The sequence below is a fragment of the Phocoena phocoena genome, chromosome 8 (assembly GCF_963924675.1).
Source record: "Phocoena phocoena chromosome 8, mPhoPho1.1, whole genome shotgun sequence".
NCBI classification, from domain to species: Eukaryota; Metazoa; Chordata; class Mammalia; order Artiodactyla; family Phocoenidae; genus Phocoena; species Phocoena phocoena.
Window position 1 is genome coordinate 27341073 of NC_089226.1, and position 1153433 is coordinate 28494505.

At 35.8% G+C, this 1153433-nt stretch overlaps 2 protein-coding genes, 1 non-coding gene and 3 pseudogenes across 6 annotated transcripts; 1 reads left to right on the forward strand and 5 right to left on the reverse strand.

Moving 5' to 3' along the window:
- Positions 1 to 55022: 55022 nt before the first annotated feature.
- MSANTD4 (Myb/SANT DNA binding domain containing 4 with coiled-coils) lies at positions 55023 to 56414 on the forward strand. Its single transcript, XM_065883079.1, has 2 exons — positions 55023 to 55484; positions 55839 to 56414. Exons 1-2 carry the CDS (start codon positions 55023 to 55025, stop codon positions 56412 to 56414), a joined length of 1038 nt encoding a protein of 345 aa, XP_065739151.1.
- A 41297-nt stretch (positions 56415 to 97711) lies between these two features.
- On the reverse strand, positions 97712 to 617914 carry GRIA4 (glutamate ionotropic receptor AMPA type subunit 4). Of its 3 annotated transcripts, none has more exons than XM_065881559.1 (16): positions 616959 to 617126; positions 615616 to 615774; positions 450878 to 451117; positions 275667 to 275851; positions 238041 to 238094; positions 187100 to 187258; positions 182520 to 182687; positions 172546 to 172650; positions 167102 to 167212; positions 159273 to 159479; positions 153627 to 153997; positions 147459 to 147657; positions 141480 to 141727; positions 104783 to 104897; positions 102448 to 102582; positions 97712 to 97876 (listed from the first exon to the last, which is right to left on the reverse strand). In XM_065881559.1, the coding sequence occupies exons 1-16, from the start codon at positions 617044 to 617046 to the stop codon at positions 97712 to 97714; spliced, it is 2709 nt and encodes a 902-aa protein (XP_065737631.1). In that variant the 5' UTR covers positions 617047 to 617126. The 3 variants fall into 3 exon arrangements, with proteins under 3 accessions (XP_065737631.1, XP_065737629.1, XP_065737632.1); XM_065881557.1 differs by lacking the exon at positions 104783 to 104897 and adding an exon at positions 111195 to 111309 and having other exon boundaries at positions 616959 to 617046; XM_065881560.1 differs by lacking the exons at positions 97712 to 97876; positions 102448 to 102582; positions 104783 to 104897; ... (2 more) ...; positions 153627 to 153997; positions 159273 to 159479 and adding exons at positions 164580 to 165774; positions 617590 to 617914 and having other exon boundaries at positions 616959 to 617132.
- Positions 332531 to 334443, reverse strand: LOC136127350 (SIN3-HDAC complex-associated factor pseudogene; annotated as a pseudogene). Its single transcript, XR_010656125.1, has one exon. The product of XR_010656125.1 is annotated as an SIN3-HDAC complex-associated factor pseudogene (transcript).
- Positions 507040 to 508354, reverse strand: LOC136126399 (60 kDa heat shock protein, mitochondrial pseudogene; annotated as a pseudogene).
- TRNAE-UUC (transfer RNA glutamic acid (anticodon UUC)) lies at positions 557754 to 557825 on the reverse strand. Its single transcript has one exon. It is a non-coding gene; the product is annotated as a tRNA-Glu (tRNA).
- Positions 617915 to 933641: 315727 nt separating the features above from the next.
- On the reverse strand, positions 933642 to 934758 carry LOC136127523 (probable G-protein coupled receptor 45; annotated as a pseudogene).
- Positions 934759 to 1153433: the final 218675 nt, after the last annotated feature.

Consider the following 1153433-nt stretch of genomic DNA (forward strand, 5'->3'; position numbering starts at 1 on the left):
TTCTTTTCTGATTTGGATACCTTTTATTTCTTTTTCTTCTCTGATTGCTGTGGCTAAAACTTCCGAAACTATGTTGAATAATTGTGGTGAGAGTGGACAACCTTGTCTTGTTCCTGATCTTAGAGGAAATGGTTTCAGCTTTTCACCATCGAGAACAATGTTGGCTGTGGGTGTTTCATTTATAATGTTGAGGTAGTTTCCCTCTGCCTACTTTCTGCAGAGTTTTTACCATAAATGGGTGTTGAATATTGTCAAAAGCTTTTTCTGCATTTATTGAGAATATCATATGATTTTTATCCTTCAATTTGTCAACCTGATGTATCACATTGATTGATTTGTGTATATTGAAGAATCCTTGCATTCCTGTGATACACTCCACTTGATCATGGTGTATGGTCCTTTTAATGTGCCGTTGGATTCTGTTTTAGTATTTTATTGAGGATTTTTGTATCTATATTAGTCAGTGATATTGGCCTGTAGTTTTCCTTTTTTGTAACACCTTTGTCTGGTTTTGGTATCAGGATGATAGTGGCCTCGTGGAATGAGTTTGGGGGAGTTCCTTCCTCTGCTATATTTTGGAAGAGTTTGAGAAGGATGGGTGTTGTTAGCTCTTCTCTAAATGTTTGATAGAATTCGCTGTGAAGCCATCTGGTCCAGGGCTTTTGTTTGTTGGAAGCTTTTTAATAACAGTTTCAATTTCAGTGCCTGTGATTCGTCTGTTTATATTTTCTATTTTTTTCTGGTTTTGTCTCAGAAGGTTGTGCATTTTTAAGAATTCGTCCATTTCTTCCAGATTGTCCATTTTATTGGCATATAGTTGCTTGTCATAATCTCTCATGATCCTTTGTATTTGTGCCGTATCAGGTGTTACTTCTTTATCATTTCTAATTCTGTTAGTTTGAGTCTTCTCCCTTTTTTTCTTGATGAATCTGGCTAATGGTTTTATCAATTTTGTTTATCTTCTCAAAGAAAAATCTTTTAGTTTTATTGATCTTTGTTACTGTTTTCTTCATGTCTTTTTCATTTTTTTCTGATTTGATCTTTATGATTTCCTTCCTTCTGCTAACTTTGGGTTTTTTTTGTTGTTCTTCTTTTCTCTAATTGCTTTAGGTGTAAGTTTAGGTTGTGTTTTTTAAGATTATTCTTGTTTCCTGAGGTTGGATTGTATTGCTATAAACTTCCCACTTGGAACTGTTTTTGCTGTATCCCATAGATTTTAGGTCATCGTGTTTTCATTGTCATTTGTATCTAGGTATTTTTTTATTTCCACTTTGATTTCTTCAGTGATCTCTTGGTTATTTAGTAGTGTATTGTACAGCCTCCATGTGTTTGCATTTCTTGGGTTTTTTTCCTGTAATTGATATCTAGTCTCATAGCTTTGTGGTCAGAAAAGATACTCGATATGATTTCAATTTTCTTAAATTTACCAAGGTTTGATTTGTGAACCAAGATATGATCTATCCTGGAGAATGTTCTGTGAGCACTTGAGTAGAAAGTGTATTCTGTTGTTTTTGGATGGAATGTCCTATAAATATCAATTAAGTCCATCTTGTTTAATGTATCATTTAAAGCTTGTGTGTTCTTATTTATTTTCATTTTGGATGGTCTTTCCATTGGTGAAAGTGAGGAGTTAAAGTCCCCTACTATTATTGTGTTCCTGTCGATTTGACCTGTTATGGCAGTTAGCATTTGCCTTATGTATTGAAGTACTTCTATGTTACTGCATAGATATTTACTATTTTTATATCTCCTTCTTGGATTGATCCCTTGATCATTATGTAGTGTCCTTCTTTCTATCTTGTAATAGTCTTTATTTTAAAGTCTATTTTGTCTGATATGGGAATTGCTACTCCAGCTTTCTTTTGATTTCCATTTGCATGGAATAACTTTTCCCATCCCTTCACTTTCAGTCTGTATGCATCCCTAAGTCTGAAGTGGGACTCTTGTAGATAGCATATATACAGGTGTTGTTTTGTATCCATTCAGCTAGTCTATATCTTTTGGTTGGAGCATTTAATCCATTTACATTTAAGGTAATTATCAATATGTATGTTCCTATTACCATTTTCTTAATTGTTTTGGTTTGTTTTTTTAGGTCTTTTCATTCTCTTGTGTTTCCTGCCTAGAGAAGTTCCTTTAGTATTTGTTGTAAAGCTCATTTGGTGGTGCTGAATTCTCTTAGCTTGTGCTTGTCTGTAAAGGTTTTAATTTTTCTGTTGAATCTGAATGAGATCCTGTGGGTAGAGTAATCTTTGTTGTAGGTTTTTCCATTTCATCACTTTAAATATGTCCTGCCACCCCCTTCTGGCTTGTAGTGTTTCTGCTGAAAGATCAGCTGTAAACCTTTTGGGGATTCCCTTGTATGTTATGTGTTGCTTTTCCCTTGCTACTTTTAATATTTTTTATTTGTATTTATTTTTTGATAGTTTGATTAATATGTATTTTGGCATGTTTCTCCTTGGATTTATCATGTATGGGACTCTCTGTGTTTGCTGGACTTGACTGACTATTTCCTTTCCCATATTAGGGCAGTTTTCAACCCTAATCTCTTCAAATATTTTCTCAGTCCCTTTCTTTTTCTCTTCTTCTCTGGGACCACTATAATTCTAATGTTCGTGCATTTAATGTTGTCCCAGATGTCTCTGAGGCTGCCCTCAATTCTTTTCATTCTTTTTTCTTTATTCTGATCTGCAGTGGTTATTTACACTATTTTATCTTCCAGGTCACTTATCCTTTTCTCTGTCTCAGTTATTCTGCTGTTGATTTCTTCTAGAAAATTTTTAATTGCATTTATTATGTTGTTCATCATTGTGTGTTTACTCTTTAGTTCTTCTAGGTCCTTGTTAAACGTTTCTTGTATTTTCTCCATTCTATTTCCAAGATTTTGGATCATCTTTACTATATTACTCTGAATTCTTTTTCTGGTAGACTGCCTATTTCCTCTTCATTTGTTTGGTCTGGTGGGTTTGTACTTTGCTCCTTCATCTGCTGCGTATTTCTCTGTCTTCTCATTTTGCTTAACTTACTGTGTTTGGGGTCTCTTTTTGCAGGATGCAGGTTCGTACTTCACGTTGTGTTTGGTGTCTGCCCCCAGTGGGTAAGGGTGATTCAGTAGGTTGTGTAGACTTCCTGGTGGAGGGAACTGGTGCCTGTGTTCTGGTGGATGAGGCTGCATCTTGTCTTTCTGGTGGGCAGAACCATGTCTGGTGGTGTGTTTTGGGGTGTCTGTGAACTTATTATGATTTTTGGCAGCCTCTCTGCTAATGGGTTGGGTTGTGTTCCTGTCTTGCTAGTTGTTTGGCATGGGACGTTCAGCACTGGAGCTTCTGGCCGTTGTGTGGACCTGGGTCTTAGTGTTGCAATGGAGAGCTCTGGGAGAGCTCTCCCTGATTCAGATGCCTTAGGGCTGGGAGGTCTCTGGTGGTCCAATGTCCTGAACTTGGCTCTCCCACGTCAGAAACTCAGACCTGACACCAGGCAGGAGCATCAAGACCCTGTCGGCCACAAGGCTCAGAATAAAAGGGAGAAAAAAGAAAATAATAATAAATTAAAAATTTATTAAAATAAGAAAACAATAATAATAATAAAAAAGAAGAGAGCAACCAAACAATACACAAATCCACCAATTATTACAAGTGCTAAAAACTAATTTAAGATAAACATAAAATCAGAAACAAATCAGTCACAGACAGCAAACCCCAAGTCTACAATTGCTCCCACAGTCCACTGCCTCAATTTTGTGATGATTCATTGTCTGTTCAGGTATTCCCTAGATTCAGGGTACATCAAGTTGACTGTGGAGTTGTAATCCAATTCTCCTGAGGCTGCATGTAGAAATTTCCCTTTCTGTTCTTTGTTCGCACAGCTCCTTGGGTTCACATTTGGTTTTGGACCCATCTCTGCCTATAGGTTGCCCTCAAGAATCTGTTCTTCCCAGAGAGGATGGGGTTAAAGCAGCGGCTGATTAGGGGCTCTTGCTCATTCAGGCTGGGGGAGGGAGGGGTATGGTAGTTATATTTGTAATGCAGGGTGAATCTGCAGCAGCAGAGGCCGCCTGACATTGCAAATGCCTGAGGTGCACCATTTGGTCTCCTGGGGTACTTGTCTCTGGATCATGGGACACTTGCTGTGGCGTGCTGCATAGGCTGCTCCCACAGGGGGTGTGGATAGTGACTTGTGCTTGCACACAGGACTCTTGGTGGCAGCAAAAGCAACGTTAGCATTTCACATCATCTCTGGGGTCCAAGCTGATAGCCCTGGTTTGTGCTCATCTCTGGAGCTCGTTTAGGCGTTTGCTCTGCCTTCCATGCACAGACAGGGAAGGAATCCCCTCTCCTCATGCACCCCAAAACAATGGCCTCTTGCCTCTTAGGCAGGTCCAGACTTTCTTCCGGACTCCCTCCCATCTATCTGTGGCACACTAGCCCCCTTCAGGCTGTGTTCACGGAGCTAACCCCAGTCCTCTCCCTGGGATCTGACCTCCAAAGCCTGAACCTCAGCTCCCAGCCCCAACGCACACCATCAGGTGAGCAGACAAGTCTCTGAGACTGGTGAGTTCTGGTCAGCACCAATCCTCTGTGCGTGAATCTCTCTGTTTTGCCCCCTGCACCTCTGTTGCTGCACTCTCCTCCATGGCTCCAAAGCTTCCCCCCGCCCATCCCCCCATCTGCGCCAGTGAAGGGTCTTCCTAGTGTGCAGAAACTTTTCCTCCTTCACAGCTCCCTCCCAGAGGTACAGGTCCCATCCCTATTCTTCTGTCTCTGTTTTTTCTTTTTTCTTTTGCCTTACCTGGGTATGTGGGGATTTTCTTGCCAATTGGGATGTCTGAGGTATTCTGCCAGCATTCAGTAGGTGTTCTGTAGGAGTTGTTCCACATATAGATGTATTTTTGACGTATTAGTGGGGAGGAAGGTGATCTCCACGTCTTACTCCTCCACCATCTTGAAGGTTCCCTAAGCTGCATGTATTTTTTGAATTAGAGTTTTCTCCAGATATGCCAGGAGCAGGATTTCTGGATCATGTGGTAACTCTATTTTTAGTTTTTTAAGGACCCTCTGTACTGTTCTCCTTAGAGGCTACACCATACTGTTCTCCTTAGTGGTTTACATTCCCACCAACAGTGTATGGTGGCTCCCTTTCCTTCACACGCTCTCAACTTTTATTATTTGTAGACTTTTTGATGATGGCCATTCTGACTGGTGTGAGGTGAAAACTGATTGTAGTTTTGATTCGCATTTCTCTAATAATTAGTGATATTGAGCAGCTTTTCATGTGCTTTTAGCTATCTGTATGTCTTCTTTGGAAAAATGTCTATTAGATGCTCCACCCATTTTTGGATTGGGTTGTTTGTTTTCTTGATATTGAGCCACATAAGCTGTTTGTATATTTTGGAGATTAATCCCTTGTCAGTTGCTTCATTTGCAAATATTTTCTCCCATTGTACAGGTTGTCTTTTTATTTCATTTATGCTTTTCTTTGCTGTGTAAAAGCTTTTAAGTATAATAGATCCCATTTGTTTATTTTTGTTTTTATTTTCATTTCCCCAGGAGATGGATCATGAATGATCTTGCTGCAATTTATGTGAAAGAGTGTTCTGCCTATGTTTTCCTCTAAGAGTTTTATAGCACCCAGCCTTACATTCAGATTTTTAATCCACTTTGAGTTTGTTTTTGTATATGGTATTAGAGAGTGTTCTAATTTCATTCTTTTACATGTAGCTCTTTTCACCATTGTAATTCCCTGCCTCCTTTTTCATAGATTAGGTGACCAACAGTGCGTGCATTTATCTCTGGGCTTTCTATCCAGTTCCATTGATCCATATTTCTGTTTTTGTGCCAGTACTATACCGTTTTGATTGCTGTAGGTTTGTATTACAGTCAGAGAGCCTGATTCCTCCAGGTCTGTTTTCGTTTCTCAGGATTTCTCTGGCTATGTGTGATCTTCTGTGTTTCCATGCAAATTGTAAAATTTTTTGTTCTAACAGTGATAGTTTTACTTCTTCCTTTCCAATATGGATTCCTTTTATTTGTTCTTCTCTGATTGCTGTGGCTAGGACTTCTGAATCTATGTTGAATAAAAGTGGTGAGGGTGGGCATCTTTGTCTTGTTCCTGATCTTTGAGGGAATGCTTTCAGATTTTCATTCCTGAGTATGATGTTAGCTGTGGGTTTGTCATAGATGACCTTTATTACGTTGAGGTATGTTCCCTCTATGCCCATTTTCTGGAGTTCTTATCACAAGTGGATGTTGAATTTTATCAAAACCTTTTTCTGCATCTATCTAGATGATCAAATTGTTTTTATCCTTCAATTTGTTAATGTGGTGTATTAATTTTCAGATATTAAAAAATCCTTGCATTCCTGGGATAAATCCCACTGGATCATGGTGTGTGATCCTTTTAATGTATTGTTGGATTTGATTTGCTCGTAATTTGTTAGGATTTTTGTATCAATTGGCCTGGAATTTTCTATGTTGTGTTTTATCTTTATCTAGTTTTGGTATAGAGGTCATGGGGGCCTCATGGAATGAGTTCAGATGTGTTCCTTCATGTGTATTTTTTTTTTTTGGAATATTTTCAGAAGGATAGGTTTTAACTCTTCTCTAAATGTTTGGTAGAATTCACCTGTGAAGCCATCTGGTCCTGGACTTTTGTTTGTTGGCAGTTTCTAAATTACTGATTCAATTTCAGTACTGGCAATTGGTCTGTTCATATTTTCTATTTCTTCCTGTTTCAGCCTTAAGAGATTGTACCTTTCTAAGAATTTGTCCATTTCTTCTAGGTTGTCCTTTTTACTGGTGTATAGTTACTCATAGTAGTCTTATGATCCCTTGTATTTCCATGGTGTCGGTTGTCCCTTCTCCTTTTTCATTTCTGATTTTATTCATCTGGGCCCTCTCTCTTTTTTTCTTGATGTGTCTGCCCTCTGGTTTATCAATTTTGTTTATCTTTTCAAAGAGCCAGGTTTTAGTTTAATTGATCTTTTCTATTGTTGTCTTAGTCTCTATTTCATTTATTATATCTCTGATCTTTATGATTTCTTTCCTTCTACTAACTTTGGGTTTTGTTTGTTCTTTCTCTAGTTGCTTTAGGTGTAAGTTTAGGTTGTTTATTTGAGATTTTTCTAGTTTCCTGAGGTAAACTTGTATCTCTATAAACTTCCCTCTCAGAACTGCTTTTTCTGCATCCCATAGGTTTTGGATTGTCTTATTTTTGTTTTCATTTGTCTTTAGGCATGTTTTAAGTTCTTCTTTGATTTCTACAGTGATCCGTTCGTTGTTTAGTAGCGTGTTGTTTAGCCTCCACGTGTTTGTGTTTTTTGCAGTTTTTTCTTGTAGTTGGTTTCTAGTCTCATAACGTTGTTTTTGGAAAGGATGCTTGATATGACTTCAATTTTCTTAAATTTACCAAGGCTTGCTTTGTGGCCCCACACATAATGTATCCAGGAGAATGTTCTATGTGCACTTGAAAAGGATGTGTGTTCTGCTGCTTTGAGATGGAATGTTCTATAAATATCAATTAAGTCCATCTAGTCTAAAGTGTCATTTAAGGCCTGTGTTTCCTTATTGATTTTCTGTGTGGATGACCTGTCCATTGATGTAAGTGGAGTGTTAAAATACCCCACTATTATTGTGCTACAGTCAATTTCTCCTTTTATGTCTGTTAACATTTGCCTTATATATGAGGGTGCTCCTATGTTGCACACATATATATTTACAACTGTTATATCTTCTTCTTGGATTGATCCTTTGCTCATTATGTAGTGTTCTTCTTTGTGTCTTGTAACAGTCTGTATTTTAAAGTCTATTTTGTTTCATATAATTATTGCTAATCTGGCCTTCTTTTGATGTCCATTTGCATGGAATAACTTTTTCCAACCCCTCACTTTCATTCTGTATGTGTCTCTAGATCTGAAGTTAGTCTCTTGTAGGCAACATATATACAGGTCTTGTTTTTGTATCCAGTCAACCTGTCTATGTCTTTTGGTTGAAGCATTTTGTCCATTTACATTTAATTATTGATATGTGTGTTTTTATTGCCATTTTGTTAATTATTTTGGATTTGTTTTTGTAGGTCTTTTGTTCCCCTTTCTACTTTTGTTCTCTTTTCTTGTGATTTGGTGACTATCTTTAGTGTTATGTCTGGATTCCTTTTCCATTTTTCTGTGTATATCTACCATAGTTATTTGGCTTGCAATTGCCATGAGCTTTCAGTATGAGTCTCTCTCTCTCTCTATATATATATATGTACACATATATGCACACACATACATGATTGTGTTAAGTTGCTGATCTCCTAATTTCAAATGCATTTTAAATATACACCCTTTGTACTCTCTTCCACTCACAAATACTGTTTTTGATATCATATTTACATCTAATTGTTTTGTGTACCCCTTAACTACTTATTGTGGATACAGATGAGTTTGCTACTTTTTTCTTTTAAGCTCCCTACTAGTTTGTGTGTGGATGATTCCCTACTTTTACTCTATGTTTGCCTTTACTGGTGAGCTTTTTCATTTCATAATTTTCTTCTTTCTAGTTGTGCCCTTTTCTTTTTCACCTTGAATATTTCCTTTAATATTTTTTGTAAAGGTGGTTTAGTGGTGCTGAAATCGTTTAGCTTTTGCTTGTCTCTAAAGCTTTTGATTTCTCCATCAAATTTGAAGGAGAGTCTTGCTGGATAGAGTATTCTTGGTTGTAGGTCTTCCCTTTCATCTCTTTAAATATACTATGCCATTCTCTTCTGGCCTGCAGAGTTTCTGCTGAAAAATCAGCTGATAGCCTTATGGAGTTCCCTTGTATGTTATTTGTTGCTTTTCCCTTGTTGCATTTAATAGTCTCTCTTTATCTTTAATTTTCATCATTTTGGTTGTAAGGTGCCTTGGGATGTCCCTCTTTGAATTAACCTTGTATGGGATTCTCTGCACTTCCCGACTTGGGTGACTATTTCATTTCCCATATTAGGGAGGTTTTCAACTATTATCTCTTTAAATATTTTCCCAGGCCCTTTCTCTCTCTCTTCTCTTTCTGGGACCCCTATAATGCAAATATTAGTGTGCTTGATGTTGTCCCAGAGGTCTCTTAAACTGCCCTCATTTCTTTCATTCATTTTTCTGTTCTCTGTTCTGCAGTAGTGATTTCCACTACTCTGTCTTCCAGTTCCATGATCTGTTCTTCTGCATCATTTAATCTATTACTGATTCCTTCTAGTGTATTTTTCATTTCAGTTATTGTATTCTTCAACTCTCTTTGGTTGCTCCTTATATTTTCTAGCTCATTGTTAAAAACCTCTAACTTCTCGCTCTGTGCATCCTTCCTCCCAATTTCTTTGATTATGTTTGTGATCATTATGCTTTCTTGGGTAGACACTTCACTTAGTTATTCTTCTGGAGTTTTATCTTGCTCTTTCATCTGGAACATAGTCCTTGCCACCTCATATTGTCTAAGTTGCTGCTTGTATTTTTATGTATGTGGTAGCTTAGTTACATTTCTCAACCTTGGAGCAGTGGCCCTCTGTTGGAGTCATCCTATATGTCACAACAGTGCACTCCCCTCTCATCATCCCAGCTATATGCTCTAGAGGTTCCCTCTAAGAGGGTTTCATGGGTCCTTCTATTGTTGCGGGCTGACATTGTGGGTGGTCTAGTAGGCTTTGTTGAGCCCCTGACTTTTGCCTATGCTTTGGGCTGCCTGGTCACACGTTGGCTGGTTGCAGAATCCGTGGTGTACTCAGGGATAGTGTTGGCTCACTGCTGGGTGGAGTCAGGGTCTCAAAGGCTCTGGAGCTGTTGCCGACCCACTGCCAGGTAAAGCCAGATTTGGGGGTTATTGTAAGACCACTGGCTGACAGAACTAGTTCCTGGAATTTGGATGCAGAGTCCTGGGATCGCAGACCTCGTTTCAGATCATTGTTGGAGGGGGTGCCAATTCCTGACACAGTTGAGTATGGAGTACAGCGTGTCCTGGAGGTGGCATTGGTCTGCTAGTGGGCAGGACCAGGGTCCAGCTGGTCCCAGGGTAGAGATTGCCCTGTGTTGTGGAATTATGATTTTCTTGCTTCTGGTTGCCTCCTGGTAGGTGAGGCTGGTCTAGAGGCTTGTTCAGGCTTCCTGGTGGGAAGGGCCAGTGCCTGTCCAGTGGTGGGTGGTGCTGGGTCTTATACCTCTGGTGGGCTGGCTGGACCTTGTCTAGTGGTGTGTCCAGAGGCAGTTGTGGGCTCTTTAGTTGTTAGTCAACCAGTCTACTTATGGGTGGGGCTGTGTCCCCACCCAGTTAGTTGTTTGGCCTGAGGGTTCCCAGCACTGGCATCTCCAAGCTGTTGGGTGGTGCTAGGTTTTGGCAAATATGAATGAAAATGGCAGCTGCTTACAGCAGCAGTGTTCATGGCACTGAATATTCTGCAATATGTCTGACACTGGTGTCTGTGTCCCCAGGATAAGCCACACTCCCCCCTCCCTGCCTCTGCAGGAAACTCTCCAAGACCAGCTGGTACGTCTGGCCTAGGTGCCTATCAAATTATGTATTTTGCCCTGGGTTCCAGTGTGTGTGAGATTTTGTTTGCATCCTTCAAGAGTGAAGTCTCTATTTCCCCCAGTCCTGTGGGGCTCCTGCAATTATTCCCCACTTGCCTTCACATCCAAATGCTCTGGGGGCCTGTCTTCCCAGTTCCAGCCGCCCAAGCTGCAGAGTCTGATGTGGGCTCAGAATTCTCACTCCTATGGGAGAACCACAGCAATATAATTATTCTCCACTTGTTGGTTACCCTACTGCAGGGTATGGGTTTTGATTATATTCTGAATCTGCCCTTCTTCCCCATCTCACTGAGGTTTCTTTTTATGTCTTTTGCTGTAGAAGATCTTTTCTGGTAGGTAACAGTTTTTTCCATCAATGGTTGTTATGTGGTTAGTTGTGATTTTGGTGTGCTTGTGAGAGGCTGTGAGCTCAGGGCCTTTCTACTCTGCCATCTTGGCCACTCTCCATATAGTTATATATATATATATATATATATATATATATATATATATATATATATATATATATATATATTTATATATATATTTATATATTATTATTTTTTTAACACAAAAAGCCCCTCAAAACTGCAGGGAATTTCCTTACTAAGATTAATGGCCCTTAATTGCCATTAATCTCCTACTTATTTCACTGAAAAACAGGCAAAAATATTCTCCTTTACCTATTAATATTTGATTTAAATGTAACATTTCATAAATTAAAGTTGTTTTTGTACAGGTTTAATGTAAAAGGCTTATTCTTAATAACAAAAAGATTGCTTTACTATTGTTCTACTCTCGTAGTTTCCTGCTAGATATTTTTCTATTTTTAAGCATGTTTTTAAGTTTGATTAACATGTAGCAGGAGATTGGTTCAAGATGGCAGAGTAGAAGGACGTGCTCTCACTTCCTCTTGTGAGAGCACTGGAATCACAACTAACTGCTGAACAGTCATCAACAGGAAGACACTGGAACTCACCAATAAAGATACCCCACAGCCAAAGACAAAGGAGAAGCCACAATGAGATGGTAGGAGGGGTTCAATCACAATAAAATCAAATCCCATAACAGCTAGGTGGATGATTCACAAACTGGAGAACAATCACATGACATAAGTCCACCCACTGGAGTGAAGGTTCTGAGCCCAATGTCAGGCTTCCCAACCTCAGAGTCTGGCAACAAGAGGAGGAATTCCCAGAGAATCAGACTTTGAAGGCTAGCAAGATTTGATTGCAGGAGTTTGACAGGACTGGGGGAAACAGAGACTCCACTCTTGGAGGGAATACACAAAGTAGTGTGCATATCAGGACCCAGGTGGAAGGAGCAGTAACCCCATAGGAGACTGAATCAGACCTACTTGCTTGAGTGGGAGGGTTTCCTGCAGAGGCAGGGGTGGCTGTGGCTCACTGTGGGGACAAGGACACTGGCAGCAGAAGTTCTGGGAAGTACTCCTTGGCATAAGCCATTCCAGAGTCCACCATTAGCCCCACCGGAGAGCCTGTAGCCTCCAGTGCTGGGTTGCCTCAGGCCAAACAACCAACAGGGATGGAACTCAGCCCCACCCATTAGCAGACAAAGGGATTAAAGTTTTACTGAGCACTGCCCACCAGAGCAACACCCAGCTCTACCCACCACCAGTCTCCCCCATCAGGAAGCTTGCACAAGAACTTAGATAGTCTCATCCACCAGAGGACAGACAGCAGAAGCAAGAAGTACTACAATCCTGCAGCCTGTGGAATGAAAACCACATTCACAGAAAGATAGACAAAATGGAAAGGCAGAGGACTATGTACCAGATGAAGGAACAAGATAAAACCTCAGAGAAACAACTAAATGAAGTGGAGATAGGTAACCTTCCAGAAAAAGAATACAGAATAATGATAATGAAGATGATCCAGGACCTCAGAAAAAGAATGGAGGCAAAGATTGAGAAGATGCCAGAAATGTTTAACAAAAGACCTAGAGGAATTAAAGAACAAACCCCCAGAAGAATTAATTAAAGAACAAACAAACAGAGATGAACAATACAATAACTGAAATAAAACGTACACTAGAAGGAATCAATAGCAGAATAACTGAGGCAGAAGAATCGATAAGTGACCTGGAAGAAAGAATGGTGGAATTCACTGCTGTTGAACAGAATAATGACAAAAGAATGAAAAGAAATGGAGACAGCCTAAGAAACCTCTGGGACAACATTAAAAGCACCAAAATTCACATTATAGGGGTTCCAGAAGGAGAAGAGAGAGAGGAAGGACCCGAGAAAGTATTTGAAGAGATTATAGTTGAAAACTTCCTTAACATGGGAAAGGAAATAGACATCCAATTCCAGGAAGTGCAGAGAGCACTAGGGCAGGGTAAACCCAAGGAGAAACATGCCAAGACATGCAATCAAATAGTAATCAAGTTGACAAGAATTAAAGACAAAGAAAAATTATTAAAAGCAACAAAGGATAAATGATAAATACATACAAGTGAATCCCCATAAAGTTAACAGCTGATCTTTCAGCAGAAATTCTACAAGCCAGAGGGAGTGGCAGGATATATTTAAAGTGATGAAAGGGAAGAACCCACAACCAAGATTACTCTACTCGGCAAGGATCGTATTCCGGTTTGATGGAGAAATCAAAAGATTTACAGGTAAGCACAAGCCAAGAGAATTCAGCACCACCAAACCAGCTCTACAACAAATTCTAAAGGAATGTCTCTAAGTGGGAAACACAAGAGAAGAAAAGGACCTACAAACACAAACCCAAAACAATCAAGAAAATGGTAAATCGGAACAAACATATCAATAATTACCTTAAATGTGAATGGATTAAATGCTCCAACCAAAAGACACAGGCTTGTTAAATGGATACAAAAACAAGACCCATATATATGCTGTCTACAAGAGACTCATTTCAGACCTAGGGACACATACAGACTGAAAGTCAGGGCATGGAAAAAGATATTCCATGCAAATGGAAATCACAGGACAGCAGGAGTAGCAAACTCATATCAGATAAAATAGATTTTAAAATAAAGACTGTTGCAAGAGACAAGGAAAGACACTACATAGTGATCAAGGTATCAATCCAAGAAGAAGATGTAACAACTATAAATATATATGCACCCAACATAGGAGCACAGCAATACATAAGGCAAAGGCTAACAGCTATAAAAGAGGAAATAATAGTGGGGGATTTTAACACCTCACTTACACATCCAGACAGAAAATTAAAAAGGAAACACAAGCATTAAATGACACAATAGACCAGATAGATTTAATTGATATTCATAGGACATTCCACCTGAAAACAGCAGATTACACTTTCTTCTCAAGTGCACACAGAACATTCTGCAGGATAGATAACATCCTTGGTCACCAAACTAAGCCTTGAGAAATTTAATAAAATTGAAATAATATCAAGCATCTTTTCAGAACACAATGCTATGAGATTAGAAATAAATTACAGGGAAAAAACCCTAAAAATAAAACACATGGAGGCTAAACAATACATTATTAAATAACCGAGAGATCAACGAAGAACTCAAAGAGGAAATCAAAAAATACCTAGAGACAAATGAGAACAGAAATGCGACAATCCAAAACCTATGGGATGCAGCAAAAGCAGTTCTAAGAGGGACGTTTATAGCAATACCTCAAGAAACATGAAAAATCTCAAGTAAACAGTCTAGCCTTACACCTAAAGAAACTAGAGAAAGAAGAACAAACAAAACCGAAAGTTAGTAGAGGGAAAGAAATCATAAAGATCAGAGCAGAAATAAATGAAATAGAAACAAAGAAAATAACAGCAAAAATCAATAAAACTAAAAACTGGTTCTTTGAGAAGATAAAAAGATTGATAAATATTTAGCTAGACTCATCAAGAAAATGAGAGAGAGAACTCAAATTAATAAAATTAGAAATGAAAAATGAGAAGTTACAACAGACACTGAAGAAATACAAAGCATCATAAGAAACTATTACAAGCAACTCTATTACAATAAAATGGATAACCTGGAAGAAATGAACAAATTCTTAGAAAAGTATAACCTTTCAAGACTGAACCAGGAAAAAATAGAAAATATGGACAGACAAATCACAAGTAATGAAATGAAACTGGTTAAAACTCTTCCAACAAAAAAATCTCCAGGACCAAATGACTTCACAGGTGAATTCTATTAAACATTTAGAGAAAAGCTAACAGCCATTCTTCTCACACTCTTCCAGAAAATTTCAAAGGAAGGAACACTCCCAAACTCATTCTATGAAGCCCCCGTCACTCTGACACCAAAACCAGACAACAGTACTACAAAAAAAGAAAATTACAGACCAATATCACTGATGAATATACACGCAAAAATCCTCAACAACATACTAGCAAACAGAATCCAACAACACATTAAAAGGATCATATACCATGATCGAGTGAGATTAATCCCAAGGATGCAAGCATTCTTCAATATATGTAAATCAATCAATATGATACACCATATTAACAAATTGGAGAATAAAAAACCATATGGTAATCTCAATTGACGCAGAAAAAGCTTTTGACAAAATTCAACACCCATTTATGATAAAAACTCTCTAGAAAGTGGGTAGAGAGGGAAACTACCTCAACATAATAAAGGATATATACAACAAACCCATAGCAAACATCAGTCTCAATGGTGAAAAACTGAAAGCATTTCCTCTACGATCAGGACCAAGACAAGGATGTCCACTCTCACCACTATTATTCAACATAGTATGGAGGCTCTAGCCATGGCAATCAGAGAAGTAAAAGAAATAAAAGTAATCCAGAGTGGAAAAGAAGAATTAAAACTGTCACTGTTTGCAGATGACATGATACTATACATAGATAATCCTAAAGATGCCATCAGAAAATTACTAGAGCTAATCAATGAATTTGGTAAAGTAGCAGGATACAAAATTAATGCACAGAAATCTCTTGCATTCCTATACACTTACAGCAAAAGATCAGAAAGAGAAATTAAAGGAACAGTCCCATTCACCACTGAAACAAAAGAAAAAACATGCCTAGGAATAAACCTACCTAAGGAGGTAAAAGACCTGTACTCAGAAAACTATAAGACACTGATGAAAGAAATCAAAGATTACACAAACAGATGGAGAGATATACCATGTTCTTGGTTTGGAAGAATCAATATTATGAAAATGACTGTATTACCCAAAGCAATCTACAGATTCAGTGCAATCCCTATCATATTACCATTGGCATGTTTTACAGAACTAGAACAAAAAATCTTAAAATTTGTATGGAGACTCAAAAGACCCTGAGTATCCAAAACAATCTCGAGGGAAAGGAATGGAGCTGGAGGGATCAGATTCCCTGACTTTAGACTATACTACAAAGTTACTTAATCAAGAGAATATGGTACTGGTGCAAAAAACAGAAATATAAATCAATGGAACAGGATAGAAAGCCCAGAGATAAACCTACGCCCCTATGGTCAACTAATCTATGACAAAGGAGGCAAGGGTATACAGTGGAGGAAAGACAGTCTTTCAACAAATGGTGCTGGAAAACTGGACAGCTACATGTAAAATAATGAAATTAGAACACTCCCTAACACCATGCACAAAAAATAAACTCCAAATGGATTAGAGACCTAAATGTAAGACCGGACACTATAAAACTTTTAGAGGAAAACATAGGAAGAACACTTGACATAAATCACAGCAAGATCTTTTTTGACCCACTTTCCAGAGTAATGGAAATAAAAGCAAAAATAAACAAATGGGAGATAATGAAACTTAAAAACTTTTGCACAGCAAAGGAAACTATAAACAAGACTAAAAGACAACCCTCAGAATGGGAGAAAATATTTGCAAACCAGTCAATGGACAAAGGATTAATCTCCAAAATATATAAACAGCTCATGCATCTCAATATTTAAAAAAACAAACAACCCAATCAAAAAATGGGTGGAAGACCTAAACAGACATTTCTCCAAAGAAGACATACAGATGGCCAAGAAGCACATGAAAAGCTGTTCAACATCACTAATTATTAGAGAAATGCAAATCAAAACTACAATTAGGTATCACCTCACACCAGTTAGAATGGGCATCATCAGAAAATCTTCAAAAAACAAATGATGGAGAGCGTGTGGTGAAAAAAGGAACCCTCTTGCACTGTTGGTGGGAATGTAAATTGATACAGCCACTATGGAGAACAGTATGGAGGTTCCTTAAAAGAACTAAAAGTAGAGTTACCATACAACCCAGCAATCCCACTACTGGGCATATACCCAGAGCAAACCATAATTCAAAAAAAACATGCACCCCAATATTCATTGCAGCACTATTTTACAATAGCCAGGTCATAGAAACAACCTAAATGCCCATCGACAGACAAATAGATAAAGAAGATGTGGTACATATATACAATGGAATATTACTCAGCCATAAAAAGGAATGAAATTGGGTCATTTGTAGAGATGTGGATGGACCTAGAGATTGTCATACAGAGTGAAGTAAGTCAGAAAGAAAAACAAATACCATATATTAATACATATACGTGGAATCTAGAAAAATGGTAGAGGTAAACCATTTTGCAAGGTAGAAATAGAGACACAGATGTAGAGAACAAACATATGGACACCAGGCGGGGAAGGTGGGGTGGGTGGGGAGGTCGTGGGATGAATTGGGAGACTGGAATTGACATATATACACTAATATGTATAAAATAGACAACTAATAAGAACCTGCTGTGTAAAAAATAAAATAAAATTCAAAAATAAGAAATAAAATCTCTATGTTAAAGAAATATTTATTTGAATTTCAACAACAACCAAAAAAACAAATGTAGCAAAGTGTGTCTCATGTTGTCCATGTCCTAGTGCTACAAAACATCCTCATACGTCTTGTGCATTAATAGTACTGGCCTTTCCTTCTTCTTGAGGGGTGAAAGGGGCTTTATTTTAATAGAATTTGGAAATGGTGTCAGAATCCAAGATTACATTACTATAGCAACAGAGAGTAATGGAAAGACTAAATGTCAAACAGATTCACTGTTGCCATAGTGACAATCAGTTGCCTTACCAAGTATGTTTACTGCTATGTTCTAGTTCCGTTTTTAAAATATGCTTATCTATATGAATGCTCCAAAAGGGGAGAAAAAGTCAAAATGATGAAAGACAGAGAGAAGCTCTTCAAGAGATGAAAGCAATTTGTTTCACTATGCATTATTTAATAAGAAGCCAGAGTCCACAAAAAGCCTATAGGGGAAATAGAAATAACCGTTTCTGTTCAAATAAGTATCTTTTCTATTTGAGTCAGAGAAATTGAAGCATGGAGTCTAAGGCATGTCTGTATTGTCATTTCATGCTATTTCAAATGATTTTTTTCTGAGCTCATGAAAATAGGGAATTCTGCCACCTTGAAATGGAGGAGTTTTTAAGCAGTAGCACCTGAGGACAGCACATGCATGCCAGACAGCTGAACCTGAAGCAAAATCATTAAAGCAAGCAACAATTTATTTTAGCCCCTTTGACTATCTTTTCCTTTTCCTTTCAGCAGCCTCCTCCCCTTGCTGACAAAATATTCTCATTATAGGAACTCATCAAGGCCCTCCCCATCCCACAGCTTCCTAGTGACCCCAATTTGTACCTTTCTCTACCTCTTCCCATAATTATTTCCACTAGACTAAAGCTAGGGAGGGCAGTGCTCACGCTTACCATTGAAAATGCAGTTCCCTTTTTAAAATCAGGTTGCTTTTTGTTTGTTTGTTTGTTTTTGCGGTACACGGGCCTCTCACTGCTGTGGCCTCTCCTGTTGCGGAGCACAGGCTCTAGACGCGCAGGCTCAGTGGCCATGGCTCACGGGCCCAGCCGCTCCGTGGCATGTGGGATCCTCCCGGACTGGGGCATGAACCCACGTCCCCTGCATCGGCAGGCGGACTCTCAACCACTGTGCCACCAGGGAAGCCTGGGTCGTTTGTATTTTTGATGTTGAGTTGTATGAGCTGTTTATACATGCTGGATTTTAACCCCAAATTGGTCATATAATTTGCAAATATTTTCTCTCATTCAGTAGGTTGTCTTTTCATTTTGTCAATGATTTCCTTTGCTGTGCAAACGCTTTTAAGTTTAATTAGGTCTCATTTGTTTATTTTTGCTTTTATTTCCTTTGTTTTAGGAAACAGATCTGAATAGACATTTTTCAAAAGAGGAAATGCAGATGGCCAGAGACATATGAAAAGATGCTCAACATCACTAATTATTAGAGAAATGCAAATCAAAACTACTTTGAGATATCACTCCACACATGTCAGAATGGCTATCATCATAAAGAACACAAATAACAAATACTGGCAAGGATGTAGAGAAAAGGGAACCCTTGTACACTGTTGGTAGGAATGTAAATTGGTACAGACACTGTGGGAAACACTATGCAGGTTTCTCCACAAACTAAAAATAGAACTCCCATATGACCCAGCAATTCCACTCGTGCGTATATACCCCCTCAAAAAAGCCAAAAACACTAATTCAAAAAGATACATGTACCCCAATGTTCATAGCATCTTTATTTACAATTGCCAAGATATGGAAGCAACCTAAGTGTCCATCAACAGTTAAATGTATATATATACAATATTCAGCCATAAAAAAAAAGAATGAAATTTTGCCATTTGCAGCAACATGGATGGACTTGGAGGGCATTATGCTAAGTGAAGTAAGTCAGACAGAGAAAGACAAATACTCTATGTTAGCACTTATATGTGGAATCTGAAAAAATAACAAACTACTGAATATAACAACAAAAAAGAAGAAGACTCACAGATATAGAGAACAAACTAGTGGTTCCTAGTGGAGAGAAGGAAGAAGGAAGTGACAAGATAGGGGTAAGGGAATAAGAGGTGCAAACTATTAGGTATAAAATAAGCTACAAGGGTATACTGTACAACACAGGGAATATAGCCAATATTTTATAAAACTGTAAATGGAGTATAACCTTTAAAAATGGTTAAAAACAAACAAACAAAAAGTAACCAGTAAAATAAATAAATAGATATTTGTTTTAAAAAATGCAATTCCTAGTATAATGCCTGGCTCATAGTAGGGCACAATAAATATGAATTGAATGAATGAGCTTCCATCAAATGATATCCTTTTTTTAGTTTTCTAAGATCTACTAGGTGACTGAAACACCAAATCCAAAGTTACATGTAAATAGACAGTAATGGCCCAATAGGTCACTTTCTCAAAGTCTACTTTAGAAATGACTGGTATTTAAAGGTTAATTTTGGAGGTTGTTGTTGGGAAATCAAGATGCATTTATTCTAGAGAAGCAATGTGTGAAATGGTAGTTAAGTATCTGCACTGACCAGCAAAAATATATGTAATGCCAAATGTGCCTGAGCTATAAAAATAATAGTCCCACTTCCATAATTTCTAACCCATTTGTAAAATTGTTTCAATTGTTCAAAATTAACTTTCATTGTCATTTCAGAATTTCAGGAGCTTGTCTCCACCAGCAAATAATGGTAGTTCTGGCAACAGAAAACATTCTTAGGTATCAGTAATGTGCTGACTAACTATACTTCTGTAGTAGGCATAGGCAGGGTAATTTCCCATGAAAGATGCCCACATCCTAACTCCCAGAACATATAAATATGTCACATGGCAGAATGGATTTTCCACATGTGATTAAGGATCTTGAGATGGGGAAATTATTCTATATTATCTTGGTGGGCCCAATTTAATCACAAAGTGTACTGATAAGTAAAAGGGAGGATGAGAGTATCATAGTGATGCAGTGTGAGAAGACTTAACAAGACATTGCTGGCTTTGAAGAGGGAGTAAGGAATCATGAACCAAGGAATGTGGGCAGCCTCTAGAAGATGGAAAAGGCAAGGAAATGAATTTAACCCAGTGACTCCAATTTGGAATTCTGACATCCAGAACTATAAGAGAATAAATTTATGTTGTTTTAAGCCACCAAGTTTGTGTTCTTATTAAAGCAGCAATAGGAAATTAGTGCAACTTCCACATCTACATAAAGGAAATGAGCTCTCAGAGAGCAGTGGTTTTGAAATGCTTTTGATTTGGCCCACTTAAATTCCATTTAAAAACTTTTCCTTCACCCACTACAGCTATCCTTACTTTCCAGTGAGCAAAAGAACTCTAATCATACTGAAAATGTACAAAGTAACAATAAAAATGAGAAATAGCAATCATTAAAAGACAAAAAATCAGCAAAAGTAAAAATTTTGTGAATATATTAACAGCAGTCAAAATCCACAACCAGATTAAACCAACACAGATAATTCAATAACAATTTTCCCTCCAGAAAACTTTGGGGATTCCAGTGATCTGCATGTGCCCATACCCAAAGAGGAAGTTTGCAATGTTGTCAAGAACTATGTGAAGTCAGACTCTCACTGAACTCATTATGTGGTAGTTATAGTTTATGAGCATCAAATTTTATTAACCCTTAATAACATACTAGGTAGCCTACTTGGAATTAGCCCTTATCCATATGAAAATTAGTCCTTATCCATATTAATAGGGCTTTTGAAATGGGCCCTTAAGAACAAAAAATCAGCCCTTGATTTGGAACATCTCTAAGACAAACAGTAGGAGATCAAACTTTGACAATTCTTCCTGCAACTTTTGTATAACGTATTAGAGAGGAAATACTTATTGTGTGCATAAGATAAGGAACTGTGAAGAGGGGTTGAAAGAAAGTGAAAGAAAATAATTTCAAATTTTGAGAGATGATCCCATTCATTATGTAAGTCATTATAAATTGATTCTTTTTCTTGGAACACTTTGGTTTAAACTTTTATTTTTCATTCATCTATTCATGTTTCATAATGTATATCTAGAATATAAGGGATATGATGTTATCACAACTTAATCTAGGTTTAACAATTAACAATTGTTACAGTTTAATCCAGGTATTAGAGTTACCCTACTAGACAAAAATAATTTGGTTGCTATATTTTCAAAAATTTCCGTAGAAAACTGATAGCAGATGTTCCAGATATTAAGATGGGAGCCACTGAATCACAAGAGTGAAAGGGTCTCTACAGGTGACCAGCTTCAAATAATTTAATAAATGTTTGAATCTCATCTACCCAGCACCACTAAGAACTTTCTACCAAAACAATCCCAATTCCTTTAAGTAATTTTCAAAACAGGATTTCAAGCTTCGTCACACCTTGGTCCTTTAGAATACTTCTAGTATTCTTTTTTTAAATGTGATATGCAATATTCTAGATATAAAATGGGATCTCCCCATAGCAGATCAAACCATAATTTTCCTTATTAATGAAGGCTAATATTACATTGACCTGCTGTTTATTTTGATTGCCATATTTATTCATTCAACAAAAATGTATTGAGAATCTACTATGTGAACAAAACAATAAAAAAAAGCCCTGCTCTCATTGAGTTTACACTATATGACGTTGTAAATGTATAAGTCCTAAATTCATTTTGAATTTATTTTAAATCTATCCATCCAGGTTCCTGCCAGCTTCACACCACTTTTAAGCCACTGCTTGTCCATGAGATGTTTGCTTCTGCCCTGTTCAGAAAATTTTCTTCAAGTTTTCATAGCTTACCATGTGTAAGAGTTGCCATTCTTTCACAATAAACAGATCTTTAAATGAAAATATTTTTATTCACTTTTTACACTTATCATTTAACTCAAAATTATTTACTATTTCCTTTCCTTCTTGAAAATTATAATCTCAAGTGAGAAAAAGCAGAATAGTGAAGTATCTTAGAAAACTAAGCAACAACAGAAAAACGAAAGATACAACCTCAGCACTTTGAGAATGATGAAAAGAAAAAGAAATTATGCATAAATACAGGAAGCTAAGCATTACTTTGTAGTTAATTGCCAAAATGAACAGCAGCACACTACTGAGGGCAATTATTAAGAAGCACATCACCCAGTATTCTCTGTGTTGGCTATTGGATTACACTTGTTTTCATTCATGCATGTGGACTTTAAACATTATTTTTAATTATGCCATAAAGCTGAACATGCTTTTTGTTTCATGCAGAAAACAAAATGATTTTGAAGCATCACTGACTAAAGTAATAACTTATTTCAAGGCACTTTTCGAAAACATGAGTCACTAATTTTGCTGGAAAGCAAGACTCCCTAAGGTCATTTGATTCAACATACACTAATCCACCAGGAGTTTCTCACAGCTAACAAAGGAAGGGAACATTCTAACATGACTGGCTGTATTTCTCCTTCACCAGCAAAACTAATAAGTCTTTTTGATTTTCTTTCTTCAGTGTTTTTTTCAAAACTGTTTCATTCTATCTCCTCTGTGTTGTGGTTCTCAACATCTTTTGCCTATAGAAAATATGGTCTCCTTAATAATCCCCCTGCACCAATCCATCTTGTTCACTGCTATCAAGATTCTTATCTTGAAGCATAGATCCCATCTTGCTACTCTCTTCCTCAAAAAATCTCTACCCTCCTGGGCTTCCCTGGTGGCGCAGTGGTTGGAAGTCAGCGTGCCGATGCAGGCGACGTGGGTTTGTGCCCTGGTCCGGGAAGATCCCATGTGCCGCGGAGCTGCTAGGCCCGTGAGCCATGGCCGCTGAGTCTGCGCGTCCGGAGCCTGTGCTCCGCAACTGGAGAGGCCACAGCAGTGAGAGGCCCGCATACCGCAAAAAAATCTCTACCCCTCATCCTGCTCCCTATTGTTCTTTTTTATACCAACATCTCATTTATAACTTCTGAGTTTTTACAAGGTAATTTTTATTTTGTTTTCTTATCACTAACAAGCTCTTTACCCTGCCTCTATCTCTTATCTGGGATTTTATACATGTGGGGATTTTTGTCTCTTTGTATTGTTTGCCTAGGGGAGAAAAAGGGGGTGAGGGAAGGTGAGGAGTCTATGTGTTTTTAGGATGTGCTACATTCTAATGAATATGTGGATTCCTGTCTTTTTAGTAGGAAGGTAGGTAATAGTATTAATAAAACAAAATTCATTTTATGGCAAGACAAGAAAAATTTAAACATAAAATTTTCTCTCAGCCCATTTGGGCCTCGTCCCTCCTCTTTAGTGAGCACTGTACATGCGCATTATTCGTTAACCAGACCTTAGAAGACACAGGAATGCCTGCTCTACTGAAAAGAGCAATTTTTCTCCTGGCACCAGCAAGGTAGCTCCTTAGGAGATAACATTCCTTTCTCAATCGTGTAAAGGGTCACAATGACCCCACTACTCGCCTTGTATGTGTAGATCTGGACTATGTAAACTGTCAGTATGTTACTTTGATGTATAATCCTTTTCTCAAAATATATGTAACTGTTGCTTTGAACTCTAGTGGATAGAACAGTCCTAAGAGCTTTCTGAAAGACTGTCTGCTGAATTATAATCCTCAGGTTGACTACAATAAAATTCTTTATTTCTTTTTTAGGTTGACTATTATTTAAGTTTTCATCGACAGTATCTTGGACAAGCATTGAAAGTTGGTGAGAAGATTAGACAGGACAGTAAAGTATGCCTGACAAGAAAAAAGTCTTCAGTGACAATACAGAGGAGGGGTTTAAGTGAGAAATGGGGAAAGAACAGCAGGCAGAGTTGGAGCTCTGGTGGCTGGTAGGTGTCAGTATCACAGCAACACAAGGATTTACAGTAGAGGCTGTAAGAGGTTAAAAGTAGTCTTGAGCCATTTCTCTAAGAATAATTAAATCAGCTTGGTGCAAAATACTGTACAATCCATGGTGATATTAGAAATTTACTAGATGGATATATTTAAAAGTCATTATAATGCAAGTTTAAAACCATATACATTTATTGAATCTGTTTTGTTGTTTTCCTATGGAGCAGTTTGATGTGGTGGAGACATCACTGGATAGAGATTAAGAGAATCTGAGTTTATGGAAGATTATATGTTCTAGAGATGACCACAACAATATCTCCCACCCTCCACATTCTTCTACAATGTGACTTTACCACTCCCCCATTAAGAGAGGGAGTCTATTTGTCCTCCTCCTTGAATCTGGGCAGGTCCTGTGACTACCTTGACCAAAACCAAAACAAACAAAAATCTCCAACCACAACAATAAGAAAACCAGCAGAAGCAGTGTTATCATGCCAGTTCTAGCCATAACCCTTAACTGGCATGGCAGCTTCCACTTCTGCCTCTTGCAAGGCAGCCACTATATAAGAAGTGTGACCACCCTGATACTACTAAGTGTGTAAGAAGTCCATACATAGAGAGGTCCTAGAGGATAAAATGTGATGTGGAGATGGAAAGACACCATGAAGCACTGAGGTGGCAGACATGTATATGAAGAAACCATTTTGGAAGTTGAACCCTCACCTGCTGGCCCAGCTGATGCTTCACAGATCAGAAATAAACCACAAGCCAAACACTTCTGAAATTCCTCATCCACAAAATGGGAGGGGAGTGGCAGATGCAATTGTGGTTCTAAACAGGTAAATTTGGGGATGTTTTGTTACATAGCAATAGATAAACAAAATAGGGTCTTATTCCATTTGTCTTTTAGTAATCCAGTGAATGAAGAGGTCCACCTCTAGAAGATGGGAATACCAATCCTTGTCTATCTACCTCATATACTTGCCTTGATGTTCAAAGAAGATAAATAGGTGAAAGTGTTGAGGAGGCAAGATATTATTATTGTTCCATGAACAATGTCTATGTGTCTATATTACTAATTTGTGTTTGCCCGTGTATATATGTTTTCATTACCTCATGATTGTTCTTTCCAATTATAAGCTGAGATATTTGAGATTTGGTCACTGTATTCCCTTTGTAGTAGCTTTCAATTTAGGTGGAATATCTTTTATTGAACATAGAAATTATCCTATGTTATTTTAATAACAATCTTTTAAGCAATATTAGCATTTTTCATTCCAAATATACATTTTTGTTCTATATGATTAGAAAGCATACTACATTTTTAAGTTATCAAAATAATTTTCTAATTGTTTGAACCGAGTCACAAAGCCTTAAAGGAATTCTATGGTTCATTGTTTCTTGACTAAGGTAATTTGAAAGAGGAAATAAAAATCAATTGTGCTTCTCTGAATAATAGAAAAGCAAATGAGAAATCAAAGTAGCAATAAAATTGTATTGGCTGTTTTTCTTTCTATAGAGCAAGCATATTTCTAATTTATAGTCAGCTGAGTGACTCATTCTGTAGAGTTGGTCAATAGTGTATTTCAATCATTCTCAAACTTTGAGACACTTTAGTTAATGACAGAAGGGCTCACTTTTCAATAATTCAGATGGATAATAACCTTATAATGTTGAACAAAGATTAAATTTTTTCTAGTAATAAAGTAGAAACATTGATCAAATAAAGTTTCACAACTATGCTACTTCCAACTATGGTGTCTTGGAATTAAGTGTTCTAGTCAATTTAATAATCTGATTAATAAAAACTTTTATAGAGAGCCAGTGTGTTTTCAAAAGAATAGTTCTAGGTCCTATCCTGAGCTGCTCATCTTACTAGTTGTGTGTCTTCAGACAAGGTATACAACTGTCTACACCTCAGTTTACTCACCTTTTAACTCATAAAATGAAGATTATGATATCTATATGATTAGAGTGTGATGAATAAGAAATGTATATAGAGTACCTATTATTATTCTTTATGTCTAGAAGTTTTCATTGGAATCTGCTGTTTGATATCTATCTTGGAGGCAGGACTGGGCATTTTGCTGCCTATATCACTAATATCAGCCTTGTCACTTCTATAACTACTGCTATCACCCTTTACTCCCACTACTTGTTATTGCTCATGATGGGTCAGAGGCAGACCCTCTCTTTACCAGAGGGTCCTGAAAAGGATAACCTCATATTTTAACTTTTCTTATAGTCCTTTTTTTCTATGTAAGTTTCCCTTGAGCTTGGTTAGTGGAAACTTGAATCCTGCCCACAGTCAGTCACAGTGCCAGAAGAGCTCCCAGAGGTTAGGGCAACCATTGTTGTTTCCCTCTACTCCACCCCACAAACACACAACATATTTCTTTGAGACTCTTAATTTTAGTGTCTATTTGACAGTCCCACAGTCTATAGGTGCAGGGAAAAGGACTCCCCATGACTTACCCCTCTTCATTCTGAAATTTCCAGTAGATACAATCTTTCTCCTAAAGCCTTAGGGACATCACATTTAAAGGTTTCTGATTGCCTGTAGATGGTTTTCTGTATGGCAATTCCTCTTTTAGCACTTGCTACTCCAACTAGAGAATCATCTACTATATCAAGTTATAGAACTGGGCTTGCCAGTATTATACGGCTGTGCTTAAGGTCTTATACAGCCTAAGGGACTGAATAAGAAGTTTCTTCTTTGATTTGCCTTTCTAACATGGTTTAAAAGGAATGAGAATAAAAAGGGAAAGAAAGAAAACAGTGCACTTAGTTTATTCCATTTATGAAAAATATTTCAGCAAGCAGGCCACACAAATTTTCATTAAAAAATTAGATCAATACAGTAATCAAACAAAAATCCACTAAGCTTTGAAACAGCAGAGCTACACATCTATGTTGTCTTTGCATTTAGTTGTTAAGGGATAAAATATTCAGAGGAAAGATGAAGTGAGTCCTTGGTTTTAAATAGATTTAACCTTGCAAATACCATTTGTATATGCAGCCTCTACTACTAGAAAGACATGATGGTCAAAAGTGCAAGTTACTTTACCAAAATATCAGAACAAAACATTAAATAATGTTTTTGAGAATCCTGAAATGTTATCATTAAATGTTTAATAAGCACCCACAGGATGGACTGTATTCTGTTAGGTACTTTGGGACCCCTGTAATTTTAATTAGAGCAGTTCTTGTCCTCAGAAACTTTATTTTTTAATTAATTTTTATTGGAGTATAGTTGCTTTACAATGTTGTGTTAGTTTCTGCTGTACAGCAAAGTGAATTAGCTATATATATATATATATATATATATATATATATATCCCCTATATTTTTTTGGATTTCTTTCCCATTTAGGTCACCACAGAGTACTGAGTAGAGTTCTCTGTGCCATACAGCAGGTTCTCATTAATTATCTATTTTATACATAATAGTGTATATATGTCAATCCCAATCTCCCAATTCATCCCCCTTCTTCCCTGCCCTTGGAATCCATGTTTGTTCTCTACGTCTGTGTCTCTATTTCTGCCTTGCAAATAAGTTCATCTGTATCATTTTTCTAGATTCTACATATAAGCAATATTATACATATATATTATAAGCAATATATATTATAAGCAATATTATAAACATATATAAACATATATATTATAAGCAATATTATACATATATATACATATATATGTTTTTCTCTTTCTGACTTACTTCACTCTTTATGACAGTCTCTAGGTCCATCCGTGTCTCTGCAAATGGCACAATTTCATTCCTTTTAATGGCTGAGTAATATTCCATTGTATATATGTACCACATCTTCTTTATCCATTCCTTTGTCAATGGACATTTATGTTGCTTCCATGTCCTGGTGATTGTAAATAGTGTTGCAATGCACATTAGGGTGCATGTATCTTTCTGAATTATGATTTTCTTTGGGTATATGTCCAGGAGTGGGATTGCTGGGTCATATGGTAGTTCTATTTTTACGTTTTTTAAGGAATGTCCATACTGTTCTCCATAGTGGCTATATCAATTTACATTCCCACCAACAGTGTAAGAGGGTTCCCTTTTCTCCACACCCTCTCCAGAATTTATTGTTTCTAGATTTTTTGATGATGGCCATTCTGAACAGTGTGAGGTGATACCTTATTGTAGTTTTGATTTTCATTTCTCTAATAATTAATGAAGTTGAGCATCTTTTCATGTGTTTGCTGGCCATCTGTATATCTTCTTTGGAGAAATGTCTATTTAGATCTTCCACCCAGTTTTTGACTGGGCTGTTTGTTTTTTTTGATATTGACCTGCATGAGCTACTTGTATATTTTGGAGATTAATCTTTTGTCAATTACTTCATTTGCAAATATTTTCTCCCATTCTAGCCCTCAGAAACTTTAGGATGAAATAAGGAAAGAAGCAGGTAAGCACTAAGTATAGTATATATTGATTTATGTAATATAAAGTAATTTACTTGTTAGATCACTGAGCAAAGCTACCATTTTAAAATTGTGTTATGTCATCCTGTTCTCTTTAACTTTAAATCCATACCCTAAGCTAAAAAGCCACAGAATTATATTTGTAAATAAATGTAAAACTTAAATTTCAAAATTGGGGTATCAATAATAAAAACTAACCCTCATATGGTGCTATTATAGGCCTAGCACTATTCAGTGGGTTCTATATATGTTAACACACTGAATTCTCACAATGATCCTGTGATGATGACACTACTAATATTTGTATCTTTCAGAGGAAGAAACTGAGCCACTAAGATGCTAAATAGCTTAGTGATTGAGCCCTCTGGCTCCCTAAACCAAATTCCTAGTGAAGGGAATTAAGAGTGAAAGAGGAATGACTTGTTCAAATAAAAATAATTCCACATTGCAAAATTGATGTTTAAATCTCTCAAATATTCGCAAACACAAGACAACTAAATGTATAAGACAAAAAACATTCGTTTAAGAAAACTATGAATTTTGAAAATTAAGAAATTATAGGCATTTTCCTGATGAAGTACCTACTTCAAGCCATTATGGACTAATGTGCTAGAAGGAGTTAGTTTATGTAGCAGATTTCTTTCAAAATGGGATATAGGTAAGAAAAATAAGATAAGGAGGGAAGACTAGCAGAGGGAGAAAGGGTAATTAATCTTTCTTGACAATTTGACCTGGAACTGGTGTTAAGATATGATTTACCTTCAGAAAATTAATTTGTCACCTGGAACAGTTAATGTTGATTATCAAACTGTTCTATAATGTATTTAAATTTATTTTGACATTGGTTCTGACACCGATAAAGGTAAAATATGCAGTTTCTAAAACTTCATTTAGTTATTCAAAAAATATCTATTAGGCACCCATGATGTACCAGGTATTAGGTACTTGAGATATATCAGTGAAACAATAGACAAAGAACCCTGGCCTTAACAGAAATTAAAGCCTATTAGAGGGAGATATAAAATATAACTATATAGTATGTTAGAAGTTGAGCAGTGCCATGGGTAAAGGAAGAGCAGAGTGTGAGGGGTTGGAGGCTTTAGGGGAAGTGGGATGGTTGTAGGTTTAAACAGAGTATTAGAATAAGTGTTATTGAGAAGGTGACATTTGAACTTAGTTTTGAAGGTGGAGAGGGATATAGCCATACAGAAAGCTTGGGGAAGAATATTCCAACCCAAGGAAACAGCCAGTGTAAAAGCCCTCAGGAGGAACTACCTGTGGTGAGTGAGTGAAGGGGAGAATAGTAAGAGAGGAGGTCAGAAAGATAAGAGGGAACATGTCCACTGTATGGGCTTTGAGAAGAGAAATTTGGAGCCATTGGAAGGTTTTGAGCAGGAAAATGAGATGATCTGATCTATATTTATCTTAATGATGTCACTCTGGATGTTGTATTGGGAACAGATTGCAGGGGTGGAAGAGTAGAAGCGGAGAGAATAATCAAGAGGCTATTACAATAATCCATATTGGATATGATTGTGGCCGAGGTAGAAGCAGAAGAAGTGGTAATTCTGGTTATTTTCTGAAGGGAGAGCCTACAAGAATTCCTGATGGATGGGACATAGGGTGTGAACAAGAAAAGTTGAAGATGGCAACAAAACATTTGGTCTGAGGAGTGAGCAGCAAAGAAGGTGGAGTAGAAAGACCCTGAGCTTACCTCCTCCCACGAGTATACCAAGATCACAAAATGGTGCAGAACAACCATCAATGAAAGAGACTGAAACTTACCAGTAAAGATCTACAACTAAAGACATAAAGAAAGAACAATGAAACAGGTAGGAGGTGTGGACTTTTGATATGATCAAATCCCATAAACCCCAGGTGGGCAACCCACAAATTGGAGAACAGTTATATTGCAGACGTTCTCCCATAGGAATAAGAGTTCTTAGGCCCATATCAGGCTCCCCATCTTGAGAGTCCAGCACCAGGAAGAGGAGACCCCATATGGCTTTGAAGGCCAGTGGGGCTTAATTGGAGGCACTCCAAGGGACTGAGGGAAATAGAGACTTCATTCTTAAAGAATGCCCACAAAATCTCACCTACACAGGAACCAAGAGCAAAAGCAGTAATTTGGTGGGAGCCTGGATCAGAGCTACCTGCTACCGTTGGAGGGTCTCCTGGGGAGTCTGTGGCTCACCCTGGGGACATAAACACTGGTGAGGGACATATTAGGGAGTATTTATCTGTGTGAAACCTCCTGGTGGCTGACATACTGGGTCATTAGTACCAAAACTTAGCCACATCCAACAGCCTGTAGTCTCCAGTGCTGGGATGCCTCAGGCAAAACAACTATCTGGGTGGGGACACAACTACACCCATCAGCAGACAGGCTGCCTAAAGACATTCTGAGCCAACAGCCACCTCAGGACATGACCTTAGACACAGCCCTGCCCACCAGAGGGCCAAGGCCAAACTCCACCCACCAGTGGGCAGGCACTGACCCCCTCTAACCAGGAAGCATTCACAAGCATCTAGAACAGCCCTGCCCACCAGGGGGCAGACACCAGAAGTAATAAAAGTACAATCCCACAGCCTGCAGAACACAAAGCAGGCCAGAACCTACCCTGGAAAGAGCTCGTCCCTGGCCCATGTGTGAAAACAAGGGAGTGTACTGCTGGGACACATAGGATCTCCAACAAAGAACAACTTCTCCAAGGTTGAGAAATGTAACTAACCTACCACATACATAAAAATACAAACAGCAACTTGGATAACATGAGATGGCAGAGGACTATGTTCCAGATGAAAGAGCAAGATAAAACCCCAGAAGAATAACTAAGTGTCTACCCAAGAAAGCATAATGATCACAAAGATGATCAAAGAACTCAGGAGAAGAATGGATGGACAGAGTGGGAAGTTAGAAGTTTTTAACAATGAGATAGAAAATATAAGGAGCAACCAAAGAGAGTTGAAGAATACAATAACTGGAATGAAAAATACACTAGAAGGAATCAGTAACAGACTAAATGATGCAGAAGAACGGATCATTGAGCTGGAAGACAGAGTAGTGGAAATCACTACTGCAGAACAGAGAAAAGAAAAATGAATGAAAGAAATGAGGACAGTTTAAGAGACCTCTGGGACAACATCAAGCACACTAATATTTGCATTATAGGGGTCCCAGAAAGAGAAGAGAGAGAGAAAGGGCCTGGGAAAATATTTGAATAGATAATAGCTGAAAATGTCCCTAACATGGGAGAGGAAACAGTCACCCAAGTCTGGGAAGTGCAGAGAACCCCATACAGGATTAATTCAAAGAGAGACATCCCAAGGCACCTTATAATCAAAATGATGAAAATTAAAGATAAAGAGAGACTATTAAACACAACAAGGGAAAAGCAACAAATAACATACAAGGGAACTCCATAAGGCTATCAGCTGATTTTTCAGCAGAAACTCTGCAGGCCAGAAGAGAATGGCATAGTATATTTAAAGAGATGAAAGGGAAGACCTACAACCAAGAATACTCTATCCAGCAAGGCTCTCCTTCAAATTTGATGGAGAAATCAAAAGCTTTACAGACAAGCAAAAGCTAAACGATTTCAGCACCACTAAACCACCTTTACAAAAAATATTAAAGGAAATATTCAAGGTGAAAAAGAAAAGGTCACAACTAGAAACAAGAAAATTATGGAATGAAAAAGCTCACCAGTAAAGGCAAACATACAGTAAAGGTAGGGAATCATCCACACACAAATTAGCAGGGAGCTTAAAAGACAAAAGTAGTAAACTCATCTGTATACACAATAGGTAGCTAAGGGATATAATTAGATATAATATACAAAATAATTAGATGTAAATATGATATCAAAAACAGTAATCATGAGTGGAGGAGAGTACAAACGGAGTATATTTTAAATGCATTTGAAATTAAGAGATCAGCAACTTAACACAATCACGTATGTGTGTATACATATATGTGTGCATATATATATATGTGTGTGTGTGTATATATATATATATATATATATATATATATATATATATAGACTCTTATACTGAAACCTCGTGGTAACCACAAGACAAATATCTATGGTAGATATACACACAAAAAAGAAAAAGGAATCCAGATATAACACTAAAGATAGTCATCAAATCAGAAGAAAAGAGAACAAAAGTAGAAAGATGAACAAAACACCTACAAAAACAAATCCAAAACAATTAACAAAACGGTGATAAGGACACACATATCAATAGTTAAATGTAAATGGACTAAATGCTTCAACCAAAAGACATAGACAGGTTGACTGGATACAAAAACAAGACCTGTATATATGTTGCCTACAAGAGAATGACTTCAGATCTAGAGACACACACAGAATGAAAGTGAGGGGTTGGAAAAAGTTATTCGTGCAAATGGAAAAAAGAAGGCCAGAGTAGCAATATTTATATCAAACAAAATAGACTTTAAAATACAGACTGTTACAAGACACAAAGAAGGACACTACATAATGAGCAACGGATCAACCCAAGAAAAAAATATAACAATTGTAAATATGCATGCAACATAGGAGCACCCCCATATATAAGGTAAATGTTAACAGACATAAAGGAGAAATCAACAGTAACACAATAATAGTTGGGTATTTCATCACTCCACTTACATCAATGGACAGGTCATCCAGACAGAAAATCAATAAGGAAACACAGGCCTTAATTCAAACTTTAGACCAGATGGACTTAATTGATATTTATAGAGCATTCCATCTGGAAGCGGCAGAATACACATCCTTTTCAAGTGCACATGGAACATTCTCACAGATAGACCACATGCTGGACCACTAAGCAAGCCTCAGGAAATTTAAGAAAATTGAAGTCATATCAAACATCTTTGCTGACCTTAACACTATGAGGCTAGAAACCAACTACAAGAAAAAAAAACTGCGAAAAACACAAACACGTGGAGGCTGAACAGTATGCTACTAAACAACTAATGGATCACTGAAGAAATCAAAGAAGAACTCAAAAAATACCTAGAGACAAATGAAAACAAAAACAAGACAATCCAAAACCTATGGGATGCAGCAAAAGCAGTTCTGAGACGGAAGTTTATAGAGATACAAGCTTACCTCAGGAAACTAGAAAAATCTCAAATAAACAACCTAAACTTACACCTAAAGCAACTAGAGAAAGAAGAACAAACAAAACCCAAAGTTCATAAAGATCAGAGACATAATAAATGAAATAGAGACTAAGACAACAATAGGAAAGATCAATTAAACTAAAACCTGGCTCTTTGAAAAGATAAACAAAATTGATAAACCATAGGGCAGATACATCAAGAAAAAAAGAGAGAGGGTCCAGATGAATAAAATCAGAAATGAAAAAGGAGAAGGGACAACCGACACCATGGAAATACAAGGGATCATAAGACTACTATGAGCAACTATACACCAGTAAAAAGGACAACCTAGAAGAAATGGACAAATTCTTAGAAAGGTACAATCTCTTAAGGCTGAAACAGGAAGAAATAGAAAATATGAACAGACCAATTGCCAGTACTGAAATTGAATCAGTAATTTAGAAACTGCCAACAAACAAAAGTCCAGGACCAGATGGCTTCACAGGTGAATTCTACCAAACATTTAGAGAAGAGTTAAAACCTATCCTTCTGAAAATATTCCAAAAAAAAAAAATACACATGAAGGAACACATCTGAACTCATTCCATGAGGCCCCCATCACCTCTATACCAAAACTAGATAAAGATAAAACACAACATAGAAAATTCCAGGCCAATTGATACAAAAATCCTAACAAATTATGAGCAAATCAAATCCAACAATACATTAAAAGGATCACACACCATGATCCAGTGGGATTTATCCCAGGGATGCAAGGATTTTTTAATATCTGAAAATTAATACACCACATTAACAAATTGAAGGATAAAAACAATTTGATCATCTAGATAGATGCAGAAAAAGGTTTTGATAAAATTCATCATCCATTTATGATAAGAACTCCAGAAAATGGGCATAGAGGGAACATACCTCAACATAATAAAGGTCATATATGACAAACCCACAGCTAACATCATACTCAGGGATGAAAAGCTGAAAGCATTCCCTCTAAGATAAGGAACAAGACAAAGATGTCCACCCTCGCCACTTTTATTCAACATAGATCTGGAAGTCCTAGCTACAGTAATCGGAGAGGAAGAACAAATAAAAGGAATTCATATTGGAAAGGAACAAGTAAAACTATCACGGTTAGAGCAAAAAACTTTACAGTTTGCATGGAAACACAGAAGACCACAAATAGCCAAAGCAATCTTGAGAAAGGAAAACAGACATGGAGGAATCAGGCTCCCTGACTTCAGACTATAGTACAAAGGTACAGTAATCGAAATGGTATGGTACTGGCACAAAACCAGGAATATAGATCAGTGGAACAGGATAGAAATCCTAGAGATAAATCCATGCACCGATGGACAATTAATCAATGATGAAGGAGGCAAGAATATACAATGGAGAAAAGACAGTCTCTTCATTAAGCAGCACTGGGAAAACTGGACAGCTAAATGTAAAAGAATGAAATTAGAACATTCTCTAATACCATATACAAAAACAAACTCAAAATGGATTAAAAACCTAACTGTAAGCCTGGGTACAATAAAACTCTTAAAGGAAAACATAGGAAGAACACTTTGACATAAATCGCAACAAGATCTTTCATGATCCGCCTCCTGGGGAAAGAAAAATCAAAACATAAATAAACAAAGGAGACCTAATTAAACTTAAAAGCCTTTATACAGCAAAGGAAACCACAAACAAAAGAAAACCACAGCCCACAGAATGGGAGAAAATATTTGCAAATGAAGCAACTGACAATGGATTAATTTTCAAAATATGCAAACAGCTCATGCAGCTCAATATCAAAAAAAACAACAACCCAATCAAAAAATGGGTGGAAGATCTAAATAGACATTTTTCCAAAGAAGACAAACAGATGGCTTAAAAAGCACATGATAAGTTGCTCAATATCACTAATTACTAGAGAAATGCAAATAAAAACTACAATGCAGTATCACCTCACACTGTTTAAAACAGCTATCATCAAAATGTCTACAAATGAGGCTTCCCTGGTGGCGCAGTGGTTGAGAGTCCGCCTGCCGATGCAGGGGACACGGGTTCATGCCCCGGTCTGGTAAGATCCCACATGCCGTGGAGCGGCTGGGCCCATGAGCCATGGCTGCTGAGCCTGCCGTCCGGAGCCTGTGCTCCGCAATGGGAGAGACCACAACAGTGAGGCTCGCATATCCCCCCCCCCCAAAAAAATGTCTACAAATGATAAATGCTGACGAGGGTGTGGAGAAAAGGGAACCCTCCTAAACTGTTGTTTGGAATGTAAACTGGTACAGCCACTATGGAGGACAGTATGGAGGTTCCTTTAAAAACTGAAAACAGAGGTACCATATCATCCAGCAATCCCACTCCTGGGCATATATCTGGAGAAAACCATAATTTGAAAACGTACATGCACCCCAGTTTCGTTGCAGCACTATTTACAATAGCCACGATGTGGAAGCAACCAAATGTCCATCGACAGAGGAATGGATAAAGAAGATGTGGTATATATATACAATGGACTATTACTCAGCCATGAAAAAGAACGAAATAATGCCATTTGCAGCAACATGGGTGGACCTATAGATTGTCATACTGAGTGAAGTAATTCAGACAGTGAAGGGCAAATATCATATGATATCACAATGGTACAAATGAACTATTTACAAATCAGAAACAGAGTCACAGATGTAGAGAACAAACTTATGGTTACCAGTGGGGGAAAGAAGGGGAGGGATAAATTGGGAGATTGGGATTGATATATACACACTACTATATATGAAATATTGAATAGATAACTAATAAGGACCTACTGTATAGCATAGGGAACTCTACTTAATACTCTATAATGGCCTATATGGGAAAAGAACCTAAAATTGAGTGGATATATGTATAACAGATTTACTTTGCTGTACACCTGAAACTAACACAACATTGTAAATCAACTATACTCCAATAAAAATTCAAAAAAAACAAAGGAGGGTGGGGAGACAGGCAAATTAGTAGGTAGGTGTGTAGATAATCCTTACTTCCCTGTTCCCCCAGCCTTCATTGTTCATTCCATTTCATGTCTCCTCCAAGATTTATGCTAAATGTTTAGTATTTTCGGAAGGCATTGTGAATGTGAGCAAATTGAGGATTCAGGGAGGGGAAGGGGAATAATTGGTTGTGAAGTGATACTGTAAGCAGAACTGTGAAGAAAATTTAAATGTATTTATTTCTTTAAAAAAAAAACCTTTAAAGATATGAAGATAAAAAGTGTCACTGTTTGCAGATGACATGATACTATGCATAGAAAATTCTAAAGATGCCACCAGAAAACTATTGCTATTAGAACTCATCAATGAATTTGGTAAAGTTGCAGGATACAAAATTAATATACAGAAATCTGTGCATTTCTATATGCTAACAACAAACTATCAGAAAGAGAAATTAAGGAAAGAATTCCATTTACCATTGCATCAAAAATATAAAATACCTAGGAATAAACCTACCTAATGAGGCAGAAGTTTCTGTATTCTGAAAACTATAAGATGCTGATGAACGAAATTGAGGATGACACAAACAAATGGAAAGATATACCATGTTCTTGGATTGAAAGAATCAATATTGTTAAATATACTACCCAAAGGCAATGTACAGATTCAATGCAATCCCTATCAAATTACCAATGGCGTTTTTCACAGAACTAGAACAAAAAAATTTTTAATCTGTATGGAGACACAAAAGACCCCGAATAGCCAAAACAATTTTGAGAAAGAAGAATGGAGCTGGAGGAATCACGTTTCCTGACTTCAGACTATACAACAAAGCTACAGTAATCAAGGCATTATGTTACTGGCAGAAAAACAGGCACATAGATCAATGGAACAGGATAGAAATCCCAGAAATAAACCCACACGCCTATGTTCTATTAATCTATGACAAAGGAGGCAAGTATATACAATGGAGAAAAGACAGTGTCTTCAATAAATGAGCTGGGAAAACTGGACAGCTATGAGTAAAAGAATGAAATTGAAATATTCTCTAATACCATATAAAAAAATAAACTCAAAATGGATTCAAAAGCTAAGAAAGACCGGATACTATAAAACTTCTATAGGAAAACATAGGCAGAACAGTGTTTGATACAAATTGCAGCAATACCTTTTTGTATCTGTCTCCTAGAGTAATGGAAATAAAAACAAATATAAACAAATGGGACCTAATTAAATGTAAAATCTTTTGCCCAGCAAAGGAAACCATAAACAAAATGAAAAGACAACCTACAGAATGGGAGAAACTATTTGCAAATGATGTGACCAACAAGGCATTAATTTCCAAAATATACAAAGAGTTACACAGCTCAATATAAACTAAACTAGACTCTATGACTCATTTTCCCTAACTATAAACCCCTTTAAAGAGATAATACATGTGAAGTACTTAATAGTGTCTAGTATTTAGTTAGTGTCCAGCAATTGTAGTAGTTGTTACATTTTGTAGCTGGGAATTATGGAAATGGAAGGAATTCAGAAAGGACATAACATGGGTCTATTTTGTTTTATGTTTTTTCTCTTTGTTTCTCAAATCATGAAGTTTTCGAACTTCGAATATCAAATAATTTGATATAGAAGAACATGCTATTTGAACAGGCAGAACATGACTCTGAAGTAGAACACCATATAGTGGAAAGAACCTAGAGCAGGAGCTGGCAGACTTCTGATGTGGTCTCAGATTAGCTACTAATTAGTTATTAGATAAGCCACAAATAACTCTGGACATGCTTTCTCTTTTGGAAAATGGAGATTAAAAGATAACATCTTGAGAACAGAAATAAAAGGATACACACTATAAATAAAAATATGATAATAAAATAGTCTTTTAATTGATCTTTTCATGAAGTTAAAAGTTATTTTGAAAAATGATTTATCACTAGGATCCCCCATCTACCTTATTAACTATGGTTTAAATATGTATTTTCATATCTTGTACTTGCATATATATGAATGGTGTAATGTGTTAAATAGTATAAAGACAGTGTTGTATGCTTGTGAATGCGGGATAAGTTAAAATTTGAGGCACTGCTTATTTCTGGATCTTGTGAAATGCATTTTCCCCAAAAAGTCTTGTCAGGAACCACTACTCTTGTCTTTAAAAATTTAAATAAGTTGAGTAACCAAAGGCAAGTTCCAACTTAGGTTCCTATTTACATTTGTATTATTGTTACTGCATATTGATCACAGCCGCTATTACTCCCAATAAACAAATAATGTGAATAGGAAAAAGAACCGAGAACAAACTTTTCTCACAGACAGTACAGGCTGTGGTGTTTAGCAGAAGGCATTCCATGGAAACTGGTGAATAAGTGAAGTAAAAGCAATGGGAAATGTAGTATAGAAAAGCTTATATAAAATAGATAACTAATAAGGACCCACTGTGTAGCACAGCGAACTCTACCTAGTACTCTGTAATGGTCTATATGGGAAAAGAATCTAGAAAAGAGTGGATGTACGTATATGTATAACTGACTCACTTTGCTGTACACCTGAAACTAATACAACATTGTATATCAACTATGCGCCAATAAAAAGTTTTAAAAAACCTTTCAGTCAGCTGCTAACCAATGATAGATTCATTGACTAAGGCTACTGTTCAGAGGAATTATATGACTATTGTCCATCCCACAACCTAAAATCTAAATTTGTTTGGGAATAAACTGTGAATTCAAGGTCTCTGCTAGGTGCTGGGGGCAAAAGAAGGACATGATCCCTGCCGTTGAGGAGCTTACAACAGAGCCCAACAAATGTTAGAAGAAAGACAGTGTTTTGTGGGGACACTTTTGTTATCCCTCTACTTCACTAAAATCTTTTCAAACGTTTTGGCATCTTTAAAACAATCTCCTTGCAAGTAGTGCAAGGAGACATTTTTAAAATGAGTTGAGGAGAGAACTGGCCAGTGATTTTTGGAGTTTGGAGCTCCCAACTCCAAAAATCTGTGAGATTCTTATAAAAGGAACTCAAGAATACACATCCATTTTGAGTGATATTATAGCATGGGGTTTAAATGTAGGCTAACTGGGTTTAAATTCCAGCTCTGCCACTTAATAATTCTGCAAACTTGGAAAGATATTTAACATCATTTTGCCTCAGTTTCCTCATCTAAAAAATGTGAGGAATACCAGTAGACTTCCTACTTAGGGTTATCATAATAGTCCAATAGATTAATGTAAATGAAGCCCTTAGATCAGTGCTTAGCACAGAACAGTCTTCAAAACTTATTTTTTAAATGAGTTGAGGAAAGAGAACTGGCCAGTGATTCTTGGAGTTTGGAGCTCCCAACTACAAAAATCTCTGAAATTCTTATAAAAGGAAATAAAGAATGCACATACATAAGCACAACCAAGAGGTTATAAAAAGTCACAATAATTTCTCAAACTGAGAAAACAGTATGATCAATCTTTACTATTAAAATGAAATTTATACATACGTTTTTCTGATACATGATGTAAAAAAGGCTAGATCAATTTTCACTAAATATTAAGGGTGTATTTGGGATGGGTAGTTAAAATATAGGCTATTTGGCGTAAATAAAACTCATTCTGCAGGGGACTCAAAGAAACAGGTGGTCATCCTACAAAAGTGCTAAAATTGTTATTCAACAAGAAGCCTCTGACTGTTAAACAGGAGAGATAAACCAAAAGTGATTTTTAAAAATGAGCTCCAAATAGATAGTCACCAGGGCACATATTCCAAATTACAAGAATAGATTTGCAACTGATCTGATTCTTTCATGGGCAACTCCATGTATAGGTGTACTGGAATGAAGAACAGAATGAGATATATACATATATGTGTGTGTGTGTATGTTTTAAATTCTACACTTTCTTCCTTTTCTTTTTTTAAAATTTATTTATTTTATTATTTATTTTATTTTTGGCTTTGTTGGGTCTTCGTTGCTGCGTGTGGGCTTTTCTCTAGTTGCAGAGGACAGGGGCTACTCTTCACTGCGGTGCGTAGGCTTCTCATTGCAGTGGCTTCTCTTGTTGTGCAGCATGGGCTCTAGGCACACGGCTTCAGTATGCAGCATGGGCTACTAGGCTTCAGTAGTTGTGGCTCGCGGGCTCTAGAGTGCAGGCTCAGTAGTTGTGGTGCACGGGCTTAGTTGCTCCGCGGCATGTGGGACCTTCCCGGACCAGGGTTCGAACCTGTGTCCCCTGCATTGGCAGGTGGATTCTTAACCACTGAGCAACCAGGGAAGCCCCAGAATATTTTTAAATATATATATTTTAATGATTCTTCTAATAACCATTGACCTATAGTATTTCATAGGCTATTCTAGTAGAAACCAAACCTCCCACCATAAATAAAAATGGCAACCTAACCACAGCTGATGCTGGTTGGAATGCCAGAAACCATTTGACTTCTCAAGATTTGACCAAACTGATCTTTGAAACTAAAATTTTCCATCCCTACCTCTTGCTATAATTATTACCATTTAAAAATAGCTTGTGTTCTAACACTTCCTATTTTTCCCAGTTATAACAAAATCAAAATCTAAAAGAAATTAATTGAAACAATTCTACAGGAAACATATGGGCTTTCCATTCAATATAAATTTTTTAGAAACATGAAATTTGCTGGTGAAAAGTTTTCAGTGTTATTTTACAAACCATTATAACTTACCTGATGGATGATGAAAATTGCAAGCAATATTATCACAGAGGAAAAAACAGAGTGAGTTTTCTTTTGTCAGTTTTCAGGTCAATTCATCAAATATAATTTTGTCAGACTAAGTGCCAGGTAATGTGCTACGTGCTGAAGATAAAAAGGTAAAAGGTAATAGCAATACTGAATGATATCTAAATAGAACATGTATGGGTGTAAAACTCATACGAAAAAGGAAAAGATCTGTTCTAACATTGTCAAGGAAGAGTTGGTTTTAAAGGGGAATAAGAGTGTGTCGTAAGGACAAGGAGGAAGCAGTACCTGTGCAAAGGAAGAAGAAACAGCATATGCAAAGGCAAAAATGGAGACTCAAAACAGCATTGATACAGTTAAGTGCAACTGTTGGTATATAATAAAGGTTATAACGTGTTCACTGGGTTATTTTTTTCTTAACTAAACTGTGTCTGGAAGAAAGAAAAAGTGATTTTTTTCTTTCCCTTTGGTTAAATAATAAGCAATGAAATAAAAAATTTTTGTTAACAATTATATTCTTATTGTGGCCAGGCACAGTCTAGAACAGCATTGTCTAATAGAAATATAATGCCAACCACATATATAAGTTTAAATTTCCTATTAGTCTCATTTTAAAAAGTAAAAAATTCACAGGTAAAATTAAGTTTAATAATATATTCTCCTTGATCCAATTATGCAAAATATTATAATTTCAACTTATCAATATAATCAATATGAAAATGATCAATGAGGCATTTTACATTTTTATATTAAATCTTTGAAATCCTGTGTATACTTTACACTTACAGCACATCTCAATTCACATGTTAATTTTATCAGAAATATTCAATCTGTACTTAGATTTCAAAAAATTTATAGTTGAAAAAGTAGATTCACAAAGCTCAAGTTTCCCAAACATATATAGACATTATGTAGTAACTGAATTGGGTATTAGTTTTTAAATTTAAAATTAAACACAACTAAAATTCAGTTATTCAGTTGTCGCAGCCACATTTCAAGGGCCCATCAGGCTTGTTCAAGTGGCTACTGCAGTTGAACAACCCAGTTCTAGAATAAATGTTAGGTCAAATCTCTAGCCTGAAATTACTATTACAAAAATCAAATCAGTAAGCAGACTATCAGGTTGGTAATGAGGTACTAATATTAGGCATTTTGGATTACCTTTCATCTCTCCCTTGTTGGTCCATGTCTACCCAGACAAAATACAGATGAGAAAAAATAGTAAGGGTATCTGGAAAAGATCTTGCAATCAACAAGGAGACTGAAGTTAATTGGAGGAAGCTTAAGAGTTCATGATATAAAAGCAGAACTTTCCTAATACTTACTGACTTACTAGGCCTTAACCCTGTTACTGAAGTAAATAAATAGATTCAAGTAGTAGACAGACTCTGAAAGGGTCAGAGAGAAAGAGTCTGGTCATAATAAGGATGGATAGTTCTCTTGCCTTTTCACTATACTCACCCAAAAAACATCCACTATAAACGAAACCCCAAAACATAAAATACAAGTTCTTATATTTTTCCAAAAGCAAAAAAATATTTTTGTTCTACTTAGGCAAAGTTATAGACATGCTTCTTTCACAAAGTCATAGGTAAAAATATGAAAGACTAAACTAATTGTTACATTTCAAAGAGCATTATTTCATAAGTACTGCTATTTTATGGAAGAGAGTTCCTCCAGGAATATTGAGCAAGTATTCACGATTCACCCAGAATATTCCATTATTTATTTACCAAATATTCTTTGAGTGACTATTATATTTTAGGCACTGCGCTAGGCAAAGAAATTTCAGCAGTGAACAAGAAACACCTGCCCGCACAGAATGTGTGGTAAGAGCTGTCAGAGGAAAGGTACTATGATGGAAGCGTGCTGGAGTAGGTTGCCAGATTTAGCAAATGAAAATACAGGATGTCAGATATTAAATGGGACATAGTTATACTAAAAATTGTTATTTATCTGAACTTCAAACTTAGTTGAGTATCCTGTCTTTTATCTGGCAAACCTACATTAGAGGGACAACTTGGAAGTGGAGGTAGTGTGAATGGAGAGAAAGGAAGGCTTCCTTCAGAAAGCAACTTTAAAAACAAATTCTGGGCATAGCAGGGAATAGGCAGGAAGAAATCATTCCAGGTGTAAACAATGCAATGCAAACTAAGTCCCAAGGCCACTGTCAAATCTAGGAACTGACAGAAGGGAAGTAATTGGAGTAAGGAAGAAGGAAAACGAAAGAAGAGGAATGTTGATGAAAGATATGCCTGAGAGAAAAACAGAAGAAACTCTTGTAGAGTTTATACTTTATCATAAGATGAGTGCGGTTCCACTAAAGAACTTTAAGCAGCCTGTCTTGGCTACAGTGTGAACAATGGACTACAGTCGTACTGGCAGGATAACTGACATACCAGTAAGAATGCTGCTGATGTAATTCAGGATTTCAATAGAGGCCTGAACAAAGGCAAAGGAAAGACAGACCCATTAGTAACACCGTAACCTGAGATGGCAGCGAAAGAGGCAACTGCAAAGGGGATAGAGAAGAGGACTGAGAGTTAGGAAAACCAGGAGAAGCATTATGTAAATCAAATGAAGAAAGGTCAACAAGTCAAATATTTTTTGACGAGGTAAGATAAGGACAGAGATGTGATGCCTAGATTTAGCCGTAAAGGAAATCACCCAGCTTTGGCAAGGGCAGTCTCAGAGGAATGATTTTGAGGCCAAACTAGATCACAGTTGTCTGAGCAGAAGGTGATGCTGGACTAGGAACCAGCTGGGGCAACGCAAGGATCCCACTTCCTCTTTGCTCTTTTAACAGGTAAGGGTCAGGATAGGAGTAGAGTTTGGGGACGGAGCAACCTGTGTCCCAATTTTGCTGAACAGGCTGCGGGCTGATTGCTAGAGGCCAATCCTTTCCTAGAGCTCTTGATTGACAGAGCCGTGCGCCAAAGACTGAGCTTGAACGGGAGGCCATGACTCACAAGGGGGCGGAATTCCAGGGCACTAACCCGGAACGGTTTGGGACCCGATTTCCTTTGTGAGGAAGACCTAGGGCGGGCCCTCTGCCAGAATGGCAGTATCCTCCGGGCCAATGGACGAACCTCGTTAAACGAGCGGCAGCCGCGCCAGCCAATGGTTTAGCGGCAGGAGGGGGGCGAAGTCAGAGGGCGGGGAATTAATGAAGCGTCTTTTTGCCACCCCACCCCCACACACCCCAGAGGCGAGCGTGGGGAGGTTCCGCCAGCGTCGAAGGTGAGCTGTTGCGTCGTGGAGGAGGTTGCTAGGGAAGTGGAGGCTCCGCGGCCGGTGGGTGCTAGCGTGGCAGCGTCAGGTAGCTGCCCCCCCCCGCTGCCGGCTCTGGACCTGGCCCTGCGGCGTAGCAGACTACGACGTTCAGGAGAAATACCAGTCGCAGCTGCCGCCTGACCTGGGAGGGTAGGGAGGGCCCAAGCCGCTGAAACAAGGCTGCGAAGGTTTTTCGGCCGCCCAGTCGCGACTCTAATTTAATATGCGGAGCGGGGACTCTTCCAGTTTGCCCCACATCCTACCAGGTGCAGCCATTGCTCTGTGGCAGAGTCATGGGCGCGCCCCCTACTCCTCACTGACCTCCCAGGAATTCAGCCTTCCTGGATTCTCCCAAGGGGGCTGCTCCAAAGGAAGAGGTGGGGAGTGAGAGGTATTTTATTAATATGATAACCGGCGACACTTAAGTAAACTTTAATCATTTACCTATCACAGCTTATAGAGAAGAGCATCCTATTCGGCAGGAAGGTTAATTTCCTCTAAGTATATGGTGGCGACGGTAGGGTGCGGGGTTGGTGGGAGGTGGGGAGCACACTTCCAAGATGATTGGGGTGGGGGTTGGGGGAAGTTTGTAGATTTTGTGATGTTTTTCTTCTTGAACAGCCTAATGAGTTTACCAAAAAAAAATTTTGGACCCAGAATTTACTGCCTGATTTAACTCAGATCTCTTACTTCTGTCTTATCATGCAGTATTTAGGAACTTCATTCTTAAGTATTAGTCCTTGAAAAAAATTGCCCAGGTATAATATGCCATTGGTGGTACACCATCTTCACAAGGATTACCTAAGTGAACTACTTATACCTATTTCCAACCAGGAAAGAATTATTGTGAAATGGGATTTCAGGAAAATGGCTGTTCTCTGTGATTGGGCATGGAAGAAGTAAGAATTTTTAGAGGTTGCAACTACTAAATTCCCTTTTGTAAAGATAGGGAAGAAAACCAATATGAAAGGGATAGTGTTTGACATCTAAAATGGCATCTTTTCATATTTTGTGAGGTGTTTAGCCCCAGCACCAAGAATATGTGCCTGGCACATAGTAGGAGTTTGATAAATATTTGAGTAAATTATTGGGTAATGGATGATGAAAATCTAAGCTGTTACATGAGTACCAAAATGTAAAGGAGAAGAGAGAAAAAAGAAATTCCTGGAAACATAGTTTAGTTTCTTTTCATGCAAGCATAGCTACCAAATTTCAACTCGTTTGCTTTGATTTGGGTACTGTCTTAACACTAATCAGATGTCAAAGATTTTCACACACTTAAGCCATGACTGACTGGAAATCTAAGATACATATTGATGTCAATTTCAGTGAGGTAAAATGTGTTAAAGTGCATTTTGTTGAGTTCCCTGGTAGCCTAGTGGTTAGGGTTCCGCGCTTTTACTGCTGTGACCCAAGATTCCCTGGTCAGGGAACTCCGCAAGCCGTGCCTCCCGGCCAAACATTTAAAAAAATTAAAAATAAATAAAGTGCATTTTGTCAATGAAATAGTTCATCAGTTTAGCATAGAACAGTCAGGGACAAAGGGATACCACTTTTGTAGGATAGAGATATGGAGTTACAAATTGTTGGGGGGTGGAAGCAGGATATGCACATAAAAGCAACTGCTGCCAAAATTTTAAGAGTGTATTGACTCAAGCATAGTTTTAAAAGGATTGTTATTTTTATCATTACAAAATTGATCTCAGACTCTAAGAGCAGCAAAATCTGATTATGGATTTCTGCCTAAATTAGGATTCTCTTGACAACTGCAATCATTGTTTATTATTATGCACTTGTATTTTGCATGTTATAGTTTGTATATTATTACAGTAACATTGCCTCCATATAAAAGGTATATTGCTTGAATTTCAAAAATATGTGAATTTTCACAGATATATTTGCCTCTTATAGTAAGTTTTTTAGCAAAGAATAAGTTCTTACAAGTCAACATTAAAGATTTGCTGACATTTGGCCCCAGCCTAGCTATCCAACTTTGATTCCTGATACTTCTGCCATTTATTACTGCCCCTCATTATTATATTTGTTTTTTAAGACCCAAATCAAGCGCTGATTCCTTTTCACAACCTCCCTTGATCCCACCAAAGATTTCTCCTTCTGAACACCCAGGGTATTTTGTTAATAACTTCTCTTGTTGCACTTTTCTTACATTCACATTATTCATCGAGTAAAGAAATATTCACTTACTATGTCTAGACTATACTAGGAAATGGATAATAGCTGGTATTTGTTAAGGGCTTATTATATCCTACATATTATAAGCTTCTTGACTGGATTATCTCATTTAATCCTCAAAACATCGTGAGTATTATTCTATTATTTTTCCTATTTATAAATTAGGAAATAAGTTTAAAAGGTTAAGTAATTTGCTTAAGATCACAGAGCTTCTAAGTGGTGGAATTAATATATAAGCCTAGGTAGTCCGTATTCAAACTTGACATTTACAGTCTCCATTAAAATTTTTTCATGTAAATTTTATGCGTATATGTTTTACTAAATTATAAATTATTTGATAGAAATAATATATTCATCTTTGATCCCTTATTGCGCCTAATGTAAAGTAAGTGATTATAATATAGCCTGATAGTGGAAGCATGTAGCAGGGATATTAGATTTAGATTAATGGAACAATGAAGGTGCTGAGGATGAATAGTCACTGGCCAGATAAAAGAGCAAAGACCATGGGAATTGGGAGCATGTGCCAAAGGAATACATGTATGATAGTCCTAAGGTAGGGGTCATGAAAGCTAGAACTGGGCTGTCCAATACAGTAGCCAATAGGTATATATTGCTATTGAGCACTTGAAGTATGGCTAGTCCAAAATACTCACTGGATTTTGAAGACTTAGTAGAAAAAAAGAATGTAAAATGTCTCGATTGTTTTTATATTGTTTAAATATTGAAGTAATAATATTTTGGTATATTAGTTTAAATAAAATATATCGTAATTAATTTTTACCTGTTTCTCTTTACTTTTTTTAATGTGGCTACTAGAGGATTTAAAATTATATATGTGACTCTCATTATATTTGTATGGAACAGCACTGGTCTAGAATTTAGAGGAATTTCAGAATGACATACTGTGTGTGCCCATACTGACGTGTATTGGAGAAGGTGGGTTGGGAAAGTATGTTTGGGGTTAGTATTGGAGGTGATAAAATTGGCAAAGGTAGATACGAAGATATATAGGTAGGACTCAGGGTTTGTAATAGGGAGAGAGAGAGTAAGACTAGGGAGAGTAAATTTACCTCCGAAATGTGTACAAATCCTTTGAAAGGTTTTAAGCACTCAATACATATTTGTTGAATGAAGCATTGTGTCTTAATCACTCAATCTTAATGGATGTTTCCAATGTATACTCCTAGTTCAGTCCTAATTCTAATAAAGATATGGGTAGCTGTCTAAAGACTTAAAAGAAAGTTTGGTTCTCTAAAGAGAGCAGTCCATTTCTACTTAAGTCTAAATTGACTTAGCTTGTATTCCTTTGATGTATTCCCAGCACATAGGAGTGTGAATTGGTTCTTATAATTAGACATATTCCTCTTCCACCTAACATGACTTTCTCCTGGGCATATTTTTCCGAAAAGAGTCCAGCTTTGTCTGTTGTTGTAAGTCTTGTGGCAGATGAAGCCTTAATGATCTCTGAAGAGAAATTTCTTAGCAGCTACAACATTTGCACTCCATCTTGCCTCTCAGTACACATTTGAGCAAGTAGACTTTTAACACGGATTCTCTAGTGGGGTGCTTCTCAATCCTGGCTGCAAATGAGAATCACCTGGAGAAGATTTTTTTTAACTTTATTGGAGAATCATTGGTAAATATAATTGTATATGTTTAAAATATACAGCATGATGATCGATATACATAATACATTATGGAATGATTACCAAGATAGAGATAATTAACACATCCATCTCACATAGTTAACTCTGTGTGTGTGTATGTGTTGAGAATGCTTAATATCTGCTAGAGCACTTTTTAAACTCCCAATGCCTAGCAGTATTTTAAGATTGTTTTAATTGCTCAGAGATAGGGACTGGTTATAAGTATTTTTTAAAAGCTCCCTAGGTTATTTTGATGTGCTGTAGATCTGTACTAATATATGCTATTGAGTTCTTAGAATGTGTTTAGTACAAAATGAGATGTGCTCTAACTGTAAAATATACACTGGATTCAAAGACTTAGTAGCAAAACAAGAATGGAAACTCCCTCATTAATCATTTTTACATCGACCATGTATTGGAAAGATAATATATTGAACTTATGGGGTTAAATATGTTAAAATTAATTCTACACTTTCTTTGGTTTTGTTTCATTTTTGCTTTTCTGAGGCTACTAGAAGATTTTAAATTACATGTGTGGATCCCTATTTCTATTGGTGTAGTCCAAGGACCAGCAACATCGGCATCATTTGGGAATCTGTAAGAAATGTAGAATCACTGGTCCCACTCCAGACCTACTGAATCAGAATCTCATTTTAATAAGCGCTCCAGATGATTCAAATACATAAGGTTTGAGAGACAACATCTTTAGAATTTTTTCAATTTCATAATTTTTCTTCATTTTTTGTTATTATTTTTCATTGTAGAGGGTGGTAAGTTTTTACATTCATGATTTCCTCTTTGTCTCTTCATTTGTTCTTTAGAATCATTCATATAAATCTCATTTTTCTGTTTTCAATTTTCCTTTCATTTTCTTGTAATTTTACATCTCAACATCTTCAACAGTCACTGCTTTTTTTTTTTTTTTGTGGTACGCAGGCCTCTCACTGTTGTGGCCTCTCCCGTTGTGGAGCACAGGCTCCAGATGCGCAGGCTCAGTGGCCATGGCTCACGGGCCCAGCCGCTCTGCGGCATGTGGGATCTTCCCGGACCAGGGCATGAACCAGTGTCCCCTGCATCGGCAGGCGGACTCTCAACCACTGCGCCACCAGGGAAGCCCAGTCACTGCTTTTTAAATTAATGAATGGAATTAATATGCATTCATGTAATATGTGTAATATATAATGTTTCATAAATACATATGTACTTTTATATTCATATGATTTTCTGGAAAACATCTCAAGAAATTATTAATATCAATTACACTGGTGGTGGAGAGAGATTTTCACTTAATTTTGTTGCTTTATTTAGGTTCTCTAACCATATCTATGTATTTTACTGTTTTTTTTTTTTTTAAGTCAACAGAGATTTGTGGGTATTGGGTTTATGGAACTTTAAAAAGTGTATTTTTCTGTAATAAAAATCCCTCATAAATATATTTTTAATGTTAATCACCTCAAAGTAAAATGAAACAGATGTGCTCTAGGCAAACAAACAGCTCTATGATTGAGACAAACGACTATACATGATCCCTAGAACTGGTGGTTGGTGGTGGACAGAGTGAGTGAACCTGTTGTAGAGCATAGCATGTTCTGTCTATAAATGTTCCTAAGTTGAAAACTGAGCTTCTGTGAGTATGTACACACACATAGACATATGTACACATTCCTTTTCTGGTTTTGTTGGCTTGCATTAACATAGTAAAATGTTGTGCTAAGCCATATTCATACTCTAATTGGGCATCATATTCCATTATGTAGCTGTAGTATAGCTTATTCATCTAATCCCTTATTGATGAATATTTGTATTTTTACCATGCTTCTACCTTTTAAATATGACAGTGCTTTTTAAATGGTTCAAGAAGCTATTTAAATGGTCTGAAACATTCTGTATCTTTTGGAAACAAAAAGTCTTCCTTAATGCATTGTAAGTAATTTGATACAGAATTTGACGTAACTTTAGCAATTTGTTCTATTTTTAAGGACATCTAACCTGCTGATTTCATTTTTTAAATATGTCTTTGATAACCTGCTCATCATTGGTTCATACTGCCTAAGTAGTAACATAGCCTATTTATTTAAAATTTCCTTTCAGAATTTTGTATAACTTGTTAACTGTTATATTCTTTGGCATAGTTATAGGGTAGGTAGTTTATCTAAACTCTTCACTTAATCTCATAAACTGCTTCTTGCCTATATTGACTTGAGCTGCCTTTTCCTTTTAAACATACGCTTTGCCCATAGCAGTTTCAGTTTTGCTAGCTGACCTTACTTGAGTTATTTTCCATTTCTTTTTCTGCTCTTTTTCCCATCCCTCAATCACTGCCTTATTTTAAGTTGTATTTTTACCTCCTTCTGTTTGTTAGGCACAGTGTTATGTGTTCAGGATACTGCCTTTGGAGCAGGTGGGCTACTATCTTCCAGCTCCTCATAGGGGTGGAGCAAATGGTAGAGGAAGGAGAAAGTCAAGTTTGACTGCAGTAATTCCTTGAAATATGCCACAACCGCAACATAGGTACTAAAGAGAAGTATATTTGGGCTGGTTTAATAATGTGTAAATCAGTTAGGTTCAGTTCCTTTTTTGTGTTGCTTATAAATATAGTATTTCATGAGTATTCTTCAGTTGCCTCTAGAGAAAAGCAGAATACTTGCCCAGCCCAATTGATAACTTGAATTACATAAGGAATGTTAGGTCAGTGCTAATTAAATGTGATCCTCTAAAATTACAAGTCTTCTAGAATGTTCACTAAACTGTTGTGGGATCAGATGTTAAAACATTGCATTTTCTTAATTTTTATTAGGTAGTATTTGAAATATGCAAAAATCATGTAGCTTTAAGTGTGCTAGTAAACTAACTCCCTGACCACTCAAAAGAAAAATGTTCTAGTTTGTAACATTTATCCAGTTCTATGTTGTAAATACTGCCATCTTGGCCAGTTTCTATTTCCAAATATGACATTACTGAATGTGGAGTTGGGAAGAGATGTGCACAATGACCTTTGCCAGCTCACATCAGCAGGCTCCAATATACCACTAATGTTATAAAGCTTAATGATAAAGACCCACAGACCTACCACTTGACCTACGAACTAGAACAATACCAATATTATTGTGGCCTTTCTGTTTCCTATGTCAAAATTACTTAAAGATTTGCCTTTCGTGCAATAATCGTGAACCTAATTTGCTAACTGTGTTCCAGGAACTATTCCATATTTTACTAAAACCTTTAATCCTTACAGTATCTCTATGAAGTAATATTATTTTACAAGTGGAATTGCACATAGGGAATTTAAATTAGGCCACACAGCTAGGAAGTGGCAGAGTCAGGATTCTAACCCAGGCAGTCTGACTGCAGAACGTGTGCTCATAACCATTACACTACACTACCTCTTTTGATGATATATATTTTTTAATAGATCTTTTGTGGAGTATAATTGCTTCACAATACTCTGTTAGTTTCTGTTGTACAACAAAGTGAATCAGCCATATGCATACATATGTCCCCATATCCCCTCCCTCTTGAGCCTCCGTCCCATCCTCCCTATCCCATCCACCCCTCTAGGTCATTGCAAAGCACTGAGCTGATCTCCCTTTGCTATGCTGCTGCTTCCCACTAGCTAATTATTTTACATTCGGTAGTGTATATATATCGATGCTACTCTCACTTCATCCCAGCTTCCCCCTCCTGCCCCATGTCCTCAAGTCCATTCTCTATGTCTGTGTCTTTATTCCTGCCCTGGCACTAGGTTCATCAGTACTATTTTTTTAAATTTTTTTTAGATTCCACAGATATGTGTTAGCATACAGTATTTGTTTTTCTGACTTACTTCACTCTGTATGACGGACTCTGGGTCCATCCACCTCACTACAAATAACTCAATTTCGTTTCTTTTTATGGCTGAGTAATATTCTATTGTATATATGTGCCACATCTTCTTTATCCATTTATCTGTTGATGGACACTTACGTTGCTTCCATGTCCTGGTTATTGTAAATAGTGCTGCAGTGAACATTGTGGTACATGTCTCTTTTTGAATTATGGTTTTTGTATGAATATGTTTGCTTATATTCTAGTGACAAGAGGCTTATATTTGACTATAAAGGCAGGATTTGCCTAGGGCAAGATCAAAAGTGCTGCCACTGATTATACATTCTTATTTAGTGGATTTCAATTTTATTATTAAATGTCTCAAGAAATTTTGGAAGTCTGCTTTAGGCATAGTTTGCTGCAGTCTTTTTTTGTTTTTGCATGCTTTGCCCTTTTTGTGGAGGTATGAAATTGACAATGATTTCTTGAGAGTTTATTTTCTACTCGTTTGAACTTTTAGTTCTCTCTCGTCTCCTTTTCAGCAGCAAGTGGCAGTTCAGGAGATGGTTATTCTACATCAGAGGTTAGAAACAAAACGACGTAGTGGTGGGTATGTTTTTGGTGATGTTATTAGATACACAGTTGAAAAAGATTACTGGAAACTTGAAAAGGAAAAAATGCATAGAAGTTTAGTGAAATCTTAATAAAAATCACCTTTTTATTAGAGTTTAGAAATAAGGGATTTACATCCACTTTTAAGTCCTAGAGAGAAGAGGCTCAAACAGTGATAGAAAAGATTAGTCCATTTTCTGATTAAATTTAGTTAGCCTTAGTCAGTTGCTGTATTTTTGCTTCAGTAGAAAATACTATTTATATTTTTAATTACAAGGGAAAAATTTTTCACTCTAATAAAAATTCTAAACTGGCAGATATTAAAGTTTTTAAGAGAAGAAACCATGGTAGAGTGAAACATAACTAGTTGAAACTTTGGAGAGTTTTTCTGCCTGTATACAGAACTTTATCCAAACCTTCCACATAGATAAGGATCTGTTCTTTTTGAAAATTTTCTACTAAAAGGCATCTCAAAACTTAGCAACACATTTCTAAGATTTAGCTATCACAAGCTGCTAATAAAGTGGAAGGAGATGTGGCCTAAGGGAGCCTGAATTTATATCCAAGTTCGGTCATTTAACTAGCCATGTAATGTGCAAATTATTCAATTTGCCTGAATCTTGTCGTATAAATACAAATGCAAATGATGGTATCTCGCATTCAGTGCTGTGGTGGGGATTAAATGACAGGACATGGAACTTAATGGATATTTGGTATTTTTTTCTTTGTATTGGCAGGAAATGTGGACCTTAACAGCCTCATCCCAACCCTCTCATTTTGTAAGCAAGGGAAAAAAATCGGCTCTGTAGCAGTGATCAGTATGTGAATTAGAAGTCATAAACCATGGTTTGTTTATATATCCCTTACTCTTTCTGAGCCCTTGTCCCCATTACATACTTTTAAAAATCTCTTTTCCAAGAAAAAGACCCATTCAACATCTTTTCCAGTTTGCTAGTGTGCCTTCCCATAATGCAAAGGCTAGATAGCAGAAAAACTACATTTCCCAGCTATTGTATTGAGGATTTGGATGTGCTTTAGATTCCACCAAACAGATGCACTATTTATAAGACTCGAAATCAGAGTCTGTAAGAGAATCAGGTGTGTAAAGCATTTGTTTCACTGGTGTGAGTCAGCCCCATGGTTTTCAAACTTTAGCATGTATTAGAATCATCTGGAAGGCTTATTGAACCACACATTGCTGGATCTTGCCCCCAGAGTTCCTTATTCAAATGATCTGGGGTGGGGCCTGAAAAGTTACCTTTCTAACAAGTTTCAGGTACACCCTCTTTCAGAGTCTAAATTTTTTTGCTTTTTGACATCCCAAACTAATGGTCATTTTGGCAGGTTGACTCATTTATTCATTCAAAAAGTTTATGGTATGCCTGCCATATGCCAGGATCTCTGCTAGACTCTGGGGACATGATGGTGAGTAGAAATGTTGCTGTCCTCATGAAACTTCTGTTGAAATGGGAGAGACATTCTTAGTTGTATGTTAGCACAAGTGTAACATTTAGATGAAGACAAGGAGTAATTTGACTTGTCAGCAAAGGCATCACTGAGGAGCAGATGTTTAATCTGCAAGTTGAAGGATGAGGAGGAATTAAGTAGGCTAGGCAAGGAACAATCCATTTCCTAGGCAGAGGGAACAGCGTGTGCAGAAGCCCTAAACTGGGAAAGGGACTGACAAGAATGGGTGACTGAAAGAAGGCCTTTGTAGTTAGAGTAGAAAGGATGAATTTGGGAGAGTAGAGTAGAAGTAGGGAGCAAGTCAAGAGTGAATACTGTCAATTAGTTCGGAACCATTACAGCAGCCTAGGTGAGAGAAAACGGTATCTTGGACTGTGGTAATGCTGGCAGAGACACACATATAGTCAATTTTGAGCCATATTTAGAGGTCTTTTGTTTTTTTAATTATATAGCTTATTGGGTTGAAGTACATTGCAGAAGTTGCAGGTTGATTGATTTTTACTTTTTTCTCTTTAGGAATCATCCATCCTGCCTGTGCTATTGGATGAATGGAAAACTCTGATTTAAACAAAGTACTAACAAGGAATTGTCCTTGATTTCTGTACTTCGTAGCATTCCTCAGAATTCTTTTTACATCTTTTCTTACTGTAAAAACTGCATTTAAGTTAGAAAATGAAGCAACTGAAAAGGAAAAGGAAAAGCAATTTCAGTGTACAAGAAACTCAGACCCTTTTGAAAGAAATTACAAAAAGGAAAGAAGTCATTTTTTCCAAGCAGCTCAATACAACAATTAATGTGATGAAGCGAATGGCTTGGGAGGAGATTGCACAGTGTGTGAATGCTGTAGGAGAAGGAGAACAGAGAACAGGGACAGAAGTGAAAAGGAGGTACCTTGACTGGCGAGCACTTATGAAGAGAAAGAGGATGAAGGCGAACATTAAGCTAGTTGGTTCGGGGTTTCCCCTTCCCACATCCGATTTAGATGATTCTCTCACTGAAGAGATAGATGAAAAGATTGGATTCCGAAATGATACAAATTTTGATTGGCAAAATGTGGCAGATTTCAGGGATGCAGGTGGATCCTTAACTGAGGTCAAAGTGGAAGAGGAAGAAAGAGATCCACAGAGTCCTGAAGTAAGTATTAGCCTGTGTGAACCCTCTTTTTATTTCTCCATTTCTGATATGAAAGTTTATTATAGACCAGGAACAGTTAAGAAATTCCCAGATTTTCAAGCTAACTTAAAAATAGTACATAACAAAGTCATTCCATTTTTTTCCATCTTAATATCATCAATCTCTTTCTTCTCACCTAAATATACTTCTCTTAATTATATATATTAATGATGTCAGATAATAGTAAATATTTTTCAAAATTCAAAGTAAATGGTTTTGTGTGCTCAAACAATACAGAAAGCTTTTAAGAAATTCTTAGACAAATTAACAACCATGAAGTATAAATAAATACTGAGAACTACTTTTCTGTTTTAGTTTGAGATTGAAGAGGAAGAAGAAATGTTGTCATCAGTCATACCGGATTCCAGGAGGGAAAGTGAACTTCCTGATTTCCCCCACATTGATGAGTTTTTTACTCTGAATTCAACACCATCTAGGTCTGCATATGATGAGCCCCATTTGCTTGTAAACATAGAGAAACAGAAACTAGAATTGGAAAAACGACGGCTTGATATTGAGGCTGAAAGACTGCAGGTAGAGAAGGAACGCCTACAGATTGAGAAAGAGAGGCTGCGACAGTTAGACATGGAGCATGAGCGGCTTCAGCTGGAGAAGGAGCGGCTGCAGATTGAAAGAGAGAGGTTGAGGTTACAGATAGTCACCTCAGAGAAACCATCTTTGGAAAATGAACTTGGTCAAGGAGAAAAGTCCATATATCAACCACAGGATATAGAAACAGAGAAGTTAAAACTTGAGAGAGAACGCTTGCAACTGGAAAAAGATAGGCTGCAGTTTTTAAAATTTGAATCAGAGAAGCTGCAGATTGAAAAGGAGCGCTTACAAGTAGAGAAAGAGAGACTACGAATGCAGAAGGAAGGACACTTGCAGTGATCTATCTAGATCTCCATTTATCAATCGTTTGTAAACCACAGACTTAGATAATATAAAAACGGTAGCAGGATTAGCTGTATTTTTTTTTTTCCTGTTTAGTATTAGTATTTTCAGGGCTTCCCTGGTGGCGCAGTGGTTGAGAGTCCACCTGCCGATGCAGGGGACACAGGTTTGTGTCCCGGTCCGGGAAGATCCCACATGCCGCGGAGCGGCTGGGCCCGTGAGCCATGGCCGCTGATCCTGCGCATCCGGAGCCTGTGCTCCGCAACGGGAGAGGCCACAACAGTGAGAGGCCTGCGTACCGCAAAAAAAAAAAAAAAAAAAAATTAGTGTTTTCAATAGGAAAAAGTTATTTGTGGGTAATTATATGCTTAAGTAGTATATTGTATAAAAACTATGTGCCCTTGCATAAACAGTATAGCAAAAACTATTGTGCTATACTCTTTAAATTAGTAAAATTACATAGTCTTGTCTAATCTGTGCACTCAGAGTTTACAATTATGTCTGTAAAATTCTAGCTCAGTAGTTCTCAACTGGGGGTGACTTTGGCTCCCAAAAGATATTTGGCAGTGTCTGGAGACATTTTTGGTTGTCAAAACTGGGCAGTGGGGCACGTTGCTACTTGCATGTAGTAAGGAGAGACCAGGGATGCCTACATCCTGCAATGCACAGGACAGCCCCCCACAAAAAAGAGTGATCCAACCCAAAATGTCAACATTGCTGAGGTTGAGAAACCCTGTCCTAGCCTGACTGAGCACCTCTTCAGCTTTGTTTCAGTTTCAGAATATTAAAACCTCAGATATTTATGGGGGAGTTACTTAAATGGCCCAGAACTTTAACTATGAAACATTACTGTGTAGTGTATTGAATATAGAAAGTAATGAAGATTATAGGTATTTTATTCATATGTTTCCATCTGTAAATAACGTGAGTCAGAAAACAATGTAGGGAACATCAGAGATTGTCTAAAGTGGGTCACTTTGAAAAGCAGTTCATTCATCTAGCTATTGATGCTTTAGATACCACGCACACTTTTTAAGCTTTAGTTAGTTACCCTTCTTTGACTCCATTGTCTTAGTTTAGACAAAAATTTTCATTTCAGCCATGTACTGAAATCTTAATGTAAGTGGTTGAAGCTAGTAAAAATGTTACCAATTTAAAATTGATACCCGTAGTCAATGAGCTTGAACTCGGTAAGTGGTAATTTGAGTTTTAAAATAGATAATAGCTGTTTGGGAGTGGGGGTGGGGGGAGAATGTCCTTGTATCCAATAGTAATGATGATGTTGATGAAATAATGATAGTAGCTGTGTGTTTTGAATTAGGGAATCACTGTACACTACCTGACCTAATCTGTAGAAAACTGAGAGTAGTATCTATTATTATTCCTGAATCTGAGGCTTAGAAGTCATACAGTGTGTAAATGGCTAATTTCATATATCATGATGTATTTTGTCTTTGCCCCTCCCTGTGCAACAAAGTATGTATCTTTAGTCCCTTTGGTATTTATTCTGAGACCAAGGGCTTGCTTAATTTGGTGATTTGCCTTCAGTCCCCTGAAGGTACTTATTCCACAATCCAGGTGATTCTAATGCACACTAAAGTTGAGAATCACTGCAGGAGATCACTTTGTATTTTCCCATTTCCAGAGCTGATATGTAGCCTTAGTATATCTCTTCTATTGACAGGTACTACCTTGATTCTGCATTTGGTCCTTGTTAATTTAAGAATGTCTTGAAACCATGTGACATTTGAGTATGGGTATATAAGGAAAAAATATACTTCTTCTTAGTTACCTTGACTTTGAAATAGTGTTATTTTTCTATAACTGAAATAAATGCTTCTGCCATAAAAATAAAATTTGCCTATACTAACTATGTGAACGTTTATCATTTCAAGTGATGCTCAGTGATGAGGGTTGAGGTTGTGAAGCCTGGAAAAGAGCTTTATCATGGTGAGTGGGGGAAAGGGGCCTAAACATTTGTGTTAGACATTGTGCTATGTGCTTTTTTATACATTATTTTATTTGTTTCTCAAAACAATCCTGAGCTAAGTCATGTTAGCCCTACTTTTATAAGAAAGGAAATAGTGCCTCAGAATACTTGAAAAATGATATGCCAATACTGACCCAAGATTTTAGCATAAGAGCTCTAAGAAGAAGGAGTATTGAAAGTTTGTAGGTGTAGTTGTAAGTATTGTAGCTTGGTCACTTGCTACTTGTGAAAGTCATTTAATTTACTCTGTGATTTGATTTCCTCATGTGTAAAATGAGCGTAATGATACTTGCTCTGCCTATGCTTCATAGTTCTTTTTTTGTTAAGAAAATGGTATTGAGACTATAATAGGCTATTTTAAAGGCAAGTTGATATTAGTGTTACATTTAAGATCAATAGATGTTAATTTCCTAGAAGTAAGCATTGAAGATAGCCAATATTATTTATGGATGGAGCATTCTTGGTTACTATAAGAGACTTAAAAAAAAAACATCAGCTTAATATCTTCCAGGGCTTTGGTTGAGGAGCCTTGGGTTTCTTAACCCTGCCCCAGGTATAGATGGATTGGGTTGGGTCACTATAGTAGGAAACTTCATTGCTGCATTTCTGAAGTGGTAGGCACACTGGGAGTGAGTCATTTTGGTTATTTCTGTGTAACAAACCACTCCAAAACAGTGGCTCATGTTGCTTATGATTTTAGAGGCAATTAGGCTGAGCTCAGTTGGGTGGTTCTGATCTTGGCTGGGTTCTCATGGTCAGCTGCAGGTTAGCTAGGCTGTTCAGCTTCTGGGGGTGTTAACTGGATATTGGTTTGGGGTGGAGGGTTGTCTTAGCTCTCCTGATGGTGTTTAATCCTTTAACAGGATTTGTTTTAATGGCGATGGCAGGAGTTCAAGAGCGAAAGAAGTGATTCTCAAAGTGTCTTGAGGTCAAGGCTCAGGACTGGCACTTCACTTCTGCTGCACGATACTGGCCAAAAACAAATCATCGGGTCAGACCAGAGTTGACAGGTGGGGAATCGAGTCCATCTCTTGATATGAGGAGCTGTAAAGTCTTTGCAAAAAATGGGGATACAGAGAGGGGTGAGGAATTGTGTTCATTCTCATAATCTACTACACAGTCATTTTGGTTTGCCTGGGATACTCCTGATTATACCAGTGGTATTGGTAGCTTATCTGGTTTAGCATTTGTCCTAGGTAGAAATACCCCAATATGGGCATTAAATTATATTGTCATCCTGATCATGAGGAACACCTTCATCCCTTTTGTAAGGATGCTGATTTAGAAGAAGGAAGGAGCCATAAATTTGTTTATAAACACTATAGTCTTTGTGATTGAAGAGAATTTTTGCTTAACTTCTTTTTTCTACCTAATTTGTCCATTTTTTATTACTTTGCTTCCTCTTTTCATTTTTCCACTTCTTCATGCTTTGTCACTTCTATCCTGAAAATAAAAACAGATCATAGTGCTTCCAGAATATTTTGTTTTAAATTGGTAGCTACCTTTCCTACCTCTCCTTAACTTTTTTTTTGTTTTGAAATCAAAATTGTTTTCACTGGGTTGCTCTACATTTGTTTTAACATTATACTTCCCCCCAAATAAATTAATGTTTTAAATACAGGTGACCCATTGAACAATGTGGGGGTTAGGGGCACTGACCCCCCTATGCAGTTGAAAATCTGCATGTAACTTTTGACTCCCTGAAAACTTAACTACTAATAACCTATTCTTGACTGGAAGCCTTACTGATAACGTAAACAGTTAACACATATTTTGCATATGTATTACATTCTGTATTCTTAAAACGGAGTAAGCTACAGAAAAGAAAATGTTATTAAGAAAATCATGAGAAAGAGAAAACGCATTTACAGTGCCATATTGTATTTATACCGTAAGTTTACATCGTCTATTTACAAGATGAATTGTCTGTCTTGGCAGTATCTACATCAATATTGTGTTATATGATACAAAACACAGTAGATGTTATATGTATTACACTAGACATCAAAAATGAATAAAATGTGAAAAATTCATTTATTTACAGGTATAACGCTTCATGCATTGATAATAAAGGAGCAGCAGTATGATTGCTTTATGGTAGCCTAGTGTAATCAATATAATTAATTTATGGTAGCCTAGCCTATACACTAATGAATGAATCGTTACAAAAATTTTTATGAAATATAGTATACAGTCATATTCATCATAGAGTATTGGAAGCATTTTTTTTTTTTTTTTTGTAGTTGATTTTAAGTTTTTTTTTTTTTTTTTTAACATCTTTATTGGGGTATAATTGCTTTACAATGGTGTGTTAGTTTCTGCTTTATAACAAAGTGAATCAGCTATACATATACATATGCTCCCATGTGTCTTCCCTCTTGCGTCTCCCTCCCTCCCACTCTCCCCATCCCACCCCTCCAGGCTGTCCCAAAGCCCAGAGCTAATATCCCTGTGCCTTGCGGCTGCTTCCCCCTACCTATCTACCTTACTACGTTTGTTAGTGTGTATATGTCCATGACTCTCTCTCGCCCTGTCAAAACTCACCCTTCCCCCTCCCCATATCCTCAAGTCCGTTCTCCAGTAGGTCTGCGCCTCTATTCCTGTCTTATCCCTAGGTTCTTCATGACATTTTTTTTCCTTAAATTCCATATATATGTGTTAGCATACGGTATTTGTCTTTTTCTTTCTGACTTACTTCACTCTGTATGACAGACTCTAGGTCTATCCATCTCATTACAAATAACTCAATTTCATTTCTTTTTAAGGCTGAGTAATATTCCATTGTGTATATGTGCCACATCTTCTTTATCCATTCGTCCGATGATGGGCGCTTAGGTTCTTTCCATCTCCGGGCTATTGTAAATAGAGCTGCAATGAACATTTTGGTACATGACTCTTTTTGAATTTTGGTTTTCTCAGGGTATATGCCCAGTAGTGGGATTGCTGGGTCATATGGAAGTTCTATTTTTAGTTTTTTAAAGAACCTCCATACTGTTCTCCATAATGACTGTATAAATTTACATTCCCACCAACCGTGCAAGAGGGTTCCCTTTTCTCCACACCCTCTCCAGCGCTTATTGTTTGTAGATTTTTTTTTTTTTTTTTTTTTTGTAGATTTTTTGATGATGGCCATTCTGACTGGTGTGAAGTGATACCTCATTGTAGTTTTGATCTGCATTTCTCTAATAATTAGTGATGTTCATCATCTTTTCATGTACCTTTGGCCATCTGTGTGTCTTCATTGGAGAAATGTCTGTTTAGGTCTTCCACCCACTTTTTTATTGTGTTGTTTGCTTTTTTGATTATTGAGCTGCGTGAGCTGTTTGTATATTTTGGAGATTAATCCTTTGTCACTTGCTTCGTTTACAAATATTTTCTCCCATTCTGAGGGTTGTCTTTTTATCTCATTTATGCTTTTCTTTGCTGTGCAAAGGCTTTTAAGTTTAATAGATCCCATTTGTTTATTTTTGTTTTTATTTTCATTACTCTAGGTGGTGGGTCAAAAAAGAACTTGCTGTGATTTATGTCAAAGAGTGTTCTTCCTATATTTTCCTCTAAGAGTTTTATAGTGTCCAGTCTTACATTTAGGTCTTTAATACATTTTGAGTTTATTTTTGTGTATGATGTTAGAGAATGTTCTAATTTCATTCTTTTACATGTAGCGTCCAGTCTTCCCAGTACCGCTTATTAAAGAGACTGACTTTTCTTCATTGTATATCTTTGCCTCCTTTGTCATAGATTAGGTGACCATCGGTGCATGGGTTTATCTCTGGGCTTTCTATCCTGTTCCATTGATTTATATTTCTGTTTTTGTGTCAGTACCATACTCTTGATTACTGTGGCTTTGTAGTATAGTCTGAAGTCAGGGAACCTGATTCCTCCAGCTCTGTTTTTCTTTCTCAAGATTGCTTTGGCTATTCAGGATCTTTTGTGTTTCCATACATGTTGTAGAATTTTTTGTTCTACTTCTGTGAAAAATGTCCTTAGTAATTTGATAAGGATTGCATTGAATCTGCAGATTGCTTTTGGTAATATTGTCATTTTCACAATATTGATTCTTCCAGTCCAAGAACATGGTATATCTCTCCATCTGTTTCTGTCATCTTTGATTTCTTTCATCAGTGTCTTATAGTTTTCTGAGTACAGATCTTTTACTTCCTTAGGTGGGTTTATTCCTAGGTATTTTATTCTTTATGTTGCAATGGAAATGGAATTGTTTCCTTAATTTCTCTTTCTGATATTTCACTGTAAGTGTATAGGAATGCAATCGACTTCTTTGCGTTAATTTTGTATACTTCAACTTTACCAAACTCATTGATTAGCTCTAGTAGTTTTCGATGGCATCTTTAGAATTTTCTATGTATGTACCATGTCATCTGCAAAGAAAAGAAGTTCTACTTCTTTGGATCTTCTTTGGATTCCTTTTCTTTTTCTTCTCTGTTTGCCATAGCAGGACTTCCAAAATTATGTTGAATAATAGTTGCAAGAGTGGACATCCTTGTCTTGTTCCTGATTTTAGAGGAAATGCTTTCAGTTTTTCGAGGAAATGCTTTCAGTTTTTCAACACTGAGAATGATGTTTGCTGTTGGTTTGTCGTATATGGCCTTTATTATGTTGAGGTAGGTTCCCTCTATGCCTATTTTCTGGAGAGTTCTTTTTATCATAAATGGGTGTTGACTTTTGTCAAAAGCTTTTTCTGCATCTATCGAAATGATCATACGGTTTTTATTCTTTAATTTGTTAATATGGTGTATTACATTGATTGATTTACATATATTGAAGAATGCTTGCATCCCTGGGATAAATCCCACTTGATCATGGTGTATGATCCTTTTAATGTGTTACTGGATTCTGTTTCCTAGTATTTTGTTGAGGAATTTTTTGTTGAGGGATTGCAGAGGAAGGAACACTCCCAAGCTCATTTTCCTCAGCAGTGTTTTGGAAGGGTATGAGGAGGATAGGTGTTAGCTCTTCTCTAAATGTTTGATAGAATTCACCTGTGAAGCCATCTGGTCCAGGACTTTTGTTTGTTGGAAGATTTTTAATTGTAGTTTCAATTTCATTACTTGTGATTGGTCTATTTATATTTTCTGTTTCTTCCTGGTTCAGTCTTGGAAGGTTGTACTTTTCTAAGAGTTTGTCCATTTCTTCCAGGTTGTCAATTTTATTGGCATATAGTTGCTTGTAGTAGTCTCTTATCACCTTTTGTATTTCTGTAGTGTCAGTTGTAACTTCTTTTTCATTTCTAATTTTATTGATTTGAGTGCTCTCCCTTTTTTTCTTGATGAGTCTGGCTAAAGGTTTATCAATTATGTTTATTTTCCCAAAGAACCAGCTTTTAGTTTCATTGATGTTTGCCATTGTTTTCTTTGTCTCTATTTCATTTATTTCTGCTCTGATATTTATGATTTCTTTTCTTCTACTAACTTTGGGTTTTGTTTGTTTTTCTTTCTCTAGTTGCTTTAGGTGTAAGGTTAGTTTGTTTATTTGAGATTTTTCTTATTTCTTCAGGTAGGATTTAATTGCTATAAACTTCCCTCTTAGGACTGCTTTTGCTGCATCCCATAGATTTTGGGTTGTCGTGTTTTCATTGTCATTTGTTTCTATGAACTTTTTCATTTCCTCTTTGATTTCTTCAGTGACCTCTTGTTTATTTAGTAGCGTATTGTTTAGCCTTCATGTGTTTGTGTTTTTCAGTTTTTTTTTTCCTATAATTGATTTCTAATCTCATAGTGTTTTGGTTGGAAAAGATGCTTGATACGATTTCAATTTCCTTAAATTTACTGAGGCTTGAATTGTTACCCAAGATGTGATCTATCCTGGAGAATGATTTGTGTGTACTTAAGAAGAAAGTGTATTGTGCTGCTTTCTGATGGAATGTCCTATCTATTAAGTCTATCTGGTCTATTTCATTTAAAGCTTGTGTTTCCTTACTTATTTTCTGTCTAGATGATCTGTCCATTGGTGTAATTGGGGTGTTAAAGTCCCCCACTATTTTTCCATTACTGTCAATTTCCCCTTTTATGGCTTTTAACATTTGCCTTATGTATTGAAGTGCTTGTATGCTGGGTGCATAAATATTTATAATTATTATGTCTTCTTCTTGGATTGATGCCTTGATCATTATATAGTGTCCTTCCTTATCTCTTGTAATAGTCTTTATTTTAAAGTTTAGTTTATCTGGTATGAATACTGCTACTCCAGCTTTCTTTTGATTGCCATTTGCATGGAATATCTTTTTCCATCTCCTCACTTTCAGTCTGTATGTTTCTCTGGGTTTGAAGGTGGGTCTCTTGCAGACAGCATATATACGGATCTTTTTTTTTTTTTTTTTTTTTTGCTGTACGTGGGCCTCTCACTGTTGTGGCCTCTCCCGTTGTGGAGCACAGGTTCCGGGCGTGCAGGCTCAGCAGCCTTGGCTCACGGGACCAGCCGCTTCGCGGCATGTGGCATCTTCCCGGCCCGGGGCACAAACCCGTGTCCTCTGCATCGGCAGGCGGACTCTCAACCACTGTGCCACCCACCAGGGAAGCCCCGGATCTTTTTTTGTATCCATTCAGCCAGTCTGTGTGTTTTGGTTGGAGCATTTAATCCATTTATATTTAAGATAATTATCAATATGTATGTTCCTATTGCCATTTTCTTTGTTTGGGGTCTGTTTTGTAGGTCCTTTTCTTCTTCTCCTCTTGTGTTTCCTGCCTAGAGAAGTTCTTTTAGCATTTGTTGTAAAGCTGATTTGGTGGTGCTGAATTCTCTTAGCTTTTGCTTGTCTGTAAAGCTTCTCCATCAAATCCAAATGAGATCCTTGATGGTAGAGTAATCTTTGTTGTAGGTTCTTCCCTTTTATTACTTTAAATATATCCTGCCCCTCCCTTCTGGCTTGAAGACTTTCTGCTGAAAAAACAGCTGATAACTTATTGGGATTCCCTTGTATGTTATTTTTTGCTTTTCCCTTGCTGCTTTTAAGGTTTTTTCTTTGAATTTAATTTTTGTTAGTTTGATAAGTATGTGTCTTCGTGTTTTTCTCCTTGGGTTTATCCTGTATGGGACTCTCTGCACTTCCTGGACTTGGGTGACTATTTCCTTTCCCATGTTAGGGAAGATTTCAGTTATAAACTCTTCAAATATTTTCTCAGACCCTTTCTCTTTCTCCTCTTCTTCTTGGACCCCTATAATTCAAATGTTGATGTATTTAATGTTTTCACAGAGGTCTCCAAGACTGTCCTCATATCTTTTCATTCTTTTTTCATTTTTCTGCTTTTTACAGTTATTTCCATCATTCTGTCTGCTGGCTCATTATTTGTTTTTCTGTCTCAGTTATTCCTTTATTGATTTCTTCTAGTGTATTTTTCATTTCATTTATTGTGTTGTTCCTCACTGTTTGTTTGTTCTTTAGTTTTTCTACATCCTTGTTAAACATTTGTTGTATTTTCTCAATCTGTGCCTCCATTCTATTTCCCATATCCTGGATCATCTTTAGCATCATTACTCTGATTTCTTTTTCATGTATGTTGCCTATTTCCTCTTCATTTATTTGGTGTGTAGGTTTGTACTTTACTGCTTTGTCTGTAACATGTTTTTCTGTGGTCTCATGTTTTTTTTTTTGATGAGTGGGGATGTGTTCCTGTCTTGTGGGATGTTTGGCCTGAGGCATCCAGCATTGGAGTTTGCAGGCAGTTGGGTGGAGCTGGGTCTTGGTATTGAGATGAGGACTTCTGGGAGTCTGCATACTGATTAATATTCCCTGGGACCTGAAGTTCTCTGTTAGTCCAGAGACTTGGACTTTTGATTGTGTTGTTTGCTTTTTTGATTATTGAGCAGCATGAGCTGCTTGTATATTTTGGAGATTAATCCTTTGTCAGTTGCTTCATTTGCAAATATTTTCTCCCATTCTAAGGGTTGTCTTTTCATCTTGTTTATGGTTTCCTTTGCTGTGCAAAAAGCTTTTAAATTTCATTAGGTCTCATTTGTTTATTCTTATTATTAATATTTCCTTTCTTCTGCTGACTTTGGGCTTTCTTTCTTCTTTTTCTAATTCCATTAGATGGAAAGGATTTGAGATATTTCTTGTTTGTTGAAGTGAGCCTGTATCTGTATAAACTTCCCTCTTAGAACTGCTTTTGCTGTATCCCATAGATTTTGTAAAGTTTTGTTTCTATTTTCATTTTTCTCAAGGTATTTTTTTTAAGTTTTATTTTGTTGCCCCATTGGTCTTTTAGTAGCATGTTGCTTAGTCTCCATGTGTTTGTGTCTTTTCCCCAGGTTTCTTTCTGTTATTGATTTTTAGTTTCTAATTATTGTAGTTGGAAAAAATGCTTGGTATAAATTTCAATCATCTTAAATTTATTGACAACTGCTTTGTAGCCTAGCATATTATCTATTCTGGAGAAAGTTCCATGTGCGTTTGAAAAGAATGTGTATTCTGCTGTTTTCAGATGGAATGTTCAATGGATATGTATTAAGTCCATCTAGTCTAAAATATCATTTAAAGCCACTCTTTGCATATTGATTTTGTCTGGATGATCTATCCATTGATGTAGGTGGATATTTGTATTACTGTCAGTTTCTCCATTTATGTCTGTTAATATTTTCTTTATATTTAGGTGCTCCTAAATTAGGTGCATATATGTTTATGAATGTTATATCCTCTTCTTGAATTGACCCCTTTATCATTATATAATGCCCTTCTTTGTCTTTTGTTTTAAGACTTCTAAAAAAGTCTGTTTTGTCCAATATGAGTATTATGAGTATTACTACCCAGTTTTCTTTTCATTTCCTTTTGCATGAAACATTTTTTTTCTCTCCTTTCGCTTTCAGTCTGTATGTGTCTTTAGTTTGAAGTGACTCTCTTGTAGCCAGCATATAGATGGGTCTTCTTTTTTTATCCATTCAGTCACCCTGTGTCTTTTGAATTGAGCATTTAGTCCATTGACATTTAAAGTGATTATTGATAGGTATGTACTTATTGCTATTTTGTTACTTGTGTTCTTGTTGTTTTTGTAATTCTCTTTTCTTCGTTTAGTGTTTTCCCTGTGGTTTGATGATTTTTTTTGGTTGTATGTTTGGATTCCTTTCTCTTTGTTTTTGTGTATCTATTGTAGGTTTTTGATTTGTGGTTACCATGGGTTCATATATTTTGACCTATAAATATAACTACTTGTTTTAAATAGATAGTCATTTAAATTCAAACACATTCTAAAAGCTCTATATTTTTTACTTTCCCCTCCATGTTTTAGGTTTTGGTGTAATATTTTACATTTTATTTGTATCCTTTAGCTGCTGATTGCAGTTATAGTTGATTTTACAATTTTTGTCTTTTAACCTGATACTAACTTAAGTGGTTTATCCATTGAATTTCGTATATATTGACATTTATCAGTGAGATTTTTCTTCATATATTTTCTTATATTTTTGTTTCATAGCCTTTTCTTTTTCACTTAAAGAATACCCTTTAACATTCTTGTAGGGCTGACTTAGTAATAATAAACTCTTTTTTTTTTTTTGCTTTTCTGGGAACTCTTTATCTCTCCTTCAATTCTGAATGATAACCTTGCCTCGTAGAGTATCCTTGGTTGTAGGTTTTTTTCCTTTCAGCACTTTAAATATGTCATGCCTCTCCCTTCTGGCCTACAGAGTTTCTGCTGAAAAATCAACTGATAACCTTATGGGGATTCCCTTGTATGTGACTCTTTGTTTTTCTCTTGCTGCCATTAAAATTCTATCTTTATTTTTAACTTTTGCCTTTTTAATTATGATATGTCTTTTTGTGGATCTCTTTGAATTCATGTTGTTTGGGACTCTCTGTGCTTTGTGGCCTTGGATATCTGTTTTCTTCTTCAGGTTAGAAAAGTTTTTAGCCATAATGTCATCAAATACCTTTTCTGCCCCTTTCTCTCTCTCTTCTCCTTCTGCGTACCCTATAATGCAAATATTTGTAACTTGATTCTGTCCTAGAGGTTCATTAAACTATCCTAATTAATTTGTCTTCTCTATGCCATTCTGATTGGGTGATTTCCACTATTCTGTCTCCCAGGTTTCTTACGTGTTCTTCTGTTTCACCTAATCTGCTGTTAATTCCTTCTAGTGTACTTTTACTTTCAGTTTTTGTATTTTTCAGTTATGATTGGTTCTTTTTTATATTTTCTAGTTCTTTGATGAAGTTCTCACTGTGTTCCTCTATTGTTTTCCCAAATTCAGTAAGCATTTTTGTTACTACTGCTATGAAGTCTTTATCAGGTAAATTACCTATCTCCATTTCATTAAGTTCCCTCCCACCCCCAGGGTTTTATCTTGTTCTTTCCTTTGGAACATATTCCTCTGTCTCTCATTTTGTTTGACTTTCTCTATTTTTATCCATGAAATTAGGCAAAACAGTTACCTATCCTGGTCCAGAAGGTATGTCCTTGTGTGAGAGCATCCTCATGTGGTTTGTAGCTGCCCAGTGGTTTTGGTTAGAGACTTGGATCTGAAGCATGGATTGTCTTTCCCAGGGTGTACTGGCAACCAGTGGTTTGGTGGAGGGTAGGTCTGGAGTTTGAGGGGCTAGAGCTCAAGTCTGGTGCAAACAGGGGCTTCTCTCAGGGTCAGTGGTGGTCTCTGACTTGGCTGGGGGCAGACCAGGGCCCAAGAGGCTGGAGCCATAGTTCTGAGCTAGTTCCACTTCTCCTCAGGGTGATGGTGGTCTACACCTTGGCAGGAAGCAGTGCCACAGCAGAACAGCCTGTAGTAGGAGGTTGGTGTAGGCTGGGGGCATGCTGGGGTGGTCCTGGCAGGCTGGCTAGAGCACCAATCTGCTGCCTTTGTGCTGGGACTCAGAGCAAGCAAGTCTGTATGCATGTTCTTCAAGAGCAGAGTCTTGGTTTCCTACAACCATCTGGTAAGCCCCAGCCAAGGAGGTTCATCCTACCTAGGGAGGATCCCTGAGCCCATTATATCCCCATCTTCTTCTGGGTCACCAAACATGAGTGTGGGTCCTGACTAGATTTCTTCTCCTCCCCTCCTTCCATACTCTGTGTGGTTCTTTCTTTATAACATTGGTTGTAGAAGAGCCATTCTGCTAGTCCTCTGGTCATTCTCAAAGAGAATTACTCTATATGTAATTGTAGTTTAGATGAGTTTGTAGAGGAAGGTGAGCTCAGGGTCTTCCTACTCTGCCATCTTGATTGATACTGAAAATCAGTATCTTTATGTCTTCCAAAGTCTTCCTGGGTACCTTTTGAATAAAAATGTTAATATAAAATGAACATCAATCTACCTGGCTTATAATTCATTCCCCACTAATTTGAGCACTGTTCCCAAACCATAGGTGTGGGCCCTGGTAGCCAAGTGTGTGTTCTGTGATTCTTTTCCTTTGCCTGCACAATACACACTGCTGTAGGAGTGGACTTGGCTTGGCCTTGCATTCCCTGAGGTAACCATACCATTTGGATGATTCTCTTTCCCATTAAAGATGATTTGGTTTTCAAACCAGCCAAGGAGGTTCATCCTACCTAGGGAGGATCCCAGATGTAATGTTTCTTTTAATGATTCTGCAAATGACAGAATGACAAATATTTCAATTCATACATATTTGCTATGTATTCTGGTGCCCTCCTATGGGATTTGGGATCAGTTGTTTCGTTTAGAGTCCTCTTTGCTCCTCATGCTTTTTCCAGATAGTTGCTTCTTCATTCTTTTATTAAAAAAAAAATGCATCTTTGAAACTAATCCACTGACCAAAACCCAGTGTCGTTCTCTTTTTATTACTCTTCTCTGTCACATTCACTGACTCATTTTCTCTCTACACTTGATTGTTCTAGGAACTTTCCAGGTAACTTTGGTGTCTAGGTGGAGAATCCCTGAAAGCTTTGACCACTGAGTTCTGTGTCCTCATAACCAGTTCCACCTCTTCCACTTCACCTCAAACACCCATTCTGTCCCACAGTATTCTTCTGGGCTAAGCCACCCTGTTCCTCCGTGATAATGAATTCAAACACCAGCTCAGTGACTACAATTCCAAAACCTCCCAGCTTGCTGCAAGTTCTTTTTCATTCTCAGGACTTGTAGTCCAGTGCCCTTTCCAATTTCTCCTCTCTCATCTGTTCTTTCCCAGCTCATATTCTATGACCACCATTTCACTCTTGTTCCCAGGCAGACTGGTGTTACTTTAAATTCACAGCCCCATCTTGGCTCTCAACAGCACTTGACAATATTGCTTTGGTTCTTTAGAATGCACACTCTTCCATTCTTCAAAACCATGTGCTGTGGGTTGAACTGTGTCTCTCAAAAAGATATGTTGAAGTCCTGACAGGTACTTGCTAATGTAACATTTTGGGGAAGTAGAGTGTTTGCAGATGTAATCAAGTTAAGATGAGGTTATATTGGATTAAGGTGGACCCTAAATTCAATGACTGGTATCTTTATGAGAGTGCAAGATTTGGAGATGAGAATACACATAGGGAGAGACATGTGACAATGGAGGCAGAGAGTGGAGAGATGCAGCTATAAACCAAGGAACACCCTTGTTGGTAACTATCAGAAGCTAGGAGAAAGGCATGGAACAGATTCTCTTTCAACCTCCAGAAAGAAGTAGCCCTGTTGACACCCTGATGTCAGACTTCTGGATTCCTGAATTGTGAGAGAATAAATTTTTGTTGTATGAAGTCACCCAGCTTGTGATTACTTGTTAAAGCAGCCCTAGAAAACTAATACACATGATTTCAAGAGGTTTCCCACAGGAAAGCTTGGACCTTCCTTTGCCTCTCCCTTTATGTTCAGCGGATAACCTTAACTTTAAGGAATTAGAAGCCACCAGACAGTAACTTATTGAACTTCTGGACACCAGAGTTACATATCTACACTTATTCTTTTCCTAATTTTCTTCCTTTTAGAACAAGGACAGTATGATCATATATCAAGCAGTGATTAAGGGTCCAGGGTCTGTAATAATATTTGATTTTAAATTTAGATTCTCCAATTGCCAACTCTATAATTTTGGATAAAATATCTAATTTCTCAGTGACTCATATTCTTTTCATGTAGAATGGTTAATACTTCACAGAGTTGTTGTAAAGATTAAATCCTAAATATCAGAATTAACTGTCATATAGTACTCAGTAAAGGCCAGTTATTATATTTAATTATTACTTGAACCTATGAAATTGTTAGACTTATAAGTAAAAAGTGCTTAAATATTGGCAATTCTGTATAGTTCAGCATATCATTTCAATAAACAGTCCAGAGGTAGTCCGAACTTTTATTAAAAGAGAATATTTTCTTGTATCCTCTTGGTGTTGAAAGAGAATATTTTCTTGTATCCTCTTGGTGTTGATCTCATTCCTTCCGCTTTTTCAGACACACACAAGCTATCTCTTTTCCTGTATTTTCAACCTCAGTCTTTATATATGCTACTTTGCATCATTACATAAATGTGCTCTACTCTCTACCATTTAAAATTAATACATGGGCTTCCCTGGTGGCGCAGAGGTTGAGAGTCTGCCTGCTGATGCAGGGGACGTGGGTTCGTGCCCCAGTCCAGGAAGATCCCACATGCCGCGGAGCGGCGGGGCCCGTGAGCCATGGCCGCTGAGCCTGCGCATCCGGAGCCTGTGCTCCGCAATGCGAGAGGCCACAACAGTGAGAGGCCCATGTACCACAATAAATAAATAAATAAATAAAATTAATACATAAAAGTGACTGAATAAATGAATAATTTCTAGATGTCCATCTCCCCTCAATGCCTTTCACAGCCAAAGCTTTCTGACTTTTTCCTTTCTGACTCTGCCTGACTCAACTCCCCATTCTTTATCTCAGTTGAGCTTTCAATATTATCCAAACCAGGTGACCACTCCTTTCTTACATTCTTTTTTTTTAATATAAACTTATATATTTACTTATTTATTTTTGGCTGCACTTGGTCTTTGTTGCTGTGCGCAGGCTTTCTCTAGTTGCAGTGCATGGGCTTGTCATTGTGGTGGCTTCTCTTGTTGTGGAGCATGGCCTCTAAGCACGTGCACCTCAGTAGTTGTGGCTCGTGGGCTCTAGAGAACAGGCTCAGTAGTTGTGGAGCATGGGCTTAGTTGCTCTGTGGCATGTGGGATCTTCCCGGACCAGAGATAGAACCCACGTCCCCTGCATTGGCAGGCAGATCCTTAACCACTGTGCCACCAGGGAAGTCCCCTTTCTTCCATTCTTCATTTGGCTTCTCTGGTCACACTCTTGATTCACTGTTCTGTATCTGACCATTGCCTTTCTCTGTCTTTTGCCAGTTCCTGGCATCTTTTCCCATCTTTTAAATGTCAATTTTTTTAAGACTCAGCACTATGATCTTTTTATTCTACATCAGTGGTTCTCAAAGTGTAGCCCCTGAGCCAGCAGCATCAATATTACTTGTGAAACTGTTAGAAATATTTACAAATTCTGGGGCCCTGCACTCAGACCTACTATACTTATCAGGGTTCTCCAGAAAACCAAGACCAACAGGGTATGTATTTTTTTAAAGAATTCGCTCATGCAATTGTGGAGACTGGCAAGTCCAGAATTTCTAGTGCAGGGGCAGGTGAGAAACTCAGGCAGGAATTGATGCCTCAGTCTTGAGATAGAATTTCTTTTCTGGGGAATCTCAGTTTTTGCCCTTAAGGCCTTTCAACTGATTGGACGAGGCCCACTCATTTTATTGAGGGTTATTTCCCTTACTTAAAGTCAACTGATTATAGATGTTGACAACATCCAGAAAATACCTTCACAGAAACCCCCACATTAGTGTTTGATTAAATAACAGGTACTAGAGCCTAGCCAAGTTGACATATAAAACTAATCATCACACCCACTGAATCAGGACCTCTGGGGTGGGGTCCAGCAATCTGTGTTTTAAATAAGTTCTTCAGGTGATTCTCACGTGCAGTAAAGTTTGGAAGCTACAGGTGTATATTTTCTACCCAGATGCTCAGACATTTCAGTGTCTTCAATTACTATCTATTGAATATATACTGACTCTCAAAGTTCAGTCTCTTGCCCAGATTTCTCCTCTGTTCTGTTCAAATGTTTCACAGACACCTCAAATTCAGTGCATCTAAAATTGAACTCTTGATCTACAGCAAACCTGGTCTTCCTCAACTGTTCAAAAGGTCAACAAATAATAACATCCTCCTCCTAGGAGTTCAAGCTAGAAACTTGGCATTTTTCTTTGAGTAAACCCTGTTTTTCACACAGGAGTCCAATCAATCACAGTTGTCTTATAGATTTTACCTCTAAATAATTTTTCATTCTGTTCCCTTCTTTCCATTTCTGCTGTCACCATACTATCCCAAACCCATCACTGTTTCACTTGGATTAATGTACTACTCCTTCCAATCATTCATTCTGCTTGTAGATGTTTTGATTTGTTTTGATGCAGATCTGGACATTACTTAATAATAGGTGATATACATCTGTTACATCTGTGCTTGTACTATTTAGGATACCTTTGGGTACAATCAAAGAAAAGACCAACTCTAAATGGCTCAAACTATAAGGGAATTTATGATTTCACAAAACAAAGTCCAAGGTTAGATGATTCCAGAGCTGTTTAGTTTGGCAGTTCATCAGCATTATGAAGGACCAACTTCTGTCTGTCTCTTGGGGGACTACTGTAGTCTCATTGTAGGATGTAGTGTTTTATTGTAGCCTCACTATTGTGTATTTCACAGACTGCATGACTGTTAGTGGCTGCCTCATGTGTTGGAAACAGGACCATGGAGACAATGTGTGCAAGGACCAGTGAGACCAAGGTTTAGATTAATTCTCTATGTGCATACTGAAATCACCAAAAATAGTGATATGAATGTAGGTAAAGAGATGGGTAGAAAGTCAGGGACTAAAATCTCTAATGAATGAGAAATGACCAGGAATATGGTAGATGACTGCAATAAATGGAAATAATAGATGTAAGGCAAGTCCTTCAACGGAGCTGGATTTTTAGAAAGAAGAGAGGAATAATGATCTGGCAGCAGCAATAAGGAGCAAGGATAGCATGTATCACCTTCAGATCCAATAGGAGAAAAGAAAGGGACTTCTTTTGAGAGGGCTTCAGAGGAAACTATGTCCTTAGGAGGCATCCAGTTTTTTAAGTGAAAGTTAAGGGACAAAATCATAGCCACAGAGGGAAGTTGGAAAATGAGTTTTGTGCCCAGATAAAAATCAAGGATTCAGGTTCAGTTATTCTTAAAGGAGAAAATAGATGATGTGGAAGAATAGCAGTCTTTGCCATAAGTACCATCTCCCCCAGTGTTACTATTTTATTTGTTAGCAGGATTTAGGAAGATATAATGTAGGTTGTTCTTAGCATTTGGCATTGTAATTGTACTTTTAGGGCAAAGGTCCCTAATAGGTATTCATGAATGGATTCCAGGTGTACCTCAGCCCTGAGGATGGTGGTGAATGGCCTCAAACTAGGGGTTGTCTTGTCAGGGACACTTCTGAGAGCAAGTCCCATAGTTCCCTCTAATTTACTTGGTACCTGTTGCTCTGCCCCTAGTGCAAGGCCAAGGGGCCAAGGATTGTCCTCTGGGTATCCATTTAGTAGCCAACTGAAGAATGTGCCACTGCCCATTATGAACAAGGAACACTTAAATCTGCTGGAGGCATGCTCAAGGGTCACTGTACCTCATCCAAGGTTTTGCCGTGGTATCTATGGGTGGGAAGTGGAGAAGGGAGAGAGACTTTACAAAGCAGAGCTCTTGGCTGTAGCAGCAAAGAATCTCTGTCCTTATATATATTTGGCAGATTCTTCCATCCCTTTGTGTTACATATACTCTTTAATGGCATCCAAGTGAGCTTCAGGGTGACTGCTCCAATAAAGCATGTGCATTCATCAAAGTTTCATCATTTTAAAATAATTCATACAAAAAGTTTTATTGGATTCAAATCAATTCATATTTATCAAGAACTTTCAACATTATATTTGTTGACAAAAGAAAGGGAAGATTTGTTGTATCCTTTAAATATAATTTTATTTGTTGTAAATTTTTGAATGGTTGTAAAAATGGTTTAAACTTTTTAAAAAAATCACTAGTACAAATAGCATTTCTGGTTGATGTCAACTATTAAGGATTTAAAGAGGTTGTCTCTCCTTTGTTGAGAATTGTGGGTAGGCATTTAAGTATATACAACCTGATTTAAAACAAAAGTTATGGCTACGGAACTAAGCTCATGTTTCACAGTAAATTTATTTGGAAAATATCTGATTTGAAAGCAAGGACAGATTTATTCACTAATGCTTTGTATTCTTATTTCTTATCAATTATGTAATATAGAAAAAAATAGAGTTAAGGTTTTTCACCAAGTCCCACATAAATGCCTCTAAATATCTTCCAGTTTACTCCAAGTGGGCTGCTAAAATGTTACTGCTTAAAAAAATTTTTATTGAAATATTGTTGATTTACAATGTTGAGTTAGTTTCAGGTGTACAGCAAAGTGATTCAATTATATATATATATATATATATATATATATATATATATATATATTCCCTTTTTATAGTCCCTTTCATTATAAGTTATTATAGGATACTAAGTATAGTTCCCTGTGTATACAATTGGTCCTTGTTGGTTATCTATTTTATATATAGTAGTGTTTATATTTTAACCACAGACTCCTAATTTATCCTTCCCTCCCTTTCCCCTTTGGTAACTATCAGTTTGTTTTCTATATCTGTGAGTCTATTTCTGTTTTGTAAATAAGTTCATTTGTATCATATTTTTTAGATTCCACATATAAACAATATAATATGATATTTATCTTTGGCTTACTTAGTATGATAATTTCTTGGTCCATCCATGTCAATGCATATAGCATTATTTCACTTTTTTATGGCTGAGTAATATTCCATTGTATATATACAACATCTTCTTTATCCATTCATCTGTTGATAGACACTTATGTTGCTTCCATGTCTTGGCTATCGTAAATAGTGTTGCTATGAACATTGGGTGCACAAAAACGCAACAGGGTAGAAAGCCCAGAAATAAACCTACATACCTATGGTCAACTAATCTATGACAAAGGAGGCAAGAATATACAATGGAGAAAAGACAGTCTCTTCAATAAGTAGTGTTGGGAAAACTGGACAGCTACATGTAAAAGAATAAAATTAGAACATTCTCTAGCATCATGAACAAAACTTAACTCAAAATGGATTAACGACCTGAATGTAAAGCCAGATACTATAAAGCTCCTAGAGGAAAATGTAGGCAGAATACTCTTTGACATAAATCACAGCAATATTCTTTTGGATTTGTTTCCTAGAGTAATGGAAATAAAAACAAAAATAAACAATTGGGACCTAATTAAACTTAAAAGCTTTTGCACAGCAAAGGTAACCATAAACAAAATGAAAAAAGACAAGCTACAGAATGGGAGAAAATATTTAAAACAATGTGACCGACAAGGGATTAATCTCCAAAATATACAAACAGCTTATACAGCTCAATATTGAAAAAACAACTCAATCAAAAAATGGGCAGAAGATCTAAATAGACATTTCTTCAGAGAAGACATACAGATGGCCAAAAAGCACATGAAAACATGCTCAGAATCACTAATTATTAGAGAAATACAAATCGAAACTACAGTGAAGTATCACCTCACACTGGTCAGAATGGCCATCATCAAAAAGTCTACAAATGCTGGAGAGGGTGTGGAGAAAAAGGAAACATTCCCATTGTTGGTACAGCTATTATGGAGAGCAGTATGGAGGTCCCTTAAAAAAAAAGGATAGAGGGCTTCCCTGGTGGCGCAGTGGTTGAGGGTCCGCCTGCCGATGCAGGGGACACGGGTTCGTGCCCCGGCCCGGGAGGATCCCGCATGCCGTGGAGCGGCTGGGCCCGTGAGCCATGGCTGCTGAGCCTGCATGTCCGGAGCCTGTGCTCCGCAGCGGGGTAGGCCACAGCAGTGAGAGGCCCGCGTACCGCAAAAAAAAAAAAAAAAGGATAGAGCTATCATATGTTCCTGCAATCCCATTCCTGGGCATATGTCTGGAGAAAACCATAATTCGTTAAAATTTTAGCACTTTTGATGTGGGCCAAGATGTGAAAGACTGCTTTAGTAAGAGTAACGCTTCAGTTTAACCAAAATGGTTTTGGTAATATCTGTCTTCTCTACTTGTTAAAATACACATTAATAAATTGTGTGTGTGTTTTCTAAACATTCCAAGATTGTTTGAGTTACTACCAGGTAAAGCCATGCTTTTCTGTCCTGAAAGAAAGGGGAATCTGGCATCTTTTGCTACTGTGATATACGTACTGGTACCAGAAACATGAAAAATTCTGACTAGCAGGCATTTTCGTTTTGTATGTCAGAATTCATGTCCTCTTCCTGGGTTTATAGATTTTCTTCTAGAAATCACTACGTTTCCCATCTTCACAGTCCAAGGAAGGTTGACTTGACCACAAGCTCTAGGAGTGGGGTATGATGTGTGCAAGCCTATCCCTATATTCCATTCTCTTGCTACAAGGTTGGTTCAGAGACAGGCAGATAACTCATTCAGAGCCAATGAAACAGAAGAAGGTATTTGTTGAAACTTCTAAAAGAAACGTTCACTCTTCCCCTTGACATCTTAGCTTCCCATGGAGATGAGATATCTGGAGATGTATAAAGCCATTTTGCTATATTGAGTGGCACAGTTGGCAAGTCTCTGTATAGAGCTTATCAGGGAAGATATAAATGAGAGGGTAAAGTTGAGCCCTTGATGAGATCACTTGAACTGTTGAATCAAACCTCTCCTGATATTGAGGCTAATTCTGAATTTTCAATTTTATGAATCAGCAAATTTCTCCCTGTTCTGTGCTTTCCTAGATTCTGCATTTGTCTATTTGGCATACATTCATCGCAGGGTCAATTTGTGGCCTCTGACTAGGTAGAGACTGCTCCTCTCAGGACTAGCCAATTCTTAGAGATAGCCTGCAGCATGCATTTCATATGCAAACCAACCAATCTTGAGTCTATATGCCCCAGCCACTCCCTTTATCAAACTATAACAAACCAATATTTCCTCAGCCTTAAATCAACCCAGGACCAGGTATGCAATATTTTTTTTCACATCTTTATTGGAGTATAAATGCTTTACAATGTTGTGTTAGTTTCTACTGTACAACAAAGTGAATCAGCTGTATGTATACATATATCCCCATATTTATTAGACAACTTTCTTCTCTTACACCCTTCTCTCCCTCATTTCCTCCCCCTTTTTCTTTCCCTCCCTTCATTCAATATTTATGAAGTGTTCCTGAGTACCTGTGCTGGCACAAATGTTACAAAATTGTATGAGACAGTTCCTACCCTTGAATGTGTAGCAGTGAATACATTTGGAGTAGACAGATGATAAGTAATCTGATAGAAGCATGTACAAGATTTAGTGGGGCCTGAGGAAGGGAGTGATCAGTTTTTCTTAAGAGTGGTATTCAGGAAGTTTCCTAAAAGGAGTGGGTACTCGGTAGAATTTGTTACCAAAGGCAAAAACAGAGCAGAGTAGAGCTTTCAGTCAGAGGGTACTGCATGGACAAAGACTCAGAAGATTAACTCTTGTCATGCTTAGGTATGGACAAGTGATTTTCTATGGCTGGAGCACGGGATGTGGCACTTGGTATGGTGCAAAATTTAATGGCACACCAAAAAACTAAGTAATAGATAAATTTATTTTAATGCAGCATTTTTTTTTTTAATTCATGCAGGGCTTCCCTGGTGGCACAGTGGTTAAGAATCCGCCTGCCAATGCAGGGGACACAGGTTTGAGCTCTGGTCTGGGAAGATCCCACATGCCGTGGAGCAACTAAGCCCATGTGCCCCAACTACTGAGCCTGTGCTCTAGAGCCTGAGAGCCACAACTACTGAGCCCGTGTGCTGCAACTACTGAAGCCCGTGTGCCTAGAACCTGTGCTCCACAACAAGAGAAGCTACCACAATGAGAAGCCCACGCACCGCAACGAAGAGTAGCCCCCGCTCGCCACAACTAGAGAAAGCCTGCTCACAGTAATGAAGACCCAACACAGCCAAAAATAAAATAAATTAATTTTTAAAATAATTTTTAAAAATTCATGCAAAACTCTTGATAAACAAAATATGAAATTTTGAAAACTTAAAAATTGACATAGTAAAACAAATGGTACCTTGCTACCTTGCAAAAGAAGTTTCAGTAAGCTGAAGTTAATTAAAAATTATTGAAGATGTTTACTTATTTTAAAAAAGTGTCAATAATGTCAGTTCTCTCAATTGAAAAGAAGATAAAGAAGTTAATTTTGAAAGTACTATGAGTTTGTTTGATTAAAGCCAAGAAAGTAAAAACGTAATACAGGGGCTTCCCTGGTGGCGCAGTGGTTGGGAGTCTGCCTGCTGATGCAGGGGACACAGGTTTGTGCCCCGGTCTGGGAAGATCCCACATGCCGCGGAGCGGCTGGGCCCGTGAGCCAAGGCTGCTGAGCCTGCGCGTCCGGAGCCTGTGCTTCACAACAGGAGAGGCCACAACAGTGAGAGGCCCACGTACAGCAAAAAAAAAAAAAAAAAAAAAAAGGTAATACATTTTGTTTTGATACAAATAAAATATTTTTAACCTAAAATAATATTGTTGGTTTAATACATCTATTTTTTAAATTTTCAGTATTTTTTCAACTACCTTAATATTCTATAATAAAAGCTAACCATTACAAACAAAAAACGTATATAGGGACATTTTTTCTTTTACTTCACAGTCTCATATGGCTTGACATGGAGCTCTCTGTATATTATCTTTGTTTAAAATTTTGATGTTTTATCAAAATGTTTTGTAGCAATTTTGATTTTTAAAAAATATTGCAATAAAATATTATTTAACTTGATTACTGAGTTATTTGATTTCCCCTTAATTTTTGCTCTTAAAGCAGTTGTCTCACTGGTCTCACTCTAATATTGGCCTTGGAAAAGGAGTTAGATTCATTTAAAGACATAACATATTCTTGCTGTTCATACCCACTACAAATTGCTTTCTGATGAGTGAACTTAAACTGGTAATACTTAACTGAAACTTACAACCATTGCATTAGAAAAACTTAGCAGTCTTCCTTCTATGTGTCCGTCTTACTCCTCACACAGAACACTTCACTTCTGACACTTCTGGTCACCAACTATGTGGGGATTTTTTTCCCCAACACCAAGCAATCCTCCACAACACCAACTGGTGTCCTATAATTTAATTCAAAATTGTAATTTAATGTCTCTGTCCCGTAAGACTGTTCCCACCCCACTTCAGATGCCATTGGCAAATAGTAGGTTCCCAAGTTATTCACAACTTCTTTTTTTTTTTTTGGCTCCATTGGGTCTTCATTGCTGCACGTGGGCTTTCTCTAGTTGCAGTGAGTGGGGGCTACTCTTTGTTGCAGTGTGCAGGCTTCTCATTGGGTTGGCTTCTCTTGTTGCAGAGCATGGGCTCTAGGTATGCAGGCTTCAGTAGTTGTGCCACATGGGCTCAGTAGTTGTGGCTCACAGGCTGTAGAGCGCAAACTCAGTAGTTGTGGTGCATGGGCTTAGTTGCTCTGTGGCATGTGAGATCTTCCCAGACCAGGGCTCGAACCCATGTCCCCTGTATTGGCAGGTGGATTCTTAACTACTGTGTCACCAGGGAAGTCCCAAGTTACCCACAACTTCTGTCAGACTTGGCTACAAATGAGAGCTTCCCATTACCTGCTCCTCATTGGATTTCATAATTTGTTGAGCAGCTCACAGACCTCAGGGAAACACTTAACCAGCTTATTAAAGGATATGATAAAGAATACAGATGAACAACCAGATAAAGAGATACAAAGGACAAGGTCTGGGAGAGTCCTGAGTACAAAAGCTTCTGCCCTTGTGGAAGGTGCATCACCCTCTCAGTATATGGATGTTCACAGAACTGGAAGCTTTCCAAACACCATACTTTTGGGATTTTTATGGAGGAGTTATCACACAGGCACGAAGGACTATTAACTCCATTTTCAGCTCTTCTCCCTTCTCAAGAGAATAAGGGGTGGGGCTGAAAATTCTAAGCTTCAAATAATAGTTTGGTCTTTCTGGTGAATGGCCATTCATCCGGTAGCTCTCCAGGAGCCCACACAGAGTCTCCTCATTAAAATAAAAGCCACCCCTATCACTCAGCAAATTACAAGGGTTTCAGGAGCCCCATGCCAGAAATGGGGATGATGACAAAATGTATATTTATTATAAACCACAATATCATACCATTATGTAAAAATCAGGCTTATATACATAGCCCTGCCCTCCAGAGAGCCTGCACTAGCTTTTAGACAAGCCTAACCTACCAGGGGGCAGACACCAGTTGTGAGAAAACAACAGCTCCACAGTCTCTGGACCTGTCCTCCCTTCAACCAGCAGGCCAGATCCTGTACTGAGATGGGTTGGGCCCTGGCCCTACACACTAGCAGGACACCACAAGCTTCAGGACACCCCAGAACCCACACCCAACTGTGTCAGAAACATGCCCTACTCACCAGTGATCTAACATCAACTCAGGGATCCCTGGGTGCTGCAATCAGACTCCAGGACCCAGCTCTGCCTGCCACTAGGCCAGCACTAGCCCCAGGAAATGGCTTTCCCATTAGTGGGTGAGCAACAGCCCTAGAGTCTCTAGCTTCTAGACAAGCCTCAACTACCAGGAGGAAGATACCAGTCATAAGAAAACAACAGCTCCACAGTCTGTGGACCTGCTCCCCACCACAACCAGCAGAAGGACACATGCAGCTCTCATAGGAGGAATCCCTAGAGCATATAGCTCAAGTGATGAGAGTGGACGGATGCATAAGGATGCATAGGACGTCTCCTACAAAAAGTCACTTTTCCAAGGTTGGGAAATGTAAACAACCTACCAGATACATAAAAAGGAAAACAGCAACTTAGGCAAAATGAGGTGACAGAGGAACATGTTCCAAATAAAGGAAAAAGATAAAACCCCAGAAGAACTAAGTGAAATGGAGATAAGCAATCTACCAAAGAAAGAGTTCAGAGTAGTGATTATAAAAGATGATCAAATAACTTGGGAGGAGAATGGATGCACAGAGTGAGAAGTTGGAAGTTTTTAACAAAGAGAAAATATAAATAACAATAAAACAGAGATGAAGAATACAATAACTGAAATGAAAAATACACTAAAAGGAATTGACAGTAGACTAAATGATACAGAGGAGCAGATCAGCAAGACAGAAGACAGAGTAGTGGAAACCACTGATGCTAGACAGAAACAATAAAAAAGAATGAAAAGAAATGAGGACAGTTTAAGACACCTCTAGGACAACATCAAACACACTAATATGTGAATTATAGGGGTCCCAGTAGGAGAAGAGAAAGAGAAAGTGGCTGAGAACATATTTAATAGCTGAAAACTTCCCTAAACTGGGAAAGGAAACAGTCATACAAGTCCAGGAAGCACAGAGAGTTCCATATAGGATTAACCAAAAGAGAACTACACCAAGACACATTGTAATCAAAATGACAAGAATTAAAGATAAACAGAATATTAAAAGCAGCAAGGGAAAAGAAACAAATAGCATACAAGGGAACTCCCATAAGGCTATCAGCTGATTTTTCAGCAGAAACTGCAGGCCTGAAGAGAATGGCATGAAATATTTAAAGTGATGAAAGGGAAAAACCTATAATCAAGAATACTCTACTTAGCAAGGCTCTCCTTCAGATTTCATGGAGAAATCAAAAGCTTTACAGACAAGCAAAAGCTAAAAGAGTTCAGCACTACAACCACTTTACAAGAAAAGTTAAAGGAACTTGTCTAAGTGAAAAAGAAAAGACCACAACTAGAAACGTGAAAATTATGAAAGGAAAAATCACATCAGTAAAAGCAAATATACAGTAAAGGTAAGAAAACATCCATGCACAAATCTAGTGGGAAGGTTAAAAGTAGTAAAATCATCTGTATTCACAATAAGCAGTTAAGTGATATACAAAACAATTAGATGTAAATCACACTATCAAAAACAGTAAATGTTAGGGGAGAAGAGTACAAAGACAGGGTTGTTAAAAATGCTTTTGAAATTAAGAGATAAGCAACTTAAAACAATCATATATATATATATATATATATATATATATAGTTATATAGTTATATAGTTATATATATAGTTATATATAAACCTCATGGTAACCACAAACCAAAAATCTATAATAGATACTACACAGAAAAGAAGGAATCCAGACATAACACTAAAGATAGTCATGAAATCACAAGAGAAGAGAATACAAGAAGAAGAAACAAAAAGGACCTATAAAACCCCCAAAACAATTAAGAAAATGGCAATAAGAACATACATATCAATAATTACTTTAAATGTAAATGGACTTAATGCTACAATCAAAAGACAGAGTGATTGAATGGATATAAAAACAAGACTCATATATGTGTTGCCTACAGGAGACTCACTTCAGATCTAAAGGCACACACAGACTGAGAGTAAGGAAGTGGAAAAAGATATTCCATGCAAATGGAAATCAAAAGAATGCTGGAGTAGCAATACTTGTCTCAGACAAAATAGATTTTAAAATAAGACTGTTATAAGAGACAAAGAAGAACATTACATAATGATCATGGGATCGATACAAGAAGAAGATATAACAATTGTAAATATATATGGACCCAACATAGGAGCACTTCAATACATAAAGCAAATATTAATGGACATAAAGTGAGAAATTGACAGTAACACAATAATTATAGGGGACTTTAACACCCCACTTACATTAATGGACGAATCATTCAGAGAGGAAATCAATAAGGAAACACTGGCTTTAAATGACACATTAGACAAATGGACTTAGTAGATACATATAGAACATTCCATCCAAAAGGAGCAGAATACATGTTCTTCTCAAGTGCATATGGAACATTCTCCAGTATAGATCACATGCTAGATCACAAAACAAGCCTTGGTAAATTTAAGAAAATTGAAATCATATCAAACTAGAAATCAACTACAAGAAAAAAACTGCAAAAAACCCCACAAAACTCTTGGAAGCTAAATAATATTCTACAAAACAACCAACAGATCACTGAAGACATCAAAGAGGAAATTTTAAAAAACTAGATATAAATGAAAACAAAAACATGATCCAAAATCCATGGGATGCAGCAAAAGCAGTTCTAAGAGGGAAGTTTATGGAGATACAAGCTTACCCCAGGAAACAAGAAAAACTCAAATAAACAACTTAACCTTACACCTAAAGGAACTAGAAAAAAATAAGGCCCAAAGTTGGTAAAAGGAAAGGAACCATAAAGATCAGAGGGCTTCCCTGGTGGCGCAGTGGTTGAGAGTCTGCCTGCCGATTCAGGGGACACGGGTTCGTGCCCCGGTTCGGGAGGATCCCACATGCCAGACCCGTGAGTCATGGCCGCTGAGCCTGCGCATCTGAAGCCTGTGCTCTGCAACGGGAGAGGCCACAACAGTGAGAGGCCCACGCACCAAAAAAAAAAACAAAAAACAAAAAACAAAAAACAGAGCAATAGTAAATGAAATAGAGACTAAAAAAAAAAGAAAAGATCAATGAAACTAAGAATTGGTTCTTTGAAAAGATAAACAAAATTGTCTCAGACAAGATAGATGTTAAAATAAGACTGTTATAAGAGACAAAGAAGAACATTACATAATGATCATGGGCCAGACTCATCAAGAAAAAAGAGAGAGGGCCCAAATCAATAAAATTAGAAATGAGAAAGGTGTAGTTACAGCAGATACCAAAGAAATACAACAGATCATAAGAGATTACAATGAACAATTATATATCAATAAGATGAATAATGCTAGAAGAAATGGAAAAAATTCCTAGAAATGTACAAACTCCAAAGACCAATTACTAGTAATGAAATTCAGTCAGCAATAAAACAAACAAACAAACAAAAAACTCCTAACGAACAAAAGTCCAGGACCAGATAGCTTCAGAGGTGAATTCTACCAAACATTTAGAGAAGTGATAACACATATTCTTCTCAAACTGTTACCCCAAAATGCTTCCCAACTCATTCTATGAGGCCAGCATCACCTTGATACCAAAACCAAAGGTATCACACACACAAAAAGAAAATTTCAGACTAATTCACTGATGAACATAGATGCAAAAATCCTCAACAAAATATAGCAAACAGAATCCAACAATACATTTAAAGGATCATACACCATGCTTAATGGAGATTTAACCTAGAGATGCAAGAACGACTTAATATCTGCAAATCAATGTGACACACCACATTAAGAAATTGAAGAATAAAAACTGTATGATCATATCAAGAGATTCAGAAAAAGCTTTTGACAAAATTCAACATCCATTTATAAAAACTCTCCAGAAAGTGGGCATAGAGGGAACATACCTCAACATAATAAAGGTCATATATGACAAGCTCACAACTAATATCATACTCAATGGGGAAAACCTGAAAGCATTTCCTCTAAGATCAGGAAGAAGACAAAGATGCTCACTCTTGACACTTTTACTGAATATAGGTTTGGGAGTCTTAGCCATAGCAATCAGACAAGAAAAAGATATAAAAATATACAAATTAAATAGAAAGATGTAAAACTGTCACTCTTTGCAGATGACATGATTCTATACATAGAAAATCCTGAAGACACCATCAGAAAACTATTAGAGCTCATCAATGAATTCAGTAAAGTTGCAGGACACAAAATTAATATACAGAAATCTGTTGCATTTCTATATGCTAATAACAAACTCTCAGAAAGAGAAATTAAGGAAACAATCCCATTTACAATCACATCAAACAGAAGAAAATTCCTAGAAATAAACTTGCCTCAGGAGGTAGAAGACCTGTATTCTGAAAACTATAAGACACTGATGGAAGAAATTGGAGATATGTTCATGGGTTGAAAGAATAAATATTGTTAAAATAGCCATACTACCCAAGGCAATCTACAGATTCAATGCAATCCCAATCAAGTTACCAATGGCATTTTTCACAGAACTAGAACAAATAATTTTGAAATTTGTGTGGAAACACAAAAGACCCCGGATAGCCAAAACAATCTTGAGAAAGAACAGCAGAGATGAAGGAATCATGCTCCCTAACTTCAGATTAAACTACAAAGCTACAGTAATCAAGATAGTATGGTACTGGCACAAAGAAAGACACAAAGATCAATGGAACAGGATAGAAAGCCCAGAAATAAACGCACACAGTTATGGTCAATTAATCTATGACAATGGAGGCAAGAATACACAATGGAGAGATAGTCTCTTCAATAAGTGGTGCTGGGAAAATTGGACAGGTACGTGTAACATAATGAAATTAGAACATTCCCTAGCACCATACACAAAAATAAACTGAAAATGGATTAATGACCTAAATGTAAGATCAGAAAACATAAAATTCCTAGAAGAAATCATAGGCAGAACTGTCTTTGACATAAATTGTAGCAATATTATTTTTGGATCTGTCCCCTAAAGCAACGAAATAAAAGCAAAAATAAACAAATGGGACCTAATGAAACTTAAAAACTGTTGCACAGCAAAGGAAACCATTGAGAAAACAAAAAGACATACTGAATGGGAGAAAATATTTGCAAATGAAATGACCAATAAGAGGTTAATATCCAAAATATATAAAAGGTCTTAAACTCCACATCAAAAAAACCCAATCTGATTACAAGATGGGTAGAAGACCTGAGTAGACATTTTTCCAAAGAAGACACACAGATGGCCAAAAGGCACATGAAAAGATCCTCAACATCATCAATCATCAATGAAATGCAAATAAAAACCATGATAAGATATCACCTCATATCTGTTAGAATGGCTGGCATCAAAAAGAACAGAAGGATATATTGTATATCACAGGAATATAGCCAACAGTTTATATGAACTATGGAATACAATTTTTAAAAATTGTGAATCACTTTGTTGTACATTTGAAACTTATGCAACATTGTGCATTAACTATACCTCAATTTAAAAAAAAGTTAAAAAATAAAAAATTAGGCTTAAATAATTTTTCTACTATTTATTGTATAACAGAGAATCACAGAATTTTAGAATTTTTGATCCATAGCACAAGTACAGAGAATAAACTATATGAATGAATTGAGAGCCTTTGTTCTTTATCTCATTTATTGTAACTAAGAAGTAGACTTTGAAATTACCGTTGAGCTTGTAAATCCATGGAGAGCTAGGGGCTTATGTCGATAGATTTCAAGGGGTGTTTGTGAACCACCTTAAATTTTAGGCAAACTTTTTTTTAGATATGTACATGTCCATGATATTGATCTGATTCTGTACTCACTCACCATTTTAATTTATTTTTCATACGCTATATTTTTCTGGCAATTATAAATTCCATTCATTCACTCAGTAATTTGAATCAGCATTTTTAATGTGTCAATTATTATATTTGTGGTTATGGTTATATTTTAAGTGGTTTTCTTGTATATAGCTGTGTATAGATAGTATAATGCTGAGTATTGCTTTTTCCTCTGATCCTCAATCTCTCTCTATCTTTAATGGATATATTTAGACCATTCACATTGGCTATAAATATTAGCACGGTCATATTTAAATTTATCATCTTGCTAGCTGTTTTCTATTTGTTGATTGGTTCTTTGTAACTTTTTATTTTCCTTTCCTGCCTTCTGTTGTATTATATTGTATAATTCAACTTCAGCTCCAGTAATGGCTTATTAGTTATACATTTTTTTAAAAAGTAAATTTTTTTCATAGTGTTTCACCTAGAATTTACAATATATGCCTTCAATTTATCAAATCTACATTCAAATACTATTATAGTATTTCATGTGCAGTGTAAGAAACTTCTCATAGTGTACTTTAAATTTTGCCCTCCCTTCCTTTGTCATTATTGTTATTAATTTTACATTTTCATGTATTTTAAGCCCCTTCATTTCCTTGCCACATGGCTATTCACAAATGGCATTCTTTCAGGCCAGCAGCAGTACATCTCTCTTCTTTTTTTTACCTCTAGGCCTCCTTTTAAGAACTCACTTTATTAGGTCAGGCCCACCCATAATAAACTCCCTTTTGATGAAATCAACTAGTTAGGGACCTTAATGACATCTGAAAAAAATCCATTTTCCCATATAATGTATCATATTCAAAGACCTGCACTTGAGATTATACAAGAGCTTGCCTCATTAGGGGCCATCTTAGAATTTTGCCTAACGCATTTATTTAAAGACCCTGTGTTATAGTTCCAGCAGCTGGGTATGTTCTGTTTATTAGTTTATTTCTTGATAATGGGCTTTATTTGTGTGTGTGCCTTGTAATTTTTAATTAAATACTGGAAGTTGTAGGCAGAAGAACAGGAGAGACTGAAGTAAGTAATATTTACATGTGTAAATGGCACTTCTTTTTTTTTGGTCAGGACTTTGTTTTGGGGGTGTTGAGTAAATCTAGTTAGGAGTTGTGCTGGATTTTGTTGTCGTTAGCATTACCTTCAGTATACCATAGGTTTTGAAGTCGTCTAGTTATGGGCTGCTGTTACCCTGTGCTTAATGTGGACACTGAGGTGCAAGAGAGTTTTTCTCAGTGTTCCTGTTCCTCCCATAAGCTTTCAGCCATTCCTTCACACTTTTACTACTGTAGAGACCTCTCTCCACACTCTTATCCCTCTGCTCAGTAGCAGACAGCTGTTGCTTGTTAATCAGTACTAGGCTTGTCATGGGAGCAAACTAGGATTTTCTGTTATGCTTGTCTAGCATCAGTCATAGGCAGGCAGTTTTTACTTTGGCATTGAGAGTGAGACTTTCTCAGTATTCCTATCCTTCCATCTCTTAGAATCAAAGCTGTAGTCTATTTTGGGTGAGAAATTCCTGCCTCTTGCCAGTAGCAGTAGATGTCTGCAGAGTGTTGGCGTAGAATCTTGGGTCCATGACAGTTTCCTATGCCTCCTCAGGGGGGCTTCAGTTAGTTCAGTTATTCAATTATTTCTCCAAAAGCAATAATTCTTTGTTTGATGGAGAGAAAAGGATTTGCTAATCCTCCTCCAGTAGCTTGAGACTTTTGATTTGTAGAACAAAAGGGTCTGGGAAGTCATGCGGGACATGTTAAGTGTCCCGCAGTAGGTGCTATTCACCTCATGCATACCTGCTTCACCAAAGGAGTCTTCCACCCTGACCTCAATCTTTCTTCTGAGCACTCAGTGAAGGGTCATGAGAAAGAGATTGCAAGTAATTTTGAATTCTCGTGGTTCAGGGTCCTCAGCTATTTCAAACTGACCTACTAGCCAATACTTGGCCTTTAAGAATGTCTTGACATTTAGGCTGAATTCTTCTTACCCACTTGTGTTGGTAAGAACAGTGTCACCTCCTCTCTGCTGTACTAAGTGTGTGAAACTGTTTCTGTATCCCATCACTCCCTGAAGGGATTTGTCCTTTTTCCAAATTCAGTTTACTTGGATGCCATGAGAAGTTCTCTGACTTGCACAAAAAAAGTTATGATTTTATTTTTTTGATTATTTGGCTTTTTCTTGTTAGGGTGAAAGTGACATTTTTGCAGCTTTCTATCCTAGGTAGAAGCAGAAGTCGAAGGATATAGAGATAAAATAAATATAGTTTTTTTTATTGAGCTCCTGTTACCAGGTGCTGTGATAAGCAATTTATGAATATTCATTCTCCACAGCAACATCAAATGCTAGGTATTCTTGTTTCTATCTTACAGATGAAACAACCGGCTTATTTCCAGAGGTTAGAGGGTAAATGCCCCAAAAAAGGATTTATACTTAGTTCTGTCTGACTCTAAAGCTAATTCTGGTACTCATTGTTGCCTCTGGAACCAAAGAGTCTAGAAAGATAAACTGAAGAAGTTTATAAAACTAACCATGTAACAGTGGTATAAATGCTGTTATAGAGGCACACACAGTACTTAGGGAAACAAAAAAGAGGGATCTCCAAACTGAGAGAATCAGGAATGTCTACCCAAAGATATGATTTCCAGAATGCTTCTTGTTGGATGAGTAGGAATTAGGCACAAAGGGACAGATGATATATGCCACACTTTGTGCCCACTCAGCTTCTTTTGAATATCTTCTTACATATATTTTCCACAGTATGCTTCCCTAAAGTGGAAGCCAGTATTTGGTTTCCCTGTCTCTTTTGTGCAAAAGGAAGGAGAGAACTGAGTTATCATCTAAAACCACCAGTTAGAATTCATGCCTGCAGTTTTGATTGGAAAGAGGCCATGCATGGAGCCCATTTCCTGAGAAGGTGACAGAGTATGCTGGGAGGCACCCCACCTTCAGAGGCAGTAGAAAACAGAAGTCCTAACAGCAGTGTCCCTTGTTCAGTGTCCTTGCTCTGATATATGTGTCCACTGATAGTTAGGGGCAGATCAGCGATATAACTTAGGCATTGTTCTTGGCTGCTTTGGCTTCGTGTCTGACTCTCTGTGTTTTCCAGAGATTCTGTGAATTCTCTAGTATTCATTAATAAATTCACTTTTTGCTTAACTGGACGAAAGTAGTTCTGTTGGTTATAGTTAGGAATCATTTTTGAAACAGACACATTTCAGGTAGAGGTAGTATTTGGCAAGACTTAGAAGGGAAAGAACATGAAGCATTCTGAAAACTAGAGCTGTGATAGTAATTTGGCATTAATGGAATGAAAAGTGGGTGAGGGAACATACTAGAGATGTTGATAGGCCTCATATAATGGATGTTGAATTATTTTAATCAGGAAGGTGACAGGATCATATTTGTGTTTTAGAAAAATCTCTCTGGCAGCCATGTAGAAATGGACCAGAAGGGGGTATAAATGAGAAAAGAAGCAAGGAAACCTATTAGGATACAACTGTAGTACTTACAGTGAGAGATTGAGTCCTTGATAAAGTCAGTCATTGTATGGATGAAGAGCATGGGACAGAATAAGGAGATATTCAGGACATACAAGAAATTTAAGGGGCTTCCCTGGTGGCACAGTGGTTGAGAGTCCGCCTGCCGATGCAGGGGACACGGGTTCATGCCCCGGTCCGGGAAGATCCCACATGCCACGGAGCGGCTGGGCCCGTGAGCCATGGCCACTGAGCCTGCGCGTATGGAGCCTGTGCTCCGCAACGGGAAATGCCACAACAGTGACAGGCCCGCGTACCGCAAAAAAAAAAAAAAAGAAAACAAATTTAAGATGTTGATTAATTATATGTGAGAATGATGAAGAAAAGTGGTTCTGGAATGATTCTCATGTTTCTAATTTGGGAGATTAGGTAAATGTTAGTGCCACTCACTGAGGGAATATAAAAGGAGGTAGGAATGTATAGTGGAAGTTTGACAAGTTGCAATTAAGTCAAAAAGAGATAACCACTAGAAAACTGGATATGTGAGACTAGAATGGAAGATAAAGATTTCTGAGCTAATAATGTATAGATGATTGTAGACATCTTAATGATGGTGAGATCAACCAGGTGGTTTATGTCCTGAGAAGAGAAAGGGGAAGAGGATACAACCCTGGGTATATCAACATGTAAGGTTTGGTTGGAGGGAATAATGAACATAAAATAGACTGAGAAGGAATAAACAGGAGATTAGGGGGAAAACTGAAAAGTAAAGAGATCAATTTGTTTAGATCCACATTAAAAAATTTTAGTTAATACAGCTATAGGATGTTTACTTGTGACCTTGGGATGGACATTTTGGTAAAGTGATGGAGCCAAATAGAGGGGTTAAACAAGGGATAAAAGGCCACTCTTTTCAGTGACTAGGGTATGAAACGAAGGTGAGAATTGAGTTATCATCTGGAGAAAGATAAGAAGGTAAATTATCATAAGGTCTGCTACATGTCAATTGGTATGGGTGACTTAAATAACATAGGGTAAAAGAACTGCAGGGCTAGGGCTTACATGAAGCACCTGCATTGACCTTGAAGTTGTTCAATACGATAAGAGAACTTGGAAAGAATGAATAAGCCAAATGCCATAGTCCTTGATGAATGTGAGGCAATGACAGAGAAGTCAGCAGACAAAATGGACAAGTAGGCAGTCCATTTTGACAGTGTGCTTACATGACATACACTTCAAAGAGGAGAGGTTTTTTAATGCATGGAAGAAGATGTATAATTGTAAGGATTGCCATTCCTTTTCCTTCTAAATTCCACTACTGTATGTGGAGTGATATTGTTAGGAGATTGGACAGTGCTCTGGGGAGAGACTGAGGCTATCAGGAGTTTCCTAACTTTATAATGAAGACACTAGGAAGAATGGTGGCAAAGTCAGGGAGAGAGGGAAGCAGTGAGAAGATGAATGGGGAGAAAGATGAGAAGTGCAGAAGAATGTTGGGAGGAGAATGTGGGATGAGAGAGAGAGATTATTGGGATAATTTCGAAGTGTGGCTATGACCAAAGATGACATGGAGGTAGGCCTAATGGGTTGAAAGTTTCAAGTGAAACTCAAGTCAAAGTATCAGAATTTCCTGTACAGGTCTGAGGCCCAAAGATCTGGAAGCTCTGACCTTCTCTGATGGTGGTCTTAGAAGATTCATGATGCTAATAGACTTTGATTGTGTTTAGAGTTATAAACAAAATATTGTTGTAAAGTATGGCTCTGAGAAAGTCTCAGGCAGGTAGAATTAATCAACCCCGACATTTTAGAAGTTTGGAACTGCACCAGTTTTCAGTGACTAAGGTCATTCTCTAGATGTATACAGATATGGCCTAAATTGTTTCAGATACCTTCTTTGTTAGAAAATGTTAAAAGCATTCACATTTATGCAGAAAATTAGCTCAGGGAGCTGACAGAAATTTCTGTACAGGCAATGATCACGAACGTCTTTAGTTGGTTTTCACTCATTAGTTCCTTTATTCATTTAGTCAATCAGCTCATTCAATCATATATTGAAATACTGATTGCCAATGACACAGTTTTCAGCCATTACTAAATGTTTAGGAACTTTAGAAGTGTTGGCCAAGTGTATGAACTCTGAGGGGGAAGTTATAATAATCTTCTACTTAAGCAGATTCTCTTTGTGTTTGGGATTACAGGATTACAAATCTCATAAATAACTTCACTCAAGCCATGAATTAGACATTTTAATTTAACAGATTATTTACTTAATGATCTTATTATATAATTAAATAATGATCTATGTTTTATGATTTATTTTGTTGTTCATGACACTTTGCAGTCAGCACAAGTGGCTAAAAAACAGTTTATGTATTCTGGAGGTCTTCCTAACCTGCCATCTTCTTCAAATCCAGAAAAAAGTAAAATGAACCTTCATTCTTTGCCATGTGGAAGGACAAGTCTCAATCTAGATTTCTGCACATTTTTGTGGGAAGCAGACATATTATTAGGGCTATTTCTGGCATCAACCCAAACATGGGATTTAGAATTTTCTCCTTGACTCCCTCCTTTAATCCAACCACAAATACCAGTCTGTGGCATGTAGGAAATTTTAATCTGCAGGTCATGGGAAAAGGAATACATCAAACATTGCATACCTACAATGGAAAAATCATATGCCAAACATTCCTGTTCCCGTAAGCTCTTTTGGCCACCCAATCCTATTGGCCTTTTACCCAATTTCTGCTCCCTTAATGTCTCTTTTTTCCCTAATCTTTTATTTTTCCTCATTCTTCAGTCCACTTTTTCACCCAAAGAAAATAAAATTAAAGCAAGATAAATCAATGGGTTATTCTTATTTCATGGAAAGTAATTTATCTCTCTCTTGTTTTTTGAGATACAATTTCCAAATCTCATCTCTTGCTCTTCATAATTTATCAAAATCTTTTCTTAAAGGGAAGCTCTCTTTTGAAAATATTACTGGTACTAGCTGTTTAGAAAATATATAAACATACTACTGATTACATTTGCATTTGGTTTTACAAATGCTAAGTACTCTAGCCTGCTGGACTATGTGAAATTAAAAACTGTTTATGAATGTGCATGAAAAAGCACACTTTTCATGCAGCATCATGTTGATAAATATAAAGCAAATGAATCTGTGCAATTTCAATTTGTCTTTTCAGAAACTCTCCTAGATATTACTTTTCATTTAGTTCTTATTAACACTTTATTGATTTTGAAAATTGGGATAGTCTATTTTCTAGGAAAGCTATTAGACCATTTTTTTCACTGATACTGACTATATAAAGTTGTGTTTATGCACTGACAAATATATTGAACACCCACTATGTGCTATGCCTTAGGGAAATGGAATGAGTTGACAGTTGATAAGTGGGAGACCAGGGAGCAAACTGAAGCAAGCCTGAAACAAGTGTAGTAACAGTGTGGCATTTTCAATTAGTAGCTATTGAATTGAGTGTAGCAAAGTGGTTCTCCTGAGGGCTCTTTATATCTTTCATATGTGGTCATCATGTACTAGCTGATGTAGTTTCAAAATTGGCTTTTCCTAACATGTTCAGGAAATTCTGCCCTAGATGGTGATCATGCTTGCTTGATAATTGAGTTCTTTACTTTATGGAACTAAGGTTTTTAGCTTAAATGTTTTTAACTTAGACATACATGTTTTAAAATCACATTTCCTAGCTTTATAGCATTTCTTCAGATTAGAGTCTAAATAGATATCACTTTTTACTAAAGTCAAATTTAAAATTTTGTTTTTGGCAAAATTATTCTATAAGGAACACAGAAATTTAAACATATAATAGTATTACTAATATAGAAATAAATCTATAAGAAATATAACTTCTTAAATTTATATCACTAATCCACTCTGTGACTTAAATGAAAGCTATTTTTAGAAGCATGGCTAAAACCTTAATCACCTTATGATAGTTTCTCTAGCTAAACAAATTACTTCATAGCTAGATACAATTACATGGAATACCTTCTTATCTGATCAGAAAATTAATCGGATCATATATATTTTTTTAGTGCTGTAGACAATGAGGTAGACAATGCCATGAAATCAGCCAACCTTCACTCTTCACTTTGACTCACTATATAATTAACACACACTGTTAATGAGGAAAAGACTGTTAATGATGAAAGATGTTGTCTTTTCTTGCTTCTATTAAATCAATTCAATTCATTCATTCATTCAACAAATGTTTATTAAGCACCTACAATATGCCAGGCACTGTGCTGGGTGCTGGGGATACAAATGTGAACAAGATAGACAGTCCCTGCCCTCAAAGAGCTTACAGTCTAGTAGTTAAACAGACAAGTACACAGGCAATTACAATGCAGTATGGTAAGTGCTGTGATGGGGACAAAACATCAAAAGGACACCTAACTCAGTCTCATGGGCAGGGGCTGGTAGATAGTCATGGAAATCTTCCTGGGGCAGGTAAAATATGATTTGAGTACTGAAGAATGTGTACCAGTGAATCAGGTAAAGAGGAAATAGGGAAGTGTTATAGATTGAGGAAATAGAAAATGCAGTGTCCCTGCTTTTGAGGTTCATTTATGGGCAGCAGAAGTTGGGTAGCGGGGAGAGAATTCATGGAAGAAATAAGTAAGGGCCAGATTATAAAGCAATTCATTTGCTTTGCTCAATAGCTTGCAATTTTTCCTAAGGGAACTCTATGTGTGTGTTTGTGTGTGTGTGTGTGTAAGCTATCAGATTTGCACTTTTTAAGATTGCTCTTACTGCAGCACAGAAATTGAATGGGGGATGAGAATCTTGAGAGTTGAAGAGAGGTGATCAGTCTTTCAACTTTTCCAATTTTATCTTCCATGATATCACACCCATTTCTCTTCAGCTCATCCAGTTGCATGTACTCCTTAAACAATCCATTGACAAGCCAAACTTTGGGTCACTGCTCACCTATAAGGTTTTTAACACCTGTAAAAACTCCACCTATGAACACTCAACTCATCCTTCAAGGCCGGACTTCCAAAATCATCCTATCTTGTGCTTTCTGCCAAGATCTCTAAGTATTGTGATGTTTATCTGTGTTATGGTACTTATTATTTCAAATTATCTAAACCTCCTTTTGAACCAAGTTAATTTAATCCCTACATAACTAAGGTGATTTTTGTAAATAAACATGTATAATTTTCAACAAAGACTAATTCTTCATACCTTGTCTACCACAAAATATTATTAGTGCCTTCAAATTATTTAAATGGAACAATGGGAATGGGGAGAGAAGCCCAAGAGACACATTATTTTATGCAGCAAAATACAGCCAAGTAAAATTTCAGTACATAATTACCGGGTATGTTGCTGTTATGACAATGATTCATTCCCCAATTTAAACACTCCATCTTTGACAATTTAACTGCTAATGAAGCAAAGATCTGTTAAAAAGAGTAGCTTACTATGCAAAAATAATAAGGGCTTGCTACATTTTTAAATATGGCCCACAATTTACTTCTACAATCCCACCTATAGTCTTACAGTTTCTCAAATAACTTTTATAATGATAAGAAAAAACTTTAAGCTCTGTAAATATTTTAAGAATGTCTGTTGTTTATTCTTTTTGTGGGTACAAAAACCACAATTTTGTACACAGAACAAGATTATAAATAATATAGATAATATGACTGACCCATAGTCTCTTCTGAGTCTACATTGTGGACTGATGATTTTACGTTAATGTTGTCTTCATTTTGTTCTTGTTCCTGGTAGTGAGACAAATGTAATCTGTGGACACTGATTCATGGGACAGAGTGAAGGTTACAGCAAACAAGAAGATGACCAACAACTTTTATTTTAAAAAAGTCTCTAAAGTTTCTTACAGTGGTGGCATTTATTTCAATTATTGCAATGTATTGTTCCCTAAGATGGTTAGAAAAAAGAATTGTGTTGTCCTCTACCGAATTTACGTCAGTTAAAAAGCAAGCATGTTTCAGTATTTGTTTTCTCCAAAGTTAAGTGTAAATACTTCCTTTACATTTTTTCACAGGATTTACATGTTTGTTTATTATTTTCTTATCAGAGTTTAGTGATTTTGTTTTCTTGGCTGGATAGTCTTCCATTGAATATATGGGTGTTCTGGAGACAGGTTAGCATATTCATTGACTTCTGTAACTATTTTATCCCTTGGAGTGAAGACTGAGGCCTTTCTGAGCAAGAACTTCACAGTTTAATGTGCTAACTCACATGTCTGATTAGTTTTTAAGTTCACTCAAGTGAAATCTGTTGCTGTTGATACACCCATCCCAGCTCCCCCCACCCACTCCCCCCAAAAAATTCTAAATTTTGAGATTTCCTGATATAAAATCTGAGTTTGGGTTTCCGAGCTGAGCTCATGCACATGTTGCTGCTGCTGATGTTCAGCGCCTTAGGATGTACTTCCCGCTCTCAGCCAAAGGATTGGTTTGCGAAGACCTGCACTTAGCATGTCCCTCAGGGCTGCGTTTCCATCAGTCACCAACACAGTTTAATTAAGGCACTCAATTATTTTTTTGGTTTTTATGGTAGGTCTGATGCAATGACAGCCAATCCTGAACTTTGTCTAATTGCAGTTCCAGTGTGTACAGCCTTTGGGCAGTCGGGTGTCAAGACGCGGCCATTTTCACCTACACTCCCAGTGATGGATAATCTGGCTTTGTTTCTTATGGCTTCAGAAAAGGTCAGCTGGGTTGCATGGAAAGGAAACAGAAAGAATGTGGAGTGTTACAATATTTCTGTCTTTTCAACAAAATATGACACAACAAACACCAAAATATCAATAATTAGACATCTGCATTTTTTCCATATTCTTCTGGTCTTATGAAAACTGCTTATCACAGGAAAGAAAAGCTCAACTACCTGGAAGAATAAATCACTCTAGAATTTGTAGTCCTATCTGTTTAAGAACTAATTCTAAAATCGTAAAACAAGAGTTTGTTTGGCAAATCTGGGCAGGACACATCTTTCAACTTGCTGCGCTCTACACCCTGGTATTTCTAGTCCAACTTAAAAGCTTCTTTAGGTTTGACAACATTCTTTATTTGGATCTTTTTTTCTTGTTACAAAATGTCTTAACAGTTAAATGATTGTACTTTTTAAATTGTGATGAATTGTCTAACCAAACTATATATATAGACTATTTATGACAGATATTCCTGTTTTCAGAACACAGATCTATCCACAGATACTTTCATTCATTCACAGCAGCTATAGATATGACCCAGAATAGGACAATTAGTGACATAAAGTTCATTCTATGCCTACTATGGAAGTTAAAGTTCATATTTTAAGAAGCTTTAAGTGCTTAAAGGGAAGTGCACTGAAAGGGGGCATGTTTCAGTGCCTCATTGAACGGTCATCACTGGGGAAGTTCCCGGATTGATGTTATGGGGTCAGGTCTCATTATATTCTTGTTCTGTCATATTAGGTAGAAGGTAATAATACTACACTGAGGAGAAACAGGCAGTGTTATTATGAAAATCTACTTGCTGTTCATTCATTGCCTTTAAATTCTTTCTAGTAGCTGAAATTTAATGTTAACTCAAGAAGAAATAAGGTAAAGGAGATATTCCCTAAGTTTGTTGTGGCTTATCATAACTTTCTCATAACTCATATTGTGTCTTAATTCCCTGTTGTGAATTTAAGTTTACCTAATTCTTTAGGAAATTCCATCCCTGTATTTATTCTGCCCTGTAACTTAAATATTAGAATAATGATGTATTAAATATGAAATAAAAATTGGATTAGAAACTGTTATAAATGAGAAGGTTTTGAGATCAGTTACCCTGATAACTTCAGAAAGTTGAAGTCAGATTGCTACTGATGTATGTATGATAAACACTGAGGTCATTATTATAGTTCACCTTTAGTAAACAGTCTCAAAAATTAAATTTTACTTATCTTTATAATCAGGAGTCAGGAGACAATCTCTATAGAAATTACTCATCACTAAATTAAAACAAACCAAGACAACAGTCTGACTTTGTTTCTTCAGATTCCCTTTCAACATTTAATATTAAGTAAAATAATTATTTTAAAAAATCTATTAGTTTAAAGTTTTTTTGAAGAGGAAATATTAAAATATAATTAATAAGAGCATTGTGATTTTTTCAGAAAGCTTTTGCCATAAAATCTATTTTTTTCCCTTTATTTTCTTGATTGCCTTTATGAGGAAAAGAAAATATCAAAACAGGAAGTATTCCATGTACTCTCAAGTAATCTCTCCTTCTCTATAGATTAATGCAACTGAGTGTTAATAAGTCTTTGACAACTGCTTATTCTCTCTTTAAATCTTAGTATTCTTAGTTCTCTGCATTCTTATTTCCTATACTTATATCTCCTGCTTCTTACATAAAATGTCGTTTCTAGGGCTTCCCTGGTGGCGCAGTGGTTGAGAGTCCGCCTGCCGATGCAGAGGACGCGGGTTCGTGCCCCGGTCTGGGGGGATCCCACATGCCGCGGAGCGACTGCGCCCGTGAGCCATGGCCGCTGAGCCTGCGTGTCCGGAGCCTGTGCTCTGCAACGGGATAGGCCACGGCAGTGAGAGGCCCACGTACCGCCAAAAAAAAAAAAAAAAAAAAAAAAATGTCGTTTCTATTAATCTTTGTGTGACCCTGTTGAGGCTACTCAAACTGGAAAACTTTCTTATAAATTTACCATATAGTCTGGTTCTGGTTCTGGTTGGTTGTTATGGCCAATGGCTGTGACCTTAATTAGGTGTTCCCTTGAGGGATGATCACTTTTAAAGTAGACATTCAGGTTTTGTTTTTGAAATTCTGATACAATATTATCTAAATTATCAGTCATTTTCATAATTATAGTCAATAGAACTTTTGAAAGGAAAAAGCCATTTAATATGGGAGTACAATGGAAAATGCTTGCTCTCAAGTCTTCTCTACAGAATCAGATCATTTAATTTGCTCTGAATGGCATTAAGTCTTTTAAAAAGTCATATGGATATGAATGCTTTATTTATTTATTTATGCGGTACGCGGGCTTCTCACTGTTGTGGCCTCTCCGGCTACGGAGCACAGGCTCCGGACGCGCAGGCTCAGCGGCCATGGCTCATGGGCCCAGCCGCTCCGCCGCATGTGGGATCTTCCCGGACTGGGGCACGAACCCGTGTCCCCTGCATCGGCAGACGGACTCTCAACGACTGCACCACCAGGGGAGCCCGAATGCTTTATTTTTATTTGAAATTTATTGTCTTAAAAGTTCAGCTCTAAAGGCAATTCATGTGATGAACTGCAGTGCTAGGTTCTGACTCCAAAAACATTTATTACATGTGAATTTTATGTACATAACCTGGGAATTCATATCTCTTTCTAGCAATTTCCCAGAACTTTGTATTGAACTAGCATCCATGAGTATTTCTAGAATTTTTCTAGAATGCATTTGCTATGCTAAAGAAAACTTTTAAACGATATCTTATGAAATTCATCACAGAATGAAGTCCAAATAATTGTCTCTGAAAACTTCTCAGATATTATTTTTTGCAGTTTGGGAAAAATCTCTCCACAATTCTATAAATATTAAGTTGAAAGCATTACTATAATGGCTAAGAAAGCTTGACATCATCATAATTTGTTGTTCTGCTATTAGAAGACATATTCTAAACATTCTGATCTGAGTGAATTGAGGATTTTGTTCTCAATTCTTTTTCACAAAATTTGGAAAGAACCACTTTGGGCTTATCTATGTACAGTTGTACTCAGTCACTGATTTCTAGATTATGGATAAAAGCAATTAGATCTTGGTTAAAAAGGGATGGCTTTTGCTCTTTGCTTTAAGATACTAACAAGTATTTCAATAGCTTTTTTTTTTGGCCATGCCACCAGGCTTATGAGATCTCAGTTCCCTGACCAGGGACTGAACCTGGGCCACAGCTGTGAAAGCCCGTAATCCTAACCACTAGGCCACCAGGGAACTCCCTCAATAGTTTTTTTTACAAATAAATATCAAAATCAAGCATGTTTACCTGGCATAACCTCAGGTATACATCTTATTCTTATAAAAATTATATTGGGTTTGACTCTAGGGTGCCTCAAGCACTAAGTGTCTCTTGGGAGTTCAAAGTTTCATTTATCATTGTTAACAGAATGGCCATTATATATAATTTCAGAAAATGGAATTTAGAGACCTGACTTTAAGAAAAGCAACAACAAATGCTTCCAGATCTTATTTTAAAACCATTTTCTATTATCAGAGGGAAAAAGTACTAGACATTTAGAGTCTTAAAAAAAATGACCTCCATCCTATATTTTACTGAATGCTTATAATTTTTTATTGTCACGTGATGAAAGGGTGTAAGTGGGACTGATCTGGCTTACTTAAAAGCAATTGAAATGAAAACAAAAGTCAATAAATACTCACTGCAATTTTTATTTTTACTGTGTCTCTCCTAATGAACATATATTGCTGACATCTTTGATGGAGAAATTGCCTAAAATGCCTGTTCACCTTAGTGATGCTGTGAAAATAAAAGTTGAATTTCATCTAATAAATGTGAATTGTAGTCAATATTCTGATGATCACTCCTGCCTACCTAAAGGTCTGACTCAAGGACTACTGCCAGATGAACAAATAGCAGGGTTTCACTCTTTAAAAATATAGAAAGATGGCTAATGTATATAAAACAAATTAGAATAGGAGCTAAAATTCATTGAGTGCTTACTATGTGCCTTGGAGATTTTACATATATTTTCTCAGAAAACAACACAACCTTATTAAAAATAGGCAACTGCCTAGGCTTTGATCATTTGAAACAGGTTTTATGCTTACTTTGTTAGCATTTACCTTAAAACTAGTTTGTTCCAGAGAAGTTTAGCCTGTTCTGTGTACAAGGAAACCCAGATCTAATTTCAAATTTCTCCCAATTTTCAGGTAGAATATACTGTTTAAAACATTTTACAGAGCAATTCTGGAAGTTTGTTTTAGTCTTTTGAACACTTTCAATGCAGATATCTATTGGCAACATAAAATTTCGAACAGTACATCTGCAGCCAGAGAAAACTGAACAGTGCACTGAAGTTTTCAAAAATGTAAAGCTGTAAATTAGAAGCAAGCAATACCACCACAGACAGGTCACAACACTGCACTTACAGAATGCATCACCCACTCACTGTAGTAGGCCCTAAGTCCTACCCCTAAATTTTAATACTTTCGGTTCCATATACGTTGTAACCTTCTCTATAGGTTGCTAAATTCTGGGTATTCTGCGAGGAAGTTGGGTTAAAAGTCTGTGCACTCTTTGCCACCTTCATTCTCTTCGCTTCTGCCCTGGACTTGTAACAGAACTCTATCAAAGCCACCAGCATTGCCAAGCCCAAGCCGCCAACCAGAATGTAGAAGACGCCTGCTACGTTGCTCAGGCTCAAGGCACTCGTCTTGTCCTGGGGGGGATAAAGACACTTGAGTTAACTGTGCAAAGTCACATCCAGAAGATGAAAGAACACATGAAATCCAAACAGCTAATTAAAGTAAATGCTCAATTTAACCTGAAATTATTTAACATGTATAAGTCACTGGTGTAGCTTTATGGATTTAAACATAAAGCTTATAGGTCTTGGCAGAAGTGAAGTTATGATGATTACCAATAAATTGTGTGTAATTACATTCAATAAAATCTATAACATTTATCATTGCTAAATATACAATGAAAACCACTATACTTAGCCATATATAAGCATAGGCAGAAGTGGGCTTATTATTGTTAAGTTTGAAAATGACATTTTTAAAACCCAATTACATGTGAAGGAAACCTCTTTTGGCTTTCCCTCCATTAAAACATTTTTAATGTTTGATATTTCTTTTGAATAAATTTAACTGCATGCTTCCTACTTAAAGAACTAAGGGACTTTAAGCTAGCAGTTTCACATTTTGTTCATCATGACTTTACCAAAAACATGCCAATAGTGTGCTAGGGTATATGTTATTTGTTCTTTTAGTCACATCTGTTTAAGAAAATCTCCTGGAAAGTGTCACTTTAACATATTATATACTATTTAGGAATAACTATATATGCAACACATTGGAAACTTTTTAAAAAGATACTTTAAAAATATACAAATGTTTCCACGGTCAGTTGAGAACTAAATTATTTATGGACAGATTTATAACTATTTTTATTGACTTTAAAATATGATTCCATTTCACTTAAAAATGTTTGATCAGTTAATATTTTAGACATATTATTCTCCAGAGATTTAGAATACATATTATTTCATAATAAATTCAGAAATAGTCAAGCATATTATTGGAAGCATATAATTGCAATTAAAATTGTTAAAATTGTAACAAGAATTAATAATTTTTCATAAATTGTAAATATATATTATATAACATTATTTGAATAAGTATTTTGGGTAGACTACCTGAAGGATGCCCCGTGGTCAGCAGTGTGTTTTGTGCAAGCTTAAATAGTTTTATTAGGAGAAGGTTTAATTTTAAAAATTACTATGTACACTGTTCTCTTAGCCATAACATCAACTGATTGGACCAAAAATTTAGGGTAACTTCATTTTAAAAATAATCACTCATTAAGTACTTTTGCTTCTCTAACTTTACATAAGGGCTTGAAATAGCTATTTCATTATTTGGCCAAGCTTTTCTCATTCCACTCTGGTTCAAAGGCAGACAAAAGTGATTAAAACACAGGGAGAAGCCTGAATAGAGATCAGTTAACATTACTTTGTCTCTTTCTTAAATTAACTGAGGTTCTTTTATATATGTAAGTCACTTATTTAATGTCGTAGAATAACCAATAATTTTTTTCTTTCTAAAAGAAGATACAGGAAAAAAATAAATGAAGATTTCAAGAATCCTCAACAATGCCTTTCAGGCATTATGTCCTATTAATTTGTGCAGGTATTTAGATTCACTGATAAATTGTTACATTTTTTTCTTTAAATGAAAATATAACTGTTTGTAACACTATTTTCATTTGTACTCAACATGATCAGGACTATAGGTTCCTGCATTGTTCTAAAAAAAATTCATGAATGAGATCTTAGAAGCTGAAGATATTATTCATAAACATTGATTTATTAAAATAATTTTGATAGAACAGAATTGGAAGGTTTACTCTGTTTATCAGAACAAAAATATAATAGGTCATCTTCAAACTAAAGTGGAATGCTTGGCAAAATGGTGACAAAAGACTGAACTTCTGAATAAAATATATTTAATATTTAAAATATTCTTTCTGTAGATGACTGCTGATCAATTCCCCATTTCCTGTTCTGAGAATACATCAGTTCTTGAAATAATACATTTCATGGTCTTTGCCTCCAAAACAAACAAAAACCAAATCCGAAAGCACTATTTTTATTAGTGGTACGTATATTTGAGAATAATATAGGAATTTTATATATTTTTACAGTTAATTTGTTTATTTAAAATCCTTAATATTGAGGAGCAGTTTGCAATTTTCTGAAAAGCTACTCCCTTTGGCTTAAATCTATGACATTAGCTTCTAGTTTAGGCAGTGTATAGAGAAACATTTAGTTTTTACTGTTTCCATATACTCTTGACAATTGCTCCCATTTACTGCTTTGTGAGCACAAGAGGAGGCCCCGAACTGCAGCGACTGACCTTGCTTCCAGAGTCCTTGGGTCCACATTCACCTTTATCGTACCACCATTTGTTTTTCAGCTTGTCTAAGACGCCTGCCTCACTGAGTTTCAAAACGGCAAGGTTTACAGGAGTTCTTCACGTGGAAAATAACATAAATAACATTATATATGTTATTTTATGTTATTCAAGTAAAACTACATTAGAATCGCATGGCAAAGTGACAGAGCAGAGGCCACAGTAGGTGTTATGTCTTGTACTGTAGGCCCAGGTTTCAAATCAGACATAAAACTGGGGCCTGCTCCATCGCTTTAGGTAACAGGCGCATACTGCTAGGGACGATTTTTAAATAAAATGTATGCAATTACTGTGAATCCAAAACTATTAGCCTGGATTGGGTTTCTTGAGCATTTTCAGTTTTCCCACCATAAATGTGGAGTCATTCAAAATCCAGAAGCTCCTTTTTTTCTCTTTCAAAATTAATGGAAGTGGCTATAGGTTGACAGGCTTAAAATAGAAGCTAGGTAGGACTGGTTTCATTTCTTGCCGGCATTATGATTCAGCTAGTGGAATTTTACTCTATGCCTTAAATGTATGGCTACAGTATCCATCATTAAATTGACTCCTTTGGCACTCTCATCCAAGACCTAATTGAAAGAGGAGGGTGAGTCAGGTGTTACTGACAAAGGGCCACCTCATGCAGAGGAAAGTCCTTATAAGACAAATATGTAAATCATTAGTTTAAAGTATAAGCCCATGCTGATATTTTCCTTCTGAATTGCAGTATTTAACTTAAATAATATCACCAGAAATAATTTTCATCTATCTTGAGTCTACCATATGAATATACTCTAAGTATAAAGTGCAGTAACTATAATATATTCTATAAATTCTTAGAACAAATACATGATAGGTTAGGGGTAACCAAGATTTTTATAAACAGACAAACTCCTCATACTATAAAATTCCATTTTTCTTTTCTACTGTCTTTGAGTCCTTCAATACTAAATATTATATAAGGAGTCTCAGAGAGGAAAGTTTCACTTGTCAGTCAGTGTCAGTGTTCTGAGGAACCTAAGAATTCTTCTGGCTTTCATTCCCATGTTCACCTCTGTGTGTGTAGAATAAAGCCTAAAAAGATGGATGGGAAGCAGTAACGCCTAGGATCTTCTGTTGTTACTGTTTTTGTGGTTGTTTGGTTTTTGTTTCTTTTTGCTTTTACATTCGGAGAGAGACTCCTTGCATTCCTCTTGACATTTTAAGGCTGCCACAATCATTTTGTCTGGCTGTATCTCCTAATGCTTCACTTCTTCTAGGAAATATTGAGTGCATTTGGAGAAACACAGCATACATTTATTTGGTTACCAAGGGATTAATTCTATGAACCTATCTACACAACTAGGTAATGCATTAATAATTATGGTGATGATGATTCCTAACATTTACTGAGCACTCACTATGTACCAGGGACTATTAAAAATATTTTACATGTTTAGTTACTATTATCACCTGTATTTTACAAATGAGGAAACCAAAGCACAGAGAGGTTAACTCATCTAGTCAGCTAGGAAGTACCTGAATCAGGGTTTGTAATGGTCTGTGTAATTGAAAATATTAACAACAGAAGACTTAGGAAATAGGGGTTTCTGGTTAATTGAGTTGTCTGACTAACAGTTAAACTAAAATCCATTTTTTTTGGTACTGTTTTTCTGAAAAAAGTTTCTAAAATATGAGTTTTTGTTTATCTGGTTTCTGAATTCAATTAAATTTTTGTATCAATGTCAAAAGATCTTACAAGGTTTATTGTTCAATTTAAGCATATGCACCTGCCACATTCATAAAATATTATATTGTGTTTTGGATTAAAATCTAATGTCAGCATGATTTAACGCTTTGTACTAAAAACCTGAGTTTGGGTGTGGGGTGAGGATTATGGTTAATTGGGGTCCTTGGTTAGCCCCAGTTAATCTAGATTTTACTGTCTATAACCTCCCCACCCCCACATTACATCCCCCACTTCCATTTATGAAATGATGGTTACAAAACTACACCTGAGGGTTGGTTGGTGAACTGTGAACTCCTTGAGAATAGAAGCCACATCTCATTCATCTTTGTAAAATATTTACAAGGATATCTGACTCAGGGTAGGGGCTCTGTAAAATTATTACATTTAAATTATTCTGAATCCAGAACAAGCATTTTTGTTTAACTGATACTAAGGGTTTTTAGGTCCCCAGGCTAGCTCACCAAAGCCTTTTTAACGCACGTGTAAAGTACCTTATATTAGTCTATATTGTACTTCTTGCATGGGTTGTGCAGGGAGGAGGAGGACTTAATGCTGAAAAGAGAAGGAAAATGAAAGCAGTTTCCTTAAAGTTTCTTATAGATGGGACAGCTATTTTGAATCCAAAAATATGGATTAAATCAGCGGTCCCCAACCTTTTTGGCACCAGGGACCAGTTTCATGGAAGACAATTTTTCCAAGGGGTCGGGGGAGGGATGGTTCAGGTGGTAATGCTGGGGAGTGGCAGATGCAACTTATCACTCGCCCACTGCTCACCTCCTGCTGTGTGGCCTGGTTCCTAAGAGGTTGCAGACAGGGTTGGGGACCCCTGGATTAAATGAAGACTGCCTTTGACTTATCTCTCTTCCTTCTTAAGGACCCTTTCTCCTACCTGCTTCATTTTCCCCTTGCCTCTTTGTCCATTCTGCTATTCACTCCAGTAGTCTGGTTTTAGAGGATAAGATTAGATTGGAATTTTGAATAATAGATATTTATTAACAACCAAGCTTAATGGTCAACTGGTGGAATGTCAGGCACTGAACAAGAAATTCATTAGTAGGAGAGTCCTTCTCCAAGGGTTAACTTCCCTTACTGACCTTTGTTTACAACATTTTTTCCTGCTTATGAATGCATATGTTCCATAATAATCCCTTTATTATTGCATTGGTTTCCATGGCTGGGGAGAAGGCCATTTGCAAGTATAACATATTTTAAAGTCAGGAATGGACTGTATTCTTCAAAATGCCAAATTAAAAACTGGGTATTGTGAGATTTACTATAATTCCTAAAGAACTCATTATTTGGTAACAACATTTACAAAATGACTTAAATATGAATATCCACATCCATGAGTATGCCTATTTTTATATATATAGGAGGAGAATAAAGTATAAAACAAGCAGAAAAAAATCAATAATTTTGTAGATATTATTAGCATTATAAGTCATTGATGATTACAAGTATTGCCAAAATTTCCAACTAGAACCTGGATTAAACAACTCACATAAAAATTGGCATAAAATTCTGTGTATCATTTGTGCTCAGACTAAATCATATCAGATTAATCAAAGGGGATATGAGTTTTAGACTTTGCAATGAAACTTTTAAATTGGTTCATTGCCAATTAGTAAATTTCTCTTATTCACAAGAATGAGTATGAATTTCTTATGACCATAAAAAAGGCCACAGCACAATAACATTCAAAGGAGTAATTTTTCAAACAAATTCATCCCCTCCCAAATCATGCCTTTCCACTTTATTTCATTTAACATACCAGACCTTTTTACTTATTTCTTCTGTGGAGCCTCTGGCCTAAGGCTGCCTTGGTCATGCTCTGGGAATGGCTATCAGTTGAGTGGGGATGCTAATTATTTTGTGAACTGGAAGCTGCCACTGTGACTCCAAATAATTCAGTTGTTGATTATATTAAATCAATCAATCAACAGTGGGTATTTCTTCTTTTACCCATAGATACTGGTGCATAGCCCAGGTAAAGCAGAACTTTAATGTGCTGCTGTATGGGAGGCTGGAGATGTCTTTCCTTGTTATAATCCTGTAAATGACAGGTGGGTCAATTAGCCCCTCATTGGAACATATTCATGTGTGGTACAGCTTTCCATGCTTTCCCCCCTTTGCCAGATGAATCACTGTTAGGAAAGTTAATGTTTTCCTACTAAGATTCTGTATGTCAAGATCATACCAGATGATTTGTATACTTGTGCTGAGATCACTGAGTGTGCATTTCACACATGTGCTTTGTAGATAAACTGGCAGTATTTAATTTTCTCTTCTGCTTTGGCTTTATACTTAGCAAAGGCTTAAGAGCCAGCCTCTTCCTCCAATTCAGTGCTTTTCCTCCTTTCACCTCTTTCGATAAAGATCAGGCCAAATGGAAGGGGTAAGTTTAAAAAGAAAATCAGTCACCCAAAGGAGCTATGGAACAAAAATTTAAAAGCAGCAACTATCTCCTGGTAATTTACTTTGATTCTAAGTTAGGTCAGGCCATTTAAAATACCACCTTTTAAAATAAATGCAGAGTAGGGTATTATTATTATTACCTATTCTATTGGTGATAAATATTATATCAATATACAACCGACTAGAAATATTTTTCTAGTGTGAAAACAAAATTCCTGAGGGAAAATAGAACATACTGTAATTATATATGTAATTAACATACATTTTATGTTAATTTTTATAACATTTTAGAAAATGACTCAAAATATGAAATAACATTTTAGAATGTCATCTTATAGTTCATGTTTGGTGAAAGTAACAGGTGAAAGTACAGGAATAAGCAGTTTGATTTTTGAAAACTACAAGGTTAGCTTCATATATATTTCTTTGGACAACAAATATTTATTTGGTGTCCATTATGTACCAATGTTGGATGCAAACAGATTAAAATTCAATTGAGTTGTCCAATCCCTTATTTAAGTATAGTAAAATGACTTTTGTTACGTAGATTTTTCCATTATGTGTACATTTCTGCTTCTGCTTGCTTATTTTTCTCTGGAAAGAGTCTAAGAGTCTTTAATATACACTAAAACAGGAATTCATTATTCATTTTTTGTGGAAAATTTTATCTGTTAAGCAATGTTATACTTTGTTTATATTTGTGATAAAAATAAAAATTTGCAAACAAAGTTTTTCTAATTGAATAGAATATCTTCAGTTTTGTTTTCTCTGGTCCTATTAGAGTACATTTTCTTATATTTCTAATTTGCATAGAGGAGTAGATTATTAGTGTAAATGAGCAATTTTCTATTTATGTGTGTATATTATTTACGTATTCATATTTTTATGGAAATGATCAGAACATTCTAGGCAAGTTGGGGCTCCAATATATAAAAGAGTTAATACTTCTGAAGAAAACATACGGTTGCTGTCTTGAATGGAGGTGTCTTAAAGGGGAACCATCTCAGAAGAATCCCTGATGACTCTCTCTAGCTTTTCTCTGCTTTTTTTCTCCAGGGACTCAGATTCTCCCTCAGGATAGGAGATGGATGATCAGAATTGGGTCCACACAATTCTGTGTCTCCTCCTTTTTCATGCCTCCTTCTGCGGCCAGAATATTCATTTTGCAAAGTTTATTTTTTCTTCTCCTGCAACAGGGCTGTCTATAAGATGGAAATATACAAGTAAGCTGAATTTGAAAGGCTTTTCAGATCAGGATCGAGGGGGAAGTTACCAGCATTGGAAGAGGTTGAGGTTTGCAGCCTCTTTGACAGATATACCCTTTTTAAACAGAGCATAATTCTCTGGGTTTGGTGGCCAGGCAAGTGAGAGAATTTGTAGCCCAACCAAGAACCTGAAGATGAGCAGGACTACTTGTTTTGGGCAGTTCTCTAGAATTTAAAAGAAAGAGTGTATATTTAAAATTTTTCAATGTTCTTACATACCAGTTGAAGATATGTAAGGAAAGAAAATTCAGTCATAATATTCCATTCACTGGATTGTTTTCTTTACGTCTATCCACAGTGAAGAAGAGTTCTGGAACACTAGTTAATAACTTCTGCTTAGAAATAAAAGTAAAACATTATTTTATGAAGCTGGAAATAAGACAGGGATGCAGTAAAGATAAAGCTGAGTTGGTCTTATTTTTGTAGCCGGATATTTCTTTAGTTTGACCCGTTATGGAAGGCAAAAACTGTCTAGTTCATATGATTACCTTTGATTTGTTATATAACTTGCTATTTAATGGAAGTCTGAGAGTTTTAAGTGGAGAAATGTCTTTCTGGTAGGTACCTGATTTAGTGGAGTCAGAGTATTGTTATTACTTAAAAACATTTCGTGGCAGCTCTGGTGAGGAAAACAAGACAGACTGAACTTCTCTGTTCTCTCTCCTCTTCGCTAATTGCTCTTTCAAAAGCCTGCTTTCCAAAACGGAGGTTCCTGGGACTATGTCTGATCCATAACTTCTTCAGAGCCAGAGATTTTCAGTGACTATTTTAGTTAGGTTTGTTAGTGTGTCCCCAAATTGATATTGTTTGCAAATATTTTTGCTTTGACAGTAATTGCATACTTAAGTTTGTGAAGGGACTTGACTAGCAACTTCAGTGGTATTAGTAGGTCTAAATTATGTCTCCCAGCAGATGCACCTATTACTTAACATACTGTTTACCCGCTTTTGGTGACATTGAGGCTAACCTTGGAGTCACCTCCCCCGCTGCCACATTCTCCTTTGTCGTACCACCATTTGTTTTTCAATTTGTCCAAGAGGCCTTGTTCATTCAGTTTTAAAACTGCGAGGTTAACAGCATTTCTTGAAACGATAAAACATATTTTGTAAGAAACTGCACAGCTGTTAAGATGTTAGAAGGAATGAGGATTTAAGCTCTTTTATAAGCTTCTCCCAGACGCTAAATAAACCTCTCATTTTGTCATCCTACAGCCCCTTCCACCAGGCAATTGTAATTTCCTTCAAAGTGTATTAAACCTGTAGCATTTGGTGTTGTTCACTTTCACAGTTCATTTCTTGTCAAGTAACTGACAACAACATCAACCAATTTTTTTTTTTTTGGCAAAACAGTAATAAACTTGAATTTACTAGTAATTGACAAAGAATTATGTCTTGAATTCCTTTGCCTCTAAGAATGTCAACTACCCCTAAGAGACAAATGAAAATTCATTCCCAGAAGGAAAAACATAATTGCATAAACAAATCAGCAAATCAGCCACTAATTTTTGTGTACTGATTTTCTGACAACAAAGAGTATGGCTTAATTATTATTCCTTTTATTATTTGTGTTGGTTCAGTTTCCTGGGCTGGAAGTCATAGAATAGTCAAGAGAAATGTAGTAGCAGCTCTCAGGGAGCTTATATTTGAATTTCGTGTTGATTCTTAAAGTCACTAAATGCTATTTAGAAACCAGGATCATATATCCAATTTGACTGTTTAAATTATGTAATTAAACCACAGGAAGTCATGCTGCATTTGATATGGACTTCGCAAACAAACACTAGATTAGATTTCCTCCATGTTTATCTCTTTAGGGGAATAAGGGTAGCACATTCTAATTATTCTCTAAAAGGATTTAAAAAAATGTGTCATGGGTTTTGCCTCCCATAAAACAAAGCAACCTCATGTTAATGAGTAGCATTTGAACATTGATTTGCAAGTGAAATATCATTTAGTTGATTAATAAAATGTCACATTTCACCACAAATCAGCCTATTAATGTATTTATTCTTTTAAAATGTTTTTGTAGTATTTCAGGTAAATGATGTGCATTTTCCAGTGTTGTAATGGTCTGATCCACTTGGAGAGTAAACATTTCCCATGAGTAAACGACACACTTTGAGAGGATTAACACCTTTTTTTTTTTTTTTTCCCGGCACGCGGGCCTCTCACTGTTGCGGCCTCTCCCGTTCCGGAGCACAGGCTCCGGACGCGCAGGCTCAGCGGCCACGGCTCACGGGCCCAGCCGCTCCGCGGCATGTGGGATCTTCCTGGACCAGGGCACGAATCCGTGTCCCCTGCATCGGCAGGCGGACTCTCAACCACTGCGCCACCAGGGAAGCCCAGGATTAACACTTTTTAAAAGTTACACTACCATTTATTAAATGCTAAGTAAATAATTAGCTGTCCCTACATTTCCAAGTAAGTCCCATGTTAGTGGTGTAAAATAATATACTTCCTGAAGTGAACAATACCAAGTTGTCAGTTTAATCACCAAAAGGACCAGGCTGAAATCTAGGGATGAACAAATATTCAGTGAAGCTAGAGCCATCTATTTTTTTAAAATGCTGTTGGGAGAAAAGGGTTGTTTTAATTTATTTTACGTCCATAAGAAGCTAAATATATTTGTCTTTCAATGAAGTGAAGCTAACAACTAAAGTTTTCTATTTTGGAGAAAATTAGTTTTATAATCCACTTTAGTCTTAAACATTTCTATTAGATTTTTTTCCAATAAAGTGGTATCCCAATTATTTTATATGTTGGTTTAGACCATTCCTTTGATAAAACTAAAATCATTTCATGAGAGGGTTATTTAACATGGTTACTAGCCATCTAGTATATCTAAAGACAGTTTCTAAAGATAAACATAGCTAAAGACAGTTTCACAGCACAATAGAAAACAAAAAAGCAAAATTAAAAAATGGATAAGGAAAAAAAGCTTTATGTTGAGAAAATTGTTTGGAATAAAGCTTTCTACAAAGTTATTCTAAGACACTGTCTTTCTAACAACATCTAATAGGCCATGTAAAAACAGTTCAGTTTCACACTGCTATCCTTATATATGTGTGTGTATGTATCTGTATTTGGTCAATATAATATACTTGACCCGTAGGTAACTCACCGCCCAGTTCACAATCCACATTTTCCTGTGGTCCTTCAATAGAATTCACATAATACTATCACAGGTAAAATTTACTTTTACTTAATGAAGTAAAATTTTACTTTTCTTAAATGAAGGCACTTTGTAATTAATATTTAGAGACAGTCTTTAGGATTTCAAGATTTCTTTGCCTATTAAAAGTGCCTGCTATTTTCTACAATTGTCTGACTAAAGATGTAATTTCTCTATGTAATCAGTTTAAGTCTAAAGGCATCCTTAGATTGCTATTTAAAATGCAGCATAAGCCACATCTGTAAGGACTATTTGAACATCTGTTCTATTTTATAGAATGCATCACTTTTACATATTATTAATAAGAATCATCAACTGACTTTTAAAATATACATAAAGTTACTTTACTCAGTTTTCTAGACTAGTTTAAAAAGTATTTTTTATCCAGGCAAAAAGAAAAAGGAACCCTGAAGGAATAATTACAAGCAAGCCTAAGGAAGTCATAAGGAGTCAGGTAAATAAGGCACATAGACAGCAGATCCTTGCTGCAGCACATTTTACTATTACTTTGGAATCCCCTTCATACATTTCAGACATAGATTTTGAAATCTATGTCAGAAACTCATATTGATGATAAGGATATTCTTGTCCTGATTAAGCATCAGAGAAGCCATAATAGTAATCTGCCAAGCAGATAAAAGAAAGAAGAAAAATATTGTGGGCTATTTTTTAAATTAATTATTCCTTTCATTCTATTAAATGCAGCTTTTACAGAATAAACTCAATCGAAATGGATTGCTTTCATTTAAAAATGGAAAGAGAGGAAGAAACAACAATAAGTGATCATATTTTTGCTGGAAGTGTAAACCACATTTGAGAGCCCAGGTATGTTGACAGTGACCTTTTATAGACTGCAATAGGACCCAGGTAACATACTTATTTGCCTTTTCCTTTTATAACTTAGGGGAATCCTAGGTAAGAAAAACTCCACTCCAAATAGCTTTTTTCATAGTGGTGAGGTGATGGAGAACTTAATTCAGGCCTGGAACAAAAATGCTCACCTGGACAAATTCCAGGACCTCTGGAAAAATTCCAGGAGTTTTTACTCCTGCAATCATTCAGTTGAGTTTGAGATTATGAAAATCCATCTCTCATTGCCCTAGCATCTGGGACCCATTTTTGTTAACTAAATAAAAGCTTTAGAATGGAAATTAACAGACCTAGACTTTTTCCATTTATTAATTTTGGGTAAATTAGTGCAAATTAAGATTTTCTTGTTGAAACCATGCTTAATTTAAGCTAAGATATTTATCTCTTACTCTACATTTCCATAAATAATTTATCATTAAATTCTATAGATTTAGATATGCTTTTATGTTTACTTTATGCCTCACTCATTGTATTTACTTCTAGACCATAATTCTTATAGTATAATTTTTTCTGTTGGTGAGATATTAAAGTTTACATCTGATGAAATGTTTACCTATATAAAGAGAGAAATTTTTAAAAGTTTGTTTAGTAAAGTATCCTTATGATTTCCTGGATTTGAGAATATTATTGTAAAGGACTGATATACAAGCCTTAGACTTAGTCATTGTTTGCACACAGGATATTCAGGGTATATATAATTTGTAGAACAAATAGTTTCCAATATTATATTTAGTCTGGTTAAAACAAATTCAATTACATTTCACTTAGTAGGTTGAACACTTCATTATTTTCCCTGATATGAACCTAGTGGATTTTATTTGTCTAAACTATTGTGTAATTTTGCTAATGCTTTATTATCCTTATAAAAAAGGATCCATTAATTATATACACATGAGAAAGTCTCTTTAGTTTTAGGCCTGTACTCTTTTAACTTGAGTGTTCTCTTCATACTAAACTCTCTATAAAATTTAAAGATCAGGTGTTAAAATGTCCAGAATATTTACCTGAATGATGCTAGAAAGTTTTTTTGTAGTCCTGATACATTTTAATATATTTTTTTTAAACTGAAAAATTATGTGAATCAACATGCAATTGTGTAAAACACATAAGAAAATCCTTTAAAACCTGCAAAGGATACTGGTAGATAATTTATGCAGGAAGAAGTACAAAATCATATAAAAATAATTCATCCTTACTTGGAATTAAACTAATGTGAATTAAAGAAATGCAAATTCATGTTTTTGCTATTCATATTGGCAAAGATAAAAGTAAGGATAATATTCAATACAGTCAAGGATTTAATGTCCTAATACACTGAAAATAGAATTTAAACCAGGAAAGAAAATAATATGGTTTTGTACAACAAAAACTTAAAAACAATTCTTACCCTTGAAAATTATTGACAATATTGAAAATTATTGATAATAATTCCCCTATGAGGAATCAATCCTAAGAAATTAATCAGTGATGTTGACAGAGTAACATAATAAATGTTATAGCATATTTATATAGCAAAACGCTGAAAGCAATTTATATGCCCAACAGAAGGGGAGAAGTAAGTAGACTTTAGTGTACAGCAGTGGTTTTCAAGCTTGATCTGAGTGTCAGAACCACTTATTACAAATACAGATGCTCAGGGCTAAACTTGCTGTATCAGAATCTTCTGCTGTATCAGAATTAGGGCAGTGTATCTACATTTTCGCAAAGCTCTCGAGGTGTTAGTATTGGTAAGCACCAATAATCCATATGACTGAATGTTTAGCAATCACTATGTGATTTTAATGACCAGGGAAATGCTTAATGTTGAGTGAAAAAAAAGAAAAAAATTTGTATATTCATTGTGATCTTAATTTGAGAAAAAATATATAATGTTTATATGTATATATATATATATATTAAAATGTTAATGTAAAAACACTGGTAAGAAATACAACAAATAACTATCTGTAGGTAGTGGGATTATGATTGATTTGAACTGCATATTGTTCTTTATGCTTCCCCACTCACCCCAAATTTTCTGCAATGAAAAGTGACACTTTAATAATCAGTAAAGAACAAACAAAAACACTCTCTTAATTATTTTATAATATAATGCCTAATAGAATTGTTTCATGAAAATGAAAATATATATTCTATTTTGGATCAAGAAAAATTGAGGAAGAATTAGAATTTAGAAGTTATTCTTAAGGATCTCAGAAAAAACATTCATTGTTCTGATAATGTGGTTTGCTTTGGTTCACTTTGTTTTGTGTCTCTAGTCACAGGCTGAATGGAGAAAATGTGATGCATTTGGCTTCTACAAAGGTTCTACCTTATTTGAGGGGAACAGGTCAGGAAGAGGTATGAGTCTACCCATCAGATAGTATCGGCAGGAGGTTAATGAAACTCTCAGTGGCCTAGAGAGAAGCCTTGCTGTTTCACATGAACTTACATAGACAAGGAGAGTTTTTTCCCTTAGGCCGGATTAAATGAATGTGATTGTGAATAAACTTGAGTCCTGCTAAGTGGGTGATTAAAAAAATATAAATATAGCTCTGTTTTTAGAAAAAGAGATTCCATGGCTGGCAGCTTTGTTCTTTTCCAAACAAGTATTAGACACTCTAAGAAAAAAGTCTTTTTCAATGTTTTGCAGTAATTTTTAAAAAGGCAATTAAAACAAATCTTCCATCATATAACATATTCACTCTATCTTTTTTTTGAAATCAAACTAAAATTCCAGACCGGAAAACTCATTTGATTTAAATTTTGTTATGTAGCAGGTAAATATATGCAGAAGTTTTTCTAGGGCTACTCTAATAAGAAAATAGTAATTTCATGAAAAATAAATAATAACCAACTCTGTATAGATTATTCATTCTGATATTTAAATGATGGCCATATTGTCAGTATTGTAACAAGTGTTGCATACATGGAAGTCCATCCCATATACAAGATGAGATAGGTAGACATGAGCAAATATCACATGGGATTTTACTTTTGTGGTTTAATGATGTCCCCCTCCATCCCCTTCCCATCCCCACATAAAGGCAGCTAAAGTAAATTAGCAGGAAAACTGAGAATTTTCAACAAATCCCAGAACTTTGTATATAGTCGGTTAATAACTAGCTGAGAAAAAGAACTATTTTATCACTCAAGGAAATATAAAAAGTGAATAAAAATCAATAGGCTGTCAAATAATAAGAGGTTAACTAAATATATCTGATTTAAGGGAAGGTATTTGCTTTCACAGTTCTACCGTTTATTAGCTGTTTAGGCCTGGAAGACTAATTCTCAGCATTTATCAATGCTCCACTGTTTTCATTTTAACTTGTAGCTATGCTATTAATTTTTTCCCCAAATTATTCCTTCCAGTAAACAAGCACAAGGCTCTTTTTGCTTCATTGGATTTGTGCACTTTTTTCCAAAGGCAGAATTTGGGCTGAGTTGCTCTACATATATATATACATGCAAACATTTTTAGAAAAGTTATTAAGTTTTCACTCCAGTTTGCTTATGCGATGACAGGTAAGATTTGCATAAAATGGCACTATTGATCAATAATTTAATATCAAAATTCAGAGGGAAATTTTTTTTTAAGGGGAAAGACAATTCAGACCCAGCAGGATTTATAATGAGCATTTGAAAACCACTTTGATAATGAGGGATTTATTGTCTTTATTTTGGATTTTGGATGACATATATGCAGTTAAGTTAGTCTATAGAAATGTGTGTATTTCATACTTCAATTGAAACAAAAAGAACTGAACAAATTGAGTTAATACCAGGCTAGATTTCAAGAACTGTCTCTAAATTGTGTTCTTTGGAATTTGCATGACTAATTCCTATTTGAGAACTAGGTCTGAAGAATGTGATGTTTAGAAGGATCACTACGATATTTGTGAGGATATCTGCCAGTAAATTTAGTCAGCACACTAGCTAGAGATTGTGATAAATAAAACATTTAATTGTATTTTTACTGTTGAGTTTTATTTAAATGTTATATTTACAAATATTTCATGCAGTCTAGTTTCTTGACTTTTGTCAATTTTAGGTCACAGAGTAGAATTTTCTATCCTCCTTTGGTCATGGACTTCTTTTAGAAGTCAATGAAAGCATGGATACTTTCTCAGGAAAAATGCACAAATGTACAAAATCCAGATTGATAAACAATTTCAGGGAATTGCTGGGGAACAAAATCTGCCACCCCCAAATATCTCTGGACTTCGTGACTCTTGGTTTAAAATTTGGTAGAGTACTACTTTTGGTTTGTTGATCTTTTTTCTCCCAAGGATGGTCACTGTTTTTCTTTGTCTCTGTCTTTTGTGTCATTTGTTATAAGGGGAAAACCATTGGTCTGATCAAGTTTTCTTTTTGTCTTCTATGCCTTGAGAGTTTAGTTTATATACTAATGAGAAAAATCTCTCTGGTTTCTGCCATCCAAAAGGTGCACATGCCAGTGTGCATTTGGCAGCCAGTTAAATAGACTGGGATTCTGAGCAGTCTCTTTGTCCAGCTGTGCCAGCTCTCAGAGGAGTTTTGTCATTAGGGGTCCAGTCCATAAGGGGCCTTTATCTTCTCAAACTTTCTTAGAATATTTTTAGGAGTGAGCCTTTGGAAGATGGGAACTACATCATCCATGCCCTCACTTCGGGACGCCTCTTGTGTCCGTGGTACCATGGTCTGGAAAGTTACCTCAGGGTCTTCCCGTAAATTGGCTTATTGGTTTGAATCACTATTAAGATCCTACTCATCAATGGCCAGATGATGGATCCTTTGAATTGGAAAAACTTATAAATTGGTCAATTTTTAGAAAACTCTCATCATAAACAGCTATTTTACTGGTACCTATGGAAAGACCAAATTAAAAGGTGGATATAATGATATATAACAGCTAACCTTAAGAACTCTCTTAGTTTTAAAAATAAAAACAAAAAACCTGTTCAGGAAGCCTTATTAAATTTGTGATCTCCGCTTCCCCTCAATGGGTCTTACAGATGCTAATAAAAACATTAGATTAATTAATAAGAGAATTGAGGAGAAAGAGACTCTTCCCAACAAGATGGAAATTTTTAAAGGGTTGTTAAAAAATAAAATAAATAAAGCAAATATTGAAAGTGGTAGAATAAAGAGGAATCAGAAAGGGAAGAGTCATGGAACTCATCACAGCAAGATGGAAATCTTTAGATGGTTATTAAGAGTTGGGATAAATAAAACGAACATTGATGGGATCAAAACAAAGGTTTTTAATACAGCACTACCTAGGACTGTGTGAGCCAAAGGGACCCCCCCATTGGTGCTCCCTGACATTAAAGGCCACCAAACAAATCTGCTCTAATTACCCCAGTTTGGATAAATTTTAAAAGCTAGTAGGAAAAAATTACACTGAGAAACCTGACCAGCAATTGCTTGGGGCAAGATTTAGGCCAATTAATCAAATCAAAGATTGACAAAAAGGCTTGGGTCCCTTGGCTCAACCCCTTACTGGGGTCCTCAAAGCCTTTTATACAGGAATGAATAAAATGGCCGGAGGAAAAAAAGGAAAAGTTTCTGGGACTCCTTGTAAGACTGAGACTTGTTGGTCCTAATGGAAACTAAGGTTAAAAGTATAAGAACTGATAGAACTAAGATGAAAGTTTATAAGAAAATTGGTGTATTTGAATGGGCTTTATGTAAGATGGTTGCATCTCTTTTGCCTGATTGCATTGTGGGGATGGACATTTTGTCTTCCCTTGCCTGGTATTGTAAGACAGGGCAGGTAAATCCACCCTTTAGGCAGTGTTAATTGAATATGCTAAAGGAAGCCAATAGGGTTGCCTGAGCCCACATAATATGAGAAGGAAATTGGGGGTTGATATTTAGGGGATAAAAGAACCACTAGTGGAAGATTTTGCCGCTAGAGTGAATTGGTATGGGGTGGCCTTGTGCACTCAGAAAGAGGGAATTTATTGAATGCTTTGTGCAGACTTTTTGAAGGCACGATGCCTTGAATCCTAAAGTTCTAGAACATAGAAATCTTTTGGTTTCCATTTTAGTTGGAAATCTTCTCTGTGATATAAAGAAGCAAATTAAAGAAAATGTAGTTGGATGAACAGATCAGGCTTTTGATATTATTTCGGCAGCAGCCCAGTTCTTAGGGGAAATGGAAAGCAACCATCTTTGTCTTGCAAATCTCTACAAAATCAGAAATGTAAATATAGCTCACAATGGCCTGAGACTGAACCTGGTTGACTCAATCAGGTAGAACCTGAAACACCAAAGAAAAAAAAGAGATCTTTTAAAAAGTACAATCTGCTGGAAATGCTCCCTCACACAAAATCTAATCCACAGCCTCCTTAAAGATTTATCAAGGACAAATACAAGTCTTAAAAGTCTTTTCCACATAGTAAAAAGCCTTAGCAATCTGAGCAGATACAACCTTATTCCAATTGTTTATAAACCAGTGAGTTTTGTGTTGTATCTAATTCATGACTAAACTTTTACAATGAAAGCTATGACATCTGTGGTTGTGTTTATGTCTATGTGTGTACATTATAGATATGGTATTTTTGTATCTCTGAATGGTATTAACCAAAATTAATTTGTAAAGAACTCTTTTTAATTGACTTAAAAGTAAGCACTTACAAATTAAACATTTCCAAATGTAGCAGAAATGAATCCAAATAGTTTTCAAGTGTACCTGATCTAGGATTAATCTTTAATAAATAAAAGCAAGTTTAAGTTTGTTGGTTTAATTAAACAGGCTTATCTTGAGAGTTATCAGCATTAAATGTAAATTAAACACATTCTACCAGGTTTACCACAAGTTAAATACATTCAGTTATCTCTGTTACAAAATTTGTCACCAAAAAGGATAAATTTTGTATGATAAAATTTTCATAAGTAATTAAATAAATTTAAATAAAACAAGAGTTTTTAGATGAACTCTTTAAGAATAATTATGTTTTATGGCATATCTACTTAAAAGTAATTTCCTTAAATTTTATTGGTAACTTGAAGCTTTAGAGTTTTGCTAAGTTAAATGATGGGAATTCATTGACTGTCTAGATCATTTCTAGAGAAGATAAAATACTGAAATATTAATTGTTAAACAAATCTAAGTCTACTTTTGTCTTCTTATTACAGAAAAACTAAAGATGTTGGGTTTATTAGAAACATGTCATGCATCACATTGAAAAAAAAATTATGCCATGAGGAAATGTATGTTTTTGGAAATTATAAAATGTATTTATAAGTTTTCCAATAAAAATAATACTGGTATAACAGTTTACAGTTGCTTACTTCTTAGTTTTCAGTAGAAATTAAGGTTTCTAAGGGTTACAAATTCTAATTAATCTATATAAGTGAAACTACTAAAACTAATAAGGAAAACATCTTCATATGTAAGGAGAAAAAAGGTATGAGTGGAAATGCTTTTTGTTAAGGAAAAAAAGTAATTTTGTCCTAAAGAGGGAGAGAGTAAAAGAGAAATCACAGGACAAAATCTGAAGGTGAAAAAGGAAGTTATAGAAGATTTGTGGAAAAGGAGCCCTGCGAAGAGTTTTGTGCTTGGTCAGGACTGGTTAAGATTAAAATAAATTTAATTGAGTGAATTAATTTTAATGTTAAAAGTAAGCTGGTGCAAAATTAGAATTTGGTTTTCTCTCTTTTGTTAGGAAGACAAAGTTTTCTTGGAATATTCATCTACTTTGATAGCAGATTGTAAAATTTCTTACCTTTCAAGTAACCTGTTGTAACTTTCTGTATTTACTTTTGAAATCTTTTATTGTCACTTTGATTAAGTGAATAAGTATTGTTTCACAGTGACCTATAATCCTATTTGACCAAGTGTTTTAAAACCTTTTGATATCTTTGACAAACTTTCCTAAATCAAAATTCTAAATAAAGTCCTTTTGACCTCTAGCTAACTTTGGGATGTTTCAGAGGGCCCCTGAAAAAGCTCGAAGAGAGATATTAAACTAACAGACATGGTATGTCAAATTACATGGGAAGCATTGTCAAATGAGAAATAATAAACCTTCTTAGGTTATATTGTATGGGTAAATTTTATTAATATAAATGTTCTAGAAGTTATATGAAATTCCTAAAATTCAGGTATGTCCTGGTATGTTACCATTTTTCTAGTTATTATCTTAAAATGTTGTATGTCACAGAAATAGCCAAATTTCCTTGTCAATCGCATTGCAATCAGATTTTTAATTTGTCTTTTGTCATTTATAGACAGTTATTGTTTTACTAAAATGCTTTTACAAAATGAAGATCTTCAAGATGATTCATAGAAAGGATTTTTGGACAAATATAAGTTTCTGATAACTTGCAGATCATACCACTAAACTAGTAAGAAACTACAGAATTCTAATGAAAAACCTAATGGCTTCATAAAACTGCTAATAAAAGATCAAGGTCAATAAGAATAATTATATGGGACTGTCTGAACTGATGAATGTGAGTTATAATTTTTATGACTTTTTGTCTGAAATTATACTGGCTTTTTAATCTTTGCTTTCCAGATAAAAAGAAATATTTCCTCTTATATTAACTATAGCTTATAGCAATTTAGTAAATTATACCTTTGTAAATAGAATTGAAATGACTTTTTCTTCCTACCTTATCCCTCCAGAATTTGGAAACTCTTAGTGAGTATTCTTATTTTCATGGCAATATATTTATTTACACATCTTCACTAAGAATCTATTCTCCTTGTATTAGAACACAATTGGAAACATTGGTTATATTACCAAAGCTTTGACTGGAATGTCATCTTTGAGAATATGCATAGAATCAGATATGACCAGACAGCTTTAAGGAACTAAGATTGACTTTATGGAGCCATAAAGCCCTTTGGAAAAACAGCCTGGTACCTTTCTTACAGGGTTCCCAGCAGCCTTACCAGGTGAGTAAGGAAGGTCATTGCCTGGCAGGCACAAGAACCTCAGGATATTTTCGGGACATCAAGAAGAGTTCACCCAAATCTATATATATTACAGGTAAATCTGATGTCAAGTCCTTGGCATGGCTTCATGGTATGAGAGGCATTTAAAAGTTCAATCTGGAGATTCCTTTGAATAATTCCAGCAAAGCAGATTTAAAAGAGATTATATGGTCAATTACTATTCTTACTGGACTTAGGTAAATAATCAGGCCAAGTTTAATGACACTAAACTTATTTTGCGAACAAATTAGTCTTAATTTGGTTTTCTTTGATAGAAGTGAGGGTAATTTTTAGAGAAAAAAATGTGTGTTTCAGCAGAAACTATAATCTATAGATCCAGTCCTGCAAACTGGACTGGATCCTGAATTCGTATAGTTTCCTCAAATATTTGGCTACAGCTCTTCAAACTAATGTTTCCAATTTTTCTCCTGCTGCTCCTTTTCATTTGGAATCATTGAGAACTAAAGCTGCCCTTTTTTTGAAGCCCTGCAAACTGAAGCCGAACAACTTGTTATAAACTTTAGAGAGATCACCATAATTGCCTATATTTAGACAAACCTCTTGACTGTTGCTGTGTAAGCTTCTTGGAAAGTTTGCCTGAACACCCAATGACATCACTGAAGACATTTCAAACTGTAAAAGATGCTTTGACCCTGATATCTAGAAATCTTGATTGGCAGCTCTCAGGACTCAGACACTGGGTTTAGAATTTGCTCCAATAATTAACCTTTGTTTTTCTTTTGTCTCCCCACAAATACCTCTTATTAAATATCTGATTGCTTGCACCCTATAGGCCTAACTTTGAGAGCCTACCTGCATCACAGCCTCCTGAAATGAACTGACTTATCGTCAGGACTATGAGACTGATTGGATAAGATATAAAGCAATATATCTATTCAACTTCTGGACTGTGAAACTTCTCGAAGTTTCAAAGGTGAGACTGTAGGGGAACAAAATCTGCCACCCCAAAATATATCTGGCATGTGAATTATTTCAAGCTGAAAACAATCAAGGCCCAAAAGACTCAGGAAGAAACTTTGACCTTCTTGCTAACTGCCTTAAGAATTTAGATAGAGGGACTGTTATAGGAATAGAGCTATCACCAGAGAAATCTGCAAAGAATATGGGCCAGGTGTGGTGGGGGTATCCTTAGAGATCAGAGGCCACTCAGTGTACCACTGTCTCCACATGACCCAAGCATTTGTTTGCCAAATATTTGCTTTTCCATCTCTATGTGAATTGTCTTCCTCCCCCTTTGAGGTCCCAAACGACTACCTCCAACATCCTCTTTTGTCTTTAGCTGAAGATTGTTTTTAAGGTGAGGGTTTGGGCCATTTTGGCAAGTTAGTCAGTTTTCCTGGGTCTCTCCCATGTATACATGTTATTAATCTTTTGTTTGATTTTTCTCCTGTTAATTTGTCTCATATCAATTTAATTCTTAGACCAGCCAGGGTAGAGGAAGGGTATCTAACCCTCTCTGACAATTCTAATAAATCTATTTTTAAATTAATTAATGACGATTTTCATGTATGCCTATTAAAGGTAAGAGAAGTAAAAATATTTCTATGACCCATGGTGGCTCCAGAATTTTAATAGAGAAGAGGTTTTTAGTTTTGTTTTTTTTTTTTGCGGTATGTGGGCCTCTCACTGTTGTGGCCTCTCCCGTTGCGGAGCACAGGCTCTGGATGCGCAGGCTCAGCAGCCATGGCTCGCAGGCCCAGCCGCTCCGTGGCATGTGGGATCTGCCCGGACTGGGGCACGAACCCGCGTCCCCTGCATCAGCAGGCGGACTCTCAACCACTGCGCCACCAGGGAAACCCAAGAGAAGAGGTTTTAAGACTGTGATTTGGCAAGAAAGAATTTCCAAGGTATTAACTCAATTTGTGATCATTCTGCAAGCACATGATATATGGGTTTTTTTAAAGGACTGTCTGTTAAATCAATAAAAATTAAAAAAAAACTGTTAAAAGATATTATTTACCCTTACATAGTATTTAGAAAATATAAGTTAATCATATTAAATAATTTAAATTTTATTTTATTTGTGGTGGCCTTTGGGTGTGCTATTTGAGATTATATGGGATAAAGTCCCTGCCCTAAGCCACCCCATTGTTATCATTATCTGTTATCAAATTGTACAAAAGGGCTTTATTTCAAGGTGAAGTCACAACTACCAAGATTGTGAAGTGCTTCAAGTTATCTCTAGATATCATTCACTATTTAAGTTGTGATTATCACCATTCTAAAATAAAATTTAAAAAATACTAGGCCTTTCACAAAGATGCTTTGTCTGGACTGTCATTTGCTGTGTGCACTCTGCCCCATCCCTGACTTTAGATTCTTTCATCTCCTAGACCATTCTCCTTATTCTCTTTATACAATTTCCAGAATTCTAAACCATTCCATGAACCATGACCATGTTTCCTTTTTCCATCCTTTGCTGAGTCTTAAAAATGTCCATCGATTGCTTTAAAGAACTAGAATCCTACAATATTTGAGTCAAAATGTGGTTTAGAGGCTGTCTCCAACGTTCTCATTTTACAGATGTGGTCACTGAGGTCTAATGAAAGTTAGGTGACTTGCTCAACAAAGCCCAGCTGGGACACAGGTCTTCTGCCTTCTAGTCCAGTGCTCTTTTCTACAGTACTATGGTATCTTTGTTCCTGTCTTCCTTTCTTGTGTAGTTAAACTATTTGCTCATCCCTCCTATGGCTATCTAAGGAAACTTTTCTTTTTCCTGAAAAGTTTTTCAGGTTTGGTAGGGGTTACCCCTTGATTAAGCTTTGACTCATATTCCCTGCACTAGGAAGGTGGTACCTCCTGTTCTCTCTGGCTAAATACTCCTTGAGCTGAGATACATCTTCAAAGGTAAGTGATCTTGTCAACTGAATTGATCCTTCCCAAATATCCAAGAAGGAAGTATAGTAGATGACTTCCTTTAAAAAACAGTACTAACAGCCTAAATGATGACTTGATTTCATTAGATGGTAACATTTATTTTCTCTCATGGTTAAAATAAGATAGGTTTATTTTGATACATACAAGGTTCTTAATGATTTAAGTGATAATCTTTTATGATACCTAATCTTGGATCTCCAAGAACAGTATCATAATAAAGCTTCAGTATAGTGAATTAGAAGGTCACAGAAGCTCAACCTCATCTTTGAATTCTCATTTCCCCTCCTTTCCTATAGCCAATTATCCATTACGAGCTGTTTTTCTGAAAAGTGTCTCTTAAATTTATATTTTCATTTCTATTACACTGGCATCGCCTTATCAAAGTCTTTATCACCTGAGACAAGATCCACTGACTCTCGATCCATTCTCAGATCCTCAGAGTCAGAATAACCTTGTTTCTCTGCTTGTTTGTAGTGCTTTGTCAAAAACCTTCAGTGATTCCCGATTGCCTCCAAGATACTATTCTATTCTAGTTTTTCTGGTATTCAAGGCTTCCCAACAATTCAGTTTACATATATCTTTAAAATATAATTTCATTATATTTTGTTGAGCTAGACTCTGTGTCAAGTTCTCTGTATTCTCACTGAATCCTCATTGAATCCACATGGCTAGTAAATGGCAAAGATGGAAATAAAACCTGGGTCTGTCTAACACAGTAGCCCAGCCTCTTAACACCCCTAGTTTCCCAAACAGAACTTCTCTGCCTCCAGCCAGTCTTGTTTCCTTATAGTCCCAAATATGTTTTATGCAGAATCAATTCCAGTCTCACGATAGAAAGTTTACCAGGAATTCCTTTTTTTTTTCTCTTAGCTTTTCTAAATTCTTATCATTTTCCAGTAATCACTCACTGACTTATTCATTCAATTAATATTTATCAACTATTACATCCAAACCTATTTTATCAGGTCTTTCCCAAATATTCTAGATTGTAATTATCTCCTGCTTCTTTAAATTATCTATTTATTTTCAGGAGCACTCACATTTGCTCTGAGTCATACATTCCTTTACAATGTTAGCTGTACCATTTTTTCTCCTTCTTGGAGGACAGCAGCTGTGTCTTATGGTACTTTATACCATTCTCAGTCCTAATGCAGGGCAAGAAATATAGTAGGCATTCAATAACTAAATGCAGAATTGATATCTCAGTGAGTTAACTTAAGGTGCTACTTTTCAAGCAACCTACTAAAATGAGAGTATAGTGTGTTAGACAACAAAAGAGAATCAACCATGGAACCTAATGAATTTTGGGAAGACCTGGTATGAAGAGTGTTTTAAAACACACAAAAAAACAAAATAAAACAAAATAAAGCAAAAGGCTTCAAAACTGTCTTTTAAATATTGGCAAGGAGGACATAAAAAATTACTAACACTAGCCATCTTAATGAATAATGGCAAGCAATTTTGTCCATTGTATAAACAAAATAATCTAAGAAGGTATTCCATATTATAGATAGCTAAAGAGATCACCAGCTCAGTTTGTGTAGCCAAAGAATACTAAAAGATAAAATCATATACAAGTTTGTTTGTGAATATCAAGGGAAATCTGATACTTCCAACTAAACTCAAAGACAAAAATCACAGATACTGGCAATTTTATAGATCAGTTCTAATCTATTTTAGTGTAGCAAATAAAACATACTACCTTGAGAAATTTTTTTACTGCTTAGAACAATATAATTCAGCACATTTTAGAAATTAAAAAGTTCATTTATCATAAACAGATTTTAAATGTCAACTGTATTTGTTTTAACTTGATTTATTTTATTGTATATATAAATAATGTATTTAATTCACTAAATACATCTACTTAACCTTTATATACAAATACTTTAAATTTCCTATCAAGTTCTTGAGAGAAAATATTAAAATTTTAATTTTTCTCTTTCATTTAAGGTTGCAGGTTCATTAGTAATAGAATAGTCTTTAAATATAACTCAAAATACATAACTTAAAATGTCTTTTAATTGATCTTGTTTCATCTACCTTAACTTTTGGGTTGGATTTTGGTTCGGTGGGAGAATGGCACAAACAGAAAAAGGAAATTGATTGATAAAAATAGGTCTTAGAGAAATAGAGATTATAAGCTAATGGGATCTTGAAAGGAAGCTATCTGAACTTGCCGTACAAAGGGGGGCTCATAACTAGGAGAGCATGTGACTTTTCTGTTATTCTCTGAAAATAGCTGAAGACTAAGAATTCTAAATATTTGTCTATAAATATTTTAAGTTTATGCCATTCTAAGTGAAACATAAAGCTCTTATCTTTGACAGCAACGGGGCTCATAATCATATTTCAAACAGAAACATATTCTCTCATTTATTTTTATTAAAATTTAAATAGGAAGAAACGACAAAAAGTTTAAATTATTAAGTCTCGCCTACAGTTGTTCCTATTGGGGTTAATACTAGAACATATCACACAGTCTTTTAGCTATTAGCTCCTCATCAGGTTGGATACTTTTTAAACTACCAGTTTGGGCACTTTCATTAATTATTTTTAATATATTTAATAAATGGAATGCAGTTAATATGAGATCAATACTTTTCACTTTACTGAGCGACTAAACAAGAAAAAATGATGTTTTATCTCAATTTCAGGTTATCCAAAAGAACTAGAAGTCACTGCAGAACCACCAAACAATTCTTTCTCGGAATTAGATTACCATGATATATTTCATAAGAATTCAAAGTACACAACAGATCTGCCTGACATAACTAATATCTGTGTGGGTGTCCAATTTTAACATATAAGTAGCCCACTAAAAATATTATGACTTTTTTTTCTTTGCTTAGGAATGAATAATGTGCCTCCAATATAACCTATACCTTTCACTAAAGGAGTCAGTCATTGAGAAACTCCAAGTTAGTTTCTATTAGGTTTCTGGATTTGGTGACCATTGCAATATCATTATCTACATAAATAGTATACATTGGCATTAAAATCAAATTTCTAGTTCGTATGTGTGCTCTCATGTATGTTCCTAATCACATGACTACTATGGCTCTTACTCAGAAGATAGCAATCTCTAACAAAAATCCAATTTTAAGATAACGCCAAGATTCTAAACACATTTGTAACAAAGCAAAAACTGTGTTTCTGTAAGATGATGATTATTTACTGACAACTCATTGCCTGAATTCTCATTCTTTTGGCACATTTCTTCTCCTTCCTAAAATTTCCTTCTTCTTGATCCCCAACTGTCTCAGTTACATGATCCTAAAGCTTTCCTAAAATGCGTTTGAGTCACATTAAGATGTAGCCTCCTTGGAGAGCGACAATAACAAAAAGCTATTGCTGGATAGAATCTGGAAGCTGATCCCTCCATAATCCATATGATTTCTTCAAATATCTCAAATTCTGGATGCTTTGTAAATTCTCTCACTTGTTTCCACTTTGGATTTCTCCCCTATGGAAGGACCAATTTGAAATAGAGTACCAAAGGCAGGGAATACTGATGATGTTCATGGACAACAACGTAAAACGTGAGTGGTAACACTGGAAACCATTAAAGACAATGTAAAAGGCCTGGGAAGTGCTTCTATAAGCATGGAGAAGTACTGCTCAAGACAATATTACCTCCCTTTCATCTTATTTTTCTAACCACAGTTTTCATAGGGTACCTTAAAAATTTCATTAATCCTATACTACTTCACACCAAAAGTCTAACTGACAATATTTCAAATTATGTATCATTTAAATTATTTTTATAGCTGCTTATTTTAATAAAGCAGCTATAAAATAAGCAGCTGCTTATTTTAATAAATTTTTTTCTTAATGATATATTTTCTATAGAAACACTTTGGATTTTACTTTTAATATTTTTGTAACCTCATTATCCATTATAGTTTGATTGTCAGTTACTATCCATATTTTACATGTAGTGAAATTAACAACTGATGACAATTTCCTAAGGCCTATGTAAGAATCTAATCCTTAATGGAAAACTGGCACTGATATTTAATGATGATGGAAAACCTTAACATATAACTGATAAGACTTGTGTGAAGGTTTTTATTTTTTTCCTATTTCATTTGTAAGTGGATATTCAAATAACTATTATGCACAGGTGGCAAGCTGCTTTCCTAATCCTGTTGGGTTAAAAAATATAAATGTATAAAGAAAAAGGGATTAAAAATAGGTGGGGGAGGGGTTTCCTTCAAATAAATGGAACCCATTCTTTTGAAAGAAAACTCCCCTCTTACCTTGGTCCTGGAGCTGGTTAGTTCTCCTCTGTCCTCCTCCTAGGGGAGAAATACCCAAAGTTAAACAATAATAGAACATGGTCTTGTATTAAAGTCAAGTTCAGTTCTGGCTGATCCCTTCCTCAGGTCTCACAAGACACTACCAACTATCTGATATACTGGGGCATTCATTGAATTGAACTTAAAATACATTTAAAGATTAAGCCAAAGGGGAATGAACATTAGCTGTGTAAGGGAGACAAAACTGTCTGCTCTTTAGTCAGTCTATTTTATTAGAGCTTCAATAAGCTGAAGACTGACTTAGAGCAGAGTAATTTATGGAAGGGCATTGATTGGGTAATTTTCATCAGCTGGAGTGAATCATGAAGGGTGTACCATGGGGAGTACCTAAAGTTCCCCAAGTAGAGAGGGGCATGCTGTGATGTTTCAATGCATTTCCCTGATGTTCTTCATGTCTTTTGAGGGTAAAATGATAGTGCTACAAGCAACACCATGTTTGAAGCAGTACTAAATCTAGTATGAACAAGAATTATTGTGAAAGTGAAAAAAACCCCTAATAGCTCATTAGATGGGAACATTCGGAAAAAGTCTGGGACATGGGTATGATCAGAAACTATGTGCTTTAGTTTTCTCAAAACAGGGAATCATAGGTTAGATAAAGAGGGGATTTTTTTTTTTTTTTCTCAATGTGTCTCTAACTAGTACTCTCAGTGTCTTTGGAGAGAAACAAGGCGGCATAGTGAAACAAGCATGGATTTTGGAATTATATAATAATGGGCTCCTATTCCAGTTCTGTCATTTCTCAGCTCTTTGACTTGAATTTCAGCAACATCTGTCCACATGAAGATAGTAGAACCAATGTCAAGGGGTTGTGGGGGAAAATATATTCATATACATGTGTTTGGTATGTAGTACAGTAGTTATTAAATTTTATTTCCTTTTTATTTATATGGTCTCTGATATGGAATATAGTTGATTTACAATGTTGTATTAGTTTCTGCAGTACAGCAAAGTAAGTCTGTTATACATGATATGGTCTTTTCTTACTTGAATGACTTTATCTCTTTAGAGACCAATGTCTAGTTAACTGACCTTAGCATCAATTCCTATATACCCCTTGGCGTAATTTCAGAGATAGTGACCAGCTCCCATAAAAAAAAAAAAAAATCAAATACCAGACAATTGATTGAATTCTGTGAGACATGGAGGAAAGTGGAGACCAAGAATGAGCCTGAACCCATACAAGATCATGTGCTATTGTTATTTAACTTTGGGTAACTTATTAAAATTCTTTATCAAGTAAAATGACATCAAGTGAGAAAATGGATGTACTTTTGGAACGTCAGGTTGTCACAGTATATCCCAGAGATGTCAAAATGAAGGATGCTGTAGTCATTACTCAAATGGCTATTATGAAAATGTGCAGGGAAAAAACACTGTATGGCAGATTCTATATTACACATCTATTACTGTTACCATTTATTTAATGTTGGATTCATCCTATGAACTTTAATCACTTTAACGTTACATGATATAAATATGGCACAATAAAACTCCTCCAACTACAAATATACATGTTTTTTCTCATGTTCTTCCTTGGAAACTTTAACTTCATATATTTAATGAATATTCTAAGAATGGCTATTTTGACAAACCAGGCTTTATCCACTATACTCTATAAATTCTAAAGAATATATACAGAAATAGAGACTTTCCTTTTTTTCTGAAACAGATATATTCAAAAATCATAAAGCTGTGCTATAAATAGAAAAAAAGAGTAAATTATATTTTATGAAACACCTACTTCATCCGTGGAACCCACTTATCCGATAGAGTTTTTGATGGAATTATCTTTATATTCTGAAATGATCTGAGAATCTATGAATAAGAACAACTGTAGGTACACTGCCAGGCTTGGTTGCAATTACAGTGGCTATACAGTCTTCATGCTTCAGGGCATAAACTGATTGCTATTTATAATGAAGGGAAAAATAAAAAAGAAATTAAGTAGTACTAAAGTTGTTGGAGCTATTATGGTGCTCTTAAAAATCAACCCTCTCAAGTATTACGTATTGAACCACCACGGGATACCACATTTCATAGATCAATTTTTATCATATCTAGATATGGATATATATGTTTTATTCTTAAAAAAAAGAAGTAAGTCCTTCTACATGTATGTGTATCACTTTAGCTGTTTTATTCCCACTTTAATATAATCCAAAGAATTTTGTCAGATTTGTACGTTGCCAAAAATTTGATGTCAGTATATAATTTTAAATCTCTCTCTATATAAATATAAAGGAACTGTGTCTATCTCTAGCTCTGTGGTTCTCTCAGAGAAGTTCTTTCCTTAAATACTTTTCCATTTCACAATGTAGACAGACTATGATAAAAGCAGCTATTTAGTTAATTAGTGACTTACTTAATTCCAAAACCTGATGAGTTTCTATTGATGTTCTGGGGGTGAATTTTCCCCCAGTGTTATTAGGTATCCACAACTTCAAAGAGGTGTAAGAGAATTCTTTGGTTGTTTTGCTAAAGACAGTGCAGGGCATGACTCAGAATCTCAGACTCTCAAAGTGAGAAGGGAATTTTGATGTCACTGTCACAGTACTCTCTAAGAGATGTGAGAATCCCTTCTATTTCTGTTTGAACAACTCTGATGTCGAGAATCATAGCCAATTTCCCCCCATTTTTTGGACCAGTTTTAATCGTTGTAAAATCTTTCTTTGTGTTGACCCGAAATCTACCTCTGTGTAATTTCCTTAACTTATCAAGAGTTTATTTAGTTTTTAATATTAATTAAACTTTATAGTTTCTTGAGCTCTTATATGGCTATTTGCAATATACCTTGAAATTATCAATGTTGCTGAAACTGCAGCATGGAATAATCATAGAACCTGTTCAGTAAGTTTTCAAAGTAAACTATATTTATATTAATAAGTTTTTTTTTCTTTTTTTGTTCTTTTCCTATAAGAGCACTGGAGAGAGTCAGAAGATCTCCGTTCCAATCTCAGCTGTGTGAGACTGTGGGCAAGTCACTTAACGTCTCTAATTTATAATGTCTTCCTCTGTAACAAAATGACATCATAAAAGGGTTTAAAGGAGCAAGTAAAAAATATATATATGTGGAAGTGGTTTGAAAGCTATAATGCTGTACTGCTACTATTATTGTTTCACTTTAGAAATACATTGCTCAGCAATTTTTAGAGCTCTATGTTAAGCTAAATTTAAACATTATGTCTTAAAAGTGAACAAATTAAAAAGCACATTAATTAAATAATAGATTAACTGATTCTTTGCATTATATGATATTATCATTGCTATATCATTTCATAGTAAATAATTCTTTTTTTTAGTCTATGACCTTCATTTTTACTCTGGAAGACAATCAGGTCAGTTTTTCTTGGATCCCATTTACTTCTATTTACCTCTGATTAGCCTAGCCTCAAATATAAGTCAAAAGTTAGGGCATTGACTTAGGGTTCTGGATACTTGGTTTAATTTTAAGTTTTTTATTTCACATTCTTTTTATCTTTTAAATTTACTTTTCATGCTAAAGTTGTTAGCAACTTAGAGCAGCTGTACTTATTGATAATACTTTTTTTGTGATCCTAGTTGCAAATTCCTAAAAAGAGGGGAAACTAGGGACCGGGTGTCTGATGATGTCTTCTCTTAGTTACTAACAGGATTCTGGCCTGTTACTATATCAAAAAAGGATGTTCAGAAGTTGCAAATCTGTCAGCTCCAAATATGAAACAACTAGGCTTCTATAATAGCAGAGGCCTTGCAGGTAGTTCTTGACAGTTTTTATATAATCTTTTGTGTAGTGAAGCAACAATGGAGAGGGTCCATATACTCTTATGTTGTCTTTGAAAGTGAGTTGCTTGTGTCACATTTGTTTGATTGACTCCAATTTGATTTTTATTTTGGCAAACTCCCAAATAGTTAACACTTAGAGAAAACAGATTGAATTTTTAACATTTCTGTAAAAAATATTTGTGTATTAATTTCTTCATTGAGTACCCTAGAAAAAAATTAAGATAAATAAAATCTAGATTATTTCAATATGATGTCGTGACTTTGTTTGGTCAATAGTATTTACAGTGATAGATTTCTTCCACATTTTGGTATTGTATACTTTGAAAGGCAGAATTAATGCTAAGAAAATTTTTATGCCTTTAATGATTCTTTCATTGTTGAGTTGTGTGACAGTAAAGAAACATATTGAAATGGCTTTACAAAGTTTCTGAAAGTGTATTTCATTCTGTGAATGAGTCCTAATGATGAATTTTAGGTTTTCAGAAAGTTTGGAATCTGTCCATTTAAAATAAACTACTTTTAATCATGAAAAAGCTATTCCTGGTATTAAGGAGGATAAACAATGTATTCACAGTATTTCTAACTTCTGTTTTTATGATTATTATTTTTAAAACGTTCTCATAATCAATATAATGCCCATTTCTGAGAAGCCTTGTCGCCAGGCTAGGTAATTTAAAAACTCGATTGGTGACTTTTCTATTCAGGTGTTGCCAGGTATGTATGACTATGTTTGTGGCAAAGCTATTTCAAATGTATGTTACTTCATTCTGAAAACAAGAATTATAGGACTGATTTGGGGGGAGAAATAAATATTTAAATAAATGAGCTACAGTTTCTTATCCCTACTTAAATTAAAGCAGAATATAATTCTAAACTAGGGTCTTTACTATTTCCCAGTTCATTCCAAATGACTGCCAAACTATTCTATATTCCTTCTCTTAAATATGAATAATAAACCAGCCCCATCTTGGCTGATATTGTCTTGGCCAAACAGACCCCTTTTCACTTGCTTTGTTGTTCCTTTGTGTCCCCTTTATAACCTGAGCGCTAGCACTGCAATTGCTTCTGGAAACCAATCCTTGTAGTGAGATGATGTGTAAAGATGAGTGACATAATATGGAACCTGTCAAACTATTAGACATATATCAAGAGGAAACACTTAAATACACTACTAATATAGGGATAAGTTCATCTACAGCACGTTTATTACATATCAGATTATGAACTTTATCCTTAGATATAACTATATGTTTCCTAAATACATGTGGCATGGGTAGGTCAAGGCTGCTTGACTTGGTTGGCTATAGGTTCTACACTCACATTAGTTGTGTGTTGCAATTGAATTAACTTGAATTTTATAGGATATAGATATTCTTTTGGGGGATTCTTTACACTTAAAGTATTTGTTTATAAGACAATTGTGTGGGACTAAAGAACAACAGCTTGGAATTCTGGCTTTTCACAGAACTGTCAAAATTGAGATCTAAACTTAGATCTCTTGTCAAATCAGGTTGTGAAGGCTTAAACTGTTAAACTTCTTTTGTAGCAGTTTTATCTTATTAAATTTAATCCTCTTTGAAGTGGTATAAACTAAAACAGCCACAAATTCTCCACGTTTCTCAGGCAAGTTACTAAAACATAGCTTCTAAGTGTAATGGAGGAGGCGTATACAGGTAAACACTGAATTTAAACTTTCAGGTGGTGTTACCTACGGCAGCCACAAAACATCCCCAGAATGAACAACTTGAAAACTCTCTGGTAAATTCTCAGGTGGAACCCAGCAACCATCTGTTGAATAAATTGGCAAATGAATGAAGGCAAATCATATTGGCATTTTTTTCTTTTTACAAGCGGGGAGAATGGAAAATGTATAATACTTGGTGATCTTAAAGAAATGCAGAAAAATACAGGATTTTTTTCCTTTTCATGGGGAGCTGTAAATTTAATCATCTTTTAACTGCAGGAAAGAGCGAAATGAAAAATCTAAAATTTCAAATGGCAATAGAAAGTTTTATGTTTCCTACTGTACTCAATATCTAGCAAGAGAAAGATGGGATGCATGAATTCTAAAGGGGATTATTTTCCCTTGGGACACATTTAGCATTGATACCTTTACCATGTGACATCTCAGTTTGTGAATGTAAAATACTTGGTACCCACATCTCTAATAACAAACTGAGTAAGTATTTAAGCATATCACAACCAGGGGGATTTGCATGTGTTTGTGTGTGTTTATGCTGAGAGGTGCAAATGATTTTTGTATGAGTGTGTTTTCTAATCCCTAGACCAACAGACTATGTTCCAAAACATAATGGGATCACAAAAACTAAGTTCAAAAACTAAGTTATCTGTAGCATCTTTTAATATGGCACCTAATAAAATGAGGGATATTCATAAATGAAAACATATCTCTCCCTTTCCATAACAGTTAAAAATAAACCCATACTTGTGTACTAATCTGCTGCAACTCGTTTCCAGAAAATAAGTTAAAATTATATTTACTTGAGGCCAAGTGCTGCTAAGTAATATTAAGTACTCACTTTAAATTCCTGTACTTTTAAGTTTTACTAGTGTCTACATTAAGTGCTAACAATTGACTTGTTACTAATACCAAAAACAGACTACAACTTTAGTGTCACATACAACATCCAGCAAACTCCTTCTTTCTAAACTTTCCAAGTACACCTGAACTTATGACTAAATATATCTCAGAAATTTTATGTAGGAAAGTGGTTCCTTCAAGATAATATATTTTTCACACATGAATTTGAATATTAAATTTAATACATCTGCCCTAAAAAAATACTCCCAAGTTGAAGAAACATAATTTGGCCTACAGAGAACTCTACTTACCCTGATACAGATTTAGACTTGAGACAAGTGTCTTATGAGGCCAGTGATTGTGTTAAATACTGAAATAAAAAGTCCAATGAAGATGTGCTATTCTAATTCCCATTCTTAGTACTTCCTCTCCCCTGCCATGATATTGCTGTGGGGGCTCTGAGTTGCCTGTTGTAAACTAAGCATGATGTGCCTGGTTTCAAAGGAGCAGCTCCTGTTGCCACAGGTTCCTGTAACTGGGCATCAGCAAGTCCAAATGGGCCTCATTTTTCCCCAGATTTCAACCACTGATCAAGTTCTTTTGGGACTGCTTTCTCTTGAAAGACCTTTTTTTTTTTTTTTTAAACGACAGATCATTTGTCTTATATTAGGCACAGTTCCACAAATATCTTTAGAGAAGGCAAAATTTGAATGGGAATTATCCCTATTGAATAATAAAAGTATAGGAGACTAGCTTTTTTCTTTTTTAGTTTTATTTTTAAATTTTTGGCTGCGCCACATGGCTTGTGGGAACTTAGTTCCCCGACAGGGATCAAACCCGGGACCATAGCAGAGAAAGCGCTGAGCCCTAAACACTGGACTGCCAGGGAATCCCCAGGAGACTAGTTTTTTTAATGTGGCTTCAAACATTAGGGTCAAGCGTAAAAATCTTTACAAAGGCCAGGAAAATTCTGAAGATATGATCCACTTCTTTGTTTCCTGGAAGTACTTGAAGATAATAGATACCATGAATATTTTTAAAAGGGGTATTTCTCATTTAACAACTATTTAATAGTCAGTAAATCTGTATTAAATAAATTACGATTTACTCTAAACAATCTTTATCAGTTTACTTATTGCATGGTAAAGTTGAGAGTCTAGAAACTAGTGTAATATAGATAAGACACTAAAGAAACTACTATTTTGATAGTAAAGTATACAACTTTCCTAGATAATAAATACTATAGTATAGTACGTATCTATACTAAAGTTGCATAGTAAAGTTGATAGTATTGATAGTATAGTCAAAATACACTTCCTCTTTCATCTAAACTTTACATCACATTGCTATGCCATCTAGAGTGTCTATTTTAAAACAACCTTTAAAAATTTCTCAACCAGTGAAGGCTTTTACAAGAGTTTTGGATTGCCAAGGGTACTGGAGAAGGGATGAGAAGGAAGTTCATGTAGAATAAATGGCATTGTGCATGTGGAAAGAAGATTCAGGAGAAATATCAAAGTAGGGAGATAGTGAAACATAAGAGATTTTACCCTTTTATCTCACAATAAGACCTGAAAGTTTTCTTTGGAAGGTAACTTAGAAAAACAAATAGTAATGCCAGTAAGATTTAAGTTTTTTCACTCACTGATATTTATAGCTTGTAGGTACACTTACCTATAGTTGCTTTCCTTTTTAATTTTAAAATTTATAGATTCTAAGTTTAACAACATCAATATACCTGGCATCATTCTATCACCTACAAATTGGAGAATCTATGTCAAATCATAATATACTGATAATTTCTGAGCATACTTATTGGCCTTCTGTTACTGAGAGTCGTTAGTGATAGCTTGATGGTTTTAACATTGTGAAATGCTACGTATGTGTATGCCCAGCAAACGCTAGCCTGAAATGAAGTCTCTCTGAACAATAGGGAGCTTTGCATATCATTCTCTGCCATAAAGATGGGTGCCAGTCATAACTGGTTTAATATTTGTTACCCTAGTCACAGATATATGCTCTGTGATGATCCTGATTGCCTGTGTTTTAAAGCCTACATTAAAGACCCAAGTCTTGATTTTCCATCCTGATTATATATCCTACTCTTACTCTTTTCTGTGACGTTTATTATGAAGCATTTTGACCAAACAGCAAGATCTGGAAATAAAAAAACTCCCTAGATCAACAGAAGATTGCTAGTCATTTGTCTGCATTCTCTGGTTATACTTATATAGAAGGAAGATTGTTTTCCTTTTCATAAAGTCTCATATTACCCAATGAATCAAAACAGCAGCGTTTGGAAGAAAGCCATAATTAATGACAATGAAACAGACCAGTCTCAATGTGTCCAGAACTATTAACCTAAAAACTTGGTTAAAAAAATAGATCTTGTGGGAAAACAGACTTAGTCTCAACTGAACAAATGAGGCAGAAAGTTTTCAAAGATACTCTTGATGAAGGTATGCCCTCTGAATCTTTCTCTGATGACTGTAATTATTTTGAATTTCGTCATTTATACAGAAGGTGCCTATTGGTCCATTTCTATATTAGTTTGCCTCTTTTGAAGCAGAAGGTTACTAGTTGAATAAGAATGAGAATTTAAGCTTAATGAGCCTCCTGCTTAGTTGGGCTGGGTGTGGGGGAGTAAGGAGGTGTGGGTAAGGTGAATGGTGGTTAGCCTTCAGTGCACTTCCAGTATTCTCAAAGACAGGACAAAATGACTGTGGTTTTGGCATGCAGGGGCCAGCTTGCTCAGGAAATTGTGGCATGTATAAAGCAAAGCACATAAACAAACTCTTAACCCAGGAAGCTGAGTTTAACAATTGCCTCATTAACAAGATCCAGGGAAAGACAGGAAAAGAGGGGGAGGCCAATAGCTGATTATTATACAGTTCTAGACAGATGAAGCCCTTCAGCTTCTCCCTAAACAATCCCTGTAGTGTGGATTTGACAAAGTGGTACATTTAAGAGGGAACACTCTTGCTATCAATGGGAGTCAGGCGCACCCTTATCTGAGGGCCAAATTCAGTCCCTGGAACTTGACTTTATCAGTAGACACAAGACAGAGAACAAGGCAGCTACATCCACAGAGAATTAATTAAGAGCAAATGCTACATCCAGTGAATGTAATCAATAGTGTGAACAGTAATCTACATATCACCCTCTGTTGCTGTCTCCCTTTCTATTTACTACTATTTCGATAGAGATTTATTTGCCACATGGCCTCATTGAAATTACATATTTCTCATGTTGCATCAAACAGAATATTCCCTTAAAGACCAAATATTCTAATGTCACTTTTAGTTTCTGAATGGCTGAAATCTTTTTGGGTAGAATTTTATCATAGATAATTTATTTGTTTGGCTTTCTCCGTGCACATTTCTCTAGTTTCATATGCGAAGTGTGTTCAAATAAACCTGACTTCAGTATTGCCAAAGTCTACACCCAAATATGTCTTTGCTGGCTAATTTTGTTCTATCTCCTTTAAAAATTGTCCCTTTTGAACATACCATGGAACCCCGCTCAAATTATTACAGTGTTGTTTGCAAACACAAAATACTGTTTTAACACAAACTTTTCAGTACTAGTATTTGTTTCTTATATCTGTCTCAACTTCTCCCCCACCCAGCACATATACCCAAAGTACATTGCAGTTCCCTTTTTGAAACCAATCATATAATTTTGTATTGTTTTCACTCCTACTAGGCAACGGTACAGGTCTCATTACCTTCATTTTTCAAAGGCTTACCAGAAACATCATTTTTCAAGACCAGGTTCTTGGTTAATTCCTTTGGCAAAGATTCTGATTTCTTCTTGAATCTGTGCTTTGTATGAATCTCTCCTAAGCAGCACTGAGACCAGAGTAATTTACCAGTCGTCACTTTTGACCCCAGCTTTGCTCTAACCCCAGCAATTCAACAGCAGCCTTTGTTACTTAAGGAAAATAGGAAACTCTGCCGCCTGGACATAAACATGTGAATTTTCTATGTCCAGGACCAAAAGGGTGAAAAGGGCAGATTTTACCAACATTTCCTTAAGAAACAAAGTCCCACTTTTAACACATGTGGACTATCAACCACATGTGTGATACTTTGGTCATAAGTCACATTTTAGGGGTCTACGTGTGAACAATTTTGAATCGTTACTGGGTCTAATTTTACAGATCTTACTTACCCCATACTCCCTTTGCAACAGTAGAGAGTGTGACTTGAGTAAGCACAATAAAATCAGAGCCCAGTTTTCCCTCTGATCATAATTGCATTTATAAATAAATGTGATTTACAAAGTTAGCATTGATACAACTCAGGATTTTCTAAAATATAATGATGTCATAATAAATGAAACATTGAAATGAAAAAAAGTGTTTTTCTAGAAGATATTGATTTCTTCTCAGAAACTAGCAGGCAGGCATAATTTTAAAAATAATGAAAAAATGTAGAATTATTACTGACACAATGAGAATGTAGATTTCAGTGACCAAAAAAAGTTGATGAGATATAGAAGCATATGCTACCCATGTTTTAGGCCCACTGGAAGCAGCTAGTGTTCAACCAGTTTGGTTTTTATATGGCCTTAAAAGATATATGTCAATTAAGATTAATTATTCTAAAATTTTAAAAAAAACCTGATTGTTGACCAAAAAATATGAAATGGAGAAACAGAAAAACAAACAAACATACCATGTTCACACACAAAACAAAATAATTCTCTCAGGGACATCAGGGAAGGTGGAATACTATAACAACACATGTTATATTGTTATACTATTCCACCCACCTTAATGAAGAACCCTTGGGTGTTGCTACTCCATAGCCTTTCGAATCCAGATTTCCTCCCACTTTCATTGTGTCACATGGCTTTCGCTGCTCAATGTATTCATTCATAGTGGACTCCAGGAGAAAGGCAAATTTGCCCTTGGATTTTCGGACACGAGCTACTCCCTCAGCTGTAGTCCTAGTGAACACTGAAGGCTCTGCTGATCGCATGTAGGTCCACATCTTTTCATACACTGCTATTTTTGATCTCTGGAGGACATTAAAATAAAATTAAATACAGGAAAGAAGGGAACAAGATGTTAATATTGACTGAACCGAGATAAGGATAAAGCCTTCTACGTTACCCTCTAATTGCAATTTGCCATAATAACATTATTCTTTTACAATTAGAAAACTGCCTTTTACAACTGTTTAAGAAAATCACTGAAATGAAAGACATTTAAAAGTGATATTTGGAGAAAAAGGTACCTCATGTCATAATAACTACCTTACTCAACTGCTTAAAGAACAAATTATTATTATTATAAAATGTAGACAGCCATAGAGAGAGTTGTACTGAATTATAACAAACAAGGAGAGTTGTTATATTGTTTTATTTTCATATTTTTCCATGCCTCAAAGTTTTAATGTAAACCATTCTAAAAAAATATATACAAAATGTGCAGTCCCTATCAAGTCAGTATTTGAACACCAAAGGAGGAGGAGAAATCTGCCCTAGTTTACAAACCAAATATCCATAAAACAAGAATCAAACTAGGTTCACCAAAACATTTTTAGACCTTTTTAAACAAAATCTCCAAATAGAACATATATTAAACTTTAAAGAGAAGTAATTCTTGTTTTCCCACTTTATGTTTTGGAGAGTTAGTTTTTCTAATCCCTTGACTTCAGCCAAGAAACTTACTTATATTTTTGTTTATTTGGGCTGTATCTACATTATTTGCAGGACTTAATTTATCCAATTCATTTTGTCGGTATCTGCATTCATATTAGATTTTTTCATCCACACATTTTTTCACACAAAAATATATCCAAATGAACTCAAATGTCCCCAAAGGATATATTTAATAAAATAGAAAAGCCCAAATCCTGTTTGGTGTTTGACAATACAATGATACACACAGACTTTTATCTGGTGCAATTAATTTTGTTCAATAGCAAGATGTGGAAATTTTGCATCTGGATCCAAATTAAAAGTAATGGAGACTTCAGTCAAACCTAAATCTAAGCATGAGGCCAAATCCTGAGTAGCATGTATACTTATTTACACCAACCTTGTTTTGTTTACCAGAAGATAGAATCCAACAAGAAGCAGATCTTCAATAATCAACAAGGTACCCAAATGGCAAATTTAAGAATGCATGTTTTGGGTAAAAGCAAATTACTCAGGTGAACAAAGAAACTGATAAAAGTGGTATTCAAAATTTTGGCTTCATAAGGTGGAAATTTAGTAATCCATAAATCTATATAATAAGTCACACAATAAGAGATTTGCATACCTAAACACCAAAAAACCCCAGATATTTTATGTTAATGTATATTCAAATGGTGATAAATATCAGATAGGAAATAGATATCCTGTATCCTCTGAAATGTTTTTATGTTATTAACACTTGAAAATATGATTCAGAGATTCTGATATGTTTGTGTATGCGTGTTTAGGTAATGAGAGGTTACTTCTGGCTACAGAAATCCTCACATTAGGAAAATTCTATGCCAGATATAATTCAGTTGCAAAGATTCTATATTGTACCAGGACAGAAGAGTATCTGGATTCAGAACCCTTAACCATGAGATCTACTAGGGAGGCCATGTTGCCAGACCTCATTCACTCCATCTCTGATAATGAAGTTCTCTTCTAGAGTATGAACTACTCCATTTTATAATGAGTTCCAATTTCTGAAAATTATCAACTCTCTGGATCACTTGATACTGATTGTGTTTAAACATCTATCCTGATGATTTCAATTTAGATGTGTTGCTAAACAACATCATTTAGGCATATAATCACTTTTTTTAATGTATTGATAACTTCACTTCAGAGTTACACCCCAAAAGATACAGAGTTCTATATATATTTTTTGCTTCACTATGTATACTACCTTGAAACCAGAAGAAATAAAATCTGAGTATTATTTTAATTAAATTTTTTTTGAAAAATTTTAAGAATATGAGAATCATGCTAGTTACTTGGCAATTTTCTACTTATTTTTTATATCTTATTAAAGGAAAAGAGAAGAGCTAAACAAAACTAAGGCAGCAAAATGGAAAAGGAGTATTTTTAGGGCTTGGTAATTATGAAGATAATTTAACTATATGGAATGCAACATAATATTAAAGCAAATGATTTTTCTAAAGGAATAAAATACCTTTAGGTCATTGATATTTTATAGATGTCCATTCCCATATTAATGTGAGGAAAATTAGTACTGCTTTTGTTTAAATATATTGAATTACATATATCTTAAGTGCAAAAGAAGTTAAATTAATTCCTTTAAAGTCCAGAAGAAAGAGGAATCTGTAGTGTAATTATGCTTAATTTCTTATGTATAATAGAAATTATAAAATACACACTCTCAGTGGAAAATAGAGGAATGATGAAAGAAACTTTTTGGGAAAAAAATTTATATGGTGTGTCACTATGTTAATGTTTAGAAATTCTGATTCTGATTTAAAGGGGCATGGTTTAGATAAAATCAAGTCCACATGGTGGAGAGGGTGAGGTTGGGAAATTCAGGAGGTAAAGGACTGGAAATAATATCGCTGTGCCTTACTTGTGACTGTAAGAGGGTGTTTGCTAAGGAATGAGGATAAGGTAATTTTTATAAATTTGATGAGACAGACTAAAATGAGATTTTTGCAGACCCAGTAAGCTCATAAATGTAGTGATAGTGGGACTTTTACATCTTCATCTTCAATTGTGATATCTACTTAAAGATCAGGTTTGGGGAGTGAATATGCTCAAGGTAATAAACAAAGATAATATGTCATTTTTTTTAAAATTATAAAATTGATCTCAGATTTACTTGTTTCATCTTTATTGTGAAACACAATGCATGGGAAACTATTTAAAGCATTATTTCATTACTTATAATAATTCTTGTAGATTTAAAAATGTGCCATCCTTTTAATTTTTCAAAATTAAGTATTTTGCCATTTCTGCTTTTAATAGAAAATATGTAAAAATGTCATGCACTATAGTTGATATTTACATTGTTATCAGGTGAATTATTTCCTGCTTTTAGTAGCTTATGCAGCAAGACTGATGTTCCAGTAAGAGCTTATCAATGTACTATTTGATAATATTATAAGCCCTGAAATACTAATCCATCTCATTTATGCATTCATGATTTCACTGATGACTGAAACAGGTACAGGATAAAATCTGCACTGAAATGAAAATCAGTGTGTTTAAATCAGGTTTATAATAATGTAAAAGTACCTTTAAAAAAGCCTGTCATTAAGTGACAAGTACAAAATTCCTTTAAATGCCTCTGTGTGTATGCTTAACAAGTGGCACAGAACATGAAACATATCAAGTTTCATAATGGTACAAAACCAAGGCAACAGTTGAATTCTGATGTAATTTTCTCCCATGGCCTAATTCTTTTTCCAGAACAACTGCAACATTTTTTGAAATGCTGAGTATTCATTTCCTGAGGCAGTTTAGTGAAGCTGATAGATGTACCATTACTGTGTTCCTATAAGAAAACATTTTTGACAAGGGCAAAAATACCTTTCACGTTCTGTTTCCTCAACAACCCATCAGACAAATGATTTATTTAAACCAGGTGATCATGTATGAGAGAGGAGGGAGAACATAGGGTAGGAAATGAAGGAGATTTTTATCACAGAACTCAAATTTATGCATTCCTGGAAGTATGCTTCCAGGGAAAATTATTTTCTTGTCCTATTAGGGTTCAAACTATTCTGCAACATAAATGCCTATACATATAACACTCTTTCAATTTTAAAACTATAATTGGGTGGGACAGAAAGGAAACAGGGCATGGTGACTGCACCACTTATATGGGAGGCTCTGTATCTAGGAAGCAGCTTTCCTTATTCCTATATTTCTAATCAGTATATTCTCTTACCTACTTCATTAGTTTTTCAAACTTGAGCAGTTTTTTAAAACTCTATAGAGATTAGAAATAACATTCTCAATGTATTTGATGCCAAAGAGCTCTACAGTGAGTTATTTTTGAAACATTTTCAGGGAATCAATATGATATTTCTTTTCCCCTTTCTCACTCAAGGCAAAATGATGAACCTACAAATATCTGCTTTATTTACATGAAAATCAGTCATCATTTTTCAGTAAAATGTAAATGATAGCACAAATTTGTATTCTATTTTGATGCATATACATAATGGTTTTTAGTCAAAGTCACTAAATTTTACCTAGTTTCTTTTGGGTGGAAACATAGATTTCCAGAAAAGTACTGAAATTATGCTAAAATGTGTTAGAGCAGTGTGTTACTATATTAAGCTTTAGAAACTGGGATGCACTCAGTAAGTTAAAAATTTGGCTAATTAAGTTTATCCATAGCATATTGTTAATAAAATATATTATCATGACAATTATTCACAGTTTTAGAAAAATCTACAAATAGTTTATAATTAATTTACAAATTTTATATCTATTAGTAATGCTCCAAATTGTTGACAAAGATGTTCACTGTCTGTTTTTTTGAAAACAATGTGCAATGATGGGTTTGGCACAATTTTTGAGTGATTTGTTCCTGATTTAGTGTTGCATAAACATCTGTCATATCTAAGAATACTATAATTGAATTTTTTTTAAAAGAAATATTATTGAAATTCAAGTGCATGAAAGTTAAGGCTGGCTTAAGGAGTAGTATCTTTTGTTGTTTTTAATTTCCAAGCTGAGTGAGAAAACAATAAATATACACATTTAAAATGAAAATGTAATCTCCCAAGTACTGTATATAAGTGTGAATTTACTTTAAAGGGCTATCATTAATTTTACACAATAGTTTAGGAAATAGTGAAACATATCTTGTCTTCTAAATTACTAAATATTTAGTCCCTAAGCAATTGATGTTAAATATAAGATGCCACAATTACCTAATGAAATATCTGTGAAAATTTCACCCTGACCACTTTTAGTTTTTTGGTTCTAAAGTCACAAAATTAACCCTTATCTCTGATCACACATTGCGAAATTTCTGGATTTAAGTAAAAGTAGAGTGAAAGAGATTCACAGATCAAAAAATTCATCCTTATAGTGGTACAAACAGCTAAAAACCCCAAAACCTCCAAAATACCTGCCATCATGATGGCAAGCCAAAGGAATTATATCCGTATGTGAAACGCAATTATATCAGTTTGAACAATTTTATCTGCAAAAGCAGAGAAATCAGCAAAAATGCAATATCATACAATGTTTTACAAAGATGCTAGAACTTAGTAGTTCTTGTTCCCATTATCATGTGAGAAAGCAAATATATTGCTTTAAAATCCATTGTTACAGAATAGATTATAGAATAATAAACATCATATAGGTACTATAACATGAAATGAAGGTTTTGGGATTCAAATGCAGCAAGGTAAATGTATTCTTTGAGAAAAAAAAAAAGCCATGCTTTCATTTTTATGCTTTAAATTCCAAAGCATAGATAAATCCAAATCTTGCCAGATGAAGTATCTTCATAGCATTATGAATATTGGAATCTTTGGGATAAATTATGTTATAAAGTTGCTTTATTTACCTTTTTGTTGTTACTTTTCCTTCGTAAGGGTCCCTCTTGCAATGTGAATAAATCAATTAGCTTTTTCAAATTAAAGTGATTATAAAATCCAAGTAGAAGTATATAGCATTGCTATGTTTAAACATAGCAGTTACCATTATGTTTGCAAAACTTATAATAGCTAGAGCCCATAATATAATAATTGGCAAAATTGCCTGAATTTGAAAGTTATGAACATTTCCTTTTTAGTTTTCCCCTCAACTTACTCTGAAGAATTCTTTTGTTGACCCTGAATCCAATGTTCCATAGGCAATTTCTGTTTGTTTGGCCAGGTCTTCCGCACTTTCTATGGGGGAGACCATTCTCTCGACAGTCAGGAAAGCAGCGAGGTTAGCAGTATAAGATGATATAATGATGAGTGTAAAGAACCACCAAACACCTCCAACAATTCGACCTGAGAGGGATCTAAACATGGATAAGATAATAACATTTTCCTTTCTATAATCAACATAAAGAAAAGAAATACCATCAATTCACCGTGTATGTTTAATAATAATTACAAGTATCATTTTATGTTCTGATTAGTCTACTCAGAATGGTTCTAGTATTTCTGTATCACCTGACATCCTTTTTGCTATATTGAATATATAAATGCCACATTTAGAATACTTTTCCTTTTTATTGCTTACTTGGCAGAAATGTAGAACCAAAAGCCTTTCCTTCAGGTCCAGTAGAGGAATGCTTACTTAAATTCATTGATCCCTTTTGCACTTTAGCATCTCTAAAATTAAGATGCAGCCTATGTTTGATGAGATAAAACATAGTACCATAGTTTGATTGGCAGCACTGTTTCTCTCTCTGTGGCACATAAAATAGGAATACATCTTAACAATTGGTGAGCTCTTAGATTTGATACAAGATGGCAGATGCTCTTCTGAGAGAACTTGTTTTTTACCTTCAGTCAGAGCTATGCCAAGATGGATGGGACATATGCCAAGGTGGGGCTGGACCACATGAAGATCTAGGATTGGTCTCAAAGTAACCATAGTTGAGAATGTTTTGTTTGTTTGTTGGTTGGATTGATATTTCATTTCTTATCTGAATGGAGGATGAGCTATGTCTTAAAGTTCTTTACATACTGGTATAAAAATGTTCTCTCTGCCACTTTCAACATGAGACCAAAGCATGTGATTTGTTAATATGCAGTGTAACAGCACTGAAAACTGAGGCTAGCGCTCAAAAGAACATTTTCTCTTCACCATTTCTCTGTTTATCAGGGATGTGTGGGTGAACAGAAGAAAAGTGAGAATGAAATGAATAAAAATTCAGAGCATAATCATAATTGATCTCATTCAACAGGACTATCAGACTATTTAAAATTCCTGTGACAAATTATTTTTAAACATTTTCTTAATATGAGGAAAGATTTCATATTTTCAATGGCATTTCTAGCTTAAAATGCTTTTCTTAACCATTATTATATAAGTGACACCTGTTGGTTTTAACTTAACATTTGCTTAATCCTGGTTTTAAAACCATAAAACTGGGGATTTGTTCAAGATTGTGGAGTAGAAGGATGTGCGCTCACTCCCTCTTGTGAGAACACTGGAATCACAACTAACTGCTGAACAATCATTGACAAGAGACACTGGAACTCACCAAAAAATTACCCCACATCCAAAGACAAAGGAGAAGCTGCAATGAGACAGTAGGAGGGGCACAATCATAATAAAATCAAACCCCATAACCACAAGGTGGGTGACTCACAAATGGGAGAACAATTATTCCACAGAAGTCCACACACTGGAGTGAAGGTTCTGAGCCCCACATCAGGCTTCCCAACCAGGGAATCTGGTAACGGGAGGAGGAATTCCCAGAGAATCAGACTTTGAAGGCTAGCGAGATTTGATTGCAGTACTTCGACAGGACTGGGGGAAACAGAGACTCCACTCTTGGAGGGCACACACAAAGTAGTGTGTGCATCAGGACCCAGGAGGAAAGAGCAGTGACCCCATAAGAGACTGAACCAGACCTACCTGCTAGTGTTGGAGGGTCTCCTACAGAGGTGGGGGATGACTGTGGCTTACAGTGGGGACAAGGATACTGGCAGCAGAAGGTCTGGGAAGTACTCCTTGAGCTCTCCCAGAGTCCACCATTAGCCACACCAAAGAGCCTGTAGGCTCCATTGTTGGGTCACCTTAGGCCAAACAACCAACAGGGAGGGAACCCAGACCCACCCATCAGCAGACAAGCAGATTAAGGTTTTACTGAGCTCTGCCCACCAGAGCAACAGCCAGCTCTACCCACCACCAGTCCCTCCCATCAGAAACCTTGCACATGCCTCTTAGATAGCCTCATCCAATAGAGGACAGACAGCAGAAGAAAGAAGAACTACAATCCTGCAGCCTGTAGAATGAAAACCACATTCACAGATAGATAAAATGAAAAGGCAGAGGGCTATGTACCAGATGAAGGAACAAGATAAAACCCCAGAAAAACAACTAAATTAAGTGGAGATAGGCCACCTTCCAGAAAAAGAATTCAGAATAATGATAGTGAAGATGATCCAGACCTTGGAAAAAGAATGGGGGCAAAGACTGATAAGAGGCAAGAAATGTTTAACAAAGACCTAGAAGAATTGAGGAACAAACACCCAGAAGAATTAAAGGACAAGCACAGACGAACAATACAATAACTGAAAAGAAATATACACTAGAATGAATCAATAGCAGAATAACTGAGGCAGAAGAATGGATAAGTGACTTGGAAGACAGAAAGTTGGAAATCACTGCCACAGAACAGAATAAAGAAAAAAGAATGAAAATAAATGAAAACAGCCTAAGAGACCTCTGGGACAACATTAAACACACCAACATTTGCATTGTAGGGGTCCCAGAAGGAGAAGAGATAGAGAAAAGACCCAAGAAAATATCTGAAGAGATTATTTGAAAACTTCCCTAACATGGTAAAAGAAATAGCCACCCAAGTCCAGGAAGCACAGAGAGTCCCAGGCAGGATAAATCCAAGGAGAAACATGCCGAGACACATAGTAACCAGATTGACAAGAATTAAAGACAAAGAAAAAATTTTAAAAGCAACAAGGGGAAAATGACAAATAACATGGAAGGGAACTCCCATAAGGTTAACAGCTGATTTCTCAGCAAGAACTCTACAAGCCAGAAGGGAGTGACACAATATATTTAAAGTGATAAAAGGGAAGAACCTACAACCAAGATTACTCTACCCAGCAGGATCTCACTCAGATTCGATGGAGAAATCAAAAGCTTTACAGTGGGCTTCCCTGGTGGTGCAGTGGTTGAGAGTCCGTCTGCCGATGCAGGGGACACGGGTTCATGCCCCGGTCCAGGAAGATCCCACATGCTGCAGAGTGGCTGGGCCCGTGAGCCATGGCCGCTGAGCCTGCGCGTCTGGAGCCTGTGCCCCGCAATGGGAGAGGACACAGCAGTGAGAGGCCCGCATATCACACACACACAAAAATCTTTACAGCCAAGCAAAAGTTAAAAAAATTCAGCACCAACAAACCAGCTCTACAACAGATGCTAAAGGAACTTCTCTAAGCGGGAAACACAAGAAAAGGACCTACAGAAACAAACCCAAAACAATTAAGAAAATGGTCATAGGAACATACATATTGATAATTACCTAAACGTGAATGGATTAAATGCTCCAACCAAAAGACACAGTCTTGCTGAATGGATACAAAAACAAGACCCATATATATGCTGTCTAGAAGAGACCCATTTCAGAACCTAGGGACACATACAGACTGAAAGTGAGGGGATGGAAAAAGATATTCCATGCAAACAGAAATCAAAAGAAAGCTGGAGTAGCAATACTCATATCAGATAAAATAGACTTTAAAATAAAGAATGTTACAAGAGACAAGGAAGGACAGTACATAATGATCAAGGGATCAATCCAAGAAGAAGATATAATAGTTATAAACATATATGCACCCACCATAGGAGCACCTCAAAACATAAGGCAAATGTTTACAGCTATAAAAGAGGAAATTGACAGTGACACAATAATAGTGGGGGACTTTAACATCTCACTTACACCAATGGACAGATCATCCAGACAGAAAATTAATAAGGAAACAAGTTTTAAATGACTGACAGAATTGACCAGATAGATTTAATTGATATTATAGGACACTCTGTCCGAAAACAGCAGATTACACTTTCTTCTCAAGTGCATATGGAACATTCTCCAGGATAGATCACATCTTGGGTCACAAATCAATCCCTGGTAAATTTAAGAAAATTGAAATCATATCAAGCAACTTTTCTGACCACAACACTATGAGGGTAGAAATAAATTACAGGAAAAAACCCCGTAAAAACACAAACACATGGAGGCTAAACAATACATTACTAAATAACCAAGAGATCACTGAAGAAATCAAAAGGTTTTTGATAAACCACAGCAAGCTCCTTTTTGACCCACCTCCTAGAGTAATGGAAATAACAACAAAAATAAACAAATGGGACCTAATGAAACTTCAAAGCTTTTGCACAGCAAAGGAAACCATAAACAAGACGAAAATGCAACCCTCAGAATGGGAGAAAATATTTGCAAAGGAATCAATGGACAAAGGATTAATCTCCAAAATATATAAACAGCTCAAGCAGCTCAGTATTAAAAAAAAAACAAAGAATCCAATCAAAAAATGGGCAGAAGACCTAAATAGACATTTCTCCAAAGAAGATATACAGATGGCCAAGAGGCACATGAAAAGCTGCTCAACATCACTAATTATTAGAGAAATGAAAATCAAAACTACAGTGAGGTATCACCTCACACTGATTAGAATGGGCCTCATCAGAAAATCTACAAACAACAAAGACTGGCGAGGGTGTGGAGAAAAGGGAACCCTCTTGCACTGTTGGTAGGAATGTAAATTGATATAGCCACTATGGAGAACAGTATGGAGATTCCTTAAAAAAGTCAAAGTAGAATTACCATATGACTCAGCAATCCCACTACTGGGCATATGCCCAGAAAAAACCATAATTCAAAAAGACACATGCACCCCAATGTTCATTGCAGCACTATTTACAATAGCCAGGTCATGGAAGCAACCTAAATGCCCATAGACAGATGAATGGATAAAGAAGATGTGGTACATATATACAATGGAATATTACTCAGCCATAAAAAGGAACGAAATTGAGTTATTTGTAATGAGGTGCATGGACCTAGAGTTTGTCATACAGAGTAAAATAAGTCAGAACGAGAAAAACAAATACTGTATGCTAACACATATATATGGAATCTAGAAAAATGGTACAGATGAACCAGTTTGCAAGGCAGAAATAGAGACACAGATGTAGAGAACAAACATATGGACACCAAGCGGGGAAAGCGTGTGTAGTGTGGTGGTGGTGGTAGGATGAATTGGGAGATTGGATTAGTGTACATATGTACACTAATATGTATAAAATAGATAACTAATAAGAACCTGCTGTATAAAAAACAAATAAATAAATTTTTAAAAACCCATAAAACTATTACTTGATTTGCTTTAATTTCTTTTCATTTCATTATTTGAGGATTATTGATTCAACTTTCTATGTTATTGGAATTTAAGCACATTTATAGTGTTCCTGGTTCTTAAGGAATGCAAACTGCATTGTAACTAAAATGTCTCTTTTTGAGAAAGCATTTCTTTAAAAATACATATATTTGTGATGCTAATATAAGTCACTTTAAATTCAATTCTTAGCTTCTCCTGCCTTCAGCTATTTTTCTGAGAGAAATTTGGTATTTTTCTTGCAACAGGAGGTTGGCTGCATTTTTGACAAACATAACTGAAACACATCCTTATGGAATGAACCGTTACTCCACCGATAAGGAAAACAAATATAGTATTTACGTTGCTGACTCTTTGCCTACTGCTTAGCTTGTTTATGATTATTAGATAGAACAATGTATATCTGGAACCTACTATATTAACTCAGGTTTTAGGTAATTCCATGGTAGAAATCTCCATTAAGCTACATGGGATATAAATCGAGTTCAAAATTAATTTTCAAAAGTGAACAGAACAACAAAACATTTGATTTTGAAAAGGAGACAACATGAAAATAAATTCCTATTCTTAAGAATTTAGATTTAGTTTCCATCTGTAATCACTGAAAGAAATATTAATACAAAGTTATTTTTGAGCATTCTGATGGGTTCCATATGTTACTTTTCCATTGGGAAATTAATCTTTATGATGTATCCATACTTTGTGCTAATTTGGAAAAATCGGTTATGAGTATATTTAGATTAATTTGGGATTGCAAAGTTTTTCTGTGTTTCAAGCAATGCTCTGCCTCCAGGAAAAGAACATATAGAGAGATGTTATGCACAATATTTAGAATTACTGTGGAATTGGTGAAGAACTTAAGGGTTTTGAAACTAACCTGGGTGAAATGTCACATCCTTGCTGCATAAAAGCACCCAAGGAAAACCAGAGGCTGTTAAAGATGCCAAACTCATTGGGAGGCTGGTCACTGGGTCCTTCCTTTCCATCTTCTGGCTCTTCTGTGTGCCACTCATATGGACTAAACCTACTAACTAGGAACAAGACCACGCTGACACCAATGTAGGCGAAGACTATGCACATCCAAATCTCATAGGCCAGAGGATCCAAGAAGGAAAACACTCCTGGTTTAGATTTCTGAGGCTTTTTGATCATAATAGATATGCCCAAACTCATGAAGGGCTTAGAGAAGTCAATGACCTCCTCTCGGACCAAAGTGATTGTCAGAGGGGCAATAGCAATCTCTGCTTTCTATAAAAGAAAAGACACATGAAAACATGTAGGTTAATAGATTTCATGAAGCAAGTAGTACTGGATTGATCCATTCAAAGTTAACCAGTTATGTATTTAGTCTACATTTTTTGGGGAATACCAACAATAAATAAGACCAGTGATAAATACAAAGATGAACAGATTTGTTTTCATAAAATATTATATCACTTTAATTGCACAGAATATTTTTATTGGTGCTAGTAATTAGATGAGAGGAAGAGAAAACGAGTAGACATAAGCAAAAATAACTTGAATTCAAATAACTGCCTTAGTCTTTAAGGGCCTGAGATGGCGCAGAGGAGGATACTCGATAGCTTTTCCATATGGCTGAATTTCTGAATTTCTTAGCCAGAATTGCTGCTATTTTTCAGTGTTTTCTGTTTCATTTGGAATGTTGTCACTGATTCATTACGTGGCCATTCCTTAATATTATGAATTGTGAAATTTCAAACATCCTTTTCTTTTTTATTCCTTTCCAGTTATGAGTAAACCTATCATAAAGTCTGCATTAGTGAGATAAAAGAAACCTATTGTCTGACAACATTTTTTGACTCAACACACACACACAAATCTGGAAACTGACATTTATTTCTTCCTATTCACATACTTTGATTTCTACTTTCATTTTCTAAAAACGATTTTGGAAAACAGTGGATTCAATTCTCATATATTATTATTAATAAGACACCAGCTTCCATTTTCATTTTGTGATTCTGAGTAATTTTTCTGAGCCTTTTTCCATATCTCTAAAATGAAGACATTTTCTTTCCTGTTTACCTCATTGTGTTATTGCAATTATCTGTTAAACAAGCCTTAATAAAACAATAGTAAGCATTTAATGAGGGATTATGTGTCTATGCTGATTTAAATATTTGGAATGGCTTTTCACTTAACCTTCTTAAAGAGATAAACAATCTTATGTTTATCATTGTTTTATAGATGATGAAACTGAGACAAATGAGTTTTACACATCATAGCAGCTCTGCAATTTGAGACTGTACTTCTTCTATTAAATCATGCCATCTCTAAAATCAAATGAAATAAAGTGTGATGAAAAAACTGTAAATTGTTACATGATCTACAAATGAAAAAAGGTTTTTTGATTATTTATTTTAAAAGGAAAATATTTGGCATTGAAATGGAATCTGAAACACAGACATACATGCTCTTACATAGTGGCTGCCACTCTTACATTCACTCTATATCTCCTCAGGCCCCTGGATTGATACAATGGCCAGCAGCTTGATACAAAGGCAACTGGAGGGTTAGCATGGGGAATGTACTCTGGCTGTCACGTTTTCCACTGGGTGACTGAGGATTAACTGCATACACTTTCAAGTGGGAATAAACTTAGTTCACATCACAAATGCCCACATATAATACAAAAGCCAGAGAATCATTGCTGAGAGGTTATTTCCCCATAGTTATTATTATCTGTATACTTTTCATTATACAGTTGTATATGAAGTAGATATAGAAAAATTAGTATATAAAAACAGAACCAGAAATTTAGGAAAATTTATCTTCATTTCCTTCACCTACTCTTAATATTTTCTTTATATATGCCCTACTATACATTGTTTTATGAATATTAATTTCTTATTTTAAAATGGGATAATATATAACACTATATTTTATAATTCCTTTTCTCAAGAGAATGAGTTATTTCAACATTATTTCAACATATATAGTAAAAATAACTTTTAATGATTGCAAATATTTTATCATGTTAAAGCATCAAAATTTACTCAATTTATTATTTTGGGGGTATCTATATTGTTTCCAGTTTTACACAATTTATAATAATGGTGATGTGAACACCTTTGAAGACAAATCTTCACACATATCTTTATTATTTAAAATAAATTTCTAGAAAGGGATTGCTGGTCTAAATGATAACAATCTTTTTAATGTTCGTTACATGTTTTGCCCAACTTTTCTCCAGAAAGATCATGCAAATAGCACTGTGGGAAAGCACCTTCGGCTTTGAACCTTGGATACCCCGTGTATCTTTATTCTCATCTATCTTCACCAATTTGCTAATCTCATTGTATTGATTTGAATTTTTTTTTGTAAAACAAATAGCCACTTTTACTCCTTACTTGTCATAATCTGCCCCATTTCCATATGGGGTATTCATTTTTTTGCTTACTAATTTATGTGTTTTAAAATAAATATTAAAAATATTATTTTTCATATATGTTTTTAATATTCCCCCAGTCATCAATTTTGGTTTACATTACTTAGTTCATGATACTTTATTGCATTATATATGTTTTAAAATTTTGTTGTAGTCATATAAAATTATCTTTTTGTGTTTTCAGCCATTGGTTTCATGCTTAGAAATATCCTTCTCATATCATGATTAATCTCAATCACATATTTTATTCTAGTACCTATGCTCCCTCTATAATTTATCTAGCATTTTGCATGATAACGTATTACAAAATTGTCCTATTTTCCCAGCAGGAATAAGTGAATAATGCATTCTTTCACTGATTTGAAATACCACCTTTCACATACTACAATGTTATGTGTAGTATCTTCTGAAATTTTTTATTTATACAAGTTACCACTAATGAGAGTAAGCCTTAAAAGTAGAGAAACATGAAGAGAAATAAAGGAGTCTCCAACACATAAAACTAGATGCAATGGAAAGCAAGCATTAGATGGTAGTGTGACAGCAATGTTCAATGAGGACACATTTGAAGTTCTGAAATTTGTGATTTGAAAGAGGCCAGTGAACAGAGGATACATCTGAGTTTTCTCTGCTAACATTGGAGATGTTGTGTTTGCCTTGTTCCATTACCTCTCAGTGACTTCCAAAATTGTGAGAAATATCTCCTGTAAGAACCTGATAATATTTGGATTCTCAAAGACCTCTGGAGTAAGGCTCATGAACCAGAATTTTAACACACACCACAGGTAATTCTGGTGTTGGCAGGCCATGGAACTTGCTTTGAGAAAAAAATCCCTTGGGTTAAAATATACACACACAAGTACAACGGGGCCCAGAAGAAGGCGCTGGAGCAGTGTACCACAGAAGATCATATAATGAACTTGCTGCAGTGTGCAGGTGTGACAGGCAGAATGGACCTGAGAGTGTCATGGAGGTTTTGAGCTTTGGGGTAACCACCTGGTGGTGTGCTGAGATTACATATGCCTGTCTCACAGATAATCTATCCCTAAAAATTACAGTAACAAAGTTTGCAAAGAGTAAAATAAAAAAAAATGGATTCAAAGTTAATCATTTTGCTGGCTTTGTTGAGTATAAGAATATAGATGGAGTTTTATTTAGGGCCCTGCAAACTGGGATTTCATGTAAGTATTAGCAGTAAAAAGAAAAAAAAAGTAGTTGAGAAACAAGTAAAGACTTTGCAGACACCAGAATGGAAAATATCAAATCTGTGGAAAGTGTATGAGACATGGAAAAAGATTCCTTTTGGGAAAAAACTGGACAACTCAAGTGGCAAAGATCAGATTATTTAAACCCTAGCAGGCTGGCTGATGAATGAATAAGCATTAATAACCATTATGTTATCTTCTCTCTCTGAGAACTGCCTGACTTTGGGACTTTCTGTGCCTGTGACACAAGTACTACTGATACAAATTTTTGGTGTTAATTATGTTACTCTCTTCATATCACCTGTTTTCATTATTTAAACAATATTCTCCCAATAAAACGTGGTCAGAACCCTTGCCAAGGGGTGAGCCTGGGCTGCCAAATTGGTAAGGACTCCAGAGGAGAGATATGTAACAAATGTCTTAGAAAGTAACTCTGGTTAGTTATCTGGTCCATAATTAATTGAGTTTCTGAGAATGAGTTTCTGAGATCAAATACTCAATAGTGTCTTCTAAAGGATATGAATTAGTGTAGTTCTAACATTTAGGTTAATGTTCACATTTAAAGTCTAAAAGTTTAAAATATTACCAATGGACACATGCTTTAGGAACCCTTTTTCTTTGGGACTTAAAACTCAATATCAAACTGTTGATGAGCCCTGTGATAAAGTACTTTTTGATTTTTTAAAACTGCGAATTTAGTTTTCCTCACTTAGGGCACCTAACTAGTCAGCAGTTCTTTCAAATGAATATAAAACTAACTAATTGCTCTTTAATGTCAAACAATTTCTTCTTGCTGCTGAGGTTATAGCTACCATACTGGACTGTGTGGAGAATGTTCATTGCTTCACGGTCTGAAAAGCAGGATGCAGAATCACAAAACTATTGAATTGCAGTTCTGGCTCGGAAAGTGAACCCCTCTATATATTTCAGTTATGCTCTAACTTGTTCTACCTTTATTCTTTCCTGGCGAAGGATGACTCTTGTGTAATTCTTTATTTTTAAAGGGGTCTTGTGAGAATTAATCAGACAATGTGTTTTGAAGGTGAAATTTGTGAAATATGAATTAGCTTATAGAAAGTTTCAGAATACATTTCAAGTGTATGTGACTTATTGGTTACTTGATGAATAGAGCTTACTGTGAGCTCTAGGTTTGTTTTCTGGACTTTGGAAATATCATACCTTCACTAGCATTTGATAACTGTTGGCTTGATTTTAACACTTTGCAGTGGAACCTGAAGAGACCGATCTTGTTCTGGTTCAGGCAGGAACATCTACATTGAATTTGCCCTTGGCTTTCAATATATACACTCAATATCTTGTGAACTCAAAGGGAAGGGCATGACATGATTTCATGTGAAGCCCATTATGGAATAAATTCTAGCTTTTGTGTTTTGTTGTGTAGGAAAAAATGATGTTGTTGCATTAAGTTTAAATTTACTGTGTTCAGCAGAGTTGTAAGAACTTCACATTATTGGTGAATACTTTAATATATGTTAAAATAGTTTACTGATTGCTTCACCAATAACTTAAAATATATTTACCAGTAAATACAACCAACAGGGATATAAGTAACTCTCAAAATAGTTCTCAAAACAACATGTCTATGGTATAGCAGCATCAGGCTTAAGAGAATAATCATGGCAGATACTGAAGTCAGTGTTATTTTTTATAAAATAGGACATTGTATTCTGAATTTTTATCTTTTTGAAATTATCAAGTATTAGTTTCTCCCATTGTTTGGAAATTGCATTATTAATGAAATAGAGAAACATTTGACATCGTATATGCTTCTTTGAATGTAACTGCAAATTTAAAAGACAACAGCAGACATTTAAAAATTGATATGTGCCCACATGAAAAAAAACTTCAGGTTTATGTAAGTAAATTTTCAATAGATTGATTTGCTTACCCCATAAACAAGTTCCCCTACCATCCCATTCCAGATTTTTGTGTCTGCATCCCTTGCTCCATATTTTCCATCAGGGACAATGGCAATTTTATACTTGATACCAATATGTTTTGCAATTTCAGATGCCAAATCTACACAGTATCCTTCATACTTGTCATTTCCTTCAAACATTTCATGATTTTTCTTGTACATAACATATGGGGATTCCTATAATGAGAGAAGTAGAACTGTAAGGGAGAAATTATAAAACATTCAAAAATTTTATGCAACTTTTCAGTTTCAGAATTTAACAAAATATTATGTTTAGTATTAGTACACACACTGATTTTGTGTGGCAAGAAATTGATAGTAAAACAGATGAATGTATAAATGTGCTTAGAAGTATATTAAGTTGCTTTACATTGGATACTAAAAATTAAATCTTTAAAATAATTTTCTCTTGAGTGATTATTACATACCTAGCACTGTGACTGTGATAGGAAAAATATACATTAATAATAGACTAGAGAAGCATAAATTATCATTTATGGCAATGAAATGACTATTTCCAAAGTATCTCATGACCTGAAGACTATTTAGGAGTCAGCTTCGTGTAATAAAAGACTCATTCAAAGTCACAGTTCTCCGTATTCTGCATCTTATTTAACCACATTCAACTGAGACTTTCTTTAGGAAAAGAGCTCTATCATTCTTCTTTGCTCTTTAGCATTTAGCAATATGTCTTTCTCAGAACAGGCATTATTAGCAAGTTCAAAGAAGAAATGAATTAGTAGTTTTTAAAATTTTATATACTAATTTACATTAAATTGGCTTTCCTAAAATTGTCCTATATTTTGGCTTTAATTAGGGCTGTGTTCCATGAATTTTTATTCTATTATAAAATGTTTCCAATGGAAACTAATAATTTTTCCCCAATTGTGACTATCACACACTTCAAGTAATATTCCCATTTAGTTTCTGAAGCAAGTAAGACAAAATAGCATGAAGAATTATTGTGAAAATCCTTATAAAATGAAAAAGATTACTGTTAACTAATAATAACTGAACAGTTTTCAGTACACATACACACACACACACACACACCTCTAAACCAAACCATTTAAAGTCTGTGAAACTAAAGAGACATGTTAGCAAAAAAGCACTTGATTTTATAAATAAAACCTAATGCCACCAACTCAAAGATAGGCCTGGCGAACACGCAGTACGTACAGAACTCCTGGTCACACTTCAGATTTTTTAATCATTTGCAGACAAGGAGTGACCACTTTTGACCACAGTGTCATTGAAGTAATGATTCATATTTTATAAAATTGTACTGTGACACTTAGTAATTTTAATACAAATCTTTTCTTTTCTCCCAGAAATCTGTAGTTGGGAAAGTTGAACTTGCTCTTAAAATTCTGGATTAGAAGGTAATTTACTTTGTATTACATGGCAGTCTACACTAATTCTGATTTTGTTTTTAAGTACTTTGTAAATGTAGAAACTATTTCTAAAAACTTAATAAAACTGTACATTACATGATATATGATTCTCTCATAGAGATGCCTAAATAACTCTACTGTGGGAAATTGTATAGCATTGCTCCTTGTATTGTTTTCTTAAATCCTGCCTTAGGTAGACACAGCCAAGTGACCCAGAAGTCTCTCACTTCTTCCTTGAATTTGATGAATATTCTAACACTGGACTTGGGTAAAGAAAGTTTCTCCACCAACAAAATAAAGGCCGCTAATTGTCTCTTTAGATAGATGAAAATTATTTGTTTACTTACAGAAAATATTCTCCAAATATGAAGCATTTTTCAAATTATGAATGTGGTTATGAAAATCGGTGAGTTGTTGCAATATACTGTTAACTTCTAAGCTATGCCTTGGAATATTAGTAGTTAAAATGAACTAATCCTTTCATTATTTCTTGAAATAGCTAGTTAAAATATGGAAGAATATGTATAAAAAAGCAAGAATCACACCTTTGCAAAATGCTTAACATTCTAATTGAAATGGCTGTTAGTATAACAAATAAGAGGTTTTCAAAAGGAATATTGCTAAGGTTCACATTTGGTACTAAGGTTGATAAATTCTAAAGTGTCTGAAATATTTGAACACATGAATTTTAGCCCTCAAATATGTATACTACCATATTAGCTTGTGTACAGAAGTTTTTCTAGCTAGTATTATCATCTAATTTGCAAAATCCCCTGTACATTATATAGTGAACAATTTGCATCATTCAAAGCTGCATTTTTAGTATTTACTTAAATATTTGTTAAACACCCACTGTGTGCCAGGCAGCTTGCTGGGAACTAGGGGTACACAAATAAATAAAATATCCCCTTCGTCCTCTTGTGATTAAGGTTAAATTCTTTTTAATAAAGGTAAAGGAGTGAGAGTGGTAGGGGACAATAATAAAATATAGTAGTAAAAAATAATATTAGCCCTCACTTATTTAGTGCTTACTCTGTGTCAGTTACAGAGTTCTAAGTTCTTAATTGTTCTTTAATTGTGCTCTTTTATTTACTTTTCACACTGCCATTTTGAGGTAGGCATTTCCCATTTTGCAGATGGAAAATTTAAGCTTAGGTTCAACAAATTGCTCAATTTCACAGAACTAGCAGGAGTGAGAGTTGAACCTATATTTTGAAATATCTGGACATTTTTGAAGCTATTGTTGCATCTGTCAAAATATATGCAGCCATTTGAGATTTCATATGATTTAACAAGCAAGATGACAAGATTAGATAAATGAATTTCTATATTTTTAGTGAATGAAATTCTCTATATGAAATCTTGAGTAAACGATGTAGATAAAATCTTTCCATATTTCCTCATCGTGTCTGGTACTCAATAAATATAAGGCATTCAATAAATATAAAGCTCTCCTTGTCTATCAGTGCTTCCTAAATAAGAATATCATGGAAAAGTAATTGTATTGGAACTTCTTATTCAGATCTTCAAAAGGAAAGTAAATATTGACAAGTTCCAGGTCACCTCTTCTGAAACAGGTACATGAATATATAAATACATGTATATATAAATACAAATTTATTTAGTGTTTTCATCTTTTTCAGTTTCCTTTTTGGATAGCAGGGGCACGTCAGGTCTTTGTTTTCCTGACAAACGAACCAATAAAGGCTAGAGAAACCTTCAGCTTACTGAAGATGTTGATTAGAACAAACAAGGGCATGTTTGTTTGCACAAACAAGAGCATGCATAATTGTTGATATTCAGATATTGGTGCATGGAAATTAAGAGAAATAAGATGATCACACTCAGGAAGATGGAAGAACAAAGGGAGAGAATTGCTAGGCATTTCTTGCAGGAAACCTCTCATAGTTGCTCAGCTCTTCCCAATTTCTTTGAGTGTGTCTCATTTTCCTTTTCTTCCACATCAACTCCAAATTAGCAGCAAATCCTCAACACTTTCCCAATCTCTTCATTTGCCCCATCTTGAATCTGATAATTTATCCACAAGTAGCCCTTCAAACACTGCATACTTGAGGAGATTCAATACAAAGTTTGGGGGCTACTACAGGTGAAGAAAATACCAAATCTTTTCAATATAATAAAAAATAAGTTATAGCCAATCATTAAGTGGTATTTGTGGGCCGTTTTTGTTACGCAACCTTATGGAGCCCCAGGTGTTCAACTGTGAATAAAAATGGAACATAATCTACCATCTTTGTTATCAACTACTTTGTTCTGTGGGACAATAATTCCTTAGAAGTTATTTGAAATGCACTACTTCTTAGTGACTATGAGTTTATTACCACAATTTCCATAAGGCATAGTGTTCTACATCTGCTCTGCAATTTCAGGAAAGAAATCAATCTCTGTTTAAAACTACTACATTAGGGTTTGCTTATGAAAATGTTTGTGTAAATGAATTAAGATGATTTTCAATCAGTAAAGTATCATTTTCCTATTGAGGAAATTCTTGTTTGTATTTAGCAAAAGTAAAACTATTGAAATATATATATTTATTAGAAAAGCTTTAAGATTTTCTAAACATCACAAATATAATCATTAAAATTGCTACTTGAAAATAGTTAAAATAATAAAATCAGTAGCATCAAAAAAAGTTATTTGCTATGTGGATATTTGTTTTTCTCCAAAGATCTTAATGTAGATAATTCTTAAAAGTGAATATTAAAATGTTATTATTCAATACATAAAAATGAGTAAATTTAATGGTGGCACAGTTTTAAACTTATTGAAAATAACTTATTTAAAAACATTGAGTTATAAGCTCTTTGGAGGCAGGTGTATGTATGGGGAAGATTAATATCTGGTACAGGAAGAAAATAAAAGTATCTATTTTCTGTATCGGTATATACATATATGTGTATATAAATATGTATGTGTATATTGTATACACACATGCATCTATGTATAGTGCATTTACAAAATTCTACATAGAGAAGATAAAATATCAAACAACGCATAAAAAGTATAAGAAATATTCCTGGAAGGACTAAGTGGTATAAGTAAAATTGCTTTAAGGTTTATAATGTAATTCTGACTCTATGGTGAATAAATTTGGATTTTATGGAAAAATTTCCAAAAGGATTGTTATGTTCCTATGATGGCAAGAAGCACATTCTTACTTTAGTAATGCATCATCAGCCTCTTCAGTGGTAAAGATCTGGGGAAAAATGGGCTTGGCTGAAATATAACTGCATCATCTCTCTTTTTCCAGAGAGTTCAGCCAAAGAAAGTAGTGAGATTACAGAAGAAATCACCACTACGATGTCTACTGCAAACTGCCTTTTCCTCAATTGCTGCACTTACCCAAACCACATGGCACAGATTTAGCTTCCTTAGGTTGGTTATTTTGAATGTAAAATGTTAAACCACTGTATGGTTACAGTCTCATAAATTTTGCAAATTTTTAGTCACTAAGACTTAGAAAAAATGAAGAGCATCTGAATCTAAAACTTTAGACCCTTCAACTTTGTAGTCATGATTCTCATGTGATGATATTGTCAATTTTACTTTTATTTAGATTTAGTTAAGTTATATTCAGTATGACTATATTCAGGAAGAATAGATTAGTCATTAAAATGAAGATCACATGTAGATATAAAACAAATAGATTTCAGAAATTCAAAAAGCTAAAGACACTTTTTATTTAAGAATGATATCTACTATACTTATTTATCATGTTTCTTGTCTGCTTTCTCTCACTAGAATGAAAGTTCAATTGAGAGTGCAGGATTTTTGTCTGTTTTGTTGGCTAACATATCCCCGGGCTAATAACTGTGCCTAGCAAATAGCAGACGCTTAATAAATATTTATGAATGAATAAATGAATTTCTCAATCAACTTTATTTAACAGTATCATATACTATTACAGTGTATCAACATGTAAATAACAATATACACAAAGGAAAAACAAATGGGAGAACAGCAAGGCCATATCAATTTCGATCAAAATGAGTGAGTTCCAGTGCCACAACACTCTCAGCCTTCTTTTGTGTCTAGATATCTGTCTTGCACATAGTTTAATATCTAACCAATTCCATTGCTGTTGGAAGTTTTCAACTGAATTCGAGGGGTTATTATACACTGGTGCCAATATCTCATTCATTTATAAGGAAGAATATTTCTTTCAAAATGAATGAGATGATGGAGATGTCATAGGTCCTGGAATATCATTTTCAACAAAAGCAAATATAAGGAAGGATTCTAGCTTTTTTTTTTTTTTTTGAATTATTGAAGTTGCAAAGGTCAGAGGCATTATTTATATGGAGACTACATTTTTATACAGAAGACAGATACTAGTATTGCACTATTTTGATTGCAAAAATATTGGTGATATCACTGTCAAAGAACAGATAACTTTACAGAATAGTCGTTATGTATGTAGGAAACAATTGGATTCTTCAGTAATTTGTACTTATTTTTTGACAGCATGCTTCCTGAAAAACAGCCATGCTTGCAAAACTAATTCAATATTTTGGTTTTAAGAATTATATCTCCAGCTCCTTTAATAACAGAAAAAAAGGAGATTCTCTACATTATATTTATAATGCACATTAAAACACTTTATTTCACATATAACAGGCAAAATTTCAAAAAATTTTTAAAAAAAACAACTACGTGTATTCAGAAAAGAAGGACGCAAATTCACAGATATTTACTTTTAGAAAATCTACGCTTGGAATTAGAAGTATGATATTTCCATCATTTACATACAATGACCTCATTTCCAGATATGGGAATGGATACATCAGAATTAAGCAACTCTTTTTCAACATCTATTTTCTTGAAAAAGATGAGGATTAATTCTTCTTTTGTTTTAGTATCTCAGAAAAGTCACAGAACTTAAAAACTTTTTTTCTGGTTGTCCAGAGTTGGTCATCCAAGAAGAATCCCACATGAAAAATTAGCTTAAATTTACTACACAGGAGAACAAGACTTGAGCTTTAGTTAGGAATGGTCGAACAGCGTGGAGCTCATTTCTTTCTTGATCAATTCCTTAAAATAGGATTCTTCATCAGAGGCTGAAAAGAGGAGGACTGAACTGAAGTATGACTTTCCATTACTGTCTTTTTTAGGAATGTATATATATATGTATGTTATATATATACATACATATATATATTTAAGTCCCATGCAAATATTACACAATTGAGTTAGAAGATATATATTTTGCATTCTTACACAAAAACTGCTGTTGGTTGGTTTGCATTCTAAAATTATAAACTTCCAACTAAGTCTTGGCAGATTAACATTAAGTTTCTAGCTGGTGGCAACACTGATAAAATTAACTGCAACATTATGAAAGCTTTTCTCTGGCATTTTCATGCTTTGACCTCCATGTCAAAATATTGGAAATAACTTGACATTACTAAAAGCATAAAATTAAAATTACACAAGCTAAAGACTAAATTACATAAAATACTTCCACTTTATTTAGAGTAAGGGCTTCAAAAGTAGTTAAAAATGTGTTCTGCCTAATGAGACAGTGAGCTGAGGATATATAACTTTAAATTAGATAGAAAAGGTTACCGATTGTTGATCTCCTTTGACTAGCATTGACTCTAAAAAGCATGTTTGAATTTAGAAGAGAAAAATATGAGGCATCATATTATTTAAAAGATAAGTTCACGAGAATCTCTTTGAAAAAGCAGCCTTAAAATTTAGAGTATTTTTCATTTTATGATGTGAATGAATGAATATCATTTTTCTTAATTCCTAGGAGAATTCCAATACATTTTATTGTGTATTTGTCACAGGTCAATGAGAAAAATAATCGGTATAAAAACCCATTTATGCATTAAAAATAAATATAAAATAAATTTATTCTAAAGCATAGTTGTGTAAAACATACTCATTAAAATCTTCACATTCATACCTCCACTATTATAAACAGACAATGCAAATCATTATTAAATGGATAAAGTACCTGAAAATTATAATTTTAAACACTATTAACGATTATTACATTGGTGTTTTAAAAACATAATAACAACGATATGATGTTTACTACTGGATATTTTTATGTGATTAGTTGTTGATCTTTTTCGTTTATTCTTTTGTCCTTTGAAATCTTAGCATTTCATACATTTCCAACTAGAGAGCTTCAATTTTTAACATCTGAGCAGTTTTCCAAGAACAGCAATGCAACAAAAGAATACAAATAAAAGTACTAAAAGTACTCAAAGTTCAAGACAAACTTATTCAAAGCCTCGATAGACTTTTGTGGATCAGAACACCCATGCCACCATCACTAAGATGCAGCTTTCATCCTCCCTGTTCACTGTAGCTGGGGAATTAAAATTGCCTGTGGACAAAATGGAACATCATAAAGCACAAACCAAAACTTACCATAATAGTGGTTACAACGACTGTTCTGTTCTCAATAGCTGCTGTGTCATTGCCAAGAGTGGGCATATCTTGAATTAAGACTAATTTATCCATATCATTCCAGTACCCAACCTGCCAAATACAGAAAATTATTGAAAACACATTTTAGAAGAGTTTTCTTTAGTTCTTATCAGAGCAATGAGAGGTATTAATAAGTAAGCAAACAAATTTATAAAGCACACAGTAATGTGTTTGGAAGTTTTCTTAATTGATAATGAGCCAGTTTTCCTGATGCTAATGATACTGCCTAGTTATACATTTGGCAAATTTGCAATTTACAATCATGGAGTAGCCAAGACATTGAGAATGGATGAGTTCAAAAAAGAAGGTGGATACAGATGGAATACCATTTGTGTTGATCCTCTTGTAGTGAGATTGATTGGCACCTTCTGTAACTAATTTACATGATTTTATCAATAATGTTACAGGTTTTATGGTAAAGGGAAGAGTCAGATTTACATAGGGTACACATACAAGATGTTTTCAAGAAAAAAGACTTGTGTATTTTTAAAGCAATATGGAAATAGTTTTTGGTTTCACATAACCTAGCCACTAGTCTCACCATTTTTAAATGCTAAATACATCAGATGTTAATATTAATGATTACTTAATATTTTCACTTTTGAAATTTTTTCACTTTAAATCCTTATATTACTTCTCATTTAGATGTGGAACAAACTCCTTTCCATAAAATATATGAAGTAATTAGTTAAACACTTTACAAAGTAACTAAATGGGGTCCTAAAGGAAATTTAGGGTTCTTTTTATCATGCAGACCACTAAGTAATACTAATGGCTACCACTTCTTGCCTGCTTCCTCTCTGGCAGACATTGTAATGAATGCTGTTTAAAAAATATATGCATCTTAAAGTTTATACACATAGCAAATGTAAAGGTAGGTGCAATTACCAGTCCATATACTTTGCTATTATGCTACATAAACTCCCAAAATGGGTGTTCGTTTAATGCTTGCCAAACTTCTTTCTTGAATTTCTGGATGCAGTTGATAAAACTCATATTTCCAATAAAATGTATGTAATTGCTCACTGGTCTGTAATCACTATTTGTCCCAATATGTTTTGAAAGTCTCTCTTGCTTCCTCCAAGTTCTTAACTCTCATGTTAGTATTTGTGGACATTTTAAAATAAAGTAAGCATTAGCATATCAGAAATAGACACTATATTATTCACAAATATTCAATAACAGAATAGACATAAAAAAGAATTTTCATTAATATGGTTTGCTATATTGCTTAGTTTGATCCAAAATTATGAGTATAAATCAATTCAGCAATTATTTTCAATTGCCCATTTGAATTTATTTATAGCTAATATTTATTTAATGAGTCAGTGAAAAATTTAATTAAAACAAAACAAGTATGACTCTAAGACCTATCCTCTCTTCAATTCCTACATGTACTTAAAAAATAACTTAAAAACCATAGTTGCTTCCTGTTAGTTTTCCTTTCCACATGACAGTTATACAACCTAAAAATAGGTTTCACAGTTTAGTACTCCGTTAAGATGCAGCCACCTTCCAGATCTCAGCACCCCATTTTCTGGGAAAGCAATTTTTCTTTATCAATTAGTTCCCACAACAGAAAAACTACAGATCTGGGACACATTCTGGAGAGTCTTCGGATGTTGACAAGACCTTGATATTTTGCAGTTAAGAACAACCTGTGTGTTCATGACTATCTCCCCCCACCCAAAGATAAATGATTTAGAAGTACTGGCAAATTAAAATAATAGGCAAAATTTCACCCAACTGTATCTATTTGCCTTATATCTGCTTGAAATTCTGGTGAAAAAGAAAACCATGGTTTGTGATATGGAGCCATGGTTTGTGCATAGATCTCATGTGGGCCATGGACTTTTTGGGAAGTAGGACAGTATGGGGTGAACAGTAATATAAGGGTCAATTCTTAAAGAAAGGAATATTAAAGTTTGTACCTAGAACTTCATATGAGATAGAGTTTTTCTCTCCAACTTTTCACAACATTTTACAATTTACTAGGGACACTTCCCATGCCTGATCTCATTTAATTAGACAGGGAAAGAGGCACTTTTTTCCTAGAGACAGAAATTCGGTGAAAAATAATTTTGTAATATTAAAGCAAAACCATGGAAGCATTTAAATTGCTAACTGGCAGGAAATGTCAGAGAAGTATTTGTCTTCTTTGGATTCCTAAAGGTGAATTGTGCACAAATATAACCATAATATAATATATGAGTAAATATCTCCATATTTATGGTGGACTTTGCCTGCAATGTAGGGATTATGTAGAGATTGAGGGGCTATGAGAAGCCCCTGTTCTACTCAAAGTTGGTTCCTGGGAGAGCTGATTTGACCAGACCTGTCCTGAAAGATATGGCTTAATTCTCATACCAGCCCTCAAGGGAAAAGTTATGGGCCCTGGTACTGATAATATTTTGTAACAGTTAAGAGAGTAGCTTTGAAGCTAGATGAGCCTTAGTCTCCACCCCAGCTCCATCTCTTTCTAGTTTAACATCCCTGAGCAGGTTACTTAGTTTCTCTGAGCCTTATTTTCTCTTCTATAAAATGAGAAAAATACATCTTACTTTCAGGTTGCTGTAAGGATTAAATATTAAAATGCACATCAGTTTCCCTTTACTGTGTCTGGTGTATAACCTGCTCTCAATAAATACAATTTTTATGATTAAGAATTCCTGAAACCACACAAGCCTGGTTTTAGAGCATTCTTGAGAGATCACTGGAATGGCAAGAAGATTCCACCATACTTAGGAGCTGAGACTTCAGAAAGAGCTTTGTGGCTTCTGCTTAATGAGACTCTCACTCACTTTCCCTGTTACGGAAGTCAGACAAACTGATGGGTTAACTCTCTGATCTATTTTGAGACAGCTCTCTTACTGGCAAGTGTTCAATTTAAAAGAATGGTTGCTCGCTTTTCAGACGTATTGCCAAGTCTCACCAGCAGAGTGTTTCTCATGGTAGTTCAGTTTTAAGTTTAATATTCCTGACAGAGTGCTCAAGAAAAACAAAGATGGATGAGTCTACACCATTTCACATTTCATATTTCTTTTAAGAGTCTTAGACAAATGTCAGCTGAGTGTGAAGATGTACCATTCCTCACTTTTCCAACTTATTCTTTAACTTTCTCCTCTAAAAACCTTAATTTTTGTTACCATCATGTTTCAATAGGCCATGAAAAGATTCAGTGCCGTAAGTAGCCCACCTGATGTTACCACTAGTTACCACCAGCTTCCTTTTTCCATTATTCTTTCTTTTATAAAGAGATCATTTTACTTTTTGTACTTACTGTTTTGTGAAATATGGAATTGTCTTTTGCATTTTAGAAAGGTTCTACTTAAATGCTAATTTTGCAGAGTCTGGTTTGTGGCAGGCTGGTCACCAGTTAGCCAATGATTTTAAGGACTTATGGAATATTCTGTCTGCTCCACAGCTAGCAGAGGGACTTTGCTTAAAATGGGCTTGTTTCTTGTTGCTGGCTGTGTGCTGAGAGTGGGTAAAATTGGTGTTTACATGGAACCTCCTAACTTTCTTCTTGGGAGCATGTCAGTCCCTTTCTTCGGGTAGTACCCTTAAAAGAGCCCATTATACAGCTTGGCTTTCAAGCTGTCATTCCATCTCTTGCCCTTACCTGATCTGGATCAGATAGGCTCCTGCTTGCCCTGTATTAGCTGGCAGCCTGCACTAAAGGAGATGCCACTAAAAGGCTGAAAAGCTAGAGATGGTTTGCATGGCAGCTCCAAATCTCTCCTCACACATATGCAGAAGCACATGCTACGACAGACTGGAGCAAAACACAGCTTGGAAAGTCTTTGCCGTCTTCCATGTATGACTTCAATTATCCTGCGTCCAGCCTATCCTCAGGTTCTTGCCTCTACTATTTCTACCTATCCAAACTAACTTCATGACTAACTTTAAATCTCCCCCGTGCAGCCTTCTTTGATTTGCTTTCTTCCAGCTGGAAGTGATCTCTTCCTCTTTAGACTTTCCATATGCTTTCTCTTTAACTGTCGTATGGAACTTACTATATTCTATGCTACTAGAAAATAAACTCCTTTACAGCAGAGTCTACTCAGGCAGGATACTAGGTAGAAAGGTTCTGGAGTCAGACATAGCTGAATTAAAAATCTTTGTTTTCTCACTTGTAGGCCTTAGACAAGTAACCATAGCCTATTGCACTGTAACTTTCTCACTAGAAAAAAGGAGATAATTGTACTCTGTTACAGGCTTATTGTGAGGATTAAATTACACCAAGTCCAGTGGTTGGGACATAGCAGGCATTTCATAAATTGTAACTATCATTATTATACTAACAAAGGAAAGTATATTGGGGAAAGTTTTTTTAAACAGCCAAGTGTTGAAACAAATAGTTTTTAGATAAGGTAAGTTGAGCATGTCTTTCCTTGAGCATCCTAGCTAATGCTAGAGAAAAGAATGTTAAAAAATTATATGTGTTAAGTATAAAATGTTTATAGCCAATTGCTGTGGTGGAATTATATTGTTCCATTATATAAAGTACTTTTTGAACATTGGGAAAACTATGCTTAGTCACATCATAAGAAGACTTGCAGAGTTACCTTCTGAAATCCAAAAGTCTTTCATCATCAGCTTCCTAAACAACCTCCCTGGCTCCTCAGTTGATGTTCCTAGGTGTTTCTCTCCCTCTTCAACCTAACAATAATCTTAACAATATTATCTTCCATCTCCTCTTTTCTTTGCTCATTTGAATGTTTACTTGCTTATTTCAGGAACATTTAGCCTGTTCTAAATATGCCCTTCAGAAGTAGTCTTCTTTGTTGTCTCTCTAATAGTTTCATAAATGACTACATGGAAGTGAGTAAGTCTCTTACCTACATTGTGTGCTTTCCTGGAGAGTACATTATGGGTTCTGTGGGATATTTTTGCTAAGCCTTTAAAAATATTGCTTCTATTTTGGATAAATATGTAAACAACGTGTAAATTAGTTCATTTCAGCTTTGGTACACCACTAAATATCAGTCATAGAACACAAGAATTTATTTCAGCATGAATTATCAAGAAAGTATTATTTGTCAATGTAGTTGACCCTTAATCAACACAGGTTTGAACTGCTCAGGTCCACTTTTACACGGATTCTTTTCATAGTAAATACTACAGTACTATACAATCTGTGGTTGGTTGAATCCTCAGATGCGGAACTGCAGCTATGGAGGAACCACACATATGGAGGGCCCTCTAAAATTTAGACCTGGATTTTTGACTGTGTGGAGGGTCAGAGCCCCTAGCTCCCACTTTGTTCAAGGGTCAACCATATTCACAATTTTTAACAAATGTAGACTATCCAGCTACCTTTCACCTATAAGGCTTTAAAAATGTCAAATGAAAACTAAGAAAACAGTTGAAGTGTGGCTCACCTTTCTAGGTCCTGTGCTCTTTAGCTCAAACACATCCATTGTGTAATTGACCCTACGTCCATAGTGGTCAAACTGAACATTTCCTGTCAGCCCTTGAATTTGAACCTATGAATGAAAAAGAAAATCCACACATGTAATCACTTGCCATTTTAATTACAGAAATCTTGACTTCATCTGCTAGGCTTATGACTACACATGGGTATGGAACTATAAATTACAAGCAACTCACTAAAAAACCATGGGATATTTGAGCTACTGGGATAGAATCTGAAAGAGGAATATCAAAGTAATATATAAGCAATTCTGTTATGTGTTTGGGAGATGAACATGTTTTATTTATTTATTTTTTATTATGAAGTTCCCATTGTAACTAATGGGAATACTCCCTCAATATTGAAATATTGTTTATAGGAATGGAAATATGGTTTGTTTTATAGTTACTTTTCTGTTTTATCTGCATATCCACATAACAGATTAAATAGCCCTGATAACCACATCGGATCATATTTCTCCTCGCTAATATTAAAATTAAGATATAAGAAATCCAGAAAAATAAACATATTTTTGAAAATATTCAAGTGTACTTTATTTTAAATTTCCTTTTAATTCATTTATACTTAACTTACGTTCTGAACCCATGGCATTTCAGAACATTTAAGATGTAAGACTAAAAATACAGACATATCACATTAATCACTTGAAAAATGGTGTTAGTATTAACTATAAAAGACTAAAATAAACAAACAATCCAAGGTTACAGGCAATTTAAAGATCTACTGAGAAGAGACCTTCAAGATGGTGGAGGAGTAAGACGTGGAGATCAACTTTCTCCCCACAAATACATTAGAAATACATCTACATGTGGAATAACTCCTACAGAACACCTACTGAATGCTGGCAGAAGACCTCAGACTTCCCAAAGGCAAGAAACTCCCCCATGTAACTGGGTAGGACAAAAGAAAAAGGAAAAAACAGAGACAAAAGAATAGGGACAGGACCTGCACCTCTGGGAGGGAGCCGTGAAGGAGGAAAACATTCCACACACCAGGAAGCCCCTTCACTGTCGGAGATGGGGGGTGGTGGGATGGAAGCTTTGGAGCCACTGAGGAGAGCACAGCAACAGGAGTGCAGAGGTCAAAGCAGAGAGATTCCCACACAGAGGATCAGTGCCGACCAGCACTCTCCAACCTGAGAGGCCTGTCTGCTCACCTACCAGGGCGAGTGGGGTCTGGGAGCTGAGGATCTGGCTTTGGAGGCCAGATCCCAGGGAGAGGACTGGGGTTGGTTGCATGAACACAGCCTGAAGGGGGCTAGTGCACCACAGCTAGCTGGGCGGGAGTCTGGGAAAATGTCTGGAACTGCCTAAGAGGCAAGAGAACATTGTTTCGGGGTGCACAAGGAGAGGGGTTTCAGAACACTGCCTAAACAAGCTCCAGAGATGGGCACGAGCCACAGCTATCAGAGCAGACACCAGAAATGGGCATGAAATGCTAAGGCTACTGCAGCAGCCAACAAGAAGCCTGTGTGCAAGCACAGGTCACTATCCACACCTCCCCTTCTGGAGCCTGTTCAGCTCACCACTTCCGGGGTCCCGTGATCCAGGGACAACTTCCCCAGGAGAACACATGGCACACCTCACACTGTTGCAATGTCATGCCGGCCTCTGCCGCTGCAGGCTGGCCCCGCATTCCGTACCCGTCCCTCCACCCAGCCTGAGTGAGCCAGAGCCCCGAGTCAGCTGCTTCTTTAACCCCATCCTGTCTGAGCAAAGAACAGACGCCCTCTGGTGACCTACACGCAGAGGCAGGGCCAAATCCAAAGCTGAACCCCAGGAGCTGTGCAAACAAAGAAGAGAAAAGGAAATTTCACCCAACAGCCTCAGGAGCAGCGGATTATATCTCCATAATCAATTTCATGTACCCTGCATCTCTGGAATACCTGAATAGACAACAAATATTCCCAAAATTGAGGTGGTGGACTTTGGGAGCAACTGCAGACTTGGGGTTTGCTTCCTGCATCTAATTTGTTTCTGGTCTTCTGTTTATCTTAGTTTAGTATTTAGAGTTTATTATCATTGGTAGATTTGTTTATTGATTTGGTTGCTCTCTTCCTCTTATTTTTTAATGGTTGCTCTCTTCCTCTTTTATATACATATATATATATTTCCTTTTTCTCTTTTGTGAGTGTGTATGACTATGGTTCTGTGTGTGATTTTGTCTGTAGAGCTTTGATTTTACCATTTGTTCTAGGGTTCTGTCTGTCCCTTTCTTTTTTTTTTGTACAGTTTTTAGCATTTGTTATAATTAGTGGATTTGTTTTTTGGTTTGGTTGCTCTCTTCTTTCTTTCTTTATTATTACTTTTTAATAATTCTTTAAAATTTTATTTTAATAACATTATTTTATATTTTTCCTTCTTTCTTTCTTTTTTCCTCCCTTTTCTTCTGAGCCATATAGCTGACAGGATATTTGTGCTCTGGCTGGGTGTCAGGCCTGTGGCTCTGAGATGGGAGAGCCGAATTCAGGACATTGGCCCACCAGAGACCTCCCAGCGCCATGTAATATCAAACAGCAAAAGTTCTCCCAGAGATCTCCATCTCAATGCTAAGACACAGCTCCACTCAACGACCAGCAAGCTACAGTGCTGGACACCCTATGCCAAACAAGTAGCAAGACAGGAACACCACACCACCTATTAGCAGAGAGGCTGCCTGAAATCATAATAAGGTCACAGACACCCTACAACAAACAACCGGAAGCAGACTTGCCCACCTGAAAGACAAGATCCAGCCTCATCTACCAGAACACAGGCAGCAGTCCACTCTACCAGGAAGCCTACACAGCCCACTGAACAAACCTCACCCACTGGGAAAGGACACCAAAAACTATGGGAACTATGAACCTGCAGCCTGTGAAAAGGAGAACACATCAGAGGAAGTTAAGTAAAACGAGAAGACAGAGGAATACACAGCAGAGGAAGGAGCAAGGTAAATACTCACCAGACTAAACAAATGAAGATAAAATAGGCAGTCTACCTGAAAAAGAATTCAGAGTAATGGTAGAAAAGATGATACAATATCTTGGAAATAGAATGGAGAAAATAAAGAAAAAAATTTAACAAGGACCTAGAAGAACTAAAAAGCAAACAAACAATGATGAACAAAACAATAAATGAAATTAAAAATTCTCTAGAAGCAAACAATAGCAGAATAACTGAGGCTGAAGAACGGATAAGTGACCTGGAAGATAAAATAATGGAAATAACTATTGCAGAGCAGAATAAAGAAAAAAGAATGAAAAAAAATGAGGACAACAATTGTCTCAGAGACCTTTGGGACAACATTTAATGCACCAACCTTCGAATTATAGGGGTCCCAGAAGAAGAATTGAAAAAGAAAGGGACTGAGAAAATAGTTGAAGAGATTATAGTTGAAAACATCCCTAATATGGGAAAGGAAATAGTCAATCAAGTCCAGGAAGCAGAGAGAGTCCCATACAGGATAAATCCAAGGAGAAAAAGCCAAGACACATATTAATCAAACTATAAAAAATTAAATACAAAGAAAAAATATTACAAGCAGCAAGTGAAAAATGACAAATAACATACAAGGGAATCCCCATAAAGGTAACAGCTGATCTTTAAGCAGAAACTCTTCAAGCCAGAGGGAGTGGCAAGACATATTTAAAGTGATGAAAGGGAAAAACCTACAACCAAGATCACTTTATCTAGCAAGGATCTCATTCAGGTTTGATGGAGAAATTAAAACCTTTAGAGACCAGCAAAAGCTAAGAGAATTTAGCACCACCAAATCAGCTCTACAACAAATGCTAAAGGAACTTCTCTAGGCAGGAAACACAAAAGAAGGAAAAGACCTACAATAACAAACTCAAAACAATTGAGAAAATGGTAATAGGAACATATATATGGATAACTACCTTAAATGTAAATGGATTAAAAGCTCCAACCAAAAGACATAGGCTGGCTGAATGGATACAAAAACAAGACCCATATATATGCTGTCTACAAGAGACCCACTTCAGACCTAGGGACACATACAGACTGAAAGTGAGGGGATGGAGAAATAAAGAATGTTACAAGAGACAAGGAAGGACACTACAAAATGAGCAAGAGATTAATCCAAGAAGATATAACAATTATAAATATATATGCACCCACCATAGGAGTACCTCAATACATAAGGCAAATGCTAACAGCTATAAAACAGAAAACTGACAGCAACACAGTAATAGTAGGGGACTTTAACAACTCACTTACACCAATGGACAGATCACCCACACAGAAAATTAATAAGGAAATACAAGCTTTAAGTGACAAAATAGACCAGTTAGATTTAATTGATATTTATAGGTCATTCCATCCGAAAACAGCAGATTACATTTTCTCTTCAAGTGGTCATTCTCCAGGGTAGATCATATCTTAAGTCACAAATCAAGCCTTGGTAAATTTAAGAAAATTGAAATCATACCAAGTATCTTTCCCGAAACAACACTATGAGACTATCAATTACAGGAAACACTATCAATTACAGGAAAAAAATCAGTAAAAAATAAAAATACATGGAGGTTAAACAATACGCTACTAAATAACCAAGTGATAACTGAAGAAAACAAAGAGGGAATCAGAAAATACCTAGAAACAAATGACAGTGAAAACACAATGACCCAAAACCTATGGGATGCAGCAAAAGCAGTTCTAAGAGGGAAGTTTACACCAATATAATCCTACCTCAAGAAACATCTCAAATAAACAATCTAAACTTACACCTAAAGCAATTAGAGAAAAAAGAACAAAACAAACCACAAAGTTAGCAGAAGGAAAGAAATCATAAAGAACAGATCAGAAATAAATGGAAAAGAAATGAAGGAAACGATAGCAAAGATCAATAAAACTAAAAGCTGGTTGTTTGAGAAGATAAACAAAATTGATAAACCATTAGCCAGACTCATCAAGAAAAAAAGGGAGAAGACTCAAATTCATAGAATTAGAATTGAAAAAGGAGAAGTAACAACTGACACTAGAGGAAAACAAAGGATCATGAGATATTACTACAAGCAACTATATGCCAATAAAATGGACAACTTGGAAGAAATGAACAAATCTTAGAAAAGCACAACCTTCCGAGATTGAACTGGGAAGAAATAGAAAATATAAACAGACTTATCACAAGCACTGAAATTGAGACTGTGATTAAAAATCTTTCAACAAACAAAAGTCCAGGGCCAGATGGCTTCACAGGTGAATTCTATCAAACATTTAGAGAAGAGTTAACACCTACCCTTTTCAAACTCTTCCAAAATATAGCAGAGGGAGGAATACTCCCAAACTCATTCTACGAGGCCACCATCACCCTGATACCAAAACCAGACAAGGCTATCACAAAGAAAGAATATTAGAGGCCAATATCACTGATGAACATAGATGCACAAATCCTTAACAAAATACTAGCAAACAGAATCCAACAGCACATGAAAAGGATCATACACCATAATCAAGTGGGGTTTATCTAGGAATGCAAGGATTCTTCAATATATACAAATAAATCAATGTGATATACCATATTAACAAATTGAACTAGAAAAACCGTATTATCATCCAACAGATGCAGAAAAAGCTTTTGACAAAATTCAACACCCATTTATGATAAAAACTCTCCAGGAAGTAGGCATAGAGGGAACTTACCTCAACATAATAGAGGCCATATGTGACAAACCCACAGCCAACATCATTCTCAATGGTGAAAAACTGAAACCATTTCCTCTAAGAGCAGGAACAAGACAAGGTTGTCCACTCTCACCCCTATTATTCAACATAGTTTTGGAAGTTTTAGCCACAGCAATCAGAGAAGATAAAGAAATAAAAGGAATCCAAATTGGAAAAGAAGAAATAAAGCTGTCACTGTTTGCAGATAACATGATACTATACATAGAGAATCCTAAAGATGCTACCAGAAAACTACTAGTAATAATAATTAATTAATAATAATTAATGCACAGAAATCTCTTGTATTCCTATACACTAATGATGAAAAGTCTGAAAGAGAGATTAAGGAAATACTACCATTTACCACTGCAACAAAAAGAATAAAATACGTAGGAATAAACCTACCTAGGGAGACAAAAGACCTGTATGCAGAAAATTATGTGACACTGATGAAAGAAATTTAAAATGATGCAAACAGATTGAGAGATAGACCTTGTTATTGGACTGGAAGAATCAACATTGTGAAAGTGACTATACTACCCAAAGCAATCTACAGATTCAATGCAATCCCTATCAAAGTACCAATGACATTTGTCACAGAATTAGAACATAAAATTTCACAATTTGTATGGAAATACAAAAGACCCTGAATAGCCAAAGCAATCTTGAGAAAGAAGAACAGAGCTGGAAGAATCATGCTCCTGGTGTTCAGACTATACTACAAAGCTATAATAATCAAGACAGTATGGTAATGGCACAGAAACAGAAATATAGATCAATGGAACAGGATAGAAAGCCCAGAGGTAAACCCACGCACATATGGTCACCTTATCTTCGATAAAGGAGGCAAGAATATATAATGGAGAAAAGACAGTCTCTTCAATAAGTGGTTCTGGGAAAGCTGGACAGCTACATGTAAAAGAATGAAATTAGAACATTCTTAACATCATACACAAAAATAAACTCAAAATGGATTAAAGACCTAAATGTAAGGCCAGACAGTATAAAACTCTTAGAGGAAAACATAGGCAGAACACTCTATGACATAAGTCACAGAAAGATCCTTTTTGACCCACCTCCTAGAGAAAGGGAAATAAAAATAAACAAATGGGGCCTAATGAAACTTAAAACCTTTTGCACAGAAAAGGAAACCACAAACAAGATGAAAAGACAACTCTCAGAATGGGAGAAAATATTTGCACATGAAGCAACTGACAAAGGATTAATCTCCAAAATTTACAAGCAGCTCATGCAGCTCAATATGAAAAAAACAAAGAACTCAATCCAAAAATGGGCAGAAGACATAAATAGACATTTCTCCAAAGAACATATACAGATTGCCAACAAACATATGAAAGGATGCTCAACATCACTAATCATTAGAGAAATGCAAATCAAAACTACAATGAGGTATCGCATCACACCAGTCAGAATGGCCATGATCAAAAAACCTACAAACAATAAATGGTGAAGAAGGTGTGGTGAAAAGGGAACCCTCCTGCACTGTTGGTGGGACTGTAAATTGACACAGCCACTATGGAGAACAGTATGGAATTTCCTCAAAAAACTAAAAATAGAACTATCATACTACCCAGCAATCCCACTACTGGGCACATACCCTGAGAAAACCATAATTCAAAAAGAGTGATGTACCACAATGTTTATTGCAATACTATTTACAATAGCCAGGACATGGAAGCAACCTAAGTGTCCATCGACAGATGAATGGATAAAGAAGATGTGGCACTTATATACAATGGAATATTGCTCAACCATAAAAAGAAATGAATTTGAGTTATTTGTGGTGAGGTAGATGGACCTAGATTCTGTCATACAGAGTGAAGTAAGTCAGAAAGAGAATAACACCTCAGAATGGGAGAAAATATTTGCAAATGAAGCAACTGACAAAGGATTAATCTCCAAAATTTACAAGCAGCTCATGCAGCTCAATAACAAAAAAACAAACAACCCCATCCAAAAATGGGCAGAAGACCTAAACAGACATTTCTCCAAAGAAGATATACAGAATGCCAACAAACACATGAAAGAATGTTCAACATCATTAATCATTAGAGAAATGCAAATCAAAACTACAATGAGATATCATCTCACACCAGTCAGAATGGCCATCATCAAAAAATCTAGAAACAATAAATGCTGGAGAGGGTGTGGAGAAAAGGGGACACTCTTGCACTGCTGGTGGGAATGTGAATTGGTTCAGCCACTATGGAGAACAGTATGGAGGTTCCTTAAAAAACTACAAATAGAATTACCATATGACCCAGCAATCCCACTACTGGGCATATACCCTGAGAAAACCAAAATTCAAAAGGAGTCATGTACCAAAATGTTCATTGCAGCTCTATTTACAATAGCCCGGAGATGGAAAGAACCTAAGCGCCCATCATCGGACGAATGGATAAAGAAGATGTGGCACATATACACAATGGAATATTACTCAGCCTTAAAAAGAAATGAAATTGAGATATTTGTAATGAGATGGATAGACCTAGAGTCTGTCATACAGAGTGAAGTAAGTCAGAAAGACAAAGACAGATACCGTATGCTAACACATATATATGGAATTTGAGGGGAAAAAATGTCATGAAGAACCTAGGGATAAGACAGGAATGGAGGCGCAGACCTACTGGAGAGCGGACTTGGGGATATGGGGAGGGGGAAGGGTGAGTTTTGACAGGGCGAGAGAGAGTCATGGACATATACACACTAACAAACGTGGTGGGGTGGATAGCTGGGGGGAAGCAGCCGCAAGGCACAGGGATATTAGCTCGGGGCTTTGGGACAGCCTGGAGGGGTGGGAGGGGGAGAGTGGGAGGGAGGGAGATGCAGGAGGGAAGACACATGGGAGCACATGTATATGTATAGCTGATTCACTTTGTTATAAATCAGAAACTAACACACCATTGTAAAGCAATTATACCCCAATAAAGATGTTAAAAAAAAAAAAAAAAAAAAAAAAAAAAAAAAACCTATTAGCTCCCTTATATCCTTTTACTGTATATATTCTTTTTTTTCGAATCATTTTTATTTCATGTTAAATTCTTTAAAACTATTTTCAACTATGAAACATTTTTAATATACATAAAAGTATAAAAATAATATAACAAATACCTTTGTACTCACCACTGAGATTAATAGAGGTCAACTTTTGTCATATTTGCCTTAGAGCTTTTTTTTAAAATAAATTTATTTATTTTATTTTAAAAAAAAAAAAAAAAAAAAAAAAAGAAAGAGAATAACAAGTACCATATGCTAACGCATATATGTGGAATCTAAAAAACAAATGGTTCTGAAGAACCTAGGGGTAGGACAGGAATAAAGATGTAGACATAGAGAATGGACTTGAGGACACAGGGAGGAGGAAAGGTAAGCTGGGACAAAGTGAGAGAGTGGCATGGACATATATACACTATCAAATGTAAAATACATAGCTAGTGGGAAACAGCTGCATAGCACAGGGAGATCAGCTTGGTGCTTTGTGACCACATGAAGCAGTGGGATAGGGAGGATGGGAGGGAGATGCAAGAGGGAGGAGATATGGGGATATATGTATATGTATAGCTGATTCACTTTGTTATAAAGCAGAAACTATCACATTATTGGAAAGCAATTATACCCCAATAAAGATGTTAAAAAAAGTAAATAAAGATTTACTGAGGTAGTCAGTGGATTAGTAGATTAATAGTGTTTGCCAGTGTTTGAGGTTCTTCCTCATTCTTGGCCCATGGTAGGCTTGTACTTCTTGCACCCTTTTTGGTTAGCTAGGTCTATGTGACTCTTTCTGACAAATGAGTTGTAAACAGATGTGATGAGTGCCAGAGCATTTAATTGCCAATTAGAAAACTGCCCACAACCCTTTGCCCTTTGTAGCATTCAAGATGGTAGCTGCTATGTCAGCTTGGATCCTTGAGTGATTATAATAAACAAAGTGCCCTTACTAATCTGGTGTTTGTGAGTGAGAAATACTCTTTTGATGTTTTAAGCCACTGAGACTTGGGGTTGTTTATTACTGTGGCATAACCAACTTATCCTGGCTAAGCATCTACATATAATATAAACATCAGTTTTCTATCCAGTATCCTATTTAGAAATGTCTCAGAAATGAAAATGGTTCAATATAATAAAATGGCAATTGTAATATATATTATTCACAGATAGGTTATTCTGTTTTCTTGAATACGCCATTAAAAAATGTTTGTGAAATAAATTGAATGTAAATAAAATTGTGAGTTACCTGTTTGAGCGTCCTCTCCATGTCAATCCCCTGGCCCCATGGAGCAGCAGGATTTGCCAGACAATCCCCAGCATTTCCTCTCCTGGAAATATCAATTTTCTGTCTCCTAAGACTTCGGAATGTTTCAGCCATCACAAGGACTCCATCATAAGTCAGAGCAGATGTATACTAACAAAATGAAAGTAATTATAATGGTAAATGTTAAATTCTTATCAATCACCGGAATTGGGGACTAGTCTGGGGACTCTGTTTGTTTATGACATAAAGTACCATGCTGCCAGAAGGGCAGTTAAATTACTGATAATTAATTGCCTCTAGCTTCAGAAATTTCTATTATTGCTTTATTACAAAGACTGTATATCAATTCTTAACACTGTGGTTTTAAAAGGAGAAAACACACTCTGAAAAATAGAAATTCTAATGCACAATTTTCCATCAGTTGGGAGAAGCAAGGCCTCTAGGTATGGTCTTTTAGTTGTGTCCAAGTGAAACAGCTAAAGTATAAAAAAAAAAAGACTAAATGCCGTAATCTCTTGTTGTGTTTGAACCCCTGGAGGGCTGGAATGTCTTACTCTTTCCTCCTCCAAATGCCCATCAGGAGTCCCTGAGATTTAATATATGTTTATTGACCTGGAGTATATAACTCTGTCCAGTTTCTCAGAAGAATGAGTGGGAATGTTTACTGTTACTCAGATATAGAATGCCAGAAATAACATCTATTTATTTAACAAGTGTGTATACACATGGCTAAATAAACACAAGTATTGTTATGTCCATGCCTGTTGAGTGTGCTCAGGAAGGTTAAGTCATTTCTCTAAGTTTTTATCGTAACTTAGGATACAGTGGAGAAATGAAGTATAGGTCATCTGCTTTCTGATGATTGTCCCATGCTTCTCTTTGAGAAAAGACAAAACTCTCAGGAAAAGATTATTAAGGTTAGGAGAGGAAATGAGGAAAATCTCGAAGAAAATGTGATTTGTTTAAGCTGAAAATAAAAAGAACAGGGAACAGTTGTAAAGTTTGACTAGAAAATTCCTAAACATATGAAACATATGGAACAATTCTCTTGAAGTGTGGCAGAGCATCAACTGCTAGTCATAACAAAAAAATACATTATCTCTTTCAGGAATTCCATATGGTCAATTCTATATGACTAACACATTCTAAGCCTATACAAGAGGTACTTTTGTGCTATGGAATGTGGAAAATGATCCTGAATTGCTGCTTATAAATTAATAAAAATCGTTTGAAATTTAAATCATAGAAAGTAAACTTAGGCAATATACCTGCTAAGCATAGCAGTCAGCGATCCTGGGAAGAGAAGGACTAAAACATGGATAAGATAAAGAATATAAATTCTAACAAAGAACCTTTCAATGGCAGAGAATCTAATTAAAGCTTCATCAGAAAGATTTATATGTGACTTATAAATTATAAGCCTTGCTATATATTCTTCAAGGACATGACAAAATAGGCTTAATGATAAGCATACACCCTCATATTTGGAATGGGATGGTCGAAGGAAATTAAGATACTTAACCAAGGTACTCAGCCAAAAATGGACATATCTCCTCCACTGCCTGGAGCAACATATCTTTGAGTAGAGAAAGCCATCAAATCATCTTTCTGGATGGCAAGAAAATAAAAACAAGTAATAAAGTAGAACTTATCAAAGATATAAAGGGCAAGAGAAAATATGCAATGCTAGCATTTTAGGATCTAGGAGAAGAAAAGAAAACTATTGTTGCTTTTCTAATAAGAAGAAAGAAGCTGAGAGATATGACTCCAAAAAAGCAAAAGCACTTGCTGTGTTTTAAAAAGTCCATTCATTTTTATGAAACAAGTGAACTAGAAAAGAGAACAGATATTGTATAGAGTGGAGCAGAGAAAAGCAGACATTCAGCCAGAGTGGCAAAACTTTTGACGGGTCATAGAGCTGATAGATGGAAAGAAGCAGTAGTTTAAACTGGTTTTACCATTTTAAAGGATTTCATTCTTTTCCATGTGTCTTATTGTGCTGAAGTCCAAGAAACCATATTTATGGGCACGCATTTCTAGATGGTATCTAGAAATTCTTATTAAACATACTCTTCATTTTGGAGGAGAATAAAACTAAGTCTTGACCTAGAGCTATTCACTGCTTTAACCAGTGATTAGAATGGTGGGATGAATTCTGTTTATCAACATTTGTATATAAAAATATAGAGTTTGGCAGAATCACAGCACAGTGGCAAGAATTTAGGTTTTGAGAACTAGGTGAATTCTAATTCTGCTATTCATAGTTTTATGGGAATATGTTGTACATTTTTCAGCTATGAAGCAGAACAAAATCAAACAAAATAAGGACTATCTTCTGTGGTACTTGTGAGGATTGAATTTCATAGCATATCTGAGAGCTAGATACTGGCTAGGAATGGTGAAGACTACAAAGATGGCCCAAAAGATGGCTGTCTAGTGCTCCTCAGTACAAGAAAGCTGTGATGTGTCTTATGGAAAAAAATACATGTTAGATAAGCTTTGTTCAGGCTTGAGTTATACTGCTATTGGCCATGAATTCAATGTTAATTTATTGACAATGTTTTAAATAAGATATCTTTAAACAGAAACACAGATAAAACAAAGTGTTATGTGTTGATTGTTTGACAAAAATGTAGTGACCTAACCTTGTAATTTCCCCTAGGAGTAAGTGTTCAGTATTCACTCATTCAGTGTTCATGGCAACTTTATAGAATGGGACTACCATGAACAATAAGAACTGGCTCTATCTATTTATTAAATGGCCACTGGGTGCCTACTATTATGCTAAGAAAACTGTGAAAGATGAGAAAATTATATGTATTTATATATAAAACAAAGTGCCCAAAGCTTTGACATAGATAAGTCTGGTTGGAGATGATCAAATAGTAAACATTGTGATAGGCTAAAGGCAAGATAGGGAAGGACAAACGACACCAGTGTGTCCAGACAGGAGGACCACAGTGGACACATATTATTACATATTATCACTGAAATGAAAAAGTCACAAGGTGCTGCAAAACACTGCCAAGAAGTTTGAAGCCCATTCTACATACTAAAACTGTAAGGGTAACAAGAATTTGAAGAGATGGTTTACAGAAAAAATGCTGAGATAAATATGGCTGAGAAAAAGATGTGAGGAAGGAAGAAATACAAATAGAGAAGAGAAGGGCAAGGGAGTCTCTACATACATTGATGACAGAATGAGGGGAATATGCTGTAAAGCAAACTGTCCCAATGAGTTTAGCAGGAAGCTTTACACTTTTCTCCTTGTGTATTAATACTTGATATAATTGAGCTTTTGGGATGATTTTTCTCTGAACCAGCTTGAAGGCAAAAAGACTAAAAGACTTCTCAAGTTTCTTTTAATCCTGAAGGTAGTTTACATCTTGAAAATTTTTTGGTTTTTTAATATGCTTTCATATGTTTTATCTAAGCGTGAGAAGTGGTGTAATATAGTGGACAATGCACTTGTCTAAGACTCAGGGAACCCATGACTTGGTCCTGGGCATTCCACAAACCTGGTCCTTGACTCAGGGACAGCCAATTAACATACCATTTAATATCTTGTATTTATTAATCTGTAAAATCAGAGGGTTGGACTACAGTGTTTGAGCATAGTGGATACTCAATAAATGCTTTCTTTTGAAATTCCATGCTTCTATAGAGTAGTGAAAATGTTATGACTAGCCAAATTCCTATATTACAGAGAAGAAACTGACATGGATAGTAGAGAAAGTTTTATAATTAGGAAATGGAAGAACTGACTTGCTCTACCCCTAGATCATAGTTTTCTAGGCTAGAATTTCCAAATTATATTTGAAAACTTTTTACTAGAATACACAGTGAGAGATTAGTAAAAGTTGTTGAAATGATGATTCCTTTTTATGTAGGAATTCAAAACCATGTAGGAGTTGAAGTTTAAGAAACATTATGCCATTATTTACATGATATCTAAGGAAGTCATCTATCTCTTCAGGAGAGAAAAAAATGTGCTTATGATCAGAAATTTACCAGCTTCCTTTGTAGATACCAATAACATATTTCTGCAAGGTCTGTCACATAAAATTTAAAAATCTGACATTTTACTGTTAACTTGAAAGAGAAATTTTGCAGAAGCTTATACAGTTTACATTTCTACCAATTTCCCAATTTCCCTACTCATTGTAAATCACTTTGCAAATATATTTTTATCTGGGTGGAATAGCTACCAATGGTTGTTCACATTTGAAATATTTAGTTAACAAAATTTTTTAAAAAAACATACAATTTCTTCACGGAAATTCATACACAAAGTAATCATAAAATAATATAACAACATAATATAATATATATAATATAATATAGTAAACTACTTGAACTAATGTCTAACAACTCCTCTCTTAAATATAGAAATTTAGAAGTTATTAAGGGCTGTGTGACAAATAGTGACAAAATATTTCTGCCCTATGCCACATTGTGTCTGGCAAAATATTACTAGGAAAACTGCATAATGAGCTTTCTACCTTAAATTTTAAAAAATACTAAAAATTCTAAAAATAAATAAGATAAAAACAAACAAATACCTTTGGAGGTGTCTCAGATCCTGGATATTCTCTCTGATCCAGTTTCTTCCAGCGATCCATTAATTTGGTTACCATAGGTGTATTAAAATCTACTAACTGGAATCCTGTAACATTGGCTCCACCATGTATAAACCTCTCAAGAGAAATATCCTTGAATCCCTATAAAAATCAATATGACAGTTTGTTTAGTTTATTATTATACATTTTGGCTCTTCAATGTTAACATAAATTGGTAATCAATATGATTTCTAATAAAGTGATGGCTAGAAACAGATGGAAGATCCAATTTAGCTGTTAAATTCTGTCATTCAAAGTTTAATACATGACACCACATCAACAAAAGAAAAGACAAAGGTCACATGATCATCTCAATAGATACAGAGAAAGCATTTGACAAAATTCACCATCCACTCATGATAAAAATTCTCACCAAAGTGGGTATAGAGGATACATATATCAACATAATAAAAGCTATTTATGACAAACCCACAGCCAACATAATACTCAATGGTGAAAAGCTGAAAGCCTTCTTGCTAAAACCTGGAGCAAGACAAGGATGCTCACTCTCACCACTTCTATTTAACATAGTATTGGAAGTCCTAGCCACAACAATCAGAGAAGAAAAAAAATAAAATATATCCAAATTGGTAGGGAAGAGGTAAAATTGTCATTATATGCAGATGACATGATACTATATACAGAAAATCCTAAAAACTCCACATAAAAACTACTAGAACTGATAAAGGATTCAGCAAGGTAGAAGGATGCAAGATTAACACACAGAAATCTGTTGCATTTCTTTACACTAACAATAGATATCTGAAAGCAAAAGTGTAAAAAATAAACTTTCAAAATCACATCAAAAAAAATGAAAATACCTAGGCATAAACAACTTGACCTCAGAGGTGAAAGACTTATATCCTAAGAACTATAAAACAATGATAAAGGAAATTGAAGATGATTCAAAGAAATGGAAGGCTATCCCATGCTCTTGGATTGGAAGAATTGACATTGTTAAAATGGCCATACTATCTAAAGTACATACAGATTTAATGTGATGCTTATCAAATTAGCCATGCCATTTTTCATAGAACTAGAATGAATAATCCTAAAATTCATATGGAACCACAAAAGACCCATAACTGAAAAGCAATCTTGAAGAAAAAGAACAATGGTGGAGGCATAACCCTCACAGATTTCAGATAGTACTACAAAGCTACAGTAACCAAAACAGCATGGTCTTGGCACAAAAACAGACATATGGATCAATGGAACATAATAGAGAGCCCAGAAAAAAACCCACACACCTACAGTCAGTTAATCTTTTACAAAGGAGGCAAGAATATACAATGGAGAAAAGACAGTCTCTTCAGCAAGTAGTTTTGAAAAAGCTGGACAGCTGCATATAAATCAATGAAGTTAGTATATCCCCACACACCATACACAAAAATAAATTCAGAATGGCTTAAAGACTTAAATATGAGAAATGATCCCATAAAGCTCCTAGAAGAGAACATAGGCAAAACAATCTCTGACATAAATTGAACAATGTTTCATAGGTCTCCCAAGGCAAAGTAAATAAAACCAAAAGTAAACAAATTGGACCTAATCAAACTTAAAAGCTTTTGCACAGTAAAGGAAATCATAAATAAGATGAAAAGACAACCTACAGAATGGGACAAAGTATTTGCAAATGATGCAACCAACAAGGACTTAATTTCCAAAATATACAAACAGCTCATACAGCTTAATAGCAAAAAACCCACAAACAACCCAATCAAAAAATGGGCAGAAGACCTAAACAAACATAATAGACATGTTTCCAAAGAAGATATACAGATGGCCAAAAGACACATGAAAAAATGCTCAACATTGTTAATTATTAGAGAAATGCAAATCAAAATCACAATGAGGTATCACCTCACACAAATCAGAATGGCCATCTTCAAAAAGTACAAATAATACATGCTAGAAAGGGTGTGGAGAAAAAGGAACCCTCTTACGCTGTTGGTGGGAATGTAAATTGGTGTAGCCACTATGGAGAACAGTATGGAGGTTCCTTAAAAACTAAAAACAGAGTTACCGTATGATCCAGCAATTCTACTCTGGGATATATATCTAGAGAAAACTCTAATTTGAAGACATTTGCACCCAAGTGTTCATAGTAGCTCTATTTACAGTAGCCAAGACTGGAAGCAACCTAAGTGTCCATCAACAGATGAATGGATAAAGATGTGGTAAATATATACTATGGAATATTACTGAACCATAAAAAGAATGAATGCATGCAGCAACATGGATAGACCCAGAGATTATCATATTAAGTGAAGTAAGTCAGATGGAGAAGGACAAATATCATATGATATCAGTTATATGTGGAATCTGAAAAAATGCTACAAATGAACTTATTTACAAAACAGACTCAACAGACATAGAAAATAAACTTATGGTTACCAAAGGGGAAGGGGTGTGAGGGATAGATTAAGAGTTTGGGATTAACAGATACACACTATTACATATAAAATAGATAAACAACAAGAGCCTACCATATAGCATAGGGAACTCTATTCAATATTTTGCAATAATCTATAATGGAAAAAATCTGAAAAAAAAAATATACACACATCTGTGTGTGTGTATATAACTGAATCACTTTGCTCTATACCTGAAACTAACATATTACAAATAAACTATATTTCAATAAAAAATCTAATACCTGAGAAAAGGATATAAGTATTTCTAGTTCAGTTCAACTCAATTTAACAAGTATTTCTGAAATGCCTCTGAGTGCCTTTTATGAAGCATGGAGGAGGATATAGGAGATGAATGAAAACATCAAAAAGTCTTCTGTTGAGAATATAATTGCCCTCTGATATAGATAAGCAGATATGTGTCTTATGTGAAAATGCATCTTATATCAAGGTATAATGGTACCCTGAGTTTGTAATGGGTAACACCTTTTAGGGAGGTTCAGTTTAATTACAAAGTGGTTTTAAAGCAGACAGAAATGGCGACTTGAACTAGAGAGGGTGAAAGCTTTGATTACATCAGTCACTACAACCCTCGTAGTCCTGGGAAATGGCAGTGGACAAGAAGAGAGCAAATAGGCCATTCATGTGTGATAGGGAAAAATATGGGGCCCACCAGGTGGAGTGAGGAAGGTGGCAGGAAAGGGTGTCATCTCACTTGGCCCAGAAGTAGTTATCTGAGTTTAAAAAATTCTGGAAAGTTATTTATTTTCTAACTGTATCTTTTTATCATCTATCTATCTATCTATCTATCTCACTATCATCTATCTTCCATATAGTTTATTTTAGAACAGGCCCTCTTTTTTCCATTAAGAATTTAAGGTACATTACAAAAATACACACCCAATTTTGTAAACAAATAAACAATTACAGGAAGAAGGCAAAAAGTGTATTACAGAAGTGAATTCATAAAACCAAATATATTAGCTCTGAGAAAAGTAACCCCCCCCCCCCCACACACACACACACACACGAGTTTGAAGGATCTGTGCTTTCTTTCTTTTCTGTTCCCTCTTAGTATTTAGGAAACTTTCTTTTGAAAATGTGAATTTGATTCAGTCATGTTGAGAAAACTAAGGGAAAGTGTTTTGTCTATCTATCTATCTATCTATCTATCTACCTACCTATCTATTTATTTATTTATTTATTGGTCAAAGTAAAATATGCAGCAGTGACCCTACAGTATAGTAAGATTCAGGGAGAAGAGGAAGACCTAGTGTTACCTATCCTCCTGCATATGTCTCAGCCATGATTTTGGAAACTTCTTTGTATTTTATTTTAATAACAAAGGAGACTGTCTTACTAGCCAATATATGCAAGTTACTTTCTGGCTATCTAAAAAGAAATAGACCGGTCTATTGGCAACTAAGGAAGTTGCTATAGAAAGACCCAGGAGTGTGTATTCATAGTTAATATTGCTGCTGGGCTTATTAGGTACCAGGCACTGTGCTAAGCACATTTCACAGATTTTCAATCTAGTTTAGTTCTCATAACAAACTTATGAGATAGATCTTATTATTAGCCTTATCTTACAAATAAGGAAACTGAGAATCATGGAGATCTATTCAAAATCTCCCAGCAAATACATATTAGAACCAAAAGACTCTTAAATTTGTGTTTTTAACCCCATGGTCTTGTGTATTATTACACAAATATGAGTTTTCAATTTTGGTATTTATCATATCCATAGGAGAGGCAGGGAGAAAGTGTAGAAAACAACCCAGGCTTTGAATCCCACTTCTGTAACTTTCTAACCTTAGGTTTCCCACATGCAAAATAAGAATGATAATGCTAAAGCAGCTAGCATCCGGTTTAAATTCAGTAAATAATAGATATTATTAATTAATTCATTCAACAAATATTTATTGCATGCTTATTATATGCTAGCTAATTTGACAGTTCATCAGTAATATTCTCATTTCACTGGGAAAGAAACTAGACACCAGAAATTAAATCCATGTTTTTGAAATTGGAAAAACACTGTCTATCAATTTCTAGCTAGTACAATGTCAGTTGAACATTTGTTTGTTTCTATGAGAAGATAAGGCAGACAGAGGCAGGAAAATAATTTCTATTTTCTAAAAGACACAGTGATTCAACTACTGCATTAGCTGCTAATTGATGACATTTTATTTTATTTTAGCAGTGGCTGAAATAAAAGGCCTGCCAAGTTTTCTTTGATAGAGTTATCCCACAGCTGCAATACACACAGGCAAAAAACTGCAGCCTTCAGAAAAGTCATCTGATGTAAAGTCTAACTGATAAATAACAGTTCACATCTCTCTGATTCCATTCTGCTGCTATGCTGAAGGTAAAGGTGAAAATATTACCACATCTGATTACAAGCTCCTTTTAGTTATGATCTGAAAGAATGGTGGGTGGCTCAGTTAATTTTAGCTATGTCTGAGTACAGGCAATCATTTTTCCTTCATATATTTTAAAATAATTTTATACAGCAAATTGATAGGATCTAGATTGTGAAGCAGTTTTCTTGGAAACGGTTACTTTGGTGACTGTTTAGATTTCAGTTTTTACCCAGAGAATATTGTGGAACTGAAAGTTCTGAGAAACACTGTAATAAAATTGTAACTCTACAGTCCTCGGGCAGTGAGGGGAGGTGGTCAGTGGTTAAGTAACTAAGTAAATAATGTCCCAGAGGCAGAGGGGAAACCAGGGTAAAGGCCTTCGGCTTGTTGAAATGGGCTATTCAACAATGCTTGCATTTCACAATGGTCAGTGACATCCTAAGAAACTATTAATTTCCAACTTGGTTTTCCTTTTAATTTTCACTTAGAGTTCATACATCCTCTGGGAATAAGGGGGAAAGTGAAATTAATAAATTATAGAACTTCAGATATCTTGATGATTACTGACGTAAATCTATATACATCCATCACATCATAGGTATTTTATAAATACTTATTTTATGTTTTTTCTAATTAAGATAACATTTCTGCTGTTTTGAATTTCAGGTTCACAGGTTGACTAAATCATACTGAGACAGCTCGGGTGCAGTTAAAAAGAAGGAACCTTAAATAGAATGGGAAAGATTCTGTCCCAACACCTTTTAAAAATTAGGTTAGGGCTTCCCTGGTGGCGCAGTGGTTTAGAGTCCGCCTGCCGATGCAGGGGACACGGGTTCGTGCCGCAGTCCGGGAAGATCCCACACAACGCGGAGCGGCTGCGCCAGTAAGCAATGGCCGCTGAGCCTGAGCGTCCGGAGCCTGTTGCTCCGCAATGGGAGAGACCACAACAGTGAGAGGCCCACATACCGCAAAAAAGCAAAAAAACAAAAATTAGGTTAAAAATTGACTTAAAGGATGCAGTTTTGATGATCATGTAGATAGATGGTGGAGTCAGACATGCTCAATGCAAAAAAGTTGAAAAATATAGGAAGCACCAAGCAAAAAGTAAAATAATGTCTCCAAATTAATGGAATCTTTAACTAGGGTCATTGCACTTGAGTAAAAACTTGCTAGACTCCAAATTTCAAAAATTGAGTTTTAGTCTCCATTCTTACTAACCAGACACCTAAATGTGGACGTCACTTTCCTCTCTGTATATTAATTTCCTTACGTTCTAAATGAAGCATGAATGGTGTGTGCATGTGTGTGTCTGTGTGTGGTGGTGTGGAATAGGTAAGGAATAGATTCTGTTAATTTTTAATGATATAACCTGAACATTCTATAATTTTATACTACTTTATGACAGAGCCAGGTGTTTTCCTAGATGTGATAGTAAATTTTAAATGATAGTAAGATTTTAAGAATGTGCCTTGAAGGAAATTGCCTTGGAACAAACATCAACAGTTCCTTATTGCTACTGTTGGCCATATTTAAATAATCTGACTGCTGGAGGAGAGATGAAGAATGCTCTGAATATAAATACAGAGAATGTTTGTAAGGTCAAATTTCCCCTTAAGGGTGGTATAGGAAATGCTTAAATTAATGGTCACTTTGTGGCTATATAACTTATTTACTAATCTTGAGTTTATTTATTTATTTGAATTTATTTATTCTTTGCAACTAGATAGCACAGAGCTTCAATCTTGATTTTGAGACTTAGATGTGTGTGATCTTGGGTAAATTATACTGAACCCCATTTTCTGATCTATGTTTATTCTGAGGATTAATTCAAAAAATTATAGCAACAAAATAAATGCAGTGACATAAGCTGGGTGCTGGAGGATAAAAAGCCATTCAACACATAAAGAGTAAGGATAATGGCTCTTTTTACAAGGTCAAAAAAGACATTGTTCCTGCCCTTAATGATCTTGTGAGGTGCTGATGTTTCATTTGCCGCTAGGCTACAGGAAGCTGGACAATACCTGGCACAGAGGAAGTATAAAATAATGATTTCATAAAGGAAAACAATGAATGCATTCTGTACTATTAGTGTACAGGGTGATTTGTGAACCCAGAAGAGTGGCTATCTGATTAACTATCTGACAGCTTTCTAAAAGAAGTAACTGTTAATTAAGACTGGGTGGGGTAAGTGCCTCCTGGTGTAGAAAACAGCATAAGCTAAAGCTGCAAACATAAAAGCAACATTAGGTCTGGGAATTAATTTGATTTTAGGAAGGGACACATATAGGGTGGAGTGGGAGAGAGGCTTTTGGGTTAAGCAGGGATAAATCTTAAAGAGCTTTGTACATTAAGGTAAGTAGTGTAATACTTTATCCTAAAGGATTTTGGTAGTGTGGTACTTAGATTTAGAATGCTTACTCTGATAGGAGATGGTAACAATGGGTGCAATTGCAGTATGTCATTTTGAGAGAAATGCAAGAAGTCAGTGGCAGGATGAGATGGAAGCAGGTAGAGTTGGAAAGACCAAGGGGTCTTTCCCTTTTATGAAGAGCATGAATTATTTTACTGAATTTGCAGCCTGGAGCCAATGAAAATAATTTAAGCAGGGGAATGAAATAATCATACATGTCTTTGAAAAATAACAGGAAGCAAAGTGAACAAATGACTGGAAAAGAGAAAGTGCAAGGGCAAAGTAGGCAAGTAATTTTCTTATTTAAATCTGAAAAACAGACTACATTGAACAACCAGATAGACAGTTTTCCTGTATCTAATTTTCTTTGAAATTTCTAGAACAGAGCTTAATTGATTGAGATACCATATGCTTTCACCAGTACCTCTAGATGTGTAAATAAAACATACATATACCCACATATTTTGGGCACCCTAGCCCTGGGGTCCAACAATGGGAAGATGAATCCCCTTAGCTGATTTGGAAACCAGTGGCACTAACAGTAGGGTTGTAAGAAACATAGACTGCTCATGAAGAACACAAACACACTTGCTTACCTGTGGGAACAAGGAAGAAGAAGCAAATTAAAACACCCTGGGACTCTGGCCAGTTACCCATGACTGCCCCAGCATGTGCCCTGGTCTACAGTGAACACCTCCTCCAGCTTCTCTTGCTCCAGCCACTCCCAACTAGGGCAAAGACTACCATAGCTGAGGAGAGTGCACAATTGGTGGGGATGGAGTTGGCATGGCATCTGAAAGGGGCAAATGTGGCCATTACTGGTGTTTGTGAAGGTGGCAGATCAGGAGCAATATGGAACTCTGACTGGTGTGCCAATGCTGTCCTAACACATGTGCCAGCCCCCACCTGGTACCTATTCTGGTCCCTCTTCTCCAGCACTGCTCCCCTCTGGGGCAAAAGTGCCATTATTGGGAGTGAGGAGGGCACACACTTAGAGGAAATGGAACCAGCTCTGACCCGAACCTTGGGGCATCTGCTCCAGCAACTTGGGACCCAACACCACTCATGATACGGCAGTGATAGCCACTAAGCATCGGAGAAGCCCCAGATCACACTTGGCTCTGGATGAAGTCTCTCCATCATCAGCACCATCTCCTGTCAAAGTGATAGCTGCCAGTACATTCTGGCATGGGGAAAACATGAAACATTATCACTTCAGATCCAGACCTCCCACAAAAGCCACCAGACACATGTAGACTGCATTGAGATGTTCCCACACAAGGACACCCCTTGAAAATCAGGATGGGTTGCTGTGTCACCCAATTTTATAGAAAAAGAGAAAATTAAGCAAGATGAGAAGGAAGAGGAATTTGTTCCAAATGGAACAATAAGAAAAAACCCTGAAAAAACAACTAATAGAACAGAGATAATTTACCAGATGAAGAGTTCAAAGCATTAGTGATAAAAATGGTAATGGAACATGGGAAAAGAATAGATGAACACAATGAGAATTTAAACAAAGAACTAAAAAATATAAAAAAGAACCATTCAGAGCTGAAGAATACAATAACTGAAATGAAAAATAGAAGGAACCAGAAGGAGAAGAGAGAGAGAAAATGATTGCAAATATATTTTATAATATTGTGGCTGAAAACTTCCTGAATCTGAAGAAGGAAACAGATATCCAGGTACAGGAAGCACAGAGCATCATAAACAAGATGAACCACACAAGGACATATTATAATTAAAATGGCAAAATCTAAAGAGAGAACTTTAAAGGCATCAAGAGAAAAACAAAGAGTCACATAAAAGGGAACCTCCAAAAGGCTATCAGCTGATTTTTCTGCAGAAACTTTGCAGTCAGGAAGGCAGAATCATGATATATTTAAAGTGCTAAATAGGGAAAAACCTACAGCCTACAATACTCAAACTGGCAAGATTATCATTCAGAATTAAAAGAGAGCTAAAGAAGTTATCAGACAAGCAAGAACTAAAAGAGTTCATCAATACCAAATCAACCTTACAGGAAGTGTTAAAGGGGCATATGTAAGTGGAAAAGAAAAGGCTACAACAAGAAGAACTTATAGGAAAAAAAATCCCACTAGTAAAGAAAAATATATAGTAAACGCTGTGGATTAACCACTTAAATAAGCTAGTATAATGGTTAAAAGACAAAAAAAAGGAAAATCAACTACAACAAATAGTGAAGAAATAGATATGAAGATGTAAAATATGACATCTAAAACACAAAATGTGGGGGAGGGGAGTAAAAAAGTAGATGGTTTATAACATGTTTGAACATAAGTGACTATCAGTTCAAAACAAATAGATATAGTTAGAGGTCAGCATTTATGAACTTGATGGTAACCAAAAATCAAAAATCTACAACAGATACACAAAAGCTAGAGAGAACCAAACACTAGCATACCACAAAAGAAAATCATCAAACCACAAGGGAAGAAACTAAAAGAAAAGAACAGAGAACTACAAAACAAGCAGAAAACAAGTAACAAAATGGCAATAAGTACATACCTATCAATACTCACTTTGAATGTCAATGGACAAAATACTACAATCAAAAGACTTAGGATGGCTGATAAAAGAACAAGACCCATCTATATGCTGCCTATAAGAGACACACTTCAGATCTAAAGACACACAGACTGAAAGTGAGGGGATGGAAAATATATTCATGAAATGACAAATAAAGCTGGAGTAGCAATATTCATGTCAGACAAATCAGAGTTTCCAAAAAAGTCTATACCAAAAGACAAAGAAGGATATGATATAATGATACAAGGATTGATACAAGAAGAGGATATAGCAATCATTAACATACACACACCTAAAATAGGAGCAACTAAATATATAAAGCAACTACTAACAGGCATAAAGGAAGAAATCAACAATAGTACAAAAACAGTAGGGAACTTTAACACCCAACTTACATCAATAGACAAGTCATCCAGACAGAAAATCACTAGTGCAACAGAGATTGTAAAATAAACAATAGACCAGTTGGACTTAATAGATATCAATAGGACATTCCATACCAAAGCAGAATAACACACATTCTTCTCAAGTGTACACAGAATGTTCTACAGAATAGATGACATGCTAGGCCACAAAACAATCCTCAACAAATTTAAAAGAATAGAAATTATATCAAGCATTTTTTCTGACCATAGCAGTATGAAACTAGTTATCAATTACAGGAAGAAAAATGGAAAAGACACAAACAAATGTTGAATAAATAATATGTTACTAAAAACAAATGTGTCAATGAAGAATTCAAAGAGGAAACCAGAAAATACCTTGAGACAAATGAAAATAAAAATACAAATTTCCAAAAACAATGGGATACAGTGAAAGCAGTTCTGAGGGAAGTTTCTTTTAATTGTTAATATTTTTTAATTTTTATTTTTCAAAAATTTTTATTTTTTTAAATTTTAATTTAAAACTATTTTTATTTTTTAAATATATAGTTGATTTACAATGTATAGTTGATTTACAATGTTGTGTTAGTTTCAGGTGTACAGTAAAGTAAATCTGTTATACACATATCCACTCTGTTGTAGAATCTTTTCCCATATAGGCTATTACACAGTATTGAGTAGAGTTCCCTGTGCTGTACAGTAGGTCCTTATTAGTCATCTATTTTATATATAGTAGTGTGTATATGTCAATCCCAATCTTCCAATTTATCCTGCCCCCCTTTACCCCCTGGTAAAAATCAGTTTATTTTCTATATCTGTAACTCTATTTCTGTTTTGTAGATAAGTTCATTTAGAGCCTTTTTTTAAGATTCCACATATAAACGATATATGATATTTGTCTTTCTCTGCCTGACTTACTTCACTCAAAATGACAATCTCTAGGTCCATCCACATGCTGCAAATGGCATTATTTTGTTCTTTTTATATAGCTGAGTAATATTCCACTGTATATATGTACCACATCATCTTAATCCATTCCTCTGTTGGTGGACATTTAGGTTGCTTCTATGTCTTGGCTATTGTAAATAGCACTGCAGTGAACACTGGGGTGCATTTAACTTTTTGAATTATGGTTTTCTTCAGATATAGGCCAAGGAGTGAGTTGCTGGATCATATGGTAGCTCTATTTTTAGTTTTTTAAGGAACCTCCATACTGTTTCCATAGTGGCTGTACCAGTTTACATTTCCACCAATGGCATAGGAGGGTTCCCTTTTCTCCACACCCTCTCCAAATTTATTGTTTGTAGACTTTTTGATGATGGCCATTCTGACTGGTGTGAGGTGATACCTCACTGTGATTTTGATTTGTCCTTCTCTAATAATTAATGATATTGAGCATTTTTTCATGTGCTTTTTAACCATCTGCATGTCTTCTTTGGGGGAAAATGTCTATTTAGATCTTCCAACCATTTTTTGATTGGGTTGTTGGTCTTTTTGATATTGAGCTATATGAGCTGTTTGTATATTTTGGAGATTAATCCCTTGTTGGGTGCTTCGTTTACAAATATTTTTTCCAATTCTGAGGGTTGTCTTTTCATTTTGTTTATGGTTTCTTTGCTGTGCAAAACGTTTAAGTTTTATTAGGTCCCATTTGTTTATTTTGTTTTTGTTTTCATTACTATAGGAGGTGGATCAAAAAAAAAAACCTCCCTGCGATTTATGTCAAAGAGTGTTCTGCCTATGTTTTCCTCTAAGAGTTCTATAGTATCTTGCATAACATATATGCCTTTAATCCATTTTGAGTTGATTTGCTTTTGTGTGGTGTTAGGGTGTGTTCTAATTTCGTTCTTTTATGGCTGTCCAGTTTTCCCAGCACCACTTATTGAAGAGGCTGTCTTTTCTTCACTGTATATTCTTGACTCTTTTGTCATAGATTAGGTGACCATAAGTGTGTGGGTTTATCTCTGGACTTTCTATCCTGTTCCATTGATCTATATTTCTTTTTTTGTGCCAGTACCATACTGTCTTGATCACTCTGGTTTGTAGTACAGTCTGAAGTCAGGGAGCCAGATTCCTTCAGCTCTGTTTTTCTTTCTCAAGATTGCTTTGGCTATTCCAGGTCTTTCATGCTTCCATACAGATTGTAAATTTTTTTGTTCTAGTTCTGTGAAAAATGCCATTGGTAATTTGATAGGGATTGCATTGAATCTGTAGATTGCTTTGGGTAGTATAGTCATTTTGAAAATATTGATTCTTCCATTCAAGAACAGGGTATATCTCTCAATCTGTTTGTGCCATCTCTTATTTCTTTCATCAGTATCTTATAGTTTTCTGAGTACAGGTCTTTTTCTTCCTTAGGTAGGTTTATTCCTAGGTATTTTCTTTTTTATGCGATGGTAAATGGGGTTGTTTCCTTACTTTCTATTTCTGAACTTTCGTTGCTAGTGTATAGGGATACAAGAGATATCTGTGCATTAATTTTGTATCCTGCAACTTTACCAAATTCATTGATGAGCTCTAGTAGATTTCTGGTTGCATCTTTAAGTTTTTCTACTAATAGTATCATGTTTTCTGCAAACAATGACAGTTTTACTATTTCTTTTCCAATTTGAATGCCTTTTATTTCTTTTTCTTCTCTGATTGCTATGGCTAGGACTTCCAAAAATATACTGAATAAAAGTGGTGAGAGTGGAAATCCTTGTCTTGTTCCTGATCTTAGAGGAAATACTTTCAGTGTTTCACCATTGAGAATGATGTTTCCTGTGGATTTGTCATATATGGTCATCTCTGCCCACTTTTTGGAGAATGTTTATCATAAATGGGTTTTGAATTTTGTTGAAAGCTTTTTCTGTATCTGTTGAGATGATCATATGGTTTTTATTCTTCAATTTGTTGATGTGGTGTTTCACATGGATTGATATGTGGATATTGAAAAATCCTTGTATCCCTGATTTAAATCCCACTTGATCATGGTGTATGATCTTCTTGATGTGTTGATGGATTCTGTTTGCTAACATTTTGTTGAGGATTTTTGTATCTATGTTCATCAGTGATATTGGCCTGTAGTATTCTTTCTTTGTGACCTCTTTGTCTCATTTTGGTATCAGGGTGATGGTGGCTACATAGAATGAGTTTGGGAGTGTTCCTCCCTCTACAATATTTTGGAAGAGTTTGAAGATACGTGATATCTCCTCTCTAAATGTTTGATAGTATTCATCGTGGGCTTTTACTTGTTGGAAGATTTTTTTTTTTTTTTGCGGTACATGGGCCTCTCACTGTTGTGGCCTCTCCCGTTGTGGAGCACAAGCTCTGGATGTGCAGGCTCAGCAGCCATGGGTCACGGACCCAGCTGCTCCATGGCATGTGGGATCTTCCTGGACCGGGGCATGAACCCGTGTCCCCTGCATTGGCAGGTGGACTCTCAACCACTGCGCCACCAGGGAAGACCTGTTGGAAGATTTTTAATCACAGTCTCAACTTCAGTGCTTGTGATTGGCCTGGTTATATTTTCTATTTCTTCCTGGTTCAGTCTTGGAAGGTAGTGCTTTTCTAAGAATTTGTCCATTTCTTCCAGGTTGTCCATTTTATTGGCATATAGTTGCTTGTAGTAATCTCTCACGATCATTTGTATTTCTGCTGTGTCAGTTGTTACTTCTTTTTTTTTCATTTCTGATTCTATTGATTTGAGTCTTCTCCTTTTTCCTTGATTAGTCTGGCTAATGGTTTATCAATTTTGTTTATCTTCTCAAACAACAAGCTTTTAGTTTTATTGATCTTTGCTATTGTTTCCTTCATTTCTTTTTCATTTATTTCTGGTCTGATCTTTATGATTTCTTTCCTTCTGCAAACTTTGGGCTGTTTTTTTTTTTTTTTTGTTCTTCTTTCTCCAATTGATTTATGTGTAAGGTTAGGTTGTTTATGTGAGATGTTTCTTGTTTCCTGAGGTAGGATTGTATTGCTATAAACTTCCTTCTTAGAACTGCTTTTGCTGCATCCTATAGGTTTTGTGTCGTCATGTTTTCATTTTCATTTGTTTCTAGGTATTTTTGATTTCCTCTTTGATTTCTTCAGTGATCTCTTGTTTATTTAGTAGTGTATTGTTTAGTCTCCTTGTGTTTGTATTTTTTACAGATTTTTTCCTGTAATTCATATCTAGTCTCATAGCGTTGTATCAGGAAAGATACTTTGTATGATTTTAATTTTCTTAAATTTACCAAGGCTTGATTTGTGACCCAAAATATGATCTATCCTGGAGAATGTTCCATCAGCACTTGAGAAAAATGTGTATTCTGTTTTATGTGGATGAAATGTCTTATAAATATCAATTAAGTCCATCTTGTTTAATGTGTCATTTAAAGCGTGTGTTTCCTTATTTATTTTCAGTTTGGATGATTGGTCCAGTGGTGGAAGTGGGGTGTTAAAGTCCTCTACTCTGATTGTGTTACTGTCGATTTCCCCTTTTATGGCTCTTAGCATTTGCCTTATATATTGAGGTGCTCCTATATTGGGTGCATAAATATTTACAATTGTTTTATCTTCTTCTTGGATTGATTCCTTGGTCATTATGTAATGTTCTTCATTGTCTCTTGTAATAGTCTTTATTTTATTTTATTATTTTTATTTTTTGCGGTATGTGAGCCACTCACTGTTGTGGACTCTCCCGTTGCGGAGCACAGGCTCCAGATGCGCAGGCTCAGCAGCCATGGCTTACGGGCCTCGCAGCTCTGCGGCATGTGGGATCTTCCTGGACCAGGGCATGAACCTGTGTCCCCTGCATTGGCAGGCGGACTCTCAACCACTGTGCCACCAGGGAAGCCCAATAGTCTTTATTTTAAAGTCTATTTTGTCTGATATGAGAATTGCTCCTCCAGCTTTCTTTTAATTTCCATTTGCATGGAATATCTTTTTCCATCCCCTCACTGTCAGGCTGTATGGGTCCCTAGGTATGAAGTGGGTCTGTTGTAGACAGCATATATATGCGTCTTGTTTTTGTATCCATTCAGCCAGTCTATGTCATTTCATTGGACCATTTAATCCATTTACATTTAAGGTAGTTATTGATATGTATGTTCCTATTCCCATTTTCTTAATTGTTTTGTGTTTGTTATTGTAGGTCTTTTCCTTCTTTTGTGTTTCTTGCCTAGAGAAGTTCCTTTAGCATTTGTTGTAAAGCTGGTTTGGTGGTGCTGAATTCTCATCACTTTTGCTTGTATGTAAAGTTTTAAACTTCTCCATCGAATCTGAATGAGATCCTTGCTGGGTAGAGTGATCTTGGTTGTAGGTTTTTCCCTTTCATCACTTTAAGTATGTCCTGCCACTTCCTTCTGGCTTGCAGAGTTTGTGCTGAAAGATCAGCTATTAACTTTATGGGTATTCCCTTGTATGTTATTTGTTTTATTTCCTTGCTGCTTTTCCATTTTTTTTTTTTTTTTGCGTTACGTGGGCGTGGGCCTCTCATTGTCGTGGCCTCTCCCATTGCAGGGCACAGGCTCTGGACACGCAGGCTCAGCGGCCATGGCTCACAGGCCCAGCTGCTCCGTGGCATGTGGGATCCTCCCGGACGGGGGAACAAACCTACATCCCCTGCATCGGCAGGTGGACTCTCAACCGCTGTGCCACCAGGAAAGCCCCCTTGCTGCTTTTAACATTTTTTCTCTGTATTTAATTTTTGATAGTTTGATTAATATGGGTCTTGATGTGTTTCTCCTTGGATTTATCCTGTATGGGACTCTCTGTGCTTTTGGGACTTGATTAACTGTTTCCTTTCCCATATTAGGGAAGTTTTCATGTATAATCTCTTCAAATATTTTCTCAGTCCCTTTCTTTTTCTCTTCGTCTTTGAGACCCCTATAATTTTAATGTTGGTGCTTTCAATGTTGTCCCAGAGGTCTCTGAAACTGTCCTCAATTCTTTTTCCTTTATTCTGCTCTGTGGTAGTTATTTCCAGTATTTTACCTTCCCAGTCTCTTATCTGTTCTTCTGTCTCAGTTATTCTGCTATTGATTTCGTCTAGAGAATTTTAAATTTCATTTATTTTGTTGTTCATCATTGTTTGTTTGCTCTTTAATTCTTCTTGGTCCTTGTTAAACATTTCTTGTATGTTCTCCATTCTATTTCCAAGATTTTGGATCATCTTTACTATCATTATTCTGAATTCTTTTTCAGGTAGACTGCCTATTTCCTCTTCATTTGTATGGTCTGGTGGGCTTTTCCTTACTTCTTCATCTGCTGTGTGTTTCTCTGTCTTCTCATTTTGGTTAACTTACTGTCTTTGGGGTCTCCTTTCCACAGGCTGCAGGTTTGTAATTCCCATTGTTTTTTGTGTCTGCCTCCAGTGACTAAGGTTGTTTCAGTGGTTTCCTGTTAGAGGGGACTGGTGCCTGTGTTCTGGTGGATGAGACTGGATCTTGTCTTTCTGGTGGGCAAGACCACATCTGGTGGTGTGTTTTGGTATGTCTGTGACATTATTATGATTTTTGGCAGCCTCTTTGCTAATGGGTGGGGTTGTGTTCCTCTCTTGCTAGTTGTGTGGCATGGGGTCTCCAGCACTGTAGCTTGCTGTTCCTTGAGTAGAGCTGGCTCTAGCCTTGAGATGGAGATCTCTGGGAGAGCTTTCTCCATTTTCTATTACTTGGTGCTGGGAATGTCCTGAATGCAGCTCTCCCACATCAGTGGCACAGACCTGACACCCAGCTGGAGCACCAAGACCCTGTCAACCATGCAGCTCAGAAGAAAAGGGAGGAAAAAAAGAAAGAAGGAAAAAAATAAAACAAAATAAATTTATTAAAATAATTTTTTTAATTTAAAAAGTTAAAAAAGCATAAAAAAGAAGAAAGAAAGAAGAGAGCAACCACACAAATAAACAGATCCACCAATGATAACAAACCCTAAAAATTATACTGAAAAAAAAAAAGGAAATGGACAGACAGAACCTTAGGACAAATGGTAAAAGCAAAGCTATACAGACAAAATCACACAGAGAAGCATACAAATTCACACTCACAAAAAGAGGAAAAGGAAAAAAAATCTATATATATTAAAAAAAGGAAGAGAGCAACCAAATCAATAAACAAATCTACCAATGATAATAAACTCTAAATACTAAACTACGATAAACATAAAACCAGAAACAAATTAGATGCAGAATGCAAACCCCAAATCTACAGCTGCTCCCAAAGTCCACCACCTGAATTTTGGGATGATTCATTGTCTATTCAGGTAACCAGTGATTCAGTGTACATCAAGTTGATTGTGGAGATTTAATCTGCTGCTCCTTAGGCTGCTGGGAGAAATTTCCCTTTCTCTTCTTTGTTTGCACAGCTCCTGGGGTTCAGCTTTGGATTTGGCCCCACCTCTCCATGGAGGTCACCTAAGGGTGTCTCTTCTTCACTTAGACAGGATGGGATTAAGGTAGCAGATGATTAGGGGGCTCTGGTTTAATCAGGCCAGGGGGAGGGAGGGGTATGGAATGCGAGGTGAACTTGAGGTGGTAGAGGTTGGTGTGATGTTGCAACAGCCTGAGGTGCGCTATGTGTTCTCCTGAGGAAGTTGTCCCTGGATCATGGGACCCTGGCAGTGGCGGGCTGCAGAGGCTCCCAGGAGGGGAGTTGTGGATAATGACCTGTGCTTGCACACAGGCTTCCTGTTGGCTGTGGCAACAGAGTTAACATTTCATGCCTGTGTCTGGTGTCTGCGCTGATAGCCATGGCTCATGCACATCTCTGGAGCTCGTTTAGGTGGTCATCTGAATCCCCTCTCCTAGTGCACCCCAAAACAATGGTTTCTTGCCTCTTAGGCAGTTCCAGACATTTTCACAGGCTCCCTTCCAGCTAGCTGTGCTGCACTAGCTCTTTTCAGGCTGTGTTCATGCAGCCAACCCCAGTCCTCTCCCTGGGATCTGACCTCCAACACCCAAGCCTCAGCTCCCAGCCCCCACCTGCCCTGGTGGGTGAGCACACAAGCCTCTCAGGCTGGTGAGTGCTGGTCAGCACTGATCCTCTGTGTGGGAATCTCTCCACTTTGCCCTGTGCACCCCTGTTGCTGCATTCTCCTCCATGGCTCTGAAGCTTTGCCCCTGCCCACGCCCTGTCTCTGCCAGTGAAGGGGCTTCCTAGTGTGTGGAAACTTTTCCTCCTTCACAGCTCTCTCCCAGAAGTGCAGGTCCCATCCTTATTCTTTTGGCTCTGTTTATTTCTTTTTCCTTTTGCCCTACCCAGGTACATGGCAAGTTTCTTGCCTTTTGGGAAGTCAGAGGTCTTCTGCCAACATTCAGTAGGTGTTCTATAGGAGTTGTTCCAGATGTAGATCTGTTTCTTATATATTTATGCAGAGGAAGATGATCTCCACATCTTACTCCTCTGCCATCTTGAAGGTCTCCCCGTTTATTAATTTTCTGTCTGAATGATCTATCCATGGGTGTAAGTGGGGTGTTGAAGTCCCTTACGATTATTGTGTTACTGTTGATTTTCCCTTTTATGACTGTTAGCATTTGTCTTTATATTGAGGTGGTCCTATGTTGGGTACATATATATTTACAATTGTTATGTCTTCTTCTTGGATTGCTCCCTTGACGTGATGTCTTTCCTTGTCTCTTGTAACAGTCTTTATTTTAAAGTGTATTTTGTCTGATATGACTATTGTTACTCCAGTTTTCTTTTGATTTGCATGAAATGTCTTTTTCCATCTTCTCACTTGCAGTCTGTATTTGTCCCTAGGTCTGAAGTGGGTTTCTTGTAGACAGCATATATACGGGTTTGTTTTTGTATCCATTCAGCCAGTGTGCATCTTTTGGTTGGAGCATTTAATCCATTTACATTTAAGGTAATTATCATTATGTATGTTCTTATTGCCATTTTCTTAATTGTTTTGGGTTTGTTTTTGCTGGTCATTTCCTTCTCTTGTGTTTCCTGCCTAGAGAAGTTCCTTTAGCATTTGTTGTAAAACTGGTTTTGCGGTGCTGAATTCTCTTAGTTTCGTTTGTCTGTAAAGTTTTTTATTTCTCCATCGAATCTGAATGAGAGTCTTACTAGTTAGAGTATTCTTGGTTGTAGGTTCTCTTTTATCACTTTAAATATATCATGCCACTCCTTCTGGCCTGCAGAGTTTCTGCTGGATAATCAGCTGTCAACCTTATGAGGATTCCCTTGTATGTTATTTGTTGCTTTTCCATTGCTGCTTTTGATTTTTTCCTTTGTATTTAATTTTTGTTAGTTTGATTAATATGTATCTCAGTGTGTTTCTCCTTTGGCTTATCATAGATGGGATTCTCTGCACTTCCTCGACTTGGGTGACTATTTCCTTTCCCATGTTAGGGAAGTTTTTGAATATAATCTCTTCAAATGTTTTTTTCAGACCCTTTCTCTTCTTCTGGGACGTTTATAATTTGAATGTTTGTGCATTTAATGTTGTGCCAGAGGTCTCTAATACTGTCCTCATTTCTTTTCATTCTTTTTCTTTACTGTCTTCTGTGTCAGTGATTTCCACGATTCTGTCTTCCAGCTTCCTTATTCTTTCTGCTGCCTCAGTTATTCTGCCATTGCTTCCTTCTAGTGTATTTTTCATTTCAGTTAATATATTGTTCATCACTGTTTGTTTGTTCTTTAGTTCTTCTATGTCCTTCTTAAACATTTTTGTATCTTCTGGATCCATGCCTCCATTCTTTTTCTGAGATCTTGGGTCATCTTTCCTATTATTACTCTGAATTCTTTTTCATGTTTATTGCCTATCTCCTCTTCATTTAGTTGCTCTTGTAAGTTTTTGGATTGCTCCTTCGTCTGCAACATATTTCTTTGTTGTCTCTTTTTGTTTAACTTACTGTGTTTGTGGTTTCCTTTGCAGGGTTGTAGTTCCTCTTGATTCTGGTTTCTGTCCCCTGGTGGGTGAGTTTGGTCCAGAGCCTTGTGTAGGCTTCCTTTTGGGAGGGACTGGTGCCTGCGCTCTGGTGGGTGGAGATGGGTCTTGTCCCTCGGGTTGGCAGGGCTGTGTCAAGGGGTGTGTTTTGGCGTGTCTGTGAGCTTAGTATAACTTTAGGCAGTCTGTCTGCTGATTGGTGGGTTTCTGTCCTGTCTTGCTGGTTGTTTGGTCTGAGGGATCCAGCACTGTAACTTGCAGGCTATTGCATGGAGGTGGGTCTTGGTGCTAAGGTGAGGAATGGTGGGAGAGCTCACACATATTAATATTCTCTGGGGCCAGGAATTCTCTGGACATCCAGCAGCCAGGACTTGGCACCCTCACCACAGGGCTCAGGTTCAACCCCTGGTTGGGGAACCAAGACCCCACAAGCCACCCAACATGGCAAAAAAAAGAAAAGAAAACAAGCAAACAGAAAATAAGACAAACAATAAAAACAAAACCAAACAAACAAAAAAGAAACAAAAAAGTAAAGAAAACAAAAACCAGACACACAAAAAGACAACAAAGGAAAATAGAAAAAAATAGAAACAATAAAGAAACAAAAAACCAAAGCAACATCAAAGAAAAACAAAAAATAAAATAAAAAATTAAAAATTTACTAAAAATTCTTTAAAAATAAAAAATAATAAAAAGAAATAAAACAACAAAACAAAACAAATTCCCTAGTGTCTCCACTATCAGTGTCCTTTCCCCCACTGTGAGCCACAGCCAACCCCTACCTCCCTATGAGGCCCTCTTGGTAAATCTCTGGATCTGCTGTGGGTACTGTGGGGGCAGCTCAGACTCTGACTTGGTCCAACTCCCACGTGTACATGCCCCCAAAGTCCACAGCTGCTAAAACAAGACTGGTCTCAGTTGTGGGAGCACTTGTTTTCCATTCAGATATTCCACAGATGGGGGGTTTACCAAGCTGATCACAGGTATTTAATCTGCATCTTGTGCAGCTGCATGGAGAGATTTCAGTTCCTCTTCCTTAGTCACATAGCCCCTGGGGCTCAGCTTTGGTTTTGGCCCCTGTTTTGCATGTGGACCACCCTCAGGTGTCTGCTCCCCACCCAAGCAAGAGGGGGCGAAGGAAACAACTCACTGAGGTACTTTTGGTTGCTTAGGAGGAAGGGGCAAGAGGCAGTGACTGATGGGGGCAAGCATGCTTGCTTAGGGGGGTGAGGGATAAGGTGGCAATGACTAGGGATTGTGTGCTCACTCTGCTGGGATCCCCCTCTAGTGCCTGTGGACACAGGGGTTGGCACGAGGTGGTGACAGAGTGGGGCACACATGCTAACTCAGGCATGAGGGAGACAAGGTAGGAATGACTGAGGCATTAATGTTCACTCTGGTGGAAGACCCTCTCAGTGCCTATGGAGGCAGGAGCTGGCATGTGAGCAGAGAGGTTGTGATGGAAGCCCCACCCCTTGCACACCACTCAACAATGGTGCCTTGCTTCAATGGCAGTCCATGCTTCCTCCAGGAGCATTCCCATTTGCGGAGCTCCTCACTCCTGTCCCCTCAGGCTGTCTCCATGCAGCAGAGCTCCTCACTCTTGTCCCTTTGGGCTGACTCCATGCAGCCAACAGCAGTCCTCTCCACAGGTACTCTCTCCTAATCTGACACTTCAGCACTCAGACCCTGCCTCAGGCTGGGGATTGCAGGGCTGTGGCACAGACTGTCCGTGCAAGTCTTGCTCTGTCCTGCCTGTCACAGACTGGCTGTTGCACTTTCATCCAATAACCTCTGAAGACCTCCTCACCATTTCAGCTGATCTTGCTGCTGGTAAGGGGGCCTCCCTGGGTGCAGTAACCTCTCCTCTCCTTCAGCTCTCCCCCAGAGATGAGGGCCCTATCCGTTTCTTCTTTTCTTTATCTTCCCTTTCTCTCCTTCAGCCTACCCAGTTATGTGAGGAATTTTTCTTGCCCTTTTAGGTATCTGAGGTCCTCTGCTAGTGTTCAGCAGGTGTCCTGTGAGAATTGTTCCACTTGTAGATGTATTCTTGATGTACTTGTTGGGAGAGGTGAAACCCAGGTCCTCCTAACATGCCATCTTGACCTCTCTCTATAAATCCTTGTTTAATGACTCTAAGAGGGAAGCTTATAACAATACAGGCCTACTTCAAGAAAAATCTCAAATTAACAACCTAACCTACTATCTAAAGTAATTAGAAAAAGAACAAAGAGAGCCCAAAGTCATCTGAGGGTGCTAATAATAAAGATTAGAGAGAAAACAAATAAAATAAAGACCCAAGAAACAATAAAAAAGATTAATAAAATGAAGAGCTTTTTTTTGGAAAAAATATCAAAATTGATAAGCATTTAGACAAGGCTTATCAAGAAAAAATAAAATACAGGACCTAAATAAACAAAAAAGGAATGAGGAGAAATTACAACTAATATCATAGAGATAAAAGAATCATAAGAGAATACTATGAACATTTATATGTCAACATTGGACAACCTAGAAGATATGGATAAATTTCTAAATACATATATTCCAAGAATGAATCAGGAGGAAACAATCAATATGAACTGACCAATCACTAGTAGTGAAATTGAATAGTAATCAAAAAACTCCCAGGAAACAAAAAAGTCCAGGACAAAACTGCATCACAAGGGAATCCTACCAAACATGAAAAGAAGAGCTAATACCTTTCCTTCTCAAACTATTCCAAAAAATTGAAGAGTAGGAAATACATCCAAACTCATTCTACAAGGCCACCATTACACTGATACCCAAACCAAAGTTACTACAAAAAAAGAAAATTACAGCCAATATCTTTGATGAATATAGATACAAAATTCCTCAACAAAATATTAGCAAACCGAATTCAACAATATATAAAAAGGATCATATACATGATCAAGTGGAATTTATTTCAGAGATGCAAGGATGGCTCAATATTCACAGGTCAATAAATATGATTTACCATGTTAACACAAGGAAGGATAAAAATCACATGATCATCCCAATAGACTCAGAACATTTTTTTTGAGGAATTCGGTATCCATTAATGATTAATTTGCTATGGAGGTAATTTATCTGAAAATAATGAAGGCCATATATGATCATACAAGAGCTAATATCATATTCAGTGGTGAAAAAGTAAAAGCTTTTCCTCTAATATCTGGAATAGGACAAAGATACTTACTCTCAACTCCTATTTAACAGTGTTGGAAGTCCTAGCAACAGCAATCAATAAAAGGCATCCACATTGGAAAGGAAGAAGTAAAATTGTCACTATATGTAGATGCTATGAAACTATATATTCAAAACCCTAAATTTCCCACCAAAAAACTATTAGAACTAATAAATGAATTCAGGGAAGTTGTAGAATACAAGATTAATATACAGAAATCTGTCCCATTTCTTTACACTAATAATTAAATTTCGGAAAACAAACAAGCAAATAATCCCATTTAAAATTGCAACAAAAATAATAGAATACCTAGGAATAAACTTAACCAGGAAGTGAAAGACCTATACTCAGAAAACTGTAAGATGCTAATGAAGGAAATGGAAGGTGATATAAAGAAATGAAAAGATATTTCAAATTCATGACTTGGAAAAATTACCATTGTTAAGATGAACACACTACCCAATGCAATCAACGAATTTAATGCAATCCCTATCAAAATATAATGACATTTTTCACAGAACTACAATAAATAATCCTTAAATTAATATGGAACCATGAAAGACTCTGAATAACCAAAGCCACCTTGAGAAAAAAGAAGAAATCTGAAAGTATCACACTACCTGACTTCAGACTAAAATACAAAGATGAAGTAATCAAAACAGTATGGTACTGGCACAGAAATGGACACATAGATCAATGGATAAGAATAGGGCCCAGAAATAGTTCCAAAAACTTATGGTCAATTAATCTACAACAAAGGAGGCAAGAGTATAAAATGGGAAAAAGACGGTCACTTCAATAATGGTGCTGGGGAAAACTGCACAGTTACATGTATAAAATAATGAAACTAGAACATTTTCTCACACTGTATATGAAAATAAACTCAAAATGGATTAAAGACATAAAGGTAAGACTGAAAACCAAAAAATTGAAGAGTAGGAAGTACATCCAAATTCATTCTACAAGGCCACCATTACACTGATACCCAAACCAGACAAAGTTACTACAAAAAAAGAAAATTACAGCCAATATCTTTGATGAATATAGATGAAAAATTCCTCAACAAAATATTAGCAAACGAATTCAACTCCTGAAAGAAAATACAGGCAGACCACTCTATGAAATAAATCACAACAATATTTTGGGGGGCCCATCTCCTAAGACAAAGTAAGCAAAAGCAAAAATAAACAAATAGGGACTAATTGAACTTAAAAGCTTCTGACAGCAAAGGAAACCATCAATAAAACAAAAAGACAACCTTCTGAATGAGAGAAAATACTTACAAATGCTATGACCAGAAATGGCTAATATTCAAAATATACAGATAGCTGATACAACTCAACACTAAAAAAACAAACAAAGCACTTAAAAAATGGGTAGAAGGGTTTCCTTGGTGGTGCAGTGGTTGAGAGTCCACCTGCCGATGCAGGGGACACGGGTTCGTGCCCCGGTCTGGGAAGATCTCACATGCCATGGAGTGGCTGGGCCCGTGAGCCATGGCTGCTGAGCCTGCACGTCCAGAGCCTGTGCTCCACAACGGGAGAGACCACAACAGTGAGAGGCCCGCATACCGCAAAAAACAAAAACAAACAAACAAACAAAAAATGGGTAGAAGACCTGAATAGACATGGTTTTAAAACAAGATGTAGACATGGTCAACAGGCACATGTAAACACGCTCAACATCATTAATCGTCAGAGAAATGAAAATCAAAACCACAAGGAGATATTACCTCACATGTCTCAGAAAGGCTGTTGTAAAAAAGACAACAAATGACAAATGTTGGCAAGGATATGGAGATAAGGGAAACCTAATACACTGTTGGTAGGAATGTAAATTGGTATAGACACTATGGAAAACAGTATGGAATTTCCTCAAAAATCTAAAATAGAAATACAATATTATCCAGCAATTCCACTCCTGGGTATATATACAAAAAAATAAAAACACTACTTCAAAAACATACATGTGCCTGCCGCCTGTGCCCAACCCATCCCCAACAGCCTCCCGCTGCCGAGTCTCTGCTGTGTCTCGACCCCGGACAGTGGCAAGAGGGACCCCATCACCTCCTTTCTGCTGTGTTTCCCAGCCTGGTCTCTGAATCTCCAAATGACCCTAGTTACAGGAGGTCTGGCCAATAGAGCGGACAAAGTTCTGCAACCTTGAGACACATGGAGTTTGATTTGGAACTGCAAGCAGTACCCTTCGATGTGCCTAGGAAGAGAAAGTACCCCTGCATCCAGACATAACACCTGGACTAAGAACAACTGAAGACTTAAATAGTGCAGTGTGGCTGACAGGGTCCAGGTGCTCCAACTAGGTGACAGACCTGAGCCTCTGAGGTGGGAGAGCTGAGTTCAGGACATTGGACCATGAGAGACCTCCTGGCCACATGTAATATCACCTGGTGAAAGCTCCCCCAGAGATCTCCGTCTCAACACTAAGAGCTAGCTCCACTCAACAACCAGCAAGCTCCAATGCTGGACATCCCATGCCAAACAATTAGCAAGACAGGAACACAATGCCACCCATTAGAAGAGATGCTGCCTAAAATTATAATTAGTTAACAGACACCCCAAAACACATCACTGGATGCAGTTCTGCCCAACAGGAAGACAAGATCACACCTCATCCATCAGAACACAGGCACCAGTCTCCTCCACCAGGAAACCTACACAACCCACGGAACCAACCTTACCAACTGGGAGCAGACACAAAAAACAATAGGAAACACAAACCTGCAGCCTGTGAAAAGGAGACCCCAACACAGTAAGTTAAGCAAAATGATAAGACAGAGAAATATGCAGCAGATTAAGGAGCAAGGTAAAAACCCAACAGACCAAACAAATGAAGAGGAAATAGGCAGTCTACATGAAAAAGAATTCAGAGTAATGATAGTAAAGACAATCCAAAATCTTGGAAATAGAAAGGAGAAAATACAAGAAAGTTTAACAAGGACCTAGAAGAATTAAAGAGCAAACAAACAATGAACAATACAATAAATGAAATTAAAAATTCTCTAGAAGGAATCAATAGTAGAATAACTGAGACAGAAGAACAGATAAGTGACTTGGAAGATAAAATAGTGGAAATAACTACCACAGAGCAGAATAAAGGAAAAAGAATTGAGGACGGTTTCAGGGACCTCTGGGACAACATTAAAAGCACCAACATTCGAATTATAGGGGTTCCCAGAAGAAGAGAAAAAGAAAAGTACTGAGAAAATATTTGAAGTGAATATAGTTGAAAACTTCCCTAATATGGGAAAGGAAATAGTCAATCAAGTCCAGGAAGCACAGAGAGCCCCATACAGGATATATCCAAGGAGAAACATGCCAAGACACATATTAATCAAACTATCAAAAATTAAATACAAAGAAAAAATATTAAGAGCAACAAGGGAATCCCCATAAGGTTAACAGCTGATCTTTCATCAGAAACTCTGCAAGCTAGAAGGGAGTGGCAGGACATTTTAAAGTGATGAAAGGGAAAAACCTACAACTAAGATCACTCTACCCAGCAAGGATCTCATTCAGATTCAACAGAGATATTAAAACCTTTACAGACAAGCAAAAGCAAGTTGAATTCAGCACCACCAAACCAGCTTTACAACAAATGCTAAAGAAACTTCTCTAGGCAGGAAACACAAGAGAGGAAAAGACCTCCAATAACAAACCCAAAGCAATTAAGAATATGGTAATAGGAACATACATATTGATAACTACTTTAAGTGTAAATGGATTAAATGTTCCACCTGAAAGACATAGACTGGCTGAATGGATACAGAAAAAGACCCATATATATGCTGTCTACAAGAGACCCACTTAATATCTAGGGACACATACATACTGAAAGTGATGGGATGGAAACAGATGTTCCATGCAAATGGAAATCAAAAGAAAGCTTGAGTAGCAATTCTCATATCAGACAAAATAGACTATTACAAGAGACAATGAATGGCATTCCATAATGATCAAGGGATCAATGTAAGAAGAAGATATAACAATCGTAAATATTTGTGCACCTAACATAGGAGCACCTCAATACATAAGGCAAATATTAACAGTCATAAAAGGGGAAATCGACAGCAACACAATCATAGTAGGGGACATTAACACCCCACTTTCACCAATGGAAAGATTATCCACAATGAAAATAAATAAAGAAACACAAGCTTTCAATGACACATTAAACAAGGTGGACTTAATTGATATTTATAGGACATTCCATCCTAAAAGAACAGCATACAGTTTCTTCTCAAGTGCCCATGGAACATTATCCAGGATAGATCATATTTTGGGTCACAAATCAAGCCTTGGTAAATTTAAGAAAATTGAAATCATAGCAAGTATCTTTTCCAGCCACATGCTATGAGATAAGATATCAATTACAGGAAAAAACTGTAAAATATGAAAACACATGGAAGATAAACAATATGCTACTTAATAACCAGGAGATCACTGAAGAAATCAAAGAGGAAATCAAAAACTACCTAGAAACAAACGACAATGAAAACACGACAGCCCAAAATGTATGGGATGTAGCAAAAGCAGTTCTAAGGGAGAACTTTAGAGCAATAAAATGCTACCTCAGGAAACAAGAAAAATCTCAAATAAACATCCTAATTTTACACCTAAAGCAATTAGAGAAAGAGGACCAAAAATCCCCAAAGTTAGCAGAATGAAAGAAATCATAAAGATCAGATAGGAAATAGATGAAAAAGAAATGAAGGAAATGATAGCAAAGATCAATAAAACTAAAAACTCGTTATTTGAGAAGATAAACAAAACTGATAAACCATTAGGCAGACACATCAATAAAAAAAGGGAGAAGACTCAAATCAACAGAAATAGAAATGAAATAAAAGTAACAACTGACACTGCAGAAATACAAAGGATCATGAGAGATTACTACAAGCAACTATATGCCAATAAGTTGGACAAACAGGAAGAAATGGACAAATTCTTTGAAAAGCACAACCTTCTGAGACTGAACCAGGAAGAAATAGAAAATAAAGCAGACCAATCACAAGTACTGAAATTGAAACTGTGACTAAATATCTTCCAACAAACAAAAACCCAGGACCAGATGGCTTCATAGGTGAATTGTATTAAACATTTAGGGAAAAGCTAATACCTATCCCTCTCAAACTCCTCCAAAATTTTGCAGAGGAAGGATCTCTCCCAAACTCATTCTATGAGGCCAACATCACCCTGATACCAAAACCAGACAAAGATGTCACAAAAAATGAAACCTACAAGCCAATATTACTAATGAACATAGATGCAATAATCCTCCACAAAATACTAGCAAACAGAATCCAACAGCACATGAAAACGATCATACACCATGATCAAGTGTGGTTTATCCCAGGAATGCAATCATTCTTCAATATACATAAATCAATCAATGTGATAAACCATATTAACAAATTAAAGATAAAATCCACATGATAATCCCAATAATGCAGAAAAAGCTTTCAACAAAATTCAACACCCACTTATGATAAAAGCCATTCAGAAAGTAGGCATAGAGAGAAGTTACCTCAACATAATAAAGGCCATATATGACAAACCCACAGCCCACATCATTCTCAAAGGTGAAAAACTGAAAACATTTCCACTAAGATCAGGAAAAAGATAAGGTTGCCCAGTCGCACCACTATTATTCAACATAGTTGTGGAAGTTTTAGCCACAGAAATTAGATAATACAGAAATAAAAGGAATTCTAATTGGAAAAGAAGAAATAAAACTCTCACTGTTTGCAGATGACATGATACTATGTATAGAGTATCCTAAAGATGTTACCAGAAAACTACTAGAGCTAATCAATAATTTCATAAAGTAGCAGGATACAAAATTAATGCACAGAAATCTCTGATATTCCTATACACTAATGATGAAAAATATGATAGAGAGGTTAAGGAAATACTCCCATTTACCACTGCAACATTAAGAATAAAATACCAAGGAATAAACCTACCTAAGGAGAAAAATGACCTGTATGCAGAAAACTGTAAGACATGGACAAAAAAATTAAAGATGATCCAAACAGATGGAGACATATACCATGTTCTTGGATGGGAAAAATCAAAATTGTGGAAATGAATATACTACCCAATCTACAGATTCAATTCAATCCCTATCAAATTACCAATGGCATTTTTCACAGAACTAGAACAAAAAATTTTACAATTTGTATGGAAACACAATAGACCCCAAATAGCCAAAGCAATCTTGAAAAAGAAAAAAGGAGCTGGAGGAATCAGGCTCCCTGACTTCAGACTATACTACAAAGCTACAGTAATCAAAACAGTATGGTACTAGCACAAAAACAGAAATATAGATCAATGGAACAGGATAGAAAGCCCAGAGATTAGCCCATGCACATATAGTCACCTTATCTTTGATAAAGGAGGCAAGAATAGACAGCCTCTTCAATAAGTGGTGCTGGGAAAACTGGACAAGTACATGTAAAAGTATGAAATTATAACACTCCCTAACACCATACACAAAAATAAACTCAAAATGGATTAAAGACCTAAAGGTAAGGCTAGACACTATAAAACTCTGAGAGGAAAACATAGGCAGAACACTTTATGCCATGAATCACAGCAAGATCCTTTTTCACCCACCTCCTAGAGAAAAGGGAATAGAAACAAAAATAAACAAATGGGACCTAATGAAACTTAAAAGCTTTGCACAGCAATGGAAATCATAAAGAAGATGAAAAGACAACCTTTAGAATGGGAGAAAATATTTGCAAATGAAGCAACTGACTAAGTAGTAATCTCCAAAATACACAGCAGTTCATGCAGGTCAATATCAAGAAAACAAAAAACCCAATCCAAAACTAGGGGGAAGACCTAAATAGATATTTCCAAAGAAGATATACAGATTTCCAACAAACATATGAAAGGATGCTCAACATCACTAGTCATTAGAGAAGTGCTAATCAAAGCCACAATGAGGTTTCATGTCACACCAGTCAGAATGGCCATCATCAAAAAATCTACAAACGATAAATGCTCGAGTGGATGTGAAGAAAAAGGAACCATATTTTACTGTTGGTGGGAATGTAAATTGATACAGCCACTATAGAGAACAGTATGGATTTTCCTTAAAAAACTAAAAATAGAACTACAATATGACCCAGCATTCCCACTACTGGGCATATACCCTGAGAAAACCATAATTCAAAAAGAGACATGCACTACAATGTTCATTGCAGCACTATTTACAGTAGCCAGGACATGGAACTAACCAAAGTGTCCATCAACAGATGAATGTGTAAAGAGATGTGGCACATATATACAATGGAATATAACTCAGCCGTAAAAAGAAATGAAATTGAGTTATTTGTAGTGAGGTGGATGGACCTAGTGTGTCATACAGAGTGAAGTAAGTCAGAAAGAGAAAAACAAATACCGTATGTTAACACATATATATGGAATAATAATAATAAAAGGCTCTGAAGAACCTAGGGGCAGGACAGGAATAAAGACACAGATGTAGAGAATGGACTTGAGGACACGGGGTGGGGGAAGGGTAAGCTGGGACAAAGTGAGAGAGTGGCATGGACATATATACACTATCAAATGTAAAATACATAGCTAGTGGGAAACAGCTGCATAGCACAGGGAGATCAGCTCACTGCTTTGTGACCACCTAGAGGGGTGGGATAGGAAGGGTGGGAGGGAGGTGCAAGAGAGAGGGTATATGGTGATATATGTACACGTATAGCTGATTAACTTTGTTATGCAGCAGAAATTACCACAACATTGTAAAGCAATTATACTCCAATAAAGATGTTTATATGGAACCACAAAAAACCCAGAATTGACAAAGCAATCCTGAGGAAAATGATTAAAGCTGGAAGTAAAACCCTTCCACACTTTAGACTATAGTGCAAAGTTCCAGTAAACAAAACAGTGTGGTATTGGCACAAAAGCAGACATATAAAGCAATGGAACAGAATATAGAGCCCAGAAATAAACCTATGCATCTACTGTAAATTAATCTATGACAAAGACGTGAAGAATATACAATGGAGAAAAGACAGTTTCTTCATCAAGTGCTGTTGGGAAAACTGAATAGCTATATGTAATTCAATGAAATTAGAACACTCTCTCATACCATATACAAAAATAATCTCAAAATGGTTTAAAGACCTAAATGTAAGACAGGACACTACAAACTCCTAGAAGAGAACACAAGCAAAACAGTCTTTGACATAAATCGTAGTAATATTTTCCTTGAACTGTCGCCCAAAGGCAAAATGTATAAAAGCAAAAATAAACAAATTGGACCTAATCAAACTTAAAAGCTTTTGTGAAGCAAAGGAAACCATAAGCAAAATGAAAAGACAATCTATGGAATGGGAGAAAATATTTTCAAATGATGCAACTGACAAGAGGTTAATATGCAGAATATACCCACAGTTCATATAGCTTAATATCTGAAAAATAAACAACCCAATCAAAAAATGGACAGAGACCTAAATAGACATTTCTTCCAAAGAAGACATACAGATGACCAATAGGCACATGAAAACATGCTCAACATCACTAATTATTAGAAAGATGCAAATCAAAATCTCATTGAGGTATCATCTCACATCAGGCTATCATCAAAAAATCTACAAATAGGGCTTCCCTGGTGGCTCAGTGGTTGAGAGTCTGCCTGCAAATGCCCCAGTCTGGGAGGATCCCACATGCCACAGAGCGGCTGGGCCCATGAGCCATGGCTGCTGAGCCTGTGCATCCGGAGACTGTGCTCCACAATGGAAGAGGCCATAACAGTAAGAGGCCCAAGTACAGCAAAAAAAGAAAAAAAAATCTACAAATAATAATTGCTGGAAAGAGTTTGCACACTGTTTGTAGGAATGTAAATTGGTGCAGCCACTATGGAAAACAGAATAAAAATTTTTTGAAAAACTAAAAATAGAACTACCATAAGATATAGAAATCCCTCTCCTGGGCACATATCCAGAAAAAAAAATCCACTAATTCAAGAAGATACATGCAGCCCAATGTTCATAGCAGCACTATTTCCAACAGTCAAGACATGGAAACAACCCATGTGTCCATCAACAGACAACTGGCTTAAAATATATGGGAGATATATATATATATACACACACACACAATGGAATATTATGAAACCATAAAAAGAATGATATAACACCATTTGTAGCAACATGGATGTACCTAGAGAATATTATGCTTAGTGAAGTAAGTCAGACAGCAAAAAGACATATACTATATGATATCACTTATATGAGGAATCTAAAAAAGAATACAAATGAATCTATATAGAAAACAGAAATGGACTCACAGACATAGAAAAGAAACTTATGTTTACCAAAGTGTAGAGGGAAGGAGAAGAAACAAATTAGGAGTATGGGATTAATGGATACAAAACTACTATATATAAAATAGATAAGGAATAAGAATTTACTCTATACCACAGGGAATTACATTCAATAATTCGTAATAACCTATAATGGAATATAATCTGCAAAAAACCCCACACCTAAATCACTATGCTGTACACCTGAAATTAACACAATATTGTAAATGAACTATACTTCAATTATAAAAATAATATGCTTGTAAATTCATGATATAATTTTAAACATCCCATATTGATGTTTGCCTTGTTTCATTCTTCTCTTTTTGTTAAATATGAATTGGATTTCATACTTTCTGTTTTGATTTTCAACTTTATGACTACAGAATATTTGAAACTTTCTGGAATATTTGTAGCCTTCACTAACCAGTAAGAATTTTTATTTTATGAATCAGTTCTTACTATTCTCATTAAATCAGTATATTTTCAACTGTATTGAGGGATACATGACAAATAAAATTGCGATATATTCAAACTGTACAATCGATGATTTGATATGTGTACACACTGTGAAAGATACCCACCATTGATTTAATTAACACACCCAACACTTCACATTTCTTTTTTTGATGAGAACAAAATTTCTACTCTCTTAGCAAATTTCAATAATATAATATTAATAATTATAATGACCATGTTATATCATGTTTTTTATATATATATATATAATATATATTTATCTATTTAGATAATAGCCACCCTAACGAATTTGAGGTTTGAGGTGGTATCTCACTGGGGTTTTGATTTGCATTTCTGTGATGATTAATGATGTTGAGCATCTTTTCATATACTGTTGATAATTTGTCTTGTTTGGAAAAATGTCTTAGGTCATTTGTCCATTTTTAAATTACTTGATTTTTGCTATTCAGTTGTAGGAATTCCTAGTATATTTTCAATATTAACCCTTTATTTGATATGTGGTTTGCAAATATTTTCTCCCATTCAGTAGATTGTCTATTTATTTTGTTGATGGTTTCCTTTGCTGTGTAGAAGCTTTTTCATTTGATGTAGTCTCACTTATTTGTTTTTTTAAAATTATTTATTTATTTATTTATTTTTGCTTGTGCTTTAGGAATCAGATCCAAAAACTCATTGCCAGGACCAATGTCAAGGGGATTACCCCCTAGCTTTTCTTCTAGGAGTTTTACAGTTTCAGATCTTATTTTCAATAATCCATTTTATATAGTATAAAGGTCCATTTTCATTCTTTTGAATGTACATATTCAGTTTTCCCAACATTATTTATAGTAGAGACTAACCTTTCCTCATTGTATATTCTTCACTCCTTTGTTGAAAGTTAAGTGACCATATATGCTGGGGTTTATTCCTGAGCTCTATATTCTGTTCCATTTATCTATGTGTCTGTTTTTATTCCAATACAATATTGATTTGATTACTATAGCTTTGTAATACAGTTTGAAATCAGGAAATGTAATGCCTCCAGCTGTTCTTAATTTTTCTTTCTGAGAGTTTGCTCTTATTGTATAGAAACACAACTGAGTTTTCTATATTAATTCTGTACCCTGCAAATTTACTGAAGTCATTTATTCTAAAATTCTTTTTGGAATCTTTTTTGGTGAATTTTTCTATCAATACTATAATGTCATCTATGTACAGACAATTTACTTCTTCCTTTCTAAATTGAATCCTTTTATTTATTTATTTTTTGGCTCATTGCTCTGGCTAGGACTTCAGTACTATATTGAAAAATTGTGGTGAGTGATTGAATCAAGATGACAGACTAGGAGGACGTGTGCTCACTCCCTCTTGCAAGAGCACCAGAATCACAACTAACTGCTGAGCAGTCATTGACAGGAGGACATCAGAACTCACCATAAAAGATACCCCACATCCAAAGACAAAGGGGAGGCCACAGTGAGATGGTAGAAGGGGCACAATCACAATAAAATCAAATCCTGTAACTGCCGGGTGGGTGACTCATAAACTGGAGAACACTTATACCACAGAAGTTACCCACTGGAATGAAGGTGCTGAGCCCCATGTCAGGCTTCCCAGCTTGGGGGTCTGGCAATGGGAGGAGGAATTCCTAGACAGTCAGATTTTGAAGGCTGGCAGGATTTGATTGCAGGACTTTGACAAGACTGGGAGAAACAGAGACGCCACTCTTGGAGGACAAACACAGGGTGTTGTATACATCGGGACCAGGGGAAGGAGCATTGACCCCATAGGAGACTGAACCGGACCTGCCTGCTAGTTTTGGGACGTCTCCTGCAGAGGCAGGGGGTGGCTGTATCTCACTGTGAGGACAGAGACACTGGTAGCAGAAGTTCTGGAAGTACTCCTTGGCATGAGCCCTCCCAGCAGCCACCATTAGCCCCACCAAAGAGCCTGGGTAGGCTCCATTGTTGGGTCGCCTCAGGCCAAACAACCGACAAGGAGGGAACCAAGACCCACCCATCAGCAGACAAGCAGATTAAGGTTTTACTGAGCTCTGCCCACCAGAGAAACAGCCAGCTCTACCCACCACCAGTCCCTCCCATCAGGAAACTTTCACAAGCCTCTTAGATAGTCTCATCCACCAGAGGGCAGACAGCAGAAACAAGAACTACAATCCTGCAGCCTGTGGAACAAAAACTACATTCACAGAAAGATAGACAAGAAGAAAAGGCAGAGGGCTATGTACCAGATGAAGGAACAAAATAAAACCCCAGAAAAACAACTAAATGAAGTTGAGATAGGCAACCTACCAGAAAAAGAATTCAGAATAATGATAGTGAAGATGATCCAGGACCTCAGAAAAAGAATAGAGGCAAAGGTTGAGAAGATGCAAGAAATGTCTAACAAACACCTAGAGAATTAAAGAACAAACAAACAGAGATGAACAATACAATAACTGAAATGAAAAATACATTAGAAGGAATCAGTAGGAGAATAACTGAGGCAGAAGAATAGATAAGTGACCTGGAAGATAGAATGGTGGAATTCACTGCTGTGGAACAGAATAAAGAAAAAAGAATGAAAAGAAATGAAGACAGCCTAAGAGACCTCTGGGACAACACTAAATGCAACAACATTTGCATTATAGGGGTCCCAGAAGGAGAAGAGAGATAGAAAGGACCCGAGAAAATATTTGAATAGATTATAGTTGAAAAATCCCCTAACTTGGGAAAGGAAATAGCCACCCAAGTCCAGGAAGCACAGAGAGTCCCATACAGGATAAACCCAAGAAGAAACAAACTGAGACACATAGTAATCAAATTGAAAAAAATTAAAGGCAAAGAAATATTATTAAAAGCAGCAAGGGAAAAATGACAAATACCATAAAGGAGAACTCCCATAAGACTAACAACTGATTTATCAGCAGAAACTCTACAAACCAGGAGTAGCATGACATATTTAAAGTGAGGAAAAGGAAGGACCTACAACCAAGATTGCTCTACCCAGCAAGGATCTCATTCAGATTTTATGGAGAAATCAAAAGCTTTACAGACAAACAAAAGCTAACAGAATTCAGCACCACCAAACCAGTTCTAAAACGAATGCTAAAGGCACTTCTCTAAGTGTTAAGCAAAAGAGAAGAAAAGAACCTACAAAAACAACTGAAAATAAATAAGAAAATGGTAATAGGAATGTACATATCAATAATTACCTTAAACGTGAATGGATTAAAAGCTCCAACCAAAAGACACAGGCTCACTGAATGGATACAAAAACAAGACCCATATATATGCTGTCTACAAGCAACCCACTTCAGACCTAGGGACACATACAGACTGAAAGTGTGGGGATGGAAAAAGATATTCCATGCAAATGGAAATCAAAAGAAAGCTGGAGTAGTAATACTCATATCAGATAAATAGACTTGAAAATAAAGAATGTTACAAGAAACAAGGAAGGACACTACATAATGATCAAGGGATCAATCCAACAAGAAGATATAACAGTTATAAACATATCTCCACCCACCATAGGAGCACCTCAATACATAAGGCAAATGTTAACAGCTATAAAAGAGGAAATTGACAGTGACACAATAATAGTGGGGAACTTTAACACCTCACTTACACCAATGGGCATATCATCCAAACAGAAAATTAATAAGGAAACACAAGCTTTAAATGACACAATAGGCCAGAGATATAATTGATATTTATAGGACATTCCATCCCAAAACAGCAGATTACACTTCCTTCTCAACTGCGCATGGAATATTCTTCAGGATAGATCACATCTTGGGTCACAAATAAAGTCTCAGTAAATTTAAGAAAATGGAAATCATATCAAGCATCTTTTCTGACCACAATACTGTGAAGTTAGAAATCACTTCCAGGGAAAAACAAGTAAAGAACACAAACACATGGAGGCTAAAGAATACATTAATAAATAACCAAGAGATCACTGAGGAAATCAAAGAAGAAACCAAAATATACCTAGAGACAAATGACAAGGAAAACAAGACAATCCACAACCTACTGAGTGCAGCAAAAGCAGTTCTCAGAGGGAAGTTTATAGCAATACAATCCTACTTCAAGAAACAACAAACTACTCAAATAAACAATCTAACCTTATACTGAAAGGAGCTAGAGAAAGAAGAACAAACAAAACCCAAAGTTAGTAGAAGGAAAGAAATCATAAAATCAGAGCAGAAATAAATGAAATAGAAACAAAGAAAGCAATAGCAAAGATCAATAAAACTAAAAGCTGAAAAAAAAATAACTAAAAGCTGGTATTTTGAGAAGAAAAACAAAATTGATAACTCACTAGCCAGACTCATCAAGAAAAAGAGGAAGAGGACTCAAAACAATAAGATTAGAAAGGAAAAGGAGAAGTTACAACAGATACTGCAGAAATACAAAGCATCCTCAGAGACTACTACAAGCAACTGAATGCCAATAAAATGGACAACCTGGAAGAAATGGACACATTCCTAGAAAGGAATAAGCTTCCAAGACTGAACCAGGGAGGAACAGAGCAATCACAAGTAACGAAATTGAAACTGTGATTAAATATCTTCCAACAAACAAAAGTCCAGGATCAGATGGCTTCACAGGTGAATTCTATCAAACATTTAGAGAAGAGCTAACACTCATCCTTCTCAAAGTTGCCCAAAAAATTTCAGAGGAAGGAACGCTCCCAAACTCATTCTATGAGGCCACCATCACCATGATACCAAAACCAGACAAGGATGTCACAAAGAAAGAAAACTACAGGGCAATATCACTGATGAACATAGATGCAAAAATCCTCAACAAATGCTAGCAAACAGAATCCAACAACAAATTAAAAGGATCATACACCATGATCAAGTGGGATTTAACCAAAGAGTGCAAGGATTCTTCAATATATGCAAATCAATCAATGTGATACAGCATATTAACAAATTGAAGAAGAAAAAATATATGATCATCTCAATAGATGTAGAAAAAGCTTTGGACAAAATTTAACACCCATTTATGATAAAAACTCTCTAGAAAGTGGGATTAGGGGGAACCTACCTCAACCTAATAAAGGCCGTAAAGGACAAACCCACAGCAAACATCATTCTCAATGGTGAAAAACTGAAAGCATTTCCTCTAAGATCAGGAAAAAAACAAGGATGTCCACTTTCACCACTATTATTCAACATAGTTCTGGAAGTTCTGGTCATGGCAATCAGAGAAGAAAAAGAATTAAGAGGAATACAAATTGGAAAAGAAGAAGTAGAACTGTCACTTTTTTCAGATTACATGATACTATGATACTATACATAAAGAATCCTAAAGATGGCACCAGAAAGTTACTAGAGCTAATCAATGAATTTGGTAATGTTGCAGGATACAAAATTAATGCACAGAAATCTCTTGCATCCCTATACAATAATGATGAAATATCTGAAAGGAAAGTTAAGGAAACCCTCCCATTTACCACTGGAACAAAAAGAATAAAATACCTAGGAATAACTACTGAGGGAGACAAAAGACCAGTATGCAGAAAACTATAAGACATGGATGAAAGAAATTAAAGATGAATCAAACAGATGGAGAGATATATCATGTTCTTGGATTGGAATAATCAACATTGTGCAAATGACTATACTACCCAAAGCAATCTACAGATTCAGTGCAATCCTTATCAAATTACCAATGGCATTTTTTACAGAACTAGAACAAAAAAATCTTAACATTTGTATGGAGACACAAAAGACCCTGAATAGCCAAAGTGGTCTTGATGGAAAAAAACGGAGCTGGAGGAATCAGACTCCCTGACTTCATACTATACTACAAAGCTACAGTAATTAAGACAGTATGGTACTGGCACAAAAAACAGAAATATAGATGAATGAAACAGGATAGAAAGCCCAGAGATAAACCCACGCACCTATGGTCAACTAATCTATGGCAAAAGAGGTAAGGATATACAATGGAGAAAAGACAGTGTCTTCAATAAGTGGTGCTGGGAAAACTGGACAGCTACATATAAAAGAATGAAGTTAGAATAGTCCCTACAGGGACTTCTGGGAAGATGGCGGAAGAGTAAGATATGGAGATCACCATCCTACCCACAGATACACCAGAAATACATCTGCACGTGGAACAGCTCCTACAGGACACCTACTGAACGCTGGCAGAAGACCTCAGACCTCCCAAAAGGGAAGAAACTCCCCATATACCTGGGTAGGGAAAAATTAAAAAAACAATAAACAGAGACCAAAGAATAGGGATGGGACCTGCACCACTGGGAGGGAGCTGTGAAGGAGGAAAGGTATCCACACACTAGGAAGCCCCTTCATGGGTGGAGACTGTGGGTGGCAGAGGGGGAAGCTTCAGAGCCACAGAGGAGAGCACAGCAACAGGGGTGTGGAGGGCAAAGTGGAGAGATTCCCGCACAGAGGATCAGTGCCAACCAGCGCTCACCAGCCCGAGAGGCTTGTCTGCTCACCCGCTGGGGCAGGCGGAGCTGGGAGCTGAGGCTCAGGCTTCCCTCAGAGCACAGAGAGAGGACTGGGGTTGGCAGCATGAACACAGCCTGCAGGGGGTTAGTGCACCACGGCTAGCCGTGAGGGAGTCCAGGGAAAAGTCTGGACCTGCCGAAGAGGCAAGAGACATTTTCTTCTTTCTTGGTTTCCTGGTGTGTGAGAAGAGGGGATTAAGAACACTGCTTAAAGGAGCTCCAGAGATGGGTGCGAGCAGCAGCTAATAGCATGGACCACAGAGACGGGCATGAGATGCTAAGGCTGCTGCTGCCACCACCAAGAAGCCTGTGTGTGAGCACAGGTCACTATCCACACCTCCCTTCGGGCGAGCCTGTGCAGCCTGCCACTGCCAGGGTCCCGGGATCCAGGGACACCTTCCCTCGGAGAATGCATGGTGCACCTTAGGCTGGTGCAAAGTCCTGCTGGCCTCTGTTGCAGCAGGATCACCCTGCATCCACAACCCCTCCCTTCCCCCAGCTTGAGTGAGCCAGAATTCTCGAGTCAGCTGTTCCTTTAACCCTGTCCTGTCTGAGTGAAGAACAGACACCCTCTGGTGACCTACATGCACCGGCGGGGCCAAATCCAAAGCTGAGCCCCGGGAGCTGTGTGAACAAAGAAGAGAAAGGGAGATCTCTCCCAGCAGTCTCAGGAGTGGTGGATTAAATCTCCACAATCAACTTGATGTACCCTGCATCTTTGGAATACATGAATAGACAATGAATCATCCCAAAATGAGGAGGTGGACTTTGAGAGCAAGATTTATTATTTTTACCCCTTTTCCTCTTTTTGTGAGTGTGTATGCTTCTGTGTGAGATTTTGTCTGTATAACTTTGCTTTCACCATTTGTCCTAGGGTTCTATCCTACCGTTTTATTTTTTAAATTTTTCTTAATAATTATTTTTTATTTTAATAACTTTATTTTATCTTTATTTTATTTTCTTTTATGCTCTTTCTTTTTTTCTTTCTTTCTACGTTTTCTCCCTTTTATTCTGAGCCGTGTGGATGAAAGGCTCTTGGTGCTGCAACCAGGAGTCAGTGCTGTGCCTCTGAGGTGGGAGAGCCAACTTCAGGACACTGGCCAAGAGACGTCCCAGCTCCACATAATATCAAATGGTGAAAATCTCCCAGAGATCTCCATCTCAACACTGACACCCAGCTTCACTCAATGACCAGCAAGCTACAGTGCTGAACACTCTATGCCAAACAACTAGCAAGACAGGAACACAAGCCCACCCATTAACAGAGAGGCTGCCTAAAAACATAATAACTCCACAGACACCCCAAAACACACCACCAGATGTGGACCTACCCACCAGAAAGACAAGATCCAGTCTCATCCACCAGAACACAGGCACTAATCCCCTCCACCAGGAAGCCTACACAACACACTGAACAAATTTTAGCCACTGGGGACAGACATCAAAAACAACAGAAACTACAAACCTGCAGCCTGCAAAAAGGAGACCCAAACACAGTAAGATAAGCAAAATGAGAAGACAGAAAAACACACAGCAGATGAAGGAGAAAGATAAAAACCCACCAGACCTAACAAAAGAAGAGGAAATAGGCAGTCTACCTGAAAAAGAATTCAGAATAATGATAGTAAAGATGATCCAAAATCTTAGAAATAGAATAGAGAAAATGTAAGAAACAATTAACAAGGACCTAAAGAACTAAAGATGAAAGAAGCAATGATGAACAAGACAATAAATGAAATTAAAAATGCTCTAGAAGGGATCAATAGCAGAATAACTGAGGCAAAAGAATGGATAAGTGACCTGGAAGATAAAATAGTGCAAATAACTACTGCAGAGCAGAATAAAGAAAAAGGAATGAAAACAACTGAGGACAGTCTCAGAGAATTGTGAGACAATATTAAATGCACCAATATTCGAATTATAGGGGTTCCAGAAGAAGAAGAGGAAAAGAAAGGGACTGAGAAAATATTTGAAAAGATTATAGTTGAAAACTTCCCTAATATGGGAAAGGAAATAGTTAATCAAGTCCAGGAAGCACAGAGAGTCCCATACAGGATAAATCCAAGGAGAAACATGCCAAGACACATATTAATCAAACTGTCAAAAATTAAATACAAAGAAAATATATTAAAAGTAGCAAGGGAAAAACAACAAATAACTCACAAGAGAATCCCCATAAGGTTAACAGCTGATCTTTCAGCAGAAACTCTGCAAGCCAGAAGGGACTGGCAGGACATATTTAAAGTGATGAAGGAAAAAATCTACAACCAAGATTACTCTACCCAGCAAGGATCTCATTCAGATTTGATGGAGAAATTAAAAACTTTACAGACAAACAAAAGCTGAGAGAGTTCAGCACCACCAAAACAGCTTTACAACAAATGTTAAAGGGTCTTCTCTAGTCAAGAAACACAAGACAAGGAAAAGACCTACAATAACAAACCCAAAACAATTAAGAAAATGGGAATAGGAACATACATATTGATAATTGCCTTAAATGTAAATGGATTAAATGCTCCCACCAAAAGACACAGAGTGGCTGAATGGATCAAAAACAAGACCAATATATATGCTGTCTACAAGAGACCGACTTCAGACCTAGAGACACATACAGACTGAAAGTAAGGGGGTGGTAAAAGATATTCCATGCACATGGAAACCAAAAGAAAGCTGGAGGAGCAATTCTCATATCAGACAAAATAGACTTTAAAATAAAGACTATGAGAAGAGACAAAGAAGGACACTACATAATGATCAAGGGATCGATCCAAGAAGATATAACAATTGTCAATATTTAAGCACCCAAAATAGGAGCATCTCAATACATAAGGCAAATACTAACAGCCATAAAAGGGGAAATCGACAGTAACACATTCATAGTAGGGGACTTTAACACCCCACTTTCACCAATGGACAGATCATCAAAAATGAAAATAAAAAAGGAAACACAAGCTGTAAATGATACATTCAACAAGGTGGACTTAATTGATATTTATAGGACATATCAAAAACAACAGAATACACATTTTTCTCAAGTGCTCATGGAACATTCTCCAGAATAGATCATATCTTGGGTCACAAATCAAGCCTTGGTAAATTTAAGAAAATTGAAATTGTATCAAGTATCTTTTCTGACCACAATGCTGTGAGACTAGATATCAATTACAGGGAAAGATCTGTAAAAAATACAAACACATGGAGGCTAAACAATACAATACTTAATAACGAAGTGATCACTGAAGAAATCAAAAAGGATATTAAAAAATACCTAGAAACAAATGACAGTGGAGACACGACAACCCAAAACCTATGGGAGGCAGCAAAAGCAGTTCTAAGAGGGAAGTTTATAGCAATACAATCCTACCTTAAGAAACAGGAAACATCTCGAATAAACAACCTAACATTGCACCTAAAGCCATTAGAGAAAGAGGAACAAAAAAACCCCAAAGTTAGCAGAAGGAAAGAAATCATAAGTTCAGATCAGAAATAAATGAAAAAGAAATGAAGGAAACAATAGCAAAGATCAATAAAACTAAAAGGTCGTTCTTTGAGAAGATAAACTAAATTGATAAACCATTAGCCAGACTCATCAAGAAAAAAAGGGAGAAGACTCAAATCAATAGAATTAGAAATGAAAAGGGAGAAGTAACAACTGACACTGCAGAAATACAAAAGATCATGAGAGATTACTACAAGCAACTCTATGCCAATAAAATGGACAACCTGGAAGAAATGGACAAATTCTTAGAAATGCACAACCTGCCAAGACTGAATCAGGAAGAAATAGAAAATATGAACAGACCAATCACAAGCACTGAAATTGAAACTGTGATTAAAAATCTTCCAACAAACAAAAGCCCAGGACCAGATGGCTTCACAGGTGAATTCTATCAAACATGTAGAGAAGAGCTAACACCTATCCTTCTCAAATTCTTCCAAAATATAGCAGAGGGAGGAACACTCCCAAAGTCATTTTACAAGGCCACCATCACCCTGACACCAAAACCAGAAAAGGATGTCACAAAGAAAGAAAACTACAGGGCAATATCACTGATGAACATAGATGCAAAAATCCTCAGCAAAATACTAGCAAACAGAATCCAACAGCACATTAAAAGGATCATACACCATGATCAAGTGGGTTGAATCCAGGAATGCAAGAATTCTTCAATAAACACAAATCAATCCACGTAATACACCATACTTATAAATTGAAGGAGAAAAACCATATGATCATCTCAATAAATGCAGAGAAAGCTTTTGACAAAATTCAACACCCATTTATGATAAAAACCCTGCAGAAAGTAGGCATAGAGGGAACTTTCCTCAACATAATAAAGGCCATATGTGACAAACCGACAGCCAACATCGTCCTCAATGGTGAAAAACTGAAAGCATTTCCACTACGATCAGGAACAAGACAAGGTTGCCCACTCTCACCACTCTAATTCAACAGAGTTGTGGAAGTTTTAGCCACAGCAATCAGAGAAGAAAAGGAAATAAAAGGAATCCAAATTGGAAAAGAAGAAGTAAAGCTGTCACTGTTTGCAGATGACATGATACTATACATACAGAACCCTAAAGATGCTACCGGAAAACTACTAAAGCTTATCAATGAATTTGGTAAAGTAGCAGGATACAAAATTAATGCACAGAAATCTCTGACATTTCTATACACTAATTATGAAAAATCTGAAAGTGAAATCAAGAAACCACTCCCATTTACCACTGCAGCAAAAAGAATAAAATATCTACGAATAAACCTACCTAAGGAAACAAAAGACCTGTATGCAGAAAATTATATGACACTGATGAAAGAAATTAAAGATGATACAAATAGTTGGAGAGGTATACCATGTTCTTGGATTCTTGGAAGAATCAACATTGTGTAAAAGACTCTACTACCCAAAGCAGTCTACAGATTCAATGCAATACCTATCAAACTACCACTGACATTTTTCACAGAACTAGAACAAAAAATTTCACAATTTGTATGGAAACACAATAGACCCTGATAGCCAAAGCAATCTTGAGAATGAAAAACGGAGCTGGAAGAATCAGGCCCCCTGTCTTCAGACTATTCTCCAAAGCTACAGTAATCAAGACAGTATGGTACTGGAACAAAAACAAAAATATAGGTCAATGGAACAGGATAAAAAGCCCAGAGATCAACCCACGCACATATGGTCACCTTATCTTTGATAAAGGAGGCAGGAATATACAGTGGAGAAAGGATAGCCTCTTCAATAAGTGGTGACTGGACAGGTACATGTAAAAGTATGAGATTATAACACTCCTTAACACCATACACAATAATAAGCTCAAAATGAATTAAAGACCTAAATATAAGGCCAGATACTCTCAAACTCTTAGAGGAAAACAGGCAGAACACTCTATGACATAAATCACAGCAAGATCCTTTTTGATCCACCTCCTAGAGAAATGGAAATAAAAAGGAAAATAAACAAATGGGACCTAATGAAACTTCAAAGTTTTGCACAGCAAAAGAAACATAAACAAGACCAAAAGACAACCCTCAGAATGGGAGAAAATATTTTCAAATGAAGCAACTGACAAAAGATTAATCTCCAAAATTTACAAGACCTCATGCAGCTCAATAACAAAAAAACAAACAACCCAATCCAAAAATGAGCAGAAGACCTAAATAGACATTTCCCCAGAGAAGATATAGAGATTGCCAACAAACACATGAAAGAATGCTCAACATCATTAATCATTAGAGAAATGCAAATCAAAACTACAATGAGATATTATGTCACACTAGTCAGAATGGCCATCATCAAAAAATCTAGAAACAATAAATGCTGGAGAGAGTGGGGAGAAAAGGGAACACTCTTGCACTGCTGATGGGAATGTGAATTGGTACAGTCTCTATAGAGAACAGTATGTAAGTTCCTTAAAAAACTACAAATAGAACTACCAAATGACACAGCAATCCCACTACTGGGCATATACCCTGAGGAAACCATAATTCAAAAAGAGTCATGTGCCAAAATGTTCATTGCAGCTCTGTTTACAATAGCCAGGAGATGGAAACAACCTAAGTGTCCACCATCAGATGAATAGATAAAGAAGATGTGGCACATATATACAATGGAACATTACTCAGCCATAAAAAGAAGTGAAATTGATTTATTTGTAGTGAGGTGGATGGACCTAGAGTCTGTCATACAGAGTGAAGTAAATCAGAAAGAGAAAGACAAATACCATATGCTAACACATACATATGGAATCTAAGAAAAAAAATTGTAATGAAGAATCTAGGGGTAAGATGGGAATAAAGACACAGACCTACTAGAGAATGGAGTTGAGGATATGAGGAGGGGAAATGGTAAGCTGTGACAAGGTGAGAGAGTGGCATGGACATATATACACTACCAAACGTAAAATAAATAGCTAGTGGGAAGCAGACACATAGCACAGGGAGATCAGCTCGGTGCATTCTGAACACCTGGATGGGTGGGATAGGGAAGGTGGGAGGGAGGGAGATGCAAGAGGGAGGAGATATTGGAACATATGTATATGTATAACTGATTCACTTTGTTATGAAGCAGAAACTAAGACACCATTGTAAAGCGATTCTACTCCAATAAAGATGTAAAAAAAAAAAAAAGAATACTCCCTAACACCATACACAAAAATAAACTCAAAATGCATTATAGACCTAAATGTAAGACCAGACACTCTGAAACTCTTAGAGGAAAACTTAGGAAGAACACTCTGACATAAATCACAGCAAGATCTTTTTTGATCCATATCCTAGAGTAATGGAAATGAAAAGAAAAATGAACAAGTGGGAACTATAGAAACTTAAAGGCTTTTGCACAGCAAAGGAAAGTACAAACAAGATGAAAAGACAGCCCTCAGAATGGGATAAATATTTGCAAATGAATCAATGGACAAAGGATTAATCTCTAAAATATATAAACATCTCATGCAGCTCAATATTAATAAAACAAACAACCCAATCGAAAAATGGGCAGAAGACCTAAATAGACATTTCTCCAAAGAAGACGCATAGTTGGCCAAGATGCACATGAAAATCTGCTCAAAATCACTAATTATTATAGTAATGCAAATCAAAACTACACTGAGGTATCACCTCACACCAATTAGAATGGGCATCATTAGAAAATCTACAAACATTAAATTCTGGAGAGGGTGTGGAGAAAAGGGAACCCCCCTTGCACTGTTGGTTGGAATGTAAATTGATACAGCCACTATGGAGAACTCTATGGAGGTTCCTTAATATAACTAAAAGTAGAATTACTATATGACCCAGCAATCCCACTACTGGGCGTATACCCAGAGAAAACCATAATTCAAAAATACACACATACTCCAATGTTCATTGCAGCACTATTTACAATAGCCAGGACATGGAAGCAACCTAAATGCACACTGACAGATGAATGGATAAAGAAGATACGGTACATATATACAATGGAATATTACTCATCCAGAAAAAGGAACGAAACTGAGTCATTTGTAGAGATGTGGATGGATCTAGTGACTGTCATACAGAGTGAAGTGTCAGAAAGAGAAAAACAAATATTGTATATTAACACATATATGTGGAACCTAGAAAAATGGTACAGATCAACCAGTTTGCAGGGCAGAAATTGAGACACAGATGTAGAGAACAACTGTATAGACATCAAGGGGGGACGTGGCGGGGGTGGGTGGTGGTTGTAGTGTGATGAATTGGGAGATTGGGATTGACATATATACACTAATATGTAAGAAATGGATAACTAATAAGAACCTGCTATATAAAAAAAAATTCAAAAAAAAATAACTAAATAAATATAAAAATAAAAAAAGAAAAAATAGTGGTGAGAGAAGACATCCTCATGTTAAATGAAAAGCTTTCAGCTTTTCAACATTAGATATGATGTTAGATGTGGGCTTATCATACATGGCCTTTTTTATAGTGCAGTATGTTCCTTCTATACTCAGGTTCTTGAGATTTTTTTATCATGAAATGATGTGAACTATGTCAAAAGCTTTTTCTGCCTCTATTGAGATGATCATATGATTTTTATTCTTTTTGTAATGTGGTGCCATCACATTGGTTAATTCGATGATATCAAACCATCCTTGCATCTCTGGGCAAATCCCTCTTGATCTTGATATGATCTTCGTTCCATCCTTTTAATGTACTGTTTAATTTGGTTTGTTAATATTTTGTAGAGGATTTTTGTATCTGTGTTCAACAATCAGTCTGAAATTTACTTTTTTTGTAGTGTCATTGTCTGGCTTTGGTATCAGTGTAATGTTGGCCTTGAAAGTAAATTTGGAAGTGTTCTCTCTGCTTCTATTTATTGGAATAATTTTTAAAGTTTTAGTAATTATTCTTGTTTAAAGGTTTGGTAGAAATTATCCATGAAGCCTTATGGTCCTGGACTTTTTTGTCGGGGAGTGATTTGGTTACTGATTCAAACTACTCTCTTGTTATTGGTTAGTTCAGATTTTCCTTTTAATTATAATTCATGCTTGATATGTTTCTAGGTATTTATTCATTTCTTCTAAGGTATATAATTTGTGAGTATTATTGTTCATAGTAGTTTCTTAGTATTTCTGTGGTATTAGTTGCAATTGATCTTCTTACCTTTATGATTTTTAAAAGTTTTCTTTTTCCTTTGTCTAGTTAAAGATTTGTCAATTTTGTTTATCTTTTAAAACTACCTTCATTGATATTTTCTATTGTCTTTTTAGTCTCTATTTCATTTATCTCCACTTTGATCTTTGTTATTTCCTTCCTTCACCTAAATTTGAGCTTAGTTTTTTCTCATTTTTCTAGTTCCTTGAGGTATAAAGTTCTTTATTTGATTTCTCTATTTTTATTTAATGTTGGCATCTATTTCTATAAACTTCCCTTTTAGAACTGCTTTAGGTGTATTCCGTATGTTCTGGTATGGTATGTTTCCATTTCCAATTGCATTTGTCTCAAGGTACTTTTTTATTTCACTCTTGATTTCTTTTGACCCAATGGTTGTCAGGAGCCTTTGGCTAATCTCCACATATTTGTAGATTCTCCAGTTTTTTTCTTGTAATTAATTTCTAGTTTCACACCACTGTGGTCATGTGGATGCATGCCCCATTGGCTTTTGGACCTAGGTGTTTTTGAGGGGCTCTCTCTTGAGTGGCAGCCTTAAAAACTGAGGTGCTAAACATGTGGTCCAAGTCCTTTGCTCTTCATGTAGAAGCTGAGGGTTGGGGATTCCCTTCTGATTGTGTGGCACTATGCTGGGAGTAGTGCTTATGGAAAGAGTGTGCCTCACCTTTTCCAACCCATTTCTGTGTGGGTGTTTTCTCAGCTGCCTGATGTGTAGGAGTCATTCAGCTAGTTTCTGGATTTTTCTCAGAGGAATTGCTCTGTATGTGTGTCTGTGGAAGGAAGGGAGTTTAGAAGCTTCCCTTGTCTCCATCGTAATCCCTCCAACTAAATCAGTCTTTTCTACTTCATATGTTGTTACTTAGTCATTATATAGATAACTTGAATGTGATGCCATCTACTAGGGCTGTTTAATACAGGCTGTTATACCCATTAGGATTTTATAACTATTAATTATAACTATTAATGTCAGCAATTCCGTTCTGGCATGATAATCTGTAACATATTGTCTTCTTTTTTTCCTTCTGAATTCCATTGTTTGGAAAGAATAGATGGTATTAAAACCTTCTATTTGCTAGAGTCTCCTTGTACAATGTCATTGTGACATTATAAGTCACATCAATAAATGTCTCTCTTTTTCTCTTATGGTGATTAATATCAGGATATATTTGCTTTAAGATTTATAGTTTTATAAAATATATTGAAACCTCCAGACTACAGGCCTACTAAAAGCAATGGAAAAAATAAGTAAAAATTTCTCAGTATTTTCATGATAATATTAAGTAACAAAATTATACTTTATTCAAGAAACACAATACAATAAAACTTTAGAGTTTACTGCTGTATTTTAATATCTCAACTCCATAGTAAAACCTAGTTCACTAAAGACTTAAAATTCCTGTCTCAAAGTGTGATGGCCCACTTGCCACATGAAAAGAGTGGATGAATATGAATCTGTTTTCCAGCATTTTGTTCTTTCCCTGCTTTGAGTGCAAGATCCTCACCAAAGAAATATATGGTGGGAAAAGAGGAAAAGAACACATTCTTAACTTCTCTAGGATAAACCACTTTTGAGATCAAGCCCTTAGGGAAGATATGATACTGCCCTTTTTAACAGGGTACTCTGATAAATCAAGGAGAATGGCCCTCTGTATGGTCAGTTTTCCCCCACACTTGCAAAGTTAACAAGAAATACTTGAGCCTTGCCAAGAAATCTAAAAGGACTTGACTTATACCTTTAAGAATTTCATACTAATGCCTGTATGTTGTAAAATAAACATCTATATATATGTGAAAAGTTGACACTATTAAAATAATTTGGATTACTCCCAACAAAAGACTTTCTTAAATAGCCATTTCAAACTTGTTTTTCATAAAATTAAAAAACATTGGTCATCAGTTTTAATCATTCTTGTAATACACCTAAGTATTGACAATCTTCATCCATAGAGTAGCACATTTATCATTCACACAGACAAAAGGCCATTATCTAATTTGCCAAGTAATATCATAGTAAAACAAACATTATAATTAGCTTTAAAGGTCACTATGGCAGATATCAAGCTTATCTGCACCAAAATATATTGAATTAGAAATATGATCACTGTGATTAATGAAATACAATTGTTTTTAAGGAAAGACAAGAAAATTTTAACAAAATTTTTCCACCATTTGAGCTACCACCTCCTCCCCTTTAGTGTGCAGTGTGCATCTACATTATACATTAATATATTACCTAGATTCTCTTAGAAGACCCAGGAATGCCTACTCACAAAAAAAAAAAAAAAAAAAAGAAAGAAAGAAAAAGAAGCAATTTCCTACTGGCACCAGCAAGGTAACTACTTAGGAGATTAGGAGATAACATTCCTTTCTCAATCCTGTAAGGGGTCACAATGACCCACTATTGCCTTGTTGGACTCTGTAAACTGTCAATATGTTACTTTGATTCATAACCCTTAATCTCAAAAACTTATATTTTGACCTCTAAGTTGTGCAGAAAATCTCGTTGCTTTGACCTCTAATGGGCAGAACAGTCCTCAGAGCTTTCTGAAAGACTAACTAGTGGGTCATAATCCTCAGGTAGGCCTAAATAAAATTTTCCATTTCTTTCTTAGATTGACCATTAATTTTTTTGTGGACACATAAGAGTACTATCCTATGTGTTATAAAAAGCTTAGTAAGTAATATAGTTTAATAATAGAGCACTATTTCAAGGCACAGTTAACATAATCTTGAATGTCTGAGCAATTCTTATGAAAAATAGAAAATAAAGAGTTCTTACCAAGTTTGCAATGATATAATGGTAGCCTTTAACATGCTTTCCAACACTCACAATCTGTGAAGATATAAGGAAATATGAGAAAACCAATTTAACTTTACTGAATGATCATATTTTTAAAAACAGAATTTTAACTATTCTAGCATAATGCCATGTGGAAACATGTTGAGAAAATGATATCGTTTTTCTTATGAAAGTGATTTATCCTAATTATAAGAAATTCATAAGTCACACTAAAAATTAAGTGGTTGAAGTAAAAAAAAAAGACCCCTGTAATTTCAATCCCATTGTATAAATGACCAATCATTTCATTATATCTTGTTCAGAAAATTACTATGTTATAATCCCCTCAAAGAGAATGATGTTATGAGACAAACCAATAGTTTACATATATTTCTAAAAAAGAATACTTTAACATAAGAAAGAAAATTATTTTGGTTCAAAGAATTTAGATGTACTTAATTTATTGATGATTTATAAGAATTCATGATAGACTGTTAGGTGCCTCAACTGGTGAGAATCATTTTCTATGAGTAGATTGGATCATTGTCCTGAAAAGCAGGTAAGATTTTTCTAGGCAAAATCTCTGTTTTTAGATACCTCTGATACCACAGAATACTTAGGTAATTCTCACTTTCCTATGGATATAGCAATACTTTATTATGATAAAAAGAATAAGGACAAAACAACATCAAGAGACTTTTCCTTCTGCTACATTAATTTTTTTCTATGAATGTATTTTAGGAATGTTTAGAAAATTAGAAACTAAGAAAGCTTAGAAAAAAGTAATCAGATATTTTAAAAAGTACAACTTTATTTCCATACTAGAAATTAAAATTCTTATTTTGTGAAACTGAAAATTTCTTTAATTAGAGAAACTCTAATGACAGTTACTAATGAGCAGCTTTGTAGCCTCATTGGTGTCCTCAAAGGTAACAACACAATATAAGATTTACATATACTTTTATTATTATTATTATTTTTTTGCAGTACGCAGGTCTCTCACTGTTGTGGCCTCTCCTGTTGCGGAGCACAGGCTCCGGACACGCAGGTTCAGTGGCCATGGATCACGGGCCCAGCCGCTCCGCGGCATGTGGTATCTTCCCAGACGGGGGCACGAACCTGTGTCCCCTGTATCGGCAGGCGGACTCTCAACCACTGCGCCATCAGGGAAGCCCTACATATACTTTTTTCATTAAAGAAAAAATTGAATTATTTTTGGTATTTTAATATCTTCTAAAATAATTCTTTGTAAATTAGTGACTTGTGTATGAAACACAGGAAAACCATTTTATTTTATTATTACTTTTTTCAAGATAGCAGAAGCAGCTTTATTCTGAAGCTTGCATAGCTTTGCACAAATAAAGCATTGGTGATATCTAGTATTTTAAAAGTTGCTGTATGAGTATTACATGTTTAATTAATAAAACAATTCAATTTAATGAAATATTTAGATAATCCCAGAAATGTTTCAACAGAACTTCAGTCAGAGACATTCACTGTGAGAATTACTGCTAGTAAGTACCAGCTTATTCCAAACAATATTTGTGAACTAGGGAGCTACAATAGGGTTCTCATTTCCATTCTTATTCATGTCCCATAACCACACTTTCATGCAGGTGCAAATTTTATTCCTGAGAGATTGGAGTTAATTTGTGCAATATTGACACCTTGCAAGCTGCCCAGCACCAGAAACAACCTATCTTATTTATAGCTGAAAAGGAAAACAGCTGGAGGCCAACAGATGCACTGTCACTGTTTACATTCTACTCCACTCCTTGGTTAGTTTTTAACCAGAGCCAAGTTGGTCTCATGTTAACTCCCCCATTTTATATGCTCACCTGCTCTTCCCCTTCTACCAGTCTATTTTTCCCAAGGGGTCCAATCCAGTTTTTGTTTTTTTTAATTTTTATTGGAGTATAGTTGATTTAAAATGTTGTGTTAATTTCTGCTGTACAGCAAAGGGAATCAGTTATACATATACATGTATCCACTCATTTTTAGATTCTTTTCCCATATAGGTCATTACAGAGTACTGAGAAGAATTCCCTGTGCTATACAGCAAGCCCATACTAGTTATCTATTTTATATATAGTAGTGTGTATATGTCATTCCCAATCTCCCAATTTGTCTCTCTCCACTTTTTCCCCCCAAGTTTGTTTTTTGATTGTGTTGTTCGTTTTTTTGATATTGAGCTGCATGAGCTGTTTGTACATTTTGGAGTTTAATCCCTTGTCAATTGCTTCATTTGCAAATATTTTCTCCCATTTTGTGGGTTGACTTTTCATTTTGTTTATGGTTTCTTTTGCTGTGCAAAAGATTTAAGTTTAATTAGGTCCCATTTGTTTATTTTCGTTTTTATTTTTATTACTGTAGGAGGTGGATTGAAAAGATCTTCCTGTGATTTATGTCAGAGAGTGTTCTGTCTATGTTTTCCTGCAAGAGTTTTATAGTATCCAACCTTACAATTAGGCCTTTAATCTGTTTTGATTTGATTTTTTTGGTATGGTGCTAGGGAGTGTTCTAATTTCATTCTTTTACATGTGGCTGTCCAGTTTTCCTAGTACCAGTTATTGAAGAGACTGTCTTTCCTCCATTGTATATTCTTGCTTCCTTTGTCAAAGATTAGTTGATCATAAGTGTGTAGGTTTATCTCTGGACTTTCTATCCTGTTCCATTGATCTATATTTCTGTTTTTGGACAAATACCATACTGTCTTGATTACTGTAGCTTTGTAGTATGGTCTGAAGTCTGGGAGTCTGATTCTTCCAGCTGTGTTTTTCTTTCTCAATATAGCTTTGACTATTCAGGGTCTTTTGTGTTTCCATACAAATTGTAAAATTCTTTGTCCTAGTTCTGTGAAAAATGCCATTGGTAATTTGATAGGGATTGCATTGAATCTGTAGATTGCTTTGGGTAGTATAGTTGCTTTGATAATAACAATTCTTCCAATCCAAGAACATGGTATATCTCTCCATCTGATCTGCTTGTGTCATCTTTGATTTCATTCATCATTATCTTATTGTTTTCTGAGTATCTCCTTAGGTGGGTTTATACCTAAGTATTTTATTCATTTTGATGCAAGGATAAATAGGATTGTTTCCTTAATTTCTGTTTCTGATCTTTCATTGTTAGTGTATAGGGATGCAAGAGATTTCTGCATATTAATTTTATATCCTGCAACTTTACCAAATTCATTGATGAGTTCTAGTGGTCTTCTGGTGGTATGTTTAGGGTTTTCTATGTACAGTATCAGGTTATCTGCAAACAGTGACTTTACTGTTTTCTTTTACTTTTCTTTTTTTTTTCCAATTTGGATTCCTTTTCTTTTTCTTCTCTGGTTGCCATGGCTAAAACTTCCAAAACTATGTTGAATAATAGTGGTGAGAGTGGGCACCCTTGTATTGTTCCTGATCTTAGAGGGAATACTTTCAGTTTTTCACCATTGAGAATGATGTTGGCTGTGGGTTTGTTGTATATAGTCTTTATTATGTTAGGTAAGCTCCCTCTATGCCCACTGTCTGGGAGATTTTGTCATAAATCGGTGTTGAATTTTGTCAAAAGCTTTTGCTGCATCTATTGAGATGATCATATGGTTTTTATTCTTCAGTTTGTTAATATGGTTTAATCACATTGATTGATTTGCATGTACTGAAGAACCCTTATCTCCCTGAGATAAATCCCACTTGATCACAGTGTATGATCCTTTTAATGTGTTGTGGATTATGTTTGATAGTATTTTATTGAGGAGTTTTGTGTCTATGTTAATCAGTGATATTGGCCTGCAACTTTCTTTTTTTGTGATATCTTTGTCTGGTTTTGGGATCAGGGTGATTGTGGCCTTGTAGAATGGGCTTGGGACTGTTCCTCTCTCTGCTATTTTTTGGAAGAGTTTGAGAAAGATAGGTGTTAACTCTTCTCTAAATCTTTGGTATAATTCACCTTTGAAGCCATCTGGTCCTGGACTTTTGTTGTTGGAAGATTTTTAATCACAGTTTCAATTTCATTATTTGTGATTTGTTCATATTTTCTATTCTTCCTGGTTCAGTCTTAGAAGGTTGTATCTTTCTAAGAATTTGTCCATTTCTTCCAGGTTGTCTATTTTATTGGCATAGAGTTGCTCATAGTAGTCTCTTATGATCCTTTGTATTTCTGCAGTGTCAGTTGTAACTTCTCCTTTTTCATTTTTAGTTTTCTTGATTTGAGCCCTTTCCCTTTTTTTCCTGATGAGTCTGTCTAAAGGTTTATCAATTTTGTTTATCTTCTCAAAGAACCAGCTTTTAGTTTCATTGATCTTTGCTATTGTTTTCTTCATTTCTATTTCATTTATTTCTGTTCTGATCTTTATGATTTCTTTCTTTCTACTGACTCTGAGTTTTGTTTGTTCTTCTTGCTCTAGTTGCTTTAGGTGTAAAGTTAGGATGTTTATTTGAGATTTTTCTGAGACAAGATTCTAGTGGTATAACCTTCCATCTTAGAACTGCTTTTGCTGCATCACATAGGTTTTGGATTCCTGTGTCCCTAGGTTTTTTTTTTCATCTTTGATTTCTTCAGTGATCCACTGGTTGTTTATTAACATATTATTTAGCTTCTATGTGTTTGGTTTTTTACATTTTTTTCCTGTAATTAATTTCTAATCTCATAGGGTTGTCAGAAAATATGCTTGATATTATTTCAATTTTCTTAAACTTACCACGCCTTGATTTGAGACCCAAGATGTGATCTATCCATGAGAATGTTCCATGTGCAGTTGAGAAGAAAGCGTATTCTGCTGCTTTCTGATGGAGTGTTCTATAAATATCATAGTCTACCTGTTCTAATGTGTCATTTAAGGCTTTTGTTTCCTTACTGATTTTCTGTCTGGATGATCTGTTCATTGACGAAAGTGGTGTATTAAAGTTCCCCACTATTACTGTGTTTCTGTCAATTTCTCCTTTTATGGCTGTTAACATTTGCCTTTTATATAAAGGTGCTCCTATGTTGGGTGCATATATATTTACAAATGTTATATCTTCTTCTTGTATTGATCACTTGATCATTATGTAGTGTCCTTCCTTGTCTCTTGTAACAGTCTTTAAGTCTATTTTATCTGATATGAGTATTGCTACTCCAGCTTTCTTTTGATTTCCATGTGCATGGAATACCTTTTTCCAACCCCTCATTTTCAGTCTGTATGCATCCCTAGGTCTGAAGTGGGTCTCTTGTAGACAGTATATGTATGGGTCTTGTGTTTTTTTTTTTTTTTTTTATTGGAGTATAATTGCTTTACAATGTTGTGTTAGTTTCTGCTGTACAACATTGTGAATCAGCTATATGTATACATATATTCCCTCACTCTTGGACCTCCTTCCCACCCACCATCCCACCTATGTAGGTCATCACCAAGCTGAGCTCCCTGTGCCAAACAGCAGGTTCCTATGGGTCTTGTTTTTGTATGCATTCAGCCAATCTATGTCTTTTGGGTGAAACACTTAATACATTAATATTTAGGGTAATTATCAATATATATGTATCAATATGTATGTTCCAATTGCCATTTTCTTCATTGTTTGGGTATTTTTTTTGTCCCTTCCATGCCTCTTTTGTTCTCTTCTCTTGTGGTTTGATCACCATCATAAGTTCTGTGTTTGGGTTGCTTTTTCCTTTTATTATGTGTACCTATTGTACTTTTTTGGTTTCCATTTCCCATTTGGTTTTGATAAAGTAGTATATATATATATATATATATATATATATATATATATATATATATATATACATATACACACACACACACACACAAAGTTGTTTTAGGTTGCTGGTCTCTTAATTTCAAATGCATTCCCATTTCCTGCATTTGTACCCTCCTCTTCTTATGGTTGCTTGTTTTAATATTCTATTTGTGTATGGATGATTTCCTTTACCAGTAAGCTTTCCCATTTGTAATTTTCTTGTTTCTCATTGTGGCCTCTTTTTTCCCCCTGAATAGAGAGGTTCCTTTAGGATTTGTTGTAAAGCTGTTCTGGTGCTGCTGAATTATCTTAGCTTTTGCTTATCTGTAAAGCTATTGATTTCTATGTCATATTTGAATAAGCACCTTGCTGGGTAGAGTATTCTTGGTTGTTGGTTTTTCCCTTTCATCACTTTAAATATATCATGTTACTCCCTTCTGGCCTGCAGAGTTTCTGCTGAAAAATCAGCTGATAATGTTATGGGAATTCCCTTGTATGTTATTTGTTGCTTTTCCCTTGTTGCTTTTAATATTTTTTCTTTGTATTTAATTTTTGTTAGTTTGATTAATATATGTCTTGGCATGTCTCTCCTTGAGTTTATCCTGTATGGGACTCTCTGTGCTTCCTTGAGTTGGTTGAATATTTCCTTTCCCATGTTAGGGAAGTTTTGGACTATAATCTCTTCAAATATTTTTTTCAGGCCCTTTCTCTTTCTCTCCTTTTTCTGGGATCCATAAAATGCAAATGTTTGTGTGCTTAATGTTGTCCCAGTGGTCTCTGAGACTGTCCTCATTTCTTTTTATTCTTTTTTCTTTATTCTGTTCCACAGCAGTGATTTCCACCACTCTGTCTTCCAGCTCATTTATTCATTTTCTGCCTCAGTTATTCTGCTATTGATTCCTTTAGTGTATTTTTCCTTTTGGTTGTTGTGTTGTTCATTTCTGTTTGTCTGTTTGTTAAATCTTCTATTTTTGTTGTTGTTGTTGTTAATCATTTCTTGTATCTTCTCAATCTGTGCTTCCATTCTTTTTCCAAGATCTTGGGTCATCTTTACCATCATTACTCTGAATTGTTTTTCTGGTAGATTGCCTATCTCCTCTTCATTTAGTTTTTCTTGTAGGTTTTTATCTTGCCCCTTCCTCTGCAACATATTTATCTGTCATTTCATTTTGTCTGCCTTACTGTGTTTGTGGTCTCCTTTCTTCAGACAGGGTGTTAGTTCCTCTTGCTTCTGGTGTCTGTCCTCTGGTTTGTGAATTTGGTTCTGGGGCTTGTGCAGGCTTCCTGATAGGGGGGGACTGATGCCTTCCCTCTGGTGGGTGGAGTTGGTTCTTGTCCCTTTGGTGGACAGGGTCATGTCAAATGGTGTATTTTGGGGTGTCTGTCAGCTTAGTATGACTTTAGCCAGCCTGTCTGCTGATGGGTGGGGCTGTTTTCCCGGTCTTGTTGGTTGTTTGGCCTGAGACATTCCAGCACTGGAGCCTGCAGGCTTTTGGGTGGGGTCAGGTTTTGGTGTCAAATGAGGACCTCTTGGAGATCTCACACAGATTAATATTCCCTGGAGCCTCTGATACTAGTGTCCTTGCCCCATGGTGAACTACAGCCAACCCCCGCCCTCCCAGGAGACCCTCCAAGACCCCTGGGCCGGTATAACCCAGGTTCCTATGGAGGTACTTCTTTGTGCTCAGCCCAGTGCATGTGAGACCCTGTGTGCACCCTCCAAGAGTGGAGTATCTGTTTCCCCCAGCCCTGTGGAGCTCCTGTCCTCAAGCCCTGCTGACCTTCAAGGTTAAATGCTCTTGGGGTTCTTCCTCCCAATGCCAGATGCTCAGACTGTCTTGGAGGGTTATTTTTATATGGGAACATCCCTATATAACCTCCATAGGTTTAATTTTTGTGTGTGTGTGTGTGTGAGGGCTGTTTTTAGTATCAATGTCTGCCACCTCTTTCCTCAGTGTATACTGGTCATTATCCCCTTGATAGGGTATTTGAGTGGTTTTGTGGTGACCAGGCCTGCCCTGGATAGTAAGCAGGGTCTCCCCTTTACTCTGTGGTTGTCAATGCCTGTCAAGGGCAGGGTCTGCTACCCAGTTGTTTGAATGGAGGCCCCCAGATTTGTCTCATAGCTGTTTCTGATCTACGGAGCGAGGTAGGTGAGATTGGAGCACTCCCACTGGGAAAGAAGCCACTGAGTCTTCCTCCTCTGGAGCAGTTCACCTGTGAGCATGCTGCATTGTGTCACCTTTCACCCGTTGTGTGAGCTTACAAGTTATTCTGTTGTTGGCACTGCTCTCGGCCCCACCTTAACTGTGGGTATGCTGGCAATTGGCCCCAGTATCTCTCAGGCATTGTTTTCAACAGTCCACCAACATAGATCCACTGAAGTCAGCTCCCAGGATTGCAGTAATTATAGATCTGGACCTACTGTGGGCTCTATGGGGGCAGCTCAGACTCTGGCCTGGTCCATCACATGTGTATGTGCTCACAAAGTCTGCAGCTGCTAAAGCTAGACTTGTCTTGGCTGCAGGAGCATTCATTGACCACTCAGATATTCTGCAGTCACTGAGTTTACAAAGCCAGTCATGGGGGTGTAATTCTGTGGTTTGTGCATCTGTGAGGAGAGATTTTAGTTCTTCTTCCTTAGTTGCAGTGCCCCTGGTTTCAGATCCAACTCCGTGTGGGGGAGCAGAATGCCAAGGGCGTAAGAGAGCTGGCCACAGCAGGGATGGGGCATGAGGTGTGGCCAGGGACTGCAGGTGCGAGAAAGCCAGTCCCAGCAGGATCCCTTCCTAGTGTGCTGGGGAGGCAGGGGCTGGAGCATGGGGAGAGAGGCTGCAATGGCAGCCCTGCCCTTTGTGTATCACTCAACAATGACACTTCACTTCTGTGGAGGTCTGGGCTTCCTCCAGGATCATTCCTGGCTGTGGAGCTCCTCTTTCCCATCCCCTCAGGCTGTCTCCTCACATCCAACAGCAGTCCTCTCCACGAGTCTGCTCTCCAAACCCCAAGTTCCAGCACCCAGGTCCTGTCTGCACTGGCAGACACATGTCTCAAGCTGGGGTATGCAGAGCTGTGACTTGGACCCTCTGTGTAGATCTCACTCTGTCCTGCCTGCTACAGACTGGTTGGTGCACTCTCCTCTGAGCTTCCAAAGCTCCCCTTCTGTCCCAGCTGATCTCCCTGCTGGTGAGGGGGTTTCCCCAGATGCAGGAACCTGTTCTCTCTTTCAGCTTCCCACCAGCGGTGTGGGTCCTGTCCCACTTCCTCTCCTCTCCTTTTCCCCTTCTTCTTTCTTTCATCTTACCTGGTTATGCAGGGATTTTTCTTGTCTTTTTAGGTGTCCAAAGTCCTCTGCTAGTGTGCAGCAGGTTCTCTGTGAGAATTGTTCCATTTGTAGATGTATTCTTGATGCATTTGTGGGGAAAGTTGAACTCTACATCCTGCTACTACTCTGACATCTTGACTTCTCAACCCTTTTGTTTTAAACCCAGAACATATGAATTGTGTTGGAAAACAGAGTTTTGCGTACATAGCTTTTGGTGAAATGGAGTTTCTGTTCATCTAATCTTTTCTTTTCAATTACATCTAAGACATTTTCTTTGTATTAAAGATTCTTCAGTTTCATTACAATGAGTTTGGATTTTTACTTTTTAATTTTTGTTTACTTTGTTCAGCATTTTTGTGCTTCCTGACTATAAGGATTGTACTTCAACAATTCTGGGCAATTCTCAGCCAGTATCCCATAATATATCCATTCAAAGATATTTTCTATTTGCTTCTAACAGATACTACAATGTTGGTATCACTGGCCTTAAGGCCACCTTTATGATAATTTTCCAGTTTCCAGATTCCCAGATCACAGGGTGTGGTATAAATTCAAACTACAATCTGCCTAATGAAGGCTGTGATGACAAATTCTCACCGAAGATATCTCCCTCCCTACACTAAGCCCAGGTCAAGACAGAAAACACTTAAAAGTAGATTTTTTCTACTCTTCCTCTTTATTGAGATGTTTCCTTTCAATAATCTGGCTTTATGTGGGATCCAAGATCTAACTTATTGCCTTGACTGAACACAAAGTTCTTATTCTTGAGTGAACATTAAATCCCCAGTCAGGCTACCCAATCTGACAATTTCCTTCAGCACAGCCATATTGCATTCTTGACCCCTGAAGATTTTCTTTACTTTCTTCGATGTTCAGCTATACATTTGTAATGTTCTACATAGTATTCTACATGTTTTATATTGCCAGATTTATGTAGTCCATAATTTATCTAAAACTGAAATCCCCTTGACAATCTTACCATAAAGATGAGGACAAGCAATAAATAGATTGCAGTATAAAGAAAGTTTGGTAAATAAGCCGTTTAATTACTCATGTTATTGGGTAATGCAAACCTGAGTGGTTTAGCATGGGCTGAGCAGGCTGGAGCCCTCTTATTCTCTGGGAAGCTCAGTTACAGCTTTTGCAAAGATAATTATCAAAGATGGTTGGTACATATTTGGGAAACTGCATACTCTATTGTTGAATCTTACTAGAGATTCCTGCTATTTGATCTCAGCAAGGATTGTTGCCACTTGGCAATCCATTATTTATGTCTTGCTGATTCACTATAACTTTTCTCTGGTGTGGCTATTTAAGCCTTTTATGCACTCTCTTTAACCCCCTTACTTCTCCTGCCTCTTCTTTCTCAGCTTGCATTTTCTGTGTGTCTGTAGTCAGTCACCTCTGATTTCTTTTAAATTCATTTTAAAGTATAAACACTTGTAAATGTTAAAAAGATATGGAACCAATGGAAATTCTGCACTAGGTGTCTCCATGAAGAAACCACTCTTGGTTCTAGATTGCTAGAAAGAACTATAATAAACTAGAGCTTATGTAATACATTTCCAGGAGGTGAGGATTTAACAAAACCACAAAGAACTGAAAGTGACATAAATCCTGGCAGAAAAGGCCTTGCACAGCTTGATATGTATCAATATTCTGGAAACTGAGAACTCAAGGGCCAGAGGTCTGAAGATTTATTTACCTGGCTGGTTATGTTAGACAGAATACCATTTTTGCTGAGCCAGATCCTGGCTGGGAAAAAACAAATGTGCTAGACAAACTGTTGCAAAGGTCTCATTGCCTTTAAACACTCACCACCCTAACCTAGTGTGGCCATGGTGTAAGGTCAGATATTGGTCCCTCTGCCAAGCATCCACCACTAGATGGAAATTTCTTTGTGAAAAAACCCCTAATTTATACTCTAGTAAAGTGTCCTACACCTAGAAGGTCATTTGTCTAAGGTTTTTTTTTTTTTTATGTCTGTGTAAAACTGACAATGTCATGAGTATGGTTTTTCATAACTTTCATCATCACAACAAAAGTGAAGACTATCCCGTAAAACAACCAAATCTGAGTGACTTAATTTTGCATGCAGATCAAACATTGTGTCTCTGTATTTCTGACGTTATTCTTTTATAAAGAGGGAAAATAAACAGCTTGAGGTGAAAGATATGTATAGCTGATTCACTTTGTTATAAAGCAGAAACTAACACACCATTGTAAAACAATTATACTCCAATAAAGATGTTAAAATAAATAAATAAAATAAACCATTAAGAAAATACAGTAGCAAAAAAAAAACAAGAAGAAAGAAAGAAAAAGAAAAATAGCATTACCTTCATACAGTGTGTTTGGCCAAGTCATTAAGAGAAAACAATGCCTAGGGTGAGGACTTGGTTGCAATAATTAATTATGGCCTTTCATAGAGACAGAAAAATGTAGGAGTAGAAAATCTGCATCTCCATTCTTTTTACCTTCTTGAAAGACACAGAGGATGCAACTAGACAAAGAATAATGATCAAGTGTCTGTTTAGAATTCTAACTAATAGGTTAGGAAAGATTATACAAGTTACATTGATCATTCTCTTTCAAAGGAGTCCATCTTTACAAGAATAAAATACAGAAAGTGACTGATTCCTTTAATTACTTTTTCTTGTTTGTTTTTTAGGAAACAAGCAGCTGTTTAGAAGTATCTTCGGTGCTGGTCAAATGAGTCACTTCTAAAATTAAGCCTAGGTATATTACCATGGTAAACCCCAGATGAGATCCCAACAATTGTTTTAACAAATTATGACATAATTGATATTTATGAATGTGACTTCTAAATATTTATTAATTTATTAAAATTAGGGAAAATGGATCCAGGACAGTTCCATCTTGATCTCACCCTTAGATAAATTTAATTCAATAGCTGTTACCTATGTACAAGTTTAGGGTAAGAGGATTCAAGGACCATAAAGTAAGTCAGTGCTGCTGTTATAAGGGTGTTTACTTTCTCATAAGGGTATAAGATTTAAATAGAAATGACTGAAATGCAGAGCAGAGTAAAGGGAGTGTTGTGGGTTTTAAGGAGAAGTGGTATCACTTGGTTAGGAGAATAGGTAGTTTTAAAAAGAGAACCGATAATAAATATTGATTAAAATATAAAGAAGTTAATGAGGATATAAATGTCACAAACACTAGCTTATTAAGATCAACTCAAGACTCCCAAATGAATGATAGTTCAGCCTTCAATCCACAATCTGATTTTGTGTTAATTCTTTATATTTCAATGACTTATAAAGCACTCAGATGTCTTTCTAGATAAGAGCTTATATTACCTCAAATTATTATTATAAAGCTATGACAATTATATTGAGCACTCTTTTTAAGCTAAAGATTTGCAATGGCACACTTGAGTATGAATGATTTTGGTTTCCCTTTTAATTTGATTTCATAAGTTAGCTGGAAATTCCTCTCCCAGGAATTGTTAATTGTTATTATGTTCCAGAGAATTCAGTGACAAGGAGAAAAGAGTACAACATATTTGGTGGTGATAGGGACATGATTCTTGGTAAATGTTGGAAACATTATCGTGAAGGCAGTCACTGTCACTAATACTTTTTTTTAATAGACATTCCAAAGTCCAAAATGTCTCCTGAATGTTGACTTTTAAGGTGTTTCAAAATATATTATTATTGATAAAAACAAAAGCTTTAGTTTGTTTAGTTTACTTCAGTTCCATCAAAGTAAGACATAAGGCAAAGGACTTTTGCAAACAACCTGCAGACTTAAACTACAACTTGTAAGATAACAGCAGGCCCTCAGTATGATGCACAGATGGGGAGAGGAAAAGAAGGAATCCCTGACCAAAAAGGACTAAGGCTGTTTAGTGTGAGAAGAGATTCAGGGAGAAAATAGGGAATGAGAACTCTCTTCATATATTTAAAGATAAAGAGGTGTATACACATATGCATTTTCTTCTATACTTGGAAATGTTAAAAATTATAAAAGTTTCTAATTAGCACAAACTCTTTTTAGGGGAAAGGGAGGGGAAGAGAGTTGTCCATAATAAGATGGCTGCCTCTTAAAGTAGTGATCTCTCTCTCACTGGAAGTTCCTAGCAGATATTGACTGACTACAAGTAAAAGATTTTGAGTACCCTTCTTTGAGCTCTAGAATCCTGTACAAACTTAAATTCCTATGTCTGTATTGTTAGTCAATGTAATAAACACTACTGATGCTCCACCTACGTTTTTCCTCTTACTATTTCAATGCATAATTGCTCACCTTCTAACAGCCAGCCCCTGAATTTCCTTGACTCAGGGTCTTCTCTGATCTCTAGAGCCCACTTTGCCCTTGGTGGTGGGGAGACCAAGTTAGAAGTGCCAGGGAATTAATACCTTCCTTCTCAGCAGCCCTCATACAACGATTGACAGAAGCTGGTACATAAATACTCTCAACTCCTTGCCTCACAAGTGAGAAGATTCTGACATGTATGTTCTACACTAGCTTCCATTAATTAGTTTACGCTAATTTCAAATGAGATTAAGCCCCTGTCACTCACATGATAATCTCCTAGATAAAGGCATCTTTTATTGACTGCGTTTCTCCACTCCGCTCCTAGTGTGTTCTTCCCCTCCTAAACCAACTGATTACACATACATCCTTGTCTTAAGATCTGTTTCTAGGGGAAACCAAACTAAGACAGCCTCCCAATAAAAAACTTACCAGTGTGGTAGTGAAATCAATAATGTAAAAAACAATTACTTTTTGTTGGCAAATTGTCCCAAACTTTTCATCTCTGTAGTGTAGCACATCTACATTATACTCTGTGTCCCTAGTCTGTATGTATAATCAAGGATTCAAGTTTTATAAAATACTTTTATTTAGATATCTAAAGTTTGTGAAAAAGCTTTATTCTCTTATATAGGGAAATAGGAATGAACCAGTACCTTTATATTCCTGATTCATGATTTCCTCCTTCATATTGTCTTATATACCTTAAGGACACCCATTCTTAGTACTGGTTTGTTTTTGTTTCTTTCTTTGACTTTATTGCAAATGTTAAAAAATTTCTTCACTTTATATACACCTCTCTCTCATTCAGGGCCCTATAAGCAATATAATTTGAATAGGGTCATAGAACTATGAGTGAAAAGCAAGTGCTGATATGTGGGTGTTTCATTTCCACTCCATGACACTCCATCTCATTATGGTAACTGCCAATAGCTTCAGAAATGCACATTGTAGAGTATATCCTTCTCTCTGCTTATTATGGTGGTTCTAAAATTCTATACCCACAAAGCTTGGCTAAAATGATTCTCATTCATGTTAACTATGAACATCTCTTAGCAGATATCCATTTTAACTGCATTTTAATTTAGTGATTTAAAATATTTGCAAAAAGGCAAAAAAGATTCTATGGAATTTGTGGTTATGAATTTGAAATGCACGCTATAGATTGAAAGAACCAGTGAGGAGCATGCTCTTCTTTAATTAACAGCCTTTTTTAAAGAAACTATATAAAAAATAATTTTAATGAGATGTAGGTGGAGGAGGCAATTCTTTGCTTTCATAAACAGAAACACAGAATAAATACAGTTATTAAGTGATGTAGGTAGGACTCCAGCCTGGGTCTTTTGACTAGAATTTTCATACATTTTTCACTACACCCTGTTGCCTTCCTTAGGCCAAAGCAATTCAGAAAAATGATATATTTTTGGCCAATATTAATTTATCTTGTGCAAGAGAAAAATGAATAAAACAGATATTTGTGAGTGACATTTTAAATCATATTAGATATTTGATGAATGCAAAATTTGTTTATGAGAAAAAAACATCTTTCTCATGATGAAACAAAGACACAGTTCCTTTTCTTCAAATAATCTATCTGAACATATTACTTAATTGAATAAGAACATACATGCAAGGTGTTCCTAGTTCCATTTTTCTTCTAGAAGTTTTATGGCTTTGGGTCTTACATTTAAGTCTACAATCCATTTTGAGTTTACTTTGTATATGGTGTGAGAAAATTATCTAGTTTCACTCTTTTGAATATAGCTGTCCAGTTTTACCAACACAATTTAATGAAGCAACTGTCTTTCCCATTGTGTATTCTTGCTCCTTTGTCATAGATTAACTGACTATATGGAGTGGGTTTATTTCTAGGCTTTCTATTCTGTTCCATCAATCTCTTTGTCTGTTTGTTCAGTACCATACAGCAGGGGTCCCCAACCTCTGGGCCATAGATACTGGTCTGTGGCCTGTTAGGAACTGGGCTGTGCAGCAGGAGGTGAGTGGTGGGTAAGCAAGTGAAGCTTCATCTGTATTTAGAGCTGCTCCCCATCACTCACATTACTGCCTGAGCTCCATCTCCTGTCAGATCAGTGGTAGTATTAGATTCTCATAGAAGCGCAAACCCTACTGTGAACTGCATATGTGAGGGATCTAGGTTGTACACTCCTTATGAGAATCTAATGCCTGATGATCTGAGGTGGAGCTGAGGCGGTGATGTTAGCACTGGGGAGCAGCTGCAAATACAGATTATCATTAGTAGAGAGGTTTGACTGAACAGAGACCATAATAAATCAATTGCTTGTAGAGACATATCAAAACCCTATCAGTAGGGACTTACCTGGTGGTGCAGTGGTTAACAATCCACCTGCCAATGCAGGGGACGAGGGTTTGATCCCTGGTCTGGGAAGATCCCACATGCCATGGAGCAACTAAGCCCATGCTCCACAGCTACTGAGTCTGTGTTCTAGACCCCCCGAGGCAAAACTACTAAGCCTGTGTGCCACCACTACTGAAGCCCTCATGCCTAGAGCCCATGCTTCACAAAAAGAGAAGCCACCACAATGAGAAGCCTGTGCACCACAATGAAGAGTAGCCCCCGCTCGCCACAACTACAGAAAGCCCATGCGCAGCAATGAAGACCCAATGCAGCCAAAATAAAAACTCTAACAGTGAGTGGCAAGTGACAAGCTGCATCTGGTGGAAGAATTTATAGTGGCAAGTGAGTTGATGTACTTCAATTGTACAGTTGCATATGGTGGCAGGCTTTAAGTCAGAATCCAACACTTATTTTAGTCCGTGCATGGCCCATCCATTATTTTATTTACCACTTCTGTCTGCACCTCTTTCCCTCACTGCACACTTGTCTCAGTCACAGTTTTGGTAAGCCCACAAGCTAACCCTAGCCAAAATGAGTTAAAAACAAATGTTGCTGGAGAGCTTCTTTGAAAAGGGGGAAAGACCCAATGATGAGACAGCAGAAGACTCTAAGACTGGCAACAAAATGAAAGCTGCATTTAAAAGAAAATAGCAAGAGTCCTACTTAAATTATGGGTTCATTGCAACAGGTGATTCACATTCTCCAAGCACCTTGCATTCAAAGACAAGGCTTTGGAGTTTTTCAAAAGAAAAAAGCATGAATACTAAGAGCAGAAGCAATTATTGAAGGCCACCACTTCATCAAATGTGTCTGCCCTGACAGCATCATTCTTAGTGGCTAACCACATTGCTAAAGCTAAGAAGCCCTTTACTATTCGTGAAGAGTTGATCCTGCCTGCTGCTAAGGACATTTGTTGTGAACTTTTAGGAGAGGCTGCAGTTCAAAAGGTTCAGTTCAAGAGTATTCCTCTTTCAGCTAGCACCATAACTGGATGAACTGATGAAATAGCAGAGATATTGAGGTACAATTGTTAGAGAAGATTAATGAGTCACCATGGCACACAATCCAGGTTGACGAGTCTACTGATGTTGACAACAAGGCAACAATGCTTCTTTTTGTGTGATATATTTTTTAGGAGGATGTGCATGCGGATATGTTATGTGCACTTAACCAACAGCACAGCTGCAGAACTATTCAAGTCTTTGAATGATTACATATCAGGAAAATTGAATTGGTCATTTTGTGTCAGTGTATGCACAGACAGAGCAGCTGCCATGACTGGACAACTTTCTGCTTTCACTACTTGGGTCAAAGAGATTGCTTCTGAATGTGATTCTATGCACTGTGTCATCCATAGAGAAATGCTGGTTAGCCAAAAAATGTCACCTAAACTTAACAACGTTTTGTAGGATGTGATTAAAATTATCAACCACATAAAAGTACATGCCCTTAACTCACTTCTGTTTGCACAGCTCTGTGAGGAGATGGACTCAGAGCACACATGTCTTCTCTTACACAAAGAAGTGAGATGGCATTCTGAAGGTAGATCACTGGCCAGAGTTTCTGAGTTACAAGGCTACCTCAGAGATTTCTTTCAGAAAAACAGTCACCACTGGCAGTACATTTCAGTGACATAGAATGGGTCGCAAAACTTGCTTTCTTGTGTGACGTATTCAGCCTGTGCAACGAACTCAATCTATCACTTCAGGGGAGAAAGACAACTGTGTTCCAGTTGGCAGATCAAGTGGCTGCATTCAAAGCCAAACTAGAATTATGGGGGCGATGAGTGAACTTTGGGATTTTTGACATGTTTCAAACATTAGCAGAGATTTTGAAAGAGACTGAGCCAGGGCCTTCTTTCTCCTAGCTGGTGCATGATCACCTATCTCAGGTTTCCAGAGTTTGAGCATTACTTCCCAACCACAAAAGACCCCCAAACTGGGAAGGAATGGATCCAAGACCATTTGTGAATAAGCCAGGTGAATCAACTTTGTCTTGCTAAAAGAGGATCAACTGCTTGAGATTGCAAATGATGGTGGCCTTAAAAGTATATTTGAGACAACTTCAAATCTCCATACGTTCTGGATTAAATTCAAGGTGGAATATCTTGAGAGTGCCACAAAAGCACTGAAAAGCCTGCTTTCATTTCCTACATCCTATCATTTTGAAGCAGGGTTTTCAGCAGTGACAGCAACCAAAAAGAGATTATGGAGTAGACTGGACATAAACAACACATTTCGTGTGTCACTGTCTCCCATCACCCCCCAGATAGGACCATCTAGTTGCAGGAAAACAAGCTCAGGGCTACCATTGATTCTGCATTATGGTGAGTTGTATAATTATTTCATTATATATTATAATAGAAATAAAGTGCACAATAAATGTAATGTGCTTGAATCATCCTGAAACCATCCTCTCCCCTCTGGTCCATGGAAAAATTGTCTTCCATGAAACCGGTCTGTGGTGCCAAGAAGTTTGGGGACTGCTGCCATACAGTTTGATTGCTATAGCTGTGTAGTATAATTTCAAGTATGGGAGCATGATACCTCCAGCTTTGTTCTTTTTTTTCTAAAGATTGTTTTGCCTATTCAGGGTCTTTTGTGGTTTCATTTTTAGGATTATTTGTTCTAGTTCTGTGAAAAATGCCATGAGTATTTTGATAGGGATTGCATTAAATATATAGATTACTTTGGGTAGTATGGACATTTTAACAATATTAAATCTTTCAATTCATGAGCACCATATATCTTTCCATTTATTTGTACTGTCTTCAATTTCTTTCATCAATGTTTTAAAGTTGTCAGAGTATGGGTCTTTTATTTCCTTATTAGATTTATTCCTAGGTATTTTATTATTTCTGATGTAAATTGGATTGTTTTCTTAATTTCTCTTTCTGATAGTTCATTGTTAGTGCATAGAAATGCAACAGATTTCTGTATATTAATTTTGAATCCTGCAACTCTACTCAATTCATTGATGAGTTCTAGGATTTTTTGGTTGTGCCTTTTGGATTTTCTATGTATAGTCATGTCATCGGCAAACAGTGTCAGTTTTACTCTTCCTTTCCCACTTGGATTCCTTTTATTTACTTTTCTTGTCTGATTAGTGTGGCTAGGTCTTCCTATACTATGTTAAATAAAAATGGTGAGAGTGGGCATCCTTGACTTGTTCCTGATCTTAGAGGAAAAGATTTCAGCTTTTCACCCTTGAGTATGAAGTTAGCTGATGGCTTGACATATATGGCCTTATTAAGTTGAGGTATATTCCCTCTATAACAACTTTATTGAGAGTTTTTTTTAAATCATAAATGGATGCTGAACTTTTTCAAAAGCTTTTTCTGCATCTATTGAGCTAATCATATGATTTTTATCCTTTGTTTTGTTATTGTCGTGTATTAAATTGATTGATTTAGGGATATTTAGCCATCTTTGAATCCCTGGGATAAATCCCACTTTGTGATGTATAATACTTTTAATGTATCATGGAATTATTTGTCATTGAGGATTTTTGCACCTATATTTATTGGGAGTATTGACCTGTAATTTTCTTTGTTTTGTGATATCTTTGTCTGGATAGTGTCAGGGTGATGTTGGCTTTGTAGAATAAGTTCAGAAACATTCTTTCCTCTGCAATTTTTTTGGAAAAGCTTGAGAAGTAGAGGTATTAACTCTTCTCCAAATGTTTGGTGGAGTGATCTGCTCTTGGACGTCTGATTGTTGGTAGTTTTTTTAAATTACTGATTTAATTTCATTACTGGTAATTGATCTGTTCACATTTTCTATTTCTTCCTGGTTCAGTCTTGGGAGATTGTACATTTCTAGGAATTTGTGCATTTCTGCTAGGTTGTTCATTTTATTGGTGTATAATTGTTTGTGGTAAGCTCTTATGATCCTTTGTATTTCTGTGGTGTTGAATATAAGTTCTCCTTTTTCATTTCTGATTTTATTGATTTTGACCCACTCTCTTTTTTCTTGATGAATCTCACTAAAGTTTTATCAATTTTGTTTATGTTTTCAAAGAACCAGCTTCTCATTTCATTGATCTTTCCTATTGTGTTGTGGGTTTTTTTTGTTTCTATTTCATTTATTTCTACTCTGAGCTTTATGATTTATTCCCTTCTACTAACTTAGGGTTTTGTTGTTCTTCTTTTTCTAGTTCCTTTAGGTGTAAGATTAGGTAGTTTATTTGAGGTTTTTCTTGTTTCTTGTGGTAGGCTTTTACCACTCTATACTTCCCTCTTAGAACCGCTTTTGCTTTGTCCCATAGGTTTTGGATCATTGTGTTTTCATTTTTCTTTGGCTCCAGATATGTTTTTATTTCTTCTTTGATTGACTCAGTGATACATTTGTTGTTTAGTAGCATATTGTTTAGCCTCTAACTCTCTGTGTTTTTTGCAGTTTTTTTCTTGTAATTGACTTCTAGTTTCATAGCATTGTGTTAGAAAATATGTTTGATATAATTTCAATCTTCTTAAATTTACTTCTTAAATTTATTTACTTTAAAATAAATTTTAAATTTGTGGCCTAGCATGTGATCTAACCTGGAGGATGTTCTATGTGTCCTTGAAAAAAATGGATAGAATACTGCTTTTGAATGGAATGTTCTATACATATCTATTAAGTCCAGCTAGTTTAATGTGTCATTTAAGGTCACTGTTTTCTTATTAATTTTCTCTCTGTTCTTTCTGAATTATCTGTCCATTGATGTTAGTGAGGTGTTAAAGTCCCTTACCATTATTGTATTACTGTCAACTTCTCCTTTTATGTCTGTTAATATTTGCTTTATGTATTTAGGTGTTCCTATGTTGGATGCATATATATTTACAACTGTTATACCTTCTCAAGGGATTGATCCCTTGATCACTATGTAATGTTCTTCTTTTTCTCTTGTTACAATTTTTGTTTTAATGTCTATTTTGTCTGAAATAAGTACTGCTACTCTGACTTTCTTTTCATTTCCATTTGCATGAAATATCTTTTTTCATCCCTTCACTTTCAGTCTGTGTGTGGCTGTGCCTTTAGATCTGAAGTGAGTCTCTTATAGGTAGCATATATATGGGTCTTGTTTTTGTATCCATTCAGCCACTTTATGTCTTTAGATTGAAGTATTTAGTACATTTACATTTAAAGTAATTATTGATAGGTATGTACCTATTACCATTTTGTTAATTGACTTTGGGTATTTTTATGATTTGGGAAGATTTTATTTTTTGGATGTTGTCAGGAATTACAGCAATAAATTCATATATATGTAATTACTACATTCAACAAATAATATTACAATACAATTAATGCATACAAGTACACTTAGAACAGGTTTAATTCCACAGCACCTAAACTGCCCCCAGAGTGACTAAGGCACTCTTCCTTCTCCCTCCCACGTACTGGTTCACTGTTCTAGCTGTTAAGCACAGGTACATGCGAAGTAACACAACTGATTAGCATGGTATTCCTCAGGTCAAGGAAGAGTTAAGGAGTTTAGGTTAAGTGCTAGATCAGAAAGTTGGGGATATACTATTACAAATAGTAAGGAAGTTAATAGCCTAGTTACTTGGAAGAGTATAGAAACAGCTACTAAGTGGCTAATCTACACTGTAGAAGGAACAGCCTTTGTGTTGTTTGTGTAGTTCTTTTTTTTTTTTTTTGGTTTCTTTCTTCTTCTTTTGCTCTCTTGCACTGTGATTGATGACTATCTTTAGTGTAATGCTTGAACTCTTTTCTGTTTTTTTTTTAATGTGTATATCTATTATATATCTTTAGTTTGTGGTTACCAGGAGGTTTGTATACAGCAATTCATATAGATACATGTGATTATTTTAAGTTGCTAATCTCTTAAGTACAAATGCATTTTAACAACCCTGCATTTTTACTCTCCTGTTCATGTTTAGTGCTTTTGACATCATATTTTACATCTTTTTGTTTTGTGTATTCCTTAATTGTTTACTGTGGATATATATGATATTATCACTTTTTTCATTTAACCTTCCTACTAGCTTTATACATGGTTGGTTTTCTATCTTTACTATGTATTTACCTTTACTAATGAGATTTTCCTTTCACAATTTTCATATTTCTAGTTGTGGCCTTTTCAGCTTAGAGAAGTCTCTTAACATTTTTTGTAAAGCTGTTTTTGTGGTGCTGAACCCTTTTGGATTTTGCTTGTCTTCTAGTCTCATAGCATCATGTTAGAAAATGTTTGATGTAATTTCAATCTTCTGAAATTTACTGAGACTTATTTTGTGGACTATTTTGTGATCTAAAACTGTGACATAAAACTGTTGATCTCTCCTTCAAATCTGAATGAAAGCCTTGCTCAGTAGAGTATTCTTGGTTGCATGTTTTATTCTTTCATCACTTTAAATATATTGTGCCACTCTCTTCTGACCTGCAGAGTTTCTGCTGAAAAGCAGCTGATAGCCTTATGGGAGTTCTCTTGTTCGTAATTTGTTACTTTTCTCTTGCTGCTTTTAATATTTTCTATTTTTAAGTTTTGCCACTTTAATTTCAGTGTGTCTCGGTGTGGTCCTCTTTGTGTTGATCATGTTTGGGACCCTCTGTGCTTTCTGGACCTGGAGGTCTGTTTCCTTTCCCAGGTTAGGGAAATTTCCAGCTATTCTGTCTTTAAATATGTTCCATGCCTCTTTCTCTCTTCTCCTTCTAGGACTCCTATAATGTGAATGTTGGTATGCCTGATGTTGTCCTAGAGGTCTCTTAAACTGTGCTCATTTAAAAAAAAAATTATGTTCAGTTTCAGTGATAGCTGCTACTCTGTATTTTTGGTCCATTCTTCTGTATCATCTAATTAATTGTTGACTCCTTTTAGTGTATTTTTATTTCAGTTATTGTATTCTTTACTCTGGTTAGTTCCTTTTTATATTTTCTAACTCTTTTTTAAAATTCTTACTGTGTTCATCCATTCTTGTCTCGAGTTCTTTGAGCATCCTTATGATTATTACCTAAGACCCTTTATTGGGTAGATTGCTTATCTCCACTTCACTAGGTTCTTCTTCCCTGGTTTTATCTTGTTCCTTCTTTAGGAATGCATTCCTTTGTAACCTCATTTTGCCTAATTATCTGTTTTTAATTCTATGTATTTGGTAGGTTGATTACATTTCCCAATCTTGGAGAAGTGGTCTTTTTTAGGAGATGTCTTATGCATCCCAGCAGCACACTCCCCTCTGGCCACAAGAGCTATATATTTAGAGGTTCCCCCTCTGTGGGCTGCATGGGATCTTCTGTTGTGGTGGGTTAACTACAATGGGTGATCTGGTTAGCATGGCTGGCACCTGGTCCAATTGGTTGTCAGGCTCTGCCCTTGTTTACAGGCTGCCAGCTGCTTGTGGGTGGGGTCTGGTCATGGGTTGGCTGACTGTAGAGCCCTGGTTGGGGGGCGTGTCTCAGGGCTAGTGCTGATGAGTGGATTCAAGTCCTTGGGTGGGTGGTTTTGGGACCAAGTGTCCTGGATCTAGTTTTGGCCTCGTGGTGGGAAAGGTCAGCTCCTGAAATGGGTGGCTGTGGGATCTGGGATGTCCCAAAGTTGGCACTGGCCTATGGGTGAGTGGGGCTGGGTCCCAGTGTGTGGTTGAGGAGCCCAAGGTGTCACAAAGCTGGTGTTGTCCTGTTGATCGTCAGGGCTGGGGCCCAGAAGTCGTTAGGGCTACTGCTGGCCTGCTGGTGGATGGAGTCTTGTTCCAGAGTCTCTGGCTACAGTACCCTGGAGATCCTGGAGCTGGTGTCTGTCCACTGATAGGCAAGGCCAGTTCCTGACACAACTGGCTATGGCATGCATGGTGTCCCAAAGCTGGTATTGACCTGCTGGTGGGTGGGTCCTGGGGTCTCTGGCTCAGGACTCCAGGGATCTCAGAGTTGGTGTTGGCCCCTTGAAGTGGGGTGCCTGGGGCTAGAGGTGATTGCTGGCAAAGCAGAGTCCTGTGGAGTCCCAGGGTCTCTGGATGCAGGGTCTTGGATGTCCTGGAGTTGGTTTCAGCTGGCTGGTGGTAGAGCCAGGGCCCAGGGGCCTTGGGACTTGTGCCTGCCCAGCGATGGGTTAGGCTGGTCCCAGGGCTAGTGTCAGCCCACTGGTGGGTGGAGTCAGGTCCTGGGGTCTCTGGCTGCAGGGCTCCAGGGATACTGGGACTAGTGCCAGAACACTGGTGGGTGGGTCTTGGTCCTGGGCTTTCTGGTGGGCAGGTCCAGGTCCTAGGGTTGCTGGGGGCTCAGGGGAAGCTATGGCAGTCAGCCTGCTGATGGATTGGGCTGTGTCCCTGCCTTGTTAGCTGCTTGGCCTGAGGCATCCCAGTATTGGTGCCAACAGGCTGGTGGGCAAGTCCAGGTCCTGGTACTATAAGCTGGAAGGAGGATTCCAAAATAGCATTTGCTAGCACCAGTGTCCATGTGGTAGAAGGAGCTTCCCAAAATTGCTGCCACAATTGTAATTATCCTCCTGTTTGTGGCTCAACCACTGGGGGTATGGGACTTGACTATATTGTGTCTCCACCCCTCCTATAAGTCTTGTTGTAGTTCCTTCTTTATATCTTTAGTTGTAAAAGATCTTTTCTGCTAGTCTTCAGGTCCTTCTCATCAATAATTGCTTCATAAATAGTTCAATTTGTAAAAAAATTTCTCACTGTGTTTCTTCATTCTTCCTCTAAGTTCAATGAGCATCTTTATGACCATTACTTTGACCATTACTTCTTATCTGGAAGATTGCTTTTCTCCATTTTGCTTAGCTCTTTTTTTTAGGTTTTGTTTTGTTCTTTCATTTGGAACATATTCCTTTATCTCTTCCTTTTGCCTAACTCTCTGTGTTTGTTTCTATGTATTATGTAGATCAGCTATATCTCTCTGTCTTGAAAGAGTGACCTTGTGTAGAAGGTATCCTTTGGGGTTCAGCAGCATGGTCTCCCTGGTCGTCAGAGTCAGGTCCTCCAGGAGTACCCTCTGTGTTGGGTGTGTGTGCCCTCTTGTTGTGGCTTACTGTGGGAGAGCTGCTCTGTGGAGCTGGCCTTTGGTGAGTCTGATTCTAAGGCCCAGCTGCAACTGTTACAAAAGCTTTTACGTGCTGGGCTGGGCCCTTCTGTGGAGCCACTTTGGGGGGCATCAGTGAAAGCCATGGGTGCCTGACAGGACTGGTGGTGTGGGGAGCCACTTTGGAGGGGCTCCAGTGCCTACTGATGGAGACTGCCAAGTCTGCTTTGGGGGATTGCTGGTTGGATCTGGTCCAAAGCAAGTCGAATGCAAGGCAAAGTGAGTGGTGTTGATTAGATAGGGAGAACCAGAAATGACACCTGATAGTGCTGGGCCAGCAAGGTGGACAGTGAGCCACAACCTCCACCCCCCCACACCCCCAAACTGGCATCCACCAGTTCCTCCGTACCCAGAGAAAGTTCCAACAGAGCCCTGCCCCTCAGGCATATGCTCTAAAATTAGTTGATTAATCTCCTTCATGTATGACTGAGGTGCTTTTCAAACTACTGTCTCTGTGCTGGGAATTGGGAGAGGGTAAGTTTTTAAGTGTGAACCCTATAATAGTGGATTCTCAGTTTCCTATAGCCCTCTGGCTCTCCTGGAAATAAGCCCTGCTGGTTTTCAAAGTGAGGCATTATGGGGACTCATGTTCCCAATGCAGGTTCCCCAGGCTGGGGAACCCAACGTGGGGTTTGGAGCCCTCATTCCTCAGGGACGACCTCTGAGCCTATGATATTCCTTCCAGCAATGAGTTGCAGTGACGGAGTGTGGGTTCTGGCTAGAGCATGTCTCTGCCCCTCCTATCCAACTCAATGTGGCTTTTTCTTTATATATTTAGTTGTGGAAGTCTTTCTATTAGTCTTCAGGTTGGTCTCAGATATAGTTTCTCTACATATAGTTGTAATTTTGGTGTGTTCGTGGGAGGAAGTGAGTCGAGGATCTTCCTACTCTGCCACCTTGTCCTGGTCCCTGGATTGAAATTGATTAACTTTGTATACAATGCTTGGAAATTAGTAGGTATTGGATAAATGTTTGCTGAATAAATGAGCAAATAGATGAGTGTTGTATACATGTTAAGAAAGCAAAATGATAGTGTGGGGTGGGCAGAGACAAGAAAAATTGTTTCTCTTCTGTTAGCTGCAAGATATTTGTAATATATTATAATCTTACACAGAATATTTGACTTTTAAGTTTACATTATGATAGCAATCAGCAGAAATAGACACAAATTAATTATAAAATAGAATTCAAATATATATATTTCTAGTATAGTTTCTATGGTTTTAAAGGGAAAGACATAGGGCAAGTACAGATACAATTTAAGCCTGGACTTTGGAAAAATGTAACAATCATTTGGTATGTGACCTAGAAAAAAACCTTAAAAAATAGAAAATAAATTCCCTATATCTAATCTTGATCTTTCTTCCATTTGCCAGTGATTATGTGAAACTTTATTTTCTTCCTTCCTTCCTCCCTTCCTCCCTCCCTCTCTTTCTCTTTTTCTTTCTTTCCTTCTTTTTTCCTTTTTGTAAGAACAAGACCACTTTAATTTTCTGCCACAATCTGATTTTAAACTTGGCATTGGTTGTATATGAGCTCAGAGAAAACACAGAAAATCAGTAGGGGAGTATTGAGTGATTATATGGTTGATCTTAAAGGGAGAATTAGGAATGAATTTGTTCCTTTACCTTTCTGACTGAATCAAAGTGATCAAAAAGATTAATCACTTCATCTACTGGCAGATAGTATACTTTATCACTGAACTATTTAATATACTCTAGGATTTATAAAGAGTAAATATATTTATAGTGTTTACAAGATTCAGAAAAAGTGTCCTCAAAGGTATTGTTGAATGTTTTACTTCTTTTTTGTTAATTTCACTGTCTTTTAAACATTTGAAGAGTAGATGCAAAATTCTACTGAAATAAATTATGAAGTTCTCTTTTCTATTTAAAGAGAAGTAGGGGCTTCCCTGGTGGCGCAGTGGTTGAGAGTCCACCTGTCGATGCAGGGGACGCGGGTTCGTGCCCCGATCTGGGAAGATCCCACATGCCGCGGAGCGGCTGGGCCCGTGAGCCATGGCCGTTTAGCCTGCGCGTCCGGGGCCTGTGCTCCGCAACGGGGGAGGCCACAGCAGTGAGAGGCCCGCGTACTGAAGAAAAAAAAAAAAAGAGAGAAATAGTGCTTGTTTTTCCCTAAACCATAGTAGATACTTCTATGCATCTGCTTTCTATTTAAGGCTAGTAAAACTAATTTATTTTATATTTCTAAAATTATCAAGAATATATTTTTTTTAAAGCTGAGCTTTTGAATGTTTCTGACAACTATAATAATGGAAACTATTCTAATAAGTGTTCTTGCAGCATCAACTAAAACAAATTAGTTGAACACAATTTAATCCTAGAATTCACAATTCTTTTAAGACAAAAACTATATTTTTCTTTTTCAAAAAAACTTATATTCTTTGCTTGCTTTACTTTTCAATTTATCTTTTTAAAAAATTTTAGAACAAAATTAGGAATAGCTCCATCCATGGCAATAGTAGCTAAGAGACAATTACAGATCCCTTTCTAATTCCCACAAATTTATACTAGTCTGACTGAGATATGTAAATGTATTTTCATTTTCTATGAAAACAACAAACCCCATAAATTGTAATGGGGCTTGTACATTCAAATCAATTTGGCAAAAAATAAAATGAAAGAAGTAAAATTTTCCTTTTTTTGGACATAACCTCATGTCTTTTAAGTTCCTCTTATTTTGTTGCAGCTCCTGACTGAGCAAAGCTCTATTTGCAAAAGCAGCTTTATAATGAAGCAAAAGCAGCAAGCTCTGCCTGTACCGTAGTGTAGGAAATTGCTGATATAATTTCTTTGCTGTAGTAATTTGAGTGCCTGATTTGTTCCCATTGCACCTTATGCATTGTTACTTTAATATATGGAAATGAAACTCTTATGCTTTTTTCAGCTTATACAGCAAACTCTAGAAAACCCAAATTTCCTATCATCTTTGGTGGGTGAGATATTCTGGACAAGAAAGCTTCTCAGGTAACTGACAGCTTACTTTCAGAAACTCTGGGTGCTATTGGGTGCTCTTCCCTTGAACACATAAAAGAAATATCTCTTGTCTGTGTCTTCAAAGTGAAGCTCATTCAGACTTTCATTTATTTAACAATAATTTTTTGATCCTATTTCATATCACTGGGAATATATTGGTAAATAATTAGAATAGACCCTGCTCTGATGGAGATATGTCAACAGTAAAGACAGATAGCTAAACTAATATAACACAAAGAATTCATTTTCTTGCTACTACAGGTCTTTACCACTTCATCTTAAATTACTGTGCCACTCTGATTCTACATTTGCTCCCGCCTGATTTTTATCAGCTAGAACTATGGGTTGGTCAAGAAGTTTGTTTGGGTTTTCCCACAACAGTATCTGCCTTCTGAGCTTTTACAGACCTCCTTGTTTTCACAATTGTTTCTGTCTGGAATATCCTTACTTTTTTCTGTTCCTGGAAAAATACAATGCATTTTCAATTTAAATGTCTGTTTTCTCTGTGAAGCATTTCTGACTGTCTTGATTATATTCAGTCACCACATCTTCTGGGTTCCTGATATATTTTGTAATACTTCTGTTTCTGAACCCATCAAATTGTTTTGTAATTATTTATTCGTGTTTCTGATATCCCAGCTTGAGTGTAAGCATTCTCAGTGTAGGAAACATGCTTTCTTGTCTTTGTACAGCCCTGCAATGCCTGGAATGATGTCTGGCACATAGATGTTGAATTAATATATTAGGAATCAAGGGCAGAATTGTCTAGTCTACTACTGTTGACTCATTCCTACTGTTAGAATGTGTGCTGTTTAATCCTATAGATGATTCAAATAATCAAAGCTATTATCTCCAATTATCAGATTTCTTCTTCAGTGACTACTACTTATAACTGAAGGTAGCTTTACTCTTTTCTTTGTGCTTCTTTTTGTCTCGTCTATCCCTTACTCTTGTTTTTGTGTTTTCTTTAAAAATTTTAGTGTGAAAAAATGACTTTATGGCCATTAGCCAGTAACTAAATAAAACGTGTATTTCCTTCTAGATAATGATACAACCAGTTATGGCATAAGAGGCAGGCTACTGAAGCCTTTGGTTGTTTTTGATGCTTTATTCAGAGCCAGAGATGTTTTTGGAAGTGGAGGTGGATTGGGTAGAGTTCTAGATTTAATGCAATTTTTTTATGTTAGAGAATTCTGAAAATTTGTAAATGCAGGCTCTAAATAAAGAGTCTTATCTGTTGCCATGCATTTGGCAACTTGCCAAAAATCCTGTCTGGGCTCTGACATCTCATTTAAGTAGTATTAGGTAAGGAGGTGGCCTTGGATTTAGAATAAGTTAGCTGGGGGCTATGTCCACATTTCACCACTTATGTGCAAACAGCCATATTTCTGTTTGTAAGGAATTTTCCTTTTTCTAATTCATCATGCCCTGAGATAGAATTATTGGCTTCCTTTGGTGATGTAACAAACCTCTGAGAGGTCAGTCATGGCTATTAGGCTTTTTTTTTTTTTTTTTTTTTTTTATGCGTTACGCGGGCCTCTCACCGCTGTGGCCTCTCCCGTTGCGGAGGACAGGCTCCGGACGCGCAGGCTCAGCGGCCATGGCTCACGGGCCCAGCCGCTCCGCGGCACGTGGGATCCTCCCAGACCGGGGCACGAACCCGCGTCCCCTGCATCGGCAGGCGGACTCTCAACCACCGCGCCACCAGGGAAGCCCTATTAGGCTTTTTTGATTAATTTTCAAACAGTATAACAAGGTCACTGGGTTTGCCAATTATCTGAGTGTCTAGCGGGACACTGAATTTCCCTGTCATATAGTGAAAGCAAGAATACTGTTGAAAGGGGCACCGATTTGAGTATGTATTAGAGGTAGTTTGAGATAACTGTGAGCCAACTGTAGAGCCATTTTTCCCATTCTTTTGTTAAACATCTATTTCATACTGTAAGGTTGACCCATACCATCTTCTCCTGATAAATACTTGGTTAGACTCCTTAAATACATCCTATGGCCAAATAAATAAATTGTCCTAGGGCCAATATAGTTCCAGTTCTCTATCCAATACCTTTCATATCATCATGTATTGAATAAGAACTGGCACTCCTAGCAAAATTCCTGAGATGCTTGATCATTTTATATGTACTATATTTCTAAAAGAAAGAATATATTTTAGTAGGATTTTAGGAAATGCTTTTGGTTTGAGCCTTAGTTAACCAGATGAGTTACTAACTAGAACAGAAATTGCTCATAAATTTATCTTCAGCAGAGCATAATGTCCGACCTAAATAAAGTGGATATTCAATAAATATTTGTAGAATGAATGAATATACAGAAATGGCCACTTGACTGGGGTTTTACTTCATGCTTCTTTTCAACATATAGCCTATGTGTAAAATTATTTATTGCTTCAGGATCAAATGCAATTATCAGGAAGTCTTCATTGGAAATAGCATTATTGACTTTTAGAGTGAGAAGGGTTTTACAAGATCATCTCAGCCCAATGCTTATTTAAAGTAAGGAGAATAAGAGTCATAGGCATTAAGTTACTCCACTTACTTTTTCAAAATTAACAATTGAAGATTTCTTACCCATCTCTCAAAAGCTAAAAACATTAATCATTTTTGGAAACATCATTATTTTGGGAATATGTCAATTGACCAAAGGAAGAGGTAGAAGAAAGTACATGCCATCCCACTGCCCAGACTGTATTCCAGAAAAGGAGGGTTTCACTGACTATAGAACACAGAAATCTAGCTGCATGACTTTTGGGTATTTTTCATGGTGTATTAAAAATATGTGAGCAACCATTAGCCTTAAGTGCTATTTTGGTCAAATAATCTTTAATGCCTGAAAGACTGTTAAGATCAAGTTTGTTGCTGCTTTTTTGTATACTGGGTTATACACATGAATCAAAGTCTGACACTTAAATATCCAACTGATAAGGCATAAGATAAAATCATTAGGGACTTTTTGCAAGCAATCAAAATTTAAAATCAAAGTATATGTGTGAAAATAAATAATATATGAAAAGGTTCCCACTTTATAGTGGGCACTTATTTTGATATAAAAACAACTCATTTGTTTCCAGCTATATTAAGTTATTTTGAGCTACTCTATAAAATAATTGATGAAGAAAACTAGGTGAGATGAATAATGTTAGTGTCCAAAATGGTATATTACTTTAAGTAAAAATTGAAACTCTTTCTATCAATAATTGATCACAAATTCAACAAATACTCAAGAAGTGTCTTTAGTTTTACGTTTCTTTTCATAGTTTTTTCCTGCAGATGATTGAACCAAATTGCCCATTGGATTTAGAGAGACAAAATGTAATTTGTTTTATTGCAGCATGAAACAAACAATATAATAAATCTAACTTGGTAGTTTTGCTGTATTTCTATTGCCTTAAATAGCTCTGTGAGTGATATTTACATAAATTCTTTCATTTTTTTCTGTGGTGTAATTTAGGGTAGAAAAGTCAATATAACTTTAAAACACATTTTCAAATACTTGTTTTGAAATTCATGTTTTGAGATGTTTGAATGAATATGTGGTTAACTGCTATTTTAACTAGCAATACATTTATAAGAACTAATTAGTTCATAGCATAAAAATAATTTGGAAAACATGTACAGAAGATGAGGTTTTTGAAGCACTTGTGTGTTAACATATTTTGAGAGAAAATTGTGAGCTATTTCCATTAAGTTTTTGAAAATTGATACAAATTGAAGTGTCAATGAAGTAATTATTGACAGCATGTCACCACAATATGAAGTGTGCCCATCCTTCTAGAAATTTACTAACACATCCCCTTATCCTCATTGTACTAATTTCACTATCTTCTGAGAAAGGGCTACCTTTTGTCAAAGGCATTTTTTGACGGGAGATAAAGATGGCAGAGAATGAGGACATCAAGCTCACTTCCCCCCACAAACACATCAAAAATATATCTATATGTGGAGCAACTTTAGCTGTAAACAACTGAAACTGGTAGAAAAGCTCTTCCACTAACAAGACTGTAAGAAAGATCCACACAGAGATGGGTAGAGAGGGAAGAGAAGAAATCAGGTCAGAACCCTCATCCTTAGCAGGGGACACAGAAAAGGAGGAGGATATCATGGGGTTGGACATTCTCCCTCGACCGTGAGGGGTTCGAAACACATATTGGGCACCCCATACCTGGGGTCTTGCACTAAGACAAGTCCCCTTAGCTGGTTTGTAAACCAGTTGGACTTAACACGAGGCTGTAAGAAATTGACACTTTTGAAGAATGTGCACACACACTTGCTTTTGGGAAAAGGTGCGGGAAGCAGATTGAAAACTGCCTGGGGTTCTGACCAGTTTCCTGTAGCCGCCCCAGAGCACACCCCAGCCCACACTGGCAGCCTGCTCCAGCCCCTCTTGCTCTGCTGAAACTCTCCACTAAGGGTGAAGGCAGATGATGGTGCTGGCTGGGACCTAGACCTGCACCTGAACAGGGTGTACCGAGTGCAGAGGAGGCAGTTTGGGATTGGCCTGGGGCTCTAACTGGCAGACCAGGGCTGTCACAGTGTGTGCCTGAACCTGCTCCAGGTGTCTGCTCTGATCCCGCTTGATCTTTACTACTGAGATTTTTCCTTTCTTATAATTTCTCACTTCTTGTAGCCTTTTCTTTTCCATTTTAACACTTCTTCTTGTAGAGTCGGTTTAGTATTATAACAAACTCACGGGTCACATGATATTCAACAGTGAAAAGCTGAAAGCTTTACCTCTAAAATCAGGAACAGGACAAGGATGCCCAGCCTTGTCACTTCTATTTTCATAGTATTGGAAGTCCTACCCACAGAAATAAGATGAGAAAAAGTAATAAAAGGCGTCCACATTGGAAGGGAAGAAGTAAAACTGTCACTACTTGCAGATGACATATTACTATATATAGAAAACCCTAAAATTTCCACTAAAAAAACATTAGAACTAATAAAACAATTTAATAAAGTTGCAGGATACAAGATTTATATACAGAAATCTGTTGCTATTCTATACACTAATAATGAGCTATGCGAAAGAGAAAGCAAGAAAACAATCCCATTTACAATTGCATCAAGGAGGTTAAAGACCTATACTTTGAAAAATATAAGACATTGATGAAGGGAATTTGAAGCTGACCCAAAGACTTGAAAGGTATCCCATGTTTATGAACTGTAAGAATTAACATTTAAAAAATGTCCATACTACCCAAAGCAATGTACAGATTTAATGCAATCCCTATCAAAATACAAGGACATTTTTCACAGAACTAGAATAAATTATCCAAAAATTTATATGGAACCACAAAAGACCCTGAACAGCCAAAGCAAGATTGAGAAAAAAAGAATAAAGCTGGAGGTATTACACTCCCTGACAACAGACTATACTACAAAGCTACAGTCATCAAAACAGCATGGTACTGGCGCCAAAAAGACACATATATCAGTGGAACAGAATAGAGAGCCTAGAAATAAACCCATGAACCTATGGTCAATTAATCTACAATAAAGAGGCAAGAATATACAATGGAGAAAAGACAGTCTCTTCAATAAGTGGTTCTGGGAAAACTGGACAGTTACACGTAAAAGAATGAAATTAGAATATTTTGTCAGACCATATACAAAAAAAACACTCAAAATGGATGAAAGACCTAAATGTAAGACTGGAAACCATAAAACTCCTAGAAGAAAACATATGCAGAACACATTATTTGACATAAGTCATAGCAATATATTTTGGATCATTCTCGTCAAGCAAAGGAAACAAAAGCAAAGGTAAACAAATGGGACTTAATTAAACTTAAAAGCTTCTGCACAGCAAAGGAAACCACTGACAAATAGAAAGACAACTTAGTTAATGAGAAAAATTACTTACAAATGATATGACTGATAAGGGATTAATATCCAAAATATATAAACAGTCCACACAAGATCAAAAAAACAAACAACCTGATTAAAAAATGAGCAGAAGACCTGAACAGGTATTTTTCCAAAAAAGACAGAGATGGTCAAAAGGCACAAGAAAAGATGGTCAACATCACTATTTGTTAGAGAAATGCAAATCAAAACCACAATAAGGTAGCACTTCACACTTGTCAGAATGGTTATCATCGTCAAAAGCCCACAAATAACAAATGCTGGCAAGAATATGGAGAAAAAGGAACACTAGTACACTTTTGGTGGGAATGTAAACTGGTGCAGCCACTATGCAAAATAGTATGGAAGTTTTTTAAAAAATTAAACAATAGAACTACCATATGATTTAGGAATTCCACTCCTGGATATATATCTGAAGAAAATAAAAACACTAATTCAGAAAGATACATGCACCCCAATGTTCACAGCCACATTATTTACAATAGCTAAAACATGGAAGTAAAGTGTCCATTGACAGGTGAATGGATAAAGAAGATGTGATACACACACACACACACACACACACACACACACACACGTATATATATATCATGAAATATTACTCAGCCATAAAGAAATAAAATTTTGCCATTTGTAACAACATGGATGGACCTGGAGAGTATTATGCTTAGTGAAGTAAGTCAGGCAGAGAAAGACAAATACTGTTTGTTATCACTTATACGTGGAATTTAAAAAATAAATAAGTAATTAACATAAGAAAACAGAAGCAGTCTCACAGATGTAGAGCACTAACTAGTGGTTACCAGCAGGAAGAGGCAACAGGGGAGGGACAAGACAGGAGTAGGGGATTAAGAGGTACAATATACTATGTACTGTACTATGTACAGTACAGGGAATATTGCCAAAACTTTATAACAACTCTAAATGGAATATAATCTATGAAAATATTGATTCACTATGTTGTACACCTGAAAATCATCTATACTTTAATTGAAAAAAAATTAGAGACATTTTTCTGATCAAGATTACTTAGCTTTTTAAAAAATGCTTTGTTTGAGTCTCTGAAATTGTTTTCTATTGTTATTTCATTTTATTAAGGAGGATATTGAAACACAGAGTTATTGAAGTAAATGTACAAGTTCCTGACAAAGTTTGGACTAGCTCTTGTATTTAGATGAGTCAAGAAACATTAAAAGTGATTTTGCTTAGAGCTACAGGAATTAAAATATAGACAGTTAAAAAATGTTCAGAATAGGAAACAGTTTTTCTTGGTGAGAAATTTTATAGGACAATTAAGAACACAATATATTCTTACAGTAGAGTAGACTTTGTTACAATTTATGATATTTATATTTGAGCCCCATTTTAAAGAGACAGAAGTCTATTAATAGTCTCATTATTACTATGCAGTCATGATAAAAAAACTTTTAGCATTCTGAAGAAATTAAAATAGAAATGGTAATGGCAAACACTCAAGTTTTCTAAGCTCTGGGGATCTAATGTACAGCATGGTGACTATAGTTAACAGTACTGTATTGTACACTTAGAACTTGCTAAGAGAGTAGACCTTAAATGTTCCCACCCCTAAGAAGAAATGGTAATTATGTGATGTGATGGAGGTGTTAGCTAGCCCTACTGGGGTAATCATTTCACAATATATTTGTGTATCAAATTATAATGTTGTATTCCTTAAACTTACACCATGTTACATATTAATCATATCTCAATAAAGCTGGAAAAAATAAAAAAATAATTTATTTGAAATCATAACAAAAGTGAGATGCTTGGTTCCCTTAGTGAGAGCTTATTTAAGGCTTATTTATTCAACAAGTTTATCCATAGCACCTGGGTGTGCTGATTTTCTTCTTCAAAACCTGCTAAGCCTCTGAAATGGGTCAATATGCTTTAGGCACTCAATTGCCTTCTCCAGCTGTGGTCTTTTAAGCACAAGTCTTTTAGCAACTAGAGGGTCTTTCTGAGCCTTACCCACTGACAGGAAGATGTTAGAATTGACTGTTCTGTGGGATTCATGAAGAGTTATTTACAAAGCTTCAGTTGTTCATGTCAAACAACTCAAACTCTCAACATAGGGGTAGAGTGGGAGGGAGCGAGAATGGGAGTTTGAGCTGAAGTGACCAGGTTTTACTTAAGAAAGTAGGAGAGTTTTTTCTTGGATTCCATAAATGCACACTAAGAGTTTCACATACCTCGTATAATCACAACCTTAATGACTTCTTGGACTCGCTGAGGAATAAACCTGAGTGATATACAGGTTAAGATTAACATTTTCTAATAGAATAATAACACAATTCATCAATCAAATTTTTTTTTTTTTTTTTTTGCTTTTATAAAAGTGTAACAGGAGGAGAGTACTCTTTCATTTTTCCTTACAGTATAGTCTGGCTTCATGAGAACTTTAAAAGAAATACTACATGCTTTTTTTTTTTTAAATAATCTTATTTATTCTCTCCTTGTTTATTTCTTTTTTTTTAAATTTTATTTATTTATGGCTGTGTTGGGTCTTCGTTTCTGTGCGAGGGCTTTCTCTAGTTGGGGCAAGTGGGGGCCGCTCTTCATCGCAGTGCACGGGCCTCTCACTATCGCAGTCTGTCTTGTTGCGGAGCACAGGCTCCAGACGCGCAGGCTCAGTAATTGTGGCTCACGGGCCCAGTTGCTCCGTGGCATGTGGGATCTTCCCAGACCAGGGCTCAAACCCGTGTCCCCTCCATTGACAGGCAGATTCTCAACCACTGCGCCACCAGGGAAGCCCACTACATGCTTTTTTACTTTTAACACTTACAAATGCTAATTATAGTTGAAGAAGGAAACTTATGGCATCTAGTTCAGCGTCCCTGGATATTAAGGAGAAATCTCTGAAACATATCTTGGCTTTGATATGTATAGTTGAGTACTTAACTTGTTCTCATAAATAAACCTCCAAATTGGTAAGTTGTTACTATGAATCAAATCATATTGTTATGCAAATAAATTGTATGTAGCAAACTAACCAATAAAACATGCTACATTATTGTCTAGCTAACCTAACATATTGTAAAAAAATATGAGCAAACATTTATAAAACCACTAGATGGCATTCATTCACTGCAATTTTGGCCAAATACAGCCTTTAAAGCTTTATCATGATATGCAGGATTAGGGGCAAGGCAAGTGTTATCCATTATTTGATGATATTTTTCTTTCATATAACACACTGACAAAGTTCAATTTTATCTTTTCCTGTATGCTTCAAATCAAATCAACAGATACTTACTGAAAGCTTTATTAAATGATTCTTTCTTGTGAGGAGATTTGAAAACCATCTTCACTGTGGTGGTAATGTATTTACTTACAACATCTAGAAGAAAATATGCTATATGTACTGTGCCACTTAATTTTCTTTTATTTCATTGCTTTATTAATTCATGTTGATATTTCTCACAGAGCTATTTCTCTAAAGGTTATAAAAAGTACAGAGTCACATTTTCTAATAGTTTAGATGGAATTAATCTTCAATCTTAATGCTTATGAAAATAGGAGGTCAAGAGCTCTTGAGTCACAAAAAGTCCTTTCTATTGTATGTCTTTAAAATGTGTGAGGAAAAGTACTTCTAACTTCATTGAGAACCACAATGACCTTTGGTGATAAAAGATTATGATTGGGGCTTCCCTGGTGGCGCAGTGGTTGGGAGTCCGCCTGCCGATGCAGGGGACACGGGTTCGTGCCCCGGTCCGGGAGGATCCCACGTGCCGCGGAGCGGCTGGGCCCCTGAGCCATGACCGCTGAGCCTGTGCGTCCAGAGCCTGTGCTCCGCAACGGGAGAGGCCACAACAGTGAGAGGCCCGCGTACCGCAAAAAAAAAAAAAAAAAAAAAAAAGATTATGATTTAGTCTTGTAGATAAATAAATCATGGAATGAAAACTCCCAAACTCCACACTTCAGGCTAAACTGTTGGAAGAAGATATTGATGGGCCAAAAAAAGTCAACTATTTTTGTAGAAGGTCTAGGTTAATAATAACATAAAGTCCAGTACTTACTTGTTCTAATATGTTTTGAAGCCTCTCTATCTCACAGTCTATTACAAATTTCTTCTCTTGTCTTCTATCAAGCTCTTCTAGAAGTTGCCTATAGCTGACATCATTAAAATTTTCCACACATATAGCGCTGACATGCCAACCATTTTGTCCTGCTTTTTCCATGATAGCTTGAAGTATCGAGTATCCTAGTGGGGAAAAAAATCCAGAGGGGTTACTAAAAACATGCCCTTAAATAACATGCAGGCACTGAGTCTACATCAATATTTTTATATTCCAAAATATACAATGAATTATTAGAAATTTAAAAACATGAGTGGTTGTTTCTGAATCAGTTAATTTTACTTTCTTTACTTAATGCAAAAACATTCCTTAAAAATATTGCTTGAATGAAGTAGCAACATCATACCTTGAGTAAGCTCTCAAAATCCCTCTACCAAAGACTATTACATTGCTTTGGATATATTTTTGATGAGATAAACCAAAAACAAAATCTAGTACCACCTGTAGTCAAGAACAATTTCATAAACTTTTTGCTAATTTTACTCACTAGACAGAATTAATTTTGAACAGCTGTATTGATTTTCCCCTTGAGCAAAGTAGTAACAACATTTTTGGGTTCAACTGTGTCATAAAATAAACATTGCAACACTATTTATTGAGGACCCATTATTGTAAATGGAGGAGGCATTATTTAACTCTTTCTGTCTTGGTAAGGGAATGATGTGGATTGGGGGTGAACTGAATGAAAAACTAGGTGATGCAATGGGCACTCAAACTCATAATCTAGTAGAGGAAACAGACATTCAAATAAACAAATGAAACTTAGTTTAAAACTATGTAATGATAGTCGTACTCAAGGGAAAGTGTTGGCCCAAGGGAAAGTTTGGTTAAAATCTGCCTTAATGGGACCAGGAAACTGCCATGAGGAGAAACAACTTGAACTGGGTCTTGAAGGTTTAAAAGGTGCCTTTAAGATTGCTGAAAAAGGAGCATTTATTAGCGGAAGACAGACTTCCAGAGGGAATGGAATGGTCTTTACCCTGTTCTTCATTCAGATCTCTCTGCATGTGGAAGGGAAGTCATGGGTCTTAATATCTGGGTTAAAGATGAAGGGGCAAACTCATGAACCCAGCACTTAGAATATTTCTTCATGACAACATTGTCTTGAAATCTTGCATTTCTGAGCTCTCAGTTTTGAGTTGGAATGTGAAAAAAAGGAAAAAAGATTCTTTGAATCTATGTATAACATTTAAACGAAGGTTGTTTTGGATCAGAGCCTGTTATTTTTTCCCCTTGTGGCTTAGCATAAAAAATATGCTAGTCCTCTTTAAGAAGGTCTAACACTTATTTGAGCTCATTCTATGGCAGCAGCTGCCTATAGTTTCTCCCTCCCTTGGTCCCTGGACTTAGAGTGGAGAGCTGGGTGGATTAAACGTGAAGACTTAAAATGAATGCAAAGCATTTGCTAGATAAGAGCACCCTTTACTCAGTTTTCTGTTTGGTATGTGAGTCTCTCAGATTCAAGGATTTTTATTTTTAGGTATGTTTTCTACAAGTCAGAGTTTCAAACATTACGGATGTTCATTTAATATCAACAGATGGAACTGATGATGAGGTCATATTTGAAATATAAATTACCTGATATCCTGCCAAATGAAATACTGTGGCAGTCAGGATTAATTTTTATCAAAATGAAAACAATTCCCTAAAGAGGAAGAAAGAGGGCATGTTAATTACTATATAATTATTCTAGTATATCTATTGCTTTGTTTAGTCTTTCCTTTTGTAATGTATGCCTGTAATTATCTCTTCAAATCTTACGTAGATTCCCCCTATCCCTGCCCCAAATTCAGTACTCTTTCCCTTGTTTCCTATTATATGCATATGTAACATGATGGTCTGCATCCTATCTTAATGAAATCAAGCAGGACTCTGAGGGTCCTCCTGGGTTCAAAAGTCCCTCAGTGTCCCCTGTTTCTTGTTTTTAGAGAAAGGCTTTAGTCTTCTAGGCCTTCCTTGAGTTCCAAAGAGCATCAGTTACTAATTAGGGAAGTGAGGGAACACAGAAACAAAGGTGAAGCAAACTCGAATGGTCTTGGAGAAAACACAAAGCCCAAAAGGTCTTAACAGAAAAAAACATCAGGGGCCAACTGGGAAATGAAATTCTTGACCATCACATAATGCTCTAAGTAAATAATAAAATGTCTCAACTATTGTTTTTGCTCTCTCCTAGAAAGAAGTTAAAGGATCACAAGACCATGATTTACTAATTTGCTTTGTAGGAACAATCAATCAAAATCACCAATGACACATCAAATCATAAGACGGTGGCAGGAAGTCTGCAACTGAGATCTATGGGAAGCTGAAATTACAAGGCCCCCTCCCCTTTTACCCTTTTTGCTTTTAAAACCCTTGCACCCTGGCCAACCAGCAAGATGGATCTGAGACAAACCTACATCTCCCATCTTCTCTGGAGAGCAGCACCCTCTAGATCAGTAAACCTTTCTCTGATCCAAACTCCGACGTTTTTGTTTGTTTGGCTTCACTATGCATCTAGCACACAAACTTGGGTTAAACAACATTAATGCACACTGTACACGTTCATGCCTCATTTATCCTGTTACTGGGATTTGCTCTCTGATAGTGAATTAATGTTCTTTCATTCATTTTTGATACCTATGAACATGCTCTTTTTAAAAATACCAATTGACATCTTATTTTCCCTTTTCTCCTTTTATTTACTATAGTACCAAAATAATTAAAAAAAACTTTTTGTTTGATTTTCTTGCATGTTGTAAAAATAATAACTATGTCCACACACATCATCCCTGTGACCAATTCACAGCTTGGCACAGTTCTTTAGATACTGCCTTTGTTTGTTATCATCACGTCATGTGGATATGTCAGTGCTAGGCTGTTATTTTCCTGCCTACAGGAATTTTACAGAATATAGAGCCACACATCTTCTGATGAAATTTATATACGTTCTCAGTTGCATAACAGATATTGAAAGATTCACACTAATAAAACAAAATTATAATTCAAATTCAACATTTTGTTATCTGAGTTTTCAGATTTAGAAGTGACACTAGAATTGAAATAAAACAAAACCCTAGGACACAATCTTTGTTAAATGGCAAAGAAAGTTGGCTGCCTAAAAAGAAACATTAATCATAGTCAGAAATAAATGGCATCTTTTAAATGCAAAGGACACACAGTTATAGTTTCAGAGCCCAGGTGAAAATTTGAGTTCTTTTCAAGCTGTGTTTGATTTTAATATCCTATCTTATTCATTGCAACTCAGATGTACCTGTCTTATTTATTTGCCAAGATAGGGGGGAATATATTGTAATTCAGAGAAAATACTGCTGTTGAATCTATGATTGTGTAACTTACCTGTTATATAAACTAGAAAATCACAAGTCAAGTCATATTAATTCTACAACTGCCTACGATTTGTATCTCCTAGTTCTTAGAAAATCTGTAGTGCAATATTGTTGGTCAGAAAATGAATACTACAGTTTTAGGTGAATATCACAAGAGTAATGAGGAGTTCACTGCGGTAAAGAATTTTTAAGTCTTGCTTTTATTTAAAAGCTGTCTAACATTTTAATCTAATATAATTTATTGAAAACTAAGACATCCGAGATTCTTTAAGATATGCCAGGATAAACAAAGTTATGATTCTTGTCTTGACAAGGATCTAGCAAAACCGATATTTAAGTAACTATTATGCAAATTACACTGTATTGTGTAAGTAACTTCAAAGGACCCAAAATAATTTTATTAGAATAGTAGTGAAAATGTATGATGGAGAAGATCACATTGTTGGATTAAAATAAATGATTAAAGGCTTTTTCATGGTTATTAAAGAACACTATCAGTTAGACATACAAATATTTTTAAAATGTTATATTATGTAATATTACTAATTATGCTAAATAGAATCATAGTGATTTAAGCAGTCTTGAGCTACTGTATCCTTACACATCAACACTTTTTATATCACCCATGAATAATGACCTATTTTGGGTGAGTAGTACCATCCAGATATTCAGCTGCTAGCAACACAAACTGGGCTTGTTTATCTGATGTTCTCTTTTGAAAGAGTTATTTGATTCAACTATCTGCACATGGAGGGGCAGGAGGAGAGTCAGGAAATATCTATGTCAGAGTGGATATAATTTCAAAAAGGAGAGAGTTATCTGTATACTATTAAAAACCTTTCTCTTTGATAAGGATAGAAAAGTGCTTTTTAATTAGAAGGTCACTGGTGCACACAACAGGAGTAGCATCAATGGAATGCAGAATATAGGAGTCATATTTCAGAGAAGTAAGAAATTGAGGAGAAAATGAGAAGTGAAAATGTAGAAATTAGGGAGGAATACATCAGAATAATTAATTTAATGAGATGAAGGATATGCCTATATAAGTATGAGATAGAGAAATATTGAGGCCATGGGAGCTCATTTGGGAAGGAGAGGACTGGGTCTGTCCCATGTGGCATCGTTGAGCTTAAAAAGAAGTGACAAAGGGATATAGCAGCAGTTTGTACTTACTCAAATTAAAGCCTCTTTCATTAATTTTATAGATTGCTATGCAGGTACCCACTACTACTCAATTTCTCTGATCTGGCATAATTACTGGCATCCAAAGCTAGTATATTCCAAGAGAAAGGTGTGTATGTCTGAAAGTCTACTTTATACTATATTTTAATCTCAGTCATAGAGAAGAATACGATTCTGTAATCCTCACGGCATTTAACGCCATCATAATGGCACTACAGAGCCGATTTAGTAACCATTTGGTTTGGACTCTTTCCAAAGCAGCTTAGGTACTGAAATAACATGTTCAAAGGCTACAGTCTGAACTCTAAGATCTCAGAACACAGAAGGAGTAACTAACATTGTAGCTTGGTTAAAATTATCTGCAGCTGTGACTATAGCATTTATTTATGCCATAGTTCAAGAAGGGCATAGTGAAAATAAGCAAAGATCTGCCAACTTACACAGTTTGAAGCCATACATATAAACCTGAGGTAAGATGGAATGTCTTTGAGTTTTCCCTTTTCTACAAAAAATCAAGAGTAAAAATAGAAAATCCTTCTTCAAAGATGGTTATTTTGGGTCTTAGATTTTCCCTAAGTCCTCTTGTATTTTCTGACAATAACATTTATTGTCTCTTGACCACTACATTGTAGTGTCCATATTTAATTCAGATATCATACAGGGGAATTTGATACTTTAAAACTTTAAAGTTTTCTGTCAGTTGCAACTGAACCTAATCCTTATTTATACAGGCATATAGCAAATATTTTAAACTATTTGCCACAGGTTCAAGGCACTAAACTCCTCCTCCCAGGCGTGCGTTATTTTCTTATTTCTCTTGGGCTTTTCTAGAACTAGACCACTGGAGAATTTTATTTCACTTGTTTACATGGCAACTAGACTAATCTTTGTCTAGTTTGTTTCTGTCTGGAAAGTCTATGGTACTTCCTTGAATGAAGCTTTCAATGTTTTCCTATTCTTTTATGTTACATACCAAAATCTGGTCATACTTGTCTCCTCCCTCTTTCTAGTCTCATTTTGTACCATTATTCTTCTTGCTTTCTAACCTCTAGCAGCATTGTCCTTCTCAGATGTTTTAAAAGGTAGCATGCATCTCCACCTCATTGCCTTTACACATGCTAGTGTTCCCTTTAAAAGACTATTTCCTTCCATTTTTGCCTTCTATTCATTTTTCAGACCTCACCTTAGACATCACTTACCTTCTAACTAGATCATTTACCCCTCATATAATCTCTTGTAGCTTTCTGTACATTTCTTTCAGAGATTTTTTTACCAGTTTCTAACTATATATTTTGAATGATGATCTGATTAGTGTCTTCCCTCTCCTCCCCCCACTCCCATACTGTAGGCTCCATGAAAGTAGTGAGTATTTCTGTGCTCAGTATTTAGTCTAGTGGTTCTCAGTAGATGCTCAGCAAAGTTGTCTGAACACAGAAATAAATTAATGGAAATTTCATAGAGAGGAATCAGAATGTCAAGAGGATCAGAAGAAGCATGGCAGGTCACATTCAGGAACTTCAAATGCTTCAGATTATGTTGTGTGTTTGGAAGAACAAGGAGGGTGTGGACTGTGGGAAGAGCTTCAAAGACTGGAGAGGTAACAAGAAAGGGACACCTCATAAGGGCCTTCTCTACCATATTATAAAATTTGGCCTTTACTCCTCAGGGACTTTAAGAAGAGACTGACAGAACTGCATGTGTTTTAGAGGGATTGTTTAGCTAAGGTGTGAAGGATACAATGGATGAAGGTAACACAAAAAACAGGAAAACCAGTTGGGAGGCCATATTGAAGTAATCCAGGTGAGAGATAATAAGGAAGGAGAGTAATTTCTAGATTAAAGTGGTGGAATAAATCAACTTGGTTATTGTTGAAACATAAGGAATAAGGAGAAGGAAGATTTGAGCATAATGACAATCTGTTCTTCTGGTGTTCATTTTACTTGTTTTCAGAAGAAACTCTTAGGTCTTTTTGATCTCCTGAAGAAGCGAATATTTTTCTATTTGGATTTCAGATGTCAAGTATCTTCTAATGATATGGTCTTTGCAGTCACCTCTCTCATCACCCAAAGCAGTATGCTAAATTCTGAGACAGGTTTGAGAAACCCACTTTTCTCTCTTGCTATAAACATCAATTTTTCAAGAGACCATCTCTGTAGATTTTGAATATTCCCTAAGAATAATTGGATATTTTTTCAAGCTTGTCTCTAGCATTTTTTTATCTCCTCAGTACTATGGATATTTATCAATATCTTTTTATAATATAAGGGAATCTCTTTTTATGCAAGAAAAGCATTCTTGAAAAATTTGTGTAATTTTAAAGCCAAATGACTGAAGACCAATTTCCTAAAGAAATAGATATCTAGCATAATTTATATAGTTACTATTTTGCTCATCAATTGAGATTTTATCTACTTTTTATAGTATACTACATAAAATTCACAATTCTAATTTTACCTAGTTTTTAATATCACAATATATAAAGTTCACAATTCAAACTTGCATAAAATACAACCATTATATCTTCGTAAGGAGATTAAAATATAGATTTATGAATTAACAGTCACTCAAATAATGTTTGTCTCATATTAAACACTTAAAGTACTCAAGACCTAATTTTCTTTCTTTTTTTTTTTTAACATCTTTATTGGGGTATAATTGCTTTACAATGGTGTGTTAGTTTCTGCTTTATAACAAAGTGAATCAGTTATACATATACATATGTTCCCATATGTCTTCCCTCTTGTGTCTCCTTCCCTCCCACCCTCCCTATCCCATCCCTCCATGCTGTCATGAAGCACCGAGCCAATATCCCTGTGCCATGCGGCTGCTTCCCACTAGCTATCTACCTTACGTTTGTTAGTGTGTATATGTCCATGACTCTCTCTCGCCCTGTCACAGCTCACCCTTCCCCCTCCCCATATCCTCAAGTCCGTTCTCCAGTAGGTCTGTGTCTTTATTCCTGTCTTACCCCTAGGTTCTTCATTACAATTTTTTTTCTTTAATTCCATATATATGTGTTAGAATACGGTATTTGTCTTTTTCTTTCTGACTTACTTCACTCTGTATGACAGACTCTAGGTCTATCCACCTCATTACAAGTAGCTCAATTTCATTTCTTTTTATGGCTGAGTAATATTCCATATATATATGTGCCACATCTTCTTTATCCATTCATCCAATGATGGGTACTTAGGTTGTTTCCATCTCTGGGCTATTGTAAATAGAGCTGCAATGAACATTTTGGTACATGACTCTTTTTGAATTTTGGTTTTCTCAAGGTATATGCCCAGTAGTGGGATTGCTGGGTCATATGGTAGTTCTATTTGTAGCTTTTTAAGGAACCTCCATACTGTTCTCCATAGTGGCTGAACCAATTCACATTCCCAACAGCCGTGCAAGAGTGTTCCCTTTTCTCCACACCCTCTCCAGCATTTATTGTTTCTAGATTTTTTGAAGATGGCCATTCTGATTGGTATGAGATGATATCTCATTGTAGTTTTGATTTGCATTTCTCTAATGATTAATGATGTTGAGCATTCTTTCATGTGTTTGTTGGCAGTCTGTATATCTTCTTTGGATAAATGTCTATTTAGGTCTTCTGCCCATTTTTGGATTGGGTTGTTTGTTTTTCTGTTATTGAGCTGCATGAGCTGCTTGTAAATTTTGGAGATTAATCCTTTGTCAGTTGCTTCATTTGCAAATATTTTATCCCATTCTGAGGGTTGTCTTTTGGTCTTGTTTATGGTTTGCTTTGCTGTGCAAAAGCCTTGAAGTTTCATTATGTCCCATTTGTTTATTTTTGTTTTTATTTCCATTATTCTAGGAGGTGGGTCAGAAAGGATCTTGCTGTGATTTATGTCATAGAGTGTTCTGCCTATGTTTTCCTCTAGGAGTTTGATAGTTTCTGGCCTTACATTAAGACCTAATTTTCATATTAAAGTTATATACCAACACTTTGGGAAAGCAAAGTGTTGAATTGAGAGGAGGAATAACGCCCCTCAGAGAGAACTTCACTGCAGAGAGAATGACCTGTACTATGACTTGGTCCTTAGAGGACAGGGAGGGTTTAATCGGTGGAGATGGTGAAGAGGAAGGAGTTACTGCAGCATAAGACAAAGACAGAGAGGTGGAAGCTTAAAGAATACTTAATAGGGGCTTCCCTGGTGGCGCAGTGGTTGAGAGTCCACCTGCTGATGTAGGGGACACGGGTTCGTGCCCCAGTCTGAGAAGATTCCACATGCTGCGGAGTGGCTGGGCCCGTGAGCCATGGCTGCTGAACCTGCGCATCCGGAGCCTGTGCTCAGCAATGAGAGAGGCCACAACAGTGAGAGACCCAGGTACCACAAAAAACAAAACAAAATAAACAAACAAACAAAAAAGAATACTTAATAAATTATTAACAATTAATAGACTAGTTTTCTGGAGTAGTAGATTCATAAACTATATTATGCTTTATTATCATTTTACAATACAGTTGAATCACCTAAGAGCCCTGTGAAGTAGGTATTATTATCCCCGCCATATAAGTGAAGATATAGACATAAAGATAAATTATGTGATTTATGTCAAATCATTACCCTAATAAGTGGCAGAGCCACAGTTTGAACTCAGGCCTTCCATTTTTAATTCTAGGGGCTTTTCCACCACACTTTAGTGAACAGGGAAAGCAGGAGATAAAACTAGAAAGGAAGGTTGAGGCTGTGTTGTGAAGGCTTTTAATAACAGTCATCATCAACTCTTCTTGTTCACAAACACATCTCATATTTTAGCATATTCTGTCAGTGCTACCTTTAAAATATATCAAGAATCTGACCATTTCTCCCTATAGCCACTGCCAACATCTAGGTCCAAGCCACATTGCCTCTTGTCTGGATTATTACAATTATCTCCTTACAAGTCTCCTTGCTCGGCCTTTGCGTCCTTCAGACTAGTCACAGCAAGCAAGTCAGATCATATCACTCACAGCCCAAAGCTTCTCACTGATTCTTTACAGTAGCCTGCATAGCCCCACATCTCTGACCTCATTTACTCTCGTTCTCAGAAGTCAATAGCAAACTTGCCTTTTTGCAGTTGCAATAACCGGACAGGTGATACTCTAACTCAGGCTTTTGCCCTCGTGTGCTCTCTCCAATGTGGGTCTACAAGGATTATCCTTTCATTTCCTCTAGGTCTTTACCCAAAAGCTTTCTCTTCAGTGGGCCAAACTTTTGTCCTGAGATTTCCTATTGCCCTTTTTTGCTTTATTTCTCCCTAACATCACCATCTAACATACTATATATTTTTTTCAGTTAGCCTTGTTTATTGTCTATTTCCCCCACTAGAATATAAGCTCATGAAGGTAGATTTTGTTTTGTTCACAGTGCTAGAAGAGTGCCTGGCAACTAAAAAGCACTCAGTGAAACTTCTGAATAATAAACTACTAAAAGTTAAATTTTACTCCATTGTCAACAGGGAAACTCTGGAGATTTTGGAGCAGCGAGGAGACAAATTTATAAAATTGCTTTCAGGGGCTTCCCTGGTGGCGCAGTGGTTGAGAGTCCGCCTGCCGATGCAGGCGACACGGGTTCATGCCCCGGTCTGGGAAGATCCCATATGCCGCTGAGCGGCTGGGCCCGTGAGCTGTGGCTGCTGAGCCTGCGCATCCGGAGCCTGTGCTCCGCAACGTGAGAGGCCACAGCAGTGAGAGGTCCGTGTACCTCAAAAAAAAAAAATTGCTTTCTATATATTAGAATTTATAGTATTAGAGGAAATGAAGGATACAGTAGAAAGAGAAGAGCGAAAGATAGTCCAAATAGGACGCTACTAAAATTAATATAGGTGTAATGGAATAACTCCTCTAATCTAGATAGGTTCTGAAAAAAAATACAGAGAAAGGGGAATGTCAGTTGCTTGCTTTTCTCTAAATTCTATACATTTTCCCTCATTCTGTATTTATCTATGTAAGAGTCAGGAGATTTTTCATTACATCAGGTGGAACTATAAGAAGTTGTCATTCCTGTTAGTCTAAAATATTCAAATTTCGGCAAATGTCTTATGGTTCAATCTAATTTCTGAATCTATAATAAATAATATTCAGTGGAATTAAAGTGATATGAAAATGACTTAGTTTATATAGTTAGACCCTAAAAGAATGTGACAAGTAAACGCAAAAACTCCCAAACTGGGGAGGAGGGAGATCATGAGTGGTATGAGCCAAGAGCCCTGCACACCTCAGCAAGTCCTTAGGTTATCCCTGGAAATTGCTCTAAAGTTTTCATGATCAGTCTTCATAGCAACCTTCTTGAATCATTAATAAAGGCTAAAATAAGTCTCAAAAAACGTAGAATTAAAGGAATTGTGAAATCCATTTTAGAAAGGACTATATTCTGACTGATGAAAACAGGCATACTTTTGGTTCATAAAAACAGATCCTCAGCTAACCCTGAAAAGTTGGTTCATTGGATAAGGATGCAGGAGAGTCAATGCTCTACATAGAATTCTGGTTCTTAAAACAGCAATTAACTTATTCATCAATACACTATGTTGAAGTTTGAGGCCAATATATCTCCTTAATTAATCATGAAAACATCACTAGCAACAAAACATACAGAAGTGTTTCACAACATATTAAATATCAGTTTATTAGATTTAAATTCCAAATTGTGTACTATAAATAATATTAATTTGGATCTGGCTTTAACACACAAAGCCAAAACAATTCATTTTTGTTGATTTGAAAGTGATATTTTAAAATGTTACTTTTGTCTTCTCTTTAGAAAAGGAGTAGCAATGCATAATTTTCTGTGATGATTCTGGTGAAAGAATTTGCATACAATTAGTGAGACAATTTCTGTTTCTAGTAGGGACAAGCACAGGATGAAGTAAGTATTCACCATATGATTAACCTAATTTTTATATCCCACTGAGGCTAGCTCAGTTCCAAGAAGTAATTGTAAACTCATGGCAGGGACCATGAGCATGAATACATTTAATTACTAACTATTAAATTTCTTTAGTAGGGAAATGATACTGAGTTTATCATCTAAATAAAGAGAAACTTCTTCAACAGCATGCCAGGTGACAAATGATAGGTTCAGTGGAAGACTCAGTTATGTTCAACTGCAAAAATTTGTTTTTTTCATTTCAACTATATGGTTCTGAGGCAGGTTATTTGAATTTCTCAATTGTCCACTTTTGATTTCCGTGCAATGAAGATGATAATGTAGGATTTTATTAGTTATAATAGTTTGCTCTGTAGCTGTTAATAAAAATCAGCCTCATTCCTTACGGTAGAATGAATGTAGAATGCTGTTGTACATTTGAGGGAAATGCTTTGTGAATTCTTGATAGGTGAGGGAATTCCTCACTACAACTCTGGGAGAATCATAATGTATGACTCAACATCTGACACCATCACAAAAATGAAAACAAAAACTTAACTCTTACTCTTGAATCCATATTTGGTTATTAGCCATTTACTCAGTCACTTTAGTCAGAAACCCAGGAGGTACTCTCAGACTTGGCACTCTTCTCTACCCTTATACCAAGTCAATCCTGATATTTCTTCCTAAATATTATATTTAAGGTCTTTAATAAGCAAATCCCTACTTATTCTTTCATTTTTCATTCAATGAATATTTACTGTGGGTCTACTATATGTCAGGCCATTGCTCTAGAGGTTGCAGGTATAGAAATAATAAAAACAGTAAAAGATGCCTACCTTCATGAAGTTTACACTCCAGTGGGTGAGCCAGACAAACAAATATACAGATACATTTATAGTATAATGACAAGAGATGGTAAATACTTTGAAGAAAAATGAAGGAAGAACAGGAAAGAAATGACTGGAGATGACAGTGGGAAGGGTGCTTATCTTTCTAAACCAATCTTTCTTAAGTATGCATCACTCAAGTAATACTAAAGATTAGTAATTTGCTGAATAAACCAGGTTCTCTCTTGCCTTAATGCATTGCAATGGCAGTTCCTTGTGCTAAGAGAGTCTATTCTTTATCCTCATTTGGAACTTCTAATCCTACTTTAAGCCTAGCTTTAGCTTTAGGTCATTTTAGACTTCTCTGACCTTCCTATATTGAGTTGTTGTCTTTTTTCTTTATATTTCCCTAGCTATCTGTACAATAATTATACCTCATGTCTCACTGAATTAATTAAATTTTTTATCAAGTAAGCACTATATGCTACTTTTGAAAGTACTAAGTATACAGTAAGTCACAGTTATTTATCTCAAGGGTTTGAATTACAATAATTGCAATTTCTAGTTTACCTGTCTAGCTCTCTTTAAGTATGAGATGAGTTCTTATTCATTTTTGTTTCTCTAGTTTGTTTTTTTTTTTTTTTTCACACAAAGGAAAGAATATGGTCAGTATGAGTTATATTGAATTAAATGGCAGGGTAAAAATCCTGCCTTTTTATATAACCCCTCCCTCATTTGATCAAGCATAATAATAATAAAGATAATAATAAAAATAACTAACAATCATTGACTGTCTACACAATCCATAGTAGACTGTAGTAATTGCTTTATGAGCATGGTGATAGTTTTATTGTCTTCAATTTGTATAAAGAAAACTGATGATAGAGAAGTTAAATTCTTGGCCCAAACTACTTAGCTATTGATTGGTAGAGCCTCATTCTGTCTGATATTAAAGCCTGCCTTTTATTCTCCTCTATGATATTGTCTGTAATACAAGAAACACTTTATTTTGTTTGGGTTAATTTTATCCCCTTATTAAGAATTAATTTCTGCCACAGAAATATCCCTGAATGTGAAGCACTCTTAGGTACCATGGATATTTCCAAGGAGTGCTGTGTCCTCTATTCATGCTGGGGATATGCTTGCTGCTTTAATTCCAGGTTCACAGAGAAGTGAAGTACCTTCCCTTCAGTACTGATTCCCCAACAATTTCTGGCAGATCTGATCCAAATGTTACAACCACTGAAAAGATTACAATAACACAAAGTTTCTTCTTTGACAATAGCCTGTGAATGCTGTCCTGTGGTCAAGTTTGGTTAATGATGTCGTCCCTGGCACTGCTCAGGACATACCATCAACTGCTTTCTCTCTGTAAGGATATCAAACATTAAATCATAGAATTAGGTAAACTCTGGTGAAAAAGCTTTTGAATTACTATTTAGATCAATCTATATGCTTGCCCAAGTTCTTCCCTTCTAGAAGGAGTCACAAAACCCTACAGCAATATTTCATAAGTCATACTTGAATCACAGTATGGGATGCCTTTTGCTGACAGAGGGATTAATGTAGGCGACTTATTTGAATAGGTATTAAGATAGTAAAACCAAAAAGTGCTAGTAGTTTTAATTAGAATACGGTTGCCTGAAAATTGTAATGGATTTAGAAACAATTGTATACACTTTTATTATTGTAACAAATTTGAGCCAAGTTTGTATAGTCAGGATGAAAAGTCAGATCAAGCTATTCATTTTTTTCAATCACCTATTTGCAATATGGCAGTAAGTCAGTAAATCAGTGTCTGCTTTGGTTTCTGAATCAACAATCTATAGATTGTCTATGTACCACTGACATCTTGACTGAAACTCAAGGTTTTCAAGGTTCATTCTGATGAAACTAATGTCACTATCAAATTAGTTGTGTTAGTGAATTTGATTTTTATTAGTTATTATAAAGCATCTGATGAATTAATTCATAAAGTTGGTACAAATTTCTTCATTATGTGCTTTTAAAATGTAAAATTTGAATTATATTATATACTGATTATTTTAAACACCAAGTGTTCCCTCAAGGCTCATAATGTTATTAATGTAATTATAATACTTGGACTTCCCTGGTGGCACAGTGGCTAAGAATCTGCCTGCCAATGCAGGGGACATGGGTTCAATCCCTGGTCCAGGAAGAACCCACATGCCACAAAGCAACTAAGCCCGTTTGCCACAACTACTGAGTCTGAGTGCCACAACTACTGAAGCCCGTGCACTCTAGGGGCCCACATGCTGCAACTACTGAGTGGCATGCTTCAACTACTGAAGACCGTGTGCCTAGAGCCTGTGCTCCACAACAAGAGAAGCCACCACAATGAGAAGCCTGCACACTGCAACAAAGAGTAGCCCCTGCTTGCCACAACTAGAGAATCCCCGCACACAGCAAAGAAGACCCAACACAGCCAAAAAAACAAAAAAAAGAAAAAAAAGAAAAGATAATACTTGAACTCAACTATTGTCTTTGTTCTAAAAAGCTTTTAGTGCTGGGGTTTGTGAAAATATATTATAGTACATTTCTGAAATTATGCCCATTTGCAGATAGATACTTAGAATTAAATGAGTCTATATGCAATATTTCCTCAAATAATGCTGACTTCTTTAAACATGGGTTGCATTTTATGATACCCCCTTGATAATTCTAGCAGTGTTTGTAAATTGCACTATTTCAGTACAATCTGGAAAAAAGTTTTTTTTTTAATCAAATTGAAAAACTCTAGAGTTCAAAAAAGACTTATTTTTTTCTTGGGACTCACCTCTTTGTAGATGTGGGGTGGTCTTGGGTCCAGAAGAGAGTATAAGTTGGATTTCTGAATTTTGTAACAGAATGTTGATTTTTGCCATCTGTATATATTTTACATAAAGTATATAGACTCTCTCTGCAATTGGGAATGCAATTCTGCTCCCCTAGCAAATCTAAGATCTCATTGACTATTTGCAACCCAAAGAGACTTTAGGGATAATGTACTCCAAATTCTTGAACTTGAGGGAATGAAGGCCCCCACCCCCCAAAAAAAAGACTTACCAAGATGTAAGTGCTAGGTATGGTAGACACTAAAACAGAGGTCTCCTGACTTCTAAATTGGTATACTTTCCTGCATATCACTGTCTCATATTCCTGTTACAAAATTCCAGCTAGCAGTTACTATTTGAAGAAAGTGATCTAAAGAATATGCTATTCACCAATGATCTAATTATCAGATATGAATCTTTATATTCTACTTATTTATTTGGACCTCAGCATCAGATATTTTGCAAGGTAATAAAGCATTCTTAATGGCCCCTGTAGAAGAAAGAACCTTGATAAATTCCTTTTATAATGCAAATGAAGAAAGAGTTTGCCTCTCTAAATCAAGATCCGAATCTAGATCCTCCTAATCTAGATCCTTTTGTAAAACAGTATGAATAAAAATTTAGCTAAACATGTCTCCTGTTTTGCTTTGGATGCAAAAAGATAAGACTGAATGCTAAAATCATGGTATATCTTTCTTTGATGAGTATACTTCTATTGTATTATGATGCCATGTTTCAAATATTATTGCACTAAATGCAAAGCAACTATTATTATGCTACCAAATCTAAGCTAATGATCACAAGTGGCCCAGGTAGGGAATGGGAAGGTGTGTTTGTAAATGTTGGAGGCCTGTAGGAAAATAATTTAAAATTATTGAATATGGCTGAGTAGTTACTGAACGCGGCTGAGCGCTATTTTCATATTTAGCAATCATAAAATTTTAAAGAGAGAAGAAAACTCTCATTTTATAAATAAGGGAACTGAGTCTTAGGTAGAGGAGATGCCAGACACCTCTTAAGAAGTCAATGGCAAAACCAGTAGCTGAAGACTAGAGACTATGAAATATTACACATAAAATGAGGATCTAGAAGTCTTTCTTTCTCTCTCCCATTCTTCTCATTCTCTTTCTCCTCTATTTCTTTCTGTTTCTCCCCACCCATCTATCCCTCCTTCCCTTCTTTAGTCATCATTTCATCTTACTACACTTAAGATTATTTACACTAATTACATTTCACTTTACAAAATGATTTACTATACATATAGACATGATATCCAAAATATTTAACAAATCATGTAATACTGGTCATTCAAAATGATCACTGGTGCAGCATGGTCCTGGAGGGAAGAATATCATTTCTATGTACATGCTTTTTTTGTAACCCTCATTTTTCTTTAATAATAGATCATTTGTATCTTTTCAGGTCAAAAACATAGAACTATATCATGATTATTAATGGTAACAGTATGCTATTGCATGGTGTGTCAAATTTTATTTAACATTTTTTCTTATTTAACTTATTTTTTCTTTATTTAACTTTTTTTCTTATTATAAACAACAACATAATTTTTCATTTTAAAATGTAACTCAGATCAAATCTATGTTAATTGATAAATTGGTGAGGAATAAAAAACAGGCTAAAATGTTACAAATCATTTTTGTTTTCAATAAATATGTAATTACTAAATTGCAATATAGCTTTTTGGCTTTTATAAAGAGAAACCAAATAGTATTGGAGTATTCTCTTTCTGGCAAAAATCCTTCCATGTACATTTAAAACTGCACATAAAATCAAACTGATTTCTCTTTTCTTTGCATGTGGCTGTGTGCTTGTGTATGTGTGCACATGCACACATTTACTTAGGTCTTTACATTCAAGCATCAGTCTAAAAACTTTAAAGGCTCCTAAATAATGTAAATGTAAATGAACAAAGAATATCTTAAACTTGAAAATAAACCAAATGTGCCATTTGAGAGATTTAATCATAAAATAAAAATGTGCTTTTGCGTATTTCTCTTTCTTTTGCCTCAAAATGCTCTAATCTCAGTTTTAACACACTGTTAGAGCTGAGAGCAGGTAAACTGTGAGATGAGTTAACTTCTCTTCCATGACAGGAACTGTCTTGGGTCTTTCTTGAATATAAGCCTTGATCAGGTGATCGAAATGTTTCTGCTGTCACTCAAAAATATCTCAGATGGCAAATCAGCACAAAATTTAGAAAAAGACTATGCTCAAGTAGGTACACATTTGCAACTTTCTGATACTGGAAGAAAATTTTAAATGTTTCCATGGGTTTTTATCAACTGTAGCTATTTAATGTTTTCCTATTTCTAAAGGTAATTCATCTAAATCTCTGTCTATCTATGTAACTATTTATCTGTCTAACTATCTGTTGAGACAGAGATAGAAAGAAAGAGATAGCAAGAGATATGCACAAAGTAAAACAAAAATTAAAAAATCAACCATGTAGATCCTCAAGATGGCAGAGGAGTAGGAGGATGTGGAATTCATCTCTACTTACAAACACATCAAGAATACATCTACAAATGGAACAATTCTCACAAAGCACCTGCTGAACACTAGCAGAGAAACTCAGACACCTAAAAGGACAAGAAAGATCTACATGTAACTGGGTAGGATGAAAGAAAGGACAAGGGAAAAGGAAGAGGAGAGGAATGGGACAAGACCTGTGTCCCTGGCAGGGAGCTGAAGGTGAGGAGAGGTTTCCACATCTGGGGAAGACCTCATCACTGGGGAGATCAGCTGGGACAGAAGGAGAGATTTGGGGGTTCAGAGGAGAACCCAGCAACCAGTCTGTGGCGGGTAGGACAGAGTGAGACCTACACAGATGGTTCGTGCCACAGCCCTGTGAGCCACAGCCTGGATTGGGTGTCCACTGATGTGCACAGGGGCTGGGTAATGGTTTGGAGAGCAGACCTAAGGAGGGGACTGCAGTTGGCTATGAGGAGACAGCCTGAGGGGATGGGAGTGAGTAGGTCCACAACCAGGAATGCTCATGGAGGAAGCCCAGACCACCAAAGTAGTGAAGTGCCATTGTTGAGTGATGTGCAAGAGGCAGGGCCACCATTGCAATCTCTCTCCCCATGCACCAACCCATGACTCCATGGGCACTAGGAAGGGCTCCTGCTGCAGTCAGCTTCTGTGACTAAGAAAGAAGAGCTGAAATCTCTCCTCACAGCTGCATGAACTACAGAGTTACACCTCTGTTGATGGTTTCCTAAATTCAGCACCTGCAGGATATCCAAAAGTACAACAAGTGCTCCGGCAGCTGAGAAGGGTCTGGCTTTAGCAGCTGTGGGCTTTGTGGGCACGTACACTGGGGGTTGGGCCAGGCCAGCATCTGAGCCTCCTCCATAGCTCCCAAGCAGGTCCAGGTGAATGACTACGGCAGTCCTGGGACCTGACCTCAGTGGATCTGCAACAGTGGCCTGGTGAAAACAACATCTGAGGGTCAGCAGGGCCAATTGCTGGCATACCCACAGTTAAGGTGGGACTGAGAACAAAGCCAACAACAGTGTACTTTGTAAGTGGGAATAGTGGAGTACTATGTCCTGTGACCCTACTACAAAACTGATCGTCTGCTTTAATATTCACCACCCCCCTAGACTGCTTTGTCCCTAGATCTACGAGCACTTTTTTTCATAAATCAATACTAAATCTGACACAAGCCCCATAATGAAATCATACAAATAATTTCCTACTCCACGGGTTAATGTAGCTTAAATTTTCAAAAAGCAAGACACTGAAAATGTCTAGATGGGCTTTACCGCCCCATCAACACAAAGGTTTGGTCTTAGCCTTTCTATTAGTTCTTAGCAACCTTACATATGCAAGCATCCGCATCCCAGTGAGACTAAAGGAGCAGGCATCAAGCACACTATATTAGTAGCTCACAACGCCTTGCTTAGCCACACCCCCACGGGAGACAGCAGTGACAAAAATTAGGCCATGAACAAAAGTTTGACCTAGCCATGCTAACTAGTGTTGGTAAATTTTGTGCCAGCCACCGTGGTCATACGATTGACCCAAATTAATAGACATCCGGCGTAAAGAGTGTCAAGGAATAATGCAAAATAAAGTCAAACCTTAATTAAGCTGTAAAAAGCCATAATTAAATTTAGTTAAACCACGAAAGTAACTTTACCATAAACTGAGTACATGATAACTAAGACCCAAACTGGGATTAGATACTCCACTATGCTTAGTCGTAAACTTAAATAGTCCTAAAACAAGACTATTTGCCAGAGTACTATCAGCAACAGCCCAAAACTCAAAAGACTTGGCGGTGCTTCATATCCCTCTAGAGTAGCCTGTTCTGTAAACGATAAACCACGATCAACCTCACCAATCCTTGCTACTTCAGTCTATACACCGCCATCTTCAGCAAACCCTAAAAAGGAATGAAAGTAAGCACAACTATCACACATAAAAACATTAGGTCAAGGTGTAACCTATGGATTGGGAAGAAATGGGCTACATTTTCTACAATAAGAACACCCCTTAAATTCACACGAAAGTTTTTATGAAACCTAAAAACTAAAGGAGGATTTAGCAGTAAATTAAGAGTAGAATGCTTAATTGAATAAGGCCATGAAGCACACACACACCGCCCGTCACCCTCCTCAAGTGTCACAGCAAAGCCCCAGATCACTAACCCATGTTAAGCAAGTATACAAGAGGAGACAAGTCGTAACAAGGTAAGCATACCGGAAGGTGTGCTTGGATAAAACAAGATGTAGCTTAAACAAAGCATCTAGTTTACACCTAGAAGATTTCACAATTCGTGCACATCTTGAACTATATCTAGCCCATACCCCCTACATCGCTACTACTATAAGTTAATCAAATAAAACTTTCACCATGTGTTTAAAGTATAGGAGATAGAAATTTAATTATCAATGGTGCTATAGAGAAAGTACCATAAGGGAAAGATGAAAGAATTATTAAAAGTAAAAAAAAGCAAAGCTTACCCCTTGTACCTTTTGCAGGACTTAACTAGTAATAATTTAGCAAAGAGACCTTAAGTTAAACTACCCGAAACCAGACGAGCTACTTATAAGCAGTAACTAGAACAAGCTCATCTATGTGGCAAAATAGTGAGAAGACTTATAAGTAGAGGTGAAAAGCCTAACGAGCCTGGTGATAGCTGGTTGTCCAAAAAAGGAATTTCAGTTCAACATTAAACAATACTAAAAACCACATCAAGTTTCAATGTATGTTTAATTGTTAGTCTAAAAAGGTACAGCTTTTTAGAAATGGATACAACCTTTACTAGAGAGTAACATAAAACTTAAACCATAGTTGGCCTAAAAGCAGCCACCAATTAAGAAAGCGTTCAAGCTCAACAACAAAAATAAGTTTTAATTCCAACAATAGATAAAACAACTCCTAGCCTGATTATTGGACTAATCTATTTAATTATAGAAGTAATACTGTTAACATGAGTAACAAGAAAAATTTTCTCCTCGCACAAGCTTACATCAGTAACTGATATTATACTAATAATTAACAGTCAATAAATATAACTCAACACTAAATTATTTAGTAAATACACTGTTAACCCAACACAGGCGTGCACAAAGGAAAGATTAAAAAAAGTAAAAGGAACTCGGCAAACACAAACCCCGCCTGTTTACCAAAAACATCACCTCTAGCATAACTAGTATTAGAGGCACTGCCTGCCCAGTGACTAATCGTTAAATGGCCGTGGTATCTTGACCGTGCAAAGGTAGCATAATCACTTGTTCTCTAAATAAGGACTTGTATGAATGGCCACACGAGGGTTTTACTGTCTCTTACTTTTAATCAGTGAAATTGACCTCCCCGTGAAGAGTCGGGGATGATACAATACGACGAGAAGACCCTATGGAGCTTTAATTAATCAACCCAAAAATCACAAAGCAATACCACCAAGGGATAACAAAGTTTTATATGGGTTGACAATTTCGGTTGGGGTGACCTTGGAGTACAAAAAACCCTCCGAGTGATTAAAACCTAGGCCTACTGGCCAAAGTGTAGAATCACTTATTGATCCAAAAATTTGATCAATGGAACAAGTTACCCTAGGGATAACAGCGCAATCCTATTCTAGAGTCCATATCAACAATAGGGTTTACGACCTCAACGTTGGATCAGGACATCCTAATGGTGTAGCAGCTATTAAGGGTTCGTTTGTTCAACAATTAAAGTCCTACGTGATCTGAGTTCAGACCAGAGCAATCCAGGTCGGTTTCTATCTATTACGCATTTCTCCCAGTACGAAAGGACAAGAGAAATAAGGCCAAATTCAAAAAAGTGCCTTCAATTAGTGATCCAGTCTCAACCTAATAAACTAGTGCAAATATACTCTGCCCGAAACCAGGGCTTTGTTGGGGTGGCAGAGTATGGCAATTGCATAAAACTTAAGCCTTTATACCCAGAGGTTCAAATCCTCTCCTCAACAAATGTTTATAATTAACATTTTAACACTCATCCTTCCTATCCTTTTAGCTGTAGCATTTCTAACATTAGTAGAATGCAAAATCCTAGGCTACATACAACTCCGAAAAGGACCAAACATCGTAGGTCCACATGGCTTACTACAACCTTTCGCCAATGCAATTAAACTATTTACTAAAGAACCCTTACGACCAGCCACATCCTCCACCACCATATTCATCATCGCACCTGTACTTGCACTAACCCTAGCCCTCAAGATATGAGCCCCTCTACCTATACCCCACGCCCTCATCAACATAAACCTAGGAGTACTATTCATATTAGCAATATCCAGCCTAGCTGTCTACTCTATCTTATGGTCTGGATGAGCTTCTAACTCAAAATATGCCTTGATCGGAACACTACGAGCAGTAGCACAAACAATCTCATATGAGGTAACATTAGCCATTATTCTCCTATCAGTACTCCTGATAAACGGCTCCTTCACCTTGTCCACATTAACCACTACACAAGAAAAATTATGACTACTCTTCCTCTCATGACCATTAGCCATAATATGATTTATCTCTACCTTAGCAGAAACTAACTGAGCCCCCTTCGACCTTACAGAAGGAGAATCAGAACTCGTATCTGGCTTTAATGTAGAATATGCAGCAGGCCCTTTCGCCCTGTTCTTCCTAGCAGAATATGCTAACATTATCATAATAAACATATTTACAATTATCTTGTTCCTAGGCGCATTCCATGACCCCTACATGCCAGAACTATGCACAACAAACCTAACTGTCAAATCTCTATTATTAACAATATCCTTCCTATGAATCTGAGCATCCTACCCCCAATTCTGATATGACCAACTAATGCACCTACTCTGAAAAAATTTCCTCCCACTAACACTAGCCCTCTGCATATGACATGTCTCACTACCCATTATAACAGCAGGCATCCCCCCTCAAACATAAACATAAGAAATATGTCTGACAAAAGAGTTACTTTGGTAAAGTAAATAATAGAAGTTTAAACCCTCTTATTTCTAGAATAATAGGAATCGAACCTACCCTTAAGAATTCAAAATTCTCCGTGTTACCATATCACACCATAATCTATAGTAAGGTCAGCTAAATAAGCTATCGGGCCCATACCCCGAAAATGTTGGTTCATATCCTTCCCATACTAATTAACCCATTCATCTCCATCATCCTACTGACAACCCTCACCCTAAGCACAATAACTGTAACCATCAGCTCTCATTGACTATTTGCCTGAATTGGACTAGAAATAAACATGATGGCCATCATTCCCATCATAATAAAAAAACCTACTCCTCGAGCCACAGAAGCCTCAACCAAATATTTCCTAGCACAAACCACAGCATCCACACTACTCATACTAGCAATTATCATTAACCTAATACACTCCGGTCAATGAACCATCATAAAATTATTCGACCCAACAGCATCCATCCTAATAACAGTAGCCCTAGCCATTAAACTAGGACTATCCCCTTTCCACTTTTGAGTGCCAGAAGTTACACAAGGTGTCCCCCTAACCACAGGACTAATTCTTCTTACATGACAAAAACTTGCACCCATTTCAATCCTCTACCAAATCTCACCATCAATCAACCTACACCTAATAATTACTATATCTTTCCTATCCATCCTAATCGGAGGCTGAGGTGGACTGAATCAAACACAACTCCGAAAAATTATAGCCTATTCATCAATTGCCCACATGGGATGAATAACCACTATTCTATTGTATAACCCAACCCTCACCCTACTAAACATACTAATTTACATTATTATAACCTTCACCAAATTTATGCTACTTATCCAAAATTCCACCACCACTACACTACTGCTATCCCAAACATGAAATACAATACCTGCTATAAGAACCTTCACTATACTCACTCTACTCTCCATAGGAGGACTTCCTCCACTTACAGGATTTATGCCCAAATGAATAATTATTCAAGAACTAACAAAAAATGACACCCTCATCCTACCAACCGTCATAGCTATCACAGCTCTACTCAACCTATATTTCTATATATGCCTCACCTATCCCACAGCATTAACCCTATTCCCCTCCACCAATAACATAAAAATAAAATGACAATTTCACTCCACAAAACAAATAACCCTTTTACCAACAGCAATCGTATTATCCACTATACTCCTACCTCTTACACCAACATTCTTTATTCTACTATAGGGGTTTAGCTTAAATCAGACCAAGAGCCTTCAAAGCCCTAAGCAAGGATAATTTTACTTAACCCCTGCCTAATAAGGATTGCAAGACCATATCTTACATCAATTGAATGCAAATCAAACACTTTAATTAAGCTAAATCCTCACTAGATTGGAGCTATACATCTCCCACGAACTTTTAGTTAACAGCTAAATACCCTAATCAACTGGCTTCAATCTACTTCTCCCGCTGCGAGAAAAAAAAGGCGGGAGAAGTCCCGGCAGGATTGAAGCTGCTTCTTTGAATTTGCAATTCAAAATGATTACTCACCACAGGACCTGGCAAAAAGAGGACTCTACCCCTGTCTTTAGATTTACAGTCTAATGCCTACTTGGCCATTTAACCTATGTTCATAAACCGATGACTATTCTCTACCAATCACAAAGACATTGATACTCTATATCTACTATTTGGTGCCTGGGCAGGAATAGTAGGTACTGGTCTAAGCTTGTTGATTCGTGCTGAATTAGGTCAACCTGGCTCACTTATCGGAGACGACCAAATTTACAACGTACTAGTAACAGCCCACGCCTTCGTGATAATTTTCTATATAGTGATACCTATCATAATTGGAGGATTCGGAAACTGACTAGTCCCCTTAATAATTGGAGCCCCTGACATGGCCTTCCCTCGTCTAAGTAACATAAGCTTCTGACTGCTTCCCTCTTCCTTCCTGCTACTGATAGCATCCTCAATAGTTGAAGCCGGCACAGGTACAGGCTGAACTGTGTACCCCCCTCTAGCAGGAAATCTAGCACATGCGGGAGCCTCAGTAGACCTTACTATTTTCTCTCTACATTTAGCTGGCGTGTCTTCAATCCTTGGGGCTATTAACTTCATTACAACTATTATTAATATAAAACCACCCGCTATGACCCAATACCAAACACCTCTCTTCGTGTGATCGGTCCCAGTTACAGCGGTCTTACTCTTATTATCACTACCCGTCCTAGCAGCCGGAATTACCATACTATTAACTGATCGAAACCTAAATACAACCTTTTTCGATCCCACAGGAGGAGGCGACCCAGTCTTATATCAACATCTATTCTGATTTTTTGGCCACCCCGAAGTATATATTCTAATTCTGCCTGGCTTTGGAATAATCTCACATATCGTAACCTACTATTCAGGGAAAAAAGAGCCCTTTGGGTATATGGGAATAGTATGGGCTATGGTTTCTATTGGCTTCCTGGGTTTTATTGTATGAGCCCATCACATATTTACAGTCGGAATAGACGTAGATACACTAGCATACTTTACATCAGCCACTATAATTATTGCCATTCCCACAGGAGTAAAAGTCTTCAGTTGACTGGCAACACTTCACAGAGGAAATAGCAAATGATCTCCCACTCTAATATGAGCCTTAGGCTTTATTTTCCTATTTACAGTAGGAGGTTTAACTGGTATCATCCTAGCTAACTCATCCTTAGATGTTATTCTCCACGACACCTACTATGTAGTTGCCCGTTTTCACTATGTGCTTTCAATAGGAGCTGTTTTCGCCATCATAGGAGGTTTCGTTCACTGATTCCCACTATTTTCAGGCTATACACTCAACCCAACATGAACAAAAATTCAATTCGTAATTATATTCGTAGGTGTAAATATAACATTCTTTCCACAACACTTCCTCGGCCTATCTGGAATACCTCGTCGATACTCCGACTATCCAGACGCCTACACAACATGAAACACCATTTCATCAATAGGCTCTTTCATCTCACTGACAGCAGTCATACTAATAATTTTCATTATTTGAGAAGCATTCGCATCTAAACGGGAAGTATCAGCAGTGGATCTCACCTCTACAAACCTTGAATGACTAAACGGATGTCCTCCACCATGCCATACATTTGAAGAGCCAGTATATGTTAACCCAAAATGTTCAAGAAAGGAAGGAATCGAACCCCCTCTAATCGGTTTCAGGCCAACATCATAACCATTATATCTTTCTTTATGAGTGAGATATTAGTAAAGTGTTACATAACTTTGTCAAAGTTAAATCACAAGTGAAAATCCTGTATATCTCCATGGCATATCCTTTTCAACTAGGCTTACAAGACGCAACATCACCTGTTATAGAAGAACTCCTGCAATTTCATGATCACGCACTAATAGTTGTCTTCCTAATTAGCTCCCTAGTCCTCTATATTATCACCCTAATACTTACAACCAAACTAACACATATCAATGCAATAGACGCCCAAGAAGTAGAGACCATTTGGACCGTCCTCCCAGCCATTATCTTAATTACAATTGCCCTACCTTCTCTACGTATTCTTTACATAATAGATGAAATTAACAATCCCTCTCTAACCGTAAAAACAATAGGACATCAATGATATTGAAGCTATGAATATACTGACTACGAAGACCTAAACTTTGATTCCTACATGATTCCAACCTCGGACCTAAAACCAGGAGAACTACAATTACTAGAAGTAGATAATCGAATGGTTCTGCCCATACAAATAACAATCCGAATACTAGTTTCCTCAGAAGATGTATTACACTCATGAGCTGTCCCTTCTCTAGGCTTAAAAACAGATGCAATTCCTGGACGTCTAAACCAAACAACCCTAATATCAACACGACCTGGTCTATTCTACAGACAATGTTCAGAGATCTGCGGCTCAAACCATAGCTCTATACCAATCATTCTCGAATTAGTACCCTTAGAGAACTTTGAAAAATGATCTACATCCATATTATAATCTCATTAAGAAGCTAAACTAACGTTAACCTTTTAAGTTAAAGATTGAGAGTTATACACTCCCCTTAATGATATGCCACAACTAGATACATCCACATGACTTCTTACCATTCTCTCTATGGTCTTTACCCTCTTCACATTATTTCAACTAAAAATCTCAAAACACTTCTACTCCCCTTCCCCCAAACCAATGCTTGCTAAATTACAAAAACAACAAACCCCTTGAAATTACACATGAACGAAAATCTATTTACCCCTTTTATAGTCCCAATAATACTAGGTATTCCTATCACTACTCTAATTATTATATTCCCCACCATACTATTCCCAGCACCAAATCAATTAATCAACAACCGTATGATCGCTATTCAGCAATGACTGACCAAGCTCACATCAAAACAACTAATAGTTACTCATAATCTCAAAGGACAAACCTGATCTCTTATACTTATTTCACTTTTCCTGTTTATTGCTTCCACAAACCTTCTTGGAATAATACCCCACTCATTTACACCTACCACCCAACTCTCAATAAACTTAGGTATGGCTATCCCTCTATGAGCTGGCACTATTGTTATAGGTTTCCATAACAAGACAAAGATATCCCTAGCTCACCTTTTACCACCAGGCACTCCCACTTTTCTAATCCCTATACAAGTGATAATTGAAACTATCAGTCTATTTATTCAACCTTTAGCCCTAGCAGTACGACTAACAGCCAACATCACAGCAGGTCACCTATTACTACATCTAATTGGAAGTGCAACTCTTGCATTAATAAATATTAGTCTATTCACAGCCCTCATCACATTCACTAATCTTACTCTATTAATTATCCTCGAATTCGCCGCAGCCTTAATCCAAGCCTACGTATTCACCTTACTAGTAAGCCTATACTTGCAAGACTATACATAATGACCCACCAAACCCACTCGTATCATATAGTAAACCCCAGTCCTTGACCCCTTACAGGAGCTCTCTCAGCATTTCTTATAACATCAGGCCTAATCATATGATTCCACTTCAACTCAATAATTCTACTAACTTTAAGCCTATTGACAAATACCCTAACAATATACCAATGATGATGAGACATTGTTCGAGAAAGCACTTTCCAAGGTCACCACACACCAACCGTTCAAAAGGGACTTCGATATGGTATAATCTTATTTATCCTATCAGAAGTCCTATTTTTTACAGGCTTCTTCTGAGCCTTTTACCATTCAAGTCTTGCCCCTACCCCTGAATTAGGTGGTTCCTGACCACCAACAGGCATCCACCCCCTAAATCCACTAGAAGTTCCACTTCTCAATACCTCTGTATTATTAGCTTCCGGTGTATCCATTACTTGAGCCCATCATAGTCTCATAGAAGGCAACCGCAAACATACACTCCAAGCTCTTCTCATCACAATCATACTCGGCCTCTATTTCACCCTGCTTCAAGCATCAGAGAAGCCCCATTCACAATCTCAGATGGAGTCTATGGATCTACATTCTTTGTAGCCACAGGCTTCCATGGATTACATGTCATCATCGGATCTACCTTCCTTATTGTCTGCTTCATGCGCCAATTAACATTTCACTTCACATCAAATCACCACTTTGGCTTCAAAGCCGCTGCTTGATACTGACACTTCGTAGACGTTGTATGATTATTCCTCTATGTATCTATTTATTGATGAGGTTCATAGTCCTTTTAGTATTAACAAGTACAACTGACTTCCAATCAGTTAGTTTCGGTACACCCCGAAAAAGAACAATAAACTTTCTACTAACGTTACTGACGAACACAACCCTAGCCTTACTACTCATACTTATCGCTTTTTGACTCCCCCAACTAAACATCTATGCAGAAAAAACCAGCCCTTACGAATGTGGCTTTGACCCGATAGGACCTGCTCGCCTACCCTTCTCCATAAAATTCTTCCTAGTAGCAATTACTTTCCTCCTTTTCGACCTAGAAATTGCTCTCCTACTCCCCTTACCCTGAGCAATTCAAACAAATAACCTAACAACTATACTCCTTATGACCCTATTCTTAATCTCCCTACTGGCGGTTAGGCCGACCTATGAATGAACCCAAAAAGGCCTAGAATGAGACAAATATGGTACTTAGTTTAAAATAAAATAAGTGGTTTCGACCCACTAGACTGTGATTTAAACTCACAAGTACCAAATGTCCTTAATCCATATTAATATTCTAATAGCCTTTACCATATCTCTCATCGGTCTATTAATATATCGATCCCACCTAATATCTGCATTACTATGCTTAGAAGGTATGGTACTATCATTGTTCATTTTAGCAGCCCTCACAATCCTAAACTCACACTTCACTCTGACCAACATAGTACCAATCATCTTTTTAGTATTTGCAGCCTGCGAAGCAGCTATCGGACTGGCCCTGCTAGTTATAATCTCAAATACGTATGGTACTGACTACGTACAAAACCTTAACCTCCTTCAATGCTAAAATTTATTATTCCTACCATTATGCTAATACCTTTAACTTGACTATCAAAAAGTAACTTTTTTTGAATTAATACCACAACCCACAGCTTACTAATCAGCTTTACAAGCCTACTCTTACTTAACCAATTTAACGACAATAGTCTCAACTACTCCTTGACATTTTTCTCTGACTCCCTTTCTACACTACTCTTAATATTAACAATGTGACTTCTCCCATTAATACTAATAGCAAGCCAATCACACCTCCTAAAAGAACCACTTACCCGAAAAAAACTCTACATTACAATGCTAATCATACTACAAACCCTTTTAATTATAACCTTCACTGCTATAGAATTAATCATGTTTTACATCACATTTGAAGCTATACTAATCCCTATGCTCATCATCATCACCCAATGAGGCAACAAAACAGAGCGACTTAATGCAGGACTCTATTTCTTATTCTATACACTCATAGGATCTCTCCCCTTACTAGTAGCACTAACATATTTACAAAATACACTAGGTTCCCTAAACTTCCTATTACTACAATACTGAGCCCAACCACTACCTACTTCCTGATCTAACACTCTCATATGATTAGCTTGCATAATAGCTTTCCTAGTAAAAATACCTCTATATGGTCTACATCTCTGATTACCTAAAGCACATGTAGAAGCCCCCATTGCAGGTTCAATAGTCCTTGCAGACGTATTATTAAAACTCGGAGGCTATGGCATACTACGAATCACATCAATCCTTAACCCCCTAACAGAACACATAGCCTACCCCTTCCTTGTACTATCCCTATGAGGAATGATTATAACCAGCTCTATCTGTTTACGCCAAACAGACCTAAAATCACTAATCGCATACTCCTCAATTAGCCACATAGCACTCGCCATGGCAGCTGTCCTCATCCAAACCCCTTGAAGCTACATAGGAGCCACTGCTCTAATAATTGCCCACGGCCTTACACCCTCTATATTATTCTGCCTAGCAAATTCAAACTACGAACGAGTTCATAGCTGAACCATAATCCTAGCATGAGGCCTACAAATCTTTCTCCCACTAATAGCCACCTGATGACTACTAGCGTGCCTAGCAAACCTCGCCCTACCCCCTATCATCAACCTGATTGGAGAACTACTCATAATCATATCAACCTTCTCGTGATCAAACCTCACCATCATCCTCATAGGAACAAACATTGTAATCACAGCCCTCTACTCCTTATATATACTAATCATAACACAACGCGGCAAGTATACACACCATATTAACAACCTTACCCCTTTTTTACATGAGAGCACACCTTAATAGCCCTACACATTATCCCCTTACTACTCCTGTCGCTAAATCCTAAAATCATCCTAGGACCCCTTTATTGTAAGTATAGTTTAAAAAGAACATTAGTCCGTGAAGCTAAAAACAGAAGACAGAACTTCTTACTTACCGAAAAAGTATTGCAAGAACTGCTAATTCATGCCCCCCACACCTAACAATGTGGCTTTTTCAAACTTTTAAAGGATAGTAGTTATCCATTGGCCTTAGGAACCAAAAAATTGGTGCAACTCCAAATAAAAGTAATAAACTTATTCACTTCCTCCACTTACACTACTCATACTGGTTACCCCTGTTATAGTATCTAGTACAAACCTCTACAAAAACAACAAATACCAACATTATATAAAGAATATAACCCTATTTGCCTTCATCACTAACCTGATCCCAATAACAATGTTCATCCATACAAATCAAGAAATACTCATTTCAAACTGACACTGAATTACCACCCATACCCTTAAACTAACCCTCAGCTTTAAAATAAACTACTTCTCACTTATATTTATACCCGTAGCATTATTCATTACATGGTCCATCATAGAATTTTCAATCCGATATATACACTCTGATCCTCACATCAACCAATTCTTCAAATACCTACTTATTTTCCTCATTACCATACTTATTCTCGTCACAGCTAATAACCTCTTCCAACTATTTATTGGGTGAGAAGGAGTAGGAATCACATCCTTCTTATTAATTGGCTGATGATTCGGACGGACAGATCCCAATACAGCCGCCCTTCAAGCAATCCTATATAACCACATCGGAAATATCGGATTCCTCCTATCTATAGCCTGATTCTTATCTAACACAAACGCATGAGATCTACAACAAATCTTTATACTCAACCAATACCCCCCAAACCTCCCCTTCATAGGACTCACACTAGCCGCAGCTGGAAAATCAGCCCAATTTGGATTACACCCTTGACTACCCTCAGCAATAGAAGGCCCCACTCCAGTCTCAGCCCTACTCCACTCAAGCACAATAGTCGTAGCAGAGATCTTCCTACTTATCCGTTTCTACCCTCTAATAGAGAACAACAAACTCATTCAAACAATAATACTTTCTCTAGGCGCCCTTACCACTCTATTCACAGCTATTTGCGCCTTAACCCAAAATGACATTAAAAAAATTATTGCTTTCTCCACCTCCAGTCAACTTGGTCTAATAATAGTAACCATAGGCCTCAACCAACCTCACCTAGCATTCCTGCACATCTGTACACACGCTTTCTTTAAAGCTATATTATTCCTATGCTCCGGCTCCATCATCCACAATCTAAATAACGAACAAGACATTCGAAAAATAGGAGGACTATACAAAATCCTTCCCTTCACTATAACCGCCCTTATCACTGGCTGCTTCGCACTAACAGGAATACCATTCCTCACAGGATTCTACTCTAAAGACCTCATCATTGAAGCCGCCACTTCGTCTTATACCAACGCCTGAGCCTTACTACTAACACTAATCGCCACCTCCCTAACAGCTATTTACAGCACTCGCATTATTTTCCTTACTCTACTAGAACAACCTCGCTTCCCTCCTCTCATAAGCATTAATGAAACTAACCCCATACTGATTAACCCTATCAAACGTCTATTAATCGGAGCATCTTCGCCGGATTCATCCTCTCTAACAATATACCCCCAATAACTACCCCCTTAATAACTATACCTTTACACCTAAAACTAACAGCCCTTATAGTAACAATCTTAGGCTTTATTCTCGCATTCAAAATCAATACCTATTCAAAAAACCTAAAATACCCACACCCATCAAATTCTACCAATTTCTCCACCCTACTAGGTTACTTCCCCACAATAATACATCGCCTACCCCCTCACCTAGTCCTAACAATAAGCCAAAAACTCGCAACTTCTCTACTAGATCTAACCTGGACAGAAACTATTCTACCAAAAACCATAGCCTCCATTCAACTAAAGGCCTCCCTACTAACTTCAAACCAAAAAGGCCTCATCAAATTATACTTCTTATCTTTCCTCATCACCATAACACTTACCATACTATTATTTAATTGCCCCGAGTAATCTCCATAATAACCACAACACCAATAAACAACGATCACCCAGTAACAATAACGAATCAGGTGCCATAACTGTACAAAGCAGCAATCCCTATAGCTTCCTCATGAAAAAACCCAGAGTCTCCTGTATCATAAATAACTCAATCCCCTAATCCATTAAACTCAAACACAAAGCTCACTTCTTCACCTCCTAAAACATACAGCACCACTAAAAACTCTACCATCAGACCTAAAAGAAATCCCCCTAACACAACTTTGTTAGAAACCCAAACTTCAAGATACTGCTCAGTAGCTATAGCTGTTGTATAACCAAATACAACTAATATTCCCCCCAAATAAATCAAAAATACTATCAAACCTAAAAACGAACCCCCAAAACTAAAAACAATTCCACACTCCATAGCACCACCCACAATCAACCCTAAACTCCCGTAACTAGACGACCAATGACATGAAAAATCATCATTGTAATTCAACTACAAGAACCTTAATGACCAACATCCGAAAAACACACCCACTAGTAAAAATTCTCAATGACACATTTATCAACCTTCCCACCCCATCAAACATTTCCTCATGATGAAACTTTGGCTCCCTACTAGGCCTCTGCCTAATCATACAAATCCTGACAGGCTTATTCCTAGCAATACATTATACACCAGACACCTCAACTGCTCTTTCATCAGTCGCACATATCTGTCGAGACGTTAACTATGGCTGAATCATCCGATACCTACATGCAAACAGAGCCTCCATATTCTTCATTTGCCTTTACGCCCACATCGGACGTGGCCTATACTACGGTTCTTACATGTTCCAAGAAACATGAAATATCGGCGTACTTCTACTACTAATAGTTATGGCCACCGCATTCGTAGGCTATGTCCTACCCTGAGGACAAATATCATTCTGTGGCGCAACCGTTATCACTAACCTCCTATCAGCAATCCCTTATATTGGTAACACCTTAGTAGAATGAATCTGAGGTGGATTCTCCATAGACAAGGCAACATTAACACGTTTCTTCGCCTTCCACTTTATCCTCCCATTCATCATTACAGCATTAGTAGCTGTTCACTTATTATTCTTCCACGAAACGGGATCCAACAACCCCACAGGAATCCCATCCAATATAGATATAATCCCATTCCACCCTTACTACACAATCAAAGATATCTTAGGCGCTTTACTATTAATCCTGACCCTACTAGCACTAACTCTTCACACCCGGCCTTTTAGGAGACCCCGATAACTACACCCCAGCAAACCCACTAAGCACCCCTGCACACATCAAGCCAGAATGATATTTCCTATTTGCATACGCAATCCTACGATCAATTCCTAATAAACTAGGAGGAGTACTAGCACTACTACTTTCCATCCTCATCCTAGTATTCATTCCAATACTTCAAACATCCAAACAATGAAGTATAATATTCTGACCCTTTAGCCAACTCTTATTCTGAACTTTGATTGCAGACCTCCTAACCTTAACATGAATCGGAGGCCAACCTGTAGAGCACCCATACATTATCGTAGGCCAATTAGCATCTACTTTATATTTCCTCCTGATCCTAGTGCTAATACCAACAATCAGCCTTATTGAAAATAAACTTTTAAAATGAAGAGTCTTTGTAGTATAATAAAATACCCCGGTCTTGTAAATCGGAAAAGGAGAATCTCATTCCTCCCTAAGACTCAAGGAAGAGACATTAAATCTCACAACCAACACCCAAAGCTGGAATTCTACATAAACTATTCCTTGAAAAAAGCTTATTGTAGAATTACCAAAACACTACAGTACTATGTCAGTATTAAAGATAATTTATTTCAAAACATTTTACTGTGAGTATTACATACACGTGTATGTATACATGTTAATATCTTAGTCTCTCCTTGTAAATATCCATATGTACATGCTATGTATTATTGTGCATTCATTTATTTCCCATACGGTAAGTTAAAGCCCGTATTAAATCTTACTAATCTTACAAATTACATAATATATATGCTCTTACATATTATATATCCTCAAACAATTTTATTTCCATTATATCCTATGGCCACTCCATTAGATCACGAGCTTAATCACCATGCCGTGTGAAACCAGCAACCCGCTCGGCAGGGATCCCTCTTCTCGCACCGGGCCCATACTCCTTGGGGGTAGCTAACGGTGATCTTTATAAGACATCTGGTTCTTACTTCAGGACCATCTTAACTTAAAATCGCCCACTCATTCCCCTTAAATAAGACATCTTGATGGGTTAATGACTAATCAGCCCATGCTCACACATAACTGAGATTTCATACATTTGGTACTTTTTATTTTTGGGGGGGGGGCCTGCACCGACTCAGCTATGGCCTTAAAAGGCCCTGTCACAGTCAGATAAATTGTAGCTGGACCTGTGTGTATTTTTGATTGGACTAGCACAACCAACATGTGCAGTTAAGTTAATGGTCACAGGACACCCACAGTGGGTGAAAGGGGACACAACAGAGCACATACACACGTGAACATGTCCAGAGGAGGAGTACTCAGTGGCTTCTCTCCTGGTTGGAGTGCTCCATTCTTACCTACCTCACACTGCAGATTGGAAACACAGCTAAGAAACAGACCGAGGGGCCTCTACTTCAGTAACTAGGGAGCAAACCCCACCCTTGACAGGGCATTGACAACCAAAGAGCAAAGGGGAGGTCGCACTAAATATCCAGGGCAGGCTCTGGTCAATACAACACCAGTTGAACCCTCTATCAAAGGGATACTGGCACAAACCTCTGGACCAACCTCATCCACCAAGGGGCAGTCACTGGAAGCAAGAAGAACTAAGATCCTGCAGCCTGCAGAAAGGAGACCACAAACACAGTAAGTTAGACAAAATGAGATGACAGAGAAATATACTGCAGACTTAGGAGAAAGATAAAAACCTATAAGAAAAACTAAATGAAAAGGAGAAAGGCAATGTACCAGAAAAATAATTCAGAATAATGATAGTAAAAATGATCTCAGAAAAAGAATAGAGGCATGGATCAACAAGATACAAGAAATGTTTAATGAAGACCTAGAAGAGCTGAAGAACAAGCAGAGATGAAATCACAATAACTGAAATGAGAAATACACTAGAAGGAAGCAGTGGCAGAATAACTGAAGCAGAAAGAATAAAAGAGCTGGGAGACAGAGTGGTGGAAATCACTGCCATGGAACAAAATAAACACAAAAGACACTAAATAACCAATGGACCACTGAAGAAATCAGAGAGGAAATAAAATACGTACAGACAAATGACAACGAAAACACGACGATCAAAAACCTATGGAGCACAGCAAAAGCAGTTCGAAGAGGGAAGTTTATAGCAATACAATCTTACCTCAAGAAACAAGAAAAATCTAAAATAAACAACCTATCCTTACACCTAAAGCAACTAGAGAAGGAAGAGCAAAAAACCCCTTAAGTTAGTAAAAGATAAAAATCAGAGCAGAAATAAATGAAAGAGAGACAAAGAAAACAATAGCAAAGATCAATAAAACTAGGAGCTGGTTCCTTGAAAAGATAAACAAAATTGATAAACCTTTAGCCAGACTCATCAAGAAAAAAAGGGAGAGGATTCAAATCAATAAAATTAGAAATGAAAAAGGAGAAGTTACAATGGACACCACAGAAGTACAAAGAATCATAAGAAATTACTACAGGCAACTATGTGCCAATAAAATGGACAACAGAAGAAATGGACAAATTCTTAGAAAGGTACAACCTTCCAAGACTGAACCAGGATGAAATAAAATATATGAACATACCAATCACAAGTAATGAAATTGAAACTGTGATTAAAAATCTTCTAACAAGCAAAAGTCTAGGAACAGGCGGCTTCACAGGCAAATTCTATCAAACATTTAGTGAAGAGTTAACACCTACACTTCAGAAGCTCTTGCAAAAAATTGAAGAGGAAGGAACACACCCAAACCCATTTTATGAGGCCACCATCACCTTGATACCAAAACCCGACAAAGATATCACACACACAAAAAAATTTATGGGTCAATATCACTGATGAACACAGACACGAAAATCCTCAGCAAAAAACTAGCAAACCAAATCCAACAACACATTAAAAGGATCATACACCATGATCAAGTGGGATTTATCCCAGGGATGTAAGCACTCTTCAATATATGCAAATCAATCAATGTGATACACCACATTACCAAAATGAAGAATAAGAACCATATGATCATCTCAGTAGATGCAGAAAAAGCTTTTGACAAAATTCAACACCATTTATGATAAAAAACTCTGCAGAAAGTGGGCATAGAGGGAACTTACCTCAACATAATAAAGGCCATATACAATCAACCCACAACAAACATTACTCTCAATGGTGAAAACCTGAAAGCATTTCCTCTAAGATCAAGAACAAGTCAAGAATGTCCAGTCTCACCACTTTTATTCAACATATTTTTGGATGTCCTAACCTTGGCAATCAGAGAAAAATAAGGAATAAAATGAATCCAAATTGGAAAAATAAGTAAAACTGTGATTGTTTGCAGATGACATGATACTATACATAGAAAATCCTTAAGATCTTACCAGAAAACTATCAGAGCTCATCAATGAATTTGGTAAAGTTGCAGGATACAAAATTAATACACAGAATTCTCTTGCATTCCTGCACACTAACAATGAAAAATCAGAAAGAGAAGTTAAGGAAACAATCCCATTTATGCTTCCATCAAAAAGAATAAAATACCTAGGAATAAAACTACCTAAGGAGGCAAAAGACCTGTACTCGGAAAGCTATAAGATAGTGATGAAAGAAATAACAGATGACACAAACAGATGAAGACATATAACATGTTTTTGGATTGGAGAATCAATATTGTCAAAATGACTATAATACCCAAAGCAATCTACAGATTCAATGTAATCCCTATCAAATTACCAATGCCATTTTTCACAGAATTAGAACAAAAAATTTTACAATCTGTATGGAAACACAAAAGACCCTGAACAACCAAAGCTATATTGAGGGAGAAAAAACACAGCTGGAGGAATCAGGCTCCCTGACTTTAGACTACACTATAGAGCTACAGTAATCAAACAGTATTATAATGTTACAAAAACAGAAATGTAGATAAATGGAACAGGATAGAAAGCCCAGAGATAAACCCACACACCTACGATCACCTAATCTATGACAAAGGAGGCAAGAATATACAGTGGAGAAAAGACCATCTCTTCAATAAGTGGTGCTGGGAAAACTGGACAGCCACATGCAAAAGAATGAAATTAGAACACACCCTAACACCAAAAAATAATCAACTCAAAATGGATTAAATATTTAAATGTAAGGCCAGATACTTTAAAACTCTTAGAGGAAACCATAGGCAGAACACTCTCTGACGTAAATCACAGGAAGATCTTTTTTGATCCACTTCCTAGAGTAATGAAAATAAAAGCAAAAATAAACAAATGGGACCTAATTAAACTTAAATGGTTTTTCACAGCAAAAAAAAAAAACATAAACAAAATGAAAAGACAACCTACAGAATTGGGGAAAACATTTGCAAATGAAGTAACAGACAAGGGATTAATCTCCAAAATGTACAAACAGCTCATACAGCTCAATATCAATAAAACAAACAAGTCAATCAGAAAATGAGTGGAAGATCTAAATAGAAATTTCACCAAAGAAGACATACAGATGGCCAAAAAGCACATGAAATGATCCTCAACATCACTAATTATTAGAGAAAAGCAAATCAAAACTGCAATGGAGTATCACTTCACACCCTTCAGAATGGCCGTCATCAAAAAATCTATAAACAATAAATGCTGGAGAGAATGTGGAGAAAAAGGAACCCTCATACACTGTTGGTGGGAATGCCAACTGGTAGAGCCACTATGGAAAACAGTATGGAGATTCCTTAAAAAACTAAAAATAGAGTTACCATATGATCCAGCAATCCCACTTCTGGGCATTATCCTGAGAAAACCATAATTCAAAAGATACATGCACCCCAATATTCATTGTAGTGCTATTTACAATAGCCAAGACATGGAAGCAACCTAAGTATCAAACCACAGAGGAATGAATTAAGAAGATGTGGTACATATATATACAATGGAATATTACTCAGCTATAAAAATGAACAAAATAATGCCATTTGCAGCAACATAGATGGACCTAGAGATTGTCATATTGAGTGAAATAAGTCAGACAGAAAAAGATAAATATGTGATATTGCTTACATATGGAATCTAAAAAATGGCTACAAATGAACTTACAAAAGAGAAATAGAGTTACAGGTGTAGAAAACAAACATGATTATCAGAGGGTAAGGCTGGGGGTGAGATAATTTGGGAGATTGGGATTGACATATACACTCTATTATATATAGAATGGACAACTAGTAAGGACCTAATGTATAGCACAGGAAATCTACTCAATACTCTGTAATGGCCTATATAGGAAAAGAATCTAAAAAAGAGTCAATATATGTATATGTATAACTGATTCATTTTGCTGTATGCATAAAACTAACAGAACATTATAAATCAACTATACTCCAATAAAAATTTAAAAAAGTCAACCATATATCCACAATCCAAACTATCTTTTAATATTTATTGAATTTCTTCTAGTTCTTCTTATTTATATTCTCACCAAAATGAATGCTAATGTTGTATGCATATTTTTATTTCCTAAAATAATTATTTATCTCTGCTATCAAAAACCTAACAAGCACTATTTTAAAGGTTGCTTAATATTATTTCATGATGGTTTTCTAAAGCTCATTTGTATCCTTATTAAGATTGTTCTCTTTTTTTGTTCTTGTAAACAATATTGTAATCAATATATGGCTTCTAATGCTCCATTTCAACTGTTTCAACTCCATAGAGGTAGTTCTGTGTCATGTGTCAATAGATATTCATAATGTTAAACCATTTTATTGGCTTTCTATTTGGGAAAACATTCATTATCATCTCTCTAAAACTGGAAAGTTTAGTAAGGCAATAAGACATATAGAACATAGAAAATACACTGATTTATTAGGTTCAAATCCTTTTAGAAACTTTGTTAAAATTTTTTTGAGAATGATAAATTCCAGTAGGAAATCCTAGGGTTTGTTTTTAGGGCTAATTATGAATGTAAATCTTGAGGTATTTATATCCATAACATATCTTTAGTAGTCGAGGTTGCAGAAAGGAAGGGATTGCTACTGTTGTTTGAGGTTCTATTTATCTTAGATTACTAGTCCTAGAACAACTGCTTCCAAGTTTATATAGCTTAGACTCTCCTTATCTGAGGCATGTACACTGGTCCTACATCATTTGATCCATCACTTCACACTAAAACTACTTTGGCTGTGCTGCTGCTGCTGATTTGTTTAAACAGGTAGTTCAGCATCATTGCCAAATTAACCACTCCAATACTCAATTAGCTATTCATTTTTAAAAAGGCAAGCTTGTAAATTCAAAACGATAGACTTATTATCTTGCTAGTTATCTGTACTCAGATTTTATGCTAAGTGTTTCTTTGGGAATTGTGCTGGATTGTCCATCCAGATACACTTTTTAAAAAATTGAAGTATAGTTTACTTATAATGTTGTGTTAGTTTCTGTTATACAGCAAAGTGATTCAGTTATACATATGTATACATTCTTTTTAATATTCTTTTCCATTATGGTTTATCACAGCATATTGAATATTGTTCCCTGTGCTATAAAATAAGACCTTGTTGTTTTTCCATTCTATATATAATAGTTTTTATCTGCTAACCATATGATATCACTTATACATGGAATCTAAAATATGACACAAATGAACCTATCTACAAAACAGAAACAGAATCACAGACATAGAGAATAGACTTGTGGTTTCCAAGGGGGAGGGAGAGTGGGGGAGGGATGGATTGGGAGTTTGGGGTTAATAGATACACTTTTCATTTTTCCCCATCTTGCCTTGGGTTGATGCAAGAGAAGCCTGACCAATGTGGCCTGAATTTATGATATTTGACTTCCAGTTGAGTTGATTAAAGGAAGTCAGTTGCAAGAATACCAAAGAGCTGGAGAAGAGTGAGGTTAGGCTATTTTTTCTATGATTCCTTTCCTGTCAGGTCAATGTGGGGTGACTGCATCCATTAAATAACCTGCCATTCAGCATTCTCCATACAGCTACACTCTCCATACAAACATATCCTCCACTTACTTGTGCATTCACACTTATGGATGTAAAGTCTCCATGCTGTTGCTAGCTTGAGGATATAGCACAATCCTTTTTCTTGTTGGTGTCCCTAAACCCTGCCAACAACTTTTCAAACAGTTCTTGGTTACTGTTTCAGTCTGTTCTGGCTGCTATAACAAAAATAACATAAACTGAGTGGCTTTTAAACAACAAACATTTATTTCTCACAGTTCTGGAGTCTCGGAAGTTTAAGACCATGACACTGGGACATATTAGATCATGGCCCACAGTGCGGGCCTGCTTACTCATTGACAGCTCTTTCCTCACTGTAACTTCACATGGCAGGAGGAGAAGGAGAGTAAGCTAGCTCTCTGGGATCTCTTTTAAGGGCACTAATCCCAATCATGAGGGCTCCACCCTCATGACCTAATCACTTTCCAAAGGCTTCACTTCTTAATACCTTCACACTGGGAGTTAAGGTTTCAACATATGGGAGAGGGGGAAGATGGCAAAAGAGTAAGACATGGAAATCACCTTCCTCCCCACAGATACATCAGAAATACATCTACATGTGGAACAACTCCTACAGAACACCTACTGAACACTGGCAGAAGGCCTCAGACCTCTCAAAAGGCAAGAAACTCCCCATGTACCTGGGTAGGGCAAAAGAAAAAAGAATAAACAGAGACAAAAGAATAGGGATGGGACCTGCACAAGTGGGAGGGAGCTGTGAAGGAGGAAAGCTTTCCACACACTAGGAAGACCCTTCGTGGGCAGAGACTGCGGGTGGCAGAGGGCGGAAGCTTTGGACCCGTGGAGGAGAGCACAACAGAGGGGTGCAGAGGGCAAAGCAGAGAGATTCCTGCACAGAGGATGGGTGCCGACAGGCACTCACCAGCCCGAGAGGCTTTTCTGTTCACCCGCTGGGGTGGGCAGGGCTGGGAGCTGAGGCTTGGGCTTCCCTCAGAGCGCAGGAAGAGGACTGGGGTTGACGGCGTGAACACAGCCTGCAGGGGGTTAGTGCATCACGACTAGCCAGGAGGGAGTCCTGGGGAAAGTCTGGACCTGCCGAAGAGGCAAGAGACTTTTTCTTCCCTCTTTGTTTCCTGGAGCGCAAGGAGAGGGGATTAAGAGTGCTGCTTAAAGGAGCTCCAGAGATGCGCGCGAGCCACGGCCAAAAGCGCGGACCCTAGAGACAAGCATGAGAGGCAAAGGCTGCTGCTGCTGCCACCAAGAAGGCTGTGTGAGAGCACAGGTCACTATCCACACCTGCCTTCTAGGGAGTCTGTGCAGCCCGCCACTGCCAGGGTCCCGGGATCCAGGGACAACATCCCTGAGAGAATGTACAGCATGCCTCAGGCTGGTGCAACGTCACGCCGGCCTCTGCCACCACAGGCTCGCCCCGCAATCCGTACCCCTCCCTCCCTGTGGCCTGAGTAGCCAGAGCCCCCAAATCAGCGGCTCCTTTAACCCCGTCCTGTCTGAGCAAATAACAGACGCCCTCTGGCGACCTACATGCAGAGGCAGGGCCAAATCCAAAGCAGAACCCTGTGAGCAGTGCAAACAAAGAAGAGAAAGGGAAATCTCTCCTAGCAGCCTCAGAAACAGCGGATTAAATCTCCACAATCAACTTGATGTACCCTGCATCTGTGGAATACCTGAATAGACAACGAATCATCTCAAATTGAGGAGGTGGACTTTGAGAGCAAGATTTATGATTTTTTCCCCTTTTCCTCTTTTTGTTACTGTGTATGTGTATGCTTCTGTGTGAGATTTTGTCTGTATAGCTTTGCTTTCACCATTTGTCCTAGGGTTCTACCCTACTGTTTTTTTTTTTCACTTAAAAAAATCTTTTTTCTTAATAATTATTTTTTATTTTAATAACTTTTATCTTACTTTATATTATTTTCTTTTATCCTGTTTCTTTCTTTCTTTCTTTCCTTCTTTCTTTCTTCCTTCCTTCCTTTCTTTCTTTCTTTCTTTCTTTCTTTCTTTCTTTCTTTCTTTCTTTCTTTCTTTCTTTCTTTCTTTCTTTCTTTCTCCCTCTTATTCTGAGCTGTGTGGATGAAAGGCTCTCAGTGCTGCAGCCAGGAGTCAGTGCTGTGCCTCTGAGGTAGGAGAGCCAACTTCAAGACACTGGTCCACAAGAGACCTCCCAGCTCCATGGAATATCAAACAGTGAAAATCTCCCAGAGATCTCCATCTCCCCACCAACACCCAGCTTCACTCAACGACCAGCAAGCTACAGTGCTGGACACCCTATGCCAAACAACTAGCAAGACAGGAACACAGTCCCACCCATTAGCAGAGAGGCTGACTAAAAGCATAATAAGTCCACAGACACCCCAAAACAAACCACCAGACGTGGACCTGCTCACCAGAAAGACAAGATCCAACCTCATCCACCAGAACACAGGCACTAGTCCCCTGCACCAGGAAGCCTACACAACCCACTGAACCAACTTCAGCCACTGAGGAAAGACACCAAAAACAATGGGAACTAGGAACCTGCAGCCTGTGAAAAGGAGACACCAAACACAGTAAGAAAAGCAAAATGAGAAGACAGAAAAACACACAGCAGATGAAGGAGCAAGATGAAAACCCACGAGACCTAACAAATGAAGAGGAAATAGTCAGTCTACCTGAAAAAGAATTCAGAATAATCATAGTAAAGATGGTCCAACATCTTGGAAATAGAATAAATGCAAGAAACATTTAACAAGGACCTAGAAGAACTAAAGATGAAATAAGCAATGATGAGCAACACAATAAATGAAATTAAAAATACTCTAGATGGGATCAATAGTAGAATAAATGAGGCAGAAGAATGGATAAGTGACCTGGAAAATAAAATAGTGGAAATAACTATTGCAGAGCAGAATAAAGAAAAAAGAATGTAAAAAACTGAGGACCGTCTCAGAGACCTCTGGGACAACATTAAATGAACCAACATTCAAATTATAGGGGTTCCAGAAGAAGAAGAGAAAAAGAAAGGAACTGAGAAAATATTTGAAGAGATTATAGTTGAAAACTTCCCTAATATGGGAAAGGAAATAGTTAATCAAGTCCAGGAAGCACAGAGAGCCCCATACTGGATAAATCCAAGGAGAAACACACCAAGACACATATTAATCAAACTGTCAAAAATTAAGTACTAAGGAAACATATTAAAAGCAGCAAGGGAAAAACAACAAATAACACACAAGGGAATCCCCATAAGGTTAAGAGCTGATCTTTCAGCAGAAACTCTGCAAGCCAGAAGGGACTGGCAGGACATATTTAAAGTGGTGAAGGAGAAAAACCTACAACCAAGATTACTCTACCCAGCAAGGATCTCATTCAGATTTGATGGAGAAATTAAAATCTTTACAGACAAGCAAAAGCTGAGAGAGTTCAGCACCACAAAACCAGATTTACAACAAATACTTAAGGAACTTCTCTAGTCAAGAAACACAAGGGAAGGAAAAGACCTACGATAACAAACCCAGAACAACTAAGAAAATGGGAATAGGAACATACATATCGATAATTACCTTAAATGTAAATGGATTAAATTCTCCCACCAAAAGATACAGACTGGCGGAATGGATACAAAAGCAAGACCTATATATATGCTGTCTACGAGAGACCCACTTCAGACCTAGAGACACATACAGACTGAAAATTAGGGGGTGAAAAAGATATTCCATGCATACGGAAACCAAATGAAAGCTGAGGTAGCAACTCTCATATCAGACAAAATTGACTTTAAAATAAAGACTATGAGAAGAGACAAAGAAGGACACCAAATAATGATCAAGGGATAGATCTTAGAAGCACATATAACAATTGTAAATATTTATGCACCCCACATAGGAGCACCTCAATACATAAGGCAAATACTAACAGCCATAAAAGGGGAAATCAACAGTAACACATTCATACTAGGGGACTTTAACACCCCACTTTCACCCATGGACAGATCATCCAAAATGAAAATAAATAAGGAAACACAAGCTATAATTGATACATTCAACAAGATGGATTTAATTGATATTAATAGGACATTCCATCCAAAAACAACAGAATACACATTTTTCCCAAGTGCTCATGGAACAGTCTCCAGGACAGATCATATCTTGGGTCACAAATCAAGCCTTGGTAAATTTAAGAAAATTGAAATTGTATCAAGTATCTTTTCTGACCACAATGCTATGACACTAGATATCAATTACAAGAAAAGGTCTGTAAAAAATACAAACACATGGAGGCTAAACAATACACTACTTAATAACGAAGTGATCACTGAAGAAATCAAAAAGGAAATAAAAAAATACCTAGAAACAAATGACAATGGAGACATGACGACCCAAAACCTATGGGAGGCAGCAAAAGCAGTTCTAAGAGGGAAATTTATAGCAATACAATCCTACCTTAAGAAGCAAGAAACATCTCGAATAAACAACCTAACCTTGCACCTAAAGCAATTAGAGAAAGAAGAAAAAACCCCAAAATTAGCACAAGGAAATAAAACATATAGATCAGATCAGAAATAAATGAAAAAGAAATGAAGGAAACAATAGCAAAGATCAATAAAACTAAAAGCTGGTTCTTTGAAAAGATAAACAAAATTGATAAAGCATTATCCAGACTCATCAAGAAAAAAAGGGAGAAGATTCAAATCAATAGGATTAGAAATGAAAAAGGAGAAGTAACAACTGACACTGCAGAAATACAAAAGACCATGAGAGATTACTACAGGCAACTCTATGGCAATAAAGTGGACAACCTGGAGGAAATGGAAAAATTCTTAGAAGTGCACAACCTGCCAAGACTGAATCAGGAAGAAATAGAAAATATGAATAGACCAATCACAAGCACTGTAATTGAAACTGTGAATAAAATTATTCCAACAAACAAAAGCCCAGGACCAGATGGCTTCACAGGTGAATTCTATAAAACATTTAGAGAAGAGTTAACACCTATCCTTGTCAAACTCTTCCAAAGTATAGCAGAGGGAGGAATACTCCCAAACTCATTCTACGAGGCCACCATCATCCTGATACCAAAACCAGACAAGGATATCACAAAGAAAGAAAATTACAGACCAATATCACTGATGAACATAGATGCAAAAATCCTCAACAAAATACTAGCAAATAGAATCCAACAGCACATTAAAAGGATCATACACCATGATCAAGTGGGGTTTATTCCAGGAATGCAACGATTCTTTAATATATGCAAGTCAATCAATGTGATACACCATATTAAAAAACTGAAGGAAAAAAACCATAGGGTCATCTCAATAGATGCAGAGAAAGTTTTCGACAAAATTCAACACCCATTTATGATAAAAACCCTGCAGAAAGTAGGCATAGAGGGAACTTTCCTCAACATAATAAAGGCCATATATGACAAAACCACAGCCAACATCATCCTCAATGGTGAAAAACTGAAAGCATTTCCACTAAGATCAGGAACAAGGCAAGGTTGCCCACTCTCACCACTCTTATTCAACATAGTTTTGGAAGTTTTAGCCACCACAATCAGAGAAGATAAGGAAATAAAAGGAATCCAAATTGGAAAAGATGAAGTAAAGCTGTCACTGTTTACAGATGACATGATACGATGCATAGAGAATCCTAAAATGCTACCTGAAACCTACTAGAGCCAATCAATGAATTTGGTAACGTAGCAGGATACAAAATTCATGTACAGAAATCTCTGGCATTCCTATACACTAATGATGAAAAATCTGAAAGTGAAATCAAGAAAACACTGCCATTTACCATTGCAACAAAAAGAGTAAGATATCTAGGAATAAACCTACCTAAGGAGACAAAAGACCTGTATGCAGAAAATTATAAGACACTGATTAAATTAATTAAAGATGATAGAAATAGATGGAGAGATATACCATGTTCTTGGATTGGAAGAATCAACATTGTGAAAATGACTCTACTACCGAAAGCAATCTACAGATTCAATGTAATCCATATCAAACTACCACTGACATTTTTCACAGAACTAGAACAAAAAAATTCACAGTTTGTATGGAAACACAAAAGGCCCTGAATAGCGAAAGCAATCTTGAGAATGAAAAATAGAGCTGTAGGAATCAGGCTCCCTGACTTCAGACTATACTACAAATCTACAGTAATCAAGACAGTACGGTACTGGCACACAAACAGAAAGATAGATCAATTGATCAGGATAGAAAGCCCAGAGATAAACCCATGCCCATATGGTCACCTTATCTTTGATAAATGAGGCAGGAATATACAGTGGAGAAAGGACAGCCTCTTCAATAAGTGGTGCTGGGAAAACTGGATAGGTACATGTAAAAGTATGAGATTAGATCACTCCCTAACACCATACACAAGAATAAGCTCAAAATGGATTAAAGACCTAAATGTAATGCTAGAAACTATCAAACTCTTAGAGGAAAACATAGGCAGAACACTCTATGACATAAATCACAGCAAGATTCTTTTTGATCCACCTCCTAGAGAAATGGAAATAAAAACAAAAATAAGCAAATGGGACCTAATGAAATGCAAAAGCTTTTGCACAGCAAAGGAAACCACAAACAAGACCAAAAGACAACCCTCAGAATGGGAGAAAATATTTGCAAATGAAGCAACTGACACAGGATTAATCTCCAAACTTTACAAGCAGCTCATGCAGCTCAATAACAAAAAAACAAACAACCCAATCCAAAAATGGGCAGAAGATCTAAATAGACATTTCTCCGAAGAAGATATACAGACTGCCAACAAGCACATGAAAGAATGCTCAACATCATTAATCATTAGAGAAATGCAAATCAAAACTACAATGAGATATCATCTCACACCAGTCAGAATGGCCATCTTCAAAAAATCTAGAAACAATAAATGCTGGAGAGGGTGTGGAGAAAAGGGAACACTCTTGAATTTCTGCTGGGAATGTGATTTTGTACAGCCACTATGGGGAACAGTATGGAGGTTCCTTAAAAAGCTACAAATAGAACTACCATATGACCCAGCAATCCCACTACTGGGCATATACCCTGAGAAAAACAAAATTCAAAAAGAGTCATGTACCAAAATGTTCATTGCAGCTCTATTTACAATAGCCAGAAGATAGAAACAACCTAAGTGCCCATAATTGGATGAATGGATAAAGAAGATGTGGCACATATATACAATGGAATATTACTCAGCCATAAAAGGAAATGAAATTGAGTTATTTGTAGTGAGGTGGATGGACCTAGAGTCTGTCATACAGAGTTAAGTAAGTCAGAAAGAGAAAGACAAATACCGTATGCTAACATATATATATGGAATCTAAGAGAAAAAAATGTCATGAAGAACCCAGGGGTAAGACAGGAATAAAGACACAGACCTACTAGAGAATGGACTTGAGGATATGGGGAGGGAGAAGGGTAAGCTGTGACAAAATGAGAGAGTGGCATGGACATATATACACTACCAAACGTAAAATAGATAGCTACTGGGAAGCAGCCGCATAGCATGGGGAGATCAGCTTTGTGCTTTTTGACCACCTAGATGGGTGGGAAAGGGAGGGTGGGAGGGAGGGAGATAGGAGGGGGAAGGGATATGGGGACATATGTGTGTCTGTGAGTGATTCACTTTGTTATGAAGCAGAAACTAGCACACCATTGTAAAGCAGTCATACTCCAATAAAGATGTAAAACACGAAAACAAAAACAAAAAAACCCCAAAGATTACAACATATGAATTTTAGAAAGGGGTGGAACACAAACATTCAGACCATAGCAATTACCCAGTTACAGTGCACTGTTTGTTTCCTCCCAGGATCACAACTAACTGAAGTAGTTTGAGTCCAAAGAAATACAAGTTTCGTAGAAGGTATTTATAGGTATGATTATTTTACCTATCCTGTTACATTTCTCACCTTAATATAAATTCCAAAAACTGCATAAGACAGTTCGTTACTTTAGCTGTGTGATTATTTCTTTCTGTGGTCAGAAAAGCCTGTGAGCTAACCCTTTATCCAAGATATCACTACTTCCAAATATGCTACATTTTAATATTGCTTCAAAAATTAAGATGATCTAATGCAACAGTTTATAATTTCAAAGAGTATAAAAAAGAGCTGTATTCTGGCCCTCCTTATTTTTGGGTTGTACCTTAATGATTTTGTATTCCTTTTACATTTTCTACAAAGGCTGTTTTATAATAAATAATAAGCAAACCTCCATTATGTTAGTGATATATCATTTTTATGAAACAGATATGATTTGAAAAGACAAAGGTTTTTGTTATCCAATTGCTGCCACAAAGATTGGCTTACTTGACCAAAAAAACCTGTCAAAATTAAAATTATATTTGTTAGACATTATCCAAAATTAAATTGTTTAATTCTACAAAACTTCATCCAGCAAGTTTTAAATTACATTGAGTACATTTTCTAGTTCACCGATGCTGGCAGGCACACCAGATGGTTAAGTGCTTCATAGCCAGATAGTCTATAGGGACCTCAATAGGGGATTTTCAGTGACTCGAGTGGATCAGTTTTAATACTTGTTATTAAAGTTTTCCAAATCTAAATATTTCTCCCTTATGATTTGGAACTTTGGGGTTACAGTCAAGCAAGTATACAAATGTTTGACTTGACAGGTACAAAGATGCTTTGTGGGAAACATTCCAGCCTTGTCTACAAATTATTTTCTGCAGGGAGATAGGGATACCTTTTCTGTAATTTTTTGGCATTCAAAATAAAATATCTTATCCTGCCACCTGATCATCTGATTCTCAAAACATATGGATGCTGTCTCAGTCAGTAATAAGAAACAAAAAACAGTGTTTTAGGACCTCATTAAATATACTTGAATAATCTGCTATCCTTTCATTAAGTGCAGATAGAGAAAAGCAGGTTGATTATTTTTACCCTTTAGTTGCTTACACATTTTACAGTATAGCCTGTGTCAAAATAGGTTACTGGATGGCACCTGCTTAGCCCCACCTACAGAATTGGGTTCACGAATATCCTATAATATTATATACTCAACTTTTATTGAGAAACACTATTTAGACCATTTCTGCATTTGTTGTAAACTATCTCTAAAGAAAATATTTTTTACCCAATGTCCTCCAAATAAGTCTCACATTTAACCTATTTTTATGACTTCATCATCAAGATGATCCTTCTTGGAGAACTTGTAAACTCAATATTTTATGGTAACAGGGATTACATAATCAATACTTTTCCTTTTGTCCCCACTGATTACCAAGCAGTTCAGGATAAATGCTATATTCAATTATTGTGTTTCCATAGTTGCTCTTTCCTTCTTTTTCATGCCTTTGTCTTTTATTTCTTTTAAAATAATATACATGTATGTGTGTGTATGTGATATTCATATATATATATGTAATGCATATATACATATATGTATAATTACATAAATATGTAATTTCATATATGTGAATTCCATAGTATATTATGTATATACATTTTCATTATGTTTTAAAATCATCTGAATTCCATTTTGTTAAGAATCAAGTTATGAATAGATATGAAAATACTTTCTGAAATTTCATATGAATACATGTAAAAATAATTTCTTCTTCTCTTCTTCAAAACTAACTGCAGATGTCAAAACAATTTACATGCAATGGACATTAGAAAAATCAGTAATTTAAAAATGGGGTTTGTTTTCCAAATTCCAAATACAAGTTTCCTAATTTTTAGAATTATTAACAAAGAACCATTATATATACAAAAGAAGTATGTATATGTAGATTCCCAAAGTATTTAAATAGTGTCATCAGGAACTTATTCTTATCATTTATTTTACAGACAAACACATCATGACTAGTTAATGATCAATTATTTTTCTTCTTTGCTTTGACAAATGAAAGCATTCCCTCTAAGAAGAAACTGCATGAACCGTAGTTCATGAGTGCTTACTTAATTCTCGCATATACTCAGTGGCTTTTGTGGGAGGCCTATAGCTGAAGTGAGTGTGGGCTGGGGCTTTTTCTGGGACTCACCAGGATTGCTGCCTTGGTAGGAGTGCTGGAACTGGAGCAGCTAGAGCTGAAGCCTGGCATGGGATAGGCCTTCTCCTGGGGTGCACTGGGAGTTGCAGCTTTGGCAGGGGGTGTTGGAACCAAATATGGGCTGGGGGTGTGCTAGGGTGGACTTGGCAGGCTGGCTAGAGTACCAGGTGCTTTTCAGTCTGCTGCCTCTGTGTTGGGACTTGGAGAGAGTAAATTTGTGTTTGTGCCCTTCAAGAGCAAAATCTGGTTTCCTACAGCCCTCTGGCTCGCCCTGTGGTAAATTGGTTTTCAAAACCAGTTAATGGGGCTCATCTTTCCGGTGATGGCCCCTGGTGTTGGGGTGCCCAATGTGGAGCTTGAACCCCTTGATTCTTAGGGAGGACCTCTGAGTTTGTGATAGCCCCTTTCTCTTTTGGGTTGCCTGCTGGGGGTTGTGGATCCTGATTAAATCAATTTTCTTCTTCTGCTAGCCATCCTGGTGAGGTTTTTTCTTTACATCCTTAATTGTAGAAGAGCTGCTCTGCTAGTCTCCAGGTTGTTTTCAGAGATCATTATTTTATATGTAGTTGTAGTTTTGATTTGTCCTTTGGAGGAGATTAAGCTCAGGATCTTCTTACTTTGCCATCTTGATCACTAGTAATAGACTATTCATCCATTGAAAAATCTGAAATTTTTTCAAGCATGGCTGACAGGGATCTGCATCTCAAATTCATTCAGACTGGATTAGTCATTTCTTAGCCCAACAATATTTAACCTTGCTTATAAGTAGAATGATTATACAATTTATCATGCAAACTGAGATATTTTCAAGAGTAAAAGGGGGCACTGTTAATATTACACTAGGGTGTCAGGTGTAAACCAGAACTTTGCAGTCAAAACAAAATATAGGGGTCAGCTGTAAGCCTATGTTCTGGGGACAACAGAGGTAAATAAGGCATTGCAAGCAGCTCATAATTTTTGAATTTCTCTTATGTTGTAATTGAGAACTGATCAAAACCATTGACAGAAAAAAAATGATCAATGGGAGAGGTCATGTGAAAGTCCAGAGGTGAAGTGGTCTTAGTTGTCCAGGCAATCTCTGAGTCTCCTTTATTGTTTTTCTTGTTCTTACTTGACTAAAGGTTAATTAATCCATGTCTCTGAGGACTTACATGTGAACCTATCAACACTCTTTTTTTTTCCCAAATCTCAGAAACTTAGGATAATAGAAATTCTGTGAGGTATCTAGAGCTGGGGATCCGGAATAAGGATCCAGTGTTTGAGATCAGAGAGTTCTGGGCCCAGTGGAAAGCAATTCAAGCTTTCTCAGTTTGGAAAGATATTAAAGGGTGATGCACATGGGTTAATAGAATGGATTCAATGGATTCTATTTCTGAAAAGCCAAATTAACTTTTAGACATATAAGAAAATTCAAAAATAGGCCTAATACATTATTTATTGAAGCTTTGTTTATTGCATATTATATTTTATACTTTCCAAACCAATTTAAAGTTGTTAACAAATAAACATAATAGTACCTTTCTAAACAAAACAACATAGACTAGTAAATTTGATCAAGTGACTTTATCAGGCAAGCAAATTTCACTTCCAATTCTAATCTATGTTGAATCAAAGCATTTTATAGCTGGGAGGAATTATAGTGCAATTTAATCAAACTTCTGATGTGAACATAAAGGCTGAGCCAGTGTGCTTATATGACTTGCCCAAGGCAAAGGGAAAGTTATGGGGAGCTGATTGGTGGCAGAGAAGGATCTAAAAAAAAAACCTTCTCATGTCTCTGAGAACATTGTCCTTGTGCTTGGGGAAATCTGGATGAGGCAAAGCTAAAAAGAAGTCAGCAGTCCTCAAAAGGATTTGGACTTCCATTAGCTTTGGGCAGAATAAAGCAAAAGAGGAAAAAGAGCAAAATAACGTGCCTATTGAGTTCCTATGAAAATAAATATTTTAAGAAGGCTCTTAAGGATTATCAAAGGTTTAGTTTTCTTTTTCCTCAGCTTCATATCTTTCTAGAAATAGATTTGTATCAAGAATTCTTGAATCATTCAATGATTGGTTGGTTCCAGACTCTGTGGACATGAAACTCCACTTTCCATTGTATCTCATTGCTTTCACTCTTTCATTTTTCCTTTAAGAGGAGTGGCTGCCACATCTTTGGAAGAGATCAAGAGAGTATGGGTTGAAAATTATCATGTGATTGTCTCATGGCCTACTTAAGCAAACTTACAGTTAAAGTATTTGCTGGTAGAATGCTTTAGGAAGTCATTTATCCATACCTTCCAGGAAAGTATGATCTAATATTGCTAGATTCTGTACTCTCTGCATTCTCTTGGCTCTGCCTTCAAAATTAAGGTGGACACTTCTCAACATATTCACTACTGTTGCTCTGGTCCAAATCACCATAATCTCTCATCTAAGTTATTGCAATAGCCTCCTAACAGCTTTTCCTGTTTTGGTCCCTGTCTCCTTCCAGTCTATTCTCATCACAATGGTCAGATTGATCCTGTTCTGATCCCACATCTCTGCTCAAAATCCTCGGATAGTTTTCCATATCATTCGGGGAGTACATACATAAAATACATACATACATAAAATAAGTAGAAATTTTAAAAAATAAAGTTTTTACAATGGCACTTTCCTCCCACTCTTGGACTTCTTTACCTTTCCTCAACAATTTGCTCACTCTGTTTTAGTTAACTGACTTCATTTATATTCCTTAATTATACAAGGCATACTCCCTCTTCAAGGCTTTGCACATGCCGTTCCCTCTACCTTCCATGTTTTTCCCTCAGAAAGCCACACAGCTTCCTCATCTCTTTCAAGTTTCACTCAAATAATACCTTCTTAGTGAGACCTTCCCTGAGCATCCCATTTAAAAATTAAATTTAAAAAATGTTTAAAAAGTAAAACCTATATCCCCAGTGGTTAGTATGTGGTAGGCACTCCATAAATATTAATTCAGTGAATGAAGGACAATCACTTGTGCCCCATTAGCTGTGACATTCACAACTATCAGCACTAAGCATCTCTTCTTGTCTCTAGCTTCTCTTGGGGAGCATAAAATAACATGTGTAGATTTGATGGTTTCAAATCCAGAACTGGAGTGAAATCTCCATGTGACTTTGGACTCAAGACTACAATCTTTGGAACAACAGCAACAATGAAAATGCAGGTACCCACTTGAATTTGTTTTTATTTTAACAAATCAGGATGATAAAAAATACACAAAAACCTTATAACTACCATCTATATCTGCACAATTTTATATGAGAAAACATTTTAATTCTAAAAGAGTAGGAAAAATACAGTTTTAGAATAAGGAACGTTTCTTCAAATTAAAAAAATTAGCTTCACAGAAACTCTCTACAATCTCTTGATTTTTTCTCCTGTGCTCACTATGGTAGGTGGGTCCATAAGAGACATGAACTTTGGACTCTAGACTTGCAATCCTGCTGTGAATGAGTCCCAACCATCCACAGACAGAGCAGGCTCCCTCTGCCCACAAGGCTGCAAGACAGAATAATGCTTGTGTCTTCACTTTATTAAAAGACAAAGCTAAGGGTTTAAGAAAAGGTTTTGGGGTTAAGATGTTGTGTATAGAAACAAGAGTGAAAATTTTAAGACTTAAGGAATTTTCTTGGGAATACTCATTCTTTGTATGTAGGAACAAGAGTGAAAATTTTAAGATTTGAAAACTTTTCTTGGGAATACCCATTCCGCATTCCTTTTGCAGTTCAAGTATCTGAATGTTGACTTATTTGATTTTACCAAAGAGAAAGCATATCATCAAGAAATGAGAGTTAAAGAGAAACCATTAAAACATATAGGAGGAATGTTAATCATCTGAATTTTGCCTTGGAGCAGATTGGAAGCTTAAGAAGCCCAAAACAAAATTCAAATTTGTAGGGCTTCTTAATAAATAAACAGTAATTTCTACACAGGCTGACTCCTTTGCTTGCTTTTAAAGCTTTCCATAAGACATAGAGGGCAACAGTATATTTTTTGAGGATTTAGGATGCTTAATTATGAAAAGGTCTAAAAGGTAAGAAAAGGTCAAACCTCTTGGTTAATAATTGATAATGAACAATGTATGAAACCACAGGCACATTAAAATGGAGGAGCAGTTCAGATTTCAATTTCTTTATAAGACTGGCTTTCTAACTAATGCACAGTTTTCACCATATTTTCAGTCTGTGAGATGTTTGTACTTCTTGATGTCACAAGTTAAACTTACAGATGATATACTGAAGTTGAGAGCTTCCTTGAAACAATTTTGGGGTATATTATAATATTGTAAAGAAACTGCATCATTCAAACCTTCTACATACATGTGAACACAGCACATCACCACTAGTATTCTACAACATATCAGGATCTATTATGCTGTATTAATAAGGCATTCTAAATGCTGTGGGTATATGTTGCAGGTATATTTGGAACTTTCTATCAAAACAAATTATTTCATGTTCACCTATCATATTATGCTTATTAAGTTCCCCCATGAGTTATGTTGTCAATTTTGAGGGACAGTACTGGAACTTGAAACATAATAATGTACTTATGGACCATTTATTAGTGGCTTGTACATTGTGGAAGAATACATATGTTTTAGTGTCAATAACAGGGTGATGCACTTTGTTGTGGGTAGTAATTTGGTTATTAAATATTTTAAACAGCTTCAGTGACAAAAGGCTTGTGTTCAAGAGTTTATAATGGAAAAAGAACATTAGTTTAATTTATGAAAAGAAAAATCTATTGACTTAAAATGAATAAATTAGAGTTTTCATCTTTTCCAGATATATCCCCAGGAGTCGGAATTACTGGATCACATGGCAGCTCTATTTTTAAATTTTTAAGAAACCTAGGTATTGTTTTCTATATGGTCTGCACCAATGTATATTCCCACCAATAGTGTAGGAGGGTTCTCTTTTCTCCATGCTGTCTCCAATATTTATTATTTGTAGACTTTTTGATGATAGCCATTCTGACTTGTGTAATTCAAAAAAATACATGCACCCCAATATTCGCAGCAACATTATTTATAATATCCAAAACATGTAAACAACCTTAGTCCCCATCAACAGATGATTGGTTTAAGGAGATGTGATATCTATCTATACCTATATCTATCTATATCTATAATCTATCTATCTATCTATCTATCTATCTATCTATCTATCCATCTATCATGGAATACCTCGCAACCATAAAAAAAAAATGAAATATTGCCATTTGCAGCAATGTGGGTGGACCTAGAGAATATCATACTAAGTGGAGTATGTCAGACAGAGAAAAATATTATATGCTATCACCTATACTTGGAATCTAAAAAGTAATACAAATTTATCTATATACAAAACAGAAACAGAGAAACTTATGGTTACCAAAGGGGAAAGGGAAGGAGAGAGGGATAAATTAGGAATATGGGATTAACAGATACAAACTATTACACATAAAATAGAATTTACTATATGGCATAGAGAGCTATATTCAATATCTTATAATAGCCTATAATAGAAAATAATCTGAAAAATATATATATAACTGAACCTCTCTGCTGTATACCCAAAACTAACCCAATATTGTAAATCAACTATACTTCAGTTAAAAAAAAAAAAAAAAAAAGGAAAAAATGAATAAAAGTCTTCAGGGATTTTAATCTACTATTCAAAGTAAATAAGAATTATTTGAAATGTCATAATGTTACCTATCTATAATAACTTGTGAAATATTAGTCAAATTGTTTTAAAACATAGAACTTTTGTTTCGGCAGTAATAACAAAACAATCTAAAAAGACTTATATAGCATTAGCTAATTCAGCACTTGTAAAAAGTTCAGATAAGGTAGGCCCAGGTTTATATTTCCCTTAGCTATTAATGAAATTTTGTAAGAAAATAATACTATTAAAATAAAATAATAAATTAAAGCTGATTATGGTTAAAAATATATTTTAGACAAATTTCTTTATAAGATGATTATGGAAATTATAATATTCTGATTAAAATTATATTAGATAAACATTTCTGTATAAGACAATAGTTATGATCATTATAAATAATGGTTATGTATATTATAGAAAACCTCTGAGGAGTTCTATTTGCTCACAGCGGTTGGTCAACAGCATGGTATTGAATATGCTTGATTCACATAAAATTTTATTTTTGTTAAAATGTCCTGTAACATTGATTTATGATTATTTCATATTATTGAAGTTTGAATGTATCAGAAAGAAGTCTACCTCCATTATTTTTACTAGACTTTCAATACTTGATATTTTTAAGATAGATTTTTTTTTTTAGTAGAATTTTACTTTAATATAGAATGAAAAACAAAAAACAAAAACCCAAAACCCAAAACCCTAATAGGTTAAAACAAGTCAAACAACCATTCTACACAGATAAAACCTTCACAAAGGTCAACCGAAGTAATCCAGAGCTAAAACTGAATTGTGCAGATTTTCATTGAAGTCAACAGTCATGTAACATAAACAAATTATTTACACACTTGCAAGCCCTCTAAGAAATGTGCCCCAAGAAGCATTAACCTTTGTTTTTTTCATGTGCCATCCTGAAGACTTGCACATTTTATTTTTCAGATAATTTAACATTTTAATAGAGTGCATTCTCTACCAAGGGGTAATGCTTTGGTACTATTCATATAGGATTGCCTATCCTAAAGATTTGACATTTCCCCAAGAGGAACTTTGATTCTGCTTTAGAAGTTTCATATAAATTAAAAACTTTATCAAATATCAATATGGAGGGAGGTGACACAGGATGCAACATATACAGTCAAGTTACCTCTGTATATTTAGAAATTACTCCTTCAAGATATTCGCACTAGAGAGCTTAGTCCGTCCCGCTTAATATTCAGTAGTACAGGTTTGAATCATCAGAACCTTGGCAACACCTTAATATTTCAAAGTTATTAACAACTACCTCTAGGGGCAAGTCTGTGTTTACTGAGTTATGACAAATTTATTATAACGAAGGAAAACAAGTGTAGCCAGCCATCTTAAAAAATGCCCCAACCACTGCTTCTCAATATAGAAAGACTAAAACTACATACGTTTATCATACAACAAATCCCATCTCTGTCCCCTGAAATTCCCCTAATTTCATTCATTAGAAGGGGATTTTTTAAAAAAGTCTTAAAGAGCACTTTACAGCAGCATTCAGCTTTCCTATGAAATACTCAGCATCTTAAATATTATGTACACTTCTTTTTTTCCTTTTAGTAAGCTAGATACTGGTTTCAGACTTTGTGGAACTGGAGGGAAAATAACCCACTCAAAACTATTCTAGAAATCATCTTTTGGCAGAATAACAGGTATCCAAGTTAAAAACAGGAGGGTCATTTTGTTGGTGTTTTCCAAAATTTAACTCATTTCTTGTTCCCCTTCTACATCAACCTCAGTCACCACTCCTGAGTGGAGATGGGCAGAGGCTCTGGCCCCTGAGCCTCCGGCTTCTCAGCAGCTGCTTTCTTATTGCTGCAGCAAGGCTTGAATAGATGTGTGTCGATGAGGACTTCCCCAAAACGGCCTTTATAGATAATGCCACAGCATATTTTCTGTCTTTTCCAGTATGTGAGATCTAAAAAGGAAAACACTGGCGTTCTGTTAGAGCCAGAAGCCATCTCTGTATCTGAGCCATCATCTGACTGGTTACTATAACAAGGAGATTGAGCTGGAGAGGCACTTGAGGTGGTACTGTGAGCATCAGAATTGTGACGTTTAAATTCCTTCTGCAGTTTACTGATCTGGTTGCTTTTTATCCTGTTTCCAGATAGAGTTTTCACTTTCTTTGGTTTCAGGGTAGTCTTTAGACTGGGTCCTGCCCTTGCATCTACCACATGATTCCAGTTGTTTTTTGATCCTGCTGGCAATTTCTTGCATCTTTTCACAAGCAGGACACAGGCATTACAGATGTCTCCTGAACGAGTCTCATGTAACCCAAAACAGCTCTGGAAGTCCTTTTCATAGCGTTTACTGTCAGTGAATCGAGAACTGGAGGATTTAGCTCTGCAAATACAGCAGCCCTCTATACTTCGGTACATCTTTGGCTTGTGAAAACCAAACATCTTTTCTTCTGGGCAATAGTCTGCCAAAAGCAGACGTTCCATGCGCAATAACGTTCCCGAGGTGCGGAGTGCACGCCAAGCCAAGCCCACCTCCCAATCGCTCCCTCCTCCTCAACTGCCTTGTCTAGAAAGCTTTAAGATAGATTTTAAAAAAGAAACTTTAATATATTAACTTGTACCCACCCATTTATCATTACACCTTTGAATACGGGGGATGGAGGGAGTTATGATTATTCCCATTTCACAAATAGAGAAGTTGATTATAGGAATTATGTATCAACCATTATTAACAAACTAGAGATAAAGCTAAGTGTGTAATTTGGGATCCTTATTTTCAATCTTTCATCCATTAATTCTTATAAATTATTGACTGTGCTTATATAAGATTTTGACACAGTATCCCATACAAATATGTGATACATTTTCAAGGAATAATGATATCTTTTCTGTTTCATAGCCAAATAAAACGAGATAGAGATTAAATGACTTGAAAAAAGATAAAAAGGGAAACCATTATCAGAATAGAAACAAGAATTGAGAGAATCTTGTTTCTTCGGTATCCATTCTTTCAATAAATATTTATTGAACACCTTTCTATATTTAGATATAGTGATTTAGACTTGAGAAATAAAGAGAAATAAAACTGGCCCATGCCCATGAACAGTTCACACTGTATCAGGAGGGGCAGGAATCCTCCTCTATAGTAGGAAAGATGACATGTATATAAATAACTTTCCTACAAGGCTGAAATTAGTAGATATAATTTGAGAGCTCTAGATACACTACTGTAAAATTTCAGTAACAATAACTTCTTTTTCTAGAGTGAGTAGAATCTGCCATATGTATATCTTTATAGCATCAGAAAGGAAGGAGACTAAGCTATAGCAGTATATGGCAGGCTGGAGGAAGCCTGTATATGGATGGGGTAGGATGAGGGACTTGTCTCTCAAAATGGGTATGGGGACATGGGAGACACTGAAGAAGCATATGAAATACAGTTGAGTAGCAAGAGCTAGAAAAGTTCCCGAAGAAGAAACCTGTGCTAGTAGAAGCCTGAATGTCAATTTCATGGAATGGTCATGTTTCAGGGGTCTGTCATTAGTCGCTATCCTGTCCCCAGGAGGGAGGCAATATTTTCTTCAATGAAGTAGTTCTTTGAGTTGACATGGGAAGCAGTGCTTCTGCTTCAGGTAGATTTGAGACTGTTTCAGGGGTCAGATGAGGGTCAACTCTTCTATATCTTTTTAATCAATACTCCTTAGATCATTCTGCATAGCCAGAACCAGAACTCCACAGGCAAGCATTTACCTGGGAACCTGGAGAGTATAAGGTATGTATTTATAAAGTAGTAGGCTGGGCCTGTGAGCTCCACAACAGAAGAAAATGCATTATTTTACACAGAATGAAATAGGCCTGTGCCTATTAACACATGCCATATCATCATGTAGAAAAGGTTCATATTATTGCTTAATTTGTAGAAATGGAAATTCCAGGTTTTAATTTAAAACTTAAAACATTTTAACTCACAAAAAGAGAACTATAATTATTTAGTTAGGTGATTTTTATCTTTATTAGAAAATAATACTCATGTTTTTTACCTTTACCTTTTAGCGAGCATTTTAATCAAAGTTTAATTTATTTTAATGATCAAAACCTTAGTGTGATTTTGAAAATTGCCAGAAATTAGTCAATCATTTTGAAAACAATCTAAATAAATTGTCTTCAGTGTACTGGGAAGATAAGTGATTGTAATAGAAACAGTGAATTACTCTGTCTTGTTTTTTCACTCAGCACTGCAATTCACAATGATACATAGTTCTTATTTGGAAATCATAATATGCTAACACTCTAATTTGTAATATTTTTGACTTAATTAAAAGATAGTAACAATAAATATCATACTAGACCTTAAAAATCAGGCAAAATTCAGGAATTCCTAAATGAAAACATTTCTTCATACCATGAGAACCTACTCCATGGCAGTATGGAATGCACTTATTGATTCTGGATTGAGTTCCACAGAATGCTTCTCTTTTCCCTGTTGATTTGTAGATCTAGTCTCTTTCTGTCCTGTATTAATCTCACCTTCAGCAGTTGGACTTACTGTTCTACCTGACTGAGAATATGAAAGACATCTGGAAGGATGTCCTTTAAGCACTCCCTAGCATGTGAATCTAGACTGTGCTCCTTGCCCTTTCCTCAATAATGGAGGGACTACTGGAAGGAGCACCTTCTTTTCTCTAATGCCAATGACTCCAGCTGTGGTCTTGGATATAGCATGTGAAGATCCAAAATGGTCCTAAGGTGTCTCTGGGAACATCCTCGCTAGTGGGAATCACAAATTTTAACTATGTCATCTGAATCATCCTGCTGCTAGTTCAAGAATATTATGCAAATATTTTTGGAGTATGGATTATCACATATATAAAATATAAAATCAAAGTTATCAGTATTAAAAGTAATGCACACACATAATAAATTCATCCTTGTATATCACTTAAGACTATTTCTGAAAATGTTATTTTCAGATCATCTACATCAAAATTACCCAGTGTGCTTGTTAAAAAGAGTATACTTGGACTCTACACCAGACCTACTGAATCAGACCCTCGGGGTGTGGGACTCATAAGCTCCCCATGTGATTATTATGGAAAATAAAGTTTGAGAGTCATTGACTTAATATGATGGCAAAGGTAATATTAGCTATGAGTGCTCTGAAGTTGAAACCTAAGGTGAAGAAAAGTGTCCATAATATGAAGGAATATTTGCCAAAGCAAGGAACCCAGAGTAAACATAGGGCAATGGCCTCATGGGGAGGATAGGAACTCCACCAATCATCTAGTCCATGCTCTTGATATCACTGTACGACCTCACGATTACTTTCAGTTCAATGGCTAAAAGTTTTGAGTCACCACTCCATCTCTTTGGACAGTCTTCTCACTGAAATTAAGTGAGGTGGTCCCAATATTAGCTCCTCCCCCCACCGCTCACAAGATAAGTAAGTCAAATAGAGCAAGTCAGCATCCAGTACTTTCTCCTTTCTCTTTTATGCTCTGGGTCTGGTGAAAAGGAGTAGGGGAGAGGAATATAAAAAAATTGCTGCTTCAAGAGTCCCATGCTGTGATGACTATTTACTTTCCCTTTCTACCAGCCTAGGAGCTTAACTCTTTATTATTGAGAAAAGCTAAGGGAATATTATTGAGCTGAAATTCTATTAATTCACAATATATTTTTGTTATCACTTTTATCCCCTTCTTCTCCCTGATACTCAAAATCTCCTAACCTTCTATCCTCAAACATACTGAGACCCTTCCATCTTGATAAACTGTTTATCTTTCCCCCCCTCTTACCTTAATTAATTACTGTATTATTTTTCTTCTTTCTTTCATTACCAAACTTCTCAAATGCCTAGTGTTTACCTGCTGAACTCATTTTCTTGCAACCCATTTTATTTCTAGCCCCCCACTTTAAAGACACCACTCTCAAACAACACCAATGGTCTCTGCTTTTCTAAATCAAATGACTTTCACTCTTCTTCATGTTGATTAAAAGCTATAAAAGAATTATGCAGTTTAATATGTATCATCTGGGAATCCATTGGCCAAACTGTTAATTGATCACAAGTATTAGTGTGATATTTAATAAAAGCCCATGGATTTGTCAATCATTATTTGGACATAATTGGTTACATTTCATCACCATTTGATTCTGCCCACTCTTGCATTCATAGCTTTATTTCTAACTCATTAAAATGGAGGATGAGAATGCAAAATCATAGTATAGTATAATTTAAATAAAAATCACATCACATACATCTGTGTTTAATAGACTTTGTACAATTTACAATAGTTTTTGTATTATTTGTATATTATATATACATTTGTAAATATTTACAAATCAAATATTTACTAATGTATTAGTAAAAACCATATCATGTAATGAATGCATCCCTCATGTGTAAATCAAATTTTATAATCTGATTGTGGGATATTTTAATTGATGAAGAACATTCTCCACTTAAAATTTGTCAACATAATGAATCTTTTTGATTTGTTTTGCTCAAATTTTTAAATAATTAAGTACAATGTTTAATAATAAATTTAAAAATATTTTTTAAAAATTTAAATGTATTATAAAATACATGGAATAGACAATAACATATTTCAGCTCTTTGGATTTTCAGTTTAATATTAACATTTCTAGAAATAGAAAGTAAGGATTACTTTGTATTTTATGACAAAAGATAAATAATTGGAAATCTTAAATATCCCCCAATTTCATACATATATCGATCAGAAACTCTTGAATCAAATGCACTACACTAATGTATTTATTAGGATGATGTTAAAACCTATTGAAGACTATTTGCAGCAAGTTGAAATTTAAACAATCAGCCTGAATAGGTTTTCTGTTTGTTAGAACATCAACTTGATGCAGGTATACTCAAGGACTGCATGTCTGCCTGAACCCCCAGGAAACTGAACTTATCCCTTAAGGTCACACAGCATGGTAGCTAAAACAGGTCTTTATGTAGCAGGACTATAATACTTACATCTGCAAATTTATTTAAATAACTCTTTAGGTTTCACTGCATATTTCTAGGTGAAAACCATATTTTCCATAACTCTTTGATTCACTTAAGATCTTTTCTATATTCTTATCTTTAAAATGCTAGCATGCTTCCCACAGATAATATTAGCATTGCTCTCCCCAAACACATTTCATTAGTGGGGACAGCATGCTACCATGTCATTCTCTATTTAGAGACTCTGTACTCAAGCCTGTACTGATTTTTTTTTTTTTTTTTTTTTTTTTTTGCGGTACATGGGCGTCTCACTGTTGTGGCCTCTCCACTTGTGGAGCACAGGCTCCGGATGCACAGGCTCAGCGTCCATGGCTCACGGGTCCAGCCGCTCCGCGGCATGTGGGATCTTCCCGGACCGGGGCACAAACCCGTGTCCCCTGCATCGGCAGGCGGACTCCAAACAACTGCGCCACCAGGGAAGCCCCCTGTACTGATTTTAACACGGAATGGTCAGAGCTTTGTAATGCATAGGGCCAGGTGTATGTATAAACAGCATATGTGGGATAATTTGGGCTCTGAGCCCTCATCTGTCCTTAAATACTTTCCCGTTGATCTTCCATTACATTTGCACAGATTAATTTACCATGTTAATAGTTATTATCTTGGATAATTTAGATGTTATGAAAAGATTAAAAAATTGAGATATGGAAGATGGAGTGTGTGTGTGTGTGTGTGTGTGTGTGTGTGTGTGTGTGTATGAGCATAAAGACAGCAACCTCTGGAACAGTGTCAGCTCTTCTGTCCCTCCTCTAATTTTTTCTGATTATGATATTCTCAGATATTCCTACTGGCACATCGTAATATCCTGTATTTCCCAAGTCAGGACAATTACAATACTTTATTATAACTATTCTTTACATTGACTATATTGAATGAGTCAATTAATCAACATATGAATTAAAATAAAGCATTTTGTAAATGGAGACTTAACAGCCAGGAATTATGTTTATAGAAACACAAAATGAATGTAATAAATCTTAATAATGTAAAAATAGTAACATAAAAAAATTTGAAGATGGTTGGAGATAGGTAGGAGAAAATGTAAGGGTACTATATACCATGACTTATATAGCACAAAGCCAATCAGCACGTTTTAAATAAAACATATAAGGGGACCAAAAAGGTGGAGTAGGAGGATATGGAACTCACCTTCCCCCACAAACACATTAAAAATGCATCTACATATAGAACAATTCTCACAGAAAACAAACTGAAAACTAAAAATGTACAAAAGAAATCCTATACAACTAAAGCTGCAAGAAATATTTCCACAAAACCAGGTAAGATGGGGCAAAAAAGGCATTAGATTGGGACCTGTGCCCTTGGGAGGGATCTGTAATGAAGAAGTAGTATGTATGGGTAGATCTGAGCCCTGGGGAGTGAGCAGGTAAAGCCACAATCTGGGCATCACAGTCTTGGGGTCCTGCATGGAAGAGATGAGAACTTTGCCTGCTGGGAGAACCACTGGGATGGAGGAAAGGTCTAGGGAAGCCGAGACTGTATTTGTGAGGAGTGCCTGCAAGCTGCTTTGCCAACAATCAGGGCAGAGAGAGTCTTGCACTGGTGGCTGCCACCTCACCAAAACCCCCAATCTGAATGGGGTAAACACACTGGCCCCACTCACTCCCCACCACAGACTTACACTAGATCTGGGATAAATACAACAGAGAAAGGGACGAGATTTTGCACTACTTCTGAGTAGAACCAGGACACATCCACAAGCAGTGCATAGGTCCTCTGTGACTGCATGAGCCTTACTTGTTTCAGCAGACCCCTTCCCTGACAGTGCAGCAACAGCCATGGAGCAGGGAGGAAGTCTCACCTCACATCCTGAACAAGCTTTAAATTCCCCACCACCAACCACATACTCTGTCAAAGGGATAATAGCCAGCACACACTGAAGAAAGATGCGTCGGGCATCCATAGTAAAACCAGCACTCACAACAAAGACATTAGACACACACAGTCTAGACAGGAATGCTCCCACAGAAAAACACCCCTTCAAGACCACAGTAGACAACTGTTTCTCCAAAATGCACAGAGACAGAGAAAGTTAAGTAAAATGAAAAGACAGAGGAACTACTCTCAATGAAAAGAACAAGAGAAATCCCCTGAAAGAACAGATAATGAAACAGAACTCACCAATCTACCAGACCCCAAGTTCAAAGAGATGGTAATAAAATCCTAACTGAATTAAGAAATATTATCTATAGAAATGCAGATCACTGTAACAAGGAACAAGAAACTATAAAGATGAACCAATCAAAAATAAATAATTCTGTTGCCAAGATAAAAACCAATCTAGAAGCAATGAATAGCTGATTAAATAAAACAGAAGAAAGAATAAGTGATCTGAAAGATGGAATAATGGAAATCACCCAATCAGAGCAGCAGACAGAAAGACAAATGAAAAAAATAAAAGCAACATATAAAATATATGGGATAATATAAAGATGCCAACCTATGGATAATAGAGGTTCCCCTAGGAGAAGAGGGGATCCAAAAGCTATTTGAAGAAATTATGGCTGAAAAGTTCCAAAATCTAAAGAAGAAAGCAGATATCCAGGTATAGGAAGCACAGAGGGTCTCAAAAAGATAAACCCAAACAGACCCACACCAAGACATACCATAATTAAAATGGCAAAATTTAAAGATAAAGAAGATTCTAAAGGCAGCAAGAGAAAACTAAAAACTCAGTTACAAGGGAACTCCCATAAGACTATCATCTGATTTCTCCACAGAAACTCTGCAGGACAGGAGGGAGTGGCATGATATTTTCAAAGTCATGAAAAGGAAAAGTCTGCAACATAGAATACTCAACCCAGGAAGATTATCATTTAAAATAGAAGAAAAGAGAAAGAATTTCTCAGAAAAGCAAAAATTAAAAGAATTCAGTCATACTATTCCTACCCTAAAAGTAATACTGAGGGCTCTTCTCTAAATGGAAAAGAAGCAAGAATCTGTAGGAATGGGAAAATTACAGTGGGAAAGGCAAATATATGAAAAGATTGAAGATCACTTAAATACATCAGTACAGAGATTAAAAAAACATTTAAAAATTTGTAAAAGTGATTACAACTATGATAAACAGTAACAGGATAAGCATGAAGATATAAAATAAGACATCAAAATCACAATATTGGGGGAGTATAAAAATGTAGATCTTTTAGAATATGTTTGAAATTGAATGACTATCAGTTTAAAGCAAGTATGGATCAACATAACTGAACTCCATGGTGACCACAAATCAAAAACATACAACAGATACACAAAAGCCAAAAAGAAAGGAACTCAAGCACACTACAAAAGAAAATTATCAAACCACAAAGGAAAAACAAAGAAGAAAAAATGAACAAAGAAGAACTACAAAAACAACTGGAAAAGAAGGATTAAAATGACAATAAATACATACCTATCAATAATTGCTTTAAATGTCAATGCACTAAATGTGTCAATCAAAACACATAGAGTGGTAGATTGGTTAAAAAATAAAACAAGAGCATGAAATATGCTGCCTACAAGAGACTCACTTCAGTGCAAAAGGCACACACAAACTGAAAGTGAGGGGATTGAAAAAGATATTTCATGCAAATGAGAAATGACAAGATATTGGAGGTAGCTATACTCATATCAGACAAAATAGACTTTAAAACAAAAAATTATAAAGAAAGACAAAGAAGGGCATATAATGATAAAAGAATCAATACAAGAAGAGGATATTACACTCATTAACATATACATATCCAATATAGGAGCACCTAAATATGTAAAACAAATAATAACAGACATAAAGGGAGAAATTGACAATAATACACTGATAGTAGAATTTAACACTCCACTGACTTCAATGGACAGATGATCCAGATAGAAAATCAACAAGGCAACAGAAGTTATAAATGACACAATAGACCAGTTGGATTTAATTGACATCTACAGGACACTATATCCCACCAAAACAGAATATACATTCTTTTCAAGCACAAATGGAATGTTATCTAGGATAGACCACATACTAGGTCACAAAACAAGCCTCAACAAATTTAAGAGGATGGAAATTATTTTAAGCATCTTTTCTGATTACAACAGTATGAAACTAGAAATCAGCCACAGAAAGAAAAATGAGAAAAGAAGGAACACATCGAGACTAAACAACATGCTACTAAAAATCCAATGGGTCAACAATGAAATTAAAGAAGAAATCAGAAAATACCTTGAGAAAAACAAATATGAAAACATAAATTTATAAAATCTATGAAATGCAGCAAAAGCAGTTCTAACAGGGAGGTTCGTAGTGATACAGGCCTTCCTCAGAAACAAGAAAAATCTGAAATAAACAACCTAACCTAACACCTAAAAGAATTAGAAAAAGAAAAACAAACAAAATCTAAAGTCAGCAAAAGGAAATAATTAGGATCAGAGAGGAATCAAATACAATAGAGTTAAAAAAATAATAAAAAGGATCAATAAAACCACGATCTGATTTTATGAAAAGATAAACAAAATCGACAAACCACTAGCAAGGCTCACCAAGAAGAAAAGTGAGAGGACCCAAATAAGCAAAATAAATAATGAAAGAGGAAGAAATAGTAACAATATCACAAAAATATAAAAAAAAATCATAAGAGAATACAATAAACAGTTATATGCCAACAAATTGGGCAACATAGAAGAAATGCACAAGATTCTAGAAACATGCAGCCTGCCAAAGTGACTCAAGAAGAAACAGATAATTTGAAAAGAAATCACTAGAAGTGAAATAGAATCTATAAAAAAAAAAAAAAAAAATCCTTGCAAGCAAAAGTCCAGGACCAGATGGCTTCACTGGGGAATTCTACCAAATATACAAATAAGAACTTATACCTATCCTTCTCAAACTATTCCAAGAAATTGAAGAGGAGAGAACACCCCCAAATTCATTCTATAAGGCCACTATCACCTTTATACCAAAATCAGACAAAGACAGTATAAAAAGAGAAAATTATAGGCCAATATCTTTGATGAATATAGATGCAAAAATCTTCAACAAAATGTTAGCAAACTCATTCCAGCAATATATAAAAGGATCATACACGTGATCAACTTGACTCATTTCAGAGTTGCAAGGATGATTCAACATATACAAATCAATCAATGTGATGCACCACATAAACAAAAAGGATGACAAAACTACATGATCATCTCAACAGACACAGAAAACGTATTAATATTTGACAAAATTTAACATCTGTTCATGATAAAAACTCTCACCAAAGTGGCTATAGAGGGAACATACCTCAATATAATAAAGGCCATTTATGACAAACCTGCAGCCAACATAATATTCAATGGTGAAAAGCTGAAAGCCTTCCCACTAAATTTGGGGACAAGACCAAAATACCCACTCTCACCACTTCTATTCAACATAGTATGGAAGTCTTAGACACAGCCACCAGACAAGAAAAATAATAAAATGTATCCAAATTAGAAGGGAAGAGATAAAACTGTCACTGTTTGCAGTGACATGATACTCTATATAGAAAACTGTAAAGTCTCCACACAAAAACTATTAGAACTAATAAGTGAATTCACCAAGTTAACAGGATATAAGAATAATATACAGAGATCTGTTGCATTTCTTTACACTAATAATGGAATATCAGAAAGAGAAAGTAAAAAAAGAAAAAAAATCCCATTTAAAATCACGTCAAAAAAAAAAAAAAAAGCTAGGAATAAAGTTAACCAAGGAGGTGAAAGACCTATACGATGAAAACTATAAAACATTGATAAAGGAATTTGAAGATAATTCAAAGAAATGGAAAGATAGCTTGTGCTCTTGGATCAAAAGAATTTGTATTGTTAAAATGGCCAGAAGCAATCTACATATTAATACAACTTTATCAAAATATCTATCACATTTTTCACAGAGCTAGAACAAATAATCCTAAAATTTATATGGGATAACAAAAGACCCAGACTTGCCAAAGCAATCCTGAGGAAAAAGATCAAAGCTGGGCTTCCCTGGTGGCGCAGTGATTGAGAGTCTGCCTGCCGATGCAGGGGACACGGGTTTGTGCCCCGGTCCAGGAAGATCCCACATGCCGCGGAGCGGCTCGACCCGTGGGCCCATGGGCCATTGCCGCTGAGCCTGCGCGTCCGGAGCCTGTGCTGCGCAACGCGATAGGCCACAACAGCGGGAGGCCACAACAGTGAGAGGCCCGCGTACCGCAAAAAAAAAAAAAAAAAAGATCAAAGCTGGAGGTATAACACTTCTTGCCTTCAGGCTATACCACAAAGCTACAGTAATCAAAAGTTTGTGGTATGGCAGAAAAAACAGACATAGATCAATGGAACAGAATAGAGAGCCCAGAAATAAGCCCACGCACTTAGAGTCAATTAGTCTACAACAAAGGAGACAAGAATACACAATGGAGAAAAGACAGTCTCTTCAACAAGTAGTGTTGGGAAAGCTGGACAGCTACATGCAAATCAATGAAACTAGAACACTAGAACACTTCCTCACACCATATACAAAAATAAGACCCAAGTGGTTTAAATACAAGACATGACATCATAAAACTCCTGGAAGAGAACATAGGCAAAACATTCTGTGACTTAAATCACAGCAATATTTTTTTTTTTTTTTTTTACAGCAATATTTTTGTAGATCAGTATCCCAATCCAAAAGAAATAAAAATGAAAATAAACCTATGGGACCTAATTAAACTTAAAAGTTTTTGCACAGCAAAGAAAACCATCAACAAAATGAAAAGACAACCTATGGAATAGGAGATAATATTTGGAAATGATGCAACTGACAAGGGGCTAATATCTAAATATACAAACAGCTCATATAACTCAATATCACAGAAACAAACAACCCAATTGAAAAATGGGCAAAAAACCTAAATGGACATTTTTCCAAAGAAGACATGCAGATGGCCAACAGGCACAGGAAAACATTCTCAACATTGCTAATTATTAGAGAAATGCAAATCAAAACCACAATGAGGTATCACTTCACACTGGTGAGAGTGGCTATCATCAAAAATAACACAAAAAAAGAGAGGGTGTGGAGAAAAGGGAACCCTCCTACACTGTTGGTGGGAATGTAAATTGGTGCAGCCACTATGAAAAACAGTCTGGAAGTTCTTTAAGAAACTAAAACTTGAGCTACCATATGATCCAGCAGTCCCACTCCTGGGCATATATTCAGAAAACATGAAAACTCTAATTAGAAAAGTTACATGCACCACAATGTTCATAGCAACACTACTTACAATAGCCAAGAGATGGAAACAACTTAAGTGCCCATCAACAGGAGACCAGCTTAAGAGGAATGAATTATTACTCAATCATAAAAAAGAATGAAATGTTGCCATTTGCAGCAACATGTAAGGACCTAGAGAATATTATACTTAGTGAAGTAAGTCATACAGAGAATGACAAATACTATATATCACTTATATGTGGAATTAAAAAAATAATATAAATAAATCTATATATAAAACAGAAACAGACTCAGAGATGTAGAAAACAAACTTTCAGTTACCAAAGGGGAGAGAGAGGGAGGGAGGGACAAATTAGGAGTATAGGATTAACAGATACAAACTACTATATATAAAATAGATAAGCAACAAGTGTTTACTGCACAGGGAATTATATAGCACAGGGAATTATATTCAATATCTTGTAATAAGTTATAATGGAATATAATCAGAAAAAAATAACTGAATCACTATGCTGTACATCTGAAATACACAATATTTAAATCAACTATACTTCAATAAAAAACTTAAAAAATATAAACAAATGTCTCTAAGACAACAAAAATGACCGTGATGACTCCAGCCTCTTAATATTCTTCAGTCTTTTTCTCAAAATTAGAATAATCTCTTGGGAAGTAATATCTTTTGCATAAAGGAATTTATTTGAAGTTTATCAATTGCTTTTTCCTTGTCTTCTAATGAATTCAAGTAGAATAATTATTTATTATATATATAAAAATTACATTATTGCTCAAAGTCAATTATGTGAAATTATTTCCATCCTACCTTTTACATACATTTGTATATCTTCCATTATATTATCACAGGTTAATTTACAAGGTCAATAATTATTATTTTAATTAAATTAGATATTACACAGAGAAGGAAGGATTGAAATATGAAGTAGGGTTATGGAGATATACCTGTCTATCTATCTACCTAGAAATAGTTGAAATAATGTTCATCAAATATTGACACCTGTTATTTTGGGGTAATAACTCTGTTCTGACTCAAGAATCTTATACAGTGTCTAACATCTAGTAAGTGTTCAATAAATATTTGTTGCATGAGCCATGAGAAAGGAAACTCTGCTTAGAAATATAAAGTAAAGCAGTGGACACCCTCATAATTAAGTTCTGACAGGGGAGTGCTAAAAAGGGGGGTGGTGAAAGATGTGGGAATTTGAAAGAAATAGTACTGTTAAACTCTTAAGAATATGTTTTATAATTACATATAATTATGTAATTCATATAATTATGAATTTGGGGGCTGAAAAGATAATGAGAGATGTTTCTATCAGTAAAAAGGCATGCTTGGGGCTTCCCTGGTGGTGCAGTGGTTGAGAGTCCGCCTGCCGATGCAGGCGACACGGGTTGGTGCCCCGGTCCGGGATGATCCCACATGCCGCGGAGCGGCTGGGCCCGTGAGCCATGGCCGCTGAGCCTGTGCGTCCGGAGCCTGTGCTCAGCAACGGGAGAGGCCACAACAGTGAGAGGAGCGCATACTGAAAAAAAAAAAAGGCATGCTTGATTTCCTAGTTGTGAGCTTTGTTCAAGTGCATTCGTAAAGGCAGTGACAACCAATTAACTTTCTCCATCATGTGGAAGAAGTAACACATACTCTGAAATTCACGCCACAGAAAGAGAAAGAGTGGAATGCACAGCCACAAAAACATGGAAGGACGTGTACCAGCCGCCCTAGAAGCCCAGCTGCTGCCACACCTTTCCTGTCAGAGCTGTTAACTCTAAGGCAGGAAATTCTCAGTTTGGATAATACAGGCACCTGCGTAGATGAATGAAAAGCAAAGATTTGATCCTTAATGTAACAGAGCAGCTCAGTGGGAACAGAACTGAATTAGGTGTCAGAGGACAGAGCTCCATTTTGGAATAATCACTTCTCTCTGCTTCAGTTTGCTCCTCTGTAAAATGAAGATACTAATACTTGCCTTGAGGACTTCTGAGGGTGATGGTAGATCACAAATTAGATAAAGGAAGTGACATGTTTGGTAAACTGTGAAGCACTACCCAAGTCAAATTTATCAGTATTTAAGGTTATTTTTGATCCTCTGCAGCAGGAAGAAAGTCAGAAAGGAAAAGCAGCTTTACCGTGAATTAATACCTTGTTTCAGAGAGTGAGTGTAAAGACAGTGATAGAAAATTAATTGTCCCTGTTTTAAGCAGAGATCTTTACATTTGTTTTAAGAAAATGTCTTTTACTGATCTATCTCAACTAGCAGACACATGTCACATCATGTCTGCTTTTTCTCAGAATGCTTCACTGCTCCCATCATTCTGTCTCCTACATTCCAGGCTCTTCCTCTTCTATCCGAACCTCTTGTTCTTTGGTGATCTCATCTATTCCCCCGCCTTACTCTGCTCCAAATGAACACTTCCTATCATACACATAGACATAGATTTTGAATAGGCACTTCAAACCCAGAATGTCCAAAATGGAATTCACTGTCCTCCTTACTACACTTACCTCTTCTGCTGGGCTTTCTATCTCAGTTGGTTACATTGCTGTTTACCCAGTTTCTCAATTTTGAAATTATAGAACCAAGGATGTGGTAGATAGTTTTGCACTGCATAACTCTAAGGGATGCCATTCATACAGTAGTCTCTGTGAATGCAGCCAATGTTGTACAGTGTACAACCTGCACAACTGAACATGACAGTCCTCCCAACAGCTCCCCCACTTGTTCCGTTATCTCAATTGTCATTTATTTCTTGATTTTCTACAATAGAGAGAAGTCTGTGGACAATTCTCAATTTATCGGAGGACCCCACTTAAACATTCATGACACTTTATCACAGTTTATCTTTAGTTAATAAGTCAGGGATAGTATTCTCAGTATGGACTGTTATAGGTGAAAATGATAATGCAGGAAGGTTTTTGTATTAATTTAAACATATACATTTTAATACCACATACAGATGAATGTGGTGTGTATGTGTGTGTATATGTGTTTAGTAGAAAGTATACAAAGATAACCCTCAAAAATCCCCCCTCCCTGTATGCACATGCTGCTCCTCACATCAAGAGGTGGAGCTTATTTCCCCTTCCCTTGAATCTGTGTTGATCTTGTGACTATCCTTGGTCTATGGGATATTACAGAAGAGATGCAACTGAAGACTTGCCAAGTCTTGAACAGAGTGTGTGAACCTTGTCCTTGTCCTTCTGAAACACTACTTCTTAGAACCTAGCTACCATGTTTGAGAAATATACAAAGAGACATGTTGGTTAATAGACCCAGCTGAGATCCCAACTGACAGCTAGTATCAACTTGACAGTCATGTCAATTAGCCATCTTGGACGTTCTCGCTCACTCAAGTCCCCAAATGACTATAGCCCTATCCATTGTCACAGGATTGCCCAGCTGAGCAAGTCACCACAAAAAGTCATTAGGAATAATAAATGCTCCTTTTAAGTCACTAAGTTTGGGGTGGTTTGTTACCCAGGGATAGATAAGAAAGATAGTATATGTATGTGTGTGTACACATGAGTGTGTATTTAATTCATCTCTTTAAGGAGCCTAAGGTAAAGGCACAAAAGGCCATTAGCTAAAAGTGGTATGTATACTTTTTGTGGGAACAGTTTCCAAAACAGTTCTCTCCAATATTCAGTAAAACCACCAGTTAAGGCCATGGGATAAATAATAGAAAGGAAGAGAATGCCCCAGTGATGAGGAGAACAGGGCCTGATCCTGGGTGGAGAATGTGGACAATGAGTCTCATAATCTAAGCTTCTGGTTGTCCTTTTGTATGTCATATCTATGCCTAACTGAGTTGATAAAACTTCAAGCAAATGAATAAAAGTGAAGCAAGTGAAGATTGAGGAGTTTCAAATATGTCTTCCACCTTTAAATTCCATACATAGAGACCCTACCATCTGATGACTTGTCTATAAGACCAGAAAACCTGCTGAGATGTAGCTTGTCATCTATGGGACTAGTACCATCATCAACTCTATGGGAGCTAGGAACCAGCAGGGAGGAGCTTGCTTCTCTCTTCCCAGTCCTTATCTAATGTAGATCCTCCAGATTTTGTCTAAACAGCCTTGAGACAAAACATTCTGCTTTTGAGAAAACTTAGATAAGTCTTAGCATTCTGAAATTCAAGTCCAATGCAATTCCCATTCCCACTTTCACTATTTTAGTTTATAGCCTTTTCATCTTTGAGACTAAAGCACTACATTAGTTTCCTAAATCATTACCCTATACTTTCTATTTCCTTCCATTAATACTCCATTCTGCTGTCAGTGATCTTTTAAAACACAAATCTGTCACTTTACTGCCCAGTTAGAAAATGTGACATTGAATTTCTCAACACACAGAATGGAGTAATTGTTAAGAAAAACAGGGATGGGAGATCTTGGGTTTTATTCAATAGGGAATAGGTATAATGATTTTTCAGGCGGGAGTAAAATAAAGCAGTATTTTGAAAATGTCTTTCAATATCAGATTCATTAATTCCTCTTGATTTTAAGAAGCCTGTTAGTTTTAGTTCATAGCAACTATTTTTTTGTGGGTCTCTTTTTTATCCTTTTTTTCATTTTAATCTGCACATGTCTCATGCTCCAATTCACACTCCTAGTCACATGTTTCCCTAACTCAGACCTCCCTATACTTATCTCTGTTTGAGTCTACAATTTTAAGTTTATATTTACATATAGATAAAAAAGCTTTCTGCTTTTCTCCCTTCAATTTCTGTCATCTAAAGAAAATAGAACTAGTCCCAATAGATCAGATAAATATTTCCCTTTCCTTTGAACACCTCCCCAGACAAATATCAGCACCTCTGTTAGTATATGTTGACATGAAGTAGGGAATATATCTTATAACTGGGCCATTTTAAGTGGTCTCTCTTGCATGAGGATTAACTCTCTGTGGGTAGTTGATCATGTTTCAATTTAAACTGCCTAGCACAGTCCCTTCACTCTCCACAAAGACAACTGCAGGGGTTGTTCCCAGAAGCCAGCAGTCATTGCTACTTTTGTCACTGGCAGATGAGACCGGTAAATTAAAATGATTCTATAGACATCCTCTGAAGTCTTCTCAGTTTGTAGCAGATTCACTGAGTAAGAAAATTAAATATTAGGACATATTTCTTGACTCCATGTAGCTCCTGCTAAAGAGTTAGTTATTGCTCTTGCATTGCCAGAAATTTGGACTTCAGCTTAGAAGGGTCTTGATGTTTCAGTTCCTCATTTAGACATGTCCACAGTTCAAATCTCTCTCTTCCGTGAAAGCTGGATGGTTTTCCATAAGTTACTAAATAGTTTCAATATTCTTGTCTGTAAAAGGGTTATAATGGTATCTTCTGAGAATTAGAAATTATCAGTCTGTGCGTACATGTGTGTGTATGTGTGAACATTACTGACATAGCACACAGTAAATAGAGCTATTATTATTAGGTGATTCTATGACTCTTTTCCCTATTGCAGGTCTGTCTGGGAATACTGGGAACTCTATGTCTTCCTCCCCACTGAGGAACAGTTTCCCATTTGTGATGTGAGCAAGCTATTCTCTGAGGTAAATCTGAAAATTGTCTCTATTCATTTGGAATACTTTAAGTAGCTGAATATAAGCAATCTTATGTCAAAAAATCACATCTGTGACACTGCATGGAACAAGAGGTAATCCCCAAAGATATGTTTTCAGATAAACCATTTCTCAAGAATTGTGCTATGGCCCTTGGAAAATTTTGTTACACCATGTATAAAAAGTCAGATCATGGGGTACACAAAAACTGAAAATCTGAAAGCCTTACACTCTTTTTATGAAAACACTGAGATTTGTCTCACCTGTCTTTCATCCTCTAGAAAGTCTGCTGACTGGCAAAATGTCATGTTTAAATCTCTCCTTGTTTTGAATTGTGATCAGGAGGTACAAGCTTTCTTAAATATGATTTTCATCTATTTTAGTAGCCTCCGTACCCTGTATTGGCCACCTCAGGTAGGCACTAGCAACAGTGCTTAGCTGCATTTCCAATATATGGAATAATCTGGGTACATACCACATACAAGGTCAGTGGTGGCTATTGTGTCAACAAGCTTCTCATGCGTAAGAAATGCGTGCCTGGCTATGTATGTCATTTGTCCAACTTTAAAAATGTATCTAGACTCAGCATGAATACAGTGGCTCTTAAATAGAGCAAAACAGCTTGGGAGATTTTACTTTCCCTAAACAATGCCCAGAATCCCTTGTTCAGTTAAGAAATAAATTAAATTTTGTGGAGGAGAAACAATAGTATGTTTGAAATATCCATAGCTGTTCCCCTTCACTTATATTTTAAAATGACTAACCTTATTTAATTTACATTTGTGATGTCAATTGTCAAGTAGAAATAAAATCTTGTGGACCTATTTTTAATGGCTAAAAATAGTGTTGCAATAAAAATTCTAACTAAAAAAGCAGTCCTGTTTCACTGATGGTATCTTAAGAAAGCACAACATATTAGAAGTGTTTGCTGAATGGTCTTTTCTTATGTGTACTAAAATTCTTTTTTTTTTTTTTTTTTTCCGGTACGCAGGCCATGGCTCACGGGCCCAGCCGCTTTGCGGCATGTGGGATTTTCCTGGACCGGGGCACAAACCCTTGTCCCCTGCATCGGCAGGCAGACTCTCAACCACTGCGCCACCAGTGAAGCCCTAAAGTTCTGTATACCAGAAACATACCAATTTGTTTGGCAGAACCTGTGATACATTGTTTAATCCTTGTATATATAAGAAAGCAAATTCAGTTAATACTCATTGGTTTAAATAGAAATTATTGATTTTAAAATATTTATGCAGTGTAAAAAAATGTAAGGAGACTTAATAAATGCATATTTTTCCCTTTGGTATCCCCGTTAGTTTCTCCTCTGTTCTTTTGATGATGAAAATTATAAAATAATCAGCAATAATATCATATAGCTCTATTTCCTCTCTAGCTCTGTAGCACTGATGATTGGAAGAGAATTTCAACAAATTTTTAGCTCTCATTCTCTTTTACTTTTTGAAGACTATTTTTTTTTTTTTTTTTTTTGCGGTAAGCAGGCCTCTCACTGTTGTGGCCTCTCCTGTTGTGGAGCACGGGCTCCAGACGTGCAGGCACAGTGGCAAAGTCTCAGCGGCCATGGCTCACGGGCCCAGCCGCTCCACGACATGTGGGATCTTCCCGGACCGGGGCACGAACCCGTGTCCCCTGCATCGGCAGGCGGACTCTCAACCACTACGCCACCAGGGAAGCCCTGAAGACTTTTTGAAAGTGTTACCAGGATAGCTATGCCATCCTCTTCTCATCCCCTAACTATAAAATAAATTTATACAATATTTTAGTAAACCCATGAGATGAAAGGGATTGATTTTAAGATAAGTTGCTTTAACGTGAAAATTTTTTCTGAAATAGAAATTTAACTTTAGCTTATTTTTCCAGTTTACTGTTTCTTTTCTAAATATTTTATATTTTGCTTCATAGTGTCAACTTTAGTTGGCACTCACCATTGGCACTTGCTATCTACCTCTACAAGGATTAAATCATGTGCTGCTGCAGATGCTGATTTTCAACACCCGCTGAAAAGAGTTCAGGGTGGAGAGCAGAAATGAGGAACTCTGTGCAGAACAGGTCTTCAGATAGTTAGGTATTTTCAGGAGCCAATTTTATGAGGCCAATTCTTGTATCTCCTCATACCTAGAAAAACACTAAAATCCTTCATGATGATGTCTGCTCCTAATGACTAGCAGTAACCTTCATGAGACTAGCAGAAACCTTCTACAAAAAATATGTGCTTGATTGCATGTACTCCCCCTTCACCAAAATCACATATATACTGACCTTCCCCCCTACCTCTTTGGAGCAGTTTCTCAGAGTTATCTGAAATGCTGTCTCCTGGGCTGTCGTTCTCATTTTGCCCCAAATAAAACTTAACCCGCAACTCTCAAGTTGTGCATTTTTTTAAGTTGACAATAGTAATCAATTAACAATGTAATTTAGCAAATACAATGTCACTGACATTGGTATCTTGTATTGAATTAAATTACTAGGCCCAAGATGGAGCCAGTCCTGCCAGGGGGCCCATGTCGGCAGACTGAAACTTAGATAACTTTTGTGAATGAAAAAATGTCGCCTGCTATATTAGTAAACAAAGGATGTTGCAGCCATCAACCCATCAGCCACTGCAGCTGCCCCTGACTGTGTACCCTGAAGGGATTAGGGATGGAGAAAAAGAGGGTACTGGCTCTAGACCATTAAGATGCATATCAAAGGAATGATTTCAATAAGCTCAGACTCTTGCATCTTCCCATACATAGAAAAACCCTAAATTCATTAACTTGAGATGTCTGGATTTCTTTAATTAACAGTAATTTTTTGATGTTCCAACTACCTGCTTTTTTTGCAAAAACTCCTATATACCCTGGGCTCCTCCCTTACCTCTTTGGAGCAGTCTCTCAGAGCTATCTGAGAGGCTGCATCCCAGGCTTAAGTCCTTAGCAATTATGCCTAATAAAACATAATTCTCAACTTTTAGGTTGTGCATTCTTTTTTCTGTCGACACTTCTGTGTCCCTGTAAATGCTCTATTTAACCAGAAACTTAGTATATCCAGTCAGCCAGTCTTCAAACACCAAGCCAACTATCGGCTCTATACATATTTCCTTGTTCTTTATCCATTTTCTATTTTTCTCTTTCTTATTTCTTATTCTTTATCCTATAAAAGCTTCCTGCCTTCTGCCTCATTTTGCAGTTCTCTGGACCTTGGGAAGAGAGATTGCCTGCTTTAGGAAGTGTTAAATAAAGTTTGCTTGCAAATTGTCTTCTTTAATCATCTTAACAGTTGTATATAACAAAATATTATTTTGCTATGGCAATATTTTATGAATTTTTGATTTAAATGTATATTTTTGGAATCTGTTCAGATTTCAAGTAGACACGAATTACAGAAGCTTGAAAACTATTTTTATCTCATGTTTTCAAGTGGGAGCCTAGATATTCTGCTAGGTCATTTGAAAGCAATTGTTGAGCTTAAAAACTTCTATTTTGGCAGCTTTGCAAACAATGATGCTCAATTAACATATGAAGAAGCTCCATTTCATCTATAGGAAGTGAGAGTTTTTTCCTATTTTGCTTCTTTGTATCTCCATAGGCCTTCCCTTCCTTAAAAATCTATCATTGTTCTGGTTAAATATGGCAGACTGAATGCAAATGAATATTTTTTCTTCCTCCTTAAATCCAACTAAAATGACATTGCGAAGGGATAAAACTAAGGTAAAAACCCACCGAAACACAGAAAATTGGAGAAGATACGAAAGAACACACTTGAGATGTCAACAAAATATTGGAAGCTGAAAAGCAGATGGACAAGTGGTGACATTTAGACAAGCAGAGGCAGATGAAAGGTACTTGTTTGCAGTGAGGGAAGCAAGAATCAAGACAAATAATGCTGCAAAACACCAATGTCTCAGGATTTGGAGGTGTCAGTTACTTCTGAAGGTTAGAAAATCAGTAAGGCTAAATAACAGAAATAGAGTGGGTTAGTCTTCCAGATTCTCTCTTTAATCCTAGCAGGAAACAAGTAGTTTACTGCCTGGAGAGGACACCAGCAGAGATGAGGGTAAGAGTAGTGTATTGAACAGAGGGGATAATGTGAAAGTCTATATGTTAAAAGGTGAAGAATCTCAGTCCCTTTCTCCAGCTCATTTCCAAGAATTGTGGCTGCTAAGATTACATACAATAAGCAAGAGATTGATGATTCTTCCTGGGGATATTGACTAGTCCAAGAAGAAAGACCTAGGGAGTTGAAATGGCTAGGTTTTTCCCCAGTCATCCTATAATGAGGCCAATCACTTGACAAACTCCAGCCATTGCTACAGAGCTTCTAGTCAGTATTTTTTTGTTCTCTCAATCTTAAATAAGGGTAAATAGGCAAGGAACATCACACATTCAAAAAAAGTTGTAAGATTAAAGATAGAGATCAAAACAAAAAAGAACTTAAAGGGAACACATCAATCCAGGGAGCAGAAGAAGACTCAGAAAACAAAACAAAACAAAACAAAAACATTATAATCAGTATGTTCAGAGAGCTAAGAGAAAGTACTGTACCCATGAAACAAAAAAGTGTAAGCTTTTGAAAAGAAACATTCAGAAACTTAAAAGAAGAAATTTAAAACTTAAATTTGGAAACTAAAAAAATGACAGCAGAAATGAAAAATTTAGTAACTGAGTTGGAAGAAAAAGTTAAGAAAAATCTCTCATAAAGTAGAACAAAAAGACAAAAGAGAAGAAATCATAAAAAAATTAGAAGATAAGTCCAGAAAATCTTATAGTTAAATAATAGGAGTTTTAGAAAGGGAAACAGAGAACACAGAGAAGAAGAAATTACCAAAGAAACAATAAGAAAGTTTCCCAGAAGCGAAGGGCAAGAATTTTGAAACAATTTACTCAGAGCAATTAATTCAAGAACAAACGTTTGTCTCATACCTACATTGGGAGACAATTCTTCACGACCTCTCACATTTATGCATGTCTTGTGAGAACTGCCTTTGTTACAGACTATCTTTTCATAGATATTTGTATAGCAAACAGCCTTGGAAAATAGAGATAGCATTTACTTCTGGGGCAAATAGTAGGTTTGTTTACAGCTCTTCAAGATGAAGATAGTGTCTCCTCTGGAGCATAGGGTTAGGCATCCTTACTGCCCATGAAAAAGATTCCTCAGCTCAGGGTTCCTTTCCTTAGATGCAATGTACTGTGTATGCTGATGTCACCTGTCCCTTTTTGTTTCATCTTCTGAAAATTGTAGTTTGGGGAATGAACACAAAAATGATTGATACTCTAGCTACTATGATTGCTATGAGTAATAAATTGTCCTTCATCTTTGATCCAGGAGACTTTTGTCTTCTTCCAGCATTCATAAAACAGTATCAGGATAACTAGTTAGCCTACAGATAGGGTAAAATTTCAGACCCATTACAACTCTTGACAGTTTTGGCAATGAGGATGAGATGTGGAGAGATAATGGCTTTCTGAGAGCAGAGGGGTACGTGTCTCACAGGCTGATTGACAGGCTTTAAAGGAAATCCATAGGAATCAGTAGCAAAAATGTTGACTAAACTATATCATCAAACAAGGCAGTAAATTATCCTCCACTTTATAGCCTGTTAATGAGAAGGAACTGAAGATGTGGTTGCTGACTGTGTAACAGAAAGTAGGTTCAAAGACAGCTGCCCAAATAGTGCCCTAGTTATTGTTAACTCTATTCCAGATAGGGAATTTCCTTGCCAGTGTGGTATTCAGTCTCAGGTCTGCCCTATTGTAATGAACATTACTACTGCTCATTCTGTGTGGGAAGAAGGTTTTCCCACATTTCACATAATACTTTCAGAGTTGTGCACTCTCACTGAGGGAGAAAGGAGAGAAATTTGTTACAATTTTGTCTGGTTTGCTTAGAAAATGGGGGTGGGGTATATAATCCTTGTTAAGGAATAATGTCAACCGCAAGGCCATCGTTAGGCTTAACCCCCCTTGCAGTCTATGCTGACGAACTCTGATCCATTCAGACACAATAACAAAATATCTAAGAGTTGTTTTTTGTTTTTGTAGTGGATGTTGGTTGTTGAAACGGAGCTTTGGCCCTTTGGGGTAGATTTCTCCCAAAGATAAACTCTAATCAGAAACTACAGATGAGGCATTGACTAGTTTGGGGGCTCTTAGTGCCCTGGATCTGGTTTTAACACTGATGCAGTTGACACACTGCAGAATGAGAAACTGACCCAGAGAAGTCTAAAAGTCTAGCAGTAACACAGCTTGAGATGGAAAGCAAAAGCAACACCCAACTTCTACAGAGCTGCTTTCTTCCTCCAAGTCCTCTCCTGTCTCCACATCTCCTCCCTCCCAGCTACCCCAAAATCAGCTGCTTTAAGGAGAAAGATGTTTAATGGTGGGTTCAGATCTCCTCAAGGGGAACTGAAGGTTATATACACATGTCTAAGTATGTCAGGGAGGGAAGGGACTCAAACTTTTACAGCACTGTTGGATATAGGTGCCCATTATCCCAGTCTGTCCTGCTCAGGAGAGAAGACACCCACATTTAACTGATAGGATTTGAACAGAATTCACAGTGGGGACGGGAGCTGAAATGACCTTGTGAGTCAGGCTTTTTGTGCTAATTTGATGTATTATTTTTGTGGCTTCCTCTGTAGAATATATAATTGGTATTGCATGCATGCCTGTACTATGAATGTTCATAAATGCCAGAGGGGGTATTCCCATATGACAAGAGCTATAGTTGGAGAGGTGATAGTATCTGCCCACAACCCTAAAGACCCTTTGAGATAAATGTCTCTGTGACTGATGATTTTGCCAATTGAAACCTCTGGCAAAAGGAGGCAATATCTATCCAGAGACGCCCATGGGGTTTGGGACTCTTTGTGTCCTTAGCACAGCTACCAGGTACATCCTTTTATAAAGCAGCTATTAATTTGCTTCTAGGTTCTTGCTGAAATCAAATATCTGAAGCATAGAAGTTTTTTGACTCTTTGACCTGACATTCCCATTTTGGGGTAAGTCAACTTTCACTCAATGCCTAATAAGGTAAAAGTGCCCAGCAAGCCTCAACTGTTAGACAGCTGTGATGTATTAAAGAATGTAGTTGACCTAGACACAGCAGCATATCAATATTAGGTAAAAAATTGCACTGCCTAAACCAAATCTCTGGCTCAATGCTATCTTTCTCCAGTTCACAGCAATTTCTCTAAATGCCTGGGCCTAGTTTACTGATGGTTACTGATGATTCAGCTAGGCTGAAGTCTAGTGATATCCACTGAAATACTGCAGCTTTTACCAAACACACAGAATTGAAAATGGATGTGGTTGCTTTGTTTAGTGGGCAGAACTCAAGTCCATTCTCATAGCTCTGGCTAATGCTTCCCTTCATAAACCTCATTATATTTTTACTGACTCATGGGTGATTGCCACTGGCCTTAGCTTTTTGGCCTGAGACTTGGAAAATTATAAATTGGCAGATTAGTGATCTCCTCTTTGAGACCATAAACTGTGGGAAAAAATTGTGACTGCTGATTATAATGAGTCATTCACTTGCCTCAGTGACTAATGGGAATGGGTCCATTCTCTGATAAGACTGGAATCAAGGGCTGATTGAGCCTGCACCACTCAGACTGCCACCATTTCTTCCTGGATGCATCATTGTGCTAGCAATGACGACACATCCATCATAACAGACGGGGAATAAAATAAATGGCCCCAAGTGTTTAAGGAAATGTCTGCAGTAGATCTTGCAGCCTTCAGATGACTGTGGCAATCTCTTCAAAATGAGGCCACCCTTGGTTTATTGGGAGATCTTCTTGGAGAGCTAAATGAGTTGTTATTTGTGCACAATCTGTGAGGCAATTATTAACTCCAGGGAAAACAAAATATATTCCAGTTATAATCATGGTGCTCTACATGGCTCAACTATGAATAATATTTCAATAAGCACAGAAATAAAAACATCAAATATTATGATGAATCTATATTGTAAAGATGGGGGAAGTGAAATGTGTATGTAGATGTGTTTTTGTGTTTCTTCAGCAGAATAGGCCACTGAAGAGCTAAATCCCCATCTTTCTTAGTAGGAAGTCATTAGATATTGTTTAATGAAAAATTTAAGAAATAATGTAAAGTGCTATTTAAAAATATGTAGGTATATAACACCAGGAAGAAAAACTAAAAGACCTGGTAGCAATTGACTTTGTGGAGTGGGAAGTGGAATGTGGTACTTGGAATGAGCAGGGGGTGGAGCAGGAAACTACAGGGTGTTTTTAAGCCTAACTAAACTGTTTGACTCTTAAAACCACATGCATGCTGTATTAGTTTGCTAGGGCTGCCATAACAAAATACTGTACTGGTGGGCTTAAACAACAGAAATTTATTTCTCATATTTCTGGAGGCTGGAAGTCCAAGATCAAGATGCTGATGGGTTTGATTCCTTCTGAGGTGAGAAATGGAATGTTGCCTGCCATATCAGTAAACAAAGGATGTCACAGTCATCAGCAATTGCAGCCACCATGAGCCCTAAGGGAACTCAGGAAGGAAGGAATACCTGCCATCTAGCAGCCATCAGACTTCAGCCACTCCCTATGGTGACCTCTGAGAAAACTCAGGATATGGAAACACAGAATACTGGTCCCAGATAGCTGAGGTACATATCAAAGGAATAATTTCAGTGAGCCCAGACTCTTGCATCTTCCCATACATAGAAAAGTGTTAAATTACTTAACTTGAGATATCTGGTTTTCTTCAATTAACAATAATCTTTTGACATTCAGACAACCTGCCCTTTGTTGCAAAACTCTTGTATAACCTGGCTTCCCCTCCCCCTTGACTCCTCGGAGCAGTTCTCTCAGGGTTACTTGAGATGCGGCCTCCTGGGCTGGAAGTCCTAAAAATTTCCACCGAATAAAACATAACTCTCAATTTTAGGTTGTGAATATGTTTTAGTGAACAGAGGACTCCTTCCTTGTCTAGCAGATGGCTGCCTGTCTCTGTGTCCTCATATGGTCTTTTCCTTGTGCATCCTTGGTGTCTCTCTCTGTGTCCAAATTTCCTCTTATAAGGACACCACTCAGATGGATTAGGGCCCATCCTAGAGTTCTCCTTTTAATTTAATCACTTCTTTAAAGGCCTTAGCTCCAAATATAGTTACATTGAGGTTCTGGGGGATAGGGCTTTAATATATGAATTTGGGGGCAATGCAATTTCAGCCCATAACTTATGCATTAATTAAAATAATTGAAAAAAATCCTATCTCAGAAACATCCTTCAGATTTAAACCATGTAGCACTTGATAGTTATCTGGAGTTTCAAACTTCATTGTTAGCTCTAACAGCAATATCCATAGGTATTAATATACTTTGTAAAATATGTCAGGACTTGAAAAGTAACATTTAATTTTAGATCCATTTATCATGTTTCAAGTAAGATAGCAGTAACCACAATATCTTGGGAGAATGCCACCCTTACTATTTTGTCAGTTGTTTCCACTCAATCTTGCAAAATACCCTTTCCATCACCTGCTTTCTTGAGCTCACACAAGCAGTTCTTCAAGCTACTTATCTATGTTTTTTGAAATTTGTTTATTTTGTCCTCTTTCCCCCATTTTTTGACCTCTTCTCTTTTTTAGCTTAGTACCTTATTTTTTTCCACAAGAACTTAACCACAGAATTCTTGCCTATTCTTAGATGAAATTGGATAAGACAAGAGAAGAAAAAGAAATTCACCTCTATCACTTGTAATTAGTTCTGTAATTCAAACTCTGTTCTATAATAAGTCAAAACCAACTCTGGCAAATCCTTTGGGAGACATCTGCCAACAAACATTGTGATTCCAAATGAATTTTTGTAAGCAATGATAAGAATCCTGCTTTATCACAATGCATTTGAGAATATCTTGACAGAAATACTAAACAAAATTAATGGCGAAACATGAAATGAGATTGAACTGAGAGAGAGTTAATATATTGCTTGGTACCACTGTCATTCTAAAAGAACAGAAAACGTTGGGAATAGCCTATAAATACTGAAAAGAACTGAGTATTTAGAACATTATGAAACTAGGGGTGCATCAATTGTACTAAAGGTAGCAGAAAGGAATTGGCCAACAAAATATATTGTATCCAGACCTTGCAAAGTAATGCTCAAATATTATACACTCCCATAAAAAAAAAAAAAAAATCCATTTTTGTTATATAACTTTGTGACATATTAACTGCACCTTATTTTTCAGATACTTTTGCTCTTTTTCCTGCCATTATACTCTTATTATGTTAAGAAGATATATAATTAAGACATATCATATGGCTGTGAACTAAGAATGCTGCCAGCCATATAGGTAAACAAAGGGTGTTGCAGCCACCAAGCTACCACATGCCCCATATATAGAAAAGCCCTAAATTCCTTAACTTGAGATATCTTGTTTTCTTTAATTAACAATAATCTTTTGATGTTCCAACCACCTGCCCTTTGTTGCAAAAACTCCTCTATATTCTGGCTCCCCCCTTGCCTCCTCAGAGCAGTCTCTCAGTGTTATTTGAGATGCTGTCTCCCAGGTTTGCCGTCCTAAGAATGTCTACCAAACAAATCATAACTCTCAACTTTTAGGTTGTGCATTTTTTTTCAGTCGACAAGGCTAATTAAATCCCAGTTCATCACACTTTAATTAATTACTTTATTACCAAAACACAACAAAATTTAAGTAAGCTTACAAGGACATAGAATAAGAATGTGAGCAAATATGGTAAAAGTAAAATCAGGGTAGAAAAAAATCAATGCATTTCCTGAACACCCTACTGTTTGCCAACATTATGCTAAATGTTATATACATGCAAAAGTGTTTAAAACATGCTTCTTTCCTAAGAGTTTAAAATCTGCTTGGTGACATCAACCTGCATAAACACTTATAGTAGGTATCTAACTTTCCCAAACTTACAAATCATTCTCTAAAATCAACCAAAAGAAAACAGAAATGTCAATAAACCTCAGGTTCTTTTTCTCAAAAACTTTCTGCTTTCCTTTGGGGTAGGCTTCAGACAGCACTCCTAGCAAAGTCTTCTGGCTGGAATTTAAACTTTATCTTGGTTATTATTGCATACTAGTCATGAAACCATATATTTGTCAAGTGCCTTATTACCTTGAAGTATGAAATGTGCTACAGGAGTTAAAATAACATTATATACCCAAAGGAATGGCTTGGCTTCAAGCTAAGCATTTTCAGTTCCACTTAAGCTTTTGGTATTACCGTCTCTTTGTAATGCAAATTGTTCTACAGCACAAGGATTTTCCCAGTTCTGGGAACCTTTATGGCTAGGAAGGCTTAGACTAGCTCATCTGCAGTTGTAATAGTTATGCTGTATTATGTGGTACTTAAGAGCAGCAGTGAAATCAGCCTAATATGCTTAATATGATAAGTGATGGTTTGTGTCAGCCTTTGGCTTAATGTTGTGTCTGTGTGTGCATGTGTATGTGTGTAGAGTTTTTTTAACATAATTTTTTTGGGAAATTATGAACAAGAAATAAAAACTACAGAATTCAAATTAGTAAGATCCTTGGAAAATTTCTTCAGAAGGAGTGATATTGACAAAATTAAATTACTTCAATACAATTTTAATTAAATCATTCAGATTTTGAGTTTTTCCTTTTTTTTAACATATTATTTTCTGAAAACAATTTCTAAAATGCAACTTTTGAGTCTAAGTTCTCATCTCACCATTTTCTTGAGTATTGAGGTGAAGTGAGCTCTTAGTTCAGGGTCTTCTAAAGATTCAGTGAAATTTAAAATTTAACAGAAGGCACACAATAGAGGCAAAGGGGTCAATAGTGGTGTAAATGGAGAGCCAGTTAATACACAACAGTATCAGCAACAAACTACTGGAAGCCCAGGCTTCATAATTGTCATGGAAATCTTCCCTCTGTCCCTAACTGCCTGTTGATCAATTTCTGGATTGGAGAATTGGACAGAGATTACATATGGCATAAGTATACACAGCAAAACATACATTTAAAAGTTGTGAGTGCCTTAGTTTACGGATCCTGAGTATAAGGAACTTAAAATTCGTGAGGTTGACAGCCTACTACAGGTTACTAATCACCTGCAAGCACAACTGAATGAAATGAGAGCTAAATGAAATAATGAATAATGATAGGATGTGGATATAAACAGGAAAAAAAGGAGTAATTCTGACTAGGTAGATGAAAAACATGGATTTGGGGGCTTTTGACTTAGTATTTGAAGAGTAAGGATTTTCATGAAGGGAAAATGGAGGAAAACATTTCAGGTTGAGAGAACACTGCATATGAAAATTGCCCAGTGTGATGCCTGGCATGGAGGAACCAGTCAGTAATTACATTTTCCTCCCTTTGACCAAGTACACAGAAAGTGCATGCCTGGCAGTGGGGAAGGATTAGTTGAGGAGCATGGCTGGAGTGGAAAGTGTAAAAAGGAATGATGGAAAGATACAAGGAGTTGGGTCTTAAATCCAAAACATGTGGATTCCTTTACCTACTAATTATGTGATCTTGGATTAATCTTTTACTCTCTGGGCCTGAATTTCCTTATTTGTGAAATTGGGATTGTATTAGTTTCCTAGAGCTGTTGTAACAAAATACCACAAATGTGGTAGCTTAAAACAACAGAAGTTCAGTGTCTCACACTTCTGCAGGCTAGAAATCCAAAATCCAGGTGTGGACAGGGCTCTACTCCTTCTGAAGCCTGTAGGGAAATCTTTCTTTTTCCTTTTCCTAGCTTCTGATGGTTTGCTTACAATTTTTGCTGTCCTTGGTTTGGAGCTGCATACCTTCAATCTCTGCTTTAGTTGTCACACGGCATTCTCCCTTTGTGTCTCTGGCTTCACATGTTGTCTTCTTATCAGGATTCCCTAATAATACTTGATTAAGAGTACCCCACTCCAGTATGACCTTATCTTAACTAAATACATCTGCAATGAGCCTATATCCAAATAAGGTCATGTTCTGAGGTATTGGATGTTGGGATTTCAATGTGTCTTTTTTAAGGTGACACAATTCAATCAGTTGGAGGCATTGTAATGTCTACATATTTCATTGTATTGTTGAGAGGCTTACATATGATAGTGTATGATAATGTATGCATGTTATAAAATACAAAATTACTTGAGAGCAGGTTATGTGCTGAGCACTGAAATTATATGCAATAATTGTCATCCAAATAAATTCATGACCATTCTCACTTTAACAGATGGGAAAAATAAGGTACAGAGATGTTAACTGCCTTGCAGAAGGTCACATAAAATAGTAAGAGGAAGAGCCAGGATCCAAAACCAGATATGATGATTAGACCACAGGTTCTCTAACTCTGCTCCATATGTCTCTCAGCAATAGCATGCAGATAAATAAGTAAAGATCCATTTCCACTTTTCTACCCTTGATGCCCTAGTTCTTACTGAAACCATAAAATGGTTTCATAAAAAAAACATGCCTCAAGGGAAAAAATTATATACTAAAATAAACTGACAGTGTCCAAACTTGAAAGCCTGTGTTTTTAGGTCCTTAATCCATGTGCCTTAGAAAGATGAAGGAAAATTTTTCTTCCATTGTCCTGATTTCCTTGTCTAAAATGGATGGTCATGAAATCTAACAATTCACATACTTTGATTTTCTTGTACAATCATAAAAATTTGATTAAAGACAGAGGAAGTGTTTAGGTTTAAAACATATGACTTCTAAAATCCCATATCAAACTTGTAGCAATTTTCAGAGGCATGTCAGCATCAAGGAATAAAGGTGACTTATGTATGGCTATTAAGCAGAAGCTCTTCTTGGCTGCATTTTCTGTCCTGCTGTTGCCCTTTGGCCATTTGGTTCCCATTATGCTCTCTTCTATGCACATGAAGGGAAGAGGTCAGCCTTTAAATGTTGCATTTGTCACAAAATTGCTCTCAGCAGGCATTTTGTGCTGTAAGGTGACTGAAGTTTCACTTGGAGGAAGTTTGTGACCATTCTAAGAATGTCATCCATCTGAACTACCTCTGTCACTGTTATTATGTGTAATAAATTATTAACTAAATATTTGGAGAAAAATAGCATAACAAGCAAGGAAGATGGAGATTAGTGTCAGTGATTAATAATGGGTAGAACTATCAACAGCCATATATGCAAGTTATTGCTGTACAATAGATTACCCAGACCACTCTCTTAATGTGAAAAAAATGTTGTGAATTTGCATCCACCTCTCTCCTGAGTAACAGACCTGTACTTCCAACTCTCTATGGGACATCTCCATATGAGGGTGGCACGGGCATTTCTAACTCATTAGACACCAAACCAAACATCACCTTTTCCTAACAAACTCTTGGGACTATAATTATGCATTGAGTGGATTTACTGGGCCTGTCTTCTATAACTGCAATTTGATATCTAATCTCTTAAAAGTCTTTAGCAAACCACTTTATTTGGCTCACTTTTGATGACTCATACTGTACTTTTAGCAATGTTAATTCTCTCCTGTCCTTCTAATTTCACCTTTCTTTCTTTTTTTTTCCTTTACTTTCCTGAGCATCTTTATCTCTGCTTTGTGTTCTTTCTTCATTTAAGTGCTTGCATAATTAAATTGAAATGTTTGCCAAACAAACAAACAAACTCATAGTGAAAGAGACTAGATTTGTGGTTACCAGAGGCAGTGTGGGGACAGGGGATATTGAATGAAGGCAGCCAAACTGTACTACAAATTTCCAGTTTTAAGATAAATAAGTACTAGAGATATAATGTAAACGATGATACATAGAGTTAACACTGCTGTATGTTATACATGAAAGTTGTTAAGATAAAAATCCTATGGGTTCTCCTCACAGACATTTGTTTCTTTTTCTTTTATTTTGTATCTATATGGGTTGATGGATGTTAACTAAACTTATTGTGATAATCATTTCATGATGTATGTAAGTCAAATCATTATGTTGCATACCTTAAACTTATACAGTGCTTTATGTGAGTTATATCTCAATACAATTAGAATAAAAGAAAATAAGTAAAAAAATAAATGTTCCAAAAACTTGTTTACAAGTTTTGCTGGATTCAATTTGTTAGTGTATATTCTTTAGTTGTTTGTTTTTTCCATTTATTTCCATCCTTCCCACATCCCTGCCCCCCCTCCACATACTTTTTGATTATTAACCTTTGAAGGAGGTCATTTTCTTCCTTAAGTATCTATTTGTAGACAATATATATTGGGGAGGGATGGGTGGAGCTCTTTTCTAAGGAGACAAATTTTCTTTCAGAGCCAGGGTTTTGCCAATGGGTCTGTTTCACTTTTACTTCTCCCCATTCAGTGGAGAAAGACAGATGCTAGATTGCTGGCAATGTAAACCCTTTCTTCTCCCCAGACTCCCTCTACCAGCTATGGGGATTCATCTACTTGCAAATACAGATTGTCTGTGTTAGTTCTTACTTAGCAATATCTCCTCTACTTCTTGGAACAAAACAGTCCAAGGAAGCTCCTGGCACTATGATCTGTCGCTGTCGCAGATGTGAAATTGAGGCTTTATATCTCAGGTAGTGCCTCTCACTTTAAGACACATAATTTTCCAGTTCTGAAATCTGTGGCTTCGATGTCTTTTCTAAGTTGCCCTTCTACCACATCCCTGCTTGATAGTGCTTTGGGTAAATTTTTTATAGTTAAATAAATAATTGTTTTGTTTTGTTTTAAGGTTTCTGTTTCTAGTTTGTTTTAAGGTTTCTAGTTTCACCAATGATGGACTTTATGATTGTTTCTAAATTTTCTTATTTGTTATTGTGGAAAAATTCAAGAGGTGAGGTAGCTAACTTTATTTCACCATATTTAAATATGATTTGAATGTGATAAATGTTTTTAAAGTAAAATCTATAGATATTCAACAAGATTTTGGTTATCCAAGCATTGGAGTTGTGTTATTCTTGAATATGCTGTCTTTAAAAAAAAAGAATCAAAATGTAATTCATACACCATAACATTTACTCTTTTAAAGTGTACAACTTAGTTTTTAGTATATTCACAATGTTGTACAATTATTACCACTATCTAGTTCCAGAAGATTTTCATCACTCCATAAAGAAACCTTGTACACTTTAGTGGTCATCTCCAATTCCTTCTTCTTCACAGCTCCTGCCAACCACTAATCTACTTTTTGTCTCTATAGATTTGCCTATTCTGAACATTTACTATAAATAGAGTCATACAGCATGTGGCCTTTTGTCTCTGGCTTCTTTCACTTAACATAATGTTTTCAAGGTTCATCCATGTTGTAGCATGTATCAGTACTTCATTTCATTTTATTTCTGAATAATACTCCATTATATAAGCAGAACATATGTTGTTTATCCATTCATTAGTTGACGGGCATTTGTTTTGTTTGCAAGAAAACTGGAATGGGGCAGAAAGTAAAATAATATTTACAAGTGTCTATCACTTATAATATGTAAGACCCTATTAGAAATCATACATGTACTATTTCAAAACATAAAATACCTTATAAAGTAGGTATTATTTTACTGAAAGGGAAACTAAAGCTCAGAGAAGTGGCTTGTTATAGACCTAGGATGAGTGAGCAGAGACCCCAGGCATAGGAAATCTAAAGCCTATGCTTTCTCCATTATGCTATGCTACATCATGTTGTATCACACACACCCAGAGTGGTATATATGACATCAGCTGGGCTACTGGACAACAAGGAGGAGTTGCATCTTAATTAATTAATTCCTGGAAATGTAGAAAAATGAATGAATATCTTGGAACATTAGTAAATTCAATCAACCTTAAAGTGACTGAGAAATTTCATAAGAAATTATGACCTTTTCCTATTAAAATTATACACTCCCTGAAGCTATCTGACTTCCTAAAATATTTATTAAAATTTAGATGTAGCAGAAATTATTTCCAAACTCTACCAACTCTGCTAATGCTTTGGAAGTAAGAAAGAAGAAATCCTGTTAGGACTCATTCATACAAGTTTTGTTTTGTTTTGTCATTTTTTGATTATATAAACTCAAATATGTAACTGTCAGTGTATCTAAAAGTTTCTTACTCAGTCTTCAGCGGTAGTAGCTGGAGCAACACCAATAGCAGATGGGCTAGGTAACAGAAAGGACACAGAGAGATCTCAGAATTGAGGGTGACCTGGCAGGTGAGGGAGGTCAGGAGTCAGGTAAGAGAACAGATGAATAGTGGGAGTAACAGCAAGGCTCTGGAAAAGGAAGGACATTCCCATTTACTTCTCTGTGAGGCGAAAGAATCTTAGCAACATTTCTTGTCTTAGCCGACTCTATTTCTAAATCCCTTTTTTGAAACCAAGTAAAGGATTTGCTTTGTGTTCAAAATGGATGAATATACTTCCAGAAGTGACCTTAAATTGCATTGGTCTATTAGATAGGAATCTTTGATTCATGACACTGGTTTAAGCAAAAAGGGGGGTTTATTGACTCATGTAACTGGAGATATCCAGTGGAAAGGCTGGCTTTGTATTGCTTGATTTAGAGACTTACACACTGTCATCAGGAGTTTATTTCTCAATGAGCAAAAAGGACTCTTGGTAGCCCCAGACTCAACTTATCTACCTATTCACTCTAACAAAAATTTTTCTTATTGCTGTGGCAGGAAAGTCCCTGATTGACAAAGCTTGGATCACATGCCCATCTTTGAACCAATCACTCTGGCTGGGGGTAGGATATTATAATTTGGGCAACCATGAGTTATGTGTTAATGGGGTTAATGGCAAATAAGATCTACCCCATCCTTGGAAGGAGCTCTCCATGAATTAGTAGAGATATCCCATAGTGAAAGGAATAACGGGAAGAGCTGCCAGGAATATATGACAATAGATGTTCACATGAATTGCTATGCATTTATTTCTGTATATATTGCATGTGTTCTTAAAGATATGAGACAGAAAATGTATCCACTTTTGTTTTCCCCTTTGTGTATACACTTAAAATAATGATAATGAGCAGCATTTGTTATTTGCCTATTTGCGTCTCTGTTAGGCATTTTGTGTTTTTTCATTTGAATCCCAACAGCCTTACCATTGTTACCATTTTACAAATCAAAACACTGAATTTCCAGCGAGATTAATTTGCTCAAGGCTACACAGAAACCAACATATGTACAAAATAATCTATCCTACTTAACACCATATCGTTTTAATTTCTGTAAATGGTCACATGCACATGATACTGTCACTAATACTCTGCTTGTACATTTAGAGTAATATCAACATTAATGATTAGCAGAGGTATTATTTATAAAGTAATAATAAAATATTAATTGCTAACATTCATTGGACATTAAGTATGTATCAGACACTAAAATTCACTTTCTGTGTAGCAGCCACATGATTTCTTTAAACTATAAGTCGAATAAATCAGATCCCCTATCACCTGTTTAAAAATCTTCATTGATTCATTTTGCTCTTACAAGGAAACTCAAACTTCTTAACAAGGGTTAAAAGACCCTGCTTCTCTCACTAACCTCAAATCATACCCCTTGTCCTCTTGTTAATTTTGCAACACACTTTCTTTTTTAGTTCAGCACATTTGCACTTGCTATTACATCTTATGGAAAGTTTTTGCCCATTTTTTGTTGTTTTCTGCAGGGCTGATTCTCTCTTATCCTTCAGGTCTCAGCTGAAATGCAACCTGAAAAAGAGGCTTTCCAGGACCACTTATCTAAAGCAACCCCTCACCCCCACCCCTTACTCTCTTGCACATCCTCTTATTTGTTTCCTTCCTTTTATAACCTGTAAATGTCTATCTTGTATTGTTCATGTTTCCTCAGTACTTTGAGCACAGGCAGACACATACTAGGCACTCAGCACTTTTAGAAGAGAAGGTTGTTGTCACAGTCTCCTATGAACAGGACACTATCAGAATCCTAGTTTATACTAATAAGGAAATGAGTTGTTAGGTGGGATTAGGTCGTGTCCAAATGTTGCATAGCTACTAAGTGTCAGAGTCCACATTCAGCCTTATTACCTGACTCCAGAGCCTGTACACTTGCTGTCCTTATTTGTTTGGGGTTTTCCTAGATCCTACTTAAAGTTGGAACTAAGTAACAGTGTCTCCATACCATTTTTCCCCAGTCATTTATAAAGTATAAGGCAGGAATGTTTCTGCCTTCAACTCCTTCTAGAATTTTTCTTCATTTTGGAGAACTATTCTTGGCACTTTAGTGACTCAGGATCACACTATGAATTTTATTACAGCTGTTCAATTCCTGAAAATATTTCAGGCTCTACATAACATTGCTAAATGTGAAACAAATTACATAATAGATGAATTCCTCCTTATTGAGGATCTCCAATTCTCCAATTAATCTATTATCTGAATATGAATAGAGAAGCTGTGGTTTTATGATTCCTTCTCCTTCTTCCCTTCCAACTTACCCTTATAAAAAATGGCATGTTTCACTCTTCAGGGTAACTTTGGTACTTACTTCTTAACCTAGATGAAGAGAACAGCTAGTCATTCCTAATTTCCTTGTAATCATCCTTTAAATAAGAACGAAAACACTTTTCCCTAATCTTCCTGTCGTACCTCTGTCTATGAGCAGAATGATTTGGAGAGAAGGTAAGAATCAGAAGCCTGAAGTTGTAATTTGGGTTATAACATTATGTATTTGTGACAAGATCCTATAAGGGAGAGGAGAGGAAAGAAAGGAACACTGAGTTCTCACTTTGTATTAGTTACTTGATATTCATATTCTTATTTAATTTATTCCAAACACCAATTAGGTTATTATTATCACTGCTTCAAAGAGGAGAAAATAGGTTTGTAAAGGTTATACAAATTTCCTAAAAGGACAAAGGTGATAGTAGGTGACAGAGATGGGATTCAAACTGTGGTGTGACTGAGTCAAAAGTCTGGGTATGGTGTGATCCTTCACATCACACTAGAAGATGGCACCAGGTAGTGGAAAAGTCAAGTCAGAACTTGCCTGGGTCTCAGTGTTCTAATCTGGAGAATGAGATGGCTGGAAAAGGGTCTCCAAAAGTTCCAATAAATCAAACGTAACGTAATTCTTTATGCCAATTATTCACAACATTTACATGAAGCCTGGTTTATCCATAAATGCTTATCAAATAAATCTGAAAGAATCCCTGTATGCTACTTAGGAAAGGGCAGAGAAAGCAAGTGGGCAATAATCTGGAGAGAACGAAGGAATGACAGTTCACAGTAGAAGCTCAAAAGCGTTTGTGAATAAATGAATAAATTATAAAATAACAGAGATAATCCTTGGCAAAATAATGAGATATTCAAGGTTTACTTCAGGTGCTTTCCTTTCTCCTCCTCAATATTTTCCCACCTGTCCAGGTGTCAGTTCTGGGTACATTAATGGAACCATCTTACTCTGAAATCAGAATCCACAGGTTTCCTTTCTGAAAAGCAAGAGAGGGAAAGGTAAAGCAAAGGATGGTAGTGGTAGAAGGGAACTAATGAGTACTGCAAGGATGCTGATCTTTGTGAATTCTAGCCCAGCAGAAGCACTTACTAAGGAGAGTGAGTACAAAGTATAAATGTCCTTGCTTGCTTTGTCATGGCCTAGCTTTGTGATGTGATCTAAGATTGCCAGATATAGTAAGTAAAAATACATGATGCTCAGTTAAATTTGAATTTCAGATAAACATCAACTAATTTTTTAGTATTTTCCATGCAGCATATAGAATATACTTTTCAAAAAAAAATTCATTGTTTATCTGAAATTCAAATTTAACTTGGTATCCTGTATTTCATCAGGCAGCCCAGTCTTTCATTTTTTAAAGACAATAAAGCATACAGATAATACCACTGTTTCATTCATAAGTGGGCATTAAAAAAATTCCTCCTGAGACTGAACAATTCCAGTCAACCCTTTGTTTACTGCCAGGCTGAGGCTTGGAAGTCGCTGACAAAAGAAGCTGCCTTTGGGGACTTGATGTTTGGGACTTGACACATCAAAAGAATGTGGGAGATAGGGTGAGAGAAAAAGGAACTGAAGAGACAGGTTAAAGGTCTCCCCGCCTCTGGTTCCCAGATATGTTGCCATAAGAATTTTCATTTTATAGTCTAAGACTGTTGAGGTAAATCTGAAGTCACAACTTGTTTTTAATATAATTCCCTCACCATTCACTCTCTGCAGTGCCTGCAGTTCTCTCAACCATGGGTCATACTGGCAGCTTCCTTTCTCCTCTTACCACTTAAGACTCCCTGCATGGATAATTTTATAATTGGGAGAAGGGGTGATAGCACTCTAATAAAAATGCAAGTCATCACTTCCAAATAACTCATCCCTCTCCCATCTCTTCTCAAATATACAAAATCTCATCTTGCATATAATTTGCTAAAAGTTGTAGCATTGCAATCAGTATTGCAGTACATGCTAGACAGCTTCAGAAATAGCAGGCTTAAAAAAAAAGCAAACAGTAATCAACATTTAAAAAATGCTTAAACACAGTTGCAAATATTGCACTTTCTTGTAAAAGTAATTCTGAAGACGGAGGCCAACAAACATTTGCCTTTTCTTATATTGTAGCTTACGCAAAAATATCTGCTTACTCTTGTTTTCAGGTGTCATGTGAAATTCTGAAAGACGCTAGGGAGATAGTAAGGGAAGTTTACCCGAATATCCAGGCAAGCTTTAGTATTTACATATAACCTCTTCTTTAGAGAGTCAGCTAGGCCTCGGGGAGAAGTTTGGAGACAGGTGTATTTTGGAAAAGTTCCTTGAGGAATTTCTTTTCCTTCTCACCTTGGCCACCCATACTCAAGAAATGCTGCTTGGTTATATTAAGATTTACAGGGGTTGTGACCCATTTTAGCCCCCTTGAGGACTGATTCCTCTAGGACCTAATGGAATAAACTTTTTAAAGATAGGCTTTTACTGTGACAGGTTCACTAAACTGAGTTGCTTGGCAAGTTTCATTGCCTGGGGTCCTTTAAATCACCTTCAGTAGGTGTCTAGATGGCTAGTGAGAACAGCAGATCCTGGCTTTCAGTCAGGTGGAGGTCTAGCTCCCTCACTCTTGCCCTTCCTCTCAGAGGAAAGAAAGAAGTTAACAATTGGCAAGCTGTCTTCCAGAGCTAAAACTAAGTTATATGACTGCAACTGCCACCCCACAAGGCTGCTATAATATGACTTAGTTAATTCATTAGCCAACAGTGTAGTAACAAATAGAATATGTTCCTTTGTATAAAAGTGTATCTCTTAAACTGTCTTTATGTTTAATATTTTTTTTAAAGTGTATTAGTGAAATCATATAGTGCTTCATATTAATTATGTACCTTTTTTTAGGAATCTTATCCCTATCCTAGAACATTCATGGTTATCATTGTTACTGTTTCAGGTGGAAAATAAATATTATTTGTTTTGATTCAAAGAAGACGAAATATTCTAACATGGAAGCCTCAAACTAAACTCCAGGCTCCACAGATGAAAGCTGTGAGGCAAAGCAAAATGAAAGCTATCCCTATCCTTAGAGGTCAACAGTGATGGATCGTTGGAAGAGACTGAGAAAAAGCAGAAATCAATGAGTTGCACTTTCTTGTAACAGATAACAAGTTTAAGTTTTTGAAAACTCTTTAAAAACTATTAAAAATGATGCTTAGCATTGCCTTTATTTGATTATTATCTGAATAAAAAATTAAATATATGCATTTATTCCATAAATTTATGGAGCTATTTGTTTTTCTTTGGAATTCATTCAATTCCACACTTGCTGTTACATTATGAATTAGCCGCAGATTTTTTTGTTCCCCATTTGTTATTCATATTTTAGTTTTTATTAGTTAACAGACTTTTAACTTAGTTACTTTAAATTTCAGGGGATATAGATCGAATCTGTACTTTACTACTTGTGAGACAGGCTAGATACTGGCATTTATTCATATTTAGGGAAAAGATGTGCCTAACTATATTTTTTTTTTTTTTTTTTTTTTTTTTCGATACGCAGGCCTCTCACTGTTGTGGCCTCTCCCGTTGCGGAGCACAGGCTCCGGACGCGCAGGCTCAGCGGCCATGGCTCATGGGCCCAGCCACTCCGTGGCATATGGGATCTTCCCGGACCGGGGCACGAACCCGTGTCCCCTGCATCGGCAGGCGGACTCTCAACCACTGTGCCACCAGGGAAGCCCCTAACTATATTTTTGATCATAAGTCTCTGTCAACTAAGTTTAAGTTTGTCTGTTGATCTGCCAGTGATCTTGTTTTATCACCTCTGGGGACAGGAGTGAATTACAAGCAAGAGCAAAGATCTTGCCATTCCTGAATTTCTTTATCATAATTAAAATATTTTTACAGCCACTATGGAAAACAGTATGGAGGTTACTTAAAAAACTAAAAATAGAACTATCACATGATCCAGAAGTCCCACTACTGGGCATATGCCCTGAGAAAATCATAATTCAAAATGAGTCATGTACCACAATGTTCATTGCAGCACTCTTTACAATAGCCAGGGCATGGAAGAAACCTAAATGTCCATCAACAGAGGAATAGATAAAGAAGATGTGGTACATATATACAATGAGATATTATTCAGCCATAAAAAAGAACAAAATAATGCCATTTGCAGCAACATGGATGGACCTAAGATTATCATACTGAATGCAGTAAGCAAGTCATACACAGAAAGACAAATATCATATGATATTGCTAATATGTGGAATCTAGAAAAAGGGTACAAATGAACTTATTTACGAAATAGAAGCAGAGTCACAGATGTGGAAAAAGAACTTATGGTTACCAGGGGATAAGGGGTAGGGAGGGATAAATTGGGAGATTGAGATTCACATATACACACTACTATATATAAAATAGATAACTAATAAGAATCTACTGCATAGCACAGGGACCTCTACTCAATAATCTGTAATGGTCTTTATGGGAAAAGAATCTAAATAAAGAGTGGATATATGTATATGTATAACTGATTCACTTTGCTGTACACCTGAAACTAACACAACACTGTAAATCAACTATACTCCAATAAAAAATTTTAAAAATCAAATAGAAAAAAAACCCAAAACTGTTCTTTTTGATCAAGCAACAACAATGGAAAAGGACAGGGACTGTTACAAACCCTGAGAGGGTTTACTATCATAAGTTTTTCCAGTGGAAATGGATCTTTATTTTCATCTTTTCCCAGTTTGTCTTCTAATCTTGGATCCAGAGAGAAGGAATTCTGAGCTCCTGAGCCATATGAGAAAAATAATTAAAAGCTTCCTTCCCCTTTATTATTTTTCCCCTCCAGTTCTGGGTAAGATTTTCTATTTCAACCATGACTCTGGGGGTAAGATATTAAGTAGCCCTTCAAGATTGATTGAGCCCACAATAAAGATCAACAAATTGAACTCAAGGAATAAATAAATAGAAAATAGTAATTAAATCCATGGAAAACATTCTTAGCACATACATTAAAAAATGGACAACACTGTGAATATGTAGAAAAGGATATCTCTCCTTAATTAGATTTAATAGATTTCAAAGAAATGAATGCTAGAAATAGCTATTTTTATTAAATAGAACAAGACAGGATCAAAAGAATGGGCCATGATATGAAAACTGAAATAGACCAAATAAAATTAATATTGAAAACAATAAAAAGTAACAGGCAATAGAGATTATCTGAAGTTACACAGATGATAATTGTGAGAAATATCCAGAAAAAGAAAGAGGTAAGTAAAGAATCCAGAAAAATATGAGCAAAGATAATCAGAGTAGGAGATATGGAGAGCTATTATATGAATAACTAAAGTCTCTGAAAATAAAGGACAGATATAATCAGTGATAGAGTAGGACAAAAAAAAACCCTTCAACTTTTCAGAACCAGAGAAAGATACTTAAATCAGATATTATGAATCTCACTGAACTCTACAAAAAGCAAATAAGTAGTAATTAATATCAAAACACACCCACTACGCAGAGGGTAAAGCAGAGAGATTCCACACAGAGTATAGGTGCCAACAAGCACTCACCAGCCTGAGAGGCTTGTCTGCTCACCCACCGTGGTGGGTCAGGGCTGGGAGCTAAGGCTCAGGCTTTGGAGTTTGGATCCCGGGGATAAGACTGGGGTTGGCTGTGTGGGCACAGCCGGGGGTGGGCTGGTGTGCTGCAGCTAGCTGGGGCAGAGTCTGGGAAGAAGTTTGGAATTGCCTAGGAGTCAAGAGACCATTGTTTCGGGGTGTGTGAGGGGAGGGGATTCCGTGGCTGTCAGCACAGACATGAGAGACGGGCATGAAACACTAATGCGGCTGCTGTAGCCACCAAGAAACCTGTATGCAAGCACAGGTCACTATCCACACCTACCCTCCCAGGAGCCTTTGCAGCCCTCCACTGCCAGGGTCTCATGATCCAGAATCCCTGGCAGAACACATGGCGTGCCTCAGGTTGTTGCAGTGTCATGCTGGCCTCTGCTGCCGCAGGCTTGCCCCCCCCCCATTCCTTACCTCTCCCTCCCCCCAGCCTGAGTGAGTCAGAGCCCCCTAATCAGCCATTCCTTTAAACCCCTCCTGTCTGGGCGAAGAATGGATGCTCTCAGGTGACCTGCATCCAGAGGCAGGGCCAGGTCCAGAGCTGGGCCCTGGCAGCTGTGCAAGCAGAGAGGAGAAGGGGAGGTCTCTCTGGGCGGCCTTGGGACCAGTGGATTGAATCTCCACAGTGAACTTGATGTGCGCTGCATCTGTGGAATACCTGAATGGAGAGTGAATCATCCCAGGACTGAGGGCATGGACTTTGGGAGCAACTGTGGACTTGGGGGTTTGCTTTCTGCATCTAGTTTGTTTCTGGTTTTGTGTTTGACTTAGTTTGGTGTTTAGAATTTATTATCATTGGTGGATTTGTTTTGTTTCTGGTTTTGTGTTTGACTTAGTTTTGTGTTTAGAGTTTATTATCATTGGTGGATTTGTTTTTTGGTTTGGTTACTCTCTTTTTTTTTTTTTAATTACTTAAAAAATTTTAATAACATTTTTTTATTTTAATGACTTTCTTTTCTTTCTCTTTCTTCTTTCTTTCTTTCTTTCTTTCTTTCTTTCTTTCTTTCATTCTTCTTTCTTTCTTTTCTCTCTTTTCTTCTGAGCTATGTGGCTGACAGGGTCTTGGTGTTCCAGCCAGGTGTTAGGTGTGGGAGAGCTGAGTTCAGGACATTGGTCCACCAGAGACCTCGCAGCCACAAGTAATATCAATTGGGGAGGACTCTCCCAGAGATCTCTGTCTCAATGCTAAGACCCATTTCCACTCAACAACTAGCAAGTTCCACTGCTGGACACCCCATGCCAAACAACTAGCAAGACAGGAAATCAATCCCACCCATTAGTGGAGAGGATACCTAAAATCATAGTAAGTTCACAGACATGCCAAAACACACCACCAGACACGGTCCTGCCCACCAAAAAGACAAGATCCAGACTTAACCACCAGAACACAGCTACCAGTCCCCTCTACCAGGAAGCCCACACAACACCCTGAACAAACATTACCCACTGGGGGCAGACACCAAAAACAATGGGAACTACAAACCTGAAGCCCACACAAAGGGGATCTCAAACACAGTAAGTTAAGGAAAATGAGAAGGCAGAGACATACACAGCAGATGAAGGAGCAAGATAAAGACTCACCAGACCAAGCAAATGAAGAGGAAATAGACAGTCTACCTGAAAAAGAATTCAGAGTAATGATAGTAAAGATGAGGTAAAATCATGGAAATATAAGAGAGAAAAATACAAGAAACATTTAACAAGGACCTAGAAGAACCAAAGAGCAAACAAACAATGATGAACAGCACAGTAAATGAAATTAAATATTCTCTAGAAGGAACCAATAGCAGAATAACTGAGGCAGAAGAACAAATAAGTGACCTGGAAGATAAAATAGTGGAAATCACTACCACAGAGCAAAATAAAGAAAAAAGACTGAAAAGAATTGAGAACAGATTCAGAGACCTCTGGGACAACATTAAATGCATTAACATTCAAATTATAGGGGTCCCAGAAGAAGAAGAGAAAAGAAAGGGACTGAGAATATATTTGAAGAAATTATAGTTGAAAACTTCCCTAATATGGGAAAGGAAATAGTCAATCAGGTCCAGGAAGCACAGAGAGTCCCATACAGTATATATCCAAGGAGAAACATGGCAAGACACATATTAATCAAACTATCAAAAGTTAAATACAAAGAAAAATATTAAAAGCAGCAAGGGAAAAGCAACAAATAATATACAAGGGAATCACAACCAAGACTACTCTACCCAGAAAGAATCTCATTCAGAATTGACAGAGAAATTAAAAACTTTACAGACAAGCAAAAGCTAAAAGAATTTAGCACCACCATACCAGCTTTACAACAAATGCTAAAGGAACTTCTCTAGGCAGGAAACACAAGAGAAGGAGTGGACCTGCAATAACAGACCTAAAACAATTAAGAAAATGGTAATAGGAACACACATATTGATAATTACCTTAAATGTAAATGGATTAAATGCTCCAATCAAGAGACATGGACTGGCTGAGTGGATGCAGAAACAAGAACTATGTATGTGCTGTCTGCAGGAGACCTACTTCAGACCTAGGGACACATACAGACTGGAAGTGAGGGGATGGAAGAAGATATTCCATGCAGATGGAAATCAAAGTGGGGCTGGAGTGGCAATTTTCATATCAGGCAAAATAGATTTTAAAATATAGACTGTTGCAAGACACAGAGGACACTCCATAAAGATAAGGGATCAATCCAAGAAGAAGATATAACAATTGTAAATATTTATGCATCCAACATAGGAGTGCCTCAATACATAAGGCAAATGCTAGCAATCATAAAAGGGAGGTCAACTGTAAAACAATAATAGTGGGGGAATTTGGCACCCCACTTTCACCAATGGACAGATCGTCCAAAATTAGAGTGAATAGGGAGGCACAGGCTTTGAATAACACAATAAACAAGATAGACTTAATTGATATTATAGGACATTCCATCCAAAAACAACAGAATACACTTTCTTCTCAAGTGCTCATGGAGTATTCTCCAGGATAGATCATATCTTGGGTTGCAAATCAAGCCTTGGTAAATTTAAGAAAATTGAAATTGTATCAAGTATCTTTTCTGACCACAACGCTATGAGACTAGATATCAATTACATGAAAAAACTTGTATGAAATGCAAACGCATGGAGGCTAAATAATACACTAATGAATAGCCTGGATATCAGTGAAGAAATCAAACATGAAATCAAAGAATACCTAGAAATGGGTGACAGTGAGGACCAGATGGCCCAGAACCTATGGGATGCAGTGCGGGCAGTTCTAAGAGGGAAGTTTATAGCGATGCAATCCTACCTCAAGAAACAAGAGAAATCTCAAGTAGGCAACCTAACCTCACACCTAAAACAATTGGAGAGGAAAGAGCAGAGGAAGCCCAAAGTTGGCAGAAGGTAAGAAATCATAAAAGATCAGAGATAAATGAGAGGGAAGTGAAGGAAATGATGGCAGAGATCAATAAAACTAGAAGCTGGTTCTTTGAGAAGATAAACAAAACTGGTGAACCATTATCCAGACTCATTGAGAGGAAAAGGGAGAAGACTCAAATCAATGGAATTAGAAATGAAAAAGGAGAGGTGACACTGCAGAAATACAGAGGATTATGGGAGATTGCTACAGGCAACTATATGCCAGTGGAATGGACAACCTGGAAGAAATGGACAAATTCTTAGAAGAGCATGGCCTTCTGAGAGTGAACCAGGAAGGAATGGAAAATATGGACAGACAAATCACAAGCACTGAAATTGAGACTGTCATTAAAACCTTTCAACAAACAGGAGCCTGGGACCAGATGGCTTCACAGGAGAATTCTATCAAACATTTAGAGAGGAGCTGGCACCTATCCTTTTCAAACTCTTCCAGGGTATGGCAGAGGGAGGAACATTTGCAGGCTCATGTTCTAAGGCCAAGATCACCCTGGGGCGAAGTCCAGACAAAAATATCAACGGGAGGGAAGGCTGCAGGTCAGTGTCACTTGTGAACATGGATGCAAAAATTCTCAGCAGGGTTCTGGCAGACAAAGACCAGCAGCACACTGAGAGGGTTGTACACGATGATCAAGTGGGGTTTATCTCAGGAGTGCAAGGATTCTTCATTATATACAAATCAATCCAAGTTGTACACCATATTAAAAAATTGAAGGAGAAATCCATATGATTATCTTAAAAGATACTGAAAAAGCTTTTGACAAAATTCAACACCAATTTATGATAAAAACCTTCCAGAAAGTAGGCATAGAAGGAAATTACCTCAACATAATAAAGGTTATATATGACAAACCCACAGCCAACATCATTCTCAATGGTGAAAAACTGAAACCATTTCCACTAACATCAGGAACAAGACAAGGTTGCCCACTATCACCACTATTATTCAACATAGTTTTGGAAGTTTTAGCCACAGCAATCAGAGAAGAAAAAGAAATAAAGAGAATCCAAATCTGAAAAGAAGAAGTAAAACTGTCACTGTTTGCAGATGACATGATACAATACATAGAGAATCCTAAAGATGCTACCGGAAAACTACTAGAGCTAAACAATGAATTTGATAAAGTAGCAGGATACAAAATTAACGCACAGAAATATATGGCATTCCTATACACTAATGATGAAAAATGTGAAATAGAAATTAAGGAAACACTCCCATTTACCACTGCAATAAAAATAATAAAATACCAAAGAATAAACCTACCTAAGGAGACAAAAGACCTGTATGAAGAAAACTATAAGACAATGATGAAAGAAATTAAAGATGATACAAACAGATGGAGAAAGATGCCATGTTCTTGGATTGGAAGAATCAACATTGTGAAAATGACTACACTACCCAAAGCAATCTACAGATTCAATGCAATCCCTATCAAACTACCAATGACATTTTTCACAGAACAAGAAAAAAATTTTCACAATTTGTATGGAAACACAAAAGTCCCTGAATAGCCAAAGGAATCTTGAGAAAGAAAAACGGAGCTGGAGGAATCAGGCTCCCAGACTTCAGAGTATACTAAAGCTACAGTAATCAAGACAGTATGGTACTGGAACAAAAACAGAAATGTAGATGAATGGAACAGGATAGAAAGCCCAGAGATCAACCCATGCACATACGGTCACCTTATTTTTGATAAAGGAGGCAAGAATATACAATGGAGAAAAGATAGCCTCTTCAATAAGTGGTGCTGGGAAAACTGGATAGCCACATGTAAAAGAATGAAATTAGAACACTCCCTAACACCATACACAGAAATAAACTCAAAATGTATTAAAGACCTAAATGTAAGGCCAGGCACTACAAAACTCTTAGAGGAAAACATAGGCAGAACACTCTATGACATAATCCCAGCAAGATCCTTTTGACCCACCTCCTAGAGAAATGGAGATAAAAATAAATAAACAGGACCTAATGATACTTAAAAGCTTTTGCACAGCAAAGGAAACCATAAACAAGATGAAAAGACAACCCTCAGAATGGGAGAAAATATTTGCAAATGAAGCAACTGACAAAGGATTAATCTCCAAAATTTACAAGCAGCTCATGCAGCTCAATATCAAAAAAACAAACAACCAAATCCAAAAATGGGCAGAAGACCTAAACAGACATTTCTCCAAAGAAGATATACAGATTGCCAACAAACAAATTAAATCATGCTCAACATCAGTAATCATTAGAGAAATGCAAGTCAAAACTACAATGAGCTATCACCTCACACCAGTCAGAATGGTCATCATCAAAAACTGTACCAACAGTAAATGCTGGAGAGGGTGTGGAGAGAAGGGAACACTCTTGCACTGTTGGTGGGAAAGTAAAGTGATACATCCACTATGGAGAATATAATGGAGGTTCCTTAAAAAACTAAAAATAGAACTACCATGCAACCCAGGAATCCCATTACTGGGCATATACCCTGAGAAAACCATAATTCAAAACGAGTCATGTACCACAATGCTCATTGCAGCTCTATTTACAATGGTCAGGACGTGGAAGCAGCGTAAGTGTCCATTGACAGATGAATGGATAAAGAAGATGTGGCACATATATACAATGGAATACTACTCAGCCATAAAAAGAAACAAAATTGACTTATTTGTAGTGTCAATTGTTATTTCTTCTTTTTCATTTCTTATTCTGTTGATTTGAGTCTTCTCCCTTTTTTTCTTGATGAGTCTAGCTAATGGTTTATTAATTTTATTTACCTCCTCAAGGACCAGCTTTTAGTTTAATTGGTCTTTGCTATCATTTCCTTCTTTTCTTTTTCATTTATTTCTGATCTGATCTTTATGATTTCTTTCCTTCTGCTAATTTTGGGTTTTTTGTTGTTGTTCTTCTTCTTCTTTCTCTAATTGCTTTAGGTGTAAACTTAGGTTGGTTATTTGTGATGTTTCTTGTTTTTTGAGGTAGCATTTTATTGCTATAAACTTCCTATTGCTTAGAACTGCTTTTGGTGCATCCCAGAGGTTTTGGGTTGCCGTGTTTTCATTGTCATTTGTTTCTAGGTATTTTTTGGTTTTCTGTTTGATTTCTTCAGTGATCTCTTGGTTATTTAGTAGTGTATTATTTAGTCTCCATGTGTTTGTAGTTTTTACAGATTTTTTCCTGTAATTCATATGTAATCTCATAGCATTGTGGTCAGAAAAGATACTTGTTATATTTCAGTTTTCTTCAATTTACCAAGGCTTGATTTGTGACCCAAGATATAATCTATCCTGGAGAATGTTCCATGAGCACTTGAGAAGAAAGTGGGAAGTGCATTTGATCACATATACTGACCTTTAACATTCTAGAATTTTTTGGTTCTGGCATTTATATTGTATTACCTTAATTAAGTCATGAATTTTATGACAATGCTTTGACTTTGGCTAGTGGTTTTGCTCCTATTATTCCAGTTTTTGGCTTCCGATATGGGTTTATGTTTTTGTAGGTGTTTCCTTTGATTTTGTAATTTCTTCCTATTCACTTAAGTAAAGGTTAAGCTTTAAACTGCTTGGACATTTTGAAAATTTTGATTAACTTGAGAGCCAATTTAGGGTTAATTGTTTTGTTTCCCCTCTTAACCATCAATTACTGATGAGTGGGCTGCCTTACTAAATCATGGATGATCTCTTCACTCTTTCTGTTTTATGTTCATGATCAATTGTTCTCAGATGAGTCATATTAATTAAACAGTACTCTGAATCTTTGTTCACCCTCTTACTCATTCCTAAATAAACTTCATATTACAATGTCAACATTGCAGAAATGGAATGGGAAAGACCAGCTTAAAGTAATCAATGTAACAAAGTGTTAATTTAAAATATTAGCAGCTAAATTCTCAATCCCATATAAAATTGTTTTAAATTTAAGAATTCGATGTCTGAAAGGGAAGAGTCCTTGAAATCAGTTCCTTTAACTTATGAGGATAAGATAACCTCTGAAGTGTATTTTTCTACTAGGTACTCACACATATTAAGTAATTATTTTTTAAATAGAGTTATTTTAATGTTCTCTTTGGAAAAAGGCAAACTACTGTGTTCCAATCATTTAATTGAAAATAGCTTTGCAATGGTCATATCTGATACATTTCCCCAGTGGTTTTCACATGAGAATAGTTTTCAAGCAAAGCATACTTTTCATACGTTAAGAAAAGGAGAGTGGTTAAAAAAAGGAAATTCGGGGCTTCCCTGGTGGCGCAGTGGTTGAGAGTCTGCCTGCCGATGCAGGGCACACGTGTTCGTGCCCTGGTCTGGGAAGATCCCACATGCCATGGAGTGGCTAGGCCCGTGAGCCATGGCCGCTGAGCCTGTGCATCCAGAACCTGTGCTCCGCAATGGGAGAGGCCACAACAGTGAGAGGCCCGCATACTGCAAACAAAAACAAAAAACAAAACAAAACAAAAAAACTGAAATTCGGGATTCCCTGGTGGCGCACTGGTTGAGAGCCTGACTGCCAACACAGGGAACACGAGTTCATGCCCCGGTCTAGGAAGATACCACATGCCGCGGAGCGGCTGGGCCCATGAGCCATGGTCACTGAGCCTGCGCGTCTGGAGCCTGTGCTCTGCAACGGGAGAGGCCACAACAGTGAGAGGCCTGCATACCACAAAAAAAAAAAAAAAAAAAAGAAATTCATTAACTTACCACTTGCTACTACCATGCTCTCAGAATTTTTAAATTGTGCAATCATCCATGGAAAATTTATTTAGTTTTATAATAGTTTTCTCCTTTATTCCAACCAACTACAGTTAGCCGGTACTTAGTTACCCTCTTGACAACTTTAACAATCCTTATCAGAACCTCCTCATGTCTACTGTCATTTTTCTTTTTGTGCAAGAGTACACAACCAGAATTCATTTTATCTCTTTTTTGATACAATTCATAGTTTAAAAAATCTGTTTAGAAAGTAATTCTCTTTTTTCCTTTAAATTCAAAACACGTATCATTTCCTGAGAATGGTGTGTGTGGTGTGATTTGCGTGCATGTTTCAATTAAATGGAAGCAAGAACACTTGATGTTCAGAAAATTGTTATTTATTAGGGGAAGCTAAAGATTGCTTTAAGTCATAATATGACTTTAAAAATCAAGTTTATATTTTTCATTTTTCAAATTTTTATTAAAGTATAGTTGATTTACAATGTTATGTTAGTTTCTTCTGTATAGCAAAGAGAATCAGTTATACATATACATATATCCACTCTTTTTTAGATTCTTTTCCAATATAGGTCATTACAGAATATTGAGTAGAGTTCCCTGTCCTGTACAGTAGGTCCTTATTAGTTATCTATTTTATATATAGTAGTGTGTATATGTCAATCTCAATCTCCCAATTTATACCTCCCCCAGGTTTACATTTTTCAAAGTGTAGGTGAAATTATTTTAAGAAGTTATTTTGTCACCCCTACCTGCCCCTGAAAGCTAAAGGATCCTTGCCTTGATTTATCTCTGTGTTTGTTTCAAAAGCTCCCGGAATTTAACAGAGATATTTCACAGCTGTGCTTTAAGAGATATGCAGTGCTCAATAGCCATGAACTGGCTCTGACTTGACCACAGAAACATGCCTGCAAAGATTAGACCTGGAAGTGTCCAAAAGTTACCTCTGCATCATTACCATGCTAAGATCTCCGCACAAGGGTGGATTCGTACTCTACTAGGCACAATTCATGCTGTGTGCAAAGTAATGTGGAAGACTGTGCATGCCCGGTCTGACCAGCTTCCCCTGGCAAATCTCTGCCCCTTTCCTAGAGCCCTGATGACATGTCTGCTTCTTACCTCTTAAACTTCCCTCACTCCCTTTCCTTTGGGAAGAAGGTGTTTTTAGAGCATGAGCTCTCCCTTCTTCATTTCTTGATCAATGGAAAAGTTTCTGCTTTGCTATACTGAACCTGGCTTCATTTGATTTACATTTGTGACTCTAGAGGGCAAATGACCCATTGAGGGGTCACTGACCTGCTGAGGATTGGTAACAATATCATACGAATTTATTAATTAGGATGTTTACTTAACATGTTCTATGTGTGTAATGTAAGAGTGATTCACTAGATTACTAATTTACACTTAAATAAAGGTAACATCAAAAACAAGTAAATAACAAAGCATTCTACAATAAAGTTCCCAAATATAGCAAATGAACAGCTTTGCTTATTTTCCATGCTCAAATACTTCATCTTCTTATCTCAAATTTAACTTTATCAGATCTAGGAAATATGAAGCATACAAGAGAGAGTCAGTCTTAATTGTAAACTTCAAGATATCAATATCTTGATATTTAATTTTTTTTTGGTATAGCACCAAGTAGAATCACTTATCTATTCAACTTACCAAATATATTGTAAGCCTACTTTGAGACTACCACCATATCTACTTTTTTGAAGCCTAGAACAAACCTCATTAAGAGCTCATAAAATGTTCTTTATCTGGAAGATTTACAATGTGTATTGCTTAACCAATTAAGAATTATGATGGAAATAACACCTCAATTTATTTAGCTGTTCATGAATATTGCTCTGAAATATTTTTCAGAAAAGTCTATGGATTTAATTGCCTCAATTATGCCTTAAAGCAGTTAAAACAAATAATTAACTTTTCAGTGTAACTTTGCTTTCACATTAACATGAATACCTAACTTTTGTTATGCTTTATGACGCCATAATATCATACATAAGACTGTCATATATATATATATATATATATATATATATAATGCCTGTATACATCTCTATATGTATATTGAAGATGTATTTATTTATATAGGTAGACATAAATGTTTAATTCTAAAAAAGAATCTAGATTTCAAAGTGTCAATAATCCAAAATCCTAGAGCCCCAGTCTTCTTTATATTATAGAAATAATATTAAACCCAATTAAATGATTAATTAAAAGGATCATACACCATGATCAAGTGGGATTCATTCCACAGATGTAAGGATGGTTCAAAGTCTGTAAACCTATCAGTGTGATACACCACATTAACAAATGAAGAATCAAAATCATATAGTCATCTCATTAGATGCAGAAAACTCTTTTGACAATATTCAACATTCATTATGACAGAAACTCTCAACAAATTAGGTATAGAGGGAACATACCTCAGCATAATAATGGCCAAACATAACAAAACTACAACCAACATTATACTCAACAGTGAAAAGCTGAAAGAATTTCCTCTGAGATCAGGAACAAGACAAGGATGCCCAGACTTGCCACTTTTATTCAACAGAATATTGTAAGTCCTAGTCACAACAGTCAGACAAGAAAAAGAAACAAAAGGAATACAAATTGGAAAGGAAGAAGTAAAGTGTTGCTGTTTGCAGATGATATAATACTATGCATAGAAAATCCTAAAGATGCCACCAGAAAAACCTATTAGAAGCAATAAATGAAATACATTTATTCAATTCATATATTCAATTTATAAAGTTGCAGTATAAAACTTAATATGCAAAAATCTGTTGCATTTCTATACATTAACAACAAACTATTGGAAATAGAACTTAAGAAAACAAACTGATCTAAAAGTATAAAATACTTAGGAATAAATCTAACCAAGGAAGTAAAAGAATTGTACTCATCTAACTGTAAGATATTGATGAAAGAAATTGAAGATGACAAAACAAATGAAGAGATATACCATACTCATGGATTGGAAGAATTATTATTGTTAAAATGACCATACTCCCCAAGGCAAATCTACAGATTCAATGCAATCCCCATCAAAATACCAAAGGCATTTTTCACAGAACTAGAACAAATAGTTTTAAACTTTTTTGGAAACACAAAAGACCCCAAACAGCCAAAACAATCTTGAGAAAGGAGAACAAAGCTGGAAGAACAATGTTCCCTGATTTCAAAATATACTGCAAAGCTACAGTTACTATAGCAGTATGGTACAGATAAAAAAACAGATACATAGATCAATGGAACAGAATAGAGAGCTGAGAAATGAACCTACAGTTATATAATCAATTAATCTATGACAAAGGAGGCAAGAATATACAATGGGAAAAAATACAGCCTCTTCAATAAATGGTATTGGGAAAACTGGACAACTACATGCAAAAGAATCAAACTGGACTACTTTCTCACACCATATACAAAAATAAACTCAAAATGGATGAAAGAGTTAAATGTAAGACCTGAAATCTTAAAAACCCTAGAAGAAAACATGCTCAATACACTCTTTGACATCAGTCTTAGCAATATTCTTTTGGATATGTCTCCTCAGGCAACGGAAACAAAAACAAAGATAAACAAATGGGATTACATCAAACTAAAGAACTTTTCACAGTGTAGGAAACAAAACAAAAATGATATATCATATATCATTATATCATTACAAATACATGATATATCATATATCATGACAAATATATGCTGTAAGGGGTTAATACCATGGGCAGAGGATTTAAATAGAAATTTTCTCAAAGAAGACCTAGAGATGGCCAATATACAGATGAAAATATGTTCAATATTACTAGTCATCAGGGAAATGCAAATCAGAACAACAATGAGACATTATCTCACATCTGTCAGAATGGCTATCTTCAAAAAGACAACAAATAATAATGTTGGCAAGGATGTGGAAAAAAGGGAACAATTGTGCACTGTTGTTGGGAATGTAAATTGGTGCAGCCACTATGGAAAACAATATGGACGTTCCTCAAAAACGTAAAAATAGAACTACCATACAATCCAGCAATTTAACCTTTGGATATTTACCTGAAGAAACAAAAACACTGATTTGAAAAAGATATATTCACTCCAATGTTCGTTGCTGCATTATATACAATAGCTAATATATGAAAGCAACTTAATGGATGAATTGATCAACAAATGGATATCCAGCAGTGGACAAATGAATTAAGAAGTTATGATAAACACACACACACACCCACCCACACACACCCACCCACCCACACACACACACACACACACACACACACACACACACACAATGGAATATTATTCAGCCATAAAAAAGAATGAAATCTTGCCATTTATGAAAACATGGATGGATTTAGAGGGTATTATGCTAAGTGAAATAATTCACAGAGAAAGACAAATATGGTATGGTCTTTCTTATATGTGGAGTTTAAACAAAACAAAACAAAGCAAGTTTTTATATACAGAGAACAGATTGGTGGTTATTGCCAGAGGCAGGGGGTGGGAAAAATGGATGAAGGGGGTCAAAAGATAAAAAGAAAATAGAACAACAATGACTAGAGCTAGAGGAAGTAGAGGAAGACAGCTTGTTTGAGCATATTTTCATATACTTGGATAAGAAACAGAGAGCAATTCAGAAAAAAAAAAAAGACAGACTCCTAGGTCAGAAAGGTGGTATATATTCAAATCTTGAGACCTCAAGAAAGGTTTTCAGGGAAAAAAAAAGCCTAAAATTGACACGTTTTGCACATGCTACATTAGCTACTGAACCTAACAGCAATCTAGTGAAGTAGGAGTTCCAACAGATAAGTAAACTTAGTTTTAGTGAAGGTAGGAAACTTTTCAAAAGTTGTACAGCTAGTAAATAGTGCCAGGATTCATCTCTCTTTTCTATCTGAACTGCAAAGCCCAGCTCTTTCGTTATGCTGTCTCAAAAAATTTAAAGTATATAGTGAATACTATTATTAAGAGGTTCTAGTATGTGTGCTTATGCCTGTGTATATATGCAGTGTGTCTATACAGGTACATAGTGTGTATAATATTTACATTCTTAACATAAATTGATATATTAATATATTATAATAATATAAATTAATAAAATATAGCTATAAATAATCTTTTTGAAAGAAGCAAGATAAAAAGAAATGATACTTCAAGGACATAAGCTTTGAAATTAATTAAGTTATAGAATGTGCTTTTGTAAGAAAAATTATATTCAATATGCTTGTAAAGAAAAACAATTCTTAATAGAGACACAGATGTACAGAACAAACGTATGGACACCAAGTGAGGAAAGAGGGGGGTGGGGGGTGGTGGTGGTGGTGTGATGAATTGGGAGATTGGGATTGATATTTATACACTAATATGTATAAAATAGATAACTAATAAGAACCTGCTGTATAATAAAATAAAATAAAATTCAAAAACAAACAAACAAAAAAGAAAAACAATTCTTGGTAAACATTAAAGAAATTACCAGTATTTTTATTTGTAAGAATTTCTGATTGATTTAATAAGCAATATCCAGGAAAACTTTTAATAGCTTTACTGATGCTGAGAAGAGAGGGAATATCTTACCTATTGTAATAGGCTCAGAAATATTAATAATAATTACCTTTACTGATAGGCTTGGTTGTGTCTCAAACCATTTTTCTCATTTTGTGCCCACAGTTCAATTAGCTAATACTTTCTACATCTTGACAGCCTGGGTCACTGATGAGGTTAACTAAGTCCTTGGATTTTATTTGATATTAATGTATGCCTACTCATCTTTATTCTGCAAGTACCTATTTATCTCAGATTGTTCTAAATCTAAGAGTCATTGACTCAGCTCATAAATAGGAATGCATAGAAGAAGCTCTATTTCAGCATCTTGTCTAGCACTGCCATTCTGGCTTTGCTTTTGATGTTCTACCAGCAGATGAATTCTTGCTCTTGAACTCCAGCCTCCATTTGGCTATTTCTGTTCTTATGCTCCATTTTCCCACTGCCAGTCTCTGGAACTCAGATGTCCTGGGTTTGTAAGTTTGTTTTGGTCATTGACCAAACAGATGAATCTCCTTGAAGTGGAAGCATATTCCCATCTGGACCTAAGCAGGTCGCCTGTCCATCTGAGTCTTTGTTAAGTTATTCTCTATCTTAGATATCCACTAACTGCTTGCCTTTTTCTGCTAGAATTGGCATGCCAGATGCCAATTTTCTTCAACCTTGTCTAATAATACTGTTCTTCTTCATGTCTTTCCTTTGTGACTCATACCTAGGCATCACACTCTTAGCATTAGAGACTATTTTAGTTAGATATTATGAAATATTTTCTTGAACACCTCCAGTGATCAGAAGCACAGTATCTTCTAAGGAACTCAATTCCATTTTCATTATACTTTTGTTAGAAAGTTCTTGACGTTGACAAAAACTGCAATCGCTACATAATCAATTGGTCAACCTTTAAACTTCACTTCCTATGCCTCCAACTAATTCCCTCTAGAGCCATACTCCAACAATTCTTTGACCCCATGAGAATCATCAACCCATTGATCCTACTGCTTTTGTTCTATCCCTCATTGTCCTTATGTATTTTCTTGTCTCCTAAACCAGCTTATAATTCATGGATAATCATAGTTACACTTGTATACACTGTAAACTCCTTTACCTCTCTCCAGTTTATCATATTCATTTGGCAAAATTCTAACCCAGATTAAGTCCAATTCTTAATCAGGCTGAGCCTACATCCATTTAGCTGAATGTGGCTGGATAAAAACTCACAGTCATACCAACTAGTGTCTTTAATGGTGTCTGGAAACCTAATTCATTCTCTTTCCTACTATCTTAGATGATTATTAAATCTTTTCTTTCCTCAAATATGAAACTTTTTCACATGCTCAGTTTCAGCAGAAGACCTTAACTCCTGTTTTGTCTAAAAACTGAAGCTTTCAGAAAAGAACTTCCACAAGCTCCTACCACTATATCTGCCCATGCATCTGACTCTGTGTGCAAATATTCTACTTTCTCTTCTGTTACTATGAGTGAATTATCTGTGTTCCTAGCTAAGACCAAGTCTTTTATGTGTACCTTAGATTCCATCTGCCCTTACCTACTCAAAGACATCTCCTTTCTCTCCAGCATCACCATTTTTCTCCTCTCTAGATCATTTATCAGCATATAGACATGCTATTATTTCTTCCATATCTTGATCTTATTTTCCCTCCAGCTACTGCCTCATTTTTATCGTTCTCTTTACAGCAAAACTCCTTGAAAGAGTCATCTACTTTTGCTGTCTTCAATTTCTCTCCTTCTGTTCTTTCTTGAACACAAATTAGGTTTTCACCCCCTCCGGTGAAACTGCTCTTGTGAGGATCATCAATGACCACAATTTTGTTAAATACAATGGGAATTTCTCAGACCTAATCATACTCAATTTATAAATAGCATTTTACTCAGTTGATCACTCTTCCTTGAAACCACTTGATACTTGGCATCTAGAACTACCACACTCACCTCACTTTCCTTCTTTCTAACCATTCATTTCTCAGTCTCTGTTGGTTCCTTTTCATCTCATCCATCTCTATAGATCACAGTGCCCAGGGCAGAGTTCATTACTTGGATTTCTCTTATTTTTCTACCCTCACTGTCTATGTGCTGATATTCTCTTGTGATGGTGATGACTTTAAATACCACCTTATACTAATAACTCCCAAATTTATATCTTAATCCTGTTCCTCTCTAAATTCTAGACCAACATATATGTCTACTTAACATTTCCACTTGGAGATTTAACAATGAACACCTCAAAATTAGCATGTTAAAACCTGAGTTCTCCTTCACTCCCCACCAATGTTCTTCTGTCTGTCCACATCTCGGTGACGATAATTGCATTTCTAGCTGCTAGAGCCTAAACACTTGATGTCAATGTTGTTTCCTCCATTTCCCTCACACTCCACAATAGCAAGTTCTATTGACTCTCTTCAAAACATATCCTGAATTTAACCACTTGTGACCACCCCCAGTGCTAGTCTATGCATTTCTTGCCTGGATTATTGCAACAGTCTCCTAAATGGTCTCGTGTTTCTGCCCACTCCCATTCTCAGTCAGTAACCATAGAGATCCTGTTAAAAATGTAAGTCATATTATGTCATTTCTCTTTTCATTCAAAACTAGATCCTGCAGGGTCCCATGTAATATAACATCCATCACTTCTCTGAGCTAACTTCCTATTCTTCTCCTCCTCTTCCTGTATTTCCAGCCACTTCATTTTATCACTATTCGTCAAGCACTCTAAGGAATCTGCTTTCTTGCTCAGGTTTTTGCAATTGTTTGTCCTGCCTGAAAACTCTCCCATAGATGTTCTCAGGGCTAAACCTTCGATTCTTTCAAATCTTCCTCAAAATTACCTCCACAGGTGACTCCACCCTTCTACTAACAATTCATATCCCTTTCCCTAGCTTTATTTTTTTCTTTGTCAACCTGTCATCTAACATATCTTTTTATTGTTTGCCTTTTCTCTATTTCAACACAAGCTCCATGGGTATAGCATGTATTGCTGGCTCTCTGTGTGTGTGTGATTTTGTGTGTATGCATATTGTGATTTCATCTGTCTTGCTTATATTGCTAAATCTAGGATAGTTCTTAGTAAAAAGTGGTTTCTACATATATTTTCTAAATAAATGAATACATAGGAGGAAGAATTCAAACTAGGCTTATCTTTCAAAAAATTCATGTAATTTCTATTTAAATTGTAGTCAGCAGTCACCTAAACAAATACATTGAGCTAAGCTGTATACTAGAAGACATGCTGATATAGAGTTTACATTCTTGCTGGAGAACAGCTGAAGCCAACAATAAGTAGCAGAAATTGGCTTATAATTAATTGCTAATGATATAGTACTGATAACAAGTCCCAAGAAGGGGAAATGAATAAGATATAAAGGAATCCATTATAGTTTCAAAAAGGTGGTGTAGTTATTAAGCTGATTTAAGTGATGGGTGATATTTAGCCAGATAATGAGGATAAATCATGAGTTAGATTGGAAGGATGTTGGAAATCTGACTAATTAGAATGGCTTAAGAGTGAAATCGGGGAACAAATTTTAATTTGGTGATGGTATTCCAAGAAAAATACAGAAGCATACAGTGTTAAATTGATAATTAGAGTGTAATAATAGACCCCAAATTTTACTGTATAACCAGGTTTCCTGATTATTCATATTTGTAGAACCAAAACAGTTAAATTTTTCTTTGTTACACATATACCATAATTATCTTCTAAAAGGTGCACACCACCCATTAAGCCTTCATTCTATAACCTTACTTAGAGTGAGCTTTATTTATGTCTTTTTTCTCATCTAAACATAAATTCCTTAGTATTTCTTATATGTCATTGCTCCTAATGTAGTGTTTTCTGTACAGTCTCTGATTTACTTTGGGCTTCTTTCTTCTCATTACCAAAATAAGATATTAAGGTTTACAGTGTGTGGAAAAGAAAAATGACAAAAACTTTTATGAACTCTTTATAAGACAAATCATCAGTAGCTATGAAAGTATTAATCTATTGTTCAGTGTAAGTTTGGTACAACTATTTAAAAAATGTTCAGAGGAAAATAAATTCTATTTTATTTATTTACAGAGTCACTTCATAAAGATGATTTTTCTTTCTTATTTTCTTAGTTTCCCATGTGTTTAGACTCTAGATAACTATCTAGTACCTATTTGTCTTGTCTTGTACCTCACAGGATGATGGAGGAACCAGAACACTGATGGAAATCACCTCATACAACAAGATTGGTTGAAGGTAAATCAAGTAATGACACAATATTTGTCAAATATTGGAAATGTATGACTACAATGAACATTGATATTCATGAAACTTGGAACAGTGGAAACTAAATGCTTTAAGAGGCCATCTTATAGTTTCCAGAGGTCACTCATTGTGTCCAACATATATAACTTTAAAAATCATATATAAATGATATACAAAAATCATATATAAAATAATTATATATAAACAAAATTAAATTTGTATCACGTGTCAATCAATTTGAAAGAAAGCAATATGTTTAACATTTAATCAACAGAAAATACCCAACTAAATGAGAACGTGCTAGAAAGAGCAAAATTTTGGACAACCTTGCCAAACAATGTACTGCATTTGATTTTAGGAAAATGGATTAGTTGGATGGAATCAATGAAAATATTGAATTGCATCCTGGGGAACTAGCAGTACAGGAAAGAGAGGATTTGGCTAAAGATAAAATTGAAGCAACTGATATAAATGTGCTTTGAAATGATATAGCTTATCAAAAAATCACTATGTCAAGATTGGAAGCTTAGAATGATGATTAGAAATGGGTTCCACTTCAGGCAGTTGGCTGGCAGTCTTTCTTGCATGGACTCACAGCTAAAATGGCTTTTGTCACCTGCTGAAGCTCCTACCTTACTTCCTTTAACCGCTAAAAGAAATGTAAATGGTTGTATTAGGCAAGAGAAATAAGGTTTATGCTACTAATAACAAAATAATTGTAGTAAAGTTGAATATGAAAACATAATAAGCATTGATGTTCTAATACTGTGTTGATTTTATTTCTGTATTTTTCTAATGACAATGCAGGTCTCAGACAATCTTCCTGAATTATTGTAACTATTTTAATTGCTCTCCCTGCTTAATGGTTGCCCCTCCCTAAATCAATTCACTCCAGAGTGATCTTTTACTCTGTTTTTAAAACTCATCAATAGCTTCCCACTATCCTTAGAATAAAGTGCAAATCTTACTTCACCTAAGTGTATCTCTCCAGCTTCTATCTCTTACCCCCCAAACACCCACCTCATTTACTCACACAGTCACTCTGGTTCTTTTCACAGTAAACTTCCTTCAGTTTCTCAAATATGTATACTCTCCTACTAATGCTTCAGAGGGAGCAGAGGCATGACTTCTCTGGAAATCCTTGCAAGACACCCCATCTATCCTATGTATGTGCAATGATAGCATTATATTCTTCCCCTATCAGCACACTTGCCATATCATTGAATAATAATTACTTTTTAAATTAATTTATTTTATACCCCTAGACCTGGAGTTCTTAACAGTTTTGGGTATCACGAACATATTTAGTATTCTGGTGAGGTCTTTTTAAAGGCATAAGATAGATTACTTAGGATAACAAAAGAAACCAGTTATATTGAAATAAAATTTCAAGATATCAAAATTGTATTTCAAGATATTGAAATATAATTTCAAGATATATTGATATACTAATATATTTGCTTTTTAATTATTGCATTGAGTAATAAAACCTAGTGGCATGTCAATAGCAAACAACTTAAAAATTATGATGAGCAAAAATGATACTTTCAGATATCTGTAGCACTGAAAAGTGTTATCTCTGATTTTTAATGGTGACAGAGTCACAGGTATACTAATACCTCTGCGATTTGTTGCCTATATTAATAATTAACTTTAATGCTAATTTTCAGTTACAGGTTAGGAAATATAAAGATGTCAATTTTTTCCCCCATACTAGTTTACAACCCCTCTCTCGCTATCTTAGGTTAAAACCTCTCTACACGTGAGTCAACTCAGTAAGGAGAGGCACCAGATCTGTCTTGTCTATCATTGAATCCCCATTTTTTTTACTATATAACCATATAGCAGTAACTATAATATAACTACATATATAACACTTTCTGTTTTAGGTGTTGGAGATGGAGCTGTGAATAATAAGACAAAAACACTCTGTCTTATGGAACCTTCATTCTAGTGGGAGAGGAAAGCACATCATAGACATTCATATTGTTTCTGGAAATGAATGTTCCTCTTTTGCTTTGACCTCTTCTAAGATCAATAAGTGCCTACAAACTGCTACTATAGCAGTTTCTAGTCAGGTATTGAAGTTCTGAATTAATTGGCTGATAATAAAGAGATCATTTAAAAATGGAGAGAAATTGTTATTGCCCTTTAAAATATACATTTTCATAACTGTCTGCTCATTTAGGGTTTCTTGATAGAGAATTATAATTCCTACATCTTCGTGTCCTAGCTTATGCAATTCTCCCTTGAGATCCTACTCTTCTTGGTTAACTACTAACTTTTCAAGACTGAGATACCACTTACTCTGGGGAGATTTCTTTCCAATTCTCCCCACATAGCTTCACCACTCTGGTTTGGAATTCTTCCTTGGTGTTCAAGTAGTACTTTGGGCATATCAATTTTTGAACAGCTGACATACAGGAGTGAAATTATCCGCCTGTGTATTCATAACCTCGTTTGCCTTCCCTTAAATTATGTGACCCTCTGTCTCTGCTAGACTACAAGGCCCTCAGTAAAGCAGGCACATTGCTCTCCCTACTGAAGCACTGCTTCTGAATTCCCTGTGGGGATGAAAACCTTTCAACTCTGAGAACATTCATTCTTGCTTTATTGAGAATGTTTAAAGGTCAATTTTAAGAGAGGTAGCAGAATGCCTGTATTTTGGGGCTCTCAAAACTCCAAATGACATTATATGCACTTTTTGAGCTCCTTACTGTTGAATTCTATGGGCTATCTCCCTGTAGGACAGGGACTCAGCAGGGATTGTGTCTAGATATTGTGATCCTAATACCTGACCTGCATTATACCTCATCCTCTATTTACCCGTGAGGAGGTATAGAATAGGGACTGTGTAGTATCCTTATTACTGTCTATATCTTTAAAGGTATAGGAAATGGCGTTGGCTTCAGGTATACTCCCAAGGGATGTGCCAGACCTCACTTACATCTACTTTGTCTAGCCTAAAATCCCAGGGAGTGGTAGCCCACTCTTATTTTATTTATATCTCCAGGAATTAGCACAGTGCTCAGCAAGGGCAGTAGTTAGCTAGAAATGTTTCCTGAAGTGAACCAAAATGACTTTAACAAAATTATGAGATTTCTAGTCTGCTGGCACAAGAAAATGTTTTTCTGTTGATAATGCACAATTTTCCTTAAATAAGAGAATAAAGGAACCTGTGAGAATCTGATATGTTTTTGGCTGTATTACTTAAAAATCTTAATAATTTAATTTATGGGTAGACAATAGGGATGATATGCCACCTAACTTTGTATTTTGGATCAATCAGTTGGTAAAATGGCATAGCCTTGACCAGATGCCTGATTGGTACTTTAAATATCAATTTAAGAAGTTGGTGGATGAGGAAGACCCTTAGCTCAACCCCGCCATGAGCACAACAAAATTACAACTATTTACAGAACATCTATTGATGAGAGAGACCTGAAGACTAGCAGAAAAGATCTTCTACAACTAAAGATGTAAAGAAGAAGCCACAATGAAATGGGTAGGAGGGGAAGAAATGAGGTATAGTCAAGACCCATATCCCTGGATGGGTGACCCACAAACAGGAGGATAATTACAATTGCAGAGGTTATCCCCAAGGAGCAATGGGTCCAAGTCCTACATCAGGCTCCCCAGACTGGGGATCATGAACCAGGAAGATGAGCTCCCAGAATGTTTGGCTTTGAAGGTCAGTGGGGCTTACTTTCAGAAGAGCCAGAGGGCTGCAGGAAATAGACTGAACCCTTAAAAGGGTGCACACAAAATCTCACATGTCTCAGGACCCAGGGAAGAAGCAGTGATTTGAAAGAGCCTGGGTCAGATGCACCTGCTGAGATCTGGAGAGACAAAAGGCAAATGGAGCTCAACCTGGGGACACAGACACTGGAGGCAGCCATTTTTAGAAGCTTCTTCTGCCACAAGTACACTGGTACTGGCAAGCATCATTTTGGAATCCTCTCTTAACCCTCACACTCAACCCTCTCAACAGCCTGATGGCACCAGTACTGAGATGCCTCAGGCCAAGCAGCTAGCTGGGTGGGACAATAGCCCCATGCACCAGCAGGGTGGCTGCCTCAGGGTACCCCTGAGTCCCCAGATGCTCTGGGACCCAGACCTACCCATTAGAGGGGCCAGAACCCAGCTCCTCCTACCAGCAGTCTAGCACCAGCTCAGGGACCCTTGGTCCCTGCAGTCAGAGACCCCACATCCTAGCTCCATACCCAAGTGGGCTGGCACTAGTCCCTGGTATCTCTAGGCCCCTGCTCCACTCACCAGTAGACTGACACCAGCTCTGAGAACCCTGTACCCTGCAGCAACAGATCCAAGGAACCAACACCACCCACCTGTAGGCTGGCAATAGGTCCAGGAAATGGCTTCATCCACCAGTGGGACGCACTAACCCTGAGATACACTGGGCCCTTGTCCCACTCATGAGCAGGCCGACACCAGCCTTAGCACCCCACTGAGCCCCAAAACTTCTCACCAGCAGGCTGCACCCAGTCTGAGAGACATTGGGTCCCTAATCTAGCCACCCAGGGATCTGATACCACCCACCAGCAGGGCAACACCTCCTTTGGAACACTCTGGACCCTGTAGCCAGCTGTGTCAGGAACTGGCCTCAACCACCAGCAGGCCAACACTAAATCTGGGATACCCTGGCCACAACCAGACATTCCAGGACTCTGCACCACCCACTAGTAGGCCAGGAACAGCCTGAAGCTACACAGCCAGCCATCTTGAGACCTGGCCATGACCACAATGGCCAGCATTCGCTGCATAAGGCAGGGCTTGGCAACCAATGAAACTGTTGGAAAGCCACACTTACAAGACCGTCCACAGTAGTCAGCCTGCCACAACAGAAAGGTCCATGCAGCTCATATATGGGGCTCCCCTAGAGCACATAGCTCTTGTGACCAGAGGACTGCATTGCTGGGATGCATAGGATGTTCATGGAAAAGGCCAGTTCTCCATGATCAGGGAATATAACCAACATACCAAAAACAAAAAATAAAAACAGCAAATTAGGCAAAATGAGGGGACAGAGAATATATTCCAGTTGAAGGAACAAGATAAACCCCCAGAAGAAGAACTAAGTGAAGTGGAGATAAGCAATCTACTCAAAAAAGAGTTCAAGATAATGATCATAAATATGCTCAAAAGTACTTGAGATAAGAATGGACAAACACAGTGAGAACTTTAACAAGGGGTTAGAAAATATAAAGAAGATCCAAACAGAGCTGAAGAATACAATAATCAAAATAAAAAATATACTATAAGGAATCAACAATAGATTAGACGATACAGAGGAAGAGATCCGTGAACTGGAAGAAAAATGGAAGTCACTGAAGCTGAATAGAAGAAAGAAAAAAGAATAAAATAATGAGGACAGTTTAAGAGACCTGTGGAACAACAGAAAGCATACTAACATTCACATTATAGGGGTCCCAGTAGGGGATGAGAGAGGGAAGAGGCAGAGAACATATTTGAAAACAAAATAGCTGGAGACTTCCTTAGCCTGGGAAAGGAAACAAACATTCAGGTCCAGGAATCACAGAGAGTCCCAAACAGGATCAAATGAAAGAGGAACACACCAAGGCATATTGTAATCAAAATGGTAAAAATTAAAGATAAGAGAGATTATTGAAGTCAACAAGGGAAAAGCAACAAGTTACACCCAAGGAAACTCCCATAAGCCTATCAGCACACTTTTTAGCAGAAACTTTGCTGGCCATAAGGGAATGGCATGATATATTTAAAAGTGACAAAAGGGAAAAATGTACAACCAAGAAGGCTTTCATTCAAGAAGGCTACCTGGCAAGGCTTTCATTCAGATTTGAAGGAGAGATCAAAAGTTTCACAGACTAGCAAAGAGTTCAGCACCATGAAACCAGCTTTACAAGAAATGTTGAAGGGCCTTCTCTAAGCAGAAAAGAAAAAGCCACAACTAGAAATATGAAATGGATTCAAGGAAAAATCTTATTGGTAAAGGCAAATATACAGTAAAGTTAGTAAGTTAACCACATATAAAGCTAGTAGGAAGGTTAAAAGACCAAAGTAGTAATATCATCTATATCCACAGTAAGTAATTAAGGGATACACAAAGCAAAAAGATGTAAAATATGATGTCATAACAGTAAATGTGGGTGGGTTGTAAAAATGCAAGGTTTTTAAAATGCATTTGAACTTAAGAGATCAGCAACTTAAAATAATCATATATATATAGGATGCTATATATATAAACCTCATGGCAACCACACACCAAAAATATATAATATAAATACACCTATAGAAAAGAGAAAGAAATCTGAATATATCACTAAAGACAGTAATCAAATCACAAGGGAAGATAGCAAAAGAAGAAAGGACCAAAAAGAACCACAACAACAATCCAAAATCAATTAACAAAATGGCAATAAGTACATACCTAACAATAAGTACTTTAAATGTAAATGGACTAAATGCTCCAATCAAAAGACATAGGGTGGCTGAATGGATACAAAAACAAAACCCATATAGATGCTGCCTACAAAAATTTCACTTCAAATATAAAGACACACATAGACTGAAAATGAGATGGAAAAAGGTATTCTATGCAAATGAAATGAAAATAAAGCTGGAGTACCAATACTTAGACAAAATAGACATTAAAACAAAAACGGTAATAAGATGATCAAGGGATCAATCTAAGAAAAAGATATAACATTTTAAATATATATGCACCCAAAATAGGAGCACCTAAATACATAAAGCAAATATTAACAGACATGAAGTGAAATATTGACAGTAACACAATAATAGTAGAGGACTTTATCTCCTCACCTACATCAATGGACAAATCATCCAGACAGAAAGTCAGTAAGGAAACAATGGCTTTAAATGACACATTAGAGCAGATAGACTTAAATGATAATAGAACATTCCATCCAAAGCAGCAGTATACACATTCTTATCAAGTGCACATGGAACATTCTCTAGGATAGATCACATGCCAGGCCACAAAATATGTCTCAATAAATATAAGAATATTGAAATCACATAAAATATCTTTTCTGACCATAATGCTATGAGACTGGAAATCAACTACAAAGAAAAAAAATGCAAAAGATCACAAACACAGGGAGGCTAAATAATATGCTACTAAACAACCAGTGGTTCATTGAAGAAATCAAAGAGAAAACCAAACCATGCCTCGATAGAAATGAAAATGAAAACACAATGATCCAAAAATCTATGGAATGCAACAAATTAGCTGTAAATGGGAAGTTTACTGTGATAGAAGCTTACCTCAGGAAACAAGAAAATCTCAAATAAATGACCTAATTACATATCTTATTAAAATAGAAAAAGTAGAAGAAACAAAATCCAGTTAGTAGAGGGAAAAAATCATAAATATCAGAGCAGAAATAAATGATATAGGGAGGAAAATAACAATAGAAAAGATCAATGAAACTGAGTTAGTTCTTTAAAAAATAAGCAAATTGATAAACCTTTATTCAGACTCACCAAGAAAAAAAAAGACTTTCAAAACTAATAAAATCAGAAGTGAAAAAGGAGGCATTACAACTAATACCACAGAAATACAAAAGATCATAAAAGATTACTATGAACAATTATATGCTAATAAAATTGACAACCTGGAAGAAATGGACAAATTCCTAGATATGTCCAATGTCCCAAGACTGAATCAGGAAGAAATAGAAAATATAAACAAACCAATTACCAGTAAAAAATTGAATCATTAATTAAAAAACAATTCACAACAAGTCCAGAACCAGATGGCATCACAGATGAATTCTTGTAAACATTTAGAGGAGCATTACTACCCATATTTCTTAAATTATGCAAAAAATTGCAGAGGAAGGAATGCTTTCAAACTCATTCCATGAGGCCAGCATCACCCTGACACAAAACCAAATATATCACAAAAAAGAAAATTATAGGCCAATATCCCTGATGAACATACATGCAAACATTCTCAATAAAGTATTAGCAAACCCAGTTCAATGATCCATTAAAAGGATGATACAACATGATCAAGTGGGATTTATTCCAGGGATGTAAGGATGGTTCAATATCCCCAAATCAATCAATGTGATTACCATGTTAACAAATTGAAGAATAAAAATCATATAATCATTTCAATAGATGAGGAAAAATCTTTTGACAAAATCCAACATCCATTTATGATAAAAACACTCAACAACGTGGATATCAAGGAAACATACCTCAATATAATAATGGCCAAATGAAAAATCTACAGTCAATATCATACTCAATGGTGAAAAGCTGAAAGCATTTCCTTGTAATATCAGGAACAAGACAAGGATGCCCACTCTCACTATTTTATTCAGCATAGTATTGAAAGTCCTAGCCATAGCAATCAGACAAGAAAAAGAAGTACAAGACATTAAAATTGGAAAGGAAGAAATAAAAATGTCACTGTTTGTAGATGATATGACACCATAGATAAAAAATGCCTGGTAATAAATTTAACTAAGGAGGTAAAAGATCTGTATTTGGAAAGCTATAAGACAGAAGAAAGAAATTGAAAACCATGCAAGCAGATGATAAGATACAACATGCTCATGGACTGGAAGAATTACTTTTGTTAAAATGATCATACCATCTAAGGCAATCTGAAGATTTAATGCAATCCCTATCAAAAAACCAATTACATTTTTCACAGAACTAGAACAAATAATTCTAAAATTTGTTGGAAACATAAAAGACCTCAAATAGCCAAAACAATCTTGAGAAAGAAAAAAATCTGGAGACATTATGCCACCAGATTTCAAACTATACTACAAAGCTACAGTAATCAAAACAGTGTGGTACTGGCACAAAACAGACACATGGATAAATGGACCAGAATAGAGAGCCTAGAAATGAGCCCACAGTTATATGGTCAATTAATCTATGACAAAGGAGGCAAGAATATACAATGGAGGAAAAACAGCCTCTTAAATAAATGTTGTTCAGAACAGCTACATGCAAAATAATCAAACTGGACTACTTTCTCACACCATATACAAATATAAACTCAAAATAGATTAAAGACTTAAATTTAAGACCTGAAACTAAACCTTCTAGAATAAAAATAGGCAGTATGCTCTTTGATAATGGTCTTAGCAATGATTTTATGGATATATCTCCTTAGGCAAGGGAAACAAAAGCAAAAATAAACAAATGGGATTACATCAAACTAAAAAGCTTTTGCACAGCAAAGGAAGCTATCAGCAAAATGAAAAGATTGCCTACTAATGGGAGAAGATATTTACAAATGACAGATGCCATAAGGGGTTACTTTCCAAAATATACAAAGAACTTTTATAATTCAACATCAAAAAACAAATAACCAGATGAAAAAATGGACAGAGGATCTAAATAGACATTTTTACAAAGAAGACAGAGAGATAGCCAACAGGGACATGAAAAGATACTCAACATCACTAATAATCAGGGAAATGTAAATCAAAACCACAATGAAATATCACCTCACAATTGTCAGAATGGCAAAAGGATGACAAATAACAAGTGCTGGCAATGATATGGAGAAGAGGGATGCACACTCTTGATGGGAATGTAAATTGATGCAACCACTATGGAAAATATTATGGAGATTCCTCAAAAAATTAAATAGAATTACTATATGATCCAGTAATTCCACTCCTGGGTATTTATCTGAAGAAAATGAAAATACTAATTCAAAAAGATATACACATCCCTATGTTCATTTCAGCATAATTTACAATATACAAGATAGGGAAGGAACCTAAGTGCCCATCAATGGATGAATGGATAAAGAAGATGCTGTATATATATATATATATATATATATATATATATATATATATACACACACACACACACATATATATATATACACACACACACACACAATGATTTATTACTCAGCCATAAAAACGAATGAAATCTTGTCCTTTGTGACAACATGGATTGGCATAGCGGGTATTATGCTAAATGAAATAAGTCAGACCGAGGTATATAAATAGTATATGATTTGACTTATGTGGAATCTAAACAAAAAAGCAAATGAATAAGCATAACAAAACAGAAATGGAGCCACAGATTCAAAGAACAAACAGATGGTTGCCAGAAGGAGGGGGTTAGGGAGAGGATAGAAATAAGTGAGGGAGATTAAGAGGTACAAATCAAATAAATGTCATGAGTATAAAATGTACAGTGTGGGGAATATAAATAATTATGTAATATCTTTTTATGGTGACAAATGGTAACTGGAGTTATTGTAGTGATCATTTTGAAATGCACAGAAATATTGAATCACTATGTTGTGTACCAGAAACTAACAAGAGTGTTGTAGATCAGTTATACTTCAAAAATCAGCAAACAAGCAAACATACTCATAGAAAAAGAGATCAGATTTATGTGTACCAGCAGTGATGGCAGAGGAAGAGGCAACTGAATGAAGGCAGTCAAAAGGTACAAACTTCCAATTATAAGATAAATGAGTACAGTTAAGTCCCCATATACAAATGAGTTCTGTTCCAAAAGCATGTTCATAAGTCTAATTTGTTCGTAGTCCAACAAAGTTAGCCTAGGTACCCATCTAACACAATCGGCTATATAGTACTGTACTGTAATAGGTTTATAATACTTTTCACACAAATAATACATAAAAAGCAAATAAACACCAAAAATAAATTAAACATTTTAATTTTACAGAACAGTACCTTGAAAAGTACAGTACAGTACCAGCTACATCACTGCTGCTTTTATGCTTGCTTCCAGACATACTGGGCTTGAAATATAGATACTGTACTACTGTACTCTATACAGTACTGTACAGTAAAGTACACACAAGTACAACCACTTATACAGGATGCACACGTGACAATGTACACCAGACACATAAACTAACTTATGTGACTGGACATGCGAATGCACGTTCACACCTTTGAATGTTTACAGCTTGAAGGTTTGTATGTAGGGGACTTCCTGTACTAGGGATGTAATGCACAGCATGATAAATATAATGAACACTGATGTATGTTATACATGAAAGTTGTTGAGAGCAAATCCTGAGTTCTCACCACAAGGAAAATATATTTTTTCCATTTCTTTAATTTTGTATCTATATTATGTGATGGATGTTCACTAAACTTATAGTGGTAAACATTTTATTATGTATGAAAGTCAAATAATTGTTGTGCACCTTAAATTATACAATGCTGTATGTCAATTATACCTCAATAAAACTGGAAAAAAAATGTAAAATATCACTTTATCAGTGTCTATATCCAGTTCTAGACTATAAACCACTTGAAGGCAATGTCTTAACCCATTAAATCATATTTGTTTAAATGAACAGTTTACATAAAGATCCCCCTCAAAAGATATGTATAATCATTAAGTGTCTTCCCTCTTACTTATAATTATTGGAAGAACTAAGCAAATATCTTCAGGTATGTTAAAAATATGTGTTCTTTATTATTTTTTAATTTTTTTTTTTTGCGGTATGCGAGCCTCTCACTGTTGTGGCCTCTCCCGTTGTGGAGCACAGGCTCCGGATGCGCAGGCTCAGCGACCGTGGCTCACAGGCCTAGCCGCTCCGTGGCCTGTGGGATCTTCGCGGACCGGGGCAGGAACCCATGTCCCCTGCATTGGCAGGCGGACTCTCAACCACTGCGCCACCAGGGAAGCCCGATGTTCTTTAATTTAAAAAACATACATCGTCAAAATACAGTTAATGTATATAAAACTATACTGGGGAGATTGACCATGTTTGAGCATCAAAGTTTTGGTTAAGAGTTGTGTTGGTTTTCCATATGAAAAGGATGTAATTTATTCTTGGCAAAAAATCTTTAGAAGGATTATGATATAAATATAAATATCCAAAGCTTTTAATTGTAAGGTGTTAAGACTTTGTTTTCATTACTAGTAGCAAAAATCTTTCTTTTATAGGAACTCTCTTGACAAAACTTAGGCAAAAAAATTGCATATTTGACTATGGCCACTCCCCTTGCAAATTACTTTTTTTTTTTTTAAGAAGTTTTTTTTTGTTTGTTTGTTTGTTTTTGTTTTTTAAATTTATTTATTTATTTTTGGCAGTGTTGGGTCGTCGTTTCTGTGCAAGGGCTTTCTCTAGTTGCGGCGAGCGGGGTCCACTCTTCATCGCGGTGCGCGGTGCGCAGGCCTTTCACTGTCTCGGCCTCTCCCGTTGTGGAGCACAGGCTCCAGACGCGCAGGCTCAGTAGTTGTGGCTCACGGGCCCAGTTGCTCCGCGGCATGTGGGATCCTCCCAGACCAGGGCTCGAACCGTGTTCCCTGCATTGGCAGGCAGGTTCTCAACCACGAGCGCCACCAGGGAAGCCCCACAAATTACTTTTTATATCTGAATATATTTAAAATATATAAAAGATAATTTATGTTCTTACTTTTGATGTTGGTTTGTTTCTTGTACTTTATATCTACTTTTTCAGATTCCACAGCCTGACATTGACTGTCATCCTACAGACTTAATAGTTATATGATGTTCAATAAAATAGTATTTTATTTCTGCTTTTCATATGAGAAGAACCAAGTGCAGTTTTACTCTATGGCATTCCTAAATATTTTTCTATTTTTTAAACATATGGCATTTATAAATAATATTTTAAAAGCATTCTGCTACCCTTATAAGGGGAAGTGATGGTTCTGCTTCTGTCTATTTCATTCAGCTAACATTAGTTTGGTTCCATGTGAACCAACTTTCTTACATGACCCTCCATGAGAATCTTTTCAGCCTTCTACATCACCTATTGATCATATGGGGAGAAATCCTTTTACTAAGCTTTAATGTTTTAGAATACAGATGACATTGCCGAAGTGTAATTCATTCTAGAATTAAATCTCTAACGTTAATTTCAAGTGGATATTCAACTAATAGCAAAATTCATATTGCTATGGCATCTCTATACCTCTGAGTGTATCATATTTCTATACTCTCTATGATGACATAATCTCTAGAAGCTGGGCCAGGTCATTCCTTTTGAACAGACGAAAGGATTACTGAGTGGCTAGTATAACTAGGAACAAGTTTTTTGTGTAGATACACGTTACAGGTAGTTGATAAGACAGGACAGGGCCAGAATTTGGTGACTGGTGAAGAAAAATAACCACTAAGAATTTAGGAATGAAATGGAGGCACCCTCCCTTAACAATGAAGATGGCAGCCTCACGTGTATATTGAATATGTAATATTTTTAAGCTTTAAAAAGTGAATTAGAAAAACAATTACAATGTCATTTATAGAAGGACTGTGTGTATGAAATTCACATTGCTTTTTGAGACCAAGCAACAAAATAGAGTATACTTGGACCTGTTACTATTGATACACATAAGTGCATATCACAACTTTTTTTTTCCTTAACACTGTGGAAAATACCTTTACTGTCTTTTGTTTTTAAAACAGCACTGTAATTCATAATTCAAATGTATTATTTTTTTTGTTGGGTCAGACCAAATTGCATCAGATAAACCCTATATTAAATGAGCCAACTTAGATGGGAAAAAAAGGAGACAAAACAACCCTCAGGCATAAGCAGCAAGAAGGCCATGTGGGGTGAAATTCTTCAACACTTAAAGGGATGGAACACTCAAACTTATCATCCATCCAGTGGGAAGGCAATACTCACAGAAGCCATTGGATCTGCTGACACAGACTTTGGGTGATGATAAATAGGGTAGAAGGCTGTCTATGTGAAAAGGTTTTTCAATGGACAGCCAATGTTCTTTAGGGCAGAAAAGCATGGAAATGATCAAGTCACATAAGAAGTAAATGAAAATATACATTATTCTACATGCAACAATCATCATTTTAGTTTGTCTCTTCAGGACTTAGCTCTTCTCACCACCTTCTTCAGATCTAAAATACTTAAAAAAAAAAAAAACAAACAGTTCATACAGCTCAATATCAAAAAAGCTAACAACCCAATAAAAAAATGGGCAGAAGATCTAAGTAGACACTTCTCCAAAGAAGACATACAGATGGGCAAAAAGCACAGGAAAACATGCTCAACATTGCTAATTGTTAGAGAAATGCAAATCAAAACCACAATGAGGTATCAGCTCACACTGGTCAGAATGACCATCACCAAAAAGTCTACAAATAATAAATGCTAGAGAGGGTGAGGAGGAAAAGGAACCCTCCTACACTGTTGGTGAGAATGTAAATTGATGCAGCCACTATGGAAAACAGTATGGAGGTTCTTCAAAAACTAAAAATAGAGTTGCCATATGATCCAGCAATCCCACTCCTGGGCATATATACAGAGAAAAACATAATTTGAAAAGATACATGCACTCCAATGTTCATTGCAGCACTATTTACAATAGCCCAGACATGGAAGCAACATAAATATCCATCTACAGATGAATGGATAAAGAAGATGTGGTATATATATAAAAAGGAATGAGAGTGGCTGCATCCTAATAAAACTTTATTGATGAAAAATTGGTAAAGGGGCATAACTTGCTGACCCCTGAGTTTTAGAGAATTGACCTACCCAAGATGGTGGAGACGGAGATGGTGATAACAGTTACAAAAGAAGCAGCAGTAGCAACTCACATGTATAGTGAATTTCTTGGCACAGTTGGCACAGTTCTTGGTAGACTGGGCACAGTTCCAAGGATCTAAAGTGCAATAACTCATTTAATATATATATATATATATTTTTTTCAGTACACGGGCCTCTCACTGCTGTGACCTCTCCCATTGCGGAGCACAGGCTGCGGACGCGCTGGCTCAGCGGCCATGGCTAACGGGCCCAGCCGCTCCGCGGCATGTGGGATCCTCCCGGACCGGGGCACAAACTCGCGTCCCCTGCATCAGCAGGCGGACCCTCAACCACTGCGCCACCAGGGAAGCCCACTTATTTAATCTTGATAATAATTTTATGAAATAGGCACTATCTAGCCCCATTTTATACACTAAGAAACAGTATATATACAGTGGAATATTACTCAGCCATAAAATAGAGTGAAATAATGTCATTTGCAACAACATGAATGGATCTAGAAATTATCATACTAAGTGAAGTAAGCCAGACAAAGACAAATATCATATATCACTTATATATGGAATCTTAAAAAAATGATACAAATGAACTTACATACAAAACAGAAATGGACCCACAGACATAGAAAACAAGCTTATGATTACCAAAGGGGAAAGGGTGGGGAGGGATAAATTAGGAGTTTGGGGTTAACATATACATACTACTATATTTAAAATAGATAATCAACAAGGACTTAATGTGTAGCACAGAGATCTATGCTCAATATTTTGTAACAACCTGTAAGGGAAAAGAATCTGAAAAAATATATATATTTGTATATATATATATCTGAATCATTTTGCTGTACACCTGAAACTAACACAACATTATCAATCAACTATACTTCAATAAAACAAACACACTAAATAAAACTAACTGGCAAAAATAAATAAATAAATCAAAACATTTAAAGTGTCAAGAGTAACACAATAAGCTCCTGTGTCTTGCAAACCTCTACTAAGGCCTCCACTGACTGTCACAGTTTTCAATTTATAGCATTACATCTAATTCTTTTAGTTCCCAGACTTGAGACAGAAAGGGGAAATGTAATGGAAGAATGGTATACAAGGGCATTAAGGTTATATTAGGGATGCTTCGCAATCTTATCTTTATTCTCTGTGCTTGACAGTGTAGTTTAAAAACTGGCAAGGGAGTTATAGAGGTAGCATGTCATTTCTGCAGCATGGGAGAAGATAAATAAGCTCACAGATCACCTGCTACCAGTGTCTGAAATTGAAGATGGGCAACACATGTGTTGCTAGTGATTGACACAGCTAAACAGAGCTTCCAGATGAAGCTTAGTAAGATTTATTGCAGAATGTTGGCATGGAATAACCAAAGCCTGACATACACCAATGTGAGTTGGCTTCTATAAAGGTAACAGATGTCTCTTTGACAGGTTAGCTAGAGAAAACAGTTTTTATAGTAAAAGGATGTAGAAAAGGAGACAGAATAAAGAAATTTGGAGAAGTTCCCACCCAGCCTGTGGTTATTATCCATGCAGGTGGAAGGAAAGAAAAGATTATCTTCTCTCAGATTTTGGTATTCGTTTTTGCATTTTGAATAGCTAACAGCATTTCATAGCTGTGTGAGAGTGATAGAAAAAAAATTCTGTATTTTTCTCTTCATTTGCAGAAGCATAAAGTCCCCTTGTGTGACTCAGACTGCCTTGATCATCCATCAGTGTTGCTGTCCACTATGTTTTAAAGAGGAGTGCTTCAGAAGAAGCAGCCTATTCTTCAAATTGACATTTAGTACTGTTAAGAATATCACAATGACTTCACTCAGCATTTTTGTGTGTTTGTGCTGCTGCTTTTAGTCAGTAAATCATCCTGAGTAACAATGAAATTAAAGATATTCATTTAGAGAATCTGCTTATATAAGCTTAAATTTCACTTCAACAGGTCAGAATATTATCTTCTGTGTTTTTCTTTTAAGTAATGTACACACAAATAAGATAACAATTTGAATTGTTGGTGCTGTAATCAGCTGAGGGTATGATTGACTCTAATTATTTTCCAACTGAAAAAAACAAGGGCCAAAGAGATAGAACTGTCAGCATCACAGGGCAAGTTAAGTAAAGGGCCCTTCAGGTCCAGCACTGAGGCAGATTATGTTGCAAGAACAAAGGAGGCTCCAGTAGGACACACACATCTTGTCTCTGAATACTCCGGAAATTTGTTTAAATATTCATTTTACTTGGCATACATACCGGCTAAAATTGGTGTTAGATTTTTCATGTTCTAGATGAGTTCAGAGAAAATAAAAATTAGTGGGGGCTTTAGTAGTCATGGAAGCTTCCTCAACAGTTTGAGATCTTGAACCATTGGTAAGATTCTAAACTCAATGGCCGTTTATAGTTGCAATTCATTAGACTAGAAGCCTATATATTACTATTTTTATAGATCTATATTTCATCATACCATGGAATTAAAATATTAATTTGTCTTGCATACTTTTATGTCTTTTTGGCTTTTATCAGTTATACTTGTAATTATACAAAGTTTCATGTTTTTTTTTCCAAAAAGTGCTTATTTACCTCTTGCTTCAATTTTACCTTTAGAATGAGGGTAGAAGCCATTAAATGCTTTCGTCTACCTGTGTGTGGCTAGAAATGACTAATTCCCACATTTGACTGTAGATATTTTAGTCATGATCCCTAATTTCCTTTGACTTGAGAATTCCAGGTTTCATCATTCAACATTTTTAAGCATAATCTTCATGTCACTGTCTAGTTTTTATATGAATATATTTTATCAGAATTTTTAATTATCAGAATTTTCAAGGGCTTTAATAGATTGTCCTTATTTCATACCTGACTTCCAGTTTTCAATCCAACCAGTCCTGAAGATACTGACTAATGATGGAAAGACTTTTTTCCCCTACCATTTATTTGCATGGATATTTGTAGTTGCTTATTGAAAGTAACAGTGATATTGTAGAACATCTTAATTCTATTAATTTTAGAATGATCACATAGGGTTTTATGGGTTTGTTTAGAATATTTTAATCCCATTTTCATACAGCATATCACAATTTCTAAAATGGTATTTTTGTCATATAGTCATTCAATTTCAATTTTATTTTTATTGAATGTTAATTTATTATCAACAATAGTTTTTGATATTAGTGTTATTAATCAAACATGGAGTAATTCCATGTGCTTTTCTTTCTTTGATTTAGGGGAGTAAATCCATGTGCTTTTCTTCTTTGTAATGAACAGTCAGTATACTCCTATTCATTAAATAGAAGTATACTATTATAAAAACATTATATTTTCAGTGCTAATGCTAATAAAACAAAGACAAAACAAACACAAAATCCCAAACTAGGGACACTGGCAATTCACTTTTTATATTTTACTACAAACAGTATTTAAACAACATTTAAAAACATTAAACTTGTATGATATCAATAATACTTGCAAGATTCTCCCAGTCTTTATCAGCTTTTCTGTTTCTGAACTTAAGAACAGCTCAATGTATAGAATTCTTCACCTTTAACAGACTGTATAATGTTGCTTACAAAATGTTTCCTTGGTCTTAGATTTGTCTAAACTCCATGACTACATGGACAACATTTCACGTTTTTTTTGTTTTCTTCAGGAGGGTCTAATACAGCTCTACACAAACAATGGGGCTTCATGTACTTTTAATTGATTGGGGAAAAATAATCACCATTGCTTATTCACTATGTCTGCTCAAATTTACATTATAAAGAGTTATATAATCATTTATTAATTGTTTTGAGTATAATCTAGTAGAGTCAAATGCCTTTTGACTCCTGTATTCACAGAAAAATAGATTTTGAACGATTCTGAAATTGTCTTTGGCTAGAACTACCAGAATAGATTCTCTCTGGTCTTTTCACCAGAATGTCAAGAATGGAAATCATTGTAATGTTTCAGCTCTGTTTTCTGAGGAGAAGCTGGGAGAGTCAGAGAACAATACCTTTATCTCCATGGGGGTGAGTGCCAGCTCTGATAGCTTTTCCTTTACCTCCTCTCTGAAGGAGATTTCTCCCTTTACATGAGGGAGTCCATTTCTCTTTTCTCAAAGTCCAAGATGCACCTTAACAGCATGTTTACAGTCTAATTCACAGTGGAACTGCTAGTGATTCGATTAAAACCACTGTTTTGTAGATTAAATCTTTAAATGGAGCTTCTCCTGCAGAGTAATGGTAACATTATTTTTAAGCTTACCTTACAAAAAAAGCAAAAGAACCTCATTTAATAAAAAACCTTGCCATGGGGCAAGATTTTTCCCTCTACTGAATTAGAAGAGAAAGACTAATATGTACTATACCTTATTTATCGTTTAATCACCAGAATTTAGCACACTACATGATACCACATCAGCACATGAAAAATTTTGGTTAAATGAATTAACCAGTGAATTAATTAACATAACTAATTAATCCAGTCTTAGATTCTGTTTAGTATGCTATCTTTCACCTAAAAAATTCACATAAGTAGAAATTAAAGCATTATAAAGGTAAGTGTTTCACAAATCAATAATATATGGAGAAGTAAAATCTACACTGCTTAAATTATTAGATTTTGAAATTTGTTATAATGAATGATCATAAAAAGAAAGAATTTATTGCTTCACTTCGCTCATGAATTGTGATAATCCACTGTAATAGGAGATTCAACTCGATGTGATCTTAACGGCTGTAGCAAGGGCAATATTTTATGAAACATTGTCATAAACTGCTGATTAATAGCAGACATTTCATTCTAGGCATGAATACTTTTATCCCAGTCAGCTGATACCATTGGCAAGAGTTCCCCACTATTTTCTTTTGTTTCAATTGTTTGCTTTTAGTACTAGATTAAAAACAGAATACAGCAGTTAGGAGAGATTAGCTACCAGATGTTAAATTGAAACAAGTAACAATTGATGTTATATAACTTTAAAGATGTGAGCATAACTTGATTTATATTGTAAATTTCCTATGAAAGTACTATCATTTGAAAAAAATATTAAAAGTCCAAGCTATATCAACACATGCCTAGTTCATGCTTTAGAAATGTCTGAAGATGATGATTAGTTATAACTTCCCAAGAAACAATTTATGTCTCTTTGGTACTTTATAGCAATAAATTAAATCACTGCTAATTAATGTATATATTTTTTTGCGGTACGCGGGCCTCTCACCACTGTGGCCTCTCCTGTTGCAGAGCACAGACTCCGGATGCGCAGGCCCAGCGGCCATGGCTCACGGGCCCAGCCGCTCCACGGCACGTGGGATCCTCCCAGACTGGGGCACGAACATGTGTCCCCTGCACCGGCAGGCGGACTCCCAACCACTGTGCCACCAGGGAAGCCCTGCTAATTAATGTTTTATTTGTTAAACATTTTTTTTTCATTCTGTCCTTTTTGCAATGTCTTGCTTATTCCCCATTTGATATTGGAAACAAAATTTATTGCCTTTCAGACTGATATAATTGATCAATATTATAGCAATAATTAATATATGCGTACTTTACATATATATGTATTGGTGAATTTCTTCAGATTCCTGGAACCCACCCCATACCCACTAAATCAGAATCTCTATTGAGAATCACAGCTATAGTCTTTCCAATTAAGTGATGCTAATCCTTTCTTTAAAATTATTTTTTCCTTTCAAAAGAGGTTATATTTTAACAGGTCCTTTCTTTTTAACAACACAGATGTGATTTATGCCAGCAAAATGTGTATGGGTAAATCTTTGACTGCAAGAAATACTTGTAAAATTTAAACTTTACATAATTTATAAATGGAAAATTGACAGTTTATTGTGGTACAGAAGAAAATATGATTTGTACAAAAAAATAAGAAATTTCAAGGAGCCTAAGTCAATCTCCACTATTTACTAAATAGCTTTTATTCATTCAACATGTACTGACTGAGTGCTCAGACATGCCCAGTACTGTGCTAATTACCAGGATTACAAAGATGAGTGAGAGGGGGACAGATTCCTGTACTCATGCCATTTAAACAATATGCTCAGTTCTAGAATTAATATTGAATTAAATATTTTAATAACAGTAGTGAATTTTTAATAGCTATTTGTCTAGCCTCTATGTAAATTATAGAAATGTAAAGATGTCTAACAGACTACAGAAAATGTTTTTTTGTCTTCCAAATTAAATGTCTTCCAAATTAAATCTGATAACAAGTTCACCAAATTATATTGCAATTAATTTGCTAAACCAACATAGGGATAAATTTATGGGATAATAAATAATGCTAATAATGAAAACTATAACTTATATAGTATTTATGATGATTCAGGCACTGTTCTAAGCACTTTTCATAGATGCACTCAATCTTCCAAATCAAGTGTGTGGGGAAGGTAGTATTATTGTCTCCATTTGACATGTTAGGGTGAGATACAGAGAGATAAGCAAACCAAGTTCACAGAAATATAGGAGGTAAAGTCAGCTTGTAAATACAGGTAGGCTTGCGTTGAAGACAATTATGCTGTAATAATTCTGCTACATCTAAATCAGCTTGTAAATGATTAAACTATTTCAATGCAACTTCATAAAATTGAGTAATATTAAGCTTAATGCTGGTGCATTTTCTCAAATTAATTTTGTCTCTTGACCTTATACTTTATTGTTTCAATTATGTAATAGACTGGTAAGATATTTTCTCTTTCATACACACACACACACACACACACACACACACACACACTAGAAGCTATTTTATCTCTTCTTATTTGAAGGTCTGCCATATTTTGAATAGCACAATTGAGAAAATATTTTAATACTATGCCGGAATAAATAGTATTCAATATAATTTTGGAATTGCAACTGTCAGGAAGAAACATATGGATAATAAAGGAAACTTTGCAGCATTTCTGATGAGCAGCTGTTCTAGTTGGTTGAATCCTTCCTTAGGATGACCGTTATTGAGTCTTTATACTTCTGCACTGGCATTATGCATCCTCTGAAAGGAATTCAGAATTATGCAAATGAGTGGAAAGAGATCTATCTCTGTGCAATTGGATACTTCCCAGTGTAACAGCTGTGTGGGGCTAAGACTGAAAGTGACTCTGGAAGCGAAAAGATTGTGTGGCTTCGTGTTCCCTTAATTTTGGATTTAAACTTTTCCAAGTGTTTGAGAACTGCATACACTAAATTGTTCATACTAGATGAGTTGAAAATGCCTTTTAATCCACTATAATGATAAAGTTGATACATACATTTTCTTTTCTCCATAGAGAGTTAAATATTTGGGGAAAAAAAGAGCTACAATAAAAGACATTTCTCCCTGAATTATATTAATTTTGAATTTTTTCAAGGGCAGCATAGTGTTATAAAGGTAAAACCATAGAATTCAGTGTCAGAAGATCTCAATTTTATGCAAAATTATGAGTAAAGTGGGAATAACCTTTATTAAGCAACTCATGGGCTAAGTATTGATTTGAGTACTGCTATAACTTTACATTTATTATTTCACTCTATCCTCAGTCCCACTGGAGGTTTGGAAAGTTGAATAAGCAGCCAGAAAATGCTGAAGCCAGAATCCAAACCCGAGCCAGGTCTGTTTGAACCTCAAGTCCTTGACCTTTCCATAGCACACTAGCATTTCTCTTCCTGTTTATGAAGTCAGCTGGGCTTTTGTTGATGAAGAGTGGGGAGTTCCTTGGCATGATCTGAGAAGGACAAAAAGATCTACCTACAACAATGCCTAATCTCCATCCTGCTGCTTATCCATTTGATTCTTCAAATTAAGGTAGTGCTTCTCAAACTTGAGAAATCACAGACTCAAAAGAGTATCTTCAGACCTCTAGGAGTCCGTGAATCCTAATGTGAGAAACACCACCTTAAAAACTGGACCCTGTAACTTTGCTGTATGGTTTGAGGACATGTAATGGAGAGTAAAACTTCACACATTGATAGAAATACTGAAATCATGCACACTTGGTTATAAAAGGATATTCAATAACCCTTCACTAATTTTCTGTTATTATTATTGAAATAAAAGCATACATTTAAAAAGTCTCAAAAACTTGAGAATTTTTTAGTATGAAAACTTTGGGATGTGGAGTTTTGTTTCTAAGAAACTATGTTAGGGCTTCCCTGGTGGTGCAGTGGTTAAGAATCCACCTGACAATGCAGGAGACATGGGTTCAAGCCCTGGTCTGGGAAGATCCCACATGCTGCGGAGCAACTAAGCTCGTGCACCACAACTACTGAGCCTGCACTCTAGAGCCCACGAGCCACAACTACTGAAGCCTGTGTGACACAACTACTGAAGCCCACGTTCCTAGAGCTCGTGCTCCCCAAGAAGAGAAGCCACTGCAATGTGAAGCCTGCACACCTCAATGAATAGTAACCCCCACTTGTCACAGCTAGAGAAAGCCCGTGTGCAGCAATGAAGACCCAACACAGCCAAAAATAATAAATAAATAAAAATAAATAAATTTAAGAAACTATGTTAACATCAAACACATCTTGGTAGGATGCATATTTATTCAGAATCATTCATTAAAAAATTAGTGCTGATGAATTTGTGAGATTGATTAGTAAATATCTAGAACTATCCTGAGGGAATGAGGCAAAAGCTAGATGTTTCCCTGTGGGAAAGAAGTCTAAACTGTGCAGGTGAAGGGTTATTGATACTACAACTGATAGAGAACTTAGCCCCAGACCAGATACACCATGTGTGACCTGATCATAACTGGTCTTAAATTCAGGAAAGGGGAACAGTTTCCAAGCTTATATTTATGATTTAGAAAATACAATGAGTTTATCTTAGGCATCATCTTCTGCTTCTGCTTCAGATTTGTTTATTTTACAATTAACAAAATTCTACCGTCTTCTCTGAATCTTTAAGCAAACATTACTTTAAAAGCCAAATACTCTTTTGTTAATTGTAAAATAAATCTGCAGTGAAGAAATAAATGCTTCACTTTTTGGAGGTGGGGAGAGATTCTTTCTCCAACCACTTTTTCCTAGGCCCCCTGGGTATAATTTACCCTTGGGTGTGCTAGAAATTTAAAAGTAAGCATCTTTAGGATTTTCTATGTATAGAATCAAGTCATCTGCAAATAGTGACAATTTTACTTCTTCTTTCCCAATTTGGATTCCTTCATTTATTTTTCTTCTCTGATTGCTGTGGCTAGAACTTCCAAAACTATGTTGAATAAAAGTGGCAAGAGTGTACATCCTTGTCTTTTTCCTGACCTTAGAGGAAATGCTTTCAGTTTTTCACCACTGAGTATGATGTTAGCTGTGGATTTGTCATATATGACCTTTATTATGTTGAAGTATGTTCCCGCTATGCCCACTTTCTGGAGAGTTTTTATTATAAATGGATGTTGGATTTTATCAAAAGCTTTTTCTGCATGTATTGAGATGATCATATGGCTTTTTATTGTTTAATTTGTTAACGTGGTGTATCACACTGATTGGTTTGCAGATATTGAAAAATCTTTGCATCCCTGGGATAAATTCCATTTGATCATGGTGTATGATCTGTTTAATGTATTGTTGGATTTGGTTTGCTAGTATTTTGTTGAGGATTTTTGCATCTATGTCCATCAATGATATTGGCCTGTAATTTTCTTTTTTTGTAGTATCTTTTTCTGGTTTTGGTATCAGGGTGATGATGGCCTCCTAGAATGATCTTGGGAGTGTTCCTTCCTCTGCAATTTTTTGGAAGAGATTTAGGAGGGTAGGTGTTAACTCTTCTCTAAATGTTTGTTAGAATTCACCTGTGAAGCCATATGGTCCTGGACTTTTATTTGTTGGGAGTTTTTAAATTACAGATTCAATTTCAGTACTTGTAATCGGTCTGTTCATATTGTCTATTTCTTCCTGGTACAGTCTTGGAGATTGTACCTTTCTAAGAATTTGTGCATTTCTTCTAGCTTGTCCATTTTACTGACATATAATTGCTTGTAGTAGTCTCTTATGGTCCTTTGTATTTCTGTGGGGTATGTTGTAAAAAACTAAAAATAGAGCTATCATATGATCCTGCAATCTCACTCCTGGGCATATATCCAGAGGAAATCATAATTTGAAAAGATACATGCATTCCAATATTCCTTACAGCACTATTTACAATAACCAAAACATGGAAGCAACCTAAATGTCCACTGACAGATGAATGGATAAAGAAGATGTGGTATATTCATACAATGGAATATTACTCATCTATAAAAAAAGAATGAAATAATGCCATTAGCAGCAATATGGATGGACTTAGAGATTATCATACTAAGTGAAGCAAGTCATACAGAGAAAGACAAATATCATATGATATCGCTTATATATGGAATCTAAAAAAAAGTGATACAAATGAACTTTTATACGAAATAGACCCACAGACATAGAAAACAAACTTATGTTTACCAAAAGGGAAAGAGGGGGAATAAATTAGGAGTTTGGGATTAACATATACACACTATTATGTATAAAATAGATAACCAACAAGGACCTACTTTATAGCGCAGAGAACTATACTCAATATTTTGTAATAACCTATAAGAGAAAATAATCTAAAAAAAAATATATATATATGTATGTATAATTGAATCACTTTGCTGTACACCTGAAACTAACACAACATTGTAAATCAACTGTACTTCAATAAAAAAGAAAATAAAAGAAGTTATACAAATGGGCAATATACACACACACATATATATATATATATATATATATATATATATATATATATATATATATATATAAAATAAAGGATAAAGAAAGTTCCCCAGAGAAAAAAATTCACATAATCAATTAAAAAAATACTCAATCTCAAAAAAAAGTAAGCAGAAGTTACACTGTGTATTATTGCCCTAGGTGATTCCTATGAGGTTTATAAGCGACTTTTAAAAGACTTGTGAGTTGAATTTAAACTAGCTATAAATTGAAAGAATACCAGTGGGAAAACAGTTCTTTTTTCCTGTAGGATCTAATTCTATACAGAAGCATTAATTTTTATTTTCCATGAGTAACGAAATAATCACTGATATAAAATGAAATGTACCCCCAAAATTGTGAAACAAAAATTAAAAAAAATTAGTTATGCAATTTATATATCTAGAAACTTCATCTTTGATTAAAAAAATTAGACTCTGAATGGTGGAATTAAAAAAGAACAGGAATGGGACTTCCTTGGTGGTCCAATGGTAAAGAATCCCCCTTCCAGTGCAGGGGATGCGGGTTCAATCCCTGGTCGGGGAACCAAGATCTTACATGCCGCAAGGCAACTAAGCCCAAGCATCACAACTACTGAGCTCACGCGCCTCGACGAGAGAGCCTATCTACCGCAGAAACTACAGAGCCCACGCTCTCTGAAGCCCGCGTGCCACAACTAGAGAGAAGCTCGTGCGCCACAACAAAGACCCGACTCAGTCAAAAAAAAAAAAAAGGAAAATAAATAAATATTAAAAAAAAGAACGGGAGTTTGTATGGGTGAACAAAGATAGGAGAAGAACTAGAGATCCACAGCTAAGATGTCCCTGTCAGAGTCTAACACCTAGAAGACTTTTAAAGCCTGAGGGAAGGCTACACATGAGGAGACTACTGTAAGCAGGCAGTCAGGGTAGACTTGAGGCATTCATCTCTTTGAGCATTAATCAGTGCTCTGTAATTCCATTATCCTAATACTTTTATTCTTTTAAGTAACCCCTTGAGTCAACTGATGCCCCATTGAAAACAGACATTCCATAGTTTTCAAACAACTGCTATTCAATTGAAATGCAAAGTCCATAAATGTGAGCTATTGAATATAAATGTGGATATTATTCTTACTTGGATAACTTACTATGATAATATAAATGGAGTATGAGCTGAGATCTATACTCTGAACATTGATGGGACTTTTAATAATGTTTTCCTATGTTTGGTTTGTGTCTTAAACAGCTCCCCTTTTACTTAGTGATTTAAAGATTTTATTTACATTCACTTAATAAAACTAGAAAGACATTTGTAAAAGATGTGTGCATCTTTGCAAAAAATATATTTAGGGGTTTCCACATGGCACAAATGATCCCCTTTTTTGAACATACAATCTATAAGATGGGTTCCCTGAATTTATGATGAAATAATATTCAGTAATAGAAACTAGAAGGCTTTTAAAAGCATCAGGGAAACTACATACGAGGAGACCATTTTCTTTAGTTATTTGGACAACCGGAATTCCTTACCAAATCTGGACCAAGAATTCCCTTTAACAGAAATTTGGAATAAAAACTAAGAGGACCTAACCTAGTTCAGTCTGGTTTAGTCTCATGAATCAGTATCTGTGGAGTGACTATCTTTGACCCATTTTTGAAGTATAGGAACTATGATTGAAAACCTGAAGCAGAAGAGAATCCTCCTGCCTGGCCTGGTGATTTTTCAGTTCTTCTTCCCTTTCCCTTACTGAGGCCTCTTTGTATTCCTGACTTTGGGACCAATGAAGCACCCATGCACACTCACTGTCATCACTTTCTGTTACTTTCAAGTGAGGGGTTGTGAGAAGTAACACGTTCGGGACTGTTTTGGGACTGTTATTGTACTTTAATTATTCCTATGAAATTGTACTTTGGGACTGTTATTGTACTTTAATTTTCCTATGAAAATTATTGAGATGAATGGCTGTCACTCTAATATGTAAAATGGGTTCTAGAAGCTGAACTTTCCTGGCCTTCTTTTATATTTCCATGAACTTAGGCTTCATCCTGATGGTATTTGGAATCATAAAGATTTTTTAAAAGACACTATTTGATTAATGTGTTATTTGGAACACCACTGAAACAACGTTAAAGATTTTCCTGAATGATTATGCAATAAAATGAATAAGGACTTATTTTAATCAGATGAATATGAATTTTATTTAAATAAAATATGAGAATGTAAGTCAAGATGTATGAATATTAAATAGAATGTTTCATCTCTACGGGGAGGGAATGGGGAACTATTTAGCAATAAATAGGTAGGTGAAATTTTCTTTCAGTTTTATTAATCACATATATTAATTTCTGCCCTTGACTGCATTATTTATTTTTCTGCATGTTTAACTTAGGTATACAATGTGTGTCTCTTTGTTTTTTAAGCTTCTTGAGTTGAAAGCTTAGTTTATTTGTATCCAATTTTCTTGTTTTGTGATAAATGTCTTCAAAAATATGAAATTTCTTCTCAGTACAACTTCAGTTACATCCCACATATTTTTATAATTTACATTTGGAAATAATTTTAACTTATGGAAAAGTTGAAGAATAAAAATAATACAAGAGGGCTTCCCTGGTGGCACAGTGGTTGAGAGTCCGCCTGCCGATGCAGGGAACACAGGTTCGTGTACCGGTCCAGGAAGATCCCACATGCCGCGGAGCAGCTGGGCCTGTGAGCCATGACCGCTGAGCCTGCGTGTCTGGAGCCTGTGCTCCGCAACGGGAGAGGCCACAACAGTAAGAGGCCCGTGTACCGCAAAAATAATAAAATAAAATAAAAAAATAATAATACAAGAAAGACCCAAACGCCTCTTATAAAAATTTACCTATAGTTAACATTTTACACACACAAGTTTATATATATATATTATATATATATATATATTATATATATATACACGTGCACACACACACTTGTATGGGTTATATGTACTTTTTTTTTATACGTACTTTTTTTCTGAAACAAAATGCATACATCATGACCCTTTAATCCTAATTATTTCAGTGCTTCAGGGATTTTGGAATCATTCAGATCAAAATTACAGTTAAGCAATGGTAAAAGCAGCATTGGCTCCAGAGGGAATGTTGAGAGAGCAGAGTTGAGCAGTAAGGACTGAATGTGGAGAATACTAATGCTTAGGATCAGGAACATAAGGCAGAGAACAGGCGGCACGCTTGTCCGTTAGTATCTGCAGAGTATCAGTTCCAGGACTCTTGTGGATACCAAAATCCACAGTTGCTCAAATCCCTTATATAAAATGTAGTTTTTGCATGAAACCTAAGCACATCCTCCCACATACTTTAAATCATCTCTAGATTACTTATAATACCTAACACAATGTAAATACTATGTAAATAATTTTGATTTTTGTAACTTTCTGGAATTTTTTCCCAGTATTTTTGTTGCAGTTTGTTGAATCTTCAGATGTGGAACCTATGGATATGGAGGGCTGACTGTACTGAAGATGATCATGGGAACATAATGTTTCAAAAATTAGTGCAAAATAATGTCAGATACCAAAGAACAATTTAAGAGGATAAAGAATAAGAAGCACTCAAGAATATGAAATATCAGAAACATCTTTGGATTTGGAGAGCTGAAGGTTAATTTTTGAAGAGGTTAAATTCTGTAGAGCTGGTAGGTAGAACCCAAATTGCAAAGGGCTAAAGAGTGAAAATGAGGAAGAACTTTGTAGACTGTGTTTCAATGAATGTGTTGATGAGAGACTTAGCATAGTGGTTCAGGAGAGCTCGAATTATAGAGGGTGTTGAGTGCTTGTTTACAGTTGGGGAAATTTGGTCTTGTATATAGACAAAGAGAGAGAAACTAAAGGTCAAAGAGGTTGTGTAGATAACTGAAGGGAAATATGAGAGAAAACATTTGGAGGGTTAGCCTTGAATGAAGGCAAAGACTATTTCTTGAAGGCAGAAAGAACATAGAGTATTCAGATCATTTTGATGTGGATAGAATATTGAGGGAACTCATGTTAAATGGCCTCAGTAAAAGTACCCTGATCTCCAGAGAACTAAGGGAGTAGAAAAAAGTCCAGTTTGATATACGTGAAAATTGGTAAAACTTTGAAATAAGAGCTTTGGGGAAAGTAATAAGGTTTTGACTAGGGATGAGCAGAAATTGCTCAGCCAAAGTGAGGGCCTCGGTCAGTCTGTAATGGCACAAAGTGATCCCATTTTATGTCTTTCTCCAGGACTACTTGGCAGTCTAGAAATAGAAAAAGACTGAATGACTGGGTTTATTTTAAAAATTGTGTTAAATTGGAGGATATTGTTAAGCCATGTATTAAAATACTTAATATTTTAAGTATTCAGGTGTCATCACAGTCAAACTGTCCTTGCATCAGGATGTTATGTGTATTACAAGGCTGTAGCAAACTAGAGCACTTTATCATCCACATTCTATATGTATATCATGTAAATACACAAAATAGTAATATAAATGATGTATTATGACATAAAGAAAATGTATATATTGATGTTACTAGCATCTTTAGTACATATTGAAATACAGAATTGATGTAAGAACCCATGAGTTAAAGTAATACCTTGTTTTTGTTACTTAAAAGTAACTTAAAAGTTAAAATGGAGGACATTTAAAAAAAATAAAATCTGGCTCCAAATCCCTAATGATAAATTTTGACTAAAGCCAGCCTACTCTGATGATTCATGTACTTGACACCTTCTTAGCATTTATGTATATAGGTTTTACTATGCTCTTTTTCACTTGTTTATGTGTCACATTCTAATTTTCCTGGTCGCTTTTTCTTCCCTGCAGAATCTTACCACCTTCAGTTCATTGTCTATATTGCTTTAGTGTTCTATTTTCAAAGCATAAACTTTTATCATGTCAACACTCTACTTTAAAATAACTATTGGCACCCCTTTACCTAGGGCACAGAGTCCAAATTCTCAGGTGGGCGTATACAATCTGACATTATCTGTTCTCATCTGTTCCAGACATCCTCGGTCAGCCCCATTCTCCCTGACAGTCATCTCCCACTCCCTTTTTTATTGAGCCATACTGAGTTACTTACCATTTGCATAACATATCATACTGTTGCCTCTAAGAAACACCATTCTTCCCTCACTTCATCGGGAAGTCTCTTAGTCAGTCTTTAAGATCTACCTAGCTCAAATGTTATCCTTTCTGAAGCCTCCTCTGTCTAGGCAAATTAACCTGGCTCCTGTGTACCTGTACACAGTCTTGTATTGTATGTGCCTCAATTAGAGCATGGTTTACATTAAATAATGGTTATCTGCATAAATACCATTTCACAAATTGTTTCACTTAACATTTCACCTACATGTTATCTAATTTCACCTACATTCCAAACACCTGTTATATATCAGCCACAGGTCTGGGGAGTCTGAACAAGACCTAGTACTTCTCCTTTGGCTCACAGTTCTCTTACTAGATGCTAATCTTATCCAGGTTACAAAGCCTGTGCCCCAGAAAATGTGGACAGCTCTCCATTCATGTTGAAACTTTACCTTCCTACCTCTACGCCTTTATTCATTCAATTTCCTCTCCCTGGAATGCCTTCCCTTTCCTGTAGTTGAAAGCATGCATTAACTTCTTAGGCACCAATTCAAATTCTACTTCCGACTTAGGGCCCATCTTAGTCTCAAATCTGATATGGGGGTCTTCTTCCTTTGAATCCCAACATTTTCTTTGTAACTTTCTTATGTTACTTTCTTTTTATTTGCTAGATCACCATTGTATTTATTTATTTTAACATCTTTATTGGAGTATAATTGCTTTACAATGTTGTGTTAGTTTCTGCTGTATAACAAAGTGAATCATATACATATGTATATCATATATATATATGTATACATATATCCCTGTATCCCCTCCCTCTTGAATCTCCCTCCCTCCCTCCCTATTTATGTTACTTTCTTAATGTACTTTCTATTACAGTGACATGTGTTCTGTTTTCTTTTTGCTATCAAAATCTATAGTTTATGCATATATTCATGTAGCATGGTACACATGGCTAATCATCCACAAACATTTGTTTAATTCAGTTGGATGATTTAACTCATATAAGGAAGGCTCTAGCCCATTTTCACCAAAGCATCATTTATTATGGTCTGAAGCCTCTATTTATAGAAAATACCAGGTTTTTTTTTTTTTTTTTAAAGGTCTGGGTATGGTTTATGTATTCACTTTTCTTTTTTTAAAATATTTTTTCCATGAAAAAGTAAGCAATACTTTGACTTCCTAAAATAGAAATATGTAGATTCTGATTGTTCACTTGATATTCAAGTAGTCATTCCTTGATGCAACTGTCTGATTTCATTACTCTGTTATCTTCAGTTTTTAAATAAAATTTTAACTTTTAAAGCCTGCTAATGTTACTATTTTTATGCAAGTATCATCCTTTATCCATCTACAGATGATGCTTTTAGAAGACAACTTTGTTTTTATTAAGTAAAAATGCATTTAGAAGAAAACTGGCACATGCATATCTTTGACTTTCAGTATTAAACTTGGCACATTATCTCCTGGGGCTGGCAGTCACCACTATGCTTGCCTTGTCATTCTCCATTATGTGCTCTAGTAGTACAGCCAACACCTGTGACCACACAAAAGCCCATACACAGCAGCTGCAGGACTCAGATGTCCATGCTGAAATAAATTTCTAAAGCTGAAATATTTGGATCTGTAACTGGTTCTTCTTTTGAGCCTTTCAGGAATTGTTGGGATTTCCCAGTGCTGCATAGTGTTACATATGAAGTGTCCAGGGTCCTGCTTACTCTGCTATATTCTTTGGCTATCTCTGACTCATTTTTTTTTTTTTTTTTTGGTTGTGCCACGAGGCTTGAGGGATCTTAGTTCCCCAACCAGGGAACGAACCCGGGCCCTGGCAGTGAAAGCGCCAAGCCCTAACCACTGGACTGCCAGGGAATTCCCTATCTCTGATTCAAATTAAAGGTGGAGGTCCTCATTAGTATCATAACGTAGTGTGTTGAGCACAGATTTTGAAGTCCAACTGCCCAGATTTGAAACCTGGATCTGTAACTGACTTGCTGTATTATCTTGGACAAGTTATTTAACCTCTGTAGGCCTCAGTTTTATGATCTGTAAAATGGAAATATTAATATCACCTACCTCAGAATACTGTGATGAAGAAATGAGTTTATATATGTATAGCTTTTAGAACCATGCCTATACACTGTATGCACTATATAAGTGCTTGCTATTATTACTAGATTATAAATTTTCGAAGAACCTCAGACACCACTTGAAAGCAATATTCCTCTAATACCTATGATTAGCTTTTTTCCTTGTTCATAATTTTCTTTTTCCATTTGCATTTTTGTAGCATATGCTTCTTGTTTATCAAAAAATGCATGAGTCATCAAAAACACATCATAATTTTCTTTTTCCATTTGCATTTTTGTAGCATATGCTTCTTGTTTATCAAAAAATGCATGAGTCATCAAAAACACATTGGTGGGGGGACTCGAACATGTTTTAGAATATTTTAAGAACGTACTATACCACTTCTTATTTATACAGTCACAAATTGTTAAGTGTTAAAATTAGAAAAATATTTTCCTAGTTCAAGTATAAATAACTTAATAAGTGATAAGATATCAGAAACTCCATGAATCCCATGTCTGTCTTAGAAACCAAGCAATCCTGGTCATTCATTCCTGGGCCTCAGGAACTCCAGACCACCATCTCCTGAAATAATGATTAGATGATGGTACCTGTTCCAGTCCTTTGTTTTTTTTATCATTATACTTGCCAATTCTTAATTCATTTGTCAGATTTCATTTGACACATATGTATGGTGTATCTTCTATGTGCCAGGTACAAATCTAGACCCTGAGAGTACAGCAGTGAATAAATAAACACAACATCCTGTTGTAATGGAGCTTATGTTAAGTAAGTAAATGTTTAGAATGCAGAGTGGTGAAATGTGATATAGAGAAAAATAAAGCAGGAAGGGAGAATGGGGAATATCAGGATGGAGAATGGAGGTGGTCAGAGAGAATCTCACTGAGAAGGTGACATTAAGAAAAGACTTGAAGGAGAGGCAGAGAGGTCTTTTTACTTCTGTAGAAAGAGTATTCCAGGCAGAGCAAAGAGCAGGTACAAAGGCCCTGAGGGTACAATGTACCTGGCATGCCATCATAAGAACTTTGATCCTACACTGAGTGAGTAGGAAGCCATTGGATAGCTTTGGGCAGAGAGCTGTGATCTGCCTATCTTAGAAGGTTCACTCTGGTTATTGCATTATGAAGACAGAGATTGGGGTAAGGATGGAAGCAGAGAAATCAGTTAAGAAGCTATGGTAGCAATCCACAACAAGGACCTACTGTATAGCACAGGGAATGCTGCTCAATATTCTGTAATAACCTAAATGGGAAAAGAATTTGTAAAAGAATTGATACATGTATATGTATAACTCAGTCACCTGAAATTAACACATTGTTAATCAACTATGCTCCAATATAATATAAATTTTTTTTAAAAAGCAAAAAAATAAAGACAGAATGCCAGAATAGTAAAGAGCAGAGCAGATAACAACAACAACAAAAAAGAAGCTATGGTAGTAATCCAGCTTAGATATGATGGTGCCTCTGCCTTTGATCTACTTTTTATTTGAGTTACTAAGTATGTAAGTCATAAAGCAAAGCTAAGCCTTATATGCAGGCCCAATTAAGATTTTGGAAATATGTGTAAATGCATTCTAAAGTTAAAATTGCTGGTACTACAATCACAGTGGTTCCAAGTTTAATTTCCAAAGTCCATGTCTATTACTTAACATAAGATACAAGGCAGCATAAAACAAAAAAACCCTAAATATGACTTGGGATAAGTGAAAACATTATTTTATGTTGTTTTTCTTCATCTACCATATATACATAAACAGTAAAACCTTCTATACGCTTGGATGCTTTCGAGAAATAGTCTTTTTCCCCTCCTAGAGAAATCTCATGCATAAAGGCAAACAAACAAATAATCCCTAGTTTGATATTTCACATTAGAGGCTTTGATCAGGTTTATGATTATAGGGTATCCTGAAGAATAGGAAATATCATTATTTAAATAGAAAGGCTTGAGTTCTATTTATCTAGTAATTGAAAGGAATAGTTCAACTGTGAAAGATATGAAAACTAAAACTTTGTTAGGTCAGGAATGCAATATATCAGGTGTAAACACCTATGTTCATGGTATAATAGATTTATAATAAATACTATTTCCATAGTACTCATACTCCACTCTTGCATAAATCCTGAAATCAGCTGCTCAAATATTTAGTGAGTTACTTTTATGAATAATTTTTAAAAGATATTTTTGTATTATGCAAATTTGGTTACTTAGCAATGTAAGCATACACAGAACAAACAGAAACTTAAACTTTTTCATGTAAGATGATTCTATTGACATAATCAATTTTCAATGAAGATTCTAAGTCAGGGGTTAGCAAGCTTCTGTAAAGGGTCAGGTAGTAAATATTTTAGACTTTGCAGGTCATACAGTCTCTGTTGCAACTACTCAGCTCTGCCATTGTAGTGAGAAAGCAGCCACAGATTATACAAAACTGAGTGTGTGGCTGTGCTCCAATACAACTTTATTTGCAAAGAAAAGCTGTTGGCCAGAATGGATCCTCCAGATGTAGTTTGCTCAGTCCTATTCTAGAAGTTAGGAGTGAAAAGTTTCAGACCTATGAAGATTTGTGGTAACTGGGAAATTCTAGTTATTATGGATGCCCAAAGACACAATTTTCAGACTTGGTCCTGTCTATGCTCTTCAGCATTATCCGTTCCAAATTTATTTCCACTAAGCAGTTCATTTTCTCATCAGTGATTTCATTAGCAATATGTTAGCTCCAGTGCTTCTTTAAACTCATTCTGATTTGTCTAATGTACATGAGTTTTCAGTACCTTAACTCTTGCCATTGTTGTTGATGCAATTCTACTGTTGCTAGTTTTAAAAACATTACTCTGTATTTTTAATTTAAACATCTGTGTACAGAAATACAGTGCTGAATAGGATTATTTCTCTATGTTATTTCAGAAAAATCTTAGCTATTTCATGATCCGTTCCATTTTGAACCCTATGTTAATCTGTATTGAGTTCTGCTGTATCACAGCCTTTGCTAACTTGGGATGCTCTTTCAATCCACTTTTCAAGGTTATACTGCTTTAATGGTCCTCTCCCTCTGAGGGCATATCTTAGAATCTGTACAGCCATAGAGCTGAAAGCACCATTGGTCACACAATTCTGGGGGCTGATCTGCTTGGCTGTAGTAACATCTGGCCCAATGGGTAGCCCTGGCCTTATTCTGACAACTGCATGACTTTAATAGTCCTCTTGGATCTAGTAAGGATCTACCTTGTTACATGTTTTTGACAAGAAACAATAATTTCCTGCTCAGGTGCTACTAAGAAGACTGTTTCTTAAGAAAATAAAAATTCCCTTTCTTTAAGTCTTCTTTTTCCTCTTCTTCTTTTTAAAAACAACCTGCTTTTCCCTGACTACAGTAATATGCAGCCAACATATGCTTAATATTTAAGAAGACAGCTCACTCTCAAACTTGCCATTCTAGCTGAACAGACATTTTGTCATTTAAAACCTGCTAACTCCTTAATACACTATCTGTAGTTCCTATGTAAACCAGTGCAGATTTTCAGGGGGTTTGAGCTGGGGTAGGGGTAGGGAGAAACTCTTTCTAATATAAATTAAATTTAGAAGGGTATTTTTTAGACTTAATAGGAATGCATACTCTTTGATTCTATATACCATTTATTTCCAAAATAACTGAGTGAAAACTTAGATAATGTAAATAGATAATATAAAATTCACAAAACGAAGTAACAGAAATGCTTTAAATAACATACATTTCAAGTAAAAATTTAAAAAAGAATTAACATAAATCATCAAGTTTAATATAAAACTACAGAAAAATAATCTCTTTAGGATATATCAGTGGCAAATGTTAGTTTTAATTTCATACTCTATTTATTGTTTATTTCTGAATTGACATTTTAAGGTCGTGTTTGGGGGTATTTTAAGATACAAGCAAACAAATTTTTTAAATGAGTCGTAGCTCAAATCTTCCCTAAATTTGAATTGATAGAAAGGTACCTTTTATATATCCTTTTCTAAAATCCATATGAAAAGAGCTAAATGATTCTCAATGAAGTGAGAGAGGAAGAGAGTAACGTGCACTCATATAAAATACCCTATGACATAGAATCCTTTCTGACAGGGTATGGTAGGCAAAAATGTAAAAGTTTCAGAGAGCAATGTCCCTCACAAAATTCTTTTCTCTACTTTCCAAATTAAAGTGGCAGTGTTACAAAGGAGGGTATTTATACTAATTTCCTCTAGTAGAGGAAGAATGCTTGTTTGTTATTGATCTTAATCTGGCAACTATCAAAACATAATAAAACCCTAAAATAAAGTTTGAAAAATAGGTAGAATGGAATCTTTTGTATGACAATCATTACTGTGTCTAGATACCAAGTCTTCTGGTATATTCTGTTTGTCCAGTAGATCTTATCTATTCTGCCATGAATTGATGATTCTAGTTACATTCCAAACTCTCTCAGGAGTTTTAAAAGGTAGCTTTAGTAAATGCACAATGGCACAGGGCCAACGCATAATCTTAGTGAACTCTTAGTGAAACATAGTCATCACAACCACCTTGCTGGCCTCAACTGGCACCTCCCTGTAAACCCTGTGTGCCAAAGGTTTTAACCAAACCAGACTTCTTAGCATCTGCAAAAGTCCATGAGTTTTTCACTTTCACGGCTTGGTTTGTGCTGCCTGCTCTACCTAGAGTGCTCTCTTTTCTCACTCCTATTTCTTCTAGAAAATCCTATTTCTTCTAGAAAATCCTATTTCTTCAGACTCTTTTTGTCCTCCCAAAAAGAATATTAGAATCTCCTATTACTTTGAACCTGGTATTTACCCATATCCTCTTTTTATTTTGTATTTCTACCCACTGCTCAACTTAGCATAGGACCATGCATATACCACACTGAAACATGGTCCTTAAATTTGATTCAACAGTTGCTCTTGACATTGATCTCAAATAGTTCTTTATGCCATTTTGTTTGTTATTCTGTAATCTGTTGGTATACAGATGAACTATGATGTAAAAAATCTTCAAAGCAAACAAAAATATTTATGGCAGATACATATTTCCCAAACAAGCTAATACCATATATGTTTGAGATCTGGATTTCAATTTTGGAGATCAGAAGTTTATTCTAGTCATTAACCAATTAGAGACAAAAAACACAAAGAAAATAATTGTCAGAAAAATTATTAGTTTGACTCTAAACAAAAATCTATCAAAGAGTATCTGGTTCATGTCCTATAGAGTTTTAATATCAAGACATCCCAAAGGAGTATGAGTAAGAGCTATCTTGGGAAGGTGTGCAGGTTCATACATGTGTAGTAACACTCCATTTACTTATATAATTGGAGAACCATTTCTAATACATTAATGAGTTTTTAATTTAATACAGTTAACCCTATTAAACAACACAATGCTTTAAAGTTATATATTTTTTAAAAACGGAGATCTGTACACATTTTGCAAACTACAGTTCATGGACCAGGCCCCCAATTGTCTTGGTATGGCCTATAAGGAATTAATGGTTTTTACATTTTTAAATGTTTGGGGGGGAGTGAAACAAAATAAAAATAAAATTTTGTGACACATTAAAATTACATAAAATTCAAATTTCAGTGTCTATAAATAGAGTTTTATTAGAGCACAGATATTCTCATTCATTTATGTATTATGTATTAGTATTATCAGTGGCTACTTTTTCATACAACATCGGAGTTGAGTAGCTGTAACAGAAACCAAATTGTCTGCAAAGCCTAAAGTATCTGCTATCTGGCTCTTTATAGGAAAAGTTTGCTGACCCTTGGCATAGATCATCCTCCCTCATTAAGTAAGGCATAATGAACATAATGTAAACTTTTTTTTGGTACGTAGTATAACATAATGGTTAAAGGCAAGAGTTTGTCGACTAAAGAGGCCTAGTTCTCTCATTGACTGCTCTGTGACTTTGGGCAAATTATTTAAACTCTCTAAGTTTTAATTGTCTCAGGAATAAAACAGGATAATAATTCTACGTATCTTTTGGGTTTGGGGAGAATTAAATATATAACATACATAGCAAATAACCTAGTGCATATGACAGTTGTGGAGCCCAAAAATATGCCTAAAATGTAAGGATACAGGAAAGAAAATAAAACAATGGCAAAAGATACACTTGACAAATATGGGCCAAAAGAAAACTTGGGTAGCTATGTTAATATTGAAAAAATAGACCTTAAGACAAAAAGCATCATTGAGGAGAGAGGGGCTCATTACCCCCTCTAATATATATTTAAAAAGGTTCAATTTACCAGGAAGATGTTAAAAATTCTAAAGTCTTTTATATAAGATATCTATCACATATAAAGCAAAATCTATATGAATACAGTTAGAAATTGATAAATCTATGACCACAGTGGGAGGTTTCCATGTACATTTCTCAATTAGGTTAAACAGTCAGAAATTTAATAAAAACAGAAGATTTGAATAAAAATGTGTAATGATTATAGAGAAAAATTCTCCATGAAATATTATTAAAATTGTACTTGTACTGGAACACGAAGAAAATTCTAAAAAGTTTCAAAGAATTAGTATTATTGAGAACATATTTTCTGCTAGAATTCTTTAAGCACTTCACACAAGTGAATTTTATATATCTTAACAAACGTGACACAAGGACAAATGAAACATTTGAATGAGGCTACCTACTCATGAAAGAAATTGAAGCATGGTTTAAAAAGGTTCTTCAAACTTCATGCCCAAATATTTTAAGACAAGTTTTATCAAACTTTTGAGGAAAAGTTAATTTTAACATTAAACAAACACATCCAGAAAAGATAAAAACACATAATATTCTGCAATATATTCTAGAAGGCTAATATAAACCTTGCTACAAAATTCTATTTGTAATTACATGTGTAAAATGACATGTGTCATAAAGGGGGTGATGTAGTTTTATTTCCCCTCCACTCCTTCCTGTTGACTTTAATACAGATATATGATTGGAGCTTAAGTAGCCACCATGGACCTTTAAGTGAAGCCACATGTTGAGGATGTCATATCAACAGTAATAGAAGTCTGATTGCCAGAAGATAATGGGACTTCCATAGCAGTTATATAGTAGTGCCATACTATATGTACTTCATATATATATACATATCTATGCATGTGTAGGGGTATGCATACATATATTGTTATTTTGTATTTGTTATTATTTGTGGCCTAAACTATTCCTATCTAATACAAAACCAAGATAGAAAAGTTTGTAGTAATTTTCCATTGTACTTTCCTTAGAAATATCACACTTCACACAAGTGTCTCATGAATTATTCTTTCCAAATATATAGGGGAGTCTTCCTGGCAAGTATTTGTAAGGACAATGTACAATTTCTGAATGCTTCTGAAGATTTTAAAGGACAAAAGTGGCATATCTGTGGTCTGTGTTGCAAATAGTTCACCCTTGCAAGTTAACAGATGAGTTTAAGAAGGACAGTACTGGAGCCAAGGAGAGAAGTTGATTGATGCAGGAGAATGAAGAGGGCCTGAGCAAAGGTTTCACTACTCTCCTCCTCAAATTTATCTTCTGTGCACTTACATAGAGGAAGGGATAAATTTGGCATATTTTTATGTGGCACACATTTGGCAGGACTGATGATTGGTTTGAAGAAAAAGGAGCAAGCCTAGCATGCAAGGCAGAGCACTACCTTCTAGGATAGAGAATATATGAAAAGGAACAAGTTTGAGGGGGCAGGTGATAGATTTATTCTTGAAATGCTGAGTTTTTAGATACAAATGGGACACAATAGTTACTATGTAAATGAGTCATACAAGTGAGTATGAGACCATAAGATTCATTCATTCATAATTACTGAGTGTGACTAAATAACTGGTCCAGTCCTTGTTCAGGGAAACTCAGTGAGTAGGACAGAATTCCTGCTATTATAGACCTTAAATAGTCCAATGACAAACGCATAGAATTAAAGAGTTGGAATACCAGGTTGATAGAGATAATACAAAATGTTATGGAAGCACACAGAAGGGGGGTTAACTCATTCGAGGGTAAATGTGTAGAAAAAGACTCCTTGAAGCAAGTTATGCTCAGACCTGAAGGATGAATAGGAATTACTCCAGAGATATGCAATATATGTTTGAGGTTGAGGAAATGGCATTTGCAGAGCTGTCAAGGCAAGAGAGAATTTAGGGCTCAAAATCTTTAGAAAAGCCATTTTCACTGGGGCTTGGTGTTTCAGGGGAAGTGGACCATATAATGATATAGGAGAAGCAACCAAGAGATGGACTGTAAAGCATCATTTAAGGAATTTGAACATTATAAGAAGGGTAATGAAAAGTCATAAAATAAATTCTAATCAGGAATGGGGTATATGCAGGTTTGTGTTTAAGAAATTTACAGAGGCAAAGCGGCTGAGGACAGACCCCAGGGGGAAATGCCAGCATTTTAGGAGAAGTTAGAGGAAGTCTACAAAGGAGATGAAAAATAAGAAATCACAAACTTATGCTTCAGTCTGTTTCTTCATCAATTTAACATTTATACCCCAAAATGTCTTATGTATTATGAAGGTTTATGTCTCATAAAATATTCTTATAATAAAAATTGTCTCATAATATAAAATATTATATAAAATATTAACCAAACACCTTTGATTTGTGATTAATAATACTGAAATGATAAATAGGGCTTCCCTGGTGGTACAGTGGTTAAGAATCCGCCTGCCAGTGCAGGAGACACGGGTTCAAGTCCTGCTCTGGGAAGATCCCAGAGCAGCTAAGTCCATGCTCCAGCCACAACTACAGAGCCTGCGCTCTAGAGCCTGCAAGTATAACTACTTAGCCCATGTGCCACAACTACTGAAGCCCATGAGCCTAGAGCCCATGCTCCACAACAAGAGAAACCACTGCAGTGAGAAGCCTGCACACCACAATGAAGAGTAGCCCCCGCTCGCTGTAACTAGAGAAAATCCCATGCATGACGAAGACCCAATGCAGCCATAAATAAATAAATAAACAAACAAATAAATTTATTAAAAACAATTAAAAATTCTGTTTAAAAAATGATAAATATTTATTGGAGTTTAAGCATAAATTATTATGGTATTAGTATACTACTACCACTAATTGCTACTAATAAATATAGTAGCAACAACAAAATAATAGCTATAACTTATATAGTTTATTATATGCCAGGAATTTGATAAGCACTTCATGTATAACTCATAGTGACCCAGTAGATTTGATTATTAATACTATTTTTCAGACTAGAAAACTGAGATCTAACTGTGTTAAGGAACACCTAATAAGTAATACATCTGAGATTTGAATTCAGGCACTTAACACTATGGTCTTAGGACTGTCCTCCACGGACAAAATCTGGGCTATAGAACTGAAAGAATGCTGGAGTTATTTCTGTTTAAACATGCAAAAGATTGTCAAGGCTATCATATATTAAACTAAGGAAGTTATATCTAAGAACTCCTTTCCATTGCTTCAAATAGTAAGTTACTGCTTTCCATAGTCCTGATATCATATGTATTATAACATGGTGAATAAACTCTAAAAACACCATTGAGTAAACTTTACCTCTGACATAAGTTTTATGCTGTAAGTATTTTAACCTTAATTGTGCATTGTCACTAAACGCACATTTTGTTCCATTTTTATAATAGAATGAAAATTAATTGAGACAATGTAAATTATCTTGAGGCACTGTATTCAATCAGAGCTCTAAAAGAAAGATTTTCCCCTCAGATCTTCAAATAAGCAATATTATTTTTAAACAAAGAAGCAGTCAGGAAATTGCAAATCATTTGCAGACTTACTGCTTTTGAAAGTTGTGGGTCACTGAAAAGGTGAAATCATGAGAAAGCTTATGCAGTTTGACCTTTTAGGATAAAAAAAAATTTCTAAAACATTATACTCACATTCCATCAATTTAAGGATTCTCAAGGAACGTGTTCCCTCCCCTTGGTCCTCAGATGTGGCTGAATAACTCTATTGACAGATTCAGCATCTGTTCAGGGCTCTGACACAGCAAAGGCTTTAAAAATTTTTTAATATTTCAAAAAAAGCATTAAAATGGTCACCATGAGGGAAAATTAGAACTCTCTTGGACTCCCATACATTTATTTTGTAATTTGTTTGTTTAAATTTTGAATTTCCATTGGGCAGGGCATAATCACCTTTCCAGTGAGTAGGGCCTCCAAAGGTCTTATCCAGATCTGTTCTTTTTTTTTTTTTTTTTTTTGCGGTACGTGGGCCTCTCACTGTTGTGGCCTCTCCCGCTGTGGAGCACAGGTTCCGGATGCACAGGCTCATTGGCTATGGCTCACGGGCCCAGCCGCTCCACGGCATGTGGGATCTTCCCGGACCGGGGCACGAACCCGTGTCCCCTGCATCGGCAGGTGGACTCTCAACGAACTGCGCCACCAGGGAAGCCCCAGATCTGTTCTTTTAATACATTACTTATTTATATATTTTATTGAAGTATACCTGATTTATAATATTATTTTCAGGTGTACAACATAGTGATTCAATATTTTTATAGATTATATTCCTTTTAAAATTATTACAAAATAATAGCTATATTTCCCTGTGCTCTACCATATACCCTTGTTGCTTATTTATTTTGTACATAGTAGTTTGTATCTCTTAACCTTGTATCCCTATCTCGCCCCTTGCCCTTTCTCTGTCTCCACTGGTAACCACAACTTTGTTCTCTATATCTTCAAGTCTATTTCTGTTTTGTTATATGCATTGGTTTGTTTCACTTTTTGTTTTCCATATATAAGTGATAACATTCAGTATTTGTCTTCATCTGACTTATTTCACTAAGCATAATACCCTCTAGGTCCATCCATGTTGTTGCAAATGGCAGAATTCCATCCTTTTTATGGCTGAGTAATATTCCATTAGATTTTCCTTATCCATTCATCTGTTGTTGGATACTTAGGTTGCTTCCATATTTCTGTTATTGTAAATAATTCTGCTGTGAACATTAGAGTGCATGTAATTTTTCAAATTAATATTTTTGTTTTCTTCAGACATATATGCAGCAGTAGAATTGTTAGATCATATGGTAGCTCTATTTTTAGTTTTTTGAGGAATCTTTATACTGTTTTCCATAATGGTGCCCCAATTTATATTCCCACTAACAGTGTACTAGGGTTCCCTTTTCTCCACATCCTCACCAACATTTGTTATTAGTGGAATTTTTGATGAAAGCCTTTCTGACACATGTGAGGTGGTATCTTCTTATGGTTTTGATTTGCATTTCTCTGATGATTAGCAATGTGGAACATTTTTTCATGTGCCTGTTGGCCACCTGTGTGTCTTCTTTGGAAAAATATATATTCAGGTCTTCTGCCCATTTTTTAATTATATCGTTTGCTTTTTTTGATATTGAGTTGTATGAGCTGTTTATATATTTTGGATATTAACCCTGTATTGGTCATATCATTTGCAAATATTTTCTCCCATTCAGTAGGTTGCCCTTTTGTTTTGTTGATGGTTTCCTTTGTTGTGCAAAAGCTTTTAAGTTTAATTAGGTCCCATTTTAAAATTTTTTCTTTTGTTTCTTTTGCCTTAGGAGACAGATCCAAAAAATATAGCTAAGATTTATGTCAAAAAAGTATTCTGCCTATGCATTCTTCTAGGAACCTTATGGTTTCTGGTCTTTAATCCAATTTGAGTTTATTTTTGTATGTTGTGTGAGAAAATGCTCTAATTTCATTCTTTCACATGTAGCTGTCCAGTTTTCCCAGCACCACTTATTGATGAAACAATCTTTGCCCACTAATATTCTTGCCTCCTTTTTTGTAGATTAATTGATCATGTTAGTTTATTTCTGGATTCTCTATTCTGTTCCACTGACCTATGTGTCTACTTTTGTGCCAGTACAATGTTGTTTAGATTACTGTAGCTTTGTAGTATAGTCTGAAGTCAGGGAGCATGATACTTCCAGCTTTGTTATTTTTTCTCAAGATTGCTTTGGCAATTTGGGGTCTTTTGTGGTTCCATATACATTTTAGGATTATTTGTTCTAGTTCTGCAAAAACTATGGATATTTTTATAGGGATTGCATTAAATCTGTAGATTTCTCTGGGTAGTATGGACATTTTAACAATATTAATTCTTCCAGTCTAAGAACACAGGATATCTTTCCATTTCTTTGAATCATTTTCAAATTCCTTCATCAATGTTTTATAGTTTTCAAAGTATAAGTCTTTCACCTCTTTGGTTAACTTTATTCCCAGATATTTTATAATTTTGATTTGATTGTAAATAGGATTTTCCCCCTAATTTCTATTTCTGGTAGTTCTTTATTAGTGTATGGAAAAGTAATGGATATTATAGTATATTAATCATGTATCTTGCAAATTTATTGAACTAATTTATTAGTTCTAATGGTTTTTTGACAGAGACTTTAGGGATTTCTCTATATAGAATCATGTCATCTGCAAATAGTGAGAGTTTACTTCTTACCGTCCAATTTGGATGCCTTTTATTTCTTTTTCTTTTCTGAACATTGTGGCTAAGTCTTCCAATATTACATTAATTAAATAGAAGGAGTGAGAATGGGCTTTTTGTCTTGTTCCTGATTTTAGGGAAAAAAACTTCTATTCTAAATGATAATCTTGCTGGTAGAGTATCCTAGGTTGCAGATTTTTCCCTCTCAGGACTTTGAATATATAATGCAATTGCCTTATGTCCTGAAAAGTTCCAGCAAAAAAATCAGCTAATAGTCTTATGAAGGTTGCCTTGTATATGACTCTTCGTTTTTCTCTTGCTGCCTTTTAGAATTCTATCATTAACTTTTCTCATTTTAATTACATTGTGTCTTGGTGTGAGCTATTTCAGTTCATCTTGTTTGGGTCCCTCTGTGCTTCCTGTACCTGGGTATCTGGTTCCTTCTTTAGGTTTAAGTTTCCACTCATAATTTCACTAAATACATCTCTGACTCTTCTTTCTCTCTTCTCCTTCTGGGGACCCTATAATGTGAATGTTGGTACAATTCATGCTGTCCCAGAAGTCCCTTAAATTGCTCTCAGTTTAAAAATTTGTTTTTCTTTTTGCTGTCCTGATTGGGTGATTTCCATTAGTTTATCTTCCAGATCAATTGTGCATTCTTCTGTATCAACTAGTTTGCTGTCTTTTTATTTTGTTGATGGTTTCCTTTGTTGTGCAAAAGGAAAAAAGCTTCTAATGTGTTTCTTATTTCAGTTATCACATTGTTCAGTTCTGATGGCTTCTTTTTTATATTTTCTAGTTTCTTGTTAAAATTCTCACAAACTTCCCTATTTCAGTTAACATTCTTATTACTATTCTTTTCCCTAATTCAGTTAGCATCCTTATTACTAATGCTTTGAACTCTTCATCTGGTAAATTATTTATTTCTGCTTTATTAGTTATTTTTCATGGGTTCTTCTTGCTCTTTCAATTGAAACAAATTCCTCTGTTTTCTCATTCTGCTTAACTTTCTCTGTCTGTATGAAATTAGGTGAAACAGTTACCTACTGCAGTCTTGAAGGAGGGCGTCTTTGTGTGGGTGTGTCTGTATACAGTCTGCATGTGCCCAATGACTTTGTTGGTAGAGCTGGATCTGATGTGAACACAAGATATGCCCTTCCCCAGAGTGTGCTGGTAGCTATCACTTTGGAAGGAGGTGGAGCTTGAGATGGAGTGGCTAGGCCAGAGTCACGTGTAGTTGGGGCTTCTCTTCAGCTCAGTGGCCTTCACTACCCTATCTGAGGTACAAGTGGGTCCTAAGTTGCTGAGACATAGGTCCTGAGGGTTAAATCTGAGCTGGCTCCATTCCATTTAAGTGTGTGCTCTACCACCTTCTCGCACCTGCACCCTCACCCCTGAGGGGAGCAGTGCTTGGGCAAGAGGGGCTGGTGTGGGTGGTCCACTTGGGTCTGCACATGGGCTATGGTGATCCTGCCATAGTTGGAACCCCAGGATGCTTCTGATACACTGCCTCTGTAAACAGCATCATGACTGCCCCTGCCCTGCTCAGATGCAGCTCAGGGTCTAAGCTGCCTTTGTCCTTCCCAGCTGAGATCTCCCCTCAGTGGCAGCAGCCCTCACCCCAATGGGGAGCTGTGTCCTAAGCAACCGGCTTAGGCTGAAGTACATGCAGGGGTTGTCACGGGAAAATGGCCAGTGACCTGGTGCAGTTTCAATCTGCCCTCTCTGCCCTGTTTCAGGAATAAACAAGTGTGTGTGTGCTCCTCAGGAGTGGAGTCTAGGCTCCCCACAGCCCTCCTGTTAGTCCCACTGGCCCTCCAACAAGCCAAACAGACTCGTTCCCCATGTCAGACCCTGGGTCTGGGAGTCCAATATGTGGCTGGAACCACTCACTCCCCAGGGAGGATCTCTCCTCTTCCGTGTCCCTTCTTGGGGGTACAAGTCCTAACCTGATTGCTTCTCTTCCGTTCCCACTGGATTCTGTGTGGATCTTTCTTACAACCTTGTTTGTACAGAAGTCTTTCTGCCAGTCTCCAGTTAGGTGCAGTGAGAATTGTTCCATAGGTAGGACTATTTTTTTTTATTTTATTTTTTTCTGTGGTACGTGGGCCTCTCACTGTTGTGGCCACTCCCGTTGTGGACCACAGGCTCCGGATGCACAGGCTCAGCGGCCATGGCCCACGGAACCAGCTGCTTGGCAGCATGTGGGATCTTCCCGGACCAGGGCACGAACCCGTGTCCCCTGCATCGGCAGGTGGACTCTCAACCACTGCGCCACCAGGGAAGCCCGGTAGGTGTATTTTTGATGTGCTCTTTGGGGAGGTGAGTTCTGTGTCCTCCTACTCTGCCACCTTGATCTCTTCCCCCCAGAAATGTTCTTAGTTTTTTTATTTAGAGACTGAACACTGATGGTGGGAAAGAAGTGAGAAAGGAAGAACATCCAGACAGGTGATCTGTCAGTCAGTCAACAATATGTGTCTAGTGCCTACTAAGTGGCAACTAAATTGACCCAGCTCAAATATTCATGGAAGGTGCAAACTTATTTTCTCTGCCATCACACTCAGGCCTCTTTAACCTTTCAAATGAATGTTTGAGAGGCTGATGGCACCACAAAAGCAACTGTAGGCTTCTGTATTTCATCACAGAATTTCTCCATCCTGTCAACCTACTGCTTATTTTGCTGCTCCTTGCTCTGCTCTCTTCTTTGACTACCCTTGTTTTAGCTTCATGTCATTGTTCTTTGCTAATCTCTGCCTTGTTTGGCAGTCCTATTCTGATTCATTCTCCTTGTTAGATTTCACGACTCTTTCAGCATACAACTTCCAGCATTTGTCCTCAAATCTTTCATTCTATAACCAGGGAAAGTGGGAGGTGACAGAGAGATGTGCACCTCTCTTTGCCTTCTCTCACCAGGGAAAATGGATTAGACACAAACCCTCTTTGTAAAAACACCCACCAATAGTCCCACATCCCATCCACTCACCCCTTAGTACACTGTTCCCCTTCCTAGCCCATTGTGGTAACAGCCTGTAGAATCTGGGATAATAAGGGCAGGGAATAAACATTGCAGTGACAACCAATGGAGATGCTATGAAGGGAGCAGAGAATGCCTTACCTATTCCTGATTACAGTAGTCCCTGTTATCCGAGGCTTCACTCTCCATGGTTTCAGTAACATTTGGTCAACCATGGTCCAATAATATTAAGTGGAAAAGTGCAGAAATAAACAATTTATGTTTTAAATTGTGTGCCCTTCTGAGATGCGTGAGGAATCTCCCACTGTTCCTGCTCCATTCTGCCTGAGATGTGAATCCTCCCTTTGTCCAGCCATCCTGCACCTTAGTCACTTAGTAGCCGGCTTAGTTATCAGATCAGCCTTCGTGGTATAGCAGTGCTTGTGTTCAAGTCACACTTATTTTACTTCATTTTGGCCCCAAAGCACAAAGGTAGTGATTCTGGCGATCCAGATATACCAAAGAGAAGCCATAAAGTACTTCCTTTAAGTAAAAAGGTGAAAGTTCTTGACTTACTAAGAAAAGAAAAAAAATAGTATGCTGAGGTCACTAAGGTCACTAAGGTCCATGGTTAGAATGAATCTTCTATCCATGAAAGTGTGAAGAAGAAAATGGAAATTTATGCCACACACTGTGCCCAAAAGTTATGCGCACAGTGTGTGGTAAGTGCTCAATTAAGATAGAAAAGGCATTAAATTTTTACAGTAAGATATTTTTAGAGTAAATATCAGTACATGTTTATAATTTTCTATTTTATTATTAGTTATTGTTATTAATCTCTTCCTGTGCCTAATTTATAAATTAAACTTTATCACTGTAAAAACATAACATATAAAGTGTTCAGTACTATCCATGGTTTCAGGCATCCACTGGGTGTCTTGAAACATATTCTCCATGGATAAGGGGGGACTACTGTACTATTTCTTCCTCAATTACAAGTTAAAATCTCTATAGGAAGCTCCACTGTTATTTTTATACCTGTATTTTCCTTTGCTCTCCCACTGGCCTGGATCCAGCAGGAAGACAGTGATACACTTGAAAGATACAGTTAAGTGTTGTTTTCCTCCTGTTGGAATGGATTTTCCTCACACTTAGCAACTGGCAACAAATAAATATCTGGCATTGTCAGACTGACCATAAAAGTCAGTACGCAAATAAATTTGGATGAGCTATAAAATATAGTCTAAATCCTAATGGGTTCACTATAAACAGTTGCCTGAAAGTTGTCACGGTAGGTTTACAAAAAGGGAACTCTTCTTCATCCTGGTGAGAGTTTTAGACTTAAAGATTTTTTTTTTTCAGGATTAGAAAATAAGTCGAAAATAGGGCTTAATGTTGTAAAGAATTAAAGATAAATTACTCATCCTTTCTTGGATAATACCCGGTTAGAACCTGAAAGATTCTTACTTCTCCTGAACTTATATGTCAATTAACTCTGTTTTGCTATTGTGTTTGTAATTTTGTTCTTAATAAGAAAAATGGTCCAGAAGCATTTTAAGTGGCACGATTAACGGTAGATGTGTGCTAGCAGAGTATCAGTATGTGTGGTAATTAGGAATTGGAGATGGGGGGAGTGAGGAAAAATAGGTGCTTGTAATTAGCACTGTAGACACTAAGCACTCCAAGTCCAGTTGAGAGGTTGTATAATTACCCCTGATTTTCCCCATCTCACCCCTACCTGAAAGGGATTTCAAAGAAGGAGCAGATATCAGTAATTTTACTTTGGTGTGAATTGAAGTCATTAGGCTCTGTTCCTTAGAGTTATCTGCTCTGTCATCCCTCTATATTATTATGAACTTGACTTTAAAGGGATCCTAGGAGTCCATAACTGGTAATGGATGAGAGAAAGGTTAAGGTTCCCAGTGTGCCTGAAATCATTCACTTTGCCTTCTCTCTCTAGGTTCTGAGGGAAGGCAGAGAAAGAGGGAAAGAGCAATAAAATGAAACAGTATGAGAAAAAAATAAAGAAAAGAATTGGAACTGAACTCAAAAGGAAGATAGGAGAGTTTTCTGGAGTGATTTATACAGGTTTAATTTGGGGGAAATAAAAGAGATATCGAAAGGTATCTCATGCCTCTTCCTTTTCATTTACTCCTTTTTCTATTACTTAGATCTCAACTTTTTTGTAAAAGGATTTAAAGCAGTTTTAAAATAAAAGGTATGCATGCATTGAAACCCAAAAAGCAGAAATAAAATAGGAAGATCTCTCCCCTCCCCATGCAAACATACTCCTCTTTCCATCCCCTCATCACTTGCACTGGCTTTAGCATGGGATAGCAGCATATACATATTATGCCACCTACAGCATTGTTTCCTAGACTTCTCAAAATATGTTGTGCAATGTGTAGAACATATTTTTGTAAAAAATAGTACTAAAAAGAAAAAAAAAAAGACCAAAGGAAACAAGCCAAACTAGCCAAAGTAAAGTTTTATCCTCTATGCTTTGCCAAATATATCTCTCCTAGAAACAATTTACATAATGTTATAATATTTATTAAGATAATGTACACAAGATATTTAGCAACCTGTGAAACATCATTAGCCTGGAAAGCACTAATGTAGGTAAAACACTGAGCAGTAAATGTTAAAGAGAACCAGGATTAAGTAAAATAAGGTCAGTGACAGCCATTGCTTACATTAGACACGAGGTCAAAGTTGCTGGTCATCATAACAGTTTTGAAAAATACCGACAGTGATCATTAGAATTTTAAAAAATGTTAGGTTTATGTCTCATCTTTCCCTTGATCATAAATTCACCTTGTTATCAGTGGTGTTAGAAATGGCCTTAAGCACATCATAAATACTTAAAATTCTGGGCAACAGACGCAGGTAAAAAATACGTTATTTTGAAAAGATTTATTGAAAAACAACCATACTTATAAATATTTAAATTAATGTCTCTTTTTCACTTAAGGAAAATGACATATTAATTAAATTTGAAAAAAATTTCAAGATTTTATATAACTGAAAATATTATTTAAATTTTTCTAAATATTTAATTTAATATGTCTAAATTAAAATGTTATTTTTCAGCCTTCTTCATATTTCTTCATCATAATAAAATTGCATTCAATTCAAGTACCATTCTTACAGGAGAATTTTTCATTTTGACTACTCTATGAACTATTTGGTTCATTAAAATATGGTGCCATTAATAAAAAAGAAGTTACATGATTAGTTATTAGAGCTCTAAATTTATTTGATACTATTGTCAATGACTTCATTTGATTAATTCATTTATTTCATATTTATAGTAACCCCTGATAGTATGCCTATCAGGGGTTACTATGCTAAACATGAAAGGTATAAATATAAAAAGATATAACAATAACTGGAGAAGGACTTACATTTCTAAGGGAAGAAAAGATATGTAAATGTATAAAAAATGCAGTATGAAAATTACTATAAAAAAGATTATGTGCAGGATGTTCTCTAAGTTCTTTTCTTACATAGTAAAATATAAATCAAGAAGAGATTTGGACATTTCACTCAAAGTGAAATATTGCAGATGAGCTCTGTGGTTAGATACGCTATGTTGTCCAATACAGTAGTTTTTAGGCAAATGTAGTTATTTAAATTAATCAATTAAAGTTAAGCAAAATTTAAAATTCAGTTTCTCAGGTAGATACATAAGTCACATTTTAAATCAGTCAAGAGTATCATATTTATTAACACAAAAATCTTATCAAAGTTTGTGTTTAAATGATGTTTTATAATTGTTTTTCTCAAAAAGGCAATGATCTTTTTGGAAAATAGTTGTGTTCCAAATTAAAATTGTAAAAACATCAAGCTATGCATCAAAGACAAGTTTCCAGTTGTCAAGTAAAGTGTTGTGCACTATTTCCTAATGAAGTCATAGCAAGAGAGTTAATTTATTTTCAGTAGTAGCTTGTTCATTATTGCACTATTAATATTTATCAAGGTACCTGATGAAAACTGAACAAAGTTTTATTAAATGTTAAATGGATAAATGGATACATTGAAAGAATAAATAAATGAACACATTTTTTTTCTTCTTTGAGAGTCAGTCAAACGCACAGAAGCAGGAAGTCATCTGCTGGTAAAGAGATCACTGATGCCACCTACTACTTTTGTTTTCCACCCACAATTTCCAGGGAAGGAATAGAATATTTGGAATACAAAATATCAAGAAACCTTAAAGGTAGTTTGAATGAGCCTTAAAGAAAGTGCTGTTCAACTTTCCTTCCTCCTGCCCCTGTGTCCCCTTTCTCTTTCTTTCTTCCTTCCTTCCTTCCTTTCTTTCTTCCTTCCCTCCTTCCTTCCTTCCTTCCTTCCTTCCTTCCTTCCTTCCTTCCTTCCTTTCTTTCTTTCTTTCTTTCTTTCTTTCTTTCTTTCTTTCTTTCTTTCTTTCTTTCTTTCTTTCTTTCTTTCTCTCTGTCTCTCCCTCCCTCTCTCCCTCCCTTCCACCCTCCCTCCCTCCCTTCCTTCCTTCCTTTCTTCAGGTGTGGGCAAAAATATAGACAGGTTCACACAGCTCATCAACAGCAGACCAGGACTAGAACACAGGTTTTATATCAAAGGAAATAAAGTGTGATTCCTTTTATTGATTGCAATTCAACATTTAAAAACACTACTTAAAGTTATAATAGAGTGAAGCTCTTGTATCTTAAGATATCACTGTATCACTATAGTGATTACAATTTCAGAAATAATTAAGTGGATCAATGAAATAATTTATTCCAAAGTAAGAATTTATGAGGCATCAGAAAGTCAGGTTCCACTCAAGTTTATAGAGAAATTCAGGGTCATATTAAGGCAGCTACTTAGAACAGGAAAAATGTTTAGATGAGCAGTTCATGATCACAGTAGAGGGTTAGAGAAAAGTACTAAAATGTACCATACTATCTTATTTCTTTACACTTCGTTTTTGCATTATATTTAAATATTCTGACCTTTAATGTTGATGTGTGTTCTTTTAATTACTCATGATGTGAAAATATGGATGACTCTTAGACAACTATATTTATGACAGAAGTTAATCATACTTTCATAACTGTGGTTCACACCTCAGTTGGTGATAGTGATACATAATTTTAAACACTGTATCTAAGAGGAGGTAAATTGGGCTTGTTATCCTAAATTCATAAAATGAGCACAATAATTTCAAAGAGGGAAAATTATTCTCGTCTTTTGCAAGTACTTACATAAGACCCAGAATATTGAGAAAAATGGTAGTATCATGGCAGAGTGAGCCATCTGAACATAAGAAACAGCCATTTTCCTGACATGTTATTTTTCATTCATGCAATTACCACTTGGAATAAAGGTGTATACTCTGTGATTTTTTAAAAATTTATTTATTTGTCTGCATCGGGTCTTAGCTATGGCACACAGGATCTTCGTTGAGGCAGGCAGGATCTTTTTTGTGATGTGGGCTCTTCATTGTGGCATGTGGGCTTCTCTCTAGTTGTGGCATATGGGTTTTCTCTTCTCTAGTTGTGGCATGTGGGCTCCAGAGAGCATGGGCTCTGTAGTTTGCAGCACGTGGGCTCTCTAGTTGAAGCATGAGAGCTCAGTAGTTGTGGCACGTGAGCTTAGTTGCCCCGCAGCAGGTGGGATCTTAGTTCCCCGACCAGGGATCAACCCGCATCCCCTGCATTGGAAGGTGGATTCTTTATCACTGGACCACCAGGGAAGTCCCTAAAGGTGTATACTTTGATGTTGGATCGAATTACTATAATAAAAGGCAATTCAAAGGACTAGCTATTCATCCCAAAGTAAGTATGGGAGAGAACTAAGAAATACTAGAGAGTGACTTACATCAACTGGTTAAAAGTAACCAGTTAAATTCTAGGGTGATGACAGGAGAAAGTAGGCTTTTGTGCAGCAAGTTAATAGGTAGAGTAAAAGTTACAGGATGCCTTATTAGAAGAAATAGTGCTGGTACCGTGATGAGTTTAAGCCTTTGAAGGCAGAAATTTAACCAGGAGAAAGAATCTTTAAATAACCAAGTATTGTCTGCTTATACTAAAGAGATCCCATGGTAAATAGTAATGGGAGGTGGCCCAAGTTTGGATCATCTGACTTGTTATGCAAGAGTGAGGATGCTAAAAAGTACAAACTGGTGCAAAAGCAAATCATTACTTTTAATCCCTGTTTGGTGGGGAGGCTGATGCATGAATGCCTAGAATCCTCTCCTTGCCAAAGACTGGTTTGCACGAGGGCAGAGGAAAGTGAGACAGGTCCCACTGGTATTTCAATGAGACCAAGATGCCATAAGATAAGGATCTTCTGCCCAAAGTGGCAAACTGAGCTGTGTCATAACAAGCCACAGGAAGAACCATCTCATCCATACTCCAGTATATATTTCTTGACATTATGATTCAATTTTTTAAGCACTTAAAATCAATTTTATTGAAGTAGAATTTTTTTTTCACTTTACACTCATATTTTGTAATTGATGAACTTACATTGGTACGTTATTACCCAAAGTCCTAGTTTACACTAGGGTTCATCCTTGGTTTTATACATTCTATGGGTTTGGAAAAATGTATAGTGACATGCATCCACCATTATAATATTACACAGAACTGTTTCACTGCCCTAAGAATCCTCTGTGCTCCACCTATTGATCCCTTCTTCCCCTTCACTCCTGGAAACCACTGATCTTTTTATTGTCTCATAATTTGTCCTTTCCCAGAATGTCATATGGTTGGAATAATGCAATATTGTATCCTTTTCAGAATGTCTTCTTTCACTTAGTTATATGCATTTAAGTTTCCTCCATGTCTTTTTATGTCTTGATATCTCATTTCTTTTCAGTTCTGAATTGTCTAAATGTATCACTGTTTAATCATCCCTTCACCTACTGAAGGACATCATGGTTGCTTCTAAGTTTTGGCTATTATGAATAAAGCTGTTATAAACATCTGTGTGAAGGTTTCTGTGTGGTTTGGGTGAAAACACCAAGGAGCATGATTGCTGGATCATATAGTGAGAGTAAATCTAGTTTTGTAAGAAACCGCCAAATAGTCTTACAAAGTGGCTGCACCATTTTACATTCCCCCCAACAATGAATGAAAGTTCCTGTTACTCCACTTCCTAACCACCATTTGATGTTGTCAGTGATCTAAATTTTTTCCATTCTGATAGACATGTAGTAGTATCTCGTTGTTTTAATTTGCATTATGATTCAATTCTCAGTGTCCTCTAGCTTAAGAATATTTCCAAAAGTTAGAAGTGAGCAGAGTGATAATGTCTCTAATCTGTAATACATTCTCTAGGATGCTTTGGATTGTTAGCTATTGGAAAATGATACCATGAGATATAGATAGGCTCCCAAATTCCAAAATGAGAATTAGAGTATGCTACAACCATGAAGAAAATACACTGATGATATTAAATTTTCTGAGCTTGTTTCCAAATGGTAAATTTACCTAGAATGCCAATATAAGCAAAGGACTATCATTGGTGTGAAATCTTATATGACTTACATTTCCATCTAATTAAATATGTAAATATAAATGAGAAATATGAATTCATTTAATAAGTTTTTGTCTCAATATAGGATTCTGAATATTTGGATTTTGAAGATAATTATATCTTCAAATGATTTATTTTGTTTATTGTTTTTATATTTATTGTTTTACTCACTTCACAGGTAAACTTTTACTAAGCATGTTCTTGAAATGTTACCTGTTTGAACTTTTACCATAACTTCTTGTCTGCTCCTAAATCTTACACTTTAAGGAAAAAGAACTGAAAACAAAACCCCACAGGTGATTCCCTGATGTTTATTTTGAAACATAATATGTTGCTATATTCTGGTCACTAAATAAAAAGCAGAACTGAACAAAAATTGGAATTCCTTAAGTTATGTCTCCAACCGAAAGTCAAAGTATACCAACATTGTACAGAACTGTATGGATTGCCAATAATTTAGTGTTAGTTATCCACCTTGTTTCTCCAACACATGGATCATACCACTTATTAATCTTTACAGACTGATAGGTAAAGACAAAGTGAAAGGTTGCCAGCAAGCAGAAGCCTTACCACCAAATCTTTATTCTCATTATCATGACCCTTCAATTACTCATTTAACGTTTTATATTTCAAACTCAATGCTGTGCCTCAACCTGATACTATTTAAAAATCTTCCAAATCATGAAATAATTTGCATTTGAGATAAAGGACATACATATTTTATGACTGCACCTGAAATATCATCATGGAAATTTAAAAAAATTATCTATTTTAATTTCAACTAAAGAGCATGGTTTGCTCAAGTAACCTTGTGAATTTGAAGTTCATTTAATTAAAAATTTTTCCCCAGAGTCAAGATAAAAGCACTGAGAATACACATTGACCATTTTCTGATTTTAGCCACATTAGGGATCAAAATATTTTTCTCATACAAGTGATACAAAGTCATTTCAGATAGCAAATTAGAGTTGTACTTATGTAGATGTGGAATTGCGACTTACCCCTGTCTGTGTCATACAGGAAGACAAAACAGTTCCATTCATAGTGATCCAGCAGACTCAAGAGTGCTCCTCGTAAGGAAGGCCTTAGCTGCAGCACAAACTGGCTCTCCCCCTCAGTAGGGAAACTTGGTGTGATGAGGGAGATGTGTAAGGCGCTGCAGAATGAGGTCAAGGTATGTACTGACCTCTTATCATAGAGTCCAAAAATGGCAAATACTCCTCTAGAATACTGGGAACAGACTGAAACAAAAACAAACAAAAAAAAAACCCGTAAACTATTAGTACACTCTAAAACTGTTGACTACACATCTATAGTTTATGAAACAAACAAAATCTCTGAGTCTTTGATATGTCAGGAATATAATATAAGGAAAGAATAAAAGTGAAGTGTGCAATTATTTGTATAATCAATTAGTGAAATGTTAAGCTTGTCCTCAAAGCCCTGCACTACATGAGATAACAAGGGGTTTTCTCAAGAAACCAATTTGAATTAAGAAAAATTTGACTAAAATGAAGTAATATATAACATTCCATGATAATGTGACAAATCCTATGCTAGAGACTTTTAGGGGTGACCATAAGAAGCCTAGGGTGTTGGGTAATCTAGAGGTATTTATCTTAGGAGTAGTTCCTTGTGAAACAAAGAAATTAGATTTTTCTTTGTTAAAGCGGCTATAGTTTCTTGAAAAAAATTAACTGTCCTGATAACATTTATATCTATATTCTATATCTGGGTTTTAGGAAATTATGAAGCATAATTAAATAAGATAAATTAATAAAATCTGGAGGTATTTTGTTTATTCTTTTTATTGTGCCTCTTGAAACTGGAGAGAGAGTCTAAGAAATTTAATTAAATAAGAAGAAGGTAACAATTAACAGAAAATAAATTGCTACTGGTTTTCTTTAGATGATGTGCTGTAAGAGATACACACATGTTCTGGAAAAACTAAAGCCCAATTAAGGGACCAGAGTTTACATTCATAAAAAAAAAAAGACTAAGAATTGACATTAAGATATAGGGGAAGCTTACCTGGCTCTTTGGTGGGGCTAATGGCAGACACTGGGAGGGCTCACGCCAAGTAGTACTTCCCAGAACTTCTGCTGCCAGTGTCCTTGTCCCTGCAGTGAGCCACAGTCACCCCCCCATCTGCAGGAGACCCTTGAGCACTAGCAGCCAAGTGGCTGACAGAGTCTTGGTGCTCCAGCGGGGTGTCAAGCCTGAGCCCCTTAAGTGGGAAAGCCAAGTTCAAAACATTGGTTCACCAGAGACCTCCAGGTCCCACATAATATCAAATGGTGAAAACACTCCCAGAGATCTCCATATCAACACTAAGACCCAGCTCCACTCAACAACTAACAAGCTACATGGCTGCACAACCCATGCCAAACAACTAGCAAGACAGGAACACAACCCCACCCATTAGCAGATAGGCTGCCTAAAATCATAATAAATTCACAGACACCCCAAAGCACTGTGCCAGACATGGTCCTGCCCACCAGAAGACAAGATCCAGCCTCATCCACCAGAACACAGGCATCAGTCCTCTCCACCAGGAGTCTACACAACCCACTGAACCAACCTTAGACACTGGGGGCAGACACCAAAAACAATGAGAACTACGAACCTGAAGCCTGTGAAAAGGAGACCACAAATGCAGTAAGTTAAGCAGAATGAGAAGACAGAGAAATACACAGCAGATGAAGGAGCAAGGTAAAAACCCACCAGACCAAACAAATGAGGAGGAAATAGGCAGTCTACCTGAAAAATAATTCAGAATAATGATAGTAAAAATGATCCACAATCTTGGATATAGAAGGAAGAAAATACAAGAAATGTTTAACAGGGACCTAGAAGAACTAAAGAGCAAACAAAAAATGATGAACAACACAATAGATGAAAATAAAAATACTCTAGAAGGAATTAATAGCAGAATAACTGAGGCAGAAGAATGAATAAGTGACCTGTAAGATAAAATAGTGGAAATAACTACAACAGAGCAGAATAAAGAAAAAAGAAGGAAAAGACTTGAGAACAGTCTCAGAGACCTTTGGGACAACATTTAATGCACCAACCTTCGAATTATAGGGGTCCCAGAAGAAGAATTGAAAAAGAAAGGGACCGAGAAAATAGTTGAAGAGATTATAGTTGAAAACATCCCTAATATGGGAAAGGAAATAGTCAATCAAGTACAGGAAGCACAGAGAGTCCCATACAGGATAAATCCATGGAGAAACATGGCAAGACACATATTAAACTATCAAAAATTAAATTGAAAGAAAAAAATATTAGAAGCAGCAAGGGAAAATCAACAAATAACATACGAGGGAATCCCTATATGGTTAACAGCTGAATTCTCAGAAGAAATTCTGCAAGCCAGAAGGGTGTGGCAGGACATATTTAAAGTGATGAAAGGGAAAAACCTACAATTAAGATTACTCTACCCAGTAAGGATCTGATTCAGGTTCGATGGAGAAATTAAAAACTTTACAGAAAAGCAAAAGCTAAGAGAATTCAGCACCACCAAACCAGCTTTACAGCAAACAGTAAAGGAACTTCTCTAGGCAGGAAACACAAGAGAAGGAGTGGACCTGCAATAACAAACCCAAAACAATTAAGAAAATGGTAATAGGAACATACATATTGCTCATTACCTTAAATGTAAATAGATTAAACGCTCCAGCCAAAAGATATAGACTAGCTGAATGGATACAAAAACAAGACCTGTATGTATGCTGTCTACAAGAGACCCATTTCATACCTAGGGAAACATACAGACTGAAAGTGAGGGGATGGAAAAAGATATTTCTGCAAAAGGAAATCAAAAGAAAGCTGGAGTAGCAATTTTCATATCAGACAAAATAGACTTTAATATAAAGAATGTTATAAGAGACAAAGAAGGACACTACATAATGATCAGGGATGAAACCAAGAAGAAGATATAACAATTGTAAATATTTATGCACTCAACATAGGAGCACCTCAATATATAAGGCAAATGCTAACAGCCATAAAAGGGGAAATTGACAGTAACAGAGTCATAGTAGGGGAATTAACACCCCACTTTCAGCAATGGACAGATCATCCAAAATGAAAATAAATAAGGAAACACAAGCTTTAAATGATACATTAAACAAGATGGACTTAACTGGTATTTATAGGACATTCCAACCAAAAACAACAGAGTACACTTTCTTCTCAAGTGATCATGGAACATTCTCCAGGATAGATCATATCTTGGTTCACAAATCAAGTCTTGGTAAATTTAAGAAAATTGAAATCATATCAAATATCTTTTCAGACCACCACACTATGAGGCTAGATATTAATTACAGGAAAATATCTGTAAGAAGTACAAGCACATGGAGGTTAAATAATACACTACTAAATAACCAAGAAATCACTGAAGAAATCAAAGAGGAAATAAAAAAATACCTGGAAACAAATGACAATGAAAACATGACGACCCAAAACTTATGGGATGCAGCAAAAGCAGTTCTAAGAGAGAAGTTTATAGCAATACAATCCTAACTTAGGAAACAAAAACATCTCAAATGAACAACCTAATCTTACATTAAAGCAATAAGAGAAAGAAGAACAAAAAAACCCCCAAAGTTAACAGAAGGAAAGAAATCATAAAGAACTGATCAGAAATAAATGAAAAAGATATGAAGGAAACAGTAGCAAAGATCAATAAAACTAAAAGCTGGTTCTTTGAGAAGATAAACAAAATTGATAAACCATTAACCAAACTCATCAAGAAAAAAGGGAAAAGACTCAAATCAATAGAATTAGAAATGAAAAAGGAGAAGTAGCAACTGACACTGCAGGAATACAAAGTATCATGAGAGATTACTACAAGCAAAGATAGGCCCAAAAATGGACAACCTGGAAGAAGTGGACAAATTATTAGAAAAGCACAACCTCCCGAGACTGAACCAGGAAGAAATAGAAAATATGAACAGACCAATCACAAGCACTGAAATTGAAACTGTGATTAAAAACCTTCCCACAAATAAAAGCCCAGAAACAGATGGCTTCAGAGGTGAATTCTATCAAACATTTAGAGAAGAGCTAACACCTATCCTTCTCAAACTGTTCCAAAATACAGCAGAGGGAGGAACACATCCAAACTCATTCTAGGAGGCCACCAGCACCCTGATACCAAAACCAGACAAAGATAACACAAAAAGAGAAAACTATAGGTCAATATCACTGATGAATATACATGCAAAAATCCTCAACAAAATACTAGCAAACCAAATCCAACAACACATGAAAAGGATCATACACCATGATGAAGTGGGATTTATCCCAGGAATGCAAGGATTCTTCAGTATACACAAGTCAATCAAAGTGATATACCATATTATAATACTGAAGGATAAAAACCATATGATAATCTCAGTAGAGGCAGAAAAACATTTGACAAAATTCAACACCCATTTATGAAAGAAACTCTCTGAAAAGTAGGTATAGAGGGAACTTACCTCAACATAATAAAGGACATATATGACAAACCCACAGCCAACATCGTCCTCAATGGTGAAAAACTGAAGCCATTTCCACTAACATCAGGAACAAGACAAGGTTGCCCACTCTCACCACTATTATTCAACATAGTTTTGGAAGCTTTAGTCACAACAATCAGAGAAGAAAAAGAAATAAAAGGAATCCAAATATGAAGGGAAGAAGTAAAACTGTCACTGTTTGCAGATGACATGGTACTATACATAGAGAATCCTAAAGATGCCACTGGAAAACTACTAGAGCTAATCAATGAATTTGGTAATGTAGCAGGATACAAAATTAATGCACAGAAATATATGGCATTCCTATACACTAATGATAAAAAATGTGAAATAGAAATTGAGACACTCCCATTTACCACTGCAACAAAAAGAATAAAATACCTAAGAATAAACCTACTTAAGGAGACAAAAGACCTGTATGAAGAAAACTATAAGACACTGATGACAGAAACTAAAGATCATACAAACAGATGAAGAGCTATATCATGTTCTTGGATTGGAAGAAGGAACATTGTGAAAATGACTACACTACCCAAAATAACCTACTGATTCAATTCAATCCCTATCAAAGCACCACTGGCATTTTTCACAGAACTAGAGCAAAAATTTCACAATTTGTATGGAAACACAGAAGACCCTGAATAGCCAAAGAAATCTTGAGAAAGAAAAACGGAACTGGAGGCATCAGGCTCCCTGACTTCAAAATATACTACAAAGCTACAGTAATCAAGACAGTATGCTACTGGCACAAAAACAGAAATATAGATCAATGGAACAGGATAGGAAGCCCAGAGATCAACCCACACACATATAGTCACCTTATCTTTGATAAAGGGGGCAAGAATGTACAACAGAGAAAAGGCAGCCTCTTCAATAAGCGGTGTTGGGAAAACTGGACAGCTACATGTAAAATAATGAAATTAGAACACTCCCTAACAACATACACAAAAATAAACTTAAAATGGATTAAAGATCTAATTGTAAGGCCAGACATGATAAAACTCTTAGAGGAAAACTTAGGCAGAACACTCTGTGACATAACTTACAGCAAGATCCTTTTTGACCCACCTCCTACATAAATGGAAATAAAAATAAACAAATGGTACCTAATGAAACTTAAAAGCTTCTGCACAGTGAAGGAAAACATAAACAAGATGAAAAGAAAACCCTCATAATGGCAGAAAATATTTGCAAATGAAGCAACTGACAAAGGATTAATCTCCAAAATATACAACCAGCTCATGCAGCTCAATATCAAAAAAACAAACAATCCAATCCAAAAATGGGCAGAAGACCTAAATAAACATTTTTCCAAAGAAGATATACAGATTGCCAACAAACACATGAAAGGATGCTCAACATCACTAATCATTAGAGAAATGCAGATCAAAACTACAATGAGGTATCACCTCACACCAGACAGAATGGCCATCATCAAAAAATCTACAAACAATAAATGCTGGAGAGGGTGTGGAGAAAAGGGAAACCTCTTGCACTTTTGGTGGGAATGTAAATTGATACAGCCACTATGGAGAACAGTATGGAGGTTCCTTAGAATACTAAAAGTAGAACTACCATATGACCCAGCAATCCCACTACTGTGCATACACCCTGAGAAAACCATAATTCAAAAAGGGTCATGTACCACAATGTTCTTTGAGGCACTATTTATGATAGCCAGGAGAGGGAAGCAACATAAGTGTCCGTTGACTGATGAGTGGATAAAGAAGATGTGGCACATATATACAATGGAATATTACTCAGCCATAGAAAGAAATGAAATTGAGTTTTTTGTAGTGAGGTGGATGGACCTAGAGAGTGTTGTATAGAGTGAAGTAAGTCAGAGAGAGAAAAATAAATACTGTATGCTAACACATACGTATGGAATCTAAAAAAAAAAAAAAAAAGTTTCTGAAGAGCTTAGGGGCAGGACAAAAATAAAGATGTAGACATAGAGAAGGACTTGAGCACATGTGGAGGGGGAAGGGTAAGCTGGGACGAAGTGAGAGCGTGGCATGGACATATATGTACTCTCCAAAGTAAAATAGATAGCTAGTGGGAAACAGCCGCATAACACAGGGAGATCAGTTTGGTGCTTTGTGACCACCTAGAGCGGTGGGATAGGGACGGTGGGAGGGAGACACAAGAGGGAAGAGATATGGGGATATATGTATACGTATAGCTGGTTCACTTTGTTATACAGCAGAAACTAACACACCATTGTAAAACAATTATACTTCAATAAAGATGTTAAAAAAAAAAGATATAGGGGAAAGACTGCAAACTTTGCAAGTAAGTTCAAATTGTTGTGATTTTGCTTATTAGCCAGGAAACCTTGGCTAAATTCCTTAAAATTGCTTGTCTCAACTCTGAATATATAATATGCCAAGGATTATATGAGATAATGTATCTAAAACTGCTATCCTATGAGGATATACGAGGCAATTAGTAAGTGGTAGATTTTATAAACACAAATTTTCTACATGCATGTATAAAGTTTAGTATTTTTATTATTTAATAAGAGAGTAAAATGATTAGAGGGTAAAATACCACAATTGATCCACAACCAACTATTCAGATTCTTATAACAAATACCAGTTATTTTCATGAATATTTAATAAAGAAATACTATCAAGAAAGTACATCCAATTCTAATTCTATGCTCACCAGAAACTGGAATTTGATTACCTGAGTAGATTGACCAAACTGGAAAGCTTGTTCAGACAGTGTGACTGGCTATAATTTTCCTGCAACTTATGAGAAACATCATAATTTAACATATGAATATCTTAGGCTTAAACTCAATTCAGTTCTATGATTTAAGGGACCGAATAAATCAAGTTGCTGAATTGGACCTTAACCTCATGAATGTTCCACCAAAGTTTGGAGATATTTATGTAAGTGCTATACATTTGGCATATAACGTGGAGTTACTTGGTGCTTTTCTTATTTCATATTTTCTTGTTCCTTTGATTTTCATGCAAGTTGAGGACCCACTCTCAATCTTTATGTAGTAGATAATCTGGTTCAATTAATTTTTATTTTACTTTACTGAAAAAAATTTTAAAGAGCTTTAGAACTCAAATCTAAGATACTGGCTTTCAGTTTGATACTGAAAAATATTGTACTTCATATAAATTCATAAAATTTTATATAAAAAATATATTTTATTTATATCTTTTCTTCATTCATTCATCCATCAGTGAACACTTAGGTTGTTTCCATGCATTGGCTACTGTATATTAATATATAATAATGATGTATAATGATGCTGAAATGTACATGGGTATACAGATATCTCTTTGAGGTGGTGATTTCACTTCCTTTGGATATATACCCAAAGTGGCATTGCTGGATCATATGGTAGTCCCGTTTTTTAATTTTTTTGAGGAAGCTGTATACTGTTTTTCATAGTGGCTATACAAATTTATATCCCTCTCTCCCCACAGTTTGTGAAGGTTCCCTTTTCTCCACATCCTTGCACACTTGTTATCACTTGTCTTTTTGATAATAGCCATTCTAACAGGTGTGAAGTGATATCTCATTGTCCTTTTGATTTGCATTTCCCAGATTGATTGATTTCTCTGATGTTGAGCATCTTTTCATGTATCTGTTGGTCTTCTTTGAAGAAATGTCATTCAGGTCTTTTACTCCTTTTTAAATCAGATTGTTATTATTGGTTATTAAATTGTATGAGTTCCTTATATATTTTGAATATTAATTCCTTATCAGGTATATTATTTGCAAATATTTTCTCCCATTATGTAGGCTGCCTTTTCATATTGTTGATTGTTTCTTTTGTTGTCCAGAAACTTTTTAGTTTGATGTTTATTTTTGCATTCGTTGCCTGTGCTTTTTGTGCCATATCTAAAAATATCAATGCTATGACCAGTTTAAGTCTTTTATCCATTTTGAATTAATTTTTGTGAGTGACATAAGATTGGGGTCCAATTTCATTCTTTTGCATGTGAGTATTCAGTTTTTCCAAAACCATTTATTGAGACTATTTTTCTTCATTGAGTATTCCTGGCTCCTTTGGCAAATATTAGTTGACTCTAAGTATATGGGTTTATTTCTGGACTCTTGATTCTGTTCCATTGTTGTATGTATCTGTTTTTATGCCAGTATCATACTGTTTTAATTACAATACTTTGTAATGTAGTTTGAAATCAGGAAGTGTGGTTTCTCCAGCTTTGGTTTTCTTTCTCAAGTTTGTTTTTGTTTGGGGGTCTTTTGTGGTTCCATACAAATTTTTAGGATTATTTGTTTTAGTTCTGTGAAAAATATCATGGGTATTTTTCTAGGGATTGCATTAAATCTGTAGATTTCCTTGGTGGAGGGACATTTTAACAATACTAATTCTTCCAATCCCTAAGCATGGTATAGTTTTCCATTTATTTCTTTCATCAATATCTTACAGTTTTTGGTGTACAGGTCTTTCACTTTCTTGGTTAAGTTTATTATTAAGCATTTTATTGTTTCTTAAGCTATTGTAAATTTAAAAAAAATTATTTTTCAGAGAGTTCATTGTTAGTATATGGAAACTCAACTGATTTTGGTATGGTGATTTTATATCCTGAAGCTTTACTGAATTCATTAATTAGTTCTAATAGTTTTTTTGGTGGAGTCTTTAGGATTTTCTATATATGAAAGCATATAATCTGAAAACAGAGACATTTTTTACTTTTCCCTTTCTGATTTGGGTGCCTGTTACTACTTCTTCTTGCCAATTGCTCTAGGTAGGACTTCCAATGCTTGGTTCAATAGGAGTGGTGAAAGTGGGCACCTTTATTTTGTTCCTGATCTTTCAACTTTTCACCATTAAGTATGATGTTAGCTATGGGCTTATCATATATGACTTTTATTTTGTTAAGGTACTCTTTCTATGCTTTCTTTGTTAAGAGTTTTTATTATGAAAGGATGTTGATTTCTGTCAAATATTTTTTCTGCATCTATTGAAATAATCATGATTTTTATCTTTCATTCTATTAATATGGTTTATAATATTTATTGATTTGCAGATGTTGAACTATCCTTTCATCCCTGAAATAAATCCTATTTGATCTTGGTGTATAAACCTTTTAATGTGTAGTTGCATTCAGTTTGCTATTATTTTGTTGAGAATTTTTGCATCTATATTTTTCTGGGATATTGACCTGTAGTTTTCTTTTCTTTCATGTCCTTATCTGGCTTTGGTGTCAGGTAATGCTGGCCTTGTAAAATGAATTTGAGAGTGTTCTTTTCTCTTCAATTTTTGGGAAGAGTTTGAGAAGGATTGGTATTAATGCTTCTTTAAATATTCACCCATGAAGCCACGGGTTCTGGGCTTTACTTTGCTGGGAAGTTTTTGATTACTGATTAAATATCTTTACTTATAATCAATCGGTTCAGATTTTATATTTCTCCATGATTCTGTCTTGGTAGATTGTATGTTTCTAGGAATTTATCCATTTCTTAATACCATCTTAATAATTGTTTCCTGGCTGTTTTGTAATTCCTTTGCTCCTTTCTTCATCTCTTGCTGTCTTTGTGAATTAATCATTTTCCATAGTGATTTTGATTCCCTTCTCTTTATGATTGGGTGGGTTTTTACTTTATGGTTACAATAAGGCTTACATAAAACATCTTATAGATATAACAGTCTATTTTAAGCTAATGCCAGCTTAACTTCAATAGCATACAAAGCTCTACCCTTTTACTCCTCCTCATTTTATATTTTTGATGTGACAATTTCCATCTTTTTATATAATATATCCATTATGGTTATTTTTAATACTTTTGTCCTTTAATTTTTTTTTTTTTTTTTGGTCGTACGTGGGCCTCTCACTGTTGTGGCCTCTCCCGTTGTGGAGCACAGGGTCCAGATGCACAGGCTCAGCGGTCATGGCTCACGGGCCTAGCTGCTCCGAGGCATGTGGGATCTTCCCATACCGGGGCACGAACCCGTGTCCCCTGCATCGGTAGGCGGACTCTCAACCACTGCACCACCAGGGAAGCCCTGTCCTTTAACTTTTGTACTAGAATTGTGATTAACATACCATCATATTACAGCATTGGAGTTTCCTGAATTTGCCTACTTTTAGCAGTATGCCTTATAGTTTCATACATTTTCATGTTATTAATTAGAATGCTTTCATTTTAGCTTGAAGAATTCCTTTCAGTATTTCTTGTGAGGCAGGTCTAGTGGTGATGAACTCCCTCAGCTTTTGTTTGTCTGGGAAAGCCTTTACCTCTCCTTCATTTCCAATGGACAACTTTGCCAGATAAAGTATTCTTGGTTGAATTTTTTTTTTTTCTTTCAGCACATTGAATATATCTTCCCACTCTCGCCTGGCCTATAATATTTCTGCTGAGAAATTCACTGATAGCCTTAGAGGATCTTTTATGAGTGGCAAACTTCTTAATTCTTGCTACTTTTATTATAATGTGCTTGGATAAGGACTCTTTGACTTGAATATGGTGACCTGTGAGCCCCATAATCTCAAATATACAAATCTTGCCCCTGATCTGGGAAATTTTCAGCCATTATTTTTTTAAGTAAACTTTCTGTCCCTATCTTCTTCTCTTCTCCTTCTGTAACTCCCATAATTCATAGATTGTTTATCTTAATGGTGTCTCATAAGTCCTGTAGGTTTTTTTCATTTTCTTTTCTTTTCTTTTTTTTTTTTTTTTACTGTTACTCTAACTTAGATATTTTCAAATTGGGTGCCTTCACACTCATTGATTCTTTCTCTTGTTTGGTTGAGTCTGATGTTGAAGCTTTCTATTGAATCCTTCAGCCAGTCATTATATTTTTGAGCTCCAAGATTCCTGTTTGGTTCTTTTTATATTTTCTATCTCTTTGTTGAACTTCTCATTTTTTTGTATTGTTTCCTTGATTTCTTTAAATTGCTTACCTGTGTTTTCTTGTGGCTCTCTGAGAACCTTTAGAACAATTATTTTGCATTCTTTGTCAGGCAATTCATGGATCATCATTTCCTTAGGGTCAATTACTGGATATTTACTGTGTTCCTTTGGTGGTGTCATGTTTTTCTGATTCTTTGTGATCCCTGTAACCTTGGGTAGGTGTCTGCACATTTTAAGAAAACATCTCCTCTTCCAGACTTTATGGGCTGACTTCTTTATCTGTGAGTTGGGGAATGCTGGAACATTTTGTGACTCCAGCCTAGTCTAATACTACAGAGTGCCAAGTGCAGGGGTGTGTGTGAGCGCTCCAGGTCTTGGGGGGGCATTGTGTCTCATCAGCTCAGGCAGCTGGGATCTGTGACATTGAAAACTGCATGGTCCTTAGCAAGAGCTATGGGGGTTTTACATTGGCTACTAAGGCTGCTGGTGGGGTTCTCAAGAGCACCTCCAGGTCCAGCAGCTAGGGACTGGGGAAGGTGGCAGTGGTGGCCAGAACCAGTGGTGTGCATACACTTGGCTGACTGCATACACACACACAGTGGTGAGAGCTGGGACCAAGAGGAGTCAGAGCCAATTGCAGGAGCACGAGCAGCCTCTGGAGCCCTGGTTGTTGGCATGTAGTCATGGAACAGCATGGGCTAGCTGCAAATGCATGTATGGTGGTGGGGGCTGGTGATAGGAATCAGGGCAGGCATCGTGCAGGTTCTTGACTACTAGGACAAGCTGCAGGCAACCAACTGCAGGGCAGGACAGTGAAAAAGGTCAGGGCCAGATTCAGGCCCACAACAGATGTGGGGACCTTGTTTGTTGGTGGGCACTGATGTGGCTACAGGGGCTAATAATGGGTGTGCACACAGCAGTGGGAGTTGGCTGCAGGGGTCTAGGCTGGCATCTTGCATGCACATAGCTGCAGAGGCTGGGACTGGCTGCTAGTACTGATCTTGGGTTCTGGCAGGAGGAGGAAGGAAGAGAACAAGAAGGGATTCAGGCAGCTGGCATCTGTGAATGTGAAAATCTGTAGGACAAAAATTTCAGCCCTGAAGTAGGCAGGGGATCTGTGATGGTTGTTTTGATTGTTGGTTTCTTCAGCAGAGAAATCTGCCTGTGTCCTTTGTGGACCAATCTGCTGGGGTTCAGTAATAAAAGCTGTGCTAGTCTGCAATATCTTTAAAGGTTCTGAGATTCTTAGTAGTGAAGCCTACTGGGATCCTCTGACAAGCAGGCTACTGGGAACCAAAGTCATTCCTGCACATGGCTGTTATTGGTAGCCCCTTCCCTTCTTCCTTGTTCCTAGATGTCTCTAGATGTATCAGCTTTGCTGGTCTCTGGATGGGGTGAAACCACAGTGGGTACTTTGTGCAGTTCCCTAAAAGACTGGGGAAGCTGGTCACTCACCCTCCTCTCCTTTTCTGGGCCAAGAGAAATCTCTTGGGTTGGGAGTTCCCTTTTGGCACTAAACAATGCCAGTCTTGGGGAAGGGATGATGCAGGCAAAATGAAACTTTTCTTTCTATCGTTTCTGTGTGGTTATTCTCAGATTTTTGCTCTATTGTGTTGCTGAAGCTTCGTAAGTGGACTCCTGAGCTCTGAGCTATTTTCATTTGTGGATAGCTTCCTAATTGTTGTTCTTTGTGGGAAAACAGAAGCCTGGGTCTCCTACACTGCCATCTTGGTCATAAAATTCTAAATTTATTAAATATCTCCACATTCCATCTGAATAACACAAGGACATTTAAGCATTTTAACCTAGAAATTGTGCTCTTGTCATACATGTTATTATTATTCAATATTGTAGTTCCACATGTGTTTAAATATTTTAAACATATCATAGCCTCTATCCAATGTTACTATTAACTGAAACCCTTGGTAATTTAACACTTCTTTGTGTGGATTATAGTTCTTACTCCAGGTGAATTGTCAACATGTTAGTTTCATAGCTTTGAACTGTGAGCTCATTTTAGCAAAGTCTGTGAGAATTTAGAGCAACCTGCTTGGATAAACATTTCTCAAAAGTGATTTTGCATTTGCCAAGCATCCCAGTGTATTTGTATATGTGGTGGTGGTGGTGGTGGCAGTGCTGGTGTGTGTGTGCATGCATACCTGTAAATCTCAGTTTATGGTCTCTTGGAAAATGCAGAGTGCATAAATTTGTACAGGAAACTTACATGAGAGCAGACCATGTGTAAAAATTCTCATGAGAGACCATCATTATGATTATTTTTGTATACAGAGCTCCTGACAAGCCACTAAAATTACACTCTCTCACTAAAGCTATAGCCTGGTTTGTATGGTAGTCTTAGCTCCAACTTCATGCTACTTGTTGGTCCAATGTCTTTAAGATTATGTTCCCTGTCAGACATTTAGTTCAAATCTCCTCAAGGGAAAGCCACAGTGTCCACTCTTGTTTTTAAATTATTATTGTTTTCAGTTCCCCAGTTCTGTCCTTTGGATATATACATTTTTATTTTCTTGTAAACTCAACATACATTTAAAAAATCTAATACTTATAATTGTTTTTTTTTTTTTTTTTTTTTTTTTTGCAGTATGCAGGCCTGTCACTGGTGTGGCCTCTCCCGTTGCGGAGCACAGGCTCCGGACACGCAGGCTTAGCGGCCATGGCTCACAGGCCCAGCCGCTCTGCGGCATGTGGGATCTTCTCGGACCAGGGCACGAACCCGCGTCCCCTGCATCGGCAGGCGAACTCTCAACCACTGTGCCACCAGGGAAGCCCTATAATTGTTTTTAAAAAGTATGTTTATGTCATAGAATCAGTAATAATTCTGTAACTGAAAGTCTTTGCTGCATGTGTTACTGTATATGCAGATGTTGTGATCTAAGGTAGAAATTTCATCCAAACTTATGTTTGGCATAGCCTCTAAAATATTTTGCTGTTTCTATGAATTATCAATCCTAATTATGCAGAAATTTCCTTTTCTTGTAAACGTTCCCTGATTCCCTTAGGCTGAATTAGAGGCCCCTTCTCTTTTGTGCCCTCATACTCTGTGCATTTCTTAAAACACTGACCTTCCTTAGCTGTGTTCATTATAGTTATTTTTGATATTGTCCATCCCTAGCAATAGCCATGAGATTCCTGGGAGTCTTATTCACCTTACATACGCCAATTGATATTGTGTTGACTGAACAAGTGAATAAATAAAGAGTATCATTTTATATAATCTGATATATTATTCTCTCAGAAACTTTATTACTTCCTCTCTATTATTACACTGTAATAAAATTACTTGTTTCTCTCTTATCTACTAGGTTTGTATATACAATTAAGATTAGACATTACATGTTGCAGACATATTGCATAAATGTTTATAAACATATTACAGAAATAATTGTTGGGTAATATTAATAAAAATTACATCTATTAATATTGGAGAAAGGGAATGTATTAATTTTATTTACCAGAAATGGAATGTGTTGAGTCAGTAAGTTCAGGGGAAGAGGAATAATCAAGCAAACACTGAGGAGAAGGAGGCAAGCTAAAACAGAGGAGACTACAGGATATTTACATTCCGATGATCACAGCAGTGAGGTAACTTAAGAATGTGTTGGAACAAGGCTATGTGGGACAAGAGTCTCAGGATAAATTGAACTACACAGATCTCATTGCTAGCAGTCATGGTTATAAGCTTCCTCCTTATATTGATGATATTTTACCAATGCAAATAATGTTAAAAATGGCAATTAGAACAACAAATGAAGTAGTAATTACATTTTGCAGATAGAACTAGGGAAGAATTTGTGAGCCAGATATAGGTGAGGTAAGGATTGTAAAATAAAAGGCATTGTTACGCTGGGGATATTGGCTTGGTACTGCAAATCTGTTGTTTCTCCCTTCTCATGGATTAGTCAGTGTAAACATAATAGGTGTTTTGTGCTTATATGTTACTTCACCTGTTTTACCTGATGGTCATTATTACACTGGTGGATACCCAAGAATTAAACACATTCTCCCACTCTGATGGCTTTGGCAAATTGGCTGATGCTGTTAGCATTTGTGAAAATCTATTGCCTTGAATAATTTCCCCAACCTTTTCTGCTACAAGAAGGGTTAGAATGTGTTGGCAGAAGATTAAAAAAATAAAGATAACAACTTATTCCTTTTGATAGATCTTTACATTTTACAAAGAACATTCACATATATTACCTCATTCATTATTATTGATATTCTATTATTGTTACTCTAATCTTTGCATTGTGCAAATACATACTATAGAGATCCTGTACCATAAAAGCCCAACCAGACAAGAGCTGAGGGCTCTCTGGGTGTTGAGGGGCATTGGCAGCAGCAGAAATCACAATTATCACACTGTTGCTTATCGTGGGGGGCAGGCAGGTACCAATGAAGCGGGGGAGCCAGCTTGCTCTGCCTGGGCTGAGTGGGCAGGTTGTACTGGCTGACCCATGCTCCCTGGCTGGGGTGGGCTGGTGGGCATGTCTGGAAACTTCAGTTTTCCAGGAGCCTCTTGAATTTGGGGTTCACAAAGGAGAAGCCAGAGAATGCTGTTTGGTTGATGGGGTTCTTGTCACTGTAGGAGAGACATGGCTTCTGATCCAGGAACTCCTGGTTAAAGTTGTTATACATAACTTCTAGGAGTTAATTAGCAATACTAGTAATAGTGAGTTCCTAATAATACATTTCAGATTCATGATTCCAGTAACAATTGGATTAGATATCAATAAAATGTTGTCTTCATTAATGATCTAATGATGAATTTATCTTCAAAGGAATATGACTTCTCAGAATATCAAGTAGTAATATATATATATTTGGGGGGGGTTCCTTGAGGGAGGACAGGAGAAATTTGAGCATGTTTATAGGTTGAGGAAATGGAGCCAGTAGAAAGGGAGATAGAAAAGAAAGGGGGCAGTGATTAAGTAAGGCCCCAGAAAAATAGAATGTTTGGGGTCAGGGATGGGTATAAGGTTGGCCTTGAATGAGATGTGCAAGTGTGTGAAGGTTACCTCTTTCCATAGATTTCACAGATGAAGAGATTAGATAAGATGTATGTGGACTGATAGTTTTCTAGTTGCACTGATATAAAAGGCAATGTTGTATCACTGAGGTTTGATAAAGGTGTTTGAAAGTGGCACACATTTCAAATGGTTGCAGGGGGTAGGAGAGGAAACTAAAACAAGAACATATAAAATGGCTTATAAATTCCATGATGATAAAGAACCATGCCTATTTTATCCACAACTGTAACCAACACAACATATTAACACAATACCTGGCATTTAGTTAGTGCCCTATAAAACCTTATTGAATGAATGACAAAACAGTACATATGATTAAATGAATGCTGACAAAAGACAAGGTCAGAAAATATGAGTTGGAAGTGGCAGCAACTTAGAAATTCATGATTTTCTTCAGGCTCAGCACAAGGATGGTGATCAAAGGGAATAATAAAGAGGAGTTGGTGTTTAGGAGTTTATTACTGTCTTTTTTCTTGAAACACATTATTCTCTTGGCTTACTTAACAGCAAACTTTCTTGGGTCTCCTCTTATCTGAACACTTATTCTCAGTTTCCTTGCTTGTAGCTCCCTGTCTGACCTCCTTCCTTTCCTTTCTTCTTTCCTTCCTTCCTTCCTTCTTTCCTTCACTTCTTCTTTCCTTCCCTTTTTCCTTCTTTCCTTTCCTTTCTTTTCCAGCTTTACTGAGATATAATTGACACTATGACTTATCTTCAAATAATGACATAACCCTTCTTCTATACTCTTTCTTTAGATAATCTCATCTATTTTTATGATTTCAAATATCATCCATGTACCAATATATCCCTGATAAATATCATCTGTTTTGTCATCTCCGATGAGCTTCTGACTCAAATATCAATGCTTGACATCTCCCTTTGATTGTCTATCCAGCACTGAAAATCCAGCTGGGACAAAACAGAAGAATTTCATTTTTTTCCAGAACGTGGTATCTGTTTTCCCCAATCCTAGTTAAAAGCATGACCATTTATCAAAATGTTCTGTATTTTTATCTTCTTTTTGTCCCCATATTGAAGTCGTGAGCAAATCTTGATGGTTTTACCTCCAATATGTCTAAAATAATATCTAAGTCCCTTCAGTCCTCTATATCCCCATTATGTTGCCATTATCTTGCCCAGTATACTACAAAAGTTTATAAGTATACTAACTATACTTCCTACTTCCAGTTTTCTTCCTCCCCAATTACTCTACAGTCAGCAGAGAATGCAAATAAGATTGCATCTCATCCCTACTTAAAATTTTAGTGGCTTTTCATCATATTTAGAATAATATTCATGTGGTCTTAAAAACTTCTAATGATCTTGCCTTCACTAGTCTCATTGACCATTGTCCCCTCTCTCAGTACACTCAGCCAACACTCCCTTTTCATCCCATGGTAGGGCCTTTGCCTTAGCTGATCCCTCTTTCTGGCCTTCCTATGGCTGGAATTTTCCCTGTTCTTGTCTCAGCAAAGATTCCAACTCCTCAGAGAGGAGCTCCCTGACACCTCTATGAAATGAGGCTCCCACAGCTACAGTTACTCTCTATCACATGATCTTTTTAAATTTTTTGTATAGTCCTTACCACTATTTGAAATTATCTTATTTATTTGCTTGTTTATGCATCTCTTTTGTCCAGCAGAATAAAGGAGCTACAAGAGCAGATAAGTTGACTTCCTTGTTCACTGATGTATTCTCAGGTTCTAAAACTGGCACATGGAAAGTGCTCAATTAATATTTGCTAAATGATTGAAATCATGGTCTCTAGTAAAAGAAATAAGGAAATAAGACAGACTAGGAGAGGGTAGAATGACTGACTGGAAGCCACAAAAATCTACTTTCAGGGTGATGAGTTGACTTGAGTAGTTAAAAATGTTCATTTCTACTGTGAGGCTAAACAATTTACTTTCGATGTTTATGTGTGTTCTCTCTTCCCTTTCAACTGTGTGCCAGTTTACTATTAGTTTTTAAGTTAAATTTTAGTCTCTGAAAACTGCCAGCTATTATGACATAGAAATTTAATGATTCTATATAAGGAAACTGATTGTAGTCAAAATTATATATTAACTTTTTAACAATTTAAAATTCAGGTAATAGGACAATCCTCTCCTTCACAATTGACAAAAAACATACTTTTTTATTTCATATTTTTATCAGAGCAATGTTATAATTTCATTTTTATGCATTTAATTTTCACTACCTAGAAGATGATGAGGCTATGAGTTCACCCAGCAGCATAGATTCTGGAGCTGCTGGTGAAATTCTATTAATTCCTGGTCCTGCAACCTCTCCTGAACCTCATCCTGCACAGCTCCTGGTCCTAGACTTTCCTGACTACTGTTTTCCACCATGATTTCATCTAATTTCTACCTGTTAATTTTTAGAATCCTGCCATTTATTTTTCTTCTAAAAGAAATATTATCATCCATCTGGATCTTTAAAATAATTACCCTTAAAACACTAACAGCTTATATGAAATCTTTAAAAAGTCAGAAAGTATTCAGTAAGCATCTTCCTCTTTCTCCAATTATTTGCTGTTAAAATGATAAGCTCCTCATAGTCAGATTTGAACAGGCTAAATCAGATGGTAGGTAGTGCATGCTGGACCCAGAATTCATTAATTTATGACTTTAAGGTATTATTATAGGTTATTAATATATAAAAGCTAATTTTCTTAGATGTCTAAATGGTGGGTAGCTACAGTACATAAAGTTACTGAAGTTCTTCACCATAAATGACAAGTTGAAATGCAAATTACACAAAAATATTTCACCTTAATTATATCACAATTAAGTTCTTTCACTTTCTCAGAAATGTCTTCTCTGGAGATGCTCTGCACAAAGCCATCAAAGATCACAATGAAATATAATCATGGGCTGCACTTGCACAGCCCTGTACATGCTCCCCTTCAGTTTTATGGTGTCTCAGCTAGAAAGATTTAAATTCTAAATTAAACTAATTGAAAGCTTAGTAAAATCATACAGACTTGTTTGCACATTTCTTTCTGCAGTCAGACCATTGTAATGGAAACACATGGCTCATTTTTCTTTCAAGGCCTATAAAGGAATAAGCAGAAGCCTATTTGCAATATTCAGCATGAGAAACAAGATTCCATTCAGTGTAAGGTGGCTTCCTTGGCAATAGTTTGGGTGGTGTGAAGATCATATCATTCTTTTATGCTACTAATATATAACTGAAGGACTCCAACAAGTGAACCTTTAGAAGGAAAGAAGGTGAAAGGAGAGGAAGAAACCAATTCTAAAAAGCACCTAAATCATAGCAAGTATGTTTGGTTCTTTACTTGTCAACTTCCAATCATGAAAAAAGTGTAGAAGGAAGGGCAAGCAGTGATTTACTATTTAGCATTCAAGGATCTGGAGTATATTTTTACCTTTAAGTGGCTCCTTAATGGAAAAATTTGATTCATCATCTGTATTTTATACCATATAACTCGGTTGCATAATTTCAGTAGATTCTTCTTATGCTGGAGAAACACTTTTTCAAGGATCTTAAATAATACGTTGAAAGCTTTTCTTCATCAGAGGAGACACAGCTGTCTTCCTGAAAAGCATTTAAATACATCATGGAAGTGGTGGATAACATCAATTAAAAATGGAATGGAATAATATTTGCCAGATATTTGAGTGGGTTTTAGAAATTGTTCTCATGAATATTATGCTTCCTGAATAACTGAAATGTCATCACTTATTTTGGATGCAGAATTTGTGACATTTGTTTAATGTCTGTTGGTACTACTAGACATAATTCTGTGGCAGCAAGGATCCTGGCTGCTTTAATCATCACCTTTTTTCCTCCAGCATCCAGCATAGTTCTTGGCACATAGTTGGTGGTCAGCAAATATTTGCTGAATGAATAACCAAATCAATGGACACAAAGAAGAGGTTATGTGTGAAAGGTATTTGTGATTCATTAAGATATTTGGCCCTAACTAATATTTTGAATGAAGCAAGCAGCCATTTCAAGCAAATCTAACATGTAAAATTGTGTTTGCACAAAGTATAGTTATGCCTCATTGTATTTAAGATGACACAATTTTACCAAAGTTAATTTACACACAGCTTGTTTGGAGCTCACAGCTTACATACTTTTTTTAAGATTTTTTGTTTTTGATGTGAACCTTTTTTTTTTTTTAAGCCTGTATTGAATTTGTTACAATACTGCTTCTGTTTTATGTTTTGGTTTTTTGGCCATGAGGCATGTGGCTCTCTGACTAGGGATCGAACTCGTACCCCCTGCATGGGAAGGCAAAGTCTTAACCACTGGACCAGCAGGGAAGTCCCGCAGCTTACATACTTTTAATGGGACTGCCTCTCTGTGCTTTAGGCTAAGGATATATGTACAAATGTTCTAATGTCATGTTCCAAGCATGAGGGAGCCATCCAGACAGCTAGCTGAAGAAGGGAAAGGGAAGACAACTTGACAATTATTAAATACCTATTGTGTGTCGGGCTCTGTAGTAATAGTCATTTTATATTCATTATCTCATTCAAACTTTCTACAACCCTGCAAGTTATGCATTATTCTCATTTTTCTTTTCCTTTTTTAAAAATGAAATTAGGTAAAGTTATATAACTTGTATACAATTTTACATCTAAGTGGGGAAAAAGCAGTTTTTAACCCAAGTCTGATACCAAAGTTCATGCTTATTCTACTCTACTGCTTGAAAAGAAAATCGCTGGTGAAGCACTTCTTCCATTCTGCTCTGCTGAAGGGATTTTGGCCATTATATCTCTATACTACTGGAAGAGGCACGATAAGTGTATTTATACTTCATGGAAAAAGAAGTAGGTCTTACAGGATTATGGAAAACTGATGTTGTGTTAAAAAGCCACTTCTTAAAGCAAACCAAATTTTAGCTGTCAATTTAAAAAGGACAAACACATACATAACTCAGACAAGTAAGATTGCAGTATCCACTGTTTCAATTTTTTTTTGTAATTGTGCATTTCTAAAGCACCCTGCACAAAATCCTGAAAGAGAATTTACAAGTAACCATGACTAGATGGAAATACTAAACATTTGCATGGTTTAGTTGGTTCATCTATAAAAACACTTACTAAAATATTTTTCCCGTTCTAGAATACAATATTAGAGCCAGTAGTCAGATGTTAGTAAATATCATAAAATGGTTGGTTTAATTGTGATACATTATTTTGTCTATAATCAAATTTTAAGAACAATTGTCAAACATCTGGACTGTACACTGAGAAGGAAAACACAAAATAGAAACAATGAGCCACTCTAGTTACTTTTTCAGTCAAAGTTATATTTTTAAGCTTTTTGAGTTCTCAGAACCATTTCCAAAGCTTTCATAGTTAAATAAACTCTGATTTATAAAGCACTTTACTGCTTTGCTCTAAGCTATTAGGATATTATAGAACAGAATGGTGTCTAATAAAAATGCTATTTCATTCCCTATGATATTAAACCTTGATTTATTATTCAAAGAATACTATTTATAATTTGCTTTGACTGTGTTTGTGTGTGTGTCTGAGTGTGTGTGTAATGAAAACAGAAAATACTTTTGGGTTTTGAGAAATTAGAATATGCCTTAGTATAGTAATCACTACAATCACAATACTTTTAAAAGCATTAAAGCTTGAAGTATTTATTTCCTTGCTTTTATACTAAAATAACATTTTTTCTAATAACTTTTCTTAGAATAGTTAAAATCCCTCATGACCAAACAATCAGACTTTATATTAGAACATAGACTTTGGAAAAAAATTGAAATTTATGTACATCTGTTTCTTAGCCAATAAAATGAAGAGAAGTTTATTCATTCTATCCAAAGGAAAATAAATTATTCAATATGAGATTTCATTATGTATATAAAGAAATTTATGTCAAGTGTTGAAGAGACTGACAGACATGTATACTGTAAGATATAGTACACAGGGAGATTCTAAAATTTTTCTAAACAACTTATTTGGCACGCTACGAAAGAAAAGAGATTTCAGAAATTATATAACACTAAGATCCACAGTTCTCTGAAAAATCATGAACTTTTCAGATACAATAGTTTTCTAACATAATCAACCATTTTTTTAGAGAAGTGCACAATAATAAATGTTTTTTTCAGTTTGGCTCTCCAGCCACCTGTTTATTCACCTAACATTAATGTCCTCTAAATGACAACTGCAAAATTCAACCACCACACGTGCTAGGTGGGGAATGTGGATGGGTGAAACAGGGAAGTGTGGTGACATCAGCAATGAACTTGAGAGGACTTTGCCCATTTAAGGGGGCTAGCCACTCTCATCTCCATGTAATTGTGGCAAGAGGGATTAATGGCTCAATGTGGCTGGGAATTCAGAATTTTTGACAAAATATTTAAATATGAATATTTGTGAGTAATCTGCTTATTTTTAAATGTTGGCCAACAATTGAAACATTATTTATTGTAGACTGGGTCAGGACAACTTTTATTTGTGGTCAACATAATTCCTAGAACTGACAGTTTTCTGGGACTATTGCTGTCCTCTGTTCATTTAGGTTTGACAATATATTGCCAAACTAAATTTTGTGATCTTCACAGTGTTTTTTAACCTGGTGCTCTTAAATTTGAGCTGTTTATTGTCAGTATTAAAAAGTATGTATAAGTATTTAAGTGTGTATATTTCCAGCGCCAAAGAGAAAATATCTTTCCTAGATTATGGAATTTGGTGACTAGAAGAGACCTTAGAGACTACCCTGATGAACTATCTCCTTTGCGAAGGAGGAAAGTGAATTCCTATTACACAGTTGCTTTCCTATGTCCTCTGGACACTGACAAAGCAAAGCAGACATCCTTAGCTTAGACAAACAGTACAAGTCAAAAGTCCATCCAAATGAGAGAAACAGTAACAAGATCCTAACATGAATTAAAGATATTTAAATTTTATAGAGTGTATTATTTGTTACTGGTAAGGCAGGGAGCTCTGTGAGCAAGAAAAGTGTGCACTGTCTTGTGTCATGGTGTTAAACTATATTTCATGAAATCATTTAGCTCAGAGAGTCTGCCAGATACTTCTGTAGATTTTCATTATGGGTCTGAGTACATTTTAATTACTCAAATATTTAATCAGTGCTTCATTTTGTGTAAACTGTTCTCCTTTTTCTTCTGCTGATCAAGACAAATGAGTTGCTTATTTCTTCTAGTCACTTACAGGCAAACAGACATATAAGCCATAGTGCACTATATTGAGTCTTTAGGCAGATTTTTTTGCGATACGCGGGCCTCTCACTGTTGTGGCCTCTCCCGTTGCAGAGCATAGGCTCCGGACGCGCAGGCTCAGCGGCCATGGCTCACGGGCCCAGCCGCTCCGCGGCACGTGGGATCCTCCCGGACCGGAGCACGAACCTGTGTCCCCTGCATCGGCAGGCGGACTCTCAACCACTGCGCCACCAGGGAAGCCCTAGGCAGATTTTTGTTTTTGCAACTTGATTTTTCTTTTCTGAGAATGCTTGCAGATGTCATGGGTAAAATTTCTTAGGAAGTTTTATATTAAAATTTTTATAATTTTTTTATGTTTAGAAGTTATATTTTTTATATTTAGAAAATATAAAAGTGAATTATTTTGAATAATAATTTGTGGATGAGGTAGCTATATATTAATTCAGCATATAATGATTGATTTGCATATTATGTTTCAGGTCCTCTATTAGGGGCTGGGAAAATAAAAATAAGTAAAATAAGTTCTATAATTTTGAGAATATGCAAAATTAGACCTTTATGTAACAGTATTTAATTCCATCAGGGCTGGAATATTCATTCAACAATATTAAGCATCTATTTTGAGTTTCACAATGTTCTAGGTGCTGGGGGACACCCCAATAAATAATTCACATGTGATCCCTACTCTTACACTGAACAAATGATGACAAATGGAATAAATGCTTTTAAAAGAGGAGAGGAGTAAAGGATGCATATTTAATGAGTGCTAACTAGGAGTATGTCAGTCATAAGGTGAGGAAAAACTTTTTCAGATACCACAAATGAAAACTGCAAAGAGCTATAAAGAAACTAAAGAAAGACTATTTTGTTTCCCCTCCTAGAAAGGGAGGGGAAATGGTAAGCTATAAGGCTGAAGAGCAAGTACAAAGCCAGGTCTTGGAGAACAGTGTAAGAACAGTGTGGATTTTGGACTTTATCCTAAGTGCAATGGGAAGCCACTCTCCTATTTGGAAGTAGGACAGTAAAGTACTATGATTTGTGTTTTTTTTTTTGTTTGTTTGTTTTCGGTACGCGGGCCTCTCACTGGTGTGGCCTCTCCCGTTGCGGAGCACAGGCTCCGGACGCGCAGGCTCAGCAGCCATGGCTCACGGGCCCAGCCACTCCGCGGCATGTGGGATCTTCCCGGACCGGGGCACTGGTGCTAGATCATGCGAATATTTTCTATTGCCAGCTGGTGGAATGTGAGGCTTCATCACAGAGGGCACAAGGTGGTAGTAACAGGCAGATATTGGCTTTAGGGTTTGGTCCTCCGTTATTACTTTTACATGCAGGAATACAGCAGCTCCCTCTGAGGAGCTCCAGCAACACCCCCAGGCCACACTCTCCTCACCAGAGACTTCCAAGCTTCTCCAGCCCACTAGAACACTCTAGCAACACACAGCTGTTCTATAAACCTGTACACGTGAGACAGGCTGGGACCTAGGACCCTTTGTTGCAGTGCTGCAATGCTTCCACCTGGACAAACAAAATACAAAGAAATTATATGGGACTAAAAATAACTGTGTGCATGTGCAGTTGGGGCAAATTATGGACAAAAGACCAAAAAACTCTACTGCCACTTCTGAAGAGCCAGGAGCAAAAACAAAGTATTGGGAGCAAAAGCAAGGTACTGAGCATGCCCCCTGCAGTCAACACCACCTAAGGGGTAGGCAAAACACCTAAGCCACCTCTCTGGCCCAACCCCTGGACACACCTCTACCCTCACACCATATAAGGAACAAGCTTGCCCCCTGCTGCAGCAGGGGCCCCAATAAAGCCTTGCCTGAATTTCTTACCTGGTCTCTATTCAATTTCTATTGATTGGGGAAGGCCTGGTAGGTATCACACCCTCCAAACAATAACAGCTTCAAATGCTTCTGAAGATCTGATTCTGCGAGCTTGAACCCTCCACTCATCAGATCTTCTCTGGCCATTTCTAGAAACCAGGATTGGCCTGAGACTTCCTGCAGGTTTCTTTGCCTCCTGCAGTTTGTAATTTCCTATGGTAGGTACACTCTCTTCACAGAAGTCTGAATTTCTTCCCTTGACAGGGAATCTTCTCCTAGTCTTTAATTCCTATTGTTCACTCTTCCTCAGCCTAGGATTGTAGCTATTCTTTTGCATTTGCTAATTTTGGACATGTTGGAGTCCTCTTCCATGCCTTTTAGTACTTAACTTCATTCTACTAATGATTCTTTACATTAATTCCCCATCCCCCACCCCTAGCAAATAAATCATGTGGTTTTTAACTCATGATGAGATTCTGACACAGCTCATGATCTGTATTTTGCTAATCAAAGCATCCTGAAGTAGCAACCACAGGATGCCTTCTGTGGTGGCAGTCAGGTTTAAGTCCTAAGCCTGGTGCAAGAGGCTATATGTTGTGTGCAGGGCTGAAGCCAGGCAATGATACACGTGTCCTCACTGGACCATTTTGTGGTCAATTTGTGCAATGTTCGTGCCTTGTTCTTGGATCTAGTTAACCAGTCCTCCTGGCAATTCTGGGAAGTACTTAGTAAATTTTTAATGAATTAGCTTTTGACTTAAGTGAGCTAGAATTAGTTTCCATTGCTTGCTACTAAGAACACTGTTAGAAATAGCTAATATTTATTGAGTACTTAAATTGTTCAGGCACTGTTCTAATTACTTTATATGTATTATCATATTTAATCCTCGTAGAAATCCCATAAAGTATCGATTATTCACATTTTACAAATGAGGAAACTAATGTTCAGAGAGGAAAGATTTGTCCAAACTCACAGAAATAAATAGTAGAGTTGACAGTCAAAGTGACATTGATTTCTAAATCTAGTGCTCTTAATTGCGCCTACAGACATCCTCTTTAATATTTTTGTGACGACAATGTGTGATCAAACACAGAGTTTTATTTTTCCCAAACAACATAGGAATTATATTTGATGGTCAAGCTAGAGAGAAAAAGCTATCTCTGTCTGTATCATTAGTGTTCAATCCAGAGCTCAAATTTTGTTGAGTTTGGGGGCCAAACTGAGTCAACATTTCCTTGAGATATTTTCTGATCATTTTCTACCCATTTCTCGTAGTTCTGCTAAAAATTGATATATTGGGAAATCTAACATAATTATTAATTTTCTATCCAGTGAATGGTCCAGATTAGGGAGGATAAGGGAGTTGAGGTTAAGATTAATTGCTATTAACAAGGTAAATAAAATTAGTAGGAAGTAAGAATCTGATATCCTTTCTTCCTCATAGTGTGAATAATTTTTCTTAGAATTTACATATCCTAACTCTCTAATTTGTTCTTTGGAAAATCATCTTATTAATTTATCATAAAAGCTAACAAATCATTATTGTTTACTAGATATGTTGATATATTTTATTCTTGAGAAATGTAAAATTTAAATTTATATTTTTATTTTAAAAGTGTAATGATGTAGTTCAGTCAGTCATTCTTTAAGGATATAATTTAGAAACACAGTTTAGGCAACTAAATGCTCTTGGACCATTTTAGAAAAAAGCATGGTTTAAACAATTTAAAGAGCCCATTACACTCAACTACATTTTAAAAATTGCCTAATTTGATTAAAATGACATTTAAATGTCAAGTACTTTTCCAGCATTTCCTTTCTCATGATTGCTCACTGCTGAGACATTTGTGCATAATTAGGAGGGTTTTCTCCCCCTCTTTCTTTTTTAAGTAAAAGTCTATCTCTTCAACCTTATTCATTGACACATTTGAGTGCCCATTTGTTTTCTTCCTGGAATTGAATTGTGGGGTAATTAAAACTGAGCTATTATATCTCTAACAGTTTTAATATTTAATTAAGTGAAAATCATTTAAAAGAAGAAATAGTATTTTTAAATAAGTTGACTTATAGAAGTGACAAATTCTAAGTGTGTAACTTATAATATTGGTTTGGTTGTAATATGATTTCATCAGTATAGGGAAACTGTAAACTACCTAATTTCCCAATATTGAAAAATTTCACAGTTGAATATACAATATGATTTCAAATTGGTAGAGTAGAAAAATATGTGCCAAGATATCAAGAAAAGTTGTCTTTGAGAGAAAAGTAAATGAAATTTTTATATATTCTCTTATAATTTAGAGCTCATATCAAGTTTATTATGATCAACATTCATTACTTTTTTTGTTGTAAAGCAGAAACTAACACACCATTGTAAAGCAATTATACTCCAATAAAGATGTAAAAAAAATAATAATTTCAGAAACAAACAAACAGAACATTCATTGCTTTTATAATTAGGAAAAAATAAGCTTTATTTTGAATGTTTGAAGATACTGGCTCTTCTTCAAAGTGTAAATGGTCTTTGAGCTCAAGACCAAAGCTTTCCCCAACATTTCTAGTGCAGTTTATCTTGGGCTGTTTTAGTGTTCCATGTCCAATATTAATGATTGGGAGGATAATATTTAGTTTGCTGTGGGAATAGCTGAGGGCAAAATGCTCCAGGCAGAAGGTAGAAAATTATGAAGGTCAGGATTAATAATTGCACAAATAATTTGTGCAATTGCTTGTTTAATTATGTTTTTCTTTTCTGTTTGATTGTAAAACCCACTAGGGCTAGACCTTCTGCAGGGATCTATCTGCCGCACTTTGTACAGTGCTTTGCAACATTAATAGCATATACCATAATATATACCTCATATATACCATGAGGTATTCATGGTATTCATGCATACCATGAGGTATTATCGCATTGTGGTTTTGATTTGCATTTCCCTAATAACTAGTGATATTCAAAACTAGTGATGTTGAACATCTTTTCATGTGCCAGTAGGCCACCTGTATGTATTTTTTGAAAAATGTCTATTCAGCTCCTCTGTCCGTCTTTTTAATTGCGTTGTTTGTTTTTTTCTTGTTGCGTTGTGTGAACTCTTTATATATTTTGGATGTTAATCCTTTATCAGATATATGATTTGCAAATATCTTCCTCCATTCAATAGGTTGTATTTTCATTTTGGTAAGTCAGACAGAGAAAGACAAATAACATATGATTTCATTTGTATGTAAAATATAAAAAAATACAAACAAAAAACAAAATAAATGAACAAATCAAACCAAACAAAAACAACCACATAGATACAGAGAACAGAGTAGTGGTTACCTGAGGGGAAGGGGGGTGAGGGTGAAATGGGTAAAGGAGATCACTTTTATGGTGACTAATACAACTAAGTTGTCGGCGATAAGCACACTGTAGTGTACACAGAAGTAGAAATATAACGTTGCATATGTGAAACTTACATAATGTTATAAATCAATGTTACCTAAATAAAAAATATTAAAAAAAAATAATTAGGGACCTCTCTGATTGACATATATATTAAGTAAAGGAACAACTGAAATGTTAATATATTGCTGATGGGAGTGTAAAATAGTACAACCACTTCAGAAAATTGTTCCTTACGAAGTTAAAAATACACCTACCCTGCATTCCAGCAATTCTAGCCCCTAGACAAATGAAAGCACATGTCTACTGAAAGATTTGTACAAAAGTAGTAGGTTTATTAATAATCACCCAAACTGGAAACAATCCAAATGCCCATCAACAGAATAAAGTCATGGTATAAATACTATTCAGCAATTTAAAAGAATGAGCTATGGTACATTCAACAACATGGATGAATCTCATAAACATTATGTTGAGCAATAGAAAGTATATTTCATATGACTCATTTACATGAAATTCAAGAATAAGTAAGTATAATCAATGTGAAAGAAATCAGAGCAGTGGCTGTCTGTAGGGGTGAGGATTGATTGGAAGGAATCATTAAGGAATTTTCTGGAATGATAGGGGGTATTGAGATCAATACAGTTATCAAAATTCATTAAATTGTACACTTAAGATCTGTGCATTTCACTATGTGTAAATTTTACCACAATAAAGAAATGAACACATAAAGAATAAAGAATAAATTTCAATAGTTAGTACTGCTTATGAGGAATCTGAGGATGAAATATGCTTAGTGAAAGACTAATTGGAAAAATATGAGCAATGCAATTTGAAAGAATGTTATTTGCTGTGAAAAATACAATATAGAACAGGAAACCCTTCACATTTATAGTTTCAATAGTTATTGCTTAGAATATTACCCATGCCAAGTCAGGCTCCTTTTCTCCATCAATGACTTTCTCCCTCCCACTTAGCCAAAGTCCATCTGAGTTATGTGTAAAATAAAAAAGTGAAACAACAACTTTGTGGTATATATTTACATCCCTGTACTCAGGGCCCTCAAGGAGAAAAACCCCATGAGGGATGAGGGCTTCCTCATTAGTTTTCAGAATAAACTGATCATACCTGTTTATTTTAAAAATAAACTCTGTTTTGAGTGCCTATTATGTGTCTGCTGCCTACGGTGCCATGTCCTGAGGACTCCATAAACTCGGTTCCTGCTCTAAAGTGATTCATAATTATACATGTGTTTCTACCTGCTCAGAATTCTCCAATGACCTGTTTCTAATATTTACAAAACTTAAAAGCATACATGTGCATAAAGGACCGATGGTTTGGTAAGAGGTATGTCCACAACAGATCAGGAATCGTAACCTCCCAAAACATAGTGGCTCAGGGGAAAACTCTATACTGTAATTACCTAATCGTTTTGATAATTCCTAATACCAATCACAATTCTCTCTAGCAAACACAATGAGTGGCAGGGAAAATGGAGAATTCTGTTAGTCATTATTACCCTTTGGGTGAAAACTAGAACTCTTTTTTTTTTTTGGTGGTACGTGGGCCTCTCACTGTTATGGCCACTCCTGTTGCAGAGCACAGGCTCTGGACGTGCAGGCTCAACGGCCATGGCTCACGGGCCTAGCTGCTCCACAGCATGTGGGATCTTCACGGACCGGGGCACGAACCTGTGTCCCCTGCTTCGGCAGGTGGACTCTCAACCACTGCGCCACCAGGGAAGACCGAAAATGAAAACTCTTTATAGCACTTTCTAAACTTAAAATTAAAAAATCGGGTACCAAGACCAGGTACTAATGTCTGAAGAGGTTCAGCTTGTCTGTTCTAGAAATAAATGCCATACAGTTAAACTGTTATCAGTCGACTTTCTTTTAAATTTAAAAATAATTCAAAAAGTCAATTCTTCATATCAAAAAACAGAGAGAGAGCAAGAGGTTGAGAGAGAGAGAGAGAGAAAGAGGGATAATTTTTTTAAGAATAAAGGCTGCAACACAGTCAATGGCTCAAATATGGAGCTCAACAGACATACCTGTGATGTAAGCTCATTCATGTGTTCACCTTGTGTCCCGTTTATGGTTCCAAATTTCTAAGTAGGCCACTGATTGAAATTGACAAGAATTCTGCTCTAGGAGTTTCAGCAATCACAAATCTTTTCCATTTCAATGCCCTGATAGCTCAAAGGAATAAGCTACCAAGGGAGCAATAAAATGGAACGGCATTCCCTCTCCTTTCATCAGTGCCTGCATTAACAGTAAACTCAGGCTTCCATTTTAGCTCCTTTCAAGAGACATTAGTTTACTAGACAAAAAAGTTATCACTGCCACCAAACACAAAAAAGAGACCTCATTTAGGACTTTGAATATGCATATCATTTGGTAAGAAAATAATCAATTCTATTTTAGGTGACTGGTCTTTTTAACTTTCTGCTATCAAGTTTCTTTTAATAAATTGCTCTCTTACTGAAGTAAAAAGTATGCAAATTTTCTTATAAAGAGAGTTGCCTACACATTTTTAAATTGAGAATCCCTCAGAGAGACAAATATGTTATCTCTGAAGATTCTACCAATGAATCTTTATGAATAATAGCACTCTGTCATATCACAACCTGTAAGATCTTCCAGACTCTCATAAAAATGAGGTAGGAGATAGATGGGCCCCAGGCCAAACAGCAAAGTTCATTCTCCATAAAAGCAGGATAATGGGGGAGGCTGGACCCCGCCCAGATAAGAAATAAAAGACCACACATTCCTCACCCTGCAGTCAAGAAGACCTCCCCAACTACACATGCACAGAAAGACTCCCTGGACGTCAAAAAGAGAGGGGGTGCCACCCCATAGTAAGTGATGTCAATTACCCATAGGCCTTTTCCCTAGAATACATCTTGGCTAGGAGATGTGCACGCACACATGGGAGGACCCTGAGATATACCAAATACAGACTCAAAACCAGGCAAAGCAAGATGATTGGTCAAAGGAAACCCAGAAGACATGCCCCATATAAATGATTCAAACTACCACAAGGGCACAACTTTCTCTCTCTGAGCCTGCCCATGTGTCTATCCACGGGTACTGTACTATTTTTCCTCCTAATAAACATTTTACTTGCTTCACTACTTTCCATCTCAATGTGGAAATTCATTTCTACACAACTAACGGGACAGGGCCTTGTCCCTGATTCAGCGCTCTCACTGCTGCTGCCCAACCTCAATCTCTGGCTGGAAACTGAAACCCTGCTTCAAGCAGCTTTAGGCCGAGGCTACCCGAGATCATATTTGGTGCTGAAACCAGGACTTCAAGGTAAATTGTGGGCTTCGCTCAGCTGTGTCTTGAGACCTCTGACTTTCCCTTTTTCTCTCTTTCTCTTGCTCTCTGCTTCCCTTTCTTTTCCAGTCCCACCCCTCAGGCCCTCTGGTCCTGACCCCCATGGAATTTTCCATTGCGGCCAACTCCAATTCCTCCAGGAGTTCCCCCTTCACTCCAGGCCTTGGCAGTCCATACACTGTAATGGACAGCGTATTGGGCTGGCCACTTTTAAGCAGACGACAATGCTCAAGGACAGCCCTAGCAATGCACTAGCAATGGTTCAAACGTCTCCTATTGGAGTCCCCTCGTGCAAGGGGCCTGGTTGATCAGAAACGTCTAATCAAGGGTTCATGGGAGAGTAAAGGTTGCTCAAAATCCCATCAAGCACAGGATTCAAAGGAAATTCAGAGGACACTCTGAATCTCCTTCAAGTGCCTCCTAATAATGTTTCCAGGATGCAGGACTTCATTTCTAGGAGTGCAGTTAAGCCAGATGGGCTGAGAAAAGGAAAACTTAGGTTCTGCTCTAACATTTGCCTGGCCTTTATTTAAGTTGGGGATGGAAAAATGGCTTGAAAATGGCTTGAAAAACACTTACCTTACCTAGACGATCTCTAATTCTTGAGACTGAGGGGAAAAAAACACCAAAGCTGGAAGAAGCTTTAAAAAATTTTTCTTATTCCAACTGTTATTTATAAACTAGTGAGTTTCATATTGTGACATCTGATTCATGACTATGTTTAGAAAAAGAAGTTAGATCTCTCATGTCTGTCTGCATATATGTATGTCTCAGTATGTGTCTCTGTGTTTGAATAATATTGCTGAGGTTAATTTGTAAATGAGCTCTATTTAATTGGCTTAAAAAAAGTAAGTGCTTACAAATCAAGCAATTCTAAATACAAAAGAAATTAAACTAAATAAATTTCAGGTTCATGTGAACTGGGAAAAATTCAGTATTAAATTAATATCTGGTATTAATGTATAAGTTTGTCAATCTAATTAATATAGACATGTCTTTAGAATTATCAACATTAAGTATAATATTTTATTGCACATAGGTCTAATATAAGTTAAACAAAATCTTGTTGTATCTGTTACAAATCTGTCAGCAAGGAAAGTAACTCAATATGAAGAAACTTTAAGGAAAGAAAATGCAAATGAGGTAAAAACTTTGGGTGAACTTTTAGGAATAAAATAAATACTGACACATAAATTACTGAACATTGGCCTCCTTTTACAGAGAAACAAAAGATTTAGAACTATTAACTATGTTTGGTGCCATGCTGAGATATTTTCTATAAGAAAGCATTTTTTTTCAAAGAATTATTATTTGGATTTATGTTTACCAACCTACAGAGTGCTGACATAAAGGACAGTTTGTGGTTGCTTAAAGAAAGTAGGATGTGTGTTTTCACTAAAGAAGGTATAAAGAATTAAATTGCATTTTATTAAGGGAAAAGGAGGTAGGTCTGACTTACAGGTGGCTGTTTTTGGATAGAAAAATAAAGTGATGAATACAGAAAGTGTTAAAAAGGTTTGTGGAAAGTGGACCCTGAGAAAAGAGTTTTGTGCATGGTCAGGATTGACTAAGTTTAGAATGAATTTAATTGTGTAAATGAATTTTAAAAGTAAGCTGGGGCAAAATTTGAATTTGGCTTTCCTCTCTTTTAATAGGACAAGTTTTATTAAAATGTTGAACTTCCTTTGATAACAGATTTTAAGGTTTTTTTTACCTTTTATGTTATCTGTTCTGTATTAGCCTTTGAAATCCTTTATTCTTACTTTGGCTAAGTGAATAATTTTTGTTTCACAGTGATCTATGATCTTAACTGACTGACTGTTCTAAACCCTTTTGATATTTTTGACAAAACTTCCTAAATCAAATTCTAATGAGGGAGATAGATAGGTTCTAGGTGGTGGACTAGAAGGATGTGCGCACACTCTCTCTTGTGAGAGAACCGGAATCAAAACTAACTGCTGAACAGTCATTGACAGGAGGACACTGGAACTAATCAAACTAAATACCCCACATCCCAAAACAAAGGAGAAGCCTCAGTGAGACAGGAGGAGGGGTGCATTCACAATAAAATCAAATCCCATAACCTCTGGGTGGGTAACTCACAAACTGGAGAACAATTATACCACAGAAGTTCACCAACTGGAGTGAAGGTTCTGAGCCCCACATCAGGCTTCCCAACCTGGGGGTCTGGCAATGAGAGGAGGAATTCCCAAATAATCAGACATTGAAGGCTGGTGGGAATTGATTGCATGATTTCAATAGGACTGGGCTAGACAGAGACTCCGCTTTTGGAGGGCACACACAAAGTAGTGTGTGCATCAGGACCCAGGGGGAAGGAGTAGTGACCCCTTAGTCGACTGAACCAGACCTATCTGCTAGTGTTGGAGGGTCAAATGCAGAGACAAGGGGTTGCTGTGGCTCACCACAGGGACAAGAACACTGGCAAGAGAAGTTCTGGGAAGTATTCCTTGGTGTGAGCCCTCCTGGAGTCTGCCATTCGCACCACAAAAGAGCACATAGGCTCCAGTGCTGGGTCACCTCAGGCCAAACAACCAACAGGGAGAGAACTCAGCCCCACCCATCAGCAGACAAGAGGATTAAAGTTTTACTGAGCTCTGTCCACCAGAGCAACACCCAGCTCTACCCACCCTCAGTACCTCCCATCTGGAAGCTTCCACAAGCCTCTTAGATAGCCTCATCCACCAGAACACAGACAGCAGAAGCAAGAAAAACTAGATTCCTGCAGCCTGTGGAACAAAAACCACATTCACAGAAAGATAGACCAAATGAAAAGGCAGAGGACTATGTACCAGATGAAAGAACAAGATAAAACCTTAGAAAAACAACTAAATGAAGTGGAGATAGGCAACTGTCCAGAAAAAGAATTCAGAAAAATGATAGTGAAGATGATCCAGGACCTCAGAAAAAGAATGAAGGCAAAGATCGAGAAGATGCAAGAAATGTTAAACAAAGACCTAGAAGAATTAAAGAACAAACACCTAGAAGAGTTAAAGAACAAACAGAGATGAACAATACAATAACTGAAATGAAAAGTACAGTAGAAGGAATCAATAGCAGAATAAATGAGGCAGAAGAATGGATAAGTGACCTGGAAGGCAGAATGGCAGAAATCACTGCCATGGAACACAATAAAGAAAAAGAAATGAAAAGAAATGAAGACATCCTAAGAGACTTCTGGGACAACATTAAATGCAACAACATTCACACTGTAGGGGTCACAGAAGGAGAAGAGAGAGAGAAAGGGCCTGAGAAAATATTTGAAGAGATTATACTTGAAACCATCCCCAACATGGGAAATGAAATAGCCACCCAAGTCCAGGAAGTGCATAGAGCCCCAGCAAGATAAACCCAAGGGAAAACATGCTGAGACACATAGTAATTAAACTGACAAAAATAAAAGACAAAGAAAAATTATTAAAAGCAGCAAGGGAAAAATGATTACTAACATACAAGGGAACTCCCGTAAGGTCAACAGCCGATTTCTCAGCAGAAACTCTACAAGCCAGAAGGAAATGCACAGTATATTTAAAGTGATGAAAGGGGAGAACCTATAACCAAGATTACTCTACCTAGTAAGGATCTTATTCAGATTCAATGGAAAAATCAAAAGGTTTACTGACAAGGAAAAGCTAAGAGAATTCAGCACCACCAAACCAGCTCTACAACAAATGCAAAAGGAACTTCTCTCAGTGGTAAACACAAGAGAAGAAAAGGACTTACAAAAACAAACTCAAAACAATTAAGAAAAAGGTAATAGGAACATACATATCTATAATTACCTTAAATGTGAATGGATTAAACACTTCCACCAAAAGACATAGACTAGCTGAATGGATACAAAAACAAGACCCATATATATGCTGTCTACAGAAGATGCACTTCTGACCTAGGGACACATACAGACTGAAAGTGAGGGGATGGAAAAACATATTCCATGAAAATGGAAATCACAAGAAAGCTGGGTGGCAGTACTCATATCAGATAAAATAAACTTTAAAATAAAGAATGTTACAAGAGACAAGGATGGACACTATATAATGATCAAGGGATCAGTCCAAGAAGAAGATATAACACTTCTAAATATATATGCACCCAACATAGGAGCATCTCAATACATAAGGCAAATGCTAACAGCTATAAAAGAGGAAATTGACAGTAACACAATAATAGTGGGGGACTTTAATACCTCACTTACACCAGAGGACAAATCATCAAGATAGAAAATTAATAAGGAAATGCAAGCTTTAAATGACACAATAGACCAGAGAGATTTAATTGATATTTATAGGGCATTCCATCTGAAAACAGCAGATTACACTTTCTCAAGTGCACACAGAACATTCTCCAGGATAGATCACATCTTGGTTCACAATCAAGTCTCAGTAAATTTAAGAAAATTGAAATAATATCAAGCATCTTTTCCGACTGCAAAACTATGAGATTAGAAATAAATTACAGGTAAAAAGACATAAAAAACAAAAACACATTAAGGATAAACAATACATTACTAAATAACCAAGAGATCACTGAAGAAATCAAAGAGGAAATGAAAAAATACCTAGAGACAAATGAGAACAAAAATGCAATGATCCAAAACCTGTGGGATGCAGCAAAAGCAGTTCTAAGAGAAAAGTTTATAGCAGTACAATCCTACCTCAAGAAACAAAAAATCTCAAATAAACAATCTAACCTCACACCTAAAGGAACTAGAGAAAGAAGAACAAACAAAACCCAAAGTTAGTAGAAGGAAAGAAATAAAAAATCAGAGCAGAAATAAATGAAATAGAAACAAAGAAAACAATTTAAAAAATCAATAAAACTAACAGTTGTTTCTTTGAGAAGATAACAAAATTGATAAACCTTTAGTGAGACTCATCAAGAAAAAGAAGGAGGGGACTCAAATCAATAAAGTTAGAAACGAAAAAAGAGAAGTTACAATGGACACTGCAGAAATACAAAGCATCGTAAGAGACTAATACAAGCAACTCTATGACAATAAAATGGACAACCTGGAAATAATGGACAAATTCTTACAAAGGTATAACCTTCCAAGACTAAAGCAGAAAGAAAGAGAAAATATGAACAGACCAATAATGAAATTGAAACTGTGATTAAAAGTCTTCCAACAAATAAACTCCAGGACCAGATGGCTTCACAGGTGACTTCCATCAAACATTTAGATAAGAGTTAACATACATCTTTCTCAAACACTTCCAAACAATTGCAGGGAGAGGAACACTCCCAAATTCATTCTACAAGGCCACCATCACCCTGATACCAAAACCAGACAAAGATACTACAAAAAAAAGAAAATTACAGACCAATATCACTGATGAATATAGATGCAAAAACCCTCAACAAAATCTAGCAAACAGAATCCAACAACACATTAAAATGATCATACACCATAATGAAATGGGATTTATCCTGGGGATGCAAGGATTCTTCAATATCTGCAAATCAATCAATGTGATGCACCATATTAACAAATTGAATAATAAAAAACATATCATCATCTCAATAGATGCAGAAAAACCTTTTGAAAAAATTCAACATCAATTTATGATAAAAACTCTCCAGAAAGTGGACATAGATGGAACCTACCTCAACATAAAAAAGGCTATATACAAGAAACCCACAGCAAACAACATTCTCAATGGTGAAAAGCTGAAAGCATTCCCTCTAATATCAGGAAGAAGACAAGGATGTCCACTCTTGCCACTATTATTCAACATAGCTTTGGAAGTCCTAGCCACAACAAACAGAGAAGAAAAAGATATAAAAGGAACCCAAATTGGAAAAGAAGAAATAAAATTGTTACTGTTTGCAGATGACACGATACTATACATAGGAAATCCTAAAGATGCCACCAGAAAACTACTAGAGCTAATCAATGAATTTGGTAAAGTTGCAAGATACAATCTTAATGCACAGAAGTCTCTTGCAGTCCCATACACTAACAATGAAGATCAGAAAGAGAAATTAAGGAAACAATCCCATTCACTATTGCAACAAAAATAATAAAATACCTGGGAAAAACCTACCTAAGGAGGTAAAACACCTGCACTCAGAATAAAACATTGATGAAAGAAATCAAGGATGACACCATCACATGGAGAGATATACCATGTTTATGGATTGGAAGGATCAATATTGTGAAAATGACTATATTACCCAAAGCGATTACAAATTCAATGCAATCCCTATCAAATTACCAATGGCATTTTTATAGAACTAGAACAAAAAATCTTAAAATTTGTATGAAGACAAAAAAGACTCCATATACTCAAAGCAATTTGAGGATAAAAAACAGAGCTAGAGGAATCAGACTCCCTGAATTCAGACGATACTACAATGCTACAGTAATCAAAACAATATGGTACTGGCACAAAAACAGAAATATAGATCAATGGGACAGGACAGAAAGGCCAGAGATAAACCCACGAACCTATGGTCAACTAATCTATGACAAAGGAGGCAAGGTTATACAATGGAGAAAAGACAGTCTCTTAAATAAGTGGTGACAGGAAAACTGGACAGCTACATGTAAAGGAATGAAATTACAACACTCCCTATCACCATACACAAAAGTAAACTCCAAATGGATTAAAGACCTAAATGTAAGACTGGACATTATAAAACTCTTAGAGGAAAACAGGAAGAACACTCTTTGACATAAATCACAGCAAGATCTTTTTTGACCCACCTCCTAGAGTAATGGAAGTGAAAACAAAAATAAACAAATGGGACCTAGTGAAACTTAAAACTTTTGCCCAGCAAAGGAAACCATAAACAAGACGAAAAGACAACCCTCAGAATGGGAGAAAATATTTGCAAATGAATCAACGGACAAAGGATTAATCTCCGACATATATAAACAGCTCAAGCAACTCAATATTTAAAAAAACAAAACAACCCAATTAATAAATGGGCAGAAGACCTAAATAGACAATTCTCCAAAGAAGACATACAGATGGCCAATAAGCACATGAAAAGATGCTCAACAGCGCTAATTATGAGAGAAATGCAAATCAAAAATACAATGAGGTATCACCTCACACAGGTCAGAATGATCATCATCAGAAAATCTACAAACAACAAATGTTGGAGAGGGTGTGGAGAAAAGAGAACCCTCCTGCACTGTTGGTGGGAATGTAAATTGATACAGCCACTATGGAGGGCAGTATGGAGGTTCCTTAAAAAACTAAAAATAGTACTACCATATGAGCCAGCAATCCCACTACTGGGCATATACCCAGAGAAAACCATAATTCAAAAAGACACATGCACCCCAATGTTCATTGCAGCACTATTTACAATAGCTAGGTCATGGAAGCAACCTAAATACCTATCGACAGACAAATGATTAAAGAAGATGTGTTGTATATATACAATGGAATATTACTCAGCCATAACAAGCAATGAAATTGGGTCATTTGTAGAGATGTGGATGGACCTAGAGACTGTCATACAGACTGAAGTATGTCAGAAAGAGAAAACCAAATATCATATATTAATACATATATGTGGAATCTAGAAAAATGGTACAGATGAACCGATTTGTAAGGCAGAAATAGAGACACAGATGTAGAGAACAAACGTATGGGCACAAAGGGGGCAAAGCCAGGGTGGGTTGGTGGTGTTGGGATGAATTCAGAGATTGGCATTGACATATATACACTAATAACTATAAAATAGATAACTAAAAATAAATAAAAATAAATTCAAAACAAAAATTTCTAATGAAGTATTTTTGACCTGTAGATAACTTTGGGATGCTTCAAAGGGCCCCTGAAACATCCCAAAGAGCGATATTAAACTAATTAGGTTCATTTGGCATGCTAAATTACATGGGAAGCATTGTCTAATGAATAATAAATATTCTTATGTTATATTGTAAGGTAAATGTTATTAATGTAGATATTCTAGTAATTATATGGAATTCCTAAAATTCTGAGATGCCCTGGTAAAATGTTATCAGTCATAATTCTAGTTATTATCTTAAACTGTTGTATGTCACATCAGAAACCAAGTTTCTTTTTCAATTGCATTGTAATCAGATTTTAAACGTGCCTTTTATCATTATAGACACAGTTTCACTCTAATGCTTCGCAAAAATGCTTCCTCTTCAAGAAGACTCATAGAAAAGACTTTTTGATTAATACAAGTTTCTGACTTTCAGACCATAATGCTGAACTGTGTAAGAAGTTGAAGAATTCTAATGAAAAACCTGATGGCTTCATAAAAAGTTAACAAAAGAACTGATTGAACTGGTAAATATGGTTATAATTTTTATGGCTTCTATCTGAAAAATTACTAGTTTGAATCTGTGTTTTCCAGGTATAAGGAAACCTTCCCCTCAAACTTATTATGACTTACAGTAATTTGGTAAATTATACTTTTGTAAGCAGAATTGAAACATTTATCTTTTCTCTCTATCTGCTCACTCCAGAGATAGGAAACTCTTAGGTTCCCAGCAGCTTTATCAGATAAATTAGGAAGGACACCTCACTAACCGTTACAGAAATCTCCAGGTATTTTTGAGCCTTGAAAAGGAATGAATTCACCTAGATCTGTTAGGTGAAATCTGTGATAAGCCCTTGGCGTGAATTTCCTAGTGCTGAGAGGTCTTTTAAAGTCCAGTCTGAGACTCATTATAAAAGCTTCAGCAAGCAAAACACCTGTATGATCAAGTATAGTAGGCTAAGTTTATTGAAACCAGACTAATTTTGCAAACAAATTACTCTTAATTTGGTTATGTTTGGTAAAAACAAGGGTAACTTTAGAGAGAAAAAGATTATGTTTCAGTGAATATTAAATTCTAATTTTGTTAATGGAGGTCTGTATTTACTAAGACACACCTCCCAGATAGTTCCTTGTTGTTATGTTATGTTAATAAAGTTTAATTGAATTATTTAAAGGACACTCTAAGTTTGTTTCTGAAGTTTATCTCAATAATATATCTTTGAATGAAGGTCAGATGCCCCACAACCTGCAACCAGTGGATTATGCATACTGGAAAAGACATAATTTAAAGGACTATCTCTAGCTTAGATGGAAGGACCCTTATCAGGTACTCTTAACTAGCTCATGCACAGTGAAACTAAAGGGAACTGACTCTTGAATTAATTTCCACTCACAAAAGGCCCCTGAATTAGACTGGCCTATAGGGAGGACTGCTGACCTCAAACTCACCTTAAAACAATGCTCAAACAGAGGAGAAACTACACTCACACTAGGACAAAAATAAGACGATACCAGAAGTAGACAGCTAGCCCAAGATCCTGGACCTGACTTGTACGATCATTTATAATGTTTTATTTTGTTTGTTTGTTTCCTTTTTTTGTTGTTGTTGGAGTATAGTTGCTTTACAATGCTGTGTTAGTTTCTGCCACACAGCAGTGAATCAGCGATACATATACACACATCCCCTCCCTATTGGACCTCTCCCCCACATCACACCCACCTAGGCCATAACAGAGCACCAAGCTGAGCTCCCTGTGCTATACAGCAGGTTCCCACTAGCTATCTGTACACATAGTAGTGTATTTATGTCAAACCTAATCTCTCAATTCATCCTACTCTCCCCTTCCACCCCTGTGTCCACACGTCTGTTCACTACATCTGCCTTTCTATTCCTGCCCTGCAAATAGGTTCATCTGTATCATTTTTCTATTTTCCACATATATGCGTTAATATACAATATTTGTTTTTCTCTTTCTGACATACTTCACTCTGTATGACGGGCTCTAGGTCTATCCACGTCTTTACAAGTGACCCAATTTAATTACTTGTTATGGTTGAGTAATATTCCATTATATATATGTACCATATCTTCTTTATCCATTCATCTGTCAATGGACATTTAGGTTGTTTTCATGTCCTGGCTATTGTAAATGGTGCTGCAATGAACAGAGGGGTACATGTGTCTTTTTGAATTATGGTTTTCTCAGGGTATATGCTCAGTAGTGGGATTTCTGGGTCATATGGTAGTTCTATTTTTAGTTTTTATACTGTCCTCCACATGGCTGTATCAATTTACATACCCACCATCAGTGCAGGAGGGTTTCCTTTTCTCCACACCATCTCCAACATTTGTTGTTTGTAGATTTTCTGATGATGATCATTCTGACCACTGTGAGGTGGTACCTCATTGTAGTTTTGATTTGCATTTCTCTAATAATTAGTGCTGTTGAGCATATTTTCATATGCCTCTTGGCCATCTGTATGTCTTCTTTGGTGAAACTTCTATTTAGCTCTTCCACTCATTTTTTAATTGGTTTGCTTGTTTTTTTGCTATTGAGCTGCATGAGCTATTTGTATATTTTGGAGATTACTCCCTTGCCTGTTGTTTCATTTGCCAATATTTTCTCCCATTCTGTGAGTTGCCCTTTCGTCTTCTCTACGGTTTCCTTTGTTGTGCAAAAGCTTTTAAGTTTCATTAGGTCGCATTCACTTATTTTTGTTTTTATTTTCATTACTCTAGGAGGTGGGTCATAAAAGATCTTCTGTGATTTATGTCAAAGAGTGTTGGTCCTATGTTTTCCTCTAAGAGTTTTAAAGTGTCCTGTCTTACATTTAGATCTTTCGTCCATTTTGAGTTTATTTTTGTGTATGGTGTTAGGTAGTGTTCTAATTTCATTCTTTTACATGTAGTTGTCCCATTTTCCCAGCCACATTTATTGAAGGGGCTGTATTGTCTGCATTGTATATCCTTGCCTCCTTTGTCATAGATTAGTTGACCATAGGTGTGTGGGTTTATCCCTGGGCTTTCTATCCTGTGCCATTGATCTATAATTCTGTTTTTGTGCCAATACCACTCTGTCTTGATTACTGCAGCTTTGCAGTATAGTCTGAAGTCTGGGAGCCTGATTCCTCCAGCACGATTTTCCTTTCTCAAGATTGCTTTGGCTAATCGGGGCTTTTGTGTTTCCACACAAATTGTAAAATTTTTTTGTTCTAACTCTGTGAAAAATGTCATAGGTAATTTGATAGGGATTGCATTGAATCTGTAGATTGCTTTGGGTAGTATAGTCATTTTCACAATATTGATTCTTCAAATTCAGGAGCATGGTATATCCCTCCATCTGTGTCATCTTTGATTTCTTTCATCAGTGTTTTATAGTTTTCTGTGTACAGTTCTTTTGCCTCCCCAGGTAGGTTTCTTTCTAGGTTTTTTATTCTTTGTGTTGCAATGGTGAATGGAATTGTTTCCTTAATTTCTTTTTCTGATCCTCATTGTTAGTATACAGGAATGCAAGAGATTTCTGTGCATTAATTTTGTATCCTGCAACCTTTCCAAATTCATTGATTAGTTCTAGTAGTTTTCTGGTGGCATCTTTAGGATTTCCTATGTATAGTATCATGTCATTGGCAAACAGTAACAGTTTTACTTCTTCTTTTTCAATTTGGATTCATTTTATGTATTTTTCTTCTCTGATTGCCATGGCTAGGACTTCCAATACTATGCTGAATAACAGTGGTGAGAGTGGACATCCTTGTCTTGTTCCTGCTGTAGAGGAAATGCTTGCAGTTTTTCACCATTGAGAATGATGTTTGCTGTGGTTTTGTCATATATGGCCTTTATTATGTTGAGGTAGGTTCCCTCTATGCCCACTTTTGGGAGAGTTTTTATCATTAATGAGTGTTGAATTTTGTCAAAAGCTTTTTCTGCATCTATTGAGATGATCACATGGTTTTTATTCTTCAATTTGTTAATATGGTGTATCACATTGATTGTTTTGAGTATACTGAAGAATCCTTGCATCCCAGGACAAATCCCACTTGATCATGATGTATGATCCCTTTAGTGTGTTGTTGGATTCTGTTTGCTAGTATTTTGTTGAGGATTTTTGCATCTATGTTCATCAGTGATATTGGTCTGTAATTTTCTTTTTTTTAGTATCTTTGTCTGGTTTTGGTATCAGGGTGATGGTGGCCTTGTAGAACGAGTTTGGGAGTTTTCCTCCCTCTGCAATTTTTTGGAAGAGTTTTAGAAGGATAGTTGTTAACTCTTTAAATGTTTGACAAAATTCACCTGTGAAGCCATCTGTTCCTGGACTTTTATTTGTTGTAAGATTTTTAATTACAGTTTCAATTTCATTACCTGTGATTTGTCTGTTTATATTTTTTAATTCTTCTTGGTTCAGTCTTGGAAAGTTGCACCTTTCCAAGAATTCATACATTTCTTTCAGGTTGTCCATTTTATTGGCATATAGTTGCTCATAGTAGTCTATGATCCTTTGTATTTCTGTGGCATCATTTGTGATCTCCCCTTTTCACCCCTATTTTATTGATTTGAGTCTTCTTTTTTTTCTTGATGAGTCTGGCTAAAGGTTTATCAATTTTGTTTATCTTCTTAAAGAACAAACTTTTAGTTTTGTTGACCTTTTCCATTGTTTTCTTCACTTCTATTTCATTTATTTCTGCTCTCATCTTATGAATTCTTTCCTTCTACTAACTTTGGGTTTTCTTTGTTCTTCTTTTCCCAGTTGCTTAATGTTTTCTTGAATTTTTGTACTTTTGCGTATGAATCAAATGTTTTCCTATCATGGACACGATCCTATGTTAGTTGTAAAATCAATCTAATTGTTGGGTTTGTGGCCAATTACTTTTTCTAGCCCTTATGGATCACCTTGTTTTCTCCACTTGGTGGTTTTCTCCACTCCAAGGCTCTTATTGGCCAGCTGTTAGGGAATTTTTTCTAGAAGAGAGAATTACAGTCATGTTCAGGCCACTACTGCTATCACTAGGTGGGATCCCCTCGCCTAGCTGCTTAATAATATTTGCTCTGACCCTGGTCATGAATGTGAATTTCCCTCTATTACTCAAGCTCAATCAGAGCAAAATTTCAGCCAATAAATAAAACCTCCCACAATTATGGGATGGATTTATGTAGTTAACACCAGGCTATGGTAATTTAAGTTTAGAGGCTCCTTTATGCTGGGAACAATTAAATCCTTCTAAGGCTAATCAGTCTAGTAACACTAGGAAAGTGAGCTGGGTACCTTATGGACAGTGCCAATATATACTTTCCCTTAATGATAAGGATTGGTACAGAACAGACTAAGTCAGACGACCTGAGGATATACTGAGCTACACGTAATGGAAGGTCTTGACTTAAATTCTTAATTGTGAACTTACTAATACTGTTAGATATATTATTTTCTATATTACCTGTTTCATAAAATTGTTGTTTCTTAAATTACCAAATGTATGACTGAGCCTCTGATAAAATGATGATATATAGTCCCATATGAGATCAATGATTGTAATATTGTAACTCTAGATATGAGAAGGAGCAACAAGGGGGAATATTTTCCTGGATCATAAGAGACTAGTAAGACAGGTGGCCCAGAGAATTTTTGCTACTTGCAAGGCCTAGTCCCGTAAAAGCACATTGAGTCACCTATCAGTGAAATCTTTGTCAGACCTGGGAATGAGCATTCCTAGCACCATGGAACAAAATGGTCATGAAATACCCCCCCAAACCATGGTCGAATTTATGACCATGAAGGGGCCCTGCCAACTGGAAACTGGTACTTGCTATTTAACTCTGTGAAGATTAAATCATGGCCATTGAAGCTGCTGACTTTCAACACCCCCTGAAAGGACTTCAGGGTGGAGGTCAGGAATGAGGCATTCTGTGCTCTGGGAAAACTTGCAGAACAGGCCTTCAGATAGTTAGATACTTTCAGGAGAAGATTTTGTAAGCCCCAATTCTTGCATCTTCTCATACCTAGAGAAACTCTAACATCATTGATGGTGACATCTGCTTTGACTATTAAGGAGAAAATTACAACTAAAAGTCAAAATGGAGTAGCTATGGTTTAGACATCCAAGGAAATAACTAGGGACACTATGGGTGTGATTTCAGACAAGTCCTTGTATTGCTAAGAACTTGAGTTTTCTGAGCTATGTCAGACTTGGGATGCCACCAGCCACTCTCAAAACAATGTCAGTTGGTGGCTGGTGACTAAAACCTTACTTTTTAAAGGTATCTTCTTGGAACTATTATGTTTTTTACACAATGAAATTGCTTCAGCTCATACATTAACAAAAGGAAGGGACATGTATAATGACCAATAGCACTTGCTATCTATGTGTTAATAACCACATTAAAAGTTAAAACCTGCTTAGATAAAACTAGACAACTGGCTACCTGGCTACAAGTCTCTCCAAAGTGCCAGGTCCAGACTGGGTTTCAGCCTCATTCTCCTGAAAAGAAATAAGATCTATTTTGTCTACTAATGTCCAACTTGTCCAACTACATCTAACTGGGTCTGTTACACCTATATCAATCATACTGAGCTAATAGAAGAGTACATCAAAAATGTATATGACCATCCCAAATGGCTCCATTCCTTTGTTCAGTGTAACCCAAGCACTGACTCTATCTGGACCAGGATCAAAATTGCTATCACATGTAACCTGGTTCTTACTCCTGCTTGGCCCCTGCTTACAATAATTCTTTTACTGATTTTTGACCCGTGCCTTCTTAATCTACCTGTCTAGCTTGTTCTTTCTAAGGGCACAACAGTTTCCCAGACAAGAAGACAGTTAGGCAGAGATTCCAGCCACTCCTTGAAACGGATCCTGCTGGAATAACAACAGAAGTCACCCTGGGCCCCTTAAAGAGACCGAGCGAGAGCTCCGTGACCCAACTAGGTAAGGTCAATAAGCCCCTTGCCAGCCTGAAGAAGCTACGGAAGACAGACCTTTGCCCTTCATCCTCCCAAAAAAGATTTCTTGTGTTCCATGTCTCTCAGGGGAAATTTGAGGTAGGAGATATGTGGGCACCAGGCCAACAGCTGAATTTTGTCCCCTGTGGACAGAAAATCCATAAAAGCAGAATGATGGAGGAAGCTGGGTCCTGCTCAGATAAGAGATAAAGGACCACATATTCCTCATTCTCAAAGTCAAGGAGACATCCCTGATTACACATGTGCAGAAATATTCCTTGGAGAAAAACACTCTCATTTACCATTGCGAAAAAGGAGGGGGTGTCACCCCATAGTAAATGATGTCAACTATCCATAGGCCTCTTTGCTAGAATACATCTTGGCTAAGAGATACACATGCACATTAGCCAGACTCATCAGGAAAAAAAGGGAGAAGACTCAAATCAATAGAATTAGAAATGAAAAAGGAGGAGTAACAACTGACACTGCAGAAATACAAAGGATCATGAGAGACTACTACAAGCAACTATATTCCAATAAATTGGACAACCTGGAAGAAATTGACACATTCTTTGAAAAGCACAACCTTCTGAGACTAAGCCAGGAAGAAATAAAAAATATAAACAGACCAATCACAAGCACTGAAATTGAGACTGAATAAAAATCTTCCAACAAATAAAAGCCCAGGAACAGATGGCTTCACAGGCGAATTCTATCAAATATTTAGGAAGAGTCAACAGCTATCCTTCTCAAACTCTTCCAAAATATATCAGAGGGAGGAACACTCCCAAACTCATTCTATGAGGCCACCATCACCCTGATGCCAAAACCAGACAAAAAAGTCACAAAGAAAGAAAACTACAGGCAAATATCACTGAAGAGCATAGAAACAAAAATCCTCAACAAATACTAGCAAACAGAATCCAATAGCACATTAAAAGGATCATACACCATGATCAAGTGGGATTTATCCCAGCAATGCAAGGATTCTTCAATATACACAAATCAAACAATGTGATAAATCATATTAACAAATTGAAGGAGAAAAACCATATGATCATCTCAGTAGATGCAGAAAAAGCTTTTGACAGAATTCAACACCCATTTATGATAAAAACCCTCCAGAAAGTACGCATAGAGGGAACTTACCTCAACATAATACAGGCCATATATGACAAACCCACAGCCAACATGATTCTCAGTGGTGAAAAACTGAAACAGTTTCCTCTAAGATCAGGAACAAGACAAAGTTGTCCACTCTCACCACTATTATTCAACATAGTTTTGGAAGTTTTAGCCACAGAAATTCGAGGAGATAAAGAAATAAAAGGAATCCAAATCAGAAAAGAAGTAAAGCTGTCACTGTTTGCAGATGACATGGTACTATACATAGAAAATCCTAAAGATGCTACCAGAAAACTAGTGGAGCTAATCAATGAATTTGGTAAAGTATCAGGATACAAAATTAATGCACAGAAATATATGGCATTCCTATACACTAATGATGAAAAATCTGAAATAGAAATTAAGGAGACACTCTCATTTACCATTGCAACAGAAAGAATAAAATACCTAAGAATAAACCTACCTAAGGAGGCAAGAGACCTGTATGCAGAAAATTATAAGACACTGATGACAGAAATTAAAGATGATACAAACAGGTGGAGAGATATACCATGTTCTTGGATTGGAAGAATCAACATAGTGAATATGACTATACTACCCAAGCAATCTACAGATTCAGTGCAATCCCTATCAAACTACCAATGGCATTTTTCATAGAACTAGAACATGAAATTTCACAATTTGTATGGAAACACAAAAGACCCCGAATAGCCAAAGCAATCTTGAGAAAGAAGAAAAGACCTGGAAGAATCATGCTCCTAGACTTCAGACTATACTACAAAACTACAGTAATCAAGACAGTATGGTAATGGCACAGAAACAGAAATATAGATTAATGGAACAGGATAGAAAGCCAAGAGATAAACCCATGTAGGTATGGTCACCTTATCTTTGATAAAGGAGGCAAGAATATACAATGGAGGAAAGATAGCCTCTTCAATAAGTGGTGCTGGGAAAACTGGACAGCTACATGTAAAAGAATGAAATTAGAACACTCCTTAACACCATATACAAAAATAAAGTCAAAATCGATTAAAGACCTAAATATAAGGCTACACACTAAAAAATTCCTAGAGGAAAACATAGGCAGAACACTCTATGATATAAATCACAGCAAGATCCTTTTGACCCACCTCTTACACAAATGGAAATAAAAACAAAAATAAACAAATGGGACCTAATGTAACTTAAAAGCTTTTGCACAGCAAAGGAAACCATATACAAGACGAACAGACAACCTCAGAATGGGAGAAAATATTTGCAAATGAAGCAACTGACAAAGGATTAGCCTCCAAAATTTACAAGCAGCTCATGCAGCTCAATATCAAAAAAACAAACAACCCAATCCAAAAATGGGCAGAACACCTAAATAAACATTTCTCCAAAGAAGATATACAGATTGCCAACAAACACATGAAAGGATGCTGAATATCACTAATCATTAGAGAAATGCAAATCTAAACTGCAACGAGGTATCCCCTCACACCAGCCAGAAAGGCCATCATCAAAAAATAAATGTTAGAGAGCTTGTTGAGAAAAGGGAACCCTCTTGCACTGTTGGTGGGAATGTAAATTGATACAGCCACTAATGAGAACAGTATGGAGGTTCCTTAAAAAACTAAAAATAGAACTACCATATGACCCAGCAATCCCACTACTGGGCATATACCCTGAGGAAACCATATTTCAAAAAGAGTCATGTACCACAATGTTCATTGCAGCTCTATTTACAATAGCCAGGGCATGGAAGCAACCTAAGTGTCCACTGACAGGTGAATGGATAAATAAGATGTGGCACATGCATACAATTGACTATTACTCAGCCATAAAAAGAAACGAAATTGAGTTATTTGTAGTGCGGTGGATGAATCTAGAGACTATCATGCAGAGTGAAGTAAGTCAGAAAGAGAAAAACAAATACCATATGCTAACACATATATATGGAATTAAAAAAAATGTTTCTGAAGAACCTAGGGGCAGGACAGGAATAAAGACGCAGATGTAGAGAATGGATTTGTGGACATGGGGAGGGTGAAGGGTAAGCTGGGATGAAGTGAAAGAGTGGCATGGACATATATACCCTGCCAAATGTAAAATAGATAGCTAGTGGGAAGCAGCCACATATCACAGGGAGATCAGCTCGGTGCTTTGTGACTACCTAGAGGGGTGGGATAGGGAGGGTGGGACGGAGTAACAAGAGGGAGGAGATATACTGATATATGTATACATATAGCTGATTCACTTTGTAATAGAGCAGAAACTAACACACCATTGTAAAGCAATTATACCCCAATAAAGATGTTAAAAAAATTATTAAAGTTAAGGTAGTTGAGAGTCCAGTGATAAATAAAACCTCTGAAAATCATTTGAAATGTATATATTATCAAATTGTACTGTAGAAGTAAGAAAATTATTTTACTTCTTTATGTAAATGGAAGTCTGTTCTTCCTTCTATGCTCTCAATGAAATCTACATTTAATTAGAGCTATAAAATGTGCTATAGTATAGGCTGGTGTCCTATCAATCTAGGATTTCTTATAGAACCAAAACCTTTGAGAATATAGCTAAAATTTTTGCATATGGAAAAAGAAATAGTTGTAATGGATAAGAAATTTACAGAGAAATTATAGACATTGTCTAAGAAAAAATTATGCTTGTTACTACACCTAACTATTTATATTTTAAATGTAATTTATTATTTTTAATATTTGTGGCAGAGTCCACTAGCATCTATTCACTTCTTCTTCCTGGCACTCAGTTACACTACATCTCTGGGTCTTGCTTGCCGTTACTGGTGGCTGAGCAAGTCTTTCCCAATGGAAATCAAGTAGAAATGATATGATGAGCCATTTTCAAGCTTGATACATTTCACCTCTTATGTGTACTTTGTACTTTTTCCTGCTAGCTGACAGCAGATGACAGGGATGGCTTTATAGGATGTCAACACCACAAAATGAAAGGATCCCAGGTCCCCAAACACCAAATAGAGGAAAGCCCTTCTCCCGTTAACTTGAAAACCCACTATTGAGTTACGACTTCTCTTGTCTTCATCTTGAAATGTTTGGGTCTTTTTGTTATAGAAACCTATCATATTCTAGCCAGAACAGAGCTACATTGAGGCCTTTATGCCTGTTTAATATCCAACTATATTCCATATTCTCAGACCTGGCTCAAATTCACTATCTTCTGTGCAGCCTTCCTATTACTTTTATCTTGATGTAAATGGTATCTTCCTGACCAGATTTCTTATACTAATCTATTGACTATTAATTAGAGTGAAACATCTGCCTGTAGGCTTCTTGGCCATCAAATCAGAATAAGTTCCATATTCTTACTACCAGTGGGTACAAAACATGCCAGATCATGGATGGAAAGAAAGATTTCTCTAGTGTTAAATTCTAAAATATGTTTCAAACATGGAACTTCATATAGGGAAGACAGTGATATATAATAGAAAATGCGCTCAACAACATGCCTGCAACAGATGTAATGAATAGATGCAATAGTATTGTAAGTTATAGCATCTTTTGATTGTCATGGTTGGCAGCCCTGCAGGGTGCCAAAGTGAAACATAGTAAACAAGTAATTGATGTTTTCCCGCCTCAATCCAAAGATCAGTCTTATACTTATTTGACAACACACTGTTTAGTAATTCTCCATAAGATATAATATCTGTATGCCAGATTAAAAAAAAAAAAAAGAATTGAACAGCTATCAATTGTGATTGTCATCAGGTCTGACCTCGATGACAGCAAGTTCTGAGTTGTTGGTTGATGGTGAATCCATTGCATTTGAGATCAGAAAAGCATATGCTTTGACTGCTATCATTTTGTGGACATTAGGAAACCTAATCTAGACTGTTTATTAATAGAAGGCTTTCAAAGACACCTGATGAAACAGTCAGAATATACACAAACATGCACACACACACACAGATTTCTGGGTCTGTTCCAACTTGCTTAAGATCACAGAGTCATTCTGTGCAGTATAACTGTATTACATTCTAAAGCAGATGTTATCATTGCAGTTGAATAAATATCTGCATTGGCATGTCTAGTTTGAGCAATACAGATTCCTGGTGAATCTGAATAAAATAATTATTTGGAAATACATCTATTAAGATGGGTTTACTAAATATGAACCAATTACATTTTGAAAGACAACTGATGTTATTTTATAATAGATTATACTAGTCTTAGGTCTAATAGTATTTAGGTGCCAGGCTCAACTGTTGATTGAGGCCATTGTTAATTTGTGACATATCATTATTTTACTATGGGGACTTGTCCATCATTTATTATAGGGAAATGTCAACAAGGTTATGTAGAAGTGGTATCAGATCATTAAAATATTAAGAAATTGAACACAGTCTAATTTTGTGATGCATATTCTCCAGCACAATATCTTATATATAAAAGTTGCACCAATAACTTTGTCTCAATTATATGTTGATTTGGTTTCTCTTGTTTTTTAGAATTTAAAGTATTTCACAACTAATTTTTGTAACTCTTAGTTTAAAAATTACAAAAATAAGATTGAGATAATGAATTCCTAAAAAAGCAAAAAATATTTAATTTTAGTTTATCAAATATAGCCTCTAAATAATGTTTCTGTAAATTTGAATTTGGAAGTTGAGATATAATTTCTACAATTCTCACATAAAAGAAGCTCAAAAATATTTTGTAAAACCTAAATCATGTAGACTTTGTCTAAAGGCCTTTCTAAGTTTAGTGGTTTCTATATTATCATTATAACAAAGAAAATTAGCTTAGCATAGCTGTGCTCACTAAGTACCATACAAGTTCCAAAGCCTGCCACTGCACAAGTTAATTGTTTTACTGACAGCTGTACCTACTACTGGTCCTCTGGGTCAGTTGCTAATAATTGTTAAATTGTCCTTTTGTTACTTTAATGGTCACGAGCTACTTTAAGTTTCCATTCTGGTTTCTGTTTGTGCATCTTTAAAATATTTTATGTTCTTAATTAGCATATATTAATTAATAATTCCTGAACTATTTTCCCTGAGTAATTTAACAACAAACCCAATTTTAAAAACTTCTCATACAAGATAGAGAAACAGGTAGTTGAAAGTTTACTGAAAGCTTGTGTTCCCACAGATCATTCAGGAAAGAAAAAACACTTGCAGTTGAAATTGGAATATATAATTCACGATGGTGTTTTTGTAAATTAAGCATGGGTTTAAGCTATTAAAGCATTAGAGAAAAATTAGAAATTTCCCATAATCTTATCATTTTAACAAATAATTTCATTTTATAAATTTCCTTTGAGTATGTGTCCATAGGTACACAATTAAATGTATTCAGAATGTTTTTCTGTACTATGTTGCAATGGTAACCTGTTACTTAGTAGAAGAGTTTTGCTTAGATTTCTAATGATAAACACTATTTTTATATCTCCATCATGAAATTAAACATCTCATCATATACAAAAAAATATTGAGCAATATTTACCTTTCTAAATTGTATTTAAATTTAATATATGGTTTCTGTTTATGAAATCATTTCTCCAGTGCCTTTTTTAAACACTGTTTTCATATTTTTTGAGCATTCACTAATTATGAGGAATGGCCTGAGGTCAAATGTACTTTTAAATCTGGACTGCAATGATTTATTCATAGGTAATTCACTCAAAGCTTTTTCAGTGTTTTAAAAAACAAAACAACAACAACAAAACTACATGAAAAAGATTCACTAAGTATGGTAAAGGGTACAAGTAATGTGATTTTTAAATTATGCACAAAAATAGGATTGTTTGAAGTGTTGAAATAATCTTTTTATTGAGAAGCAAATATGAATTGACTTTGAAATCTTTATGTCTATGGGAGGAAGTTCACATTTCCATTTCTATGATATTTTCTCATTCCAAATAAGATAAAAAATTTAGTGAATTAAATGGTTGACATAGCATGAATAGGAATATGCCTATAGACCTTTACAGTTCCCTTTAGTTTATCTTCATTATCTGAAGATTTTACTTTTTCTATCTAGATATTCTACATATAAATCTCTTGGACAGTTTAACATGAATTAGATACACCAGTTCTTTATTATAAGGGAAAAAATCCACCAACACTTTCCAGTGTCCTAATATGAGATGTTGGCCACAGAGATGAACCGACCAATATGTGTATTCATTTGGTGAGATTGGCTTTCTTGATAAATAAGTGTAAATTGAAGCCATTTTTCTAGTTATTCATAATAGCAATAATTTACATATATAATGGTTTATAATCTATAACATCCATGTATTTTAAAGCTGAATCTTCTCAAAAAATGCTGTCATAAAGGGTAAAGGAAAGAAACACTGACATTTATTTCCAGCCAATTATTTTCAGAATATTTTACAGTTAATTCTCACAAGTTTTCAAAATAAGTGTTGTGGTATCCCCATTTTACGAGGGTGAAACAGCAGTTTAGAGAGGTTTTAAACTTGTCCAATAGTACAGCTTTAGTAAATTGCTGAGCCAGAATAGAATTAAGCCTCAAGGACTATATAGTTCCAAATCCTTAAGGATTGATGCCTCATCTTAAAAAGATTATATCAACAAAATTGCCTATAATGTATGGAACATGCTTAATCAATATTCATTTCATGAAATAACCTCTCTTTCCTATATCGCCATCCCTGTAATATCTTCTTAAATTCGCTCTCATAGAAATAGTGTTCCGAGTTAAAGAAGTGTATTTTATTGATATTTTCAAAGAGTGGCTGCTATTTTATTCATTTTCAGTTTTTTTCCCCAAAGGGAATATATAGATGAAATCCATATAAATCAAGTTCTATATAATGAGAAAAAGTTTGGACAGACTAAAACACAAGTATGTTGTAACACATGAAGGAATAATTTTTCTTCTCTTCATAATTTTATTTTTAGAATGTTGTTTTGAACCAAATTAGGTGAATAAATTTGAGTTACACAGGTCAGAGGTGTATTGTGTATACTTTGACAATAATCTGTGGCTTTAGCAATGATTCATTATATTGATATTTATGATCTTCAAATAAATAAACTGATGTTTGCTTAATAATGTGGCTGATAAATGGAATACTGACTGCCATATCAGTAAACAAAGGATGTGACAGTCATCAGCGATTGCAACCACTGCCAACGGTGAGCTGGTGAGCCCTGAGGAAACTCAGGATATGAAAATACAGGATAGTGGTCCCAAGGTAGCTGAGATACATATCATGAGGAATGATTTCAGTGAGTCCAGACTCTTGCATTTTCCCATACATAGGAAAGCGCTAAATTACTTAACTTGAGATATCTAGTTTTCTTTAATTAACAATAATTTTTTGACATCCAGACTACCTGCCCTTTGTTGCAAAACTTTTATAATATATAACCTGGTTTCCCTCCTTGCCTCCTTGAAGCAGTTCTCTCAGGGTTACTTGAGATGCTGCCTCCCAGGGTTGAATTCCTAAAAATTCCCACCAAATAGAACAAAACTCTCAACTTTTAGGTTGTGAATATTTTTTAAGGTGACAGTAGTATATATTTGTGTATGGTATACAATCAAAATATTGTTTCCGCAAATTACTAAGTGAATTATTTTTTCCTCTATCTCCTTCAAGTATGGTTATGCCATTCATTTGTAACATAGTTAGGTATTTTTGTAGTATTATTATTTTTTGTATTCCATTTTGGGCTCCCCCTACATCCTGGTTTTGTCATATATTTTTGTTTGAGGGTACATCCTATAAGACAGTGCTACACAGAAAAGTATACTTAAAGAAGTATCATCCCTTTTACATTCTTTCATTTCCATTCCTACCCACATTATATTATTTTCTGATTTGTCTTTCTGATATTTCTTTTGAAGAGATTAGTGGATAAATGTGTTTTTTTCATTGCCCTTTTTTCTTACATAAAGGATCGCATACTATAGGTACTCTTTCACATATCCTTTTTTTCATGATTGTACAAATGACTTTTTATTTAAAAATACAAAATAAATGATCTATAAGCATGGACAATGAAAATCACTATATATTGTCAACTGAAACTAGTAATTGAGGATTATAGTGAGTTTCCTAAATATCAGACAGCCTTTTCTTCATTTTCTTCAACTGACTTCTCTGAAATTATTGGTGAGAAACATTGTCTCAAGCATCCTGTCATAGTTCATTAGTAATGGTGAAGCACTGTTCTAGGAATTAGAACTTATCACCCCCTATACCACCCATTCCACTGATTTCCAGGATCATTCTCTTCTTTAGCATCCAATAAAGAAGTTCTTACAACCTTAGTTGGATCAGTAATTCCCTTCTGCACCATATTCACAAAAGCTCCAAGCATAGCATCATAACCAACTTCTGAGGAATTTAGCATAATTTTCTCAATTATCAATAATCTTTCAACATCTACATTCTTAACAATGATCAGTACAAGAATTTTGAGTGTTCTTTTAATAATTTCTGTATCATTTTTAAAAATCTTCATTAGCTGTAATTAGTGAGTCTAAGGCTGAAATGTAGCAAAGCAGAACACAACACCCTCCCAGAACAATGCTTTGTTTAACAGCAACTCATGGAACATCAAGGCCATCTGTAAATATTTTTTCATTCACTGCAGCATAACTTGTTTAAATAACCTTCAGCACAGCTATTCTACTGAAAATTTTGCTAGAGTCCACTCAGTTTTTCCTTTTCACATTCTTTAATTATGATATCTGACTGCTCATTGATTCCTTGAATATGTTTTTCAATTTGAGACTGCTAACTTTTTCCTTTTAAGAGCAGAACTTCATCTTTGGTCATAATGACCTCTCCAACTTTTCCTAAGTCATGAGTCTGAAAATCATCATCATCATGATTTAGGGTCAATCTCTCTTCTCTGAACACTGAACCACCAGTAGCAATAGCCATGTTTTTAAACAGGTTTTTTTCTATTGTCACAAACACCTGGAGCTTTGACTGCTACAATCTGAAGACCAACTTTTAGCCTATTCAAAAGGAGTGTATTTAGAGCCTTTCCATCAACATCTTCAGCAATTATTATCAAGGGCTACAATGAACATTGGTAATTTCAAGGGCCAGTATAATAGACTAGACACTTTATTTTCACTCAATAGAATACAGGCATCCTGAAATACACATTTCTGATCTTTTGATGTATACAAAATATGAAGAAATATAAACTTCAACTTAATAATTTCTAGTTCATTATTCGGGGGTTTTCTATCCTTTAACATGTCTACACCATTTATTCCAATCTTTTTCATTGCATTGGAAATTATATTGCTAATTTCTTTGTTTGCAGAAATCTTAGCAATCAGCAATTTCTTAAAGGGTTGGTACAAGTTTAGACTGTGTCCTAAGTTCAGCAATTACAGCACCTATAGTTAACATTACACCTCTTCTGATTTCCACCGGCTAAACACCTTTGCTAATCTCTAAGCCATCTTTGGTAATAGAGTATATCAGTAGGACAGCAGTGGTGGTGGGCCTACGGTCTTTTCATTTGTATCATTGGCAATATTTTTAACAAATATGCTTTTTCTGTCTCTGTGAATGGCTGCTTAAGTTTTTTTCTTATTTTGCCATTGGGTTTTTGATTCCTTTTTCTTCAGTTTTAAGAGTTCTTTATGTATTAGGGATATTGGCTCTTGTGTTACACATTGCAAATGTTTTCTCGCAGTTAATAAATTGTCTGTGATATTGCTTATGTTATTGTCTTAGCTTCTTTTTTTAAACTTTCACTTTCACGTAGTCAAATTTATCAATGTTTTCTTTCATTTCCTCTAGAGTTTGTGAAATAGAAAGTATTTTCTTATTGTGAGGATAAAGAGAAATTCATACCAGTGTTCTACTAGTTCTTGTTTTCATTTTTTATATTTGCATTCCTGATCAATTTGGAGTTTATTTTGGTATATGGTGTGTGATATTTATCAAATTTTATTTTTTTCTAAATGGCCACCCAGTTGTTCTACAACCATTAATTAAAAAGTCCACCTTTACCTCATTGATACCCCACAGATTACCTTGATCATATAATAAGCTTCCTTATGTATTTGAATCTACTTCTGGGTTTTACATTCTGTTCCTCTGTTCTCTTTATCTATTCATGTGCCAGTATCACACTATTTTAATTGCAGCTACTTTGAAGTATATCTTTATAGCTTTTTATCTGGCAGGGCTAATATCCTTTCATAGATTTTCTTTTTCAGTGTTTTCCTGCCTCTTCTTGTATGTTTGTTTTTCCATATGAACTTTATTATTAACTTTATTATTATTTTCTATACCATAAAAAGCCTGCTAATATTTTGATTAAGATTCAGCTAATTTTATAAGTTAATTAAGGGAGAACTGACATCTTTATAATGTTGAATAGTCTCATACAGGAAGAGGGGATGTCTCTTTACTTGTTCAAGTATACTTTTACTTCTTTCAGGTATGTTTTAAAGTTTTCCTTATAGAGGTAGCCCGTATTTCTTTTTAAGCTTATTCCAAAATATTTAATCTTCTTTGTTGCAGTTGTTAAAGGGGTTTTCTCTACCCATTCATATCTTTCTTAGACTACTTAAGAAACTCCCAGCAATCATCCATATCTTCCTTCAATCCTTTCTCTACACCAGATTCAGGGTGATCTTTAAAAATGTAAATTTGTTCATTTTCTTTCAAAGTCCTTCAGAAGCTTCTACATTAAGATGAAGACCAAGTTCCTAGCTAGGCTTAACAAGTCTTCCATCTTCTGGCCTATACAGCCACTTCTCTGTGGACTTTGACCACACTGGCCATTTTTCTTTCTGTGGGGCCTTTGGCACCTACTCCCTCAGTCTGAAATGTTCCTCTGCACTTAACCACTATTCACTCATCTAGTGGCCTCTTAGTCACTTTTCATTACTCAGATCAGTTACTATCTTGAGGATATCTTTCTTGATCCCTAAATTCAGCAAACATTTTGAAAGCTCTCATAGAACCTATAATTTTTATTAGCATTCCCTGCAATTGTAATTAAATAGTTAATTAGGTTATAAATTGATTAATAAAAACTTACAGGGAAAGAATTATTTCTTTGGTGGCTGCCAAAGAGTGTTGTGTATTATAGACACTCACTGAATGAAGAAAGTAAACGTGTCTTTTTAAACAAGTATTACATGTTAAGTTGTATTGAATAAATATTTATTATATTTACAGACCTGGAGATATCTGTAAGATTTTGAAATAAATTAGATAAAGATATATTTATAATTATAAAATATCAGTGAAGTTTTTGGTCCTCTTCTTTACTGTTTTGAGTATTTGTGCAAAATCAATTAAGTACTAGTAATTTTATTTTATTTCTTACAGAAAAGCATTGTCAGCACTTAAATGTACTATAACTAAAATATTAGATGAAGTATAATAGATTAATCCTATAAATATTCACAAGAAATTGCTCATTCTTTATACATCCCAGTAGGCTTTGGAATCTAATGCAGAAAAGGCAGAAGGTAATGGGTTTGATAATTTGGTAAATTAAAAATAAAGCCGTAGTCTTAATTTTCTTTTATGTTTGTAAGTGCATCAAAAAGTGAATGTATTTTTTCAGAAATGTAAAATATTTAAAAGGAATCTATCATTTTGTCTCCATTATGGAATAACTACTGTCTTTGCTTACCAATATTTATTTTTTGGTACATATAGGTTTAAAATAGTTCTAAGAAGAGTACACTTAAAAATGGTACTCTGGAAGAGTCATGCAGAGTTTGGGTCAAGATGGCAGAATAGAAGGACCTGGGGTTCACTTATCCCCACAAGTATATCAAGAATGCATCTACAAGTGGAACAATTCACACAGAGCACCTGCTGAGCACTAGCAGACACCTAAAAGGACAAGAAAAGATCCTCATGTAATTGGGTAGGACAAAAGAGAGAAAAGAAAGAAAAAGAAAAGAGGAAACAAGATTAGCTCCTCCTCTTGCAGAGGAGCTGAAGGAGATGAGAGGTTAACATAACTGGAGAGGCCCCCTCACTGGCAGCTGGATCAGCTGAGATGGAGGGAAGCTTTGAGGGCTATCGGAGGAAATTGTAGCAGTGGGCCTGTGGCAGGTAGGACAGAGAGAGAATTTGACGGACAGTCTGTGCCACAGTTTTGGGCACCCCAGCCTGAGACACGGTTCTGCCAGTGCTGGCGGGGGTTGGGTGCTGAAACATGGGATTTGGAGAGCAGACCCAAGTAGAGGACTGCTGTTGGCTGCATGGAGACAGCCTGAGGGGATGGGAACGAGGGGCTCACAGCCAGGAGTGCTCCTGGAGGAAGCATGGACTGCAATGGAAGGCATCAGTGCTGAGTGGCGCACGAAGGGCAGGGCCACCATTGAGGGCTCTCTCCTCACACACCAGCCCCTGCTCCATGGGCAATGAGAGGGATTCCCACCAAAGCAAGCACTCATGCACCAGTCAGTCACCACCTTTTGCCCCCCCACCTAAGCAAGCAAGAGTGACCCAGTCAGTAGCTGTATACCCCATCCCACTAAAATGGGCCGTCATGCTCCCAGTCCCTGCCTTCACCTCATCTCTCCTGGGTAGGGAGCAGACGCCTGAGGGTGACCCACATGCAGAGGTGGGACCAAAACCAAAGCTGAGCCCCAGGGGCTATGTGACTAAGGAAGAAGAGCTGAAATCTCTCACTGCACCTGCACATGCTGCAGATTAAACCACTGTGATCAGCTTGGTAAACCCAGCACCTGCAGAACATCTGAATGGACAATGAGTGCTTCTACAACTGAGACTGGTCTAGCTTTAGCAACTGTAGACTTTGTGGGCACGTGTACATGAAAGTAGGGCCAGGTCAGAGTCTGATCTGCCCCTACAGTGCCCACAGTGGGTCCTCCCTTCAAGGGAGGCAGGGGTTGGCTGTGGCTCACTGTAGGGGCAAGGACACTGATAGCAGAGGACCCAGGGAAGTTTTTAACTTATTCATTTATTATTTTTATTTCTTACATTTTTTAAATATATATTTTATTTCTTTATTTTTATATTATTTTTTGTTTTTGGGGGGTTTGGTTTGGGGAGGTTTTTTGGTTGTTGTTGTTTTTGTTTTCTTTGCTTTTTTGTTTGGGTTTTTCTATTTTTTGTTTTTGTTAGTTTTGTTTTTAATGTTTGTTTTGGTTTCTGCTGTTTTTGTTTCATTGTTTACTTTGTTTCTGTCTTGTTTTTTGTTTTTATTGTTTGTCTTGGTTTTTGTTTGTTTGAATGTTTTGTTTTGGCTGTGCCACAAAGCTTGTGGCATCTAGGTTCCCCTGCTGGGGGCTGAACCTGAGCTCCCAAGGGGGAGCACTGAGTCCTGGCCACTGGACTGCTAGGGAATTCCCAGCCTCAGGGAATGTTAATTAGCATGAGCTCTCCTGGCGGTCCCCATCTTGGCACTATGACCCAGCTGCAATCAACTGTCTGCAAATTCCAGTGCTAGAACACCTCAGGCAAAACAACCAGAAACACAGGAACACAGCCCAACCCATCAGCAGAGAAGCTGGCTAAAGTCATGCTAAGCTCACAGACACACCAAAACACACCACTTGACATGGCCCTGTTCACCAGAGGGACAAGACTCAGCTCCACCCACCAGAGGGCAGGCCCCAGTCCCTCCCACCAGGAGGCCTACACAATCCCTGGGACCAAGCTCACCCACCAGGGGCAGACACCAGAAGCAAGAGGAACTACAACCCTGCAGCCTGTGGAAAGGACACCACAAACACAGCAGAAAAAGTAAGACAACAAAGAAATATGCTGCAGAAGAAGGAGCAAGGTAAAAACCTGTAAGACCAAGAAAATGAAGAGGAGACAGGCAATCTACCTGAAAAAGAATTCAGAGCAATGATAGTAAAGATGATCCAACATCTCTGAAAAAGAATGGAGGCAGGGATCCAGAAGATACAAGAAATGTTTAACAAGGACCTAGAAGAACTAAAGAACAAACAGTGATAAACAATACAATAACTGAAATCAAAATACACTAGAAGGAATCAATAGCAGAATAACTGAGGCAGAAGAAAGGCTAAGTAAGCTGGAAGATAGAATGGTGGAAATCACTGCCTTGGAACAGAATAAAGAAAAAAGAATGAAAAGAAATGAGGACAATCTCAGAGACCTCTGGGACAAGAAAAACACACCAACATTAGAATTATAGGGGTCCCAGAGGAAGAAGAGAAAGAGAAAGAGACTGAGAGAATATTTGAAGGAATTATATTAGGAAACTTCCCTAACATAGGAAAGGAAATAGTTATCTACATCCAGGAAATGCAGAGTCCCATACAGGATAAACCCAACAAGGAACATGCTGAGACACAAATTAATCAAACTAACAAAAATTAAATACAAAGAAAAATTTAAAAGCAGCAAGGGAAAAGCAACAAATAAGATACAAGGGAATCCCCATAAAGTTATCAGCTGTTTTTAAAGAAGAAACTCTACAGGCCAGAAGGAGTGGCAGGATATATTGAAAAGGAAAAACCTACAACCAAGAATAATTTACACAGCAAAGCTCTCATTCAGATTTGATGGAGAAATCACAAGCTTCAGAGACAAGCAAAAGCTAAGAGAACTCAGCACCACCAAACCAGCTTTAAAATAAGTGCTAAAGGAACTTCCTTAGGTGAGAAACACAGGAGAAAAGAACAAAAGAGGGAGGGAAGAAAAAAGTTCTACAGAAACAAACCCAAAACAATTAAGAAAATGTTAAGAAGAACATACATATTGATGACTATCTTAAATGTAAATGGTTTAAATGCTCCAACCAAGACACAGACTGGCTGAAGGGATACAAAAACAAGACCCGTATATATGCTATCTACTAGAGACCCACTTCTGACCTAGGGACACATACAGACTGAAAGTGAGGGGATGGAAATAGATACTCCATGTAATACTCATATCAGACAAAATAGTCTTTAAAATAAAGACTGTTACAAGAGACAAGGAAGGACACTACATAATGATCAAGGGATCAATCCAAGAAGAAAATATAATAATTGTAAATATATATGCACCCCACATAGTGAACACCTCAATACAAAGGCAAATTCTAACAGTCATAAAAGGGGAAATCAACAGTAACAGAAAAATAGTGGGGAACTTTAACACCCCACTTACACCAATGGACAGATCATCCAGACAGAAAATTAATAAGGAAACAGAAGCCTTAAATGACACATTAGACCAGATAGACTTAATTGATATTTATAAGACATTCCATCTGAAAGCAACACAATACACTTTCTTCTGAAGTGCACGTGGAATATCCTCCAGGATAATCACATCTTGGATCACAAATCAAGTCTGGGTAAATTTAAGAAAACTGAAATCATATCAAGCATCTTTTCTGACCACAACACTATGAGATTATAAATCAATTACAGGAAAAAAAAGAGTTAAAAGCACAAACACATGGAGGCTAAAAAATGTTACTAAATAATCAATTGATCACTTAAGAAACCAAAGAGGAAATAAAAAAAAAATACCTAGAGACAAATGGTAACAAAATCCCAGTGATCCAAAACCTATGTGACACAGTAAAAGCAGTTCTAAGAGGGAAGTTTACAAGAATACAATCTTACCTCAAAAAAAAGAAAAATCTCTAGTAAACAACCTATCATTACACCTAAAAGCAACTAGAGAAAGAAGAACAAACAAAACACAAAGTTAGTAGAAGGAAAGAAATCATAAAGATCAGAGCAGAAATAAATGAAATAGAGAAGAAAAAAACAATAGCAAAGATCAATGAAACTAAAAGCTGGTTCTTTTAGAAGATAAACCAAACTAATAAAACTTTACTAAGACTCATCAAGGAATAAAAGAGAAAGGACTCAAATCAAAGATTAGAAGTGAAAAAGCGGGAGTTATAACTGACACCACAGATATACAAGGATTATAAGACATTACTACAAGCAAACATATGCCAAAATAATGGACAACCTAGAAGAAATGGACAAATTCTGAGAAAGGTAAAACCTTCCAAGACTGAACCAGGAAGAAATAGAATATATGAACACAATCACTGTAAATACAATAATTTCACAATTATTGAAATTGAAACTGTGATTAAAAATCTTTCAACAAACAAAAGTCCAGGACCAGATGGCTTCACAGGCAAATTCTATCAAACATTTAAAGAAGAGTTAACACCTATCCTCCTGAAAGTCTTCCAAAAGAATTGCAGTGGAAGGAACACTCCCAAGATCATTCTACAAGGCCACCATCACCCTGATCCCAAAACCAGACACAGATATCACAATAAAGAAAATCACAGGCCAATATCACCAATGAACATAGATGCAAAAATCCTCAACAAAATACTAGCAAACTGATTCCAACAACACATTAAAAGGATGATACAACATGATCAAGTGGGATTTATCCCAGGGATAACAGAATTCTTCAATATTGGCAAATCAATCAGTGTGATACACTACATCGAAAAATTGAAGAATGAAAATCGTATGATTATCTTAATAGATGCAGAAAAAGCTTTTGATAAATTCAACAACATTTATGGTAAAAACTCTCCATAGAGAAGGCATAGAGGGAATCTTCCTTAACATAATAAAGGCCATATATGGCAATCCCACAGCAAACATCATTCTCAATGGTGAAAAACTGCAAGCATTTCCTCTACAGCAGGAACAAGACAAGGATGTCCACTCTCACCACTGTTATTCAGCATAGTATTGGAAGTCCTAGCCATGGCAATCAGAGAAGAAAAATACATAAAATGAATCCAAATTGAAAAAGAAGATGTAAAGCTGTCACTGTTTGCAGATGACATATACATAGGAAACCCTAAAGATGCCACTACTAGAGCTAATCAATGAATTTGGAAAAGTTGCAGTACACAAAATTAATACACAGAAATCTTTTGTATTCCTATACACTAACAATGAAAGATCAGAAAGAGGAATCAAGGAAACAATCCCATTTACTGTTCTAACAAAAAGAATAAAATACCTAGGCATAAACCTACCTATGGAGGCAAAAGACCTGTATTCAGAAAACTATAAGATACTGATGAAAGAAATAAAAGATGACACAAACAGATAGAGAAATATACCATGTTCTTGGATTGGAAGAATCAATATTGTAAATGATTATACTACCTAAAGCGGTCTACAGATTCAATGCAATCCCTATCAAATTACCTATGGCATTTTTCACAGAATTAGAACAAAAAAAATTTACAATTTGTATGGAAGCACAAAAGTCCATGAATAACCAAAACAATATTGATAAAGAAAAACTCAGCTGGAGGAATCAGGCTCCCTGACTTCAGACTATACTACAAAGCTACAGAAATCAAGACAATATGGTACTGGCACAAAAACAGAAATATAGATCAATGGAAAATGAAAGTCCAGAGATAAACCCACGCACATATGGTCACCTAATCTATGACAAAGGAGGCAAGAACATACAATGAAGAAAAGACAGTCTCTCCGATAAGTGGTGCTGGGAAAACTGGACAGTTACATATAAAAGAGTGAAATTAGAATACTCCCTAACATCATAAAGAAAAATAAACTCAAAATGGATTAAAGACCTAAATGTAAGACTGGATACTATAAAAATTTAAGAGGAAAACATTCACAGAACACTCTCTGACATAAATCACAACAAGATCTTTTTTTGATCCACCTCCTAGAGTAATGAAAATAAAAACAAAAATAAACAAATGGGGCCTAATTAAACTTAAAAGCTTTTGCACAGCAAAGGAAACCATAAACAAAATGAAAAGACAACCCTCAGAATGGGAGAAAATATTTGCAAACAAAGTGACCAACAAGGGATTGATCTCCAAAATATACAATTAGCTTATGCATCTCAATATCAAAAAAACAAACAAGCAAGTCAAAAAATAGGCAGATAATCTAAATAGACTTTTCTCCAAAGAAGACATACAGATGGTTAAGAGTACATGAAAAGATGCTCAACGTCACTAATTATTAGAGAAATGCAAATCAAAACCACAATTAGGTATCACCTCACCCCCTTCAGAATGGCCATCATCAAAAAATCTACTAACAATCAGTGGTGGAGAGGGTGTGCAGAAAAGGGAACCCTCCTACACTGTTGCTGGGAATGTAAACTGGTACAGCTACTGTGGAGAACATTATGGAGTTCCTTAAAGATCTAAAAATAGAGATACCATATGATCCAGCAATCCCACTCCTGGGCATATATCCAAATAAAACTATAATTCGAAAAGATACATGCACCCCAATGTTCACTGAAGAACTATTTACAATAGCCAGGACATGGACACAAACTAAATGTCCATCAACAGAGGAATGGATAAAGAAAATGTGGTATTACTCAGCCATAAAACAAAACAAAATTGAGTTATTTGTAGTGAGGTGGATGGACCTAGAGTCTGTCATACAGAGTGCAGTAAATTAGAAAGAGAAAAACAAACACCGTATGCTAATCCCAAATATATATAGAATCTAAAAAAAAATGGTCATGAAGAAACTTCGGGTAAGATGGGAATAAAGACACAGACCTACTAAAGAATGGACTTGAGGATATGGGGAGGGTGAAGGGTAAGCTGGGACAAAGTGAGAGAGTGGCATGGACATATAAACACTACCAAATGTAAAATAGATAGCTAGTGGGAAGCAACCGCATAGCACAGGGAGATCAGCTCGGTGCTTTGTGATCACCTATAAGGGTGGGATAGGGGGTGTGGGTGGGAGGGAGGGAGATGCAAGGAGGAAGAGATATGGGGATATATGTATATGTATAACTGATTCACTTTGTTATGAAGCAGAAACCTACACACCATTGTAAAGCAATTATACTCCAATAAAGATGTTAAAAAAGAAATAAAGAAAATGTGGTAATATATACAATGGAATATTACTCAGCCATAAAAAAGAACAAAATAATGTCATTTGCAGCAATATGGATGGACCTAGAGATTGTTATTCTGAGTGAAGTAAGTTTTTCAGAGAAAGCCAAATATCATATGATATTGCTTATATGTGGAATCTGAGAAAAAGGGTACAAATGAAATTATCTACGAAACAGAAATAGAGTTACAGATGTAGACAACACAATATGGTTACCAGGTGATAAGGGGGCGTGGGGGGAGGGATAAATTGGAATATTGGGATTGATATATACACACTACTGTATATAAAATAGATAACTAATAAGGAACTACTGCATAGCACAGGGAACTCTACTCAATACTCTGTAATGGCCTATATGGGAAAAGAATCTAAAAAAAAAGAATGGACATGTATATGTATTACAGATTCACTTTGCTGTACACCTGAAACTAACACAACATTATGAATCAACTATACTCCAAAAAAAATTCTATTTTGTCCTTTCACTTAATGTTATTTCACAAATACTTCTCAGTACTGCTTTATATTTTTGAAACCTATCATTTTAAAATTGTCTTTATTATTTATTTATTTTATTTTTATTTTTCGCTGAATCGGGTCTTAGCTGCGGCAAGCGGGATCTTCTTTGAGGCATGTGGGATCTTTCGTTGTGGCACGTGGGCTCTTCGTTGTAGTGCACAGGCTTCTCTCTAGTTGTGGTACATGGGCTCAAGGGTGTGTGGGCTCTATAGTTGTGGCATGCAGGCTCCAGAGCACATGGCCTTTGTAGTTTGCGGCACACAGGCTCTAGTTGAGGCACACGGGCTCAGTAGTTGTGGCACGCAGGCTTAGTTGCCCCGCAGCGTGAGGGATCTTAGCTCCTGACCAGGGATCAAACCTGCATCTCCTGCATTGTAAGGCAGATCCTTTACCACTGGACTTCCAGGGAAGTCCCTGAAACATATCTTTTTAATGGAAATATAAGTTTCATTACAATGACATCTCTAATCTCTTTAACAATTTATCAATTTTTGAGGTTTTTTTTTTTTTAGGAATTACTGCAACTACATAGCCCTGCCTACTTAGCTCCCTGTGCAAACATGTTGTAATGTCTTTGTACAGAACTTTTTAATTACTTAAGTTTTGAATTATTTCTTTGGAATAAGTTATAAGAAATGACATTATGAATCAGAAGGTTGAATAAAATCATTTTGTTTTTATATTAAATTCTTCTCCAAGAGAACAATAACAAATTACTATTTAATTGATATTTATTCATAAGTCTCTCTGTTCTATTGCATCTTCACATGTAATTGTGTAATTTGTGTAATTTGATTGTCCTTATTTTAAATACATGATTAGATGTGGATAAGAATCCCTGCCAACACCGGGCAAGTCATTTATCCTATCTGTTCTTCAGTTTCCTTAACTTTAAATGGCAATAATATCACATATCTTATAGGACTAAATGCATTAATATATGCAAAATGTTTAGAACAATGGCTGGCATACCTCAAACACTATGTATGAGTGATATCAGCATCATGGTGATGTAAGATGTTTCTACTTTTTGTCCCCTTTTCAACCAAGAATTAGACACCCTTCCATGAACAAAAGCACATTTTCTGGGAGTTGTGGGATCCAACATTACATGACAAGGGACCTAGGAGAAGTCTTGCCCATTTGTGCATCCAAACCAGGCAGACAGACTGTTCAGGCTGTGGAACTGGCAAAGTAGCCAACCTGTCTCAACCCCTGTTGCCAAGGTCAGGAAAAGAACCTGGAGAGTGCTGACCTGGTAAGATACCCACAAATGAGGAGAAACTGTAGAAGTCCAGCCTCTTAAGGGGAAATTCTAGCACACCGTTGGAGAAAAAAATGTATATGAGTTATAGAATGCAGTGAAGATGGTAAGAATTTTAACAGTGCTGTCCCCACTCCCACCCCCGCATCCCATGCAACACCACATGGGGATGACCTATCAAGCAGTGGCCTCCTTTCTTGCAAGGGAAAAGGACAGCAGTAAACCCATTTCTCTCCAGCAGCACCCAGAGTACTGAGGCAAGATCTCCATGACTGGGAAGAGGGAGCTGATCAAGAAAAAGGAAGATAACGATATCAAAGGGATTAAAGGGATGCAGTTCCTGCAGACTGCACTGCAGACTTCATCAGGAAGCCCACCTGTGAGTTTCTGGGAGTACCTTACCTGAGTATCTCCCTACTAGGTCTGTAGGCACCCCCAATGCCACAAGTGGTAAACACACACCACCCACCACACTGAGGCAACTTCTTGTGCATGTTCCAAAGTGCAGAGGGAAGATTGAGCTACAGCAGACAGGAAATACACTCAGAAAACAGGCCAGGGTCTGTGGGCAAGGGAGAAACCACAAATTTCAGCTATGGTGCCACCTTTTGAAAAACAAAAGAAAGGCTCCAGTAGCAGTCTGGTGAGTTGTAAGAACCAGATATGACATCAAAGCTTAAGAATTCTGCCACAAGAGGGAGCAAGAAGAGTAGAATGTACCTACACAAAGGCAGAGAAAAGCGTAGATTTTTTTTTTCTTGGGGTCTCATATTGGAAAAGATACAGCAGCAATAAATAGAATAACCCAGCTGAAGGAAACTAGCAAAGATTTAAGGTGTCTGCTATGTGAAATATGAAAGCAGCAATGTAAAACTACAATGAACATCAAAAAAATCAAGGGAATGGGGACTTCCCTGGTGGCGCAGTGTTTGAGAGTCCACCTCCCGATGCAGGGGACACGGGTTCATGCCCTGGTCCGGGAGGATCCCACGTGCCACAGAGCGGCTGGGCCCGTGAGCCGTGGCCGCTGAGCCTGTGCATCCGGAGTCTGTGCTCCGCGACGGGAGAGGCCACAGCAGTGAGAGACCCGCGAACCGAAAAAAAAAAATTCAAGGGAATGTTATTATCAAAAGATAAAAATAATTCTCCAATACTGAGCTCAAGGTCATGGAGGTTCATGATCTAATACATAAATAACTAAAAATAGCTGTTTTTAAAGAAACTCAACAAGCTACAAGAAAACTCAGAAAGACATTTCAATGAAATCATGAAAAAAATACATGATCAAATTGAGATATTTATGAAAAGAACTAAACAGAAATTCTGAAGCTTAAAAATTCAATGAATGAAGTAAAATATACAATAAAGATCATCTGCAGTAGAGCAGGACAAATGAAGACGTAATAAATGAGTTAGAGGACATAGATGTTGAAATAACTCACTTAGAAGAGAACAAAGAAAAAAGAATGAAAAAGAACAAAGAAAGTCTATGTGATCTATGGATTCCATAAAAAGCACAAAGAATAATCAGAGTCCAGAAGGAGAAGAGAGGGCAAAGGGGATAGAAAGTTTATTTAAAGAAATAATAGCTGAGAACTTCCCAAACCTGGGAGAGAATTGGACATCCAAGTTCATGAAGCTGATAGATCACCCTATTATTTCAATGCAAAAAGACCTTCTCCAAGACACATTATAAGGAAACTGTCAAAAATCAAAGATAAAGAAAAATTCTAAAAGCAGCCAGGGATTGATTGTAACCTACAAAGAAACCTCCATTAGGCTATCAGTATAAATGTATAAATGTATCAGTACCATGTATAAAATCAACATACAGAAATCAGTTGCACTAGCAACCATACACAAACAACAAAACAGCTGAAAAGTAAATAAAGAAAACTATCACATTCATAGTAGCACATCAAAAACAATAAAATACTTAGGAATAAATTTGACTAAGGATGTATAAGATTTGTACAATGAAAACTACAAGACTTTGATGAAAGAAACTGAAGAAGACACACATAAATGGAAAAAGATGGCTGGGTTCATGGATCTGAAGAATTAATTTTGTTAAAATGTACATACTACCAAAAGCCATCTATAGATTCAATGCAATCCCTGTCAAAATTCCAGTGACATTTTTCACAGAAATAGAAAAAGAACTGTCCTAAAATTTGTATGTATTCACAAAAGACTCCAAATAGCCAAAGCAATCTTGAAAAAGAAAAACAAAGCTGGAGACATCACATTTTCTGATTTCATACTGTATTACACACCTATAGTAATAAATTAGAACAGTATGGTACTGCCATAAAAATAGGCACATTGACCAATGGAATAGAATCAAGAGCACAGAAACAAACTCCCACATTTTCAGTCAACTAATATTTGACAAGGGAGCCAAGAACACTCAATGAGGAAAGAATAGTCTCCAACAAATGGTGTAAAAACTTGATAACCACATGAAGAAGAAATTGGACCCCTCTCTTACCTCACTCTGAAAAATTTACTCAAAGTGGATTAAAAACTTAAACATAAGACCTAATATGATAAAACTCCTAGAAGAAAACATAGGGAACAGCTCCTTGACATTGGTCTTGGCAAAGATTTTTTAGATAAGACACTGGAAGCACAAAACCAAAAATCAACAAGTGGGACTACATCAAACTAAAAAGATTCTGCACAGCAAAAGAAACAATTAACAAAATGAAAAAGCAACCTGTGGAATGGGAGAAAATATTTGCAAACCATATTGGATTAAGGTTAACATCCAAAAATATATAATGAACTCATATAATTTGATGAAAAAATCTGTTTAAAAAATGAGCAGAGGAACTAGACATTCTCCAAAAAAGACATCCAAATAGCCAACATGTACATAAGAAGATACTTAACATCACTAGTCATCAGGTGAATACAAATAAAAAATCAATGAGGTATCACTGCACATCTGTTAAAATGGCTATCATCAAGTAGACAAGAGATAACAAGTGTTGGCGAGGATGTGGAGATATTTACTATTGGTGGGAATGTAACTTGTATAGCCACTATGGAAAGCAGTATGAAGGTTCCTCAAGAAATTAAAAATAGAACTACCATTTGATCCAGCAATTCAACTTCTGGATATACAGGCAAACCTTGGAGATATTTCTGGTTCGGTTCCAGACCGCTGCAATAAAGTGACTATCACAACAAAGAAAGTCACACAAATTTTTTGGTTTCTGAGTGCAGATAAAAGTTATCTTTACACTGTACTGTAGTTTATTAAGTGAGCAACAGCATTATATCTAAAAAAACAATGCACATACCTCAATGTAAAATGGTTTAGTGCTAAGAAGTGCTAACCATCACCTGAGCCTCCAGAAAGTGCTAATGTTTTTGCTGGTGGAGGATCTTGCCTTGATGTTGATGGCTGCTAACTGATCAGTGGTGGTTGCTGAAGGTTGGGGTGGCTGTGGTACTTTCTTAAAATAAAACAACACTGAAGTTTGCTGCATCAATTGACTATTCCTTTCACAAACAATTTCTCTGTAGCATGCAATGCTGTTTGCTAGCATTTTACCCACAATAGAACTTTCAAAATTAGTCAATCCTCTCAAGTCCTCCTGCTATTTCATCAGCTAAGCTTACGTAATATTCTATACCCTTTGTTATCATTTCAACAATCTTCACAGTGTCTTCACCAAAAGTAGATTCCATCTCAATAAATCACTTTCTTTGCTCATCCATAAGAAGCAACTCTTCATTTCTTAAAGTTTTATCATGAGATTGCAGCAATTCTTTCTGTCACGTCTTCAGGCTCCACTTCTAATTCTAGCTCTCTTGCTATTTCCACCACATATGCAGTTACTTCCTCCACTGAAGTCTTGAATCCCTCAAAGCCATCCATGAGGGTTAGAATCAACTTCTTCCAAATTCCTATATATGTTAATATTTTGACCTCTTCCCATGAATATTAATGTTCTTAATGGCATCTAAAATGGTGAATCCTTTCCTTTACTTTGCCCAGATCCATAAGAGGAATCACTATCGATAATAAGACTTGAAAGGCAAAATTACGCCTTGATCCATGAGCTGCAGAACAGATGCTATGTTAGCAGGCATTAAAACAACATGAATCTCACCGTACCTCTCCATCAGAGCTTTTGGGTGGCAAGATGCATTGTCAATGAGCAGTAATATTTTGAAAGGAATTTTTTTCCTGAGCAGTAGGTCTCAAGAGTGGGCTTAAACTATTCAGTAAACCATGCTGTAAACTGATGTGCTGTCATCCAGGCTCTGTTGTTCCATTTATAGAGCATAGGCAGAGTAGATTCAGCATAATTCTTAAGGGGCCTAGGATTTTGGGAATGATAAATGAGCACTGGCTTCAACTTAAAGTTGAAGTTAGCCTCAAACAAGAGAATCAGTCTGTCCTTTAAAGCTTTAAAGTCTTCTCTAGCTTTGAAAGTCTTAGAAGCCATCTCCTTCCAATATAAGGCTGCTTCATCTACATTGAAAATTTGTTGTTTAGTGTGGCTATCTTTATTAATTATTTTAGCTAGATTTTCTGGATAACTTGTGGCAGCTTCCACATTAGAACTTGCTGCTTCACCTTGTACTTTTATGTTATGGAGATGGCTTATCTCCTTAAACCTCAAGAACCAACCTCTGCTAAGCTTCAAATTTTTCTTCTGTAGCTTCCTCATCTTTCTCAGCCTTCACAGGATTGAAGAGAGTTAGGACCTTTTTCTGGATTAGGCTTTGGCTCAAGGGAGTATTGTGGCTGGTTTGATCATCTATACACACCAGTAAAACTTTCTCTGTATTAACCATAAGGCTGTTTTGTTTTCTTACCATTTGTGTGTTCACTGGAGTAGCACTTTTAATTTCCTTCAAGAACTTTTTCTTTGCATTCATGGCTTGGCTACCTGTTTGGTGGAAGGGGCCTAGCTTTCTGTCTATTTAGACTTTCAACATGCCTTCTTCACTAAGCTTAACCATTTTTAGCCTTTTATTTAAAGTGAGAGGCATGTGACTCTTCCTTTCACTTGAACACTTAGAGACCATTGTAGGGTTATTAATTGACTTATTCCAACATTGTTGTGTCACAGAGAATATGGAGGTTGAGGAGAGGAAGAGAGATGGAGCAATGGCCAGTCAGTGGAAAAGTCAGAACACACACAACGTTTACCAATTAAATTCATTGTCTTATATGGGCATGGTTCACGGTGCCCCAAAGCAATTATAACATCAAAGATCAATGATCACAGATGCCCTTAACAAATACAATATAATGGAATTTTGAAATATTGAGAGATTTACCAAAATATGACATGGAGACAGAAAGTGAGCAAATGTTGAAAAAATAGTGCTAACAGACTTGCTCTATACAAGGTTGCCACAAACATTCAATTTGTAAAAAAAAATGCAATATCAATGAAGCGCAATTAAGTGAAGAGCAATAAAATGAGATATGCTAGTATTACACGCACACACACACACACACACACATACACACACACACACAGAGGAATATTATTCAGCCATGAAAAAGAAAGAAATCCTGCAACTTGCACAAGAATATGGTTGGACCTTGAGGGCATTACATTAAGTGAGATGTCAGACAAAGAAAAACAATACTGTATGATATCACTTATATGAGGAATCTAAGAAACTAAATTCATAAAAACAGAGAGTAGAATGATGGTTACAAAGGATGGAGGGTGGTAGAATTAGGAAGATGTTATTTAAGGGTACAAACTAGCAACTAGTAGATAAATAAGTTCTGGAGCTGTAATGCACAGAATAGTGATTACAGACAATACTGTATTATAAATTTCAGAGTTGCTAAGAGGCTATATCTTAGTTGTTCCCACTACAAAAAAGAAATTATAATTATGAGACATGATACAGGTTTTAGTTAATTCTATGGTGGTGATCATATTGTAATATATAAATATATTAAATTACATTGTACACCCTAAACTTACATAATGCTATATGTTAATTATATCAATAAAAAATTTTAAAAAACTATACATGTTAGTATCATTACTGTGATTTGTTAATACTTTAAAAAATATTTTTATTATATGAATTTCTTTCTATTCCTGTTTCCATCAGCCATTAGTTATATGTTTCCCATTCTTTGGTTTTCCTATTATCTTTATTTTTTTTTATTTTGTTTTTTTAGTTTTATATATATATATGTGTGTGTGTGTGTGTATGTGGTTAAATATCTTACAATTATATTCATCAGTTTACCTTTGTATTTTCCTGTATTACTTCATAATCTTCTGAATGACCTGGATATTAAATTTTGTTTTCAATTGTTTTATTTTATTTTTATTTAATTTGAACTTATTGTGCTTTGTCTTTGAAGCTGTAGATAGCTATAAGCTAACTTTTCTTCAATGACTAGAAAAAAGTGTGTAAGAATAAAAGTGCCTTGAGAAAAAATTAATATATATTACTGTGGTCAAATATTTCTTCTACAGCACAAAGTAAAAAAAAAAAAATTTGCAGTTTTAAGTCACACACCTAACTTTAGGGGAAGTCACTTTAAAGTTTGATAGTATTAGGGCTTCCCTGGTGGTGCAGTGCTTGAGATTCCACCTGCCGATGCAGGGGACGTGGGTTCATGCCCCGGTCTGGGAAGATCCCACATGCCGCGGAGCGGTTAGGCCCGTGAGCCATGGCCGCTGAGCCTGTGCGTCCGTAGCCTGTGCTCCGCAACGGGAGAGGCCACAACAGTGAAAGGCCCGCGTACTGCAAAAAAAAAAAAAAAAAAAGTTTGATAGTATCAGGTTTGAATGTGTATTATGCTTATTAATTTACTCTTACTCATTTTCTGGTGTTGTCACAAATCCAATAATTAACACTTTTCAGGTAGAAGAGGCTAAATAAAGTGTAATCTTAATCAATGATTTTTCCACACTGTTTAATTGCATTCAAGGAGGTTAAAAATTATGTTTGCCTTACACTTGCTGAAAGTGTTAGCCAATACTTTAAATAAACCTTGTTTCATATTCATATGAACACACGTACTCTCTCCAATAATCGAAGTGAATTTTTGATCAACATGTAATGGATACATTCTGCTTTGAAATAAAGAAAAGCTTTAATTTAAAATCACATTTGTATATATTCTAAAGCCTCTGATTGTCTTGAAGGATCTGTGAACTTCCAAAAGTGACTTCTAGGTAGACGTAATATGGAAACATACCATCTCAATGAATATAAATACACTTTCATTGCAGTTAAGAACTTATTCAACAAATGATGCTGAACATTTACTGTGTGTCAAGCACTGTGCTGAACACAGAAGATATACCTGTAGGCTAGTGGGTAAGGAAGAAAGTAAAAAAGCAATTTCAGCACCGTTTGTTTTCAATCTTATGATAGGGGTGATCACAGAGTGACAAATAAGCACAGATGAAAGACACCTAACTCAGTCTCAGGGGATCAAGAAAACTCTGAATATGATAGTCTCCAAACTGAAATCAGGAAGGGGGAATAAACCCCACTAAAAATGGGAGAGAAGTTTTACCAAGTGTAAGGAATAATGTGTACAAAGTCCAGAGTCAAGAAAAAACATGACTTTTTCAGAGATTTTGCAGATAACTCAGAAGGACTGGAGCTCAAAGGGATTAGGAGTAGTTGGGAAGTTGGAAAATGAGGCAGATGTCTATTCATAAATTATCTTTCATGCCAAGCTGAAAATTTTGAATTTATTCTGAAGATTAAGAGTAGCCAATATAGATTTGCATTTTTGAAAAACTATCTTGTATTCTGTTAGGAGAATGCATTGGAGAGAACCTAGACCAGAGGCAGGAAACCCAGGGAGAAGGTAATGCATTAGTCTTCCCAAGAGGTGATGTTGGCTTACACTAATTTAATGTCAGTGGGAATTAAAAGAGGTCATTTTCAAGACAGAGCTGACTTACTATTTTTAATGCTTGGATTTGGGGCTGAAGAAGAAATAGGGATCAAGGATGCTACTCCAGCTTCTGGCCTGGGCATATGGGTAAATGTAAGCTACCATTAGTGTATAGATATCTTCTGACAAATAACGGAAAAGGGAAAGAGACATTCAGTGCAGGATTAGACAGATTCATTGAAAATTTGCCAGCATTTAACTAATTATCACATGGGATTTGAGCACTTCTGTTCACAGTGAGGCATAAATATGGGGGAAAGTAACAGGGCCACATGGAACTGAAACTACCAATAGAAATGATCTACTCTAGTTTAGCAAAATGTGCCTGGCATAAACTTGCAATTGTCAAAGCAATCATTTCACTAATTAAACAAGAGGAAGATGATATGGTAGAATTCTGGAAATGTATTCACCTATCTATGGCTCAAGTGTTATACCAGAAATCAGCAGACTCATTCTTCTCTTTCTGCAATTATGCAATTATTGCATCACATCAAGTCAATCGTTGTCAAAAAGGTTTTTGCTACTGGGAGTTGTGTCATCATCCCAGAGGAACTTTTACAGAAGCATCTACCTGAACTCTTCACATACTACCAGTGTCATACAATAAACCATCATATCTCTATGCTTTGTTAGGCAGTATATGATATGCATGGATTTATATCATTCATTCATTCATTCATTTATTCAACAAATGTTTATTGAGTATTACATTAGGTTCTAGTCATTGTTCCAGGCCTTGGGAATAAAAATAGTGAATAGAACAAAGTTCCTATCTTCACAGAGCTTTTGGTAGTTGAAAACAGATGATAAACAAATGTGACAGATAGTGATAAATGCTATGAAGAACAATAAATCAGAGTAAGGAGAATAGGATAGGAAGTGTGAGCAGTGGTGGAATAGGAGAGTTGTGAAGTTTCTAATTTAAGTAGGTTGGTTATGGTGAACCTCTCTGCTGAGATGATGCTCAAACAGAGTGAAGAGTTGAGGGAGTGAACCATGTGGATATCCATGAGATGAGTATTTCAGGCAGAGGGAATAGTAAGTGCAGAGGCTGTGCAAAATCAAAGCAGGAACATATTCCTGTAGTCAAGGAACAATAAGAAGTTTTATTGTGCACCAACTATATATATGCCAGGTTATATGCAAGGTTTAACAAAGGAAACAAAGATAAAGAAGCCCTTGCCCCCAGGGAACATATACCTTAATGCAGAAGATAAAAAGTACAAAGTAGAAGGTGTCAATATAAAGAAAACGTTATAGTATTATTTCTGGCAGAATGGATTGGGAAACAAAACACTGATTAAAAACTGGAGTAACAAATGACATAAATGTATTTGCAATTTGTATCATTGTATCCATATCCAAACATCACAGAAGGTTAACAATACCTGAAGTTATGGGTCTGTTCAAATTTCAGTATTGTCATGTGACATGATTTTGTTCCAGAGAGGGCTACTTTTTTGAGTAATTCTATAAACCTTATTTGTAAGTCATCTTTAAAATTAAGTAGCAGGGGCTTCCCTGGTGGCACAGTGGTTGAGAGTCCGTCTGCCGATGCAGGGGACACTGGTTCGTGCCCCAGTCCAGGAAGATCCCACATGCCGTGGAGCGGCTGGGCCCGTGAGTCATGGCCACTGAGCCTGCGTGTCCAGAGCCTGTGCTCCGCAACGGGAGAGGCCACAACAGTGAGAGGCCCGCATACCAAAAAAAAAAAAAAAAAAAAATCAAGTAACGGTTTGGAACAGCCAAAAACAGTGTTCAGGGAAAGTATTTGTCTTCTTCCTGCTCTATTCTTCACATACAGCACATGGAAGGAGATAGGGACATGATAGGTCTTCAAAAATCTTTTCTGAATGAATGGATAAATGAATGAAGAGAAAACAAATGCCCAGAGTTTAAATGGTATTCACGAAAACATAATTCTTGTCAGTTTCAGCATTAGTAAAGAGTACAGGAGTATTTGGGGAAAGCAATATGATGGAGCTGTAGAAAGTTAGGTAACTCAGCACAGACAGATCAAACTGTCATGGTATATTCAGGAATTGGGTGGCTCTTTTGTGCAGAGTTGGGATTGGCTTCACATTTAAATGGATGCCCTTTAAACAGCAGCATGCTTTGCGAATAGCAGTTGCAGCTGCAAAACCAGAGAATCATCCTAGCATGTGCAGCATGAAAAGGCCCATTGTTCACAAATAGGTCTTTCAGTCACACCCGCACATGGATCATAATATGTCATCAAGTATGGTGGATAACAATATCATATACACGTAGTGCTATGCCCTCCTTTCCAAGGTGATTGTTTACCCACATTCTCTCTGGTTTTCTGACAGATTATATATAAAAAGTTTTCTTTGGTTCCACTGCAATTTACTTGAGGCCACAATTACTTCTATAATGATTTGATCAAAGTTTCCCTTGGTGTCTCATTGCAAAGCAGTTCCATGTTACTAGGAAAACAGACCCAAGCCTGAGTCTCAATGAATGTCACAGAGAATTAAAATTACCTCTAACCCCACCTGAGTTTGACTGAAGCCACAAAAACTGTTATGTTAATTTGAGATATCCCTTTGCATGTAAATAATTTCAGGGTAATCAAAAGATGCCATGTTTTCCATTAAATTTCTATAAAAATATTCATCCAATTTTGGGCACTGTTATGATGCTTAAAACGATAACCTTACAATATTACTGCATTGATTATATGTCACATTAATACTTTTCATTCTAGTCATTTAATATTAATATAATTAAATCATATTTTGTGATTCTAGAATTCATTAAAATTTTCATTTATTTGCACGTAATATCAATTAGGAATGAAAAATGGCTACTGGGTATAAAATCAGTGCCATAGTAAGCAGAAACTTCCAAACAAATGAATTCATTTTCCTTATCTCTAGCATGATATGCTAGTTTATGTGAGAAACACAGAGATATTGCCTAGTTTAAAATAATAACTATTCTTCCACAGTTGCACTTCCCCTCCACTCTCTCAGTTCCTAGCACAGCGGCCAATTGAATGGGTAGATGCGTGAATGAGTACAAGTTTTTTTGATTACAAACAATTGAAATCATCTTTTTAGGTAGCATTCAAGTTAGGAAGTATTTCAGATTTATACACCGTTGTGCAGCCTTTTCTGAAGCACATGCTTCTTGACCATTTTTAACACTCTTGTCCTTCCACCTTTGTCCCACCTCTTGGCTGAGTCCATGTTCTTTTCAGGTTGATTTTAGCCTGGGATTTCTTAACCTATTTTTCTTGAATGAAACACAAGAATTTTAAAATTGTAGGCAAAATTGTTGAGCATATGTGCATTTGGGCATTGTTCTGGAGAGAAAGAGAGAGCCTATAGCTTTTATCAGTCTTCAAAAGGATGTTGTGTTCCAATACAAGAACTACCCTTAAATGACTTTACACATCAACAAAATGCCTCTCACTGGGTTCTAAGTGCTTGTTTCCAGAAAATAATATTTTCCAGAAAGTAATAAAGTAATAAGTATGGTAGAAAATATGAACTATAGTTAGTTTAGAATATAAAATATGTTATCAGGAAAATGCTATTCTTATATTTCTTGGAACTGCATTTTATGCAGAATAAAATACACTTTAAAAATCCTTATCAGGTACAAACATTTAGTTAAATTTTAGTAAGAAGTAGTATCTTGCAAACTATTAAGTAATTATTATTATTAAATTTTAAACACCTTTAATTAACACTTTATTTCAATGCATTCTGAATGCATTTAGGAAGCCCACAAGTATAATATAAGGACTATATACAACAGCAATTTATTTGCACATTAAAGATAGTTCAATTGACTCAGTACATACTTACTGAGGTCCTGCTTTTTTGTTGGTCTCTATGGTATATGCTAGACTAGAAGTACAATGAGAATAAGGCACCACTCCCTTGTCTTCAGGGTTATAGTGTAGCAGAAGCCTTATTCTGAAGGCATACCCAGGACCCTATAAGAACCAAGGTCAAATGCCTAACAAGTCTTTGGAGCTTAGGGGAAACTTCAAAGAGGAAGTAACTCCTGTCTTAACCAGTATCTCCTAAGGGAGATGGGATGGGGAGGAGGTGGTGTGAGATCAATGAACCAGCAGTAGGGGCAGCCAACATAAAAAGTCCAGACTGCCAGGGAGGTTGCCACCTTCAGAGAACTAAAGATTTCTTCAGGAGAACTGAAATGCCAAAGGCTTCTGTCTTTTATTAAAAGAGTTTGCTTGCCCCTTATTCAGAGGGCAATGGGGATCCACTAAAGACTTAAAAAAAAAAAAAAAGAAGATGCAAATTGGAGACAAGAATGCAATGCTATTCAACATTTAAAGTGTTTAGAAGTTAATAGCTGAGCAAAATTAGTCTGAATACTTCAGGCCTCTAGAATTTGTTTTCCATAATCTTCAGATTAAGGAATGGCTCCTAGTCAATAAGTAAGTGAAAAAACCCCTAAACTAAATTCTCATTTCCTGTTAGAGAAATAGCTATTTAGCAGACAAAACCAAATACATGTGACTATAAAGAATAAAGGACTTTAAGTCTGTGCTACAAACACAGGTTAGGGAAGAAACACTGATTAACTGGTGTTTTTAGGAAAGGCCACTCTTTTCAAGTTAAAGTAAGAAAAAAGGGAGAAGCAAGAAAAGACCTCTCCCCCCATCACTTCCTCCTCTCCCCAGGATGAAAACATAAGAAGAAGAGGAAATAAGAAGAAAGAAGGTAATGCCACTGAGAAGCAGTGCCACTGACTATGGAGCCATTCCATGGATTGAGAAAGACTGACAGTGACTGACAGACACTGTCACAGCAGAGAAGAAAATCACTTGGGAATAGATGGCAGATATGACTGAGCTTTTCAAAAACAAACCAAAATAAAACAAAATAAAAGCCTGAGATGAGAAATGTAGTGCTCTGCAAGGCTAATACACAAGTGGGAAACGTGTAGTTAATATTTTTCCTAAAGATTTTTAGTTCAAATTAAACAAGCATGTAGACAATACTTTAGCATGTAAAAGATAAACTACTTTTCTGAGTATGAAGTTGGAGAAAAGATATAATGAGGCAAGAACTTGAGTTCAGATCTGCTACTTACCTGGGCAAGTTACACCCTTGGGCAAATTACTTTGTTAACTTTAACCCCTAGATTCCACATCTGTTTAGGTTTTTGTGACATAGTAAGAGGCCCTTCATTGAACATTTTCATACAATATTTCTAATAATCACAATAGCACTGTCAAATAGACCCTATTATCTACATTTTCAAAATAAGAAAAACTTAGTAAAGGTTAAAAAATTTACCTAAGCTTACATACTTAGAAGTAAAAAAAAAAAATTCCTAAGGGAAATGTATACATGCATACACAAATGTACATATACATATATATACTGAACATACAGACACACATAGTGTCTTTAGGGCATGGTTAATATAATTCCTCAGTTTTATTAATTTAGTTGATGACACAGAAAGATAAAAGAAGTTTCCAAAGTAAATGGGTGCTAGAACTTAAAAATGCTTTATAATTTTAAAAAGTGTTCTAAATTGAATTCAGAAATAAACACCACAGGCAATACAAACAAGAGTTCACTCAGAGTTTGACTCCTCTAGGCAAAATATAAACTTTAGGAGACAAGGATTCTGTTTTGTTCATTGCTGTATCTTTAGCACCTCAAATAATACCTGACACATAGTTGTCCTTAAATAAATATATTTTGAAGAAAGTTATTTCCACAGGCAGTAAAATTTTAGTTAGATTCTTATATTGTAGGATACTACATTCACACATTGAAATAGTCTAGAGTTAGAGGCAAACTGGGAGTCTCACAGGAAGGGATGGTTAACAATAGTGAAGGCACAACACAGAATATACACAGCACACAGAAACAAGAGATTAGAGGTCTGGACTAGGTAGACTGTAAGAACATACTTTTGGAGAGAGGAAGGGAAAGGAGGAGGGAAGGAAGGAAGAAAAGAAGAAAATAAATATAAAATAATGAGGTAGGAGATAGATGGGCTCCAGGCTAAGCATTTACAACTGGCCTCCTGTTCACACCTCCTGGGGTGAGAAGAAGATGAACTCCAGGCCGGACATTCATTACCAGCCCCCTGTTTACATCTCCCTAGGCAAGAAACAAACGGGCTCCAGGACTACATATTTATGACCAGACTCCTTTCTATATTTCGAGATGTGCACCTCAATATAAGAAACAGCAATAGGAATAGGGTAGATAACCGGACTTTGGGCACTTTTATGGCAGGGACAGAGAGGACCTAAACCCTGTTAAAAGATCAAGAGGTCATACATTTCCCATCCTTCGGGCAAGGGAGACACTACGCATGGGCAAAAACATTCACAGGGTCACAAAGGCAGGGGATGCCAGACCATAGTAAGTCCTGCTATCTCCCTCCCAGAGGCCTTTGCGATGAAATCCATCTTGACTGAGGAGTGCGTGCACACCCAGGGGAGGGTCCAGAGGCAAATTCGCCATGGGGTCAAAACAATAAGATTGGCCCAGAAGAAGACAAAGACCCAGAAGACTGCCCCCTTAAAAAGGATATAAACTTCCCAAAGGCACAACTCTCACGAGTCTCCCGCTGAGTTTGCCTGTGCATCTTTTCGCATGTACTCTGCTTTTCTAATAAATACTTTACTTTCTTCTATACCTTCCAACACCTTGTCAGATTCTTCATTTCAAGGTATACAAAGCACTGGGGATTTAGGTTCTGGCTGCTGACCCTGTGGTCTAGTGGTTAAGATCCTGGTTTCTATCCAGGCAACCTGGGTTTGAGTCCCCGTCAGGGAACTGAGATTTTGCTTCCAGCTACTGCTTGCTGCTGCTTGCTGCAAGCTGCCGCTTACTGCCACCTGCAGCTTACTGCCACCTGCCACTTACTGCCACCTGTGTCTGAAATCAATACTATGCACAGTTTAAGGGTTTACAATGAATAAACAGGTAAGCTAAAAATAATAAAAAGAAGAGTATAATAACACGTTAAAAAGAGTACTGCACTGTGTGAACACACAGGAAGAAATGCCAATTTCTCCCTCTGGCCATTAGGTACAGCACGTCTCTAGGAATATTTACATCCTCTCATTTTTAAATCCTAGAGTTAAAAAAAATATAGACTGCTCTACAATCAAATATTTTTTAAAGTTATTTTTTTAAAAATCAAAAACACCAATTGAGATTATTTTAATAACTAATTTTAGAAATCGTAAACCCCAACAATTTTTTCCTTTTCCCTTGACCAGTTGCCATTTGCCAGTTTGCTGATAAACTGCATATTTATCAGGTGCAAGAATGGAGTCATATATAACAATTATTTTCATAACATGCACAAATATTTCAGTTTGCAAGAGACTAAACAGCAGACATTATTATTAGTTATATTTTCACTCCTTTTTTCTTAACTTTGATTTGATATGACTCATTATTTTATTTAGTTATGACTTTTAATCTTGGGTGATTGAAAATATTAAAAATACAATCTATTAATATTAATAACATAAAGTCGTATTGGTATAGCTGAAGCTTTCAACTCCCTGCCTTCAGTGAAGTCTCTGGCAGATGATGACCAAGTGACTTAACAGCAAAATACTATGGCTCTAGAGTCTAGCATATTTTTTTTCCAAAAAGCACAATCAATATATGCCAAAAGTGCTATAATTTGCTTTTACATATTTCATATCCATTTATATTTTGCAATGCTCAAATCTGCATCATTTAGCTGAAATAAAGAATACTATAGTTTAGTAATTTATATTAAATTATCTGTATTAACCCCAAAGAAAAAGTTACCCAACTGATATGTTACAGATAAGATCATTGTAGTTTTCGATGATTACAATTCAGAATTCTATATCTCTCTCAGATAGTTCAAATATCTTCCATACTTAAAGCTGAAATAACTTACCAAAAAGTTATGTAAAAGCATAGTTAGACAGGTAGCTCTTTTGAGTTTAGCAGTGAAATGGGTATGATAGTCTATCCTTTTGATTTGGATTTCAAGGGAACATGTTAAGATGAATTTTTTTCCCTAGTTGATTTTATGAGTTATTTACATTTGAATATAGTACTACTTTCCAAAGGGATGAAGCTATGGAAGTTTGGAGCAATTGTAAATATTTCACTGATATTTAATTTGTCCTAGTTCATATCATATCTCTCCAATAGCACTTGGTGCTTTGAGATCAGAGGTACCATTGGAGTCTTTGTGTTCCCAATAATGTTTATTATGGTGCTTTAGTCCTAAAAATCACTCAGTAAATGCCAACTTAAAAAAAACATAAGTAATTACATATACGATGTTTCCAGTACAGATCTAACCCATGGAAGGTACTTAAATAAATGGTGAGGTCTTCTCTGGTGGCACATTGGTTAGGAATCCGCCTGCCAATGCAAGGCACACGGCTTCAAGCCCTGGTCGGGAAAGACCCCACACGCCGCAGAGCAGCTAAGCCCGTGTGTCACAGCTACTGACTGAGCCTGTGCTGCAGAGCCCGTGAGCCACAACTACTGAAGCCCGCGCGCTTAGAGCCCGTGCTCCACAAGAGAAGCCACCGCAACGAGAATCCAGTGAACCAAAACAAACAGTAGCCCCCGCTCGCCGCAACTAGAGATAGCCCGAGCGCAGCAACGAAGACCCAATGCAGACAAAAAATGAATAAATAAATAAATTTATTTAAAAAAATAAATGGTGATTATTACTTTTTCTCACCATCATCATCGTCTTTGTCATCATCAACATCACAACACCATAAAATTTATACAATCCCTGCATTCTGTACATCTTAGGGATCATGTATCTTTCAAATAGGTCAGCACCATGGGGTTAACTTGTAACTTAGTTTTTGTTGATTTTAGATATTCTCTTAGGTGTATGGTTTTAGAACCTAGCAATTATTTCTATAGCTATTATTTAATATTATGTGATAGCATTTAAAAATACTCTTCAATAAAATTATTCATTTAATCATCAAAACAGTCCTATGATGTAACTACTATCATTATATTCATTTTATAGATGTGGAAACTGAGGCTCAGTTGTTTAAAACTAAATTTTAATTAAGCTAAGCAAAATATTATTCAGACTCTTATAGAGTGCATGTTTGATTTTCATAAGAAAATTTAACTTCTCCTTCTGGCTAAATTCTACAAAGGAAATAGACTGTATTTCTTTCTAAGAAATTTCTTATTCTGTCTTGTTTGTATTTCCTCACTTTTATTTTCTATATTTAAACAACACAATCTGGAAGCTTACATTTCCTTTTGATTGCTCAATCTTGTCATCTTCAGCAGACACACATCCGTCAGTCTGTCTAACTTGGCTGCTGTAACTTACTTACAAAAATCTGTACCAAGGAATCATACCTGCATGCACTTTTCAGCATGCTAGTCTTAAGCTAAAGAACTAACTCATTAACTAGCCAATTAACTAACCTACTGAGTAACAAGAAAAATAAAAACCCTTAACAAAGAGTAGGTGATTTTTCCTCTCATCTTTGTCTTAGCACCGTGGTTATTTTCTTCTGAGTCAGTACAAGCTATGCAGGAAGCACCTGATCTTGCTTATTCACCTCAGGGTTCTATCACCGTGCTTCTTGATTTCCACTCTCTGCCCTTGGCTGTTAAAATGAAGTACTGACATAAGGGGAAGACATGCTTCGCCCAAGAAAAGTACCCATCTATATTCTATTTCAAGATTTTTAAGTCCTTAATAGTAAAGAAAACTGATACAATCATTTATTTGTATATAAGAGAAAGGTAACAAGGATTCCTTCCCCACATGTGTGCACACATACGCAAGTACACACAAACACACACAGCCCACACACATACACACCACACAGAGCATCATAAAAGCCCAGTTCTAACTAATCTCCATGTAAACCTCAGGTTCTTATGACAAGTTCAACCTTCTTATTTTAAAGATGAGGACATAAAAACTGAATATAAAAGACACACAGAGAAAGAGAAAGAAAAGACATGGACAATTAATTAACCCACATAGTTTAAATATTTAATCTTGAAATTATTGTAATTCTTTAATAACTTTGCCTTTATTAAATATGAGTGGAATCTGAGATGTGATTTTTAAAAAGTCTCTAGAAAAGGTCACTTAGATGGATCTCCAGCCTTGGCAAGAAAATGACTAACCATGGTGGGTTGGTGAATATTCTCAAAATTTTGAGATAGAGCATGCATACATCTTTTTATTTAAAATACAGACATATTTCTGTTATTTAAACAACTTGACCACAGAAGTTCTGAAATAAACTTTATGTTAATTCCCAATCCTTTCATTTTGAATCCTTATTTTAAGAATGTCCTTTCTATGTTAACAGCCCTATTTAGACCCTACTCTCCCCTAACTCTATTAAGAGTAAACCTATCAGAATTTGTTGATGTCCACTAAGGTAAAAGTGACTGATTAACCTACACAGAGAAAATTTATCCACATATGTATTGCAGAATGTTCAAATGTTAAAGTTGCCCCCAAACTGTAAGATCCTTTTATTTGTTTATTATTTTTAAAATTTTTATTGGGGTATAGTTGAACTATAATGTTGTGTAAGTTTCAGGTATACAGCAAAGTGAATCTGTTATACATATACATGTATCCATTCTTTCTTAGATTCTTTTCCCATATAGGCCAGTACAGAGTACTGAGTAGAGTTTCCTGTGCTATACAGTAGGTCCTTATTAGTTATCTATTTTATATATAGTAGTGTGCATATGTCAAACCCAAACTTCCAATTTATCCCTCCCTCACCCTACCCCCTGGCAACCATGAGTTTATTTTCTACATATGTAACTCTATTTCTGTTTTGTAGGTAAGTTCATTTGTACCTTTTTTTTAGATTCCACATATAAATGATATCATGATATGTCTTTCTCTGTCTGATTTACTTCACTCAGTATGACAATGTAAGATCCTTTTAAAAAAAAAGCAGCTTCTGTCAGCAAATGAACATGAGCTCAGTTAAGAAAAATAATGTCAGTTCTATTAAATATAAGGAAAATTTAAGTATAAACTTGCTAAAGGCTGGAACAGTGGGTTTGCCATGGAAATCAAGTTATACTCTTTTTCTGAAAGGGCAGAAAAATCATGAGATCAAGAAGGATGGAAACACTGCATTTATTTTCTCTCTCATACTTCCACTCTCTAATTTTGAAGAAAAAAAATATAAGGATAGGTGTCAGGGGAAAATGCAAGTAAAATGTTTTTTCTGCCATGGGTAGCAGAAGGCTGCTCTAGGAAAGGGGGTTACCTAAGGTGTAAGCACTAATTAAGGATAGCTAAGGTGTAAGGATTAGACCAGAAGCTGCTGGCAGGAACTTGAAGGCTTTTCTGCAAAGATGGACTAAGTTTCAAAGTTAAGACATAATTGTGCTTCAGTTGCAACCTCCTGAGGTCGTACTTCAAAAAAGCTAGTTGCTAGAGAGATTGGACTTTGAAGCACAAAGTTCTGGGCTGACTGCATGAGAGGGATTCTATCACATGACTTGTTGACACTGAAGCAAAAGAGAGAGAATAAAATTGTAATAAAGGTGAACTAGACTGACTAGAAATGAAGTATTCTGCTTGATGTTTTGAAAAGCCTTCTCTTGAAGGTGGTACTCCTTTGGTATCAATTATGATTTACTTCTGTAAATTATAGGGCAATATTTTGGCAATACAATTTTAAATCTGCTTAAGAAAATAATTATGACCCTGATAATTTTATTTTTTTAATTGAAAAAAATTTTAATACAATTTTGAATGGTTACTTTCCATTCACAATTATTACAAAATATTGGCTATATTCCCCATGTTGTAAAATACATCTTTGAGCCTATCTTACACCTGATAGTTTATCTCCCACTCCCCCACCCCTGTATTGCCTCCCTCCACTGGTAACCACTAGTTTGTTATCTATACTGGTGAGTCTTCTTCTTTTTTGTTATATTTTTAGACTCCATATATAAGTGGTATCATAGAGTATTTGTCTTTCTCTTCCTGCCTTATTTCACTTAGCATAATACCCTCCATGTCCATCCATGTAGCTGCAAATGGCAAAATTTCATTCTGTTTTATGGCTGGGTAACATTCCATTATATATATGTGAGATATATATATATATATATATATATATATATATATATATATATATATATATCTCACATCTTCTATATCTATTCATCTGTTGATGGACACTTAGGTTGTTTCCATATCTTGGCTATTGTAAATAATGCTGCTGTGAACACTGGGGTCCAAGTATCTTTCCAAATTAGTGTTTTTCCCAGAAGTGGAATTGCTGGGTCACATGGTAGTTCTATTTTTAGTTTTTTGAGAAACTTCCATACTGTTTTCCACAGTGGCTGCACCGATTTACATTCCCACTAACTGTGTAAAATTGTTCGCTTTTCTCCACATGCTTGCCAACATTTGTTATTTTTGATGATAGCCATTCTTAGAGGTTTGGGGTGGTATCTCACTGTGGTTTCGATTTGCATTTCCCTGATGATTAGTGGTGCTGAGCAGCTTTTCATGTGCCTGCTGGCCATCTGCCTTTCCTCTTTGGAAAGATGTCTATTCAGTTCTTTTGCTCATATTTTAATGGGGTTGTTTGTTTGTATGTTTTTGATATTGAGTTTTATGAGCTGTTTATATATGTTGGATATTAATCTCTTATGGTCATATCATTTGCAACTATTTTCTCCCATTCAGTAGGTTGTCTTTTCATTTTGTCAATGGTTTTCTTTGCTGTGTAAAAGCTTTTAAGTTAAATTAGGTCCCATTTGTTTATTTTTGCTTTTATTTCCTTTACTTTAGGAGATGGATCCAAACAACTATTGTTGCAAGTTAGGTCAAATAGTGTTCTGTCTGTTTTCCCCAAGGAGTTTTATAATATCCAGTCTTACATTTAGGTCTTTAATCAAAGGAATCCAAATTGGAAAGGAAGAAGTAAAACTGTCACTGTTTGCTGATGACATGATACTATACATAGAAAATCCCAAAGATGCCACTGGAAAACTACTAGAGTTCAACAGCAAATTTGGTAAAGTTGCAGGCTACAAAATGAATATACAGAAATCTGTTGTATTTCTATACACTAACGATGAACTCTCAGAAAGAGAAACTAAGGAAACCATCCCATTTACCATCACATCAAAATAATACAATACCTAGGAATTAACCTACCTAAAGAGGCAAAAGACCTGTACTCTGAAAACTATAAGACATGGATGAAAGAAATTGAAGATGACACAAACAGATGGAAAGATATACCATGTTCTTGGATTGGAAGAATCAATATTATTAAAATGACCATACTACTCAAGGTAATCTACAGATTCAATGCAATCTCTATCAAAATATTAATGGAATTTTTCACAGAACTAGGACAAATAATCTTTAAATTTGTATGGAAACACAAAAGGAATCTTGAGGAAAAAAAAATAGCCAAAGCAATCTTGAGAAAGAAAAATAGAGCTGGAGGAATCATACTCCCTGATTTCAGGTTATACTACAAAACTACAGTAATCAAAACAGTATGGTACTGGCACAAAAACAGACACATAGATCAGTGGAACAGGATAGAAAGCCCAGAAATAAACCCATGCACTTATGGTCAATTAATCTATGACAAAGGAGGCAGGAATATACACTGTAGAAAAGACAGTCTCTTCAATAAGTGGTGCTGGGAAAACAGGACAGTTACATGTAAAAGAATGAAATTAGAACATTCTCTAACACCACACAAAAAATAAACTCAAAGTGGATTAAATACTCTGTGAATTTTAGAGGCCTGTTTACAGAAGGAGAAGTATATGACCAGGTTTAATTTACCCAAAATTCAGTTTAATTCACAGTTGTCTGGTTTTACAATAGAACTGAAATACAAGTTCTGGGTCATAAAAGGGATCAGGAAGGATGCATACAACTCACAGTGTGCTTTTCAGTCAAACACAATGCCTTAAATTTTGGCATCGAAGAGCAGGCAAGGGTTTGGAGAAAGCCAATTGAGCCTTTCATTGTTTCTTTTTTTTTTTTTTTTTTTGCGGTACGCGGCCCTCTCGCTGTTGTGGCCTCTTCCGTTGCGGAGCACAGGCTCCAGACGCGCAGGCTCAGCGGCAATGGCTCACGGGCCCAGCCGCTCTGCGGCATGTGGGATCCTCCCAGACTGGGGCACGAACCCATGTCCCCTGCATTGGCAGGCGGACTCTCAACCACTGCACCACCAGGGAAGCCCTCATTGTTTCTTAAATGATAGCAAAAGTTTTGTCCCTGAATCTAATACATTATTCCTTTTGCCCACTTACAATGTCTCCAATTTAACCAAATACCACCCCTCCTTTGTGTCCCCTCCAAATAACCATGGCCGTGAATAATTAAACCACTTCATCATAAAAATACATGTATTAATTTAAAAAGCAAATAATCTTATATTTTGTTTAATTTCTTTTATAAAAGAAAATCTAAACATATATCCTCTCTTACCTTACCTAAACCACTCTCTCACACTTGCTATTCATCTGTCTAGAATATGTTTGCCACAATTAATATATTGGATAAGTCACTCTTCAGTTGTTGTTTTATATGTCCCCTCATTGGAAATACCTTCCCTGATCAACTAGGCTAGGTCAGATCCTCCTGATATAAATAGCATCTGAGACTTTTTCTTTCTAGCACAGCCATCTTTGTTAATGGTGTATTAGCTGTATATTACTATCTACCTCTCTGCTACCAAAATTTCTTTCTCATAGCAGATGTGTGAAATGCAACTGTGTTGAAGGCATGGTGAATAGATTGTAAGTACCATAAAAACGTGACCCTCTATTCCATTAAACATTGTATCTCTAGCACTATGCAATCCTGTTGCATATTGGTAGCTAATGTATATTGTTGAGAGTATGGATTTGTTTCCTATTCCACCTTATTTTCATCATATTTTTCTCATTTCTATTTTCCAAGACCCTGAAATGTGTCAGTTACCAGATATTTGAGAAAGACAGAGAGAGAGGGAGAGAAGAGAGAAAGGCAGAGACAGAGACAGAGGCATACAGTCACAGACTGAGACTGATTTTGGATGGAAGTAAACCTAATTTCTTCATAAGGCCAGTTTCTTGCTCTCTGCTTAGTGCTCCATATCAAACCATTCTTTGATGGTGATTAAGAAGTTCATTTCTTACAAACAAATGCAGCTGTTGGTGCTGATGATTAAAATGAAGAAAAATGCAGAGAACTAAAAAACTGATAAAAATGATTTTATAAACATATGTAGAAACATTAAGGATCAGCCATACATTATTGCATTTTAAGGGGAAAATGATATATTATAGTGATATTGAGTGACTGGAGTTTTGAGAAGGTCTTAGTATTTCAAGTGTCTCCTGCCTAACTCAGCTCTCTCAATACTCACAACTCTGCACTTGCACTGGCATCTCTCACCTTCAGCCTGGCTATAACTGAAGTCATCATCATTCCTCTGAGAACTATCTCATCCTTCAATCAAGATATCTTTATTTCCCTAGAGAGCACTGTCATTCAGATTTGGAAACCTAGTTATCATTGATTCTTCTTTTTTAATTGCTAACTCCCCCATGTTGAATTAATTGCCAAGTCATCTTGATGTGTCCAAAGTCTACAAATATTTGAAGATGTAAATACTATTTCCCCTTCTTCACAATGTGTTTCTTGTCTCTTCCCCAGAAGGAACTCCCTAGCACTGTCTCTCCAGTAATATCACTTTCTGCCTTCTACCTGTTAGTAGTCTGGCATGTAGAAGGGCCACAAAATTTAATAATAGACACTGACTTACATCTGTTATACTGTTTACTACACTCTAAGATCCTTGGAGACCAAATCTAGATATTTCATAGCATTTAACCATGTCTATAGAAGAGAGTAACGAATGTAGATTAACTCCTCACAGTGCTTCTCAAGTCCCTCTTTTGTTTTCCATTTCTTCTGCCAATTTTGTTCTAGCGTTATTGCCAGATTATTATTGCTAAAATAGTTTCAATTTTATTTCTCAGCTTTGAGGGTCTGCTCATACACCTTTTGCCCAATATACACACCATTGCCTTACCCATCTTAAAACAGTTCAGGACAGCTCATGTGACATTTCTGAATGAAAAGCCTTTATTACTTTTTCTATTATGTACTAGATTCAAATATTTTTCATGTAACTGTCAAAGATCTTTAAAATCTGGCCACTGTTGGCCCTTAGATTCTTGGCTCTCTCTATTCTTTCACATGCATCCAATAGAAGTCTACTTTTTATGTTATAACTCTCCCAATATAGTCTACATTTTCCTACCTTCATATATTTGTTGGTATTTCTCTTTTCTCTTAGAATGTCTTCCATCCTACTTCCATTCTCAATCCAATCTAATCTACTTTAAAACTTTTCTGTTCATATATAAAACATAATTTTCATACTTGACTTCTTTCTCTTATGTAATTAAGAACTATTAGCAGACAAACATATTGTCTCCTCATACCCTGTAGTGACTATTACTCTTCTATTAGGTTGAATTATATCAAAGTGCTGACACTTGTCAGTTTTGACATTTAAAATGGCAAATCCATAGGATTTAACATTATATTTTCATGCTGTCACAGAGCTAATTTGGCAGTGATTTCAAACCAGGGGCCAAGTCCAGTAAGTTTGAACACAAAATTTTTTAAAGCTCATGTTTTATTTTAAAATTAGAGCTTTGGCTGAGAATCTCACTTTTATGAAGTGACATCCATTTCTGAAGATAGGCTACAGCCAGTGGGCGTATTTCAGTTTTATGGGTGTGTGAAGAATTTTTCTTTCTTCCTTTCTTTCTTTCTTCCTTTCTCTTTCCCTCCGTCCCTCCTGGCCTCTCTCATTCCTTCCTTCTTTTCTTCCTTTCTTTCTTTCTTTCTTTCTTTCTTTATCTCTTTCTCTCACTTTTTCCTTCTTTCCCTCCTTCCTTCCTTCTCTCTCTCCCTCTGTTTTTGTAGCTAGGATTTTGGTGACAAAACCAGACTCAAAAGAATTCAGGTGACAAATAATCGATAAATAGATGTGTTACCTAATAATAAATGCTATAACCCATATGAGGAATATTCTTTTTTAGCCAGGAGATTAGTCATATTGTTTTTATTCACAAGAAAAATCAGTGCAAATAGTTATTCAAGATTCCAAATCTTTACATGACTTATGGGAAACAAGGCATACACCAAATACTGAGTAATCTTTATAATGAAATTAAGATAAAGGATTTTTTAAAAAATATACTTTCTTTATGAGAACATTAGTCTACTATTTTCTAGTGTATTAATAAATACTGGTGCATCAACTTAAGCAATATTAACAATTCTTGAAAAGTTAATACTATTTCTAAAGTGTCCATCTTTAGAATAGACAGAGTTTAAGTAAGCCAAATTCTTTTCCTTCTCTGCTGAAGTAAGATTAAGCAGGACTGATTTTTTTCCCTTAGGTTACATTATTTACCCTATTTTTCCTCAGAAAAGAAAATCACCTAAGGTTGTTTTATTTTCTTTTGTTTTAGTGTGGTCAGTCTAAGCCAACAAAATCTTCATATATTTTTATTTTAGCAATTGAAACAAAAGCAACTCATTCATCCAAACAAATGACTGAGACACAGAGCATTAGGATTACATACAGTTGTAACAGATACATGGTATAATGATGAACAAATCATGCAACCTCTGTGTTCCCTATTTGTATAATGGCATCCATGAAATTCTTAAGCTCAGAATATCCTGATGACGCAAAATCGATCATACTGACACTAAGCTTCCCTTGAAACAGTCTGTGTGGCACACCCCCACTCCAATAATATGCATTTATTTCCATTTCCTCTATATCTTCCGCTTTCCCTATTTTCACTCTTTCCATTAGGTTCTTAAGACTTTCAGTTTTCTTCTCCTTGCTTTTTTTCATAATTGTATGATACTGAACAACACTGCACTATCTAAATATTATGATCAAATAGTCAAATCAATGTATTGTGTATTATTTGATAAAGATGATGGGTTTTTTTATATGTTATTATTCACACCAGACAAGAGTTAGAAAGTAGTAGTAAATATTTCCATGAGTAACAAATGAAATGAAATATTTTATATATCAATACTCTTTGATGAAATATTGCATAAATGAGTCATAAATTAAAATCTAAGGAAGTTTCTAAAAAGTTGGTTATATATTATTTTATGCTGGAAAAAAACATTCCTTTGGCCTTCAGAAGCCTTGGTTTTAAGCTTAGTTCCAAGTTAAGTAAATATTGTCTGTTATCACACATTTTCCAATCAAACTGTAGATTTTTAAAAGTGTCAAAGATACTAGTTATTTGCTGCTTCAGATTGATTCTGGGTATGAGCAAATAAAAAACCAACTAATTAATATTAGTTAATGACATATTATTTTAGGGGCCATCATATACAATGATTAATTTGCAAAATATCAAGTGCAATACAAACTTAAAATATAACATTAAATATCATTGAATGAAATGCCTGAAAATTTAATATATATGTTTAATATACAGGGAAAAAACATAGATTTTTAAATTTCTTATACATCCACTCTATCTTAAGTGTTTTAACCTTAGTTTGTCAATTTATTTCCTTAGAGTTCTAAGACTAGAAAACTCGAAGACCTACCATTATTATAAATAGGTTATGTATTTCAAAGGTACGATTAATATTAGAGGATAGATCTTTTTTCCCTCTGGGAGGACTTGACCTATCAAAAAAAAGGGATAGATTATGGGATATTTTTATATGATAGGTGAAGGTTTTGTCATTCTTCACACCTGGAATATGCATCATCAGTTCAAGCATACAGTTTTTGCTAAAGACAACTATAGTTGCTGTCCAATCATTTATTACTGTGAAAGTGACTGTCATTTCCTAGAGATTAGTGTGGGGGTTCCAAGCTCTGATCTTCTTTAAATTGTAGTGTTGCTTAATTAATCATCTGAGCCAACTGCAGTGCTGGGTTAAAATAACAGTGTGAAACAGCACAAATCTGATCATGACTGCTTTTGGTACCCAGGGTTAAGTAATGCCCATGGCTGGAACTGTAAGTAAGAGTAGGGCTGACCATATCTCTAGTCAAGAAGTGCATTATTTGCTATCTGTTTAAAGTCCCACTGCTAAGTAGACAGACCCTAAGTATATCTTCTGAACACATTGCTTATACTGGTCTCCAATGAAAAGAGCAGTGTACGACCCTTGAAGTGCTCATTTTACTTGATAGAAAGTCATTGAAAAGCACTAGTTTGTAAAGCAAATAAAAGTTGATGGAGTTAAATAGTAGTTTTGTATGCACTTTGTTGCTAAAATTACAAATTTCAAAGAAACGTCTTGTCTTTGGCCACTGAGGGATTCCAACCTGAAGAGAGTTGGGGGATGAAATGGTTCAGTATATTTACTGTTTCACCATTAATGGTATTTCCTTTTTAATATTTTGGAAACAGTACTTAAGAAAGTCAAAAATAAATTTGTCTTCAGTTAGAAGCTCCTAGAAAACCTGAATGGTTGTATCATACAACATCCAAATATCTATGTCTCAGGAATGAAGGTTTGGGTCTCCCCACCAAGTAATGAACCATGACCAGCTGACATGCTTGCTCTGACCACATGACCATATAGAAATCAGAACTATAATTGTCATGAATATTTTCTTTATTTTATTACAAATGTGTTTTCACATATGAAAACACATTTGAAACAAATGTGTTTTCTGTCCTCTCTTATCCTCTTATCATGTAACAGAAGATGCATTTACTTTGTATTATAGTATTCAAGTATTGTTAACTTTACATCATAATAGTTAAGTTACAGGATGTCAAGGAGAAGAGTAAGCATCACACAAGGACTTTGCATCCTGTACTTGAAAAAGGGTTAGCCATTTTCAGTTGTATGCAGGCTAGTTGTATCATGTTAGGCAGAATTATGACCTTATTATTGTCCTTATTGAGAGATTAAGTATAATTTAGGAGATGCATAGAGGTGACAAGGTGACAAGGGGTAGGTTTGTAATGGTTAATTTTATGTGTCAACTTGGCTGAGCTAATTGCCCAGATATTGGGTCAAACATTACTCTGGATATTTCTGTGACAGTGTTTTTTGAATGAGGTTAACCTTTAAATTGGTAGACTTTGAGTAAAGCAGATGGCCTCTGCTGTGTGTGAGTGGGCCTCATCTAATCAGTTGAGGCCTTAATAGAACAAAAACTGACCTTCCCCAATCAAGAAGAAATTCTGCCTGGAGAGGGCCTTTGAACTTGAACTACACCATGGCTCTTCCCTGGGTCTCCAGCCTGCCAAAACACCTTGCAGATTTTGGATTTGCCAGCCTCCATTATTATCATGTGAGCCAATTCCTTAAAATAAATCTCTCTGACTCTCCATATATAAATACACATTCTATCAGTTCTATTTCTCTAGAGAACCCTGACTAATCATTCACTAAACCACAATTTCCTTAGTGGAATCTCCAAATCTTGTCTTTTTCTTTTCATTAAACAATATTCTCGAAGACATTCTGACAATTCAAGGTTGAAATCTCTTCAAGTGGGAAAATTAACTACAGTTCTCTCCTAACTTACCCCTTTACCCCCAAAAAACCTCACATCCCACCCTCTATGATTAAATATCACTTCATTTTATTTACTTCTGCAAATACTATGCTTTTTAAATATGCTTTTAGCTTAAATATATTTTAAAAAATTATCTAGAATGACTTATTCAGAGTCTCATCTCATAATATCTTGATGTGCTTCACTGACATCAGTCTGAATGGCAATTTCAGTGAGAAGCTTCTGTGAATAAACACTCAGAAATTAATTTCAAAAGCTGAAATTCAGAGGTGAATTTTGGATGCTAAACATAGAGCTTATTCATGAAGCAACAGGTTATTAGAGTTGCTTAAATAAACGTAGAATACAAATTCTGTGTGGCTTACATGAAATGTCAAAAGCCGTACTGCATTCATGAGGCAACAATTATGAATAGAAAACTGAAATAGAAAAGCATTAGCTTCCCCAATTAAATATAGAATTAAAGTGAATAAGACAAGTGAGAACCATTTTCAGCTGACCACTGTCTTTAATCTTCTGAAATGCTTGCTCACTAATGATCAAGATAATGGGTAAAGCTCATTAGAGTTCTATGTGAGAAAGGAAACATCATAATCAATGCTGAACTAGATTTAGCTTAAAGCATCTACATAATTGAGACCCCACATGACCTTTACATTTACTCATAGAGAACTTTCTTATTATTGTTAGTGACCCAAATCCTGGCTTAAATATAGCTTGCTCCCAGGCTTTCAAATACATAAATTATAATATTTTTTAAAGTACATACTTGAATAGAAGTTATATACGGAAGTACCAAATTCCAATAAAATAGGTTGTTCATCTACCATTTCATCCAAAAAATATCTACATAGTGTCTAGTTAGTGCCAGGCACAGTATGAACCTCAGTGATACACTGGGAGATGAGATGGAGTTAGTCTCTGAACAGGCTTATGGAAGATGCAGACAAATAGATGATTACAGTGCAACACATCCAGATTCCTTATCATAATTTACAAATATTTATTTAGTCTATCTGCCTCTGTGACCTCACCTTTTAGGAATACCTCCATTGTTCATGCACACAAGCCAGATTGGCTTTTGCAATGGCTGTTTCCTGAACCTAAAATTCTTTTTGTAGATATTTGCTTGGCTAGTTCCCTCATTCAGGTCTCAACTCAAATATTATCTTCTTTCTAGACTGAAATTGCTATGTGGCTATGCTATTTTTTAAGTGACTACTAGGGAATACTAGGTATGAAAGACAAGAAGGAATCTGAGATGTGGTGGTCTAAAACACATTAAAAAGATAGTTACAATACACAGCACTTTCTCAAGATCTGAACTGAAGTTTTGCTTTGTTTTGTTTAGGGACGGTAAACTCTTTGTTTGAATTTGTAAATTCCTTTTCAAAAAAATTGCTAATTGTATTGCATGGCCATTTCCCGTTTTTTTGCATCTTCTTAATTTGTTGATACTTTATTAACTGATCATGCAGTTCATTAGGAATGTTTCCTGCTGAGTAAAACAGAAGAAAGCTACCTCAATTTATTTTTGCCCAGTTAACTTCTTGTTCAGTTAACATTACATGCATCAAGAGTGCGTTGCTTAACTGTGGTTATCACTTTGTCCTTCTCTTAACTTCACCAGAGGACACACCAGAAAGTTACAATGATTGCTCAAAGGCAGTTTATATTTAAGGTTTTATAGCTTAATGATTATCTTTATTTATTTATTCATTCTAAAGATAAACAAAAATTAGAGATTGAATCACTTGTTTGTCACTCATCTGGAAATACTGAAGATAATTTTATCTTTAAGTCTGATTTTTTCACATATATGCACTTATTTAACAATAACATTATATAGGGCTACTTCTGTGCTTTACAAATTCTGTACTTAGTATAACTGAATTTTTTTAATTGCTCATTTTTCTTATTAAAAGCGTGTGACCTATGTAATATACTTATATTCATATGTAATTACCAAGTATTCAATAGCAGGTGTGCAAAGGGAAATGTTCACCTCCCTCTATTTCTGCTCCCCAAGACTTCTTTTCTCTAGCAATACTAAAGTATTTGAACATTTCTGTGGTTATTAAAATATATTATCTTAAATTTAATCATTAAGCTCATCCTTCAGGGTCCAGAAAATGCAACATTTGCTCTTTCAATGTTCACTTAAAATTTCACCTTCTCTGTGAAATTTTTTCCATCCTTTCCATTTAAATTTAACCGTTTATGATCAATGTCCTCTTTACATACTTCTATCTCTACATTTACACAACGTTAGCACACTTCTTGGTCAACCTGTCTTTTTTCCCCTCTTAGAAATGAAGCTTCTTGAAGATGAGATTTTACCCAACTCATTTGGTAGGCACAGCACCCACTGCAATGTTTAGCAGATACACTTCATAACAAGGTGAAACATTTCAGCAGCCAGAATTCCAGAGAGAGATTTTCCTCATGAGAAAAGCAACAGACTAGAGAATAGGATACTTTAATTCCACAGGTACACTGAGGTGGGAGGGTCATGTGTGACATCTAGAAGATTTTGGTAAGAGAGGGCTGCTGAGATTCATAGGACCAGGAAGGAGGACACCAAAGAGGAAACAGCATAGGGTGCAGGGTGGGCAGTGGAGAGGGCGAGGAGTAGCTGCCCTAAGTGTGAGACTTTGGGGTAAACAATATCCAATGCCACTGTAGGAAGTTTTGCCATGGGAAAAGCTGCACAAACCCTATATCATACCTTCATGAAATCTTTAAAATATAAATTGGTGAAATGCACTTTTGAATGTAACACATACAGTGAATGTCTGTTGAACTCAGTAATGTGAACTATTTCCCTGCTCTAGAGCTACCTAAAATTAGTCACTTACTGTTCTTCACTCCTGCATGTTTCTACAGCATGCATCACACTACATTTTATTTTTGGTATTTATTTTTAATTTTACAAATGTTATATTATGATATGAGAAATAATGCTGAAGTTAACTTTTACCATCACTCACATACCTTGTTCTTTCCCCACAAGGAGCTACTATTATCAGTTCATGTATACATTTCTGACTTCTTACTATGAATTTATACACACACATACCCCTGTAAATATCTTGATTTGTTTTTATAGATATTTTAAAATATAAGATATCTAGTGAATATGTTCTACAAACCCAAAGAAACTTTTGTCCTATTCACTCAAATTCTTGCATAGTATTACAATGTAGTTTATTTAGCCATTACTGATGGAAGAACATTGGTTTGTTTCTCTAGTTTATCTAATGCAAACAATTCTGCTGTAAAATAATGAAATGGCCTTCTGTATACTTGTGCAGGTATTTTTCTAGAGCAGATACCAAAAGCTGGTTCCAGAAGAATATGCACCTATTTTTAATAATGCTATTTACTACAAAATTTCCTTATACAGTGGCTATAACAATTTTTTATCTATCAGTAGTGTAAGTGCTCACCTACTTCCTCTTATTCTTTTCAATACTTAACATCCTTATTATATACTACATTTTAAAAAGAACATTCTCTATTTTATTTATTAACATATGCCCTGTGCCTAACATATTTTGGTTATTGGGTGTTTATTAAATACTTGTTGAATAAATTAATACATTTATAAATGTGAGAAGACTACTGTGAAAGGATCAAAGGCATACTGATAATGTCTTTCATGCATTCTTAGAATCACTACAGTTAGTCTAGGAACAAATATTAATAAAATGACTAAATATATCTGGAATATAGATACGTATCATATTTTTTAAATTGGATAATTGAAATAGTATAAATATCAGAACATATAAATACTCACATTTGCCAAAAACCTGTGATTCCACAATTAAAAAAATGATATTTGGATCCTGAAAATAAGACAGCACTATTATAGGAAATCAAATATTACAGAGAAGTAGATTTTCTGAGTCCAAGGTCATAAAAAACACTGAAATTAATTGGATAATAACTCTAATGTTTGACGATCCTTATAGACCTCGTTCTTAAGAAAACAGTTCAAAAATTAAAATTGCGGCTTCCCTGGTGGCGCTGTGGTTGAGAGTCCGCCTGCCGATGCAGGGGACACGGGTTCGTGCCCCGATCTAGGAAGATCCCACATGCCGCGGAGCGGCTGGGCCCGTGAGCCATGGCCGCTGAGCCTGTGCGTCTGGAGCCTGTGCTCCTCAACGGGAGAGGCCACAACAGTGAGAGGCCCGCGTACCGCAAAACAAAAACAAAAATTAAAACTGAATTCCAATTGAGGAAGGGTATGACACTTGAGATAGAGTTTTTAAGTGTCAGGTTATGCTTTCTTTAAATTCCTCAGTGTTTTCTATTAAAAATTAAGCAAGAGAGGAATTCTAAAGATTAATTAAATCTACTGGTCAATAAACTGCTTTGACTCCTAAATATTAAACTATTGTTCTTTGATTATGTCAATAAGCAGATGACTCAAGTAATTATATTCTTATGGAATTCAAAATGGCAGAAGATTTCAGTTAAGAGTTACCCTGGGTCACAAATATCACGCGTTTTAAAAAAAGTTTCATACAAATAAGTGGCAGATAGCTATTTACAAAGAGAGCATCAGCACAAGGGGGAAGCAATTATCCATAGAAATTTTTATATGTTGACATCAATTCATACCTAATTACCTGAAAACAGAAATCAACTCAAAGTCTGTGCCATTAATTGACTAGCTTTCCTGAGTTTCAGCTATAGTGAAAATCTTGAAAAGAACATAACTCTCTGCCTGTCAGCTACTGTAAGAACATATCCCCAAGGAGCCCATTTAGTACTTTAAAAATGTTCTCCATGCAGAGATTTCCTTTTTTACATAGGCACTTATATCTTTAATTCTTACAAGTCCCTGAAGATTAAGAGAAGGTTAATACTTTCATCTGAGATGATGGCCTAGTGCTACTGAGGTTTTGATTTTACAACTGAGCTTCTCACCTGAAGCAGCATTTGTTTTATTTTTCATGGCATAAAAGATTTGTTTCATATTTACAGATAGGGATACTAAAGTAACCCTCCATTTTCTTCTTGCAATACTCCTTTTTTAAACTTGGAAACTAGGCTTTCCTTTTGATGCATACTTTTAATTCCCAGTAGTAATAAATGCAATAATACAATATATATAGGCTTCGGAGGCAGTATACATATCTTAATGGAAATGCTGGAATAGCTGGGTTCACTACTTATGCAGACAATTTCAAAATTGCTGACATACTGAAACCATGTTGTCCACCAGATAGAAATTCATAATTTTTGTCCATGACTGAATTGTAATGTAGCCTGTATTTGGCCACAGTGTTACTACTATCTTCAGAAGTCTACTCCATCCTTTTTCTTTCAACAAAACTCATCATAGGCAAATGGGTTTCTAAATCATCTAGTAGGTATCAAGTTATAGAGATGTGGACTTGGCTTCTTTGAATAAATTTAAAGATTACCCAATTCTCTTGCCACACACTCACACACATTGTTTACTTTGCTAACCTCATCTTAATCCAACATTGCTAAAATTAATTATAAAACTGATTTACTTGCATGGCAAAATGTTAATATACCATGGAATATATAGGTTATCAAAATACATACATAAACATGATTGCAAGAAATTGGTAGAATATTTCACTATTACATAGAAGAAATAGATATTTCAAGTACTATTTCTCCATTTCCACATATATTTTCACATTCTTCATGCTTCATATGTAATTCAGGTAAGTAACAGATTATACTTCAAATATAGAGGTAACTTTAAATGGATTACATATGCAGGTGGTTGTTAAATAGTTCTTTCCTTGAATCTCACTACATTAAAAAAAAATCTAGGAACACATGAAAATCCACTTACATTTAAAAAACATTAGATATACCCTGCTATTTGAAATTTTTGCCTTTAAAACTATATTCAATTGATCTCATAATTCGATGTAGATAACTTTAAGAAATAGTTTTATCAGTCATAAAGTTTCTGAATATAATAAATAACTCATGCACCTGTTTTGAGTACTTTCTTGTCTTTAATTAAACAAATGTTAATTAATAGTCCAATATTTATTCTTAAGTAAGACTAATAAATACAATAGAGTTATTTCATGAGAGATGATTGTGGAAAAAATGAGAGTGGTAAATTGTGAGCTGACATCTTGTCATGCTCACAAAATTCATAGCAAATGGATAAAAGCCTTTTCCAAGTCCTAACAAAAGGGAGAGTAAAACTGCTTCTTTTTCATATAGAAGAAAACATTTATTTTATTTGTATCAATTTATTAAGGGGTTCCTTCTACTTTTACATTTTGCCAACTCCAGTGCAAAGGTCAGGAAACTTATTTGGACTTGTACACCCTATTCTACATATATATATATATATATATATATATATATATATATATTCATATATATATTCATATATATATTCTATATATGAATAGTTCTATGTTAATGTCACTTGCCATATAACACTTTATGTGTTTTCAAGGTGGCTTCTTTTTTTTTTCAATTATTTTGTGAGCTACTTGGAGCCAGGAACCTAGTTTTAGGCTGGAGAGGGGAGTAGGAGTCAGATGGTGTTGACCTTTTCAGCCCCCTTCAGGTGGTTAGAGTTATTCTAAGAGCAAAGGGGATAGATTAGAATAGGTTAATTAGAAAAGTTAACTGAGCTATCCAATCTGATTTTCAATTAAGAAAGTTCAATTCAGCTACAAGGAAATATGTGACCTACCTAATCTAAAAATAAATTGTTAAATGAATGCTGGTATTTAATAAATATCTGTAATATGTATGAAAATTGATAACAAAACTATAAAAGTAGTAAACAAGTTTTAGATTGGTAAAAATAATCAGAAATTAGAAAAATAAATTTTTCTAATAAGCCTTTAATTAACATATATTTTTTCTTATAGTACTCATAGGTTAACTAACTCATGGAGATGACTGCATCTCTGGGTTAAATAACAGGTGGTAATTCAGTAAAATAAAATTATACCTAATTATTTGGCTCTGAGGATACCATTATCATTGTCACTACAAAGCAATATTAAGCTCTGCATCAGAAAGTCAGTCTCAATTTTATGTTAAAATGTCAATCTATTTCTGCTGGATCACTGTACTTCTCTTTATGGGAAAGTTCCATAGTTGGGCTTTAGTATTAGAAAGTGTCCTTCAATTTGTATTATATTTATAGTAAACTAAATACAGTAATATTAAAACTAATATTTTCTTTGGTAATTTATGAGCTACATTAACTCTATTTTTCCATTAACATTCCATTAGAGAAATTATTTTCTCTTTAGCTTTAAAGCAGAATGGGTAAGATCAAATATGCTTTCTAAAGGTGTGACCACAGAGAATACTCCTTTGATCCTCACAGAGCAGTTGGCCCAGATTTATGTGTAGAGTGGCCAATCAATGAATTTATTTTGATATTCAACTCATTTTAATTGTACACAATCCTTAAATGATAAAAGAATTGTAGTAACTGATTAAAAAGTTGTATTTTTCATAAGCCCCAATCATTCTATTTACATTAACTTAAAATTTGTTACTGTGCTGTTCTATTTCATACTAAATGTCACTTTTGAATAATATATGTTCTCCAGAGTCAGCAGTTCAAAATTCCAGTTAGAGCAATTAAGCTGTTCTAGCTCCAGTGGTAAAGAAATAAATACTACAGCATCATTTCTTGAAGGATGGTAGTAAATGGACACAGTCATCAGAAATCACCTGATATGCTTGTTAAAAAGCAAAATTCTGCACCTCAGCAAAGGCCTCCTGAGTCAGCATCTGTGGTGTGTGGAGTCTGTGATGTACATTTTAACAGAGTCTATAAATATCAGTTGTAATAATGGAATAGAACTTTACCAGTATTAATAGATATTTCCTTAAGAGTAGGTGATATTATAATAATTATCTAACCTTTCTTCCCCTAATATGATTCTTATTTTGAACCTCATTTGATTTATTATCTACATCAGAAATGAACCTTCTGTTTACCACCTCCTCTGTATGGTCCTTTTAACTCTCTCTCATACTTCCCCAAGCCATTCTCTATTTTGAAAAGAAGGTATGGTAGGTAGAAAAATGGTCCCACAAAGACATCCATGTTTTGATCCCTGGAACCTGTGAATACAGGTTACAGAACTAAAGGGACCTTGCAGAAATGATTAATGTTAAAGACTCTGAGATGAGATTATCTTGTATTATCCAAGCAGGCCTAATCTAATCACATGAACAAATGAAAGCAAAGGAGCTTTACCAGAAATGGTCAGAGAGGGAGAAGTATCTATGGAAGAAAGGCATAAGGATGCATCTGCACATTGCAAATGGCATTATTTCGTTCCTTTTTATGGCCGAGTAGTATTCCATTGTATACACGTACCACATCTTCTTTCTCCATTCATCTGTTGATGGACATTTAGGTTGTTTCCACGTCTTGGCTATTATGAATAGTGTTGCTATGAAAATAGGGGTGTATGTATCTTTTTGAATTACAGTTTTGTCTGGATATATACCCAGGAGTGGGATTGTTGGATCATATGGTAATTCTATTTGTAGTTTTCTGAGGAACCTCCATACTGTTTTCCATAGTTACTGTACCAAATTACATTACCACCAACAGTGTAGGAGGGTTCCCTTTTCTCCACACCTTCTCCAGCATTTGTTATTTGTAGACTTTATCACAGCCATTCTGACTGGTGTGAAGTGGTATCTCATTGTAGTTTTGATTTGCATTTCTCTAATAATTAGTGATGAACTATATCCAATAGCCTGTGATAAACCATAATGGAAAAGAATATTAAAAAGAATGTATATATATACATATATATATATACACACATATATATATATATATATATATATATATATATATATATATATATATATACATATATATATGTAAAACTGAGTCACTTTGCTATACAGTGATTTCCAAGTTTGATAAAGGAATAGGGTTGGGGAGACCAACAAGTTAACCATGAAGTGCAATGCATTGTGATTATCCTGTGATAAAGGATCAAAATAGATCTGTGAGAAAATAAATCATAGCATTTTACGTTCTGGGTGAAAAAGTGAAGCTGGGCTTGTGTGAGAGATTGTGAGATTTTATTTGTTTGTATAAGGGTTTGGTTAAAGTATTCCCAGTCAGAAAGAGCAGCATGAATAAAAGCACAGTGACTGCACAGCCTGTATGACTGAATTTGAAGGTAATAAGGAAAGAATTTTGAAGGTGATCATAAGGCAAGGATATTGTTTTTGTTTTAAACAAACAACATATATATGTATATGGCTATATGTATATATTATACATATAAAATTAGATGTTTTTATTCTGGTATGGAAAATGAAGTCCAAAGAGATTAGTGTAAAGGTGGTACATGTGAAAAAGTTTATTGTAATAATTCAGCAATAAGACAAAATTAGAACAGAGGCTATAAAAGTGGAAGAAAAGACACAGAATAAGATAAATTCTGGGGTATCATGGGTTTGGTGATTAATGTGTAGGAAGTGTGGGAGACATAAAAATGACTCCCAGTTTTCTGGCATATGTGACTGAAATGTATGTACTCTAAAAAAAGCAGCAAATGATGGAGGAGTAAATTTTTTTTGGACATTGTGCCAGGGGCATCTAATTGGCAATGTCCAGCAGAAGAAGGTTAGAAACAGATGAACAAAGCTCAGGAAAGATACTGGGATTAAGAATTCAGGTTTTATTCACTTTATTTTTTTTTTTGGCCATGCTGTGTGGCTTGTGGGATTTTAGTTCCCTGACCAGGGATTGAACCTGGGCCACAGCAGTGAAAGTGCTGAGTCCTAACCACAGGACCACCAGGGAATTCCCTTTATTCACTTTTTAAACCAAGCTCAAAGGAGACTATTAGTTCTTTAATATTTTCAGATTTTTCAAATTGAAGAATAGTTAATTCACAATGTTGTATTAGTTTCAAGTGTACAGCAAGTGATTCAGTTATACGTATATATACAGACATATATATATATATATATATATATACACACATTCTTTTTCAGATTTTTCTCATTATAGGTTATTACAAGATATTAATATAGTTCCCTGTGCTATACAGTAGGTCCTTGTTGTTTTACTACTATCCCTTTTGGTAATAATCAGTTTGTTTTTTATCTCTGTGAGTCTATTTCTGTTTTGTAGGTAAGTTCATTTGTATAATTTTTTTTTTTTTAGATTCCACATATAAGTGATATCACACGATATTTGTCTTTGACTTACTTCACTTAGTATGATAATCTCTACTGTGTGGCAAAGGATTACTTGTGCAATTAAAAATAGTAAAAATCAAACAAATAAAACAAGAGGTCATTTCTTTCTGAGATATTTTTCAAAACAGTCTAATGATATGGGTTATGCCAGTCCTTGACACCCTCATTTTCATTTCCATTCTACACCACTTTGATTTCTAGGCATTGACTGCCTTTTGCAGTTATCAATTCTCTATGTTTATCACCATAGCAGTTTATATCATAATCTTTAATAAACATTAAATCCATAGAAGATAAATGTAGGGTATTTTCATACAAGGTACTTTGCCATCAAATCTGCTTTATTTGGTGGAAGCAAACAGAATCCAGCACAAGGTATATAGCTACTTGGCCTTTGCTTAATTAAAAAAAAAAAAAAGTATGAAAGTTGAATTACCCTGCCTGCAATATGTGCATAAATGGCTCTGAATATGGGTAGTTATGTTGTGTGACTTTGAAAGTATTTTCACTATAGCTAGAGAGGCCTGTTTGTAGGAAGTATTTAATGCCTTTTGTTTCATGCTCCACTTGAACAACTGAAGAGACTGAGCAATCTTGAGACCATGTGTTTCAATACTCAGTGGAGAGAGTAGATAATCAATTCAGGAAGATGCTTAAGAAATTGACAGTTTAAGCTTGACCAAAAAGAAGCATGACTTTTTTTTTAAGTCAAAAGGGGTGTTCAGAAGCAAAAACAAACAAAGGAAGAAATTAAATAATGTTTCATATAAGGCAGATGCTGATCAGGTTAAGAAGTTAAAACCAAACAGAAAGAAAGCCAGTATAATTTAGGTAAGGTAACCACAACATCTACTTAGCTTTTCTTTTATGAATAACTAATTCAAAAATGATCAAAGTAACACATACCAGATACTAAAGATTCTCTTCAGTAACTTAATCATACAATTTGAATAATACCAACAAAAATAACAATAAACCTATGCCAAACACTGACTCAATTAGGTATAATCATTATCTCATATTTTAAAAAAGAGATTAAGTTTTCCAGAATATCTGCTTAAACCAGTTAATTCAGAAGTCATGAAGGAGTACTTTCATGTTAATATCTACATGAATGAATCTTTGATAAAATATAGTTTATTTCTTGTCATCTTTCCCCCATAGTTTTTCATAGAGAGTTAGGAAGGACATCATAAACATTTATGGAAATATATATTAGCACTAACATAGTACACAGCACATAATAGATATTCAATAAATATTGTTTGAATGGATCAGTGAAAAATAGGGTACAATTGATAGAAATTAAAATAAGTTGTTCTTTGAGATTTATATCAAATAAAATGGTTTCTTTTATTTTTTGTCCCTTGAGAGAGCAAAACAATGGTTATTAACACACTGTCATTAATAACTACATTTTAAGAACTCTCAGGTTGTGGTTTAAAGTATTTAAGTACACAGTCTCACCTATTCACGGCCCTCACTTTGTCTCTAAACAGAAAAACATTAAAATAACGCAAATTGTTTTTTAAAAAGGTGGAAAGACCCTTGGTTTTGATAAATAACTGAATTTCACTTGATTATTCCTAGTTGTTATTCCATGTTCAGGTGAAAACTATGACTAGGATCCTTCTTGGCCAAAAGCATCCATCTATCACATACCTGCATGCAAGTAAGCATAAACGTTCTTCAAAAAATGGCATGGAGACCAAACTTTGTGTACTATCTTTCTGTGAAAATAATTTATCAGCATTAAATTCATTGTAGGAAGTGTCTCACAAATAGATGTGATGTATTAACATATTCCTAATTTCATCTGAATACTTATGAAGTCATTTTGGCATAAATTGCTCCCCAAAGGAGAGTTTTTGAATTCAAGTAAGAGTTGAGAAATTAGCAGTGCTTTATATATTTTATTTTGGCTCTGTAAAAAATAAGAATTAATTAATAGCTTTGTTTATATACTACAGTCAGATAAATCACTTCACACTTGTGCTTCCTACTTTCTGGCCTCCTTTCATTTCCAGTGTCCAGTACCTTGCATTATGCCCTAGTTCCTTGCAGCATCCCACCTGGTCTTGTGCCAATGCCTTTCTCCATGGGCAGTGCTACAACAATAAAGAGTAATGGTTAAAAACCTGAAGTGAGAGTCAGCATGGGTAGGTCCAAATAAATGGAGTTGCCTTTTTGTTTTGTTTATAGTTTCTTTTGCTATGCAAAACTTGTAAGTTTGATTAGGTCCCTTTGTTTATTAATACTTTTATTTTTATTGCCTTGGTAGACTGACCTAAGAAAACATTGTTACAATTTATGTCAGAGAATGTTTTGCCTATGTTCTCTTCTAGGAGTTCTATGGTGCCTTGTTTATATTTAAGTCTTTAAGACATTTTGAATTTATTTATGTGTGTGGTGTGAGGGAGTATTCTAACTTCACTGATTCACATGTGGTTGTCCAGCTTTCCTAACACCACTTGCTGAAGAGACTGTCTTTTCTCCACTGTATATTATAGCCTCCTTTGTCATAGATTAATTGACCATAGGAGTGTGGGTTTATGGGCTCTCTATTCTGTTCCATTGATCCATATGTCTTTGTGCCAATACCATGCTGTTTTGATTACTGTGGCTTTGTAGTATTGTCTGAAGATGGGGAAGGTTATGCCTCCTGCTTTGTTCTTTTTCCTCAGGATTGCTTGGGCAATTCTGCGTCTTTTATGTTTCCATATAAATTTTAGGATTATTTTTTCTAGTTCTGTGAAAAACCTCAAGGGTAATTTGATAGGGATCACATTAAATAGGTAGACTGCTTTGGGTAGTAGGGCCATTTTGACAATATTAATTCTTCCAATCTGAGAGCATGGGATATATTTCCATTTCTTTGAATCAGTTTCCAGTATCAATATTTTACAGTTATCAGCATATAAGTCTTTCACCTACTTGGTCAGGTTTATTCCTAAATATTTTTTTGGATGCAACTTTAAAAAGGATTTTTTTTAAACTTTCCCTTTCTGACATATCATTGTTCATGTAAAGAAATGCAACTGATTTCTGTATGTTAATCTTGTATCCTGCTACCTTTCTGAATTCATTTATCAGTTCTAGCAGTTTTTGTGTGGATTCTTTAGGGTTTTCTATATAGAATATCATGTCATCTGCATATAGTGACAATTTTACCTCTTTCCTTCCAATTTGGGTACATTTTACTTCTTTTATTTGTCTGATTGCTGTGGCTAGGACTTCCAATTCTATGTTGAATAGAAGTGGTGAGAGTGGGCATCCTTGTCTTGTTCCAGATTTTAGCAGGAAGGCTTTCAGCTTTCCATCAGTGAATATTATGCTGGCTGTGAGTTTGTCATGATCAGCTTTGATTATGTTGAGATATGGTCCCTCCGTACCCACTTTGGTAAGAGTTTTTATCATGAATGGATGTTGAATTTTCTCAAATGTTTTTTTTTTTTTTGCATCTATTGAGATGATCATGTGGTTTTTACCTTTTCTTTTCTTGATGTGGTTTATCACATTGATTGATATGCATATGTTGAACTATCCTTGACCCTGGGATGAATCAAACTTGGTCATGGTGTATGATCATTTTTATGTGTTGTTGGATTTGTTTTGCTAATATTTTGTTGAGAATTTTTGCATCTATATTCATCAAAGATATTGGCCTGTAATTTTCTTTCTTGGTAAGTGCCTTTGTCTGAATGTGGTATCAGGGTAATGACAGCTTCACAGAATGACTTTGGGAGTGTTCCTTCCTTTTCAATCTTTTGGAAGAGTTTGACATGGATTTGTGTAAGTCCTTCTTTGTATATTTAGTAGAATTCCCCAGTGAAGCCACCTGGTCCTGGACTTTTGTTTGTAGGGAGTGTTAATAATGTAATAAACAGTGTAATAGATTCTATTTCACTTCTAGTGATCAATCTGTTCAAATTATCTGTTCCTTCTTGATTCAGTTTTGGTGAACTGTATATTTCTAGAAACTTGTCCATTTCTTCTAGGTTGTCCAATTTGTTGTCATATAATTGCTCATCATATTCTTTGTTAATTTTGTTTACTCTTCCAAAGAACCAGCTCTTGGTTTTATTGACTTTTTTCTATTGTTTTTTAATCTCTATTTTATTTATTACTTCTCTGATTATTATTTCCTTCCTTCTGATGACTTTAGTTTTTGATTGTTCTTTTTTTTCTAATTACTTTAGGTGGTAGCTTAGGTTGTTTATTGGAGATTTTTTGTTTTTTGAGGAAGGCCTGCATCACTATGAACTTCCCACTAAGAACTGCTTTTCCTGTATCCCATAGATTTTGTATCATTGTGTTTTCATTGTCATTTGTCTCAAAGTATTTTTTAATTTCCTCTTTGATTGCATTGCTAACCCACTGGTTTTTCAGTAGCCTGTTGTTTAGTCTCCATGTAACTGTTTCTTTTTTTTTATTTTCTCATTTCTTTTTCTGTGGTTGATTTCTAGTTTCATGCTGTTGTGGTCAGAAAAGATGCTTGAAATAATTTATATCTTCTTAAATTTGTTGAGGCTTATTTTGTTTCCTAACATGTGGTCAATCCTAGAGAATCTTCCATGTGCACCTGAAAAGAATGTGTACTCTGGTTTTCTTGGATGTAATATCCTGAAAATATCAATGAAGTCTAACTGTTCTATTGTATCACTTAGGGTCTCTGTTTCCTCTTAAAAGGCAAGTCCTGTTATCTCTATTGATTTTCTGTCTAGAGTATCTGTCCATTGATGTGAGTTGGGTGTTAAAATCTCCTACTATGATTGTATTCCCATCAATTTCTCCCTTTATGTCAGTTAGTATTTGTTTTATATGTTTGGGTACTTCTATATTTGGTGCATATATATTAATGAGTGTAATATCCTCTTTTATTAATACTTTTATCATTATATAGTGTCTTTCTTTATCTTTCTTTATGGCCTGTGTTTTAAAGTCTGTTTTGTCTGATATGAGTGTTGCTACCACCAGTTTTTTGACATTTCTGCTTGCATGAAATATCTTTTTCCATCCTTTCACTTTCAATCTATATGTGTCCTCATCCTAAAGTGGGTCTCTTGTAGGCAGCATATTGTAGGCTCTTATTTTATTATCCAATCTGCCACTCTATGCCTTTTGATTGGAACATGTAGTCTATTGACTTTTAAGGTAGTTATTGATAGATACATAGTTATTGCCATTTTAAACCTTGTTTTCCAGTTGTATTTTTTTTCTATGTTCCTTTCTTTTTCATTTTGTGGTTTGATGGTTTTCTTTTGTATTATGTCTGTGTTTTTGTGAAATTATTGTGTTTTTGAATTGGGTAACATAAAAACACATTACCCTGTTTTTCAAGTATGTTAAACCCTTCCTATATCTACTTGCTTTAGACTGGTAGTCATATAGACTCAAACACATTTTAAAAAATCTACCCTCCACATTTTATGATTTTTTGATGTCCACTTTTACACCTTTATGTTTATCTTTTTTGCTGTTCATTGTGGTTATTTCTTTCACAAAAATTTTTTGATTTTTAAAAAAATATCTGTGTTCTGGCTTATTTAAGTGATTTACATTACATTTGGGATTTTCTCTTTCCTACAGATTTTTGCTTCTTTTCTATTTAGAGAAGACCTTTTAGTGTTTCTTTTAGAATAAGTTTAGTATTGCTGTATTCTTTTAGTTTTTCCTTGTCTGAGAAATTCTTTTTCTATCCTTCTATTCTAAGTGATAATCTTGCTGGGTAGAGAATCCTAGGTTGCAGGTTTTTCCCTTTCAGGCCTTTGAATATATCTTGCACTCCTTCTGGCTTGCATTGTGTCTGTAGAGAAATCAGCTGATAGCCTTTTGGGGGTTCCTTTGAAATTATTTTTTTTCTCTTGCTGCCTTTAAAATCCTCTCTTTAACTTTTGCCATTTTAATTACAATATGTCTTGTTATAGGTCTGTTTGGGTTCATCTTTTGGGGGACCCTCTGTACTTCCCATACACAGATATCTGTTTTCTTCTTCCAATTTGGGAAGTTTTCAGTTATAATTTCTTCAAATACATTTTTGATATCCTTTTCTCTTTCTTCTCCTTCTGGGATCCCTATTATGTGTAGATTGGCAAATGTTATATTATCTCATAGTTCTCTTGTATTGTTTTTCTTTCATTTGTCTTTCTGTCTGCTGTTCTGATTGGATGATTTCCATTATTCTATCTTCCAGATCACTTATCATTCTCCTGCATTATTCAATTTGCTATTTATCGCCCTTAGCTTGGTTTTCGTCTTGGCAAATGAGTTGCCTAAGTTTTCTTGGTTCCTCTTTATAGTTTCTCATTCCTTTTTATAGTAATCTGCTTTTCTATCAATAGCCTTTCTTAATTCCTTCAGTATTTTCATTTCCTCCTTTTTGAACTTGGTATCTATTAGACTGAAAAGCTCTCTTTCATTGTTTGCTCTTTCAGGGGAATTTTCTTGATATTTTAATTGGGAGTGGTTCCTCTTCTTCTTCATTTTACTTATATTTCACTGAGTCTATGAGTTTGGGGGAAACAGTTATCCATTGTGGTCTTGGAGGGCTGCTTTTATGTGCGAGCATCCCTGTGTAGCATGAGTGGCTTTAATATTTTTGGTGTGAGGGCTGCTTTTAGTATGGATGCCTGCTGCATCTTTCCTCAGTGTATGCTGACCTTTATTTATCTCCTTGATCGTGGGTGTGACTGGTGGTGTTGTTACCAAAGCCTGCACTGGATACTAAATGGAGTCTCCTCTTTGCTCTGTTGTTGTCACAGTCCTGCCAGGGGCAGGGTCTGCTCCTTAGTTGTTGGAGTAGAAGCCCCCAGATCCATTTCTGAGCTGCGGTGTGACGTAGGTGAGATTGGAGCACTCCTCTTGTGAGAGGAGCCACTGAGTAATCCTCTGCTCTCCACAGAGGACTGCATTCTGTGGTGTTGCCTGTCACCCATTGCACAGGCTCACAAAGTGCACTGTTGTTGGCACTGCCCTTGGCCCTGCCTCAACCATAGGAATGCAGGCAATCGGCCCTGGTGTCCCTCAGATGCTGTGTTTACAAATCCACCAGAGATTGTAGGTGTATTTCCACTGAAGTCAGGTACCACGACAGCAGTCATGCACCTGGACCTGCCTTGGGAGCTATGGAAGCAGCACAGACCCTGGCATGACCTCCACATATTCGTGCCCACTCAGCCTATGGGTGCTAATGCTAGACTTGCCTCAGCCACAGGAGTACCTGTAGTCCACTGGGATGTCCGGCAGAAAGCCCCAGAGGCTGTAAACCTGTGGATCACACACCTGTAGGGAGAAGGCTCAGATTTCATCCCTGCTTCCTAAGTCACATGGTCCCTGGGAATCAGCTCAGATTTCAGCCCTGCCTCTGCATGTGGGCAACCAACAGGCATGTGCAGGATTCCAGAGCTCATATAGGTGGTGCTGTGCTGGCTGAGAGTGTGCTGAGGAAAAGGCTGCTATGGGGGGCTCTTTCCTTCCTTTCATGCGCCTGTTAACAATGGTGCTTCCCTTCCTTGATGGGCCTGGTCTTCTTCGATGTACACCCCTAGATGCAGCCTGTATCACACTGCAGCCACTTCAGGCTGTCTCCACACAGTCAATCCCAGTCCTTTCCCTAGGTCTGTCCTCTGAAACCCAAGTTTCAGCACTGAGCCTTTGCCCACACTAGCAGATGCACGTCTTGGACTGGGGAGTGCAGGGAGGTGGCAGGGACCTTCTGTGTGGTACTGCCTGCGGCAAACTGGCTTCTGCACTCTCCTTTGAGTCTCTGAAGTTACGTTTTTGTCCCAGATGACCTCCCCACTGGTGAAGGGGTTTCCCTGGGTGTGGGAACCTTTCATCTTTCATAGCTCTCTCCCAGGGGTGCAGGTCCCATCCAGATTCCTCTTTTTATTTCTTGTCTTTCATCCTGCCTAGTTAGGTGGAGACCTTTCTTGCAATTTTGGCTGTCTGAGATCTTCTGCCAGTGTTCAGTAGGCATTCTGTGAGAACTGTTCCACATGTAGATGCATTTTTGATGTATTTGTGGGAGGAGGTGAGCTCCACACCCTCTTATTCCACCATCTTGATTGGAGTCCCCTTTGACATCTTATCTGATTTAACCACTTGGTCACACGATGATTTATCCTCTGAAGACAGACCAGAATATTGCTGCCTTGTACAGAGGGGTAATGAAATCACACTAGTTTAACAAAATAAGATTTTAATTGGTTATTTTAGCAAGTTATTTTACAGAGAGAAAAGACGGCTGGTTCTGCCACAGAAGTGTCAGATAATATTTGTGGCAATGTGCATCAAAGCTACAAAATACATATAATATAGCTAGAGTTATCATTTTAATTTATACATCAGATTATGTTGCTTTCCTGCTTTACCCCAACTTGAGATAAAAATCAAAGCTCCTTATTCTGGTTTTCAAAGTCCTTACATGCCCATAGCTCTTGGATCTCATCTGTTCCATTTTCTTTCTTACTTGCCACTCTATCTTCATGCTGGAAACACTGGTTTTCCTTCTGTTTCAAAACCAACAAGCTCATTTTTATCACAGGGCTCCTAGTTTGGACTTTCTTTTTCCTAATCTTCACTTGTCTGACTCTGAGTCATTCACATCTTTGCTAAAAATGGACTTCAAATGAGAGACCTCTCCTAACCACTCCCATCACTAGAATCTACAAGCCATGGAAGCAATACCTTGGCTGCCTTTTCTCTAAGGTATCCCCAACATCTTGATTAGTTCACTCTGTACACTAGACACTCAATACATTATTTGTTGAGTAGTGGAATAATCACTTACTATGTGATAGTCTCTGTGCTGCTAGTGACATACAGCATTTCATTCAGTCTTCCTAACAACCCTACCAGGTAAATATTATTATTATGATTTATAACTAGTAAGCGCCCAGATTCACCATCTGGTGTGTCTGGCTCCAGAACTCTTATTTTTTCACTAACCTACTAGCAACGATGAATGAAAACTTGAGCACTGTGAGTACTATTATCATCTCCACTTTCATGTCATATTATACAGATGTCTATTGAAGCAATTGTAACTTTAAAGCATATTTACAGGGACTTCCCTCATGGTGCAGTGGTTAAGAATCCTCCTGCCAATGCAGAGGACTGGGGTTTGAGCCCTGGTCCGGGAAGATCCCACATGCTGTGGAGCAACGAAACCCGTGTACCACAACTACCGAGCCTGTGGTCTAGAGCCCATGAGCCACAACTACTGAGCTCACGTCCCACAACTACTGAAGCCCATGTGCCTAGAGCCCGTGCTCTGCAACAAAGAGAAGCCACCGCAATGAGAAGCCTGTGCACTGCAACAAAGAGTAGCCCCTGCTCGCTACAACTAGGGAAAGCCTGTGCATAGCAATGAAGACCCAGCACAGCCAAAATAAATAAATTAATTAAGTAAATAAATTTATTTAAAAAACATATTTACATGTTGATTTTCCACATGTGACTATGAGTTCCTTGGGAGTAATGACTGTGCCTTATTTATCTATATAACTCTTATGCCTGGAACATAGATTTGCAATGAATATTTGTTGAAGAAATAGATGAATTTAGACAATTTCTATTACTAAAATGAGATCTTTTTGTTGAATTTATGTATTGAAGAGAGCTTTATAATACAATGAATTTTTTTAACCAAGTAACTTTTGAATCAGAAATCTTATGCACTTAAGATGTATAAACTTCTCCATATTGAAAATTGGTTGAGTAAGTTGATGTACTTTATATAAAGGATTTATGGTTTTCAAGACAGTTATTCTTTTAAAGATTTTTCATTCTCTGAGACATGTTTATAATAATTACTGGTATTCGATAACAATGTTTCTTCATAAAGGTATAAGGACACTTTGTATTATCTGCTATGTAAACATTTTTGGCAAAATTGCTTTTGTTCACTAATTTCTAGAAACTATTTTATTATGTAGTATTTTGCTTTCTGTGTCATAGCTGTAAACAGCAGAGGATTTAGTGTGAGAGAGAGTGTGAGTGCCACTACAATGATACCTCCATCTGTAATTTAAAGAACATAGATATGTCCCTCCATCATTCTTTTCACTGACTCTGTGGAAATCTCAGCCTCAGCCTGTAACTTCTTTTTTTCTGACTTCAACCATTATCTTTTCTGAAATGTTCAACTTTTTCCTACATCATTTACTTTCACCTTTCTATGAATCCCTTTTTATTATGTAGAATTTGCTTTGCCATGTAGTATTTTCCATCTTTCTCAAAATTCTACTTCAGAATAAGTATAGAGTAAAATTTTTCTCTCTAAAAATTCAATACTTTCACTTTACTATGGACTTGTTTACTATGGCTTAGTCCTATTGATCTGACTGATCCCCCTTTCCTTCTTAACTTAACTTCCTCACTTTGGTCTATTAGCATTCTCAATTCCCATCCTATCCACCCTATGAAATGGATATTTCATAAGGGTTATATAAGATGATATGGTAGACTGCCAAATTTCTAATTGTGTATAGAGTAGCTTAAATGTACATGACCCATTATTACTCTATGACAAATAAAATCTCATCTGCTTTGTTAAGTCTTGCCTGATTTGTCACATCACGTTCTTTCAACCTTGTCAAATACTATTGAGTTCATATTTTTAAATACATTTGGTGTGCACACACACACATACAGGCACACACACTTTGCATAGTTAAAAGTCTTATCACCTCAAATTTACAGTTCCTTAATGGTTCTATTAGAATAAATTCATTAAGTTTTTTTATTATTGAAATATATGAGCATGATTTTCAGAAAAATCAAGTGGTATAGAAAGTCCTATAAGGACAATAAAATCTCTTGTCTCATCTTTCCTTAACCAAGTCTTCTCTAGGGGCAACTATGCTTGCAAAAAATATTACTTAAACCCCATATCCTGTCACCCAAATTTCATAATCATCAAGAATTTACCATACTACTTATATATTCCCCTTCTTTTGCTCCTCCTGTCTCAGCTGGATTATATTTAAAAGCAAAGCCCAGACATAATGTTATCTCATCATTTTTATACATCAGTCTGTACAAGGAATTAAGGATCAATTTCTTTAAAAGTAAGTAAATTTTCACCATCTAATATGATGCCCTTATCTTACCTACACAGTTAATTCCTTGATTGCATCTAATATCCAGCCCATATTCTTATTTTCCTGTTTATCTCAAAATGATTTTTTTTCCCTAAAAAGGCTGTTTGAATCAGAATCTAAACAGGATACATATATTACATATTACATATAGTTTTTTTGTGACTTCAGAAGTTACTAGGGACAAAGAATGTTCTGATGATATAATTAGTGGTTTTAGTCTTAAATTTATGTTCTTTTCACTGAATTATCTTTTTTCCTTGTGGTATTTTTTTTCTGATATTCTTTTAATATTATGTTACAGGTTTTCCTCAAAAGTCTGGTGCCTATTTGTTCATATTTTAGAATAAAGCAATAGAAAATTGACTGGGACTCTGGACATGGTAGGAGTTTGTCAATTAGAGGTTTTATTTGAGGCTGTATGTTGGGAGAATTTTGGCCTGAAGTAACACAATAATTAAATAAAATGCCTTAAACAATGTGGAACAACTAGAAATATGAAGGTAGGTTATTCCAGGGTTAATTCATAAGTTCATTGATGCTATTTAGGGAAGAGGTCATAGGCTTAGCCCTTAGTCCCAAAAGGCTGTGGCAATTCCAGGTATCCTAGGTAGACATGACAAATATGATAAAGAAAAAAGATGTTTTCTCCTAACACTCTTTACTTTAGTGAGAAAAACCTTCCCCAGAAGTCTCTCAAGACTTCCTCCCATCCAACTTATCAGGGCTGGGTCAAATGCTCATGACCTAGATATAAGGGATTCTTCAAAAGTGAGTATTTGGCACTTTTACCTGTGATGGTGACAGCCATCTCTTCCAATAAGGAAAAGTGTGGGGGTTGACATAGGTGACATTTGGGTTAATAACCCAAGCAGCTGTCACATGGGGGTGAGGAACGAACTAATATTATGGAACTTCCAGGTATTTTTGTTTCATGAATCTCCTTGGAGTTTGGCTAAATTCATTGGTTCCTTTTTGGCTTTGTTTCTGTGAACATTTTGGGATCTACTGATGGCCTTTCCCCACTACCTCCATCAATGTGGATTTATATTTTTTAATTATTTGAATATCATTTTTAGGGTTTTGGAAGAAGAGATTAATGTGTGAATTCAGTCTATCATCTTGACCTGAAAGTTTAAAATTCAAATTCAACAGGAGTTTTAATTACCAACCTACCTTTCAAGTCACAATTAAGGAGGAAATTATGAGTTTATTACATTCTGCTACTTTTCCATAGACAACATCTCTCAGAAACTTCCTTCAAAAATTCAACAAAGATTTGTGGAAGTCGTTGTTCATTTCATACTTGAATCCTATATCCTTCTAAATTTTTTCTTGACAATATGAAATATCACAGCCAAAATAATTTCTACTACCTGTTGTTTTATTTGTCAATAATTTTCCCTTCAGACCCTTATTTCTTTCTGCATTAATTTACGCATATTGAATTCATAGACCTCCACCAGTTTGTTCCCACAGAAATCACCCCTCTTAATCCCACATCTTTTTATCTAAAATAGTGAACTTTCTCTTTTCTTTTTCTAGACACACTTCAGATTTTCCTTTGTAATACAACAGATCATTTTATGAATTCCAGGTCATTTAAAACACTCTGTTTAAAGATCAGTTACTTATTTTTCTGAGCTTTATTTTTACAATGTAGACTACAGGTTTTAAAAGAAGAAATCTATTCAGTATAAAAAATGAAAATTCAGTTCTTTCATTCTTTATCCTATAAACTCATGGCATGTAGCATATTCATCTAGAGACATCTTAACTTAAACCTAAAAGAGATGCACTTAAATATTTATTCAGCCCAAATATTTGTAATTTATTATAATACCTACTGCATTAATGGTACTCCTCTATGAAAAATCATGATGCTTTTTGATAAAGGACAATTTAGTCCAAGCTCAACATCTTACCTCTGCATAAATGTTTCAGGTTTCTAGATGCATTCACAGCAGAAAGTATAACATTTCTATACCCATAAGTAAGCACTAAAAATAAATAATAAGTTCAACCTCTTTTTAAGTTAGGAAACTCACTTTGTACTTTATAACATTATTTTTGCCATTTTCTTCAAACAGGTAAAGGATGTTTTCATCACTATTTCTCTCTGTAAATACTAAGTTGAAAATTTAAGTATATAAATTGTTTAATAAATTTAATCTTTTCTGGTACATGGTGATAATGTCCATCACAACTTGAATGTTGAAATATATATATATAGTCAATTTCTATACATACTTAAGTAATACTAGTGATTACTTGGAAACTAAGAAATACCAGACACACAAACATTTTGTAAGTTGAAACTATATGACATTTACATGAATAGTCTTCAACTTTTAAATTTTCCTATATTTATGAAATATGCTAGTTAATAGTTTCTCTAAAATAAAATTAAAAATGAGGAATTTAATGATAAAATAGTTGTAAACACAAATATTTAAATTAAAAGGTATAATAAAAATCTAAAGTTATTTTTGATGACAGAGAAAATGTCTTCCATCTGAACTTTCTTTAAATATATAAATCTTATTTTTCCTTTTCATATTTAAGTTAATCTAATTTTGCATAAACAACAAAACACATTCCTTTCAAATAGACAACTTTGATTTAGACTCTTAAATTAATGTACTTACTAAATAAAACGCAAGATTCATGCCAAACTTCAATCAGAAAGTCCAATACGCAGTTGTATATTTTTGTATATGTTGTTCACTTATCACATAATATCCATGTCACTATTTAAACCATTAACCCCATAATCATTGCTTTAAGTTACAGCCTTTGAAGGTGAAATTTCCATATAGAGGAAGAGTTTTATAGCAGCAAATAATAAACAGATTCTAATATTTCTAAGAATAGAGTCCACATTTTCTTTATGTCCTGTAATCCACTGCTTCTTGCTTGTCACTTGTCTTTACTTTGTGGCTGTCCAAGACACACTGAAGTGTTATGTTTATGATGCAATATATATACTCTTCAAGAATTTTCCATACCTTCTAAACATAGATTTTACAAAACTGAATGACTATAAAGTAACTCTATTGATGAGACATCAGTATTTACTAACTCTAAATAAAGGAAATATTTTGCTCTCCAAATACAGATATAAATCCAGAAGAAACTTGCTGAGTGTTGAAAAGGGCACATATATTCAAATGAAAATTTTATCTTTCCTGAATAAGAGAGCTGTCTTCTCAGTACTGAACATGAGATACATTTTTAATTCCAGTTCTCAGTTCACATAGCCATTGAGCTACATGAGTGACAACATCCACTGTTCCAATGAAAATTAAGTCTCTTGTTCAGTAGAATAGATGAACCAAGTTTCTGAGAATCTGAATTACTATTTAGTAGAAAGTCTCAAAAATATATCAAAGTTGTATCAAATAGATCCTTATGAAGATGAACAATATTTGAATGTGGAAGAGAACAATGGAATGCAATTCTACTTACTCTGAAGTATCATCCTAGTCAGGCAAATTGACAAGGTCAAGGGTGAAGACTGTTGACTCTTACAAGTTCACAATAAATATGTCATGTCAATTGATTGACAATACCAATAAAGCCACAGTGAAAATGTACTGGATATGTCTTAGGTAACAGAATCCATTTTTAAGTTTTCATCCTTAAAGTATGAGTCTATTTATTGCTATTTATTTGCACAACACTCTTCTGTTTTTTTTAAGTTTAGTTCAGTTTTTTTTAACTATAGTGGCCTTTAAATTCAAAGTGCTACATTACAAATAAAAAGCCTTGTGCTGTTCCTTTGATTTGACTTCAGGTTGCTGTGTCCACTTGACAAATTTATGAGCAGTGTACAATCATGTAGTTTATGTCTCAGGCAACTTGACAGTTGAGTATACTACCATGAGCAGATGAAAATTGGAAACATTGCTGGATGCCATCAGTAGGTAGCTGATTATGAACCTGAACCTAAAAGGTATTACAGCATTCAGAATACTCTGAGACACATTGGAGCAGATTTTCCAAGGGCTCTGGAAAGAGTTTTGTAGTAACTTAAAGAGGCTTAGAGATGACTAAGCTGGTTATAAACCAGCCCCTGCATCTATTCTTCAGATTTTGGTATCACTTTTAACATTAGGTTAGCATTTCTCAAACAATAATACTAAGGGTAAATCAATGGAAGACCAATAACACATTTAAGAATCATGCTATTTCCTTTGTTAACTAAGGAAAAGAAAAAATTATTCCAATATTTGTAAAATATTTTTGAATACTATGAGTAACTTTTGAAAAGCTTGATTGTTGCCCATAAAAAGGGTGGGAAAAGCTTGAGCTTACATCAGTTAACAATAATTATTTCCTTAGCACAGATTTGTTTATTCTGGAGTTAACTGCTGGAAGCTCCAAAATATGTTAAAGGTCTGTAAAATGGCTTACTTTGTGTGTGAAATTTAAACCTGTTTCATCAGCAATACTTAATTACTACCTTGGATGTAAAGTGACAGAGTTCCATTAATTAGCTCAGGGATGAGCATTACTCATTCTTCTGGCACTGAAGCAATTCCTACTACAGCAAAGCTGATGTGGGAATGATAAATGACAACAGACTACTATAATTGTTACTATCTATTGAGCCAAATTAATGCAACCCCAAACGGAAGTGTGCAGAGGAAAACACTGCAGTGATATGGAAAATTTTTGAGTCTAACGAATATCTGTGCATTTTCATAAATACCTCAGGTAATTGTGATGCAGGTTTGCTTCAGTTCACTCAGTGTAGCTGTATGTTGCAAAGACGCTGCATGCCAAATGAAACTGTAACATTATTTGAGGAAAATAGCATTTGAAATATAATATTTATACTGATTGTCATTTCAGAATAGTATTTTCATGAACTATAAATTAGGCATGAAAATGTATATTTTGTGAGTTTTTATGTTTACCTAAGTTAGGTGGAATTATTTTTTCTTGTTTAATCAATTGCTTGAAAATTCATAAGAAAAATCCATGATGAAATATTGATCTGCCTGAAATTTCATTTTTTAACATAAAGTTACAAAACTTGGATTCCTTATAAATGTCCAATTTCAACTGATTACACTGCAAAATGTTTGCTTAAATAGCCACCACTTTAAGATTGGATCTACCCTACTGACTGATCTGATTTTGCTATAACAGGGACCTATTGAAGATAATTTGTATATTATTTAAACACTGCTTATTTTTAGTGAGAATATTTATATACAATCTTCCTTTCTGAGATTTCTACAGGAAAAGCCAGCTTGTCATTTGAAAGTCTAAAATGAATGTGCTGGGCTTCCCTGGTGGAGCAGTGGTTAAGAATCCACCTGCCAGGCTACCCTGGTGGCACAGTGGTTAAGAATCCGCCTGCCAATGCAGGGGACTCGGGTTCGAGCCCTGGTCCAGGAAGATCCCACATGCCGTGGAGCAACTAAGCCCGGGCACCACAACTACTGAGGCTGTGCTCTAGAATCTGTAAGCCACTACTGAGCCCGCACGCCACAACTACTGAAGCTCGCGCGCCTAGAGCCCGTGCTCTGCAGCAAGAGAAGCCACTGCAATGAGAAGTCCACGCACCGCAACGAAGAGTAGCCCCCGCTTGCCCCAGCTAGAAAAAGCCTACGCACAGCAACGAAGACCCAACACAGCCATAAATAAATAAATAAATAAATTTATAAAATGAATGTGCTTCATGGACCTTCTGAATAAATAGTCTGAGAACCCTCATAAAAAATTTTAGTTCCTGGGACTTCCCTGGCAGTCCAGTGGTTAAGATTTCACCTTCCAATGCAGTGGGTGTGGGTGTGGTCCCTGGTCAGGGAGCTAAGATCCCACATGCCTCAGGGCCAAAAAACAAAAACATTAAAAAAAAAAAAACCCCAAAAAACCAGAAGCAATATTGTGACAAATTCAATAAAGGTTTTTAAAATGGTCCACATCAAAAAAAAATTATAAAAAAAAATTCTAGTTCCTGTGCCCTACTCTAGATCAACTGAATCAAAATTTGAGAGGCTAAGTCTAGGAATTCCTTTTTTTTTTTTTTAAGTGCCTTTCCACCCCACTCAGAGATTCTAAAGTTTTTCTTTGTCTGGATGTTTAAGAGTTTCATGTTGGTGTAGTCTTTTTCAATAATGGAAACATTCTTTCATACTCTTTGGTTGTTATACAATAAAATATTTAAATCCTATAAGTAATTATAACTGGTATCCTATTTTCCATTCTCAGGAAGCTGCTTTAAGTATAAGGAAGCCTGAAGGGCTGTGTAAATGCTAGGGATTACCACTACATGGAAACAGGACAAGCTGTTTTATTTATCTGGCAGTCCCTCTCTTCTGAGAAAATACTCTGAGAGATTTGTACTCTCCAAGGCTTCCCTCATGAAGACGATGAATGGAAAAGTCCCCAAATAGGTGAGACTTGCAAAACAAATAAAAGGAAGTATTCCCACCATTTTCAAATTATAATTTGGAACATTTGTAAATGCAGAACAGTTTAATGAATCATCATTTATTTATTCTCCCAACGCTCAGAAAGACTCAGTGAATATTTTGGCACCTTTTTTTTTTTTTCTAAATGTCTTCTCTTTATACACAGATCTTCTTCCACTTGCAATAGGGTTACACCCAGATAAACCCAACCCATCGCTAGTTGAAAATATCATAAGAAAAATGCATTTAATACATCTAACATACCAAACACCATAGCTTAGCTTAGCATACCTTAAACATGCTTGGAACAATTTCATTAGCCTACAGTAGGACAAAGTCATCTAACACAAAGCCTATTTTATAGCAAAGCATCAAATATCTCATGTAATTTGTTGAATACTGTGCTGAAAGTAAAAAACAGAATGGTTATGTGGGTACAAGAGGGTTATATTATCTTGGTTGTTTATCCTCATGATGACATGGTTGACTGGGAGCTGTGGCTGACTGCTTCTGCCCAGCATCACAAGAGAGCACCATACAGCATATCGCTAGCTCAGGAAAAGATCAAAATTTAAAATTTGAAGTACTGTTTCTACTGAGTGTGTATGGTTTTCGAACCATCATAAAGTGGAAAACCCTTAAGTCGAACCATTGTAAGTAGGGACTGTTGAGATCATATAGTATACATGTCTTTGAGGTTCTACGTTTTATATTATCTTCTTTCATAGGTATTTTCTCAGATAGTTCAAAATTATTGGCATTATCCTTTTAATGTCTTCATATGAGTTGACTGTGTAGGTGTCATTATTTCAGTAATCATTACCTTGTATTTGTACATTTAGTTTGTATTTGAATTTTCAATATTATATATAATGCTGAAATCTACTTCTGTGTTGCTGAAATATTTATTAATTTACAGGTCAACAGTTATGAGTATTTAAAAGTTCTTGTTAAATAATAAAAATAATAATAAAATTGCTTTTCAGAATAAGTAAATCAGAGACTTCCCTGGTGGTCCAGTGGTTAAGACTTCACCTTCCAGTGCAGGTGGAGCAGGTTCTATCCCTTGTGGGGGAGCTAAGATCCCACATGCCTTGGGGCCAAAAAATCAAAATATAAAACAGAAGCAATATTGTAACAAATTCAATAAAGACTTTAAAAATGGTCCACATCAAAAAACAAATCTTAAGAAAAAAGAATAAGTAAACCAATTTAAACTTTCACTAGAAGTATATGATAAATCCCATGTAAGAAATCTCACACGATTTAACTTTTATCCTTCTTTGAATTTCTCTAATTTGTTATGAATTGGCATGCTGTTTTTGCATAGGCGATTTTTAGTTTATATGACAAGGAAAAATGTCACATTTACAAGCCAATGCTAATACATAACAAAAAAAAGCCGAAGTTCTTGATTTTTCTATCTTAAATCTTGTCTGTCAGATAGAACTGTCAGAACAATACAATAATAAACAACACTTTAAAGATATAATTAAAGGCAAAGAATGGATGAAATAATTTAATAACATTATTTTCTAAATGAATTTAAGTCCTATACTGAAGTATTCAAAGACCTTATAAGTAAAAATGCTGAAACGTTCTCAGAGATATTTTGCTGAGGTAAACTGAAGAATTAATTATATTTTCAATCCATTATAGCTCTATTTCTTATCTCTTTGATCGATTATGCTTTATTATTAATATTGTATTTATATTTTCTTCCTAATCTATTTTGGAGGGTAACTGGTAGTTACCTTTATAATTCTAAATAATATGCTTATATCCTAATGTATCTACTTTAACTGTTAACAGTGTATGTTATCATATCTCACTCCACACTGAAATTTACTTTCTAGTGTCCACTTTTGAAAAATATTGTTTTCTGGTAACAATGAATTATATTTAATTTAACATTATTTTTATACTTTGTTTTAAGAATTAAACCTGTCTCCAGTTTTCAACAATAATTATTAGAGTTTTATGACTAATTACTATTTAAATAATTATACTTACCTCCAGATCTACAACGCCATAAATTTCCTACTAAGTTTAAGTATTTGATAAAACTTTCTGTTTATTGAAATACATTCTCTAATATTATTTTTAGAAAGAGCAGAGTGGTGGTTTACGTCCTGATTTATTGCATTTTTGATATTGCTTTTATATTTGAGTAACCATATAATTGGTAACACATGCTTAACTAATAGTTTTCCCCTCAATACCTATAGATAACATCACATTGCCATCTCTCAGCTAATGATGGTGAGAAGATGTCTGAGAACAGCCTGGTTTTTTTTTTTTTTTTTACCTTGGAGGTGATCTTCCTCTTTTCCCCTCATGGCTTGTGGGAATCTTTCTTTCTTTTTTTTTTATCGTGTTAGTTTTTTGTTTGTTTGTTTTTAAATTTCTTTATTGTTTGTCTGTGTCAATCTTAGTTGCTGCATGTGGGATCTTTCGTTGTGGCCCGTGGGCTCTTAGTTGCAGTGCCTGGGCATCTCTCTAGTTGTGGAGCGTGGGCTCCAGAGCACACGGGCTCCAGAGTTTGTCGGCTCTGTTGTTGCAGTGTGCGGGCTTAGTTGCCCCACGACATGTGGGATCTTAGTTCCCTGATCAGGGATTGAACCAGGGTCCCCTGCATTGCAAGAACGATTCTTAACCACGGAACCACCGGGGAAGTCCCTGTAGGAATCTTTCCTTACCCTAATTTCAAACAGTACACCAGACTATGTCTCAGCCAGTCTTTGATAATTTTCCTTAGAATTGTCAACAAAAAAAAAAATAATCCATCTAAGAAAGAAACAGAAAATTTAATTCAAGCCAAATTGAGGATTATAACCTGGGAATAGCACCTGAGAAAGCTCCAAGAACTGTTCCACCAGTTAGAAGTCAAAGCACAATTATGTAAGTTTTTTGAGACAGAGAGTTGTACATATATATTTTTAACATCTTTATTGGAGTATAATTGCTTTACAATGTTGTGTTAGTTTCTGCTGTATAACAAAATGAATCAGCTATAGGTATACATATATCCCCATATCCCCTCCCTCGTGCCTCTCACCCATCCTCCCTATCCCACCCCTCTAGTTGGACACAAAGCACCAAGTTGATCTCCCTGTGCTAAGCAGCTGCTTCCCAGTAGCTATCTATTTTTCATTTGGTAGTGTATATATGTCAGTGCCACAGTGCCACTCTCTTACTTCATCCCAGTTTACCCTTCCCCCTCCCCTTGTCCTCAAGTCCATTCTCCACATCTGCATCTTTATTCCTGTCCTAGGTTCTCCATAACCTTTTTTTTTTTAGACTCCATATATATGTGTTAGCATACAGTATTTGTTTCTCTCTTTCTGACTAACTTCACTCTGTATGACAGAATCTAGGTCCATCCACCTCACTACAAATAACTCAATTTCATTTCTTTTTATGGCTGAGTAATACTCCATTGTATATATGTGCCACATCTTCTTTATCCATTCATCTGTCGATGGACTCTTAGAGTGCTTCCAGGACCTGGCTATTGTAAATAGAGCTGCAATGAACACTCTGGTACATGACTCTTTTTGAATTATGGTTTTCTCAGGGTATATGCCCAGTAATGGGACTGCTGGGTCATATGGTAGTTCTATTTTTAGTTTTTTAAGGAACCTTCATACTGTTCTCCATAGTGGATGTATCAATTTACATTCCCAACAACAGTGAAAGAGGGTTCCCTTTTCTTCACACCCTCTCCAGCATTCATTGGTTGTAGATTTTTTGATAATGGCCATTCTGACCGGAGTGAGGTGATACCTCAGTGTAGTTTTGATTTCCATTTCTCTAATGATTAGTGACATTGAGCATCTTTTCATGTGCTTGCTGGTAATCTGTATATCTTCTTTGGGGAAATGTGTATTTAGGTCTTCTGCCCATTTTTGGAATGGCTCGTTTGTTTTTTGATATTGAGCTGCATGAGCTGCTTGTAAATTTTGGAGATTAAACCTTTGTCAGTTGATTCATTTGCAAATATTTTCTCCCATTCTGAGGGTTGTCTTTTCGTTTTGTTTAGGGTTTCCTTTGCTGTGCAAAAGCTTTTAAGTTTCATCAGGTCCCATTTGTTTATTTTTGATTTTATTTCCGTTTCTCTAAGAGGTGGGTCAAAAAAGATTCTGCTGTAATTTATGTCATAGAGTGTTCTTCCTATGTTTTCCTCTAAGAGTTTGATAGAGTTTTTTCAACACCATTTATTGAGCAGGCTGTCTCTTCTCCATTGTATATTCTTGCCTCCTTTATCAAAGGACCATATGTGCATGGCTCTATCTCTGGGCTTTCTATCCTGTTCCATTGATCTATATTTCTGTATTTGATCCAGTACCATGCTGTCTTGATTACTGTAGATTTGCAGTATAGGCTGAAGTCAGGGAGCCTGAGTCCTCCAGCTCTGTTTATCTTTCTCAAGATTGCTTTGGCTATTCGGAGTCTTGTGTTTCCATACAAATTGTGAAATTTTTTGTTCTAGTTCTTTGAAAAATGTCACTGGTAGTTTGATAAGGATTGCATTGAATCTGTAGGTTGCTTTGGGTAGTATAGTCACTTTCACAGTGTTGATTCTTCCAGTCCAAGAACATGGTGTATCTCTCCATCTGTTTGTATCATCTTTAGTTTCTTTCATCAGTGTCACATAGTTTTCTGCATACAGGTCTTTTGTCTCCTTAGGTAGGTTTATTCCTAGGTATTTTATTCTTTTGGTTGCAATGGTAAATTGGAGTGTTTCCTTAGTTTCTCTTTCAGATTTTTCATCATTAGTGTATAGGAATGCAAAAGATTTCTGTGCATTAATTTTGTACCTTGATACTTTACCAAATTCATTGATTAGCTCTAGTAGTTTTCTGGTAGCATCTTTTGGATTCTCTATGTATAGTATCATGTCATCTGCAAGCAGTGATAGCTTTACTTCTTCTTTTCCGATTTTGATTCCTTTAATTTCTTTTTCTTCTCTGACTGCTGTGGCTAAAACTTCCAAAACTATGTTGAATAATAGTGGTGAGAGTGTGCAACCTTGTCTTGTTCCTGATCTTAGTGGAAATGATTTCAGTTTTTCACCATTGAGGATGATGTTGGCTGTAGGTTTGTCATATATGGCCTTTATTATGTTGAGGTAAGTTCCCTCTATGCCTGCTTTCTGGAGGGTTTTTATCATAAATCGATGTTGAATTTTGTCAAAATCTTTTTCTGCATTTATTGAGATTATCATATGGTTTTTATCCTTCAATTTGTTAATATCAGAGGGCTGTATACTAAATGGGATATAATATTATTGACAGTTGATACGATCCACATCTAAATGTCATTGTGGCCCCTTACAAGATCAAGAATGTATGTTGTCTTTTAAGGAGTTGCCCTTTGATGCTAGGAGAATGTTGCTCTTTATGGTTGAGCAGGTGTTTCTGCTGATGGGAGAGATTTGGTCAATGCATAAGAAGATACACAATGCACATTAGGAGGGAGAGAGGAGGCCAAAGGGCAGAGAATTTTTTTTTTTTTTTGTGGCTTGCGGGCCTCTCACTGCTGTGGCCTCTCCCATTGTGGAGCACAGGCTCCGGATGTGCAGGCCCAGCAGCCGTGGCCCACGGGCCCAGCCACTTCGCGGCATGTAGGATCCTCCCAGACTGGGGCACGAACCTGCATCTCCTGCATCGGCAGGCAGACCCTCAGCCACTGAACCACCAGGGAAGCCCCTGAGAAAATATTTTATGTTTAAATATTTTTTTGTCTTACCATAAAATGTGAGTTTTATCTCACAGAATATAACAAGCTTTTTCTACTCAGAACTTCAGATGAAAGTTGTTGCATTATCTTGAACTTCCTTGTACTCATTCTTAGATTTTTTTCCCCGTCTTCAAAAATGCCAATTATTTATATATTTGATCAACATTATCTTCCATAGCTACAATAGCTAATCTATCATTACTTAGTAATCTAGCATTACTTGGGTTCTGGTTCTGTAGCTCTACAATGTGTGATGTTTTCTCCACTCTATCCTTCTTATTTTAAAATTGCTAATTCTACTTATTGATGTTGCTAAAGTAGGTTTAAGTTTTGAGATGATTTTACTTTTCTAATCAAATGCTTTACTTAATTTTGCCAGTTCCCTTTCATCTCTTGAGGTATCTTCCTTCTTTATTCATAATTCTTTTCTTAGATCTCATGGTCTCTTAAATTTTCTAAAACGTTCAAACACCTGCTTTTTAATTTTCTTCTAATTTCTTAGGATATACATTTAAATGAATACTCCTCATTTTTCCTTTGCATGCTATATTCTCTTTTGTCAATGTAACAGAAATTTTAGAGTTACCATGATATTCTTTGTTGCTTTTGTTGTTTTTATACACTTTATTTCTGACTTCAAGAAGTTCCATCCATTCCTGTTAACTGTCCAAAATAGTGCTGACTGCCCCCAAATAGTGTCTTTTATTTCCCTTCCCTGTTTAAACAGATGCTGTTGGAATCTTCTCCTTATTCTTTGAACTGGGTGCTTTAGTTATTCACTTGCTTGAAAGAGGGTGTAAACAGGGCCCGAGACAATGGACAGCTGCATTCTGCATTTGTTATTTCTTCCCACTTTCTTTCCAAATCAGCTGACTCCCTGCCAAGGAGCATATCTGGATTTTGTCATTCTTCAGCTTTGGCACAAGCAATAAGGTTTTCAGTAATTTCCTTTGAAAATCTTTATAAGCAGAACTCTTCTCATACTTACTTTTATATCTGACACCAATCATATTGGTAACTCAGTTAAACTGCAGCAGGAATAACTGTGTGCAACACAATATTAGAAATAGTCTTACTTCTAATTCTATAACTACTAGTATTACCTATGTTACTACAGTGAGGATGATCTCCACCAGTTCCACTGAAGGAGACCAGGGAAACAAGGTACACCTAGTTTATTGGTACCTCAGCAGAGCTTATTGTAGAATCTCTTTAAAATCTCTAAGTAAATCATAAGGAAACATGGGATCACAATAGAAAAGACAGGGGCTTTGTAACTGGTTAAATGACTGTTGACAATTGGTAGACATCAACATTTCCTAAAGGCAAGAATTTTTAAAGAAATTTTACAGTATCTTATCTTTTTCATGTTCCTATACTACATTGATATTACTATCATTCCCTTGAATATTTATCACAATATTTTCAGAAAGCAAGAAGCAGATAAAATGGTAAATATATCAAACATATTGTATTGAACTATGATCTGTATTCAAAACAAAAATCATAGGAAGAAATATAAAATGCTGTACTTTAAGTTAAATAAATTACTTAAATATTTATAGAATATATGGAGGATGTGACTTTGCATCAGAATTAAAAATAGACAATATTTTAAGCTAGATATGTCTGATTCAACAATATAATACAAACTTACCTGGAATTAATAGAAGTCTGATAACCTAAACCTAGGATCTAGAACATGTGGTCTAGATCAATTTAGACACATCTGTTCTTTTCTAGAACTTTTTAGGAACTGGTAAAGTAGGTGGGGAGGACTTCTGCTGCCAGTTATGTATTTGCATAAAAATTGAGAATATTGATGATATAGTCTGGTTAATACCTTTGAGGCTTTTTTATGACTGTCAAGGTTGAGGACCCTACTTAGGAACAGGGATCACCCCTTAATTTTCCAAGGATTGTTGGATGTGACACAACTGCAGGGACAGAATTTCACCATAATAGTTAACACAGTCAAAGTGTGCAATTTTGTTTCATGAATAACTGGTTTCCATCAGGATGGATGGATGACTTTGATGCAATGTGTGTTCTTGTCTGCTGCCCACTCCTCCTCCCTCAAATGTGGATTCCTGTGAAAGAAGGGTTGGAAAGGGCAATTTTGTATCTTGCAAGAAATAGAATAGAGGTAACACTGCTTTGTGGACCAGTAACACAACATGCACTGGAGAACATTTTTCCTACTATAAGGTACAGAAGGATAGAGAGGTGGCTAAGTTTCTATGGACTGGAAGTGAAATTGGTGAATGACATCACAACAGGGCCCATAGGATCCACATGATCAAAATCATGTGGACATAGAATGATATCATATGCTGGCTCATATGTTTGTTAATATATGTTCTCTCTTGTTGTATTCAAGGATTCTTTGGAGATTAAAAAAAAAATCCTCCCATATCAGAGATTCTTACCTGCCATGTGTGTTGCCATTTAATTGCTCTCATTACTAGTCTCAGCTAAACCATTAAGCAGAAAAATTCCTCTCAATTTTCTGCTCAGTTAACTGCTAAAATAAACATTAGTGACCAGATTGAACTGGGAAACAAATTCAGAAGAGACAATAATGGCTAGGGTGAGTAGAGAGCAAAAGCCTAATATAATACAACAATTTAGGTTAAATGACCACTAGATCTAAATTCCATAAAAATTAAATTCTGATTAAAAATTAATATAGTTACTAATTTCAGAATTGTATTTAAAAAGAAGTAATAATTATTTTATGTTACTTACTCATTAAATGCTAATAAAGTTCTAGATTTAAATGATAAATCAATGTTCTATTTTATTTTACTTTTAGTTTCTTCAATATTATCATGACAAATACTGGATAAATAAACACACTTAAACGTTTGTAAGTGCTCATTGCACTTACAAAGCAAAGTTGCATAATTTTAAACATAGTAATTTACAATAAAAATGATAATTAGGATAAGAATAATGCTATAAAATATGTTCTGTTTGAGGTTTAAAAACACGTTTATTTTTACGTTACATGAAAGGAAAAATTAAGCAAAAGAAATCTAATTAAAAATACATTACAAACAAAGCAAAACAAAAATAATTAGCTATGACCAGTCATCCATCTAATTAAAAAATGAATAAAAATTAATTTGCATTATGATGAAAAGGTCATCATTATACACTGTTGATGGTCATGTTTGTCTATTTGGAAAGCAATTTCACAGTATGTATCAAGAGCCTATAAATGTGTATGCTCCTTCATCCAGTAGTTCTTCTAGAAATATATCCAATGGAAATAAGTAGAAATATGGCCAAATTGTTATTTATATTCGTTAATACTGGAAAAAAAACATTTAAAAATAAAATATTAGTTAAGTACATTATTAACTTCCATAGACTAAACTATTAGTTGGTCATTAAAACAGTATCTTTGAATATTTATTGAGAAAATGCCTAAAATAAAATGTTAATTCAAAGCAGCACAACATAGTTTACAGATAAGTGTTTTTAAAACAGTAAAACGAGTATCCATAGATTTATTATTAGGTAGACTAATTACTGTGATTTTAATTGGTTTAGTTGTTATAACTGTATTTTTCAAATTGCCTAACAGACACATTACTTTTGTAATTTAAAATATCTGTCAACTGGAAAGGAGATCAAGATGGAGGAGTAGGAGGATGCTGAGCGCACCTCACCCAATGAACACATCAAAAATACAACTACATGTGGAGCAACTCTGAAAACAACCTAGGGACTATAAGAAAAGCTCTTCTACAACAAAGGCTGTAAAGAAAGAGCCACACAAAACCAGGTCGGAAGGGAGGAGAAGCAATCAGCTTGGGACCCATGCCCCTAGAAAGGGATACAGAAGAGGAGAGGCATATGATGTGCTCAGGGAGTGAGTGGTTCAAAGCACGTATAGGGCACTCCAGACCTGGGGTCTGACACAGGGAAAATTATTCTCCTTAACTGGTTTGAAAATAAGTGACAACTGGCCAGGGGCTGTAAGAAACCAAGGCTATACTCTTGCACGTGCACATGCTTGCTCATTCCTGGGAATAATGTAGAGGCAGTAGATTGAAAACTGCCTGGGCTCTGACCAGCTTGCCAGGACCATTCCAGCCCAAACCTTAGCCCACACCAGGCACCTGCTCCAGCCCCTCTTGCTTCAGCACTGCTCTCAACTAGGGCAGAGTTGCCATTGACAATGGGAGAATGCACAATTAGAAGGAACGGAGCTGGCTTGGACCACACCATGCCTCTGAATATGGCAAACACAGCCATTAGCAGTGCTTGCACAGAAGCAATAGATTGGAAATTGCCTGGGACTCTGAATGGCTTGCCAGGACCATCACAGCTTGTACCCCAGTGTGCGTAGGGCATCCACTCCAGTCCCTCTTGTTCAGGCACAGCTCTCCACTAAGGAGAAGGCTTCCATTAACAAGGAGAGTGCACAATTTAGAGGAAACAGAACCAGCTCAGACATAACTTTCAGGGTTTCTACTCCAGCACCTTGGGTGCTGCCACCTCCCCTCATAGGGCGGTGATTGCTACTGAGCATAGGAAAAGCCCTGGCTCAAACCTTGCTCTGGCTCTAGCTCCTCCTTCTCCATCCCTGCCTCCCAACAAAGTGGTAGCTGTCAGAACACTCTGGGGGAAGATGTGACCTGTCCTCACTTCAGATCCAGATCTCCCACCACAGCCACTGGGCACATGCAGACAGAGAAGGAGCCTCCACACAAAAGGATATCCCTACAAGATCAGGATAGGTAACTGTTTTACCTTATTTCATAAACAGGGAAAGTTAAAAAATGAGAAGACAGAAAATACAGTTCAAATGAAAGAAGAAGAAAAATCCCTGAAAAAAACCCTAATGAAAAAGAGATAATAATTTACCAGATAAAGAGTTCAAAGCACTTAGTAATAAGAATGCTAACACAGTTAGAATTTTAACAAGGAACAAGGAAATATAAAAAAGAATCAATCAGAGCTGAAGAATACAATAACTGAAATGAAAAATACACTAGAAGGAGTCAACAGAAGAGAAGGTGGTACCAAAGAATGCATAAAAGAACTAGAAAATAATAGAGGTCACCCAATCAGAACAGCAAAAAGAAAAATACATTTTAAAAAATGAGTATATTTTAGGGATGGTTTGGACAACATCAAACATACAAACATTCTCATTATAGGGGTCCAAGAAGAAAGAGAGGAGAGGGTCAAAAATGTATTTTAAGAAATTATGGCTGAAATTTCCCAAAGCTGCAGAAGGAAACAAATTTCCAGGTATAGGAAGCAAAGAGAGTCCCAAACAAGGCAAACCCAAAGAGACCCATACAAAGACATATAAATAAAATGGCGAAATCTAAAGATAAAGGGAAAATTTTAAGGCAGCAAGAGAAAACAAAGAGTCATATACAAGGAGACCCCCATAAGGCTATTAGCTGAATTTTCTACAGAGACTATGCAGGTCAGAAGGGAGTGGCATGATATATTCAAAGTTCTGAAAGGGAAAAACCTGTAACCTAGAGTACTCTACTCACCAAGACTATCATTCACAGTTGGAGGAGAGATAAAGAACTTATTAGACAAGCAAAAACTGAAAGATTTCATCAATACTAAACTGACCCTACAGGAAGTATTAAAGGGTCTTCTTTAAGTGGAAAAGAAAAGGCTATAACAAGAAGAATTTACAGAAAAGGAAAACTCCCACTAGTAAAGAAAAATATATAATAAAGACTGTGGATCAACCACTTAAGTCAGCTACTATGATGATTAAAAGACAAAAAAATGTGAAATAACCTGTAAATGCAATAAATAATTAAGAGTTAGACATGAAGATGTAAAATATAATGTCAAAAACACAAAATGTGAGGAAGGAGAGTAAAAAAATGTATATCTTTTAGAATGTGTTTGAACTTATATGACTATCAATTTAAAACAAGTAAATATAGACCAACACATAGTTATAAGTCAATGTAACAAGTAGATATATGTATAGATCACCATATAGTTGTTTGTCAACATACACATTCAGATCTGGATCTGAAGTGAGCATGAGTGATGTCTTCCCCTGGGGTATTCTGACAAATGAAAAACGTACAATAGATACACAAAAACAAAACAGAAAGGAACACAAGAAAAACACTAAAGAAAACACTCAAATTACAAGGAGAGAAAGCAAAAGAAGAAGAAAAGAACAGAGAAGAAATACCAGAAAAAAATATATATATAAGTAACAAAATGGCAATAAGCATATACCTATCAATAATCACTTTGTATGTCAATGGACCAGTCAAAAGACATAGGATGGCTGATTGGGTAAAAAAAACAAAAGCCATCAATATGCTGCCTAAAAAAGATTCATTTTAGAGCTAAAGACACACATGAACTGAAAATAGGGGATGAAAAAAGATATTTCACACCAAAAGGAATAAAAAAAGCTGGGAGGGAGGGTGGCTTCCCTGGTGGCACAGTGGTTGAGAGTCTGCCTGCTGATGCAGGGGACGTGGGTTCATGCCCCAGTCCGGGAAGATCCCACATGCCACGGAGTGGCTGGGCCTGTGAGCCATGGCCACTGAGCCTGCGTGTCTGGAGCCTGTACTCCTCAACAGGAGAGGCCACAACAGTGAGAGGCCAGTGTACTGCAAAAAAAAAAAAAAAAAAAAGAAAGCTGGAGTAGAAATTCACATATCAGACAAAATGGACTTTAAAACAAAGTCTATATAACTAAAGACAAAGAAGGGCATTATATAATGATAAAAGGATCAATACAAGAAGAGGATACAATATTCCTTAACCTATATGCATCTAATATAGGGACACATAAATATATAAAGCAAATATTAACAGACATAAAGGGAGAAATTGACAACAATAGTAAGGGACTTAAACACACCATTTAACATCAATGGACTGATAATCGAGACAGAAAATCCATAAGGAAACACTAACCTTAAATGGCACATGAGATCACTTGGACTTAGTAGATATCTCTAGGACATTCCATCCAAAAACATCTAAATACACATTCTTTTCAGGTGCACATGGAATGTTCTCCAAGATAGATCACATGCTATGTCACAAAACAAGTCTCAACAAATTTGAAAGGATAGTAATTATATCAAACATTTTTTTCCAAACACAACAGTATGAAAGTAGAAGTCAATTACAGGAATAAAAATGCCAAAAACACAAAGACATTGAGACAAAACAACAAGCTACTATAAAACTAATGCATCAATGAAAAAATCACAGAGGAAATTAAAAAATACCTTGACAAAAATGAAAATAAAAACAAAACTTTCCAAAATCTATGGGATATAGGAAAAGCAGTTCTAAGAGGGAAGTTTATAGCAATACAAATCTACCTCAAGAAATAAGAAAAGTCTCAAAAAAACAACCTGACCACCAGGAATTAGAAAAAGAAGAACAAAGCCCAAATCAGCAGAAGGAAGGAAATATTAAGGATCAGAAAGGAAATAAATGAGACCCAAAATCAATAGAAAAGATCAGTGAAACCAAGAGCTATCTTTCTAAAATAATAAACAAAACTGACAAGTGTCTAGGCTGGCTCATCAACACAAAACAAAAATAAGAGAGAGAGAAAAGACACAATCAAAAAAGAAAAATGAAAGAGGAGGTATTAAAGCTGAGATACAAAAAGATACAAAATTACAACTGAGATACAATCACAGAGATACAAAAAGTCATAGGAGAATACTATGAACAGTTATATGCCAACAAACTGGGCAACCTAGAAGAAATGGGTAAATTTCTAGAAACATGCAACCTTCCAAGACTGATTCAGGAAGAAACATACAATCTGAACAGACATATCACTAGTAGTGAAATTGAAATAGTAATCAAAAAACTCCCAGCAAACAAAAGCCCAGGACCAGATGACTTCACAGAGGAATTTTACCAAACATATAAAGAACAACTATTACTTATCTTCTCAAACTATTCCAAAAATCTGAAGAAAAGCATCACTCCCAAATTCATTCTATGTGACCATCATTACCCTGATATCAAAACCAAAGACACTACAATAAAAGAAAATTACAGGCCAATATTTTGACAAATATAGATGCAAAAAATACTCAGCAAAATATTAACAGAGTCCAACAATATATAAAAAGGATCATACAAGGCGATCAAATGGGATTTATTCCAGGGATAAAATGATGGTTCACTATCTGCAAATCAATCAATGTGATACACCACATTAACAAAGGGAAGGACAAAAATCATCTCAGTTGATGCAGAAAAGCATTTGACAAAACTCAACATCCGATCATAAAAACTCTCATCAAAGTTATTATAAAGGGAACATATCTTAACGTAATAAAGGCGGCTTATGACAAACCCACAGCTAACATCACACTTAATGTTGAAAAGTGAAAAATTCTTCCTCTAAAATTAGGAACAAGACAAGGATGCCCATTCTTTCCACTTCTTTATAACATAGTATTGGAAGTCCTAGCCACAGCATTCAGAAAATAAAAAGAAATAAAAGGCATTCAAATTGGAAGGGAAGAAGTAAAACTGCCACTATTTGCAGATGACATGTTATTACATGTAGAAAACCCTAAAGTCTCCACCAAAAAACTATTAGAACTCATAAATGAATTAGGTAAAGTTGCAGGATCCAAGATAAATATACAGAAATCTGTTACTTTCTATACACTAATAATGAATTATCAGAAAGAGAAAGCAAGAAAACAATCCTGTTCAAAATTACATCAGAAATAATAAAATACATAGAAATAAACTTAACCAAGGAGGTGAAAGACCTATACTCTGAAATCTGTAAAACAATGATGAAGAAATTTAAAGATGATACAAAGAAATGGAAAGATATCCCAAATTCATGGTTGGAAGGATTAATATTGTTAAAGTGACCAATCTACAGATTTAATGCAATTCCTATCAAAATACTATGACATTTTGCACAGAACTAGAACAAATAATATGAAAACTTATATTGAACCACAAAAGACACAAAATAGCCAAAGTAATCTTGAGAAAAAAGAAGCTGGAGGTATCATATGCCTTGACATCATACTATAATACAAAGCTACAGTCATCAAACAGTATGGTACTGGTACCAAAAAGATACATAGATCAATGGAACAGAATAGAGAGCCCAGAAGTAAACCCACACACTTATGGTCAATTAATCTATGACAAAGGATATATATCTATTCAATGGAATACTACTCAGACATAAAAAACAGTTTGAAATATTGCCATTTGTGACAACATGGATGGACCTAGACGGTATCATATCAAGTGAAATAAGTAAGACAGAGAAAGACAAATACCATAAGATTTCACTTATATGTGGAACCTCAAATATAAAACAATGGAACAAACATAAAACAGAAGAAGACTCATAGATACACAGAACAAACAAGTGGCTGCCAGAGGGGCAGCGGGTGGGAGGTCGGAGGGTGGGTGAATGAAATAGGTGAGGAAGATTAAGAGATACAAACTTTCAGTTACAAAATAAATGAGTAACAGGGATGAAATGTGCAGCATGGGGAATATAGTCAACAATATTGTAATATCTTTCTGTGGTGACAAATGGTAACTAGACTTATGGTGATTATTTTGTAATGTATAGAAATATCGAATCATTATGTTGTGCATCTGGCACTAACACAGTGTTGTAGGTAAATAATACTTTAATAAAGGAAAAAAGTGAATCAGTGAACTTAAAAATTAATATGATTAAGTAAATATTCCCTTTCCAAGTAAGTGTGGGATAAGGTGTATTTGCTGCTTTATTTATGATGATTTGTTTTCTTTCTTTGTTGCTTTATTGTTTTAAGGGAAAATGAAGGCATGTTAGTGAAATATTGAGTGTTTATGCAAATATTTTCTATCTATTATGTGTACTACCCTAATTTGAGAACTGAGAATACATATTAGGAAAGGATATGTGGACAACTTCACTAATAAAAAAGGTAAAAGATGATGGAGAAGAAAAACGAAGAATGAATGTTATCCTGAAAAAGTTAGAGAAGTGAGTTCAAATAATTCAAAGAAAGATGACTAAAGAAAGAAAGCACTTCCCTCAAGGAGGAGAGATAAAGTGAAAATGGTAACTCACAGTAAGTTTTCTAATGGAAGCTAAAGTGTGAAAACCTAAGGTCCATGAAGAGACTTTGAAATATTAGAGTAAATGAAAATAGTGAGTTTTTACTAAAAAGAAAGTCTGAATAATAGAAGACTATTTAAAAAGGGGTACAAATAATATGAATTAATCATATGTATGATTACTGAGTAATCAGTAATCATATTTTTTCTCCATATGAGTATGGAGAAAAAAAAGTACCCCCTAAGGTGCAGATTCCTGAAGAGAAAAACTATTTGATAATATCACCACTTTGTACTTATGGCATTTGTTTAAAAATGAATTTATATATTATTTATGGAATAAAATAATAAGATTTAGAGCAACAGGTGTTCAGCAGATTCAAGGCAGCTGCATTTATACTCTGCTTATTGGGTATTGTTTGTGGATGTTCCAGGCCTTGATAGCCTCTGTTAACACAATGTTTCTGAACCGTCTCTTCCACCACATCCCTCCCTGTTCATATCAGCATGATCTGTCTGATGCTCTGGTTTCACAACAATCACCATCAATATTGCACAGCTTCCATTAGTGTTTCAATTAGTGTTTCAACTTCAGGATTTCCTTGGGAGAAGTACTTCACAATTCCACTCTTGCATAAGAACTCGGCATAAGAGCTACTCTATTTCTTTCAGAAAAAGCAACCTATATCATCTATCACATGACAGTGAAATTAGTTCAATGTTACATGATGTACTGGTAACAAAAATATACCTTTATAAGAATTCAGGATCTCAGATATCCATGTTAATTGGAACTAGAACTCCATTGGTGAATCATTTTCTTCTTTCACGATTATTCTCACTTGGGTTAGCTTTTAAAAACTTTCATGTTCAAATGCATTTTATTTTACCTAACTTCTAAAATAACAGTATGCTATAATGACTCTAAAATATGAGTTACCCATAATATGCCTAGCTTTAAGACACAATGCCATATTTTCCTGGCTAAATATTTTTCTGTCCTTCCTTAGAACCTGCAGAGTACACTGTGGTATTTACCACTATCTAGTTTGTATGATGGTCATCTATTTACATGTCTTATTTCTCCTTTTAGACTTTAAACATCAGGAGGCCAAGCTTTTCTTTGAATCCTCTAGTGTCTAGTAGGGTATGATGCACTGGGTAAACACTCAGTAAATATTTATAAATACTTGTTTTAACAAATGTAAGTGTTTTATCTGAGATGATTCATATCACATAGTATGCACAAAATCCAGAGACTCTATTCCCCAGAGATATTCAGTCTAATTAAAAGTATTACTTTTAAAATGGCAATGATATTAGAATAAGATTTTATATAACGCTGTTGTAAGCAAAAGGATTTTTTAAATGTGACAGGCATAGAACTCATAGAATTCTATTGTTAATATCATGAAATGCATTAATTTAATTATATATTTCCATTTCTAGTGCTAAAGGTAACAAAGTTTCTATTCAAACCTCACACCATTAAGATTATCTAACTTTACGGGGAAATATTTTCAAATGATTGATTATTCTCAACAATAACACGGAGTACAAATATCAAAGTTAAACAGCATTACATAGAGTTTTAATCTTATAAATGTTCAAATTCTTCTGTCTCTATAGTTAATATTTTAGATGCCAAAAAAAAATCCCACCATTGTTTTGTATTGGTACATGCTGAGGTCATTTTTTTATTAATACCAACTGAAAAGTCAAGAAACTGAACGATCATGTGGTAAGATTCAAACACATCAGACTGAGGGGACCTGGTTGATTTGATGGTCATGACAGATAATGCACTGATTGAATTCTAGCCAAGTGCAGTTAGAACTGAGCACCTCTGCCTCTGTGATTTATTTGAAATGATTCTTAGTTGAGAGATACTGTCATCCCATGTCATCATTTTAGGATTTTTCTTTACAAAGAGTTCATGGATTAAATAAGCATCCTTTTTCCAAAGCATATGTTTACAATGACATTGTCACAACAGTGAGGAAGCATTACCATATGGTGTGCATTAAGTGAGGGTAGACTTTAGACCATGGACTTCCAAAACCTAGGAACACTAGGGAAAATGGAGGGGGCGCTCTTTTCCATGTTAGCCTTGATAATGTATAGGCTACTTATTGTACCTATAAAGAAAGGAAAAGGATGAAAATATATGATGTTCTGATTTGGTATGTGGGTCAGGCGGGGTAAGGAAAGTAAATAAGATTCTGAATAAAAAGTCACTTTGAAATTTAAAAATGAAAAATGGCAAAGTATTCTTGAGGGATAAAATGAAGAGAGCAGGATATTAGAAAAAAACATAGAAAATTATACTATTTACACTGCTGCAAATTTTGTTCACCATTGCCTTAAAATATATATTTCATGAACATTATCTACTTTTAATAAACATGAAAATTTTATACTGTTAGACATTCCATGTGGGGAATCATCTAATAAAATCAAATGATGGAAAGCAAGAAGACATTTGTCTTTTACTTTCTCTGTATTGGAAGCTGCTCAGTTTGTATTCCAAAACTGTCTGCTTCACATTTAACGGATTCCAAATATACTCGATAATTAAGAGTCAGTGTTTAGCATTGCACACACTGATGGTAACAGAGATGTGAGGCAGAGATGTCTCTGGGTTGATGTGGAATACTCAGCTCTCAGGTCTTCCAGTAGCATTCCATGTCAGACTACAGAGATCGTCTTCTATACCTTCCTGTTTCTAAATCATCTTGAGTATATACAATAATGTATATATGCTTTTTTTTTAGGATTTGAGTTTATGGAGAATAGTTGAAATAAATAAGGTTAGAGTTTACTGTGATATTGAAATTGTGCATTAAAAATGTAAGAAATAGTTCATATTGGTCTGTATTCAAGGCCGTTAGCCACTAACACAGTTTCAAGTGCAATGATGGTGAGGGTCACTCGAGGAGATTGTTTGGCTGGGACGCTCTGTGTGGAATGCTGTCACAGTCCAGCCAGGCAAGAAAGAGCAGCCTCTTCTCATGTCTCTTATGACCTGTGAAATGGCATGAATCCAGGACAAGACTCACCTCTGTGAGTCCCACAGAAGTTACAAAATGTCCTTCAAGTTTTTCCTTTGCCAAAAATATAATTTCCACAATTCATATTTCAATTTTACTTAGCCACTTCTCCTAAAGTAAAACCAAAGAAATTTATAACGTATATTATTATGCTTGACATTTACTGTGGAACCATCATTTATTAGCACTATCACAGATCTTCTTTATATTGTCTTTCCCCTTAAAATACTGGTTTGTCTCCTAAGTCACAAATTATATATTTCTTAGTATGGCTGTAATTCAAATAATGACATTTTATTTTACTTTCAGCAGTTAATTTCCTACAAAAAGGTTAATTCCCTGGTTCTATTTTGTGTTCCAAAGAAACTTAGAGATAATTTATTTCTGAAGTCTCTGATAGTGTTATTTTAGAGAATGTTTAAATATGATTCCTGTATTTGATTGTAGATATTTAAGAAAAAGACACAAGTTGTAGTTTTAACTGACAATACTGTTGTCAGAAATTCTGTATATCATCTTATTTCTAAATACTTTATTTTTGAAACACTGTAATACTATACATGTGTGAGGTATTATTATCACAGCTATACAAAAGTATTCATATTCTTCAAGTCTCAGCCCAAAAGTACACACCCCAAAATCATTTAATAAAAATATTGGTGCATGGACTACAGAGTGTGCACTTTTTACAATGGAATTTATGAAAACTTTTCCAACATTCACCTATACCTAGGATATCTGACAATGTTTTATTTTCACAATCAGGCAGCCAGTCCAGAAGATTATTTTCTATATACTGTATTACATAAGTTCACACAGGCAACCTAGGAAATCCGGGGACTGCCAGAGTCTGAGATATTAAAGAGTGGCAACTTTCAAGCCTGTGTAGCCTTTTGTGGAATAGGAAACACAGCCTGGAATCTGGAGTCAAAAGCTTTCAGTTTGGAGTCCACTTACTGGCTGAGGGACCTTGGGCAAGTAGCAAAGTAGTCATAGTCACAGTTGGACTGATCCATGTGGCAGGCACTGTGCTAGGCACTTTACAAGCAAAATCTCCCTCAAATAGTTACTCCATCAATAGTTACTACTATTTTCCCTGTTTTGCACATCAGGAAACTGAGACTCAAAAAGTTTCAATAATCTGCTTAAGGTCATGTCTAAGAAGTGGCAGAAACCATTTGCAACCTAAGAGCACTAAGCACCAGGCTAGTGCTAGGAGTCCCAGGTTCCAGACTAATATTTCTAGTTATTTCTCCGGGTTGTATTGAAAACCAAATGACATAAGCTGTATGAAAGGTTTTGTAAATGATGTGGTTGTTATTTACGTGATTTCAAGAAGTATCTTCCAGGTCTTGGATTCTGATTTTGTTATTGAACTAGGCCTGGAATACAGCCCTTTGACCTATATAGTCTGGATTTCTGTGGTGCAAGAGATTTCCAAACTTGGCTTCAAAACTCCCGTGCAATTACACTTGATTTGTGGACTTACAGCTTGAACAGCTTGAAAAATAATGCAAATTTACATTAAAAAATATTTCCTGAGAGTTTATTACAATTTATACACTGTGCTATGTTCTAAGTTCAGGGGATAAAACAGAAACATAGCTGGAGACCCTGTCCCTGAGGAGCTTACTCTACTGATCAGATTTACAACTTGTGCATAATTTGTAAATTTGTACTTTGGAATCAGGTTCTTTGAATCTGACAACCAGAAAAATAAATACTTTAGATAGACGTATATAAAAATCTTCTAAGAAATGGCAATATTGTCAGTTGTGAAAACTACTCCTGACAAAAAAAATCAACCTTGACTTTAAGGTAATTTTCAAACAGAAATCCACATATGTGGAAGAGTAAAGTTCCTCTATTTAAATTGTACATTTTGTTAAGGTCATTTAGGAATTACTGAGCACCTACAGAACTAATATTTCTGATAATATATAAAATACAACATAGAACACCATGGGGTAACTACCTTAAGGAGCTTCTATGTTTATATTCTGATTTGTTCTAAATACTGCAAGGTATTGGGGAGGTTGCCTTCTTAAATGATCTTAAAGCAGAGAAGTCTCTCCTAATCACAGATATTTCAGTTTTACTTCCCATGCCTATCTAAGGCATATGTCAGGGTTGTAATTCTCTGTGGCTTCTGAGAAACTGTTCTCGCTTATTTGTTCTTTATCTCAGGGGTCATAAAGTCAAATGCCTATAAAGCCTAGATGGGAAGTGGGCCCTCTGGGTTTCTAAGACCCAACTAGAAAGAACAGACCTTTTTCAAATGGGGGCCACTCACTAAGCTCCAGATCATTGTTGCCATTAGGAAATTCTGATACATTGTAATGAGGATTTTGTAATTTTCCAGAGAAGTCAGAAATCCAAAATTTTATGTACAATCCACTGATTTTTAGGTTTGCAACAAATTAAATTTTTAAATTCTTGTGAACCAAACAAGACAGTTTGCTATCTTCTTTCTCATGATGTTGCTCTTCCCCAGGGATCCTTTTTGTTATAATGCTAACTAGATATATTCCAGCAATCTGCTTCTTGTTCATGGTTTTAACTGTCGCCTACCTGCAGAGTATTCTAAAACCCGTATCTTCATCCCAGATCTTTCTACAACTACTTGAATACTCAACTGCCTCAGAGCTCCTCAAGCAGACAGAAATCCCTAATTGGATTAGCTCCAAAATGAAAGCATAAATTGCTTTAGGACCTTTTTATTCTAACTTCATTCTATATCCTACTTAACAATACCCTCCACTATCTTTTAAGTCATGATCCTAGAGACACCTTCCCCTTCACCTCCATCAGCCATTGAAGTCTGCATTTTATTTTGTTCACATGAGGCTGAATGAGTGATACATATTATTATTTCAATGATTACTGCAGTTACACTAATCCTCAGAGGACAATACCTAACACTTCATGTGACATATTTTAATACACATTGTTTTATGTTTCCAATTAAAAACAAAGTAATATTTCCCTTAATTTATAATTTATATTTCTGAAACTCAAAGAAGTTGTTTAACCTGTCAAAAATTCACACAGCTTCCCTGGTGGTTCAGTGGTAAAGAATCTGCCTTCCAATGCAAGGGACGCAGGTTCGATCTCTGGTTGGGGAAATAAGATCCCACATGTTGCAGGGCAACCAAGCCCATGCGTCACAACTACTGAGCTTGTGCACCTCATCTACAGAGCCCATGCGCTCTGGAGCTCACGTGCCACAACTAGAGAAGAGAAAACCTGCACACTACAACTAGAAAGAAGCCCGTGCGCTGCCATGAGCAGCACAACAAAGATCCTGCATGGCACAACAAAGACCCAACACAGCCAAATAAATAAATATTTTAAAAATCAATCAATCAATAAATAAAATACATGTGGCAAAGTCCATCAATGTGCTGATGACGACTTTGATACTTTCAGAAATATTAAATTCTTTCAAAAAAAAGTCACACAGCTAGTGAGTAACAAAGATGGGAACTGAATCCATGTTTGCCTCCAGAGCCTATGCTTTCTCCCTTCACGGGGATTGGAAGGACGGAAATGTTTCTACATATGCAACGGAAGTGGAAATACATTTAAAGCAGTGCTATTTATTGTCTTTGAAGCTGGGTAGAAGTGAGAGCAGAGGCTAGAAAGTGAGAAGTATAAGTAAACAGACGTGTCTAGAGTAGATCCTTATGAGGAGAGAAGAAGTCAGTTTAACCTATAGATCGAAGGGAACCCAGAGCAATGAAGGGTGATTAGAGATGAGTGAGACTTTGCCCTGGTTCATTTTATGTTCTTGAATCTATCCTCTTTTCTCTCTAGTTGATACTGCATATCATGCCAGAACAATGGTCCCTGAATTCCACTTCTCATGATGCCAGTCCCCTGCCCAAACCTTTAGAAAGTCCTGAATTTACAATGGGCTCCACCATCTGACTCCCTTCACTGTAACTCTACTTGGATCCAACGAGACATTTTCCTGGGCTGTCCTACCACCTTTTCAAGGTCAGCGTGCTTGCTTACTCTGTTCAGCCCTCTTTTATGTCTCTCCCTTCCCTTCCCATTACTTTCATGACAAGATTAAATTACACTTTATTAAGGTTTATGTTGATAAAGTCTGGCTTCTTCTGATATTCTTTCTTTGGTGATTATTAGACAACAGTATTCTAATTTAACACCTTCTTATTCCCTTATTTCACATTAAGTTATTTCTACTTTTCCAGCAGATTATAAGCCTTTTATGGTAAAATATCACATCTAGTATTTCTTTTCAATAAAATGTGTGGTACAATGAAGGAAGCAAGACAGTTGCCAAATGAACATTCAACTAACTAAAGTGACAACTGAACACTTAAAAAGCTGCATATTAACAGGGGCATAATAACCTGGTAGCAAACACATACAGATGCTTAAGGAATATAGAATATAGAAGTGATAAGCAACTTGATGTCTCTGAGACAATAGGGTGGTTCAGATTCATAGGTGTTGAGTCAAATCTGGAGCTGACAAAGAATTTGGTTTTATTCTTTCCATATAAATTCTGGCATCTAAGTAAATCAATCCAATCTTACTTCATTAATCAAATTAGTGTTTATAATGTAGAATCCTTTTCTTGAGTCTATTATCTTGGCCCTATAAGAAACAGTCAAACTGTCCTTCTCCCCTTGAGGAGAAAAAAGAGAAAATGGCTTTTAAAGTACATTATAAAAACACTAAGGCAGGCAGAGCTAGCTGCCTCCTTTCTAATGTAATCATAGTATTTGTCACATTGCATTGAGACTTTCAGTAGTCATCACTAAATTGTGTGCTGCTTAGGAGCAAAGAGCCTGTGTCCCCAGAATGGAATATGGTTTGGCACACTAGACACACAAAAAGTTGTCTTGGGGGCTTCCCTGGTGGTGCAGTGGTTGAGAGTCCGCCTGCCGATGCAGAGGACACGGGTTCGTGCCCCAGTCCAGGAAGATCCCACATGCCGCGGAGAGGCTGGGCCTGTGAGCCATGGCCGCTGAGCCTGCACGTCCGGAGCCTGTGCTCCGCAATGAGAAGTTGTCTTGGAAACCAGGTAGAAATGTGAGAATCTTTTGGAGTCTAAATTTTTATGGATGCTGTGTAAAAAAGTCTGGGGTAGAAATGAGAATGAACCATTGATGCTTGGATCAGAATTTTAAATGGAGGGCTGAGACATCCCTGTCCATGGGCAGGCATCCTGGCAGTATCAATAATTCAGGTGAAACAATCCTCATGAGACATAGGAACACAGAGGGAGGGCAACTTGTAAGACTGTCCCTTCTTACATGGAGACTCTAATTATAGAACTCTTCGCCTCTAAATTCTGAAGGCAATGTGTTTATACAATTATAATCATTGTAATAATCTTTAAAATCCTTCACCAGTCATCTATTCATATGGGGGTGCCAATAAAGAATTGTTTTTCATGTTTTTATAGTCTCAACAGTCACTAACACAGAATCTGCCACAATTCTGAACTGGATGCTCAAAAAATTGATTTAAAACACTAGTATCTAACCATCAACTCCCAAATCCCTCCATTCTCATATCTATAAACTCAATGGGTAGTAATTTAGTGTTATGTGCCAGGCATTGTGCCATGAGCCAAGCACTAGGGATTCATTCACAAATACAACGGCATCCCAGTCATCCAGAAGTTCATATTCCAGGGGGAGAATATACAGCTAAATAATAATACAGTGTAAAAAGGGAAGCTCAGGATGCCACAAGGATCATAGCAAAGTGGAGTTAAACCAGCCTAGGGTGATCAGAAAAGACTACCCAGAGACAGTGACCAGATATCCAAGAGCCATCAACTCACTCACGCAGCTACTGTGCTTTCTACAGAATTGAAAATAATATATGTGGTTAGACTCAGTAAGTTATATATTTCAATTGGCAATGAAAAATGCTTGTAATCACCAACTGTTCTCTTGGCTCTTTTAAAGTAAACATAGTGACTTAATTTAATACTTTTAATTAATTCAAGCTGATCTTTTCATTTTAAAATAATGAACGTGTGTAAACAAAGAGATCAAACATGGCAACTGCTAAGTGGACATGATATTCTGACAACAAGACCTATATTGGCTTAAATGTCTAAAGAGCTCCTTAGGTTATCTGTCCCATTTGAACAGAGCAAGACAAACACAATACTTACTGGTAAAATCACAACATTTTCCTTTATTTAAATATTGTTAATCAGAAAACTATAAATGTATGCTTTTTTGTAAACATATAAAAAACTCAGAAATATATAAATTAAAAATAAAAATTCTGCATAGTAACATTAAAGAAAAATAGTCACTACCAAATTTTGGTATGGTAGTTTTCAATCTCTTGTATATATTATGGTTCTTATGAAATTGGAATCAAAAGACAGTCTATATTTTTTTCACTGACATTATAGCTTTTATATTTCCCATATATTAAGTGTCTCTAAATTATTAACAGTTATACTATTCTGCCAAGTAGAGGGCACATTGGCTGCAGTCTATTGATTTAAAAGCACTGGAGTATTACTATCACTAAATGCAAAATTACCCTTTGAAATAAAATAAAGTGTAGAGGAGGTAAATACATTGCTATTTTTTTTTAATTTTAACAAGATTTCCTTCTCAATAAAATATTCACACTTGGTTTCTAATCTGAGATTTTATCACTTCTGTAAAATGAGGCTTATTTTCACAGCCACTTATGGTTTCATAACATACAGTCATTACCAAATTTTGTGAAAATAACAAGAATTAAATGCTAAAGACATGTATATATTATATATGTACACAATATATGTGATGTATATGCTATATATTTTTATATCTATGCATAACAATATAAAATTACTTAAAAAGTTATTTGTAACTGTACTAATTATTATTCTCATCTTACAATTATTCAGCTTACTTTTTTTTCTTTTAACATCTTTATTGGGGTATAATTGCTTTACAATGGTGTGTTAATTTCTGCTTTATAACAAAGTGAATCAGTTATACGTATACATATGTTCCCATATCCCTTCCCTCTTGCATCTCCCTCCCTCCCACCCTCCCTATCCCACCCCTCCAGGCTCAGCTTACTTTTTTAAAACCCGTTCTTAATACTCTATATGTGATTAAGTGACAAATCACAATTTTAGTACAGATGCTCATCTGTGCCAACTAAATTAAATTATACACTTCTACGAAGGTCGATAACTAAAAAAAACGGAGAATAGTCTGAAATTTAATCTGGAATGTATATGCCGTGTTCTATAACCATCTATACAAATCTGTAAGGAGACTTAATTGCCTTTAAACACATTATAAATGATGCCTGTTTGTTCATTTTTTTCCCTCCCACAGATCCCAACAGATACCAATTCCTACAGATACCAACTCTTTTCCAACCTGCCTATTATCATAAATGGCCTGGTTTGCAGTCTGAAGATACATGGTTGAGATAGTAAGCTGAACTCAAATTCCTGAACTCAATTGCTGGGACAAGTCAGATAGAGGACTGTCATGACTGACATTCTTCCTTAAACAGTCTGACTATACTTTAATTAATTTAACCATTCCTCCAACTAAATACTGCCAAGTAATGCTTTAATGAGCATTTTCATGGCTAGAGATTTTCCTGTATTCATGAGTTCAAATGATTCACAATTTGTAATGTTTTTGATACATTGTGACAAATTGATTTTCAAAAGCATTGTATCAATTTTAAATGCCCCAGCCATCTTGAGTAATTTGAAATTTTCTTTTTCAATTAAATTTGATGGCCTTTGTGTTTCTTTTAATGATTAAAAAATACAAGTACAATGAAATGACAATCTTTATAAACAACATGGAAAATTTTGATCAATTATTATAGGATAATTCACATTTAACTACCACACATACCTAAAGAATATTGGCTCATGACCTGATATCACAACCTGTTTTTAATCATCAATAAGGATAATCATATAGTGAAGAGTCACATGGAATTTAAAATAGTTTATAGGTAACTTAATTATGACTCAAGGTGGTCTTGATGTTTCCAAACAAGTTGAAATTTAAGAGTGTACATGTAAAATCTTTCATTTTGAATTTTAAAAAATGCCTATGGAGAAATTGATTTGTAGCAATTCATGTGGAAAAAAGAGCAAAGTGTTAAGTTTTAATTGACTATGAATTTAACAAGAACAGAGTGATGTAACAGACTAATTAAAACTCAAATAATCTTGGCCTACACTTTATGTGTAAAATGCCTAAATAATTGGAATTAACATTCTCACCTGGACAGATCATGTCAGATCATAATCATGAGTGTCAAAAATGTGGTTTAATTCTAGACAGATCATGACAGGAGAATCGGGTTAATTCAGGTCAATATATTTTAATAAAATTATGATAAATCCATGGGATATTCAGAATGCCAGAACTAGGGTGTTAATGGTTTTAGAAACTATGTTATACAAGGAAATGTTATTTAGCTTGGGGAAGTACAAAGGGGACTTGTGATAGCTGTTTTCAAAAATGTGAAGGGTTTGAGTCATATAGAGAAGAAGTTGATTTATGTTATGTTATTCAATTCTGGCTAAGAATTAGTTGTTATAATACCCAACCAAGAAATGGATTCCTTTCCTCCTTTTCCTCCTCTCATAATCAGTCAGCAGACATTTATTAAGTATGGAACATAATTGTTCCTGGTACAGTGAAAGACCCTTAAAATAGAGGTACTAATAAGGTATCATCCTTGTCCTCAAGGAACTTGCAGTCTAATGGATTTGACAGATTATCTATCTATCTATCTATCATTTTCCAAGGTATATACAATATACAGAAAGTACTATACAGGAAAGTTAACTATTCAAGCAAAAGCTGATCAACATCTTTGTTAAAAGGGATATCATTTATACTTTTAATTTATAGCTGCTGTACCTTTGTGTTTCCTTCTTAAAATGATGTGCATAGTCTTTTAAGGTGTATTTATAAACATAATGTTTATATCATATATAGTACTCATATATTATTGATATATATTATTTAAGAAAAATCCAAATATAAAACAAAGCTAATTTTTAATGGGATCAATGTTGTTACTGCTCAGTAAATGTGAAATTGAGCTCCTTGGTTATCAGAGGAAAAAGGGAAACATTTGGACTTACAAGTGTTCCATTAAGAAAAAAGAAAGCATGCATATGTTTTTCAGAAAAAAAAATATTTATCTTGATTCTAAGTCTTTGGAGCAGAGAAGTAGTGAAATACCTTTCAAACTTGCCAAGGTAAGATTATATACATAGTTTAAAATTTAAGTAATTTACACAGGGTAAACTAATTTCAAAAGAGGGAGGGATAAGGGCTATAGAAACAAGCAAATTGTGAAATTTACTATAGAAAATGCAATGTGGATAATCAAGAATTGACAGGTTTTCATCGTATGTTTGACTCCAGATGCTTTCTTTCACAAGTCTTCTAGTTTCATGAACTTTAAGAAGTGCTAAGGAAGCAGTCAATGTCTGAACAGATGGTTCTCCTGAGTATGCTTACTAGTACACCTGGTATGCTTACTAGTACACCTGGGCTTCCCACATGGGCTTTCTCCTATTCTGAAAGCGGATTGTATCAGCATTTTCTAGTTCTTTTGTCAGCAGACACCACATGCTATAAGTACCTAGAAGTTCTCTTCTACCAGATTTAAATTTATCAAAGTGCTCTCTGGCCAGCACAATGTACGTCAATTTGCATTAACAGTCCCACTTTGTTCTTTATAGGACTTACTTTCCTCCTTTTTTAACTCATCCCATCAATTGACTCTAATGAAAACAAATGAGAAAAAAACATGCTTAAGATAAGGAAGACACATAACATTTATTTTGGATCCACTACCACATTGTTCATTTTGGATCCACTACTTCTGTTCATTTTTTTCTAAGATAACACATGAAAAGTCTTAGCCATCTTAAGGATGCCCCAAGGGTGAGTGGAGAGAAAACTCATCACATATTGTTCATTCTTATATTCAAAGATATTTACTGATCCTTTCTTTGTACCAGGTATTGTGCAAGGCTATGAGGATATATTGTTTAACAAGGCAGATAAAGGCCTTGGTTCTGGGAGTTTATTTTCTAGTGGGGAATTATAGATGATTAATATGTAATCAAATGAAAATAATAATTATAGATTGTAATAAATGCAAAGATTATCATATGGTTGGTAATGCAATATAAAATAATTGGAGTTTGGGAGTGGGAAAGCTTACTCTAGAGAGGCTGGCAAGGAAGGTTTCTTTTAGGTGATGACTTTGACCTGAGTCCTGAAGATTCAGAAAAAGCTAGTAAAGCAATAACTGGATTGGAGGAACAACCCCTCTCCAAGAAAAGGTAATGGAAAGTACAAAGGTATAGAAAAAAGAGTGAAAGGGTTAAAGGATGTTCAGGAAACAAAAAGAAGACTGAGAAAACTCCAGCATGGAGAACAAGGCAAAAAGATGGGCAGGAGTCAGATCATGCTTATAATCAGAGCCTGTTAAAGAGTTGCAATTTTACTCCAAGAGATTGAAAAGCCATTGGAGGGTTTTAAGTAATGAAAAATGTCTCTTCTTTCAATTCTGAAGGAAACCACTGGCTCCTGTATGTAAAGTGGATCGGGAGAGGTAAGGTAGAAGCAGGTTAACTACGAAATTATTAGAAAAGTACCATTAACTTGGACTAGAACTGTGGGATAGAAATGGAGAAAGGTGGAAATACTTGTAATGTACTTTAGAGATAGAAGCAAGAGGACCTGGTCAGATGTTAAATGACAACAGGAAAAAACCTAGGAAAGTAATAGACGGAGCAAGAAAGCAGATGATAAAAATATCAAAACTAGAAATATGACCACTAGGGACTGTCAGGAAAGGTAGATGAAGAAAAGCAAATAGGAGAACTTGAGAAGAGGTAATATGCAGAACTTCTGCTCAAGCTCAAATTCAGTCATGATAACGGAGATCTGCACAAATATATCAGTTCAAAGAAGTTGTAAAAGAATAGCTTATTCAAATAAATAGAGCAGAAAAAAATAAAGATCAATTCCTAACACACATAAGAAAATAAATTCCAAAAGAGTTAGCATTATAAATATAGAATTTAAAACCATAAAGTATACTAGAAAAATGTAGAATAATATTATATAGTTTTAAGGACAGGAATACCTTTATAAGCAAAGCATGAAACCCAGAAGCCATAAAGAAAATGGCTCACAGATTTGACTACATAAAAATTTAAAATGTCTGTACAGTAAAAGGCATCATAAATGAAGGTGGAAGCCAAAGGCACAGTAGAAAAATAATTTGCAACATACATGACAAAGGGTTCATTTCTTAGCATGTAAAACACTCCCTCAAATAAAAAAGAAAACACTGGCAAAGTAAAAGAACAACAGTTCACACAGAAAGATATACATGGTCTTATAAATATAGGAAAATATTCTCAGCCACACTATTAATCAAAAACATGCAAATTAAAGTAGCAGTTAGATGTCATTTTTATCCATCAGGACAAGTGAAGATTCAAGAGACTGATAATGACTAGTGTTAGCAGGTCATAGAAAAACAATTATTCTCACATTTAGGTGGCTGTAAATTTAAATAATACTTTGTTTTTGAGGAGAAGACACTGACAATATGTACTAAAAGCAAAAACCCACATTATTTGATATAGTAATTTCATTTCCAGGAATTAATCCTACAGGAATATTCACACAGGTACTCAAGTAGTTTTACTGCTATTCTGTTTGTAATATAAAAAATGTGGAAACAACCTAAATGTTGATCCAGAGTGTACATTTATCATAGTAACTTTGCACAATGACATTATGTAGCAGTAAAAGAAAATAAGATAGCTCTATATAAGTATAGTATATAACTGACAGAAAACTTTTTATGATAAATGAAATAAAATAATAAAATATAGGTATAGATTAACATCATTTTTATTAAAAAGTTTTATTTATTCAATAGATATATATTAGTTCCTTATGTTTATAATACTCTTTATCTCTCTACCTAGGTCTATACAGATAAGAAAAGAAGTCTGGAAAGATCTATAAACCCTATTTACTCTGATTATCTCTATGTGGTGAGACTGCAAAAATATTTTGCCTATTTAAGACTTCTAAATTATTTGAAATTTTTGTGTCAGTTTAAAAAGATAAAAATATGAAAAATGGAAAGAACACAGGGTATAATATATTTAAAGTTACTGATAAGAAGCTGCCTATTTTAGAAAAAGCAGATAAGCAACAAAAGTAAGCAAACAATGATTACAGCTTATGGTGTAATTTTTGCTGTAACTGGAGAAATACAATGGCTTATTCAAAGAAAATACTACATCTCAATTTTTTTACCCTTTATTTCTGAGATAATGTTGAACTTTTTATTTATGACACTAGTAGTTTTATTAAGTTGGAGACAAGTGATGATGCTATGAAGACTGCAGAAAATTTGACTTAGGGTGATGATCTTTAAGACAATCCTCACTATGTTTACTGGAATCCAAAAACGTGTAAAGGAAAACCTGAAATGAAATCCCTGACAGCTAAGCAAATCTTTAAAGCACTGGGGAAAATATGTTTCGATTCAAATAGATGTAGTTATTCTGAAATCAAATAACATTCCTATAAAACTTATGTAGGTTAGCCAACTAATGAAGTATCCAACACTGTTTGTGTAACATATAAAGACCCACTTATTAATTTTTACACCTGGTTGTATTTATAACATGAATTTGGAAATATAAAGTAATGAGAGTATTATCATTTAGAATACTCAAATTTCTGTGCTGTATTACAAATCACATAGAAAACTCGATGTCCAGTGTAAAATGGACATATTCACTGGAGTAAATGAAAATTGTTAAAGAACTAACTTTGAAGAAAATATCTTTCTATTTAAATTAGGAGTTATCTAGCTACTGTCACAGAGTGATGGCTATCTTGTGAATACTGTACTAACCAAGATACTATAGTGTGAATGGCAGGCAAAACTGACTTCAAGATCTGATGCCCTGGATACTTATCATTAGGCAAATTTTCTTAACAACAGATCTTCAGTTTCTCCACATAAATAATTAAAATAATAATGATGCCTGCTTCTAGAGTTATGTAAGAATTGAGGTAACTAACACAGAGACTTGGCACATAATCAGTAGCTATTATTATTATCGAGGACAAATGAGTTTCAAAGAACAGGGAGTTATCAGCTATGTCAAATCCTGCAAACTACAATACTAAAAGACAATGACTAAGGAACAATGGGATTTACTATTCTGTAAGTCACTGATGACCTTCAAGAACACTGTTGCAGGAGTGGTGATGGTTAAGGGAGAAGGTAAATTGTGATAAAAATAGAAGGAGCTGATGTGGAATATGTAGAACTTTTGATAGTAAGAGAAGGAATAAAAATAATATGATGACAGTTTAAGAGGCAGAGGACCAAGCCAAGCATTTTTCCAGCTAGGACACACTGATTATTTTCTATGACAAGGAAAAAGCTACTGGAGATGGAGTTTATGGGAAAATTCCAGGTTAGTTTCAAAGATAAAATCCAACTGGCTTTTTTTTTTTTGAAATGAAGAAGGTAGAGAATGAAGTACTGTGCATTTATCTAATATATGTGTAGCTCCTTTAGGGATGTGGGCTTTTCTTTTTTCTTTTGCTTGTAACTGGAATTCACTGAGAAGCTGTTCAAAAGTTTAGACTGTCTCTCTGTAAACACACACACACACCGTGCTCATGAACACATAATTTTGCATGCAATTACAAGAATTCATCAATTTCTTTAATCCATCCATGAACCAGTTCTCTCTCCAAATGGTCCATAGATCCCAGACAAAGTTACCCTCTCATAGGACTTAGAAATAATTTTTAAAAATATGCATTTAGATTTGTGTATATAAACTAAAATTAACAATTCAGTTAGAGGTCAAAAACATTCCTATGAAATATCAACAAAATATATTTATTCAAAACGTAAATTGCTTTTTCAAAATATAAACAGAAAATATGAATAAACTGGAAGTTTTAGCATTGGTTTAGAAATAAATGTTCTATATGACAAAGAATGTAATACAACTAAATTTAATTGAGTTATAGTTATAGGCTAAATATTTTCCAAACGCTTTTCTAATATTCATAAAATTCATGTGTTTTGTATGTTAATGAATGAAGAAACTGTGGCTCAAAAGTGTTAAGTAACTTACCCACTATCAGGTTGTAAATTGAAGCCTATCTGGCTCAAAAGTCCAGAAAAGACTCTCCCTACCTCTAAATAAAACATAAGACTATTCTAGGCCAACATACATGAAAGAGTATGTATTAATAGAATTTATGTGGGATTAATAAAGGTTGCATTTTTTTCTGGTCAAAATACAAAAGAACACTAAATAATAAAGAAGGAAAGACTTGTTAAAAATCAATTATCCATGCAACTCATTATTAAAATTCTGCAGCCAGTGACAAGGTTGATGACTATTTACTTGAAATTCTTCCCATTTCTTGGCTCCCGTGAAATTACTCTTGCCTCATTTTCATCTGAACTCACTGACCCATTTCCTTCAGTCTCTTTTTCTCTCTGTGTGCCTCAAGTACTGTATTTCCTGGATTTATGTCCTCAACATTCTGTTCACTGTTTTTGCTCTCTCTGTATGATTTTGCCCACATCCATGGTTTCAGCCATTATCAAATGTCTCTCTTTAGTTCAAACTGAGCCCAAGAGCTCCAGATACACATGTCCAACTCTCTACTGCATTTGGATGTCTCTTAAACTCCTCAAAATCAGTACATCCACACTATACTCATCTTCCCCATTCAAATCTTCTCCTGTGTGTCCCTTCCTAGTTGATGGTACTGCTATCTAATCATTTTTCCAGACCAAAAATTGAAGAAATCATCTTTAATTCTTACCATACTTCCTTTCCATTCTCCCACACAGACATCCAATCTATCACTAAGTTCTGTCAACAGTTCTGTATTCTTAGATCTATGTACTTTTCTCTCTCCTTAGTGCTTCTACTTTTATTCAAGCACTTAATCATCCTAAATTGCATTACTTCAAGACTCACTAACTGTTTTTTTTTCTTCCCATTTTGCCCCCTTCTAATACATTCTCTTTCTTGAAATCATCCTGTTCTTTGTAAAACATAAAGCTCATCTATCACTGTTGTTTTTAAATCATTTATTGGTCCCCCTTTTTATTCAGAAGAGTCTCCTTACAAGAGCTACAAGATCCTGTGTGGATCTACAAAGCCCTGCCCCTTAGCACACCTCTCCTTCCCAGTACAATCAATACTCTACAGCCAGACTAAACCATATCCAGTGGCTCAATCACACCTGGCCCTGCCACACCTTGGTGCCTTATCATGTTCTGCTCCTTTGGCCAGGCATGCCTTCCTTCCTCTTTATTTTTCAAATAACTCAACTAGAGTCTTAACACACAGATCAGATAACATCTTCCCTAGGATACCATGCCAAGTTTGATGTTCCTTGCTGTGTTAATGTCTGTCATAGCACTGTTTCTCTGTCATAATACTTTGTCTTACTGTACTGTGATAACTGGCTTGTACATCTTTCCCCCTAGACTATTAGCTTCTCTTATAAGTTTCTGTATGCTCATTTCTAGTATAGTGTCTTAAATACAGTTACCCTTGATAAGTATGTTTCATGAAAAAATGGATACGTTTATTATCTAATCTACTGAATGAATGGACAAATTCGCTACACAATATGGCTTCAGTCTTTGTTATATCACTCACTGACATCTGATTAATGAATAAGTTGCCAGAAATATCTTGCCCTATTTTCTTCAAAATGTTACAATTAAATTAGAAAAAAAATGACAATTCTTTTCTTTCTTGATTCAAGTAATCTCAATACAGATGTAGTTTTCACATCCTATGGTCTCCTGGTTAAAGTACTAGGATAGTAATTAGAAGACCTGAGTTCAAACTCAGGCTCTGCAACTTATTAACTACATGGTCTTTGTCAAGTCAAGTAACTTCTTTGAGTCAAAGCTGGCTTAACTAAAAAATAATAACTAAAAAATAATGACTATCTTCTCAGACAGTCTCACTCGAAGACTAGCTTGAGGTCAAATAAAATCATGTACATAAAAACAGTTTAAAAACTATGTGTTGTAGTAAAATGTAAGGTGTATGGTATTTATTCATTTTAAATTCCTGAACTATAGTAAAATTCTGTAAATAAGACATATACATATTTCCCAATGTCAGAAAGTAAATACTTTTCCTCTTTGAGAAATAAAAAACCCTTGGGAGAATCCACAAGAAAAAAAAAAGTTTAGAGAGTTTTTCAAATGGCTTTAAGAAAGCTTAGTACTGTGACAATTCTGAAATACATCAATGCAAATTGTGCATCATTTAAGAAAGGGACAAGCCATAGATATGTGATTCATTTTTGTCATCAATCTCATGGGGAAAATTAAGAAAAAGAATATTATAAAACTAAAGAATTATTTCAAATCAACATAGAATCTTGCTATCAATTCAAAATAAGGAAATCTAATGACAGTCACTTATTTTCCTAAAAATAATCAAAAGTCAAATAGTATTTAATGTATTTCTGCTAACAACTTTGCAGGTCAAACCATCAGAACTTATTTTTAGCATTTTTAAGATTATTATATCAGTCCAATATAAACTCTTAGAATGTCTTTTTAGGACTTCATGTCCTTGAAAAGGAAAATGTACAAAACTTAAACATTGTTGAATTAAAGCCGAAAGTTTGTATTATTTAGTACCCTTAAACAAGTTTGAATTAAGTCCCTATTATATAAGCTCTGCCTGCAGAGTCTACTGGATATAATGTCACATTTTCAATGTATTTAGATTAACTAAACAAGTATATTTTACATACCAACGTACTTTTACAAGTGGCACACAACTGGGTATTTAGAGTTGATAACTAAACCCATCACAAATAGAACTAATACTTAACTTAAAAAGAACAACTTTCTCATCATTACTAGGGTATAATATGCATTCTATTTTTGACTTACAACTTTCTTATCCATCATGTTGTAAACTACTGAATAGACAGATTTTAGACAGAAAAGGAGAGTAAGATAAACACATTATTTGTAAAAAATAAAACAAAAATATTAACCAGTTGGTCTTTCCTATCCAAGTTTAAAAAGTTGGAAATATTCCACAAAATTCTCTTATTATTTCACCTAAGGGACAATACATGAGTACTTGATCTATTTCACTATGTTTTTCCTACTACCCATATGAAATTAAAAGAATCATTTGAGAAACTGAACATCTGTGGATTATATTGTAAAGGAACTGCCTTACTTATTAAAGACTGATTCTTTTACAGGATAGCTAACGTAACTGGACTAAATTAATAATTGCAATGTCTCATCTTTTTATCTTTTAGAAAGCTTGGGATAGATTACTTTAGTATATTGGTTATTACTTCTTTGGCAAAATTTAAGATACATCATCCTCCAAACCAAAATATCTTTATTAATTAACTACTAGAAAAATATAAGAACATAGCCTGCTTTTTCAGGTTGTCTCAAATGTTTTGTAAAGAACATATTCAATTTAACTAGCATGTTTGTTTGCAAGGATAGCTATTTTGGGTCAACTGTATAATATTTTATTAGAGGACATTCCATATTTAATATTTAATATTTTATTAAATTAATTTATTAAAGGACAGTCCGTATTGAATTTATTTTTAAAATAAATTTATTTTGTCATACCCCATACTTTGAATAGATTACAACAAAGAAATGTATACCTTTAATTACATTTTGAAATTTGACTACTTGGGCTATTTATTACACCTATACTTTGTTATTGAAATATGTTGTAATTCTATATTATCTGTATTTCTTATAATTTCAGTTTTATACTTAGCAAAGTGTGGCTTTTCAACCATGTGAAAAGTTTAAAAAGAGAACAATATTTTAATTTAATCTTACACAAATATTGTAAAAAAATAAAGTGAAACTATAAGCCAAAATTATCCCCACCCTCTCTCAGCAACTTGGGATTTATATCAAAAGTGAACAATTTGAGTTAATTGGATTTATACTAATGCAGTATGTAAACTCTATACACAGAATGTTTAGATTGTCTGAAGTAGTCTTAGAATGCTAAATTAATTTTGAGGCAGAAGAGCCAACGTTAAATTACATCTGTCCAACAGATGACCAATAATACTCTTTATCCTTTAATCTGCCTTTTTTGTCTTTAAGTATACATTCCAAAAACTAAACATATCCTGTTTAGTGGCCCTTATTCACAAAGACACTAGATTATGAAGTTTTACAAGGGCACACTGCAGGAAAATTGTATTTAAGATAAACCTAGCCAGACACATATATTTTTTTATATTTAAAAAATATATGTTTATTTAATCTAACATGAAAAAAAATTTTAATCTAGCCTGTATCACTGTGAGGAATAAGCTCCATGTTAATTCTACAGAACACTATTTTTATCCTTTTGTACCCAAAGGCATACAGCATGATATATGAGTTTGCCTTATACTTATTGCTTACGTTTCACCTTTAATTAGACTGGAAAATCATGCGTCTACATGCTCTAGGTCAGTCCATTTAACAAACACCAATCACCTGACCCATACTCTCTGACCATTGATTTTTCCCAAATTCTGCTTAGATTTGCCTTAAGGACATTTGGCATACTCATTTGTCAAAAATTTTTCCTTTTCTTCACTAGAAAATGTTTTTTTTCCTTATTTACAATTTATGTTTTTTAAAAATATTTTAAGCATGTACGCAAAGTCAGTTATATGTGATTATGAAAAACATGACACCACTAACATTGCCTTACACTAGGAATAAAAATAAGCAGACTTAGTTTACTTAGCTTTAATTTTCTCAATTCTAACATGTTAAAGAATAGCATATTACCTATATTTTATACCCTTTTTTAAACTTTTTCATTCTGTGTACAGATTCTTAGCAATTTCTTATGTTTACAGGTTCTTTACCAGTACACTTTATTTTATACAATATTTTTATTACATAAATAATATAATACTAATTAAAATTTTCCTGAATGAGATTAACATATGATATGGAAGAAGAAAGAATTATCACTTTATAGTTTATATAGCTGGAAGCCATAACATAAACTTTAAAATACTGAAGCACTTAGTTAGAAAATATAAAACTAATATAGCTCCACTTTTAAGACAGTCTTTCATTAACTAAATAATAAAAATGAATACTTAAATAGCAATTTACTGTAGACAAAGTACCTTCAAATATATCTGAATAATGAATTATCTTTAAACTTAGAAATGGTTTTGTTGACAGAATCTCAAGAGAGACACAAGAAAAATATTTAAATCAACAGATAATAATCACACACTAAGCATATTTTATACCTAGAACTGTTTGAAATGTTAACATCTCTATCAAAACTTGGAACAAAAATTAATAACTTAAGACATTTTCAAAAATGACTATCCACAAACTTAGCTCTAAATTATGTTCATTTCTGCTTAAAAATAACTCCCATATAATTATCATTATAATGAATATTGACTTTATTACTAAATACAACAAATGATTTTTTTAATTAAGTAGTACCCAAAGGAGCTAGAGAATTCCTGAAAATTAATACAATTGTAGCAGTTAAAAAAAAAAAGTCAGATGCTTTAACCTCCTTATGAAACCAAGTTCTAAAGTAAAGTAATTAGATGCCAAAAATTAAGGAAATGTGATCATGTCACTTGTTAGATGAATTAATGGCAAATATATATGAATTAAAATAATTAATGAAACAAATATCCTCCTAACACAAAAACTCCTTGTTTTCAATTTCAGTAGTTTGTTCAGTATACACTTGTACTCAGAAAGAGGACTTTCAAAATTAAAAAATACTCAACTTGATATAATAAAAATATCATACAAAGCAGATTGAATATTTTATTACTGCTGTGCAAAATTTTATATAGAAACTATTCCTATATGTCTTACATAATCTATAACCATTATCTTAACATGTAAATTTTGAGCAGTAGTAAATTAGCATGTAAAAATAAGGAGGTATGTGAAACATGTTTCCCTCAAGAGTGAAAATGCAATCTAAATGTTCTATTGACTGATCATATTTTAGTGATTTTTAAATTAATACACAGTTGATTATATTTTTACTTTGTTATACAGTATTTTGGCAGGGGAGCTCTGTACAACTGTTTAATTATAGTGTTAGGTAAGATCACCAAATCTCAATCTTATTGCATAAAATAACAGATCCAGCTGGGTTGGTTTGTAAATTCAGTGGATTGGAGACTAACATGATTTGCCACCAAGGTAAGGATTCATGGAGTTATATTCACAGGATATATGCATTACCTTATAGCAGGAGACATTTACAACCCAGAATATAAGAGCAGGGCAGTCTCAAGTGACATCACCAGATCATCTGCAGCGTCAGCCAACCGACTCAAATATATATCCTCCACACCACCGCTCCCCTCTTTCTAACTGTTAGCAAACCTTCCATTGTCTTTACCAGTGTAAGAGAGCATGTGTCTTCTTTAAAAGCAAGACATACGCTTACTCAAGTGAAAAGCAAATAAAACCCAAGGAAAAGAAATCAAAAACTAGATTGAGTACAATTTTCACTAACTTGATATTCAGGTTGTAGAAATAATACTGAAATGTTAAAGGAGAAAGTAACTTCAATTAATTTCAAGAAAAAAGAAAGACGGAAGAAGGGAGTGAGGGAGGTGGAAAAGAAAGAGGGAGGGAGGGAGGAAGGAAGGAAGAGAAAGAAAGACCAGCTAAATATCCCTGAGACTAAATCTTACTTTTAACTGATTTGCTCTGTAACCAGCAAACTGTGGAGGTCTTGAATGTCTTTCTTAAAAGTATAATAATAATAATAGTAATAATAATAATATAGAGGAAGGGGACTCTATTGCCGCATTTTAATTCTCTTCTCATTTACCTACAACTTATGTTTTACTTACAAGCATTTGTTACAGCGAAACTGTTGGCTGTCTCAATGTTGTCCACATGAGGTACCAAATTAAAGGGAGCTTCTGACGCATTGGGGCTGGTGTTATGAAGAAAAATTGCTAATCGAAAAGCAGTGTATTCCTGATCTGTGTTTCGGATGAAGAGACCACCTATTAAAAACAGCAGAAAAAGCACATTCAGTGTCTCCTCTTGTAAATGTTACTATACCCACCCCAAGAACTGTCAAATCCACTGCCATTCACCAACACATACAATTAAGGAGCTATCCTGCCACATCTGGGAGACTGCCCTTTGTCCCTAAGGTGTATGCTTAATATTTTAGTCTTTAAGGCAGCTCAGCCTTTTCCTGTCCCAATTTGTCATGATCACAGTGACCTCTGAGACAGATCATTTAGTGTGCTTTCCTTTCTCTCTCTTGCACTCCCCATGATTCTCAGCACACTGCTACAGAAGCCAGCTCCGGACATTTCTAAGATGCATGCAGATGGGAAGAAAAGATAATTTGCTTTAAAATACAGAAATGAAGGGATGTGGTGAATGCAGGTTAGAGGGAAATCAGAAAGGAGACATGAACTTTGTTTTTATGCAGCTCTTGGACTCAGCCTAATTAGCACCGCTTTGTGCACTGTCTACGAGAAATGATGCAGTCTGAGGCTGGGCTTAGCTGGAAGAAATTCAATTGCTGCGTCCCATTAAAAGACAGGAGAGAATAGCAAGAAAAGCGAAGGACGGATAGGGTCCCTGGAAATAGAGTCGAGAGGGAGGATTAAGGGCAAAAGATTCAAGAGGAAAACAAAAGAAGAAAAGGTTCCGGGAAAGGGATCTAACTTTGGAATCCGTTAACTGGTAGCAAGCAAAGACAAGGAGGTGTGGGTGTAAATGCTTTTTTGCACAGTGTCTTTCTGTAATAGAGAAAGCTGCTGCGTACAGCACGGGAAGGAGGGGGGGGTGTTTTGTTTTGTTTTCTTTAAACAAACTCTACATCCCTTCATGCTTTAGAGAAAGAAATGAAAAGAAATATCAGATAAAATGCTACCAAACCCCACGGAGGTTTTTTCCCCCCCAACTTATTGCAATCCTACTTAAGCGACATGATCCAAAGGTGGAAACAGGAGTATAGACTGAGGATGGACGGGTGGGCAGCTCTGTGCTGTTCTAACTGAACCTGCACCAAAGAGGCAGTCTTTTTATAAAGGGGAGAAAGGAAGAGGGAAGCAGAGGGGGAAGGAGCCGCCGAAGGTTCCCCTAAATTGCTTATCAGTAACTCATTTGACTCACTTTCGGATATCTGCTACAGCCACCCACACGCATACCCCACCGGAGCAAAGCTTACCTATTTGCACGCTGCTCGGAAAGGCTCCCATGGCGAGTCCCCAAAATCCAGAAAATAACAAGACTATCTGTCTGCAAATAATCCTCATCTTCTTTTCTCCTCTCCCTGGCGCGCTCTCTCTTTCTCTCGCGCTCTTCCTAAAGGCTGTTCAGAGAGACATTGAGGACTATGGCGCTAAAATTAAAAACAACCAAAAATGAAAAAAAAAAAAAAAAAAAAAAACAGAGGAGAGAGGTTTGGGTGGTTTGGGGTTATGACTATTTCCCTTTAGCAATCCATCCCGAGCTGCCAGATTTTTCCCGCAGTCTCCATAGCCCTGGGAGAGGTTTTCTGTCCGGCTGCAAATGTTACACATGCAAAAGATGGTGGTGGAGCGGCTACTGGCTGCTCGCAGAGATGAGACATGCGCTCTCTCTGTGCCTAGCTCGCACTAGCTCTCGGCCCTCGCTTTCTCACCTACACACACACACTAGCGCCGCGGCCGCCGCACGCGCTCTGCTGCTCCTTTCAGCCAACAGCCACCTAAAGCCTACACCAGCCCGGAGCCTCGCGCCCCCTCCGCGAGCGCGCAGCACTCCCTCCGCACGCCCCTCGCCCACTACTCGGCAGGCTTCATCCCTTGGGTGCTCACCCGAGCGCCTCAGTCTCTTCGACGCTCCAGAGCCAATCTGGAGACAGGTTTTTCCTTTTCACGACTCCCGCTTCTCTTCTTCCCGCGTTCGCAGTGGGTCCTATTCTGGGGATGGGCACCCCCAGCGTCCCTCTCTGCTTTCCAGGCGCCTCTGCTTCGCGGCTGCACGTGGCAGGAAATTCACCCGCGGGCCAGGTCCTCAAGCCCCGAACAGGGCCTGGGGGAGTTAGTACTTCCCCATGCCCCCGGCCCCCTGCCGCATTCTTGTAGGCTCTCGGGGAGGACCGGCTGCCTCCCTCTCCTTCAGCTCAGCCTTTCTCTCAGCCTCGCCCTCTTCTGCCACTGGGCTGCGCGCGGGGGACTCCGGTCCTCGCTGCAGCAAAGATTTCTCACCAGCAAACAGTCCGGGAATCTGGAGAGCCTGAGACGGGAATGGACGAGATGAAGGGGCTCAAGAGAGAGAGAGGATGAGAAAAGGGGGCAAAGGGCAGCCTCAGGCAGGTTTAAGAAGCTGGAACCAAGGAGGAAAGAATTGATGGAGTTCAGGCTGGAGAAGAGACACAGAGAGGTCAAACCATTTTAGCAAAGAGAGGAAGGAAGAAAAAGTTAATTTAAATAACAAAGTAGGGTGATGAACGGGGTGGGGAAGAGACTGAGAGGTGAAAACTGAATAGGGGGTCTACTTGTTCTTTGAAAGGCTTGGAACTAGGAGTGGGAAAGGTAATTAAAGGGTTCTTTCTCTCCAGTCACCTTTTCAAGAGACACTTTTCCTCTGTGCTAGACACACTTCAGGAGTAGCAAGAACATAGTTCAGGGGCTGATGAAGAAGAATGGGAAGGGCAGTGCTTGGAGCAGTGGGCACAAGTTGGTATTTGTGCCTGATAGAAAAATGGGGTATTTTACATGCACATATTTTCTTAGCTGGAGCTCCAGAATACTCATTTTACTCCATGTCACTCCAAGAATACTTAAGCACTGCCTTGATGATGTCAATAGTTGTTTTAAATGGGTAGAAGAAATTTATTATTCTAGAAAGTTTTAGAGCTATGGTGTCATTGCCTCTCCAAGGGTCACCTTTAAGACTTCATTTCACTTGGCTGTATTGGATGGAGTCTGTACCACACCAAGAGAGAGTGACTGCAGTAGCAGTGAATGAAAGGTTTCTGATTTCCTCTTTATGGTTTGAGGTCTTCTGACCTAGACAGTATATCTAATCCCCTAATTCCATTAAACTGTAAGAGGAAATGTGTTTTAAATCTTTACAGTTCTTTGGGTGCCATTGGTTGAATCATATTATTTTAGAGCCTGGAAGGCTGGGTCACATCAGCTAAAGCCAAGCTTTTGACGAATCATTAGAGGGAGGGATTCTCCTTAAAGGTTAACTGTAAGAAATTTTAGAAATCTTCTGGTATCATACCTTCATATTAGTGTCTTCTACACCTAAAGTACTGTCTTCCATTACATTTTAAAAGAATATAGTAAGTGCCTATACTTATCTGATGTAACATTTGGGAAAAGAGGAGAAAGAATTGATCAATGTGGCCCACCCGGTAAAGACTTCTTGAAATATGTACTGCTTTTACTCCTTCAAGTCTCCTTTCATTAGATATCACTAAATGCCTATAGTTGGAGTTTGAGGATGACATTTAATAATCCTCAATTAATCCTCTGTTAAATCTGTTAAATCTTCAGAGTGCTTTTCTTCAGAGTGCTTCTCTAAGTTCTGAATTTTGCTTTTAAAGTCACATCTTTTTGTTGTTGCTGTTATTTATCCACTTTTCTGTTACATTTCACAACAGATTGTTATGACAAAAAACATTTTAATTGTGAGTAATTGGATACCACAAATCATACATTTGTCATTTCAGTTTATAAGGCTTTAGTCTTACAAGTCAAGTGGGATTTGAAATGTTTTCCTTTTTGTCTTTTCTGTCAATGTAAAAACCAAGCTGTAATAATATTATTCTGTTTCTCTTATAAGAAGATAATAAAATAAGCCACATAAAATTCAAGTTGAATTTAACTGAAATTAAAAGTTCAAAACCCACCAAATCATTAAATTCATCACCTAGTTGGGCAACTAGTCTAGTTCCCCCTAATGCACAGAGGCAATAATTAACTTTTGTTCTCAAAATCAAAAGATTTGAGGTTTCAAATAATGTAATGCCACCATCACTATAGGTGCAGGACACGTTTTATATTTTTATTTTTTAACAGAATCTAATTTTTTATTTAAATGGAATGGCATTACTTTCATATAGAGTATTAATCAAGGTTAACAAATTCTTAGCTTGTTCATCTAAATTTCTACATGTAGTATGGTCATTTTATTTTTCATCTAACCACCATAATGACACCTTGACTAATATGACCACAGATGACACGACTATAGTTTTCCAAACTAGTAATCTGTTTTTTTTTAATTTCTATTTTTCCAGTTAATTAAAACCTCCATTTTACTTTATGCATCTAAATTATCTTTCTCTGTAGGATATCTCTATTTATCTCTCTATATATCTATATCTACAGGGATATACTTATAGATATATCCTCATGTCATGCTTGTCTTTAAGATGTACCAAAATGGAACAAGTTTTAGAGTTGGCTCGGAAGGAAGGCAAGTGGAGGCTGTGGCAGACGTTGTGCATTCATATATAATAGAAATTATAATCAACAACACTGAAGACAAAACAGTGAAGAATAAAAATGTAGCTAGTAATGGTACAGCTAACACCTGCACTTTTAATCTTGAGTTTCTGATCCTCCAGTCATATGTATAAATATGACTCATGATACACTTCTTATTATCCTAAGTATGAATTTACATATAGAAAACAATTACTTGAGACTCTCTTTGGAGCATTTGTAAAGGCAGAGGTAAGATCCTGCTGTATCTCTGCAAAAAATTCGAAGGATTATTACCAGCTGAGAAAACCAAAGATACATATGTTTGATTTTATTGCTTTTGTGTTATTCTAAGTAAATATTTTCACAGTTTTCTGAAGTTCAACTTACTAATATATTAAAAGAAGTTATCATACTAGAAGGTTTCTAAACTTTCTTATAGTTACCCAAATCTCTGATCCTATGAAGTAAATTCAGCCAGCATTTGGGCAGTTCTGCTATGGGAAAGGCCCGATGCTGTGGGCAATCCACAGATGAACATGCCACGGCCTCACACACAAAACATTCACATGGTGTGGCAGTGAAGGCTTTGTGGAGAATTTTCTGTGAGAAGAGATAGATATTGATAGATAGGTATAGCTCTCTAAGTAGAAAAATGGTGTCCAAGGGCCTGATGATATAAAGCACATGCTGCCGAGCTGTTTTGGGGTATAAACTTGGGGTCGTAGAGGATGATAAGAACAGAAAGTTAGGTTAGACTGTCAATGGAGTATACTGAATGAAGTGCTTGGGATACTGAACCTTATTCTGTGAGGAGGTATCTGGTATGTATATACAGAGAAAGGGAACATTGGTGATAGTGAGGTGGTTTGGTGATGTAAACCAGGAAAGGCAGGAGCTGAGACTAGTTTATAGACTGCCTTTCAGAAAATCATGTGAGGTGGGACAAAGATCTGGAGTAGAACCATAGAAAAGAAACAGGATAAGGGAGATAGGAAAGTTATTGCTGAGATAAAACTGACAGGGCACACTCATCACCTGGTGGGGAATCATGTGTGTGCCACATATTTAAGAGTTAGGATCAAAGGTAACCTCAAGTTTGAAACCTGAGTGTTCTAAAAAGAAGCTGTGGTAATCAGCAGGTTGGTGATATCTTCAATTGGGAAAAGGAATTTAGGAGAAAGGGCAAGTTTGCTGGGAAATAGGCTTTTCATCAAATTATTCACACTCAGTTATATTTTGAGCACCTACCATGTCTAAGTGCTTGAGATATAGTGGTGAACAAAACAAAATTCTGGCTATTACTGGAAGATTCCTAATATCTGTGAACCCTCACTATTTTGCTAAGGCCTTTCATATATCATTTGATCTACAGAAAAATTTAGGTATCATTAAATTGATTAGGAAACCCATCTAAAGGTTAAAATTCTTACATAAATTTATATTGTTAGTAACTGATAGAACCAAGAGCTAGGGATAAAACTCAGGTCTGTCTGATTTCAGAGACCATGTTGTTCTCATTAAAGCCTGCTGAGTTAATGAGCTCAAGGTGCAAAAAGGGGTCTGGAAGATTAAAAAGTAAACTGGAAAAATCCACAATATTTAGAAAAGTAGTATGGTCTTCAAAGACCTCAGGTTTTTACAGTAAAAGAAGTGAGTTCAGATTATAGACCCCTAGTGCCTTGGCTACATTAGCATGGATACATTACTTAACCTTTCTATTCTGGTAGAACATATGTAAATTTTCAGCACAGTTCTGGCACATCATAGGCAGTTCTTATTAATAAAGAGTTGCCAAAAATGTGATCAAGGTTCCAATAGAGGGAGGCACAGGGTACCACGTGAGCAAAATAGGAAGTCTAATTCTGATTTTGAGGGAACCCAGGAAGAACTCACAAAGAGAATTTGAACTGAATTTTTATGGGTGTGTTTTATGGATTAGGTAAAGAGAAAAAATTATGTGCAGTACATCAGTGGGCATATGCCTTTCTGTAAGCTACTAGAAGTTTGGTAAAACTGGACTTAAGGTTGTATTAGGGGGAGTGCTGGAAGTAAGGTTGGAAAGCAAAGCAAGGGATGGTTATGAACTGTTTCATTCAGTTCATATGAACATTTCATGTCTGAATCTCATAGACATAGAGAAAAAACATTATCCGCAAAGGGGTAAAAAGATAAGATTTTCATTTTAGATCCAAAATCTTGAAATGTGTAGTAAATGCTACACAGTGAGGCTGGAGGCAGGAGAAATTTGAAAGCTGTAGAAATAGTCTAGGTGTAAAATGATTGTGTGAACAAAGCTAATAACAGTCAAATTTACTTGAAGTTGTACTTTTAGGTTTCTATACCACATGTACACTAGCAGAATTATAAAAGTTCCATGTACAAAGCTATGTATAACAGTACTATTTATCACAGCAAAACCCCAAACAACCCGTATGTTCTTTGAGAGGAGACTACCTTACAAGCTATTGTATATCTAAACATTGGGGTTATTCAGTGAAATAGAATTGCCTTTGTATACCACTGTGGAGTGATCTCAAGGATATGTTATGTGAGAAAAAGGAAGGTAGAGACAAGTATGTGCACACTAGCATTTATCTAAAAGAAGGAGTATTTTCTCTAGGGACAGAAAATCAGGGTAAAGAGAAAGAAGCAATAAACCTTCCATAGATACTCAAAGTTACATTATCTTAATTTATTTAAAAGCAGATAATTCTGGCATCCTCTGTAGTGGGATATCTCTTAAAGACAAAAATAATTGCAAAAAACAACTTACACTGTTTTCACTAATCATATTGTTGATGCTAGTATTGATATTGCTGTTCTGAGAATGTTGTGTATATATTGTTACATAAAACCAATGAATTATTATGCTGGTGTTGTTGGAAAAAGCATCAGAGAAAGGTGATACATGTTTAAGATCAAAGAGGGTAAGTAAAAAACCTGGTAGTTTTGAATTTGAATTGGAAGTTTCAGTATGGATTAATGATTTATTTTATATTTTCAATGAAATATGTATTTTCTAGTTCTATACACTACTGGCATAGAAATAATGACCAACCTATTAAAAATCAACACTTCTTGTACTCATTTTGTGGTATCTAATACTATACCCTACTAAAAGACATTCCAAGTCTAGGGAAAGGACTCATTCCAGGTCTATGGAAGGAACTGTACAAAATGCACTTGGAACATTGTGTTGTAACAAAAAGATATGAAGCTATTATAATTACTGAGTTCATGTCAAGAGTTTTCAGCAGCCAACTGGAAGATCTTTCCATTGGCTGAAGATATCGAAAGGAATAATGCTTGCAACATATTATAACACATCACTGTTAAATCCACAACATCATAGTGATAATTTTGAAAAGAGGTAGAAGCCTCATCAATCTCCTTTATGTTAGTTAGGAAACCAACTCATAAATATTTTAACATAAACTTTTCATTTTGGCATATTTGATTTACAGAATAGTTGGAGAGATATTAGAGAGAGTTTCCCTATACCCCTCATCTAGTTTCATTTTTCTTTAGTGTTACCTTACATTACTCTGGCACATTTACCAAAATTAAGAAACCAACAGTAGCATGTTACTGTTAACTAAACTCCAGAATTTATTTGGATTTTATCAGTTTTTCCATTAGTGTTTTATTCTGTTCCAAAATCCAATTCAGAATACTTCATTGCATTTAGCTGTCATATCTGTTTGGGTCTCTTCTATTCTGCAACAGTTTTGTCATTGTTTTTCATGACCTTGACAGTTGGATGAGTACTAATCAGGAGTTTTGTAGAAAGTCCCCCAGTTTGGATTTGTCTGATGCTTTTCTCATGCTAATTGAGGTTTTGGACTTTTGGTAAGAATACCATAGAGTATCACATCATGCCAGGGGTTCCATGATATTCCCATTGACATCACTAGTGATAACCTTCATCAACTGGTAAAAGTGTATTTTCAAGGTTTCTCCACTGTAAAGTTACAATTTTTCCATTCCATAATCTATTCCATAGAAGTGAGTCAAGAAGTATGGCTCACTCTCTAGGGTGAGAGAATATGTACATATATTACTTGGAATTTTGTAAGGAAGATCTGTCTCTTCTTCCCTCATTTTTTAATTTAATCATTTGTTTATATCAGTATGGATTTATATTTATTTTATACTTTGGGTTACAATCCAATGTTAAAGTATTTACTAATTATTTTTGTTGCTTAACTTACTCCAGCTTTGGACATTTGGAGCTACAATTATTCCCCCATCCTTTTGTTTTTTGAACACTTCCATGCGAATTGTAATTACAAGATAATCCAGGATCATCTTGTATATTTTCTGTTGTAGCCTTAGTGTGGTACATTTCTTCAAGGAGTCCTGCTTGCTCTTATTGGAAGATGATACTTAAAAAGCAAAATCTGGACAGTGGGTTTGCTCATTGTTACTGGGTTGTCATTGTTTCCAGGTTTCCATGTAGGATAGAGCTTGTATACTAACCTATGTATACATACATATCAAAAATTATTTCTCTAGCTATCCATCTATATATGTATTAAGCTAAATATGAGTTCATACTGATTTCTCCACTTCAAATGCAGCACTGCCGAGTTTGTTCTAGCTTCCTTTCTTCCTTATCTTGCTTAGATATCAAAAGAAATGATATCTGCCATATATTATAACATATCAATATTAAATCTATGACATTATAATGATTTTAAAAATACAACAGTCTCATCAATCTCCTTTATATAATGTTAGGAAGGCAACTCATAATTTCTCTCCAACTATGAGAAACCTGGTTCCAACAATCAAGTAAGATACATTTACTTATGATATAAACCTAAATTTAAGTTTTACAAAACAATTTAATTTTTATACCATATTTTTGTTTTAATCCACTGGTGATTACTGAAAACCCATATATACTATTGTTGATTATCTGCATGCCTGGAACACACTGAATTCTATAGACATTAATATAAATGGATGACATTGTTTATGACATTCTGTCTTATAAGAGGCAGGTGCATTATCCAGACTAATACCAACAATTTAATAATTTATTTATGTATTTATTAGCTAAATCATTTCTTGACAGGGCCTAGATTTTTCAATATGTATGTATTTTCCCCCAACTAAACTGATACTTTTTGATTTTCATATAGTTTGATGCAATCACTTTCCAGCAATAGGAACAATACCCTAGTGCCTCATAGAGTGCATTGCTGTACTTTTTATCTATCTGTTAAACTTGCTTGAAATCAGCACACTAATCTTGCTCTATAGCAGTTGCTTGATTAATCTTTTTCCAATCTATCTACCTCACATGGTCTCTCCATGAAACTGATTGACATTGTGCATGATTTAAATGCTGATAAGTTATCTCTCTTTCAAAACCATAGAATCCTTATTACACCAAAAAAAATTACTTTCCTTGTTTTATGTTCCTCATTCCTCTCTGGAGTCACTGCAATTGAAAGGGGTCACCAAGTAAGACTAATTCACTCATTCATTCACCATTTATTTATAGAACATTTACTATGGATCATGGTATCATGAAGGAATGAAAAAGTTTTTTAGTCTTTATGGTATTTGTTCCTTAAAATTAAAAGATCCCAAATATAGACACATATACATAAACACACATATCCAAGTGAGTACAAAAAAATATGTTGTAAACCTTACATTAGTGGTAGAAACCTGATGTGATTGATCTCCTTCAAGGCAGGAATTATGTTGTATTAAACATGAATCTACCCCTACAGCAGCACTAGCTCCTCATCTTAATACCTATTCAAGGATAGGAATAGCCAAGTAAAGTATCGTGGGAAAGTTAGTATTTGAGCATGATTATAAAAAACTGGAAGGTTATCATTTGTTGAGAAATGGAGGAGCATTTCAGACAGAAGAAAGAAGTGGGTGCTCATTAGGAGAAATGAGTAGCCCAGAGATGGGAATCATGATGGGGATTAGTAGCCAGTAGGACTCAGGAGTTTAATAAAAGCCAGACTCTGAAGAGCTTGGCATATGTAGACATGAAATAAATATTTTGTAAACAAATTGGAAAATGTTACAAAATGGGGTGTTGAGACATACATTTCTCCTTTACCTTGTTTATTAACAAATACTATTGTATTTCTTTTAATAATGGGGTCACGGATTGTTTGTTTAACTTGATTCATATACAGGCAGTTGATGGAGAATTGATGAAATTACTTTGATAATCAAACTCCTCCAAAATGATATTTCAGATTTAAAAAGTGAATATTATATTGTGTTTTCCAGTTTAAACAACTACACTGAACATTCACAAATTATGTGTTTAGTATTTTAAAATTTAATTTGACTTTGGACAGTTTGTGATGACTATAATTGTTCTTTATTAGGCAACTACAATGATATAAGAATGTAATTTTTAGTTCTTAAAACAATCTTTCAATTTAGTTACTACTAGGCTTCTTTTAAAGATGAGAAGATTAAAGCATAGAGTGTTTAAGTAACAAGCCCAATGTCATATAGCTAGTAATGATACAGCAGGATTCAAAGAAATATCCAGTTCCATAAATACCACATATATTTATAAGAAAAGCCAAGTGTTTTGTTTGCATCAATTGTCATGGCTCTGATTTAAGCTGAAGCTTATGCATCATTAATGAAAGAAAAATTATATACTTTCTAATATTGTAGACATATAAGTACTGAGTAAGTCATTTAACACAAATGCCATGGTAGGAAAGTTAGATCAATAACAATTATTTCTTCCAGTTTAACAAATATAAATATTTGATTGGTTAGGAAGGAAAAAATCTAAAGAAAGGGAAATAAGCATACTCACTCTAGTTATATAACCATCTGATACTTGAAACAACTCAAATGGTTGATCTATAATAGAGATACCTCTCCCTATTATAAATCATATACATCCCAGTTTATTACATTTAAGTTCTAAACATTTTTCTAATTCCATTTTTTTCCTCCCTTTTTTATCACCTAAGAAAATTTGAGTTGTATGTATTTAGTCACACCATATCCTACTTCTTTCCCTTGAAAATATCCTTGGCTGTGTCTGAATACATTTTACATAGCATTTTTAACAAAAATAACATGGAGCCATACTGACTTCACTTCTAAGATGATTCTACTCACAAACTTGTCTGGTTTCCTGAATGTTCAAAACAGTCTTGTGCAAAATGTTTGTCAGCCAACATACTTCTTAGTCCAATGGAGAGATTATAGATAAGCTATTTATGAAAGTGATCAATTACTGCTATCCCCAGATAAACTCTTTTTATTTATTTATTTTTATGGTGGTAACTTTATTATTAATTTATATATCTATTGATCTATTTATTTATTTATTTGTCGTAACTTTATTTATTTATTTATTATTGTTTTTGGTGTGTTAGCTTCTACTTTATAAGAAAGTGAATCAGTTATACATATACCTATGTTCCCATATCTCTTCCCTCTTGTGTCTCCCTCCCTCCCACCCTCCCTATCCAACCCCTCCAGGCGGTCACAAAGTACCGAGCTGATCTCCCTGTGCTATGCAGCTGCTTCCCACTGGCTATCTACCTTACATTTGGTGGTGTATATATGTCCGTGCCTCTCTCTCGCTTTGTCACAGCTTACACTTCTCCCTCCCCATATCCTTAAGTCCATTCCCTAGTAGGTCTGTGTCTTTATTCCTTTCTTACCCTTAGGTTCTTCATGACATTTTTTCCCTTAAATTCCATATATATGTGTTAGCATATGGTATTTGTCTTTCTCTTTCTGACTTACTGCACTCTGTATGACAGACTCTAGGTCTATCCACCTCATTACAAATACCTCAATTTCATTTCTTTTTTATGGCTGAGTAATATTCCATTGTATATATGTGCCACATCATTTTTATCCATTCATCCGATGACGGACACTTAGGCTATTGTAAATAGAGCTGCAATGAACATTTTGGTACATGACTCTTTTTGAATTATGGATTTCTCAGGGTATATGCCCAGTAGTGGGATTGCTGGGTCATATGGTAGTTCTATTTGTAGCTTTTTAAGGAAACTCCATACTGTTCTCCATAGTGGCTGTACCAATTCACATTCCCACCAGCAGTGCAAGAGAGTTCCTTTTTCTCCACAGCCTCTCCAGCATTCATTGTTTCTAGATCTTTGGATGATGGCCATTCTGACTGGTGTGAGATGATATCTCATTATACTTTTGATTTGCATTTCTCTAATGATTAATGATGTTGAGCATTCTTTCATGTGTTTGTTGGCAGTCTGTATGTCTTCTTTGGAGAAATGTCTATTTAGGTCTTCTGCCCATTTTTGGATTGGGTTGTTTGTTTTTTTTTATTGAGCTGCATGAGCTGCTTATAAATTTTGGAGATGAATCCTTTGACAGTTGCTTCATTTGCAAATATTTTCTCTCATTCTGAGGGTTGTCTTTTGGTCTTGTTCATGGTTTCCTTTGCTGTGCAAAAGCTTTGAAGTTTCATTAGGTCCCATTTGTTTATTTTTGCTTTTATTTCCATTTCTCGAGGAGGTGGGTCAGAAATGATCTTGCTGTGATTTATGTCATAGAGTGTTCTGCCTATGTTTTCCTCTAAGAGTTTGATAGTTTCTGGCCTTACATTTAGGTCTTTAATCCATTTTGAACTTATTTTTGTGTATGGTGTTAGGGAGTGATCTAATCTCATACTTTTACATGTACGTGTCCAGTTTTCCAAGCACCACTTATTAAAGAGGCTGTCCTTTCTCCACTGTACATTCCTGGCCCCTTTTTCAAAGATAAGGTGACCATATGTGCGTGGATTTACCTCTGGGCTTTCTATCCTATTCCATTGATCTATATTTCTGTTTCCGTGCCACTACCATACTGTCTTGATTACTGTAGATTTGTAGTATAGTCTGAATTCAGGGAGCCTGATTCCTCCAGCTCCGTTTTTCATTCTCAAGATTGCTTTGGCTATTCGAGGTCTTTTGTGTTTCCATAAAAATTGTTAAATATTTTGTTCTAGTGCTGTGAAAACTGCCAGTGGTAGTTTGATAAGGACTACAATGAATCCGTAGATTGCTTTGGGTAGTAGAGTCATTTTCATTATGTTGATTCTTCCAATCCAAGAACATGGTATATCTCTCCATCTATGTGTATCATCTTTAATTTCTTTCATCAGTGTCTTATAATTTTCTGCATACAGGTCTTTTGTCTCTTTAGGTAGGTTTATTCCTAGATATTTGATTATTTTGGTTACAGTGGTAAATTGGAGTGTTTTCTTGATTTCACTTTCACATTTTTCATCATTAGTGTATAGGAATGCCAGAGATTTCTGTGCATTAATTTTGTATCCTGCTACTTTACCAAATTCATTGATTAGCTAGAAGCTTTCTTGTAGCATCTTTAGGATCTCTATGTATAGTATCATGTCATCTGAAAACAGTGACAGCTTTACTTCTTCTTTTCCGATTTGGATTACTTTTATTTCCTTTTCTTCTCTGATTGCTGTGGCTAAAACTTCCAAAAATATGTTGAATAAGAGTGGTGAGAGTGGGCAACTTTGTCTTCTTCCTGATCTTAGTGGAAAAGCTTTCAGTTTTTCACCACTGAGGATGATGTTTGCTGTGGGTTTGTCATATATGGCCTTTATAATGTTGAGGAAAGTTCCCTCTATGCCTACTTTCTACAGGGTTTTTATCATAAATGGGTATTGAATTTTGTCAAAAGTTGTCTCCGCATCTATTGTGATGATCATATGGCTTTTATCCTTCAATTTGTTAATATAGTGTATCACATTGATTGATTCACGTATATTGAAGAATCCTTGCATTCCTGGAATAAACCCCACTTGATCATGGCGTATGATCCTTTTAATGTGCTGTTGAGGATTTTGCATCTATGATCATCAGTGATATTGGTCTGTAGTTTTCTTTCTTTGTGACATCCTTGTCTGGTTTTTGTATCAAGGTGTTCGTGGCCTCATAAAATGAGGTTGTGAGTGTTCCTCCATCTGCTATATTTTGGAAGAGGTTGAGAAGGATAGGTGTTAGCTCTTCTCTAAATGTGTGATAGAATTCGCCTGTGAAGCCATCTGGTCCTGGGCTTTTGTTTGTTGGAAGATTTTTAATCACAGTTTCAATTTCAGTGCTTGTGATTTGTCTGTTCATATTTTCTATTTCATCCTGATTCAGTCTTGGCAGGTTGTGCATTTCTAAGAATTTGTCCATTTCTTCCGTGTTGTCCATTTTATTGACATAGAGTTGCTTGTAGAAATCTTTCATGATCTTTTGTATTTCTGCAGTGTGAGTTGTTACTTTTCCTTTTTCATTTCCAATTCTATTGATTTGAGTCTTTTCCCTTTTTTTCTTGATGAGTCTAGCTAATGGTTTATCAATTTTGTTTATCTTCTCAAAGTTCCGGCTTTTAGTTTTATTGGTCTTTGCTATTGTTTCCTTCATTTATTTTTCATTTATTTCTGATCTGATTTTTATGATTTCTTTCCTTCTGCTAACTTTGGGGGTATTTTGTTCTTCTTTCTCTAATTGCTTTAGGTGCAACATTAGGTTGTTTATTTGAGATGTTTCCTGTTTCTTTTTTTTTTTTTTTTTTTTTCCTGTTTCTTAAGGTAGGATTGTATTGCTATAAACTTCCCTGTTAGAACTGCTTTTGCTGCATCCCATAGGTTTTGGGTCATCGTGTCTCCATTGTCGTTTGTTTCTAGGTATTTTTTGATTTCCTCCTTGATTTCTTCAGTGATCACTTCGTTACTAAGTAGTGTATTGTTTAGCCTCCATGTGTTTGTGTTTTTTACAGATCTTCTCCTGTAATTGATATCCAGTCTCATAGCACTGTGGTCGGAAAAGATACTTGATACAATTTCAATTTTCTTAAATTTACCAAGACTTGATTTGTGACCCAAGATATGATCTATCCTGAAGAATGTTCCATGAGCACTTGAGACAAATGTGTATTCTGCAGTTTTTCGATGGAATGTCCTATAAATATCAATTAAGTCCATCTTTTTTAATGTACCATTTAAAGCTTGTGTGTCCTTATTTATTTTCATTTTGGATGATCTGTGCATTGGTGAAAGTGGGGGGTTCAAGTCCCCTACTATGAATGTGTTACTGTCAATTTCCCCTTTTATGGCTGTTAGTGTTTGCCTTATGTATTGTGGTGTTCCTATGTTGGGTGCATAAATATTTACAATTGTTATATCTTCTTCTTGGATTGATCCCTTGATCATTATGTAGTGTCCTTCTTTGTCCCTTGTAATAGTCTTTATTTTAAAGATATGATATGAGAATTTCTACCCCAGCTTTCTTTTGGTTTCCGTTTGCATGGAATATATTTTTCCATCCACTTACTTTCAATCTGTATGTTTCTCTAGGTCTGAAGTGGGTCTCTTGTAGACAGCATATATATAGGTCTTGTTTTTATATCCATTCAGCCAATATGTGTCTTTTGGTCGGAGCATTTAGTCCATTTACATTTAAGCTAATTATCGATATGTACATTCCTATTCCTATTTTCTTAATTGTTTTGGGTTCATTATTGTAGGTCATTTCCTTCTCTTGTGTTTCTTGCCTAGAGAAGTTCCTTTAGCATTTGTTGTAAAGCTGGTTTGGTGATGATGAAATCTCTCAGCTTTTGCTTATCTGTTAAAGTTTTAATTTCTCCATCAAATCTCAATGAGATCCTTGCTAGGTAGAGTAATCATGGTTGCAGGTATTTCTCTTTCATCACCTTAAATATGTCCTGCCAGTCCCTTCTGGCTTGCAGAGTTTTGCTGAAAGGTCAGCTGTTAACCTTATCAGGATTCCCTTGTGTGTTATTTGTTGTTTTTCCCTTGCTGCTTTTAATATGTTTTCTTTGTATTTAATTTTTGACAGTTTGATTAATATGTGTCTTGGCGTATCTCTCCTAGGATTTATCCTATATGGGACTCTCTGTGCTTCCTGGACTTGATTAACTATTTCCTTTCCCATATTAGGGAAGTTTTCAACTATAATCTCTTCAAATATTTTCTCAGTCCCTTTCTTTTTCTCTTCTTCTTCTGGAACCCCTATAATTCGAATGTTGGTGCGTTTAATGTTGTCCCAGTGGTCTCTGAGACTGTCTCAATTATTTTCATTCTTTTTTCTTTATTCTGCTCTTCAGTAGTTATTTCCACTATTTTATCTTCCAGGACACTTATCCGTTCTTCTGCCTCAGTTATTCTGCTATTGATCCCTTCTAGAGTATTTTTAATTTCATTTATTGTGTTGTTCATTGTTGCTTGTTTCATCTTTAGTTCTTCTAAGTCCTTGTTAAATGTTGCTTGCATTTTGTCTATTCTATTTCCAAAGTTTTGGATCACCTTTACTATCATTATTCTGAATTCTTTTTCAGGTAGACTGCCTATTTCCTCTTTATTTGTTAGGTCTCGTGGGTTTTTATCTTGCTCCTTCATCTTCTGTGTGCTTTTCTATCTTCTGATTTTACTTATCTTACTGTGTTTGGGGTCTCCTTTGTGCTGGCTGCAGGTTCCTAGTTCCCATTGTTTTTGACGTCTGTCCCCAGTGACTAAAGTTGGTTCAGTTGGTTGTGTAGGCTTCCTGGTGGAGGGGACAAGTGCCTGTGTTCTGGTGGATGAGACTGGATCTTGTCTTTCTGGTGGGCAGGTCCACTTCTGGTGGTGTGTTTTGGGGTGTCTGTGGACTTATTATGATTTTAGGCAGCCTCTCTGCTAATGGATGGGGTTGTGTTTCTGTTTTGCTAGTTGTTTGGCATAGGTTGTCCAGCACTGTAGTTTGCTGATTGTTGAGTGAAGCTGCATGCTGGCGTTGAGATGGATATCTCTGGAGATTTTCATCATTTGATATTACGTGGAGCTTGGAGTTCTCTTGTGGACCAGTGTCCTGAAGTTGGCTGTCCCACCTCAGAGGCACAGTCCTTACTCCTGGCTGCAGCACCAAGAGCCTTTCATCCACACCGTTCAGAATTAAAGGGAGAAAAAGTAGAAAGAAAGAATTAGTAGAAGTAGAAAGCAAGCAAGCAAGCAAGCAAACAAGAAAGAAAGAAAGAAAGAAGAATGAAAGAAAGAAGGAAGGAAAGAAAAAAAAAAGAAAAGAGGGAGGGAGAGAGTGAGGAAGGGAGGGAGGAAGGAAGGAAGGAAGGCAAGAAGAAAGGGAAAAAAAGAAAGAAAAATAAGATAAAGTAAAATAAAATAAAGTTATTAAAGTAAAAAATAATTATTAACAAATATAAAATTTTTTTTTAAAAAAACAGACAGATTGAACCCTAAGACAATGGTGGAAGCAAAGCTATACAGACAAAATCTCACACAGAAGCATACACATACACACTCACAAAAAGAGGATAAGGAGAAAAAATCATAAATCTTGCTCTCAAAGTCCACATCCTCAATTTGGGATGATTTGTTGTCTATTCATGTATTCCACAGATGAATGGTACATCATGTTGATTGTGGAGCTTTAATCTGCTGCTTCTGAGGCTGCTGGAAGAGATTTCCCTATCTCTTCTTTGTTCTCACAACCCCCGGGGCTCAGCTTTTGATTTGGCCCTGCCTCTGCGTGTAGGTCACTGGCGAGCATCTGTTCTTCACTCAGACAGGACGGAGTTATAGGTGCAGCTGCTTCAGGGACTCTGGCTCACTCACGCCGAGGGGAGGGAGGGGTACGGATTGTGGGGCGAGCCTGGGGCGGCAGAGGCTGGCGTGATGTTGCACCAGCCTGAGGCGTGCTGTGCGTTCTCCTGGGGAAGTTGTTCCTGGATTCCGGGACCCTGGCAGTGGCAGGCTGCACAGTCTCCCCGGAAGGGGGGTGTGGATAGTGACCTGTGCTCACATACAGGCTTCTTGGTGGCGGCAGCAGCAGCCTTAGCTTCTTATGCCCGTCTCTGGGGTCCACACTTTTAGCCGCAGCTCGCGCCTGTCTCTGGAGCTCCTTTAAGTAGCGCTCGTAATCCCCTCCCCTGGCGCACCAGGAAACATAGAGGGAAGAAAAAGTCTCTTGCTTCTTCAGTAGGTCCAGGCTTTTCCCCGGACTCCCTCCCAGCTAGCCGTGGTGCACTAACCCCCTGCAGGCTGTGTTCACGCTCCCAACCCCAGTCTTCTCCCTATGCTCCAACCAAAGCCAGAGCCTCAGCTCCCAGCCCCGCCCGCCCCAGCGGGTGAGCAGACAAGCCTGTCAGGCTGCTGAGTGACAGTCGGCACTGATCCTCTGTGTGGCAATCTCTCTGCTTTGCCCTCCACAGCGTGGTGGCTGCGCTCTCCTCCGCGGCTCTGAAACTTTCCCCTTCCGTCACCCACAGTCTCTGCTCACGAAGGAGCTTCCTAATGTGTGGAAATCTTTCCTCCTTCACAGCTCCCTCCCACTGGCACCAGTCCCGTCCCTATCCTTTTGTCTCTGTTTATTCTTTTTCCTTTTGCCCTACCCAAGTACGTGGGGAGTTTCTTGCCTTTTGGAAGGTCTGAGGTCTTCTGCCAGCGTTCAGTAGGTGTTCTGTAGGAGTTGTTCCACGTGTAGATGTATTTCTGTTGTATCTGCGGGGAGGAAGATGATTTCTGCATCTTACTCTTCCGCCATCTTCCCCTCCATCCTCCCCAGATAAACTCTTAAAATCTGATTATTTCAATATCTTTATTAGAAGAATACAAAAATATATTTTTATAAATTATACATAATTATATGTAATAGAATACTGCATGTAAATCAGATGTGCATCAAAGAATATATTATTAGTGGTTATTTGGAGAATGTGGGATCATATGTATTTTAATTTTCTTTTACATATTTTACGTACTTTCAAAATTTTCTAAATTGGTCTTTATTGCATTCATTTATTTATTTATTATTATTATTTTTTTTTTTGCAGTACGCAGGCTTCTCACTGCTGTGGCTTCTCCCGCTGCAGAGCACAGGCTCCAGACACGAAGGCTCAGCAGCCATGGCTCACAGGCCCAGCCGCTCCCTGGCATGTGGGATCTTCCTGGACTGGGGCACGAACCCGCGTCCCCTGCATTGGCAGGCAGACTCTCAACCACTGCGCCACCAGGGAAGCCCTGCATTTATTCTTATTTATTTATTGAGGTGTAGTTGATTTTCAATATTATATCAGTTTCAGTTATACAACATGGTGATTCAATATTTTTGAAGATTTTTCTCCATTTAAAATTTTATAAAATATTGATTAGATTCCCAGTGTTGTACAATATATCCTTGTGCCTTATTTATTTTATACCTTGTAGTTAGTACCTCTTAAGTCCTACCCATATCTTGCCCCCTCCACCCTTCCCTCTTCCCACTTCCCACTGGTAACCACTAGATTTTTCTCTATATCTGTGAGTCTTTTTCTCTTTTGTTAAATTCATTTGTTTGTTTTATGTTTTAGATTCAACATATAAGTCATAACATACAGTATTTGTCTTTCTCTGTCTGACTTATTTCACTCAGCTTAATACCTTCTAGATCCATCCATGTTGTTTCAAATGGCAAATTTTCATTCTTTTTTAAAGCTGAGTAATAGTCTATTGCATATATATATATATACACACACCACATCTTCTTTTCTTTCTTTCTTTATTTTGCGGTATGTGGCCTCTCACTGTTGTGGCCTCTCCCTTTGCGGAGCACAGGCTCCAGATGCGCAGGCTCAGTGACCCTGGCTCACGGGCTTAGCTGCTCCATGGCATGTGGGATCTTCCCAGACTGGGGCACGAATCCGTGTCCCCTGCATCGGCAGGCAGACTCTCAACCACTCCGCCACCAGGTTAGCCACCACATCTTCTTTATCCATCATTTGTTGATGGACACTTAAGTTACTTCTATATCTTGGCTTATAGAAATAATGCTGCTAATGGATTTTGGGGTGCATGTATATTTTCCACTGAGTTTCATTTTATTTGGATATATACCCAGGAGTAGAATGGCTGAATTATATAGTAGTTCTATTTTTAGTTTTTTTTTTGAGAATCTTGCACACTGTTTTCCACAGTGGCTATACCAGTTAATATTCCCACCAATAGTGTACAGGATTCCCTTTTCTCCACATACTCGCCAACATTTGTTATTTGTGGTATTCTAGGTAATAACCATTCTGACTGGTGTGAGGTGATATCTCATTGTGTTTTTGATTTGCAGTTCCCTTATGAATAGTGATGATAAGTGTATTTTCATATGCCTGTTGGCTGTCTCCATGTCTTCTTTGGAAAAATATCTATTGGGATCTTCCCTCCATTTTTTAATCAGGTTGTTTGTTTTATTGATTTTGAGTTATATGAACTGTTTATATATTTTGGATTATAACCCCTTGCTGGTAATAATATTTGCAAATATTTCCTTCCACTCAGTAGTTTGTCTTTATGTGTTTTTGATGGTTTCCTCTGATGTGCAAAAGTTTTAAAGTTAAATTAGGTCCCATTTTTCATTTTGCTTTTGTTTCTTTTGCCTTAGGACACAGATCCAAAAAATATTGTTATGATTTATGTCAGAGAGTGTCCTGCCTATCTTTAATTCCATGAGTTTTAAGGTTTCTGGTCTTACATTTAGGTCTTTTATCCATTATGAGTTTATTTTTGTATATGGTACAAGAAAATGTTCTAATTCCCTTCTTTTATGTGTAGCTGTCCAGTTTTCCCAGCAGCACTTATTGAAGAGACTATCCCCCATTGTGTATTCTTGCCTCCTTTGTCATAGATTAATTGACTGCAAGTGCAGGTGCATGAGTTTATTTCTGGGCTCTCTATTCTGTGTTATTGATCTACATGTCTGTTTTTTTTTTGCCAGTACCATGCTGTTTTGATTACTGTAGCTTTGTAGTATAGTCTGAAGTCAGAAAGCATGATACCTACAGCTCTGTTCTTTCTAAAGATTGCTTTGGTTATTCAGGGTCTTTTGTGTTCCCATACAAATTTTAGATTTACTTGTTCTAGTTCTGTGAAAAATTCCATTGGTATTTTGATAGGGATTGCATTGATTTGTAGATTGCCTTGGGTAGTATGGTCATTTTAACAATATTAATTCTTCCAATCCATGAAAATGCTGTATCTTTCCATCTGTTTGTGTCATCTTCAATTTCTTTTATTAGTGTCCTATAGTTTTCTGAGTAAAGTTCTTCTACCTCCTTAGATTAATTCCTAGATATTTTATTCTTTTAATGTAATTATAAATGGGATTGCATTCTATTTTTGATACTTTGCTGTGTAGAAATGCAACAGATTTCTGTATATTTTGTATCCATTCTTAGACTGTTTATTCTATATGCATAAAGAAAGCTAGAACATAGGTAAGATAGATGGTAGGCAAAGGAACCACATGCCATCAACAGCTATGTTATGAAAGGCTTTTAATATTGTGTACAGATGATAGTGGTATCCAATCTTTTCTGCATCCTTCTATCAATAAATAACTGTAATGTATCTTTAGTGGTATTTATAAATAATTTGCATTTATTATCATCCTAACATATATTTGAACATTAATTTAATATATTATTAGTTTATATTTAGACATTAACCAATTGGTGGAGAAAAGTGGCTGAGCTTCCTTTGTAACTGGAAGAAATAAAATGTATATAATGAAATGAACCAAATACTTCTAGAACAAGAATGAAAGCATGTATAATATCTTGGTTGGAGTAGAATCCATATCAAATAAGTGAAATCCCTGGTAAGACAGAGAAGGAACATATCAAATGGGTAGAGAAATTTGAGTAACAGACAGGCTATAAAAATGTGTTGAAAAGTGATTATATGTTTTCTAATGGCAGACTTATGTTCATTCTTAGGTAAACCATGAAAATATGGACATCAAAAGGTAGAAATAAAGAATATTTCAATTTCATTTTATTCCCATAAGTGGAAAATCTTTTGATTTTTCCCTAAAATATTGTTTTTATAATTTGTTAATAAAATCTAATAACATCATGTTCTTTGTTTTACAGTATGTTTTTATTTATTAATAGTTTGTGAGAGAGAAGTGTGATCAAATGTGCTTCATTAGCTTTGCTTTAATTCTTCATGATACAGACATTTGAAGATCTGGTTATAATTTTGGTTTGTTTTAGTACTGGTTTTAATGGCTATCAAAGTTGAAAATGCGCCATAAAGATATACAGGTTCAAATGGAACAGGTTTACTGTATTGCACTATCCAGTCACCATATTTATATTTCAATCCAACCCACTAATCATTCAAACTCTATGTGTTGAAACCTTGTATTCAATTATTATTATTATTATTTTGATGAGAACTCTTAGGATTTATCCTTTTAGCAACTTTGACATACAACATAGAGCAGTGTTAATTATACTTATCATGTTGTACATTATATTCCTAGCACTTATTTTTCTTGAAACTGGAAGCTTGTACTTTTTATTGCCTTCATTCAGCTCCCCCTCCCCTTAACCCTCTCCTCCCTGGTATCCACAAATCTGATCTTATTCTATGAGTTTGTTTGTTTGTTTGTTTTTGCAGTATAATTGACCTACAAAACTATGTCAGTTCCTGGTACATAATATAGTGACTTGATATTTCTATACATTTCAAAATGGCCATTTAGTTATGATAAGCCTAGTCATGAACTGTCACCATACAAAGATATTACATGATTATTGACTGTATTCTTCATGCTGTACATTTCATAACCATGACTCATCTATTTTGCAATTGAAAGTTTGTACCTCTTAAACTTCCTCATCTATACATAAGAATGAACATAAGTCTGCCATTAGAAAACATATAATCACTCTTCAACATATTTTTATAGCCTGTCTGTTACTCTCCCCTTTCCCCTCCCTTTTGGTTACCATCTGTTTGTTCTATGTATCTATGAGTCTGTCTGTTTTGTTACGTTTTATCCATAGTATTGCTTTTTAGATTTCACACATAAGTGAAGTCATTTAGTGCTTGTCTTTCTCTGTCTGAATTATTTCACTAAACATAATACCCTCTGGGACCATCCATGTTGTTGAAAATGTCAAGATTTCATTATTTTTTTTATGGCTAAGTAGTATTCCATTGTGTGTGTTTGTGTGTGTGTGTGTGTATAAAATCTTATACATATATAACATCATATATATATAAAACATCTTATTTACCTATTCATCTATTGATGGGCACTTAGGTTGCCTCTGTATCTTGGCTATTGTAAATAATGTTGCAATGAACCTAAGGGTTAATGTATCTTTTTGAACTAGTGTTTTCATTTTCTTTGGATAAATACCGAGGAGTAGAATTGCTGGATCTTACGGTAGTTTTATTTTTAACTTTTTGCATAATCTCCATACTATTTCCACAGTGGCTGCACCAATATACATTCCTACCAACAGTGCACTAGGGTAGCATTTTCTCCACATCCTTGCTGACACCAGTTGCTTGTGGTCTTTTTGATAATAGAAGTTCTGCCAGGTGTGAGGTGATATATCTCATTGTGGTTTTGACTTGCATTTCTCTTATGATTAGTGATGTTGACTGTCTTTTCATATGCCTCTTTGCCATCTGTATGTCTTATTTTGAAAAATGTCTGTTAATGTCTTCTGCCCATTTTTTAATAGGATTTTTTTCCATGTTGTGTTGTATCAGTGCTTTGTATAGTTTGGATATTAACCCCTCATGGGATATATTGTTTGCAAATATCTTTTCCCATTCAGTAGGTGGCCTTTCCTTTCTGTTGACAGTTTTTTTGCTGTACAAAACCTTTTTAAATTGGTGTAGTCCCATTTGTTTATTTTTGTTTTGTTTCCATTGCCTGGAGAGACACAACCAAAAATATTAATAAGAACACTATAAAGAAGTGTACTGCCTATGTTTTCTTCTAGAAGTTTTGTTTTCAGGTCTTACATTTAAGTCTTTAATCCATTTTGAATTGGCTTCTGTGCATAGTGTCAGAGAGTACTCCACTTAGATTGTTTTGCATGTAGTTGTCCAGTTTTTTCCAGAAATATTTATTGAAGAGACTGTCTTTCCCTGTTGTGTATTCTTGCCTCCTTTGACATAGATTAATTGCCCACACAGGTGTGGATTCATTTCTGGGCTCCTGTTCCATTGATCTATGAGCCTGTTTTTGTGCAAGTATCATATTATTTTTATTATTGCAGCTTTGTAGTATAGTTTGAAATCAGGGAGCATGATATCTCCATCATTGTTCTTTGTTCTCAAGATTGTTTTGGATATTCAGGGTCTTTTGTGTTTCCATACAAACTTTTGAACTATTTGTTCTAGTTCTGTGAAAAATGTAATTGGTATTTTGATATGGACTGCATTAAATTTGTAGATTGCTTTGGGAAGTATGGTGATTTTTAAAAATACTGATTGTTCCAATCCAGGAGCACAGTATATCTTTCCATCTGTTTCTGTCATTTTCAATTTCTTTTGTCAATGTCAAAGTTTTCTGAAGGTACGTCTTTTACCTTCTAAGTGAGATTTATTCCCAGTTATTTTCTTCTTTTTGATATGATTGTAAATGAGATTTTTCTCTTAATTTCTATTTCTGCTACTGTGTTGTTAAGGTATAGAAATGCAGCAGATATATTAATTTTGAATACTAAAGCTTTACTAAATTCATTGATAAGTCCTAGGAACTTTTGGGTGATGTCTTTGGGATTTCCTATGTATAGTATTATGTCATGTGGAAAAAGTGATAGTTCTACTCCTTCTTTTCCAATTTACAGTGTTTTTATTTCTTTCTCTTTTCTGATTGCTAGGGCTAGGACTTTCAAAACTTTGTCGAATAAATGTGGTAAGAGTAGCCATCCTTGTTTTACTCCTGATCTAAGAGGAAATGTTTTCAGCTTTTCACTGTCAAATATGATAGCTGTGTGTGTCATATGTGGCCTTTATTATGTTGAGGTATGTTCCCTCTGTACTCACTTTGTTGAGTTTTTATCAGAAATGGATGCTGAATTTTGTCAAAAGCTGTTTTTGACATCAGTTTGAGATTATCATAAGATTTGTCTTTTAAAAAAAAATTATTAGAGTATAGTTAATTAAGAATGTAGTTAGTTTCTGCTGTACAGCAACGTGAACTAGGCATACGTATACATATATCCACTCTATTTTCGATTCTTTGCCCATGTATGTCATTACAGAGTACTGAGAAGAGTTCCATGTGCTAAACAGTAGGTCTTTATTAGTTATCTATTTTATATATAGTAGCGTGTATATGTCAATCCCAATCACCCAATTTATCCCTCCCTACCCACCCCCACTTTTCCCTCTGGTAACCATAAGTTTGTTTTCTATAGCTCTGTTTTCTAAATAAGTTCATTTGTACCATTTTTTAAGTTTCCACATATAAGCAATGTCATATGATTTTTTTTTCTTTGTCAGACTTACTATACTCAGTATGACAATCTCTAGGTCCATCTATGTTGCTGCAAAAGGCATTATTTCATTCTTTTTTATTGCTGAGTAATATTCTATTATATGTATGTATCACATCTTCTTTATCCACTCATCTGTTGATGGACATTTAGGTTGCTTCCATGTCCTGGCTATTGTAAATAGTGCTGCAATGACAACTGTGGTGTATGCATCATCTTGATTTATGGTTTTCTCTGTATATATGCCCAGTAGTGGTATTGCTTGGTCATATGGTAGTTTATTTTTTTAAGGAACCTCCATCCTGTTCTCCATAGTGGCGATTTACATCCCCACCAACGGTGCAAGAGGGTTCCATTTTCTCCACATCCTCTCCAAAATTTATTTATTGTTTGTAGATTTTTCCGTGATGGCCATTCTGACCGGTGTGAGGTGATACCTCTTTGTAGTTTTGATTTGCATTTCTCTAATAATTTGTGATGTTAAGCATCTTTTCATGTGCCTCTTGGCCATCTGTATGTCTTTTTTGGAGAAATGTCTATTTAGATCTTTTGCCCATTCTTTGACTTATAACTATCAATTAAGTCTATTTGGTCTATTGTGTCATTTAAAGCTTGTGTTTTCTCATAGATTTTCTGTCTGGATGATCTGTCCATTGGTGTCAGTGGGATATTAAAGTCCCCCACTATTATTGTGTTATTATAAATTTCCTCTTTTTGGTGGTTAGCATTTGCCTTATATGTTGAGGTGCTCCTATGTTGTGTGCATATATATTTACAATTGTTATTTCTTCTTCATGGATTGATCCCTTGATCATTATGTAGTGCTCTTCCTTATCTCTTGTAACAGTTTTTATTTTAAAGTCTATTTTTTCTGATGAGTATTGCTACTCTACCTTTCTTTTTATTTCCATTTGCATCAAATATCTTTACCCATCCCCTCACTTTCAGTCTGTATGTGTCCCTAGGTCTGACATGTGTCTCTTATAGATAGCATATATACGGGTCTTGTTTTTGTATTCATTCAGTCAGTCTATGTCTTTGGTTAATCCATTTATATTTAAGGTAATTATCAATATGTATGTTCCTTTTGCCATTTTCTTAATTATTTTGGGTTTGTTTTTGTACGTCTTTTTTCTTCCCTTCTTCTTCTGTACTCTTCTCTTATGGTTTAATGACCATCTTTAGTGTTGTATTTGGGTTGCTTTTCCTTTGTTGTGTGTGTATGTATTGTAATTTTTTTTGTTTGTGTTTCTCATGAGGTTTTGATATAACAGTCTATATAAATATATATATATATATACATATATATATAATTTATATTTATACACACACAAGTTTGTGGTTATTTGCTGGTCTCTTAATTTCAAATGCAATTCCCATTTCCTGCATTTGTACTCTCCTCTTCTCATGGCTGCTGGTTTTGATATTATATTTGTGTGTGGATGATTTCCTGCTTTTACTGTATTTTTGTTTTTACCAGTGAGCTTTCCCATTTGTGTTTTTCTTGTTTCTAGTTGTGGCCTCTTTTTTTCCCCCTGCCTAGAGAATTTCTTTTAACATTTCCTGTAAAGCTGGTTTGGTGGTGCTGAAGTCTCTTAGCTTTTGCTTGTCTGTAAATCTTTAGATTTCTCCATCAAATCTGAGTGAGAGCCTTCCTGGGTAGAGTATTTTTGGTTGTAGGTTCTTCCCTTTCATTACTTTAAATATATTGTGCCATTCCCTTCTGGCTTTCAGAATTGCTGTTGAGAAATTAGCTGATAACCTTCTGGGTGTTCCCTTGTACATTATTTGTTATTTTTCCCTTGTTGATTTTAATGCTTTTGTTTATCTTTAATTTTTGTGTATTTGATTACTGTGTGTCTCGGTGTGTTCCTCCCTGGGTTTATCCTGCGTGGGACTTTCTGCACTTCCTGGACTTGGGTGATTATTTCTTTTCCCAGGTTAGGGAAATTTTCATCTATAACCTCTTCAACTATTTTCTCAGGTCCATTCTTTTTTTCTTCTTCTTCTGGGACCCCTGTAATTCAAATGTTGGTGCATGTAATATTGTCCTAGAGGTCTCTGAGACTGTCCTCGTTTCTTTTCATTCTTCTTTCTTTATTCTGTTTGCAGAAGATATTTCCACCATTCTGTCTTCCAGGTCACTTATTTGTTCTTCTGCCTCAGTTATTCTACTATTGATTCCTTCTAGTGTATTTTTCATTTCAGTTATTAAGACAATAATAACTCTGTTCATCTGTTTCTTCTATAGTTCTTCTAGGCCTTTGTTAAACTTTTCTTGTATCTTCTTGATACATGCCTCCATTCTTTTTCTGAGATCTTGAATCATCTTTACTATCATTACTCTGAATTAGTTTTCAGATAAATTGCTTATCTCCTCTTCATTTAATTGTTCTTGTAGGTTTTTATCTTGCTCCTTCGTTTGCAACAAATTTCTCTGTTGTCTCATTTTGCCTGACTTACAGTGTTTCTAGTCTCCTTTCCACAGGCTGCAGGATTGTAGTTCTTCTTGCTTCTGGGGTCTGCCACCAGGTGGGTGAGTTTGTTCCAGAGGCTTGGTCCATTATCCCCTTGATAGGGGGTTTGACTGGTGTTGTAGTGACCAGAGCTTGCTCTGGATATTGAGTGGGGCCTGCCCTGTGCTTTGAGGTTGTCTGTGGTTGCCCCTTTCTGGGGCAGGGCCAGCTCCCTACTTGTTGGAATAGATGCCTCCACATCTGTTTATTAGCTGTGCTTCTGATCTGCAATGCAAGGTAGCCGGGGTTGGAGCACTCCCACGAGGAGAGTAACCACTGAGTATTCCTCCTCCAGAGCTGTTAGCCTGTGAATGAGCTCTGTTGTGTCACTGTTCACTCATTGTGAAAGCTCACAAGCTACTCTCTTATTGGCACTGCTCTCAGCCCCACCTTAACTGTTAGTATGCAGACAATTGGCCCTGGTGTCTCTCAAGCATTGTTTTCACCAGGCCACCAGTATAGATCCACTGAAGTGAGGTCCCAGGATTGCAATAATCCTGGATCTGTGTTCACTGTGGGCACTATGGGGTCAGCTCAGACTCTGACCTGGTTCAACCCTCACGTGTACCTGCTCACAAAGTCCAGAGTGGCTAAAGCTAGACCCATCTCAGTGGTGGGAGCACTCATTGTCCATTCAGATGTCCTGCAGGTGCTGAGTTTATCAAGCGTGTCATGGGGGTTTAATCTATGGTTTGTGCAGCGGCAAGGAGCTGCTTTCTTTAGCTTTCTGCTTTCACCTCTTCTTCCTTAGTTCCACAGCCCCTGGGTTTCAGCCCCACGTCTGCATGTGGGCCACCCACAGGCACCTGCTCCCTGCCCAGGTGAGATGAGGTGGAGGTGGTGACTGACAAGTGTGCACGTGATTGCCAGGGGTGGGGAAGGAGGCAGCAACTGACTGAAGTGTGCAAACCCACTCCAGCAGGAGCCCCTAATGCCTTCTGGGGGCGGGGGCTGATGCATGGAGAGAGAGGCTGTAATGGCAGTCCTGCCCTGCATGCATCACTCAACAGTGGTGCTTCAATGACTTCCCCCAGGAGCATTCACATTTGTGGAGCTACTCACTCCTGTCCCCTCAGGCTGTCTCCACACAGCCAACAGCCGTCCTCTCCCCAGGTTCCTCTCCAAACCCCACAGTCTAACATCCAGTTCCCATCAGCACTAGTGGACACATGTTTCAGGCTGGGAATGCAGGACCGTGGCATGGACCATCTGTGTAGGTCTCTTTCTGTCCTGCCTGCCACAGACTGGTTGCTGCGCTCTCCTCTGGACCCTGAATCTCCCCTTCTGTCTTTGCTGATCTCCCTGCTAGTGAGGGGGCTTCCTGCATGTGGGAACCTCTCCTCTCCTTTGGCTCCCCATCAGGAGCACAGGTCCTGTCCAACTTCCACTTTTCGTTTTTTTTCCTTTTCTCTCTTTCATCCTACCTTGTTACATGGGGATCTTTCCTTGTCCATTTAGGTGTCTGAGGTCCCCTGCTAGTGTTCAGCAGGTGCTCTGTGAGAATTGTTCCATTTGTAGATGTATTCTTTTTTTCTTATTGAAGTATAGTTTATTTACAATGGTGTGCCCACCTCTGCTGCACAGCAAAGTGACTCAGTTATACACATATAGACATTCTTTTTTTTAAATATTCTTTTCCATTATGGAACTATTATATATAGGATGGATAAACAACAAGGTCTTACTGTAGATGTGTTCTTGATGCCCCTGTGGGAAGAGGTGAATTCCACCTCTTGACCCCTCCTGATTGTATGATTTTTATACATTTGTTTTGCTATTGTAGTGTATAAACTTGATTGATTTGGGAATACTGAACTATTCTTGCATCCCTGGGGTAAATCTCACTTGTTCATTTCTTCTTTTGCTCTTTTCCTTTGTGATTTGATGACTAACTTTAGTGTTATGTCAGATTCATGTCTTTTTGTGTTTGTGTATCTATTATAGATTATTGATTTATAGTTACTATGAAATTTATATAGAGCAATCTATATAAATGTAATTATTTTAATTTGCTGATCTCTTAATTTCAGATGCATTTTAAGAGCCTTGCATTTTTACTACTCTTCTGCAATGATTACTCTTTTTGACATCATGTTTTATATCTTTTTGTTTTGCATATCCCTTAACTACTTATTGTGGATATAGGTGATTTATTGCTTTTGTCTTTTAACCTTCTTACTAGCTTTATAATTGTTGATTTACTACCTTTATCATATATTTGCATTTACCAACGAGACTTTTCTTTTTGTAATTATAATATTTCTATTTGTTGCCCTTTCTTTTTCTTTTAGGGAACTTCCTTTAACATTTCTTGTAAAGATGGATTGGTGATGCTGAACTCTTAGATTTTACTTGCCTGTAAACCTTTGATTTCTTCATCAAATTTGAATGAAAGCCTTGTCAGGTAGAATATTCTTGGTTGTAGGTTTTTCTCTTTCATCACTTTAAATATACCATGCCACTCCCTTCTGGCTTTCAGAGATTCTGCTGAAATATCATCTGATAACTTTATGGGAGTTCCCTTGTAACTTGTTGTTCTTTCCAGGGTGCTTTTAACATTCTCTTTATCTTTAATTTTTGCATTTCAGTTGATTACCTCAAGATACATAATGGAGACCTCTACTTGACAATACAATATATGGATCCATGGCTCAGCTGAGATCTGAATCAAACATGTGATAGGTCACACCTTGGATGTGACAAGGAAACTAAGGGAGATGGTGTATAGAGAGAAGAGAAGAGGAGCTAGGAAACCTGTAGAAATGGAGTGGGCAAAGAAAAGAAGTTTATGAAAGATGAAGATAAGTGATACTAAGAACACTGCAAGGAAAAAGTGGTGTCATAGATTTCAAGTGAAAAGAGAGAATAACTGTGCCACATGCTATAATGTGCAAACAAAATGTAACCTGAAATTTGGTCATTAGAAATGAAAAACTGATGATAGAAGTCCAAAATCAATTTCAGTTTATGAGTCAGTGAAAGAGCCCAGTTTTAGTGGGTTGAGGGCAAATAGGAAATGACAGCAAGAACATCAGTGGAAATTAACTAAGTTGACAACCGCTTCTGTGTTTTTGAGCAAACCATTCTTTTTTATCTAAAACAAGCTTTTTCCTTTACATTTGTATTTTTGTTTTTCCTTACTTTCTTTCCCCCAATCCTCACTCTTTTCCTGATTCTCCAGCTAAATACAATTGCTCAATTGTTTGCATCTCTACAGCACCAGGTACTACTAGTGTCATACTTTATTGCAGACATTTCAGTTCGTGTTCATGTAACTTGTGAGAGGTGAAGGTCCTCAGAGCTAGTGGTGCATCTATGACTGATCCTGTTTCATTGAGGCAGGATCTCCCACTTTTTGAAGGCATCTCTATGGGGCTTGGTGAAAAGGCTAATCAACTCTTCGATATATTGAATAATTATAATGAGTAACTAACTGCAAAGTAAAAAGGAAAATACTAAATTATGAATTTGTATCTAACTTCAAAGTAATGTTTTCCACTTTCTAAGGAGAAACTTGAGCTTCCTGTGAACATTAATTACTTTTAAAATCAGGTTTTATGCTTTGAATGGATAAGTGAATTCATAACTTTTTAGTTGTGATCTATTCATGTGTTTGTGAGTTTTCATCTATTAGAAACTTTGTTCAGAGTTTGGTGATAAAAATATTAACCCTTTATTTAATAATAATTTAACACTTTTCTGAGTTAAAATGATTAAATAATTTAAATCTCCTTTAATTGATAACTTTATATTGAACTTTCTTGCAACAATAGGTATGGATATAATCAAAGTTTTCATATTAAGTATTTCAAAATAATTATCTTTGATTTATAGAATTTACATACAGTCTTGGGCATCCAATGTAAAGCCAGTGCAATGAACATCAGCTGCAACGGGACAGAAATATTCAGCATACGTGAAGACAAAATTTGGGAGTGGCTACCTGAATAGTCATCTGTCAGGAGCCTTGTTCAACTTTTTTGTTCCCTAGGCCCCAATTGGCAGTACTTTGGGCTGAGTGAAAAGCTCCATGGGCACCGGGAAAAGGAATTCCTCCAAAAATCCCACCCCTCTGTAATAGACAGTAGCTGTTCTGTAGCTGGCTGCTGAGGTAGACCCTCATGTGGTCAAACACCTTTGTGGTTGTCCTCTGTACCTGGTATAGGAGCAGTGAGTGCTCATTATCTGTAATATGCTCAATGCCTGAAAGACAGAAGGGATTGACTCCATTTCACCCAGATCTCTCCCACAAAAGCAAGGGAAAAGTCCACTTTAATTTGGAGGTGACCAGCAAAAGAGGCTGGAAGCTCTAAGTTCCAACTGTTCATCCCAAGGACTGAAGTCAGTATCTTATGACATACCTATAAGCCTTCTACAGTGCACCATTGAGCTATTGGAAAGCTCTGCTCTACAGCACATAGCAAAATGTTTTATCCATAGAATGAATGGAAAGGGATGGAAAGGAAATAGCAGTCAGCTCTAAGAACACACACTGTCCATTACAGAATTCAGGAGCTTCTCTATAGAGAATAGAACCTAAAGAATAGTGATAGCCACTGTCAAACATAGTTGAGAGGTACAAAAGTTTGTATCATTATTAACCACCTTTAACATCAAGATGCCATGCTTTGAAGAAGGATTCCAAAATATATAAGAATGCTCTGCTTGGAGACATACATACCTCAAGTAGCTGTAGTACAAAATGGAGTACAGTAAACCCAATAAGGGTAAGAACACAACACTGTGAGAATGCACTGATTGAGAGTGATTATTCTATATCCGCAGGAGTTAAATCATTTCAAATATGTAATAAGCTCATAAGTCTTTAAAACTTGACAGTTTCTTCATCTTTTACATAGCAATATCAAAGCAATTTGCAAATTTTCAAAAATCTAACATTTTTGTTTATGAAAGATAAATGACACTAAAACAATGCCTGAAAAATAAAAATATAATTTGTGTTTCTTTCTGATTCAGGAAAACTTTTGATTATATTCACTAATTTGGTAATACTCCTTGAATAACAATAATATGAGATGAATCTGATCTATGAAAGAATTCTTAATTCTTGCAGCAGATTGTAAGAGCATGCAAAGATTGAGATTCTTTAATAATTCACATACTCAAAATATTCTAGGAAGATACATGTACTAGAAGATAAAATAACGTCCCAAATTATTAAGTGTTAAATTATTTTCATGGAAGCGTAATCCTAACTTATGTTCTCTGCATGAAAGACTGTGCACCTTACTCCCTAGAACGTAGCTCTAAGGATTTGCTGCAATGACATTATCGGTTGTCAGCAGGAGACCACTGACTTTCGTCATGAAATATTTATATTACAATTATATTAAATAGTTTATTGATTGGCTTCTTAATGGCTTGCAAAAAAATTGAAATGTTAGGTGACATTTTATGCAATGATTATTTTCTTGTTGAATACATTTTAATAGTTAATGTTAAATGCTTCATAATGCTTTGTAGTAGCATTTGATACTCATGAAACTGACTGTTACTATTAATGAATGTTGATATCAATCTTTAAAACCTTCTGTTCAGGAAAGCATCAAAAGAAAATTAAAAAATGAAACAAAAATATTTTCTCAGATTAGTTATTTCATTTATAAATAATAGATTAAATGTTGAAATATATTTCATATGAGTAAACAACATGATGTAATCAAAACCATCAGCTTTGCTAGTTAAGCATATACAAATTTGCTAATATAAAAAATAATTTTAATATCTTGAAATTTAATTACAGTTCTTCCTAAATATGTAACAAATTAAAAATTTTAACTTAATGTTTTGCACTTTTTTTAGAAATTTTAAATGCAGTTATGATTTTTCAATGCATATGCATCTAAATATTATATTAAAGACTCTAAATATACTTTTTAAATACATATCTATATTTTTAATATAATTTTTACTTTAGAGTAGTTTTATGTTAATAGGAAAATTACAAATATAGTATAGACAATTCCCATAACTCCCACACCCAGTTCTCTACTATTAACATCTTTCACTAATATGGTACATTTTTGTCTGTCCTGGTTTATGTTCCATGTGATTCTGTGAAGAATGTGCATTCTGCTGTGATGGATAGGGTATTTTATAAATACTAGTTAGGTCAATTGATCCATAGTGCATGATCAGCTTTATCCTAATTGTCTTCCTGCTGGATTTATCAGTTACTGACAGAGGTGTTGAAGGTTCCAACTATAATAGTGAATGTCTATTTCTTCTTGCAGTTCTATAAATTTTTGCCTCATGTACTTTCACGCTCTGTTAAGTGTCTACACAGATAGAACTTTTATGTCTTTTGGAGAATTGCCCACTTTATCATTACGTTGTGTCCCTCATTACCCCAATAACCTTCCTTGTTCTGAAGTCAAATTTGTCAGGTATTAGTATATCAACCCCTGCTTTCTTTTGATCAGCATTAGCATGGTATATCTCTCCATCCCTTTACTTTTAACTTATCAGTGTCTTTATAGTTAAAGTGAGTTCTTATAGACAACACAACATGTGGTTGGGTCTTTTTAAAAAACATCTATTCTGACACTCTCCATCTACAATCAGTGCATTCAGATAAATTACAATGAAGTTTATGATAATCTATTTTACCACCTATAGTTTGTAAAGAACTTTCAACGGAGCTAAAGCTAATATTTAAAAGATGGATATGTTTATACATACATTAAATGTTTATGATAGCAAAATACTATAAACAAAGTGAAACTATATAAGTTTGAGAAAAATTACTGTGTTACTTAAAGGATTAATAGCCATAATATTTTGAAAGTTCTTATAACTGATAATTCTAATGGAGCAACAAGGAAATGATAGGAATAGACAATTCAGAAGAGTAAACAAAATGGCCCAAGAAATATCGTGAGGTGCTCCACTTCTGTAGGGAATACAAATGAAAGTAATGAAGAGCGAGGACAATTAAAGTATAACATTTACACTTAGTAGTCTGACAAAATGTTGGAGAAGGTAATAGAGAGGACATGACCGGTGGTTGACAAGCGAGCTGGACCCAGGTAATTAGAGGCTTCTCACACCTTCCCCTGACCTTGAAATGTAAGTTCTGCCCACTGTTCCCACAGATGGAGCCATATTCAAGGACACAAACTTCCGAGAGCAATGTGTTGTAGAGACCACCTGGACTAAATATGTGACAGAACCCAGTTAAAGCCTGTATATAAACTTTTCAGATTCAGATGCAGCCACCCAAGATAAGGCTTGTAAGTACATTCCCTTGCTTATTAAATCTGCCGTGTACCGATCTAGAGTGGTCTGCCTCTTTGGTCTTTCCTTGACCAAAGGAAGGAATCACTTTCTGATTTCACCAGGAAGCTTCCAAGTTTGCAAATTAACACAAAAGTTAAAGAATACTAACATTTTGTACTACAAAAGCTAAACAGTACTAACACTGTACTGACAAAAATATGGCACTTATATATTAATTGTGAAATTAAGTATTGCTACAACCATTTTCAACAGCAATCTGGCCACATCTATTATGGTGAAAAGTTCATGTATAATTTGATGCAGTAATCCAAGTCCTATGGATGTACCTCATAGGAAAAAGTGCATCAATACATAAGATTATATATAGGAAGATATCAATTGTGGCAGTTTTAGTATTAACAAAAGGGAGGAAGAAAGGAAGGAAAGAAGGAAAAAATGAGGAAGAAGGAAGGAAGGAAGGGAGGGAGGGAGGAAGGGAAAAAATGAATGGTTTCATAAATTATGATATATCCCTACCATGCAATTTCATGTACTTACTAGAAAGAAAGAAAGGTGTGGAGGGGTTTCTAGTCTGTTTTGTAAAGTGAGAAAAGCAAGATTCACAGGCATTTATAGATAATTTTCCTATTTATGCATTACAAACTCTGAAAATGGCCTACATGTGTATATGTGCTATACATGTATATATAGACATGTACACTTATATACATTTATATGTGTGTATATATTATATACTGTGCATGCACATACACACATATGTATATATGATTGAGTGCATATTTAGAGAGAAGATAGAAGGGTTTACACCAGATTATTGACCATTGTTATCTTGGGGTAGAAAGTTGGAAGTAGGGGATGTGGGAAAGAGGGAGGAAGGGGATAAAATATAATTGTCTATGATAAAAACAGTAAATATGATATATAGTTACTTAAAAGTATGGGTTTATATATAATTCATATGTATAATTCATAAAGATATTTATGAAAGGATGTTCACCAAAGTGTTGATTATTATGTCAGGAATAGCCTAATTTTAGGTGATTTTAAACTTTTTTCTTATATCTTTTATTATGTAAATTCTTTACAAAAATTCCTTTATAAATTTTAAAATATAATTTTAAACATAAAGATAATAAGCTATATAAACTATAATCCATTTGTAGTGCATACCATTAAATTTTGGATTGTAATTTGATTTCTTTGATTATCATGGACAATAATTTTAACTTTTAGATTATATGGCTAATGTTTTATTGTTGCTCTTTACTGAATAATAGTAATAGATATTTTATGATTAAACTTTTTTTTAATTATATCTTTCTACTTACCTTCTATTTGGATTCATCAGTTCATTCGGTGATATTGTAGCATTGTGATATATATTTTCTGACTTAGGTTTAAAACAGGTAAAATAATTCCACATAGCTTAAGTACATTACCATTAGCAAATCAACTCTGTATTTTACAGTATATTTCAATTTTATAAATCTTTATTTTATAGAGAAAATAAGGTAAACTAATATTTTAGAGTTCTGTTATAGTCTCAAAAACATTAGCTTTGAGAATAGAAGGGCACATGAAAATATGAATTGTTATTTTTCTGTCTTGTTCTAGTCTCTACTTTTTCCTGTTGCAGTGTTTAATCCTAACATATAGATGCCATCACTAGACTTATGATTCTGCTTACTGATATTTCTTTTTCATCTGTTTCCTTTAAAATTTTGTTCCATGATCATATCATTGGAACAATATATTTCAAAATATTCCACCTTTTTAATTGCATAATATTAAAGGGTTAAAATGATGGTTTTTCTATATTTGAGGAGGTAGAAAGAATTATAACTACGACACCAGGTCAGATCCATATTAGATTTTAATGTCCGTGTTATCATAACTAGCACTTGAACATGAAACACTGCAGTATAAAAATGATTTGATGTAATTAACTAAATGAAAAGAGGCCACAGAGTTGAAGCTATATCATTCCATCTTAAAATCTGATATCTTTACATGAACACAATGATCAGTTTACTGAGCTCTTGCAGTCCCAGAGTGACCAAAGCTCAACCACTGGGGAGATAAATGTTTTCAATTATTCAAGGATTCACTGGAGACCCTGTGAAGCAGAGAATAATTAAGAAATAGATAGATTTAAAGCATAAAATAAAGAACACTAAGCATCAAGGATAAAAATGACAAGGAATTAATAAATGTCAAGCACTAAAAACCTCTCCATTTTATCCCAGCTTTGCTATCTTTTTATATGTGATCTACTAATTCCTATTTATAAACTTTGAAGTCACCAAATACTGATGCTGAGTATTCAATACTTATTGATTCCTTGATGCCAGAGATGTCTAAGCTAAATACTGTAAACCTGTAAAACCTTATAAAAACCTGAACAAAGGTGGATTAGTATAGTTATTTTGTTTATGTATGGTGAAACTGTGATGTAATCATATTTTGTTCTGGAAATGGAAAAGAGCCACCCATATATTACTCTCTTGATGTAGAAATACTACTCAATTTTTCTCTATATGTTTGTGTAACTACAATCATTGTAATGGTTGTCACTTTTAAATATTCTGCTATTTTGAGTTTCTACTGGATTTCTTTTTGGGTTGGTATTGGTTATACATACTCAACATGGTCAAAATAATGGAATCCTAAAGAGAAGAACTTCTGCTTTTTAAAAAATAAGAGCAGAAAGCCAGCATTGTATGCCTGGTCAGAGCTTCTTATTCAATTCTATTCTCAAACTCTGATTTACATGAAAGGGACCATTTTCTGGCTAATGAAATGGCTTAGGAAACTATTTCCTTCCAATTGAGTATGTGATCAATACTCACATATCCATCCTGAGCAATTTCTCTTTTTTTTTTGCATTGTTTTTCTCCAACCAATACTAAAAAACAAATATCAGTGAGATGATGAAGTGAAACTAAACAGAATAAAATGTAACAGAATAAATACAATAAAGATTCATTAAAACATACGAATAAAAATTTTAAGTGGTAACTTTAGAGATCTCTAACCTTGGAGGAGCTTGTAGAGATAGTGGAAGAATACATGTGTGTTTGTGTGTGTGTATAACTCTAGTTCTTACCATATTTACCCATTACTTCCAAAAGCAATACAATTTCTACTATTAGATGAATGCCTGTGTTCTTATTTTGATCAATAGTGACTCCTGATCATATACAGAAAATTTATCAGCATCAATAACCACAATAAGCACGATCAAGTAATTGCCTTTGATGTGGTGTTTAGAGCATATAAAAGTGCTTTCTTTGAGCATTGATAGCTGTAGCTAAGTTCCTTCTCTTACTTTCCTTCATTCTTTTTATACAACAATCATACCTTTCAAATTCCAACACTTATTCATGCTTTCAATAATTTTCTAGTGTAAATTTAATTGGTATTGTTTAATATAGCTCTGGTGGATTTATGCAATCTAACATTACTTAGATTGCATAAATCCAACAGAGATATAATTTTCAAGAAAAGTCTCTTCTTGAATAAAATATCATAATAAAACTCCGCTAAATCCAGAGAAAATCACTGTATTAACACTTGATTTTTATTTAAGTGTCATTATCTTTCTATTCTTGAAAAAAATGTTTCCAAAGTTGGCATTTCCTCCTTACTTTCAGTGTGCCTTCAAAATGTTATATTGTCATAACGTTTTCTTTAATTGCTGAAAGAGTAACAAAAATTATAGTTTATTCCTATGACATTTTTATAAAGTAATTTAAGGAGTATAATTTTAGAAGGATGATTATTATTAACACAATGTTATCTACAGAACAAAATGTGTTATTAATACCCTTGTATCATATACATCTTTTCAACACAGTGACTAGAAATAGATTTATCCTGGGCTTTATAGGATCATTTGATGGGAAGCTCAAAGATTTTGTAGTCTGTCTCCCTACAAGCATGTTTGGATGATTACTTCATAAAGATGAGAAGAAGAGGTGAAATAGGAAATTTAAATTATAGCTCTATAGAATAAGCAGTAGAAAAGCTGATTGTTAAATAAATTTTATTTTTATAGGATGTCAGATTTGTTTTCTGCATATTCCAGATCAACTTTTTGATCCTTCGTATTTTTAAAGTCTACACTATTTTAAGTGTTCAACATTTTATATTTGTGAAACATAACCATAACATTTTTATTGAGCTAAGTAAATAATATTAAATGCAGAATACTCATTTTGTTTACTCTAAGGAAAAATAAATTTTTGAGTTGATGGTGTAGAGTTAATCTAACTATCCTGAGAAGTTAGCACTATTTAACCAATCTAGTCAATATAGTCATTTTCATACAATATTTATTAGAACTATCCTATATATTTAAAAATTTTTTATATATGATACATATGTTATATAGCATATATTTAGTTGAATGTACATTTTCAGAGGAATGTTCTGATATCTTCTTACATGAAATGTTTTTGGACAACACTAAATGTATAAAATTTGTACAATAAAAAAATAAACACAAACAGTCTAGCAGAGGGAACAGCAAATGCAAAGGGCCTGAGTTCGGAGGAATCAGGGTAACTTTGTGGAACTAAACTAAAGCCCATTTAGCTAAACCCACACAAAATGTAGTTAAATTATTTGGGCTTGTGTATTGGGAAGGCATATCACATAAGACTTTATATGCCATACTGAGCCTTTGTCCTCAGCGAAATACAGGGTTTCTAAAAAGCATTATGAAAAGACTTCATAGAATCCTATTTGCATTTTACAAAATCACTGTGGTTGCAATGTGAAAAATGTGTTAGAGTTGGGGGATCAACATGGGTGTGGGGACACCAGTTGTAAGGCTATTGCATTTGTGAAAAGTAATTTTTTAGGAGAGGGTACTACCTCATAAAACATTATTTAGGAGGTAAAAATCACTGACAGAGTGATGTATTGGATATGGAGACTGCACCAGAGGTAACATAGATAATTCCTATGCAAGTTTTGTCCTATGCATCATTTAAGTCTCAGTGTTAGAAACTACTGTGAATCACATTTTTCTTTTTCTGTTGATTGCTCCAATATTAAGGGCAAATTGTGGCCCAGCTCCAAAAAGTGCATAAGACTTGAAGGCATGAAATTTTTGTACTGACCTCATTACTTTCTCCATTTACTTTTGCAAATTTTTTCTTTGCAGCATTTTTCTAACATATTAAACATACATTATGGCTTCCTGAGTTCTTTGAATTCTTGTAAGCCACCTTAATCATTTTTTAAATAATATATGGCAAAACTAAGGGATACAAATTACATTTAAAACTTTTAATGAATTAACTGAATTTCCAATAAAATTGTAGCAGGTAAAATAGAATACTTATTAAAATATTAGTTAGTTAAACTGGAAAATAAAGGTAGTAATTCAAAATACTTATCAAATGATTGACACTTCCACTACTCTCCCCACCATATTCCTATTACTAATAAATCCTGACTCTTGTAATTAGATTGCTATAGCAGTATCGTTAGGACATTCCAACATATATTTTAGTTTAAGAAATAGTTAATGATTATACATTACATGCCATGGACTTTCTGGACACTGGAAATTTAGAAATTAACAGATTATGGTCTCATTATTTAGATATTTTAACACCCATAGAGAAATTTTAGAAGGACACTCTAAAATTAGTGATAATAATTACCATAGTAGCAGCAGTGACAGCAACTTCCTACCATGACGTACACTGGTAAGACACTATTAAAATTGGCTAAAAATAAGCAGAATTTTGAAGTCCTGTAGACCATGAAAATCTTCTTGATACTTATAATTTAAAAGCTGGTTAATCATTTGATACCTACCTGATGGGAACTTTTTACTGGTATTCTAGAAAGCTCTGTTCTCAAGTTTATTACCAATGTTTTGGATGAAGAAACATAGAAATGCTCTTTAGCAGTGGAAAACATGTAGCTAGGAAATATAGAAAAATGCAGGATGATAGGTCAGTACTCACAAATGTTTCCATAGAAAATAAATAAATAGGGCTTCCCTGGTGGCGCAGTGGTTGAGAGTCCGCCTGCCGATGCAGGGCACACGGGTTTGTGCCCCGGTCCGGGAAGATCCCACATGCCACGGAGCAGCTGGGCCCATGAGCCATGGCCGCTAAGCCTGCGCGTCCGGAACCTGCATGTCTGGAGCCTGTGCTCCGCAACGGGAGAGGCCACAACAGTGAGAGGCCTGCGTACTGCAAAACAAAAACAAAAAACAAACAAACAAAAAAGAAAATAAATATCAATCTAGAAGAGAGCATACACAGTTTAGTAGTAGTATGTGTGGAACAGGCTTGAAGGTTTTATGTGGTAGTTAATTTGATAGAAATAACTATATGATATGATTACCAAAAATTTGGTGTATTCCTTGGCTACCTTAAGGTGAAATAAAAGATAGAGTATTGTTTTAATCTGCTTGGACTGCTATAAAAAACGTCATAGACAGGGTGGCTTAAACAACAGTAATTTATTTTTTTCACAGTTCTGGAGATTGGAAAGTCCAAGATCAAGGTGTTTGCCAAGGTCATTTTGGTTCCAGGTATGTGCTTCTTTGCTGTGTCCTCACATGAAGGAGAGCAAGAGAGAGAGCTTTCTCCTGTTTGGACTCATAAGGATACTAATCCTAGTGGATTGGTGTCTTATCATTATGACCTCATTTAACCTTAATTGCCTCCATAAAGGCCCTATCTCTAAATAGAGTCACATTGGGGGTTGGACTTCAACATATGAATTTGAGATAAGGATATAAACATTCAGTCCATAACAAGTATTTTGCCTGAGGTCTGTAAAAGCTTATGTGGTTGTGTTACAGAAAATATTGTTTCCAGTTTTGGACCCCACATTTTAAGAAATATGTAGATAAGCTTGCTGTGTTAATAAGAGAGCAACTGAGATGGTTATTAGGATAGAAATTGGAACAAAAGTGGAACAGATGCAGACTAAGTGAAGTTTAGTTGAGAAAAGTGATTACTGTTGAAGAGAAACAGCAAATGATTTGTATGGGCTGTCGTGAGGAAGATACATTTTATTGAATGTCCCCACTATGTTCTAGGAAAACATCAGTGTGCCAGATGCTTCAGGAAGACAAGGTCACTGAATACAGAAATCTTCATTTCTATATGCAGAGCCATCCGAAGAAAAAATGCCCTATCTTGAAAAGTATTGTCCTTCCAGTAATTTGAGGTATTTGAAAATAGGCTGGATAATTATTTTGTCAGAATGATTTAGTAGAATTAAAATATTGGAGGAAAGTTCCCATATTTTGAAGCTTGGTTTCCTGATGCTGGCTTTATCTTTATTAATATCTTTGAAATTTTCTCCGAGCTATCTACTCATTAAAATTTTAAGATTTTTGAGGACAATTATTATATTCATAATTAAAATTTTATACCTATACAGGATGTACTATAGTGCTAGGTATATCTATATATGCATATTTCATTTAAAAACTCATTTGCAAGTAAATTGAGGTGAAGTTTTAATTTGTAAATAAAATAAAGCAAATACTGAGAATTGATCCAATTTGAAAAGTTTCATTAATGTTAAGGTCATTTCATGAAGGTTATTAAACTATTTCAAAAGAAGATTTATTTCAAAAATTTTTAAAGAATGATTAGGATCAGATTCCCCAGGAAATGTGAAATTCTTTCTTTCAATCTAGTTACTCAAAAGTTGATAGTGAGATGGGTTGGAAGATGGCGGAAGAGTAAGACGCGGAGATCGCCTTCCTCCCCACGGATACACCAGAAATATATCTACACGTGGAACAACTCCTACAGAACACCTACTGAAGGCTGGCAGAAGACCTCAGAGCTCCCAAAAGGCAAGAAACTCCCCACGTACCTGGGTAGGGCAAAAGAGAAAAAGAAAAAACAGAGACAAAAGAATAAGGATGGCACCTGCACCAGTGGGAGGGAGCTGTGAAGGAGGAAAAGTTTCCACACACTAGGAAGCCCCTCCACGGGCGGAGACTGCGGGAGGCAGAGGGGGGAGTTTCGGGACCGCGGAGTGGTGCACAGCGACGGGTGCGGAGGGCAAAGCGGGGAGATTACTGCACAGACGATCGGTGCCGACCGGCACTCACCAACCCGAGAAGCTTGTCTGCTCACCCGCTGGGGCAGGCGGGGCTGCGAGCTGAGGCTCGGGTTTCGGTTTTGGACGGAGCGCAGGGAGAGGACTGGGGTTGGCGGGTTGAACATAGCCTGAAGGGGTTAGTGCACCACGACTAGCCGGGAGGGAGTTCGGGGAAAAGCCTGCACCTGCCAAAGAGGCAAGAGACTTTTTCTTCCCTCTTTGTTTCCTGGTGCGCGAGGAGAGGGGTTTAAGAGCACTGCTTAAAGAAACTCCAGAGACGGGCGTGAGCCGTTGCTAAAAACGTGGACCCCAGAGACAGGCGCGAGCCATGGCTAAAAGCGCAAACCCCAGAGACCGGCGGGAGACGCTAAGGCTGCTGCTGCCACCACCAAGGGGCCTGTGTGGGAGCACAGGTCACTATCCACACCCCTCTTCCGCGGAGGCTGTGCAGCCCGCCACTGCCAGGTTCCCGGGATCCAGGGACAACTTCCCCGGGAGTACGCACAGCGGGTCTCAGGCTGGTGCAACGTCACGCCGGCCTCTGCCGCAACGTCACGCCGCCTCTGCCACCGCCGGCCCGCCCCGCACGCAGTGCCCCTCCTTCCCCCATCCCCCAACCCCCGGCCTGAGTGAGCCGGAGCCCCCGAATCAGCGGCTCCTTTAACCCCGTCGTGTCTGAGCAAAAAACAGACGCCCTCCAGCGACCGACACGCAGAGGCAGGGCCAAATCCAAAGCTGAGCTCCTGTGAGCTGTGAGAACAAAGAAGAGAAAGGGAAATCTCTCCCAGCAGCCACAGAAGCAGCGAATTAAAGCTCCACAATCAACTTGATATACCCTGCATCTGTGGAATACCTGAATAGACAAGGAATGATCCCAAATTGAAGAGGTGGAATTTAGGAGCGAGATCCATGATTTTTTTCCCTTTTCATCTTTATGTGAACGTGTACGTGTATGCTTCTGTGTGAGATCTTGTCTGTATACTCTTGCTTCCACCATTTGTCCTAGGGCTCTATCCGTCCATGGTTTTTAAAAAAAAATTTTTTTGTCTTAATAATTAATTTTAATAACTTTATTATACTTTACCTTCGTTCTTTCTTTCTTTCTTTCCTTCCTTCCTTCCCTCCTTTAGACAACGAATCACCCCAAATTGAGGAGGTGGCCTCCGAGAGCAAGATTTATGATTTTCCCCCCTTTACCTCTTTTTGTAAACGTGTATGTGTATGCTTCTGTGTAAGATTTTCTCTGTATAGCTTTGCTTCCAACATTTGTCCTAAGGTTCTATCCGTCCCTATTGTTTTTTTTTCTAAATATTTTTAAATTCAATAACTATATTATACTTTATTTTATTTTTACTGTATCTTCTTTCTTTCTGTGTTTTTTCCTTCTTTCCCTCCTTCCTTCCTCCCTCCCTCCCTCCCTCCTTTCTTTCCTTCTTTGCTTCTTTCTTCCTTCCTTGCTTTCCTCCTTCCCTTCTTTCTTTCCTCATACCTCTACTAATTCTCTCTAATTTTTCTCCTTTTTATTCTGAGCCGTGTGGATGAAAGGCTCTTGGTGCTCCAGCACAGGAGTCAGGGCTCTGCCTCTGAGGTAGGAGAGCCAACTTCAGGACACTGGTCAACAAGAGACCTCCCAGCTCCACATAATATTAAATGGTGGAAATCTCCCAGAGACCTCCATCTTAACACCAGCACCCAGCTTCACTCAACGACCAGCAAGCCACAGTGCTGGACAACCTATGCCAAACAACTAGCAAAACAGGAACACAACCCCACCCATTAGGAGAGAGGCTGCCTAAAATCATAATAAGGCCACAGACACCCCAAAACACACCACCAGACGTGAACCTGCCCACTAGAGAGACAAGATCCAGCCTCATCCAGCACAACACAGGCACTAGTCCCCTCCACCAGGAAGCCTACACAACCCACTGAAACAATTTTAGCCACTGGAGACAGACATCACAAGCAACGGGAACTACGAACGTGCAGCCTGCAAAAAGGAGACCCCAAACACAGTAAGATAAGCAAAATGAGAAGACAGAAAAACACACAGCAGATGAAGGAGCAAGATAAAAACCCGCCAGACCTAACAAATGAAGAGGAAATAGGCAATTTACCTGAAAAAGAATTCAGAATAATGATAGTAAGGATGATCCGAAATCTTGGAAGTAGAATGGACAAAATGCAAGAAGCAGTTAACAAGGACCTAGAAGAAATAAAGATGAAACAAGCAACGATGAACAATGCAATAAATGAAATTAAAAGTACTCTAGATAGGATCAAGAGCAGAATAACTGAGGCAGAAGAACGGATAAGTGACCTGGAAGATAAAATACTGGAAATAACTACTGCAGAGCAGAATAAAGAAAAAAGAATGAAAAGAACTGAGGACAGTCTCAGAGACCTCTGGGACAACATTAAACGCACCAACATTCGAATTATAGGGGTTCCAGAAGAAGAAGAAAAAAAGAAAGGGACTGAGAAATATTTGAAGAGATTATAGTTGAAAACTTCCCTAATATGGGAAAGGAAAGAGTTAATCAAGTCCAGGAAGCACAGAGAGTCCCATACAGGATAAATACAAGGAGAAATACACCAAGACACATATTAATCAAACTGTCAAAAATTAAATACAAAGAAAGCATATTAAAAGCAGCAAGGGAAAAACAACAAATAACACACAAGAGAATCCCCATACGGTTAACAGCTGATCTGTCAGCAGAAACCCTACAAGCCAGAAGGGAGTGGCCGGACATACTGAAAGTGATGAAGGAGAAAAACCTGCAACCAAGACTACTCTACCCAGCAAGGATCTCATTCAGATTTGATGGAGAAATTAAAACCTTTACAGACAAGCAAAAACTGAGAGAGTTCAGCACCACCAAACCAGCTTTACAACAAATGCTAAAGGAACTTCTCTAGACAAGAAACACAAGAGAAGGAAACGACCTATAATAACGAACCCAAAACAGTATAGAAAATGGGAATAGGAACATACATATCGATAATTACCTTAAATGTAAATGGACTAAATGCTCCCACCAAAAGACACAGATTGGCTGAATGGATACAAAAACAAGACCCTCATATATGCTGTCTACAAGAGACCCACTTCAGACCTAGAGACACATACAGACTGAAAGTAAGGGGATGGAAAAAGATATTCCATGCAAATGGAAACTAAAAGAAAGCTGGAGTAGCAATTCTCATATCAGACAAAATAGACTTTAAAATAAGGACTATTAAAAGGGACAAAGAAGGACACTACATAATGATCAAGGGATCGATCCAAGAAGATATAACAATTGTAAATATTTATGCACCCAACATAGGAGCACCTCAATACATAAGGCAAATACTAACAGCCATAAAAGGGGAGATCGACAGTAACACATTCATAGTAGGGGTCTTTAAGACCCCACTTTCAACCATGGACAGATCATCCAAAATGAAAATAAATAAGGAAACACAAGCTTTAAATGATACATTAGACAAGATGGACTTAATTGATATTTATAGGACACTCCATCCAAAAACAACAAAATACATATTTTTCTCAAGTGCTCATGGAACATTCTCCAGGATAGATCATATCTTGGGTCACAAATCAATCCTTGGTAAATTTAAGAAAACTGAAATTGTATCAAGTATCTTTTCTGACCAGAACGCCATGAGACTAGATATCAATTACAGGAAAAGATCTGTAAAAAATACAAACACATGGCGGCTAAACAATACAGTACTTAATAATGAAGTGATCACTGAAGAAATCAAAGAGGAAATAAAAAAATACCTAGAAACAAATGACAATGGAGATACAACGAACCAAAACCTATGGGATGCAGCAAAAGCAGTTCTAAGAGGGAAGTTTATAGCAATACAAGCCCACCTTAAGAAGCAGGAAACATCTCGAATAAACAACCTAACCTTGCACCTCAAGCAATTAGAGAAAGAAGAACAAAAAAAAACCCAAAGCTAGCAGAAGGAAAGAAATCATAAAAATCAGGTCAGAAATAAATAAAAAAGAAATCAAGGAAACAATAGCAAAGATCAATAAAACTAAAAGCTGGTTCTTTGAGAAGATAAACAAAATAGATAAACCACTAGCCAGACTCATCAAGAAAAAAAAGGAGAAGACTCAAATCAATAGAATTAGAAATGAGAAAGGAGAAGTAACAACTGACACTGCAGAAATAAAAAAAAAAAATCATGAGAGATTACTACAAGCAACTCTATGCCAATAAAATGGACAATCTGGAAGAAATGGGCAAATTCTAAGAAATGCACAACTTGCCAAGACTGAATCAGGAAGAAATAGAAAATATGAACAGACCAATCACAAGCACTGAAATTGAAACTGTGATTAAAAATCTTCCAACAAACAAAAGCCCAGGACCAGATGGCTTCACAGGTGAATTCTATCAAACGTTTAGAGAAGAGCTAACACCTATCCTTCTCGAACTCTTCCAAAATACAGCAGAGGGAGGAACACTCTCAAATTCCTTCTACGAGGCCACCATCACCTTGATACCAAAACCAGACAAGGATGTCACAAAGAAAGAAAAATACAGGCCAATATCACTGATGAACATAGATGCAAAAATCCTCAACAAAATACTAGCAAACAGAATCCAACAGCACATTGAAAGGATCATACACCATGATCAAGTGGAGTTTATTCCAGGAATGCAAGGATTCTTCAATATACGCAAATCTATCAATGTGATAAACCATATTAACAAATTGAAGGAGAAAAAACATATGATCATCTCAATAGATGCAGATAAAGCTTTCGACAAAATTCAACACCCATTTATGGTAAAAACCCTCCAGAAATTAGGCATAGAGAGAACTTTCCTCAACATAATAAAGGCCATATATGACAAGCCCACAGCAAACATCATCCTCAATGGTGAAAAACTGAAAGCATTTCCACCAAGATCAGGATCAAGACAATGTTGCCCACTCTCACCACTCTTATTCAACATAGTTTTGGAAGTTTTTGCCACAGCAATCAGAGAAGAAAAGGAAATAAAAGGAATTCAAATCGGAAAAGAAGAAGTTAAGCTGTCACTGTTTGCAGATGACATGATACTATACATAGAGAATCCTAAAGATGCTACCGGAAAACTACTAGAGCTAATCAATGCATTTGGTAAAGTAGCAGGATACAAAATTAATGCACAGAAATCTCTGGCATTCCTATATACTAATGATGAAAAATGTGAAAGTGAAATCAAGAAAACACTCCCATTTACCATTGCAACAAAAAGAATAAAATATCTAGGAATAAACCTACCTAAGGAGACGAAAGACCTGTATGCAGAAAATTATAAGACACTGATGAAAGAAATTAAAGATGATACACATAGATGGAGAGATATACCATGTTCTTGGATGGGAAGAATCAACATTGTGAAAATGACTCTACTACCCAAAGCAATCTACAGATTCAATGCAATTCCTATCAAACTACCACTGGCATTTTTCACAGAACTAGAACAAAAAATTTCACAATTTGTATAGAAACACAAAAGACCCCGAATAGCCAAAGCAATCTTGAGAATGAAAAAAGGAGCTGGAGGAATCAGGCTCCCTGACTTCAGACTATACTACAAAGCAACAGTAATCAAGACAGTATGGTACTGGCACAAAAACAGAAAGATAGATCAGTGGAACAGGATAGAAAGCCCAGAGATAAACCCACGCACATATGGACACCTTATCTTTGATAAAGGTGGCAGGAATGTACAGTGGAGAAAGGACAGCCTCTTCAATAAATGGTGCTGGGAAAACTGGACAAGTACATGTAAAAGTATGAGATTAGATCACTCCCTAACACCATACACAAAAATAAGCTCAAAATGGATTAAAGACCTAAATGTAAGGCCAGAAACTATCAAACTCTTAGAGGAAAACATAGGAAGAACACTCTATGACATAAATCACAGCAAGATCCTTTCTGACCCACCTCCTAGAATAATGGAAATAAAAACAAAAATAAACAAATGGGACCTAATGAAACTTCAAAGCTTTTGCACAGCAAAGGAAACCATAATCAAGACCAAAAGACAACCCTCAGAATGGGAGAAAACATTTGCAAATGAAGCAACTGACAAAGGATTAATCTCCAAAATTTACAAGCAGCTCATGCAGCTCAATAACAAAAAAACAATAAAACCCATCCAAAAATGGGCAGAAGACCTAAATAGACATTCCTCCAAAGAAGATATACAGACTGCCAACAAACACATGAAAGAATGCTCAACATCATTAATCATTAGAGAAATGCAAATCAAAACTACAATGAGATATCATCTCACACCAGTCAGAATGGCCATCACCAAAAAATCTAGGAACAATAAATGCTGGAGAGGGTATGGAGAAAAGGTTACACTCTTGCACTGCTGGTGGGAATGTGAATTGGTTCAGCCACTATGGAGAACAGTATGGAGGTTCCTTAAAAAACTACAAATAGAATTACCATATGACCCAGCAATCCCACTACTGGGCATATACCCTGAGAAAACCAAAATTCAAAAAGAGTCATGTACCAAAATGTTCATTGCAGCTCTATTTACAATAGCCCGGAGATGGAAACAACCTAAGCCCCCATCATCGGATGAATGGATAAAGAAGATGTGGCACATATACACAATGGAATATTACTCAGCCTTAAAAATAAATGAAATTGAGCTATTTGTAATGAGATGGATAGACCTAGAGTCTGTCATACAGAGTGAAGTAAGTCAGAAAGAAAAAGAGAAATACCATATGCTAACACATATATATGGAATTTAAGGGAAAAAAATGTCATGAAGAACCTAGGAGTAAGACAGGAATAAAGACGCAGACCTACTGGAGAACGGACTTGAGGATATGGGGACGGGGAAGGGTGAGTTTTGACAGGGCGAGAGAGAGTCATGGACATATACACACTAACAAACGTAGTAAGGTAGATAGCTAGGGGGAAGCAGCCGCAAGGCACAGGGATATTAGCTCGGTGCTTTGTGACAGCCTGGAGGGGTGGGATGGGGAGAGTGTGAGGGAGGGAGACGCAAGAGGGGAGACATATGGGAACATATGTATATGTATAGCTGATTCACTTTGTTATAAAGCAGAAAGTAACACACCATTGTAAAGCAATTATACCCCAATAAAGATGTTTAAAAAAAAAAACAAAAAACTTGATAGTGACTAACACACCATTGTAAAGCAATTATACCCCAATAAAGATGTTAAAAAAAAAACATTCATAGTGGCAACCTTCTTGATTAGAATTTCATTTTCAGACATTTTGAAACAAAGTGATTCAATGAAATAAATATTTGTATAATTGGATGTAGAAATAGATTAATGTTTAGAATGACAGTTTTCTCCAGTTCATGTTTCCCTGCTTAATAAGGCATCTGAAATGAAGCTGCTGATGATAAAGATTAATACTTTTAAAGTTCTAAGAGATTCAGTGAATGAACATGAGAGATTATCTCACTAATATAAGCCACTTAACCAGTCCTAAGATAATTACTTTAAATGTTCATATATAAGCATTTATTATTTATGGTATACTTTATTTTCCCAACTTTATCAAGGAATAATTGACAAATACAATTTTATACTTTTAATGCATATGATTTTACCATTTATCTATATTTAAATAGATATTATACAGATACTCCCTTTCATATATAAATATGTATGATTACCAAGATTAAGATAACATATCTATCACTTTAGTTAACTATATTTTTCTTTTTTTGGTGAGAATGCTTAAGATCTACTCTCAGCAGCTTTTAAGTATAAAATACCGTGTTATTTATTTATTTATTTTCTGTACACGGGCCTCTCACTGTTGTGGCCTTTCCCGTTGCGGAGCACAGGCTCCGGACACGCAGGCTCAGCGTCCATGGCTCAAGGGCCCAGCCGCTCCGCAGCATGTGGGATCTTCCCAGTTCGGGGCACGAACCCGTGTCCCCTGTATCGGCAGGAGGACTCTCAGCCACTGGGTCACCAGGGAAGCTCTTAAGTATACAATACCGTGTTATTAACAATAATCTCCATGCTGTGTATTTGTGTATTACATCCTCTAAGTTTATTTTTCTTATAATTGAAACTTTGTACCGTTTGACCTGTATCTCCTCATTTTCCCTTTTACCCAGCTCCTGGAAACCAGCATACTATGTTTCTACAAAGCCAGCTTTTTTCCATGTAAATAATTACAATGCAATATTTTTCTTTCTCTACTTGTGTTATTTCACTTGGCATAACACCCTTCAAGTTCATCCACGTTGTCACAAGTGGCAGAATATCCTTCTATTTTATGGCTGAAAAATATAACACATTTTCTTTATGAATTCATCCACTGAAAGACAATTAAGTTCATATCTTGGCTACTGTGCATAATGCTGCCGTGAATATGGGTGTGCAGATATCTTGAGATTGTGATTTTATTTTCTCCAGATATGTACCCGGGATTGGGATTGCTGGGTCATATGGTATTTCTATTTTTAATTTTTTGAGGATCTGCTATACTGTTTTCCCTTATGGCTGTACCAATATATATTCCACAAACAGTGTATAAGGATTCCCTTTCTCCACGTCCTTGTCAACATTAGTTGTCTCTGTCTTTTTGATAATAGCCATCCTAACAGGTGAGATATGACATTTTTTGTGGTTTTGGTTTGCATTTCCCTTCTGATTAATAAGCACTTTTTCATATACCTATTGGCTAACTGCATGTCTTCTTTGGGAAAATGTGTATTTTGGTACTTTATTCATCTTTTAATTGGATTATTTGCATTTTTGCTATTGACTTATATAAGTTCCTTATCTATTTAGTATTTTAACCCCTTATCAAGACATATGGTTTGCATATATTTTCTCCCATTCTATAGGTTGCCTTTTCAATTTATTGACTGTTCCCTTTGCTGTACAGAAGCTTTTTAGTTTGATGTAGTCCCACTTGTTTACTTTAGCTTTTGTTACCTGTACTTTTTGTGTCTTATCCAAGAAATCTTTGCCAAGACCGAAGTCATGGAGATATTTCCCAAAGTTCTCTTCTAGGAGTTTTATGGCTTCTTACATTTCAGTCTTAATCCACTTCAAGTTAATTTTTGTGAGTAGTGTAAGATAGGGGTTTAATTTTATTATTTTCTATGTAAATCACCAGTTTTCCCAGCACCATATATTGAAGAGATTATTCTTTTCCTATTGTGTGTTCTTGGCATTCTTGTCAGAATTAGATTGACTGTATACACGTTAGTTTATATCTAGGCTCTCTTCTGCTCCACTGGTCTATGTTTCTATTGTTATGCCAATAACACACTGTTTCAATTACTATAACTTTGTAATATATCTTAAAATCAGGAAGTATGATGCCTCTAGCTTTGTTATTTTTTCTGAAGATTGCTTTGCCTATTTGGGGTCTTTTGTATTTCCATACACATTTTAGGATAGTTCTTTTTCTATTTCTGTGAAAAATGACATTGGAATCTTGAATAAGGATTGCATTGAATCTGTAGATCACTTTGGGTTCTATATACATTTTCACAATACTAATTCTTCCAATATAAGAAAATGGGACATCTTTCAATTTATGTGTATTTCCTTTGTTTGTTTGTTGTTTATTTATTTATTTTTAACATCTTTATTGGGGTATAATTGCTTTACAATGGCGTGTTAGTTTCTGCTTTATAATAAAATGAATTGGTTATACATATACATATGTTCCCATATCATTTCCCTCTTGCATCTCCCTCCCTCCCACCCTCTCTATCCCACCCCTCCAGGCGGTCACAAAGCACTGAGCCGATATCCCTGTGCCATGAGGCTGCTTCCCACTAGCTATCTACCTTACGTTTGGTAGTGTATATATGTCCATTCCTCGCTCTTGCCCTGTCACAGCTCACCCTTCCCCTTCCCCATATCCTCAAGTCTGTTCTCCAGTAGGTCTGTGTCTTTCTTCCTGTCTTACCCCTAGGTTCCTCATGATGTTTTTTTTCCTTAAATTCCATATATATGTGTTAGCATATGGTATTTGCCTTTCTATTTCTGACTTACTTCACTCTGTATGACAGACTCTAGGTCTATCCACCTCATTACAAATAGCTCAATTTCATTTCGTTTTATGGCTGAGTAATATTTCATTGTATATATGTGCCAAGTCTTCTTTATCCATTCATCCGATAATGTGCACTTAGGCTGTTTCCATCGCTGGGCTATTGAAAATAGAGCTGCAATGAACATTTTGATACATGACTCTTTTTGAATTTTGGTTTTCTCAGGGTATATGCCCAATAGTGGGATTGCTGGGTCATATGGTAGTTCTATTTGTAGTATTTTAGGAACCTCCATACTGTTCTCTATAGTGGCTGAACCAATTCACATTCCCACCATCAGTGCAAGAGTGTTCCCTTTTCTCCACACCCTCTCCAGCATTTATTGTTTCTAGAGTTTTTGGTGATGGCCATTCTGACTGGTGTGAGATGATATCTCATTGTAGTTTTGATTTGCATTTCTCTAATGATTAATGATGTTGAGCATTCTTTCATGTGTTTGTTGGCAGTCTGTATATCTTCTTTGGAGAAATGTCTATTTAAGTCTTCTGCCCATTTTTGGATTGGGTCGCTTGTTTTTTTGTTGTTGAGCTGCATGAGCTACTTGTAAATTTTGGAGTTAATCCTTTGTCAGTTGCTTCATTTGCAAATATTTTCTCGCATTCTGAGGGCTGTCTTTTGGTCTTGTTTATGGTTTCCTTTGCTGTGCAAAAGCTTTGAAGTTTCATTAGGTATCATTTGTTTATTTTTGTTTTTACTTCCATTTCTCTAGAAGGTGGATCAAAAAGGATCTTGCTGTGATTTATGTCATAGAGTGTTCTGCCTAGGTTTTCCTCTAACAGTTTGATAGTTTCTGGCCTTACATTTAGGTCTTTCATCCATTTTGAGCTTATTTTTGTGTATGGTGTTAGGGAGTTATCTAATCTCATACTTTTACATTTACGTGTCCTGTTTTCCAAGCACCACTTATTAAAGAGGTTCCATGACCACTTGAGAAGAATGTGTATTCTCTTGTTTTGGATGGAATGTCCTATAAAAATAAATTAAGCCCAGCATATTTAATGTATCATTTAAAGCTTGTGTGTCCTTATTTATTTTCATTTTGGATGATCTGTGCATTGGTGAAAGTGGGGTGTTAAAGTCCCCTACTATGAATGTGTTACTGTCAATTTCCCCTTTTATGGCTGTTAGTATTTGCCTTATGTATTGAGGTGCTCCTATTTTGGGTGTTTAAATATTTACAATTTTCATATCTTCTTCTTGGGTCGATCCCTTGATCATTATGTAGTGTCCTTCTTTGTCTCTTCTAATAGTCTTTATTTTAAAGTCTATTTTGTCTGATATGAGAATTGCTGCTCCAGCTTTCTTTTGGTTACCATTTGCATGGAATATCTATTTCCATAACCTTACTTTCAGTCGGTATGTTTCTCTAGGTCTGAAGTGGGTCTCTTGTAAACAGAATATATATGGGTTTTGTTTTTGTATCCACTCAGCCAATCTGTGACTTTCGGTGGGAGCGTTTAGTCCATTTTCATTTAAGGTAATTATCGATATGTATATTTCTATTCCCATTTTCTAAATTGTTTTGGGTTCGTTATTATAGGACTTTTCCTTCTCTTGTGTTTCTTGCCTAGAGAAGTTCCTTTAGGATTTGTTGTAAAGCTGGTTTGGTGGTGCTGAACTCTTTCAGCTCTTGCTTGTCTGTAAAGGTTTTAATTTCTCCATCAAATCTAAATGAGACCCTTGTTGGGTAGAGTAATCTTGGTTGCAGGTTTTTCTCCTTCATCACTTTCAGTATGTCCTGCCACTTCCTTCTGGCTTGCAGAGTTTCTGTTGAGAGATCTGCTGTTAACCTTATGGGGATTCCCTTGTGTGTTATTTGTTTTGTTTTCCCTTGCTGCTTTTTAATATGTTTTCTTTGTATTTAATTTTTGACAGTTTGATTAATATGTGTCTTGGCGTATCTCTCCTAGGATTTATCCTATATGGGACTCTCTGTGCTTCCTGGACTTGATTAACTATTTCCTTTCCCATATTAGGGAAGTTTTCAACTATAATCTCTTCAAATATTTTCTCAGTCCCTTTCTTTTTCTCTTCTTCTTCTGGAACCCCTATAATTCGAATGTTGGTCCATTTAATGTTGTCCCAGAGGTCTCTGTGACTGTCCTCAGTTCTTTTCATTCTTTTTTCTTTATTCTGCTCTGCAGTAGTTATTTCCAGTATTTTATCTTCCAGGTCACTTATCTGTTCTTCTGCCTCAGTTATTCTGCTATTGATCCCATCTAGAGTCTTTTTCATTTCATTTATTGTGTTGTTCATCATTGTTTGTTTCATATTTAGTTCTTCTAGGGCCTTGTTAAATGTTTCTTGCATTTTTTCCATTCTACTTCCAAGATTTCGGATCCTCTTTACTTTCATTATTCTGAATTCATTTTCAGGTAGACTGCCTATTTCCTCTTCATTTGTTAGGTCTGGTGCATTTTATCTTGCTCCTTCATCTGCTGTGTGTTTTTTGTCTTCTCATTTTGCTTATCTTACTGTGTTTGGGGTCTCCTTTTTGCAGGCTGCACGTTCGTAGTTCCCGTTGTTTTTGATGTCTGTCTCCAGTGGCTAAGGTTGTTTCAGTGGGTTGTGTAGGCTTCCTGGTGGAGGGGACTAGTGCCTGTGTTGTCCTGGATGAGGCTGGATCTTGTCTCTCTAGTGGGCAGGTTCACGTCTGGTGGTGTGTTTTGGGGTGTCTGTGGCCTTACTATGATTTTTGGCCGCCTCTTTGCTAATGGGTGTGGTTGTGTTCCTGTCTTGCTAGTTGTTTGTCATAGGTTGTCCAGCACTGTGGCTTGCTGGTCGTTGAGTGAAGCTGGGTGCTGGTGTTAAGATGGAGGTCTCTGGGAGATTTCCGCCGTTTAATACTATGTGGAACTGGGAGGTCTCTTGTTGACCAGTGACCTGAAGTTGGCTCTCCTACCTCAGAGGCAGAGCTCTGACTCCTGGCTGGAGCACCAAGAGCCTTTCATCCACATGGCTCAGGATAAAAGGGAGAAAAATTAGAGAGAATTAGTAGAAGTATGAGGACAGAAAGAAGGAAAGGAGGTAAGGAAGGAAGAAAGAAAGAAGCAAAGAAGGAAAGAAAGGAGGGAGAGAGGGAGGACAGAAGGAAGGAAGGAGGGAAAGAAGGAAAAAAGAGAGAAAGAAAGAAGATACAGTAAAAATAAAGTATAATATAGTTATTGAATTAAAAAAATATTTAGAAAAAAAGAGAAAATAAATAAAGGGACGGAAATAACCTTAGGACAAATGTTGGAAGCAAAGCTATATAGAGAAAATCTTACACAGAAGCATACACATACACCCTCACAGAAAGAGGTAAAGGGGGAAAAATCATAAATCTTGCTCTCAAAGTCCACCTCCTCAATTTGGGATGATTCGTTGTCTAAAGGAGGGAAGGAAAGAAAGAAAGAAAAAAGAAAGAAAGAAAGAAAGAAAGGAAGGAACGAAGGAAGGAAGGAAGGAAGGAAGGAAGAATGGAAGAATGAAAGAAAGAAGAAAAGAAGGAAAGAATGGAGGGAGGGATGGAGGGAGGGAGGAAAGAAGGAAGGAAAGAGAGAAGGGAGGAAAAATGAAAGAAAGAAAGAAGATACAGTAAAATAAAATAAAGTATAATAAAGTTATTAGATTAAAAAATATTTATTAAGAAAAAAATGGACGGATAGAACCTTAGGACAAATGTTGGAAGCAAAGCTATACAGACAAAATCTTACACAGAAGCATACACATACACCCTCACAAAAAGTGGTAAAGGGAAAAAAATCATAAATCTTGCTCTCAAAGTCCACCTCCTCAATTTGGGATGATTCGTTGTCTAAAGGAGGGAAGGAAAGAAAGAAAGAAAAAAGAAAGAAAGAAAGAAAGAAAGGAAGGAACAAAGGAAGGAAGGAAGGAAGGAAGGAAGGAAGAAAGGAAGGAAGAAAGGAAGGAAGAAAGGAAGAAAGAAGGTAAAGTATAATAAAGTTATTAAAATTAATTATTAAGAAAAAATTAGAAAATAAAAAACAGATGGATAAAACCCTAGGACAAATGGTGGAAGCAAAGCTATACAGACAAAATCTCACACAGAAGCATACACATACACACTCACAAAAAGAGGAAAAGGGGAAAAAATCATAAATCTTGCTCTCAAAGTCCGCCTCCTCAATTTGGGATGATTCGTTGTCTATACATTTATTCCATAGATGCAGGGTACATCAAGTTGATTGTGGAGTTTTAATCCACTGCTTCTGCGGCTGCTGGGAGAGATTTCCCTTTCTCTCCTTCTCACAGCTCACAGGGCCTCAGCTTTGGATTTGGCCCCACTTCTGTGTGTAGGTCGCTGGAGGGCGTCTGTTTTTTGCTCAGACATGACGGGGTTAAAGGAGCCGCTGATTCGGGGGCTCTAGCACACTCAGGCTGGGGGTTAGGGAGGAGCACAGTGTGCGGGGTGAGCCTGCGGCGGCAGATGCCAGCGTGAGGTTGCACCAGCCTGAGGCCTGCTGTGCGTTCTCCGAGGGAAGTTGTCCCTGGATCCCGGGAACCTGGCAGTGGCGAGCTGCACAGGCTCCCCGGAAGAGGGGTGTGGATAGTGACCTGTGCTCCCACACAGGCCCCTTGGTGGTGGCAGCAGCAGCCTTAGCGTCTCCCGCCCGTCTCTGGGGTTTGCGCTTTTAGCCATGGCTCACGCCTGTCTCTGGAGTTCCTTTAAGCAGCGCTCTTAAAACCCTCTCTTCGTGCACCAGGAAACAAAGAGGGAAGAAAAAGTCTCTTGCCTCTTCCGCAGGTCCAGACTTTTCCCCGGACTCCCTCCCAGCTAGCCGTGGTTCACTAACACCTTCAGGCTTTGTTCACACAGCCAACCCCAGTCCTCTCTCTCTGCTCCGACCAAAGCCCGAGCCTCAGCTCACAGCCCCGCCTGCCCCGGCGGGTGAGCAGACAAGCCTCTCGGGCTGGTGAGTGCCTGTCGGCACCGATCCTCTGTGCGGGAATCTCTCTGCTTTGCCCTCCGCACCCCTGTTGCTGTGCTCTCCTCCGCGGCTCTGAAGCTCCCCCCTCCACTTCCCACTGTCTTTGCCTGCAAAGGGGCTTTCTCATGTGTGGAAACCTTTCCTCCTTCACAGCTCCCTCCCACTGGTGCAGGTGCCATCCCTATTCTTTTGTCTTTGGTTTTTCTTTTGCCCTACCCAGGTACGTGGGGAGTTTCTTGCCTTTTGAGAGGTCTGAGGTCTTCTGCCAGCATTCAGTAGGTGTTCTATAGGAGTTGCTCCACATGTAGACGTATTTCTGTTGTATCTGTGGGGAGGAAGGTGATCTCCGTGTCTTACTCTTCTGCCATTTTCCCCTCCGCTATGTGTATTTTCTTTAATTTCTTTGATCAATGTCTTATGGTTTTCAGTGTACAGGTCTTTCACCACTTTGATTGTTGCCTTCTTAATTTCTCTTCCAGATAGCTCAATGTTAATATATAGGAACAACTGATATTTGTATGTTGATTTTGTAACCTACAACATTACTGAATTTATTTAGTAGGTTCAACAGTTTTTTTTTGTTTGTTTATTTTGTTTTATTTTTTGGTGTATGCATTCTTTAGGATTTCCTGTATATAAGATCTGTAATCTGCAAACAGAGATAATTTTACTTCTTCCTTTCCAAGATGGATGCCTTTTTTTCTTGCCTGACTGCTATGGCTCAGACTTCCAGTACTATGTTCAATAGAAATGGTGAGGATGGACATCCTTGTCTTGTTCCTGATCTTAGAGGAAAAGCTTTTAACTTTTCACTGCTGAGTTTGATATTAGCTATGAACTTGTCATATATGACCTTTATTATATTGAGGTACATTTTTTCTATACCCAATTTGTTGAGGGTGTTTAATCATGAAACAGTGCTGTATTTTGTCAAATGCCTTTTCTGTATCTATTGTGATGATCATATAACTTTTATCCTTTATTTTGTTAATGTGGTGTATCACATTGGTTGATTAGCATATATTAAGCCATCCTTGCATCACAGGGATGAATCCCACTTCATTATGGTGTATAATCCTTTTAATGTGCTTTTTTTGTACGTGTGTGTGGTAGACGGGCCTCTCACTGTTGTGGCCTCTCCTGTTGTGAAGCACAAGCTCCGGACGTGCAGGATCAGCAGCCATGGCTCACGGGCCCAGCCGTTCTGTGGCATGTGGTATCTTCCCAGACCGGGACATGAACCCATGTCCCCTGCATTGGCAGGCAGACTCTAAACCACTGCACCACCAGGGAAGCCCTTAATGTGCTTTTGAATTCAGTTTGCTAGTATTTTATTAAGGATATTTGCATATATGTTCATCAGGGATATTGGCCTGTAATTTTCTTTTCTTGTATTATCCTTACCTGGTTTCACTATCAGGATAATGTTGGTCTTGTAAAATGAGCCATATCAGAAGGCAAAAATAGACAACAATGAAATAATAGTAAGGGGTTTCAATACTCCACTCTCAACAACAGATAGATCATTCAGACAGAAAATCAATAGGAAATAATTGACCAGAACTACACTTTAGACTAATTGTGTTTAACTGACATATACAGAATATTCCATCCAGCAATAGCAGAATGCACATTTTTTTCAAGTGCATATTCTCCAGGATAGATCTAGATCACAAAACAAGTATTAACAAATTTAAGATGATTGAAATAGTATCAAGCATATGATTGATATGATCAAATTAAGCATATGATTTTCCAACCATAATGATATGAAAGTAGAAATTGATAATGGGAAGAAAGCTGGCAAATTAACAAATAATGTGAAAATTAAACAGTACACTTCTGAACAAGCAATGTGTCACCAAAAGGAAACAAAGGAAAATTTTTAAATCTTCAGTTGTACAGAAATGGAAACACAGCATGCCAAAACTTATGGGATTCAGCAAAAGCAGTTCTAAGTAGGAGGAAATTTATAAATGCCTTTATTAAGAAAAAAGAAAGATCTCAAACAATCTATCTTTATACCTCAAGAAACTAGAAAATGAAGAACAAACTAAGCCTAAATTTTGCAGAAGGAAGAAAATAATAAATATTAGTGCTGAAGTAAGAGAAATAGAAACAAAGAAAGACAATAAAAAAGATCAACAAAACTGAGTTGGTTTTTTAAAAAGATAAATAAAACTGACAAACTTTTAGCTAAATTAAGAAAAAGGGAGATTTCTCAAATTAATACAATTATAAACATGTGAGGAGACATTAGTGATGCCACAGAAATACCAAGGATCATGGAAGACTGTTATGATCAATTATATGCCAACAAATTAGATAACTTAGAAGAAATAAATTCCTAAAAACACACAACTCATCAAGACTGAATCAAGAAGTAATAGGAAATTTAAACAGACCAAAAATGAGCAAGGAGATTAAATCAGTAATCAAAAACTTCCCCCCAAAAAAGTCCAGGACAAGATGATTGTATAGGTAAATTCTATCAAAATTTTAAAGAAGAATTAATAACAATTATCCTTAATCTCTTTCAAATAATTGAAGAACTCCAAACTCCAAACTCCAATACTTCTAAACTGATTATTTAAAAATCTATTTATGTATAGGGTTAGAAAAATCATAGTCTATATATTTTGTGTGCATGGGCTATGTGCTAAAGTTGTCACATGCTACTCTGAAAACTATAAAACATTGATGAAGAAATTTGAAAATGATATGAAGAATTAAAAAGATATCCCATGTTCTTGGATTAGAAGAATTATATTGTTAAGACTTCCATACTATCCAAAGCAATCTACAGGTATAATGCAGTGCCTCAAAAATACCATGACATTTTTCACATAATGAGAACAAACGACCTTAAAATTTATATGGAACCTCAAAATGCTCTGAATTGCCAAAGCAATTTTGAGAAAAAAACAATAACTAAGCTGGAGGTATTCTGCTTCCTGACTTCAGAGTATATAACAAAGCTACAGTAATAAAAACAGCATGGTACTTGTACAAAAACAACCACATAAATCAATGGAACAGAACAGAAGGCCCAGATATAAAACAATACAAAAAGAGACTCACAGATATAGAGAACAAACTAGTGGTTACCAGTGGGGAGAGGAAATAGGGGAGGGGCAAGATATAGAGGTATGGGATTAAGAGGTAAAAACTACCCTGTATAAAATAAATAAGCTACAAGGATATATTGTACAGAACAGGGAAATGTAGCCATTGTTTTGTAATAACTTTAAATGGAGTGTAATCTATAAAATATTTAATCACTCTATTGTACTTGAAACTGAGATAATATTGTACATCAACTCTACTCAATAAAAAATAAAATAAAAAAAATAAAATTGTGACCCACTAAGAGTAAACTAATAGTAAATTAAACTATATTTATGTCATTCTAATACCTTGTTCCTATTATTCTTGTCTTACTTTATAGGCATTAGACTAACTCAATTTATTAGAAAATGTAATTTATAAACTTAGGTCATTTGTAAGAAACTATACTGCAGTAATTTGGTACTTTTTTATGCCATATATGTAAGACAGTTTTAGAGTCTGATTGTGATGAAGGCATATATTTTCTTTAAATTGTGAAGAAAATCATTTACATGTTTCAATAAATCAATCAAAATATTTATTGAGTTTATTATAATTAGTTCTTAGAATACTATAATCCATTTTCTGACAATGGTATTTCATTTTGGAAATATTGTTCAGGAAATATTGTTGCATGAATTTTGGAAGATCAACCTCTTCCACATCAGGAGCATACTATAGATGAGATCAATTAATCATGTATAAAGCAATTATTTTAAGAACTATTTTCTCTGGGGTAACTATTTGTAAGCTCTAGGACAGGAAACTGAAATATATAGAGAACTTATATATAAGAAAACCATATTACCGCAATAGCACATATACATAATTAATACGAGTATATAAAATACATACATAAAAGTGTTTCATTTCACTAGTGATAAAAATGTAAATAAAACTGATAAAGTTGCTTTCATACTCATAAAATTGGCACATCTTTTAAATTTAATATTCAATACTGGTGATTTTATGATGAGAAAAATATATCACAAGAGAGAATTTAACCAGTATAGTTCTCTTAATTATTCAATTATTTATTCTCCTTTCATGATCCCCATTCTCTTTTATAGTAGATAAAGAATTGGAAGTCAATATAACTTATGTGCAGAAATGCTTTTCTGTTTTATCTGTGATAAAAAATATTGGAAAAAATCATCCAAATGTTTAATGGATACATAAATTATTATATATCAATTCAAGTCAATATTATGAAGTCTTTGAAATTATATTTATGAAGGTCATTAATGATGAAAAAGTGTTTATGATATAATGTTAATTTTTAAAAAAAGAATAATTTGATAGGTCACAAATAAAAATAAGGTGCATAAGAAAAAAGAGACAGAAATTAGAGATTGTCAAAGTGCCAAAAGAGTTGGTCCAAGTGATGAGACCACAGGTGTTTATTTTTTTCTGAGTCTTTAAATTTTTATGACATTTGCAACATCCTAAGATGAACATTACTCTACCAATCAGGGGAAAAAGTCACAGTATAAACAGATAGTTTATACCAGGTTTATACTTGATAACAAGCTTCCATTAAGAAAAAGGTGATTTCGCAATTCAGTCTGAAAACTGAAGTATTTCTTAGTTTAATCTAGATAGCAGAATATCTCAAACTAATACAATGGCTATATGTAAAGAAAAAGAATGAAATGTATGAAAATGAACCTCTACAAATGCATAAGTTAACTTGTAAATATATTCTAGAGATAATAATTTGTTAGATTTGAGGGGGGATCTGCTAAAAGTCTTGAAAATCACGACCTTCCAGATAGAGTAATTTTCTCAGTTTATTCAACTCTCTTCAGAAAGAAATAGCCTGATTTTGGATGATCAGCTTGGATGATTGTGGATGACAGAAACGTTTGTCTTAAGGAGACTCCAGCTTTTCTGTTTTTATCAGCAAAGAACTTTCTGATTTACAATTTCTTATCCTGAGATCCCTTACTTAGTGGAAAAATGTGAGGCCCAGTATTCTTCTAAACTATATGTTAAACCTGAGATACATAGGGGAAAATGACATAGTACTTTTCCTTACAGTGTTCTTAGGCAAGATACAGATGTATAAAGTTATAAAATATAACACAGTATGATGACTACAACATTGGATTCATGTGTAATACAAGGACTGTAAAGAGAAGAAGTGATAAAATGTGTTGAGAGGACATTACATTACAAGGGAATTTTCCAGAAGAGAGATTTTCTAAGTTGAATTTTAAAAGAAAAGTGGACATTTATCAGAGGATGGATGATGTCAGTGGCATTCTCTGCCAATAAAACTGATGTTTGTAGACATGTATAATATGCAGAACTTTCAAAGTTGAAAGAAAGAGAATCCTCCTAGATGGAGTTATTCTATACATAGCCCTATTGGTAATTTTAAAAACAATGAGTAATATCAGGTTATACAAGGTTGACTGGGTAGCCAATGTTAATCTTATCAAATGTGCAGAAATACAGATCAAATACAAACTCAAAAGATAATTTGGTTTTCTGTCTCTCTGAAAGTGACACTTTTGGTAAGTAGGTCAAAATAATTATTTTTTTTCATTTATTTGATTAGACAACATAGATATTTTAATGTTATAGACAATATGAGGGGAGATGAAATGTCATGTGAGTTTATAATACTGTGTCCAAGAATATTCTAATTAACTAAAAATAGAAACAAGAGGATTTTGATCAGAAATATTCAGTATTTCATACTTTTCTTAATGGTAGACTATCTTTAAAATTTTATTTATTTAATTTATTTATTTTTGGCTGTGTTGGGTCTTCTTTGCTCTGCATGAACTTTCTCTAGTTGTGGCAAGCAGGGGCTACTCTTCGTTGTGGTGTGTAGGCTTCTCATTGCAATGGCTTCTCTTGCTGCAGAGCATGGGCTCTAGGTGGGCAGGCTTCAGTAGTTGTGACATGCAGGCTCAGTGGTGGTGGTTCGTGAGGTCTAGAGCACAGGCTCATTAGTTGTGGTGCATGGGCTTAGTTGCTCCATGGCATGTGGAATCTTCCTAGACCAGAGTTCAAACCCGTATCCCCTGCTTTGGCAGGCAGATTCATAACCACTGCACGACGAGGGAAGCCACATACTTTTTTTAAAAGTAATTTTCTCTCAATTTTATTACCTATTTTTGGAATAAATGCAGTAATTTCCTGCAAACTTTCCTTTTTCTTGAAAAAAAACCCACAGCTGTTAAATATAAATTATGAACCATAATTTGAGTTGATTTAAATGAATATGCCATATATCAGGGGAGTTAATGATAATTTCCCACAAATTTTAAAACTTTTCTGAAACTCCCTGTAATGATACCTCAAAGAGATTCCTAATAAAACTCCAGAATTACAATGAATTTACTTTTTAAAAAAACCTGTTATTGGAGTATAGTTGACTTACAATGTTGTATTAGTTTCAGGTGTACAGCAGTGATTCAGTTATACATATACAAGTATCCACTCATTTCTTTCTTTTTTTTTAGATTCTTTTCCCATACAGTCCGTTACAGAGTATTGAGTAGAGTTACTTGTGCAATACAGCAGATTCATATTAGTTATCTATTTTATATATACTAGTGTGTATATGTCATTCCCAATCTCCCAATTTATCCCTCTCTCCCTTATTCCTTGGTAGCTATAAGTTGACTTTCTACATCGTAACTCTACTTCTGTTTTGTAAATAAGTTCATTTATACCTTTTTTTTTAGATTCCACATGTAAGAAATGTCATATGATATTTACTTTTCTGTGTCTGACTTAGTCCACTCAGTTTTACAACCTCTAGGACCATCCATATTGCTGCAAGTGACATTATTTTGTTCTTTTGTATGGCTAATATTACATTGTATGTATATACCACAATTTATTTATCCACTCCTCTATTGATGGACATTTATGTTGCTTCCATGTCCTGGCTTTTTAAAATAGTGCTGCAATGAACACTGAGGTGCATGTATCTTTTCAAATTATGGTTTTCTCCAGATATATGCCCAGGAGTAGTATTGCTGGATAACATGGTATTCCTGTTTTTAGTTTCTTAAGGAACATCCACACTGTTTTCCATAGTGGCTGTACCAATTTACATTCCCACCAACAGTGTAGGAAGGTTCCATTTTCTCCACACCTTCTCCAGTACTGAGTGATTTTAGATTCTTTGATGATGGCTATTCTGACCAGTATGAGGTGATGCCTTATTGTAGTTTGATTTTCATTTCTCTAATAATTAGTGAGGTTGAGCATCTTTTCATGTGCTTTTTAGCCATCTGTATGTTTTCTTTGGAGAAATTTCTATGTAGATATTCTGCCCATTTTTGATTAGGTTACTTGTTTTTTTGATATTGAGCTGCATGAGCTGTTTGTATATTTTGGACATTAATCCCTTGTCCATCTCATTGTTTGTAAGTATTTTCTCCCATTCTGAGGGTTGTATTTTCTTTTGTTTATGGTTTCCTTTACTGTGCAAAAACTTTTAAGTTTAATTGTATTCCATTTGCTTATTTTTGTTTTTATTTTCATTACTCTAGAAGGTGGATCAAAAAGATCTTGCTGTGATTTATGTCAAAGAGTGTTCTGCCTATGTTTTCCTCTAAGAGTTTTATAGTGTCTGGGGTTATGTTTAGGTCTTTAATAGATTTTGAGTTGATTTTTGTGCATCATATTAGGGAGTGTTCTAATTTCATTTTTTTTTTTTTTACATGTAGCTGTCCAGTTTACCCAGCACCATTTATTGAAGAGACTATCTTTTCTTCATTGTGTATTCTTGCCTCTTTTGTCATAGATAAGATGATCATAGTTGTGTGGGTTTATCTCTGGGCTTTATATCCTGTCCCACTGATGCATATTTGTTTTTGTCCCAGTACAATACTGTTTTCATTACTGTAGCTTTGTAGTATAGTTTGAAGTCAGGATTCCTGATTCCTGATTCCTCCAGCTCCGTTTTTCTTTCTCAAGATTGCTTTGGCTATTTGGGGTGTTTTGTGTTTCCATACAAATTGTAAAAGTTTTGTTTTAATTCTGTGAAAAATGCCATTGATAATTTGATAGGGATTGCATTGAATTTGTAGGTTGCTTTGAGTAGTATACTCATTTTCACAGTATTGATTCTTCCAATCCAAGAACATGGTATATCTCTCCATCTGTTTTTTTTTTTTCATCTTTGAATTCTTTCTTCAGTACCTTATAGTTTTCAGAGTACAGGCTTTTGCCTCCTTAAATAGGTTCATTCCTAAGTATTTTATTCTTTTTGTTGATATGGGAAGTGGGATTGTTGTCTTAATTTCTCTTTCTGATCTTTCATTATTGGTGCATAGGAATGCAAGAGATTTCTGTGTATTAATTTTGTATCCTGAAACTTTACCAAATTCATTGAGGAGTCTTAGTGTTTTCTGGTAGCATCTACAGGATTTTCTACATATAGTGTCATGTGATCTGCAAACAGTGACTGTTTTAATTCTTCTTTTCCAATTTGGATTCCTTTTATTCTTTTTCTTTTCAGATTGCTGTGGCTAGGTCTTCCAAAATTATGTTGAATAGTAATGGTGAGAGTGGACATCCTTGTTTTGTCCCTGATCTTAGAGAAAATTCTTTGTTTTTCACCATTAAGAATGATGTTTGCTGTGGGTTTGTCATATCATGACCTTTATTATCTTAAGCTAAGTTTCCTCAATGCCCACTTTCTGGAGAGCTTTTATCATAAATGGGTGTTGAATTTTGTCAAAAACATTTTCTGCATCAATTGAGATGATCATATTGTTTTTTATACTTCAATTTGTTAATATGGTGTATTCCATTGATTGATTTGCATATAAAGAAAACTCCTTGCATCCCTGGGATAAATATCACTTGATCATTGTGTATGATCCTTTTAATGGGTTATTAGATTTGTTTGCTAGCATTCTCCTGAGGATTTTTGCATCTATGTTCATTGGTGATATTGTCCTGTAGTTTTCTTTTTTGGGATATCTTTGTCTGGTTTTGGTATCAGGGTGATAGTGGCCTTGTAGAATGAGCTTTGGAGTGTTCCTTCCTCTGCAATTTTTTGGAAGACTTTCAGAAGGATAGGGGTTAGGTCTCTCTAAATGTTTGCTAGAATTCACTGGTGAAGCCATCTGGTCCTTGACTTTTGTTTGTTGGAAGTTTATAAATCACAGTTTCAATTTCATTACTTGTGATTGGTCTGTTTATATTTTCTGTTTCTTCCTGGTTCAGTCTTGGAAGATTGTACCTTTCTAAGAATTCGTCCATTTTTTCCAGGTTGTCCATTTTTTTGGCATATAGTTTCTTGTAGTAGTCTCTTATGCTCCTTTGTATTTATGTGGTGTGAGACATAACTTCTCCTTTTTCATTTCTAATTTTATTGATTTGAGTCCTCTCCCTTTTTCTCTTGATGAGTCTGGTTAAAGGTTTATCAATTTTGTTTATCTTTTCAAAGAACTGACTTTTATTTTCATTAATCTTTGCTATTATTTTCTTTATTTCACTTATTTCCGCTCTGATCTTTATGATTTCTTTCCTTCTACTAACTTTGGTTTTTGTTTATTCTTGTTTCTCTAGTTGCTTTAGGTGTAAGGTTATGTTGTTTATTTGAGATTTTTCTCTTTTTTTGAGGTAAGATTATATTGCTATAATCTTCCCTCTTAGAACTGCATTTGCTGCATCCCATAGGTTTTGGGTTGTCATGTTTTTGTTGTCATTTGTTTCTAGATATTTTTTGATTTCCTCTTTGATTTCTTTAGTGGTCCATTGGTTATTTAGCAACATATTGTTTAGCCTACAGGTGTTTGCGTTTTTTTACATTTTTTCCTGTAATTGATTTCTAATATCATAGCGTTGTGGTTGGATAAGAAGCTTGATATGATTTAAATTTTCTTAAATTTACTGAGGCTTGATTTGTGACCCAAGATGTGATCTATCTTGGAGAATATCCCATGTGCACTTGAGAAGAAAGTATATCCTGCTGCTTTCAGATGGACTCTCGTATAAAGAGTAATTAATCTTTCTGGTCTAATGTGTCATTTAAGGCTTGTGTTTCCTTATTAATTTTCTGTCTGTTGTAAGTGGAATGTTAAAGTCCTCCAGTATTAATGTGTTACTCTTGATTTCCCTTTTTATGGCTATTAGCATTTCTCTTAAATATTGAAGTGCTCCTATGTTGGGTGCATATATATTTATATTCATTATATCTTCTTCTTGGGTTGATCCCTTCATCATTATGTATTCTCCTTCCTTGTCTCTTGTAACAGTCTTCATTTTAGAGTCTATTTTGTCTGATATGACTATTGCTACCCCTGCTTTAGCTTGATTTCAATTTGCAGGGAATATCTTTTTCCATCCCCTCACTTTCAATCTGAATGTGTCCCTAGGTTTGAAGTGGGTCTCTTGTAGGCAGCATATATTATATATGGGTCTTGGTTTTGTATCCATTCAGCCAGTTTCTGCCTTTTGGTTGGAGTATTTAATCCATTTACATTTAAGCTAGTTATCTACATGTATGTTTCTATTGTCATTTTCTTAATTGTTTTCAGTTTGTTTTTGTTGGTCTTTTTTCTTCCCTTCCTCTTTTGTTCTCTTCTGTTGTCTTTTTTGCCTAGATAAGTTCTTTTAGCATTTGTTGTAAAGCTGGTTTGGTGTTGGTGAATTCTCTTAGCTTTTTCTTGTCTCTTAAGCTTTTCCTTCTCTGTCAAATCTCAGTGAGACCCTTGATGGGTAGAGTATTCTTGATTGTAGGTTTTTCCCTTTCATCACTTTAAATATATCCTATCACTCCCTTCTGGCCTTCAGAGTCTCTGCTGAAAAATCAGCTGATAGCCTTATGGGGATTCCCTTGTATGTCATTTGTTGCTTTTCCCTTGTTGCTTTTAATATTTTTTTCCTTGTACTTAATTTTTGTTAGTTTAATTAATATGTGTCTCAGCATCTTCCTCACTTTGTTTATTCTTAATGGGACTCAGTGCTTCCTGGACATGGGTGACTATTTCCTTTCCCATGTTAGGGAAGTTTTCTACTATGATCTCTTCAAATATTTTCTCAGGCCCTTTCTCTTTTTCTTCTTCTTCTGGAACCCTATAATTCAAATGTTTTTGTGTCTAACATTGTTCCAGAGGTCTCTGAGACTGTCCTCATTTCTTTTCATTCTTTTTTCTTTATTCTATTCTGCAGTAAATATTTCCACCATTCTGTCTTCCAGGTCACTTATCCCTTCTTCTGCCTCAGTATTTTTGCTATTGATTCCTTCTAGTGTATTTTTCATTTCAGTTATTACCTTGTTCATCTCTGTTCTTTAGTTCTTCTAGGTCTTTGTTAAACTTTTCTTGTATCTTCTTGATCTGTGCCTCCATTCTTTTTCTGAGATCTTGGATCATCTTTACTATCATTACTCTGAATTCTTTTTCATGTAGATTGCCTATCTCCTCTTCATTTAGTTCTTGTGGGATTTTACCTTCTTCCTTCTTCTGTAACAAATTTCTTTATCTTTTCATTGTGTCACACTTACTGTATTTTTGGTCTCCTTTTTGCAGGCTGCAGGATTGTAGTTCCTCTTGCTACTGGTGTCTGCCCCCTGGTGGGTAAGGTTGGTCCAGAGGCTTATGCCATTATCGTTTTGATAGGCGGTTTGATTGGTGATCTGCGCCTGCCCTAGGTATTGAGTGGTGCTTCCCCTGTGCTCTGTGGTTTTCACTGCCCTGTCAGGAGGAGGTTCTGTTCCCTAGTTGTTGGAGTAGAGACTCCCAGATCTGATTCTTAGCTGTGATTCTGATCTGCAGTGTGAGGTAAGTGGAATTGGAGCATTCTCATGGGGAGATAAGCCACTGAGTATTCCTCCTCTTTAGATGTTTACCTGTGAATGTGCTCTGTCATGTTTCCTTTCACCTTTGTACCATCTCACAAAGTATACTGTTGTTGGTCCTGCTCTTGGTCCCACCTTAACTGTGAGTATGCCAGAAACTGGTCCCGGTGACACTCAAGTATTGTTTTCACCTGGCCACTGGTGCAGGTCCACTGAGGTCAGGTCCCAGGACTGCAGTAGTTGTGCACCTGGACCTGCTCTGGGAACTATGGAGGCAGCTCAAACTGTGATACATCCCTAACCCCACAGTACATGCCCAGAGAGCCCACAGCTGCTAAAGTCAGACCCATCCCAGCTGCAAGAGCACTTGGGTCTTTTCAGATATTTCACAGGCACTGAACTTAGGAAGCTGTCAGCCAAGGTGTAACTCCTCAGTTCATGCAGCCATGAGGAAACATTTTAGCTCTTCTTCCTTAGTCACATAGCCCCCGTGGCTCAGCTGTGGTTTCAGCCCCTCCTCTGTGTAAATTTACTAGTGGGGAGGAGGTATCTGCACCCTCCTGGGACAGCAGGGCAGCTCCTGGAACCTGCTGACAGATTTCCTAGTGGGGAGAGTTATCTGCATCCTCCCAGAACATCAGGGCAGAACCTGTCACCCACTGGCAGATTTCCCAGTAGCAAGAGCTTTCAGTGTGACAGAAGGGTGAGTTCCAGCACCCACTGACAGATTTCTCAGTCATAGAAGTTATCTGCGCCCTTTAGGAGCAGCAAGAGCAGATCCTGGCGACCACTGTCAGAATTCCCAGTGGTTGAATCCTTCCAAGCCCCTCTGGGTCGGCAGGGATGGGTCCTGTTACCCACTGGTGGAATTTATAATTTCAGGAGCTGTCAGCACCCTTCCAGGTCAGCAGGGGCAGGGCCTGGAGTCTGCCCATAGGCATGGAAGAGGCAGGCAGTGACCACTTCTGGAGCCCAAGATGGTGGCAGCACTTGGTGTCCATCCACTGAGCTCCTGTAGGCAGAGTCCTGTTGCCTGGGGGTGCTCACAGGGAAAGAAGCTTTTATGGTGGTCCTGCCTCTCTCCTGGTGCCTCTCCTAATAATGGTGCCTTATCTCTCTGGTGGTCCCAGGCTTCTTCTTAGTACACCCTCAGTTGCCACAGCCTGATCTCTTCAGGCTGCTTCTGCACAAAACCCTTGTCCTCTCCCTGGGACTGAGCTTCAGTGTCTGGGCTTCAGCACCCGAACCCTACCTTCACCAATAGGGGAATATCTCAGGTTGGGGAAAGCAGGGTAAAGGTTCCAACCCACTGTGCAGGTTACTCTCCATTTTTGCCTTCCATAAACTGGTTGCTGCTCTCCCCTTTTATGCTCCAAAACTCCCCCCTCTGTCCAGTCTGATTTCTCCACTGCTGAGGAGTCTTCCCAAGGTGCAGGGAACCTTTCCTCCTTCACAGCTCCCTCTTTGGGGCATAGGCCCCATCCTGATTCCTTTTCCTTTTGTCCTACCCATGGAGGTTTTTTAATCTTTTCGGACACCTGAGGTCTTCTGCCAGTGCTCAGTAGCTGTTCTGTGTAAATCGTTCCACTTGTAGATGTATTTTCAATGTTTCTGTGGAGGGAGTTGAACTCTGCTTCCTACTCTGCCACCACCTTGATCCTTCACCTATTTTGTAATAACTTTAAATGGAGAATAATCTATAAAAATATTGAATTACTATGTTGTACATCTAAAACTAACATAATATTGTAAATCGATTATACTTCAACAAAAAATTTTTTTTCATGCTTATGTAAGAGCACAGGACACATAGTTTAAGAAAACATAGTTGTCTTTTCAGTACAGTCTTCTGGAACCCATATCCCAATCCAGACGAATGGCTCTAATAATGCAATTTAAGCAAATTAACAGGTAATAAAGAGATCCTTTTACACAGGGAGACACTTGCTCTCTCTCAAATTAAACACATTTTCTGGCATATTTATTCACAGGAAGATTTTTTTTATTATAATGCATGTTTTCAATACTGATTTGTATTTAAAAGTATAGAGAACACCCAAATGAGTAAATTATAATGCCTTTTTTATTTTTCTTTGTCAGTGAAATGATCCCACCCTGAAAATTTTGAATTCATTGGCAAAGTTATTTTGTATTACCTTTAAATTTATCATTTAACATTGCAGAAAAGACACGTCAACTCACCTGGCAGTAGGCACTGCAATATTTTTAACAGCATTTTATAAGTAATGTCATATTCAATTAGTAATTTCACCATGCCACCTCAATAATTACTGAACTAATCCATAAAATGTCAACAAAAATCACATCAGGTGATTGTTTCCTCGGCCATTTAGAAGTTATTAATATGCTGTCAAGTTTAGAACTCAAGCTGAATTCAAAGCAAGTCCTTGATCTTCAGATTTGCTCAGTGACATTATAAACTGGCGATTTAGGTGAAAGGTTATGTTTTCTTATTCCCTTTTATCTAAATCATAGTCTTAATTTCTCTGTGTGTCTCTTCTGTTCTCTCTACACAACAAGACTCATGAGTTGTGCTGGCACTGAACTGAGTCTCCTAATTAACTCAGCTTCTGTCTATTTCTATATTCCAGTCAGAAGATGATGGATTTGGCTGAAATTTCAAAGATAGAACATGTTATTAACATTGATTTTTTGTAATCTGTATTATCTTGGCATCCCTTCACTGAAATTCTAAATATGTGGATTAATCACAAAACGATATTCTTCAGAAATACTGAAATTACAATATTTTTATGTTTTTCATATATCAAAACTGCATTTGTGCTGTGTTCTTTCATTAAAAATCTTTTTTTCTCTTGTAATTTGCTAAATTTCAGGCGATTCCTGGTTGATTCTTTTCATAAATTTCAAAATGAAATTAAGACCTGCTCTTTTCTAGGGCATTGTTTCAGAATAATTGTGAAGTTAGATATATCCCTGACACTGAGACATAAATTAAGCTATTTATTAACCAACTAATATTTTGAAATTTCTACTTTAAGAAGACCTTAGAGGGATACAAAGAGATGCCAACTTTTGGTCCTCAAGGAGTCTATAATTTAGGTTAGAAGGAAATGCTCCGTCAAATGAAAAATCAATTAATAATAATGAGTTAAATTGGAATGCAATACTGGTTCAAAAGTTGTAATTAGATATTATGCAACTGTTAAATGAATAGTGAAAATAAGGTATATGTGGTCCAGTGAAGCTTCAAAGCACTTTAGCTAGACTTTGAAGTACAGCATTAAAATTTAGAGATTTTTGTAGAACATCCAGTCCTATGCTTCAATATCAGCACATAATAAAATAAATCTGATTCCCTCTTGGGGTCATCTCATTTTAATTTGCTCTTAACTGGCAATCCCAGGATACTTAATACCTACACGTAGCATGGACAGTCCCTAATCCTAACATTAGTAGCCATACCCAAGATGAGCTATTGTGTTGTATCACAGACCAATTTTGCCCTTAAACGTCAATTCAAATTAAGCAATGGCTATTTGTCAAACTTTGTGATGGATAATTCAGGGGTTATAAAAATAAGTATTATATGGTTGTTATTTATATTTTCGTGTCTGGGAAAGATATTCTCTCAGATTTCCCCTCCCTCCTCCTGTTCCTTTATAAAATGGTATCTGGCTATATGGTGGAGGAAGTATGGGTTGAAATAACTTTGGGAATTTACAGGAAAAATGATACTCATAGTCACAGGGCTCTTCAGGAACCACACAGGTTACAATATTTGAGTAGTTTGTCTGGGTGAAAACTGAACCAGTGACTGATGAGCTGCAAATGGTTCTACCTGGCTCATTTGGGAAATTAAATATTATGGCTACTACCCACTGCCGTGGTCCTGATCATTTATTCCTGGTCCTCAAGCCCAAACCTTCAACAGCTTCTCATCCCGATCTATATCCCTGCCTTTATACCTCCATTCTCAAGGCAGACAGGAATAACTTTGGAAAACCAGGACCTCTGTTCTAGGACCACCTGTTTTGATACCTCCTATCAATGAGTCTGTACCATCTTAAAAGTTTTTGCTTTTAGGGATATCCCCAGAAACTTACAGACTCTTTCTAGTGTCCCAAGAGAAGCATGAGACAAGTTCCATACATTCTTGAGCTACCCATCCCTCACTGAATATTTATAAAACATTGGTCATTTCCCAAGTAGAGAACTTGAGGTCCAAACATGAAAAGGTGTGCATAAGCATCTTTCTTCCTTTACCATGTATTGTTACTACTCTTAAATAGAAAACTTCATAATTACTATTGGCAGAAGGAATTTCTTCTCTACACATATAGAAGAAATTCTGTAACCTAAGATTTTAGACTTGGTTATTATTATTTTAAAGGATTTTGGAAAATTCTTTTGTTTCTTTTCCAAATCTAATGATAAATCTTGGTATTTTGACACATAACCTTATGTTAATTGTCAAGTGCTTATTGTTAACTCTATCTGACTTTATTACTTTTGAAATGATCCCAAATAATAAACATTTCCATCTATTCACTTATGCAGATAACTCAAGCTAGTTATAGATAAAGTCTTGCATAGAGAAATATAAACAAGAAATTAAAGCAATAGTTAACAACAACAACAAAAAATAGTTAACAGAATATTACTCCAGTTAAACTCTGGCAAAAGGTGATAAGTATCTGTATCAGTTAGAGTTCCACCAAACAGAACCAGTAGTATGTGTATAATCATCATGATATATAAGAGAGAAAGGTATTTGGCGGGCAGGAATATGAACTCTAGGGTAGAAGCTGATGTTTCAGTCCACCTACCAGCAGAATTTCTTTTTCCTCATTGAAACCTGTTTTGCTGTTAAAGGCCTTTCAACTGACTGGTTAATCCTTCATTTACTAAATATCAACTGATTGCGGATATTAAGCACCATCTACAAAATATCTATGTAATGCCTAGGTTAGCGTTTGATTGCAGAGATGGCTACTATAGTATAGACTTGTTTAAGAAATAAAACTAACCATTACAGGGCCTAAATTAAGCTGGAAGTAATGGAAACAGAATATAAAGGATCAACTGTGAGGGAAAACTAATTAGATAAAAGAAGCAAAGGTGATGGAGCACTCAAGGATAACTTGGAAGGTTTTATTTTGGGTAACTAAGAAATTATGTACATGTAAAAAAACTATAGGACACTGATTTGGCAAAAATACTAGTTAATCCAGTTTTAGATATTGATGGATGCAAGTTAAATGGCCAAATAATTGGAGGTTATTTGCTCAACTGACATAATTTAATTGAATTGCTGAAAGGATGGCTACATATCTCCACTTCCCTGCCCTGGAAAGAGCTGAATAGACTAATAGTGCACACTTGACCGAATCCAAAGGGTAAGCCTAAACACATTTAAATACCATGCACATAAGTTAGTCAGATGGTCACGGGTTTTACAAGCATAGTATTCTAGAGTTAGAAGTCATAGAGTTGCAAGAGTATTCAGTATAGCCCAGGCCAGAGAAGAAAGAGTCACAGAAAGGCATAGATGAGAGAGATTAGGCAACCCTTAAAGATGGAGGATATGACTTTAGTTCCTGTCTTCCTAAACACTGTTTTCATGATACCTGGCTTTACTTCATTTTAAATTTTACTTCATTTATTATACTTTTTCTAAGTTTTATTATTATTACAATTCCCATTTTCTAAATATATTTGAGTTAGATTGAGTGGATTTCTGTTCTTGCAAACAGGAATAAAACCATGTACTGGAAAGAAATCTTGTTAGAAATATCAGCACTATTTATTTTCAAACATTCTACTACCTCAATAGTTAGTGTGTTTGGTAGTGGTAAAAAGGAGAAAGAGAGAATTTTAAAACTTAGACCAATATGAGTGTGATATAGTTGAAGTGGAAAATAATGAACTCCATTAATAGCTGTATTTGGTATAACATGGCACTTGCAGGATTGAGACTAAATGTTTATGAATGTTTATGATATGTTCTGATGCCTTCACTGCAACAATTATTCAACAACATGTGTAGTTATAATCTATTGACCCTACCATATTTTCACTGTTCATGTCCTCAGTTCCCACCTTATCCAGCTTAAATTCCTTGATCCATCATAATCTTCACTTGCTTATGTAAGTAAAGTCCCTAACTTTCATGTCATTTTTTGCTTTGCTATTCTCATCTGGTAAAATCCCAACCACATTTAGTTCCAGTTCTCTGACTACTTCATATATCCCCATCCAGAACATCATTGGAAAAATACTTCAACAATGTTTTTGGTCAAAATTGAAATTTACAATCACTAACCTCAAATGGGCCCTTCATGTTAACCAACGATCATGCTACATTTGCTTAATTCAGTCACATCTGCTTTTCTAGGCAATGATTTTATACTTTCTTCTACTCTCATTAAAACTTTGGCACTCCCTTCTTCCCCTTTCATTCCCTTTCTTATGGTGATGATCATGCTTATTAGTTTACTGAAAGTATAGAACTACATAAATTCATTACCATATCTTTGTGGTCCATTGGTTAGATAGTACTACTTTCCCAGAAAACCTCTGTTATCACTTCTATAGTTTAAATTTCCCCTTTTGCTATTGATTCCTATCAGCAAGATCTGGTATTGGAGAGAGGGAGAATAAGAATTGACCCTTAATGGATGTGGGGTTCTTTTGGGGGTGATGAACATGTTCTATGATAATGGTTATACAAGTTGGTACTTATACTAAAAACTAATACATTTTACACTCTGAACAGGTAAACTTTTGGCATATAAATTATATCTCAATAAAGCTGTTTTTTTTAAAGAACATATAAAGAAATATCTTTATGACCTTGTGGTTTGCTAAGTTATCTTTGACAGTAACACAAACACAAACACACACACACACACACACACACACACACACAAGTGTATAACCATTGAAAATTGATAAGCTGGTCTCTTTCAAAATGAAAAATTTCTGCTCGTCAAAAGTCATCATTAAAAAATAGACAAGCTATAGCATAGGTTAAAATATTCACAATACAAATGTTTAACAAGACACATATGAAGATGCGAAAAGCTCCTAAACCCAATATTAAAAATCAAATAACCCAATTAAATAGTGAACAAAAGACTTGGACATTTCACAAAGGAGGATATACAAGTGTACAGTAAGCAAATTAAAATGTGCTCCAACTGTCATTAGGGAAAGAAAATTATTTGATACCACTCTACTAACTTAGTAAAAATATGAAGAAGAAATGAAAACATGAATATTAGTGAGGATATGAGGCAGTCAGAACTTTCATTCACTGACAATGGAAATATGAAATGGAACCAAGTTAGAAAATCATTTGATAGTTTCTTATAAAGTTCAGTATCACCTTCCTATGACTTAATAATTCATATTTCTTTTTATAAGAGAAATTGAAAACATATATCCACAAAAAATTAGTACAAGAATGTTCAAAGCCCCAAATATTTCCAAAAAACTGGAAACATCCAGTTGTCTATAAATAGATGAGTAATTTAAAATGTATATTTATACAATGTAACACTACTCTGCAATTAAAATTAGTTAGCAACTGATATATTCAACAAAATGGATTAAATAAAAACAGTACATAAAACAAAAGAAGCTTTATACAAAAGAATACATCACATGATTTGATTTATTTAAACTCCAAGAAAAAACAAAACAAATTTGTGATGATAAAAATCAAATCTGATGCCTCTTGTTATAGGGGCATTGACTGGAAAGGGATATGAAGACATTTTCTGGGATGGTGAAAAAGTTCTAAATCTTGATTGCAGTATTTGTTACACAAGTTTATGTATTTTTCAAAATATACTAAACTATTAAGGATGATCTATGCATTTCTCTACATGGAAATTATACATCATAAAAATAAATAAAAAGTTAACATACCTCATTTAGCTTAGTTAGCAGGTGGCAGTCAGTGAGGAAGCTGTTATCAAACACTGGAAAGTTGCCAATGCATATTATGGTAAAAGATAAATATTTTGTAAAATTGTTTCCTTTGAAAATCTGGATCGCTGCAGAGGAAAAGGGCTACACAGCAGAGTATCAGTTATATGTGCTGAGTATCAGTATGTTTTTAAAGTGATTCTTAGAGCAAAGCATTACAACAAAAAAGAGATGAGCCTCAGGAAGAATTGGTTAGTTTGAGAGCAGAAATGAATTCAAACCAGAAGAAATAAAAAATCTGAGACTTGCAGATTGAAAAAGTCAACTTCTTCTACATCCCCAACTGGGAAAGGCCGACAAAGATATTTTAGTTGAACAAAGGACTTAGCCGTACGCGGAGGTTTAAGAATGGGGAGGACTGATTAACAGGGTTCAAATCATATGTCATTAATTTCAGAGGGAAAGAAAGAAAATCAAGGAGGTAAGACTCAAATAAATAAATCATGCTAGATAATTACATCTAGCAGAGAACTTGAGTATAGTTACAGATATGTGGTACTGACTGAGGTGATAAGATTAATTTATTCAAGAACTGTATTGCCAAATAAACCATAAGCTTGGCCTAAAAATACTTGTACTTGCAGGATTTGGCTACAGAATATGAATTCTCCAAGGAGGAATACTCCATAATGCCCATTACAAATGTTGCCATAGACCACAGAAAAAAGAAGTGGACGAAAGATTTGTTCCCAGAGAAGAAAGTCTACTTAAGTAACTTTCTCTATTACCAGGGCTGAGAGTTGTTACAAAGTCAGTCCCATAGGATTTTGTCATTACTATCACTTTCCCACCCTTCCCTTCCCCAAATGAGACTTTCATTGAAGTTTGCAGCCCATCCCTCTTCAGGGCAGGGCAGATCACCTGTCTTTTGTCCACTGATTGTTAGAGTAGGATGTCATATCTGATGAAGAGGATTGTATAGCACCCGCAAATCCCTCCTGGACTATGAGCTGGATACATTTCCTGGGTGAGGGAGTGGGTATTTAATGATGCTTGGGAGGCAAGTCGTGCAGGGATTCATAGGCTGACTCAGTGAATTTAACTTAAAAACAATGGTCAGCCATTGAAGGATTTTAGCTTACATGACATGACCTGAGGCGGGTCTTGAGAATGCCTCTCTAGCTGTATGTAGTATGAGTGGATTGAAAGTGGATCCAAGTGAAAAATAGGAAGTAAATTAGGTTCTACAGCAATCAAGATAAGAGAAGATGATAGCTCGTAGTAGGCTTGTGGCAGAGGAAATTTAGAAGCATGGATCAATATGAGAAATATTTAAAAGGTAAAGTAAACTGAAATTGGTGATGCATTAGAAATAGTAGGTGAAAGAAGGGGGATAGCAAGAGGGTCTTTTAAAATTTTGACCTAAAAATGTAGTTGGATGATGGTGTTATTTGCTGAGTAAGCAACTAAAAATTAACCAGGTTTAGAAGAAATAGATTGAAATTGGACCAGTTGGATAAGAGGTGTTTACAGTCACCTGGAGACATCTAACGTCTTAAATTCAGAAGAAATATCATCCTTAAATATACATCTAGGAATAAGTAAGATATAAAAAATGATTGAGGGCGATCAGGAAGATGGCGGAAGAGTAAGATGCAGAGATCACCTTCCTCCCCACAGATACACCAGAAATACATCTACACGTGGAACAACTCCTATAGAACACCTACTGAATGCTGACAAAAGACCTCAGATCACCCAAAAGGCGAGAAAGTCCCCATGGACCTGAGTAGGGCAAAAGAAAAAAGAATAAACAGAGACAAAAGAATAGGGATGGAACCTGCACCAGTGGGAGGGATCTGTGAAGGAAGAAAGGTTTCCACACACTAGAAGCCCCTTCACGGGCAGAGACTGCGGGTGGCAGAGGAGTGAAGCTTTGGGACCACGGAGGAGAGCACAGCAACAGGGGTGTGGAGGGAAAAGCAGAGAGATTCCGGCACAGAGGATTGGTGCAGACTGGCAATAACCAGCCCAAGAGGCTTGTCTGCTCACCCACTGGGGTGGGCGGGGCTGGGAGCTGAGGCTCGGGCTTCCATCAGAGCACAGGGAGAGGATTGGGGTTAGTAGCATGAACACAGCCTGAAGAGGGTTAGTGCACCACAGCTAGCCAGGAGGGAGTCTGGGGAAAAGTCTGGACCTGCCGAAGAGGCAAGAGACTTTTTCTTCCCTCTTTGTTTCCTGGTGCGCAAGGACAGGAGATTAAGAGTGCTGCTTAAAGGAGTTCCAGAGACGGGCGCGAGCCGTAGCTAACAGCGCAGACCCCAGAGATATGCATGAGATGCTAAGGCTGCTGCCACCACCACCAAGAAGCCTGTGTGCGAGCACAGGTCACTATCCACACCCCTCTTCTGGGGAGCCTGTGCAGGACGCCACGGCCAGGGTCCTGGGATCCAGGGACAACTTCCCTGGGAGAATGCACGGTACACTTCAGGCTGGTTCAATGTCCCACATGCCTCTGCTGCCACAGGCTAACCCCGCATCCGTACCCCTCCCTCCCCCCAACCTGAATGAGCCAGAGTCCCTGAAGCAGCTGAACGTTTAACCCCGTCCTGTCTGAGTGAAAAACAGACGCCCTCGGCAACTTACACGCAGAGGCAGGGCCAAATCCAAAGATGAGCCCTGGGAGCTGTGCAAACAAACAGAAAGGGAAGTCTCTCCTAGCAGCCTCAGAATCAGCGGATTAAAGCTCCACAATCAACTTGATTTACCCTGCATCTGCGGAATACATGAATAGACAAAGGATCATCCCAAATTGAGGAGATGGACTTTGAAAGCAAGATTTATTATTTTTTCCTCTTTTCCTCTTTTTGTGAGAGTGTATGTGTATGCTTCAGTGTGAGATTTTGTCTGTATAGCTTTGCTTCCACCATTTGTCCTAAGGATCTATTGGTCCATTTTTTGTTTTCTTTTTCTCTTTAAAAAAAAATTCTTAATTATTATTTTTTATTATAAGAACTTTATTTTATCTAACTTATTTTATCTTCTTTCTTTCTTTTCTCTTTTCTTTCTTTCTTTCTTTCATTCCTTCTTACTCTCCTTCCTTCCTTCCTCTCTCCCTCCTTCCTTTCTTTCTTTCTTTCTTTCTTTCTTTCTTTCTTTCTTTCTTTCTTTCTTTCTTTCTTTCTTTCTTTCTACATTTTCTCCCTTTTATTCTGAGCCGTGTGGATGAAAGGCTCTTGGTGCTGCAGCCAGGAGTCAGTGTTGTGGCTCTGAGGTGGGAGAGTCAACTTCAGGACACTGGTCCACAAGAGACCTCCCAGCAACATGTAATATCAAATGTTGAAAATCTCCCAGAGATCTACATCTCAACACCAGCACCCAGCTTCACTCAACAACCAGCAAGCTACAATGCTGGACACCCTAGGCCAAACAACTAGCAAGACATGAACACAAACCCACCCATTAGCAGAGAGGCTGACTAAAATAATAATAAGTCCACAGATACCTCAAAACACACCACAAGATGTGCACCTGCCCACCAGAAAGACAAGATGCAGCCTCATCCACCAGAACACAAGCACTAATCCCCACCACCAGGAAACCTACACAACCCACTGAACCAACCTTAGCCACTGGGGACAGACACTAAAAAAAACGGGAACTACCAACCTGCAGCCGGCAAAAAGGAGACCCCAAACACAGTAATATAAGCAAAATGAGAAGACAGAAAAGCACACAGCAGATGAAGGAGCAAGATAAAAACCACCCAAACCTAACAAATGAAGAGGAAATAGGCAGTCTACCTGAAAAAGAATTCACAATAATGATAGTAAAGATAATCCAAAATCTTGGAAATAGAATAGAGAAAATACAAGAAACATTTAACAAGGACCTAGAAGAACTAAAGATGAAACAAACAATGATGAACAACACAATAAATGAAATTAAAAATACTCTAGATCGGATCAATAGCAGAATAACTGACGCAGAAGAATTGATAAGTGATCTGGAAGATAAAATAGTGGAAATAAGCACTGCAGAGCAGAATAAAGAAAAAAAGAATAAAAGGAACTGAGGACAGTCTCAGAGACCACTGGGACAACATTACATGCACCAATATTCGAATTATAGGGGTTCCAGAAGAAGAAGAGAAAAAGAAAGGGACTGAGAAAATATTTGAAGAGATTATAGTTGAAAACTTCTCTAATATGGGAAAGGAAATAGTTAATCAAGTCCCGGAATCTCAGAGAGTCCCATACAGAATAAATCCAAGGAGAAGTATGCCAAGACACATATTAATCAAACTGTCAAAAATTAAATACAAAGAAAACATATTAAAAGCAGCAAGGGAAAAACAACAAATAACACACAAGGGAATCCCCATAAGGTTAACAGCTGACCTTTCAGCAGAAACTCTGCAAGCCAGAAAGGAGTGACAAGACATACTTAAAGTGATGAAGGAGAAAAACCTATGACCATGATTACACTACCCGGCAAAGATCTCATTCAGATTTGATGGAGAAATTAAGACCTTTAAAGACAAGCAAAAGCTGAAAGAGTTCAGCACCACCAAACCAGCTTTACAACAAATGCTAAAGAAACTTCTCTTGCAAGAAACACAAGAGAAGGAAAAGACCTACAATAACAAACACAAAACAATTAAGAAAATGGTAATAGGAATATACATATCAATAATCATCTTGAATGTAAATGATTAAATGCTCCCACCAAAAGACACAGACTGGCTGAATGGATACAAAAACAAGACCCATATAAATGCTGTTTACAAGAGACTCACTTCAGACCTAAGGACACTTACAGATTGAAAGTGAGGGGATGGAAAACGATAGACCAGGCAAATGGAAATCAAAAGAAAGCTGGAGTAGCTATTCCCATATCAGACACAATACACTTTAAAATAAAGACTATAACAAGGGACATGAAGGACAGTACACAATGATCAAGGGATCGATCCAAAAAGAAGATATAACAATTGTAAATATTTATGCACTGAACATAGGAGCACCTCAATACATAAGGCAAATACTAACGGTCTTAAAAGGGGAAATCAACAGTAACACATTCATAGTAGGAGACCTAACACTCCACTTTCACCAATGGACAGATCATCCAAAATGAAAATAAATAAGGAAACACAAGCTTTAAATGATACATTAAACAAGATGAACTTAATTGATATATATAGGACATTCCATCCAAAAAAAAAGAATACACATCTTTCTCAAGTGCTCTTGGAACATTCTCCAGGATAGATCATATCTTGGGTCACAAATCAAGCCTTGGTCAATTTAAGAAAATTGAAATTGTATCAAGTATCTTTTGAAAACACAACGCTATGAGAATAGATATCAATTACAGGAAAGATCTATAAAAAATGCAAACATATGGAGGCTAAACAATACACTACTTAATAACGAAGTGATCACTGAAGAAATCAAAGAGGAAATCAAAAAAATATCTAGAAACAAATGACAATGGAGACACAATGATGCAAAACCTATGGGATGCAGCAAAAGCAGTTCTAAGAGAGAAGTTTATAGTAATAAAATCCTACCTTAAGAAACAGGAAACAACTCGAATAAAAAACCTAACCTTGCACCTAAAGCAAATAGAGAAAGAAGAACAAAAAAACCCCGAAAGTTAGCAGAAGGAAAGAAATCATAAAAGTCAGAACAGAAATAAATGAAAAAGAAATGAAGAAAATGATAGCAAAGATGACTAAAGCTAAAACCTGGTTCTTTGAGAAGATAAACAAAATTGATAAACCATTAGGTAGACTCATCAAGAAAAATAGGGAGAAGACTCAAATCAACAGAATTAGAAATGTAAAAGGAGAAGTAACAACTGACACTGCAGAAATACAAAAGATCATGAGAGATTGCTAAAAGCAACTTTATACCAATAAAATGGACAACCTGTAAGAAATGGACAAGTTCTTATACATGCACAACCTGCCAAGACTGAGTGAAGAAGAAATAGAAAATATGAACAGACCAATCATAAGAACTGAAATTAAAACTGTGATTAAAAATCTTGCAACAAACAAAAGCCCAGGACCAGGTGGCCTCACAGGCGAATTCTATCAAACATTTAGAGAAGAGGTAACACCTATCCTTCTCAAACACTTCCAAAATATAGCAGAGGGATGAACACTCACAAACTCGTTCTATGAGGCCACTATCACCCTGATACCCAAACCAGACAAGGATGTCACAAAGAAAGAAAACTACAGGCCAATATCACTGATGAACATAGATTCAAAAATCCTCAGCAGAATACTAGCAAACAGAATCCAACAGCACATTAAAAGGATCATATGACATGATCAAGTGGGGTTTATTCCAGGAATGCAAGGATTCTTCAATATATGCAAATCAATCAACGTGATACACCATACTAACAAATTGAAGGAGAAAAAACATATGCTCATCACAATAGATGCAGAGACAGCTTTCAAAAGAATTCAATATCCATTTATTATAAAAACCCTATAGAAAGTAGGCATAGAGGGAACTTTCCTCAACATGATAAAGTCCATATGTAACAAACCCACAGCCAACATCATCCTCAATGGTGAAAAACTGAAAATATTTCCACTAAGATCAGGAACAAGACAAGGTTGCCCACTCTCACCACTCTTATTCAACATAGTTTTGGAAGTTTTAGCCACAGCAATCAGAGAAGAAAAGGAAATAAAGGAATCCAAATCGGAAAAGAAGTAAAGCTGTCACTGTTTGCAGATGCCATGATACTATACACAAAGAATCCTAAGGATGCTACCAGAGAGCTACTAAAGCTAATCAAAGAATTTGGTAAAGTAGCAGAATACAAAATTAATACACCGAAATCTCTTGCATTCCTATACACTAATGATGAAAAATCTGAAATGGAAATTAATGAAACACATATAAAATAAAAACATAGGCAGAACACTCTATGACATAAATCACAGCAAGATCCTTTTTGATCCACCTCCTAGAGAAATGGAAGTAGAAACAAAAATAAACAAATGGAACCTATTGAAACTTAAAAGCTTTTGCACAGCAAAGGAAACCATAAACAAGACCAAAAGACAACCCTCAGAATGTGAGAAAATATTTGCAAATGAAGCAACTGACAAAGGATTAATCTCCAGAATTTGCAAGCAGCTCATGCAGCTCAATAACAAAAAAACAAACAACCCAATCCAAAAATGGGCCGAAGACCTAAATAGACATTTCTCCAAAGAAGATATATAGACTGCTAAGAAACCCATGAAGAATGTTCAACAATATTAATCATTAGAGAAATGCAAATAAAAATTACAATGAGATATCATCTCACACCAGTCAGAATGGCCATTACCAAAAAATCTAGAAACAATAAATGCTGGAGAGGGTGTGGAGAAAAGGAAACACTCTTGCACTGCTGGTGGGAATGTGAATTGGTACAGCCACTATGAAGAACAGTATGGAGGTTCCTTAAAAATCTAGAAATAGAACTACCGTATGACCCAGCAATCCCACTACTGGGACTTTACCCTGAGAAAGCCATAATTCAAAGAGTCATGTACCAAAATGTTCATTGCAGCTCTATTTACAGTAGCCCGGTGATGAATACAACATAAATGTCCATCATCGGATGAATGGATAAAGAAGATGTGGCACATATATACAATGGAATATTACTCAGCCTTAAAAGGAAATGAAATTTAGCTATTTGTAATGAGGAGGATGGAACTAGAGTCTTTCATACAGAGTGAAGTAAGTCAGAAAGAGAAAGACAAATACCGTATGCTAACATATATATATATGGAATTTAAGGGGAAAAAAATGTCATGAAGAATCTAGGGGTAAGACAGGAATAAAGACACAGACCTACTAGAGAATGGACTTGACTATATGGGTAGGGGGAAGCATAAGCTGTGACAAAGTGAGAGAGTGGCATGGACATATATACACCACCAAACATAAAACAGATAGCTAGTGGGAAGCAGCTGCATGGCATAGGGATATCAGCTCGGTGTTGTGACCACTTAGGTGGGTGGGATAAGGAGGGTGGGAGGGAGGGAGACACAAGAGGGAAGAAATATGGGAACATATGTATATGTATAACTTATTCACTTTGTTATAAAACAGAAACTAACACACCATTGTAAAGCAATTATACCCCAATAAAGATGTTAAAAAAAAAAAAAAAAGAAAACTTAAAATAAAAAAATGATTGAGGATTTTTACTTAAATTAGCCTAGGAAGAAACTATAGAATAAAAACAGAAGAAAGCCTAAGTCAATGGAAGGGGCAGCTCCGTGAAATAATTATGTCTAATACAAGTTTTGTAGCACTTAGATTAGGTTCAAATTAAATTCCAAATATATATCATATTCTACAACTCTGAAAGGAATATGCTGCAGTGGCAAGAATTTGAGCTCGTGAGTCAAAATATTATTTTGTCACTTAATAGCTGTTGACCTTGGTCTAATTATTTAACAAGTTTGGGCTTCAGTTTATCCATGGGAAAAGCAAGGATAAGATTGACTTGAAGAACTACTGTGGAGGGTTATATATTTTTTTAAATCTGAAACATTTGATATGTATCAGGAGTTCAAAACAAAAGTAGCTCTTAAATTATTAATTCTGTGACCTTAGAAATACTGGAAAAAAATAAGTACCTGTGTAATATTTTAAATGTGAATTCTATTTAAAAATTAAATGTTCTAGTAATTACTATGTGCCAGAGTTATCTTCAAAAATAATATTACATGTTCATTGTTTATAATCACCATGGATTGAAAGGATACTTTAAAATTTAATTGAAGCAAAGGGTATTATTATTATTTTTTACATCTTTATTAGTGTATAATTGCTTTACAATGGTGTGTGAGTTTCTGCTTTATAACAAAGTGAATCAGTTATACATATGTCTCCATATCTCTTCCCTCTTGCATCTCCCTCCCTCTCACCCCTCTAGATGGTCAAAAAGCACCGAGCTGATCTTCCGCTGCTATGCACTACTTCCCACTAGCTATCTATTTTACGTTTAGTCGTGTATATATGTCCATGGCACTCTCTCACTTTGTCCCAGGTTACCCTTCCCCCTCCCCATATCCTCAAGTCCATTCTCTAGTAGGTCTACATCTTTATTCCTGTCTTGCCCCTAGGTTTTTCTGACCATTTTTTATCTGTTTTTTAGATTCCATATATATGTGTTGGCTTACTGTATTTGTTTTTCTCCTTCTGACTTACTTCACTCTCTATGACAGTCTCTAGGTCCATTCACCTCACTACAAATAACTCAGTTTCGTTCCTGTTTATGGCTGAGTAATATTCCACTATATATATATATATATATATATATATATATATATATATATATATATATATATATATACCACATCTTCTTTATCCATTCATCTGTTAATGGACACTTAGGTTGATTCCATGTACTGGCTACTGTAAATAGAGCTGTAATGAACATTTTGGTACATGACTCTTGTTGAATTATGGTTTTCTCAGGGTATATGCCCAGAAGTGGGATTGCTGGGTCGTATGGTAGTTCTATTTTTAGTTTTTTAAGGAACCTCCATACTGTTCTCCATAGTGGCTGTATCTACATCCCCACTAACAGTGCAAGAGGGTTCCATTTTCTCCACACCCTCTCCAGAATTTATTGTTTGCAGATTTTCTGATGATGACCATTCTGACCGGTGTGAGATGATATCTCATTGTAGTTTAGATTTGCATTTCTCTAATGATTAATGATGTTGAGCATTCTTTCTTATGTTTGTTGGCAATCTGTATATCTTCTTTGGATAAATGTCTATTTAGGTTTTCTGACCATTTTTGGATTGAGTTTTTGTTTTTTTGATATTGAGCTGCATGCGTTGCTTGTAGTTTGGGAGATTAATCCTTTGTCAGTAGCTTCATCTGCAAATATTTTCTCCCATTCTGAGGTTGTCTTTTCATGTTCTTTATGGTTTCCTTTGATGTGCAAATGCTTTTAAGTTTCATTAGGTATCATTTGTTTATTTTTGTTTTTATTTCCATTTCTCTAAGAGATGGTTCAAAAAAAACTTGCTGGAATTTATGACATAGAGTGTTCTGACTATGTTTTCCTATAAGAGTTTGATGGTGTCTGACCTTACATTTAGATCTTTAATCCATTTTGAGTTTATTTTTGTGTATGGTGTTAGGGAATATCCTAATTTCATTTTTTTTTTTTTTTTTTTTTTTTTTTTTTGCAGTACACTGGCCTCTCACTGTTGTGGCCTCTCCCGTTGTGGAGCACAGGCTCTGGACACACAGGCTCAGCGGCCATGGCTCATGGGCTCAGCCACTCCGTGGCACGTGGGGTCTTCCCAGACTGGGCATGAACCCATGTCCCCTGCATCAGCAGGCAGACTCTCAACCACTGCGCCACCAGGGAAGCCCCTAATTTCATTCTTTTACATGTAGCTGTCCAGTTTTCCCAGCAACACTTATTGAAGAGACTATCTTTTCTCCATTGTTTATTCTGACCTCCTTTTTCAAAGATAAGGTGACCATCTCTGTGTGGGTTTATCTCTGGGCTTTCTATCCTGTCCAATTAATCTATCTTTCTGTTTTTGTGCCAGTACCATACTGTCTTGATTACTGTAGCTTTGTAGTATAGTCTGAAGTCATGGAGCCTGATTCCTCCAGCTCCATTTTTCTTTCTCAAGATTGCTTTGGCTATTCGGGGTCTTTTGTGTTGCCACACAAATTGTTAAATATTTTGTTTTAGTTCTCAGAAAAATGTCATTGGTAGTTTCTTAGGGATTGCATTGAATTTGTAGATTGCTTTGGGTAGTATAGTCATTTTCAAACTTTTGAATCTTCTAATCCAATAATATGGTATATCTCTCCATCTATTTGTTTAATCTTTAATTTATTTCACCAGTGTCTTATAATTTTCTGCATACATGTCTTTTGCCTCCTTAGGTAGGTTTATTCCTAGATATTTGATTCTTTTTGTTGCAATGGTAAGTGGGAGTGTTTCCTTAATTTCACTTTCAGATTTTTCATCAATACTGTATAGGAATGCAAGAGATTTCTGTGCATTAATTTTGTGTCCTGCTACTTTACCAGATTCGTTGATTATCTCTAGTAGTTTTATGGTAGCATCTTTAGGATTCTCTATGTATAGCATCATCTCATCTGCAAACAGTGACAGCTTTACTTCTTCTTTTCCTATTTGGATTATTTTATTTCTTTTCCTTGTCTAACTGCTGTGGGTAAAACTTCCAAAACTATTTTGAATAATAGTGGTGAGAGCGGGCAACCTTGTCTTGTTCCTGATCTTAGTGGAAATGCTTTCAGTTTTTCACCATTGAGGATGATGTTGGCTGAGGATTTGTCATATATAGCCTTTTATATGTTGAGGAAAGTTCCCTCTATGCCTACCTTCTGGAGGGTTTTTATCATAAATGGGTGTTGAATTTTGTCGAAAGCTTTCTCTGCATCTATTGAGATGATCATAAGGTTTTTCTCCTTCAGTTGGTTAATATGGTGTATCACATTGATTAATTTGTGTATATTGAAGAATCCTTTCATTCCTGGGATAAACCCCACTTGATCATAGTGTGTGATCCTTTTAATGTGCTGTTGGTTTCTGTTTGCTAGTAATTTCTCGAGGATTTATGCTTCTATGTTCATCAGTGTTATTGGCCTGTATTTTTCTTTCTTTGTGGTGTCTTTGTCTGGTTTTGGTATCAGAGTGATGGCAGCCTTGTAGAATGAGTTTGGGAGTGTTCCTCCCTCTACTAATTTTGGAAGAGTTTGAGAAGGATAGGTGTTAGCTCTTTCCTAAATGCTTGATAGAATTTGCCTGTGAAGCCATATTGTCCTGGACTTCTTTTTGTTGGAAGATTTTTAATCACAGTTTCAATTTCAGTGCTTGTTACTGATCTTTTCATATTTTCTATTCCTCCCTGGTTCAGTCTCAGAACGTTGTGCATTTCTAAGAATTTGTTCATTTCTACCAGATTGTCCTTTTATTGGCATTGAGTTGCTTGTAGTAATCTCACATGAGCCTTTGTATTTCTGCAGTGTCAGTTGTTACTTCTCCTTTTTCATTTCTAATTCTATTGATTTGAGTCTTCTCTCTTTTTTTCTTGATGAGTCTGGCTAATGGTTTATTAATTTTGTTTATCTTCTCAAAGAACTAGCTTTTAGTTTTATTGATCTTTGCTATCGTTTCCTTCATTTCTTTTTCATTTATTTCTGATCTGATCTTTATTATTTCTTTCATTTGCTAAATTTGGGGATCTTTTGTTCTTCTTTCTCTAATTGCTTAAGGTGTAAGTTTTGGTTGTTTATTTGAGATGTTCCTTGTTTCTTAAGGTAAGATTGTAATGCTATGTACTTCCCGCTTAGAACTGCTTTTGTTGCATCCCATAGGGTTTGTGTTGTTGTGTTTCATTGTCATTTGTTTCTAGGTATTTTTTGAACTCCTCTTTGATTTCTTCAGTGATCTCTTGGTTATTAAGTAATGTGTGGTTTAGCCTCCATATGTTTGTATTTGTTACAGGTTTTTTTCCTGTAATTGATGTCTAGTATCATAGCATTGTTGTCAGAAAAGATACTTGATACAATTTCAATTTTCTTAAATTTACGAAGGCTTGATTTGTGACCCAAGATATGATCTATCCTGGAGAAGGTTCCATGACCACTTGAGAAGAATGTGTATTCTGTTGTTTTGGATGGAATATCCTATAAATATCAATTAAGTGCATCATGTTTAATGTATCATTTAAAGCTTGTGTTTCCTTATTTATTTTCATTTTGGATGATCTGTCCATTGGTGGAAGTGGAGTGTTAAAGTCCCCTACTATGATTGTGTTACTGTTGATTTCCTTTTTTATGGCTGTTAGTATTTTCCTTATGTATTGAGGTGCTCCTATGTTAGGTGCATAAATATTTACAATTGTTATATATTCTTCTTGGATTTTTCCCTTGATCATTATGTAGTGTCCTTCTTTGTCTCTTGTAACTGTTTTTGTTTAAACTCTATTTTGTCTGATATGAGAATTGCTACTGCAACTTTCTTGTGATTTTCATTTGCATGGAACATCTTTTTCCATCTTTTCACTTTCAGTCTGTATGTGTCCCTAGGTCTGAAGTGGGTCTCTTGTAGACAGCATATACATAGGTCTGGTTTTTGTATCCATTCAGCCAATCTATGTCTTTTGGTTGGAGCATTTAATTCATTTACATTTAAGGTAATTATTGATATGTATGCTCCTGTTACCATTTTCTTAATTGTTTTGGGTTCATTATTGTAGGTCTTTTCCTTCTCTTGTGTTTCTTACCTAGAGAAGTTCCTTTAGCATGTGTTGTAAAGCTGGTTTGGTGGTGCTGAATTCTCTTAGCTTTTGCTTGCCTGTAAACGTTTACTTTCTCCATCAAATCTGAATGAGATCCTTGCTGGGTAGAGTAATCTTGGTTGTTGGTTTTTCTCCTTCATCATTTTAATTATGTCCTGCCACTCCCTTCTGGCTTGCAGAGTTTCTGCTGAAAGATCAGCTGTTAATCTTATGGGGATTCCCTTACGTATTATTTGTTGTTTGCCCTTGCTGCTTTTAATATTAGTTATTTGTATTTAATTTTTGATAGCTTGATTAATATGTGTCTTGGTGTGTTTCTCCTTGGATTTATCCTGTATGGGACTCTCTGTGCTTCCTGGAATTGGTTAACTATTTCCTTTCCCGTATTAGGAAAATTTTCAACTATAATCTCTTCAAATATTTTCTCAGTCTCATTCTTTTTCTCTTCTTCTTCTGGGACCCCTATAATGTGAATAATGTTGTCCCAGTGGTCTCTGAGACTGTCCTCAGTTCTTTTCTTTCTTTTCTCTTTATTCTGCTCTGCAGTAGCTATTTCCACTGTTTTATCTTCCAGTTCACTTATCCGTTCTTCTGCCTCAGTTATTCTGCTCTTGATCCCTTCTAGAGAATTTTAAAATTCATTTATTGTTTGTTCATCACTGTTTGTTTGTTTGCTCTTTAGTTCTTCTAGGTCCTTGTTAAACATTGTTTAGGTCCTTGTTTCTTGTATTTTCTCCATTCTATTTCCAAGATTTTTTATCATCTTTAGTGTCATTATTCCGAATTCTTTTTCAGATAGACTGCCTATTTCCTCTTCATTTGTTAGGTCTGGTGGGTTTTTACCTTGCTCCTTAATCTTTTGTGTGTTTGTTTGTCTTTGCATTTTTTTTAACTTACTGTGTTTTGGTTTCCTTTTTTCAGGCTGCATGTTCATAGGTTCCATTGTTTTTGATGTTTGTCCCCAATGGCTAAGTTTTGTTCAGTGGGTTGTGTAAGCTTCCTGGCGGAGGAGTCTAGTGCCCGTGTTCTGGTGGATGAGCATGGAACTTGTCTTTCTTTGGGCAGGTCCAAGTCTGATGGTGTGTTTTGTGGTGTCTGTGGCCTTATTATGATTTTAGGCAGCCTCTGTGCTAGTGGATGGGGTTGTGTTCCTGTTTTGCTAGCTGTTTGGCATAGGGTGTTCAGCACTCGAGCTTGCTGGTCGTTGAATTGAGTTGGGTCTAGGCATTGAGAAAGAGTTCTCTGGGATATTTTCTCCATTTGATATTACATGGAGCTGGGAGGCCTCTTGTGGACCAGTGTCCTGAGCTTGGCTCTCCCTCCTCAGTGGCATAGCCCTGACGCCTGGCTGTAGCACCAAGAGTCTGTCCTCCATGCAGCTCAGAATAAGAGGGAGAAAAAGGAAAGAAAGGAAGAAGAAGATAAAATTAAATAAAGTTATTAAGGTAAAAAATAATTATTAAGAAAAATAATATTTTAGTAAAAAAAAAAGTGGACAAAATGAACCCTAGGACAAATGATAAAAGCAAAGCTATACAGACAATATCACACACAGAAGCATGCACATACACACTAACAGAAAGAGAAAAAGGGGGAAAAAAAGAAATATATATATATATATCGTTACTCCCAAAGTCCACCTCTACAATTTGGGATGATTTGTTGTCTATTCAAGTATTCCACATGTGCAGAGTATATCAAGTTGATTGTGATGATTTAATCCTCTGATCCTGAGGCTGCTGGGAGAAAGTTCCCTTTCTCTTCTTTGTTCACAGAGCTCCCAGGCTTCAGCTTTGCATTTAGCTCTGCCTCTGCGTGTAGGTCACCTGAGGGCATTTGTTCATCGCTCAGACAGGACGGGGTTAAATGAGCAACTGTTTTGGGGGATCTGGCTCACTCAGGCCTGGTGGAAGGAGGGGTACGGATGCAGAGCTAGCCTGCAGTGGCAGAGGCCAGTGTGACGTTGCACCAGCCTGAGGTGCACCGTGCATTCTCCCAGGGTAGTTGTCCCTGGATCATGGGGCCCTGGCAGTGGTGGGATGTGTGGAGAGTGACCTGTACTGGTACACAGGTTTCTTGGTGGTGGCATCAGTAGCCTTAGCATCTCATGCCCCTCTCTGTGTTCTGCGCTGGTAGCTGTGGCTTTCGCCCATCTCTGGAGCTCCTTTAAGCGGCACTCTGAATCCCCTCTCCTCGTGCACCAGGAAACAAAGAGCCAAGAAAAAGTCTCTTGTCTCTTCAGCAGCTCCAGACTTTCCTGGACTCCCTCTTGGCCAGCTGTGGCACACTAGGCCCCTTCAGGCTGTGTTCACGTAGCCAACCCCAGTCCTCTCCCTGCGATCTGACTGAAACCTGAGCCTCAGCTCCCTGCCCTGCCCGCCCAAGCGGGTGAGCAGCCAAGCCTCTAGGGCTGGTGAGTGCTGGTCGGCACTGGTCCTCTGTGCAGGAATCTCTCTGCTTTGCCCTCCGCACCCCTGTTGCTGTGCTCTCCTCCGTGGCACCAAAGCTTCTACCCCCTCCGTCACCTACAGTCTCTGCCCGTGAAGTGGCTTCCTAGTGTGTGGAAACCTTTCCTGTTTCATGGCTCCCTTCCACTGGTGCAGTTCCCATCCCTATTCTTTTGTCTCTGTTTATTATTATTATTATTATTTGCCCTATGTGGGGAGTTTCTTGCCTTTTGGGAGGTCTGGGGTCTTCTGCCAGCATTCAGTAGGTTTTTCTGTAGGAGTTGTTCCACATGTAAATGTATTTCTGATGTATTTGTGGGGAGGAAGATGATCTCTGTGCCTTACTCCTCTGCCATCTTGAAGCTCCTCCAAAAGGGTATTATTATTTTTTGTGTTATGCAGACCTCTCATTGTTGTGGCCTCTCTCATTGCAGAGCACAGGCTCTGGATGAGCAGGCTCAGCGCCATGGCTCATAGGTCCAGCCGCTCCACGGCATGTGGGATCTTCCCGGACCGGGGCACAAACCCGTGTCCCCTGCATCAGCAGGCGGACCCTCAACCACTGTGCCACCAAGGAAGCCCCAGGGTATTATTTTTATAAGTTCAGAGATATAGAGAAAAAAGCTCATGACTTTGCTGTTGCAATAATGGAACAACTATAATATTGATATTAAGCTGACTTTTTTTCGGTAGTCATCAATGTCATTTTGCTGTCACATTATTTCCAAGATAAGGGAAAATTAGCAACTCCGCTGCAGTTACTCTGAAACATTTCATTAATGCGGCCCCTCATATTTACTTGTACATTTAATCATTCTCATTTTTTCCCTTCTTGAAGAAGAGCAATTAATCTGTTGGCTGGGAAAGGACTTAGATACCAAATACCCACAAGGAGAATATTTTTCTGTAGTTCCTGTTAATATCATTATTCTATTGCCATGTTAGACAATAAACTCTCTGAGGGTGTGAAATGTCTTTTACTTTATTACAAAGTTCTCATCTCTAAAGAGATCTCTAACCCATAAAGTCCTCTACATCAGTGGATACATAATAAAAATTGCTGATTTAAACCAGGAAAGAACATATAAAAAAACTGTCTGTTAGATATTTGATCACTTTATTTTCTATTAAGTATTTTATTTATGCTACATCTATGTAGTTCTTTGTATGAAATTTAATTTTGCAGAACTTCCCTGATGTGGCCTGTGGTGTGCAGGTAAGGGGGATGTTCAGGTTGGAAATAGACTTAAGAAAATATAGTGTGCTATCCATTGATAGAGAGCAATATATTTAAAATTAACAGTTGCTATGTTACCATCACAGCAGGGTCGAGTGAAAGGGAAAGCTACTAGTAGCAAAATTTCAGGCAAACTGTGGAATCAAAGGCACTAATTAGTCTTGTCAAACAAACAGCTACAGTCATCACTTTGTGACCAACATGAGAAAAAAAATGCAAGTAAGTTTATTGTTGCTAGCTTCTTCACAATGATTCACTTTTTGTACAAAGCTATAAATTCAAGCCTGTAGGTGTGCTTAGCTCAGAATTGTGTTTCATTAGTTTTACTTTGAAATATCCAAGGTTTTTCAACCTGGTTCTGCTACTCAGCACTCCCCCCATTCCTAGCCTGGCCGTTGAGAGCATGGATTACATTTTTTATTTTCCAACATGAAGAAAGCAGTTCTGTGTGAATTTCGTCTTGTCAGAGAATAGTCACTAAATAGGTGGCATTTAGAACACTTCAGGGGTGCTAATTACCCATTATATATACTTTAATGGACGCATGAGTTCACAAACATTTACTTTCTCAGTTAATCTATTTTCTCCCCAGATTTGTTTACCAAAATAGGGAAGATTAAACTTATCTCCCATTTGCATTCTTGTAGAAAAATAAAAGGTTAGAATAGTCTTAGTTTTGACATGGTGTTAATATATTTATGTTTCTTGGTTCAATTTAGATTTGTTAACTCTTGCCTTAAGAATTAAATATGAAGGTTGGAAAGCTTTCATTTTACCCTTTGTTTTAGTTTTTTATTGTCATTTTCTTTTCCTCCTTTCAAATTCTAAATTCTGTTTAAACTGTATTTGCTTGTCTAATTTAGGCATCCACTTTTTTGTTTGTTTACTGTGGTCCTGATATTAGTATAACTGGTTAAGAGCAATTATACTATTCATTCATATTTTTTCTCTTCAGTGACACCAGTGTATCAAGGAGATTTGACTCATAAGACTGAAAACCGACCTTTCACTTCTTTGTTCTCAATTCCCTGCTCCCTTTCACCACAGGGGACTCCTCCTGTGTTCATCAAGGCTGGCTGAACCCAGCTGGCTATGCTGAGTTTTCAGAGTGACTCAGGCACTGGGGACAATCTGGCTCATTTATTAGCATCTGACTTTTTGGCCCAAAGAACAACATCTTATAAACAACACAGAAAAGTCTGTTTTTCAGGATGTCAAGTTTTGTGAAAACTATCTTCTTGGAAAAAAATGTATTCTTTTTCCTTTAGTCCTTACATTTACAACATTTCTTTTTGGAAAGAATAGCTGTGGAATTTAATTGAAAAAACCCTCTGAAAATCCTAAATGATCCAAACGGGAGTGCAGGAAGGGCTAAGTCAGCAAATCATTCAATTTCAACATCTACTTCTCAAACCAAATATTCTAAAATATATATGGTATAATCTATGGGTATTTAGTGAAGCTGGCTTTTGATTTCACTTGAGTCATTTTTCAAAAAAAAAAAATCAAACAAACAATCTCAAATATCCATTGCTTTAAACTCTTAACTTCAAGTTGGCAAGAGAGCTTTGTGTTAACAAGTCTATTGCAGCTCAAACACAAAAGATTATTTCCCTAAAATTTACACATAATTACAATATCAATAAGCTAACATTAAACAAGTTAATAGCTTTCAGATCTTGTTCTAAACAAGTGACAGTTTCTTTATTTATTGTTAAAGGGATAAGACACAGGTGAAGTGAGCTGAAATTAAGATGGTATAGTGGTTATATCCAAAACTTATCCATAGTAATTATTACTTAAAAGCTCGAAGGTGAACACAGAAAGGCAGAAGTCAAGGGTACAGGAGACCAGCACTGAGTCAGCAGCAAATAAATACAGACATGGCCACGGCAGAGTCCAGGGTCAAAACCAGAGTTAAACAGCAGATATCAAACAAAGGACAGAAAGTCCAATGGGTAAAATGGCAAGGTATAGGCTGAATGACTAAATCAATAACCAGAAAGGTAAATGGGGTAGCAGAAGATGAGGCCCTCCTAAAAGAAAGCAAGATGGTACTTGATTCTAATAGACATAGCTCTGTCTCAGAGTTTCTATCTAAACGTTGGGTTTCAGCTTTAAAGACAAATAGTTGAAACTTTAAGGTCAAATAAGTATTCTCTTGAATTAATTATCCTTAAGACTCTGTAGTCACCAAGTTAATTTCCATACCTGAGTGTCCATATGTATACATTATTGGATGGTATTTTAAAAAATATTGTTAGGTATTTATCCATCTTTTATATCTTGCCACTAAAGTGGAATAGGAAGAGCATCCTTTTCTATCATGTTCATGGCTCTATGCCTAGCAGATGGCTTAACACTGTCATGTAAAAGTTGCTTTATAAATATTTGGTGAATAGGTCAATCAATAGCTATTTTTCTTTTACATTAATGCTTCATTCTTAAAATTATGAATTATGTCTCCTAACATTCTTTTTCCTACAGTTTCAATCTGTTTTATTACATATGAAAATTGAACATATTTACTCTAGATAGATTAGCAGTGCTCAGTAGCAACAGAAGTTAATCCCAAATTCCATTTTTCTATTGGAAATACATCCAAAATTCTAGGAGCTTATAAAATGAAACTGTGGCATATGGTGTGATTGGATCAAAGAGGACAAAAGTATAAATTCATAACATCATCTCTAAAAAAACAAAGAAAACAATATTTTGAAAAGCAATGTATTTTTCATAAAACATCATGAGTGCCTAATATTAACAATATTTATTAGTTGTTAATATAACTTATAAGAATTTCTATAAATCTTGAAGGCCAGTGTTTTTAACCTATATAAACTTTGTAATTTCTAGAGGATTATATATTTTGTAAAACCTGTTGTATAATGAGCAAATAATAAATATGGAAATCTGGGATTTAAAACTTTATTTTATTTCTATATTAATTTATTATAAAGTAGAGGACCTCTTAAAGATATCCTCTGATAGTTGACTATTGCCTATGTCAGGGCAGATTCCCAAACCTGGCTTCAAGATTAAAGCCAAATCAGTCTAGTTGTGTGTTGTCAAGGGGTTAGATCATGAGATACAAAACATAGCATAGGAATCACTGTCTCTCCAACAAGGCCGAATGGAACAGTTCACTTACAGGGTGTGTGTGTGGGGGTGGGAGGGGTGGAACTGGGCAGTTCCCATTGACAGGCTCTACCATCCAACTAAGAAAGTTTAGATGGAAGTCAAAAACTCCCCATAATACACTCCACTGTTTACTTTTGGTGTTCTATAATCAATAAGCAACTTCCCTATTTTCTTGGCAAATATAGAAATAATGGACAGAGAGAAGCAGGAATCACACAAATGGAAATCAAAATGTCAGCTTCATAACAGGTAAGACTGTTTGAAGAGCTTGGCTTAGTTCTATGGCAGCAGTGGCTTCTTAATGCTGTACTCCAGAATTAAGTTTATCCATCTAGTCATTAACCATGCTGAAATACCCCAGAGTTTCTCCAAAAGGGCTGTGTCTCTAAAACTAATGTCATGTAGACGCAAAGCAAATGCAGTTGGCAATGGGCAAGAATAAACAATTCATTTTCTTAAATTCATCAGTCACCTAAATATACCTCTATCCCAGGGGGTAGAGACAAAAAGGCATAGGGAGACAGGTCAGGATTACCCTAGAGAGTCCTTCCTCATGAGAGGCCAAGGGGTTGGAACTAAGCATCACTCTCCAACACCATTATTTTTTGGTCTCCCACACTGTTTTTCTGTCCTAATAGATAGCTATATATTGTTACAGATTAATTCTTCCTTTTTTGCTCCTTTAATCTTTTCTTAGTTTTCTTTCCCATCTTTTTCATTTCATGTTTTCTTACTTTTACAATATAAATGGTATTATTAAATAACTATTCAAAAATAAATCTGCTCTGTACAGAAATACATTAGGGTACTTGAAACAATGGGAAATCCCCAACACAAATGTCTCAATCAAAACAAAATTGGAAGAAAGCAAAACCACCTATAGTTTAGTGAAAACAGAGAGGTTTCATTAGATGTTAACATGAACTGAATTGTCATGGAGGGCAGAAGTATATGAAGAGCCACAGAGAGGTTACTGGGCAAACAAATGCTGAGTAAACACTGAGAGAAAGATCTTGTCCCTAAACACCTGTCTTGGTGTTACAGCCAGGAATATAAAAAATGTATGGTCAAGGGTAATGAGGATTTTTTATGCTTAACTATAATGGGATATTTCATAAATGTAGTTCTTAATTTTTAAGACAGAGTATCTTCAAATAGTATAAAGCATTAGACATAGAAAACTTGTGGCTTTGTAACATTTTATTAGCAAAGATTTCAAATGATAAGAAATCATTTAAAAACTCAGAGCAATCTTAAAATATCAAGAAAAAATTTAACCTACTTTAAAATAGCGTCTCATCACCTACACATTTCTTACAAAATATGATTTTAAGGAATCGTGAAAATTTATGCTCCTTTGTATACACTTTATGTAAAAAATAAATTTACTTACTGACCATAAAACATACTTACCTTTGTAGACTCAGCCATCAGACAATAAACAAAATCTATGCTACTCCAGCTGTGCTACATATCAAATTGTGCACTACAATAAGAAACGACTTCAAAAATTCTTCACCTGAATTCAGAAGTAGCAGGAGACTTTTCTATTGTTTGATGGAAACATAAAAATCCAATCTCACTTTTATATTCTAGACCTGAAGAGCAGATGAATAAAGCTGGTCAGCAGTCAAACTGGGCAGTAGCTCAGGCTGCAGATGAACTGGCTAAGGGTTAAGGACTTCTGCAAGTCATAAACAGCCAGAGATCTGGACCTCAAGTTCTTGAAATGAAGCTTACACAATTTCAGTTCTGACTAAATTGGAGAAAGCTGAAAACACAAAAAGTAGGAATATAGCAAGAGAAGGCAGAAATGGTCAAGGCAGGAAGATGTCTGTAGATGTAAAATATCCCAAGCAAACTAAAATCCCAAGTGTGACTGACTCTAGGTCTAGATTATTTTTGCTTTGATTATTTTAATATATTTTGTCAAGCACAGGAGCCCATGACTCATAAATAACTATGAGAAATAGTTATAGGTAAAGGAAAAGTCAGAAATCCCAAAGAAACTGTCTAGCCAAGCTCTTTCTTTAAACAGCCAAAAGACACACAGGCACACATGTGACCTACAGCTCCATATTTTCAGAAATCAATGAAATATTCAATTTTAATATCTGTACTCCTTTTCTCAATGTGTTTCACTGGCTTCATGGTCTCTAGATCTTCTAACTTTGATTCAATTTTGGTGTCATATTTGAAAATAGAATCCAGCTTCCATAGATTTAGTCCTTGATTGCTATAGCAGTTTGCTAAGACTACCATAACAAAATATCACAAAATTGAGTGGCTTAAACAATAGAAATTTATTGTCTCACAGTTCTGGAGGCTAGAAGTTTGAGATCAAAGTAAGGTGCTGGCAGAGTTGGTTTCTTCTGAGAGTTCTAAGACAGAATCAGTTCCATGCCTTTCTCTTAGCAATCTTTGGCACTACTTGAACTGTAGATGTAACAATTTGTGTTTACATGGAGTTCTTCTGTGTATCTGTTTCCAAATTTCACCTTTTTATAAAGACTCCAGTCCTATTGGATTATGGGTCTAGCCCACTTCAGTATGACCTCATCTTAACTAATCTACTGCAATAACTCTAGTTTCAATAAGGCCACAATCTGAGATACTGGGAGGTACCTCAACATATTCATTTTCAAGGAACAGAACAAATCCATAACAATGCTTCTGATCATAAGGCTTCCATGCAAACCTTGTGCATTAGACTTGTTTTAGACCCACTCGTTCAAAGAGTTGATTGTGATTGGTACAGTCACTATGGAAAAGAGTATGGAGGTTCCTCAAAACATAAAATAATAGAACTACCATATGGTCTAGCAATCCAACTTCTATGTATATAACTGAAGGAATAAAATAACTGTCTCAAAGATAGTGCACCCCCATGTTTGCTGTAATATTATTCACAATAGCCAGATGTAGAAACAGCCTAAGAATCCACTGAAGGATGAATGCATTTTTAAACTGTGGTATACATTTACAGTGGAATACTATCTAGCTATAAAAATAAAATCCTGCTATTGTAACAACATGAATGGACCTTGGGGGTAATATGCTAAGTGAAATAAATTAGATAGAGAAAGAAAAATACTGCATGATCTCATCATATGTAGAATCTTAAAAAAAAAATCTAACTCATAAAAACAGAGTGTAGAATGATGCTTGCCAAGGGCTATGAAGTAGGGGAAATGAGCAGATGCTGATCAGAGGGTACACATTTCTAGTTACAAGATGAATAAATTCTGAGGAGCTAACGTACAGCATGGTGACTATAGTAAACAATACTGTATGTTATACTTGAAAGTTGTTAAGTACTCACACACACACACACACACAAATGTTAACTATGTGAGGTAACAGATGTGTTAACTAACATTATAGTGGTAATCAATTCACAATATGTACATAAATCAAAACATAAGGCTGTACACCTTAAACATATATAAATCTATATGTCAAATATACCTCAATAAAGCTGGAAATTTTTAAAGCAAATAAACAAATCAATAATTGATTATGAAGTGGGATGGAGAACATTGAGGAACCTGTATAAGATCAATAAAAGTAATCATAGCTGTGTTATAACCATTTAAAAGTTCATTTCTGAAAATAGTACTGTATACTCATTTTTTCCATTTTCTTACCACCTACTGATACTTTACCCACTTTTTTTCTGGCTTTATACTTTACACTTACATTCTCACAACAGTGATCATTTGAAGGCTGCCTTCATGTGACTTTAAAATCTCCAAATTGGAAGCTCCATTCTTTATCTCAATTTCCTCTAACTCTCTGCAATAATTTTCATTAGAACCTCAGTCACTCTCTCTGCTCCAGGATTTTATTGCACCCAATCTCTGGTCTCTTTATGTCTCTGACCACATACTTTTTATTGTATTGTCTTTCTATCCATCTTTCTTCTGCTTTTAAAATACTTGTTGAATAATTGAGTGTATAGATAAATGGATGGATGGACAGATGAATAAATTTTGTACTTAAGAGCAATGGAAAGGCAGTGTAAAGTTTTAATTAACAAAATTACATAACTAGATGTATACTTCCTTTTGATAATAAAAATTGTATGTAAGATGAACATGATGATACACATACGTAGTGAAATGAATACTATACTCAAGCTAAAATATCATGCCCTCACATAGCTAACATTTTTTGTATGTGTGATAAAATCATATGAAATCTACCCTCTTAGCTAATGTCCAGTATGCAATGCAATACTTTTAACTAGAGTTATCATGCTGTACACTGAACCTCTAGACTTATTCATCTTACATAACTTCAACTTTACACACTTTGGCAAACAACATCGAATTTTTCCCACCTCCCCACTCCTGGTAACCACCAGTCTACTCTCTGCTTCTAGGTATTCAACTTTTTAGATACAAAATATAAGATATATCATACACTTTCTTTTTTGTGTGTGTGTTTGGCTGATTTCACTTAGCATATTTCTTGATGGTATTCCCACACTTTTTTTTTTCTAACTTCAATTTTTCCCAACAGTTCTTTCCCAAATTATTTTTTTCAAGAACTCTCTTGTTTGAGAACTTCATTGGTACTCATTATCTAATGAGTGATAACAATACATTACCCCAGATCAAGGTCTTTTAATTTTCTATCAGCCCCAAACCCACTACTTTCATACAGGTTCTCTAAGATAGTGATCAAGTATTTCTGAAGTCCAAACTTTTCTATTTCAGTGATTTTGCTACTGCCACTCATTCTGCCTAGAATATCTTTTGGAAATGGATTCTTCAATTATGTTAATAAATTACCTTTAAATGTGTTATCACATTTCCTGGAAAAAATGTTTTGCATATTATCTGACAGTTTTGTTTCCCAGAAATGGAAAAGTCATTTAACTTTCTTAGATTACAATAATTCTTACAATTATTTAGAAGGAATAGTATTACTTCTATTTCTCAGCAGTTCTGTGGTGGTTCGTTTCATACTGTTCATTATATAGAACTTTACCTGTAAAGCTTATAGAATTCTACAACTTAAAAAAGCTTCTATTTCTGAGTTATCTGGATTTTGCTATTAGGCCAAGAAGAACTAATGTATATTAGGTTTATTAAGTTATAAACATTGTTTATTTGAAGATAATGAAAATGTTTAGATAACAGACGCGTACAAAGTTGGATAAGAGATCAAAATCTTATCTTTTTTTTAAACATCTTTATTGGAGTATAAATGCTTTACCATGGTGTGTTAGTTTCTGCTTTATAAAATAGTGAATCAGTTATACATATGGCCCCATATTTCTTCCCTCTTGCATCTCCCTCGCTCCCACTCTCCCTATCCCACCCCTCTAAGTGGTCACAAAGCACAGAGCTGATCTCCCTGTGCTATGCGGCTGCTTCCCACTAGCTATCCATTTTAAGTTTGGTAGTGTATATATATGTCCATGCCGCTCTCTCACTTTGTCACAGCTTACCCTTTGCCCACCCCGTATCCTCAAGTCAATTCTCTAGTATGTCTGTGACTTTATTCCCTCTTGCCCCTAGGTTCTCCATGATCTTTTTTTTTTTTTTTAGATTCCATATATATGTGTTAGCATACTATATTTGTTTTTCTCTTTCTGACTTACTTCACTCTCTATGACAGAAAATTGGTACATCCACCTCACTACAAAAAACTCAATTTCTTTTTATGGCTGAGTAATATTCCATTGTGTGTATATATATATATATATATATATATATATATATATATATACCACATCTTCTTTATCCATTCATCTCTGATGGACACTTAGCTTGCTTCCATGTCCTGGCTCTTGTAAATAGAGCTGCAGTGAACACTGTACATGACTCCTTTTGAATAATGGATTTCTCAGTGTATATGTACAGAAGTAGGATTGCTGGGTCGTATGGTAGTCTTATTTTTAGTATTTTAAGGAACCTTCATACTGTTCTCCATAGAGGCTGTATCAATTTACATTCCCACCAACAGTGCAGGAGGGTTCCCTTTTCTTCACACCCCCTCCAGAATTTAATGTTTGTAGATTTTTTGATGATGGCCATTCTGACCACTGAAAGATATCTCTGTAGTTTTGATTTGCATTTCTCTAATGATTAATGATGTTGAGCATTCTTTCATGTATTTGCTGGCAATCTGTATATCTTCTTTGGAGAAATGTCTATTTAGGTCTTCTGCTCATTTTTGGATTGGATTTTTAGTTTCTTTGATATTGAGCTTCTAGTAAATTTTGGAGATTAATCCTTTGTCAGTTGCTTCGTTGGCAAATACTTCCTCCCATTCTGAGGTTGTCTTTTGGTCTTGTTTATGGTTTCCTTAGCTGTGCAAAAGGTTTTAAGTTTCATTAGGTCCCATTTGTTTATTTTTGTTTTTATTTCCATTTCTGTAGGAGGTGGGTCAAAAAGGATTTTCCTGTGATATATGTCATAGAGTGTTCTGCCTATGTTTTCTTGTAAGAGTTTTCTAGTGTCTGGACTTACATTTAGGTCTTTAATACAATTTGAGTTTATTTTTGTGTATGGTGATAGAGAATTTTCTAAGTTAATTCTTTTACATATAGCTGTCCAGTTTTCCAGGCACCACCTATAGAAGAGGCTGTCTTTTCTCCATTGTATATTCTCGTCTCCTTTATCAAAGATAAGGTGACCATATGTGTGTGGGTTTATCTCTGGGTTTTCTGTCCTCTTTCTTTGATCTATATTTCTGTTTTTATGCCAGTACCATACTATCTTTTTTTTTTTTTTTTAAACATCTTTATTGGGGTATAATTGCTTTACAATGGTGTGTTAGTTTCTGCTTTATAACAAAGTGAATCAGCTATACATATACATATGTTCCCATAAGTCTTCCCTCTTGCGTCTCCCTCCCTCCCACTCTCCCCATCCCACACTTCCAGGCTGTCACAAAGCACCGAGCTAATATCCCTGTGCCTTGCGGCTGTTTCCCCCCAGCTATCTACCTTACTACATTTGTTAGTGTGTATATGTCCATGACTCTCTCTCGCCCTGTCAAAACTCACCCTTCCCCCTCCCCATATCCTCAAGTCCGTTCTCCAGTAGGTCTGCGTCTTTATTCCTATCTTACCCCTAGGTTCTTCATGACATTTTTTTCCCTTAAATTCCATATATATGTGTTAGCATACGGTATTTGTCTTTTTCTTTCTGACTTACTTCACTCTGTATGACAGACGCTAGGTCTATCCATCTCATTACAAATAGCTCAATTTCATTTCTTTTTAAGGCTGAGTAATATTCCATTGTGTATATGTGCCACATCTTCTTTATCCATTCATCCGATGATGGGCGCTTAGGTTGTTTCCATGTCCTGGCTATTGTAAATAGAGCTGCAATGAACATTTTGGTACATGACACTTTTTGAATTTTGGTTTTCTCAGGGTATATGCCAAGTAGTGGGATTGCTGGGTCATATGGTAATTCTATTTGTAGTTTTTTAAGGAACCTCCATACTGTTCTCCACAGTGGCTGAACCAATTCACATTCCCACCAGCAGTGCAAGAGTGTCCCCTTTTCTCCACACCCTCTCCAGCATTTATTGTTTCTAGATTTTTTGATGATGGCCATTCTGACTGGTGTGAGATGATATCTCATTGTAGTTTTGATTTGCATTTCTCTAATGATTAATGATGTTGAGCATTCTTTCATGTGTTTGTTGGCATTCTGTATATCATCTTTGGAGAAATGTCTATTTAGGTCTTCTGCCCATTTTTGGATGGGGTTGTTTGTTTTTTTGTTATTGAGCTGCATGAGCTGCTTGTAAATTTTGGAGATTAATCCTTTGTCAGTTGCTTCATTTGCAAATGTTTTCTCCCATTCTGAGGGTTGTCTTTTGGTCTTGGTTATGGTTTCCTTTGGTGTGCAAAAGCTTTGAAGTTTCATTAGGTCCCATTTGTTTATTTTTGTTTTTATTTCCATTACTCTAGGAGGTGGGTCAGAAAGGATCTTGCTGTGATTTATGTCATAGAGTGTTCTTCCTATGTTTTCTTCTAAGAGTTTGATAGTTTCTGGCCTTACATTTAGGTCTTTAATCCATTTTGAGCTTATTTTTGTGTATGGTGTTAGGGAGTGATCTAATCTCATACTTTTACATGTACCTGTCCAGTTTTCCCAGCACCATTTATTGAAGAGGCTGTCCTTTCTCCACTGTACATTCCTGCCTCCTTTATCAAAGACAAGGTGTCCATATGTGCGTGGGTTTATCTCTGGGCTTTCTATCCTGTTCCACTGATCTATCTTTCTGTTTTTGTGCCAGTACCATACTGTCTTGATTACTGTTGCTTTGTAATATAGTCTAAAGTCAGGGAGCCTTATTCCTCCAGCTCCTTTTTTCGTTCTCAAGATTGCTTTGGCTATTCGGGGTCTTTTGTGTTTCCATACAAATTGCGAAATTTTTTGTTCTAGTTCTGTGAAAAATGCCAGTGGTAGTTTGATAGGGATTGCATTGAATCTGTAGATTGCTTTGGGTAGTAGAGTCATTTTCACAATGTTGATTCTTCCCATCCAAGAACATGGTATATCTCTCCATTATTTGTATCATCTTTAATTTCTTTCATCAGTGTCTTATAATTTTCTGCATACAGGTCTTTCGTATCCTTAGGTAGGTTTATTCCTAGATATTTTATTCTTTTTGTTGCAATGGTAAATGGGAGTGTTTTCTTGATTTCACTTTCAGATTTTTCATCATTAGTATATAGGAATGCCAGAGATTTCTGTGCATTAATTTTGTATCCTGCTACTTTACCAAATTCATTGATTAGCTCTAGTAGTTTTCTGGTAGCATCTTTAGGATTCTCTATGTATAGTATCATGTCATCTGCAAACAGTGACAGCTTTACTTCTTCTTTTCCGATTTGGATTCCTTTTATTTCCTTTTCTTCTCTGATTGCTGTGGCTAAAACTTCCAAAACTATGTTGAATAAGAGTGGTGAGAGTGGGCAACCTTGTCTTGTTCCTGATCTTAGTGGAAATGCTTTCAGTTTTTCACCATTGAGGATGATGTTTGCTGTGGGCTTGTCATATATGGCTTTTATTATGTTTAGGAAAGTTCCCTCTATGCCTACTTTGTGGAGGGTTTTTATCATAAATGGGTGTTGAATTTTGTCGAAAGCTTTCTCTGCATCTATTGAGATGATCATATGGTTTTTCTCCTTCAATTTGTTAATATGGTTTATCACATTGATAGATTTGCGTATATTGAAGAATCCTTGCATTCCTGGAATAAACCCCACTTGATCATGGTGTATGATCCTTTTAATGTGCTTTTGGATTCTGTTTGCTAGTATTTTGTTGAGGATGTTTGCATCTATGTTCATCAGTGATATTGGCCTGTAGTTTTCTTTCTTTGTGACATCCTTGTCTGGTTTTGGTATCAAGGTGATGGTGGCTTCGTAGAAGGAATTTGGGAGTGTTCCTCCCTCTGCTATATTTTGGAAGAGTTTGAGAAGGATAGGTGTTAGCTCTTCTCTAAACGTTTGATAGAATTCACCTGTGAAGCCATCTGGTCCTGGGCTTTTGTTTGTTGGAAGGTTTTTAATCACAGTTTCAATTTCAGTGCTTGTGATTGGTCTGTTCATATTTTCTATTTCTTCCTGATTCAGTCTTGGCAGGTTGTGCATTTCTAAGAATTTGTCCATTTCTTTCAGATTGTCCATTTTATTGGCATAGAGTTGCTTGTAGTAATCTCTCATGATTTTTTTTATTTCTGCAGTGTCAGTTGTTACTTCTCCTTTTTCATTTCTAATTCTATTGATTTGAGTCTTCTCCCTTTTTTTCTTGATGAGTCTGGCTAGTGGTTTATCTATTTTGTTTATCTTCTCAAAGAACCAGCTTTTAGTTTTATTGATCTTTGCTATTGTTTCCTTCATTTTTTTTTCATTTATTTCTGATCTGATTTTTATGATTTCTTTCCTTCTGCTAGCTTTGGGGTTTTTTTGTTCTTCTTTCTCTAATTGCTTGAGGTGCAAGGTTACGCTCTTTATTCGAGATGTTTCCTGCTTCTTAAGGTGGGCTTGTATTGCTATAAACTTCCCCCTTAGAACTGCTTTTGCTGCATCCCTTAGGTTTTGGGTCGTTGTGTCTCCATTGTCATTTGTTTCTAGGTATTTTTTTATTTCCTCTTTGATTTCTTCAGTGATCACTTCATTATTAAGTAGTGTATTGTTTAGCCTCCATGTGTTTGTATTTTTTACAGATCTTTTCCTGTAATTGATATCTAGTCTCATGGCGTTGTGGTCGGAAAAGATACTTGATACAATTTCAGTTTTCTTAAATTTACCAAGGCTAGATTTGTGACCCAAGATATGATCTATCCTGGAGAATGTTCCATGAGCACTTGAGAAAAATGTGTATTCTGTTGTTTTTGGATGGAGTGTCCTATAAATATCAATTAAGTCCATCTTGTCTAATGTATCATTTAAAGCTTGTGTTTCCTTATTTATTTTCATTTTGGATGATCTGTCCATGGGTGAAAGTGGGGTGTTAAAGTCCCCTACTATGAATGTGTTACTGTTGAGCTCCCCTTTTATGGTTGTTAGTATTTGCCTTATGTATTGAGGTGCTCCTATGTTGGGTGCATAAATATTTACAATTGTTATATCTTCTTCTTGGATCAATCCCTTGATCATTATGTAGTGTCCTTCTTTGTCCCTTTTAATAGTCCTTATTTTAAAGTCTATTTTGTCTGATATGAGAATTGCTACTCCAGCTTTCTTTTGGTTTCCATTTGCATGGAATATCTTTTTCCATCCCCTTACTTTCAGTCTGTATGTGTCTCTAGTTCTGAAGTGGGTCTCTTGTAGACAGCATATATAAGGGTCTTGTTTTTGTATCCATTCAGCCAATCTGTGTCTTTTGGTGGGAGCATTTAGTCCATTTACATTTAAGGTAATTATCGATATGTATGTTCCTATTTCCATTTTCTATATTGTTTTGGGTTCGCTACTATAGGTCATTTCCTTCTCTTGTGTTTCGTGTCTAGAGAAGTTCCTTTAGCATTTGTTGTAAAGCTGTTTTGGTGGTGCTGAACTCTCTCAGCTTTTGCTTGTCTGTAAAGGTTTTAATTTCTCCATCAAATGTGAATGAGATCCTTGCTGGGTAGAGTAGTCTTGGTTGCAGGCTATTCTCCTTCATCACTTTCAGTATGTCCTGCCACTCCCTTCTGGCTTGTAGGGTTTCTGCTGAGAGATCAGCTGTTAACCTTATGGGGATTCCCTTGTGTGTTATTTGTTGTTTTTCCCTTGCTGCTTTTAATATGCTTTCTTTGTATTTAATTTTTGACAGTTTGATTAATATGTGTCTTGGTGTGTTTCTCCTTGTATTTATCCTGTATGGGACCCTCTGTGCTTCCTGGACTTGATTAACTATTTCCTTTCCCATATTAGGGAAGTTTTCAACTATAATCTCTTCAAATATTTTCTCAGTCCCTTTCTTTCTTTCTTCTTCTTCTGGAACCCCTATAATTCGAATGTTGGTGCATTTCATGTTGTCCCAGAGGTCTCTGAGACTGTCCTCAGTTCTTTTCATTCTTTTTTCTTTATTCTGCTCTGCAGTAGTTATTTCCACTACTTTATCTTCCAGGTCACTTATCCGTTTTTCTGCCTCAGTTATTCTGCTATTGATCCTATCTAGAGTGATTTTAATTTCATTTATTGCATTGTTCATCGTTGCTTGTTTCATCTTTAGTTCTTGTAGGTCCTTGTTAACTGTTTCTTGCATTTTGTCCATTCTACTTCCAAGATTTCGGATCATCCTTACTATCATTATTCTGAATTCTTTTTCAGGTAGATTGCCTATTTCCTCTTCATTTGTTAGGTCTGGTGGGTTTTTATCTTGCTCCTTCATCTGCTGTGTGTTTTTCTGTCTTCTCATTTTGCTTATCTTACTGTGTTTGGGGTCTCCTTTTTGCAGGCTGCACTTTCGTAGTTCCCGTTGTTTTTGATGTCTGTCTCCAGTGGCTAAGGTTGTTTCAGTGGGTTGTGTAGGCTTCCTGGTGGAGGGGACTAGTGCCTGTGTTGTGCTGGATGAGGCTGGATCTTGTCTCTCTAGTGGGCAGGTTCACGTCTGGTGGTGTGTTTTGGGGTGTCTGTGGCCTTATTATGATTTTAGGCAGCCTCTCTGCTAATGGGTGGGGTTGTGTTCCTGTTTTGCTAGTTGTTTGGCATAGGTTGTCCAGCACTGTGGCTTGCTGGTCGTTGAGTGAAGCTGGGTGCTGGTGTTAAGATGGAGGTCTCTGGGAGATTTCCACCGTTTAATATTATGTGGAGCTGGGAGGTCTCTTGTTGACCAGTGTCCTGAAGTTGGCTCTCCTACCTCAGAGGCAGAGCCCTGACTCCTGGCTGGAGCACCAAGAGCCTTTCATCCACACAGCTCAGAATAAAAGGGAGAAAAAGTAGGGAGAATTAGTAGAAGTATGAGTAAAGAAAGAAGGAAAGGAGGAAAGGAAGGAAGGAAGAAAGAAGCAAAGAAGGAAAGAAAGGAGGGAGGGAGGGAGGGAGGGAGGAAGGAAGGAAGGAGGGAAAGAAGGAAAAAAGACAGAAAGAAAGATGATACAGTAAAAATAAAATAAAGTATAATATAGTTATTGAATTAAAAAATATTTAGAAAAAAAAAAAGGGACGGATAGAACCTTAGGACAAATGTTGGAAGCAAAGCTATACAGAGAAGATCTTACACAGAAGCATACACATACACGTTTACAAAAAGAGGTAAAGGGGGAAAAATCATAAATCCTGCTCCCTGAGACCACCTCCTCAATTTGAGGTGATTCGTTGTCTAAAGGAGGGAAGGAAGGAAGGAAAGAAAGAAAGAACGAAGGTAAAGTATAATAAAGTTATTACAATTAAACTTAATTATTAAGAAAAAGAATTTTTTAAAAGAAGTCATGGACGGATAGAGCCCTAGGACAAATGGTGGAAGCAAGAGAATACAGACAAGATCTCACACAGAAGCATACACGTACACATTCACAAAAAGAGGAAAAGGGAAAAAAATCATAGATCTCGCTCCTAAATTCCACCTCTTCAATTTGGGATCATTCCTTGTCTATTCAGGTATTCCACAGATGCAGGGTATATCAAGTTGATTGTGGAGCTTTAATCCGCTGCTTCTGTGGCTTCTGGGAGAGATTTCCCTTTCTCTTCTTTGTTCTCACAGCTCACCGGAGCTCAGCTTTGGATTTGGCCCTGCCTCTGCGTGTAGGTCGCTGGAGGGCGTCTGTTTTTTCGCTCAGACAGGACGGGGTTAAAGGAGCCGCTGATTCGGGGCCTCCGGCTCACTCAGGCCGGGGGTTGGGGGATGGGGGAAGGAGGGGCACTGCGTGCGGGGTGGGCCTGCGGTGGCAGAGGCAGCGTGACGTTGCGGCAGAGGCTGGCGTGAAGTTGCACCAGCCTGAGGCCCACCATGCATTGTCCCGGGGAAGTTGTCCCTGGATCCCGGGAACCTGGCAGTGGCGGGCTGCACAGGCTCCGCGGAAGAGGGGTGTGGAGAGTGACCTGTGCTCGCACACAGGCCCCTTGGTGGTGGCAGCAGCAGCCTTAGCGTCTCCCGCCCGGCTCTTGGGTCCGCGGTTTTAGCCGCGGCTCGCGCCCGTCTCTGGGGTTTGCGCTTTCAGCCGCGGCTCGCGCCCGTCTCGGGGGTTCGCGCTTTTAGCCGCGGCTCGCGCCCGTCTCTGGAGTTCCTTTAAGCAGCGCTCTTAAACCCCTCTCCTCGCGCACCAGGAGACAAAGAGGGAAGAAAAAGTCTCTTGCCTCTTCGGCCGGTGCAGGCTTTTCCCCGAACTCCCTCCCGGCTAGTCGTGGTGCACTAACCCCTTCAGGCTATGTTCAAGCCGCCAACCCCAGTCCTCTCCCTGAGCTCCGTCCAAAACCAAAACCCGAGCCTCAGCTCGCAGCCCCACCCGCCCCGGCGGGTGAGCAGACAAGCCTCTCGGGTTGGTGAGTGCTGGTCGGCACCGATCGTCTGTGCAGGAATCTCCCCGCTTTGCCCTCCGCACCCGTCGCTGTGCACTACTCCGCGGTCCCGAAACTCCCCCCTCTGCCTCCCGCAGTCTCCGCCTGCGGAGGGGCTTCCTAGTGTGTGGAAACTTTTCCTCCTTCACAGCTCCCTCCCACTGGTGCAGGTGCCGTCCTTATTCTTTTGTCTCTGTTTTTTCTTTTGCCCTACCCAGTTACGTGGGGAGTTTCTTGCCTTTTGGGAGGTCTGAGGTCTTCTGCCAGCCTTCAGTAGGAGTTCTGTAGGAGTTGTTCCACGTGTGGATGTATTTCTGGTGTATCCGTGGGGAGGAAGGCGATCTCCGCGTCTTACTCTTCCGCCATCTTCAAGGTCCAGCCTAACATACTATCTTGATTACTGCAGATTTCTAGTATAGTCTGAAGTCTGGGAGCCTGAATCCTCCAGCTCTGTTTTTCTTTCTCAACATAGCTTTGGCTATTCGGGTTCTTTTGTGTTTCCATACAAATTGTGAAATGTATTGTTCTAGTTCTCAGAAAAATGCCATTGGTTGTTTCATAGGGATTGCATTGAATTTGTAGATTACTTTGGGTAGTATAGTCATTTTTACAATGTTGATTCTTCCAATCCACCCACATGGCATATTTCTCCATCTCTTTGGATCCACTTTAATTTCTTTCATCAGTGTCTTATAATTTTCTGCATACAGGTCTTTTTTCTCCTTAGGTAGGTTTATTCCTAGGCATTTTATTCATTTTGTTGCAATGGTAAATGGGAGTGTTTCCTTAATTTCTCTTTCAGATTTTTCATCATTAGTGTATAGGAATACAAGAGATTTCTGTGCATTAATTTTGTATCCTGCTACTTTACCACATTCATTAATTAGCTCTAGAAGATTTCTGGTATTATCTTTAGGATTCTCTATGTATATTATCATGTCATCTGCAAACAGTGACAGCTTTGATTCTTCTTTTCTGATTTGTATTCCTTTTATTTATTTCTCTTTTCTGATTGCTATGGCTGAACCTTCAAAGACTATGTTAAATAATAGTGGTGAGAGTGGGCAACCTTGTCTTGTTCCTGATTTTAGTGGAAATGGTTAAGGTTTCTCTCCATTGAGGATGATGTTGGCTGTGAGTTTGTCATATATGGCCTTTATTATGTTGGCTGCGTGTTTGTCATATATGGCCTTTATTATGTTGAGGTAAGTTCCCTCTATGCCTACTTTCTGGAGGGTTTTCATTAAAAATGGGTGTTGAAATTTGTCAAAAACTCTCTCTGCATCTATTGAGATGATCATATGCTTTTCCTCCTTCAATTTGTTAATATGGTGTATCACATTGATTTATTTGCATATATTGAAGAATCCTTGCATTCCTGAGATAAACCCCACTTGATCATGGTGTATGATCCTTTTCATATGCTGTTGGATTCTGTTTGCTAGTATTTTGTTGAGGATTTTTGCATTTATATTAATCAGTGATATTGGCTTGTAGTTTTCTTTCTTTGTGACATCTTTGTCTGCTTTTGGTATCACGGCGACAGTGGCCTCATAGAATGAGTTTGGGAGTGTTCCTTGCTCTGTTATATCTTGGAAGAGTTTGAGAAGGATAGGTGTTAGCTCTTCTCTAAATGTCTGATAGAATTCGCCTGTGAAGCCATCTGGTCCTGGGCTTCTGTTTTTTGGAAGATTTTTAGTCACAGTTTCAATTTCATTGCTTATCATTGGTCTGTTCATATTTTCTATTTCTCCCTGGTTCAGTCTAGGAAGGTTGTGCACTTCTAAGAATTTGTCCATTTCTTCCAGATTGTCCATTTTATTGGCATAGAGTTGCTTGTAGTAATCTCTCATGATCCTTTGTACTTCTGTAGTGTCTATTGTTACTTTTCCTTTTTCATTTCTAATTCTATTGATTTGAGTCCTGTCCCTTTTTTTCTGATAAATGTGGCTAATGGTTTATCAATTTTGTTTAGCTTCTCAAAGAACCAGCTTTTAGTTTTATTGATCTTTGCTATTGTTTCCTTCATTTCTTTTTCATTTATTTCTGATCTGATCTTTATGATTTCTCTCCTTCTGCTAATTTTGGTTTTTTTTTTTTTTTCTTCCTTCTATAATTATTTAAGGTGTAAGGTTAGGTTGTTTATTTGAGATGTTTCTTCTTTCTTAAGGTAGGATTGTATTCCTATAAACTTCCCTGTTAGAATGGCTTTTGCTGCATCCTATAGGTTTTCATTGTCATTTGTTTCTAGGTATTTTTTTATTTCCTCTTTGATTTCTTCAGTGATCTCTTGGTTATTAAGTAGTGTATTGTTTAGCTTGTATGTGTTTGTATTTTTCCAGATTTTTTCCTGAAAATGATATCTAGTGTCATAGCATTGTGTTTAGTAAAGATATTTGATAAGATTTCAATTTTCTTAAATTTATCAAGGCTTGATTTGTGACCCAAGATATGATCTATCTTGGAGAATGTTCATGCACATTTTAGAAGTGTATTCTGTTTTTGGATGGAATGTTCTATAAATATCAATTAAGTCCATCTTGTTTAATGTATCATTTAAAGCTTGTGTTTCCTTATTTATTTTCATTTTGGATGATCTGTCCATTCATGAAATTGGGGTGATAAAGTCCCCTACTAAGAATGTGTTACTGTCAATTTCCCTTTTTGACTGTTAGTATTTGCCTTATATATTGAGGTGCTCCTATGTTGGATGCATAAATATTTACAACTGTTATATCTTCTTCTTGGATTGATCTGTTGATCATTATGTTGTGCCTTTCTGTTTCTCTTGTAATAGTATTTGTTTTAAAGTCTATTTTGTCTGATATGAGAATTGCTACTCCATCTTTCTTTTGATTTCCATTTACATGGTATATCTTTTCCCATCCCCTCACTTTCAGTCTGTATGTGTCCCTAGGCCTGAAGTGGGTCTCTTGTAGACAGCATATATATGGGTCTTGTTTTTATAACCATTCAGCCAGTCTACGTCTTTTGGTTGGAGCATTTAATCCATGTACATTTAAGGTAATTATCAATATGTATGTTCCTATTACCATTTTCTTAATTGTTTTGGGTTTGTTTTTGTAGGTTTTTTCCTTCTCTCATGTTTCTTGCCTAGAGAAGTTCCTTTAGCATTTGTTGTAAAGCTGGTTTGGTGGTGGTGAATTCTCTTAGCTTTTCCTTGTCTGTAAAGGTTTTAATTTTTTCATCAAATCTGAATGAGATCCTTGCTGGGTAGAGTAATCTTGGTTGTAGGTTTTTCTCCTTCATCACTTTAAATATGTCCTTCCACTCTCTTTTGGCTTGCAGAGTTTCTGCTGAAAGATCAGCTGTTAACATTATGGAGATTCCCATGTGTGTTGTTTATTGCTTTTCCCTTGCTGCTTTTAATATTTTTTCTTTGCATTTAATGTTTGATAGTTTGATTAATGTGTGCCTTTGTGTGTTTCTGCTTGGATTAATCCTGTATGGGGCTCTCTGTGCTTCCCCGAATTGATTAACTATTTCCTTTCCCGTATTAGGGAAGTTTTCAACAATAATCTCTTCAATTATTTTCTCAGTCCCTTTCTTTTCCTCTTCTTCTTCTGCAGCCCTATAATTCTAATGTTGGTGCATGTAATGTTGTTCCAGTGGTCTCTGAGACTGTCTTCAAATCTTTTCATTCTTTTTTCTTTATTCTGCTCTGCAGTAGTTATTTCCACTATTTTATCTTCCAGGTCACTTATCTGTTCTTCTGCCTCAGTTATTCTGCTCTTGATCCCTTCTAGAGAATTTTTAAATTCATTTATTGTGTTGTTCATCACTGTTTGTTTGTTTGCTCTTTAGTTCTTCTAGGTCCTTGTTAAACATTGTTTAGGTCTTTGTTTCTTGTATTTTCTCTATTCTATTTCCAAGATTTTTTATCATCTTTAGTATCATTATTCTGAATTCTTTTTCAGGTAGACTGCCTATTTCCTCTTCATTTGTTAGGTCTGCTGGGTTTTTACCTTGTTCCATCATCTTTTTTGTGTTTTTCTGTCTTTTCATTTTGCTTATTTTACTGGGTTTGGGGTCTCCGTTTGCAGGCTTCAGGTTCATAGTTCCTGTTGTTTTCTGTTTCTGCCCCCACTGGCTATGGTTGTTTCAGTGGGTTGTGTAGGCTTCCTGGTGGACGGCACTAGTGCCTCTGTTCTGGTGGATGAGGTTGGATCTTGTCTTTCTGGTGGTCAGGTCCAAATCTGGTGGTGTGTTTTGGGGTGTGTGGTACCTTATTAAGATTTTAGGCAGCCTCTCTGCTAATGGGTGGAATTGTCTCCCTGTCTTGCTAGTTGTTTGACATAGGGTGTCCAGCACTGTAGCTTTCTGGTCATTGAATGGAGCTGGGTCTTGACATTGCAATGGATATCTCTGGGAGATTTTTGCCATGTGATATTATGTGGAGCTGGGAGGTATGTGGTGTACCAGTGCCCTGAACTTGGCCCTCCCACCTCTGAAGCAGAGCCCTGGGGCCTGGCTGGAACACTAATAGCCTGTCAACCACATGCCTCAGAATAAAAGGGAGAAGAAAAGAAAGGTAAAATAAAATAAAATAATTAAAATAAAAAAATAATTATTAAAAAATAATTTAAAAATTTAAAAAAAGGAAAGAAAAAAGAAAAGAACAAACAAACCAAAAATCCAATCCACCAATGATAACAAGCACTAAAATCTATAATTAAGAAAAAAAGAAAAAAAGAAAAGGAAAGACAGACCCCTAGGACAAATGGTAAAAGCAAAGATATACAGACAAAAACACACACAGAAGCATATACTACACACTCACAAAAAGAGAAAAAGGGAAAAAAAAAAAAAATATATATATATAATTGCTCCCAAAGTCCACCTCCTCAATTCATTGTCTATTCAGGTATTCCACAGATGCAGTGTACATCAAGTTGACTGTGGAGATTTAATCCACTGCTCCTGTGGCTGCTGGGTGAGACTTCCCTTTCTCTTCTTTGTTTGCACAACTCCTGTGGTTCAGCTTTGGATTTGGCCCTGCCTCTGTGTGTAGGTTGCCTGAGGACGTCTTTTCTTTGCTCAGACAAAAGGGGATTAAAGTAGCAGCCGATTAGGGGACTCTGGCTCACTCAGGCTGTGGGGAGGGAGGGGTATGGAATGCCTGTGGTGGCAGAGGCCAGCATGATGTTGCAACAGCCTGAGGCATGACATGTGTTCTCCTGGAGAAGTTATCCCTGGATCATGGGACCCTGGCTGTGGTGGGCTGCACTGGCTCCCAGGAGGTCATATGTGGATAGTGACCTGTACTTGCACATAGGCTTCTTGGTGGCTGCAGCAGCAGCCTTAGCTTTTCATGCCCATCTCTGTGGTCCACGCTGGTAGCTATGGCTGATGCCCATCTCAGTGGCTCTTTTAGGTGGTGCTCTGCATCCCTTCTCCTTGCACACCCTGAAGCAATGTTCTCTTGCATCTTAGGCAGTTTCAGACTTTTTCCTGGACTCCTTCCTGGCTAGCTGTGACACACTAGCCCCCTTCAGGTTGTGTTCATACAGCCAACCCCATCCCTTTTCCTGGGTCTGTACTGAGAATCCAGAGACTCACCTTCAAGGTCCCACCCGTCCCAGGCGGAAGATGAGCAGACAAGCCTCTGGTGAGTGCTGGTTGTCACCAATCCTCTGTGTGGGAATCTCTCCACATTGCTCTCAGCACTCCTATAGCTGTGCTCTCCTCCGTGGCTCCAAAGCTTCCCCTTCACCACCACCCCTCCCACCCAACTCTGCTAGTAAAGGGCTTCCTAGTGTGTGGAAACATTTCCTCCTTCACAGCTCCCTCCCAGAGGTGCCGGTCCCATCCCTGTTCTTTTGTCTCTGTTTTTTCTTTTGCCGTACCCAGGCACATGGGGAATTTCTTGCCTTTTGTGAAGTCAGGTCTTCTGCCAGCATTCAGTAGGTGTTCTGTAGGAGTTGTTCCATGTGTCAATGTGTTGTTGATGTATTTGTGGAGAGGAAGGTGATCTCCAAGTCTTACTCTTCTGCCATCTTGAAGGTCTCCCCTCTGTGCCATTTTTTTTAGATTCCACCTACAAATGATGTCATGTGATATTTATCTTTCTTTGTCTGACTTAACTTCACTCTGTATGACAAACTCTAGGTCCATCCATGTTGCTGTAAATGGCATTATTTCATTCTTTTTAAGGTAGAATAATAGTCCATTGTATACATGTACCACATCTTCCTTATCCATTCCTCTGCTGGTGAACATTTAGATTGCTTCCGTGTCTTGGCTACTGTAAACAGTGCTGCAATGAACATTGGGGTGCCTGTATCCTTTTGAACTGTGTTTTTGTCTGGACATATGCCTAGGAGTAGAATTTCTCGGTCATATGACAGCATTATTTTTCATTTTGTAAGGAACTTCCATACTGTTCTCCATAGTGGCTGTACCAATTTACATTCCCACAACACTGTGAGAATAGTTCCCTTTTCTCCACACCCTCTCCAACAGTTTTTGTTTGTAGATTTTTTGATGATGGCCATTATGACTGGTGTGAGTTGATAGTCATTGTAGTTTTGGCTTGTATTTCTCTAATAATTAGTGATGTTTAACATCTTTTCATGTGCTTTTTGTTCATTTGTATGTGTTCTTTGGAGAAATGTCTATTTAGATCTTCTGCCCATTTTTTGATTGCATTGTTTGTTTTTTTTTGATATTGAGCTGTATGTGCTGTTTGTATATTTTGGAGATTAATCCCTTGTCAGTCACTTAATTTGCAAATATTTTCTCCCTTTCTGTGGGCTGTTTTTTGTTTTGTTTGTGGTTTCCTCTGCTGTTCAAGAGCTTTTAAATTTACCCCATTTTTAAATTTTTCTTTTTATTTTCATTACTCTAGGATGTTGATCAAAAAAATCTTGCTGTAATTTATGTCATAGAGGGTTCTGCTTATGTCATAGAGGGTTCTACTTATGGTTTTCTCTAAAACTTTAATAGTATCCAGCCTTATATTTAGATATTTAATCCATTTTGACTGTATTTTTGTGTATTGTGTTAGGTAGTGTTCTAATTTCATTCTTTTACATGTAACTGTCCAGTTTTCCCAGCAACACTTAATGAAGAGACTGTCTTTTCTCCATTGTGTATTCTTGCCTCCATTGTCATAGATTAGGTAACCATATGTATGTGCTTGCATTTATCTCTGGAATTTCTATCCTGTTACATTGATCTATATTTCTGTTTTTGTGCCAATACCATACTCTTTTGGTTACTGTAGTTTTGTAGTATAGTCTGAAGTCAGGGAAACTGATTCTTCCAGCTCCATTTTTCTTTCTCAAATTGCTTTGGCTATTCAGGGTCTTTTGTGTTCCCATACGAATTGTAAAATGTTTTCTTCTAATTCAGTCAAAAATGTATTTGGTTAGGGATTGCATTGAACCTGTAGATTACTTTGGATAGTATAGTCATTTGCCAATACTGATTCTTCCAATCCAAGAACACAGTGTAACTCTCCATCTGCTTGTGTCATCTTCGATTTCTTTTATTAGTATCTTATAGTTTTCCGAGTATTGGTCTTTTGTCTCTTAAATAGGATTATTCCTAGATATTTTATTCTTTTCAATGAGATGGTAAATGGTATTGTTGCCTTAATTTCTCTTTCTGATCTTTCATTGTTAGTGTATAGGAAGTGCAAGAGATTTCTGCATATTAATTTTGTATCCTGCAACTTTACCAAATTCATTGATGAGCTCTAGGAGTTTTCTGGTAGCATCTTTAGAATTTTCTATGTATATTATCATGTCATCTGCAGAGTGACAGATTTACTTCTTTTCCAATTTGGGTTAATTTTATTTCTTTTTGTTCTCTGATTGTTGTGGCTAGGACTTCCAAAACTATGTTGAATAAAATTAATGAGAGTGGACATCCTTGTCATGTTCCTGATCTTAGAGAAAATGCTTTCAGGTTTTCACCACTGAGAATGATGTTTGCTGTGGGTTTGTTGTACATGGTCTTTATTATGTCTAGGTCCGTTCCCTCTATGCTCACTTTCTGGAGAGTTTTTATCATAAATGGATGTTGAATTTTGTCAGAAAATGTTCCTGCATCTATTGAGATGATCATATGGTTTTAATTCATCAGGTTAATAATGTGGTGTATCCCATTGATTGATTTGTGTGTGTGTAAGAATGCTTTCATCCCTGGCATAAATCCCACTTGATCATGGTGTGTGATGCTTTTAATGTGTTGTTGGACTTCAGTTTGCTAGTATTTTTTTGAGTATTTTGTGTCTATATTCATCAGTGATATTGGCCTGTGATTTTCTTTCTTTTGTGGTATCTTTGGTTTTGGTATCAGGTTGATGGTGGCTTCGTAGAATGCATTTGTGAGTTTTCCTTCCTCTTCTATCTTTTGGAAGAGTTTGAGAAGGATTGGTATAAATTCCTTGCATTTAGTAGAATTCCCCAGTAGAATTCCCCATCCAGTCCTCAACTTTTGTTTGTTGGAAGTTTTTTAGTCACAGTTTCAATTTCAGTATTTGTGATTGTTCTGTTCATATTTTCTACTTCTTCCTGGTTCAGTCTTGGCAGCTTGTGCATTTCTAAGAATTTGTCCATTTCTTCCAGGTTGTCCATTTTATTGGCATATAAGTTGCTTGTAGTAGTCTCTTATGATCCTTTGTATTTCTGTGGTGTCAGTTGTAACTTCTCCTTTTTCATTTCTAATTTTATTGATTTAATTCTTCTCCCTTTTTTTCTTGATGTGTCTGGCTAAATTTTTTCAATTTTGTTTATATTTTCAAAGAACCAGCTTTTAGTTTCATTCATCTTTGCTATTGTTTTCTTTGTCTCTATTTCTTTTATTTCTGCCCTGATCTTTATGATTTCTTTCCTTTAGGTTTTGTTTGTTCTTCTTTTCTAGTTGCTTTAAATGTAAGGTTTGGTTGTTTATTTGAATTTTTTCTTCTTTCATGTGGTAAGATTGTATTGGTATAAACTCCCTTCTTAGAACTGCTTTTGTTGCATCCCACAGGTTTTGGATCATCATGTTTTCATTATTATTTGTCTCTAGGTATTTTTTAATTTCCTCTTTGACTTCTTCAGTGATCCATTGCTTGTTTAGTAACATATTATTTCACCTTCAATCCCTTTATTTCTAAGCTATTAAAAATTATTCAAACTCCTATATTTATGAAGGGAGTAAAGTAGTGAAATGAATGAAGTTTTACATTGAGGTGAAAATAGAGCAGAAGTGCCCTTCATAGGATATGTGCATTTTGAAAAAATGTGAAAAATGTAAAGACAAAGCAAGCACTCAAATTACCATGTTTCATCTATATTTGGGCTCTGCAAAAGGACTTTACCATTTCAGGATACCTCTTTCCTTTAAATATTTTACTGTTTAGGTTAATTTAAAAGAGATGGTTTTCATGAAGATTAAAGATGTATGTTGAACCTAAGCATATATATTTAAATGAACTCTTATTCTTACTTTATTTTGTCTTTAAATTATGAGGTAAAGTATTTGAAAAATTGATTCTACAGAGTATGTTGGTAAATTCTTGGCAGCTTTGTGCATGGGGAAGGATATTATTATATACTTTATAAACATAAATCATTACATATATTAACTTTTCTGAGAGGATATTTTTTAGTGTGTGTAACTATGACATGAATAACTGCAAGATTTTGCTTTAGTGTTAGCTGTTGTTATCAGAAAGTTTAATCTATTACATTTTTTCTTCAACACACAGGCTTACATAGCTGAAGATATCATTTAAGATATAGAATATAGAGCAATGGTTCTGGCTTGCCAAGCTCAAGAAAAATGTATTTCAAAGGAGTAAATCTTCTTCTTTCTTGAGAGGGACATTTTATCTTCTGTTAATTAAAGAAAGTGATCTTAAGATGATAAAATAAATTTATAACAGATCTTAAAACAGATGATACTAAGGCTAAATGTACAAATACCTCTGACATTCTAAAACTGTAAAAGTAGCATAAGCCCCAAAGAAGTGTGACATGCATTTTAAAGAATAGCAAAATTTTGGAAGAGAGTAAATAGTTACATTCAGGTAAATGAGGTAAAGGTATGAAATTAACTTAGCTCTAGAGATCTTTGCTGGAGATCTCATCAGATATTAGAGAAAAATTATGCTAAACCATGCATATGCATGCATGCAAGTCTGGTCACTTTCTGTTAGAATCACCTCTAATGAGTACAGAGACTGTGACAGTAATACAAATGGAGTCCACAAACCACATGTCAAAATATTTTAAATTTATAAATTAATTTTTCAAATTGCTAAAATATCTTTAAAAATTCATTATATAAAGTATGGTTTAAATTCCTGCCCTGACAAACATAAATTTGTTATGATCTTCAACGTGTTGATTCAGGGAGAACTAGCTCAATCAGCCCCCAGGGCCCTGATTCTTCTACCCCCTCAATTCTTTTCCTATCCCTGACTTTATGCTTCACTACAAGAGGTCTTAAATCCACATGTGTGCACAGATGAATCAGTTCCATCAGTTTCCTTAAAGAGTCACCACTTGGTCCCCTCCTCCTGTAAGCTTAGACTTGGGGACAGTGGCTATGCAGTCTACTCTTAGGAAGACAAACCAGGAAGTGTTCCAAACAGATTCAAGATGGAGCTTAGGGCCATTCAAACAAGTATTCCAATTACCCAGAATGTTGTGCCAAAGGGAAATTTAGAATCCATATGCTTCCACCTGTTGACCCTATAAACTCCTAGCCATGGGTTGAGGTCCACTGGTGGGGGCCTCTCCTGCCAGGATTTTTAAGGACAATACTACTTTCCATAAAGGAAACCAAGCACACCTTTTCAATAAACACTTCAATACTATACATTATTTATACTGAGTATGAACAGAAAATGGAAATGTCAAAATAGTATTTCAAGTATATTTTAAACATAGAATACATGTGAATTTTATATGACGTCAATGTTTCATAGCTTTAGCAATGTCAAAATGTATATAACTTCTGTTTTCAGTTTCATAAATTGTTATTTCTATTGCTTCTGCTATGTGCACTCTGCTAATCACTGTGGATATAAAATTGAACAAGACAGTCAAAACCTCAACAGCCTTGGGGATAAATAGATAATTAGTGTAAAATAAACATTATAAGATGTAGGTCCCTATGAGGCAATGGATGCAAGTTTGACAGTTCAGGGAAATCTTCCTGGAGATGTGATTTTAAGTTGGGATCTGCAGAATAAATAGAAATTAGCCAGACAAATGGGACCTGTGAAAACTATAAAGTTAGAGAGAATAAGACAAATTCCAGGAACTAAAAGAAACTCATGATTCTATATAATTTGGGTAAGTATATGAGTGCCAGAGCTAAACCCAGAAAAGTAAGCTTGGACCATGAGGGTCCTTGTGTAACAAGATAACAGTGTGGACTTGAGCCTGAAAAAAATAACAAACCATTGAATAGTTTTAATAGACATATACAAGATCAGATTAGATTTGTTTGTTCATTTGTTTGTTTTTAAAGTTTGCTTTAGCTTCTGTTCTTTTTCTAATAGATCTTTACTGGAATATAATTGCTTCACAATACTGTGTTAGTTTCTGTTGTACAACAAAATGAATCGGCCATATGCATACATATATCCTCATATACCCTCCCTCTTTTGTCTCCCTCCCACTCTCCCCATCCCAAGTCTCTAGGTCATTGCAAAGCACCAAGCTGATCTCCCTGTGCCATGCTGCTCCTTCCCACTAGCTAACTATTTTACATTCGGTAGTGTATATACGTCAATGCTACTCTCACTTTGCCCCAGCTTCCCCCTCCATCACTCTGTCCTCAAGTCCATTTTCTATGTCTACATATTTATTCCTTCCATGCCATTAGGTTCATCAGTACCTTTTTTTTTTTTTTTTTAGATTTCATATATATGTGTTAGCATACGGTATTTGTTTTTCTCTTTCTGACTTACTTCACTCTGTATGACAGACTCTAGGCCCATCCACCTCACTACAAATAACTCAATTTTGTTACTTTTTATGGCTGAGTAATATTACATTGTATATATGTGCTACATCTTCTTTATCCATTCATCTGTCGATGGACACTTATGTTGCTTCCATGTCCTGGCTATTGTAAATAGAGCTGCAATGAACATTGTGGTACATGTGTCCTTTTGAATTATGGTTTTCTCAGGGTATATTCCAAATAGTGAGATTGCTGGGTCATATGGTAGTTCTATTTTTAGTTTTTTAAGGAACCTCTGTACTGTTCTCCATAGTGGTTTTATCAGTTTACATTCCCACCAATAGTGCAGGAGGGTTCCTTTTTCACCACACCCTTTCCAGAATTTCTTGTTTCTAGATTTTTTGATAATGGTCATTCTGACCGGTGTGAGGTAATACCTCATTGTAGTTTTGATTTGCATTTCTCTAATAATTAGTGATGTTGCTTTAGCGTCAACACGGGAAAATGAATAGATTGATACAAGATTTAATATAGGGATCTAGGTAAGAGAGTAGGTTGGGACTACAGTGGTGTTTGTAAAGATAAAGAGAAGTGGAAAGTTGTAAGGGGTATCTAGAAGGTATAATTGACAAGGCAGCTGATTCATGTAGTATAAGGAATGGGAGAAAGAAGGAATCAAAGATGATAAGCTTAGGGCTTCCCTGGTGGCACAGTGGTTGAGAGTCCGCCTGCTGATGCAGGGGACAGGGGTTCGTGCTCCGGTTCGGGAAGATCCCACGTGCCACCGAGCGGCTAGGCCCGTGAGCCATGGCCGCTGAGCCTACGTGTCCGAAGCCTGTGCTCCACAATCAGAGAGGTCACAACAGTGAGAGGCCCACATACCACCCCCCCAAAAAAAAATGATGATAAGCTTAAAACAGGTGTCTGTTAGTCGCATTCACTGAGAATAGAACATAAGAGGAAAAAGATTTGGTAGTCATGTGTGAAGAGCTGTCCTGTCCTTAACATGGGTGGGACCCAGTACAAAAGTGAAAATAAGCCCTTCTTACATATGTCTGCATATATGAAAGTTATGAAGCAAGCAACAAATGCTTTAGTAAAGGTGTTCTACTCTCTCACCTACATAACCTGGAAGGCCAGTTTTAAGTTTAGAACTCTTGGACTTCCCAAAGTTTTGTACTAGGACATGGTGACAGAGAGATAGCTGGTCCCCACCTCCCCTCTCTTCCTGCCCATGACCCTGTGTCCTTTATGTGAAGACTCCAGCCTGCATGTCCAAATCCCTTGAAAACAGACATCCATTGAACACCCACCCCTCAGGTGCAAGGGTCAGCATACCTGTAGGTGAGGTCTGCTTTCAAGGGAACAACCCCTGGGAAGAAATCCATGCAGGCTCAAGAGAGGGAATTGAGAGGTCCTGGAACAGGAAGTGTGGTGAAGAAGTAAGGATCAAGCCACAAGTGGGTACATCATTAGTCCTGCCAATCTCTTAACCTGAGCAGAACCGTTCAGCTGGAGAGTAACAAGAGAGGAGAACTTTAAAGCACAAGGCCCAAGGCATGCTTCCTTATACCCTGTCTATTGGGAAGGTGGTGTGCTGAAAGTTGGATGCAGACAAGAAGTAATATGAGTTCATTTTGAGACAGGTTTACTTAAAATTGCTGGTAGAATATCTAAGCAATAACAATCCATAGCCAGTTAAAATACAGGTACAAGTTTTTAGAAAACCAATGTACCAGGTTGCCAGTACTGCCATAACAAAACACCACAGACTGTGTGGCTGAAACAACATAAATTCATTTCCTCATAGTTCTGGAAGTTGGAAATCCAAGATCAAGATGCCAGCAGGCTTTCTTCTTCTGAGTCCTCTTTCTTTGTCTTGCCAATGGCCACCTTTTTGCTGTGTCCTCACATAAATGTCCCTTTGTGAACATGAGCCCTTAGTATTTCTTTGTGTGTCCAAATAACCTCTCCTTCAAAGAAATTCTTCTGTTTAGATTACATTAGTACCCACCCTAACAGCCTTATTTTAAATTTAGCTTAAACTCTTAACCACTTTAAAGGCCCTATCTCCAAATACAAGTTAGTACTTCAAAATACGAATTAAAGGGGGGAATACAATTCAGATCATAATAGTCATTCTGGCCAAAATATAGACTTGGATACTATCAATTGCTATGGGCTGAACGCATCCTACCCAAAATTCATATAATGAAATCCTACTTCCCAGTGGACGGTATTTGGAGGTGGGGCCTTTGGAAGGTAATTAGGTTTAGATAAGATCATCAAGATGTGTCCCTCAAGAATTAATGCTCATATAAGAAGACACACCAAATAGCCTGCTCCCTTGCTCTCTTTGCCAAGTGAGGACACAGCAAGAATACAGTCATCAGCAAGCCAGGAAGAGAGGTCTCTCCAGGAACTGACCTTGTTTGTCCATTGATTTCAGACTTCCAGCCTCCAAGACTGACTGTGAGAAAATGCATTTCTATTGTTGAACTCTTCCAAATCTATTGTATTTTGTTATGACTAAAACATCAGTGAACAGAAGTTGAAGCCATGTGAAAAATGAGTTTACCTGGGAAAGAATGTCCAGGAAGAACCCTGATTTACACCACAAGCAGAAGCAGAGGAGCTGATAAAGAAAATTAGAAACCAATAAAATAAGGTTGAAGAGGGAAAAAATTACTTTGATCTATTAAGGTGGCTTGCATAACTATGATTAAAAAACACAAACCTAAATAAATGAAAATTGAACCTGTGATGGTTAATTTTATGTATCAACTTGATTGGGCCATGGGTGCCCAGATATTTAGTCAACTATTTTTCTAGGTGTGTCTTGGGGTGCTTCTGGATAAGAGTAACATTTGAAATGGTTGACTGAGCAAAGTAGGTTGCACTTCCCAGTGTAGGTGAGCCTCACCCAATCAGTTGAAGGTGTAAATAGAACAAAAAGGCTGACCCTCTTGTGAGTAAAGGGAAATTTCACTTTGCCTGGCTGCTTTGTGCTGGAACATTGGTTTTGTTTTTGCTTTTTTTTTTTTTTTTCCTGCCTTCAGACTTGAACTGAAATATTGACTCTTCCTATATCTTGAGAATGCTGTTTTTTTTTTTTTCTTTTAACAACTTTATTGGGGTATAATTGCTTTACAATAGCGTGTTAGTTTCTGCATTAAAACAAAGTGAAGCAGCTATATATATACATATTTCCCCATATCCCCTCCCTCTTGTGTCTCTTTCTCACCCTCATTTTCCTACCCTGCTAGGTGGACGCAGCGCACTGAGCTGTTCTCCCTGTGCTATGTGGCTGCTTCCTAATAGCTATCTATTTTACATTTGCTAATGTGCATATGTCCATGCCACTCTCTCACTTCATCCCAGTTTACCCTTCCCCCTCCCCGTGTCTATATTGCATTATTTACATCTGTGTCTTTATTTCTGTCCTGCCCCTAGCTTCTTCAAAATCATGTTTTTTTTTTTTTTTTTTTTTTTTTAGATTCCATATATATGTGTTAGCATATAGTATATGTTTTACTCTTTCTGACTTACTTCACTCTATGACAGTCTCTAGGTCCATCCAGCTCACTACAAATAACTGAATTTTGTTTCCTTTTATATCGGAGTAATATTCCATTGTATATATGGCCGCATCTTCTTTATTCATTCACCTATCGATGGACACAGGTTATTTCCATGTCCTGGCTATCATAAAGAGAGCTGCAATGAACATTGTGGTACATGACACTTTTTCAGTTATTGTTTTCTCAGAGTACATGTCCAGTAGTGGGATTGCTGAGTCATATGGTATTTTTACTTTTAGTATTTTAAGGAATATCCATAATGTTCTCCAGTAATGTAATGTATCAAATTACATTCCCAACAACAGTGCAAGAGTGTTCCCTTTTCTCCACACCCTCTCCAGCAATTATTGTTTGTAGATTTTTTGATGATGGCCATTCTGACCAGTGTGAGGTGATACCTCACTGTAGTTTTGATTTGCATTTCTCTAATGATTAGTGATGTTGAGCATCCTTTCATGTGTTTGTTGGCTATATGTATATCTTCTTTGGAGAAATGCCTATTTAGATCTTCTGCCAATTTTTGAACTAGGTTGCTTGTTTTTTATTGACATTGAACTGCATGAGCTCTTTGTAAAGTTTAGAGATCAATCCTTTGACAGTTGCTTCATTTGCAAATATTTTCTCCCATTCTGAGGGTTGCCTTTTTGTCTTGTTTATGGTTTCCTTTGCTGTGAAAAAGATTTTAAGTTTCATTGGTTCCCATTCGTTTATTTCTGTTTTTATTTACATTTCTCTATGAGGGGGGTCAGAAAGATTCCTGCTGTGATTTATGTCATAGAGTGTTCTGCCTAGGTTTTTCTCTAAGAGTTTTACAGTGTATGGCCTTACATTTAGGTCTTTAATACATTTTGAGTTTATTTTAGTGTATGGTGTTAGGGAGTGTTCTAATTTCATTCTTTTACATGTAGCTGTGCAGTTTTCCCAGCACCACTTATTGAAGAGGCTGTCTTTTCTCCATTGTATATCCCTGTCTACTTTATCAAAGATAAGGTGAACATATGTTCGTGGGTTTACCTCTGGGCTTTCTATCCTGTTCCATTGATCTACATTTCGGTTTTTGTGCCAGTACCATACTGTCTTCATGACTGAAGCTTTGTAGTATAGTCTGAAGTCAGGGATCCTGATTACTCCAGCTTCATTTTTCTTTCTCAAGATTGCTTTTGTTATTCAGAGTCTTTTTTGTTTCAATACAAACTGTGAAATTTTTGTTCTAGTTCGGTGAAAAATGCCATTGGTAATTTGATAGGGATTGCATTGAATATTTAGATGTTTTTTGGTAGTAAAGTCATTTTCACAATGTTGATTTTTCCTATCCAACAACATGGTATATCTCTCCATCTGTTTGTTTCATATTTAATTTCTTTCATCAGAGTCTTATAGTTTTCTGCATACAGGTCTTTTGTCTCCTTAGGTTGGTTTATTCCTAGGTATTTTATTCTTTATGTTGCAGTGGTAAATGGGAGAGTTTCCTTAATTTCCCTTTCAGACTTTTCATCTTTAGTGTATAGGAATGCAAGAGACTTCTGTGCGTTAATTTTGTATTCTGCTACTTTACCAAATTCTTTGATTAGCTTTAGTAGCTTTCTAGTAGCATCCTTAGGATTCTTTATGTATAGTATCATGGCATCTGCAAACAGTGACAGCTTTACTTCTTCTTTTCTGATTTGTATTCCTTTTATTTATTTTCATTTTCTGATTCCAGTGTCTAAACCTACCAAAACTATGTTGAATAATAGTGGTAGAAGTGGGCAACATTGTCGTGTTCCGGATTTTAGTGGAAACGGTTTCAGTTATTCATCATTGAGAATGATGTTGACCATGAGTTGTCATATATGGCCTCTATTATGTAGAGGTAAATTCCCTCTATGCCTTCTTTCTAGAGGGTTTTTATCATAAATGGGTTTTGAATTTTGTCGAAAGCTTTTTCTGTATTTATTGAGATGATCATATGGTTGTTCTCTTTCAATTTGTTATATAGTTTATCACATTGATTGATTTGCATATATTGAAGAATCCTTGCATTCCTGGGATAAACCCCACTTGATCATGGTATATGATCCTTCTAATGTGCTGTTGGATTCTGTTTGTTAGTATTTTGTTGAGGATTTTTGCATCTATGTTCATCAGTCATATTGGCCTGTAGTTTTCTTATTTTTTGTGACATCATTGTTTGGTTTTGGTCTCAAGGTGATGGTAGCCTCATAGAATGTGTTTGGGAGTGTTCCCCTCTGTTGTAGTTTGGAAGAGTTTGAGAAGGATAGCTGTTAGCTCTTCTTTAAATGTTTAATAGAATTTGCCTGTGAAACCACCTGGTCCTGAGCTTTTGCTTGTTGGAAGATTTTTTTACCACAGTTTTAATTTCAGTGCTTGTGATTGGGCTGTTTATATTTTCTATTTCTTCCTGGTTCAGTCTCTGAAGGTTGTGCTTTTCTGAGAATTTGCCCATTTCTTCCAGGTTGTCCATTTTGTTGGCATGTAATTGTTTGTAGTAATCTCTCATGATCCTTTTCATTCCTGCAGTGTCAGCTGTTACTTCTTTTTCATTTCTAATTCTATTGATTTGAGTCTTCTCCCTTTTTTCCTTCACTTGTCTGTCTAATGATCAATTTTGTTTATCTTCTCAATGAAACAGTTTTTAACTTTATTGTTCTTTGCTATCATTTCCTTCATTTATTTTTCATTTATTTCTGATTTGATCTTTATGGTTTATTCCTTCCTAAATTTAGGTTTATTTTTGTTCTTCTTTCTCTAATTGCTTTAGGTCTACAGTTAGGTTGTTTATTTGAGATGTTTCTTGAGGTAGGATTGTATTGCTATAAACTTCCCTCTTAGAAGTTCTTTTACTGCATGCCATAGGTTTTGTTTTGTTGTGTTTTCATTGTCATTTGTTTCTATGTATTTTTTTATTTCCTCTTTGATTTCTTCAGTGATCTCTTGGTTTTTTAGTGGTGTATTTTTTAGCCTTCAAGTGTTTGCATTTTTGCAATTTATTTCCTATAATTGATAACTAGTCTCATAGCGTTCTGGTCGGAAAAGCTACCTGATACAATTTCAATTTTTTAAAATTTACCAAGGCTTGATTTGTGACCCAAGATATGATCTATCTTGGAGAATATTCCATGGGCACTTGAGAAGCGTATTCTGTTGTTTTTGGAAGGAATGTCCTATAAATATCATTTAAGTCCACATTGTTTAATGTGCCATTTAAAGATTCTGTTTACTTATTTATTTTCATTTTGAGTGATCTGTCCTTTGGTATAAGTGGGGTGTTAAAGTCCCCTACTATGATTGTGTTACTGTCAGTTTCCCCTTTTACGGCAATTAGCATTTGCCTTATGTATTGAGATGCTGCTATATTGTGTGAAAAACTATTTATAATTTTTATATCCTCTTCTTGGATTGATCCCTTGATCATTATGTAGTGTCCTTCTTTGTCTATTATAATAGTCTTTATTTTAATGTCTATTTTGTCTGATAGGAGAATTGCTTATCCAGCTTTCTTTTGATTTCCATGTGCATGGAATAACTTTTTCTGTCCCCTCACTTTCTGTCTGTATGTGTCCCTAGGTCTGAAGTGCATCACTTGTAGATAGCATATATATGGGTCTTGTTTTTGTATCCATTCACAGTCCACATCTTTTGGTTGGAGCATTTAATCCATTTACATTTATGATAGTTGTCGATATATATGTTCCTATTCCAATTTTCTTAATTGTTTTGAGTTTGTTATTGTAGGTCTTTTTCTTTTCTTGTGTTTCCTGCCTAGAGAAATTCCTTTAGCATTTGTTGTAATGCTGGTTTGGTGGTGCTGATTCCTCTTAGCTTTTCTTGTCTGTAAATGTTTTAAGTTCTCTGTCGAATCTGACTGAGATCCTTGCTGGGTAGAGTAATCTTGGTTGTAGGTTTTTCCCTTTCATCACTTTAAATATGTCCTGCCACTCCCATCTGGCTTGCAGAGTTTATGCTGAAAGATCAGCTGTTAACCTTTTGGAGATTCCATTGTATGTTATGTGGTACTTTTCTCTTGCTGCTTTTAATATTTGTTTCTTTGTTTTTTATTTCTGATAGTGTGATTATTATGTGTCTTGCCATGTTTCTCCTTGGATTTATCCTGTATGGGACTCCTTGGGCTTCCAGGACTTTACTGACTATTTCCTTTCCCATATTAAGGGAGTTTTTAACTATAATCTCTTCAAATATTTTCTCAGTCCCTTTCTTTTTCTCTTTTTCTTCTGTAACCACTATAATTCGAATGTTGGCACATTTAATGTTTTCCCAGAGGTCTCTGAGACTGTCATCAATTCTTTTCATTCTTTTTTCTTTATTCTGCTCTGTGGTAGTCATTCCCACTATTTTATCTTCCAGGTCACTTATCCGTTTTTCTGCCTGAGTTATTCTGCTATTGAATCCTTCTAGAGAATTTTTAATATTGTGTTGTTCTTCTTTGTTTGCTTGTTCTTTAGTTCTTCTAGGTCCTTGTTAAAAATTTATTGTATTTTCTCCATTCTATTTCCAAGATTTGGGGTCATCTTTACTATCATTACTATGAATTGATTTTCAAGTAGACTGCCTGTTTCCTCTTCATTTGTTTCATCTGGTGCATTTTTACCTTGCTCCTTCATCTGCTATGTGTTTTTCTGTCTTCTCATTTTGCTTAATTTACTGTGTTTGGGGCCTCCTTTTTGCTGGCTGCAGGTTCATAGTTCCTGTTGTTTTTGGTGTCTGCCCGCAGTGGGTAAGGTTGGCTCAGTGGGTTGTATAGGCTTCCTGGTGGAAGGTACTGGTGCCTGTTTTCTGGTAGATGTGGCAGGGTCTTGTCTTTCTGGTGGGCTGGACTGTGTCCAGTGGTGTGTTTTGATGTGTCTGTGGCCTTATTATGATTTTAGGCAGCCTTTCTTCTAATGGGTGGCATTGTGTTCCTGTATTGCTAGTTGTTTTGCATACGGTGTCCAGCAGTGTAGCTTGCTGCTGTTTGAGTGGAGCTGGGTCTTAGCGTTGAGGTGGAGATCTCTGGGAGAACTTTCACCATTGGATATTATGTGGACCTGGGAGGCCTCTGGTGGTCCAAAGTCCTGAACTCGGCTCTCCAACTCAGAGGCTCAAGCCTGACACCCAGCTGGAGCAACAAGTCCCTGTCATCGACACAGCTCAGAAGAAAAGGGAGAAAAAGAAAGAAAGAAAAATAGGAGACAGGAGAAGATGGCAGAAGTGTAGGGTGTGGAGATCACCTTCTTCTCCACAGATATATGAGAAATACATCTACACGTGAAACTGTTCATATAGAACACACACATAATGCTGGCAGAAGACCTCAGACCTCCCAAAAGGCAAGAAACTCCCCACATACATGGGTAAGGCAAAAGAAAAATCAGAGACAAAAGAATAGGGATGGGACCTTCACCAGTGGTAGAGAGCTGTGAAGGATGAAAGGTTTCCACACAGTAGAAGCTCTTTCGTGGGAGGAGACTGTGGCTGGCGGATGGGGGGAAGCTTCAGAGCCATAGAAGAGAGCACAGTAACAGGGCTGCAGAGCACAAAGTGGAGAGATTCCCACACAGAGAAACAGTGCCGACCAGAACTCACCAGCCTGAGAGGCTTGTCTGCACACCAACAAGGATGGGCGGGAGCTGGGAGGTGAGCCTCGGGCTTCGGAGTGTAGATCCCAGGGAGAAGACTAGGGTTGGTGGCATGAAGAGAGCCTGAAGGGATTAGTGCACCACGGCTAGCCAGGAGGGAGTCCGGGAAAAGTCTGGAGCTGCCGAAGAGACAAGAGATTTTTTCTTGGTAGTTGCTGCCTGGAGCATGAGGAGAGAAGATTAAGAGTGCTGCTTAAAAGAGCTCCAAAGTTGAGTGCGAGCTGCAACTATCAGCGTGGACCCCAGAGACGGGCATGAGATGCTAAGGCTGCAGCTGCAGGCACCAAGAAGCCTGTGTGCGAGCACAGTTCACTATCCCCACCTATCTTCCCTGGAGCCTGTGCAGCCTGCCGCTGCCAGAGTCCCGTGAACCAGGGACAACTTCTCCAGGAGAACGCATGGCATGCCTCAGGCTGGTGCAACATTACGCTGGCCTCTGATGCTGCAGGCTTGCCCCGCACTCTGTAGCCCTTCCTCCCCCTGGCCTGAGTGAGCCAGAGCCTCTGAATCAGTGACTCCTTTAACCCCATCCTGAGAGAAGAAGAGACGCCTAAGGCGACCTACACACAGAGGCGGGACCAAATCCAAAGCAGAACTCCAGGAGCTGTGGGAACAAAGAAGAGAAAGGGAAATTTCTCCCAGCAACTTCAGAAGCAGTGCATTAAAGCTCCACAATGAACTTGATGTACCCTACATCTGTGGAATACCTGAATAGACAACGAATCATCTCAAATTGAGGTGGTGGACTTTGGGAGCAAGATAGATTGTTTTTCCACATTCTCCTCTTTTTGTGAGTGTGTATGGGTATGCTTTTGTGTGATATTTCGTCTGTATAGATTTGCTTTCACCATTTGTCCTAGGATTCTTCTGTCTGTGTTTTTTTGTTTGCTTGTTTGCTTTTTACTTTTTAAATTTTTTTCTTAATAATTATTTTTTACTATAATAATTTTATCTTACTTTATTTTATTTGTTTCCTCTTTCTTGTATTTTTTTCTCCCCTTTATTCTGAGCCATGTGGAGGACAGTCTCTTGGTGCTCCAGCCAGGCATCAGGGCTGTGCCACTGAGGTAGGAGAGTCAACTTCAGGACACTGGTCCACAAGAGACCTCCCAGCTCCACATAATATCAAATGCCAAAAATCTCCCATAGATCTCCATCTCAACACAAACACACAGTTTCACTCAACGACCACCAAGCTACAGTGCTGGACACCCTATGCCAAACAACTAACAAGAAAGGAACACAGCCCCATCCATTAGCAGAGAAGCTGACTAAAATCATAATAAGGCAACACACCCCCCAAAACACACCCTTAGACGTGGACTTACCCACGATAAAGACAAGATCCAGCCTCATCCAACAGAACACAGGCCCTAGCCCTCTACACCAGATAATCTACACAACCCACTGACCAACCTTAGCCAGAGGGGACAATACCATAAACAATGGGAATAATGAACCTGTGGCCTGTGAAAAGGAGAGCCCAAACACAATAATCTAAGCAAACTGAAAAGACAGAAAAACACACAGCAGATGAAGAAACAAGGTACAAACCCAACAGACATAACAAATGAGGAAATAGGCAGACTACCTGAAAAATAATTCAGAATAATGATAGTAAAGATGATCCAAAATCTTGGAAATAGAATAGAGAAAATGCAACAATTAACAAGGACCTAGAAGAACTAAAGAGGAAACAAGAAATAATGAACAACACAAGAAATGAAATTAAAAATTCTCTAGAAGGGATCAATAGCAGAATAACTGAGGCAGAAGAATGGATAAGTGACCTGGAAGATAAAATTGGGGAAATAAGTACTGCAGAGCAGAATAAAGAAAAAAGAATGAAAAGAACTGAGGACAGTCTCAGAGACCTCTGGGACAATATTAAATGCACCAAAATTCGAATTATAGGGGTTCCAGAAGAAGAAGAGAAAAAGAAAGGGACTGAGAAAATATTTGAAGAGATTATAGTTGAAAACTTCCCTAATATGTGAAGGGAAGTAGTTAACCAAATCCAGGAAACAGAGAGTCTCATACAGGATAAATCCAAGGAGAAAACGCCAAGACACATATTAATCAAACTATCAAAAATTGAATGCAAAGAAAACATATTAAAGCAGCAAGGGAAAAACAACAAATAACACACAAGGGAATCCCTATAAGATTAACAGGTGATCTTTCAGCAGAAACTCTGCAAGCAAGAAGGGACTGGCAGCACATTTTAAAGTCATGAAGGAGAAAAAGCTACAACCAAGATTACTCTACGCAGCAAGGATCTCATTCAGATTTGAGGGAGAAATTAAAACCTTTACAGACAAGCGAAAGCTGAGAGAGTTCAGCACCACGAAACCAGCTTTACAACAAATACTAAAGGAACTTCTCTAGACAAGAAACACAAGAGAAGGAAAAGACCTACAATAACGCACCCAAAATAATTTAAAATGGGAATAGGAACATACATATTGATAATTAGCTTAAAAGTAAATGGATTAAATGCTCCCACGAAAAGCCACAGACTGGTTGAATGGTTACAAAAACAAGACCTATATATATGCTGTTTACAAGAGACACACTTCAGACCTAAGGACACATACAGACTGAAAGTTAGGGGATGGAAAAAGATAGTCCATGCAAATGGAAATCAGAAGAAAGCTGGAGTAGTAATTCTCATATCAGACAAAATAGACTTTAAAATACAGATTATTACAAGAGACAAAGAAGGACACTACATGAGGATCAAAGGATCAATCCAAGAAGATGATATAACAATTGTAAATATTTATGCACCCAACATAGGAGCACCTCAATACATAAGGCAAATACTAACAGCCATTAAAGGGGAAATCGACAGTAACACATTCATAGTAGGGGACTTTAACACCTCACTTTCACCAATGGACAGATCATCCAAAATGAAAAAAAAGGAAACACAAGATTTAAATGATACATTAAAAAAGATGGACTTAATTGATATTTATAGCACATTCCATCCAAAAACAAAATACACATTTTTCTCAAGTGCTCAAGGAACAGTCTCCAGGATAGATCATATCTTGGGTCAGAAATCTAGCCTTGGTAATTCTAAGAAAATTGAAATCATATCAAGTATCATTTCCAACAACAGTGCTATGAGATTAGATATCAATTTCAGGGAAAGACTTGTAAAAAATACAAACACACGTAGGCTAAACAATACACTACTTAGTAACGAAGTGATCACTGAAGAAATCAAAGAGGAAATCAAAGAGTACCTAGAAACAAATGACAATGCAGACACGACGACCCAAAACCTATGGAATGCAGCAAAAGCAGTTCTAAGTGGGAAATTTATAGCGTTAAAATCCTACCTTAAGAAACAGGAAATGTCTCAAATAAACTACCTAACCTTACACCTAAAACAATTAGAGAAAGAAGAAGAAAAAAAATCCCAAAGTTACCAGAAGGAAAGAAATTAAAAAGATCAGAACAGAAATAAATGAAGAAGAAATGAAGGAAACAATAGCAAAGATCAATATAACTAAGAGTTGGTTCTTTGAGAAGATAAAAAAAATTGATAAACCATTAGCCAGACTCATCAAGAAAAAAAGGGAGAAGATTCAAATCAATAGAATTATAAATGAAAAAGGAGAAGTAACAACTGAAATTGCAGAAATACAAAAGGTCATAAGAGATTACTACAAGCAACTCTATGCCAATAAACTGGACAACCTGGAAGAAACGGTCAAATTCTTAAAAATGAACAAGCTGCCAAGGCTGAATCAGGAAGAAATAGAAAACACGAACAGATCAATCACAAGCACTGAAATTTAAACTGTGATTAAAAATCTTCCAACAAACAAAAGCCCAGGACCAGGTGGCTTCACAGGTGAATTCTATCAGACCTTTGGAGAAGAGCTAACACCTATCCTTCTCAAACTCTTCCAAAATATAGCAGAAGGAGGAACACTCCCAAACTCATTCCACGAGGCCACCATCACCCTGATGCCAAAACCAGACAAGGTGTCACAAAGAAAGAAAACTACAGGGCAATATCACTGATGAACATAAATGCAAAAATCCTCAGCAAAATACTAGCAAACAGAATCCAACACACATGAAAATGATCATACACCATAATCAAGTGGGGTTTATTCCAGGAATGCAAGGATTCTTCAATGTACGCAAATCAATCAATGTGATACACCATATTAACAAATTGAAGGAGAAAAACCATATGATCATCTCAATAGATGCGGAGACAACTTTTGACAATATTCAATACCAATTTATGATAAAAACCCTGCAGAACGTAGGCATAGAGGAAACTTGCCTCAACATAATACAGGCCATATATGACAAATCTACAGCGAACATTGTCCTCAATTGTGAAAACTGCAACCATTCCCACTATGATCAGGAACAAGACAAGGTTGCCCACTCTCACCACTATTATTAAACATAGTTTTGGGAGTCATATCCACAGCAATCAGAGAAGAAAAAGAAATAACAGAAATCCAAATCAGAAAAGAAGAAGTAAAGCTGTCACTGTTTGCAGATGACATGATACTATATATAGAGAATCCTAAAGATGCTACCAGAAAACTACTAGAGCTAATCAATGAATTTGGTAAAGTAGCAGGATACAAAATTAATGCACTGAAATCTCTGGCATTCTTATAGACTAGTGAAGAAAAATCTGAAAGTGAAATTAAGAACACACTCCCATTTACCATTGCAACAAGAAGAATAATGTATCTAGCAATAAACCTACCTAAGGAAGCAAAAGATTTCTATGCAGAAAATTATAAGACACTGATGAAAAAAATTAATGATGATACAAATAGATGGAGAGATATACCACGTTTTTGGATTAGAAGACTCAACATTGTGAAAATGACTCTAATACCCAAAACAATCTACAGATTCAATGCAATCCCTATCAAACTACCACTGGCATTTTTCACAGAACTAGAACAAAAAATTTCACAATGTGTAGGAAAACACAAAAGATCCCAAATAGCCAAAGCAATCTGAGAATGAAAAATGGAGCTGGAGGAATCAAGCTCCCTGACTTCAGACTATATTACAAAGCTACAGTATCCAAGACAGTATGAGAGTGGCACAAAAACAGAAATATAGATCAATGGAACAGGATAGAAAGCCCAGAGGTAAACCCACGCACATATGGTCACCTTATCTTTGATAAAGGAATCAAGAATATACAGTGGAGAAAAGACAGCCTCTTCAATAAGTGGTGCTGGGAAAACTGGACAGGTACATGTAAAAGTATGAAATTAGATCACTCCCTAACACCATAAACAAAAATAAGCTCAAAATGGATTAATGACCTAAATGTAAGGCCAGACATTATCAAACTCTTAGAGGAAAATATAGGTTGAACACTCTATGACATAAATCACAGCAAGATCCTTTTGGACCCACCTTCTAGAGAAATGGAATAAAAAACAAAATAAACAAATGGGACCTAATGAAACTTCAAAGCTTTTGCACAGCAAAGGAAACCATAACCAAGACCAAAAGACAACCCTCAGAAAGGGAGAAAATATTTGCAAATGAAGCAACTGTCAAAGGATTAATCTCCAAAATTTATAAGCAGCTCATGCAGCTCAATAACAAAAAAACAAACAACCCAATCCAAAAATGGGAAGAAGACCTAAATAGACATTTCTCCAAAGAAGATATGCAGACTGCCAACAAACACATGAAAGAATGCTTAACATCATTAATCATTAGAGAAATGCAAATCAAAATTACAATGAGATATCATCTCACACTGGTCCAAATGGCCATTATCAAAAAATCTAGAAACAATAAATGCTGGAGAGGGTGTGGAAGAAAGGGAACACTCTTGCACTGTTGGTGAGAATGTAAATTGATACAGCCACTATGGAGAGCAATATGGAAGTTCCTTAAAAAACTAAAAATAGAACCCGCATACGACCCAGCAATCCCACTACTGGGCATATACACTGAGAAAACCATAGTTCAAAAAGAGTCAGGTCCCAAAATGTTCATTGCAGCTCTATTTACAATAGCCAGGACATGGAAGCAACCTACGTTTCCATCAACAGTTGAATGGATAAGAAGATGTGGCACATATATACAATGGAATATTACTCAGCCATAAAAAGAAATGAAATTGAGTTATTTGTAGTGAGGTGGATGGACCTAGAGTCTGTCATACAGAGTGAAGTAAGTCAGAAAGAGAAAAACAAATACCATATGCTAACACATATATATGGAATCTAAGAAATAAAATGGTCATGAATTACCTAGGGGTAAGATGGGAATAAAGATACAGACGTACTAGAGCATGGACTTGAGGATATGGGGAGGCGGAAGGGTATGTTGTGACACAAAGTGAGAGAGTTGCATGGACATATATACACTACCAAACATAAAATAGATAGCTAGGTGTAAGTAGCTGCATAGCACAGGGAGATCAGGTAGGTGGTTTGTGATCACCTAGAGCGGTGGGATAGGGAGGGTGGGAGGGAGGTATATGCAAGAGGGAAGAGATATGGGGATATATCTCTTCATATCTAACAGTATATCATATGTATAACTGATTCACTTTGTTATAAAGCAGAAACTAACTGACCATTGTAAAGCAATTATACTCTAATAAAGATATTAAAAAAATTAGAAACTAAAAAGTAAAACTAACAAAAAACATTTGTTATTATAAATAACAATAGAATTTAGTATGCTATTATACCCTCAGACCTACTGTAGGACATGCTGTTCTTTGCTGTTCCACTTGTGGCAGGATTCATAGTTTTTCTAACAGGTACAGATCTCTATGCCTGATACTGTGAGGAAATGTTATACTTGAGCTCCACTCTTATCTCTCTCAGGCATTTTATGGAATTGTCTAAAATGTAAATACATACTGTCAACCTCCAGCATGATACCAAGCACATAATAGAAACCCAACAAATGTTTAACTGTCAAAAAAAAAAAGAAAGAAAAATAAATCAAATAAAATAGTTATTAAAATAAAAAATTTAAAAAAATTATTAAAAATTAAAAAATACAACAGTACTTAAAAAAACAAGAAAGAAAGAAAGAAGAGAGCAATTAAACCAAAAACCAAATCAACCAATGATAACAATAGCTAAAAACTACACACGAAAAAACCCAGAACCCTAGGAAAAATGGTAAAAGCCAAGCTATACAGAAAAAATCACACAAAGAAGCATACACATAGACTCTCCCAAAAAGAGAAAAAGGAAATTTTATATATATATATATATATATATATATATATAATAAAAAAAGGAGTAGAGTAACCAAATTATTAAGCAAATCTACCAATGATAATAAGCTCTAAATGCTAAACTAAATAAACAAAACCAGAAACAAATTAGATGCAGAAAGAAAACCCCAAGTGTACAGTTGCTCCCAAAGTCCACCACCTCAATTTTGGGATTATTCGTTGTCTATTCAGGCGTTTCACAGATACAGGGTACATCAAGTTGATTGTGGAGGTTTAATCCTCTGGGCCTGAGGCTGCTGGGAGAAATTTCCCTTTCTCTTCTTTGCTCACATAGGTCCTGGGCTTCAGCTTTGGATTTGACCCTGCTTCTGCGTGTAGGTCACCTGAGGGCCTCTCTTCCCCACCCAGACATGATGCAGTTAAAGTAGCAGCTGATTAGGCGGCTGTGGCTCACTCAGGCCGGGGGTGGGTGGGGAGGGAGGCATACTGTATGCAGGGTGAGCCTGCAGTGGCAGAGCTGGTGTGATGTTGCAACAGCTTGAGGTGCACCATGCATTCTCCTGGGATCACGAGACCCTGGCAGTGTCAGGCTGCAGAGGCTCCTGGGAAGGGTGGTGTGGATAGCGACCTGTGCTTGTACACAGCCTTCTTGGTGTCTGTAGCAGCAGTCTTAGCATTTCATGCTCGTCTCTGGTATCCGCACTGATAGCCGTGGCTCACGCCAGTCTCTGGAGCTTGTTTAGGCGGTGATCTGAATCCCCTCTCCTCCCACACCCTGAAACAATGGTCTCTTGACTCTTAGGCAGCTCCAGTCTTTTCCCTCAACTCCCTGTCAGCTAGCTGTGGTGCACTATCCCCCTTCAGGCTGTGTTCATGCAGCCAAACCCAGTTCTCTCCCTGGGATCTGACCTCCAAAGCCTGAGCCTCAGCACCCAGCCCCTATCTACACTGCTGGGTGAGCAGACAAGCCTCTCAGGCTTGTGAGTACTGATTGGCACTGATCCTCTGTTTGGGAATCTCTCTGCTTTGCCCTCTGCATCCCTGTTGCTGTGCTTTCCTCCATCGCTCCAAAGCTTCTCCCCTGTCCAGCCCCCATCTCCACCAGTGAAGGGGTTTCCTAGTGTGTGGAAACTTTTCCTCCTTCACAGCTCCCTCCCAGAGATGCAGGTCCTGTCCCTATTCTTTTGTCTCTGTTTATTCTTTTTTATTTTGCCCTACCCATGTACGTGGGGAGTTTCTTGCCTTTTGAGAGTTCTGAGGTCTTCTGCCAGTGTTCAGTAGGTGTTCTGTAGGATTTGTTCCACATATAGTATTTCTTATGTATTTGTGGGGAGGAAGGTGATCTCCAAGTCTTACTCCTCTGCCATCTTGAAGGCCCCGCCATCGAGCCTGCTGAGTTTTGACTGGAAGTACAACACTGGCTCTCCTTGGACTCCAGGAGACCCAGCTTGCTGACGGCGATCTTTGGACTTTTCAGCTACATAATTACTTAATTCCTATTAATGCCTTACAATAATGTGTATATGGTTCTGTTTCTCTGAAAAATCCTAATACTAACAATAACTAATGTAAGTTAATACTACACTAATACTCAAATATTCTTATATAGCAGGAAATTTCAGTAACAATTTGCCAAATGCATCCATTTTGTAGAAATCAGAAAGATATTCATAAATTTAAAGAAACTTTATTATCAGAGTATCAAATACATTTTTAAAAATCCAAGCAAAAATATAAAATAAATATGGAAATATGCTCTATGGTTTGGAAGATGTATCATAAGTGAAGAGACCATACTATGATTCAAAAACAGCTGTAAATTTAACTTTGCTAATTAATTACAGTTCTGACATAATTAATTTCCTGTAAGAGTTAAACACATTTCTTAAAATTTTTCTTTAAGCACAAATAGAATAAAAATAGCAGAGAATATAGCTTATTCAGTAAATTAATTTATCAATTTATTATTGATCCATAATCTAAGCCAGGCATTGTGCTGTTTGATATTCTACAGAGATGCAGGAGATATACAGCAAAGAGGGAATATATATATTGCTAAATTTATACATATTACTATTTTAAGCAATACTCAAACACTTATTTTTTAACTCTCATCATACCTGTATACCTATATCTACAATTTTATACATATAATATTTTAGTAATTAACAAATAATGTTGCATAAAAAATAAGGTGTAAGTCAATATTTAGCATTATTTAAAACATTTAAGAGCTAAATATGTTTCTTGGAAGGAAAAATATTAGCTTCTTTGTTATCATGACTAATTTTCCTATTCTATTTTGTATGGTTATTTAAAAAAGTATATTTGAATAACTTCCCAGTAGAAATTAACATCACAATGATGATTATCAGTTATCTTCTTAAACATTACATTGAGGGTTGCAATTTTTTATTTCTAATATTCTATGTTTTAATTAATAATTATACCATTTATATGGGGAAAGAGTCACAAGAAGTGATAACATAGGAAGCCTTACAGTCTCATCAAAATAAAATTATAGGGCTTCCCTGCTGGTGCAGTTGTTGGGAGTCTGCCTGCCAATGCGGGGGACACGGGTTCATGCCCCGATCCGGGAGGGTCCCACATGCCGCGGAGCAGCAGGAACCGTGAGCTGTGGCCGCTGGGCCTGCACTTGCGGAGGCTGTGCTCCGCAGTGGGAGAGGTTGCGACAGTGAGAGGCCCACACACCACAAAAAGAAAAATAATAAAATAAATAAAATAAAATTATGATCAGTTGTATTTATTTATTTCAAGCAAAAACACACAACTTTTTTTGTCATAAAGTGTTTGCTATTAAAACTTTATAACTCTATTCTCTTCACATTGAAATTTCTTACAGTTTAGAAACTGCTTTTTCCTTTTATTTATAATTAGACTATCACTTGAGTCCTTTAATTTGACAGCTCAGAGAACTGCGTTTGGATATTAAACCAAAGCCAGCCTCTTTATCACTTTTGTGCTTGATTGTTACATATTAAGTTTCAGTATTGATTAATCTTTCCTGCCTTTCTCTTTCTTCAGGGTCAAGAATAATAATCTGCCCAAATTCTAAGAACCAGAATGGAAAAAACTGATTGGCTTAGCATGGGTAAAATATATAATCTTGATTAAGTCAGCTGAAATAAAGGATATAGGTTTACACAGTTGTATAAAGAGATGTTGCGTGACCAGTGTGTAACATATTCTTGACACTTTTTGCATTTTTAGTTAAAAAATATTTAATTCATTGAGCATGTGGGTTTTTTTTTACCTGTTTATTCTAGTTTAATTAATTTACAATGGTGTGTTAGTTTCTGCTTCATAACAAAGTGAATCAGTTATACATATACATATGTTCCCATATCTCTTCCCTCTTGTGTCTCCCTCCCTCGTACCCTCCCTATCCCACCCCTCCAGGTGGTCATAAAGGACTGAGCTGATCTCCCTGTGCTATGTGGCTGCTTCCCACTAGCTATCTACCTTACGTTTGGTAGTGTATATATGTCCATCTCTCTCTCTTACTTTGTCACAGCTTACCCTTCCCCCTCCCCATATCCTCAAGTCCATTCTCTAGTAGGTCTGTGTCTTTATTCATGTCTTACTGCTAAGTTCTTCACGACAATTTTTTTTTCTTAAATTCCATATATATGTGTTAGCATACAGTGGTTGCCTTTCTCTTTCTGACTTACTTCACTTTGTATGAAGGATTCAAGGTCTATACACCTCATTACAAATAGTTCAATTTCGTTTCTTTTATGACTGAGTAATATTCCATTGTATATATGTGCCACATCTTCTTTACCCATTCATCCAATGATGGACACGTAGGTTGTTTCCATCTCTGGGCTATTGTAAATAGAGCTGCAATGAACATTTTGGTACATGACACTTTTGGAACTATGGTTTTCTCAGGGTATATGCCCAGTAGTGGGATTGCTGGGTCATATGGTAGTTCTATTTGTAATTTTTTAAGGAACCTCCATACTGTTCTCCATAATGGCTGTATCAACTCACATTCCCACCAGCAGTGCAAGAGTGTTCTCTTTCTTCCACACCCTCTCCAGCATTTATTGTTTCCAGATATTTTGATGATGGCCATTCTGACTGGTGTGAGATGATATCTCATTGTACTTTTGATTTGCATTTCTCTAATGATTAATGATGTTAAGCATTCTTTCATGTGTTTGTTGGCAGTCTGTATATCTCCTTTGGAGAAATGTCTATTTAGGTCTTCTTCCCATTTTTGGATTGGGTTGTTTGTTTTTTTGTTATTGAGCTCATGAGCTGCTTTTAAATTTTGGAGATTAATCCTTTGTTAGTTGCTTCATTTGCAAATATTTTCTCGCATTCTGAGGGTTGTCTTTTGGTCTTGTTTATGGTTTCCCTTGCTGTGCAAAAGTTTTGAAGTTTCATTAGGTCCCATTTGTTTGTTTTTGTTCTTATTTCTGTTTCTCTAGGAGGTGGGTTAAAAAGGATCTTGCTGTGATTTATGTCATAGAGTGTTCTTCCTATGTTTTCCTCTAAGAGTTTGATAGTATCTGGCCTTACATTTAGGTCTTTAATACATTTTGAGCTTACTTTTGTATATGGTATTAGGGAGTGATCTAATCTCATACTTTTAAATGTACCTGTCCAGTTTTCCTAGCACCACTTATTCAATAGGCAGTCCTTTCTCCTGCCCGCTTTATCTAAGATAACATGACCTTATGTGCGGGGGTTTATCTCTGGGCTTTCTATCCTGTTCCATTGATCTGTCTTTCTGTTTTTGTGCCACTACCATACTGTCTTGAGTACTGTAGCTTTGTAGTATATTCTGAAGACAGGGACCCTAATTTCTCCAGCTCCATTTTTCGTTCTCAAGAGTGCTTTGGCTATTCGGGGTCTTTTGTGTTTCCATACAAATTGTGAAACTTTTTGTTCGAGTTCTGTGAAAAATGCCAGTGGTAGTTTTTAGTGATTGCATTGAATCTGCAGATTGCTTTGGGTAGTAGAGTCATTTTCGCTATATTGATTCTTCCAATCCAAGAACATGGTATATCTCACCATCTATTTGTATCATCTTTAATTTCTTTCATCAGTGTCTTATAATTTTCTGTATACAGGTCTTTTGTCTCCTTAGGTAGGTTTATTCCTAGGTATTTTATTCTTTTTGTTGTAATGGTAAATGGGAGTGTTTTCTTGATTTCATTTTCAGATTTTTCATCATTAGTGTATAGGAATGCCAGAGATTTATGTGCATTAATTTTGTATCCTGCAACTTTACCAAGTTCATTGATTAGCTCTAGTAGTTTTCTGGTAGCATCTTTAGGATTCTCTCTGTATTGTATCATGTCATCTGCAAACAGTGACAGCTTTACTTCTTCCTTTTGGATTCCTTTTATTCCCTTTTCTTCTCTGATTGCTGTGGCTACAACTTCCAAAACTATGTTGAATAAGAGTTGTGAGAGTGGGTAACCTTGTCTTGTTCATGATTTTATTGGAAATGTTTTCCATTTTTCAACATTGAGGATGATGTTGGCTGTGGGCTTGTCATATATGGACTTTATTATGTTGAGGAAAGTTCCCTCTATGCCTATTTTCTGCAGGGTTTTTATCATAAATGGGTGTTGAATTTTGTCAAAAGCTTTCCCTGCATCTATTGAGATGATCATATGGTTTTTCTCCTTCAATATATTAATATGGTTTATCACGTTGATTGATTTGCGTATATTTAAGAAACCTTGCATTCCTGGAATAAACCCCAGTTGATCATGGTGTATGATCCATTTAATGTACTGTTGGATTCTGCTTGCTAGTATTTTGTTGAGGAATTTTGCATCTATGTTCGTCAGTGATACTGGCCTGTAGTTTGCTTTCTTTGTGACATCCTTGTCTGGTTTTGGTATCAAGGTGATGGTGGCCTCGTGGAATGAGTTTGAGAGTGTTCCTCCTTCTGCTATATTTTGGAAGAGTTTGAGAAGGATAGGTGTTAGCTCTTCTCCAAATGTCTGATAGAATTCGCCTGTGAAGCCACCTGGTCCTGGGTTTTGGTTTGTTGGAAGATTTTTAATCACAGTTTCAATTTCAATGTTTGTGATTGGTCTGTTCATATTTTCTATTTCTTCCTGATTCAGTCTTTGCACGTTGTGCATTTCTGAGAATTTGTCCATTTCTTCCAGGTTGTCCATTTTATTGCCATAGATTTGCTTATAGTAATCGCTCATAATCTTTTGTATTTCTGCAGTGTCAGTTGTTACTTCTTCTTTTTCATTTCTAATTGTATTGATCTGAGTCTTCTCCCTTTTTTTCTTGATGAGTTTGGCTAATGGTATACCAATTTTGTTTAACTTCTCAAAGAACTAGCTTTTAGTTTTATTGATCTTTGCTATCATTTCCTTCATTTCTTTTTCATTTATTACTAATCTGATTTTTATAATTTCTTTCCTTCTGCTAACTTTGGGGTTTTTTGTTCTTCTTTCTCTAAATGCTTTAGGTGCAAGGTTAGGTTGTTTATTCAAGATGTTTCCTGTTTCTTAAGGTAGGATTGTATTGCTATAAACTTCCCCCTTAGAACTGCTTTTGCTGCACCCCATAGGTTTTGCATCAGCGTGTCTCCATTGTCATTTGTTTCTAGGTATTTTTTTATTTCCTCTTTGATTTCTTCAGTGATATCTTCATTATTAAGTAGTGTATTGTTTTCCTTCCATGTGTTTGTATTTTTTTACAGATCTTTTCCTGTCATTCATGTCTAATCTCATAGTGTTGTGGTCGAAAAAGATACTTGATACAATTTCAGTTTTCTTAAATTTACCAAGGCTTGATTTGTGACCCAAGATATGATCTATCCTGGAGAATGTTCCATGTGCACTTGAGAAAATGTGTATTCTGTTGTTTTTGAATGGAATGTCCTATAAATATCAGTTAAGTCCATCTTGTTTAATGTATCATTTAAGGCTTGTGTTTCCTTATTTATTTTCATTTTCGATGATGTGTCCATTGGTGAAAGTGGGGTGTTAAAATCCCCTACTATGAACGTGTTACTGTCAATTTCCTCTTTCATATCTGTTAGTAATTTCCTTATGTATTGAGATGCTCCTACATTGGGTGCATAAATGTTTACAATTTTTATATCTTCTTCTTGGATCAATCCCTTGATCTATATGTAGTGCCCTTCTTTGTCTCTTCTAATAGTCTTTATTTTACAGTCTATTTTGTCTGATATGAGAATTGCTACTCCATCTTTCTTTTGGTTTCCATTTGCATGGAATATCTTTTTCCATCCCCTTACTTTCTGTCTGTATGTGTCTCTAGCTCTAACATGGGTCTCTTGTAGACAGCATGTTTATGGGTCTTGTTTTTGTATCCATTCAGCCAATCTGTGTCTTTTGGTGGGAGCATTTAGTCCATTTACATTTAAGCTAATTATCAATATGTATCTTCCTATTCCCATTTTCTTAATTGTTTTGAGTTCATTATTGTAGGTCTTTTCCTTCTCTTGTGTTTCTTGCCTAGAGAAGTTCCTTTAGCATTTGTTGTAAAGCTGGTTTGGTGGTGCTGAACTCTCTCAGCTCTTGCTTGTCTGTAAAGTTTTTAATTTCTCCATCAAATATGAACGAGGTCCTTGCTGGGTAAAGTAATCTTGTTTGCAAGTTTTTCTCCTTCATCGCTTTAAATATGTGCTGCCAGTCCCTTCTGGCTTGCAGTGTTTCTGCTGAAAGTCCAGCTGTTAAATTTATGGGGATTCCCTTGTGTGTTTTTTGTTGTTTTTCCCTTGTTGTTTTTAATATGTTTTCATTGTTTTTAATTTTTGACAGTTTGAATAATATGTGTCTTAGAATATTTCTCCTTGGATTTATCCTGTATGGGACCCTCTGTGCTTCCTGGACTTGATTAACTATTTCATTTCACATATTAGGGAAGTTTTCAACTATAATCTCTTCAAATATTTTCTCAGCCCCTTTCTTTTTCTCTTCTTCATCTGGACGCCTATAATTCGAATGTTGGTGCATTTAATGTTGTCCCAGAGGTCTCTGAGCCTGTCCTCAGTTCTTTTCATTCTGTTTTCTTTATTCTGCTCTGTAGTAGTTATTTACATTATTTTATCTTCCATGTCACTTATCCGTTCTTCTGCTTCAGTTAATCTGCTGTTGATCTGATCTAGAGTATTTTTAATTTCACTTATTGTGTTGTTCATTGGTTTTTTTTTTTTTTTTTAATTTTTAGTTCTTCTAAGTCCTTGTTAAATGTCTCTTGCATTTTCTCTATTCTCTTTCCAAAATTTTGGACAATCTTTACTATCATTATTGTGAATTATTTTTCTGGTAAACTTCCTATTTCCTCTTCATTTGTTAGGTCTGGTGGGGTTTTATCTTGCTCCTTCATCTGCTGTGTGCTTTTTGTCTTCTCAATTTGCTTATCTTACTGTGTTTGGTGTCTCTTTTTTGCAGGCTGCAGGTTGTTCATTCCCATTGTTTTTAGTGTCTGTCCCCATTGGCTAAAATTGGTTCAGTGGGTTGTGTAAGCTTCTTGGTGGAGGGCACTTGTGACTGTGTTCTCGTGGATGAGTCTGCATCTTGTCCTTCTGGTGGGCAGGTCCAAGTCTTGTGGTGTATTTTGAGGTGTCTGTGGACTTATTATGATTTTAGGCAGCCTCTCTGATAATGGGTAGAGGTGTGTTCCTGTCTTGCTAGCTGTTTGGCATAGGGTGTCCAGCACTGTATCTTGCTGGTCATTGAATGAAGCTGGGTCCTGGTGTTGAGATAGAGATCTCTGGGAGATTTTTGGCAGTTGATATTACATAGAACTGGGAGGTCTCTTGTGGACCAGCGTCCTGATGTTGATTCCCCCACCTCAGAGGCACAGCACTGACTCCTGGCTGCAGCACCAAGAGCCTTTCAGCCACATGGCTCAGAATAAAAGGGAGAAAATTAAGAAAGAATGAAAGAAAGAAAGAAAGAAAGAAAGAAAGAAAGAAAGAAAGAAAGAAAGAAAAAGAAAGAAAGGACAAAAGAAAGAAAGGAAAGAGGGAGGGCGAGAGGAAGTAAGGAAGGAGAGAAGGAAGGAAGTAAAGAAACAAAGAAAGAAGATAAAATAAAATAATTAGAATAAAAAATAATTATTAAAAAAAATTTTTTTAAAGAGAAAAATAAAACCCCAAAATGGAAGGATAGATTCCTAGGGCAAATGGTGGATGCAAAGCTATACAGACAAAATCTCACACAGAAGCATACACATACACACTTACCAAAAGAAGAAAAGGGGAAAGAATCATAAATCTTGCTCTCAAAATCCACCTCCTCTTCGGGGCCAACTGGCACTCACCAGCCCTAGAGGCTTGCCTGCTCACCCGCTGGGGCGGGTGGGGCTGCGAGCTGAGGCTCGGGTTTTGGTTTCCCATGGAGTGCAGGGAGAGGACTGGGGCTGGCATCTTGAACATAGCCTGAAGGGATTAGTGCACCATGGCTAGCCAGGAGGGAGTTTGGGGAAAAGTCTGCACCTGCCAAAGAGGCAAGAGACTTTTTCTTCCCTCTTTGTTTCCTGGTGTGCGAGGAGAGGGGTTTAAGAGCGCTGCTTAGAGGAACTCCAGAGATGGGCGCGAGCCACGGTTAAAAGCACGAACCCCAGAGACAGGCGCGAGCCGTGGCTAAAAGCGCGAAACCCAGAGACGGGCGGGAGCCGCGGCTAAAAGCGCAGACCCCAGGGACGGGCGGGAGACGCTAAGGCTGCTGCTGCCGCCACCAAGGGGCCTGTGTGGGAGCACAGGTCACTTCTCACACCCCTCTTTCGTGGAGCCTGTGCAGCCCGCCATTGACAGGTTCCTGGGATCCAGGGACAACTTCCCCAGGAGAAATCACAGCGGGCCTCAGGCTGGAGCAACGTCACACCGGCCACTGCCGCCGCAGGCCCGCCCCGCACACAGTGCCCCTCCCTCTCCCCCCACCCCCGGCGTGAGTGAGCCGGAGCCTCCGAATCAGCGGCTCCTTTAACCGCGTCCTGTCTGAGCAAAAAACAGACGCCCTCCAGCGACCTACACGCAGAGGCAGGGCCAAATCCAAAGCTGAGCTCCTGTGAGCTGTGAGAACAAAGAAGAGAAAGGGAAATCTCTCCCAGCAGCCTCAGAAGCAGCAGATTAAAGCTCCACAATCAACTTGATATACCCTGCATCTGTGGAATACCTGAATAGACAAGGAATGATCCCAAATTAAAGAGGTGGACTTTAGGAGCGAGATCTATGATTTTTTTCCCTCTTCCTCTTTTTGTGAATGTGTACGTGTATGCTTCTGTGAGAGATCTTATCTGTATAGTCTTGCTTCCACCATTTGTCCTAGGGCTCTATCCGTCCATGGATTTTTAAAAACATTTTTTCCTAATAACTAGTTTTAATTGTAATAACTTTATTATACTTTACCTTCCTTCTTTCTTTCTTTCTTTCCTTTCCTCCTTCCCTCCTTTAGACAACGAATCACCCCAAATTGAGGAGGTGGTCTCTGAGAGCAAGATTTATCCCCCTTTACCTCTTTTTGTGAGGGTGTATGTGTATGCTTCTGTGTAAGATTTTCTCTGTATAGCTTTGCTTCCAACATTTGTCCTAAGGTTCTATCCGTCCCTATTGTTTTTTTCCTCTAAATATTTTTTAATTCAATAACTATATTACACTTTATTTTATTTTTACTGTATCTTCTTTCTTTCTGTCTTTTTTCCTTCTTTCCCTCCTTCCTTCCTTCCGTCCTCCCTCTCTCCCTCCTTTCTTTCTTCTTTGCTTCTTTCTTTCTTCCTTCCTTACCTCCTTTCCTTCTTTCTGTCCTCATACTTCTACTAATTCTCTCTAATTTTTCTCCCTTTTATTCTGAGTCATGTGGATGAAAGGCTCTTGGTGCTCCAGCCAGGAGTCAGGGCTCTGCCTCTGAGGTAGGAAAGCCAACTTCAGGTCACTGGTCAACAAGAGACCTCCCAGTTCCACATAGTATTAAATGGCGGAAATCTCCCAGAGACCTCCATCTTAACACCAGCACCCAGCTTCACTCAACGACCAGCAAGCCACAGTGCTGGACAACCTATGACAAACAACTAGCAAGACAGGAACACAACCACACCCATTAGCAAAGAGGCGGCCAAAAATCATAGTAAGGCCACAGACACCCCAAAACACACCACCAGACGTGAACCTGCTCACTAGAGAGACAACATCCAGCCTCATCCACCACAACACAGGCACTAGTCCCCTCCACCAGGAAGCCTACACAACCCACTGAAACAACTTAGCCACTGGAGACAGACATCAAAAACAATGGGAACTACGAATCTGCAGCCTGCAAAAAGGAGACCCCACACACAGTAAGATAAGAAAAATGAGAAGACAGAAAAACACACAGCAGATGAAGGAGCAAGATAAAAATGCACCAGACCTAACAAATGAAGAGGAAATAGGCAATTTACCTGAAAAAGAATTCAGAATAATGATAGTAAGGATGATCCAAAATCTTGGAAATAGAATGGACAAAATACAAGAAACAGTTAACAAGGACCTAGAAGAAATAAAGATGAAACAAGCAACGATGAATAATGCAATAAATGAAATTAAAAGTACTCTAGATGGGATCAATAGCAGAATAACTGAGGCAGAAGAACAGATAAGTGACCTAGAATATAAAATAGTGGAAGTAACTACTGCAGAGGAGAATAAAGAAAAAAAGAATGAAAAGAACTGAGGACAGTCTCAGAGACCTCTGGGACAACATTAAATGCACCAACATTTGAATTATAGGGGTTCCAGAAGAAGAAGAGAAAAAGAAAGGGACTGAGAAAATATTTGAAAAGATTATAGTTGAAAACTTCCCTAATATGGGAAAAGAAATAGTTAATCAAGTCCAGGAAGCACAGAGAGTCCCATACAAGATAAATCCAGGGGGAAATATGCCAAGACACATATTAATCAAACTGTCAAAAATTAAATACAAAGAAAGCATATTAAAAGCAGCAAGGGAAAAACAACAAATAACACACAAGGAAATCCCCATAAGGTTAACAGCTGATCTCTCAGCAGAAACCCTACAAGCCAGAAGGGAGTGGCAGGACATACTGAAAGTGATGAAGGAGAAAAACCTGCAACCAAGACTACCCAGCAAGGATCTCATCCAGATCTGATGGAGAAATTAAAACCTTTACAGACAAGCAAAAGCTGAGAGAGTTCAGAACCACCAAACCAGCTTTACAGCAAATGTTAAAGAAACTTCTCTAGACAAGAAACACAAGAGAAGGAAAAGACGTATAATAACGAACCCAAAACAATTTAGAAAATGGGAATAGGAACATACATATCGATAATTACCTTAAATGTAAACGGACTAAATGCTCCCACTAAAAGACACAGATTGGTTGAATGGATACAAAAACAAGACCCTTATATATGCTGTCTACAAGAGATCCACTTCAGACCTAGAGACACATACAGACTGAAAGTAAGGGGATGGAAGAAGATATTCCATGCAAATGGAAACCAACCGAAAGCTGCAGTAGCAATTCTCATATCAGACAAAATAGACTTTAAAATAAGGACTATTAAAAGAGACAAAGAAGGACACTACATAATGATCAAGGGATCGATCCAAGAAGAAGATATAACAATTGTAAATATTTATGCACCCAACATAGGAGCACCTCAATACATAAGGCAAATACTAACAGCCATAAAAGGGGAATTGACAGTAACACATTCATAGTATGGGACTTTAACACCCCACTTTCACCCATGGACACATCATCCAAAATGAAAATAAATAAGGAAACACAAGCTTTAAATGATACATTAAACAAGATGGACTTAATTGATATTAATAGGACATTCTATCGAAAAACAACAGAAATCATATTGTTCTCAAGTGCTCATGGAACATTCTCCAGGATAGATCATATCTTGGGTCACAACTCAAGCCTTGGTAAATTTAAGAAAATTGAAATTGTATCAAGTGTCTTTTCTGACCACAATGCCATGAGACTAGATATCAATTACAGGAAAAGATCTGTAAAAAATACAAACACATGGAGGCTAAACAATACACTACTTAATAATGAAGTGATCACTGAAGAAATCAAAGAGGAAATAAAAAAATACCTAGAAAGAAATGACAGTGAAGACACAACGACCCAAAACCTATGGGATGCAGCAAAAGCAGTTCTAAGAGGGAAGTTTATAGCAATACAAGCCCACCTTAAGAAGCAGGAAACATCTCGAATAAACAACCTAACCTTGCACCTCAAGCAATTAGAGAAAGAAGAACAAAAAAACCCCAAAGCTAGCAGAAGGAAAGAAATCATAAAAATCAGATCAGAAATAAATGAAAAAGAAATGAAGGAAACAATAGCAAAGATCAATAAAACTAAAAGCTGGTTCTTTGAGAAGATAAACAAAATAGATAAACTACTGGCCAGACTCATTAAGAAAAAAAGGGAGAAGACTCAAATCAATAGAATTAGAAATGAAAAAGGAGAGGTAACAACTGACACTGCAGAAATAAAGAAAAAAATCATGAGAGATTACTACAAGCAACTCTATGCCAATAAAATGTACAATCTGGAAGAAATGGACAAATTCTTAGAAATGCACAACCTGCCAAGACTGAATCAGGAAGAAATAGAAAATATGAACAGGCCAATCACAAGCACTGAAATTGAAACTGTGATTAAAAATCTTCCAACAAACAAAATCTCAGGACTAGATGGCTTCACAGGTGAATTCTATCAAACGTTTAGAGAAGAGCTAACACCTGTCCTTCTCAAACTCTTCCAAAATATAGCAGAGGGAGGAACACTCCCAAATTCCTTCTACGAGGTCACCATCACCTTGATACCAAAACCAGACAAGGATGTCACAAAGAAAGAAAACTACAGGCCAATATCACTGATGAACATAGATCCAAAAATTCTCAACAAAATACTAGCAAACAGAATCCAACAGCACATTAAAAGGATCATACACCATGATCAAGTGGGGTTTACTCCAGAAATGCAAGGATTCTTCAATATATTCAAATCTATCAATGTGATAAACCATATTAACAAATTGAAGGAGAAAAACCATATGATCATCTCAATAGATGCAGAGAAAGCTTTTGACAAAATTCAACACCCATTTATGATGAAAACGCTGCAGAAAGTAGGCATAGAGGGAACTTTCCTCAACATAAAAAAGGCCATATATGACAAGCCCACAGCAAACATCATCCTCAATGGTGAAAAACTGAAAGCATTTCCACTAAGATCAGGAACAAGACAAGGTTGCCCACTCTCACCACTCTTATTCAACATGGTTTTGGAAGTTGTAGCCACAGCAATCAGAGAAGAAAAGGAAATAAAAGGAATCCAAATCGGAAATGAAGAAGTAAAGCTGTCACTGTTGGCAGATGACATGATACTATACACAGAGAATCCTAAAGATGCTACCAGAAAAGTACTAGAGCTAATCAATGAATTTGGTAAAGTAGCAGGATACAAAATTAATGCACAGAAATCTCTGGCATTTCTATATACTAATGATGAAAAATCTGAAAGTGAAATCAAGAAAACACTCCCATTTACCATTGCAACAAAAAGAATAAAATATCTAAGAATAAACCTACCTAAGCAGACAAAAGACCTGTATGCAGAAAATTATAAGACACTGATGAAAGAAATTAAAGATGACTCAAATAGATGGAGAGATATACCATGTTCTTTGATGGGAAGAATTAACATTGTGAAAATGACTCTACTACCCAAAGCAATCTACAGATTCAATGCAATCCCTATCAAACTACCACTGGCATTTTTCACAGAACTAGAACAAAAAATTTCACAATTTGTATGGAAACACAAAAGACCCCGAATAGCCAAAGCAATCTTGAGAACGAAAAAAGGAGCTGGAGGAATCAGGCTCCCTGACTTCAGACTATACTACAAAGCTACAGTAGTCAAGACAGTATGGTACTGGCACAAAAACAGAAAGATAGATCAATGGAACAGGATAGAAAGCCCAGAGATAAACCCACGCACATATGGACACCTTATCTTTGATAAAGGTGGCAGGAATGTACAGTGGAGAAAGGACAGCCTCTTCAATAAATGGTGTTGGGAAAACTGGACAGGTACATGGAAAAGTATGAGATTAGATCACTCCTTAACACCATACACAAAAATAAGCTCAAAATGGATTAAATACCTAAATGTAAGGTCAGAAACTATCAACCTCTTAGAGGAAAACATAGGCAGAACACTCTATGACATAAATCACAGCAAGATCCTTTCTGACCCACCCCCTAGAGTAATGGAATTAAAAACAAAAATAAACAAATGGGACCTAATGAAACTTCAAATCTTTTGCACAGCAAAGGAAACCATAAACAAGACCAAAAGACAGCCCTCATAATGGGAGAAAATATTTGCAAATGAAGCAACTGACAAAGGATTAATCTCCAAAATTTACAAGCAGCTCATGCAGCTCAATAACAAAAAAACAAACAACCCAATCCAAAAATGGACAGAAGACCTAAATAGACATTTCTCCAAAGAAGATATACAGAATACCAACAAACACGTGAAAGAATGCTTAACATCATTAATCATTAGAGAAATGCAAATCAAAAGTACAATGAGATATCATCTCACACCAGTCAGAATGGCCATCATCAAAAAATCTATAAACAATGAATGCTGGAGAGGCTGTGGAGAAAAGGGAACCCTCTTGCACTACTCTTGGGAATGTGAATTAGTTCAGCCACTATGGAGAATAGTATGAAGGTTCCTTAAAAAACTACAAATAGAATTACCATATGACCCTGCAATCCCACTACTGGGCATATACCCTGAGAAAACCATAATTCAAAAAGAGTCATGTACCAAAATATTCATTGCAGCTCTATTTACAATAGCCCGGAGATGGAAACAACCTAAGTGCCCATCATTGGATGACTGGATAAAGAAGATGTGGCACATATATACAATAGAATATTACTCAGCCTTAAAAAGAAACGAAATTGAGCTATTTGTAATGAGTTGGATAGAGCTAGAGTCTGTCATACAGAGTGAAGTAAGTCAGAAAGAAAAAGATAAATACCGTATGCTAACACATATATGGAATTTAAGAAAAAAAAAATTGTCATGAAGAACCTAGGGGTAAGACAGGAATAAAGATGCAGAGCTACTGGAGAACGGACTTGAGGATATGAGTAGGGGGAAGGGTGAGCTTTGACAGGGCAAGAGAGAGTCATGGACATATACACACTAACAAACGTAATAAGGTAGATAGCTAGTGGGAAGCAGCTGCAAAGCACAGGGATATTAGCTCGGTGCCTTGTGACAGCCTGGAGGGGTGGGATAGGGAGAGTGGGAGGGAGGGAGATGCAAGAGGGAAGACATATGGGAACATATGTATATGTATACCTGATTCACTTTGTTATAAAGCAGAAACTAACACACCGTTGTAAAGCAATTATACCCCAATAAAGATGTTAAAAAAAAAAAATCCACCTCCTCAATTTGGGATAGTTCATTGTCTAAAGGTGGGAAGAAAGGAAAGAAAGAAAGAAAGAAAGAAGATAAAGTAAAATAAAATAAAATTATTAAATTAAAATATAATTATAAAGAAAATAAAATTTAAAAAAAAGGACGGATAGAATGCTAGGACAATTAGTGGGATCAAAGCTATACAGACAAAATCTCACACAGAGGCATACACATACACATTCACAAAAAGAGGAAAAGGGGAAAAAATCATAAATCTTGCTCTCAAAGTCCGCTTCCTCAATTTGGGATGATTCTTTGTCTATACATGTATTCCATAGATGCAGGGTACATCAAGTTGATTGTGGAGCTTTAATCCGCTGCTTCTGAGGCTGCTGGGAGAGATTTCCTTTTCTCTTATTTGTTCTCACAGCTCCCAGAGGCTCAGCTTTGGATTTGGCCCCGCCTCTGCGTGTAGGTCACCAGAGGGCGTCTCTTCATTGCTCAGACAGGACAGGGTTAAAGGAGCACCTGCCTCGGGTACTCTGCCTCACTCAAGCCAGCGGGAGGGAGGGGCACAGGGTGCAGGGCAAGCCTGCAGCAGCAGAGGCTGGCGTGATGTTGCACCAGCATGAGGTGGGCCATGAGTTCTCCTGGGGAAGTTGTCCCTGGATCCCGGGACCCTGGCAGTGGTGGGCTGCACTGGATCCCTGGAAGAGGGGCGTGGATAGTGACCTGTGCTCCCACACAGGCTTCTTGGTGGCAGCAGCAGCAGCCTTAGTGTCTCATGCCCGTCTCTGGGCTCCACGTTTTTAGCCGCAGCTCACGCTCATCTCTGGAGATCATTTAAGCAGCGTTCTTAATCCCCTCTCATTGCGCACCAGGAAACAAAGAGGGAAGAAAAAGTCTCTTGCCTCTTGGGCAGGTCCAGACTTTTCCCTGGACTCCCTCCTGGCTAGCCGTGGTGCACAACCTCCCTGCAGGCTGTGTTCATGCTGCCAACCCCAGTCCTCTCCCTGCACTCTGACCGAAGCCCAAGCCTCAGCTTCCAGCCCTGCCCACCCTGGCAGGTGAGCAGACAAGCCTCTTGGGCTGGTGAGTGCCAGTCGGCACCGATCCTCTGTGCGGGAATCTCTCCGCTTTGTCCTCTGCACCCCTGTTGCTGTGCTCTCCTCTGTGGCTCCAAAGCTTTCCCCCTCTGCCACCCACAGTCTCTGCCCATGAAGGGGCTTCCTAGTGTGTGGAAACCTTTCCTCCTTCACAGCTCCTTCCCACTGGTGCAGGTCCCGTCTCTATCTTTTTGTCTCTGTATATTCTCTTTTCTTTTGCCCTACCCAAGTACGTGGGGAGTTTCTTGCCTTTTGGGAGTTCTGAGGTCTTCTGCCAGTGTTCAATAGGTGTTCTGTATGAGTTGTTCCACGTGTAGATGTATTTCTGGTGTATCTGTGGGGAGGAAGGTGATATCTGCGTCTTACTCTTCCGCCATCTTCCCCTCGTCCTTGAGCATGTGTTTTGTAGCTAGTACTATGCAATCAAAATATTTAGCTGGATAAGGTTTAGTTCAGACATTTTACAAATATTTTCAAAGTTATTTTAACCAAATATAATGTCTTAGAAAAGACATTATACAACTATAAAAATCCTTATAATTACACTGACCATAAAAACTAGTAAAACATTTCATCAAAGCAGAGTAAATAATAAGAACTGTCTGGCCATGGGTAATTGTTAAACATGAATTTTAACTCAATCCTTTATAGAACAATTTGTCAGAGGAGCTATTATTATCCTCCCCTTTTTTATAGATGAGAAATTTGAGAAAAGAGCGTATAAAACAACTATTTCCAAACTAGAGAGTGATGGGGAAGAGATGGAACCCATTCAATTCTTCATCAGAGGCTGCTCTCTAAAGCAATTTATTAAAAAAAAAAAATACACTACACACACGCACTCTATATAACTGTTAACTTTAAATGAATCTCCTCTATTGTTAAGACAATTAGTCAAACTGAGTGGAAAATACTTTTAAATATTTTTTACTCTAAAGGCTAAAATATATCTCAAATGGATTTAAAAGTTAAATTCTATGAAAATCAAACCATAAATATATGTGATATCTACACATATATATGAATAGTGATCAAACCTTTGAAGAAGAGAAAGATTCCTAAGTTTAGAAGTAAAGGAATATTATGAAGGATGAGATAAACATATTTCACTCTCATAAAAAACTGAAATTCTTTACAATGTTTGATTAAAATGGTGCTGTAATGAGCAAAAACAAAGTAAGAATATATCTGAAATAAATGAAAAAAGCAAAAGGTACAATTAGCTGCTAAAATTTTTTATAGGTTTATTTCAAAGAACTAAATGATAATATTATTATCTATAAAAAGAGGAACAGACAGAACATTTGAATTGTAAAAAAGAAAAACAAACAAACTCAAATTCCAATATATAAATGGATAACAGGAATAAATGCAAAATTCACAAAAGGATAAATAAAATAGACTTAAAATTATAGAAAAATATTAATTTCCTTTTGTATTACCAGAATTACAAATTTAAGATATTAATGTATTTTTCCACCATTTAAATTAAGGAATATTTTTAAGACAGTAAATGCTGCAAAAAATGAAATAAAAAAGATATTCTCATGTATTGCTCATAAGATCATAAATCTAATATCAGATATTGATACACAGATTTTCACTCATAGTAATAGTCCATAAAGAAACATTAGGAATAGAACATTATGAACATCATGAAAAACTGAAAATAATCTACCTTTCCAATTTTTTGGTGGAATGCTAAGAAATCTAAAATGTACCTACTCAGAGGAATATTAGATATTTCATTCTTTGTATGTAATAATGTAGAAGGTATGTTGATATAATATTAAATGGAAAGTACAGGACATAATATTGTACATTTAGTACAAAAATGTTATGGTCTTCAAGACAAGGAAGCCGCTCTCAACATTCCTATTCAATACAGTCTTAGCAAGAGCAATTAGACAAGAAAGAGGAATAAAAGGCATCCAAATTGGAAAATTAAAACTGTCACTATTTGCAGTTAACACGATTGTGTATATATATATATATATATATATATATATATATATATATATATATATAATATTGTAAAGACTCTACCAAAAACTATCAAAAATAATAAACTAATGCAATAAAGTTGCAGGGTACAAAATCGATATACAAAAATTCATTGTGTTTTTACACACTAACAATGAACTAGCAGAAGGGGAAATTAAGAAAATAATCCCATTTTAAATTGCAATAAAAAAGAAGAATAAAATACCTAGAAATAAATCTAACCAAGGAAGTAAAAGACCTATACTCAGAAAACTATAGAACATTGTTGAAGGAAATTGAAGAAGACACAAAGAAATGGAAAGATATTTTGTGCTCATGGATTGGAAGCATTAACATTGCTAAAATGTCCAAATAGCAATCTACATCCCTATTGAAATCCCCACAACATTTTTCACAGATATAGAACAAACATCCTAAACTTTATATGGAATCACAAAAGACACTGTATAGCCAAAACAATCCTGAGAAAGTTGGATATATTGCAGTCCCTGATATCAAACTATATTACGAAGCTACAGTAATCAAAATTTCATGCTACAAGCAGAAAAAGAGACATGTAGATTAATGAAACAAAAACGAGAGTGCAGAAATAAACCAACACTTACATGGACAATTAATTTATGACAGAAGAGCAAAGAACATACAATGGAGAAAGTATAGTCTCTTCAATAGTATTGGGAAAACTAGACAGCTACATTCAAAAGAATGACACTAGACCACTATCTCACACCATATACAAAAAATCAACTAAAAATAGATTAAAGACTTGAATGTACAACCTGAAAGCATAAACTCCTAGAAGAAAACAGAAATAGTGTACTCTCTGACATTGGTCTTAGCAGTATCTTTCTGGATATGTCTCCTCAGGAAAGGGAAGCAAAAGCAAAAATAAACAAATGGGGTTTCATTGAACTAAAACGTTTCTGCACAGCAACAGAAACCATGAACAAAAAGAAAAGACAGCCTAATAAATGGGAGAAAATATTTTCAAATTATATATTTGATAAAGGGTTAATATCCAAAATATATAAAGAACTCATTCAACTCAACAACAACAAAAAATCCCAATTCATATAAAGGCAGAAAAGCTGAATAGACATTTTTCCAAAGAAGGCATACAGATGGTTAACAGACATATATATTTAAAAAAATCAAAGCCACAATGAGATATCACCACATATCAATTAGAATGGCTATTATAAAAAAAAAAAAGACAAGAAATAACAAGTGTTAGAATATGGAGAAAAGAGAATCCTCATACACTGTTAGTGGGAATGTAAATTGGTACAACCACTATGAAAAGCAGTATGAAAATTACTTTAAAAATTAAGAATAAAACTACCATAAGATCCATCTATTCCACTTGTTATTTACTCAAAGGATATGAAAACACTAATTCACAAAGATATATGCAGTTATGTTCATCACAGAATTATTTACAGTAGTCAAGATATGGAAGCAACCTAAGTGCCCATTGATGGATGGATGGTTAAAGAAGATGCAGTATATATATGCAATGGAACTCTACCCCGCCATGAAAAAACGTGATGAAATATTGCCATTTGCAACAACATGGATGAAACTTGAGGGTATCATGATCAGTAAAATAAGTCAGACAGAGAAAAACAAATAGTGTATGATTTCACTCATTTGTGGAATATAAAAATAAATAAAGAAGCAAAGAAGCAAAACAAAACAAACAATAAAAGCAAAACAAAACAAACAAAAAAGCACATAGATACAGAGAACACAGTAGTGGTTATGAGAGTACTGGGTAAAGGGAATCAAATTTATGGTGACAGATGGAAGCTAAAATTTTGGTAATGAGAGCATGCCATAGAGTATACAGAAGTCAAAATATAATGTGTATACACAAAACTTATATAGTGTTGTAAACCAATGTTATGTCAATGAAAAATATGTGCTCTTATTTATGTCATAGGTATTTACCAAGATATAGATATAAATGTATGTCTCTGTGTGTGTGCTTATACAGAAAGAAAGAGAAAGAAACTAAAAAAAATTGACCAAAATGCCAAGGAATTTGTGTGAGTGACTTTCTGAATTTCCAAAACACATTTATTAAGTATAGATTACTTTTAGAGTGAGAGGGGAAAAAAAGTTAATAAATCAACAGAAATGGGTAATATAATGAATTATCAAAAAGCTTCCTAATGAAAAAATATCAGAATTTAAAATACATGCTATTATTTTCTCTAATACTTTGTTACTTATATATATGAAATATCTTACAGAGATTATGAGTTTGGGGAAGATGTCATCATAAAGCCACAACTGCTTTTCATCATTTAGAAATGTGCTTTACAGATGATCTAAAAAGAAACTCAATTTTTAGTTTGCTTTTGTGAACTGTTTCCTGAAACGAAATCTTCAGGTGACAATTCAATGAAAAAACCTGAGAATACTCTCCTGAGCTGAAAATTAAATCCTGGGGGTCTAATAGGTAATAAAATCATCAAGTTGCTCATGGAATTCTACTCTTTCCTTGAATTCTTGGCTTCCCTGGCTATTCCAGAGTTATCCTCGTGGGGAGAAAAATGACAGTCATAATTGCCCATTGTAAGGCAGCATGTTTCCCAGAGATCATGAGCAATGTGATAGGCTGCTGAAAAAAATAACCCTCTCTAGAGTCAAGTGGGTAGCCTATGAATTCCAGGGGACAAAATGATAATAGAATTTTGGGGAATTCCTTGGTAGTCTAGTGATTAGGACACCACACTTTCACTGTCAAGACCAGGGTTCAATCCCTCTTCAGGAAACTAAGATCCTACAAGCCGTGTGGTGTGGCAAAAAAAAAAAAAAAAATCATTTTGTATACTTCTCAAGTGGACAACTGTATTCGAATACATTATTCTTTTTTTTTACTATGCTATATTAAAGGAATAATTCTGACAAACATTGTAGAGTCAATATTTTCTTAACCTGTCTTAGAATTTATAAAGTTAAGAAGCTGACTTCATAGTTCAGATGATTCTTACCTTTAAGGGATTATATTAATTTAGTTTTGCTCAAGAAGCTAAATTACATTTATTTAACAAGGCATAAATTATAGTATACTAGTAATCTGTATTCTCTGAGACAGTAGAGTTAAATCTAAAATGGCATATTTATAGGAACAGAGATAAATTTAAAAATATAATTTTAACATGATATACAAAAAAGGTCATTCTTCCATTTTTTGGGTATTTTAGAAAATTCTCATTTCATGAAGTCTTAAAAATTTCTCTCACTTTTAAAGAATTTGGTGAAACTCCTTTCCTTTCCCCCAGTCCATTTCTAATCAATCCTATCTCCACATTCCCATTAAAGTTATTAAATTACTTAATCGAGCAATAGCCTCATTCATTATCTCTATAACAAGGAATTTCAGAGTCTTAGGCCACAGCCAGGACTAAATTTCCTATCCTGAGGTAACACCTGAAAGTCTGTTTTGCCACACAAATTCCCTGAAAAGTGGAAGATAATACTTGATATTTTTTCTTTCATTTTCATGTGGTCTTTTGCATTTTGTTGGATGTAATTCTGTTTAATAATTTCAGGTCCAAAAAAACACATATTGCTGAAGTTGTTTCATACCATATAATGTGCAATAAATATATCATTTAAAAACGTTAAAAGGTACTTTCTTTTTTAACATGTTTATTGGAGTATAATTGCTTTACAATTGTGTGCTAGTTTTTGCTGTATAACAAAGTGAATCAGCTATACATATACATATATCCCCATATCTCCTACCTCTTGCGTCTCACTCCAACCCTGCCTATCCCACCCCTCTAGGTGGTCACAAAGCACCGATGTGATCTCCCTGTGCTATGTGGCAGCTTCCCACTAGCTATCTTTTACATTTGGTAGTGTATATATGTACATGCCACTCTCTCACTTCATCCCAGCTTACCCTTCCCCCTTCCCATGTCCTCAAGTCCATTCAATACGTCTGCATCTTTATTCCTGTCCTGCCCATAGGTTTTCAGAACCATTTTTTTTAAAGATTCCATGTATATGTGTTAGCATATGGTATATGTTTTCCTCTTTCTGACTTACTTCACTCTGTATGATAGTCTCTAGGTCCATCCACTGCACTACAAATAACTCAATTTCGTTTCTTTTTATGGCTGAGTAATATTCCATTGTATATATGTGCCACATCTTCTTTATCCATTTATCTGTCAGTGGACACTTCGTTTGCTTCCATGCCCTGGCTAATGTAAATAGAGCTGCAGTGAACATTGTGGTACATGGCACTTTTTGAAATATGGTTTTCTCAGGGTATATGCCTAGTAGTGGGATTGCTGGCTCATATGGTAGTACTATTTTTAGTCTCTAAAGGTACCTTCATATTGTTCTCCATAGTGGCTGCATCAATTTACATTCCCACCAACAGTACATAAGGGTTCCCTTTTCTCCAGACCCTCTCCAGAATTTATTGTTTGTAGATTTTTTGATGATGGTCATTCTGACTGGTGTGAAGAGATACCTCATTGTAGTTTTGATTTGCATTTCTCCAATGATTAGTGATGTTCAGCAGCCTTTCATATGTTCGTTGCCAATCTGTATATCTTCTTTGGAGAAAAGTCTATTTAGGTCTTCTGCCCATTTTTGGATTGGATTGTTTGTTTTTTGATATTGAGCTGCATGAGCTGCTTGTAAATATTGGAGATTAATCCTTTTTCAGTTGCTTCAGTTGCAAATATTTCCCCCTATTCTGAGGGTTGTCTTCACATCTTGTTTATGGTTTCCTTTGCTGTGTAAAAGCTTTTAAGTTTCATTAGGTTCCATTTATTTATTTTTGTTTTTAATTCAATTTCTCTGGGAGGTGAGTCAAAAAAGATCTTGCTGTGATATATGACATAGAGTGTTCTGACTAGGTTTTCCTCTAAGAGTTTTACAGTGTCTTGCATTACATTTAGGTATTTAATCCATTTTGAGTTTACTTTTGTGTCTGGTGTTAGGGAGTATTCTAATTTCATTCTTTTACATGTACCTGTCCAGTTTTCCCAACACCACTTACTGAAGAAGCTGTCTTTTCTCCACTGTATATTCTTGCCTCCTTTATCAAAAATAAAGTGACCATATGTGTGTGGCTTTATCTCTGGGCTTACTACCCTGTTCCATTGATCTATATTTCTTTTTTTATGCCAGTACCATACTGTCTCGATTACTGTAGGTTTGTAGTATAGTCTGACGTCTGGGAGCCTAATTCCTCCAGCTGTGTTTTTCTTTCTCAAGATTGCTTTGGATATTGGGGGTCTTTAGTGTTTCCATACAAATTGTGAAATTTTTGATTCTAGTTCTGTGAAAAATGCCATTGGTAGTTTGATAAGGATCACATTGAATCTGTAGATTACTTTGGGTAGTATAGTCATTTTCACAATGTTGAGTCTTCCAATCCAAGATCATGGCATATCTCTCCATCTGTTTGGATAATCTTTAATTTCTTTCATCAGTGTCTTATAGTTTTCTGCATACAGGTCTTTTGTCTCCTTAGGTAGGTTTATTCCTAGGTATTTTATTATTTTTGTTGCATTGGCAAATGGGAATGTTTCCTTAATTTATCTTTCAGATTTTTCATCATTAGTGTATAGGAATGCAGGAGATTTCTGTGCATTAATTTTTTATCCTGCTACTTTACCAGATTCATTGATTAGTTCTAGTAGTTTTCTGGTAACATCTTTAGGATTCTCTATGTATAGTATCATGTCATCTGCAAACAGTGACAGCTTTACTTCTTCTTTTCCAGTTTGGATTCCTTTTATTCCTTTTATTTCTCTGGTAGCTGTGACTAAAACTTCCAAAGCTATGTTGAATAATAGTGATGTGAGTGGACAACCTTGTCTTGTTCCTGATTTTCGAAGAAATGGTTTCAGGTTTTCAGCATTTAGACAAATGTTGGCTGCCTGTTTGTCACATATGGCCTTTATTATGTTGAGGAAAGTTCCCTCTATGCCTACTTTCTGGAGTGTTTTTATAATAAATTGGTTTTGAATTTGTCGAAAACTTTTTCTGTAACTATTGAGATGATCATATGGTTTTTCTCCTTCAATTTGTTAATATGGTTTATCACATTGATTGATTTTCATATATTGAAGACTCCTTGCTTATCTGGGGTAAACACCACTTGATCATGGTGCTATGATCCTTTTAATGTGTGCTGGATTCTGTGTGCTAAAACTTGTTGAGGATTTTTGCTTCTATGTTCATCAGTGATATTAGCCTGTAGTTTTCTTTCTTTGTGACATCTTTGGTTTTGATATCAGGGTGATGGTGGCCTCATAGAATGTGTTTGGGAGTGTTCCTTCCTCTGCTATATTTTGGAATATTTTGAGAAAGGTAGGTGTTAGCTCTTCTCTAAATGTTTGATAGAATTCACCTGTGAAGCCATCGTGTCCTGGTCTTTTGTTTTTTGGAATATTTTAAATCACAGTCTCAATTTTAATGCTTGTGATTTGTCTGTTTATATTTTCTATTACTTCCTGGTTCAATCTTGGAAGGTTGTGCTTTTCTAAGAATGTCCATTTCTTAGAGGTTGTCCATTTTATTGGCATAGAATTCCTTGTAGTAATCTCTCATGATCCTTTGTATTTCTTCAGTGTCAGTTGTTATTTCTCCTTTTTCATTTCTAATTCTATTGATTTGAGAATTCTCCCTTTTCTCTCGATGAATCTGCCTAATGGTTTATCAATTTTCTTTATCTTCTCCCAGCTTTAATTTAATTTATCTTTGCTATTGGTTCCCTCATTTCTTTTTCATTTATTTCTGATCTGATCTTTATGATTTCTTTCCTTCTGCTAACTATGGGGTTTTTTGTTCTTCTTACTGTACTTGCTTTATGTGTAAGGATAGGTTGTTTATTTGAGATGTTTCCTGTTTCTTGAGGTAGGATTGTAATGCTATAAACTTCCTTGTTAGAACTGCTTTTTCTGCATCCCATAGGTTTTGTGTCATCATGTTTTCATTGTCATTTGTTTCTAGGTATTTTTTAATTTCCTTTTGATTTCTTCAGTGATCTCTTGGTTATTTAGTAGCGTCTTGTTTATCCTCCATGTGTTTGTATTTTTAAAAGATTTTTTTCCCCTGTAATTGTCATGTAATCTCATAGTGTTGTGGTTGGAAAAGATACTTGATACGATTTCAATTTTCTTATGTTTACCAAAGCTTGATTTGTGACCCACAATATGATCTATCCTGGAGACTGTTCCATGAGCACTTGAGAAAAATGTGTATTCTGTTGTTTTGGATGGAATGTTCTATAAATATCAACTAAGTCCATCTTGTTTAACGTGTTATTTAAAGCCTGTGTTTACTGATTTATTTTCATTTTGAATGATCTGTCCATTGGTGTAAGTGGGGTATTAAAAACCCGTACTATGATTGTGTTTCTGTCAACTTCCCCTTTTATGGCTGTTAGGATTTGCCTTACATATTGAGGTGCTCCTATGTTGGGTGCAGAAATGTTTAATTGTTACATATTCTTCATGGATTGATCCCTTGATCATTATGTAGTGTCCGTCTTTGTCTCTTGTAATAGTCTTTATTTTGAAGTCTATTTTTTTCTGATAGGAGAATTGCTACACCAGCTTTCTTTTGATTTCCATTTGCATGGAATATCTTTTTCCATCCTCTCACTTTCAGTCTGTATGGGTCCCTAGGTCTGACGTGGGTCACTTGTAGACAGCATATATATGTGTCTTGTTTTTGTATTCATTTATGCAGTCTATGTCTCTTGGTTGGAGCACTTAATCCATTTACATTTAAGTAGTTGTCAATATGTATGTTCCTATTACAATTTCCTTAATTGTTTTGGGTATGGTATTGTAGGTCTTTTCCTTCTCTTGTGTTTCCTGCCTAGGGAAATTCCTTTAGCAATTGTTGTAAAGCTGGTTTGGTGGTACTGAATTCTGTTAGCTTTTGCTTGTCTGTAAAGCTTTTAATTTCTCCATCGAATCTGAATGAGATCCTTACTGAGTAGAGTAATCTTGGCTGTAGGTTTTTCCCTTTCATCACTTTAAATATGTCCTGCCACTCCTTTCTGGCTTGCAGAGTTTCTGCTGAAAAATCATCTGTTAACCTTATGGGGATTCACTTGTGTGTTATTTGACCCTTGCTGCTTTTAATATTTTTTCCTTGTATTTAATTTTTTGTTAGTTTGACTTACCTGTGTCTTTGCATGTTTCTCCTTGGATTTATCCTGTATTGGAATCTCTGCACTTCTTGAAGTTGATTGACTATTTTCTTTCCCAAATTAGGAAAGTTTTCAACTATAATCTCTTTAAATATTTTCTCCATCCCTTTCGTTTTCTCTTCTTCTTCTGAGACCCCTATAATTTGAATGTTGGTGCATTTAATGTTGTCCCAGAGGTCTCTGAAACTGTCCTCAATTCTTTTCATTCTATTTTCTTTAATCTGTTCTGCAGTAGTTATTTCCACTATTTTATCTTCCAGCTCACTTATCCATTCTTCTGCCTCAGTTATTCTGCTATTCATTCCCTGTAGGGTATTTTAAATTTCACTTATTTTGTTGTTCATCATTGTTTGCTCATTTGTTCTTCTGGGTCCTTGTAAATAGTTTCTTGTATTTTCCCCATTCTATTTCCAAGATTTTGTATCATCTTTACTATCATTACTGTGAATTCTTTTTCAGGTTGACTGACTATTTCCCCTTCTTTTTTTTTTGTTCCTTGGGTTTTTACCTTGCTCCTTCATCTGCTGTGTTTTTCTCTGTCTTCTCATTTTGCTTAACTTACTGTGTTTTGGATCTCCTTTTCACAGACAGCAGGTTTGTAGTTTCCATTTTTTTTGGTGTCTGCCCCCAGTGGCTAAGGTTGACTCAGTGGCTTGTGTAGGCTTCCTAGTGGAGGGGACTGGTGCGTGTGTTCTGCTGGATGAGGCTGGATCTCATCTTTCTGGTGGGCAGGACCACATCCAGTGGCGTGTTTTGGGTGCATGTGACATTATGATTTCAGGCACTCTCTTTGCAGTGGGTGGGGTTTTGTTCCTGTCTTGCTATTTGTTGGCATAGGGTGTCCAGCACTGTAGCTTGCTGGTCATTGAGTGGAGCTGGGTCTTATCATTGTGGTGGAGGTCTCTGGGAGAGCTTTTGCTCTTTGATATTATGTGGAGCAAGGGCTTCTCTGTTGGACAAATGTCCTGACCTCAACTCTCCCATCTCAAAGGCACAGGCCTGACACCTGGCTGGAGCACCAAGACGCTGTCAGCCAAACGGCTCAGAAGAAAAGGGAGAAAAAAGGGGGGAAAAGATTAAAATAAAATAAAATTAAAAAATAAAATTAAAAAATTATTAAAAATTTTAAAATGTAATAAGAAAAAGAAAGAAAGAAGAGAGCAACCAAACCAAAAAACAAATCCACCAATGATAACCAGCACTGAAAACTATACTAAAAACAAAACAAAACAAAAAAGATAAAAACGGACAGACAGAACCCTAGCACAAATGGCAAAAGCAAAGCTATACAGACAAAAATCACAGAAATAAGCATATGCATACACACTCACAAAAAAAGAAAAAGGAAAAAAAAAAAATATATAAAAGGAAGGGAGTAACCAAATAAACAAATTTACCAATGATAATAAACTCTAAATATTAAACTAAGATAAACATAAAAACAGAAACAAATTAGATGCAGAAAGCAAACTCCAAGTCTATAGTGGCTCCCAATGTCCACCACCTCAATTTTGGGATGTTTCATTGTCTATTCAGGTATTCTAGAGATGCAGCATACATCAAGTTGATTGTGGGGATTTAATCTCCTTGTCCTGAGGCTGCTGGGAGAGATTTCCCTTTCTCTTCTTTGCTTGTAAATATCCTGGGGTTCAGCTTTGTATTTGGCCCTGCCTCTGCATATAGGTCACCTGAGGGCATCTGTTCCGCAGCCAGACAGTGTTAAAGTAGCAGCTGATTAAGGGTCTCTGGTTCACTCAGGCCTGTGGGAGGGAGTTGTACAGAATACGGGGGGAGCCTGCAGTGACAGAGGCAGGCGTGACATTGCAACAGCCTGAGGTGCTCTGTGTGTTCTCCCAGGGAAGGTGTCCTTGGATCATGGGCCCCTGGCAATGGTGGGCTACACATGCTCCTGGGAGGGGAGGTGTGGATAGTGACTTGTGCTTGCACACAGGTTTCTTGTTGGCTGTAGCAGCAGCCTTAGCATTTCATGCCCATCTCTGGTGTCCGCACTGATAGCCGCGGCTCAAGCCCATCTCTGGAGCTCATTTAGGTGGTGCTCTGAATCCTCTCTCTTCACATACCCCAAAACAATGGTCTCTTGTCTCTTAGGCAGTTCCAGACATTTTCCCAGACTCCCTCTCAGCTAGCTGTGATGCACTCACCAGCCCCCTTCAGGCTGTGTTCATGCAGCCAACCCCAGTCCTCTCCCTGAGATCTGACCTCTGAAGCTGGAGCCTCAACTCCCAGCCCCCACCTGCCCTGGCAGGTGAGCAGACAAGCCTCTCAGGCTGGTGAGTGCAGGTTGACACTGATCATCTGTGCAGGAATCTCTCCACTTTGCCCTCTGCACCTCTATTGCTGCACTCTCCTTCGTGGCTCCAAAGCTTCACCCCACCACCCACCCAGGCCCCTGTCTCCACCAGTTAATGGGCTTCCTAGTGTGTGGAAACTTTTCCTCCTTCACAGCTCCCTCCCAGAGGTCCAGGTCCCATCCTTATTCTTTTGTCTCTGTTTTTTCTTTTGCCTTACCCAGGTACAGGTAGAGTTTCCTGACTTTTGGGAGGTCTGAGGTCTTCTGCCAGCATTCAGTAGGTGTTCTGTAGAAGTTGTTTCACATGTAGATGTATTTCTGATGTATTTGTGGGGAGAAAGGTAATCTCCACGTCTTACTCCTTCGTCATCTTGAATGTCTCCTCCTAAAAGTTACTGTTTTAACTTAATTCCTTTAGTAGCCATTGTAAATGGCAATTCATTAGGTGCTAAATATATATATATATTATATATATTTATATTTCAATATATATTTTAAAATATATCAACAAATTTTCCATTGTCATGTTACTATGACTGACTGATTTCTTCAGGTATAAATCACTTTGAAAAATGTACATAATCACTTTTTTAAAGTTTTAAACATATCATCCAAATAGGAAGTTAATATTTGTTCAGCAAAAACTATGTCAGTTTGACTCTACTTTCATTGGCTTTAAAATATAACAAATAAAGTTAATCTTAGCCATACTATATGTTAAAGCCAAAATTATACAATGCGATTAATGAGGAAGTAATGGAAGATAAAAAATAGAGCTGACAAAGACCCAGGCTGATGATTCAACAATCATAGTGTTAGGTAGGGAAAAACAAACGAACAAACCACAGATTTGAGAGTGAGTTTTCCGTTCCCCTTATTAGTAGTGGTAACTTAATCCCTTCTGTGTTCTCAGAAAAAGAAACCACTGTAAAGATGTTGAGGGGATAATTGATGGTAGAAAGATTCAGAAAATTCTGGCAGTAGAGCATACATGTATAGTAAACTTCACTGCTTATTTAGAGGCTGGGATAAGAGAAACAATATTAAATTGCAATGCTCAGTAGGCACAGACACACATAGTGCTTGCTCTCTGCTAATTCAAAAAGAAAAAAATATTAAACCTAACAATACATCTAAATGTTCACAACAAAAAAATTCTTCTAGAGGCTGACTTTTAGAATATATTGCATAATATTTTCTGGACAGAATTTATTTATAAGTAAACATTACTTTAGTAAAACTCTGTACCAATCTAGATCATACTATGTCGTGTTTATGATAGTTTCTATTTAAACTTCATCACCAACCTTCTGCAAACTATGTTATTTCTTCCACTTCTATTCTTATAAATTTTTAAGTTTATTTTATTCCAATAAGTTTAATTGTCATATCTTTTTAGTTATTATTTCTCTGACTCTTAGCCTACATTTATCCATTACTAATGTCTACACTAGTGTTCCATTGGATAAATTTGCTTCCTTTTATGATTCATGCTAATAATTATATTTAAATATATATTATTCACAAAAAAATATAATATACATATTTAACTCTCTCAACAACTCAGTGGGGTAGTATGGTCTATTGAATTATTGCTTCTGTCAATTTTCTTCCTTCTAGTAGACAAAGAACAGTATATCATCAACCTCAGACTTTTAGTTGGATCGTGTGACTCACCTTGATCACTAGAGAGTATGTACAAGTGTCAGTGTGTCAACTGTGAACATAGGCTTTCAGAGCTTTGATGTTTCAACTTGCCCCCAGAAATTCTCTTGCTCTCATGAAGACAGTGTATTCCAAATAGTGGTGCCTTTTTCTGCCTATGTTTCAAAAAAGACTGCAGGTGTCATGAAACAAATCTCCACCAATCTCAGATGAGCCCAACAAAATCTAGATTACTTCTAAGGTAACAGGATTGTTCATTGCCAGAGAAAATCTATCTAATGTAAGTATGTATTTTAACAGGAAAAAAAGTCTCACAGAGTTCACATGAATTAGTAAATCACCATTTACTCTGTGACAAAAACTTAGGCCTTCTGAAAAGTACACAAATTCCTTTTACTCAACATCAGAGTGACTTCTTAACTAAAGAAGCCAAGTTCCTTGAAGAAGTCATTCCTAAATATACAGTAAAAAGGGCAGGTATTTTCCCTCAGCAAGCTTCCTGTCTCCCAGAATCCATCAAGAGCAAAAAAACTCTCTCTATTCTCCTTCCCACAAATACATTTATCTTTATGATGTACATAATGTATGTGCTCTACTTATTCCATGACTTTATTTTGTGTATATGAGATAATCTGTATCTCCTCATATCAGTTCCTTTCTGGGTTAGAATTTCATTTCAATCTAATTAATATAATTACAGCAGTGGTTACTAAATGGTGAAAAGAATGAACATGCTGAGTTTGGTAGTAGCAATATGTCAACAGACAAACATATAGTTCTTCCTAAATCAAGCTTGAAAAATAACTTTCTAACATAAAATCAAAAGCCTTGTTATAAAATAGGAGACCTGGAGGTGAGAGGCATTATATCATTGTTTAAGGAAAGGTCCATTATTTCTTATTGTTTAAGGGAAGAAGAAAAGTGAGCAAATATAACATATATAGACTCTAAGGTATCAGGCCAACTAAGACACCAAAGTGTCCAGGGGTCATAAGATAAATATATTAGCAACAAATCACCCAATCACTCATTTGTTTACCTATTCATTTAATCACTAAGCTTGGGCTGCTATAACAAAATACCATAGACTGGGTGGCTCAAACAGGAGAAATTAATTTTCTCATAGTTCTAAATGTTGGAAGTCTGATTTTAAGATACCAGCATGATTGGATTCTAGGGAGGACCCTCTACCAGTTTGTAAAATGAGGACATCTCTCTGTGTCCTCACATGGAAGACAGAGACAGACAGACAGGAAGAAAAAGAAAGTTATTTAGTACCTTCTCTTATAAGGGAACTAATCCCATCATGAGGACCTTACCTTTATCATTTCATCTAAACCTAACTATCTTTCAAAGACTCCACCTCCAAATACTATCACCCAGGAGGACTGGGATTCATCATAAGAATCTGAGGAGGGCACAATTCAGTCCATAGCAAACATGTATTGATCATCTATGTGCTAGATATTTTGCTAAGCCCTGAATATATATTGATAAACAAGAGTGTCATATTCCCCACTCTCATGGAGCTTTTGGTCCAGAAGGAGGATAGAGAAAATAAATATTTCAAAAGAAATATTCTTGGGAAAATGTAGGCATTATAATGAGACATCTTAAATACCTGGAGTTGGGGAAGGTTTCCTGAAAAGATGTTCTAAAGTGAATATGTTTCAAGTAAATGAGTACAGGTTATCCACATAAAGGAGGCAGAATCAAGGCCTACAGGCAGATGGAATGTTATGTATAGAATTCTTGAGTCCAGGTAGAGTAAGGTGAAATTAAGGACTTGAACTACAAAGTAGCTGAAGCATAGATTTTTTAATCACACACTTTGATAGGACAGACTGATGAGAGATGATGTGGAGGTTAACAAGTACCAGATCATTCAAGAACATGTAATGAATGTTAAGAACCAATTTATGCATTAAGAACAAAATCATAACAATCAATTTTAATTTCCTGGAGAAGACGGACTGTCTGTAAAACCCATTGTATAGAGTACCTAAAGCAAATTCATTCTCCATAAAGGTGATGAGAAATACAAAAAATATATAATTTCCCTAAATTTATAACATTAATTCAGTTTGAAAATTTGCATTGGTATTATAGTTTCATGGTTCCCTCTTAATTTAGTAATAATAATACTTGAATTCAACATTTTGTGAAAGCAACACAGGTACCTATGTATGTAATTGGACAAGCAATAAGAAAAACTCAAATACAACTACTAACATATAAATTGCCACACTTAGATTGTGTCATTCATTTATTGGGCCATTTAATGTATTTATTGAAAATTTACTCTAAGCCTGGCACTAAATAAATGTGATATGTTTGTGAATAAAAAAATCATCTCCACCCTCATGGAGCTTACATTATGGGGGGACGGGCACAGAAAGAGTAAGCATACTAAACAAGTAAATTAAATAGTATGTTAGAAGGTGATGTGTACTTTGGAGAATAGAAATAGAACAGGAAAAGAATATTAGGAGTACCTAGATTAGGAATAGGTGATGGTTGCCATTTTAATGAGATATTCAAGGTAGTCTCTTTCAGAAAATGGCATTTCAATAAAACTTGAAGGAGGGAATTAGCTATGCAGATATTGAAGGAAACAACATACAGGCAGAGGGAAAAATATTTCATGCAGAGGAAGAGCCAGTGTGAAGGTCTTAACAAGGGAGCATTCTTGTATTCAAGGCACTAGAAGGAGGCTGATGTGGTTGGGTTGAGTAAATGAGAAGCAAAGAATAACAGAAGATGAGGCTTAAGGAGGATCATCTCATGGAGGGCTTTATAGATTATTGTAGAGGATTTGGCTATTACTATGAATGAAATGCAAAGTCATTGGAGGGTGTTTGAACAGAGAAGTGATAGGATCTAATTTACGTGTAAAATGAATCACTTTAGTTACTGTGGTTGGCAAAATAATGGGCGCTCAGAGATGTCTACATCCTAATATCTGGTATCTATAAATACATTATTGTACCTTACATGGCAAAAGCGCATCTACAGATGTGATTAAGTGGATCCAATTTGATCACCTAAGTGAAAAAATTCAGAAATGGAAGAGGGAAGCAAAAGGCTGGATCAGAGATGCAATATGAGAAGGACTCTATTTGCCATTGCTAGCTTTGAAGATGATGGAAGAGGGCCAGCAAAGAATGAGGTGGCCTCTAGAAGCTAGGAATTGCTCTCAAGTTATAGCCAGCTCTCAAGATAATGGGGACCTCTGTTCTAAAACCACAAGGAACTGAATTCTGCCAACAACTGGAATAAACAGGAGACAGATTCTCTACTAGTGTCTCCAGAAAGGAACATAGTCTATCAACACCTTGATTTTTGTCCAATGAGAACTTTACTAAGCTTCTGATCTGTAGAACCATATAACAATAAATTTAATTATTTTATACCACTAAGTCTACGGTGATTTGTTACAGCAGCAACAGAAAACTAATACAATTACTGTGTTGAGAAACCGCTTTGGGAGGTGGGAAGAAAGGTGAAACAAAGAGAAGAGTTAGGAAGCTATTGCAGTAATCAGATGAGAAATGATAATTTGGATAAAGGTGGTAGCCATGAATGTGAAAAATGATCAAATTCTAGCTATCATCTGAAGGTACAGCCAATGGGATTTCCTAACAGATTGGATGTAGAGGATGAGGAAGAATCATATATAGCCCCAAGACTGATAGCCTGAGTAACTGAAAGGATAGAGCTGTCATCAGTTAATACTGAGAAGACAGTAAGAAGAGCAGGTTTGGGGGAAAGCCCAAGAGATCTGTTGAGGTGTATATTAGACATATGAGTAAAGTCTGAAAGTAAGAAGTTGAATATGCAAGACTGAGCACATGAGAAAGGACAGGGCTGGTTATAAAATTTGGGTGTAGGTGGCACACAGACTGCTATTAAGATATAGACAGGATGGAACACACATGGAGTAAGTGTTGATAGAGCTCCCTTTGGCTAAATATTCTTCTCCAGAAATATTTAATTTTAAAATATATACATTTATTATGTTGCTCAATATTCTGTAATAACCTAAATAGGAAAAAAATTTGAAAAGGGATAGATACATGTATATGTGTAACTGACTTTGCTGTACTTCTGAAACAACTAACATAACATTGTTAATCAACTATGCTCCAAAATAAAATAAAAATTATATATATATGTATATATATATATACACATTTTTAAAAGTAGCCTATGATATATTTGGAGAAATCATCCTTCCAAATCATTTTCTTTCATCACAGGAAGGACACAAGACCCACAGAATATGTGGAGTTTTAAAAGCAGGGTGTTTAAGATAGATATAGCGAATACTGTGAGTATCTAGACAGAAGGGACCTAGATAAACAAAAATAAACTTTTCTTACTGAGCTCTTCTTCCTAATTCCTTCTCTGATTACATAAGCACATTAAAAAAGAATCTGACACCATTCCATGTTAGAAACTGAATCATGCTCAGCACATTAGTCTCTGGGTCATTGCTTGTTTTGCCTCTGGAAAAATGGCTACATTAATTTGTCAAACTTCATTTCTTCAATTGCTACAGTTCCTTGAGAAAGACTGGTAATAGGTAAGCCTTAAATAAGAAGTCAATCTGAAACAGAAATGAGCAGACTCGGATGTCTTTTTTCCCCACCAAAAAATGCTTAGAATGTGCCAGATGCCATGCTAAATTCTCTGCATGTGTTATTTCACTTAACTCCTCACAACAGTCTCATGAGATGGCATTATAATTACAGGTGAAAAAATTTGGGAGAGATTAATAAATTGCCAAGTGTCATTCACAGAGTTAGAGAATGTTAGAATCAGGATTCAAATGCAAGTAACACCATCTCTAAAGTTTTCTCTCTTAGCTTTCTTGCTATGGTATTAGTCCATCACACATTCTTCTAATTTTAACTCTAATATCTTTAAATCTTCCCATTATCTCCATACCTACCACTAGTGCTTAGCTCATGCCCTCTTTACTTTATTTTATTTATTTTTCTTAATTTATATCACATGCATTGCTTTTCTTGCTCTTTGTTCTGTTTTCTTCCAAAACATCCTCAATGAGCTACCATAATATTCTATCTCAAAAGCAACACTTTAATAATTCTCTTGCTTAAAATCCTTTTGTGATGGCTCCCTATGTCTTACAAGATGAAGTGCATCATCCTTAATATGCTATAGAAATTCTTCATTTTACACCTTTAACCTCACATCTCACAAGCCGTTCCTGCCTGGCATCTTATGTTCCAGCCACACAAACAAAATGTACATCCCTGAATATCCTTAAGTATCTGGCAACTCTGCCACAAACACCACCTGATGCCCCCTTGAATAACTTCTATTTAGCATTAAAATTTCCCCTTATAATACTTTCCTTGTACAAAAAGAAGCATTTATTGAGCATTTACTCTGTGCCACACACTATACTAGACACTCTTGAAATAATAGATAGAGAATATGACTGTTCTTAAGAAATTATGACATATCTTGGAGACAACCACATAAAATGTAAATATGATGTTCAGAGTAATGAAAGCTGAGCCTGGGAAATCCTAAGTACACTCAGTAATCCTCTCTGCACTCAAAACTTTCTTATCATATCACATTAAAATTACTTGCTAATGATTCTGAAACAATATTTATTATTTTAGATTATGAAATATTTTTCTAATATGCTGTTAATATCACACCAGAACTGATTTGAAATGAATTTAAATTCATGGATTAATTTACATAACAAATTTGATTTCCCTTTATGAAAAGAATGTTCTTACTCTATACAAATAAAATAAAAGTGCAAATATAAAAATAAAAAATAAGAATATAATGAATATAACTATTTTTAGAAAACATTTCTTAAAATTTAAAACATAAGTCTCTACAAAACAAAGTGTTATTCTGAATCAATACATGTGATTTGGATTCTTGTCTAGCACTTATCCTGAGAGCTGGCTATAACTTGAGGGCAATTCCTAGCTTCCAGAGGCCACCTCACTGTCAAGGATTAATCAAGGACAATCTGGCACAATTAACTTTTTCACATTAAATAGCCTAAAAATGGCAACAAATGGAAATTTGTGAGTGCTATAAACCTTTCAAGTTTGTAAATTACTTAATCTTTCAAAATTGTATTTTTGCAGGTAAAATTAAACCCTAAGGGTTAGTAGATAAAATTTCTTAGCTGTAGTCACTTTATTATACCAAATGTTTTGCTTATATGTGAATATACACACATTATGTCTCATATGAGGCATATTACCATATTATTTATATTCACACTTCTATACTCACAATATATATTCTATATATTTTCACATATTGTATTAATATATTTTTTAAAATATATATTTTATGTCTATATTCTCAATATATCATATTTCTATACACATTTTATATATTTGAATTTAATATTGTAAGAAGCCATGGCTCAGAAAATTTGAAAACCTTTCTAGAACTTCAGAGCTAACAAACAGAGCTGGAATCATGTCCTCCGGTTTATCTGACACCAAATGATTCTTTGATCCTAACAAAAAAACATGAAGAGCTGAAAGGGTTTGCCCAAGAATTAATCATCTAGCTAACGTTGCAATCTTGATCAGAAAACTAGTTTCTTAAACTAGTTGATGTTCTATTATACTTTTTCATATTAATATGTTGAGAAAAAGGTACCTATTGATCAGTATTCTAGATTCTAGCAACATGACTGACTGAGGTATCATAGAACTACCTTTCATTATAAAAAAATTAAAATGCTGGAGAAAACATGACAGTTAAATAATAACATTATTTTACATGTATCTGTCCAGTTTTCACAGCATTACTTAATGTATAGGATGTCTTTTCTCCATTGTATATTTTTGCCTCCTTTGTCATAGATTAGATGACCATAGGTGTGTGGGTTTATTTCTGGACTTTCTATCTCTTTCCATTTATCTATATTTCTGTTTTTGTGCCCACACCATACTGTCTTGATTGCTTGGAGCTTTGTAATATAGTCTGAAGTCAGGGAGACTGATTCCTCCAGCTATGATTTTCTATCTCAAGATTTCCTTGGCTATTCAGTGTCTTTTGCATTTCCATACAAATTGTAAAGATTTTGTTCTAGTTCTGTGAAAAATGTCATTGGTAATTTGATAGGGATTGCATTGAATTTGTAGATTGCTTTGGGTAGTATAGTCCTTTTTCCAATATTGATTCTTCCAATCCAAGAACATAGTATATGTTCTTCTGTGTCATCTTTGATTATTTTCATTAGTATGTTAAGTTTTCTGCATACAAGTCTTCTGCCTCCTTAGGTAGGTTTATTCCTAGGTATTTTATTATTTTTGTTACAATGGTAAGTGAGACTGTTTCCTGAATTTCTATTTCTGCCCTTTCATTGTTAGTGTATAGGAATGCAAGAGATTTCTGTGTATTAATTTTGTATTCTGCAACTTTATCAAATTCATTGATTAGCTCTAGTACTTTTCTGGTGGCATCTTTAGGATTTTCTATGTATAGTATCATATCATCTGCAAACAGTGACATTTTTATTTCTTCTTTTACAATTTAGATTCATTTTAGTTCTTTTTCTTCTGTGATTGCTATGGCTAGGACTTCCAAAAATAAGCTGAATAAGAGTGATGAGAATGGACACACTTGTCTTGTTCCTGATGTTAGAGGAAATGCTTTCAGTTTTTCACCATTGAGAATAATGTTTGCTGTGAGTTTGTCATATATGGCCTTTATTATGAATGTTCCCTAACACGATACACAAAAATAATCTTAAAATGGATTAAAGACCTAAATGTAAGTCCAGACACTATAAAACTCTTAGAGGAAAACATAAGCAGAACACTCTTTGACATAAATCATAGCAAGATCTTCTTTGACCCACCTCCTAGAGTAACGGAAATAAAAACAAAAATAAATATATGGAACCTAATTAAACTTCAAAACTTTTGCACAGCAAAGGAAACTGTAAACGGGACAAAAAGACAATCCTCAGAATGAAAGAAAATATTTGCATATGAAGCAACTGACAAAGGATTAATCTCCAAAATACACAAACAGCCCTTGCAGCTGAATATCAAAAAAACAAACAACTCAATATAAAATTTTGCAGAAGACCTAGATAGACATTTCTTCAAAGAAGATATACAGATTACCAACAAACACATGAAAGGATGCTCAACATCACTAATCATTAGAGAAATGCAAATCAAAACCAAAATGAAATATCACCTCACACCAGTCAGAATGGCCATCATCAGATAATCTACAAACAATAAATGCTGGAGAGGGTGTAGAGAGAAGAGAACCCACTTGCTCTGTTGGTGGGAATGTAAATTGATGTTCTCCACTATGGAGAACAATATGGAGTTTCCTTAAAACACTAAAAAGAGAAATACCATATGACCCAGCAATCCCACTTCTGGATATATGCCCAGAGAAAACCATAATTCAAAAAGACACATGAACCCCAATGTTCAAAGCAACACTATTTACAATAGCCAGGACATGGAAGCAACCTAAATGTCCATCAACAGAGGAATGGATAAAGGAGATGTGGTACATATATAAAATGGAATATTACTCAGCCATAAAAAGGAACAAAATTGGGCCATTTGTAGAGACATGGATGAACCTAGAGAGTGTCATACAGAGTGAAGTAAGTCAGAAAGAGAAAAACAAATGTTGTATATTAAAGCATATATGTGGAATATAGAAAAATGGTATAGATGAACTTATTTGCCAAGCAGAAATAGAGACACAGACATAGAGAACAAATGTATGGATACCAAGGGGGAAAGGGGGGGTGGGAGTCGGAGGAATTGGGAGATTGGGATCAACACCTATACACTATTGATACTATGTATAAAATAGATAACTAATGAGAACTCACTGTATAGCACAGGGAGCTCTACTTATTGCACTGTGGTGACCTAAATAGGATTAAATCCAAAAATGTGGGGATATATATATATATATATATATATATATATATATATGGCGCTGATTCATTTTGCTGTACAGTAAAAACTAGCACAACGCTGTAAAGCAACTATACTCCAACAAAAATTAATTTAAAACAATAAAAATTAACAATACAGAGTTAGATAATATAGAGGTAAATCCCAATCGTCAGAATAAAGCAGGAACTAAAAGTCATACTGGTAAAAGTGGTCTGATATCATTTGGTATCATATCTGAAAAAGAGCCCCCCAAAATAGTACCTAGTGTTTTAATAACCACACAGGGAAATAATAAATAACATTGGACTTGGTCAAGTTCAGAATTGGAGTTGAAAAGACTGCATCAAGCTGAGACCGTAAAAGGTTATGCATCCATGAAAAGCACCTAAAGCAGTAAAAATGTTTGCTTTTTCTGGGACCCTTGGTGACGGAGAAACAATTTCCTGTGAGAAATTAAGACTCCAAGCATATAAACTATGCATGTTAAATTCTCCTGAAGATGTGAGACTCCCAAGATAAAGGAATTGACCAAAATAATTTGTTTAGGACCCAAGAAACCCACAGAGCTCTAGCAGAAAAAAATTAAAATTACACCATAAGGTCACTTCAACAACAGGAATGTATGAGATTCTTGAAATATAAAAAGCAAACTCTCCCTAAAAGGGAGTTTTCAATAAACATTTTAAGACAATGTGGAAACCACTATGAGGGAAAGTCACCCAACACAATCAATAAGAGAACTGGGACATCAAGAACTAGAAATTATAGACTTATCTAAAAGGTACTATGGTACATTTAAAATATTTTAAGAGATGGAAGGAAAACCACAGTGAACAAGAATAAACACAGGGGAAAAGGTGTCACTTAATTTGAAAATATTAAGAAAATAACATCTTAAATATGAAAGCTAATGTAATAAATAAAAGTAGATTATAAGTGGATTAAAGAGCAGATAACTCACAACTGGATAATTAGAAGACACAGCTAAGAAAATTGCCCAAAAGAGAGCGAAAGAGATAAAAAGATTGCTTATATGAAAGAAATATTACAAAACTCTGAAGACAGAAGAAGTTCTAACGTATGTCTAATGAGAGTTTCAGTGAGATACAACAGAAATAATGAAAGAAATGTAATACTTGAAAAGACAGTGCCCTTGGTCTTCTAATTCCAGCAATAGTAGATTAACATAGTTTGACTATTAAATCTTACTGAGGAAAACCACCATAGCAGGGCAAAATAATTTTTAAAATTATATGGAAGGCAGAATACAAATAAAATAGTAAGTAATGAGGTTAAGGGAAATTCTGAGAATGAACTCTGCATTTTGAAATGCTTTTCCCTGGGAGTATTTGGCACAACTTTGTGCAGGACATCTGATAGACTCAGGTCTTGGAAATAAAAGTGGAACCTAGATACTGGCAAAGGCAAAAGCATGACTCTTTTCCCATCTGAAGGGCTGCATGCTGGGAGTAAAGATAAACTAGACACAATTCAGAAGTTGTCCAGCTTTAGGCAAGTAAATTTCTAACTCTCAAAAATTCTGACTCTCTGACTTTGGATTAAAGTGACTTTAGATTGCCAGTGCCACCAAATAAGGAAAATAAAATCGTCTCTGAAAACAGATTCCTAGAACTCAAATTATTGCAACAATTACTTTTCCAAATATAATTTCCAGTTTGAAAAGATAATGGCTTAGAAATTTCTTAAAACAATCCATAAAATACAAGAAACCATGAATTAAAGAAGTCCTATGAACCTTAAGACTGAAAAATTTTAAAAGAAGTTTAACATAGAAACATCACTGGGAAATTTCTGAAAACCAAAGTCAGTGAGGAAAAAAACATAATACTTTTAAAGGAAAAACAATGAGACTAACAGTTAACTTCTCACCAGAAACAACAGAAGCAAGAAGAAAATGAAATAAACATGTTCAGTCCCTAATTACTTACACAGTAAACAAAATATAAATTAAAAGTTCAGAAAAAAAGTGAAAAAATATTGTTCAGAAATGGACAAGCAATAAATAAAATACTAACATATTTCCTTTGGGCTAAAGAAAGATGATTCAATATGGAAGATAGAAAAGTGAAGAAGAAATAGCAAACAGTACAATGATAAATATATGGATAAATGAAGAGTTTATTTTTTCAAGCAAAATTTCTTTAAAAATGCATTATTTCCCTAATTGTATTGAATAGATAATTGGGAAAAATCAGATGACTGTATGTGTGTCTGTCTATTTCTGAATTCCATTCTTCCACGGGTCTAATTGTCTTTCTATTCCAATACCATACTCTATTGGTTTCTGTTATTTTACATATGTCCTTAAATTTTCCTTCTGAAGGTGATTTGACTCCTCCAAGTTCTTTTCATTCCAGCTAAATTGAGCAATCTTAGTGTCAATTTTAATCTTAGTGTCATTTTACAGCAAAAATGTTTGTTGGAGTTTTCATTGTGATTGTATTCAATTTAAAGATCTTGGCATAGCACAGGGAGATCAGCTCGGTGGTTTGTGACCACCTAGAGGGGTGGGATAGGGAGGGTGGGAGGGAGTGAGATGCAAGAGGGAAGAGATATGGGAACATATGTATATGTATAACTGATTCACTTTGTTATAAAGCAGAAACTAACACACCATTGTAAAGCAATTATACTCCAATAAAGATGTTAAAAAAATGATCTTATGGGAAAGACTTGATAACTTAAAATATCCATGACCATCATATTTCACTTTCAGCTTGTCTTTCATTTCTCTTAGAAATTTTGGGGTTTTCAGTGTATAGGTCTTTACACATTTTTTTTATTTCGATGTATTTTTGGACTTTGATTTTGCTCAGAATCTTTTTTTTTTGCAATTATCATCATAGAGCTCTTGGATGTCAGTCACTGAATTCATTTCTAAGTATTCTGTATTTTCTGATTCTATTAAAATGGCATTGTTTATTTCTTTTTCCAAATATTTGTTGCTGATACATAGAAATTAACATTTTTCTATGTTGACCTGTGTTGAAAATAAATCACTATTAGTTTTAAGCTTTTTTTCAATACCTTCCTTAAGATTTGTTTATATACACAATAAGACAATCTATGAAGAAAGGTTTATTACTCTTTCCAAACTTTATGTCTTTTGTTTGAGCACTTCATAAGTATTATCATTTTTTGTATAAGGCTGGATTTAATTTACTAATATTATGTTGAGGATGATAGCATCTGTGTTCATGAGAAATACTAACTTTCTCACCTTCTAATATCTTTATCTACTTTTGATATTAGGATTAAACTGATCTCATAAAAAAGGTTGAGAAGTTTTCCATTTTCCTCCATTTTCTGCAACAGTGTGTATAAGATTGCTGTACTTCCCTGGTGGCACAGTGGTTAAGAATCCTCCTGCCAATGCAGGGCACATGGGTTCGATCTGTGATCCTGGTAGATCTCACATGCCGCAGAGCAACTAAGCCCATGCACCAAAACTACTGAGCCCGAATGCCACAACTACTGGAGCCCTTACACCTTGAGCCTGTGCTCTGCAACAAAAGAAGCCACCACAATGAGAAGCCCGCTCACCACAATGAAGAGGAGCCTCTGCTCGCTGCAACTAGAGGGAGCCCATGCACAGCAATGAAGACCCAACACAGCCAAATAAATAAATAAATTTATTTTTTAGAAATTGCTGGTATTTCTCCCTAAGTGGTAGAAATCACCAATGAATCAATCTGAACTTGGGATTTTCTTTGTGGAACGATGTTTAATTACAAATCCAATTGTTTTCACAGATACATGGCTATTCACATTTTTTTTTTTTTTTTTTTTTTTTTTTTTTTGCGGTACGCGGACCTCTCACTGCTGCGGCCTCTCCCGTTGCGGAGCACAGGCTCCGGACGCGCAGGCTCAGCGGCCATGGCTCACGGGCCCAGCCGCTCCGCGGCACGAGGGATCTTCATAGACCAGGGCACGAACCCGTGTCCCCTGTATTGGCAGGCGGACTCTCAACCACTGCGCCACCAGGGAAGCCCAGATTTGGACCATTTTTAAAGTCTGCTGAATTTGTTACAATATTGCTTCTGTTTTGGTTTTTTGGCCACGAGGCATGTGGGATCTTAGCTCCCCAACCTGGGATCACACCCCCTGTATTGGAAGGCAAAGTCTTAACCACTGGACCACCAGGGAAGTCCCTGGTCATATGTTTTTCAAATAACTTATCTGTTTCATCAACATTTTCTAATTTATTGGGATAATTTACTCATAAAATATTGTTATTCTTTTAATTTCTATAAAATTTTATAATTCATTTATGATATTGGTTATTTGAATTTTCCCTTTTTTCTAGAGATTTAACAATTTTATTAATATCTTAAAAGAGCAAACTTTTAGTTTTATTGATTTTTCTCTATTTTTGGTTTGTTTTCTAATATACTGATTTCTGTCCATGTCTTTATATACCTTTATTATTTCCCTCATTCTACCCTTGTTTGGGTTTGATTTGCCCTTACTTTATAGCTTCCTATTGCTGATTGATTTTAAACCTTTATTATTATCTAATATAAGCATTTAAAACTACAATCTCCTTTGAACACTATTGGTACCTCACAGTTTTAAAATGTTGTAATGTTATTTTCATTCAGTTCAAAATGTTCTATAAATTCCCTCATGAAGTTTTCTTTGACTCGTGGATTAGAAGTATGTTGTTTAATTAGAAGTATGTTGTTTAATTTAGAATATGTTGTTTAGAAGTATGTTGTTAGAAGTTTGTTGTTTAATTTAGATGTATATTGTTTAATTAGAAGTATGTTGTTTAATTTCCAAATATGTGGGTGTTTTCTAATTATTTTGTTATTCTTGATTTCTAATTTAATTCTACTTTGGTTTGGGTATACTCTATAAATTCCAATATCTTAAAATTGGAACTTGTTTTATTGTTCAACATATGGACTTCCTTGAGAATATTCCATATGCCATTGGGAAAATAATGTGTATTGTGCAGGTATTAGGTATAATGTCTTAAAAATGTCTATTTGATAAAGTCAAATTTTATTTGACTGATTGGTCATGTTACTGTTGGAGAAGATTTTCAAATCTCTATCCTCAATGTTTTTTTCTAACAATTGTTCTATCAGTTACAAAGAGGGGGCCTTTCAAATATCCAACCATGCTTGTGTACTTGTCTATTTCTCCCTTTATTTCCATCAGTTTTTATATCATACATTTTGAAGTTTTCCTTATAGATGCACACATATTTAGATATTTATATAATATTCATATAGTTGGATTTAACTCACTGTCTTGTTATTCATTTTAAACTAATCAATTATTTTTCTTTCTTCATCCTCATTTTCTGCCTTTTTAACTGATCAATTCTTTATTGTTATATTTGGTCCTCTCTGTTAGATTGTTTCATATAATTTATTAGTTTATTTACAATTGACATTTATTATAATATAAAATAGTCATAGCAGGTTTCCTCTTTGCAAAAATATTCAAAGCAATTCAAATATTTATCAAGATAATGGATGAATATATATTTTTACAATAAAATAATATAAAATATTGAAAATGAATGAACCAAACTTACATAAGACTTCACAAATATTAAGGTGGAAAAAAGGTAGTATAGTTCAACAGTTCAACTTCTATATAAAATATTAGAAGAACAAAAATACTTTGCTTTAAATATTAGCACATATAGTGCAATTAAATAAAATCAAAAGAATAATGAATAAAATATTAAGAATAGTGATTACCTGTGTGGAAGAGGGATGGTAACAAATAGATCAGTAAGGGTATAATACAAGATAGCTTCAATAAGCATATTAAAGTTCTAATCTTGTAACTAGATGGTAGGTACAACTATGTTCATTATGCTACTATTACTATTTACAATTGTTTTGCATTTAAGTATATATATTCTTTAGCAGGCATAACATTTCATAATAAAATAAAAAATGATAAAAATTGATAAGCATATTTATATTTGGTGAAGAGTAGATTTCAGAAGAATATATAAAATGTGATGACATTTATGTATATTTCAAAACATAAGTGAAAATACTATATTTTGGGATACATATAGATGTACGAAATCATTGTGCAAGATTATACACACCTCTTTCAGTTTTTTTAGTGCTATGTAACAAATCACCTTAAAACCTGATGGCTTGAAACAATTTACTAATTTTGTCATGTTCTGTGAGCTGATTGGGCTCATTTGGATGGTTTATGATTGGACTTTTCTTAGGGCTGCCACCAAAGTACAGCAGCTGGGCTGGAGTCACTAGAAAGTTCTGTGCCTGGATACTTCTTGTTGTTTTTCTTCACATTCCAGGGCCTCTCCATGGAACTTAACTTCCCACAATGTGGCAATCTCAATTGTGTCATACGTCTTACATGGTGGATGGCTTTTATGAGTCAGGAGACAGAAAGTGCAAGCCAGTTGAAGACTGCTCAGAACGGACTTAGCATCACATCTGCCATTGGTCAAAGCAGTCTCAGCAGTTGCTCTAATTCAAGGGGAAGAAGCAATAAGCTCCATCTCTTATTGCAAGATTTTCACAGCATATTGAGAAACACATGTGAGATGCTGAATATTACTGTGGCCATTTTTGTAAAATACAATCTGCCACAACACGTATTTCAGGCTAATGGTAGCCATAGCAGAGGCAGGGAGAGGAGAAATGAAATAGATAATGTTACAAGGAGAACTTTAACCCCACCTGCATTCTTTTATCTTTTAAAAATGAAATATCTGAAGTAGATGTGACAAAGCAGCTTGTGAGTACACAAATATTTATGATATCGTTCTCTATACATTTTTACACTTAGAGTATTAAAGCATTTTGTAATTTTCCAACAACGTATATGATATTTCAGAAAAAAAAAACATTCTAAGTTTCAGAAGATAGAAGAAACTTGTTATATCTTAAGTTTACCTGTATCTAAGGTGTCACAGTACTACGAGTCAGAAATTTCAGTTTCGGATATTTAAAAAATATTTCAGTTCTAGATTATTTTTTGAAGAAGCTAAAAGATCATTTTATCTTCAAAATATATAAGTATCACTGTTTTTTTCCCAAATAAAATATTGTTGAATAAGTCTTGATTTTAAATTCTTTCATGAAGTTATATAAAAAGTACGATGACATCTCTGTAAGGTTTATAGCATGCTTTTATAAAGTTACATGCTTTTATACTTTTATTATAAAAATAGAGCTGCAATTTAAATATGTATTCAATTTTAGAACATTAGGTAATTAACTGATTTTACTGTTTTCTAATACTTTCATTCACTAATCACTGCAAGAATCTGAAGAATATTACAACTCTGTAAGAAATGAAAAATCATGGGAGTCAGCTAAGGATAGTCATAGAACATAGTTTGCATTTTAGTATAGCATTGATTTGGAAAAGGTCTAAAAGTATTCAATCAAAAATACTTCTAAGTGTCACTGGTTCTAGGGGAAGGATTTAGTCATTTTATAAGTTGTTTTTCTGATATTCACTGCTATACTTTATTCTCCACATAATCTAAAATCAGTCTTATGGACACAGAATATGGTTTTTGTGTCAGGCATACATAGTCCTGAGAACCCTGGTTAAAGAAGGACCTGTGTAGGTCACTAGTTCCCTTTTCCTAGCATTCCTTGAATAGATATGCTACATTTATTGGTCAAATGAAAACGGAATCTTTTGCTTCAATATGGGGAAATCCTGTTTCTCCTCCTTTGTTACTTGCATGCAGTCACAAGACTCTTGGTGACAAAGACAAAAAATTAGCAGCATTTTTTCTTTTAGCACTGTAATTTTCTCAGCCTGAAATTTGATTTAAGTCAATACATGGATTGCAATTTGAGAAAGAAGCAATGAAATAATATAAAGTCCAATAAATATTAAAATTTAAATTAAAAATAAAAATTATGAAAATGAAATCTTCTTTGAAGAATGAGAATATCATCCAGTTTTCTCTACAATTTTATTCACAAATTCAAGTGAGCAGGAAATTTAAGTGTATTTTTCTGATTTAAATTCATTCCACTTTTGAGAGCTTATTCTGTTGGATAGGAGAAACTTGATGTTATTCAGTTTCCATCTCCCCTTTCCTCTGCTTTTGCCTAAATTTTGGTGGTCTTATAAAGAGCTGAGGTGTTGGAGGAGGGACCATTCTGTATTCAAGTCATTTATACTCAAAGGTATCTGTGGAGATGCCTGTCCTCCCATCCGGACTGGGATATTTACAGGTTGCCTCAGTGATGCCCCTCATTTCCATAAATATTCTTCAGGTATGAGAGACCTTTCATACATTTCTCCTTCACCATTGAGGGCTAGAACTTAATTCTGGTGCTTTTTTCCTTTGCTCTGGACCATGGATATCTCTGTGAGACCATCTGTTGTCTTCATCTTCCTAGACACCCCATATAGACAGTCCTTATATCCAATAAATAGACAAAGAAGTCCTATCAATTAATAAGAAAATACAGATAAACCAGTATAAAATTGAACAGGTCTTAAAAGGGTACTTCAAAAGAGGACATTTAAATGAAGCATGTGCCAATATATTCAATACTATTAGTTATCAGAGAAATACAAGTTAAAATCATGAGCTACCATTACATATATAGTGTAGATAAATTTTTTAATGTAAAAGCTGTTACATGTATAAAGCAACCAGGTCTCCCTTTTACTGGTGGGATTACAAGTTAGTGGTATTACTTTTAAGCTTTCAGACAATATAATATATGAATAAATATATGCATAAACCATGACCCTATAATTTTTATTTATCTATTAATCTATCTACCCACCCAAGCAAATGTACAAATTTGACCAAATATGCATCATTCATAATATCCAATTTTATATCAGCAGTATAATGGATAAATAAGTATGGTATATTCATTGAATAGAGAACTATAGATCAATGAGCTTCAAAATGTGATTCCTGGGCCAAAAGCATCAGTACCAATTGAGAATAGTTGAGACTCAGTACCACTTGTTATAACTGCAAATTCTTAGTCCCCACCCCAGACCTACTGATTTGGAGACTCTGAAGGTGGGGCTTCAGATTTCAGTTTCTGACAAACCCTCCAGGTAATTCAGATGCATGCCTAGCTTTAGAAGCACTATTCTAAGTGTGTGTGTGTGTATATATATATATATATATATATATATATATATGCAAAAAATCAATATATGAAAAACTTCTGCTACATGCCATATACTGAAAAAATATCTATCCTTAAAGACTGAAAGATGAAGGAATTTCTGGGGTAATTTTCTATTTGGATGCTAGTTACAAGGTATTTACCTTGGAAATATTCATAAATATATGCATTCATAATTTGTTAATTATATATATAAAATAATAAAATGACAAAAATATCGTGCCCCAATCCTGTTCTTTTTATATCACATACCCAATAATATGTGATTATTATCTCCTTTAAATTGAATACCATCCTCCCACATGCATGTTAAAATTTGTTTTTTTAAAAGACAGTTTAATTTAAGAAAATTCATCTAACCAATTATTTATATTGTACTTTGAGTGTTTGCTTGTATATATGTTAGATTTTAACAAAAACTTTACTGGAAAATAAATTATTTTTTCTCAATAGTCTTTCATGTCAAAATCAGATGGTACTGATGGCTTTATTTGTTGACCACTACCATGTGGTAGGTACTTCACATATTTCACTTTATTAAACCTTGCTATGAAATGAATAGTATTCCTATTTTAGAAATAAAAGTACTGAGGCCTAGAGAAACTGCACAATGTCCTCAAAAAGTAAATGGTAAACTCAGGATTGGAAATCAATTCTGTTTAATTTCAAGTTCATAATCCTTCTACAGCATCACATCATAACAGTAGATGCACAAAATAATAATTAACTCTACATGGAATAAGATTATAAGAAAGGTAAATGAGGTTGATAATGCTAGGAACATCATATATTCTCCATGAACTAGCCAAGATTAAAGATTTTCAGAGTTGGATGGCATCTTGAATGTCATCTAATTAGATCATTTTGAATTCCCTTTGAAATCACCTTCAGGTACTGGGAACTTGGTTCTTGTAAGCTTGCCCTTCCTTTTACAACTCCTTTTATTAGAAAAAAATTTCTTATATTGAGGCCAAATACATTTCTCTGTGCCTTATAACCAATGGTTACAATTCTGCCTATTATAGTCGTATGAAAATGTTTATTTACATGACAGAATATCAAATATTCAAAGAAAACCATTGTTTTTTGTTCCTTGAGTCTACTTTTTCCTTGGTTCCTCCCGCTTTTTTCAGTATTACCTGCTTTCAGAGTCACTTCATGATCCTGATCTTTCCCTTCTGACTGCTTCAATTTGTTTATATCCTTTTAAAAGAATCTTCACACTTAGGTGTTGCCTAAGAAGCAAAGCAGAGCAAGAACACTTCTTTTTCCAAATCTCAAGTGCTTTTCATTACACCAGAGAATTGGAAGAACTAAAAGAAAGAAACTATTAAATTTTTGATTTAAGATATACTTCATAGAATTCCAAGAACTAAAAGGAAAGGAACTACCCATTTTTGTTTAATATATACTTCAGTTTGGATCAGGTCCTTGTAAGAGTTTCAGCAGTGGCAAGATTTTAATAATTATGATTATAGATATGGAAATATGTCATCCTCAGTTGTTCAAAACAGTTTTATCAGAGTAATGATATGATCCAATATAACTCATATTAGAGTCCTAAATAGAATACCTGACAGTTAACGTGTGCACTTGATAAATGTTTTCCCTTCGTTGAGTCAGCTTCCTTACTAATAAAAATGGCCTGAGTAGATTAAGTCAAAAAATTTTATGAAAGTAACAGTACTTAATACATAATGGTTTCATTTCCCCTTTCCACAGTTTCCAAAAAGACACAAATACAGGACTAGCTTATTCAAATGGAAAACATCACTATCATTGTCATAACCATCACAACTACCATCATTATCATCACTATCACACACATTTGTTACATGCTTACTGTGTGACAGATACTTTCCCAACCCTTTCCATGTTTTATCTCATTTTATTAAAATCCTATATTAATGTCCTACAGTAGCTATATGTATTAATCCTGTTTTATATATGAGGCAACTAAGACACAGAAAAGCTAATAATGACACGTTATTGTTTATACCAAGGTAGTAAATGATGATGTACTGTTCTATACTACAGGTTCTAAGACCTTTATTAATAAAAGAAAACTCTAAATCTGTCTTCATTACCAATACATTTGGCCATGCATGCTCACTCCTAATCAAAGAGATATGGAACACATTACTATGGGCCAAGCCTTTAATAAATAAACAGAACTAAGACACAGTCTACTCTTCTATGGAGCTTACACCATAGAAGTGAGAGTGATATTAATGCAGTTGAACCAAGAGAACAAAAGGAAATTGTAATATGCCATGATATATTCTATAGAATAGTAGAAAGCTAATAGGAGTTAATGGTTAAAATGAGTCAGGAGGCAAAATCTTTCCAAGAAAGGAAAACATAAAATGCAAATACCTAAAATCTAGCAAAAAACTTGTGATTTTAGGTAACTTTTAAATTAGCTTTATGTAAGCAAAACATGGAATTAAAAAAGGGTTCTCACATGTGATGAGGCTGGAATGGTAAGTAGGGGCCAAATCTAGACATAATGCCTACAAGTTTTGGACTTTACCCTAAAAGTGATGTAGAGGTTCTGAAAGATTTTTGTCATGGGAATAATGTGAGTAGTTTGAGGTTTTATAATATCTTTCAGACAGTGTTGTAGAAATTGATGAAGAGGGAGAGTTAAAAGCATTGGAAAAAGTGGTCTCAAGAGAAAAAGACTAGTAATCTGTGGAAGTTCTGCAAATTAAAAAAAAAAAAAATCATGAGGTACTAAAAAGGGAGGATAGAGAGAAGGGGGCCAGTATAAGGCACATTAACAAAAGTGAACCTATAAGACGTGACTGGATCTGTGTGTGTGTATTTGGGGTGTGAGGAGGTGAAAAAATGGAAAGAAATGAAGGATGAGTCCCATTTTGTTAAAATGCACCTACCTTGATGATGCCTTTAATCTTGTTTTCCTTCTTAAATGTAATAACTTGTAGATATTAGCAGCCCTTGTCTTATTTTCTCCTACCTATGCTTGTCTCCTCTCAAAGGTAAAACCCTATTCTCCCAACCAGAGTTTCACTAATTTTCAGAATAATTCCCCAATTTTCAGAATAAAACAAACTAGAGAGGGGAAATATGTAAGCAACTTCAGATTCAGATTTAAATCACTTTCCCAGGCATACAGAACCCCTGTTAACCACCAATGAACTGATTTTCCTGAGTCAACCCCCTCTCAGGCCAACTAGCGACATCAGGCCCCAGGGCTCATCACTGGGTTTTAGGAATTTTATCTGCTTCCCTCTAACCTGGAGCACAGCCATTGCTGACCAATGACTTCTCTCAGGTCACATTTTTCATCTTTATTTTCTTATTCCAATAATGAGGTTCCTGCATCTACGATCAGGTGCCTATGTTAACACATAATTCTTCCTATCTGGTTTTGATTTTGGCTCCCTTTTTCACATGATTATTTTTGTAACCTGCTTAGTATTTCAGACCTCTCCTAAGACAGTCACACTTCTGCTAGGTCCACACCCCTGGAACTAAAACACTGCCAGCAATTTCTCATCCTGGAGCAAGGAACTAGTTACCTATTTTTCACATGTCCCCAAAACTGTCTTTCTGGAGCTCTGAATATCTCCTGATTGCCTTTTCAAGGATCATTTTTCCCTGAGGGAGCATCTTGGTATAGTTTCACTATTGATGCTGATCATATACCTGAGAAATAATTTGGGATTAGAATGCTCCAAGGACACAATAATGTCCATTGGCAGCTGACCTAGAATCTAGCCCTAGGCCCCAATCTTATTCTGTTTCACCTTTTTTTGACCATGCAGTTATTCCCTGTCAATCCACTCTGAGATGTGATAGGCATCATCTGTAAATTTTCCTTTCCTTTGGATAGAATATCAAGCACATAAAATGTCTCTGAATTATAAAAAAAGGAATAAAGTGTTATTCTGAATATATTACAGATAAAAATACACTATCATAAGAATCAATAATAGCATACACATGCCTGGCTTTGCAATTATCTTAAAGGAGACTAACTTTATAAAACAGCTACAGTAAAGAGTGTTTGTTTGCAAAACAGTTCATTTATTTAAATTTGAATTACTCTATATGTGATCTGAAAAAAATTCCTATCTCCTCTCTCTTCCAAAACACATCCATTGATTAGTCCAAAAATATGCTGGAGTGGCAAGGATGTGGAGACACTGGAACCTTTATACATAGCTAGTGAGAATGTAAAATGGTGCAGCTGCCTTGGAAAATAGTTTGGCAGTTCCTCAAAAAGTTAAGCATAGAGTTATATGATCCAGAAATCTACTCCTAAAAACCATATGTTTACACAAAAACTTGCATATAAGTTCATAGCAACATTATTTATAATAGCCAAAAAATAGAAGAAATGTAAATGTCCATCAGCTGCTCAATGGATAAATAAAATGTGTCATATTCATACAATGGAATATTATTCAGCTAAAAATGAATGGAATACTGATACATGCTACAATGTAGATGAAACTTGAAAACCTCATGCTGAATGAAAGAAGCCAAGCCAAAAAATGTTACATGTTGTATAATTTCATTTATATTAAATGTCTAATAGAGAAATCCATAGAAACTGAAAGCAAGTTAATGTTTGCCCATGGAGGGGGTAAAGGGAGAAGAGAGTAACTACTAAGGGGCACAAGACTTCTTTGGGGGTTGATGAAAATATTCTGGAATTAAAAATTGATGATGGTCACACAACCTTGTAAATATCCTAAAAACCAATGAATTTTATACTTCAAAATGGTGAATTTTATAGTATATGAATGACATTTCAAAACATAATAAATCAGAAGAGGGCCAGTGTGCAATATAATGTGTAAAATATTTGGAAATGTCATAAAAAATTCACTTGATTAGAGAATTTGAAAAATTAGGTACAAATTGACCCTTAAAGCCCTAAATCAGAATATATTAGACTTCTGTGCTCTACTTTTTCTTTATGATCATATTATTTCCTGAAACCTAAAAGTAGTTGCAAATTTCTAGGGATTTTCAGAGCATTTCAGAACTTCCTCATCTGAAAGATAATTTAAAAAATTAAAGAACACTATGGTTCCACTTATTCCTTGTTTATTTCTTTTTGCTGGATTTAGATTGTTGTTTCATTCCATAGGAGGAAAATTCTCTAAATCAATTCTCAGAGTTGAAAAAAAGTACAATAATGTAATCCAATCCTCTTATTAAAAAGATAGAGAAACTAAGGTCTATTATATAAGTTAACTGAGCTGCTGTCCACTAGTATAAAGTTAGTGAAACAACTAAGATTATGTTATTAAATCACAATGAATTATTATTTTGTCCTTTAAGATATAGGAAGTCTTTCTTATCTTTTGAAATGTTAAAATTTGATAGCTATTTATTATAAAGTTCCCTTATCCTTGTTGTTAATTATATATTATGATTAGGTCAAATATGTCAGGATGGGGTCAGTCAAAATGCTCTGGCCTTTGTCCACTTCTCTGACCTCCTTCCCTAGTGTGTCCTCCCCCTCATTCATTCTCCAGCCCATATTGGCCTTCTGTTTATCTTCTAGTATCTAAGCATTTTCCACCTTAGAGAATTTGCATTTAATAGTCTCTCCATCTGGAAAGTTGGCTGCCTAGACCTGTGTGCAGTGTGTTCCTTCATATCATTTATATACCTACTCAGAGGCCTTCTCTGACCACCTAACTAAATTCAGTCCCTCACCTTCCAGACCCCTAACTTTACCTACAATATTTTTCTTCATAGAATTTACATTTATCTGAAGGTTTTAAAATTGCATTCGTTAGTTAGCTTTTTCTTTTTTTTCTGTACTACCTTTCTTTCTCACTAGAACATAAGTTCCATTAAGGATTTTACCTCTTTATCTCCAGCACTTTATTTCCAGCACTTAGGACAGTGCCTGACTCATCTCAGACCTAAATGTATATGTGTTGAATGAATGAATTAAATGGAAGTGGTCACTTTTATCTTATAAATAGAAGCCTAAAGGTTGAGATTTTAAGTTCATTTTCTTGCAAAAATGACTATTTTGTGTTATAAATTTAGTTTTTTCCATTCTGAAGGGGCAAGAAAAAGAAAGGTACTTAGGTTAAGATCCAGATATTCCTTTTTAAAAATTTTTATTTTATATTGGAGCATAGTTGATTAACAATGTTGTGTTAGTTTCAGGTGTACAGTAAAGTGATTTAGTTATACTTATACATTTATCTATTCTTTTTCAAATGTTTTCCCATTTAGGTTTTTACAAAATATTGAGCAAAGTTCCCTGTGCTGTACAGTAGGTCCTTGTTGATTATCTATTTTAAATATAGCAGTGAGTACATGTCAATCCCACACTTTCAATCTATCCCTTCCCCCAACCCTTCCCACTGCTCCACCAGTAACCATAAGGTCATTCTCTAAGTCTGGGAGTCTGTTTTTGTTTTGTAAATAAGTTTATTTATATCATTTTTTAAAAGATTCTGCATATAAGCTATATATGATATTTGTCTGTCTCTGTCAGACTTACTTCACTTAGTATGATAATCCCCAGGTCCATCCATGTTGCTGCAAATGGCATTATTTCATTCCTTTTAAGGGCTAAGTAATATTCCATTATATATATGTACTACATCTTTATTCATTCATCTATCGATGGACATTTAGGTTGCTTCCATATCTTGGCTATTGTAAACAGTGCTGCAGTGAACATTGGGGTGCATGTACCCTTTCAACCAATGTTTTTCTCTGGATATATGCCCAGGAGTGGGATTGCTGGATAATATGGTGGCTCTATTTTTAGTTTTTTAAGGAACCTCCATACTGTTCTCCATAGTGTCTGTACCAATTTACATTCCCACAACAGTGTTAGGAGGGTTCCCTTTTCTCCACACCCTCTCCAGCATTTATTGTTTGTAGATTTTTTGATGATGTTCATTCTGACTGGTGTGAGGTGATACTTATTGTAGATTTGATTTGCATTTCTCTAATAATTAGTGAAGTTGAACATCTTATCATGTGCCTCTTGGCCATCTGTATCTTTGGAGAAATGTCTATTTAGGTCTTCTGTGTATTTTTTCATTTTTTTTTTTTTATATTGAGCTGCAAGAGTTACTTGTTGCATCATTTGCAAATATTTTCTCCCATTCTGTGGGTTGTCTTTTCATTTTGTTTATGGTTTCCTTTGCTGTGCAAAAGCTTTTGAGTTTAATTATGTCCCATTTGTTTATTGTTTTTTTTATTCCCATTACTCTAGGAGACAGCTTGTAAAAGATATTGCTGAAATTTATGTTAAAGAGTGTCCTCCCTATGTCTTCCTCTAAGAGTTTTATATCCAGTCTTACATTTAGGTCTTTAATTCATTTTGAGTTTATTTTTGTGTGTGGTGTTAAAGAATGTTCTAATTTCATTTTTTTTTACATGTAGCTGCCCAATTTTCCCAGTAGCATTTATTGAAGACACTGCCTTTCTTCCATTGCCTCTTTGTCATAGATCAATTGACCATAGGTTCATGGGTTTATTTCTGGGCTTTCTATCCTCTTCCGTTGATCTATATTTCTATTTTTGTGCCAGTACTATACTGTTTTGATTACTGTAGCTTTGTAGTGTAGTCTGAAGTCAAGGAGCCTGATTCCTTGAGCTCCAGTTTCTTTCTCAAGATTGCTTTGGCTATTCAGGGTCTTTTGTGTATCCATACAAATTTTAAGATGTTTTGTTCTAGTTCTGTGGAAAATGTCATTGGTAGTTTTATAGGGATTGCACTGAATCTGTAGATTGCCTTGGGTAGTATAATCATTTTGACCATATTGATTCTGCTAATCCAAGGACATGGTATATTTTTTCCATCTACTTGTGTCATCTTTCATTTCTTTCATGAGCATCTTATAGTTTTCAGAGTACAGGTATTTTTTCTCCTTAGGCAGATTTATTCCTAGGTATTTTTTCTTTTTTGTTGTGATGGTAACTGGGATTGTTTCTTTAATTTCTCTTTCTGATCTTTCGGTGTTAATGTATAGAAATACAACAGGTTTCTATGTAGTAATTTTGTATCCTGCAACTTTACTGAGTTCATTGATGAGCTCTAGTAGTTTTCTCATAGCATCTTTAGGAATTTTCTATGTGTAGTATCATGTCATCTGTAAAAAGTGACAGTTTTACTTCTTCTTTTCCAATCTGGATTCCTTTTATTTCTTTTTCTTCTGATTGCCATTGCTAGGACTTCCAAAACTATTTTTAATAGAAGTGGTGAGAGTGGCCATCCTTGTCTTGTTCCTGATCTTAGAGGAAATGTTTTAGCTTTTCACTGTTGAGTGTGATGTTCGCTGTAGAAAATCCAGGAGATTTCTGATGGTTGAACTTCAAAATGACTTCAGAATTGGTTAGTGAGTGCCATTGTGGAATCTCTATCTGTACAAATGTTCATGCATAAATCAGAATTCTACTTGTATGTTTCTTAGTTTGATAAGTATGTTTATCATCTGATATTATTATATTTTCAAAAGTCCTGTTTCATGCTGTTAATTTAGTATATGTATTTTGACCCTTTCTAATAAATTAATGTGACATAATGAAGCTATTAGATACACAAATAGTGCTTGATAATTTCAAATAAGAGTAAACCAAAAGTCACCTTATAAAACATATTATTCTCAGGGTTTTCCATAATACATATATGTCAAATGCTAATTACAGCTACTATTTCCTTATTATTCAGTTGTCTCAACCATGGTAATTTAACTGTTTATAGGAGAGCAGCAGTCTGTACAGTCTTTCTGTCAATTGTTTTTACCATTAGTGACAAAATGGATTATTTTTTGGTTAGAATTAATTTGTTCCCTAGTTTGTTCCAACTGGATGTGTTTTAAATTAATATGCTAGCATCAATTTTGTATTACAAAGAGATTTATTTGCCCTGCAAACTAAGCCTTGAAATATTCCTTCAAAAACTGAGGTCCTAATCAGCAACTCAGTACTGATCATAAATTTTTATTTGAATTGGTTGAGGATTACCGGGAACCTTTTTTTCATAAAAATATTCTGATGATCAGTAACATTGACAATTCTTAAAAATAATGTTTTTCAGATGATCTATTTAGAATAAAAAATTTCCTAAAATAACTTGTTATAAATTACTAGCTCGTAGACCATTTTTCTGAAGTGAGAGATTCAGGTTGAGTGACTGAATTGGATACCTGTGGGAAGAATTGTCACTATGAATTTAGAAATGGAAACAACAATGCTACTATATTAGCTTGCTAGAGCTGTCATACCAAAATACCACAAATTGGTGGCTCTTAAAAAGCAAACTTACTCTCTCATCACTCTGGAAGTTAAAAATTTGAAATCAAGGTGTTGGCAGAGTTGGTTATTCCTGAGGCCTTTGATCGAAGGACTTGCTCTAGGCCACTTTTTTTGGCTTGAACTGGTTTTTTCCCTATGTCTCTTCACATCATCTTCCCTCTACCATGCATCTATGTCCAAATTTTTCCTTTTTATAAGAATATCAGTTGTATTGGATTAGAGGTCTACCCTAATCCAGTATGACTTTAACTTAACTAATTATAATACATCTGCAACAAACCTATTTCTAAATAAAGTCACATTCCCAAGTACAAGGGTTAACATATGAATTTTGAGGAACACAATTCTACTTATAACAACTAATAATAATAATTATATCTTTTGTGTATAATATTATATTTAATCCTTTATGAGATAGATAATATTATTCTTATTTTGTAGATGAGGCTAAAAGAGTGGTTTGTCACAGACTTTATTATATACTAAGGTTGGAATTACTTCTGACTCCAAACTCATTGCTGGATACTTTTATTGAGCTTCACTATCATCATCATTTTGACCAGGGCCACTTGTTGAACAAATTGAGATAAAATCTGATAATAAAGTGATGACTTTATAATGTATTGAATCATTTACCTTTAGAATTGTTCATATATCTGTTTCTGTGTAACTACCCTAAAACCTAGAGGCTTAAAATAGCACTCTTTTTATTATATCTCATGATTTGGTGGATACTGAGATGGCTGATTATTTTGTTCCACATAATGGCAACTGGGTTTACTCAATAGTATTTAGCTGATAGTTGGTCTAATCTGGAGAATCCAAGAAGGCTCCGTTCACATAGCTGGGATCTTAGTGGGGTCACTGGAAGCCTGAGCTCAGATTCTCACCCTCTGATCCTCAGAATTTATGTTGAGTGGGTAGTTGGACTTCTTCCATGATGCTCAGGGCTCCAAGAGTGAGTATACCAAGAGGCCTGACTGAGTCACATTCAATTTGTTAAAAGGACTGTCTCAGAATTAAGGAAGAGAGCTACAAAATTTCTTGGAAGTATAGTTCATTTGGGAGCCCTATTTGAAGACTAACTACTAAAAAACTATAAGGGCTTAAAAATCACCTAATTTAGTTTTCAATCTTGTTAAAGATATCAGCAAATGATATCTTGTTAAAGATATCAGCAAATGATATCTTAATGCTCTTTGAATATTTGTAATATCACAAATACTGTTATAAATTAAAATAAGTATTTGATAATGAGTTCAATAATATTTCATCTGCTCTTAGATTCTAGTATTTATAATTAGAGAATTAAGAAATAAGAATTTGCTATACATTCACTTATTTTTATTTCAGTAAATTAAGATCTATCTTAATTATTTGATTACAGGCTTCGAGAACCCAACTATTAGATGCAAGCCATCTTCTGAAAGTGTAGAAGAAAACAAGATGAATTATTTCAGGTCCTAAATCTTGGTTTTGAGATATCTGAGACAAGCCTGAGAGATGACATGACCTCTCCAAGATCACCTCTAGTCTAAAGAATAGACCTCATAACTCCTGTATTGGTTCTTAAACAAACAATGCTGCTCTCTCTGATGCTTCACTAGTAAATTTTGCAGCAATAAAACATGGTATAGTAGTCAAGTGTAGACACAGTAGCACAAGTATTAAAATTCATAATTCTGATTGTGATCATTAAAAAGTTAAGTTACTTTATCTCTCTATGCCTCAGTTCCTTCATTATTATATAATGTTAACATTAGTACCTCCTTTGAGGAGATGTGAGAATTTAGAGTTAATAAATGAAAAGCACTTAAAGCAATGTCTAGGACATGATAAGTATTGTATAAATGTTTACTATCATTAATACATTCACAAAAAACATAATAATCATTGACACATATCAATAGAAAGCACCTTTCTTTTTGCTCTTAGAAAAAGCTTGGCATTTGAAATTATGTAATAGTATTAATTAAATAACTTTTATATGTAAGGTAGTTTATATACTTCACTCACTTAAAATCAGATAAAGATTAAAACATATACATGGACTTTTAATTCTAGAACAACTTTTTAAAAATTCTATACAAATTTTTCTGAATTCTTATTTAATAGATTGGGAAAATGATGTCCAAAAAGGATATGTAATTTGCCAAGTCTACACTGTGTACAAGTGAAAAATATATCAATTTCCCTTACTAAATCAGTGATGTTTCATCTCTAGTATATTTCAATTTCAAAATCAAATCATAACTTTCTCTATTCACATTTAAGTGGAAACTTGCATGTCAAATCTACTCCTTAATTTTTGTGGCTATAATGAAATTCATAATATCTTGAGTAATTGATAAAACTTGCAGTAGGCACATCAGCAAACAAGAGGATATTAAAAGTGTGGAATATATTGAGAATGCATGCCAAAGCAAGTGACAGTTCAGTATATGCTGATGCTGTGCTTTCTGCCAAACAAGCATGGGATGCCAAACATGCATACCATACACTTCCTAATCTTCAGTCTTAACACATCGTAGGCTTTTTGCCTCGAATGCTCTTCCTTCCCAGTTTTCATTAAATTCATTCTTTAGGCCTAAGGCTGTTTAGCAGGTACTTCAGGAGCCTTTTCCTAACCTCCCAAACTAGGTAAATTCCCTATGTCATATGTTTCTGTGGTTTCATTATACTTCTACATTTATTTGTTGAGCTTGTATTTTTACTCAACTCTCTTAGATATAGAAGAGCATAAACTGTACCTATCATGTTCAATGCCATGAGCCAAATACCCAACACACTGTCTGTAGAGATTACAGACATTAGGTTGCCAAAAATGTTTGTATTTCTTTTAAGAAATTCTCCTGAAATCTGTTATCATTTAATGTAAAATGAATCAAATAATCACCTTAAAGGTGATTTAAAGTTTTTGAGACCAGAAACCATGTGATTTTTTATTAATTATATTTTCAGTACTTAACATGCCTGCACACAATAGATGTTCAAGAAGTCAAGGTTAAATGACAGTGCTCAATAAATTAGATAATTTAGAATGCTAAAAGTATGAACTGGATTGACGATCTTTGTTCTAGTTTGACTCCCATCCTTATAAACTGTGACCAAAGACAAATTGCTTAACTTCTCTAAGTCTCATTCCTTTTGTCTATAAAATGAGAGAAGATGGGAATAATACCTTCCTCATGGGATCAAATGAGGAGAAAAATTCTTAATACATTTCAAACATCTAAGACAGAAGACAAAATAGAAGTTACTTTAGCTCAGCCTACAAAACCCCACATTTGGGCTTCCCTGGTGGCGCAGTAGTTGAGAGTCCACCTGCCGATGCAGGGGACACGGGTTCGTGTCCTGGTCCGGGAAGATCCTACATGCCGTGGAGTGGCTAGGCCCGTGATACATGGCCGCTGAGCCTGCACGTCCGGAGCCTGTGCTCCACAACAGGAGAGTCCACAACAGTGAGAGGCCCGCATACTGCAAAAAACAAAAACAAAAAAGACCAAAAAAACCCCCACATTTTCTCCTGTTGTCATGTGAAATAAGAAGTAGAACTATTCCATGATAAATTCAAGCTACAAAATTACAAGAATATTGATTTTGGTTAAATATAAGGAACATAGTTCTAATAATTATTGCTGTCCATCAGGAGATGAGACCGTCTCAAAAAAAAAAAAAAAAAGAAAAAAAAAAGTAGATCCTTTCCTGTCCCTTGGTAGATTTGGAGAATGGCTGATTTAAAAAAAGAAATTCCTACCTTGTAAAGCAAATGAGACTGGACAATCTCCAAACTTATTTTAATTTGAAAATTACATTAATCTAATCTTCCCTGATGGGAGCTCTTTTTATCACTTATTTCTGAATTTTGGTGCTTTAATTAACTTAGCTATTTGAACTAAGGGCATTACAAATTAGCCTTGAAGTAACCCAGAAATATGTTGTAATATGGTTTTCTGTGGACTATAGTTTGTGACTAGGCATGTCTCTTTTGGATACCAGTCAGTAGATTTAGATGCTGAATTACCAAAAGTACTTCATTAAAAATCACTTCATCTTGTAAGTTAATATTCCAGATTGTGTTCTTATGTCTGTTGACATCAGGGTGCCTGAGAGATCAATTTTTAACAAGGAGTTAACTAGAAATTATGTAATACAGTGATTACAACTAGCTTATCAACGAAGTCTTTAACATTGAAAAGTATGTTATATAAGATTGTGAACAATTTTATGAGTATTTAGACATGATTTCATAATGCAATATTCAGCATATAATTTTGGGTTGAAAGAGGGCATCTTTATAATCATAAAAGTATCATGTCATTGCACACAAAACAATTTCTAAAGTTAAAACAAATTCTGTGATATTTGATATTTTCTGGTAAAATTAAATTATTCAGCATGAAAAGAGTTATCAAGAGTAAATATTAAGGAAGAATCAACAATGTGAAAATGACTATACTACCCAAAGTAATCTACAGATTCAATGCAATCCCTATCAAGATAGCCATGGTAGAGCTTCCCTGGTGGCACAGTGGTTGAGAGTCTGCCTGCCGATGCAGGAGACATAAGTTTGTGCCCCGGTCCGGGAAGATTCCACATGCCACGGAGCAGCTGGGCCCATGAGCCATGGCCGCTGAGCCCGCGTGTCTGGAGCCTGTGCTCCACAAAGGGAGAGGCCACAACCGTGAGAGGCCCGCACATTGCAAAAAACAAAACAAAACAAAAACAAAAAATAGCAATGGCATTTTTCACAGAACTAGAACAAAAAAGTTCACAATTTGTATGGAAACACAAAAGACGCTGAATAGCCAAAGCAATCTTGAGAAAGAAAAATGGAGCTGGAGGAATCAGGCTCCCAGACTTCAGACTATACTACGAAGATACTGTAATCAAGAAAGTATAGTAGTGGCACAAAAACAGAAATATAGATCAATGGAACAGGATTGAAAGCCCAAAGACAAACCCACTCACATATGGTCAACTTATCTTTGATAAAGGCGTCAAGAATATACAGTGGAGAAAAGACAGCCTCTTCTCTTCAGTAAGTGGTGCTGGGAAAACTGGACAGGTACATGTAAAAGAATGAAATTAGGATACTCCCTAACTTCATACACAAAAATAAACTCAAAATGTATTAAAGACCTAAATGTAAGGCCAGACACTACAAAACTCTTAGAGGAAAACATAGGCAGAACACTCTATGACATAAATCACATAAAGATCATTTTTAACACACCTCCTAGAGAAACGGAAATAAAAGCAAAAATAAAAAAATGGACCTAATGAAACTTAAAAGCTTTTGCACAGCAAAGGAAACCCTCAACAAGAGGAAAAGACAACACTCACAATGGAAGAAAATATTTACAAATGAAGGAACTGACAAAGGATTAACCTCCAAAATTTACAGGCAACACATGCAACTCAATATCAAAAAAACAAACAACCGAATCCAAAACTGGGCAGAAGATCTAAATAGACATTTCTCCAAAGAGGATATACAGATTGCCAACAAACACATGAAAGGATGCTTAACATCACTAATCATTAGAGAAATGTAAATCAAAACTACTATGAGGTATCACCTCACACCAGTCAGTATGGCCATCGTCAAAAAATCTACCAACAATAAATTCTGGAGAGGGTCTGGAGAAAAGGGAACCCTCTTGTACTGTGGGTGGGAAGGTAAATTGATGCAGCCACTATGGAGAACCATATGGAGGTTCCTTAAAAAACTAAAAATAGAACTACCATACGACCCAGCAGTCCCACTACTGGGCATATACCCTGACCAAACCATAATTCAAAAAGAGGAGTCATGTACCACAATGTTCATTGCACTTCTATTTACAATAGGCAGGACATGGAAGCAACCTAAGTGTCCATCGACAGATGAATGGATAAAGAAGATGTGGCACATATATACAATTGAATATTACTCAGCCGTAAAAAGAAACAAAATTGAGTTATTTGTTATTTGTAGTGAGGTAGATGGACCTAGAGTCTGTCATACAGAGTGTAGTAAGTCAGAAAGAGAAAAACAAATATCATATGTTAACACATATATATGGAATCTAAAAGAAAATAAAAGTTCTGTAGAACCTAGGGGCAGGACAGGAATAAAGTAGTAGACATAGAGAATGGACTTGAGGACATAGGGAGGGGGAAGGGTAAGCTGGGATGAAGTGAGAGAGTGGCATGAACTTATATATACTACCATATTTAAAATAGATAACTAGTGGGAAGCAGCCGCATAGCACAGGGAGATCAGTTCCGTGCTTTGTGACCACCAGGATGGGTGGGATAGGGAGGGTGGGAGGGAGATGCAAGAGGGAGGGGACATGGGGATATATGTATGCATATAGCTGATTCACTTTGTTACACAGCAGAAACTAACACACCATTGTAAAGCAGTTATACTCCAATAAAGATGTTTTAAAATAAAGAGTTAATATTAAGGACCAGAGTTTCTCAAAGTTTGTTCCAGAAAAAAAAAAAAAATCATATTAGCAACATCAGAATTGCACGGAGTGCTTATTAAAAGTTGAAACATCTCAGTTTTCCCCAAGAACTAATAGCTTTTGGGGAAATAGATAGATAGATAGATAGATAGATAGATAGATAGATAGATAGATAGATAGATAGAAAGGAGGAATAGAGACTAGGAACATATATTTTTACATCCCGCATGAATCTTACAGACACCAAGGTTTTGAAATTCACTGTAATAAAATATGACTGTGGGCAATATATGAGAACATAAACAAACAGATTGTATTTTCAAACTGTGGTTCATATGGCCAGGTTTCTAAGATAAAGTAATAACTGAAATAGTATTATGGGATAATTCTGAACTGAAAATATTACTTTCAAGGTATATACTCTTGTGACAGAAGTGAAGTAGAAGTTTGTCTGGACAGGAGACAGTGGAGGGGGAGAGGGTCTATCATCTGAGGGATTAAATAAATGTTAATTAGTATAAAGATAATGAAGAGACTGGCAAGTTGCAATGTAGAGCTTGCTACATCTGTAAGTCATCAAGTTTAATCCAGAATTTAAGTTTTGTTGAATATTTAGCCTCTAGTTATAAAAATGCTACATTAACAGAATCACAGAATCATAGAACTGGAGGAGTCTTCAAAAGTCACCAAGTTCAATCATTTATTGCTATTGAATCAACATCACAAATCCTTAATATATTAAAGTCTATTTGTTCAGAAATTAAAAATTTTCTCATCTCAACTCAATGTCCATACTCGTGTGTTTTATACAAATATGAAAATCTAAAGGTAGATGATGTTAATTAGATAGATAGATAGATAGAAGAGAGGACTAATTTTCTTTATGTGCTGCTATTTATAAAATTCTTTCTTTGCTTTTTAAATGTAGCAAATGATGAATTTTATAGAAAAGTATGAGTCACATCTGGCAAGCTATTTTTGATTTACTGGGCTTGGAATAGCTGCAAAAACACTTCCTCTTATAGACTTGTATAGTCAATCATTTGCTGCTTTCCTTGCAAATCAGCATTAGTTTTATATTACTAAGACTTCCCCCCATATTACAGCATTAAAATGGGTCACAAAGCAATTCAGTTCAACTTTAAATTCAATAAAATTAAGAATATATTTATTGAGCAGTAGTTCTCTGCTAGCACTTTTCTATGTACTGCAGCAAAGCCCAAGTCTTTAATCACCACAAGCTTCTAACTTTACTTGAGGTCTCCCCCAAGCAAACTAAGAAATGATGAAGTAACAAAATAAAGCATTCTAGAATTTGGGCTGAAAGAAAATGGTTTTAATGGTTCAGAACTGGGAGGTGGCACTCAGCATTAGTAGGAAGATCTAAAGAGGGCTTCATGATAAAGATGAACACATGACTTGAGTTTTGATAGGCATTGAATAATTCTTCACCACTTCCATGACAAAAAATGTTTGAAAGTTGGAATGGGCATGATTATGCAGAGATCAGTGAAGGGGTAGTTTATGACTTAGACCTTTGAATCTCAGACTTTTATATATGCTACGTAGCAAAAAATGTAATCCCTTTGAGCATAAAGACTACAAAGGTAAAATTGATAATGGAAAGGTTATAAATTATGGAGTTAGAAAAACCTCAATTCTCAATCTTGTCTTTGCAATAACAAACAGGGTTATCTGGAAATTTGACTTACATTCTTTGAGCTTGGCACTGGGTTTCTTTATAACAATGGGAATAATGAACCCTTTTTTTTTTGGTGGTACACGGGCCTCTCACTGTTGTGGCCTCTTCCATTGTGGAGCACAGGCTCTGGACACGCAGCCTCAGTGGCCATGGCTCACGGGCCCAGCCGCTCCGCGGCATGTGTTATCTTCCCGGACCGGAACACGAACCCGTGGTCCCTGCATCGGCAAGTGGACTCTCAACCACTGCGCCACCAGGGAAGCCCAATGAACCCTTTCTTGAAGGGCTGTAGTAAAGATTTAATGAGAGTAATAACAGTGTACAGCAAATAATGAGTCAAAAATATAGAGGGTCTTGTTGTAAGTATATGACCTGCACATAATAAGAGCTCAATATGTGTGATGTGGCTGATAGGAAGATGATTCTGTAGGTAGTGGGACATCATTATGTTTTTTCAAGAATGTTAGGTACTTAAATCATAAACATGGATAAGGTTACACAAGGAGAACATGTGGAGGAAAGTAGATTAAGGATGGAAACACAGGAAGAATCACAGAGTGGGAAGAGGAGGAGAATTTCACCAAGAAAACAGAGAATAAGCAGTCAAAACTATGCAACGATATGCTCAGGAGAGCATGGGGATATTGAAGGCAAGGGAATAGAAAATGCCAAAACATATAAGGTGTTCAACAGAATCTAATGTGTTAGAGAAGCCTGAAATTGTAAATACTGAAAAGTTTCCATTGGGTTGAGACCATCATTAAGCTTCATGAGAACAGGCTCACCTGTTTGGCTGGGGAGAAAATCAAACTGCAGGAGGCTGAGGAATGAAGGAAAGTTGAGAAAATGCAGACAGTGAGTTCCTACTGCTTTTCAAGACTTTGCTGACAGTAGAAGAGAAAAAGCAAGGTAATTAGAAAGGATGCTGTATGAAGGTGGAAGGAGAGTCAGGAGCTTGAAACAAAAGTGTAGAGCAAAAACTGGTCTCCATGGAGTGAGCTGAGAATGGTTAGAAAGAATTAAGTAAAATGTAAATTGAGATATTTACAATCTACATTAAGTTTAGTGTTAGGAAGTACATAAGATCTTTACCACTAATCATAGAAAACATGACAGAATTTTCTTAGATAAATGATGGTTGTGGAGGGATGTAGGAAGAAGAATAGGGAGGAAGAGAGGGATGCAGCTTTTTTCTTTGCTTGAATAAATACCAGCAAAAATGTATTACACTGATATTAATTGTAAATATAAACTCTATTAAAATCTTTTAGTGCCTGCATAGTATCCATAGCAAAAATCAAGAAACAGAATTGAAGAGAGAAGGGGATCAATATGGAGAAGTAAGAGGACGTGGAGCTCATTGCCCCCCGCAAACCAACAAATATATCGAAAATACATCTACATGTAGAAAAATTCTCATGGAAAATTAACCGGAAACTGGCAGAAGTATTCCTAAACAACCAAGCCTGTAAGAAAGACTCCATTTCCAGATAATCTGGTAGGACAGAGGGAAAAAAGCATCTGGTTGGGACCTTTGCCCCTGGGAGAGAACTAAGAGGAAAAGGAAGACCACCCGGGTAGAATGGGTGGGTCTAACCACAGACTGAGGTGCCCAGTCCTGGGGTCCTAAGCAGAGTAGACAAGACCCTGTGGCTGCATGGAGAACCACTGGGGCAGAAAGAAAGGCTGGAGAAGCCTAAACTCCACTCAAGAGGAGCAGTGCATGGGTGCTGGCTTGCCACCAGACAGAACAGAGAAAGGTCTGCCTTAGTGGCTGTGGTTTCACCACACTCCCCAAACCAACCTGAGTAAAAGTGAGACCCCACTCACTCCACACCACAGCTTGGCACTGGGTCTAGAAAGGCCAGTTCCTGGGAAATGATTCAATCTAGAAATGCAGAGGCTGCCCCTGGGCTCTGGGGTGTGCTCTAAGTGGGGCAGTGGTGGCCATTTTTGGTGATTACTGAAACGTGACCCAGAAGCTCAAATTTTTGAGGGCAGCACAGCCTCTTCAATTCCCATGACCACAATGCCCTGATGCCCAGTCCCAGCCAAGAGAATGCTCCAGCCCCATCTGCTCCATGCCATTACTTTGCACTAGGTCTGGAATGTCCACAGCAGGGGAAAAGATGCTACCTTGGACTATGTCTGAGAGGAGCCACAGACACCTACATCAGACCACTGGAAGCACACAAAACTCACTTCAGCACTCCCCTCCTTCAGGACAAAGGCTCCAGTGCGGGGAGAAGGAAAAGGAAACACTTAAAGGGAACAGAGCCACCTTGAGCCCGAAACTCAAGTATTCTGCTCCAGCAATGTGAGAGCAGACCCCACCTCTGACAAGACTGTGACTGCCACTGAGCAGAGAGCAAGTCTCACCTCACACCCTGTACAGGCTCTAGCTCCTCCAACATCAACCACACCCACTATCAAGTTGACAGCTGCCAGCACATCCTGAGGAAAGAGGTGACTGGCATCAGCATCAAATCCAGCCCTTGCACCAAAGACATTGGGCAAATGCAGTTTATGTAAGGATGTTCCCACATAAAAACACCCCTTCAGGACCACAATAGGTAACTGTTTCTAAATTCATAGAAACAGAGAAAGTTAAGTAAAATAAAAGGCAGATGAGCTACTCTCAATTGAAAGAGCTAGAGAAAAGCCCTGAAAAAAAAATGAAACAGTCTACTAGACAGGTAGATAATCAGTCTACCAGACTCTGAGTTCAAAAAGCTGGTAATGAAAATGCTAACTGAATTAAGAGAGAGAATTGATCTAAAAACACAGATTTTAAAAATTCTTTTCCATTATGGTTTATTACAGGATATTGAAAATAGTTCCCTGTGCTATACAAGAGGACCTTGTTGTTTATCCTTTCTGTATATATAATAGTTTGCATCTGCTAGACCCAAACTCATAATGCAACCCTTCCCTAAACTCTCCTTCCCTTTGGCAACCACGAGTCTATTCTCTATGTCTGTAAGTCTGTTTCTGTTTCATAGATAAGTTCATTTGTGTCATTTTTTAGATTCAACATATAAGTGATATCATCTGGCATTTGTCTTTCTCTTTCTGGCTTGCTTTACTTAGTATGATAATCTCTAGGTCCATTCATGTAGCTGAATATGGCATTATTTCATTCTTTTTTATGGATGAGTTTTATAGCTAACTATCTATCTAGCTAGATAGATAAAGAAGATGTGGTATGTATGACATACCACATCTTCTTTATCCATTCATTTGTCGATGGACATTCAGTTTGCTTCCATGTCTTGGCTATTATAAATTAAGCTGCTATGAACATTGGGGTGCATGTAACTTTTTGAATTAGAGTTTTTATCATTTCCAGATATATGCCCAAGAGTGGGATCACTGGATCATATGGTAACTCTATTTTTTTTAGTTTTTTAAGGTAGCTCCATACTGTTCTCCACAGTGGTTTAACCAATTTATATTCCTACCAACAGTGTAGGAGGGTTCCCTTTTCTCCACACCCTCTTCAGCAGTTGTTATTTATAGACATTTAAAATGATGGCCATTCTGACCAGTGTGAGGTGGTACCTCATTGTAGTTTTGATTTGTATTTCTTTAATAATTAGCAGTGATGAACATTTATTCATGTGCCTATTGGCTATCTGTATGTTTTCTTTGGATAAATTATATGCAGATCCTTTTAACAGGAACTAGAAACTATAAAGAAGACTCAATCAAAAATAGATTAATTCAATTTCTGAGATAAGAAGCACTCTAGAAGCAATGAATAGTCAACTAAATTACACAGAAGTATACATAGGTGATATGGAATATAGAATAATGGGAATCATCTAATCAGAGCAACAGAGAGAAGGACAAATTAAAAATGAAAGCAACATGGGAGTATATAGAATAATATAAAATGTGCTATACACATTATAGAGATCCAGGAAAAGAGAGAGAAAAGGGGATCAAAAATGTATTTGAATAAATTATGGTTGAAAACTTCTCAAACCTAATAAAGAAAACATATCCAGGTGTAGGAAGCACAGAGGTTCTTAAGCAAGTCCTCTTGTCAGGCTCACCAAGAAGAAAAAAGGGAGTACCTAAATAAAATAAGTAATGAAAGAGAAGAAATAACAACTGATACCACAGAGATAAAAAAAATTGTAAGAGAATACTATGAACAGTTATATGCCAACAAATTGGACAACCTAGAAGAAATGGACAAATTTCTAAAAATATACAGCCTGTCAAGAATGAGTCAAGATGAAGCAGACAATCCAAGCAGATCAATCACTAAAAGTGAAATAGAATCTGTAATTTAAAAAAACTCCCAGTAAACAAATTATCAGGAATGGATAGCTTCCTGGAGGAATTCTACCAAACATAAAGAAGAACTTATACCTATCCTTCTCAAACAGGTCCAAAACAATTAATGGGAGGGAACACTACCAAATTCATTCTATGAGGCCACCATTACCCTGATACCAAAATCAGACAAAGGCACTACAAAAAAGAATATTACAGGCCAATATCTCTGATGAATATATATGCAAAAATTCTCAACAAAATATTAGCAAACCAAATCCAACAATACATAAAAAGGATCATACACCATAATCAAGCTAGATTCATTCCAGTGTCACTAGGATGGTTTAATACATGTAAATTAAACAGTGTGATACACCACAATAACAAAAGGAAAAACAAAAACCACATGATAATCTCAATAGATGCAGAAAAAGCATTTGACAAAATTCAACATCCATTCATGAAAAAACTCTTACTGAAGCAGGTATAAAGGGAACACACCTCAACATAATGAACATATTGTATTTAATTAAATTAATTAATTTATTTATTTTTGGCTGTGTTGGGTCCTCATTGCTGTGCACAGGCTTTCTTTAGTTGCAGAGAGCAGGAGCTACTATTCTTTGTGGTGGATGGCCTTCTCATTGCAGTGACCTCTCTTGTCATGTTGCACAGGCTCTAGGCACATGGACTTCAGCAGCCGTGGCATGTAGGCTCAGTAGTTGTGGCTTGCAGGCTCCAGAGCACAGGCTCAGCAGCTGTGGCACACCGGCCTAGTTGCTTCGCGGCATGTGGGATCCTCCCGGACCAGGGATCAAACCCATGTCCCTTGCATTGACAGGCAGATTCTTCACAACTGCACCACCAAGGAAGTCCCCATATTGTATTTTGAGTACAATAAGCTCAGAGGCAACATAATACTCAACAGTGAAATGTTGAAAGCCTTCCCACTAAATTTGGGAACAAGACAAGAAAACCCACTCTCACTGCTTCTATTTAATGTAGTATTGGAAGTCCTAGCCATAGCAATCAGACAAGACAAAAAAAGTATCCAAATTGGAAGGGAAGCAATAAAACTGTCATTATTTGCTGATGACATGATACTCTATATAGAGAACCATAAAGTCTCCACCTAAAAACTATTAAAATTAAAATGAATTCAGCAAGGTAGCAGGATACAAGATTAATATACAGAAATTTGTTGCATTTCTATACACTAATAATGAAATATCAGAAAGGAAATATAAAAAAAAAAATCCCATTTAAAATCACATTAAAAATACGTAAGAATATATTTAACCAAGGATGTGAAAGACCTATATGATAAGACAGTAAAACATTGATGAAGGAAATTGAAGATGATTTAAATAAATAGAAAGATAATCTTTGCTTTTGGATTGGAAGAATTAATATTATTAAAATAGTCATAGTACCCAAAGTGACTTAAAAATTTAAAGTAATTTCTATCAAATGCCCAGGACATTTTTCACAGAACTAAAACAAATAATCATACAATTTATATGGAAACATAAAAGACCGCAGAATTGCCAAAACAATACTTAGAAAAAAGAACCAATCTGGAATTATAACCCTCCCAGACTTCAGACTATACTACAAAGCTACAGTAATCAAAAGAGCATGGTATTGGAACAAAAAGAGACACATAAATTAATGGAATAGAATAGAGAGCCCAGAGATAAACTCACACACCTATGGTCAATCAAACTTTGACAAAAGAGGCAACAATATACAATAGAGAAAAAACAGTTTTTACAATAAGTGGTGCTGGGAAAACTGGACAACCACATGTAGAACAATGAGATTAGAACATTCCCTCACACCATATACAAAAATAAACTCAAAATGTTTTAAATAACTAAATTAAGACATGAAACCATGAAACTCCTAGAAGAGAACATAGGTGGAGCACTCTGTCATAAATTGTAGCAATATTTCCTTGAATCAGTCTCCTAAGGCAAAATAAATAAAAGCACAAATAAACAAATGGCATGTAATTAAACTTAAAAGATCTTGAACAGCAAAGGAAACCAGCAACAAAATGAAAACAAAACCTATGGAATGGGAGAAATATTTGCAAATGATGTAACAAATAAGGGGTTAATATTCAAAATAGAGGAACAACTCATACAACTAATATCAAAAAAAAAAAAAAACAAAAACAAACAATTCAATGAAAAATTGGCAGAAGAATAGACTTTTTCCAAAGACATAGAGATGGCTAACAGGTACATGGAAATATGCTGACCATGGCTAATTATTAGAGAAGTGCAAATCAAAACCACAATGAGTTATTACTTCACACCTGTCAGAATGGTTATCATCAAAAATTCTACAAATCACATATGTTAGAGAGGATGTGGAGAAAAGGGAACACTTTTACTCTGTTGGTGGGAATGTAAATTGGTGCAGCCACTATGAAAAACAGTACAGAGTTTTCTTAAAAAACTAAAAATTGAGCTACCATATATTCCAGCAATCCCACTTTCAGTTATATATCCAGAAGAAACAAAAACACTAATTCAAAAAGATACATGCAATATTCATAACAGAGCTATTTACAATAGTAAAGATATGGAAGCAACCCAAAGTCCCACTGATAGATGATTGGATTAATAAGAGTGGTATACAATGGAATATTACTCAGCCATAAAAAGAATGAAATACTGCCATTTTCAGCAATGTGGATTGTCCTAAAGAATATTACACTTTGTGAAATGTCAGAGAAAGAGAAATACTATATGATATCACATATATGGAATCTAAAATAGAAATAAATGTATATACAAAACAGAAACAGATTCACAGAAATAGAAAACAAACTTGTGGTTATCAAAGTGGAGAGGGGAGGAAGGGAAGGACAAACTTGGAGCATAGGATTAACAGAAACAAACTTCTATATATAAAATAAGTAAGCAACAAAATATACTATATACCATAGGAAATTATACACATTATCTCGTAGTAACCTATAATGGAATATAATCTGCAAAATACTGAATCACTATGCTGTACACCCGAAATTAACAAAATATTGTAAATCAACTATACTTCAATAAATAATAAAAAGCAAATTTCAGAAATTTAAGTACCATATAAGGCTCTGAAGCAAGCAAAATTAAATTATTTTGTTTAGGCTTCACATATGGTTTCAAAAATGCAAGGGAATGATAACTCACCATTCAGAGCAGTGGGAAGGTAGGAGGATAGGATAGAGGAATCACACACGAGTCATCTCAGTGGTATTAATAATTTTCTAGTTAAGTTGAGTGATGGGTTTACTGATGTTTATAATCTTGCTCCATAACTTACATATACTGCTGTGTCTATGAAATACTACACAGTATGAATATACTTAACGGCCTTTTTTTTTTTTGCAGTAAGCGGGACTTTCACTGTTGTGGCCTCTCCCGTTGCGGAGCGCAGGCTCCGGACACGCAGGCTCAGCGGCCAAGGCTCACGGGCCCAGCTGCTCCGCGGCATGTGGGATCTTCCCAGACCGGGGCATGAACCCGTGTCCCCTGCATTGGCAGGCGGACTCTCAACCACTGCACCACCAGGGAAGCCCTAAGGGCCTTTTTAATAACACTAGCTCCTCAGAGTAGAACCTTTCCTCTGTCCAGGTAATTAGAGTTCCACACATGTTCAGAGCATTAAACCCTTGCATTTTCTGCAGTTCCCTTTGCCTAGAAAGCACAGATTGTCCCTGTGACTTGTGTTCCCTGATGTCACTTGTAACAATCAACCTATTTGTTAACATTTTTTAGTTAATACTTCCAGTTACACTTTTTACTATCCATTCTCTTCCAGGGAAAAGGATTTTAAATGTTTTTGTGTATCTTCTATTACTGGACATTTCCATTTAGTTCATTTAAAGATTAATCTTATGAAAACATTTTGAATGTAATATTAATAACTCCTGGGCTTAAGGGTTAAAAGTATTGGTTTTGAAGCCAGAATTCTTGAGTTCAAACTCCATCTTCATCATTAACTAGAGTTATGACTTTGGGCAAATTCGGCTCATTATACTTCCATTTTCTCATTTATAAAGTGGAAGTAATAAAAAACCTATTCATAGAGATATCCTATATTTAAAGTAATTTATAAACTTTAACCACTTAAAAGAGTGGCTGGCATCTAGTAAGCTTTTAATTCATGCTAGTTATTATTTTGTGCATGTCACTCATTTGCTAAAATAAAGCTTTTAAAGAGAAATTCTTCCTCCCACCCCAATTTTGAATACTTTTAAAAACATTTGAACAAAAGAGAATAGTTTAAAAATTGTTACAAAAATGGATGAACCTAAAAATCATTATGCTAAGTGAAAGAAGCCCGTTGTGACAGACTACATGTTATGATTCCACTTGTATGAAATGTCTAAAAGAGACAAATTTGTAGACAGAAAGCAGAACAGTGGTTCCCTAAGGTTCTGGGTAAGAGCAAGAAATAACAAAATGGAGGTGATGAAAATGTTCTAAAGTTGGATTATGGTGATAATTGTACAACTCTGTAAATTTACTGAAATCATTGAATTGTACACTTATAACGTTTTTAAGGAATATTTTCAGAGTTTTTACTTTAACAGAACCTTTATCTGGATGGGTAAAATCGGATTAAACTCTCATATTTGAATGTAGTCCAAAATCCAGCCACATACTGTTATGTGTGCGATACAGAGACTATGTCTTATGTTACTTCGGAGAAGGTTGATTTTATTAAGCCTTACTGTTCAAGAATATACTATAGCATTTGAATTAAAAAATAGAATTGGAGAAAGGGAGTTATTTAAGTTTAAATGGGGACTATATTAAATTTTTTTCAGTATATGTTTTCTTCTTTACACAACTAAGTTTACAAAACCAACAACCTTGTCCTCCAGGGAAGAAATACTACACTATTTCTTTGAGAAAAAAATGTTTAGGCACAGTACCCGTGATATCTAAGAGATTTTAGGAAGAGCCATGAAACACAGAAGAGAATTCTATCCTCTGAATACTAAAACACACACACACACACACACATACACACACACACACACACCAAAATCCTAAAATAAAACAAAAGAACAAAGGAAAATAAGCATCATATTTGTAACTTCTGTCACATAAATTGAAAAACAAAATTTCTGACCATTCATTTCCATTAAGGATCCAACTTCTCTATTAGAAACAACTTTGACCTCAGGCGAGATTCCACTTGGTTTATTACAGTCCTCTTTCCCATTCACTAAAATCTATTCAAATTTCTTCCCTTTCTGACATATGTTTTGCAGTATGTTGATATTCACTTGGAAATAGCTGTTTTCCTAGATTCTAATGATGTCTAAGCCAGCAGCTGCAAGCTCACTGAGAATACAGCAAATGTGTGTGCACAGTACAAAATTCTTCCAATTAGGACTGCTGCTTAATTGGCAAGTTTGATGTCACATAGCATGACCACTGCATTATATTTAAATCTGAATTCCACGGACATGTAGATATTTGAGCTTATTAGAGTATTTGATGGGAGATGAAATAAAAAAATAGTTCATATGTTTGACGGAAACAAATATGACTCGATTTTAACATTATTATTTTCTTAAACTGCTTGAGCAGTGTAGCAAACTGGTTGAGGGTGTCAGCTCTGGAGTTAGAAATGGATAAGAATTCTAGCTATTCATCTTGGCAAGTCATGTGATCTTAGACAAGATTCTTAACCCATCTGAGCTTTAGTTTTTCTATAGGTAAACTAGAGATAATGAAAGCATATAACACTTGGGTTGTTTAAAGTTTAAATGAAATGATAAATATCAATCACTAAGCATAGCAACTATTAGATAGGAAGTTCTCAATGAATTATAGCTACTATACTTATCCAGTCAAGGACAAGGAAAATATTCCAGGTTTTTTAAAATTCAATGCTATATATTACAGACTCAATAAATACTATTAAATTTAATTTTTTTCTCTTTTAAAATTTATTTCAGTTGATTTTAATGCCAGCTTGGAATAAAATATGTATTTTTGAACTTATGTGCACATACTTTTGTGTCTGGCTTCAGAATCCTTTTATTCCCTCTATAGATATAACTTGCAGTCTTTCTCTTCATCCTTTCATACTGACTCCTCTTTGCGCCTTTGTGGATGTGATGGTGCTGATGGTGGTCAGCGTTTTTAGAAGCAGGAACATCCACAACATTTCCTCATACAGTGGAAGAATCATCAGTTTTTCTCATTAGTTATGATGAAGGACCATCTGCTGCCACAAAACTGTCATGGTCTCATTTTAATTTACTAGCCTAATCAAGCTCTCAGTGCCTACATTGATGCTCCTTCCCTGACTAGGAGTTTATATGATTAGCTAATACTCACACAGACAACAGTCAGACTTGATGGCAATTACTAGTCATCCCCTGACAGGATCATATTTCTCATCCAGCTGTTCAGACTTGGTGACAATGTTACCCCTTGAAATTTCTAGTGACCTTTGTTCCAATATGTACAATCTTAGCTGTCCTTAATATCTGTCTCTGAACTCTACAAGTACAAATCCTCAACGATCAACCCCACACCAACATCACTACACACACTGTTACCATCCTCACTATGGCAAAAGAAGAAATAAACAAATTGAAATGGCTTAAAATGAAGGTCCTCATTTGCTTAGCCATAAAGGGGATGAAAATCCACATTATTTGCTAATATAGAGCCCATGTAAGCCAAACAGCAAGACCAAACCCCACAGGTTAATAAAAAACTTGGCAGAATTTTCCAGAAGTGTTGCCGGTTATGTCTTATGATCCTAGGACCATTCCCTTTATCAAAACTGTTGTGACTCCAAAGAAATCAGGAAGACTGAGAAGCCATCTTCCATGTCTATCAGAGGAGGGAATAGTCCACTTGCTGCCTCATTCAAATATTAAGAAGAATAGATAATCATCCAAGATCTTTTTTTATATATAAATGTTTATTTGTCCCATATCGGCTAAAACTGTAGAGAGATCTAAATAAGGATTAAAACTCTATCTTAATAAAGAGAAAAGATCTAATAAATTGATCTCAAGCAGAGGGTGGGTATTGCCGAATAGAAAGTCTGTGTAGAAATTACTGCACTCCCATTTTCTGTCAACCAGAGTGTTTCTCAAGACTCCACTTACCTTCAAGAATTTAACAATATTTATCTTCTCTATAAAACTCAATTTCAGAGAAGAATAGAGGAAAATGTGAGTGGAAAATATGTATATTGGATTTAGATCCTAAAAGTACTGTGTGTATTGGCTATGGTTACAAGATTGATTTATAACTACAATGATGGATTAATAGTGGGTAGATAGGTAGGTAGAGAGAGAGATAATTATTGCTGGAATAATTTAAATGTTTTTCTTTGCTGTAATTTTTAAATGAATTATTTTTAAAAATTTCCAAATCGTATATTTGCATGTTGGTGCATTTACCATTATTTTACCAAGTGATAAATGACACTCTTCATGAACAAGTTTGAAAACCATTTTTAACTTAGTCTGCAGTGACACGGAATCTTCAGACCTTACTGCAACATTCCTACAACTGTCACCAGATAACATTATAAATAAAGTATGCAAAATGTAATCCTTTAAAATGTACCCTGGAATATCACGTGATACTCTAACATGGTTCTGAGTTTATTATTTGTGATAATTGGCCTTTTGAGATCTGAGGGTTACTCTTAATGAAATTTTAATGATTTATATTATTTCTTAACTTCATCATATATAGTCTTACTTCACATGGTATATAGATGCAATTAGCTTTACTTTTTGCACAAAACCAGTTAAGACTTTTCCCCAAAGAAAATTCTTCCTTTTGAGACGTTAACATTGTAGAACTTCTAGAGTTCACACTATTGGTTACCCTCTACACTTCCGTGTTTTCCATTCTGCTTTATAAAATCACCCAGATTTTATTCAACTATCCACGCTTTTCTCCACAGAATAAGGAAAAAAAAAAGAACCCATTTAAAATATCAGACAGGGCTTCCCTGGTGGCGCAGTGGTTGAGGGTCCACCTGCCGATGCAGGGGACATGGGTTCGTGCCCCAGTCCGGGAAGATCCCACATGCAACGGAGCGGCTGGGCCCGTAGGCCATGGCTGCTGAGCCTGCGCGTCCGGGAGCCTGTGTTCCACAACGGGAGAGGCCACAGCAGTGAGGGGCCCGCATACCGCAAAAAAAAAATAACAATAAAATAAAATAAAATAAAATAAAGTATCAGACAGTGGATTTTGATGAGCCCAAGATAATCATGGTAATCTCACTGTGCTTTGCTGCAATTGATTAATTGATTTAGGCTTGAATTGATTCTGATGGAGACATAAGGACAAATCTGTTAAGGGATGGCAAAAAGGAGTCCCTCCTTCTTAATAAAGAGATAAAGTAAGAGGCAACCCTTCTTTGTACTTTGGCTATTATGCTTTTTATATGTGATACCTGCAACTGCTGAGATTAGTTAAGGGTAAACCCATCTAATAGAGGATAGATCTCTGACGTGCTGGACCTGGGGCCTATATATCCTCCTATATGAGATAACAAATTCCTACATTAATTAAACCAGTTTCAGATGGGCTTTTATTATAATTTAAAAATCCAATTCTTTGACCTTTAAAATTCAGTGGAAAGGCTACTCAAATTGCAAACACTCAAGAAATTACACTTAGGTTAGCTGCAGCAGAAAACAAATTGGATGATGGAAGTGAACATTAGCTGTAATTAGGAACTCAAAGCACATCTGGCAAATTCAGTAAAGCTACCATTTGTAAGTGTTTCTGTCACTTTGATTTCAAGTTAAAAGTTAAAAAGCTACAGGAAGGGGGACCTTGAAGATGGCGGAAGAGTAAGACGCGGAGATCGCCTTCCTCCCCACGGATACACCAGAAATACATCCACACGTGGAACACCTCCTACAGAACTCCTACTGAAGGCTGGCAGAAGACCTCAGACCTCCCAAAAGGCAAGAAACTCCCCACGTAACTGGGTAGGGCAAAAGAAAAAACAGAGACAAAAGAATAAGGACGGCACCTGCACCAGTGGGAGGGAGCTGTGAAGGAGGAAAAGTTTCCACACACTAGGAAGCCCCTCCGCAGGCGGAGACTGCGGGAGGCAGAGGGGGGAGTTTCGGGACCGCGGAGTGGTGCACAGCGACGGGTGCGGAGGGCAAAGCGGGGAGATTACTGCACAGACGATCGGTGCCGACCAGCACTCACCAACCCGAGAGGCTTGCTGCTCACCCACCGGGGCGGGCGGGGCTGCGAGCTGAGGCTCGGGTTTTGGTTTTGGACGGAGCTCAGGGAGAGGACTGGGGTTGGCGGCTTGAACATAGCCTGAAGGGGTTAGTGCACCACGACTAGCCGGGAGGGAGTTCGGGGAAAAGCCTGCACCGGCCGAAGAGGCAAGAGACTTTTTCTTCCCTCTTTGTTTCCTGGTGCGCGAGGAGAGGGGTTTAAGAGTGCTGCTTAAAGGAACTCCAGAGACGGGCGCGAGCCGCGGCTAAAAGCGCGAACCCCAGAGACGGGCGTGAGCCGCGGCTAAAACCGCGGACCCCAGAGACGGGCGGGAGACGCTAAGGCTGCTGCTGCCGCCACCAAGGGGCCTGTGTGCGAGCACAGGTCACTCTCCACACCCCTCTTCCGCGGAGCCTGTGCAGTCCGCCACTGCCAGGTTCCCGGGATCCAGGGACAACTTCCCCGGGACAACGCACGGCGGGCCTCAGGCTGGTGCAACGTCACGCCGGCCTCTGCAGCAACGTCACGCTGCCTCTGCCGCCGCAGGCCCGCCCCGCACGCAGTGCCCCTCCTTCCCCCATCCCCCAACCCCTGGCCTGAGTGAGCCGGAGGCCCCGAATCAGCGGCTCCTTTAACCCCGTCCTGTCTAAGGGAAAAAACAGACGCCCTCCAGCGACCTACACGCAGAGGCAGGGCCAAATCCAAAGCTGAGCTCCTGTGAGCTGTGAGAACAAAGAAGAGAAAGGGAAATCTCTCCCAGCAGCCACAGAAGCAGCGGATTAAAGCTCCACAATCAACTAGATATACCCTGCATCTGTGGAATACCTGAATAGACAAGGAATGATCCCAAATTGAAGAGGTGGAATTTAGGAGCGAGATCTATGATTTTTTTCCCTTTTCCTCTTTTTGTGAATGTGTACGTGTATGCTTCTGTGTGAGATCTTGTCTGTATACTCTTGCTTCCACCATTTGTCCTAGGGCTCTATCCGTCCATGACTTCTTTTAAAAAATTCTTTTTCTTAATAATTAAGTTTAATTGTAATAACTTTATTATACTTTACCTTCGTTCTTTCTTTCTTTCCTTCCTTCCTTCCCTCCTTTAGACAACGATTCACCTCAAATTGAGGAGGTGGTCTCAGGGAGCAGGATTTATGATTTTTCCCCCTTTACCTCTTTTTGTGAAGGTGTATGTGTATGCTTCTGTGTAAGATTTTCTCTGTATAGCTTTGCTTCCAACATTTGTCCTAAGGTTCTATCCGTCCCCTTTTTTTTTTTCTAAATATTTTTTAATTCAATAACTATATTATACTTTATTTTATTTTTACTGTATCATCTTTCTTTCTGTCTTTTTTCCTTCTTTCCCTCCTTCCTTCCTTCCTCCCTCCCTCCCTCCCTCCTTTCTTTCCTTCTTTGCTTCTTTCTTCCTTCCTTCCTTTCCTCCTTTCCTTCTTTCTTTACTCATACTTCTACTAATTCTCCCTACTTTTTCTCCCTTTTATTCTGAGCTGTGTGGATGAAAGGCTCTTGGTGCTCCAGCCAGGAGTCAGGGCTCTGCCTCTGAGGTAGGAGAGCCAACTTCAGGACACTGGTCAACAAGAGACCTCCCAGCTCCACATAATATTAAACGGTGGAAATCTCCCAGAGACCTCCATCTTAACACCAGCACCCAGCTTCACTCAACGACCAGCAAGCCACAGTGCTGGACAACCTATGCCAAACAACTAGCAAAACAGGAACACAACCCCACCCATTAGCAGAGAGGCTGCCTAAAATCATAATAAGGCCACAGACACCCCAAAACACACCACCAGACGTGAACCTGCCCACTAGAGAGACAAGATCCAGCCTCATCCAGCACAACACAGGCACTAGTCCCCTCCACCAGGAAGCCTACACAACCCACTGAAACCCTTAGCCACTGGAGACAGACATCAAAAACAATGGGAACTACGAAAGTGCAGCCTGCAAAAAGGAGACCCCAAACACAGTAAGATAAGCAAAATGAGAAGACAGAAAAACACACAGCAGATGAAGGAGCAAGATAAAAACCCACCAGACCTAACAAATGAAGAGGAAATAGGCAATCTACCTGAAAAAGAATTCAGAATAATGATAGTAAGGATGATCCGAAATCTTGGAAGTAGAATGGACAAAATGCAAGAAACAGTTAACAAGGACCTACAAGAACTAAAGATGAAACAAGCAACGATGAACAATGAAATAAATGAAATTAAAATCACTCTAGATAGGATCAATAGCAGAATAACTGAGGCAGAAGAACGGATAAGTGACCTGGAAGATAAAGTAGTGGAAATAACTACTGCAGAGCAGAATAAAGAAAAAAGAATGAAAAGAACTGAGGACAGTCTCAGAGACCTCTGGGACAACATGAAATGCACCAACATTCGAATTATAGGGGTTCCAGAAGAAGAAGAAAGAAAGAAAGGGACAGAGAAAATATTTGAAGAGATTATAGTTGAAAACTTCCCTAATATGGGAAAGGAAATAGTTAATCAAGTCCAGGAAGCACAGAGGGTCCCATACAGGATAAATACAAGGAGAAACACGCCAAGACACATATTAATCAAACTGTCAAAAATTAAATACAAAGAAAGCATATTAAAAGCAGCAAGGGAAAAACAACAAATAACACACAAGGGAATCCCCATAAGGTTAACAGCTGATCTCTCAGCAGAAACCCTACAAGCCAGAAGGGAGTGGCAGGACATACTGAAAGTGATGAAGGAGAATAGCCTGCAACCAAGACTACTCTACCCAGCAAGGATCTCATTCACATTTGATGGAGAAATTAAAACCTTTACAGACAAGCAAAAGCTGAGAGAGTTCAGCACCACCAAACCAGCTTTACAACAAATGCTAAAGGAACTTCTCTAGACACGAAACACAAGAGAAGGAAATGACCTATAGTAGCGAACCCAAAACAATATAGAAAATGGAAATAGGAACATACATATCGATAATTACCTTAAATGTAAATGGACTAAATGCTCCCACCAAAAGACACAGATTGGCTGAATGGATACAAAAACAAGACCCTTATATATGCTGTCTACAAGAGACCCACTTCAGACCTAGAGACACATACAGACTGAAAGTAAGGGGATGGAAAAAGATATTCCATGCAAATGGAAACCAAAAGAAAGCTGGAGTAGCAATTCTCATATCAGACAAAATAGACTTTAAAATAAGGACTATTAAAAGGGACAAAGAAGGACACTACATAATGATCAAGGGATCGATCCAAGAAGAAGATATAACAATTGTAAATATTTATGCACCCAACATAGGAGCACCTCAATACATAAGGCAAATACAACCATAAAAGGGGAGATCAACAGTAACACATTCATAGTAGGGGACTTTAACACCCCACTTTCACCCATGGACAGATCATCCAAAATGAAAATAAATAAGGAAACACAAGCTTTAAATGATACATTAAACAAGATGGACTTAATTGATATTTATAGGACACTCCATCCAAAAACAACAGAATACACATTTTTCTCAAGTGCTCATGGAACATTCTCCAGGATAGATCATATCTTGGGTCACAAATCAAGCCTTGGTAAATTTAAGAAAACTGAAATTGTTTCAAGTATCTTTTCCGACCACAACGCCATGAGACTAGATATCAATTACAGGAAAAGATCTGTAAAAAATACAAACACATGGAAGCTAAACAATACACTACTTAATAATGAAGTGATCACTGAAGAAATCAAAGAGGAAATAAAAAAAATACCTAGAAACAAATGACAATGGAGACACAACGACCCAAAACCTATGGGATGCAGCAAAAGCAGTTCTAAGGGGGAAGTTTATAGCAATACAAGCCCACCTTAAGAAGCAGGAAACATCTCGAATAAAGAGCGTAACCTTGCACCTCAAGCAATTAGAGAAAGAAGAACAAAAAAACCCCAAAGCTAGCAGAAGGAAAGAAATCATAAAAATCAGATCAGAAATAAATGAAAAAGAAATGAAGGAAACAATAGCAAAGATCAATAAAACTAAAAGCTGGTTCTTTGAGAAGATAAACAAAATAGATAAACCACTAGCCAGACTCATCAAGAAAAAAAGGGAGAAGACTCAAATCAATAGAACTAGAAATGAAAAAGGAGAAGTAACAACTGACACTGCAGAAATAAAACAAATCATGAGAGATTACTACAAGCAACTCTATGCCAATAAAATGGACAATCTGGAAGAAATGGACAAATTCTTAGAAATGCACAACCTGCCAAGACTGAATCAGGAAGAAATAGAAAATATGAACAGACCAATCACAAGCACTGAAATTGAAACTGTGATTAAAAACCTTCCAACAAACAAAAGCCCAGGACCAGATGGCTTCACAGGTGAATTCTATCAAACGGTTAGAGAAGAGCTAACACCTATCCTTCTCAAACTCTTCCAAAATATAGCAGAGGGAGGAACACTCCCAAATTCCTTCTACGAAGCCACCATCACCTTGATACCAAAACCAGACAAGGATGTCACAAAGAAAGAAAACTACAGGCCAATATCACTGATGAACATAGATGCAAAAATCCTCAACAAAATACTAGCAAACAGAATCCAACAGCACATTAAAAGGATCATACACCATGATCAAGTGGGGTTTATTCCAGGAATGCAAGGATTCTTCAATATACGCAAATCTATCAATGTGATAAACCATATTAACAAATTGAAGGAGAAAAACCATATGATCATCTCAATAGATGCAGAGAAAGCTTTCGACAAAATTCAACACCCATTTATGATAAAAACCCTCCACAAAGTAGGCATAGAGGGAACTTTCCTAAACATAATAAAAGCCATATATGACAAGCCCACAGCAAACATCATCCTCAATGGTGAAAAACTGAAAGCATTTCCACTAAGATCAGGAACAAGACAAGGTTGCCCACTCTCACCACTCTTATTCAACATAGTTTTGGAAGTTTTAGCCACAGCAATCAGAGAAGAAAAGGAAATAAAAGGAATCCAAATCGGAAAAGAAGAAGTAAAGCTGTCACTGTTTGCAGATGACATGATACTATACATAGAGAATCCTAAAGATGCTACCAGAAAACTACTAGAGCTAATCAATGAATTTGGTAAAGTAGCAGGATACAAAATTAATGCACAGAAATCTCTGGCATTCCTATATACTAATGATGAAAAATGTGAAAGTGAAATCAAGAAAACACTCCCATTTACCATTGCAACAAAAAGAATAATATATCTAGGAATAAACCTACCTAAGGATACGAAAGACCTGTATGCAGAAAATTATAAGACACTGATGAAAGAAATTAAAGATGATACAAATAGATGGAGAGATATACCATGTTCTTGGATGGGAAGAATCAACATTGTGAAAATGACTCTACTACCCAAAGCAATCTACAGATTCAATGCAATCCCTATCAAACTACCGCTGGCATTTTTCACAGAACTAGAACAAAAAATTTCGCAGTTTGTATGGAAACACAAAAGACCCCGAATAGCCAAAGAAATCTTGAGAACGAAAAAAGGAGCTGGAGGAATAAGGCTCCCTGACTTCAGACTATATTACAAAGCAACAGTAATCAAGACAGTATGGTACTGGCACAAAAACAGAAAGATAGATCAGTGGAACAGGATAGAAAGCCCAGAGATAAACCCACGCATATATGGACACCTTGTCTTTGATAAAGGAGGCAGGAATGTACAGTGGAGAAAGGACAGCCTCTTCAATAAATGGTGCTGGGAAAACTGGACGGGTACATGTAAAAGTATGAGATTAGATCACTCCCTAACACCATACACAAAAATAAGCTCAAAATGGATTAAAGACCTAAATGTAAGGCCAGAAACTATCAAACTCTTAGAAGAAAACATAGGAAGAACACTCTATGACATAAATCACAGCAAGATCCTTTCTGACCCACCTCCTAGAGTAATGGAAATAAAAACAAAAATAAACAAATGGGACCTAATGAAACTTCAAAGCTTTTGCACACCAAAGGAAACCATAACCAAGACCAAAAGACAACCCTCAGAATGGGAGAAAACATTTGCAAATGAAGCAACTGACAAAGGATTAATCTCCAAAATTTACAAGCCGCTCATGCAGCTCAATAACAAAAAAACAAACAACCCCATCCAAAAATGGGCAGAAGACCTAAATAGACATTTCTCCAAAGATGATATACAGAATGCCAACAAACACATGAAAGAATGCTCAACATCATTAATCATTAGAGAAATGCAAATCAAAACTACAATGAGATATCATCTCACACCAGTCAGAATGGCCATCATCAAAAAATCTAGAAACAATAAATGCTGGAGAGGGTGTGGAGAAAAGGGGACACTCTTGCACTGCTGGTGGGAATGTGAATTGGTTCAGCCACTGTGGAGAACAGTATGGAGGTTCCTTAAAAAACTACAAATAGAATTACCATATGACCCAGCAATCCCACTACTTGGCATATACCCTGAGAAAACCAAAATTCAAAAAGAGTCATGTACCAAAATGTTCATTGCAGCTCTATTTACAATAGCCAGGACATGGAAACAACCTAAGCGCCCATCATCGGATGAATGGATAAAGATGTGGCACATATACACAATGGAATATTACTCAGCCTTAGAAAGAAATGAAATTGAGCTATTTGTAATGAGATGGATAGAGCTAGAGTCTGTCATACAGAGTGAAGTAAGTCAGAAAGAAAAAGACAAATACCGTATGCTAACACATATATATGGAATTTAAGGGAAAAAAATGTCATGAAGAACCTAGGGGTAAGATAGGAATAAAGACGCAGACCTACTGGAGAACGGACTTAAGGATATGGGGAGGGGGAAGGGTGAGTTTTGACAGGGCGAGAGAGAGTCATGGACATATACACACTAACAAACGTAGTAAGGTAGATAGCTGGGGGGAAGCAGCCGCAAGGCACAGGGATATTAGCTCGGTGCTTTGTGACAGCCTGGAAGGGTGGGATGGGGAGAGTGGGAGGGAGGGAGACGCAAGAGGGAAGACATATGGGAACATATGTATATGTATAGCTGATTCACTTTGTTATAAAGCAGAAACTAACACACCATTGTAAAGCAATTATACCCCAATAAAGATGTTTAAGAAAAAAAAAAAAGCTACAGGAATACCTATATTGTGGTATGTTGATGATACATTATTTATTTATATTCATTAATAAAGATTGATTTAAGTGCAACTCACATTCAATAAAATATCAAAAATTAAATGACTGGATTCAGCATTTAGATAGAATTTATAAGTTTTTAGCACTCAGAACTTATAATCTAGTTGGAAAATATATGAGCCATTCATTTAACACAACAGCAAACAAAATGCCATCAGATTATAATTACTCAAAAATGTGTCAAAGACTATAAAAGCTATGGGAGTACAGGGTTGTCAATAAAAGATGCAGAAGTCTCTGAAAATGCCAGGTAAGGGGTAGATATTAGACACTGGAAAGTGAAACACTCACTATAATTTGTAATACATGATATGAAGGTGTAAAAATCAGAACACTGTTACAGAAACTATCCCATGGTACAGGAGTGTTTCTTGTCAGTTTCTATAAATAAAATCAATATACTCCCAATCATATAGCCCGGGAATCACTTCTCTCTTTACTTGGTTTACTACAGTCAGTTTACTGAGTTGTTTCAATTCTTCCTGCATGGTGTTTTTCATTCTTCCTCTTTGTTTCCACTACAGAAAATTTTCCCACTACTGAAAGCTTCCTAACTAGGATTGATGTTTTCACTCTGTATGGTTTTCTGTCCTTCTTCTGGTCACCTTCAAATTAATATTTCTAAAATACTGATGTCAGCTTTTTTACTTCTCCTCAAAACCTCCTATGAATCCTTGTTGCCTGCAGGAAATGATATAGAGATGAAAATTATTATCCCTTCTATTAACTTCTTTACAGTCAGGTAGGAAATTACAGAAAAACACAAACATAAGTACAACAAATTATTAAAGAATTTCTCATAGAAGCTTGCTCCTAGTAGAAAATATCTTTGTGATTTACCAAATTAAAGTATTTATCCAGGCAAAACTATTCATTAACCCTCTCTAGCCAAATAACTTTGCACTTCTTCATCAATACATTTTTCCATAAAGCATTTATCTTCTCTGGAAAATTCACTCTACCTAATTTATTCACTAATCCTTAACAATTCTTCAATGCTTATTTACAATTTAGCTTTCTCCTCATTTTGAAGCCTCTTATTCTTAATATGGATTCAGCAAGCCTCTTTCTAGTCATCCCCTGTGCTAGAGAGCATTGCACTTTAGAGAACAGCTTGTTCTATTTATAAACAGTTTGAATTATCAACACGAACTTGTTTAATGGAACCAAAATTTACTTTTTTCTGTCAGTTTTAGTGGACTATTACAATGTAGCATTAAGTAAAATAATTTTTTTTATAACAACCATTTAAATATATGAAAATATCATTTTGACAGCCCTATATTTTGTCTTTTCTAGGCCAGCTATCGATAACAGATTTGTTTCTCAAATGATGTTCTTTCTAGACTCTTCACTATTTGATCGTTTTTACTTCAGGAATTAATTATGGAATTGTTCACATATCTCTTAAAATAAAAATAGTGTCCAGGATATCTGCTTTTGACTATGACAGATGAGCTTATAATACCACAACTCTTCCAAACATGAAAAGTAGGAAAACTCAGCAAAGTCGTTTGTATGCCACTTATTTTAAGAATTCTGTTTCCTAAGAGGGCAAAGGACTTAAGGGAAAAGATCAAAGACAGAAAGAAAATATAAAGAGATGAACCAAAACTTTCAAGTGTTACTTCCCATCAAGGAAATTGTCACTACTGAGTTTTAGCTGAGAAGCCAAAAGCTGAGAAAAGAAAAGGCTTCCTGCAGCAACATGGACCTAGAGATTATCATAATAATTGAAGTCAGACAGAGAAAGATAAATATCATATGATATCACTTATATGTGGAATCTAAAAAATGATACAAATGAACTTATTTACAAAATAAGAAATAGACTCACAGACATAGAAAACAAACTTATGGTTACCGAAAGGGATAGCAGAGGGTGGGAGGGAGATAAATAAGGAGTTTGGGATTAATATATACATACTTCTATATATATAATAGGTAAAAAACAAGGACGTACTGTATAATGCAGTGAATTATACTCAATATTTTGTACTAACCTATAATGAAAAAGAATCTGAAAAAGAATATATATATATATATATATATATATATATATATATATATATACATATACATATACACATATATGTAAAGAAAAAAAAAAGTTTTCTAAGAAACTGAACCTGTGCAGAGCACTAAGCAGTCACATGGGGCTGCTGAGAGAAATTGGAGTTCAGAGCTAGCCAAAGAGGTGATGTCCTGGTAAAATGCCAGCCTCTCAGTTGAGACCTCTGAAGGTCCACAAACAATAGTAAGAACAAAGTTCAAATAGAATGACTTTCAAATAATCTGAAGTGAATAGTTTCAATCTAAGCATATATTATAGTGATGTGCCTCTTCTTTAAATGACTTTCAAGAAGAAAAAATAAAATTTTTAAAAATCATCTTTAAATAAAAATAGTGATACCAAGACTAAAATAATAGTAAACTAACTCTATATGTTTTCATACCAAATGACTGACATTTAATAAAAATTCACCAAGTCCAGCAGAAAAAAATTGATGAAAAACTAAGAGAAAAAAAATGAAATAGAAACATGAGATTAAAGATATTTCTGTATCCAGAAGCAGACTTTAAAATAATTTTGATCAATTTGTTCCTGAAAAAGAATTACACTGTGAAGAATTTAGGCAAAGTGAAACCTTTAAAAAACAGACTGAACAGAAACACTGAAATTAAATATATAATACCATTTAAGATCACTCAAAAGCTTAAAATATTGTATAAAATATGTACAGTACTTGTATGCTGACAAGCTCTAAATGCTGATGAAAGAAATCAAAGAAAATCTGAATAAATGGAGAGACATACTATGTTCATGTATTGAAAGGCTCAATATGGAAAAGATGTCTGTTCTCCACCCAAATTTTATACACTTAATGTAATTCCTATCAAAATCCCAGCACATTTTTGTAGATATAGACAAGTATTTTTCTAAAATTTATATTGAAAGGCAAAGGAACCAGAATAACTAAAATAATTTTGAAAAAGAAAAGGAAGAATCAGTCTACCTAATTTTAAATCAATATGGAAAAAATTAGGAGAAAATATGTGGGCTCTAGGGCTAGACAAACAGTCCTTAGACTTGGCATCAAAAGTATGGTCTATAAAAGGAAAAAAAAAGATAAATTGGACTTCATCAAAATTAAAAACTATTACTCTGCAAAATACCCTGTGAGAGTATGAAAAGACAAGCAACAAACTGAGAAAAAAATATTTGCAAAATACATATCCAAGAAAGTACCAATTTCTATACAATAAAAGAATTCTTAAGCTCAACAGTTTAAAAAATATCTAATTAGAAATTAGGCAAAAGACATAAAAAGACATTTCCTTGAAGAGGATATACTGATGGCAAATAAACACATGAAATGATGTTCAACATCAGCAGCCATAAGAGAAATGCAAATTGAAACCACAATAAGGCCCTACTGTATAGCACAGGGAAGTCTACTTAATATTCTGTAATAACCTATAAGGGAAAAGAAGAAAAGGAATGGGTATATGTATATGTATAAATGAATCACTTTGCTGTACACCTCAAACTAACAAAATATTGTAAATCAACCATACTCCAATATAAAATAAAAAATTCAAAAAGAGTAAACAACTCTTTTTTCTATGAATTTATATACATAAATATATTTTATATAAATGAGAATAATTTTCAATTAAAAAAGACAACAACAAGTAAGGTGTCACTACACAACTATCAGAATGGCTAAAATTAAAAATAGAGGCAACACCAAATGCTGGAGAAGATATAAAGATAATGGATCACTCATACATTTCAGTAAGAATGTAAAATGGTACAGTCATTCTGGAAAACAATTTGGCAGTTTCCCAAAGGTTACATACTATATTATTCCATTGGTTAACACTCTTGAGATTAGAAAATTATAGAAATGGAGGTTAGATTACTGGTTGCCATGGGTGAAGGAGAGTATTGAGGTGGGAGAGAAGTGGATATGGCTACAAAAGAACAACATGAAAGATTCTTGTGTTGATGGAAATACTCTGTATCTTGATTGTATCAGTGTCAATATTGTGGCTGTGATATTATACTATTGTTTTACAAGAGATTACCATTGGGGGAAACTGGGTAAATGGTACACTGAACCTCTCCATACTGCCTTTTACAACTGCATATGAATCTATGACTGTTTCAAAATAAAATGTTTAAAAAGATATACTAATATCAATATAAGTGTAATTTAAGGCATAAAGCATTATTTGAGATAAATAGGGTTACAAGTGAAAATACAGCATTTCTAATGGTACATGATTCTGTTAAGTTAGTCTCAAAATACACAAAGCAAAAACTTCAGTCCTAAAAGGAGAAATAACTAACTCACTCACAATAATCATTGGAGATTTTAACATGCAGTTCTCAATAACTGATAGATCAAGTAGACAATCATACAGAATACTACATGGTTAAATAATATAATGTAATTGACATAGAACACTACATAAATGAACTACAGAAACATATTTTCTCAAATGCATGTGAAACATTTATGAAAAACTATATTATGCTGCCATAAAAATGTCTCAATAAATGTTATAAAATTACATAGAATGTGTACTCTGACCATAAAAGAATTATTTTAGAAATCAATAACATAAATTGAAAATCTCTAAAAAATATAACCAATAACTTATAAATATCTCATGAATCAAATAAGAAATCACAATAAAACATAGTAAATATTTTGGATTAATTGATGTAAATGGCAATATTGCCCACAAGGGTAATATTTAAATAGTTGATATAATTTTTATATAGCAGCTATATATGTAATATATTTTAAATATAAATATTTTAAAATATTAACAACTATAGCACTAAAAACATCAAATATCTTAGAAGAAATATAACAAAAGAAAACCCAACAAACAGTAAAATATAACACATTAAAAAAAATATCAGTGAACTGCTTCCAGTCTATCAAGTTTATTGATTGGAACAAACAATATAAAAATATTCTCCCAAATTTATATCAATTCAATGCAGTTACAATAAGAATCCTAGACAACTTGGGTGTATGGCATGTCTGAAAATTGACAATTTTAAAATTTATTTGGAAAAAAGAGAGTAGGCAAGATAGCAGAGTAGGAAGAGCCTGAGCTCACCACATTCCACAAGCACATCAATATTACAGCTATTTACAGAGCAACTATCAATAAGAACAACCTGAATACTAGCAAAAAAAAGTCTTCTAAACTAAAGATATAAAGAAGGAACCACAATCAGACGTCTAGGAAGGACAGAGGCATGGTATAGTCAAAGTGAGTCAAAGCTCTAAGTGAGAAACCCTCAAATGGGAGGATAATTACAATTACAGAGGTTCTCCCCAAAGAGCAAAGTATTTAAGCCCCACATTCCTTGGCCTGGGGCTCCTGCAGCAGAAAAACAACCCCCTACAATGTTTAGCTTTGAAGGCTAATGGGGGTTACTTTCAGTAGAGCCAGAGGGTTGTAGAAAATAGAGACTTTACTCTTAAGAGTGTACACAAAATCTCACTGTCAGACCCAGGGAAGAAGCAGTAATTTAAAAGTAGCCTGAGTCAGACCTGCTTGCTGATCTTGGAGTGCCTACCAGAGAGGCAGGAGATAACTGGGACTCACCCTGTGCACATAGATGCTGACAGTAGCCTCCTGGGGGAGTTCATCCTATTGTGAGGACACTGATACTAGCAAGCAGCATTTTGGAATGCTCTCTCTAGCTTATAAGCTCTGGTGTCAGCCCCACCCACCATCCAGTTACCACCAGTCCTTGGACATACCAGGCCAGGCAGTTAGCTGGGCAGGAACACAGACTGACCCAATCGCAGGCAGGCTGCAATAGGGACCTCAGAGACCCCGAACACCCCAGGAACATGCTCCACTCACCAGAAAACAGACACTAAATCTCGGAGTTCCAGGGACCTTGCAGCCAGAGGCCCTAGGACCCAACCCCATCAACCAAAGGGCTGGCACTAATGCTAGGACACATTGGGTTCCAGCCTAACTCATCAGGGTGCTGACACCAGCTCCAGAAAACTCCAAATACCACAGTCACATACCCCAGGACCCTGCTTCACCCACCAGTGGGTGGACACCAGCTCAAGGAACACATGGGATGCAGCCCTTCCTACCAGTGGGCCAATATCAACTCTCAGACTCCCAGGGCCCTGCAAACAAAGACCCTCGGCCTGGCTCCTCCCACTAATGGGCATACAGAAGTTCTGAGATACCCGGGGCATACAGATAAAGACCCCAGGACTTGGCTCCAGAAAGCAGTGGGAAGGTACCAGACCCAGGATCCCCTGGGCCCTACTCTGCACATGAGCAGGCCAATATCAGCTCTGGGACCATTGAACCCCTCAGCCAGCTGCCCCAGGAGCAGGTCCAAACCATCAGTGAGCAGAAGCCAACTCTGAGACTTCCAGCCATGTCAGGTACCAGCCTCGCCTACCAGCAGGCTGTCACCAGCCCTTCATTAGGACCTAACATGTCATGGTTCTGCCCATAAGCAGGCAAACACTAACTCTGGGAACTCCCGCAACACAGCCAGCCATGCCAGGACTCAGCTCAGCTGACCAGTGGGCCAACAGTAGCCCTGTGAACCCACAGGGCCCCACAACTGACTGCTTCATGATCCAACCCTGTCCACCAGCAGGACTGCACCACCCAGCACCCCCTGAGCTGTTCAGCCAGGCTTGTCAGGACCTGTGCCTTTCCACCAGCTTCCAGCAGCCTCTGCACTAGAAATGGCCTAGCAACCAACCAGACTGGGGGACAGCCATGCTTACCAAAACAGCCATAGCAGTCAGCCTACCAATGCAGAAGGGCCCATGCACTCCACAGAGAGAGAACCCTAGAGCATACAGCTCTGGTGAGGAGAGGGGGTGCAATGCTGGGCCCCATGGGACATCTCACACATACTGCCACTTCTCCAAGATCAAGAAATGTAACCAAGCTATGAAATACATAGAAATAAAAACAGAATTAGGCAAAATGAGGTGACAGGAATATGTTCCCAATGAAGGAACAATATAAAACCCAAGAAGAAGTAAATGAAGTGGAGATCAGTGATCTATACAATGCAGAGTTCAAGATCGTAAAGATGCTCATAAAAGAACTCAGGAGAAGAATGGCTGAACAGAGTTTTAATAAAGAGTTAGAAAATATAAAGAAGAACTAAACAGAGCTAAAGATAAAATAAATGAAATTAGAAAATATACTATAAGGAATCAATAGATTAGATGATGCAGAGGAAAGGATTCATTCAAAAACTGGAAGACAGGGTAGTAGAAAACACTAAAGCTGAACTAAAAAAGGGAAAAACAATTTAAAAAATGAGAGCAGCTTAAGAGACCTCTGAGACAACATGAATTGTATGAATGTTCACATTATAGGAATCCCAAAGGAAGAGGAGAGAGAAAGGGACAGAGAACATATTTGAAGACAAAGTAGCTGAAAACTGCCCTAACCTTGGAAAAGAAACAGACGTCTAAGTTCAGGAAGCATAAAGAGTACTAATCAAATTGGACCCAAAGAGTACCACACAAAGGCACATTGTAATGAACATGGCAAAAATTAAAGATAGAGAGAGGTTATTTAAAACAACAAGGGAAAAGCAACAAGGTGCCTACAAGGAAATTCCCATAAGATTCACAGCTGACTTTCCAGTAGAAATTCTGCATACCAGAAAGGAGTGGCATGATATTTTTAAAGTGATAAAAGAAAAAAAACTGACAACCAAAAATACTCTAACTGACCATGCTACCATTCATTTTTGAAGGAGAGATCAAGTTTTACGGAAAAGAAAAGCTAAAAGAATTACAGCTTCACAAGAAATGTAGGGACTTCTCTAAGTGGAAAAGAAAAGGCTGCAACAGGAAATATAAAAATTATGAAAGGAAAAATCTCATTTGTAAAGGCAAATATATAGCAATGGTAGTAGATCAACCACTTATAAAGTTAGAAGGATGTTAAAAGGCAAAAGAATTAAAATCATCTATATCCATAATTAGTAGTTAAGTAATACACAAAACAAAATGATGTAAAATATCATGCCTAAAACATTAAATGTGTGGGGGAGTAAATATGCAGGATTGTTAAAATGCGTTCAAACTTAAAAGATCAGCAACTTAAAATAAACATATATATCTATCTGTATATAGGTAGATAGATAGAGAGATAGATAGAGTTATATATAAACTTCTTAGTAACCACAAACCAAAAATCTATAATTGATACACACAAAAAAAAGAAAAAGGAATCCAAAGATAACACTAAATACAGTCATCAAATCACAAGGAAAAAGAGCAAGAGAAGAAAGGAAAAAATAGAACCATAACAACAACCATAAAACTATTAACAAAATGACAATAAGTACATAATCAATACTTACTTTAACTACAAATGAATAATGTTTAAATCAAAACACATAGACTGTATGAATAGATACAAAGCAAGAACCATACATATGCTGCCTAAAGAGACCCACTGCAGATATAAACACACAGACTGAAAATGAAGGGGTGTAAAAAGGTATCCAATGCAAATAGAAATTAAAAGAAAGCTGGGGTGGCAGTATTTATATCAGACAAAATAGACTTTATAACCAAGAGTGTAACAAGATAGAAAGAGCAATACATAATGATAAAAGGATCAATTCAACAAGATATACCAATTGTAAATATATATATGCATCCAACAGAGTAACACCTAGATACAAAAAGGAAATATTAAAAGACTTAAAGGGAGAAATGGACTGTACCACAGTAACAGTAGGGGGCTTTAACACCCCACTTGCATCAATGGAAAGACCACCCAGGTAGAAAATCAATGAGAAAACACTGTCCTTAACAATTTATTAAACCAAATGAACTTAGTAAATCTTTATAGAACATTTCATCCAAAAGCAACAAAACACACATTCTTTTCAAGTGCATATGTAATGTCCTCCAGGACAGATCACACGTTAGACCAAAAACCATACCTTAGTAAATTTAAGGAGATTGAAATTACATAAAGCACCTTTCCAGACACAATACTATGAGAATAGGAATCAACAAAGAAAAATCTGAAAAACAAAACAAAACCCACAAACACATGAGGGCTAAACAATATGCTACTAAACAACAAATGGATCACTGAAGAAATCAAAGTGGAAATCAAAAAATACCTGGAGACACTTTGAAACAAAAACACAAGTTCCAAAATCTATAGGATACAGTAAAAGCACTTCTAAAAGAGAAGTTTATAGCAACAAGAAAAATCTAAAATAAACAACCTAACCTTATGCTTAAAGGAAACACAAAAAGAAGAATGACAAAACCCAAAGTTAGTAGAAGGAAAGAAAATAAAGATCAGAACATAAATAAATAAAATATAAACTAAAAAAATAAATCAATGAAACTAAGAACTGGTTCTTTGAAAAGATAAATGAAATCAATAAACCTTTACTCAGAGTCAACAAGAAAAAAAAGGAGGGCCCAAAATAATAAAATCAGATATACAAGAGAAGTCAAAATTTAATCCACAGAAATACAAAGGATCATTTGAGATTACTATCAATAATTATACACCAAAAAAGGGACAATTTAGAAGAAATGGACAAATTCCTAGAAATGTACAATCTGTCATTACTGAATTAGGATGAAAGAAAATATCAACAGATGAATTGACAGTAATAAAACTGAATCAGTAATTTAAGAACTCCCAACAAGCAAAAGTCCAAGATCAGACAGCTTTACAGGTGAATTCTACCAATCATTAAAGAAAGGTTAAAGTCTACTCATCTCAAAATATTCAAAATAACCCCAAAAAATTACAGAAGACTGAATGTTTCCAAACTCATTCTACAAGGCTAGTATCACTCTTATACCAAAACCAAAGACATAAAAAAAGAAAATTACAAGCCAGTATCGCTGATGAATATAGATGAAAAATCCTCAACAAAATATTAGCAAACTGAATTCAACAATACATTAAAAGGATAATACACCATGATAAAATGAGATTTATCCCAGGGATGCAAAAATGGTTTAATATTTGCAAATAAATTAATGTGATACACCAGATTGACAAATCTAAAATAAAAATCATATGATCATCTCAATAGATCCAAAAAAATCACTTGACAAAACTCAACTCCTGTTTATGATAAAAATTCTCAACACAGTGGGTATAGAGGGAAAATACCTCTGCATAACAAAGGCCATATATTGACAAGCCCACAGCTAACATTAAATTCAACAGTGAAAAGCTGAAATCATTTCCTCTAAGATCAGGAACAAGGTAAGGCTGTCACTCCAGCCACTTTTATATAACATAGTATTGGAAGTCTTAGCCCCTGCAATCAGACAAGAAAAAGAAATTTAAAAATCTAAATTGGAAAGGAAAAAACAATGGTAACTGTTTGCAGATGACATGATACTATACACAGAAAATCCCAAAGATATCACCAAAACACTCCTAGAAACTACCAATTAATTTGAAGAATACAAAATTAATATACAGAAGTCCATTGTATTTCTATACACTAAACACCAAATACCAGAAAGAAAAATTAAGAAAAAATACCCATTTACATTCATATCAAAAAGAATAAAATACATGAGAATAAATGTAACTAAGGAGGTAAAAGACCTGTATTCAGAAAACTATAAGACACCTATCAAAGAAATTGAAAATAATACAAACAGATGGAAAGAAATATCATGCTTATGTATTGGAAGAATTAATATTGTTAAAATGGCCATACTAGCAAGGCAATCTACAGATTCAGTGCAATCCCTACAAAAATACCAATGGTGTTTTTCAGAGAATTAGAACTAATAATCCTAAAATTTGTGTGGAAACACAAAATTTCATGACATGAATAGTCAAGTCAATCTTGAAAAAGAACAACAACAAAAAAAAAACTGGAAGCATCAAGCTCGCTGATTTCACACTTTACTACAAATCTGATATAAACAAAACAGTATGGTAATTTGGCATAGAGGGAAACTACCTCAGCATAACAAAGGCCATATATAACAAACACATGGCTAACAACATACTCAACAGTGAAAAGCTGAAAGCATTTCCTCTAAGATCAGGAATAAGACATGGATGTCCACTCTCACTACTTTTACTCAACATAGTTTTGGAAGTCCTATCCTTGGCAATCAGAGAAGAAAAAGAAATAAAAGGAATGAAAATTGGAAAAGAAGAAGTAAAACTGTCACTGTTGCAGATGACATGCTATATATAGAAATTCCTAAAGACACTACCAGAAAAATACTAGACCTCATCAATGAATTTGGTAAAGTTGCATGATACAAAATTAATACACAGAAATCTGTAGCATTTCTATACACTAACAATGAAAGATCACAAAGAGAAATTAACAATTTCATTTAACATTTCACCAAAACAATAAAATATATAGGAATAAACCTACCTAAGGAGGTAAAAGACCTGCACTCCAAAAAGTATAAGACGCTGATGAACGAAGTCAAAGATGACACAAACAAATGGAAAGATATATTGTGTTCTTGAATTGAAGAATCAGTAGTCAAAATGACTATACTACCCAAGGCAATGTACAGATTCAATGAAATTCCTATCAAATTAACTATGGCATTTTTCAGAGAACTAGAGCAAAAAAATTTTTAATTTGTATGGAAACTCAAAACACTCCAAATAGCCAAAGCAATCTTGAGAAAGAAAAATGGGATTGTAGGAATCAGTCTTCCTGACTTCAGACTATACTACAAAGCTACAATAGTCAAAACTGGCACAAAAATAGACTTAGAGATCAGAGGAACAGCATAGAAAGCCCAGAAGTAAAGCCAGGCACATATGATCAATTAATCTATGACAAAGGAAGCAAGAATATTTAATGGAGAAAAGACAGTCTCTTCAATCAGTGGTGTTGGGAAAACTGGACAGCTACATGTAAAAGAATGAAATTAGAACATTCTCTAATGCCATATACAAAAATAAACTCAAAATGGATTAAATGAATTAAAGACCTAATTTTAAGACCAGATACTATAAAACTCCTAGAGGAAAATATAGGCAGAACAATTTTTGACATAAATTGCAACTATATCTTTTTGGATCCAACTCCTAGAATATGGAAATAAAAACAAACAAAAAAAAACCAAATGGGACCTAATTTAACTTAAAATCTTTTGTAGAAGAAAGAAAGCCATAAACAAAATAAAAAGACAACCTACAGAAGGGGGAAAAATGTTTGCCAATTATGTGACTGACAAGGGATTAATCTCCAAAATATACAATACAAACAGCTCATACAGCTTATTATCGAAAAGACAAACAACACAATCAAAAAATGGGCAGAAGATCTAAAAAGACATTTCTCCAAAAAAGACTTACAGATGACCTGAAATCCCTTGAAATGATGCTCAACATCACAAATTATTAGAGAAATGCAAATCAAAACTTCAATGAGATATCACCTCACACGTCAGAATGACCATCATCAAAAAGTCTACGAACAAGAAGTGCTGGAGTGGGTGTGGAGGAAAGGGAACCCTCCTACACTGTTGGTGGGAATGTAAATTTGTGCAGCCACTATGGAAAACAGTATGGAGATTCCTCAGAAGACTACAAATAGAATTACCATATGATCCAGCAATCCCACTCCTGGGCATATATCTGGAGAGAACCATACTTCCAAAAGATACATGCTCCCCAATGTTCATAGCAGCACTATTTACATTAGCCAAAACATGGAAGCAACCTAAATGTCCATCAACAGATGAATAGGTAAAGAAGATGTGATTATATATATATATATGTATATGTATACATATATATCACATCTTTTTTATATATATATATATACACACTGGAATATTACTCAGCCATAAACAAGAATGAAACAAAACCATTTACAGCAGCATGGATGGACCTAGAATATCATATGGTATTCAAGTATCATATGATATCATTTATATATGGAATCTAAATAAATAATGTTAATACAAATACAAATGAACTTATTTACAAAACATAAATAAACTCACAGACATAGAAAATAAACTTATGGTTACCAAAGGGGAGGAGGGAGGGATAAATTAGGAGTTGAGATTAAAATATACACACTACTATATATAAAATATGTAGTATGTGTAATAGATAACCAATAAGGACCTACTGTATAGCACAGAGAACTATACAAAATATCTTGTAATAACCTATAATGGAAAAGAATGTAAAATAATATATATTTATACATATATGTATAACTGAATCACTTTGCTGTATTCTTGAAACTAATGCAACTTTTTAAATCAATTATATTTCAAAAAAAATTTAAATGCAGTATGGTAATGACCCAAAAATAGACACATAGGTCAATGGAACAGAATAGAGTGCCCAGAAATGAACCTTCACTTACATGGTTATTTAATCTATTATAAAAGCAATAACAATAGACAATATGGAAAAGACAGTCTCTTCAATAAATTGTGTTGTGAAACTGAAAAACTACACATAAAAGAATTAAATAGGACTAGTTTCTCATATACAAAAATAAACTCAAAAAATGTAAGAACTAAAACCATACAACTTCTAGAAGAAAACATAGGCAGTACCTTCTTTGAAATGCCTTAGCAATATTTTTTTGAATATCTCTCTTCATGCAATGGAAACAAAAGAGAAAATCAACAAATAGGATCACATCAAAGTAAAAAGATTTTGACATGATGGATCTTCACTAAACTTCTACTGTAATCATTTCATGATGTAAGTCAAATCATTATGCTGCACACCTTAAATTTATACTGTGCCGTTAGTCAATTATATCTAAATAAACTGGAAGAAAAATAAAATAAATTTTATTTGGAAAATGTAAGGTCCAAGAATAGCCAAAAAGTTCTTTAAGAAGAAAAAAATGGAGGACAATACTGAATAGCAACAATCATAAAACTACAATAATTAAAATAGCATGGTATTAGAACAAGGCTAGACAAATAGAGTAGAATCTAGAAACACTAATAGGGATATATACATATAGATATCATATGTGACAAAGATATGACTCGAGCAGTAGTTGAAGGTCAATCTTTTTTTAAAAAATTTATTTCATATAGGAGTATAGTTGATTAGGTTTGGGTGTACAGCAAAGTGATTCAGTTATATATATACACATATTTATTCTTTTTTATATTCCTTTCCCATTTAGGTTATTACAGAATACTGAGCAGAGTTCCCTGTGCTATACATTAGGTCCTTGTTGGTTATGTATTTTAAATATAGCAGTGTGTACATGTCAATCCCCATTGTTCTGGGTTAATTTGCTATCCATGTTGAACAAATATTTTCCAATATTTCACACTACAAAGGATACTCAGTCTAGGTGGATTGCAGATCCAAATGATAATGGTAAATAAGCCAATCTTTTAGAAGATAATTGTTTTTAAAAAACTCAACTTTTCAAGGTAGGCACATATTTCTTAAGCACTAATCATAAAGGGGAAGTTTGATAACTTGGGCAACATTAATACTAAGAACTTTCAAGACAAAGTATCAATAAAAATAAAAATGAAGGTCACAGATTGAGTAAAGACATTTGCTATATATATAACTAGGAACCTTTATCCAGGATATCAATTTTAAAACTCATCCAAGTTAAGTTTTTTAAAACAACAAAATGAAAAATATGAAAAAAAGACTAAACACTTCAGGAAAGAAAATTTCCATACAGTCAATGAACAGGGAACTCACTTTTCCTGAAATAGTCCTGGTCTACATCTACTGGCATTGCTTCCAATTAGTGACCATTTCATTCTCAAAAGTGTTCTGATTTGGATGATAAATTATAGGATCACTCTGATAGATTTTTTAAAAATACAATATTTCCCATCTCTTTACTCACATCTCATTGAAACATGACTTTGCCCTCCTCCTTTCAGTAGGAGCCATAGCCATATTAACCTATTTCTCCATCCATCCCTTTGAATTTATCTGGACTTGTGATTGGAGTTGACAATTAAAATGCAACAGAAGTCACTTCAGAGGAGTACCAGTGAAAAGTCTAAGCTAGCCCCTATGAGAAAGAAAGACCACATTAAGAGAGAGGCCCAGCTGACAGCACAAATGACCAGACAGTTCAGTGCTGTCATCTTAGATGCAGCCCCAGTTGATCTACAAGATGACTACAGCAACAGGACCAGCTCCAGGATGGAACAGCTGACTACTGGCTGCTGGCTACATAGTTCTGCTCAACTTGTGAAATTTCAGGCAGCTCCAACAATTTGCCATTTTTTTCTGTGTACGTTATATTTCAGTAAGAATTTATTTTTATAAATATAGTCCTGAAATCTAAATTCAAAGCTCTTATAAGATCTAATCATCCAACTGTAACTATTATGTTCATTATTTGGGACAAAGTCCTCATAAAATTCAGACTAAAATTTATTTGATTTTAAGCAGTCAGCCCATTGTTTCACTTTGAAGTCACCTTAAGCCATTTACATTTTACCTGAACACAATGACTTTTTTCCTTCTAATTCTATGTTGAGAAGTTTTTTTGTTTAGACCCAAGTGTAATATATCGCTGTTAATGCTCATTTGGTTACTTTTATTATGTAGGCATTACTTTAACCTCTTAAGGTACATTTAAATTTTTGTTCATAGTCAAAAATCAATCATCACTGTTTCCAATTGCTAATCCCCTGAGCATATTATTAGTTATACCTCTTACATTTGAGTAATCTGGAAACTTCATTAAAATACTGGATAAAAGGGGCTTCCCTGGTGGTGCAGTGGTTGAGAGTTCACCTGCTGATGCAGGGGACACGGGTTCGTGTCCTTGTCTGGGAAGATCCCACATGCCACGGAGCGGCTGGGCCCGTGAGCCATGGCCGCTGAGCCTGAGTGTCCAGAGCCTGTGCTCCGCAACGGGAGAGGCCACAACAGTGAGAGGCTCGCGTACCGCAAAAACAAACAAACAAACAAAAATACTGAATAAAATGTTAGGTGATCAATATATGTGAGTTTATTGATAAATATAAATATTTACAATGTTATGACTTGAGTTATATACATATATTGATAGGAAATGAGTGGATATACAAATGCAAACATGAGAAAATTATCTTTCTCTTTGTATATTCCAACTGAGTGGCAATACAGTATAGAGATAAAGATGTTTAGATTTAGAACCAGACTGAGGTGGTTTAAAATACTACCTGTGCTATGTCCTCACCACAGGACATCAGGCAAGTTACTTAAACTTTTTGTGCCTAGGTTAGTTCATCTGTAAAAAGTAGAAAATAATGGTACCTACCTCAAACTGTTTTTGTGAACGTTAACTATTGTAATACATATAGATCATTCAGAGAAGTATTCTGCAGTATGGCAGTTTTGCCTTTATACAGTAAATGCTCAATAAACACTAGATAGTAGTTTTTAACTTGGTGAACTTATTCAGAGGAAAAGCAAAGCTGCTGAAACAAAGGGATTCAATAATATAGTGGCTCAAAGAACATAAAATTGAATTCTCTTTTGTACAACTTTTCCAAGGTGAGTGGTCCAACATGATCAGGATATTCAAGGACCCAAATTCTTTCCACCATGTTGCTTTACCACCTCTTAGGGCCTTATTTTTGTCTGTAAAGTCGAACAAGTCACAGATATGGCCATGCTCCAGCTGACTGGAGGACAACAGTGCATGGAGGCCTGCATGTTCAAGGCCTTAAAGCTCATAATTTCATATCCTCTCCATTCACATTCCATGGTCAAAAAATGTAGTTAAATCACCACACCTAGCTCTAGAGGAGTCTAGTAAATGTAGTCTATTATTCTCTTTCTCTGGAAGAAGGGGAGAGTGAATCTGGATGGATTAAAGCAGCCTGGATCATGCTTGTTATCTGCCATATAAGGTTGTTGCCCTTGAACAGTTACAATGGGTAGCATCGTACAAAACCATAAGAAAATCTCTATAAAAGAGTGTTTCCTAAATCATTAATATTAATGAAGACTTCATATAGGTGAAAGGAATGTAGCAGAGATGAAGCCCAAGGTCAAATGCAAGACTTAACATGTCTTGTACCACATATCACATCAAGGAAAGAAATAGTGCTTTGGGAAGATCCATGTTTCTAGAGGTTATGCAATATTTCAATCAGGGAATGCTAATGTAAAATACAGTTTATGGTTACTTAAGGAAAGTAGGATGTGTGTTTTCAGTAAATGAAGGTATGTGAAACGTAAATATTTTGTTAAAGGAGAAAGGGTGATTTTTTTCTTGGAACTGGTTATTTCTGAATAGTAAAAATAGGGGACAAAATAATATAGCTACAGAAAGTTGCAAAATGCCGAAAAGGAAAATATGGGAAAGAATTTTGTATGTGGTCAGGATTTTCTAAGTTTGGATTAAATTTAATTAGGTAAGTGGATTTTATCAAGAGCAGGGAAAATGGTACAGATGAAACTAATTCCAAGGCAGGGATACAGACGTAGATGTAAAGAACAGACGTGTGGACACAGAGGGGGAAGGGGAGGGTGGGATGAACTGGGAGATTAGGTTTGACATAAGTACATTACCATGTGTAAAATAGATAGCTAGTGGGAACCTTTGGTATAGCACAGGGAGCTCAGCTCGGTGCTTTGTGATGACCTAGCTGGGTGGGATGGGAAAGTGGGAGAGAGGTCCAAGAGGGAGGGGATATATGTATACATACACCTGATTCACTTCATTGTACAGCAGAAACTAACACAACATTGTAAAGCAATTATAATCCAAAAAAAAAAATGAGTGGGCTGATGCAAAACTGGATTTGGTTTGTCTCTGTCATATGAGAACAAAATTTTCCTAGAATGCTGCTTTTGATAACAGATCTTGTGAATTTCTGTGTGTTTAAGTGATCTGTATTTACTTTGGGGATCTGTTTTTCAACTTAGCTCAAGGAATAGTTATTGTTTCACAGCAATCTATGATCCTCAGTGTTTTAAAACTTTTTGAAATTTTTGACAGACTTCCCAAATATCATATTCTAATTAAAGTTCTTTTGACCTCCAGCTAACTTTGGGGTGCTTTAAAGGACTTTTGGAGCATCCCAAAGAGAGATCCTAAACTAACTGGATTCTTTTTGTATGTTAAATTACATGTGATGTCTGCTGGTTTCTTCTGCCAGTGTCCCTTCTCCATTTTTCTCTCTTCTCTGCTCATTGTGCTCCCATGAGGAAAAACCTAAACCCAGACAATTACAGCAACAAACAGCTTTACTTTCTCCTCTAGCTTATGTGCTCTGGATAAAACCTTGCTTTTTAAAGGGCACAAGGTTTCTATAGAAATTTAAAATTTACTGTAAAATATAGAACCTATTTCTAATACATGTTATAATCATAAAAATGTATCTGAAATAAAATAATGTCAAGGACATTTAAAATAATAATTATTAATTAAAATTTTTTTGAGAATGTAAAAATTTTCAAATTGAGACTTGGTAAAATTATCTACTTATGATAATACTTTAATAGATAAAAAAACTTGAAAGTTAGTTAAAGCTTGTCACTGTTATGATATTTCATATCAAAATATGATACAATATAAGGCTATTGTTTTTCTCTGCCCTGAAAAGATTCAGTGTTCTATTTTTTTCTCCTTAGGAAACATCTACACATTATACACATAGTTAAGGTAATTAATTGATGTTAAACAGTATCTATTCTAAGTTGTGTTGGTGATTAAAATTAAATCTTTTTATTCAATGTGAATAAAGAAATAAGAACATGAACAGATAATAGCACAACACTATGGAGGGTTGTGAACTGGAAGGTGAGACAGGGTATTCTCCAACTCTAATTTTCTGAAGTTAAATTAGGAACTTAAATATGTACAGTAACCTCAAAAAGTTCAGTAATATTGTGACAACTGTGTATGTAGGAAAAATTTGATGTGATGGTTCTTTTCCTGCAGTGGTGAAATTAATTTAAGTGTGGCATTGGAAATCATGGATTTTTTAGTAAAGGAATAAAACTGCCAAGGAAGTTCCCATAGATGAGGTTAAAAGCAAGGCCATCTCTAAAGACACAGCATAGTGACCTAGTAATAAGTTACCAAAAAAGAACCCACCCACAAATAGTATTTGCTTTATTTCAAACACTTTCCTGTGTGGAACAAATTTTGAATGTAAATTTATATAACTGGTGACAAAACATGAAATGTTTTACCCCAAAAATGAACTTTTATGATAAGGCCCATCTGCATTCCTATTTTAAATTTTCCGGGGGGAATAGTTAAAAACCTCCACCTTTTCTTTCCTAAATATGAAGATTATTCATGATTTATTAAACTTCATTAATAGTGAAAAAGCTGAGCTTGTGAAAACCAAACCATAAAGATAATCAATTTATTTTACTAAGCAGGTAATTGACCTTGAACAAACTGATACAAAGGGCAGATTTAGAGCATTCTGGTACAGAGGTTGATTTTAGTAAAGTTTTTCGGTTATATTAGGAATCTCTAAATATCTGGACTTGGGATTTTCCAGAGAAGCAGCAAAAGCAGATCAAATAGCTTCCTTTCATATTTTATAGCTTCTGGGTCCCCAAAAGTTAGGAGACAATGTGGGTGATCAGCATAAATTTTTCATAAAACGTCCATCTTCAATTTGATGAAACAAAATTTATATTTTAAGGCAGTACAAGAAAAATTAAAATATAAAATTGTCTCTTTGTTCGGGTATGTTTGTTCCCTCCCTCCCTAATGTGCAATGTGTATCTGCATTACACATTAACCAGAGCTCCTCAAAGATGTTAGTGCCTGCTTGACCCTAAAGATCATTTTTTCTTCTTCTGACATTAGAAATGTAACTTTTTAAAAGAATGGTGGTCTTTCCCAACTCTGTAGGGAGTCATGGTGACTTGATTCTTGCTTTGTATGTGCTTACCTGGATTATGTATTCTTGGTGAAATTTATGTAAAATATCAGTACTTCATTTTGATGTACAATCATTTGTCTCAAAAATGTATATGACCATGCCTTCAACGTCTAACAGGCAGAACAGTTATCAGCACTTCTGAGAGTCTATTTCTCAGTTTATATTCCTCAGTTTGGCTTGGAATAAAATTTTCTTTTTTCTTCTTAACTTGATTATTAACTGAATGTTCATAGACACATTACAATTGAGAGAATTAGAGGATGCACCAATCTTGGTGAAAGAACTCTTAGTAGAGAAAATATATCAGGATTCACTTCTATCTCCCTTTTTTCTGTGCTGTTCTTCTGTATGTGGCATTCTTTTCCTGGAAACTTAGTGAAATGTTATGCAGTGTAACAATTATGTAATGGAAAACTATTTACTACAGTAACCTAGTTCTATTAAGACAGAAATATCCTAAAATTAGATTTCAGATATATCTATGTCTGTTTTTGAAATTATGCATTAATCAATCTTTTAAAGTGTTACTTTTTAAGTGATGTTTACAAATCCGCTAGCCAAATAAATAAGTGATTTCCTAAGAGGCAAATCTGCCAACAAATTAGGTAAGCTAATTATCATACTTTAATATATGACTAAATGCTTCATCAAAAGGTATTTTCTGAACCTAAAAAGATTGCCATAGGAAAGTTTATTATAAAAAATGAGAGAGAAAAATCAGATGCTACTGCTTAGTTAATTGATAAAAATCCAAATACATTTAAGTAACAGATTTTTATATAAGGCTTTTTAACAAAAGAAGTATAATGCATTCATTTAAACAATCTCTAAAATCAAATACTGATTTAACAATCCTATGGCACATTACTTCTGGAATGCTCAGAACACAAAATGAAATGCTACTTATGTCACAGAAATTACATATATATATAAATGCATATTAAAAATGCTTGACCTACAAAAAGTATATAACTCAGGAGAAAGGGGAGGTATTGATGTTTTGCATAATCTGTTTTGGGACACAACACTGTACATAACATTGCAGCAACAAAATGCATAATTTCTATATCAAGTACTTACCTTCTGTAAAGCTTTTTATTCAGAATAATCACCCAAGTCATTGAAGTAGCACTCCCAGGGACACACATGAGTATATTTCCCAAATATGGAAGCATTTTTTGATCCTGATTTAAAACAATTAAGCAGCTATGAAAAATGTGAGAAAGCAAAGACTTGGAAATAGTGGCTTGCCTTTGAGCTATGTGATCTTGGACAAAAATATAACTCTCCTGAGCCAAAATTCCCTCATTTGTAGCAATAGAATAATAATAATAATATTTCTGTGAAATAAGAATCCAATTGTCTATCATTAAGAATGTCCATTGGGTATGTAGTGCCCCAAATTTTTAGTTGCTCATAATATTATCAAGATATAAACAGAATCCAGAACGACACAAATTCTACATTATTTTCTTTCATGCTTAAAGTCACACACTACACACTCAAGTGCTTTATAAAGTTTCAGTGCACTAAATGATAAATGTTTATAAACCTCTTTTTTATTAACTAGTCGTGAAAGACAAAAACACTCATTTTTTTCTGCTGCAATAAAAATGGCTGAAAGGACATACTGAAAATATAATGCTTTCTTTTCTCTGCCAAGAATGTTGGAAATTTCATAGAAAACATTACTAAAGATGTGAAAAACAGGTATTAAGAAAAACATGCAGTGTGAAGTTTTGATATACAATTAGATTAACTTAAAGCCTTTGTAACATCTCTTTGCTTATTATATTTATTAGACTACAAATCAACAATAAGAACAAGAATAAATTTTGTGTGTTTGTGAGCCTGCCAAGTGTATCAGGTCAAATGACATGGACCAAGTAGTATGTACACAAGTTTCAGAACAGCATTTACTGAGAAAAACATAAAAAGCAAGGGAAGTAGCAGGCACAGAGTTTCCCCATTGCTCATTTTGCTCTGTGACAATGAAATGAGCTCTAACAAAGCTGGATGCCATATTTTGGAAGAAGGATCCTAGTCTTTGGACTATAAAATTTATAAAATCCATGGTTAGAGAAACACCTGGCCCCTCTTTGGCAATGATTAGGGACTGGGATCCATCACATATTTGTTGCTGTGACCAGTGAGACCATAAGCCTTTTTTGCCACTTCAGCATTCTTAGTTGGGATACATCCACTCCTCTGGTGGTGTAACTTGAGACTGGGTTCCAAATTTTCTGGATGAAGCTGTGTCCCAGTGATTATCTAGCCTTGATGCACCACCTCATCATTCTATTAGGAATGATTATTCCTTAATTTAAAAGAAAATGTTTTATGGTAAAACTTTTATTCTCTCCATTGATGGACCATCTCCTTTAACTGAAACAAGAATGGTGAGAGACTTAGCACCAATAGACAATTTTAATTTCAACCTCTGCTACACAATCACTTGAAAATGAATGGTGTAGATATTGTGTCATCTATAAATACATTATGAATTTTTTCTTATAAACATTTTATTTTAAAAATTTAATAAATAGCAAAGTTGAAATAACATTACAGTAAATACCTGTATACCCATCACATACATTTTATCATTAACAAATTTTATGGTAGCCTTATTGAGATAGGATTCACATGGCATACAAGTTACCTGTTTAAAGTATACAATTTGATGCTTTCTAGTATATTCACAGAGTTGCACAACAATTACCACAAATGATTTTAAAATATTCTAAAATGGTTTCTGGTGGGGATTGTCAAATTATTTTTAATACAATTTAACACACAAGAGAATTGTAACAAATATTTCTAATAAGAAAAATATGGATTAAAAGGGGTGTTTTGGTACACACAAAGATTTTTTAATTATCTGGGGCAAACGCTTATAGGCTATGGTTACATATTTTTCTTCTTCAAAGAAAAAATGTTCAAAAATTTTTAGCTTTTTTCATTAAAAACAGTGTTGAAAATAGTATGGTACTTGGTTGTTTCAGAAAACTAAACAAACAATTATGTAAATAGTACTTTTAAGTAACTATTACTTTTAAAATATATATGAGCACATAGCTATGCTTTGGAAAACATGTTGGGAAAAGAACATCTTTAAAATATTTATATTTGCATAATTTTTGATGAAGAAAAATCAACCTATAAAAATTCTCAAGTGTACATTTCAAACAAACTTTAAAAAATCCTCAATACACAAAAATTAACTCAAAATGGAGTATAAACATAATTATGCAAATAAAATTATAGAATTTCCGTAATAAAATACAGGAGCAAATCTTTGTGACTTTAGATTTTGCAATAATTTCTTAGAGATAACAGCAAAACACAAGCTATCAAAAAAATCAAGATACTTCTTTCAGATTAGAAGTTTTTTTTTCTCAAAAGGCACAATTAAGAACATGAAAAGAAAAATTACAGACTGGGAGCAAATATTTGCAAATCACATATTTTTAAAAACTTGTATCCAGAATACTGCTCAATTAGAAGACAATAACCCAATTTTTTAAACTGGCAAAAGACTTGAATAGATATTGTACAAAAAAGATATATGCAAATAGATAATAAGCACATGAAATCATACTCTACATCATTAGTCATGATAAATACAAATTGAAAGTGTAACAAGTTACCACAAAATGACTATTATCAAAAGTCTAATAATACCAAATGCTACAAAGACTATAGAGAAATGAACACTTCTCCTGCTGGTCAGACTAGGGAATGGCATATCTACTTATTTAAAAAAAAATATTTTATATTGAAGTATACTTTATTTTACAATGTTGTATTAGTTTCAGGCATACAGCAAAGTAATTTAGTTATACATATGTACATATCTATTATTTTTCAGAGTCTTTTCCCATATAGGTTATTATAGAGTATTGAGTAGAGTTCCCTGTGTTACATATTAGGTCCCTGTTGATTATCTATTTTATAGATAGTAGTGTGTATATGTTAACCCCAACCTCCTAATTTATCCCTGCCCCCCAACCTTTCCCCTTTGGTAACCATAGGTTTGTTTTCTAAGTCTGCGAGTCTGTTTTGGTTTTGTAAATAAATTCATTTGTAATAGTTTTTGGATTCCACATACAAGTGATATCATATGACACTCATCTTTCTCTGTCAAATGTACTTCACTTAATATGATGATCTCTAAATCCATCCATGTTGCTGCAGTATATAAGAACCTGCAGTTTAAAAAAACAAACAAACAACAACAAAAAGAAAAACAACTAATATTAAACTTTCTTTGGGTTATTTGTATGGAAATATGTAATATAAATTTTTCAAACATTACATGAGATTTCTAAAAATCTTATATGTTCTGGTATAATAAGTCATAATTCTAATTATTATTTTAAAAATATATATCATAAATACTAAATTTCCTTGTCAATTGCATTATTACGAACTTTCATTAAATCTTTAACCATGGTCATTTTTAAGTCTTTTGTCATTTACGGACAGTCCTGGGTGTACTCTGATGCTTTTGCAAAAATGTTCCTATAAAAGGGTTTCATCTTCAAGGAATTCATAGAAAAGTCTCTGAAAAGTACGTTTCTGGTAACTGACTACACTGCTGAACTGAATGAATAAGCATTTCCAGAAGTCTAATAGAAAACTGATTAATTCATAAAAGTGCTAACAAAAGATCAAGATAAAAAAATTAATTACATGGGATTGAGTGAACTGATGAGGATGATTATAATTTTTGTGACTTACTGTTTGAATATTAAAAAAAAAATCCCACAAGGACTCAGAAGCAAAAATGTACAAATCAATTTTCACTGCCAAGTAAAGGAGCTGTTACAGTGGAGGATTACTGGACTGAATGTCAATAGTATGACATAGTATGAGTGTGTTTTGTGTTTGGTAGTTGCAATCATTGTTGCTTTTGTTGTGGTCATCCATTTACAATGCTTGGTGTCAGTTTATTTATCTCTTGTAAAAATAAAATACAGTGTGTGTATGTGTGTGTGTGTGAGAAAAAAATATGGTGATGATGAAGATGAGAGATAGATGATAGATAGATAGATAGATAGATAACAGATAGAAATTCCTTATTGTCTGTCTTTCCTACTAGAATGTTTTGTTTCCTGATTAAACTTTCAAATAAAGAAAAGCCAATGAGATTTCAGCGATTTGAAATTGACTTATGAATGTCAACATATCTTCTTTTCCCATTTAATCAAAGAAAGTGTGAGAAGGTAAAATCTCTATAAGAATAAAAGAAAGGTTGTTAATGAATAAAATATGACAGAATTTACTTCAGAAAAATAGAATATTCTTAAGCATTGATAAAAATAGCTCTTTCATTAAGTCTGGATTATAAAAAAAAAAACTACTTTGAATCAATATAAGGATTACTGTTTAATTTCCTGACTACTGCCATTAACAATAAATGTCTAGATGAGTATATTAAATATACAGTGATATAAAATATTTTAGGATTCAAAGTTTTTACTGTCTTTAAAATATATCATATTTATGACAGAATATCATTCAAAGCGTGCTAAATATTTCCAATGAGGTCTCTGGGAGCACTGACCAAATATTCAGCATTTGAATTCAATGATTTTTTTATAACATGAGAATATCTATTACAGAAACTCTGTATATGTGTATATATGTTACATGCATATTTATAAAACTATGCACAATTACAATAAATATACATACATATAACTATATTATTTTTCTGAAGAAATCTTTTCTTCATTCTGCTATATACTATCTGTGGACTGCAGTTATGTCATAATAGGAACAATCATAATCATAATTAACTAGTTGACATACATTGAGTGCTTGTTATACGCCATAAACTGTTTCATTTCTTCTAAATATATTCCAGCTATAGTCTTTGACAGATGTAATGTTATTCATGATATAACTGAGAAAGAAGCCATCTTTGGTTAGGTAATCTGCCCATGATCACAGAGTAAGGTGGGAAGGTGAGATTTCAACTCACAAAATCTGGTTCCAGGGTTTAAGTTCCAGCAAACAAGTAATCAAAGGAGAGAGATTTTAATAAAGTGCAAAATATTTACAGATCAATAGCAAAGGTAATGATAGTAATGTGACCTCCCACAACGAGATCAACATCTTTTCAGATTCATCAAAGCATACATATATATTTGATCTATATGTTAAATTTGCATTGTCATTGCCTCTTACTTGTGGGTTAATGACAGTATAAAAATAAAATCCTCACCATCTCAGGATGGGTTTAGTAAGGTGAGAGATGTGCTATATACCTAAAGCAACGTTTAAAGGGTTTTTTTCTCATTTTAAAATGCATTTTGTTATAAATAGTAAGATAACAATATAATTTTTATTTAACTGTTGTGCACACTGGCATTAATACAATATTTAATAGCATAAATTTATTTCTGCTTGGTCATATCATAAGTCACCAAACATTTTATTTTTTGAAAGATATGATATAGAACAACTTGTCACTTTTTGTTAAATTTAATATAGAAATCAAAATTAGGGATTTCCTGGTAGCCCAATGGTAAAGAACTGGCCTTCCAAGGCAGGGGACATGCATCCATCCCTGGTCGGGGAACTAAGATCTTGCATGCCACAGGGCAACTAAGCTCGTGTGCCTCAACTACTGAGCCCACGTGCTCTGGAGCCCACGCACCACAACTAGAGAGAGAAAACCTGCATGCCACAGAGAGGAGCCTGCGCGCCGCGACGAAGAGCCCATGCATTGCAACAAAATATCCCGCATGCCTCAATGAAGATCCCGTGTGCCGCAACAAAGACCCAATGCAGCCAAAAAAAATAAAAATTAATTAAAAAAGGATAATAAAATTAGCTCAAATATCCATTTATTATGTGTAATTTTTCTTCAATTATATGTATACAAGTCCTCTTTTAAATCCAGCATTTATGTTGATTGCAAGACTGATATCATTCTTCTAATGGGAATCCTAAAAAAGCTAAATTAAAATTACTTTTCCCTAAATATGTTTTATTTAGTACTTAAATTATTTTTTAAATATTTTGCTCCATTTTTCTTTTTACTTTCCCCAGGAAACAAAAGGAAATTCTAACAAATATATGTTTGTACTTGAAATTGCACTTGACAAAAGTGATTAAAAGATCTTAGTAAGATATTCAGAAAATTTTATGGCAAATTCTTTGACATTATATTATTTCAATATTGAATTACTATTATTTTTTGTTTTTATTTAAACAGTATTACAGAAGAGATGGATTTCCCATGCAGAAGATTTCCAAATATACTTTGTATAGATACTCTGCCATCAAGATGGAACATAACTTTCCCCTCCTTTAGAGTAGGCTATGCATAGAGACCTCCTTCCAAAGAATACAGAATGGAAAGGTGACATTGGGAGGAAGTATTTTACAGTGGAGAAGTCTGGCAAACACTAGCTCACCCAAATGATCAAGGTCAACATCAACAGCTATAAATCATGTTGATAGTATGTACCCTTGTTATGATGTGTTAAAAATGGCAGTTTACCTCTATGGTTTTCCTCTCAATATTCATGGCACCGATATAATCATGAAAAAAATCAGACAAGTCCTAACTGAGAACATTTTACAAAATACCAGACCAGTACTCCTAAAAATTTTCAAGGTGATCAAAAACAAAGAAAGTGTGTGAAACTGTCACAGCTGAAAGGAGATTAAAGAGAAATGAATGCTAAAGGTAAGGTGGTATACTGGACAGAAAAGAACACTAAGTAAAAAGTAATGATATCTGAATAAATTATAGACAATTAATAATAATGAACCAATATCAGCTCATTAATTTTAACAACTGTAGCATGCTAATGTAAGCCACTATAATAGGGGGAACTGTATGTAGAACATATCGGAACTTTCTGTACTATCTTTGCAATTTTTCTGTAAATTCAAAACTGTTACAAAAAGTACAAGTTATTAAAGTACATCCCCAAATTAAAAAATAACAAATAAATAAATACCACACATCTATTTTTTGAAACTTGAAAATGTATAAAATGTTAAAAAATATATTATCTGTAATCTCATCATCCAGGTATAACCACTGTTAGTGGTCCCATGTGTTTCTTTCACAGTCTTTTATTTATAAATAAGCATATATATTTTTACCCAATTTGGATCTTGAGTCCAATACTTAATACTCTTTGACCATCTTAACTTTACACCTAACCTTATAATCTAAATATTTTATCATGCCATTGCACAGCCTTTAAAACATAATCGTGGGCTTCCCTGGTGGCACAGTGGTTGACAGTCCACCTGCCGATGCAGGAGACATGGGTTCGTGCCCCGGTTCAGGAAGATCCCACATGCTGCGGAGTGGCTGGGCCCGTGGGCCGTGGCCGCTGAGCCTGTGCGTTCGGAGCCTGTGTGTCTGGAGCCTGTGCTCTGCAACGGGAAAGGCCACAACAGTGAGAGGCCCACGTACCACAAAAAAAAAAAAAAAAAAAAGAAACATAATCTTAATAACTGCATAACACTGAATTGGGTTCATGTATTATAATTAATTTCTTTTTTAAATAATATCAGACAAGAGAATTTTTTCTAATTTCCATTATTTTTTAAGAGGATAATTATTATTGTAGCACATAGATGTTTACCTAATCTACAATTATTTCTTCAGTACAAATTCTGTTCTGTGTTACTACATCAAAGAGTAATAACATTATTTAGACATTTGGTAGGCATTGCCAAATTGCTTTTTAAAAAATTTATTTCTACATATACTCTTGAGGTTATGAGCTTTGTGCCATTCTCTCTGTACATTTTGCTAATGAGATCATTAAATAACAACATCTATAGAGTCAATTTTATTTCTTTGATTATTAGTAACATTTGTATATTTTTCATGTATGTTTTTATTTCCTCTGTACAAGTCCTTTGTCTTTTGTTCTTTGTGTTTTAACTGGAAATTCACATTTTTCATTTAGGCTTTAATAATCTTTTATGTATTAAAGAACTTAACTCCTGAAAAGTCATGTTTATTTCTAACATTCTAAGTGTTTTTTCTATTAGATTTATTTAATATTATATTTGTATGTAGTAAAATCTAACAATGTTTTCCACTACCACTATATCCACTGATTTTTGTTAAGTTGCTTTCTTATCAATGTCATGTGCACATATATTTTTCTTTCATCTATTTTGTTTGTCATTTATTATCTTTTTCTGTTTGTTGATTTTGTTATTTGAAAGCTCTAAATTATATGTAGATGCTACTAAATATTTTGAGAGTAAGGCCTAACCTTTTTTTTTTTTTTTTTTGCTCAGAGAATCTAGACCAAACTAAGAATGGGACAATTTTTACTAGCTAAAAAAATTAACGTTGATTAGAGTAGAAGGACAGTGGGGAAATTGTTAAAGTTATATGAACAACCTTCTTTGAGCTATCATCATTCATGAGAATTGGCCCAGTCATTTGGGAGGACTTGGTGAAGCTCAAGAGTTTGGATTATACTCTGTAGGGAAGAGAAACAAAGGACTGATAGGATTTGAGGTGAGAAATAGGGAATACTTACTCATTTGGAACTTGGGATCCTCACTTCAAGAATTTGCATTAAATTTCCATTGTCTCTTTGTCCTATAGATCAATTAGATTTAGCCTTTTCATCCACTTGTTCCTTCAGAACAGAATGGGCAGAAATTGTCCCATCCCCCAAATCTGTTTTTTTCTTTATATCATTTTCAGCCTCCGACCTAAAATTGTGAAACAACTTTTCAAACTTGGAGGATGCTTCCAGCATTAAATTTTGCTTCCTGGGACCTTTTCACATTCATTTATCTCTGATTTTGTCCTGCTTCTGCTTGGTCCTGGCAACTTGGTCCTGGGAAATGGGATGTCCCCACCTTCAGTCACAGATTCCAGTCTTATCGTCCTCCTACTAGGACCTATCATGATAGCCGAGAACCTCACCTGTGCTTTAATTGGTGAAAATTCTACTGGTTTTCATAAATGACAGACTGCTACAAAATCTGATGTAACATTACATTTAATCTCTAATCTCTATAAACTTTTTATTTATTTATTTATTTTTTTAACATCTTTATTGGGGTATAATTGCTTTACAATGGTGTGTTAGTTTCTGCTTTATAACAAAGTGAATCAGCTATACATATACATATGTTCTCATATGTCTTCCCTCTTGCCTCTCCCTCCCTCCCATTCTCCCCATCCCACCCCTCCAGGCTGTCACAAAGCACCGAGCTAATATCCCTGTGCCTTGCGGCTGCTTCCCCCCAGCTATCTACCTTACTACGTTTGTTAGTGTGTATATGTCCATGACTCTCTCTCGCCCTGTCAAAACTCACCCTTCCCCCTCCCCATATCCTCAAGTCCGTTCTCCAGTAGGTCTGCGTCCTTATTCCTGTCTTACCCCTAGGTTCTTCATGACATTTTTTTCCCCTTAAATTCCATATATATGTGTTAGCATACGGTATTTGTCTTTTTCTTTCTGACTTACTTCACTCTGTATGACAGACTCTAGGTCTATCCATCTCATTACAAATAGCTCAATTTCATTTATTTTTAAGGCTGAGTAATATTCCATTGTGTATATGTGCCACATCTTCTTAATTAGGAAGAAAAATGAGAGAAAATCAGACAAACTCAATTCGGAAGTTCATATTAAATTTTGAAAATATTTAAAACATGTTTACATAAGTAATTTGGTGCATATAAATGGAACTGACATGCAAACTTATATAGAAAATTAGAATGTTTCTATATATGGTATTTGAATTATAAAATAACATCTGCAGTATCATGATGTTAAAGAATTGAAATGTGAAAAGAATAACTAAAATTTTCATAGCTGAACAATCCAAGAAATATTGTTATAAACATTATAAGATGCCCAATTAGGTTCTCAGCTTTATTAAAAGAAAGGACCACTCAGAATAAAATCTAGAACTCTTTTAGAAGATGAAAAAAAATGTTATATAAATTCACCCCTACTTTATCCCCTTCAATATATCCCCTTATGTCTGGAGTCTTTTATTAATTTAAAAGTATGGAGTTGGGATCAAGATGGCAGAGGAGCAGGAAGCAGAGCTCACCTCCTTTCACAGAAACAGTGAAAATACATCTACAAGTGGAACGATTCACACAGAACAGCTACTGAGCAACAACAGAGGACCTCAGACGTCCAAAAATACAAGAAAACCTCCACATAACCAAGTAGGACAAAAGTGAAAAGAAAAAGAAGGAATCAGGATAGGGCCTGTGACTCAGGGAGGGAGCTGTGAAGGAGGAAAAGTTTTCTCACCTTGGGAAGGTTCCCCAACAGCAAAGAGATTAGACTGGATGGAGGGAGAGTTTCAGAGCCTAAGAAAGGAGAGTAGAGACTGGTTTGTGGAAGGCAAAATGGAAAATAACCAGTACAGAGGGTCAGCACCACCAACCTGCATTCTCCAACCTGAGATACTCCTCTGTTGGTGAGGGTGGGGGTTGGTTACTGAAGCTCAGACTACAAAGCTCAGACCCAGGGAAAGGACCAGGGTTAGGTGCAGCAACAGACTGAATAGGTTATGCCATGGCAACTGAAGGTGTACTAGGAAGAAGTTTGGGCCTGCCACAGTGACAAGGCACCATTGTTAGGATGTGCAGGAGGAAAGGGGAGGGACCACCAAAGGAACTTCTTTCCATGTTAGTGTTCCCAGGCAACAGGACATCACCTGCAGGATCTCTGGGGGCAGACGTGAGTCACCATCGCCATCTTGGGCTCCAGAGGCAGGCACTGGCCACCTCTTCCAGACCAACAGGGAGATACTAGGGCTTGCTCCTGCTGACCTGGAAGGGCGAAGACTCCTCCTGACACTAGGAATTCCGCCAGTGGGACACATGTCCTACCCCTGCTGAATCAGAAGGGCACGGACAGCTCCAACCACTAGGAATTATGCCAGCAAGTCCAAGGACCTGTCCACCGTGCGCTGGGGTCACATGGATAGCTGTGAATACTGGAAATCCATCAGTGGGTGCTGGAACCTGGTCTGTTTTCCTGGGAGTATGTGGCTAATTCCCCCAACTAGGAAATCCACCAGTGGGTTCCAGGACCTGCCCCACTGTCCCAGGAGCATGTAGATAGTTCTTGCTACTAGGAACACATCAGTGGGTACTGGGACATACACTGCTGTCCTGGGAGTGCACAGATAGCTCTCACTACTAGGAAATTTACCAGTGGGTGCCAGGACTTGCCTCACTGTCCCATTAGGGCACAAATAACTCTCCCCATTAGGAAGTCCATCAGGAGTTACCAGGATCTGCCCCACTGTCCCAGGAGTATGTGAAAATCTTTCACTTCTAGGAAATCTGCCAGTGGGTGCCAGGACCCACTCCATTGCCCTGGGAGGGTGCAGATAGCAAACCTCACTAAGAAATCCTCTCAGAGATGAAACACAGCTGAACCGCAGGAGCTGTGTGACTAAGGAAGAAGCATTAAAATCTCTCTTCATGCCTGCACAAATTGTGGAGTTGCACCTCCACTGATAGCTTCTTAAATTCAGTGCCTGTGAAATATCTGAAAGGAAAAAAAAAAGTGCGTTTGTAGCTGGGACAGGTCTGGCTTTAGCAGCTGTGGACTTTGTGGGCATGCACATGTAGGGGTTTGGCCAGAACAGAGTCCAAGTTACCTCCATATCTCCCACAAAGTGTCCAGGTGCATGACTGTTGCAGTCCTGGGACCTGACCTCAGTGGATCTGTACCAGTAGTTGGGTGAAAATAATGCCTGAGAGTCACAAGGACCAATTGCTAGCATACCCACAGTTAAGGCAGGGCCAAAAGCAGTGCCAACAACAGTATACTTTGTGAGCATGCACAATGGGAAAAAGTGGACACAACAGAACACATTCACAGCTGAACAGCTCCAGAGGAGGAATACTCAGTAGCTTCTCTCCCTGTGGGAATGCTCCAATCCCACCTACCTCACATTGCAGATCAGAATCACATCTAAGAAACAGATCTGAGGGCCTTTACTACAAAAACTAGGGAGCAGACCCTCTTCCTAACAGGGCAGTGAACACCACAGAGCAAGGGGGAAGCACTGCTCAATATCTACGGCAGGTGCTGATCAGCAATCAAACCACCTATCAAGAGGATAATGGCACAAGCCCTGAAGCCTGAAGAAAGGAGACTACAAACACAGTAAGTTTGACACAATGAGAAGACAAAGAAATATGTTGCAGAAGAAAGAGCAAGGTAAAATCCCACAAGAGCTAAATGAAGAAGAGATAGGCCATCTTCCTGAAAAAGAATTCAGAATAATGATAGTAAAGATGATCCAAGATCTCAGAAAAAGAATGGAGGCACAGATCGAGCAAATTCAAGAAAAGTTTAACAAAGACATAGAAGAACTAAAGGACAAATAAACAGAGATGAACAAGACAATAACTGAAATGAAAAATACACTAGAAGGAATCAATAGCAGAAAAAGTGAAGCAGAAGAAGGGATGTGACCTGGAAGACAGAATGGTGGAAATATTTGTTGCAGAACAAAATAAAGAAAAAAGAATGAAAAGAAATGAGGACAGTCTCAGAGACTTCTGGAAGAACATTAAACACACAAACATTCGAATTATAGGGGTCAAGAAGAAGAAGAAAAAGAGAAAGGGCCTGAGAAATTTTTGAACAGATCATAGTAGAAAATGTCCCTAACATGGGAAGGAAAATAGTCACCCATGTTCAGGAAGCAGAGAGTCCCAGTAAGAATAAGAAAAACAAGGAAAATACCAAGATACATATTAATCAAACTAACAAAAATTAAGTACAAGGAAAAAATATTAAAATCAATAAGGGAAAATAACAAATAACATACAAGGGAATCCCCACAAGGCTATCAGCTGATTTTTCAGAAGGGACTCTGCAGGCCAGAGGGAGTGGCAGGATATATTTAAAGTGATGAAAGGGAAAAAAATACAACCAAGAATACTCTATTCATCAAGGCTCTCATTCAGATTCGACAAAGAAATCAAAAGCTTAGGAGAAAAGAAAAAGCTAAGAGAATTCACCACCACAAAACCAGATTTACAACAAATGCTAAAAGAACTTATCTAAACAAGAAAGATGACAGAAGAGAACAAAAGAGGAAGGGAAGATAAAAGACAAACAAAAACAAACCAAAAAAAGTTAAGAAAATGGCAATAGAAACATACATGTAGATAATTACCTCAAATGTAAATGGATTGAATACTACAACCAAAGACAGAGACTGGCTGAATGGATACAAAAACAAGACCTATATATAATATATGCTGCCTACAAGAGACCCACTTCAAACCTAGGTGTGGGAAGCAGTCAGCCTTGAAAGCAGGCTGCGTACATGCCAAGCATGCCTCTGCTGCTCGAAAGGACGGTCCCTACTTGTTCCCCTCCTTGTTCCATTTCATGGGAGCTAAATCACCAGGGCCCAGAAATCAGAAAGAATGTAAAATGAGACAAGCAAAGCTGTCTATCCCCTGCACGTGCAGGTTATTTTTGATGATTCTGGGTTTATGGGTTTTCTCCCAGGGAAGTTAACCTTGAGCTGAGACAGTCTGTAGATAATGTATACCACCATCTGGCAACCTTTCTTTTTCTAGTCTATATAATCTGCACCTGTAGCATAATAAAATTTGCCTTGCAACCATCAGTTGTCTTGGTCCTTCTGACCCCATTCGTCCTTGCTACTTCAGTTCCTTACCCTTTCCTTTCTGACCCTGGGCAGTGAACTCCTCTTTCTCTGGCTGGTCCGTGGCACCTAGGGACACATACAGACTGAAAGTGAGGGAATGGAAACAGATATTCCCTGCAAATTGAAATCAACCTAAAGCTGGAGTAGCAATAGTCATATCAGAAAAAAAGAGACTCTAAAATAAAGAATGTTGTAAGAGATGAGGAAGGACATTACATAATCATGAAGGGATCAATCCAAGAAGAATATATAATAAATGTAAATATATATGTCCCCAACATAGGAGCACCTCAATATATAAGGGAATTTCCCTGAAATTAAGACTGTGATTAAAAATCTTTCAATTAACAAAAGCCCAGGACCAGATGGCTTCACAGGTGAATTTTATCAAATATTTAGAGAAGATCTAATGCCTATCCTTCTCAAACTCTTCCAAATATAGCAGAGGGAGGAAGAGTCCCAAACTCATTCTACAAGGCCACCATCGCCCTGATATCAAAACCAAAGATGTCACAAATAAAGAAAATTACAGGCCAGTATCACTGATGAACGTAAATGGAAAGTCCTCAACAAAATACTAGCAAACAGAATCCAAGAGCACATTAAAAGGATCATATACTATGATCAAGTGGGGTTTACCCCAAGAATGCAAGGATTATTCAATAAATGCAAATCAATCAATGTGATACACCATATTAAAAAACTGAAGAATAAAAACCATATGATCATCTCAATAGATGCAGAAAAAGGTTTTGACAAAATTCAATACTGATTTATGAAAAAAACCCTCCAGAAAATAGGCATAGAGGGAACTTTCCTCAACATAATAAAGGCCATATATAACAAACCACAGAAAACATCTTTCACAATGGTGAAAAATGAAATCATTCCCATTAAGATCAAGAACAAGACAAGGTTGTCTACTCTCACTGCTATTATTCAACATAGTTTTGGAAATTTCAGCCACAGCAATCAGAGAAGAAAAAGAAATAAAAGGAATCCAAATTGGTAAAGAAGAAGTAAAACTGTCACGGTTTACAGATGACATGATACTATATATTGATAATATTAAAGATGCTACCAGAAAACTACTAGACCTAATCAATGAATTTCATAAAGTAGCAGGATAAAAAGTTAATACACAGAAATCTCTTGCATTCCTATACACTAATGATGAAAAGTCTGAAAGAGAAATTAAGGAAACATTCCCATTTACCACTGCAACAAAAAGAATAAAATACTTTGAATAAACCTACCTAAGGAGACAAAAGACCAGTATGCAGAAAACTATAAGACACTGATGAAAGAAATTAAAGATGATACAAAGAGATGGAGAGATATACCATGTTTTGGATTGAAAGAATCAACAATGTGAAAATGAATCTACTACCCAAAGCAATCTACAGATTCATGCAATCCCTATCAAACTACCAATGGTATTTTTTAAAGAACTAGAACAAAAATTTTCACAATTTGTATGGAAACACAAAAGAGCCCAAATAGCCGAAGCAATCTTGAGATAGAAAAACGGAGCTGCAGGAATCAGGCTCCCTGACTTCAGACCATACTGCAAAGCTACAGTATTCAAGACTGTATGATACTGGTACAAAAACAGAAATATTGATCAATGGAACAGGATAGAAAGCCCAGAGATAAACCCATTCACATATGGTCACATTATTTTTGATAAAAGTGGCAAGAATATACAATGGAGAAAAGACAGCCTCTTCAATAAGTGGTGCTGTGAAAGCTGGACAGCTACATGTAAAGGAATGAAATTAGAACACTCCCTAACACCATACACAAAACTAAAGTTAAAATGGATTAAAGACCTGAATGTAAGGCCAGACACTATCAAACTCTTAGAGGAAAACAGGCAGAACACTCTATGACATAAATCACATCGAGATCATTTTTGACCCACCTCCTAAAGAAATGGAAATAAAAACAAAAATAAACCAATGGGACCTAATGAAACTTCAAAGCTTTTGCACAGCAAAGGATACCCTAAACAAGATGAAAAGACAACCCTCAGAATAGGAGAAATATTTGCAATGAAGCAGCTGACAAAGGATTAATCTCCAAAATTGACAAGCAGCACATGTAGCTCAATATCAAAAAAACAAATAGCCCAATCCAAAAATGGGCAGAAGACCTAAATAGACATTTCTCCAAAGAAGATATACAGATTGCCAACAAACACATGAAAGAATGCTCAACATCATTAATCATTAGAGAAATGTAAATCTAAACTACAACGAGATATCATCTCACACTGGTCAGAATGGCCATCATCAAAAAATCTGCAAACAATAAATGCTGGAGAGGGTGTGGAGAAAAGGGGACTCTCTTGCACTGTTAGTGAGGATATAGATACAGCCACTATGGAGAACAGTATGGAGTTTGCTTTAAAAACTAAAAATAGAACTACCATGTGATCCAGCAATCCCACTACTGGGCATATACTCTGAGGAAACCATAATTCAAAATAGTCATGTACCAAAACGTTCACTGCAGCTCTATTTACAATAGCCAGGATATGGAAGCAACCTAAGTGTCCATCGACAGATGAATGGATAAAGAAAATGTGGCACATATATACAATGGAATGTTAGTCAGACATAAAAAGAAACGAAGTTGAGTGTTTTGTAGTGAGGTGGATGGACTTAGAGACTGTCATACAGAGTGAAGTAAGTCAGAAAGAGATAAACAAGCACCGTATGATAACATATATATATGGAATAAAAAAAAAAAGGTTCTGAAGAACCTAGAGGCAAGACAGGAATAAAGACATAGATGTAGAGAATGGATTTGAGGACAAAGGGAGGGGTAAGTGTAAGCTGGGGTGAAGTGAGAGAGTGGCATGCATTTATACATAATACCAAATGCAAAATTGATAGCTAGTGGGAAACAGTGCATAGCACAGGGAGATCAGCTTGCTGCTTTTTGACCAACTAGAGGGGTGGGATAAGGAGGATGGGAGGGAGATTCAAGAGGGAAGGTATACATATATGTATAGCTGATTCACTTTGTTATAAAGCAGAAACTAACACACAATTGTCAAGCAATTATGCTCCAATAAAGATGTTAAATAAATAAAAAATAAATAAAGAGGAAAAAAAGTAGAATATTGAGGTCTGGGCTCTGAGTAGAGACTCAAGAGCTGGGAATATTTGTTTGAAAGACTGTTGAAGAGCAGCATGAGTAAATCTCCCTCTTTTCCACTCATATCTCCATGATGCAATGTAATTTCCTTTGGGATGAAACAAAGCAGATATTGTCCAAGAAATTTAACAGTCTCCTTGGGATGATCTTGGGCCCCTAATGTGGAAACTATTTCCCCAGATTTGGCCCGTACAAAAATTTGGCATACTCTTTATTAACATGTACAAAATAAATCCACCCACTGCATGCCTGGGTTAGATGCACAGAACTGGTAGTTAGCTACCTCCTTCATGAGAGGAGCCTACAAGGGAAAGAAAAATACAGGTTAGCTCAGCGAGGGATCTCATACAAAAATAAATACTTACAAACTATAAAAATAAATAAACTTGGAGTACCAAGCTTACCAGATGTTTGGGGTAATTTAGCAGCACAATAAGAATTTCTAATATTAAAACACAATGTTTGCACATATAATTGATAACATAGAGTATTTGTCTTTCTCTGTCTGAATTATTTCACTAAGTATAATAGTCTCTAGGTTCATACACATTTTTGCAAATGGCAGAATTTCATTCTTTCATATGGCTGAGTAATGTTCCATTTTATCTATCTATCCACCTTCTTTATCCATTTATCTATTGAAGGATATTTAGGTTGCTTCCATATCTTTACTATTGTAAATAATGCTGCTACCAACATTGTAGTTCATGTATCTTTTTGAATTAGTGTTTCCTTTTCTTTGATTATATACCCAAGTGTATAAATGCTGGATCATATGTTAAAACTTATATATGGAAACTAAAAGGTAAAACAAACAAATATATATAACAAAACAGAAACAGACTTACAGATATAGGAAACAAACTCCTGGCTACCAGTGCAGAGAGAGAAAAGGAGAGGGGCAAGATAATGGTATGGGTTTAAGAAATACTAACTACTATGTACAAAATAGATAAGAAGCAAAGATATATTGTGTAGCACAGGAAAATATAGCCATTGTTTTTTAATAACTTTAAATTGAGTATAATCTATAAAATATTGAATAACTATGTTGTATACTAGAAACTAATATAATATTGTAAATCAATTATACTTTGTTTTAAAACATCACAATTATTTATAGTAGAAGACACAAAGTTAATTTAAGGAAGAGAAAGAACTTTAAAAATTATTGACCATAGAGAGTTTTAGAGGATATATTGCATCCATGAAAGTAATTGATAACATTCACTGAGTGTCTATTTTTTTTGTGCCACACACTGTGCTAAAAGGATTACATATATCATCTTATTTAGCCCTTTGTGAACTAAGAATGCTGCCTGCCATATTGGTAAACAAAAGATGTTGCAGCCATGAAGCTACCACATGCTCCAATGGCAAGCCCTGAGGGAACTCAGGAAGGAAACATAGAATGCCCAACATCTAGCAGTCACCAGACTTCAGCCATCCCCTATGGTGCAACCTGAGGAAACTCAGTATGAGAAAACAGGATACTGGCCCCAGATAGCTGAGGTTCATATCAAAGCAATGATTTCAGTGAACTCAGACTCTTATATCTTTGTACTTTAATAAACTAGGACTGATTAAATAGCCACTTTATTACGGAATAATTGCCAGTACTTTTTGGAACTAGGAGGGAAAAATGGGTAAAGATTCAAAGCAGTGTATTTTATATCCAATAAATGTAATGAAAACCATTCTATATCTCCCCCCATTACATGGAAACTCAATTGTAACTTACATGCATATTTTGATTGTTAAAAGCATATTCATAGCTTTTAATAGTATCAATCATTTCAAGTCATTTATTAACATAATTAGCATGCAGCTTTTGAAACTATTCATTTGCTTTGAGTTTCATCACAGTCTTAAAGAACAAACCAAGCATTAACTGCTGATATCAACTAAATCTTTAGGAAAGCAGAAGCATGGTATCAATGAAGACTGGAATTAGCATTAATTGAGAAAAGGGGAAACTTGCACTCTCACTTTTCAGTTGAAAGAATTGGCCCATATAAAATTTAGTTGACAACACTGTATTTTTAAATTACTTTTATTGATAAGCTGTCTTACATATGTTAAATTAAAATTTCTATTTTTTGTTATCAAAAATTGCTAATGTTTAATAACTGAAAATAAACCTTGGGTCACTAGCAGGGAATTTTCATACATATGAAAAACATGAAAACACATCATACAGACTTTGTCACTGTCAGTGTGTGCATATTCCTATAAAGTAAGCACTTTAGGAATTTTTTTATTGGGGTACAGTTGCTTTAAAATGTTGTGTTAGTTTCTGCTGTACAATGAAGTGAATCAGCTATATGTATACATATATCCCCTCTTTTTAGGATTTCCTTCCCATTTAGGTCACCACAGAGCACTGAGTGGAGTTCCCTGTGCTATACAGTAGGTTTTCATTAGTTATCTATTTTATACATAGTACTGTACATATGTCAATCTCACTCTCCTAATTCACGCCAATTCTTTTCTCCCCTTGCTATCCATACATTTGTTCTCTGCAGATGTACCTAGAGTCTGTCATACAGAGCGAAGTAAGAAAGAGAAAAACTAATACCGTATATTAAAGCATATAGGTGGAATCTAGAAAAATGGTACAGATAAACCTATTTACAAAGCAAAAATAGAGACACAAACACTTTAGGATTTTGCATAATCTAGTTTTATATTCCACAACAAGATATCTAATGATTTTTCAAAATTTAATTATATTTAGGCTGATAGGAAATGAGCTTCCTGCAATCTTGATAGAATTTGCCAATTTTCAGGCATGGTTACATATTTATTAGTTTTTCTGAGAGCAAATTTCTCAAATTTGGTGTTTAAGACATCCAGTTCTATTCAATTATATTATTAAAGATTTATTACTTATTGAAACTGTAAATGCTAAGGTAGAGCATATTACTTACACTGAAAAAACAATTAGATTTTTTTTCCTGAGTTCTTATGAATTTATCTCCCTAAATTTTTCTCTTCTTATTTTCAGACAACAGAATATTTTTAAACAAATTTTAATGACTTCTGAGATATATCTGCATCTGTTTATAGTAAAATTATATATTTAAGAGCATAATACAGGTACCTTCATTTATCAGTTTATATTTTCTCTGCATTCAAATACTTGTTGACTGACTGAATGAACAAATCAATTACTGACTGACATGATTTTTATATTCATGTTTAAACCTATTATATTTTACCTTTTATAATTTTAACAACAGGTTTATTAATTATAAAGTAATTCAGAAGAGGTTGAATGTTCATGAGCAAAATGAATGTGTGCTCAGTGAAAACAGGTATTTATCGAAAACGTTGTACCAATCATCATGTTACCATTTTCTTTTTCCTAAAATGTTTACTAAGATTGTACAAGAAAATAATAGTACCATATAGTCAGTTTCTCTGAACTGAACTGCATCTTGGAATCCTAACTTTGTTTTATTGCTAGATTTCAACTTCCACTGTTAGATAATTAGTTCCTTCCATACTATCCTTGAAACATAAAACATTTCTCATGTTTAACCACCTCCCCACTGTCCCAGTCCTAGTTCAAAACATCATTTCTCAGTCAGAATTTTAAAACAGCCTCTGTACTCTTCTTCCTTTTTTTAATCTTATCATTTTCCAATACACTTGAATTCTATATCAAAGTGACTTTTCTAAACAAATTTTATTCACTTGCTCAAAATTCTTTATTCACATTCTAATACCTACATAATTATATCTTACTTCCTTAACATGATATGTAACATCTGTATACTTGGTGAGCCTTATTTTTCATTATCCTCTGCTTTCAGTAAATGGTTTGCTGTTATCTAAACCCATTGTATAATCTCATGTACCTATTTCATGTTTCCACTATCTAGGATGATTTTTTCTCTTAATATTTATCTGGAAACCTATTGCTTATGATTTAAAATTCCTGCAAGTATATTAAGTCTTCTGGAATGGTGGAATGAGGACCATGGCAAATCCTCTCTCCCCAAAGGCAAGAATTAAAATCCTCAAGTTATCAGATTACCAAAAATAACAACTTCAGAACTCTGAAAATTAACTAAAGGCATAAAACAACTTAAAAATATATGCAAGATAAATGACTCAATCTTGGTAATGACAGTAGGATGTGTGGTGCTTTAACTTGTAACTGTACAATTTTGTCAGGGTTCATTTTGTCTGAGTCTCCATAGAGAAGATCCACTCCCAGGGGCATTGTCAAAAACAATAACAATTGGTTGCAAATAATGGGAGAAAAAGCATCATCTCAGCTGACTAATAATGTGGTGTTAGTTGGGGCAAGAAAGAGATCAGCAAAAAACTTAACAAGGAGATCTAGGGAAAAGCTTCAATGCATTCTTGGTAATCTAGAAGACTGTGTGCATGTGCAACATTATGTTTATGTACAGGGCTGAATATATGTCCAGGAAATAAGGGAGATGATCACAGTTAATCATACTTAGCAGACCATGAGACACTTTACAAGGAGAAAGGAAAAGTCAAAGCAAACTACTGAATTGCCTAAACTTTGAATGTGTGCCACAATGCATACACAGATTCCCTCGGCAAATAGTGGAAGCATTACTGGCTTATAATGTTTAAAGAAAAAGTTTTTCCCAATGACTAAGTGACCACTAAGCTCTACTTAGGAAACAGTATTTTTAAAAAATAATAATAAAGAACTTTTAAAAGTAGTCAGAGATTTTAGTGTTTGTATACTGTAGGGAAAACATTTTCTACAGAACTAGTCCAGGCAAGTCATTAACAAGCAATCAAATTAAGACAAAAAATGAGGGACATCAGAATCCTGAGTTGCTACAATAACTTACCTAAAATGTCGAGTCTTTACCTAAAATTATGAAACAAACAGGGAAAAAGGAAACTGGCCTATAGGGAGAAAAAAAGCAATCAATATAAAAAGTTCTGGCTTTCAGTCAACTATTATAAATATCTTCAAAGAACAAAAGGAAAATAATAGTAAATAATTAAAACAATTTAGAATACCAAAGACTCACCAAGTATAGAATAAACAAAGAGATATTAATTATTAAAAATAGAAATTATGAGGTTACAAAGAACAGCAACTGAAAATGAAAAATTCACTAGATGGTCTTGACTGCACGTTTGAGATGGCAGAAGAATCAGATATCATCTCACACCGGTCAGAATGGCCATCATTAAAAATCTAGAAACAATAAATGCTGGAGAGGGTGTGGAGAAAAGGGAACACTCTTGCATTGTTGGTGGGAATGTAAATTGATACAACCAAACAGTATGGAGGTTCCTTAAAAAACTACAAATAGAACTACCATACGACCCAGCAATCGCACTACTGGGCATATACCCTGAGAACATCATAATTCAAAAAGTGTCATGTACCAAAATGTTAATTACAGCTTCTTTACAATAGCCAGGACATGGAAGCAACCTAAGTGTCCATCAACAGATGAATGGATAAAGAAGATGTTGTGCATATATACAATGGAATATTACTCAGCCATAAAAAGAAACAAAATTGAGTTATTTGTAGTGAGGTGGATGGACCTAGAGTCGGTCATACAGAGTGAAGTAAGCCAGAAAGAGAAAAACAAATACTGTATGCTAACACATATATATGGAATCTAAGAAAAAACAAAAGGTCATAAAGTACCTATGGGTAGGATGGGAATAAAGACACAGATATACTAGAGAATGGACTTGAGGATATGGGGAGAGGGAAGGGTAAGCTGTGAGAAAGTGAGAGAGTGGCTTGGACATATATACACTACCAAACGTAAAATAGGTAGGTAGTGGGAAGAAGACCCATAGCACAGGGAGATCAGCTAGGTGGTTTGTGACCAACTAGAGGGGTGTGATAGGGAGGGTGGGAGGGAGGGAGATGCAAGAGGGAAGATATATGGGAACATATGTATATGTATAACTGATTCACTTTGTTATAAAGCAGAAACTAACACACCATTGTAAAGCAATTATACTCCAATAAAGATGTGAAAAGAAAAAAAAAAAAGAATCAGGGAATGTAAAGATAAATCAATAGAGATTATCCAATCTGCACAACAGAATGAATGAAGAAAAAAAATGAACAGATTCTGAGAGACCTGTGGGATACCATCATTATGCCGATATGCACATAATAGGAACACCAAAAAGAGGAGAGAGAAAGGGGCAGAAAAATTATCAGAAAGATAATAACCAACAATGTCCCAAATTTGGTGAAAAATATTAATTTATATATCTAAGAAGCTTAATGCAATCCAAGAAGGATAAACTCAAAGAGGTCCACAACTAGACCCACTATGATCAAATTATCAAAAACAAAGAGAAAATCTTGGGTGAAGCAAGAAAAAAATGACCCATCACATACAAGGGAACCACAATAAGATTGGTAGCTGCCTTCTCATCATTCACATTGGTGAATGAACCAATGAGATGATATTTTTAAGGTGCTGGAAAAAAATTTTAAAAAGTAAACTGCTTACCTACCAAAATAAAGATATTCCCAGATAAACAAAGATTGGGAAAGTTGGTTGCTTGCAGATTTGCCTTACAAGATACACTAAAGGAAGTTCTGCAAGCTGATATGTAGTAGCTCAAATAAGCACAAAGAAATAAAGTAGTAATGAAGATGATTACACAGATAAACATAAAAGACAGTATTTTATTCTTAATTGATTCAAAAGGCAGCTACATAAAACACCGTAACATTGTATTGTTGGGCTTAAAACATAAAACTGCCATTTGTGTCACAATGATAACATAGAAGAGGGGCAGGGAAGTGAGGAAAGTTTCTATATACTATTTAAATTAAGTTAGCATTCAGCAGATATAAATTTTTAAAAATTACAATGCATTTTTCAATTTCAAGAACAACTTAATAGATGCTAAGAAAATGAGAAAATAATTCAAAAATGTAAAGTGAAAACAAAAAGCAATTAAAAAGACACACTAGAAAATATCTATGTAACATAAAAAAAAGGCAGTAGAGGAAGAACAGAAGAACAAAAAAGAGATGAAAAGAAAATTGATAGAGAAATGATATGTAAATCCAATAATGACATTAATTACATTAAATATAAAATGATTAAATACTACAATCAAAATGTAGAGCTTATCAGACTGGAAAAAACATATATTATATATATATTATAAAATATACACATTGTGTATGTATGTGGATAAAGTGTCAAAGAAACAAATAGATTAAAATGAAAGGAATGAAAAAACATGCCATGCAAACAGTAGCCATAAGTGACCTGGAATGGCTATGCTAATATCAGACAAAATAGATTTTAAGACAAAAAGGTGTTACTAGGAATAGACACATTTTATAATGGTAAATGGGTCAGTTCATCACGAAGATAGCATAATTATAAACATACATAAACTGAACATAGAGCCCCAAAAAACATGAAACAAAAAATTAGGAGAATTAAGGAAGAAATAGACAATTCATCAACAGTAGTTGCAGACATCAGTACTCCACTCTCAATAATTGATAAAATAACAACTAAAAATAAGCAAGAATATGGAGAACTTGAACAATACTGTTAAACAACTTGATCTAATTTGTATCTATAGAATATTTTACTCACCAACATCAGAATTTACTCTTCTCAATTGCATATGGAACATTTTTTCAGACTATATCATGTTAGGCCATAAAACAAGTGTTAATAAATTTTGAAGGATTAAACTCATGAAAAGCATGTTCTTTGACCAAAATGGAATTAATTAAATTAGAATCCAGTCACATAATTAAATTAGAAATCAATAACACAGATGTTTGGAAATTAAACAATACTTGTGATACTTGTGATGCAAGGTGATTTTGAAGGTTAAATCAATATGTATATAAAAGAATCTTGCACAACTAATTCACTTATTTATTAATTTATTTCACAAATATTATTGATTCTCCATTATTTGTCAGATGCTGTGTTGAGCATTGGGAATACAATATGATAAAAATAAATACATTACCTAGTATAACATATATTACACCCCAAATTAAATTCTCACAAATTGTATAACTGCAGAAGTTTCCTTGGAAGAATGTGGAAAGAACACAAAGTAGGGTCTTCCCTGGTGATGCAGTGGTTAAGAATCCATCTGCCAATGCAGGGGGCACGAGTTCGATCCCTGGTCTGGGAAGATCTCACATGCTGTGGAGCAACTAAGCCCATGCACCACAACTACTGAGTCCGTGTGCCACAACTACTGAAGGCTGTGCACCTTTGTTGTGCTCCACAACAAAGAGAAGCCACTGCAATGAGAAGCCCACCATTTGCTGCAACTAGAGAAAGCCTGTGTGCAGCAACGAAGACCCAACGCAGCCAAAATAAATAAATAAATAAACACAAAGTAGGTAGTGGTAGGAAAGGAGTGAGTACATGTAAATTAAAGCTTCTTAGAGGAAACTGAGGTCTGAAGAATGAGAAGAGGTTGGAATAATTGGAGGAATGTCAAGAAAACTATTCCAGGTACAGAGAATAAGATACGTGGTGAATTTCTCACAGAAACAAGTATGACACATCCAAAGAACTGAATTCATAGTACACACTTACTGTGTATCTGTGGTGATGAGAATAGTGGGGAAAAGATGTTACAGAGAACAGATTCTTGAGAGATTTACAAGACATGCTAAGGAGTTTGTATTTTACTGTAATGTCAAAGGGAAACTTTGGGGATATTAAGCAGAAAAATAATATTGTATTTCCATGCTAAAGGATCATTCAAGCTTATTAGAGAACATATGAGAGATGTGCAAGACCAGAGATAGTCATGGTAATCCATGTGAGATCTGACAGCTGTGCTGCTGGAACTGGCTCATACTGGATCATGAGAGGGGACTGTTACATAGTTTAATTGTATAATTTCAATTCTTCTCATGTGAGGTATCCAAGAAGAGATTTCTTTCAGGCAGCATCTTATGTATGGATTCAGAGCTTAGAAAACAGCTGAAGTAGAGAAAGCATATAGTTGTAAACTGAAGCTATAAGAGTGAATGCCATCACTCAAGGAGTGTATGTAAGGTGAAAAGATGAGAGGAAATCCTAAGTAACCACAACATTTAAGGTATTGTCATATAAGGAAAGCAGAAAACTGTGGTCAGACAAAAAAGGGGGAAAACCATGAGAAAGTCATATCACAAAAACAAATGTTTTAAAAAGGAGCAAGAGCTTGATAAATACAGGTGATCTAATCACAATAATTACCTATTTATGCCCTTCCATTAGTTAACTGGTAGAATCAATTTATGCACTAATCAACTTGTCCATTTGTCCTTTCTCTTTGTCATTTGCTTGCTTAACATCTTCTCTCAAATCTGGTAACCTATGGCATTTTAGCATATTCAAGGAAAAGCTCCTCTGATTATATGTACACACTATTGTGACAATACTATAAAATGAATAGTCATTTGTAGTCTAAAAGTGTGCATTAAATCCTTTGAAAACTCTACCTCAAATAGATTGAGATTGTGTGAATTTTTAATTTTCAAAAAAATTAATTAAATTTGTCTAAGAGCCACAGTTAATTTAATATTTATTCAGTACAAAAGTTATCAGTATGTTGTATGATCTCAAGGTCAAAACACTACTTTATTCAAGGTAAGGCAACTATAGAACTAGCTACTTGTAGTGGTTTATATTTTTATTAACCAGAGTCAGAATGAATGTCAAACTGGACAACGAGAAAATAGAGCTTCTAAAGATTATACCTATCGTGGTATTTTTTCCTTCAACAGAGTACTTATAAACAAAATTCATCATTATTTGTTTTGTATTGTCATATATGACATACAACTGTAAATTAATATGACTGATTTCTTCTGGTCAACTATTTTAAGTTTAATTCCCAATAGCAATATATCATTGACTAAAAAAAGTAACTGTAGAAAAATGTTTACAAAACAAAACAATACTAATCATTTTCTTTGGACACATATGTATATTTTTGAGGAGAAAAATATCTAAAGGTATATATAACTAACCTAATATTAGAAGTCACTTCTAGGCAGTTGAGGTAGAGGGAAATGAGAACTGGATTGGAAAAGAAATGTCCAAGGGAGATTTAAATGCATTTGTCTTTTAAGTTGGAAAAGGTAAATACATTCATGTGTTATTTCTACAATTGTCATTAATTTTTAAAATTAAATTTATTATGACAGTGATAGACCATGTGCAGCCAAGGTGTCAAGACATTTAAGACACTGTTGTTCTAGCTCATTCTTATAGAAAAGGGAGCAAGGCAAGGTCCTTTATTTTCATTTCTATCAAAGCACACACTACATTTGTAGGTGTTTTCTCTTTAAGAGACACTTTAGCTTTTACTGTTTGTCAGTCTTTAGAACAACCTTAGATATTTAAGCTTAGGACTATAACCATTTTACAGAGGCAGAAGATTAGAGAAATGCATGAATCAGCAGCAAATCTTGGTTTACATACCATTTTTTCTTTTTTTACTTTGGCTAACTAAGAGTGTCCTTAAAAGCAGAAATTTTATCTACCAAAGAAAAGAAATTCATGATTGGATAAATCACACCTAGTAAAGTGCTATAGATATAGCTGGCATTCAATAGATTCTTGCAACTGAATTGATGTTGAATTAATTTTTCTTTTATTCCCTGAGAGCAAAGACAAAAAAAATGTTGTGCTGTTTTTAGTTCACAGAGTCCAAGATTGTTTGCACTAAAGTGAAATTCACAATTAATCACCTTCTTGAATGACTTTATTTTGGAGATGGAGAGCTGAGATCAAAAGTGAAAGAACTAATTTCAATGATAATGATAATAGTTCCTCTTATTCAGTGTGCATCCAGCCACTTTATTTGAGTTGTGGTTGATTCTTTCAATAATCAAGCAAGGCACGTACTATTTTTTTCTTTCTCAAGCAAATAATAAGACTAAGAGAAGTTTAATAAATTACTGAAAGCTTTTACCTTTAGTCCTGGGAAAACTTCACTTCTAGAGGTCCTGTCTTTTCCTGACTACCTTAAAGACCTCTCCCCTCAAGTCTGTCTTAGGACATTTCCCCAATTTGTTTTTATTTTAACATTTATCTCTATCTATTATTTTGCTTAACATCTATATTCCCATTTAGAAAATGTATAAACCTGTGAGAGAAGGAAACTTCCTGTTTAGGGTTTTACTCATGCTTTTAGGGAGAAGGAACTCTGCAATTGTTAAATTGTTTTCTCCACTGTCAAATTTCTTGCCCTTAAACTTAGACTGTCTCTATCTTACTCAGATGTTGTACCAATTCAAGTACATGCATGAGAAATAACAATAAGAAAATATGTTCAATGTTGGTCACATTAGGCACTTGATGCATTTTTACAGAAATGGAAGTTACGATATTTGGAAATATGATCTCAAACATTTTTATATTTATCATTAAACAATCAACATCTCTCAAAATGGATGCTTCCACTGCTCATTTATGAAAAATTTAGCAACGTTTAGAAATGGCCTTTGAAATTTTAGATCTATTATGCTATTTTCTATTTTACCAATTTGAATCTATCATAATATTTCTGATTGTAAAATGAACAAAAGTATCAAGAAATTGAAATTTTCTCTCTTAATACTGTTTTATCTTGACATTTTTCCTTGCTTTGAAATTTGGGCTGCCATTGTGCATGTATATTGCATTTGTCTTTTCATCTGAGCAAAAATGGTTTGTGTTTGTATCTTGAGAAAAACAAGTAGCTTGTTCATACTTCTAGAAACTCTACTGTTCTAATTTTTGTAGAAAAATATAATATCTCATTAGCAGAATATCACTGAGATCCTGTACCAGGTAAACAGTCCTGATTTTAGTATTAAGGTGTGATGAATCTACTATGATATAGTTGTGATACTGAAAAATCAACAAATTGTAATTCACTTGTGTAAGTTTTTATGAGTACTGGGAAGGTCTTAAGTCACTGGAATACATCACAAACTACAGTAGCACCTACAAGAATAAGGCTATGTTTTTTGTTGCTGTTGATACATTATTTTGCTACTGAGCTGTTCGAGATGTTGGTCTCACATAATCACATCTTTTTGGTATAGTTACCCTAAAAGTAGACAGAAAAACCCTGTCTACGTTAACTTTGAAGAGGCACAGAGTTTTTTAAGCACAATTTATCTAATATACACAGAAAGCACCAGCTGCAATAGCTATTTTTAAAGCATACAATTAATTTTAGTTTTCCCTAAACAATCCTGGCAAGAACTTGAATATATGTTGTAGATGCCCAATAAGGAATTCTAAGAACTTCAGTGTACTAAGTAAAAATGGAAAATATATAGAATAGATTTAATTATAAAAAGAGGACAGTTTGACTTCTTTGGACACCCTAGGAACAATGGTCAAAAGAAAATCACTGTGGATAATTGTTAAAGATGCTAAAATTTATTCTCCATTTAAAATTTTAGGCAATTCTTTGGGGATCTTATTAAAACTATCTGTGTTATAAGAAAATTATAAATTTATTTTACAGTAAGGAGAGATCATTATTTATTTATTGCAAAGTTGTAGACAACTTTCATCCTTGACTCAAGGACATCATGCAGCTGGGGGACTGGCAATAAGATATTGCTACAATAAGGAACCCTAGCCTAGAAGTGCTATCCTTTCCTGATGGGTCTGAAGCTGTCTTTCTCCACCTAAGTTACCAGGCAGCTGGCAGAGGGTTGGAGGAAAAGCAAGAAAGAGGATTTTGAAGCAAAAAGCACTCAATTAAAAAGCCTCAGAAAGAGAAAAACAAATACCATATCCTAAAACATATATATGGAATCTAAAAAAAACAAAAACAAAATTGTCCTAAAGAACCTAGGGGCAGGACAGGAATAAAGACGCAGACATAGAGAATGAACTTGAGGACATGGGGAGGGGGAAGGGTAAGCTGGGATGAATTGAGAGAGGGGTATGGACATATATACATTATCAAATGTAAAATAGATAGCTAGTGGGAAGCAGCCGTATAACACAGGGAGATCAGCTTGGTGCTTTATGACCACCTAGAGGGGTGGGATAGGGAGGGTGTGAGGGAGACACAAGAGAGAGGAGATATGGGGATATATATATATATATATATATATATATATATATATATATATCTGATTCACTTTGTTTTATAGCAGAAACTAACACACCATGTAAAGTAATTATACTCCAATAAAGATGTTTAAAAAAAAAAAAAAAAGAAAACCTTTTTGTCCCTGTGGGTCTGAAGTTACCCTCCTCTGCCTAGGTATTAGTAGCCTGAAACACCAGTACTTGCCTAGGAATCACTTATGTTCATGGGTTGGAGACTCCATTTCACCATCAAGAGGCACCAGCTTTCCCAGACTGGGCAAACTCTCTTTACTCCTCAAGCAGCACCAGGAGGAAACAATGGGAACCCCAATGACATGAGATAAACCACAACATAGTAGCACAAAGACTCTAAAAAGTAGCTCTCGAAGGAAGGCCAATACCTGTTTATTACAGGTAAACAGTGTAACTGTCTCCTAAAATAACAAGAACAAGAACAAAATTAAATAGGACTCTGAGTTTCCCAACATAATAGCTAAAATGTCCAGAATAAAAAAAAAAATAATAATTACTCATCATACCAAGAATCAGGCAAACAATTTAAGTGAGAAGAGACAATTAAGAGACACACACATTGGGGTGATGGAATTATGTGCAAAGGATTACCCAGTAACTGTATGCAAAGAATTATAAAGTTATCATGAAAATAATCCAAATAGCTAAAATTCTTATTAAACAAATTTTTAAAAATAGAAAACTTTGACAAATAATTAGAAGCTATAGTAAAGATCCAAATGAATATTATAAAACTGAAAAAAATAATAACATAAATTAATAAAAACTTGTTAGATGAACTACAGAGTTGAGTGACAGTGAAAGTAATAAGTGAACTGAAGGACAAGTCAAATGAATTTACTTGGTTTGAACCAAAAATAAATGAACAGATCCCTAGGGATCTAATAACAAATGATCCAACATTTATATCATTGGATCCTAGAAGGAAAGGATAAGAAGAGTGGGGCTGAAAGAGTATTTTAAAAAATAAAGGCTGAGCATTTTTCACATTTGCAAAAGACATAGACCTACAAATTGAAGAAGCTGAGAAAATGAAAACATGAAAAACAACTCCTCAAATTCCACCCCAAGATACATTATAATTAAACTTCTGAAACCTAAATCCAATGAAAAAGCCTTGAAACTAGCCAGAGATAAATGACACATTACCTCTAGGGGAACACCTATTCAAATGACAGCATAATTCTTATCTAAAACCATGGAAACCTGAATGAAGTGTCACAATATTTTCCAAGTGCTGAAAGAGAACTGCCCATTTTTATTTCTATGTGAAGTGAATGGAATGAAGGGGAAATAGACACATTTATCAATAATTTCTTTCATTACAAATGGTCTAAATATACCACATAAAAAGCATAGATTGGAAGAGAATATACAAATATGGCACAACTATATTCTTATAAGAAACTTGATTCAAATTCAATTACATAGATTCATTGAGAGTAAATAGGTGGAAAAATACACCAGGCAAACATTAAAAAATAAGGAGGGTTATATTATTATCTGATAAAATACGCTTCTGAGGAAATAAAGTTAACTAGAAACAAAGGGAAATTGCATAATGATAAAAGGATTAATCAATCAAGAAAAAAAGACAATTCTAAATTTATATAAACCAAACAAGAGAGTCTCAATGTACAAGAAGCAAAAATGAATAGAGCCAAAAGGAGAAATATACAAATCTGTAATTATAGTTAGAAATTTCAGTATCTCTCATTCAAAACTGAAAGAGCTGGAGGAAATGGAAAATCAGGAAGAATATAGATGATCTGAATAACACAATTAACCAATAGGATATAACTAACATAATAAACATTCCACCCAATATCAGCAAAATAAACATTTTTTTTTTCAAATGCCTACAAACATTCATCAAGATAGAACATATCCTTAGCCGTAGAAGCACCTTTGAAATATTTAAAAGGATCAACATAGCTGAAAGCATATTCCCTGTCCATAATGGGATAAAACTAGAATTTAATAACATAAGAAAAAAAGGAATATCTCCGTACATGTAGAAATTAAATATTCCATTCCTAAATAAACCACACATCCAAGAGGATGACTGAGGAAATAAAAAATATAACTAAATGAAAGAGAAAAACAATATATCAAAATGAGAGGGAAATACACAGCACTAAAAGCTTACATTAGGAGAAAAGAAAAGATCTCAAATCAATAATCTACTTTTCTAACTCAAATAAGGATTAAAGAAGAACAAAGAAAGCCCATAACAAGCAGAAAGAAGGGAAAATAAAAGGCAGAAGACAATAAAATTAAAAACAGGAAAACCACAGATAAAATCAATGAAACAAAAAACTAGTCCTTAATACAAAATCAAGAAAGTTGACAGAGGGGAGAGATCAAGATGGCAAAATAGAAGGAAGTGGAGCTCACCTCCTCCTGCAAATACAACAAAAATACATCTAGACGTAGAACTATCCTCACAGAATACCTACTGAACGCTGGCAGAATATCTCATACAACCAAAGCTGCTAGAAATGTCACCATGTAACTGGGTAGGAGAAAAGAAAAAAAAAAGGAATCAGGGTAAGACCTGTGCCCCTAGGAGGGAGCTGTGAAAGAAGAAAGGTTCCCTCACCCTGGGAGACCCTTTCACTAGTGGGGAGATCAGCTGGGACAGAAAGGGATCTTCAGAGGCTCAAAGGAGAGTGCAGAATCTGGCTTGTAGCAGGCAGAACAGACAGAAAACAGCACAGATAGACCTAGCCGCCCTGCTGCACTCCACAGCCTGAGATGCACATGTGCTGTTGCACACAGGGGCTGATTGTTGAAACTCAGGTCTCAGTGGAGAGACCTGGAGGGAGGAATAGGGTTGGCTTTACAGAGACAGCCTGAAGGGACTGAAGAGTGGCCCAGGTTGCAGCTAGGAGTGTGTGAAAGGTGGAGCCCAAGGCTGCCATAGGAACCCCATCATTAACACATACATTAAAGCAGGGATAGGGCCCAGTCACAGCAGTCTTATTCTTGGCGTGACTCTACCAGTTCTGGGAGTACACAAACACAGGTGGTTGACCACATGCTGAAGGAGGCAAGGTTACAATCTGAGCCAAGCCCCAGGGACCACATGCCTTTTGAAGCTGGGCTAAAATCAGAGCAGCTTTGTGACTTTGGTGGATTTATGCCACCTTTGTAATCTTGGTGTCTGCAGGACATCCCAATAGATTACTGGTGTTTCCCTGGTTGGGATGGGTACTTAGTTAACAGCTGCAACTTGTGGGTACATGACAGAGAGGCAGAGCCAGAGACTTTACTAGTGACTTTGGGAGCATAGCACCTGAGGGATATCTGGGAAGACTGCCTGCATTCTCACAGGTGAGGTAGGGCTGAGAACAACACCAACAACAGTATATTATGTGAGCATGCACAACAGATAACAGATGACACCACAGAGTGCATCTCCTGTGGAGGAAGACTCAGTGGTTCCTCTCCTAGCAGAAGTACTCCAGTCCTGACTACTCCACACCACAGCTCAGAAACAGATCTGGGGGCTTCTACTCCAACAACTGGAGAGAAAACCCTGATCCCAACAGGGGTGTGACAGCCACAGAGCAAAGAGAAGAGTGTGTTCAACATTCAGTGCAGGTTCTGGTCATAACAACACCAGTCACACAACTTATGAAGGAGATAATGGCCAGCACACACCGAGAAAAGAGACAGCAGTCACCATAATAAAAACAGCCCTCACACCAAAAATATTGGACTCAAACAGTCTACACAGGGAGGTTCCCACATAAAAAGAGCCCTTCAAGATCACAATAGATAACTCTTTCTGCTAAATTTGTAGGATCAGAGAAATATAAGTAAAATGAAGAAGCAGAGGAACCAATTCTAATTAAAAGAAAAATAGAAATCCCCTGAAAGAACAATGAAACCAGATCCCAAATTCAAAAAGGAGGTAAGAAAAATACTGAAAGAATTAAGAAAGGCTATTGATGGAAATGCAGATCACTGTTATAAAAAACAAACAAACTAGAAACTATCAAGAAGAGTCAATTATAATTAGATAACTAATTTGCTGAGATGAAAGCTGACCTAAAGGTGGTAAGTAGCAAACTAAATAATGCAGAAAAATGAATAAGTGATCTGGAAGATAGAATAATGGAAATCATCCAATCAGGACAGCAGACAGAAAGCCAAATGAAGAAAAAATGGAAGCAATATAAGTGACCTATGGGATAACATAAAGCACTCCAATCTATGCATAACAGGGATTCCAAAAGGAGAAGAAAGAGAAGAGGGGATCAAAAATGTATTTGAAGAAATTATGGATGAAAGCTTTCCAAACCTAAGGAAGGAAACAGATATCCAGGTACAGGAAGCCCAGAGGATCCCAAACAAGATGAATCCAAACATACCTACACCATGACATATCATAAATAAAATGACAAAAGTTAAAGAGAGGATTTTAAAGGAAGCAAGAGTAAAACAAAGAGTTAGTTACACAGGGACCCACATAAGGCTATAAGCTATTTTCACTACAGAAACAGTCCAGGACAGAATGGAGTGGCAAGATATATTCAAAGTCCTGAAATGAAAAACCTGCAACCTAGGATATTCTACCCAGCAAGGTTATCATTTAGAATAGAAAGAAAGAGAATTTTTCAGACAAGTGAACACTGAAATAAAACAGCAATATGGAACCTATCCTTAAAGAAATGTTGAAAAGTCTTCTCTAAATAGAAAAGAAACAAGAATTTATAAGAAAGAGAGAATTGCAACTGGAAAATAAATCACTTAAGTCAGTACATAGATTATTTTTTTTTTAATGAAAGTGATGATAACTATAATGAACAGTAGAAGGATACATGTGAAGATGTAAAAAGGACAACAAAATCGTAAAGTGTGGGAGAGGGGAATAAAAAGTGTATACTTTTTTTTTTTTAGAACCTATATGACTACCAGTCTAATGCAAGTAGATATAGGAAAGTGTTACCATACTTGAAAAACAAGGTAACCACAAATCAAAAACATACAGTAGAGTCACACAAACAAAAAAGAAGAGTACTCAAGCATAACACAAAAGGGAACCTTTCAAACCACAAAAGGAAAAAGAGAAAGAACAAAGAAGAAATACAAAATCAACTGGAAAACAAGGTTTAAAATGGCAATAAATACATATCTATCAATAATTACCTTAAATTTCAATGGACTAAATACTCCAATCAAGAGACATAGAATGGCAGATTAGATAATAAAACAAGAGCTTACAATAAACTGCCTAAAAGAGACTCAGTTTAGGGCAAAGGACACACATAGTTTGAAAGTTAGGGGGTTGGAAAATTTATTTCTTGCAAATGGAAATGAAAGTGGGGATAACAATACTCATATCAGACAAAATAGACTTTAAAACAAAGGCCATTAAAAAAGATAAAGAAGGACACTATGCAATGATAAAGAGATCAATACAAAAAGAGGATACTACATTTGTTAACCTAACTGCACCTAATATAGGAGCACATAAATATATAAAACAAATACTAACCTACACAAAGTGAGAAATTGATAGGAATACAGTAATAGTAGGAGACTTTAACACCCCACTGACATCAATGGACAGATTTTCCAGACAGAAAATCACTAAGGCAATAGACATCCTAAATGACATAATAGAATAGTTAGACTTAATTGATATTTTCCAAGACATTACATCCAAAAAAAAAAAGAAAAAAACCCTGAATATGCATTCTTTTCAAAAACGCATTCTCTAGGGTTGACCATATACTAGAACACAAAACAAGCCTCAACAAATTGAAGAGGATACAAATTATTCAAACATCTTTGCTGGTACAATGACATGAAATGAGAAATCAACCACAGAAAGATAAATGAGAAAAAAAGATCATATGGAGACTAAATAACATGCTACTGTAAAACCAATGGATCAATGATGAAATCAAATAGAAAATTGAAAGACATCTTGAGATAAATTAAAGTAAAACAAAACCATACAAAATCTATGGGATACAGAAAAAGCAGTCCTAAAAGGGAAGTTGATAGCAATATAGGCCTTCATCAAAAAAACAAGAAGAATCACAAATAAACAACCTAAACTTCTACCTAAAAGCATTAGAAAAAGATGAAAAAATTAAAGGTAAAGTCAGCAGAAGGAAGGAAATGATAAAGTTCAGAGAAGAGATAAATACAATTGAAATTAAACAAATAGTAGAAATAATCAATAAAACCAAGGGCTGTTTTTTTCCAAAGGGTAAAAAAAATTGACACACTTTGGGTCAGGGTCACCAAGAAGAATAGAGAGAGGACCCAAATAAGCAAAATAAGAAATGAAAGAGGTGAAAGAACAAAGGAAACTGCAGAAATACAAATATATATATATATATACTATGATAAATTTTATGTCAACAAATTGGACAACCTAGAAGAAATGGACAAGAAACATACAACTCACAAAATCTGAATCAAGAAGAAATAATTTGAACAGACCAATCACTAGAAGTAAAATAGAATCTATAACAGAAAAATTTAATTAAATTAAAAATTAAAAAAAAAAAAAAAAAAAAAACTTCCTGCAAACAAAAGTCCAGGACCAGAAGACTTCACTGGGGAATTCTACTAAACATATAAAGAAGAACATATACTGAGCTTTATCAAACTATTCCAAACGATTGAAGAGGAGGGAATACTCCCAAAATCATTCTATGGAGCCACCAAGACTCTTATAACAAAACCAGACAAAGACATTACCAAAAAAATAAAATTACATGCTAATATCTTTTGATGAATATAAATGCAAAAATTCACAACAAAATATTAGCAAACTGAATCCACCTACACACACAAATGATTGGATACCATGATCAAGATGAATTCATCCCAGGGTCAAAAGGATAGTCCAACATAAGTAAATCTATAAATGTGATACACCACATCAACAAAAGGAAACACAAAAAACACAAGATCATCTCAATGGATACAGGAAAATCATTTGATATAAGTGAACATCCATTCATGATAAAAATTCTTTTTACCTTTTATAAGATATAAAAGATAATTATATTTTTATCTTTTATAAGATAAAAATTCTTATAAAAAGTGGGTATAGAGGGAACATATCACAACATCATAAAAATTATTATGAAAAACCCACCTCCAATATGATACTCAGCTGTGGAAAGATGAAAGCCTTCCTGCTAAGATCTGGGACAAAACAAGAATGCCCACTCTCACCACTTCTATTCAACATAGTACTGGAATTCCTAGCCACAGCAATCAGACAAGAAAAAGAAATAAAGATATCAAAATTGGGAGGGAAGAGGTAAAATTATCATTATGTGGAGATGACATGATACTATATATAGAAAACCCCAAAGACTTCACATAAAAACTACTAGAATTGAGAAACAAATTCAGCAAGGGAGAAGGATACAAGAATAACATACAGAAATCAGCTGCATTTCTTAACCCTAACAATGAAATCGCATAAATGGAAAGGAAAAAAAAAAGCCTTTTTAAAACTCATCAAAAAATAAAATACTTTCAAAGGGAGCAATCAGGATGGCAGAGTAGTAAGATGTGAAGCTCACTTCCTCCCACAAGTACATCAAAAATACATCTGCATGTGGAACGATTCTCACAGAATATCTACTGAATGCTGGCAGATCTCAGACTTCTGAAAGGGCAAGAAAATCTCCACATAACTGGGTAGGAAAAAAAAAAAAGAAAAAAAAGTGTGAAAGGAATTGGGATGGAACCTGTGCCCTTGGAAGGAGCTGTGAAAGAGGAAATGTTCCTGCAACTGTGGAAGTTCCCTCATGGACAGGGAGATCAGCCAGGACAGAGTGGGACCAGAGCCTTGGAGGAGGATACAGCAACTGGTTTGCAGCAGCTTGAACAAGAACCCCCATAAGCCTATAAGCTATTTATATCTACAACCTAGGATACTCTACCCAACAAGTTTATTATTTAGAATAGAAAGAAAGATAAAGAATTTCTCATACAAGCAAAAACTAAAAGAATATAGCAATAGTAAATCCACCCTACAAGAAATACCGAAAGGTCTTCTCTAAATTAAAAATTTATAGTAAAAAATCTATTGTAAAAATGTATACAAAAGAGAAAACTGAAATCAGAAAGCAAATAAGCCAGTACACAGATTTAAAACTTTTTTTTTAATTTCTGTGAAAGTGATGATAACCACAATGAACAGCAGAAGAATGAATGTGAAGATGTAAAAGAGGACATCAAAATTAAAAATATACTGGAGGATAGTAGGAAAATATAATTTTTTTCATTTCCTAAAATGTGTTTGAGCCTATATGACTACCAGTCTAAGGCAAATAGATATAAGAAGGGGTTAACATACTTGAAAAACAGAATAAGCACAAATCAAAAATATGCAATACATTCAAAAAAGAAGAGAACATAACTATAATACAAAAGAAAACAAACATCAAACAAGAAAAAGGAAAAAAAAAAGGGACAAAGAAGAAATATAAAATCAGTGGGAAAACAAGGTTTAAAATGGTAATAAATACATATCTATCAATAATTATCTTAAAGGTCAATGGACTAAATATTCCAATCACAAGACATAGAGTGGAAGATTGGATAAAGAAACAAGAGCCTACAATATGCTGCCTACAAGTGACCCACTTTAAGGTAAAGGACACACACAGATTGAAAGTGAGGGGATGGGAAAAGATATTTCATGCAAACGGAAATGAAAATAAAGTAGGGGTCGCTATCGTCAAACCTGACAAAATAGACTTTAAAACAAAGGCCATAAAGAAAGATAAAGAAGGGCACTATGTAATGATAAAAGGATCAATACAAGAGGAGGATTTTACACTCATCAACATATATGCACCCAATATTGGAGTGCCCCAAAACATAAAACAAACACTAACAAACATAAAGGGAGAAATTGACAGGAATACAATAATAGTAACATCCACTAACATCCCACTAACATCCCACTCACATCAATGGACAGATCCTCTAGATAAAATATTAATAAGGCAACAGAGATATTAAATGACAAAATTCAACAGATTTAATTGATATTTTCAGGACATTACATCCTCCCCCCCCCAAAAAAAACCCAAACAAACAGAATATACATTCTTTTGGAGTGCACATGGGACATCCTCTAGAATTAAGCACATACCAGGGTACAAAAACAACCTCAACAAATTTAAGAGGATAGTAATTATCTCAAGCACCTTTTCTAACCACAATGGCATGAAACTACAAATCAATGACAGAAAGATAAACAAGAAAAGAACGATCATATGGAGACTAAACAGCTTGCTACTAAAAAAACAATGGATCAACGATGAAATCAAAGAGAAAATTTAAAGAAATATCTTGAGACAAATGACGGTGAAAACACAATCATACGAAATCTATGGGATTTAGAAAAAGCAGTCCTAAGAGGGATGTTCAGAGCAATACAGGTCTTCCTCAAAAAATAAGAAAAATGTCAAATAAACAAGATAACCTACTACTTAAAAAATTAGAAAAAGAAGAACAAACAAAACCTAAAGTCAGCTGAAAGAAGGAATAATAAAAATCAGAGAGAAAATAAATAAAATAGAGATTTAAAAAGAGAAAAAAATAAATAAAACCAAGAACTGGTTCTTTGAAAGGATAAGATTGACATACCTCTGTCCAGGCTCACCAAGAAGATAAGAGAGAACATAAAAAAAAAAAAAAATGAAAAAGGAGACAAAGAAACTAATACTGAAGAAATACAGAAAACCAGTAAAGGAATACTATGATCAAAGATATGACAAAAAATTCGACAATCTAGAAAAAATGGAAAACTTTCTAGAAACATATAGCCCACCAAAATTGCATCAAGAAGAAACAGATAATTTAAATAGAACAATTGCTAGAAGTGAAATAGACTCTGTAATTAAAAACCTCTCTACAAACAAAAGTCCAAGACCAGATGGCTTCACAGGTGAAGTCTACCAAACATACAAAGAAGAACTTATACTGATCCTTCTCAAACTCTTCCAAAAAATTGAAGAGTAGGGATCATTCCCAAAGACATTCTATGAAGCTACCATCATCCTGATACCAAAACCAGACAAAGACGCCAACAAAAAAGAAAATTACAGGCCAATATATTTGAAGAATATAGATGCAAACAAAATATTAGCAAACCAAATCCAACAACATGTAAAAAAGAGCATACACTATGACCAAATGAGATTCATCCCAAGTTCACAAGGATAGTTCAACATAGGCAAATCAATTGTGATAAACCACCTCAACAAAAGAAAAGACAAAAACCACATGATCCTCTCAACAGATGCAGAAAAAGCATTTGACAAAATTCTACATCCATTCATGACAAAAACTCTTGCCAATGTGTGTATAGAGGGAACATATCTCAAGATAATAAAAGCTGTTTATGACAAACCCACAGCAAATATAATACTCAATGGTGAAAACCTGAAAGCCTTCCCACAAAAATGGTACAAGACAAGGATGCCTATTCTCACCTGTTCTATTTAGCATAGTACTGGAAGTCCTAGCCACAGCAATCAGAGAAGAAAACGAAAGAAAAAGTACTCAGGTTGGAAGGGAAGAGGTAAAATTATCATTATATGCAGATGACATGATACTATATATGGAAAACCTTAAAGACTCTACACAAAGAGTACTAGAACTAATAAATTTAGCAAGGTAGCAGGATACAAGATTAACATACACAAATCAGCTGCATTTCTCTACAGTAACAATGAAATATCAGAAAAAGAATGTAAAAAGAAAAATACCTTTTAAAATTGCACCCTGAAAAATAAAATACTTAGGAGTATATATGACCAAGAAGGTGAAATACTTAGACCCTGAGAACTATAAAACATTAATAAAGGAAACTGAAGATGATCCAAAGAAATGGAAAGATATCCCTTGATCTTGGATTGGAAGAATTAATATTATTAAAATGGCCATACTACCAAAAGCAATCTATAGATTTAATGTGATCCCTATCAAATTATCCATAACATTTTTCACAGAACTAGAACAAATAATCTTAAAATTTATATGTAACCATAAAAGATCCAGAATTGCAAAAGCAACCTTGAAGAAAAAGAACAAAACAGGAGGTATAACCCTCCTAGACTTTGGACAATACTACAAATCTACAGTAATCAAAACAGTGTGGTATTGGCACAAAAACAGACATATAAATCAATGGAAAATAATAGAGAGCGCACAAATAAACCCACATACTTAAGGTCAATTAATCTTTGACAAATGAGGTGAGAATATACAATGGGAAAAATACCATCTATTCAGCAAGTAGTGTTGAGAAAGTTGAAAAGCCACATGTAAAGAAGTTAGAACATCAAAGGAGTTAGAACACATCATCTCACCATACACAAAAATAAATGCAAAATGGCTTAAAAACTTAAACATAATACATGACATCATAAAACTCCTAGAAGAGATCATAGGCAAAACATTCTCTGACATAAATCTTACCAGTGTTTTCTTAGGTCAGTCTCCCAAGACAATAGAAATAAGAACAAAAATTAAAAATGGGACCTAATCAAACTTATAAGCTCTTGCACAGCAAAGGAAACCATAAACAAAATGAAAAGACAACATACAAACTGAGAAAATTTTCTGCAAATGTTGTAGCTAAAAAGGGCTTAATTTCCAAAATATACAAACAGCTTATACAACTCAACAACAAGAAAAAAAAAAAACCCGATCAAAGAAAGGGTAGAAGATCTAAATAGACATTTCTCCAAGGAAGAAATACAAATGGCTAATAGACACATGAAAGATGTTCAACATCACTAATTACTAGAAAAATGCAAATCAAAACTACAGTGAGGTACCACCTCACATCAGTCAGAATAACCATCATAAAACAATCTACAAATGAAAAACACTGGGGAGGATGTGGAGAAAATGGAACCCTCCTACACTGTTGGTGGGAATGCAAGTTGGTACAGCCACTATGGAAAACAGTATGGAGTTTCCTCAGAAAACTAAAAATAGAATTACATATAATCCAACATTCCCACCCCTGAGGATATATCCAGACAAAACTCTAATTCTAAACATATATGCATCCCCATGTTCATAGCAGCATTATTCACAGTAGCCAATACATGGAAACAACCTAAATGTTCATTGACAGATAAATTGATAAAGAAGATGTGGCACATATATACAATGGAATACTACTCAGCCATAATAAAGAACAAATTAATGCCATTTGCAACAACATGGATGCAACTAGAGAATTTTATACTAAATGAAGTATGTCAGAAAAAGACAAATACCATATGATATCACATATATGTGGAATCTAAAATATGACTCAAATGAACCTATCAAAAAAGAGAAACAGCCTCATGGACATAGAGAAAATACTTGTTGTGGCCAAGGGGGAGGAATGGAGTGGGAGGATGGGGCTAGCACATTTAAGCTATTTTATACATAGAATGGATAAACAACAAGGTCCTATTGTATAGCACAGAGAACTATGTTCAATGTCCTGTGATAAACCATAATGAAAATAAATATTAAAAAATATATATTTTTTATATTTGTAAGTATATATGTATAACTGAATTACTTTTTCTGTGCAGCAGAAATTAGCACAACATTGTGAATCAACTATATTTCAACTTAAAATTTTTTTTAATAATTAAAAAGTACTTAGAAGCAAACCTCACCAAGGAAGTGAAAGACATATGTTGAGAAACATAAAACATTGATAGAGGAAATTGAAGATGATTCAAAGAAATGGAAAGATAACCCATGTTCTTAGATTGGAAGAATTAATAGTGTTAAAAAGGCCTTACCAACCAAAGCAATCTACTAATATAATGTGATCCATATCAAATTACCTATGACATTTTTCACAGAACTAGAATATATAATTGTAAAATTTATATGGAACAATAAAAGACCCAGAATTGCCAAAGGAATCCTGAGGAAAAAGAACAAAGTAGGAGTCATAAGCCCCCAGACTTCAGCTAATACTACAAAGCTACAGTCATCAAAACAGCATGGTATTGGCATAAAAACAGACAGATGGATCAATGGAACAGAAGAGATACCTCACAAATAAACCCACAAACCTACATTCAATTAATTCAACAAAGGAAGCAAAAATATAGAGTGGAGAAAAACAGTCTCTTCAGTAAGTGGTGTTGGGAAAGTTGGACAGTCCCATGTAAATCATTGAAGTTAGAAATTCTTCACACCATACACAAAAATAAACTCAAAATGGCTTAAAGACTTAAATATAAGGCATGACTCCATAAAACTCCTAAGAGAGAACTTAGGCAAAACATTCTCTGAAATGAATTTTTGCAATGTTTTCTTAGATCAGTCTCCCCAGGCAATGGAAATAAAAGCAAAAATAAACAAATGGTACGAAATCAAACTCATAAGCTTTTGCACTGCAAAAGAAACCATACGTGAAACCAAAAGATATCCTACAGACAGGAAGAAAATATTTGCAAATGTTGTGACTGACAAGGGCTTAATTTCCAAAATATAAAAACAGCTCCTACAATTCAATAACAAAACAACAAACAACCCAATCGAAAAAAGGGCAGAAGACCTAAATAGACATTTTTCCAAAGACTAGAGATGACCAATAAACACATAAAAAGATGTTCAGTATCACTAGTTATTAGTGGAGAAATAAAATCTACAGGGATGTATTAGCTCACAATTGGCCATGATTAAAATCTCTAAAAATATTACATGCTAGAGAGGGTATGGATAAAAGGGAACCCTCCCACACTGTTGGTGGGAATACAAATTGGTGCAGCCACTATAGAAAACAGTAAGGAGGTTCCTTAGAAAACTAAAAATAGAGTTGCCATATGATCCAGCAATCTCATTACTGGGCATATATCCAGAAACGAAGAAAACTCTAATCAGAGAAGATATATGCACCCCAATGTTCATAGCAGCACTATTTATGACAGCCAAGACCTGGAAGTAACCTAAATGTTCATTGACAGATAAATGGATAAAGAAGGTGTGGTATATATACACATTGGAATAATAGCCATAAAAGAGAATGAAATAATGCCATTTGCAGCAACGTGGATGGACTTATAGATTACCATACTAGGTAAAATAGGTGAGACAGAAAAAGACAAATATCATATGATATCACTTATATGTGAAATCTAAAATGTGATACAAATGAACAATTTACAAAAGAGAAACAGACTCACAGACATTAAAAAACAAACTTATAATTACCCAAAAGGAAAGCTGGAGGATAAATTAGGAGTTTGGGATTAGGAGATATAAACTATATATAAAATAGATAAACAACAATGTTCTACTGTATATAACACAGGGAACTGTATTCAATGTCTTGTAATAAACTATAATGAAAAAGAAAACCTCTGGCAAGATTACAAGAATTGAAAGAAATGACTTAAGTTATTAATCTCCAGATTGACACAGGGTTATCACTACAAATTGTGCTACCATTAAATAGAATAAGAAAATAACTATGAAAATGTTACACTCATAAATCAAAAACTTAGAGTAAATGTACTAATTCCTTAATAAAGAGAAACACTCCAAACTCAACCAAGACAAAGTACATAATGTAAATAATTCTATAAACATGAAAGACATTGATTGTATGGCATTAACAATTATGACTTCTTAATCTTCCTTGATTCTGAAGAAATTTTTTCTTCCTCTGAGTCTACACACTTTCCTTTTACTGAAATCTTGTCCTGTACCCATCCATCTAAACCTTCCGTTAGCCTAGTTAAGATTTATTCATCTGTTAGGTCAATTGAAGAAATGATTTATTGAGAAAGGAGTCTTTCCTAAGACCCAAAATAAGTTAGGTTCTTGTAGGGGTTATTTTTTACCTGTTTCCACTTGTGCAGCATTAACTTCCATTCCCCCTAGTATCAGCTCCTCACTTTTCTAGTATTTACTCAATTTCAATCCACGTGGTTTCAGTAGAACTGACTCCACAGCTTGCTACAAGGTATTTATGTCATAGGCCTGGTCAATCAGAAAACTGCCTTCTTTGGCATCAGTGGCCAAAATGGATGGACATGTGGCTGAAGCCATGACAATTGTCCCAAAGACACAATTCCATACCTTTGTTTTGAACCATTAAGAATAAAAACACTCTTGCTATGAATTTGAAGTCAGTAGGTTGTAAACTACATATTTTAGAGATATTTATCCTACCACCATGGACACTCAACATTAGACCAAAGTCCACAAAGAGGGAAGCAAAGTTTAATGGTGGAGACTAAGTCCTGATAACATTGCTTCAATATGTAGATAAAGGTTTAATTTTTTCAACACGAGCTAGTTAATTCCTTCTTGCCTTAAGTCATTTTGGATTTGGATTTGTGGCACTTCTAACTTAAAGGGCACAGATTAATATAGACCCTCTATTAATTGTGGGCTTTGATTTTATAACATTACAATTGTGATATATTTGTCTGTTGTACTAGACATGTGTAAGTTCTATGAAGGAAGGCTCATGCTTGTTTTGTTCCTGATTCTCCCATAGCTTTAAGCACATTATATGTCCATTAAGTATTTTTCAGTGAATTAATACAATTATTCAAGTTTCTATTGAGATTTTTGTTTTTATATCCAAAAATATCTTGTTCATTTGTCTTAGATTTTTCCATCATAGATATTTAAACAATATTTGATGAATTACTTTGCCTCTCAATTGTCATACATATTGTTTTTATATTTCCCTTTTACATACACATTAAATTTCTTATTAATATTATACCTAGGTATTTTAAGTTTTGTGTTTCTATTAGAAATCAGATCATCCACCATAATTCTCCAATTTGTCTTTGGTATATAAAGGAAAGCTCTTGATTTGGTGTTATTCATTTCACATCTACACATTACAGTGACCTCTCATTTCAACTATAACAAAGTTGCTTATCTTTGGTTTTATATGAGGAAACAAATAAGGATATTTTTGTCCCTGTCCATATATTTTACTGCATTAACAATAAAGTTTAGTATTTAAAGAGTATAATCTTTAACTTCTATATTGATTTGCCACGTTTTTTTAAACTTTAACTTTATTTTCACTTTCTTGTCCCTAGGTTTTCTTTCTTTTTTTAACTTTTCATTTTGGAGTAATTAGACTTAAAAAATTAGCAAAAATAATACACAGAATTCCCATGTATCCTTCACCCAGCTTCCCCTAATTGTTGATATCTTATATAATCATAATATTATTATCAAAATCAGGAAACGAACATTAATGCATCACTGCTACTGTTACTAATTACAGACTGTAATCAAATGTTACCAGCTAATGTGCTCCATTTTAGTTCTCTGAGTTGAGATGCCAACAGACAAACTTTGGAGTTGAAGGTTACATGCATAACAATTGGGACATATTGCCAAATTGCTTTCCCAAAAGGCTGAACAAATTTGAAGTACCCTATAGGAAGATTCCATCACTATAAATTCACAAGATCATAGTTATCTCTTATTTTGCTGTTGTTCATATGTTGGTCATTGATTACTAGTGAGCATGAAACCTGCTTTATCCTCCAAAAATTTTATTGCCTAACTATGTAGGGATATCTTTCTAATCATTTGTACACACTTGATGTATAAACTATTGACTTCTCTCTCTCTCTGTATATATATATATACATATATATATATATCAACATATAGTTACATATACTTTATTTGTTGAAATATTTTTTTTTTTTTTTTTTTTTTTTATGCGTTACGCGGGCCTCTCACCGTTGTGGCCTCTCCCGTTGCGGAGCACAGGCTCCGGACGCGCAGGCTCAGCGGCCATGGCTCACGGGCCCAGCCGCTCCGCGGCATGTGGGATCTTCCCGGACCGGGGCACGAACCCGCGTCCCCTGCATCGGCAGGCGGACTCTCAACCACTGCGCCACCAGGGAAGCCCATGTTGAAATATTTTTAAGTCTACTTCGTGTATTTTTATTTTGTTAATTGTAATCAATTTCACACTATATATTATGAAAATGTAATTTTAGAGTCAACGTATTTTAGCAAATCAGATACTTCTCACTGAGGGAGCTTAATCTTTCCCAGTAGTTCTATTTCTGGCTTTGTATCAAGGTTTATGACCACTTCTAACATGACTTGTGGGCTTTATTATGCTAAAAGAGTGTGTCTCTTGCCTACCCTGTGTTCTATTAAGTTAGACTTGGGCGACACAGCCAGGCAAATTGCACTTTTCCAGTCTAGGAATTTTTTCCAAGGATTGACCTAAAGGGAGAAGGGGACACACTTGGATTCTTTTTTTTTAATTGAAGTATAGTTGATTTAAATGTTGTGTTAGTTTCTGGTGCAAAGTGATTCAGTTATATATATATATATATATATATATATATATATATATATATATATATATATATATATAATTTTCCATTTTCTTTTCCAATATGGTTTATTACAGAATATTTACTATAGTTACCTGTGCTGTACAGTAGGATGATGTTGTTTATTTCATATATAGTAATATGTAGCTCCTAATCCCAGACACCTAATTTATCCTTCCACCACCCCTTTTCCACTTTGGTAACTATAAGTTTGTTTTCTATGTTAGTGATTCTGTTTCTGTTTTCTAAATAAATTCATTTGTACCATATTTTAGATTCCACTTATAAGTGATATCATATGGTATTTGTCTTTTTGGGTCTAACCTATTTCACCTAGTATGACAATCTCTAATTTGATCCACATTGCTGCAAATGACATTATTTCATTCTTTTTTATGACTATTATTCCAGTGTGTATATATACCACATTTTCCTTATCCATTCATCCGTCAGTGGACATTTAGGTTGCTTACAGGTCTTGGCTATTATAAATAGTGCTGCTATAAACATTGGATGCATATATCTTCTCTGATGAGAGTTTTCATAGTTTCTGGATATATACCCAGTAGTGGGATTGCTGAAGCATACGGCAACTCTATTGTTAGTTTTTAAGGATCCTCCATACTGTTTTCCATAGTAGCTGTACCAATTTATATTCCCACAAGCAGTGTAGGACGGTTCTTTGCTCCACACACTCTCAGCCCATTTGTTACTTGTAGATTTTTAATGGTGGCACACTTGGATTTTTTATCTTAGTTTGCATGAGTTGTGGGAAATCTCATATCTTAAATTGAATTACTGACTCTCAAACCTTATAATATTTCTATCATGAACATTTCTTTTCTGCTTCTTTGAAACAAATTATTGACTAGCAGTTTCTTAACATGTAAAGGTAGTTTCCTTTTAGAGAGATGAAACAATTTTGCAAAGCATGTCAAGTAGTTTCTGATATTTTTCTCTTAGAAAAATAAAAGTCAAGGCTTATGCCTGAAGAATGGATGTTCCACTGTTACATCTAATTGTACAGTTTCTCTGTGCAAGTTTGGTGATCTTATTTAAGCTTCATCTGATTGTGAATTCTTATTAATCATTGAGTTGATTTTTTCCAATCTGTGGACTTAGAAACATGAATTTATGATGATATTCAACCAGAACTCCCTAGAGTACTAATATAAATGTGACTCTCCTAACTTGTTATTACCACCATTTTGAACTATTAAGACCTGTGCTGTAGTTGTTAAGTATTTTTTGAGGCATACTTCCTGAAACTAGCATTGATTCTCCCTTAAAAATTCAGTATATTTGTATTGTTCTAGATTGTATTGTTCTCATTAAAACAATTTTTAAATGGCTTTTTAATTATTTACTTATATAGAAATTTTATATGCATTAAATATATATTAAATAAATAAATATATGTATATATAACAGAAACATAAGCCATCAATAATTTCAACAAATCAACATTTCAAAATATTTTAAGTGAAATTTACTATTGAGATAATTGTAAATTCTCATACAGTTGTAAGAAATAATAAAAAAAGATCCCATGTATATTTTTTCCAATTTCCCACATTATCATTTGTAAAACTATAGTACAATATCATGACCTCTATTTTGACATTTATATAATCCACTGATATTATTCAGATTTACACAACTTTACCTTATTGATTTGTGTACGTATATGCGTATGCATATTTTGTTCTATATAATTTTTAGGACATGTATAGTTTTATGTATGCACTACAAGTCAAGATACTGACCGTTCCATCACCACAAGAACCCCTCTTGTTGCTCTTTTATGACAACACCCACCTCCCTTCTGTCTGCCCCTCTCACTCTCATCTGTAATGCCTGACAAGCATTATATTCTCCACTAGTGAAATTCTGTCATTCCAAAAATGTAATATAAATGGAGTTTTATAGTATGTAACCTTTTGAGACTGGAGTATTTTCACTATGCACAGTTATCTGGAGATGAAGTCAAATTGCAGTCAAATGCAGTCAATAATTCATTCCTTTTTATAGCTGAGTAGTTTTCTGTGATTTGGATGTAACACACTTTGTTTAACCATTAGTTTGTTAAAGGACATCTGGCTCTTTTTAGCTTTTGACTATTACAAATAAAACTGCTATCAGATTTTTGTGTTGAACATAGTTTTATTTCTCTGGGATAAACATCCAAGAGCACAATTGTTAGGTTATATGAGAGTTTGGTTTGGTTTTATTAGAGCTAAGAGATTACAGAGGGGCTGTATCATTTTAATTTCCCATTAGCAACATATAATTGATCCACATTAATTTTTCAATTGATCCCAAGTTTATATTTGTGTTTTAGAAAATATCCATTTCTTTATATTGTTCTTACCAACTTCATTATTATTATCATTTTATGTTTCTTTTAGAATCCATACAATAATAGATACAAAGTTTCTTCTGAAGGTAGTTGAATGAAAAATGATTAGTAGGAGAGACCAGAAGCTGTAGAGAGGCAGGTACTGGAGTTTTCCTAAGCCCATGTGCTATTATATGTCCCCCACACTAGATGGTTTTTCCCTCACACACAGAAACCTCACCATATGAACAACTTAAATTCTGCCTCAAAACAAAAACAAAACTGCAAAGTACTGCATGTCATGGTTACTTTCAAAGAATCAAAAGAGCTACAATTAATGTGACTGCCAAAGCTATACTAAAAAGGTTATACTAAAGGAAAAAGGAACAGTGATCTGTAGTTAAAATCAACAACACTAGATTATAGAGTCCTGGGTTCTAGTTCCACAAGTGACACTGATTGCTGTGTGAGCTTGTATTTTTCACTCACAATGCTTTGTCTCTCAGACAACTCTGAGCCACCTGTATAAGATCACATATTTATTTTCCTGGAAATTAAAATGAATTGAATGATTTTTCTCATTTACATTCATGTTATATAAAATACATATATTAATAAGTTGAAATAATTGGTAGTCTTTCTTTGGGATTGTAGAAGAAATTATCTGTGAGAATTTATTTTAACATGTTACACAGCCTGCAAGTAGGAGTGGCTTACACATTGCTATTCGAATTCTAAGAGGACAAAGTTTATCACATCTCATCTCCAGTACAAATTCTGGGGGAAAGAGGAAAAGCACAGATTATCACCAGATCACTGTTGGTTAAATTCTCTAGTAACCTATGGAAATCTAATCTTACCTGTGTCCTAAAAAGTGACCAATTAGTACATAACAAGGATATATATTTTGTAATCATGACTTGTAGTTCTGACGATTGAAATTTAATGGAAATAGATTATAGGAAATTAACAGAGTATTGTGAAGCTTATTTAAAAAGAAAACTAATGTTCAGGGAAATTCAATTTTTTCATGTGTTAAACATATCTTAGTGTTTCAAAACGCACTGTAAAAAGTTTAACTCGGACAAATTCATTAAATTGCATTTGTTTGCCTCATCAAACAGCAGATGGTGAGTCATTGTTCGAAAAGTAACATGTGTTACCTTTACCAAATAGAGTTATTTCATCATTTCAGACAATTGTTTTGAATGTGCTATTGAAATTTTTATTTTCAGTGTGGAAGCAAAATAAGCACACAAAAACTTCCTTGGAGTTCTAGCCTTAGTTACTTGCTAACATTTCAAGGTTATCCTATCTCTTGTCAACAACTGGTTATTGACCCCTGATGCATACAAAAGGAAAGCTCTGAAATCATATTTGTGGCAACTAATCTATTTTTTTTAACCATGAAATCAAGAGCCTTAATCACATTAGTAATGCCTGACCGTTCTGTTTCAATTCCAGGGCTGTCTATTGAAACTAATGAACTGTCTTGATGGCTCCAAACTAGAACCAGGGTCTCACAGGCCAGTTGTGAATTATGAGTACATTTCTTTCTATTGCCCATAAATATTTTCTAGTTTTATATTCACAGTAGCATAAAACACCTAAATTCACATCACTGACTGTGTAGCAGTGCTCTGCATGTTTGGGATTAATAGTCGAGTTAAGTATATCCCCTATATTTAAAAAATTCATTTTCAGTATAGTCCAACCATAATTACCATAAATCAGACCTTATCTGGTGACAAGGTTGATAAATGTCAGCACCTTTCTTTTTTTTTCCCTGTGTGTGTCATAATAACTTTCACACTGCATCATGAAATAGTGTTTTGGAGAGAAATAGACCTAGAGTTAAATACTATAACATCAAGTTTGAAAGGTAATATTGGTTTTGACATGAGACCATCGCATGGCTGGAGCTGAATAATAAAGTCAGTGCCAAAGAATGGGTGTGGAGAAGTTGATTTGGCCATTATGTGTATGGAGGTAAGACTTTGATTACAAATGGAATTTCTCAGGGAGGTGATGCAAAAAAAAAAAGGTTGGTTTTAACATAGAGATTGGGGAAATGCCTGTAAAAGAAGTAAAGGAAGGGGAAAATTTTCAATTGAAGGTCAGCAGGACTTAACTGAAAGAAAGGCAAGTGACGTAGATGCAAATGGAGATGAAAGACACAGGAGTAGTGAGGGCCTTTCATGAGGCAGCCATTTAAATATGTCAGAAGCAAGGTGAGTGTCCAGGAGGAGGCAAGTATTAAATTTAATGAAAATCGATGAAAACAAAAAGTGTCTGGACTCAAGTTCTAAATGTTCAAGGGAAACCTGAGAAGGGTGTTACACAGAATGGTAACTAGCTCATGCTTAACTCTGCTGAGTGAAGAAATGGCAGATGGAATGAAAGTAAGTTGTAAGGGCACATATGCAACACCAACCTGACTGCACTGTACAATTTGCTGTGTCCATTTTTCTCTAAGGTGCCATCGACTAGCTGAGGAATCTTTGCCTTAGTAATATTTGAATGTATTCTCCAACCTTCTACTCCCACACACACATTCTGGTTTTTGGCTGGAAGAGTCATTCAAATACAAATCACCGTTGTTTACTAAATACATTTTTCTCTAGCTCTAGCAATTTATAAGAGTTTTTTACTAAGTAAATCCTTGAAAGTAGACTTACAACTGTGAAAAGGATGCCTGGTATAACCTCTAACCATTCTGATGTAAACTTACCCTGTGATAATCCCAGGAAGGAGAAAACCAGGCTAATATAATGCAGAGATAGTGTAAAACTGTAGCTCCAATAGAGCACCAGTACTAAGATTTCCCTAAAATACAATCATATTTGTAACAATGACCATTTATTTAATATATCAATAATAATAATAATAATGACAGTAACAATAGCCCCTATTTTGTGATGAGCATTTGTTATATGCTAGGAATTCTAATATGTGCTTTGCTTATTTTATCCTTTTAAATCTTCTCACCAACCTTATGATTTAAGCATTATTTTCCCAATTCACAGATGAGCACTTTGGAGCTCAGAGAGATTGAAAAACCTGCCCAAGGTCACTCTCAGTAATTAGAAGAGTTGTGGCTCTAGTCAGATATGCTCTAGTGCAGAATCTCAGACAACATGGGTTTATTTCACTGGATTAAGGATTGTCTTACCTTTTGTTTTTTTGTTATAAAAATACTCTAAGACAAGGGGTAATTTAAAATTCCAAAACTCCATAGTTTAAGTGAATGCCTCATTTATTTTTAAATTTTTATTTATTCTTTTTTTTTTTGCGGTACTAGGGCCTCTCACTGCTGCGTCCTCTTCCGCCACGGAGCACAGGCTCCAGACGCGCAGAATCAGCAGCCATGGTTCACGGGCCCAGCTGCTCCGCGGCATGTGGGAGTCTCCAGGAACGGGGCACGAACCCGCGTCCCCCGCATTGGCAGGTGGACTCCCGACCACTGCGCCACCAGGGAGGCCCCTTCATTTATTTTTAATTCAGAAGACATGGGCCCAAAAGAGTGTGAAAGCGTAAGACATTAGTAAAGGAACAATGTGCTTAAATGTTTGCTGAGAGAGAGGAAATGTGTCAGGGGCATGAAAGGAAATTTTCTCCTATATTACACGTTTGTTTAACCTTGTTCCTGACTGGAAGAGTTTAAGATTAACTCATTTCAACAAGTTGTGCAGTTTCATGAGGGGATAAAAGATCTCCAGTAAAGCCCTAGTCATGAAATTTCCCCAAAATATAATAATAGTACTAATGATCATTTATTTGTTTGATATATTCTTAATAACAACAATAATAGTCTTATTTTGAGTTGAATATTTATTATATATGAGGGATTCTAATATGTGCTTTTCTTATTTTATCCATTGAGATCCTTCCTGCAACCCTATAATAAAAACTGACAAATATTTCCAGGAAGTGTGAGCTCCTAGACACTAATGGATCAATGCCACAGGTGATGGTATCAGTTCTGCTTCCAAATAAAATTTGGGACTTCAAGTGAATGAAAATAATAGGAAGTAATGAATGACAATAAAGGCCTTGAGTAAAAACAGGATTGAACTTAAGACCATGGGTTAAGCCTAGATAAATATTAAAGTACTGTTCAGATGTGAGAAATTAATTGCTTTTCATGTTTCTAAAGTAGTCTCTTATAGTTTTAAGTCAAGATAACTGTATGCAAATATGTCAGATTAAAATCTAAAGGCACTTATTTATATTTCCACCAACAACGGTATACAAGTGTTTCCTTTTCTCCATACCCTCATCAGCACTTATTATTTCTTATCTTTTTGAGGAGTACCATCCTAAAAAGTGTGAGGTGATAATTCATTGTGGTTTTTGATTTTCATTTCCCTAATGATTAGTGATGTTTAGCATAGTTTTATATACCTTTCAGTCACTTGTACATCTTTAGAAAAATATCCATTCAGGTTCTTTGCCTGTTTTTTAAATTGGATTATTTGTGTGTGTGTGTGTGTGTGTGTGTGTGTGTGTGTGTGTATTGTATAAGTTTCTTATATTTTTGAATATTAACCCCTTGTCAGATATATGATTTACAGATATATTCTCCCATTTTGTGTTGGTGGGAATGTAAATTGGTACTGCTACTATGGAAAACAGTATGGAGTTTCCTTAAAGTATTAAAAATAGAACTATCACATGATTCAGCAATCCCACATCCGGGTATGTATCCAAAGGAAATGATATTAGTATCTTGAAGAGATATGTGCACTCCCATGCTCATAACAGTTATTAACTATCGCCAAGATATGGGAAAAAACCTGTCTCCACCGATGGATAAATAGATAAAGAAAATATGATGTATGGAATATTATTCAGCTTAAAAAGAAGGAAATTCTGCTAATTGAGACAACATGGATGAACCTGGAGGACATTATGCTAAGTGAAATAATCCAGACAGAAAAAGGCAAATACCATATAATCTCACTTATATGTGGAATCTAAAAATATTGAATTAGTAGAATGGTGGTTTCTTGGGGCTGGGGGTGGGGTGGGGAATCAATGGGAAGATGTTGGTCAAAGGGTACAAACTTTCAGTTATAAGATGAATAAACTCTGGGATCTAATGTAAACATGGTGATTATTGTTACTAATGCTATATTTTATAATTGAAATTTGCTATGGGAGTAGATCTTAAGTGTTCTCACTGCATACATGCATACACATAAATAGTAACTACATAAGGTGAAAAGGTGGGGAAAAAAAGCTAAAAGCACTAGAACTTGGGATTGCTATTCCAAGAGGTAGTTGCTTTAAAGGGAAACCAGGGAACCAGAAAAGAATCAGAACTTTGTATATCTGTGAGTGAGGGGGCTGGTCAAGTAATTAATATAACAATGTTAATGAGGCCCTACCATAATCTGTGAAGCCCTTGAAGGAAGAGATATATGTCATGATTCTTTCCCAAGAGGGTCAACAGTCTAATGGTGGCAGAGGTCATATAGAGAGATAATTTAAATATAAAATGGCAATATTTAAGGCACATTTGGAGTACAAGAACTGTTCTTAATCTGGACTGAGAGGAAAGATTTCCTGGAGGAAGCATGATGCCTGAACTAAGTCTTGAAATAGGAGAAAGAGTTAGCTTGTAAAGAAAACTAAGGTCTTTCATCTCTAGCAATATGGCAAATGACAGCATCTTCCAAATGAAAGAACTAAAATGCTCAATAAAATATTCAAAACCTTTTAAAATGCATTTCTGATCTGACATTGCAAAAAGGGATTTTTTCTTTATGGAGCTCATAAAGTGAAAGAAAAAATACTACTGTTAGTAGTGCATATCAAAACCATCTTTCCAATGAAAAGTTTCTGTCACACTCTGGAAACCTTGATCTTAAGGGAATAGTACTTAAAGCTTACTCTCTGCTAAAGATGGAGCATCTTAGAAAAGACTTTTATAGAAAGGTGAGACCTCAAGGGACCAGTCTCAATGTAAAATTAAATACAAAGTAAAATCCCTACTCAGAGGGAATAGTAAACAAATGAACTGGAGATTGATATTGAGTAGGTGGGAGGAAATAGTCTCTCCTGATAAATTTTTATGAGCCAGGTGACCCCTGATTTATGTCTGAAATCATAGTAATTGTTTAGTCTGAAAAGTATGAAGCAGATAATTGAATTTAAAATGGTCTGTAGATGATAGGCTTTCAAATAAACTCATAGCATCAACAAAAGCATAAAAATGTCCCACAGATGCAGTTCCAATGAGAATATGCTGCTGACAATAAAAAGTTACATAGTACATATTGAAATAATGCCCCTGGAATGAGACCTACAAAAGTTTCAGAAAATATGTTGAGTTAACATATATTTCAACTGGAATTATCAGGTGGTAAAGAATACAATATATTTACGTTAAATGCATCTCAGGAAACTAAGAGCACGATATAAATAAAAGCAAGGAACAAAAAACTACAAAGAATAAGAGTTAAATATAACAAAATAAGGCTTGTAGAAATATTATAAACACATGTGTGTGCACAACATATTATACACCTAATTGAATTTTAAAACTCAAAGGATAGACTAAATTCCAGAGTTTAATAGAGAACTTTAAGACAGAAAATACATTTAAGAATTATCTAGAATGCAGAGAGATGAAGATACAACAGAGTGTTTAAAAGTCAGGAACGAGAGAGTGAGAAGTTACACCATATAGCTTTTCAGAGTCCCAGAAGAAGACAAGAATAAAAATGGAGAGAAGCAACACTTGAAGTGAAACAATCAAAAATCTAAGAAGCTCCATATATCTCAACAGATTAGTGAAGAGTGAAGAGAAATCCAGCCTGGGCCTGTAATATTGAAACTGTACAGCAAGAAGGAAAAATAGCCTGAGAGGAAACAGAAATCACCACCGAAGTCACCATAATTAACTTTGATGGCTGCTTCTTAACAGCACCAATGGAAACCAGAAGACAGTGGAGTATCTTCCAAATTCTGAGACAAATGAACACTCAAGAATTCAATATTGAGAGAAGCTTTCTTCAAGAATGAGGATAAAATATTTATACTATAAAGGGAAAACCTGAGAGATCTTACAGCCAGCTGACACTCACAGGATAACATATCAAGGCAGGAATTGAGGAAGAAATAAAATCATCCCATGGGGAAGATCTGTGGTTGATGAGAGAATATTCTGGTTGCAAAGATATTGGCAAATGTGTGGGTAAATTTAAACAAACTTGTGAAACAATAATAATACATATGTTTGTAAGAAGAAAAGAAAAAAACACAAAGCTTATAAGTAGGGAGTAAGATGAGCATAGTTGAAAACTTTGGAAAACTGTTGTCACTTTCTTAAAAAGTTAAACATGCATCTACCCTATGACTTAGTAATTCTACAACTAGTTATTTATCCAAAAGAAATCGAAACTCTGTGCCCACACACCCCCACATAGGCTTGAAAAAAAACATTCAGAGCAGTTTTTTTGTTTGTTTGTTTATTTTGCAGTACGCGGGCCTCTCACTGTTGTGGTCTCTCCCGTTGCGGAGCACAGGCTCCCGACGCACAGGCTCAGCAGCCATGGCTCACGGGCCCAGCCGCTCCGTGGCATGTGGGATCTTCCCGGACCGGGGCACGAACCCGTGTTCCCTGCATCGGCAGGCGGACTCTCAACCACTGCGCCACCAGGGAAGCCCCAGAGCAGTTTTATTCACAGTAACCTAAACTTATAAATGGCTCAGATGGCCATAAATAGGAGAATGTATTTTAATAAAACAAAACCCAAAATACAAAATTATAATACATTCATACAATGGAGTACTACTTATCAATTTAAAGCAATAAACATCTGATACATGGGTACTGATGGATGAGTGAAAAAAGCCCAATACAAAAGAGAGTCTACCGTATGATTCAATTTATATGAAGTTCTATAACAGATAAAACTAGTCTGTGCTATCTGTAATAGATATCAGATACATGGTTGTTTCAAGGGGTGGAGATGGTTTGACTGAGAAGGTGAACAAAGGATCTTTCAGGAGTGATGGAAACGTTCTATATATTGATTAGTATAGATTATACAGGTGCATTTTCAATATGATCAAATTGTACATGGAAGACCTGAGATATTCATTGTATGTAAATTATACATCAATAAAAGGAGACATAGACTACATAGCTTCTCAACAAGTAGAGGGAAAATAGAATGAGAAAATAAAACTACATACTGAATAATTGCAAAAAAGGCAAGACAGACAGAAAAAGAAAAAGAAAGTGAAAAAGAGGGACAAATAGAAAGTATATAATAGGAAGATAGGGAAAAAATCTAAAAATTGACTAAAGTCTCAAAACACAAACGACAGATCATCACCCTATATATGTTTAGAAAGTGTAGCTATATGGTGTTTACTGCTCTATATGGACAATACAGAAAAAGGGAAAGAAAGATTGAAAGTCAAAGGATAAAAAAGATATACTAGAAAAAAAGCAACTTGGAGATGGTAAGAATGCATTAATATCTGACAAAATAGACAATAAGGCAAAAAGTCATAACAGAAATAAAGTAGGGCTCTATAAAATGATACAAAAGATAAACTGAGCAGATGTCCATAAAAACTCTATGAATAGGAAGAATTTCAATCTTTAACATTTTAATTATTTTTATAATTTTTACATATTCATGCAGTGGTTTGGTCAGGCATGGGTAATGTATCCACCCCTGTATTGGCTAGAAGTGCTGTAATTAAAGAGAGGAGTGAGAGCTACTTATGGAGTTGGAGTAAGTAGCTCTGTTGGAGTGTATTTCCTTTCCCAGGTAAGAAAAGGGAAGATTTGTCTTAGGTTATCTGATTGGTACTGGTAACCTATAATCATGTTAAGTTTTACAGCTGTCAGAAGGATAGTAAATTAATTTCTGCACATTTAAATTTACTGTGAGAATTTCAGGTAAAATATTCAAAATTACCTGGTTATATGGGTATGGAGTTAAGCACAGAGGATAAGATTGGAGTTCCAACATTGTCAGCCTTCAGTATAGAAGTGTATTTGTAACTGTGAGGTGAGATGAATTAAGAGAAAGTCATGACAAACAATTATGGTCAGCACAACAATTACATGAAATAAATGTAGTATTATGCTTTAGTGTGATAGGTATATTTCCAGGAGTAGAAAGGAAGTACATTTACAATTACAGACTCTGAATTTTATTTGAAATTGACCTTGCAAAAATAAAATGATTTACACACAACTTTTAGTTATGTTCTTTTCTTAAAGTAAAACTCTATAATTTCCTTTTGCCAGAGTTTGTGGTTTGTCACAAGTCTCTGCATAATTTGTGTTTATTTTTAAATCATCCATACCACATTCCCACTAACTTGTTCAATAAAGAATTTGAGGCAAGTAAATCCTCAATTTTATTTTGAATCTTACATAGATTTCAATTTAATGATTTCAAATTTGCAAATAAAATGAAATTTCTTATTCAGTAAAAATTTGGACTCACTGTTGCTCCTTAATATTTGATTTAAAAACAAGAACAAAATGATTTTACTGTAACACAAACTTTGATTAGATGGTAAAATTGACCTTATAGGCTCCTTATTATTTCCAGCATCCTTCATTTCTAGCATCTCTGTGATTACATTTTTAGCCCTGAACTGTCTTTTGTACATGGATCACTTCTGTCATTGCTGTTTTAACCAAAGGACTTTTCAAACCTTCAGTGGGTGTGGTATTCATTCTATTTTTTTCTAGTTAAAAAGAAACATGGACAATATAAAACATTAAGTTTTGGAGAAAAAACAGCTTTTATTTCACTGTACTGTATCATAATTGTAACATACCACCAAAAATGAGATTGTCCAGGACTCAATCTTTAATAAGTAGGCAGAAGGTAATACTGCTCCTCATAGTATTTAACTTTCAAATCTCTTCTCAAAATAGGTTCTTCTTTAAAAATAAATCATAAAACTTAGTTGAGAGTGTTGCAGTGTGTAGAAGTAGCAATTAGTGTTAGAAACATAAAAAGCTAAAATACCACCTTTCCAAAGCTTTTAGTGTAAAGGACCATGTAATAGCTAAGGCATTTCTATAGGAAAACTGCATTTGCTTGTGGTTCCTCTTTACTTTTAGACTCACCTAGTTGGAAAAAAACAATAATACAAAACAGATAACAACCAGAACTTCTGAATTTGCATTAATGCGTGCAATTTTGAACTCAGAAAATGCTATGCAATATAAAGGTTAGGCTGATTTTTTTTTTTTTTTTTTTTGCAGTACGCCGGCCTCTCACTGCTGTGGCCTCTCCCGTTGCAGAGCACAGGCTCCGGACGAGCAGGCTCAGTGACCATGGCTCACGGGCCTAGCCGCTCCACAGCATGTGAGATCTTCCAGGACCGGGGCACGAACCCGTGTCCCCTGCATCGGCAAGGAGACTCTCAACCACTGCACCACTAGGGAAGCCCTAGGCTGAATTTAAATGCTTCCCTGAAGACATCATAATTACCATAACACTAGTAGTATCCATTACCTCAAATTTAGTAATATATAAATTCAAGTTTGAAAATAAATATTAGATATTTCCAGGCTTAGAATAATTTATTTTTATACATCTATCTTCTCATAAGTAATTTTAAAACATCAGTTTATATTTTGAATTTCTTTCACATTTACTCCTTTAAAAAATCTGACATGGTAATAAGGTAGCAATAATATTTTAACTATTAAGTATTTCTTAACATAAATTTTCAATATGGTTTTAAAATGTTAAATTTTTTAATATAGATCTTTTATTCTCTGCAGTATTTAAGATGCAGGTACCATGCTGGTTTTGGTCATGTACGGTAAAGAGCTGGGCATAGAATGATTACTATCCATGTCTGCAATTTACCTGTGTACAAGTGAAACTTGTAATTGAGTGGGCTCCTCTTTCCTTCCATTGTAAAGTGAGACATTATATTTCCCCCTTTACATGTAGTTATGATTTTTCTACTAAAGATCCTATTATCTGTTGTAGCACACAGTAGCCTACAGGATTGATGATGTGCAAGACCGAAGGGGCTAACACATAGCTCAAGGTTACCAGTCTGTGTGGCTCCAAGGTAGTTGCTAAAGGAACTCTTTAACTATTACCATTATTACTGTTTTTTTATTATTGAAATATAGTTGACATACAATATTAGGTTAATTTTAGGTGTACTACATAATGATTTGACATTTATATAAATTATAAAATGAGCACCATGATAAGTCTAGTAACCATCTGTCTCCGTAAAAACTTATTACAATATTATTGACCTTATGCTATATATTATACACTCCTGACTTATTTATTATGTAACTGGAGGTCTATACCTTTTAACACGCTTCACCTATTTTGCCTACACCCCAAACCCTCCCTTCAGGCAATCACCCATTTATTCTCTGTATCTACGAGTCTCTTTTACTTTGTTTTCTTTGTTTGTCTTGTTTTTTAGATCACACATATAAGTGAGATGCAGTATTTGTCTGTCTCTGTCTGACTAATTTCACTTAGGCTAATACCCTCTAGGTCCCTCCTTATTGTTGCAAATGGCAGGATTTCATACTTTTTATAACTAATATTCCATTGTATGCATCCATTTGCCTATCAATGGATAAAAAGGTTTCTTACATTACCTTGGATATTGTAAATAATTCTGCAATGAACATTGGAAAGCATATGCCTTTTTAAATTAGTGTTTTTGTTTTTCAAGTAAATATGCAGAAGTGCAATTGCTGGATCATATGGCAGTTCTATTTTTAGTTTTTTGAGGAACATCTATATTGTTTTCTAGAACTGTTGAACCAAATTACAATCCCAACAGTTCTTGAGGGTTCTTCCTTTTCTCCACATTCTGCCAATATTCACTATTTATTGACTTTTTGATGATAGCCATTCTGACAGGTGAGAGGTAGTATCTCATTGTAGTTTTGCATTCCCCTTACGATTAGTGAGTTGAACATATTTTCAAATGTCTGTTGGCCATCTGTGTGTCTTCTTTGGAAACATGTCTATTCATGTCCTCTACCCAGTTTAATCAGGGTTTTGATTTTGAGCTGTATGAGTCCTTTCTATATTTTGGATATTATCTCCTTATCAGGTATATTGTTTGTAGATATCTTCTCCCATTCAGTAGGTGGCATTTTAATTTTGTTGATAGTTTACTTCACTGTGGGAAAGCTTTTTAGTTTGATGAAGTCCAATTTGTTTATTTTTGCTTTTGCTTTCCTTGCCAGAAGAGACAGACCCAAAAATGTATTGTTAAAACCAATGTCGAAGAGTGTACTGCCTATGTTTCCTTCTAGGAGTTTCAGGTTTTACAATTAAGTCTTCAATTCACCTTGAGTTTATTGGGTGAGAAAGTGATTCAGTTTATTTCTTTTACATGTAGCTGTCCAGTATTCCCAAGGTCATTTATTGAAGAGTCTATCTTTTCCCACCTGTATATTCTTGCCTACTTTGTCATAGATTAATTGACCATAAAATATGTTTTTATTTCTGGGATCTCTATTCTGTTCCATTGATCCATATATCTTTTTGGTGTCAGTATCATACTGGTTTGATTACTGTAGCTGTATATTATAGTTTGAAATCAGGAAACATAATACCTCCAGCTTTGTTTCTCTCTCTCAAGATTTTCCTGGCTATTCAGCATTCTTTTGTGCTTCCATACAAAGTTTAAGATCAATTTTTCTAGTTCTGTGAAAATAGTCATTGGTATTTTATAGGGATTTCATTGAAGCTGTAGATTGCCTTAGGTAGTAAGGTCATTTTAACATTAATTCTTCCAATCCATGAGCACAGTGTATTTACACATTTGTTTGTGTCATCTTCAATTTCTTATCAATGTCTTATAGTTTTCTGAGTACAGATCTTTTACCTCCTTGGTTAGATTTATTCCTAGGTATTTTATTCTCCTTGATGCAATTGTAAATTTGCTTGTTTTCTTAATTTCTCTTCTGATGGTTTGTTGTAAGTGTATAGAACTGTAACATATTTCTGTATATGACTTTTTTATCCTACAATTTTACTGAATTTATTTATTAGTTCTAATGGTTATTTGTTTGCACCTTTAGGGTTTCTACATATAGTATCCTGTCATCTGCAGACAGTGACTGTTTTACATCTTCCTTTTCAATTTGGGTGCATTTTTTTTTTTCTTTTTCTTGTCTGATTACTGTGGCTAAGACTTCCAATACTATGTTGAATAAAACTGGTAACAGTGGACATCCTTGTCTTTTTCCTGATCTTAGAGGCAATGCATTCAGCATTTACTGTTGAGTTTGATGTTGGCTGTAGATTTGTCATATACAGTCTTTATTATGTTGAGGTATGTTCCTTCTATACCCACTTTGTTGAGAGTTTTTTACTGTATTTGGATGGTGAATTTTGTCAAAAGCTCTTTCTGCAGGTATTGAGATGATAATCTGATTTTTATTATTCAATTTATTAATGTGGTGTATCATGCTAATTGTTTTCCTTATACTGAGATACTGAACCTTCCTCATGTTGTAAAATCCTTTTAATGTATTGAATCAGAAAAGATGCTTAACATGTTTTCAGTCTTCTTAAATTCATTGAGACTTGTTTTGTGATGTGATGTGTCCTGCATAATGTTCCATGTTTTCTTGAGAAGAATGTGTATTATTCTGCTTTTGGATGAAAAGTTGCAAATATACCTATTAATGCTAACTAGTAAAATATGTGACTTAAGGCCAGTGTTTCCCTAATTGATTTTTGATCTGGATAATCTGTCCATTGAAGTAAGTGGGGCATTAAAGTCCCCTACTATTCTTGTATTACTGTCAGTTTCTCCCTTTATGTTTGCTAACATTTGCTTTATGTATTTAGTTGCTCCTAGGTTGGGTGTATATATTATTACAATTCTTATATCTTCTTGTTTGTTTGATCCCTTTATCATTATGTAATGGCCTTCTTTGTTTCCTATTAGTCTCTGTTTTAAAGTCTACTTTGTCTAAGTATTGCTCCCCCAGTTTTTTCTTCATTTCTGTTTGCATGGAATACCTTTTTCCATCCCCTCACTTTCAGTCTGTGTGTGTCTTTGGATCTGAAATGAGTGTCTTGTTGACAGCATATTTATGTGTCCTTTTTTTTATTATTATTCATTCAGTTACTTTATTTATTTTTATTGGAGAATTTAGTCCATTGACAGTTAAAGGGATTATACAGCCACTATGGAGACAGTATGACGGCTCCTTAAAAAAATAAAAATAGAGCTACCGTATGATACAGCTATCCCACTCCTTGGCATATATTTGGAGAAAACCATAATTCAGAAAGATACATGCACCCCAATATTCATTGCATCAGTATGTGCAATAGCTAGGACATGGAAACACCTAAATGTCCATCAACAGAGGGATGGATAAAGAAAATGTTGTATATATATATATATATATATATATAGTGGAATATTACTCAGCTATAAAAATGAACAAAATAATGCCATTTGCAGCAACATGGATGGACCTAGAGATTGTCATACTGAGTGAAGTAAGTCAGACAGAGAAAGACAAATATCATATGATATCACTTATATGAGAAATCTAAAAAAAATGGTACAAATGAACTTATCTACAAAACAGAAATAGAGTTGCAGATGTAGAAAACAAACTTATGGTTACCAGGGGATAAAGGGAGGGGGAATGAATTCGAAGATTAAGGTTGACATATACACACTACTGTACATAAAACAGATAACTAATAAGGACCTACTGTATAGCACAGGGAACTCTACTTAATATTATGTAATGGCCTGTATTGGAAAAGATTCTAAAAAAGAGTGGACATATGTATATGTATAACTGATTCACTTTGCTGTACACCTGAAACTAACACGACATTGTAAATCAACTATACACCAATAAAAATTAAAAAAAAAAATAAAGAGATTGCAAAGTAAGTATAGGTATGTACTTATTAGCATTTTGTTAATTGTTTTCTGGTTGTTTTTGTAGTTCTTTTTATTCCTTTTTTTCTTGTTTTGCTGTCTTCCTTTGTAATTTAATAACTAATGCTATGTTTAGATTCTTTCCCCTTTTTGTGTGTGTGTGTACCTATTATAGGTTTTTGTTTGTCGTTATCATAAGGTTCATATATACCAAATATATATCTACATATACCTATACATATGATTATTTTAAGTTGATATAATCTTAAATTTGAGTTCATTCTAACAACCATGCATTTCTCTCCCTCTCCCAAAGTTTAATTTTTTGACATAATATTTTTTTTATTTTGTGTACACTTTAATACAAAAAACATATAATTGATAGATGGTAGCAGATATGGATAATTTTACTACATTTCTCTACTATGTTTACTGTATGTTTTTCTTTACCTATTATTGTTTCTGTCATATTTTTATATTTCTAGCTGCGGTCTTTTCTGCTTAGAGAATTCTCTTTAACATTGCCTGTAAAGCTGGTTTAGCTGTGCTGAGGCCTTTTAGATTTTGCTTTCTGTAAAACAATTTTCTCTCTTTCAAATGTGAATGATAGGCTTGCTAGGTAGAATATTTTTAGTTGTAGGAGTTTTCCTTTCATCACTTTGAATATATCATATCATTCCCTTCTGGCCTGCAAAGTTTCTGCTGAAAAGTCAGTTGAGAGTCTTATGGGAGTTCCCTTGTACATAACTAGTTGTTTTTCTCTTGCTGCACTTAAGATTCTCTCTTTATCTTTGCCATTTTAGTTTTGATGTGTCTTGATGTAGAACTCTTTAGTTTCATTTGTAGGGGGACTCTCTGTGCTTCCTGGATCTGGAATTCTGTTTTCCTCCCCAGACTAAGGAAGTTTTCAGCTATTATGTCTTCAAATAAATTCTCTTCCGCTTCTCTCCCTCTTCTCTTTCTGGGACCTTTATAATGTGAATGTTAGTACACTTGATGTTGCTCCAGAGGCCCCTTAAAATATCCTTACTTTTAAAAATTATTTTTTCTTTTTTTCTATTCAGCTTGGATGATTTATACTATGCTTCAAGTTTGCTGATCTGTTCTTCTGAATCATCTAATCTACTGCTGATTCCTTCTAGTGTATTTTTTATTTCAGTTTTTCTATTCATCAGATCTGTTTGGTTCTTCTTTAAATTTTCTAACTCTTTGTTGAAATTTTCACTCTGTTCATCCTTTCTTCTCTTGGGTTTGGCAAGCATCTTTATGATCATTACCTTGAACTCTTTTAAATTGCTTATCTACACTTCTTTTAGTTCTTCTGAGGTTTTGTCCTATTCCTCCTTTTGGAAAATATTCCTTTGTATCCTCATTTTGCTTAATTCTCTGTGTTTATTTCTATGTATTAGGTAATTCAGTTAAGTTTCTTGATCTTGGAGAAGTGGTTTTATGTGGGAGATTCCTTATGTGGCCTAGCAGCACACTGCCCTCTGATCACCAGAGCTATTATCCAGGTGTGCCCCTTATGTGAACTGCATGGGCCCTTCTCTTGTGGGAGGACTGACTACTGTGGGTGCTCTGGTAGGTGGAGCTGGCCATTGGCCCGGTTGGCTGCCAGGCCCTGATTCATGTGGTGGCTGCCAGCCAGTTTGTGCATGGGGCCAAGTCCCAGCATGGGTGTTTGCATAGCTTGGGGTGTCCTGGGGTTGCTGCTAGCCCACCTGAGGGTGGAGTCAAGTCCTGAGGCAGTTGACTTCATGGCCCAGGGGGTTGTGGGGCTAGTTCCAGCCCTCTGGTGGGCTGGTAAGTTTCTGGCACTAATAAGCTAGAGGGAAGACTCCAAAACTGCCTTTTGATCTCCCAGCCTCCTTTGCAGCTGGTGTGATCATGTTACTGGGCTCTGGACCAGAGAAGACCAGGAAAGACCAAGGGAGTGTAGATATGCCTTATCCCACCCTCCTCCACACTTTTGTATCCTGAGGAGCCAGGACACAGACCTGGCTGTAACCTGGACTGACCAGAAAGATGAGGATGATGCCCTGGGTGGAGCCTGAGTCCTGAACAACCCAGTGGGCAGGGACTCCACCTCACTGCTGGACTTTCATGAGAATCTGAGACTGTAAAGAGAGCTCCATCGACTCAACCACATACTTTGAACTCAGGAAAGTCGCCTGCAGCATCAGAAGCTCCCGGTGGTAAAGGGGGCCCTGGGTTAGAGGCCACATGTACAGAACAAGCTGAAGGGTCCCCTCCCCTCTAGGCAACTGCCCTCCTGGGATCCCAATCCTGCTTGGGCTGGGGGACCAAGGTCCCTGGACAGGACCCAGATGGCAGTGGTCAGACTCCTGCAGCCCTGAGTGAGGTAGAGGAACACAGAGGTCAATAGGGGCAGCCAAACAATGGGTGGCAGAGGTAGGGACTTGTGTCCCCGCCACAGGTCCTGTGACAGGATGATGTGGCATCCGCAGAGTGTGGAAAGAAACATGTAAACAAAGCCCCAGACCCCTTCTGAGACTGAAAACAAGTCACTACAAGTACTTGCTGAAAAGATGAATCACAGGAAAAGAAGTGTGGTTCCTGCTCATAGGGACAGATCAAATGTGAAGGGGGGCGCTGGGGGCCAGAAGTGAGAAAGAGAGAAGGGGTGGGAGCTGTCACGGCAGGCAGGGAGGTGACAAGCTTCAGGGTGAGGGGCCGGGTGGGCTAGTTCACGGAGGAGGGTTGAGGATGTGAACTGGGGTGGTCTTATCGTTTCAGTTGAGCTGCCCCCGAACATTCTCTGGGCTTCAATCCACCAAGGCCTCCCATGTGTCACATGGGGAGCTGAAAAGCCCAGGGGCTCCTCTACTTCCCATGTGACATTGGTTTATAGAAAGCGTGATTTGGCATCATCCGAAATGCACATCTGACCAATGTAAAGAACCTTGCAAGTTTCCACAACATATGCCACAGACACAAACGCCTCTGAAGAATGCTGGTGCCCAGTAGTGATTGATGACCCAGCGATGAACCTACTTGGATCTCTCACATCAGAACATGGCACAATGGGTGCCTCCGAGGCAGGTCTTGAGGGAACTCTTTAGATAGAGCCTTCCTCCTGCCCCACAGCCAACCTCCCTCCCTGATCCCCTCGCCTCCCTAAGGTTTGACCCAACTCCTTCATCACCCACCCCTTTCCCCTTTTTTCTTGACCATCCAGTTTCCATCAGACCCTCAGCGAGAAACAAAAATAATTCATGGTGCAAACTTGGGAGAAGAAGCTCACCTGGTAAAAAATAAGTCCCTTGGTACTTAAGAGGCCCTACCAAGTGCTGACTGCACGGAGGTCCCAGGAAGCTGAGTGGGGGGCAGCAGGGAATGGGGGTGTGGGGCTAACCGCCCCTCCCCTACACAGGGTACTGGTTTTCGGTGCATGCGTAGATGGTGCTTGGCTGGATTCTCCTCTGGATCCGCTCAGGCACTTTGGGGAGGATCTGGAAGGTCTGAGGCAGCAGCTCCAGACAGGCCTCAGAGAACTTCTTGATTCGCCAGCAGTAGATGATGCGGTTGAAGACGGACTTGAGGTAGCTGAGCTCTAGGACGCAGAGGCTGGTGGTGTAGAATGAGTGTCCACAGTAGAACCTCCAGCTGAACACAGGACAGCAGGCTGTAGACAGAGTGCGGCAGCCAGCACAGCGAGAAGCCCACGAAGAGGATCAGGATGGTGGTGAAGGCCTTGGTTTTGAAGCTCAGGTCCAGGCTGACCTGCTGCTGCCGCTGGAGCCACTGCAGGCCAGTGTGGGTCGGCAGCTGCAGGTCCAGGCTGTTGGACTTGTTGTGCACGTGCACGGCGTCCTTGCACACTGTGTGCAGTATGCCCAGGTAGGAGCTGAGCATCACGGCAAAGGTCGCGAAGAAGGCGGCCCCCACCAGCGTCAGCACTTAGGCGCGGCCGGCCAGCAACTCGGTGTAACCCAGCATGCATTGTGGGGCCCGCGCTGGCACCTCCACCTGAGGCCAGTCGCCCAGCGACAGGGTTGAGACACAGAAGTACAGAGCCCAGGACACGGCGGTGATCACCTTGGCCCTGTGGGGGTTCAGCCTTTCCTGATGCTGGACGATGATGAGGAAGTGGTCCACGCTGATGAGTAGGATGGCCACGCCCTCCAGGATGAAGGACCAGTAGAGCGCAGCAGAGAGACTGCAGAAGGAGTCCCCAAAGTGCCAGGAGACAGTGATAAGGGTTACGATGGTGAAGGGCATGAAGCACAAGGACAGTATGATGTACGAGAAGGCCAGCGTGGCCAGCAGCAGGGTGATGGTGGAGTGCATGGCCGGCCTCTGGTACATGATGATGCAGACCACGGTGTTGCTGAGGAACCCCACCACGATCATCAGCATCATGAGGACTGCCAGGGATATCCTGAGGGGCGCAGGTGAAGGGGGTGCCCGAGAGTCCACCGCATGGCTCCCTTTGGGCAGCAGGTATTCGTAGGTCTCAATGGACGAGCGGTTAGAGGCCATGATGGAGGAAATCCTGGAGCTGGGGCAGAAAGGAAAGGAAGGGGCCTCAGCGCTTCAGGGGCTGCTGCGTTCTTTCTGCTAGCTGCATTTTCCTCCCGGTTGTCTTGGATCTAGAGGGCGCTGCAAGGGCTGGGAGGAGCCTCCCTCTTTGGGAGCAACTGGCTGGGATTTGCGATTCATCACAGCCTCATCATCTCCGTGACAATGACTGTGTTCGCAGTTTTCTACTTGGACGCTCTCACTGGCCTGTTGCAAAGAAGCATGAAAGAGAAGGGGATTAGATCTTCCAAGCATGGGTTGAATAGAGCAGTTTTTACCTTTTACAGGTATTTTAAACATCAGAGTGGAGCTGACTCACTTATTTACCACGTGGGGAAAAGGCTTGATCTTCACAAATACGACGAGCCTTGTCATGTAACCCAGGAAACCTGATCAGACCTACCTTGTGGGGGACCAGAATTTGTAATCAACATTTACATAATCAGCATGTATTTTATAACTTGAATTACAAGCATCCTGATCCAGTGAAGCTTTGGATGAGGCAACCCCCAGTAGAGAGCCAGCTCCATGAGGGCAGGGTTTTGTCTGTGTGGTTTGCTGTGTCCCCAGCAGAAAAGATGTTCAACAGAAATTCTGTTGAATGAATAAATGGTAGTTGATGCCGCTGCTATTTGTTTAAGTGTGGAGTCACATGCAGTTTTAAGAAATAATCCAGCAAGATCCCATGTACCCTTCCCCCAATTTCCCTTAATGGTAACACTTTGGACAACTGTAGTGCTGCTAGAATGTTACTTTTGGAAACACTGATGAAAAGGAAGACACTATCCCCCCAGATAAACTCTTTTATAGGATGCTGTTGGGGCTTCCCTGGTGGCGCAGTGGTTAAGAATCCGCCTGCCAATACAGGGGACGTGGGTTTGAGCCTTGGTCCAGGAAGATCCTACATGCTGCACAGCAACGAAGCCCGTGTGCCACAACTACTGAGCCCACGTGCCACAGCTACTGAAGCCCACACGCCTAGACCCCATGCTCCTCAACAAGAGAAGCCACCACAATGAAAAGCCTGCACACCGCAATGAAGAGTAGCCCCTGTCCGCTTCAACTAGAGAAAAGCCCACGCACAGCAAGGAAGATCAAACGCAGACAAAAAAAAAAAGAAAAAAAAGTTGCTTTGTCAGCACCAGTGTCCTCATGGTAGAACAAGCTTCCAAAAATGTCTGCCACTAGTGTTTATGTCTCCAGTGGGAGTCCTAGTAGCTTCTTGCCTCTCCAAGTCGTTCTCCAAGGTCAACTAATGGGTCTGACCCAGACTCCTTTCAAATTGTTTCCTCTGTGCTGGGATTCAGTACATGTGAGATTTTATTCATGCCTTTTAAAAGCAGAGTGTCTGTGTCATATAGTCCTCTGTCTCTCCCACATGCAAGCCCCACTGTCTTTTAAAGCCAAATGTTCTAGGGGCTCTTCTTCCCTGTGCAGGAACACTGGACTGGGGAGCCTGATGTGGGGTTGAGACTCACCATTCCTTGTGAAGGACCTCTGCAATTGTGATTCCTCTCATTTAAGCATTGCCTATCCAGGGGTGTGGGTCGTCTTCTCCCACACTTCTAGTTGTGGTTCCTCTTTTATATCTTTAGCTGAGGAAAATCTTTTCTGCTAGTCTTCAGCTTGTTTTCATGGATAGTTGCTTTGTAAATACTTGTAATTTTGGTGTGCATCCATTGTAAGAAGGGAACATTTTCTTTCGCTTGGATTTTCAGTTGCTTGAAAAAATAAGACAATACAATATCATTTTTTTCTATAAAAATTGAGAAAAATCAAATGCATAGATATGTTCAACTTTAGAAAAGTAGGTATTTGGTAAAAGATACTTAATAATTGGTGTATTACCCTCACACACACAGACAAACATAATTTAACTCCATATGCATAGTACATTTACTTTTCCATTCCTATTTATTTCATGTAGATCACACATTTTGTAAACTAGCATGGGTCATACCAAATGGCTCACTTTTTCTATTGCCCTATACATTTTCTGTACAAAGCATCTAACTGTTATGTTGCTTATTTAATAATTTGAAATTCAATACTGGCAAAGCCAAGAATTTATGCTGATAATAAATCAATTTCTCTGAGGGGTGTGGAGTTGGGTTCATTGCTTTCCGTTCCTGGAAGGAAACGTTTAAATACTGACAACTGTTACTTTAAACCCACCTTGATATTACAGGGGCTTGGGTCTAACCTCCCTTTAAATGCATACAAGTTTTCAGAGAATTCAACCTAAGCATTCAAAAGGAAAGGAAAACTGGCTCAACTTTGTTCCATTTTCCTTCAGATAATGGATAGGAGAATGTGAAAGAGAAGCCATTTAGTCTTAAGTACACATTATATGGTATTTTCAAGGATGTAACAGTCCTTAGTTCTTGGGCAAAAATTCTTAAGTCTCAAGAGAAGTAAAACATTGACTTGTGAAGAGTTAGGAATTATATACACTAAAACCAAAACTTTTATTTATCTAGAAAGAAAGTTGACAAATACTATAACATAACACATGATCTTACAGATTTTGAAATTTTTAAATGTGGCATTACTATTAAATAAATCATGTGGAAAACAACTATATTGACAACAATAGCAAAAATTTGTATTTTGTACATCCTGCTGACAGTTGATAGCATGACTGAATTGATCAAAATCTATTAATTATTTCTTTCAACCTTCAAAATCTCTCCTTAAAACTGATGAAATCACAACATCATTAATCCAAATAAGTGATTATAATTATCAAATTAATTATTCCTATACTATCAAGTTGTGGTTATTTTGATCAGTTTAAGTACTATGATCTGAAGACTGATTTCTGAATACTAAACATATATTTAGGGGCTTTTACTTTGATTTCTGGTAAAGCTTTGCATATTTGATAATAACAATGACAGATTACATTTGAATTTGAACCCAATACACAGATTTTATTGTTTCTGTATTTCAGATAGTCAAAAATCAATTACCTTGACAATAGTGCTTATTTCATATGTACGAAATATATTTTAAGATTAGACAAGGAATGTTTCTTTTTCTTCTTCTAATATTAATATTATTACTACTACTACTACTTAGGACTGGCTTGCCTCACCTATATAGAGAGTAAAGGTATAGTTTATTATAAGACCACCTGGTGTCAATATGAATGAATTGAAATTAACAGGTAGATAACCCTCTTCATTTTTAAAGAAAAGTGTTATTTCTCAAGTGTTAGTGTGATTATATTTTCTGTCTTCCAAGACTTCACAAAATGAATTGCTGCTGAAATTTCTATGACACCTGTCCTTTTCTTAAGAAGAAGAAGCCTATATCAGTCAGGACAGCTGATTTGGTTGGATCTCATTTCCACCACGGAGAGGGGGAAGCTTTTTACTGAGGCATTGTGCTGTGTTACATATAACAAAACACTTTGAGAGAGTTGCCTATACCCCATTTCTTCTCCTTCCATTCACTTTTGAACCCACTTCAATTAGGTTTTCATGCCCATTCTTCTATTTGTTCTTCTCAAAGTAACAAATAACTTGCACATTGCTAAATACATTAACCAATTCCCAGTCCTCAGTGTATTTGATCAACAGTGTGTTAATCAATCTAATTCTTTTAAAAAAATTTTATTTTATATTGGAGTATAGTTAACTAACAATATTGTGTTAGTTTCAGGTGTACAGCAAAGTGATTCAGTTATACATATACATGTACATATTCTTTTTCAAATTATTTTCACATTTAGGTTATTACAGAGTATTTAGCAGACTTCCCTGTGCTATACAGTGGGTCCTTCCTGGTTATCTATTTTAAATATAGCAGTGTGTATATGTCAATCCCAAACTCCCAATCTATCTTTCTCCCCTACCTTTCCTCTCTGGTAACCATAAATTCATCCTCTAAGTCTGTGAGTCTGTTTGTTTTGTAAATCAGTTCATTTGTATCATTATTTTTAGATTTTGCATGTAAGTGATATCATATGATATTTGTCTTTCTGTGTCTGACTTACTTCACTTAGTATGATAATATCTAGGTCCATTCATGTTGCTGCAAATGGCATTATTTTATTCTTTTTAATGACTGAGTAATATTCCATTATATACAGGTACCACATCTTTATCCATTCCTCTGTTGATAGACATGTAGGTTGCTTCCATGTCTTGGTTATTACAAACAGTGCTGAAATGAGCATTGCTGTGTGTGTATACTTTTGAACCATGTTTTTCTTGAAATATATGTCCAGGAGTGGAATTGCTGGATCATATGCTAGCTCTATTATTAGTTTTTTAAGAAATCTCCATACTGTTTTCCATAGTGGCTGTACCCATTTAATACTTTCCCACCAACAGTGTGGGAGGCTTCCCTTTTCTCCACACCCTGTCCAGAATTTACTGTTTGTAGATATTTGGTAATGGCCATTCTGACTGGTGTGTAGTGATATCTCATTGAAGTTTTGATTTGCATTTCTCTATTAGCAGTGTCGAGCATCTTTTCATTTTCTTCTTGGCCATCTGTATGTCTTTGGAGAAATGTCTATTTAGGTCTTTTGCCCATTTATTGATTGTATTGCTTGTTTATTTTATATTAAGTCACACGAGTTGTTTGTAATTTTTTGATATTAATCTCTTGTCTGTTGCTTCATTTGCAAATATTTTTTCCCATTCTGTGGGTTGTCTTTCATTTTATTTATGGTTTCCTTTGCTGTGCAAAACTTTTTGAGTTTAATTAGGTCCAATTTGTTTATTTTTCTTTTTATTTCCATTACTCTAGGAGGTGGATATAAAAGATCTTATTTCGATTTATTTCAGAGAGTGTTATGCCTATGTTTTCCACTGAGAGTTTTATACTATCTGGTCTTACATTTAGGTCTTTAATCCATTTTTAGTTTATTTTTGTGTATGGTATTAAAGAATGTTTTAATTTCATTTCTTACATGGAAATGTCCACTTTTCCGAGCTCTGCTTACTGAAAAGACTGCCTTTCCTCCATTGTCTTGTCTCCTTTGTTGTAGATTAATTGACTTTAAGCACTTGGGTTTATTTTTGGGCATTTTATCCAGTTCCATTGACCTATACTTCTGTTTTTGTGCCAGTACCATAGTATTTTGATTACTGTAACTTTGTAGTACAATCTGTAGTTAAGGAGCTTGATTTCTCCAGCTTCGTTTTTCTTTCTTAGGATTGCTTTAGATATTTAGGGTCTTTTGTGTCTTCATACAAATTTTAATTTTTTTATAGTTCTGAGAAATATGCCATTGGTAATTTGATAGATATTGCATTGAATCTGTAGATTGCCTTGGATGGTATAGTCATTTTGACAATATTTATTCTGCCAATCTAAGAACATGGTATATCAACATCTGTTTCTGCCGTCTTCAGGTTTTTTCATCAGCATATTATAGATTTTGGAGTACAGGTCTTTTGTCCCATTGGTAGGTTTATTCCCAGGTATTTTATTCTTTTTAATGTGATGGTAAATTGAATTGTTTCTTTAATTTCTCTTTCTGATCTTAGCTGTATGTTTGTCATATATGGCATTTATTATGTTGAAGTATGTTCCCTCTATGCCCACTTTCCTGAGAGCTATTATCATAAATGGGTGTTGAATTTTTGTCAAAAGATTTTTCTGCATCTATTGAGATGATCATAAGGTTTTTTATTCTTCAATTTGTTGAAGTGGTGTATCACACTGATTAATTTGTGGGTATTGAAAAATTCTTGCATCCCAGGGATAAATACCACTTGATCATGTTATATGATCCTTTACATGTATTGTTGGATCCAGATTTCTAGTATTTTGCTGAGGATTTTTGTGTTGATGTTCATCAGTGATATTGGGCTGTAATTTTCTTTTCTTGTAATATCTTTGTCTGGTTTAGGTATCAGGGAGATGGTGGCCTCATAGAATGAATTTGGGAATGTTCCTTCCTCTGAAATTTTTGGGATAGTTTCAAAGGATAGGTGTTATCTCTTCTCTAAATGTTGGTTAGAATCCACCTGTGAAAACATCTGGTCCTGGACTTTTATTTACTGGAAGTTATTTAATCACAGTTTCAATTTCAGTACTTGTGATTATTCTCTTCATATTTTTCTATTTCTTCCTGGTTCAGTCTCAGAAGTTAGTACCTTTCTAAGGATTTGTCTATTTTTTCTCAGTTGTCCATTTTGTTGGTGTATAGTTTCTGGTAGTAGTCTCTTATGATCCTTTTTATGTCTGTGGTGTCCATTGTAACTTCCTCTTTTTCATTTTTAATTTCATTGATTTGAGTCCTCTCCCCCACACCTTTTTTTTTTTTTTTTTTTTTGATGAGTCTGGCTAAAGGTTTATCGATTTTGTTTTTCTTTTCAAAGAACCAGCTTTTAGTCTCATTGATCTTTTCTGTTGTTTGCTTTCTTTCTATTTCACTTATTTCTGCTATGATCTTTATGATTTTTTTCCTTCTACTAACTTTGGGTTTTCTTTGTTCTTCTTTCTCTAGTTCCTTTAGGTGTGAGTTTAGATTGTTTACTTGTGATTTTTCTTGTTTCCTAAGGTAAGATTTTATTGCTATAAGTTTTTGTCTTAGTACTTCTTTTGCTGTGTCCCATAGGTTTGGATCATCATGCTTTCTTTCTCATTTGATTTCCTCTTTGATTACTTCAGTGATCCATTTGTTGTTTAGTAACATATTGTTTAGCTTCCATATGTTTGTGTTTTTTTACAGTTTTTATTTTCTTGTAGTTGATTTCTAATCTCACAGAGTTGTGGTCAGAAAAATTGCTTGATATGATTTCAATTTTCTTAAATTTGCCAAGTCTGGCTTTGTGGCCCAACATATGATTAATCCTGCAGAATGTTCCATGTGCCCTTGAGAAGAATGCATATTCTGCTGCTTTGGGATGGAATGCTCTATAACCGTCAATTAAGTCCATCTGGTCTAATGTGTCATTTAAGACCTGTGTTTCCTTATTGCTTTTCTGTCTTGAATATCTGTCCATTGATGAAAGTGGGGTGTTAAAGTCCCCCACTGTTATTGTGTTACTGTCAATTTCCCCTTTTATGTCTGTTAGCATTTGCCTCATATATTGAAGTGCTCTAACTTTGGATGCATATTCACAATCGTTATGTCTTCTTCCTGGAATCATCCCTTGATCATTATGTAGTGTATTTTTTTGTCTCTTATAACAGTCTTTATTTTAAAGTCTATTTTGCCTGATATGAGTATTGCTAGTCCTGCTTTCTTTGATTTCCATTTGCGTGGAATAAATTTTTCCATCCCTGCACTTTCAGTCTGTATCTGAAGTGGATGTCTTGTGACTGCTTATATACAGGTCTTGGTTTTGCATGCTTTCAGCCAGTCTGGATCTTTTGTTTGAGCATTTAATTCATTTGCATTTAAGATACTTATCAATATGTATGTTCTTATTGCCATTTTGTTAATTGTTTCTGATTTGCTTTGTAGTTTTTTTTTTTTTTTCTTCCTCTTCTGTTCTCTTATCTTGTGATTTGGTGACTAACTTGTGTTTGAATTTCTTTTTTTTTTTTAATTTGTTTTATTTTATTTTATTTATTTATTTTTTTTGAGGTATGCAGGCCTCTCACTGTTGTGGCCTCTCCTGTTGTGGAGCACAGGATCTGGATGTGCAGGCTCAGCGGCCATGGCTCACGGGCCCAGCTGCTCCGCGGCATGTGAGATCTTCCCGGATTGGGGCACAAACCCGTGTCCCCTGCATCAGCAGGTGGACTCTCAACAACTGTGCCACCAGGGAAGCCCTAATTTGTTTTATTTTATTTTTTGGATGTGCCAAAAGGCTTGCAGGATCTTAGTTCCCTGACCAGGGATTGTACCCGGACCCACGGCAGAGAAAGCACCAAGTTGTAATCACTGGACCACCAGAGAATTCTTGTTTGGATTTCTTTCTTTTTTTTTTTTTTTTAATATGTGTATCTATTGTAGATTTGAGTTTGCTGTTAGCATGAGGTTTTAATATATTAGTCTATATATAAATAAGATTGTTTTAAGTTGCTGGTCTTTTAAACTCGAATCCATTTCCAATATCCTGCTTTTATGCTCTCTTCTCACAGTTCTTAGTTTTGATATCATATTTTTGTGCAGATGATTTACAGCATATTTGCCTTTACTGGTGAGCTTTTCCATTTGTAGTTTCTTATTTCTAGTTGTGGCCTTTTTTTCTACCTAGAGAAGTACCTTTAGCATTTGTTGCAAAGTTGGTCTGGTGGTGCTGAATTCTCTTAGCTTTTGATTGATTGTAAAACTTTTGATTTCTCTCTAAAATCTGAATGAGAACCTTGCTGGGTAGAGTATTCTAGGTTGTAGGTTTTTCCATTTCATCACTTTAAATATATCATTCCACTCCCTTTCGGCCTGCAGAATTTCTGCTGAGAAATCAGCTGAAAACCTTATGGAAATTCCCTTGAATGTTATTTGTTGCTTTTCCCTTGTTGCTTTTAATACATTTTTCTTTGTCATTAATTTTTGTCAATTTGATTACTATCTGTCTCCATAGAATAGAATAGAATAGAATAGAATAGAATAGAATAGAATAGAATAGAATATGAATACTGCTGCATTTAATGTTGTCCCTGAGGTCTTTGATACTGTCCTCATTTCCGTTCATTCTTTTTTTTAAATTCTGTTCCACGTCAGTGATTTACAACATTCTGTCTTCCAGCTCACTTATCCATTCTTCTGCCTCATTTATTCTGCTATTGATTCATTCTAGTGCATTTTTCATTTCAGTTATTGTATTGTTCATCTCTGTTTGTTCTTTAGTTCTTCTAGGTCCTTGTTAAACATTTTTTGTATATCTCAACCTGTGTCTCCATTCTTTTTCTGAGATCTTGGATCATCTTTACTATCATTATTCTGAATTCTTTTTCAGGTAGATTGCATATCTCCACTTCACTTAGTTGTTCTTCTGGGGTTTTATCTTGTTCCTTCATCTGGGACATATTCCTCTCCTGTCTCATTTTTGCTAACTTTTTATGATTGCATTTTCTGTTTGCAGGCTGCAGTGTTGTAGTTCTTCTTGCTTCTGTTGTCTTCCCCAGTGGATGAGGCTGTCTAAGAGGCTTGTGCAGGCTTCCTAGTGGGAGCAACTGGTTCCTGTCCCCTGGTGGGTGGGAGTATGTCTTTTTCCTTTGGGCAGGGTCATGTTGGGGCATGTATTTATGAGGCAGCTTGTTTTCAGGAAGACTTTAAGAAGCCTGCCTGCTGTGTTCCCTCCCTGTTCATATTTTGGCCTGAGGCATACCAGCACTGGGGCCTACAAACTGTTGGGTGGGGCCAGGTTTTAGTGAGAAAATGGCAGCCTCCAAGAGGGTTCAAGCCAATGAGTACTCCCCAGAACTAATATAACCTGTGTCTTTGTTTCCACTGTGAAGCACAGCCATCCCCTGATTCCATGGGAGACCCTCCAATACTGACAGGTAAGTCTGGCCCAGTCTTTTGAGGTCACCACTTTTTCCCCATTGGTCCTGGTATGCTTGTGAGCCTATGTGCATCCTCTGAGAGTGGAGTTTCTGTTTCTCTCAGTCCTGTGGAATTACTGTGATCAAACACTGCTGGCCTTCAAAACCAGGTTCTCTGGGGGCTCCTCCTCCCCTTGCCCAACACTGAAGTTGGGGTGCCTGATGTGGGTCTCAGAACTTTCACTCCTGTGGAAGAACTTCTGTGGTATAATTATTTTCCAGTTTGTGGGTTGTCCACCTGGCATGTATGGGATTTGATTTTATGGTGATTGTGCCCCTCTAATAGTCTTATTGTGGATTCTTTGTTTTTGGATGTAGGATATCTTTTTCTGGTAGGTTCCAGCATTTTTTTGTCGATGGCTGTTCAGCAGTTAGTTGCAATTTTGGAGTTTCCATAAGATGAGGTGAGCTCATGTTCTTCTACTCTGTCATCTTCAATCTTTAATTCTTGAAGCATTTATTTTACTTGACATCCAGGATACCAATCTGTGTTCTCCTACATTATTGACAATATTATTGCAGATTCTCTTCCTGATTTATCCAGACCTCTAAATCAGGAGTGCACAAAGCATCAGACTTCTATGCTTTTTTTCTATGCTTTCCTTCTATGCTTTCACTTTCTTGTTGATCTAATACAGACTTGTCTTTAACTAGTGTCTTTAGACTGATGATGTCCACATTTACACACCAACAATCCCTATGGTAGATTAAATTATTATTCCCATCTTCTCTAGATGAGAATTAAATATCTCCCCTCCAAAAAATGTCAGATTTAACAATGTGACTTAATTTGGTCAATAAAGTGAGAATGGAAATTATATTGTTCACCTGTAGGAGATTTATGAGCCAAGGTATGATTCATCATGTTGCCTTTTCTTTCTGCTGTGGACTGGTAAAGTGTTAACATATCTATTTTGTCGGACCAGGTCTCAGAATCAAGGTAACTTGGAGCAACTCCTCAGCAGCCCCAAGGTAACCATGTAGCATGAGTGGAAAAAATGTTTCCTGTAGGCCACCAACATTTGGGTGTCATTTGTTACTGTTGCATAATGAAGTACTTTGTCTGATACAAACCCGTCTTTTTCCTCAGATCTCATATACTTACTCTTTATTGAACTCCTGTATGCTGGTATTTAACATGTCATAAATAAACTGATCATTTCCCTCCAAATATTTTCCTCCTACAGTTGTCTTTATCTCACCAAATTGCAATTCTATCCCTTCTGCTGATCAGACATTGACTTCTCTCTTATCTCACAGTCCCTAATCAATCCATGACAGGTCCTGAAAACTTCAAAATTAGCTGTAGTTATATCTATAAATATATGACTGCTTTTAACCATTTCCCCTCTAAAACATTTAACCATCATCTTTCATTTGAACCAACTGCAATAACCTCCTAAACAGTCTCTCTGTCTCTACTTTGGCTTTTTATATTCTATTATTTCTACTGTAGCCTGAGTGATTAAATTTTTTGGTCAAATATCTCCACTGGCTTTCCATTTCACTCAGATAAAGAAATATTTTTACCATTGCCTAGAGCACCCTTATAATCTACTCTCTGAAGTTACCTTCTCCCACTCTCTTCCCTCCTCACTTTATTTCAGTCACATGAGCCTCCTTGTGGTTCTTCAAACATACTAAACACAGTCTTTCCTCAGGGCCTTTACATTGCTGCTCCTTATGTCTTATATCTTTTCCCCGATACCATGAAGGTTAAGTCTCTTACTGTCCTCACATCTTTTCTTGAAATATCACTGAATTCATGAGGCCATCCTCAATGATTGTATATAAATCTCAACACTGACTATCCCAAGCTGCTCCTCAACTCTTCTAAATACATTTTTCATAATTTTTCTCCAAGGTACATAACATCATATGACATATTACACATATGCTAGTTTATTGCCTCCCCCACATAAATATAAGCTGTATTACAGCCAAGATTTTATCAATTTTCTTCACAGCTGTATCTTTTGTACCCAGATCAGAGTCTGTCATATAGTATGTGCTCAATAATACAAAGAGAACTGAAAGGTCCTGGCTCTCCCTTTACCTTTGTGACCTTGGACAAGTTAATGATCTCTATGCCTTAGATTTTTTTAAGTATCTGAGACCAATTTGAACCTATCTCATATGGTTTGTGTGAGGATTTTAAAAGAGAAAATATAGATATAGCACTTAGAGCAATGTCTGGCACATAGTAAGTAATCATCAACATTAGCAAAAAAAAAAAAAAGGAGGTGATGTATAACTTATTATACAAACTGGGAGTATATTCTATACCAGAAACACATGGTTTCAAATCCTTACTCTGTTATTGAAAGCTGGGTTTACCAACATAAACCTCACCTTCTATGCTTCATTGTTCTTATCTATAAGTTGATGATAACAGAATTTATAAAATTAGAAATAATGTATATGTAATGTCCAGACTGTGTCTTAATTATAGTAGCCATACATATAGTTACCATTATAATGGAAACAATTTATTGAGTGATTGATCTGTACCAGGAAATGAGTACTTGGACAATCTTATAATGTAGCCATTAGTATTTTCTCACTTTTCCAAATAAAGAAATTAAGTTGTTGAGAGTTTTGGGAACTTTATCAGAACTTATAGCTAATAAGTGGAGGGGCTGGAATTTGAACCCAATTTTTGTTCTTGAACTCTAGTCTACCCTTCTTTATTTATATATTGACTTACTAATTAATAAAATAAGTGTTAATCCTCAAAGAATTTAATACCTATCTTGTAAGCTAGTGGTTCACATATAAATATAGTAGAGTAGACACTGATACAGGATGTAAGTAAGAACTGGAGCCAATATTAAAAGCTTCTTGTGAAACATTTGAAATTATTACACCCTGAATATTATTAACAGTAGGAATTCACATCAAAGAGGGAGAAATGAAGGAAGTTTTCAAGAGGAAAAATAACTTTACCTGTGTGTTGACATAAGTAAGACTGAGGAGGACTCTATTCTGATTGGTCAATAACATCACATTTTATTATTTCTGAATTTTCCACCCCCCTCTGTAGAAGGATGGTTCTCTGAGGCTTCTTTAGCTACTTGAGAAGCATAGTTGTACTTTAGGTTTGGTCTTGTTATATGTCTGTTCCAGAAAAGAGGCCAAGAATGTTCTCCTGGGAAGATTTATAATAATAAATATGAAAAGATAAGCAGTTTGTCTTACTTCTTAGGCTTATAAAAAGTCTAATAACTTATTTAAAAAGTTTAGTTTTCATAAACAAGGAAAAAAAAGGAAATAATAATTAGGAAAATAACAATTATCTCACTTAATCCTCAGAAAGCTATTTAAGGTAAATGACACTATTGCTATTTTATACATGAAAGAACTGATGTTTAGAGAAACAAATAAGTTGTTCAAAGTCATGTAGCTTTGACAAATACTGAGTGTCACAGTAGTGTAGGCCTCTGAACAAGCACTCTTTTCTCCTCTTAGACTCTTCATTATACTAAATACACCTTAATGAGATTGAGGAGGGGGAATGAAATGTAGAGCAAACATTTCCAAGTTTTAGCTCTTAAAGTTTAGCTGCCATTTTAACTCATCTCTTTAAAACCTATATTAACTTTAAACTCTGAAGCTCTGTTAGAAAAGAAAAAAAAGATTCATAACATATTTCAACACTTTGGAAAATTTACAGTGAAAAGTTTCAGAAACTTAAAAAAGATTTGAGACCAGTGAGATCTATATCTGTATCTATATCCATATCAATATTCATACCTATGTCTGTATCTACAACTGTATCTATCAATTCACCAATGAATTTATTGACCAGTCTCTATCAGATAAGAGGATTCTTCCAATATATCACTATGCATTTTTTCCGATGTTGAAATAAATGACTATGTGCTTACCACCATACCTTTAAAAACTAGAAACTATGATCCATATCTGGTGCACGCAGTTTTCCTAGAGCATAGAATACTTTTTACTGTGTAGATTAAATGTAAAATGAGGCTCAATGAAAGGCAGAAGAAAATCAGAGATGAACATTCAGCTATTGGCAAATATTGTTGCTCTCTTTCCTGATAAAACCTGCAAAATGTTTTGTAGGGAGGTTGCTTGGGCTCTTTGGGTAGAGGGTTTCCCCAGAGTGTTGAAAAAGAGATAATGAAGAAAGGAAATGCCAAACTACAATCAGAGAAAAGAAAAGACTTTCTCATGCAGGTGAAACTAGCTCCGTACAATGTACCTGCAAGTTAATAAAGTGATGCTCCATGTTCACACTTTTGCTCTCTTTTTCCTGGAGGGTTGCAGAAAAAAGTCTTCCCTAACTACACAGACGTATCATGGCATAAGTTTGGTCCAAAGACAGTATTGTCAGATTTCTCTCAGCAATCTGAGCCTGAATCATATTCTCACTGTCTGTTTGAATTTGTGTTCCAAAAGAGCAAGTTGTCATTGCCTGCCAGAAGCAAGCCTGGCCTGTCTGCCTCTGTTGTTTCCTAGTATGGTTAAGACACTCTGCTAAATGCTGTTTTCAGTCAGTCTGAATGTATGTTTTCAGTTTTAGCTGCAACCCTTACACTTCTGTCCCTAAATTTTTCCATTATGTGTTCAAATACTAAGTGCTGCCCCAGTCTATACCATGTCATACATTCTTTTTAAAGATTCTTCTTGGAGACCTCATACTTGTTAGTCTTATGTAACATGCTGAGAATTTTTTCAGAGAAATAAATTGAGTTAAATCCTGGCTTAGTGTAGTTTAAGGCAGGCCCAAAGGCTGGAGTAAATCATACTACATATATATACATATATATATATATATATATATATATATATATATATATATATATGTATATATATGTATATATTTAAATACATCTTTTTCTCTCTTTTTTCACAATGTTATATAGAATATGGCTGCTTGGTTATTTCATCTGGAGGCACAGCTCTTGTCAGGTCACGGTCCTACTCAGGAACCTCAGTGGCTCTACATTGCCTACTGAAAAGAGAAATACTATGTCATGTAGTCGAAGGCATGCTAAGGACTTTAGACAACTCATTTAATCCTCATACACTTGCTACTCTATTTTACCAATGGGATGGATTTTACCTGAGCTTTAAGTAGATGGACCACAAGCTCAGCTTTCTGGTGCCCTTTGCAACATCAATGTTATATCTCTCTGCTCCTTCATGGACTCTCCCTTCTAGCCAAAACAATCCTCCATTGACTTTATATTTTTCATATAATTGAGCTTTGGCTTATATGGTTCCTCCCCCCGTCCCAAGCAATATCCTTCTTTTACTGCCCATTCAGATCCTGCAATCCTAGCACCTCCCATTTTGTCCAGGTAGCTTTCTCTTATTCCTCTACTACTTACTATGGTCCTTCTCCAAGCATGCTATGATAACGTTTTCTTCTGAATGATCAAAATAACGTATGTGAAATTCTTCAACACACTTTCTACCTGTGTATTTTATCATATGCATTTTACTTCTTTCTATAATACTCTAAGATCCTATGAAAATGGAAGCTTCCATAATTTCTTATGCCATGATTTTATTAAAGGATTAATACGTCAAAGGCTCTAATATCCAGGTTTTTTTAATGTGAAAATTTAAAAGTCTAAATTTTACTCTAACTCCTATTTTTAGTTAAATTTGTATCTTTCTTTTTTTGCTCTGAACATTCATTTATATTTCTTAACTTGAATTTAGCTTATAAATGAGATGGAACCTCAGCGTTAAAGAAGACCGAAGGAAGAGGTGAAGATGAAAAACAGCAACAACAAAGAAGGGATGAAGATAAAATAGTGTGTTTTGAGTATATAGTGACATTACAGAAACGGTAGTCTCATTAGTTTATCTGCTTTGCTTATAATAAAACTAGTAGTGCCATTTTTTAAATAATCAGAATTTCTTCAACCCCAAACACTCATAGGAAAAATGAAAATAGTTGCTTAGACAAATACAATTGACTAGTCTAAGTAAATGTACGTATATGTCATACAGAAGTATGAGATCAAATTTCATATCAAATTTTTATAGATGAAGAAGCTGAGGTTGAGAGTATTTTTACTTGCCTAGTGTCATATAGCATCTAGAAGACAAAGCCAAAATAACAAGACTTCTTTATCTTGAAATCTCATGCAACATAGCTTGGCTTCACAGACTTTAGTAGACCTGGATGGGGCTACCAAATCCTATATCGTTGAGTCTATCTGATTTGCATCAATCATCCTAATGCACTAATCCCTACTACTTGCTGCTTTCAGCATATCCTACAAGTATAGTGCTCCCAAGTTGTTTTGGACACCTTTGCAAGCACCACCACTCCAAATTCACACCATGGCATTGAGAAAGGAATGCTCTCCTTCCCAAGAAGTTTTGCATTTTGAAAGGCTAGATCCATGTTAGAATGAATATTAGCATTGGTCAAATGATTTTATAGAACTAGAAGACTTCTTGGGAAATTTTAATCTAGAATGAGCATTGATGGTACAAAACAGAACTCTTAAGAGTATCCTTAGACATTCTTTCAGACAAATCAAAATAATGGTGTCACTATTTAAAACACACTTACTCAACTATGTATGAGTACCCTGCCTTTGATTTTAGATATTTTGAAGCAAGAAAATTTGAAAAATTGATGTTAATAAAAGCTTTCATACCTTTCATTGGACACAGCTTAAATATAACCTATATCCTCAATGTAGTGAACTTGAATGTGATAGTTGCTTAAATTCCAGAATAAGAGATGTTCTTTCAGTTTGCTGGTAAAGTAAATTACTGCAAACTTTAGTTTCTTCAGATTGTAAAGAGAACATGCAAATGTCTTATAAAGGATTAACTTATTTTTACTCAATTGTTCATACACGTAGGGTTTTTGGCACAGTTCATGTAATGAAAAATAATAGTTCTTATTGTTGCCAGCACTGTAATAATTAAATACTTTTTTCTGCATAAAAATGGAACACTTTGAAATCAGTGTGAAGACTAGGGTAAGATAAATCTCAGATAAAATGTCAGTTTAGAAAAGTGATGAGCTCTTTTATAAAATATCTAACACTTGAAGAATAGTTGACCATTAAATTATCACTTTAATTTGGTATTAATTGTGCTCTATGAAATTTTCTACTTCTGTCGTTCACACAAACCTGTTTGATTGATTTACTGAATATGGATATTTGTTTTTATTTCCCATCTTCAGTCTGATTTTTGTAGCTATTATATTTTAAATTATTGTTAGAAAAGGTAAAGCATAACCAGGAAATGTGCTGGGCTAATTCCTTGAATATCAACACATGAGACATGTTTCTTGACATGCATTTGTATGTTATACCAATATTTGAACATTTACTATTTGAAAATCATGGTTATATTTGGTGAGGACCAAAATATTTAAAAAATAAATAATGTCCCAATGGCTTGTCAGATTAGTTTCTTATTTACTCCTAAATGCTTCATATTTCTATTTGCAAACATAAATGGTATTTTTCAATTCCAATTTCCATTTCTTCAGTGTTCAGATATAGAAACACAGTTGAATTTTGTATATTGACTTCATATACTGTGACATTACTAAAGGCATTTATTAGTTCTACTTGCTTTCTTGTATATATGTTAGGATTTCCTTCATAAACAATCATGGTATTTGTGATTAAAGAGAATTTACTTCCTCCTCCCTAATCTGTAGGCCTTTAATTTCCTTTATTAGCCATTTTATTTATTTATTACATTGACTAGATCTTCTATTTCAAAGTAGAATAAAAATGGTGTGAGCAGACATAATGTTTTCAGTCTTGGGGGTAGCATTCAGCCTTTAACAATTAATTATGACATTACCTGTAAATTTTTCATACATGCCTTTGATTAGGTTGAGGGAGTTCCCATATATTTCTCATTTGCCAATAGAGTTTTTTTTCTTTTAATCATGAATGGGTATGAATTTTGCCAACTTATCTTTTACATCTATTGAAATAAATATTTTATTTTCCTTTTCAGTTCACTAATTTGGTGAATTACATTGCTCAGTTTTCAAATGTTAAGTCAACCATACATCCTGGGATGAACCACACTTGGTAATTGTCCTTATTCTTTGTATACATTGGTGTATTCAACTTTCTAAAATTTTGTTGAGGATGTTTATATTTAAGCTTAATGAGGGATTTTGGTGCCTAGATTTTTCCTCGTAATGTCTTTGGATTTTGTATCAAGATATTTCTGACCACATACAATAAGTTGGGAAGACCATCTTCTGGAGAATTTGTATAAAATTGATATGGTTTCTTCCATAAGTGTTTGGCAGAATCCACGGTGAACTCATCTCAGCCTAGAATTTTCACTGGGGAAATAATTTTAAACTTAGATCAAATTTGTCTAATAGCTAAAATGATATTAAAGTTATATATTTTTTCTTGTGTGGGCTTTGAAAATTTGTATCTTGCAAGTACATATTTGTGCATATGACCTTCACTGTTGCCTTATTAACATATAATTGTTTATAATATTTTATATTAATACTTTGTTCCTTGTAGGATCTTTAGTGATTGTTCCTTCTCTAATTTGTAGCATTTCTCTTCATGTCCTTGTCAGTATGATTAGAGTTTATAAAGTTTCATACTCTTTTCAAAGAACCAGTTTATGATTTCACTGGTTTTCTCTACTGTTACTGTTTTTATTTCATTCTTTGAGTCTTTTAAAAATTGTAATATTTTTCTTTCTGATTACTTTGTGTTGAAATTAGTTTTTACTCCCTAGTTTCTTAAGGTAGAAGAAATGATCACTAGTATGAGACCTTTCTTCTTTTCCAAAATATTTAAAATTATAATTTTTCCACTGCTTAACTGCATCTCACAAATATTGATATGTTGTATTTTGATTTTCATTTTATTAAGAATATTTTTAATTTTACTTATAATTTTTTCTTTAATTCATGGACTGTCTTTAATCCATGTTGTGTTTATTAATTTTCAAATATTTGGGGATGTTCCAGATTTTATCTTTTTTCTTTTAGTATAATTTTACTTGATCAGAGAATATATTTTGTACACGTTCTATCCATTTAAATTTATTAAGATTTGCTTTGTGGATCAGAATGTGGTCTATCTTGGTGAATATTCCACATTACTTGAAAAGAACGTATGTTTAATGTGGTTTTTAGGGGGAGAGTTCTCTAAATGTAAACATGTACAAGTTGGTTGATAGTATTGTTCAGGTTTTTTATATGCTTTCTGATTTTTGTCTACTTGTGTAACAATTATTGAGAAAGAAGTGTTCAAATCTCCAGTGATATTTATAGATTTGACTAATACTCATCTTATGAAATTTTGCTTCATATATTTTGAAACTTTGTTTTTGGATCAATACACAGTTAGGGTTATGTTTTCTTGATAAATTGACTCCTTTATCTTTATGAAGTTTCCCTCTTTGTCGTTGATGATATCTCTTGTTCTGTGATCAACTTTTTCTAATATTACCATAATCATTCCAGTTTTTTAAAAAAAGTTTGCTTTCATAGTATTAAGGGGGCTCAGGGAAGGGTGTCCCCAAATATGCCAAAGTGGCACATTGATTATTTTGTATTAAAGTTACTTGAGAAACAGCCAGTGCAAAAAAGGATACTCTGACCCTCCTCTTGGTCCCCCTGAAAGCAGAAAATAAATTTTCCATGTGAAAGGTATCCTCCCTGCATCAAGAGGTAGAAAGACATCTTTATGACCAGAGACACAGTATTCAGTGCAGAGAAGGCTGTGTAAACAAAGTCTGCCTAGTTTTTCTTTTACTAATTACTACCCAAACTTAAGTTTCTTGTCTTGTCAGTTCTTTACACATTTGTTGCTTCTTTGTCTAAAAGATATATAAACAGCTTGCTTTGGTCACTTGAGTTTTATATGAGTGAGACCTCTGTGCAAATGAAATTAAATGTGTTATTTTTCCTGTTAATCTGCCTTGTGTCAATTTAATTATTAGATCACCAAAAGAACCAAGAAGGGTAAAGGGAAAATTTCCTCTCCCTGACAATATTTTTTTAATCCTTTTATTTTTAATTTCTCTGTATGTTTATATTTAAAGTAGATTTCTTATAGACAGCATATAGTAAGGTCTTGCTTTTTTATACAATCTGGCAATCTGTACATTTTAATTGGAATATTTAGAGAATTTATACCTAACATAATTATAGATAGGCTGGGTTTTAAACTTACTGTCTTTAAATTTGTTTCTATTTGTCACCACCTGTTCCTTTTTATCTTTGCTTCCTATATTCTTATAAATTGTGTATTTTTTATGATTTCACACCATCTTCTAAAGTGTCTTAAGAACTATACCTCTTTTTTTGTTAGCAGTTGCTTCAGGTTTTTACAGTAGTCATCTTTAACTTATCACAACATATCTTCAAATCTTATAACACTTTATATATAATACAAATACCTTATCAGAGTGTATTTCAACTTCCCTCACCATTCTTTATGCTACAGTGATCATAAATTTTGCTTCTGCTTATGTTAGAAACTCCAAAATATATTGCTATTATACTTGCATGATATACTCAATTAAAGAGATAATAATTTTAAAATATTTGCCCATATATTTACCATTTCCAGCACTCCTCATTTCTTTGCACAAAGCCAAATTACCTTCTAGTATTATTTTTCTTTTGCCTGAAGAACTCTCTTCAACACTTTTTTTAGTGCAAGTTTGTTGATGATGAATTCTCTCCAATTTGTCTATCAGAAATGCCTTTATTTTGCTTCCTTTTTGAAAGAGAGTGAGATTATTTTAGTCTGTGGATAAATTTAGGAAAAATTGACATCTTAAGAACTCCTAGGGCTTCCCTGGAGGTGTAGTGGTTGAGGGTCCACCTGCCAATGCAGGGGACATGGATTCATGCCCCAGTCTTGGAAGATCCCACATGCCACAGAGCGACTGGGTCCGTGAGCCATGGCTGCTGAGCCTGCACGTCCGGAGCCTGTGCTCCACAACGGGAGAGGCCACAACAGTGAGAGGCCCATGTACTGCAAAAAAAAAAAAAAAAACACTCCTAGAAACTCAATATATGATTTATTTATTCTAATAGTACATTTTTGTAGATTTTAGAAATATTTACTCCTAATTTTTCTTGTTGTTTATCCTTATCTTTTTTATCTTTATGCTACTGGTGTGAATGCAATTATTTTTTAAAATTATCTGTTTTTTGGCTTCTATGAAGCTACATTTTTAATATTTATTTTTCATGTGGCCACTCTTCTCAAGGATGTGAGTGAGTCTAAGAATTGTATAAGTTATGCCACTTGATAAAAACAGGGGAAATGACTCTCTTTCTGAAACAATTCCCATTTCTGATTGGCGCAAATCTTAGATCTCTGAGCCAGTAATGAAATAGCACTAACCAGATGTCTCCATATTGACTGGGCAAGACTGCAGTACTTTGTGAGTTAAAATATACATGTGTCCCCAAAATATTTCTTTACTTTGTTCTATGGACTATTTTTATAAGATTTATAGGAGTTTGCTAATTTCTTGTATGGAAGATTTGGCTTTCCAAGTTATGTTTCTTGTTTTGTTTTGTTTTGTTTTTTCTCAGTCTTCATGGATACTTCAAAGAAAATTGAGTAAGGAAAATTTATAAGCTTTTAATTAGATACACTTTTGAAGAGGAACCCAAATTACCATTGTTAAAGTATCATTAAATTAAAAAAAGTTTCAAAGGAAAAGCATTAGTACACTATTTTCAGGAATTGCATTCAATTAACAGTAGAGTACTCTAATTCAAGTCACTTTTTTTTAGGTGTTATGTATTTCATTGTGTAAAGCATGCATGCTCTGGGCTCTTGCTCTTGATAAGCTCTTAGCTTTACATAAGAACACTTCCCTGAAAACCCACTGTAAAGAATATTCTACTTTTATTGCATTATTGTTTGATCTTCATTATCATTGCATTTTTCCATGTCTATACTGATCTAGTACACTAATTTGTCTACTTATACTTGTCATGTCTCCCGTCACTAGAATATAAGATCCATGAGAACAGAACCTTGTGTGTTTTTTTCATTTTTGTATTGTTAGTGCCCAAAATATTTTTGGACATGTAATAGGTATTCAATAAACAATTTTGTATGAAAATATATACAATGAATTAATTTAAATGCTATGTTTTCCATTAAAGTACAGAAGAAAAAATCAATTTTTGCCTGGGATATTAAGATGGAGGAGCTATACTGAAAGACTTCAGAGGAAATGCATTTGAACTGGACCCTGGAGAATAATAGTAATTTACGGGGTGGAAAAGAGTGAGAATGGTAACTTCTTAGTTTGGGTTCCATAGAAACCAAGCCTAAGGCAAGGGTTGAGGTACATGTGGTTTATTAAAGGAGTACTCTTCAGGAAAATCCTTTAAGGGAATGATTGGAGCAGACTAGGGAAAGGAAACTTGCTCATCGGGGGTGTGGTCTCAAGTAAAGTCTAGCATTAATTGACTCCACCCTTGGGAGCTCTGGAGTGTAAAGTCTCAATGTGTCTCTTGATAACCAACAAGATTCTCTGGAGAAGGGTCCAGGTATAAGCTCTTATTTTCAGACATTGCAGCAACTTGAAATAACTATACCAGCTGATTAAGGGGATCTGAGTGAAGTACGGACATGTCACAACTCAAATTCAGCAGCACATGCACTAACTAAATAAATAAATGATAAAGAAAACAACATTTAGTAAAGCTGTTTTCTTTTTTGGAGAAATCAACCATTTGGGAAAAATTCTAGGTTTCATAAATAGCCCAGGAGTTTCACTCCTCTAGCTCGCATTTTAATGGAATGATTTTCAATAGCTGCTGCTCCAGAAGGCAGAAATCTTTTGAGAATCACCAAATACATCTCTAATCATAACAAATGCTACTCTTCTGAGTTATGATTGTTACTTTAAAATTACAATTGTAAGTCTCCATAAGTAGATTTTTATTTAAAATGCCTCCCATAACTTCAAATCTAAAGAGGTTTAATTTGGGGATTTGAAAATTATAACAGTAAGACCTAAAATTCACAATATTAATATTTAAAAATGTTTGATAAATTGTTTTGGGCTACTTATTAGGATAGGTTGAGCCAAGAAAAGTGAATCTTGATATAAATTGAGAAGGTAGAAACAAATTCTGTTCCTTTTTTTTTTCCTCAAGAGGAATGAGCATTCCTGAACAAGGGACCCTGCAAAGAAAATGCCTGTCATTATTTCAGCAGATTTCAGAGCAAAGATAGATTGTAATTGTGTCATCACTGAAAGATGCTATCAGGTTAGATTGAATGAGAGATGATGGTTTCACAGTCAAGAAATAGCTATCTCCTAAGATCATTTTTTTCATTGAAATTCTCTGTGCAAGATTGTTCTTATCTTATGTGGGCTTATTATCTACACTGTTTTCATTTCAAAGGAATTTAATATTGAAACACTGAGAATGAAAAACTGTGAAGCTTTTACTAACCTTCCAGATCTAAATTTTCTGGGTTTTTCCTTCGACATGAGTAAAATGGTGTGTAATACCTACCTACGTGGGACAGACACAATAGTCATTACCATCTTTTAGAAATGGATTTTTCTGTCCATTTCTCTCCACCTGCCTTCCCTGCCCCACAACCTCTGTTACTTGTATATATTTCTTATATTAAGTATTATGAGATAAACATCTTTTATTTAAGTAAAATTCTTGTGTATCACATATTAATGCGTGAATATCAATCAAGTGCAGCATGCTCATTAAGCACAAAGACACTGGAGGCAGACTTTTCAAATAACAGCTTCACCATTTACAAGCTATGTGACATTAGGCAAGTTATTGACAGACACCCATTTCTGGCTCTATAAAATGGAGTAAATAATAAAACCAATCATTCTGTGTGTGTGTGTGTGTTTGTGAAGATGAATTAATTAACATTTGTAAAGTACATCAAGAGAATCTCCTGGGCTAGGATTGTAAAAGACCCATCCCTAAAGTCTTGTGATGTTGTAATTTTCATTGCATCGATTGAGTTATGCTAGAGAGTAAGGCATAATTAAATGTGTCAGATCCTAAGTAGGTGCCTAATAAATATTTGGTAAAAGAAGAGATGAAAGTAAAACGAAAATAAGCCCACCTATTTCTTGTTTGGGTAAGCTAGGAGAATTGAGTTAAATTATTTCTGACTGTAGAATTATTCATTCACAAACATTTTCACATCAGTTTTACATGATTTCACAATCACAGCCACCACAACTCTTTGACAGTTATTGATATAGAGGAAAATAATTAGTAACAGGTTTGTAATTGTGTAATTCATTATTTTCTTTTCCAAGGGAGAGGATGTGGTGGTTCTCAAAGCAAACGAAGGGAGGGAGGGAGGAAAGAAAGAAGGGAGATAGAAAGAGAGAGAGATAGCTTTCTTCTCTCCTGTCAAACTGCCCTCTTAGGTCCTGGTATCCTTGCCCTATACCCATTTACACTTAGCCTCATATAGTCCTTCAGTCAGCCTGAGGAGACCAGTTCACTGACCTTTGCCTAACCAACAGAAATAGATCTTGCCCAGTGTCCCTGAGAGAGCATCTGACATTCTGTCTACTCTGCTCACCCAGATAACACCTTAAAAAAAAATTCCACATTTATCTGTTTGGGTATTAGTTTTCACATGGCCAAACCCTTTGGAACTGCAGTAGAAAATGATTTATGAAATGGGAGACAGATAGTGCTGCAGAGAGGAAGGACTTCAGAACTTTATATAAATCAAAATTGCTGTCTTTTGCTGTAGCAATTGTGGCTAAATACAGTTAAGAAAGTGCCAAAAGATTGAGCCAGACATGTGTCTTTCTCCTTTGAATCTCCTTTGCCTCTCATACAATGTCTAAAGCCAGGCTTATTGTTCCAGCCTGAGAGAGCTGAGAGTTTGTGGCTTAGACAGATCTACAACAGACATTAAGATATTCTGTTTCTTTCTTTCTTAAGCTTGTGTGTGTGCGCACGCGCGTGTGTGTGTGTGTGTGTTTGCTACAGGCATGCTTTCACACAAGCTCATGTCTGTACATTGACTGCTGCACTTTGAATTGAATCCTTCATTCATGAGAATGCTGAGATGTGAAATTTCACCCTGAACATTAAGGAAGCATGAGGCAGGTCTTTTTGCTGACTTTAGTTTGAGGGTTAATTATAGTGTGTTCTATACTGGGCTTTGTGGCCAAACATTTAGTTAATGTATAGGTTTACTTTACTCTGTTTCTATTATTTCCTACACATATGTATTTCTTCTGGAAAATATGGCAAGTAGGTTTTCTGGTTGGGTCAGGGCAGAATCTAAATAATCTTGGTGCTTTGTACAAAATCTCAGTATCGTATAACACTTTAATGGCATTTAAATCCAACTGTTACTTCTAGCAAAAGTAACTTCCTATAATTCCTTGAACATGGGCTTCAGGATGTTTTCTTGCCTCTTCTTTTCTCTTAAGGTAATCCTGAATTTGTATTCGCATTATGAATTTTCCCTTAACCTCTTGATTTGTCCAAATCAATTTTTACACAGGGCTACATCAATCAATTCAAGGACAACAGGTAAACACTGTCAAAGAAAGTAAACAGCCTCGACAGGACAGAAGAAAAGGTTCACATTATATAACAAAAGTATAGGGACTTGTTTCTTCCCACACTAAGAAAAATAATGCATAACTTATCTTCAAGCCTGGCAAGTGGTTAATATTTTAATTCCCCTCAACAACCTGAAGCTTGAAAAATAAGGAAGTCAAGACTGACTTTTTCCTGAATTATGATCAGACAGGGACATACTTTTGTTACATTAGTAGAAAAAAATCCATGTATGGATTTGGAATGATTAAAAACCAGATATAGAAGGGAGTTCTTAATGCATTTCACTAGTATTCATACAACAGATTTCCTCATAAATCTCCTACGCTTCTGTTTGGCTTCAGAAGACAGGATAAGTCTCTAGGGTTTTGTCTCAATGAAAGTTTAATTTTTCTCATTTCCACCTCTGTGAGAGAATTTCTGATGGTTGTCTAGATTTTCTAAAACATCTATTTTAGAATGATAGCTCATATTTTCATTGGACACTTAAAATGTCTGCTTCTTAAAGAAACAGTGGGAAATTTTTATCTGGCTGTAATGTAAATTCAGGTGGGGAGTTCTGAGGGTTTATGCCAATTACTGAAGGAAAGAACATCGCTAACCAACATTTTAAGGTAAAGAAAATCCTCAAAATTTGATGTGCATGTATACATCAGAAATGAAGAATTTTACCATAAAAAAATGGAAAGTAAAGTGTTTAATCTAGATGATGTAAGAATGTTTCCACTGTGCATAAGAAGCAAAAGAATAATTTTCATTGCCCTGCAGCCTGTGCGTGTTGTATTTAAAAAGAACTGTGAATAACGAAAGAATATCACTTCATATACTGGAGCAGAACTGATTTTCATTTATCAATTCTTTCCTAGAAAGCCCTGGGATTTGGAGGTGAATACTCACAGGTTAAAGTGAAAGCAATTTGCATAGGCATTGAAGAACTCTCCAAGGGATAAGTGAAACAAAATAAACATATAAGAACATAACTGTATAATATTGTACACAGTACCTATTCAGTTATCTACACATAATTTAATTAGAATTTTTTCTGAGGTGGAATTCAAATATATTAATCAACATTTTCAAAAATAACTTAAGTTTCATTTATTTTTCTTCATTAGCTAATCTATTTCACTTTCACTACAATTATCCATTATTGTCTTTAGGCCTCATACATTTACAGCTGTGTCCTTAATATACAGTGCCCTTGCTACTCAGGCCAACACTAACCTCCATGAATAAAATGTGGTAAGCTACGTGGTCTCTATTTTACAGCTATGATTCAGTCACATAAGAATAAAAAAGGACAAAGGTCAACAGCAAGCACTTAATCTGGTTTTGCAAAAAGTCTGAACAGCTGACTTTCTGTCAGCTTGAAGTTCATTTTTATCTGGGTATAAATGCCCCAGCAACTTAAATGCATGGGAATCAAAATCTTTCTGAGACGGTTTAAATGTGGGAATGCTTTAATTAATGATTGGTTTCACAGTACATACAAATACATGATTTAATAAGTTGTGAAAGTCTCTTGTCAGCCTAATTCCCTGAAGATAGGGAAAACACCTAGAGTTTAGTCAAGATTTAATTGTAAGCACCTTTATAAAGACCTCATTGCCTCCTTGTCTACTGGGGTATTTGGAAGAGATATAGTCTGGAAATTCAGGCAATCTCAACCACATTAGTTTCTTCTGTTTCTTAAAAACTAAAACCTAGAATGGGGAATTGAAAATAAATACCATTAAAGTACTAACATTTAATTTCGTTCACATCTCTCTTTCTTTACATGCAAATACTTATTAGTTTAATTAATGCAATTATGAGTACCCCCAAAGTCTATCATAATGGTACATAATGATATACACAAATTAGAAATAAATGAAAAAGATGTTGGTAGATTAGAAGTTTAACTTTAAACATTTAATAGATGTCTGTGTATATAACCATGCAGTTGACCTTATCTTGCTTGTATGACAGGTTTGAATTTTAAATTACTTTATGCTTGGTATTTAGTGGATAGTGACTTGTTTTTTGCCTCATGGATTTGAAGACCAAACTATTTTTCCTCCTTGCCTCACAAATTTGAACATCAGATAATCTTTACAGCCTCCTGTAATTCAGTTTATAACACTTGCTCTCCTGTGAAACTACTGAAGGCTCACTTCAACACAATCCACCTATCTAGTCCTCACCTTGTCCACCTCTCAACTCCAAATAACCAACATAATGATGTGAATCATATGTTTTATTTTTCTTTGAGATACCAAATCTAAAGGTAAAATACTGTATTTTACATATATACATACAATCCTATTCATATACTCCTTTTCTAGAAAACAATGGTTGAAAAAAATAAGGTTATTATATGAAATACAACAATTATGTTCAATTGTCCGGTCACATGCAGAGTAAGAGTAGTATTTCTCCCAAATTTGATGAAACTCAATCTGCAGGAAAACACCAAAAAGACCATATGGATGATATAAATGACAATAAACCTAGTTTCTTTTTAGTAGATATTAGCTTGCAGAAAACAAAATAAGTTTTAGTAATGTGTATTATTTGTATTACTTTCTACCAACGACTATTCTTAGTAAAGAATGAAGTAGTTACATGATTCAATCCAGGAACAACTAAATGAGAAAAAAATAGAATTTATATTTACTATTGACAGAGAGTTTTATAAATATTAGAATTCTAAAGAATTTCTAGGCTTACTGAACAAATGTTTTCTTTCTAACAAGTTTTATGATTCTATTAAGTTTGAGAGAAAATTAGCCAATGAGTGTGGCTACTAAGGGAAAAGTGGCAGCCAAACTTTTGGAAGTAACTCTGAATTTTCTTCTTTCGGGAAATTTTGTTTTCAGAAGGCATACACAAAGCATGCTCTTGATTTACACTTCTGTTTTGTTGAGTCTTAAACTTGCATGAAGTGCAAGATCAGTGTACTGGATGTCTGTTGACAGATACTGTTAAAAAAAGGAACATCATGCAGCAGGCTGTCTGAACTCTCACACTGTATTAGCATTGTCATCTCAGGGTTATATTTAAATACCTTTTCTGCCCTCATATATTCACATGCCTTACTTGAAAGTTGTCATGTAAAAAGTTACAATTACATACAGAAATATGAGGAAGCTGTGACTACATTTGAAATATGACCTTAAGAATTATGTCTAATCCTGGTAAATTTTATTATATACATATCAATTCTGAGCCTTATGTAAGTTGATTATACAGTACATAATCATTTCCATCTGGTTTCTTTTGCTCAAAATAATGTTTTTGAGATTCAATCATGATGTTGACTTTATCTGTGGTTAGTTCTTTTTTATTGCTTATCAATATTTCATTGTATAAATTTACCATAACTTGTTTATCCATTCACCTGATTGTTTTCAATTCTTGATGTTTAGGAATAAAGCTGCTGATATCATTCTTGTGTAAGACCATACTTACATTTCTCTTGTGTGAATGCCCAGGATTGACACTGATGGATCATATGAGAAGTGGATACTCCACAATGGCGTGGCTGTACACTTTTACATTCCCACTAGTAATGTATTAGGGTTCTAGTTATGCTGCATCCTCACCAGCACTTGGAAATGTCAATCTTTTTAAATTTGGACATTTTGTTAGTGATGCAGTGTTATCTAATTTGGCTTTTTACTTGGATTTCTCTCGTAACTAATGTTATGGAGTATCTTTTCCTGTGCTTATTGGTCATTTATTAATCTTCTTTTGTGAAGTTTCTTTAAGTTTTATATATATATATATATATATATATATATATATATATATATATGTTTATTATTGACTTACTTTTATATTCTAGTTTCAAGTCCTTACCAGAGATCTGTATTGAAATGATTTTTAATCGGTCTAAAGCATGCTTTTTCATGTCCCTTAATAGTATTTTTTAAAGTAAATTTTTAACTTTGCAAAAGTCACATTTTACCTTTTACATTTCTTGCTTATTATTTTCAGAAATATAACCTTACAACAGCTTAATTTCACTTACCCAACTTCCTCCTTTGCACTGTTGTTTTCATGTATTTTCCATTTGCATATGTAGTAATCACCACCTGATACTGTTATAATTTTTTTTTTTTTTTTTTTTTTTTTTTGCTGTACGTGGGCCTCTCACTGCTGTGGCCTCTCCCGTTGCGGAGCACAGGCTCCAGACGCACAGGCTCAGCGGCCATGGCTCACGGGCCCAGCCACTCTGCGGCATATGGGATCTTCCCGGACCGGGGCACGAACCCGTGTCCCCTGCATCGGCAGGCGGACTCTCAACCGCTGCGCCACCAGGGAAGCCCTAATTTTTTAACTAGTTATTATTTATAAAGAAATTAACAAGAAAAAGCTCAATTTGAAATTATTTTTGAAGCTCTTTATTCCTTCTTATAGATTCAAGTTTTTACTTGGTATCATTTTCCTTTAGCCTGAAGAATATCTTTTAGCACATCTTGTAATGAAATTTTACTAGTAATTGATTCCTTCAGCTTTCATTTATCTAAAAATGCCTTTATTTCAACATCCTGTTTTTATGAGTGAGTTTATCATTTGAAATAATATTTTGGCATTTTCCTTTTTTCTCAAAAAATTTCAGAAGCTTCACAGTTAAGTGTCTATAAATGAGGTTTTGTTTGTATTCATCCTACTTGGGCTTTTCAAGTTTCTTTAATCAATTAAGATGATTTTTTTTAAAATCAAATTTAAGACTATCATGCTTTATTTCTTCCAAATATTTTTCCTCATCCTCACTCTTTTCTCCTTCTGGGTATCTAATTATACTTATATTCATCCACTTAATAGTTTCCCACAAGTTTCTGAAAGTCTGTTATTCTTTAATCCAATTTTGTCTGTTCCTCATATTGGATCATTTCTATTTATCTCCCTTCTATGCCACTGACACTTATTATTGACTTCTTCAAATTACTTTTGAGTTAACTTAGGGACATTTTCCCATTAATCTGGACATTTTAAATAGTTTTTTAAAAGGATACATCCTGTCTGTTTACTGATTATCATAATATTTTAAGAATATGTTTTCCTTTAGTTCATTGAACTAGTTGCTTTAAAGCCTTTGTCTGCTAAATGCAAAATATATGTGATCTTGAGGCTGATTACTATTAAGTGATTTGGTTTGTAGATGTAGGTGCATGTTTAATTGTTTAAGAATTTCCACACTCTGTTCCAAAATAGTACCCTTTTACATGTTCATCAATATTGTATAAAAGTTCCAGTTCTTCCACATCCTTTTCAACACTTTGTGTTTTGTATTTAAAAATTTTAGCCTTTCTAATTGTTGTCTAGTGGTGTCTCATTGTGGTTTTAATGTATATATCCCTAAAGAAAAATGATGTTGTTGAACAATTTTTTCATGTACTTATTTGCTATCCATATATGTTCTCTGCTGAAGTATCTGTTCAAATCTATTCCAGTTTTTAAAATTGAGTTGTTTGTTTCCTACTGAGGTTTAAGGTCCCTTTATATATTCTGGATAGACATCCTCCATCAGATGTATTATTTACAGTCATTTTCTCTCTGACTTGTCTTTTGATTCTCTTAACACTATCTTTTGAAGAGAAGAGCTTTATAATTAGATGAAATTCAACTTATCAATTTGTTATTTTGTCTATCATGCTTTTATTTTCATATCTAATAAATATTTTCTATCTCAAGATCACAAATGTTATTTCCTATATTCTTTTAGACATTTCAGAGTTCTTCGTTTTGAATTCTGACCTATAATCCATGTTGAGTTATTTTTTTATATGTGGTGAAAAATATAGATGGAAGTTGTTTTGTTTTATTTTGCTTTGTTTTTGCCAGTGGATGTCCAACATAATTGGATATTGTGTTGGATAGCCAACAAATTGACAGCACAATATGTTGAAAAGACCTGACATTTTTCACCAACTTGTTGAAAATCAGTTGTTCATAAGATGTGGGTCTATTTCTGGACTCTACCATCAGTTAATCTATTTATTGATATCTATGCCAACATCATGCAGTCTTGATGATTGTAGTGTTGTAATAAGTCTTGAAAACCAGTACTGTTAGACATACAACTGTGTCCTTTTTCAGAGTTGTTTTGGCTATTCTAGGTCTTTTACATTTCCATATTCATTTTATAATCAATTTAAGTGATATGTTAATTGAGATTACCCCAAATGTTTATCTCAATTTGAAGGTGAGATGACATCCAATAATATAGAGTTAGGGTAATTTATTGATCCATGAGCATCATACATATGTCTTCTTTGATATTTTCTAGCAACTCTTTTGTGCTTTTCAGTTTGAGGCCTTTTACATCTTTTGTTAAGTTTATTCAAAAGTAATCCATATTTTTGATATTTGATTTTTGTGTATTGATCTTGTATGCTGAAAGTTTGCTAAATTCACTAACTCACTATTCTAGCTTTTTGTCTTTTTTTTTAAAAAATAGATTCCATCAGATGTCTTTCATGTTCTTTTCTTATTTATTTATTTATTTATTTATTATTTTTGCCTAATGCCCTAGCTAGAACTTCCAGGACAATGTTGAACAAAAGTAGGGAGGGATGGAACACTTACTCTGTTCTTGATTTTAAGGGAAAGAATTCAGTCTTTCAGCTTTAAGTATAGTTGTAGCTATAAGTGTTTTATAGATGACTTTTCTCTGGTTAAGAGAGTTTTCTTCTATCTTTCTGGAAGTTTTTATCATGAATGGTTAGTGGTTATTGTGAAATGTTTTCTCTGTTTGAGGCAATCACATGATTTTTCTCTTTTAATATGGTGTATAACATTAATTAACTTTCAGATGTTAAATAACCATAACTTATCAAGATGCATTATTTCTTTTCTATATTGTTGGATTTTGTTTACTAAAATTTTGTTTAGAAATTTTACAACACTATTTATGAGGCTTATTGGTCTATAGCTAGGTTTTGGAATCAGAGCATAAAATGAGTTGAAATATGTTGCACTATTTTCAATTTTCTGGGAAAGTCTTTGTAGAATAGGTTTTCTTTCACATAAATGTTTGTAGGATTTACTTGTGGTAAGGCTTTGACTATAAATTCAATTTCTTTGATAGATACTGGGATTTCAGGTTACCTATTTCTTTTGGAGGGAGCTTTGGTGATTTTTGTCTTTCAAGTAATTTTTACATTTTATATAAGTTATCAGATTTATTGGTATAAAATTTTGTAGTGTTCCCTTGTTATCCTTTTGATATTTCTGGAATTTATAATGATGACATTGCTTTTATTCCTTGTATTGGTAATTGGTACCTCTCATCTTTTTTCCTGAACTGGATAAACATTTATCAATTTTAATAATTTTATTAAGTCATTTAGTATTCATTTTTTCTTTATTTTCTGTTTTATACTTTATTACTTTCTGCTCTTATTTTTATTATTATTTTTTCTTTTACTTAGTGTGGGTTTCATTTGCCCTTATGTTTTCAGTTGTTCAAGGTGGAAGCTGAGGTCATTAATTTGGGAACTGTCTTCTTATGCAGGTTTTTAGAAATACCATAAGTACTGCTATAGCACTGAATCCTGGTATTTTAATCCTGTATTATACAGATGTCCTTCTACTTTCACTGGACTAGAACACCAAAGTTCCTGGTATAACTTGACCTTTTGTATCTCTTTTGTGTTCATAATGTCAGAACAACTGATCTCTGGTAAACTTGAATAGTCTTAACATTAACCCTTAGATTTCTGCTTCCCTTCCCCATCTGCACATCTTCTTCCTTTCTAATAATTTTATCCAGAGATTATAACTGCTTCAACTTCCCTGACCTCTAATCTTTGTCTACTCAGGTTAACTCGTTGGCTTGGTTTCCATTTCATTGTGCTGTGCTCTGGAAATTGTTCCCAAAGTGCCAAGACGTCCATGGGGTTCACCTCTTAGGTGTTCCTTCTTTGAGATATCGCTGTCTTGCACTGCTCATTTTCCAGTGCTGAAAAATAGTTATCTTTTATATTTATCTACTTTTATGTCGAGATAGAAAGAGAGAGAGAAAGAGAGAATATAAGGTGACAAATTTCTTTCAAGGATCACTATTCGAGACTATTCAATCACCCAGGTGAGACCATCATCTAAGAATGTCTAAACGTCCTGATTCTGTGCCAAAGAAATTCTTCCATATTTAAGTGTTGAAGTAATTTTGCTGATTCATCAAGTAAATTAATTAATTATTCATTTACCTTAATGAACTAAATTAATATAATTAAATAATTAATAATAATAAACTAAATAATTAATCAGTAAATTAATTATTAATTATTTTTTTTACTTTATCATTTGATGCTTAGATTTTCCTTGTGGTTCTTAAATGTGAAATCCCAGGGAAGGCTTTTGTATGTGTTAAAAAAAATGCAAATTGTAGATTAATACTAAGCAAAAAAGAGACTGCACTTTCTAGTTCCACTAATTGACAACATAGGAAAAGACAACCCACCAAAAGGGGGAAAATATTCACAAAATGTAACTGACAAGGGATTCGTCTCCAAAATTTACAAACAGCATAAGTAGCTCAATATCCAAAAACAAAAAACCCAATCAAAAAATGGTCAGAAGGCCTAACTAGACATTTCTCCAAATAAGACATACAGATGGCCAAGAGGCACATGAAAAAAATGCTCAACCTTGATAATTATTAGAGAAATGCAAATCAAAACTACAATGAGATATCACCTCACACCAGTCAGAATTGCCATCATCAAAGAATTTACAAACAGTAAATTCTGGAGAAGGTGTAGAGAAGAGAACCCTCCTAACACTGTTGGTACAGCCACTATGGAGGAGAGTATAGGTTTAAAAAAAAAAACAACCCTAAATATAGAGCTAGCACATGATCCAGCAATCTCACTCCTGGGCATATATCCAGATAAAAATATAGTTCGAAAGTATACATGCACTCCAACGTTCACTGTAGCACTGTTTACAATAGTTAAGACATGGAAGCAACCTACAGGTACATCACCAGAGAATGAATAAAGAAGATGTGGTACATATATACAATGAAATATTGCTCAGGCATAAAAAGGAACAAAATAATGCTATTTGTAGCAATATGAATGGACCTAGAGATTGTCATACTGAGTGAAGTAAGTCAGACAGAGAAAGACAAATATCATATGACATCACTTATATGTGGTATCTAAAAATATTGGTACAAATGAACTTATTTACAAAACAGAAACAGTCTCACAGACAGAGAATGAACTTATGGTTACCAGGGGGCAAGAGTGGGGGAGAGGGATAATTTGGAAGTTTGGGATTGACATGTATACTCTGCTATATTTAAAATAGACAACCAACAAAGACCTACTATAACAAAATAAAAATTAAACATAAAAAAAGAGAAAACATGACATTCCAGATTCCAAATAGATGAGATGGGAATGGTATTTATAGTTGGAAGAAAAAGACAAAGGTATTCAAAAGGGAGTTGACGATCACATATTTTGGAGTAGCCAGGCTAACTGAATTGGGAGTATAAGATGTACAATGGAAAAAAAATGTGTAGCTTATACAATTGAGAAAAACATATTGTGACTGTGGGTAGGAAATTATTAATGAAAACACAATCAATATTTCTTTGGGACCAATACTGTTTTAGACCAGTACAAAGAACTATTGTAAAAGGAAGTTTTACTAAATTTGACTTCTAAATATAATAAAGGTAGACCATGGATGGTGATCAAAATCACTGTTAAGGCCTTTCTCTATCTAATTTTAATATCATAACATTTTTCAAATTTTTGAAGAAATTTTGTTAAAAACATAGCTTTGAGGTAAGAAAGGTGTGGATTCAAATACTTGTTCTAGCAGTTAAAATAACTGTTATATTAGGAAAATTACATTTGAGTTTCAGCATCTTTTATTACATAGGTGGTAGAATAAAGGACTGTGGTAGGAATTAAATAATTTATACATTGTTAACATAATGTTCATCATTTAAGAGCATCAATTAGGAATAATTTATTATTTCTTATTAGTAACATTGTTATCATCATCTCCATTAGTCACGAAATCTATACTGAGAGTTGGTTGCATCTGTGATTATTTAACAAAGAAAGGGGATGTAGTTATACAGAAGAAGATGGTTCTTAGACGAGAGATACAGGGAAAGCTTAAGCCCTTAGAAATAGGCAAGATGAGTATGTAGACTGAAAATGTGAGAAACCTGTTATGCTGACAGTGAATATGAAACTTAGAGCATCCTATAGGGTAATAGCTGTAATAGATTATCTTGGCTGTATTTATCTTTACAAACACCAGTATTATTTTTACTTAATTTTTAGAAACGTAAGTTTAGAAATAACTATCCCAGTGTTAAAAACATTTACAAAAAACACATTAAAAAGGTAGCCATTGTATTTTTGAAATTAAAATCAAATTGAAAGGTGAGTAAAAAGATGCAGCACATATAGAAAGCAATTTAGCACTCTATACAATGAGGCATAAACTGCCCATAACATGTGACTTAGTATGACTACCTCTGGCAGCCATTCTAGAGCTAATCAATAAATTTAGTAAAGTAGCAGGATACAAAATTAATGCACAGAAATCTCCTGCATTCCTATACACTAATGTTGAAAAATCTAAAATAGAAACTAAGGAAACACTCCCATTTACCATTGCAACAAAAAGAATAAGATACCTAGGAAGAAACCTACTAGAGGAGACCTGTATGCAGAAAACTATAAAACACTGATGAAAGAAATGAAAGATGATACAAAGAGATGGAGAGATATACCATGTTCTTGGATTGGAAGAATCAACATTGTGAAAATGATTCTACTACCCAAAGCAATCTCCAGATTCAATGTCATCCCTATCAAACTACCAATGACATTTTTCACAGAACTAGAACAAAAAATTTCACAATTTGTATGGAACCACAAAAGACCCCGAATAGCTAAAGCAATCTTGAGAAAGAAAAGTGGAGCTGGAGGAATCAGGCTCCCTGACTTCAGACTCTACTACAAAGCTACAGTAATCAAGACAGTATGCTACTGGCACAAAAACAGATATACAGATAAATGGAATAGGATAGAAAACCCAGAGATAAAGCCACACACATATGGTCACCTTATTTTTGATAGAGGAGGCAAGCATATACAATGGAGAAAAGACAGCCTCTTCAATAAGTGGTGCTGGGAAAACTGTACAGCTACATGTAAAAGAATGAAATTAAAACACTTCCTAACACCATACACAAAAATAAAGTGAAAATGGATTAAAGACCTAAATGTAAGGCCAGACACTATAAAACTCTTAGAGGAAAACATAGGCAGAACACTCTATGACATAAATCACAACAAGATCCTTTGTGACCCACCTTTTACAAAAATGGAAATAAAAACAAAAATAAACAAATGGAACCTAATTAAACTTAAAAGCTTTTGCACAGCAAAGGAAACCATTCACAAGATGAAAAGGCAACCCTCAGAATTGGAGAAAATATTTGCAAATGAAGCAACTGACAAAGGCTTAATCTCTAAAATTTACAAGCAGCTCATGCAGCTCAATATCAAAAAACAAACAACCCAATCCAAAAATGTGCAGAAGACCTAAACAGACATTTCTCCAAAGAAGATATAGAGATGGCCAAGAAGCACAAGAAAGGATGCTCAAAAACCCTAATCATTAGAGAAATGCAAATCAAAACTACAGTGAGGTATTACCTCATGCCAATAAGAATGGCCATCATCAAAAAAATTACAAACAATAAATGCTGGAGAAGGTGTGGAGAAAAGGGAACACTTTTACACTGTTGGTGGGAATGTAAGTTGATACCGCCACTATGGAGAACAGCATGGAAGTTCCTTAAAAAACTAAAAATAGAACTACCTTATGACCCAGCAATTCCACTACTGGGCATATAACCTGAGAAAACCATAATTCAAAAAGAGGCATGTACCACAACGTTCATTGCAGCTCTATTTACAATAACTAGGACATGGAAGCAACCTAAGTGTCCATTGACAGATGAATGTATAGAGATGTGGCACAATAGAATATTACTCAGCCATAAAAAGAAACGAAATTGAGTTAGTTGTAGTGAGGTGGATGGACCTAGAGTCTGTCATACAGTGAAGTAAGTCAGAAAAAGAAAAACAAATACCATATGCCAATACATATATATGGAATCTAAAAACAAACAAACAAAAAAAGGTTATGAATAACCTAGGGGAAGGACAGAAATAAAGATGCAGACATAGAGAATGAACTTGAAGACACGGGGAGAGGGAAGGGTCAGCTGGGACGAAGTGAGAGAGTGGCATGGACTTATATATACTACCAAATGTAAAATAGATAGCTAGTGGGAAGCAGCTGCATAGCACAGAGAGATCAGCTCGGTGTTTTGTTATCACCTAGAGGGGTGGGATAGGGAGGGTGGGATAGAGACGCAAGAGGGAGGAGATATGGGGATATATGTATATGTATAGCTGATTCACTTGTTATAAAGCAGAAACTAACACACCATTTTAAAGCAATTATACTGCAATAAAGATGTAAAAAATAAACCAATATATGGAGGAATCCATTAATGTTTTTATCTCAGTATTATTTGTAATATTAAGCTTCCGATTTACACTAAATATACAGCAATAAGGAAATTATTGATAAATTATTAAATATTATTTATAAAACCATTTAAATAATTAAACTGTAGTAATAGAAAATGCATTATATATATCAATTTTATATATAATTTTTTAGTTTAATTTTATATATTAAACTTAAAATGTCACATTATAGAATAGTTATATTAATGTGAAAGAAACAGAGTCATATAATGGAGAAATGCACTAATGAATTAGCATATTAACATTGCACAAGTAGAGAGATAGGAATAATATTTTTTGTTCTAAAATTTGCCAATAATGGAATAATTCTCTCTTATGGAACAAATATTCTCTCTTATGAAAACACAAGCTATGTAATTTTAAAAGAGAGATTGGTTGTGCCTTTTCAGAAATAATTAATATAAACTTGCATAAGCTTTAGTGGCATTATAGATTCTCTGGTTTAGGTGAAACTTAAAGTTCATACCATTTAAATTCTAATCTGATGGCTATTTCTCCTAAGGTCTTCTCTATTATATACCCCTTTGTAGCTGGACTTTCAGCTTTAGCACCTTTTTATGAAAATGGTTATTGGTTCTGTTTTTTGTTTCAGTCCATCTTTCAAAGTGCTGAGAACATTCTTTCTTCTGTTGCTTCAAAGTTTGTCTTCCTATTGGTTAAACTCATTTTTTAAAAGTATAATCCCTCTTCTAAATGGCAGTCTTTCAAATGCATAAATACAATAATCATACAGAACCAAAAAACCCAAAAAACAAAAAATTCAAATCAAGCCAAACCGAAAAGAAGAAAGAAAACCCCACAGAGTCTCATTTACTTAGCATTGAGACCTTTCAATATTTTGGTCTCACTATTCCTAATGCATTTGCAATTTATTTGTAGTCTTCCTTAAATTTTAAAATTACTCAGATTTGAATACATTCTGCAGTTTTGTTCTTACTAGCTCAGAACAGAAAAAGACATCACCTTCTTTCTTTCCATTAATGAAGCTTGATCTAATTAGCTTCTTTTGGCTTCATAGGGAAAAGAGTTTTAAAGGGGCATAGTTTATAAACAGAGATTTCCTTTGAGTTTTAAGCTTGTCACAACTAATTTTTAATGAAAAAATAAAATAAAAAAACATTTCTATGTTTCTCATCTTCTCAACTTTCAGGGAATCAATAATACTACCTAAGACATTCCACAAAACATGCATTCCACATAATAAGGTGTTAGCAAATCAATACCAGCAAAGGAAAATTATTTTATGGGAACAGAAACTTACACCCTATTAATTTAACTGCTTAAATATACTGTGCATTACATTTTAAATATGTCTTCATAGAATGGGGACTGTATTCAAGGCTTTTCTTTGTTATGCTTCCATATATATCTCACAGCTAAAATTATACATATATTTAAAATACATTTTAAAATGTCCTGGCCAATTGATTGTGGCATATTTGGTTTGTTGAACTCATCTCTTCTTAAGATGCTCCCTTGAATTAGAGTTGACATAAATTAATTTAAGTGAATACTTTAAAAACTTGTTTTCAATTTTCTGTAAGTTCTCACTGATGACTTTTTCTTGAATGGAATCCCTAGGATGATATATATCACGTTCAGTGTATAACTCTTTCAGTGCACATCAAAAAATTGTTAGTGTACTATGCTTACTATAGTTCAGTTTTTTTTAATTTAAGTAACTTTTATTTTAGAGTCAAATCACCCTTGTAATCTTAGGTTGGTCATTTTGTCTTTATCTATAGCTTGTCTATATTAAAAACTCCTGACAATGATTTTACATACTTTCCTGGGAATTTTTATACACCATAATCTCAGCTGAGTTATTCAGCTATGCAAAAAGACCACTTGGTGCAGGGAATTGTGTCTTCTCACAGTTTATTGATATACAATGAAACTGTAGAAGAGCGATAACTGGTCAGAACCACATTTTAAATTGTGGATTAAAACTGCACAACCACTGGAGAGGAGATCCAGATGGCAGAGAAAGAGGTTTCTGAGTTCATCCCACCACCAAACACATGAAAAATACATCCACATGTGGAGCAAACAACTTTCACTGAAAACAAACTGGCGACTGGCAGAAAGACCCTTCTATAACCAAAGGTCTAAAAAAAATCCACATGGGTGGGGTAAGAAGGAAGGAGAAACAATCAGGTCAGAACCCAAGACCCTAGCGGGAGCCACAGAAAAAAAGAAAGATATCATGGTCTCAGAGAGCTTCCCTGGGGAATGAGGGGTTCAAGTTACATATAGGACACCCCAGCCCTGAGGTATGACACTGGAAAGATGAGTTCCCTCAGCTGATTTGAAAACCAGTGGAACTTACAAGAAGGCTGTAAGAAACTGAGACTCTGCTTACGGAGAATATTTGTACATGCTTTCTTACTCCCAGAAACAAAGGGGAGGAAGCAGATTGGAACTGCCTGGGACCCTGGCCCATTTCCAATGACTGCCCCAGAATGTGCCCCAACCCACACTAGGTGTTTGCTCCAACCTCTCTTGCTCCAGTGTAACTCCACACTAAGGTAAAAGCTGTTATTGCCAAGGAAAGTGTGCACTTGGGGAGAACAAAGTTGGCAAAAACCTGGCACAGGATCTGAACAGAGTGAGGGTGGCCATCTCTGGCATTCATGGAGGTAGAGGATTGGGAACAGTCTGGAACTCTGACTGGCGTAATGGAACATTCCCAGTCATGCCTCAGACCACACTAGGCACTCACTCCAGCCCTTCTTGCCCCAGCTCTTCTCCACACTGGGCAAAGTTGCCACTGTTGGGAGGGGAGAGAGTGCACACTTAGAATGGAACCAGCTAGGACCCAAACATCAAGGTTTCTGCTCCAGCACTTAAAGACCTGACCCCACCACTGATAGGACATTGAGCATAAGAGAAACACTGGCTTAATCCTGGCTCCAGGTCTACTCCCTCTATCTCCAGTCCTACCTCCCATCAAAGTGGTAGTTGTCAGTACAGCCCAGGGGAAGATGTAGCCCATGCTCAATTCAGTTCCAGCTCTTCTATCAAAGCCACTGTCTACACACAGACTGCATAGGACACTACCACACAAGGACAGCCCTTCAAAAATTGGATAGGTAACTTATTCACCTAATTTTACAGAGACGGAGAAAGTGAAACAACATTAGAAGACAGAGGGACATGTTTAAAATGAAAGAATAGAAAAAAAAAAAAAACCTGAAAAAACAACTAATGAAATAGAGATAAATAATTTACCAGAGAAGACTTCAAAGCATTAGTAATAAAAATGCTAACTGAGATGTGGAAAGAACAGATAAACATGGTGAGAATTTTAACAGGGATCTAGAAAATATAAAAAAGATGAGCCAGAGCTGAAGAATACAATAACTGACATGAAAAACACATTAGAAAGACTTAATGGCAGACCAGGTGATACAAAATAACACATAAGCAATCTGGAAGGTAAAATAATGGGAATCACTCAACCAGAAGAGAAAAAAGAAAAACAAATTTTAAAAATGGGGGCAATTTAAGAGACCACTAAGACAATATCAAGAATACTAACATTCATATTATAGGGGTCCAGGAAGGAAAAGAGAGAGAGAAAATGGTCCAAACTATATCTGATAAAATTTTGACTGAAAACTTCTCAAACTTGAGGAAGGAAACTAAAATCCAGGTAAGGAAAGCACAGAGAACCCCAAACAAGAGAACCACACACAGACATATTATATTAAAATGGCAAAAGTTAAACATAGAGAGTTCTAAAGGTAGCAAAAGAGGAAAAAGAAAAAAAAGGAAGAGTAAAATACAAGGGACCAATGCCCCCCCACATAATGCAGATTTTTTTTTTCCAGAAACTGTGCAGGACAGAAGGGAGTGGCATGATATATTAAAAGTACTGAAAGGGAAACTCTGAAACCTAAGATACTCTACCAGCAACATTAATATTCAGAATTGAAGGAGAGAAAAATAATTTCTCAGACAAACAAAAACTAAAAGATTTCATCAATACTAAATTGACCCTATAAGAACTATTAAAGTGTCTTTTTTATGTGGAAAAGAGAAAGCTACAGAGAATTTATAGGAAAGGAAAAATCCCACTAATAAAGGGAAATATATAGTGGAGTCTGAGGATCAACCACTTAAATAAGTAGTATGAAAATTAAAAGACAAAAAGTGTAAAATCAACTATAACTAAAATAGACAGTGGAGGGATAAACATGGAGATGCAAAATATGATATCAAAAAAGCAAAACTTGGGGGGAATGGGGTAGAAAATTTAGATCTTTTCAAATGTGTTAGAAACTAATGACTACCAGTTTCAACAAATAGATATAGTTACAGGTCAACATATATGAACCCTATGGTAACCACAAATTGAAATCCTAAAATAGGTACACAAAAACTAGAGAGAAAGGAACACAAACATACTGATAAGGAAAATTATCAAACCACGAAGGAAGAAATTAAAAGAAAAAGAAAACAAGAAAAATAACTACAAAACCACCACAAGACAAGTAACAACATGGTGATAAGTTCATACCTAAAAATAATTACTTTAATTCTCAATGAGATAAATGCTCCAATCAAAAGACATAATGTGGCTGACTGGATTAAAAATACCCATCTATATGCTGCCTACAAGAGACTCATTTTAGGACTAAAGACAGACAGACTGAAAGTGAATGGATGGAAAGAGATATTTCATAAAAATGGAAACAAAAAGAAAACTGGAGTAGCAATACTCAGACAAAGTTGACTTTAAAATAAAGTCTATAACAAAAGGTAGAGAATTATAATAATATAGTGATCAACAAAAGAAAAGGAAAAAACATTCATTAACATATGCACCTAATATAGGAGCACCTAAATATATGAATAAAATATTAATAGATAAAAATGGAGAAATTGATAATAATACAATAATAGTAGGGGACTTTTAACATTATACTAACATCAAAAGACGTATCATCAAGATAGAAAATCAATAAGGCAATAATAGTTTTAAATGTCACAATAGGCCATCCAAAACTGCAGAATACACTTTCTTTTCAAGTGCACATGAAATGTTCTTGAGGATAGGTCCCATGCCAAGCCACAAATCAAATCTCAACAAATTAAAAATTAGAAATTTTATCAAGAATTTTTTTTTCTGAAATGAAAATAAAACACAACTTCCCCAAATATGTGAAACACAGCTAAAGAACTTCTAAAGGGTAAGTTTATAGCAATATAGGCCTACATCAATAAACAAGAAAAATCTCAATTAAACAACTTCACTTACCATCTAGAAGAATTAGAAGAAGAACCAAAGCCCAAAGTCAGCAGGAGGAGAAGGAAAGAAATAATAAAAATCAGAGAATAAATAGTTAAAATAGAAACAAACAAAACAAAAAACAACAATAGAAAAGATCAATGAAACAAAAAGCTTGTTTTTTGAAAATATAAACAAAATTGATAAGGCTTTATCCAGGCACATTAACAAGAGAGGAGACCCAAATAAACAAAATAAGAAATGAAAGAGGAGAAATTACAACTGATATCACAGATATACAAAAAAATCATTTAAAACTTCTATGAACAGCTACATTTCAACAAATTCGACAACCTAGAAGAAATGGATAAATGTCTGGAAACTTACAGATTTTCAATAATAAATCAGGAAGAAACAGACAATCTGAACAGACCTATCACTAGTAGTAAAATATAATTAGTAATGAAGAACTTCCAGCAAACAAATGTCCAGGACTGACAGTGTCACAGGAGAATTCTACCAAACACATAAAAACAAATTTACAGGTATCCTTCTCAAAGTATTCCAAAATATTGAAAAGGAGGGAACACTCCCAAATTCATACTACAAGGCATACTACACTGATACCAAAACCAGAAAAAGACACTACAAAGAAAAATTGCAGGCCAATATCTCTGATGAATATAGATACAAAAACCCTCAAAAATTATTGGCAAACCAAATTCAATAATATATAAAGGGGATCATAAACATTGATCAAGTGGAATTTATTCCAGGGATGCAATGATGGTTCAATATTCACAAACCAATCAATGTGATGCACAACATTAACAAAGTGATCAATCACATCATTTCAATAGATCTAGTAAAAGCATTTGACAATATTCAAGATAAATTTATGAGAAAAATCTCTCATGAAGGCTAGTATACAGGGAACATATAGATGTATTTTCATACTCAGTCATGAAACCTGAAAGCTTTTCCTCTAAAATCAGGATCAAAATATAGATGCCCACTCTTGCCACTTCTACTTAACATAGTATTTGTATGCCTAACCATAGCATTCAGGCCAGAAAAAAGAAATAAAAGACATCCAAATTGAAGGGAAGAAGTGAAACTGTCACTATTGCAGATGACATGATACTTTATACAGAAAACAATAAAGTCTCCACCAAAAAACAATTAAAACATAAATGAATTCAGTAAAGTTGCAGGATACAAGATTAATACACAGAAATTTATTGCTTTTCTATACTATAATAACAAACTATCAGAAAGAGAAAGCAAGAACCCAATCCCTTTAAAAATCACTTTAAAAAGTATAAAATATCTAGTAATAAACATAACTAAGGATGTGAAATATATATATTCTGAAAACTATGAAATACTGATGAAGAAAATTGTATATGATACACAGAAATGGGAAGATATCTAATGTTCATAGATTGAAAGAATTAATATTGTTAAAATGTCCATACTACGCAAAGCAATAACAGACTTTATGCAATCCCATCAAAATACCATGGCACTTTTCATATAACTAGAGCAAATAATCCCAAATTTTACATTTTATTTACATTACATTTGGGATTTACAATCCCAAAGACACTAAATTGTCAAAGCAATCCTGAGAAAAAAAGAACAAAACTGGAGATTTCATGTTTCCTGATTTCAGACTGCTCTACAAAGCTACAGTCATCAAACTTGCATGGTACTGGTATAAATACAGGCAAAATGGAACAGAATAGAGACACCAGAATTAAAGCCGCTCACTTACAGTCAATTAATTTATGACAAAGGATGAAAGAATATACAAGGGAGAAAAGACAGTTTTTTCAACAGTTGTGCTGGGAAAACTGGACAGCTACATGTAAAATAATATAATTAGAATGTTTTCTCACACCATATACAAAAGTAAACTTAAAATAGATTATAAACCTGTAAGACTGTAAACCATAAAACTCCTAGAGGAAAACATGAACAGGACACTCTTTGACATCAATTTTAGCAATGTATTTTTGGATTTGTCTCTTCAGGCAAAAGAAACAAAAGCAAAAATAAACAAATGGGACCTAATTTGATTTAAAAACCTTTGCACAGCAAAGGAAACCATTAGTAAAATGAAAAGACAACCTATTAAATGGGAGAAAATGTTTGCTTGATAAGGGATTAATATCCAAAATATATAAATATTTCACACAACTTAATATTTAAAAAAACATTCAGATTAAAAAATGGGCAAAATTCCTGAATAGAATTTTTCCAGAGAAAACTTAGAGATGGCCAACAGGCACATGAAAAATACTCAACATTGCTAAGCATCAGAGAAATGTAAATCAAAACCACAAAGAGATACTACGTCATACCTGTCAGAATGTCTATTGTCAAAAAGACCACAAATAAAAATTGTTGGAGAGGATGTGCAGAAAAGGGAACACAAATACACCATTGGTGGAATTGTAAATTGGTGCAGCCAATATGGAAAACAGTGTGGAGGTTCCTCAAAAAGCTAAAAATAGAACTAGCATGTAACCTAGCTATTCCATTCCTGGATACATAGCCAAAGAAAATAAAAACACTAATTCAAAAAGATACATGCACTCCAGTGTTCATAGCAGCATTATTTACAACAGTCAAGATATGGAAAAAACCTAATGTCCAAGAACAGATGCATGAATAAAGAAAATGTGGTATATAAAGCTATATATATACAATGGAACACTACTCAACCATAAAAAGGAAAGAGTTTTGCCTTTTGCAACAACATGTATGGACCTGAAGGGTATTATGCTAAATAACATAAGTCAGATGGAGAAAGGCAAATACTTTATGTTATCACTAATATGTGGAATCTATAAAACAAAACAAAACAAATGAATATAACAAAAGAGATACAGACTCACAGACATAGACAACAAACTAGTGGGTTTTAATAGGGAGAAAGAATGAGAGAGGGCAATATAGGGTAAGGTATTAAGAGATACAAATTACTATGTATAAAATAAATAATTTGCAAGGATATATTGTACAGCACAGGGAATATAGCCAATATTTTATATTAACTTTAAATGTAGTATAATCTATAAAATACTGAATCTCTATATCATTGTACACCTGCAACTAATATAATATTATAAATCAATGATATAATTAATTAATTAATTAAAATTGAACAACCACTAATGTTTAAATTCTCAGTCTACAACTTTACACATGGGGTACAAAAGAAAGTAAGTGAGCTTGAAAAGCCTATCTGGAGGAGAAGTATATTATATTGATGTGTGAAAAATATATTAATCACCACTTAAAGCACTGTGAGTTGGCAAATGCATTTCATATGCACAGATCAGAAATCAGCCTGACTTCTCTCAGTAGTACACAATAGATTACATTAGCACACTCTCAAACAATTCCTTTTTCTCAGATGTTGTTAACAATAATTTTATGACGTTTTGCCCCAGTATTCTACTTCATTATTCAAATTTGTATGATTCCATAAGAATTCAATCCTTTTTAAAGCAAAGATGGACTATGTGGTTAAAAGCAAGCTTTTACAAGTCTCAGTCTTTTGGTATACAGACAAGGACTTCTCTCTTGACAGAAATGTTTGGCATTGTCAAGAGATTCTATTAATTGTTATAGCAATTAATTATACAAAGAAGCACTTAATGCTTTCAGAAAATTGAAATGATTTTCTATAGTGTCACTTACAACACACAATTCCACCCCCCCACACACCCCACATTATGTTTCTTAATATCTTGAACCAAAATGCCTGTGTCTCTCCAAACAGAACATAAAGGAGAAGTCTTTATTTGTTCAATTGCTGAAGCCACAGTGTTTAGTAGGGTGCCTGAATCATAGTAGAGACTCTTATTTTTTGTTAAATAAGCTAAGTAATAATTTATATGATTATTTATTTTCTTATTAAATGAATAAATAATAGAATGTATAAGTAATTGAATAACTAAATTAATAACTGTGATATTAGGAGTCATGTCTTCATTTAACAAATATAGGAAAAAATACTAGGGTTTACTTAAATATTGAAATGAGTCTATAAAGAAAACATTGGCTCCATTGGCTCCAGAGTTTCTGGTATTTTTGTATCAATGACTGGAGTGGGGACTTTTATAATGGCAATTGGTTAGTTGGATTGACTTTTTAGCAGTGAATATTAAGCAGCAGCAGGAAATCTAAAGGGAAATATTTTTAAGAAGTTGGAAATAATAGTTTTAATGAAAAGTGAGACATCAAAGATAAAGAAATAAATGGTTGTTGTGAACACTTAAAATACTCCTCAACACTTCTCAATGCAACACACCATATAAAAATTTCCTCCATGCTCTTCTGTGTACAACTCTTGTGAGACGGTTGAGCTATCCTATTAATCCACAAAATTTTTCAAACTATTTAATATGAATACCATAATTATTTTACTTTTGAAATGAGTTTCTGGAATTCATTTATCTACTTAATGAAAAGAATAGAATAAAAATTTTGTGACATAGAATCCCATGCTCTCTTTTCCATTTTTAATTTCACCTTTTGTAAAACAGGCAGAATCTAACAACTTTTAATAACATTGTTTCTATAAGTAATTTGTTTGGGGATAAAATTAAAATATATGTTGTGGGAAGAAAAGTTTTATCTAATTCATATTACCCATAATGTTTGCAATAATTTTTACTATAGGAGTATTGATTTTTGATCAACAACTTTTACTTAAAGATTCTTGTGGTAAGAAATAATATTTTCTATGGAAAGTAACATAGAATATATTAAGAAAACCATTGCTGGATATCAATAGAAAATTCTTTGTATAAACCTAAATTTCCTTCCTTATAGCTTTTAAACATTGGTCTTAATATTGCTTTATAGAACTAAGTGAAAAAGACAATTTTCTTTAGTCCTTTTGCTGAATGCATTATCATGTTTTTTGTGGACTAAATTGTGTCTACAAAAATTCATAGATTAAAGCCCAAATGCTCAATGTAATTGATAAAGATAAGGCCTTGAGGAAGAATTAAGGTTAAATGAGAGCCTAAAGGTGGGGCCCTAATCCAATAGGACTGATGTCCTTATCAGAAGAGGAAGAGACTCCAGGAGAGCATATTCACAAAGAAAAGGCCATATGAGGACAGCAAGAATGCATGGGTCTACGAGCCAAGGAGAGTGGCCTCACTAGAAATCAACCCTGCTGGCAACTGGATCCTGGACTTCTAGCCTCCAGAACTGTGAGAAAATAAATCTGTTGCCTAAGACACTCAGTCTGTGGCATTCTGTTATGCCCTAGCTGCCTAATACAATATTGAATTTTTTTTAAATTAATGACTATGATTTGTTCAACATTTATTTAAGTGACATGTAGTTCAGTTTATCTACTTATTTGCTACAAGGTCTCAAAAATATGATGCTCAGAACCAAGCACATATGTATCTTTGTTATTATGTGTTATTTTCTCAGTGAATCCTTCAGGTAAAACATATAGTTAACGAATTCTTTTTTTCAGAATGACTAATATTTATGCTATTTATGCATTTCTAATTTCACATGCCATATATATATTTTTTATTTCTAGAAATTTCTTTTTGAAATATTCCAGACCAGAATCACTCATTTATTTGTCACAATGTTTATAACATCATATATTACTTTAAACCTATTAAATATAATTATTTATTTTATGTGATAATTCCAAAAGGTATCATATTTGTGACTGATTCTGATGACCTTCACTAGTAATGGCTTGTTTCCTCAAGTAATTTTTTTTTATGTAACATGTGTGTGTATGTGTGAGCTAATATTGTTTGGAGTTGTATATATGGTTATTTTTTTGGCTCTTTTTGTTTTTCCAGAAATGATTTGTGTTTGCCTCTGCCAGGTATTAGGAGCAATTACAAAATATGAGAATTTGATGATTTGGAACTAAGTATTTGTCTTGAATTTCTTTGAATAACAAAGTAATGGGAAGTGTAGGCTGAACTCACACTATATGTGAAAAAAACTTTTAAGTTTTAGTGTTTTTTCCTCTTATTTATCCTAGGTAAATGATCAATAAGATAAGTAAAATCCTGTTTCTCTTTTCTGGTAACACTTTGGTTTTGTCCCTTCTGAGGATGTCACATTTTAGCAGTTCCAATTTTATGTGGAAATGAGCAACCTATCTATAAATATTTAATAGTCTGCTTAAAACTCATTCTCTAAACCAAAATGAATAGAGAGATGTTCCAAGGATAATTGTAGCTTTAACACGTCTCTGGATTTGTGTCCTCTTGTTATTTCTTTCTCTTGATGTTTTTCTTTACCAGGTGGGGAATTTATTCAAGCACTTAAAAACATTTGTAGATATACATTTTATTCCAAATTTTCAGTATTCAAAGCAAAATTCTGTACACTTCTATTGTCTATAGTGTGAAAATGGAATTTTAGAGGACTTTTTGTATTTAAATTTGTGTTTAAGCAATTCTCCCCTTCCTATATATGTATTACTTTATTGAACAACAATTTGTGATTGTTCATTTATTCCTGTTAAATTTAATACTGTTGAGTCTCAGCAGTTGGAGAGAGCATCAAGATTTATTTTAAAGTAGACATTCACAAGTCTGTTCAATCTCTTAGACTCAAACTCAAAGGGATTGCACCAATGGCCCCAGGTTAAGAATGATCTTGAGATGAAACCGAAATATAATCTATATTCTACAGTTGCTATCACTTTAAACACAACATATAAAAATAAATTAAACATTGAATTTCTAATATTATTGAATTAGACCTCACAATTTAATTGGCAGTGAATTCTGAAGAGACTTTAATTTTAACCACTCAAAATACTCTTATTATCTGGCCTGAAAAAAGAGCACTAAACAGAGCTGTAATGGAAATATGAGTTCACAAAATTGGCCACTTTTACTTATCTCTAAATAAGAAACTGTCAAAATTGTTTTAAAATTTTTCAAACCACTCAAAAACAAGTTAGACATCTTTACTAACCATAAATAGAATAAGAAAGTCATATTAGGAGGGGGTTGAAGTCAATGTGATGTTGGTTTCTAGGGAAGAAAATGGAAGAGGCAGCCAGGAATTCAAATTTTAAAGGAAAATGGATTCTACTCACTTTATAAAATGTGGAGTGTACAGAGCATAATCCACCAAAACTGATAGAATTGTGGTTTGTAGTGAGTTATTATTGCTGAGGAGGACAAGTTCACTGACAGACAACCAAGTAACCAGGTCCTGGGCTGGAGCAACAATACACTTGAATTGCTCTCTCTCTCTCTCTCTCTCTCTCTCTCTCTCTCTCTCTCTCTCTCTCTATATATATATATATATATATATATATATATATATATATGTATATATAAAACCTCATTCTGAACAGGTGGTCACATGTTTCTGGAGGGATCAATCAAAAGCTATTAGTCAGTGAAGAAAGATGACAGAGAGATTAAAAAAGAAAAAAAAAAGGGAACTGAAATTATCACATAAATTCCTTCTTATACTTTACAAAAAAAGGTTAAAGCATGAAAAGAAAATTAACAATTTAAGAAAACTAATTTACTTAACAAACAGAGGAATTTGTCACTTGAGATTTTCAAATAATCAAGAAATCTACTATAGAGAAAAACAACTTAAAAAAAAACACAACACATACAACAGTGTTATAGAGATACAGGGAAGAATGATATCCACAAAATAAATAAAACATTACAAAGGAATATAATGATAAAGAATTGCTGGAGATCAAAATAATCAATTATAAGTAATAGAAATTTTTAAATGTTGTCAAAAGAAAATAAACATAAGACATAAGACAAATTTTAGACTTTCCACAAAGAAAGAATAATTATTTCAAGATAGTTTTGAAATTAACCCATAATTCTGCACTAATAAATATGGAAGTTCACATGATGAAGATACTGAAAGACATTGAACTTAATATACAGTGTGCACATATGATTTTACAGAAACAAAATGAAACAAAAATATTTGGAAGCATGATGGAGACAAAATCTTGAAAACCATGACTGAGAATTTTCCTGGATTATAGAACACACAGAAAATTCCTCATATGAAGTGTATCAAGAGTATATTTAAAGTGCTAAATAGGAAAAATAAAAATCTATGCACTAAAAGTTTATAAAAATAATGAAGCTATGGGATTTCAAATACATAAAGAAAAATATTAAAACAACTGACAGAAGAATGGGAGATTATTCACAATGGAATTTCAATTATCTTGACAGTGACAATATCTCACTAGCAATAGCAATTGAGTAAAAACTAAACATATTTTCAAAATGCAAAAGGAAAATAACTAAAAATTATCATTTTAAAACTGAGAACAAAGAAGTATTTTAAATCTTCACAAATAAAGAAAGTTTACTACCCACATGTCCTCCTTGAAATAAAAACTAAAAATGTATTTCAGCAAGTGGAAACATGAACAAAGAGGAATGAGGGAGTCACAAGAAGCAAAAATTAGCCTAGATATTGACAAAATATCTTGATAAAATTAATCTACCTATTGTTGTAAACATACATAATTACATCTAAGTTTGATCTTTGGATAAGTTATAAGTAAAATAAAATGTTAGCTAATTGTGTCATGTAAAATGGAATAAGATATAAAAATGTATTTAAAGTTCTGGTCCTATTTTGTTGGTCAATATAGGTACTGAGAAATTTTAGACTCATTTAGGTAAAATAAGTCAAGAAAAAATATAATAATTTACCAAAACAAAACTGGTTTCATAAATTAATTTATTAAAAATTATTTAATTTTTAAATAAATTTATATAAATTATTTATTTTAAAGTGAAATATTAACATAAGAGAGAATTATGTATGTAAAAGAACTATTCAATTAAGAAGATATAAAAATCATAATCTTGTATAATTAAGTAGTGTTATAAAGATAAACCTGATAAACCTGATGGGATTTTTAGAAGTTAGAAAATCCAAAATTATAATCAGAAAATTTAACATACTCTTCTCAAAAACTGACATATTAAGAAGGCAAAGTGTACTAAGAATACAGAAATATATAACATTACAATAGGAAATAAGTGTTTATTAGTGGGAAATATGAGGTACCAAATTTACTTACTTGTAAAGGAAAATAAAACAAAATATGAATACTGAATGTTAATACACCAAATGATCAAATAAAGATAAAATACAATGAAAATAAGGGAAAAGCTAAAAGCTATAATGGAAACATCAAGGTGGCAGAGTAAGTAGACCCTCAACTCACTACTCCTACAGACACAACAAAATTAAAGTTATTCACAGAACAACTATTTATGAGAATGACCTAAAAAACTAGCAGAAAATATCCTCCATTGCCAGAGACATAAAGAAGGGACCACAATGAAATGGGTAGAAATAAGGGAAACATGATATAGTCAGGTCATACACCCTGGTTTGACAAACAACAAATGAAAGGAATATCACAGTGATAGATGTCTTCCTCAAGAAGCAAGAGGTCTGAGCCCTACACTGAGTTAACCTGGCCAGGGGTCCAGGCCCAGGAAGACCAAGCCCTCAGAAATCTGGCTTTGAGAACTAACAGGGCTTATATTCAGGAGAGTTGGAGGGCTGTAGGAAATAGACTCCACTCTTAAAGGGTGCATGCAAAACCTCACATACTATCTCAGTTCAGAGGCAGTTGTTTGAAAGGAGCCTGGGTCAGACCCACTTGCTTATCTTGTAGAGCCTCTTGAAGAAGCAGTAGACAACTGGAACTCCTGGGAATATAGATGCTGGAAGCAACCAGTTTTTTGGAGCTTAATCTATTGCAAAAAAAACCCTACCCTGGTAAACACTGATTTGGAATTCTCCCTCTAGCCTAATAATGCTGGGGACATGGCCCCACACTCCAGTGGGTCAGTGTCTACCTTGAACCTCCGTGGGCCCAGTTGACAGCTACTTGAGTACTCAGCTAGGTCCACCAGCAACCTGGCAGCAGTCCCTTGACTCCTGGACTGTGCAGCAAAGCACACAGGAGGCCAGCTCCATCTACAAATGTATCCACAGTAATCAGCCTCACCACAACAGAAGGGGACTCATAGGAGGCAACCCTAGAGCATATATCTCTGGTGACTAAAAGGAAACATGCTGAGCCCTATAGGACTTTAGCATAAAGCCATATAATCAACATATCTAACACAAATAAATAAACACATAAAGTAGGGCAAAATAAAAAGACCGATGAATAAGTTCCAAATACAGGAACAATACAGAACCCCAGAAAAACAACTAAACAAAGTGGAGATAAGTACTCCACTCAATAAAGAGTTCAAGGTAATGATCATATATATGCTCAGAAAACTCAGAAGAAGAATGAATGAACATAGTGAGAATTTTAACAAAGAGTTAGAAAATATAAAGAAGAAACAAAGCTGAAAAACACAACTGGAAAAAATACACTAGAAGGAATCATAAGTAGGTTCAATGATACAGAGGAGTGGATCAGTGATCTGAAAGACAGAGTAGTGAAAATCAACCAAGCTGAAGAGAAAAAAAGAAAAAAAAAGAATTTAGAAAATGACGATATTTAGTCTAAGAGATGTCTAGAACAACATCCAGCCTACTAATATCCACATTATCAAGGTCTCAGAAGAAGATAAAGAGTTTTGCACTAGCTTTACAAGAAATGTTAAACGGACTTCTCTTAGCAGAAATTTAAAAAAACATGACTAGAAATATAAAAATTATAATAGGAAAAATCATAGGTAAAGATAAACAGTAAAGGTAATGGAGACAAAATAATAAAATCATCTATATCCACAATAAATAGGTAAAGTATACAAAAATTCCCCCAAAAGATATAAAATATGATGTCAAAAAATTTGGGGGACTGAGCAAGAATGGGAGACTGAGCAAAAATGCAGGGTTGTTAGAATGTACTCAAACTACTTAAAATAATCATTCATATATATAAATATATATATATATATGAATATATTTATATATGAACCTTATGGTAACTACAAACATTTATAATAGGTACACAAAGAAAAAAGAGAAAGGAATCTGAATATAATATTAAAGCTACAAGGGAAGACAGCAAAACAAGAAAAAGTGAATAAAAAGAACTACAAAAACAACAAGAAAACAATTTTTAAAAATACTAATAAGTACATATCTATCAATAATTACTTTAAATGTAAGTGGACTAAATACAGAAAGTAGATGAATGGATACAAAAATAAGATCCATATATAGCTACCTACAAGAGATTCTCTACAGATCAAAAGGCACATAGACTAAAAGTGAGAGGATAAAAAAAGATATTCTACTCAAATTACAATTAAAAGAAAACTGAGGAAGAAATACTTAGACAAAATAGACTTAAAAAGAAAAAAAATAACTAACAAGAAACAGAAGGACACTACATAATGATAAAGGGATCTATACAAGAAAATATAAAAGTTGTAAATATATGTGCACTAAATATAGGAGCAATTAAATACATAAGGCAAATATTAGCAAATATAAAAAAAGAAATTGACAGCAATACAATAATAATAGGGGACCTTTCACCCCACTTACCTCAATGGACAGATCATTCAGTAGAAAATCAATAAAGAAACACTGGCCTTCTGAAGAACCTAAGGGCAGGACAGGAATAAAGATGCAGATGTAGAGAATGGGCTTGAGGACGCAGGGAAGGGAAAGGTAAACTGGGATGAAGTGAAAGAGTGGCATTGACATATATACACTACCAAATGTAAAATAGATAGCTACTGGGAAACAGCCACATAGCACAGGGAGATCAGCTTGGTGCTTTGTGACCACCTAGAGGGGTGGGATAGGGAGGGTGGGAGGGAGAAACAAGAGGGAGGAGACATGGGGATATATGTATATGTATAGCTGATTCACTTTGTTATAAAGCAGAAACTAATACACCATTGTAAAGCAATTATACTCCAAAAAAGATGTTTAAAAAAATAAAGAAATATTAAATCCGTGAAAAAAAAAGAAACACTGGCCTTAAATGACACATTATATCAGATTGAGTATATATATATATATATATATATATATATATATATATATATATATACACACACACACACACACACACACACACACACACACACATAATTTTATAGATAACTTTCCATTCAAAAGCAGCAGATTCTTCTCATGTATATTTGGAACAGTCCCCAGGATAAATCACATGTTAGGCCACAAAAAAGATCTCAATAAATTTAAGAAATTGAAATATATTAAGCATCTTTTCCAACAACAAGAGTTTGAGACTAGAAGTCTATGCTACTCAACAACCAAGAGTAACTGAAAAAGTCAAAGAGGAAATCAAAAAATACCTGGAGGCAAGAGAAAATGGAAATAATGTTCCAAAATATATAGGATGCAACCAAAATTTCCAGGAGGGAGGTTTATACCAATACAGGTCTACTGCATGAGACAAGGAAAATCTCAACTAAACAATCTAATATTATGCTTAAGGGAACTAGAAAAAGAACAAGCTAAACCCAAAGTTAGTAGAAGGAAAGAAATAATAAAGGTCAGAGAAGAAATAAAGAAAATAGAGACTAAGGAAAAATAGCAAAAATCCATAAAACTAAGAGCTGGTTCTTTGAAAAGGTAAACAAAATTTACAAAACTTTAGCCAGACTCATAAGAAATAGAAGGCTCAAATAAATAAAATCAGACATAAAAGAGGAGAAGTTACAACCAATACCACAGAAATACAAAGGATCATAATAAATTACTACAAAGAATTATATGCTAATAAGATGGACAACTTAGAAGAAATGGATAAATTCCTGAAAACGTGTATCTTCTGAGACTGAACCAGGAAGAAATATAAATAGAAAGATGCATTGCCAGTAATAAAATTGAATGAGTAATCAAAAACCTCCCAACAAACAAAAATCTAGGCTCAGATGACTTCACAGATGAATTCTACCATGCATTTAAAGAAGAGTTAACACTTAACCTTCTTAAACTACCCCAAAAAATTAAAAGGAAGGCATGCTTCTGGACTCATGCTACAAGGCCAGCATCATCCTGATACCAAACTCAGACAAAAATACAACAAAAAAGAAACTATGATGAATATAGATACAAAAGTCCTCAAAAAAATATTAGCAAGCCAAGTTCAGCAATATATTAAAAGCATCTTACATCATGGACAAGTGGAAATTATACCAGAGAAACAAGGATGGCTCAGTATCCACAAATCAATCAACTTAATATACTACATTAACAAGTTGAAGAATAAAATTCATATGATAACTTAATAGGTACAGGAAAATCTTTTTTAAAAAAATCAACATCAATATATTATAAAAACAGTACAAGTTGTGTATAGACAGAACATTCATCAACATAATAAAGGTCAGATATGACAAACCTAGAGCCAAAATCATATTCAACAATAAAAATCTGAAAGCATTTCCTCTAGGATCAGGAATAAGACCAGGATGTCCACTCTACCCATTTTTATTCAACATAGTATTGAAAGTCTTAGCCACAGCAATCAGACAGGAAAAAATGAAATGTATCTAAATTGGAAAGGAAGAAGTAAAACTCACTATACACAGATTACATGATAATATACAAAAAATGCTAAAGACACTACCAAAAATCTATACAAATAAATGAAATCAGTAAAGTTGCAGGATACAGCATTATATAGAAATCTGCTGTGTTTCTATACACTAATAATGCACTATCAGAAAAAGCAATCAAGAAAACAATCCCATTTACAACTGCATCAAAATGAATAGAACACCTAGGTATAAATATAACCAAAGAGACAAAATACCTGTACCCTGCAAACTATGACACTGAGGAAAGAAATTTAGAATAACACAAACAAATAGAAAGATGTACTGTGCTCATGAATTGGAAAAATTAATATTTTTTAAATGACCATACTGTCCAAGGCAATCTACAGATTCAATAAAACTATCAAAATGCCAATGGCATTTTTCACAGACCTAGAACAAATAATTCTAAAATTTGTGTGGAAACCAAAAGACCATGAATACCCAAAGAAATCTTGAGAAAAAAGAAAAAGCTGGAGGTGTAGTTCTCTGACTAAAACTATAATACAAACCTTGAGCAATCACATTGTATTAGCACAAATGACACATAGATCAACAGAAAAATGGATTCTCAATAGAGAACCCCCAAATAAACCCACACTTATGTGGTCAAAAGAGGCAAGAATATACAATAGTGAAAAGGAAGCCTCTTCAATAAATGGTGCTGGAAAACTGGAAAGCTATATGCCAAAGAATCAGACTGGACCACTTTCCACATCGTATACAAAAATAAACTCAAAATGATTTAAAGACTTAATTGTAAAACCAGAAACCATAAAACTCCTAGAAGAAAACATTGGCAGCATACTCTTTAACACTGGCCTTAGCAATATTATTTTGAATCCACCTTCTCAAGAAAGGAAAGTTAAAGCAAAAATAAACAAATGAGGGACTTCCCTCGTGGTGCAGTGGTTAAGAATCTGCCTGCCAATTCAGGGGACATGGGTTTGAGACCTGGTCCAGGAATATCCCACATGCTGGGGGAACAACTAAGCCCATGCACCACAACTACTGAGCCTGTGTGCCACAACTACTGCAGCCTGCACATCTAGAGCCCGTGCTCCACAACAAGAGAATCCACTGCAATGAGAAGGTCATGCACTACAATGAAGAGTAGCCCCCGCTGGCCACAACTAGAGAAAGCTTGTGCACAGGAATGAAGACCCAATGCAGCCAAAAATAAATAAATAAATTTATTTAAAAAAGAAATACATCAAACTATAAATCTTTTGCACAGTGAAGGATACTATCAAGAAAACAAAGAGGCAGCCTACTGAATGGGAGAAGATTTTTGCAAATGATATATCTGATGAATTATTATAAAAAAAATACAGTTCAATATCAAAAAGCAAACAATCTGATTGAAAAATGGGCAGAGGACTTGAATAGACATTTTTCCAAAGAAGATGCACACAGGTCATCAGATGATTGAAAATATGCAACTCACGAATCATAAGGGAAATGCAAATTAAAACCAAAATGAGATATCACATCACATCTTTTAGAATGGCTATTATCAAAAAGACAGCAGGGCTTCCCTAGTGGCGCAGTGGTTGAGAGTCCGCCTGCCAATGCAGGGGACACGGGTTCATGCCCCGGTCCGGGAGGATCCCACAAGCCATGAAGCAGCTAGGCCCTTGAGCCATGGCTGCTAGGCCTGCACAGCCGTAGCCTGTGCTCTGCAACGGGAGAGGCCACATCAGTGAGAGGCCCGTGTACCGCAAAAAAAAAAAAAAAAGACAGCAAATAACAAGTGTTGGAAAGATTGTGGAGAAAAGTGAACCTAGTGCTCTATTGGTAGTATTGTAAATTGATGCAGTCACTAAGCAAAGTACTATGGAGGTTCTTCAAAAAATTAAAAATAGAATGACCATATGATTCAGAAATTCCATTTTTGGGTATTGATCTGAAGAAATAAAAAACACCAATTTGAAAAGATATATGTGCACCAATATTCATTACAGCATTATTTACAATAGGAAACATGTGGAAGCAACCTAAATGTCTATCAATAGAAAAATGGATAAAGATGTGTTGTGCATTTATATATATATATATATATATATATATATATATATATATATATATATATGATATTACTCAGGCAAAAAAGAAATTTTGTTGTTTGTGACTACATGAAGGATCTAGAGTTTATTATGCTAAGGGAAATAAATCAAACAGAGAAAGACAGTGTATGATCTCATTCTTACATATAATGTAAAAAACAAAACAAATAATGAAACAAACAAAAAGAGAAACACACTCTTAGATGTAGAGAACAGGTGGCTGCTCTGGTGTGTCACTGGGCCCACAGTGACACAAACCTGAACTAAAGTTCCGTTGATGATCTGACCCCCATAAGCCTGTACTCTGATGGGTGGACCACAGTAATACTTGGGGTCTTCTGGAATTAGTGTCAGTTCTGAGGTAGTATCTAATAAACTTTAAAAAGTCTGACTATATTCTTTCCCACAATGCACAGTTTCATTTAAGGTTTCTGGGTCTGTAAATTGACTCAAGTCTGGAAATTGATCCAGGGGTCATGATTCTGTTTTGTGATTCAAGCTAGGCTTCTGTTTACTTGACCTAAACTCCTCTGCTTATATAGATCAAGAAAGGATTTATTATACTTCCCATTTATTTCGCTTCTAGGGATACCATGAGCTAACAATGCCATGTGTTTCTGCAAGTCAGACTATTCTGCTTACTGCTTTGACTCTGCTGTTCTTTATGGTAATCATGCTCACTTTGCCTTTGGCAATTAAGTGATACCCCTTAGTGCCTGCCACCTGGGATTCAATTACTACCATGGCATGTATGTTTTCCAGTTTAGTGGCAGCAGTTTCCACTGCAATTTCTGGTCTACTGAGAAGAGTGAGCAGAGAGCTCTTCAAATATTCTGGGGCTCCCCTCACATATTTATGTCTAGAAAAACAAAATGATGAGTGTGGGTGATGAAAAGAATCAGGAGTATCTTGAATGCAACTACCTCAGGGGAACCCATTACAGTTTTTTTGTTTTTTTTCAGGCAAAGCAATGTTAATCTCCAGAGGTGAGAACACTGAGCCAAATTTAGGGGTTCAATGACCCAGATTCATTAGGTTCTTCACATATATCCATACTACAGTTTTCAGAACCACATTCCTTCCCAGTCAATGTTCTCACTTTAATAGCAGACAACATGCAAGTTTGGGAATTCAATTTGTGTTGTAATTCATCCCCTTGCAGGATGAGATTCTGTGTTTGGTTTTCAGAAATCTCAGCTCTTTAGCTACAGGGGATAAAGTTTTCTTTCAAAAATACACAAAAATATTCAGATCATTTATATGGTTCTGGAGCATCTCTGAGCTAATCCTTTTCTTTGCCCTCTTTGTCCAGTGCAACTAGGAGAAACCAATCAATCTCACTATACCTATATTCTAAGGTGTCAAATACATGGGCACCCAGAACCTTGCTTCTTATAAATATTTAACTACAATTATCTAATACTGTTATTTTGTGAATCTCCATTGCTACATTATATTATAGACTATCAGTCCTCTCTTTACTAGTGGAAATAGAGTAATTTGCACTTTAAATTTAATAATACAGTAGAATCAAGTCCAGAAACCTCAGAACAAGTTCATAAAAACCATTCTTAAGACTCTGTTCCTATGAAACCACTCTCAATATCAAAATTTGTATTAGTCATTGTTCTCTGCCTCTGTCTAGCTGGCTTTCTGTCTGTGTGTCTCTCTTTTTCTCAATAGGGCAAGAGAGAGAGATTTATTTTAAGAAACTGGCTCAAGCAATTTGGGTATTGTGAGGAATGGCAAATTTGAAACCTGTAGGGCAAGTTGGTAGACTGGAGATCTGGAGATTCAGGTGAGAAGAAATGTTGTAGACTAAAGTCTAAAGGCTGGAAACTCAAGTGGAATTTCTATGTTGCAGTTTGAAGATAAGATTCCTTCATTGGGAGACCTCATTTTTTTCTAAGTCCTTCAACTGATTGGATGAGGCCAATATACATTATGGAGGTCAATGTTCTTTACTTAAATTAAACAGATTTAAAGCGTTAATCACATCAAAAACATTTTTAAAGCAACATCTAGACTAGTGTTTGACAAAAAAATCTGGTCAGCAAAACTGACACGTAAAATTGAAAATCACAGCCAGTTTAGGTAATTTGCATGTTTCTAGGAATTTATACATTTTGTCTAGGTTAACTAATTTGTTGTCATACATTTGTTTACATTATTTCATACTATTATATTTAACTGGTTAATTTATTCATTAAGATTATCATAGCTTTGTGGAAGCTATGATATGATGTCTGGGAGAGTTATGCCTCCAGACTTGTTCTTTTTTCTCAGTATTGCTTTGGCAATTCTGGATCTTTTGTGGTTCCATATAAATTTTAGGATTATTTGTTCTAGTTCTGTGAAAAATTTTAAGGGTAATTTGATAGTGGTTGAATTAAATCTGTAGATTGTTTGGGGTCTTTTGTCCATTTTAACAATATTAATTCTTGCAACCAAAAAGCATGTGATATCTTTCCATTTCTTTTAATCATCTTCAATTTCCTTTATCAATCTTTTATCTTTTTCAGTGTAGAAGTCTTTGATCTCCTTGGTAAGATTTATTCCTAGGTTGTTTTTTTTAATGCGATTTTAAAAGTGACTTTGTTTTTACTTTCTTTTTCTTATGTTTCATTGTTAGTGTAAAGAAATGCAACAGATTTCTGTATGTTAATCTTCTATCTTCCTACCCTGATGAATTTTTTTTTTATCAGTTCTAGTAGTTTTTGTGTGGAGTCTTTAGGGTATTCTATATAAAATATCATGCCACCTGCATATAGTGAAAATATTACCTCTTCCCTTCCAATTAGGATATATTTTATTTCTTTTTCTGGTCTTATTGCTGTCCCTAGGACTTCCAATACTATGTTGAATAGAAGTGGTGAGAGTGGGCATCCTTGTCTTGTTCCAGATTTTAGCGGGACAACTTTCAGCTTTTCACTGTAAACTATAATGTTTACTGTGTGTTTGTCATAAACAGCTTTTATGATGTTAAGATATATTCCATCTATACCCACTTTGGTAAGACTTTTTATCATGAATGTAGGTTGAATTATGTCAAATGCTTTTTCTGCATCAATTGAGATGATCATGTGGTTTACATCTTTTTGTTTTGTTGATGTGGTGTACACATTGATTGATTTGCATATGTTGAACCATGCTTGTGATCCTGGGATGAATCCAACCTGATCAAGGTGTATGATGCTTTTTATGTGTGGTTGGATTTGATTTGCTAATCTTTTCTTGAAGATTTTTGCATCTATATTGGCCTGTAATTTTCTTTTTTGGTAGGGTCTTAGTCTGGCTTTACTATCAGAGTGATGGTGGCTTCACAGAATGACTCTGGGAGCGTTCCCTCTGCTTCGAGTTTTTGGAAGTGTTTGAGAAGGATCTGTGTATGTTCTTCTTTTATGTTCGGTAGAGTTCCCCAGTGAAGCCATCTGGTCTTGGTCTTTTGTTTTCAGAGATGTATTATTATTATTATTATTATTATTATTATTATTACAGGTCCTATTTCACTTTTAGTGATCAGTCTGTTCAAAATCTGTTTCTTCTTGATTCAGTTTTGGTAGGCTATATGTTTCTAGAATGTTGTCCATTTGTTTTAGGTGGTCCAATTTGTTCACATATTGTTCATAGTATTCTCTTATGGAATTTTGTATTTCTGCAATATAAGTTATTTCTCTTCTTTCCTTTCTTATTTTGTTTATTTCAGTCCTCTCATTTTTCTTCTTGGTGAGCCTGGCCAGAGGTTTGTCAATTTTGTTTACCCATTTAAAACACAAACTCTTGGTTTTATTGATTTTTTCTATTGTTATTTTTAATCTCATGTAATTTATTTCCTCTCTGATCTTTATTATTTCCATTCTTCTGCTGAATTTAGGTTTTTTCTTATCTAATTGTTTTAGGTGATAGTTTAGGTTGTTTATTTGACATTTTTCTTGTTTTCTGAGGAAGGCCTGTATTGCTATGAACTTCCCTCTTAGGACTGCTTTTCCTGCAGCCCATAGTTTTTGTATGGTTGTGTTTTCATTGTCATTTGTTTCAAGGCATTTTTAAAATTTCTTCTTTGATTTCATCATTGACCTACTGGATTTTCAGTAACATGCTGTTTAGTCTACATGTAATTGTGTGGGTTTTTTTCTCATTTATCTTTCTGTGGTTGATTTCTAGTTTCATGCTGTTGTGATCGGAAAAAATGTTTGAAATAAATTTTGTACTGTTAAAATTGTTGAGGCTTTTCTCATGTCCTAATATGTTGTCTCACCTAGAGAATATTCCATGTGCACCTGAAAATAATGTGTATTCTGGGTTTTTTATTAGTTTGTTTGGCTTGTTTTTTGTTTTGTTTTGTTTTTGGATAAAATGTCTTGAAAAAAATTAAGTCTAACTGTTGAATTTTGTCATTTAATATCTCTGTTGTCTTATTGATTTTCTGTCTGGAATTTCTGTCCATTGATTTCAGTGGGGTGTTAAAATCTCCTGCTTTTATTGTATTTCTATCAGTTTCTCCCTTTATGTCTGTAAGTATTTGTTATATGTATTTAGGTGCTTCTCTATTGGGTGCATATATATTAATGAGTGTAATATCCTGTTCTTGCATTGATCCTTTTATCATTGCATAGTGGTTATCTTTCTTTTTGGACTTTAAGTCTATTTACTCGATATGAGTATTGCAACCCCCACTTTCTTTTCATTTCCACTTGCATGAAATATCTTTTTCCATACACTTACTTTCAATCTATGTGTGTTCTTCGCCCTAAAGTGGGTCTCCTGTAGGCAGCATATTGTAGGCTCTTGTTTCTTTATCCAATCTAACACTCTGTGTCTTTTGATTAGAGTATTTAGTCCATTGACATTTAAGGTAATTATTGATAGATATATATTTATTGTCATTTTAAACCTTTTTTCCCCATTGATTTTATATTTCTTCTTTGTCCCTCTCTTTTTCTTTTTGCTTTTCCTTTTGTGCTTTGATGGTTTTCTTTTGTATTATGCTTGGCTTCTCTTCTTTTTGTTTTTTGTGAATCTATTGTATGCTTTCGATTTGTGGTTACCCTTTTTAAGTATGTTAACTCATTACTCTATTTGCTTTAGACAAGTAGTTGCATAAGCTCAAACACATTCTAAAAAATCTACATTTTCTTACTTCTCTCCCCCACATTTTATGATTTTGATGTCTTATTTTACAACTTCATGTTTAACCTTTTGATATTCATTGTAGTTATACTCACTTTCACAAAACATTTTTGGGTTTTTTTAATCTACGTACTGGCTTATTTAACTGACCTACAATTCTTTTATGTACTTGATTATCCTATTGCGATTTTTCCCTTTCCTGTAGATTCTTGCTTCTTTTCTATTTCAAGAAGACCTTTCAATGTTTCCTTTAGGATAGGTTTAGTATTGCACATTTCTTTTTTTTTTTGCAGTACGTGGGTCTCTCACTGTTGCGGCCTCTCCTGCCATGAAGCACAGACTCCAGACGTGCAGGCTCAGCAGCCACAGCCCATGGGCCCAGCCGCTCTGTGGCTTATGGGATCCTTCCAGACCAGGGCACGAACCCGTGTCCCCTGCGTCGGCAGGTGGACCCTCAACCACTGTGCCACCAGGGAAGCCCTGCACATTTTTTATCTTTCTCTCTCTTCTAAATGATAGTCTTGTTGGGTAAAATATCCTAGGTTTTCAGTTTTTCCCTTTCAGGACTTTGAATATATTGTGCTACTCCCTGTGGCCTGCAAAGTTTCTGTACAGAAATCAGCTGATAGCTTTATTGGGGTTCCCTTGTAATTAATTCTTTGCTTTTTACTTGTTGCCTTAGAATCTTTAACTTTTGCCATTTTGATTATAATATGTCTTGATGTAGGTCTGGTTGGCTTCATCTTGTTTGGGACTCTCTGCACTTCCTGTTCCTGGATATCTGTTTCCTTCTTTAGGTTTGGGAAGTTTTCAGCCATAATTTCTTCAAATACAAATAATTTCTTTCAATCCCTTTTTATCTGAGATTCACTATTACATGTAGATTGACATATTTTGTATTATCCCATAAATCTTGTATGTTGCTTTCTTTCGTTTTTTTTTTTTTAATTTGTCTTTCTATCTGCTGTTCTGATTGGGTGATTTCCATTATTCTATCTTCCAGATCACTTATTTGTACTTCAGCATTATTTACTTTTCTATTCATTGCCTTTAGCTTTGTTTTCTTCTCAGAAATTGAGTTGTCTAGTTTTGATTGGTTCATCTTTATAAATTCTAGTCCCTTGTTACAGAGACCTGCATTTCTATAAATAACCATTCTTAATTCCTTTAGCATTTTTATTACCTCCTTTTTGAACTCATGATCTGGTAGACTGAAGAGGTCTGTTTAATTGTCTTTCAGGAGATTTCTCTTCTTCTTTTAACTGGGAGTGATTCCTCTCCTTTTTCATTTTACTTATTTTCCCTTGACTCTATGAATTTAGGGAAAATAGTTATTTACCATGGTCCTGAAGGGCTATTTTTTATGTGAGAGTGTCCCTGTGTAGCCTACATAAGTCTAATTTTTTTGCTGTGAAGGATGTTTTTGGCATGGATACCTGCCATGTCTTTCTTTGGGGTGGGCTTGAGGAAAAGGGTGTTATTGATGGAGGGTGTTATTGGTATTGTGACCAGAGCCTGCACTGGACATTGAGCAGGGCATCTTCTTTGCTCTGTAGTTGTCACAGCTCTGTTGGGGGCAGGGTCTACTCCTCAGTTGTTTGAGAAAGCCTTCAGATCCAGTTCTAAGGTATGGTGTGTGGTAGATAGGACTGGAGCATTCCCTCTGGGAATGGAGCCACTGTGTATTCCTCCCCAGGAACTGTCCACCAGTACATGCACTCTTTGATTTCACCTGTCATCTGGTGTGGCACTCGCAAAGTAAACTATCATTGGCACTGCACTTGACCCTGCCTCCACATTGAGCAAACTGGTAATTGGCTCAGATTTCACTTATGCTCACCAACAAAGCCTGCTATGGGTGTGCCATTAATCTTCCCCAGGCTCTGCTGCCAGCCATGAGCTGCACCCGCTGTTAGCACAGGGAGAATGAAACTGCTATGGTGGGCCCCCACCCCTCCTTTTGTGTGTCTTAACAATGGGGATTCTATGTAGGACTTGGGCTCCATCCTGCACACACAACCAGTTGTGGCCCCAACCACACTTCAGGCCCTTTTGGCTGTCTTCCCACCACCAAACTGAATCCTCTTCCTGGGTCTGTCTGTTGAAGTCTGAGTTTCAGCACCTAGCCACTTCACACAACAGTAGACACCTGTCTCAGGCTGGGAGGTGCAGTGAGGTCTGTCCTTGTCTCTCTCTGTCCTGCCTGCTGCAAGCCAGCTGCTATACTCTCCTCTGAGTATGTGTGGCTCTCTATCTATTCTGGCTGACCTCCTAGTCAGTACATGATGTTCCCACAGTGAGGGAACATTTCTCTTTTCACAGATCCCTCCCAGGGACACAGTCCAGTCCCAATTCCTTTTTTTCCCTTTTATACTACTCTGTTACATAGTGATATTTCTTGTAGCTTTGGTAGTATGGGGTCTTTTGCCAGTGTTCAGTGGGTATTCTGTGAGAATTGTTCCATATGTAGTTATATTTTTGATGTATTTATGGGAGGAGTTTAGCTCCACATCTTTCTTTTCTGCCATCTTGATTACCACCCTCTTTTCCTGCTTTTCTGTTCTTTATTTTATTTTTCTCTCTCTAATAATTTTATTACTATTATTATTTACTCCCTACTGCTAACTTTGGTTTTAGTACTTTTCTTACTTCCTCAAGGGGTAAAATTAGGTTGTTGATTTGAGATCCTACTTCTTTTTAAATATAGGTGTTTAGAGCTATAACTTTCCTTCTGAGCACTGCCTTTGCTAAATCTCATCACATTTCGTGTATATTTTAAAATTAATTTCCTGTTATATCTTTTACTCCTGTGATGCTTGAGTGTATCTTTTAAGTTTTCACATAGTTGTGAATTTTTTACTTTTCCTTCTGCTATTGACTGCCACCTACATTCCATTGTTGTCAGAGAACATATTTTGTATGATTTCAATATTTTGCAATATACTGAGGCTTTTTTTGTGGGATAACATATGACTTACCTTGAAGAATGTTCCATGTGTTCTGAAAGAATGCAAGTTATGCTGTTTTGGATGACCTGTTCTACATATGTTTATTAGTTCTACATATGTCTACATATCTAGTTGGTTTATAGTGCATTTCAAGTCCTTTGTCTCTTTGTCGATTTTCTGTCTAGGTGTTCAGTCCATTATGGACAATAATCTATTGAAGACTTAACTACTATTGTGGAGCTAATGTTTCCTTTAATTCTATTAATAATTGCTTCATATATTTTGGGGTTCTCTTCTTTGGGGTAAATATGGTTAAAACTGTTATATTTTGTGATAATTTGAGCCTTTTTATCAATGTGTAATGCCCTTTTGTCTTTTGTAACAGTTTGACTGAAGGTCAGTTTTGTGTGATATCAGGATCACTACGCCTGCTGTCTTTTGATTACAATATGCATGTATTTTTTTCCCCATTCTTTCACTTTTAATTCATTTGTGTCTCTAGATCTACAGTGAGCTTCCTGTAGAAAACATTGGTGTTGTGTTGTTGTTTTATCCATTTTTCTCATCTATGGCTTTTGATTGGAATGCTTAATGCAACATTTTGAAAGTTAAAGAAAAAGAATGACTTACTTCTATCACTTTCCCATTTACTTTTTATATGCCTAATAGCTTTTTGTTCCTCATTTCCACCATTACTGCATTCCTTTGCTTTTAGTTTTTTTTTAATAATAATACGTTTTATTTTCTTCTCATATCTTTTTTTGTGTAGTTTTTAGACGTTTTCATTGTGAATACCACTAGGATGACACTAAACATCCTAAAATTATGTTCAAATTGATGCCAACTTAACTTGACACACACACACAAAAAATACTACTGTCTCCCCCTGCCTTATGGTGTTACAACGAATTACATCTTTATATATTGTGTGCCCAACAACATAGACTTATAATTATTTTTATGAATTTGTCTTTTAAATTTTATAGGAAATAAAAAGTGAAATTACAAACCAAAGGTATAATTGTACTGGATTTGTTATTTGGCCAGATATTTATCATTACCAGATACCTTTACTTATTAATACAGATTTGAATTACAGTTGTCCTTTTAACTTACCCTAAAGGATTCCCTTTATCACTTCTTATAAGACAGGTCAAGTGGTAATGAACTCAATTAACTTTTGTTTATCTGGGAATATCTTAAGTTCTCCCTCATTTTTGAAGAACATGAATTCTGGATAGAGTATTCTTAGTTTTTTCTTTTAGCACTTTAAATATCATCCCACTGCCTCCAGGAATCCATGATTTCTAAGAAGAAATTGGCTATTAATCATATTGTGAATCCCTTTTACTTGATAAGTTGTCTCTGTCTTGCTGCTTTCAAGATTTTATCTTTGTCTTTGAACAATCTCATTATAGTCTGTCTTGGATAAGGTCTATATGAGTTTATCTTACTTGTACTTTGTTGAGTGTTTTGGATTTGTAGATTTTGTCCACAGTCTATGTTGAGATATTTTAAGCTGCTATTTCTTCAAATATTCTCTGCTTTTTTCTCTTTTTTCCTTGTGGTACTCCAATAAAATGTACTTAATGCAACTTGATCGTGTGGCACGAGTTTGTTGGCTCTTCTCATTCTTTTTTAATCTTTTTTCCTTGCTCTTCAGATCAATAATTTCAATTCTTCTATCTTCAATTTTGCTGTCTCTTTCTCCTGCCTGCTCAAATCTTCTGTTAAGACCTTCACTAGTGAATTTTTGCATAACTGTTATTTCAGCTACGGGATTTTCGTTGGCCTTTTAAAAAAATTATTGCTTTACTGTTATTTTCATTTTTCATACATTGTTTTTCTGATTTCCTTTAGTTCTTTTTGTTTTCCTTTAGCATTTTGACTGTATTTAAGACTATTGTTTAAAGTCTTTGTCAAGTAAGTTTGCCTTCATCAGAGATGGTTTCCCTCCATTTGTTTTATTCCTTTAAAAGGGTCATTCTTTTATTTATTTTTTTTATTTTTTTAGTATCTTTATTGGAGTATAATAGATTTACAAAGGTGTGTTAATTTCTGCTGTATAACAAAATGAATCAGATATATATATATATATACATATATATATATATATATATATATATATATATATATATCCCCATATCTCCTCCCTCTTGCATCTCCCTCTCACCCTCCCTAAACCATCCCTCTAGGTGGGCACAAAGCACAGAGCTAATCTCCCTCTGCTATGTGGCTGCTTCCCACTAGCTATCTATTTTAAATTGGGTAGTGTATATATGTCCATGCCACTCTCTCACTTCATCCCAGCTTATCCTACCCTCTCCTTGTGTCCTCAAGTCCATTTTCTACAACTGTGTCTTTATTCCTGTCCTTTCCCTAGGTTCTCCAGAAACGTATTTTTGTTTCTTTTTAGATTCCGTATATATGTGTTAGCATACAGTATTAATTTTTCTCTTTCTGACTTACTTCACTCTGTATGACAGTCTCTAGGCCCATCCACATAACTACAAATAACTCAAGTTCCTTTCTTTTTATGGCTGGTAATATTCCATTGTGTATATCTGCCACATCTTCTGTATTCATTCACTGTCAATGGGCAATTAGGTTGTTTCCACATCCCGGCTATTGCAAATAGAGCTGCAATGAACATTGTGATACATGACTCTTTTTGAATTATGGTTACTCAGGGTATATGCTTAGCAATGGGATTGCTGGGTCATATGGTAGTTCTATTTTTAGATTTTAAGGAACCCACATACTGTTCTCCATAGTGGCTGTATCAATTTATATTCCCACCAATAGTGCAAGAGGGTTCCTTTTTCTCCACACTCTCTCCAGCATTGATTGTTGGTACATTTTTTGGTGACGCCATTCTGACTTGTGTGAGGTAATATCTCACTGTAGTTTTGATTTGCATTTCTCTAATGATTAGTGATGTTGAGCATCCTTTCATGTGTTTGTTGGCAATCTGTATATCTTCTTTGGAGAAATGTCTATATAGGTCTTCTGCCCATTTTTGGATTGTGTTGTTTGTTTATTTGATATTGAACTGCATGAGTTGCTTGTACAATTTGGAAATTAATCCTTTGTCAGTTGCTTCACCGGCAAATATTTTCTCAAATTCTGCAGGTTATCTTTCATCTTGTTTATGGTTTCCTTTGCTGTGTAAAAGCTTTTAAGTTTCATTAGGTCCTATTTTTGTTTTTATTTCCATTTCTGTATGAGGTGGGTCAAAAAGGATCTTGCTATGTTTTATGTCATAGAGTGTTCTGCCAATAGTTTCCACTATGAGTTTTATAGTTTCCAGTCTTACACTTAGGTCTTTATCCATATTGAGTTTTTTTTTGTGTGTATGGTGTAACACAGTGTTCTAAATTCATTCTTTTACAAGTAGTTGTCCAGTTCTCCCAGCACCAGTTATTGAAGAGGCTGTCTTTTCTCCATTGTATATTCCTGTCTCCTATACCAAATATAAGGTGACCATATGTGCATAGGTTTATCTCTGGCCTTTCTATCCTGTTCCATTGATCTATATTTCTGTTTTTTGTGCCGGTACCATACTGTCTTGTTTACTGTAGCTTTGTACTATAGTCTGAAGCCAGGGAGCCTGATTCCTCCAGCTCCGTTTTTCTTTTTCAAGATTGCTTTGGCTATTCAGGCTCTTTTGTGTTTCTATACAAATTGTGAATTTTTTTGTTCTAGTTCCGTGACAAATGCCATTGGTAGCTTGATAGGGATTGCATCGAATCTTGAGATTGCTTTGGGTAGTATAGTCATTTTCACAATGTTGATTCTTCCAATCCAAGTTCATACTATATCTCTCCATCGGTTTGGATCATCTTTAATGTCTATCATCAGTGTCTTATAGTTTTCTGCATACAGGTCTTTTGATTCCTTAGGTAGGTTTATTCCTAGATATTTTATTCCTTTTGTTGCAGTGGTAAATGGGAGTGTTTCCTTAATTTCTCTTTCAGATTTTTCATCATTAGTGTATGGCAATGCAAGAGTTTTCTGTGCATTAATTTTGTATCCTGCTACTTTACCAATTCATTGATTAGCTCTGGTAGTTTTCTGGTAGCAACTTTAAGATTCTCTATGTATACTATCATTTCATCTGCAAACAGTGACAGTTTTACTTCTTCTTTTCTGATTTGGATTCTTTTTCTTTATTTTTCTGATTGCGGTGGCCAAAACATCCAAAACAATGTTGAAGAATACCAATGAGAGTGGGCAAGCTTATCTTTTCCTGATCTTAGAAGAAATGGTTTCATTTATTCACCATTGAGAACGATGTTGGCTGTGGGTTTGTCATGTACATCCTTTATTATGTTGATAATATCCTCTATGTCTACTTTCTGGAGCGTTTTTATCATAACTGTGTGTTGAAATTTGTTGAAAGTTTTTTTCTGCATCTATTGAGATGATCATATGGTTTTGCTCCTTCAATTTGTTAATATGGTTTATCACATTGATTGATTTGTGTATATTGAAGAATCCTTGCATTCCTGGGATAAACCCCACTTGATCATGTTCTATGATCCTTTTAATGTGCTGTTGGATTCTGTTTGCTAGTATTTTGTTGAGGATTTTTGCATCTATGTTCATCAGTGATATTGGCCTGTAGTTTTCTTTCTTTGTAATATCTTTTTCTAGTTTTGGTGTCAGGGTGATGGTAGCCTAGTAGAATGGTTTGGGAGTGTTCCTCCCACTGCTATGTTTCAGAAGAGTTTGAGAAGGATAGGTGTTAGCTCTTTCTTTAAATGTTTTGATAGAATTCACCTGTGAAGCCATCTGGTCCTGGGCTTTTGTTTATTGGGAGATTTTTAATCACAGTTTCAATTTCAGTGCTTGTGATTGGGCTGTTCATATTTTCTATTTCTTCCTGGTTCAGTCTCTGAAGGTTGTGTTTTTCTGAGAGTTTTTCCATTTCTTCCAGGTTGTCCATTTGTTGACATATAATTACTTGTAATATCTCATGATCCTTTTTATTCCTGCAGTGTCAGTTGTTACTTCTCCTTTTTTTATTTCTAATTCTACTGATTTGAGTTTTCTCCCTTTTTTTCTTCACTTGTCTGGCTAATGGTTTATCAATTTTGTTTATCTTCTCAAAGAACCAGTTTTTAGTTTTATTGATCTTTGCTATAGTTTCCTCATTTCTTTTTCATTTACTTCTGATCTGTTCTTTTTGATTTCTTTCCTCCTGCTAACTTTTGAGGTTTGTTTGTTCTTATTTCTTTAATTTCTTCAGGTGAAATGTTAGGTTTTTAATTTTTGTTTCTGGAGAGAGGATTTTATCGCTATAAACTTCCCTCTTAGAACTGCTTCCCGTAGGTTTTGGGTCGCATATTTTTATTGTTATTTTTTTCTAGGTATTTTTTAATTTCCTCTTTTATTTCTTCAGTGATCTCTTGGTTATTTAGTAGTGTATTGTTTAGTCTCCATGTGTTTGTACGTTTTGCCATTTTTTTCCTGTAGTTGATATCTAGTCTCATAGTGTTGCTGTCAGAAAATATTCTTGATATGATTTTAAGTTTTTTTAATTTACCAAGGCTCGATATGTGCCCCAAGAAATGATCTGTCCTTGAGAATTCTCCATGAGCAATTGAGAAGAAAGCATATTCTGTTGTTTTTGGATGGTATGTCCTATAAATATCAGTTAAGTACATCTTGTGTAATGCATCATTTAAAGCTTGTGTTTCCTTAGTTATTTTCATTTTGGATGATCTGTCCATTGATGTAAGTGGGGTGTTGAAGTCCCCTACTATGATTTTGCTACTGTTGATTTCTCCTTTTATGGCTGTGAGCATTTGCCTAATGTATTGAGGTGCTCCTATGTTTGGTGCATAAATATTTACAGTTGTTATATCTTCTTCCTGGATTGATCTCTAGATCATTATGTAGTGTCCTTCTTTGTCTCTTGTAATAGTCTTTATTTTAAAGTCATGTTTCCTGCTATGAGAATTGCTACTCCAGCGTTCTTTTGATTTCCATTTGCCTGGAATATCTTTTTATATCCCTTCTGTTTCAGTGTGTATGTGTCACTAGGCCTGAAGTGGGTCTCCTGTAGACAGCATATATACAGGTCTTGTTTCTGTATCCATTCAGCCAGTCTGTGTCTTTTGGTGGAAGCATTTAATCCATTTACATTTAAGGTATTATCAATATGTATGTTCCTATTACTCTTTTCTTAATTGTTTTGGCTTTGTTATTGTAGATCTTTTCCTTCTCTGGTGTTTCCTGCCTAGAGAAGTTCCTTTAGCATGTGTTGTAAAACTGGTTTTGTGCTGCTGCTGTATTCTCTTAGCTTTTGCTTGTCCATAAGGATTTTAATTTCCCTGTCGAGTCTGAATGAGATCCTTGCTTAGTAGAGTAATCTTGGTTGTAGTTTTTTTTCCCCTTTCATCACTTTAAATATGTCCTGCCTCTCTTTTCTGGCTTGAAGAATCTCTGATGAAAGATCATCTGTTAACCTTATGGGGATTCCCTTGTATGTTATTTGTTGTTTTTCCCTTGGTGCTTTTAATTTTTTTTTGTATTTAATTTTTGATAGTTTGATTAGTATATGTCTTGGCATGATTTTTCTTGGATTTGTCCTTTATGGGATTCTCTGCTCTTCCTGGACCTGATTGACTATTTCCTTTTCCATATTAGGGAAGTTTTCAATTCTAATATCTTCAAATATTTTCCCATATCCTTTCTTTTTCTCTTCTTCTCTGAGACCACTATAATTCAAATGTTGGTGCATTTAATGTTGTTCCAGAGGTCTCTGAGACTGTCCTCGATTCTTTTCATTCTTTTTTCTCTATTCTGCTCTGCAGTAGTTATTTTCACTGTTTTATGTTCCAGGTCACTTGTCCGTTCTTCAGCCTCAGTTACTCTGCTATTGATTCCTTCTAGAGAATTTTAAATTTCCTTTACTCTGTTGTTCATCATTGTTTGTTTGCTTTTTAGTTCTTCTAGGTCATTGTTAAACATTTCTTGTATTTTCTCCATTCTATTTCAAGATTTTGGATCATCTTTACTATCATTACTCTGAATTTTCTTTTCAGGTAGACTGCCTATTTCCTCTTCATTTGTTTGTTCTGATGGGTTTTTACCTTGCTCCTTCATCTTCTGTGTGTTTCTCTGTCTTCTCGTTTTGCGTAACTTACTGTGTTTGGAGTATCCTTTTTGCAGGCTGCAGGTTTGTATATCCCCTTGTTTTTGGTGTCTGCCACCAGTGGGTAAGGTTGGTTCAGTGTGTTGTGTAGGCTTCCTTGTGGAGGGGACTGGCATCTGTGTTCTGGTGGATGAGGCTGGATCGTGTCCTTCTGGTAAGCAGGACCACAACCAGTGGTGTGTTTTGGGGTGTCTGTGACCATATTATGATTTTAAGCAACCTCTCTGCTAATGGGTGGTGTTGTGTTCCTGTCTTGCTAGTTGTGTGGCATACGGTGTCCAGACCTGTAGCTTGCTGGTCATTGAGTGAAGCTGGGTCTTAGCACTGAGATGGAGATCTCTGGGATAGCTTTTTCTGTTTGATATTACATCTGGCCTGGAGTCTTCTGGTGGATGAGACCCCCTGAACTCGGCTCTCCCATCTCAGTGGCTCAGGCCTGATACCCGGCCAGAGCACCAGGACTAAAAGGGTGCTTTACTGTTCTGTATGCTTTGTATTTTTTGGTTGTTTTTGTGGTTGAACACTTGAGATTTGAATACTATTGTATGGTAAGTATGGAAATCAGACTTTTTCTCTTCTCCAGGAATTACTTTTATTTTCTGATTTTTGAAACCTATAGTTTTCTGTTTGTTTAATGACTTTTACAAACTTTTTTTTCCCCACTGATATAATTCTTTTCTTTAGTGTAGTTACTGAAGTTTCTGTTCCATAATTTTCTGTTCAACTAGTATTTTCACAGAGCTTTTCTTGAACCCCAAAGTCTACAAACTAAGGTACAAATAGAGAGACAAACACCTCTTCCAGTCTATACAGATTGACTCAATGTGACGACATTCATTCAAAGCTTAGCTGGGCTTGCATTGAGTCTAGGGATCAGACTAAAATTAAAGATGAAGGCCTTCTCAAGGCTTTTCTGGTAGCACAGTGGTTAAGAATCTGCCTGCCAATGCAGGGGACAGGGTTTGATCCCTGGTCTGGGAAGATCTCAAATGCCACAGAACACCTAAGCCCATGAACCACAACTACTGAGCCTGTGCACCACAACTACTGAGTCCATGTGCTGCAACTACTGAAGCCAATGCTCCTAGAGCCCATGCTCCACAAGAAAAACTACTGCAATGGGAAGCCCATGCACTGCAACAAAGAGTAGCACCTACTCTCCACAACTGGAGAAAGCTTGCACAGAAATGAATACCCAGTGCAGCCAAAATTAAATTAAATTAAATTAAATTAAAAAAAATTTAAATCTCCCATCTTAAAAAAAAAAAGATGATGGCTTTCTCAAGTTGTTTATTAGCATGCCTATTACCCTGGGCATGCACATTTCCACTTAAATTCCTCAATATGCATGGGTGATTTTGAAAGCCTTAATTTCTCTATGAAATTCTACTCAGTATTTCTTCTGACTCTCAAGAATTCTATTATTCATTTCAACCATAATCTTCTGACCTAGGAATCTGTGAGTTATTAGTTTGGTTTGCTATAGTTTCAAACAACGTGCGTCTCTCTCTGGACTGAGTTCTGAGTAAAGTGAAGCTGAGACAAGCATTATAAGCACTTTAAACAGATTTATTTTATGAATAAATTCTCATTGCTCTATGTAACCTCTATAAGCTTCCAACAAATAAAACAGTATGGTATAATCAATATATTTGTGCATCAAAAACATGTATTTTCCTAGACTTTTAAGCAAAAATGTGTAGAGGGGGAAAGGAGAACATTGAGAGAGAAAAGAGAGAAATGGATATATTTTCCCTCTTTTTAATGTTTTAAGGAAAAATGAAGGCAGATTTGATTTTCTTTCTATTTATGAAAGAAAAAAAATGCTTTCTCCACTAAAAGAATACATAAACATGGCACTGTAAATAAAATAAGAGTAATGAAATGCACTGTTACTGTTTTCAAGAGAAGGTGCAAGAAATTATGTCAAGCAAAATAAATGTTTTAAAATAAATGTTTTATTCCCCACAGGCCATCCAACAGCTGTCTAATAGTTTCTGTTCAATTATTTGATGATATGTGTCAACAAACAGTCCAAGCTTGATTACTCTTTCTAATTCTCCATTAACAAAATATTCACTCACTAGGTGCATAGGACTGCTTGCTGAGTGTTTTCTGTCTGGGAACTCTTCCCCAACAGGCATAGCAATATGCAAGCAACTATTGTCTCTTCTTATGACATGGCATACATTAAAGTCTGTAAAACATCATGACAGTTTCTGTCCAAAGTGAATGGGATGCTAAAAAGAAAGTGAGACAGGTACACTCTGCCTTGAGTAAACTGCCATCAGCATGATGATTGGATGTTATAATAAAACACTATGTGGAAGTGGAAGGCAGCAAATTCTGTTCATATTATGTAGTAATTGACTATCCCTTCCTTACCTATAATGAAATTTGAAACAGAGACACATTTGTTTCTTTGTTTTTGTTGTTTTCTATGCATTAATTATTAAGATTTAAAAAGTTTACAGAGTGGTATTCTCAATTGCACTCAGAGGTCTTACTCCTTTTATGCAAATTTAATATCTGTCCTCCTCTATATTACTTAAGTACTGTTCAAAACCCATACTGGTTTTTTTTTTTTTTTAACATCTTTATTGGGGTATAATTGCTTTACAATGGTGTGTTAGTTTCTGCTTTATAACAAAGTGAGACAGCTACACATATACATATGTTCCCATATGTCCTCCCTCTTGTGACTCCCTCCCTCCCACTCTCCCTATCCCACCCCTCCAGGCCGTAACAAAGCACCGAGTTAATATCCCTGTGCCATGCGGCTGCTTCCCACTAACTATCTACCTTACTACGTTTGTTAGTGTGTACATGTCCATGCCTCCCTCCCGCCCTGTCACAGCTCACCCTTCCCCCTCCCCATATCCCCAAGTCCGCTCCCCAGTAGGTCGGTGTCTCCATTCCCGTCCTACCCCTAGGTTCTTCATGACATTATTTTGCCTTAAATTCCATATATATGTGTTAGCATACGGTATTTATCTTTTTCTTTCTGACTTACTTCACTCTGTATGACAGACTCTAGGTTTATCCATCTCATTTCAAATAGCTCAATTTCATTTCTTTTTAAGGCTGAGTAATATTCCATTGTATATATGTGCCACATCTTCTTTATCCATTCATTCGATGATGGATGCTTAGGTTGTTTCCATCTCTGGGCTATTGTAAATAGAGCTGCAATGAACATTTTGGTACATGATTCTTTTTGAATTTTGGTTTTCTCAGGGTATATGTCCAGTAGTGGGATTGCTGGGTCATATGGTAATTCTATTTGTAGTTTTTTAAGGAACCTCCATACTGTTCTCCATAGTGGCTGAACCAATTCACATTCCCACCAGCAGTGCAAGAGTGTAACCTTTTCTCCACACCCTCTCCAGCATTTATTGTTTCTAGATTTTTTGGTGATGGCCATTCTGACTGGTGTGAGATGATATCTCATTGTAGTTTTGATTTGCATTTCTCTAATGATTAATGATGTTGAGCATTCTTTCATGTGTTTGTTGGCAGTCTGTATATCTTCTTTGGAGAAATGTCTATTTAGGTCTTCTGCCCATTTTTGGATGGGTTTTATTTTTTTTTGTTATTGAGCTGCATGAGCTGCTTGTAAATTTTGGAGATTAATCCTTTGTCAGTTGCTTCATTTGCAAATATTTTCTCCCATTCTGAGGGTTGTCTTTTGGTCTTGATTATGGTTTCCTTTGCTGTGCATAAGCTTTAAAGTTTCATTAGGTCCCATTTGTTTATTTTTGTTTTTATTTCCATTACTCTAGGAGGTGGGTCAGAAAGGATCTTGCCATGATTTATGTCATAGAGTGTTCTGCCTATGTTTTCCTCTAAGAGTTTGAGAGTTTCTGGCCTTACATTTAGGTCTTTAATCCATTTTGAGCTTATTTTTGTGTATGCTGTTAGGGAGTGATCTAATCTCATACTTTTACATGTACCTGTCCCATACTGGGCTTTTAATTCCAAAATAAAATATGGACAAGAAAATGAATCAAGACAGAGTGGATAATATCAAAACAATAAACTGGCTCATGAAACATAGCTTCCCCTACATTGGAAGATTAAGCAGTGGTGAGACTCTCTCAGAGATGCAGTCAATGGTATTTCTCATTAAAGTAGAAGGCTGGATGAGATGGCAGATAAATTCTAATAGTGCCATTAAAAGTAGTTACTTAGATTCATTGATCTTTTCTATTTTGTTAGTGTCTATTTTATTTATGATCTGATCTTTATCATTTATTTACTTCTACTAACACTGGGTTTTGCTTGTTATTTTTCTAGTTCCTTTAGGTATAAGGCTACATTGTTTATTTGAGATTTTTCATGTTTCCTGAGGTAAACTTGTATCACTATACACTTTCCCATAGAACTGCCTTTGTTATGTACCATAGATTTGTATTGTCATGTATTCATTTTCTTTTGTCTCTAGGTATTTGTTGATTTCCTCTTTGATTTCTTCAGTGACTCATTCGTGGTTTACTATATCATTTACCCTTAGGTATTTGTGCTTTTTGCATTTTTTCTTTGCAGTTGAGTTAAAGTCTCATTGTGTCATGATCAGAAAATATGTTTGACATGGTTTCAGTTTTCTTAAATTAACTGAGGTTTATTTTGTGGCCTAGCATGTGATCTATCCTTGAGAATGCTCCCTGTGCACTTGAAAAGAATGCATATTCTGCTGCTTTCAAATTCAATGCTCTATAGTATTAGTTAAGTCCATTTGGTCTAATGTGTTATTTAAGGCCTGAGTTTTCCTTATTGATTTTTTGTCAGGGTAATCTGTCCATTGATGTATGTGTGGTTTTAAAGTACCCTAATATTATTGTGTTACTGTCACCTTCTCCCTTTATGTTTGTTAGTATTTGCTTTATGCATTTAGGTGATACTATGCTGGGTATATATATATTTACAATTGTTATATCTTCTTGTATTGATCCCTTGATCATTGTGTAGTGTTCTTCTTTGACTCTTGTAAACATCTTTACTATAAAGTCTATTTTGTCTGATATAAATATTATTACCCCAGTTTTCTGTTTATTTCTATTTACACTACTCTATGTCTTCTGATTGGGGCATTTAGTCCACTTACATTTAAAGTAATTATTGATATATATGCTTTCATAAGATAAAGAAAATTGATAAATCTTTAGCCAGACATAGCAAGAAAAAGGGCCCATACCAATAAAATCAGAAATGAAAAAGTAAAAGTTATAAACAACACCACAAGAAAAATAACAGAGCTCTACAAAAAATATATATACCAATAAAATAGACAGCCTAGAAAAAATAGACAAATTCTTAGAGAGATACGTCTCCCAAGACTGAACCAGGAAAAAATAGAAAATATGATCCAATCAATTACCAGTATTAAAATGAATCAGTAATAAAAATATTTCCAATAAATAAAAGTCTGGGATCAGTTGGCTTCATAGTTGAATTCAATCAATTATTTTAAGAAAAGTTAACACCTATCCTTCTAAAACTATTCCAGAGTGCCGAGTAAAGATTTCTTCCAAACTCATTCTATAAGGTCAGCACCACCCAGGTAACAAAACCATAAAAAGATATCATAAAAAAAGAAAATTACAGGCCAATATCCCTGATGAACATAGATGCAAATATCCTCAACAAAATATTAGCAAACTGAATTCAACAATACATTAAAAGGATCATACACCATGACCAAGTGAGATTTATCCCAGGGATACAAAGATTTTTTCATTATCTGCAAATAAATCAAAGGGATACAATATTTTAGGGAACTGAAGAGTAAAAAATATATGATCATCTCAATAGATGTAGAAAAAAGCTTTGGACAAAATTAAACATGTTATCTCCAGAAAGTGAGAATTGAGGGAACATACCCCAACATAATGAAGGTCATATATGGCAAACACACAGCTAACATCATACTCAATGGTGAAAAGCTGAAATTATTTCCTCTAAGATCAGAAACAAGACAAGGATGCTCAGTGCACTCTCACCACTTTTATTCAACAAAATATTGGAAGCTCTAGTTACAGTAATCAGACAAGGAAAATAAATGAAAAAGCATCTAAAATTGATAGGAAGATTTAAAACTGTCACCGTTCACAGATGACCTGATGCTATATGTATTAGAAAACCCTAAGGATACCACCAAAAAACTACTAAATCTCATCAATGAATTTGATAGTTTCAAAATACAAAATTAATACACTGAAATCTGTCGCTTTTCTATACACTAACAATGAACTCTCAGAAAGAGAAATTAAAGAAATAATCTCATTTACCATTGCATCAAAAAGAATAAAATACCTAGGAATGAACCACCTAAGGAGGTAAAATTACTGTACTCAGAAAACTATAAGATACTGATGAAAAAAACTGAGGATGATACAAGCAGATGGAAAGATATATTGTGTTCATGCATTGGAAGAATTAATATTGTTAAAATGAACATAATACCCAAAACAATACAGATTCAATGCAATACCTATCAACATAGCAATAGTATTTTTCACAGAACTAAAACAAATATTTTTAAATTATATGGAAACAAAAAAGACTCTGAATAGACAAAACAATCTTGAAAAAGAAGAACAGAGTTGGAGGAATCATGTTCCCTCACTTCAAACTACACTACAAAGCTACAGTAATCGAAACAATAAGATACTGGTAGAAAAACAGCCACATAGATCAATGGAAAAGGTTAGAGAGCCCAGAAATAAACCCATCAACCTATGGTCAATTAATCTATGACAAAAGAAGGAAGAATGTAAAATGGAGAAAACACAGTCTTTTCAATAAGTGGTGTTTGGAAACTAGAGAAAACCACTACATGTAAAAGAATGAAATTAGATCATTCTCCCATACCATATAGAAAATAAACTCAAAATGGTTAAAGACCTAAATTTAAGACCAGAAACCATAATACTTCTAGAGGAAAACAGAGAGAATACTCTTTGGCATAAATCGTAACAATATATATATATATTAGATCTGTCTCCTAAATCAAAGGAAATAAAAACAAAAGTAAAGAAGTGAGACCTAATAAGCCTTAAAAGCTTTTACACAGCAAAGAAAACTGTGGACAAAATGAAAAGACAATGTACTGGATGTTTGCAAACAGACAATGTTTGCAAATGATAAGACTGATAAGGGTTTAATATTTAAAAAATCTTAATAGCTTATACCACTCAACATAAATAAACTCAATTTAAAAAGGAGCAGAATATTTGAGTAGTCATTTTTCCAAAGAGGACACTCAGATGGAAAACAGGCACATGAAAATATGTTAGACATGGTTAATCATTAGATAAATGCAAATTAAAACCACAATGAGATACATCTTACACTTGTCAGAATGACTATCATCAGAAATAACACAAATAAATGTTAGTGAGGATATGGAGAAAAGGGAACCCTTCCCACACTATTGGTGGGAATGTAAATTTGGGCAGCCACTGTGAGAAGCAGCATGGAGGTTTCTCTAGAAACTAAAAACAGAACTATCATATACCTAGCAATTCCACTCCTGGGTATATATCTGAATAAAAAACAGAAGCAGAAACACTAATTCAAAAATATACATGCACCCCAATGTTTGTAGCAGCATTATTTGCAATTGCTAAGATATAGAAACAACCTGAGTGTCAAAGAAGTGGACAAAGTGGATAAAGAGAGGGAATGGGGGAGGGCCAAGATAGGGGTAGTATATTATGAGTTACAAACTATTATGTGTAAAATAAATAAGCTACAAGGATATATTGTACAACACAGAGAATATAGCCAGTATTTTATAATAACTGTAAATGGCATATAACCTTTAAAAATTCTGAATCACTATATTGTACACCTACAGCTTATATAATATTTTACATCACCTATACTTCAATGAAAATATTTTTAATAAATAGGTGTTTGGAGAAGTCATTTGCTTTCCTCCAATTTTTTTCTACACATTTTAGTCAGCTTTCCTGATTGTAACAATCTGTACATATTTTACAAACATTCAGTTATGATTTATGGAGATTTACATTTATTGAGTACTTTTTAGGTTCCTAAAACTGTGTCATCAAATGTCATTAATTTTTCTCCTTAAATCTATAAATATAGGAATTTAGGGAGAAGAAATAATTCCATGTGGCCAAGGTTTCTTACCTAGGCTATTTGTTAAAAGGTGTTATTCAAAAGCTGAGGCAGGAAACTCAGGATGATAAAAAGTTTGAGCCACATAGAGTTTGAGATCTTGGTGAACACCAGTAGAAGATATCAAATGTGATTGAGGAACACTTAGAATTATGGACTAAATTCATTTGAGTGAAAGCCAATTGCAGGATATTAACCATATTAGTCTCAGATATCTTGGAACTTGAACATTAGCTCAGCAGATCCATTAATAAGAAAGGGAACAGAGGAAGACTTGTTCAGAACATCAAAGGAGCACAATCTTCAATATTTGTCTCCTAATAGCTTTATTGATATGGAAAGCTTATGTAACTCTTTATTAAGGATATTTAAGCTGTAGCTTGGGCTGGTGGTAAGCAGGGTTGAGGGAGGGTGCATATTCTGTTCTGAAATTGGCAAATAGAGGAGTTATGGAAAGTGAAGCTGCAAGAATTATATTAATCATGGTAATTAGGTTTACAGAAAAGCAATTTTCCAATTATTCTCAAATTCAAGAATTTATTGAGCATTTACTTGTGTTTAAGTGTAAAGTAAATAATACAGGGTATGACTTCATGGACCTCATTTAGTTTAACAAAAAGAGTAAATTAATTTAGTGATGAAAAGAACAGCTTACTCCTCATCAAATGCTTTTTGGCAAACCTGCTTATTTAAATTTTTTTTAATTTGACCTAATAATACACAAATTCCTTCATGGTAAATGTCATTTTAATCATGCTTTTTAGTCATTTGAAACTTAGTAAAAATAAATGTATCATATTTTTTCCTGGAGTGGGAAAAGGAAGTCTTCATGAAGGCAGGAGTGCTTCTGAAGAAAAAGTACTTTTTCTGAAGAAAAAGTACTACTGACAGAATAAATATCAGAAATACTATCTTGTACATGGTTAGAGTGGTACCAAAACATATTGCTCCAACCATTTCTCTGCCAGTGTCTTTGATATTTCATATGTCTTAGGCATGAAAATCTGTAATTAAAAAGTTTTTATTCACAGCCTTGTCTTTTCAATATTGTCTATTTTTTTACCTCTATTCTCAAATTAAACTACTTTACGATTATATTGCTGAAGGTAGATGATCATGATATTGGTCCTGATTGTAATATCTTGCTTTACTGATTCACAGAGACTGTTTCCTTTATTATCTATTTATGCTAGATCCCTGCCAGTTACGCTGCTGTGTGCTAGAATGCTCTGAAATGTGTGGACAATGAATCTGTGCAACACAGTCCTCCAATCTAATTTAACTTTGCCCTAGACTTTCATAACAATCGGAGGCTTTCTTATGGGCATTTCGAATTCTATTGAGCAGAATTTACTTCCTTTGATCCACTGACTTAAGTTCTCTGATGCCTTTCCAACCTTTCTTGGAGGGTTTTCCTTATCCCAAGTTCTCAGATTTTGGCATTGCAACCCTACTTGTTGTTTTCATTTAAGGAAAAAGAAAAAAAGTTAACATGCTCTAGGACTTACACTCTATTATTCTTCCCTTTATCAGTTTTGTGTATACATACATTTGTGTGGCAATCTCAGTAATCGTTCATGAAAAATCTTAGATGGCATCATTGTTTTACTAAATTTCAAACAAATCCTTAATAAGAATACATGTAGCAGCTTCTAATTTGTAAAATTGGAAACAAGAATTTTTCAGATTTTACTGTATAATTAGTACCTCTGAGAACAGAGAGAAACAAAACCTTAAAATTTTCATGATCCTAAAGAGTATCAAATATTATGCTCTGATAGTGCAAGATGAGTCCTCTAATAACATCACAGGCAGATGTTTGTGTTTATTTAAATGTAATTTAGAGTGAAACATGGTGAAGTCCAAACTTAATTTCTCTCAATTCATAGCAGAGTATAATATAGACTTGCCAATATATTTTAAAGAACTTATTTTTCCTGAAATCTGGCAAACTTATTCCTCTTTTTCTATCATATTTTAAAATAAAAATAACATTAAGTTTGACCACAAGAGGCAATGTATTTAACTGTCCATTTAATGCAAGAATCTCACATCTAAATACTCTTACAAATGGAATTCAGTGTTGTTTAAAGTGGTTCATCAAAATTATATGTCAACTCTAATGGCTAAGATGTTGCTTTGTTTTTGTTTTCTTTCAGGCTAAAAAATTCCAATTTCAATTAGTCCCTATAGGGCACCATTTCTACATCTTTGCCATCTTGATAGCTCTTTTAATAATCCTGATTTGTAAACACACTTTTTAAACTTTACTATACTCTGACAATACAGGTGAAACAAACAAAAAAAGTCACTTAATTTGGTAAAATAAAAGCTAAATTTTTTTTTAAAATAAATTTTATCTTTTTAGTGTTTTCCTTTATAAAAAGTAAACATTTGAATAATTTTAGATTTGCAGAAAACATGTGAAATGTACAAAGAATCCCTCTTACCCCACATTTAATTTCCCCTATTATTAATACCTTGCATTTTTATGGTACATTTATCACAATTAATTAATATTGATTAATTAACTAATATTGATACAGTATTATTAACTATAGTCCATATTTCATTCAGATTTCAGGGAGGCAGAATAATGGCCCCCAAATTGGTATACATGCTAATTCCTTGAACCTGTGTACACATTAGATTATTAGATTATATCAATTCAGATTGCAGAAGGAATTAAAATTGCTAATCAGCTGACCTTAAAATACAGAAATTCTTCTGGATTCTCTGGGTGAACTCAATGTAATTACAAGTTCCCTTAACTGTGGAAGAGGGAAGCAGAAGAAGATGTTAGAGTGATGCAAAGTGAGAACTCAAGTCACTGTTTCTGGCTTTGAAAACAGGAAGAGGACCACAAACCATGAGAAGTTGGCAATCTCTAAATCCTAGAAGAGACAAGGAAATGAGTTCTCCGTTAGAGCCTGCAGGAAAAAAATGTAGCCTTGCCAGCACCTTGATTTTCATTCAATGAACCTCATTTTGAACTTCTGAACTACAGAACTGTAAGAAAATAAATGCATGCTTTTAAGCCACTTCTTCCACTGTAATTTATTACAGCACCCATAGAAAACGGAAATGCTTAGCTTTTTAAAAAAAACAATTTATTGGAGTATAGTTCATTTACAATGTTGTGTTAGTTTCAGGTGTACATCAAAGTGAAACAGTTTTATATATATATATATATATATATATATATATATATATATATATATATATCCCTATTTTTAAGCTATTTTTCCATATAGGTCATTATAGAGTATTGAGCAGAGTTTCCTGTGCTATACAGTAGGTCCTTATTAGTTATCTATTTTATATACAGTAGTGTGTATATGTTAATCCTGATCTCCCAATTTATCCCTTCCCTGCTGGTAACCATAAGTTTGTCTTCTACATCTCTGACTCTATTTCTGTTTTGTAAATAAGTCCATTTGTACCATTTTTTAGATACCTCATAGAGGGCGAAGTCATATGATATTTGTCTTTGTCTGTCTGACTTACTTTAGTTCTTTTTTATGTCTGAGTAATATTCCATCATATATATGTACCACATCTTCTTTATCCACTCCTCTGTCAGTAGAAATTTAGGTTGCTTCCATGTCTTGGCTATTGAAAATAATGCTGCAGTGGAATTTGGGGTGCATTTATCATTTCAAATTATGGTTATCTACAGATATATGCCCAGGAGTGGGATTGCTGGATCATATGGTTGTTCTATATTTAGTTTTTAAACGAACCACCATATTGTTCTCCATAATAGTTGCACCAATTTACATTCCCACCACCGTTGTAGTGGGCGTTCCCTTTTCTTCACACCCTCTCCAGCATTTATTATTTTTCTTAGAAGAAAGGCTTGCTTTGTGGCCCAACATGTAATTAATCCTGTAGAATGTTCCATGTGCACTTGAAAAGAATTTGTACTCTGCTGCTTTTGGATGGAATGTTCTATAAATATCAATGAAGTACACCTGATCTAATGTGTCATTTAAGGCTTGTGTTTCCTTTTTGATTTTCTGTCTGGATAAGCTGTCAATTGATGAAAGTGGATTGTTAAAGTCCCCCACTATTATTGTGTTACTTTTGATTTCTGCCTTTATAGCAATTAGTATTTGCCTTATACATTGAGGTGCTCTCCTATGTTGGGTGCATATATACTTACAATTGTTATATCTTCTTCTTGGATTGATCCCTTGATCATTATGTAGTGTCCTTCATAGTCTATTGTAACAGTCTTTATTTTAAAGTCTATTTCTTCTGATTTGAGTATTGCTACTCCAGCTTTCTTTTGGTTTTGATTTGCATGGAATATCTTTTACCATCCCCTCACTTTCATTCTGTATATATCCCTAGTTCTGAAGTGGGTCTCTTGCAGACAGCATGCATACAGGTATTGTTTTTGTTGCCTTTCAGACTAAGTCTTTTGGTTGGAGCATTATCAATTTGCATTTAAGGTAATTATTGATATGTATGTTCTTATTGCCATTTTGTCAATTGTTTTGTTTTTGTAGATCTTTTTTCTTCTTTTCCTCTTTTGTCCTCTTGTGTTTTAATGACTATCATTAGTGTTGTGTTTGGATTGCTTTTTCTTTTATGTGTGTGTATCTATTGTTGATTTTTGGTTTACCGTTCCCATGAGGTTTTGATATAGCAGTGTATATATATATAAGTTTTCAGTTGCTGGTCTCTTAATTTTAAATGCATTTCTCATTTCTTGTATTTGTACTCTCATTTTCTCATGGTTGCTGGTTTTGATATTATGTTTGTGTGTGGATAACTTTCTACTTTTATCATATATTTGACTTTACTGGTGAGCTTTCTCATTTGTGATTTTCTTCTTTCTAGTTGTGGTCACTTTTATCTCCTCCTAAAGAAGTTCATTTAGCATTTGTTTTAAGGCTGGTTTTATGGTGCTGAATTCTCTTAGCTTCTGTTTGTCTGTAAAGTTTTGTTTTCTCCATCAAACCTGATCAAGTGCCTTGCTGGGTAGACTATTCTTATTTGTAGGTTTTTCCCTTTTATCACTTTAAATATATCATGCCACTCACTTCTGGTCTGCAGAGTTTCTGCTAAAAAATCAGCTGGTAACCTTACGGGTATTCTCTTATATATTATTTGTTGCTTTTCCCTTGTTGCTTTTAATATTTTTTCTTTGTATTTAATTTTTATTAGTTTAATTATTATGTGTCTTGGAGTGTTCTTCCTTGGCTTTATCCTGTCTGGGACTCTCTGTGCTTCTTGGACTTGGGTGTATGTTCCCTTTCCTATATTAGGGTAGCTTTCAGCTATAATCTCTTATAATATTTTCTTAGGTCATTTCCATTTCTCTACTTTTTCTGGAAACCCTATAATGCAAATGTTGGTGCATTTAATGTTGTCCCAGTGGTCTCTGAGACTGCTCTTACTTCCTTCCATTCTCTGTTCTTTATTCTCTTCTGCAGCAGTGATTTCCACCACCCTGTTTTCCAGCTCACTTCTTTGTTCTCCTGCTGTTGATTTCTTCTAGTGTATTTTTCAATTTAGTTATTGTGTTGTTCATCTCTGTTTTTTGTTCTTTAAATTGTCTATCTCTTTGTTAAACATTTCTTGTATCTTCTCAGTCTGTTCCTGCATTCTTTTTCTCCAAGGTTTTGGATCATCTTCATTATCAATATTCTGAATTATTTTTCCAGGAGATTGTCCAGCTACTCTTCATTTAGTTGTTCTTGTGGATTTTTTCTTTTCCTTTGTCTGCAACACATTTCTCTGTTGGCTCATTTTGTCTAACTTTCTATGTCTGTGGTATCCTTTCTGCAAGTTGCAGGATCATAGTACCTCTTGCTTCTGGTGTCTGCCCCTAGGTGGGTGAGGTTGGTCCAAGGGTTTGTGTAGGCTTCCTGGTGGGAAGGACTGGTGCCTGCGCTATGGTGGGTGGAGCTGGGTTTTCTTCCTCTAGTGGGCAGGGCTGTGTCAGATGGTGTGTTTTGAGGTGGATGTGAGCTCATTAGTACTTTAGGTAGCCTGTCTGCTATTGGGTCAGGCTGTGTTCCTATCTTGTTGGTTGTTTGGTCTGTGGGATTCCAGCACTGGAACCTGCAGGCTGTTGGGTGGAGCCAGGTCTTGGTGCCAAAATGTGAACCTCTGGGAGAGCTCACTCCAATCAATATTCTCTGGGGTCTCTTCTAGCAATCCTTTTGCACCAACAGTGAGCTACAACTGACCCTTGCCTTCCCAGGAGACCCTCCAAGACCCCTATGTAGGTCTAGCCCAGGTTCTTATGGAGATACTGCTTTGTGCTGTATCCCAGGGTATGTGAGACCTTGTGTGCACCCTCCAAGAGTGGAGTCTCTGTTTCCCCCAACACTGTGGAGCCCCTTCACTCAAGACCCTACATGGCTAGATGTTTTGGGGGTTCTTCCTCTCAATGCCGGGCCTTATTCCCAATACTTATCTTGCATAGCTTATCCCATCTTGGTGTTGGGTTTTTAGAAGACATAAGCTAACTCGTTTTTCATCCAATCTGACAACCTCCCCCCATCATCCCCAAACAGTCTGCAGTCAATGTCTAACTAATAGGGGGATTCTAACTGATGGCAGCCTCCATGATTTTAAAACTGTTCAAATTATGCTCTGGATTCCAGCTGAGACCACTTCCTTGCTTATCACCTTCCCCTGTTCTATCATACTTTAAAAATTCCCTTTCGGTCCTTCCCTGGTGGTGCAGTTGTTGAGAGTCCGCCTGCTGATGCAGGGGACACGGGTTCATACCCTAGTCTGGGAAGATCCCACATGCCACGGGGCAGCTGGGCCCGTGAGCCATGGTTGTTAAGCCTGAGCATCTGGAGCCTGTGCTCCGCAACAGGAGAGGCCACAACAGTGAGGAAAAAAAAAATTCCCTTTCATTTGAGATCACTTCTCCCATAAATCACATGTCCCTGAAAACCTGGCTCAGATTCTACATCTAAAGAATAATATGTAAGGTGAGCCCCAGTCATGTTTGAGTGAATAAGGGAACATTATCTTTGCTCTCAAGGATTTCAGAGCCCACTGTAGAAGAAAAAGTAAAACGATAGTTTTAAGATGCAAGTGCTAAGATACTGACAGACATGGGTACACTTGTTTGGTTTCTAGTGTACTTATTGGTGGAAGTCTTGCAGAAAGTCCAGTAGGCCCTTCCCTAATACTGGTGTATTTCTTAATTGGGTAAGGAGACTTGCAGACAAGAATTTGAGAATGATGTGTTTACTCATCATTTATTATTCTAAGTCATTTAATAAATTTATCCACTGAAGATTATTTGTAAGGAAATTATTTTATTTGGCCACAGTCCTAGTTATGAAACTTTCTATGACATGGCATGTCCCCAAATACAAATAAATCCAAATAAGTATTCAGTGCAGACCACTGGGTCACAAAGACTTCCAAGATCCCTAATCCCACCCCTCTTACTCAAAACAATTACCTTTATAGTGGATCTTTAGCTTACTGATCATATTTCAGAAGTATTTCTTAGTGGTCAGTAATTCTACATTTTGAGGATTTACTCTAAATCCGTATCTAATGCTATTAGTCAATGAAAATAATCATTTGAGTTTAATACCTTCAAGTCTATTTCTGTCATGTAAGCAGAAAAATCAATTTGAAACATACAAACAACTAAACATTTGGTCATAAATTAATTCTTATAATAGTAAATAAGCTTTATATTTATCCTAACATTCACAGTTTAGAATCTGATCCCAGTTAATAATTGATGATGACATACTGCACAAAATAGTCAAAGTATTTTTTCTGGAATACAAAAACTGCTGATTAAATAATTTGAGTTAATGATGTATATAGATATTTAAATGTTAAATGTTTCAATACAACAAATGTTAATTGAGCACCTAATCTAGGTGGAATTATGCCATGAATTACGGGGAGAACAAAGTTAAACAAGACATAGTTCCTGTAATTTCAGGGCATGAAAAGTATTGAGGAGACAGATAGATGTATGAGAAATTCTAAGGCACATTGTAAGGACTGCCATAATAGAGATAAAAAAATAGTGTTATCAATAACAGGGAATGCAGAAAATGGTTAATTGCTGTGTGAAAGAGCAAAACATCCTAACTAGTTCCCCAAAAGAGTATACAATGTCCCTCTTTTATCTTCAGGTGAAGTTAATTCTTCTGATTCATATCCCCCTTTGATAGCCTGTTATTGAAATCCCGAATAATACATTAATACATCTTATATCAGATGAAAAGAAGAAACTGGGAGAATAAACAAAAATATTTTATATATACAAATATAATCATATCAAAATAAAGAATAAATAATCATAACTATTATAGTGCTTATTTCTGAAACTTGCACACATGGTCATAGGTATTTTTATAACTACCTTTTCCAACTACTCATTCCATAGTTCCTTTGCCTTCAACAAGAACCTGGGTTGGTTGTGGTTCTTTGCCTGGTGATGTGACCTAAACCTTTATTCCTGAAATTTCTGGGTCATTAGCTCTCCTGCCTGAATTGTTTAGATTTATTTAGCTTACTTATATTTATTTTCTATTGATTTTCATCATAAGATATGGAATGCACAAGGCACAAATTACAGGATCTCCTACATTCCAACATACTCCTCCTTATCCCATTGTGTAGTATCAACTCAATTTTAATTTGATAGGATCAGTTATTACAGACCCCTGCCTAGCCTGCTTATTCACTGTCATGATGATCCAAAAATGGGTGACAATCCTAACTTCCCATTTGGTGGCATTTTATTGCTTATTGGAAACATTTCTCTATTTGCAACTAAGCCCTTTAGAGCATCAAAGCCTAAAGTCTTGGAAAAAAGAAGAAAAATTTTTGCTTGTGGATCACTAGGGGTAATATGAAGAAGTGCCACTCAATTTTCCATCCCTTGATTCCCATACTCACCTATCTCTCACTATATCTCAGTCTTCAAAAGGCTATTCCACCATTCTGTGAAACCAGTGATTTAAGACAATGGGAGACACAGTAAGATCAGTGGAGTCATTAAGCATGGACCTATTTCTGCACTTCATTTTCTGTGAAATGAATTTCTTGGTCAGCAGCTGTGCTGTGTGGAACACCATGCCAGTAGATAAGTAACAGTTCTGATCCCAGCTTCCAATGTGTGGAGGGGAGAGGGTTGTTTTCACACTAACATTTCTCAAACACTGGGTGTCTTAACAATTCAACTCATTTCTGACACTATCTACCTGGAAATAGCATCAGATCCCACAGGTTAAGACTGTCCACCTCTCGCACTTCAGACACAAAAAGCCCAGGTTATCACCTTTGCTCCTGACTCAACTGTCTATATGTCAGAATTTTCAGTGACTCCTTCCTTGGGTTTGACTGATTTGCTAGAACAGCTCATGGAACTCAGAGAAACAGTTTATTTACTAGATTACCAGTTTATTATAAAATAATACAACTCAGGAACAGCCAGATGGAAGAGATGCATAGGGAAGTTTTCCCCCTCTGAGTACACCAGTCTCCCAGCACTTCCACATGCTTATTATTCTGGAAGCTCTCTGAACCCAGCCCTTTTGGATTTTTATGGAGATTTCCTTACATAGGCACAGCTGATTAAATTATTGGTCATTACTGATAGACCCAACCTCCAGCTCCTCTCCCTTCCCAGAGGTCAAGAGGGTAGAACTTAAAGTTCCATCCCTCTAATCACATAGTTGTCTCCTTTGGCAAGCCGACCTATCTGTAGGTTCAGTCCAGTCACCTCATTAACATAACAAAAGACAGTTTTGTAACTCTCATCACTTAGAAAATTCCAAGGGTTTTAGGAATTCTGTGCCAAAAACAAGGAGAAAAACCAAATATATTTTTCTTATTATAAATTGTAATATCATAATAAGGCATCCCATAATTTCCAAGATGACAGTTTTAGCAGAAACATTGCAGTCTAGGAAAGCAAATTATATTCAGAGTAAATATCTCTTTCTGTAAGACCAAAGCACTCCATTTCTATGATGGAAGCAGTGTACCTGTTAGGTAACTGGTTGATACCCTGAGGAATGGTGTCATTTTGGAAGTTCAGTGTTAATCTTAAAATCCTCTACTGCTAAGGTCACTTTTGGTAAGCATTCTCATGGGACACAAATATCTTCATATTCTATGCCCATTTAGAGAGAACTATATACATATTTCTTTACCAGACCTTCTTCTCACCAATTTTCCAATCGTATTTTGTTCTTCCAAGTCCTTGACCATCCTGACAAAATATTAATCGCCTTTCAAAAATTGATACAGACATGTACCTCCAGTCATCTGTCTTTCCAGGCAGAAGGATCAACCAGGTGCACAGCTTGAAGTTCTGCCTACTGGCAAGATTTCTCCTTATCACTGTCCTTCAGTGTTATCCCAGATAACACCATGGCACTGTAGCTGTCCAGTTTTCAATGGTGTGTGTATATCATGCAGAATCATCTGTAAACCAGTCCTGTGTTTGTTCTTCATTCAACATATTCTAAGGAACTCCCCATGGGCCTAGAGTTACAAGTATGGAGAGAAGGCAAAATACCAGGAGTAGTGGTCATGGGCATCTAAGTCATTCCCTTGTGCAACTTACTTGTGTCTTCATGACCTGCTTGAGCCTGGTCCTGTTTATATCATTTCCATTTGATGCTGAAAAGTACTGTCCATTTTTAATTCTGTGACTGAGTGGGCCAGACAACACTCAGTTCATGATCACTAGTTCAAGTTGCATGATAACTGTCAAAGGATATAATCAAAGGAGCAATGTCCTTACAAAAGAAAGAAAGTATGGGATCCAGACCGTAAGTGGAAAGTTTGGACCTAAATCAGGGCAGAGATACATTTTTCCTTAGTAATTAAAGAGAATGTTTTGTACGTTCATATTATGAAGATTTGTCTCTAGAAAAGGAAGTTTTACTTTGTTGACTTCTATTTTTTTCAATAAGATTTAAGGCATGGCAAAACTTTTCAAAAGTCATCTTCCAAAAGTCAACTTTGATAACAGCTTTACCAATAAACCATCCCTGTCTGCCTGGTCTGTGTATCATTATGATATACTGTCTCTCTCCCTGTGATGTGTATGGTATCACTTAGGGACAGAAAATGGTTTTTGTTGTTTCTAGTATTTTTCATAATGCCTCATAATTGTCCACATTTGCTGAATGAACAAATAAATAGAAGATGTAGACCAAGCATTATACAGAGGATTAAGCACTATGCCAAGCTTAGTTCACATTGATAGGCTGCAAAATTTTTCTCAGGATAATTGAAATTAGCTCATACAATTAGAGAAATACTTTTTTGAGTTATAAGGAATCATAAAGAGTTGCTGAAAGACCAGACATTACCAAAAATTGGCCTGATTTACATTATCATACTTTACAAAAAGAATATACGTCATGACAAACAAAGTAAAACAAATCAGAATTTATTTCAGTTTCAATAGGGTGAAAATGCCATGATGTGGATATTGAAAGCTAATTAGCTTTAAATGAAAAGACTATATAATTTATGTCTTATATATTCTAAATTAATCTTTTGTTATTTCAATCCAGAAATTTGTTTCTATAAACTCTTACTAAAATCCTTAGAATTGAGATTCTATTTCCATGTATGTTATATTCATTAAATGTATAAACATCTGGTCAAAATATTTTGTATACTCGAGGAGAGCATACTGGCAATGTTAAAATGCAAACCTTATTTAACGTTATAAATGATTCCTTATAACAGGAGTAGTAATGGGATATCAATCCATATATTGGTCTATTTTTATTTCTGTTGTGGGAATTAACTCATGTAAATTTTTTAATATACATATTAACTGCAAAGTATTCCTCACTAAATTTTACATGAATATAGTTTTGTCCAATGAGGTAAACTACTTTAATTTTTTTACACATAGAATAAAATATTATTTACTCAAGCTCCTATTTAGTCTAATATATATAGCTTATGAAAATTATTTTTACATGCACATTTATATTCATTAATGCAGTATTGTTTCTACATTTATATTAACAAGCACACCTATAAAATAAACTATTTAGTTTTGAAAATTACTTAGGTGTAGTTAATTCTGTATACTCAAAGGTTAATGTTTCAGTTTAGGGAAATATTATTAACTTGTTTAATTAATCTAGGTTTTAAACATTTCTCTGAGAATTTAAAGGTGGTCAGATGCAGTGAATTCTTTTATGTCATACTGAATACACTACATGTTTTAGAAAACAATGTCTTTAGTCTTTTACAAAGTTCACATTCATTTGTACATTACTAGAGCTGAAAAAATAACTCATTTTATGTTAGGACACTCAGGACACAACTGTCCCTGATCACAGCAAACACTTTTTCTAATTTAGTTAGTATGTTATCATCTACACAAGTAAAGGGAAGGACAAATGTCAGGCATCTATTTCCTCCAATCGTCTCGCTGAAGGTAAAATAAATCTTTAACAGTCACTTTCTTCTCTTCCTTCTGTGTGAGTAGATATTGCTCTAGTCCTAGACTTTGAGTCATTTTAGCCCTTGTCAACTGGAAAAAACAAAGAACAATGGTAAGAGTTGTGAGGTGAGTTTTATTCGGTGTCTTACTGAGGACTATTGACCTGGAGACATCTTTTCAGATATTTCTGAGGAAATTCTCTGAAGACGTAAGGGGAGAAGCCAGTATATATATGATTTTGGCTAGGGGATACATGTAGCAAAGCATACATCTTGGCAAAATGTTACTGATAGTAATGTGGATCAGATATCCAGTTAATGATTTTAGTGCTTTTCTATATATGGGAAGAGGCAAGAATGTGAGTTTATTAACACTTTTTCTGAGATATATAACTATCTAAGGCTATATTTTGCCTGTTTTCCCAAAGCACAGAGTACTTTTTGTCCTGAATTCCTTTGATAGTGTACTGCAGTGGCTAATGACTTAATCCTTATAGAACCAGATGATAAGTGACATTCCTTGTTTACACCCTGGGTAAAGAAAGTTCATTTAAGAAATAATCCACTGATCATATTGCCATGACTTATTGTTTTTCTGACTACACGTGGTAGATAGTAAAGTCTGTAGCTATTGAGCTTCCATGTGAAATTTAACAACCTACAAATTGGAGTGAATACTTAAAGAACTTTATCTATTAAGGTTTGTGGCAGGCAGAATTATAAAATAGCCTCTGAGAGGTGTGAACACCCTTTATAATCCTCATCCATTAAGTGTAGGTGGGGCTGATTTAACCAAACTGACTCATTTTTTTAAAGTTCTAGAGATTAGAGAAAGAAGGAGATTCAAAGTATAAGAAAAAAAAAATGATGGGAGGGGCTGTGTGGCAAGGACCTGAGAACGACATCTAACTGAGAGCAGATCCTGACTAACAGACAGAAAGAATACAGGGACCTCAGTCATATAATTGTAAGAAAACAATAAATTTTCCAACAACTTAAGGGAGCTTGGAAGTGGATATTTCCCTAGTTGGGTTTCCAGATAAGGACACACTCAGTCAACATCATGATTTAAGCCTTTTGAGACCCTGAGCAGAAGACCCAGCTAAATTATGCAAGATTTCCATGGAAACTGTTTTGTTTCAGCTAACTTTTTGTAACTTGTTACACAACAATATAAAACAAATACAAGAGTGCATGAGTGATTCTTTTAATTTAACATATAATTTGAGGATATCTGGAATGTATCAGGCACTGTCATAGATTCTGCTGTCTACAAAGGTTAAGACTTCTAATTTTGCCATTTTCTAACGATTTGATAGAAAATAAATGAAAAGAATTATGAGACATCCCAGGAGGGGGTAAGAGAGACTTGGGAAGCAGGGTATTTTCAAAGACTATTTCCTGGGACTAGGTGCCAGAGGAATGTTGTGGTGAGAGGAGGTACACTTCAACAAGAAGCCACATTGAAAAGTTTGCTCTTGAGCTCATTGTTCAGGAACCAACTTTGAACTGGGCTTGACTAATATCTTTTCCTTTGTGTGACAATCTGGAATTCACTGGATATATATGCACTGTTTAATCCTATAAGGCAGTACTTTGCAAAGTGTGGCCCATTATTTGCCCACCAAGCACTTTCTTTTGTACTGGTGAGGAAGCAGAGTAATTAGTTTAGTGGAAACTGTGCAGAGGGTCAGAGGTCGTTTCCAGAAATTGCAAAGACCAGGAAAGTTGTTAATATTAACAACAACAGGGTGAGTCTTGAAAGATATTTTTAAAGTATTTGTTGTCTAATTTAATGTGGAAAAAAGTCACCTAAGATTGTGATAGTGAGGAAACTTCCCTGTGTTCCACACCAGACCTACTGAATCAAAATCTCTGGAAGCAGGGACGAGCAAAGATACATTGTTATCAAGTTCTTTAACAATTATTCTTTGCCATGCTATATTAGAGAAACAATGCCACAGAATTATTTTGTTCTTGCTAATGTGGATAACTTTCTTGGTCTTTGTTATTCCTTGGGATATCTCATGATATCCACTTAGCTGATTGACCTGCTTCCTTCCTCAGGAGATTGAACTCTTATTCTGACTCAGTAGGACTGACTTAGATCTGTTAAACTTTTTTTTATCAGATGCCATTCAGTCATATCAAAATTTCTTTGATCCCCTGAGAAATGACCATTGCACACATTGCCTAATTGGACTGGAGAACATTTATTAACTCTTAACTGTATACTACAACACAATGACAATATATCTCAGAAAGAGAAAGATTATTATATTAACAAAAGGGCTTAACTCTAAGAGAAAGAAAGACACTGTCCTCATCTAAAGACATCATGCATAAAAGAAAAATAAAACAAGCTGATAGCAAAAGGCAGAATATGGATTATCATCCTTTATTTCTGTTTTTCTTCATGGAGAGCATCACTTCATATAACCCTCAATCTTACTTCAGGAACTATCTCCCATTGTTCCTATCAACAAAGTGGCTTTGTTCAGTGTTTCCTCATGATTGCACCTAGGTTATGCACTTTTGTCTAGAATACCAGAGAATTGATGCTGCATTCTTTCATTGCATCCTTCCATTGTGGCACATGATATTGATTGCCCCATTATTTGTAGACTTATTTTGATCATTTAGTGAAGATAAAATCTCTGGATACCTTCATTGTAAAGTTACATGTCTCCCCTTTGTAAATGATAAATAATTTATGAGGAAATATTTTGAGACTACATAAAATTCTGTTCCTCATGCCACTTTCTCCCACCATTTCAGCATCCATTGATGATTTTAACTGGTCTGAATTTTTACTATGATGATTGCCAAATAGTGATTATCTGATTCCACCATTCTTTCTACATTTATTAGTTGGCATTTTATTGTAAGAAATAGTCTCTTCTGGTTATTTACTTAATTATGCATTTTCTTATTTATGGATTCCTAATTCATTCAGTAAGTTATAATCCATTATTTTTATTACATGTCTTCTGTTCAAATTGTTTCACATTTGGCTGTTAGGAATTCCTTTAATCTAACTCCTGTGTCTTTTTGTTATGTTCTCATCATTTCTGAGTGTTTTCCTACTTTCGGCCAAACAAGATGTTCTAGGTTCATCCTGTACTTTCCCTACCCCAAGCCTGCATCAGCCATTTTTCAAGAATCTCTGGGTTATTTTACTACAGAATGTAATCAGTGAGCAAGATCTATGCTGTAAGTGTGCTCATTGCTACTGCTATGTTGCTTTTCAGAGACCTTCACAATGTACGGGACTATAACACAAACACATTTGCATCTATAAACATCCTTTTCTCTATCAAATTTATATTTCTCTCTCTAATACATTGAAATCCATGAGATTATACAAATAACACAAATTCTAATGCAATACTACAGGGTTCATTCTAGATTTGCCTCTTTCGGTATTTATAACACTTTTTTCCAAAGGTAAGAAACCTGGATTCCATTGTACTCAACATAGTTTCTTATTTGCTTAACTTCCCTGCATGCAGGCAGAAGGCCACCAATAGACTTTGAGGGGGCCCAAAAATAATTTTTGTGAGCCATATGTCTAGATTAATAATATAATTTAAATTACTTAAAAAACTCAGGGATACATGTAAAGTATAGAGACATAGCGATGAAGATTTAGAAAAATGCGTGAAGGTACATCTGTGTTAGTTTATTGTCAAATCAGAGCATCAGATATTCTTCACATTGTCTTGACACTACCTCTTCCTGTTAAGATCTAAAACCAAGCTTTTCCTGTTCTTTATTGTCAAATGCACCAATCTTGGTTAATTTTTTTATCTCCCAGGAAAAAAGAACAATGTTGTTATTACTTAAAACAGGATTTTCTGAACCTGTTGTTATTGAAACAACATAGATGTTCTTGTTTCTGCAATGCCCTATTACTTTTTATTTATTGTTGATTGTGTAATTTCTCATGACACTGAATCATCCATCCTGCAGCTCATGAATATTGGTTTCCAATGACTCTCAAAGTTTATTACCATATTTTATTGATAGTAACCATAAGTGTAAGTCTTTACTCAGAGTGGGCAGGAAAAATATGAATGATATTCATTTATTATTCATGTGAAATTTTCCTTAAAGAATTTTCCAGTAAAAATATAGTAGAACAGTATACCCTAAAATCCTGTTTTCTGTTGAACTCTATAGCCTGTAATCACTGAAATCTTAGAATGAAATCTCTTTCAATATTACCACATTCTCTGCCTTCCTGCCTTCCATACCATTGCCAGCAAAAAGGAGGATAGGTGAGGGGTCATGGAGAGAGCAAGAATGGTCCCTTTTGGACAAGAAATATCTATCTCTCATCCAGTATGTCTTAAGACAAATAGGGGAAAGCATTACATCACATCATTTAGCAGTAATAGTGCACAAAATTTGTTGATGGTCATGAATGCCTTTGCAGGAGATAGGCTGAGACTCTCCTGGAGGAATTCTTGACATGATCTGTGAAGTTATACCAGTGACGGTGGACTCTCTACAGACCTCAGATGTTGATTAGAGGGAGCACAGTGATCAGAAGGCAGAAGAACAAGAGGCAATGTACTGCGCACCTGTTTGGTTCAAGTGAGTGAAGTCTGTTGCCCAGAGTGCGGAAATCTCAATAATAAGGGTAGAACTCAGCATGTCAGTATCTTTCTCATGCATAAATTTCTCTCAATCCTGTTAAAAATATATGGCCTCATGGGATGAATTTTCTCACTAACTGGTTTCCTGAAACTATGGAGAGACCCAAGGAAGATCCCATAGGCACGAGTCCTTGTGGTCTTTGAGGTATCTGCTTTATCCCACATGGGACTGGGGAGAAATAAGTTAGAGAATGTCCCCAAAGGGAGAAACAGGGACAGTCGTACATGATTTCTGGTCTAGACTTGTAGTACCCTTTCTGGATAATGCTGCAAAGAAAGACGCTCCAAGGAGTTAAGCCTCTGAAATGCAGGACTTAGGCAGGGATCCTGCATACCCAGGTCTAGGGCATTCTGTGTAGCTAAACTCCTAATCGCTCCAGTTCACTGACTGCTCAGATGTCCTCCTGCCTCAGGCTTGGCCACCTTCAGACTGTCTTTCCTGCTAAGACACCTTCCCTGTGAGCTTCCCACTGCCCCTGAGCAGCCATACTATCTCCATAGCTTTTAATTATTTTGAAATTTTTAATATTTAGGTTATATTCAAAATTTCTATTATAAATACTGGTGTATGAAACTGAATATCATCTTACACAGATGTTGCAGTCATCACTGATTATTTCCTTGAGGTATATTCGTGGAAATGAATTTGCAAGGTCAAAATATAAACTGTAAATATTAAGAATATATTAAAAAGGGCTTGCATGATAACTATGAGGTTTAACTCAAAAAATACTTCAACTACATTTTATGTTTAATCTATATATCTTTAACTTTATTTTCTGCTATTTGATATATCCTCCTTTTTTTTTTTAGTTAATTATTTTTATTTGGCTTACTCTTTTTTTACTGAATTTGTATTCCTGCTTGATTTTTCAGAAATGTTAGTAGTACTTAAATGATATATCAAATTCCATTGAAAATATTTGTAAAGCAAATGCCATCTGTGTTAGTAAGCCTGGCTTGAAAATGACTTTGCATCTAGTTCTAAGGGAGCCATAAAATAATCTCAAAGTTATATGGAAACACTTTTCTCAATGAAAATAATTTGGAGAGAATAAAAATCCTAGAATCCTGCAGAAACTACTGTTAGATGTAAATACTGCAAATATATATATATATATATATATATATATATATATATATATATATATATATATATAGTATATAGTAAGTATGAGCATATCAATTTGAAATATATTTTAAATCTTATATTCAAGCTTTATTATTCTAGTTAAGGATGTTATAATAAAATTTAGACCTTTTATAAAATTTTGGCTGATTTATAGTTATTTTATTTATCAAAAGTGAATTGTTCAAATGTAGGATATTGAGTGGTTAATTACTCACTTCTAAAAATGTCTCACATTCTGATATCAAAACCAGACAAAGATGTCACGAAAAAAGAAAGCTACAGGTCATAGATGCAAAAATCCTCAACAAAATACTAGCAAATAGAATCCAACAACACATTAAAAGTATCATACACCATGATCAAGTGGGATTTATCCCAGGGAAGCAAGGATTCTTCAAGATATACAAATTAATCAATGTGATACACCACATTAACAAACTGAAGAATAGAAACCATATGACCACTTCAATAGATGAAGAAAAAGCTTTTGACAAAATTCAACGCCATTTCTGATAAAAACTCTCCAGAAAGTGAGCATAGAGGGAACCTAGCTCAACATAATAAATGCTATAATATGACAAACCCACAGAAAATGTGACTTTCAATGATAAAAACCTGAAAACATTTCCTCTAAGATCAGAAACAAGACCAGGGTGTCCACTCTCACCACTACTATTCAACACAGTTTTGGAAGTCCTAGCCATGACAATCAGAGAAGAAAAAGAAAAGAAACCCAAATTGGAAAAGAAGAAGAAAAACTGTCACTGTTTGCAGATGACATAATACTATACATAGAAAATCCTAAAGATGTTACAAGAAAACTACTAGAGCTCGTCAATAAATTTGGTAAAGTTGCAGGAAACAAAATTAATGCACAGAAATCTCTTGCATTCCTCTACACAAATAATGAAAGATTAGAAAGAGAAATTAAGGAAATAAACTCATTTACCATAACATCAAAAAGAATAAAATACCTAGGAATAAACCTACCTAAATGGGCAAAAGAGCTGTACTCAGAAAACTATAAAATACTGATGAAAGAAATCAAAGATGATGCAAACAGATGGAAAGATATGTTCCTGGATTGGAAGAATCAATATTGTGAAAATGACTATACAGATTCAGTGCAATCCTTATCAAATTACCAATGGCATTTTTCACAGAATTAGAAAAAAAATTACAATTTGTATGAAAACACAAAAGACCCCAGATAGCCAAAGGAAACTTGAGGAAAAAAAAAAAGGAGCTGGAGGAATCAGGCTCACTGACTTCAGACTATATTACAAAGTCACAGTCATCAATAGAGTATGGTGCTGGCACAAAAAGAGAAATATAGATAAATGGAACAAGATAGAAAATCAAGAGATAAACCCATGCACCTCTGGTCACCTAAACTATGACAAAGGAGGGAAGAATATACAATGGAGAAAACACAGTCTCTTCAATAAGTGGTGCTGAGAAAACTGGAAAACTACGTGTATAATAAATGAATGAAATTAGAACACTCCCTAATACCATACACAAAAATAAGCTCAAAATGGATTAAAGACCTAAATGTAAGACTGGACACTATAAAACTCTTAGAGGAAAACATAGTCAGAACACTCTATGACATAAATTGCAGCAAGATCTTTGTTGATTCACCTCCTATAATAATGAAAATAAAAACATATGGGACCTAATTAAATTTAAAACCTTTTGAACAACAAAGGAAAGCATAAATGAAATGAAAAAATAAAAAACACAGAATGGGAGAAAATATTTGCAAATGTAGCAAATGACAATGGATTAATCTCCAAAATATACAAACAGCTCAAGCAGTCAATATCAAAAAAAAAAAAAAAAATCCCAATAAAAAAAAATAGGTGGGAGATCTAAATAGATATTTTTCCAAAGAAGACATAAAGGTGGCAAAGAGGCACATGAAAAGATGCTCAACACCACTATTAGAGAAATGCAAATCAAAACTAAAATGAGGTATCATCTCACACCAGTCAGAATGGTCATCATCAAAAAATCTACAAAAGACAAATGCTGAAGAGGGTGTGAAGAAACTGAGACCTCCCCTCACTGTTGGTCAGAATGTAAATTGGTACAGCCACTATCTAGAACAATATTGAAGCTCCTCAAAAAAAACAAAAAAAGCTGCCTTATGAACCAGTAATCCAATTCCTGGGCATATACCCAGAGTAAACCATAATTCAAAAAGACACATGCACCCCAATGTTCACTGCAGCACTAACTTACAATAGCCAAAACATGGAAGCAACATAAATGTCCATCAACAAAGGAGTGGATTAAGAACACGTGGTACATATACACAGTGGAATATTACTCAGCCATAAAAAAGAATGAAATAATGCCATTTGCAACAACATGGATGGACCTAGAGATTGTCATACTTAGTGAAGTAAGTCAGACCAAGAAAGACAAATATATGATATCACTTACATGTGGAATCTAAAAAAGATGGTACAAATAAACCTATTTACAAAACAGAAATAGAGTCACAGATGTAGAAAACAAAATTATGGTTACAAAGTGAAAGGGTGCAGAAGATGATAAATTGAGAGATTGGGATTGACATATACACACCCTACTACATATAAAATAGATAACTAATAAAAATTTACTGTATAACACAGGAAACTATACTCAATACTCTGTAATGATCTATATGGGAATAGAATCTAAAAAAGAGTGGAGATTATATACCTATATAAAACTGATTCACTTAGCTGTACAGTGGAAAGTAACACAACACTGTAAATCAATTATACTCCAATGAAAAATAATTAGCAGTAAATATGTCTCATGTTATTCCTTTTAATCACTAGACACAATTTATTGAATACCTTTTATCTATTTTTTGATCTATTACCCCCAGGGATACTTTTCTATAGTCTTATATTTTTTTCATATCTAGTCAAATCATATTTCTTCTAATAGTCATTGGATTATATTTTTCTAAGATTGGAATCTTTTTTGTTTCTTGGCTTAATTCAACTTTACCCAGCTTCAATTTAGAAATGATGCACATCACTTTATTAATATATTGAACATTAGTCACTTCATTTTCAATACTTAATTGTAGTTTTTGACTTTTGTTAAAGGAAGTTAAAAATTAAACCTTTGCCAGATCATAATTTTAGTACTGTAAATGCTGCATTTAATGGGAGAGAGTTTGTGTCTAAATACACAGAAACAAATTTTAAAGGCTAGTGACTTTAACACACATACACATAGGCAGAGGTTAGGGTACTCAAACAAGGTAGGGAGTAGGAAATTAGATCACTGAATAAAGCTTAGAAACTCTAAGTTCCAATGAAAAACTTACCAGTTCAGGGAGAAAATAAGAAACTTTTTTTTTTCCTATATGTTCCGGATGGAGAATATACTTTCCTGTGAGGAACTGGCATACAAACCACTTCCCATTTCCTGGTTATTGGTTGAAATTTTATTAACTTAAGAGGAGTAGGAAACTAATTAGCCTGGAAGGTATGAGCACAGCACATTCCAAGGTGTAAGAAACCACACCACACTTCATCTGAACAAATTCCAGAAAGCATATGAAGGTATTTCTGAATACACAATTAAGAATCTCCTTTATTATACTTTTTTTAAATAGAAAGAGTAATCACAATCAGATTTGGAAAATAGTGGACCTTGGTTGATATATTTAAATCTTGCCTTAAATTCCTATTACAAGACTCCTGCTTCTGGTCAAGATGAGTAAAGAAGAACAACTGAACCCTTCCCACTGAAACAGCTAAAAACATACAAAATATATGAAATGATGGTTTACCAAACACTGGGCAAAAAATGGTAAAGATAATAATCCTTGAGACACAGGAAACAACTTAGGATAGATCTTTGATTACCTCAGCTTACTGAACTGAATAAGTTTCTAGGCTGTGGTACAAGGATGGGGAATTGCAGCAGTTCTTAGGGGACTCCCTGAATGGAAGATCTAGAACTGAGAGTCCAGGGAGTCTAAGGCTGCTAAAGTTTGTTGGACAGAGCACCAGGGAGGAGAAAGCTTCACAGAGCTCTGTAGTGTATCCCTTTCCAGTGTTCAGCTGTAGGATGACTGTGTATATCAGTGATGTGAAATTTGTATTGGGAGAAAACTTGAGGCTTAGAAAATAAACAGGATTGGAAAATAAAAGGATTAGAGAGAAGGCATGAACATAAGGCTTGGAATACTGCTTATGCCCCCCTGCCATACTCGAAAACCTGAGAAGAATCACACAAGACACACAGAAAGATGTATTTTGAGTAGCTGGGAACAATTAGCCTTGACTGAACACTGCTCTGGTCCTCTCTTACAAATTTTAAGCATAAGACCTGATAAAAATAAAATTATCTCAAAATAAATTTATTGTACTATAGAATAAATTCAAGAATATGCACAATGGAGTTGAATATCATATATTTTATAGAATACAACATACTTTAATTCAAAATATTTAATATAAAAATATCTAGCAACAAACAAGGTAAAATCCACTATATCTGGCAACAATAAAAAATTTATCTGGCTTGCAAAGAAGCAGAATAATATGACCCATAAGGAGGAGAAAAATCAATGAATTAAAACCCAAGCTGAACTGACACATATGTTAGATTAAAATATAGGCATATTAAAATAATTATTATGACTGTACTCCATATGTTCAAAATATTATATAGAGACATGGAACATAGAAAAAAGGTCTAAAGTATTTCTATAGATAAAAACTGTAATGCATGAGCTAAAAATTTCAAAGGATGAGATTAATGGCATATGAGACACTACAGAAGAAATTATTAGTAAACTTGAAGGCATAGCAGTAAAATCTATTTAAAATAAAACGCAAAGGAAACAGAAAACTAAGAATAATAAACAGAGCAGTGTAGGACAACTTCAAACAATCTAATTTATGTGCAATTGGAGTCTCTGAAAGAGAGAGGAGGACAGAAATAATATTTGAACAAATAATGGCAAAAGTTATTCCACATTTGACAAAATCTATAGCTCCACAGATCTAAGAAGTTCAATGAAACTCAAATACAAGAAAACATAAATAAAATGACATCAAGGTGCATCGTAATCAAACTGGTCAAAACCAACAATAAAGAGAAAATTTTCCTTAAAAGCATTCAGAAGGAGAAAAAGAAAAAGACGTTACATATAGATGAACAAAGATGATGAAGACAAAAGGTTTCTCATAGGAAGTAATGCAAGAGACAAGACAGTGAAATCACTTCTTTAGAGTAACAGGGGAAAAATACTGTCCGATTAGAATTCTGTGAAAATATCTTTCAAAAACACAAGCGAAATAAAAATATTTCCAGTCATAAAAAAAAAAAAGTTGAAAGAATTCATCACCAACAGAAGTACACTATAGGAAATGTTTTTATTAAAAAAATCATCAGACAGGACAGATATGATGCAGGATGGAAATATGGGTTTACTTAAAGGGATAAAAAGCACTGGGAATGGTCTTTTTTTCCCCATCTTTTCCCTACGCAACTTGAGATTGCCAAAGGTCTGCTTGGCTATGTAATCTCTCAACCACCTGTTTGGAAAGAGTGGAGCCAAATATTAGTCTCATCTCTCCACACTCCCCCTCTCCTCAGGATTTGACCTCTCTACATCCTTACTGCCTTGTTATCACCAAAAATACTTTCAAGCACATTTAATATTTTACTCAGCTTTTTTACTTTGTTTGAAACAAGATATTTGGATTATATAAAGTTTGATTTACTGAAAATAAAATTTTAAATATTCCCTATTCTTTGTAGTTCTTTGCACATAAATATGTTAATGCATTTTATATAATGCATGACCATATGTGAATTTGACTACTTTTTAAAAGCTGTTTCACCATTGAGTATGATGTTAGCTGTGGATCTGTCATATAAGGTCTTTGTTATGTTGAGGTATGTTCCCTCTATGCCCACTTTTATCATAAAACTGTGTTGAATTTTAACAAAAGCTTTGATCATTTGGTTTTTAATTCTTCAATTTGTTAATGTGGTATATCACACTGATTTGTGGATATTGAAAAATCCTTGCATCCCTGGGATACATCCCACTTGATCATGGTGCATGATCCTTTTAATATATTGTTGGATTATGTTTGCTAATATTCTGTTAAGGATTTTTACATCATGTTCATCATATGATATTACTTATATGTGGAATCTAAAAAAATACAAATGAACTTATTTACAAAAAGAAAGAGACTCATAGACATAGAAAACAAACTTACGGTCACCAAAGGGGAAAAGGGCATAGGGAAGGACAGATTAGGAGGTTGGAATTAACATATATACACTACTATATATAAAATAGATGACCAACAAGGATCTGCCGTATACTGCAATGAACTATACTCAATATTTTGTAGTAACCTATAAGGGAAAAGAATCTGAAAAACTATATATATATATATATATTATAACTGAATCACTGTACAGTATACCAGAAACTAACATGATATTGTAAATCAAATATATTTCAATAAAAATTTAAAAATTTAAAGATAAAAAAGGTGTTTCATGTCTTTACAAAGTCTCAAATTTAAATATTATTTGAAACTGTTTCATAAAGTTACCTAGTATAAAAAACTACAAAAGTAAGCAATAACTGTAACTGCTGAAATTCCTTAGGAAACAAAACATACTTTTAGATATCTACATTAGAAATGGTATATTTATAAGTATACATCTCTGGTAATCTTAGTGAAAACTGCATATATTGAAACTTTAATAAATTATCTTATTTCTGTATAAAAAGATCATGTATGCTCTTCTTTTCTCTTATGAATGCACACCTGGGATAAGCCTTACTTTTTTATTTATTAGAACATGCAAATATTCACACCTTCATTAGCCATGAAAGATGGTAAAATGTAGTAAAAAGTTTTAAACCAGAAAAACATATGACCTAATTATGAATCTGGGATTAAGGACATCTGCTTGTGGATACTAAGCCTTTCTACTCCTCAGTTCCCTTGTCAGTAAAAGGGGAGGAAATAATATTTAACTTGTACATTTGTGATAATAATTTAAAAGGATTTTGGTAAAGTACCTGGTATATGATAGGCACATGATAGCTAATTAGTATAAGCCTGGAGCTAGCTATAATGCACATTCCATGTCTTTATACAGATGATTGATAATATTTAGCAACTCTAAACAACAGAGCATGAGTGAATTGTGTCATTACTTTATTCATTCATTCATTTTGAATGCCAACCACATTCAACATCAAGCCCATTTCAATCCCTGGGATGTTTAATATTTCCTGTGTCTGAAATGTTCTTCCCCAGATATTCACATCCTTAAATAGTAGCATCACTGTTGTTCTCTATCCCTTTACCCTGTTTACCACTACCTGACACTGTATTACTTATAGTTACTTATCTCTGTTACATGTTTTCACCATGAAGATGTAACATTTACAAGGGCCAGAACTTGTTTATGGTTTGCAATTCAGTACCTTGAATTGTGTCAAAGAAACTATATATGTTTATAAATATTTTTGAATAGATAAATGATAAACTATTTATGCCCTTATCATAAAATATTTTTTATAATATTATTCAATGGTGGAATATTGTTTTGTGTTTAAGGCTATACTATAGCTTATTTTTGTTTAATCATTTCAAGTAATGCTGAAGTAAACATTCATGTACATAAATGTTATTGTCTACATCAGCTTCTTTTTTTTTTTACAGATCTTTATTGAAATATAATTGCTTCACAATAGTGTTAGTTTCTGTTCTACAACAAATTGAATCAGCCATATGCATACATATATCCCCATATCCCCTCCCTCTTGAGCCTCCCTCCCACCCTCCTAACCCATCCCTCTAGGTCTTCGCAAACCAATGAGCTGATCTCCCTGTGCTAAGCTGCTGTTTCCCACTAGCAAACTTTTACGTTTGGGAGTGTATATATGTAACTGCTACTTTCACTTTGTCCCAGCTTTCCCTTCACTCCCCTGTCCTCAAATCCATTCTCTATGTCTACATCTTTATTCCTGCCCTGCCACTAGGTTCATCAGTACCTTTTTTTTTAGATTCCATGTATATGAGTTAGCATACGGTATTTGTTTATCTCTTTCTGACTTCACTCTGTATGACAGAATATAGGTCCATCCACCTCACTACAAATAACTCAATTTCATTTCTTTATATGGCTGAGTAATATTCCATTGTATATATGTGCCACATATTCTTTATCCATTCATCTTTTGATGGACATTTAGGTTGTTTCCATGTCCTGTCTATTGTAACTAGAGCTGCAATGAACATTGTGGTACCTGACTCTTGTTGAATTATGGTTTTCTCAGGGTATATGCCCAGTAGTGGGATTGCTGTGTCATACGGTAGTTTTATTTTTGTTTTTTTAAGGAAACTCCATACTGTTCTCCATAGTGGCTGTATCAATTTACATTCCCACTAACAGTGCAGGAGGGTTCCCTTTTTGCTATACTCTTTCCAGCATTTATTGTTTCTAGATTTGTTGATAATGGTCATTTTGGTCAGTGTGAGGTGATACCACATTGTAGTTTTGATTTGCATTTATTTAATTATTAGTGATGTTGAGAACCTTTTCATGTACTTCTTGGCCATCTGGTGAAATGTCTATTTAAGTCTTCTGCCCACTTTTTAATTGCATTGTTTGTTGTTTTGATATTGAGCTCCATGTGCTCTTTGTATATTTTGGAGATTAATCCTTTGTGTGTTGTTTCATTTGCAAATATTTTCTCCCATTCTGAGGGTTGTCCTTTTGGCTTGTTTATGGTTTCCTTTGCTGTGCAAAAGCTTTTAAGTTTAATTAGGTTCCATTTGTTTATTCTTATTTTCATTACTCTAGGTGGTGGGTCAAAAAAGATTTGCTGTGGTTTATGTCACAGAGTGATTTTCCTATGCTTTCCTCTAAGGGTTTTATAGTGTCTGGTCTTACATTTAGGTTTTTAATCCATTTTGAGTTTATTTTCGTGTATGGTGTTAGGTAATGTTCTAATTTCATTCTTTTACATGTAGCTGTCCAGCTTTCCCAGCACTATTTATTGAAGAGCCTGTCTTTTCTCCATTGTATGTTCTTGCCTTTTTGTTGTAAATTAGGTGACCATATATACGTGTGTCTATCTCTGGGCTTTCTATCTTGTTCCATTGATCTATATTTCTGTTTTTGTGCAGCACCATACTCTCTTGATTACTGCAGCTTTGTAGTATAGTTTGAAGTTGGAAAGCCTTATTCCCCCAGCTCTGCTTTTCCTTCTCAAGATTGCTTTGGCAATTTGGGATCTTTCGTGTTTCCATACAAATTGTTAAATTTTTTGTTTTAGATCTGTGACAAATACCATTGGTAGTTTGATAGGGATTGCATTTAATCTATAGATTGCTTTGGGTAGTATAGTCATTTTCACAATATTGATTCTTCCAGTCCAAGAACATGTTATATTTCTCCATCTGTTTATGTCATCTTTTATTTCTTTAATCACTGTTTTATAGTTTTCTAATAAAAGTTTTCACCTCCTTAGATAGGTTTATTCCTAGGTATTTTATTCTTCTTGTTGTGATGGTAAATGAGATTGTTTCCTTAATTTCTCTTTCTTATTTTTCATTGTCAGTGTACAGAAATGCCAGATAATTCTGTGCATTAATTTTGTATCCTGGAATCTTCCCAAATTCATTGATTACTTTTACTAGTTCTCTAGTGGCATCTTTAGGATTTTCTATGTATAGTTTCATGTTATCTGCAAACAATGACAGTTTTACTTCTTCTTTTCCAATTTGGATTCCTTTTATTTTTTTTTTTTTCTTCTCTGATTGCCATGGCTAGGACTTCCAAAACTATGTTGAATAAGAGTGGCAGAAGTGGACATCCTTGTATTTTTCCTGATATTAGTGGACATGCTATTTGTTTTTCACCATTGAATATGATGTTTGCTGGGGGTTTGTCATATATGGCCTTTACTATGTTAAGGTAGGTTCCCTCTATGCCAATTTTCTGGAAAGTTTTTTTATCATAAATGGGTGTTAATTTTGTCAAAATCTTTTTCTGCATCTGTTGAGATGATCATATGGTTTTTATTCCTTAATTTATTAGTATGGTGTATCACTTTGATTGGCTTGTGTATATTGAAGAATCCTTGCATCCCTGGGATAAATCCCCCTTGGTCATGGTGTATGATGCTTTTAATATATTGTTGGATTCTCTTTGCTAGTATATTTTTCAGGATTTTTGCATCTACATTCATCAGTTATATAGGTCTATAATTTTCTTTTTTTTTTTTTTTTTTGATTTCATTTTCTGGTTTTGGTATCAGGGTGATGGTGACTTTATAGAATGAATTTGGGAGTGTTCCTCCCTCTGCAATTTTTTGGAAGAGTTTGAGAAGCATCAGTGTTAGCGTCTCTCTAAATGTTTGGGAGAATTCACCTGTGAAGCCATCTTGTCCTGGACTTTTGTTTGTTGGAAGATTTGTAATTACAGTTTCAATTTCATTACTTGTGATAGGTCTGTTTATATTTTCTAATTCTTCCTGGTTCAGTCTTGGAAAGTTGTACCTTTCCAAGAATTTGTTCATTTCTTCATTGTTGTCCATTTTATTGGCATATAGTTCTTTGTAGTATTCTCTAATGATCCTTTTTATTTCTGTGGTGTCAGTTGTAACTTCTCCTTTTTCATTTCTAATTGTATTGATTTGAGTCCTATCCCTTTTTTTCTTGATGAGTCTGGTTAATTTTTCTTGATGAGTCTGGCCAATTTTTTTCATCTTCTGAAAGAACCAGATTTTAGTTTTATTGATTTTTGCTATTGTTTTCTTCATTTCCATTTCATTATTTCTGCTCTGATTTTTATGATTTTTTACCTTCCTACTGATATTAGGTTTTCTTGGTTCTTCTTTCTCTAGTTGCTTTAGGTGTAGGGTTAGATTGTTTATTTGATATATTTCTTGTTTCTTGAGGTGAGATTGAATTGCTGTAAACTTTCTTCCTAGAACTGTTTTGCTGCGTCCCATAGGTTTTGTGCCATCATGTCTTTGTTGTCATTTTTTTCTGGTATTTTTTAATTTCTTCCTTGATTTCTTCAGTGATCTCTTGTTTATTTAGTAGTGCACTGTTTAGCCTCCATGTTTTTTTTTTTTTTTCCTGTAATTGATTTCCAGTCTCATAGAGTTGTGGCCGATAAAATGCTTGATAAAATTTCAATTTTCTTAAATTTTCCAAAGCTTGATTTGTGACCCAATTTGTGATCTATCCTGGAGAATATTCCGTGTGCACTTGAGAAGAAAGTGTATTCTGCCACTTTTGGGTGAAATTTTTTATAAATATTAATTAAATCTATCCAGTTGGTTGTGTCATTTAAACTTGTGTTTCCTTATTTATTTTTATTTTGGATGATCTGTCCATTGGTGTAAGTGAGGTGTTAAAGTCCCCTACTATTATCATGTTATTGTCGATTTCCTATTTTATGGCTGTTAGCATTTGCCTTATAGACTGAGGTGCTCCTATGTTGGATGCATATATATTTACAATTGTTATATCTTTTTCTTGGATTGATCCCTTGGCCATTATGTAGTGTCCTTCCTTATCTCTTGTAAAAGTATTTATTTTAAAGTCTATTTTACCTGATAAGAGTATTGTTACTCCAGGTTTCTTTTGATTTTCATTTGCATGGAATATATTTTCCCATCCCTTCATTTTCAAACTGTATGTGTCCCTAGGTCTGAAGTGGATCTCTTGTAGACAGCATATATATGGTGTTATTTTTGTATCCATTCAGGCAGTCTTTTGGTTGGTGCTTTTAAACCATTTACATTCAAGGTTATTATCAATATATATGGTCCTATTACCAGTTTCCTAATTGTTTTTGGATTGTTTTTGTGAAATTTTTCTTCTCTAGTGTTCCCATATAGAAAAGTTTGTTTAGCATTTATTGTAAAGCTGGTTTTGGTGGTGCTGAATTCTCTTAGCTTTACTTATCTGTAAAGGTTTTCATTTCTCCATCAAATCTGAATGAGATCCTTGCTGGGTAGAGTAATCTTGGTTGTAGGTTTTTCTCTTTCATCACTTTAAGTATATCCTGTCACTTTCTTCTGCCCTACTGAGTTTCTGCTGAAAAGTCAGCTGATAACCTTATGGGGATTACTTTGTAGATTATTTTTTGTTTTTCCCTGCTGTTTTTAATATTTTTTCTTTGAATTTAATTTTTGTTAATTTGATTAATATGTGTCTTGGTGTTTTTCTCCTCAGGTTTATCCTGTATGGGACCCTCTGTGCTTCTTGGACTTGAGTGACTATTTCCTTTCTCATGCTAGGGAAGTTTTCTACTCTAATCTCTTCAAATATTTTCTCAGACCCTTTCTTTTACTTTTGTTCTTTAGACACATCTATAATTCAAATGTTGGTGCATTTAGTGTTGTCCCAGTGTTCTCTGAGATTGTCTTCAATTCTTTTCATTCTTTTTTCTTCATTCTGCTCCTCGGCAATTGTTTCCACCATTTTGTATTCCAGCTCACTTATTCGTTCTTCTGTCTGTTATTGATTCCTTCTAGTGTATTTTCATTTCAGTTATTGTGTTGTTCATCTCTGTTTGTTTGTTCTTTAATTCTTCTATATCTTTGCTAAACATTTCTTGTATTTTCTCATTCTGTGCCTCCATTCTATTTCTGAGATTCTGGATCATCTTTACTGTCATTACTCTGAATTCTTTCTCAGGTAGATTGCCTATTTCCTCTTCATATATTTGCTCTTGTAGGATTTTAACTTGCTCCTTCATCTGTGACATATTTTTTTGCCATCTCTCTCTTTTTCTTTTAATGACTGGGATTGTGTTTTTGTCTTACTTGTTGTTTGGTCTGAGGCTTCCAACACTGGAGCTTGTTGGCTGTTGGGTATAGGTGGGTCTTTGTGCTGAGATGAGGACCTCTGGGAGACCTCACTCCAATGAATATTCCCCAGGGACTGAGGTTCTCTGTTAGTCCAGTGGTTCAGACTCAGAGCTCCCACCACAGGAGTTTCCACCCAATCCTCTGCTCATGAACCAAAATCATGCAAGTTTCATGTGGCAGAAAAAAAAAAAAAGGAGAGCAATATAAAGTAAAAAAATAAAATTAGATTAGGAAACTAACAGCTATGTTAGAAAGGATATGAAAAATATATACAGATGAAACATCAACCAGATGGTAAAACAGAAGCACAATAGTGAAAAAGAGGAGGAGAAAAAAAAAGTGGAAAACACCTTTGTTGTGGAGGGCAGGGTCTATTCTTAGTACCCACAGGGCTGGAAAAGGCCCTGGGAGGTATGGGGGCTGGGGCTTAGGCTCAAAAGACTGGAAGGGATCCAGGTGTGCCTCCCGCTTCTGGTCTCAGAGGGTGGGGGACCCCACCTGGGTGCCCAGCAGGCTTCCTGGTCCTGAGTGGGAGAGGCCAACACCCTCCACCCTTCTTCTGCTCCTTCAGTCCTGGAGATCCCCTCCAGTCTGCCTCTCCTGTCCTCCCCCGGCCTCCCTTCTATTCCCTCAGGACCAACATGGACTAGAGGGGGCCTCTGAGGGGTTACCAGGCCCCATAGCAGGGCAGACTTCCCCTGCCAATTGGGCAGGGGAATTACTGGGCATGCTCCCCCGATCCAAGTCCCCAAGGGTCCCTCCAGGCATGGGAATCCCTCCCTCCTTCAGCCATCCCTCAGGTTCTATCCAGCCTCCTCTTCTCCTTGCCCCTCAGTCCCCCCACATCCTACCAGTTTGCTTGGCAGTTCCTCACATCTCCTTGGGCATTGAGGTACCCCCCAGTGTCAGGCAGATGTCCTAGTTTGTGGGGAGATGTGAACTCTGCATCTTCCCACACCACCATCTTGACTCTACTGCTTATTTCTTTAAGATTAAAAAAATTATTATTATGGTGTCTTTCACACTTTTAAAACTTCATAGATTCTTTGGACAAATGCCCATGTCTGGAGTAATTTGGAGTAAGCATGGTAAAGACCAAGACTATTGAGTTCATTTCTGCATTCCTCACATTTGGCACTGATTCCAGGAAAATAGATGGTAGTCAATTAACATGACATTTTATTTTCCAAGATCATGGGATTTTAGAATAAGTAACACCTGGAACATCAAATTAAAATGCTAGCTGTTTGGTTTAGAATGATTTATTAAACTGTAAGTGAGGATTTAGGTTGTTTCAATGATTAATTATACATAAATTGATAAGCTAGTGCTGGACATTAACCAATCAATAAATACTAGCTACAACTATAACTAAAGAGTATAAATTTGGTTAAAAATATTAAAATTTTTCCCAAGTTTCTGCCTTCTTCCTTTTATAAATACCAGGAATTAAAACCACAAAGAACATACTCAGACATTTTTCTAAAGGTTATACATTAGAGAAAGGTATTGTAAATTTTCATCACCAGCATATGCTGGTATAAAATATGAAATCAATTATTTATACTGTACATTTTACCTACATAATTAAAAATTGTATTAGTAATATGTCTTGAAACTATTGCATTGGATTATATAATTAACTATGAACTTACTTCTCTACAGAACTAGCTATGAAGAACAATTATAATTCAAAATTGATATGTTCCCAAAGTACTATAACAACCTCCAGATAGTTTTCCTAACATTCTAGCTGTATACTGCTGACTTAAAAGTTAAAGCTCAAATTTTACCAGTTTACTTCATAGGTAAACTGGTAACAGGCAAGGCTGAGAAATATTGAGAATAATTTGTTAATAAAAATTCTATCATGTTACACCAATATGAACGTGTTAAAGTATTCCTTGTACTTTTCAGTTGCTAGTTATAGTAAAAACTGTGTCATTTTTTCCAATAAGTACAAGTCAACATCTAATGGTGAAGAATTTTATTCAGACATCAGCTTCAGAAGAGTGGTGATAATGTGATTATTCTGCCTATATCCTGACAGTATATTGTATGACAAAAAGTAAAGAAACATGATGGAGCTGATCATTGGGAGAAAAATGCCCTAATATTGACTTACCACCTGAAAGTAGTGAGACCTTCAGTAAATGTCTTCATTTTTATGGGTCTCAATTTCCTCATCTATTGTATAAAATAAGGAGTTTAAATGAGACAATGTATAAAGTCCATTTCAGGGCTTCCCTGGTGGCGCAGTGGTTGAGAGTCCGCCTGCCGATGCAAGAGACACGGGTTCGTGCCCCGGTCCGGGAAGATCCCACATGCCGCGGAGTGACTGGGCCCGTGAGCCATGGCTGCTGAGCCTGCGCGTCTGGAGCCTGTGCTCCGCAACGGGAGAGGCCACAACAGCGAGAGGCCCAAGTACCGCAAAAAAAAAAAAAAAGTCCATTTCAACTATTAGCATGATGTGAATATATTGTGACCAAATTACCAGAGTTTATATTCACTTATTTTTAAGCTCTAAAAGTATTATGAAGCTAGAATTTACATATTTTGATTAGAAAATAAAGGGTATCCAAGTCAAATCAATACATTTATTAGATAGCTGATACACAGGAAATATTCCACTTATTAGAACATCAGAAAAGCTAGAAATCTTAGTGGGCCTCCTGCTGTTTCACTTAAGAGCTCTCCTCATGAAGGATTAAAAGAAGGGTACAAATAAATCTGAAATAGATATGAGACAGAGAACTGGAAGTTTCCAGATTTATTCCATATTTTAGTATAATCAGTTTTCTTCTTTGAATTATTATATTTTGTTCTATGAACTTGATAGTATGAGTATTTAGCCAGATTGTTCGTTACTTGGTACATAGAATTGAAAGGGTTCCTGAGACTCTCTGTGAGAAGGTCAGAGGAGAAACAGGGTTAACTGAGGATAAGTGTTTGAAGGAGATGGGTATTGAACTCATACTTAATGGAATAGAAAGATGGAACAAGGGCAAAGTGGGCAACATGGGCAAAATGCTGCTTGACAGGAGTAGGCATTTATGAGAGAAGCAGGGTGAGGATTAAGGTTAAGAAGAGACAAGAGAAGGGAGGGAGAACAAGTCTAGCTTCAGCATTTTGAAGGTAACATTCAGAAGGTGGTGTTTGATCTGAGGGCAAAGGAGACTCACTGAAATAGACAGAAGACAGCTTAAGAGATTGGTATAGAAAATGATTTCAGAATAGTGTGTTACACACCTGGAGGGAAAAGAAACCAGGTTCTAGAAAGCCAACAAAGAGTGAATTATTATGTTTTATATCTTAGGTAACTAGGATTTCTACACACACAAATTGTAGACTAGAAAGGAAAGTAGAGAAATTAAAACTATATAACCGGGAACAAAGTTATTAGATTTTACAAAAGTAGAGCATAGAGGGAAAAACCACACTTTGGAATTAGAATAAACATCAGAGATTATCCATTAGTTTATGTGAAACATAGAGAAGCTATTAGAATTACTCAGTTATTTAGTTACTTTCAGAGCTAGAAATAGTAACAGGTCTCCTGACATCAAGTTTAATTTTATGTTTACTAAGTTATGATCCCCTTTCTTGGAAATTGAGAATTACTAAAATGTTTGGATATATAAAGGAAAGGGAAATATCATCATAATTTTTCCTAAATTGTTGGAAAAATAGGCAATGTGGAAACTTTTGGGTGCACAAGCTTCATTTTTACCAAATAAACTTGAAGATGGTAAATAGAAGTCCATACATTACTAATTTATTCATTCAATACATACTTAGATTTATTCATTCAGTATATGCTTACTTCATGTATGGTTCTAGGACCTTCTTCTACAAGAAAGACTTTGTCCCTCAAGACATTCATTGTCAATGGTGTATATAAATGGGAAGGTAAATAATGATAACACAAGGTCATAAATTACATGATAGTATTATGCATAGGAAGTTATGTGAACCCAGAGAAAGGGTAAAGCTAACAGAGTTTTATTTAATCAGAGAGGACTCCCTGGAGGAGAAAATATTTGTAAATAAAGAGCAGCAATGATTTAGCCCAGAAGGGAGAGGAGAAAGGAGCTTCTCAGGATAAAGACAGCATTGGGATAAGCAGGTGTTACTGTGGTAAACTATAAGAAGTTCTGTGGGACTAGATATTGGAGGAGTGGGGTTGGGAGTGGAGACCACGGGAAAAGGCTAGGATCAGATCATGAAGTGCTTCATATGCTATTGAGTTTACAGTACCAACTGCCAGTGCACAAGGAGCTAATAAAGGAAGCTAGTACGAGAATAATGATCAGATTTGTGCTCACTCTGGTAGCAATGTAGAGAGCAGTTTAGAGTCTGGGAGACTAGGTAGGAAGAAGCTTCAGAGCGCTTAAAGGAAAATAAAAGACAGCTTTAACTAGGGAGGTGTGGAGATTAAGTGTGAGGTAGGAAGAATTCAAGACTTATTTAGGAAGAAAGTTGCAAGGCTCACTATCAAAAGAATGGTACTTGGAGGTAAAGACTTTATGTCTCCAGGACTTTTGACTTGGATGATTTAGGAGGTGATAATGCTATTAAGAGACAGTGTCTGTTCAGGAGAGGTTAATAGAATAGCAATTTAATGGAAAGGTGAGGAAAGGAATAATAAGAAGAATACCTAATATGTGTTAGGTATTGTACTACACACTTTGAAAAGGTTATCGTTGTAATACCGATGATCAACAGTTTTAAGCAAGCAAGGCTATATATATATATCCCAATTTCCATATATTTTAGAAAGAGTTACAAGATTTGAACTCATATACCTATGATTCAAAATTTATGCTCTGCCCACTTTATCCTTCTGAGTGAATCTCAGGCTGCATCCGAGCCCAAGCTATCCCACATATCAATCATTATGCTTTAGAAAAACATCACCTAACATTTAATATCCATAATTATAAAAATGATGGTAATAGTATTACCTCTCTCACAGTGATAAGTATCCAACAAGATGATTATGTGAAAGTATATTTGTAAATTGTAATTTGATAAATGTTCACTACTACTGTATCAACATAACTATTAGAGATTATTATGAGAATCTAAATTTATCTTTTTAAGTCATATTAATTGAGATTTAATATACAATACACACATTTTCTATATAGATTTTGATGAAGTTGACAAATCTGTACAGTCATGTATCCAGTACTACAATTGAAATGTAGAATATTTCCATCACACACAAAGTCCCCTTATGCCATCTTGCAGTCAGTCTCCTGACCATACCTCTCCTTCTGGCAACCACTGATCTGACTTCTGTTTCTATAGTTCTGCTTTTCTAGAGTGTCATATAAATGGATTCATTTGTATGTGGTCTTTTGTTTCTGGTAGTTTTCATTTAGTGTAATGCTTATGAGAATTACCAAAGTTCTTGCATATATAAGTAGTTCTTTATTTTTAAGGCTGAGTCATAGTCCATTGTATGGATGCACCATAATTTGTTTATGCATTCACCAGCTGATAGAAATTTAGATTGTTTCCACATTTTGGCTATTATGAATAAACCTTCTTTGAATATTCAAGTACAATTGACCCTTGAACACTGCTGCGATTAGAGGTGCTGACCCTCTTCCCACTGGAAAATCCATGTTCAATTTATAGTCGGCCCTCCTATCCAAGTTTCTGTATTCCTGGATCCAAACAACCTTGAATCATGTAGTACTATAGTATTTACTATAGAACAAAAATTCACTTATAAGTGGAGAAACTCCGTTCAAACCTGTGTTCTTCAAGAGTCAACTGTAAAGGTATTGCATATGTTTTCATTTTTTTCTGATACTTAGAAGTAGCATTTCTAAGTCATGTAAGTGTATGTTTAATTTCATAAGAATCTGGCAAGCTTCTCTAGAGTGCATTCCCATTAGCAATGTATGAGAATTCTAGTTGCTGCACCTCTTTACCAGCAATTGATGTTGTCAGTCTTTTTCATTTAGCCAATTGTAGAGGTATCTCAATGTGGCTTTATGTATTCCTCTAATGACTTAGAATTTGAACATCTTTCATGTGCTAATTTTCCATCCTTTGTGTATGTTTCTGTGTGAAGGATCTGTTTAAAAATTTTCCCAGTTTTTGTGAATTCTTTTCTCATAATTGACTTGCAAGAGTTCTTTATATAAAATGTTTCTGGATACAAGGCATTTGAAATAATTTCACCAGTTCTCCAGCTTGTCATTTTTTTTCTGAAGTCTGTCATTCTGAAAACAAGGTTTTTCATTTTTTTGTTCAATTTTATCAATTGTTAAATTTTATGTATCATATATTTCTGTCCTAAAAATTTTTACTTAAACTAAGTTGTACAAAGTTTGCAAAGGTAAAGCTTCACAAAATTTTTCTCCTATGTTTTCTTGTGGTAATTTTATAGTTTTATCTTACATGAGGGATATAATCCAATTAAAACCAATTTTTTTTTTGTAGGAGGTGTGGGTAAAATTATTATTTTTTGACACACATATGCAAAATTGTTCTGGTGTTGTTTATTTAACAAAGCAATCATTTTCTTAATGAATTACCCTAGAATCATTATTGAAAGTCAGGTAACCATGTATGTTATGAGTCTATTCCTGGTTTCTCTCTTCTTTTCCAATGATCCGTATGTCTCTCCTTATGTTAATACCACACTGTCTCGATTATTATAGGTTTAAATAAGTATTGAGACCTGTTAATGTGATCTTTGAATTTCTTATAGAAAAGGCTTTTATCCAATCTGATAATCTCTGAATTTTAATTGCATAAAAGTACAAAGAAGAAAATAAAAATCACACATAAGCTTTTCGACAATGATTATTATTCAGAAATGGATATAGTTTCTTGGTATTTTTATTTTATAATGCTTATAAAATTATTATCATAGTATATTTAAAACATAATATCTTAAAATTGTTATATAACATAGTAGCATGGACAATTTATCCTGTTTGGAATTCTTATCTTTATTTGAAATTATTATTTAATGGATATTTATTTGTATAGAAATCTCATAAATTATGATGCAAGTATTGGACATTTAGGTTGACTTTAATTTTTGGTGTTTTACAGCATTGTGATGAGTTCTTTTTCCATAATTCTTTATTTATATCTCTGATTATTTCCTACTACAGCTTAATTCCAAAAAGTAGAAATATTGGGTCAAAGAGTATGAGCAATTTTAAGACCCCTAAATATCTATCCATAGATAAAAATAGGGATAGAAACAAAGATATATTATTCCACATTGTCCACCAAATTTATATTCTTATCAGCCTTATATAGAGTGCTCATTTCCTCTAATTCTTACAGAAACTGGATATTAAATTTTTAATCTTTGCCAAATTGATAAAAAAAAGACTCATTATGACGATGATGAATTTTCTTGGATTACTAGTGAGGCTGAATGTTTTACAACTTAACTGGCTATTTGTATTTTTCCATATGTTAAATACTGATGCACAATGACAATTCTTCTTTTGAGTATTCAAAAATTTTTAACGATTTGAAAAAAGTCTTTGGTGTTGTTTGGTATATATTTTGCACATTAATTAATGTGTGTACTAACTAAAACATACATGACCATATTTCATTTGCCTTTAATTTTATTATTTTTAAAGAGATTAAAAATTATATATGTTGCCAAGCTGGTCAATATTTCACATTGTTATTATCTTCCATTCACAACTATTTTATATTCCATCATGATATACTTAAAATAGTTTATTTCATACCCAGAAATCAGAAATTCATCCATATTTTAAAAGGTATTTTGTAACATTTTTATTTTTGAAATTTTATTGTTTGATATGTTTGCTTTTGTCTTTGTAACTTTACAATATAGTTTAGCTGAAAGGGCAAGGAATTCTTATTCACACGTATAGGAATAATATTTCTGGCCATTCTAAGATTTTTTAATTAGAAAAAGGAAAAAAAAACTAGGATAATTAACAAAGTTGTGTTTATAAATTAAGTTGGGAAGAACAGTCAAGTTTTAATTATTTAGTTTTCTTACCCTGGACTTTATTCAAATCTGTTTTCCTTAGTAATGTTTTAAAGGGATTTAAGTTTTTGTAGATATAGTTAATTTTTGGTTGTAAATTCTCTATATTTTATGTGGCTTAGTTTACAGTGTTCCAATCTTTGACTTCTAACATCTCTATTTTTAAATAGTTAGTATTTTATTGACTCATAGGGTTGTGCATGGTAAAATATATATTTTCTGAAAATAGTGGAATTTAATTCTTTGTCAGTTTGTCCATTTTGGATCTTCGTAATCAAAATTTTTCCTACTTAAATCAGACAAAAAAACACTTTTAGGATTGATGCAATAAACTCTTGACAAATGAGGAAAAAGCCAATTTTTACTTGATTCATTTACAGGCACACATTTGGCTTGGAGAATTTCTTCCTTGTCTAGATGCAAACAAAGCACAGTTATGGCAGGGTCCCCAAAATAGAGCAGAGCCTACAGTTCCATGCCTTTCCTGAATGGAAGTCCTGAATAAAAAAACAAAATAAAACAAATTCTTTATTAGCTCAACCTTAGGAAGGAGGCCAGCAATTAACAACTTGAACAATTGCATTTATGTTTGAAAATGATGGCTTAGGGAATACTTCATAAACAGTTTTATGCCATTGGATTCTCAATAAATTCTGTCATATGTCTTTTGTAATAATTAAAATGCATTTGCCATTTTCTTTTCTTATCATTTGCTGACCCTCCTCAATCTTAATTAGGGTAAGCAAGACAGAATCAATTTACACTTCTTCATAACTTTGAAATATATCTGGTAGTTTTAATAGTGCTCTTTTTTCAAAAAAATGAATGCCAAGATTAATCTGTCAAAGTAAATTAGATATGGAGAGATTTACTAGCTTAGTATCTAAAAATTAAAACTTTGTAACATGAATAGATACTAAATTTTCATTGAAAGTGTACACCCTGGAATTTCAGACCTGGAATGAAATTTTTTTTTTCTTTATAAAGATAATAACAGAAAATATACTGCCCAGGAAGCAATAGAATAGATTTTATAATTATAATCTACACTTAATTCATAGAGCTTGCTGAAATTTCCAGATATTTCTCAAGCATAATTAAGTTTTAGATATATGTGTGATATTACAATATTTAGAAAATTTGTTTTTTCTGTATGAATTTTTGATAAATCTTATTTCTTATTTTCTCCTTGTCAACTTCAAAATATTTCCATTTTCACACTATACTTGGGTGTTTTACCTGAGTTTAGTTAATGATTGAATCAGATAATGAGCACTCTATCAATATTGCCACCTATGTTGGAGGTATTTTGCCTTAGGTTTACCTCAGTCTGAATGAATAGGATAAAATAATAATATGTAAAAAAAAGAACTGCATTTGGGCTCCATCTCCAAATTAACTTAAGTCATTGTTTCATTTATGATTTATAATAATATAGAGTTACTGCATTATTATTCACTTTGTGGAACTACTATTTGTTTTATATATCAAAGTTTTTCAACTTAAGTTTCCATTACTTTTTTAACAGCACAGATTCTTTGGGTTTAAAAAGAAAATTAAAAAATAATCCTGTGATAAACCAAAGTTGGAGGTGATACAATTTTTAATGAGGGAGAAGTGTGAGTGAAAGAGAAATTGAAGATTTGATTAGGCTTTACAATGGGAGTTATTTTCTCAAAAAAAAAAAAAAAAAAAAGAGGCCACATTTGAGATAGATCAAAGGTTTACAATGCAAGATACTCCATAAGCATAGCAGTCACTTCTGCTCTAAATAGGGGAAAATAATATTTCTATCAAGAAGCTGTCAGAACAGGAATTTAGACAATAAACTATTTTAAATTGATAGAAGTATTTTCTCTTCATCTTAGAACTAATTTAAGATCCAAGAGTACCTGTGGATTTGAATGAGAATTCTCCATAAAATAAATGTGGGTAAATATTTTCAAACTTGTAACATTCTCCTGATATATAGGTAGTTTCTATAAAGTACCAATTTAACATATATCTCCTCACTGGTTTTACATTTATACTGTTTACTGAAATATTGCTAAAAAATGAAAGATTTCTTGTACATTTATTCTGAACAAGATATGTATGATGCATTTTCACTGACTAAAAGTGACTAAGAAAATTAGGTTGTTTAAACGGGTATTATTCTCCCTCATTAAATTTCATAAAAAATCCAAGACAGTAATTATTGTTTTATTTGAAAATAGTATCTTTTATTAAAAAGTAGACCCAACTTAGGGGTTTTGGATATCTCCTTAATATGTTAAGGGGCAGGAATTGTCATAGACAATATTGTAACAATGTGCCTTATTTAAGAATCATGAGCTGTAGATCTCATGAGTGATTGACTTGATCCTATCGTTCAGTTTTAGACTTTCTCAAGAGACTTCTCTGAGTCTCTTTAGAAACTCTCTCTCCTTCTCTTTCTCTGTCTGTCTTTCACACAGACACACAGACACACACACACACACACACACACACACACAGAAACACAGTTTTTACTGGTCCTTGACATTTCCTCTATCACATACTAGAGGAACAGACAATCCAGGATTCTGGGACCTAGGTTTAACTGTTATCTGTATCTTTTTCCAGGTTTTAAAATTGAAAAGTATATCATGTAAGCACATCACATAATTTGGCAAAAAGAAACAGTCTAGTGAAAGTTCATGTTTATTAGATTAATTTACAGAATATTACAAATAATTTGGGGAAACTAAGTTTGCATGAAAAATAAATGCTTAATAAGTAATTTGGGTGTATTACTTTGCATTTTAAGTTTAACTATTTCAAAGTATTATTATTAAGTTTGGAAGCACATCACTATTATAATTATTCTGTATATTACATGTCAGAAATATTTATTGAATGCTAAGCAATGTAGTAGGCATTTTGCATCCATTAATTCATTCAATACTTAAAACACACCTATGAGATAGGGTTACCTTGTCCATTTTACCTATGAGGAAACTGAAGCTCAAAAAGAATCAACACTGTTACACAGTCAGCACATCACAGAGCAAGGACTTATGTCATCACCAGCCTAGATACAAACTCCAGGGTCTGCCTTTCTCCTGTAGAGTAATACAACATTGCAATTGTCTATTGCTGCACTCTTTAAAGCTCTGTTTTTTTCCCACTTATTCGATCAAAATATACTGAATGCTTCCAATATCCCAAACATTGTTCTGGATGCTAAGAATAAAGAACACAGGTGTGTATAACAGGTACAGTCCCTGATCTCATGGAGGGTTCAGTTGAGTAAGAATATGTGGTATTCACATTATCACATGAATGAATGTATAATGATAATGTGTATTATGTGTTATTAAGGAAAAATAAGGCATGTGATGAGAATATAACAGAGGCACCTTGTTTAAGTTTTGGAACCGGTACTCTCGAGGGAAGTCTTGATTGAGGAAATAACATGTAAAGTTATGCAATGAGTTCACCAGGTGAAAGAGTAAGAACAGCACTCTTGGTTCCAGGGTCAGCATGTTAACAGGTTCTGCTCTGAAGTAGTAGTTGGATCTCCTGCAAGAGGATAGCAGGAGCTAAGCAATGTAGAACCTTATGAACTATAAGAACAGTAACTTTTATCTCCTTTCTTTTTATTACTGAAATTCTACCTGTCCTTCCAGGCCCTGAAGAAGTCTGTCCTACTCTATGAAACATTCATGACCACTCATGCCTATGCTAACCTCTCCTTTCTTTGTTTATCTATGTGTATATCTTCATGCACTACTAGCCAAAATGTTCACAAGTGTGAAGCTGTAGGTCCTTAAGAGAAGAAGCAAAGTGATATAATCCTCATCACATGGAGTGGATGAGTACATATCCTGAATTTAAATGTGAAATTGAATTTTGTGACAGGCCTTCTTAAGATGGGGAATTAGATACAACTAAAACCTTTTACGAGAAACCAAAGATGATTTATATGAAGTCAGTGACTTGTTTCATTAGCATATCTGAATGTCTGAAGTGAAAATAGGTGAAATAAATAAAATTGGAATACTATATAAACATGAAATATTACATTAAGGATAAAGCTAAAGATATACTGTTATGGGGTTTTGAGAATTAGCAAACACCTTAGCATCATATTCTTTTGAAGTTAATGTATAAATAGTATGTACTTCAATAAAATCAAATTCATACTGCAAGTCTGAGAAATACATAGAATTTTAGATCTTTCCTTATTTGAGAATAACTCTCAAAAGAGGAAAGACACAAAGAAGTAATTTGCGCCAAACTTAGAAGGTTTGTTTTCACAAAAATGAGTTATAATACTGACAGCTTTTCATGGTGAAGGAAACAATAGAAAATAACCTTGTTGGGTCCTTTTGTTTCTATGACAACGTTTGTTTCATGACATGTAGGATGACTAAGAAAAAGCCTCCTAAATTGGAGTTTATGATGAAAATATCAATGGAACATTCAGTAGTGCATTTTTTCCCCTGTAAGTTGCTCTACCTATTTCATGTTTCTTTGTTCCACTGACAGCCAACTTACTGGAGACAAATTGAAAATAACTTCTCTTCTTTTTGCTCCCATATCTGAGAATCATTAAATAAGTGTTCTCCTTATGACTATGTCAGGTTTATAAAAGCTTCTATTTAATACTTTTAAAATTTCATTTACTGGAAATTAATGCAGTTACTGTAATTGAGTTTAATATCTTTTTGGTTGATTTTATAAATTTATAAATAAATTATAAAAAGTATTATGATGCAAATTTAAAATGTATGACCAATCAGAAGATTCTATCAAACTGGTGGTAATGATTTGACAACCTTCTCTTTCCTCAAATAATATTGCAGTAAAATTTAACAGTGAACCACTAAGATTAGAGAAACAGTTGCATTCTAACTAATATTAATGTAATTTTTATCCCATTGAAATCTATTGTCATAGTTGCTTCTGACATATTGAATCTCTATGGTAAAACCTAATGAGTTATTCTCATTTTTGGTGTGTCTGTGATTCAGTTCTCCTCCTCCTACTCTTCATGTTCCCCACACAAGTGATTAATCTGTAGTTACCCTCTTTTATGCATTCTTTCCTCAGTTCCCTCTTCCCCATCAAAATGTACCTACTATGTGACTCATTCCCTCAATGAGGAAATAATCTGATAAATAACTGATAACCAGCCATTACAGAGTGATAAATCCAAGAGTACAATGGTTCCAAGTGGGAAAGTATTTGAAAAAATATACCTTTTGAAGATGTACAACTCAAATTCTACTATGCAGGTCACTCTATTCATACATGCTATCAGTTCCACTGAGAAATTAACCATTGATAATCTTTGGAACAATATGACAATCTTCATATGTCATTTCTTCTGAAAAAACAATTTAATAAATCTTTCTATGTCATGATTTCAGCAACACTCATTGAGAGGGCATGCCACTTGGAAAATAAACAAGCCTAAAATGCATCAAAACAGAAATGGCTCCTAAGGGGTGCATTCTAGCTTATAAACAGTTATTTTGAATATCTGTGAAGATCACTTGAGTCAGTGGATTCTAATATTGTCTCTGCTACTGATACTTTTTCAGACCCTTTGTAAAAATATGGGCCAGTTAATGTCCAAAGTACTGGGATAGAGAGAGATGAATCCACACCATTTCTATCCTGGGGGATTTTTCAGTCTAGTGAAAGAAACTGATATATAAATGGATACTTTCATCATAATGTAGAAAATGCAGTGATTGAGATATGCACAGGGGCAATGAGGGTTTAGGATGGAGGAAAGTAATAATGTTTTTCTGTTTCAATTACTCAGAGACACTTTTGAAATAGATGGCAACACACAAAATTACCCTGAACACTATGGATAAGAAAAGTCCTATAGAAATCCAAGGTATTATTAACTATCATCATCCATTAAGTGGCTACCTTTCTGGTTTATATAATATGTAAAGTATATGAAATAGGCTATTCAAATTATGCAACAGTTAGACTTATTTTCTTCACTTATTCTTGAAGGTCTTCTGACTTGAAAGGCATGACTTGAAAAATATTCTTATTTGTGATCCTGTCAGTTTTTGATTACAGTAAATATTTTGATTCCAAACTACTGTAAAAATACAAAAAAATAGAAAGATATTTCCTGTTATTTAAAAGTTAAAATTATTATTTAACAGTGAGAAGTGATTTTATGACGAGTCATTTCAAAAACATCTGGAAGGTGGTAGAGATTCCTTTCCATGGGATTCTATACGTACTTCTACAAAAGCCAGACTTCCTCAAACCCCAGCCTCAGCTGTGGTAATGGCAATTAAAACCTTATTTCATGCTATATTTTAATGGAAAAATGTCTTTCTGGACTTCTGAATTATTATTCTGCAAGGTGGATTAAATTCAGTGTTCATTTCTAACTGATTTGGTTCGCTGTTGTCTAGTAATATCAGTTATTTATCAAACTTGATTAAATGTAAGTGACATTCATTCAACAAACATTTACAGGGCACCTTCAATATACAGGGCAGTGTACTAATCACTGTAGATAAAACATGGCTTCTGCTATCATAAAACTTATGATTTATTGGAGGACAGAGACAAGTATATTTATGCTTACAAGACAGTGGTGGATGTTATAGGAGAGAAAGATGAAAGGTGCAATGCAGGCAGAGAAAAGGACATTTAAACTAGACTGGAATAGCTGAGAACACTTCTTCTGAGAAGTGTGCTTGAGCTTTATCCTGTCTAAAACATATATGGTTGGAGGAGGGCATTTGAGCGTTTAAATATACAGTTTTGTCCCTTGCTAGGGTAGTAATTAAGAGCTGATGATTTTTTGAATAAATTTTGAATATATTTTAATCTGTGTGGTAAAAAAGAATTTTTTATAACCTACTTCACTGCACAATTTGAATTATTGAGGGAAAATAAATGTGTAGTTAGAAATCACATGGCCAGCATCTCAGAGTTGGGGTGGCACTAAAACTGATTCTTTCAATATTGTATCTGAGTCTATTTTAGTCTCTATTAGAAAATCAGGAAGCAAAGTACATAAGGAGATAAAGATGGAAGTGCCATAAGTTATCCTTATCTTTCCGGACCATATCCATTGTTCTTCTCTAGGATTTAGTCATTTTCTACATGGTTTTTGGGGAAGTGAGCTTGAAAGATTAATTGACTGTCTGAGGCAGAGAGGCATAAGAGAGACAAAAGGCAAATACTGCTTAAAAACAAGGTTAAACAACTATAAAGGACTCACCTCTCTTCTTGCTCCATAGAATGCACTCACTGTCCATTCATTTACACAGTTAATATATTTACTTATAAAACTTTTATGAATTATCCACTATGTGGTCTGACTCTGCTGGGATTCACAGAAGTATCAGACATAATTTATATTACACTGGAGCTTACGGTGTAGCAGAGAAACCTATATTCACATAAATGTTTGTAGTAGAACGTAATCGATCTATTGATTGAAGTACATAGGTTAAATGCACAGGACCAAGCAAAGAAGGAGACCTAGAAAGGCTTCTGGCAGGAGGTGATGCTTGAACTGCTTCTTGAAAAGCCAGAAAATTAGTAATTAGTAAGTGTTCAACAGGTTGATGAGGACATTTTGGGCAGTGGCAAAGCCTGATCTTTGAGATGTGTGACAACCTTGATCATGGGCTGTGTATAAGAGTTGGGAGGAGGGTTCTGCATAAAAGGAGGAGAGGTGAGAGAAAAGTCTGGAAAGGCATGCAAAAACTGGACAACACCAAAAATCACACTGAAAGAAGATCTTAGTCTTAGTCTATAAGTTGAAGGAAAGCCTTAACATTATAAAATTATAACACCTTACTCAAAAAAATACTTGTACACAAATATTCATGGCAGTATTATACACAATAGCCAAGAGATGGAAACAATGCAAATGTCCCTCAATTGATTAATGGATAAACACAATGTGACCTACCCATAATGGAATATTATTCAGCCACAAAAACAAGGGTGAAAATGTAAATATTAAGCTAAGCGAAAGGTCACAGATTGTATGATTTTATTTACATGATATGTCCAGAATATGCAAATCCATAGAGACAGAAAACAGATTAGTGCTTACCAGGGGCTGAGGGAAGAAAGGAATAGGGATTGGCTGCTTATTGAGTAGGGAGTTAACTTTTGGGGTGATTATAATGTTCTGGAACAAGGTAGCAGAAATGGTTGCACAAAACTGTGAATATACTAAATTTCAATGAAATATATATTTTCAAAATGTTAAAAATGGTAAATTTTATGGTATGTGTATTTTACCACAATAAAAACATAAAAATCTTAGTTTAAAACTAAGGGAGATGGCAGGAACTGATGTCATGAACAGTCATTTTTTTTTATAAACGATATACAGTTGCATGTGCAAGATTCAGGGGAAGATGTCTGCTGTTAAAATAGACCAGCTACACAGTCCTAGTGGACCTTTTGCCAGGATATGGAATAATTTTGTGTCTCTGTTGTAATTCATTGTCCTTTGCTAGTACAGCCACTCAGATACTCTTTTCAGTGTAGGGCCTATGACTATTTTACACAGTAGGCATTCAAGAAACCTAATACATGATTCTGCCAAAACAGGGTTTAGTATTTATTTTGTCTTTAAATCAATAAGTTATAAACTCTTAAACTATTTCCTTAAGTGGTTCTTCCTTATCCTCTTAAGAGGCTATTCTTAATTTTTCAGTTAACATAAGTTTACTTTTTCTCATATTATTAAGCAGTATACCTTTTTAGTTTTCATCATAGCTTGCTTTCCTTCAAGGACAATAATTTAATAGCAATTTATCTTGTGTTGTCATTATTCTATTTCAATTCAGAAGAACTTATAAGTCCTGGTTGGACCATGCTAAGCTAATGTGATCAGTATATATCATATCAATCCAGTGAGTTGACCAAACACAAATTATTCTTAAATTACCAAATTAAAAAATTAAGGCTCAGGGTAATTAAGTGACCTGGCATAAAAATAGTAGAGGGCAGAGCCTGTGCTCACACTTGGGCCTTCACATTGAAGATGGAAATTAGCCCAAGACTGAGGCTAATTCATCAGCTCTTCATCCGAGTAGACTGAGATTAGTCAGCCAGTTTTAAACCTGATCCTGTAGAATGACATTAAACTTCTGCCTACATCTTTCCTTTGTCATGCCCCTCTTGCCCTCATTGATAAGACCCTAAATATAAATTTGGCCCACCCTTTTCTATCCTACTCAGAAGCTTCATTCTTAGTCCTCTCCACTGGGTGATCTCAAGCTTTGGGAACATAAATATTCAGAATGAAGGGAAGTTTGAAGCTCATCTTACAGCCTTACTGGGTTGTAAGAATTACCTGTGATCATGGATGTGGTATAGTGTCTCTGTGGCATCAGAATGTACAACACTATGGGTGTGGTGGGACATGGACAAAGGTGGTCAAAAAGTAAATACTAGTAATAAGTTCTGGGGATGTAAAGTACAGCATGATGACTAAAGTTAATAATACTGTATTGTATTTGAAAGTTGACAAGAGAATAGATCAGTCTTTTGTCTTTTTAAAAATTTTTATTTTTTATTGAAGTATTATTAATGAGATTTGATCTTAAAAGTTATCATTACAAGAAAAAAATGTAACTATATGCAGTGAAGGATGTTAACTAAACTTATTGTGGTAATCATTTCACAATATACACAAATATCAAATGATTATGTTGTACATCTTGGACTAATACAATGTTAAAAAAAGAACATACAACACTACAGAGATGGTCTTATGGATTGCAGCATATTTTTAATCCCCCAAACTGTAGTTACTATATCTACTATAAAATATCTCTCACTTTGAATTTATTACTTTTTAAATGACCTCATCATATTGTAATATGAGTTGAATGAGGAAAATACGGTAACTTTAGGTACTTGCTGACTGTGATTGCCTGTGCTGCTGATGTGGCAAATGTCTTCTTCCTGCAATATTCAAGAATCATATACTCTCCAATAAATATGTTAAATTAAAAAAAAAAGAATCATATACTTCTAAAGGAAAAAAAAATCACACTTGTATGGGTAAATAAACAAGTCACTCCACACTATGGTAATGAATTAGACACTTATGGAGGTTGTATTTATTAACCTTTTAGAGGCTAATTCAAATTCATTCTTAAACTGTGTCTGAATGGCAGCATCTGTGGCACCATTGAACTGATACGAATCTATTTACTTTGGTTTTAATATGATTAAATCAAATTAATTATTTAGTGTGTTAGCAATCATAGGTTCTGGCACTTATAAAGCAGTCAAAGTTTTGATTCAGCCAGCCCTTCCCCCATGATACTTTGTATAAATGATTGTTATATACATTATTCTATTAAATCCTGAAGCAACACTGTGAGGTTTTTTTTTTGTTTTTTTGTTTTGTAGGGTTTTTTTTGCCATTTTTGTAGATAATTAAGCAGTATCATAAACATTATCAAGTTAATAAGTAAAAAAGCAGAGCCGGAACCTGCCTGGTATTTTCAGTTTTTTCACACACAAAAATATATTTGTCCCTTGAATTTAAAAAAACAGGGTACAGCCATATTACATTAAGCTAAAAAGTAATGATTGTAGAAAGAAAAATATAGTAAAAGCAAGAGTACATTGTTATTCTCTACAAAAAGTTTATCATTCAGCTTTGAATTTCCATTTCCTTTTATCACTTCTTTATACTTTTATTTAAAAAATTTTGCAGCTTTATTGATATACAACTGACATATAATTAATTGCACATATTTAAAGTGTACAATTTAATAATTTTGATTTTTGTATTCTCCCATGAAATTATTCCTACACTCAACATCTCCATATCTATCCCAAAAGTTTTTCATGCCACTTTGTAACATTTCCTCTAGTCCCTCCCTCCCTATCTAATCCCGACCCTGCATCTCTGGGCAACTACTAGTTTACTTTGTGAAGCTATAGATTAGGTTGTATTTTCTAGAAGTTTATATATTAGGGATCATACAGCACATTCCTTGTTTTGCCCAGCTTCTCCCACTTAGCATATTTATTGTGAGATTCATCCATGTTGTTGCATATGTCAATAGTTCATTCTTTTTATTGTCATATAGTATTCCACTATCAGTATACACCACAGCATATTTATCCATTCAACTGTTGGCAGTCATTTGGGCTGTTTTCATTTTGTGCTGATGCAAATTAAGCTGCTAGGAACATTTGTTGTGCAAGCTGTTGTATATACAAATGCATTTGCTTTTCTTTGCCTAATCCAAGGAGTGGAATGACTGAATCATATGTTAGGTATATGATTAGCCTTTATGGAATTGCCTTTCTGAAGGACTTTGTTTTCCAAATTGATTATGCTATTTAACATTTCTACCAACAGTGTATGAGTGTTTTAGTTTTTCCACATCTCTACATTTTTGCCAAGGATTTATCCTTTATTAGATATATTATTTGCAAAACATTTTCTACTGGTCTATGATTTGATTTTTATTTTTTTAGCTCTACTTTCTGATTGTTCATTGCTAGTATATGGAAATATAATTGATTCTGTTTTTCTATAGATCTTTTATCCTACAACCTTTGTAAATTTACTTATGAGATCTACTGGTTTTCCTGAAGGTTCCATTAAATTTTCTATATCGATAATCATACCACAGGCAAATTAATATGGTTTTACTTTTCCTTTCCAATTTGGATGCTCCTCTCCCACCCAATTTCTATATTTACTTGGGTAGAACATGTAGCACAGTTTGAAGAAAAGTGAGGAGAAAATATATTCTTGTCTTTTTCCCAATCTTAGAGAGAAAACTTTCAATCTATTAAGTATGATGCCTGTTAGCAAGTGAAGGATGTTAACTTCCATTCCTAGTTTACGAGAATTTTTATTAGCAGTAGGTAACGGATTTTGTCAATTATTTTTCTGTGTCTATTGAGATAACCATATGTTTTCTATTTTATTTGTTAATATCATTAGTTACACTGACTGATTTTCAAATGTATAAGCAATCTTGAAGTGATATATTTTACTAGGTCATGATGTATTATCCTTTCAGTATATTGTTGGATTCAATTTACTAAAATAATTAATAAGTGCATAGTGGTATCAAATCAGAATTTCAATTTGGATTTCCTTTTTGGTTACTGAAGCTGAATAGATTTTTATGTATTTATTTGTCATCTCTGTTATCTTTGGTAAAATGTCTGTGCATTTTTAGTTGAGTCATTTGTTTTCTTCTTGTTGATTTTTGATAATTGTTTATAGTTTTAGAATGCAAGTCCTATTTTCAATCTATGTTTTCCAACTATATTCTCCTTTTGCTCAGTGTGCTCCAGGGTTTTACTTGTTTTTTATTCTCTAGCAGTGACTTTCACAGATGAAACATTTTTATGAAATCCAATTTACTATGTTTTCTTTTATGAATCATATATTTGGTGTCATGTCTAAAAACTATTTGGATAACCCCAGATGGTGAATATATTCTCCTAATATTTTACTCTAACTTTTATAGCTTTAGATTTCACATTTAGATCTATGATCCATATTTAGATAAATTTTGTACTAAGTGTTAGGCTCCACTGTGCACATTTTCCCTACATCATGGTCTAGAAACTCTTTCAATGCAATAACCTGAGGCAACAGCAAGGCTTATGTCATTTGTTTCTCATCTCTCAAGATCACTGTTTATATGTCTTTAAAAAAAATCTTTATTGGAATATAATTGCTTTACAATGGTGTGTTAATTTCTGCTTTATAACAAAGTGAATCAGTTATACAAATACATATGTCCCCATATCTCTTCCCTCTTGCATCTCTCCCCCTCCCCCCCTCCCTATCCCAACCCTCTACGTGGTCATAAAGCACCAAACTGATTTCCCTGTGCTATGCGGCTGCTTCCCACTAGATATATATTTTACATTTGGTAGTGTATATATGTCCATACCACTCTCTCACTTTATCCCAGCTTACCCTTCCCACTGCCCGTATCCTCAAGTCCAGTTTCTAGTAGGTCTGTGTCTTTATTCCCATGTTGCCCCTAGATTCTTCATGAACATTTTTTTCCTTTTTAGATTCCATATATATATGTCTTAGCATACAGTATTTGTTCTTCTCTCTGACTTACTTCACTTTGTATGACACACTCTAGGTCCATCCACCTCACTACAAATAACTCAATTTCATTTCTGTTTATGGCTGAGTAATATTCCATTGTACATATGTGCCACATCTTCTTTATCCATTCATCTGTTGATGGACACTTAGGTTGCTTCCATGTCCTGGTTATTGTAAATAGAGCTGTAATGAACATTCTGGTACATGACTCTTTTTGAATTATGGTTTTCTCAGAGTATAGGTCAAGTAGTGGGATTGCTGGGTTGTATGGTAGTTCAATTTTTAGATTTTTAAGGAACCTCCATACCGTTCTCCATAGTGGCTGTATCAATTTATATTCGCATCAACAGTGCAAGAGGGTTCCCTTTTCTCCACACCCTCTCCAGCATTTATTGTTTGTAGATTTTTTGATGATGGCCATTCTGACCGGTGTAAGATGATATGTCATTGTAGTTTTGATTTGCATTGTTCTAATGATTAATGATGTTGAGCATGCTTTCATGTGTTTGTTGGCAATCTGTATATCTTCTATGGAGAAATGTCTTTTAGGTCTTCTGCCCATTTTTGGATTGGGTTCTTTGTTTCTTTGTTCTTGAGCTGCATGAACTGCTTGTAAATTTTGGAGATTAATCCAATGTCAGTGGCTTCATTTGCAAATATTTTCTCCCATTCTGAGGGTTGTAATTTAGTCTTGTTTATGGTTTCCTTTGCTGTGCAAAAGCTTTGAAGTTTCATTAGGTCCCATTACTTTATTTTTTTTTATATTCCCATTTCTCTAGGAGGTGGGTCAGAAAGGATCTTGCTGTGATTTATGTCAGTGTTCTGCCTGTGTTTTCCTGTAAGAATTTTATAGTGTCTGGCCTTACATTTAGATTTTTAATCTATTTTGAGTTCATTTTTGTGTATGGTGTTAGGGACTGTTCTAATTTCATTCTTTTACATGTAGCTGCCCAGTTTTCCCAACAGCACTTACTTAAGGGATGGTCTTTTCTCCATTGTATATTCTTGCCTCGTTTATCTAAGAAAAGGTGACCATATGTGCATGGGTTTATCTCCGGGCTTTCTACCCTGCTCCATTGATCTATATATCTGTTTTTGTGCCAGTACCATACTGTCTTGATTACTGTAGCTTTGGAGTATAATCTGAAGTCAGGGAGCCTGATTCCTCCTGCTCCATTTTTCTTTCTCAAAATTACTTTGGCTATTCGAGGTCTTTTGTGTTTCCATACAAATTGTGAAATTTTTTGTTCTAGTTCTGTAAAAAATGCCAATGGTAGTTTGATAGGGATTACATTGAATCTATAGATTGCTTTGGGTAGTATAATCATTTTCACAATGTTGATTTTTCCAGTCCAAGAACATATATATATATATATATATATATATATATATATATATATATATATATATATATATAATTCTTCATCTATTTGTATGATCTTTACTTTCATCAGTGTCTTATAATTTTCTGCATACAGGTCTTTTGTCTCCTTAGGTAGGTTTATTCCTAGATATATATTTTTTGTTGTTGCAGTAGTAAATGGGAGTGTTTTCTTAATTTCACTTTCAGATTTTTCATCATTAGTGTAAAGGAATGCAACAGATTTCTGTGCATTAATTTTCTATCCTGCTACTTTACCAAATTCATTGATTAGCTCTAGTAGTTTTCTAGTAGCATCTTTAGGCGTCTCTATGTATAGTATCATGTCATCTGGAAACAGTGACAGCTGTACTTCTTCTTTTCCGATTTGGATTCCTTTTATTTCTTTTATTTCTCTGATTGCTGTGGCTAAAACTTCCAAAACTATGTTGAATGATAGTGGTGAGAGTGGGCAAACTTGTCTTTTTCCTCCTGATCTTACTGGAAATGGTTTCAGTTTTTCACCATTGAGAATGATGTTTGCTGTGGATTTGTCATATATGACCTTTATTATTTTGAGGAAAGTTCCCTCTATGCCTACTTTCTGCAGGGTTTTTATCATAAATGGTGTTGAGTTTTGTCAAAAGCTTTCTCTGCATCTATTGAGGTAATCACATGGGTTTTCTCCTTCAATATGTTATTATGGCGTATCACATTGATTGATTCCCATATATTGAAGAATCCTTGCATTCCTGGGGTAAACCCCACTTAATCATGGTGAATGATCCTTTTAATGTGTTGTTGGATTCTGTTTGCTAGTAATTTGTTGAGGATTTTTGCTTCTATGTTCATCAGTTATATAGGCTTATAGTTTTCTTTCTTTGTGACATCTTTCTCTGATTTTGGTTTCAGGGTGATAGTGGCCTCATAGAATGAGTTTGGGTGTCTTCCTCGCTCTGCTATATTTTGGAAGAGTTTGAGAAGGATAGGTGTTAGCTCTTCTTTAAATGTTTGATAGAATTTGTCTGCGAAGCCATCTGGTCCTGGGCTTTTGTTTGTTGTAAGATTGTTAATTACAGTTTCAATTTGAGTGCTTGTGATTGTTCTGTTCGTATTTTTAATTTTTTTCCTAGTTCAGTCTTGGAATGTTTTGCATATCTAAGAAGTTGTCCATTTACTCCATGTTGTTCATTTTATTTACATAGAGTTGCTTGTAGTAATCTCTCATGATCCTTTGTATTTCTGCAGTGTCAGTTATTTTCCTTTTTCATTTCTAATTCTACTGATTTGAGTCTTCTCCCTTTTTTTCTTGATGAGCCTGGCTAATGGTTTACCAATTTTGTTTATCTTCTCAAAGAAGCAACTTTTAGCTTTATTGATCTTTGATATCAATTTCTTAATTTCTTTTTCATTTATTTCTGATCTAATCTTTATGATTTCTTTCCTTCTGCTAACTTTGTTTTTTGTTGTTGTTGTTGTTGTTCTTTCTCTAATTGCTTTATGTGTAAAGTTAGGCTGTTTATTTGAGATGTTTCTTCATTTTTAATGTAGGATTGTATTGCTATAAACTTCCTTCTTAGAACTGCTTTTTCTGCATCCCATAGGTTTTGGGTCATCGTGTTTTCATTGTCATTTGTTTCTAGGTATTGTTTGATTTCCTCTTTGATTTCTTCAGGGATATCTTGGTTATCAAGTAGTTTATTGTTTATCCTCCATGTGTTTGTATATTTTACAGATTTTTTACTGGAATTGATATCTAGCCTCATAGTGTTGTGATCAGAAAAGATACTTGATACGATTTCAATTTTCTTAAATTTACCAAGGCTTGATTTGTGACCCAAGATATGTTCTATCCAGGATAATCTTCCATAAGAACTTGAGAAGAAAGTGTATTCTGTTGTTTTTGAATGGAATGTTCTATAAATATCAATTAAGTCCATCTTTTTAATGTATCATTTAAAGCTTGTGTTTCGTTATTTATTTTCATTTTGGATGATCTGTCCATTGGTCAAAGTGGGATGTTAAAGTCCCCTACTATGATTGTGTTACTGTTGATTTCCCCTTTTATGGTTGTTAATATTTGCCTTATGTATTGAGGTACTCCTATGTTGGGTGTGTAAATATTTACAATTGTTATATCTTCTTCTTTGATTGTTCCCATGATCATTATGTAGTGCCCTCCTTTGTCACTTGTAATACTTTTTGTTTTAAAGTCTATTTTGTCTGATATGAGAATTGCTACTTCAGCTTTCTTTTGATTTCCATTTGTATGGAATATCTTTTTCCATCCCCTGAGTTTCAGTCTGTATGTGTCCCTAGGTCTCATGTGGGTCTCTTGTAGCCAGCATATATACAGGTTTTGTTTTTGTATCCATTCAGCCAGTCTATGTCTTTTGGTTGGAGCATTTAATCCATTTACCTTTAAGGTAATTATCGATATGTATGTACCTTTTACCATTTTCTTCATTGTTTTGGGTTTGTTATTGTAGGTCTTTTTCTTCCTTTGTGTTTCCTGCCTAGAGAAGTTCCTTTAGCATGTGTTGTAAAGCTGGTTTGGTGGTGCTGAATTCTCTTATCTTTTGATTGTCTGTAAAGTTTTTAATTTCTCTGTCAAATCTGAATGAGATCCTTACTGGATAGAGTAATCTTGGTTGTAGGGTTTTCTCCTTCATCACTGTAAATATGTCCAGCCACTCCTTTCTGGTTTGCAGAGTTTCTGCTGAAAGATTAGCTGTTAACCTTATGGGAATTCCCTGTGTGTTATTTGTTGTTTTTCCCTTGCTGCTTTTAATATTTTTTCTTTTTATTTAATTTTTGATAGTTTGATTAATATGTGTCTTGGTGTGTTTCACTTTGGATTTGACCTGTATGCAACTCTCTGTGCTTTCTGGACTTGATTAAATTTCCTTTCCCATATTATGGAAGTTTTCCATATAATATGGAAATATGGAAGAATATAATCTCTTCAAATATTTTCTCAGTCCCTTTCTTTTTCTCTTCTTCTTTTGGGACCCCTATAATTCGAATGTTGGTGTGTTTAATTTTGTCCCAGAAGTCTCTGAGACTGTCTTCAATTCTTTTCATTCTTTTTTCTTTATTCTGCTCTGCAGTATTTATTTCCACTATTTTATCTTCCAAGTCACTTTTCTGTTCTTCTGCCTCAGTTATTCTGCTGTTGGTCCCTTCTAGAGGATTTTTAATTTCATTTATTGCATTGTTCATCACTTTTTGTTTGCTCTTTAATTCTTCTCAGTCCTTGTTAAATGTTTCCCGTTTTTTCTCCAGTCTATTTCCAAGATTTTGGATCATCTTTACTATCATTTCTCTGAATTCTTTTTCAGTAGACTGTCTATTTCCTCTTCATTTGTTAGGTCTGGTGTATTTTTGCCTTGATTCTTCATCTGCTGTGTGTTTCTTTGTGTTCCCATTTTGCTTAACTTACTATGTTTGGGGTCTCCTTTTCAGAGGCTGCAGGTTCGTAGTTTCCGTTGTTTTTGGTGTCTGTCTCCAGTGGCTAAGTTTGGATCAGTGGGTTGTGTACGCTTCCTGGTGGAGCCGACTAGTGCCTGTGTTCTGGTGGGTGAGGCTGGATCTTGTCTTTCTGAAGGGCAGGTCTATGTCTGGTGGTGTTTTCTGGGGTGTCTGTGGCCTTATTATGATTTTAGGCAGCCTCTCTGCTAATGGATGGGGTTGTGTTCCTGTCTTGCTGGTTGTTTGGCAAAGGTTGTCCAACACTGTAGTTTGCTGGTCATTGAGTGGAGCTGGATCTTGGCATTGATATGGAGATCTCTGGGAGATTTTCGCCATTTGATATTACGTGAAGCTGAGAGATCTCTTGTGGACCAGTGTTCTGAACTTGAGTCTCCCACCTCAGAGGCACAGCCCTGATGCCTGGCTGGAGCAGCATGAGGCTGTCATCCACATGGCTCACACACAGGACTTCGGGCTTCTCAGTGGTAGCCTCTGGTTCTTTCACAGAATGGTTCACTCACTCTCCCATTTATTTGGACAATCCTTATGAAACTCTGGTTACCTGAGGAGGGTTCAGTGTCCACCAATCCAGTTTCTCTAGACTCTGAATACTGTTATTTCCTCAGAGCACTCAACAGCATGGTGCATGGAGCTTTTACAGAGGGTCTCAGGAAGCAGGGAGTCCTGGGATACCTGCTAGTATTGTAGGGTCTCCTGCAGAGGTGGAGGGCAGCTGTGGCTCACCAAGGGACAAGGACACTGGCTGCTGAAGTGCTGGGAAGTACTCCTTGGTGTGAGCCCTCTCAGAGTCTGCCATTAGCCCCACCAAAGAGCTCAGGTAGCTGAAGGAAAAGAATCAGTATAAGTTCTTCTTTGTATGTTTGGTAGAATTCCTCTGTGAAACCATCTGGTCCTGGACTTTTGTATGTAAGGAGTTTTTTAAATTATTATTATTATATATTCTATTTCACTTCTAATGATCGGTCTGTTCAAATTGTCTATTTCTTCTTGATTCATTTTTGGTGGGCTGCAGGTTGTCCATTTCTTCTAGGCTGTCAAATTTGTTGGCATATAATTGTTCTCTTATCATTTTTTTTTTTTTTTTGTATTTCTGTGGTTTTGGTTGACATGTCTCCTTTTTCATTTCTTATTTTGTTTTTTTGTGTTTCTCTCTTTTCTTCTTGGTGAGCCTGGCCAGAACTTTGTCAATTTTGTTTACCTTTTCAAAGAATCAACTCTTGGTTTCATTGATTTTTTTCTATTTTTTTTAATCTCTATTTTATTTATTTCCTCTCTAATCTTTATTGTCTCCTTCCTTCTGCTGATTTTACATTTTGATTGTTCTTCTTTTTCACATTTTTTTAGGTGATGTATTAGATTTTTATCTGAGATATTTTTTTCTTGTTTCTTAAACAAGGCCTCTATCCCTATGAACTTCCCTCTATGAACTGTTTTGCTGCATCCCACAGATTTTGCATGGCCTTATTTTCATTGTCATTTGGATCAAGGGCTATTTTAATGTTTCTTTTCCTTTCATCATTGACCCATCTTTTTTGAGTAGCATGTTGTATTGTCTCTATGTAATTATTTTTTTTTCTCATTTTTTTTTCTATAGTTGATTTCTAGCCTCATGCCATTGTGGTCAGAAAAGGTGCTTGAAATAATTTCTATACTCTGAAATTTGTTGAGGTTTGTTTTGTGCCCTAGTATGTGGTCAATCCTAGGGAATGTTCCATGTGCACTTGAAAATAATGTGTATTCTGTTTTTTTTGGATGTAATGTCCTGAGAATATCAATTAACTTTAACTGTTCTACTGTATCATTTAGCATCTCCATTGCCTTATTGATTCCCTGTCTCAAAGACCTTTTCATTGATGTGAGTGGGTTGTTACTGCATTTCTATCAATATCTTCCTTTATGTCTGTTAGTATTTGTTTCATGTATTTGGGTGCTTCTATATTGGGTGCATATATGTAGTCCTCTCCTTGTATTGATCCTTTTATCATTATATAGTGTCCTTCTTTATCTTTCTTTATAGTCTTTGTTTTAAAGTCTATGTTACCAGATATGAGCATTGCAACCCCCACTTGCTTGTCATTTCCTTTTGCATGAAATATCTTTTTCCATCCCCTCACTTTCAATTTATTTCTGCCCTTTTCCCTAAAGTGGGTCTCTTGTAGGCAGCATATTGTAGGCTCTTTTTTGTTTTTTTGTCAAATCCACCACTCTGTGTCTTTTAGTTGGAGAATTTAGTCCAGAAATTTTAAATGCTAAAAAAAATTCAATAATGGTTTACTTTTTACGTAACATTCTTCTTAGGTCACTCAAAGATCTTGCAAGACATTACATCTTTAATCTATACTAAGAGCAGGAAGATTGTTATCTTCAGGGTTATATTTGGGGAAACAATTTGCTCAATGTCAAGAGAAGGAACTATTGCTAAAAATCTTTCTCCCCATGAATTATTTCCAGTTGTGTTTTCATTTATATTAAATAGTACAGGAAAACTATTTCATGGCTACTCAATAATATTTGATAAATAAGGCACAGAGGTCTTAATATTTACATATTTTTAAAAAGTTCAAAATGAAATAGATTATTTCTGCAAGTAATTCTCTAATTTAATGGGCCTAAAACTGTTGGCCTGCAAAGTTGCAGTAATTCTTAATTTTTTTTTTCCAAGTAGCACCTAGTGACTCTTCTTACCATCTCAATTTCTTTCCTTTTCTTTTGGAGGTAAAATCACAGGCATATGCTTCCTGGAAAAAATATAATAGCCTTGACTAATGGTTAATGAAATTCTTCTGGAATACTAGAGAGTTGGAAGAAAAGAAAAGTAGTTAGAAAATTTACTGATATAGTGGACTAACACAGATTTTCAGAAATTTATGTTACTTAGATTTTGAGATCCTGAATATAAAAGCAGAGTATTTTATATACAAAAATGATAATACTTTTATATATATAATGATAATGATAATTTTCTATTCATCAGTCATGGACCTAAGCATGTAACATGATGTATTTCTTAGAAATACCCTAAGGTTGTATTCAGTATTTATTTCACTGGGTACAAATCTGAGATACAGAAATTTTATCATCTCAAGATTATCCTGCAAGTATTACTTGAGTTATCAATGTGTATTTTAATATGTGGTAACTAGATAGTATTTTTAATATTGCTTTACAAAGAATATCTTTCTCTACAATAGCAATATTGCCTCAAAAGTCTATATATCTCAGAAGGACTGAAGTTTTGTAAATAATATGATTATTTCAGTCCATATAGAGGTCATTTGAAGTGACCATAATCCAGAATTTCATAAACTTAATTATAGTGAATTTCAAATAAATACAAGTTGTTTTACAATTTAAGCTTGTCTGTGAACTTTAATATTTTAGAGAGTCTTAAACTTGAACGTCTATTTAAAAATGGAGACCTTTTTCTATAAAATTCTGGTTATATTTCAGATAGTGTTCTCTTAGATATGAAGGTATAAATTTACATTGCAAACAATGGGATTGCATTTAGAAATGTATCAATGTGTCCTTCAAAACACTCCAGAACTCAATTTAAAGTTCTGAAGAAAATATATATTTCTCTTCCTTTGTACTGATTACCTATCTATTTATTAAGCCACTTTTATTTGGCAAAGATTTGTTGTAAGTAAACTTTGTACTAGGTTTGGGTTATGCATTGTTGATAAAATTATTAATATGACTTGGTTTCTGCTCTTGAGGAGCTTAACAATGTCTTTCAACATACTTTTTTAAAAATGAGCTCATAAGGTGTGTGAGGTTCATAGAGTCTCCATGAAGAGTTACCACCAAGAAGTGCTCTGAAATTCACTCAAAACACTGGCCTACTTGCATCACCTTTGAATATTGCTGGGAAAATGACACCTATATAGCAACACAACATTTAAATATATGAAAGTTAATTTTCTGGAGAATCCAGCCCTGGACAGAAATTCTGGTACAGATGCCTGAAAGACTGCCCATTTTCCCAACTTTCTGGAAATAAGCTAATGTGGGGAGGGTAAGAAACATCTTTAGGGGAGCATATCTTTAGGGGAGCATATGCTCCAGGAAAGACTGTTTGTTTCATCCCTCCATCCCTACCCCATAATTTTGTTTTTCCCACTTGGAAGCCAAATGAGAAAGTTGCTTATCTTGTATTTAATTCTCTGACATCACCCTTAAGCTACAAAGGTAACTTTCCATGAAGGAGCTGGGGATGAGATGGAGCAGGGAGAAATGCAGAGGTTTAATGAAACTAACATAACTGAGGCATAGGTGATTGGCTACAACCCTACCACAGAGAAGATGGGTATAATTAAGTTTTTTTTTTTAATCTGTGAGAAATAAAAGAAAAATAAAGTATAAATTATTATGTTATGGATCCCTGAAGAGAAAACATAGGTAGACTCTAGGTTTTTAAATGGCAGATGACAGAGCCACTTCTCAGACAGCTGGTTTGTGTGGGTGATTAGGTTTGCTGAGCTGAGCACTGAGTTCTACTAAGCCGTTATTCCAGGAAAATGGCCAGCTTGACTCAGTCTATCTCTTAGGTAGTAGATACAGATTGTGTCAAAGGCCTGCAGAGATCTCGTCTGGGAACTGGACCAGCAACATTTAACCATTAGAGTGGATAAGTAGCATCTATCTCTCTACAGAGAGCATGACTTCAAGAGTTCCACCTGACATGAAGGACTGATGGTAACAACAGCAACTGTGGACTGAAGAGACATTTGGTGATTTCTAGAGCTGGTTATGGGATAAATTTAGTCTTCAAGTTCTCATGCATGAGTCCATTATCTAGCACTGGCTCATTTTACTTTTATACTAATTCCAATGAGAATAGAAGCTGAGGCTTGCAGTCAGTCCGATTTTCATTCAACTCTGCATCCAAATAGGCCTACCATGCAACAGATTCAGTCAGAGGAAAGCACTAATTTCTGTAAACTTCAAACACGAAGTGGTAATAATTATAGTAATTACATCTAACACTTGTGTTTAAATAACATCATTATTATTTACAATTAAAATTTTAGGTGGTAGGCACTGTACTTAGTGGAAGATATACAAGCAAAGAGAAAAGTACAAGCTAAGTTGATGAGTGGTTTTGAAAACTTGAGCTGTCTTCCTGAGATAGTGAGAAATTGAGTTTGGCTACAGTGAATTGTACATAACAGCAGCAGAATCACAAAATCTTAGAGGGGCCCCCAGTATCATATTACTCAACTACTTACTAAAAGATGGAATTATCTCTGTGATTTCCTTGATTGAGGTTCACATCTCTGTTTAGATTCTGAAATATAGGGATATTTCCAAAGTAACTTGAAAAATTTTGAAGTCAAGGGACTTAGATTCAATTTTTATCCTGACCATTACTAATTTTAAGATCTTATTTCCATGGTTCCATCACTGCCTCAGGTTTCTCACCTATGAAATGGGGCATGTTAGTGAAAATATCTTTCCCACTTAACTCACAGGGTTATCATGAACCTCAAACAAGATAATATATGTAAACTTCTTGTGTAAATGTTAAAACTCTGTGCAAATAATAGTGAATATGAATATTTTTATTTTACAGTTAGCATTAGAAAGAGACAACTGTTTCAGAGAGGGTGGTTTATACATTATTCCTTTAAAACAGCATTGGCATTTTTATCTATGTAATTTTTATTTTAAAAAAATATTGAAGTATAGTTTATTTACAATGTATTAATTTCTAGTGTACAACAAAGTGACTCAGTTATATACATACATATATATATATATATATATATATATATATACATATATATATATATATTCTTTTTCATATTCTTTTCCATTATTTTATCACAGGTTACTGAATATAGTTCCATGTGCTATATAGTAGGACATTATTGTTTATACATCCTATATTTCACAGTTTACATCTGCTAATCCCAAACTCCCAATTCATCCATCCCCCAACCCCTCCTCCCCCTTGGCAACCACAAGTCTGTTCTCTGTATCTGTGAGTCTGTTTCTGTTTCATAGATAAGTTCATTTGTGTTATATTTTAGATTTCACATATAAGTGATAACATATGGTGTTTGTCTTTCTTTTTCTGACTTACTGAACTTTGTATGATAATCTCCAGGTCCATGCCTGTTGCTGCAAATGGCTTTATTTCATTCTTTTCAAGGCTGAGTAATATTTCATTGTGTATATATATACCACATATTCTTTGTCCATTCATCTGTCTATGGGCATTTCAGTTGGTTCCATGTCTTGGCTATTGTAAATAGGGCTGCTATGAACATAAGGGTGTATATATCTTTTTGAAACATAGTTTCATCTGGATATATGTCCAGGAGTGGGATTGCTGGATCATATGGCAACTCTATTTTTAGATTTGAGGAACCTCCATACTGTTCTCCATAGTGGCTGCACTGACTTACATTCCCACAAACAGTGTAAGAGGGTTCCCTTTTCTCCACACCCTCTCCAGCCAAATTGTTTTCATTCTTTTCCTCAAAATCCAAAAAAGCACACTAAAAGCATAACGTAAATATTCCATAATGTGACAGTTGGAATTTGCCATAGTTTCTGCCCACTGATTCTAAAGTCAGCAAACACTGCTTGGTACCAACTTGGACCCAGAGATGTGCCAGACAGAGGAGAACCCAGAAATAAAGCACACAACCCTGCTCTGAATTTCCACAGACAGGGATGGGAGATGATCTGCTCACAATGTGTACCCCAACCTGGTCTGGCCGAGACACCTTTCCTGAGCCACCTCTTTGCTGTCTCTTGTTTCTGGACTCTCAGTTCCACAAAACAGTTATTGAAGGGAAACGATCCAGGCCAGGAGCTCATCAGAAGGTACATCTAACAACTCTCTGCCCACCTCATTATTTTGAGTTTTTCCTTTAGAGTTTTTGTATAGTTTTCAATACCCAAAGTTCCCATTTATGAAAATTTGAAAGATATGAAAATATCATAAAAGAAGATTAATAACCTAATAGCATCAAACAAATACAACCAGTGCCAACCCATTGGTTCATTTAAGTCTCATTTCCCTCACTCCTTGTAGGGACTGTTGTTATTTTTGTCCTATTTTACAGAGAAGTATGCATCTATTTTCACTAAACTCTCTATCTCCAGCATTTTTTTTTTCATGTTAGCACAATCACTTTCAAGCATTACTCCTTATGGCTACATTATAGTGTATCAAGTGGGTATATAATATTATTGACCTGCTTCTAGTGTTGTACCTCTGGGTTGATTCCAATTTTGGACTATTTCATAGAAAACTATGATAAACATCTTTGTGCATAAGGGTTTTCCACATTAAGGATTTTTGCCCTTTAGGCTAGATTCCCAGAAATAAAATGATGGTTTAGGGTTAAAAATATTAAGCCCCCTGAGACACATTTTCAGACATTTAGTTGAAGAAAAACATCTAAATAGTGAAGGCCCCTGAATGCTACAGATGCCATCAGGCCTACTGCTGAGTCATCTTATTTTTGCAGGCTCATTGGGGCACCACTTTACACTAAAATTAGGTCTTTGCTTCTACATTGAACCCCAAACAATTTTTTTTTGTTATTTGCATAATTATTTAACACCTTTATTGGAGTATAATTGCTTTACAATATTTTGTTAGTTGCTGCTGTATAACAATCAGCTATATGTATACATATATCCCCTCCATCTTACATCTTTCTTCCACCCTCCCTATCCCACCCTTCTAGGTGGTCACAAAGCACTGGGCTGATCTCCCTGTGTGATGCAGCTGTTTCCCACTAGCTACCTATTTTAAATTTTGTATTGTATATATGTCAAAGCTACTCTCTCACTTCGTCCTATCTTACCCTTCCCCCGCCCAGTGTCCTCAAGTCCATTCTCTATGTCTGTGTCTTTATTTTTGCCCTGCCCTTAGGATCGTCAGAACCATTTTCTTTTCTTTTAGATTCTATATATATGTGTTAGCATATGGTATTTGTTTTCCTCTCTCTGGCTTACGTTACTCTGTATGACAGACTCTATGTCTATCCACCTCACTACAAAAACTCAATTTCGTTTCTTTTTATGGCTGAGTAATATTCTATTGTGTATATGTGCCACATCTTCTTTATTCATTCATCTGTTGATGGACATTTAGGTTCCTTCCATGTCCTGACTATAGTAATAGTCCTGCAGTGAACATTATGGTACATGACTCTTTCTGAATTATGGTTTTCTCAGGGTGTAGGCCCAGTAGTGGGATTGCTGGGTTGTATGGTAGTTCATTTTTTAGATTTTTAAGGAACCTCCATAGTGTTCTCCATAATGGCTGTATCAATTTACAGTCCCATCAACAGTGCAAGAGAGTTCCCTTTTCTCCACTCCCTCTCCAGCATATAATGTTTGTAGATTTTTTGATGACGGCCATTCTGACCAGTGTGAGGTAGTTTTGATTTGCATTTCTCTAATGATTAGTGATGTTGAGCATCCTTTCATGTGTTTGTTGGTAATCTGTATGTCTTCTTTGGATAAATGTCTATTTAGGTCATCTGATTATTTATGGATTGGGTTGTTTGTTTTTTGATATTGAGCTGCATAAGCTGCTTGTATATTTTGGAGATTAATCTTTTGTCAGTTGCTTCGTTTGCAAATATTTTCTCCCATTCTGAGGAGAAACGTATTTTCATCTTGTTTATGGTGTCCTTTGCTGTGCAAAAGCTTTTAAGTTTCATTAGGTCCAATTTGTTTATTTTTGTTTTTATTTCTATTTCTCTAGGAGGTGGGTCAAAAAAGATCTTGCTGTGATCTATGACATAGAGTCTTCTCCCTGTGTTTTCCTCTAAGAGTTTTATAGTGCCTGGCCTTATGTTTAGGTCTTTAATCCATTTTAAGTTTATTTTTGTGTATGGTGTTATGGAGTGTTTTAATTTCATTCTTTTACATGTAGTTGTCCTGTTTTCCCAGAACCACTTAATGAAGAGGCTGTCTTTTCTCCATTGTATATTTTTGCCTACTTTATCAAAGATAAGTTAACCATATGTGTGTAGGTTGATCTCTGGGATTTCTATCCTGTTCCATTGATCTATATTTCTGGTTTTATGCCAGTACCATACTGTCCACATTACTGTAGCTTTGTAGTATAGTCTGAAGTCAGGGAACCTGATTCCTCCAGCTTCATTTTCCTTCTCAAGTTTTCTTTTGCTATTCAGGGTCTTTTGTATTTCTATACAAAGTGTGAAACGTTTTGTTCTAGTTATGTGAAAAATGCCATTGGTAGTTTGATAAGGATTGCATTGAATCTGTAGATTGCTTTGGGTAGTATAGTCATTTTCAAAATTTTAATTCTTCCAGTCCAAGAACATGCTATGTCTCTCCATCTGTTTGTATCATCTTTACTGTCTTTCATTTGTGTCTTATAGTTTTCTGTATACAGGTCTTTTGTGTCCTTAGATAGGTTTATTCCAAGTATTTTATTCTTGTTGTCACAATGGTAAATGGGAGTGTTTCCTTAATTTCTCTTTCAGATTTTTCATCATTAGTGTATAGGAATGAAAGAGATTTCTGTGCATTAATTTTGTATCCTGCTACTTTACCAAATTCATTGATTAGCTCTAGTAGTTTTCTGATAGCATCTTTAGGATTCTATATGTATAGTGTCGTGTCATCTGCAAACAGTGACAGTTTTACTTCTTTTCTGATTTGGATTCCTTTTCTGATTTGGATTCCTTCTTTTCTGATTTTCGTTTCTTATTGCTGTGGCTAAAACTTCCAAAACTATGTTGAATAATAGTGGTGAGAGTGGGAAAACTTGTCTTCTTCCTGATCTTAGAGGAAATGGTTTCACTTTTTCACCATTGAAAAATGAAGTTGCCTGTGGATTTGTCATATATGGTCTTTATTATGTTGAGGTAGGTTCCATCTACGCCTACTTTCTGGAGAGTTTTTATCATAAATGGGTATTGAATTTTATCAAAAGCTTTTTCTTCATCTATTGAGATTCTCATATGGTTTTACCCTTCAATTTGTTAATATGGTGTATCACATTGATTAATTTGTGTATATTGATGAAACCTTGCATTCCTGGAATAAACCTCACTTGATCATGGTGTATGATCCTTTTCATGTGCTGTTGGATGCTGTTTGCTAGAATTTGTTGAGGATTTTTCCATCTATGTTCATCACTGATATGGGTCTGTAGTTTTCTTTTCTTGTGACAACTTTGTCTGGTTTTGGTATCTCGGTGGGGGTGGCTTCATAGAATGAGTTTTGGAGTGTTCCTCCATCTGGAAGGGGAAGGAACAGTTTTGGAAAAGTTTGAGAAGAATGAGTGTTAGCTCTTCTCTAAATATTTGATAGAATTCGCCTGTGAAGCCATCTGGTCCTGGGCTTTTGTTTGTTGGAAGATTTTTAATCACAGTTTCAATTTCAGTGCTTGTGGTTGCTCTGTTTATATTTTCTGTTTCTTCCTGGTTCAGTCATGGAAGTTATGCTTTTCTGAGAATTTATCCATTTCTTTCAGGTTGTCCATTTTATTGGCTTAGAGTTGCTTGCAGTAATCTTTCATGATCCTTTCTATTTCTGCAGTGTCAGTTGCTACCTCTCCTTTTTCATTTCTAATTCTGTTGAGTTTTCACCCTTTTTTTATTGATGAGTCTGGCTAATGGTATATTAATATTGTTTATCTTCTCAAAGAACCAGATTTTAGTTTTATTGATCTTTGCTATCAAAAATGGTTTCTTTTTCATTTATTTCTGATCTTTATGATTTTTTTCCTTCTGCTAACTTTGGGGTTTTTGGTTCTTCTTTCTCTAATTGCTTTAGCTGTAGGGTTAGGTTGTTTACTTGAGATGTTTCTTGTTTCTTGAGGTAGAATTGTATTGCTATAAACTGCCCTCTTAGAACTGCTTTTGGTGCATCCCATAGGTTTTGGGTCATCGTGTTCTCATTGTCATTTGTTTCTATGTATTTTTTGATTTCCTCTTTGATTTCTTCAGGTATATCTTGGTTATTAAGTAGTGTATTGTTAAGCCTCCATATATTTGTATTTTTTACAGATTTTTTCCTGTAATTGATATCTAGTCTCATTGTGATGTGGTCAGATAAGATACTGGATACCATTTCAATTTTCTTAAATTTACCAAAGCTTGATTTGTAACCCAGGATATGATCTATCCAGGAGAATGTTCCATGAGAACTTGAGAAGAAAGTGTATTCTGTTGTTTTTGAATGGAATGTGCTATAAATATCAATTAAGTCCATCTTGTTTAATATATCATTTAAAGCTTGTATTTCCTTATTTATTTTAATATTGGATGATCTGCCCATTGGTGAAAGTGGGGTGTTAAAGGCCCCTACTATGATTGTGTTACTGTCAGTTTCCCGTTTTATGGCTGTTAGCATTTGCCTTATGTATTGGGTTGCTCCTATGTTGGGTGCATAAATATTTACAACTGTTATATCTTCTTCTTGGATTGATCCCTTGATCATTATGTAGTCTCCTTCTTTTTCTCTTGTAGTAGTCTTTATTTTAAAGTATATCCTCTCTGATATGAGAACTGCTATTCCAGCTTTCTTTTGATTTCCATATGCATGGAATAAATTTTTCCATCCCTTCACTTTAATCTGTATGTGTCCTTAGGTCTGAAATGGGTCTCTTGTAGACAGCATATATATGGGTGTTGTTTCTGTATCCATTCAGCCAGTCTGTGTATTTTAGTAGAGCATTTAATCCAATTACATTTAAGGTAATTATCGATATGTATGTTCCTATTACCATTTTCTTCATTGTTTTGGGTTTGTTATTGTAGGTCTTTTCCTCCTCTTGTGTTTTCTGCCTAGAGAAGTTCCTCTAGCATTTGTTGTAAATGTGGTTTGGTAATCCTGAATTCTCTTAGCTTTTGCTTGCCTGTAAAAGTTTTATTTTCTCCATCAAATCTTAATTAAATCTTTGCTGGGTAGAGTAATCTTGGTTGTACGTGTTTCCTTTTCATCCCTTTAAATATGTCTTGCTCCTCCCTTCTGGCTTGCAGAGTTTCCTCTGAAAGATAAGCTGTTAACCTTATGGGATTCCCTTGTATGTTATTTGTTGTTTTACCTTGATGCTTTTAATATATTTTAAATTTTTGATATTTTGATTAATATGTGTCTTGGCATGTTTCACCTTGGATTTGTCCTGTAAGGGACTCTCTGTGTTTTCTGGACTTGATTAACTATTTCCTTTCCCATATTAGGGAAGTTTTCAACTATAATCTCTTCAAATATTTTCTCAGACCCTTTCTTTTTCTTCTGGGACCCTTATAATTCGAATGTTGTTGTGTTTAATATTGTCCTAGAAGTCTCTGAGACTGTCTTCAATTCTTCTCATTCTTTATTTTTTTTTTCTTGTTTTCTTTATTCTGCTCTTCAGTAGTTATTTCCACTATTTTATCTTCCAGGTCACTTATCTGTTCTTCTCCCTCAGTTATTCTGCTATTGATTCCTTCTAGAGAATTTGTAATTACATTTATTGTATTGTTCATCATTGTTTCTTTGCTTTTTAGTTCTTCTGGTTCCTTGCTATAAGTTTCTTGTATTTTCTCCATTCTATTTCCAAGATTTTGGATCATCTTTACTCTCATTATTCTGAATTGTTTTTCAGGGAGACCACCTATTTCCTCTTCATTTGTTTGGTCTGGTGGGTTTTTACCTTGCTCCTTTATCTGCTTTGTGTTTCTCTGTCTTCTCATTTTGCTTAACTGACTCTGTTTGTGGTCTCTTTTTGCAGGCTGCAGGTTAGTAGTTCCTATTATTTTTGTTGTCTGCCCCCAGTGGCTAATATTGGTTCAGTGGGTTGTGTTTGCTTCCTGGTGGATGGGACTAGTGTCTGTGTTCTGGTAGATAAGTCTGGATCTTTTCTTTCTGGTGAGTAGGTCTGTGTCCGGTGGTGATTTTTGGGGTGTCTGTGACCTTATTATGATTTTAGGCAGCCTCTCTGCTATTGGTTGGTGTTGTGTTCCTGTCTTGCTAGTTGTTTAGCATAGGGTGTCCAGCACTGTAGTTTGCTGGTCGTTGAGTGGAACTGGGTCTTAGCATTGAGATGGAGATCTCTGCGAGAGCTTTAGCTGTTTGATATTACGTGGAACTGGGAGGTCGCTTGTGGATCAATGTCCTGAATTTGGCTATCCAACCTCAGAGACCCAGGCCTGACACCCAGTCAGAGCACCAAAACCCTATCATGAGACACAAGGCTCAGAAGAAAAGGGAAAAAGAAAGAAAGAAAAAAATAAAGTTTTTAAAGTGTAAAATTTTTAAAAATATATTTACTAAAAATAAAAAGGTTAAAAAGTAATAAAAAAGAAAGAAAGAGAGCAACCAAACCAAAAAACAAATCCACCAATGATAACAAGCCCTAAAAACTATATAAAAACAAAACAAACAAACAAAAAACATAGACAGAACTGTAGGACAAATGGTAAAAGCAAAGCTATACATACAAAATCACACAAAGAAGTATACACATACACACTCACAAAAAGAGAAAAAGGAAAACAATATATATCTTTGCTCCTAAAGCCCACCACCTCAATTTTTGGATGATTTGTTGCCTATTCAGGTGTTCCACAGATGCAGGGTGTATCAAGTTGATTGTGGATATTTAATCTGCTGCTCCTGAGACTGCTGGGAGAGATTTCCCTTTCTCTTCTTTGTGTTCACGGCTCCTGGGGTTCAGCTTTGGATCTGGCCCTGCCTCTGAGCATAGGTCGCCTGAGGGCATCTGTCCTTTGCTCAGATAGGATGGGGTTAAAGTAGCAGCTTATTAGGGGGCTGTGGCTTACTCAGGCCAGGGGAAGGGATGGTATGGAATGTGGAGTGAGCCTGCAGCAGCAGAGGCCAGCATGACATTGCAACAGCCTGAGGCATGCCATGTGTTCTCAAGGGGAAGTTGTCCCCAGATCACAGGACCCTGACAGTGGGGAGCTGCACGGACTCCTGGGAGGGGAGGTGTGAATAGTACCTGTGCTTGCACACAGGCTTCTTGGTGGCTGCAGTAGCAGCCTTAGCATTTCATGCCAGTCTCTGGTGTCCGCGCTGATAGCAGTGGCTTACGCCCTTCTCTGGAGCTAATTTAGTCAGTGCTCTGAATCCCCTCTCCTAGCGCACCCCAAAACAATAGTTTCTTGCCTCTTAGGTAGGTCCAGACATTTTCCCGGCCTCCCTCCTGGCTAGTTGTGGTGCACTAACCCCCTTCAGGCTGTGTTCATGCAGCCAACCCCATTCCTCTCCATGGGATCTGACCTCCGAAGCACGAGCCTCAGCTCCCAGCTCCCACCGGTCCCTGCTGGCGGGTGAGCAGACAAGCCTCTCAGACTGGTAAGTGCTGGTTGGCACCCATCCTCTGTGTGGGAATCTCACTTCTTTGCTCTCTGCACCCCTGTTGCTTCCCTCTCCTCCATGGCTCTGAAGCTTCCCCTCTGCCACTCTCCCTCTCCACCAGTGAAAGGGCTTCCTAGTATGTGGAAACTTTTCCTCCTTCACAGCTCCCTCCCAGTGGTGCAGGTCTCATCCCTATTATTTTGTCTCTGTTTTTTCCTTTTTCTTTTGCCCTACCCAGGTACATGGGGAGCTTCTTGCCTTTTGGGAAGTCTGAGATCTTCTGCCAGCGTTCAGTAGGTGCTCTGTAGGAGTTGTTCCACATGTAGTTGTATTTCTGATGTATTCATGAGGAGGAAGGTGATCTCCATATCTTACTCTTCCGACATCTTGAAGGTCTCCCCTAATGTTTAGTCTTGGTGTGAACCTTGACCACCTGCTTGGAAAAGTCCTACAAGCAACTCATGCAGTGGGGACAGTGGGGGCAGCGGGGATTCCTCCAATTTATTCATGAAGTCTAAAAAATCTAGTGTAATGGCAAGAATTAGATATCTGGATTTCAAATCTAAGGATGACTTAATTAGGTTATTTAACAAATCTGAGCCTTGGTTTCTCTTCTTGTAAAGTTTGGAAATGTATTTCTATCATTATTAGGAGAGATTAAATAAACATGTAAATCATGGGCATGCAAATGCAACATAATGATGTGCTCTTTCTCTCCTCTTGTCCTTTAACCATATGAAGATTTTCCTTGTATTGTGATTTCACAGACACTGATTTTAAATGTTGGTTGGCCTTTGTTATTATTTTATGTCATTAATATGTTTACACTCCTTGAAGGGAGGCACTGTGTCCAATACATCCATCTAACTCTCATCAGTTCTCAGCATAGTATTGGTTGAGTAGGAAAATGCCCAATGAGTCACAGTTTAGTAAGACTAACAACTCGTTCTATTTGTTGATTTACAGCTTGATTAGAGTTAAGCACACAGTGTCCACTTTATTCCCACAGTAAACTTAGGTATTTCCTGTATCTGATAAGAGTACAGTTCAAGTGAGATTTTAGGAGCCATGTGACCTTCACAGAGGTGATTCTCAAATAATGGGAGAGGACTGAACATCCTGAAAAGACCATTGCATATGTTGTTCTTGAGGATACAGGTACTTTTAATGAAAGAATGGAAGTGACAGTAAAGAGATCTCCCACCTGAAGAGGACATATTTGACAGGAATATATAGAGCAACCTTAAGCTTCCATCATCCTGACTTGGCAAAGTAATAATGGCTTGCTGATTTGCAGCATAATTCAATCAGCTGATTTTACCCTCCAGCCTTAAAAGACACATAACTTTAAACTCTGGATGAGGTGAGAATATTTCTCATCAATGAATCACTTACTATCTCAATGACTATGTTCTTTTGCCCCTACTTACCTATAGTAGTGCCTTCTACGTTAAATATAAGAGCTTAAAGGGCAGAGACCAGCTCTCTGGGGTTGTCTTTGATTATTTATACATCCCAAGGCTTTTGCATCATTAGATGTTGCTTAAGTGCTGAAGATGAAGTATCCAAAGTGAATGTTAATTTTAATCAAAAGATCTAAAAATACTTTATTTCATGGTACCATAATGGCACTAGTAAAAAGAAATTCTGCTGGCACGTTCTTACAGATAATTTCCAGTAACAAGAAACAGATCAAAGATGGAAAGAATGTCTTTCTGTGCTCTCCAGAGAGATGCTGAAAGTGACTGTGTGACACTTAGACTGCTGAAACAGATTAGAAAGATAAAGACCTTCTGCCAAATTTAATTTTATTAAAAAGTCTGTGCCTTATTAATCTAGTTGTCTGTTATTATTTAAGACAGGAGTTACATGTGGAAGGATGAGAAAGAGAGCAGTGAAAAAGAAGGGACTTTTCTTAAATGGGAAGGAAATCCAAAGAAGAGAGGATATAGGTATATGTATAGCTGATTCACTTTGCTGTACAGCAGAAACTAACACAACGTTGTAAAGCAACTATACTGCAATTAAAATTAACTAAAAAAAAGAAGAAGGGAATTTTAAACTCCTCTCTGGAGTCACCATGGAAACCTTAGTCTTGGCCAAATAAGTTAGGTCTTAGTGTCCACACATATGTGTGACTATTTCTATTGTACTTAATCCCTACATGCCCATCTGAAATATCCCTGAAATATGCAACATACATACCAACTCATATTATGTATGAATATGATATAATACTTTCCTCAAAATAAAGCATAATCAAATAATATAAGAATATACAATGATATAACTTTGCCTGTTGGGTAAATATCTTATCAATCTTATATGCATAAACTTTATTGAATGCACAGTGGAAGACACATGGGTTCTATAATGATCAATGAGAAAAATGAGAAATTCATCTTCTGGGCCATTTGGTTTACTGACTATAAATGTTTTTCCAAGGACTTTAACATATAAATGGAAACAAATAGCAGAAAATATCACTGACCAGTTGTTTTGAATTTCTACAGGTGATATAGTAGCTCTTAAGCAGGGTATCCAAAAGATGTACTAGGAAACTTTTTCAAAGCACACCAACCTGGATTCCTCTCTGATTAGTTAATTTGGTTCAGGTGAGCCAGTATTACATCTTTTGAAGACAATCTCCCAAAAGTTTTTAATGTGTAGAATTTAAGAAATATAGCAGTAAAAAATCATTTATGCTGTGTATTTCAGGCAAATATTTAACCTAAGTATTAGTGCCTATATATGTAGATAATATCTTGTATTACCATTACTTGACTTCAAGGCTTAGGTTCTCCAGCATGCTAAAGTTCTCTGGCAGTGGAACAGTCTTATTTGATTTTGTAATTTTTGCATCAGCTGAGTTCTGAAAATACTAAAAAAGATACAATCAGCTTTTTCAACTATCAAGTTACATTATATCTAGGTCACTAGATAGTTTTATATAAAAATTAAGGGTGCTCTAATAGTTTAACATATTAAATAGGTTTTTTTATAATTTAAATTTATAGTTTAATAACATCAGAATAAGCTTTCTCATGTAGCATAGACATAATAGGTCTTTGGCAAGTGACTTAAGGGGCTCAGCTCTACCATGTGCCCTATCTGAAAATCTGCTATTGAACTCAAGTTCTTACCATTAGAGATTCATTCTTTAAGCATATACATAGGTGTATGTATGAAAGTTACATTTAGTTCAAGAAACTGGTTTACCCAATTGTGAGGACTGGCAAATCAGAGATTTGTAGAGCAGTCTAGTAGACTAAAAACTGTCTCAGGCCAGAATGATGTTGCAGTCTTCAGGCACAATTTCTCCTTCTCCAGGAAGCCTCAGTTTTTGCTCTTAGGGCATTTCAGCTGATTTGATGAAGCTTACCCACATTATCAAGGGTAATCTCCTTTACTTAAAGTCCGTAATATGCCTTCATAGAAAAACTTAGGTAAATATTGAATTGAATACTGGATACTACAGCCTAGCTGAGTTAACACATAGAACTACCATCATACCTAGTGATAAAATGTAAATGAGGGAATGAAAACTAAGGCAATTTATTAACATTTTGTTATGGGAAATTTCAAACATGTACACAAATGGAATAGTATAATGAGAACTCATGTAACTGTCACAGTTTCAAGAGTTATCAACTCATAGATGACCTTATTGCTTTTATACTCCTCATCTACTTATTTCATTGCCCAATTACTTATTTTGAAGCAAGTCCTAGATATCATGTTATTTCACTCATAACTATTTAATATTTGTATTTAAAAGTTAAGGACTCTTCTAAATAATATAACTGGAACAGCATATTCACCCTTAAAAATAAAACTGTTAATAACTTTTCGATGTCATAAAATGTCCCCAAACTGGAGTTAGGGACAATGCTCAGAAGAAGATGCTGTAGTTTTGTGACTCAATTGAAACACCTTAAAATTAAGGGGTGAGGTGATTTGTGTGGGATAAATGGAGTAGAGAAACAAAAAGGTGTTGGCAGGAGAATGCTCTGTTTATAATTTTTATTTTTACATAAGCTGTCTTAGATAGATATAAAACATTCTAAGATACTCAGAAAAATGTTGTATAAAATTTTTATTATTAATTTTGTAAAAAATATGGTGCTTCTAAATGTCCTTTAGAAAGGTCTATCCAAAATAAATATTATATAGAAAAGTTATGTGTTAAGAGCTCACTAGTCTTGAAATTCTATGGAGGAGAAGATTGAAGATTTGTTCACCTCTGAAAATGTATGTCTAACAAGTCCCTGACAAATAAAAATGTCAGTAAATACTTGCTTTTAAATTTAGTGAACATTGGCTCTAAGGAAGTTTCACTACAGGGAGTGACTTAACTCCGTGTTGAAGTAGAAATAGAGCTTTGATATTCTGCCATGACAGAGATTTGAAGGACAAATCTGGGACGGGGTAGTAAGAGGGAGATTGGCCAGATCTACAAATGAGTCTTGAATTTTATAAGACTATGGCTGGGTTATTTAATATAAATAATACATATTTATTAGCGATCAACACTTAAATGAAAATCACTCATGAGAGATGGAAGAAATCTTTTTAAAATTATAGTTGATTTACAATATTATATTAGTTAAAGGGGTATAACATAGTGATCCAATATTTTATAGATTATACTGCACTTAAAGTTATTATAAAGTATTGGCTATATTCCCTATGCTGTACAATATGTCCTTGTATCTTAGTTATTTTATACATAGTAGTTTGTACCTCTTAATCTCATACTACAATCTTGGCCTTCTCCCACCCCTGTCCACAATGGTGACCTCTAGTTTGTTCTCTATATCTGTGAGTCTGTTTCTGTTCTATTTACTTTTCATTATTTTTTATGGCTGAGTAATATTCCATTTTTCTCATATATATATACACAAACACACACGCACACACACATATACATATGGACACATCTTCTTTATCCATTTGTCTGTTGATGGATACTTGGGTTACTTCCGTATTTGGCTATTGTAAATAATGCTGCTATGAAAACTGCAGTGCAAATATCTTCCTGAATTAGTGTTTTCAGTTGCTTTAGATATATAGCCAGGAGTGGAATTGCTGGATCGTATGGTAGTTCTATTTTTCATTTTTTGAGGAATATTCATGCTGTTTTCTATAGTGGCTGTACAACATTACATTCCCATCCACAGAGTATGAGGGTTCCCTTTTCTCCATATTCATGTCAACATTTGTGATTTGTGGTCTTTTTGACAATAGCCATACTGACAGGTGTGAGATGATATTTCACTGTGGTTTTGATTTGCATTTCTCTAATGATTAGTGTTTTTGAGCATATTTCCATGTACTAGTTGGCCATCTTTTTTGGAAAAATGTCTCTTCAGGTCTTCTGCCCATTTTTTAATTGGGTTGTTTGTTTTCCTGAAACTGAGATGTATGCATTGTTTACATATTTTGAATATTAACGTCTTATAGGACACATCATTTGCAAATACTTTCTCCCATTTAGTAGGTTGTCTTCATGATGTTGATGGTTTCCTTTGCTGTGCAAAAGCTTTTAAGTTTAATTATGTTGCATGTGTTTATTTCTGCTTTTCCTTCCTTTGCTTGAGGAGACATATCAAAAAAAAATATTGTTACAACTTATGTCAAAGAGTGTTCTGTCTATGTTTTCTTCTAGGAGTTTTATGGTTTCCAGTGAGTGTGGAATTAAGTCTTTAGGGCAAGAGTTGTGATAGCTTCAGTCACCTCCCAGGTGTTCTGGAAAATATTGGATGTTCAATAATGACTATTGGATAAAGTACATTCTCTATGTTCATTTAACCCTTTAGGAAGCATGCATACTGTTTCCATTGTTTTGTTTAGCTTTTCTAAAACCTTTTGCAATTCTAAAGATCTAATCATATCTTATACATATTTTTTGACATGAGGAGCACTCAGTATCTAGAATGATTTGAAATAGCTCTCATCTAAATAGAAAGGCGACTAGACTGAAAATCAGCAAACTGGAATTAGAGTCTTCACTCTTTGGCTTCTTATTTGTTAGCAAATCACTTAATCACCCTAACAGTAGATTACCTTTATTATAAAAGAGCTCCACTTATTCTGTGGAATGCTTTATGGATGCATTCAAAATGGTATTTACATAAAAGAACCTGCAGGACTTCCCTGGTGGTGCAGTGGTTGAGAGTCCACCTGCTGATGCAGGGGACATGGGTTCATGCCCCAGTCCGGGAAGATCCCACATGCTGCGGAGAGGCTGGGCCCGTGAGTCATGGCTGCTGAGCCTGCGCATCTGGACCCTGTGCTCCACAATGGGAGAGGCCACAACAGTGAGAGGCCCGTGTACCGCAAAAAAAAAAAAAAAAAAAAAAGAACCTGCATACTTTAAGTAAGGTATAAACACAATATGACTTTGTGATCATCTCTAGTTGTTCTTGTACTAGGTAGTATCTGTGTATACTTTCCCACACCACTGTATGAAGCCTGACCTACATAGAGCACTCCACTCCCTACAGCTATTGTGGTGAGCCAGAACTGCCAGTAGATCAGTTCCTTTTTTAGCAGACTGCTCTAAATTCTAATGAAGGGACAAAAAATGCTTTATGATAAAAGCTTTCATTTGCCCACTCTCCCTTATGGAACCTGGAAGTTTAACAGCTACTTTGTCTCCAGGGAATGGTAAAAGTAAACTTAGATAATTTGGTTTTGCTTATATTAGTTTATATCAAGATGTTGCAGTATTCGTTTTTTGTTATTAATAACCATACTTATGTGTATAAAATAGATAGGACATTCATGAAAATGGATATGAAGAGTATGTATTTAATAAATGAGTATTCCCTGAATACTTTCTAAATGCCTATTGGACTCTAAATAGAGAAACATGCTCTTACCTAGGGGAATCTCAGAATTCTTCATGGAGGAAAAGAAAAAAGATTGGCAGTTAAAACATTCATGTTAGTAAAACTAATATCAAAATAACTGATAAGCATTTCACTAATACCCAAAATAAAATTCTTGAAATTATTTGAGAAAGGCTTCAATTATTGTGACATATTACCAGTAGGTAGAAATTTATTTAGATTTGTATGCCTAAAGGGTTTAAGGAGTGATTCTAGTGTTCTACAAATCACATTTTGGGAAAACACTTCAAAAATCTGAGTAGACCCCAATTAATTCATGGTAATAAACAAGTATATGTGTCCAAATATGCTTATAAAAACAATGTACACTATAAAATTAAATATCCATACCTAGAGTTTATTTACCTAACAATCTGAAATCTAAATAAAGTTTGTTACTTGATTATATTTCTTCTGACATACAATATTGCATTTCATAATTCAACAGATGTTTTATATTGACATTTAGGAAGGGAATTTTCTCCCCAGCTCCTCAAGACCCAGGCTTCTGTTCAGGTTTAATACTTTCAACATAATACAGAGTACATTGTATATAGTTGGTACTTAAAGATTTATCCTCCCCGTAAGATTCACCAAGTCCAGTATATGTCTTTATTCTCAATATATTTTCCATCCTCATGCTGTTGATCATCTACTAATACAGTAAGAAATCTAGTTTTGATTCTAATTGTAAATCGCAAATGCTGTTTTTCTGCTATTGTTGTTGTTGCTGTTGGCTTTATTTTTTTAAATTTATACTTCTGCTCTGCCATTTCTGATGTAAAGCTTCTTCCATTGGAATAGTTTATATTGAGGGTGTTTATTTTAATATTTTTTCTATAGTTAATCTTGTACCTGCATTTCAATCCATTATCGTAATGGTAATCTATAAAACAAAAGGTATTCCATATTAGAAATAACATGATTGTATAGTGAGACAATATTTAAACTAATATTATAAAGTATCATTTATTCATTGAACCTTTTCAGTAAATAAAGGACTACAACAAAAAATCAGCAAACCGCTTTCTACCTTAAGTGTCCAAGTTAAGCAATATGGACCCTGGCCTTTTTTTCTGTATTTCTTTCTTAATAATAAATAATAATAATAGTAATAATAATAATATAAGGGTATTACTAACAGAGTATCTGAAAAATATGGCCTTAATAAATGTGTTGAATGAAAGAATGAATGACTTAAGGACTCAGGTTTCCTTTATTTCTAGTCAGAAATTCATAAGAGAAGAATATGCATATTTATTCAAATTAACTGAAAATTATTTTCCTGTATTTATTTCACTGGCTGTACCTGGATGACTGAAGGATAAGAAAATTTTTTAACATTATTATTGGAGTATACTTGATTTACAATGCTGTTAGTTGCTGCTGTATAACAAAGTGAATCAGTCATCTGTATAAATATATAGCCATATCCCCTCCTTCTTGTGCATCCCTCACACCCTGCCGATCCCACCCCTCTAGATAGTCACAAAGCACCGAGCTGATCTCCCTGTGTGATGCAGCTGTTTCCCACTATCTATTTTATATTTGGTAGTATATATATGTCAATGCTACTCTTTCACTTTGTCCCAGCTTACTCTTCCCCACCCCCTGTGCCCTCAAGTCTATTCTCTACATCTGTGTCTTTATTCCTGTCCTGCCCCTAGGTTCATCAGAACCTTTTTTTTTTTTAAGATTCCATATATATGTGTTACCATATGGTATTTGTTTTTCTCTTTCTGACTTACTTTACTCCGTATGACTGTTTCTTGGTCCATCCACCTCAATATATTCAATTTCATTTTTTATGGCTGAGTAATATTCCACTGTATATATGTGCCATATCTTCTTTATCCATTCATCTGTCGATGGAAATATAGATTGCTTCCATGTCCTGGCTATTGTAAATAGTGCTTCAATGAACATTGTGGTACATGTCTCTTTTTCAATTATGGTTTTCTTAGGATATATGTCCAGTAGTGGGAGTGCTAGGTCATATGGTAGCTCTATTTTTCATTTTTTAAGGAACCTCCATACTGTTCTCCATAGTGGCTGTATCAACTTACATTCCCATCAACAGTGCACTAGTGTTCCCTTTTCTCCACACTGTCTCCAGCATTTATTGTTTCTAGATTTTTTGATAGCCAATCTTACTAGTGTGAGGTAATACCTCATTGTAGTTTTGATTTGCATTTCTCTAAGAATGAGTGCTGTTGAGCATCCTTTTGTGTGTTTGTAGGCAATCTGTATATCTTCTTTGGAGAAATTTCTATTTATGTCTTCCACACATTTTTAGATTGGGTTGTTTGTTCTTTTGATATTGAGTGGCATGAGTTGTTTATATATATTGGAGATTGACCTTTGTCAGTGCTTCATTTGCAAATATTTTCTCCTATTCTGAGGGTTGTCTTTTCCACTTGTTTTTGGTTTCCTTTGCTGTGAAAAATCTTTTAAGTTTCATTAGGTCCAATTTGTTTATTTCTGTCTTTATTTCCATTTCTCTATGAGGTGGGTCAAAAAGTATCTTGCTATGATTTATGTCACAGAGTGTTCTGCCTATGTTTTCTTCTAAGAGTTTGATAGTGTCTGGCCTTACATTTAGGTCTTTAATCCATTTTGAGTTTATTTTTGTGTATGGTGTTAGGGAATGTTCTAATTTCATTCTTTTACATGTAGCTGTCCAGGTTTCCCAGTACCACTTATTGAAAAGGCTGCCTGTTCCCCACTGTATATTCTTGCTTCCTTTAACAAATATGGGGACCATATGTGCGTGAATTTCTCTCTGGGCTTTCTATCCTGTTCCATTTATCTATATTTCTGTTTCTGTGCCAGCAACAAACTGTCTTCATTACTGTAGCTTTGTAGTATAGTCTGAAGTCAGGGAGCCTGATTCCTCCAGCTCCATTTTTATTATTCAGATTGCTTTAGCTATTCGGGGTCTTTTGTGTTTCCATACAAACTGTGAATGTTTTTGTTCTAGTTCTGTGAAAAATGCCAGTGGAAATTGGACAGGGATTGCATTGAATCTGTAGATTGCTTTGGGTAGTAGTTATTTTCACAATGTTGAGTCTTCTAATGCAAGAAAATGGTATATCTCTCCATCTATTTGTATCATCTTTAATTTATTTCATCAGTGTCTTATAATTTTCTGCATACAGGTCTTTTGTCTCCTTAGGTAGGTTTATTCCTAGATATTTTATTCTTTTTATTGCAATGGTAAATGGGAGGGTTTTCTTGATTTCACTTTCAGATTTTTCATCATTAGTGTATAGAAATGCCAGAGATTTCTGTGCATTAATTTTGTATCCTGCTACTTTACCAAATTCATTGATTAGCTCTAGTAGTTTTCTGGTAGCATCTTTAGGATTCTCTATGTATAGTATCATGTCATCTGTAAACAGTGACAGTTTTACTTCTCCTTTTCCAGTTTGGATTCCTTTTATTTCCTTTTCTTCCCTGATTGCTGTGGCTAAAACTTCCAAAACTATGTTGAATAAGAGTGGTGAGAATGGGCAACCTTGTCTTGTTCCTGATCTTAGTAGAAATGCTTTCAGTTTTTCACTATTGACGATGATGTTGGCTGTTGGTTTGCCATTTATGGCCTTTATTATTTTGAGGAAAGTTCCCTCTATGCCTACTTTCTGCAGGGTTTTTATCATAAATTGGTGTTGAAATTTGTCAAAAGCTTTCTCAGCATCTATTGAGATGATCATATGGTTTTTCTCCTTCAATTTGTCAATATGGTGTATCACGTTGATTGATTTGAGTATATTGAATAATCCTTGCATTCCTGGAATAAACCCCACTTGATCATGGTGTATGATCCTTTTAATGTGCTGTTGGATTCTGTTTGCTAGAATTTTGTTGAGAATTTTTGTATCTATGTTCATCAGGGATATTGGCCTGTAGTTTTCTTTCTTTTTGACATCCTTCTCTGGTTTTGGTATCAAGGTGATGGTGGCCTCGTACAATGAGTTTGGGAGTGTTCCTCTTTCCGCTATATTTTGGAAGTGTTTGAGAAGGATAGGTGTTAGCTCTTCTCAATGTTTGATAGAATTCACCTGTGAAGCCATCTGGTTCTGGGGTTTTGTTTTTTGGAAGATTTTTAATCACAGTCTCAATTTCAGTGCTTGTGACTGGTCCGTTCATATTTTCTATTTCTTCCTGATTCAGTCTTTGCAGCTTGTGCATTTCTAAGAAATTGTCCATTTCTTTCAGGTTGTCCAGTTTATTGGCATAGTCTTGCTTGTAGTAATCTCTCATGATCTTTTTTATTTCTGCAGTGTCAGTTGTTACTTCTCCTTTTTCATTTCTAATTCTATTGATTTGAGTCTTCTCTCTTTTTTTCTTGATGAGTCTGGATCATGGTTTATCAATTTTGTTTATCTTCTCAAAGCACCAGCTTTTAATTTTATTGATCTTTGCTATTGTTTCCTTCATTTCTTTTTCATTTATTTCTGATCTGATATTTATGATTTCTTTCCTTCTGCTAACTTTGGGTTTTTTTTTCTTCTTTGTCTAATTGCTTTAGGTGCAAGGTTAGGTTGTTTATTCGAGATGTTTCCTTTTTCTTAAGGTAGGATTGTATTGCTATAAACTTACCTCTTAGAACTGCTTTTGCTGCATACCATAGGTTTTGGGTCATTTTGTATCCATTGTCATTTTTTTCTAGGTATTTTTTGATTTCCTCTTTGATTTCTTCAGTGATCTCTTCGTTATTAGGTAGTGTATTGTTTAGCCTCCATGTGTTTGTAGTTTTTACAGATCTTTTCCTGTAATTGATATCTAGTTTCATAGCATTGTGGTCGGTAAAGATACTTGACACAATTTCAATTTTCTTTAATTTACCAAGGCTTGATTTGTGACCCAAGATATGATCTATCCTGAAGAATGGTCCATGGGCACTTGAGAAAAATGTGTATTCTGTTGTTTTTTGATGGAAAGTCCTATAAATATCAATTATGTCCATCTTGTTTAATATACCATTTAAAGCTTCTATTTCCTTATTTATTTTCATTTTGTATGATCTGTCCATCAGTGAAAGTAGGGTGTTAAAGTTCCCTAATATGAATGTGTTAGTGTGGATTTCCCCTTTTATGGCTGTTAGTATTTGCCTTATGTATTGAGGTGCTCCTATGTTGGGTGCATAAATATTTACAATTGTTATATCCTCTTCTTGGATTGATCTCTTGATCATTATGTAGTGTCCTTCTTTGTCTCTTCTAATAGTCTTTATTTTAAAGTCTATATTGACTTATATGAGAATTGCTACTCCAGCTTTCTTTTGGTTTCCATTTGCATGGAATATCTTTTTCCATCCCCTTACTTTCAGTCTGTATGTGTCTCTAGGTCTGAAGTGGGTGTCTTGTAGACAGCATACATATGGGTCTTGTTTTTGTATCCACTCAGCCAATCTCTGTCTTTTGGTGGTAGCATTCAGTCCATTTACATTTAAGGTAATCATCAATATGTATGTTCCTATTCCCAGTTTCTAAATTGTTTTGGGTTCATTATTGTAGGTCTTTTGTTTCTCTTGTGTTTCTTGCCTAGAGAAGTTCCTTTAGCATTTGTTGCAAAGCTGGTTTGGTGGTGCTGAATTGGCTTAGCTTTTGTTTGCCTGTAAAGGTTTTAATTTCTCCATCAAATCTGAATGAGATCTTTGCTGGGTAAAGTAATCTTTGTTGCAGGTGTTTCTCCTTCATCACTTTAAATATGCCCTGCCAGTCCCTTCTGGCTTGCAGAGTTTCTGCTGAAAGATCAGCTGTTAACCTTATGGGGATTCCTTTGTGTGTTATTTGTTGTTTTTCCCTTGCTGCTTTTAATATGTTTTCTTTGTATTTCATTTTTGACAGTTTGATTAATATGTGTCTTGGTGTATTTCTCCTTGGTTTTATCCTGTAATGGACCCTTTGTGCTTCTTGAACTTGATTAACTATTTCCTTTCCCATATTAGTGAAGTTTTCAACTATAATTTCTTTAAATATTTTCTCAGTCCCTTTCTTTTTTTCTTCTTCTTCTGGAACCCCTGTAATTTGAATGTTGGTGCATTTACTGTTGTCCCAGTGGTCTCTGAGACTGTCCTCAGTTCTTTTCATTCTTTTTTCTTTATTCTGCTCTGCAGTAGATATTTCCACTCTTTTATCTTCCAGTTCACTTATCCGTTCTTCTGCCACAGTTATTCTGTTATTGATCCCATCTAGAGTATTTTTAATTTCATTTATTCTTCTGTTCATCATTGCTTGTTTCAACTTTAGTTCTTCTAGGTCCTTGTTAAATATTTCTTGCATTTTCTCTATTCTATTTCCAAGATTTGGATCATCTTTACTATCATTATTCTGAATTCTTTTTGAGGTAGCCTGCCTATTTCCCTTCATTTGTTAGGTCTGGTGGGTTTTTATCTTGCTCCTTCATCTGCTGTGCGTTTTTCTGTCTTCTCATTTTGCTTATCTTATTGTGTTTGGGGTCTCGTTTTTGCAGGCTGCAAGTTCATAGTTCCTGTTGTTTTTCTGTCTGTCCCCAGTGGCTAAATTTGGTTCAGTGTGTTGTGTAGGCTTCTTGGTGGAGGGGACTAGTGCCTGTGTTGTGGTGGGTGAGGCTAGATCTTTTCTTTCCAGTGGGCATATCCACGTCTGTTGGTGTGTTTTGCGGTGTCTCTGGCCTTATTATGATTTTAAGCATTGACTGCTAATGGGTGGGTTTGTGTTCCTGTCTTGCTAGTTGTTTGGCATAGGGTGTCCAGCACTGTAGCTTGCTGGTCGTTGAGTGAAGCTGGGTGATGGTGTTGAGATAGAGATCTCTGGGAGATTTTCGCCATTTGATATTATGTGGAGCTGAGAGGTCTCTTGTGTACCAGTGTCCTGAATTTGGCTCTCCCACCTCAGAGACCCAGCACTGACTCCTGGCTGCAGCACCAAGAGGCTTTCATCCTCACGGCTCAGAGTAAAAGGGAGATAATGTAAAAAGAAAGGAAGAAAGAAAGGAAGGAGGGAGGGAGGGAGGAAGGAAGGAAGAAAAGAGGGAAGGAAGAAAGAAAGAAAGAAGATAAAATAAAATAAAGTAACAAAATAAAATAAAGTTATTAAAATTAATTATTAAGAAAAAAATTTTTTAAAGAAAACAAAATTGATGGATAGAACTCTAGGACAAATGGTGGAAGCAAAGCTATACAGACAAAATCTCACACAGAAGCATACACATGCACACTCAGAAAAAGAGGAAAAGGGAAAAAATCATAAATCTTGCTCTCAAAGTCCACCTCCTCAATTTGGGATGATTCATTGTCTATTCATGTATTCCACAGATGCAGGGTACATCAAGTTGATTGTGGAGTTTTAATCCCTTGCTTCTGAGACTGCAGGGAGAGATTTCCCTTTCTCTTTTTTGTTCTCACAGCTCCTGGGGCTCAGCTTTCGATTTGGCCCCGCCTTTGCGTCTAGGTCACAGGAGGGCATCTCTTCTTCACTCAGACAGGACGGGGTTAAAGGAACAGCTGCTTCGGGGACTCTGACTCACTCAGGCAGGGGGGAGGGAAGGGTACAAAGTGCGGGGTGAGCCTGCGGTGGCAGAGGCCCGCGTGACATTGTAGCAGCCTGAAGAGCGCCATGCGTTCGCCCGGGGAAGTTGTCCCTGGATCCCGGGACCCTGGCAGTGGCGGGCTGCACAGGCTTCCTGGAATGGGTGTGTGGATAGTGAACTGTGTTCGCATACAGGCTTCTTGGTGGCAGCAGCAGCAGCCTTAGCACCTCATGCCCGTCCCTGGGGTCCACGCTTTTAGCCGCGGCTTGCACCCGTCTCTGGAGCTATCAAGCAGCGCTCTCAATCCCCTCTCCTCGCGAAGCAGGAAACAAAGAGGGAAGAAAAAGTCTCTCGCCTCTTCGTCAGGTCCAGATGTTTCCCCAGGCTCCCTCCCAGCTAGCCGTGGTGCACTAACCCCCTGCAGGCTGTGTTCATACCGCCAACACCAGTCCTCTCCTGGCACTCCAACCGAAGCCCGAGCCTCAGCTCCCAGCCCTGCCAGCCCCGGCGGGTGAGCTGACAAGACTCTCGGGCTGGTGAGTGCCGGTCAGCACCGATTCTCTGTGCGGGAAACTCTCCACTTTTCCCTCCACACCCCTGTTGCTCTGCTCTCCTCCATGGCTCTGAAGCTTTCCCTCTGTGCCACCCGGAATCACTGCCCGTGAAGGGGCTTCCTAGTGTGTGGAAACTTTCCTCCTTCACAGCCCCCTCCCACTGGTGCAGGTCCCGTCCCTATCCTTTTGTCTCTGTTTATTCTTTTTTCTTTTGCCCTTCCCAGGTACGTGGGGAGTTTCTTGCGTTTTGGGAGGTCTGAGGTCTTCTGCCAGCGTTCAGTAGGTGTTCTGTAGGAATTGTTCCACATGTAGATGTATTTCTGGTGTATCGGACAATTGCTGGTGGTATTCCAGCATGGCCCCGAGACTTGGAGCGAGGTGGGTGAAGGGTGCATGCGCAAGGAGCACGAGCAGACAGTCCGGTGTTCCACCGCAGGCTTCCTTGCCTGCCTGCCAAGCCAGGTGAGAGGAAGTTGGCTGCAGAGCCAAGCACTGGAGAAGCCACAGGCAGAGGGAAAGCCATGGGGTCCACTTTGTGATGCACTCCCGGAGGGCTTGAGGCAAATCCGAGTGCATGGCGTGGCTTGTGTTCTAGGTGTATTTTTGATGTATTTGTGGGGAGGAAGGTGATCTCCACATCCTACTCCTCCACCATCTTGAAGGTCTCAAGGATAAGAATTTGAAACAGGAAACCCAACCACTGAAAAAATTTTCCATTTATTTAAAACAATTATAGTTTAAAATGGTTTTGATTTTATAATACTGCCATCAGAGACAGAAGATTAATTTTTAGGGTCCTTCACTTGCATAAATTTTCATTTAAGTTTTTGTGTTTTGTTTCTTAAAGAAGACTTCTAACTTGTACATGCTTCAGTCTCCACAAAACCGGGATCAGATGTATGACTGACTGTTTCTCAGCTCTTTAGTATTTTATGGCTCAGTCTTGGAGAAATTCTGGCCTACCTGACACAACTGCCAAAGTGGTATTTCCTCTTTTCCTTTCCCTCAAAAATCCCACCTATACATTCGTGCCAGATCAAACTTCCTTCCTCTATAACCTCTTCTTCTGTAACCTCATTTCTCAGGAATAGTCAATTCTTTTCCTAGTCCATAGAATTAAGTCCTCAATCTGACCTTTGATGCCACCTACAAGATGACCACAGCCTCCCCACTTTTATTTTTCTGCTAATCTACTTTACATAACCTATTTAACTGGGTCACTATTCCTCCCTAGTGTAGCTCATATATCCACAAATCCTGTCTTTTCTCATGTGCTTTCTCCTTTTATTGAAATGCTGTCTAGAGTGGCCCTACATAGAACTGATGTAGTATGGGGAGAGAGGGCTATGGAAAGATGTGGAGTCCAGCTGTTCTACGATTCAGTACTGTACCATTAACATACTCCAGAGAAACACAGCTCTAGCTTGCACTACATTTACCTTAGAATACTTCACTTTTCTAGAAGTTGACATGTTTACCTAAGATTTATTGGTACTGATCATAGGACAAGGAGTTAAGGATGAGGAGCTCTAATAAAATTTGTATCCATTTTTATGGAGAGATGATCATAAGATGCAAATCAACCAAAAGAAAGACATATTTCTTACTCAAGAATACAAGTATGAATGCAAAAGAGATTTATTTGATTCCACCAAATGGATTGTTATTGTGTTATCGTGCATTGTGTAGAAAAGGGACTGCAATTGAGAAAAGATTGTGAATTGTTGACTGGAGTAGGGCATTTCTGGTGAATATACATAAATATTTTGGTTAACTGTGAAATTTAAGGCATCACATTGCCTGTTTCGTATAAAGTGTTTTAGACTCTCAGGATCACAATATCTTAATTTCCATCAGAGTTTATTTATCTTCCTTTATGTTACTCCAGGACAACAACAACAACAACAAAAAACTCTGAAAAACAAGTCCCCATACCAGTAACAATGCTCTCCACCTTCCCAAATATCCTTCCATTACCATTACGTTCATTTCAATGTATTTGACTCGTAGGATTTACATCGTACTGCTTCCTCCCTTGGTCTCTACTTCTGCTATCTCATTTTCCTTTACATTTTAATATTTCTAAATTATTCTCCATGAAATTAGCCTAAAAATTCTTTGAAGACATTTCTCTAAAGACAGTTTTGTTTTGTTTTTTACAATGTGTATTCTGAAGATCTTCCAGATATAGATTAAAAGTGTACAAAGAATGATGGTGAAAATTTGGTAGCAATGGAGGTGGTAACAAGAGGTCAGATTCTGGATGAATTATTTCAATAATTTCCCACCTGGTCACCCTGCTTCCACCCTTACCCCTCTTCAATCTAATTATCAAAACAGCAGCCAAAGCTATCCTATTAAAATGTAAGTCGGGGGCTTCCCTGGTGGCGCAGTGGTTGAGAGTCTGCCTGCCGATGCAAGGGACACAGGTTCGTGTCCCGGTCCGGGAAGATCCCACATGCCGCAGAGAGGCTGTGCCTGTGAACCACGCCACTGAGCCTGTGCGTCCAGAGCCTGTGCTCCACAATGGGAGAGGCCACAACAGTGAGAGGCCCACATACCACAAAAAAAAAAAAAAAAAATGTAAGTCAGGTCATATTAACTCTAACAAAAGCTCAAATTTCTTCCCATATCATTGTAAAATTTGCTCCCACCTCTATAACCTTTCTGTCCTCAATTCCTACTGTTCTCAGCCCCTGGGTCCCACTAACTCCTTAATGCTCCTCATACACTCTGGTCTATTCCCACATAGCCCTTTGCACATGCTTCACTCCCTCATCTCCTCCAAGTCTTTACTCTAATATCACTTTTTGTGTGAGGACTTCTTCCACCACTTTATCCTCCTTCCCTGCTTTATTTTTCTCCATCATATACCTCACCACTCACAGCATTTTAATTATTTATCTGGTCTCTCACTTGCCACAACACACCATCACCACCCTCACACACACAGAGACCCACAGAAGACATAGTAGATTGTTAGCTCCATGATGACAGGGATTCTGTCTGTTTTACTTATTATCGCATCCCTCGAGTACCTGGTTGGCACATGGAAGGCCATTGATAAACATCTTTTGAATAAATGAATGGGATTAAATTGCTTTGGCTGAAGTCGTGTCATCTAAGCCACTTTGGGAGAATCTGGACACAGTTCTTTTGCTCTAGTTATTATAACAAGTAATATACTGTCAGCTACAATAATAGAATAAATCAAATAAATCAATAAAGAAAATGTACTATCTTATGAAACAGGAGAAAAAGTATACAGAGAGAGATTTTCCACCTTTTCCTTTAAAACATGTTTCTGTTGAGTGTATTGTCTCCCCAAACATCCAATCATAATTCATTTTACTATATTGTTCTTAGAGCTGCTAAAAGATTTCTTTGTCTCCTAAGTCTTCAGGGAAGTGATGTTATATTTCTTACCTTCCATGTCCTAGGCAATTAATTCCTTTGATTACCTTCCATCTGTTAGTGCCCATAATTTTATAACTTCCTTGATACATTTCCTATATATATATATTTATATGATTTTGCATATTACTAAAATTTGGCATGTTCACTTTCTTGTTTCTGTGATATTTTTTCTTCATCTCCAGATTATTTTATTGCTCTTTTCCTTATTTTAAGCTAAGTGTTTTCTCTTACTTTGTTTCTCCCTATACTTCTAAGCTATTCTGTCTCCCTGTTGTTACTTCACAGTCAACAGTGGTTTCAGTGAGACAGTGTCCAATCTGCTATCAGCTGTGAATATCATTACTGTGGTGTTATTTACACCCTTTTAGCTCACTAATGAAGATGCTGGATAAACTGTGCCATACGTTAACTATCAAGAGACAATATGGTAAGAGTTGCCACTTTTCATTATCTTTCATTTTTGGTCTTTGGCCTATACTGCACCTTTTCTAAACTTGAGAAGCAAATGCCATTGAGGCAGACATAATTCCTTTAATCCATTCTACATCTGGTTCTTTTTAATTACTTAAACAAATTGTCATATGTATTCAACAGGATGTTTTCTTCATGATCCAATAACGATTATCTTTTTGAGATGGTATTAGTCCAATTCCAGGAGTAATTTGCTTTATTACATTAAGTTTGTTCAAACAGCATGTGAATTTCATTAGCATGGCAAAAACAAAGGCTAAATTTCATCGTTTGTGCTTCTGCTTGTAGGATAAATGGTGGTGTTTTCACAACCTATTGCTTTTCTATACCATCGTGGCTTCATCATTTCATTTCTTTAACTTGATCTGACCCTATTTCCTTCTGCACTTACCAAATTCCTCTCTAGTTAACTCTCAAATCATGTGTGCATTTTCCCTAGATGATTATTTGTTCTTTGTATTCCATTTTACCTATATTCCAATCATAACTCTATTACTGCACTAGTCATGTAATAGTACACCTCCCTTTATTTCCATATCTATCATTGATCTGGGGTGTGAATACCTGGAGGGCAGAAATCTTGCCATATTCATCTTTATTCCTTAGTGATTAGCATACAGTAGACACTCAGTAAATGTTAGCTGGCTGAAAGAATGAATTAATGGCTTGTTTATAGGGACATCAGTAGAAGCCTTTATTTGAATGAATCAACTTTCTATAAGCTGATTTACATCAGAATGGCTTTCCTCCAAATTAGTTCTATTTATTAACATTTGTATTAGAAAATGCCAACTTGTCTTTTTTTCCCTACATAGTTTCCATGCTTTGAATTGTTCATAAAGTGAACAAAAAAGAAAATAAAACAGTGAATAATGTATCATCAATTACTGTTATAATTTTAACTACAGATACCTTAGCTAACAATTTTTTTTTCTTTTAAGAATGGAAAACAAATGTCAAGAAAATGAGCCTTATAGCATAGTTTTAAAACTTCCTTAATATGTTCTGATTTCAATAAACATTAAACTATCTACTAAAATATAGATTCATATCATTTGAATCTACAGCTATTAGACTGATGACTTTTGGATAGTTTCCATCTTGCATTTTCCAGTATAGATTCAACTACATTTAGTAGATAATGTTTTAAATATGTATTAAAGGAGTTGAAAATTATTTAACCCAAAAGTTAAAAAAAAATCTTATTAATCAAAAAGAATATGATTTTTTCTAATGTTACATTATCTATAGGCTTTGCTGATTTTAATTTACAGGTTGGCAATGTTTTAAATACCAGATGCATTCTTGCAGGCAAATGATTAAAGGAAATACAGGATTAACTTTATTTCTTTAATCCAGATGTCATAAGGATTCCCTTAGATCAGAAATTTAGATAACCTTGGCTTGAATCCTCAATTTTAAGGCTCATAGAAAATCTGAATATTTATCACTCTGCCAATTTTACTGAAGAATTGAAGGACTGTGAAGCCATAGTTAAAAGTTAAAGGGTGGCTTGGAAGTAGGCTTTAACACATTCCCTAAATTATATCCTTAAATTATACTATCACCACCACTAAGACATATGAAATTAAAGATCTAAGTTAAAGCTGTGTGGTCTCTGTTATGAAAACTCAGCATTAAGTCAAATCTATCAGCCTCTCTTTCATGCCAGATTATCCTCAAAAAGCCAGAACATCATCAACATTATCACATGACATGATGCAGATTCTTTCTTATTGTGCTGGGCTTCACTTTTCTCTCTAGGTGATTCTGTCCTCTTTCTGCTGTTTGAAGTAATAAAATCTTAACTCCTTTGGTGTAAGGATACCCATGATTTGCATAAACCAGGTATGGTGAGACACATAAATTTGGAAATGACTGTCATGAAGAAAGATGATTTTACCTTCTAGGTAGCAAGGTCCCAAGAGGTCAAAACACTAAACATAAAAACTAGAAAACATGGTTATTACATTTTTTCTTGATCTCTTAGAAGCATTTAAATGTGTATTTTTTCCAGACCATCACACACATCTATTCTGTGGTAAAGTAACCTGAGCCAATTATGTTGTACACAATTATTAGTAACCTTTTTGTTTTTTTTTTAATTTTAATAAATATTGGTAGCCTCTCTGAAGTTTCTATGTGAAGGTTCAGGGACAGGCTGGGAGCTGGGACTTGGGACACTTTGCTGCAGTGCTTGCACATGGACAAACATCTCCTTAAGCAACAGAATACAAAGAAACTATGAGGGACTAAAAATAACTGCATGTATGCACAGTTAGGATAAATTATGGACAATAAGATACAAAAAGACCAAAAACCCAACTGCCACTTCTGAAGAGGAGGGAGCAAAAACAGGGTGTCCATAACAAAAGCTGTGTACTGCGCATGCTCCCTGCGCACAACACCACCAAAGGGGTGGGCAAACCACCTAAGCTACCCCTCTGGCCTGACCCCTGGACACACCCCTACCCTAACCCCATATAAGGAACCAGCTCAATTTCTATTGATTAAGGAAGGCCAAAAACCCTGATTGGTAACCGTTCTACAATCTCACTACTAGATTACAATGAAAGCAAGTTTATATTTATATTTATATTAGATAATATAAAATATGTATATACTGGTCTCTGTCCCCAGTTCATGGCATAAGGCTCCTGAAACCCTTGTGATTTCCTGGGTGATAGGAATAACTTTCATTCAATGAAGTGACTCTGGGTGGGGCTCCTGGATGACTTCTGGATGAGTGCTGGTCCCTGGAAAGAAAAGGTCATGATTAGAAGTTTAAAATTTTCAGCCCCACCTTCACTCCTTCACATTCTCTCCCACACCCCTTCTAGTCTCTTTAAGAGACAGAAGAACTGGAAATGGAGTTAGTGATCAATTATGCCTACATGATGAAGCCTCAAAAGAATCCCAAGAGTACCGGGTTCAGAGAGTATCCAGGTCAGTAAACACATCCACATTCAAGGTTGGTGACACACCCCAACTGTACAACAATAGAAGCTCCTGTGCTCGGGATGTTCCCAGACCTTACCCTTTATCTGGCTGTTCATCTGTATACTTTATCAGATCCTTTATTATAAAATAAAGTAGTGGATTAGGGGAAGATGGCGGAAGAGTAAGACGTGGAGATCGCCTTCCTCCTCACGGATACACCAGAAATACATATACACGTGGAACAACTCCTACCGAACACCTACTGAAGGCTGGCAGAAGACCTCAGAGCTCCCAAAAGGCAAGAAACTCCCCACGTACCTGGGTAGGGCAAAAGAAAAAAGAAAAAACAGAGACAAAAGAATAAGGACGGCACCTGCACCAGTGGGAGGGAGCTGTAAAGGAGGAAAAGTTTCCACACACTAGGAAGCCCCTCCGCGGGCGGAGACTGCGGGAGGCGGAGGGGGGAGCTTCGGGACCGCGGAGTGGAGCACAGCGACGGGTGCGGAGGGCAAAGCGGGGGGATTCCTGCACAGACGATCGGTGCCGACCGGCACTCACCAACCCGAGAGGCTTGTCTGCTTACCCGCCGGGGCGGGCGGGGCTGCGAGCTGAGGCTCGGGTTTCGGTTTTGGACGGAGCGCGGGGAGAGGACTGGGGTTGGCGGCTTGAGCATAGCCTGGAGGGGTTGGTGCGCCACGACTAGCCGGGAGGGAGTTCGGGGAAAAGCCTGCACCGGCCGAAGAGGCAAGAGACTTTTTCTTCCCTCTTTGTTTCCTGGCGCGCGAGGAGAGGGGTTTAAGAGCGCTGCTTAAAGGAACTCCAGAGAAGGGCGCGAGCCGCGGCTAAAAAGCGCAAACCCCAGAGACGGGCGCGAGCCTCGGCTGAGGGCGCGAGCCCCCGAGACGGGCGCGAGCCGCGGCGGGAAGCGCGAGCCCCCGAGACGGGCGCGAGCCGCGGCTGAAACTGCGGAGCCCAGAGACGGGCGGGAGACGCTGGGGCTGCTGCTGCCGCCACCAGGGGGGCTGTGTGCGAGCACAGGTCACTCTCCGCGCCCCTCTTCCGCGGAGCCTGTGCAGGCCGCCACTGCCGGGTTCCCGGGATCTGGGGACAGCTTCCCGCACGGCGGGTCTCAGGCTGGTGCAGCGTCACGCCGGCCTCTGCCGCAGCGTCACGCCGCCTCTGCCGCCGCAGGCCCGCCCCGCACGCAGTGCCCCGCCTTCCCCCATCCCCCAACCCCCGGCCTGAGTGAGCCGGAGCTCCCGAATGAGCGGCTCCTTTAACCCCGTCCTGTCTGAGCAAAAAAAACAGACGCCCTCCAGCGATCAGCGCGCAGGGGCAGGGCCGGGTACAAAGCTGAGCTCCTGTGAGCTGTGAGAGCAGGGAGGAGAGGGGGAGGTCTCTCCCGGCAGCCGCGGAGGCGGCGGATTGAAGCTCCACAATCAACTTGATGTGCCCTGCATTGTGGAATACCTGAATAGACAGGGAGTGAGCCCAAATTGAAGAGGGGGAATTTAGGAGCGAGATCGGTGATTTTTTTCCCTTTTCCTCTTTTTGTGAATGTGGGCATGTATGCTTCTGTGTGAGATCTTGTCTGTATACTCTTGTTTCCACCATTTGTCCTAGGGCTCTATCCGTCCATGGGTTTTTTTTTTTTTAAAAAAAAAAAAATTTTTTTTTAATAATTAATTTTAATTGTAATAACTTTATTGAACTTTACCTTCGTTCTTTCTTTCTTTCTTTCCTTCCTTCCTTCCCTCCTTTAGACAACAAATCACCCCAAATTGAGGAGGTGGTCTCTGGGAGCAGGATTTATGATTTTTCCCCCTTTGCCTCTCTTTGTGAACGTGTAGGTGTATGCTTCTGTGTAAGATTTTCTCTGTATAGCTTTGCTCCCAATAGTTGTCCTAGGGCTCTATCCTTCCATGGTTTTTTAAAAAAAAAAAAAAAAAAAATTTTTTCTTTCTTAATAATTAATTTTAATTGCAATAACTTTATTGTACTTTACCTTCGTTCTTTCTTTCTTTCTTTCCTTCCTTCCTTCCCTCCTTTAGACAGCAAATCACCCCAGGTTGAGGAGGTGGTCTCTGGGAGCAGGATTTAGGATTTTTCCCCCTCTGCCTCTCTTTGTGAACGTGTATGTGTATGCTTCTGTGTAAGATTTTCTCTGTATAGCTTTGCTTCCAACATTTGTCCTAGGGCTCTATCCGTCCATGGTTTTTTTTTTAAAAAAAAAAAAAAATTTTTTTTCTTTCTTAATAATTAATTTTAATTGCAATAACTTTATTGTACTTTACCTTCGTTCTTTCTTTCTTTCTTTCCTTCCTTCCTTCCCTCCTTTAGACAGCAAATCACCCCAGGTTGAGGAGGTGGTCTCTGGGAGCAGGATTTAGGATTTTTCCCCCTTTGCCTCTCTTTGTGAACGTGTATGTGTATGCTTCTGTGTAAGATTTTCTCTGTATAGCTTTGCTTCCAACATTTGTCCTAGGGCTCTATCCGTCCATGTTTTTTTTTAAAAAAAAAAAAATTTTTTTTTCTTAATAATTAATTTTAATTGTAATAACTTTATTGTACTTTACCTTCGTTCTTTCTTTCTTTCCTTCCTTCCTTCCCTCCTTTAGACAGCAAATCACCCCAGGTTGAGGAGGTGGTCTCTGGGAGCAGGATTTAGGATTTTTCCCCCTTTGCCTCTCTTTGTGAACGTGTATGTGTATGCTTCTGTGTAAGATTTTCTCTGTATAGCTTTGCTTCCAACATTTGTCCTAGGGCTCTATCCGTCCATGTTTTTTTTTAAAAAAAAAAAAAATTTTTTTTCTTAATAATTAATTTTAATTGTAATAACTTTATTGTACTTTACCTTCGTTCTTTCTTTCTTTCCTTCCTTCCTTCCCTCCTTTAGACAGCGAATCACCCCAGGTTGAGGAGGTGGTCTCTGGGAGCAGGATTTATGATTTTTCCCACTTTGCCTCTCTTTGTGAACACGTATGTGTATGCTTCTGTGTAAGATTTTCTCTGTATAGCTTTGTTTCCAGCATTTGTCCTAGGGTTCTATCTGTTCTTTTTTTTTTTTTCTTTTTTTTTTTTTTTTTTTTTTTGTTCTAAATATTTTTTAGTACAATAACTATATTATACTTTATTTTATTTTTACTGTATCTTCTTTCTTTCTGTCTTTTTTCCTTCTTTCCTTCCTTCCTTCCTCCCTTCCTCCCTCCCTCCCTCCCTCCTTTCTTTCCTTCTTTGCTTCTTTCTTCCTTCCTTCCTTTCCTCCTTTCCTCCTTTCCTTCTTTCTTTCCTCAAACTTCTACTAATTCTCTCTACATTTTCTCCTTCTTTCCCTCCTACCTTCCTTCCTTCCTCCCTCCCTCCCTCCTTTCTTTCCTTCTTTGCTTCTTTCTTCCTTCCTTCCTTTCCTCCTTTCCTTCTCTCTTTCCTCAAACTTCTACTAATTCTCTCTACATTTTCTCCTTCTTTCCCTCCTTCTTTCCTTCCTTCCTCCCTCCCTCCCTCCCTCCTTTCTTTCCTTCTTTGCTTCTTTCTTCCTTCCTTCCTTTCCTCCTTTCCCTCTTTCTTTCCTCAAACTTCTAATAATTCTCTCTACATTTTCCCCTTCTTTCCCTCCTTCCTTCCTTCCTTCCTCCCTCCCTCCCTCCTTTCTTTCCTTCTTTGCTTCTTTCTTCCTTCCTTCCTTTCCTCCTTTCCTTCCTTCTTTCCTCATACTTCTAATAATTCTCTCTACTTTTCCTCCCTTTTATTCTGAGCCGTGTGGATGAAAGGCTCTTGGTGCTCCAGCCCAGGAGGCAGGGCTCTGCCTCTGAGGTAGGAGAGCCAACTTCAGGAAACTGATCAACAAGAGACCTCCCAGCTCCACATAATATTAAACGGTGGACATCTCCCAGAGACCTCCATCTTAACACCAGCACCCAGCTTCACTCAACGACCAGCAAGCCACAGTGCTGGACAACCTATGCCAAACAACTAGCAAAACAGGAACACAACCCCACCCATTAGCAGAGAGGCTGCCTAAAATCATAACAAGGCCACAGACACCCCAAAACACACCACCAGACGTGAATCTGCCCACTAGAGAGACAAGACCGAGCCTCATCCAGCACAACACAGGCACTAGTCCCCTCCACCAGGAAGCCTACACAACCCGCTGAAACAACCTTAGCCACTGGAGACAGACATCAAAAACAACGGGAACTACGAGCGTGCAGCCTGCAAAAAGGAGACCCCAAACACAGTAAGATAAGCAAAATGAGAAGACAGAAAAACACACAGCAGATGAAGGAGCAAGATAAAAACCCACCAGACCTAACAAATGAAGAGGAAATAGGCAATCTACCTGAAAAAGAATTCAGAATAATGATAGTAAGGATGATCCGAAATCTTGGAAGTAGAATAGACAAAATGCAAGAAACAGTTAACAAGGACCTAGAAGACATAAAGATGAAACAAGCAACGATGAACAACGCAATAAATGAAATTAAAAGTACTCTACATAGGATCAATAGCAGAATAACTGAGGCAGAAGAACGGATAAGTGACCTGGAAGATAAAGTAGTGGAAATAACTACTGCAGAGCAGAATAAAGAAAAAAGAATGAAAAGAACTGAGGACAGTCTCAGAGAGCTCTGGGACAACATTAAACGCACCAACATTCGAATTATAGGGGTTCCAGAAGAAGAAGAAAAAAAGAAAGGGACTGAGAAAATATTTGAAGAGATTATAGTTGAAAACTTCCCTAATATGGGAAAGGAAATAGTTAATCAAGTCCAGGAAGCACAGAGAGTCCCATACAGGATAAATACAAGGAGAAATACGCCAAGACACATATTAATCAAACTATCAAAAATTAAATACAAAGAAAGCATATTAAAAGCAGCAAGGGAAAAACAACAAATAACACACAAGGGAATCCCCATAAGGTTAACAGCTGATCTCTCAGCAGAAACCCTACAAGCCAGAAGGGAGTGGCAGGACATACTGAAAGTGATGAAGGAGAAAAACCTGCAACCAAGACTACTCTACCCAGCAAGGATCTCATTCAGATTTGATGGAGAAATTAAAACCTTTACAGACAAGCAAAAGCTGAGAGAGTTCAGCACCACCAAACCAGCTTTACAACAAATGCTAAAGGAACTCCTCTAGATAAGAAATACAAAAGAAGGAAACGACCTATAATAACGAACCCAAAACAATATAGAAAATGGGAATAGGAACATACATATCGATAATTACCTTAAATGTAAATGGACTAAATGCTCCCACCAAAAGACACAGATTGGCTGAATGGATACAAAAACAAGACCCTTATATATGCTGTCTACAAGAGACCCACCTCAGACCTAGAGACACATACAGACTGAAAGTAAGGGGATAGAAAAAGATATTCCATGCAAATGGAAACCAAAAGAAAGCTGGAGTAGCAATTCTCATATCAGACAAAATAGACTTTAAAATAAGGACTATTAAAAGGGATAAAGAAGGACACTACATAATGATCAAGGGATCGATCCAAGAAGAAGATATAACAATTGTAAATATTTATGCACCCAACATAGGAGCACCTCAATACGTAAGGCAAATACTAACAGCCATAAAAGGGGAAATAGACAGTAACACATTCATAGTAGGGGACTTTAACACCCCACTTTCACCCATGGACAGATCATCCAAAATGAAAATAAATAAGGAAACACAAGCTTTAAATGATACATTAAACAAGATGGACTTAATTGATATTTATAGGACACTCCATCCAAAAACAACAGAATACACATTTTTCTCAAGTGCTCATGGAACATTCTCCAGGATAGATCATATCTTGGGTCACAAATCAAGCCTTGGTAAATTTAAGAAAATTGAAATTGTATCAAGTATCTTTTCTGACCACAACGCCATGAGACTAGATATCAATTACAGGAAAAGATCTGTAAAATATACAAGCACATGGAGGCTAAACAATACACTACTTAATAATGAAGTGATCACTGAAGAAATTAAAGAGGAAATAAAAAAATACCTAGAAACAAATGACAATGGAGACACAACGACCCAAAACCTATGGGATGCAGCAAAAGCAGTTCTAAGGGGGAAGTTTATAGCAATACAAGCCCACCTTAAGAAGCAGGAAACATCTCGAATAAACAACCTAACCTTGCACCTCAAGCAATTAGAGAAAGAAGAACAAAAAAGCCCCAAAGCTAGCAGAAGGAAAGAAATCATAAAAATCAGATCAGAAATAAATGAAAAAGAAATGAAGGAAACGATAGCAAAGATCAATAAAACTAAAAGCTGGTTCTTTGAGAAGATAAACAAAATAGATAAACCACTAGCTAGACTCATCAAGAAAAAAAGGGAGAAGACTCAAATCAATAGAATTAGAAATGAGAAAGGAGAAATAACAACTGACACTGCAGAAATAAAAAAAATCATGAGAGATTACTACAAGCAACTCTATGCCAATAAAATGGACAATCTGGAAGAAATGGACAAATTCTTAGAAATGCACAACCTGCCAAGACTGAATCAGGGAGAAATAGAAAATATGAACAGACCAATCACAAGCACTGAAATTGAAAGTGTGATTAAAAATCTTCCAACAAACAAAAGCCCAGGACCAGATGGCTTCACAGGTGAATTCTATCAAACGTTTAGAGAAGAGCTAACACCTATCCTTCTCGAACTCTTCCAAAATATAGCAGAGGGAGGAACACTCCCAAATTCCTTCTACGAGGCCACCATCACCTTGATACCAAAACCAGACAAGGATGTCACAAAGAAAGAAAACTACAGGCCAACATCACTGATGAACATAGATGCCAAAATCCTCAACAAAATACTAGCAAACAGAATCCAACAGCACATTAAAAGGATCATACACCATGATCAAGTTGGGTTTATTCCAGGAATGCAAGGATTCTTCAATATACGCAAATCTATCAATGTGATAAACCATATTAACAAATTGAAGGAGAAAAACCATATGATCATCTCAATAGATGCAGAGAAAGCTTTTGACAAAATTCAACACCCATTTCTGATAAAAACCCTCCAGAAAGTGGGCATAGAGGGAACTTTCCTCAACATAATAAAGGCCATATATGAGAAGCCCACAGCAAACATCATCCTCAATGGTGAAAAACTGAAAGCATTTCCACTAAGATCAGGAACAAGACAAGGTTGCCCACTCTCACCACTCTTATTCAACATAGTTTTGGAAGTTTTAGCCACAGCAATCAGAGAAGAAAAGGAAATAAAAGGAATCCACATCGGAAAAGAAGAAGTAAAGCTGTCACTGTTTGCAGATGACATGATACTATACATAGAGAATCCTAAAGATGCTACCAGAAAACTACTAGAGCTAATCAATGAATTTGGTAAAGTAGCAGGATACAAAATTAATGCACAGAAATCTCTGGCATTCCTATATACTAATGATGAAAAATCTGAAAGTGAAATCAAGAAAACACTCCCATTTACCATTGCAACAAAACGAATAAAATATCTAGGAATAAACCTACCTAAGGATACGAAAGACCTGTATGCAGAAAATTATAAGACACTGATGAAAGAAATTAAAGATGATACAAATAGATGGAGAGATATACCATGTTCTTGGATGGGAAGAATCAACATTGTGAAAATGACTCTACTACCCAAAGCAATCTACAGATTCAATGCAATCCCTATTAAACTACCACTGGCATTTTTCACAGAACTAGAACAAAAAATTTCGCAATTTGTATGGAAACACAAAAGACCCCGAATAGCCAAAGCAATTTTGAGAACGAAAAAAGGAGCTGGAGGAATCAGGCTCCCTGACTTCAGACTATACTACAAAGCAACAGTAATCAAGACAGTATGGTACTGGCACAAAAACAGAAAGATAGATCAGTGGAACAGGATAGAAAGCCCAGAGATAAACCCATGCACATATGGACACCTTATCTTTGATAAAGGAGGCAGGAATGTACAGTGGAGAAAGGACAGCCTCTTCAATAAATGGTGCTGGGAAAACTGGACAGGTACATGTAAAAGTATGAGATTAGATCACTCCCTAACACCATACACAAAAATAAGCTCAAAATGGATTAAAGACCTAAATGTAAGGCCAGAAACTATCAAACTCTTAGAGGAAAACATAGGAAGAACACTCTATGATATAAATCACAGCAAGATCCTTTCTGACCCACCTCCTAGAGTAATGGAAATAAAAACAAAAATAAACAAATGGGACCTAATGAAACTTCAAAGCTTTTGCACAGCAAAGGAAACCATAATCAAGACCAAAAGACAACCCTCAGAATGGGAGAAAACATTTGCAAATGAAGCAACTGACAAAGGATTAATCTCCAAAATTTACAAGCAGCTCATGCAGCTCAATAACAAAAAAACAAACAACCCCATCCAAAAATGGGCAGAAGACCTAAACAGACATTTCTCCAAAGAAGATATACAGAATGCCAACAAACACATGAAAGAATGCTCAACCTCATTAATCATTAGAGAAATGCAAATCAAAACTACAATGAGATATCATCTCACACCAGTCAGAATGGCCATCATCAAAAAATCTAGAAACAATAAATGCTGGAGAGGGTGTGGAGAAAAGGGGACACTCTTGCACTGCTGGTGGGAATGTGAATTGGTTCAACCACTATGGAGAACAGTATGGAGGTTCCTTAAAAAACTACAAATAGAATTACCATATGACCCAGCAATCCCACTACTGGGCATATACCCTGAGAAAACCAAAATTCAAAAGGAGTCATGTACCAAAATGTTCATTGCAGCTCTATTTACAATAGCCCGGAGATGGAAAGAACCTAAGCGCCCATCATCGGACGAATGGATAAAGAAGATGTGGCACATATACACAATGGAATATTACTCAGCCTTAAAAAGAAATGAAATTGAGATATTTGTAATGAGATGGATAGACCTAGAGTCTGTCATACAGAGTGAAGTAAGTCAGAAAGACAAAGACAGATACCGTATGCTAACACATATATATGGAATTTGAGGGGAAAAAATGTCATGAAGAACCTAGGGATAAGACAGGAATGGAGGCGCAGACCTACTGGAGAGCGGACTTGGGGATATGGGGAGGGGGAAGGGTGAGTTTTGACAGGGCGAGAGAGAGTCATGGACATATACACACTAACAAACGTGGTGGGGTGGATAGCTGGGGGGAAGCAGCCGCAAGGCACAGGGATATTAGCTCGGGGCTTTCGGACAGCCTGGAGGGGTGGGAGGGGGAGACTGGGAGGGAGGGAGATGCAGGAGGGAAGACACATGGGAGCACATGTATATGTATAGCTGATTCACTTTGTTATAAATCAGAAACTAACACACCATTGTAAAGCAATTATACCCCAATAAAGATGTTAAAAAAAAAAAAATAAAAAAAAATAAAATAAAGTAGTAAACATAAGCAAGTGTTTCCCTGAGTTTTATGAGCTGCTGTAACAAATTAAACAAGCCTAAGGGAACCTCTGATTTGTAGCCAAGTCAGTCAGAATTTGTGGGTAACCTAGGAATCTATTACTTGTGATTGGCATCTGAGTTGTGGGGGGGCAGTCTCATGACACTGAGCCCTTTACCTGTGGGATCTGAAGCTATCACCAGGTAGATGGTGTCAGATTTTGAGTTAAACTGTAGGACACCCAGCAGGGGTCAGAAAACTGCTGGGTAGAGAAACCCCTCTATACACACATCTGGTATCAGAAATGTCATGAATGTGGTAGTAATGTGAGAGTAAAGGACAAATACAGGAGGGAGGATGGGGTTTTTCCCAACTCACAGACATATTATATATACATATAAACAATTATTAGCCAGTAGGCACAAAGGCAGCCAGGCAACCTATTTTTGTAATTTTAATGAACCCAAGTTCACTGTTCTTTAATTACTACAATAACACATTTTGTGTAAAGTTCACCTGAGTAAAATCAACAATACCTTAAAAGCAAGTTTTATCAACAAAATAGTAGATACCAGACAGAAAGAATCAGTTGGGCTAACAGTCAGACTCAGAACTGTTTCTGAATCAATCTTGATGTGCCACTCTGAAAGGTAAGAGTATTGAGGTCCTTGGCTCCTGAAGCCATCTTTATGAAAAGGTAATTGTAGTGTCTCTAAAATATTAGTTCTAGTTATTCTTCATAGCTTGAATGCCAATATCTCATCAAGAAAAAAAACATTTCTAACATCAAATATGCTAAGTAACAAATATGACTTGTTGATCCCAGAAAAAACATAGCCACATAGCTGAAGCATGTCACATCTTTGTCTCTGGAGTATGGAGTCAGTTAAACATCCCTGAATTGTGTATTACCAATTAGGGGCACTGACCGCTCCTAGGTTGTAAATTAGAACTAACACATACACAAGCATATTGCACTTTGCTCAAAGGCTTTGAAGAAATTATAGACTATATAACAATTTCCCAGAAGAAATTCTGCTATCAGCTGCTAATTTCTTTTACTATTTTGGTATATTCCTTTATGGGGTCACAACTTGTGACCTAATATGGGTCAATCTTAAAAGGAAGACAGGCCTTTCAATGGGTCCAGCAGTCCTAGGTAAAAAGAGTCTTTGTGGAACAAAAGGAAATGGGATGAATAAAATAATAGCAATGTGTACTCCACAAATTATTGATTTTTTTTGTGATTGCACTGGGTCTAAAAGAAAGAGGAATTGGTGTACCAACATACAATTTACAATCATATGGAAAAAATATATATTATCTATTGTTTGGCTAAAATATTCTTATTCCCTGTATCATCACAAATGAGTAAAGCTTGACTTCACCTCACCTATTAATTCCATCTTGAACTAACAGATACTCTGTTTGATAGTGTAAAAGCCACTCTGCCCATTGTTTCAAGCTTCTGGTGAATAGGACACATGGAAGCTCCACAATAGTATTTTAAATTTACCTTAGCTACACAATAACCAAATAGAAAATTTTTGAGCAAGAGGATTTCCTGTAATTTTATTTCAGTTCAGTTTGATTTCTGTTATATCATGTATTTCAATAAAAATAAATACTATAGATTTCTTTTTCTATAGAATTCTAAACATGTATATTTGAAGACTTCTAAACTTTTTGCATATTTTTTTCATTGTTTATCCTTATGTTTTTATTGAATAGTCAAAAACTTAATCTAACAATTTGATAGCATTTACAGCAATGGAAAACTTGGAAGCTTGGATTCATAAAATCATAAACATAAGGCAAATATTTCCTCCTCTGTATTATGTTATTGTCACCAGCTGATTAGTGATTCACTGAGTTAAACTTCTCACATGTAAACATTTCAGACAAAAAAGAAAAATAACTGTCTTAACATAATCTAAAAGTTAAACATATATTAAATATAAGCATAAATGAGTAAAACATTAATATTAAATTATTGCATACAAATAGAGTTTCTGATGTTCTAGGTGCTAAAGAGACATTGAAGAATAATATAAAATGTGCCCTGCTGTCAAAGAGGCTATACTGTAAAATGAAGGGTGACAACCAATAAGTAAACAAATAATGTAACAATAGCAAGTCAGGTTTTGGTAAAGTTTTGAAGCAAATAGGGCGATATGACTTGCGTACTGGAAATTGGGAAATGTGGTGCGGTACCTAACATATGTAGTTAGGAAAGGTGTCTCAGAGGAGGTGAACTTGTTGCTGTGAACAAAGGATGAGAAAGAGTCAGTCATGTTAAAACTGAGGAAAGAGGCTTCAAAGCAGATGGAACATTAAGCACAAAGACACTGAAATGGAGAGAGGTTAGGTTTTTAATGACCAGAAAGGAAATAAGTTTGCCTAGAGTTGACTGAGTAAGGAAAGAATGGTTCAAGACTCATTTGGAGAGATAGACAAAGACCAAGTTGCCAAACACATCATTAAAAATATCAAACTCCTAAGTACAATGTTAGTACCCATTCCATAAGACATTGCAACTTGTATTAAACATTCATAAAATTAAGAATATATTTCACAGTTTACATTAAATGAAAATCTTTATCTTCTTCCTCTACCAAATATTTGTTTAATCCTTACTATGTGCTAGACACTGTTCTAAGTTCCAAGAATGGAGTAATTCATGAAGCCTGACCACTTGGAACTTGCCTTTACTTATAGCACTTTGTGTGCTAAAAGATGACAGTTTCTAGGTTTTCCACTGGCAGCTCTACATTGCTGTTTTTTCTAATTTTGCTGACTAGAGTCTTATGTAAGCTTCAATAATCCTAAGAATAAACAGTTAATACACTTCCCTTTTATAGGAAAAAAATTCCTCTAATGAAGTCAAATTTTGACCTTGTGAGAATACTTTCTGATGAACAACAGAAAATAATTATAGAATATGAAGCTATTAACTGATCTTACATCTGAAATGATATTACTTATGATAGCTGTTCTCCCAAAGTGAGCTGTACTCACTCTATTTCCTTTATGGAAGGCATCCATTAATTCCTTGGTACATATTACTATGAAAATTTAATATGATGTAGAAGGACTTCAGAAATGTTGTGAATAAGAGTGCCCTTTCAAATAAACCAGCATTTTCTACCTTCTGAATAATTTGGAAAAAAAATGTCATAACAAAGACTTAAGATAGTTTTTACTAAACTTCCAAACCCTTTCTATAAAGACACATCTCACAGAATTAATTTTTTAAATGTTCACAATTTTGTCTCCATCATCGTATATAAATACTACTTGAAGTCTCAATTTTGGCTCTTCAATTTTACAATGATATTTCAATTGTAAGACCAGGTTGACAAGTAAATGTGTTATGAAAAGAGGGTTATGAATTAAGAGATTAAGAACTCACAGAACTAAAACTCTGTAGGAATGGAAGGAAAGTGACTTGAGAAATGAAATTTCAAGTTAATGGTTGACAATTTAAATATCTATAAACAAACAATTAAAAAATGAAGAGATGATGAGCTTCATAGGCAAAACAGTGCTCTGATCTTTATGTAGGGGGTGCAAAACTTTACAGAGGTTTTCACTAAAACATGTTACTGAGACTGCTCTAAAATAATTTAAACAAGATCTATTCTCTTTTGTTCTTCCTTCTAGTTATGAAGTGAAATAACTTTGATTTACCAAATCAGTACTAACAGAATTTTCATGTATGGGGAAATTAATTTTGGGAAAAGTCCTCCAATATGATGCATCAAATGGCTCCAATGGTCACTTATAGGAAATATTTCTTGAGTAACTTTTAGTATGATTTATAAATATCATATGTTGCTTCATAATTGTTTTCATGTTGTTTCTTCATTCACTGTGGTTATAGAGGCAGGATATGAGATCACAGTGGGTCAAGAGTTTTATAGATGATTTGAGTTTTTAACTCAACAATTGTATAATACCTAGAAAATAAATAGAAGGTAAAATCATTATAAGAGTATTCATAAATAAAGGTATACTTCAGCAAGCTGACTTTAGAGATGCACCATAGGATTTTGCAATTAGTGAATAATATGTCTTCCATGAAGCTGCCCTTCCTCAATTCACATCTGTTTTGGGGGTCTCAACTCTGTTTCTCATAGCTCCCTGAGAATTACCTCTTTTTCCATACTTATCACACTGAATTATGGTATAATACCAACAGCAAGTAAGTTTTGAGTGCTTTTTATATTCTAGTGCTGGGATAAGTAATACATCACACACTATTATTAAATCTCTAAAACAAACAAACCTGAAGGGTAGGTTTTATTGTCTCCATTTTGCACCAAAGGAAACAGTTCTGAGAAGTTACTCTTATGCAAAACCACATGGCTAGAAAATTCAGGAAATAGGATTAAAGTCCATGTCTCTCTTATTCCAAAGAACATTACTTCTATTTATTTATGTCTTATGTCGGGAATTTTTATGAGGTCAAGGGGCTTAAACTTTCATACAGGATCTTCAACAAATGCCACTGTTCCATAACATACAAAAACAAAACAACAATAAAACAAACTTATAGGAGTTTAATAAGCCCCTTACTTTTCTAATCCTGTGCTATAAGCTTGCTGTACACACCGAAAATACAATATAAATCAGTATTGAAGTACTTACTGTTTATGTTGAGGGGTGCTAACAAGGAGGGCTTTAGACTTCGGTATATCTGCATCTTGTATTTAAAATAATGAAGCCTCACAATTTACATTCTAGTATCTTTATTATTCTATTATTATTATTCTATTATCCTTACTATTCTATGATCCTTAACCCTGACTATACATTTGAATCACATGTATAAGTTTTTTAAAAATACGGTTACCTGGACCCCACCCAAGATCAATTAAATCAGTATTTCTAAGTGTTAAGTGGTCACCAATATTTTACAAAATCTACACTGGTGATTCTATAGTTGAGAACCACTGTTAGAAATAAGTGACATCTTCCTCACAGTCTTATATTCAAGGAAGTCAATTTCCCTTATCTCTATGAAAATTAAAGACAGTAATATGTCACAACGGACACAAGATAAAAATATCAGTCTTCAGGATTAGTGCTTATACTTCATAGGAGATAAGTGGAAATCAGAGTCTAGTTAGCAAAATGAATCATATTTCCTGAATGCTTGTAATTGAAATTTATGTAGTTGACTTTGTGGGAGGAAGCAGCTAGGAGCTAGCTCCACATACACCTGGAAGAAAGTGCTGAAATTACATCTATAAGACTAGAGTCACTGGGTGTTTTAAAATTTTTTTTAACTAGCTTTTTATGTAACCCATTTCTAGATTAAACCATTTTACGTATGTTTAGAATTGAGAATTATATATTTTAAAAGAATAGTTGATATCTAAAACTAGGCCATAGTGGAGGCTTGGACTGCAGTCCTTCAAGCAATGTGGGACCTTTATTTGTGCAAACTTGAGCAAGTTATTCAACCTTCTATGCTTTACTTTCTTAATCTGCAAAATGGGGAGAAGATGATAACTATGGCTATTCATGCTTAGCAGTTTACATGTATTATATTAACCTTCAACAAACACTGTAAGGGAGCTACTAATTATTATTCTCATTTACACATGAAAAAACTGAGGCACAGTGAGGTTAGGTAGTGTTCAATGTCTCAGAGCTCATAAACAGTGCAGCCTGTAATCAATGCCAGTTTTAACTCCAGATCAGGCATGCTTAACTGCTCCAGATATCTGCCATAATTACACTATTTCAGAGGACTATTTAGAGGATGTGGTGAGATAAAACAGTGGTTTCCAAAAAACACTGATGCCTGGTTGCCATCACTGGACATATTGATTTCACTTGTATGGAGTGAAACCTGGGCTTCAGGATTTTTCAGATCTTCCCAGGTGATTCTAATGCATCAAAGTTTTAAAACAAATGAGATAAAGCATAGAGTGGGATCCATAATGGGAAGATGATAAATATTATCTCTATTAACACCTTTATTATTATTAATGTTAAAATTAGACAATGGTCTGAAAGCAAATCAGGTGGATTTAAAAAAAAATAACAGAGTAAGGCAAAACTGAAGCAACAACAAATTAATTGGTATATGTCCAAAATATTTTTCCTGTTAAAAAAAAAACAATTTTAAAATTGGTTTTCTAAAAGAGTAACTAAAAGTAGAAGCTTAAAAAATAAACCAATCAAACAATATAGACCTGAAACTTTGCTTTCAGTTGAGTTTTACTAAGTTCTGTTATCCTATTTTAGTCAGAGACAGTCCTCTTTGGTGCTTCCTATTTATTTAGGTGGCTATACAAGAGCTTTCAGGAGTACAACCATTTCTATCTATGCTTCATGTTTTCCATGAGCCTTTGGAGTTTTCTGTAGCGATTATTGAGTCATCTATGGCTTTACAAAACAGAAAATTGGTATTCAAGGTGACAGACAAAGCTCAGAACTTTTAAACTTTCTGTAATATTTCCAAACTGTTCCACTTGGAGACAAGGATATGGATTTCTTAAATTCTCAAGGTTTATTTGAGCCTCATGATTCTGCTGTTATTCCTGTGAATAGTAATACCTAAGGCTTATAACGATACAACTAATGAAGTACTAGGCACAATTGCAAGTTAGAGTGATCCTCCCTTTTCTCTAGTTTTCCAATCTCTTGCTGTGGTTTGCTGTAGGCAAGGGACATGTGGTTGCTAATTTTAGTTTGGTTGTCATTAGTTGAGTTTCCTAAGGTCAGCTAGCTTTGGTGACCAGCAGGAAATGTGTTTGTACATGAGTGTGTTAAGCAGAACAGAGGGGTTATTTTCCCAATAACTTCTAATCTTTCTTTACTTGTCCTGGAGGTGGTGATTTGTAAATATTTTATACAATCTATTAATTTTAACTTACTTTTATATGTGATATTTGAAAACTCTGTAAATGAAACAAAGTATTGAAAAATTTGACCCTGACAAAAGAGTGGAAATATTAATATAATTTGCCTTCTTTTTGCCTCTCTGTGAGTCTCTGTGACAGCTGAGGAGTGTATCCATTCTATACTAAAGCTACTAAATTAATCATTTTCCAGATATCTTAATACTGTTCATATATATACAATCTAAATACAACTCTATAATCATAATTACCATGATTTACATTTCTGCCCACAAAAGATATATTAAGATCACATAATGTGTTAGAACAAATACATAAATTCCCTGTGCAATTTTGTCATGAATAATAGATGACCTAAAAGCTAGGGTTTTTCTATTTGGTTACAGTAAATGGATCCAAACAAATCAGAATTTTCAGAGCATGAATGCAATCAATTTGAGCCTAGCTATTCTGGTTTAGAAAAGTCAGCTCAATTATTTCCAGTTATCTAGTTATTTCTTAACAAGAATTTGGTTGTTTAAACAACATCACAATAAATGTGTATGTTATATTAACTGGAAAATATGTTTCTCATATCTGATTCTATATACAAATGCATAGAGTCAGGTATACAACCCAAGAAAATTTAATTTTCCATGCGCAAAAAAAGCACATCAGCAGAAAGGCTAAAATTATTTTACTCTTATGTGTTAAGTATATGTGTGGGAAAAAATTCTGCCTTGGATTCCCTGCTAAGATTTTCAACAGTTTTGCCAATTCGTGTCGAATGAAAGACGATACATCTCTTTAAGTAGGAGTTGAACTGTAATTTATCCTGTAAAATACAGACTTACAAATAAGTCTTACTTTTTGGTGTTTATACTAAGATAAAGTTATTTCGAACCATTAATCGACCTCCTAGTCGAACACGGGTTCGTGCCCCAGTCTGGGAGGATCCCACATGCCGCGGAGCGGCTGGGCCTGTGAGCCACGGCTGCTGAGCCTGTGCGTCCGGAGCCTGTGCTCCGCAACGGGAGAGGCCACAACAGTGAGAGGCCCACGTACCACAAAAAAGAAAATAATAATAATAATAATAAATAAAATGTTAAAAGTAAATGAATAAATAACAAATAAATTAGCAGTATATCATCCTTTTCCCTATAAGTCTTATGTTTGTAGAGACTGCTCTTTAATTTGTAAAGTTTGATGTGTATTTATATTAAAACAGTTTTACTTTCCAACAGATGAAATCTAACACAACAATCTTTAGGAGAGCCTAAAACATGAAAGAATATTTTAGTCATTATTCTAAAACTGATTTACTAACTGACCTAGCAAGAGCATTGGGAATTCTGGCAGATCCTGGTTTGACTATCATGATGAGGACATAATTTACCCTTTTGTTTTCATGGTATTCTCTGCCTCAAAGCACACTGTGGGTCCATTCCTGAGTGCTGTCAGCATTTCACTGCCCTTTATACATGTAGTACTATGTACTTAACCCCCATGCCATGCAAGGCTGATCACTGCCATTTTTGCAGATCTGTATAATGGTAAATTATTTAATCAGATCTCTTTCAATTCTGAAAAGCTCTCCTTATTTTCCATATTATTCTAGCATCATCTTGTATCAATGAATTAATTCCTTTATCAACATATATATAGGTAAAATCAACTGGGGAGAGGCATTTCTCTCTGTGTATGAGGGAAAGGAATGCTAAAAGTGAAACAGCAATACTGGATCTGGCATCTGAACATTTTATTTTAGAGGTCATTTTTTTAATATATAATTAACTTTTGGAGGAATTAGGATTGTGTTGGGATGGCCAGGAAAGGAACCTAAGGGTCACAGAAAGAACATTTCCAGTGCTAGGATATGTTTTGTAGGAGAGCTTATGTTGTCCAAATGTAACATAGGTGGAAGGCACTTTGATTCCCAACTACTTTAGCACAATGGTTGCACTTTGGGAATACTGGCTGAGCATGTGAATATGAACCAAAATATATACGAACAGAGAGACAAAGCCTATGGTGTATTGTACTGACATCTGGGTAAACCGGATCATTTCCGTATCAACTCACAAGCAACAGGAAGTGTGGGATCAGATTTCAATAGAGACATCGAATGGCAGTGATTAAAACAACTGGTTCATTGAGGCCTCCAATCAACTCTCACCCATACAGCTGTGCTCCCAACTCCTCTTCCATCTCTGCCTACACAGAACAGAATCCACAGTCCAACAACACAATCACTTTCTTGCAATAATCCTCCAACTCTTTCCCCTTTCTACCTCCATTGCAGTCACAAGGAATGGCTGTAAGGATACAATATCACAACTTTGCTTGTAGTATCAGCTTGAATTCTTGATTGCACACTCAAAAGGGCACCCGATACTTTCTGACAATCCTACCATTTCTTTAGTGAGTTTACCTTCACCACTTTTGGAGACAACTATTTTATATCTACTTTTCTTTTGTCAAACCACCACTTTTGTCTGATGACCTCACCTAACACTTCATTGATATAATAGAAAACAGTAGAAGAAAAACTCTCATCTTCCATCACCATGACCTTCATTTCTAAGATGAATGAAACAGCCTTGCCCCATTCAAAGTCTGTCTCTTCAGCTCTTGACCTTATCACCTTCTGTTATCTGCTGGACTCAGCTTCTGCAAGCATTCTTTCCTTTTGCATTTCAACAACTCCTCATCGACCCCATATTTATGATAATAAATAGATACCTTCAAAAATCATCTACCCTTTAAAAATTTCTCATAACTCCATTTTGCTTTTCTACTATTTCCCAATTTCTCCCTCACCCTTCAGAGCAAAACTTAAACCCTCTCTGTTTCCATATCTCTAGTTCTCACCATTACACTGAAACTTCTTTGCCAAGATTGCCAATGGTCAAAGTGTTGCTTTGTTCACTGATCACATCCCTGTTCTCATCTTTATTAACCCTTCAATAGTATTTGAAGCTATTAAGTATTTCCTCCTTCTTGAAATATTCTCATCTCTTGGCTATTGTGAAACCGTGCTGTTCTAAGGTTTCCTTTCTGTCTTTGCCACCTCAAGTATGTTTACTGTCTCTGTGTAGTAAAAATTAACCTTACCCAAAGAGTGGTCTAGCTTTTGCCCTACACTACCAGAAGGTGGTATCTAGATCCTTGGAATGTTCTGCATTAGAAAAGTGTCTTCGTTTGCCTAGAAGGTCTTGGCCACTGGACAGTCAAAAATTGTGATTTATGACAGGGGCTTTGGGGCCTGCAGTATTCACTCTACCTCTGGAAAGGATAGAGACTAAAGGATACCCATGTGTACAGTTAATCATGGAACCCCAATAAAATTTTGGACACCAAGGCTCAGGTGAGCCTATCCAGTTGGCAATGGTCCATTCATAGTCATACATTGATTTCAGGAAATAATTTTCAGTGAATTCTGTGAGTTATTCTAGAGAATTTTCAAATCTGAGCATTGCTGGAGAAACCCCCAAGCATGAGGTTGGTATTATAAATGAGGGGGGGTCTGTGGACTGCATTCCCTCAAAATCCACAGGCTCCTTTTATTCTCCCTTTTTAATAATGGAGTGCTCCAGGGCTTGGTCTCAATCTCTTTTTCTCTTGCTACACACTTTTCCTAGATGATTTTATAGAATCCTAGAGCTTCAAATGCCATTCAAAATTTATGTCTCTAGCCCCAAATTTTCCTTCAGGATAATTTCAGGATAAATGATCAACCTCATGTATAACGTTGTATGCATTTATGACCGTTAGCTGCTCAAATTCACATATCCCACAGAAAGTTCTTTTTTACCCATCCCTACTCTGTTTCTTTTTAACCAATATGGTGATCAGTTCAAAGCACCCATATGCTCAAATTAAAACCTAGAAGTTATTCTTTTTTTTTTAATTAATTAATTTATTTTATATTTATTTTTAGCTGTGTTGGGTCTTCATTTCTGTGTGAGGGCTTTCTCCAGCTGCAGCGAGTGGGGGCCACTCTTCATCGCGGTGCGCAGGCCTCTCACTGTCGTGGCTTCTCCCGTTGAGGAGCACAGGCTCCAGACGCGCAGGCTCAGTAGTTGTGGCTCACAGGCCCAGCCTCTCTGCGGCATGTGGGATCCTCCCGGACCGGGGCATGAACCCATGTCCCCTGCATTGGCAGGCGGACTCTCAACCACTGTGCCACCAGGGAAGCCCTAGAAGTTATTCTTGATTCACCGTTTCCCTTATCTCATTATATAGGACCCATCAGCAAGTTGTATTTTAATTAGTGCTAAAATGCCATTCATATACATTGGTATGGTCATCTTGATTGTTAAAACAGTGTACTACCTCTGGATCAGTTGATAAAGTTCCATTTCTGTGAGCAAGACCCCTTTTGCCCTCTACCATCTGTCCTAGCCTCCCTGGCCCCATACCTAATTACCTCCCCACTTCCCACAATCCAGCAACTAAAGATTCAATGACTGTCAGGGGACCTCCAGGACCTGACCTTGTTTAGCTCTATGACCAGCTTCAGTTGTGATTGGTTGGTGCGTGTGCTAACTATTTTTCAAAGTGTTTTCCTCCTGAGCAGTTCTCTTGACACCTCTTGGGGCTACTCATAGCTGATTATGCCATTCCGGCACCTGACATTATGCTGAATTTCCCACCAACTCACTGTTGCTTCCCTGAGAAAGCCTACTTTTCCAATATATCCTTGGCCAGTGCAGGAGACAGAGTGGATGGTAGCCATGATTGTACCTCAGCATGTTAATACGTAATGGCCATCTGGTATCCTGAAACTATACTTCTGGCCACTGCTCTCGGAATCATTTTTCCTAACGTGGCTTATTATGTGAATTATATTATGTGAATTAAAACTTTCTTGGGACTTTTTTCTATAGAGTTCCTGGGGGAAACCTGAAGAGTGGGTAGATTAGTCTTAATTAGGTTCAGCAAAGGCAGTAGCTGAGCACTGCAGTCTCTGAAAGTATAGTGGGTGCGCTGTAGAAAGTTGAGAGGGTGGGGGAAATAGACAGAGTCCTCAGGTCTGTTTGAAGCTGGCAGAGGAAGGGAGTGTCTGGAGTACAAATGTCCTTTTTCACCCTTCCCACTGATATTTTTTTTAACTGAGTAAAAATGGAAATGCTAGAACATTCACCATTTTAAAGTGTACAACTCAGACATTATTAGTATATTCACAAGGTTGTGAAACCACCATTACTACCTAATTCCAGAACATTTTCATCATCCCCAAAAGAAACATCATAACTACTAGCAGTCACTCCCCATTTTTCAACCTCTGGCAACCACTAATCTACTTCCTGTCTCTATGAATTTGCTTATACTGGAAATTTTGTAAAACTGGAAATATACAGTATATTCCCTCCTTTATCTTGCTTCTTTCATTTATAACGTTTTCAACATTCATCCATGTTTTAGCATGTATCAGTACTTCACTCCTTTTTATTTCTAAATGATAATTCATTATAAGAATATACCCTTTTTGTTTATCCATTCAGCAGTTGATAGACATTTGGGATGTTCTCACTTTTTGGCTAATATGAATAAAGCTGCTATAAAATTTGTGTACACGTTTTTGTGGAAATTATGTTTTAAATTTATTTATATACCTAACTGTGTAATTGATCAATAGACTCTATGTTTAACTCTTATGGAATTGTCAAAATGTTTCCAAATGGCAGCTCTATTTTACATTCCCATGAGCAAAGTATTAGGCTTCCAATTTCTCCACATTCTCACCAACAGCTGTTATTATTTTTTTCTATCATAGCCATCCTAATTTGTGCAAAGTAGTATCTTATTGTGCTTTTGTTTTGCATTTTTCTAATGATAAGTAGTATTGAGCATCTTTTCATGTACTTATTGGCCAGTTGTACATAATCTTTGGGGAAACATAAACTCAAATCTTATGCTCACTTTCAATTGAGTTATTTGTTTTTTAATGTTGAATTTTAAGAGTTCTACATATATTCTGAGTACTGGATACTTTTCAGATATGTGATTTGCAAATATTTTCTTCCATTTTCTGGGTTGTCTTTCCACCTTCTTGACAGTGTCCTTTGAAGCAAGGAAGTTTTCTTAATTTTGATGAAGTCCAGTTAATCTATTTTTTCTTTTGTTGGCAAATTCAAGGTCATGAAGGTTTATCCATGTGCTTTCTCCCAAGAGTTCTACAGTTTTAGCTTTTACATTTAAATCTTTGATTCATTTTGAGTTAATTTTTGTGTATGAATTGAAGTAGGCATCCAAATTCATTCTACTGCATTTTTTTAACATCTTTATTGGAGTATAATTGCTTTACAATGGTGTGTTAGTTTCTGCTTTATAACAAAATGAATCAGTTATACATATATTCCCATATCTCTTCCCTCTTGCGTTTCCCTCCCTCCCACCCTCCCTATCCCACCCCTCTAGGTGGTCACAAAGCACCAAGCTGATCTCCCTGTGCTATGTGGCTGCTTCCCACTATCTATCTATTTTATGTTTGGTAGTGTATATATGTCCATGGCACTCTCACTTTGTCACAGCTTACCTTTCCCCCTCCCCATATCCTCAAGTCTATTCTCTACCAGGTCTGTGTCTTTACTGCCCCAGCATCTTTGGTTACAAAGACAATATTTTCCCCCATTCAACTGTCTTGACACACTAGCTGAAAACCCGTAGATGTATGAGTTTATTTTGGGACTCTCAATTCTTGTCCTTTAATCTATATGTCTATTCTTATGTCAATGCTACAGAGTCTTGGTGGTTGTAGATTTGTAGTAAGTTTTTAAATCAGGAAGTGTGAATTCTATACCTTTGTTCTTTTTCAAAAATATTTTTACTACTCTGTGTTCTTTGGATTTTCCTGTGAATTTTAGGATCAGATTCACAAGTTCTGCAAAAAATGTAAGGGAAGTTTTGGTAGGAATCATGCTTAAACTGTAGATAAATTCAGAAATTATTGCTATCTTTAAAATAAGGAAGTCTTTTATTTTGTTTTTTTGCCAAATTACCCTAGACAAAACCTCCAGTGTAATGTTGAATAGAAATGGTGAGAGTAAACATCCTTGTATTTTTCCTAATCTTAGAGAGAAATTTTTTGTGTTTTGTTGGGTTTTGTCAAAAGACTTCTCTGTGTCTCTTAAGATGATCATGTGGGTTTTGTATTTTACCTTATTAATAATGTGTATTATATTGATTGATTTTCATATGTTGAGTCAATCTTATGTTACTAAGAAAAACTCCACTTAGTCACAGTGTATAATCATTTTTTATAAGTGAGTAGATTTGTTTTGCCAATATTTTGTTCAGGATTTTTACATCTATGTAGTTTTCTTTTCATATGGTATCTTTGCCTGGTTTTGGTATTAGGATAATATGGGCTTCATAGAATGGGTTGTGAAATTATCCATTTTCCTTTGTTTTTGGAAGAGTTGGTGAGGTATTACTGTTAATTCTTTAAATATTTAGTTGAATTCACCAGTGAAGCCATGTGGCTTAGGGATTTTCTTTGTGGGTGGATGTAGTTTTATGATTACTAATTCAGTCTCTACATTCTCTAGATTCTGCTTATGTTTCTGCCTTATTACATAGTATTCTTCCTCTTTTCCACTAGTGTCCATTGAGGTTAGCCTCATTCTGTTCCTTAAATAACCAAAATTCTCACCTCAATGTTTTTACACATGATGTTTCCTCTGGCTAGAACTTTAAAACATAAACTAATTAATAATATTCTATGTGTTATTCATTGTGATAATAGCTTCACATATTTTATCTAAGCAACAATGATTTATAATCTTGGAAAACTAAGGCCTAAAGAGGTTAATGTAATCAACAAATGTACAGAGATAAGAAAATTCTGAAAAAAATAACTGGAGAATTAACTACTTTTTAAAATAAATTTCCTAATGTCTCTGATGTACTATGTCTTAGAGCCAGAATTTAAACCATGTCTGTCTGACTCCAGAGTCCAAACACTTTACACTGTACTACTTTGCTACATTAGTATGAGTGTCAAATGATATGATACTTGCAAGTGAAAAATATTTTTGTTCTACTTCTCAACTTCTTCTATAAGCATCGTTTCTCCCTTATATTTAGGCTCAAGCTATATATATATATATATATATATATATATATATATATATATATATATATATATGCTTCTTTCTGCTACAGTCTTTTCACACACTATTTTCATTGCTTCAAGTGCCATTGTCAGAATGGAGAAAGTCCATACCATTTTTTTCTTAATTATATTTGTATTGTGGTAAGAACACAATGTAAGATCTATACTAATAACAAAAATTTAAGTGTACAATACAGTACTGTTAACTTCAGGGAAAATGTTTTACGGCAGCTCTCTAGAACTTATTCATCTTGCATAACTGAGACTTTATACACATTGATTAGCATAATCCCCATTTTATCCTTCCCTCCCAGTGCCTGGCAACCACCATTCTACTCTGGTTCTATGAGACCAACTAACTTAGATACCTCATATAAGTGGAATCATGCAGTATTTGTCCTACTGTTATTGACTTATTTTACTTACCTAACATAATGTCCTCAAGATACAGCTAAGTTGTTACATATTCATGATTTTCTTATTTTTTTTTAATCCACAGAGTTCAGGTTCATATATTATTTCAATTTTTCTTTCAGTTTTATTAAGATATAATTGACATACAGCACTGTGCAAGTTTTAGACATACAGCATAATGACTAGTGGTACATATATTATGAAGTGATTACCACAATAAATTTAGTTAACTTACATGATTTGATATAGATTTTTAAAAAAATCATTTTTTTCCTTGTGATGACAACTCTAGGATCTACTCAACAACTTTTAAACACACCATACAGCAGTGTTAGCTATAGTCATCACATTGTACATTACATACCTAGTACTTATTAATCTTATGACTGGAGGTTGGCACATTTTATTTATTTATTTATTTTTGCCCAGTGTTTCATCTTTTTGTTTGTTTTTTAAATTTATTTTTATTTTCTGGGCTTCCCTGGTGGCGCAGTGGGTGAGAGTCCGCCTGCCGATGCCGGGGACACGGGTTCGTGCCCCGGTCCGGGAGGATCCCACATGCCGCAGAGCGGCTGGGCCCGTGAGCCATGGCCATTGAGCCTGTGCGTCCGGAGCCCGTGCGAGGCCACAACAGTGAGAGGCCCGCGTACCGCAAAAAAAAAAAAAAAAAAAATTATTTTTATTTTCTTATACAGCAAGTTCTTATTAGCTATCAATTTGTATACATATTGGTGTATATAAGTCAATCCCAATCTCCCAATTCATCTCACCACCACCCCCACACTTTCCCCCCTTGGTGTCCATATGTTGGTTCTCTATATCTGTGTCTTTATTTCTTCCTTGCAAACCGATTCATCTGTACCATTTTTCTATATTCCACATATGTGCATTAATATATGATATTTCTTGTTCTCTTTCTGAGTTACTTCACTCTGTATGACAGTCTCTAGGTACATCCATATCTCTACAAATGACCCAATTTCATTCCTTTCTATGGCTGAGAAATATTCCATTGTATATATATATATACCACATCTTCTTTATCTATTCATCTCTCCATGGGCATTTAGGTTGCTTCTCTGACCTGGCTATCGTAAATAGGGCTGCAATGAACATTGGGGTACATGTGCCTTTTTGAATTATGGTTTCCTCAGGGTATTGCCCAGTAGTGGGATTGCTGGGTCATATGGTAGTTCTATCTTTAGTTTTTCAAGGAATGTCCATATTGTTCTCCATAGTGGTTGTATCAATTTACATTACACTGTACCCACCAATAGTGCAAGAGTGTTCCCTTTTCTCCACACCCTCTCCAGCATTTATTGTTTGTAGATTTTTTTGATGATGGCCATTCTGACCAGTGTGAGGTGATACCTCATTGTACTTTTGATTTGAATTTCTCCAATAATTAGTGTGTTGAGCATCCTTTCATGTGTCTCTTGACCATCTATATGTCCTCTTTGGAGAGATGTCTATTTAGGTCTTCTGCCCATTTTCTGATTGGTTTTTTTGTTATATTGAGCTCCATGAGCTGTTTGTATATTTTGCAGATTAATCCTTTGTCCATTGTTCTGTTTGTAAATATTTTCTTGCATTCTGAGGGTTGTCTTTTTATCTTGTTTATGGTTTCTTTTGCTGTGAAAAAGCTTTTAAGTTTAATTAGGTCCCATTGGTTTATTTTTATTTTCATTATTCTAAGAGGTAGGTCAAAAAGAAATCTTGCTGTGGTTTATGTCAAAGAGTGTTTTTCCTATGTTCTCTTCTAAGCATTGTAAAGTGTCCATTCTTACATTTAGGTCTTTAATCCATTTGGAGTTTATTTTTGTGTATGGTGTTAGTGTTCTAAATTCATTTTTTTACATGTAGCTGTCCAGTTTTCCCAGCATCACTTATTGAAGAGGCTGTCTTTTCTCCATTGTACACTCTTTCCTCCTTTGTCATAAAATAGGTGACCATAGGTGTGTGGGTTTATCTCTGGGTTTTCTATCCTGTACCATTGATCTATATTTCTGTTTTTGTGCCAGTACCATACTGTCTTGATTAATCTAGCTTTGTAATATAGTTTGAAGTCATGGAGCCTGATTCCTCCAGCTCCATTTTTCTTTCTCATGATTTCTTTTGTTATTCAGGGTCTTTTGTGTTTCCATACGAATTGTAAAATTTTTTGTTCTGATTATGTAAAGAAGGCCATTGATAGTTTGATAGGGATTGCATTGAATCTGTAGATTGTTTAGCTAGTAGAGTCATTTTCACAATGTTGATTCTTCCAATCCAAGAGCATGGTATATTTCTTTATCTGTTTGTGTCATCTTTGATTTCTTTCATCAGTGTTTTCTAGTTTACTGAGTACAGGCCTTTTGACTCTTTAGGTAGGTTTATTCCTAGGTAAATTTTTATTGTTGCAAAGGTAAATGGTATTTTTCCTTAATTTCTCTTTCTGATATTTCACTGTTAGTGTAGAGGAATGGAAGAGATTTCTGTGCATTAAATTTTCATCCTGTTACTTTACCAAATTTATTGATTAGCTCTAGTAGTTTTCTGCTGGCATCCTTAGGATTTCTATGAATATTATCATGTCATCTGCAAACAGTGACAGCTTTACTTCTTCTTTTCAAATTTGGATTCCTTTTATTTCTTTTTCTTCTCTGATTGTCATGGCTAAAACTTCAAAAACTATGTTGAATAATAGTATTGACAGTGGACATCCTTGTCTTGTTCCTGATCTTAGAGGAAATTCTGTCAGTTTTTCACCATTGAGAATGATGTTTGCTGTAAGTTCTGTCATATATGGCCTTTATTATGTTGAGGTAGGTTTCCTCTATGCCCCTTTTCTGGAGAGGTTTTGTCATAAATTGGTGTTAAATTTTGTCAAAAGCTGTTTCTGCATCTATTGAGGTGATCATATGGTTTTTATTCTTCAGTTTGTTAATATGGTGTATCACATTGATTTATTTGTGTATATTGAAGAATCCTTGCATTTCTGGGATAAATCTCATTTGATCATGGTGTATGATCCTTTTAATGTGTTGTTGGATTCTGTTTGCTAGTATTTTGTTGAGGATTTTTGCATCTATGTTAATAAGTGATATTGGTCTGTAATTCTCTTTTTTTTATAATATCTTTGTCTGGTTTGGGTATCAGGGTGATGGTGGTCTTGTAGAATGAGTTTGAGAATGTTCCTTCTCTGTAATTTTTTGGAAAAATTTGAGAAGGATGGGTGTTAACTCTTCTCTAAATGTTTGATAGAATTCACCTGTGAATGCATCTGGTCCTGGACTTTTCTTTGCTGGAATATTTTTAATCACAGTTTCGGTTTCATTACTTGTAATTGGTCTGTTCATATTTTCTATATCTTCCTGGTTCAGTCTTGGAAGATTTTACATTTCTAAGAATTTGTCCATTCTTTCCAGGTTGTCCATTTTATTGGCATAGAGTTATTTGTAGTAGTCTCTTATGATGCTTTGTATATCTGTGGTGTCCTTTGTAACTTCTCCTTTTTCATTTCAAATTTTATTGATTTGAGGACGCTCCTTCTTTTTCTTGGTGAATCTGGCTGAAGGTTTGTCAAATTGGTTATCTTCTCAAATACCAGCTTTTAGTTTTATTGATCTTTGCTGTTGCTTCTTTGTTTCTATTTCATTTATTTCTTCTCTGACTTTATGATTTATTTCCTTCTGCTAACTGGGTTTTGCTTGTCTTCTTTCTCTAGTTCCTTTAGGTGTAAGTTTAAATTGTTTATTTGAGATTTTTTCTTGTTTCTTGAGGTAGGATCTTATTGCTATAAACTTCTCTTTTAAAACTGCTTTTGCTGCATCCCATAGGTTTAGCATTGTCTAATTTTCATTATCAGTTGTCTCTACGTATTTATTGATTTCCTCTTTGATTTCTTCAGTGATCTCCTGTTTATTTAATAACGTATTGTTTAGCCTCCATATGTTGGTGTCTTTTGCGTTTTTTTCCTTGTAATTTATTTCTAATCTCATGGCATTGTAGTCTCAAAAGATGCTTGATATGATTTCAATTTTCTTTATTGTATCAAGGCTTGATTTATGACCCAAGATGTGATCTATCCTGGAGAATGTTCCACGTGGACTTGAGGAGAAAGTGTAGTCTGCAATTTTCAGATGGAATGTCCTATAAATATCAGTTAATTCTATCTGGTCTATTATGTCATTTAAAGCTTGTATTTCCTTATTAATTTTCTGTCTGGATGATCTGTCCATTGGTGTAAGTGAGGTGTTATTGTCTATTTCTTCTTTTATAGCTGTTAACATTTGACTTATGTATTGAGGTTGGGTGCATATATATTTAAAATTGTTATATATCTTCTTGGATTGCTCCCTTGATCATTATGTAGTGTCCTTCTTTGTCTCTTGTAATAGTCTTTATTTTAAAGTCTGTTTTGTCTGATATGAGAATTTCTACTCTAGCTTTCTTTTGATTTCTTTTGCTTGGAATATCTTTTTCCATTCCCTCACTTTCACTCTGTATGTGTCCCTAGATCTGAAGTGGGTCTCTTGTAGACAACGTGTATACAGGTCCTGTTTTTGTATCCATTCAACCAGTCTTTGTCTTTTGGTTGGAACATTTAATCCATTTACATTTAATGTAATCATCTGTATGTATTTTCCTATTACCATTTTCTTAATTGTTTTGGATTTGTTTGCATAGTTTCTTTTCATCTCTTTTGTTTCCCAATTAGCATTTGTTGTGGAGCTGATTTGATGGTGCTGAATTCCCTTAGTTTTTGCTTGTCTGTAACACTTTTGATTTCTCCATCGAATCTGAATGAGATCCTTGCTGGGTAGAGTAATCTTGGTTGTAGGTTCTTCCGTTTCATCACTTTAAATATATCACACCACATCTTTCTGCCTTGTAGAGTTTCTGCTGAGAAATCCACTGTTGATCTTAAGGGAGTTCCCTTGTATGTTATTAGTCATTTTTCCCTTGTTGCTTTTAATAAATTTCTTTTTAGCTTTAATTTTTGTCAGTTTGATTACTATATATCTCAGCATGTTTCTTCTTGGGTTTATCCTGCCTGGGACTCTCTGCACTTCCTGTACTTGGGTGGCTATTTTCTGTCCCATGTTAGGGAAGTTTTCTACTATAATCTCTTCAAATATTTTCTAAGGTCCTTTCTCTGTCTCTTCTCCTTCTGGGACCCTTATATTGTGAATGCTGGTGCATTTAATGTCCCAGAGGTCTCTTAGGCTGTCTTCACTTCTTTTCATTCTTTTTTCTTTGTTCTGTTTTGCAGCAGTGAATTTCACCATTCTGTCTTCCAGGTCACTTACCCGTTCTTCTGCCTCAGTTATTTGACTATTGATTCCTTCTAGTGTATTTTTCATTTCAGTTATTGTATTGTTCATCTCTGTTTGTTTATTCTTTAATGCTTCTAGGTCATTGTTAAACATTTCTTGCATCTTCTTGATCTTTGCCTCCATTCATTTTCTGAGGTCCTAGGTCTTCTTCACTATCATTATTCTGAATTATTTTTGTAGAAGGTCACCTATTTCCACTTCACGTAGTTGTTTTTCTGGGGTTTTATCTTGTTCCTTCATCTGGGACATAATCCTCTGCCATTTCATTTTATCTAACTTTCTGTTATTGTGGTTTCTGTTCTGCAAGCTGCAGGATTGTAGTTCTTCTTGCTTCTGCTGTCTGCCCTCTAATGGATGAGGCTATCTAAGAGGCTTATGCATACTTCCTGATGGGAGGGACTGGTGGTGGGTACAGCTGGGTGTTGCTCTGGTGGGCAGAGCTCAATAAAACTTTAATCCACTTGTCTGATGATGGGTTGGCTGAGTTCCCTCCCTGTTGGTTGTTTGGCTTGAGGTGAACCAGCACTGGAGGCTGTAGGCTCTTTGGTGGGGCTAATGGTGTATTCCAGGAGGGCTCATGCAAAGGAGTACCTCCCAGAACTGCTGCTGACATTGTCCTTATCCCTGTAGTGATACACAGCACCCCGTGGCTCTGTAGGAGGCCCTCAAACAGTAGCAAGTTGGATTGGTTCAGTCTTCTATGGTGTCAATGCTCCTTCCCCCTGGGTCTTGATGCACACACTACTTTGTGTATGTCTTCCAAACATGGAGTCTCTGTTTCCCCCAGTCCTGTTGAAATCCTGCAATCAAATCCCACTAGCCTTCAAACTCTGCTTATCTGGGAATTCCTCCTCGTGTTATCAGACCCCCATGTTGGGAAGCCTGATGTGGGGCTCAGAACCTTCACTCCAATGGGTGGACTTCTGTGGTATAATTGTTCTCCTGTTTGTGAGTCACCCAGCCAGTGGTTATGGGATTTGATTTTATTGTGATTGCACCCCTCCTACTGTCTCATTATTGCTTCTCCTTTGTCTTTTCATGTAGGGTATCCTTTTGTTGAATTCCAGTGTCTTCCTGTCAATGGTTGTTCAGCAGGTATTTGTTATTCTGGTGCTGTCCCAAGAGGAAGTAAGGGTGGTACATTTTTACCACATTTATCCAGCTCTCCCACCCACCACACCTCTGTCCCAGGTAACCACAAATCTGATCTTTTTTTCTATGAATCTGATTTGCTTTTAGATTCCACATAAAAAGAGAGATCGTATGGTATTTGTCTTTCTCTGTCTAAGTTATTTCACTTAGCATAATGTTTTCAAGATTCATCTCTGTTGTTGCAGATCCTGACAATTTGAAAACACTAAATATTATGTCTTTTATATATATTATTTACACATATGTGTATAAATATATTTATAAATTTTTGGTTTTATAAAAATTTGCATGTAGGAGTTCCTACTATATTTGTTTTACTTATTTCTTGAAACAGAAAAAGAGCTTTCTTTGAATTTTAAAATCTTTGCTCTTTCATTGTATTCATGCAATAAAACCAAAATGTTAAGTGAGAAAATGAATTACTATTTCTATCACCAATAAGTTATGCAAAATTAGTCAAATTACATATTTCATATTTGTGAAAGGGCTGTTTTAGAAAAAATGTGTTTGTTAATCTCTTTGTATCTCAAGTATTTTGTATAACTTAAGGAATGCTCTAGAACGTATCTCAAGGATAATACACAGTCACATATGTAAATCTAGATATATCTCTATCTAGCTATAATTTCACAAGCATTCTTAATGTGATTTATGGATATCCCTGAGTTCCTTTGACCACATGTTAATAAATCTAATCTAGCCACTATTTCTCCCTTTCTGTGAAGAATTGTGCTATGTCAACTTGATTAATGCTGTGGACTATACATTTTCCAAAATCCCCTTCTCCCTTCTCTGTATTCTTTTGACCTACAGTAAATTTTATTTCCCAGCTTAATTTTACTTTCCATTGCTCTGTCTTCAGCTTGTCTTCCCTATTACTGGCCCTATCGACCATCAGTGGCTTCCAGCCCACCAAACCAGATCCTTGACACAGAGATATGGTACTTACGCTGAGACAACAAATTCCCTTAGATCTTGCTACATTTTCCCATCCAGAGTTTTACTTTGATGGTGTAAGCTGACTGGTTTCTCACATTTACCTGCAAGCTCCAATTTAACTACTTGCACTAATTCATCTGTCAGGTTAGTTGTTGAATTTTTCTCTGATCCTCCAACTCTCCCTTTCAGCCTTTCATTTCCTATTATAAACCACTCATTACCACAACACTTGTTATGTTCTGCTTCTTCAAGTAAATACTGACTGAAACTTTCTAAATATTTCTAGTATTTCTTGATTTTTTTGTCTCTGAAGTTTCCTCATTACTTGTAATTTAATTCATGTAGAGAAGCCTTGATGAGATTTAGTTCAGAAAGATGATTATGTTTCTTTCAGATAAAGTGATTCAATAAAGCTGAAAATGGCATACAGAAGGCAGAGCAGGAAGAAAAAAATCTAATCTTTGATAAAGGAGGCAAGAGTATACAATGGAGAAAAGACAGCCTCTTCAATAAGTGGTGCAGGAAACCTGGACAGCTACATGTAAAAGAATGAAAGTAGAACTCTTCCTAACACCATGCACAAAAATAAAATCCAAATGGAATAAAGACGTAAATGTAAGACCAGACACTATAAAACTCTTAGAGGAGTTTTATAGGAAAAACACTATAGGAAAAACACTTTTTGACATAAACCACAGCAAGATTTTTTTGACCCACCTCCTAGAATAATGAAAATAAAAATAAACCAATGGGACCTAAATAAACTTAAAAGCTTTTTCACAGCAAAAGAAACCGTAAACAAGACAAAAAGACAACCCTCAGAATGTGAGAAAATATTTGTAAACAGAGCAATGGACAAAGGATTATTCTGAAAAATATACAAACAGCTCACGGAGCTCAATATCAATAAAACAAAAAATCCAATCAAAAAATGAGCAGAAGACCTAAATGGGCATCTCTCCAAAGAGGACATATAGATGGCAAAGAGGCTTATGAAAGGATGCTCAACAACAATAATTATTGTAGAAATGCAAATCAAAAGTACAAAGAGGTATCACCTCACACTGGTCAGAATGGCCATCATCAAAAAATTTACAAATAATAAATGCTGGAGAGGGTGTGGAGAAAAGTGATCCCTCTTGAACTGTTGGTGGGAATGTAAATTGGTACAGCTACTGTGGAGAACAATATGAAGGTTCCTTAAAAACTAAAAATAGAATCACCATATGACCCAGCAATCCCACTACTGGACATATACCCTGACAATACCATAATTCAATAGGATACATGTACCTCAATGTTCATTGCAGCACTATTCACAATAGCCAGGACATGAAAACAACCTAAATGTCCAATGACACATGAATGGATAAAGAAGATGTAGTACATATATACAATGTAATATTACTCAGCCATAAAAATGAATGAATTTGGGTCATTTGTAGATATGTGGAAGGACCTCGAGTCTGTCATACAGAGTGACTTAAGTCAGAAAGAGAAAAACAAATATTGTATATTAACACATATATGTAGAATCTAGAAAAATGTTATAGATGAACTTATTTTCCAGGGCAGGAATAGAGATACAGGCATAGAGGATGAACAGGTGGATACAGTGGGTGAAGGGGAGGGTGTGATGAATTGTGAGATTAGGATTGACATATTGGGAGGGAGGTCCAAGAGGGAGGGTGTATATAAATATATATATATATATATATATATATATATATACATACATACATACACACATATAGCTGATTCACTTCTTTGTACAGCAGAAACTAACACAACATTGTAAAGCAATTATACTCCAATAAAAAAATGACCAGTTTGATATACCATGTTTTGTACCATCTATGAGACAACATATCACAGGGCTTAAGAGCAAAGAACACACAATGGGTTCAATCCCTGACATTTTCCCTGCCTAGCAATGTGAACTTGACCAAATTTTGCAAGCTCTTTGACTACCTTATTGAACTATAACACAATGATTATCATAGTATTTACTGCATTATGTTGTTGTGAGCCTTAAATGATTTGTTATATCTAAAGAGCTTGGCACACAGTAAGTGAACCACAAACATTAGCTTATATTATTATTACATATATGCAACAACTCTGAAGTCTTGCCTATTTCTCAAAGTGCCAGAGATCTGAGGGAGGATTTCTGCATAGGTTGAAGTAGCACAATTTCATTTACGGACCAAAATAAGCCTCCATTAAAATTTCTTTTTAATCCTGGACAAATTTGAGCCTGTGACATTGAGAGGTGATATGGAGGGCCCAAAGTAAACATAAGAGATTGGGTCTGATTAAGGATTTTACAGGTTTGTTTCTCTTTAATGACAATATTAGGCATAAATATCCACCTTCCTCCTCAAGCCAAACAAAATATTGTTGAGGTAATAGTATTACTGAGTCCCTTGGCCTCATATCTGATGACATCTAGACTCTATTTAATGGTGCGATACTTATTCAAATATTCTGTTTTACCCTAAACACCCCAGTGTTTAAGATACTAATTAAACTTATTGCAGTTCATTCCCTCAGGTATTTTTTCTACTTTCTGTATATAGGAGCTCACTCTTTCTCTCTGTCTGTCCCTATAAAGAGAAATAATTTTATGGAATAGAACACCAAAGACTGTCTTAGAACTTCATATACATGTATGCTTTTTGTGGAAAAATATGTTGTAAAAGTGCTAATTTAAGCTGTTATAATTTGCCTCAATTTTTTATAAGGATTGTATGAGAAGATAACTGAATGATTGTAAGGACAATTTTAATAAAATCATATTTCATTTTTACGCAGTGCTATTCTCTTTAGAAAATGAGATTGATGCTCCCCTTTCTCTCTGTTCCCATCCTTATTTTATTTACAGGGAGGGGTCCAGAGCAAAGGAATTCACAGAACTTTCTGGAATTCTCTCTTCCATTGATTGAGGTCAAAGTCACTGATGTTGTCACAGCTTCTAGAAGTAGACTCTTAACAGGAGGAACATACATATGGCTGTGTTGAAGAAAAAAAGCTCTACCACAAACATTTTTTTCTTTTTCAACTCAGTACTGGATCCTGACAATTCTCTGTTTACTATGAGAGGGGTGAGGCCTTGATGAAGAATGGCCTTTCAATGCATTTTTATTACTGGTGCTAAGCATTTCCAATTTAGACAAATGGAGTTCTCCAAATGGTTCAGCTCAGATAATTAGAAACCTTACTTGTGAACAGAACTGAGAGGTTAGGAGGATGAGCTACAGTCCCCATCAGCTGCATCTTCCACCATGAATTGTGCCTAGTTAATGGATATGAATGAATATTTAGGGAATTGGTGAGGACTAGAAGAAATAAACTGGAACTGAATTCCCAGTAAAACACTACATTCTTGACCTTATCATTCATAACATTTCACTTAAAGTTTATGTGAGTTTACTGCACATAGGTTCTTCTAATTTATAAGTCAAATGTGTCTCTGTTTCTTAAGGGAAACTTTTGAAGGTTATCAGTCTCCTTAGTAAAGAGCTAGCCTCTTGTATCAAATGAGATGAAGTGAACAAAAGTTCACTGTTTTTAGAATTGTTCACTGCTTTTAGAACTCAAAAATTAGTGCACGAAAGTTCATTGTTTTTAGAACTGTTAGTTATACAGAACTGCAGTTATACAGAACTCCTCAGTCACAAGTCATTCTAAGTAACTTTTGCTTCACTTTTTTTTAAGGCTCTTACCACACAGATGCTGGTGTTATCAGCTGATCTATTTTGGGGATAACACATTGAAGTGGTAGTAATTTCTAGTTTCTGTTTTCAAAAGAAATACATTTGATAAGGTACGTGTTAGTCTTTTTATTTCACACAAAACGTCTCAATTTAAATATTCTCCCTGTGACCTCTGCACATCCCTGGGCACAATATTTCACAAATACCATAAATGGAGGGATTTTTTTTCTCTTTATGATATATTAAAAATACAAACTGCATTTGTGAACATACAAAAAGGCAGAGGCTGTCTGTATGAGAGAAATTAAGTTGTGATAAGATTAGGTACTTTAGAAGGTTCCTCTGGTTTGAAATATTATAGAGAAAAGCCTCTTTTCCAAATGTCACAATTAATGAATGTCTGTGAATAGTGAAAGACTTCACAATACAATGCAAAGTGGAACTAGCAAAGTAACAACATTAAAAAAAAATCATGTGACCTATTGCACACTTTGGACTCATCATTTTGTTGCAGTTCTCCTTTCTGCTTAGCTAGACTTTGCATCCCACATTCTCAAATTATGAGCTCCTGAGATCCTGCACCCCACCACTACTTTTCAATTCAGCAAACCCCACTTCATGCATAGCACATTACATTCTGCTGGATACCATAGAGAACATAAATAAATTATGAACCTGTTCTTAAAATATGCACAGTCTTCTAAGAGAGGCAAGAATTAACTGAATGAACCAATTAGAAAAGTGCTAAATATAATAGAATCAAGAAACAATATTCATTGACTATAAATAAAATGACCAACAATCAAGTTCATGTCATTGTTAGCTGGTAATTTTCAAAAGGCTTCTTAAAGTTACTGCACCCAGAATCATAAAAAGAGAGAGCCTATCTGAGTTCATCGTGCGTCACAAATTTCAAGTCACATCCTGCATCAAGATCAATCTTATATTTGCAAAATCTACTTGAATCAAGGTGAGGGAAGAACCTATCAAAGATGCATACACAATAATGACAACAAGGGTTCTGAGCAGGTGCATTTGGAGGCCTTGGTTCTTGTGAGAAAAAGCAGAAAATAAGGTAAGATTGATTTGCACAAAAGTGTTTTCTGTGAACCACTAGTTTAGAACATGTCATATTGAAATCCCCCTTAAAAATTTACTTGCACATTAGCATATTAAAGGGGCTGAGTCCTCGTGTAATTTAAGCTGTTAACTTTTGTTCATCCTATCATTTCCCAAATTTGTTTGACAACAGACCATAATGACACTTATTATACAAATAGTTTTCTATAGGACACACATTAGGAAATGTTGAATTCTATATGCAAAGTAAAATGTAAGAAACCTAGAATGTCAACTTAGATTTGCAAGTTTTTGTTTAACAGGCAAAATTATTGAGTAGGAGATTTCACTGATCCAGTTTAGACAGTAAGAAAGATCTTCTGAAGCTACTTCATGCAAATGGAGACAACGAGAAAACATGAGTAACAATATTCATAATAGACAAGATAGACTTTAAAATAAATCTATAAAGAAAGACAAGGAAGGACATTATATAAAGATAAAAAAGGTGAACATTATATAATGATAAAAAGGTGATAAAAATATATGTTAACACTCATTAACATATATTCATCCAATATAGGAGCATCTAAATACATAAAACAAATGCTAACAGACATAAAGGGAGAAATTGACAGGAATACAATAATGGTAGGAGACTTTAGCACCCCACTGACATCACTGGACTGATCTTACAGAAAGAACATCGATAAGGCAACATCCTAAATGACACAATGGAACAATTGGACTTAATTGATATCTATAGGACACTACATTCAAAAAAGTATACATATATGCATTCTTTCCAAGAACACCTGGTACTTGTTCTAGGATAGACCACACACTATGACACAAAACAAGCTTCAACAAACTTAAAAGGATAGAAATTATTTTCTGGCCACAATAGTATGAAACTAGAAATCAATCACAGAAAGGAAAATGAGAAAAATATGATTACATGGAGACAAAAAATAAAAGTTACTAAAAAAACAATGCATCGACAAGGAAATCAAAGAGGAAATCAGCAAATATCTCAAGACAAATGACGATGAAAACACAACCATACAAAAACTATGGGATTCAGCAAAAGTAGTCCTAAGAGGGAAGTTCATAGGAATATAAGTCTTCCTCAAAAAGCAGGAAAAATCTTAAATAAACAACCTAACCTACCACCTAAAAGAAATAGAAAAAGAAGAACAAACAAAGCCTAAAGTCAGCAGAAGGAAGGCAACAAATAAAGATCACAGAAGAAATAAATACAATAGAAATCAAAGGAAAAATAGAAAAGATCAATAAAACCAAGAGCTGATTTTTGAAAGGTAAAACAAAATTGACAAACCTCTAGCCAGGTTCCCCAAGAAGAAAAGAAAGAGGACCCAAATTTAAAAAAAGAAATAAAAAAGAAAGAAAGAAAGGTAAGAGGAGAAATAACAACAAATACCACAAAAATACCAAAAAAATTATAAGAAAATATTATAAAAATTATATGCCAACAAATTAGACAACCTAGAAGAAATGGACTGGTGTAGAAATATACAGCCTGCCAAAACTGAGTCAAGAAGAAACAGATAATTTGAACAGATTGATCACTAGAAGTCAAATAGAATCTGTAATTAACAAAACAAAACAAAATTGCAAACAAAAGTCCAGGACCAGATGGCTTCACTGGGGAATTCTACCAAACATATGAAGAAGAAGTTACACCTATCCTTTTCAAACTATTCTGAAATGTTAAAGAGGAGGGAACACTACCAGAGTCAGTCTATGAAACCACCATCACCCTGATACCAAAACCAGACAGACACTACAAGGAAGGAAATTAAAGGCCAATATCTTTGATGAATGTAGGTTCAAAAATCCTCAGAAAATATTAGCAAACCAAATCCAGCAACACCATGATTAAATTGGATTCATTCCAGGGTTATAAGGATGGTTCAACATACACAAATCAATCAATATGATATACCACATCAACAAGAGGAAAGACAAAAACCACATGATCATCTCAATAGATGTAAAAAAAGAATTTGCTAAATTAAGGATTTGCTCTAATTCAACAACAATTTATTATAAAAACTCTCAACTAAAGTGAGTATAGATGGAATGCATTTTAACATAATTAAAGCTATTTATGACAAATTCAGAGCCAAAATAATACTCAATGGTGAAACCATGAAATCTTTCCCTCTAAATTATGGAATAAGACAAGGATGCCCACTCTCATCACTTTTATTCAATATAATATTGGAAATTCTAGCCACAGCAATGAGCAAGGCACAGAAGTAAAAGTTTTCCAGATTGGAAGGGAAGAGGTAAAATTGTCATTATATGCAGATGACATGATTCTCTATGTAGAAAACCCTAAAGACTCCACACAAAATCTATTAGAACTAATAAATGAATTTAGCAAAGTAGCAGAATACAAGATTAATATACAAAAACTAGTTGCGTTTCTTTATACTAACATGAAATACCATAAAGGGAAAGTGAAAAAAATCCTATTTAAAATTGTGCACAAAATAATACCTAGGATTAACCTAACCAAGGAGGTGAAAGTCCTTCATGATGATAATTATAAAACATTGATAAAGGAAATTGAAGATAATTCAATGACACTGAAAGATATCCCATGCTCTTGCACTGGAATAATTAATATTGCTAAAATGGCCATAAGACCACAAACACTCTACAGATTTAATGCAATCCTTATCAAATTACCCATGATGTTTTTCATTGAACTGAAACAAATGACATAAAACTTATATGGAAAAACATGAGATGGAGAGTTGCCAAAGCAATACTGAGGAAAAAGATCAAAGTTGGAGGCAAAACTCTCCCAGGCTTCAGACAATACTTCAAAGCTACAGTAATCAAAACAGTATAGTATTGGAACAAAAACAGAAAAGGGAGCAGAATAGAGAGGCCGGAATAAACCCAAACACCTACAGTCAATTAATCTTTGACAAAGAAGGCAAGGATATACATTGGAGAAAGATAGTCTCTTCAGCAAGTGGTGTTGGGAAAGCTAGACAGCCTCCTGTAAATCAGGGAAATTAGAATGATCCCTCAAACCATGTACAAAAATAAACTCAAAATGGTTTAAAGACCTAAACATAAGACATGACACCATAAAACTCCCAGAAGAGAACATAGCCAAAACATTCTCTGACATAAATTATAGCAACTTTTCTTAGATCACTCTCTCAAGGGAAAAGAAATAAAAGCAAAAATAAACAAATGGGACTAATTAAGCTTAGCAGCATTTGCACAGCAAAGAAAACCATAAACAAAATGAAAAGACAACCTATGGGGGGGACCTTGAAGATGACGGAAGAGTAAGACGCGGAGATCACCTTCCTCCCCAAAGATACACCAGAAATACATCTACACGTGGAACAACTCCTACAGAACACCTACTGAAGGCTGGCAGAAGACCTCAGATCTCCCAAAAGGCAAGAAACTCCCCACGTACCTGGGTAGGGCAAAGGAAAAAAAGAAAAAACAGAGACAAAAAAATAGGGACGGCACCTGCACCAGTGGGAGGGAGCTGTGAAGGAGGAAAAGTTTCCACATATTAGGAAGCCCCTTCGTGGGCAGAGACTGCGGGAGGCGAAGCGGGGAGGTTCGGGGCCGCGGAGGAGTGCACAGCAACAGAGGTGCGGAGGGCAAAGCGGGGAGATTCCCGCACAGAGGATCGGTGCCAACACGGCACTCACCAGCCCGAGAGGCTTGTCTGCTCACCCGCTGGGGCAGGCGGGGCTGCGAGCTGAGGCTCGGGTTTCGGTTTCGGTTGGAGCGCAGGGAGAGGACTGGGATTGGCAGTTTGAACATAGCCTGAAGGGGTTAGTGCATCACGGCTAGCCAGGAGGGAGTCCGGGGAAAAGTCTGCACCTGCCGAAGAGGCAAGAGACATTTTCTTCCCCCTTTGTTTCCTGGTGTGCGAGAAGAGAGGTTTAAGAGCACTGCTTAAAGGAACTCCAGAGACGGGCGCGAGCCGTGGCTAAAAGCACGAACCCCAGAGACGGGCGCGAGCCGTGGCTAAACTCATGGACCCCAGGGACGGGCGGAAGATGCTAAGGCTGCTGCTGCCACCACCAAGGGGCCTGTGTGCGAGCACAGGTCACTATCCACACCCCTCTTCCGGGGAGCCTGTGCAGCTTGCCACTGCCAGGTTCCCGGGATCCAGGGACAACTTCCCCGGGAGAACGCACGGCCAGCCTCAGGCTGGTGCAATGTCACGCCGGCCTCCACAGGCCCGCCCAGCACGCAGTGCCCCTCCCTTCTCCCCGGCCTGAGTGCGCCAGAGCCCCCGAATCAGCGGTTCCTTTAACCCCGTCCTGTCTGAGAAAATAACAGACGCCCTCCAGCGACCTACACACAGAGGCAGGGCCAAATCCAAATCTGAACCCCTGTGAGCTGTGAGAACAAAGAAGAGAAAGGGAAATCTCTCCCAGCAGTCTCAGAAGCAGCGGATTAAAGCTCCACAATCAACTTGATGTACCCTGCATCTGTGGAATACACGAATAGACAAGGAGTCAACCCAAATTGAGGAGGTGGGCTTCGAGAACAAGATCTATGATTTTTTCCCCTTTTCCTCTTTTTGTGAATGTGTATGTTTTTGTGTGAGATCTTGTCTGCATAGTTTTGCTTCCACCATTTGTCCTAGGGTTCTCCATCCATGGTTTTTTTTTTAAATTTTTTAATAATTAATTTTAATAACTTTATTATACTTTACCTTCTTTCTTTCTTTCTTTCTTTCTTTCTTTCTTTCTTTCTTTCTTTCTTTCTTTCTTTCTTTCTTTCTTTCTTTCTTTCCTTCCTTCCTTCCCTCCTTTAGACAACGAATCATCCCAAATTGAGGAGGTGGGCTTCGAGAACAAGATCTATGATTTTTTCCCCTTTTCTTCTTTTTGTGAATGTGTATGTGTATGCTTCTGTGTGAGATCTTGTCTGTATAGTTTTGCTTCCAACATTTGTCCTAGGGTTCTATCCATCCATTTTTTTTTAATTTTTTTTAAATAATTAATTTTAATAACTTTATTATACTTTACCTTCATTCTTTCTTTTTTTCTTTCCTTCCTTCCTTCCCTCCTTTAGACAATGAATCATCCCAAATTGAGGAGGTGGTCTCTGAGAGCAAGTTTCATGATTTTTCCCCCTTTACCTCTTTTTGTGAGAGTGTATGTGTACGCTTCTGTGTAAGATTCTGTATAGCTCTGCTTGCAACATTTGTCCTAAGGTTCTATCCGTCCCTTTTTTTTTTTTTTCTAAATAAGTATTTATTAATTCAATAACTTTATTATACTTTATTTTATTTTACTGTATCTTCTTTCTTTCTGCCTTTTTGCCTTCTTTTCCTCCTTCCTTCCTTCCTCCCTCCCTCCCTCCCTCCTTTCTTTCCTTCTTGCCTTCTTTGCTTCTTTCTTTCTTTCTTCATACTTCTACTAATTCTCTCTACTTTTTCTCCTTTTTATTCTGAACCGTGTGGATGAGAGGCTCTTGGTGCTCCGGCCAGGAATCAGGGCTCTGCCTCTGAGGTAGGAGAGCCAACTTCAGGACGCTGGTCCACAAGTGACCTCCCAGTTCCATGTAATATCAAATGGCGAAAATCTCCCAGAGACATCCGTCTTAACACCAGCACCCAGCTTCACTCAACGACCAGCAAGCTACAGTGCTGGAAAACCTATGCCAAACAACTAGCAAAACAGGAACACAACCCCACCCATTAGCAGAGAGGCTGCCTAAAATCATAATAAAGCCACAGATACCACAAAACATACCACCACACGTGAACCTGTCCACTAGAGAGACAAGATCCAGCCTCATCCACCACAACACAGGCACTAGTCCCCTCCACCAGGAAGCTTACACAACCCACTGAAACAATCGTAGCCACTGGAGACAGACATCAAAAACAGCGGGAACTACGAACTTGTAGCCTGCAAAAAGGAGACCCTGAACACAGTAAGATAAGCAAAATGAGAAGACAGAGAAACACACAGCAGATGAAGGAGCAAGATAAAAATGCACCAGACCTAACAAATGAAGAGGAAATAGGCAGTCTACCCGAAAAAGAATTCAGAATAATGATAGTAAGGAAGATCCGAAATCTTAGAAATAGAATGGACAAAATGCAAGAAACAGTTAACAAGGACCTAGAAGAAATAAAGATGAAACAAGCAATGATGAACAACACAATAAATGAAATTAAAAGTACTCTAGATGGGATCAATAGCAGAATAACTGAGGCAGAAGAACGGATAAGTGACCTGGAAGATAAAACAGTGGAAATAGCTACTGCAGAGCACAATAAAGAAAAAAGAATGAAAATAACTGAGGACAGTCTCAGAGACCACTGGGACAACATTAAACGCACCAACATTCGAATTATAGGGGTTCCAGAAGAAGAAGAAAAAAAGAAAGGGACTGAGAAAATATTTAAAGAAATTATAGTTGAAAACTTCTCTAATATGGGAAAGGAAATAGTTAATCAAGTCCGGGAAGCACAGAGAGTCCCATACAGGATAAATACAAGGAGAAATATGCCAAGACACATATTAATC

Bases quoted from the DNA above. Each gene is read 5' to 3' on its own strand.
- MSANTD4 (XM_065883079.1), top strand. From the start codon at position 55,023: ATGAAGCAACTGAAAAGGAAAAGGAAAAGCAATTTCAGTGTACAAGAA. The intron at 55,485-55,838 runs GTAAGTATTAGC...TTTCTGTTTTAG, and splicing joins GAGATCCACAGAGTCCTGAA to TTTGAGATTGAAGAGGAAGA.
- GRIA4 (XM_065881559.1), bottom strand. From the start codon at position 617,046: ATGAGGATTATTTGCAGACAGATAGTCTTGTTATTTTCTGGATTTTGG. The intron at 615,775-616,958 runs GTAAGCTTTGCT...TGTTTTTAATAG, and splicing joins TCCGAGCAGCGTGCAAATAG to GTGGTCTCTTCATCCGAAAC. The intron at 97,877-102,447 runs GTGGCAAAGAGT...CATGCAACCCAG, and splicing joins CAGAAGCGAAGAGAATGAAG to CTGACCTTTTCTGAAGCCAT.